The 925,096-nt window shown below is 37.4% G+C and overlaps 4 protein-coding genes and 1 pseudogene across 4 annotated transcripts; 3 read left to right on the forward strand and 2 right to left on the reverse strand.

The window, feature by feature from the left end:
* The first annotated feature begins 6,232 nt into the window (after positions 1–6,232).
* On the forward strand, positions 6,233–125,227 carry lrguk (leucine-rich repeats and guanylate kinase domain containing). Its single transcript, XM_028814408.2, is given in 21 exon segments — positions 6,233–6,541; positions 9,092–9,193; positions 9,287–9,368; positions 28,303–28,403; positions 29,284–29,365; positions 32,240–32,364; positions 36,995–37,138; positions 47,657–47,737; positions 48,294–48,380; positions 50,421–50,435; positions 50,437–50,528; positions 62,075–62,194; positions 80,564–80,660; positions 84,599–84,712; positions 85,352–85,553; positions 100,426–100,542; positions 102,363–102,532; positions 104,143–104,231; positions 104,545–104,655; positions 116,162–116,319; positions 124,340–125,227. Coding segments are annotated over 21 exon segments (2,472 nt in total). The 5' UTR covers positions 6,233–6,343; the 3' UTR covers positions 124,525–125,227.
* A 14,076-nt stretch (positions 125,228–139,303) lies between these two features.
* On the reverse strand, positions 139,304–174,726 carry slc35b4 (solute carrier family 35 member B4). Its single transcript, XM_028814421.2, has 10 exons — positions 174,506–174,726; positions 173,674–173,787; positions 173,419–173,521; positions 164,299–164,348; positions 162,474–162,555; positions 159,112–159,172; positions 158,755–158,864; positions 155,065–155,140; positions 149,788–149,863; positions 139,304–142,183 (listed from the first exon to the last, which is right to left on the reverse strand). The coding sequence occupies exons 1-10, from the start codon at positions 174,580–174,582 to the stop codon at positions 141,949–141,951; spliced, it is 984 nt and encodes a 327-aa protein (XP_028670254.1). The 5' UTR covers positions 174,583–174,726; the 3' UTR covers positions 139,304–141,948.
* A 341-nt stretch (positions 174,727–175,067) lies between these two features.
* Positions 175,068–194,674, forward strand: LOC114658902 (protein phosphatase 1 regulatory subunit 7-like). Its single transcript, XM_028811052.2, has 7 exons — positions 175,068–175,249; positions 175,713–175,894; positions 186,613–186,645; positions 187,729–187,839; positions 188,055–188,244; positions 193,368–193,568; positions 194,567–194,674. The coding sequence occupies exons 2-7, from the start codon at positions 175,728–175,730 to the stop codon at positions 194,672–194,674; spliced, it is 810 nt and encodes a 269-aa protein (XP_028666885.1). The 5' UTR covers positions 175,068–175,249; positions 175,713–175,727.
* A 125,224-nt stretch (positions 194,675–319,898) lies between these two features.
* col7a1l (collagen type VII alpha 1-like) lies at positions 319,899–868,664 on the forward strand. Its single transcript, XM_051929632.1, has 108 exons — positions 319,899–320,136; positions 365,795–365,923; positions 434,969–435,149; positions 447,638–447,797; positions 462,037–462,130; positions 463,769–463,942; positions 470,774–470,934; positions 476,796–476,925; positions 477,015–477,131; positions 477,422–477,577; positions 483,967–484,083; positions 485,918–486,064; positions 493,617–493,736; positions 515,839–515,997; positions 517,020–517,139; positions 519,971–520,120; positions 523,162–523,299; positions 524,137–524,283; positions 536,563–536,682; positions 539,911–540,057; positions 540,453–540,683; positions 544,046–544,185; positions 546,696–546,819; positions 546,929–547,072; positions 548,156–548,346; positions 558,369–558,488; positions 558,583–558,600; positions 561,327–561,347; positions 561,466–561,531; positions 564,418–564,498; positions 564,606–564,632; positions 564,728–564,772; positions 566,451–566,519; positions 566,642–566,737; positions 571,083–571,109; positions 571,704–571,757; positions 576,148–576,219; positions 576,691–576,750; positions 577,549–577,588; positions 577,979–578,019; positions 578,962–578,997; positions 579,273–579,317; positions 598,081–598,116; positions 598,204–598,239; positions 600,270–600,302; positions 612,903–612,974; positions 613,283–613,342; positions 616,121–616,156; positions 616,736–616,816; positions 628,533–628,568; positions 628,682–628,726; positions 631,301–631,372; positions 632,459–632,494; positions 633,000–633,029; positions 637,572–637,613; positions 638,324–638,386; positions 638,651–638,689; positions 648,134–648,214; positions 649,752–649,784; positions 656,302–656,358; positions 656,447–656,491; positions 656,690–656,725; positions 660,341–660,376; positions 660,481–660,573; positions 661,169–661,216; positions 661,307–661,333; positions 661,430–661,456; positions 664,193–664,228; positions 664,861–664,896; positions 664,987–665,121; positions 666,976–667,092; positions 667,378–667,635; positions 672,076–672,183; positions 674,948–674,992; positions 678,583–678,612; positions 688,642–688,686; positions 716,524–716,553; positions 716,652–716,714; positions 716,818–716,868; positions 723,092–723,127; positions 723,207–723,260; positions 728,602–728,637; positions 731,292–731,327; positions 731,806–731,865; positions 732,181–732,306; positions 747,205–747,276; positions 751,530–751,565; positions 753,608–753,667; positions 759,659–759,703; positions 763,779–763,814; positions 766,090–766,125; positions 766,278–766,334; positions 772,148–772,219; positions 772,437–772,508; positions 774,925–774,960; positions 779,629–779,709; positions 789,962–790,015; positions 791,231–791,284; positions 795,853–795,915; positions 808,432–808,494; positions 817,627–817,743; positions 819,479–819,556; positions 821,053–821,106; positions 838,052–838,100; positions 860,656–860,835; positions 864,355–864,423; positions 868,325–868,498; positions 868,618–868,664. Exons 2-108 carry the CDS (start codon positions 365,848–365,850, stop codon positions 868,662–868,664), a joined length of 8,469 nt encoding a protein of 2,822 aa, XP_051785592.1. The 5' UTR covers positions 319,899–320,136; positions 365,795–365,847.
* Positions 868,665–886,934: 18,270 nt separating this feature from the next.
* Positions 886,935–888,351, reverse strand: LOC127527942 (uncharacterized protein K02A2.6-like; annotated as a pseudogene).
* Positions 888,352–925,096: the final 36,745 nt, after the last annotated feature.

Consider the following 925,096-nt stretch of genomic DNA (forward strand, 5'->3'; position numbering starts at 1 on the left):
TCTCTTGTGGGACTTTAAATTATCTGTGAGAATGTCCCGTCCCAACATTTCCTTTTATAATAGAAAGACTATTATCATTGTTAAGCTTTAGATCTTTAGAAATGTGGTGATCCTCACATAGACATAGGAAATGTTAATATTTGATAATGTTCTTGTCTTTAATTGTCTACTTATTCCTAAAGTAATCCATTAAAATATCTCAAAAAGTATATATATCAGTAAAACCTGAGTATCTGATAATATTGTATTTGCTCCTGCTTCAGTCATGGACATACTGTGACAGGGTGGACTTTCATGTGCAACCTTATTGCCAGTAAATCTGTGCTACAAATTTTAAAAGTAACTAAGCACTCAAATTCTTTGCCATTTACCTCACAATATCTCTCTCCCTGAAATTCAGGCTGCACTTCCTCTCTGCCAATTAAATCCTTGCCCTGACCCACCTCTCATATCTAAGCAAGTACTGTAAGTGCCTGACAAGCAACTGCCTTTCCATCCCATTCAGATAATAATTCCAGAATTAGCAACACCTTTTAGAAATCATGGGACCTTCTCTTTCTCTATGGCTCACCAGTTGGGTCCAGATATCACAGATGAATCCCCCCATCCCTTCAAAACAGAAGTAGGATTCCAAATATTTAACATAGAAACCACTCATTACTGTTACCCACCAGTCAGGTTGACCTCTATTGGTGTTATGTCTGCCTCATATCATTTGTCTACCACATCAGTGCCCACAAAGTCATTATTTCTGGGGCACCTTTTCTCAATGCTTCTTCTAAAGAATGTACTCTGTTGGCTGACGGCTATATGCCACTCTTCTGAAAATGTATATTTTGGCAATAATTAATTTATCAAGAGAAGAACAGATATACATTACTACCTGGAAAATATTTACCATAAACTAGCAGAAATAAACTGAAGGACACAAAGCCAGAATACAGTATATCCTTAATTCTGTACCAGTGAAACTCTGAATTACTTATCTAATAACCTGTGCCAGCACTTGTGCAAATGAAATACATTTCAGACTTTTTTTCATAATTATCTCAACAGGTTTGTAAAATATTAGGTATCTGCTTCTGAACACATAATCAGGTTAATTACAAAACTTCTGTTGACTCTCCATTTTCTAAGAACCAAACATGCACAGTACAATAATCCTAAAAAAGACAGTGTTTTAAGTTTAATCAAATAAAATGCTTCACAATTAAATATACAGGGACATCTCAGTTTATATTAATTTTTTAAGCTATATTTTAAGCATAATCAAAAGATTAAGAGAATAGCGGCCAGAGTCAAAGGACACCTATTCCTGGAGGAATAGCCTTTAAGCTTTAGTAAACCAAAATTAAGATGACTAATAAATTACTTCAGTGTAAGTATTTATTAAAACCTGAACTGGAATAATAATGAAATGGAATAAATATTTTAAAAATATTTTTATTGTGTATTTTGACTATTGCAAAAATTCAAGGCAGCTTACAAGACCTGGATATATTACAGCTGTTTCCAAACACTGTATGTCTTACAGTTGGAGCAGAGGCAGGTCAAAGGATTTTCTAGGGGTTCCACAGTTCAGCACAGGTGGGAATTGAATGAAAAACTTTGTGATTTCAAGCTCAGTGCCATAGCCACTGCATCATGCTCTTTTATGTACTACTAGGGGGCTTTGCTCGCCAACCCCTCCGGCCTGCACTACGCACCAGCCACTTCACATCTCTGCTACTCGCGTATGTGGATTTCACTTTCACCAAACAACCAATCTTTTAATTCTTGTGGATACACCTCTTCATTGGGAAGAAACACTACTTTTCCCTGATGGCAACACGAATTAGATGATCTATCTACAAGTCTCTGACTGAAAGTTTAAATCCGAACAATATATTCAATCTCTTTTCGCTGTTCCATTATTTCACTGAGTAATAATTTCCGTTTGTTTGCGCTAATGTGATCTTTACTATCATTTTTTTGAGACTTTCGAATTTTAGTACTTTCATTATCTCTAACCCGCTCTGCATGTGTATCACACCAAAGTTTTTGAATTCTTTACGACATTCTACTTTGCCATCCAATCTTTGCCTTTTATTTCCGACCCCGGGTGTGGTTAAATCTCTTGGCAAAAAGTCTCGTCTCATGGGACTTAAAAGTATCTCTCTGAAAAAGTCACATCTCGTCCCAGGCTAAAAATTCTCATCTAGTCCCAGGATTTTTTATATAATAGAGAGATGTTTCAAAGGAAAGAATATACTTCCAGGAAGCAAGTAGGCCAAGAACGAAACAGACAATTAAAATAAATTACAAGGTCTTTGATCATCCTTATATGGCCATGTATTAATTGCATACACTATCTACAGTAAATATAATGGTAATTTATAAGTGAAACATAAGTTTGAAATTAGAATTACCAAGAAAATTTGGTTTGCTGAAAGAAATCTGAAAACATATACAAACTGTGAAATGATATACATGTCAACTATTCCTGGTTTTCTCATGCCACTCAGTGAAGAACTGTTTAGAACAAATGGGACTTGTTCTACTTATTTACAGCTTATCTATCTGTCAAAGACTGTGATAAAATCTAGACTGGCATATTAAAATCTAGAGTGTTACCTGGTAACATGACAGAAGCACACAAGACAAAAGAGTGCAATTACAAATGCATGCAACAAGTAAATTGTTACTGTACTGTGCTGCCATACAAAAAACTGCAGAAAAAAAAAACTGCATGGAGCAACATCATACACAAATGGAGAGACACCTCTAAACTTTGATAAATTAAAGAAAAATTCCTATGCAATGTATTGGGCCACATTATGTGCATTCCTTTCCAAACACTCACAATGTGGCATCCATCTGTATGTCAGAATTAAGCAGAACAAATCTTGATTTGAACGCCTCTGCTCCTGAAAAGGAAGTATGGTAATGATGGCTGAGACAGGAGAGAAATAAACAGACACAGTGCAGGGTGAGGAATTTGGGCCTTTAGATAAATGCATATATGTATTATTTTACTTCACAATAGAACTGGCAAGTTACTGAACCATAGCACACTTAATAAACTTTCCTGCTATTAATGGTCACAGGAAGTAGAAAATACAAGTACACGCACAAGCACTGGGACAATTCACATTTCACCTCACCTTATCCCCTCTCCACACATACTTGGGATGATTGCAGATTATACTCTGTCACGTACCTTCCAACCAGTGCCAAATTGTCTACAATTCTCGTTCATGCATGTGAATCATCAAGACTCCAGACTCCTGCCTCCAACACTGCTCTCCAGCTGAACAGCTGCCCGTGGATCCTCATACTAGTCGTGTGGGTCCTTCTTCCGGCTCCTGTCATCTACTCACTTGAACCCCACGAGAATCACTAGATCACAAGTTAATTACCAGCACATCACTTAATGCTAATTTAATTTACAGTTTTTGCAAAGGACTATACCTAATGTTTATAGTCCTATAAATTGCACAGTATACAGTTACACTTCACATGATTTACATGATTTGAGTTGTGGCTCTATTTGTGATATGTTTTCTTGTGCAGGTTTTTATTCATGTGCTAGAAACAGCACAGTACAGTGACTCTGTGCTGTGCGCATTTGTCAGTGTGTGCATTTTTCCTTAACATATTTATCACTGAGCCCTTTTGTAGGCACTCTTTTGTCCTGCATGCTTTTCTTGGTTTGCCTGTGTTGTTGTTATTATTTTTATTTATTCAGTTCAGAGAGAGACAGAAGTAAGCTCTTGTAATGATCCCATCCTTAATACACAATTTGGTGAAATAGCATTGCCTCACCACTTATTTTCAAAATCACAGCATATCATCGATACTATATGATATCAGATCCTAATAATGCGTAAGAAAAGAAACTTGTAAAAAATTGTACCATATTTTGATATTTATTTAAAATGTCAAAATAGTTATCACTCCCTAATTCTGCAACAATATATTAGCAAGAAATACACATGTCTCTCAACACCACAGAACACATTTGACCCCACTTACCATTACAAAGTGCTTCCTCGCAACTTTCACCTTCAGCTTCAACAGCTAATTTCACTCCTTGTTAGGAAATATTTACGAGATGTAAGTGTAGACTTTGATATATAGTCAGCTTAGTAAAAATAAATTTCTACTTTTTAACCCACTGACATGTTGACTTGTTGGTACTTTTAGGTTTACTGTCCTGCTGGCATGATACAGCTGCACGTTAGCTGACAGACCAAATTCATGTCCTCTTCACTGATGAGGACCAAAGTCATGCAAAAATGAGCTAAACATATTCTTTTTGTGGAAAGAATAGTTTGTATTTTACAGATACAACAGGCCTTATGTACTACAAATTGTTTAGGTTTCTCTCCACATTACTCTCCTCCACAATTTTTGTAAACCATTAAAAGTGTTTCTTTTTTTTTGTTTTTCTTCTTTATTCCAGATGAGCATAATTGTTCACCTTAAGGACAAATCATTTCTATACTATCATTCTCCAATGAGCCATATTTTTGCTTGTTTTTATCTCTGTTGACTTAAAAATGATGATTTTAAGCCATAAGAAAGTCTATGCATTCCAGTTGATTACTGTATATTCTTTGTTCCAGCAGTGATTTGGGCAGGATAGTCTTTCTTGGAATTATTTGGTACTGCCCATATCTATCTATCTATCTATCTATCTATCTATCTAGTCTCATATTCTGATAGCACACCAGATCTTCAAAATTGGCTTTGTAATTAGTTTTCACATATGTGCATTAAATGCATTTTTACTCTATGCAGATGTCTTTGCTACAACTTTTTTATTACAGTGTTATCTGTCACTAGAATATGTGGGGCAAAAACTGAAACTGAACTGACTTATTAAAAGTACAAGATTTACACAGTTGTCCACTGAACTGTACTGTATTTGTTAAACTACTGTATCTTTCTCCGTTTCTAAACGTGCTGTAAGCATTATAGAGTCATGGTGAGCTAGGGAATATTTCAGGAGGCCATCACAACTACTCACTGACTTATTTACATTTACTCACATTCATTCTCATGCATTGGGACATTTTAGTGTTGCCATTTAACTGAGCAGGCTTGTGTTTGTGGAGCAGCAGGCCAGAGAAAAAAAACCCCACATAGAATAATTATAATCCTAGACTACTGGTTCTAGGGGCTATGAAGATGCAGTAACACAGTGACACTGTATACTAAAAACAGGGTGAATGAGTTAATATTTCACACATATGAGATCAAAGGCCACAATGAACAAAGCACTACAATTTCATTTGTTTGAATACCTTGATTTATTGTTAGCACCCAAATATAACTCTACAGGTAAACCACATCTATTGTAAAAAAAATAATGGCTAAAACTTTTTTTAGACTTTTGTACAATATATAGTACGCTGTTAAGTATCACAGTGCCTGAACTCAAAGGACAATGTTGGGTGTCAGGACAAATTGCTGTCACTGTTACAAATGATGATGCCATTTTGAAGAAAACCGAGCATTAGCTTAGTAAGGATTCAACAAGTACGCGTCGGTCAAATACCTTTGAAGCTATCACATGTTCAGTGACAATGTATTCTACCATTTTACTATTTAATACTCGTAATAAAGCGCAGTGAAAGCACAACTTGAATGCGCTCACCTGTCACCATTCTGAGCTTTCCCGCTCACGGGGCTGGCTTAGCGACTGATGCGTGGCGTCAGACGAAGGCCGCTTCGGACGGAACCCTGGGAAGGTAAACCGACAGTGTACAGTGCAAGTTAAATTCAAGATAATCACTGTTTTTATAAAACGGGGTGTACAATTTAGAATTAAATTCACTAGTCTTTTTAAAAATCAATTTTGCCATTGCCTAAAATTGTAAGCTGCCTCCTTCAAGCCAAGGTACACATTACTCAAATACCATGTACAATTTTTAAATAATCCTTCTTTTGCAACTGTATTTGAAATGCTGCCTCATTTGAAATTTTAATCCCATCAATTTTCCAAATTTGGCAGGGTCCCACGGACTCCTGAGCCTGTGGTACTTTATTGTTTTAACTTGTTTTACTTCTATTCAGTATGCATCGCGCCGTTTCTTGTCTTAGCAGCACACACTTTTATAAACCTTTTGCAGATCTCTTCGGGACTAACTGCAGACGTGGACATGGGGCTAACGACACGATAGAACAACAAATCCCGGCATCCTCTCTTCGTGTCTCTTGGTTTCTTAGCAACGGTATATAAACAATATCTGCCGGTAGCGCCTATTTCCACAACGCTGAACTCCTTTAGGTTTACCCGATGTGATTATTCTTATTTTCAGAGTGCAGAGACACGGGAAGTCCCCTACTCTTTAATGACATGTCGGCCGCTGTCTCTGTCCGTGGCTCCTTCCTGGCAACTCTAACTTCGACTATGTCTCCTGACGATCCGGGGCTGACTCCTTCACCAGGCGAGGTTGAGGATCTCTGGGGAGACAGCGAAACGTCAGATGACTCCAGCACCCTGGAAGAAGAGGAAGAGACCGAGAGAGACGAAGGAGCTCTGGAAGAAAAGGAGGTGAAATTAAATATTTGCGCAACGTCTTTTATTGGCCTCCGCTTTATAGCGCCTTTGGAGAAGGAGCTGTCAGAAATTGCTAGACAAGCTGTGACTGGCGACTGATGGTAATAAAAAGTCAGCGTGTAATCACTACTGCTGGTTATTTATTTTAATCCATTTAGGGTTATCATGCACACGTTGAAAAATAACACATTTGCCGCGTGTGAGTGTGCCCTCCTATGGATAGCCGATCCAGGATTGGTCCCTGACCAGCAAACAATACTACAATAAAATGGACGAACATTTCAGAGGACAAGGAAAGCGTTTCCCAACTGAATCTAAAAACGTTCTCATTCTTATGCCAATATAGCACGACAGTCCGCTTCGAAACTATAAACGAAATTGTGTTTTATGAAGAATTATAAAGGCATTCCACATGGCGATTTCCCTAGTGTGGCAAGTGACAATATGAAATTTGGATAAACCTGATTTTCCTATATTTCTTTCTACCAAAGAATGCGTTTAAAAAGATTAGCTCAAATACTGATGTCTTTTTATATTTTCAAAAGCATAAAGTATCCTATATGATATTAAACTGTTACAGAAAAAGTTTAAGAACTGGACACTCAGACATAGGCCAGTTACAAAGACAATTGTTTGTACATGTAGCTGTTAAGATGCTTATAAACAGAGAAACGCAGATACAGTACATGGAATAAATTACCAAGCAGTAGATAACCGCAGTAGTACTATGGGGAGAAATAAAACTCGACTTTATGCTTTTTCGGTGTAATCGGTAAATCAGATTGATGAATTTTGTCGGGCTGAATGGTCTGTTCACGTTTAAATTGTTAAAATGTTCTCAAGTTACGCACATCAAGGCATATTTCTGGGGGTCTGTTTGTGGACGTATTCGAAAATCTTTCATAATCCATCTTCATTTTATATTAGCCTTTCCTAGAGACACGCTTTAATTCTTGATAATCATGCAAATTAATTTCTTTTTCTTGCTCTAAGCTCGATGTTTAATTTTTCAGTGTGAAGAATGTTATATGTGTTGAGTCCTGGGAGGTAGAGGATTTGTTTATGTAACATCTCTGAGTTTCAGTAACACCTAAATTTCCCCTTGCGGATCAGTAAAGTTCAAATTTAAAATTTAGAAGAAAAAAAAGCAAAGCAAGAAATGCAATCTCATGCCAAAAATGTTGATTGAAGTTCCATCTTCCTAGTCATTTGTGTATGGTGCAATTCATCCATTGTTTAATTTTCTTCTCTTTTTCTTTTTCTTGGTTAGTATTGCAGGGTGCACATCATATGTTGCTGGAAAAATAAAGAAAAGTCCATTTAATTACTGCGTTTATGACATAAAACTTTGGGTGTTTTGAAGAATGTTCAGTGACTGGAGTAACTTCTCTTACAAATGGTATTTAGTTAAGATAAATGAAGACAGAGTATTGAAATAAACAAATAAAATGCAGTCATAACACATTTTCAAAATTCTAATTTCAACATTTCTTTTCAAACTTGGTATAACTGAAACTATATATGCCAATGTAATATATAAAATAAGGAGATCTAAGGGTGGAATGCTCTACCACAGCTCCAGATTCTTGTGTTAAATACCACTCTGACACCCACATTTTGAGACACACACATTCATTTCTGTATCCACAAGGGTTTTCCCCAAATATTCATTTTCTTGCCTCTTCCCAAGAGCATCCAAGTTAGCCTGAAAGTCATCCATTCAGAGTTGGTTCCTGCTATGCATCTGACATTGTCATTGCTTCTAATAAACCTGCATTGGTATTGTATATGCAGGGTTTAAAAAATGAATGTCTAATTTCTTTCATCTTTAAATATGATTTAGTTTTTTGTATAGGGAAAATATAGTTCTCCTCTACAAAAGAGTGAATGAAATCCTTAAAACCTGTCATATAAAAAGAGCCTTGAGATTAACACTTATGTTAACAACATATCTCTAGACAGTAAGCAATAAGTACTACAAAAATCATTGGCGGTGGGCTACATAACAATATTGAAAAACTGCAGAGGCCATATGAAATATTTTTGTGTTTATATGTTTATCATTCTTTTCAATCAGAATATAAGATTTACCTGTTAAGAGTTTAATCAAATTATAAAGGTAGTGAATACAATTACTTTTAGATACTCTTTAAAGTACTATTGCCTCACGGATCCAGATGAGTCTTTTTCAGTCTCAGCCATAGCATTGTCTGACAGATCATGTCTGTGTGGGTTTTCTTGTATGTGCTTTGCATTTTCTTATATAAACTAAGGATATGAAATTCATGTTACCCATTGACTTTAAACTGGCCCTGTATGAGTTACTTTTGATGCCCTGCAATAATGTTCAGGGCTGGCTCCAAGCTTGTGACCCTGAACTGGTTAACCAGGTTTGATTTTTTTTTTCTTTTTCTTAGCTTCATCCATCGTCACTAAATTTCATTTGTTAGAGAAGCAACTCCAGTCTTGTACTATATCAAAGCTATGTTGGCTATACTGCTCACATGTTTATTTCCCTATTTGCTTCCTGTTTTATCTTTTCAGGATGATCTGGTGCTAACAGATGATATCGTCTACAAAGGTCTTTCTTATCTTGGTCGCACTGCTACTGGCATCGAACAAGCTTATCTGCATTTGTGTTTATGCGTGAGTCATTCCTATCTTTGAGCTGGATTTGTATAATGTAAATTATATCATAATGGGTTTCCACTTATCTTGATCTGTATTTTTTGTTAACAGGCACACAAGTTGAGGGATATAGACGTTTTAAATGAATATGTCCATTTACAGAAACTGGACATTTCCTACAATAAAATCAAAGGTAATACCTTCTTTTTTATTCTTTATTATATTCATGTCCATTTTCATAAAACAATGTGCTGCTATGCAAAATGTTTTCTAATGAGTGCTGTGCAGAATTTATTATATGTTCACTTAAAGGCAAATATAGATCAAACAGTGGTTTGTATTTTGTGCCTCTGTACAATTAGATACTGTTCTGAAGATCTTGTTTAGAACTTTAGGACAATCTAGACAAGACCAGGCCATTCAGCCCATTTCACTGTACTAATTCCCTTCATAATTTTAAACATTTTAATCATGTCTCCCCATAATCTTCTGTTGCTTCAACTGAAAATGCTCAGGTCTTTCAACCTCTCCTCATATTTCATCTTCTTTAGCCCTGGAATCAGCCTAGCCACTCATCTCTGGACATTTCCTAGTGCTGCTATGTCGTTTTTGTAGCTTGCTGACCAAAACTGTACATGGTACACCAGATAAGGCTTCACCAGTGCATTATAAAGGTTGAGCTTAACCTTCTTGGACTTGTACTCAACACATCATGCAATATCTCTTATATATATTTCTCTTCTGGTTCGTCCTGCTTCCTCTTCAAAAGCGGTCCCGCCCACACACAGCCGACACGGCATTTCTCGATTCCTATTCTTGCTCTTCCAAACCCTTCACCATGCTGCCTGAGGCCTCTCATACACCCCCACGCCACTTTTCTCGATTCCTATTCCTCCTTCGGACTACCACGTTCCCCGCTCCTCTCTCATGACCCCATTGGTGTCACATCACTGCCCTATGTCTAGCCTGACCGCGTGACCTTTCACTTCAGCCATCTGTGCGCCTGGGAGTCTTTTCCGTAGCCTGCTACAGGAAGGTACTCTGTCGACCATTGACATTGGTTTCGCACCTTGCTATTCGTTTTGCTCGTTCCTATTTTCATTATACTACGACGGTTGTTTCCTAAGCCTTTGTTATAAAATGAACGACAGTATCCCTAATTTCTGCCAAATACTGCCTGTTATCTTCCATGGTTCTCAAGCCTCACCGTTGCCTCTTCCATCAACAAACACAGGCTGTGGAACGAAATGAAAATCCTAAAACTCACAAAAAATATGAGAGCTCTCGAAAGTGAAACTCAATTTGTTCAATGGCTTCTTCAAGTTCGGGAAGGTAAAACTAGAGACACGGCAAAACTACCTTCTCAATGCTTACCACAACAACAAGACCCAGTTGCTCAACTTTACAGTGATATTAATTTCTCAACTGTGACTCCTCAAGAACTTGCTACAAGACCAATACTGAGCGTTACAAATGACGATTCTCTACATATTAACAACAAAGTTCTTGATCTTATACAGGGTGAAAAAGTGACCTTCAAGAGTGTAGGTACAGTAGTCAATGACAATCCTAATGATCAAGTAACGTACCCACTGGAGTTTTTACACACCCTCACACCAACTGGCATGCCTCCCCATATCCATCATCAGAAGGTGGGAGCTGTAGTTATGCACTTCCGAAATATTATGCCATCAAAAGATCTTTGCAATGGAGCAAGACTCATCGTTACCCAAATACATACAAATATTATTGAGTGCAAACTGACTGAAAAATTCTGAAACAATCTTCATTCCCAGAATCTCTCTCCTTCCTTCCGACACCAATCTCCCTTTTAAATTTAAACGCACACTATTCCCACTCAGACTCGCCTTCTCCATAACTATCAACAAGTCCCAAGGACAAACGTTTGTAAAGATTTGCATTAATCTACAACAACAAGTCTTCAGCCACGGTCAGTTGTACGTGGCTTTTTCTAGGGTTAGATCTTTCGACTCATTATCTGTCGTCTCCACCAAAACACCTATTCACAACTCCGTCTTTCAAGAAGTATTTATTTCTTCTTGATTCCTGAATTCCTTTCTCACCGTTTTCCGTTCCTACTCTTACACCGCCATATGGTACGACGGGCGTCGGCTAGTAACTTAATATTCTGTTAGCCTTTTTAATCGCTTCTGAACACTGTCAACTCCACTATGACTCCTAAATCCTTCTCATTAGGTGTACTTTCGATTTTCTGACCTCTCATTGTGTTTTCAGACCTAACATTTCTACTTCCTACGTGTAATACTTTACATTTACTTATGTTAAGTTTCATCTGCACAAGCCTGTATGCTGTCCATGTCTATCTGTAATGATTCAACAGATTCTAGATTATCTACCAATCCACATAGCTTGGTATCATCTGCAAACTTAACCAGCTTATTACTTTATATTCCTCTCCAAATCGTTTATATAATTTAAAAATAGCAGCGGCCCTACCACTGACCCCTGTGGAACACCACTGTTAACATCAACCAATTATGATAAGGTTCCTCGCACCATCACCCTCTGCTTCCTGTCTGAGCCAATTTTGTGCTCATCTACACACCACACCCTGAATTCCCACTTCTTTTAGTTTGATGCCCAACCTCTCATGTGGCACCTTATCAAATGCTTTCTGAAAGTCAAGATAAATAATATCGTATGCTTCACTTTGATCGTTTCCTTTTGTTGCTTCCTCATAGAATTCAAGCATGTTGGTTAAACATGGCCTCCCTCTTCTAAAGCCATGCTGACTGTTCAGAATAATTCCTGTCCTTGCCAGGTGTTACAATATCTTATCCTTAATAATTCCTTCCATTAATTTAACTATGATGCAAATTAAGCTTACTGGCCTACAGTTACCTGGATCTGCCCGGTCACCCTTTTATATAATGGGATAATATATGTCATTTTCTAGTCTTCCGAATTTCTCCAGTGCACAGTGACTTGCCAAAAATAAGAACTCAAGTGTAAATATCTTCTTGTCCTAGTGATTTGTTTGATTTCAGACAATTTAATCTAAGCAGTACTTCTCCCACCACAATTTCAAAATCCCTCAGTACCTCCTTAATAGTCCCTTTTACCATTGGGAGGTTATCTACTTCCTCACTTGTGAAGACCTCAAAAAAATTCAAGTTTAAAGCATCTGCTATTTCACTGTCTGTATTTTTAAATTCCCCTTTACTATTCCTGAAGCACTTTACCTCTTCTTTGTCTGTTCTTTTACTACTAAAATACTGAAAGAATCTCTTTGGGCCATCTTTCATCTTATCTATTATCTATATTCCTCTCTGACCTTATAAATATCCTTCTTAAGTGGAACCCCGCTGTAACAAAATTCATGCGACCATAAAAATATTTCATTATAACAAATATGTATACTGTTGTGACTGGGGTTACCGGCAATTTGCCATTTCTAATGGCAGCGGCGCAAGGACAGCTCCGTAGCTGCTGTTCCTTGTCTGGTGAGCAGTAAACCTAGGGCAAAATAATTGGTTGGCCTGTGCAGAATCAGGCTTACAATGTTACGTGCTTCTCACACCTTTTCTTCCTCACACTCTCTTGGTCTGCCACAGTGGCAATTCTGAGCCGCTGGTGTTCTAATCTGAAGATGGGAGCTAAAGCAGGACGATTGCCTCTGTGTTGTGGCTCCTGTCTTGTGTTCTTGAGTCCTATTTTGAATGATGCCTTGAGACTGTATTTGTCTTCATTATGCAGTAATAAAGCATCCTGTCTGTTGTGCAGCTCTGTGACCCAAGCTTGACAATACCTGAATAAAAAAACAGCACTTCTTCAACTGCAAAAAATATTTTATTTGAAAACAAGACATTAGATGTTTTTTTTTTTTTCAGCTTATACTGTCACCATTTCCCACTTTTTTTGTTCAAAATTTTGTTTTGTTCAGTATTTTCAAAAAACTTTGTGAAGCACTATGAAATTTGAACAGTACAGTATCTGTACACAACACAACTACCCACACGGATGCTCATTGGAGCACTGTCTCAGATTTCGTCTATGCCTGCATGATGTCACGCCTACACTCCTGCCGACTGCCAGAGTCCAGAAATTTCACAACAGACTGTCACTTTCTTTTGGTCTAACAAGAAAGAGACAGCCTTTTGCAGAGTTCCCGAGACTTGGCAAAAGTGTGGCCACGGCATTGTTATCTTTGGTGGCCACTTTCGGTTGAAAAAATGTTCATTATACTGAAATTTACAATTAAACATGATGTTGTATGAACGTTTGTCCGTGCCATCAAAAAGTATTAATTATTCTGAAAATGTAATTACTTTGGTATTCGCTGTAAGAGGATTTAACCTGTATAATGCTTTCAGTACTTCATAACATTGGGTCATCTAGAAGATAACTGTTAAGAAATTTGATTTAATTTCCAGGATGATGTAGAAGGAATACCAGTGTGAGTGAGAATGAGAGAGAACACTTTATAAAATATTGCTGTAATATTTTTTTGTGTAGAGAAAAAATAAGGGAGCTCCAGAGTGACAAGTTTTCAATCTACTTTAGAAATTTGAATCAGTACAGACTTTTAATGTGTGTTTCCATATTTTAATTAACAGTTTTTTCATAAGATATTTAGTCAAAAAGAAAACATTAAACATCAGGGATGCAGAAATCAGGAATTAATCAAAAACTGCAGGTAACTTTGATCCAGACCATGCCATGTGTGAAATGAATTTTGTTTGTATAATATGCAATGCATATTTGGTGATCTCAGCACTCTGCTCTAATGAAAAATTTCAAAGACATGGCTATCTGATTTTGACAGCATGATTATTCTGGATGTGTGAGGACTGTGTTGTGTCTCATTATATACATTAGTAAAATGGGTGAGTAAATGTCAAATGCAAAAGAGCAGTAATTATTTAGATTTAAGGTGGATGTTTTCTGTGGACCATGACTTGCACAGAAGTCAACAAGGTGAATCGATTGTATATTTATAAAAGCAGCTTGTCATAAAAAACTTGTAAGAAGTGAGAATGTGCTTTGCAATATGAATGTGCAAGCAATGTGATAATAAGTGGTCTCGGCCTACTCCCTTGAATGAAAAATATCAGTGGGTATAGCAAGCAAGGCAAAAATATGTATAAATCTGCCAGTACAGAATACTAAATATATATGGACTTTAAGCTGCCTCCTGAGTTTCACTAGTAAGGTTGATGAATGATTATAAAGCACAATGCTCAGGCGACAAGGTGACTGACTGATTAATTTGAAATCCAATACCTTTGGAGCCTACCAAGGTTAATTGATTGTATTTTTATAAATGTTATCTGTCATAAAAAAGTAGCAAGTGCTCAAAATGTACTGTGTCATAAGAATGTATAAGCAATGTGGCAATGGATGGCCACTTACAAAAATCAATATACATAAAATATATTTGAGTGGTTGGCAAGAGTATAAAGTTACACAGCAAAACAGAACAAACTTTAAGGTGGAGAACAGGAAAGAACTACTTCATACAGTCCTATATATTAATTTAGAACAGTAGACAAGTTCAAATATAGCTAATAATCAGGCAGATGACAAGGTAAAGAGCAGAGGGGCAAAACGCCATAGCAGTGCATTGTGAAGAGATGGGTTTTCAAACAGTGCTTGGATCTTAGTAGACTGGGAGCAGGTTAGAAGGTAATGGAAATCCCTTTTGTCTTTTTGGCAGCAAGACCAGCATAGATTTTACATCTTAATTTGAAGGAGATGGACAATTAGTAGGCAGGTCAAAGTAAACTGGAAACAACATGTAGGTCAGGACAACACTTTGGAACTGGTCTGTATTGACTCTAGGAAGCCATTAGAGTTTGTAGTTCAGATGGAAAGTGTGAGTGATGTGAGAAAGTGAATACATCAGTTGGGCAGTAGCATTCCCAATAAAATGGAGAAGTCGGGTAGAAGTAGCTGGGAGGTATGCTGGAAGACACTTGCAAGGTTGCAACCTAGAGTTAAGAAAGGGCTAAAAAAGAAGGCAGAAATATGGACAGATACCAGAGTTGGAAGAAAATGAAATTTATAGAAGAACTGTGCATTGCCTGCACAGATTTAAGTGTAGAGAGGGAGAACGAAGAGGGCCTATGTTGTGAATCTTAATTTGTGGTACACTGGATCTGACTTTGCTTGCTTTTGTTCATTTTTGTTATATTTTTTATGGTTAACATTTTTTTTTTTTTACTTTTTTTTTGTGGCATCATTGTGATGCAAAGTTGTAATTGGTTTCCTCCACAGGCATTTTCAGGTTGCAGTCATACTGTTATTGACAATTTGCTGTCACATATTTTGACAGTATTAACTGTGTATGATGTATTTACACGGACGGTTTTTAAAATGGCAATGCAGTATTGCAGGAGTCCAAGTATTAAATTAACAGTCGAATCTAAATCTTCTCATCATGTAGTTATCTAGGGAAGAGATATTATGTTGTCAAGAATTTGTGCTTTGAACTTTGATCTTGCCTTTTGTTTTTACATCCGGAACTTTTATATTGATTAATGCACTGACCTTTAGGGTCTGTACTTATTCCATTTTATTCTTACAATTCCTATGCTTCAGTCCTTGATTTGCCTGCATTTCCCGCTTCATAATTATTTTTTCTGCCCTTTTGGATGAGCATTCCACTGTGCTTACAACAAACTGCAGTTATTTTCTGAAGAAAGGACAGTGATTAATGCATGAAACACAAAGCAGCTAATATGGACTAATATATATTAGTGTTACCCTCAGCCTGTGATTGAATTTTTGTTCAAAGAAGAGGTAAGCAAGGATTGATTAACGCATACAAAGTCTACGTAATATATGAGAAAGCTAAAGATAGTAGAGATAGATTTAGATTGACCAGAGTTAGTCTGCTGCTGTTAGGAGAACAGTTTCAATGCTGTGACCACTGTGGAAGACAATTTGTAGAGGATCTTGAAAACTGTTGTACAAATGAGACAAGGACATTTGGTCAATAAATATGTGGTCTATTGTGATTGATAGAAGATGCAGAAGTAAAACTGGATTGTAATTCATAATGGCCTTAGAAATAAAAGTGGTGTTTTGGAAACTGTGGTTTCTTGAGCCTTTTTGATATATGAATGAAAGGCATTGAACTGGCAAACATTAAAAAAATGAAAATGAATTTACAGAACTAAGTTTGCTTATAGCTATTTCAGAATATCTGTGGTAATGAGGTAGTGAGTGCAAATGATATTAATGTCAGTATGGGATAGAAGGTGCAAGGAGAAAAGCCAGTTAAGTGGCAGAGTGCAAAATCCAGAAGTAGTCTTGAACTGATTCTGGATTTCAGCAATTTGAGTTGTAGGGCAAAGTTGTAAGAAATGAATGAAAGGGCAAGAGTGGTAGGAAAGAATTAGCCCATTGCTTTCAATGAAAAGTAAAAATGGCCTGAGCTAGTGAAGCAACAGATGGTTTCATTTGAAATCTATAAGCTTGAGGACCTACTTTTAGCTTTATGTAATTAGATATTTGTTTTCTTTATCTTAAAAAAAGCATGTAACAATCGCCCGATACGGGAACGCGATTACTACACTTCACCACCCGAGAGGGAAGTGGATGATATTCGAAAGATAAAATAGCATTAATATATTTGATCCTCGACCGCTCTGACAAAAAATCAGAAGGAAGTGGGACTGGTAAATATATTGAAATCCAATTAATACATTTACTTGCCCGGTGCCTGAGTGTTCATTTGTGAACCCCTTTCCCCAGATGCCCTCCCCAGCGGCCAAATCTTAACCTCCGGTTTGACACAGACATAAAGAGAAAAAAAAGAACTGATCTCAGAGAAAACAAAAAGAAAGATTTAACGTAGTCCATAAACACAGTGAAGAAGCCTGCAGTACAGTTCCTATTGTAGGATGGAGTGAGAAAAACAAAAACAGTCCTCTGGCGAAAACGGCTTCCCGGCTGGCTATCCCAAAGAAACTCAATCACAAGTCTGACTGACCAAACAGGAGCACCCAGAGAACACCAGCCCCTGGCCATTTCTCGGGGATTCGTCACACTGATTCAAGCTTCAGGGTGTCCAACCACAAATAGCAGACATCCCTGGGTGAAGTCTGATCCTGACGATTCTTAAGGCGCAGATAGTCGCCTCCTTGCCTTCTGCCTTTTCCTTTTTTCCTCCACTCCTTGATCCGCCATTCCCCTTAAAAAGAAAAGTTTTCCGCCGAAACATCCTTTCCTTGCTTGGATGTTATAGTAACATGACTCTGGCAACTGGCAGCTCCACAAAAGTGCCTGAAGGGCTATTCATAGACACCCTCCCAGCCACCTTATAAAGTGAGGGACAGTCCAGAAGGCCAACCCGCCTGACAAGTTATGTACCCTTGCTACAACTAGTCGTCTATTAACATGACTTATTTTTTGCTAGCAAATTGTATTGTAGTATTCCAAAGTAAAATTTATTTTATGCTTTATATTCATCACCTTAATATTACTATTTTTTTATCTTCCCAAGAGTTTTACAAAATGAAGAACAGAGAAAGCAAGATAGTGCTCTGCACATTTTCATTTTAATGAAATTTGAAAAATATGTTATAAAAGTGTTACATAACATAACATGTCTTCAAAAGTGGGTATCACAACAAAGAGTGAGTCTTTGGCAGCAAACAGGATGTTCACAACAGAGGACACTTATTGCCAGAAGTACGATAGACTTTTATATTTACTGATCTCAAATAAAAGTGCGCTTAAATGGAAATGCTGGTTACAATTCACACTGAATCTGAGAAGAAATACAGGATAGAAAGTGCTGTGCAGTAGGCCAAGATGTTGACATAACACCAAAGAACTATAATAGTGCATCAGTGTAAGTGAACAAATGCAGAGATTTTGTAATGAAACTCTACCTAAAATTGTCTGTGTTGTATTCATGTTTCTTGAGTAATTATTACAAAGAATATTCAAAACAGTGAAAGGAGATGGTCTCATAAACAATGCATGTTTATCTCTTGTTATGTACAGTATGATACGTGCAGCAATGTACTTTTTAGCTGGATACCTGTTAACATTGTCCAGAGTTTTGTGGCATAAATTAGTTTTCATATTACCCTAATTCTTTTTTACAATTGCAAAATCTCATTTTCTGAATTCATTTAGTCCAATACAGCGTGACAGGGAAGTGAATCTGTCCTGGCACCCTCAAGTTTAATTCCCTGAATGAGAAATTAGAAGGCTACAGGACACAATTATTCACACCCTCATTCTCATACATAGCAGAGACATCCATCAAAATAACACTTTGTTGGGGTCAGTAGAGTTTTTGGAATAAATATTCTGATGGACAACACATACCTCCCTGAGAGATGCTGTCAGAAGGGGTAGAGCCATTCTGAGAAGGTGTGTGAGTGAGTGAGAGAAAGAGAGAGAGAGAATCAAGCACTTACAAGACCCTCTGCTTAAATGCATTGGCCTTGGTTTGTGCCAGCTGGTGAGTCTCAGAAAGGATCCTGGCTTGGATTGACTCATGTAATAGGGGAAAGTGAGTGCAGATGGTGTTTTCTCTAATCCCAAATTAGCAGTGTGAAGTGGAGTTGATGGTGTTAACGTGTAGGCAGTGGCCTGAGAAAAGATCATTGGAGCTGCATGGAAAGAACCATTGAAAATTAGTACTGCATTGGTAGAGGAAGAAGACAACCTTCAGTAAACCTCACGTAAGGGAATGATTAGGAAAAACAATTAACACAAAATGAAGATCTATCAACATTATTATTTTGTCATACAATCAGTGAAGGACAATGTTATAATATAACTTAACATCAATATCAAATACTCAATACCAAAATAAGAAATTTAAATAAAATATTCATAAATTTTTGCTTAGGTGCTACATCCTGTTATATGTAAGTAATCTACATGATTCTTGATGACAACTATTCAAAACTATTGCGATGTGCAAGTCCATGTTCAATCAATGAGTTGGTTTAAAGGACTCTAGACTTGAAACCCCCTAGTGGAACTGAAAAGTTCAAGTTGCACATGCTCACACATGAGAAAAGCTATGCCTAGAGCACTGAAGGATCAAAAGGTCTGCCCAAACAATCCAGAAACAGGCACAAAGAAAGTTTCATATATTTCAACCAAAAAATATTTTCTTTGATAGGAAATTTTACTGAGCATAAAATTGAAATTTGGAAAAAAATGAATTGACTGTCGAACTGAGTTTGATATCAACATGTTAATTTTGTTTTAATTATTGAGGTGAGTTTACTATGCTCCATCTGTTTTGAGATAGGGGCAGAGCCCCTCCACCCTTAAAGCAGAGACTCCACTTGTTGGGATATTGTTGGAAAATGGAGAACTTGGTGAAAAACTCTATGGACTAAGGGACAGCTTGCTTACTGTAGTCAGATGGTAGCCAGGCCAAAAGTTAAACTCAGTACAGCAAAACCATCCACTAAGCCATAGTGCACCCATATCACAAAATTGTCAGGATTAGATGGCCATAACAGAATTCAGATTTAGGTTAATATGCATCTGATCAGACAACAAAGACAGAGAAAGAGCAAGTGAAGAGATTAATCTACAAATTGATCACTGCGTGATAAAGTTTTAAGCAGTACAGTGGAACCTCGGTCACGAACTTCTCGGACCACGTACAAATCGGGTTACGACCAAAAAGTTCACCAAACTTTTGCATCTGTTCACGACCACACACTCGGGTGACGAACAAGCCAGTTTCCCTTCCGGTTCATACGCACCGATGATTTCGGCACATGTTCAGTCTCTCCCTGTGCATTCAATGTGAACTCTTTATGCTCTATTTCGTTTCCCTTCCGGTTCGTATGCGCCGGTGATTTTCACACGTGTTCAGTCTCTCCCTGTACAGTACATTATTCTCGGTCAGACGTGCATCGCGCAGGGGGACTATGTGGTATAGCGGGTCCACAGCTCATGTCGAGAGGCCAGTTTTAAATAAATAATTGCCACGCTTGCAGCTTAGTGAGGGGGCGTGGTGGATGAGTGGCTGAAGCAGTTCCAGGGGAATTCGTGGTGTAGGCATGTCTCACCTAAGTGAGAAATGCCACGTCCTCTTCATAAATAGAAGCGCGAGGCGGCTAAAAGGAGGAAAAAGAAAAGAAAGACAGAGGTTGCGGAGTGAGAAAGTAAGCAGGAAGCAGTTTGGAAAGAACCGGTGTGAGCGAGCGAACGCATGCTTGCAGGCAGGCAGCTGGACAGTGAGTCCAAGCAGAGGTGTTTGGCCGACACTCGGTGGGGCAGAAGGAAGCGGTCGCTGAGTGATCAAGGAGCTGGAGTGACCAGAAGTAGGACGACTGGCCGCGTAAGGCCGAGAAGGCAACGGGAGTCGTGAGGCTTGGGTGGTGAATTCCCTTACGTGGACGTCCTGGTCGCCAGGGAAGCCAAGTCTCGGTCTGGAGAGTGTGCGACCAAAGCCTGGGATCGGGAGGCCTCCAGACCAGAAGGAAGAAGGAAGGACAGCTGCAGGTAAATTGGCTCCCCTGTTGCAAGCCTGGATAGGGAGAAGCAGGGGGGACACCAGTTAAAGAATGCACCAGGCTTGTTTTTAAAGACACTGCTTCCAGCATTGTTTTAACCTCGTTGTATTTAATGAAGACTTTTTTCTATTGGATTTTAACCTCCACTTCACTTCTGTTTTTATGGGATTATTTATTGAAAGATTCTGCACTGCACTTTATTTAATTTGGACTTTGTTTTTGATTGTTGTTTTGTTGATTTTCATAAAAGCACTTGGCACTTTTTGCACCATCCCCTTGCTCCATTGTAGTGACTCACTGTCATGCTCATTGGTAACATTACCGACGGTGACGGGTTTATGGGCTCCCGGAAGCAAGATGGGAGCATGCAGCGAACCCGCATCGTCACAGACTTTACCTTAAAACTGTAATCTCCTCTCCACCCAGTTCCTCCTCACTTCCTTCATGCCAGAACTCGGCTCATGCAAGGTTAGTTTTCTTGGTTTATGGTTAGTTTTTGTATAAATTAAGGATTTTTCAAATGTTCATTTTTTTTCCTTGTGCTTAAATCTCATTTAAAAAAAAGTGTTTACAGTGAGCGGTTCATAAGGCTGTAGCGTGAACTCTTGCAATGTTAGTTTTCTTTGTTCTCAGTGTTATTCAATGTTTTTACATTTAGTTTACTATTACACTGTGCATTCTATGGTATAATTAACTATTTTTGTGCTTAAAAATCTTTAAAAAATATATTTACATACAGCTCGTACGATCCGGAACGGATTAATTGTATTTACATACAATCCTATGGGGGAAATTACTTCGGGTCACGACCAAATTGGGTTGTGACCAGAGTTTTGGAACGAATTATGGTCGTGACCCGAGGTTCCACTGTATTTGGAAATACACAAACATGTTCCAAAAAAAAATTATTTTTGATAAGTAGACTAAAGAAATGAAAAATGTAGAAGGTCACATAGTTTTCTGAATGAGAAAACACAAACATTCAAATTAAAAATAATAATTCCATTTTAGAGAAATGATGATTCATCCTCAAAACAAATACTGTATATCCTGAAAAAAATGGAAGCACAAAAGAAACTGATTTAAATGAATGAACATACAGGGTCAGCTCAATAGTAGATGGCACCCCTAGGCAGTGGTGGGTGAAAGATCCTCTGATTTGCAAGTGAGGTTGAAGAATTTACCCCTTAAAGAACAATACACACTTGCAGCCGCGATGGAAGTGGAAGAGCCAGGGGATATGAGTCTCCTTTGGAAATTGAGGTATTCTACACACCAAACTCCATCTCCATTCCCTAGGTCATGGCGCCTGTATGACCAGTGTCTATGCATAGTGCTGACTGCGTAAACATATTATAAAAAAAGATTTTTATAATATGTTTATAAAATACAGCAAATTAAAATTGATCTAATAAATGGCATTCAGGAGGTAGTGATCAAAAACATCATGCAAAAGTTTAAGAGAAATACTGCAAATGGAGAGTGAATAAATAAATGCAACTCAGGAAGACTTTGACAATCTTGGAAACCAGGTATAAACTACTGTATTATAAACTGTTTGATATGGACAATTCAGTGTTCCTCCACATGAGTAATCTACTCTGAAAATTATTTAGAATTCTATGAGACTACAATAATTTGTTAGGTAGCAGTATAGATTATTAAGTAGAAGTTGTTGAATACATATTCAGTAATTTTAGGCTTTGTTTTATGAGATCAAATTTAGAATGTTGTGTGCAATACCATTCACCATATTATAAAAAGTAGCAGAAGAATCATAACAACAACAAAATGTACTCCTTGAATAAAGGAAATCTGACAGGCAAAGGAAAGGGAAAGCTACATGGGAACAAAATTCTGAAAGGCAGTTGATCCATCTGAATTATCTAAACTAAAGAGTGAAACATATTCTCGGTGACAGTGATGGAGGTCAGGCAAAAATGCATTTATAACCGAAACTAATAAGATAAAAGTCACAGAAATCTACTCCAATTAATTATGTAGGTGAATTTAATGACCTTCAAAACATGGCTTTCTTAATTTGTGGAAGATGTTAGCTTCTGGCCAACCAAATGCAGTAAAAGGAGTTCCTGTTCAAATTTCAGGAACTCCCTGCCTCTTTGTTATAGGTTCTTAGTCCCTCATTTATTTTTCATTGTCGCATAATGCCACTGCAAAAACGTACCTTCCTTTACAGTAAATAAAGTGCATAAGGTACAAAAAAATGACACTATTTACAATATAACCATATTTTAAAGACATATCTTAAGAAAAATAAAGGCCAGAAAGAATAAACTCTGTGAGCAATGATGTGATACATAGAAGTAAGTAAATAAGGTAATTGATTGTTAAGTTTTATAAATGACTGTATGGAGTACGAGTCAAAAGAGATTATGCTTGCACTGACACAATTCACTGCAGGCCACATCTACTGTGTATATTACTATGTGCATTTTTCAGGATTATTCTACCAGAAGGACATAATTGTTCCAGACAGAACTCTATTATTCTGCTAGACAGAACAACTACTATTCCTTTTCTAGGCAAAAAGAAAATGGATTCTGTAAAAATACTAAAACAGTTCATTCTTTTCATCTTAGGCAAATGATGATATAACAGAATGTTTAAAATTATGAAGGTGGTAAATAATGCTTAGGCTAGCTGCTATTGTAAATCAGGTCTTCAAGAAGAACATAGAGCATAGCTGGGAGCACATTGGTTAAACCTAAATTTTACAATTTACAATTTTACAATTTCGCTTCGATCGACCACCCCCGGGTTTGGCTAACTGGATATACAATTTAAAGAGATTGTCATTTTCATGGGAATTATTACATATCGGCGGCACGGTGGCGCAGTGGGTAGCGCTGCTGCCTCGCAGTTGGGTGATCTGGGGACCTGGGTTCGATTCCCGGGTCCTCCCTGCGTGGAGTTTGCATGTTCTCCCCGTGTCTGCGTGGGTTTCCTCCGGGCGCTCCGGTTTCCTCCCACAGTCCAAAGACATGCAGTTTAAGTGGATTGGCGATTCTAAATTGGCCCTAGTGTGTGCTTGGTGTGTGGGTGTGTTTGTGTGTGTCCTGCGGTGGGTTGGCACCCTGCCCAGGATTGTTTCCTGCCTTGTGCCCTGTGTTGGCTGGGATTGGCTCCAGCAGACCCCCGTGACCCTGTGTTCGGATTCAGCGGGTTGGAAAATGGATGGATGGATGGATGGATTATTACATATCCATTATTTTCACTTTTACTTGAAAACTTTTGTAAAAACAATATTTGTCCTTTATTTCCGGCCCCGGGCGTGGTTAAATCTCTTTCTTGCGAAACGTATAACGTTGTGAACGCACGCTAAGGAGATGCCGTCGGATCACCTGCTGTCTTTCTGCTGCTGCTGGTGAGCTGCGTGTTTTGCTTGTCGCACTGCGCGTTGATCATTTAAAAGCCTGTATAGCAGCTGTCCTTTTGCCACTTCACGTCTCTGCTGCTCACTTTGTGAAGAGGGGGTGGGGAGGGGGGGGCTGAACATACGCTAAGGAGATGTGGTCGGATCATCTGCTGGCTTGCTGCAGCTGCTGCTGGCGAGCTGCGTCTTTTGCTTATCGCTTGTCATTGTTTTAAGAGCTGAGAGCACATGAAGTGTGTCTGCCAAACGCATTCCAACAACTGCTAGGTTAGAGGTCTGTGAACTTGTTTTAAATTGTTTGTAAGTAGGGCGTGACGTGCAAAAGTCATTGTCTCACATTTTCCTTCCTAAGGATGTAATGTCTAGTCTCGCGTGTCATCAAAGTGTCTCTCCGAGATGATCACGTCTTGATCGCTTCGCTCAACCCCCGGAGGCATGCTACGCTCCTGCCACTTCACATCCCTCCCACTCGCATTGTGAACGTAGGGGCTGAACGCACACTAAGGAGATGTGGATGGATCAGCTGCTTGCTTTGTGCTGCTGCTGCCGAGCTGCATGTTCTGCTTGTCGCGTTGCACGTCGATCATTTAAAAGCTTGCCTTGTCTCACTGGACATTAAAGTGTCTTCCGAGAAAATTACGTCTCCTCTCCCTCGTCTCTCTCCCAAGATTTTTTTTTATAATAGTTATTAGATAATAATTTTTCAAAAGGAGAACTGTAGGTGAAACATTAGAATGTTGTCAGGCGCAGCACATTGGTATTTTTTGATGGCTCAATGAGGACTCTGCCTCAGGGCTCTGTTTTTGTTTGTCAAGGTTATTTTATTTTTTATTGATTTTTTTGGTTAAGTTTTTATGATAATTTTTTATTAAGTTAGGTTGTTTTCTATTTTTTATATTAAAGTGTTTTGTTTTTCAAATTATGATGTTATTTAAATGTATTTTAATTCTGTTAGTGGTCTTCCTTGGTCTTTTTATATTGAGCCATAAGGTTAGGACCCCCGATGCTGCAGTTGTGGCCAGGTGGCCTGTTTAAAGAGATGCTTCAAGTCTGTGATGAGACATTTCCTCCTGCTTGTCTCGTTTATTTTTATTTTCACTCTCCATTTTCTTGAGGTTCTCAATTTCTATCTTTAGGCTGTGGATTTTTTTTACTTTCCTGTTATGTCTTGGATGTAGCACTTTGTAAACTCCTTAACCATTTTTTTTAAAACACTTTTTATTTTTGCTTTGAAACTTTGACAAGCTTTGTTGGGCTTTTCTTTTTTTTAACTGTAACATTTTCAAGAATTGTTATTTATATTGATGGAAGGATTATTTTTTTGTTTTGCACCTTTTATTATCTTATGGGCTGTTGAGACAGTACCAACAGAAAACATGTTTGGGATAAGTAGATATTTGTTAATTAGAATCCATTTCCTGCCATCACTAAATCTTTTTAGTACAATGTATTTGTACATGGCAACAAGGATATAAGTAAAAAAACTCTTTGGTCTGAGTTATATTCAGCTGCTTTTCTTAACCTGGATGATACACTAGGGCCAGCATATTCAAATGGGGGCCTACGGGCCACATGCACCCCAGAAGAAACCTCTGAGTGGCTCAGCCTGTTGTCCCATCAGAAACACAAAGAAAAAGTGAGAAAAACACATCTCACAAGCCTTCAGAAATTCCTACAGGAGTACAGAACATGAATGCAAAATTCCACATAGTCTAGCAACGTTCAACCCACAATGCATGCAGCGTGTTATTGTGTGTCTAGAAATGGTAGTAGTAGTCTATGATACTGTGACAAGCTGCTAAATAAAACACACAGGAGCCGCTTCTCCAGGGGTATCTTTAAATTTCTATTTGTTGTGTAGCACTCCTGCCTCACAGTAAGGAGATTATGGGTTTGTGTCCCGTGTCCTCCCTACGCGGAATTTGCAAAGCACTTTGAGTATTAAGAAAACTGCTGTATAAATGTAAAGAATTATTATTATTACCGCTCCTTTTCTGGGTCACGGGGACACCTCCAAAAAAAAAAGGTAGCCTTCTGCTTTTCTGCCTCTTCCTGCTCTTTTTGCCATTCATTCCCCCTCTTATACTAATCCTGTCACTCAGCTCTTTCTAGGAGGCCCTCACAAGGTGCAGTTCCCCCACCACAGCCCATGCAGCAGTGAGAGACATCACAATATCAACATAATAATTCTTTTAATAATTCTTTGCATTTGTATAGTGCTTTTCTCACTACTCAAAGCGCTCAGCAATTGCAGGTTAAGGGCCTTGCTCAAGTGCCCGACAGAGCAGAGTCCCTATTGGCATTTACGGGATTCGTACCGGCAACCTTCTGATTGCCAGTGCAGATCCCTAGCCTCAGAGCCACCACTCCGCCTATAATGTGGGATATGTAAAAAAAGCCATACCTAATCACATGTGGTGATTTAAAACAAACCTATTTTCCCTCAGTGTGCCGCAGACAATGTATTCATGTGTGTTAGTTATTGTTATCACTTATTATGGGCTTGTGCACTGATAGCTTTGATAGTACTGATAGATCTTTGTTATTCTGTTAAGATGAGCCTTTGTCAGATATGACCAAAATGTTTATATTTTTATTTCAAAAGTGGAAAAATAGTATTGCTACTACCTCAGATTCTGTTCAGTTATTGCATTTTTATTGTTTTTTTTTTTTTTGATGTGTCTGTGTCAGATGTGGTCAAATTTAAAAGGGAACCATTGAATAAAAAATTACTTATTTTTCAATACATTCATTTGTGTTTGTTTCAAATTTTTCATTACGTGCTGCTTATCGGCCATTGAAAGTTTCTGGCCCAGCTAAATTTCTTGGTTTAAAATTCTGGCCCAACTGAATTTGTAATTGAATAGCCCTGAACTAGGTTTGAAGATTGTAGAAATTTACTTTAGCTTCATTTTTTTATTTAAATGATAAAAGTCATAGATGTGGTGAGATTGAAACAGCAGCCATTAATGTCAGGAATATGTAAATTTTAAACATTTTTGTTTCTTTTCTATTTATAATTTTACTATTATGACATGTGAAAGGCACTATATAGTGCCTGACCCGGCACAGACTGACGCAGAGGCACGTACTTAAACAAACAGACTTTTATTTTCTCTTCAGCCGTGGGGCACGCCTTCCCCATGTCCCACAGGCCCAACACAGTCCCACAAAGCACTTAACACACCAAAACACTCTTCTCCTTGACCACCACTCCTCCTCTAGCTTAGTCCTCCTCCTCCCGACTCTGGCTCTCGAGTGGTGGTGGCTGGCCCTTTTTATAACCCACCCGGAAGCGTTCCAGGTGCTTGACCACCTGGTCCTAATTGCACTTCCGGGTAGGGCTGCAGATTCCTCCAGCCGGGCTGTTGGAAGCAGACAGCCCCCCCTAGCAGCCACCCCGGGCCCCAACCAAGCTGTGGAGGACTCCATCTCCCATGGAGCCCTGCGGGAGGTTGGGGAATCAGCGTCGGCCAGGGAGGCTGCCACCAAGCGCCCCGGGGGAGGTATTGAGCTGTCCATGGCTGCTCCCCCGGAACATACACAGCAGTTCGTCACAGACAACAATGTCATTGCCAGCACCATTTTGAAAGATTATGTTTTATTGGGTGCTGCTTTTAGGTGTATTTATTTATTTAGTGTGCCACCATTTTGTGTATCTTGTGGATATGATGCACATGGTTTCTGGGCACCTGATACATGTGACACTTGACCTGTGACATCGTGACAGCCATACAGTATAAGATGGCTTCTTGTTTAATGTAGTGTACAAAATTTGTTGAAAAATAAAACATCTCAGCAGTAAAACACTGTTTTTGAATAATATTCTGGTTTAAAATTTTGTGATCTTGTGAAAATTAATGTAGTGATACATTTTGACTTTTTTCTATATCACTATTTGATATTTTTTGATATCAAAAAAGTCAAAGTTTCCAATTCACTTTAAATGCCGTCAGTAAAAGTGTTTATACTTCATCCCTGATCACATACTTATTATATCATTTTTTTAATAAAATGTGAATATTCCATAAAACAAAAGCATTTGAAAAAAGTCAGTGTTTAAAAACTGCCTAGTGCAATCATGTTAAGAAAACTGGTTTTGCATCTACATGATGCCAATATTGCCTTATTGAGGTGGTGTCACTCTCACACTTTCCATTTCAATAGTTGTATATTTTTCGGTATGATGATATAGTTTTATGGAAATTACTTGTGGAATAACTAACATATTCTTCCTCTCTCAGATTTATCCTGTGTAAGCTCCATGCCTTATCTCATTGAGCTTGATGCATCTCACAATGAAATTACTGAGGTTTTTGGATTTACACCCCCCAAAAATCTTAAGGTACTGTTTAAATGTGACTAAATGTGACACATGTGTATTGTTTTACTTTGTACTATGATAATGGTGTACCATCGAAATATTCTGCTTTGTAGAGTTGCTCTAAAAACTTTTTGCAGATATATTGAATATTGTTTAAATATTCCATACTATCTGATTAAGTGTATACGAATGAATTACTTTTTAAAATTGAAAGTAAAAGGGCAACTTAAAAATGTAATATATTATTTCTATCATTTGTCTTTACAGAATAAAGTTTAAATATATACTAACTTACATTTCCTTGCTTACAAAAAATAGTTACAGTGGATTTGTATTTTTTCTCATCTTAGACATGTTAAATTTTATTGTTTCTTTCTATAAGTAATTTTAGAGAACAGTTATCTAAACCTCCTGTTAATAATGTAAAAATTGTTGATGAGTGCATTAAAATGATAGCAAATGGGAGTTTCTGTGGCACTGTTGGAGGAAAAGAAGTAACACAAAATGGGCTCCAGGAAAATTTTTGAGAAAAGTTGCATATCTTTATCTAAATGCAACATTTTGAATTGTTGGCACTGTTTATCTATCTATCTATCTATCTATCTATCTATCTATCTATCTATCTATCTATCTATCTATCTATCTATCTATCTATCTATCTATCTATCTATCTATCTATCTATCTATCTATCAGATACACAGTGTAAAATGATTAAGATGATCACATTGTCGCGGACAAAGAAAAATTGCAGGATTACATTCAAAATTGTCTCTCTTTGATGATTTGATGTTAGCAACTTTATGACAATCTTAAAATAACCTAATTTCTAGAAATTGTAATTAAAATTTTAGCTTTTGTAACAGTTTTTGAAATGCATTGCCTGTTTTTACTATTTTACAGGTTGCTAATTACTCATACAATCAAATTTCAGAAATGCAAGACCTATCATCTTATGAACACCTAAAAGTACTGATTTTAGACTGTATCCTTTTAATGTTCAAATAACTATAAAGAGTATTTTCATTTTAATATGTAAATTAATCCATATGCAGTTCTTGAAGGTGTTGTGTTGGATGCAGGAAAAATGGGCAAGCATAAGGATCTGAACGCCTTTGGAAAGGGCCCAATTATAATGGCTAGATTACTAGATCAGAACATCTCCAAAGCAGCAGGTCTTCTGGAGTGTTCCCGGTATACAGTGGTTAGTACCTCCTAAAAGTGGTCCATGGAAGGACAATCAGTGAAACCAGCAAAAGGGTCATGGGCACCCAAGGCTCATTGATGTGTATGCACAGAGAGGGCTAGCCTGTATGATCCTAATCCCACATAAGAGCTACTGTAGCGCAAATTGTTGAAAAAGTTAATACTGGCCATGAGAGAGAGGTGTCAGAGCACAGAGTGCATCATAGCTTGCTGTGTATGAGGCTGCATTACCGCAGAACAATTAGAGTGCCCCATGCTGACCCCTGTCCTCCACCAAAACCATTTACAATGGACACATGAGTGCCAGACCTAGACCACTGAGCAACTGAAGAAGGTGGCCTGCTCTGATTAATCTCTTTATTTTAGGATATGTGGATATCCATGTGCATCATTTCCCTGAGAAAGAGACGACAGTAGGATGCAGTATGGTAGGAAGTCAAGCCTGTGGAGGCAGTGTGATATTCTGGACAAAGTTGTGCTTGGAAACTTTGGGTCCTGTCATTCATGTGGATGTTACTTTGACACATACCACCTACCTAAATATTGTTGAGATGACCTACACCATTTCATGGCAATGATATTCCATGATGGTAGTAGCCTCTTTCAGCAGAATAATGTACCCTGTCACGCTGCAAAAAATGTTCAGGAATGGTTTGAGGTACATGACAAAGAATTCAAGGTGTTGACTTGGCCTTCAGATACCCCATATTTTTTTTTTTGTTCTTTATTTCGTCTTATACGATTTCTTGTCTTAGAAATTTGTTTAGTTTTTGCATACCCCTTGGGGTTAGAGCGCAGGGTCAGCCATTGTACAGCGCCCCTGGAGCAATTACAGGTTAAGGGTCTTGCTCAAGGGCCCAGCAGAGTAGGATCTCTTTTGGCAGTGACGGAGATTCGAACCGGCAACCTTCAGGATACCAGCGCAGATCCTTAGCCTCAGAGCCACCACTCCGCCCAAATCCAAATCCAAATGAGTATCTGTGTGATGTACTGGAAAAACAAGTCTGATCCATTGAGGCCCCACCTCACAACTTGCAGGATTTAAGGAATCTGCTGCTAACATCTTGGTGCCAGGTACACTGAACACCTTCATAGGTCTTGTGGAGTCCATGCCTCGATGGGTCAGAGCTGTTTTGGCGACATGAGAGAGATATTCAATTCTCAATACTAGGTTGATGGTTTTAATGTTCTGGCTGATCAGTGTAAGGGGGCCTAGGACACCTTAAAAAGTGATTCCTGTTTCTTTCCCTGTATCTGGTTTTTTGAACAGGATAACAAGGTGACAATGTGTTTTGGAGAGTATTTTCTTTGTGGAGTTTGCTTTTCTGTCATTTCAGTATGATGATGTCCAAACAAGTCTGAAACAGTGTGGATCAGAATAAACCCTTCCACATCTGAGGTCATTGTCATCTTCTGGAAATGAGTTCTTTGATTTCTGTATGTGAAAGGACAGCAGTTAGCTATAGTGAATGAATTAAAGTCACTTAAGATCTTTTATACAAGTAAGAGTAGAGGTGATCATGTGGCTGATTGACTGATTGGAGCATCAGTTTATTAACTAAATGCACTGTAATAGAGAGGACTGATATAGTGAAAGATAAATCCTCAGAAAAAATATTTTACTTTACCACTCAGGCTGCATTACTACATCACCATATAGACTGGGCATCAAGAGCTTTGAGTAGCAATTGAATTCATTAATGTGCAGGTACAGTTGATTGAAATGAGATGCCAGCTGTGCTCACTCTCCATGGCAGGATGTCAACTTCAGCAACCCAGAAAGATGTCAGAGTGGATCCACTGTTTCCTCAAGATTGAAAGGAATCGGCTGAAGAGACAGGGCATTCCGGTCATTCCTTCTCATCCTGCTGTTAAAATGACCATCATCAGGAGAGTCGCATTAGAAGCTTGTGTGAATTTGTTATTTTTTAAATCTGTTAGAGGAAGCTTATGAGCATTGTGTATACCTGAAATTGGACTTATAATAGCTTGCTGAGTGTGTAAAATGTTAATGAACTCTTATACAGTATACCCTGTAAGTCTGTAGACTGTGGTACTGCTCTGGCAAAAGTTTTATTCATATGCGTGCATGGCCATAATTCCATTTATTAAGTTGGTGCAGACTACAGTACTGGCATTTTCTGAATTTCAGCACTACTATGTGCATTATTAATTAAAATAATTTGGTGATATCTTTTTTTTAACATTTCCTTATTCTGCATTCAAAATAAAAATCTACCTTAAAACACATAGGACTGAGAGCATAAACATTAGTTTTATGTTGGGATGAAAATCTGGTCATACAGTATTGTTTCACTTTTTCTGTTATGTCTCCCCTTATCCAAAAGAGTGTAATATTTGTAATCTAATCTGAAGAAATGTATTTACTTAAATAATGATTTTATGTATCTCTTACCTTAAAAATGCTCTCCTAACTACTTTATTCATATTATTTTGCATGTTTGCTTTTCTATGTATTTTTACTTTTACAATTTTAACATTTATTATCATTTACACGTGAAAGTCTTAAACCAGTTTAGGTTGAAAAAATATTAAACAAACATGAATAATGTAGTTGAGAATTGACAGGGTAAAATGTCTCAGGTTCCATAAACTTCAGATTACTTGGTTTCTTTAACTTTTCCATTGTCAGACAATGAAATCACTGAAATTAGAGGTTTGGAAAACTGCAGCAGCTTAAACCACTTCAGTTTGGCAAATAATAAAATTACAGAAATTAGCGGACTGGATCATCTGCCCATTAAAACACTGTGTTTGGTAAGTCCAGCAATGGCATTTAGGCTGTATGTCTTGTGCAAGTTTCAGAATAGTCTTCCATCCATTCATTATTGGACCAATTGAATACATTCCAGTGTCAATAAGCCTAAGGTCTGTCTCTAGATAACAGAATCATTCTGAACAAGGCACCATTCCATTGCAGGGAACACTCAAGCACAATTCCAGGTTCACTCAAATTGGGTCAATGTAGAGTTACTTATTAATCTAACAAGCACGTCTTTGAGGAAAGCAAGGATTAAAAAAAAACCTGCAAACTCAGAAATAAGGAGATTGTGTGAAAAGAACACATATCAAGCCAAAACACCAGCTCAGGTATATGGAGCTGTGAGACAACATCACTAGCCACATACATATACATAAGTACAATGAATACACAGCTTTCTATTAGTCATTGTCATCGGTTTTATCTTCTTTTAAAAATATTTATTATTTCAACGTATATGCATTCTTTGACTTGTGCAGATTCTATTGAATATGGACCCACAAGTGTAATGTCTAATTCTCTTTTTCTCTGACCTTTAACAGCAGTAAGATAGATAGCCCACACTTTATTCTATATTGTGCTATTATATCAAATCTATTAAAGCATCCTGCTCCTCACCTGCTAGCCAACCTAATACAGTTTGTCACTGGTTGTAGTGTATACTATAGAAAGATGCAAACCAGATGAGCAGGCAGTTAGTTCAATTTAATATTATAATGTTCAAAATACTGATGTTAAACAATCATCCATTATATACCAGCACAAAGCAAATCAAGATGTGGTATTCCATATAGTACAACCTTATAGTGCCAGATGTTCAGTCTCTCAGACAGCTTGTTCCTGTAATGCTGGTCAGCATCTTAGGCTCTTGTACATGTTACATGTACCTCAGTATTACTAAAGGTGAAGGATTCTGAATCATTTCATCGACTGACCCTATAAAGCTTATTTAAGTGTGTTGTGGACATCCTGTCTTCTGAGACAATGCACTTGTAAAGCCATGTACTGGTTCTTAGCTCTTCTTGGCACAAAGCCAAGCAACATTCCACATAGCAGTATTCCTAAAACAGTTGACTTACAATGCTGCTGATGCTTTGACACTATCACTTTAAATAATTTTCAGAATGTTCAGACAATTCTTATATGAATACAAAAGCAGATAAAAACAAGGTAAATTTTGCTTATAACATGGCAAGCTGTTTTAGCATAGAAAAGAAAAAGTAATTTTGTAAAAGTACTTAAGTTACAGTTTAATTCAAATCAATTAAATTTTATTGACTCGAGAGAAGTTTGGTTTTTGGCAGGTTTTACAGAGACCATGATGTAACATTAAAATGCATCACCAAGGATACATCCATCAAACATAAACTTCATACAATTTAAATAAAATATAATAGTAAACATAACACTTACAGTATAACATGATATTTTGCGCATTACACATAAAAATTAAACCAACATTAAAACTTGACTAATGATTGACACAATGATAACTGTTTATCCTGTGATTTAAGCTTGATTAAGTCACTTCAGAAAAAGTTCTGCCCCTTCCTCCTACAAAGCCTATACTGACATTAATGTGCCCAAGAAAGGAAAGCAACCCTAGATGTAATTCCACTTCATTTTAAGGAATACTCATGCAAACTTTCAAGATAAGATAAGATTCTTTTATGTCATTGCATAACAAACACAATGAGATTCCAGTACACTACCTGAAACAATGCTCAAAACAATAGTTTTAAAAACCACACATCTAATATTCTCACATACCGTATTTACTAATGTACCACGCACCCTCGTGTAAGACGTGCACCCTAATTTTTACAAAGAAAATCGCGAAAAAAATTTGCCCCGTGACACGCGTTGTGATTGTATAGGAAGCGTTTAGGGCACGTTTTCCGCGAAATGCACTTCTGTTTTTGTTGCATGACGAAAGAGAGAGAGAGAGAGCGCACGTGAGTTAGCCCAAGCAGAAGAAGTAAACATTACAGAAAAAAATTTCCTCATGTATGATGCGCACCTGATTTTCTAATGCTAATTTTTGGGAAAATATGTGCGCGTGTTACACGCGTAAATACGGCAGATGGGTCACACGTTACACAATTGTCAGACTATGCAAAAAATAAAAGTTTTTCTAAAAATATTACACAAGTTAAAAAATAATTAAGAAATATATAATTAGTAATAATGATATGACATTTTCACAATTTTTTCCTCTGAGGTGTGAGATTTCATTACAGAATTTAGTGTAGTAATCGTTTTGGGGTAGAAACTGTTCATCAGTCTTGTGGTCCGTGCTCTAATAGGCCTATATGTCTTCCCTGAGGGGAGAAGGTCAAACAGTTTGTATGCTGGGTGATACAAGTCCTTTATGATGCTGGATATCTTCTGCACACATCGAGAGGTGCAGATATCTTCCAAGCTAGGCAAGGATGTGCTAGTAATTTTCTCTGCCACTTTTGTGATTTTCTATAGAACCTCTTTGTCAGCTGCTGATCTGTTGCTCTACCACACGAGTATCCCATGAGTCAAGACACTCTAAATGGAACAAAGATAGAAAGACACCCGAAGATTTTATGATAGATCAACCTTCCTGAGATTTCTCTGGAAGTAAAGTCTTTGTTGCGCTTTTTTAACACTAGAATTTCTGAAGCCTACAAAAAAACTTGTAATCTCAGCCCATCTTAAATCCCTTTGCACCCCTCCATCAGCGTCTTTTGTTTTGTAAATGTATCGATCAGCACAAGCAGCCTGCTGTCCCATCCCCTGCCTTGATGGGCAAAACGTTCTCCCAGCTCAAGCCAAGGCTCCTTATCTGTGTGTGAGATCTAGAGTTGTATTAACAACTTTAGGAATTCCAGTGTTAATCAGTGACTTTATGTTTACTGACCATGTGAGATCTTCTGAGATGTAGGTACCCAAGAACCTAAAACTAGAGACTTTGTCACTGTTTATATATGGTGGCTGCTGGTCATTGTGCTTCTTTCTGAAGGCAGTGAGCAGTCCTTTAGTTTTTTGGAGTTAACTATCAAGTTTTTCTCTATGCACAGGTCTGTCAGTCTGTCAGTCTACATACCTCCTCCCTGTAGGCAGACTCGTCTCCATCAGTGTTCAGCCCCATTATTATTGTATCATCTGCAAATTTAATAATGGCATTTGTGTTGTGGGCTGGTATGCAGTCATATGTATACAGAGAGTAAAGGAATGAGCTTAATACACAGCCTTGTAGTGCTCCTGTGCTGAGTGATAGAGGTGGGGAGCAGTGAGTGCCCATCCTGACTAATTGTGGCTGTTTTCTTAAAAGTCCTTTTTCAATAGGAAAATATTAGGGTTGAGGCCTAGGTCGGACATCTTGGAAAACAGTCAGCTGGGTATAATGGTATTAAAAGCAGAACTGTAATCCACAAAACAGCAGCCATGCATATGTTCCTTGCAGATGAGGCCAGTTATTATCAGTCATCCTTACATCAATGTCTTCTGAATCATCAGAGGATAGTGATGTCCCCAGAGGAAACCCTTGCACACACAGTAAAGACAAACAACAGACTCCATTCACAGAGCAAGTAATATGTGCTTACAAATGAAAATGCTATGCCATTCCTCTGACCTATCATAAGTTTAGCCATTCAAAACTGAGTAGTTTTTTTTTTAATTCTTTAATATACTCTTAAGTTTTTTATGGATTAATCCATTTATTACACCAATAATTACTTATATATTGTAAAAATATATTTTTTTTATTTTAGAAGCATTTTTTTTCACCCCTTCCATTTCTATTATATTTTGTAATTCCTAATAAATGTAAAATAGCATACTGACCCATCTCTCTCATTTTATTGATAAGGTGTAGTAGCCAGTGTATATTATATTTATAGTATATATTAAATTTTCAAGGCAACTAGCTTTGTTTCTATTTTTTTAATATTTACATTTTATTTTAATGGATAAACAGTGTATGAAAAATGCATTTTACTGTATTAGAATATTGTTTATAGAAAATGTATTTAGTTTTCTTTTATTTATCCATTATGTTTAAAAGAGAACAAAAGATCATTAATTATACTTGTGCCTGATTATTTATATTTCAAACAACTTAAATACAAACATATGGAACCACAGCATGTGCCTGACATCTCACATCTTTAATTACATGTTTATTGTTCTTTACCCAAGGTACTTAAAATTATATATATATTAGCTGTTAAATTAACATCATCAGGCATCACACATTCAGTGACCGCTGCTGAGAAAGGATGAACCTAGTGTAACTCCAGGCCTTCTCACAGCCAGCTCCTGTCAATGCCCATTTGAGGACTGTCACTGAGCAACCAGCACAGGAGGTTTGAGTGTTGACTGGTCATAAGCCCCCTGCTGTACATAGTCAGGAAACATAGCTGTGCTCAGTCTGAAGCCTTTTATTTAATGACAGCCTGCCTAGAAAATAAAGACAGAAGGGTCAAAAATACAAATAAAACATTGTGTTGAACATCCATGACTTTATAGCTGCAGTAGTCAACCTTCATCTGTCTTAGGCTGTTTGATTTCAGGTTAAAAAGTCACTAAGAGTTTAATAACCTTCTGTGAGCTGTCTTTCTGTTTTTTGAACTGTCTGTTTTGAAATTGTAGCGGGCGAACCTGATTACAAAAATATCAAACTTGGAAAAAGTTCCAATTCTGCAGAACGTGGATCTGTCTTTTAATAATATCCAGAGTATGAGTGGTTTGGAAAACCATGATCTTCTTGAGTGTATCAATCTTGAAAGCAATCAGGTATGTCCAGTTTACCTTTCTGCTAGTTTGTTTATCTTTTATTAAGATGTATCCTGTATTATTCTTCTTAGATATCCGTTTTTACTAGACTACGAAAGTGAAAGTTAATAATTAATATATGTCAAGATGGTAGACAAAAATTGAAAACTAATGAAGCAAGGTATCTTGGAGGCAAGTGCTTTCACACAGCTATGTTCCTTTAGTTAGTAAAGAACAATAACATCTACATGGTACATCTCAAAATACTATTGAATGAATTGCTAGAGAATAACATTTCAGCAATTTTGAAAGAAGGTTCCCTTTTAGAGTATATTTGTCATGAAATAAAGTGATATAGATATCTCAACTTGTTAGTATTTCATGAGGGACAGTGCTGATAAGAAACTCATAAAGAAGGGCATTGATAAAGGGCATAAAGATGAGCTGTGGTCTTTCCGGAATAGTTTGACTGACATTCTGAATAAGTGAGCAACTTTAGATTAGCACGTTGCAAATTTGAGTGTAGAATCTGAGTAAGTAACAATGGGAGATTGAGAACTGAACACATTAGGATGCTATAATTGGATTGTAATGCATTATATAGGCAATATCCATATTCATGAATGGGTTGAAATACAATATGGTCAGGTTAATTGTAATCGTGGTGCACCCTCTATGTAATGCTGCTATATTACAGGAAGTCTTTTCATCCTAACTAGACATGGATTCTTCACTATCAGCTCAGAGTTAAGAATTACCCCATTACTTTTATGTTTTTGGGGTGCAGGATTACTCTCCTCTTGCATCAGTAATAAATATGTGGTTGAAATTAGGTTTATTGTCAGGTAGGATTTGATCTCCTTTGTTGTAACTCTGTGATTTTAAAGGCTACTTGGAAATCGGCATCAAAATTTGTAGCCTAAAGGCCTGTAAATCTCAAAATCTAGCACAAAGGAGATTGCATATTCCACAAGACAAAGCTGGGATCACACTTGATGATGCCATCTTCCTACTCACAACTTTTTAATATGAAGAAGCCGATGAGGGCCATACATCAAATAGTAGAAGTCCGCTAGAAACCTGCAAAGAAACTTTTGTTACCTGCGCTATTACACTTACAGAACAAACAGGCCCTAGCCTAATGTTACTCAAATATGTTTACCTCTGTTGTAAGTCACTTTGGATAAAAGAGTCTGCCAAGCAAATACATGTAAATGTAAATGAAACTTTCATTTGTTTTTAATATATAAATTTAACATAGATTATTCACCTTTCATTTTGAATATTGTTCCTCTACTTTTATCTATTGTAGCCAGGAATAAAGATTTTTAAGAATACCATGTTTAGCAAATTCTGTGTTAAATACAATATAGTTTTTGGGAGAAATGTCTACTTATTTACCAGAATTTTTAAGGCATCAACTAAGGAGCTGTGCAAAAACTTTTTAAACCAGTAAACTGAGTCATTGTCACATAACACAAGGGACGTCTGACATATTTGCTACATACATGAGTAATCAACTGTATGATCACACCATAGTTCCTTGTAGAACCAAAAGTCTTCACCTCTCTAACAGCCACAATAGCCTGATTAAGCCATCTTTAACACTTAACTGCAATATTTACACAAACCAAATAAATCCAGTGAAAATAATACAAGCTCCTAGGTATCAGTGCATGTCCGGCTAGGGCTAATATGCACTGGTCCAAAGATAAAGTGTTCCATCATATTTATTTGGTGACATCAAGATGAACCTTTGCTTGCTAATATGGAGTCTGTGTTTCCACATTGAGGGCCTTCACTTTTGCCTCACCTTGATTCTGCCCAGACTGAAGACACTTTGCATAAAGTGTCTTTTTTTAATGTGATAGCTGATGTGAGAGGCTGTTTTCTTGCTACTTCTCAAGTGTTCTATTTTGTCATGGAAATTATTTCATCAAGTGTCTCTCTAATGAGTCTGCATTGTCAGCAGCAAGGTCACACATAAGTCACCTGAGTCCTTTCCCCACTGTCATTCACCTATGTTACTTACCTTGAAAATGTTCAGTGACTGCATAAATCCTTCTTGTTAATGTCAACCAGTTTTATGCATTGTTTTATGGTGTTTTTGTACTATTTCCACATGCCGAAAACCATGTTTTGAAGTTTCTTCTTGTAAGATGTGTTTTTAATGGGTAAACAAAATGTTTTTATTTATATGAAATGAAGTCTAGTGAATCGTGAATAGGGAAGCATTATGGTGCACAGAATAGTTTTGGCACCTCTAAATGACTAATGATCTGAGATTTCTTGCTGATCTGTTTCCATGTTTGTCTGAGTGGCACTTGTGTATTAACTTGCCATCCACTGGGGTTTATCCCTGGTACTCATACTTAATCATACAGCCCAAAGATAAATACTGTATGTGAGTTTATGTTTTTAGCAACTCTAAATTAGGACAGTAAGAAAAGATTGTGACTTGAACTGGATCCTGCCTTGTGCCAATTGGTGCTTGGGATAGGTCAAATCAATCGATTTTCCAGAAATCCCATACACTTCGATTTCAGAAATTTCTGAAAAAAATCTCGGGTTAGTGAGAAAAGTGCTATATAAATGTAAAGAATTATTATTATTGTTATCCAGGAAACACCCTGTAAAATTATCTTGATATGAGATCAGTACTTTCCAAGATACAGCCAATTTTGTGAGGGGAGACAGGTGTCAAATTTAATACGGCTTTATTTTTTCATCTACTTCACAAGACCATATCTCAAGAACTAAAACACCTAACAGGCTCAAATTTTGCACACTGGTACTTTTATAGGTATAGTACATGATGAATTCAAAATGCTTAGTCCAGATGAAACCACTTGGTAACAGCAAACCTTCAAAAATGGAACAAAAAAATATTTTGCATTTTTGGCTTTGCCATGTTTCGGCTTCCAGAGAGCATAATTATAACTGATACAGCCTACTGAAATTTTTTCCCTGTTTAGACACTTACACAGGGCTTTTCAAAAAGTAATAAAGAAACAAGAAACTGCATCAGAGTTTGACCAGTAGACCTCTCAAATGTGAAAAAATCATTTTAGGTCTAATTTTCAGACTAGCTTAATGCACTGTGGGAATGTCCAGACATTTTAAAAATATTCTTCCTGTATCCTATATAGTCCCTTCTTTCTCAACAAAGAAGTCATGCTTTTTTTATGTGGATCTTTCATTTTTATTTTCCATTATAAACATGGGTTAAATTCACCATTTGCCAGTAATGATAATAAACAAGTTCTTCATCACTAACTTGGATATAGGATTAATGGAAAAAAAAATCCCCAAAGGCACATTAAATACAACACATGTACAACAGCTGCTTGATTTATCATTAAATACGTTGTACAATGCTAGTTATGATGAAATGTTAACATCTTGGTATAGCATCAGCAGGGAATGTGACCCATTTCATTTCTGTTTTAATCAAAGTGCAGAGTGCAGGGCATCTTTGTTTTTGAGAGGAAGATGGTACTGCCTCCCACTGACCGTTGTAGGTGCACTAAGCAGTATAATGACACACTGTAATGGCACCCAACAAATATCGTCTCTAGGTGGCTAGTGAAAAGACTGTGCAGGATAGTTTGGATGCATGAAACATATCAGGATGTCTGATTCCACTTCACTCTTGTCACGAATCACACCAAGCCAACATTTTTCATCATACACGCACCCAACATAGCCTCCCATAGAACGTTGTTCTAATGTGAAGGGACGTCACATTCAGGGGTGTGATCGTGAGAGGGCAGATTTTCAGCTAGCTGCTGCAGTGGTGATTATTCAGACCAGTCAATGTGGACTGTCTTCACCAGACACCTGGTTGACTTTGAGTTTGCCATCTTCTGTACAGTTTTAACAGTGGTATTCTTGAGTGCCAGGTGCTCTTTTGGCCATGGAGAATCACATTCTCTGTTTAGAAACATGAGACAGGAGATCATCATTTGATATGAAAAAAAATTTGACATTTTTGGTAACTTATTGATTGAAAACTTAACTAGCCAACCCGTGCCGCATAATTATGTATTGATGGGTGAACACTTCCTGAAAGACACAGTTGTCCAAATGGGGTTGGTTTTGTTTTGAGGATACGACTGTAGGTGAATGAAAAGATGTAACTCTGGAGAGGGCAACATACAAATATAGCGTTTTATACGCTGCATACAGCGATTCACATCGAAGCATAGACACTGCTAAGACCATGGGATACCCCTCACAAACTGTTTTACACGCTACATACAGCGATTCACAACCACGACAAACAAACTGTTTTACACGCTGCATACAGCGATTCACATCCACGACAAACATGCTTCTTCTTATGGGGTGGGTTTGAGGATACGACTGTAAGGGAACTCTGGAGAGAGCAACATACAATTGTCCATGACTGAAAACTGGAGGACCGCCGCCGAGCCCCCACCTCCCAGAGCGAGGGACGGGGCTGGACGGCGGGTGCGCACGGATGGCGGAACACATCTGCGACAAATATGATTCTTCTTAGATGGTGCTGTCACGTCCACCCTCGCTGTCGAAGCATACACACTGCCTGGTCATGTGCCCGCTCGCAAGAGCAACTAACAGAGACCCACCCACCAACTGTAAGACCATGGGATACCCCTCGCAAACTGTTCTACACGCCGTATACAGCGATTCACATCCGTGACAAACAAACTGTTTTACACGCTGCATACAGCGATTCACATCCGCAACAAACATGCTTCTTCTTATGGGGTGGGTTTGAGGATACGACTGTAAGGGAACTCTGGAGAGAGCAACATACAATTGTCCGTGACTGAAAACTGGAGGACCGCTGCCGCGCCCCCACCTCCGAGAGTGAGGGACGGGGCTGGACGGCGGGGTCGCGCGGAGGGCAGAACAGGGTGTGAGGGGAAGGACGCCCAGTGAGGACAATGTATTAATGGGTGAATAGTCATCTCTTAGTCATCGTTCAGTATGCACTGCCTGCTCATGTGCCCGCCCCCAACTCTTCACCTGAATTGCTTTCGTCTGTGTACAGTCCACATGCACTTGTGAGTCACGTTGACTATTCATTATCCAAACACCGCCTCAGTCAGTTTCGCATCTGCTACAGTCCACATGCACCTCTGAGCCACATTGACTGTTCATTGTTCTTTTTATCCTGGCCGGGTGACGTTTCCCGTGTTGAGTCTAATTTGGCCAAAGGCTGCACACCTGGTGGTGCCCTTCCATCAATTCCTTTAAGTTTCAGCTTTGCAACCATACTCCCCCCGGAACCCAAAGACTTTGGTTGCCCGGCGGATCATGGGAATAACGCCGCCGGATCAGCAGTCGGCATCGTTTATGGTCGGAACTACGACGGTATGTGATCGTCTTCGAACCTCCGACTTTCGTTCTTGATTAATGAAAACATTCTTGGCAAATGCTTTCACTCTCGCGCAAATTGTTGGTGGACGGGGCTCTGATGTGCGTGTGCCATGGTCGGCTGCTTAGTGAATTGTTGGTGGGCGGGGCTCCGTCGTGCGTATCACACGGTCTGTCTTGCATGCTGCTTCTTGCATGCCCTGGTTGACAAACAAACTGTTTTACACGCTGCATACAGCGATTCACATCTGCGACAAACATGGCGGATGCCCGGAGGGTCATGGGAACAATGCCGCCGGATCGCCAGTCGGCATCGTTTATGGTCGGAATTACGACGGTATGTGATCGTCTTTGAACCTCCGACTTTCATTCTTGATTAATAAAAACATTCTTGGCAAATGCTTTCGCCCTGGCGCGAATTGTTGGTGGATGGGGCTCTGTCGTGCGTGTGCCATGGAGACGAAAGCGACTTTCGCGGTATTTGTTGCCTGGAGAGCGAGGGTGGATGCAGGCCGGGGAATAAGGAGTATTATGAAGACAAATGTTTTCCGTGTTCCTACAGGACCATCTAAGAAGAAGCATGTTTGTCGCGGATGCGAATCGCTGTATGTAGCGTGTAAAGCAGTTTGCGATGGTGGACGCGGCCGTGTGTCGTAACCGAAACGTCAACGTGGCTCAGAGGTGCATGTGGACTGTAGCAGAGACAAATGCGAATGACGTCGTGTTTTGTGAGTTGTCGCGTCCGAGATGGTGGGCGTGGCTCTGTGAGTTGTCGGATGCCGTGTTTTGTGAGTTGTCACGTCCGAGTTGGTGGGCATGGCTCTGTGAGTTGTCGTCCTATCCCATTTGGTGGCCGTGGCTCTGTCTTGCGTGCTCCATGGGTGTCTTGCTTGCGCTGGCGGCTCCTTAGTGAATTATATATACAGATGATTACCATTATTGACACATGGCGCATTCAGCCTATGTTTAGGATAGAAAATAAACACGAAAGATTTGCATAAGAAAGTTTTGAGAAAGAAGGGATGAAAAAATGAAAAACATTAAAATATTATTTGCACATTCCCACATCCCATTAGGGTGCAAAGAAAATGAAATCCAAAAGGATTTTTTGTATTTAAGAGGTCTGCTGTTCAAACCCTGATGCAGTTACTTTTCGATTTATTGCCTTGTCAGAAAGCCTATATAGTTACCTGAATAAGGAAAAAAAAATCAAAATTCTGTGTTGGTTACAAATATGTGTTTCTTAGGCCTAAACATAGCTAAGCCAAAAACTCAATGAAATTTTGGTCAATTTCAAGGGGCTGCTTTGACCATGCAGGGTCATGTGGACATGACTATACTATACCAAATGGACACCACCCTCCCCTCGATAAACTGGCTGTATCTTGGTAAGTGTTAATCTTACAACAAAAAAAAAAATTACAGGGTGTCTCATGACTAACTACACTTTAAAAATTTTTCATAATTGTTTGAGTCTGAAGTGCATGGACCATTGTTTGATTTGACTTGGAATGACTCATATAATAGGGATGGATGGATGAATTGCCATTATCAGTCAGGATTAGACTGACCGTTTACTACATAGAGTGGCACTAAGGAAGCAAACAAACAAATTTACCTCCTGTAAGTGAAGTCCTTATTCATATGTTCAGATTGTTTCTATCCATATATTCACTCATTTTCATAAACAATTTAAGGTTTCAGGAAGCAAGATCTGTCCTGGCAACAAAGAGTGCAAGATTGGAATCATCTCCATTTGAACATTTTGCCACTGCAGGGCACACTTATGCATATACTGTACCTGCATTCACCCACACTGGACCAGTTTGAAGATCTTAATTAACATAATGTGCATGTCTTTGAGATATAGAAGAAAACCAGTGTACCCAGAGCAGTGCCACACTAACAACACATTGGGAAAATGTCTTAATTCAACATAAACAGTGATTGAGAGCTGTGAGACATTACCCATTGCAACACGATGGTCAAAATTTAAAATTATTATTTTATTGTAGTTTCACATAGCCAAATAACAATGTTGAATCTTTCCTGTAATTGTTATTAGTAACAATGAGCAGACACAGATGAAAATAACGGGTTACTAAAACACAAAGCAGTCCAGAATTCTCATCCTGACAAATTGCAGTGTATATTCAAAAAGAAGTGGGATCTAATTATAAGTAAGGTAGTTGTTCAGTATGATACAGTTTATTCACATTTCTTTATTAAAACACACATACCCTGTACACTTTGAGTCTAACACAATGTACTGTGTATAAAGCAAACGACTGAGACTGTTCGGCAGAAACTGGTAATAAAACACACTTGGAATCTTCTTAGAAATTCACTATTTTACAGTACATCTTATAGTATCAGTATTACATAAATAAAAGGCAGACTCATACAGTGACTTTCAGTGTCAGCCTTGTCCTTTATTCAACATCCCACACTCTAGGCCCGCCTGCTGTCAAGTGGAATCATCATAAATTGCTGTAATGTCATGCTGACAGTCAGGATATAAGAATAAGCTTATTCATTCTCACTTGGTCTTTTATATTTAAGGTTATTTTTTGTAGAGTTACACGGTTCTTCATTTTCATGCACTTTAAATGTAAATTTTCTAAAATCAAGAGTGCCACATTGTCATTATCAAATAGAATTTGGTATATAATATTGTACATGTAAATGTCAAATGAGGGAAGTCCTTAGCACCACTGGAGAGGTAAAACAGTTTCCTAAGCATAATAAAGGATGACAGATGCATCAAGTTTCATGCAGAGCATATTTAGTACAGTTATGTTATTTTCTATAGTATATTTATTTCATGATGTCCTGTATATAACCAAACTGTAATGATAACCACAAGTGAACTATCATTCCGTTCAGCAACTTGCATCAAAAGACTCACTCCAGATGTCAGCTGTATTAAGGTTTTATAATGACAGACTTTGTGGCTTAGACTGAGCTAAATATGGGCACAATTAAATAAACAATTACATGCTGGTGGTGGGCGAGTTTTTGAGTGAAAGACAGACAACCCTTAACATTGTATATATAGAGCTAAAATAGATCAGCATGTAAATGACCTTGTATTTAGTTGGCAATAAAAAGGTGTTGTATAAAATAATATTTGTCTAAGTACATGTTTAGCACAACCAATTTATGAAAGGTTTTTTGCTCCTTTTGGTATTTGAACATTTTTACATTCTGAGCTGTGTTCTTGGTACATTTGATGTTTCACGGGTAGGGTCTCTGTTAGGTTATGTGTTATTATTTTGTTTATTTATTTTTTTTACTTTTCATGAAATGTGTATGATGTAACTAACAAAATATCCGTAATTGTGAGATAACTTTGATATCTGTGTATATATAGATAACCAAAAAAATCTGTAATCAGTAGTTGTTGAAACTCTAGATTATACATGCAAGCAACATCAAAAAAAAATATCCCATTAACTCCTCCACCTACTCATACAGTACGAATTCATTTAAAAGTATAGCTATGTTGTTCTCCTATGCAAATGAATAGAAAATGTAAAGTTTTTGTTTCATTTTTAAAAGTTCCTCAAAATTGTTATACAATTTGCATTTCAATTGCCGAGTAGAAAAATATAACTTTTAGCTGCCCGAGGCTAAGATGCAGGTATTTAGTTTTTAAATATTAAGTGGAAATATTTCAAGCACAACTGAAAAGTTTTTTTCCAGCATATCATTTAGCACATCATATTTATTTAGAAACCTGAATAGCAAAAGCTCTTGATTTAAATTACCAATTATGCATGAACAATTACTCCACATTGCAAGCAGCACAGCAGCTTGCCTCTTCAAACTTCACAAAAAGGAGGAAAAAACTTTATTAGGAGGAAAGCTGCATTGAATTGTCCCTAATGTTTCAAGAACATAAGAAATTTGACAAACGAGAGGAGACCATTTAGTCCATTAAGTTTGTTTGTTTAGCTAATAGCTAAGCTGTCACAGTATGCCATTCATATACCTCTTACAGTAAATTACTGTAAATGTCAGTGTTCCATTAGATTAGGGATGGCACAGTGGTTAACACTGCTATCTCATCTCATGTCTCCTGAATCCTTTGTTTAAAGTGTATACCAGGCACTGCTTTGTGCATATTCATCCTGCTTTGCATAGATGTTTCTGTAGGTACTCCACTTTTCCTTCACCTTCTGCCCTTTCCTTCACCAAAGACTCCGGGATAGGCAATTTCTCCCACGATCCTGAAACAGATAAACAGATTGGAAAATGGCTAAAAGGAAGCATAGATATTCCAGTCTAAGTATACTCTCACACCTAACAGTCAGAGAACCAAAACCAGAGAACCATTAATTTGTTGGTTTTGTTTTGCTGATCTCTGGACTTTGTATGGAAATTCTGTACTGTATATAGGCACATTGCATTTAATGACATAATTTCATTAAAATCTATAGATGATGCTTTCTGCTGTAATTAGTCAGTAAGATTGCATAATCCAGGGGTGGGCAAAGTCATTCCTGGAGGGCCGCAATGGCTGCGGGTTTTTGTTCCAGCCCAGTTGCTTAATTAGAAAACAATCCTTGCCAATAATTACATTTCATGGCTTGTTAGTGCTTTAACTCTGCTATGTCAAGTCATTCTCAATCCTTCACTTTTTTCTCTTCTCTTTCCTTCCAAGTATTTAATTAAACCAAATATTGCACTATAAATACACACAAGTGTAAAGGGTAACAAGCAAAATGGACAACTGCTGGTTTCTTTTGTCATTTGCATCTTATTGCTAATAAGGAGCAATTAAAAACCGAGAATGCAGCTGTTTAAGACTTAAATAAGCAATGAGGGTTCAAAATCTTAATGAGGGAGATAACTAAAATGAAGCAGAAGTGTTTCTAGAGCAATACATGCTTCTTATTAAACAATTGGGTTGGAACAAAAACCTGCAGCCACTGCGGCCCTCCAGGAATGACTTTGCCCACCCCTGGCATAATCTATTAATTAAATGTTTTTAACTTCTTAAGGTAAATGACTGAATGTTTGCTTGTCATAATTCCAACTAAACTGTTATCTTGGTTGAAAATATATTTGTTTTTATCATTGTAAAAATGATTAATTTTAATTATTTGAAATATTTTACTGTTTTACTTCATTTTACATAGTTAGCTAATCGCTTTTAAATGAATTGAACAGGTGTCTGAAATTAGTGAAGCTGCATACCTACAGGATCTGCCACTTCTCAGAAAGTTAAATCTTCAAAATAATCCAATTCAGGTAGGAGGCACAAATAATGTTTTGTTAATAATAAAATTGTCCACAAATATCTTAATTTATTTAAATGCTTGAAATTGCTAGAAAATATGAAAATATGGAGCTTTTTTTCTGTGGAAAAAATTGTTATTTCAATGTCAATTATTTTGATATTAAAATGTTATTGTTTTGAACATTGTGTTGTAAAACATATTCTGTCTGGTGTTAGTGTACATTATCAAGTTTATTGTGCTATACAATGTGAAAATTATATGTTAATTTATTATTGATTTTGCAGATTTATTAGCCCAGTTAACTTCCAGTTGCTTACAGTATATCTAATAATTGCTTGCTGTGTTAATGGATAAGTGAGTTTATTATTTGACCTTTATTAACCAAGTAACTACAACAATTTATATAATTTCATTATCTTTAATCTTATGCATTTGTGTGGCAATACAATTTGTAAAAAAATATTTTTACTTGTATCTCTTATTTCAGCTAAAATGGAAAGGATTTTTTCTATTGCTTCTCTTTGAGTTTTATTTTTATTTATGACACGGTTCAATCTTTATTCTAGGAAAATCCTGAGTATCTTCTATATGTGCTGTTTGTTCTACAAAGTCTGACTCATTTGGATGAAAGAAAGTTAAGTGTTGAAGAAAAGGTACTGAGAGACTAAATAAAAAGTTTTTTTTTTTTTTAATTACTTAGGTATAGATCCTTAGACTGGCTATGTGTGTACTCTGACTAGTTGTAGTCTTGATTCTTTTGTACAGTAAAAATACATTTCTATTTGGTTCTGAATGCTTAGGGAATTAATTCTTTCCAATAAGATTTATTCTTAGTATTCTTCAGATCACCAGCAATGGAAAAATACTACATACACCCTTGCACATGTTTATACTGCAAAGGTAATTGCAATTATTTTGCTTTAATTTACTCTCAGGTGGTAAAGGGAATAAATAATGGTCTAACACAAAATATGAGCCACTGGTAGCTGGGATATAAAAAAGGTCAACAAGCACATCCATTTTTATACTTCAGTTCTCGAGGAAGATAAAGCAAATCTTATCTAGAATGGTGTTTTCAGGAGTAAGGTGAAGTGTAAGAAATTTTCATTGTGACCTGTACACATACAGAGTGATTTTACAAGCTGGTTTTCACAGGGTAGACATTTTGTTGAATGTGTACAGAGGTTTACTGTCTGGGGCAGCTTTTGTCACCCCTGCTTGTTTCCCATTTAGCATGTGTCTGTGTGAGAACTTGCAGTTTATCTCGCCTCAGTCAGTGAGTACTGTATGTCCAATTGCTGATAAACAGTTATATATCACCAAATATTTATATACACCCATTTATGAAACTATTTACAACTGAAGTAGTAGGTGCATATCTGTTCTGTCTACTTAATTTTGTGAATAATACAAAATAAATTATTACTGTGGAACAGCGGTAAAGATTTATAATGGGAAATATACCACTTTTGATATTGTGGTAATTAAGGGGATACAGATTCCTTTAAGTCATGAAAAATAATGTAAGAGTCCTTTCTAATTTAATATGTTGCTGTTATTTCAAACAAGACAGCAGGCTCAGATCTATGAAATCCTGTTTTTTAGGTATTACCCTTGCATAGAACCACCCATTTGTTTTAGGTTTCTTATTTTGATATCTTTTTTATTTACTTTACATGTCTTTCTGTGTGCTCTAACTACATTCTGGACACTCCATGTCAGGTGCCCACACAACATAAAGAACAATCTCATATAGCACCTACATAAGGGCTACCACCTACAGGAAGGGGGTATGGGTTGGATGTTGGATTTGATGACATGCCAGAGTGGAATAGGCTAAGCATGTTAGAATTTGGCAATGGAATGAACTAATTTGGATATTTAAAAATTATATTTGGATATATATATTTTTGTGAGAAGTCCTCCATTATAAAGAAATCTTATCCTGTAAAATGTTATAGCATTAGATGCTTTCCTGGAACTTTCACATTGGAAAGTATATGATATACAGTACTGTTGTGTTGAAATGTTTAAGAATCATTTGAAATTTTCTGTATTCCTGCATGAATGGCTCACAGATGCAATGTCTGTGTTATCTAAAGTCATGGCATACTGTAGACAGTCTGGCTTAACGAATGGCACACACAAACAATGCTACATTGTCATATCTTTATTGAACATATGTTTTAGATATATAAATTCAGGAGTAAAGGAATGTTAAGAGTAAAATAATGTATGAAGATGATTTACTTTGTTCATTATGTAAAATATGCCATCTGATCATTTCAGCCTGGCACCATTAAATTGGAGGTCTCATTACCATTTTTCTGCATGAATCAAGCTTTATTAATTGATAATCATTTGGCTTTATTCAGTATATGACCTAGTTCTTATTTATTTCATTGCTTTGACTGCTAGAAAGCTATTTTTAATTAATGAAGGATTGGGTTGCAGTTTTAGTATTTTGAATTTGGCAGTCGTGATATGTCCCAAGGGGGAACTGAAACATCTTGCAGAAGAAAATGTCAGGTGAATGCATAACAGGAATGATTCCTAGATGATATTTGAAAAGATTAATTATGTATTGAGTACATTTCTTGTTTACTGTGTAAGCCTTATGATCTTCCTCTGTATGTTTACTCCACAAATAATTATTACCTCTCAGAATATTTATCTTCTTCACAACATTTCAGGTTGCAGCAGTGAATAAAAACGCCCCCCCCTCCTGAAGTAATTGCTGCCCGAGATCACATGACCCATGTGGTTTATAATGTCATGCAGCCACAGATTATCTATGACAGGTAATTGTGAAGTCTACTTTGCTACACGTAGTTTCTAACTGTAGGTGGCAGCCAGGTACTACTGTTTGAGTCCAGATCTACTGAAAGAATTTCATGTTTTATGACTTTGACCCTTTTCTGAGTGTGATTTATTATTTAAAAAATCTCTTGATCTCTTTAAGAGGTAGAATTTTATGTCTAGGTTTGTTTGTGACTTACATTCCTCATACTCTATAGTTTAAGAAGAGCTTCTATCAACAGAGAAATCTGGATTAACAGGGCAAAAAAGTCATATACATAAAAGGAGAATGTGCAAGCTGGTAACCAAGCTGGAAATCAAATATGGTTACCTGAAACTGTGCAGTACAACTACTCCACTTACTGTTCCTTGCTGTTTTCAAAAGCAAGAGACAGTAAGGTCAAGTTTAAAAAAATATATTATGCTTTATCTACTTGAACACCCCCTTGTTTCCTGTATGGCCTTTAATCATGCACATCAGAACTGGCCTTTACATTTTTCTGCTATGCTCCATGCTGAGCTCTTGGAGAATTTCTTTTGGAGCACTTTGACCATGTGCTTAGACAAAGCTGCCTTTTTTCCACAAAGGGAATTTTACCTTGCTTTAGATTGGTACAACATGTCTAGTTTTAGTTGGTTTACCGTTTCTATTGTATTCTCTATACATGGTGTTTATTTTTTCCAGAATCTCCTTTGCTTTCTTTCTGCATTGCATTTTAGGCACTGATGTTTTGATTCTTGATGTACTCTACTGTTTTTCAAATTAATACAAGATTGTATTTATACAGTACATGGTTCATCCATGTGTAGTACTTAGACATTTGTGAACAAATGCTGTTAAATTAGAATGCTTTCATAAATAATGCAATGAATAGTTTTTATTAATCAATAAACTTCCTGGAAAGTGCAGTAACCAGAAAAAATCATAATAAAATCAATATTTGGTGTGTCTACCCTTTGCCTTAAAACCAGCAGCAATTCTCTTAGGTACAATTGCATCTACTTTCTGAAGGTACTCACATGGGAAGTTGTTCCAAGCCCCTTGGAGAACTTGCCTCATTTCCACTACAGACTTTAGCTGTCTTACTTGCTTCTATCTCTGGAAGTAATCCCAGACTGGCATGATAACGACTCTGGGGACGGGGGGTAAGGGTTAGGGTATCATACCACATGTTTGCAGGTTTCCATGTTCCTCTTTTTGCTACAGATATTTTTTTTTATTATTTTGGCTGTGTGTTACTGCTGTGCATAATGAAGTTGGGACCAATCAGACACATCAGTGATGGTATTGCATGATAGATAAGAATCTGCCTGTACTTCTCAACAGTGAAGGTCCATCAAACTAGTAGTAGTTCTGTCAGACAAACTGTCTATTATAGCCAAACATTTTCAATTTTGACTCATCAGTCCAGAGCATTTGCTGCCATCTTTCTACAGCCCAGTCCTCAGGTTTTCTTGTGCATATGAATCATTTCACTTTATTTCCACTTCAGAGGAATCCCTTTTTGATCACAACTCTTCCATCAGGACCATTTCTGAAAAGACTTCCTGATTTTGAAAGAAAGTAAGCTTGATGTACCTGTTATTCGCTGCACTCAGTTACTGTGTCACTCACTGTGTTTCCTGTCCTCAGTCTTGCCCCTTTGTTTGTGCTTCTTTAGAAGAGCTTGGACAGCACATTTTGTTTGTTTTATTTGTTCAAAATTTACACATTACAAAAGAAGTTTTATAACATACAATATGGTTCACCGTAACAAAATTACAAGACTTAAAAAGTCTGTTCAATCACAACTACAGCTGATCCCATATATCACCGATAAAATTAAGATTTTTAATCGTATACCACACTGAAAGTCCTACCCACACCTAGAACAGAGAGCTAATAAGAAATAAAAAAAGGCCCATTGTGTTATGTAACATCTTATTTTTTTAAAAAAATGGGAGTTTCATAGAAACAAAGGCAGACACCCAGCTGACTTATTTTAGACCAACATTAATAAAGTCTTCCCAAATTCTGAAGAAGCTCTTCTCAGTTCCACGAATAGAAAATTCGATCTTATCTAGTTTTAGATAATATAAAATGTCATTATCCCTTTGAGATATAGAGAGTGCATTAGGATTCTTCCAATTGAGCATAGGTAGTTGATGTACTAATAATATATTGTAGGAAACAATGATATGTTTATCACCAGATACTGTAAGCTTGTCTGAAGTAACTCTAAGAACTAGTGGTAGATATTAGATTTGGAGAAATGTTCCCAGAGTACAATTTTCAGCTAATTTATGGCTTGTTTTGCACAATTTGAAGAAAAATTAGTGGTACAAATGTTTGAATTCCTGAGACATTAATAGAAATGTCTATTTCCCAACATTGCTGAGACTGGTTCAGCAGTGAGCACTGTGACAATATTTGTTGAAGTTTGGAAATGCTGCCAGTATTCTTCATCTTAGTACTTAAACTATTTTTACATTGTTGATGGATTTGGGAAGTTTGGAAATTTCTTTTTACAAAGTTCCAAATTTGTGAATAGAAAAAGAAGTATGTTGAAGGAATTCCATATTCACAGAACTAGCTGATCAAAACATGTAAACATGTTATCAGTATAAAGATCTCTGAGAACCTAGTATCCTCCAGCACTTAGATAATGTAAAGTTGATGAAGAGTTAAAATGCAAAATCATTCTGTACGTGAGTGAAGCAAAACCTGAATCCTAGTAAATTTGCAATAATTTATTAATGCCTAGAGCACAAAGCAGAGCGCACAGAGTACTTTTCCAGATCCAGCCAGGCAAGTGTGTTTTAAGAACTCACACCTTCTGTCTCAAATAACAAATACCACAACCCAGTAGTATAGCTGAAAGTCATGCAGAGACACGGCATCTTCTGCTTTCCATCTTTGTAATGTTGATTTTTTAATGCTTTTTGCCTTTCATAAAAACAAGCTGACAATGGAGGTGAGATTTTTAAAGAAAGATGCATTAGTATTCATAGTTATAGGAATGCTCTGAAACAGGAATACAAATTTTCGAAGGATATTCATTTTAACTACAATAACTGCGTAAAACAGAGAGGTGAAGAGTTGACTATCTATTAACATATTCTTTAGTACTTTCCATCAGACTGGAAAAAAATATGTTCCTTGTAACTCTAACTCCCATATACTTGAACTGTTCACTAACTTTCTAATATACACTACCAGTCAAAAGTTTTAGACTTTTAGTTTTAGTTTTTTCAGTTTTTCTTCAGATTTAATTGGTTGAAATAAAGTTAATGACCTAAAATGGCAAACGGGTAAGCAGTAAACTGCCAGAGGTTTAAATGTAAAAGTTAGGTTAGCAAAAACTGAAAAAAGGAAATATCAGAATATTACAAATTGGCCTTTTTCATGGAACAACTGATAAGTTACAACCTACAGATGTTCTGCAGCAATTAAAGTAAAGTAAGCCTTTCAAGTTAAAGTAAACAATTTGCACAAGTGTCCCAAGTTTTGTTGATTACTTATAAACCCTCTGTTTGTCTTAAAGCAGAGTTGGAACAGACTGGGTTACTACATCCTCTGAAGTACTACTTGGACAATATTCCAGTGATAATGGCAAGAAAATGACAATTAACAAATGAAATGAGACAAAGCATTATTACCCTTAGAAGTGTAGGCTTTTCATTTAGAGAAAAAAATCAAAGTGTCAGTTATTACGGTGTCCTGCACAGTCGAAAGGCAATTGGAAACTGGAAGAAACTGTGATAGGAAGAGATGTGTCAGATTCAAAGTCACAACCCAGTCAGAAGTAAGTTTGTGTGATAGGCAACCTATTAGTTGTTCCCTGAAGAAGGCCCATTTGTAATAGTCTGGTACTTCATTTTTCAGTTTTTACTAACCTAAACTTTAAATTTAAACCTCTGGCAGTTTACTGCTTACCCTTTCACCATTTTATGTCATTCATTGCATTTCAACCAATTAAATCTGAAGAAATCCTGGAAAAACAAAGGTGTTCTAAAGCTTTTGACCAATAGTGTACTATCATGTACTAATGAGTTTACATGATAAAGTGTGCATTTTTCCTGATTAATTTTAATTCTAGACATCTTGGAAAAGCTATTTCATACAGTTGTTAAGATCAGCAAGGAGACATTTTTGTTAGTAATTAACATAATTATATTACCCACATGGAGATATATTTTTTGTACCATTTCTTCCCTTATAATTCCCTTTATTTCTGAGTTTTGCCAAGTACAATAGCCAGAATTTCAATACCAACAGCAAATAGCATTGGAGATAGTGAATATAGCTATGTTGGACTCAATGTTCTAATCTGAAATAATCCAAATTTACATTGTGTTCCTACACAGAGACATTTGGGTTTGAGTAAAGTAATGTAATCCATGCAACAATTTCTGAGCCAAACTCAACATTCTGCCAAACAGTAAAGAAATATTCACATTGTACTGTATTGAAAGCTTTGAGGGAGTTTGGTCAAGTGATATATTATAGGAAGCGCTTTCTCAGTTCTATTCACTAGTACTGTTAATACCTTGATGTTATTATTAAATAATGAGAGTGATTTTTAGCATACACATTCCAAGGGTTGCCTAGTATAGAGTGTGAGGCAGAATATTGTTTTTTTTGCTCCTTCAAACATAGCTAGCATTAACAGAGTTAGTATAGTAAACATCCTTTTTTAAAATTCTGAGCGGTAACCATCTGGACCTGCAGCTTTCCCGCTTTGTAAGAAATTTATAATGCCCTGAATTTCAGTGAAGTTTAGTAACTTATCAACTTTTTCTACAAGCAGTGTGCTATATTTTTATCATTACAGTCTGATGCATACATGGATTTACAATATTCCTTAAATATATTAGTTATCTCTTTATGCTCAGTTTAATTTAGTCTCTTTTACATTTTAATCTCTGGTTTTCTGTGTTGCACTTCCATTTTAAGTGTTTGTTGAGCTAAAATCTTACTAAATTTTTCTCAATGCTTGTAATAGGAGTGCCGTGACCTGAAGATTTGTTGTTCCATTTCTCCCATAGACAGAAGATTAAGCTATGTTTTAAGTGACAGCATTTTTATATAGTGTGTCGTTATATGTCAGTCAGTCATTTTCCAACCCGCTATATCCTAACACAGGGTCATGGAGGTCTGCTGGAGCCAATCTCATCCAGCACAGGGCGCAAGGCAGGAACAAATCCCTGGGCAGGGCGCTAGCCCACCGCAGGACACACACACACCGAGAACACACTAGGGACAATTTAGGATCGCCAATGCACCTAACCTGCATGTCTTTGGAGTATGCATATTCTTTGTCAACTTTGGAGGTCTCAGCAATTAATTCTGAAGTCTGATTAGCCTTCCATTTTTTCTGAGTCACAAAGAGTATAAATTGTCACCTCTCATATGCTTACAATGCCTCCCATATTGTTTCTTCTAAAATAGTGTATTCAGAAAGTATTCAGAACCCTTCACCTTCTGCACACTTTATTGTGTTTACATGGATGAATTTGCCATTTTTGCTCATTAATCTTTATTCTATAACCCATAATGACAGTGAAGTGAAGACATATTTTCAGACAGGTCTGAAAATTTATTTGAAAGCAAAAACTGATATCTTGCATTCATCAAAGTATTCTGCAGATTACTTAATTACAGCTTTAAGTCATCTTGGGTAAGTCTCTCCAGGTTTACATGTCTGGATTTGGGCAGTTTATGTCATTCTTCCTGCCAGATCCACTTATGCTCCATCAGATTGGATGGAAAAAGTCTGTAAACTGCCATCTTTAGTTCTCTCCACAGATGTTTGTGGGGTTTGGGTCTGGGCCACTGAAAGACATTCAGAGACTTGTCCTGAAGCCATTTCAGCATTATCTTGCACTATGCTTCGGGTCATTGTCCTGTGAAAGGTGAACCGTTACCCCAGTCCTGGGTCACATACACTCTGGGGCAGGTTTTCTTCAAGGATCACTCCGTATTTGTTAAATTTATCCTTTCCTCAATTCTGACCAGTATCCCTGTTCCTGCTAATGAGAAGTACCTCCATAGCATGATGCTGCCACAACCATGCTTCACCATAGGCATGGCAGTAGACAGGTGATGAGTAGTACCTAGTATGCACCAGGCACTGTGCTTGGAAGTTTGCCCAGAGAGTCCATTTTTTATCTTTTCTATACAGAGAATCATTTTCCTCATGCCCTCAGTTTTATAAATGTCATTTAGCAAATTCCAAGCGGGAATTAGGTATTCTACCATGAACAGCTGATTGATGGAATACTGCTGAGATGGTCATTCTTCTGACAGGTTCCCCCATCACAGCAGAATAAATAAGTAATAAAATTTATTTATACAGCACCTTTCATAGACATGACATCACAAAGTGCTGTACAACATAAAACATATAAAAGTGCAATCCATTTATAACAAAACAAAAAAATTAAAAGGAAAAAATCAAATAGAATACTAAGCACAAGCTAAAAATAAACAAAATGTCCAAGCAGAGACTCAGCTCTGTTCAAAAGCCTGCTTAAACAAATATCTCTTAAGTTGCTTACTAAAAGAATCCACTGACTCAGCTGTGCGCAACACTAAAGCAAGACCATTCCAAAACCTTGGTGCAACAGACTGAAAAGCACCATCCCCAAGTAGTTTAAGCCAAGTATGACGAATGGTTAAGAAGCCCTGTTGTCCGGACTGTTGTTAAGCACAAGTGCCCAACAGGCTGTATGGTGGTGTAGGAGGCCAGAAATATGCTCAGGGGCTTATTCACAGAGAGCTCTATAGGTAAGCACCAAAATTTTAACGAATTCTGTAATAAACTGGAAGCCAGTGTAATGCATACAAAATGGAAGTAATATGCGCCATCTGACTAGATCAAGTTAAAAGCCTAGTAGCTGCATTGTGGATTAATGTAGCCGGGAAAGGGAGGATTTATTCAGATCAGTGTACAGGGCATTATAGTAGTCTGGGCAATTAAAATATTAATAAGAGCAGTGCTAATAGTAATAGTACTGGTAGAAAATAATAACTCCATAGACATAAATACTGATATATTACTAAGAATGGAGAGAAAGAAAACTAACAGAAAGGAAGAGTAAAATGCTGCATAAACTAGCTAAATAAAATGTTAAAATGGTGAAGAAAATAAAATGTAATCATAATGAAGAAAAAGGGAATAAAATACATTGAAAAGGGGCAAAAATAGTTCATAATAAGTACACATTAAAAATCGTAGCATATCATGAGAAATAGGTTAATGAAGATATTAACATTGATATAATAAATAAAACACCATAAATAATAGGCTATAACTTAAAATCCAAGAAGGCTCAATAAAAATGGCATATATAAAATAAGAATAGAAAAAATAGTATATTAGTAAAAATAGTAATATGTAATGTTATAATATAATAATTTTACTAATATATTAGTATTATACATTACTGTTGTTATTAATATTATATTAATAATACTATCCATCCATCCATTTTCCAACCCGCTGAATCTGAACACTGGGTCACGGGGGTCTTCTGGAGCCAATCCCAGCCAACACAGGGCACAAGGCAGGAACCAATCCCAGGCAGGGTGCCAACCCACCGCAGGACACACACAAACACACCCACACATCAAGCACACACTAGGGCCAATTTAGAATCGGCAGTCCACCTAACCTGCATGTCTGTGGACTGTGGGAGGAACCCCGAGCGCCCGGAGGAAACCCACGCAGACACGGGAGAACATGCAAACTCCACGCAGGAAGGACCCGGGAAGCGACCCAGGTTCCCAGATCTCCCAACTGCGAGGCAGCAGTGCTACCCACTGTGCCACCATGCCGCCTTAATAATACTATATTATTATATTAATATTATTATAATAGTAATATATACTAGTAGTTTTAGTTGTTTTACATTAAGTACTAATTTTCACCTATAGAGTCTGAGTTGCTCGAACTAATCTTTTACAAAATAATAAGTATACTGTATATATATTACTATGCCATGTCATCCGATTCTGTTATTTTATTATTTGGATTTACATTTGTTTTCTAGGGCCACTAGCTTTTCATCCATTGAAACCATATGTTATCATATCCTACATATCATCAAGTTGAACACCAAACAACTTGTATTTGAACTTCAGTTTGTTTATCTTACTCTTTATTTTTTTTTCAAAGTCCTTACGATTATTATTTATTCTTTCCAACATGTACACATAGCGCTCAAGTTGTTTTTCTGAGCTGAATTTTTCCTTCTCAATCTCCTGTTGAATTTGACTCATATTCTAGTTAATATTGCCCAATAGTTTGATAATTAATTTCTTTAAATACAGAAGATTTTCTGTGTGCTCTATATATTCTTTCTGTGGGTGATTACCTAGGATCACTTTAGAGGAAGAGTTCTCACTACTACCTTGATTATGATCAATCTACAGGAAGGAAGCCCTGTCACTGCCAGAAGATTGTCCTTCTGATGGGGTTGCTTCCAGGGTTGTTTCCACAGCTTCAGCACCATGATGAGCATGGCTTTCGCCCACCTCCACAGCACAGTGCTTCAGGCCATAGGATGTCATCTGCTTTGTTTTTTGTTTTTCTCTTTCTCAGTTGGATTTTTTGGGGACATATTAGATACTGAGTCGTGTGACTGCTTTTACATCGCAGTAAACACAGATAAAATCGATCATTAAATTAAGATTACTTAAAAAGAAGCACGGTTATTGAGGAGAGGCTGACTCAAGTGTCCATGCCTAACAACAAACAAGTACCTTGCCTAGTTTTTTGTCCCTCTACACAGCTGTTTCTGTTTCAGTTAATTATTTTGGTTGAACCAACATATTATGTCATTCATGATTAGCATCTGTTTATTATTTTAGCCTTATGAAGCAATGGGCCAAGCTCCTCACTTTTTTAACTGGAACATAGTCTATTACTATTTTAGCTTCTTTAAGGACATTCAGATATCTTTTTGGAATTCCAAAATAAGCTCTTTTGCTTTCACACACTAATCCAGGAGACATAAAATAACCATTGTAATGATAAGACAATTATAAAAGGTCTGAGGAACCTGAAAGGCAAACCTAGTACTGTATATTGAAAAAGCGCAAAAGGCAAACAAAAAAACTGTTGTTAAGCACAATTGTTGAGAATTCTAGATCAGTTCAAAGAGTCTGGACAAGATGGCTACATTTCCTGTTTTGATGGTTTCTGGGAGGAAGAGACAGGTCCAGGTTGAGTGATCTTGGAAGTGACGTCATGGCTAAAGGCACATCAATCATCCTTGCTGCAGAGGGGAATGGGGAAGAGAAATCGTTATTGCTTAGCACCCTTTGTGTGTTCTGGGGGAGTAATATAACTAACAAACCCTTAAGTTGTTTCTCAAGCACATGTGTATGACAGTATTTACCCAGATCGATCGGATCGGATGACCCGAGCCGTGAGGTCATGAACGCAAGACATCGCATTGGCATTAGCCTGGAGAACACCCCGGCAATGTTGAATTTTAAACCAAAAAGCCTGTAGGTCCAAAAACCACCTGGTCACATGAGGATTAGACTCTCTAAGCAGGGCCATCCACTGTAAAGGGGCATGGTCCGTCACCAGGGTGAACTCACGTTCCAGGAGGTAATATCTTAGCTGGTTAACACTAGAATCCCTTAAGCCTACAAAAATTTTCCTAATGTCAGGCCACTCTAAATTCCTTCCCACCTCCCCATCAGCGCCTTTGTTTTGCAGATGTGTCAGTCAGCACTGGCAGCAGGCAGCCTGCTCACCCATTTGCCAGTGAGGCAGCTGAAGTCGGACACAAAATTCTCACAACTGAATTCAATGTATCTGGGAGTAAGGCGTCTGGAATTGTATTGGGCAAATAATATATCGTTATTTGGAAAATATACACTTCACTACACTTTTTTGTTACACCTTTTGTGAAATTGTTTATTTCACATTTGGATTTCAGTCCTCACACATACACTATACACTTTACATCAACATTTTCTCTTTATTACTATAACATGAAAAAAGTTTCTGTTTTAGTTATGTATTCAACATTTCTTGCTTTGCATTTCCTGTCATCCTACATTTACATAGATCGTTGTAGACACGGAACACACATGAAATGTATGTACTGTATATGTTTGTATAGGAGTTTCCAGTTTTGATGGTTTCTGGAAGGGAGGAGCGGGTGCAGGTGATGTAACCCTGGAAGTTACATCACGGTTGGAAGCACGTCAATCTTCTTTTCTGCAGAGGGGAAAGGAGAAGAGAAATTGTTATTGCTTAGTGCCCCTTTTTTTCTGACGGAGTAATATAATTAACCTAGCCCTTAACTTGTTACCCAATCGCATGCATGTGACACCATCTAAGAGAAATATTTCTGTGAATTATTTAAAATGCCTAAAACCATTGTACATTACAGTATGTTTCATTATGTTTAGGTTCTTTCACTCTATCAACAGTGTTATTGAAGATAAGAAAATGCATATACTGTATAACTTCCTGTTTAGCTTTACATTACAACTATGGAATGTCCTTTTACTGTTTATAATTCATTTCTTAATGTGACCAAAAAAACAGGTTATTTTCCTCTTCAGTGGTGTCACAATTGTTAACACTTGCTGCCCTATAGTTTGAAACTCCTGGGATCAAATCCTTGAACATTAACTATTTGTTACGAGTTTGCTCATTTTCCCCAATGTCTGTGTGCTTTTTCTTTCCACATCAAAAAGTGATTGTCGACTCTAAACGGCCTTGACATGAATGAATGTGCATGAGTATGACTTGTGCCAGAACTCTAACCTCCTACAACCTTTAAATTGTATAGCTTTCTCTCTCTCTAATGCTTTTAAACTGTATCTTTAGCATTCCTTAGAACAGAAGAAAAGAGAAGGAGCTACGTAGAATCAGATGCCAAATTATTTTGTAATAAATACATCAAGGGAAAAGCATTTCTGAAGGAACTTAAAATCAGGAAAGTCAAAGAAGAAAAAAATAATAATTTAAAGTATTTGAATGGAAATACAGAACAAAATTAGAATATTAAATACATTTTAGACAAGAGTGGAAATAATGAAATCAAAACAGATAAAGGTGGAAAGAGCTAAGAAATGTTAAGTGCTGTGTGTGTGTCCTAAATATACAGTAAGAGAACAATTAAATTAATAGAACAACTCACAACAGAGTAGAACATGTGTTAAGACTGCAGTAAGTAGTGTTGTGACCAAAGTTGAGATTAGCCAATCCATATTACATGACACACCACCAAACACTTTGTTGTTAATGCATGTCTCCAAAAGCTCATTAGTATTAAAAAGTTAATTTTTAAATCAAGAATCTGTCTTTTCTCACCTGGTGAAACTGTATAGGATGGTGTGGTGGAAAGCAAAGAGTTAACAATTTTCAAGTCATTGTCTACTTTGGCCATAACATAAAAGTAGAAATAAGACAATGGTTGTTATGGTAACTGAAAATTACTTTTCTAGTAAAGACAAAGAATTAAGCAATGCTTGGATTTTTTGATTGATATTATTATTACTGTAAAAGTATAATGAAAAATACTTTGTTCTCTACAGCACTTTGCCAAGTCTAGATGCACCCTACCCTATGTTGATTCTGACGGGCCCTCAAGCATGTGGAAAGCGAGAGCTGGCTCACAAACTATGCAGAGAATTCAGTGATTTCTTTGCATATGGGTAAGTCAAAGCATCATGTTTTAGAACAGCAAAAACTGTGTTAAATTCCCTGTTGTTACTCTAGAGATAAATATAAGTGCATATTCTAAAAATGTTTTGTTCAAAGCAGATTAGTTAATATCAACTAAACGTTTTATTGTTTTGTTGAATACTGTATATTAACTTTAGTTAATATATGACATTATTTCATCACAGAAAAATATACTTTTTAATTTAAAAAATTACTAAATGCCATCCAGTCCACCAAGCTAAATTTTAAAAATATTTTTTGTTACTTTTTTGTTATAATGTGGGGGTTTCACAGGCTATTTATTTCTTATTTTATTTTATAGAAGTGTGATTATGATGAGTTTACATGAAAAATAAAAACAAAAAAAACAGGCCATAGCTCGGACATTTACATTAGTCCAGGTATCATTATCGCCACCATTTATGGTCTGTTTCTCTTAGAAAAGATCTAGTAATATTGAATGCCAGGCATTTCAATTAATATTTAGTATTTTTAATATTGTCTGTATGTTCAAATGTACATCATAAACTATGGACTAGGAAAGCAGGTTCAGGAACTGTTGCTCTTTACAGCAATCCTGGACATGTTTTTAAAATTGTATATCCTGGAATCCTGAAGAAAGAATATATATTTTTCTACACCTTTACTCTTAGCAAATGTTACTTTTTTGGGAGACAGAATGGCTACTGAATTTATCTGAAACAGTTGTTGCCTTTTTTTTTTAGTATAAACATGTAAATTGTAATCTGGCTGTAATCTCTTTGCACTTCATCTTCACCCAAGTGTGCCTTACTATATACTGTACATTATGAAAAACAGCAGTTCTAAAAACTTGAAGGATCTTGTCATCTTGCAGTTATTGCACTGATTTAAAAGTCTTATTGCCTCCAGTCAATGTTCCATATAGACTGAGTGCCATGGAAGCACCAATACCAGTTAGTTATAAGCTGCATTAACAATGGGGATGAAGAGTCTAATGCAAAGGTGTCATCTACAGTACAAGTGGGATATCCACCTGCAACTGAACATTACCAGGATAAAAGGGTTGGTGGTGGACGTTGTACCAGGGATGTCCCTGAGATTAGTCAACATTTGTGAGGAGTACGTTAAGGTGGTGCTGTCCAATAAATACCTGGGATCCACCTGAACAGTACAATGTATCAAGTGGACAAAAAGGGTCAGAGAAGGTTATTCTTTTTGAGAAGATTCAGGTTCTTCAGTGTGTGTGGGAAGTTGCTGTGGGATGTTCTACCAATCCATAGTCTCCATTGCATTGATCTAGGTCATGGTATGGAGTATGAGTAATGCTTGTTCACCTGCATGTCAGAAAGACAAACTGCATTAAAGGATTGACCTTAGACTCACTAGGGGCTTTGGCAAAGAAAAAGAAAGATAGAAAAATAAGGGGCCATCATGACTAATAAGATAAGATAAGATAAGAACTTTATTCATCCCAAGGGAAATTCTTATGTCATTGGCATGTTCAGTGCAACAAGAGAAATAAAGATAGTACAATGAAGATTTAAAAAGAGAAAAATAGTAACTGTGCACATATACAAAATATTACCTGCTACCTTAAAAATGCTACCTTCTCTCTACATTGTCCTGGAGCCACTAGGGCTTTTTTGCTTACATCCATCATAATCTCTAATGCCTCTTCCTATTGTACCAGTCATAACTTTAGACTGTTATAACAGATGCAATATTGTCATGTGGTCAGTATTTCTTTAGGGACACCATACATTTAATTTATATTAGTTAAATGGTGTGAATATGCTTGTGTTTTACTATTGTATATTGCTTTTCCAACTGTTTTGTAGTATTTTGCATTGTTTCTGCTGTTTAGATTATATGTTACTGCTGAAGCACTGAGTATCAGCCTCGGGGATCAATAAAATATATCTGTCTATCTATCTGTGGCATTTTATTGCTCTACAGTAAGTGAATGTGACTTCACTTGTTTAGAAATAATAAACTGCACAGCCATCAAGAACAAGTTAAAACAAGTGCTGGCATAGTGTAAAATTTGTGCCAACCCCAATAAAAATGGATGCTGGACATCACCCTGAAAAAAAGCATCAATTTCAAACCTACTTGTCTTTCTGCCAAAGTCAGAAACTATTCAAATGAATGTTTTTTGGAGACGTGATTAATTTAAATCAAGTCTTTAAATGGCCAGTTTTTTTACAATTTGGAAGGGTGCTGGTGTGGGGTTTACATAATAATAATCAAACAATTTGATACTTTATTGTTTTTATTTACTCCTTTCTGTTCAAATACTGCATATTGGTATTTCTACCTAGGCACAAATAGACTTGTGGTCATCCACATAGGAAGAGATGTTTAGCTCACCAGATTGCTAGATTCATGACACTTGTAACATTTTTCAACCTCCCTCTCTTTCTCTGACGATTTAAACATAAATGTTATCTTTAGGGGTGGCACGGTGGGTAGCGCTGCTGCCTCGCAGTTTGGACACCCGGGTTTACTTCCCGGGTCCTCCCTGCGTGGAGTTTGCATGTTCTTCCCGTGTATGCCTGGGTTTCCTCCCACAGTCCAAAGACATGCAGGTTAGGTGCATTGGTGATTCTAAATTGTCCTTAGTGTGTGTTTGGTGTGTGGGTGTGTGTGTGCCCTGCAGTGGTCTGGCGCCCTGCCCAGGGTTTGTTTCCTGACTTGCGCCCTGTGTTGTCTGGGATTGGCTCCAGTAGACCCCCGGGACCCTGTAGTTTGGATATAGCGGGTTGGATAATGAATGGATGGATGGATGTTATCTTTAGCAATGTTTGACAGTGGCTTCTTGCGCTAACTGCTTGCGAGCAAATTATTGAACACCAATTAAATATCTTATTTTTCTTATGATAAAAGTCTTTGCTGTATACTAATAACTTATGTAGGTTTAAGTGTGGAATATCATTTATTATTTTGGTTATAGTTAGAGAGCACGGTGTTCATATTACAGTTACATTACGTATTGTTCTAACTTTAGTATTTCTACAATCTTTCATCATTTACATTTTCAACTGAACTGCACAGAAAGATTTGTCTTGTTTTTTTTTTTTGAATAGATAAAGTAATCCATCGAGTGAAGTGGCTACCTACTCTTTACACTAGCTACCAGTTATTAAGAATTGTTGTTATTCAAAAGCCTCTCGGCCTTACAACAATATTACTGCATCCACCTGTCTGTTGCCTGTTACATCATGTAATGTGACACACCAGCAACAACAACAATATTTATTTCTATAGCATATTTTCATACAAGACATGTACCTTTTGAGGACTCAGACAGCATTTCTATCATATATAAAAGTCCCTTCATTTCAAAGATCCCAGAGTACAGTGGGGAAAGGATCTCTTACTCAACATCTCAGAAAAGGAGTGGAAGGCAGCCATGCACAGAATTCCTTCTAGCTCCATATTAGCAAAACATACAATTCAACTTGAAATATTTATCGAGCACAACTATCTTGTTTAAAATTGTCCAAAATGTTTTCGGTGCAAACTCTAACCTGTGAATGTTGCAATCAAGCTCCAGCTTCATTGGGCCGTATATTTTGGGCGTGTACTAAATTAACATAATTTTGGACCAAAATTTTTAAATGCCTTTCAGACAGCCTTATTCTCACAATCCCTCCTAACCCATTAATAGCTGTGTTTGGTGTACTCCCAGATGGGCTTTAAGTGGAGGAGGACAAACAAATTGTAATTGCTTTTACTTTATTATTAGCATGTCGACTTACCTTGCTCAGCTGGAAGAATCCTAGCCCACCTCTTTTAAGTCAGTGGGTAACTGATGTTATAAACTATTTGATATTGGAAAAAATCAAATTCTCACTAAGAGGATCTTTTCAAAAGTTTTTTAAAACCTGGCAGGATATAATCAATAACATTTTAGAATAAGCATTTTTTTGGGGGGAAAGGATTCTCTTCCATCTTTTCTACTCTTAAAGTTTTACTCTGGCTTTTGGCCTTTCTCTGTTTTTCTTAGGTTGGGGTTGAATTAAATTTAGTTTTGTTAAGTTTGACTTCTTGCATGGAATGTTGCTTTCTTTTAATAAATTCAATATAATAAAAAATGTACCTCAAATGTCTTTACAAGATGTTAAAGAGAAAAATGAATAAATAAATAATAAACCTAAAATTAAAAAAGAATATACGATCAATACTCATTTACATAATACAGTTAAATAAGTAACAAACAGAGCCCTTAATTATGGATTAAATTGCTTATTTAATTATTTTAGTCTTTAAAGATTATAATAAGTCTGATGTTTTGGTCAGATGGACAGGAAGGACATATATATATATATATTTTGGCTAAATTTGTGGAGGTCTGATGAGGTAGTTGTTTGAGCCTGAAGGCCCTACCACCTGAAGTGGGTTCAGGTGTGTTCCCTACACTAATGTAAATAACTAGTAACCAGTTGTAAATTGCCATACAGTAGTTCATATTATTGGCAGATAAATGCAGCAATGAGATGACCCAGCAAAAACCTTATACTGTATTACTGTGTAGTCCCATAGGTACAATGAAAAGTGTAATTAGCGTTGTTTAAAAAAAGTAATGTGTGAGTTGGTGTGTGTGTGCCAATGTGATCTGCAATGGACTAGCATAGGTTTCATCTTTGGCTTCTGCCTTATAATACTCAGCATTAATAAGGTAGGCTCAGTCCACCAGTGATCCTGTATTGGAATAAGCATATTTAGAAACTGAATGAATAAATAAAGGACAGCTCAGCTCAGGTACTATGTCGAGGTAAAACCAGCCTAAATCAACAGATGGATGTTTCTTAATCATCTTTCTCCACTCCTGCATCTTTTGTCATTTATGTGGAATGTGCATACCCCAATTTTTGAAGAGATTTGCAGTCTTGCATCGAAAGTAAATATATCCTTTCAGTTAATGTCACATAAATTTTCAGATCAGCAACACTGTAATATCACTAACTACAGGTTGGGGTTGGGTTTCCATGACATTTTTTTGACAATTAATTGGCACACCATTACGCATGCTTGGAATGCCACTAGTGAAGGAGAAAGTAAATTTATTTTTATTTGTAATTTATATTTTAGCATGAAATCCTTAGGTTTGGAGCTAAAGAAATTTTTTGGCTTTTTATACAATATATAGATCATGTAATATCAAACCGTATTATGTTAGACATGAGATAATATGCTGAATGTCAAATTATGACTGTATGGCACAATGTACTCTTAACATAAAAATATATGATTGAAATGCTTTTGATTTTAAAATGACAGCATATATCAAGGGAAACGTCAGAGCACACTGGTTAATGTTACTTCATCTGGATTTTTTGATTTCTAGCTCATTTACTCCTTAGATTTTACACATTCTTCTTATGTCTATGTGAGTTTTGTTTAGGGTACATGGTTCCCTCGCACATTATAAAGACAGGAAAGTTAGGTTGATTATAACACTTAATCAGGTCATTTTTGGACAAACATCCTAGCTAGATTAGATTCTTGCCTCAAACCATTTACTGCCGTGTTAGGTTCTGGCTCCCTGTAACACTGAAATGGAAAAGAAGATCAGAAAATGGACAGATTGATGGAAAATATCTAATAAAAAGAATAATCTAATATACTTTTATAGAAAAAAGAAAAACAATACTCATTATTGGAATTCAAATTTTAACAATCATTGCTGAAATAGTGATATCAATTGAGAATAATAGGAAAATAAAATAATACAAAAACAATCCCTATCAGCATTAACAATTATAGCATTAACCTTTTCTAATCAACACTGTCTAAATCTTTTAGCCAATGAGCTTTAGAATCTGCACTTGTCAGATGTTATCCCATTCCAGCAGAAAAGCCTGAGAAAGATGTTGGATGTTGGCATGCAGAGTGTCACATCTTCAAATGTTGTGATCCAGGACATTTTAAAGGTTATCTATAACTATAATTCCTCGGGACAGTTGTGAACAGAGTAGCTATGTGTGGCCTGGCATTCTGTTCCAACAGCTGCAAGTAAGAGCTCTCAAAATTATATTTTAGAAATGTAATAATGGTGTAAGATACAGTGCAGTTTTCCTGGATTTCCCGTGTAAATCAAAGCCAGGAGTCCAGATATACAGTCATGTGAAAAAGTAAGTACACCCCATGTTTGAACAGGCAAACAGTAGACCTTCATGCAAATAGTGTCTACAGATAAAGGTGAAATTTGCCTTTTCAATCATTTATTCAAGTAAGATATCAATAGATGTAATGGTTTACTGTGGAAAAAGCAAGTACATCCTCGGCCTTAGAAGCTGGTATTGCCCGCTTTAGTAGAAATACTGTAACTTCTTGTAAGTGTTTTGCATAACTGCCCACCAGTCTTAAATCAGTGAAATATTTGATCATGACTCCATACGAAATTCTTTTAAGTTGTATGATGTTTGTGGCTTTTGTTGCATGTACTGCTCGTTTCAAATCACCCCACAACATTTGAATCAGATTCAAATCAGGACTTTGGCTAGGCTAGTCCATAACCCTCCATTCCTTGGTTTAAGTTACTAGTTTGCCTTCAATCATTATCAGGTTAAAAGGGCCATTTCTGTTTCAGCTTCAACCTTTGGACAGATGGCTTCACATTCTCCTCAAATCTTAACATTTTCACCACAGTGCTTCACAATTAATATGAGGATCTTCTCCTGACATTCTGTCTTTGGTTTGTGCTAAACATGCCTACTGTTACTGTTCCCAAACAACCCTATCTTTGATTCATCTTTTCAGAGCACATTGTTCCAGAATGTCTGACCTTAGATTTCTTTTTGGACAGCAAAGGTTTTTTGGTGGAACACCTCACATACACATCAAATTTGTGTATTCTCTTTCTGATTTTAGTTGCATACACTTGAACATCTACTTATGCAAGAGTTACTTGCAGATCTTGCAATGAAATTCTGGGGTTTGTGAAGACTTCTTTTAGTATCGAAAGATCAGTTTTTGGGATGAATTTGTTGGGCCAGCCTGTCCTGAACAAATTAGCATTCTTTTGAAATCTGTGCCACTTTTTGATGATTTCCCTTACAATGGAATGATTGATTTCAAATAATTTGGCAATCTCTTTAAATCCCTTGCAAAACTCTTAGGCATCCACAACCTTTGTATTGAGGGCCTTAGAGAGCTTGTTTGATCTTGGCCTGGTGATACCACAAGCATCAGTAGCAAAGAGAACACCACAACCAAGATATCTGTGGTTTAAAACAGACAGGTTCCACCTGCATCCGTCCTGAGGAGGTTCTAATCATTGGCACCTGATCTGAACATCTAATTCTAATTTTATGTATTTTAAGCATTGATAAGTTTTTGGGGGATATACTTACTTTTCCATTTCTTAAATCAATGTATTTGTTAACTTAGATTATGAGAATGAATACATCATGTCAATTTTATGTGTCATTTGTTCAATTATATCACCTTTATCTAGAAGCACTGTTTACATGAAAATCTAATGTTTGTTTTTAAAAAGATTTAGATTTCTTTTTACTATGTAGAATTAACTGTTACCAAAGTTCTTCTACAGTAAACAATATTTGTACCTCATGCCAGAACTTAAAAATAATTTAAACATGAATACACAACAAATAGATAAATAAGTATAAAATGTTCATTCTGGCCTTTACACAACTTGTCACTCTGATTGTTACCACCTTCATGTGTCGTATGCCATTTGAAATCTCATTGTGATATTTTTTCTTCAGTCCCCCTGATCATACAACACAAAAAAACAATCAGAAACAAATCCCCCCCCCCCCCCCCCCCCAATCACCAGTCCTTTGTTTATGCAAACAATTCATTTCCTTATTTTCATTGTTCAACAGTAATTGTTAATGGACAGATATTGCTAGGTTCCATTTATGTCAATCATTCTGGAACTGCTTTGTCTTCCTCTATGTTTAAAGAAATTTTTGTCTTTATGTGCATGCATTATGTAATTAGTTATTTGTACAGTTTGTAATTGCATTTTACTTGACAACTTCAGCACGCTGAGCCTGCACTTAGTGAAGAGAACTGTGCAAAAATTAACTGAATTGATTTGTTAATTTAAAAATAATGGCAAGAGAATATGGATGTGTTATTATAAGAATGATATAGTCAATTCCAACTAAAAGAAAAGGTTTTAGTACAGTCTTACCCCAATGAGTAATATGGCTAACTTGCATTGCCTTATTTCTCAATAATACAAGAGCACAACTTTTCCCTTAACAATCCTTTCTGTCCTTATCTCTTTCTATGTTTTTTATACACCTTAATAGTTTCCTACGCAATTGCAATCTATTTTTTGGATTGGACTTTATCACACATCCTTTGGTACTTTCAATCTGCTTTCTAACTCATCTTTCTCAGTATAATATTACTGTTGCTGTTCCTGTTGCTGGTGTTATTTCCTCCTTCTCTTTAAGGCTTTTTGCAAATCATTCGGTTTTAGACACGTTACTTTCCAAATGCAGTCATCAAGCGCCAAAAGTATAAGCAAATGTGAGCTACGAATGGATCAAATAAACAATCATAATTACAACTAATGAAATATACTGAAAAATTATGTAACACTGTTACACACTTTCTTATTTTTTTAGTTAGACTTTTGGGATATGGTATATTTAGTTCTTTGTAAGCAGTAATGTATTGCAATTTTGATACCATTTTGTATGAGGGGGAATCAAGCTAAAGTTAGAAAATGGTATTTATTAGAAAATGGAACGAACCTTAACAAAACTGATCATGTCATTTCTCAATGTAGTCTTCACCCTTCACAATGCACTTGTGCCATCTGCTTGGAAGTGCCTGGATTCCAGCAGAATAAAAGGTTTTGTCTTGTCCTCACAAACCACTCGTGCACCAAGTTATTGTGAAACACTTCATGCCGAGGGGTACTACAGTCACTAGCGCAAGTTACTGTGATTTGCTGGAGACCAATGTGAAGCCTGCTACTCAATCTAAGCAGCAGGGACTGCAGTCTCAAGGAGTCCTTTTGCTGACCATGACCGTATACACACTGCTAAGAACACCAAGGCTGGTCTGGAGAAAGTGAAGTTTGAGGTATTGCCACATCCTCCTTATTCCCCAGATTTGGCACCATGTCATTTCCACTTTTTTGGATCGCTAAAAAACTTTTGGGTGGTCGTCGATTCAAGACAGATGATGATGTGAAGAAAGCAGTGACCGAGTGGTTTGCGAGGACATGACAAAAACTTTTATTCTCCTGGAATCCAGACAGATGGCGCAAGTGCATCGTGAAGGGTCGAGACTACATTGAGAAATAACATTATCAGTTTTGTTAAGGTTCTTTCCATTTTCTAATAAATACCATTTTCTAACTTTAGCTTGACTTCCCCTCGTATAATCTACTTTTTAAATGGTGAAGTGCGTGTGTCTGTTGTATGAATATGTGAAAGAGAGGAGAGAAAGCTTGAATAAAAAAGCTTGAGAGTGACATGACAGAACGTAAGAGGAAAAGAGAAGAGAATATCTAACACCTTCTTTCTGGATACCTTTCCACACTATTTTTTAATGGTTGATTTCTAAGTCTGAATACTAATAGTAAAGTTAAATTGAATTGTGCAGAAGATGTATTAGGGTACAACTTATAGCCCATATATATTAGAAAAAATGCACTAGACTGCAAGCCACAGGGCTACAATATGCATGAAAAAACCCTGGAAAGGAAAGGGAGGTAGTCCTTTACAAGGCTCTCACATACATATAGCCACTCAAAGCCAATTCACAATCACCAATCAGTCCAACGTAAATGTTTTTGTAAATGTCAGATTAAAATCCCTGCAGACACCAGGAGAATGTTCAAACTCCACATCAACAATGACTAAGCACAGAATTTAGGTGACTTAGTTCAACAGTAATTTTACTGGAATTATGTTGTTAGGTTCCATTTATGTTAAGCAGTTTGGAACTTTTTTCTTGCATGTTTAAAAAAATCTGTGTCTTTATGTGTACTCATTCTCCATCCATTTTCCAACCCGCTGAATCCGAACACAGGGTCACGGGGGCCTGCTGGAGCCAAACCCAGCCAACACAGGGCACAAGACAGGAACCAATCCTGGGCAGGGTGCCAACCCACCACAGGACACACACACACGCCCAGACCCACACACTAGGGCCAATTTAGAATCGCCAGTCCACCTAACCTGCATATCTCTGGACTGTGGGAGGAAACCGGAGCACCCGGAGGAAACCCACGCAGACATGGGAGAACATGCAAACTCCATGCAGGGAGGACCCGGGAAGCGAACCCGGGTTTCCTTACTGCGAAGCAGCACTACCACTGCGCCACCGTGCCACCCGTACTCATTATGTAATTAGTATTTTGTAAACTTTGCAATTGCATTTACTTGTGAACTTATTACTGAGCTCAGCGAAGAGTGCTGTACAAAAATGGTAAAAGTGAAACTGATTTGCTCCCAAGACACTGGACCCAGCTGCAATACATTATACCACCACTTTTTGTACTATGCACTTCTTATATCTCCATAGATAATGTAGCTCATACAATTCAGAGCCCAGACATTCTTATTGAAATACCACAGTTATTTTGCTAGGAATTAAATGTGGAACAATGATCGACATTTCCTTTGGATTCCAATAAGTTGTTTCTTATTAGCTTGGCCTGAATCTTGAATCAATTTTTATTTTCAGACTGTCAGAAAGCAGACAGGAAATTTAGAGCAATGGCATGTATCTGTATTCTTTTCTCTGGCATATTTCTGCCTCCACCTTTTATTTATTTTATGTACTGTATGTTTTATGCATATATATATATATATATATATATATATAAAACATCTACGCATAGAAGTCTGTGTGTCCGTCCATCCCCAAACTGAGAGGTGTAGTCGGGATAAGGGCTCCACCTCCAAGGATACGCAAGTGAGGCCAGCATGTCTGCAAAGCGAAACCTCCAAAGAGAGAGTCACTTGCTTAGCGGCTAATACAGAAGCAAGGCCAGTCATGTTAATGAGTCCCTAAAGTTTCCAAGCCACATGGAGACTGCTTATTTTGCTGCTCATACAAATTTTCTCTCTGTACTGTATATCTGATGTAACCATTTATCAATTTGTATATCTGATGTAACCATTTATCTACCAACTATTTCAAAATGCCACACAAAATCTGTACCTGAATGAATAGGACATTTTATTGCAAGATGAAAAGCCAATCCACAAACCTAAAGAAGCTTACATAATAAATGCCTGGTTTATTATAAAGGTGTAGATTTTGTCTCTTTAATAATTATTTCCTAATAAATCACCTTCTGATGTCAAAAGCTAAACAAAATCATTACAATAGTAAGATCTATTGGCCAATATACACATTTGAGTGTCCTGGGTTAGGTTAGGCATCAGTGTATTTTCACCTTATGTGTTTTCATTTGTTGGCACCTTATTTTAGGTTTTTACCATTCCTCTCCAAAAGTCACCCTTTTCTTTGTGTGTTTAGCATTCCATATGCTGATGTGTTAAATGTAGCCACCCATCTTATACTGCACAGTATATGTATTAGAAGTTGTAGTATTGAAATATATCTATACTGTACTTCAGTTAGCTTTATCACTTCAAGTATGAATGTAGCATTGAATATTACATTTACATTTTACATTCATTTAGGCAATGCTTTTTTCCAAAAGTGGTAGTTTAAGTGACTTGCTCAGGTTCTCACAGTGAACTAATGGTGGGAATTGAACCAGCGGTCTATTAGTTTAAAGTCCATTGCACCTGATAAAGTGGTATGGCAGCAGAAACTACTTATTCATGTGTATGAAAGCATCACAGTGCATATTTTTGTGCAGAATAATTTTGTTATGTTATTAAGGAACAGGAGACCTTACAGGGGGCTATCTCGCCTTTGGAGAATGCAGTGCTATAGCTGTTAAAGTTTGGATAATTATGGAAAATGATGAATATCTGGAAAAGTAAGTGAAATATAGAGACAAAAAATCATTATACATTTTGAATCAAAAGAGAACACCCTTGTGTTTGTTCATGTTTTAATTTCTCAGAAGGAGAAGGCAACATCAATAACATTGGCTAGTATATTTAGACAGAAATGACACAGGCCAGTGGCTATATGAAATAATAAATCAAGAGTAAAATGAAAGGGAAAAGTTCCAAACAGCAGGTGCAAAACATGTATGCTATAAAGTGCCAACAATAAGAGAAAGACACAAGAAGGATGCTCATGGAATAATGCATTAGTTTATAAAATGTATTTTCTCAGAGCTGCTATTTATATGATTGTTGCAGTTCAGAGAGTTGGTTCATGAGCAGAAGATAATGTCATTTAAAATTATTCAGCTGAGTGATATATTGTCTATATTTCTAGTGCTTCTCCTTATTCAGTCAATGAGCCATACAACAACAGCAGGGAACTTTTCTCAAAGCATGCAATAAGATACATTTTAAAAGTTTTGCATTGTCTTTTCTTTTTTGTTTGAATCTAACTCAGCATCTCTGTTTCCTTTGTGCTGACCTTCTAATTGACTATAATTACAAGTGCACAGTAATTTCATAGCTTGTTTGCAGTGCTGGCAAGTAAAGTTTTCCCACTTACTTTTCTGAATCAGTCTATCATTTATATAGAACCCTTAAAACACAAATAGCTTTACAATCAATACAGAATCAAATACATTAAATAATCACTTTAATAAAATAAGTAAAGGAAATTACAATGGAAAGAACAATGTGGCACATACAGATATATGTAGGAGCTAGGAAGAATGCCCAACAAGTGGTATTAGCTGATAGCTTCAGTTAGAAACAGAAACATTGTTACATTAGAAAACAAAGAATGGAACATAGAACAGTGAGCTAACGTTATGGTACAAAAAACTTAATCTGAAAAGAGCTTTCACAGCTAGCAGACCAAATAGAGGCATAGTACCTCTTATAAAAGGGCTGATTTGTGGTTTCTGAGCTGTTTATATGTTCTCACTGTGTCCCTGTTGGGTTTTCTCCAAAGATATGTGGCCCAGTTGACTGTCTTATGTTGCCCCAGTGTCAGTGTTTATGCAAGGCTATGTTTGAGTGCATCCACTGGTGGATCCTGCTATATACCCATATATTCAGAATAGGCTTTAGCTACCTGAAAACCTGAACTAGATTAGGTAATGATGAGTACATACTGTAGATAAATTCAATTGTACAGCTGAATAAAGAGCACCTTGCTGGCATCTTTCAACCATCATAATAATGAGAAGTTGTCCGGTTTATTCTAATAATATTTTTATTGTGTGGTAAAAATAAGGCAGTAGACAAGAAAAAGGTTTGGGAATGACCACTGTGTGCACTGAAAAATCAGCACAATAAAAGAAGCATGTCTTTACAGATCGGAGTTCACAACTGAACTGAACTAACAGGACAAGTCTGTTCTATAAATATGGTGGATAGGAGGAAGAGGTGGGGTTAGGGCGGCAGGAACAGGAACTGATGTGACAGGAAGATGAATTCTGGTTACCGAAAGTGATATCATTAGGGTTAGCCAGAAATTATGTTAGTGGGTGGTTCGGTAGTGATGTCACTGAGAGGCAGGGCCTTCAGCTGAACTGCAGGGAAACAAGAGAAGAAAGGATCAGTTACGAGCGCCAAACCCCAGTTTAGCTAATAAATAACCTCAGCCCAGACCCATTGGGTCGGGCAGCCTGAACCGAGAGGTTGTGAACTGGATAAAGAGCATCAGCATTGGCCTGGAGAGAACCCTGGAGATAAAGGACAGGAAACTTATAAGGTTGGAAGTCCAAAAACCAACAAGTGACACGTGGGTTACACTCCTTGTGCACCGCCATCCACTGCAGAGCATCATAATCAGTAACAAGGGTAAACTCATGGCCCAAGAGGTAGTACCTCAGTTGCTTTACTGGCCATTTGATCGCCAAGGACTCCCGTTCCACCACTGTAAACCTGGTTTCCCGGTCCAGCAGTTTCCGGTTCAGGAACATGATGGATTGTTCGACACCATTGACGCTTTGGCTTAGTATGGCACCGAGTCCTGTGTCTGAAACATCGGTCTGGAGAATAAAAGGCAGAGAAAAGTTACGGGGCCATTAGAACAGGTGCCGATGTAAGGGCCTGCTATAAGTCACGAAAAGCAGTGTCAGCTTTACTATCACATACCACGTTGTTAGGGGACCGTTTCTTTGTTAAATCTGTCAAGGGTGCTGCTGACTCAGGGAACCGTGGTACAAACCGATGGTAGTACCTGGCCAAACCAAGAAAAGCTTGGATTTGCCACTTGGTTTTCGCACAGGGCCACTTCAATGTGGTATATACTTTGGAATACTATGGTTTGACTGTACCACCACCCATCAGGTAGCCTAAATACTTGGTCTCGCACAATCCAAAGAAACATTTCTTTAGATATGACCAAGTGTCAGGAACACAGCCTGATCCTGCTCTAGGTGTTTCTTCCATGTGTCAGAATAGATGATGATGTCATCCAAGTAGGCGGCGCTATAGAAATTGTGGGTTGTAGCACTTTATCCACCAGACGCTGGAAAGTGGCAGGTTCCCTGTGCAATCCAAATGGAAGAACCTGATATTGCCAGTGTCCAGTAGGGGTGCTAAATGCTGTCTTAGCCTTTGCGGGGTCCATTAAAGGAACTTGCCAGTACCCCTTTGTCATGTCAAGAGTGGTAAAGAACTTCGCCTTTCTGAGTGCTGGAGAAGGTTGTCCACTAGCGGCATCGGATAAGCGTCAAATTGGGAGACATGATTAAGCCAATGGAAGTCATTGCAGAATCTCCAACTCCTGTCAGGCTTAGGGCCCAATACAATTGGTAATGTGATAAATCCATTTGCTCAGTCGATGATTTGGTTGTTTCAACAGAAAGTGAACAAGCCCTTTTTGCTCCTTAACTTCATATGGGCCCTGCCAATGGGTCATTAATTTAGAGTGCAAGGTGGGCATGAGTACCATGACACGGTCTCCAGGGCGGAACTCCTGAAGTACCATCCCACGATCATAAAGTCGGCCCTGTGCTGTTTGAGCCTTTTCCATATTCTCTTTCAATATTGGCCTAATTTTTACGAATCGCGTAATTGCGCGATATACTCCAGAATGTTACTGGAAGGGAGAGCCACTTCCTCCATCCTTCTTTTAGAATGTCCAATATGGGTTTTCGCCCATATAATAACTCAAAAGGGGAGAAGCCTGAGGAGGCTTGAGGCACTTTCCGATAGGCAAATTTATGAGGGGTAGGAGCTGGTCCCAGTTCCTTTCATCCTTGCTGACCACCTCGCATAACATTTGTTTGAGAGTTTGATTAAACCATTCTACGAGACTGTCAGTTTGAGGATGGTATACTGTGGTCTTTAAGTGTTTGATTTTGAGCAACTTGACAACTTCCCTGAACGTCTCCGAGGTGAAAGGCATCCCTTGATCTGTCAAGACCTCTTTAGGGATGCTGACTTGTGCAATGACCCCTACGAGTTCCTGTGCAGTAGTTTTGGAATTGGCTACTCTCAACGGGATAGCCTTGGGATAACAAGTAGCATAATCAACAAGGACTAGAATATATTTATGTCCTCTAGCAGAGGGATTAATGATGGTGCTATGATGTCTACCCCTATACGTTCAAAGGGAATTTCAATTAGGGGAAAGGGAACCAATGGAGCATGGTCCTTTTTAGGAATCTGACGTAACTGACACTCTGGACATGAAGCACAGGGACATCAGACCTTCCTGGCCAATAAAATTGGAGTTTGTTTCTCTCCAGTGTTTTTTTTCATCTCCCAGATGGGTGCTTAGGAGGTGAGTATGTGCAAGTTCACAAACCCAGAAGTTCTGTTGTACAAGCAACAGTGACCTCACCTCCTCTTCATGCTCAGCTACTCGAAATAATTAATCATTTTCTATAACAAAGTGGGGCCCAGATGGCATGGGATGTAAGGTACATTGACCGTTTACTGAAACTACTACATTCTTGGAAAACTTAAGGGAATAATCAGCCTGCAAAACACTTCACCTAGATAAAGTACACCTGCAACATGGTTAACGCTAGATACAGCAAGGTTAAATCTGCACATATATAAAGTCAGATGTTAAAAAACTAAAATCACCACTGGAGAGTTGAACCAGAGGAGTGTGGAAATTGAATTGCTGCAACAATTAGAAAATGATCAAAAGCACAGCCCACTGTTGTTCAGGAAAACTTACATTTTGCATTTTTTGCCAAACATTAATTTTTATTATGTAAAATGCATACATTAAAAATGTGTATTCATATTTTAAAATATTTTTTAATTGAAACATGTCTGAATGGACATCGGCCATGCCTTAGGCTCTTGACTGAAAGGTTAACAAGAAGGGAAACAGGCAATGAGGTGAGAACAAGTCCAGACTTCTTTTAAAATAGCAGAATGTCACCAAAAAAAATATATAATTTTTTCAAATAAACGTCATGAATATGCTGATTTACAATATGCATACAGTCTCAAGATGCAGATCAATGCTCAAGAAAGTGGCTTTACAATGGATAACACAGTAAGTTTTAGTTTTTTATTCAAACTTTTAATTTTTTAATGCTGACTTTAACACAGTGAAAGTAGAATATGTATGTGTATCTTTTTATTAGACTGTTTATTCTTCTCTTACACCCAGGGCTGGCACCACCATTAAGGCGACTTAGGCATTTGCCTTTGGTGCAGCTGCACAGGTTAGCTACAACAGTCATTTGGCACACTAATAAATCTGGCCTAAGGCGCAAAATAACTTAGCACCGGCACTGGTTACACCCTTAAAAGATAAATGGTATGTTTTACAGTTTAAAGTTACAGTATTACATTTCTTTCTGTGCCAGGGGATTTTTATTGATCTATCAGATTGTGTCTTCATTTTTCAGTACATCAGCGTGTAGGACCCAAATGGCCATCATTTGTCTGTACAGCGGTCTTTTGTTTGTATATAGTCAAGAAAATGGTGCACAGTGTTATTTAGTAGAAGATAGCCAGGCTTTGAATTATTTTCTTCTATGATTAGAGCCTACTCGATGACTTCAAATGTTGTCTGCTGGTGACTGCTGCTGGAAGTCTTACTGAAGTGTGAGATCATTTCATCTCGTCTTATTTTCTCATCCCCATTTCCTGGTGAGGGTCACAGTGAGTGTGAGATCAATGAAGGAAAAAAAGTGCTTTGTGATCTGGCCCTCGCCATCCAAATATCTATTGTTCTTTCTGCAACAATCTTAGCTTCATGATCAAAAGATTTAGAAAATGGTGTGAGAGAGAGAGATATCTCTTGATCAGCATCGAAGAGCATTTCTGCCTGATCTGTCTCCTTCAGATCTCTGAGAGATATCAATGTGCACAGCAGGCTTGTGAATTAAGGCCATCATGTGACAAGGGTGCATGTACTAAACATTTTGCAGGGGAAACCATTGCAAAGTGCTCAATCACCATACATGTTGACACTGAAAATCTCTCATAGCTTTCAGAAAGCAATTATTTTATTATGTTACTTTCATGATTTTCAACCTACTTCTGTTTATTTTGCTTATGAGGCAAATGCACTGGTATTGTGTTTTAATCAAGAGGTCAGAAGGAAATCTTAGGTTTGTCCTGTTGCTCAGCCCTTTCCTCAAGGGTTGCACCTATATAAGTGGCTCTTTGCTGAATCCATTAGATAGATAGATAGATAGATAGATAGATAGATAGATAGATAGATAGATAGATAGATAGATAGATAGATAGATAGATAGATAGATAGATAGATAGATAGATAGATAGATAGATAGATACTTTATTAATCCCCAAGGAAGTCAATTATGAAAATGTTACATACTGTATATTGTACTGCGGTGGGCTGGCGCCCTGCCCGGGGTTTGTTCCTGCCTTGCGCCCTATGCTGGCTGGGATTGGCTCCAGCAGACCCCCATGACCGTGTAGTTAGGATATAGCGGGTTGGATAATGACTGACTGACTGTATATTGTATATTGCATGATGACTCCCTGACTCTATTATGTGATTTTTTCACTCTGTAATCTGAGGCAAGTTATTTTAAATGCATACTGTGAATTTTTTGATTCACTGTGGTACATAAAATATCTTGTTGGAAATTTGACATTTATAATGAATCTAATATACAGTATAACACTTTTCACCTGTGCAAGGAATGTATGAAGGATATCTGTAGATGGAGAAAGGTTATATAATCCCATATGTACAGAGACTTTGTTGATTTATGACCTGAAATCTGTATTTTAGGAAATTCTACCACAACTTTTCAAATACAAACGTACTTTAAAAACTAAGGGAAAGATAAAGAAGAACGGAAATATGCTTTTAATACTTCTTGGGACATATGTATGAACTGTTTAATCATTTTGCATGTTTTATAGTGCCTGTCACACCACAAGGGGTCCATATTTTGGTGAGGTTGATGGAAGTGATTATCATTTTGTCTCGGTGGAAACATTTGAAGACATGGTTTACACGGTAAGAAAATCAGATACTTTGCTAAAGTTAAACAATACATTTTTTTAGTTAATTGTTAATCTAATTGCACATCTTTTCAACTGCTTCTTATAGTCAAAATTAGACTTTTTCAGTATCTATCCTTCTTTCTATCACTTTTCAAATCTTTATTCATCATGGGACACTGCAGTACCAAATCCTATTATGGAAGCATCAATAACAAGGCAGGAAGCCCCCCTTGATTTTGTGCCAGCTCATCACAGGGTATGCTCGCACTCTCTTACTAACTCTAGGGCAACTTAGAGGAGCCAATTTAACATTCATCTCTTTAGGATGTGGGGAGAACCTGTGGTACACTTTTCAGTGCTACTGTTTCGTAGAGGCCTGATTTTGATTCCTGTGGCAACTGCTTTTTTCAGGGAGTTTGCATTTACTGTAGAATGAATGATTATAAAAGCAGTGGACAATTTACCGCTACATACTTGAAATATATACATTGACCCTGCCCAGCTTGTCTTATTTTTAAACAAATTTTTTACTACCTAAAATTGAAATAAATTTATCAAGCTTTTATTATTTAGATGTACTACTTTATACTTCAGCTGCTTACTAGGAAAATATTATCTATTTTCTCCATAATTAATGATACATTAGTTCATTGTTAATTGCAAACAAAATGCATTCATAGTATGTCAGATCACAAGGTAGCTCACCTAAAATCTACAGGGGTATGAAGACATATGAAGTAATTGGACATCATCTTTTATCATCCCAAATCAAAACACTTATGGTCATCAGAAAATGTGTTAAAGAACTGACATACTGCTACTGCACATGCTGCATCTATGGCACTCTAGCAAGAAGTTATTTAATTATATCAGATTTAAATTATGTTGCAATTTATATTCATACAGAGATCATTACTTATTTACTATATTTTTTCTGTTGTATAACAAAGTGGAGTGAAACATTCTTTGATCTAAAATAATAGCCTCATGGTAGTTTGAGGAAGGAAATGAATGCCTCCGGACAAAATATCAGTCATGCTCTCCTGTCTCACAAATCTGGAAGTCCATCATTATATTACATTTTTACCTTAACAGATGTAAGCCACTTGTGTTTGAGTGTAAATGTTATCTGCCAGACATTCATGTATCTCATGTTTGCAAGAACTTACATGGCTGTAAGGGGGCATTTAAAATGTCTCTATCTACCCTGAGATTAAACTTAAGACAGTTTACAAATTATGGTTCAACCTGAAGGTAGAAGTTTTTTTTCTTTAATAATGTTAATATTAATAATAATAATACTTTCCATTTATTTAGCACTTTTCTCACTACTCAAGGCGCTTTACATAGTGAGTGTGGAGCCACTTCAGCCACCTCTATTGTGTGCAACGGCAGCCATTTCTAGGGCAGTATGCTCACCACACATTAGATGGTGAAGTGGTGAGAGAGAAAGCTAACAAGAGACAGGGGATAATTAGATTAGATTTGATAAACTTTATTAATCCTGTGAGGAAATTCAAATGCATACAACGGCAGAAACATAAAAAACAAGCACACAAATGCAAACACACAGGACAGATAATACAGCCAATCAATCAATCGATAAATAAATACATAAATAAAAATAAACTTAAAGAGTACATCAGATGGAAGCAGTGAATTGCCTGATTGAAGCAGCCAAAAGAGACCCCAAGGGGTACTTCTTATCACAATGTGGTGGGATGAGCCTGTGGCTAAAAGTGCTCCAATAGAGCGCCTACTGGAGGGGATGGAGGGGAGTTTTCATGATGGCATCCAATTTTGCCACCATCCTCTATTCCACAACAGCTTTCAGAGTGTCCAGGGTTTTCCTGATACGTTTTTTCAGGCATTGTGATTCCCGAGGAGACTCCAGCATAGAACACCAAACTGGCTGCTATGGGCTGATAGAACATTTCCAGCACATCAAAAGACCTGAGTCACCTTAGCAAGTACAGCCTGGCCTGGTCCTTCTTGTACAGCACCAATGTGTTATCAGACCAGTCTAGTGTGTTGTTCATGTGAACCCCCAGGTACTTGTAGCTCTGCAGCACTTCCATGTCCTCCTCCTGAATGGAGACTGGTCTTTCCAGAGGTCAATGGTATAATGACCACAGTACAAAAATTAAAAAGAAAAATATTCAATTCATAAAGAAAATTTTGATTAAAAGAAATAATCACACGGTATTCACCACATGCCAATTACTATTACACATTAGTGCTAAATCAAATATTAACTATATAAAGGTTGTTGAAGTGTATTTAAAGTCGGCACCAAATTCTCCACAGTTTAGCATATTTACTGTTTTACTTTAATAGTGCTTTGCACATCTGTACATTGCTTACAATATTAAACAGACTATCCATCCATTGTCATGTGCTCGTTCAAGTTCAAAGGTCCTGGAGAAGCAGGACTTATCCAAGCAGCTTCAGGCCATTGCAGAGTAAATTTTCCAAACCGCAGCTTTCTCACACAGCGCCCGCCTAGAAAGGCAGATGAGCTTAACATTTATGTTTTAGAATCTGGGAGATAATCAAAGAAAAATCCAGATACAAGAAGAACAGGATGAATTCCAGAATTTCTCTTTTCTTCAAAATGAAAAAAAAAAACATTGTAGCTTACATGGGAAAATGAGAACAAACTGTATTTTTTGACATGACACAGCTCTACAGTCATAACAATGCTGTCTTTTCAGAAATGTTTGCCCGCATTTGTCTCATGACACTTGGCATTTCGGTCCTAAATGAACATTTTCTCTACATGTTTATTATTTAAGACAGAAACATTACCAGAAATGCTAGTATTTATCATGACACAGTTGTCTGCACAATTTCACAAGAATGCATTTCCCTGTAACTTACAATGTGATCCAAATGTGCAACACCCAAAATGTACAGTATAATTTGTGATGGACTCTTTTTTATATACCGTCACTTGTCCAGCAAACTTTGTAGAAGGTAGTTTATGGTGTGTGCAAGAATGGTTTCAGATTATTAAGAGTTATGATCCTCAAGAAGGCATGGATGTGATGTGTACATTTTCTATAATGACCACCGTTCCATGTGACTAATAAAGCTTCTCCTTTGAAAGTGCAAATCACAATGAAATGGTGGAGATATTTTAAACATAACAGTATCATATGTACTTTCCACATTATTATTGGGAATATTTGGTCAAATAGTTTATTTTGAGTTGTAAGTCACAAATGTAATATTTTGGTTGAATTGGGGTCTCGGTTGTGGAGGATGTTTTTTGAATGACTTTAAGTAGCATATAAAACATAGCAAAAATAGCAGTGTGTGTAGTGACTGTACACAATGTGTATAAATCATTTGTAATTTTTCTGTCACTCATAAAAAAAGAAAAATATTTTGCATTAAATGAAAGCAAGAACCATCCCTGAACATAATGCTATGTCAACCTAACATGCACATGTTGGAATGTAGTAGGAAATGGAAAAACTCTGATAAAACTTAAAGAGACACAAATCACGTATCTCTGGAGATGTGGAGCAGGGGCACTAACCACTGTGCCATTATTTTGTTTGCTATCCTTTCCCAAAACTGCTTTTTCCAGTAATGGCCTTGGGTAGCCTTAACCTTCCCCATCAGTATTGAAAGGCAGAAACAAACTCTGGGTGGTTTATTACTGGAGACATTGATATCCACGCTTACTTACACTAAGATAGTTTAGAGGCAGCAATCAAGCTTTGGTTTATCATAGACAACACTGATGCCTGAAAAAAACCCCACGTAGACACAGAGCAAGTGCATGGTTCACATAATCAATGACTTAGATGCCCTTCAGAAAGAGTGTTGCCAGGTTTGTACCTGTTGAGTGCCTTATTGTATCGAGTCCACATTCTGTGTTCATTTTTGAAAACTTTTAATATGTTGAATGAGTTACTTAATGGCCTTTCCTTTTTTTACAAGGGTAAGTTCATTCAAACTATGAAATATAATGGACATTACTATGGACTAACACGAGATGCCATTGAAGCTGTTGCAAGAGAAGGACTAGCTTGTTGTCTTCATATGGAGCTGGAGGTAAGATTAAAAATTGGATAAGCTTCATTAATAAGATTAAAAATTGAATAAGCTTCGTTAATTATTAATTATTAACATACAGAATATCAGGCACTTTGTTGATATCACCACAAATATATTAATAATAAACGGGAATAGAAAGGTGTCATTTTTTGAGCTTTTAAGGTGAATTTAAATAAATCATACTGCATTGGTTAAGTACATCTGGTGTTATTTTATTCTGATGTTTGTGGGTTTAGCTATTCAATTACTTTACTAAGATAATGATAGCTATAGTCTTCCCAATATGCTATAAAACTTTTCCACCTGTAACATCTTGAAGAAAGATTAAACACAAGTCTAACACATGCTTTATGTCTAGGTGCCCTTACCAATTTATTGAAAGCTGTTTCACTGTTGCTCTGTGTTGATTATGTTTTTCATGGGAGTTATTTATCTTTTCATCCAATGCAATGACAAAGAAAAGAAAGCCATGCTTTTAAGTGGCTTTGAGATCTGTTTATTCAACAAACACAAGATGCCTTATTCAGCTTTTTCGCAGTGTGAATATATCTTTATGGTCTGAATAAATTTCCTGTTCATAACCACTATTTATGTTACTTCAACAGGCATTTAATATGGTATGATTTCTTGCTACAGGGTGTTCGCAGTTTAAAAAACACTTACTTTGAGCCACGATATATCCTTCTGATCCCCATGGATAAAGAAGAATATGCCAGGCGCCTAAGAATGAGAGGACTATACAGCCGGTCTCAGATTGAAATTGCTGTTTCTAGAGTTGAAACCTACATTACAATGAACCGGGATTTTCCAGGATACTTTGATACTGTTATTCCTTGTGGTAAGAACATTTCAGGCTTTGTGTGGTATTGTGAATCATAAATAGATATAGGAATAAGATTTTTTTACAGAATTAAAAGATACATAAAGCAACATGTATTTTGCTATTTCTGAACATACTACTCAATATTGTTTAAAAGTACAGAGAACTCTCTGAGTCTCTGATGGGTCTCATAGCTATCCACTATGCTTGAAACAGTGCCCCTCAATCATGCTTGTCCCTGTGCTTGAGGAAGTTCTTTTTATGTAAAACATAAATAAATAAGTATAATAACAGTGATTGGTGTGTGCAGATGTGATTTCAAGTCAATAAAATAAATAAACATTTTTGTTTTATTACTGTAAAACTATGTGAGTGTAGCTATATGGAATAAAACTGTCAGCCACATTGATAAATGGGTTTTCAAATTTGGCTCAAGTCTCCTATGTAGAATATAATGTGATTTACTGTAGTAAGGTATCAATTTTTTTGACATCGTTTTTAGAGAATATCACCTATTCTTCCAGGCGTACATTTTGGATTTAGCACAACTCAATCAGTTTGCTGGCACATGCATTGGATTGCTGGCATATATATTGGTTTCAATGTAATACAACTCTATTGATTTACTGAGGCACATGTTAGTTTGTTGGCACACAGATTGGACTGAGGACAACTCTATTGGTTTGTCGATGCTTATATTGCTTTGCTGATGCACACATTGGATTCAGCTGTTGCACACATTTGATTTATGCATTAGGTTTAGGGAAACTGTATCAGTTTGCGGAAGCCTACATTGGATTGCTGGTTCGCACTTTCAATATGGCTGACACACATATTGGATTTAGTACGGGTTGATCGGTTAGCTGGTGCACGCGCTGAATTCAGAACAACTCTGTTTATTTGTAGAGGCACCTATTGGTTTGCCGGCACACATGTTGAATTCAGCATAACTCAATCGACTTGCAAATGCACATATGGGATTGCTGATTCATATATTGAATTCAGCACATCTCGATGTACATAAGCTTTTTAAATTAAATAAATGGTTTTAAATTAATTGTTTTTTTAAAGGGTTTGTTAAGAAAGTTTTTTATGCCTAATTGTTAAATAGATTATGCCTTATATGATTATGTTGCTTTTTGTTTTGTAGGAGGAGACTTTTTTAATGCTTTACATAGTTGAAGAACGTTTTCTTTTTATTTGTTCTTGACACATCACCTTATATAATCCAATATCCTAGTCTTCTTAATCTCTTCTTCACCATCCGATTCTGAGACATTGAAGGGTCCAATAAGATTTCCACATTATCCTTTTAAAGTGAACGTCTAAGTTTCAGACCTCCTGTCTTGTATTGCAAATCTAACATCCTATGTGTAGTACTATATATATGCTTGTATTAAAGTTAATTACAACATCTGAATACACAGTGTGGGAAGCAGCCCGGACACAGACAGGCAGACATCATTTTGTCAACCAACACACATTTATTTACAAGCTATTTACAAATGTTATGAAGCACAACCCAGTGCCGCAGCACCAATTACCCCACAAGTCCAGGCCCTTTCAAAATGCCTTTCCTCTCTTCAGGCTGCCTCCTTGCCTCCTCCAGAGACCTCGTCCTCTTCCACCTAACTCTAGCCCCCATATGAAGGGAGGTGGCCCCTTTTATATTCCCCCGGATGTGCTCCAGGTGTGTTCCGGCAATCTTCCACCGACACGCCCCAGTGTGGCGGAAGTGCTGGCTGCATCCCCAGAAGCACTCCGGGTGTCCCTGCTCCTCTTCCCCCCAGCACTTCCTGGTGTGGCGGAAGTGCTGAGGTCCAGGGCTCCCAAGGCATCTGGGCGCCCCCTGGCGGTGACCACGGGCCCCTACAGGGATGAGCTTCCATGCTCTCTACCCGTGGTCCCCAAAGCAACCAAGGTGGTCGCCCCCCTCGTGGTCTGGAGGAGGCGCAAGCCCTCCTCCGGTCCTCCTGGACGTCTAGTCTGGGTACCACCCCCAGCCACGTGCCACAGTACCCCACCACAAGCTGAGACCCCTAGGGGCCAGCAGCCCATCTCACCAGGGCAGGTCTTCCACTGCGGGAAGCCGACATACTTCGCTCCAGGGCACGGTCCTGCAAAATATAATTCAGAAGAAGGGGCGGAGACATTGCTCTGATGCCGCCACTTAGCGTCTCCTCGTTTTCTACGCAGGCAACATCTTCACAATGTTAGGCTATGGTAGCAATGTATGGGCATATGAGGAAGCAACTACAGTGTTAAGAAGCTGAAATAGTTTGAGATATGGTGCTACATAAGAAGATATTCTCTTCTTGCTTTATCCAGTTTTAACTTGGAGTCTGTTCTATGAGCACTGTGAACAAGGCAGGAGGCAATCCTGAATATGACATTAAGTCAATTGTTTGGCACATTCAACCACACCACAGTTTAAAAAATGCCAGGGAACCTAACACAAGCATCTTTGGGAAGCAGAGTTAAAAAGAAAGAACCCAGAGAAAAGCATACAGTAAAACTGGGAGAATATGAGCACCCTACACAGATTCTGACCATTCTGAGATTCACATCCTGTCTCTGTGAAGCTGCAGCACTTATCCCTGTGCTACCACATTCTTCTCTCCAAAGATATACATTTTAGGGTAATTAGTTACCAACTACGGTTAAATTTAGTTTGTTCTTTTGTGGTGCCTGATGCTGCCTGTGATTATTAAAGTTGGATTGATCAGGTTCAGTAGATGACTGTATGTTTTAAATGGCTGTTGTACTTTTTGAGAAATAATGTTGCCTTTTATCTATGAATCCAGGTAATAATTCATCTGTCATTTTGATCACTCTACTTACTACAAGGCTGAAAAAAGCAATGGTGTCATACTAGTTTTAAAGTATCAGGGGATACTAACACAGGTTACTGTGGCCTATGTGAGGGAATGAGAAAAGCTGAAGTAGATCTCAGAATAAGAATAAGTGTAGCTTTCTTCTCATAAATAGAACAGTCTCATTTGTAGCACCAGATGTAGTATCTGATCCTGAAGAGAGATATGTGATTGTCATGGGCAATTTATTTAACTGTAAAGTGATTTTGATAAATGTTTATGCACCCAATGTTGATGATAGGGAATTCATGCAAAATGTATTTACATCCATTCCCAATGCGAACACTCATAAAATTATAATGGCTGGGGACTTTAATTGTGTTTTAAATCCACTCTTAGATAGGTCTCCTGTCGCAGGGGTGATGACATCTAACACTGCAAAGACAATTACACAGTTTTTAACTGACCACAACTTATCAGACCCCTGGAGGTTTCTAAACACAAACTCAAGAACATATTCCTTCTACTCACCAGTACATCATTGCTAGTCAAGAATTGATTTTTTCTTTATAGATAATAATTTCTTGCCTACGATTAAATCTTGCAAGTACGACGCTATTGTTATTTCCGACCATGCCCCTCTGATCTTGGAGCTAAAATCATTATTTTCCACATACTCATCTCACAGATGGCGTCTTAACCCACTTCTATTAGCAGACGAGAACTGTACAGAATTTATACCAAAACAAATCAGTTCCTTTCTAGAGACAAATACATCCTCAGAGGTCTCTACAGGAATACTCTGGGGAAACTCTAAAGGCCTTCTTAAGAGGACAGATTATTTCATATGTTTCCCACAGAAATAAATTAGAAACCAAGAAGGTATCGGAGCTAACCAGCGAAATTACTAGAATAGATCAAGAACATGCCAGGTGTCCAAGTGAGGCTCTTCATAGGAAAAGGCAGGCTCTGCATTCAGAGCTCAACCTCTTAACAACTAAAGAAACTGAACAACTAATTTTTAAATCAAGACATCATTACTATGAACACGGAGAGAACGCTAATAAGCTCTTAGCTCAACAAATCCACAAGCAGGAAGTTCGCAATGCAATCCCAGCAATCACCAACACAAACGGAGATAAAATCATTGACCATAAAAATATACTTCACACATTTAGAGACTACTATAAATCCTTATATTCTACTGAGTTTAAAGAAGACAACACACACACTAATGCATTTCTGGATACATTACAGATACCACAAATAGGTATTCTTAGTGCAGAGGAATTGGATAAACCTCTGGTGCTATCAGAATTACTAGATGCTATAAAGTCACTTCAGAGTGGGAAAGCAGCAGGCCCTGATGGCTACCCTGTCGAATTTTATAAGAAATTCTCCACTCAGCTAGCTCCCCTCTTATTAGCAACATTTACAGAAGCTAGAGACAATCAAATTCTGCCTCAAACTTTTCGCCAAGCGTTAATCACTGTCTTTCCTAAACAAAATAAGGACGTATTACAATGTGCATCATACAGACCAATTTCACTTCTGAATAATGATGTTAAGATACTCTCCAAAGTCCTAACTAGAAGGATGGAGAAAATGCTGCCTTCGGTAGTATCGCAAGATCAAACTGGATTTATTAAAGGCCGACACTTAGCTTCTAATCTTCAACATCTGTTTAATGTAATATTGTTTAATGTAATAATGGATGCAGAAAAAGCATTTCATATAATTGAATGGAACTACCTTTTCACTACATTAGAGAAATTTGGGTTTGGCCCGAACATTTGTGCATGGATCAAACTACTGTATACCAATCCAGAAGCTTCAGTTTGTATTAACAACATTTGTTCAGACTACTTTAAAGTAGAACATGGTACCAGACAAGGATGTCCCTTGTCACCACTGCTATTTGCAATCGCCATTGAACCACTGTCAGTTCACTGTCAAAATGCTTATCAGATAAAGGGGATTATCAGAGAAGGACTAGAACAGAAAATTTCTCTATGTGCAGATGATATGGTACTATATATATCAGACCCACAAAATACTGTGCCTGCAGTCTTAACAGCACTCACAGAATTTCAAAAGATCTCTGGTCTCAGAATTAATTTGAATAAAAGTGGGCTCTTCCCAGTGAATTCTCAAGCATACAATAGTAGATTGGACACCTTCCCTTTTATTATTGCAGATCAGTTTAAATACCTAGAGGTAAATATCATAAGTAAACATAAAGCTCTTTATCAACAAAATTTCGCCGTCTGTATGGAAAAAATTAAGCAAGACTTGTATAGATGGTCAACCCTTCATCTCACTCTAGCTGGAAGAACGAACGTTGTTCAATATCCTTCCTAAGCTTCTTTTTTTATTTCAAAACATTCCAATATACATCAGTAAATCATTTTTTAAGCAATTAGATTCAACCATAACCTCATTTATTTGGGACTTAAAACATCCACATATCCAAAGAGTGACCCTACAAAGACCTAAGGCAGAAGGTGGCATGGCTCTACCCAACTTTAAGTTTTATTACTGAGCAGCAAACATACAAGCTATAAAAACCTGGACACAAATAGATGAATATACACAGGCTTGGTGCGCAATAGAAATAAAATCCTGCAGTACTTCTTTATTTTCCCTGCCTTGTGTCCCTATTAATGTAAATTATCACCAATAATCTGCATGAGAACCACCTTTTTCAACCCTCACAAACATATGCAGTTTTTAATATCTGGAAAACATTTGGGATTAAATTACTTAGAGATCTTTATATAGACAACATCTTTGCATCCTATGAACAATTACATTCCAAATTTAACTTTCCAGCAACACATTTCTTTCACTATCTTCAAATTAGAAACTTTGTTAAACAGAACCTACCGATTTTCCTCATCTCCCACCTTCCTCTATGCTGAAAAAAATATTGTTCAGTTTCAAGGACTCAGACGGCATTTCTGCAATATATAAAATTATTTTACAGTCCCTCCCTTTCAAACATCCAAGAGGAAAATGGGAAAAGGATCTTTCATTCAACATATCATAAAAGGAGTGGAAGGTAGCAATGCAGAGAATTCACTTGAGCTCCATATGCACAAAGCATACAATTATTCATCTCAAAAATATATATCGAGCACATCTGTCTCGCTTAAAAATGTTTCCAGGGCAAGATCCAACCTGTGAACACTGCAATCAAGTTCCAGCCTCACCGGGTCACATGTTTTTGGCCTGCACCAAATTAACATCATTCTGGACAAAAATTTTTAAGTGCCTTTCAGACAGCCTTGGTGTCACAATCCCTTCCCACCCTGTGTTTGGTGTACTCCCAGATGTGCTTAAAGTGGAGAAGGACAAACAAACTGTGATTGCCTTTACTACACTATTGGCACCCAGACGTATTTTGCTAAACTGGAAGAATCCTAACTCTCCTCTTTTAAGTCAGTGGGTAACTGATGTTTTATATTATTTGAAATTGGCAAAAATCAAATTCTCACTTAGAGGATCTGTGCAGAACGTTTTCAAAACATGGCAGAATCTAATCAATAATATTTTAGAATAAGCTCTTAAAGCACTGAGGAAGCATATTCTCTTCCCATTTCTTTATCTTCTCCATTTATCTTTATCTGCATATTAAGCTCATCAATTTATTTATTTCTACTAGCTTTAAGTTTTACTCCGTTGTCCATGCTCTCTTTCATGTAAAAATTTATCTATTTGTATAGAATGATTACAATAAAATCAATAAAATTAAAAACAAAAAAAAAGAAGAAGTGTAGCTCATTTATGTAAAAGTGTAGGATATTTATGTAAAGTGTAGGATATTTTATAACCAGATCCTGTTTGAGAAGGTTTGTATCACTTGGTTCGCTTTCCAATGGTAATACTGGATATAGGCAGTAATTAGACTTTAAAATGTGCTACAATATAACATTGAATAAAATATTGTATATTTTGATCATTTAGCAAAAAAAACTATGTTTCAAATTTTTCATTTTAAAAGATATTGTATGGTCAATTTCTTAGCTGAAGAGCACCTGAAATGCTAATTTGATATTAAATCAATAATACATACTAATAATGCATACAGCCAAATGATTTTACTCTTTTACTTTTTAAATTACAGATATATTTGTCATTTCACAATTTTAAAGTTTTTAGGACCCTTGTTATGTTTTTGGCATATTTACTTGTACAACAGTTTATTGCTATTTTATACCTAATATTCATCCTTTTGACATATTCTGAAAGGTGTCTAGTTGTCTGCCTTTACTGTCTGTTTGGTATCCATGCTTTATATCCAAGTCAAAGTACATTACTACGGCTGTCTAGATATTTTTTCAATTATGACACCATGTATCCTTTAGTTTGTCAAAGGCACGTTTATCTTTTTCAGTTCTGTTTCATATTTTCCATCCTTTGACACCACAGATGATAGATAACTGAAGTTCTTAAATATCACTGTTTTTTCAAGATTTCTAAAAGGTTAACTCCTGTCTTACAGTATGTCCAGAATTGCATGACAGCTATTTAATTGCAATGGTTATGAAAAGCATTGTTTCAACGTTGTAGCCACTGTATGTTCAGTGCTATTGACTGGTGTGACATTGACAGTTAATTGCCACTCAGTCATTATACATTATTAACTACTATTTTTTATTTTAACTTCATTCATTTACTATAGTTTCTTTACATTTTAATGTGCTTTACATTTAAGTAACTTCTATAGCAAGTTCTGATCTTTAATCTAATTTCCAGAGGAAGAGGTGCAAGTAAAGTTACTAAAAAATGCAAAATGCAGTGTTATTTGGGAGGCTTTTCCAAATTACCATCCATCAATACGCCCTATACACACTCAAGTTTTCCTGCATCTACTGCGTAATTTCCACGCTTTCACAGTCTAATTGGGAGATATAAATCCTACCTTATCTACTAGGTCTGCTCTGGTTCTCCTGCCAGTAGGCCATGTTTGGAATAAACATCATAGGAGATGTCCAGACAACATAACTTGTTAATTAATGCCTTTTTTTTTGGTGGTGGTGGTGGTGGTGGTCTTTGTACCACCTGTTTTTTGAGAGCTTATGACTGGTGTCATTGTTTTCTGTATTATTCTCATGTGTACTATTGATAGTCATGTGCAGGGCCATGGAGTCTGCAAACAAAACCTTCAACTCCAACCCGTTAATTGATTGTAACTCTGACTCTGACTCCTTTATTTGTAATTTAAGCCAATACACAGCATTGGTCAAAAGAGGTCGCCCAGAAATTGTCATGTTTTTGATAGAAATTGATACGTTTTGTATCAAGACACTATTACATTGATTTAAAAATGCAGCCAAGGCACTACTAATGTGAATAGGCCTATTGGCTATTACTGCTTGAAATAACTGATTTTTAATTTTTATTGACTTTTATATGGCTACAATTCCCCATTTCCAGCAACAGTTCCTTTGGTGTGCTTCCTTAGTTTATTCTTATTTAGTTATCATTTAATGCTAAATGGTTATTAGAGAAACCATTCTAACTGTATTAGCGCCTCTGAAACCTGTTATTCTGTTCACCTGTGTTACAAGGTATTGGCATTCATAAAGTTAATTTCTGGTTCAAAAATGGCTAAAATGAAACAGATTTCTTAAAAAGACTTGTTAGTCTATGTTTTTATTTTGAGAATCAATGTTATTCCATGTGGTAGATTGCCAGAATACTGAAGATTTCACACAAAGTTGTCTATTACTGTTTTAAGAGAAGATAGGATAGAAAAAACAGGGAAAGCCCCAAATGGGCAACTACATAAGAGGAGAAAAACATCAGTGTGTAGTCTGAGAAACAAAAGGCTTCTTCACCTTAAACAAAACTTACAAAATGAAAAAAAGAGGTTATATTTTTATCAAAAGGCTAGGAGAAAAAATACTTTTAGTTGAATTAGTATATGGGAAATTGGAAATTTATAGTGTTTTTTTTTTACACATGCATATAGGGATGGGTAAAATATTGAAAACTCCTAATGATATGTTAATATCAAGGATCTAATAAGATATAAGGACACCCTTTGCATTTGGAATAGAGTCATTCCTTCTTAGAATGCTGTCATACAAGTCCTTAGCTGTGTATGGTGAAATATTGCACCATTTTTCCAAAAGAAAGCTCTCAGTTCCTTCTTTGAATAATGAGGGCAGTGGAAATCTACTGTGTACTCAGCACTTCAGTACTTACTTTGAAGGTTCAGTGATGTTTAGATCCAGTGATTGAGGAGTCCTTGGAAGGCATCTCAGTTTATCTCAGAGTACTTGATATCACTTTTGATTTACCTTAGCTGTGTGTATTGTAGGCATTATTATTATGCAACAAAGAACACCACAATGGAAATTTATTTCTGGCATAGGGTGCTCTTGATCATGTAAAATGGCCTTGTATTCCCCGGCCATTATATGACCATGAAAAGCAATCATCAGACTTAACGACTCACATAAGATTACTACCCATGCCATTATAGATAGACACCATGTTTAACAGTTGTCAATAGACATTTGTGGGTTGGCTTTCTCCAAGCAAGACCAGGTTTATACTTCACTCGATGCAACATGTGCGCCTGCAGACACCACTGCTACACAAGCAGTGTACTGTTTATACTTACGAACATACTTTATGCAAATCTGGAGGATTCCAACAGGTGGCAGAGATATCATCACAGTAAGAAAACAATGTTCGGCCTCGCTGTGTTGTGGATTGCCTGATACATCCATTAAAATCCCAGGACACATTGCAACAATATCTCTGAAAAAGATGGATGTTTAATGATTATATTCAACAATTCAGGGATGCGCCCATTCCAGCCAACATCAGGTGTGAGGCAGAAACAATCCCTGGATGAGGATTCAGCTCATCGCACGGTGAATACAAGCACACACATACACTAGTGTCATTTTAGCATCACCAAATCCCCAAACCTGCTTGTCCTTGGAAGGAAACTGGAGCAGACTGTGGAAACTCACCAGGAAAACATGCAAACTCTAGGCAGGAAACAGCACGGATGTGACTCCCTACTGTAAGGTAGCAGCTCTACAGCTCCACCACCATGCCACCTCCACATATGTAATTATTAACAGTATTAATTATTCAAATGAAGTTTATCTGTAAAATGTAACATACATGATTTAACATGGACCTGGGTTCGCTTCCCGGGTCCTCCCTGCGTGGAGTTTGTATGTTCTCCCCGTGTCTGCGTGGGTTTCCTCGTGGCGCTCCGGTTTCCTCCCACAGTCCAAAGACATGCAGGTTAGGTGGATTGGCGATTCTAAATTGGCCCTAGTGTGTGCTTGGTGTGTGGGTGTGTTTGTGTGTGTCCTGCGGTGGGTTGGCACCCTGCCCAGGATTGGTTCCTGCCTTGTGCCCAGTGTTGGCTGGGATTGGCTCCAGCAGACCCTCGTGACCCTGTGTTCGGATTCAGCGGGTTGGAAAATGGATGGATGGATGATTTAACATGTTTCATCATGAAAGCGATATCAAGTATAGATCTAAGGATTCTAAATCTGCAGAGAGCTAGAATATCATTAATGTGTTCTGTGTGGTAATCGCTGCCTGCCACAGGAGGAAGCCCCAGAAGCACATGTCGTATGTAGCAATTAAGTGGGTCATTTTTATGATGACATTAACAATGTTCTACTTTAATGACAAAATAAACTACAAGATTAAAATCAAAATTTCCACTTTAATCACGAAAAAGACCTTTTTGTTCTTTACTGTGTCTCTAATTATTATTCTCTGTTGCTCAGATACACTTCTGTAAATTCTGATGCTGTTGCAAAGGTGCAAAAAAAAAAAGACAACACAGATGATGGTATGTGAGACCTTTAAAATCTATCACATCATTCCAATAGGGAATGTGCAACACATTTATTGCCTATGTAAGAAATACATGGAAGAAAAGCACCACAAATATTTTTGTATGTCAGCATTTAAGTCTGATGATTTGCTTCAACACATCGAACCATTCATCAAACATCGAAGCATGCACAATGATCCTGTAGGATCTGCAAAGCAGCTTGCTATCACATGTTGATAGTTGCATTCATTTCTGAGGATGTGCTAAGAGGACGCGTCAAATGAACATTGAGAACATGTGGCAGCCATGATGCGTGCACATACACATTCTGAGCATGAAGTATAAACCGAACCTAACAACATCTAAAAGCAAGAAATTATGTTGATTCCTCAGACTATATCACTTTTTCCATTTGCTCAGGGGTCCACGTTTTGTGTTCCTTGCTCCAGGTTATTCGGCTTTGGGCATTAGCCTTGTATGCAAGTGGTTTCAAAGTAGCTGCCATGCCATAAATTCCAACATTGTGAAACTCATGATAGATATTTTTTGTTGATAGTGTGTCATAGAGGTGCTGATTCAACTTAGTGGTCATTTTTGAAGCTGTACTTTTGTGGCATTAACAGCTATACTGTGAATTATCCATCTGTTCCTGTTAGTGAGCTTTGACTTCTTTGACTTGCATCCATTTTTTTGTCATTTCAGTAGAGTTTGTCCATTTTTGGCATATGCTATCATCATTTTTGAGACTGTCACCACAACATATGAAATAATATGCAGTTTTGTGTCTGATGCACCTGCAATTCTGGCACTGATTATTTTGCCTCTTTTTGCTTTTTTGCTAATTGCCTCATTTTGCTTTGACTCAAATATTTAAGTACTAATTGTCAGACGTCTTCAAGAGCTCCTTCATACAGTACTGGTAACTAGCAATCTAATTTTAGTAATGTTTGCAGGCGGATTTGTAGTTGTGTTACCTCAAAGTTAATTCCTTTTCCATACAATGAATCTGTTACTTTGTCTACCATCATGCATGCATTCATATAACCATGAAATCTAATTTTTGCTTGTGGCACAAAGTAATATTTTAAAAACCAAGCCTTGACATGATGCCATTCCCTCACAGGAAACTCTAACACAGATCCACACTGGGGACAGTTTAAAGCCACCAAATAGCCTAAGCCTGCGTGTGTTTAGGGATGAGAAAGGAAGACCCACCCAGACCACTTTCAGACCACATTGCTGCTTTGTATTTTTTTTCTTATCTTGTCAGTTCAGCAGTTTATCTTGTAATGTATACAGCTAGCAAGAAGGATCTGTTAACTTCAAGTATGTCAAGTATTATCCATTAAAAAGAGAAGACCAAAAATGCATAACAAAGTTTTTTACCATTTGGCAAAAGAGTCATAAATACAATCCTGAGTCCGGCAACTTTTGAGCACCTTTCTCATAGATTATTTGTTGGCTGATGCCACAATGTGGGCAGAGGTAGAGTTATTTTTCCTGGCTGAAAATGGTTCATGTGGATATCAAAATGTCCAATAATATGGTTTAAGTGTAAAAGCATCATGAAAGAGGCCATTATGTCTTGAAGCAAATGAAAAGGCAAAACATATTAAATGTGAGCATGAAAGTGGATTTTACTGTCTAGTGTGGAAAACACATATAAATACATGAAAAAGTTTGATCAAAAGTACCTTTTCATCTTAGGCTAATCCTTTGCTAATGCATGTTATAGATTACAAATGTCTGTGCTGTGAGAGAACGGCAAAAACATAAGCTTCATTTTATCTATGATCGCAAAGTGACAGAATACAATTTAATGGAGAAGTTGCACAGACCCTCAGTGTTCAGCCATTTCCTTTTCACTCAGTAACTCTGTCTTAAATAGTAATGAGCTTAATCAGTTCTTTTTTCCTAGATTCAGTCTTCTGCTACTATACTGTATGCTTCTTGTTTTGCAGTATATGATAGTATTTGTTTTTTGCAGTTTTACTAATTATACTTTATATTCCATATATTTATAAGGTAAAATTCAATGAATTACATTCATTATTCTTTACAGTACACATCCACACATACAGTATCTGCAGTATTATGCTGGCTGAGCCAGCATAGTTAAATCTGAAAGCTTACTTTTAGGTGATATTTTGTTATGTTTTTATTATGATTTTTGCTTGTTATCAACTGTTTCATATTTGCACATTTTGAACTGCTTAGCATACTTAGGATTAAATAGGCCATATGATGGACTACACAAATTGATACCTTATAACAATGTAGACTCATAGTCATTGCTCATCTGATTTTTTTCTATTTTGACTTCAAATATTCATTTTGAAATTTTGTATTTCTTCATGAATGAAGTGATCTACATGTATGTTGATTCAGAAGAGTGGGCAACACATGTAATTGAACAAATTTGGTAGAACAGAGGTCACTGAGGAAGCTCCTGACTGTCCTGAAGAATGACTCTCACTCCCTGTATGAGGTTATGGCTAAACAGAGGAGCACATTTAGTATCAGACTGAGACAACTGTGTTGCTCCAAGGAACAGTATGCCAGGTTGATCCTACCCTCAGCCATCAGGCATTATAGTGAGTGATGCTTCAGTCTTGTGCCCTGTTTGATGAATGGTATTAAACCAGTCTTGTAGACATCTTCAAAGACAAGGACACATTACGTACCAACATACTGTGCCAATGATTGACATCCTGTACTTTAAAATTGTAACTTGTATGTATGTGCAATTCTAATCACTTTATACTTAGTGAATACCTACACTTTGTTAATTTACATACAGATAATTCTCACCATACTGTAAGTGTATTTGTACCTTGTTAACATATTTCTTCTCCTTCTTCTTTCGACTGCTCCTATTAGGGGTTGCCACAGCGGATCATCTTCTTCCATATCGTCCTGTCTTCTAATTCTTGTTGTATACAGTATATTAATTGTGCCCTTTTTATTTGCTTCTGTAACCTTGCAGTTTCCTTAAGAATTAATGAAGATTCTATCTATCTATCTATCTATCTATCTATCTATCTATCTATCTATCTATCTATCTATCTATCTATCTATCTATCTATCTATCTATCTATCTAGAGTTTTAGGTTATACATACAACAGTTAATTCATTTTTTAACCTTCCTATCTAGTTTAGGGAATGTATGGAGCAAGCACCTGTCTCATAAGATGTGAAAGTAAGATAAGAACCAGCCCAACAGATCCCATTTATTACAGTATACTCACACACAAACACACACGCATACACACTTTTAAAGTCGACCATTCACGTTACTTGCAAATCTTTGAAATATGGGTGAAAACTGGAATTCCTGAAGGAAACCCATACAGACAACATGCAAAGTACATCCAAAAATCTCACAGGTAGCCCTTGAACCAGATCGTATCCAAGGCACCATAATAATTTAAACATGTTATATGCAGTGTGTATTCTATTAAAAATTAGCCCAAACATAACAACACTTTAATTTCAAATCTATTTATCCATCCATTCATCTTCTGAATGTGGTTAATTTTTTACTATTATAATTGGGAAAAAATCAAAAAACACTTCAAGAGAATATCTTGATTGTTACTAATAGGACCAAAGACACCTTCAGAAAAGTACAGAAAAAAATTGCTGAATGAATGAGATAATAGTAGGGTTGACTTATTTTATTTGTAGAAATAATTCTCCTAAAAGATGCATGAGACATATTATTTACAGTAACTGATCCCTTTAAATCCCAACATCTGTGGATAATACCTCTGATGAAGAGCTAATCAAAGTACATTTTTCTTTGTCTCTTACTTCTTGTCCACTTTCCCATAATTTAGGCTTTAGCTGTTTTCCTTCAGGCTGCATGGTGTCATGGTGGTTAGCAGCATAGACATTAAAAGCAGACATTGTTATATATCTCAAGACTAATATTAATGTGTTTTTTCTTATATTGTCCAGTGTATTTATTCATACTGTACATATACTCTGCGGTGGGTTGGCACCCTGCCCGGGATTGGTTCCTGCCTTGTGCCGTGTGTTGGCTGGGATTGGCTCCAGCAGACCCCCGTGACCCTGTGTTTGGATTCAGCGGGTTGGAAAATGGATGGATGGATGTACATAGACTTTTGATCTGCCAATATTGTTACAGTGTGCTCTCAGATTATTGTATTGGCCAGATTATGATGACATTAGCCTGTAACATTTCTTTCATTCAATAACAGTAATCAGCTTTTTTCACAATTGCTACTTCAGATGATCTTGTGGAAGCTTATATAAAGTTGAGTCAGCTGGTCAGAGATTATTTGGGACTTGGAAATCAGGAGACATTGTATGCTGCCAATACAGCCCCTCGAATACTGAATGAAACAGGTGAGCCCTCTAACTGTTATTACTCTTGGCTCACAGGCCGGTATGGTTAGAAGCCTATTGATTTTTTTTAAGCCTTCCTGTTTCTCTTGTTATTCCTTTATAAAAATAATATCCTAGAGAAATTACCCTAAATTGCAGCAACTTAAAAAAGTGAATAAGAAAATTTTGCACTCTGCTGAATAGTTCAAAATGTACAGTAAATGAATTCTAGCCTTACTGCACAGGTAACATCCCAATTAACTGTAAATTATCTTTAACTTCTGATTGTTAATGTTTGTCAAAGGGAGAAAAATCCTTACTAAAATCTCTAACTAATATGTATGTTTAGGTACAAGAAGAAATAAGTATAGTATCTGAGTTCCATACAATACTTATGATCATTTAAACAAAGACTTTGCTGTTGAAATATCTCTAAATTCACAGAGTTATGAAAAAGGTTAAAAGTAGTTTTGACACTTTAAAGTAAAACAAGGTAAAAGACACAACATTTCAGCTGTATAGCCTTCGTCGGGTATGCAACTGAAAAGGAAAGAGCAGGTAATGAATGGAGGAAGGGAACAAAGCCAGAAGAAAAGGTGAGAGTAGATGTGAAAAAGCTGCCATTAGAGAAGATAAAGAGAGAAAGTTAGTCAATAAGGCCTGGAGAAATGTGTGATCCCAGGCTGAGAATAAACTTAGCTTCTTCTGCCTTTCTCTGAAAGGTGTCCTTAAAGCCCTGTGAAAGAATGCAAACAGAAATATTTCTGTTCTTCAATAGGCTTTGTAAGATGTTTGATTTTTATGGCTCAAATGTGCTCTCAAGCTGTCTCCCTGTTTCATCTATACACACTGGGGTCACATATTTCTCCAGGTCTGAATGGCTGACTAACTTTTTAATCTCTCCCTTCATCTTCTCTAAAGGAAACTTTTTTAAACTTAACTCTCACCTTTTCGCCTGTTATCTGCCCTGGCTTTGTTCTGTCCTTCCCCTCCTATATATACTATATAAGGCTATACAGTCAAAACACTGGGTCTTTTACCTTTCTTTTTTTCAGCATGGTAATAGCCTTTTTTTCCCTTTGCAGATGATTACTGACACATCCCTAACACTAACTTCACAGTGTTATATCATACAACTGATTAGTTTAATAAAACAGTGGCTGATGGTCTGGTCTGGCTGTGTAAACTTTATATAGTGTCCCCATGTTGGCGTAATGTTTCTTTGTGTTCATCAATCCTCAAAAAGATGTACATATTAAGGTAACAGGAGACTATTAGTCGGCCTTTAACTAGTGACTGTGCTGGCTGGGATTGGCTCCAGCAGACCCCCTTGACCCTGTGTTAGGATATAGCAGGTTGGAAAATGACTGACTGACTGACTATAGATGAGTCAGTGTGCCCCCACCTAGTCATGGACTGATAGCTTGTCCATGGTTACTCCATGCCTTTCACTTGATGTTACTGGGATTGCCCCTAGTTCACCACGATCAGCATTTCACATACAATTATTAATACAAGGCCAAACTCATAGTTCTCAATTTTAAATACAATCCTTCATATGTAATATAGTCAATCATCTAAGAACTTCTCATAATGCCAGCCACCTTTTTCTGGATCTTTGTTTCCTCCAATGGAAATGGAACCTTCCAAACAAGCAAAATTTTAAATGGAATCAGCCATAGCCATACATGGTGCAGCATTGTTTGTAAATTCACAGTATGTACTTACTTTCAGTATTACTTGGATAGTTAACATTTTCAGAATGGATAGTTAACATTTTCAGAATGTAAGTTTCCAGCAAAGTGTGTAATGCAATGTATTTTTAACTGGTTGATTTGCAGCTGATAATGCTATATATTTTGCCACTGAAGACAAACAAGGAAAATCTCCTAATGGAATGAATGTTACTAAAGTACCAGAATCCAAAGTCCCCATTGAGCCTGGTGATTTAACAAACAGGAACTATACAGTCAAAATACAAACTAAGCTTTCAGCCAAGAAAAGTCCTGTGGTAAGCAGAAATAGTTTTACTATTTACTAATCAAAAATAAAGAAATATATATATATTTTGACAGGGCGGCACGGTGGCGCAGTGGTAGCGCTGCTGCCTCGCAGTTAGGAGACCCAGGTTCGCTTCCCGGGTCCTCCCTGCATGGAGTTTGCATGTTCTTCCCGTGTCTGCGTGGGTTTCCTCCGGGCGCACCAGTTTCCTCCCACAGTCCAGAGACATGTAGGTTAGGTGGATTGGCGATTCTAAATTGGCCTTAGTGTGTGCTTGGTGTGTGGGCGTGTTTGTGTGTGTCCTGCGGTGGGTTGGCACCCTGCCCAGGATTGTTTCCTGCCTTGTGCCCTGTGTTGGCTGGGATTGGCTCCAGCAGACCCCCGTGACCCTGTGTTCGGATTCAGCGGGTTAGATAATGGATGGATGGGTATATTTTGACAGTATGATTTTTTAAATATGCTTTAATCATCAGTGTTTTCATAGAGGTGTATGATCAATACATTCCCAAAGAGCACTCTTCATTTGAAAACTGCTCAGGATACCAGGGTAGCTTTATCTCAACTGGCAGACCTTGGTACCTCAATACACAAAAACAGTCTATTTGAAAATTGTTTTTAATTGTTTAGGGTTCCTGCAGGGTAGCAGTGTTTTTCTTAATATATTGTACTTATGGATGTGGGTAGCCCCCACTTACATTGTCTGGTTACAGACACTTTCAAAGGCCCAGTTTATTTGGTTGCTATGAATTGCAGCAATGGTGATAGAATAGAACCAAGAAGGTGTCACAGTTAAGTTGATTTTATCTTTAAAACAAGCAAATTTTTGCCAGAATATGCTGTAGTTAAATGATTAAAGTAGTAGACTAAGGCATCTGACCTCAAGATATGGCCAACCAATGGCAGCAAGATATGGCCAACCAAAAGAAGAATGTGTCCTGCTTTAATTATTCAAAAATTGCACATAATTGTTTTTACAAAAGTAATGCATATGAATCTGGATTTTACAGTAGGTATTAGAACTGGAATGACTAGTAATTTAATGATATTTATATATTCTGCAGTAGTTAGCACAGATGCCTTTCTGCACCAGGGACCTTGGATAAATTTTAAGCCATGTTCTTGGCTGAGCTGCCTCATTTTCCATGTGTGTATTTGGTGTTTCTCCAAGTCACCTCAGATCCTAAAAACTTGCGTGACAGGTTAATTGTTTACCCTAAATTGGTCTGATATGATTGTGTGTGTGCATGTGTGTGTGTGTGTGTGTGTTTGTTTTATTGTGCCCTACTTGCTGCTTGCTCCAGCACTACTGAGAAAATGAAGGGATGGGTGGATGGATGGAGAGAGGGTGAGATGCAATTTTTCAAAATAAAGGTTTTAATATTTGATCTCAAATAACTCACTCTACACCACAGTATTATTTTAGTTAAAGATAAGCTAAAATTACAATGCTTGCGAGACTATGGAGTATACAATAAACAAGTATGTTAATGTGATTCTATAATAGCTCTGTCAAGTAAATGAGCAAGTTGCTCAGCTAAATTTATTCTATTACCTTCCTGTAATTTTAGATTTTGAATTATTGTTGCATTTATAGTTATTTTTAATCTGTCATGAATGCAGGAGGAAGCTTCCTTACAAAGAAGACAGCAAGCAGCAAAAGAAGCACTTCGTGGAAAAAGTCCAAGTGCTTATACAGACCTTTTCAAAAGGTAAGCTCTGCAATCGAATCTCATTTCATTTGCCTAATAAAGAGTTACACTTACTGAATGTAAGAGGAAAGTTAGGAAGTTTTCTCACACACAGAATTGTAGCCATAGAAGAACAAGTTATTAAGTATTGTAGAATAGAAAACTTGACTTGTTTTGGAGTAATTAGATGAATAGCATTGATGAATTATTCTAATGTTCTATTATATTTATAATTTAAAAGTAAGTAAATTAAAATACCAGAGATAGATGACAGGTACAATTATATATTGTTTTTTCATTTTTGAAGTCTATTGAAAAACTGTCTTCTTTTAAGATATCCTGTAACTGCTCCTGCAACACTTGGTCATCGAAAGAACCTATTAGATCCATCATCTTATGCTTCTGCCCCAAGTGGTGCTGTTTCTCCAAGTTATCTTGAGAGCAGGTCAGTGTGGAGTCAGACATATTCTTTATTACTTAACCAGTAGCAGAAACGACATTTGTAAAATATGTGGTAGTTTTTTCTATAAAAAATAACAAATAAAATAAGCATAGAAAACAATAAACATTTGTAATCCCTACCACTCGATTCCTCTTCAACTTGGCCCAGGTTTCTAAAGAGAGAAAAGTGAACAGTTGTGTCATAAAGGAGGTGTTTGTAATAAAAATTGGGTGTTGAATCTGTTCTTCGCTTTGTACTTAAAACTTACTTTAACTAATATCTATATACATATATATATATATATATATATATATATATATATATATATGTTTATCATTGGATGAGCTTTCAAAGTACCAACTTCCTTTTAATATATGACATACCTTATGGAAACAGTAGTATTTCAGCAGTGACAATAAATTTATTGGATTAACAGAAAATATGCAATATGCAACATAACAAAATTAGACAGGTGCATAAATTTGGGCACCCCAACAGAGATATTACATCAATACTTAGTTGAGCCTCCTTTTGCAAATATAACAGCCTCTAGACGTCTCCTATAGCCTTTGGTGAGTGTCTGGATTCTGGATGGAGGTATTTTTGACCATTCTTCCATACAAAATCTCTCCAGTTCAGTTAAATTTGATAGCTGCTGAGCATGGACAGTCTGCTTCAAATCATCCCATAGATTTTCCCGATGATATTCAAGTCAGGGGACTGTGATGGCCATTTCAGAACATTGTACTTCTCCCTCTGCATGAATGCCTTTGTAGATTTCGAACTGTGTTTTGGGTCAAATCCCTGAACTAGCCACACAGCGCCACAGCATAATGGAACCTCAACCAGATTTGACAGTAGGTAGCAGGTGTTTTTCTCGGAATGCGGTGTTCTTCTTCTGCCATGCAAAGCGCTTTTTGTTATAACCAAATAACTCAATTTTTGTCTCATCAGTCCAAAGCACTTTGTTCCAAAACAAATCTAGCTTGTCTAAATGAGCATTTGTATACAACAAGCGACTCTGTTTGTGGCGTGAGTGCAGAAAGGGCTTCTTTCTCATCACCCTGCCATACAGATGTTCTTTGTGCAAATTGTGCTGATTTGTAGAACGATGTACAGATACAGATTGCAAGTCTTTGGAGGTGATCTGTGGGATGTCTGCAACCATTCTCACAATGCTGCGCATATGCCGCTGTTGTATTTTTCTTGGCCTGCCAGACCTGGGTTTAACAGCAACTGTGCTTGTGGCCTTCCATTTCCTGATTACATTTCTTACAGTTGAAACTGACAGTTTAAACCTCTGAGATAGCTTTTTGTAGCCTTCCCCTAAACCATGATACTGAACAATCTTTGTTTTCAGATCTTTTGAGAGTTGCTTTGAGGATCCCATGCTGTCACTCTTCAGAGGAGAGTCAAAGGGAAGCACAACTTGCAATTGACCACCTTAAATACCTTTTCTCATGATTGGACACACCTGTCTATGAAGTTCAAGTCTTAATGAGCTAATCCAACCAATTTGGTGTTGCAAGTAATCAGTATTGAGCAGTTACATGCATTCAAATCAGCAAAACTACAAGGGGACCCACATTTTTGCACAGCCAGTTTTTCACATTTGATTTAATTTCACACAACTAAATACTGCTTCACTAAAAATCAGTGTACGGAAAACACCCCAGTACTCAGATGTTCCTAGGAAATGAAAGACACTGTTCTCTTTTTGTTGAAAGTAGAGTAAATTATTATGCAGGCTGAGAGGGGTTCTCAAACTTTTTCATATGACTGTATATATATATACACAGTACTGTGCAAAAGTTTTAGGCAGGTGTGAAAAAATGCTGTAAACAAAGAATGCTTTCAAAAATGGAAGTGTTAATCATTTATTTTCATCAATCAACAAAATGCAGTGAATGAACAAAAGAGAAATCTAAATCAAATCAATATTTGGTGTGACCACCCTTTGCATTCAAAACAGCATCAATTCTTCTAGTTACACTTGCACACAGTTTTTGAAGGAACTCGGCTGGTAGGTTGTTGCAAACATCTTGGAGAACTAACCACAGATCTTCTGTAGATGAAGACTTCCTCACATCCTTCTGTCTCTTCATGTAATCCCAGACACACTCGATGATGTTGAGATCAGGGCTCTGTGGGGGCCATACCATCACTTCCAGGACTTCTTGTTCTTCTTTACGCTGAAGATTAATGACTTTGGCTGTATGTTTGGGGTCGTTGTCCTGCTGCAGAATAAATTTGGGGCCAATCATACACCTTCCTGATGGTATTGCATGATGGATAAGTATCTGCCTGTATTTCTCAGCATTGAGAACTCCATTAATCCTGACCAAATCTCCAACTCCATTTGCAGAAACGCAGCCCCAAACGTTCAAGGAACCTCCACCATGCTTTACTGTTGCCTGCAGACACTCATTATTGTACTGCTCTCCAGCCCTTCGACGAACAAACTGCCTTCTGCTACAGCCAAATATTTCAAATTTTGACTCATCAGTCCAGAGCACCTGCTGCCATTTTTCTGGACCCCAGTTCATATGTTTTCGTGCATACTTGAGTTGCTTGGCCTTGTTTCCACGTCAGAGGTATGGCGTTTTGGCTGCAACTCTTCCATGAAGACCACTTCTGGCCAGACTACTCCGGACAGTAGATGGGTTTACCTGGGTCCCACTGGTTTCTGCCAGTTCTGAGTTGATGGCACTGCTGGACATCTTCCGATTTCGAAGGGTAATAAGCTTGATGTGTCTTTCATCTGCTGCACTAAGTTTACTTGGCTGACCACTGCGTCTACGATCCTCAATGTTGCCCGTTTCTTTGTGCTTCTTCAAAAGAGCTTGAACAGCACATCTTGCCCCAGTCTACTTTGAAATCTTTGTCTGGGAGAGACCTTGCTGATGCAGTATAACTACCTTGTGTCTTGTTGCTGTGCTCAATCTTGCCATGACATGAAACTGTCTTCCACAACCTCACCTTGGTAGCAGAGTTTGGCTGTTCCTCACCCAGTTTTAAGCCTCCTACACAGCTGTTTCTGTTTCAGTTAATGACTGTGTTTCAACCTACGTGTGACATTGATGATCATTAGCACCTGTTTGGTATGATTGGTTGATCATACACCTGACTATACTCCTACAAAATCCCTGACTTTGTGCAAGTGTACCTGTAAGAATTGATGCTGGTTTGAAGGCAAAAGGTAGTAACACCAAATATTGATTTGATTTAGATTTTTCTTTTGTTCGCTCACTTTGCATTTATAAATTGATAACAATAAACAATCATTATTTATACAGTGGAACCTCGGTTCACAAACGTCTCGGTACACGTACAAATCGGTTTACGACCAAAAAGTTCGCCAAACTTTTGCCTCGGTTCACGACCACACACTCGGTATACGAACAAGCCAGTTTCCCTTTCGGTTTGTACATGTTCAGTCTCTCCCTGTGCATTTCCTGTGCAGCGAGCAAGAGAGAGAGCGAGAGAGCGCAACACACACACACACACACACACACACACACACAGGCAGCGCGAGAGAGACACAGACGCACACACACACACAGAGAGGGGGCTAGACGCATAAGGTAGGAAGGCAGTTAAAGAATGCACTGGGCTTGATTTTGTTTTCACTTTTGTTTACAGCGATCGGTTCATAGCATGCATTGTTGCAATGTTACTTTTCTTGGTGGTTTATTAAATTACGGATTTTTTCAAATGTTCATTTTTTTCCCTGTGTTTAAAACTCAAAAAAAAAAAGTGTTTTTAGCCAGTGGTTGGTAGCGCTATAGCGCAAACTATTGCAGTGTTAGTTTTCTCTGTTGTTCAAGGTTTTCTCAGTGTTATTCAATGTTTTTACATTTAGTTTACTATTACGCTGTGCATTCTATGGTTTAATTAACTATATTTGTGCTTAAAAACCTATAAAAAATATATATATTTACATACAGTTCATATGGTCTGGAACGGATTAATTGTATTTACATACAATCCTATGGGGGAAATTGCTTCAGTTCACGACCAAATCGGTTTATGACCAGAGTTTTGGAACGAATTATGGTCGTGAACCGAGGTTGCACTGTATTTCTGAAAGCATTCTTTGTTTACAGCAATTTTTCACACCTGCCTAAAACTTTTGCACAGTACTGTATATATGTATATATACAGTGGAACCTCAAGATACGATCACCTCTGTATACGAGAAATTCAAAATACGAGGAAAATATGAGCGAAAAATTCAGATCTAAATACGAGCATTGGCTCGCGTAATGAGCCACGAGCCAGGCTGTGGGTATAGCTCGCGGCTTAGCAAGGGGGCGTGGTAGCAGTTGCGAGCCGCGATCTGCGGTGTCTGCGTTTCTCACTTAAGTGCACAGGTGGGAAACTGCCCACATCCATGATTGTTCCTGTGGCTGATGGGCTGCAGCTGCCATGTCCTCCCCGCATATATAGAGAAGCGCGAGCCGGTTAAGGGGGAGAAAAAGTAAAAGAAAAGAGAGGAGAGAGAGAGAGAGAGCGAGAGCGAGAGCGCGCGCGCGCGCAGGCAGGCAGGCAGGCAGGCGAGTGAGTGCAGGCTCGCGTGTAGCTGAACAGTGAGCTGAACAGGCGAGCCAAACAGCTGAAGCAGGACGGTGTAGAGAAGGTCAGCTGCATTAAGAGTGTCTCGCCTGTTGCAGAGCCCGCAGGTGAGACGCTAACAGAGAAGAAGCACCGGGGATTGTCATCTGTTTTTTAAAGACGGCATCCTTTTGACGTTTTAACCTCGTGTTAAAGGATTGTTATTCTTGTGTATTTTAAACCTCCACTTCACAACTGTTTTAAGGATTATTTATTTAAAGATTTATTGAATGCTGTACTGCACTTTGGACACCTGTTTTGATTCTTTTAATAATCAGTTATATTATTTACCAGTGTTATTTATTAAAGGTAGACTACAGTATATATAATTTATCAGTGTTATTTGTTAGGAAAATTGATTTTTATGTTAATATATTTGGGGTGCAGAACGGATTAACTGGATTTCCATTATTTTCAATGGGGAAGTTTGTTCTAGATACGAGAAATTCGCTATACAAGCTCAGTGCTGGAACGAATTAAACTCGTATCTAGAGGTTCCACTGTATATATATATATATATATATATATATATATATATATATATATATATATATATATATATATATATATATATATATATAATATGAGTATATCTATCTATATATATATATATATATATATATATATATATATGAGTATATCTATATATAGGTATCCAGTAAGTAAAGACTTGGAAAAAAAAACTTAAGAATCTCAAAAAAGCTTTTACTGATTTGGTGAAGTTATAGAAAAAATAGCCACCCTATGTTTTTCATTTGTTGATAATTGCTGTTAATAATGAGTGGGACATTCTAATGCACTGTGTCATACGGAGAAACGGGGTGTGCCAATTTATGCAAATGAAGCTTGCCTACAGAAGCAAAGTGAGAGGAGGAAGCTCAAAGAAGTGAAGTTCAAAGAAGACATGTTTAACAAGTGCTATAAAGCTTGATGTTTTCCCAGCTGTTGTGGCTATGAGCATAGTGAATTTAATTTATTGTTATTATGCTTGTAATTTCAATCAAAAGATTAAAAAAAATAAAAGTAAAAAATGAAAAAAGAAAAAAATGAAAGAGGAAATAAAATAAGATAAAAAATACCACAAATTAACTGATGGAACCAAGCCAAGATTTAACAGAATCAAGCAAGATTTTTCTATGACCTATGTGTTTTTCAGAATTTGATGAGAATAGAAAAAGGAAAGTGCTTTTGAGTGAATAAAAATAATTAGTAACTTTTTGTTGATAAGCATTTATCCAGACCAACTAAATACTGAGGCAGGACTAACCTTAGGCTTTAATGCTAATGGAGAGTCGACATTTTTAGCACTTTTTACCTTTGAATGAATCAATTTTAAATCACCCATGTAAAATTACAGAATACCATTATTGGTGATATCCTGTAGTACAGAGTTCTGCTGCAATCTCTTTTACACCAAAACCACCAATAACTGTAGATGATTTATATGGTCCATGTTGCTCATATAGTTCGCCAAATTATTTCTTTTTACCTACTTTTTTTTTTCTTTAAAAATCTTGAAAAGGTTCATTTAATTACATGGGCCACATACATTTGTAGCATGTAAAGATCAGTGATGTACAGTATGTAAAAATTTAAAATAAAACACCATTTATTGTTTATTGTTATCTGACTACAAGTATGGCAAAAACAGCTTCAACATGCAACTGACAAACAAAAAAAACACATGAAGAAATGTTTGAGTGAATAATGTAAACAAATAAAAATAATCATCTAATATTATGAATATATAATATATATATACTAGCTGTGTACCTCTTACAGTCCCACAGTCCTCCCACAGTCCAAAGACATGCAAGTTAGGTGCATTGGCGATTCTAAATTGTCCCTAGTGGGTGCTTGGTGTGCGCGCGTCCTGCGGTGGGCTGGCAACCTGCCCGGGGTTTGTTTCCTGCCTTGTACCCTGTGTTGGCTGGGATTGGCTCCAGCAGACCCCCATGACCCTGTAGTTAGGGAATAGCGGGTTGGGTAATGGATGGATGGATGTTACATATGCATAATAGAACTAACTATTTTACATTACAGCGAGTAATTAACCATAGTAAAAAATAGTAAAACATAATCAATTGAAAGAAAATTATGTTTCATGTTGCGTTAGAGGTAGTCGTTGCGTTATACATTTTAATTATATATATATATATCTTATAAAAGGAAATCTTGGGACAAGGCTTTCTTGGAGATAATTTCAACTCCCGCGAGAGATAATTTCAGGTCCCGCGAGACGAGACTTTTTGCCAAGAGATTTTGATAAGTCCTGCCCTCCTCTCAAACATTTATAACTACGCACACGGTCCAGTCACTTCTCATTTGTGTGAATACTATTGTCAGACACAGTTCCTGCGCTCTCCGCTCCAAGCGGGGTCGGCAAAAAAAGACAAATCTTTAAACTTGTAGACTTGTAGATTGTCTAATTCGTGTTAACATCAGGGAAAAGTGTTTCTTCCCAATTAAGAGGCCTATCCGCAAAAATTAAAAGATTTTTTGTTTGGTGAAAGTGAAATCCACATACACAAGTGGCAGAGATGCAAAGTGGCTGACGCGTAGCGCAGGCATGGGGTTTGGCAAAAGAAGCGAGCAGGGGGCAAAGCTAACCTAGTATGTCTCTCTATTATTAAAAAAAAATCTTAGGCAAGGAAAGTAACAACCAGCCCGGAACAAGTGGAACTGAAAACCTTGCATGTCCAAACGGGGTCATAAATAAAAGACAAAGAGTAAAAGACACAGTAGAACTTCATAAAGATGTTCAAAAACATTGGCAAAATACACATGCAGAGCAGGTTACAGATTATGAAAGCATTGGAATTAGAAAGGCTCAAATAAAACCTAGGTGCAATACACACGCAGAGCAAGGTGATATGTCGGAACTATGTAGATATTGTAAGGCTTAAGTTTAAGTCGGAGACTTGTAGATCGTCTAATTCGTGTTGCCATCAGGGAAAACTGCTGCTTCCCAATGAAGAGACATTTCTGCAAGAATTCAAAGATTTGTTGTTTGGTGAAAGTGACATCCACAAACACTACAGGCAAAATATACACATCTACAATAATCTTTTTACATTAGCATCATTCAATGCACAAAACGTTGATTTACACAATAATAGACCATACATTATGCGAATCTGTGTTCCCGCAACAATTATAGCTACGACAAGTTTAATTTAAAAAAAAAAAACACAATTTGGTCAGGTGTATCTTTATGATCACTGAGAAGCGATGCAACATAAAATTGAAAGAGTTAAACGATCCAACCTAATAGAAATTATACAGCCAATAATGGATACAAATCCATACGTCCAAAAGTATCGCACTTTACACAAAATTTTCTTGGATTTCTATATGAATCCGAAAGATCATAGTCGCATTTATAATAAACCCACATGTGACGAATTGTCAGCGATAATAATTTCGAAAGATGGAGATATCAAAGACAGAGTAGATATTTGTGTATATCCAAAGGCAAAGCATGATTCGTCATTTATGTCAAATACATCGCCACATGCCGACCCATTACTCTTTCCTTTGCTTTTCCCAGATGGTGAAACACGATGGTTATATACAATATGAAACAAACGCTTTCAGAAAAACGAATAACACTCACACAATATTTTGGGTCAAAATTAGCGATACGTTCCCATGTATTTAACCTACTTCTATCATCGCAACGTCTATCGCAACATTACATCATTAATGCCTATGTAAAAGTTGCAGCTAATCGTCTCTTCTTTATTAAATCGAATCAAGCTAAACTTAAAAAAAAACATATGCAAGGTCTCATTGTTCACATTCAAAATTCAAATTTCAATAGTTCAGACAAATTCAAAATAGGTAAAGCAGTAATATTACCATCATCATATCAAGGTAGTCCAAAAGCATTGCAGCAGTTATATCATGATGCAATGGCAATATCCAGAACTAACGGTTGTCTACAATGACATGCAATCCACAGTGGCCAGAAATCCGCAGCTTCTTGAGAACAATGCCACTAGGTACTTCGGCTCTGGATATTCCCACTTTCGTTTTATCAGAAAGTCTTATTTTTATTGAATAAACTCAAAATGGTGTTCGGGCAAAAATAAGATCTTGATATGCAATTCGTATTAAACCGTTTACAGTTTCCGGTGAGAACAGCTTTTGCAATGACAATTAACAAATCACAAGGACAAACATTTGAAAAAGTCGTTTATTTATAAGAGACAAAGAAACGATATTCACTCACGGCCAGTTATACGTTGCTTTATCACGCTATAAGACCAAACAAGGAATCAAAATTCAATGCGATCTTGAAGAAAAGTTCATTCCAAATATTGTTTTTACTGAAGTTTTAAAATAAAAAGTGAACATAATGCATATGTAATAGTTCCCATGAAAAAAAAAAAAACAATTTAAATTGTATTTCCACAGGGCCAAACCCGGTGATTGTTGGCGAGCAAAGTGAGCAGGGGGCGCAGCTCCCCTAGTATATGTATATATATATATATATATATATATATATATATATATATATATATATAGTGGAAGATCAGCCCTGTCCAAAACACACACAAATCACCAATAATAATGCTCAGTCCCTTCTCTTCTTCTCTCTTTTCTTTCTCTTCGGCCGCCTCCTCTCATCTCAAGCTTTCTCCTCCACCTCCTCCCAGCTCCTTTCACTGGGGTTTCCACCTCCTTGCCTTTCTCCCAGTCCTCCGGCTGTCCAAATGGAGTGAGACGGCCTCTTTTATACTGCACCTGGAAGTGCTCCAGGTGCTATCTGTACACCTTCCAGTAGCACTTCTGGGTGTGGCGGAAGTGTTGAAGACCATGGTTCTGGAGCTATCCAGGCGCCCCTTGGCAGTGGCCACAGACCCCAGCAGGGTTGAGCTACTAAGCCCCAAGCCCGTGGCCCCAATGCAACCCAAGGGGCCTGCCCTCTCTTGTCCCAGGGTATGAATTGCCTCTCTCCCGGTCCCCTACCTGTCCAAGCCTCCCAGTAGGGCACAATCCCCGGCCATCCATCACACTGCCCCTCCCCCGCTGAAGCCCGTAGGGCTCATGCTTCTTCCTTTTGGGAGATCCTCCCTTCTTTCTCTGGGTTCTCCCTTTATTTTGGGGTGCAACATCAGCCTGGATCCCCTTACGGGAAAAAGAGGGACCCCATTCTGCTTACACTCCTCTCAATCAAGTCAAGACCATTGCTACTTTTAGGGGCTGGGCAGTCTGGGCCTTTTCCCACACCTCAGATGTTTCTGCTGCTGCGGCGTGATCGGTCTCCGTTCCCTGGTCTACTGTAGGACACCCTGCTTCTTGAGTCTGTTCAGATACATCCCAGCTCCTTTCACTGGGGTTTCCGTAAATATTTATGGCAACAGCATCACTTACCTGTACCACCCCGCCTGCTTTGAGAAGAGAGACCCTGAGCTGCCGCAGACACTGTTCCACCTTCTCCAGCAGCAGCCTGGCTGTCTTCTCCTGTTCATCGACCAGCGTCTTGATTTTCTTGGCGATCTTCACTAAAGCTACGACGAGTTGTAGAACTCCCTCGAGTTCCTAAAAAACATATTTATTTATCTCAGCCGGCAATGGGGACAGGCTTCCATGATCCCCGTCCCCCGGCTGAGAGTCATCATGCATGCGCTTCTCTTGCGCACACGTCTTCAGGTGCTCCACTAGAGTGGGGAGGAGATTCACTGTCCCTGCCCATCCTTCTTTAGTTACAGGGCTCCAGCACACACCCTCAACCCCCTTACCTGCCTCACGGAGTGGTCCCTGGCCCTCCACCACCCATGGGATATGGCCCCTGGCGCTCCTCCGCTGGCTGCGGTTCCTGTCCGTACAGCGGGCCCTCATCCTGCTTGGACTGCGTCCCATCATCCTCTCCGAAGTCTACACCCTTCGGCCAACAATACGCCTCTGTTTGTTCTCCCCCCATGAGGTAGGCACCCGGAACAGCACAACACCACTCCCAGGGCAAACTCTCCCTGGGTCCGATATCTACTTTCTGGATCCAGTGTTCCGGAGGCTACTTCCTTTGCCTGGCTGCTTCTTCAGGCATGCCGATCCCCTTGCTGATTACAGGCTTCATTAAATTGCCCGCTGTCTTTAGGTTGCACCTGGCCATCTTTCCATCGGGGAAAAGCGGCGTCTCCGTGAGCCTTCCGCGGCTTAAAAGGGTGAGCCACTTGTTGCTGTATGTGCGCTTGCAGCATTAATAGTGCATGTGCGTCTCACTCTACTGCACTGGGTGGTCCACAATTTATTTTTATGATGGGTCCTCTGCCTTTTAACAGGCAGACCGTCCCATCTGGAATGCTATGTGAAAGATCAGCCTGGCCTCAGATAGACACTGAGACACACAATGTCCAAAACACACACATGTTTATTAATGTTCTTTTCCTGCCCAGCGCACAGTACACAAATCACCAATAATAATGGTAAGTCCCTTTTCTTCTTCTCTCTTTTCTTTCTCCAGGCCTCCCAGTAGGGCATGATCCCGGCCATCTATTACTATATATATATATATATATATATATATATATATATATACTCAGAACATTTATGGGTCTGCAAAGTTTGGAAAAGAATCAAGTAGCATCTTTATTTTTATATGTATATGAATAGATTTAAATCTACACAGAGTTTTGTATTTCATGGAAAATTGAAGCACATTCTATTGGATTATCATTTTTATTCAACAAATAATATCAAATAGTATCACCAAGACTTAAAGGTAATATATTACTGACAATACTTGTTAAACTGAAGATTTATTTTGCCCGGGTCTCACCGATAGCAATATCTTGAAAATAAAAGAATGTCCAGGGACATAGAAAGAGCAATCACCACATCTTATCATTCACTTACGATTCCTTAACTTTTTTTTCTTCTTCTACTTTAGTAGCTCAGAAGGATCTCGTGCCAGTTCAGTCATGTCATCAGCTGGCGCAATGTCCACAGAAAGATCTGCAATTGGAAAAACTGCAGCAGAAATTGCAGACAGAGAAGAAGACCATGGTGTGGAGCCCCTGGATATTGCCGGCCTGGAAGATATTAAAGGTCTGTAGATCACTTGAAGGCAAAAATCATAATTTTGACAATTTTCTATTTTAAAAAATATAACACAAACAAAATGAAGCTCATCTATTAAATACTGGGTATAGTAAATCCATGTTTAGATTAAAATGTAGGGTTATTTTGGGGCTTATATTTTTCTAAAAATAAAACAAAAGGTTTACCTTGCTACATCCTAACCCTTCTCAAAATATTCATTTGTGAACAGTTGAGTTATAGGAGTTGAGGCGTTTTAGATTCATTTACAATAAATCAAGTATTTTTAAAAAATATATTGTAAAACATTAACTCTAATAATGACTTTCTCAGTCCACTGATGTTTCTGGAGGGGTGGATGCTGCAAATAGTTTCTTGATTCCTTGATGTCAAATTCAAACCGCAAGGTATGCAGAAATCACAAGGTTCACGTCAGCTGTGAGAGCATTCCTGTCTTTAGCACCGGCATTTTTATTTTTGATTATCCTTTTGGATGAATGCTGTAATTGTAATATATTTGCTAGCATGCAGCATCTTTAGCTAAGTTTTCTGTGCAAATCATTGAACTGTATGACTTTTTTTCCATTTTAAGAGTCGTAGAAAATATCAATGAGTCGCTTCAATGCAGTCAAATCTGAATAATGTGAAATATGTTATCATACAGCTGCCAGTTATATGTTGTAGGTGTAGTCTGTTATTACTGGTGGAATATCATTGCAATTGCACAGTGCTTGGATCCTCCTGGGATTACTAACTAGGTGCCTTCTGTAAGAAATTGACAAGTAGCGCTTTGAGTACTGAGAAAAGCGCTATATAAATGTAATGAATTATTATTATTATTATTAAGTATTTATTCTCACACTTCAAATGCATGTGTCAATTGGCACATCTGAACTGAGAATTGATGAGTGACTATCCCACAACAAGAGACTGGGAATCACGTCCTTGGTGGTCCTTGGGTGTAATTTGCATGTACTGTAGTCCCATCTGCATGGGTTTGCTTCACTCAAAAGACTTGCAGGTTAGGTGAATAGGCTTTGCTAAATTGGCCCTAAAGCGTGTTTGTGTGTTTGCTTTGTAATTAGCTAGCACCCTGTCCAGGGATTATTTCTGACGTGTGCCCAATGCATGCTGGGATAGGCTTCAGCTTCCTTGCCACCCCGCTGTGAATAAGCAGGTTTGGAAAATGGATGGATGGATATATAGATGTACCTGGGTATTCATTGCTTCCCTTCCCATTTTATGACTCCTCCCATTCGGAAGTGATTGGATATCCATGTCTTTTTGAATGTCACTATTAATAACACTAACTCCCATGTAGAAAATGATATAAAAGTATTTGAATTTCATTACTCAGAACATTTTTTGAGTGGTTCAGTGTAGGCGAAGCCCAAAGTGAGCTTCTCCGTATATTTATTTTTGATCAAATAGTTGACATGGAACTTTAGAACTCAACATAAAATCTGCTCACATAGACAAGGCTAAAGATACTAAGTTATCTGTTTCTAAATATTGCATTCCTGGTTGAAGCTTTTTAATCAATATGTCCTACAGATAATTGAGGCTGCTATTTTATGAACATTTTTATGTAGTTGAGTATTGGCTTGGTTCTTGCAACTTGCAATGCTTTTACTGCCTTCATATCTTAGCAAGTGACATGTGCACAACGTACTGTATTGAATGAATTGTCAAGAACTCACAGAATAAGAGGCCTTTCAAGTTTCTCCAAATACCTTCATTGATGGAAGTGAATCTGCCAGGCTTGTGCTTTCAGTTTTCTAATGCAATTTGCTGAACCCTGGTTATGATATTGTGGAGTCGTCTATAGATAGATAGATAGATAGATAGATAGATAGATAGATAGATAGATAGATAGATAGATAGATAGATAGATAGATAGATAGATAGATAGATAGATAGATAGATAGATAGATAGATAGATAGATAGATAGATAGATAGATAGATAGATAGATAGATAGATAGATACTTTATTAATCCCAATGGGAAATTCACATTTTCCAGCAGCAGCATACTGATACAATAAATAATATTAAATTAAAGAATGATAATAATGCAGGTGAAAAAAAGACAATAACTTTGTATAATGTTAAATGTTAACGTTTACCCTCCCGGGTGGAATTGAAGAGTCGCATAGTTTGGGGGAGGAGATCCTATTGAGCCCCAGCTCCTGCAACCCAGAATTCTACTGAATTAATTTAAAAATCAGTCAATACAATACAATACAATACAGTTTATTTTTGTATAGCCCAAAATCACACAGGAAGTGCCGCAATGGGCTTTAACAGGCCCTGCCTCTTGACAGCCCCCCAGCCTTGACTCTCTAAGAAGACAAGGAAAAACTCCCAAAAAAAAACCTTGTAGGGGAAAAATGGAAGAAACCTTGGGAAAGGCAGTTCAAAGAGAGACCCCTTTCCAGGTAGGTTGGGCGTGCAGTGGGTGTCAAAAGAAGGGGGTCAATACAATATAATACACAGAACAGAACAAATCCTCAATTAAAAATAAAACTTTTTTTTTTTTTTGAAGTACAGAGCAGAATTTAACAGTAGATGATATCACATAATAAGATTTGGGTAATTTTAGACTCCTGGAGACCTCATCCATCAAGCTGCCTCCCCCATTTGGCCATTCCACGGCTGAAACAGTGTTGGGCCAGCCAATCCGATGAAAGGACCCCTCTTTCTCACGATTCCTGCGATCCTCCATCAGGGATGACTTTACCTTAGGCAGGCAAAACAACTTGGCAGGTGGGCCGTGGCACCAAGTGCCACATTTGAGTACCGAGAAGAGAAACAGAATAGGTGAGGGTTAGTATCCAATTCTAACTATCATGTTACTTATGTTTTAGTGCTAATGACTAACAACAGGGATGCAGTATGTACAGTTAATCAGCAGCTCTAGTCAGGATATGCTAAACTGAAGTAGTGAGTTTTCAGCCGGGATTTAAAAGCTGAGACCGAAAGAGCATCCCTTATAGTAGCTGGCAGACCATTCCACAGTTTAGGGGCCCTGTAACTAAAAGCTTGACCTCCCATTGTTATTTTATTAATCCTTGGAACCATAAGCAGACCAGCATCTTAAGATCTTAATGTGCACTCTGGTTTGTAAGTCATGATAAGTTCAAACAAGTAAGCCGGACCTCGGCCATTTAATGCTTTATATGTTAAAAGAAGGATTTTGAAATCTGCCCTAAACTTAACCGGGAGCCAGTGTAAAGATTTAAGAACTGGAGTTATGTGTTCGTATTTTCTTGTTCTTGTAATAATTCTTGCGGCCGCATTTTGAATTAACTGGAGGCTGTATAAAGAACAGTTTGAACATCCAGTGAACACTGCATTGCAGTAGTCAATCCTACTAGAGATAAATGCATGAATTAATTTCTCAGAATCCTGTTTATTTAGAAAGTGCCTTAATTTCCTAACATTTTTAAGATGGAAGAAACATGTTTTGGACAACTTTGTAATATGCGCTTTAAATGACATGCCAGAGTCAAAGATAACTCCTAGATTGCGGGCTGATTCAGTAAAATTAATTGGGATTCCAACTGAGTTAAATGATGACAAAATATTGTTATGATCAGCGTCATTCCCTCTAACAATTAACATCTCTGTTTTATCTGTATTTAAAGACAAGTAGTTCTCATTCATCCACTCCTTTAATTCGCTAACACAACTAATTAAAGACAATATCGGAGAAACTTCATCTGATTTAAATGAAAGGTATAACTTGGTGTCATCTGCATACGAGTGAAAATTAACATTATGTTTCCTAATGATAGATCCCAGTACTGAGCCCTGCGGGACACCATATTGAACTTCTGTGTATAATGATGGAGTACTGTCAGCACATTTCTGTACATATTGGAATCGATTTGATAAATAAGAACTAAACCAAGCGAGCACGGTGCCTGTAAGCCCAACATCATTTTCTAGCCTGTGTAGTAAAATAGAATGGTCGATGGTGTCAAATGCTGCACTTAAGTTCAACAACATAATTACAGTGGAGTTTCCTTCATCAGAGGATATCAGAATGTCGTTTACAACCCGCATTAGTGCCGTTTCTGTACTATGACCAGTGCAAAAGCCAGACTGGAATTTCTCAAATAAATTGTAATGCGTAAGGTGTGACTGAAGCTGATTGGCGACTACTTTTTCTAGTATTTTAGAGAGAAACGGTAGATTTGAAATAGGCCTATAATTATTTAGTATGTGTGGGTCTAGGTCTGACTTTTTAAGTAATGGTTTAATGACTGACACTTTTAGTGTATCAGGTACTGTGCCATGCAATAATGAACTGCTGATAATGTTTAGGATAGGCACTGCAAGAACATTCATTGCACTTTTTAATAGTTTTGTTGGCACTGGATCTAGGGAACAAGTAGTGGGCTTCATTTTAGAAATTAAAGTTAAGACTTCCTGCTCAGTTACAGGATTAAAATTACTAAAGTGCTGAATGCAATGTGAGATAGGGTCTGCTAAGCTAGTATTTGGTTTGTAGTGTGATGCAGAGATCTGGGATCTTATATTTTTAATTTTCTCATTGAAGAAGTTCATAAAGTCTGTACTGCTAATATCTGTTGGTATTTTGCACTGTTGATCTGAATTTCCTTTTGTTAATTTAGCCACTGTTCTAAATAGTACCCGAGGATTTTTATTATTGTTATCTATTAATGTAGAATAGTATTCTGAGCGAGCTTTAAAGAGGGCTTTTTATATTTATTAACACTCTCTGTCCATGCAATTTGAAAGACATGTAGCTTTGTTGTTCTTCATCATCGCTCCAGTTTTCGACACTCTAACTTAAGAGCTCGAGTGTTTTCATTAAACCAGGGAGAGTTTCTATGTGCTTTGATCACTTTTGTTTTAACGGGAGCCACTGTGTCCAGAGCATCTCTCAAGGTCACATTATAATGTGATGTTAGCTGATCTAAATTGTTTTCCACAATTACACTCGACTTACTCAAAGTATCTATAAATTTTGAAGCAGGGCAGGACTAAATCAAATGTAATTAAGTAGTGATCGGAAATAACTTCATTTAATGGAGTGATATTTAAATTTAGAATTTCAACTTTGTAAGTTATAATTAAATCTAATGTGTGGTTATGATTATGAGTTGGACCTTTGACAATCTGACAAAATCCTACTGAATTTAACAAATAAGTAAAACATTTGCTAAAAGTGTCCGTTTCCACATCAATGTGTACATTAAAATCCCCCATCAGTACTACGTGATCATAATTTATAGCCAAATCAGATAGAAGGTTGCTAAATTCAGTCATGAACAATGAATATGGCCCTGGTGGTCTGTAGACTAGCACTATAATTGTGTTGGAATCTGTTTTAATATTTAAAATGAATGCCTCAAAGGATGTAAAGTTACCTACATTTTTAGAAGTGATTTGCATTTTGTTACAATGAATTATTCCAAGGCCTCCTCCTCAACCAAAATCTCTAGACTTATGAAGGAACGAGTAGCCATCTGGTGACGCCTCAGCTAGGGGGACAGTGTCACATTTACTAAGCCAGGTTTCAGTGAGAAGACACAGATCAGATTTTGTACTTAATATAATATCATTTACCAAAACAGCTTTAGTGCTAAGAGAGTGAATGTTCAATAAGCAACATTTAAAACTGCATGGTTCTTTCTGAACTGCTGATACATTTTTTGTTTTAATTTGAAGTAAATTTCTGTTACAGATGCCCCTGGTGGAGGGTCTGGTTTTATCCCTTGGTCTAATTATACACCTTATTTTTTGGTTATCAATTAATTTAAGGTTTACATTAAGATTAAATTTACTGGATGCCCCACAACAGGGATTATGGGTAACAGCTTCAGGATAGTAACAGGTGGGATAAACAACAGCCTGTGATTTAAGATCACATGACTGCGGCCTGGATGGTGCTGTAATCAGTCAGCCAGGCAGTTTTGCTGCCATATTTTGGGATAATACATAAGATCCCCTCCAGTTAGGATGAAGACCATCTCTTCTGAAAAATCCAGGCCTTTCCCAAAAATCATCCCAATTGTTCACAAACACTATGCTTTTGTGTGCACACCAGGTTTCTAGCCAGCAGTGAAGGGAATGCAATCTGCTATAAATCACATCCCCTCTATATAATCTTGGTAAGGGGCAGGATACAACTAAATTCCGACATTTTCTTTTGGCTTTGATGCATAGAGAGATGAAGTTCCTCTTTAATACCTCAGATTGCTGTGAATAAATATCATTAGTGCCGACATGCAGTAATAAGGTAGATACTTCATCGTCGGCGACACGGTCCAATGCGGCCTCTATGCCAGAAATCTTGGCCCCAGCGAGGCACTTAACATGAACTGCTGGTTTAACATAGTTTGGAATTCTAACATTTTGCACTATGTAATCGCCAATTATGAGCACTTTCTAATTCTCAGTTTCCACAGGTGCGCTGCGGAGTGCTGAGAATCTGTTCTGGGTCCAAATTGGTGACCTGGGTGCCGGGGGACTACATTTTGGATTCTTAGACCCCCGTCTTACTGTTACCCACTCGCCCTGTGGCTGAATTGGTGCTGCTGACATCGGCCGCGCACTGACTACAGTGGGATCAGGAGAGACTGAAGCCAAATCAGAAGTAGCCGAATTGTCTAAACAAACCGAGTCGATCCAATTTTCGGTTTGCCTAATCACTATCAGATTCCTAACGCGGTCCTCCAATTTGCATATTTTCCCGACCAACTCTGAGTTAACTAAACACTTTTGGCAGGTGAAGCTGTCTACACTGTCGGTCGGAAAACCTGAACTGTACATGCTTTTTATAGCTCTCCATCATGCAAACTATATATTAAAAAAAGTCTTCGGAATATAAAGCACTCTTTATTATCTTGAACTCTCAAGTACACAACGTTTTTGCATTTGCATCCCTTAATGCAAAGGCTGAAAACATACAGTCTTTTCTCTAAAGTAATAAAAAATAGAATCATAGATCAACATGGAAGAAAAGAGTTTTCTTTGAGTGCAGCAGTGAGTTATGTGTGATTTTTCAGCATGTCCATTGGTGTCTCAATACATGGATGTATTTAAAGTATCACCACTGAATGACTATTTGGTCTTAATATTTGTTTTGAAGTGAGCTGTTCTCATTTTTCTAAAGATGTAAATGGGGGCCTGGCTTTTGTAACTAGACGCTAAATTAAGAATCTTTTTAGTACATATTAATAAATGCACATTAGTAATCTTAATAGCACGTTGCTTTGTGCACTATATCAGGGGTCGCCAACTCTGGTCCTGGAGGACAACCGTGGCTGCAGGTTTTCATTTTAACCTTTTTTTTTTTTTTGCATGAGTGCCCTGTTTGTGCTGCTAATTAACTTCTTGTGAATTCATTTTAATTGACTTCTCTTTTAGGATTTGTTCCCCTGAATTTCTTCTTTGTTCCTCTGAATTGCTTTATTTCTTTCCTTAAATGGCACCCAAAGAGAAATGAAATGTCAAATGAGAGAGCTAACAGAAGACCCACTAAGTCAGGGCCTCAAACTCCAACCAGTTTCACTCCAACCAGTTGCTTAATTAAGCGCCGATTCTTCTTGATTGTTCTTGTTGATTCTTTTGCTGCTCTCATGGTGCATTAGCAGACATTTCTGAAACTGTCGATTTTCTCTTTTTTAAGAGCTCTGTTAAAATGTTTTGTGGAGCTGAGCAGATCGACAATGCTGAGACCTTCACCTTTCTTTATTTTCAGATATTGTGTGATGGACACAGTTTGCTGGTCATGTTTTGGCTCATTTTGTATCTCATTATTGTTTGGCTGCTAATTAAGGAAAAAGAAACAATTAAGGGGTCTGAGTCTTCAAGAACAAGTCAATTAAAATGAATTCAAAAGAAGTTAATTAACAGCAAAAACAGGTCACTGATTAAGAAAAGGGCTAGAATGAAAACGTGCAGCCATGGTGGTCATCCAGGACCGGAGTTGGTGACTTATGAATATATCACAAGGAATTAAAGATGTTCTTCTCCTCCTCTTACAATCTTCTAGATCAACTGCAATCAAGTACTCCGGGCACACCAAGACCATCTTCTCAAGAAGACTTGCAAGAGAAAAAATCAGCCCATCGAAAATCTGCATCTTCTGGAGCCGCTAAACATTCAAAGCGAGTTGGATCTAATACCAAACCAGTTCTTCCACCAATTCCTTCAGGACGAAAAGTGCAGAACATCTAACTGGTCAGTTTTAGTGAAACACTATCTACACATAGAAAAAAAGACACATATATTAATTAGTAAAAATTAATATATGTATTTGTTTGCATTTTTTATGCAGAATAGTCCCTACCTAAGTAATCTGCTTTTCTCAGCCCAGCATATAAAAAAGTTCATTTACATTACTTTAATTAAGATTTTCTCCTTTCATACAAAATTAGGAAGGGAACAGAGGTAGTAATAATAAACTTCTTAATGTTTAAACAATACAATTCCTTTTCTGCACCACATAATACCTTGGGTACTTTTTATACCACTTGTATGTAAGTTTTACTTTTCAGCCTTGTCTGTTTCTGATGGTCAGTGAGTCTTTAGCTCAGCCCACTCCCTAACTCCGTCCAGGAGCAGATCTGCCGATTTCTACCTGTACTGATAGGAATCACTTGTAGGCCTGACTCTACTACTTAATGCCGGTGTTTTGAGGCTCCAGCCACATTCGCTATCTGTGTACATGACTACATTGGTTGTTGTCTCCTCAGTGTGACGCCATCTTTTGAAATGTGGCCTTTCTGGGGTCCATTAAATTGTTTGACTTATAATATACTCTTACACAAACAGCATATCATTGCAAATATTCCCATGATGGTTACCAGATTCTGATTAACTTTAACTATACAATAATGTTATATTATAGTGTGTATATGTATGTATATATATATATATATATACATATATATATATATATATATATACACACATATGCATATATATATATATATACATATGCATATATATATACATATGCATATACATATATATATATATATATATATATATATATATATATATATATATATATATATATATATATATATACACATACATATGCATATACATATATATATATATATATATATATATACATATGCATATACATATATATATGTATATATATATATATATGTATATGTATACACACACAGTGTTTATAATATATTCTTCAATAGCTGTGTTGTATGTAGCTCTAGTCAATGTTTCCCTGCTACCTCTAACACTAGACTTGATTCTGAAAATATGTCCAGTTTGCAACTACCACACATTACAGTAAGTGGCTTTAATTTATATATTGAGTTAGGATGAAAGTATGGCATTTGTTATAATTACATAAAGTGCTTGTTCCTATAATCAAATATCAAATGTTATATGAATATTGTAAATGTTCCTTCTCCATCAGTGCATTTATTAAAAATGATGTACTTAGAGATTAAACATGTTTTTTTTCCCCCAATTACTGTTTGAAGATCGTGTGATGTTATGTGCTTGGATGTACATTACAAGACTTTGTGCGATGCCAGACAGTAAGGGTATACAGTTCATACTTGTAATAATGCTGTACAAAATTCCTCTTGCCAATGATTTCTTCCGAATGTTTTGTTTAGTTAAATTTAATAGCAAATATTGTGAATAAAATATCTTTTTTTATGATGTTTGCATATTTTTCATTACTGTTTTCAATTAATTAAAATCATTTCAGTTTAATCTGAGTTGATACTGTATATATAAATTCTTATTCTCAATTTTACTGCTACACTAATTGCCTGTGACTATGCTAGATAGAGGTCTTTATTGTCATTACATTTAAAAACAATGAAATTATTTTGCAGTTGTTACTGCTAAAAAATATTTAGAAATGCTTACAAACTATAAATGCATAATACATAGTCAAGTAATAATAAAGTTTTGTACTTTTGGTAGATTGCATACAGTCAAAATTATTTTACATATTAAATAAAACTACATGCAAGGCCCCCAGAAAACTGAGTTGAGTTTGGGGTGGGGGGTTAGATTTTTTTCCCCAAAGTTCAGTTTAATGATTGTTTTAAAATCAAAGCTATTTTTGAGTTTAGAGTTGCAGGGTTTTATGGCCCTGTAGCATCTCCCAGAAGGCAATAGGGTAAAACTGTGATGGCAAGGTTGAGCAGTGTCTTTCGTAGTGCTACCCAGTACCGCCGCTCCCTATACGCAGAGTACGCAGTCTGCGTACGGCACCAACTCCCAGGGGGGCACCATCCCAGCTGCTCAAAAAAATCGTTTTTATATATTATAATAATAAATTAATATTAATAATATACATATACAAATAAACAAAAATATAAACATATATATTGCACTTTACGGTGAACGCAGAGTAGGCTAAGCACACCTTATTTGAATAAAGTTCTATTTTGGCCCCTATAGTAGGTGTTTTTTTTATTATTTTATTTTTACTTCTGTAATATTTGGGGGAGGGGGCACAAAAGTAAATTTCTGCTTAGGGCACCCATTTGGCCAGCAGCGACCCTGGTGCTACCAGCTTTGTGAAGCCATCATGATCTAAAAATGCCTTCTAGTGAGGGTAAAAGGTGTCCCAATTATTTTCTTTGCAGAGTTGAGCACTTTCTGAAGAGATTTCTTCGGTCTGCAGCTGTACAGTTTTGCGTACCACCCACTGATGCAGTATGTCAGAACCTTTCTTACAGAGCAGTGGTAGAAGGACACAAGCAGGTGGAGAGACCGATTGAATTTTTCAAGTGTCCTTAAAAAGTAGAGCTGTACAGATTTATTGACCATGTAAGGTTCTCGGTGATGTGGATTCTCAAAACAGTTCTACAGAATATAATTTATAAAGAATACAATTGTATTATATATTTCTTAGAGAGATGTAAGAAGGAATATGGTATTGGCCCACAGATCATGGTCTAATGGAGCTCCAGTCAGCATTGTTTTATTTATTGTAATATTATTTTATACAATTATATATGTTTTTCTGGACTTGTTTCACATTGCAAAGCCTGCAAAGTAGGTGTGTCATCTAAGTGGTATGAAATTTATTTTGTAAAATTTTTCATCAGAATATGTCAACCCTGTAATTCATAGTCGTTGCAAAAAAAAAAATCAACATTTGGCTCTCATCTCATCATCAACTATGAGTCAGAGTGCCAGGTCAGGCCATACGCATGTTTCATGTCTAATTTTGTAAAAGTGCATAAGCAACCATCCCTCAGTTCTTGGTCACGAGTCTTGCCCAGTAATCTCTCATTCAATGGCTACCTTTTTTCTTCATATCATATCAACATTGCAAAGTGAATGAGGTGGAGGGTGAGGGGGCTTGTCTTCAATACAAAAGATTATTGTAGTTTGTGTGCGCTCCCAAGCCTTTCACAGAGCATTATCCAGAACTAATGTTGTAGCAAAAGTACACTTGTTGGGCTATTGTGAGCATACAGCTGGATATTTGATGTGTGGTTCATGCAACAAGAGTAAAGTGAGATGATTTCATGGATGTTTTGATATTGTTTGCTGTTTGTTCAGTTTTGGTCGTCACTGAAGCCCATTGTGCTTAGGAACACAAAAACTGGACATTACTAGAAGCAACACAGGTAAGTAACAGGTAAAAAAAATATCATTTTTAAGTGAGGTACTCCTTTAATTTGTACTTAGTATGTCTCTTGAGAAATTTAATTAAAACAGACATGTTGCAGTGTGCAATTTTTTATTCATGATTTGTGTGAGTACTTCAAGAATTGGCACACACTGGTGCTTGATGTTAGCATTCGTGTAAATTGTGAACGGCAAGATGTTACTGTGGAACACCTTATTTTATACAAGGCGACTTACTGAGTAGCTTGTTTCCCAGATACTGCATGTAATTCATTTTATATTCTACTTTGTTTTCATCAGTACCAGAAAAGTTTTGTGAAAAAATTGAAATTAAATCCCACTGAAAACTAGAGTCGCTTGTACAAGATTGCCAAGTCCACAGACAACATTCTACCATTAATCATCTTGCCATCTTATTCTGACTGAAACACATTCATCTCACGATAAAAATTCTGTGGTTTGTACAAATTGGTATTAGACATCTACAATTTCTCTTTAAATTTTATGTCATCCACAAACTCCTTAGTTGGAGGCCATGCCCATTTCATCTCATTTTCCCCAATTCATTTGTAAATTAATTAAAAATAATCCTCTCATTCCAACCAGGCACAGATGGTGAGTGTCTCTTTTAAACAGCTGTTCCTCCCAGCACCCTCCATTTTTGTGATTTGATTTGTACTCGGAGTTTACATTCCTCTTATGCTGGTTTAACTAAAGACTAAGGGATTTTAAGCAGAAAATACACTTAAAAGAAAATGAAAGGCTGTGCAAGAGGCACCTGCAGCAATGTCCACAAACATACTAGAAGCAGGTCTTTCCACTGCCACACGACTACTGATATGCTGAGGAACAGCATCAGGTGCCAAACAGCATTCAGATACACTGGCGCACATGAAAGTGCTTTATTGGGCATAATAGGACCATTCATGATAATTAGACTAAGAAGATGTCTGCACAGTTGGGGTGTGCGCAGCACAGCAAATATGATGTCAGTTTAGTGGGTAAAACAGGCCAGATATGGATGGGATGCATCTTAAGTCAGCATGCATGTCGTCATCCTTCAGTCTCCTGGTGCATCTGTCAGACTAAGTTGTTCGGGAATATCTTGGAGGCTTTAAAGGTCCATCCAAATAACAACGGGCGTTCTTTTCATTTTGCTTTCTCACCACAGAATATGAATAATAGCTAAGTATTAGGCGGTCTTTAAGAGCACACACTGTAGGAATTGTGGTAGCTTTTGAAGCCATTCTTAAACATAACACCCATTTTGAAACTGCTATCCAATAAAAGCTTTGTGATGCAAACTCTGCAAAATATTCCATACTGTGACCCTTTTGTGTTAGGTTTCCTTCCTCTGACTAAATAACATTACAAGTGGCACAGTGGTTAGTTCTCCTCCATCACATTCTCCCCAGTGTTTGCTAGGATTTTCCTCTGAAATGCATATTCTGCATGTTAGGTTACATTGCCCTGGGAACCTCATCTGGAGGTGAGCTTGTGACAAAAGCACAGTGAGCTGGAATTTTACATTTGGAAGGGATTGAGGTGTTATTGCTAACTTTTATTTTGAAAAGACTGGCAGAGGTAATGTGAACACAGGAAGGACTTTTATGTTGATGCAAAGTGTAACAGGAAGCACATCATTCCAAGGAAGGTAGAAAAAGAAAGAAATGAGAGAAGAAAGGGGAGATCTGCCATCTTGGGAAAGACGGGCCTGGAGAGTAGGCTTCTGGGACTGGTTTTAAGGATTACAAAGTGGTTGTGGAGTTTTAGGTGGAAGGGAGAAGCTTCCAGATAATTAATTTAACGGATTATAATTACTGGATATTCCCTGATTCTAGAAAAAGAAAAAAACAACCAGCATTGGCTGAAGTTAAGAAGGTCCACATGGCATGGGTGAGATCAATCTTATTTTGTAAAGAAAACAGAGACTATTCCCTTGTTTGGTGGAAAAGTGGTGTATCCAGCAGGGGGCGCTAGCTCCCTTGTTGGAATAAGTTTTTTTGTAATTGCGGCATGTTACATAACCCGAAACTACATAGATATAATATAAAAAGGTGATACTCCTCCCTTAGGGATACGGCAGTAAGAAATTACATAAGAGAAATTACTTAACTTTCTTTCATGACGGTTTACACAGCATAACAGGCAAAGGAAGCCATGACAAGACCTTTGGGAGTGGGGTCCCAATGTATAGAGTCTAACATTTTTGTTGCTGCGTTGGTAGGATTTTCAGGATCGGATGACATTATCTCCCATCCGTCTGTCGGCTTCAAAGGTGTGCCAGGCAATGTTCCAAGGGTTTATACTCTTCATGTGCAGGCCCCCACTTAGGTGAATCATGCCATTCCAAACAAGGCAAAGAGGATACAGTTTCATGCTGACTCTGACAGATGAAAAATAGTGCATGTTGCCCATTTCGCAGTTGTCCCTGTCTTGTCTTCTAATGCTTGCCTAGCAGTTCTAAATCTGGCTTTGTATTAACTCTGCATGTAAGCTGAGGGAAAAGTAGATTTATACAATATTTGTACAGAGGACAGTGACATATTCAACTTATGTTACAAGTGGAAAATAAGACTCATTTTTCTTGAGTTTATTCTAACATTTTACTTCTGCATACATAGATATTGTATGTTCCAGTATCTGTAGTGGTTGGTGAGAAATCTAAATTCTAAATATATTTTGGTTTTGTCACACCGTAAGTTAAAGGGGTATAGTTTTTCTTGGGGGGGAATATTCTAGAATTCAACCTTGGTATGTTAGTAACTCAACTTGGTGATAGTTAATTGTTACAAGCTAACCAACAAGCCATCGAGAAAAAGGACATGAAATACAATACATGAAAGGATGGTGACAGTGATAGACTCACGTTGCTGATTCTTCTTAGGCGAATCTACTTCTTCTTTTTTAGTGCCACACAATAATAGAGGGTGGGATTTGATTTAAATTCAACATTGGGGCGTGGATAAAATATAAACATCTAACAATATTTACTAGCAGTAGACATTCACACGCACGCAAAATGGGGAGTCGGACACATAAAGTACTGCTTTGAGAAGACAAGATAACTGAAAGAAAGTTCAAAGTTAACATGATATTAAAGGAGAAAAAAAAATGAAATTGAAACAGCCAGTTCCTGAGGGGAGCGATTTGAAGTGTTTTCCGGAAGAGGTTATGAGCTGCATGCGAAGGGTCAGAGATAATCTTACAAGCACGACTGGACGTACAGTTTAGAGAGAAAGATGAGGTGGAAGAAAGGTCACAGCCAATTATTCCTGCAACTTTGAACACAGTGCTTTTCAGCTTTCCTTTTGTCTAATGTCTGAGCTGCTATATCTTGTGGTGATAAAAGTTCTTGAAATTCTTTGAATTATGGCTACATTAAAATCTGGATTTTTTTGACCTGTCCAAGAAAGTACATTCTTTGCTGCGTCACGGATTGTAGTGATGTTTCATTTAAGACTGATATGTATATGGGAATTAAAATCTGAATATGATCTGTAGTGGCTAAATGATGGTCATCATTGCAGAGCAGCAAGCCAATAATCAGCAAATACCAAACGTCATCATTAACAGAGGTAAGGTTATAACGCTTTGCCCTTTATCAGACGATATCACAACCAACAAAGAATTTTCTACCTGTTAAGTAAGACTGAAAGCAATTTAAGACACTGCCAAAGAGGTCCACCCATTGACTAAGCCAATTTATAAGAATACTGTGGTCTGTGGTGTCAAATGCTACAATTAATTCTAAGAGAACAAGAACAGATAAACGGCCTCTGTCCACATTAACTTGCTAGCCATTTACTACTTTAACAAGTACAGTTTATGTACTGTGATTTGTTCTTAAACCTGACTGAAACTTGTCAAGAATAGCATGTTTATTCACATAATAATTTAGCTGCGTAATGACTGCCTTTTCTAAAATTTTATTTAAAAAAGGCAGATTAAATATTGGTTGAAAACCGTCAGAAAAACAGAGTTGTCGAGATTATTTTTCTCAAGCAGAGGTTTGACAACTCCAGTCTTGAGACTGTCAAGAAAGACTCCGTATCTGATGATGAGTTCACTATGTCAAGTACATTATCAACTAGCACAACAGAGACCTCTTTGTAAAAGCCTGTTGGTTTTGGATCAAGAATGCAGGTGGAATATTTCAGTTGAGAAATGATTCTACATAGTTCAGGTAGATCTATTCTGGTGAAATAATTTAACTCACTTAAAATGGAATACTGGGATTCAGTCGGATTAACTTTGGGGGGATGTACTATAATATTTCTAATGTCATTTAGCAATCTTATAACACTACACAAACATAAATGGCAGCAACCAAATCCATAAATGCAACACCCTAACACCAATGTATACAGTACTCAAATAACACAAAAGAAAAAAAAAATCCTTCGACACAGACAACCCACAATGTCCAAGCAGTTCTGTCACTTCTGATAATATTAGTCCTTTTCTCTTTCTCTTTTCACAAATCTCCATAACGTGCTATGTCAGACAAGCAAAAATTGCTTTCAGCTCACCCAAGTCAATCCCTCATGACCGTCCCTTCCGCTTCTATCCTGGAGTGCGTTTGGTGATGAATTCCTCGAGGTGGACACTTCCAAAAATGGCAATGGACTGTGATCTTTGAGTGAGGTGATCGTCTCTCTGGCTGTGAACAGACTGTCAGCTTTTTTGCAGAAGCTGTACTGAATCTCCCCTTGCCTCTTCATGGCTTTTTTCAACTGTACATTAGCGTCCTTTTTACATGTCGACCTCAGAAATTATGGCAACAGACCACACCCCGCAAAAGTCCTCCTGAAATGTCTACAGAGGAAGTCAATAATAAATATGGTTTGGTCAAGAAGATTGATTGCTATAATACGACTTGTTCAGCCTTGATGGAAAAGAAGCTCATTCTAGGTTGGGAGAAGAAGCCATACTTCAGGAAGCAAATTTTGGCACCTAAACTATTGAATAATTCAATAGAATAGCATTTTCCCTACAAAGTAGCAGAAGATATGGCAAAAGTGGAGCTAAGGAAGACACAATCACCCAATGGACAAAGAACCACATGATAAGACGAGTGTCCCCCACCACAAGCCAAGGTCTTCCCTTAAACCAGGAGTTGTGACATGGAATTTCACATAGCACTGAACATTAGCCTCACAGGCATGGGTATTGTAAAGATGTTTATCTGTGCCAAGATAAATTATATCTTTAAGTAGCTTGTAAATGGATAGTTGATGACCTTCCTTCTCACATTTGACTGTTTTTGTGTAAAAAGCTTTTGATTAACAGTAAATTGTACAAGCATTTTAACTACGTTGGAAACTGAAGGTCTCAATTCATACCCTAAAGATGAATCCTTCTGCCATCCACAGCTGTGTCTTTGTAGCCAAAGGTTTTAAGTGTGCCACTGTGATCGGTGAGGTTTACTACAAACACATAATTTTCTTAAAAATAGCCACACAAACTAGCTGACAGGGCTAGTTTCCCTTGAGCACAGGAAAGGCACTATATAAATAAAATGTATTATTATTATTATTATTAAAATTCAGATTCTTTTCCTTTTTACACAATTGCTGTGTTGCAGTCTTAGGCTAATACCATTTTGTCCTTTAAAAAACACTTAATACTTCGGAATGGCAAAGTGAACATTTGCAAATTTATTAAAAACTAGCTGTCCCAGACAGCTCCACCCACATAGTACTGAAACTGGACAAATTTTAAAAATCAATACAGTAAAAAAAAATGTAATTGTGGCCAAGAGGAAGGTAGGCATGCTCCAACGTCAAACGTTGCCACTGTATCTGATCGTGTTCAGCTCTGACGGGACAGCTTTCTCTGTGGTGAGAAGAGCACGTAGCCGTGATATCTCTGCCAATGAGCAGGTACCCTCTAAAACACAAGTAGCTCTGATCTCTCTCTCTCTCAAAAACGTCAAACGTTACTCTTTAACAATCTGTAGAGGATAATGTCTGTTGAACAAACGGGTGTCACTAGCTAAGCTGAGGCAAGGTACGCTTCAACATGTGGGAGAGATGTAGAGTGACTCGAATGGAGGCTGGCACATGAGTGAGGAGGGCCCTGCCCCCCTCCCCTGGTCCTGCAACGTCTCGGATTCACACAAATACATCGGTACCACAACCGAACTATGATACTTAGCACAATGTGAGAGAGAAATCGCAAAATCAACCGGAATGTTCAAGGAAATTATGGAAAACTAGGGGGCTTCGCTCGCCAACCCCCATGTTTGGTTTTACGGATACACACTTTTAAGATTTTTTTTTTTTCTTTGAATTGTTGCTATTTCATTAGCTGCACTTTTATTTCAGAACTTCTTTAAAAACAATATTTGGAATCTTTAGAGTCCCAACATGCTGAATCTTTTAAATGAGGTCCGTGAGACATATGTTTAATGACTTTGTACCATAATTCCAGATTGGTTTCTCTGTTTGGAATTTCAGCACAGACAAACCGATCTACATCATCAGCAGTTAATAATTTTTTTTGCAAAGTCACCAATAAATGTGAAAGTGAGGTAAACCTCGTTTTTGAAATTCTCTTGACTTAAACTTCAAAGCCTTGTGTTTGGCCTCCTTGTTTTTTAACCTCTTTATGACGTTTTACTTTGTTTTCTACTCTATCTTTTATTTCTGACCTCGCTTTATCCTGCTTTTGTTTCAGTGACACCTGGGGCCTCATGTATAACGCCGTGCGTAGAACTCACACTATAACATGGCGTAAGCACAAAAGCGGGAATGTGCGTACGCACAGAAAAATCCAGATGCAGGAATCTGTACGCACGGAAACTTTCACGTTCTTCCACTACATAAATCCCGATCAGCGTGAAAAGTAACGCACGTGCACGCGCCTTCTGTCCCGCCCCAACTCCTCCCAGAATTACGCCTCTTTGAATATGCAAATCGATATAAATAGCCTTCTGTGAAAAGACAATGGGAAAAGCACGGGGGGAAATATAAGAATTTCAGTGAATACCAAGTAGAGGCAAAGGAAAAACGTACTATTTGTTGGTTTAAACAGTGATATAATCAACAAAAGGAAGTTGATCGAGTGACAGAGTGTCGGAGAAACTCGAAGGCTCAAATTCACAAAGTCGCACAGTGCCTGAAATAAAAAAGAAATCACATATCAAAGTCGCCGTGAAAAGGCAAGTCGTAGCCCACTGTCTGAGTGTCATATGAAAGTGTATTAGGGTACAGACAAAAAAAATTGGCACACAGTGTGAAAAAAAGAAAATGTCAACTTTAATCACGTAGTTTATTTTGACATTAAAGTAGAACATCATAAACTTCATCTTAAAATCGTTTATTTTACTAGTTTCTCAAGTAGCACGTTAAATGCTTTGTTCTGTATTTGATCTTCTATGTGCTCTATGTGTGTGAATCCCTACGTGCTTCCGTTCTTTCTCTTTCTCCGACAGGACACAGAATCCATTACATTCGTGATATTACAGCTCTCTAAATAATTAAAATACTGAGATGTATACGTGATATCTTTTTCATGATGATAGGAATGAAAGCATGTTATTAAACATGGGAACACGGTGGCGCAGTGCTTGTTCATGTCTCACGCAAGAGGCTTGCTGCGCCATGTGCAGCCTTCGATTAAATAATTTATTACAGAAGTACTGTCTCTTTCAAATGTACTAACCTCCAATTCCTGTCCTTCCTTTTCTTTCTCCAAATACCCAATCGCCACACAATCAGCTCTGTAATAGACGTGAAGCCATCTGTAAGCTTAGAACGCCGATTCTTCAAAACTTTTAAGGAACATTGAAATATCTTCGTAGTACATGTTTAATTATTCTATCCGTCTATCCTTCCAGTGTTGCGTCAGCACCAGCAAGAATACAATGCAATGCAGGAACAATCCCTGAACTAGCTAGTGCTGCGGCACCGTGTCCTCACATGTTTAATTAATAACAATACAGATTATTTAAATGAAGTTAAAGTTTTATCTGTATACTATATGCAACATATTTTGCTGCATTTCATCTTAAAAATGATATTGTCATCATACGCGCTTTATAAAGTGGCACAGGTTGTGCAATATTATAACTGTAGTGTAAGTTTAAAGTGAGGTGATTGTACTTAGAAGTACAAACAGTTCTACAAGGAGCACTTGATGGACTGATTGAGTGCGTTTATAGTTCTTGGGATGAAACTGTTTCTGAAACGCGAGGTCCGTACAGGAAAGGCTTTTGACGCTTTTTGCCGTGGTTGAGGTAGTGTGTAGGCTACTTGAAACTGTATACCGATAATTCTCTTTCCGATCAGCTGCTGCTGTGATTCCCCACTCTGATATAGTGATATAAATACTCCGAGTGGTGCAGTGAGAGTAATATGGAAAAAGATGATCCGCAGTGGCAACCCTTAACGGGAGCAGCTGAAAGAAGAAGAAGATGCATTGAGAGTAACAACGCTAAAGCAGTTATGGTATTTGGAATACTATGGCTATTACCTGGACCATTATATTGCTACAGGTTAATTACAATCAGATGCATTACACTAATAAACAATATGCAGTTAGTTTCAGTGTATTTATAAAGCTGCGTCAGGAACGTAGAGCTAAGAAAGAAAGGGTGATCACACAGGAACAGTAGCACTGCTTTGACGCAGGGTGCCGCCAGTCTGCAAAACCGAGCGGAGAAATTGCGTACGCCAAGTTATGAGTTACCGTGGAAATGTGCGTGGCTTTACGCCATGTTTAGGTTTTATACATCGCGATTTGAGCGTGGAAATGGGAGTACGCAACATTTTTATATGAGGCCCCTGGTCCATGGTGATTATTTTCCCTTTTTCGAGTAATAATTTCCGTTTTTTTATAGTTTCTAATTTTCCAACTTTCATATTCTGTAACTTTCTCCACATTTGTATCGCGCCAACATTTTTTTTTTTGAGCCTTTTGAATTCCACTGCTTTCATAATCCCTAACCTGCTGTGCATGTATATAGCACCAATGTTTTTGAATGTCTTTATGAAGTTCTACTTTGTCTTTTACTCTGTCTTTTAACTCTGAGCCAGATTGGACATGCTTTGTTTCAATTCCACTTGTTACGGGCTGATAATTACTTTCCTTATTTTCTGAATTTGCACCTAGATTTTTTTTTTTTTTTTTCAGGAAGTATTCAGACCTCTCCATGTTCTACGCTCTTTATTGTTTTGTAGATGTATTTTAAATTGACAAATTTGCCATTTTTGCCTATCAGTCAACACTCAACCTATAATGACAAACCATATTTTCAAAACATTAGCAAGTTTATTAAAAATTAAAAACTGAAATATTTGCTCCGGCACTGCAAAGTGCTTTACTTATCCTTCGGATGAGTCTTGGACTTCACTGGAGTCCACATGTAGAGAACTGAATTGATTGGACAGGGACATCTTTCAGGACAAAACCCAAGCCGCTAAAAAGGAACTCTCACCAGACCTCCTTGATCAAACTGTAGTGAGGCATAGATAAGGGCAAGGGTGGAAAACCATTTCTAAAGCTTTGAATATTCCCATGAGAACAGTGGCCTCAACAATTGAGAAATGAAAGAATTTTGGAACCACTGTGACTCTTCAGAGTTAGCTATCTAGAAAAACTGAATAACTAGGCAAGAAGGGCCTTGTTCAGGGAGGCTACCAAGAACCAAATGGACACTCTAGCAGTGCTTCAGAAGCCCTCTGCTGATATGGGAGAACCTGTAGAAAGGACATCCATCTCAGCAGCACTCCATAAATCAAGTGTTTACGGTAATAACATAGCCATTCCTGAGTAAAAGGACTCTGGTCTGATGAGGCAAAAAAATGATACTCTTTGGGCAGAACTCCAAGTGCTATTTCTGGCAAAGACCAGGTACTGCTCACCACCTGCCTAAAACCACCTCCTGTGGTGAAGCATGATGGTAGAAGCATCATAGTATGGGGTGCTTCTCAGCTCTAGAGCCAGGGAGACTGAGGAAAAGGTGAATGCAGCCAAATACAGAGAGGCAATTGAAGGAAACCTGCTCCAGAGTGCACACAACCTCAGAGGGAGGCAGCAGTTCACCTTGCAGCACAACAATGACCAGAAGCATACAGCCAAAACAATGCTGGAATGGCTTCTAGTCAAGTCTCTGACTGTCCCCGGGTAGCCCAGCCAAAAAAGTCCAGACTTAAGCCCCATAGAATATCTGTGGACAGACCAGAAGACAGCATCTTACAGACACTTTCCATGCAGTCCAACAGTGGATTTACCAGGAAGAATGGGATGAACTGCCCAAACCCAGGTGTGCAAAGGTTATGGAGACTTACCCAAGAAAACTTCAAGCTGTACTTGCTGCCAAATTAATTTCTACAAAGTTCTGAATTAAGAGTCTTAATAATTACATGAATGACAGATTTTTGTTTTTGATTTTTAGTAAATCTGCAAACTTGAAAACATGCTTTCGCTTTGTCTTTACAGGTTACTGACTGTAGATTTTTGGGCAAAGATGCCAAATGTATCTATTTAAAATTAAATCTACAACACAATAAAAATTTACATACAGAAAGTGAAGGGGTCAGAGTAGATTCTGAATCCCACTGTCTATACAGTAGTATACAGGTTTAGTCAAAAATGTGCCACTCCACTTAAAAACAATCCTACTGTGAAACTCCAGCTTCCACCACACACCTAAAGCAGGCCAAACACTTCTGGAGATTTACAAGTACAATTGTAAGAAAGATCTGGTTTTCTTACTACATTCTGTGTCAGAGGTGGTAAGACTTACGTGTTGGACAGTTATGAAAACAACACAAGTTATGACAAAAGTTAAAATGTTATATATGTATAATCTGTAGTTCTCTGTATTTGAGTCACGTGCAACACAGTGATGAAGTAGCTGGTGCTGCTGCCTCAACCTACTAAATCTTTGGTTCAAATCCCAGCCCAAACATTCCCTCCCTCTTTAGTTCTGTGTGGATTTTCCTTCAGGTAGTCACATATTCCTCCAACACCCCAAAGATTATTTGGCTACCCAATGCAGCCTGTTATAGGACTGTGTGCTGCAGAGGTTTAGGCTTTGGACTTCAAGCCCTGAGGCTGTGGGTTCAATTCCAACTACTGACACTGTGTGACCGTAAGCAAGTCAATTGATCTGCCCGTACTCCAACTGGAACAAAAACAAAAATAGAAATGTAACCAATTGTATCATAAATGTTATGTCTCCTTGGATAAAGGCGTCAGCCAAATAAATGTAATGTTCCTTAACACACATTTGAAAATACTGCAAAACGTTTAGTTAATGAATGTGAAACAAACTTGACATTAACCAAGTAATATCTTCTTAGTTCAGGAAAAAATCTACTTTCTGGATTGCTTTAAGCAAAACTAACAGCAGTTCATTGCAACCATACTATCATTCATAGAGAGATTTATTAAAGACAAGGATATTCTTAATCAAAAGTTATTAATGTCATACTGTATGTCTACATTTATACTACAAGCAAAAACAAATTGATCTATGTAACCATCTTTATTTTATATAGCACCATTCACAAAATAAACCATTACAAGGCACTTTATACAACAAACAAAAGGCTATTTACACAACAAGCAAGACAGTGCAATATTAATTGGTGAGGGATCTGGAATGTTCAACTTTGAAAATACAGTGGACAAGATTTTATTTTGTAATCTTTACTGTTTTCTTTGCAACTTCCGTTTTCATTTTTGTTTTAATAAAGATCACAGACCATATGCATGCTTATATGCAGCATATAATTAATAGTCTCACTTATTTTATATTAAGAAATTACATATAATTATAATTATATATTTTTAATGAAGAACAATGTATGTGCTAGTTCTATGGCTGATATACTCCTTACTTACTGTAGTTATTATGCTACTAACTGTTCCATATTGTGTACGTGCCTCATGTTTCTTTGGTTAGTTCAGCTGATCTCTTTTTGCTTGTAACTAGAAAAAGGATCCATACAGAGAGTACTAGGAAGATCCAAAGAAAGACAAAGCTTTCTTAAAATAAACTTCATTAAAATGTATACTGATAACCACCCCCCACCCCCAAATATAACCTTTTTAGCTTGGTTCTGATGCATCCTGAACTGTGGAAATGAACAGAACACGATATGCTCAAGTTCAAGTTACCTACATTAGATCAGTATTTTACTTCATTTACATGTAACCTTAAAATCACAATTTGAACTTGTAATTTAACTTTCAAATACTTAAATTGTTTTAATGTAACTTTTGTGATGATACAAAACTAATATCTACTGTAATGAAGGAAACAATGTGCAAAAACAGGACACTTGTAAACAAATAAGTAAAAGAAAGATGAACACATGATGTCATACAAAAAAAAGACAAATGTTTATCTTTCAGCATGACAACATACTAGAGGAACATGATTCAACTTACTGGACTGTACAAAAAGCTAAAATAATAAAACTAAACAATAATACATAAAACAAAATATAAACTGCCAATCATTGACATTATCTAAACCAAGTGCTGTTCGTCAACTTTCTTTAAAGACTCTGACAAAAACAGTTTTTAAATAGAAAAAAACAGCTACTTGTAAATATTGACAATAAAACTTATATATAGTTCAGCTACCAAAAGGTACATCCAAAAAACAATGACAATGATTTTTCATTCCTGATAAATGTGTACAGCCTAACACATAAACATATTCATTTACTTTAAATGCATGATACTCTGAGGTACTCATTTATAACAATAAAACAAATCTGGGACTATAGATTTCCAATAGCTTCTGTATTCTGCTTCATTTTATAGAATTCCCAATCTAATCATAAAGGAAAACAGATACTGTACACATATAAAATTTGGTAAAACAAGGAATTTATACACGGGATACAATTACTGTACAGGTTTTATTGTACATTGTCAAGTATTAAACTCAAGAAAAAAACAGAAACAAGACAGTTTATACAATGAAATATGTTACTTATGTAGCATAAATAAGTCATATAAGCAATAACAATAACCTACTTAATAAAGTTGCAAAAAATGAAGCTTGCAATAAAACACCAATACAAAGCTAATGCAAATGAATGACATGAAAAAAACCATCATATATGTGCATGAGGTAATGTAAAAACAGTACTTTACCTATCAAAACAATAAATTAACTTATTAATCTATTCTTTATTAAAGTAAACTACAAAGACAATGGGCAATATCCAACTGTGTTGGATTTAACTGATATCTGATAAATTTTCCTGAGTAATCCATGGACCTTTGATTCTTTAGAGCAGCAAAAATTATTTAATATGAAACATTCTATAATGATCATCAGAGTAGCCTGCCAATCCCAACAGAATTTAATCATAAACTGCTATACGTGTCTGTATGAGTATATGTCTGTATGCATATATATATATATATTTTATAATTTTTTCAGGGTTACAAAGTTGATCTTTCTCTTCCTCTTTCTATTATATATAGTCACATAAAACATAATAGAATCTTCATAAGAATTGTGGGCAACTTTCTTGATTTAAAATTCGGATTTTTCCTGTCACTAAGATGCTTACATGGATCAATGTACAACACAACTGAATTTTAAACAACAATAATAGCACTAACAATACAGTGGGCACGGGGTGGTTATGGGACAGGACTAACAGTATTGATTGTGGCAAATTGTTTTAAAAAGCCACCATTTTATAGGTTGTCAGTGTAAGTTCACCAAGCACAAGTACACACATACTTAAAAAACACATCTATACACACTGTTAGCATATGCACATACTGCATAATTGTAGACGTAATTTGTTTCTGTAATTTGTTTCATGGGATAAAAATATACTTAGGAAATAAAACTTGGGATAGTATTGTTCACCTTCTTATGAGAGCATTTTTATTACTCAATATAAACTATACAATTTACCAAAACTAAGATTTCAGTTAAGGACTGCTGAGATGTAACTTTCTCTAATAAAAATAAAAACACATTTCTAATTATACCTTTTGTCATAAAACATGAAAAATCAAATGTAAATATCATAAAGTTTAATCCTTCTTCTTTTGCTTTTTCTCTGATGAGAACAGAGTCCAAACTTCTGTGTACATTAGAGTTCCAATAAACACTACTAATGTTCCCAGCCAGTGCCAGACTGTGAATGGATTTCTAAAATAAATAATTGAGATAATAAGGCTAATGAATTTTCGAAGTGTCACCACCAATGTGACCGTTAAGGATGCACACTCAGCAGTTAGAATAAAAACACCTCGAATGCAAACATATCTGAAGGAAGACAGAATTAAGGAAACATGTTTCTTTGGGATTCAGGCAATTAAAATAAAAAATTTGAAGTAAAAATGGTCATACATGAATACTCAACTATATATACAGAAATGTTTTTTTTTGTAATTTTCTTTAAATTTTAAGTTAAATAAACAACAAAAGATTGAGCTGAATACTTGAAATAGTCTAGTAAACATTCTGTCAGTTCATTACAAAGAATCAGCATCCAGAATTCATTTTGGAACAATTCCTTACAATTTATTTTTTAAATCAGGCTTCATTATTGCAATTAAAGAGAAACTGCTGAATAGCAGTTTTGTATGAAGAAATGTTCTTCTTGTGCAGTTCAAATCACACCATTTTAGAAATTTAAAACTAAAGTCTTGCTTCTGCTTGTACTCCTTTAAAAGCATAATATTTAATGCTTTTTCCCCCCAAACAGAAAAAGTAGATGTTACAAATAAAAACAGTTCTGAGGATGTATGAAAAATGCTTCCATAAAAACTAAATAAACATTATAACCCATCCATCAGACTGTGCTGGCTGTGTTCTACCATTATTCAATGCTGAATATACATTTAATTCAACACACCTAATAATCAATACTTTTTAACACAGATGGAGTCTGGTGTAGATCATGTGGATGGAATGGTTTGAACAAGAAGCTACAAACATCCTTTAAAAAAAAAGGCAAAAGCAAGAAAATATAAATTTTGTGAAATTGTATATACCATTCTTCATCCAAAGTAATCCATATTAAAAAACATCTACATTATAAACTTCCATAGAAAAACAATTCCACAGTCTTCTTACAGGTAGTCCTGGACCAAATGCCAACAGCAGCAGACACAAGGCAACACCAACACTGTTGTTTCTGAAAGTAAATACTTGTGTCCAGAAAGAATTAAACCTACAATGGTCAAAAAAATTAAGGGAACACTTAAATCACACATTGGATCTTGATGAACGAAATGTTCAAGTGGGAAATCTTTACTGAGTAATACTGTGTAATTAATTGAGAACAAAATGATATAACAACAGTCAATGGAAACTGAAATCACCAACCAATTGAGGGCTAGATTCAGCATCACACTGAAAAATCAAAGTCAAAAACTGAAATCACTTGATGATCCATCTTGTGTGAATTTCATCACAGCAACTCATAATGTGACTCAGTAGTATGCATGGTGCCCACATGCCGGTATGCACTCCAGACAATATCTGACCATGCTCGTGAAGAGACAGCAGATGGTGTCCTATGGGATCTCCTCCCAGACCTGTATCAAGGCAAAAGTGAGGTCCTGGACAGTCTGTGGCACTACTTGGTGGTGGCTGGATGCACCGATACATAACATTCCAGAGGTTCTCAGTTGGATTAAGGTTTGGGGAACATCTTGGCCAGTCAATAGCATCAAAGCCTTCATCATCCAAGGACTGCCTACACACATTGGCCACATGAGGCCTCTCCTGGTATCTCCTCCCTGCTCTTGTGACTGTGCTACCTACTGGACTATAATATAACTTCAAAAGCAAAGTAAACATGTGTGAGCCATTGACAATATATTTAAAAGTTTGTTTATAATTCTAGCCTTAAATAATTTAGATAACCTGATAATGTGTGTATTTATATACATTTTCTTCTTGATACGAGTGGCGTTCAATTATTAACAGGAATTTTCATGCTCTGTTCTTATAAAGAGCGAAAGGTAGACATGACTCATTGGACAAACACGTGCATGCTTGGAATTGTCGTTAGTAGTGCTGGCTACCCCCCAGTTGTAATCAATGTGCTGGAGTAGGAAATGCACAATAATGTTGCGCAGCAAATTATTATTAAGTTTTTAACAAATGAAGGAGTCTTTCCACCTCAGATTTATTCAAGACTTAAAAATGAGTTTGGGGATGGGTGTCTCGTTCAGTCTAGAGTGTATGATTGGTGCAAGTAATTCAGAGAGGGACTATCATCTCTTTGGTCCACTTAAGGAATTTTTTAGGAAGGAAGAAATTCAAGTACAATGAGGAGGTTATTGACAGAAGAATGGGTCAACATGGAGTCAAAAGACTTCAACTCTTCTGGGATTAAGAAGCTTCCTGAACACTGGAACAAGTGAGTTGCAGTGGTAGGAGACTACACAGAAAAATAGCGTTTAAGTCGTTTCATTGTATACAATAAATAAAGTGTAGCTCATAAATTCCTGTTTATATCTGAATGCCCCTCGTACAAAGGATATTTACAAATCAAACCCTTACTTTTTTTTTTTAAACCATGGTTTTGGAAAATCAAAGAAAAAACAAAACTAGACTGAACCTTTTAATCATCCCTAAAACCACCATTATAGCAGATTAACCAATTAACCTGAACCAATTTTCTTTTATTGATTTTCCTTTCTTCCACCACCACCACCAGCTGCTTCTAATTGCTGGTCTCCCCACACCATCACTACTGCATCAGCAACTCAACCACTTCCCATACCACTTCAACTGGTGTGGTTAGTTGAGTCCACCTCTGTCCATCAGTGTGATCTGTCCATAAATTGTTGACCAAGTGAGGAGAAAACCGAGAAAGGTTGCACACAGGAAAAGCCACAGAACCGGTAAGAGTCAGTCCTTGAGTTCTTAAGGCCTATGCAGACCAGCTTTGTGGTATACTCTGCAGCCTGCTCAGTCTGTCACCAAGACTCCAGAAAGTACAACTGCTCAGGAAAACACCCTGTATTGTTCCAGGTTCAAAGAAGAAAGACCCATCTTCACCTAATGAAAACAGCCTAGTGGTCCCACATCATGAGTTTTATTTTTTAATTCTCCAATGCCTTCAGGACAATCCAGCCATCTCTGTTAATGAGTAAGCAGAGCCAATCAATCTGCGCTCAGTACACCAAGCCAGAAGTTAAACTTTGATGATACTAAGTGGGCATTGTTACCCGCAGGGGAACATTTATGAAAGTAAAACTGCATACTCCTTAAAGTCCGCAGTATATGCACAAAGGGCTGCCGTATGAGTACACTATAAATATAACATGTCACTTAAAGAAATTCTCAGATGCTTCTGAACTAATGGGGTGTACTCAAAACATGAATGAGGCAGAATATTGGAGTCAAGTGGAGAACTTTTTATTTCTTGGTGGAAAGATAATCTCTGCATCTTACCATAAATAAAACCAAGGAACTGGTTATTCACATTTACCATACCAAAGAAGCATTATACCCAGTCCCAGTTCAGGGAGTAGGTGTAGAGGTGGTGCATTGCTAGAAGTACTTGGGGGTCCACATCAATGACAGGCTAGACTGGTTTCATAAAATAGAGAAACTATATAAAAAAATGGCAGAGTAGATTCTTTTTTTTTTTTTCTTAGGAGGCCACATTCCTTCAATGTGGACAGTGACAACTTTTACAACTCTATAATTGCCAGTGTATTTTTCTACACTGTGGTGTGCTGGGCATCACTTCAGGAGAGTCCCACCAACTCAAAATGCTAATTAAAAACCCCAGGGTCAGTTATGGGATACATTCTTGACCCACTAGAGATAGTAAAGTTGGAGAAAAAGCAGACAAGGCTGAAGGCCATCATGATCACTGCTGCATATCCTCTTTCTGTGACACACTAGCATTGAATACTTGAAGCCAACAACTTATTCAGCAGAAATGTTTTAATAAATACTGCTGGAGCTCTTTTACACACACCCTATGCTTGCATAACGTCTTGCTGTGATTGTCTCAGCCCTTTTAAACTTTATTCAAGTCAGAAGTTTTCTTTCTTTTTAGTAAGACTTGTATGTCTTAGTTTGTTATACAGGTATAATATTTATGCATTTATTTATCAGCTTTTGTGAAAAGCCAAAATTACCCACTTGAGACAAATAAAGTGCACTCCCTGCACTGTAAACAAAATTGACCATGTTCAGGACTGACCTTTTCAAAGCCTGGACCTAAAGGCAAGGTATCTAATACCTGCAATAATGAAGCAACTGAAATACCCCTGAGCAATCACAAACACCTGTGATACCAATTGTCCCAAACATTATGGCACCCTGAAATGGAGGAAACATACATAAGAAGTGTTGTCATTTCTATGTGATGTGAACAAAATGTATGCAAATACACTTAAATTAAAATCTGCAATGTGCACTTTAAATTGCATATGAATTGCTTGATTTGTAATTTTGAACTGTGTGGCAGAGGAATACATCAAGGACAAAATGTGCCTTTGTCCCAAACATTATGGAGGGCACTTTACATACATATAGTATATACAAATACACACACAGGAGGAGCAGGCTTCCTGTGTTAACAAGCATGTGTACTTAATAAAGTGGCCGCCATGTACAGTGCATCCGGAAAGTATTCACAGCACATCACTTTTTCCACATTTTGTTATGTTACAGCCTTATTCCAAAATGGATTAAATTCATTTTTTTCCTCAGAATTCTACACACAACACCCCATAATGACAACGTGAAAAAAGTTTACTTGAGATTTTTGCAAATTTATTAAAAATAAAAAAACTGAGAAAGCACATGTACATAAGTATTCACAGCCTTTGCCGTGAAGCTCAAAATTGAGCTCAGGTGCATCCTGTTTCCCCTGATCATCCTTGAGATGTTTCTGCAGCTTAATTGGAGTCCACCTGTGGTAAATTCAGTTGACTGGACATAATTTGGAAAGGCATACACCTGTCTATACAAGGTCCCACAGTTGACAGTTCATGTCAGAGCACAAACCAAGCATGAAGTCAAAGGAATTGCCTGTAGACCTCCGAGACAGGATGGTCTCGAGGCACAAATCTGGGGAAGGTTACAGAAAAATTTATGCTGCTTTGAAGATCCCAATGAGCACAGTGGTCTCCATCATCCGTAAGTGGAAGAAGTTCGAAACCACCAGGACTCTTCCTAGAGCTGGCCGGCCATCTAAACTGAGCAATCGGGAGAGAAGGGCCTTAGTCAGGGAGGTGACAGCCTTATTCCAAAATGGATTAAATTCATTTTTTTCCTCAGAATTCTACACACAACACAACATAATGACAATGTGAAAAAAGTTTACTTGAGGTTTTTGCAAATTTATTAAAAATAAAAAAACTGAGAAATCACATGTACATAAGTATTCACAGCCTTTGCTCAATACTTTGTCGATGCACCTTTGGCAGCACTTACAGCCTCAAGTCTTTTTGAATATGATGCCACAAGCTTGGCACACCTATCCTTGGCCAGTTTCGCCCATTCCTCTTTGCAGTACCTCTCAAGCTCCATCAGGTTGGATGGGAAGCGTCGGTGCACAGCCATTTTAAGATCTCTCCAGAGATGTTCAATCGGATTCAAGTCTGGGCTCTTGCTGGGCCACTCAAGGACATTCACAGAGTTGTCCTGAAGCCACTCCTTTGATATTTTGGCTGTGTGCTTAGGGTCGTTGTCTTGATGAAAGATGAACCATTGCCCCAGTCTGAGGTCAAGAGTGCTCTGGAGCAGGTTTTCATCAAGGATGCCTCTGTACATTGATGCAGTCATCTTTCCCTTTATCCTGACTAGTCTCCCAGTCCCTGCCACTGAAAAACATCCCCACAGTATGATGCTGCCACCACCATGCTTCACTGTAGGGATGGTATTGGCCTGGTTTCCTCCAAATGTGACACCTGGCATTCACACCAAAGAGTTCAGTCTTTGTCTCATCAGACCAGAGAATTTTCTTTCTGATGGTCTGAGAGTCCTTCAGGTGCCTTTTGGCAAACTCCAGGCGGGCTGCCATGTGCCTTTTACTAAGGAGTGGCTTCCGTCTAGCCACTCTACCATACAGGCCTGATTGGTGGATTGCTGCAGAGATGGTTGTCCTTCTGGAAGGTTCTCCTCTCTCCACAGAGGACCTCTGGAGCTCTGACAGAGTGACCATCGGGTTCTTGGTCACCTCCCTGACTAAGGCCCTTCTCCCCTGATCGCTCAGTTTAGATGGCCGGCCAGCTCTAGGAAGAGTCCTGGTGGTTTCAAACTTTTCCACTTACGGATGATGGAGGCCACTGTGCTGCTTATTGGGACCTTCAAAGCAGCAGATTTTTTTCTGTTTGGTTTGTGCTCTGACATGAACTGTCAACTGTGGGACCTTATATAGACATGTGTGTACCTTTCCAAATCATGTCCAATCAGCTGAATTTACCATAGGTGGACTCCAATGAAGCTGCAGAAACATCTCAAGGATGATCAGGGGAAACAGGATGTACCTGAGCTCAATTTTGAGCTTCAAGGCAAAGGCTGTGAATACTTATGTACATGGGATTTCTCAGTTTTTTTTATTTTTAATAAATCTGCAAATACCTCAAGTAAACTTTTTTCATGTTGTCATTATGGGGTGTTGTGTGTAGAATTCTGAGGAAAAAAATGAATTTAATCCATTTTGGAATAAGACTGTAACATAACAAAATGTGGAAAAAGTGATGCGCTGTGAATACTTTCCGGATGCACTGTATATGTTGATATACATTTATTTATAATTTATTTACTTTGTGTCATCAACCTGGAATTACACTTAGAAGCTATATTATTTTGCTTAGTTTAATCTACTAAGAACTTTTTTTCATTTATTTACAAAATGGCACTGCCCTGTCTTTTATAAAATGTTAAATTACGCTTTCATTCCTAAGCAAAATAAACTATATACCATTTTAATTAATGTCTATCTATGAAAGAAAACATTTTCAAATAACTTTAATTTTATGAACCACAGTGTATATCTGACACATAGTCCTCGGATTTCAGATTCAAGGTTTGACTGTAAACATAACAAAATTTAAGAAACAGAACTGGCCTAATATTGAGATCTTTCAGCATCTTCTCTTTGAAATACAGTAGAATCTCGTTTATCCGACATAAACGGGCCGGCAGAACGTCGGATAAGCGAAAATGTTGGATAATGGGAGGTGTTAAGAAAAAGCCTATTAAATGTCAAACTATGTTATAATTTTACACATTACGAACCTAATACGTAATGTTTTCGATTCACGAACGTCTCTGAACATGTACAAATCAGGGTATGACCAAAAAGTTCGCCAAACTTTTGCATCTGTTCACGACCACACACTCGGTTTACGAACAAGCCAGTTTCCCTTTCGGTTTGTGCGCACCAATGATTTCCGCACATGTTCAGTCTCTCCCTGTGCATTCCCTGTGCAGCAAAAGAGAGAGAGAGAGCATGAGAGAGAGACACAGACAGACACACGTGCACGCGAGAAAGAGACACACGCGAGAGAGACACATGCGCACGAGTAAGAGAAACACATGCACACACACGCGAGAGTAAGAGACACAGGCGCACACACGCACGTGAGAGAAAGAGACACAGGCGCACACACGCACGTGAGAGAAAGAGACACAGGCACACACACGTGAGAGAGACACAGGCGCACACACGCGAGAGAGACACAGGCACACACACGCGCAAGCGAGAGAGACACAGGCGTGCGCACACACGTGAGTGGGGAGAGACACAGGCGCGCACACACGTGAGCGAGAGAGACACAGGCACGCGCGCACACACACACAATCAAATAATAAACACTGACAATCTAACATTACCTTTTTTCTAATAAGAGGATTAATTATTTTATATAACACTGAAAGGATACTGGGTTAGAACATTCATTAACAGGTATAACCACATTACAGGAACTGTTGTACCAATGATGGGAATTTCAATTGGAGCTAAAAAAAAAAAAATTAAAAATTATTAATTAAGGCATTAGGTGACAGTAAATTAAAACTTGACAAACAAATCTTTTTCTTAATTCAGGTAATGACATACTGTATATTTTATAAGTTAATACACAATATTGTCTATAAACACATGCAAGCATTTTCTGGATAATTTTATTTCTAAATACTGTGTCTCAACATCTGCGGTGGGCTGGTGCCCTGCCTGGGGTTTGTTTCCTGCCATGCGCCCTGTGTTGGCTGGGATTGGCTCCAGCAGACCCCCGTGACCCTTTAGTTAGGATATAGCGGGTTGGATAATGGATGGATGGATCTCAACATACAGACATGAGGTGGTTTGGTTTTGAAAGGACGCATGTTGCTTAAAAGAGGGCAATCTACAAACTGTCAGAAATCATTTTATCATTAAATACAGCTCGACATCTAACTTGTTTCACCATTTATAAAGTGACATTGATCTAGTATAGAGCCCACATGGTGTCTAGACTTTTAGCAGCTATTAAAAAAAAAAAAAAAAAAAAAAACACACACAAAGGAATTCAGAGAAGGTGAGTCTCTGCACACTGCCACTGAAAAAAGAGATCAAGAACTACCACTGTTACTATCCTTCTGCCCATTCTAGGGTCGAACATCAAACTGCTTGGAAATGGTCTTGTAGCTTTTGCCTTTAACATGCTTGTCTATAATTTGTGATTTGTGACAACTCTCCTTTGCTTACTCTGGTCCACGTTCAGTGTGGGACACATGATTATATCAAACAGCAGAGTGACAACTACTTTTTTCCATTTAAATAGGCTGAATAACTAATTGCACAATTGAAGACATGTGTGATGCTAATTAAAGAAAATGGCTAATTTGAAAAATCGCTGTAATCCAATTATTCTATCTTTTTCAGAGGTACCAGCAAATGTGTCCAGGCCATTTTTGAATATCTTTGTAGAATAAGCAATACCTTCTCTCTTTTCACACTTGCTTTCACACTTTACTCATGGACATATCAAAGGCATGCAGGTACACACAGGACAACTGCTTTTCACTTAATCACTTTTAGGAAGTATATAGCCCTTTTATTGAGCTGTAAGATTACTAAAATGCTGTGTAGTTTCTTGTGATGCATCTGCTCCAAGTGTTGCCATATTAAAAAAAAACTGACTGAATTAGTGAAAGAAAAAAATGCTTTAATGATTGTCAAGTCCAAATGGCTGTAATTAATGTACTTGGAATACCTTTATATAAAATATTTTTTCCTATTCAATAATCATTGTTACATAAACACAAGCATAATACGAACTGCAAATCCTTTGAATTATTTACTCATCCTCTTATGTCAAGTATGCCTCTGTTGGTAAAAAAACAGCATTATATTATGAAGATTTTATGGGCATTTTGACCCTGTGGTTTTCAGTTTGTTCCCTCATGCTATCATTTTCTTATTTAATGCATTTTTTTATCATTTTAAAAAACTTTTCTTGTAAATATCTATGTGTTCATCAATTTTTTTTATCAAAAAATTCTGGAAAAATTACCAAGTATACCCATGTTATTCAGGGGAAACCCACCAAAAGTAAAATCAATACTTTACAAGATACAGCCAGCTTACCGAGGGAAGGGTGGATGTCGATTTTATCAGGCCTTATTTTTTCATCAAATTTTAAGTCCATAGCTTAAGAACTAAACCAATGAGCAGCATCAGACTTTGCACGCTGGTACATTAATTGGTATAGCATGCGATGAAATTAAAACATTTCGTTCAGATGACCCTGCATGGTCAAAGCAGCCCCTTGAAACTGACCAAAATTTAATTTGAGTTTTTGGCTTAGCTATGTTTAGGCCTCAGAAACACATATTTGTAACCAACATACAATTTTGATTTTTTTCCATATTCAGATAACTATACAGGCTTTCTGAAAAAGCAATAAACAGAAAACTAACTGTATCAGGGTTTGAACAGCAGACCTCTCAAATCCAAAAAATCACTTTGGATTACATTTTTAGAGCACCCTAATGGTATGTGGGAATGTGCATATATTTTCCATTTATTCTACATTGTCCCTTCTTTTTCAAAACACAAGCCTTAATTTTCTTCTGGAAATATGTCATGTTTATTTTCCATCCTAAACATAGGCTAAATGTGCCATGTGTCAATAATGGTAATCATTGATCTTTCAATCAGTAAACAGCTGAGATCCTGTCTTCTTATGAGGACAATCCTGATGGACCAGATGCGTCCCTAACATTAGACCAGTGTCCAGCTGGAGGCTATGCTGGGTGCATGTATGATAAAAATGTTGGACTGGTATGATTCATGTCAAAAGTGAAGCAGAATCAGACATCCCGATACGTTTCATGCATCCAAACAATCCTGCAGTCTTTCCACTGACCACCTAGACATATTTGTTTGTTTGCCATTACAGTGTGTCATTGTACTGCTTAGTGCACAATCTCAAAGACAAAGATGCCCTGCATCTGAATGTGAGACACATTCAGGCTGCTGCAATATCAAGATGTTAGCATTTTATTATAACTAGTGTTGTATTTAATGATACAATTAACCCATGTTTAGAATGGAAAAGAAAAATTAAACATTCACATAAAAAGTAAGACTTGTTTTTTGAGAAAGAAGGGACTATGTAGGATATAGGAAAAACAATTTTAAAAATGTATAGACATTCCCACGGTGGTCTGAAAAATCAGACCCCAAATTTTTTTTTTCCACATTTGAGAGGTCTGCTGGTCAAACTCTGATGCAGTTTGTTTGTTAATTACCTTTTGAAAAGCACTGTGTAGGTATTTAAAGATGGAAAAAAATTTCAGTAGGCTGTATCAATTAGAAAAATGCTTCCTGAAAGCCTAAACATGGCAAAAAGCCAAAGACACAAACATTTTCCCCCCATTTTTGAAGGTCTGCTCTTACCAGGTGTTGTCATCTGGGCCAAACGTTTAGATTTTTTTTTTTTTTTTTACATACTATATCTATAAAGGTACCAATATGCAAAATTTGAGCTTGCTTTGTGGTTTAGGTTTTGAGATGATGAAAAAATAAAGCTGGGTAAAATTTGAAACTCCTCTCTTTCTATCTTCTAAAGTATTAATCTTACATCAAAATAATTTTAAGGGGTGTCTCCTAAACAACATGGGTACACCTGGTATTTTTTTCAGAATTTTTTGAGACCGAAGTGCATGGGATTTCTGGAAAATCAGTTGATTTGACATGGAATGAACCCTAAGCAACTTATGGAATACCTGCACACATATGAAGTTATCTAATCAGTCAATCATATGGCAGCACAATGCAGATGCAGTACAGGAGCTTCAGTTAATGTTCACAAAAAATACCAGAATTGTCACAGTCAGCTCATCTTCTAATGGCTACTTCCAGCATGATAATGTACCATGTCACAAAGCAAAAGTCATCTCAAACTATTTTATGAACACGACAATGAGTTTGATGTTTTTCAGTGGCTTTCCCAGCCACCACATCTGAATCCAATTTAATACCTTTGGGATGTGACAGAACGAGAGATTTGCAGTATTAATACATAGCTGAAAAATCTGCAAAACTTGCATGATGCAATCATGTGAACAGGAGCCAGAATCTTAAAGGAATGTTTCTGACATCTTTTTGGAATCTAGGGTGTTCTGAGAACAAAAAGAGGTCCTACCCAGTATTAGTATTAGTGCTTCTAATAATTTACTCTGAGAGCATATAACAGGGTCCTAAGGACTTGCCTGATGTCTATGAATGAAACAAAATCTAAAGCACTAACTACCGATATACAGTTGAGACACTTCATTCAGCAATGTCATACACATCACTTTCACATGGGATGATTGTGTCATGTATCAAGGATTTATATTTATATTTATCATTTTGAATATGACATACAAGTTAAGTCGTTATCTCAGTATACAGCCACCACAGACGCAGCCAAGCTTCTCTGCTGCATCTCAGTTATCCACTATAGTGCAGCTATCTAGTGGATAGCCATACAATTTATTTTATTTTATTTTTTTTTTTCCCCCCATGCAACAGCTTGCAGAAAATAGTGCGATAAACACACAGTCTGTAGTTATGTCATCCTAAATGAGTTATAACATTGCTGATGTTTTGAAACAACTAGATCTATTTTAAGATGAATATTTTGATAATTTCAGCGATCGAGATAGTGACAATCAACATTTACCAACTACGAAATGCACTGTAAGCAATAAGTGTTGACAGTGCAAACAAAGGTGTTATATTTGAGGCACATGTTCTTCTAAGACTGCACTCTGCATTGTGCCATGATTCTAGAACTCTCATTCAAATGCATACATTTAGTCAAATTGTTTGCCAAAATCATTAAGTTTCTTTACATTTTTGGCAGAATTACTGTTCATAATAAAACCATTGCTTTCCAATACTTTTTTTATGAATTTTGAGATGGTTCATTATTTATCATAAATGCATAGACCTACAGGGCCATACAAAATGTGGGCACCCTTGCTTAAATGTCTGTTACTGTGAATACAGTAGTTAGTTGAGTGTTAGGCAGCTCCTTAGAGAAGCTAATGGCTGCTGATTGTTGGAACAAGTTCTAAGGAGTCAGAGAATTTATACAACTTTGCAAGTGGCATCACCTGGGTTTCCTAACGATGACTGTGAACGAACCATAGCTCTAATGAGCTAATTAAGGCCTGAGACCTTCGGAAAAGTTATATATGACCTAAAATATCTTGGGGTGCCCAAACATTTGCATGGTGCTCCTTTTCTTTATTCACAGTTCAATTGTACAAAGCAAAATCTTACATAAAATGCTGAAAAGAAATGTGTCATCTTTAACTTAATGTCTTTTGGTGATCAGTTCAACTTCTGCTCACTTCACTATTCACAGTAACAGATATTTAAAGCCTGGGTGCCCAAACCTTTGCATGCCACTGAAAACTGCAGCATCCTAGAAATAAATGGTCTAGCAGTCAGTGTGTTAAGGCATAAGTCTTCCCAGTTTGAGGGGCTAATAAAGTACAGTAGCCACATTCACAGAAGACTACTGAACACTGCCAAACTACCTTGGTTAAACATGCTACTAATCAAGTGAGATTTTGTGATTGATGATCACTGAAAAGTTTAATTATTTGACCACCACTAATTTATATGCTAAACAATTTAAAATAATCAAATGCTCCATATTATGACTAATTACTAAACTTACCACTTTGAGAAAAGAGAGCAGCATGTTTGTAGATGTTACTAGAAAAAAGTAGGAAGCCAGGCAGAGGTAAGCAGTGCTATTAAAAAAAAAAGAGAGAGAGAGAGGATAAGCATAAAACTTTAAATATGTGCACCTTTCTTAATTCAGATCTTACACCTATCTAAAATTGGATTTTTTTCTTTTCAGATGTGTATATGCAGTGCTCAAAAAATAATCCATCCATTGTTTATTAAAAGGTCACTGGTTGGCAGGACGTATTACTGCAGCATAAACCCAAAAGAAGAAACCAGTGCTGAATGTGAAACCAAACTCTATCAAGGCACAATCATGTACAGCATGGACCATTTTAAAAATATTATAAATGGACAAGAGGGGGAATGTGCATACCCCAAACCAAATAGTGAATGGGACATGAATCATGACTTTTCCCAAAAGCTTTGAGGAAGCAATGCTAACTGTTATGCCAGTAAGTCCCCAGAAACTTTTAGAATTATGTATCTGATTGACAAAACCTAAATGCTAACTCAAATAAAATCAGTTTAGAAGATATTTACATATCATTGCAACAGGAATGAACATTACTTATGTACACTTAATGTCCTTCCCTGTTCATCATTAAATACAAGGGTATTTTAGACAGTAAATATACTAAAGAACTGTGAGCTAGACATTTGTATTATTACATATTGAGAAGTCTTAAATGAAATATGCCCTTTGCTCATAGCGGTTGACAAAGTCGTAAGCCTATATAGGTAAAATATATGAAAATTAAATTACTCTTCAAAGGGAAACTCAAAATCTGTACAACTTCCATGTAAGCATGTATTTTTCCCCTCTGTGGTTTAGTGGTCATGTATCTTTTTTTTTTTTTTTTTGACAAAAATTGTTAAATGATACTTCTTTGTTTACTTTTGATAATCTTCATTTTTACAGCTATCTTTCTAGTATCTCACCACTAGCTTTCTTACATAGTAATCAGATCCACCATAGCTACAAGAGTCATGATCTCCTTCAGGCAACAAACAATAGGTATATTAAAACAGACACCCCAACTATGTTTAGATTCCATTGTATAGCTGCATAACAAAATGGAACCTGCTCAGGATCACAAAGCATTACGCAAGGTTGTGAGGCTGGCTCAGAATATTACAAGCATACACATTACTTCTCTCCACGACATGTATAACGTTTCAGCATTATTTAAAGACCTAAATCACCCTACACAGTCTTTTTTCCTTCAACACTTTTCTGCCAAACAGTACATGGCCATATATTTTAGCAGATTCACAATTTTTAATTCTCCCATCATGTCTACTCAATAGCTTGTCTCAGATTAGTGCAAATATATCATTCCTGTAAGCAAACTATGATTCTTAGCGCAATGAGAGAAGTCGCAAAATCAACTGGAATGTTCAAGCAAATTATAGAAATGTGCAGTGAATACACCTGACTTGAGCATTCATAGTTTTCATACTGTTTCTCTGTACATTTAGCATTCATTTGCTCAGAGGTTGATGCGCTTGCTGCTTCCTGAACAGCTCTTCTTTTCTCCACCCTAGCAGCCTGCTTCTTCTCTTCTTTCATCAGCATCTTTTTGCGTTAAAACTGATTTAAGTCAGTGTTTGTGTTGCCATTACTTGGTATGTTTTCTTTAATTTTTCACTTAAGCTGGCACTTAAATCATTCTTGAGGCAGATTGAAGACTTAAGATATGAAGAGGTAGGGGAATTGATGGCGAAGGTGGGAGGGATGAGAACGACGCCCATACGCATGCGCCGCACGGCCGACCTGCTGCCTGCTGCTGAGAGTTGATTCTACAATAAAATAAAAATAAAAAGAGAAATAACCTTGGTCGTCAATCATCACCACGAAAGCGGATAGTAGATGTCATGTAGTATATGTGTAGCAAATTTCAGGTCATTAGGCCAAATGGTTTGCTAGCTACACATGATTTAAAATCCTGGACAGACAAACGAACGTAGCGTATTATATATAAAGAAACCCGATATAAATCTGTTAAGTAGTTCTCTCATTCGCTAGCTAAGCGGAGGTAAGGTATACACCCTGAGGTTGGCAAGTGAGTGAGGAGGTCCCCACCCCTCTCCCCACTGCATGTCTCTTGGATTTGCGCAAATAAATCAGTAATGCAAGCGAACTATGATACATAACGCAATGAGAGAAATCACAAAACCAACTGGAATGTTCAAGCAAATTATAGAAAAAAAGCCAATCTAAATCCATTAAGTAGTTCTCTCGTGAAAAGTGGACGTTGGATTTTAATATACAGTGATCCCTCCTCGATCGCGGGGGTTGCATTCCAGAACCTCCCACAAAAGGTGAAAATTAGCAAAGTAAAAACCATATGTTCATATGGTTATTTTTATATATTTTAAGCCCTTATAAACATTTCCCGCACAGTTATACAGCACAAACCCGTTGTATTCTCTTAGATATTAGGTAAGATTCAACCAACAACTCCAGACCCGGCTTCATGGTTTGGTTGGTTCCAGCATCCCTATAGGTAACAAGGCTCTCTTAGATTTTATATCCTATATATTAAGTAGTAATTAAAGTACATATTCATTGCTCTTTGATGGGCCCCCCCAGGTTCAAACCAGTGGCACACTACTAGAAACAGAAAAAGTGACAAACATTTATACAGAAACCTCATTTATTTTCAGTACTTTATACCAGCTCAAGGATTGTTTTTTTTCTTCCTCTCTAAAACCAAAATGCAGTTTCAGAATATGTTATTGGAATAAATAGCTTTTCGGGTAGTACATGGTCCTTTCTCTACAACTACTTGCACAACAATTACATTTCACAGTCTGTTTGTTTTTATTTAAAAAGCTGGCTAAAACTTTTCATACAATATTTGATGTGAATTTCAAAACAAATACACTGACCATCTGCTCCAAATGCTATGAAAATATTTTTGCCAAGTTTTACAACCAAATGATTTATTAAAAAGGCAGGCAGTGTGGCACAGTGGTTAAGGCTTTGGATTTCAAACCCTGCGGATGTGGGTTCAAATCTCGTCACTGACATTATAAGACCCTGAGCAAGTCACTTCACCTGTTTGTGCTCTAAGTGGAAAAAGAAATGTAACCAATTATATCTCAAAAGTTGTAAGTCGGTTTGGATGAAGAAGTCGGCCAAATAAATGGAAAAATGTCAAAAAAAAAAAAAAATCATAGGCAGCATTCTAAGGATAAATATGCAGTAATATATTTCCATTAGTTTTCCTTGAGTAACTGAATTTTTATTTCTTTTACACTACCAGTCAAACGTTTTAGAACACCTCAGTTTTTCTTCAAATTTAATCAGATGAAATGCAATGAATGACCTAAAATGGTGAAAAGGTAAGCAGTAAACTGCCAGAGTACTGAAAAAAGAAAATAGCAGAATATTACAAATGGGCCTTCTTCAGGGAACAACTAATGGGTTACGACATACAGATGTTCTGCAGCAGTTAAGTAAATTAAGCCTTGCAAATTACTACACCCTCTGAAGTACAACAATATTCCAGTAATAATGGCAAAAAATGGCAATTAGGAAATGTAACAAAACCTTGAAAAATATGTCAGAGATTTGAGATATTAACATTTTTTCAGATTCCCCAATATCTGTCTTATATTCATAAAGCTTATAATTTAACATTGGTCATCTATTATAGTTCAAATGTCTTACATTGTAAAATAATGCTTCCTTGGAATGCTTTCCATATTTTTTATATAATGTTTCTTGAAAGATTCCCATTCTTGCAGAGAGGAGTAGAGCAAATGTCAGCATAGCAATGCCTGTAAGTCAAAATGGCAATTGTTAAATTTGAACCCATATTAACTACTGTAAAATACTCTAATGATGAAACAAAAAATAAAGCATCACTTAAATCCATATAAGGTTATATAAATTAAAAATTCCAATACAAAATTTAAAATATAAAATATGAGATTACACAAACATAAAAAACCAAAGCAAAATTAAAATATGTACGTTTCTTAAAAAAAAAAAAAGTATGCTAAAAAACTATGGATAATATCTTACCAACCAACCAATGTAAGAAAGACCAGAAACCAGCTTCTTTACTGGATTCTGAAGAAGAGGCCTGAATAAAAAAACAAACAAAAAAAATATATACATTACAATGTAAATCATTTTCATTCAAAATGCTTTCAAAGCTGGTTTATTCCTTGGTCATTAAAACTATATTATATGCCAGTAAACCTATATAATTGTGTAAAGGTAAAGCCAATGTGCCACTTCTGGATGTCTGCACTTGCTGTTGAAGAATATATAGGTTTCTGCATCATAGCACAAGAATCTATAATCGAGACATGAGAGGGTAAAAGTGGGTATCAATAGAAAATGAGTCTGGGTGGGACATACTACACATTATTTCAATAATCTAGCATCAATATAATGCTGTCCGATTTTTTTTTCCTGATGACTATAGGCTTTGAGCTTATTTGCTATCTATTGAAACAATATCTGTATTAAAACGTACAAAAAGAACTTTTTTATTTCATTTTCAAAAAGGCAATAATATACAGGTTCCAAATGAAAAACGCACACCTCTACACAATCTAGTCATTGGTAGGTTTAAAAACTGTTTGCCCCGCTGTAGAGATTCCTATAACAAATGCTCTGTGCACCTTTAAGTCAAGCGTTTGGGTTTATTTTGGTTTTAACAATGTAACAATGAAGAAATGCTTTAATGTAAAGGATTCAAATCATTGTCATATTACAATGAAGTACTCTTGTACAATACAAATTAGGACTAGGTCTTTCCAACTCGTATTGATAGGAACACTTGACTATGACTTTTACATTCTGTTTAAATAAGCAAAGAGAAATTGGAAGAGCAAGAAACTACACCTAAATTTGTTTGCATCCGCCTGTTTTACAGACGCTTGGTATCACAGACTTTACACAAAAAAATACAAATGCTTTCTTCATTAACAGACTTTTTTATGATGTCATATCTTATAACCAGCTTCCTGCAAAATAATATACATATATAATATCTGAACAGTGATTCAGGATTTCAGGACCGTTATCCCGAATGGTTGTCTTTGTATTTGAATAGCTATGTTTCCAAAATATTCAGTCATGTTTTTTTTGCCATCATTTCAGGGTAGATTATTTATCCCATTTTTCCTTTATACAGTATATACAACCCCAATTCCAAAAAGTTCTCATAAGCCCATATTTTTTTTACAGTTGAACACAGAAAGCATATCAAATGTTGAAAGTGAGAGATTTTACTGTTTACATGCAAAATATTAGCTTATTTTGAATTTGATGGCAGCTTGTTATCAGCACTCAGTTCAAAAGCCTGCATCTCTCTCTAACAGTACAGGGGTGCATTACTGCATATGGAATTGGCAGCTTGTACATCTATAAAGGCACCATCAACACTGAAAGGTATATACAGGTTTTAGAGCAACATATGCTCCCATCCAGACAATGTCTTTTTCTAGAAAGGCCTTGCATATTTCAGCAAGACAATTCTAAACCACATATCAAATCTATTACAACACCATAGCTTCGTAGTAGAAGAGTCTGGGTGCTGAAATGGCCAACCTGCAGTCCAGACCTTTCAATTGGTGCATCATGAAATGAAAAATACAACAAAGAAGACAGAGGACTGTTGAGCAGCTGGAATCCTATATCAGACAAGAATGGGATAATATTCCTCTTCCAAAAGTCCAGCAGCTGTTCTCCTCAGTTCCCAGACGTTTATGGACTGTTGTTAAAAGAAGGGATGCTACAAAGTGGCAAACATGGCCTTGTCCCAACTTTGAGACGTGTTGCTACCAATTCAAAACAACCTTATTCTTTTTATAAAATGTTACATTTTCCCAGTTTAAATATTAGATATGTGTCCTATGTTCTATTGTGAATAAAATATAGTATAGGTTTATGAGATGTGCTAATCATTGCATTGTTTTTATTTACATTTTACATAGTGTCACAATATTTTTAGAATTGGGGCTGTAGTTTACCTACTCCTTTGATTTTTTTTTTTTTTTTTTTTTTTACAGTCTTTGTAAGTTTCAGTTTATGCAATAGACAGTTTATGTTTTCCCCCATAAGTAAGTATTCCCAGTGTTACTGGTTTCAATGTCGAGATGTGTGCAAAACTGGATCAATCCCAGGTAGCAAAGATACCTGTGAGAAACATTATCAAAAATTAGGTGATGTAAAAAGGAGCGACCCTAAGGGATCAGTGCTGGGGACAATACTCTTTTTAACATATATTAACAATCTGGATATGAATATAAACAACAAGCTGGTTAAGTTAGCAGATGATACCAAACAAAGTGGAATTGGAGATAATCCAAAATTAGCTGAATCATTATCATTCATCTCAGACAGAATACAGATTTGTAATGTAAATAAGCAAGTAAAAATGTTAGATTTGAACATACAATGAGAGGTTTAAAACTTTAAAATACACATTGTAAGAAGGATTCAGGGGTCATAGTGAGCACATTACCAGACACTGTACAATATCCATTAGGAAGACTAACAGGATATTAGGTTATATACCATGATGTGTACAGTACAAGTCAATGGAGGTTATTCTTAAATTATACAATACACTAGTGAGAAATCATCTAGAGCAATGTGCATAATTTTGATCTTCAGGCTTCAAAAAAGACATTGTGACACTGAGAAAAGGGCAGTGAAGAGTAACTAGGCTAATTCCCAAACTGCAAGGTATGAGCTACATGGAAAGATTGAAGCAATTGAACCTTTAAACATATTGACTTTAAGAGGTGACATGATTGAAGTGTTTAAAATTATGAATGGAATCAGTAGAGTGGATCCAAGCTGCTACCTTCTTCAAAAAGAACAGAAGGACACAGATAAAAAACTGTTAAGTATAAACTTTGAACAAAAACTAAAAAGTTTTCCTTCACACAGAAAAGCGAAGATGAATGGAATAAATTACAAAGTAGTAGAGAGCAAGACTTTAAGGTCATTCAAAACTCAAGAAATTAGGTGAATAGCATTAGTGAGCTTTGCTGGACTAAATGGCCTATTCTTGTCAAAACAGTTCTAATGTAATGTTAAAAAAAACATATTAAAAATGTTAATTTAAGTGATGCTAAAGAGAAATAAAATTAAATATTTAAACCATTTATTTATTAATGAAAGTTTAATTGTATTGTAATCTACTGCAATTTAAGTACCACCACCTGTTACAGGAAATGTCTTCCTAGCATTTTAAGAAGGAGACATGCTAGCTGCTTTTCAGGACACTTATTCAATAGTTGTGTCTTGTAAAAAATAGCTGCACATATTCTAGGTTATCATTTTGTTTCTAAGTTGCATTATTTACATAACTCATGTAAACTTATAAGTATTCCTGTTAAAATGCTAAAAATATGACTACTCACCACTTGTTTGGCAGACATTACAGTACAAATAAAAATCCCCAATGACACAAGTGCTATGGAAACATACTTTGAAACAGTGTATCTGTTAAGAATAAAAAAAAAAAAGTTTTCAACTGTTTATTTACAGTAAAAAGTAGGATTTATTGGAGCTGTAGAAAAAAAAAAAAAACTTCATCAAACAATGTATTTTAATATTTTTTTTCTATATGCAAAACAATTGTTTGGGCAAATTAGCAAATAGTTTACATCTAAAGAATATGACAGGACATCAGCAAAACATTCTGTCTAAATATAACATTTAAGCTTTTAACTTGGCCATACTGTATAGATATTTTTCTGTAATTTATCCATAAACAAAAAATACCAAAACTCAAAATAAATCTTTGCACAACATTTCTACAGTTCTTAATAATGTCTAAATAATGTCAAAGGTTATCTAAAGTCAGCTATACACACAGGTAACATTTTTACTCAGCGTTCTGCGACATAAAATAAATTAGTTACTCTAAGTAAACTTACTTAACTGCTCTAAGCAAGATTTGTTAACTTTGCAATTATAATTAAAAAAAAAAATCATTAAAATCAAAATACAAAATTGCAATGTATTTTCCCCTAGTATTCTTGAAATAAATAACATATTCTCAAATCCAATTAATTTAAATTCATGGTTGCAGTGGGACTGTAAACTATTCATTCAACACTGGGCACAAAACATAATAAGGCAGAGGACAGAAGCAAGTCAATCACAGACACAGGCCAATCTGAAATCTCCAATTCAGCTAACTTGCATGTCTTTGGGAAGGTAGAAGAAAAACATCAGTGATAACCACTATTTCGCGAAATATTACATTTTTACTTGTATTTAAGAAAAAATGTAACATTCTAAATGAAAATGTAATCAATAATTTACTGAACTTATCAAAATCTTTCAAAAATAAAACATTTAAATATTAAAGTTAATACAAAAATTAGCTTGAAATTCTGATAATTTCCATAGAGTATGAATCTTAAATAAGAACATTAAAAATTAACCACATCCACATCTCTATAAAATCATAATTATCCTTAAGAAAAGGAGGTTGGGAGCATGTGCTGATTACAGCGCATTGCCGCATCCATCACACAATGAACCACCCGAATTGGGACTGGAGTGTAGCCGTGGAATGGGTGACACCTCAGCACACCACACTGGAACAGTGTGAGGTTTTTCACAGTGGCTAGAGTGCCAATTGTGCCACCAACCCCCAAGGTTTCCCTGCAAGTTGGAGGACCTGCTTGCAGGGCTGGATGTAGGATAACATCATACCCAGGATGAAGCAATTGCAGGTTAAGGGCCTTACCAAAGGATTGTAATCACTTATGGCGTTTACGGGATTTGAACCAGCAACCTTTCGATTGTCAGCGCAGATCCCTAGCCTCTGAGCCATCACTCCGCCCATCCTCAAGATAATGTAGCTAATAATAAAATTGAAATAGTAATGGATACAAATCATTTATAAAGTAAAAAAGACAAATGTCCAGAGCTTCCAGAATGTAAACTACTAACTTCTTGTACTATCAGAATGCACTTTGGTGTATATTGTGTACAACAATAATGTAAGATATCACAAAGTAATGCTTAATAATTTAGTCACTAATCTTTCACATGAAAAAAAAAAAATATTATATATCTCCATGACTGAAGAAATAACCTTGACATAAAAATACAAAAATCAACAATTACGATTTATTAGATTTTCCATCTGCAGAAAAGGGCTGTCTATTTTCAAAGCAGATAATTACAATTAATCAAAATACATTGCAAGCGTAAAAAGTACTTACTGACCTTTTCTTTAATATAATGATTCCAAGAATCATATTTGCAATCAGTGATCCCTGCAAAAATTAATTAATTAATTAATAAATAATGTATGCATCACTGAAATAAATGTTATTAAAATAATTACAAACTCTTAAAGAGTGCACATCCAGACAAAACTTGTTGTTAACCATTCTACAAAGAAAGTTCAGTTGTGAAATAAGGAAATAATACAGTGAAGAAGAGCTAGCTAAATAACAGCATCATGAAATCTTTTATTTAAATGTTTACTCAGCATCATCATTGTCATCTTCACACTTTTTCTGGTGAGGGTTGCACTAGCATCCTGATGAGCCCGCAAACTCACCAGGCCTCCCTATCGTCAACAACCTCCTTCAGATCTTTCAAACAACGTGCTTCGCAATGCATGATATCACTACCTACACGCTGCTCAAGTCAGATTTGCACCCCGCATACATTTAATAAAAAAAATAAAATAAAAAATTAGCTGATCATAATGAGACTATTACGAGTACCACTGCCAAATATATAGTTATCCAAGTGGCTAATTTGATGTCTCAGCTAAATGCATACTCAATTCTCAATGCAATGGCAAAACCACTTCCCCTCCTGCTTCCCAGATCAGAAAACACGAGACCTGAAACAAAAAAAAGATGTACAAGTTGTGTGGACACCAACATGCCAACTTCAAAAAATAATTTGTGCCACAGTGCCAATCAATGCTAGGAAGATTGGAAATCTGTGAGCATTATATATTTTTTTTAAATGTACTGCTAGTTTGTAGCCAATTGTTGTATTTTGTCTGTTGCTATCGAACTGACTGTGCCTTTTGTTGCCTGAGACATGGTGGCACAGTGTTTAACACTGTTGCCTCACAGCTTAGGCAACATTTTCGGCCACAATAATCAGTCCAGCATAGGTCACAAACTTTTCCGCAGCCCTCTGGGACACTTAAAAGCGTACTGCACCATTATAATTCACCCAAAAACTAGTTCAGTTCCTCCTTGACTTCAATGTATTTCGCCATATTTGGCAAAGCTCCCAAATATTTCGGTGACTTTGCTGAAATTACAGCGAAGCAAATTCTGTAGGGTTCACCCATCAATAATTATAAAACTGTCAACTCTTCACTAATCCATTCCTTACTCCTATGATCATCCCTACCCTCATTCCAGAGAAAGACCTCAAGGAACCTGAACTACACAGTCCCAATTTATAAAGTAAATGTACACAGGGCTGGTAAATACCCAACGACCCTACAAGCATCTGTGCACAGGAAAAGAGTTTGTCTACTGTTCCATGTCCAGGAAAGAATCCATTTTGGTTCTCCTTATTCTCAGGTTTAATTATTAGATGAAAAGCTGAAAAATACAATTCCTCAACAACTATAACACCACCATCTTGCCTAAGCCTGGGTAAAAATATCGATTTTCAGATTGTTATTTTTCATTTAAATGATTCAAAAATCAGTTCTCAAAGTCTCAAGATTGATCTTGTGAATCTCTATCCTGCTCAATTACTATATGTAGATTTTTGCTTAACTTAATTTTTCACATTCAATCCAGTAGATGTCGCTAATGTGCCTGTTTCTATGGAAAAAGCACTTTACTATCTAATTGGCGCCTTCGAGACTTAAATCAGATGTGTGGACTTCCTATGGCTTCAAATGGTGCGTTGGTAAAGAACAACTGAATAAAAGCCAAGCCATATGTACGTTGTATAGCTCAGAAGTATTATTGTAAGATAACAAATTTGAGAAATCATTTATCCTGACATAACCCATAAATGTAATCGTAGTCGGCATCCAAACAAGTACAGCTTAAACAATCCATAACAGAGATGGTGGGTAGCTCCAAGCTTCCATTTAATTCACCTTGTGCCCAAAAAATAACAGAATCTATAGCAGTGTTTATCTGAAAAGATATGAGACCCTGCACCGTTGTTGAAAACAAGGGCTTTCCACAAATGATAGATTTTTGAACTGTGTTATGCTTTACCAACCAGAAAGCAAACCAGTGAAGTTATTGTACCTAGGCTTTATGAAGATCTTAAGCGAAGCATCACCACATCTCTCAAGTCAGTGCAGAGAGTAGCTCTAACTTGCGGCAGCTGAACATCCAGGGCAACAAATTCCTATGTAACAATCACATGTCACTAAATTAAAAATGACTATGTTGCAAACAAGCGTGCTGCATCCCAGTTACAGCAAGAACAACCTTGCTGCCTATACAGTATGCAGAGCTGTTCAGACTGGCTGTTCCAAAAACCTTTCTAGCATTTCCAATGAACACCGCATCAATCACAAGTTTCTGAGTGGCAAGTCCAATAAACATTGCAAGCAGGCTATTGTAATTTTCAGAACAGCCTGTACCAAAGTGAGCTTGTACACAAAGCAGCAAATGAGAATATCTCAATAAACTGCACCATACAGATCATATTAGTGGCATTGTCAGCGACGATGGTGGTTCTTTTTCTTTATGTTCCATTCATTCAATGCTGCTGTCAACAAGTATCAACTCTAGATCATCATTTTAAAATGCTTCCTTTTTGTCTGAGGAGGAAGTGTAAAGACACATTTTTGAAAATGATTAACATGACTGTTACACATGAGCAACTGAAAATATGAGTCACTTGTAGAATTATACAAAGACATGAGTCTACCCACTGAATCTTTAACTTCGACTAATTCAAGACTATTTTAAATGTCCAATAGGGGAATAATTTGGCTAAAAATGTAGTTGAATGGTGTCTACATGGAAATTCTTAACACACAAATAGGTTATTGAATAACATATTTATTATTTAAGAAGCAATATTTCATTTTTTATAATAATATTATTTGCAATTTGATACGGATGTTTTACAAAGTGCATTGCATTGTATTAAAACAGGAAGCCCAACCCCCCATCCCACCCCAATAACATGTTAGGACTCTGATGTGGCGATACATATGTTACTTAAATTATGGTGAATTCTGAATGAGTGCACTGCTGTGATAGTTTATAAAAAAAATAATAAAAAAAAAAAGTTCAGACAAAGTGGCATAAACATGAATAACTTACTGACAGTTTCACCCTTACATTCCGATATAGCTGTGCTCTTCGGAGACTTTGGCATTAATGATCTTATCAATGATAGGAAAATAGACTTTCTTCTATTGAGTGAAATATGGCTCAATGGTGACAGTGCAATAGGTATTAAATTGAAGCAGCACCTCCACATTGCAATTTTGTTCATTCTATTTGCCAAAGTAAAAAAGGCAGCAGTTTAGCAAGTATTTTCTCAAACCATCTAAGCTGTAAAGATGCCAGTTTTATGTACTTTAATGTCTTTCAACTATCTTGCCGTTGTTATTCAAGAAGTGTTGCAGTCTCTCATATTGACCATTTAAACACATGCAAAATATAAGGAATCTTTTTATTGTGGAATTCTCACTTATTATCTATATTTATTAATTATTACAGGCTCCTAATTTAAAGCAATTTCAATTTTCACATGGATAAGCACTGTGACTCTAAAGCAATATTTAAGAACTTTCGGCACTCATTTGATCTTAGCCAGCACGTCATCCAATGTACATATAAGGTAGGACACGCACTGCATTTAGTAATTTCAAAAATATTCAAAATTAATGTCAGGCATATTGTGAATATTGGTATATCTGACCATTTTTGCATTATACTGTATTTGATTTACAAATACTGATAACTAGAACTAAAGAGAAGCATATTGTTGGAAAAAGTTATTTTGATGCATCAGCTTCCTGTAGGTTTATTAATATTATAAATAATTAGTCCGAATGCAGTGCCTGTCCTAACAGTAGCGAACAATGCAATCAATAAGGTGGAAAATCTGAATAACCAAGGTGACAGTTCGGAGGTCCATGATATTGTACATGGTGTGCCACAAGGATCTATTCTGGTCCCACTGCTTTAATCAATATATATTCTTCCATCAGGCCAAATTATATCTAAACACAAGGTGAACTACCACAGCTATACAGATGACAAGCAGCTTTATAGCACTATCGCACTTGATGACCCTGACGCTCTGGGCTCTTTGATCTTAGTTTTATTTCTGAATAGATGAGTAGCAATCTTCTCATGCTAAATAACGAATAATCAGAAATCTTGTAGTTGACAAAAATGGAAATAAAAAAGGTTATTAGAAATAAACTTAATCCCTTAGCATTGAAAGTTGTGGCAGAGGTAAAGAACTCTGAACTAAACTTTGTATCACACATTAACCAGATTACTGGGACTGCATTTTTCCATTTAAGGAACAATGCAAAAGTTAGATCGCTCATAACAATGCATGTGGCCGAAAAATTACTTCATGCTTTTGTTCTTAATCAAATGAAATACATCCCTAATCCCCAAGAAAGAAATCAAGTAGTCACAATTAGTTCAGAATACAGCAACAAGAATCATAACTAGAAAAAAAAATCTCAGCACGTCTGTCTCCAGTTTTAAAATGGTTCCACTGGTTACCCATATCAGTTAAAACTGACTTTAAATTACTACTAATGGTATACAAAAACATTCAGAATATTGCTCCTTTCAATATTTTGGAAGTCCTTCCCAAGAGTTTGCCCATTGCCCATATATGGATTTAAGGCCCTAGACAAAAATATTAAAATTAAAAAAGGGATGAGAAACTTAACATATCTCAAAGTTTGAGAGTAGTAAGGTGGGACAGAACAGAACACTCTAACAGCATCACATTTTTTGATTATTACTAGAGCTTACATCAGGTGCTTAGCTATTATAAAGTGTTTTTGAAAAAAGTTTAGATTAGATTATTAGATTATTTAATCCATTTATACACATCTAGAGCTGTTGAGGCCCTGGACTGAAATGAAGTTTTAACTTTTCACAATACCCATTTTTTCCGTCCTGTAAATTTTTTAGTTAGAACAGCTTTATACCTGGGGCTAACCTAAGCAAAATGTTTCTACTGAAAAGTATACAGTGCATCCGGAAAGTATTCACAGCGCATCACTTTTTCCACATTTTGTTATGTTACAGCCTTATTCCAAAATGGATTAAATTCATTTTTTTCCTCAGAATTCTACACACAACACCCCATAATGACAATGTGAAAAAAGTTTACTTGAGGTTTTTGCAAATTTATTAAAATAAAAAAACTGAGAAATCACATGTACATAAGTATTCACAGCCTTTGCTCAATACTTTGTCGATGCCCCTTTGGCAGCAATTACAGCCTCAAGTCTTTTTGAATATGATGCCACAAGCTTGGCACACCTATCCTTGGCCAGTTTCGCCCATTCCTCTTTGCAGCACCTCCCAAGCTCCATCAGGTTGGATGGGAAGTGTCAGTGCACAGCCATTTTAAGATCTCTCCAGAGATGTTCAATCGGATTCAAGTCTGGGCTCTGGCTGGGCCACTCAAGGACATTCACAGAGTTGTCCTGAAGCCACTCCTTTGATATCTTGGCTGTGTGCTTAGAGTCGTTGTCCTGCTGAAAGATGAACCGTCACCCCAGTCTGATGTCAAGAGCGCTCTGGAGCAGGTTTTCATCCAGGATGTCTCTGTACATTGCTGCAGTCATCTTTCCCTTTATCCTGACTAGTCTCCCAGTCCCTGCCACTGAAAGACATCCCCACAGCATGATGCTGCCACCACCATGCTTCACTGTAGGGATGGTGCCAGGTTTCCTCCAAACGTGACGCCTGGCATTCACACCAAAGAGTTCAATCTTTGTCTCATCAGACCAGAGAATTTTCCTTCTCATGGTCTGAGAGTCCTTCAGGTGCCTTTTGGCAAACTCCAGGCGGGTTGCCATTTGCCTTTTACTACGGAGTGGCTTCCGTCTGGCCACTCTACCATACAGGCCTGATTGGTGGATTGCTGCAGAGATGGTGTCCTTCTGGAAGGTTCTCCTCTCTCCACAGAGGACCTCTGGAGCTCTGACAGAGTGACCATCGGGTTCTTGGTCACCTCCCTGACTAAGGCCCTTCTCCCCTGATCGCTCAGTTTAGATGGCCGGCCAGCTCTAGGAAGAGTCCTGGTGGTTTCGAACTTCTTCCACTTACGGATAATGGAGACCACTGTGCTCATTGGGACCTTCAAAGCAGCAGAAATTTTTCTGTAACCTTCCCCAGATTTGTGCCTCGAGACAATCCTGTCTCAGAGGTCTACAGACAATTCCTTTGACTTCATGCTTGGTTTGTGCTCTGACATGAACTGTCAACTGTGGGACCTTACATAGACAGGTGTGTGCCTTTCCAAATCATGTCCAATCAACTGAATTTACCATAGGTGGACTCCAATTAAGCTGCAGAAACATCTCAAGGATGATCAGGGGAAACAGGATGCACCTGAGCTCAATTTTGAGCTTCATGGCAAAGGTTGTGAATACTTATGTACATGTGCTTTCTCAATGTTTTTATTTTTAATAAATTTACAAAAACCTCAAGTAAACTTTTTTCATGTTGTCATTATGGGGTGTTGTGTGTAGAATTCTGAGGAAAAAAATGAATTTAATCCATTTTGGAATAAGGCTGTAACATAACAAAATGTGGAAAAAGTGATGCGCTGTGAATACTTTCTGGATGCACTGTACACTCGTCATTTCTGATATCATATTCAACACTATAAGAAAAAGGCAAACCCTGCATGGTATAAAACAATTCAACAAAAGGTGTATGAGTATTAAAGACATACAGAAAGCTCCTCTTACCAAGAGATAGAAGGAGAAAAAGTAAATGGTTACCCATACCTGACACTTCTTTTCAAATGTTTACCAGTAGTACTAGTGTGTTGTACCATGTTAGCCATTATAAATGTAGTAAGAAGTCAAGTAAAATGACACCTTTTATTGGCTAACTAAATAAGATTACAATATGCAATCTTTTGAGGCAACTCAGGCCCCTTCTTCAGCCAAGATATAATGTAATGTTACATATTGCATGTAGAAGGGGCCTGAGTTGACTCGAAAGCTTGCATATTGTAATTTTTTTTAGTTAGCCAATAAAAGGTCATTTTACTTGACTTTAAATGTTTACCAGCAACCCACTATTCTCTAGCCTGTTTCACTGGGCAAAGACAAAAGTGTTTTCAGTTACTTGTTGACTAATTGCTACAAACAGTCTTTACTAGCACATGGCAGAATGTGGGAAAATGCAAAATCAAAAAATGGCTAAACCAATAAAGCAGGCAAAAAAAAAAAAAAAAAAAAAATCTAGCATTTACATTTTGGCTCCAAAAACCGTAACAGCCTCCTTATCACCCCATAATGCTTTTATTGATTAGGTGGTGGCTTCAGCACATCTATTTGGAAATTCCTAATTTGCCTTCAAATGTTGTTGTGTTAAATAGGTTAACTAAACTATTAGGTGAAAAAAGAGCTCTACACAATTTTTCAAAGTAGTTTCGTGAAAAATACAGCAGTAATTGCATTCTAATATATGGTGTACCGTAAATATTAATTCTGAGCTCCATAAATCAAATGTTCAGTCCAGGTCTAAGAATTTTAAAAATTTTAAAGCTAAAATGAAAAATTACAATCCATTTATCTATGTATTTCCTTACTTAAAAGCCTTCAGAAAACTATATAATAAAAGTACTTGTTACCCCCACCTTGTCAGTTGTTTTTTTTTTTTAATGGTGTAGTGCAATTTAGCAATTTTACTCCTCATTTCCAGGTGAAGTGACTCATGATCCTGTAATTTCAGTAGTAGTATTTGAACCCACAAGGCTTTTAAGACCAATGCTTTAACTGTTATGTCACACGTGCGCCATTTTTTCTGTAAGGACTTCCTCTGAATGTTAGGTGATGGTCAAATTCCATAGCTTTCAAAACTGCCATGTGGTGGTGTATCAGTTTATTTCCTGTACCTCTCATGCCTTTATTACTTTACAGTTGACCTTTTGAAACCAGATATAATGTGAACCTGAAGAAATAGTACATTGTATTAGTAAGTTCACTATTTATTTAGCCAGATACCCATTTGTAAAAAAGACTTCAATATATGACTACCTGTGCCCATTCCCCCATGTCAATTTTGTCACAAAGACAATCAATCTTGCAACATTTAAAATAGAGAACACCAATAATATGTTATCGTCAATCCATTCATCCATCTTATGATGCTCATCTGGGTCCAGGTTACGAAAGCAACAGTCAAAGATGCCCAGACATCCCTTCCCATAACCACCCCCCCTCCAAAACGTCTTCAAACTCCTGTAGAGGATACAGAGGAGATCCCAGGCCATCTGAGAAATATAATCTCTCCAGCCAGCCCTTGGTCTGCCCAGAGGGTTCCTCACCCTGGGAAGGCATCCTAATCAGATGTCCAACCCACCTCAACTTGCTTATTTGTATATGGAGGAACAGTGACGCTACTTTGAGCTCCTCCCGAAAGTCTGATCTTCTCACCTTTTCTCTAACGCTGAGCCTAGACACCCTGTGAAGCAAACTAATTTCTTACAATTGTATCTGCAATCCAGCTTTTTTGATTACTACATTCCATGTCCCTAGAATCAGTTTTGGTAGCCGGGGATCGGTCCACCAAAGCACCTGCCTTCGACTGCCACCCACGTCATGATGCACAAAACCCTTATGGCTCCTCCTGTAGGTGGTGAGCCCACTGGAGGTCAGACCCATGATGCTTCTTCAGTATGTGCCATGGGTGAAAGGCCCAACCACCAGGAGATTGCTGTAGAGCTCCCCACCAGGCCTTACTCCAGGACAGAGCCCAGATTTCCCTTTTCCAAACTAAGTTACCAAGTCCTTGATTTGACATTCCGAACAGGTCAATATGAACTGCACTTAGTCTGGTCCCTCATCTATGACCACTTTGGGTGACCCTACCAGGGTTGCAACTGACCCGGACAACATAGCTCCAAGAATGATTGGGACACACAAACTCCTCTACCACAATAAGATGGCAAATCACAAAGGGGGTTGTGTAACTAGCGAAGAATAAAATTTAAAATCATATTTACATTTAAAAAGACATAATATTTTAATGTATATGGATATGAGATGTCTATTACAAGTATGTAATAACCAAACATAACACCTATATACTATGATCAGGAAGGTAATATTCCTGGATGTGTTCAACAATAAAGCTCATAGGATAAAAGAATTCCACTTACCGATCTGAATATCATATGTAGAGGCATTGCAATGTTGAAGTTAAGAGCATAGTTGTTTATGACACTCACTGCAAAGAACATGGTCACCATAACTGCATAGTTACTAGGAAAAGAAATGATCAATAATCAGTACCATTTTATCTAGTATAAACTGAACAACATACAACTAAGTGAACCTTAGTTATGACTACCTTAGGCTTTTGAGAATAAATTGAAATGTTACTCATTTACTTTTAAAGAGCCAGTTAAAAATACCTTAGTGGAATTGCTGTTTTTTTTCTTCCAAAATTAGATTCAAAGATAAAACCTTCAACTGCAATAAATAAAAACTGGGCAAATGTCACAATGTTTCCACATCCTGGAAAATCTCTGTAGGTAGGAACAAAACAAAACATGCATTAACAAAAACATATGTCTGAATAAAAAATATTTAATTTGAAAATAAACTATACAGTTACTTATAAGCTGATGATGTACTGTAACTAATCATGAGATTCTATAAAACAGTGGGCAGTGAGTCAGATGTACAGTATTATATTCTAAAACGTAACAACTTTTAGCGAGTACAAAGAAAAAACTTTCAGCTTTAAGGTACTGTTTGCAATATGGGTTCTAATAATGTATTTCTAGTAATTATATTTGACTGTTTTCCAAAAAAATAAGAAAATAAAACAGCCTTTGCTCTATTTTCAGTATTTGAAAAGAAATCATACTTTCTATCGCCACACATTATACACTGTATTTCTGAAGCCGTTCTCTGTTAAAAGGAAGAATTTTGGGCTGGTGGCGGTGAATACTTTTTGTGCAATAAAACAAAAACAAGTGGAAAGGCGGGACAGTATAACAATAATAATACATTTTAATTATAAAGCGCTTTTCCCATGCGCTTATTCACTTGGTACAATTGTCCCTGCACGAGTGGGTTTCATAAAATAAAGAACTGGAAATAGGAAATATGTCTAAAATGCACAGTTTTCATATCGTAGTAAATCGTTTAGTTATAAGGTAAATCACACTTAAAATATGCATTACATATCGACAAACAACTTCAATGAAACATTTCTAGTGTAACTATATTTTTACCAACCTTACTAAAAGTTCCAAAAACACCACGTTGCTGCAGCAGCCAAGAAAAACAAGAGAAATAGCGAAAGCTGTATACATTTTATAACAGACAGTGCATAGTTTGATGAGCAAAAAAAATCAAACAATAACGTTAGAACTTAACGAGAAGAAAAATCAACACCAATATCACTACATAAACGGGACAAGTGACAAGACACGTATTTCCATTTCACATATTCCGGGTTCATCTTTGAGCACTATGGGAGAAGTAGTTCCCTTTCGAAGATTCATATTGACGCTTATGATGTAGGTAGATGTAGTGGCTGGAAACATACTGCGACAAATTTTTTTTATGAAATTAGGGTTAGGGTTAAACACCATGTACATTAATTATTTTTGTGCTTTTTACTTATGTTATTCGTTCGCTTTCCTGGTAACTTTTGCTGATTGAAAAAACTACGCGTCCCAGAATTCCACTGAGCGCGCTACCGGACATTAAGCGGAGTATGGATATTGTAGTCCTTTAAGTTGTAAGACATAAGACACGCTGTGATTGGAGAGTTAGTCTACTACGCTATCGTTATCGTTTTATAGGTGGAATGTTGTTAAGAAGTTGTTGTAGCAACTGCAAGAAATAGCCCCGTTGCCATTTTTGTCGTTTTAAGATCAATGCACCTTTAACTACTGAGAGGTGGAATAACATTTTTAAGACTTTCTAGCAACTAACAAAACGAGAAATTAACACAATTTACCACCAAAGATAAAGGTACAGCTATTGCCGTTTTATGTTTAAAACAAGACTGCAACTAAAAGAAAGAAATCTCTTTAAGTACTACAATAAGGGAGATAAAAATCATTTTGTTTTTCATTCTCTCTTTTAATCAGCTACCGATTGATCGTCTTAATCTAATGTCAAAATTAAATGATCAACTTGCATTTGGTTAAGTTATATTTACTAATTGGCATTTGCTGAAAGGCAGATAACGAGAGAAATAAGATCTGTCTTGTAAGTCCCTGAAATAGTTACGTTTTTGTAAATGAAATTTTATGATTATTCAATCTTTTTATAGCCCTATATAAGGTAAAAAAAAAAATCTAAATTAATTTTTAAAATGATATGTCAGTGAACTAAAATGAAGTACTTGATCTGAGTAACCTTATGCATATTTAATATATTTAATGAGCATCTGAAAATTCGTTCATGACAGATATTACTATTTTTTTTATAGTGGAAAGGCCTAAAAATGGACAAGGCGCTGGAAAGACAATATATTGAAGATCACTGTTTACTCATTGATTGCCTTCCCTTTACTTGGTTGGTGAAAACAGAAGGTCCACATTTTTGTCTTGATATAAAGAAGTCCAGACTGAAGAAAATAAAATACAATTTTGTTTTTGGCTCAGAACCCAGGTAAACCAACATTTCTAATTTGGAGTGAATTCAGAGTGCTAGATTTAAAAAAAGTTATTTAAATTCTAAAATATCTTTCTACAATAACTTTTCTGATCTTAATTAATCTCCTTAGCCTATTTGCCCCTGGAAAAATGAGCCAAAAGTGGTGAATTTATTTCAACAACAAAAAATATTATTTGTAACAGAAAAGTGTAAAAACCAAAACGTCAATGTACTCACCATGGGAATTGTGTGTCGTCTGACCCCTGCTGTACTGTGTTTACCAACACTCACCAACACACATAGGTACTGTTTAAGCAGATGCTGAAAGATGCTTTGTAATATTTTTCTGTTTCTTGTACATGGCAAGGTAAAATGTCAGTACCTGCATGTTCAGCACTCTTTCAACATTTCCCCTGACACAAACATTGACAGTTGCTGCATTGTGAACAGTGCTTAGGAGGTCCTTCCACTTTATTATAATCATGTTGCATTTTTGCGACAATACTGCACCATACTGCAGCTTGATGTGTTCATGAGACCGGCATCACCAGGCGTATCATGGCAGTTCAGTCGTGCAGTGCCATATGAATAGGTTTTTCTTTTCATAGTGACTTCTACTTTTCCTCTGACACAAACATTGTCAAATGCTGCATTATGAACAGTGTTTAGGATGTAGATTCCTTTCTTGTCCTTCACTTGATTGCAATCATTTTGCCTTTTTTCCACACAGCTACTGCACTACTCTGCAGCTTGACACGTTCACGTCACTGTAGTTACCAAGCATTTTACTGTGGTTCGGTCGTACAGTGCTGTTTTCATCAATTCTCCTCTGAAGTAAAATGTGAAGCAGTTCAGGTGGGGTATGGAAATTGTCCATCATTAATAACCTTGGTCAAGCAAAGTATCTGCCAGGGACAGAACAGATGATATAGCGATGCTGTATTGACTGTACTTGCCATTGCATTTTGTCCCTCTACTGGCATAAAGTATTGAGTTCCAGCATGTAAAATTTGATACTGAATTGTGCCTGTTTTGGTGTAATGTATTGTATGAATGGTAGCCTTCCCTTGTAACACGTGAGACTATTATCAAGATTTATGTCATGATCAGGAACATACAACTGTATTTTTTTATGATTGCCTGATTCACATCTCACAGTTTGTACAGTTTTGGTGCTGGGTGATTGGGTTCATCATAGTCATCATTATTAGTGAAATGTGTGGATTTCATAATGAGTAAAACAAGCAACACTCACTTATAACTTTGCCAAAAAATGGTTGTCTACAACAACCAGCTTGTGGACCAGTACCATCTCTGGACTGGTTTGCCCACTATGCCCTGCAATATCAGGAGACTGAAAAACACCCACATGTGGTCTGCAGTGACAGTTTGTTAGTGACTATGACAAGCAAATTGTTTACTGTGATGCATGTGGCACTGGTCAGCATAGTAGTTTATTTCAACAAATATTTTCTCTACCAGACTATAATCAACAAATCATAAATAGTCGAGATAATTATGAATAACTGACATCTTTAGACTGGAGTTATCTGTAATGAGTAATGAGTAGGTAGGTGCAAGATTGTCATCAGTTCTGTGAAGCTGACACCAAACACAAACATCACTGACACTTAGCAGAGTGGAATCTACAGAACAGGAGTCAGTTTCACTGTCCTTGCCAGCGTCCAATGACCAATTCACATTGTCTTCACTATTGCTTGATTTGAGCAGTGGTTCAATATTCGTTGGTTCTAAAACTGGCTTTATAGTTTTTCGTTTTCCCCACTCATGAATGTTGATGAGTTGCCATAAAGTGTCAGAACACATAGAAATATCCATGATTGCAGCATGATGTTATTTCATCTACTAAATTTCTTCCAATATCCTGAAAGTTATTCGAACTTAACACTGAAAGCAGATCATTACACATCACCCCCGAGTCTGACTCGGGCTTAACCATAATTACATATAATTCTGAGCCTGAATCACGCTTGGGGTTAACACCAACAAGGTTAATTTTTAAGAAAATAATTAAAGTACTCCTTTAATCTGCTTCATAGGTCAATGTGCCCTGCTGCAAGACCCTTAAAGGAGTACTGATAATGATTTTTAGAACAATCTTGCTACCTTTCTTACCCATTTATCTGCAATTACTTCAAATATAATTCTGCTGGGGGATTTTAATATACACCTGGACAATATCAATATTCCTCTCACTAGGGACTTTTTATCTTGCCTGGAGAGTTTTGGATACCAGCAGCACACTGATTTCCTACCCATTGTAAAGGACATATCATGGACCTGATCTGCTGCTCTGGTGTTGTTCCTTTTGATCTTGCAGCAGATTAACTCACTATAACCGATCATTTTCTCCTTTCATTCAATGCTAAACTTACTTTTTCTATTACTAAGCTCCCCCGTCTCATATCTTTTCGTAATATTAAGAGTATTAAGTTGAATTCTCTGTCTTCTAGAATTGATTCCCAAATGGACTTTTATAATTTATCCACTCCCGTAGAATTGGTCTCATATTATAACATTTGTCTCAATGGTATTCTTAATTCTCTTGCTCCGTTAAAAACCAGATCTGTTTCTTTTTCTTTTTCTGCCCCCTGGTTTACGCCTGAACTTTGGCTTCTGACAGCTAAAGGCAGGTAACTTGAAAGGTTATATAAAAAATCTGGACTCTTTGTCCACAAAGAGATGCATAAAAATCATGTACTCTATTACAAGGATTGTATAGCCCAAACCAAGTCTAACTATTACACTCAGTTAATTACTTGTAATACAGGTAACACCAAGTCTTTGTTTTCACTACTTAATAATGTTACACAACCTCCAGACTCTTTACCATCTCACCTTTACTCAACTGCTTTCTGTAATTCTCTTATGTCCTTTTTTAATAAGAAAATCCAGAGGATACATCAGCACCTCTGTCAAGATTCTCTCTGTACTTCCTTTGAACTATGCTCGCCTCTTCACTCTTTTTCTTCTTTCCAGCTTCCCACTTCCTCATAAATATCAGATCTCATCTGCAAATCTAAGTCATCCACTTTTCAGCTGGACCCCCTCCCTACAGTTCTGGTTAAAGCCTGCCTCCCCTCTTTGGCCCCTGTCATTTCTGCCATAATTCACTCTTCTCTTACTACTGGTATTATTCCCTTATCTTTTAAAACTGCTGCAATAACCCCAAAACTGAAAAAACCTGGTGCTGATCCTACTAACTTCAATAATTTTAGCCCTATTTCTAATTTGCCCTTTATCTCTAAAATTCTTGAAAAAATAGTAGCTATCCAACTTCACTCTCACTTATTTCATAATAATCTATATGAAAAGTTCCAGTCTGGTTTTTGCCCCCTTCACAGTACAGAAACAGCACTTGTTAAAATTACCAATGACCTTCTTATGGCTGCTATGTCTAATTACTATTCTCATCCTCCTTGATCTGAGTGCGGCCTTTGATACTATTTGTCATACCACTCTCCTTAATAGATTATCTTTGATTGGGATTACCCATATTCAACTTGATTGGTTTAGATCCTACCTTTCAGGCCCCACTCAGTTCATTCAGCTTAAAGCTTAAACCCACCACTGTTACTTCAGATGTGCCCCAGGGCTCTGTCCTGGGGCCCCATTTTTCCCCTTGGCAATATTTTTCGTAAATATAACATTAATTTTCACTGTTATGCTGATGACACCCAGCTCTACCTTGCTAGTAAACCCACCTCTTCCTTTCCACCATCTTCGCATGTGGACTGCATTGCTGAAATTAAATCCTGGTTTTCTTAAAATGTTCTTAAATTAAACAGTGACAAAACTGAGGTTCTCCTCATTGGCTCAAAATCATCATTATCCAAAGCCAATAATCTTTCTCTTGTTATTGATAACTCCGTTGTTTCCCCTTCGCCTCAGGTCAAGAGTCTGGGTGTCATCCTCGACAGTACTCTATCTTTCCAATCTCACATTAATAACATCACCCGGTCTGCTTACTTCCACCTACATAATATTAATTGCATCCGCCCCTCCCTCACACCCCATACCACTGCCATTCTTGTTCACAGTCTTGTTACTTCTCGTCTCGTCTATTGCAATTCACTCCTCTTTGGTCTCTCTAATAAATCTCTCCAAAAGCTTCAGCTAGTCCAGAATTCTGCAGCACGCATCATTACTCGAACCACATCTATTCACCATATTACTTCAGTCTTGCAGCAGCTTCATTGGGTCCCGATTGAGTCTTGAATTGATTTTAAAATTTTGCTATTAACATTTAAGGCCATTCATAACCTTGACTCTTCATATCTGTCCAACCTTCTCCATGTTGACATTCCCTCCCGTAACCTTAGATCCTCTTCCTCCATCCATCTGACCGTCCCTCTCGCCCGTCTAACCACCATGGGGAGCAGAGCATTCAGCCGTTCTGCTCCCAAGCTCTGGAATTCATTACCTACCGAGCTTAGAAATACCAAATCACTTTCATCCTTCAAATGTAAACTTAAAACGCATCTGTTTAAAATGGCTTTTTCTTTATGATTGCAGTGGCTTTGTTTGGTTTTATTTTTATATTTTCTGATGTTTTAAGTTGTTTATAATGTGTCTTTTATTTAATTATTTATTGTTTGTTCAGTGTCCTTGAGTTCTCAGAAAGGCGCCTTGTATAAATAAAATGTGTTATTATTATTATTATTATTACTCCACCTATAAATGATATTTTTATATGTTGCTTAACCCATGTAGTTTGCAGTGATGGCCGAGAAAAACTATTAACAAGGTATATTTTATAATAGGTGAAGACCATCTTAACTGTTGTTGGACGAGAGCAAACAATATCTAAAATTTCCACAAAAAAGTCACTTTTTTTGTGTTGCATAATTCACATGTCAAATCATCCAGAGGTACACTCATGATGTCCCAAACACATGCATTTTTTCTAAAATATTGTTGAATTAACCAAAACTGTCTTGTTAACAAAAGTGGAGCACAACAGAGCATTGTACCTCCCCTTCATTGGTCAATAGTCCAGCCCTGGAACAGACTATTCATTCGGTAACATTCTGCAAAGTGCACTGACTCATATGTGTAACTGAAGATTAAATGTTAAAGAAAAGCAAATAAAAACATGATCAGAAAGAAAAATATACCTCATACTTTTGCATATCTGAAATTCTTTAACATGTAGAAGGTCAATTCACCCATACAGTTTCAAAGACTGCTGCTAAATAACACCAAGGTACCCCAGTTTTGTCCCACCACTGTGAATTAGAGGCAGGTCTCTAATTCAAATGCTTATTCGTGCCTGAGTGTGTTCAATTTTTGTTTATAAAAGTATTTTCCAGAAAAGGTTTCTTTAACAATATTTTAGTAAAAATAAATGTGTTTAGGACATTGTGAGCATACAACTGGATGACTTGACATGTGGATTATGTCACACAAGTAATGAGAGATTTTTTTCATTGGCATTTTTGATGTAGTTGGTTGTTATGCAGCATTGGTCTACATAGATGCCTATTCTTTCAAAAACTTTTTTTTACCTCTGTTGTGCTTGAAAATATGAGATTCATTTTTTTTCTTGGCCGTAACTACAAACTACATGGGGTAAGTAACATATAAAAATATCATTTTTGATTGGAATATTCCTTCAAACTATATTATGAAAACATGTTAATTTATGTTGATGGCTGATGTGGGAAAGGACAGAAGGAACACGTTAAATGTACTGTCTTTGGAGGCCTGATTATGATGTTCAATATCACATCTTTGCTTAAATGTTGTATGTACTCTGCTTTTCTCCACACTAACCACTTCCAAATAAAGACATTGATGTGAAAGAATGTCTTAATTTGTTTTTGCTTGTTATTTTTCATTTTATCCCACTGTTAATGTAAATGTACAAATGTGTATGTGTGTTATGGATCTGATTTGACAGCATAGATTGATAGGTGAATTGGTCAGGTTTGAGTAAATGTAATTTTATGCATCAATGTGACCTCGGATGGACTAGTGGATCAGTGAGTGAAAGGTAGCATAGTCAGGTTTTTTTTGCAAGAATTAAAATGTAACTAGCGAACCCGCGGCGTACCATACGCCGCATAATCAGGCCGCTTGTTTAATGATTTTTAAGCACAGGGAGAAAATTAACATTTGAAAAATCGGTAATGTAATAAATCACCAAGAAAAGTAACATTGTAACAATGCACGGAACGAACCAACATACAATTGTCCGTGACTGAAAACTGGCGGACCGCCGTCGCGCCTTCTCCTCCCAGAGCGAGGGATCGGGGTGGACAGCACTCGGGCGCGGAGGGCGGAACGGGAGGAGAGGGGAAGGACGCCCATTCCACCCCCTCCATCATGCTAGTCTGCTGATTTCTCGTTCAGTATGCACTGCCTGCTCATGTGCCCACCCCCAACTCGTCACCTGAGTCGTTTTCCTCTTTGCATAGTCCACATGCACCTGTGAGTCACGTAGACTTTTTATTGTTCTTTGCGGTTTTGGCTGCTTTTCTATATATAATCCACCAAGTCACCCCACCACGGTAGTAGCGAGGGGGGGGGGAGGGGGTGTGTACAAAGGGCAGGGACGTAATCAGTGCGAGCGTATGACCCGCTAGCCAACCCGCGGTGTAGCATATGCCGCATAATTATGTATTGATGGGTGAACACTTCCTGAATGACACAGTTGTCCAAACAGAAGTGAAAACAAAATCGAGCCGGGATGCATTCTTTAACTGCCTTGTAGCGCAGTGGTAGTGTTGCTGCTTTGCAGTAAGGAGACTGTGCAAGATTTTGGGGTTGCTTCCCGGTTCCTCCCTGTGTGGATAGCGCTTTGAATACTGAAAACACCGGTATATCAATGTAATGAAGTATTATTATTCTTATGTGTCCAGCGCTCTCTCTCTCTCGCGCGCGTACCTGTATGTGTGTGTTGCTCGCTCGCTCGATGCACATGTTCCTGCAGGCATACCAGTAAGTGAATGAAAAGATGGAACTCTGGAGAGAGCAACATACAACTGTCCGTGATTGAACACTGGTTTTGGCAGATACATGCATATCTTTTTGAAGTTTGGCCCTGTGCCTTATTAATTGTCATCGCAAAGGCAAATCTAACAGGAAATTGTCTTTGTGTTAAAGTAAAAGGCAAATTATCCGCGACAAACAAACTGTTTTACACGCTGCATACCAACCCGCGGCGTACTATATGCCGCATAATCACGCCGCTTTTTTAATGTTGTTTAAACAGAGGGAAAAAAATGAACATTTGCAAAATCCGTAACGCTGCTTTCAGTAAATACAATGCACACGTGTTTAATTTGTCGGCCACTTTTTGCCAGCCGTCTTTTCTGGTTTGGGCTGCTTTTGCGGTGTTACCGCTTGTGCATATTAAATCTTGAAATCCTTTGAGTAACTAATTAACTAACTAACACCCACCCACCCAGCGTGTGTGAAAAAAATGTGCCCGTTCTTTCATCATTTTGTTGCAGCCTATCAAAGACTTGCTGATCATGTTGTCTAGACTCAATATACATTGGCTTTTCACTCAGTGCGGGGGCGCGCATTCATATCGGATTATTACATCCTGCTAGACTAATTTGCTACACGGCTGCGTTTGAAAAACTGACTTATCCTGGATGAGTGTCACCGGCATTAATGATTAGGAATCAGGTTGGAACAAAACCCTGCATCCACAGGGGTTCACCAGGACCGAGTCTGGGAAACACTGCTGAACACAGATGAAACCGACTCAGGTGAGGAGTTGGGGCGGGCAAAGTAGTTGCAGCTATTGATTACAGTATTCAGTGTTGTTTGCCTGGGTGTTTTTAAATGCCTGTTGATATATCTCTGCACTCGGAACGTTTGTGAACAAATCATGCATTCAGTGGAGTGGGTGTTTAAATGTGCTTTGAGAGATTTCTGGCACGTGAAGGTTTTGGAGCAGTGTTGACACTGAAAAGAATTCATCAGGGAATGTGTTTTGAGATGGTTAGTAAAGTATCTGCGTGCGTGAAAGTGTGTGTCACAAATTGTGCATACAAATCTTTGTGTTGAATGGATCTGCATATGGTTGTGAAGATCCATCTCACCTGTGAAGTCCTCGTTACAAAATGTGCAATTGAAGGTGAGAGTGGAATGAGTTCGTAAGTGTTTCTTGAGAGTGTGAGTTGTTTTGAAGCATTGTTGGCAATGTTCACATTGCATAATTCGTTTAGTGTTGTGTTTTTTTAAATGTGCGTTCAGATATCTCTGCACTCGGAAGCTTTTGGAACAAAAGGTGCATTGAAAGTCCTGTGTGGAATGCGTGTGTTCAGGGGAGTGTGTCGTGAAATGTTTTTCAGGAAGAGGAGAGTGGGCAGGTGACGTCACATTAGTGTGGCGAGCAAATGGGTGTGCACCCTGTGTGCACATACCGACAGCATCAAAAGATGTCACCAGAAGGTTATCACGTGTGTATTTGAGAGGCATGAGAACCTCGTAATGCCCATGATCCAAAGGAGCGCTATAGAGCAGGGATATGGAGAGATGCTGGGCCGGATTGTAAACTCGAGGAGAGGCATGAGGACGTTCTTGGAAGTAAATGCTGATAGTAGCTGGTAGGATTTGGGACATTGCCACAATTTCTGCCTCGCCACCATAGACTCCGGACGTATTCATGTAGTCAGTGTATTGTTGAGCAGACTGTATAACAATGCCTCTGTGACTAACAACAACGGACACCACGTCACCGAAGTTATCCCAATGTTGGCAAACAAAGCCAACAGCCATGCTGCGAAGTTTGAGAGCAACAGTTTCGTCAATGACATTTTTCCAAAAAAACCCGACTGATAGAAACAAACAGTTACCTGATGCAGGAATTTCTATAACATTGAAAGAAGTGTTGTTTCCATGAAATACATTTGAAGCGGTAGCCATGGAGGGCAAAAGAACAGTCAACGTGGCTCACAGCTGGATTTGGACAGCAGCACAGACCAAAGTGAGTGAGTATGTGTTTGATGAGCTGTTCGAGTTGGCGGGCAGTGCTCTGAGGTGCGTTCCCGATCATGTGGGAGGAGGGGTAGAGTTTCTGTGCGGGGCTTCGTTGTTCCTTTCCCATGGTTTTCGATGGTGTGCGCGGTCGAGTGTCGTTACCGAAAAGAATAATGAAAAGTCAACGTGGCTCAGAGGTGCATGTGGACTCCTAGCACAGACGAAAGGGACTAACTGGGTGGTCGGTGAGTTTTTGTGTCCAGGCACATGAGCAGGCAGTGTGAATACCTAGAGAGCGAGGGTAGACGCGGGCCAGGGAAAAAGGAGTGTTGGTGGGCGGGGAAATGTCTTCCATGTTCCTGCAGGACCATCTAAGAAGACGCATGTGTGTCACGGATGCGGTGGATGCCGGTCGGGGAATAAGGAGTTTTGTTGGGCGGGGAAATGTTTTCCGTGTTCCTGCAGGACCATCTAAGAAGACGCATGTTTGTTGCGAATGCGAATTGCTGTATGTAGCGTGTAAAACAGTTTGCTATGGTGCACGCGGTCGTGCGTCGTAACCGAAAAGTCAACGTGGCTCAAAGGTGCATGTGTACTGCAGCACAGACGAACATAAATGACAGCGTTTTTTCCGAGTCGTCGCGTCTGAGTTAGTGGCCGTGGCTCTGCGAGTTGTCGTCGTATCCAATGGTGGCTCCTTCCTGCGTGCGCCATTGGCGTCTTACTTGTCGGTGGTTTAGTGAATCCACGCCCCTTCCGGCGTGCTTTCCATGGGTGGCTACTTGTCGGCGGCTTAGTGAATTATATATATAGATGCTTCTCTAACTTTTTCATTTCAGGAAAATGGGAAACAGAAGAAATACTATATAATCACTATGCTTTGCTGAATGCACTTTAATTTCATTCATAGATACATTTTTAATGAAAAGACAAACCAATCAATAAATGACCTTTCATGCAGTTTATTATTATTATTATTATTGAAAATTTACTGTACATTTTCTATTGATATTTCCAAAGGTGACTTACTTAATCAATGCACTTAATATTTGTTTACATTATCTACATTTTAAAAAAAGTTGAATAGTGTAAAGGTTAACTACTTACTATGGCTCACACACTCAGTATGAGGTGGAAACTGCACTGGTCATCTACTGGTTTAAAGTCCATTCCTATAGGCATTATACCAAAGAGGCTGAATATCTATAATTATAAAACAATAAGTTGCTATAGACATATTTTAACTTTAGTATTATACTTTGAAAACTAGGTGGCACCATGGAACAGTGATTTTTGCTGCTTCCTCATATTGTAGATGAAATGTCCTAGGTTTGAAAGTGTGCCTTAATTGTTATCTGTGTGGAGTTTGCACATTCTGTAAAGCCTCTTTTCTTCCCACATACTGTACCTAAAGACCTGCAGGTTAGGTTAATTTGTTATTATTATATTGTTGATGCATGCATAGATTGGCATGAACAGGCACCCTACCCAGAACTGCTGCTTTTCTTGCACCCATTACTGCAGGGTTAAGCCCTGGCTCAGTGGACTCTGAACTTTGAGAATGTTATGTTATTTTAAAACTTGGTTCCTTTTAAAAAATACCATATCCCAAATTCCAAAACTTACAGTATATTATTTAGAATTTTCTTGATAGTTAATATTTCTAAGGCCAACAGCTTTTATTTTTTCTATTTGCAAAAAGGTGTATTCTAACATGTAGTTTTATCAATTTATATAGCATTTATATATTTATCTTTTACCATTTCTTCCTACAGAGACAAGTTTCCAGTAACAAGATACCCAGAAAGGTATTTATTGCACATATTGCATATGGAACATATTACATTTTTCAAAAGTTAATATATACGATAACAATGCTGAATTATGCTATTTACCAAGCTAAAAGAAAATTATTAATATATGCAGTCTACTGTTATAGTAATAAAAATGGTGTACCATAATTTACCTGAAATGTATAAACAGGTTAAGAAATAGATGAATGGGTGTATTATAATTCAGGTTAGTGATGCTGTTAGTGATGCTCTGTGTTAAAAAGTAAATCCATTCACCCAAATCTCTTTTTTCTAACCATTTTCTCAAGTACCCTCGATTACTGTTCTATATTTCTCAAATCATATAAACCTGCTATTTCAAATCTTCCGACACTAGCAACATCCGCTCATGTCTATGAATCCTCTGAAACTATTTTTTGAAATCTACTCATTAAATATCATCTGTCTTGAGATTATCATCCAAAATGATAATTCACCTGCTCTGTCTGGCTTTTTAAATCATTGTTCCTTCCTTTACATGTTTTAACATTTTCTCTTATTCACTCTGAAACTAATGAATCTACCAATCTGCACACTGTTGTGGGCCATTAGTTGTAAAAGCTGCAAAAAACTAGGAGAATGTGTACTGTTCTATAGTTAAGAATTTGTCATTCACCCTTTTACTTAGTTTATAGTTTCATGTCCTGTTTTATGCCACTTGCTGTTAAAAGTTTTTTGAATTTACGTCCTAGCTCCACCTAATATCTTTCACTGTTTGCTTTTCGGTTTTTATTTTCTATCCCATCATTTATTTTAGTACACTGATCAGTTGGCAATTTTGATATTTCTAATTTTAAAAGATGTTCTCTGAAAAATGCTGCCAGTGGTGTTATATAAAATAAAGACTGTTTTAGTTTACAATTTAAACCATGCTGGACAAGAGTAGTTGGATTTCAGTCACCTTTTTATTTTTTTCGTTAATTGAAGATGATATTTTTGAGTCTTCTTGATGACAAATCAGCATTGTTCTTATATTTATGCTACTGAAACATTTTGGATGATGAGGCACTAATAAGTGGCAGAATAATTATTTCCTTCCTTTATTCTACTATTCTATAGAATTCTTAAGGTTGATATATCCTTAAATGAGCTGGCAGAGCTGGAAGATGAAAGCCTGTATCCTTTTAAAAATATCTGTGAACTAGATGCATCCCTAAATGCTTTAAAAAGGTAAGTTTATTTCAAAAACAAAAATTGTTAGAGATAGGCTTTTAATAAATAATGTTGATAACAAAGAACAACATGATTTTAGTTTACGAAATGCATTTACAGTAGTTAATGGTTATTTTTCTTAATGCAATAATATCTACTGTAAGTGAAAATTATTATATCTTGTTTACTTTCATTCTTCTGGTAATTATTTTACTGTTTATTCTGTCTTTCAGTATGCCAGATGTCAGTATTTTTCCACAGCTTAAAGTTTTAAAGCTGAGCTACAATGTTATCAATAGCGTGAGATGGCTCCAGCACTGCAAGACGCTCATGATCCTAAACGTATCACACAATGAAATACGAATAATAAGAAGCATGCCTGTTCTAAGTAATTTGGTCGAGCTACATTTAGACTCTAACAAGGTACTTAAATATCTCTCTATATTTACAGCTTATTAATAATTTATTAATTAAATTTACCAGTAACTTGTTTATGCAACACATTATGTATACTATAAATGTTTAAGACAAAGCAAGTTTACAATTTTAACTTTTAAAATCTACATAACAAATACAAATTGTATTTGTCTTATTCATCCATATCCTCACCTGCTTAATCCATTCACAGGGTCATGGGTTGCCACAGCCTATCCCATTAGCTCTGAGTACAATTCAAGAATCACCCATGAGCAAACAGTAGCACCAGCTTAGCACATGGCACTAAGAGAACACAAAGAAAACCCCACACAAATATGGGATAAGAAACAAATTCTACCCAGTGTAATAACTGAGAAAAGTGATTCTACAAGACATTATATTTTAAGTAAGGGAAATGGATTAGGAAGTGACAAGTTTTCTTTTTATGAGTAAAGGAGAAGAGAAGAGAGGGTCAAACCATGAATATAAAATCTATAAAACCAAGCACAAAGTTCAAAACAAAAGTCAAAACTGGTAGTCAAAATAAAAAACGTAAAACATTATAATACAGGTTAATATCCTTTCCATCTCTATCCTAATTTCTGTAATATTTTTATGCCAGACTGTGCATACCACCATTTTTTTAATGGCGGCATGATGATGTCATATGCCATGTCTACGTGGCATCATGAACTATGCTCACATGACCAGCAATGGACATCATCACCAACAACTAGAATATACAGTAGCAGTACTCATGAAATTTGCAGATAAAATGACTCCACCATTTAGCTATGGCTCAGAAAATGAATCAATGAATTATCCAAGACATTGGTGTTGCTAAATCTGTGCTAGTGAGTGTTCTGTGTGAGTGTATTCACTCTGAGATGGACTGGCACACTGTCTAGAGATTGTTCCTTCCTTGCACCCAATGCTTGCTGGGATACATTCCAGCTTCTATGTGACCCTACTCAGTATAAATGGATTTGGAAAATGAATTGATGAACGAAAGAATGAACTACATATGACAGGAAATGAGTCTAATGATTTTTTTTCAGTTGAAATCTTGACATAAATGGTAAATATCAGGCAGATGCAAGTGGAAATTATGCACAAAAACGCATCCAGATAGGAAATAATTTCCTTTCTTCTTGTCAATGGAATGTATTTTGCTAGAAGTGAAACACCATTTGTTTCACAAATTTTATTGTAAACACTGAGTTTTGCTGCAAATTCAATTCCATGTGAATCATTTCACTTCAACTCCAATCGTTTCACTCATCTCTAACTTGGACCCATTAGCAGATAACAGCAGTAAGACAAGTTGTCGAAAGTTGTCAGAGAAAAATACCTCCCAAACAATGTTAACAGGAAGGTCTTTAATTTGTTTATGATGTACTAAACGGCAAAAATGCAGTGGCAACAAAAATGGCTGAAGCAATTGCTGATATATAAGTGCAGTTTACTGAGTCACGTTGTACTCTGATCTGTGTTTCCCATTTTTGCACTTTCTTTACATTTATGGTTTGTTTATGTTTGTTCATGTACCCCTCAACATATCTTATATTTATGCTTTAGTTAGAAGAAAACATATCCAGATAGGGAAAGGACTTTTTACTTGATCTCTTTTGACTTTGAATGTCATTTCTGCATATCTGACTTTTGACAATCAGTACATTTGACTTTTGTCTGGTATTCTGATACTTCTGTCTGTCCTTGACCTTTTCTCTGTTCTATTCTGCCATTTGGAATCTTCCTTAGCACTAGAGGAAGCTAAAAGGCATTTCTAAGAGTCTTTAATGCTAGACTCTTACTTGTTTCATTATTTATGAATTTGGTTCATGTTTCTGAATAGTCAGCCTCTGCTCTCCTGCCTCCTGGTACAATACTCCTGCCTGCCTCTTTGAACTTGAATATTTCCTGCCCCATCTACTGCCATCCCTCAGTTGCAAATGACATGTGGATTGCCTTGAAGAGGGTTTGGAAAACGGTTGGGTTCTGAAACTTTAACCAAACTTAGACATTTTCTTGAGAGGTTGTTGGAACACTTTGAGGAACTTCTAAACCCTGCGGACATACCCTCCTCAGGGGAGAAATTGAAAAAAGCATTGGAGGGGTTGGATCTACCTTTCTGAATGAGGTCACTGTAGTAATAAAAATACTCTATATTGGTAAGGCCACAGGGGTAGATGAGGACCAAAAAGAAATTCTGAAAGCACAAGATTTTGTGAAAGATACTTTGACTAATTCATCTCTTCACATTGTGAATGGAAGAGGCCATCTCTCAGAACTAACAAATTGGAGTGGTGGTCCACATTTTTAAAAAGGGACACAAGAGACTGTATTTCAATTACGAGGAATTACACTTCTCAGTATCACTGCGTACACCTTTGCCAGGATTCTGTAATGGGGACTTCATCTGTTAACCAAATTTCTGATTTGAGTGGGATAATGCAATTCACTCCTGACTATGGAAAAGTGTCTGTCTACACATGCTTCATAGATATAGAAGAAGGTTTTGACAGTAAACCCCTGTATCTTGCAGGAGGTACATTAGGATTCAGGTGCTTTCCTGTATTTCTGGAGCAAGAGTTCAGGTCATTGAGTCCCTTCTCTACTTGTCTGTTCATGTCTTCTCTTCTGCGCACAAGTTTCGTCACCAGTATATCAAGGAGCAGCCAAAAATTCAAAAGTTTCCAGTTTGGAAATCAAAAAATTGCATCTCTTCTTTTTGCAAATAACATGCCCTCTTGTAAGCACAAAATAAAATAGATTATGAATGCAAGTTGCCAGAATGAAGCTCATGTGCACCGTGTGATGGATCCGGGCGTCAGTGAGGCCCAAACCCCACAACACAATCACACAAAGCGTTCTGGATTCAAATAATGGTGTGTTTATTACACACAATACCTCGAAAAGTACAAATAATCTTTCTCACTCTCTCTGTCTCTCTTTCCACAATTTCTCTTATCGCCGCATTGCCCTCTTGCAGTCGAGTGTTCCATGTCCTCCCAGCTCTGACTCACCTGGACCCATAAATTAGGGCACACATTCACCAACATCACTCCCTTGTGGCACCCATGGTCCCTGGCGGGGCTGTGTTGCCGGACTACATCTCCCAGAATTCCCTGCTAGTTCCCAAATGGGCGTTGATATGGAAGGCTGCTGCCATCTCATGTCCTGGGTGAACAACGTATCCACCGCAGTGTCTGATGGGCTGTCCATCCATCCCTTCTAGCCATCTGTTCTGGGTCTGGCTCTTTCTTTTCTCCTGGCCAGGATGCCTATATGCCTGCTCGGAACCTCCCGTCCAGGTAAGGAACTATCCACTCCTGTGGTCGAGATTCCCAAACAACTCATGTTACACTAACAGTCGTTGTTTGGCTAGTCTTGAAAATAGGGTAACTAGCTCAGCAATGTGGGAGTAGAATTGTTAGCTTAGCAATACAGGAGCAGAACCACTGCTTCTTCAGATTGAGTGTTGCCTGTTTGTCTTGGTTTGGAAATGTAGTTAGAATAGTCCTTTGGCACATCTAATGGAAGATGTTCAAACCCACTGAGAGATGACCCATGGGCATGCCTAGATCAATAGTTCTTGAACTTTATTCTTCCAAGTCCTCCAGTTTATTACAAGAATATGAGACACTGTACACAGTCCATGATATTTGCCCTCTTGCACTTTTACAGCAGTCTTGACAGAGGTGCTTTTTGTTAAACTTATATTTAATAACAAAAGCATTTTAGCTGCTAGTGCTGTTACACTGAGTGGTTTGTAAAGCATAATACAAAATTAATAGAACATTTTAAAAATAACTTGCTTTTATTAAATAAATCTTTTGTTGTTGGTGTTGTTGTTTTTTTTTTCTTTTTTATCCTACGTTTGAATTTATTAATCATAAAATGAAATAAGTATTCTTTTTTAGGTATAAATAACAACCAGTAATTACCAAAATATAGAATTTGATACTGCAGATATTTTTGATAACAACAAATTTTTTAATTAGGCATACAATGATTAACTATTTCTGGAAATAATTTTTAAAATGCAGAATTAGTCACTGCATATATTGTTTCATAACTTAATTACTGAAGCTACTATGTTATCCTATATATTGAGCACTGGATTGTTTCTATCAGTGGTACCCACATTTAATATAAGTGGAAATGCAAATGCATTTTCTCTCCACATACAACAAACAGATCAGAAGAAAAGACAACAGAATCCTGCAGGGCTGTGGAAGCAGTCAGTTAAGATCCAAAAAGGTGGCCTGCCACGACTTCTTTAAAAAGTAAGTGGTGTGGCGTGTCTGAAGTTGATTTACCATTTCATTTATGAGACTGTTAAGTCTTATCCGTCAACTTAAACACCAATGTTCTTTGTGGCCGTGCGGCGTATCACCTTCTCTTCACTACTTCTTGTTGGGTCATTACATACAAATTAGTAGCTCCAATGCACTGTGCTATGCAGGTAAACACAAACAACCACGAATTCCTGAATTGCTATGCATATGTGGGTGATTGCATCCAATCTCTGTGTGTCAATAGTGGGATCACAGCCTCAAGGATTGAAATGTTAGGTCCAAAGCCTTAACCACTACACTACACTGCCTCTGAATTATATTATCCCTTGCCAAAAAATACAAATATCGTGTACGGAAAACTACTTAGTACTTAGTGTCTTATGAAATTTTAGTAAAGGGCTTTTTTAATGATGTGAATATTAATCTAGGTTTAATTTTTAACTATACTAAATTTCATGGAAATATTGTACATTTGTTTCCACGGGAGAAACTGTTGACTTTAAAGTACTTCTACTATTAATGCACTCTTCTCTGCTGTCAGAAGAAGTCAAATATTATTTCTGTAGTCCTGATTATTTATAATTAAAAGAAGTACCCTTTCATCTGATATCAGAGAAACAAACTTTTTTTCCATATATAACGACTTTAAGTGCTTTATTTTTTTGGGAACAGATAATTTAAAATAATATTTTTCTTATACTTGCAGACGTCTGCTCTAAATGTAAATAGAGTTGCATATGTTCTTTTATTGTTATCTCTTATCCTTTGGCAATTGTATTATTTTTAAAGTGTTATTAATGTAACATGTGCTTTTCTTTTCCATTTCAGCTGGAATCTTTAGATGGAATCCAAAACCTTTCCAATCTGAAAGAACTTTATGTTCAAAACAATCGAATTAGAAGTTTGCTCCCTTTATCTTGCTCTCTTCATTTGTGCCATGCAGATTTGTCAAATAATGAAATTTATTCAGTGCAAGAGACCTTTCAGATACTGAAGGTCTTGTTCAGACTTAAACAACTGAAACTAAAAGTAAGAAAAATTTTACCATTACCATTATTATTACAATTTTCATTACTAGGACACAGTGACAAAATAAAAAAAATGTTATTACTATGTAATAGAACATAAATTTCTCAGACAGGCCTAATGCACAATATATTAATGTGATACATGTGTGCACAACCCACAACTTTATTAACAATGGATTATGAGGTTTTTCAAGGATTCATTTTACTTAATATTTTTTACACACTTTCTGTAGAAGATGAAATATATAACTTCAAAACATAACAGCAATGATTTAGTGATATGTTATTTTATAGGGAACACAGAGAACCTCAACCTTGCTCATCAAGCAAATTGTTGTTTACTTTCTTTTATGCAATTTACAGTACACTGAATTAATAGAAAGCATGTTGTATAATATCTCAGAATGAATATATTTGTTTATGTATGTAAATGTATTATTTACTGTTACCATAATATAAATGTGAACATGGGTTAGCAGTATAAGCCTACACTTAATGAAAAGCACTATACTGTACATGAATAAATTGAATTGACTTTATAATCTATAAAAAGACGTAACACAGTAAAGGTCAATACTGTAAATGAATTAGAAACACTGCCAAATGTGACATTAAAATTACGAACATCATAATTCTTCTGTAAATAGAGCAATTGGATGATAGAGCAGAATACAATTAACTGTATTTGTAAATGTATGTCTAAATATAAAAAACAATCAAATGCATGTCCTAATATTTTACACTCTGGAAACCCTGCAGAGGATTAACACACACTCAAGCATATTGTTGATTTAATAGCCAACAGATGGCTGTTTATTTCAATACATCATACACCATCTTTACTCTTGTAATGTTCCTAACATACTTAACTCAATTGATGTTACCAGACCTCATGAGAGATTGCTTAACTACAGGAAATGCCACCAAAATATAATAGTTAACAACACTTGCTACCTAACTCTTGCTTATATGCTGAAATATTCTTGTACTTCATAACAGTCACCAAGTATAAAAGTAGAAAGAAAATCCAACAGAAAGATTCACATAATCCTATGTATTATTCCTGAAGCCCATCCCCAGCTGAACTGTACATATGCAAAAACTTAAAGCATGTAGACACCCACTCCTGCAGTCTTCTACCAGGTCCATGCAGTTGTGACACACACACCTGTCACACTCTCTGACTTCTGTACACAGGAGCAACTGCCAGATGTTATATCTTTAAAAACATTAGATCCGTTCATCATTTTTATTCAATTAGTGTTCATTCTAAGAACCCTGCCATAGGCAATGCACAAACCAGTGTATTTCTTGAATAAATGAGGAGGGAATTTCAGGGAAGGCATCCAGTGTAAAATTTTCCCAGATCAATATGCAGACAACAATACAGATTTCTATACCAGATCAGTCAAGGCCCGGGTTAACAATGGCCGCCACTAGTACTGTTAGCCAACAGGGTGCTGGCAGAAATTGGGCTACTGCTGACCAAAGAAGGAGAAGAAGAAGGGGAAGGTATGTCCAGAGGCAGGAGGAAAGGACAAAGGTAAAGAGAGTGGAAATGAGAGTAGGAACTTTGAATGTTGGCAATATGATTGGCAAAGGGAGAGAGTTAGCCGATATGATAGACAGAAGGAAGGCTGATATATTGTGCATGCAAGAGACTAAATGGAAGGAAAGTAAAGCCAAATGGATCAGAGGTGGGTTCAGATTTTCTATCATGGTGTGGATGTGATGAAAAATGGGGTAGGGATTATCCTTAAGGAACAGTATGCCAAGAGTGTTTTGGAGGTGAAAAGAGTTTGATGATGAATGTTGTTAGTGTATATGCCCTCCAAGTTAGGTGTGCGATGGATGAGAAAGAAGATTTCTGGAGTGAGTTGGATCAAGTGGTGGAGAGTGTATTCAAGTGGTGATTGGAGCGAATTTCAATGGACATGTTGATGAGGAGGTGATGGGTAGGTATGGTGTCAAGGAGAGGAATGCAGAAGGTTAGATGGTAATGGATTTTGCAAAAATGATGGGCATGGCTGTGGTGAATACGTATTTTAAGAAGAGGGAGGAACATAGGGTGAAGATGCACACAGGTAGATTAAATTCTTTGCTGGAGGCTCAGTCTAAAGGAGATTGTAGACCGCAAAGTGCTGGCAGGGGAAAGTATAGTTAGGTAGCATAGGATGGTGGTCTGTAGGATGACGTTAGAGATCGAGAAGAGGAGAAGAATGAGGGCAGAACCAAGGATCAAATTGTGGAAGTTGAAAAAGAAAGATTGCAATGTTGAGTTCAGGGAGGACGTAAGATAGGCACTGGGTGGCAATGAAGAGTTGCCAGACATACAGCTGGGCAACTACAGCAGAAGTAGTAAGGATGACAGCAAGAAGGGTGCTTAGTATAACACCTGGACAGAGTAAGGAGTAAAATTAAATCTGGTGGTGGAATGGGGAAGTACAGGAGAGTATACAGAGGAAGAGGTTAACAAAGAAAAAGTGGGATAGTCAGAGAGATACAGAAAGTACATAGGAGTACAAGGAAATAAGGCATAAGGTGAAGAGAGAGGTGGTGAAGGCTACAGAAAAGGCATATGATGAGCTGTATGAGAGGTTGGACAGTAAGGAGGGAGAAAAGGACCTGAACTGAGTGGCTAGACAGAGGGATCGAGCTGGGAAAGATGTGCTGCAGGTTAGGGTGATAAAGGATAAAGATGGAAATGTACTCACAAGCGAGGAGAGTGTGTTGAGCAAATGGATAGAGTACCTTGAGATGCTGATTAATTAAGAGAATAAAAGCGAGAGAGGAGGTTGGATGATGTGGAGATAGTGAATCAGAAAGTTCAACAGATTAGCAAGGAGGAAGTAAGGACAGCTATAAGGAGGAGGAAGAATGGAAAGGCCGTTGGTCCAGATGACATACCTGTGGAAGAATGGACGTGTTTTTTGAAAGGTGGCAGTGAAGTTTTTAACCAGATTGTTTAATGCAGTGTTGGAAAGTGAGATGATGCCAGAGGAGTGCAGAAGAAGTTTACTGGTTCTGATTTTTAAGAATAAAGGGGATGTGCAGTGCTGTAGTAACTACAGAGGGATAAAATTGATAAAGTTATGGGAAAGAGTAGTGGAGGCTAGGTTAAGAAGGGAGGTGATGATTAATGAGCAGCAGTATGATTTCATGCCAGTTAAGAGCACCACAGATGCAATGTTTGCTCTGAGGGTGCTGATGGAAAAGTATAGAGAAGGCCAGAAGGAGTTGCATTGCCTGTTTGTGGACCTGGAGAAAGCATATGACAGGGTACCTAGAGAGAAGTTGTGGTATTGTATGAGGAAGTCAGGAGTAGCAGAGAAGTATGTAAGAGTTGTACAGGATATGATTGAGGGAAATGTGACAGTGGTGTAGGAGTGACGGATGCATTCAAGATGGAGATAGGATTGCATCAGTGACTGGCTCTGAGCCCTTTCTTAATTGCAATGGTGATGGGCAGGTTGAAAAATGAGATTAGATAGGAGTCCCCATGGACTATAATGTTTGCTGATGATAGTGTGATCTGTAGTGAGAGTAGGGAGCAGGTTGGAGAGACCATGGAGAGGTGGAGATATGAAGGTCAGAAGGAATAAGACAGAATACATGTGTGTAAATGAGAGGGAGGTCAGTGAAATGGTGAGGATGCAGGAAGTAGAGTTGGCAGAGGCGGATGAGTTTAAATACTTAGGATCAACAGTACAGAGTAATGGGGAGTGTGGAAGAGAGGTGAAGAAGAGAGTGCAGGGACAGAACTGGAGGTGGCAGAGTTAAATATTTTAAGACTTGCATTGGGTGTGAGGAGGATGGACAGGATTAGAAATGAGTACATTAGAGGGTCAGCTCAGCTTGGACGCTTGGGAGACAGTCAGAGAGGTGAGATTGCGTTGGTTTGGACATGTGCAGAGGAGAGATGCTGAGTATATTGGGAGAAGGATGCTAAGGATGGAACTGCCAGGTAAGAGGAAAAAGAGGAAGGCCTAAGAGAAGATGTATGGATGTGGTGAGAGAGGACATGCAGGTGGTGGGTGTAGCAGAGCAAGATGCAGAGGACAGAAGGATATGGATAAAAGATGATCCACTGTGGCAACCCATAATGGGAGTAGCTGAAAGAAGAAGAAAGAGGTGTTCATTCTAAGGTGTTAAAAAAGGCTACTTCATTTGTTTATATAGAAGTTTCTTACAGCTTGGATAAATCATTGATATTGATACTACCCTCCTGCATTGTGTTTGATAAAAGATAAAGAGGCCATTTAAATTCATTAAGATTTCTTATTGTAATACAACTTAATTTATAAAGATTCATTATTTTATTGGCTCTACACAAATCAGAGTTTATTTTACATATTTCCCAGTTGAAGCCCTAAAAGTTTAAGTGAGTTGCTCAGAGTCACATAGCAAAGTCAGTGATGGAGACTAAACCAGTAATCTTGTGGATTATAGTACACAGCCATTGTCAGTAGGGCATACAGATTACACTTTGTAAATTTTGAGCTTTAGCAGGTTTTCACTTTTTTCTGTTGTATTATTTATACCAAATATTGATAAAGACAAGTGTGAAAAATACTTCAGTTTTGTCAATTTCTGGAAATACCATTACCGAATATATTTCTTTCACAGACAAAATAAATAATGCTTACAAGTAAAGGAGATAAATATTCTAGGGGTGATGTTTGTAGACATATGTGAAAATATTAAAAGTAGACTTAATGAGGGACGAAAAACAACATACCAAAAAAAAACCCCAAAACAAATCCCTTTTAATGAAAATTTAATCGGAACTGACCTGTAAAATTGTAATGTTACAGTGAATTTTTCAAAATGAATGTACTTTTAAAAAAGAATGAAGAAATGTGGAAACAGGACAAAGAAAAAAAACATGTTTAATATAAATGGAAAGATGGTATCATTTCAGAAACATTTTATATATGTATATGTAAACTACTACTGCTACTATAAAATGTAAAATATAAAATACATCCAGTCTCTTCTTCTAACCCCACCACCACACACACCACTGCTTATTTGAAATTGCCAATTCACCTCACCTGCATGTCTTTAGACTTGGGGAGGATGTCCATGCGGACAAAATGCAAACTCCATGCTGGGAGCATCCAGGACACAAATGCTGGTCTATCTACTGTAAAACAACAATGCAACCACTATACCACCAAGCTTTATTCTTCATATATAACAAAAACAAACTAAATTAAAATACAAAAATCACCTTAATCAATGAAGACATTATACAGTATCTTAAAAATTAAAAATTTGCTGGGAATTTAAGATAGAGCATCAAAAATGCTTCAAATACAATTGATCAGGTTTTAGCATTCACCGTATTCAGTAAACAATAAGTACTTGTGAACTGAGTACATTAATAATAATAATATATTAAACTGATAAGGTGTTAGCATTTGAAAAGGGGCTTAAATTTAATGTTTGCTGCAGAACACATAGACACCCACAAGCACATATACAATGTAAACAGATATACATTATGTAGTGCATTCAGAAAATATTCAGACCTTTTCACTTTCTGTATACATTATTGCATTGTTGATTTACTTTCACATGGATAAATTTGCTAGTTTTGTCCATCAGTCTAAACTTAATAACAATACAATAATAAAATGAAAACATGTTTTCAGAAAGCTTAGCAAATTTGTTAAAAAGCTAAAACTGAAATATCTCATTTATAGAAGCATTCAGTCCATTTGCTATGGCACTCCAAATTGCATCTAAACTGATTAAACATAGTTTAGAAAGGCATATACTTGTGAATATAAGAGAGTGGAGAGAATGAATGCATCCACGTGCAGAAAGGTCTTAAAGAAAACCTGCTCCAGAGTGGACACAACCTCAGACTAAGGCATGACAGTGACCTTAATCACACAGACAAGGTAATGCTGAAGTGGTTTTTGGACAAGTCTCTGACTGTTTCAGAGTGGCCCATCCAAAGCCGATCTAACCTAATGGACTTTGAGAGGATCTGTCAGAAAGAATGGGATTAAGTGCCCAAATCCAGGTATGTAAATCTTCTAGAGACATTCCCAAGAGAACTTAAAACTGTAATTGCTGCCAAGTGTCTTCTACAAAGCACTGAGTTAAGGGTCTGAATACTTATGTGAATGAGAGGATTTTCATAAATTTGCAAATCTTTCTGAAAACATATTTTCACATGGTCATTATAGGTTATTGAGTGTGGACTGCAGGGGAATATGGCTAATGTATCCATTTAGAATTAAATCTACAACACAAATAAGTGTGCAGAAAGTGAAGGGGTCTGAATACTTTCTGAATCCACTGCAAAAATATATGTCATGCATGGAATGGTTAATTTTGTTTAGGGCAACCTAAAGTGTGTAAAATCAAAAGAAATGTTCACCCTGTTTCAAGACTTTAAGTATTTTCTCCTTTAGTATTTTTGAGAAAACAAAAACAGGAATCAAAATAACTTAATAGAACCACAATTTTAAGGGAAGTCCTTTCAAAGCAAGCAGCACTATTACAGAAGTGAATTATTTATGGATTTTAAACACATCTTAAAGTAAGTTAAACAGTGCAACTTTTTTATTCACCAAAAAAGACAGGAAATCAAGACTTAACATAAGTACAGTAAATCAGCATGTGTGATTCTGAAAATCAATCATAGAATTTTTTTTCTGAGGAACAGTAATTCAGTTATTTAGTAAAACAAAATTAAGGAAATCCTAGTATATTTAACATTTTACATGTTGATAACAAATAGAATAATTTACTGCAATCAGTATAACATTACTGAACATAAAGCAGAAAATGCACTATTAGTACCCAATCATAGCCCTTTTCATTTTCACACATCACAAATTACTTAGAATACTAAAAAGGCCCCATTAATGGCTTTGACAAAGGTTTTGTACACCACTGCACAAAAAGGAAAAGCTGGACTAGGCTTTATCCAGAAAAGAGCCATCATGTATAAATGTAGACTACAAAAAATGTCCATATTTTAAAAGCTAAGAGAATTAACACATATTTAGTAGAAGATGTTTAAAATGCATAGATCCATATTCTCAGAACCTTCAAAAGCATGATAAAACTTTAACTATCTGAATTGTTCATCTATAATAATAAAAGGCAAAGCCCTCACTGACTGACTGACTGACTGACTCACTCACTGACTGACTGACTCACTCATCACTAATTGTCCAACTTTCCGTGTAGGTGGAAGGCTGAAATTTGGCAGGCTCATTCCTTACAGCTTACTTACAAAAGTTAGGCAGGTTTCATTTCAAAATTATACGCGTAATGGTCATAACTGGAACCTCTTTTTTGTCCATATACTGTAATGGAAGGCAGCAAGATGGCCGTAGGAGACTGAGTTGCGTGTCGCGTCATCACGCCTCCCACGTAATCACGTGAACTGACTGTGAACTCAGTACGTAGAAAAGAAGGAGGAGCCCCAAAGAGCGCTGAAGAAAACACTCATTACACAATTGACAAGGCAGCGAAACAATAAGAAGCGAGTGAGTGACACATACAAGCATCTTCATAAGACACGAGGTATAAAAAAGCACAGTGTAAACCGTAAGTCTAAATTTACTTTATAGAAACGCTCCCGCTGCCGTTTGCAATACCATATTCGCGAGATACAAGTTTAATGAGAAGACACGAGGTATAAACGAGAGTTTGCATCACTTTGTAACAGAGTTAAAATTGCTGTAGCGAGAAACTTTTAACTGCCGGGTCTTAGCTAACATTAAATAAACCCGTGGACATCGCAACATCACACAAGAGAGCGGCTCACGTGAAGTGACTGAACGCAGCAGGAGTGATCACTTCCATGAATCAAACCTGTTCAAAAAACACATTACACAATTGATAAAGTAGGAAAAGAATATGAAACAAAGCACGGTATAAACCGTAACTTCAAATTAAGTTTATAGAAACGCTGCCGTTTGCAATACCATATTCGCCCCTGCGAAGCGCGGTGATTTTGCTATATATATTTAACTATTTCAACCATTGTATGATCTGCTTCTCGCAACTGAAAGAGGGCACCGTGGCAGAAGTTAGCCGACTTGCTCACCAACCACAAGCATTACCTGGTAGGTAACCACCCATACAATCAGATTGTGAATCAGACTACGAATGCCTGCAATGTAATTACCCCGATCTACACGTTAGGGGCTTCGCCTCTACGTCCGAGGATCGATTCCAGTAAGGGAGTGCAGTGACTGTGTACTCCTGATGAGCCCACAATTACGGCGAAACACGTGTCGCATACTATGCATCTTCAAAGCACGGTGTAAACAGTAACTTTAAATTGAGTTTATAGAAACGCTCCCGCTGCCGTTTGCAATACCATATTAGATGACTTTGTAACAGAGTTAAAATTGCTGGAGCGATAAATTTTTAACTGCCGGGTCATGTCGCATGTTCTTGGGTAGGTACACCAAAAAATGTATACATTTATGCATGTAATGGGCAAACAAAAATGTACTATACCCGAAAGCACTACAGTAGTACTCAATGTATCTTTACTTCTTAAATGTTAATGTTTTACTCTTTAATAATTTATACGCTTCTTATATGTTATTCAGATTCTTTTATCAAAATACCAGTAACAGTGCACTGCACGATAACGTGGAGTGAATATACTTGACATGACCATTCATAGTATTTATCCTCTTTCTCTGTACGTTTACCATTCGTTTGCTCAGAGGTTGATGAGCTTGCTGCTTAATGAGCAGCTCTTCACCCTAGCGTCCCGCTGCTTCTCTTCTTTCGTCGGCATCTTTTCCCGTTAAAACTGATTTGTTTTAAAACTTAGTATGTTTTCTTTAATTTTTCAGTTAAGCTGGCACTTAAGTCTTCAATCTGCCTCAAGAATGATTAGCGGAGGTGGTAGACAATGAAAACGTCAGCCGTACGCATCCGCCACGCACGCACTGGTGCTCGCAGCTGTGAGTTGACTCTACAATAAAATAAAATAAAGATAAAAAGAGCATTAACTTGCAGCACCGCTATTCAATTACACTTGCCTAACGCCTCTCCTAAGGGGAAATACTGTCGGATCTGGGCATCCGTCAAAGCAGCAATCACAAGCCCGATTACAAAGCGGGAAGCTGTGATTTCTCCTCTCCCTCCCATGTAACAATCGCAGCCCGTGTTGCAACGCACTATGTATATATGTGTATGTGTGTATATATATATATATATATATATATATATATATATGTTCATATGTGTGGGAAAGCGAATAGTAGACGTGACGTAGTATATGTGTACCAAATTTCAAGTCAATAGGTGAAACGGTTTGCGAGCTACAGGTGATTTAAAATCCTGGACAGACAAACGAATAGCCACGGTAGCGTATTATAGAAGAACATTTTACTGTTTAATAATTTATATTTATGTGCAATGTGCTTCTTATATATTACTTCATATTCTCATATGATAATGATGTTAATGTTGTTTATATTGATTTCTATGTTATTGTAAGTGCTCTTTATTTGTGGAAAAATAAATTTGGCAATTAAACTTATTCTATACATACATTTTATTTTTTTCTCTTGCACTCAGTGAGCGAATCCACTGGGTAATCAGCTATATATATATATATATATAGATAGATATGTATGTATGTATGTATGTATGTGTATATATAGATAGATATGTATGTATGTATGTATGTGTATATATAGATAGATATGTATGTATGTATGTGTATATATAGATAGATATGTATGTATGTATGTGTATATATAGATAGATATGTATGTATGTATGTATGTATGTGTATATATAGATAGATATGTATGTATGTATGTATGTATGTGTATATATAGATAGATATGTATGTATGTATGTGTATATATAGATAGATAGATAGATATGTATGTATGTATGTGTATATATAGATAGATAGATAGATATGTATGTATGTATGTGTATATATAGATAGATAGATAGATAGATATGTATGTATGTATGTGTATATATAGATAGATAGATAGATATGTATGTATGTATGTGTATATATAGATAGATAGATAGATATGTATGTATGTATGTGTATATATATATATAGATAGATAGATATGTATATATAGATAGATAGATATGTATGTGTATGTATGTAGATAGATATGTGTGTATATGTATATATGTGTATATATATGTAGATATACAAATATGTATATATGTGTATATATATGTAGATATACAAATAAGTATATGTATATATGTGTCTATGTGTATATATATGTTGATATATGTATATATATATGTGGATGTGTATATGTATATATATATATGTATATATGTTTATGTATATATATGTTTACATAACCTCTTTAACACACTACTTCTCCGCTGCGAAGCGCGGGTATTTTGCTAGTTCTAAATATTCACCAATGTTAACAGAAGAGTTTAAGAAAAGCAAACAACAACAATTATTACGCAGTTGCTTTGCATTGGCTGAATTACATTGTCGTTTTCAAAATTTCTTTGAGTAATTAATGTTAGTGTGAATTTACAGATTTGGTTTTACCTGTTTGTGATAACCAGAAAACATCAGGAAAATTCTGTTTGTTTTAACTTGAAGGGAAATCCAGTTGCCAAAGACAAGGAGTACATTAATATGGCTAAGCACTTTACTTCAGTGGAAATATTGGATAATATACCCCTCAGAGAATCAAGCAACCATCAATTTCTACAAAATGTTAGGGGAGGACGAGCAAAAGATGAACTGATAGAGGCTGCTAGGTCTGCTTATGAGGAGAAATTACAAAGAAAAAGAAATGAAGCAGAGAGTACCATACACTACCTGCACGACAGAATCATGTGAGTATAATAAGAACATTTCAAAAATATAATCAAAGGCAGGTAAAACTATTGTTTGATTGTGATACAGATTAACAAAATAATTTCTGTTATTGATTTTTACCTGAAAAAATCTGTAATAGAATTATTGGGTATTATGAAATTGTCAACATGAGTTACAGGGAAACTAAACACCAAAATCAAGATGTTAGGCAAAATTCAAAGACAAGAATCAAAATAATCAATCCAGAAAACATGCTAAACTAAAGATCTTCTCAGAGGTGCTTTGTAGCCTCTATTACTCTAAAAAAGGTCTTTCTTTAGTTAAAGGAAAAAGTTCAGACAGTCGCTTGTCAGTTTCATAGTCTCAGGTTGATGACATCATTCATAATATGACTTTCATTGTCACGTAACTAGCAATGGGAACCGTTACAATAAACAATATGGTGATGCCAATTAGAAAGCACAAGATGATTGTGACCATAAAACAAAATGCAGATGCAAAAGTTTCACAAAATTAATTACAATAATAATTGATAAATTGTAAACAAATTAGGACAACACCTAACAGTCTCTTATGCTCGTATTTCTTGTCATGATCTGCTAACTTTAGTCAAAGAAATTACAAAATAAATAAGTGTTACATTTTTTTATTTCAAATCTTCATTGTGTATATTTACCATAATAGTTACAATATAAAAAATAAAAAGCTGCAAAATAAGTAAAATGAAATAATAATAAAAAAAATATATATATAAAAGCTTCAATATAAAAAATAAAAAATAATACTTTTCTTAAAAGTTAATATGAAAATATGCTCTAACACAGGGGTCGCCAACTCCGGTCCTGTAGTACCACCGTGGCTGCAGGTTTTCATTCTAACCCTTTCCTTAATGAGTGACCTGTTTTTGCTGCTAATTGACTTCTTTTGAATTAATTTTAATTGACTTGCTCTTGAAGACTCAGGCCCCTTAATTTTTCTTTTTTCTTAATTAGCAGCCAAACAATAATGAGATACAAAATGCACCAAGACAACTGGTGACCATCATACAACATCTGAAAATAAAGAAAGATGAAGGTCTCAGCAATGTCGATCTGCTCAGGTCCACAAAATATTTTAACACTGCTCTTAGAAAAGAGAAAATCAACAGTTTCGTAAATGTCTGGTAATGCACCACGAGAGCAGCAACAAGCCACAGAATTAAAGAAGTGGATTAATTAACAACAAGAATCGGCTCCTAATTAAGCAACTGGTTGGAGTGAAATTGGTTGGAGTTTGAGGCCCTGACTTAGTTGGTCTTCTGTTGGCTCACTCACTTCACATTTAAGGAAAGGAATGAAGCAATTCAGAGGAACAATGAAGAAATTCAGGGGAACAAATCTTAAAAGAGAAGTCAATTAAAATGAATTCACAATAATTTAATTAGCAGCACAAACAGGGCACACATTCAAAAAGGGTCAGAATGAAAACCTGCAGCCACAGTGGTCCTCCAGGACTGGAGTTGGCGACCTCTGCTCTATCACGATAAACATGGATTAATATATTAAACAGCAAAATGTTCAAACTTTTGCACTGGCCATCCTTTCCACAGCTTATTCAAAGCATACTTTTGCACAGCAACTGTCCCGCATTGTGATGAACATTACTTGTTATATTAATGTACAGTACACTGTCATATTTGAGTATTACAGGAGGGTTGCCTTACTGAAAGACAAAATGTTATTTGTCAGGCTTTTTCTTTGTTCATTTATTAAGTTCATTTATTATTTTGGTTACTTTGAGGCATAACACAAACCTACTAATTGGAAAATAATTCTCAAGAAGAAAATGTTGCTTCATGTCTATTACCATATTTCAATCATATATTACTGAAATTTTGTTAATGTCACAATGGACAAGGGTCACCTTATTGAACCAGTGACTGTGTAATTACGTCCAGAGTCTTCTCTATCAAATTAGGATTATTTTTTTAGGATTTCTGCATGTCTCTAATTCATTTTTTTCTTTCATAGAAATCTGGATCACAAAGTCCATATATTTATTTAAGTGAATTAAACAAGATCACAGTTAAAAACAATTGCCTGATTTTACTTCTTACCATGGTCAGCACTACAGGGGAGCCTGTGAGGGGCCAGGCCACCCATTCAGACACATTTGCTCCCCCAATATAAATATTTAAAAAACTTTATATTTATATATATTTATGTTTAAGGGATGTGATTTACATAATAATACATAATTACATAACTACATGAAAATTATTATTAAGCAAAAATTATTAAAAAAAAGTGTTTCTGGGTCACAATGCACTGACATTTTGAGTAACAAGAGTGGGACAAATGACAAATATGGATCAAATTCAGTTTATCCCCCTCTTCTTTTCTACCAGGAATTCACAATTCATGTTTGCCAGAATGCATGCAAAGCTATTTCCCAGAGGTGCGGTTGGTAGGTTTCTATTTGCTGTGGTCACTGTGAAGAAAAGAGTAGGAATTTAGCTTACCAAACCCTCACTAAAACACAAAAAGGGTTCACCTGCACATGAAAATGTAATTAGTTTTAAACTGTGTACCTTGAGATGACATGCACACTGCTTTTTGAGAAGCATCTAAACGAAGATACAGTATGTCCAGCTTAATTGCCTTAATTGCTTACATATGGACAAGTGTCCTTTTAGATTTTTCATACTGTAATGTAGCACTATAAATTGCACAGTGCATAGTTACATTTTTGTTTATATGGTTTTATGTCTTTTCTCCATTTTTGTGTAGTGTTCTTTTTATGATATATGTTTTGCTTAGCCACTTGTTCTGTATTTCATTTTTATTAATTGTGGGAAAAATAGTGCTTTCATTAAATATTTGTTGGAAAAATCACAGTTTCCCAGAGACTAATATATAATAATTCTAATTATATTGATATGTGTACTGTATACATAATGGAAATATTATTACAAAGGGAGCTTACCTTACTTTAAATGCTTAAACATTATTAAGCATACTTGTAGATTCTCACACTATTCTTGTGCTCATTTGTTGATGTGCTGCACATTTGATTACATAACTTTTGTAAAGTTACATAACTTTTCAAATCATCGAGATTAACACCTCTAATGGTCAGTTAGTTAGTTTGTTCAGTGTTTTACATGTATCATGCATCAGGCCCTGGTGCAATTTTACTTTATCTATGGTGAGGTGTTTTGATCACTTACTGTGAAGAGCTGTTTTAAGAAGTTATAAAGTGTGTGCATTAATGGCATTATTTTAGTAGCCTTGTTAGCTGCATGCAATTGTAGGCACATTCTTGAATTTTTATGCATTTTTTAAAATTTAAACTTCTTCATTTTATTTTATTATCTTCTACTGCACTGAACAGTATATTCAGCGCTGTGTACTGTATTGGGCTTTATGTACAGGTCAAGTCAGGTCAGGTTGGGTAGAATGCACTGGTACAGTGTGTTGCTGCACCCACCACACGACGAAACATCTTAGGAGCCTGGTTGGCAACCCCCCAGGCAGACACACGGTCCAGTCCCACCCTCAGGAAATTACCATCTGTCTGCCATAGCCAGGTGTTACGTGGGCGTCCCCTTGGCCTGGTTTAGCCACTTGGGTCCTCAACAATGAGAATCTTGCAAGCCAGATGACTCTCAGGGAATCATGCCACATTGGCCATAATGTCATAACTGACGCTTCCTTACAATGCAGGTAATGTGCCACAATCGGGACTCCATGAGCAACCGCTCATTCGACACAAAGTCAAACCGGAGGTATTCAAGGATTCTCTGAAGAGACACAGTACCAAAGGAGTTCAGTCTTCGTCTCAGGTCACAGGATAGCGTCCATGTTTGTTTTATGTACAGTGATTATAAATATTATTCACCCCCTTTGACATTTTATATACACAATATATTGGCTGAAATTAATTGGTATCATTTTCTCTTTTTTTTTTATTGTATTGATTTTATTGAAATCACACCACATTCCATACAAATAGATCAATTTTTACAAAAATAGGATTGAAAACAAATCACTCCACCACCCCCGAGAAAGAGAGCCTGGCCAGCAGAGTAAAACTTAAAGCTAGTAAAAATAAGTAAATAGATGAATTAATAAGTGAATAAAGATAAATGAAGAAGAATAAGAAATGGAGAGAGAATCTGCTTCCTCAGTGCTTTAAATGGTTATTCCAAAATGTTATTGATTAGATCTTGCCAGGTTTTGAAAAAGTTCTGCACAGATCCTCTAAGTGAGAATTTCATTTTTTCCAATTTCAAATAGTATATAACATCAGTTACCCACTGACTTAAAAGAGAAGAATTAGGATTCTTCCAGTTGAACAAAATAAGTCTGTGTGCCAATAGTGTAGTAAAGGCAATCACAGTTTGTCCTTCTCCACTTTAAGCCCATCTGGGAGTACACCAAACACAGCTGTTAATGGATTAGGAGGGATTGTGACACCAAGGCTGTCTGAAAGGCATTTAAAGATTTTGGTCCAGAATGATGTTAATTTGGTACAGGCCAAAAACATGTGACCTAGTGAGGCTGGAACTTGATTGCAGTGTTCGCAGGTTGGATCTTGTCCTGGAACATTTTCTCTTTTTCATTTACCATTAAATATACATTTTTTGAAACATGGTGAAACATTGGCACAGTGGTGAGTACTGTTGTCTCACATATTCATCATCCTGTGCACAGTTGTTATGTTGTGTGTGTGTTCTTCCTGTTTTTTGTGAAGAGAAATCATTATTAGAAGAAACAATATAGATTGTTTCTGCAAAGTACTAGGAAAGCAATCATCTAGCCTAGTTTAACAAGCATTTACAAAATATTTGCTAATACAAAGATAGGTCTATAATTAATGAATAAAATACACCAATATATGATAGAGCTATGTTTGTGTAGGATGCTCAAGTGTAAAAGAAGAAAATTGTGAAAAAAATATATTTCAGTTATATGCCGTTATTTTTTCTTGTGGTGGTTTCAAATTAAGGGTTAGATCTCTCCATCCATTTAACTATTCATTTTCAGTACCTGCTTATGTAATTCTCAATTGCAGGATTGACAAGTCACTGGTGGCCTCAAAATGTTGGATCATATTCCATTATTTTTTAATATTTAGGTTTATCCATCCATCCATCCTCTTCCGCTTATCCAAGATCGGGTCGTGGGGGCAGCAGCTTGAGCAGAGATGCCCAGACTTCCCTCTCCCTGGCCACTTCTTCTAGCTCTTCCGGGAGAATCCAGAGGCATTCCCAGGCCAGCCGGGAGACATAGTCCCTCCAGAGTGTCCTGGGCCTTCCCCGGGGCCTCCTCCCAGTTAGACGTGCCCGGAACACCTCACCAGGGAGGTGTCCAGGAGGCATCCTGATCAGATGCCCAAGCCACTTCATCTGACTCCTCTCGATGCTGAGGAGCAGCGGGTCTACTCTGAGCCCCTCCTGGATGACTGAGCTTCTCACCCTATCTTTAAGGGAAAGCCCAGACACCCTGCAGAGGAAACTCATTTCAGCCGCTTGTATTCGCGATCTCTTTCTTTTGGTCACTACCCATAACTCATGACCATAGGTGAGGGTAGGAGCACAGATCGACTGATAAATTGAGAGCTTTGCCTTATGGCTCAGCTCCTTTTTCACCACGACAGACAGATGCAGAGCCCTCATCACTGCGGACACTGCACCAATCCACCTGTTGATCTCACGCTCCATTCTTCCCTCACTCGTGAACAAGACCCCGAGATACTTGAACTCCTCCACTTGGGGCAGGATCTCGCTCCCAACCCTGAGAGGGCACTCCACCCTTTACTGGCTGAGGACCATGGTCTCGGATTTGGAGGTGCTGATTCCCATCCCAGCCACTTCACACTCAGCTGCGAACTGATCCAGAGAGAGCTGAAGATCACAGCCTGATGAAGCAAACAGGACAACATCATCTGCAAAAAGCAGTGACCCAATCCTGAGCCCACCAAACTGGACCCCCTCAACGCCCTGGCTGCGCCTAGAAATTCTGTCCATAAAAGTTATGAACAGAATCGGTGACAAAGGGCAGCCTTGGCGTAGTCCAACTCTCACTCGAAACGAGTTCAACCTACTGCCAGCAATGCGGACCAAGCTCTGACACTGGTTGTACAGGGACCGAACAGCCCTTATCAGGGGGTCCGGTACCCCATACTCTTGGAGTACCCCCCACAGGATTCCCCGAGGGACACGGTCGAATGCCTTTTCCAAGTCCACAAAACACATGTAGACTGGTTGGGCAAACTCCCATGCACCCTCCAGGACCCTGCTATGGGTGCAGAGCTGGCCCACTGTTCCACGACCAGGATGAAAACCACACTGTTCCTCCTGAATCCAAGGTTCGACTGTCTGACGGACCCTCCTCTCTAGGACCCCTAAGTAGTCTTTTCCAGGGAGGCTGAGGAGTGTGATCCCACTGTAGTTGAAACACACCCTCCGGTCCCCCTTCTTAGAGAAGGGGACCACCACCCCGGTCTGCCAATGCAGAGGTACTGTCCCTGATGTCCATGCGATGTTGCAGAGACATGTCAACCAAGACAGCCCTACAACATCCAGAGCCTTGAGGAACTCCGAGCGTATCTCATCCACCCCCGGGGCCCTGCCACCAAGGAGTTTTTTGGCCACCTCGTTGACCTCAGTCCCAGAGATGGGGGAGCCCACCTCCGAGTCCCCAGGCTCTGCGTCCTCATTGGAAGGCATGTTAATGGGATTGAGGAGGTCTTCAAAGTACTCCCCCCACCGACCCACAACGTCCCGAGTCGAGGTCAGCAGCGCACCATCCCCATCATATAAAGTGTTGACACTGCACTGCTTCCCCCTCCTGAGTACGTCGGATGGTAGACCAGAATCTCCTTGAAGCTGTCCGAAAGTCGTTCTCCATGGCCTCCTCAAACTCCTCCCTCAGCAACCACCGAAGCCGCATCCTGCTTGGCCTGCCGGTACCTATCAGCTGTCTCCAGAGTCCCACAGGACAAAAGAGTCCCATAGGACTCCTTCTTCAGCTTGATGGCATCCCTCACCACCGGTGTCCACCAACGGGTTCGAGGATTGCTGCCACGACAGGCACCGACCACCTTACGGCCACAGCTCTGGTCAGCCACCTCAACAATAGAGGCACGGAACATGGCCCATTCGGACTTAATGTCCCCCACCTCCCTCGGGACGTGGTCGCAGTTCTGCCGGAGGTGGGAGTTGAAGCTACTTCTGACGGGGTTTACCTTTTACAATAGTTTTACAAATAAATAGACAGGCCCTGCTATCTGGATATAGATTAAAAGAATATTATAAAATGATCAGACACATTTGCTTTAGTAAAAATACAACCAATTATACTGTGTAAAACATTTCCTGAAGAAATGTTGATACATATGGTTTCAACCTAGTGGAAAACAGGGGTGAAGAAAAGAAGACTATTTTAAAGTGAAAGAATAGGAATACAGTAAAACCCAGAACTTAGCCATACATTGGATAAGAAAAGTAAAGAGAGACAGTTAGCCGTCTTGTACATTTTAGTTGCTATACGGTGCTGAACTGTATAAAGTAAATACTGCATGTAATAAAACTTTGAGCATTACAGGAATGTCAACACCTTGTACTGCATAAGAATAACTGCAAACTACCAAATTGCAGAGGTGTTCCTTTACCTTAAAAAGCTAACCCAATTGTTGTGTGAGTTTGTGTTGTTTGAGTTTGTAGGGTTAGATTCAACAGGTCACTGACCTGCAAGGGCATGATGAGTACCTTTTAAGTGGTGTTGATAAAACTTTGATTTCTTTTTTTTTTTTAAATAATTAAGCATCTGTGAATTTCTTGCAACTGAAACTTTAAGGGCCATGATATAGTAATCACATGCTGATATGGCCACGGTGGCGCAGTGGGTAGCGCTGCTGCCTCGCAGTTGGGAGATCTGGGGACCCGGGTTCACTTCCCGGGTCCTCCCTGCGTGGAGTTTGCATGTTCTCCCCGTGTCTGCGTGGGTTTCCTCCGGGCGCTCCGGTTTCCTCCCACAGTCCAAAGACATGCTGGTTAGGTGGATTGGCGATTCTAAATTGGCCCTAGTGTGTGCTTGGTGTGTGGGTGTGTTTGTGTGTGTCCTGTGGTGGGTTGGCACCCTGCCCGGGACTGGTTCCCTGCCTTGTGCCCTGTGTTGGCTGGGATTGGCTCCTGCAGACCCCCGTGACCCTGTGTTCGGATTCAGCGGGTTGGAAAATGGATGGATGGATGGATGCTGATATGGCATCCTGGGAGCTCCTTCTCTCTCTATTTAGGCTTAGAAATTATCAGGACAGGTGGACGACTAACAACCAAACATTCTTTTTTTAGTTTAGGGATTCAAGACATCATAATGTTGGGATGCAAACCATTGTCAAAGAATGCTGGGAAAACTTGGATCCTGGATAAAAACTAGCAGTCATTAAGCCAAAAATTATTGGCTAAAAGGGGTACAGCACAAATCATTTTCATTTTCAGAAGTCCAGATGTCAAAATACAATTGATTTTTCATTGAAAGACTGTTGATTGTGGTAAAAGCCTGCTTAAATGCTAAGAGTCATAAGCTTCATGCAAATCAACAAACACCTCATAATAATGACAAATGCATGGTGTGGCTATGAGAAAAGTGCAGATGTATGAGTAAATCCAATATTTACTGTACACATGTTATTTTCCAGTTAATATGTGGATTTCAAATAATGGAAGTTAGAAAAGCATAGATTTTGTTTACCACAGCATGAGGAACAGGGCTGAATTTTTCACAGACTAGAAACATCAAATATTGTTTTTCCTTCCTTCTAGGCAAAAAAAAAAATGATTCAGACAAAGGCACTGTTGTTCCCCATGACTGAACTGAAACAAGTCCATTAGGAAATTCCTTCCTTACTGATACCACCTGAAAGCTACAATCATTTATAAGTTGAATGAAAACTACAAGCTGTTTGCTGCCAATTATGTTATGAATTTCCAAAACTGGAAGGCAAACTATTAGAGTTCTGAAGTGCAGACAGAAGAGCAGGTGCAAAAAGGAAATAAAGAGGATTTTAGAAATGACCAAGAGAAAGAAAGCGTATTAGGAGACTGGAAATATTGTTGTCAAGGCACAGACACCCAATAAAACATGCCAACCTGAACATCAGAGCCAAAACAGAAAATCAAAGTCAATAAATCCATAAATTGGCATTTATAAATCCTAAATACCAATACTAAATCAAAAGCCTACATGTCCAAAATACCACTTGGTCAAAAGAGCAAACTTTACAATAGAGGGAAGCTCCAAAACGAGCCAAAGAATATACTTGCAAAAGCAAACTAATGCTACAGAAAAGTGGCTGTGGCATGCAAGAATTACATAGGAATGTAATTCAGGACCTGAGAAACTTAACTGTGAGTGAGTGGACACTGTGATTAACTGGTACCCAGTGGCAGGGGGTCGTTCATTATTGGCCAAAAGTAAAATTCTCTCGCTTCAGAAATAATTTTCACACTGTCCTTCTGTGATGGCATCAGACACAACAGTTGAAATTTATGAGGCAATAACAAAAATAAACATAAACATTACACCGATAATAATTTCTAGGAAGATAAACAACTAATTTACAATTTATAATTTAATTTTGTTATCAATCCAAATGCATTCTTATTCTGCACAAAAAACATCCTCACCTATCACTAGTTCTGGTTTTCGCAGCGTAATTATATTAAACTAATAATTAGAACATGGTTTATCAGTGGTCTATACTATATTCTTGTCTAGTTAATGCTTATAAACAATTATATGTAAAAAATTATTGCTGTTTCTCTATATATGAATAAATCTTTGCAAAATGTATCTTAATTTTTTTCTATATGCCATTTTAGTTTTCTATTTAATTAGGTTGACATATTCAGATATGTTGGAGGGTGGCAAATTGAAGCACCGCCCCCAAGAGCAGCACGAACTCGAGCTACGCCACTGCTGGTACCCCATGCAAGGCTGTTTCCTGCTTTATACCTACAGCTTCCAAGAAAGGCTCTGGGTCACCATGAGCAGTTATTGGATTAAGTGGGTTTGAGAATGTAGGGTACCATGACACTGTAATGGATAAAATAGATTTAGAAAACAGAGGCTTAGAATTGCATCCTAATGTACTATGTAAAGTGTCTTGTGATTATTAAAATGTACATAGTGTGTGGTATTTTTGTGTTTAAGTGAATGCCATTGGGTGCTCTGACTGTATTATATAGTAATGTGTGGCACAATTGCACTGTGGTTTGTATCCCAGCCCTGTCTATGTAAAGCTATTCAAGTTCTCTCCATGTCTATATGGACTTTTTCTTGGCGCTAGAGTCTCCTTTCGTAACTAAAAATGTGTGTGTTAGGTTGACTTTTGGGATGGAGTGTCAACTTGTCCTGGGTAGCTTCCTGAATTTACGGTTTGTGTTTAGTGCCGCTGGGTTACATTTCAGGTCTCTGCAGCACTGCATTAGACTAAATGAGCTAAGAAAAAAATATATTTTTAGATGGTTATAGATTGACCAATGAACGTTTTTATCTCAATACAAAAAAGACATGTTTAGAAATAAACATGAGGATTGGCCTGACAAGCTAGCTGTACATATTACAACAAAATTTGTCTTGAACTGAATTTAACTACTTTAGAGCTAAACATTAAAAAATGGTCATTTAAATTAAATGATATCTTTGTATTACATGTAAAGTGCATTCCATGGTTTTTGGGAGTATACAAAACTATAAACTAAACAAAGCAGTCACATTAAACAGATAATTAAGTTGAACTGCAATTAACAACTTGGTTGGCATAAAAAATGCCCCAGGGTTCAACAACTTTAAGTTCATTGTTGTGTGTTTAACCAAAAAACATCAACAACAAAAAAAAAATGAAAGAAAGAAAACTCTTAATTAGGGGCTTATTAAGAAAACAATAAGAACCAGGAAGAGATTCTTTACAAGCATATTAGCTTATTCAATGTTCATAGAACATTTTGGTCTCAGTTAAAAAACAAAATAAATACAGTGAAAAAAGGGTTGAGGACCATTCGAGTAAACCCCATTTCAAGGTACAATGAGAAAGCCGCTGCGTAAAGACAACACCTGTGTTAGTCAAAAGCACAGTGTAGTTATTTTACAATTTTCCTGTCCTCTGAGACATTGAGTTGAGTCACAGGTAGTATCCTTTTAAATTCTTGAGAGCGGCAGAGTCTGCAGTTGTATGAGGAGTAAGCTGGAAGTCACAAGTATTCTTCTGGGTCATTGACTTAGAAGTAAATAGATACACGAGCCCCCCTATATCCTCATTCTGTGATTTATTGTGCTGAGTCTCATCAAGCACACAGGAACAGTCACACCTCACACCTGTATGTCAAACCATACTTGCACATAACACTGTAATTGGGATTGGACTTGATTGTACTGTATGACACTAGCTGCTGTCTCAGTATTACGAGTGCCTCCTACATGTTAATAGACATTTGCAATAATTTTTGGTCCGTATGTTATTTTGCCAGTTTTTATTCTCCCATTCCATTTGCACAACATAATAGAATGGAAGAGATGACCAATATACCTGTAAATGTGTTTTAAAGTTGTTTCATTCTGCTAGATTCATTCCTCAGTATTTAACTGTACCGTGAATGCTACATTATTTTATATACACTGCCCAATTTAAATATTTCCCCCTATGTTGAATATTTTGACTAAAGCTGTATACATTACACACTAATTTGTAGGATGTTTACCCATGTTTTTAAATCCGGCATCTACCCCAAAGCTTCATTTTCTAATTGTTAAAAAGCAAGTTAGAAGACTTTCATTGTTTTTTACTATGGATTATTTCAGTACTGTTGCATAAAGTAAAACTTACATAGACTAAAGTAAAAGAGGAAACCTGCCACGAACTGTCAAATTATTCTTGCTTCAGCTTGTTTCATAGACGCAAGTATAGATTTTTAACATTTATACACTATATTTAGTTCTTCAGATCTGGGTTTATTAAAATTCTTTTTAGTTATAGAAGCTCTTTAACAATATACTGCATTTTGCACTTGTAGTGCCAGAAGCAATATTTTTCTATTCAACTTGATTGTTCGTTGGCAGTATAAGACTAAAGCAACATTCCTTTGAATGAATGATGTATTATAGTCATAGCTGTCATCAAGTTTACCACAACTGACAATATACAAACTGGCTTCTGATCCTACAGGGATCTTCAAGAAGATCTAAAAGAATATGAAGCAAGTCTTCAAATGGAAATGAAGGGGTACTTAAGGTACTGTCACATACAATTATTTGCCTGAGTTCCTTTTAGCTGAGCAATACAATGATAGAACAATTTAGAATTATATGTATATAGAATTATATTATATATGCAATAGATAGAGGTGAGTGCAATTTGGCAAAGGAGTGGGTACACTTGCTACTTCACTATTTTTTGATTCCTAAAGTGTCTCTTTTGGAGTTTGCATGTTTTCTCATTGTATCTATGGGTTTTCTACAGAATTTTTTTGTGTTCTTAAATTAAATGTATTATTACTGAGAATTATTTTCAATTTCCAATTTAATGTCTCTATAAATCTCATGCTCAGTGTTTTCTGTCACTTAATGCAAATCTGCATCCAAACAATGCTGGTGAACTGATTAGGGAATGAACATAATAGAAATAATGCTGCTAAAATTGCCAAAAAGTAAAAAAGCTAAACTTGGTGTATTTTACTTGGATGTTACAATAAAAACAATTAATTTGTGAATTGGCTTTCTATCACTCACAGTGTATTCAGATGTACATTTCTAATTCACTTACATTATCAATTCTAAATTATAGATATTTAGAAGCCATACCCCAAGAAGATGTGTCAAACATTGACCCCAACAAGATTGACAGTGCCATGGAACAGCAAATGTTCACTAAATTCTGGACAAAATGGGACTACGGAAAGAGAACACAGGCTAACATACCCTTTAGTGACTTAAAAGAACCAGACAAGGTAAACTGTACTACTAGCTTAATAATATTTTCTTATTTAGCTTTAGTTATAAGAATGAAGAAATGGATATCTTATCAGAACTAAAATAAAACAAATGTATGCCATAGTATAAAGCCATATTTAAGTGAGGGAAAGCTAAAATGAATTTATTGAGTGCTCCTTCATCGTCTCTTGCATTTTTTACATTATTCACATAGTCTCCCAAGCCTGAACTCTACTCCCAGGGAAAATATACAGCTTGAGGCATGATGATACTTGTACAAAATATTCATCAAAGACTTAATAAAATTCCATAGAGAAGTAGAAATCTTTCAATAGTAATTCAAATCTTAAAAACCTATCTTCTTTACAATAAGTTCAAGACTACTTAACAAAACATGCATAATGTATTTAGTTTTGTCATGAAGAATTCTTTCTACCTTTGGAATGTGCAGTAATGCAAACGTTACAATTAAAGTGATGTCTCTATTTTTAATTTGTATTTTAGCAATAATCTGTATCAGGCTATATGGTGACTTTTATAGTAAAGATCAGGAGTAAGCGGGTTAGACAACGACTGACTGACTGACCATATGTATGTCAGACATAGTCATTGTGTAACCCACTTTATTAGATACACCTGTTCAACTGCTTGTTAACGCAAATATCTAATCTGCCAATCACATAGCAACAACTGAATGCAAGCATTTAGGCATTGTCAAGACGACCTGCTGATGTTCAAACCGAGCATCAGAATGGGGAAGAAAGGTGATTTAAGTGACGTTGAACTTGGCATTGTTGTTGGTGCCAGACGGGCTGGTCTGAGTATTTCAGAAACTGCTGATCTACAGGGATTTTCACGCACAACTATTTCTAGGGTTTACAGGCAATGGTCCAAAAAGGGAAAATATCCAGTGAGTGTCAGTTCTCTAGGCGAAAATGCCTTGTTGATCCCAGTGGTCAGATGACAATGGCCAGACTGATTTGAGCTGATAGAAAGACAACAGTAACACAAATAACCACTCATTACAACAGAGCTATGCAGAAGAGCATCTCTGATTGCACAACATGTCAAACCTTGAAGCAGATGAGCTACAGCAGCAGGAGACCACACTGGGTGCCACACCTGTCAGTTACGAACAGGCAACTGAGGCTACAATTCACACAGGCTTACCAAAATTGGACAACAGAAGTCTCAATTTCTGCTGCAACATTTGGATGGTAGGTCCAGAATTTGGAGTCAACAACGTGAAAGCATGGATCCATACTATTTTGTATCAATGGTTCAGGCTGGTGGTGGTGATGTAAGGGTTTGGGATATTTTCTTGGAACACTTTGGGCCCTTTAACACCAATTGAGCATCATTTAAATGCCACATCCTATCTCAATATTATTGCTGACTATCCCAAACCTCAGACTGGTTTCTTGAACATAACAATGCATTCACTGTACTCAAATGGCCTCCACAGTCAGCAGATCTCAAACCAACAGAGCACCTTTGGGGTGATTTGAGTAGAACGGGAGATTCACATCATGGATGTGCAGCTGACAAATTTGGAGCAACTGTGTCATGCTATCATGTCAATATGGACTAAAATTCCTGAGGAATGTTTCCAGCACCTTGTTGAAACTATGCCACAAAGAATTACTGCAGGTATGAAGGCAAAAGGGGGTCCAACCCAGTACTAGCAAGGTGTAAATAATAAAGTGGCTGGCGAGTGTACATCTTTATAGAAGAGATGATATATTTAAATGATTTTCATCTTTGTTTTAAAATATTAAATCGTGGTATAGTTTATAAGTTAGTATACAGTATTTTCCAAATTAGAATTTGCATTGCTGATTCTGTCAATTTACTGTCAATCTCTAGTTTTTTTGATTTTATAGTAATTAATAAAAACAATTAATAAGATGCCCGCCCAGTGGAACCCTAATTAATGTAGGTTGAGTGAGGGATTTCTGTTTCACCTTCCAGCCAAGTCACCAGAAATATGACAAGATCTGGACAATTTATTAACTTGATTCATGAATTGGTGAAAGTCTACATTAAACATTTTCAATTGTGGACTGAGAGTGGTGATAGACTATTTATCAACAAATAACCCAAGCATGCTTGTTGCAATAAACAAAATAATACAATTTATTTATAACATAAGAATAATAGAAGCTGGATATATGGAGGTATACAGTATATAGATGTATGTAAATAGATATTGACAATGAACAATAACAACACAAAACCTAAAATTATGATAGCCTAGTTGTACTTTTTTCTCCTACAGAAAAAGACAAATAACTTATGAATTCTGAAATTTTTAATTAATGTGCTTAAGATGGATAAATTCTACTATACATAACTAGTTTTGAATAAGTAACTGCTTATAAAGCTTCTATTGCCTGCACGGTGGCATTGATTTAATCACAGCTAGTCTGCACTGGCTTTTCTCCCCACACAGAGAGTTTTGTCTGTGCATGTGTATGAGATTCTGCTCTACACTATCTTATTGGATTTAGGAAGGAACTTCTAACAGCTAGAATTTATCCTTCACAAGGTTATTACCTTTCAATTATAGTGACACTAATACCATAATATCGTGTTTTTTAAAATGTGGGCATTTCTGGCAAGGTTGATGTTTTTAAAAAAAGAAATCAGTTTCAATTTTGAAAATTCTAGTTTTTAAATAAACACAACTGAAAATTTTCTGCATTTGATGTATGAAAGTAGTTCTGTATCACTGTAGTTATAGACTAGTGCTGCAGTTTTTAGCAGGTGTGGTATGTGTGTGGATGTCAGGTGGTACATGAGAATATGCACAAAAAATAGAGGGGGTCAGGGGAGTGAGCCTTAAAAAGCATGCTTAGTTACAAAGTGGCTGAACCTTAGAGTATATCCTAGGCTCTGTTTCATTTCTACAAATTGATCTCCCAATGCTTCTGCGGCAAGTCTCCTCTCCTTTCATACACATCCAATCTCAATCTCCTACTTGGTGTCCACCGCCTATGCCAATTTGTGCATTCTCCTGCTCCCCACCTCTTAGACCCAACTTTTTTTGAGAGAGTGCATATTAAGAACATGCGGCAGCAAAGCATATCTCTCTATTTTTCTCTCTATCTCACTGTCACAGGTCCTGTGCACCAGTGTTACAGTATTTTTAGCTTTTGTTAATAAGTTTGATCTGTCAGTATTTTCAGAACAGTTTTAAAAATTGTCAGACTAGATAGATAGATAGATAGATAGATAGATAGATAGATAGATAGATAGATAGATAGATAGATAGATAGATAGATAGATACTTTATCTATCTATCTATCTATCTAGTCTGACAATTTTTAAAACTGTTCTGAAAATACTGACAGATCAAACTTAATAACAAATGCAGAACCATATACAATGAAAAAGAAAGACTAATGTTAACAACTATTAATAATAAAATGCACATACCTGACATTTCATTTTAGCGTTATTAATATTAATCAATAGCTGAAGGCTTTTGTTTTGGTCAGAGCTGACAATATTCAATAACATTTGTAGGAATTGATAATTAATAATCAATAAGATGCCTACCCTGGGATGCCAATAAATGTAGGAATGAGTGTAATTTATTGTGTCCACCCAGAGGGACACCAATAAATGTGGGAAATGGAAAAATGAATTTTAGCTTGGATAATTAATTATCAGTCTTGCCTTTGGCAATGCTGTTAATTAATCAAATATTTCGGCAAGGCTCCTACTTTACCTTACCTTTCTTTGGCATATCAAGGTAAGTGATGCACAAAACATTCTAAGAAACAGAACAATACAATTTATTGATAAACATACGGATTATAGAAATATAATGTCTGCATATATATACAGTGATCCCTCGCTATATCGCGCTTCGCCTTTCGCGGCTTCACTCCATCGCGGATTTTATATGTAAGCATATTTAAATATATATCGCGGATTTTTCGCTGCTTCGCGGGTTTCTGCGGACAATAGGTCTTTTAATTTCTGGTACATGCTTCCTCAGTTGGTTTGCCCAGTTGATTTCATTGGCAGATGGCTGAGAAGCTATCCAGCTTACTTTCTCTCTTCCTCTCTCTCTCTCTCTCTCTCTTGCGCTGACGTAGGGGGGTGTGAGCAGGGGGGCTGTGTGCAGCTGCTTCCAGAAGGACAGGCTGCACGGAGCTTCGCATACTTAAAAGCTCAAAGGGCACGTATTGATTTTTTTTATCTGTCTCTCTCTCTCTCTCTCTCTCTCTCTCTCTCTCTCTCTCTTCCTGCTCCTGACAGAGGGGGTGTGAGCTGCCGCCTTCAACAGCTTTGTACCGGCGGTGCTTCGCATACTTAAAAGCCAAAAAGCCGTATTGATTTTTTTTTTGACTGCTTGCTTTGCACTCCTTTGAAAAGGAAGATATGTTTGCATTCTTTTAATTGTGAGACAGAACTGTCATCTCTGTCTTGTCATGGAGCACAGTTTAAACTTTTGAAAAAGAGACAAATGTTTGTTTGCAGTGTTTGAATAACGTTCCTGTCTCTCTACAACCTCCTGTGTTTCTGCGCAAATCTGTGACCCAAGCATGACATTCTAAAAATAACCATATAAACATATGGTTTCTACTTCGCGGATTTTCCTACTTCGCGGGTGGCTCTGGAACGCAACCCCCGCGATGGAGGAGGGATTACTGTATTGATATTGTGAAGAAATAAGGCCATCCCCGTATAAAGTTTGGTATGTAGAATCAAAAATCAGATGAGTAATGGTGTTTCTGTATAAATTATATTCGACAATCAAATACAGATTGGTTGGAGCTTATATAATGAAATGACAGGAAGGGAACTTGAGGAGGGCGGCATGGTGGCGCAGTGGTAGCGCTGCTGCCTCGCAGTTAGGAGACCCGGGTTCGCTTCCCGGGTCCTCCCTGCGTGGAGTTTGCATGTTCTCCCCGTGTCTGCGTGGGTTTCCTCCGGGCGCTCCGGTTTCCTCCCACGGTCCAAAGACATGCAGGTTAGGTGGATTGGTGATTCTAACTTGGCCCTAGTGTATGCTTGGTGTGTGGGTGTGTTTGTGTGTGTCCTGCGGTGGGTTGGCACCCTGCCCGGGATTGGTTCCCTGCCTTGTGCCCTGTGTTGGCTGGGATTGGCTCCAGCAGACCCCCGTGACCCTGTGTTCAGATTCAGCGGGTTGGAAAATGGATGGATGGAACTTGAAGTGGAAATGATATCACCTAGTGGAGAAAGTGACATCTTCAATGGGAGACAGAAGTGATGTCATCAAAGGGCAGACAGAACTGACATCATCAAATGGGGCCGGAAAGTGATGTCATCTGGTTGGAACGGAAGTGGGAAAGAAAGGTTATTCTTCCATTTCTCTGTTGAAAGAGGGAAAAAGGCATTAGTGATTGTTTCCAATCCCCTATCTCTTGTACTTTCACTCCCATTTGGACACTTTGGCAACCTCCCATGCACATGTGTGTGACAGTATATAAGACAGGAAGCAGGCGGAATCGATTTGACCTACAGCCTATCAACCTACATTTGTGGGTGGCGCGGTGAACTCTAGATTTCACAGACAGTGATTTCTGGAAGTGTCCCTGAGCCCATGCAGTGATTTTCATGACAGAATCATGCCTGTTTTTTAATGCAGTGCCACTTGGGGGCCCAAAGATCACTGGCATCCAGTATTGATTTTCGGCCTTGTCCCTTATGCACAGGGATTTCTTCAGATTCTCGGAATCTTTTGATGATATTAAGTACTGTAGATGATGAGACTCTTTGCAATTTTATGTTGAAGAACATTATACTGAAATTGTTCCACAATTTATAGACAGTTTTTTGGAGATTGGTGAACCTATGCCCATGTTTACTTCTGAGAGACTCTGCCTCTCTAAAATGATCTTTTTATACCTAAGCATGTTACTGACCAGTTGCCAATTCTACAAATTAGCTGCCAAATGTTCCTCCAGCTGTTTCATTTTAGTACCACTTACTTTTCTGGCCTTTTGTTGCCCCCGTCTTGACTTTTTTGAGATATGTTGCTGCCATTAATTTAAAAATGAGCTGATATTTTTCATGAAATAGTAAAATGTCTCACTTTTAACATTTGATATGTTTTCTATGTGTTCTATTGTGAATAAAATATGGCTTTATGAGATTTGCAAATCATTGCATTCTGTTTTTATTTACATTTTACACAGTGCCCCAACGTTTTTGGAATTGGGGTTGTACACCTCTGTTATCAGGTAAAGTCCAGGCAGATCCTGGTACAAGCTGGAGTTGCAAGTGGGGAAAGGAGTAGCTGAATACTCGCATTCCTGTTAAATCTGCTTTATTAACAGGCCTGATGTGGCACTAAAGCCTAGCAGAATGGGCAATGCCCACTTTGTCCTATACTTTCGTCCTTACTTAAGAAATAAACAGTAGAGCAGGGTGAATCTGGAAACAGAACTATGCAGCTATAGAGCAGGCTCAGCCTTTACATTGACTTAGAACCATTTGCAAGATATTTTTCTCTTCTTTTTTTAAACATAAGTTGTTTGTAACTTGTGAGTTATTTTCTCCAGTTTTTGACTAGAAATTATATGTTGCTGTATACTTTTTGTCAAATGTATTGAAAGGCTTTTTTAATTCTTTATCAAATCTCACTACTGTTTTTACATTAGAAATTAATTTTAAAAGCATTTGGCATCTTGTATATAGTACTTAGAAAATTAAAAAGCACATGCTCACAAAAAACCTATCAAAATTCTCTACTTAAAATGACCAAATCCAATATTAAGGAGGGGTAGATGTGCCTAGTAACAGTTTTGCACTTAATAACTTAAGACTGAAAATGTGGTAACATAAAATATTTCAATTCCAGGAGGTGATACACCAGGAGAAAAGGTCTGGTCTACAGCTTTACATGCTATTTGAATATATATACATAAATAATCTGCTATACATAAGCAGTGTTTCTGAATAATAGGTTTGCTAATACACAAACATATGCTGTGGGACTGCTGTTAGCAGAAATCAAAATCCAAAAAACTCCACAGTCTCTCAGCATTGGATTTATATTAGTGGTGGGACATTTTGGGGTGGCCTTGGCTTAAAAAAGTGTCAGAATCCCTGCCTTAACACATTACCTTTGTTGTAACTACTAATTTACAATTAAAGGTTTTTGGAATCAAAGTAGGTATACTTATGGTTCTGGCATAAGCGATGCTATGTTCCTTTCGTGGTCAGCTTTCTCCAGCCACATGGAAGAATCCTCAGTGCACTCGTCTCCTTCTTCACCTTGATAGCACCTTCTGCTTGTGGTGGTACTGCAGTTTCTTTTTGAGGTTCAAATACCCCTTGTTGGTCCTGTTGTTGCTAGCACAAATCAAGTCTTCAGAGTAACTAGTGATCAATCATTGGCCTAACATCCAGTCCCTCTCTATTCATGCACTTGCTGTTCCTCAGCAAGGTTTGGACTAATGGCACCTTTGTCCAACTCCATTACTGACAAGACTGCCCTTTTTTATGGCCACACCCTATACAGTATGGTGTCCAGCTATGGAGAGCAAAAGTTATGCCGGGTTGCAAGAGCAGTGTGCTTGATGAGAAAAACAACATCTGGGGAGTATGCGGTGGTTTTAAAGGAAGTAACTTAAGTCTTGCCATTAGATGCACATAAGACCATCCTTTTTGATGGACTATTGGAGTAAGGTTCAGTCTATAGAGGTAGCTCTTTGCTTGAATTTGGGTGTCCAAACGGTGCCTATAAGGGATGTCTCTGTGATGTTACTTGGTTTGTGATAGATCACCTTATCAGATAAGTCGCAGAGACCAAATTTCGAACATGGGCATGGTCATGGAAACTGAGACTTTTTAGCTGACATTAAGAGTGTCTTGTTCTAGCTTTTTAAGCCAAGGAACTGTGTTCCAGACAAGTCAAAAAAAACATAATGGCAGTCTGTCCTATGTTGAGTAGTGTTAAAATATCTTATATTTCAACAACGATTTACATAATATTTCCTATAAAAATAGCAAACACTCATTTCATTATTTCATTTTAGAATATTTACACAGTTTTGTGCAGAAAAGGAGTGGAAAGCAGCCATGCATAGAATTCACTCTAGCTCCATATGCACAAAGCATACAATTATTCAATATAAAATCTTTTATTGAGCACATCTATCTCATTTAAAATTGTCCAAAATGTTTCTATGGCAAGATCCTCATTAGGCCACATGTTTTGGGCATGCACCAAATTAACATCATTCTGGACCAAAATCTTTAAATGCTTTTCAGACAGCCTTTGTATCCCAATCCCTCCTAATCCACTAACAGCTGCGTTTGGTGTACTCCTGGATGGGTTTAAAGTGGAGAAGGACAAATAAACTGTAATTGCCTTTACTTCACTATTGCCACGTAGACTTATCTTGCTCAAATGGAATAATTCTAACCCACCTCTTTTAAGTCAGTGGTTAACTGAAAATCAAATTCTCTCTTAGAGGATCTGTTTAAAATTTTTTAAAACATGGCAGGATCTAATCAATAACATTTTAGAATAAGCACTTAATTGGGGAAAAGAATTTTCTCCTCCTTTTTTTCTACTCTTAAAGTTTTACAGTACTCTGGCTGTTGGCCTAGCTCTCTTTCTCATGGGTAGGGGTTGATCTAAATTTAGTTTTGTCAAGTTTGACTGGCTTATATGGAATGTTACTTGGTTTTAACAAATTCAATAAAATGAAAAAAAGAATATCTACACAGTTTTAAAAAATGAATTATTTTTCAGTAATAATAAAAAAATAATGCAGTTGAAATGTAATTGATGCAGTTGACTGGTTCTGGTTTAATGACACACCTTTGTATTTGGGTATTTTGTTAGTTCTGCTCAATCACAATAAGAAGCACCAGAATACAAAAAGTTATTCTGTTATCTATGAACAGGTTTCACATTTATAATGTAGCCATGAAATTATTATTATTTTTTTTTTAAAACAGTTTATTGAAGTATTCAATTTGATTAACCTCTCATTTATATTATATATAGTAAAATAAAAACAGAGAACAACATAATCATTTGCATTCACAACAGGACAGTTATTGTCCTGACAGTGAACTTACAGGCAAACTTTTAAGAAAAAATGGGAGATGCGCATAAAGACAGCAAAAAAGTATCAAAGCCAGAAAATCAAAAACTGCAACCAAAATCAAAATGAGACAAAATTTGAAGTCAAAAGGTGCAAGCAATGAGGTTAAAACTGAAAAATACCTAAAAGAAAAATTTTAGCAAAGGTCTTTGAAAGTCTTTAGGTCTCTATATATAAGATATGGAAAAGAATCCCCAGCTGACCTTATTCCCTTTGCACCGATTACCAACAGGTTGCAACCTCTGAGGTCATGTCCCTGGATATGCAGAACGTGGACCTAACAATGGGTACCCAAAAAATTGGCGATCATGGGTCCTCACATAGAGTCTAACATGTTATTTAAAAATTACACCACTCCAAAACCATTATGAAATTTAAACATATACAGTAATGACAGGAAATAAATCACTAATCTCAGAAATCAAATTCAAGTACAAGACTGTACCACTTAACTATCAACATGAAAAAAAAAGAACCAACAGCAAAACCAAATCATGACAGTTATCATTTGTAAGTTACTGGTGTGTTATAAATATTTAATGTAATATTGTTTTTTTATCAGTATGCTGCTGCTGGAGTATGTGAATTCTATCTATCTATCTATCTATCTATCTATCTATCTATCTATCTATCTATCTATCTATCTATCTATCTATCTATCTATCTATCTATCTATCTATCTATCTATCTATCTATCTATCTATCTATCTATCTATCTATCTATCTATCTATCTATCTATCTATCTATGTAGTAAGTCCATTTGAATACGTCTCTATCAATTTAGCACACAGGGATTTTGCAATATTTATTCCGCACTGCGTTGCAATAGAGTTCAAGCTCAGTTTCATTTCGTGGGGATCTCCTTTGAGTTCACAGATTTTATTTATGATTGCGTTCCAGGATCTGAGTAGGCCACTCTAGAATAATTTTTAAACCATTCCTTGGTTGCATACTTCTTAGCATTGTTGTTTTAAAGGATTATAAATTCTTCTTCTTCTTTAACTTAACCTTTCTGGCTAAGGGTACCAAGCTTTGCAAGAAAAATATTTTAATAATTAAACTTATTGTTTCCCACACATTCTAGCACATAGCTCTTGTTTCTTCGGAAGGGCACCACTAATTTAATAGACATAGGCTGCCAGCACCTTACCTTAAATTTGGTGGTATATTCTTTAGATGCTGAAATATGTTGGCTTTGTCTTATATGTTTTGAATTTAATAAAATAAAATTCACCATGGTCTCATCAGGCAGTAAACCATTTTTTCCACGATGCAATGGGAAATTATCTTCTGTGGTAAAAAGTAAATATAATTAACAATTAACATGTCACTGTGAAATTTGCTTTAAATGGTTATATAGACACGCATGATTTTTTTTACTCAATTTGCATGTTTATCAATATAGAAAAGCTTTTTAGCTTGCAGGAATATTTATGCTGGTCTTTCTTAAGTGTTAACATCCAGAAACTATAATAGGTGGAGCTGAAGGTCAATCAAGATCTTTTATCCATCCATCCATCCATTATCCAACCCGCTATATCCTAACTACAGGGTCACGGGGGTCTGCTGGAGCCAATCCCAGCCAACACAGGGCACAAGGCAGGAAACAAATCCCGGGCAGGGAGCCAGCCCACCACAGGGCAGATCTTTTATATAACTAAGAATTTTTAAAATATTCTGGCTACACAGAAATACAGAGGTATTAAATAGCATTTAATAAAACAGCACATTGTTTTAAATTAACTTTCATGAAGTACATTTGAAAAAAAAATAATAATAAAAAGGAACACCCAACAAATCCCTGATTCTTGCAGTCTGTCTGCCTCTGTATTTTAATATTTGACTGCTATTCAGAAATTCAGTCCAGCCTTTTGTTTATTTTGATGTCCTTTTTCAGGACCAATTGCTGAAGAGCAAAGAATTCAGCAAATGACAAAAGTTGCTAATATTTCTTTTTTTACTGTTGCAGCTGATATTTGAAGTGGGAAAAAGAGAAACAGTGGAGCATTTCAATAATTTTATAAACCTGCATTATTTTATTGCTATTTGAACTGCTAGAAATGGAAGCAGGCGTTCAAGATAGTCTCATGACCAGTCAAGCTACTGAGCTGTTCAACACATACTCAGTCAACTTATTAGGAATTCATAAACATAATAACTTCTGAAATAATTAAACAAAGATGAATAAAAGTTTGATGAGAGCAAAAAAAGTTTAAGTTAAGCCAAACACTCACTAGACTCAAGTAATAAGTAGAGCACAGTAGAGTTCATGCAGCCAGCGAGAAATGAAACCTGAGCATGAGTGGCTTATAGCCAACCAACAATCATTGAACTTAATTGATGACACAGCAAATCAATCAAAGATGACAAATCCTTTGAAGATAAACTAAGCACTAATCTAAATCTATTTGTTCTCCACTTACTGAAGGAATGTTTACATGTTATGTGTGCTGTAATATATACACTTTTGCTTTATTTGACTGTAAAGATTGTTTTACTTTTTAAAGTGCATAGTTAACTTAGGAGTTGTTAGGAAAAATATGCTCTTTAGAAGATGTAGTTACAAGCCTGACAGACATTAGGCAAACTGAAAATTGGGTTTACTTGATCTGTTTAGGTAAATCAGTCATTTTGGATTCAGCTTCAGTCTCTCGAAACCCTGCTGTAGTCAGTGTATGGCCACAATCAGCATCACAAAATTGCAACCAGAGTGATTGGGTAACAGTATAATTGGGGTCTAAGTTTTATTTCTTGGTACCAATACTGACCTAGAGCCACCACTCATTACTCAGCAGTGCTTTTATTTAAGCAGACAATAAGACACTGCTCATGTTTGCTGATTTCATAGTGTGGAATGTTAGAATTCCAAATAACATACTGTAATTCTAGTTGTTAATATCAAATGCCTTGTGATCCCAGTCTTTCTGACACTGATGATAAATTGCACTCCCAGGCCAACAATTTAGTGTCCACCTTAATACTACATGTCAAGACTAATGATATCTACTGTATTTACAGTATTCTCAGGTTTTACAGAAGAACTTCATATCTACTGTGTGTACACCAAAGCTAAAAGAAAGGTATTAAGCTTATACATACTGTATAATATTAATGGCTAATCTTGTTTGTTTATGTTTTATATTAACTTCCTTTCATTTAATTTTGTAAAGCACTTTGAGCTACATTGTTTTTATGAAAACGTGCTCTTTAAATCATTGTTATGTATCACCAAAATTAAACAGAGATGGATCTATAACAGATTCCATTTCCACACTGCTGATCAGCAACCTGGTGTACAAGCAAAAGTGCAGAGTTTGTAAATAATTGGTATGACTTTTAGGAAAGACCAGAATTTTTAAGAAATATACAATATGAACTTATCAACTTATGAAAGTAACGTTATACCAAAATATATCAGCAAACCTGGCTGACTAATTAGAGCACCATCAAGGCCATTAGCCTTGTGGTCTTATCCTGGATTCTGGTTCTCTTCTAAGTATTCTACTCTTCCTCTGCTACTCTTGCCCATGGGAAATGACACAGAGGCAGGGTGAGTTTTTGGAATACAAGGATGCAATGGATTAATCTTAAGCTAGACTGCCTAGAACTTATATTGTAGAATGCCATTTAGGCATCCAGTTGCCATAGATCTCTAGAACTGTGATTATTGTTTGACTTTGAGATATTTGCTCTGTTAGAACAACTATGGACCACCACATTACTCCCCAGGTTTAGTTTTTCCAGAAATGCTAACAGGATTTTCTCTTTTCCTTTCCTTTGTTGCAGGGGAACTTTAAATATATCAAAAAGCAAATGACAAAAAATAAACTAAAGGCAATGCCAAAGTCCATAAATCTAAAAATCAATTCAGAAAACCAGTGCAAAAGCCAAGAACCAGAAAAAGCCTTAATTCAAGTGGCCAAAATGACCACAAGACTTACAAATGGGTAAAAGTACAAAAAGGTTGATGAACACCAATAGAAGAATTAATGCCACAGTAAAATAGTTATGTCGGCAAGTGTCTTAAATAGGGCCCTCAGGTAATTCCACACCTAAGAACCCTAACTTAACCAATTATGGAAAATGGGACAAGAATAAAACATAAAGAACAAACAAGGCAAAATTATACATGCATTTTTGAGTGTGAAATTATAACAGTAATGGTAAGAGGTGCTTTATGGCATACATTAGGCCCCTTGAAGCAAGCAGAACATTGCTTTAATGATATCTCATCAAGCTGGGTACTTCTCTGCATGGCTGAATTGTGCCCACCTTTCATGCAGGCTTTGTCATTAGTATAATGCTCCCTGCCATTAAACAAGGAAAGTGCTAGATCTGTTTTACAAACATGACGGTAACATCCCAAATCACTGCTGAATTGTTCTGAAAACGACAACTAAAAAAAGTGCACATGGCATAAAATTCAGGTGCATTCGGGATTTGCAAGATTTATTGATTTACAGTTACCTTTTTTGCAAAATTACAAGTTGAACCGATCTCCTTCAAGGTAAATTTGAAACAGTAAATTAATCCATTGAATGTTTCTCTGTTTTAAGGTAAACAAGTTTGCAAATTCACTAGTACTTTTCAAAGGGAGATTATAAAAATTCAAAATGTTGTACAGCACACTCTATTCTAGATAGCTCAATGAAAATTTAATCTATATATATAAAGGAGAGTTGGGATCCGAGAGACTGTGTTTGTGTGTTTGTGGAGGGATGGAGAGTTAAGGCGGGTGTTGGAGTCACGTGATCATCTCCCCTCCCATTCACCTCATTTCATTCACTTCATTTCGCTCCAAGCTGAGCTCCACAGCTGACGCGGTCTTGCTGTTCTTGATTTGCTTTTCACATGGCCAACTATACGTTGCATGCTCAAGAGTAAGCTCACAGCGCACAACTTGGTCATATTACAACCGGAGGGGCGAACTGACAACATGGTATACAAAGAGATCCTTAACAAATAATTATTGGTATATTTTCCTTCAGTTTATTATTTAAAATTTTAAAGCAGTACTTTGCCGCTGTGAAACGCGGGTATTTTGCTAGTTAAAGAATAAGTGTGCTAAATTTCAGAAAAATATGTCCACTGGGAGCTGCGTTGTTTCATGCAGATATATTGACAGATATGGCCACCGCAGTATGTGCTTTTTACACTATATGTGAAAACACCCAAAAAAAATCAGGTGATGAAAGGGTAGAACAAAACGGATAGTCAAAAGACAAGCATGAGGTCATTAACAATAGTCAAAAGGATTGCATAGCAAAACCAAATGTTAAACAAAAGTCAGAGACAGTACAGTGGAACCTCGGTTCACGAACGCCTCGGTACACGTACAACTCGGTTTACGACCAAAAAGTTCGCCAAACTTTTGCCTCGGTTCAAGACCACACACTTGGTATACGAACGTTTCCCTTTCGGTTTGTGCGTGCTGATGATTTACGCACGTGTTGCATTGTTCTCGGTCAGACGTGAACTGCTGCAATGTAAGAGAGAGAGAGAGCAGGCAGGCTCGTGTGCTGATGAGAGAGAGAGAGAGAGAGAGAGAGAGAGAGAGAGAGAGAGAGAGGAGAGAGAGAGAGAGAGAGAGAGAGAGAGAGAGAGAGAGAGGAGAGAGAGAGAGAGAGAGAGCGAGCAGGCAGGCTCGCGTGCTAGAGAGAGAGAGAGAGCGCGTGCAGCTGAGAGCGAGCCTGTACGTGCAGCTGAGCAGGGAGCCTGGGTGTTTGTCAGTGTTATTCAATGTTTTTACATTAGTTTACTATTACACTGTGCATTCTATGGTGTAATTAACTATATTTGTGCTTAAAAATATTTTTAAAAATATATTTACATACAGTTCGTATGGTCTGGAACGGATTAATTGTATTTACATACAATCCTATGGGGGAAATTGCTTCGGTTCACGACCAATTCGGTTTACGACCAGAGGTTTGGAACAAATTATGGTCGTGAACCGAGGTTCCACTGTAGGTCATTAGCAAGTTAAAGCCAAAAACATCAAAATCAAATCAAACACAAACTGTCAAAAAGTCATTTTGCATGAAAATGTCAGTCTATCTTCAAGACTGAAGTGTATCTTATACAATGACTAGTCAGTTTAAATATCGAGCCATTCATTCTTGTTTTGGTTTGTAGGGTCACATGTACAGAATACAGTGAAATTCTTATTTGTGTGTGCTAACCAACATATTACATTATCATTTTACCGTAAAGTGTTTGTCTTCCTTCTTAAATCACTAGCTTACTGCAAAGTTAGACTTAATATAGCTGAACTGAGTTACTTATGAAATAAATTTGAACAGTTTCACAAATTGCAAATCTGGTCTCATTAGATGAGCCAAGTTCATGATCTTCACATTTTTCAATAGCATCACACTGAAGAAATCAATTTACTAGTTCTCCTATACTCACCTATACTTTGTCAGAATCATGAGGAAGTGAGCGTATCCCAACAGCAATAAATTTAAATTAAAAACAAGCCCTGGACAATAATCCTACACAGAACACACTCAAAATACACATTGCAAATCCATGTCAAATTGGAGCCCAAGTATTGTGTGCCAGTAATGCTAATAGCTGCTACAATGTTACAATCAAGACCTGAAACAGGTTGCTTGTTTAATGTTTAATGAATTTTGTACAGAGTGGAACAAATTTTTACACGTAAATATGAAAGACTAATTAATAACAGGATATGCCTCACATTATTTCAAATAGAAATAATATATATACTGTATACAAAGTACATAAATATTGTATACATTGTATATTATGTATATTTTTCAGATAGCTTTGTATCATTTAAAATTTTACATTAGTCCATAGTTTTTTTAAACAGTCACAGGACACAAGTCATTTTTTTATGAATATGCAGGCAATGTTGAGAAATAAAATTTAGTAATATAACATCATTATTATTATTATTTTCAATAGATACCATCACAACTCAGATGTCATGTTTTGTCTCTGTGTGAGAGTGGTGATTGACCAGCTTCTATAGAAAGAAAAAAAATTATATATTTTTTGTAGTGTGTCACCTAAGGCATTTTAAACATTCCAAGCTTTATTTTAGATAGTGCTGACACATTAGTTTTTCCTTACAGTGTAATTATTTCTTACAGCATATCCTTATTTAACCTTCCTCAAAAAAAATCCCAAGAGCAATGATAGATGTTGCAGTTTTTGTTTTTTTATAGTATTGGCTAAATATTAAGGTGTTTCACAATGTTATCAGAACTGTGTTTTTTAATTCCTAAATAAAATTAATATTTTTATCTATATCATAGGCTATATAATAGGTTTACTTTATCTGTTTTATAGAGTCATTACTGTCACATGTACAGGGTGCATGTACATGTGCTAATCAACATAGAGTACTGTATGCACATATGCATGAAAAGACATACACTAGAGGTTTACTGAACGCTGCAAACACTTCTCTTGGGTTATTTATTACATGCTCTCTCACTTTTGCCTCAAGGCATACCATAACTCTACCTTGCATTATGTGTCTTTTCGAAGAAGTACTGGGTCACAATAGTCCCCTATAGTACTAAACATTTATAGGTAATGTTAAAATGAATATTATGGACTAAATAGCACTGTAAATGTTTTATATTTTTTTTATTTTGAAAATTTTCTTTATTATTATAACTGTTATATGCTTCAACATGATACCCTTAAGCAAAAACTGTAAAAAAATTGTTTTTCGTTGTCAACGTGCTAAAAAAAACCTCTATGAATAACAAATTCTCATTCAGCTGCATTATACACATCTCACCTCAAACAACCGTGCTAATTTTGTCCCATTTTGTCCCAATACAAAAATACTTTACAATAAAAATTAGAGAGGTTTAGGAACACGTGCTGATACAGCACATTGCCGCACCCACCACATGACAAACCAACTCAGGATCCCAGATTAGGACCTGAGTGCAGCCATGCAATGGGTGACACTTCAGCACCACACCAGTTCAGATGGAGTGGAACAGTGTGAGGTTTTCTATGGTGGCTGGAGTGCCAGTTCTGCCACCAACCCCCAGGTTTTTCCCTGCAGGTTGGCAGGCGTACATGCAGGGCTGGATGCAGATTAACGTCATAGCCAGGACAAAGCAATTGCAGGTTAAGGGCCTTGCTCAGGGGCCCAACAGAGTAGAGTCACTTTGGGCGTTTACAGGATTTGAACCGGCAACGTTCCAATTGCCAGTGCAGATCCCTACCTCAGAGCCACCATACCGCCCACCTTCACTCCGCCTAATAAAAATTAGAAGCTAGTAATATTATTATTATATTAGTTTATTGTGTATTTCAGCAGACTACCTTATATTTTTGTGATAAGCTATCTGTGACTTAGAGGGTAGCACTACTTCTTAATAGATCAAGCATCTTGGGTTTGAATTTAGTTCCCAGTCATTCTCTGTGTGGAGCGTGTATGTACTGTACATATTTTTTCTTTTGGACAACACCTGAGTAGGCAACAGTATGTAGTTACCTGGTAGGTAACCACCCATACAATCAGATTGTGACACAGACTACGGATACAATGAATGTAATTACCCCGATGTACATACTGTCAAATAAACTAACCACACGCCATGGTGCAATGTTAGGGGCTTTGCCTCTAGCGCTGACGTCCGAGGTTCGATTCCCGTAAGGGAGTGCAGTGAATGTGTACGCCTGATGAGCCCAGAATTAGGGCGAAACACGTGTCGCGTACTCTTTGCATTATTTGACAGTAAACTATTTCAACCATTCTATGATCTGCTTTTCGCAACTGAAGGAGGGCACCGTGGCAGATGTTAGCCGACTTGCTGACCAACCACAAGCGTTACCTGGTAGGTAACCACCTAAACAATCAGATTGTGACACAGACTACGAATGCAATGAATGTAATTACCCTGATCTACATACTGTCAAATAAATGAACCACATGCCGTGGCTCAATGTTAGGGGCTTCGCCTCTAGCACTGACGTCCGAGGTTCGATTCCCATAAGGGAGTGCAGTGAGTGTGTGCGCCTGATGAGCCCAGAATTAGGGCGAAACACGTGTCGTGTACTCTTTGCATTATTTAACAGTAAACTATTTCAACCATATGTATATATATATATATATATATATATATATATATATATATATATATATACAGTGGAACCTCGGTTTGCGCGCATAATTCGTTCCAGAAACGTGCTCGTAGTCCAAAGCACTCGTATATCAAAGTGAATTTCCCCATAAGAGATAATGGAAACTCAGATGATTTGTTCCACAACCCAAAACTATTCATATAAAAATATGATTAATACAAAATATAAAGTAAAAATGGATAAAACAAATTAACCTGCACTTTACCTTTGAAAAGAATCATGGCTGGTGTGAGTGAGTTTCTAAACTCTTGTGGGATTGCACCCAACGGGACGACACGTGGAAGAGCGTCCCAAAGCAATCGCAGTCTCCCAGCGCTTTAGCAGTTCGCCGTAAAAGCGAATCCGAAAAGATCGCGGACATGCTATATGCGCCTGCCGTCGATGGGTGATACAAGGAACAAGGAACATTATAAATGTGCAGGGCCCTGCCTGACTTCTGTGTCTTTGTATAAATAACCGCGCTGTTGCTGTTTCAAGCTGGATAAAGCTGGTGTTGCTAAAGTACTGAGACTCAGCTTCGTGTTTTAGGGTGGAAGACGGGGACTCGCACGTCACAGCACACACAGTCACAATGCTAATGCTGTAGTAAACAGTATACGCTCATACGGATGTTGACTATATGAGTGAGGCACGCTGACTCAGATGGAGAATAGGAGACGATTGCCCACAATCCCGCAGCGAGAGAGAGAGAAGAACCATCGGCTCAGTTGTGATCACATGACGCTCAGCAGACAAAGCGTATACATACTACTCGTACTGCAAGACCTCACTCGTTTATCAAGTCAAAATTTATTAAAAATTTTTGCTAGTCTTGCAAAACACTCGTAAACCAAGTTACTCGCAAACCGAGCTTCCACTGTATATATATATATATATATATATATATATATATATATATATATATATATATATATATATATATACTGTATATATAATATATATACAGTATATATGTGTGTGTGTGGTTTTTTTTCTTCTTTTCTTGTGCACAGCTATGGTTTTCAGCTGGAGGATGTAGAGGAAATACTTCTAGTAAAAGCAGAGAAGATTGTTGCGCAGTGGAGGAACAGTGATAGAAGAGGGAAAAAAACTCCCCCAGAGGTGCCTCAGGCTTACCTGCCAAGTTAGTTTGTGTGTCCTTCATTCAAGGTGCTGTTACAATACTTCCATTAATATCTTTCACTAATACGGCTTACACTAAAAACCTGGAATTTGATCTTGATCTTGTTTGACATGTCTGAAGTGAACTTGTCAGGACACTGTACGTGTTGAAGGGAGCAACAAATTGTTTCAACGGGTTTTCCTCCAGAACTATGCATACGCTCAAATTCAAACTGTGCTGACATATTGTATGCATTTGATTATTTGCAGAAAGAAGTTGAACAGTAGCATTAGAACAGTTGGGATAAACCACTAAACCACTTTTGATAAATTCAAACGTTCCTGAAACAAATTCTAATTGATTGGAGAGGTGGTTATGGAGCTGAATTATGCCATGTCAAATATAGTTGTATGTGATAGATTTTGTTTTGTTAAGGTCTTTATTTAAAGCTCATCCTATAAGACAATAAGCTGACTTTGTATGTATGTACACAACTTTGTACGTATGAAAAACCGTTACAAATCATTTACAGTACGTGATTATCTTTAAATACTTGCCAAAAGAAATGTAGTCATTACTAATGCATTAAAACAGACTGACTTTGCCTATTTTAGATGCAAACCTAATTTTAAAATTGTAAGATATTACAGTACATCATGATATTAATAATAACACATTTTAAACCGGACAGCATGGTGGCGCAGTGGTAGCGCTGCTGCCTCCCAGTAAGGAGACCTGGGTTCACTTCCTGGGTCCTCCCTGCGTAAAGTCTCCAGGTCTCTAGGAAATGCATGGGTTTCCTCTGGGTGCTCTGGTTTCCTCCCACAGTCCAAAGACATGCAGGTTAGGTGGATTGGCAATTCTAAATTGTCCCTAGTGTGTGTGTGTGTGCCCTGCAGTGGGCTGGCACCCTGCCCGGGTTTTGTTTCTGCCTTGCGCCCTGTGCTGGCTGGGATTGGCTCCAGCGGACCCCTGTGCCCCTGTTTTAGGATATAGCGGGTTGGACAATGACTGACTGACTGACATTTTAAAGCATTTTTTATTTTAATTGTATTATGCCTTCAGTCGAAGGTTCATGGTTTTGCCACTTAATAGCACTGTGTCCATGACACAGACAACATGTTTTTGTTATTCACCTTTTACAGTAGGTCAGTCATCCATTGTAACTCTGTTTTTTGTGGATTTATTTACTGCTCCTCAGTTAGCCCCATTCCATTTTCATTACCCATCTTTTTCATTTATGTTGAGTTGAATCTGTATCATTGAAACAAGAAGGTTCAAATCGGAATGCTTACTCTTTAAAAAACACTTTCTCTGTGTCTTTCTGTGCATCATTTAGGGGAGGCTGTTAGGCTCAGATGTTAAATATGTGACATTAGAAGAGTTCTCAGTTCACATCAACTGTGTAACTGAACAAGGGCAACTAATCTTCACCTTAGGCAAAAACTCACTGAATGAGTCATATACTTTATCTGAACCTTCATGACTATTCCTCTTTCGTGCAGGCTATTTTATAATATGCATGTACATATTAACAGCTTTGACCAGGGGTAAAATAAGAATTTGTAGGATACTGAACATATTTGGCAGAATGTTTACAAATTGTAAGATGTGTGCTAATATCTGCTTGTAACTGCAGTGCTTACCATTTGCCACAGAATAGGGATAATGTATGTTATTAATATTTTCTAGGTATATCAGACTACAATTTGACATTATTGTAGAATGCTGGTGTCCAGAGTAAAAAAAATCAAAAATCATATGGATTGGGGTTATGTTTGTGGTGTTGGGATGTTTGAAAATTTCTGCTAATATCCAAATTGTGCATACAACCTAGGGAAGAACAGAAGAGTACATCTCCCTTTTACTACAACATATTTTTCCAGTTCAGCCTATTGCAGTATAGGTTTATTGGGGCCATAGTATATCTAATCAGCATTCAGGATAAAGCAATAATCAACCTCTAATTAGGCAAGAGTCCATTGCAATGAACTCTCATGCATACATCTTCACTAACTTGTATCAGGCCAATTTAGAGTTGCCACTTAAAGTAAATCACAAGTGTTAAGGAAGTGGAAGAAAACCATATTTTTCAGAGAATACTGCTAGGCCACCCTAAACTGTGTATATTTGATACACATTTTACATTTGACATACTGTATTTAATCATAATTTACAGTGCATTTTGTTTCCAAAGACAGTGGTTGATGAATTATTTCTACCAGTGCATGATACACTGTAATGATCCACCTCTTCTCAGAGTCTCAATGAAATGAACTGATTACTTTGAAAAATTCTGCTAGCTATTTAGTTTTTAAGCAGGGTTTTATTCAAGGCTGTATCCATTTAATGTTATGATTAAAGTGTAACAATATAAAATTCACAGACCATAGATTTCTTTAAATGAATGATTATAATTCACTATCATATTGCATCTATACTTCTAATGAAGTATTATATCTGTGTTAATTTGATAGCAATAATACTTTTAGTAAGTACTTTAAAATACAAAAAACCACATTAAAATATGTGTACTTTAGAACTATTAGTTTAGGAAACTCCTTTCAGGTAGCTCTGGTTTTTACTAAGATCTTATTTTTAATGCTGTTAAGTAATGTTTTTATTCTGATGCGGCAGCAAAATGATTCTTATCTGTCCTGTAATTTTCAGTTTCTTATTCTTGGCCACTTGGATCAACAATTAGTTTAGTTTTCACTCTGGAAAATTACAACGCAGCCTAGTAACCTTTACTGTTTAACAAAAGACAAAAATTTTAATTGACGGGAAATTCACTTATTTACAAAAAGTCCATTTTCTGGAGATTTTGTTTTGCATGACTATTATTAGAAAGAGTAGCTGTGTAAGCCTGTGAGTCCTAGAAACGATCTGTCTTTCTTCTGAGGTTTTGTTATGCTGACGTGCTCACCTCTCTTGTGTTAATAGTGGCTAAGTGAGTTTTCTGTTTCCTCGGAGGCAGAGCCCTTACCCCGACTCCACCTCTCACTTCCGGGCCGGACAGACACACACACGTCCATGCGTAGACGTTTATATATAAGATACAGTATGACTATTTTTTAAAGTTATGTTTTATCAATAATTCCTGCTTTAAAAACATTTGTTACCATTTCAGAAGAATTCATGCTCTGAAGATTAAGATGATGGAGAATGTTTTCATTCAAGAGTGTATGTTCATATTACTAACAAAATAATTAAAAACAGTAACACATTTTTATGTAGCATCTTTCCCTTAATCAGAGTGCTTCAAAAATATTCAAAAGGACAGACTACACATTGAAACTTGAGGCTATGCCATTATATAAACAGACACTACAAAGCAAACTGTCAGTGAATGCAAGTAGAATCTTATAATCCATCTCCATCTATTCCTGCATTTATGTGCTGTGGGCATTTTTCAGCATTGCTACCAGTGACTAGTGATCTCATCTTTCCAGTTTATTGTGTTCACATCAATCTCTGGTTGACATTTTGGGAAAATTCGAGGTTGCTGTTTATTCTCCTGTCATTCTGCACTTAACACAATTAAGGAATTTGCACATTCTCCCCTTGTGTGCGTGGGTTTTCCTCTGGGCACTCCTGTTTTCCTTCCAGATCTCCAAAGATCTACTTGTTAGGCTTATCAGCAGTTTAATTGGCCCTGTTTGAATGTAAAGGTGGAGATGTGTACGCATGGGCTCTTTGATGCATCTGGCATCATGCCCAGGGCTGTTACCTACCTGATGTCCAGTGTTTCCAGAACAGAATCCTAAATTAGAGTTTTCAGTTTGGGAATGTTATGTTATTACAGCAACTATACATAGCATTTCATTGCTGTGTTTACATATTGGTGGTGATGAGAATAGATGTCTTTAAATATTGATGTGATTTCATTCTTAGTATTTTTGGAATAATAGCAGTCAAAATGAACATCCATCAATGTTCTGGCCCTGCTTTTTCCATTACAGATTTGCATTAAGCCACAGCACATCTTTGCAGCATCAGACAAGACAACTTCAAACAGAACATTCATGCACACATGTACTTACAAACATATTGATCACATGGAAATTCAGAGCTACCAACTGATATAACATTGTGTATCTGTAATATGTGAGCCCCCAAAAGAAATACAGACATGAAATGAAGAGATACGCTGTACACTGGCCATAAATGGGCCAGAACTAGGTTGAGTACCCAGAACTGATGAGTGGTGACCAATTCTCTACCATGCTGTCTGTTAGGTCAAAATAATATTTCTTTATCTCATCTATGTTTTATAGGTTTAATTACAAAGGACATAGCAAACCATTTTTTTCATGTTTTCATTTGTGTTTATATTTATTGTTAATTTAATTTGTATTCATTTTTACACATTGCTGAAAATTAATACAGTTGTCTTACAAATGTTAACTGCAAATCTTGTACTACTGTCTCTTGTACTCTATACTGTCAGCTGCTCTTCCACAGCAGTGCTAGTGCCACATTTTCATGATTTATGGCTTGAAATTTACCCTCTAGGGTATTCATTTATGGCCCTTATCTTCCTTCCTTTAATGCAGATTTTATTTTCAGAGAATGTGAACCAGCATTTGTTTCTTGACTATAGAAACATTAAACAACAGTGGGAGTGCATCTTAGAAAAATGGCTCTTACAGAGCGCTAATATAAAACTCACAGCTGGATTTATAATGTAGAGAAAAAGAAAATAAAAGATGAATTTTGAATACTGTATAGTGTTTTAATAGAAAAAAATGAAGAATTAAGCTTGGAGAAAGTTCAAAAACCATTTGAGAAGTTTGTTGATGTACAGAATGAGAGCATGGATAAAAGAGTTTCAGATGTGCCATGGAAACTAATTGCTCCCTGTAGTTCTAAAAATGTGAGAAACCAGCCACAGAGGTGTAGGATTTATGATGCTAAGATGGGGGTGCTGGGATGAAAGGAGGTTTGTTCAAGACAGGAATGAGGACACTTGAAGGTGAATGGAATGTCAGACAAGAGTGTGACTATGCAAAAGTACTATAGAATTTGATAAAGTGTTCAGATTAGCGGTTTATTTTTTACTGTTTAATACTGTATTACTCTCCTATGGCTTGCTATCTAAAAATTAAAAGCTCATTCATTCCATAGCACAGTGTCATACAACATTTAATACCTGCACTCTGCTCTGGTAATGTCTACTATTATTCTTAATATGGCTTTTAAATCAATGCATTAAAGCATATTTATACAACAATATGTTTATTTTGCTTCTGTCTGAACAACCAATCAGGGATTTTGTTTTATCTGCTGTGACTTACTACATAAGACTCCTTTCTGAGGGATTTGTCTAACAAAGTGCAACAAAGGTGTATCAGATACTATGCAATTATTAAGAAAATTAGCCCAGTAACATACAAAGTCAACCCCTGGCACAATTTATGGTATACCATTTGTTCCATGGTACTCTGTTAAAATCGGATCACTCAAGTCCTTATTATCAGCCTGTAAGTTTTCCTGCCCCAGTTTTGGTGGATGATGAACAACAGTAAAAGTTTCAAAAGATCCCAGATCCATTGCAGGTGGGTTTCAGAGTCCAGGGGCCTCATGTATAAACGGTACGCACAGAAATGTTGTGTACAAACGTTTCCACGCTCAAATCGTGATGTATAAAACCTAAACTTGGTGTAAAGCCACGCACATTTCCATGGTACCTCATACCTTAGCATACGCAATTTCTCCGCTCGGTTTTGCAGACTGGCGGCACCCAGCGTCAAAGCAGTGCTACTGTTCCTGTGTGGTCACCCTTTCTTTCTTAGCTCCACATTCCTTACGCGGCTTTATAAATACACTGAAACTAACTGCATATTGTTTATTAGCGTAATGCATCTGACTGTAATTAACCTGCAGCAATATAATGGTCCAGGGAATAGCCATAGTATTCCAAATACCATAACTGCTTTAGCGTTGTAACTCTCACTGCATCTTCTTCTTCTTTCAGCTGCTCCCGTTAAGGGTTGCCACAGCAGATCATCTTTTTCCATATTACTCTCACTGCACCACTCGGAGTATTTATATCACTGTATCTGAATGGGGAATCACAGCAGCAGCTGATCGGAAAGAGAATTATCGGTATACAGCATGAAGCAGACAATGACTCAGCCACGGCAAAATGCTTTAGAGACTTCCCAGTACGGACTTCGCGGTTTAGAAAAAGTTTCATCCCAAGAACTCTAAACGCACTCAATCAGTCCATCAAGTGCTCCTTGTAGAACTGTTTGTACTTATAAGTACAATTACCTCACTGTAAACTTGCGCTACAGTTATAATATTGCACAACCTGCGCCACTTTATAAAGCGCGTATTTACATATGATGACGGTATTCATTTTTAAGATGAAATGCAGCAAAATATGTTGATTATATTATACAGATAAAACTTTAACTTCATTTAAATAATCTGTATTGTTAATAATTAAACATGTGAGGACACGGTGCCGCAGAGCTAGCTAGTTCAGGGATTGTTCCTGCATTGCGTTGTATTCTTGCGCTGACGCGACACTGGAAGGATAGATGGATAGAATAATTAAACATGTACTACGAAGATATTTCAATGTTCCTTAAAAGTTTTGAAGAATCGGCATTCTAAGCTTACAAATGGCTTCACGTCTATTACATAGCTGATTGTGTGGCGATTGAGTATTTGGAGAAAGAAAAGTAAGGACAGGAAGTGGAGGTTAGTATGTTTGAAGGAGACAGTACTGCTGTGATAAATTATGTCATTGAAGGTTGCGCATGGCGCAGCAAACCTCTTGCGTGAGATATGAACAAGCACTGCGCCACCGTGTTCCCATGTTTAATAACATGCTTTCATTCCTATCATCATGAAAAAGATATCACATATACATCTCAGTATTTTAATTATTCAGAGAGCTGTAATATCACGAATGTAATGGATTATGTGTCCTGTCGGAGAAAGAGAAAGCCTGTTTAAGAAGCAGGTAGTGATTCACACACAGAGCACAAAGAAGATCAAATACATCCATCCATCCATTTTCCAACCTGCTGAATCCGAACACAGGGTCACGGGGGTCTGCTGGAGCCAATCCCAGCCAACACAGGGAGATCAAATACAGAACAAAGCATTTAACATCCTACTTTAGTTACAATGGGATTTGAGAAACTAGTAAATTAAACGATTTTAAGATGAAGTTTATGATGTTCTACTTTAATGGCAAAATAAACTACGTGATTAAAGTGGAAATTTCGAGATTAAAGTTGACATTTCGTGCTTTTTTCACACTGTGTGCCTATTTTTTTGTCTGTACCCTAATAAGCTTTCATATGACACTCAGACGGTGGGCTACGACTTGCCTTTTCACAGAGACTTTGATATGTGATTTCTTTTTTATTTCGGGCACTGTGCGACTTTGTGAACTTGAGCTTTCGAGTTTCTCCGACACTCTGTCACTCGATCAACTTCATTTTGTTGATTATACCACTGTTTAAACCAACAACTAGTACGTTTTTCCTTTGCCTCCACTTGGTATTCGCTGAAATTCTTATATTTTCCCCCGTGCTTTTCCCATTGTCTTTTCTCAGAAGGCTATTTATATTGATTTGCATATTCAAAGAGGCATAATTCTGGGAGGAGTTGGGGCGGGACAGAAAGCGTGTGCACGTGCGTTACTTTTCACGCTGATCGGGATTTATGTAGTGGAAGAACATGAAAGTTTGCGTACGTACAGATTCCTGCATCTGCATTTTTCTGTGCGTACGCACATTCCAGCTTTTGTGCTTACGCCATGTTATAGTGTGAGTTCTACGCACGGCGTTATACATGAGGCCCCAGGACCTTGTGCAATGGAAGGGATATTTTCCAAGGGATTGATCTTGTGTCCCCCTAAGGAGCCTTGATGATTCCATTGGTTGTTTCCTTCTCTTGCATCATTAGGAGAAATACTTTCCCAGACACATGTAAGGTATGTCCAGGTTTGCTTTCTTATAATTGTGGATGGGTTGTTATTGTTATTTTTATATTGTTTTTATTTTGTATTTTTTATGGCACCATTATTTTCTGAGGTATTTTACAGGAATGCTGCCATACTGTTTGCAGAAACAACCTTGTTGATGGTCATATGTTTCTTTGACATTATTACACCACCCCTGTTAAAAATGGAGGTGTGCATTAATTCATGTCTAATCTTTGCTAAATATAAAGGAAAAATTTAGACTTACTTGTTTTCCAGCAAAGGAATGACTAAGAAATATTTCCAAACATTTCTAAATACAAGGGAAAGCCTTGCTTTTGTGTTTCTTTTAACAAAAGAGCAATTTAGACAATATAAACTATTAGGGTTTATTTTGGTTTCTGACTAGGAAAGCATTTAAGAATTCTGTTTTTGTTTCACATCTTGGTTATTTATTTGTGTCCTGGAATCTTTGCGTGATGCCCTTTTCCTGCCTTTTGACAATTTTTCTGGTTGGCCCCATATATCTAAACATTTCTCTGTTACAATAAAATCTAATTTTCATAGAAAAAGATCAGTACGCTATAGTGGAGATTCTGATCATTTTGTCACCAAATGTCCAAATTTACAGGAATGATTAGTGACAAGTCAAGCAAAATGACAACTTATTGGCTATCTAAAAAGATTACAATATGCAAGCTTTCGCTGCAACTCAGGCTCCTTCTTCAGGCAAGGTACAATACCCTAGTACTACAGGAATGACTAGTTAACTCACTTGGTGCTAGGGGGTCTTAGAGGGTTGGGGGTTTCATCCCCAGAATATTAATAGTCTGTTGGCTCCTTTAAAAGTTGCTTATAAGATTTACATTCTGGCTCTAGTGGAGTCTGACACAGACAAAAAATGTATTAGTTCATAATTAGTACTGCAGCTAAATACTAGCATTCAGGCAGTCATGTACATCTATCTATCCATTACCGCTTATAATTTTTCTCAGGATTTTGTCTATTTTTATTCCACATCAGATACAAGTAAGACTGTGTTTAAATTGTGTTCATAATATTAGAGTTGAAAGTCTCACTTTAAATAATTTATAGTTCTTGCATTTTTAAAATTAACAAACAACAAATCATTAGCAAAATAATAGCATTAGTGTGGAAAACAACAAATTCTCAGAGGATGTCAGTTTTATCATTTTTTTAATTGAAAGATATTATTTATTCTAACATTTTGTAGTGTGAAATTTTTGCCAAGAGAAATAGTTACTCTAAAACATTACCCAAGGAAGGATGTGCATTTAATATGAATGATGCCTCTGGAAATGCTGTTGTATTAGATTAAATTCTTCTCTCAGGTTGTCTATAGATATAAATATTCAAGCCTCAGGGTTTGTTACTCTTCAAAAATGTTCAAAGCTACATAAAAAAAGATACATTTATACTAACACCTAGAATAATGATTTAATGTTTGATACATGTGGGATAATTTCTCATATTCACAGCTAGCTAGACCAAATGGACTTTGCTGAATGTATTAGTTCTTACAGGTAAAGAACCGCTTTACATACTGTAGATGGTACAACGACTTAATCTAATTAACAGAACAAGAACATTTCTGTATAATCAGCAGTTACCCAATCCTACTTTGTGAGGGTCTGGATAATTATTTGTTAAAAAATAAGAATTTAATTAAAAATGAAAGTGGAATATGAGGGCAATCAGTGAACTTTATCGAGAGCTCTGCAAAAGCTGGAGTGAATTGAAGGGAAACAAGAGAAATTTTGGCAAAGGTGTCTTAGTAAAATGTAAAAGTATGGAGTATGAATAAGCAGTATATATTAGTTTTTTAATTTTTCATGTGACAAGTAACTTTTTTTTTCTTCTTAAGCATCTGCGAAATAACAGAGTAAATGTGTGTGTTTACACAGTGTGTGAAAAGCCGGATTTTAATTAGAGGGCCACTTAGTGCTTCATTGTTGGCTAAACACTGAAATATTAATCTGGTACTATGCAATACACTGTACAATCAATTAGTTACAAAGAATGGTATCAGTTAAGATATATACTGTATGTCTTAGGCTGATATGCTGTCTGCTGCCTTGTACTCCTGATGGACTCACTCGGAACAGCCACTTTTCATGAGGTATATGCACTTAGACATTAAGTGTGCAGTGCTAAAATGGCTAGTTCACAATGACATGAACTAATTCGCTACAATGTCACACTGCCAAAATTCAGTACTGCCTGATATTTGAAACTTCTGAGGTCAATCAATTGCCTCCTTAAACATCACAAATTGACAGGGTTATTTCCAGGGGCGGGATATTACCATTTCTAACAGAAAAAGCAAGCATAACTTTTCTGCAATTCCTTTAATTTTCAATGTGGTGCCCTTATTATTAATAGCCATGCACTCTAACAAGGTACGAAACTACTTAAAAACAAATTATTGGCTAAGAAGAAATCACAGGTGGCGCAGTGGTAGTGCTGCTGCTTTGCAGTAAGGAGACTGTGGAAGATTGTGGGTTCGCTTCCCGGTTCCTCCCTGTGTGGATAGCGCTTTGAGTACTGAGAAAAGCGCTATATAAATGTACTGAATTATTATTATTATTATAACTTTGCAAATTTGGCAGTTCTGTGGTCAAAAGATGTAACCAAAGTTCTTTTTCAACCAAGTAGGAAGGTTTTTGTTGCAAAAGATTCACAATTGGTGAAATTGTATAGTCATTTGTGTGTATGCCATGCAGCGAACTACACAAATTTAGCCAATGCTGCTAGCACAAGAGCTAAAATCTTGTTGTTTATTGGTACATTTGGATTTAAAAAAAGCACAAAATTTGAGTAGGCAGTGCAATATGGATACAATGTGCTACAGCTGTTTTTTTCACATAATGCAATAATGAGTGCAAGTGTAAGGTGAAACGTTCAGAGATGGTACTGCCAGTCTCAGACATTGAACAGCCCAAGAGGGATTTTACCCCATCAGTTGTGACTCCATTCACACATCCAGAGTGACCACAGCACACATGCAGCTTTGATGAAAGCAGTAAAAATTGCAGCTTTTAGAACACCGTTTACCTCTCTTGGTACTGCTGTCACTTTCTCGTGTTATCCTTCATTATCAGTAAAAATGAATTAGGTGCACAAAATGTAATTGATTTGTGTCTCTCTGCTAAAGATGCATTTAAAATTTCCAGTGTTAAGTGCAATACATGTTCAGTGCATTGCCTAATGTATACATTTTATATTTACAACTTGTTTATTCGCATATTTCAAATCATCATCTTAGTACAATTCATTGGCAATGTAAGTAATCAATTGTCGATTGCTGATGGTATCATCCGTCAATACAAGGCTATGCTGCAACTTTAGTTATTTAAGAGTTGAAGGCAGAAGCACACCACTTAATAGGTGAAGCAAGAAACACCTATGTAAACAATTATGGGTGGGATACCGGCAAGGAATGGGCATGCTACCTGGTGGGCTGTAAAAGGAGAAGTGAAATGAGGAAGATGCCTAAGGGAAGAAACCAATAAAGGAGACAATTGCCCTAACATTATCAAAAGCTATGCCTTTGAAGGCTCTTTTTTTCTCCTCGGTTTATTTTTATTTTTCCTCCACAGGCAAAAAAACAAAATGTGCTGTACTTCTTTTTAATTATTCCAAAGGGAAATGTATTTTTTTCAATTAATTCCGTACTTACAGAAATTGGGCAGCAAGATTTCTTTCTGATTCACCCTTTAAAAGCAATAACATAATTAGCAAATGGAACAGAGTAACATTTATTTATTGGTTCACATCTGATTTAGCTCGCGCAACATGAATGATTATGACAATCTGAGGGTTTATTTTACTTTGGTTCCTTCATCTTCATAACATACCAAATGTGAATTTATTTCTGTCATCCACTGCCTCGTTTTTATAGCATTTTGTGACCTTTGCAATGCCCTGTATATAAGCAGAAGCTTTGCAGTCTGAAAAGGTGAACCAATTAGTCTTTTTTTTTTCCTTTTAACTTGCTGTAAGGCTTGATTGCTCTTTTCAACCTAGAATGTAAATTGGATAATCAGATTTCTTATCTCAAAAGCTCATTCTTTTGTCTTGTATAACCCTCCCATTATAGTTCACAAAGTTCATTTCTCACAATCAGAAAAGCGGCTAATCAGTCTCCGAATGCGTTAGCTCTCCAGATATATCTACAGGTAGGGAAATGTATTTCATGCTGCATCAAATGAGGATTTATACATTATATTATATACATGTTTTTACAATTGGGTAAAACGTTAATGCTTAGTATATTTTTTAACATCTTTGGCTTGGCCAGAGATGCTTTGTCGGTAACACTGATGATTCATTTTCAAAGGACTAAAATATATGCATTTCCCCCACCCCCTCTGTCTTTTCCAGGTGCTTAGGATGGCTGCCTTGCTGCTGTCAAACTCTCCAGGTTCCATGCATAGTTCTGCCAGCACTATCTGAAGGCGTGTTTGGAGTATCAGTTGAACATCTGTGACCTGGTTCAAATCCTCATCTGTAACACAGACAGCCATGTTTGATTTAATACTTTCCATGTGTTTCAGTGGGTCACGGATTGAAGAGTAAAGCATTTTAAAATCTGCATGAAAAGCAAGATAATCCAAAGGAAATTTTTAAATCCATAAATTTAATCCTAATTGTTTTTTTATGCAAGAGTGGCCTCCTAATGAAAATAAACCTTGACTAAGGTGCAGAACTGCTTAATATCTCCTGATAAATAAATATTTGCTGAATAGGGACTGCACTTGTAATTACAGTGTCTTTAAGCATGCTTATGTGGCAGACATGCTCAAAATGCATTCGTGGATGACTGAAGCGATTACAGCTGTAAATCGATGGTTGCTTTTTGATAGTCTTGAAGAATAATCATTAGACTATATGGGCCTATAATATTTACAGACAGATTTATTGACAGATTTTCATTTTGTTTCTTAACGTTGAAATCCTTATAAAATGCTTTTGTGGTACATTTTTTCTTATTTTTAAGATCTTAATTATTGCAAACAGATCACATACTAGACTGTGAACATGTATGGGCAACATGGTCTGACTGAATAGTGCTGTCTCTACTAGTAAAAACAAATGTTTAATAAAAACACCAAGAATAAGGTATGTTTTATATCCAAATGGTATTGTTTGATAAAGGTTAAAGGCTGATGCATAATGTGACACAGCACATTAGCTGCAAATTGTCTTGGAGTGTGGACTTGTGAGTCCTTGTCTTGCACCCCAAAACATGAGGCTGAGTCTCAGTACTTTAGCAAAACCAACTTTATTCATCTTGAAACAGAAACAGCATGGTTATTTATTGTAGCGGGATCTGCCACTCTCCTATACACAGGCACAGCAGTCAGGCAGGGTCGTGGTCAGGTAAGTGGCCAAGTAATCCTGTTCCCTGCATTTATAATGTTCCTTGCATCACCTATCGACGACAAGCGCGTATACCATGACCGTGATCGACTTGGATCTGCTTTAGCTGCGAGCCGCTTCCGTGTTGGGAGCCGCGGTTGCCCCTGCAATTGATAAACTGTCTTCCATAAACACGGCAATCGCTCTTCGGGACAATCGTCTGCATGTCGTCCCGTTGGGGGGAGTCCCAAATGAGTTTAGGAACCTTACAATGTAAAGCCACCATTTAAAATGAAAATGTATTTATTGCACAAACAATTATTTATTACCTTATGGAATGAAAAATCACTTTAATGGTAACAGAGCAAAAAAATAGTGTGTATAGAACCATGGGTTGAGAGAATAAATTATAATCAAAACCAAAAGATCAACAAATGCCAGATAACGAAATCCCTACAATACACAAAACAGAAAGCAAAGCTGAAAAAACACCCCCTAAAAGATTTTTTAGCATTAGCTACCACATGAATGTTTTGTATAAGAAATCCAAAAACTTGGACTCTCCTGATTGTGTGTCACTATGACCTATAACATCACACCCATGATGAGTTCCTGTCAATAATCTGGCTATGACCATGAAAAAAATTGCACAAAATGGCAGGATCCATGAAACACTAATAAAAATGATGATAAAAATTAATTGCTGGAAAAGTGGAAGCAAAGCACAACATAATAACAGGACAAAATTCTCCACACCATTTCAGGGTTTTAAGAAAGTTAAAATAACAGCATGGATTGTAGCACCTCTTAAGATTCTTATTGCTGGACACACCACAATGACTGGTCATGAATTGCTATTACACTGTATACATTTGCAGTCATTGGGAAGTGCAGTTATTTATTTTCATTTCTTATAAATCAATGAAGAACAAAATTAACTTTTTCAAATATTTTTAACACTTCTGAATTCCTTTTGAAAAGTATAGGGGACAAAATCCAAATCAGAGTAAGTGCAAAGGTTGCTCTCCCAATGTCCCTTAATCTCCTTTGAATAGTGTTAGTAAGTCTGCTCCATTATTTGATGAGTATGAAGTGCATGGAATTAATTACAGCCTGATATGTATGGAAAACAGCACATTCTACATGATCCAGATTGCTTTTCCTTCTTGCAGGCAATATAGTAGGTACAAAATACACACTAAATCAAGTCTGCATTTCTCCAGAGCCAATAACAGAACTACACTAAATTGCAGTACCATTGGAGTGGTCTCTGATTCTTAAGTACTTTAATAAAGCACAAGGAGAGGGAAATGCCATGCCAAAAATAGATCTGGTGATGAAAAGCCAAACTGGCACTCTTTTGCTCATGTAGAAGACATGTTTGTGCATATCATAAACACTTTAGCTATAGTATGGGTAAACGTCTGTTGTATCCATTTACACTCATCCCAGTACTTTTTGCAGTATTCTCGAAACTGCCCAAAGAGAGATCAGAAATAATCTTTTTACAGTTAAAATCATCCTTTTGTTTGTGTCTAATGCAGAGGCTTTAGCAGCTCCAGAAAGACCACTGCTCATCCAAGCTCTGTCTTACTGCAAATAGCAGGATTCATTTTCCAAAACAACTGGAAATGACAGGAGTGTTAGTGAACTTGGAAACATGTAGCAAAAAAAAAAAAAAATCAGCGCCCTGCCCAGGGTTTGTTTTCTGCCTTGCGCCCTGTGTTGGCTGGTATTGGCTCCAGCAGACCCCCCTTGACCCTGTAGTTAGGATATAGCAGGTTGGATAATGGATGGATGGATGGATCTTGCAAGACTTCACCCTCCTCAGTTACAAAATGAACTAAAGCAATTTCAGTCACTGGCAGAAATCATAAACTATTCATTAACGTATGGTCACCATTAAGATTTTCTTTTTAATATCTTGGATTTCTGTGTGCCTCTTGGTAGGATTATATAGATTATTGCATGAGTATGCTGGCTATACTGTTATGGTACCATTACATAACTGTATATCTAAGCAATTAAACAATTAATGAAAGGAATGACTTTATTCACACTTTCCCATCCATGCATACTCCCACAACTGAAGCTTTGAGATTTTCTCAAAATTAATTTGACCTAGTGGCAATTATGAAACACTTGACCCTGAATAAACCCTTTCCAATATCAAATACCTAAGACGAGTTTGGACAAGAATACACTGTCCAGCTCAACATACAGTAACTCACCTTTCCTTATTCACCTAACTTTTGCAAAATATTATCAGGTTGAGATTTGAAGGTCCCCAAGTGTTGCTACATACTGTTGGATGGAAGCAATACCTTCCCACCATCTTGATTTCCGCTTGTGTCATTTTCTTACCATTGCCCTTGTCTTTTATTTTCCCAGATCCCTTACTCCCTGTGCATTTTTAATTTTGTTTGGTGTGGAGCTGTTACTGAGATCATTCCTTCCAGTTGAGATCTGAGGAGGACTACAAAAGACTCCAGTTGGCTAAACTCTAGTGCTGTAAAATTAACTTGACCTTTGCTGTGTTGTTTTTGGCCCCCACTTTAGCTCTCTTAATATTTGGGTTTATGTGTTCTTATTTCTTTAGTCTAAATTACTGCAACAATTAAGTACTTTGTTCCTTGTTGCTGTCACCATCACTGCCTCCGCCTTATGTATGTTCTGTAAAGCAATAAAATACCTCCATTAAGGGTGAATAAACTGCAAAACTCCCAGTGTGTTACCTAAAAAAGGTGCAGAAAGTGTAGTGAAGCCTATTAATGGCAACCAAAAAACAAGTTTTAGGAGCAATTGCAGCTGATAAAACTAAACCTAAACAGGCAGAGCAATTACAAAGCTTGATGTCACATGTACTCTGCACATCAGCAAAGCCCTTAGCTGGCCAAAGCAAAAAGTTCGCCAAACTACACTTACTAATTAATGACCAGCCATCCATACTGTTATTATTCAAAAGACTGGGTTGTGTAACAAATAGACACAGGAATTAATCAAAGTTGTGCCTAAAATTTAATTTCTCCTGTTCAATAATATATCAATAATATATGCATATTCTGCGGTGGGTTGGCACCCTGCCCAGGATTGGTTCCTGCCTTGTGTCCTGTGTTGGCTGGGATTGGCTCCAGCAGACCCCCGTGACCCTGTGTTCAGATTCAGCGGGTTGGAAAATGGATGGATGGATATGCATATTTAAGCATATGTATAATGAGTCACTCTCTTGCATTCAAGAGAAGAAGACAAGTCCAAAGCCTTCAAGAAAACCAACTTTATTCCAAACAAAACAGGAACAGTCAAGGTATTTATTCAAATGGGAACTACCACTTCAATACACACAAACACAACAAACAAGCAGCGATGGGGTCCAGCTGGGTTAGAATGTTCCCTGCATCAACCAAAGGGCAACAGGCGTGTTACGCGGGGAGGCTGCGAATTTGCAGATGCCTTGGTGGCGCCTCGAACCCGCGATTGCCTCAGTAATGGACAAGCCAAGTCTTCTTCCTGATGATAGTTTGTTCCTGATGATGTATTTTGCCCACATTAAAACATCAGTGCTGATGATTCCAAAAAAGTTAAAAATGCGGACCTACTTCATGTCATTCCCTCCTTTGAAGAAGGGAATTAATGATAAGCTCCTTGGTACAATTTTATGTATGAAGCTTTTAGAACATGAAATGGTTAATCAAAAAAAAAATCAAAAGGGATTTGACAACTATGTGTCTCTCTGGCATTAAGAAAATGAAATGTGTCAGTAACTATGGCTCTGCATGAATCTTGAAGAGCAAATGTCTGACAGATGGACCCTGGTGTGCTCTTCCAGAGCGTACTAACTAAGAGGTGTGACAAGAAAGTGGGCACACATGGCACATATGCTGAATACTGATAAATGACGTATTGCAATATGGTATGATTCTGACAGTTTCATTAAACACTGTAATCAAAACATATTACAATAAAGTTCTGATCCTTTCCATTAAAATTGCACCACTGACTGAGGTAGTACAATTATTTTTGAAATGTAATTGGATTTTCACACTTTGTAATACAAAATAGTCATCCAATAACAGTAGTCTAGTGTGCAAGAAAACTAGTAAATAGAACAAAAAATATTAATTAGATATGATTTAAAAACCAATCCAGAAAATGGATTCATTGCTTGAGGAAGGAGTACATAATGTTAGTGTAATGTCAACTAGCATATTAAGACACTTTGTAGCAGAGAATCAATGATGCTCTGAATGGTTCCTGTGTGCCACATCCAAATAATTGATAAATAGATAGATAGCTGGCTGAAGAGGGTGAAGTGCACCCTCTTACAGTAGATAGCATCATATAATGTCAGCACATTTTTTGACATATAGTATACTGGTGTAACATAGGCATTCCTGGTGCTTATAAATCAACTGTGGATGTTCTGACATGGCACTGGGCACCAGGCCATGAGTAGGGAGTATACAGTGTAATAGGATCTCTTTAAAATATCACTGGGCAATTGAACTTCTCCAAACTAGCAGCTGAGGTAAACCATCCGTAATGAGTGTTGGTGCTCTGTGAGAATCTTCAAATTATACTGTTGTTAACATCATATTTATATTTTAAATCTTAATTTGTAATGGAGAAGCAGAATGCATTATTGAATAAGACCTGAAACCTTTCCACAACACTACAGGTCATTTCAGAAACAGCAGTGCGCCTGCCATAGTTGATGTTAGTCAATGGAAGTCATCTCAACAGGTATAATGAACTGAAGCTATCTCTGCAGCAAATTATCAGACCCATTAGTCCATGACCCCCATTTAGTAATATAGAAATACAAGGCAATACATTCCTACATTTTGGCTTACTAAAAATTCTGAATTGATGATGAATTAACATTCACCCAAGCATAAAGCTTGCACGGAACAGGACATAAAGGTAGTACCTTTTTACCTGAAGAACGTTAACCCTCTGTCACTGTTTATCAGCAAAAACACCAGATGAAGGACTAGCATAAGCAAAAGTATTTGGAGGAAAACATGGTCAAATCAATAAGACTACTGATTAATGTATTTTTAACCAAAGGATATTTAAAGGGCTGATTTTACACACCCAAATTGCAGAGTATTTGACAGAGAGAGAAAGAGAAAATTGCCATTTTCTTCAGCTACAATAAGATATCAGTTCCAGAAACATACATTTTCTTTGCTGCTAATAATCAGTAAGTTTTCTGACTCTAAAGCAAGGATATACTGTATTTTGTGATTGCATTACATCAAGACTTTACTATTCTTCAGTAATTTCTTCTTCTTCTTCTTCTTTCAGATGCTCCCATTAGGGGTTGCCACAGCGGATCATCTTCTATATCTTTCTGTCCTCTGGATCTTGTTCTGTTACACCCATCACCTGCATATCTTCTCTCACCACATTCATAAACCTCCTCTTCCCTGACAGCTCTATCCTTAACATTCTTCTCCCAATATACCCAGCATCTCTCCTCTGCACATGTCCAAACCAATGCAATCTCGCCTCTCTGACTTTGTCACCGTCCATCCCACTTGAGCTGACCCTCTAATGTACTCATTTCTAATCCTATCCATCCTCGTCACACCCAGTGCAAATCTTAGCATCTTTAACTCTGCTACCTCCAGCTCTGTCTCCTGCTTTCTGGTCAGTGCCACCGTCTCCAACCCATATAACATAGCTGGTCTCACTACCATCCTGTAGACCTTCCCTTTCACTGCCTTTCACTCTTGCTGATACCCGTCTGTCACAAATCACTCCTGACACTCTTCTTCACCCATTCCACCCTGCCTGCACTATCTTCTTCACCTCTCTTCCACAATCCCCATTACTCTGTACTGTTGATCCCAAATATTTAAAATCATCCAACTTTGCCAACTCTACTCAGTAATTTCTGTTTATATAATTGATTTTATCCATTATAATTTGTCACACACGAGCATTTAGGAGGCAGTCAAAAAGCCTAAAGGTGAGCAAAATATCATGAGACAAGAGGTTGTCACATGGTACGTACTCAAATCTCTCAGCAGGAAAACCAAGGAGAAGTAAACACCACACTTCTTGGTTCCAAAAATGACCACCGCTACGTCACTTCTGGCGCCAGACATAACGTTACTTCTGACCCCTTCTGATCACATCACTTCCGGTTTTCTGCTAAGATGACGTTGCTTCCGTCTCCCCGTTTCAACGTCACTTCCTGCCAGCCATTTCCTGCCTCCATTTTATTTTTCTGTGTAAAATGCCATTTTGTTGACTGTAAATTATCATCTGCTTAAAATGACTTTTTGCTCTTGATCACAATGTTTCTTTTTGTTTTTCTTTTGTCCGGTGGACAATATATGGGAACGGTCCCCAAACCTTCTTTTTTTGTGAAGCTTCTTTTATTTTCTAAGAAGATTTTCCACAAATTACATTCTTCATTAAAAAACTATTTTGCTTTTCAGTTACTATACTTTGTATCTACATTTTAAGTGATTGAAGTAATAAACAAGAGACATCTTTGATTGTTAAATGGTAATACCCAAGGTGTATCAACCTCCATATGTCTATTTTATTCTCAGGGACCAAGGTGCATCAGCTTACCAGTCTAGGTTATATCTGAGGAAACCATGAAGGTGTGACAGTCTTTATGTGTCTAGTATATTCTTGAGGGTCTCCTGTTAAAGTGTCTATGGCACAATAATAAGGCAAAAAAAGAGGAAGTTTGAGAGTCTTCTGTTAACTAAAAATATCTGCAAATGCATGGTAAACCCCTGAAGAGTTTCTGTGTCATTGCAAACAATCATGTGTCTGTTTATCTTTTGTAAACAGCATTCAAAACAAAACGGTTTTTCTAAGATTCAAGTTTTATGGTTATCTAATTACTGTGCAGTTGCATTAAGGGCTACTAGGAATAACATGTGGGTTACCATTTTGTTACAAAAACAACCATTATGAATTGACAATAATATTTGTCTATACCTTTATCAATAGGACCCCCATCAATAGCATAAATCTTCAGTTTACATTTCAAAACAATTCTCTGACAGATTTTCAACAGACTCGACAAGAACAAATTTCTGTAGGTCTGCTTATCCACTAGGGCTAACTGGCATTAATTGGTAGAAATGGAAAAGAATTTAATTGAAAACTACATTGAATTGAAGTTTTTGGGATTGACAATTGCCTTCGACAGGTTGTATGCAAATGTCCTGATTCACCACAATAAAAAACAACAACATCTCCCTTAAACATTTTTTCCATTCAGTAAAACATCAATCTCAGAATAACATTTTTTCACCAGTAATTAATAGCTTAGTACATTTGGAGCTGCTTATAGCATAATAAAACACATACAAATAACATAAGTTAAAAAACATTCATTATAATTGCAGAAAAGTGATAGTTATATATATGAGCAAATAATTTGCAAATGAAAGCTTGTGTGTGTATAGTGTATATGCTGTGGAAGAATAATTTTATGGTAGCATAGCATTCATCTTAAAGAAATAGCATAAAGGGTTAATAAATGTCAGAAACCTTTGCAGGCATATTATGAAGCCAGATAAAGGTCAAGTGAACAACAAAATGTATTGAAAGATGATTAAGAAATCAGCAAATATCCTGTTAAGAACCAGAACGGACAGTTGTTATATGTACAGAAATTTCAAGGGTGGTGGCTCAACTCATAGGCATAAGAAGAACCAGAATAGGCTTTTATTTTATGCAAGCCATTTGGGTGTAAACCAATGAACCAACCAGAGTAAAATGTATGCATTGATTGATACTGTATATCAATTCAATAGTTTATAAAATTAACCTCTATGTTTCTCTGATCATTCTGACCATGCTATAAAAGAGTGCTTTTTGAAGAATGCGCCCTCCAAGGCATTTTGCCAAGGAGTAGTTAAAACATATAATGAACTGCTTTTCTCCTGCCTCATTACTGATTTGTCCTGTGTTTTTGGAGAGGAAAAGTTTCTTTCTTTAATTACGATGTTGATTTATACCACGGTACTTGCACAAAGACATACATGTACATATACTGTACATAAACACACACATACTCGCACTTTGATACAGTATGGTATACAAAAGAACACGCAAAAAAGGTTAGGTACATTGGCTGAATTTGTGGTTTGTGAGGGCTGTGGCTCTGGGAAAGAAACTGTTTAGGTGTCTGTTAGTTTTACTTTTCATTGACCTACAGCATTTACTAGAAGGGAGTTTTTGGAACAAGTGATAACCCGGCTGAGATGAGTTCATGGTGATCCTTTTGACATGGTTAGTGACACTTGATGCACACAGGTCTGCAACAGCTGGAAGAACACAACCAATTATTTTCTCAACAGACCTCACAACATGCTGTAATTTATTTTTAGAGTGGACCTTTGCTGAACCAAAGAAAACAATAACAGAGCCCAAAATGCTAATTAAAACTCAAAGTCTAAAAGGAGTATGCAAGAAGTCAATTACCAAAAAAAAACATGAATATCATACACAAAAAGCAGCAGATTTGATCCAATCTGGCATGGCTGACCTTTATACCAGTGAGCCAGTGAAGTCATTGCTGTGCTATACCAATCCATTATGGGGTTATTTCTATAGAGAAACGTGACATGAATGCTGTAAAACTACGGCACAGATCGGTAAAACAAAACGATGCAGTGACTGACGCTAAAAAAACCAAACCAAAATATTTTCAATCGAGAAATCATTGGCAGAAATGGATTCTCTGTGTACGAAAACTCCCAAAAACATTTATGACATAATTTACATACATTCAGAAAAATGAGGAAAATTGAATAAAACAGTAAAATATAACTTTCCTCTTACCCTTTACAGAAGCTTTTGAGTTTGGTGCTTCATTTTTTTCACCCTTAGTTTGTATTCCTAATGGAAAAGGCAGTCTCCTCATAAATACTTTTTGGAAAATAGTTCCAAACAAAAGGAGTAAACCAAAAGAATTTTTTGACCAAAGGTCAAAACTGGAAGGTGTACAAATATGGCATAAGTTCGAAACCAAGAAACAAAAATCTAGATAAAAAGCAAGAGCTAAACTTCCTGGTAATCTAAAGATCCTTTGCTTTTTAACTGCATATTAAAAGATTAAACTATCCATAAGGTTGGATCAGGCTTACCACTCCTCCACCTTTATATATAAAAATGCTTCACAAAGTCGGCAGCAGTCAATAACATGTCAACAGAAAGAAAAATAGTGTATGAACTAGAAGTTCATGTGATAATATGCAGTTTCAAAATGTTGTTAAGAATACTTATTTTGTGGATTTTTTTTTTGGTTTGCAAGATTTTTACATTTTAAAAAAGCTTAACTTTTGAGCCTTGTATTTATACATGCGTTTGGATTTTGTTTCTTTGCTTGGGAATGTTTTTTATTTCATTTTAGAAGGCACTATGGGTGGATAATAATTTGCTAGATGGACTCAAATGATACAGTAGATCAGTTTAGGATTCTCTTTAGGCGCTTTCCCATTGCAGGAACTTTTTACAGGAACCAGGGGCTTTTTAGAAACTCAGAAACCTTTGCAAAGTTCCCACCGCAGGAACATGGGCCATTTGTATTTCCTGGTAGATAGTTTTTGGTATTTTGTTAGCTCCTACTCCAGAGTATGTACTCCAGGAACTATTGTGGGATTGGTTAACCACAACTGCTGGCGCCATCTTACAAATCTGTTAGCAGTTTGGACTTTGGAGAGTTATCGGTGAAAACAGAGAACCTCACTTCACACTGCATCACTCTTCATAGGCAGAGTGTTTACACCGCATCAAAGAGATTAGTGTGGGGGGAGGGTCCCTGAGAACTCCCAAATGCACCCCACTTTGCACCACATCACTCTTCTTTGCATATCAGATATTTTGCATAAAGGTGACAGTTTCTGTTGTGTGGTGGGAAGGTAACACAAGAGAGGTGGCGGGGGGTTCTGCAAGATCTCATTGGAACATGAAAACAACTTCCTTTTGTCTGAGATTTGGATTTGATCAGTGTAAAGACGTTAGTTGTTCTCATTGCAACTCGTTGTGCTTTTGTCTTACTTTGGTTTTCGTCTTAAGTGTTTTTGCTCTGGTAAAACATTAGAATTTTGATGAAAGACTTTGCAATTCTTGCTTGACTACAATTACTGTTTGAAAAGGCTTCCTTCTGTGTTCAATTATAGTTTCTGTCTTTGGGAAAGACTTCTTTTTGTTTTTTCATTTAATTCCCCATGAGAAACACACACCTCATGGTTAGCTGCTTTAAGCAATATAATAGTTGCATTTTAACTCTTATTGTAATAAGATTATTCAAGGAGGTCAGTTTTAATGGCTGGATGAAATTAAATATATATATATATATATATATATTTTTTTAACTCCAATCTATTTTTTATGCATCTAACATGTAATTCCTTTGATGTTTACTCAGTTCTCAGCTCCAGGCCCAGCTCTTTTACATGCATAACTCTGTCATTTCTACCTTAACTGCACATTGAATCTGGCATTATTACCCTAATTTTAAGCAAGATGTGGACCTCACAGACTTCTCCAATTACTGCTGATAAATTCCGATGCCAAGCTGCTGGTGGCGGTGCTGGCCTGGCTGCTGACAGGAATTCCTTAATGGTTTATTAAGACCAAATTGTATTTATCAAGTGGCATTTTGCGGCTTACAGTGTACTCTGCTCCCTTCATATTTCACACGCCCTTCCCATCCCCGTGGCTTCATTCTCTGTAGATGCAGAGAAGGCAGTTGACAAAACTAATTTGTCCTTTTTGTGGAAGGTCCTGGCTAGAGTGGGCTTCAGTTTTCTTTTTATTAACATGCTTGTTTCCCACTACTCCTCCTCTTGTTCAGTATTTCTAACTAATTCAAACAATCATTATTATGTTTTTTTATGTTCCATGCTTCTCTTTATTCTCTCATTAGAGCCTTTTCCAGCTGCACTTAACAACTCAGACCAACTCAGTAATGACCTGCCTGATCTTCCCCATGTCCACAAACTGTTTAACTCCTATGAAGTTCTGTGCAGGGGCCTCATTTATAAATGGGGTGTATGCACGAAAATGTTTCATACGTCTGTTTCCACGCTCACATCAAGATGTATAAAACCTAAACTTGTTGTAAAGCTATGCACATTTTCACAGCAGCCTCAGACCATGTGTACACACGTTTCTGCTCGGCTTTATAAACGAGTGGCACCCAGAGTCAAAGAAGTGCTGCTGTTTGTGTGTGGTTTCCCTTTCTTTTTTATATTTGCATTCATGATGCAGGCTTTATCAAATACACCAAAATTAATTGCATATTGTTTACAAATTTAAGACATTTGATTGTTATCATTCTGTAACAATATAATGGTGCACGGGATGGTCAAACTATTCCAACTACCATGCCTGCTTTAGTGTTATTAGAAGACATCACAATTAAAATAATTAGAAGAGAGGGCATATTTACAGATCATACTGATTTCTTGTCCCATGATGATGACTGGCTTTTAAGTCAATTTTGATTTTCAGGAGCTATACTCTTGGAGCTGTGTGCTGAACTGGCACCAGCTTTACAAAGGCAGACTTTGAGGAATTGTGCTCTACAGGCTCCTTTGCAAGTTCTGTCCACTCTTGAGTTTTTAGCCACAGGAACTTTTCAATGTGAACTTATTGACCGATCACGTTTTTCTTAGTCACCACTGAGTCGCGCCATGCCAGCTGTATGGGATGGTATTAATTAACATAAAAGCGCAATTTGCAGCATTGTCTGGTTTTCCCAATGTAGTTGGAGTGGTCAACTGCATGCACATTGCTATAAAGGCACTTTCAGAGAATGAATTTGCTTATGTAAATAATGTAGACAGTGTTTCCACTCTATTTACAGTATGTACTACTCTATAGTGCACAGAAAGTGTGTCGCAGTGTGCAAGCATTTACCTGATGAGATGCACTATGATGAACCTGACCCTTACCCACCAAATGATCAGTCAAGTTGGACAGCGTTACAACTTCGTTTGAATGGAATTGGCAGAATGTAAAAACAGGTAATCAGATGAAGCATTTATTTGTTAACCAATTCATTTAATTTGTGGTCAATATCACATTACAGCATGTACAGCATTTCTTTTCCTTAATTACTTTCTGTACATCTCTTACAGTATCCACTATTGTATTTTGTGACTCTAGAACAGCGTCTGTCAGCACATGGCCAAATGGTCACTCGGTCATTTCCGAGGCATGGATGTATGCGCAGCCAGCGTCCAAAGATGTGCTTGCTACAGCAGCACTATCACCACGTGGATTCGCGTCTCTGGCACAGGGGTGACGTTTTGTAATATTGTCTGAAACTGAATAAACAGTAATACTGCATCTGCTGCCTGCTTATTTGTCTTATTAAACATACAAATTATATACTCTTGATTTACACTTTTTTATTTTGGGCACTGTGTGATTTTCTGAACTTTTGAGTGCCTCCACCATGCTGTGCCACTCCATTAATTTCCTTTTGTTGCTTATGCCATTGCGTAAGCCATCAAATAGTATGTTTTTCCTTTCCAACACTTCACTGAGCAGGACCTCTATTTCGCATTTGCTGAAATTCTTCTTTTTTACATATGCTTTTGTCATTGTCTTTTAACAAAACACTTAACAGAAGGGGCTATTTATATTGATTTGCATATTCAAATAGGTGAAATTCTGGGTGGAGTCGGGGTGGGGCTGTAGGCACATGCATGTGCTTTAAAATTCACGTTGATTGGGCTTTATAACGGGAAAGTGCGTAGAACTTTGCTTGCACACAGTTTTATACATGTCAATTTTTTTGTGCGTATCAACATTTCTAGTTTTGTCTGTATGCCATGTTTTAGTGTGATTTCTACGCAAGGCATTATACATGAGGCCCCAGGAGCTTATATCTGGTGACTTTTATCACATTCTGAAGGGCATTAGAGACTTAGTTTCCACTTGGTCTTCCCTCATGTTTCAGATTAGTGCTCAAATTTATAAAGAATCTCAGAATTACTCCTTGGAATTGTTCTGAATGTCTGACAAGGAAATAATTTGTTCTACCCCAGAGAAGGACATGATAAGTAGTTATGAAGTGTCCTACATTCACTCCCAGAGAGGAGTAGGAGTTCACATTTCAGAATGAATAATTTCACGATTTTACTACACCTCAAGCTGTAAAATGGCATTCATGATTACATTTTGTAGTTTTCTATTACTAACACTAATGCTTCATAGGCTTAGAATCAGATCCCCTTTAGTCATTTCTGTCCCTTCATCTCCCTGGCATATTCCTCAACATGTTCTGGGACTGTCCTTCTTCTTCTGCCCTATGGAGATACGAGGCCAAGTCTGTCTCTGTGATGCTTTCCTCTCCCCAAATCCCCTGCCTTCTTAAAAACTTCCTCCTCCTGTCCTCCTTTTCCTTTTCTCGGAATGCTTCAATACTGTAAAGTTTCTACTAGCCTCATCCTGCAAATGTCCTGGCCTTGCTAATCCTTCAGTCTGGAGGTCTTCGTTTTATAATCTTGTCCTTCTTGTACTTTCTACATACCAAATCAACAATTCTTTCAGCTCTGCCATGACATGTTTTCTACTTTATTCTCTTTCATCTTTTTTTTGGCTACACACTCATTGGCTGTGAGTTTGTTATTCCATCGATTTCACATTTGCTTTCCTCTTTCTGCTGTGTCTGAGTGGGATGGGGAGAAGGGGTTGGTTGCTGGTGAGGTAATGTTGATTTTTTTGTTTCAAATATTTTGAAAAACCATTAATTTTTGCATCAATTTCTGATGTATATTCTTATAAATGTAAACTATTCAACAGCTTTCACCCCTACGAACAACTTACTCAGCTCTTGATTTGCCGTATTCAACATTATGCAGCTTCTACACTCAAATATCTTGGTGTGCTGTGAACCTCCAAAAAACAGTTACAATGTAAATTTCACCACCTGTCCTGCTTTCCATATTTGGAAAAAATGGATAAGGCTTAATTTGTTTTGACTGCGGACTGTTTCTAGATACCCTGTATAATGTTATCAAGGTCTGGGGTTTATTATCTTGTGGTCAGGATCATTTTGGCAGCTATGCAATTGGAAAAAAAAATTCTTTTTCAAAATAAAATAGCATCATCTCCTAGAAGTCAATGAGGGGTTCAAGGAATTGTAATTTGTTGCTGGCTGGAGAGAAAACATAAGATTGCCAGAATTTTATTCTCATAACATATGAAAGTGCCCAGGCTCTCCTGAGAAAATAAATGACATAAAGGGATCTGGGGATAGTCCAATATTGCAAACTTTATGAAGGTATAATATGGTCTGTGTATTATCTGAAACTGTGTAAATTGGGTTTTTGAAGGATAATAGTACATTACTGTAAATAGTTTCCCAGGATTATTAATAATCGAGAGATTCCTAGATGATGTATTCTGTATAGGAAGAGGTTTTTGCAATGCCTTGGAGAGAAGAGTGTATGTTTTGGAAAGATCAGAGTAAGTTGTTAGAATAAGGAGCAAAGTAAGAAAATACAGAAGGGCATTAAAAATGAAGCCATAAGCTTTTAGTGGCAGGTGTGTGTAAGGTGCAGGTCAGCTTTTTGTTATTGTATTTGGAATGTTATGAATTTTTATTTTCATTCTCTTCATATTTTTATTGCTATTAAGACAATGCCATTTTGTACTATCTTTGCTTCCTCTGGGTACCACCATTTTGTGTTATTATTGGCATGGGTGCACCATTATGTGTCTTGTTTTGTTATGATGTGTGGTTTCTAGTCAGATGACCACATGGACTAACTTTGTTGCTTTTCTACACACAGATTTTAGTTGTGATATGTTGAACACTGTATTTATACACAGGTTTTCGTATTAATATAAGCACAGAAAAAATAGAATTTAATATTTTTCACTTGATTCCGAAAGGCAAGTTAATTATAATTTATTCTGTCAAAAAATGTTCAATAGTATTGTGGCTATCTAAGTGAACTGTTTTCTTTCTAATGAAAATGATTAAAAAGGATAAACTTGTTCATCAAACTGTTTATTTATGCGCACGCTCGGATGGACAACTGTCCCGTATGGTTATATTTACAGCACCTTTCGTGGTCAGGATAAATAAGGAAGGACAGGGAAGAACAGTCACTGGGGATTGTTTATTCCCCCAAGACGCTAAATGGCCCTAGATAACATAACCCAGTCGGAAACCAGTAGGGCATGCTGGAAAATATAGTCTGGCAGAGCAGCCCTGCTGGGGTCCATGGGTGCCGACAGGGGTTCTACAGGAAGTTGCACTCCCTACTATTTGGAACTTCTGGATGGGCAAAGGGACTTTTTGGGATTTCCAACGGGCAAAATCTTGGCATCGGAAGTAGTCCCAGGTCCTGAATAAAAGGGACCACAGTCCTTTGTCCAGGTGAGCCAGAGCTGGGAGGAAGATGAGCAACACTCAGCTGGAGGTGGGCAGTGCAGTGGAGAGAAGAGAGGTAAACCAGATGAGGGAAAACTTTTGTTTCTGTTACTTTTGAGAGGTATTGTGTATAATAAATACCCTTTGATTTGAACCCGGGACTATAACATGTCTTTGTGTTTGGAGTTTGGGGCTTGCTGGCACCCCAGTCCTATTACAATATAGGCTACATACATAATCAAACTAGACATTGACTGGGACACCTTTTCAATGGAAGGACCAGGGGAGAGAACATACACAGGGCATTATCTCCCATGGAGTGCTAGATGGCAGCCCTCACTGGTTGCAGCAGTGCCTTGGATTCCCACAGGGCTTCATGAGAGATGGAGTTCGACACAGTCCTGTTGGGTTCCATGGTGTTGCCAGGGGGTCTGCAGGGACTGTGGAGCCCTACTTTGTCAGTCTTCACCATGCTAACAGGCTACTGGAAGTAATGTGCACAGCAAAATTCAGCGCATTCGTCAATTAACACAGTCTGAGCAGTGGCTCTACATACCTTCAGATGAAAACCCAGCTAATTATGGATCCACGTCCATCAGTGCGTCACATCTGGTAGAGATGACAAGAGTGTCTTTCTACACTCCAGCAGCAGCCCCATTGAAATAAATGTGATAGGAAGGAGGAGATTTTTGCTTCTAAAAAATAACAAACAGCGTGTAATAAATGGCTGAAGGCATTGGTCAAAACAGACTATCCCCAGCACAGATGGAAAAGTACGAAAACTAGAACTTAAAATTGCAGACCGTGATGTTTCAAAGACAATACTGAGACCTGCATCAGAAGTTATCTTGCCTTTGCCAACAGACAATTAAGAATTAAATATTCTTAATAGTGGAGTCCACAGACACCAGGCGGGGAGTACTCTGCCTTGCAGCATAGCTTTTTGTTATTCAAAGGAATATTAACCTAGCCTTATGAATATTCATGTAAATAGATACAAAGTAGCGGAAAATTAATTACAGAAACTCAGTGGTTAGACAGCATGCTTCATGAATAGCCTGTGTTTGTTAGTCCCAATCGAAGCAAAGCCTTATACGTAACCACCCATACAATCAGATTGTGACACAGACTTCGAATGCCGTGAATGTAATTACCCCGATCTACATGCTGTCAAATAAACGAACCACACGCCGTGGCGCAACGTTAGGGGCATCGCCTCTGGCGCTGACGTCCGAGGTTCGATTCCCGAGAGGGAGTGCAGTGGAGTTTGTACGCCTGATGAGCCCAGAATGAGGGCGAAACACATGTCGCGTACTCTTTGCATTTATTTGACAGTAAACTATTTCAACCATTCTATGATCTGCTCCTCACAAACTGAGGGCACCGTGGTGGATGTTAGCAGATTGCTGGCCAACCACAAGTGTTACCTGGTAGGTAACCACCCATACAATCAGATTGTGACACAGACTTCGAATGCCGTGAATGTAATTACCCCGATCTACATGCTGTCAAATAAACGAACCACACGCCGTGGCGCAACATTAGGGGCATCGCCTCTGGCGCTGACGTCCGAGGTTCGATTCCCGAGAGGGAGTGCAGTGGAGTTTGTACGCCTGATGAGCCCAGAATGAGGGCGAAACACGTGTCGCATACTCTTTGCATTTATTTGACAGTAAACTATTTCAACCATTCTATGATCTGCTCCTCACAAACTGAGGGCACCGTGGCGGATGTTAGCAGATTGCTGGCCAACCACAAGTGTTACCTGGTAGGTAACCACCCATACAATCAGATTGTGACACAGACTTTGAATGCCGTGAATACATATATATATATATATATATCTTTTCAAGTTTGGGTCACAAAGTTGCATAGGAGACTTGAAAAGGGATTAGGTTTCCAAGGTACAAAATCTTTATTGCTGAACTGACAGGTACAAACACAATACCTTTTTCAGAAGGGGTTTTTCAACATCAGAAAAGCACACAGGTTGCAGCAGCCAAACGTGGCAGTCCAGCTCCCATCTCCAGGTAAAAAAGAGCACAAAGTCCTCCTCATCTCAAGCAGGTTCAATGGCTCGGAAGCAGCGACTAGAGCAGATGCATTCTGAGGGAGAGAGGATAGGAGAGTGAGCTGTTAGATTGGCCGGGGGTTCGGTCTTTTAAATGTTCTGAACCTTGTGTGAAAAGCATGTAGAGCGGTAAGCCTGCAAGCCTGCAGCTGATCCCACAAAGGGGGCAGGTATGAGTGTGTTTGTTTCTCATTGAAATACTGTTTAAGAGGGAGTTTCTAAAGGGCAGCTGTGTTTCTTTGCCATATGTTTACTGTTTAACAGAGAGATGGCTCGCAGTTAAGAGCATAAGAGCGTGCAGCTGGCAAGACTATACAGGAGGAAAAATGGAGAAGGAGAACTACTGAACTGCACATGCGTGATGGTTGCCAGTGGCTAACCAGTGGCAATAGAGGTAACAATATATATATATGGAGTTCCGGACCCCCAAAAAACACTTTTTTTTTTTTTACATGTTTTTAAATAAGAAAAATATACTTATAAATAACAAATATTGTATAAAAACACAATACAATAGAATGTACTGCAATAAACTGGTTTTATTAAGTACTGTATAATGTACAGCATTTACCTTGAAGATCAGACGACTTGAAGATGCTGACGGAGGTGGAGGAGAAAGGCTGAACTGAATAACTGAATCTTATTCTCTGATTTTTGCCCTTTTCGCCACGCATTCCTCACTTTCATCTGCAGGGGTTTCGTTTGTGACTTAAAGGCTCTGGGTTTTTCCAATTGATAAACGAGCAGCAGATTAATCTTGCAGTCAACGCTCGCATTGGTGCACAGTGCAAGAGTTAGCCTATCCTTCATGGGTTTGTGGCCTGGCATCCTCTTCTCCTCTGCTGTTATTTAAGTCCTCCTTGCCATCTTCTTCCAGAAGAGTTCTGTCTCGTCAAAGCTGAAGACTTGCTGGAAGATGTATCCTTTGGCTGCTATAATTCTGGCAAAAGTTTTGAGGTAATCCTCAGCTGCCTTCATATCCGCACTCGTTGCCTCACCATGCCTAACAATATAGTGAATGGCGGTCCTTTTTTTAAAATTCTCGAACCAGCCCCGATTGGCTTTAAATGGCTGGCCCGATGCCTCATCCGCCGAAGTGCCTGGTGTCTGCTGCAGCAAATCAGCGTAAATAGCTCATGCCTTCTCACAGATTATAGCCTCCGTCACGGTATCACCTGCGAGCTGCTTCTCCATCAACCACACCATCAGCAGCTTCTCCATATTTTCATGGATAGATGTTAATTATTTTAACCCCCTTGGCTGGCGTTATAGCCTTTATCGACTCCTTCTGCTTCAGTATGGTGCAGATTGTAGACATGCTACGCTTGTACTGCTTCACCAACAGACAGGGGGGAGGGAAAAATGTCAGTGGCCTCCACCTGTTAAACTATTCGTGTTTTGGGGGTCATCTCATTGTTGCCCCTCTAGTGCACCTGTTATTAATTTCATTAACACCAAAGCAGCTGAAACTGATTAACAACCTCACACTGTGCTATTTAACTGACCAGATCAATATCCCAGAAGTTTCATTGACTTGATGCTATACTCTGATTAAAAAGTGTTCCTTTCATTTTTTTTAAAAATATATATATATATATATATATAGTGAGATGCAGCAAGAACACCATCAGACAGACACCGGCAGTTCTATAAAAGTTGAAACCTGAACACACACAGTCACCCTCACACAGGCCTTTAAACGTCCATGGGCCGCCTTTCTTCCTCTTACTGGAGCTTTGTCCTCCTCCTGCACCCAACTCTGGCTCCCCGACTGTAGGAAGGCGGCCCCTTTTATAAACACCTGGATGTGCTCCAGGTGCTCGTTGATGTCCTTCCGGCAGCACTTCCTGGTGTGGCGGAACTGCTGCATAAGCACCCGGAAGCACTCTGGGCGTCCCCAGAAAGTGCAGATATCCCAGGCTCTATGAGGCTCGGGGTGCCCCCTGGCGGTGGCCACGGGTCCCAATGGGTTTGAGCCTCCGCACTCCATCCCCGTGGTCCCCACACTATCCAGGGCAGTGGCAGGAGCCATTCTGGAGGAGAGAAGACAGAAAAAAAGGGTTCAAGGACAGGTCAGTGGTTGGTTAAATATTCCGCGCATCAACCATTGAGCAACAGACGCATTAAGTGGTGAGCCTGAGAATCTAGCAGCCAATCCCTTCTTGTGTTACCAGTGTTTTGGTGCAGTAGCACGTGGTACAGTTGGTGGGTTGTCGGGGGTCTCAAAATCTCAAAAATTTCAATATATATATATACATAAATGTATGTAAAATGCCTATAAAAATATTCACCCCCTTACATGTTTTCACATTTTATTGTTATAAAACATGAATCAGGGTGGATTTTTGATATAGACTATTGTCAAAGTGAAAACAGATCTCTGCAAAGTGTTCTAAATTAATTACAAATATAAAACACAAAATAATTGATCACATAAGTATTCATTCCTTTCATTATAACACACAAAAATCATCACTGGTGTAGGCAACTGGCTTTGGAAATTACACAGTTCAATGGAGATCACCTGCCTGGGGTTCCAGTTTATTGTAGAATACGCAATGAAGATAAAAGAACATTCCAAGAAACTCTGTGAAAGGTGATTGAAAAGCATTAATAAATGGAAAGAGTATGGCACAGCTGTAAATCTGCCTAAAGCAGGCCGTCCACACAAACCAAGTGACCATGCAAAAAAGAAGACTAGTGAGGGAGGACACCAAGGGACTTATGACAACTCTAAATTAGTTACAAGCTAAAATGACAAAGATTAGAAAGACTGTGCATACAAGAACTGTTGCCCATGTGCTTTACCAGTCTTGGTTTTATGTAAAAGTGGTAAAGAGAAAGCAGCGCATAAGACACAAGGGAGACTCTGGAGTCAGGTGGAAGAAGGTTCTATGAACTGATGAGATCAAAATTGATCTTAATCGCTATCAGAATAAGCGCCATGTTGGGCATAAGCCAGACAAGGCACAATATCACAAATGCACCATCCCCCATGTAAAGTATGGTGATAGTAGCATCATGCAATAAGGATGCTTCTTTACAGTTGGCTCTGGAAGGCTTTTGAAAGTAGAGGATTAAATGAATGCAACAAAAATATAATGAAATCCAGGAGAAAAGCCTGATGCAGTCTGGCCTGGAAGAAGATTTGTTTTTAGCAAGACAACAACCCCAAGCATAATGCTAAAGATACACAGGAATTGCTTTAAAACAACATTAATGTCCTGGAGTGGCCAAGTCAGGGTCCAGATCTTAATTCAATTGAGAATTTGTGGCTGGACTTGAAAAAGTGTTCACTCATCATCTCCATGCAACTTTACAAAGCTTAATCAGTTTTGTAAAGAATAGGAAAAACTGTCATGTCCTGATATGCACAGAGACCTGTGAACACAGACTTAAGGCCATCATGGCTGCCAAAGGTGCTCCTGCTAGTTACTGTTATGAAGAAAGTGGACACTTATGCAATCAATTATTTTGTGTTTTAATTTTTGTAGTTAATTTAGATCACTTAGTAGAGATCTGTTTGACACTGAAGATCACTGAAGATTATTAATCAGTAATTCCATGTTGTTTAATTATAATTACAAGGAAGTACAGTGGTGTGAAAAACTATTTGCCCCCTTCCTGATTTCTTATTCTTTTGCATGTTTGTCACACAAAATGTTTCTGATCATCAAACACATTTAACCATTAGTCAAATATAACACAAGTAAACACAAAATGCAGTTTTTAAATGATGGTTTTTATTATTTAGGGAGAAAAAAAATCCAAACCTACATGGCCCTGTGTGAAAAAGTAATTGCCCCCTTGTTAAAAAATAACCTAACTGTGGTGTATCACACCTGAGTTCAATTTCCGTAGCCACCCCCAGGCCTGATTACTGCCACACCTGTTTCAATCAAGAAATCACTTAAATAGGAGCTGCCTGACACAGAGAAGTAGACCAAAAGCACCTCAAAAGCTAGACATCATGCCAACATCCAAAGAAATTCAGGAACAAATGAGAACAGAAGTAATTGAGATCTATCAGTCTGGTAAAGGTTATAAAGCCATTTCTAAAGCTTTGGGACTCCAGCGAACCACAGTGAGAGACATTATCCACAAATGGCAAAAACATGGAACAGTGGTGAACCTTCCCAGGAGTGGCCGGCCGACCAAAATTACCCCAAGAGCGCAGAGACGACTCATCCGAGAGGTCACAAAAGACCCCAGGACAACGTCTAAAGAACTGCAGGCCTCACTTGCCTCAATTAAGGTCAGTGTTCACGACTCCACCATAAGAAAGAGACTGGGCAAAAACGGCCTGCATGGCAGATTTCCAAGACACAAACCACTGTTAAGCAAAAAGAACATTAGGGCTCGTCTCAATTTTGATAAGAAACATCTCAATGATTGCCAAGACTTTTGGGAAAATACCTTGTGGACTGATGAGTCAAAAGTTGAACTTTTTGGAAGGCAAATGTCCCGTTACATCTGGCATAAAAGGAACACAGCATTTCAGAAAAAGAACATTATACCAACAGTAAAATATGGTGGTGGTAGTGTGATGGTCTGGGGTTGTTTTGCTGCTTCAGGACCTGGAAGGCTTGCTGTGATAGATGGAACCATGAATTCTACTGTCTACCAAAAAATCCTGAAGGAGAATGTCCGGCCATCTGTTCGTCAACTCAAGCTGAAGCGATCTTGGGTGCTGCAACAGGACAATGACCCAAAACACACCAGCAAATCCACCTCTGAATGGCTGAAGAAAAACAAAATGAAGACTTTGGAGTGGCCTAATCAAAGTCCTGACCTGACTCCAATTGAGATGCTATGGCGTGACCTTAAAAAGGCGGTTCATGCTAGAAAACCCTCAAATAAAGCTGAATTACAACAATTTTGCAAAGATGAGTGGGCCAAAATTCCTCCAGAGCGCTGTAATAGACTCATTGCAAGTTATCGCAAATGCTTGATTGCAGTTATTGCTGCTAAGGGTGGCCCAACCAGTTATTAGGTTCAGGGGGCAATTACTTTTTCACACAGGGCCATGTAGGTTTGGATTTTTTTTTCTCCCTAAATAATAAAAACCACCATTTACAAACTGCATTTTGTGTTTACTTGTGTTATATTTGACTAATGGTTAAATGTGTTTGATGATCAGAAACATTTTGTGTGACAAACATGCAAAAGAATAAGAAATCAGGAAGGGGGCAAATAGTTTTTCACACCACTGTAACTACTTTTTATACAGTAAGTACTGTATACTCATATGAATGAACAAATTGTGCCTCTGTCAGGGATGGATTTAAGGGAACACAGGAAGGCTCTGGATGCAACATCATCACCATTTTTTCTATTCTGCCTTCAGTCAAGAAGATCAAGACCTGGAGCCTCATATATAAATTGTGCGTATGCACAAAAATGTTCACAATATATAAAAACTAAATTTGCTGTAAAGCTAGGCACATTCTCACGCCAGCTCAAACCATTGCGTACGCAAGTTTTTGACTTAGATTTGCAAGCAGGTGGCACCCAGCGTCAAAGCAGTTTTACTGATCCTGTGTGGTTTCCCATTATTTTGTAGATTCACAACCCTGAAGTGGCTTTATCAAATACACTGAAATTAAGCGCATATTGGTTTTTAGTTCTGCATCATATAGTTTATTTGTTAGGCATCTCCTTGTAATCAACCTGTAACCATATAATGATGCACAGAATGACCAAACTATTCCAAATACCATAGCTGCTTTAGCGTAGTTACTCTCAGTGCACTACTCAGAGTATTTTAACCCACTGTATCTGAGTGTGGAATCACAACCATACAGCAGCTGATTGAAAAGCTCTAGCGCAGATTGTGGCAAGAGTGGGGAGAATTATAGGGATACAGCTTCTAGCACACATTTTCATCCCAAGAACTACAAAACGCACACAATCAGTCCAGTACTCCTGGCAGAACTGTTTGTACTTATAAGTAAAATGTACCTCACCACTTGCACTACAGTCGTAATATTGCACAACCTAAGCCAGTTATGCTTTCATATTGTATATTTTTCATTGTTTTTTATATTATTATTATTGTTGTTGTTGTTGTTATTTTACCATTTCATAGGAAAATACATTTATGGGGGATTTGCATATTGAATCTCATCGTACCATACAATAACAATAAAGGAATTCAATTCAATTCAATAGAAGAGAGCACATATTTACAGATGATGACGACTGGCTTCTAAGTCGATTTAGATTTATAAATGGTATCTCCTTGGAGCTCTTTATATCTTTTTTAAGATGAAATGCAGTATAGATATTACATTATACTGATACATTTTTAACTTCATTTAAATAATGTATACTGTTAATAAATAAATGTGTGTTCATGGTGGATCAGCGATAGCGATGCACTGGCACCTCATTCAGGGATTGTTCCTGTCTCACACTGTACGCGTACTAGGACTGGCACGCCCTTGGATGGATAGATGGATGGAATAATTAAACATGTATTACGAAGATATTTCAATGTTCCTTGAAAGTTTTGAAGAATCAGCATTCTTAGCTTACAGATGGCTTGACATTTATTACAGAGCTGATTGTGTAGCGATTGGTTACTTGGAGAAAGAAAAGTAAGGACAGGAATTGGGGGTTAGTACGTTTGAAAGAGACAGTACTACTGCAATAAATTATTTAATGAGGGTTGCACATAGCACAGCACGCATCTAGCGGGTGGCAGGAACAATCTCTGGACAGGGCTCGTCACTACCATTACTCCACCATGCCCCCATGTTTAATACATGCTTTAATTCCTGTCACCATGAAAATTATATTCAGTATACATCTTAGTATTTAAATTGTTCAGAGAGCTGTAATATCATGAATGTAATGTATTCTGTGTCCTGTTGGCATAAGAGAAAGACTGATTAAGAAGCATGTAGTGATTCACACATATAGAGTACATAGAAGAACATAAAGAATACGAAGTATTTAATGTGCTACTTTAGTTATGATGGGATTTGAGAAACTATTAAACGATTTTAAGATGAAGTTTATGATGTTCTGCTTTAATGACAAAATAAACTACATGATTAAAGTGGAAATTTCAACCTTTTTTTCCACTGTGTTCCTGTTCTTTTTTTTTTTTTTCTGTACCCTAATATGCTTCTATATGACACTCAGATGGTGGGCTATGACTCACCTTTTCATCGCGACTTTGATATCTGGCCACTTCTTTTTTATTTCAGGAACTGTGTGACTTTCTGAACTTGATATTTTGAGTTTCTCCACCACTCTATGTCACTCCATCAACATTCTTTTGTTATTTATACCACTGCTTACACCAACAAATAGTATGTTTATCCTTGCCGTCACTTGGTGTTTGCTGAAATTCTTCTATTTTCCCTGTGCTTTTGCCATTATCTTTTCATAGAATGCTGAAGGTAAGGGGTTATTTATATTGATTTGCATATTCAAAGAGGTGAATTTATGGGAGGAGTTGGGATGGGCCGGCTGACGCTGACTTGGATTTATGTAGTGGAAGACTGTGGAAGTTGGTGTACGGACAGATTTATGCCTCTGGATTTTTTTGTGCATCCACACATTTCTGTTTTTGTCCATATGCCATGTTTTAATATGAATTCTATGCATGGCATTATTTATACATGAGGCCCCAGAAGAGGATTAATGACCTCACCTTACTCTCACTTCCAGCCCTACCTCTTCTGCTCCCAACTAGATAAGCCACTTTTCAAGACAGCATCAGTCACCAAATGACTCCTTGTCAGTGTTGCAACCTCACATTTTCCAACTTTTTTTTTTAATCTTTTCCAGTGGCAAAATAAATGGGGCTATCCTTCTGGAGCAGAGGGATGTCAGCTGGGGTAAGGGATAAGCAGGAGAACCTTGGATGCCTTAGAGCCTCTGATTCTTCTAAATGAAGCCTGCAGTTAAATGCTGGAGGCTCCTAAAAGCCAAAGAGCATAACCTCATTCACAAAATGCCAGGGGATCCATAAGGTTCTGCCCTTTCTGTGTATGGATCTCAGAATGGAATTATAAAGACTGACAGATGAGCATCAGTTCATCAAAACATCCCTGTCTGTCAGGAACTTTACCTGTGGAGCTGCTTCCTTGTAGTTTAAAGACAGAAAGTTATCTGCAGTGAAACTTTAGTCACCAAAGATTGTTGTATTTTCAAATAAACACGGACTACACAGCAGAAATCTTTAGGATAATGTATTAGATACAATATGGTATTTTCTATATTTGCTACCATTGAGAATCACTAAACATCACTTTGGAAGGAGTAGAACTACAAGGTAAAAATTTGCTACTTGTGTTGCCCATGGCACACAGAAAGATAGGATGAACCCAAAAATGTGATGCCTAAAATATCTGGTGTCAAATATCTGTGTTTTACAATACTAAAGCATATCTGAGTTTTTCTTTGTAACAGAACCCTCAGCCTAAGATCCTTGGCTGAAAGGCAGAAAAACTATATTATTCTTTAATTAAACATAAAGTTCTTCAAGTTCTTTGTCTAAGTTGTGGATTAAAGAATTTATACTTGAAAGAAATGAGGTTACTAGTAAAATATGTGAAGCTGTAAAAAAAACCCATTCAAGTGGTGTCTCACCAACATTATTTATATGTCTTGAATACTCAGCTCAAGAAAGGCCCCTCACCACATATGGTAAAATTCAAAACAATTACATCTCAAATATTTCTCTATATCTTGATTTATGTTTGATGTTGAGTTCATTTTACAAACTTGAAAAGCTTTCCAGAAATATACTATAAAATAAATTGTGGATGTTTGTTGAAGATTATTGAAGCAGAAATCCCAAATACATTTATAATGTTCAAAATGAGAGGATTTGGAAAATGAAAGAACTGCTTCTAAAACCTTAGAACAAGAGGGAACACAGTGAAAAAATCCATTATAAAAAAAGAGGATCTGTTTTCACATTTGAAAGACTTTGGGGAGGACTCTCCTAAAACATAAATCCCTCATTGCGATTTGCAGACTCTTTTCCAGTAAGACCTCAGGTACGTATATGTCATCTTCGCTTCCTGTGTTCTACGTATAAACTTATTCATTCAAAAAGGAGACACAACCCACAGCTTTAGTGTACTTGCACCCAGGACTATAGTCTGACCTTACCCAAGATTAAGTATTACTGTTACTGTTTCATATACGAGGTGTCCCCCTGTCAATTTTACCCATATGGGCAGAATAGAGCAACAACACAAGTAGAGGAGCAGGATTAGATATTGTATTTAGTTATTTTACTCATTAACGGTATTTATTATTTATTATGCCAAAAGCAGAAGCAAAACAAAGCAAAGAGTAACATTCACACCACATAGCCTGCATGTTTAGTAGATTTCACACACAATGCTGACCGAAACATCCAATGATGTACAGGTGGATCTTAGTTCTTGTGGTTGTACTACAAGAAACTCAGGTGACTCACAGAATGGAGGTCTCTTGGTGGCTACATTCTTGTCTATCGTGGCCAGCTCTTCTTCTGACCTTACAAAGCTAGTCTACGGTATGGTACTGTGTCCTGTTTACTCCTATGGAAATATTATGAGCTCTTTGGAATCATACCATGCTACTATTATTTAAAGTCTAGTAGTGTCACCATTTAATTGACATATTTGGCTCCTATACAGTTAGGAGTGTGTACATGCTGAGCAGCAAGCACAATTCAAGCATTTCTGGTTTAGACCAGTTCTTATCAAACACATCTAAACAAGTGACAAGAAAAGTGGCTATGTCACACTTTGCAAAATCTAAAAAATATAGAAAATTTATTTCTGGAAGGCCTTGTCTGCTTAACCTCCTTGGTATTAACTCTGAGTGTTTATTGGGCTAGAAGTCTATGTAGAAACAATTAAGCCCAAGTATCTTTTGCGATAAGCAATTGACCCACTTTATGGCATCAAGCCTGAATAACACTCAGGAGAGTTTTCTGCTCCCATTTACTGGAAATATAACATCATGCTACAAAAAAAAATCATGAATATTTTCATACATTTTGTTATTCTGTGGTAACACATTCATATTCATGACTGGAACGGAGTCTTCAACCAAAACTCACAATAGTGTGTAAACAGAAAGCTATAAAGACAGTTTTAGATCAAACTGAAACTGAACTATTAGTTGAATCAAGCAATAGTAAGGACAATGTGAATTGGTCATCAGACTTTGGCATGGATAGTGAAACTGATGAGTATGGCACTGTAAGATCAAACCGTTGTGATATGCCTGGTAAGTTCAGTCATGTAAAGTTGTAGCAGGGTACAGAATCTACATGACAAAAAATTAAAATGATTGTAATCAAGTGGAAATACTAGAAAGGTGTTAGCCCTTCTAGGCACTGTTCACAATGAGCAGAGCGATGGGCACTGAGCAGGCTCCTGTCAATAATGGAGAATCCGCTGCATCCACTAAACAGTATCATCTCCAGACAGAAGAGCAGCTTCAGCGACAGACTGCTATCACTGTCCTGTTCCACTGACAGACTGAGGAGATCGTTCCTCCCCCACATTATGCGACTCTTCAATTCCACCCATTGGGAGAAAATTTTAAAATTATACAAAGTTAATGTCTGTCTGTATACCTACATTGTTATCGGCATTGTTATCACTCTTTAATTTAATATTGTTCTTTATCAGTATGCTGCTGCTGGAGTATGTGAATTTCCCCTTGGGATTAATAAAGTATCTATCTATCTATCTATCTATCTATCTATCTATCTATCTATCTATCTATCTATCTATCTATCTATCTATCTATCTATCTATCTATCTATCTATCTATCTATCTATCTATCTATCTATCTATCTATCTATCTATCTATCTATCTATCTATCTATCTATCTATCTATCTATCAATGCAGCAACTGTCAATGTTCATGTCAGGGGAACTGTGGAAGCTACTAAGTATTGCAGTGTTGCAGCCTACAATAGCACGTTGATCATGCAGGTCAGGCACTGACATTCTGTAAGAAAACTGAGCAAAGAAACACGCTTCTTTGGTCCCGATTGCAACATTGGGCTGTACATTGATGACTGTTTTAAAACATTTCACTCAAATGACATGTATTTAATCTACATCATTACAGCAGTGGACACTAGACATACCTTTCCTACTGTATTTATATTATATTCTTCTTGGAAAAAACATTTTGGCTCATTTTTCCAGGAATAAACATACTCTAAGGAAGTTAAATACATTTAACATCTTAACACTGAAAAAGAAACAACTAAAATTTATTCTTAATAATGTCATTACGTAATAATAACATCAGACTCCCCAACAGGTCCAAAGGCATTTTAGAATGAAAGACGGATGCAGCATCCCTGCTGGAAAGCAATTAATACACTTGACTTGGTTACAAACATCACAGGCCTTAGGGTAATTTTTTATATGCTGCAATATTGTAGAACACCAGAAATATCACAAAATAAATTGTTTAGCTTGAGAGATACATAGATATGCTGAAGGCAAAGCATTATACCCTGAGAATAAAAGACATTTCTTAAAACTTGTAGGAAAAAAAAATAAACTATTACAAATGTCAAAAGGAAGTGTCATATCTTGTTAAGCATCACTTTTTCTCTGTCCAGTAAAATTTAGTAAACAAAGATCCCTTTCAGGAAGATTATAGGCTTCCCTCATGTGACAAAACTAATTCAATCTAAAAAACAACTTTTTAAAATGAATTTTTGTAACACAAGCACATAATAATCATTAATGTCTACATTCCCTGGCGCCAAATGATCCCCATTTTAATTCAAATAATCAGAAATAATTTCAGAAATGACAATTTTTTTTTTAATAATAACATTATCCATAAAAACAAACCCTTCATGAGACTCTTCACTAATAACAAACATGTTTCTTTATTACATACTCTTTACTAAAGCTGTTTCACTTCAATGTTTCACATTAATAGAAAAACCTTTCCACACATTTCATAATTATCTTTGGAGTCTTGATGCTCAGGATGATGGGAGAAGACATGAGAGCAACAGATGTGACAAAGCTGTAGTAAGGTGTACTTGTAATGACCATAAAGATGAAAACTGGAGGTTTGAAAATCTTCTCAGACCTGATCTTCATATACATGAAAATTCAGCTTCATTGTGGTTTGTATAGGATGAAAGGGGTATTAAAAGACTTTTTCTCACAAATTTTTTGTAAAGTGGTGTTTCACAAAATGGCATAAGCCTATATAGGCTCTGGATTAGTGTAAATCAGTTATGTTGTTTTGCATACTGACTAAAGAATAATGCTTATATGGCTTCTGTTGGATTCAAGTCTTCTGTTTTCATAATAAATGAATATTAGGAATAGGTGGTTAGCTTCTTCTCATCACTGATATGACTAATGCTATGACTTTGTACACTGGTTAATTTTTTACACTTAATTAAACTGTTTTTCAACTACTGATTATATCCCAATGTGAATTTTATTAGGTCCTGATTATGAAATTTGCTATTATTTTCATAGTGGAAATTATTTTCAGCATGGGATATATATATATATATATATATATATATATATATATATATATATATGGAAGAGAAGGTCTGTGATACGGTTTGCATATTTGCAGTTGGAGATCCACAAAGGGAGAAAAAACGAATCACGTATCATAAAATAGTTTTATTCCTGAGCTTTCAACCCCTATCAGGGGTCTTCATCAGAGGATAATGCTTAGACTTACAAGAATCAAAGGCAATATATAGCAACACATTCAGGGGGGGGGTGGGTGGAGGTGACTAAGTCCGTATGATCAAAAGGGGGGGGGGGGTTTATCGTTAAATTAAAGTGCATATGTCCTTCTTAAGTTGGCATATGATGGCATTTTCATCTGATAGCCAAGACTCGGCCAACTCTCTGCCGCTTTTTGTACTGGCCTTAAATTTTACTTTCATGTTGTCCCAGTTGAATGTGTGTCCTGTCGATTTAGTATGTGCATATATCAAAGATAGTGCGTCCTTTCTTCTGACAGCGTTGCGATGTTCCTGTACACGTGTATATATATATACTGTATATTTTCATTATTCATTTTGATTTTACAGGGCACTTCCATTTTGTGATGTCATCATTATGATCCGACGATGGTTATAATGGAGTGTAATCAAGTTAGTTACTTGATTAACATCATTATTAATATATTTTAATGAGACTTGTCATCTTTCTTGAGACTATCTGAACTGATCCAAGACACATTCAAATGCCTTTGAAGACATGCCTGGTTATACAGCACCTAAACTCTTTGTGCTATCAACTGTCCACCAACTGCAGAGTTATTAGGTTGCCATTTTCATCTAGTGTTTGGACTAACTACAATTCTAAATACCTTGTACTTTAGTTTAAAATTAGTTCCCTATGTCTTGTTAACTTTCTACTTTGTAGTTCCTCAAAAATATTGCATGTATTGTGACGGACAGCCAGAGCCCTTACCTGGCCAGAATGCCCCAACAATGAAGGACCGGGGGAGAGAGCTTTTTCAGGACATTTTCTCCCCCAGACCAATAGAGGGCAGTCCCCTTGGCTTGCAGCGGGGCCACGGGTTTGGAGCATGGAAGCTCAACCCAGCTGGGGCCCATGGCCACCGCCATGGGGCGCTTGGAGATTTGCTGGGCCCTGTTTGGCAGCACTTCTGTCACACCTGGAAGTGCTGCCAGAAGAAGGTTGTTAGACACCTGGAGTCCTTCTGGATATCCTATAAAAGGGGGCTAGCCACCAATATTCAACGTCCAGAGTCGGGAGGGAGAAGGACAAAGCCTGTGTGGAAGACTGGTGGCGGAAGGACTGTGCTATAGCTTTGCATTATTTCTATTGTGCTGAGAAGTGGGGAGCAAAATTAAAAAGTGCTTCCCCACAGAAGAATAAAAGTGTGTGCTGTGTGGCAATTTGTGTCCTGCCTGTCTGTGTCAGGGTTAGGGCGGCTGTACGTGCCCCCGGTGGTTCATAGTATATTACTTTGAATGTCATCTTAACGGGTGGCACGGTGGCGCAGTGGTAGCGCTGCTGCCTAGCAGTTAGAAGACCCGGGTTCGCTTCCCGGGTCCTCCCTGTGTGGAGTTTGCATGTTCTCCCCGTGTTTGCGTGGGTTTCCTCCGGGTGCTCAGGTTTCCTCGCACAGTCCAAAGACATGCAGGTTAGGTAGATTGGCGATTCTAAATTGGCCCTAGTGTGTGCTTGGTGTGTAGGTGTGTTTGTGTGTGTCCTTGCAGTGGGTTGGCACCCTGCCCGGGATTGGTTCCTGCCTTGTGCCCTGTGTTGGCTGGGATTGGCTCCAGCAGACCCCCGTGACCCTGTGTTCGGATTCAGCAGGTTGGAAAATGGATGGATGGATGGATGTCATCTTAACTAAAAATATAATAATATTCTATCAACATCTAAACTTGATTTATGCTATGGGTAACATGTGTCATTGCTCTCTCACATGTCATGTAACCAGGTTTGATCCTTAGCCGAGACAATTTTGCTCTGAATTCTAATAAACACAAGACAGTTGGAAGTGAAAACTGTGGAAACATTTTTGATGGTTCACTGAGACTCAGAGTATAAAACTATGACTTTTCTGGTAAAACTTTGATGCTTGATGGGTAATTTGAAAGAGAAGATACGGACTAGCAGACAGTGGTGGCACGTAAAATATTTGCAGATGTTTGTTGCAAATGGATAAAATATTTGTTAGCAAAAATTTCAATGTGATTTAGGGGGGTCTTGTGTATACTGTTTAAAAATTATTTTAATTAGTTAGTCAATATTGTGCTCATAACACCGTGAAGTATCTTAGAAAATGGCATTCTCATTTTCAAAAATGTGATACACTATGAAGCCTATGTTGTTCTTTCAGATGAAGTTTTTCTGGTCAAGGATCAGTAGTGTGGGAGTGCATAAGGAACAATCAAACTGAAAACCAACTTTCTGTTTTACATTTTAGATGATGTATCTGATATGCTGTACTTTTGAAAAGATTTTCTTCTTGGAAAAATATCTGAATATTTGAAAGCCACTACACAGATAAATACTGTTGGTTTTCGGCCATATGGTACAAGATAACAATGTAAAGGAATCTGTACACTATGGTAGTGTCTAGTGAGGCAGAGTGGGAAAGGGCCATAACCAGGTTGACACATGGGATGAGAGTCAACGATAATAATAATTGATTTTATTTGCCATACAAAATGACAGATGTGTAATTTTTCACATACCTCAACCAACTGTCCAGAGAAGGACAGGGAAGCTTAGGGTTAGAGCTCATGTTGAGTACTTTGTACAGCTCCCTTGGAGTAATTGCAGGATAAAAAAACGATGTCAATGTCAACTTTATTTATATAGCACATTTAAACAACATCGGAATGCTGTGGCCAAAAAACAGCAGTAACAGGAGAACTGAGTGAAACTAATTAATAGACCAGAGTACTAGCATATATTTAAGGCTATGTCTCCAGTAGTGCTCCTGGGACCACACTCTTTGAAGGACAGCATGCTAAGGGCTAAGGGCCAATAGGGTTAGCCTCCTCTTGTGTCACCTACTTGGCCTTGCTCTCATTCTCTATCTTGCGCATATTATGGGACCGCTGCCTGCTAAACTTAAATCACACTCATCACGCATGCTAAGCTTACTGCCCCCAATGCTGGGCCAAACCATGAAGAGGTATTCCTCTGCTAATTTAATTGTTATCATTGGTGTGAGAATCCTGATAGCCTTGAAATGTGTAACTTTGAAAAATATTATTAAAGTGACTCAATTTGGTTTAATTGTTTATTGCTTACTAATGCTGTTCAATCAGTCTGACAGTTGTGAGTTTAGATTAATGGAGATACACATACAGTGATTTCTAATGTGCTATTGTGAAGTTAAGCTGAACTTAATATTTCACCAAAACATTCCAATTCAAAAATGAAACCTCCCACATCTTTTCAGAGCACTACGTGCTAGATAAATAAGAACCTTCACTGTTTGATAAAATATCATAATGCAGGTGCTTTCACAAGCCCAAAAATGGCAAGTGAGAAAGTGTTCACCTTGTCTTTGTATCTAAAACGTTGACTCAGAACCCTGTTATCCAAACTTGATAAAAGTTCTAAACCAGGGGTACTTAACTCCAGTCCTGGAGTGGGTGTAGGTTTGCATTCCAGCCACTTTCATTCTTAGAAGCCAGGTCTCGCAGATAAGTGCATTTAGTATTTAATTATATGACTTGCTAGTGCTTTCACTCTTCAAAGACAAATCTTTATCACATTATAGATTTTTGATTTTGTGAGAATGTTACCTATATGTTTTATAGTCTGAAACAGATTTGTACCTCCTGGTCCTTCCCTTCCCTCTCATTTATTTCAAAATGTTTTATTAACATAGATACTTCATGATGGATATACTCAGGTTCAAATGGAAGCACGTTAGCTGGACAGATGGTGGCTCCTTTGTCATTTTCACCCTTCATTATTAACTGATTGCTGCTTAAGAAAACAGGCAAAAATTAAAACCTAAATATACTGTATCTTTTTAAAACTTAAACAGGAAATTAAGGGTTCTGAATTGTAACAAGCAAGTTAACTAAAATTAATCCCAAAAACATATTGGTTTAATAGTAGAAAAATGGGTTCTAAGTAAATATTATTTGAATACTTCTAATGTAGACCATTAGAATAACTGGAATATAATGCCATTTTTTACGTATGTGAAGTTTAAAGCACCTCTGACTCCTTTTAATGAAGAACATTCACATTTTCTCAGTTGCTGTTGCTAGCATGTTAAGGAAAATGTCACACAACTATTAATTATCATACTAATGAAGGATGTGGTTACATTTACACTCACTGGCCACTTTATTAGATACACCTTGCTAGTACCCAGTTGGACCCCCTTTTTGCCTTCAGAACTGCTGTAATTCTTCATGGCATGGATTCAACAAGGTGCTGGAAACATTCCTCAGGGATTCTGGTCCATATTGACATGATAGTATCACACAGTTGCTGCAGATTTGTAGGCTACACATCCATGATGCAAATCTCCCATTCCACAACAACCCAAAGGTGCTCTATTGGATGGAGATCTGATGACTGGGGATGCAATCTGAGTACAATGAACTCATTGTCATGTTGAGGAATCCATTTTGAGATGATCTGAGCTTTGTGACATGGCACATTATCCTGCTGGAAGTAGCCATCAGAAGATGGGTACGCTGCCGTCATAAAGGGATGGACATGGTCAGCAACAATACTGAGGTAGGCTGTGACATTTAGATGATGCTCAATTGGTGCTAAGGGGCCCAAAGTGTGCCACACCATTACACCAACACCAACAGCTTGAACCATTGATATAAGGTAGGAAAGATCCATGCTTTCCTTGTTATTGTTGCTAAATTCTGACCCTACCATCTGAATGTCACAGCAGAAATTGAAATTCATCAGACCCTTTTTCGGACCATTCTCTGTAAACTCTACAGATGGTTGTGTGTGAGAATGCCAGTAGATCAGCAGTTTCTGAAATACTCAGACCAGCCCATCTGGCACCAACAACCATGCCACATTCAAAACCACTTAAATCATTTTTCTTCCCCATTCTGATACTTGGTTTGAACTTCAGCAGGTCATCTTAACAATGTCTACCTGCCTAAATGCATTGAGTTACTACCATGTGATTGATTAAATAGATATTTGTGTTAACAAGCCGTTGAACAGGTATGCCTAATAAAGTGGCCAGTGAGTGTATGTTACGGGTCATAGTTGTCATGATTATATATTTTAGTAATATTTTGTAAACTTGCTTAAGCCTTTTTTCTTAGTGGATATTACCCACTGGGTTTTCTGAGGTGCTGATTATGAATTGTGCATGCATTTTCATAATGGAATTTGTTATTACAAATTATTTTGCAATGTTTTCTTTGCCATTTTGGTATTCCTGGGTTGCCTCTACAACGTCATGACATGACAATGGTTTATATGGAATGCTATCCTGGAAGTTATGTTACTGACGTCTTCAGTGTGCTGCTATAGCCCATAAGAATGAAAAATCAAAAAAGAGATCACCTTAATATTTGTTTGCTTTCTCCTGGACAACAATGAGATCAGAAAGAAATAAAATGCAAATATGTTCTTTTGTCTCATGCTTCTCAGATTTTTCTCTTGAGAAAAAATAACCCAGTATTCTCACAAGTGTCTCATCTTGAGATCTCAGCAGAGTCACACAGTGGGTTCAGATCTTCCAAGTAGTGTCTTAACATTTTTTTTTGCAATTTAAAAGTATTTGCATTGTGTGCTCAGTAATAAGTGGTGAAATGTATGGACAGTTGTTTGTGGTAATAAAACACTACTACTATTACAAAACTGTAGTCCTCGCTTCTGAATAGTACAGTTAGTTTCTCCAATTTATATTGCTCTTTTCCAATTAGATCATACTCATTCCTGAGGAAAAGGCAGCCAGTGTGGCATAGTGGTTAAGACTTCAAACCCTGAACTTGTGGGTTCAAATCCCCCTGCTGATACTCTGTGACAATGAATGAGTCACTTGACCTGCCTGTGCTCCAACTGGAAAAACAAAAGAAATATAACCAATTATATCTCGAATGTTGTAAATCACCTTGGGTAAAGTAAAATAAGCAATATGAAGTCTTGAAAGAGATCTCACAAAATATACCAAGTTTGACTCCTTCTACCTCAGTTGTATCTCACGTGTCCCTTCTGTCTAAAGCTATTTCTTTCATGGAATTTTAGAAGAAACATTTGTGACAAAGTTGATTGTTAAATGAAACATACGGAGAATCCCTTATAAGACTGAGAAGCCATCAAAGATCAACCTTTGAGCAGTAAAAATTTCCTATGGGAAGAAAAAGCACTACCAGAGTTTGCAGATATTCAAAGAAAAACAACCTCTGTGCATGTATTCATTTTGCGATTTAGACTTCCCGGTTCTTGATTTTTGCTTTCAATTTCCCTACCACAATTCCTGGGTTTAGATTAGATTTGTGTACAGAAAAACCATAGGACGGATTTTTCATGTTCAAAGATTAATTTTTGTGTTGAAAACTGTCTAATATTAATTGAAAGAAGATTAAATAATTGTGCTTTCTGACAAGAAGAACAAAAATGTTTTCTAGCTACGCCTATATTAACTTTAGTAGCATCATTAAACACCATTTAGCAAAGCGAAAGAAAACATTTCATACACAGCACTTGGTCAGACAAATGAAGAAAGTGAGAAAAGTTCCTGAGGCTCTTCAACTGATATGCATACATCACCAATTTACAAAAAACAATAAGCCAATACAGCAGATATGAATAAAGTAGCTTTTGCAAAATGCCTGTCATGTAGAGTAATAGTTAATTAATTGAAACAAACATAAAATCGTTTTTCTGATTGTGTCTCATGCACGGGTTTGGAAATCTATCAGGACTTTTATTTTGAAAGGGAGATGTGTTTGAGTCAAAACAGACTTTTCTCATTTGTGCCCCCTGAGGCGATGCCTTTGTAGAATCAGCATAGTAAGACCTTCAGTTGACCTTTCATGTGTTCATGATTAGGTTCAGGCGTTCTCGGAGTGCTGTCTTTATGGAATATTCCAGGTGACTCTAATAAATAAACTTTCTCTTTATAAATCGTTAAAAAGTTTGTCTGGTTATCATGAAATGTGATTTACGCAGAAGATTTTTACCCATTTACACCTGTTATCACCTAATAGGAACTGAGTGCTTTGAGTACAATGAAAATCATATCCACTTGTCAAAAAACAAAACCTATTAACATCATACAATGCGTAGGATTCTACATCTGTATACAGTCATCCAAGACGTTACATCCATCCATTTATCCATTTTCTGTACCTGCTTTTTGCTGATTATTATGCTGAAAGTAAGACACACCAGTGGGTATTAAACAGTAGCTAGTCCTTAACAAGGAATACTAATTGCAATTCTGTCTGTGTCCTGCGGTGGGTTGGCACCCTGCCCAGGATTGGTTCCTGCCTTGTGCCCTGTGTTGGCTGGGATTGGCTCCAGCAGACCCCCGTGACCCTGTGTTCGGATTCAGCGGGTTGGAAAATGGATGGATGGATTCTGTCTGTGCGACTAACTCCAAATCAAATATTACACTCTGGAAACTAACAGGTCTTATGGTAGGAATTCTATAATTCTTTTCCTAGTCACCTCCCCTGATCTTCATTTGTCACAGATCATTTGTTTAAAGTGATCCTGGGCTTTGTTGTGACTGTTGCATATGTCATTTTACAAAGCTTATAATAAGATAAATACCTCTTGTGAAGAAGAGACTCCAAACTGCAGCCATCATTGCTTCTGTTTCTTTAATTATGCATTACCCAGCCCTTTAAATCATGTTCAGGGTAACAGGAACTCTAGCCAATCCTGGCAGCATTGCATACAAATTAAGGTTATATCACATTATGTGACTTCTAGTTGTAGGGTATCCCATCACCAGGCTATGTGAATTTACACAACTTAAGACTACTGGACATGCCATATTTAATGACATTTTTTGTGCCTCTTTTAGTGACAGCCAATAATGTGCTTCCTGACAGAGCTGGCATTGTATAAAGAGTTAATATGTCTGGCGAGTTCAGCTAGAATCTCAAATTTTTTTTCCCCATTGCGTTTTGGCACATAAAATACAAGACAAATAGACAGATAAGCTTCTCATCTGTTTGTGAGATCCAACACACCCACTTTCCTTATTCCTCATCACTAAGTATTGAACTTCCAGAAGAGAATTCATTGCTTGTCAGTTCTCATTCACTCAGAGCATGCCCACGACAAAAAACAAATGGAGCATGTTATGGACTAGTTGGAGTGAGTCACTGGGTATGTCACACTAGACGGTAGACTTCATGAGACTGTATCCAACTTGCTAGAATTATGTAAATGATGGCTACAACTGAACATTGTTGGAAAAGTCATCTAATGTGGTGGGTGTCAACTCTGTGACAATATGCTGACTATAAATAAACAATAGAACGCTTTCTAACACAAGACTCATATATACTATATATGAGTCTTGTGCAAAATGTACTCATCTAAGAAACATAACATGACATTCACAAAACTATTTAATCCAATTCAGGGATGCATACGGCCAATGCCTATTCTAGTAGAATCAGGAGGAAGGTAAGGAGCCAAAAATTTACAGGGCACTAGTCCCCACAGGGCCTTTCATTCATAATGGCCTGTTGTACTGACTGCACAACATGGTAGCAGCCTGAATGAACAAAAAAATTGGGAGAAGAATAAGGACATTTAAACTAGACCAGGTCAAAACAGTGATATCAAGGATTCAGTACTACAGACAGGTCAGAACAGATTGGGGAGCATGCACTGGTACAGCGCATTGCTGCACCCACCACATGATGAAACAGCTTGGGATCCTGGTTGGCAACCTCCCAGGCAGGCATGAGGTCCAGTCTCACTCTCTGAAAATGACCATCTACCTGCCGCAGCCAGGTATTATGTGGGCTTCCCCTTGGCCTGGTCTAGTTACTTGGGTCTTCAATAATGAGAAACCTGAGATGGCCGTAGTGCCATAAGTGACGCTCCCTCACAATACATGTAATGTGCCTCATTCAGGACTCCACGTGCAACCGCTCATTCGACACAAAGTCAAACCAGAGGTACCCAAGGATTCTCCGAAGAGAAAGAGTACCGAAGGAGTTCAGTCTTTGTCTCAGGTCACTGGATAGTGTCCATGTCTCACAACCAAATAGCAAGACAGGAAGCACCAGGACTCTAAAGACTTGGACCTTTGTCCTTTTGCATAGATATTGGGAGCGCCACACACCCCTTTCCAGCAACCTCATGACTCCCCATGCTCTCCCAATCCATCTACTGACTTCATAGGAAAATCAAATAAAACATGATCCAGGCCTTTAATGACCTCTTAGGCACAGCCATCAGGAGTGTATCTGTCTGTGGGGAGAGTGTTGACCTTGTTGAGAGGTTTATTTACCTTGGCAGTAACATTCATGTCTCTGGTGACTAGAAATATAGACTCAAGATCATGAAACAAAAAATGTAGTCGGGGGCATATCAAGAAATTCAAAACATAGCAAAGGCACACAAACTGAGCCAAAAATGCTTACCAAAGATTGGGTTCAAAAAGGGCAGAAAATGTTCATAAACAGTAATCAATTATAATGCAAAAAAATTAATTCTAGAGATTTTGGGTTACATCCACAGCGGGAGGTGTACAATGCTGACCTGTTATACAGCAAGGATGTCACATGTTACACACTCCTGGCCATCTTGTTTTGCAGTGGTATGGCAAATGTCAAACAGCGGTCTCAACTTGGAAGCAACAACAAGAAAAACAAGATGGCAAAGCAGGGGAATATGATTTAACAGTAATTAAAAACACAATAAATAAATAAAACAAATGTAAACACTGAATTCATTGGCCTTCAAAACCCCCAAAATGGTGTTTCAAATATTGTTTGAAACTAAGGATAAGTTGAAAGAAATTATAAACAAATACCAGATCATGACACCTGTTTAGCAATAGGCTTTGGGATGAGAGAGTAAAACCTGAATAAGGGGAAAAAAACAGCAAACTGTACACAGAGAGCCACTAGTTACAAGATCCAAAACCAGAATGTTGGCTCTATGAAGAAGCAGTGCTTATTAAAGTCTCACTCTGCTGCCCAATAATAAGCATTAGATCTAATTCAGACTAATTATTAAAATGTAATTATCTCTCCACTTAATTAAAATGTTTCACATAATCTTTTGCTTGTTCTTTCCAAACAAATATTCAGATAACAATCAGCGCTATGAGGCATTTAAAAACAGTGTGTTGATATTTCCAAAAAGCTTAGAACATCTTTATAAGAGCTTAGGAAGAAGTACAACTTGTCACTGAAAGAGCCTTAAATAAAAGAGTTGCTCTTAAATAAAATCAATTGAAGTAAAAAGGCATTCACAATGATTTAATCCTTCCATACACCTTTGTTAAATTAGAATTCTGACAAGACAGCAACTGAAGTACAACAAAGTTACAAGTTCAACAAATTAGAAAAGATATTAAATAGTAATGAAAGTAATTTATGTTCAAATTAATAAGACTATGATATGAGAATATGTATAATTAATACGAATATATGGTATGTAACATAAGAGTCAAACCTCAGGTTGACATGGCAAATAACTCCAAAATAGATAATGGAAGTAGTTCATGTAACCAAACGCAAACAGCAGATGAAACAGACCCACTTGAACAACTTTATCCTGCCATAAGAGTATTATGGTGTTGTATTACCCAAGGTGGATGGCTTCTCTATTCTCTAATTTTGTGTTTCTTTCTCGAGAGCTGTGGTGTTAATTGTACAAATGAATGGAGGAACCTTGCACCCCATGTAGGACCAACTGCATTTACAGTTGGCAACAGAAACGCCTACACTGGGAGTGTTGTTACTTAATGAATCTAGTAATAAAGCAGGCCTAATCTTAATTGTTCTAAGAATGAGACACAAGCTTTTTCATTTGGGGTAAAACAACTCGTCAGGACAAGGTCAAAATTTATATACTAATACCTAGAAAGCAGGAACCAAAATTGAAGGACAAAAAGAAATTGTATCCAAGCAGGGTCAAAATCAAAAGTTGAAAAGAAATGACCAGAAAATTGTGTTGTAATGAACACCCGTAAACATGATTGATGCTCTAGTTGGGCATTTAAGAGTGCAATCCTAGTCAAACACAGTCAAAGGGCACAGTCTAAAAATCAAAAAGCTAAACAAACTGATTGTCAATGCCTAAACAGAAAACAAAAAATTGAAGCCAATGATAGCGTTGCAAAAATGTCCTAACACTCACTTGTCTTCTTTGCCCCCAACTAGACTAATTCTTCAAGATGTTTCTTTAGTTTTCTTTTCCATAAATTGATCTGACACTAGGAAAACAAACTGCTGTGCACCGCCGCCTTATATAAATGAAGTATGATTATAAAGTGATGTTCACAGCATGTGATCGACAATGGGTATATTAAATAATAAACAAGATGGCCAAAGTCATCCAAAACTACACAAAATAGTGGAGCCCCTGAAAATCAACCATTCCCAATGTGGTGTTGAGATACTGTATAATCATCAGAACAGTAAACATATCACATATTTAAAAAAAAAAAAATTCTAAAAAATGAGACATACATTGTTTTCATAAAACTGAAAAACATCTTTGTTACTGTAATTACGGCACATAAATATGTAACACTATCTAACAAAGCCATGCTACTTAGTGACAGACAGCAACATTGAGATCAACATTCATGACAGTGCACTCTTAAAAATAATTGTGCCAGAGTGATGCCATAGGAGAACCATTTTTGGTTAGGTTTAGGGTTAGGGGCTAGACCCATCCACAGAAGGTTCCAGAACGAACCTTATATATATACTAGTCATTAATCCCATTACAATAACGGGTGCTAGAACAGTAGTGCATAAACATTAGTAGGAACAGTCTATATTAAATGGCAAGGGACCTTGACCTCATTCTGTTTGTTGGTCGTAGTTTTCCTTGTTGTTCAGCCTTTCTTTTGTTGATGTTTAGTTGCTGTGCTGACCGTTCTTCGTGGAATGCCGCCGTGTATTGTGTGTCTTTAATTTTCTGTGACAGTAATACTGTCTTGTACGTCCGTAATATACCTTTAATTTTCTCTGGCGGTAATACAGGCATGCACGTCGGTAATATACCTTTAATTTTCTCTGACAGTAATACTGGTTTGTATGTGGCTGTAATATGCATCACTGTATTGTGTACCTTTAATTTCCTCTCGCAGTAGTACTGGTTTGTATTTCCGTAAAACGCCTGTAATTTTCTCTGACAGTAATATCGCGCGTTGCGTCGTGCCCCGCGCATGTGCACTTCACCAGAAGACACACACACACGGACACCTGGATGCACACAGGGATTTTATTAAAGAGGATATATATATATATATAAGGAACATTCAAAAAGTTCCCACACTTTTATATTTTCGTTGGAAATGGAGAAGGTGGGAGGAGTAGTAGTTGGGCATTAAAAAGACAGTATGGTGCTGGGAAAATTGCATTGCAAACAAAGGTGAATATTTAAAAAAGTGATGAAATTTGTTTTTGAAATTCTTAATAAACAGAGTTAAAAGAAGTAGGAAACTTTTTGAATGTCCCTTGTATATATACTGTATATTTTAGATCCATAACAGGCCCTGCACAGTAAATAACCATGACTAGATGGTAGCAGATTTTTGAAAAACCAATGGCTCTTAATTTTAAACAACTATTGCTGCATATATTAAGACAGGCTAAGTTCAGGTTTACTTAATCTGTTAGTGTCCTGCTGGGTGGCCTACCACACATTAAAGATTTCATTTCATTTCTACATATAAGAAGGTTTTTCAGAGCAAAAAGAACCAAATTCATATGCATAGAACCCTTCCCAGAATGAAAAGGTTCTTTGTCAAGCAGTAGCTGTACAAGGAACCACACAACCCAGTGAAGAACCACAAAGTGTGAGGTGACAATGCTGTCACTGAGCAGCCTTTAAAATGAAGAATATATGGTAAAACAGAAACATAAAAGTAAAAATTATAAAATATTATGATTTCTGTCTAAATTGTAACAAGGGAAAGTGGCTCAAAATTGACAGTTTGGCAGTAATATTAGTTGTTTTTTTTGTTTTTAAATAATACAGGTAAAATTCTGTTACAACGAACTGCCAGGGACCTACAAATATTTCGTTGTAATGAAAATTTCATTTTAATGAGATTCTGTATTTGTTATTATAGTGCTTTCTTTAACTTGCATCTAGGTATTTGAAATCATTGTAATAGCTTCTTTCGCATTAATTTTAATCTTCTCCTGTCTACAAGTTATGCTGACGAGAATTTTTCTCAGCATTTCCTTGCAATAATACACTTTCAGGGTGCGAATGATGCCCAAATCCAATGGCTGAAGCGCTGCTGTGCAATTGGGCGGGAGGTATTTAAAGCGGACATTATCTGAATGTGGAAGCATGTTGTGGGCAGCACAATTATCAGTCAAGCCAAATCATCCTTTTATTCTTCATATTGTGAGGTTTCTGAACTTTTTTGGGATTCCAGCCAACCCCCCCCCCCCCAGTTGGGGGAGGTCCCAAGGGAGTTTAGAAACCACACATTTTCTTGAATGAGTGCCACATTAATAGGAATGTTTCTTGAACAAGCCCCATTTAACCACATAAAAACAGCTTTTTTGACATCTTCAAGTGCAGCAATTCGCATACATTTGCAACCTGAGATTTTTCTGTTTGGGGATCGGTGTGCACAACTGAGCTGCGACCACAGAACTAACTGCTCTGTGGATGATTCATTCAAGCATTTCAAGGTCACTTCGTTGTAATGAAAGTATCTGCTGAATGTACAGTACTGTGCAAAAGATTTAGGCAGGTGTGAAAAAATGCTGTAAACAAAGAATGCTTTCAGAAATATAAATAATGATTGTTTATTGTTATCAATTTACAAAATGCAAAGTGAGCGAACAAAAGAAAAATCTAAATCAAATCAATATTTGGTGTTACTACCTTTTGCCTTCAAACCAGCATCAATTCTTATAGATACACTTGGATAAAGTCAGGGATTTTGTAGGATTCTAGTCAGGTGTATGATCAACCAATCATACCAAACAGGTGCTAATGATCATCAATGTCACACTTAGGTTGAAACACAGTCATTAACTGAAACAGAAACAGCTGTGTAGGAGGCTTAAAACTGGGTGAGGAACAACCAAACTCTGTTACCAAGGTGAGGTTGTGGAAGACAGTTTCATGTCATGGCAAGACTGAGCACAGCAACAAGACACAAGGTAGTTATACTGCATCAGCAAGGTCTCTCAACAGACAAAGATTTCAAAGCAGACTGGGGTTTCAAGATGTGCTGTTTAAGCTCTTTTGAAGAAGCACAAAGAAACGGGCAACTATGAGGATCGTAGACACAGTGGTCGGCCAAGGAAACTTAGTACAGCAGATGAAAGACATATCAAGCTTATTACCCTTCGAAATCGGAAGATGTCCAGCAGTGCCATCAGCTCAGAACTGGCAGAAACCAGTGGGACCCAGGTACACCCATCTACTGTCCAGAGAAGTCTGGCCAGAAGTGGTCTTCATGGAAGAGTTGCAGCCAAAAAGCCATATCTCTGACGTGGAAACAAGGCCAAGCGACTCAAGTACAGTATGCACGAAAAACATAGGAACTGGGGTGCAGAAAAATGGCAGCAGGTGCTTTGGACTGATGAGTCAAAATTTGAAATATTTGGCTGTAGCAGAAGGCAGTTTCTTCGTCAAAGGGCTGGAGAGCGGTACAATAATGAGTGTCTGCAGGCAACAGTGAAGCATGGTGGAGGTTCCTTGAACGTTTGGGGCTGCATTTCTGCAAATGGAGTTGGAGATTTGGTCAGGATTAATGGTGTTCTCAATGCTGAGAAATACAGGCAGATACTTATCCATCATGCAATACCATCAGGGAGGCGTATGATTGGCCCCAAATTTATTCTGCAGCAGGACAACGACCCCAAACATACAGCCAAAGTCATTAAGAAGTATCTTCAGTGTAAAGAAGAACAAAAAGTCCTGGAAGTGATGGTATGGCCCCCACAGAGCCCTGATCTCAACATCATCAAGTGTGTCTGGGATTACATGAACAGATAGAAGGATGTGAGGAAGCCTACATCCACAGAAGATCTGTGGTTAGTTCTCCAAGATGTTTGGAACAACCTACCAGCCGAGTTCCTTCAAAAACTGTGTGCAAGTGTACCTAGAAGAATTGACGCTGTTTTGAAGGCAAAGGGTGGTCACACCAAATATTGATTTGATTTAGATTTCTCTTTTGTTCATTCACTGCATTTTGTTGATTGATGAAAATAAATGATTAACACTTCCATTTTTGAAAGCATTCTTTGTTTACAGCATTTTTTCACACCTGCCTAAAACTTTTGCACAGTACTGTACTTCATAGTAACAAGATTTCTATAGACTCGGGTCATATGGGGAAACGGTCGGGACCATAAAAATACTTTGTTGTAATGAAAATTTTGTTGTAAAGATATTCGTTGTAATGGAATTTTACCTGTATTTCAATTAGAGGACTTACTGATCCAAGTAACACCAAGGAAAATTGTAGAAGTTAGTGGAGCTGAATGGTAGGGGGTGAAAGTATACTGCCTTTTTATGATAAAAAGAGCCCAAATAATCAATGCAGAGAGGACTTAAGTAACATCAAGGTTTCATAATTCTAGTCAGTAAAGTCGTTTTGTGTGTATAAGCATGACCAACACAAATAAAGACACATGGGCTTTCATACACTGTTTCTAAGAACAATCTAATAAGATGGCTCTGTATGAGATACTTATAGAAAAATGAAAAGTGAAGATTAGTTAGCTAGAGAAAATGTTTTTGAACAGCATTTGTGGGTATTTAAACAGAAAGAATGAAACTGTTTCAGGTTCAAAAAGAAAAACAAAAAAGATTTGAAAAGCACAAGCAAGCTGAAAGCGGGGAGAAACAATTGGTTCTGAAATATCATTTTGTAAAACTCATGTACAGTATGACCTGGACTCACAGGAGACCTAGACAGGCATGAGCACTGACAGTTACAGGAGATGATTACTGGCGATTACCTGATGAGACAAGTCAGGACATGAAGCCCTGTTAGAAGATTTTGCTCAGCAAAACCTTTTGAAATGCACCTTGTATCAGGTTTGATTAAAGAAGTACAGTGTCATTTGTACTATGTTGTAAAAGACTTGCTGGCATAAATATTTGCACTCTGTTACAAAGATTGGCAGATGAACTTGAGATTTTTTTTTAAATCTGGCAGGCGGAACAATAAGTAGTTCATGCTATTCCCAGGAAACATCTGTTCAGTGAAAGCAACAGATTGATTATGATACCAATCAAAACAATGAAAATCTGTTTATGAGACTCACTCACTCCCCTCATGAAAATCCAGCTCTGCTCTGTTGCATAAGAAAATAAAAGATTACTTTCATCCTTATGCAAGAGCGCTTGTTATTTCTACTTGATGCCTTTTGATTGTTCTGCTTCTCTGTGCTGCATATATTCATTCATTCCACTTTTCCCTGTGAATATGATTTACATTGAGCACTTTTGTATTGATCTTGATTGATTATGATATTTGAGTGGCACAGTTGTGTGGTAGATATCGTTGCCACCCCATGGAGTCAGAAACCTGTACTGATCTTCTCACTTAATCACTGTCTGTATGGATTTTGCATATCTGCACCAATGCTTTTTTAGATTTTTTTATTGCAAGTACTTTGGTTTTCTTTCTCACTTAAAACACATGACTGTTACTGTGAATGACTAATCTAAGCAGACTACATAGTAGGCGTGTGTGTGTGTGTGTATGTGGGACTGTGTGCATCTCTTATAGGGTAATGTAATGGGCCATCCAGAGTTGAATCCTACCTTCCTCCTGTTATCCTCACATGTTCATAACTAGCTGATCTTTGTCCAAGGCAGCTCCCAAAATCTGTCCAATTATTTAGATTTGTTTTTTACAATTTAAGTGCAAGACAGTTAAGTGAGTTTCTCAGTTTTAAGCAGGAAATAAACTGCTAACTTCATGGTTTAAAATTTGACACTTCAGCCACTACATCACACTGACTTTCTATAGAAAATCTATATTAATAAAGGGACTGAATGCTTACTTATAATATTTAGTATATAAATATGGATGGATGAACTTGTGAAAGACTTCTGTTTTACATTTAAAGGCTAACTAAACTACCATTTTAGGCCTGGTTTTTAGTTTAACATTATCCCTTTCCTCTTTGTAACATTCTACATACAGTAGCGTTCCTCTTCTTCATACTTCTTTATTTTTATGGTCATTTAGCTAACGGGGTGAGGATGCAGTGTGGTGTAGTGGTTAAGGCTTTGGACTTCAAATCCTGCGGTTGTGTGTTCAAATGCTGTGTGACCATCAGCAAGTCATTTCACCTGCCTGTGCTCCAATTGGAAACACAAAAGAAATGTAAAAACTTGCATCTCAAATGTTGTACATTGCCTTAGATAATGGAGTCAGCCAAGTAATAAAGTTAAAAGTATTGCCTCTCAAATGCTCTGGTTGTATACATTGCAGAGTAGGTAGAAAGCAAATAATTATGATAAAAAGAATATAGGCTTTAACTGCTTAAATTATTTTTATGTGTCTCTAATATATCCATACATACTTTTTATGAACTTTCTTTATCCATTATAAAGGACAAACCTGGTGTTTGGGGTAATGCACCTAGGTGGGATGGGGCAACTCATCGTAAGGTCAAGAAGAAAGTCAGAGTATTCCTTGCCTTCGCAAGAATTTGCCAGTTTGGAACTGGGTATGCTGGCGTCCTGGCAAGTTTAGATCAAGGAACAATACCCACTGTGATAGAAGAACAGGGGACGCCAACTGGTCAGGACTACATTCCCCCCCGATACATTAGGTGGCAGCATCCATTGGCAGCGCTACCTTTATGAACTCCCACAAGGCATGCTGGGAACTGTACTGGGAACATATCATTTAAAGCGCACATTACAAAGTTTTCCAAATCATGTTTCTTGCATCTTAAAAATGTTGGGAAATTGAGGCGCTTTCTAAATAAACAGGATTCTAGGAAAATTAATTCATGCATTTATTTCTAGTAGGATTGATTACTGCAATGTGGTGTTCACTGGATGTTCAAATTGTTCTTTATACAGCCTCCAGTTAAAGTCATCCCTGATGGAGGATTGCAGGAATCATGGGATAGAGGGGTCCTTTAATTGGATTGGTTGGCCCAGCGCTGTTCAACCATGGAATGGCCAAATGGGGGAGGCAGCTTGATGGCTGAGGTCTCCAGGACTCTAAACAAATCCAAATCATATTATGTGATATCATCTACTGTTAAATTGTGCTCCATACTTGTAAAATGTTTATTTTTATACTGTTTTGAGGATTTGTTCTGTTCTGTGTATTGTACTGTATTGACCCCCTTCTTTTTGACACCCACTGCACACCCAACCTACCTGGAAAGGGGTCTCTTTTTGAACTGCCTTTCCCAAGGTTTCTTCCATTTTTTTCCTACAAGGATTTTTTGGGAGTTTTTCCTTGTTTTCTTAGAGAGTCAAGGTTGGGGGGCTGTCAAGAGGCAGGGCCTGTTAAAGCCCATTGCGGCACTTCTTGTGTGATATTGGGCTATACAAAAATAAATTGTATTGTATTGTATTGTACTCCCATAGGACCGCCTTGCGGGGTTCTGAGGGTAATGTCAGAGGGCGCTGTGAGGGTTTGTGATCCCTCTCCCTGGGGACTTCCGCTTAGCCTATGCCTTAGGACCAGAAGTACCCCTGGGTCTCAGATAAAGAAAGCTGCTTGACCTCACTCAGGTAAGTCAGAGTCAGGAGAAGAGATGGACAACACTTACCTGGAAGGAGTGGAGGAATAAGAGAGAGAGAGTGAGAGGGAGAGAGAGGGGAAAATAATATTTGTGGATAATCAATGTGTAAGAACTTTGTTATGATTTCAGGTGCTGCAATGCCTTCTACTGGTCACAGCATTATGAGAGAGTAGGGAACAAACCTTATGGTGTGTCAAAGGAGTCATCTAAGAATAAGGAACATTTAATGTTATCAGTCAAAATAACATGCACATCTTTGGGCTCTGGGTGAAAAACTGAACTCAGGCTCTTGAAGCTAAAGGCATCAGAATTAATTACAGTGCATTTGTACTACCCTGTTATAAACCACAAAGTAAAAAAACATTGCAAACAGCTCTTGCTGACAATTGTAAAAATGATTTTCACATAACATAAGTGGGAACAGAACCCTGTTGTACAGCACACTGTAGCATTTAAATCGCTCCCACACTGTGACCTATCAAATCCGTCAGGTAAATCCTTGCCAGCTTTAGTTGTTTTCAGAGGAAAATAAAGAAACAAGTGCTTGAAAACTGTTATGACTGTAATTATGCTGGCTTGGCCAGCTTGGCTGAAGAGAGGCCTGCAACTGTGATGAGAAAGGTCTTTAAAAAATCTTCAGATAATATGCTAACTTTTCATTCTCCCTTTCTCCAAGCTATGCATTTTACCAGGCACCAGATGGTATGCCATCATAGGCCTGTCTGAATACAATTAAAGCAAATCCTGCAGAACGATTTGCTTACCCTCACTAGTTCCTGCAAATGTACTGCATATTAAGAAAGAGCATATTTTATGTATTTCATTTTAAGCACAAACCATTTAGGAAATTTTCTTTTATGTCCTTTTGCTTACAAGCCATTAGCACAATATAAAAGCAGATGTGAGGTTGAAAAAGTCAGTAAAAGAGAAATTATATCCTTCCATCCATTTTCCAACCTGCTGAATCCGAACACAGGGTCACGGGGGTCTGCTGGAGCCAATCCCAGCCAACACAGGGCACAAGGCAGGAACCAATCCCGGGCAGGGTGCCAACCCACCGCAGGAGAAATTATATATTTTGCCTTTCTGGTTTTTTTTTTTTGGAATGAATATTTTACAAGTAAAGGTTAGCTATTTTTAATCTTGAGTTTGAAGTTCTGTTTAGGTAGCATATTTATAAACACACGGATGGTGTCACAGTGGTTGGCACTGATGCTTCAAAGCTCCGGAAGACAGGGACTAAATCCAAGGCGATCTCTGTCTTAGTGTGGATTACATGTTCTCACATTCTGTGCAGCAGGTGCTCCCACATCTCAAAGGTGTGCAGACTAGACACGTAGGTAACATCAACTTGGCTCTGTACAAGCAAGCATGCCTGTCAAGAACTGGGGCCTCCCATACAGGCCTGCTTCATGCCTTTCCCCATTGCAGACAGGTTCCAGTCTCTGCCAATTCAATAAAAGAATGGACAGACTTGTATATTCAACACTATTCTTCTTCTCTTACACTGACATATAAATATTTGCTTGCAAAAATTTCTTGGAACGATGTGTGAGTTGTAACATTAGAGATATTACAGAAGACATTCAAAAATCCAGAACGAATCCTTTAGCCTTACAAATACACACTTTATAGGTTCACATTTGTAAAATGTAGAGGCATGCACAATATAGCCACAATAATGTGATGTGTTAAATATGGGGCCAGCAGAGAGAAGAAAATTATGGAGAAGATTATAGGATGCAAGGCGACATTTACCGACAAATTAAAATTGTGTATTAGTAATGATTCAAAGAAAGGCTGGCAGGGATTATACACATTTACTGGCTGTAAGCCCAGGAATTACTGCATGAATGCTGAAGATGAACTATTTTCAAATGATTTGAATAATTTCCATTGCATGTTTGAAACTAGTGATTTTATTTAGGATAGACATAGGCTATCAAAAAAACAAGGGTTATCCCTGCTTTTGTACTGAAATAACCAGTTAGATCATAATTGAAACATATTTAAAGGGTACAGTTTATGGCTCAGAATATACAAAATCACTTGTATAACCTTACACGCATGCTCTCACTGCTTAGCTCATCCTTCTAGAAGCTCTTTCAATGACCAGTAGATAGTGGAGTAGTCCCCTGCCTTTGGAAAAAATCCATGCTTTTCCCAGTGCCCAACAACAATATACCAAAGGAAATTAATTTAGTTCCAGTGGCTCTACCCTCATTGAAAGTGAAGTGATTTAAGCCAATTGTATTCAAGCACATGTCTTTTTAGATTGCTGTTCTATCAGGTGTCTTGAGTATACATGGTGGAATGAACCCTCCTGGGGCCTCATGTATAAACGGTGCGTACACACAGAAATGTTGCGTACGAACATTTCCACGCTCAAATCGCAATGTATAAAACCTAAACTTGGCGTAAAGCCACGCACATTTCCACGGTACCTCATACCCTGGCGTACGCAATTTCTCCGCTCGGTTTTGCAGACTGGTGGCACCCAGTGTCAAAGCAGTGCTACTGTTCCTGTGTGGTCACCCTTTCTTTCTTAGATCCACATTCCTGACACTTTATAAATACACTGAAACTAACTACATATTGTTTATTAGTGTAATGCATCTGATTGCAATTAACCTGCAGCAATATAATGGTCCAGGGAATAGCCATAGTATTCCAAATACCATAACTGCTTTAGCGTTGTTACTCTCATTGCATCTTCTTCTTCTTTCAGCTGCTCCTGTTAAGGGTTGCCACAGCAGATCATCTTTTTCCATATTACTCTCACTGCACCACTCGGAGTATTTATATCACTGTATCTGAGTGGGGAATCACAGCAGCAGCTGATTGGAAAGAGAATTATCGGTATACAGCATGAAGCAGACGCTGCCTCAGACACGGCAAAACGCTTCAGAGACTTTCCTGTACAGACTTCACGGTTTAGAAAAAGTTTCATCCCAAGAACTACAGTTAGGTCCATAAATATTTGGACAGAGACAACTTTTTTCTAACTTTGGTTCTGTACATTACCACAATGAATTTTAAATGAAACAACTCAGATGCAGTTGAAGTGCAGACTTTCAGCTTTAATTCAGTGGGGTGAACAAAACGATTGCATAAAAATGTGAGGCAACTAAAGCATTTTTTTAACACAACCCCTTCATTTCAGGGGCTCAAAAGTAATTGGACAAATTAAATAACTCGAAATAAAATGTTCATGTCTAATACTTGGTTGAAAACCCTTTGCTGGCAATGACAGCCTGAAGTCTTGAACTCATGGACATCACCAGATGCTGGGTTTCCTCCTTTTTAATGCTCTGCCAGGCATTTACTGCAGTGACTTTCAGTTGCTATTTGTTTGTGGGCCTTTCTGTCCGAAGTTTAGTCTTCAACAAGTGAAATGCATACTCAATTGGGTTAAGATCAGGTGACTGACTTGGCCATTCAAGAATTTTCCACTTCTTTGCTTTAATAAACTCCTGGGTTGCTTTGGCTGTATGTTTTGGGTCATTGTCCATCTGTGTCATGAAACGCCACCCAATCAATTTGACTGCATTTAGCTGGATTTGAGCAGATGGTATGTCTCTGAACACCTCAGAATTCATTCGGCTGCTTCTGCCCTGTGTCACATCATCAATAAACACTAGTGTCCCAGTGCCACTGGCAGCCATGCACGCCCAAGCCATCACACTGCCTCCACCGTGTTTTACAGATGATGTGGTATGCTTTGGATAATGAGCTGTTCCATGCCTTCTCCATACTTTTTTCTTGCCATCATTCTGGTAGAGGTTGATCTTGGTTTCATCTGTCCAAAGAATGTTTTTCCAGAACTGTGCTGGCTTTTTTAGATGTTCTTTAGCAAAGTCCAATCTAACCTTTCTATTCTTGAGGCTTATGAGTGGCTTGCACCTTGCAGTGCACCCTCTGTATTTACTTTCATGCAGTCTTCTCTTTATGGTAGACTTGGATATCTATACGCCTACCCCCTGGAGAGTGTTGTTCACTTGGTTGGCTGTTGTGAAGGGGTTTCTCTTCACCATGGAAATGATTCTGCAATCATCCCTTCTGTTGTCTTCCGTGGACGTCCAGGTCTTTTTGCGTTGCTGAGTTCACCAGTGCTTGCTTTCTTTCTCAGGATGTACCAAACTGTAGATTTTGCCACTCATAATATTGTAGCAATTTCTCAGATGGGTTTTTTCTGTTTTCGCAGCTTAAGGATGGCTTCTTTCACCTGCATGGAGAGCTCCTTTGACCACATGTTGTCTGTTCACAGCAAAATCTTCCACATGCAAGCACCACACCTCAGATCAACTCCAGGCCTTTTATCTGCTTAATTGATAATGACATAACAACGGACTTGCCCACACCTGCCCATGAAATAGCCTTTGAGTCAATTGTCCAATTACTTTTGAGCCCCTGAAATGAAGGGATTGTGTTACAATTGTGTTCGTTTTGTTCACCCCACTGAATTAAAGCTGAAAGTCTGCACTTCAACTGCATCTGAGTTGTTTCATTTAAAATTCATTGTGGTAATGTACAGAACCAAAATTAGAAAAAACTTGTCTCTGTCCAAATATTTATGGACCTAACTGTATAAACACACTCAATCAGTCCATCAAGTGCTCCTTGTAGAACTGTTTGTACTTATAAGTACAATTACCCCACTGTAAACTTGCACTACAGTTATAATATTGCACAACCTGCGCCACTTTATAAAGCGCGTATTTACATATGATGACGGTATCATTTTTAAGATGAAATGCAGCAAAATATGTTGATTATATTATACAGATAAAATTTTAACTTCATTTAAATAATCCGTATTGTTAATAATTAAACATGTGAGGACACGGTGCCGCAGCGCTAGCTAGTTCAGGGATTGTTCCTGCATTGAGTTGTATTCTTGCTGGTGCTGACGCGACACTGGAAGGATAGATGGATAGAATAATTAAACATGTACTACGAAGAAATTTCAATATTCCTTAAAAGTTTTGAAGAATCGGCATTCTAAGCTTACAAATGGCTTCACGTCTATTACAGAGCTGATTGTGTGGCGATTGGGTATTTGGAGAAAGAAAAGTAAGCACAGGAATTGGAGGTTAGTACGTTTGAAAGAGACAGTACTTCTGTAATAAATTATTTCATCGAAGGTTGCGCTTGGCACAGCAAGCCTCTTGCGTGAGACATGAACAAGCACTGCGCCACCGTGTTCCCATGTTTAATAACATGCTTTCATTCCTATCATCATGAAAAAGATATCACGTATACATCTCAGTATTTTAATTATTCAGAGAGCTGTAATATCACGAATGTAATGGATTATGTGTCCTGTCGGAGAAAGAGAAAGCCCGTTTAAGAAGCAGGTAGTGATTCACACACATAGAGCACATAGAAGATCAAATACAGAACAAAGCATTTAACATGCTACTTTAGTTACAATGGGATTTGAGAAACTAGTAAATTAAACGATTTTAAGATGAAGTTTATGATGTTCTACTTTAATGGCAAAATAAACTACGTGATTAAAGTGGAAATTTTGATATTAAAGTTGACATTTCGTGCTTTTTTCCCACTGTGTGCCTATTTTTTTTTGTCTGTACCCCAATAAGCTGTCATATGACACTCAGACGGTGTGCTATGACTTGCCTTTTCACAGAGACTTTGATATGTGATTTCTTTTTTATTTCGGGCACTGTGCGACTTTGTGAACTTGAGCTTTCAAGTTTCTCCGACACTCTGTCACTCGATCAACTTCCTTTTGTTGATTATATCACTGTTTAAACCAACAAATAGTACGTTTTCCCTTTGCCTCCACTTGGTATTCGCTGAAATTCTTATATTTTCCCCTTGTCTTTTCACAGTAGGCTATTTATATTGATTTGCATATTCAAAGAGGCGTAATTCTGGGAGGAGTTGGGGCGGGACTGAAGGCACGTGCATGTGCGTTACTTTTCACTCTGATCGGGATTTATGTAGCGGAAGAACGTGGAAGTTTGCGTACGTACTGATTCCTGCATCTGGATTTTTCTGTGTGTACGCACATTCCCACTTTTGTGCTTACGCCATGTTATAGTGTGAGTTCTACGCACGGCGTTATACATGAGGTCCCTGGATTGGATCCTGCTACATTACTTGGCCATGAGGCCATGGGAAAGGAAGGTCAGCTGGCGAGCAATGATATTCCCCTGCCATGCCAGGACATGGACACAGGAAGATGCTGCGGGAGCAGCTGCAGCAGGGTTGGCATCCCAGCAACCACAGAAGGACACTCTGGATGGGCTTGGTTAACCTGGAATGTCAAGACAGTGAGTGACTGCCTGCTATGGGCAGAACATTCCCCCATGCACTGGGTGGCAGCATCTTGTCTGGTGAACCCCAGTGAAGACTCCTGCAGGGCAGCATGGAAGTTGAATTACCAGAGGCCTGTCCTGCCAAGTTCTGTGGGGGCCACTAGGGGGAGCTGTTGTATACTGATGGAAGAAGGACTATTGGGGTCCTTCCTGGCCTGCAAGTGGTTCCGGAGGCAATTCATTAAGCTCAGGAAGTACTCCCAGGTCTGGAGTTAACAAGGAGCCATTTGGCCCAGAGAGTTGTAGCTGAGAAGAAGCAGACAAGACTTGTTGTTGAAAAGAGTGGAAGGAGGTGGAAGGAGGAGAAAAATGCCCAGGGAAGTGAAACTGTGGATTGATCTACTATGGTATTTTTTTATTAATAAACTAGCAAAATACCTGTGCTTCGCAGCGGAGAAGTAGTGTGTTAAAGAGGTTATGTAAACATATATATACATATACATATATACATATATATATACATATACACATCCACAGATATATACATATATATATATATACACATATCAACATATATATACACATACATATATACACATACATACACACACACATATACATATATACATATACACATACATACAAACACATACATATATATACACACATACATACATACATACATACATACACACACACACACACATATATATATATATATATATATATATATATATATATATATATATATATATACACACACAGACACATATATCTACATATATATATACATATCTACATATATATACATATATACTGTATATACATATCTGCATATATATATATATATATAGACATACATATATACATACATACATTCACATATATATATATAGCCAAATTCCCGCTCTTCTCTTCGCAGCGGCGAAGTACTGCTTTTAAATTTTTATTAAGAAGAAAAGAAAACCTTTTTAAACTGAGGGAAAATATACCAATAACAATTTGTTAAGGATCCTTTTTTTTGTGAAGCTGCCTTTACACAGCTTCTCCGCTGTTTTATAAACGAACGCCATATAAGGCCGTCCTTTCTCCTTGCTTCGCGGTTCTGTATTGTTTTATTGTTCGTTTATTACGATTGTTAGAGTTATTGTGTAGCTATTTGAGACTCACTTTTCTGTTCAGGTACCCATTTCCTTTATGTAATCCTTGGATTCTCCGCTATTTTTTGTTCGTTTATTATGATTATAGTTATTTATTGATTCCCTTCTTTAGCTGACTGCCTGCTCATATAAGGCGCTCTGCTGTTTTTTTGTGAACCAGCCTTTACACAGCTTCTCCGCTGTTTTATAAACAAACGCCATATAAGGCCATCCTTTTTCCTTGCTTTGGCAAGGAAGCAGCCTTTTTATTTAATCCACGGGTTCTCCGCTGTTTTATTGTTCGTTTATTACGATTGTTATAGTTCTCTATGTATACCACGTTGTCAGTTCAGCACTCCGGTTGTAATATGACCAAGCCGTGCAAGCTTACTGTTGAGAATGCAACGTATAGTTGTACAGGAGAAAAGCAATCTTGCCTCAAGTCAATGGCAACCTTTTGTAGGTCTATGAACTTAATTTAAAGTTTAGGTTTACACGGTGCTTTGTTTCCGAAGTACCTGCACTCATGAATATGTCTGTATGCGTCAGTCGCTTCATATTCTTTTCCTACCTTATCAATTGTGTAATGTGTTTTTTGAACAGGTTTGATTAATCGAAGTGATCACTCGTGCTGCGTTCAGTCAGTTCACATGAGCCTCTCTCTTGTGTGATATTGCGATGTCCATGGCTTTATTTAATGTTAGCTAAGACCCGGCACTTAAAAGTTTCTTGCTACAGCAATTTTAACTCGGTTACAAAGTGATCTAAAGTCTTGTTTATACCTCGTGTCTTCTCATTAAACTTGTATCTCGCGAATATGGTATTGCAAACGGCAGCGGGAGCGTTTCTATAAACTTAATTAAAACTTATGGTTTACACCGTGCTTTGTTTCCGCAGTAGCTGCACTTATGAATATGCTTGTATGCGTCACTCGCTCGCTTCTTATTGTTTCGCTGCCTTCTCAATTGTGTAATGAATGTTTTCTTCAACGCTCTTTGGGGCTCTTCCTTGTTTTCTACATACTGCGTTCACAGTCAGTTCACGTGATTACGTGGGAGGCGTGATGACGCGATACGCAACTCCGCCTCCCACAGCCATCGCGCTGCAGTCTATTACAGTATATGGACAAAAAAGAGGTTCCAGTTATGACCATTACGCGTAGAATTTCGAAATGAAACCTGCCTAACTTTTGTAAGTAAGCTATAAGGAATGAGCTTGCCAAATTTCAGCCTTCCACCTACACGGGAAGTTGGAGAATTAGTGATGAGTGAGTCAGTCAGTGAGTGAGTGAGTCAGTGAGGGCTTTGCCTTTTATTAGTATAGATTATTATTTGCACCCAGGACTTGGTGTTGTGCAATTGTGTCTGGGGTACTGCTACACCCCCTACTGGCCACAATTGTTAGTAATGGATAATATTAATCAGGCAGCAGTCATGTGATTAGAGTGGCATGGAAAAGCAAATGCTTCACATCAAGCTCTTTCCTGACATATTTTTGTGATGTGGACCTTCTTTTTCTGGCTTGTAATTTTCTCTAGCCATTTGATACTTCTTCTTGAAGCTTTCTTTGTATCACTACACCCACTCAAGGATGTCTCCAAAATGATTAGAAATCCCATAAAGAAAGACAACACATAAAATGGTTGTTCCACAGCCAAGGCTGGGCAAGTGTATGTGACTATATCTGGTATAAGTGGTATTTTGTAACTAACAAGCTGTCCATTCCAGGTAGTGAACTAAGACTCCAAGCGAAAAAGACACTTTCGCCATATTGGCATCACGCCACATTGCTTTTCAGATCGGAACCTTATCAGGTTCCCAAGCCAACATGCACGTGCCAGCAAAACATCACCTAAAGCCTGAGGTCAGGTTGCGTAACCATATGAGTGTGTCAGAGAAGTTCACTTATAGAAAGTTTAATAGGAGCTGCTATGTCTGGCAGATTCCTTCAGACCAAATTGCCCAGCATTGTCATCCCCAACACACCTGAACTCCAAGAACGTAGTTCCACCAAGGTCACTTATAAAAAATTAAAAGTAAATGTAATTTCTCTTTACTTTTTAATTCTCTTATATTATAATTTATATGAATTAGAAAACTCAAAATAAAATTAAATGGCACAATCTTTTTTCAAAAATGAAAAACTGAGGGAGAGGGGAAAAAAAGCAGTTTAACATTTATTTGTGATTCATTACTCTTTTAAATCTAATAGTGAAAGATAAAGTTTAATTAATGGTTTAATCAAAAACTCATGATTAGGACAATGTTCCCATTTATTTCTAATTAAAAAATGTGATAATAACTCATCTTTTGAAGACTAGAATGAAATCCATCTTCAAAAGTAAAATTCCAGAAAATACTCAATGATGAGATACAGAAGTATGGATAGTTTACATAAAAAATCAATTAAATACCAATTATGCAACATTTAAAACAGATTTTTAAGCATTCACATAATCCATTCATTCTGTAAACTCACATTTTGTAGCACAGTTTCAGAGCTAACTGGGACCTCCAGAGTAGCTACAGACCTTGACAGGACACAAGTCCATTACATGACAAATTCGCACACACATTCATCATTACTCACTCAGGTTCATTTACTTCTTATTCATTCTGGTTTTACATTATAAGGCAGGGGTTGGAAAAGTCAGCCCTGGAGGGCCGCAGTGGTTGCAGGTTTTTGTTCCAAGCCAGTTGCTTAATTATTAATTATTATTTTAATTAAACCAAATAGTGCATGATAAATACATGCAGGTGTAAATGGAAAGAAGCTAAATTGGGGACTGCTGGTTTCTTTTGTCATTTGAATCTTATTGTTAATAAAGAGCAATTCAAAATTGAGAATACAGCTGTTTAAGCCTAAAATAAGCAATAAAGGTTCAAAATCCTAACGAGTGACACAATAAAAATGAAGCAGAAGTGTCACTTAAGCAATAAGGGCTTCTTATTAAGCAATTGGGTTGGAACAAAAACTTGTAGCCACTGCAGCCCTCCTGGAACGACTTTGCACACCCCTGTTATAAGGCAAATTAATTTATTCCGATAAAAAACAATAGTGTGCTATTATTGGCATTAAATAATATAGAATTTTTTTTATTTTATAAAATCATTATGCAATAAAAGTATTCTTCATCTTTGTCCATTGTAAATAGCTCACTAATTCAATTTCCATCAGCTACTATGTTTTTTAAGTCAGGTGTAAATGTAACTGCTAGTAACTGATTTTCCCACCAACACGGCGTGAACGAGGTACATTGTAAGCAATATTAACCCAATTCCACTTAGGGTAGAATGGTGCTAAGATGATGTTCACCCACGACTCCAACAGAATGGGTTTAAATCCTTGGCTGGCCACTGCCCGTGTGGAGTTAGCACCTTTTACACTTGTCTGCCTGTTTTTTGTTTCCTCCAGTGCTGCTTACATATTTCATATACATGTGGATTGGGTGATTGAGGGCTCTAAATTGTCTAAGTGTGAGTGAGCGTGTCTAGCAATTAACTGCCACTTGGTCATGGGTTTCTTCTTGTCTCACACAGTGTGCTACCAGGAGAGGCCGTGTGTCTCTGTATTGAATTAAGTGGGTTTCAAAAATGGTCAGGCACTCTGTAATGCACTTAAAAATTGGTCATAATCCACAAATCTTGCGTAGCATTATTTAAAATATACCAAAAGCTATTCCAACCTTGGAGTGATGTTATCAATCACATGCATCATTAGGCCACATATTCTGGGAATGTCGTACACTTAAAGCACTTTGGACAAAAATATTTCCATATCTCTTGGATAGGATTGGATTTAGAATGGCTGCAGACACGTTATCTGCAATATCCAGAGTAATACCAGATGGGCTAACGGTCCTACTTCACCATCTCAGTGGGAAAGCGATGTTCTGTATTATCTCAATTTGAAAAAGCAAAATCATTCTCTCTACAAGAACATGCTGTACCTCTGTTCAGCCTTTTATCTTAATGGTTTATTTTATGAAAAGAATCATTTTACACAGGGCTCTGTAACTGTATGGCTCTTTTCTTTAGGTGGGGCTGATTGCTGATTTTCATGGAGCATCCTTTAGCTGTACTATTGCATTTGCTCTGTTCTTCTAACTAGGTTGTTTTGTTTTCTTTTGTTTCCTAAATAAAATGTGATTGAAAAAAAAGTAAATGAATGAATGTGTAGACACAGTTAAATCTATTCTTTGAAGACAGGATCACAGTACATAAAGCCACTTATCAAGTTTTATCGTGTGAATGCCCTATTTCAAAAGAAGTTGGAATAGGCTATTCAGTCCATCTTGGTCATTAGTTTATCTGATCCAAGCCTGTCGGACAAACAGAAAGGTGTCTGCATTAACAACTTAAGGGTCAATATTTAATTCCTAACGTTATTGCCATTCCCTGCGGTTTCACGAGCTGCCCGTGAGTGTTGTTTCAATGAGAAGAAAGATTTTTCTCCTCAATGTTCTGAAACAAGATTAGTGTAGTACTTAAAACTAACCAGTGATTATATCTTAAAAAACAAAACAAGTGGCAGCTTTGAAGATTCAGCTGTGTTCTAATTACCTTTCAATTTAATTACCTATATAAAGAAGAAAGTGACATGCATATATAATATAATATTGTGCCAGTGAATACATTATTTCAAGATGAATCAATTATTTATTGTAATTTGAAAAGGAGATTTCAAATGTCAAGATTGTATTATTTTGGCTTACAAATTAACATCCTGGGAATTGGAAAATCTGGTCGCTGTCTCTTTTACCGTGGATGGAATTATTAGATCATCCTTCTTTGTTTTTTTTTTCATACACATAGACTCAGAGGGGCTTATAGTTTGCTTTCAGAAAAACAGTTTCTTCAAAAAAATAACGTGTCCCACTGTTAAATGATCTTATATAATAGGGAGCTGTTTTGTTGTGAGAAAGATAGCAACCTTCGCAATGGCATTAATTAGAGGCCTCAGTTGAAAAACCGGCAGGATGTACAGCTTGTCTTCGGTATGCAAACAAACACAGATAATTCTGATTGCAGGTGTGTGCAGATGACAGAGACGAGTGAATAAACAGGAAGAGAAAAATATTAAAAGGGGAACGAGTGGAAATTCATATTCAGTTCAAATGCAAATCCACTAAATGCTTGAATGTGCTAAACACTCTTGTGCTTATGCCTCTTGTGATCACTCGAACAGTTTAGCACCTCATAACTTCAACAGTCCACAGGAAAAAATGCACTTTGCTTTTATTATTTTGTCAACACATACGTAACAGCACATGCACAAATTGATTACAATTCACCATTTGTGAGTGCTTAATAAACCGTGAGGTGGAAGAATACTAATCCGTCCATCTGTCCAGCCATTAATTGTCCATCGCCATTATTTCTGTTCAGGGTGAATGGGAAAGAACAAATCCTAGACAGGGTAGTCATGTAGAGGCACATGCGCACAATACTCATTCAGAGCCGGTTTACAGGTTTCGATCAACCTAACCTGCACATCTTTGAAATGGATTAGGAAAACTAAAGTATGTATAAATTAAATCCACACAGGCATGGAAGGAATATGCAGACTTCAAATAGACAGAGACTGACCTGCAATTCAAGCAAAGGACTGTGTTGCCCAGCATACCAATCATCCCTATTAAATCTTTTTTTTTTTTTTTTACAGTGACCATCACATTACTTCTTTATTGAGACTGAGGTGTTGTCCTTGTGTATCACCAAAGACCACATACATGATTTTATAAGCATCTTTAAGTACAATCCCCAAGAGGAGTAGATAGATAGATAGATAGATAGATAGATAGATAGATAGATAGATAGATAGATAGATAGATAGATAGATAGATAGATAGATAGATAGATAGATACTTTATTAATCCCGAGTAGTTGTAAATCACCAAGCTGGCACCTTACTGGGGTCATGGGTTACCCTGTAAAACCCCTGCTGCCATACAGTGCCACTTCCAATTGACCTCATCCACTGCTTTCCTCCATCAATAGATTCATTAAAGAAATATTTGCCCTGGAAACACTCTCCATTGCCTAAGTTGATCAATTATTATCTGCACCCCAAATTTCTCGACTGGGCCCATCACAAGTGTACCCAGAATGATTTCAGGTGCCTTGCCTTGATTAACTTCTGCCCGCTACGCCTATGGTTGTAGATTCTTCCCTACCATTTCAGTAATTCATTTTGTTTTTTGTACCCAGACTTTTTCTATAAACGGTTAAACAAAAAAGTAGAATTACAAAATTTATACAGAATGACCATTTTATTAGACTTGTCTGCTTAACAGTGATTTAGGAGCTCCATTTGCTCTCTGAAAAACTTGAATTTCTTGAGTCATGAACTCAATGATGTTCTGAAAATTTACTACATGGTTTTCTGGTCTATGAGTTCAGAATATTCCTTTACATATTATCAAATGGTGGATCTCAAAGTCATAACACAGGTCTCTGTACTGGAATGAAATCTAAAGACTAGGGAAGCTGAATTCAATGACACATTTTTCGAGCTATTCCTGGGATTTCCTAGCTTTATGGCAAGAAGGATTATCCTTTTGAAAACTTTTTTCAGCAGTGAGGGTATACTACTGATAGGTTAAAAGTTTCAGATAACTTCTCTTGACAATAGAGCTATGCTTCTCCACTTATATGCAAAGCCCAACCATGTTCTTTGAAAGCATACCTCACCTCGTTTAACGTTCACTGCCATTACTGACCCTTAACAAGATGTGTCTACGGATTACAGATTATCTCCTCAGATGCAATATTAGGCCAAGAAATTGTAGTACTCTGGTTTCCAGTATTTATCTGTTTAATTCCGTGAAAACTACACCTTCTTGCTTTTTTATGACTGCTTACCTCAATGCAGTTGTTGCCTGGTTTACCTAACCATTGAAAATATACAATACAATAAGCTGTGAGTGTGATCTGATATGCTTATCTTTCAATATCATTGTAATATTCAGCTGTTAGCTGACTGGAAGCCATCTATATGCCACTCTGTGCAAATCCTGCCAACCTCAATCACCCCCTATAATGGATATTTTGTTTTAAACCACAGGACAGCTATTAGCTGGATGTTTTTTTGGTGGTGATTTAATCTTCATAAATCATCTTTCATAAAAACACCTGCCATTATTGCAGTTCTTTATAGATTTAGGTTGGCACACTGTTGTTCACCAATATACCACATTCCGAGCTTCCCTCTGCATTACCTAGACACATACTGTACATTACAGTATGATCTACTGGCACTGGCCTTAATGGTCTAAACAGCAGTATCTGCACACAAAACGCTGTCAGTGACTGGGCAGACACTTATGTGGGAATTGTAGTTGTAACTATGTATATTTCAGTTAAGTGTTGCAAATTCTAGTGAATTATCATTTTGATCAAGTATTTATTGATATTATTTAATTATTTATTTTTTGATCCTGAAAAGCCACTCTTCCTTGGCGTCTAAGGAGTAAACCTATTACTGTACATATTATTTCTACCATCATAATCAGTACTTGGGATTATATTGACTGAATGGCCATATAAATATTGCACTCAATTTATTTCTTTAAATTTATCCCGTAGGTTGAAGCAACATGTTTTAAAACCACAGTTATTAACTGAGCTAGTTGGGCTCACAGAATTGATAGATTATGCCCATTGGTTTATAACAATTAAGACCTTATCCCCTCTTGTGCAAATTCATGTTTTTGCCTCAATAGCAACAACAACAATTTATTTCTTATATAGCCCAAAACCACAAAATGAATGCCCTGTTTTTGGACAGCACCCCCTAGTCTTGACTCTCTAAGAAGACAAGAATCCCCCCCACCAAAAAACCTTGTAGGGGAAACAAATGGAAGTAATCTTGGGAAAGGAACTTCAGAGAGTGGTTGGTTGGGCATGCATTGGGTGCCAAGAAATGGGGTAAACACAAACACATAAAACACAACACAAGTAATCCTCTTCACAGAGCTAGATGGCCAATCTATCACTGACACCTCAGGTAATACAATGTAATAGCACAAACTACTTTGTTCTTGCCCAGCGCTCCTCACCAAGTGCAGGCGCAGAGTGGCACGACAACTCTCTAAGCAAAATGCAAGAAGACATAATATCACTCACTAAATACAGAACTATCACATATAAGGAAACAGATTTGTTAAAATACACCAAAAACAAAGTAGAAACTAATTCACATAAATGAAAAACAACAGTATCTGTCCATCAGTTAATTGTAGAACCACAGCCAGAGTGTAGGAAAGGAGTCAGAGAAGCCAGACACTGTCAGAGTTCTGGAGACCTTGGACAACAAGTTGCATTCCCTCTATTAGCTATTCTAAGACTGAGTCAGTGTTGGGTTGGCCAGTCTGAAGAAAGGAACCTTCTACCCCATGATTCCAGTGCTCTTTTACTCAGCTTATGTAGTATTCCTTGTTTTTCGCTAACTTCGGTTAACGTTGATACAATAATGATGACTCTCCACCTCTAATATAATTTACTTCATAAATATAGCAAATTCTGTGGTGGGCTGGCACCCTGCCCAGGGTTTGTTTCCTGCCTTGCGCCCTATGTTGGCTGTGATTGGCTTCAGCAGAACCCCGTGACCCTGTAGTTAGGATATGACGGGTTGGATAATGGATGGATGGATCTAGCAAATTGATTGTTGGTTAACACTGACATTTTTAGGCTATAAGCTCAATCTGGGAAGGCAGAGCATTTAGAAACACATACCACTTTTATATGATCAGTGGCTTTTAAGCATAATGAGAAATACCCAGTGGTAATCACAGGGTCCCATTGGTGCGTCAATGTCGGCAGAAAACTAAAATATTGTAGTACTATGGAAATTAGCTATAGAGAATGGCATCAGTTAGAATATGTATGAGAAGACAAATTCCTTCATACATGAATATTCAAAATGCTAAGAAAAACTATGCCATCTTTATATCATGCAAAACATGTACATGTAAAACAACTAATTTCCATTGCACATATACAATTAAGAACTGTGTGCAATGCTAAAATGTCTATTTTATCTTATGAATTATGGGAATTGTATGACATTGACCAATTTAGTCACCCTGATACAGATCAGCGCTGCAGGTCAAGTTAATTAAGAGCATGGAAGATAGAAGTAGGTCATCCTGAGAACTGAGCAGTATTCCCTTGCAACAATAACACTATCGGCATCACAGTATCAGCCGTCTCTGTCACTTTCTGCTGCACTTTTCGGGATCACTATGACCAAGGCAAGCACTTACTGTATACATTTTCTCTGAAAGCCTCAGCTCTTTTTGTTGAATCCTCCTGAGGTTTCTCAAAAGTTGCATTCCCTTCCCAACAAGACAAACTGCTCCTAACCAAGCATCCAGAACCCCTCAAGCCTGTGAAGCTGCTTTCCACTCCCGCAAGTGAAGAGCTGTCCACTGACTGCTACGATATTTTTAAACCCAGTAATCTGTGATTTATAATACTATGACATGTTTTTAAATTGTATTTTCAGGCGACCCTTACAATTTTGATTTTAAGACTTCTGGAGGTCCAAAGAGTTATTTTGACTTTGACACCCTTGTATTTTGCACCTTGCTCTTCTGTGAGTTTTTCTGCCTTTTTTAGTTGTCATCTAAAAGGGGTTCAGATTAAGAAAATAAAAACACATTCATACTTTATCATATTGGAGCTGGTGAACTTATCATATGCCTTTCCATCCATCCATTATCCAACCCGCTGAATCTGAACACAGGGTCACGGGGGTCTGCTGGAGCCAATCCCAGCCAACACAGGGCACAAGGCAGGAACCAAACCCGGGCAGGGTGCCAACCCACCACAGATATGCCTTTCCACTGATGCATTTTATATGACATGGGATGGGTATTGTATCTGAATGTTTCATGACTGCAAACAAATGGAATGTAAAAAACTTTGTGGGTACAAAGTGCTATGTGATTAGATGACATTAGAGCTCAAAGGGTTGTGATGCCTTGAGCATTTAAATGGCTCTGGAATATCAAAGGTGTAACAATCACTAGGAACACACAAAGTGCATGGTGTTCTGGATAAATGATGTGCAGTGAAGTGTAAAACAAGTGTAAAGGGTGGCTTGTAGGGCATGCAGTAAGGTAAACATCACATGAGTTAGGAGGAATCTGAAATGAGGTGCATTATGGAAAAAAGGAAAAAAAAATATGGTTCAGTTTCTAACAACTGGACCACTGTTGAATAGATTTTTTTCCTTGGAGGTGACCCATTCTTGATTCGACCATGACAACATGCTTGAAAGCCCCACCAGGACAGCTAGTTGTGTTAATCACATCTGGCCTCACTAACACATACAATGTTTAGTCTCAGCAGAAAGTAGAGATAACGGGTTTCCTTCAGTACAGCAGAAACAGAATATCCATCCATCCATCCATCCATTTTCCAACCCGCTGAATCCGAACCCAGGGTCACGGGGGTCTGCTGGAGCCAATCCCAGCCAACACAGGGCACAAGGCAGGAACCAATCCCGGGCAGGGTGCCAACCCACCGCAGAGAAACAGAATAAATTATCTATATTAATTACAATTGGTAGGGATTACAGGCATTGAAATCAATTTCTTTGTATGCCAAAACTCCTGGTGACTTTTATCCAGAGCTGGTAGGTGAAAGCTTCCAAGGGTGCTGCAGTTGTTTATAGACTCTCCCCCTCCTCCTCCTCCATCTCCTCTTCCTTTCATCAAAAAGCACTTTGTACAGTTGCGGCACCAAGATTTCATTAAAGGGTGGGCTTAGATTTGGCACGAGTGGGCCAAATGGTGTTTTTATGACATTAACATATGCATTCATTACAAAAAAACATTTAAACAATTAAAGTTCACGTTTAGTCTGAATGGTTACAGTTAATGCAAATTTAAACCCACTTACAAATGCTGAAGATAAATTGACTGCCTACCTTTTGATGATATGTATAGGACACCTGCCCACAACAAGGTGCCAATGCCCAAGTGACACTCATTATAATTTTGACCACTAGCCTTATACAACAGCAGATTCCAGTTTTGACATTCCTTGTAATTTGTGTATCCCAGTCTCTGAATACATGAGTGAATGTCTACTTTGTTAGATTATGACAAAAATGTCAAAATCACTTCTTTCACTTTTCTCTGTTACAGCCACGCACTGTTATCTCTTGTATCAATCAGCCATAAAGCTGCATGCCTTACTGGATGTAACAGAAGTTGGAAATTTTAAGACCAACTAAGTTGGTAGCTCATGAATATCAGACAAATTTGTGACCAGGCTGATACTTCGACATTTGTCGACTGGGTGGTTGTAGATTTTCTAGAACAGAAGTTGTAGCAAACCCATCACTAAAGTGAAGACACAGCTAGTGGTGGGCTTAGTACTTGCCATTGGGGAATAGACTCTGTTATGTTTTGCACTTCCATTTTTTTCTCTAATAAAAATTTAAACAGTTCGTTTAATTCTGAGACATCATTCATGTTTCCCTCCACCAAGACCTACCGCAAATAGAGACTTCAGTAAGTTACAAGTTCTTAGCCTTTTTGATTTACCCTCATGAATAGTTTTATAGTCCAACTGTATATTAACTGCCTTATCTGGTTTTACTTCTTTTTGAACAATGAAATATTTTTGCATCAGATGTTTAATTTGCAGATAATTCACGACTGCAACACATTTGATATTATTGAAATATTTATGTGTTTGTCTGAGTATGCCCCATGAGGGGTTGGTTTCCTTATTTTTTATGTTTATTGTTTTTTATGACTTAGAGTAGTGGTGATGCTGTGCAAAAGGTGAAGCCTGAGTGAAAGAGAGTTTAGCTGACATCACCAGAAGCACTCCATTTGAAATGGTTAGAGGAAGTCCTGTCATGCACAAGTGCAGGGGCACTCCTAAACCTCTTGGCACACAGGGGTTGCTTCTGAAGGCCTTTGTAATCCACACTTTGCAGGTGGCAAACTATTGCTTGCCTCTGGCAGATACTACAATGTTAATGTCTAAATTCGGATGGATCATGGTATGATTCCATAACAAAAGACTTAGCGCAGTTGTTAGGATTTGTACTGTGGACAGGTGGAGTACAGTGAAAGTGAGGGAGAACTCAGCTGATGTCACCACGAAGTGGGCCGCTTCCAATGTTAAAGGCAGTCCTTGTATGCACGAGCATAGCAAAATCCTATTGCTCACATCATAAAGGAGCTGCTTCTGAGGGCCTCTGTAATCCAGATGTTTAGGGATTGAGATTGGCCCCTGACAGTTACCACAGTTAAAATATCCAGAATGGAATGGATTGCTCAGCAAAGGATAAATCAAATTAAAGTCAAGGATGTTTTTATATATTATTATTTTCCTGGATTTGAAATGTATTACCCTCATCATTTACCATAAATAGGCTTGTTCTCTATCACCATGTCCTGGTACTGAGTTAAGTGGTTAGAATATGTGAGGAACAGTAGGTATTTTTAATGAGAGATGCAGCACACTTCTTATCATTGCTACAGCACCTCAGCTGAGCTGTCCAGTTTGCACATTCTGCCATGGTCCATACTTTTCTTGTCCAGGTAATCTACTTTCTTCCAACTTTCTAAACATCTTCATGAAAGATTGGCAACTTTAATTTGATCAGGTGTGAGTATGTGTGGGTATTGTACTGGCATGATCGGGTACAACTACCGACAAAACCTCAACTGAAATATGGGATTCATAAATCTTATGGATGGATTTTTAATGAGTTTTGGAAATAGTGTTAAATAAAATATAACATTTTTATATTAACACTTTGCAACTTAGATGTTGGCATGTCAATCATTATTTATTATTATGCTTTTCACGGTGAATACCATCACAGAAATCTTACAAAACTGCTGAGAAAAATATGTAAAGCACAACAAGTGAAAAGTCTCACTGTGTAGACTTGCAAGAAAAATTGCAGATAGGTCAGTAAAACAAAGATAAAGATGCAGTGTCATCTCAAAAGTTGTTCTGACCAAGGATGAAAAAGGGTGCAAAATGCAATAGAGAAGAATAATGATATGAGAGCAAATGAACAATTATTTTTTTAATTCTGTCTGTCCTGTGATGGACCGTTGCCTTGGACAAGATTCTCCAATGTTGTCAGGATAGATATTGGTCCTTTGCAGCCCTGAAATGGATTAAGGGAGTTAGAGACTGTTATGTTTGAAAGTACTCAGTTTCAGGATTTATAACATTATAATATTTCAGCTTCTGTTTTTGCTTTACAAGATGCTTACAACTTGAAATAACATCACGACTCATTTGCTAAAGCTTTATGCATGTACGACAAAATATAATTTAAAATTAAGCGCCCTTACTTCTATCATAACACCTTGTCCTCCAGCTGGCACTATTCAGGACATCTGCATTTGAAACGTTTTGTTGCTTTCACAATTCCCTTGTTGTAAGTGTTTGCCTCAGAGGGATATCCACATTCCTGTTTCAGAAAGCTAAAAGAGGTCTCGAAAGACAAGACATATATCATGGGCTAAGACAACCCAAAAAAAAAAATCACTATTGGAGATGGAAGCAGCTGCAGTGGCTCCTCCTACAAAAAAAAAGTTTACAGCTTTTGGGGAGCCAGAAACTTCCACTCCATGCGAGTCCACCTTTTTAATTCTTTCACCAACCGACTCTCTTTGGGTGCCAAATCTGCCTTCTCCAGACATTCAAGGATACCTAAAACAGTAAACAAGGGATTTTCTTTTTTAAATAGGCACAGCTTTGTTTTACATGTGCTTTATTTTTAAGGAGAAAGGTTTACCCCCAGCTTTTAATGGACTTACTGGAGACATAACAGCATGTCTGTGACAATTATCTTTTAGAGGTAAGATATCTTATAGGTGGATTAAAATCCACCACTAAGCTTATTCTTTGTTTCAAAATACATTCTACATTTGTGGACAAATAATTCACATTCTCTTCTAATTTGCATTTTGGAATATGACATCTACTGAACTAAAGCTTATTTTAAAATATTCCCAGGATTTTTGTTTTAAAACATTTTTAGGCACATTTTCTTTGATTTCTATACTTGTGTGTTAAAATGTTACTGTGGTTATTACTAATACAACTACTACCACTAATAAGAATAATGCATCTGATTAATGTTACTGTCCATATTTTAAAGACACAATGCAAGATTGATTAGCATCATCAACATGGCCTTGCATGGACTTGTTTTTCTTCCTAACATAGGGATGGCATCCTTTCTTTACCCTTTGCATCTATGACAGGCTCCAGCTCTTGACTGAAATACAGAAGTTATTTAAAAGATGAAAATAACAGATGGAGTAATTATTATGAATGGATAATTTATCATTAATACTGTTAAAAAATACATTTTTAGTAGCAGTACCCTGAAATCCATTTTTTATCACGTCAAAACTGCATTATAATCATGATAGTCATGCATCCAATTTTCTGAAAGGCTCATTTAGTTAAAGATAGTATTGAAATATTCTAATAATAATAATAATACATTATTATTATTATTATTATTATTTTTATTATCTTTTCACCCATCTATTTCTCTGAACCCACTAATTCAAATTTGTTGGATATGACTGTTTTTATCTATCCATTTCCTAATCTGCTTAGTCAGGTCAGGGTAATGAGAGGCCAGTGCCTATTATCATTATTATTATTATTATTATTATTTTATAATGAAGATGGATTAAATCTAATAACAAATTGTAAATGTGCTAAACAGTATATTCTTCTGAATATGTCGAACACCCTTTATAGCTGTGCATGTTTTACAGCATGTTGCCAGATGCCGTTTGTCTGTAAGCAGATTGCATTTCTAACAGCAGATAAACCTGTCAGAATGATTTTGAAAAAACATTCTGCTACCTAGCAACTCAAATATATAGCTTAAAGAGCTGTCACACAAGGAGCCCACAAATCATGTTAAAACAGATTTTTTTTGTAAATAAATGCATCCTTCTTGAGTAACTTAACATGACCTCTAAATAGAGTTAATAAAGAAAATTGAAAAAATGAGGAGGTGTACATTATAGCTGAACAAAAAAAGCCTTTCGTTCTAAAAAGAGGAAAAAACGAGAAAATTATATTTTATTTATTATGAAAGTTGTTTTGTGGCCTCTAGTGTTTTTTTTAAACACTTACCATGGTTTGATCTCAGCATTACCTCAAGTAATGTACAGTGCTTAACCCAAATATCTTACTTTCGTGTTACAACTGACAGCCCTAAATATGTATTATAATTAGGGGCTATCCAAGCAAGCTGCCATAGAACACTTATAGATGGAATTTCATTTATTATGGAGTCCTACAGTTTAAACAAAATATAGCCTGAGGTTTGACATTCCACTTCCCCTAATTAAACTGAAGATCTTACATAGCAGACTTAAACAACCTCATCACAGCCAATAAACACGTATTAGAAATAATACATAATGTCACTTATATCAGGTTTTATGCTTTTAAAATTATAAGTGTGCTGTTAAAAAGGTAACCTACTGTACACATTTTATCAGTAGTAAATTATACTGGATATTCTGATGCTCTGTGTGTCAAAACACACATGCAGCATACTTTAATTTAATGACTGAATCGAAATTTAATTAAAGTTACACAGAGTATGTCATTTAAAAAGTCAGGTCACCTAAACCGTGAAAACAAAACCAATTCAACACAAGGGCAGAGTTCTACCGATACAATAAAAGAAGTAAGCCTGAGGATTGGATAGAGTGTGAGGAAAAAGAGGAAAAACTTTATGTCTTGTTTGAGATTTCTATATTTTTATATTCTAGTTATGTGGCACGGTGGCGCAATGGTAGCGCCTTGCAGTAAGGAGATTCAGAACTTGCATTCTGTGTCGTCCCTGTGTGGAGTTTGCATGTTCTCCCTGTGTCTGCATGGATTTCCTTCCACATTTCAAGGATATGCAAGTTAGGTGGACTGGCAATACTAAACTGGCCCTCGTGTGTTTGTGTTTGTGTCTGACCTGCAATGGACTGGTGGCCTGTCCAGAAAAAGTTCCTGCCTTGTGCCCTATGCTAACTGGCACCTCCCACGACCCTGTTCAGGACTAAGTGAGTTAGAATGAAATGAAAATATTCTAGTTATTTATGCTATTATTTATTAATAAGCATACAAGTGGCTAACACTGAAATAGCTGCACTTTAGCAGTAAGTATAGCTTGCCCTGGGGTCTACTATGCTTGTGAGTAATTGTCAGTATTCAAATGCAATTAAGAGAGCACACTCCACAGAAAAAAATAACTAAAAAGAAAAATGACAGAGTTAAGCATCTAATGATATGGAAAATAATACAAATATTTATTAATAAATATAAAACCAACACCAATGGGCTTTTCTGAATTCAAAATATGAGAAGCAATAGGTGAACAATTAATTAAAGGATGGATATTGCTGGGCTCCATTTATGTTCATCAGTTTCAGACTATTTTGTTCACCTGTCAGTTTAAACAAATCTGTGTCTTTATGTGTAATAAGTCTGCATTTAGTGATTTTTAAAGCCTGTAATTGCATTTTACCAGAAAACTTGTCACAGTGATATGCACCTGCATTTAGTGAAGAGCACTAAATAATAATAATAATAAAAAAAACTGAATTAAATTAAATTGTAAAGGGTCAAAGATAAATAAACAATGACATCAATTAAAGGTAAAAATGATTCACTAACAGTGAAACTGATTGGAACAAAAACCTTTGGCCTCAGGGGTCCCCCAGGACAGAACTTGAGAGCCCCTGATCTAGAATGTACTGAATAGTCATTAACGTTGGTTTCCACTAATTTTTACAGACAAACTATTTCTCGAAATTAAAAAAAAATATATATATTTATATTTGGTTGTCTGCTAAATTTTTTCCTGATTCAGGTGGAACAAGAAATGTGAATTCTGAGAGATCTATCTATCTATCTATCTATCTATCTATCTATCTATCTATCTATCTATCTATCTATCTATCTATCTATCTATCTATCTATCTATCACACAAAGCCTGATATACTGAGTGTGTCTAATGATCATGACAGCCCCTTCACTGCAGGAGACAATTACAGGACCAGAACATTAACTTAAGTGGAGAGGAAAGGGCAGAATTTGTCAGTAAACAGGCAGGCAAGGTCAGAACCTGAGAAGATTTATGACTGTCAATCTGAACAAGATAACTGGTGAAAATAACGTAAGGGTTGTGGTAAGCAAAAGTTTGCTTTTCATAGATTATTTTTACATTTTTTCAAGTCAAAAATAGGATGCTAACTGCACAATGCCACCTTTTATAGTTATGGGAAACTAATGTCACTTCCTGCTCGTCACTTGCTGGGAACCACCAACAATATGGACCATAATCATTGACACTGCAGAAAAAATATTTTAATAAAATAATGATATCTTCTTACAAAAAATACAAAAATGAAGTGTTATAATAATAAAAAGTTTATTACAGTCTAGTCCTTGATGATCAGACGGGGTGGCTCCCCTACATGTGGTGTGCATGAAGCCCCACAAAATGCTGTCAAAAACCTCCCAATTCCCTCCTTGCAATTTTATGGTATTGTCCCAGCCTCCCTTACAAACTCTAGGATCAATTTAGTTTCTCCTAGGAATTGGACTTTAAACTCTAATCACAATCATTAAAACCTCCATCCCCAATTTTAAGTCAAGTCTCAGATACTCTTACAAGCTCTGAGGTTGCTTACGCTTCAAAGTGTAGCACTAATCCCTGCTTAAGTTAACCCATTAATATCGTTTAACTCTATTAAGAGGTATATGCCAGCAGCATGAGGTGCAAGACATGAACCAACTTTGAAAAGGGGGGTGGGGGGCATTTCATGCCCACAGTTTAGTCACCAGTTAACTTGAGTAACAAGTCTTTAGAATGCAAGGAGAAAAGCTGGGTACCCAGAGAAAAGGCCCACATAGACACGGGGTGATACCTGCAGACACCAGGTAGGCAGTGACTGGACCATGACTTGAAATGGATTTATGAGGCAACAGTGCCAACTACTACACTACTGGGCTGTCAGAATATAGAAGAAAGCAATCTAAAACAATAAAAATATAAAATAAATCCTCTAAAATGTTTTAAACTTTATCTAATACACCAGTGAATTAATTTTCCTATTACATAACCTCTGTATAGCTTATTGTTAAGGTAGTCATTTATTTATTATTTATAATGTACAACTAATCTAACAGTAAATAGACATCACCTGTATCTTTTATTCACTTCAAATTTAAAATGCATTAGCAGAGTTTGTTAAGCAAGCATCAGCCAAAAACATTACCATTTGAATTAGCTTTCTGTGCCTATTAGATGTGCACTGTAACTTAGTACAGTAATAAAAAGACCTAATGCATTAAGCAATGGCAGCACAATAAAAAGAAAAAGTAGATAATTGCACTCTGTTATCTTTGATAATTATTAAATGTTAATATTGTACTGGGGGCAACTTATTCAATATATTTGTGTAGGAGAAAGTGGGAGTAAACATGTTTTCCCTATTTAATATTAGAATAATTCAACGAGATGCCTAAACGTTTTACTTCGATAAGGGGGTAAAACACGTCAGCAAGAGGCTTTAGTATATAAAATTATCTTCATCTTCTGCACTATAAGATAACAACCAAAGCCAGCAAGAAAAAAATTGAAACAATCAATGTTTCCATGTTTTTTTCAGTTCTATTTATTCCTGTGAAGTAATTCACTCTTTCTGGAATCCATCTGCACTCCATAACAATACAGCAGCAGAGAGTTGATAAAAAGACTACTGTAGCAAAGTACAAATATGGTGCTGTACCAAAAATTTAGTCATTCAGGTGCAGATTGCCTGCAATCTCCACGCCTGCTAACTCAAATGACAGAATGGACTTCCACCCCATTATGGTGATGTATGCAGGGTTGTAATATAAAGAAAAAAAGAAAAGTACTTTCCCGCTGCAGAAACGATTTTGAATTTGAAATTTCAAATGAGGCGAAACAGGAAACATTCAGCAGCTGTGAAAAGCAATAACCTTACAGCAGTTAGTAAGTGTCAAGAGAACATGGTGCCTGCAAAGAGTAATGAAATTTTTAAATCAAGTCACATGGACAAATGCTGCCAGACCACTTGGGCCAGTAAATTCAGACAATACATTTAAAGGTGCTCTAAATTGAAAATAGATTGAATTGTTTTTTTCCAGTTGTTTGTTGAAAATACATAACAGTGCTTTCCTAATGATCAAGATGACCTTGCTTGTGTTCATAAAAGAGCAATGATCTCCTTAGACTGGACTGGGTGACCATTTTAAAATTACAAAATTTTCAGACATAAAACTCCTTACATTCTCAATGTGCTAAGCATGTTTTCCATCTTTGCTGGTAATTGCTGTTGATACTTGTGTTAAGCCACATTTAACTAAAAGACACACCTGTGTAAAGAAAACTGAAATTTCACTATAATGCTGTAAATATAAAATTAAGCAGTTTGGATGCAGTCACATCTCTCTACATATACACTCAACATTACACAAAAGTGTATTAAAAGACAATGAAAAAAAACTAATTGTATTTTGTGGCCTTTCACTTTAACAAAATTCTTGCACTGATCAGATCTGTTAACTGCATTCTAAAAGCAGGAGCTGCATCTGAAATTGCAAAGAAGTTAAATAAAGCAGTTTAATTTAAATCAAGCTGCTTGGTAGAAGCGATGAGCAGCAGTGAAGCAAAATAAAGAGAAAGAAAGAGGAAAATTACATTGAAATGAAGTTTCCATAACTTAGCAATGCAGAAGTAACATAGTGACATACTCTAACACACAGCTTAGAGTACAACCAAAGAGAGGTCATGTTGTCCCAAGCTCTCGTGAGGCCATATTTGTAAGTCTTTGTGTCATCTTAGTCTCCAAATTAGAGAAAAGGCATAATAGTGCTCTGTGAAAGTCTAGAGAAGAGCTCTGGAACTAAGAAGAATGTGCTGCGAAGAAAGACTAAAGCTGATGAATTTTTTTAATTTCAGCAAATGGAGATTAAGAGGTGACATGGTAATGTTTTTATAATTAGGAATGGAATTAGTGGAGTTGATGGCAGATGTCACATAATAATTAGTTTTTCAACAAGAACATGTAGGGAACCAAGGCAAGATGGTTAATAATCAGCTTCAGACAAATAGAACCTTTTTCTGATCCATGGAGCCATAGACACATGGAGTACATTGCTTAGTACTCTCTTAAAAATAAAGGTGACAGAGTGGATCTTCAGAGCGATGCCGTAGGGGGTCCTAAAAGACCATCTACATGAAAGTTTCAGAAAGAACCTTTATTTATTTAGATCTATAACAGGCTTCATATAATAAATACCCATGAACAGATGGTAATAGATTTGTGAACTACTAATGGGTTGTGACTTTAAAAGGACTGTTACTGCTTACAATAAAACAGGTTCAGTTTGGGTTTTGTTAATCTGTCAGTATCCTGTTAGGTAGCCTACCATACATTAAAGATTTCAGGTTTTTTTCTACATATTAGAAGTTTTTGAAAGCACAAAGAACCAACTTTACATGTAAAGAAACCTTCCAAGAAAGAAATTGCGCTTTGTTAAGCAGTAGAGCTATGAGGAACCAAACAACCCTGTAAATAACAATACAATGCCATTAAAAAACGATAGTTTTTAAGAGTGTAGTGTAGAAGACAGTAGTATACTTGGATCTTCTGATTTAGGGTTATTTCTTGATAATAAATGATGAGAGTTTCACTTGCACTCCTCTCACTAGTTTCTTGCCAAACTCTTTTCGTCTGTTTCTCGAAAGATGTTGAGAAAAGAGAATCTTTCACCTGTGAAAAATTACCAGCATTTAATTAGCTCTCATGGTGTTAATGTATTTCTTAAAGGTTTATTTATGCCAGTATTTGCCCTGTTTATTCACTTAAAGTGTTAATTTAACATTTAAATATTAAATTTACAAATTAACAACAATTGCATAAATAATTTAAATTGAATTTTATGAAATATTTTCCTACAGCCTGCAAAAGGCTGTAAGGACACTGCATGCTCTGGTAACTGAGGGCTCACTTTGGAAGTTCCAATCTGTAGTACATCTCCAATAAAAAAAGAACAATGTCAGGGTGCACTGTTGTCTTGTGTGACTATTAGTTGATCGCTGGAGTGTGAATATGATGTTTTTAAACCATACTTTTCATTATTACCTCCTTACTTACTCTGTAAATATATTTCCAATACTTCTTCATATTTCATTTGGTTGTGTGGTGTGTCATTTTCTCTGTTGAAGAATATTTGCTTTTGTTGTCTTTTTTTTCGAAGAACACTGCATGTGGATCAACAGCAATTTTCCATCTACCCTCTACTGACATGATGAAGACCATATAAGTTTGACCATTTGAAAGTTTCTCACCACCTCCTGAGGAGGATCTGATAATACACTGATCCTCCCATATGTCCACGAGTGTCACTTACTTGGAGAAAGCCAGTAAGCTCCTCTCATTGGTGTAAGTCCCTTCTCACCATTGTAAGACTTCCAGGAAATTGACCCCTAATCTTAATGATATTTTACAAATGTTAACAAATAAGCATTGACAACTGACATCAAGGTGAATACTGTTGACATCAACATTATGTTTGTGTTCTTATGCATTGATATACAGTATAGTAGTGTACCAAAACTGTGCACCACTGTAGCTTTATATATCATGTGCATCCTTCTACTTTTAGAATGTTAAAATTTTCAATCGATTTTGATAGAATTGTATAAGACCTATAGAATCATCTAGAATTCTGCTTTGTTCAGTTTCAGGACTTTAAAAAATGATCATCAGAGTCTTTAATAATATTCTGAAACAGCAAAAATGGTACTGAGCAACTGGTTAATAAACAACCATGAGAATGGTATTAAATGGTCGAGGAGATAAAGTATGTATGTGACAAGAATTAATGCTATTGTCTAATTACGAAATCAGTGAGTGAAGTCTAAAAAAGGACTGTCAAAAAGTATAAATCAAAGGATGAACTGTCATTAGAACCAAGATGCATAAACCACAAACTAGCCAAGAAATGGAATTCTATGAGACGGTAACCAAAACGTTTTAAACATTACGAGCACAAGAGGTGTAAATCTGTAATCTTGGACACAGTACAGAGTGACGAGTGGTTGTATAAAGAAGAGTGCCATGGTGTGGTGCAGTCATGAATTTGTTAATCTTAACTTTTCCTGGATATTACAATTTTTTATATTCATTAGTTTCTATGGTTAACAAGGTTTTAATGTCAGAGAATATGTGGGTTTCATTCTTGAAAGTCGCTTTGTGAAGTTAGAAATTTTACAGTATTTATTTTAATCAATTACCGAGATGCCGTTTTATTGTTTTCATGGCCATTACTAGTTTGCAATTCATTTGCTAAAATGCCAACGGGGACCAGCTAAGGGCATCCCAGAAATCTTGCAAAATAAAGTCATTGGCAGAATGCTGGTTTCATTTACTGTCCAGATTTTTGCATATGGAAGTTTATAGTAGGCTTTTGGCTATGACTTATATTTTGGTTTTGATTTTGAGTTTGCCTAGACCATGTATCTGTCATCAGTGCCTTTGTCCTTATGGTTATGATCTCTGTTTTGTCTGACCGTATTTCATTTCTGTTTTTTATGCCTCGGTATGACCATGTTGTTCACAGACAAAACAGATACATACTGCCTCTTGGTAGCAACCCTAATAACATAATGATGAAGCTACAATATAGCAAGGCAATGCACCCAAAACTAAATGATAAAAATATAAGTATTTATCACAAACTAAATTAGTAGTACAAAACACATTCCTTAAGGTTAGAACTCACAAATGAAAACTTAACAAGGTGTCCCAATAAACAGCAGAATGTTTTTTATTATGTAAAATCCATGAGGTAATATTCTTGTTTTTGTACTATCAAATATATTATTAAACAGGCCAAAATAATACATACAGTATATTCAATTGATTCAAATAAATGTAAACATACATTAGCTAGTTTCTTATATTTCTCCATTTTAGCTTCATTGCAATGGCAATTTATATTTGAAATGCATCCGACCACTTGTTCAATTTCAGACTTTGACTGCTCTGTGTGTGGGGAGTGCCTGTTATTGCATGGAGTGATCCTGTAGCTGAGAAAGTGGATTAGAAAATGAACGTTTAGATGGACAAAAACTTAATAACTGATGTGTTTAATAAATTAGGGCTTGTCTATCAAGCAGATGAACTGATACCAGTGTATTGCAGGTGTGAGAAATGATGCATTCCTGATTTCATGAACATTCGTGGTATACCGGTAGCTTTTCAGCGTAATACTTTAAAGTAATTTAATGAACATTTGCTAAATGTCACTGCAAGGCAGCCTCCGCTCCATTTCCACTATGAATAATGTGCTGCCAAAGAATCAAGGTAGAGAAAAAGTAATAAAAATATAAGCCATGACAAGCTGGAGATAAACTGCATTCTTCACATTTTTAAATATTTGATTAAGGGGAAATGGATATAATTCTTACAACAGCATTACTGATCTAGTGTGGCAAACTCATTTATTTTAAGGTCAGCTTTACAGCTCTAACTACAGGGTATATTTTTCCAACATACAGTATGTAACAGAAGAATGCATGGCATTTAATCACATTTAGAAATATTCAAAAAGAGATCAGTTTGTGACTTTCAGAGTTCATAGGCTGTTACCATAAAAACAAAAACATTGTTTGGCGTATGGAACAGTAATATGACAACTAGAGCACAATTAATCTTGAGTTTGTACATTTAATCTTTCATTAGGAAGCTGGGGAGTACACAATCAATGCTTCTTAATGAAAGGTGCAGAAATGATCATTTCTCACAAACGGTAACATTCCAGAGCTTTGCTGCTGAACACCTAGATATGATGTTAGCACATGTCAGTATTTGATAATCTACACAAGAATCTGCTTGCCCTTCTTAAAATACCTTTAATTTCTGAGAGTGACATTTTTTGTTTTATTTAAGGTGTTTTCTGTAAAACAAAATTTGTAAACATAATACTCAAATTCTTGAATAATTATTTTAATACACATTTTGGAAAAGCTATATTTTTCTCTTTCATTGAATGCATTATATACAATTCTTGAATGCAATACACATACAGGAATAGTAGCAGTGATACAAACCATGAATGCTCCACATCTACTTTCTCAAAAATAAAAAAAACAAACAACTGGTGCTTATCATATTGCACTGTGTGGTGGATTGCCGGCTTATTTCTCTGGCCCTCACCCCCAGGCCGCCAGGAGGAGCTCTCCCAGCAGCGTGGACATGCCCCGAGTTCCATCAGGGCCTCATGGACTATGTAGTTTTTATACACAGCCCTGCTGGATACCTTGGGGGCCACCAGGCGTCGCTGTAGGGGGGCTCGTAGGCTCGCATGTGCCCTATAACCCGGGAGTACGTCACGGTCACGTGACAGGAAGAAACGACGTGCTCCCGGGTTGAAGAAAAGGACTGTTTACCCTGACCCGGAAGGGAAAAGGAACTGTGGCCTGTTGAACGGGAACACCTCCGGGTCAGGGTGTATAAAAGGACTCTGGGAAGCCCAGTACACTAAGCTGAGCTGGGAGGTAGGGTGGAAAAGTGTCTGGGCGAGGAGGATTGGTTAGTGAGAGAATTATTGTGTTTATGAGTGTGGTGTGGAGAGTGCTTTATGCACGGTATTCTTATAAAATAAAGAATATTTATACTTTTACCTGGTGTTCAGAGTGGTACCTGAGGGTTCAAGAGGTGGACAAAGCCTCTATCTGTCACAACTGTAACACTTAAAGTTACTAACATGACATTTCAGCTAGTCATGCAAATAAGGGCTTCACACTCAGTACGCTTACGTGCATGCATCATGTCTGCCACACGTTCCCAGCACATCATCAGAAAGTAACACGAGTTGCACATGCACCAAAAATATGGGTGGCGTGTATGTTCAAGGTTTGGTACGTGACGTCAGCATTGTTGTTTACTATCAACATGTGAAGGCAATCCACACTGCAGCTCCAACAAGATCAATCAGCGTGCTTCAATGTTTGATGAATAGTTCGATGCGGTGATGCAAATCATCAAACTTGAATGCTGAATGTGCTTTTCTTTGTCTATTTCTTGCATAGGCAATACAAGTGTTGCATATTCCACACCATAATGATGTGATACATTTAAAGGTCTCATATACTAACTGCATGGACCTTCGGAACAGCCTCAGAATTTCATTTTTAACATCTTTGTCCCTCAACTCACAACACAGTGAAACTGGACATTGTTTTCTCATAGTGATGATATCTCGCAATGCAACCTGGTGGAATCCAGATTTACTTAAAGTATGTGTGCAAGTATAGTCAGTACACTACACTACGTGTAGCAGTAACGTCCTCAAGTGCACACATTGCGTAGCATTAAGTATATCCCCGGCCTAAGGCTGTATTCTGTACACATGACAATACTACTACTACTACTACTGGTGCTAGCACTACTATGATTAAACATACCTGTTAACTTTGTAAAGTTATCTACTGTCACTTAATCTCACTAAGACAAATTGCAGGATTGGAGACTGGGCAAACTGTTTAATTCCCTTGGTGATAGTTTTGCACAGAAATGTCTATTTCTGTATTAGATCTCACTAGAAATGTTTACTACATCCACATGGTCAACAACAATAATACAGAATATTCCATCTTGTTTCCTTCTTTCCAACAAATATATTCAAAATTTGAAAAATGAAATTCAATATTGTAGTAAAAAAGTTAGCACCCAAGCTAATGACCAAGTGGAGTGAAAACTGTTGGGGTCCATTCACACTGGAGCGTTGTAAATTTCTATTGTCTGTTTAGTGTTTCTCAAGCTTTTTAAAAGCTTTTTGCAAGCATTTTTTAAACATTTTTTCAGGAGCTATCCAGGTGTTTTTTGAGTCTTTTTCAAGACTTTCCAGCATTTTTAAAGAAGCTTTTTCAGAGAGAATATGACATCATTTGCATTTTGTAGGTTCTGAAATGTTGTCATGTTGTGAGGTTACTGGTATGTTTCTTTTATTTCTTCTGTGACTTTAGTGCTTTTAATTCTGGCAATTACAGTGTGGAAGAGCAGGTGTCATCGGTGTTGTGAGTGCACATATTGGGTACACCCGGTTTTGCATCAAAGGGAGTCGAGAGGACAGTTCTAGACTCTTTATGAAAGTGGGCAGCATCTTCAAAAATTCCAGGATTACGCATGGGTGACATAAGTGTATAAGTAGTGATATGCTTTATTTTGCAAAAAAAAAGCCTGCTGCTGTTAGTGCAGAATCATCTGGTCATCTGGTAACAGCTAGTGAGGATCGGAGTTATTGTGCATAGCGGTAATCAACTCAAAGAATTAAACATACATTGTATTCATATAATTTTAATCCTGCATGTGCTGAAATTTAAATTTAATCTCCCCAGTTTAAGGTTATTGGGAGCCAATGATTATCACAGCAGCACTGGGTGTAAAGCAAGAAACACACGTCAGCATTTTGCAGGGCTCAGTCGCACGGCTAAGCAGAATAAATGGGCTGTGTGCATTCTGGTAACAGACACATATTAGTAAAGTATCTGTTCAGTTTGAATACAGTTATTTATTAGAGGTATTTTTAAATGGTATGGTCTGGTGGTGCAGTGGCCACTGTTCACCTAGGGGCTTGATTTCGTGATAGATGATTTTTACTTCATGAAGGATTTAACATATTTTCTTAATTGAGAAGTATCACATACACATTTTAAGCTTTTAGTTTTAAAGCAGGTAATGATAATCAGTTCGAATGCTCAATAATACTGATCAATCCAAAAATGCATGGGCACGCTGTGAGGAAGAGATCTGCACTACCACTCTGCCTATTTGTTAAAACATCTGTACTGTACTAAACTTTAACCTGATTAAAACTAAATGTATGCCTATATATTGTGTTGAATTCTTGCTGCTTGATTGTAAGCTGCATACTTTATAATCTGTCCCTCAACAGTTGTCACTAGAAGGCTGATGCAGTTTTCGGTTTCATTGAGCTTCTTCATTCAGGAAGTGGCCTTGACTTCCAGGAAAAATGCTTACAAAATGCTCTTTTATTTTCTTTTAGCAGCGTTTTATGAACAATACTACTGATTTGAATTGAAGTCGCGTGTGGCTAAAAAGCTCAAAAACTGTTGCATGCAGGGTTTTTTTAAACCACTCACTGCTAAAACACTTAAGCGTGAATTGTGTCATTAGAAACAATGGCAAGTGACTTTTCAAACGGTTTGGAAGCATATAACCACTAGGGGGCATTAGAGCACACTAAACCCCAAACACAACTGCACAAATATAAGTCCCGGGATAATAAAAAAGTTTATTTTTACCAATACCTTACACAAAAGTTCCAAAAGTGGCATAAACACAATACAATCCTTCTCTTTCTTCTCCTCTACACCTCCTAGGCAAGCTTTGTCCATCCTCCACACTCAACTCCAAACAGTCTGGATGAGATTGAGTGGCTTCTTTTATCTTGGACCTGGAAGTACTTCAAGTGCTAGGCCATATCCCAATGGAAGCACTTCTGGTTCAACCGCAAGTACCAAAAAGTAGGGAGCATAACTCCCTTCAGCATCCCCTGGCAGCACATTTGGACCCATGCAGGGCTGCCTTACTGGGCTACAGTTCCTAGCATTCCCCGCCGGTATCTGAATAGGTACAGAAGCCCAGGGATGTTGAATCTAACATGTCAGGGAGCATACAGCTTTGAAATGAAATGGAGACTCTCCCCCCCCCCCCCCCCCATCCCCCCATCTTTCTATTATATTGGCCTCCTGGCCAATATAGGGAATGGGACCAATCCTGGCAGGGATGACAGCCTATGTGTGCTGTGCTTCATAGAGCATTAAAACGCTACAAAAATACTTAGGTGTAAATGGGCCCTTAGGGTAGCCACAAATATTAGTACTGATGGAATAATATAAAATGATGTTATATTATTAAGACAGTGCAACACTAGAATTACAGTTCCTATAATAGAATTAAATTAGTTACATTTTCAGAAAAAATAAACAAAACATGAACACACACACAACATTACATAAACAATAGCAATAAGGGTAATAATGGATATGAGCTACTAGCATATATAGCATTGTTTTTTGTGAATAGGTAATAGAAAATGTTGCTAACTAATAATGGATCTGTTTTTTTAAATAAATTGGTTATTATATGGAATTTATATTTTAATTAAAAAAGAATAATGTAAAAAACGCTGGACAGTTCCTTGTATAAATGGAAAATAACAGCAAACTGTAACTCTCTTCATTTTTCCAGCTATTCATTTTCAGATCTTCTGTCTCATTGCGAAGACAAACAAAGTCTATCTTAGCAATTTAGTGCAGTAGTCTGTCATTACAGAACAAGCTGACCTCCACCCAGACTTACTCACCCTTGACCCTCAAGATAAATAAAAGCCACTAATTAACCAGAGTGAAAGCAAGGATACACAATCTAAATGACTAATATACAGCACTTCAATTATTATCTTGTTTTTTAAGTACCTATTATTTTTACAGCCACAGGAAAAAAATAGTAATATAAAACAACAATAATAAGTTTTTGTAAAATGACAAATTCATAACAGTCTTCTGGCAGGCAAGGCTTTTAGAGATAATCTGATTTTCATGTTGTTTGTTTGTTTCCCTTGCAAGATAGTAGCAAAAAACATTCATTCATTTAAGTGACATTAGGAAGTAGGAGTTGCAAAATGGTACAAGCCACAAATTCATACTTTAAGTCTGAATTTACATGCAGGCAAAAACATGTCTTTTTTTCAGTGCTTTAGGGGCTTTGTCATGAATGAGCAAACTTTTTTGAGAGTGCCAAAATTGTACATGTTTTAACTCTGACGTGCTATATTGTCAGTGTTGACATACAGAAATCAGAAGGCATGACTTTTTTGTAAGGCTCATATGCCCCTAAGGAAGAACATTTTAGTTTTAAAAGAACTTAACTATCATGAATTTGTATGCTTCAAGCCTGCTATAGAATTTCCCAAAATGTGCCTCAGACTACAGTTTCCAGTAAATCAAAAAGTGTTTTAAAAAGAATAAACACTACAAATACTGAATGTACAAATAAAATACACATAGACAGGAAAACAAACTGCATTCATACACCCATAAAGTTCAAACATAATAATAATAATAAAAATAATAATGTGTCAGAGGATGATTATTATTGCATATTTGGCTGACAGTTTTCTCCAAAAAAACCTACAGCATTTGAGATACAATTTAATAAATTTCTTTTTTGTTTTTCAAAATGAAGCACAAGCAGATGAAGTAACTTGCTCATGGTCACACATTATTAGTAGCAATACAGTGTCATACTGAATGATGGGACTGAACAGTAGACAAACATAAGTATGAATAACAAATACCTTGTCATTCTGACTACTAAAAATATTAAGCATTTGTAATAACCAAGTTTATACTGTAGATTCGGCACAAAATAAATATTTCTACAGTGTTTGAAATCTAATGTAAATATATGTGCACTAAGGTTTCTAACACCAGTAAACATTCTATTTGCTTCACTAAGCTAAAAGCAAGGCAGGGCTTTATTTGATCTCAGGAGTTCTTGAATTTTTGTGGATATTGACTGAAGAAGGTTCATCGACACTGACCCATGTTGACTACAGCTTCCAATGTGTTTCATAATATTTGCAAATTAACTAAGGTATTGTGGAGAATCTCTGCTTCAAGCAGCTTTTTCCCCTGTTACTCAATTCAATGGAGACCTGGTAACTTTGAAGGCCACATCTTAAGCTAAATTCACCAAAATATCCCTGAAACTATTTTAGAGATTTCATTCTCTAATAGCATGAAGTATTAAGACAAGGTAAGCTGGTAAAATGAAGAGTGGAAACTGATCAGCAATAACAATCACATGTCATGTAGCATTCAAACATTCCTCTACTTAGTGTGAGGAGAAAGTAATTATTTTTCTGAACCTTGAGTTATCTGCCCAGGTTTCTGCCCAGGCTCACATCTCCATCTCTTTTATTATGACTTGTATGTTGTTGCCTGCAGTTGCTGCTCAGTTCCCCAAACCCAACACAGACAGATGAAGGACACAAGTTCAGCAATACACATTCCAATTTCATTGGAAACGCTTCCCAATTTGTTCCACATTAATGCATCACAGTTACACAAGCACAAATAAGCAGTCTTTTCTTCTCTCTCTCTGTCTTATTCATCATTCTCTACTCCTCCTCCAGCAAATGTTGCCTACCTCCTCCTGACTCTGGTTTAATGGCTAACCAAGGAGCACTTCCAGTGGCCCTTTAGCATGATCTGGAAATACTTCCGGATGAGCAGGAGCCCAATGTACTAGAGCTCTGCAGCACCCCCTGGTGGCACCGACAGAACCCAACAGGGCTGCACCAAACTCCAACTCCCATGTTGCCCTGGGGATGTCCTAGGCACCACTACAACCTGGAGGGTTGCCATCTGGCACTCCAGGGGAAATAATGCCCTGTATGTGTTTTCTCCCTGGACCTTTCATTTTGAAGGGGTCCCATTCAGGCAAATGTCCTGCCACAAAGTGCAATACAGGAGTTACTATAACCCAGCAGCTCTATTTTCCCAAACAGGTATGTTCAGGACTTCTACTACTCCCATTGCAGTTTTTCTGTCTTTGCCCTGGAAGGTTTTGGTGAAGCTTTCAGCTACACTGCACCTTCCTTGTGCCACCCTTGACCCTACCAACCTCATGCCAGCTATCTACCTCCTCACACTTGCATATTTTCAAGTCGTGCAATGAGTTTTTGGATTTTAAAGAGGCTTCAAAAACCATAAAGCTGCTGGTTCAGAGTCCACCTGACAGATTGTATAACTGAGCAAGTGTTACTATTCTAACAAAAGTATGCAATATACTATTGAGATATTATTTGTTTTCAATATGTGACAGGTTTTTAAAAAATATATTTAAACACAGTATACAGTATATGTATAGTACAGTATATGTAATATGTATATTTTAAAATGAATGTGCTCTGCAAGTGTTCATACTAGGGGTCTGGAAGTAAGGACGGGACAACAGGGGGCATTCCATAATTTAATGGGAGTCCCCCCATCTGCCCCTTACACATTTTATGACAACAGTATGCATTATCATGGCAAGGTTTCACTGAGGTTGACTGCCCTTTAAAACTTGAGCTGCAACTCAAAGTCCCTTTAGGTCTATTGTCCTGCAAACTTGGACTAAGGAGATGAGTTGGACAACATATCATCTGGCAGGGGAAAGAAAGGTCAAAGCGGAAAGAGAGAAGATAAGCTAGGGAGTAGAAGGTGAAAGAGAGTACTGTGTTGTTGTCATGATTAGGAGTGATGAACATAGTGAAAAGGGGCTGAGTGCCTCCAAAATAAGCCACAAAAGCAGGTTTGCACCTTTACCAGCCTGGCCAGAAAAGACTCACCCCAGGGCAGCCTGACCTCCCAACTTTGCAGGCAGACCTCGGGCAAGTTCAGGACCCAAGAATTGGGGGCAAGTTTTAAAAATTCAAGTATCTTTAAATGTCCCAAAAACATATCAAAAAGCCTCTAAGGTGAACATAAAGAAATTAAAACCCTTTGGCTTGAGAAACAAGTCCACAAAGAATCTTTTTAAAAGAAGAATTTATTTATATAAACAAAAGGCAAAATAAGGAAAAAGGACTTGTCTGAAAAAGCACTCCAACAAGTCAGTGATATGAAATCCTAACCTGAAACCACAAAACAGAAGCAATATTCTAGGATCTGAAAAATCAATACTTATAGAACTCCCCTGACTTTAATGAAGCACTGAAGGATCCGCTGTCAGCTTCAGAATATGAAGGTTGAGGGTGGTCCTTTAGCAGTGACATCAGGATGGCTCCATCTTTTGGAGTTCCACCCACAAAGCACAAGTATACAGAACATAAAAATGTAAAACAGAAATAATAAATAAGCAGAACAATATTAAGAAAAAATATATAATTACAATAGACACATGAAATATAATACTTTCAAATAAACAATAAATAAATAAATAACACAAAAAAGGAAAATAAAAATAAGCCCAAGGATAAAACCCTGGCTGTAACATGACAGTTATGGTACTTTGTTTTATGCAAGGGGGTGAGCAAAACAAAACTGGACACAAAGGGGTCTTTGGTTTCAAACCTTCTGTACACATTTCCCCTCAATTAGAGTTTCCTTGACTTGTATGAATGACTAAATCCTATTTGTCACATTTCAGTCATGGTTTCACCCCTGGCTGTGGTTCAAAGTCTTTTTTTGTGTCTTTTTTGTGCCATTTTATTTATGTTAATGTTGCTTTTGTTGGGTACTTGTTTTATTCTTGATCTTGTATATATGCTGCCTCAGCTATGTTTCATGTGTTGTGTAGGTGGTCCCAAAGAGGTGGGGCCACCTGCCAATCACTGCTAGAAATTGCCCTCTGTAAATCTGGAGGGTCTTCCATAGTTTCTGGTGGTTCATTTTGAAAGAACGAGGAAGTTTTGGTGTTTTGTGTTTTTGCGGTGCCTTGTGTTTATCATGATTTATTGTGACTTTCTACTCTGTTTTTTGACTTTGCATTGGGATTCTTTTATTGGACTTTGTTTGCTTGGATTACCTTGCATTTTTAGGTAACTCCATTTTGCCATGTTTGGAGTGTCACTATTTTAGAGTATTTTTTGAGAAGAATTAAACCCTTTTTTAATGAAGTTTCCATGTTTGCCTGTTTATGTAGCCAGGGTTTGGTTGTTATTGAAAGTGCATTTGCACCTTCTTGAGATATACATGCTTTGGAACTCCTAGTATTAACATTATTAAAATCTTAGAATGCTTAAATATGGGGATTTCCTGGGTTCTACATATGAAACAGGGTTATGTCAAACTGTCATCAGCAACTGCCTTATGACTGATAGTAGTCAGCATAAATAGCCAGTTTTTACATATCTGCCATACCCTAGAACCGGGGTACTCAATAGGCGGACTCCGGTCCGCATCCGGACCCAAATACGGTTAAATCTGGACCGACGCCAAAATAAACATGCAAATTTAATCATAATCCAAATGAGTTCTCAATGAAGTGCGCAATTGTGATTCCGCGCGATATATCTTTGAGGTTTCTACTCGGTTTGGTTGCTTCATCTATGTCCAATCACAGCAGCTGTAACAGTATCGTCATAGCAACGTTCCCACTACTCCCCACCTCCCCCCCAATACTCGCTCGCTCGCTCATTCACGGCAGCCAGATTTATGTACCCGTCACGTGCTCTGGGTCAGGCCAGTGAACAGGCAGTCTCATCACTCGCAGGCAGTGCAAATTTCGATAACTGAATTTTTTTTTTGCTGACTGAAAGTGAAGATGGCTGGCTCAAGACAGTACATTGATAAGAAAAGAAAAGTTGATTTTGAAAACCGCGAATTTAAGAGTGAGTGGACAGAAAAATATGCGTTCGTGCTCCCCATGGGAAGCAGAAAACCAATGTGTTTAATCTTCAACGAGACGGTAGCAATAATCAAAAGTGGTAATGTGAAACGCCATTATGAAACCAAGCATGCACATTTCGAACAAAATTACCCTCAGAACTCAGAGGTAAGGACCATAAAAATAAACCAGCTGAAATCATCATATGAAGCTACAAGCAGTGTAATAGTTAGATCAGCCACACAACAGGAGCGGGCAACAGAAGCCTCACTAAGAGTAGCATGGGTCCTGGGAAAAAAACAAGAAACCCTTCTCTGATGCTGAAGTAGTCAAAGAGTGTATGAGTGAAGTGGTGACTGCTCTGTTTGAAGGGACTCAAAAGGATGAAATAATCCAGAAAATAAACCAAATACCCTGTTCTGATTCCACTGCTGCAAGACGAGCTGAAATACTCACTGATGATTTGCTTGAACAACTTAGTTCTGCTATAAAAAAAGCCAAATTCATTTCATTGGCTGTGGATGAATCCACAGATATCATGGACAATGCACAACTCATGGTCTTTGTCAGATTTTTTGATGAAGAAAAGGGAGAATTTCATGAAGATGTTTTGGGTCTCACAAACCTCCATGGACACACAAGGGGGGATGATATGTATGAAGCAGTGACACAGATGCTTAGAGACAGAGCGATAGACCTGAAGCATGTTGTTTCCATTGCTACTGATGGCGCACCATGTATGATTGGGAAAGAGAGGGGATTAGTGTCACGCTTGAGAACTCACCACCCTGACCTCATGGCATACCACTGCATAATTCACCAGATGGTTTTGTGTGCCAGCCTTGGAGAAAGGTACTCAGAAGTCATGACAACAGTCATGAAACTAGTCAATTATCTGAGAGCATCCTCTGCTTTGCAACATCGTTTATTGCGCTCATTTCTAATAGAGGTGAATGCAACATTTGATGATTTGCTCCTTCACAACAATGTCCGGTGGCTTAGTAAAGGCAAGGTACTGGAGCGTTTTTTGGGCACTGCGGAAAGAGCTGGAGACATTTCTGTTGGATCAGAAGAGTGCAAAAGCCAAACCGTTTGTGGATTTCATGAAGAATGACGAGAAAATGGAAATTGTTGCTTTTCTAACGGACATTACTTCCCATCTTAATGACCTTAATATGAAGCTCCAAGGCAAAAACAGCACAGTGTGTGACCTCATGTTAGCTGTCCGTGCTTTCCAGAGGAAGCTGGAGGTGTTCAAATGTGACTTACAGCAGGACCTGCTTCACTTCCCAAGATTTTTGGATCAGACTGCAGGAAAACATCACCATCACAATTATGCTGAATTCCTGGACAAGCTGATTAAAAATTTCCAAACTCGCTTTGAAGATTTCCCTTTGGGAAAACAAGTCTTGCTGTGCATCGAAACTCCATTTCTTGTCAAAAATATTGCAGAATTCTCAAATGAAGCCACAAAAGTCTTCCAATGGGCCAGTGCTGCTTCTCTGCAAACAGAGTTAATTGAGCTACAAGAAAACCTAGCACTGCAGGAATCTCACTGTGACCTTGTCACCTTCTGGACAAAGATGGTTACTGCGGCAGGTGTTCCTCTCCTGCAGAAGATGGCCCTTCAAATTCTTACAATGTTTCCCTCAACGTACTGCTGCGAATCTGCCTTTTCCACTATGAACATGGTGAAAAACACATACCGCAACACCCTCACCAATGAACATTTACATCAGTGCCTCCGCCTTGCCCTCACACCTTTTATGCCCAAGTTCAAACAACTGGTGGCATAAAGAAGGTGTCACCTTTCACACTAAAAGGCCTACCATGTCATTTTTTTGTGTATAGTTCTAAAGTTTGGGGAATGCCTTTTTTTGGAGTTCTCTACAGTAATCCCTCGCTATATCGCGCTTCGCCTTTCGCGGCTTCACTCCATCGCGGATTTCATATGTAAGCATATTTAAATATATATCGCGGATTTTTCGCTGCTTCGCGGCTTTCTGCGGACAATGGGTCTTTTAATTTCTGGTACATGCTTCCTCAGTTGGTTTGCCCAGTTGATTTCATACAAGGGACGCTATTGGCAGATGGCTGAGAAGCTACCCAGCTTACTTTTTCTCTCTTTCTCTTGCGCTGACTTTCTGTGATCCTGACGTAGGGGGATTGAGCAAGGGGGCTGTTCGCACACCTAGACGATACGGACGCTCGTCTAAAAATGCTGAAAGATTATCTTCACGTTGCTATCTTTTGTGCAGCTGCACGGTGCTTCGCATACTTAAAAGCTCGAAGGGCACGTATTGATTTTTGACTGAAAAACAAACTCTCCCTCTCTCTCTCTTTGTCTGCTCCTGACGGAGGGGGTGCGAGCTGCCGCCTTCAACAGCTTTGTGCCGCGGTGCTTCGCATACTTAAGCCAAACAGCCCTATTGATTTGTTTGCCAGAGATTGTTTTCTCTATCTATGTGACATTCTGTGCTCCTGACACGCACTCCTTTGAAAAGGAAGATATGTTTGCATTCTTTTAATTGTGAGACAGAACGGTCATCTCTGTCTTGTCATGGAGCACAGTTTAAACTTTTGAAAAAGAGACAAATGTTTGTTTGCAGTGTTTGAATAACGTTCCTGTCTCTCTACAACCTCCTGTGTTTCTGCGCAAATCTGTGACCCAAGCATAACAATATAAAAATAACCATATAAACATATGGTTTCTACTTCGCGGATTTTCTTATTTCGCGGGTGGCTCTGGAACGCAACCCCCGCGATGGAGGAGGGATTACTGTATTTGGAATTTGACCGTCACTTTTCCGGACCTCAGACTGAATGGAAATTTAGTAAGTGGACCTTTCAAATTTATATTTGAGTAGCCCTGCCCTAGAAAATAGTTGGTGAGGCCATCAGGGGACACTTACTCTGTGGTGTGTGTGTGGATCCAACTCTCCCATTGCAGTGACGAGGACACTGTGCTGTAAAAATAGAATGGTACTGTACTTCGGATGTAAATATGATGTCATGACTCTCTGTGGTCATAAACAATCTCTTAGCATCTTTTGAAAAGAGTAGGGTGTTTCCCAATGTCCTGGCTAGTTTGCCCACCACAGCTTGGTCATTCTGGCCCCCTAATCATCCCCTGTTCCTGATTGGCTAACTGTCTCTCTCACTTCTTCACCCCCTAATAGCTAATGAGTGGTGAACATATTGGTACTAGAATGGCTGCTGTCCCACCATCCAAGTTAATGCTACACATTGATGGTGGTTACAGTTGTTTCCCACCATCTATGCAAAGCACTTTGAATAAGTTAGAAAATAACTATATAAATGCAATTATATTATATTAATATTAGATTCAGCGGGTTGGAAAATGGATGGATGGATATATTATATTATATTATATTATATTATATTATATTATATTATATTATATTATATTTACAATTATTTACCCTTGGTTAAGTTCTGATTTTGTTCTTCTTATTTTATGTTTTACGTACGTGTACAAAACTTAAGCAATATTTTGCTCCACAATTTCATCATTCTTTAATTAATACAGGAATATCTAATTCAGCTGTTATTATTTTAAATCTTTCTGATTGCTTTGATTTAACAATTCAATCTGTCACTCACCATCTCTTTGTAATCTGTAATTTCCTATGTCTTTTTTTTTACTACACCTCCTTTCCTTTGTAATAGTTTTTTATGTTCACCTACACTTTTACTTCCATCTTTTAGAACTGTAGCCGTTTCCATTGTTCTTTTGTCAGTAGTTTCCTATGTTTTTTTTTTATTTCTTTATGTTTCCACTTTTTTGAAATTATTTCTATTTCCTATTATATTCTTTATGTTTTCATACACAGCTGTTCTAAAGTTGTTCTAATATGACTCTATTATTTTGGAAATCATTTAGTACTTCAAATCTATTTTCCAGCACCAAATGATATTTCATCTGTACTTGTATGTCCTTTAGCTCAGCAGTGTCAAAAGGTCTTGGTCTTTCTGCTTTTCTTTTCTACCTTTTTAAACATTAATCTGATTTTTGCTTTTAGCAGATAGTGGTTGCTCTCTTTCATCAGATCCCCGTATACTCTATTGTCCTTCACTGATGCCTTCCATCTCAGGCTAACACAAACATAATGAATTTCATTGTGTGCTTTTCCATCTGGTAAAGCCCAGAACGTCTTCAGGATCTTTGCACCAATAGAATGGTTACAGATGCTGAGATTATTGCAGCTCATATACTGGTGACAAAGATTGTAAGTATCAGCCAAATAGGATTAGTGTGCTAATAGAAGAAAGATGTCCTGTGTTATCTCAGTGAAGGAAAACATATTAACAGAAGGAAATAATGAAGTAATTGCAGGAGGTGTTATTTGGTAGGATTACATATCATGAATCTGATGGCAGAGGAAATTCACAAGTAGAGTTTCAGATTGTACCTTTTTTGTCTTCTTGATTATGCCCTTCACTTGTACTGACAGATAACTAATGTATAAAGGTGAATGTGTGTCCACACCATTGAACCAAATTTTGCACAGGTTCTCAGCTTGTACAGGTGAAAGCGATTTTTCTGGCATTGTTTAATTCCAACATTTTTTCCCGTGGAGAACTGTATTTAGAAACTGCACCTGCACTTTATTAGGGAAGTTTTCCTAGGAGGCATTTGTGAGACTTGGCACAGATATGCAAAGTTTGCTCTCCACAATGGGTTTGGTTTGGGGCCAACATTTTCCCCCAGGGGAGTTTATTTTGTGACCACACCTGCAGTTTACTCCAGCTTGGGCACCGCTGCTAGTTTAAACTAAATTAAAATACCTGCAAAATAAGTTCCCATAAAATATGAAAAAATAATTCCCGTACCTCAAGCTTTTACAACTTGATCATCCTCAAGTTTTATTTTTCATTTTGTAACATTCTTGGTCTACACTAGAAAGGTAATGAATGCACACCTCTCTCACTGGGTTCACATTTTCTGTGTTTTTTACAGTAGGAACAAATGCTGCATGTGAGATGTTTGCTAATAAACGATGTCCGTGCCTAAACATTATACAGTATATGATGGAATTGTTTAATATTATACATAATGTGAAACTTTGTTTTGCTAAAACTACTGTGAGGTGGCCGAACATGGGTTCAAGCAAAGCCAGAACAACTCAAAAGGGTTTGGGACTCCAAATTCCTTCAAATTTTGCAAACTTAAACAGGTGCTGTCTTGTAATACTTAACATAAGGCAAGCAAGAACCAAATCAAAACTACTATAGCTCATGGTAAGCAAACACAACAACAGAAAGTATTCTCAGAGCTTTCACTCTCCAGAACTGGTCTCATCAAGATAAGATGACTTAGTGGAGGCACCTGGTCTTTTTATAGTGGGAGGACTGGAAGGGATGGAGCTAGTTTCCTTCACTGGGGGGTTTCTGGGAGCTATGGGGAAAAAGCGAACAAGTTTAGTGACAGCGCCCCATCTCGCCCTGGTGGGTTACCATTTACCTGGAATGAGCCTTCCAGGGGATCCTCAGACACACATGCGTGACACGGACCCCCCTTTGGTTTGTCCTTATAGGTACAAGCGGATATAGCCGTGAGGTCGTAAGCCCGGGAGAGAGCTTCAGCGTTTGCATGCAGGGAGCCTCGCTGATGTACTACATTGAATTTATAGGGCTGTAAAGCCAAGAACCAGTGAGTTATATGGGGATTGGAGTCCTGGTGGGTTGATAGCTACTGCAGAGGGGCGTGATCAGTCACCAACGTGAACTCCTATCCCAGGAGGTAATAGTGAAGCTGTCTGATTGCCCAGGTGATGGCGAGGGCTTCCTCCTCAATCGCTGCGTATTTCATCTCCTGGTCCAGCAGTTTCCGGCTGAGATACATGATGGGGTGATCGGCTCCATCAACGACTTGGCTTAACACGGTGCCAAGGCCAGTATCAGAGGCGACAGTCCGGAGAAGAAAGGACAGAGAGAAGTTAGGAGATAGCAATACTGGAGCAGACCTAAGGGCCAATTTTAAGTCACTAAATGCAGTCTCTGCTGTGGGATTCCACGTCACCGTATTTGGGGCTGCCTTCCTTGTCAGTTGTGTGAGAGGCGTGGCTCCCTCAGTGAAATGGGGGACGATTCTTCGGTAGTACCCCGCCAATCCCAAGAAAGCCTGAATCTGCCTCTTGGACTGCAGCTAGTGCCAGTCACGAATGGCAGCAACTTTGGACCACTGCGGTTTTATGTGTCCTACCACATAGCCTAAATAATTAGCCTCAGTCAGCCCAAAATAGCATTTGTCGAGGTTGATCTGGAGGCCGGCTCTGCGGATGGACCGAAGGACCTCTGTAAGGTGGAGCAGGTGTTCTGCCCAGTTGCCGGAATAAATGATGATGTCGCCTAGATAGGTGGCACTATAAGCAATATGGGGCCAAAGCAGTCTGTCCACCAGACGCTGAAAAGTCACTGGAATTCTATGCAGCCCAAAGGGCAGGGGTGGACAGAAACCGGGCGTGTCCGAGTCGCTCCAGGGAGTCGTTCACCTGCGGTATTGGATAGGCGTCAAAACGGGAGATTTGGTTGAGCTGGCTGAAGTCATTACAAAACCTCCATGAGCCATCCGGTTTTGGAATTAATATGATCGGGCTGGACTATGGACTGTTACTGAGTTCAATTACACCTAGCTCCAGCATCCATCTTATTTCCAACTCCACCTCAGTTCTCTTTGCCTCCGGCAAGTGATAGGCTCTTTCACAGACTTTCACCCATGGATCTGTTATTATATCCTGGGTGATCAAGTCAGTGTGACCAGGTCTGTCACTGATCACACCCCGGATGGACCGAACGGTGGACTCAAGCTCTTTTTGCTGCCAGTTACAGAGCATGCCACCATAATTTAAATGTTTGGCCTCCACTACAAGAGACAGGGTGGGAGTAGTCACCACATCTCAGGGATCGCGGTCTACCCATGGCTTAAGTAAGTTCATGTGGTACACCCGCTCCCGTTGGGCGCTGGTTGGGCTGAGCCACTAGGTAGTTGACCAACCTCTTCCGTTCTTTAATTTCGTATGGCCCTTGCCAGTAGGCCAGGAGTTTAGAATGGGATGTGGGGATTAAGACCATGACTCTGTCTCCCGGCTGGAATTCACAGAGTTGTGAGCCGCGATTGTACAATCGGGCCTGCGTTCGTTGCGCTTTTTCTGTGTTCCTTTACTAAGGGGTGTATCTTTGCAAACCGCACTTGCAAGTCTGCCACATATTCTAATATATTTGAACAGGGAGAGGCTTCCTCCTCTTCCCAGTTTTCTCTGACCAGGTGGAGTAAACCTCGAGGTTGCCACCCATACAAAAATTCAAAGGGGGAGAACCCCGTAGAAGCCTGGTGACCTTCCCGATAGGCAAATAAAACTAAGGGTAGGAGCTGGTTCCAATTTCTCCCATCTGCATGGATTACTTTTCTGAGCATTTGTTTAAAGGTTTGGTTAAAATGTTCCCCCAGACCGTGTGTCTGGGGGTGATATACAGATGTTTTTAGATGGGTAATCCAAAATAGTTTGGTGTTCTCTCTGAAAGTGAGCGACATTAAAGGCGTCCCCTGGTCGGTTAAGACTTCTTTTCTCCAGCCAGTCGAAACGTGCTGTAACTCGCTCTAGGGTTTTTTCAGCTCCAAGGTGAGCTCCTAAGAGGTGGGCGTGAGCCAGCTCTCAAATCTCGCGATGGTATGGCCGTAGGATGACAAGCTGGCTTCGGGGCTCCCCCTGGTGGTCAGTCACCCGATACAGCAGATCATTCTTTAGGACAAAGGTAGGGCCAGATGACGTGGAGGTAGGGGCAGGGTGGCCATATTCAGTGGAGACTGCATTTCTCGCGTGCTTTAAGGAAACAATGTTCCACTGGTCTCGTTTAAAGGAGGACGGCAGGGAATGGATTTCAAGCTGTAGCGAGGTGAGTGGATCAGGGGCATCCCCAGCTGGCTCGTGCCAATGTGGCTCTCCATTGGTGGTTCCCGGTATAGCCTCATTTAATTCCCAACTGGATGCCCATTTTGCCCTTACATAAACAGTGGCAGAGATCTAAGATATTTTTTGTCAGGATTTAATAGTGCAGTAGGCCAAGCCAACAAGGATTCTATTCACTCATCCGGCTCAGCAAAAAACTCCTCATTCAACACCTTCTCCTGCTACATTAACATTAACATCAAGCAGCTGCAGCACACTGTGAGAGCTGTATAAATGCAGCAGTAATGGAGTATCTTTCAAAATTTGATTTGATATGCTGTACTTTGTTCATCTCTGATGGGAAATTGTCTTTTTGCAGAATTGAAATATATAAGTGATTTGATAATTGGAGATATAGAAAGGGAAAGCCTAAGTATATGTATCAAGTACAAAAAGACAGTGATGGAGTCTACAATGTACACAATGGAATGTGAACAGTGCCCAGTTTGATTATGTGAAATGCATGCTGACGTGGTACACTGAGCAGAGGGCAACAGTAACACAACAAACTTCTCTATACACACCATATGTAAGGTGCTCCTGGAACAATTAACTGATGAACATGTATGGGTTAAACACAAAAAATCATGAATTGATAGCATCTTTGAGGGATTGAGTATCAAAATGTCACTAAGTGCATATCAGAATTCACTAAAATCCTGGAAAATGCCATTAAGGAAAACCTGTACGTTCAAAGAGTTCGCTTGTTAAACTTTCTTCTAAGGCCTTCATTGTTAAATCAATAAAATATGTCAAATAATACAAAATGTATTATCTATATATAGCATATATTTTTTATTTCAAGCAGAAATTGTGTGTGTCATGTAGTTGTTGGGGTCTGATCTATCCCACTTATACTCAGGCACAGATAGCTGCATCAAACACAGTCACGTGCAAAGGATGTACACCCTGGTATGTTTATAGTACAGTGGAACCTCGGTCCACGACCATAATTCATTCCAAAACTCTGGTCGTAAACCAATTTGGTCGTGAACCAAAGCAATTTCCCCCATAGAATTGTATGTAAATACAATTAATCCGTTCCAGACCATACAAACTGTATGTAAATATATATTTTTTTTAAGTTTTTAACCACAAATATAGTTAATAAAACAATAGAATGCACAGCGTACTAGTAAACTAAATGTAAAAACAATGAACAACACTGAGAAAACCTTGAACAACAGAGAAAACTAACACTGGAATAATTTGCGCTATAGCGCTACCAACTGCTGGCTAAAACACTTTTTTTTTAATGAGTTTTAAGCACAGGGAAAAAAATGAACATTTGAAAAAATCCGTAATTTAATAAACCACCAAGAAAAGTAACATTGCAACAATGCACGCTATGAACCGATCGCTGTAAACAGAAGTGAAAACAAAATCAAACCCAGTGCATTCTTTAACTGCCTTCCTACCTTATGCGTCCAGCTCTCTCTTGCGCTGCCTGTGTGTGTGTGTGCGTGTGTGTGTCACGCTCTCTCGCTCTTGCTCGCTGCACAGGAAATGCACAGGGAGAGACTGAACATGTACAAACCGAAAGGGAAACTGGTTTGTTCGTATACTGAGTGTGTGGTTGTGAACCAAGGCAAAATTTGGCAAACTTTTTGGTCGTAAACCGATTTGTACGTGTACCGAGATGTTCATGAACCGAGGTTCCACTGTACATGTGTTCGGTGTGCAACATTGTGTGGTTGCAAATTCCTCCTATTTTTCACCCAAAGTTTTTTCTTTGCCTTTATATCTGTTAAATATTTCCATTGGGGTCTGGGTCATTTCTCGTCATGAATTTGTGCACATTTAGCTAACTCTGTATGCTTCTAATGTTTGATTGTAAAGGTGTGGGTAGTGACAACTCACTTCACTCAACTGTTCCTTAAATGAGCACAGGTTTTCTTGTCTAATGCATACGCAGTGACTGTGTGGTCACAAGAGCACATAATAGAAACAGTCCTTGAGATTGGTGGTTTGAGGTTCTGCTTACTGTGTATATGTACGATGCACCTAAAATTACACACTTTTGCCAAAACTATTTCAATATCTATCACAGACAAAGGTAAATACTGATAACATCTATAGCAAAGACAGAATGGATGTGAATTATACTGTAAAGTTAAAGGGGAAAAATGTAAGAAGAACAAAATGTACAAATATATTTAAATATCTGTAATTAATTTTGTTAATGTGCATGGATTTTTCCTTCTTTTTTACTCACTAATAAAATGTTATGAATGTGTTCAGTATTTTTATAATTAGTTTTTATTCTAGTATGTGAAATGTCATAATCAGCTTTTAATGAGCATCATGTAATTTTGCTGCATTTACATTTTATATCCTGTCAGATATTAATAATGCATTCATGTATTACCAACGTTTTAGTAACATAGCTTTTATGTTTAAGTGAGACTAATAGTTAAATGTCATTTTATAAATCCAGCAGGTTAAGATGGCTCATGATAATTACCAACTATTAGTGGTCCTTGAGGAGATTAATAGTATTTAATTACTCATATGAGGGAATTAGTAGTATTTAATACCTAATATATGTTAATATTTAGGGTATGCCAATGTTCCTTACATGTTGGTAAATAGTTCATGCATTACTTATCAGCTTTAAGTGTCTGTTGCTGTATTTAAATTAATAATTGTTGATTAATAGTTGATTTATAGTAATAATTTATGGAAATGTACAGCAAATCAACTTCTTGAAATGTAAAAAATATAACCACAATAGAACAATTATTCCATACTTTTTTTCCTTTTAATTGACTTAATATAAAATATATAAAATGGATCTGTTATTGATAGAGGAAGACTAGTGCATGTGCAAAACGACCAGTTTTTGTTTTGCTGCAAATATAATTTCACATTAATCACATTCCTCAAAATGAAAGACAAGCTTTTCATCTTAGCAAACTAAAATTAATAATAGCTTTTGTGCAGGAGACACTTTTAAACATTAAAGATCAATTTTGTGTGTTCACTCCCAGGTACACAAAGGTTATCATGAGCTTGAAATTGGACCAAGAAATAAACATACAAGCACCACAGTGGAGTCAGACAGGCAAACGTCAGAAAACCTGGAAGACAAAAGAATCTCAGCATTAAGTTAAAGGGATGAATCAAAAGAAATCCTCTAGAAAAGAAAGACAGAGTCAAGATGCTGAAACAAACCTCTCCACTTGTTTTATAAATTAAATTACAGAGAACCATGAGGACAGTTTATCTACTAAGGAATAACTCCGAGATCCAATGGCACTTACAGTTCAGGTGATGAGTATAAAGCTAAAGACAAATAACATGACAATAAAAATATAAACCAAATAAACCCACAATTAAATGCCTCAAGAAAAAATGCTACAAAAAGAGAAAAAAAACCAAGTAATATATAATAAAAACAAACCATAATCATAACAGGGCTGAAGAGGGATTGGGTTTGCTTGGTCAGGTATTTCATTCTCTCTCTGCCATGAACACTATAGAATTAGTGATAATGATTTATAAAGCAACTGTATCTGCAACTCTTGATGTAATTTTGGAGCCAGAATGTTGTATTATAATGGTTGGAAAAATGAACAAAGCTAAATTAATCTTGGCTAACATATACATACTTAACTCATAGTTAAAAGTTTTCTCTTTAATCCCTGGGTAGTCATAAACTTTAATTAGGAGTAGATTTTAATTGTGTATCACCTCCTACTTTAGATAGATTACCTCCAGCAGTAACCAAAATGTCTGAGAAATACTTAATAATTTCACATTTTATCAATGACCAAAACTTGTCTAACCAATGGAGATTTCTCTACTCTCATTGTAGACAACATTCTTTTTTCTTTAGTGCAACACTTCCTCGCCTGTATAATTGCTTCCCTTTTTTAAGTCTTGCCGGTACAATAGAATTGTTATTTTTTACCATTCTCCTCTTATCCAGGAACTTAACATTTTAAACAGTACCAATCCAACTTGCAACTTTCAACCCAGCTCGTTAAGAAAGTTTTTGCTGTGATAAATGGTTTTCCAGAGACACGTGCTGGAAGTGTTTGGAAAATATTTAAATTATAACTCTTACACTTAACACAAAAAAAAAAAAATACAAGCCAGACAGACATTAGAATTAATCACTAATATTTCTAAAACTGATGACCTATACACAAAATTAAAAAGACTGCCACCACAAACTCAATTAAATATATTTACCACATCCCTGCAGCCCTGTTCAGGACAGAACGGGTTAGCAAATGACTGACTGACTGACATGAGAAACAGAGCAACAAACGTTAAATTTACAATATTCTTAATATGAAAATGGAAACAAGAGTAATAGGATTCTGGCTTATAAAAGAAACAAACAAAAAAGTTTGAAATGCAATTGCATAAAATAATGCAGAATGGGATTAAACAAGAAATGCATATAAGAAATATTATGTTGTATTCTTTGTAAAACATAAAAAAATGAGGCTTTTCCCAAATAAGCTACGGAACATTGATTCAGTAGTCATGAGCTCATGACCAGCCAGGACATGAAACAGAAAGGGACAGGGGCCTGAGTGATTTCTCAAGTGTGACAAGACCATTTATTTGCCTTACTACACAAATCTGGGCATAAGTGCAACATACTGTATGTGCATGGATTAAACTATTAAAATATAAACTCTGAATATTTCCCTTTAGAAAGCATAATCAAACAGTGCTGCCCTTTGTCACATATGCTATTGAATCTCTTGATATGGGTACCTGTAAGTAAGCAGACACTCAGAACTAAAATTACTGTACAGTATGTCTTTATATAAATAATGTGTTAAGGTTCTATTTTTTTTTTTTTACATTTTTGCTTGTTTCCTTATTTGTCTCCTATATTTTTTTGGACTGTCTATAATATTGTACTGATCCCTACCCCTTAATTATGGGGTTAAGGTGTTCAGGTCATATTTAAGGTACTTGCTGCCTTACCCTTATTGGCCAGGCATTAGCTTTTTTCTGTTTTTGTGCAGCCCAGGACATAATGTGCCATAATCATTGCTCCTCCCCTGTCTTTGCATTATATTGGGTTCATGCCAGGATAAGTCACTACGCACCTTATATTCGTGTTAGAGCTTACAAGAATTTTAATGCCATTCCACCTAATGCTCTTGAACAAATAAATGTTATATTTATAGGAAAATTTACTTATGGGATCATGATTTAATTTATGATCAATACCCCTCTCTTCTCTGTGGCACAATACTGACTGAATTTACCATTAAATTACAATATATGTCCAATAAAAATGTTTTGTTTGCAAATCCACTATGGGAAGACTATGTTATATAAAGAGAAAGTCTTCTCTCAATAACCAATGTAGAAACGGTTACTTAATATTGTGGGGAATTGTACTCTCATAAAAGCCATTTAATGCTGAATGCCACTTGAACAAAGCTCAGATTTCTTTCTTATTTTGGAAGACAAATCTAATTTCATTTTCATATCAGAATATGAGCAGTATTTAATTTTAATGATCTTAATTTTCTGGTCCAGGACCAATTTGATGTGTTTAATTAGTGATTAATCAAATGTTAATATTAGAAAATTTTGCAAATTTATATACAGTAAGAGTACCCGCTGGTGTTAATGAAACTTAATTCAGAGGTATAACAGTGATTAACTCTGTTAATAAAAAAAACCAAAAGCATTTAGTCAACTGTAGCCTTTAATATTAATTTTCTATAATAATTCATCTGCCTTTTTAGTAAATGCAATTATTATATTTTGTTCAGCTTTATTGAATAATGAAGAGAGTAGGAAATTTATTTTTTAAACACAAGATTACTTATTAAGATTATTTTATTTATCTTATAAGAATGTATAAATAAAATATAAAGGAGCCCACATTTTTGACAAGTTTGGTTAATTGTGTAAATATGAATATAACGACTGCTGAATCAAAAATACATTTACATTTATTTGCTTAGCACATACCTTTATCCAAAGCAACTTCAAGTAATTCATCCATCCTTTCATTTTCAAAACCCTGTAAGTTAATTATAGACTACTGGGGTGCTGAAGCCTACTTTGTTGGCAAACATAACAAGGATGGATCATGGAACTACTTGTGGATGGGACACTAATCCATAGCAGAACGCACTAATTTAGGCCAGTAGCACACTTTACACAATTTTGAGTCAGACAACTTCTCAAACTCTATAGCTGCAGTTTCTAGATCTTGTCGCATTTGTGAATGTCAGCAACATAACTAGGCATTGCAGGCAATGATGGATTTCATGACTTATGTTTGGACTGGAGGATGCAATTGTCTATCTGCTTCACAAGGCTTATTTTCACCTGGACAAAGCTGGCAGCACTGAGAGAATTATGTTTTTTGATTTCTCCAGTGTCTTCAAACCATGCCTGTTAAGGGGTAAACTCAGAGATATGCAGGTGGACGAGCCTATGGAGTTCTGAATAATGGACTACAAACTATAATACTAAGAGAAAAACTGACAGGGGAAAGCATGTGATCAAATATGAACCCAGAGTGTGCATTCACTTTATGATTAAATACATAAGCTCAATTTGTAATATGCCAGGTTTACTGTATACCTTGTCTAGCATTCAAAATTTAACGTGGATTTACAGTGGTTGCACCAAAAAACTTTTGTAGAAGTTAAATGATTATTTTAAAATGAGTTTTAAAATTCCATAGGATATAGCGATGAACATTAATATGGTATATTTAAACCCCGAAGAAATAGTTTATATATAAGTTGCCAAAAACAATAATGGGCACTGTACCTCAATGAACGCTATAAGCATGATATGCGCTTCACCCATCAGATACAGACCATCAACTGTGATGTTTCAACTTCTAATATTTTACAGTAAGAAGGCAAATATGAATAAATGAGCTGTGCGGTGCTGCCTGCATTTACTTGTATTTTCTTAAAAAGTAATTTTCAAAATGTTTTTATCATTTATAGTTTATACATTTGACTTGTGTTTTGGTTTCAATAATTATTCATTTAAAAAAGCACTGAAAAAAAGAGTCAAAAAGCATGTTTATCCTAGTATTCACAAAATGCATCTATTTGACATAAGCTCTTTTTCTATTATTTGGTGAAGGACAGCATGAACATTATTTATACGGCACAGTCTTGTGTTGACCTGTATTGTCTGTCCTTCAGCTCTGAATATCCAGAAGATTCTTATATGATTTTAATGAAGATACAGCATAAATCTAACACATGGAATATGTTAGAAAGTGTGTCAGAAGGTTTCATCCAAATGTGCTTATGTTTCAGTACGCGGGTTGATTTTTAGCAGTGCAGTTATTCAGAGTTTCTCTCTATACAGTATATCAGTTTTTCTGCTGGTAATTCAGTCCTTCCATCTTATATACTTCATTTTTCTCAGTCAGGTTCATGGGTGGTTGAAGTCTATCATTGATGTAATAGATGCACAGCAGGGAACAGCCTTGAGTACACAATGTACACCAGCACTTGCATTAGGAAATCCTTAAGCAAACATTCATCCTGGAAGTATGTACTGGCATCTCTTGAGAAAACCCAAAAAATTACACATAAAACACTTCACCCAGCAGGCACCAAATATGGTGTCCAATATAGTGTCATGCACTGCATCAATTTTGTTTATAATTGATTTAGGCAATTGGCTTCATTTATAACTACTCATAGTCACAATAATAACAAATATGTATCCACTAGCAAATTAATTCAGAAAATATTTTTTTTTGTTTGCTGTGAACAGTTTCTCAAATGGCAAAATTTTACTGACAGAAAAAAAGGAGGGTGCTGTGAATACAGCAAAAGGATTTATTTACAGGGGAGCTACACTTGAAAAAACAGAACCGATCTAGAAACAAAGGTTGGTAACCTGGAACTGCAAGGGACCTTAGTCGATTTTAGGTGAAGAAAATTACATACCAGAGGAAAAGGAAACCTATAGGATAAACTGACATTTTTTAGCCATAATCCTTTCCCATTTTTATGTTCTGTAAGGACATGATTAGTGCTATGCTGTCATTTTAATTTAATAGTTACACCAAATGTACTCAGTGTTTCCTAGCTATTCGGTCATTCCAACAACAGAGTAAAATCCCTGAAGAACTAAAAGACGATATTGGGGCCTGGTGAGTCCAGGAGGTAGCCTTGTAATGATGGTGCCGACTTTAGGATTGACTGCAAGTGGTATTAATGACTTCTTCCTGGCAGTACTCTTTTAAGGTAGTCACAGATAATTCATCTATCCTTTCAGCTGTATTTTAAATTCTATTTCCAGAGCTAGGTTACAGGAAACAGGTGAGAGTAAAAGAAAATGCTTTGTGTTACCACAAAAGCAGATTTAACAAACTTTGTTACTCCATATTAAAATTAATCATCTTTTGCTGCTGTTTAAATTTACATATTTGATAGACAAAGAATTACCGAAGCCTAGGAAAAAATTTGTAATCTCGGGCCACCTTAAATTCCTTTACACCTCTCCATTAGCGTCTTTTGTATTGTAAATTTGTTTATCAGCACAAGCAGCAAGCAGCCTGCTGTCTCATCACCACACTGCCACAGCTCAATTCAGGCAAAAAGTTCTCCCAGTTCAAGTCTGTTTATCTGGGTGTGAGGTGCCTGGAATTGTATAGGGTAAATAATATATCATTATTTGGAACAGATGCATTTCATGTGTGTTCCGTGTCTACAATGATCTGTGTATTTGTAGGATGACAGGAAATGCGAGAAATGCAAAAATGTTGAACACATAGCTAAAACAGAAACTTCTTTAATGTTACAATACTAATGATAAACAGAGAAATCCTCACAATTGCTGTGAAGTCATTGTAAAATGTTTATTGGTCTTCTTTATATGCATAGTGTTGAGGTTTTTGTTTTCCACATCTCTTTTGTCACTACTCCCTTGAGTAATAACCTGTGTGATGTCCTCACAGGTGGCGCAGTGGTAGTGCTGCTGCTTTGCAGTAAGGAGACTGTGGAAGATTGTGGGTTCGCTTCCCGGTTCCTCCCTGTGTGGATAGCGCTTTGAGTACTGAGAAAAGCGCTATATAAATGTAATGAATTATTATTATTATTTATTATTATGAGCAGAACAAAAATATGGGCATGTGCAAGAGTCACCGAAGCACTGCCCATCCAGAAAAGATGTCAGGTCATGGAATGTTTAGTATGTTGATGTTCATTGACATCCTGCTTGTACAGTAGGAACAAAGGTTTGCATGAATTTCATGTAGCATCACTGGGCACAACAAATGCTTCTTGTGAACCTGCTTGATCAATTGTAGGGTTTTTTTATGTGTACACATACCTGCCCTCACTGGCATACAAAAGGCTGGTTTTACAACTTTTAAGCTTGTGATAAATAGTAATTTTGTGACTGGAGGAAAAGCAAACAGGTAAACATTTTTACAATACCTTTTACCAAAGTCTAAGTTCTGTATTCTGTATAATTACAATTTCTTTTTAATTATCCTGTTATGGAGTTTAAACACGAATAAAACATAATTCTGTTTCCTCACAACTGCAGAGTCCTGGGTTTAAATTTCAGCCAAGACACCATCAGTGGAGTCTGCACTGCTTGGGGTTTTCTCTCCAGTTCCATTGGTTTTCTTCCCACATCTGAAAGATGCAGGTGATAGGCTAATTTGCAACTCTAAAATGGAGTTGAATGACTTAGTTTGGGTGATGGGTGAGACACCCTGTGCAGGGTTACTTTGCACCTTGGGCCTTGGGTCTGTTACAGGCTCTAGCTCACAGTATCATTCAGTGAATTTGATAATGGATGAAATATAATAGGCTTATACAAATGCTTAGTTGTCTGTTTCATCTGTTAATAAACAACAAAGAGAACAAATAGATTTGGCTCATCTTAGCGATCCCCGTATATTTGGCTGTCCAAAATACGTATATGCAAGATAACAAAAAATGTCTTTTTTGACATGACTCTTTGGTTTACTGACTCCAAGATGGTGGTGGAGCCGTTTTTCACTCTAGAGGATAGGATGTTGCAGGTTTAGGAGGCCAGGAACTGGAAGTGACATCATTAGGGGGCGCGACTGTCAATCACTTCTTCTGCACATGGAGGAAGAGAGAAAGCATTAGGTAACAGCACCATCCCCTGGCTGAGAGTATAATTATCTTTCGATGAGCCCTGAAGTTGTCTCCCAAATGCACGCGTGTGATAAGTGAAATAATGAAGCTCAAACCTTGCTTGTTAAGGAAGTGTTGTATGTTTTCTTGAACAACAATTTTAGCTGCTGAACCAAGTTTACACAGTGCCAGCATTGGTCACACCACAATTTCATGGCCTTTTTTTTATCACAGACACAGTTTATCTATGGATTAGTTTATTTTGGGTAACACACAGCAGTACTAGAAAGGGAACTGTGCTTAAAATTTTGAAAAAAAGAAAAGTTTTATAAAAATGAAAATTGCAAACTTTATATTCTTCATCTCACAATGCCCATTGTCCAATATAGGAACAGAGTGTCAGAACCTGTCTGGGTGCGTGACAAGAACATACTTTGGACAGGATACCAATGCATCGTAGGGTTCAGGCACACATACATCAGTATTCACTCACTTCAGGCCATTTTAGAAATGCCAGTTAACCCAACATAACATCTTTGGGATGTGGGAAGATCACGTCAGCATAATGTTGAGAAAATCATTTTACCTAAAGTGCATGCTTTTTGCAGGCAGAAGAAAATCACAGATACACAAAGAACATGCAATCCTCATATTTTTCAATTCAATTTTTTTTTTAAGTGTCCTGCCACTTAAGAGTTCAGTGAGTTTTAGTATACAGCTTTATTAAAATACACAAAACACAAAATAAAATTTGACTTATAATAAAAACAGGGAAAAGGCACGTAATATGTAGAAGTATATGCATCTTCATATATGTAATATGTATGTGTATGTAGTTTTTTGCTTATGTTCCATGATGTTTCTTTCTTTCAACATTTTTAAATATATATATATATATATGTATATATATATATATATATATATATATATATATATATATATATATATATATATATATATATATATATATATAGTCATTGGTCGAGGGAAGGACAAGACTTGAAAGAAATGTTGGGGTGCCAACTAGGCCATTCTATTTACTTGAAAACTAAAAGGACTGAAAATAACAGGCACCTGATAACATGATACATTAACAATACAGTATCTGCCAAATAATTCAAAAAGTACACAACACGTGTTTCGCACTTATTGGGGCTCATCAGGTGTACATATATTTGCATCCCGTTATGGGGATAAAACCTCGTATGTCAGTGCCTGAGACAAAGCCTTTGACGTTGCATAACAATAACTGGTTCACTTATTTTACACGGTGAAGATTGGAATATTAATTTCTTAGGTCTGATATATACTATATGTATATATGTATATATATATATATATATATATATACAGTGGAACCTCTAGATACGAGTTTAATTCGTTCCAGAACTGAGCTTGTATAGCGAATTTCTCGTATCTAGAACAAACTTCCCCATTGAAAATAATGGAAATCCAGTTAATCCGTTCTGCACCCCAAATATATTAACATAAAAATCAATTTTCCTAACAAATAACACTGATAAATTATATATACTGTAGTCTACCTTTAATAAATAACACTGGTAAATAATATAACTGATTATTAAAAGAATCAAAACAGGTGTCCAAAGTGCAGTAGAGCATTCAATAAATCTTTAAATAAATAATCCTTAAAACAGTTGTGAAGTGGAGGTTTAAAATACACAAGAATAACAATCCTTTAACACGAGGTTAAAACGTCAACAAGAAGCAGTCTTTAAAAACAGATGACAATCTCCGGTGCTTTTTCTCTGTTAGCGTCTCACCTGCTTCTCCCATGCGGGCTCTGCAACAGGCGAGACACTCTAAATGCAGCTGACCTTCTCTACACCGTCCTGCTTCAGCTGTTTGGCTCGCCTGTTCAGCTACACGCGAGCCTGCGCGAGCCAGCCAGCCAGCCTGCCTGCCTGCCTGCCTGCCTTCTCTCTCTCTCTCTCTCTCTCTCTCTCTCTCTCTCTCTCTCTCTCTCTCTCTTCTTTAACTTCTTCTCCCCCTTAACCGGCTCGCACTTCTCTATATATGCGGGGAGGACATGGCAGCTGCAGCCCATCAGCCACAGGAACAATCATGGATGTGGGCAGTTTCCCACCTGTGCACTTAAGTGAGAAACGCAGACACCGCAGATCGCGGCTCGCAACTGCTACCACGCCCCCTTGCTAAGCCGCGAGCTATACCCACAGCCTGGCTCGTGGCTCGTTACGCGAACCAATGCTCGTATTTAGAGCTGAATTTTTCGCTCATACTTTCCTCGTATTTTGAATTTCTCGTATACAGAGGTGCTCGTATCTCGAGGTTCCACTGTATATATATATATATAAAGCATATAACAAAGCTAACTTTCCTTCTAACAAAAGTGTATCGAAAGCGCTGTAACAAGAAGAATACTGATCTCTATTGATCGCTAGCGAGATGGAGGCTTTCAAAATTATAATAATAATAACAAAAACTGTGTTAACACACAATTAAATAATTGTCGGTGTTAATTAATTAATGTGTTAACGCGATAATAATGCATTAACTTGCCCAGCCCTAATATATATATATACACAAACTTACAGTGTATTTATGTAGTACCCTAATGATAATTTTTTGTCATCATAGACATAGACAGAATACACAAAATAACTGCTCAAAAAAATATTAGGCCATGGGAATCAAAGGACACCAACATTTGATGATCTCCCTACATTTTTCAGTTACTGCTATTTTCTCAGGCTGTAATCTGCCCTGCTAGTCTAAAGCTCATCAGAGACGAAATGTTAAGACCTGCTGTGACATTGTAATAATGGCTCCTTTATGAAAATGAATACATTGACATTAACATTAATTATCCAAGTGCTGTAATTAGATATGAAGCCACTGTAGCTCAGCTAAGAGTCAAAGGAAATTATTTCAGCTTTGCTTCTGCAAAATAACGAAACACTAGAGTAAAAACAAATGATCATAAATAAGTCTTACATGATGGTATATAACCGTCAGCAGTTTACAGTAAAACTCACTGAGCCACATATAATGAATGAGACAAAAAGACAAAAGATGTGAAATATAAATTGTAACGACCATAGACAGTGTTATTGTTATTATGATGTACTGTGGATTATTCATGCAAATACATGTTAATTAAATGAGTCCTCACATGACGATTACTTGAAATTGTCTTTTATTAAAGTGTCAGGTCAACTAGATATAGTTTCTCTTTTCAAACCAAAAATTAATTTTCTAAAAACAAAAAAAGTAAAAACACTTGCTTGCTATTTGATTTCTTTCTGTGTTGTTCTTTGTTCATTATCTAGCACTTCTAAAAAAGTCAGAGAAAAAGTAGTTTATTCAAAATGAAAGCTAACTACTCCCCTGAGGATATGCATTGCAAGGCTTTCTAAAATTAAATATCTGCATAATAACTTTGCTATTGAGGTCATAAAAATAAGTGGTAAATATTAGTAACAGTCTGATCCAGTAATTATGATTTTAGTCATTAGAGTACATGAATAAATAAAGACTGTTTGGGGCAAAAAATCTGAGTGAAGACTTGGATTGGCATTCCTGGAAAAAAGAGAGAGAGAAAGCTGAGGTTGTTGAGACTTCTCTCAATAATTCCTTGTTAAACTGCTGTTGATTTTTAGAATTATATCATGTAGTCAATAAAAATCATTATGAAAAAAAATGACCATTTTAAATTAAATCAGACAAATCTTATGAATATCAAGCATACATTCAGGAACATGTTAGGAAAGGTATTTCTTTGGTGCAATTTTATTTTACTGCAATGTAACCGTACCTTAACAAAAGCTTTATTTGCGTTAATGAGCAATAAATGACTAATAGATGAAATCAGAAGAAGTCTCTATTCTAATGTGTTATCATAATCTAATCTGTTACCATAAATTCTATAATAGACCAAAAAAAAGAAAAGAAATGACAGTGAGTCAGAACAAATATGCTTGACATTAAAATTGTATCAAAGTATTCCACTGATTAAGAAATTAGTTGAAAAGAAAACAAAAAACGTACGCCTAAAGATTGAGGTTTTCAGTACTTGCTGTGAAGCATATTAATTTCATCATTTTAAATACCAAATAGAACTGTATGCCACATACAGGCATTCAGGATTTACATGGAGACTTGATTACATACAGAATCATTCTGTGATAGTATAATTTTTTACAGTGAGACTGGGAAAATTAAGGGAATCTATTGAAAAAAATATGAAGTATAACTAACAACTGAGTGATAGTCTTCCTGTGTCTACAAGGGTCTTCTTCCAAGTACTTCTGTTTTCTTCATTGACACACGTTGTTAATATGAAATTCTATATTAGATAAGTGTGAATGTGTGTGTGTGTGTGTGTGTATTAGTACGCCTTACAACAGAATGACACCCTGTCTAGTCTGGTTTCTGTTTTCCAACTAATGCTGTCTGGCCTCCTCAACCCTGAACTGGAATAACTCGGTTTAAGAGTGCAGTGATATATTATGGCAGGGTTTAAATATTAATATATAATCCTAAAAACATTTAACATTTTTATTAAGATGCAATAATTTCTGGAGGACTGTGGAGTTCTTTCTACAACCTAATGACATGCTTTCAGCTTTAAACTCTGACATACATTAAAAGAGGCTAAAAATAAGAAAAGATAACAACATGACTATTGACAAGCAAAACAACAAAGTTTTATTTTGCATTGTTTTGTGAAATTGACTCTAAGATTTATTTTGCATGAAATTTAACAATCGTGAAATGGCAAATTCACTACAAAGGGTTTTTTTTAAAGGTATTTTTGATTGGAAAACAAGGAATACTGGTCCCTACAGCCACTTTACACTGACATTGGGCACATTACTGTGTATTCTTAACAGGAAAACATAGACATTCATGCCTTTGTCATTATCTAGAAGCCATCATTTCTTTTTTCTTAATTCATACAGATGAGCTGGAGGATATGCATGCTCCAAACACCGTGGAAGAATCTTTAGAACTGCTTTTCCCAAGATTATCATTATACTTGGCAAAGCATGCATAATACTACAAGAAAAATGACAACATATGTCTCATGGATCAACAAAATGTGTATTAAACATGTCAGGAAATGAGTTCATTACTTTTAAAAAAAAAAAACAACATTTTATTAATAGGGGCACTTTACATTAGCAGTAAATCTCAAAGTGCAACATAAAAAGATTAAACAAAGGCAAGGCAAGATAAAAACGGAGATAAAACAACAATAATTATAGCATTCTTGTTAATAAGCTTTCCTGAATAGAAAACTCCTTAGCTGTTTTTTAAAACAGCCCACAATCTGCTGTGTTCTCAGGCTCTCTGGTAGGGCATTCCAGAGCCGTGGAGCAGGGGGGTAAAGGTGGTAGGTATTTGTAAAACGGAGGTTTCTTGTAGTGGATTGTAATATAAGGAGTTCTTTAAGATATTGTAGACCATTTCCATGGATACACTGGTGAGTGAACAGAGTTTGTATTCGATACGGAGATGGATAGGGAGCCAATGAAGTGACAAAAGGATTGGTGAGATGAGTTCATATTTCCGCACCCTCATTAGGATTCTTGCAGCACTATTTTGAATTTGTTGGAGCTTTTGAAGGCTCTTATTGGGTATCCCGATAAGGAGTACATTATAATAGTCCAGTCTGGATGAGACAAGGCATGAACCAGCTTTTCAGCATCACAGAGGGAGAGGTAGGGACGTAGTCTGGCTATGTTTCGGATTTGAAGGAATGCAATTTTACAAAGGTAATGGACATGTGTATCAAATGACAGATGGGAGTCTAACTTGACACCCAGATTTGTAACAGAAGGGGAGAGGGTAATAGTACAGTCAGAAAAGGAAATACAATTTACAGAGGAACGAAGTTGATGGGGGGTGCCAATTAAAAGAGCTTCAGTTTTGGTACTGTTCAGCTTGAGGAAGTTCTTGGACATCCAGGCCTCAATCTCATCCAAGCAAGAGGAAAAAGTTGATAGAGGTGTAAGAGAAGTCAAATCCAGTCTCACATAGAGCTGCGTATCATTGGCATAGCAATGGAATGAAACTCCATGCTTACGGATGGTGTGACCCAGGGGTAGTATATAAATATTAAAGAGGGTCGGCCCAAGGACTGATTTTACACTAGGGAACTTTATTTAAAACACTAAACGCTAAATGACATGAAGAATTAGAAAACTAGTTCCAAACAGAGGCTAAAACCCTTTTTTGCAGTGTCAATGGCGCAAGTTTTGCAAAGCGAACCTGTAAGTCCGAATCTCAGTTTCATCATTATTTATGACAATTTCAGGTCATACTGTGCCACACACCTGCAGATAAGTGACCATCTCCTCTCCACCATGGGGTTTCTTTTGGTTCTTGACTCCTGACATCTACTCATCTTCAACACAGCATGCAGTCTCTCTTGGCTCCCTCTGGCTGCTCACGTTCTTTTCAACCTCTCCTCTAACATGGTGGTTCCTCCTACTTGATGCAACCTCCCAGGGTTTTCTGTCACATAGGCTCTCATTGATCAGCTCCTTCTGCCGGAATGTCAAACCTCCTGTTAATCACAGTTAGTCCTTTTTAAAATTCCATTTAGAAAAACCAGTGCTAAAGTTGACTGTCACTCAGATAGCTTGAGTCACCCCATCTATGCTTATGTCTGCTGGCCCTACTGAACACTGCAGGTGGTCTACCACTGCAATACCATTCACTTTGCTTTAAAATAAATTCATACACACGTCTTGAGAAATCTATACATTTATATAGAAAGTATTGATTCAATGAAAATGCATTTTTTCATTTCTGTTTCATAAATTTGGAGAGTAGTGGTTTCCCAACTTGGGGTGCTTTCTGTGTAGTATTTGCATAATTGTGATGCATTGTTGGTAACTGTCTCTAAAATGTCATTCTCGGTGGTTTTGTGAAAGCACTGTGATGAATTGGTTATAATTCAAATTACATTGTCACCTTTTGTACATTGTTTTCACATTTGGCTCCCACCACACAATTGAATTATTACATCATCATCATCATCAACAACAGTTTTCTAGGCATTTTCCAGATTTATCTAGGTTAGCATGTTGCCCCTCATTTTTTTTTGTCACTCTCCATGGATCTGGGTATTCTTTAGGCCTCATGGCCTCCATTTTTACCGTATTGTATCTGTTCATCCAATCCTTCCCTGCCTTTCACTCCAAGTGCCCAAAATACGTTAGCACAATACCTGTTGCCATTAAACATATTGGAAAATGGAATTCAGGATGAAAATTGTAAATATGCTAAACATTCTTTCAAGTCTGCAAGTAGGCTTATAATTTCATTTACCATAGTTGTAATGTCTTACAGAACACAGCCATGCAAAACAGATATAATATTTCTACATATTGTGAAGCAGTAAAGGAAATAAACAATACATATATACATTTTTATATGGGAAAGAAAAATGAAGAGATGTAAGCAGATGTTAACTTTTTGGTAAATTGGATATTCATTTGCCATTCACATTGTAAGGTCACTACTGCTTATTGTTGTCCAGAGAAGTCCATGTAATGTATGAGTGTAGGAGCAAAAGCAGAACTTTAATTTCAATACTGCATGTCTTTATACATGTCATTCAAAAACATTCCATGTCTCTTACTCTATCCTATACTGTATTCTTTAATTTTCCTTTTACTGATTTATAAAATTTCCTCTCTCTCAAATCCTTCTTTGACCTAACCTAACCAAACAGAAACTTTGCCTCGCAATGACAGTGAATGTTTGAAAACAACTTCTACATTTTGTAATTTATTAGTCAATGGTCACACAAGGATTAAGTCTAACTGCTTGCTATGAACACACATAATAAAATGCATTATGTACTCTTTCCAGCTTTTAACTTTCAAACTGGAACAAATAATTTTTTTACTGTATATTTTTTAAACATAATATCATTATAATATAATATCAATTTGTTATGGATGTTTTACAAATATTAATTGAAATTTATTTTTAGGTTGAGGATAAAAAAGAACATTGCTAAAGGAAGAATTAGACTGCCAAAACAGCATGGCTTTTCATCACTTATGGGCTGTGATACTGTCATGTTTGTGTGTGCAATGGAAGGCATTTGCTCAAGTAGAGGGTAAGTGAAAATTAATTATCAGTATATACTGCAGGATAATGTAATTTTTTTAGTATATACTATGCAGTTGATGTAAACAAAAAAAATTTCAGGGATGTTCCCTAAAAAATAATAAATGCTTCTCAAGTGAATTATTGCAATGTCCTGAATACCTGTCTAAATGATGAATCCTTAGAGCTACAAAATTCAGCATGTAGTGAGGACTTTTGACAAGGAGTGACATGACATCTCACATCACTGATTATACAATATTTGGCCAAAAGTAAGTAGACATCCCTCTAAATGATTGAGTTCACGTGTTTCTGCCACATCCATTGTTAATGGGTGCATAAAATCAAACACATAGCCAAACAATCTTCTTTAAAAATATTTCCAGTAGAATGTGTTGTACTAAAGAGCTCAGTGACTTTACATGTGGCACTGTCATACAATGCCACCTCTACCACAAGTCAGTATATAAAGTTTCTGCTGTGCTAGATCTGTTCCTGTTAACTTTAAGTGCTGTGATTATGAAATAGAAACATCTAGAAGCAATAGTAGCTCAGTCCCAAACTGGTATGTCAAGCAAAGTCACAGAACAGGGAGGGCAAGTGCTGAAACGCATTGCACATAAATTGTCTATCCTTTTGTTGCATTACTCACAACAGAGTTCCAAATTATCTTTGGAAGCAACATTAGCAAAATAATTGTGCTTTGGGAGCTTCATGAATTGGGTTACCATGGCCGAGCAGCTGCACAGAAGCACCTGCGATCACTATGTGTAATGCCAAGCATCGGCTGGAGTGGCACAAAGCACACCACCAATGGGCTCTGGAACACTGGAAACGTGTTCTCTTGAGTAATGAGCCACTTTTTACTATCTAGCAGTTTTATGGATGAATTCTTGGTTTGGCAGATGCCAGGAGTGCAGTTCCTTGTGGACTGCATAGTGCCAACTGTAAACTTTGGTGGAGGAAAGAAAATGGTCTGCGGCTGTTTTTAGGGTTTGACCTCAGCCGCTTGGTTCCAGTGAAGTGTCCCGTTAATACTACCGCATACAAAGACATTTTAGACAATTCTGCTCTTCCAACCATGAGACAACATTTTAGGGACGATCCTTTTCTGTTCCTGCATGACTGTACCCCATGCACAAAGCCACATCCAAAAAGACATGGTCTGACAAGTTTGGTATGGGGGAACTCAAGTGGCCTGCACAGAACTCTGAACTCAACCCTATGGAACACATTTGGGATGAATTGAAATGCTGATTGTGCCTTTTCATCCAGCATCAGTAGCAGACCTCACACATGCTCTTTTGGCTGTATGGGGACAAATGTTCATAGAGGCACTCCAAAACCTTGTGGAAAGCCTTCCCAGAAGACTGGAAGCTGTTATTGCTGTAAATGTGTGGCCAACTACATATTAATGCCCAAGGTTTTGGAAATGGATGTCCAACAAGCTCATATACTGTAGGTGTGATGGTCAGGTGTCAAACTTTTGGTCATATAGTGTTGCTTGTTTACATTAGTTCTCTGAAGTTTAGGATTGATTTAAGATTTGACTTATTATGTATAGAATAAACATTTAAATAGGACAGTAGTTCTTGGATAAGTTGTAAGGCCCTTTGAAAGACTATCAATTGAAACATTTGAAAATCATACATTGGTGCCTATTCTATAGTCAATGCTAAAAACCAGCAGAGATCAGGCTTTTCTTTTCAGAACCATAAGCTCTATAACAACAGCCCTTTAAATATTAGGATACCAATGTCACTTTACTACTGTAATAAATCCATGTAAGGAACAGGATTGTCATTTATTAAGCATCTGACAACAGTTACTTTAATATTATCTTTGACAATAGTGGTCAACCTGGATGAACTTATAAAATTAATTTTGACAACAGTGAGCACTATACTAAATTGTGTCTAAGATTCAGGGGTTTTGATTTTGTGTTAGACCTTATAAATAGAATGTGATGTTTTTGTATTAATACAATATTCCTGGGGTAAACATAAATAAGCAAAATGTGATCTATGTGAAATATGCTCTGGAGGCTAGTAGCTGAATCTGCAATCTTATTAAAAACTTTTGCTGCTAATTTAAGGCATTGTTATAGTTGATAGTTTTGATTTCACATTAGACTGTTTACTAAATAAAAAGTATTCTTATTTTAATTTTCATCTTTTGAATATAAACAAAGTACATAGTACTAGTAATTAAATACAGTAAGGTCATACCTACTGGTAAAGTTGGAATTGTGTTTACTTTTTAATTTATAAAATAATTAAATAAGGATCTGCAATGGTTTAATTAACAGTAAGGTATCATGTTTTAAATGTCAACACAATGACTCATAATTGGAACAAGTGTTATCATTTTGAGAGGTTGCCAGACATTTCAAATCTCTTTAGAGTCACTAATGGCATCCATCTCTCTGTATTAAAGTATTAAAATTTTTCATCAAAAAATGTGGCCAAGGAACGTCATATATCATTATATATTTCAGCTGTATTTGCTTTCAGTTTGTGACATTAGTATCTCAGTAAAGGTAAAAACTCCTTAGAATTTCACAAGCCATTTGATGAATATTATCATTAAAATCACTCTGTCTGAAGCAATTTTAATTTCTGATGAAAGATACAATTATCAGGCCAAAATCTAAGGAGATTGGACATTGTACTTAATATGTGGTTGTTAAGCAGGGCAGCTTCAGATCTTACAGTTTCTACTTAATGCAAATTGTAAATCCAGGTGCAAATGGTGAAAGATTTGATTTGAATTTGACTACCAAATAAGGTCTCTAAGATGCAGAAATTCACCTCTAGATCAATCAAAGACCTTGTTTTTACATTTTTTATCTTTGTTGAAAGTTACCTGGTCAATTTTCCTAACCAATATCTACTGAAGAATGTGCTATCCAGTTGTGATAAACATATTTGTTGTATCTTTAGTCTATACCAGTGACTTCAGAAGGGTCCAACTCTGTTTAATTTGAGGCAGCATTGGGGATGTAACCTTTCAGTCAGGTTTCCAAGTAACCATTAGTAAGATACACTGAAATCTAACACAAACTTATATCTCACATACATATTTCTTATCTCAGGCTTCTTAAAATGTATTCAAGTTACAAGAAAATTTGTAAGTGATATCATTTGTCTCTTTGACCACATGTTTTGGGAATGTACACTACTAGTAGGCATCTCATTTTGCATTACTGGAAGAATAAAATCCAAACTTCCATAATGCAATGGGAATAGGGTGCCAAATTGTACTTAAATTGGAAAAACTCTAATTCAGTTTATAAGAAACAGTGCAAAAATTGTTTAGAATATGGTAGGGATTTATCAACGTTTTCCTCAGTAAATTAATCATGATGGACTGTTGTTAACCTTTGGATGCCTCAGTATCTATGGTTGATTCAAGCTGAATCTTTTTTATTGCTTTTCTAGATGGGTAGAGGATGAGTATTTGGGATGAACTGATAAAATGTACCATTTTGTTTCTGACTAACTTGTAACTTCCTCTATGAAATGCAAGCTTTTGTGAAGGCTGTTAGGTGTAAGTGAGCCCCAAAACCCAAACACGAATATACCAATGCAGTCCTGGGTTCAAATGAATATTATGATACTTCATAAACAAAATCATAAACAAGTTGTTTCTTTTCCCCTCTCTTTCTCTCCTCTCCTGTCTCTATCGTACTGCTCCCCTCCAATCAAGTGTTGCCTTCTTTCCTTCCAGTTCCGACTCGCCTTGACAAGACTGTGCGATTCTTTTTATGTAACACCTGGGAGTACTTCTGATGTCTGGCCCATTGGTCATACAGAAGCTCCAAAAAACAGGAAGTGTAACTCCCTGCAGCATCTGCTGGTGGTACCTCTGGACCCCAGCAAGGATGCACTATGACTAAAATTCCCAGCATTCCTTGCAGGTGTCTGAATGGGTACCGATGTCCAGGATTTCTGCCATCTAGCATATGCGGAGAGACAATAGACTACTCTCCCCTGTCCTTCCATATTATGGGCGTCCCGTTCAGATACGGATCCAGATACGGATCCCAAACCAACTCCGGCTTCAGATGGTCCCTCCATTATTTTATACCAGCTGGTCACAGAGGCTTCTTTCTGCCAATACAACATTTGTTCTGTCCTGGCCTTCTGTCTGGGTAGTAAAGCAACCCTTTTTTTCCTACACTTTACAATCAATAAAATTAATCTCATAAGGAAGTGAAGCTAGTGAACCAAGAATGACCCTTTTATTCTGTTGTGCCCTGCTTCACCACCTCTGAAGCCACCTCCCATACTAGGCAAATCCTGACAAAATTGTACAGCAGAAATGAAACACAAAATGATTGTGGAAAACAGCCCAAAATTAAAAAGTAATTCTAAAATAAAGTGTTGATTATTCCATGAGATTTTTCAGTGTCAAAAACCTCTGTAACAATATGCATTTCAATATCAGAACCAGAAATAAGCTGTAAATAATTTGCAAAAAGTCACAGCATCCTGATGTTTCCAAGTTTAACATAAATATATGAACTTATTAAGGTTTATTTTGGGGTTTATTCTTCTCTGTTTTAGTTTTCTTTAACTACTTATTATCAATATTTGTGATAAGAATCTTTTATTGAGGGTGGCACAGTGGGTAGCGCTGCTGCCTCGCAGTTGGGAGACCTGGGGACCTGGGTTCGCTTCCCGGGTCCTCCCTGCGTGGAGTTTGCATGTTCTCCCCGTGTCTGCGTGGGTTTCCTCCGGGCGCTCCGGTTTCCTCCCACAGTCCAAAGACATGCAGGTTAGGTGGATTGGCGATTCTAAATTGGCCCTAGTGTGTGCTTGGTGTGTGGGTGTGTTTGTGTGTGTCCTGTGGTGGGTTGGCACCCTGCCCGGGATTGGTTCCCTGCCTTGTGCCCTGTGTTGGCTGGGATTGGCTCCAGCAGACCCCCATGACCCTGTGTTCGGATTCAGCAGGTTGGAAAATGGATGGATGTTTTATTGAGGGTGGCACAGTGGCGCAGTGGGTAGCGCTGCTGCCTCGCAGTTGGGAGACCTGGGAACCTGGGTTCGCTTCCCGGGTTCTCCCTGCGTGGAGTTTGCATGTTCTCCCCGTGTCTGCGTGGGTTTCCTCCGGGCGCTCCGGTTTCCTCCCACAGTCCAAAGACATGCAGGTTAGGTGGATTGGCAATTCTAAATTGGCCCTAGTGTGTGCTTGGTGTGCTTAGTGTGTTTGTGTGTGTCCTGCGGTGGGTTGGCACCCTGCCTGGGATTGGTTCCTGCCTTGTGCCCTGTGTTGGCTGGGATTGGCTCCAGCAGACCCCCGTGACCCTGTGTTCGGATTCAGCGAGTTGGAAAATGGATGGATGGATGTTTTATTAATCTTATAATTCATCTCAGGTGTGGTTAATTTGGGGATATAAGCTTTTTGTAGTTGGGGTTTATGTGTTTTCTTTCTCTCCGAGTGGTCTCTAGTGGAAACTTTACACAGACAGCAGAAAAATGCGTGCCAGCAATCAGAGTGCAGTTCTTGGCCTGGAGACTGAAAGATACCCTGTTATTGCAAATAGTCGTTAACATTTCATAAAGTATTATTTTAACGTAATATTTGTCCCTACTCCCATGATATATTTAACATGTAGCGACATCCCTCTTTTGTAATCATGCCAATTCTTGTCTAATCCATGATTAGCCTTTGGATTCATTGCACCAGTTTCATATTACAACTTGCAAATATTAACTAAAAAGGCAAGCTGACTCATACCTAATGCAATAAATGCTTACTGGATCACAACACCAACAGACAACAATTTTTCATAAATTCCCTAAATCCCCAGCCCCAACATAAAAAGCAAAAAAAAAAAAAATAGAACTACTACAATTTTGGTAACATTCTTTTTGATCTTGCAATACTCCCTTCTGCCGAAGTCATATAATGTATATCATTTGTTGTCTTATAAAGGCAAACAGTACTAGATACCTGAGCCATCTTGCATAGTCATTTTTCTCCGTCTACCATTCTGGCAAAAGGTACAGCACCAAGAGCACTTGCACTACTAGATCTGGAGACAGTTATTTCTTCACAATCATGTTATTGATTAATTTGCCACATTAAATTGTGATCTAAAGTTACTTGCAAATTACTGATCCTTTAGGTCATGGTGCTGCTCATCAGTCTCTTATACTAATAACTGCATGAGAGTTTCTTGTATATATCATTGGAGATTACAGTCAAATTAATGAGTTTGGATTCACTGTCTGTGTTGCATTTGTTGTCTGTGTTTGATATATTACTACTGTTACTAATGTAGGCATGCAAGTAAAAACTTAATTTTACTATGTATACATGAGAATAAATTTGAACCTGAACCTTAGCTAAAATATACCTAATATAGTAAGAACAGAAGGGATGGTTTTGATAATGTTTGAAATAGATGCTACTAAAATAAGTGAATAACCTGAAAAACTTATGTACAGGTGTGACAAGGAATGACATCCTTGTAGGAAGATGCTAAGTGATCACTCAGTCAATTAATTATCAATTTTGCCTTTGGCAATGCTAGTAATTAATTAAAACAATTAAGATGTCCACACAGTGTCACCAAATTAATATAAGTAGAGTAGGGGATCTCTGTTGTACTTTCCAGCTGGAATGGCAGAAATATAAAGGGATCTGTACAATTTATGAATGAGGATCATAATTCGACAAAAGTCTATATTAAACACTTTCACTTTCTCTGTTGTGGTTAGGCATGGTAATAGACTATTTTTAACAAAAAACCCAAATATACTTATTGCAATAAATAGAAAAATACAATATATTTATAACACGAGGATAATAGAGATGGATATATGCAAGTATATACATCGTAAGACAAAAGGCAGAAACAATAATAAGGTGTTACGGCACTAGATGGTGAAGCCATGTATAATTGGAAGATCCTGAAAGAGTTAGCAAACATCAAAAATAGCAGCCAGAGCTCTGAGGAAACATCAGCTCAGATGCAGGTCTTTCAACTGAAGTCTTCTGGTAGTGGCATCCTATTTAAGTCCAAGTACCCAGAAGTAAAAGTGATGCCAGGGCTTTTTGAAAACGCTGATCTCCTGCTCTAAGGGTGAAAGAAAACAAGAGATGGCAAATGATAGTGCCAACCTTCCACTTGGGGTGGAATCACTATGTAATAAGCTCTGAAGCTGTCCTCTATTCACATGTGTTTGACAATATATACTGTATATATTCATATATGTATATAAATACAGTATAGACAATTGACAATAAGATTCAAAACAAAAGACAAGACATTTCTAGCATTTCATTTGGCCTGTGTTTGATCATTTTATCAGATAAGACACAGAGACTGCATTCCAAAGAGAGACCCAGTTTGGAAAAGTTGAAACTGATATTATAAGTATCTGGCAATAGCATTTTTAATCCAGAACTTGTGTTCCAGGCACAGAAAATGGACAATACCAGCCTGTCCTACACCCATTACAGTTAACCTGGGAATTTAGTGTAAAATGTTCATAGTTTTATTTGCCATAGGTTGCACTTATGTTTACTTGCAATATACAAACAAAATTTGTCGAGTAAATTAGAAACTTGCATTTTAGATGAAAGGCTGCTGATGAGGGCTAGCTAAGGTAAAAGCTGACATCTTTAGAGCAGCGTTTGCTAGGTCTGAGAGCTAAACCAGAGCAATGGATGCTTTAGGTGTTTAAACAATATCATTGCTCTGATCTCTCTCTGTCTGTCTGTGTTTCTCTTTCTTCAGTTCTCACTCACTGTCTCACTTAGACCCCTTTTATCCCCAGTGAGCACCCAATTGCCTGTGAAGCCCTGATGAGGAGTAACTACATTAAACACAATTAGCAAAATCCCTTATCAACAATCTCCACGGCCATGAGGGTTTTCACTCACACATCTACACTCACAGGGTCTGTGCTGCCTCTCTGTTTTTTTTTTAAAACTTTGGACCCCAACACCCCTTACCACAGTGCTTAATTTTTCCTGAGCTGAATCCAAGCAAAACATCTGAAACATTTAACATTTATAAACAGTGTGACATAATAAAGACGTGTTCATTGTTACCACATGACTTTGTCATTTCAGCATGGACTTCAGATAGGAGCAGTGATTTGAAACAATGTGCTTCATATGGATCAAAGCAGTTTCAAATCATTGTTTTGAGTATGACATCACTACAGGGAGCAATTTGTGGTTAAAGGTCTTACTGTAGTTGTTTCTTGATTGATGTAAAAAGATGAATTTCACTTTTTTGCTTTTTTCATTTATTTCACTCTCTAACCTTATTTAATATGACATGATATATGTATTTGGAGTTTGATATTTAATTAAATAAGATTTAGTCTCTCAATTGTTTGAAGCAAGTGATATTTTTCCACTTAAGTGGATATTTCAATCTTCTCCCTTGGATATTGCATTTGGATTTTTTTTTGGTTGGTCTAGTTTTCTATTTTCAATTACACCGTGGAACTGTACATTAAAATGACTCACATTTTTCCTTTGTAAATAAAACATTTTAAAACTTTAAGTATAACTTGCTCACTGGTAACTGCTATGGTACAAATTCTCAGTGGGGTGGTGTGGGGTCCAATATCTAGCTCTGATAGTTTTTAGTTTGACATCAATGGCTGTGCTTAAGGGTTTCCTTATGACAACAGACAAATCAGATTTGTGGATAACAGAACCTCAAACCACTCATGGTCAACAATTGAGTTTCTTTAAGGAACAAATATTCATTGATACCATCGATGTTATGTATGGACTTAATATTAAATGAAATTTGCATAGAAAAGAGGGTACTTTGCTAGAAGCTTCAGAATTTATATGAATATTATGGAATGATAAATCTATTTGATTAAATATTAAATCAAGCAGTAATGAATATGACAAAGGGATTGTTTGGTAGAAGTAGCAGTGATCTAAAAACCAGACAACTATGAGCAAATGGGTAATGTAACAAATTACCTACAGAGTGAAGTTCCTAAGAGTTTAAATAGAATTGAATTATTACAGAAAATTGTTAAACATATACGATACAAGAATTCAATTTTAAATTAATTGGAAAGGATTCCAAGTTGACAGGTAAGAATGTAAAGTATTTTGCTTAGAATGTTTCAACTGCAATTCTGAAGTATAGGTAACAGCAATGGATTCTGTTTTTGAGTCAAATGAAAATAAATATGAATAGTCAGAGAAAGTCTGGATAAAAAATTATAAAAAGCCTACAAGAATGAGAAAAATGTTTAAACAATGGCAAAGATGAAAAACTTTAGAGAATAAACACATGGGTCATGGAAGAAACACAAGCAAATACTGTATGCTGACACACAGATGTGTAAACAGCACAAAAGAGACTCGAATTGCAGTTGACTACATGGAAAGTAATGTCCTGGAAAAATATATATAAACAATCACCCTGATTTCAGTGTGAAAGACAAGATAAAAGAGATGTCACAAAGACTTGGAGATTCAGTAGGGCACCCCACTTATTGACTGTTGGCACTTATTTGGTTCACATTTGACCAGGTGGTGATACTTCCTGTTTCTAAAATAATTTGGAGTTTGGCAATTGAGATGGACCAGAGACAGGCTTATTCCTCCTCCACACTGACATTTTCCTTGACAAAGAAAAAAAAGTCAAGCAAGTAAGCTGCAGTGTTACAACTTTATCATTCTCCTGTGTCCTACCACTAGAATTGATTCTGTAAGGTTTGTGAATTGCTCACACACACAGTATGATAATCTACAGTCACACACTGATGACCTGCAGTGATTCTGAGTAGCCTTTCAAACATCAAGTGCCTTGAAAAACATGATCTAGAGTGGAGTATGTATTAATCTATGAGAATTACAATTTATCTGTTTTGAATTGACATACTACCTGAAGGTGCTTATAAACTTCTTCATAATTATTAAAATTGTCCAAAATTATGCACTATTTAAATCACATTTAGGAAATGCATTTGATGATGGACAGACCATTTATTGGTAATTTTCACTTAATGATAGTTGCTCATGTGACAGAAGATTTGAGACAATTAATTGATTACTATTAATATAGATGTTTACATACTGACCCAGAATAATTAACAAGCATATTACCACAATACACATACATGCCAAGTACACTGTATATAGAAATTATATAGAAAGGCACTTGTATTCAGTTATATAGAAAGTCACTTGGAGACTGTTAGTGCAGAAAGAAAAGATGTAAGTTATGTAGGACAATTTCAGCATCAAGGAATCAGTTGGTAGAAATGACAGAAGAAGCCAACAAATGACTCCAGAAAAGGATGTGAATAGGTAGGGAAGCACATAAGAGGAGTAGCGGAATCCAATATTAGGGTATAGAAAGGGAGGGAAGAGATATAATGGAGTTTGAGGAAGAAACAGCTTGGTTGGGACCTCAAGAACATAAAGTATTAGACGAGCTGATGATGGAATGGTTCAAGATATTGTAGACCTCAGGAGGGTGAAGACTGATATGACTGGGGTTACCAATTTGTAGTGTTGATGAAGGGCTAATCATAGCCATATTCCAGGAAAAACAATTAGTAATTGGAAAGCTAAGTCTTAACAGATGAGACAACTGAATGAGAAACCTGTTAATGTGGACCCTCAAATACTTTGTAGGAGTGGATAATCTCTACATCAACTCTTTGAATAGTATCATTAGTATTGTAGATTAACAGAATAGTATTGTATTGTGATTATTATTTTTGTTATTTTTATAAAATTTGTTTTCATGCCATTATAGGCATACCTCTCATTGTACTATAGGTACAGTGGATGGAACATTTATTCCTATTCATACTCTCAGGCTCTTGATTCCCATCCATTCCTACAACAGACCATCAGGGACTTTTTAAAAAACACGATATTTATATCTGGTTCAAATCTAGTGTATATCAGATGGCAAGGAATGCTGAGTTTGCTGGTGGCTGATTACTGGGAGGTAGTGGGTATCCTTTTCATAAATACCTGACAACTCCAGTGTTGAATCCCTAAATGTAGCTGAGCAGAGGTATGATTCTGCACACCAATGCACACGCATAGCATGCTCAGGGTATGGGGAAGATTTGATTCTGGTGCCTGCTCAAGTCCTTGGGTGCTTCCATGAGCTACTCTCCTTAATTTTTGCCACATCCTATATCTGTTGTTTTATCTCCTCTTTTGTGAAACACTGCTTTTTTTCCTATTGCTGCTAGACATTTTTACCTTTTGCAAGGAAGCCATGTCATGTCTTGAACTTTTTATAACTTTCTATTCCATTCTTTGACCACTTTTCTTAATACAGACCCTGATCCTTGTTTATTTTATATTAGTCTTCCCGGTTACAAAATCTGCTTGGTTTTTGATTTGCCCATACCATTTCCTGATTCCATTCTGTCTCTCTCAAAATGGCTATTGCCCTATGCTAGCAGCATTGGTAGCTCACTTCTGCATAGCTTTAAGTAATTTTTTTGTAGCTTGGTGACCAAAATAGCACCCAATAGTCTGAGCATAGTGTCCCTTGATTTATATTCCACAGTTTTTACAACATACAGTAACATTTAATTTGCTATTTTAATTGCTTCTGCAAAATAGTCTGTTAAATTGGCTTGGCAGGATATTTCTCCCATAAAACCATGCTAGCTGTTATTTAGTATATTATTTTCAATCATTTCCTTTTTTAATGAATTTATTATTATAGATTCAGTAATTGTACATAGTATAGAAATACAAATTATCAACCTGTAATCACCAGAAGCCTCATGCATAACGCAGTGCATATGTAACAGGTGTCTGGTCACACTTACAGGTAATCTAACTTAGACACCATTTAAATATCCGACTATGCCACCCAGTTTTATTAAGAGAGTGGGAACTCTTGAAATTTACTGAAAATAGCACACAGGTTTCTTTAAATTGGGCGGTGAGTAAACACACAATGAAAGACACAACAGTAATTTCAGAAAAAAAACACAGTAAGTTCTATTACACAAGACAATATAAAGTACATTAAAAAGATAAACGAACATAACAAAAATCTAAACATATCAGGAACGAATTTCCTTTTTTAAAAAGGAAAACACACAGTCCACACTCTAAAAGTCCGTTAAAAGCAAGAATTGGAGGATACAACCTTTAGTGGTGCAGAGTCCAAGTTGCTCACTGTGTTACCCCAACACTTAATCGTTCAGCTGTCCACGGATGCACTCTGTTCACAAAGACACTCGTTTCCCAATAGAAGTTTTGTCAAAACATTGAATCCCTGTCAGCGTCTCTTCGTTGTTCCTTTTTTTTCCAACTCTGGGCTCCTTGTGTTGCTGTGACCTAGGCACGCCTCATTTCTCGTCTGCCAGCTTTGCTTGGTCCTTTCATGTGACTTTCCTCTCTCACTGGACCCACAACCGGCGTCTCCTTGTGGAGCTGTCTCTTCCTCCCTGGAAGTGTTGCCATCCTTGTGCCTCACATCGTGCCAACCACGTACCCTTGTCTGCCTGCGAGCCCCTGTGCTCTGTCCAAGTGTCTTGGCAGCGTTTTCTGTGGACTGTCCCCTCCTCTCTTCTCCTGCCCAGGAGTTTAAATCTCCTTCAGTCCCTGCCATTATCAGTTCTGGACAATCAGATTAAACAATGGCACATCTACATTTCCTGGGTTTAACAATTAATGAAAACACAAGTTAACAAAAAGAATTGTTACCAATCATGAATAAGTACAGATATGCTGATTAGAAACAAATAGCGTCAAACATGTAATCTCCAAGTCAGGTAAATACACACATCCTCCAAGGAAGGAGCAGGTCTTTTATCACAACTTGGTATTGTTTGTATACTCAACCAGCCAGACTTCAAAGCGGTGACTCCTTTGCAAGACAGCAAATACCTACATCCTGCAGACAACCCTGACACAATCAGTAACTGGATTATCCAGGAAATCGAAAAACAAGGTCCCCTTCTGACACATAGAATTCACATTAAAACATGGCATACGGACAAAAGCGGAAATGTGTGCATGCACAAAAAAATCCAGATTCATAAATCTGTGCGTATGCCAACTTCCACGTTCTTTCGCTACATAACTCCCGGTCTGTGGGAAATGTAACGCTTGTGCACGCACCTGCCACCCCTCCCAGACTCTTCCCAGAATTATGTCTCTTTGAATATGCAAATCAATATAAACAGCCCCTTATGTTTTGCGTTCTGTGAAATGACAATGGCAAAAGCACAGGGGAAAAAGAAGAATTTCAGCGAACACCAAGTAGGAGCAAGGAAAAACGTACTATTTGTTGGTTTAAGCAGTGATATAAACAACAAAAGGAAATTGATTGAATAACAGAGTTGTGGAGAAACTCAATAGTTCATGTTCAGAAAGTTGCAAAGTGCCCGAAATAAATACGAAGTGGTCAGATATTAAAAGGCGAGTTGTAGTCCACTGCCTGAGTGTCATATGGAAGCGTATTAGGGTACAGAGAAAAGAAAACCAAATAGGAACACAATTGAAAAAAATGTCCAAATGTCAACTTTAATCTCGAAATTTCCACTTTAATCACGTAGTTTATTTTGTCATTAAAGTAGAATGTCATAGACATTCTTCATTTTAAAATTGTTTAACTTACTAGTTCTCAAATCCCATCGTAACTAAAATAGCACGTTAAATGCTTCGTATTGTATATGTTCTTCTATGTAGTCTATGTGTGTGAATCACTATGTGCTTCCACCGACAGGACACAGAGAACATTACATTCATGATATTACAGCTCTCTGAACAATTTAAATATTAAGATGTATACTTGATATCATTTTCACAGTGATAGGAATTAAAGCATATATTAAACATGAGGAGAGATTGCGCCATGCACAACCTTCGATGAAATAATTTATTGCAGCAGTACTGTCTCTTTTAAACATACTAACCCCCAATTCCTGTCCTTCCTTTTTTTTCTTCAAGCAACCAATCACCACACGATCAGCTCTGTAATAGCTGCCAAGCCATCTGTAAGCTTAGAACGCAGATTCTACAAAAATTTTATGGAACATTGAAACATCTTCATAGTATATGTTTAATCATTCCATCCATCTATCCATCCAGGGTTGCGCCAATCCCAGCAAGCATACAGCGCAAGGCAGGAACAATCCCTGAATGGGGTGCCAGCTCATCGCTACCGCTGTCCACCGTGTCCTCACATGTTTAATTGTTAACAATATACATTATTTTAATGAAGTTTAAAACTTATCTGTATAATGTAATAAACATGCTTTACTGTATTTCATCTTAAAAATGATATCGAGAGCTCCAAGAAGATAGTGCTTGGAAATCTAAATCGACTTAGAAGCCAGTCGCCATCATATGTAAATACGCGCTTTACAAAGTGGCACAGGTTGCGCAATATCGTAACTGTACTGCAAGTTTACAGTAAGGTGTTTGTACTTATAAGTACAAACAGTTCTACCCGGAACACTTGATGGACTAATTGAGTGCATTTAGATCTCTTGGGATGAAACTGTTTCTGAAGCACGAGGTCCCTACAGGAAAGGCTCTGAAGCGTTTGCCATACTGTATGGGTGAAGTTCTAATAGTCTGTGCGCATGGCTGAGACAGTGTATGCTAGATGCTGCATACCGATAATCCGATCAGCTGCTGTACAGCTCTGATTCCTCACTCAGATACAGTGGGTTAAATACTCTGAGTCGTGCACTGACACTGACAATTTTGTGCACCATTATATGGTTACGGGTTGATTGCAATCAGATGTCTTAAACTAATAAACGATATGTGGTTAATTTCAGTGTATTTGATAAAGCCGCATCAGGTATGTGAATCTAAAAAATAAAGGGAAACCACACAAGAACAGTAGCACTGCTTTGACGCTGGGTGTTGCCAGTTTGCAAAACCGAGGGGGGATTGAGTGTTATGCCAAGTTTAGTTTTTATACATCGCAATGTGAGCGTGGAAACGGGCATACGCAACATTTTTGTGCATATGCACCATTTGTACATGAGGCCCCAGGATCCATTTTGTCTTCCTTCTTATAGACTGGAGTCACCTTTGTAATATTCCGACAATCCAGCACTTCTACTATCTTAAGTGACTGCTCAATTATCACTATTAAAAGAATATTAACAATGTGTTTAATTTCTTTCAGTACAATCAGTAGAATCCTCAAAATGTAATGGACCTGAAGCATATGTCGCTGTTCTATTTTAATACTACTAAACTCAGATCCTAGTTTTACTTCAATCTGAGGAAATCTATTTTCTGTCAAATATTTGGGAAAAATACTTATTTAGTTAATTTGCTGTTTGTTGCTCATTTGTGATTATTTCTCGTAGGATTTTTCTGAGGTTTCCTAAATTTTCATTTACTGTATTTTTTACTGAAATAGTATTTGAAAATTTTTTATTTTGGCTTCTGTAGAATTCTTTCTTTAGTTTCTCTTTTGACCTTTCAAATGCTTTTTTTTATCCATTGTTGTAGTGATCAATTGCATGTCATTTGATCTTAATCTGAAATTCAATTAGGGCACCTACGATACAGCTAGACGCACGTTGAGTGTGTTGAATGTATGTTAACTTTTTATTTAAATGTTTCCTTAGGTAGACAGCTCATCATAACTTTCACTGTGTCTATTTAATAAGAAATATTACATTTGTTATTTTCCATGTTGTTGGGGCTGGTAAAGTTTAGTTCTTTTGTGACTAGAGCTTAAATGAAAGAGGTTAATTCCAGGATATTTAAATCTGCAGTCATTCAAGCTACATGGCTGGATCTTCAATACAAATTTGTTGTTGTGTGTTCTGAGTTTGACCTTTTAGCTTTAAATGTAATAGATCAGAGCTTCTTAGAATATTACCGGCCAGGAATTAATTGACTGTTATGTAACATGCAGAGTAATGGTGGGGTTCTTCTGCAAAAAGAGTTACATTTTCTCTTAATTAGAAAGAAACTGGATTTTGAAAAATGATGACTTGTTGTGGTTTTAAAAAAAAGCTAAAGATTTTCAAATATGCCAATTCACATTCTGATTTTTGAAAATTCTCCTCCAAGCTTTTACTCACTTTTAGGACAAGCAAGTAGATAGGAATAGCTGGGGGTAGAATTTGGGTTTGAACCCCCTACAAAAAATATTTCATGACAGTTCCAATTGATTGATCATAGATAGAATTAAAATTGATGTACTTTCTCATCTCTCCTGAAATTAATTCCTAGATAAACTCCTGGAGAGATACATAGTATTTTATTAATCACAAGAGATAATTCGGTTACTTTAATGGCAACATAGAACATATAATAATAGTCCAAAAACTGTGCAAAAAAACTGTAATGTATTGTATGTGGCCCACAACTGTACACTCAATATGCTTAACGCACAGTTAATGTAATGTTTCCCTAAAAATGTAGAAATCTAATATGTCTGTTATAATTGGCAAAGGTGATGATGGGCATAACGTGAGAAGACACTGCAAATTGTGATGGCCATGGGCAAAATGAGTCCCAGTACTAAATTCTTAGAGTACTGTGAATGAGACTAATACACTAAATGTATTCTGTGACAATGCATTAAAGAGAGGGTTGACATTGAATATGATGGCCTCAATTTGGCTGTCACTCCAGATTCTCTAGTCAAGTCCTGTAAAATATAGGGCTAATTAAATGTTATTAAAGAAAATTTAATTCAATCTGTTTCTTTTTGTTTTCTTTTCATTAGATAACAAGTCTTTGTCGTGAGTTTTTCCTGATTAGAGCACCACAACTCTCTTTATAAATCTGCTTGAACAAAGAATTATTAAATTATAAATTATAATAAAAAATCACTTTGAACATCAAATGAGAAATAAGTTTATTAAGGATCACAAAAACATTTAAAGGCAAACTCACCACATGTGTAACTTGGAATGTTACTGGGTTATCCATTCTTAGAAATGTATTTCAATGCAGCTACACTCCAAATTTAACTTTTCAGTTTCACACCTATATGCAAATTGGAAATGTTAAAAGAACTCTACCAGATTTTCACCATCTTGCGCCGATATCAATCACAGAGGCCAGACTGATTAGTCTTGATGAGGACCCAGAAAGCATTTCAACAATATATAAAAATATTTCAAAGTATTTACCCATCTAAAATCCTAAGATGATGGGAAAGGGACCTTTCAATTGGTTAACTCAGAAAAGGAGTGGAGCTCCGCCATAGAACTCTACACTCTAGTTCTACATTCACCAAGAATTCCATAATTCAGCTAAAGTTCTGTCATCAGTCACATTTATCTTGTTTAAAAATGTGCAAGACCCAACCAATGAGGGCTGCCATCTTGCTCTACATTCAATGGGCCATATGGTTTGGGATTGCTGTAAATTAACATAATTTTGTATAACAATCTTTACATACTTCTCACACAGCCTTTTGTTACAGTCACTCCATTGACACCAGTGTACTCCAAGATGGCTTCAAATTGCATAGAGGTAAATCTAACATAACCTACACCACACTACGAGCACACAGACTTACCTTGCTCAACTTGAAAAATTCCAACCCCAGTGAGTAAGCAACGTTTTATATTATCTCAAATTATACAAAACTAAATTCTCCCTCAGAAGATATGTACATAACTTATTTAAAACCTGGCAAGAATTCATTAATATTATTTTAGAATAAGCATTCTAAGCCTATGATCCACTCTCATGTTATTAATACTTTATCATATTTTTAACAAGCTAGATGTTCTTTTATCTGTTTGTTTTGTTTATGTCTCTCATCTTTTTCTCTTTCTCTTGGGTGGGGATTGGATTCTGCTTTTTCTTTTACTCTGTATTCATTTTGAAGTTAAACGGCTGTCATAGTAAAGTTGAATAGTATGTCATTGGTAAATTCTGGTAACTCAGGTTAAACGTAACTACATATTTTATCAATTATGAAGTACAGAATTGATACATATAAATATACAGATTTGTTAAAACGCATAGAACACTAAGTAGAAGCTCATTAACGTAAATGGAAACCAGCAATATCTGTCCATTAAGCTGGTTAAAAAATGGATGAATGGATAAAACGAGAAGGTATGAAGGCAAACACATTATTCCTTTCAGCCAGTTAAAAAATTATAAGGGCTTTGGTATGGATGGAGATATACACAGTACACATTCAATTATTCCTTTGTGCAAATCTGAGGTTAGTACAACTATTCTAAATGATTTTTAAAGTAATTACATACTTAAGTGCACTTGGTGTTTTGATTTGATTTTACAATTAAAATGTTACATTTTACAATTTTTAACTTAGTTAACTTGTAGATGAAACTAATTTAAAAACGTTTATTATATGTGTCAGTATATTTTGATAATTCTGGTTAAAATTGCAAGGTTGCCAATAAAATAGGCCATATGTTAAATATTCATTGATTAAGTACTTAGTAGCTGTTAAAAAAACGGTATAGGCTAATGAAACTATTTTACAAGCATGCTGGGGTCAAATGTTCTATTAAATTTGAACAAACTAGTCCAAAGCTATTGGCTGTCATCAACAACTGTGTAAAAACTGGTAAAAAAAAAGATTTTAAGAGAGAAAGAAAGCTCAGTGCAACAAAGCACATTTCAATTTTAGGATCAGAGCGTGTATGTGTGAATATGTGTGTTTTCCATCTTCTCTGTCAAAGCTATAGAACCTAATCACGAGGGGCCACTTGTAATTCCAAATAGCGATTACTGTACTGTGAAGTATGCAATCATTTATTTACAAATTGTTAGTCGGGTTCAGGCCTGCTTAGCAGGAGCTCAAATACTACAGTATATACAGAATACCAGTCATTGTGCTGAGGTATATCTGCTTGGAATGATACATATTCTTTACTATTGATTTGGAATATTCAAATATAATGGCTTAGTAATTTAAGAAAAAATGTAGTTGTGTATGTTGTACGTAAGATCAATAAAACTGTAGTTATGAGAAATAGGAAACATTAATGCAATCAAGTTAATATACAGAACACCTAGGGATTTCTATTATGGATTTATTTGTTATTAGCCACCTTGATTTTATTATTACCAAAAATGAACCAAGAATGGTGAATATGTCAATCAATTCTACTGTTCTTTTGCACCTTTATTTTGAGAATTTTTGTAAGGGTACATAAAAATCATGTACTAGGATGCAATTATTTTCTATTTTGTAGTAGTATTTTCTCATTTTACACCTTGTTGCATGCACATGATATTTGTCTGTATAATTCAAAACAAGATATTTGATTTAAGTGCAGGGGAACTGCATCTTCTTATTATTTGAAACATTGCTGAATTGTGCACTATATAGAATACTTGCACAAATATATTGTGATTGCTTTAGCCTGTCTGATGTATCAGTTGGAAAATGGAAACCTCTTATAATCAAGGCCTGGAAAATCTGTAGTGTTACCATTTGTAAACATTATCTTGCTGATTGAAGCCTTTGTTACATCAGAGAAGTTGGACAAAAATTAGAGGCATACCAGCTTCACAATCAAGATAAAAGCCCTTCTCTTATAAAATTATAAACAGAACAAAAAATATTTTTTTTCATGGCACTACTATTTTATAGATAAATAGCAACAAGAATAAAAAGAATGTCAATGATTTTGAGAAGGAAAAATTTGCTGGGTTGTTTTTCGAAATAAGCTAATAAGGAGTAGATGACTAGAATCCTTCTCTATCTGCTACATTTTACTAATCGTATTTTGTAATACTTAAGCACAGTAATGTTCTTGTTGCCACCAATTCTTCTTGGTGATTGGACAGCTCTCTCTAATTTACGTTTGTATACAATTTCTGTATCGTTATTTTTAATATATATAATTATATAACATATATATTAATATATAATAATTATATATATTTATTATATATATATATATTATATATATATATATATATATATATATTATATATATATATATATAATATTATATATTATAAATCCTTGGGTACCGTTGGTTTGACTTTGTGTCGAATGAGCGGTTGCTCATGGAGTCCCGAATGATGCACATTACCCGCATGTGGCGTGTTTCCCCAAGGGTGATCCAGCTCATAAGATCCTCATTGTTGGGGACCCGAGTCGCTGGACCAGGCCAGGGGGACGCCCATGTAACACCTGGCTGCGGTAGATAGAGGGTCATTTCCGGAGGGTGGGATTGGACCGTGTGTCTGCCAGGGATGTTGCCAACCGGGATCCCGAGATGTTTTGTCGTGTAGTGGGTGCGGCAACACACTGTACCAGTGCATGCTCCCCAACTTGACTTGACTTGATATAATTAACAAAAATGTCTATTTCTTACCCTTTTGAGCCTTTAACCTCCACTCATTCTGCTTTACTTCTTCCATAACTCTTCTGGAAGAAATGAAAAAATATCATTATCCATACATATTTTTTTCACCTATCCTACTATTTTCTACCCAGACCTTTTCTCCAGTCTATTGTTGATTGTTGATCCAGAGCACTCCATGCATGCAGGTCTTATTAAACCTTAGTATTTCCTGGAGTTCAATACTGACATGTCAGTTTCCACTCTTACTGCTGGTATTTCTCTCTTTCATTGTGTTTACATACACACATACAATTGGGTTAAGGTGAATAACACAATTAAGGTAAAAACCTGGTTTCTTAATAATTCACATTTAAATGTACAAGTTATCTTCTGGAGTACTCCTTTGGCAACACACTGCAAAAAAGAGTTACACCACATCATTGGCCACCATGACTTTGAACAAAAGTATGAAGCCTGTGGTAATTTTTCTTGTGTTTTATAAACGTATTTAGTCAAATTGACACTTTATTTATCGGATTCTGTTATCAGATTGTATATAGCAAACTCTTTTCTGCTTGGCTGTGTGATTGAGCCCTGCAAAGGGTCTGGCATATGTGCGTCTTGCCTTACTCTAGGTGTTGCTGTAATAATAATGATGCAGGTATTTTTTTACTGCAATAAGATAAGTATTGCATTACGTTATTCATTACTTTAAAAAGTGACTGGACTACCTAACGCATGTTACTTTTAACGTATTACCCTACAGCTCTTGAGATTGTATTGCTGCGTTTAGCACTGTATATTCAGTTGATTAACATAAATTTAGAGATTTCTGACATAGTGAGACAGATTGTTTATTTGAGGACACAGAATAATGTGATCGCCTAAATATTTGCCTTTGGAAATGTATTTTGTGAAAGCTTTTTCCTGTGGCTTGTACTTGTTGAAACCAAATACATATGCAGGCTGACAGTGTAATGGACATGCACAAACTACAACATCGTCAACAATAATAACCCACATAAGCAACATTATCAGATTATTCATGGAGAAGTATATCTCTGTTAATCAGGTTTCTCAGAGGCCAATAACCCAGTTTCTCTAATCTGAACATGACGTTTTAGAAATCCTATTGGATTATTTAAGATTACGTAAACACGCTCTTCAAGACCACATGCACATGCCAGTAATCAAACTACTTCAAACCCAGCAATAAAGGTGGTAAGTTGCAAGGCAACAGCACTGCCAACTGGGCTATCAGTCTTTGGTAATTAATAAATCATCACTTTGGCCAACTAAGTAAAATATGAGAGGCTTAGAGAGTCAAAACATATTTTTTTCTTTATGTTCTCCAGCTTTCCACTCATATCAAAACTGTAGAAAAGTGGCTGTTGATTTATGGCAATTTTGCAGATAAGAACAAACGCTTAAAACCCTCAATTTCGTTTTCATCTGAATTTCAACTAATTTTATTTAGTGTCTTTCTTTTTTTCCTTGTGAATGAAGCAAACTAGTTTTAACGCAGATGAATACATACCATCTGTCACTAAGAATATGCTACACACTGTCACCATTTTAAATCGTTTTTGATTTCGTGTGGACAGATGTCTGAGTGTAACTGACAGCATGCACAGACACAACATGCTTTGTCACTGTTAAGCAGCTCAATTAGCAGTTTCCCATTTAGCTAGGTGGTAGAAAGTGTTGCTTATAGTTCCCACTGTCCTAAGTACACATTCCAGCTGTGCCATCTCCTGTAGTAGAACTAGTAGGAGGGGGAGTTTAAACTCGTAGTGATCCCTCTGCGAAGACAGCACATCTCTTCTGGGAGATTGCTTGTTAGTTATTATTAATATGTTTGAAATGTTTTTTCTGTAAAATAGATAAGGCATTAGGAACTTTTTTTTGATTCTTCCATGACATTTTCAGTGCAAGTTTTTTGATTTGCATACAAAATCTGGTTTCGAACATTGACAGGAGTCAAAGCCATTCATCTGTTATATTAAATGGTAACTATAAACTAGGGTCGTATGAACTGGCCCAGGGTCTGCCCTGTGATGGACTGACACCCCAATACAGAATTGTTTTCTATTATTATAATTACTAGTAGTAATAGTCTTATGTTGTATGTTTGGCTAATGACTTTTAAGATCTGAGTACATCACTTTTTTTTTTTAAGTTAAACTAAAATAGGCAGCATGTTGGTACAGCGGTTAGTGCTACACTCACAAAGGTACAGTCTCCTTTATCTTAAATACCACCCCAGGGCATTGCCTTTGTGGAGCCTGCACATTCTTCTTCTATCTTTATGTGTTATCCTCCTGGTTAATTGTTTTTCTTTTCTTCATCCCAAAGACCCAAATGTTAGGTTAACTGGTGACTCTAAATTAGTCCAATGTAAATGAGTGCTAAGTGCACATGCCACCCTGACATTGATATTCTAATTAGAAAATGGAAGGATACATGGTTAGATAAATTACATTTGGAGCACAGGCAGGATAAATGACTTGCTCAGGGACATGTTGTAAGTGGGTGACTCAGATTGAGCTGGCAACCTTGTGGCTTGAAGTCTACTGTAGCCACTACATGACCCTGCCTACCCAGTGGCTAGTGTTGCTGGAACATGCTTGTTAGACAATTAGTAGATGGGTAAATAGGAACTGATAAGCTACAGTATATTGGGCTAAATGGCCAGCATTATTTAAAGTTTTTAATTTTACAAACTACTGCACAGAGAGCCCTGTGTGGGTGCATTCTTGATTTTGAGGTGCATACATCCATCTATGTGTCCACTCCTTTAGTCTGCTTTACTAATTGCAAGTTAAAACAATGGGTGGTCTTGGAACAAATCCAAAATTTGGCAATAGTCTGTTCTGGGATACACTCATGCATACAGCCACAGATAAAAAATAAGATTTATCTTAATTCAGCGAAAGTAGGAGTAAATAATGGAAAAATATAAAAACTGTAAGCTCAGTAATAACATGCAGGTCCCTGCAGCTTTGAGACAGTAGTGCTAACACTCCGCTCCCAAACACAAAGCAGCCTTTTATTATTTTAAGCAGATTGTTCCTTTCTTATTTCATCTTTTTCATTAGTTTAATTTTCCAGGTTGGCAGGCAGCAACATGTAAGGTTTTTATATGCATTAAAGTTCAATGTGTAATTCAGAGTATATAGCCACCAATATGCGTTAATTGAATTTGAAGAGAAATAAATGGGAAATTCAGCCTAATGTAAACCCAAGAACACCATTATACTTAATAGTCTTTAACATTGTAAATGGGTGTGAATTAATGTTATTAAAAAGGATGAAGCTGTCGCTTTCCAGAAATATTATTGAGTCTGTCTCTCAAACAGGCGAGAGAAATAGTAATGAACAGTATTTGTATTCAGCAATCAGTAAAAACAATTTTCAGCACATGTTCAAAAATGGGAAAGGGTAGGGAAGAAATTGCAAATGACTAGATACAAGCTCAGGGAGAGTATTGTTTTTTGTCTCCATGTTTTTGATCAAATGATGTTTTGAGGCAAAGATCAGGAGCTCATCCATTGGATATAAATGCCTAACTGTTAAGTTGATAACAAGCCAACTAATATCATTGCCAGCAATACATTCATATTTATCATATGCTTTGTCACTTCAGTGTCATTTTGTATAACAAAATATTTGACAATGTGTTCTTGAACATTTTAAACCTAGGGTTTGAACTTTATATGAGAAATTATGAGTTCTGTATTACTAATAATTTTACTCACTTGAAGTGACTGGGGGAGTTTGACCGAAAGCAAGTGGTACAGTATGACTGATACTTGAATTCTTGGGCAAGGCCCTGCTACTTTAATTCTTTAATCATGGATAATGACACGGAAGATGCCATTACTATAACTGTTTAGTATTAATTTATTAATATGGGTTTCTTAGTATCAATTAATTAATATGGAGACACAGTCAAAATGTCGTTTTTGGTTAAAATGTATCTGCTGCAGTTTGCTTACCTAACTTTTTTGAGTCTTGTAACACAACTGACATGAACAAACACTACATGATGATCGACGCAAGCTGGATTTGGATACATGAAATGATAAAATGATGGTGCTCCATTTGCCCCTCAAGGCGATTGACATACCTCATACCATGTGTCCTTATTCATCGCCTGCAACTCACCATTAGCCTCTTTCTTTTTTTTTGAGTGAGCTGGCAAAATTAGTTATGGGGCAGTCAGGCAGTTTGTGAATGTGTGGGAGCTTATGGCAGCTCTTTCTAAAGCTGCTGTTTCTAGTTTCAAATATAACTTTTTTTTATTTTGTTTCTTTTATTTTCTAGTTTTTCCATCTTGTTATATTCCAATGAGTATGTTTGTATTAGACTCACTATTCTCTTTCTGATTAGTGCCTCTGTTTCATGATTCAGTGTTTGTTCTTACCAGCCTTAGATTTAGTTGTCCTGTTTGCTTCTTGACAGTGACTTTCTACTTCTTTCTATTTGTACTTTTGTTATATTGATTGGATCCTAACCTTTATTGTATCTCTTGACACAATTTTAAATTAGTAATGTCTCCCCTTGGAATGCTATGTAACCATTATGTTGAAGATCAGCTCTCAAAAGGAAACTAGATGTAAAGGAGTCACACAGCTGTTGACCTGATGATTGTCGGGGTGTAAATAATTATTTACTGTTTTTCCAGTGACATCATGGTCAAAGCCACTCTATTGTTTTTTGCTCAAGGCATCTTGTATTGTTCAGGCTCATTTGCTTTAAGGTGCACACAACAAATCCAATAATAAAAGCCCAAGATACATGTCTCTGGTTTCTGTGCCCTGTTTAAAAAAGAGAAGAGTCTCTGGCTGAAGAAGACAAGTTTCTGAAGCTATTTCTTTTGGTTTTTAGGTTTTGTGTTTCTCTTTAGATGATTTAACTGTTCAAGATAGAGTCAAGACTTCTGCTTGGCTCCATTGGTTTTGGTTGCTGTAGTGCTTCAGTGTGCACAGATTTGGCCAATCTGACTTCACTTTTGATTATAATCTTGGTAACCTGAACTTCTCGCCGCTCTTATGATTTTTGTGCTCCATTACTTGATTTGGATGCTCTTACAAGCATAAGACCTACAGTTAAATGAACTTGGATAGATAAATCAAACATATTTTACTAAGGTTAAAGGAATATTTATTTTTACATCCCCCAAAAAAAGTTGAAGGAGATTGCCCAAAAGGTACTGGGTAGAGTTACTCAGTTGCCACTGTGTTTTGTCCTGGATAAAATTTGTTATATATTGAAGGTTTCAGGTTTTTCTTTAAGGCAGTCATTGTCTGGGAGATGTTGGATACATCACACAATGTCTGTAATAATGTCTTGTCAGAGAGGATAAGAAAGGATAAGTTTTGTATTTTTCAAGTCAAAGTTATTTTTTCAGCACCATGCTATACATAAATTTGCCACACAAAATTATGTTGTAAATTTAAGTGCTTTCTATAAACGAAATCTTGCTCACACTGGCACTTTACATAGGAGGCTATGGGGCACAGAGGAACAAGCTTAAAAACTTAACAAATATATTAATTTTTCAAGCAAGACAGTTGTTGATATTATGTTGATATATTGATCCACGTCTTGTGATTACACACACACATTATAAAATGGTTGATACATGTAATTTTTGAACAAAGAAACAAAATTCATTCATTTTAAAAAAAGAGCAGTAATGCACTATGGCGCAGCCCTTAGTCTTCCTGGGCAACAACCTTTCATCCCCCCAGTGTGTGGTTTCCTCTTGATAGACCAAATCACAGTAAGCTTTTCGTGCCACGTGGTTGATTCTGGTTTGCGAAAACTTGTGCAAGCGAATAGAAAATGTATCCTTACAATAAAAATAATAGTATCAGGAATAGGAGATAAAATTATTACTTCCATATCCGTTTTATTGTCACAAAAATGCATCAGAGACATGGATGGTGTGAATCAATAATCAACAAATTTGCCCAATTCCCTTCTTTGTAAAGTGCCAGTGCAGGCAAGATATTTTTTTTTATTTATAGAATGCACTTAAGTTTAGAACACAATTTTGTGTGGCAAAAGTATACTGTATATACCTATATATTATGTTTGTGAAAACAATCACTAACTTCGAATTGAAAAATATCAAACTCATCCTTTAAGACTCAGTCTTCCTCTCTGACAAACCATTATTACAGACATACTGAAAGAATTCTACCAAGTTTTCTGATTGCTGCCTACATCTCTGCCAGTCAATCTAGTCAGTATCGTTACAAACCATTCCACATTTTTACATCCTAAGAGATGATTTATTTTTACTAGGAACTTTACAAAAGCAGTGTTAAGGAATACTTACTCTATCCCCATCTTCGCCTTGTGCAGTCAGACCTCCTCTCAGTACTCCTGCTTCCAGCTTACAAGCAGAGAATGAAGGACATGGAGCCAGCAACTATCTCACTTTGTAGCTCCTCACTTTTCCTTAGGTAAACATTACAAATATGTTTACTGATCAAGAATTCTGCATTTAGTTGCTGGGTGTGTGCAGTTTGCATATCCTCCCAGTGTCTCTGTGGGTTTTCTTCCCATAATTTACTCAATGTGGGTGTGTCTGTTCAAGGGCCATGTAATGAACTGTTGGTTATTTCTCACCTTTTGTTCAGCTTTACTGAGACTGTTTACAGCCTCTTGTGTCCCCACATTAGATTAAGTGGCTTGGAGAACATTATGTTAAATAGCTAAAGGGGAATTCTCACTTATGTGTTTTTTATAAAGTGTTACAATTCAAAATCTTCAAAAGCTTCATTTACTAAAGAAGAACTGACATTTTATAGGAAAGGTTTTTTTTTTGCAAAAACTAAAGCCTTTTTAATGGTGGTAATTAGTGAGGAGATAGTTGTTTAACCTAGCAAAGCAATATAATAAGATCTGTGTGACAGCCTCATTTACTCATTTCAAAGCATAGATCATAAAGGTAAAGTTATGTATAAAGACAAATCCTCCTATTTAAGCAATTTTCATTCTTCAGTTTTTTTGAATGCCTTTGTAATAGAAATAAAAATAAAGCAGACATGTTTGACTCTTTAAGCAAAGGATGTTACTCATGCAATCAGGGTTCACCCTCCAGATGTGGCTCAGCTTTGGTTTCAAGTAAGTAATTGTTGCAAAATGTTTTGTTCTGATGAAGTCTGAAAAAGATGTTGACCATGCATGCACTGTCAATCTAAACCTCCCTGGGAGTTAAGTTACTGTATGTCCTCGCATCACCAGTGATGTCCATATTTAGATCCATGTAGGCCCCAAGCTCTTTCAATGCACAGAGAAAAAAAAAACTTTATTTTTTCTCTTAGGGCTGAAGATCCCACACTTCAGATGGTGCAATCTTTTCCAGTGATTTTAATTTGCGGCCTTTGTTTACATGATCTTAGTGAGTTGTGGACATTCACAGGGTGGACATGTGATTCCAACAGTCATGTGACATCCCAAGCAAGTCAGTCATAGCACTCAGTGACTAGCCATGATTTTGTCTCAAGTCATAGGGGCAAACTCCTGTGTGTATGAGAGTTTACAGTCAATGTGCATTCAGACAGAAGTGCAGTTCAATGCATACAACCCTGCTATATAAGACCAAACCGACATGATCTCCATGTATCCTGTACCTGATTGCTCTCCATGTTTTTGTTTACTTCCACTCGATGTTCTAGTTCTTATTTGTGTGCTTCATATTGATTGTTTGCCAAAATCTGGGAAACAATAAGAAATCTAAAACTGCTGAGGATTCACAAGACAATCATTAATCTGTCATTCCTTGTGAGTCCTAGCCTTGTAATCGGATGCACTGCAGTTGTTAAATGTGGCATGCTGTCTGACTGCCACGTTATGCTGGCCTTAGTTTTCCTGTGTCCCATATGTATCACATAGTATACCAAGCTCAATCAAACTTAATTCAACATGTGGTAATGTGTAAATAATTGTTGTTTAACTAAATAAATATACTGTAAGTACAAATACAACTCATACATCACCATTGTGCAAACTGCACACAGACACTAAATTGTGTGGGACTGAAGCCCAACTCTTATAGCTGTGAGGCAGCAGCCGCACTAACAACTGCATGAACATACCACCTTAAAGGAAATGTGTTTTTTTGTTAAATAATTATAAAATGACTATGAATCATACTGTATTGGAAACAGCATTAGACACCCTGCACTGGAACTATGTGTATGAATGCCCTTACTTACTTTTAAAACTTATGTTTCAACAAAATACATTAACATTGATAATTTTAACCTGATAGAAATATAAAAAATCCTCACATTGTCTATTTTATTTAAAATTCTTTCATGTTTTATAGTGTTTATATAGAAAACCCATAAAATATAATTGCAGCCAAAGGCAGTTTACAATTCTACTGCTTATCAGAAGTGGATGATATTTTCATTTCTTATTTAGTTGACATAGAACTGTGTATCAAGTTACATGCTTCCTTCTTACCATGACGACTGATGATGAATGAAGTTTGTTCTTCTGTGTTATAGAAACACGTTTGCACTTATGGTCCTTTGCATTTTGTGTACTGATAACTCTTTTACTGTTCTCAGTCAGTGGTGGCGAACACCTCAATGGCTACCCGGCTTATTGTCTAACGGGACGTCAGCTAGCTGTGCAGCCTATTATCTCATGGATGGTGAAGCCACGAAGGCTGCTAAATTTGTGACACATAATATATTAAACAGAATGATTATTTACTTCCAATCAGATGACAATACTGATAAGGAAAGAACCACTGTTAAGGCAAATGTATGTTGCATTTAATAAATGATTTGAGAAACTGTGGTTTTGGCCCCAGTAGAAGTCCTTTTTTAATAAGAAATCTGACTGTCTGTTTGTATCATCATTTGAACCATTGTTCCAATTTATTTTTCATTTTCTTTCCAAGCAGTGTATATTATCTGAACAAATAAAGGCACAAATTATCACAACTACTGTATGCTATTTATATAACTGTATTAAATTATATGCTTTGAAATTAAACTAAATTAAGTTTCACTGATTTTCCTAGTCATCTTATTCTTAAAAACTGTAATGTGCAGTTAGATTGATAGAAAATTGTTAACTTGGTTAATTCTGTATAAAGACGGACATAAATATGGCCATCTGCCAATGGCAGTGTAGTAGTCTTTAAGTGATAACTAAATTTTATAATATCAGATGCTATCTCAAATTAGTATCTGGACATGAAAAATATAACCTAATATTCCCAAACATGCTTAATTCAGTTCAGGGCTATGTAGAGAGCGGTTTGCACAAAAGATAAACCAACCCTGGTCAGGAATCTGGTCCATCACAGCACCTGCTAGGGTGTATAGAAACATTCAGAAGGGGGCAAATTATTATTGTAAGTCAAGGTACCAAGTAAGTCTTTATGATGTAGGACAAAAGCCAGAGTTGTACGCAAAAGTGTGAGAAGACTCATAGAGATAACAGGGAATGGGAGCCCAAAACACTGAGTCTGCTTGTCAGTTGTGCTAACTTCTGCACCATTGTGTTGCTCCCTGGAACCAGTGTGAGGTTTTTTATGGTGGCTGGAGTGCCAATTCTGCCTTTAGAATAACACAAAAAGGGAATTTATGCTTTACTGTATTGTTGTTTTCAAACAGATGCTGTATAGAAAAAGAAAACTACATAAAAACAAAATTAGTTGGCAATCAATGTGAAAATGAAAACAAAAGTCAGAAATATTACCAAAAAGCTTTTTATATCCATCTATCCAACCATCCATCCTCTTCTGCTTATCCAAGATCGGGTCGCGGGGGCAGCAGCTTGAGCAGAGATGCCCAGACTTCCCTCTCTCCGGCCACTTCTTCTAGCTCTTACGGGAGAATCCCAAGGCGTTCCCAGGCCAGTCGAGAGACATAGTCCCTCCAGCCTGTCCTGGATCTTCCCTGGGGCCTCCTCCCAGTTAGACGTGCCCGGAACACCTCACTAGGGAGGCGTCCAGGAGGCTACCTGATCAGATACCCGAGCCACCTCATCTGAGTCCTCTCGATGCGGAGGAGCAGCGGCTCTACTCTGAGTCCCTCCTGGATGACTGAGCTTCTCACCCTATCTTTAAGGGAAAGCCCAGACACCCTGCAGAGGAAACTCATTTCAGCCGCTTGTATTCGCGATCTCTTTCTTTCGGTCACTACCCATAGCTCATGACCATAGGTGAGGGTAGGAACATAGATCGACTGGTAAATTGAGAGCCTTGCCTTGCGGCTCAGCTCCTTTTTCACCACAACAGACCGATGCAGAGCCTGCATCACTGCGGATGCCGCACCGATCCGCCTGTTGATCTCACGCTCCATTCTTCCCTGACTCGTGAACAAGATCCCGAGAGACTTGAACTCCTCCACTTGGGGCAGGATCTCACTCCCAATCCTGAGAGGGCATTCCACCATTTTTCGGCTGAGGACCATGGTCTTGGATTTGGAGGTGCTGATTCCCATCCCAGCTGCTTCACACTCAGCTGAGAACCGATCCAGAGAGAGCTGAAGATGAAGCAAACAGGACAACATCATCTTCAAAAAGCAGTGACCCAATCATGAGTCCACCAAAGCGGACCCCCTCAATGCCCTGGCTGCGCCTAGAAATTCTGTCCATAAAAGTTATGAACAGAATCTGTGACAAAGGGCAGCCCTGGCGGAGTCCAACTCTCACTGGAAACGGGTTCGACTTCGACTTTCCGGCAATGCGGACCAAGCTCTGACAACGATCGTACAGGGACCGAACAGCCCTTATCAGGGGGTCCAGTACCCCATACTCTCAGAGTACCCCCCACAGGATTCCCCGAGGGACACGGTCGAATGCCTTTTCCAAGTCCACAAAACACATGTAGACTGGTTGGGCAAACTCCCATGCACCCTCCAGGACCCTGCTAAGGATGTAGAGTTGGTCAACTGTTCCACGACCAGGATGAAAACCACACTGTTCCTCCTTAATCTGAGGTTCGACTATCTGATGGACCCTCCTCTCCAGGACCCCTGAATAGACTTTTCCAGGGAGGCTGAGGAGTGTGATCCCTCTGAGGTTGGAACACACCCTCCGGTCCCCCTTCTTAAAGAGGGGGACCACCACCCCGGTCTGCCAATCCAGAGGCACTGTCCCTGATGTCCATGCGATGTTGCAGAGAAGTGTCAACCAAGACAGTCCTACAACATCCAGAGCCTTGAGGAACTCCGGGCGTATCTCATCCACCCCTGGGGCCCTGCCACCAAGGAGTTTTTTGACCATCTCGGTGACCTCAGTCCCAGAGATGGGGGAGCCCACCTCCGAGTCCCCAGGCATTGCTTCCTCATTGGAAGGCATGTTAGTGGGATTGAGGAGGTCTTCGAAGTACTCCCCCCACCGACCCACAATGTCCCGAGTCGAGGTCAGCAGCGCACCATCCCCACCATATACAATGTTGACACTGCACTGCTTCCCCCTCCTGAGACACCGGATGGTGGACCAGAATCTCCCCGAAGCTGTCTGAAAGTCGTTCTCCATGGCCTCCCCAAACTCCTCCCACGCCCGAGTTTTTTGCCTCAGCAACCACCAAAGCCGCATTCCACTTGGCCTGCCGGTACCTATCAGCTGCCTCCAGAGTCCCACAGGACAAAAAAGGTACCGTAGGACTCCTTCTTCAGCTTGACAGCATCCCTCACCACTGGTATCCACCAACGGGTTCGGGGATTGCCACCACGACAGGCACCGACCACCTTACGGCCACAGTTCCGGTCAGCCGCCTCAACAATAGAGGCACGGAACATGGCCCATTTGGACTCAATGTCCCCCACCTCCCTCGGGATGTGGTCGAAGTTCTGCCGGAGGTGGGAGTTGAAGCTACTTCTGACAGGGGACTCTGCCAGATGTTCCCAGCAGACCCTCACAACACGTTTGGGCCTACCAGGCCTGACCGGCATCCTCCCCCACCATCGAAGCCTACTTACCACCAGGTGGTGATCAGTTGACAGCTCCACCCCTCTCTTCACCCGAGTGTCCAAGACATGTGGCCGCAGGTCCGATGACACAACCACAAAGTCGATCATCGAACTGAGGCCTAGGGTGTCCTGGTCCCAAGTGCACATATGAACACCCCTATGCTTGAACATGATGTTCGTTATGGACAATCCATGACGAGCACAGAAGTCCAATAACAAAACACCGCTCGGGTTCAGATCAGGGGGCCCATTCCTCCCAATCACGCCCTTCCAGGTCTCACTGTCATTTCCCACGTGAGCATTGAAGTCTCCCAGCAGAACGAGGGAGTCACCAGAAGGTATGCCCTCTAGCACCCCCTCCAGGGACTCCAAAAAGGGTGGGTACTCCAAACTGCTGTTCGGCGCATATGCACAAACAACAGTTAGGACCCGTCCCCCCACACGAAGGCGGAGGGAGGCTACCCTCTCGTCCACCGGAGTAAACCCCAATGAACAGGCTCCAAGTCGGGGGGCAATAAGTATGCCCACACCCGCTTGGCGGCTCTCACCGGGGGCAACTCCAGAGTGGCAGAGAGTCCAGCCCCTCTCAAGGAGATTGGTTCCAGAATCCAAGCTGTGCATCAAGGTGAGCCCGACTATATCTAGCTGGAACCTCTCAACCTCACGCACTAGCTCAGGCTCCTTCCCCTTCAGAGAATTGACATTCCACGTCCCAAAAGCCAGTTTCTGTAACCGAGGATCAGACCGCCAAGGTCCCCGCCTTCGGCCACCACCCAACTCACACTGCACCCGACCTCCTTGGCCTCTCCCATAGGTGGTGAGCCCATGGGAAGGGGGACCCATGTTACCTCTTCAGGCTGTGCCCGGCTGAGACCCATGGGTGCAGGCCTGGCCACCAGGCGCTTGCCATCAAGCCCCACCTCGAGGCCTGGCTCTAGAGGGGGGCCCCGGTAACCCACGTCCGGGCAAGGGAAAACGTTGTCCAAAGTTTTGATTCATCATTGGAAGTTTGTTGAACCGCTCTCTGTCTCATTCCTCACCTAGGACCAGTTTGCCTTGGGTGGCCCTACCAGGGGCATAAAGCCCCGGACAACAGAGCTCCTAGGATCATTGGGACACGCAAACCCCTCAACCACGATAAGGTGGCGGTTCAAGGAGGGGAGCTTTTTATAGAAGTAATTTTTTAGCATGCAAATTTCTTATGTGATTTTTTTCTAATATGAGCTCAATGTTTCCTTAAAGTCATTTGTTGATTTATTGTTCTGTTTTTAAGATTAATTTAACTGCACAAGATCTAACAAAATATAAACAGGCATGAATTTGATGTATATTCATGTGTTAAATTGTTCATTTAACTGTCTGGACTGGCATCCTGCCTGGGGTTGATTTATGTCTTGTGTACAATTCAGCTTGCTTAGGTTTTGGCCATCAGCATCCCTGCATTCAATTAATCTGGTTTAAGAGTGGAATGTTGTGTTATTGTAAAGTTATTTTTCTTGCAAGTAAAAATCTTTGACAAACTATTTTACAATTGGTGAACCTAGTCAGTACTCTAAGTCCAAAAGCTGATAAATGTGTGGCTTTCGTATAAATCTGAACTGAAATGAAAAGTAAATGGAAAGGATGGCAAGTGATTGCTTTCACTCTTGCTGTTGAAAGACTTGCTTTCTGCACATTGTATCAAAATCATCCATCCATGCAGCTAATTTCTGAACTTGCTTTTTCCTTTAGATGTTTGAGGATAGTTAAAACTATCCTGACAACACAGACTGCACTGCAAGGAAAGCACCAAACCTGAATGGCATGCATCAGGACACACACATGACCACTCCCTTGCTCACTGATGCATGGTCAGTTTTGATTCATCAGCTTGTGTAGTAAACACATCTATACCTATCCTTAGAATGTGGAAGACAGTCAGAATAGCCAGAAAAAACAAAAACCACGAGCCTATAGCTATGAGGCAGCAATTATACCAAAATGTCACCATGTTGCTTATGCCAAACCAACCAGAGCAGAAGCTAGTGGTTCTTGTGATTAAGATGAACTGTTCAGTGAGATGACTCTAAATAACATTTTATAGTAGGTAGGCTAATGGAGTCTATAGAGGTAAGAGGGAAACCAATAGAGCCATTCTAACATAAAATTCAATAAAGCAGCTCACGTAAAACAATTCAAAATGCCTCCCTGCCTCAAAACTTTGTCTCACTCTCATGAAATGAGCCTCATGTGAACCTGGATTAGATTTTAATTCAATTCACACAGTTATGCACATTGCAAGTTTATGAAGTGGAAACCTAACTGTCCCTGACAAACTGTAATGAGCAACCACTCATTAAAATGGCAATAACTCTAAAAGAAAACCTTTGGATAGTCAAAGATACTGTACATTCTTCTGACAGACCATGGCAATATGAAGCACTAGCAATAAACACGACAAAGAGATTTCAATCCATCTATCTGTGTTTTCATTTAATTTATTTTTCAGGTTGGCTATAATAAAAACTCCCACATTATCAACATGGGAATTAATTCATTGTACTCTCAATGAATAAATCCTGAACTTGTTCACATGTTTGTATGTCTATATTGAGGAATGTTGTGCTCAGCGAGGGCACAGTAGTTAGGGCTGCTGCACCCAATGGATTAGGGTGATTTTTGAATCTGTACCTAGCCCTGTGTATGAGTCTGCCCTGAGATGGATATTTACAGTAGGTTTGGTTCATGCCATGTAACTAATTTTACCAGCATAGACTCCATCCAAGTGTGCTTTGTAGCAGTCTTTCAGGTGAAAATGGGTTTTGTTTTAATTAAAGGACCCATATAATGAATTGCAAATTTGCCTGTAATTCCATTTAATAATAATAATAATAATTTATTACATTTATATAGCGCTTTTCTCAGTACTCAAAGCGCTATCCACACAGGGAGGAACCGGGAAGCGAACCCACAATCTTCCACAGTATCCTTACTGTAAAGCAGAAGCACTACCACTGCGCCACCTGTGACTGCCTTTATTTTCTACTAGCCATCCCTCACGACTCCGTAGTAGTGAAACAGGATAGTGAGGAGGGCCCTGCCTGGCTCCCTACGCCTGACTTCACGCTTCCTCCTCTGTCTCAGATTAGCGCGAATATATCACTCCTGCAAGTGAACTATGATTCTTAGCACAATGAGAGAAGTCGCAAAATCAACCGGAGTGTTCAAGCAAATTACAGAAAAAAAGCCAATCTAAATCCGTTAAGTAGTTCTTTTGTTTGCTAGCTAAGCAGCGGTAAGGAACGCCCTGAGGCTAGCCATAAGTGAGAAGGTCCTCGTCCCCCTTCCTTTCGTCCACTGCATGTCTCTCGGATTTGAGCAAATAAATTGGTGCTGCAAGCGAACAATGATACATAGCACAATGAAGTTGCAAAATCAACAGGAATGTTCAAGCAAATGATAGAAAAATAACTTGATCTAAATCTGTTAAGTAGTTCTCTCATAAAAAGTGGACAGACAGACAGACGGACGTTGGATTTTATATATACAGAGATAAGTGAAAAATGTTCTTTTCCAGCTGGTAACATTGAACAACACACACACTCTCATATAATCAACACAAGCCTAAAGACTCGGTTCACCAGCAGAGGAGCTACATTGTGGAGAAGGTAGAAAAATGTCACTTTCAAAAACAACCAATTCTCAATCTGTTTTTCATAGTTGTCTTTAGGTAACATTTTATTTCTAAAACTCCTTGGTTATAAAACTTAATAACTAATATCAGTTAAACTGAAATTCACCAAATGAGAGAAACGTCAAATGCTTCTTATACACATTAAAGGAGTCTTTTTTTGAACGGTGGTGGGCAGCTTGTTCCACTAGCTAGGGGTTATATGTGAAAATAGTTTGGAAAGAGATTTGATGCCACACAGAGGTGACATCACCAAATGCAGACCTGAGTGGTTGAGAAGATTTATAGGACCTCACAAGTGTCTCCATATGTATAGATGTTACCTGTTTGACTACTCTGTAGGAAAGCATCAAGAATTTTAACTTAATATGTGCTGCTTCGGGATACCCATCCAGTGATTTGAAAAGGAGAGTGATTTGTGCCTTGACGCGGCTGGTTTAACACCAGACATGCCTCAGCATTTTGAATCAGCTGCAGTGGCTTGGTGACACGTGCTGATACTTCTGCCAGCAGAGACTTTCAGTTGTCCAGACATGACAAGACTAAAGCCTGGACCAGGAATTGTGCTGCATCACATACAGTCTCATCTTGTGGTATTGTACAGAGTGAATCTTCAAGACCAATCCAACATCACAACATGGTCCTTAAAGGACATCTGGTCATCCTTCACCACCCTAAGGTTATATACAGACTCGTGGGTGTTGGTAATAATGAGCCAAGCTGAGCAGGGATGGGGTGCTGAATAGATGGACGAGCAGGGATAAGAGGAAGGTTTGTCTTTGCCAGGTACAGCTGGAGATGGTGTTCCTTTATCCAAGCTGCAATATCAGTGAGACAGGCAGCTCAGACAGGCAGTGAGACAGCATGTTCAGAAGGACAACTCTGAGTGCACAGTACACTGTACTGTATGAGGGGCGAAACAGGCCATAGATCATATATTTCTGTGTGTAATCTATTGGTTTACGTGTGAACACTATTGGTTTATGAATATTTACTATCGGTTTGCGTGCATACTTAATTGGTTTGCGTGCGTACAATACTGGTTTCATTCATATGAACTATATTGGTTCGTGTCCGTATATCATCGGTTTGTGCGTGAACTATAACCGTTTGTGCGTGCATACCACTGGTTTGCATATGAACTATATTGATTGGCGTGTGTATATCACTGGTTCCAGTACATTTGTTATTGGTTTGTGAGTGAACTGCATTGGTTTTCGGTTGTATGTTATCGGTTTGTGTATGAACTATATTGGCTTGTGTTCTGTGTTGGTCTAACAATGGATTTGCATATGCACTATATTGGTTTCATGCATGTCTTATACTGGTTTCATGTGGGTAACCTGCCGATTTTGCGCTTGAACTCTATTGGTTGTATGTGTGCATTATGTCGGTTTCGCGTATGAAACATATTGGTTATGTGTGCGCACCCTATCGCAACTCTGTGTATGAACTATATTGGTTCTGCGTGTGAACTATATTGGTTGTTCACGTGATCTTCAGCGGAAATGGGCGGGGCAAGAAACAGGAACTCAAGGGCCGGTAGAGTCATAGAGTGTAAAGAGATGTGTCTAGGAAACGCATCTGCGTTTAAACGGCACTATATATTTTTTCCGCACCATACATTTGCGAAAGGACTTGGTGGTAATTATTACTATTTAACAGAATCTACCCTTGAGTCTGTAATGAGCACAAGGTTGAAGTTAGGTATGTATTCGGCCATCTTCTTATTCGGTCCCATCTACATGCTTGCTTGCAACCCTGCAGCTGTACTTGTTCACAGAGTATTTGCAAAACAGTTACTTATTCTAAAGGCAAAACGATCGACGATTGATGTCTTTATGCAACATAACATTTAGTTACTACTAATTAGATTTATTATGCACAACTACCCTACACTGCGCCACACAGACAAGTGAAGTGACTTGCTCAGGGTCACAAAGTGTCAGTCTCAGGACTTGAACCCACGAACAAAGGGTTGAAAGTGCAAAGCCCTAACCGCAATGCTTGCAGATCTATAACGTGTATATTAATTGACTAAACGTGTCAATTCTTTGAAAAGCTAAACATTTAACATTTAGGACCTGCACGGGTCAGTTACATCATAGTGGGCCACCTTACCTTTCACAGTTTTGTGAAAAGGCAGAAGCGTTTTTTTAAGATGCAGCTGAGTTTTGCTGTGCCCAGTATTCCCACTTCAATATCAGATAAATGGGATTTACTGTGATATTTAATGGGCACTGTAAAGTGTTAAATGACGTTGGATCACCTTAATTTTCATAGTTTTGTGACATTGACATATATAAACTTGTCCAGGACAGATTCATTTGTTAAATTAGAGTTTAACAATTTTGACCCGTGCAGGAACAAAATGTGGATTTTTTATTTTTTCAAATAATAGATCAGTCTGCAATGATGCTGATTAATGTACACACTGTAGAATATTTTGCCTTGCTGTTATAATAGAATAAGAAGCTGGTTTGCAAAAGCTGTGTGAATAAGTAGCTGACTGCAAGTTTATACTGGGAGTAGCTAGGAGTGAATAAAATGCCAGCTGAATGCGTACCTAACTTCAGCCCTGCGATCATTTCAGAATTAAGTGAAAATACTGGTAAAAATAATTACCACCAAGCCCTTTCACAAACATATAGTGACATGCAAAAGTATTCAATCCCTTTAAAAGTCATCCTAAGTTTCTGCATGACAAAATATTTGTCCACATATTTATCCATTTGGTATTTTTAATGTGAACTCTTGTGTTGTAACAAAACATTATCAAACTCCAAATAACTTAACTAAAGAAAAACTCCAAAGTGATTGTTTGCCTAAGTATTCAAGCCCAACACATTCATACTTTGTCAAGAACCTTTTTGCTGTAGTAACAGCATTCATTCTTTTGGGGTATGTAAATATGCCCCAGTTCTGCAGATTGCTCAGTCGTGATTCTTCCCTATTCTTCTTGGCATTATTTCTAGGTACCCTCTATGTTGGTGGGATGGCATCTCTGAACAGCAGTTTTCAAACAGTGCCCCAGATTCTCAACAGGGTTAAGATCAGGGCTTTGACTTGGCCATTCCGAAACATTCACCTGTCTGTTTTTGAGCCATCCCAGTGTCACTTTGGTCTAATGCTTTAGGGTCATTGTCATCTTGAAAGATGAATCTTCTCCCAAGCTTTAAATTCATAGCAGACTGGAACGAGTTCTCCTGCAATATTGTGTGGTATTTGTGCCCATCCATTGTCCCTTCAACTCTGACAAGATTCTCAGTCCCAGCACATGAAAAACATCCCCATAGCAAGATGCTGCCACCAGCATATTCCACTATAGGTCTGGTGTTTCTTGTAGCATGGGCAGTGTTTGTTTTACGCCACACATTCTGTACCTCTTTGAAGTCTGAGAAAAAAGTTCTATTTTGGTTTCATCTGACCATAAAACCTTCTCCCCACATTTAACTGGAAAAACACCATATGTGCTTTTATGTGGACCAACTTAAGGAATGGCTTCTTTCTTGCCACCCTCCTGTAGAGGCCTGTTTAATGGAGAGCTCTTGAAATTGTGGACCCCTGCACCTTCCCTCCAGTTTCAGCCAAAAAGCATTGCAAACATCTGAGAGTGACGGTTGGATTTCTAGTGTCCTCTCTCTCCAGTTGATGTCTAACTCTGATGTTCAGTTTTGAGGGACGGCCTTTTCTAGTAAGAGTCTGGGTGCTGTGATGAACCTGCCTCTTTCTGATGATGGATCCAGCAGTGCGCAATGGGACATTCAAATTCTTGATATTTTTTATAGTATTTTCTGCTACCTTGTGCATTTCAATAACTTTGTTTCTCACATCAGCAGAATGCTCCTCTCTCTTCAATTTTTCAGTGACTGTCCACCAAAGACTACGACCCCTATGAAGGGGGCTTTTTATATCCAGAGAGAAAGCAGCACCTCATTATGCTTAATTATGACTGTCAAATGTTTGCCACCTTTGTAATTAATTTGTCATTGGTGTAAACCTGGAGCTTCCAAAGCACAGAGGTTTAAACACTTATGTAAACACTGACTTTGGAGATTTTCTTCTTCAATTAAATGTCTACATAAAATAGTTTATTTTGACTTTGGAAATGTTTGTTACAGCATAAGAAAAAATACTGAATGAATAAATATGTGTACAAATATTTTGTCTTGCATAAAATTATGACAACTTTCAAGGGGATTGAATACTTTTGCACGTCACTGTATGTTTGTGAAAGGGTTTGGTGGTAATTATTTTTAAGTTAGGTGCACATTCAGCTGCCTTTTTATTCACATTTAGCTACATCCAGTATAAGCTTGCAGTCAGCTACTTATTCACAAACCAGCTTCTTCTTCTATATTAACAGCAAGACAAAGTAGTCTACAGTGTGTACATTAATCCGCAAACTGATCCATTATTTGAAAAAATAAATATTCCAGATTTTCAACCAAAACTTGAACGGGTTGAAAATGTTAAACACAACTTTAACAATGGAAGCTGTCCTGGACAAGTTTATATTATGCCAATTAATATACACGTTGTAGATGTGCAAGCATTGTGGCGTAGTGTTTAAGACTGCACTTTTAAACTCTGAGTTCTTGGGTTCAAGTCCTGATAATGACACTATGTGACGATAAGCAAGTCACTTCACCTGTCTATGCGGCGCGGGGTGCACTGGGCGAATCTAACCAGTACTAACTAAATGTTGTATGTTGGATAAAGACGTTAGTAAATGTAGAATATTTTGCCTTCAGAATGAATAACTGGTTTCAAAAGTTGTGTGAAAAAGTACTGTGGCTGGGTGCGAGCAAACATGATCCTGGAAGCAAATAAGAAGACGGCCGAATACGTACCTAACTTCAGCCTTGTGTTCATTACAGACTCAAGGGTAGATTCTGTTAAATAGTAATTACCACCAAGTCCTTTCACAAATGTATTGTGTGGAAAAAAATATATAGTGCCGTTTAAACGCAGATGCGTCTCCTAGCCACTTGTCTTTACACTCCATCACTCTACTGGCCCTTGAGTTCCTGTTTCTTGCCCCGCCCATTTCCACTGAAGATCACGTGAACAACCGATATAGTTCACACGCAGAACCGATATAGTTCATACACAGAGTTGTGATAGGGTGTTCACGCATAACCAATAAGTTTCATACGAGAAACCGACATAGTGCACACATACAGCCAATTGACTTCAAGCGCAAAATCGACAGGTTACCCACATGAAACCAGTATAAGACGTGCATGAAACCAACATAGTGCATACGCAAATCCATTGTTAGACCGACACAGAACACAAGCCAATATAGTTCATACGCAAACTGATAACATGCAAGCGTAAACCAATGCAGTTCACTCACAAATCAATAACAAATCGTACTGGAACCAGTGATATACACATGCAAATCAATATACAGTGGTGTGAAAAACTATTTGCCCCCTTCCTGATTTCTTATTCTTTTGCATGTTTGTCACACAAAATGTTTCTGATCATCAAACACATTTAACCATTAGTCAAATATAACACAAGTAAACACAAAATGCAGTTTGTAAATGGTGGTTTTTATTATTTAGGGAGCAAAAAAAATCCAAACCTACATGGCCCTGTGTGAAAAAGTAATTGCCCCCTGAACCTAATAACTGGTTGGGCCACCCTTAGCAGCAATAACTGCAATCAAGCATTTGCGATAACTTGCAATGAGTCTATTACAGCGCTCTGGAGGAATTTTGGCCCACTCATCTTTGCAAAATTGTTGTAATTCAGCTTTATTTGAGGGTTTTCTAGCATGAACCGCCTTTTTAAGGTCATGCCATAGCATCTCAATTGGATTCAGGTCAGGACTTTGACTAGGCCACTCCAAAGTCTTCATTTTGTTTTTCTTCAGCCATTCAGAGGTGGATTTGCTGGTGTGTTTTGGGTCATTGTCCTGTTGCAGCACCCAAGATCGCTTCAGCTTGAGTTGACGAACAGATGGCCGGACATTCTCCTTCAGGATTTTTTGGTAGACACTAGAATTCATGGTTCCATCTATCACAGCAAGCCTTCCAGGTCCTGAAGCAGCAAAACAACCCCAGACCATCACACTACCACCACCATATTTTACTGTTGGTATGATGTTCTTTTTCTGAAATGCTGTGTTCCTTTTACGCCAGATGTAACGGGACATTTGCCTTCCAAACAGTTCAACTTTTGTCTCATCAGTCCACAAGGTATTTTACCAAAAGTCTTGGCAATCATTGAGATGTTTCTTAGCAAAATTGAGACGAGCCCTAATGTTCTTTTTGCTTAACAGTGGTTTGCGTCTTGGAAATCTGCCATGCAGGCCGTTTTTGCCCAGTCTCTTTCTTATGGTGGAGTCGTGAACACTGACCTTAATTGAGGCAAGTGAGGCCTGCAGTTCTTTAGACGTTGTCCTGGGGTCTTTTGTGACCTCTCGGATGAGTCGTCTCTGCGCTCTTGGGGTAATTTTGGTCGGCCGGCCACTCCTGGGAAGGTTCACCACTGTTCCATGTTTTTGCCATTTGTGGATAATGGCTCTCACTGAGGTTCGCTGGAGTCCCAAAGCTTTAGAAATGGCTTTATAACCTTTACCAGACTGATAGATCTCAATTACTTCTGTTCTCATTTGTTCCTGAATCTCTTTGGATCTTGGCATGATGTCTAGCTTTTGAGGTGCTTTTGGTCTACTTCTCTGTGTCAGGCAGCTCCTATTTAAGTGATTTCTTGATTGAAACAGGTGTGGCAGTAATCAGGCCTGGGGGTGGCTACGGAAATTGAACTCAGGTGTGATACACCACAGTTAGGTTATTTTTTAACAAGGGGGCAATTACTTTTTCACACAGGGCCATGTAGGTTTGGATTTTTTTTTCTCCCCAAATAATAAAAACCACCATTTAAAAACTGCATTTTGTGTTTACTTGTGTTATATTTGACTAATGGTTAAATGTGTTTGATGATCAGAAACATTTTGTGTGACAAACATGCAAAAGAATAAGAAATCAGGAAGGGGGCAAATAGTTTTTCACACCACTGTAGCTCGTGGTTTGCACGTACAAATGGATATAGTTCACACACAAACCGATAATATACGGACACGGAACAATATAGTTCATATGAATGAAACCAGTATTGTACGCATGCAAACCAATTAAGTATGCACGCAAAGCGATAGTAAATATTCATAAACCAATAGTGTTCACATGTAAACCAATAGATTACACACAGAAATATATGATTTATGGCCTGTTTGGCCCCTCATAGTACTGGACCTTGAAGTGGATTGGCCATAACAGTAGAATACCACACTGAGTTCAACTCCTGTCAGCTTCAAATGGAAAAGTACAGGTAGAGTGGGCATATGAGCATTAAAACCAGATACTTAAATAAACTAGAAAAAGTATTACCTAATTTTGATTAATCTTGATTTCTCTGACATGCAAGTACTAAGGTCAGAATTTAAAGTAAACAGCATGAATCTATGGATTCCCACTAGCTTGCATCACTAATATAGGTTAGTAATGATAGTTTAATAGTGTGAGGAGTTCTTTCTTGCCACATATTAGTCATGTTAAGTCCATATGAGCATGATTTGAAAGCCCCTGCATACTGCTAACCATGTGCATCCACTTAGGGGCACAGTTTACCCTTTTTCAAGTGGAAGTTTCCAGTAGGTTAACATGCCATGTCACAATGCACACAATGAGTTATAAAGCACTTTTGAGATGAGGGAAAAGGGAGGCTTGCAACTTGAATGTGTAGCCAAAAATATGTGTGATGCTATCAAGTCATAATAGATCACAATCCCTCAGAAATGCTTTAAGCACACATGCCTTAAATAACTCAGCATGTTTTGGATGTGAACGTTGGTCCTACTGGGTACTAAATACTAGTCAAGCCCCTAGCATGCATAGTCCATGCTGATTCTATAGTGGTCAAAGAATTACCCAGGGTAGAGAAAATGGACTGAAAGCAGTGAAAGTGTTAGTTTAAAGAAAAAAAATATCTTACAGAATTTACTGTTGTGGTGTGTTTACTACTGACTGACTGTTGTGAGTTGTGCTTATTTCTGGCAGCCGCCACGTTGACCTAATGCAAATAAATTTTTAAGCACTAACATTCACTTCAGTGCACATAGATGTATGAGCCACTGTAAAGAAATACATACATTGAAGCATAATGCAACATGCAATGTGAACAATACACACCAAGCAGTAAAAAGCTACAGTAGCATGTGGAAAGTATGAAGCGTCTGATTTATATGGAGGTACCAGACATTCTTACTTACTGACCTAGTAATGCTGTCATGGAAATTAATACATTTTACTTTTTACTTATTGCCTTAAAGGCAAAATTTGGGTTTGGCTTAATAGCACTCTCTATAGACCATGATTGATATATGTGGTGTCAGACATACTTACTTACTTATCCAGTAATTTGATGCTTTTGAAGGGTCAATGTATTGTCTAGAACTGTCAAATGCTCTGATCAGGCTAAATTTCCATATTTTTAACAATTTAGCCAACTACATACTTATTAGCAAGAAATAAGAATAAGACTGAATGAAGCATCTGAAATGTTTGTGTTATTCTATTACCATTCATCTTTGTTGCACACAAACACAACAAATAGGCTCCTAGCCCCACTACTAATAGTGAAACAGTATTTCAGTTATGTGTAGATGGATTGCAAATTAATCATTTGCTTTTAAACTTAGATTAGTTTATTATGTGCTGCTTTAAATCACAAAGTATTTTTTATTGTATGTCAGATTTATTTCTGAGAAGTGTAAAATTTTGAAATTATAAAATATTTTTATATTTCTTGTTAGCTGGCAAGAAAAAATCTTTAAAAGCTCAGATAATAAGCACCAGAATGCTGCATTAGAATTTATTGTGATGTAGTATTGCAAGTAAAGACAAATTTGTTATTATAAATGAAAGTATTTCCTAAGCCAGAGCTTTTTAGAATCAAAGGTCATCTTTTCATGGTTTGTTTCATTTAAGTGTTAGTAGCAAGTGGTTTCTCCTTCTCAGGGTTAAAAAATGAAATAGTATGAAGCACACAACATCTGACATAATGGTGACTTTTTATTCTAACAGTCTACATTGCCCCCAGCTGTCTGTCTAACTAAGCACTATTCTCATTTGTTGACTTGCCCTAAAGTTTTTTTTTCATGGATCATCTTTTTCACATCTTTTGGCATTACAGTATGTCACCAAAGTTCAGATTCCGATTGGAGAAATAATAAAAAGACAGCCTAGATCACTAGGATGCCATTGAATTGGACTGTATAAAAGAACTGGAAGTGAGACCAAACATTTTGCCCGATGTCACATAGAATCTTTCATTCCAGTACTGCACCTTTCTTTCTGCCCGGCTGCTCATGTAATACAATTTGTTTTCATACACATGAAAAGCTGTGTTGTGCTGAATTAACTGAGCATTGTGCTAATGGCAATGCTGCAGAGGACTTACAAAGCACATGCTGTTGTCGTGGTGATAAGTGAAGAAAGCCGATGTGTTTGTGGCCGCCAACGTTGTATTTCAAGGTTGCAGTTGTTTTTCTTAAAATTCTATGCCCCAGAACAGAGAGGAATTATTTGAAATGGTTGTCATGGCCTTATGTAGGCAAATGACCAGTCACGAGACAGGTGAAACAGAAAGATACTTTGCATTGGACCCTGTACCTTTAATACCATAATCTTATCTCCATATTTAAAATGCATGCAGAGTCTTTTTTTCTTTACACCTGGGAGCAGTTTGTTTTAATTAGAATAATGTGTTTTTCCTTAGGTTTTACTGACCTCTGCTGGTAATGCAACTGTAACATGTCTATAGTAAGGAAATTACACCTTTTATTGGCTAACTAAAAAGATTACAATTGGCAAGCTTTCGAGGCAACTCAGACCCCTTCAAGACATCTTGAGTTGTGCACAAAAGTTGCCTCGAACGTTTGCATATTGTAATCTTTTTAGTTAGCCAATAAAAGGTGTCATTTTGTTTGACTTCTCACTACATCCATAATGGCTAACACGGTACAACACCCTAGTACTACTGTATGTCTAAAGTAGAAACGGTAGTGAGTTTAATGACATGACACAACCAGTTTACTGCCAGGAGTGCAGTAAAATTCTTCCTTGAATGGCTGATCAGAGCCTTGTTCTGATAACAATGAAGTAGTTTAGTTTTCACAAACTTGATTATTTGTAATTAGATAAAGTTGGATGTATTATTAATAATAATAATAATAATAATAATACATTTTATATATATAGCGCCTTTTCACGTATTGCAGAATGCAAACACCTTTTCAATGTGCCTGATCTCAGGATAATATTTTAATTTATGTTTTGAAATGTTCTGTTTTAATAGTGATATTAAAATAATACTTGTCTAATATGTAAATACAGTAAATCCGGAGCAGTGACCTAGTAAGGCACTTTATTGATCACCCTCAGATAAGAAATGCATGCTCATTAGTTGTTCATTTGCATATACAGGTGCTTTTTATCATTATTATGACACCCGTACACTTAAAGGTTAATGACCAAATAATATATATAGAGCGAGAGCATTGATGTTGCTCACTGTTGTCATTCTTCTTCTTCCTCTTCTTTCAGCTGCTCCCGTTAGGGTTTGCCGCAGCGGATCATCTTTATTACCACCATTTTCATGTTGGGTGGGATGTAGCTCACCACTAGCCAGGGACAAGGACTGATCATCTTCAAACCTTAGCACAGGGAAAAAATAGGTTTCTGTGATAATCTTTGAGATCAGGAGACCGATTTGCTTCCACAAGTGGTTTAATCTCCTGTTTGTTCACTCTGAGCCTTTCTGATATTTGACCCCTAAAAACGTATAAATGATGTTTTTCATTTAACGATTGGTCAAAGCAAACATGTGAATTTCCCATTGGGATTAATAAAGTATCTATCTATCTATCTATCTATCTATCTATCTATCTATCTATCTATCTATCTATCTATCTATCTATCTATCTATCTATCTATCTATCTATCTATCTATCTATCTATCTATCTATCTATCTATCTATCTATCTATCTATCTATCTATCTGTCTAGCATATTATTAGGATTCCTAGTCTACATATTTCTCATTTTACTCAAGATCATACTTCTGAGAGAGAAACTGACTGATTAAAACATTTCTGAAGGACAAAGGCTCTCACTTTAGATATGGCCTATAACCCTGCTGCAATAGCTAAACATACTTAAGTGTCCTAGGTATGAGTCCCATTCCTTTTATCTGTCGGAATGAAATTTGCATGTTCTACCCATATCTGTAAGGGCTCTTCCTTCAGCTACTTGCCTTTCCTTCTCTATTGCAAACATCTATGTTTTAGGTCAATTGATGAGTCTAAAATACCAACATTAATGAGTGTGGATATGTGTGTGAGTGGACCCTGGAATGCTTTGGCACCCCTTTGAAAATTAAAACCTGCTTACATCCAATGCAGCCAGGACAGACTGAAGCGAATTCAGTAGGAAAGAGAATGTTGCATTATGTTACAGTAGATCACAGATGTGTTTTAGGTTATCCAACCATTGATTTGATCTTCTTAATCTAGTGACTGCCACACCATTGATACCTGATATGTCTTCAAGAAGGACTCTGCCCTTCTCCATCACCGTAAATTTAGACTAGACTCAGAATGATATGATTCAGTACATGACATATCCATTCATTCATCTTTTATCAAACCACTTTGGTCCATGTCAGGGTTCAAGGTCTGAAGCCTACCCCAGCAGCTCAGGACTCTGAAACCTTAAAGCATACCACTAACTGTTGCACCACTATGCTCCTGTTAATATTATCCATTTGAAAATCTACTTGTTTTAAGATTAGGTCCCTAAAATCTCTTCCTTATTTAGTTTCTTTAACCTGTTGAATAAATCAATACCTTTTAGTCCATATACTCAGCACTGTTCAGCATCTATCTACTGCAATGTCAAGTCACATCATTTAATTTTTTTCCACAAAAATAAAAACAAATAAACATGCATTATAAAGCAGACATTAAATTTACCTGTTTTTTTTTTGTACTCTTTACCTCAACACTCAATCCTTCATCTCCGTCTCCTCAATTATCTCTTAATTTCACCATCCTGTCTTCTTCCTAATTATTCTCTTGGAAAGGAAAAAAAAACAAAACAAGGTTAACAAAAGTCAAAGTACAATTAGAACTAAAACTAATGCAGCAATGAGATGTTTGCTAGATTGAGAAGGATGTGTTGCCGACCTTGTGATCTTATTTTCTCAAGCCTATATCATGTCTCACCATTAAAGGAGCAAAGGAAGGGTACCCTGCTGTCAAGCTATTAAGGTAAAGCAATATGCTGGAGAGTTACAAAGGCAAGGATTCAAACTTGAATCTAACAAAGAAAAATTGCTTGAGGTGCTGTAAAATCAAAAGAGATAAAAAAACGAAATTTTCATTGCTGTCGAACAGACCAGAAAAGAAGGCACACTCTCCTTAAAGTAGACATGAACAGTTGCTCTACATTAGTAGTCAGTCTCAGAATAATCATCAAATCCTTTTTTTTTCTTTTCCTTTATGCTTTATATAGAAATATTCTAGGATTGTAAATCAATAACTTGGTTAGCCCAAATGCCATCCACTAGCTTCAGCTAAAAGTAAGGTTAAGCTGCCAAATTAATATCTATTGTCTTGTGAGGTTCAACAGAGTATTGTTTGCAGATTAGAACAAAAACTTTACCTACAAATAAATGACCTTCAGATGTTATTTACATAACCCACTGTGTTCTTCAGTGACTTATTATTATTATTATTATTATTATTATTATTATTATTGTGTTTATTGTTTTTGGTTATTAATAAAGAATTGCACCATTTCTTTCATAGTTTTGCTTTTCTATAGGTACCACCATGATTTACCATCATATCAGTTAAGTAATATTCCTGCAGTTAAATTTATATTAGCTGATTAAATGCATTAAACACAAAAAAATTCTCAGTTACCTGTGATGCTTCATGCAGGATATTTTTGTCATTTGTTCAGGCCAAAAATTTGGAAACCTGTCTTTCAAAGTAGAGGAGCATCATAGATCACTTGATAGAATGCATACATTTCGGAGGAAACACATATTCCTTAAAGAATATTTTTTATTGGCCATGGTTACTTAGCTAATCCTTCCACAGATACCTCAAAATAGGCAGAAGAAGAAACCAACACTCAAATTTGTGAGGAAAAAAAATCATTTAGATTGACTTTTAAAGCTGGTTTAATTTGTTAAAACAACTTGAAGTGGCAGATACATTTTTAAAAAATGTGCTAGCACTATTCTTTTGTCTTTCAGGTTACTGATGTTTGATTCTTTGTACTTATTTATTATTATTATTGTTATTATTGGTTTTGGTTATTAATAAAAACAATTATGCCATTTCTGTCACTGTTTTTTTTTATGGGTGCCACCATCAGTTACCATCATTATGAAGTAGCAGAACATCAGACATGTCATTAGTGTGTGGATACTCAAATGAAAAATAACCTCAATTCACGCATTACTTTTGCTATTCTAACTTTCAGGTTCTTGACCATTGCTTTGATTTTTGTCACTACAATTCTTTGATTCATAATTTCATTTAGTTAAAAGGTAGGACTGCTTTTCTAGTTTCAATTCTCTGAGCATCTTACGTTTCCTCTTCTGTGTCATCCCTGTAAGGCTTAACAACTGAATTTTGAATAGGGTGTTTTGACTTTGAATTTGTTTTTTGTTATTGGATTTTGCAGATGAATTTCTGTCCTCTTGATATTGACCTCAGTTCTCCTCTTGGCTATGTTTCATATTCCAGGCCACTCTGCATTATTTAACAGAACAGATAATAGACTAAATGAATATAAAGACAAGAAACATGGGCTAGGGATAATACCATAATGACACTATAAGAAGTTATCATTGTTATTTTATTAAAATATTTTTTTCTGCAATGTCAATGTTTAAACTTTTATGGTTATGGCCCATATTGTTGGTGGTTGCTAGCATGTGACTAGCAGGGAGTGATATTAGTTTCCCACAACTATAAAAGATGGCATTGTGCAGTTACCATCCTATTTTTGTCTTGAAAAAATGTTAAAATAATCTATGAAAAGCAAACTTTTGCTTACCTCAACCTTTACGTTATTTTCACCAGTTGTCTTGTTCAGATTGACAGTCATAAATCTTCTCTGGTTCTGACCTTGCTTGCCTGTTCGCCTACATATTCTGCCCTTTCCTCTCCACTCAAGTTAATGTTCTGGTCTTGTAATTGTCTCCTGAAGTGGAGGGGTGTCATGATCACTAGACACACTCAGTATATCAGGCTTTGTGTGGTTGATAGATAGATAGATAGATAGATAGATAGATAGATAGATAGATAGATAGATAGATAGATAGATAGATAGATAGATAGATAGATAGATAGATAGATAGATAGATATCTGTCCTTTGGAAAATTTGACATTTTACAGAAGGTCGATAAATAAATTAATAAATAAACATTATAATATTATAACATATAACCCCCTCTAAAATACACAACAAAATGACTAATAGGAAAGAAAACTAAAAAGAAGGAAAACATTTCTGAACAGGCAAGATTTAAAGAGCAGTCACAGTGAGGTGTTAAGAAGGCGTATTTTCGTTGGTATGAAGGAGCACCAGTAGGGTTTCTTTACACACTTCTTCGGAATAATTTGTTTACTGAAACAACAACAACAACATTTATTTATATAGCACATTTTCATACAAAAAGTAGCTCAAAGTGCTTTACATAATGAAGAGAAGAAAAATAAAAGACAAAGTAAGAAATTAAAATAAGACAACATTAATTAACATAGAAAGGAGTAAGGTCCGATGGCCAGGGTGGACAGAAAAAACAAAAAAAAACTCCAGAAGGCTGGAGAAAAAAATAAAATCTGTAGGGGTTCCAGGCCACGAGACCGCCCAGTCCCCTTTGGGCATTCTACCTAACATAAATGAAATAGTCCTCTTTGTAGTTCGGGCTTTTCACGGAGTCACTTGATGCTGATGGTCATACAGACTTCTGGCTTTTAATCCATCCATCATTGTTGGAACATCATGGTGCTTTGGGTAGATGGTGGTGGCGCACGCCACCACCAACAGGACATCGGAAAAGGAAACAGAAGAGAGAGTAGGGGTTAGTACAGATTTTGAATGAATAGTTATTATAATGAATTAGATATACAGAGTATCAGGATTAAATTACAGTGAAGTTATGAGAAGGCCATGTTAAAGTAATGTGTTTTCAGTAGTTTTTTAAAGTGCTCCACTGTATTAGCCTGGCGAATTCCTACTGGCAGGCTATTCCAGATTTTAGGTGCATAACAGCAGAAGGCCGCCTCACCACTTCTTTTAAGTTTTGCTCTTGGAATTCTAAGGAGACACTCAGTTGAGGATCTGAGGTTACGATTTGGAATATAACGTCATATAAACGTCATCTTGACAGCATTTTCTATCTGAGTTTGCAACTATTTCCCAAAGACAAAATTGTGTTTACCTAGATTTGTTATACTCTTTTTGTTAATGACTTTTTTGCTAGAAGTTTTATACTTTGATTTTTTTTTTTGTTTGTTTCTTGTGAAAGAGCAGCTTGTCTTTCTGGTTACAATCCTAGTGTGTTTATTGACTGTGTCTTATTTCCTGGACGTCTACTTCAAAACTGTCTCTATTCCATCTGAGACAGCACAGCTTGTGGCTTGTCTCTGGATATTTAAAAGGGACCTTACAGCTTAAAAAACAAACAAATCCTTTTAGTGTCTGCAAAGTTAAATATTTAAAAATAGCAAAAATCACATATACATCTGCAAAAATCATTTAAAAAAAATCACAGTAATGATGCAATGCTTTATCTTAGTTTTACTTTGATATTGTTCCTCAGGCAATGCTGTGACACTTGTTGATGTCATACTTCAGTTCACGTCTCTCTTTTATCGTTTCTTATTTTCCCCTTTGGTTTTCAATTAAGTTTTTCTTCATTTGCATTGTGCATTTCAGTTTTTCAGTACAATTGATCTTAATGGGAGAGAACCTTGACTTACTTCTAACTGCTCAGGCTCTTCTGTTTATTCCAGCACAGTCACCATGTAAGCTAAAAAAAAGAGGTAGCTGTGCTTCTACACACTGTTTAGGCACTCACCTTTCATATGTCAAGCCATTCTTGCAAGTTCGGTTTTCTATCTGTTTTTTGTAGACCTGTGGATTTAGAATGTGGGAATTGGAGATTATCTCTGTCTATAGTTTTGGATTCAAATTTGTGAAGCTGAGGTTGTTGTTGTTCTTTTATTATGTTTTATTACCTTATATTTATAGTTCATTATTTTTTGTGGAATATTTTGTAATGTATTATGTCTTTGTAGTAAAAACCGGTTATGAATTAGCATTACCTTTAGTTTAATTATTATTATTTAGGGTTTTGTCTGTTTACCCTAAGAGATTATTTATTTATTTATTTTATTTGTTTATTTCTAAAGCACTTTAAAAACAACATCAAGGCTGACCAAACTGCTGTACAATAAAAAAAAAAAAAAAAAGAAAACCCAACATATCAGACTCATTAACTTAGTATTAACATTAGTATTAACTTACAGCTGCATGCTAATTGTGGTGATAAAATGGGGAGCTTTTACATATTTTAAGGCTCAAATTAACTTATGTATTAAGCTTTGAGATCCACTTTTTTTTTAATGTGTAGACTTACATAGATAACACATCTGGGGACATGACAGGAGCATAAGTGGTGCATTACCACTCTGAAGAAAGCAAAGCAAACAATAGAGGCATCAGGAATTAAAAGAAAACAAATCCATCTGATTGTATACTTTATTTATTTTTTATAGGTAGTCACACAATTTTGACATCTAGTGTCTCCATTTGGAAGGTTGGTTAATATGATGCCATGTGTCACTTGGGGGACATGCCTGCATGAATGTGACATTGTGGGGCATGCTCGTATAGTTTTGTTGGCCACTTGCTCAGTTAATGTCTTCAAGTTTTGAAAATAAAGTCAATAAGATGGTACCATATTCCTGAGCAATTTCTTTATCAGCAGTTTTCTTTTTGGTTTTGGTTGGCTTTTTGATTATCTATTGACTATAAGTTTATTCCATACACCCTTAAAACAAATCTTTACCATTTGCTGCAAAAGAAAAGTACCATTTTGTCATAATAAGAGGAGAAAAAGAGACAGACAGAGTTAGAGATCTGATCTCTTTAACCATTGGGGTCAGTGGCAGTGGGCCTGTAGTATGATACTGGTGGGGGGTCTAAGTGTTTGTCACAGTGCATAACAGAAGGTCAGGACTAAGTTTAACTAATCCATGGCAAGTCCTGTTGAGGTGTGATTGGTCATTAACAGTTGTGCACCACTAATTAACAACATATGGATTCCCTCAGATTTAAAAGAGCAGAGCACAAGAAAATGTATAATTTTTTCAGCCTCTTGCAAACATACTTGGAAACACTACATTAAATCTTCCACCCTCATCACACATTCTTGGAAACACTACAGTAAATCATCACAAAGTGACTGTTGTTGTGGACTATAGGATCATTATAAATTTTGTAAATATCACTTTACTGCTGATGAAAATGCCTTGAAATTCTCACATAACTGCCATCCATTATAAAACACCCATTGGATATAATGAGTCAAGAATTTAATATTATTTTAGTGCATTTCCTGTTTATGCTGAGATGTGTTAACTAGTAGAGGTAGAGTACATTTTGTATCATCCCTTCACTGAATGAGGCACCATTATTCTATCTTCAATAAGTATGGAATTAAATGATACAAAAATGAATATGCAGAAGAATAGTTACTCTTTATTAGAATTAGGTGTTAAGCATCATTGTCCACTTTGTTTAACTCTTTTTCCAATTTTGTCAATAAAACAGAAAAGCTGATTAAATAACCATTTGCCAAGTCCCTTATAATCTTGACACTTGTCAGCTATTATACACACAGTTTGTTCTAATAACGTTAATCCAAGCTTTGCCAAAAGATCTCTAATTACTCATCACATATTTGATAGTAAGCATATCTGCAAATTCCTATTCCTATTCACGGTACAGACCACACACTAAAACACAAGCTCTATACAACCCACAGTGTGGAAAATTTACCATCAGAATAGAAGTACACTTGGAAAGATAATTCCACAGTATTTAGAAGAAATGCAGCTTAGAAGAAACATGCATCTTCTTTTAATGTGCACTTTACTAGATAGATAGATAGATAGATAGATAGATAGATAGATAGATAGATAGATAGATAGATAGATAGATAGATAGATAGATAGATAGATAGATAGATAGATAGATACTTTATTAATCCCAAAGGGAAATTCACATACTCCAGCAGCACCTTACTGATACAAAAAATCAATATTAAATTAAAGATTGATAATGATGCAGGTAAAAAAACAGACAATAACTTTATATAATGTTAATGTTTACACCCCCCGGGTGGAACTGAAGAGTCGCATAGTTTGGGGGAGGAACGATCTTCTCATTCTGTCAGTGGAGCAGGACAGTGACAGCAGTCTGGCGCTGAAGCTTCTCCTCTGTCTGGAGATGACACTGTTTAGTGGATGCAGTGGATTTTCCATAATTGATAGGAGCCTGCTGAGCGCCCGTCGCTCTGCCACAGATGTCAAACTGTCCAGCTCCATGCCAACAATAGAGCCTGCCTTCCTCACCAGTTTGTCCAGGCGTGAGGCGTCTTTCTTCTTAATGCTGCCTCCCCAGCACACCACCGCGTAGAAGAGGGTGCTCGCCACAACCGTCTGATAGAACATCTGCAGCATCTTATTGCAGATGTTGAAGGACGCCAGTCTTCTAAGGAAGTATAACCGGCTCTGTCCTTTCTTACTAGTTTCTTACTTACTTTCTTAATAGTTTACCACTATTGCCAATAACGAAACATAGATAGTTAAATGTATAAGACAATCCTTACCATTTTCACTGCACAGCAGAACAATTTGACTGAATGCTATTAAATTTTACATGCAACACATTTTATTTTCTCTGACACTTAGATCAGTATTTTTAATTCATTACCATGCCTACTCTTCATTTTGAATAGGACAGATCTTAGACTGTATGTTCTATGATGTACCTCTTTTGTAACGGTTTCAATTTACGTATTTACATGTACATTATCTTTCATGTTGGTAACAGTCAGTATGATGCGTGCAGATATTCATTTAATAACATTTAGTACCATACTAAGCCAGTTAGACCGGCTCATAAAGTGGCTTCAGTTAGTACAGAACTGTGCTCCCCTTCACTGGTTTCAAGGTCAGTCTTAGTACATAGCTAGTTTTGGTCTGCTATTAGCACACAGCTTAAGTGCACACTGCAACAGTGCTAAACCTGGTCGTGTTGCTGTAAATACATACTAAGACACAACAATCATGGGATAATCCTGTACTAACTGAACACTACAAATAATCATTGTTGACCCAAATGTTACAAGGTTTTTCTTCATGCAAACAACCACAGACACATGTAATAAATTACCAAGTATTAATTTATGTAGGACTTTAACTCTCAACTTGATGTTATTTTGGACAATCTAGATGAATAGAATGGATGAGCCTGTTGGCCTGAATGGCCTGTTCTCATAATTTCTGTTCCTACAATATGTTCTTAGAGATAGGCCTGAAATGTCTGAGTGGTACTAAAAGATACACTTTGTGTTAGCATATCCCAGACCAGAAAAGGGGCTCCCTAGAAACCTTAATTTACTCCTGCCTTACGGTTACTCTCCTGAAATTCCTACCTCAGCAAGATTTGCACTTTGAAGGTTCAGACTGTTATTTGATATTAAATATTCCCCGGAAAGAACCACTAAGGCCTTTCCAGAAAACAGCCATTTTTTTAGAGAGAGACATAGCAATTGCTTTTATTTGGCCATGAAAATCTTCACAGAATGACAAAAACTCATCAAGAGCCATGGTGCATAGATGTGCACAAAAAGCCAACAAGTGCAGTTAAGTGTCTTTAAAGAAGGAGAAAGCATGGATGAAGGAGGTTTTCGTTAACCCATTGATTAGCAACCTATTACGGTTTGTTGTGTGTCTCGTCCTAGGACTTTGCTTTTTACACTCTTTGTATTGTTTTAACCCTGTTTTAGTTATTTTTTTATTATTATTACCTATTATCTGATACCTTTATCCAAGGTGACTTTCAACATTTGAGATACAATTGGTTACATTTCTTTTGAGTTTCCAATTGGAGCACAGGAAGGTGAAATGACTTTGCTTATAGTCAAACAGTGTCAATAGTGAGATCTGCATATCAACCCCCACCCTCCCAAAATCTCCATTTAGGTCCAAAATATAACCACTACAACACAGTTACATGCTTTGTAATTATTGTCTTTTTTGGTTATTCTTTGTTAACTTATTTTTGTTTTCTCGTTTTTAATTAATTACATTGCTAAGTGTTTGTTTGACTTTTATGGAGGAGGAACAATACCCCAGACTTGGGCATTATTTAAGGCTCCTCCTGCCATGGAAGTTTTGATGTGACATTATGTAGATTACAACTGTGTTCTTCTGCTTCACTTTGTTTTGTGCACTCTTGTGTTTTGGTCTTTTTGTGGCAGGGATATGGCTGTAGGTGGAAAGGGTGGGAAATACCCACCTAAAAGGGTCAACTGCCCACCCAATGAAAACATCAGCTCAAATAAAGTTTTAGTTTATTTTGCATTTAGTTGCCCTTCCCATATATCTAGATGCCCACCCAAGAATGACATCCTTGTAACACTAGCTGTTCTGTGGTCTTTTTAACCATTCACTTTTGGCTCTTTTAGATTTTGTATTTTTGGTTTGGTGTTTTGGATGTTGTTATTTGCATTTTGTGTTTTTTGAAAACTAAATGATTAGCTGTGCTTTTTTTTACTTTCTTTTTGAATTCTACATTTAGACGTTTCAGTTTTATATTTTGAAATTTCAAATTGCTTGGTTAGTTGTGTTAAATTTTACATTTTCCCTCTTCTTAATAAATGTAAATATTATTTATCAGGGTGATTGTGTTTAAATTTTGAGTTTTCATCCTTTAAATAAATGCATGTAATCATTTAATAGTTTTTTGTGTGGTCAGGTTTTTCCTCTCAATGTGTGACTACTCACAACACAAACCCACATTTCTGTAACAAATGAAGGTGTGTTAGTAGGTGTGTGTAGATGAGTATTTATTTTTGTTTTCAGTTCTTGTGTGAACTCATTGTTTTACTTCCCATACATACTGTATATATATATATATATATATATATATATATATATATATATATATATATAAATATATATATATATATATATATATATATATATATATATATATATAATATATATATATATATATATATATATATACTGCGGTGGGTTGGCACCCTGCCTGGGATTGGTTCCTGCCTTGTGCCCTGTGTTGGCTGGGATTGGCTCCAGCAGACCCCCGTGACCCTGTGTTCGGATTCAGCAGGTTGAAAAATGGATGGATGGATATATATATATATATATATATATATATATATATATATATATATATATATACTGTATATATAAAACTATTTTAAACAGAATGTCAAAAAAAAACCATCAGTTTATGTAATGTATCTTAAAAGTATTATAGCAACTGCTATGTGGCATTTCTAGCTCTATTATGGTTACCAGATGGCTCCATATTTTGAGAAAAAGGTGCAGTTTTGAAATGGCTTCAGATTTACAGTGTAATCAGATAAAAACTAGTTTCAATGAACATTAAACAGCACAAAGAAGTTGAAAAATAGCTTACAGCAGTAGTGGCATAAATCACTTTGCAGCTCTCAGCAGAAGCATATGGTCCTTGTCTAGAACAAATGGAACTGTGCTAACCACTTATGAATGCGGGCTCATACTGTAGTTGTTCCAAGGCTGAGGAGCAGGGCCCAGAAGTTGAGATATAGCAAATCAAACACCGTTATAGACAGCGCTCAATAATGATAGCATTGTAGATGAAAAGAGCTGTTCATTACCCGAAAGTAATAATAATAATGATAATTCATTACATTCTAGCACTTGGCCTGGAAGTGATCCCAGGATGGGTTTGAAAGGATAAGTGGGGAAGCCACTCCACCAGGCAGTCATTCAGTCACTGACTATGTCTCTTGGTGTTATTCCTGATCTACACAGGTGTCAGGTATACACATTTTTACTACACTATCAAAATACTCTTGGTATTGTGTTTTTTCTAGAGCACCTCAGCATATTTTTATATCATTGGATTTCGGCAACAGCTGTAATTAGTGGAATTTCAAGGAGCTGCTAGTTAAGCTAGAAAAATCAAATAAAAAAACAATTCACATAGTCATATCTTTGAATTTTAAAAAGCCCATTGAATATGGCATATTGACTTTCTTCATACAAGCCTTTCATACATGTTTTACTGCTACTTTCCATGTACCTCTTTTGTGTGCCTGAATGAAAATATGTTTTAAAATGTTATTTTATCAGAATTTTGTGTAAATCATTTTACTATATTTCATTTAGTTGGAACTGGTGATTTTTGGAATCACTTTGCATTATTTATAGAATCAGTCCACAATTTTTGGTTGATATTTCATAAGTCAGCATCCAGATCAGGTTTCAAAAATGACCTGCATGTCTTAATTGTAGGTGCTCAGAAACTGTTTCATTTTACTACATATCATTTGGCAAAATAATGTGGAGTCACATTGCCACCTTCTGGTGTTGCTTAGAATCCTCAACAATATTGTGAGCAGTACACAAAAATGTTGAAAACTAATGTTTTTAAATATGTGAAAATCAGAGATCACAAGGGGAAAAAATGAAAGAACACTTCTGTGCTAAACAACAAGACGTATAGTTATTTTCTATCTCATCCTTTACTTTGTGACCAAAGACACCCTTCCTTCACTGTGATAGGTTACTGTTACAATATTGTGCTATTCTGCAAGGCATACTGAAGTCGCAGCACAATTTGAGTTCTTAATCAGCTGGTATATGCATAAATAAAGAAGCAGTACGCTTTTAAAAGTGGTACTTAAAGTAAAATCAAGTGTACGAACCCCAGAAAAACTTTATTGTGCCCTCAATATATATTGTTCTCTGCAAGTTGGGACTTCAATAATTCAGATGTAGAAATGACAAAGAGTAGGAGCCCAACAGCAAACTCAACAATTTATGTTTATAATGTTGTGACAGCGCTTTTGACATGAATGCCAGCACAAAGCTGCTGAAAAAATCAAATTATAGGCTATAACAAGAGTTCTGTTCTAGGCCAATTAGAATACTTGACTATAAAACTGGAGATTAAGCAGCCTCATCACATGGGAAGCAACAACATACAAACAAGCTACAAAAACCACCTAGTGCTAAAACAACCACTTAGTCTTTCAGGGTTAACTGAAGATGGGCCTCTTAGAATACCATTTCAACCTCTCATTCCAAATCAGGGCAGTTGATAGAATGGTCCTTACGGATGACACTGCAGTTGTAACTCGCTGGACTGACTACTTTGAGCAGCTGTTTAAAGCTGATCCTCTGGCTAGCAAGTTGAATATCCCTGGGTCCATGGTTCTTGAGGCTGATCCTCCAATTAGCTGTGAACTACTGAATCACATTGAGATTGCACAGGTGGTGAACTAGTTGAGGATAGGGAAGGCGGCAGAGATAAGAGGTATCCAGGGTGAACTTCTCCAGGCTGGTGTAAGGCTGTCCTCTTTGCATTGTAAGCAATCTTTGCTGTCATCTGGGAGACGGGCGTCATCCCAACTGACTGAAAAATGGGACTTGTCATCCCTATCTGGAAAGGGAAGGGTGATTGCCTGGATTGTGGCAACTATAGGGGTATAACACTGCTCTTGGTGCTAGGTAAGGTCCTTGCTAGGGTCATCCTCAACAGGATCTGTGATCACTTGCTCACCTACCAGTGACTGGAGCAGTCTGATTTTGTGCCTAAGAAGTTTACCTTAGACCGTTTCCTGGCACTGACGGTTCTCCTTCAGTGTAAACACGAACATCGGGAGAGTTTCTTTGCAGCCTTTGTCGATTTTTATTAAGTGTTTGACTCAGTTGATCAAGCTGCCCTGTGGGACATTCTGAGACTTGTGGGATCCCCTCAAGGTTGTTGGATATCATGACCAGCCTGTACACTGGTACTGTGAGTGCTGTGCAGATTGGATGCAGAACCTCTGTGTTTTTCCCAGTTGATTCTGGGGTTCATCAGGGGTGTGTTCTTGCTCCTACTCTGTTCCATGCTTGCATGGACTGGGGTCCAGTGGCTGTGGGGCATCTGTTGGTGAAGAAAGATTCACTGATCTTGATTTTACTGACAATGTTATGATCTTTATGGTGTTAATGGAGGCTCTGATTGGGACTCTTGAGAGACTGAGTGAGGAGTTTGAGTGTCTGGGCTTGCGACTGTCCTGGATAAAAACCAAGATCTAGGCCTTTAATGATCTCTTAGGCACAGCCATCAGCATTGTGTCTATCTGCAGAGAGAGTGCTGACCTTGTTGAGAGGTTTACTTACCTGGGTAGTGACATTCGTGTCTGTGGTGACTCTTCCTATAAAGTCAGTAGATGGATTGGGAGAGCATGTGGGGGGTCATGAGGTCACTGGAAAGGTGCTCCCAATATCTATGCAAAAGTACGAAGATCCAAGTCTTCAGAGTGCTGATGCTTCCTGTCTTGCTATATGTTTGTGAGACATGGACGCTATCCAGTGACCTGAGATGAAGACTGGACTCCTTTGGTACTGTGTCCCTTCGGAGAATCCTTGGGTACCACTGGTTTGACTGTGTCAGATGAGCGGTTGCTCACAGAGTCCCTTGTGAGGGAGCGCCAGTTTCGGCACTATGGCTATGTGGCGTGATTACCCGAGGGTGTTACGGCTCGCAGGATCCTCATTGTTGAGGACCTGAGTGGGGTGCGGCAATGCACTGTACCAATGCATGCTCCCCAACCTGACCTGACCTGTTCCAAAGAGTGTTTTACAGTCCAAGCATTTGGATGCTAGCTAAAACAATGTGGGTTAGGGTAAATGGCAAATCTGAACTGTGCAGAATCAAAGTAAGAGAATAAGCAGGGAATGCAATTAGAGAATATACTGTTTTCACAAAACGTAATTGTTTATAAAAAGAATGCAATAGAAAGCTTCTGTAATCATTCAAATATAGACAATAACAAAAACTGAAAATTACATTGAAATGGACAAATAAATTGGAAAAAAATGCTCTTATACAAAAGTTACTCCAGACTAAACACAACTTGTATAGGCTGGCAAGAAGCACACACAAAAGAAATTTCAAAGCAACAGTTTCATTACACAAACTGGTGGAAACTTGTATAGTAGTTATCTGCATTGACTAGTATGAAATATGGCCATGTTCTTAGTAAAAAAATTCAGTATCCAGAGTGGCAACACATTTAAGGATGTTTCTGTCTTTGAACATTAGCAGGTGAGAGTTTTTCCTATAGACAGTTTATTTAATCAAATCTGAGTTGTGCAGCATAAATGAATAGGAATGTGTCATGTGTGTATGAGCATCTACTCAGATGGACTTTTGCTCCATCCAGAGCTGATTCCACACTACTCACAGTGGCACCAGTTTTACTTCCTAAGCCCAGAAAAACAAAATTTAAATAGAACAGTTTAAAGAATAGTACTGCTAAAGAAAATTAAATACTAAAACACCAACAAAAAGTCTGAACTAATATTTAAAAATTCTGTTGTATGAATATGTATTGCTACCAGTTACACTGCTGGTTTAAAGACAAAAATCTAAACAGCAGTCACACAATCCACGATAATTCATTTGAAATTCTCCATACCTTGCTCTATTATACACATCTTTTACCACTCACTTTTTAGCAGCCATAAAAGCCGGATTGTGCACAAGAAAGCCCACCCCAATCAGCCAATTATCACAGGACAAGTCAGTAGGCTCTCAAGTAGAAATAATATATGATCATGCCAACGCGGCCACTCAAAACAGATCGAAGAATACTCATATCTAAGTCTGTTTTATTTAATGACAGTCTGAAGTTACTTTGAAGTAATGCCATTATATGTCTAATAATTGCTACAAGATTTACAGCAACCTATTTAGAATTTGGCCTAATAGACAAGAAATTTTATATTCTACTATTAATTTTAATTTACTGAGGTGTTCAGTATATAGGTGAGAAATGCTTCAAGTCCTGACTAAATATGACTGTGCAGTCTGGAATCTAGATTATTATGAAAGGTAATAATAAAGACATTTCAACTATAAATTGGAAGTGCATCATTTGGCTCAGATCATTTGTTTACCTGGTGAACTATTTAAAAAAAAGGATTGGTAATGTTTTCATTTACTAATCTAGAGTAGTAATCACAGTTTTTCTTCAAGAGAGCTTTCTGCCTTTCACAGAGAAAGATAAACTTTGCAACTGTGTTGACCTTCATTTGTGCTGTAATTTCACTCTAATTTACTTGCTTTGTTTGGAGAGGAGCAGCTTTATCTGAAGTCCAGTTCTCATCCAAGCAGTGGGGATATGCCAGCTGGTCTAATATTAGTAGTCTCCAAGTGTAGGTTTGAGGTTTGACAAAGTCAATAAGCCTTCATACAAACTTTTTATAGATATACCTCATACTTTTGGTTGCGAAAAAAATGTTAATTTGCAAGAATATAAGCAGATTAAAATAATTTAAATAACAATCTGAATATTATAATTAACAGGAGAAATAATTATTTTCTGAAAGTTCACACCATTATAATTAGATTTAAAATGTGATTGTGAAAGAACATGCAACAATTTCAGAAACTCCAATGAATGAATCAAAGATGGAAAGCTTTTACTGTAAGTGTCCATTTCCATATCTACATGAATAATAAAGTTGCTTATTAAAAATATCTGATTATAGTTGATACTGGGTGGCGCAGTGGTAGTGCTGCTGCCACGCAGTTAGGAGACCCGGGTTCGCTTCCCAGGTCCTCCCTGCGTGGAGTTTGCATGTTCTCCCCGTGTCTGCGTGGGTTTCCTCCGGGCGCTCCGGTTTCCTCCCACAATCCAAAGACATGCAAGTTAGGTGGATTGGCGATTCTAAATTGGCCCTAGTGTGTGCTTGGTGTATGGGTGTGTTTGTGTGTGTCCTGCGGTGGGTTGGCACCCTGCCCGGGATTGGTTCCTGCCATGCGCCCTGTGTTGGCTGGGATTGGCTCCAGCAGACCCCCGTGACCCTGTGTTCGGATTCAGTGGGTTGGAAAATGGATGGATGGATAGATAGTTGATACTTTAGGTAAAACAATGTGAAACTTGACTAAGAATATAGATTATGAGCTATGAGTTCTGTAAATATTTGAATAAGATACAATAATGCATGTCTTGGTTATTTGCAAATCATTTATTATAAAAATTTTTAAAAACCGGTTACCAGTGTCAGTTTTGTATTAATGGCCAGTAGGACACGCCCCTACCAAATGCTGTGCAAAATAGCTAGTACACTTCCTTCACTAATTTAACACATGATTGAAATGTTTATAACAATAAGTCTTAAGATTTTTTTTAAAGTTTCTAAAATACTCCTTCTCGTACTATGTGAAACTGTCTTTGTGCCTGGATTCATGGTGGACCAGTTGGCCCAGCATTGTTCTCAATACCCAAGGGTGTGTGTGTATACATGTCCAACCTGATTTTTCCACTTTAGTGATGTGCTTTGAAGGAAATCCATCACCCATATTAAAATGAGGACAGCGTTGTGTTTTTTTTTTTTGTAAGTACACTTTTGCATTTCCAGTACAAGATTTGCCCAGTCCCTTAAAGGTAGCCACAGCAGAAAAAAGGCAATCAAATATTATGAATCCAACTTTCACCAGACAATATATGGCATGTTTATCTTCACCAACTAAGCTTAATTTGAACACGCCAGATTATAATGCTCCTGTTTCAAAGAAATGCAGGATTCTAATGTAGAAAGACCAGATATGTATGTAGAAACTGACCAGCAAACTGCGGTGGGTTGGCACCCTGCCCAGGATTGGTTCCCTGCCTTGTGCCCTGTGTTGGCTGGGATTGGCTCCAGCAGACCCCCGTGACCCTGTGTTCGGATTCAGCGGGTTGGAAAATGGATGGATGGATGGAACTGACCAGCAAACAACTGACCACTTGGCGCTTAGTGCTACTAATGGACATCCAACATGCAGTTTGAGTCTTGTGGGTATTCCGCATGTTTTGTCATTATAACTACAGTTTGTTCTTTTTTACCTCAAAGCTGTTCATTTCTGAACTTGATGTGTTATCATTTCAATTTAGGCCAATATATTTTCCTGAGGAGAGGATTTTTGTTGGACATTCACTTTACATAAGTGTTTAAATATTTATTGCTGTATTTTGTCAGATGATGATGATGTCAGAGGGTATACAATTTATTTTTGTATAGCCCAAAATCACACAAGAAGTGCCACAATGGGCTTTAACAGACCCTGCCTCTTGACAGCCCCCAGCCTTGACTCTCTAAGAAGACAAGGAAAAACTCCCAAAAAACTTGTTGGGAAAAAATGGAAGAAACCTTGGGAAAGGCAGTTCAAAAAGAGACCCCTTTCCAGGTAGGCTGGGTGTGCAGTGGCTATCAAAAAAAAAGAGGTAAATACAGTACAATACAAAACACACAACAGAACACAAGTAATCCTTAATACAATACGATAGTACAATAGTAATATTTCAAGTACAGAGGAAAATGCAAAAGTAGATAATATCACATAATATGATTCAGATTTGTTCAGAGTCCTGGAGACATCAGCCATCAAGCTGCCTCCCCACTACTGGCCATTCCACAGCTGAGTCAGAGGTGAGCTGGCCAGTATGATGAAGGGACCCTTCTGCCTGACATTTCCAGTTCTCCTCCATCAGAAATGACTTTTCTTTAGGCAGGCAGACAACATGGCAGTAGGGCAGTTTCACCAAGTGCCACATGTGAGTACTGAGAAGAGAAACAATAAGTGAGGGTTAGTAACAAATTATAACTATCATATTAATTATGTTTTAGTGCTAATGACTAACAACAGAGGTGCAGTATGTACAGTTAATTAGCAGCTCTATTCAGGGTATGCTGAACTGAAGTAGTGAGGCTTCAGCCTGGATTTGAAAGCTGAGACCGAAGTGACATGTCTTATAGTAGCAGGCAGACCATTCCACAGTTCAGGCGCTCTGTAACTAAAAGCTTGACCTCCCACTGTTATTTTATTACTTCTAAGCAGACTGGCATCTTGAAATCTTAATGTTCTCTCTGGTTTGTCAGTAATGATAAGTTCAGATAAGTAAGCCGGACCTTGGCTGTTTAAGGCTTTATATGTTAAAATAGGATTTTGAAATCTGCCTTACACCCAACCAGGAACCAGTGTAATGTTTTAAGAATTGGAGTTGTGTATTTGTATTTTCTTGTTCTTGTAATAATTCCTGTAGCAACATGTTTGGATTAACTGGAAGCTGTATAAAGAACAATTTGAACATCCAGTGAACACCGCATTGCAGCAGTCAATCCTACTAGAAATAAATGCATGAATTAATTTTTCAGTATTTAACCTATTTAGAAAATGCTTTAATTTCCTAATATTTTTAAGATGGAAAAAACATGTTTTGAACAGTTTTGTAATGTGTGCTCTAAATGATATGCTAGAGTCAAAGATAATGCCTAGACTGAGGGTGATTCAGTAAAATTAATGGTGATTCCAGCTGAGTTAAATAATGACAATATATTGCTGCGATTATTCCCTCCAACAATTAACATCTCTGTTTTATTTGTGTTTAAAGACAAATAGTTCTTATCCATTCACTCCTTTAATTCACTAACACAGCTAATTAAAGACAATGATCACAATGATCTGATGCCAATTGAGAAAGACTAGGGAACAGCATCCCATTGATTGATGGATTTTTTTGTGACATAAAAAAGTATGTAAACTTGTAGAAGTCTGCATGCATACTGTATAAGAAAATTCGGGCATGACACGATCAGCATTTTCAGCCTAGAAATGCTACTAAAAGTTCCTAAGTTTGATTCACTTTTAATATCTAATTATCTTTTAATATCTAATATTATTAAAAACTTAATACAGTTATCAAGTTTTACTTTTATGCAGATATTACTATGTGTTGTATTGTTAAGTATGTTTAATATAAGTCTGTAAGGCACTTGGCCCATTTGATAATGAAGGTGATGAATATGTCATATATGTCAAGTATTTTTAATTGTCATTTAAAGATTACAAAGAGAACACTTATTTACTTTAAAACATTGCATTTTTTTTTTTTCTTAAAGACCATGACCAGGGAAATTCAGGAATAAAAGTTGAATTCTGAATAGCCTCTTTAAATGCAGTCAATCGTCACATGTTATTCAGTAGATAACACAAGGGTGCTCAGGGGTCAGGAATAAAATAACAGTGATTTTTTTTTCATTATACCACAATTGGTATTGTAGCTTAAGTAAGAAAGACAGATTCTAAGAAGATTGCTATTGGTTCATTTGGAAATACCAGATGCTTTTTAAAAAGGAGACATGCTGGCATTAGATAAATATACAAGCAAAATATAACAACTTTAAGATATCAGTGGTGCATGATGATGAGTACTGATCTCAAGCATAGCTTTGGTGGAAGCCACCTAGACCTGAAGTTAATCGGCAGGAAGATTTTCAGATTTTAAAATAATTTAATAAGAATGATTAAGAAACCGCAGAGATATCATAGAAAAACACTACTCCAATGCAAGATTATTTTAGTGTAGCTATGAGATTTTTCCACCCATTTTTTCATCCATTCTGTAATTTGTGACTTTGAAAACTAGCTGAGAAATGCTGTACCTACAGTTAGTAAATGGAATCATGATTTATCATTTTGGAAACGTTCCTGTCTGCTATTAAATGAAATAAATGATTTGCTTTAGTGTGTCCATTCTCCAATAATTCTTGTCTGTTTCAATAACCAATCCCTATTTTTACCATATATTCTTTTGCAGTTTGTGTAAATGCATACCACCCATTACTCTCATTTTATAAAGTGACACTTACAGTAAAAGTGTAATGTTCAATATAATATAAAGTGTTTATACTTATAACTGAAATTTATTTACGTCTACCATGCAGATGATGTACCTAGTGATGTAAAATGTATTGGATCTGACACAACAAACACTGTACAAATCCCATTTAAAAATATTTTTTTCTCAGTTTGTCACCTAGTGTACATAAAAATACAGTTCATTTGATTAATTTTGTTTGTTGTGACCTCTGCTTAGACCACCTGTTCAAGTGGGGAATCTCTGTAGCTTTTTTGCAAATGATTGGCTTGGCGCACATGTTATAAGGATGCTAAACAGCAAATGTGTTTTTTTTTTTTTATTGATGTTAGAAGAAAGCAAAATTGCCATAACCTTGCGGCAATTGATTTTTTATCACAGTGCATCTGTGCACATTTGTTTAAAATCAATAAATACAAGCTTTTATGTAAACACTAAATATTATTGCTAAGCAAAATGAAAGTACCGTGTTTTTTTTTATTTTTTATTGATATCACTAGTTAATGTGATTAGTCATGATGAGAATGTCAGTCATTACTTGCTATCTCATTGTGGCACAATAAATACTTTTTATTATCTAGGTAGTCATCCTCCCCTTAGTCCATTCATTTGCTGAAATCTCTTATTACATTACAGAAACAAAGGGAACAAATGTCGATAATGTCACTACCAAGTGCAAGATAGGGACTTGCCATGTATGGGATCTCAGTTTAGAGCAGGGCCTGCATATGCACACTCCAACACTCACACACACCAGGCCAGTTGATAAATTAACCTAACAAGTGGGCATAAATAAGAATACCCCAAGCAAGCTCATGAGGACAAAGGTAGATCATAAAGACACCACATGAAGTGTGGTATTTATTATGAAATGGTTTTCCTTAAAGTCCCCAAACAGAAGTTGCAATTATCTAAAATTATGAATTCTGTCATAATAAAGAGAACATTACATCAGATGTTGGAGGAAACGCCTCCAAAATTATTCCTGGAGCTGAGTAAATGAATAAGGGAAGCCAAGCCCCTTTAGTGATTAATTACTGTGTTGTACTGGGAAAAGTGGATGACACAGTGACTACCTTGGCTGTGTTTCAGATCCATCATCCTGTGCTAGAATTGCATGCTCAGTTGTTCTCTGCATGGACTTTGCACATTCTTACATTGTCCTTGTACAGGTTTTTCTGTAAGTACTCTGATTCTCCTACCAAATCCCAAAGTGTTATGCATTATGCAAAGTGATGATTCTAAATGGATCTTGTATGAGGCCAGATGTGTACTTCAATGAATCCTGTGATTGCCCAGTGTTGGTTCCTTTCTTGCACCTGATACTGACAGGATAACCTTTGTCCCAGCATTACTGTCAGTTACTTAAAGAAGAACGCATACACTGAGACACCATAAAACATGCCATGAAACACAGGAAGAGTGTGCAGAATGGCAGTATTTGACCTGCCTTTCATGATGTAGGCAAACATTGTCTCTGAGACATAGAAGGAATAGACTATAAAAGTTATTTCAGTCTCTGACACTGATTCAATGTTTGTTTCTTACCATTTAATATTCTAGTTTTAAGATGAAGAGATATAAAATCAAGTGCAATAAAGAAGTGCCTTATGATGGTTTTCATTTTGAGAACACTCAAGATGGAGACTTCTCCACAACTCTGTATGTGAGGGCTAACTCAGGTACCCATTATTTCTGGCATGCTGAACACTGTTTGTTGTGCTTAGTCGTTCCCTTCAAGTAAAATTGAGCAGGCAGTGCTTCCATCAGGGTAAAAATACATTCATGCATGTATAAGAGCTATATTTATTCTTTGTCTACAATGTTTAGGGAAAAGGCCATGAAACAGAATACCTAAGTAAACATTGTGTTTAACAAGAAAATTTACTGCAACTTGTAAATCTGAAATTTCTTTGTCACATGTACTATTCTTCAGTTAAAATGTTTGTTTTCTGGATGACAAAAGTGAAAACAAATTAGTTAAATGATTTACACTTTTATAATTTAAATTTCAGGAAGCTTTTAAGTTTATTAATTTAACATTCTTTTTTTTTTTCTCCAGTCTGTAACACAGCAGTTATGGCTGACATTGTGTTCCTAGTAGATGAATCTTGGAGTGTTGGAGATGCCAATTTCCAGATTATTAAAGATTTCATTAATGGCATTATTGGGTCATTTAAGAAAATTCCTTTGGGAAAAGAAGGGATGCGTTTTGGTGTAACCGTCTACAGTGACAAACCAAGGTAATTTCTGCATTTTATAATGATTAAATATCTGTTTGCCAGAGTGCAGTTTTCATGTATCTTTTTCAAAACTCTATATGTGAGGGCTGACTCAGGGATCCATTATTTCAGGCATGCTGTGGGAGGCATTGCACAAGATCAGCAAACACTCTTTACTGTGCTTCCTTTAAATTACACTTTTCTTGTTCGTACAATAAAAAGTTTTTTTTTTTAATTTCTCTTGCTGAACACTGAGACATGTACCAATGTTGGCCACCAATTGTAAGAATACAGTAATCTTCTGGGACACTCGTTTCTCAGACAAATTTGCGTCACAACATTTGTTTCTTCTGGAATACTCATCTCATGTCTTCTAATTTTTATCCTTATTTCAGAAAGATGTTGGGTCTAGTAATGCAGACCAGACTTCCCATCTTCCATATCACTAGTAAAGAGTGTCAGCTCCTGCTTGACAATTCCAAGTTAGTCTGGGGTTGGCAGAGACAAATAATAAACTTCTCTGCCTGGGGAATCTACTACTCTTATCAGCAGACAACAAGCCAGTCTTTTCTGAAAGAGAACCATAAAGTGCCAGTTCTTTTCCAGACCAGTTTGCTCTTGGCTACAAATAGCTCTAGGGTATGCCAAAGATCATAGACACAACAGCTCAAAAGAATGCCATCATTCACAAATTGCTCAGATGAATCCCTTGAGCAACGAAACTGGATACTTTTAAGCTCCAGGCTTACCTTCAGCTCTTTTAAAATGACGAACAGAAAGGGTGACAGACAAAGTGCACACCTGTTAGAGTTCCACATCTACTTTATTTACAGGAACTAAATGTAATGCAACAAGTGCCCTAGAGCACTGATACCTTTGGTGCATGGTCTTAAGTCTTCATCTGGCCCAACAAATACATGTCAGGTGTGACAGTAGATGGCGCTATACCAGCGCTTAACCCGGCACAGACAGACACAAGAGGCACACTTACACAAGTTCATGCTTTTTATTTCCTTCTTCAGCACAATACAGTCCTTTGCACTTCACACACTGCAGAAATCACCACAAATATAACTCACAGTCCTTTTCTTCTTCTCTCCACTCCACTCCACTCCTCCTAAGCTCCATCCTCTTCCACCCGACTCCGGCTCCCTGAATGGCGTGAGGCAGCCCCTTTTATAATGCACCCAGATGTGCTCCAGGTGCTCCCTGATGACATTCCTGCAGCACTTTCTGGTGTGGTGGAAGTGCTGCATACCATGACTTCTGAGCCATCCAGGCACCCCCTGGCGGTGGCCACAGGTCACCACAAAGGGACTACTGAAATGGCCCCAACACCCACCATGCTCCAGAGGAGGTACTGCTCCTCTCCTGGTCCTTCCATCTTCCAGGTGTCCCAACTGGGCATGAGCCCCAGCTGTCCGCCACACAGGGTGGATGGGTTTCAGATATTGAGACATCATCCCCCTCCACCATAACAAGAAATTCTGTGCCTGAAAAACATCAAATTAATGAAAATGAATGTGAATTTTACTCTAGGAAATGAATACAGAATTAGGTCTTTGCTTTTGTGGAATTAAGAGAGTATAGCAACCATGACTACATTTCTTCAGAGGCACTAAAATTATTAAGCTATTGAGTAAATTAACAATTTATATGACAATAGTTGCCTTACATGTTGATCCTTTATTAACCATAATTTCTTAGCTAGATTTTGCAAAGAAAATGAGAAAAAGAGAAAATTTTAAGAGAACACAGTTTGGGTATGACCTCTTTAGCTACTAATTTTAACATATTTTCTTCCATATCTTATAAAATAGAGGCAATGTAAATGGAAATCTTTAATAATGATGTTGGATGAGGAACATTTAACACATTCTTTCAATCTATTTACTGCTAGTGGTTGTAACATTACATCTTGCCTGAAGAAGGGCCCTGAATTGCCTCGAAAGCTTGCATATTGTAATCTTTTTAGTTAGCCAATAAAAGGTATCATTTTGCTTGACTTTTCACTGTTAGTGGTTAAAATTCTAAATTCAATTTTAGCACTATTGAATGCTTTATGAATCTATTCCTCAGAATTAACTCCTTATTGCTAAGTAATTATTGTGCTGTTTGCCTTTTTTGCTACAGAAACAAAATATGTTGGATTCATCATCCCCTTCACTGTACTTGTCACTCAGAATGCAGTGTTTGTACAGTGTTGGATTCTGTGGAGGATTTTGTGGAGATGAAATCAAGAATTAAATTTTCTTCCTATTCATTAGACATCATTACTATAAGCATCTTAAAAATGCCTGTTTTCTGTAGCCTTGTCAAACAACTAAGACACAAAATCCTTTTAACATTGTATGTTCACAGCTTTACATAACATATCATATACAAGTCTAATATTATTCTGCATCACACCATACAGTCATTATACAAACAAATAACCCATCAGGAAGTATGCCCTCAATACCTGGAAACGCTAGGTATCTACATGGTACAGCTATATTCGGTTTATACCCAGGAATAGATTGAAAGGTAGCAAAACGTCAGCAAGTAAATAAATAACAATGTCAATTTATTTATTTATATAGCACATTTAAAACAACATAGTAATGCTGTGGCCAAAGTGCTTTACAATAATAGAATAAAAGAAAAACAAAATAATTAACATGAAACAAATAGAAATAAAATATATGAACATAAAATAAAATACATAATAAATAGAAGTAATGTTATATACATAAAAATAAAAGTAATGTTATATAATCACAAAGAGGAAATCATCAGTATTACTGAAGGTCATGGAATGCAAGTGAATAGAAATGAGTCTTTAATCTTGTTTTGAACAGTTCAATTGTAGATGACTCCTTTATGTGACGAGGTAAAGAGTTCCACAGGCGAGGAGCAGCAGCTGCAAAAACCCTGTCCCCCTTGGTTATACACTTGGTATGAGGGACAACCAGAGACAGATGACCAGAAGATCTAAGCACTCTGGATGGCTGGTGTAAAACACACAGTTCAGATAAGTAGGCAGGAGCAAGCCCATGTAAAGATTTAAAAACTAGTAGCAAGATTTTAAAATCAATTCGAAAACTGACAGGCAGCCGGTGTAAAGAAGCTAAAATAGAAGAAACAGAGTCATACTTTCTTGCCCCAACCAGAAAGCGAGTGGCAGCATTTTGGACCAACTGTAACCTGCGTATCAGAGATTTGTTAATCCCAGAATACAGCGAGTTGCAGTAATCGAGGCAAGAAAAAATAAACACATGAGTAGCTATCTCAAGATCCCTACAAGATAAAAAAGGCTTTATCTTACCTAATAGACGAAGTTGGAAAAAGCAACTCTTGACAACAGAATTTACTTGTTTCTCAAAAGAGAGGTTACTGTCAAAGGTAACACCAAGATTGCGGACTTGAGGTTTGGAAAAGACAGAGAAAGAGCCGAGAAGTCCAAGACCAATTTGGGCTTTAGCTGATGGACCCACTATAAGCACCTCTGTTTTATTTTGATTTAGGTCAAGAAAATTATTAGCCATGCAGGATCTTAGTTCAGACAGACAGTTGTGGAGTTGATTTGTTGTAGAGTTGCAGAAAGGAATATAAACCTGTGTATCATCAGCATAGCAGTGAAAAGCAATGTTAAATTTCCTAAAAATAGATCCAATAGGGTGAAGGTATATTGAGAATTAAATAGGACCCAAAATGGATCCCTGAGGAACACCATATTTAAGAGGAGCAGTAGATGAAGAAGATGAATTAAAAGTCACTGAAAAGTGTCTACCAGTTAAATATGACCTGAACCAGTTAAAAGCAGCCCCTTTGAGCCCAACAAGATGTTCAAGCCGCATCAGCAATATTTCATGGTCAATGGTGTCAAAGGCAGCTGACAGGTCAAGGAGGAGAAGGACTCCCACATCACCCGAGTCAGTAATAAGAGGGATGTTGTTGAACACTCTCAGGAGTGCCGTTTCAACACTATGATAAAGCCTAAAGCCAGATTGGTAGATCTCAAATAAATTATTGTTAAGGTGATCAACCAATTGATTATAAATAATTCTTTCTAGAATTTTAGCCAGAAATGGCAGTTGGGAAATTGGACGAAAATTGGCTAAAACTCCAGGATCTAATTCTGCCTTTTTCAGACGGGGATGGACTGCAGCATGTTTAAAAAATGAAGGCACAAACTCCCGAACTAATAGAATCATTGATAATGACTAATAAGGGTGGGCCCAACACATCAAAGGCTTCCACTAAGAGACGTGGTGGTACAATATCCAGAGGACTGGGGGCTGGTTTAAGGGTGTCAATAGTTCTTTTTAGCTGTGAAAGTGAGACTAGATCAAAGGATTCTAAGACAATGTCATGATTATCAGTAGGAAGTTCATAGCCGTTTGAACAATGCCACAGCAGATAGTATCGATTTTGCTGACAAAGAATGATAGAAACTGCTCACATGAATGAACAATGCTATTTAATCCCATTGCAGAGTGAGGGTGAATGGCCGCATTAATTGAATTAAATAAGACCCTAGGATTCTTTGAGTGACGGGATACTAAATCGGCAAAAAAGTTTTGTTTTGTTATCTTAACTTCAGCCTGAGTCTAAAATCGTTTTACAGGAAGAGTTAAATTTTACGACAGAATCATCGATACCATTATTTTGGTCATGCACATAAAGACTAGAGAAAATGGTTTTAAAATCAGATATAACAGAAGAATTTTAAAAAGTGCGAGCAGCGTGGAAGACAGCTATTTGTCGGGACATCAACAGTAACATTCAGATCCATCATTACAGAAAAGTGATCAGTAAAAGAAACATCACATAAATCAATATTATTCACTGAAATATCATGAGTAAGAACGAGATCAAGGGTGTGACCGAGAGAGTGGGTTGGCGTATTAATATGCTGTATAAAATCAAATGAGTTCAATAGTGATAAAAAGGTTTTGATTGACAACAAACGTGAATGTTGAAATCACCAGCAATAAATACTTTATCATGAGAGAGGGTGACATCAGCCAAGAGATCAGAGAATTCAGAGATGAAAGTATCATTAAATACAGGAGGTCTATAAACCACGGCAAACAGCAGAGAAGGGGAGCTGCACACTTCGAAAAGTTGAAGTTCAAAGCTGCTAAACGGACCCCCTGTAAGGCTCCGACACAAGAACATACTTTTAAAAATAGTGGCAATTCCCCCCCCCACGACGAGTCAAGCGAGGAGAGTTTAAAAATGAATAACCTGATGGAGTCATGTCAGTAAAACAAGAAGAGTCACCATTTAAAATCCAAGTCTCCGTGATGAAGAAGAAATCCAGATTATTTGAGGTAATAAAGTCTTGCAGAATAAAAGTTTTATTAGACACCGATCTCACATTCAAGACAGCAGCCTTGATAAAGGTAGAAGAGCTTGTTGCAGGATACATAAACAATACATAAATCAACTTTCATATCATTGCATCTGGGCATTTTCAGTAAAATGACAGGGTGATACACAATACTTTAGCCATTTTTGCCTGGCAAAAAATTCTTATGTTTTTTTATTATTGAATTTCTTAAACGCAACTAACATTCCATACAAACAAGTCAAACTTAGCAAAACTTAGTTCAATTCAACCCCTGCCCACCACACCTTCCAAGAAAAGGACAGGAAGGCCAACAGCCAGAGTAAAACTTTAAAAGAGGGAAGAGAATCCTTTCCCCCAAAATAAATTCTTATTCTAAAAACTTATTGATCAGATCCTGCCAGGTTTTAAAAATATTTTGAACAGATCCTCCAAGGGAGAATTTTTTTTTTTCAGTTTCAAATAGTATATACAGTAACATCAGTTACTCACGGACTTAAAAGAGGTGGGCTAGGATTCTTCCAGTTGAGCAAGATAAGTCTTGAAGTAAAGGAAATTACAGTTTGTTTGTCCTTCTCCACTTTAAGCCCATTTGGGACGCCCCTGCAGCATATGTTCCAGGGGAGCAAGCATCCATCCATCCATTATCCAACCTGCTATATCCTAACCACAGGGTCTCGGGGGTCTGCTGGAGCCAATCCAAGTCAACACAGGGCGCAAGGCTGGAAGCAAACCCTGGGCAGGGCGCCAGCCCACCGCAGGGAGCAAGCATGGGAAACCCAATATCTCCCCCTGGATGCTGGTTGGCGGCCTCGCTGGGTTGCAGCGGTGCCTCGGACTCCTGCAGGGCTTCACAGGAGTTGGAATTTGGTGCAGCCTTGTTGGGTTCCGCAGGCACCGCCAGGAGGTGCTGCAGCAGGAGCTGCTAGCTCCTTTTGGGCACTAGTTTCGCCATACCCGGAAATGCAGCCAGATGTCGGCAATCAAACACCTGGAGCACTTCCGGGTGCCTAGTAAAAGGAGCCAGCAACCACCACTCATTGGCCAGAGTCGGGAGGAGGAGGACAAAGCTTGGAGGAGTGGTGGTGAAAGAGAAAGGAGAAGAAAGTGTGTGGAGTGTTTGGTGGTGCTTGTACACTTGGAACTGTGTTGTGCTTGTGGGGATTACGGGGAAGATGTGCCCACAGGTGAAGAAAAATAAAAGTTTATTTATTTTATACGTGCCTCCAGTGTGAATCTGTGTTGGGTCAGGCGCCCATATAGCGCCTTTTGTTACAGAGTACAGCAAACACAGCTATTAATGGATTAGGAGTGACTGTGCCACTAAGGCTCTAGAGGTACTTAAGTTTTTTGTCCGGAATAATGTTAATTTGGTGCACGCCCAAAACATGAGGCTGGAACTTGATTGCAACATGCGCAGGTTGGATCTTGCTCAGGAAACATTTTGGACAATTCTAAACTAGATAGGTATGCTTGATAAAAATTTTTAAGTTGAATAATTGAATGCTTTGTGCATATGGAACTAGAGTGAAATATGTGCGTTTCCTCCCACAGTCCAAAGACATGCAGGTTAGGTGGATTGGCGATTCTAAATTGGCCCTAGTGTGTGCTTGGTGTGTGGGTGTGTTTGTGTGTGTCCTGCGGTGGGTTGGCACCCTGCCCAGGATTGGTTCCCTGCCTTGTGCCCTGTGTTGGCTGGGATTGGCTCCAGCAGACCCCCGTGACCCTGTGTTTGTATTCAGCGGGTTGGAAAATGGATGGATGGATGGATGAAATATGTGCAAGGCTGCCTTCCACTCCTTTTCTGAAATGTTGAGTAAGAAATCCTTTTCCCACTGTACTCTTGAAAGGAAGGGACTTTAAAATGTTTTATATATTATAGAAATGCTGCCTGAGTCTTCAAGACTGATCAATATTCCTTCTGGAACAAAAATAGGTGGGAGGTGAGGGAAATTGGGTAGATTTCATTTAGCAAAATTCCTAATTTGGAAATAGTGGAAAAATTGTCTTAATGGAAAGCTACATTTAGAGTGTAATTGTTCATAGGATGCAAAGACATTATCTATATGCAGATCTCAAAATGATTTAATCCTGTACATTTTCCAAACATTAAAAACTGTGTAAGTTTGAGAGGTTTGAAAAAGGTGGTTATTGTGTAGATGTGCCTCAGATAAAATCTACTCTTAAAGAGACAAAAAAAATCATTAAAGAAACATTTCCACCCCTTGTATTGTTGTAGCAGATTTCTTGTGCTTTATCAAAGATGTAGGTTACAAAGATATGTCATTCATAACCACATACTGTATTTAACAATTTTTTGTGGTAAATGATGAATCTTGATATACAGTGCCTATAAAAAGTATTCACCTGTTTGGAGGTTTATACATTTTATTATTATACTAAATCTGGACATTTATTAATAGAAAAACACTTTAATGTCAAAGTGAAAATAGATCTCTGCAAAAGGTGGCATAAATTAACTTCAAATATAAAGTATAAAATACTTAATTGCATTTAAAGTAAGTGTTCACCCCTTCAAGTCAGTATTTAATAGATGCACATTTGACAGCCATGGCAGCCTTGAGTCTCACTGCACAGGTCTTTATCTGGACTCTGTACTTGGTCCTCATTCTGCTTTGCAAAACTGCTCCAGCTCTGTCAAGCTGTATGGAGATCTTGAGTAAGCAGCGTTTTTTGTCCATCCACAAATTCTGGTGCCAGTTTAAATGAGGTCTCTGATTTAAATCCAGGACAAAAATCAACAAAATGATGTCATGCACTAGTCATAAGCAGCTGCAGGTGCTTGTCTTAGGTCAGAGCTCAGAAAGAACACCAACTTGGAATGAGTGCCAGGTTTATATAAAGTTCTAGAAATGGAAGGGGCAGAGTGTGGTGCATTGGGGCAGAAGTGACGTCAGTCATCTTCTCCTGTATTCTAGGTAAGGAAGCAAAAGTGAGGTTTGCAGCTGTATGTCATCTTCACCCCCCTACCTTCCTCCAGCATTATGCCAGTAAAATATTCATCTAATTTGGAAAGCGTTAGGGATAGGACTTAGTGTTTCAGAATAATACATCCCAGCACCCACTGCACCACTTTTTTCAATTTATAGTTCTGTATTTTTGTTCCTTATTCTGGTTTAAATAGTTTCTTTTGTTAGGTATAAGACATTCTTAGCCCTATGATTATATGAGGCTATGCTTTATGCTAAATGTTCTTCAGTTTCATTCTAGGCACAAGAACACAATCAAAATTTATTCACACTAATCTAGCAAATCAAAAATTATTTGCTTAAAAAAAGGGGAAATAATTATGTCATTTGATAAATTAGACTCTGGGGTTATGCTAATGACATTGAATTATAATTTTTAATCAGTTCAAATGTTTTCTGTAAATTGAATATTTTAAAGCAACTTTAAAATGACTGGCATTCAGATTTTGACACTTCATGTTTTTATCCAGCTATAATTTGATTTTAGGACCAATAAAAGTCCTTGTTCAGGTTAGTGCATTTCCTCCTAACTTAACATGAAATTTACTTAAGTATTTTTTATTGTCATTTATACTAAAAAAGTGAATTGATATGATCTATTATCTAAATTCTAAGAAACACTAAAAATAATTCTGTCAGTTGAGGACAAAATGAAAATCATACATGCTTGTTTTACTTTATAACTTATCCATTGTAACATGATTTATACAGTAGTTGATTAGGATGTTAAAATCTGGCCCATCTTCAATTTTGTACCACTTTAATGTTAAGACACCTCATATTCTAATCAAGGTTGTTTTTGCTGGATGAGAGTGAAATTCCAGTAGTATGAATTATTGTGCATTGATTGACAAAATCATTATTAAACTATTAATACTTTATTATATTTTGGGACTGTGGTGGGTTGGCACCCTGCCCAGGATTGGTTCCTGCCTTGTGCCCTGTGTTGGCTGGGATTGGCTCCAGCAGACCCCCGTGACCCTGTGTTCGGATTCAGCGGGTTGGAAAATGGATGGATGGATATATTTTGGGAATATTTTATATACAGCCTCAGATAATGTATTTTTGGTTGTTTTCCCATCTAACTGGAAAAAAACATCTGTTTCTCTGTTTTTATCTACTTTTATAAGCTAGTTTTAGAAGTTCTAAATCAATATACAGTTTCTTTGAATTGTTTTGTGCATATTTCTATGTTAAACACTTATATTCTATATAGTATTTTGTGCTGCCTGCTGGAAAATTACATACCTAAAAAAAATCATTATTACTACTGGCAACACAACAACACCCTGATATACACCTTCAGAGTTAGGTTCAAATCCTGAATTAGTCGTTGTTTATGTGGACTTCTCACAACCTACTGGTTTCAGTGTGATTACAGTAAGATTGGGTGGCGATCTTAGGTGATTTACTGTAAGTGGATAAGTGTATGTTCAATACAATGAATGATAGTCTCCATTCCCCCCATTAAATGACACTGTTTATAGAGATGCAGTTGTCTTAAGTTGGACTATATGCTTGTTTTTGCTTTGTGCCCTTCCCCACCATATCCTATCATCTATGTGGGAGGAGTGAAAGCTTCAGATTTGTCAAAAATTTCAATGTCCGGTTTTCGACGGATCTCAACATTTTTGGGTCCCCTGATACCAAAAACATTGATATCTCAATGATGGGGGTGTGTGTCTGTGTGTCACAGTTTCTTGAGGATGGTCTAGAGCTAAAACAGCTGGACTGAAAAATACCAAACTCAAAACTTAAGCCTGTTATTTCTACCAGGAGTGCTAGCGACCAAAAGGGATGTTGTGACATGAGTGGCTTTCCAAAGTTGCTGTCTGCTTTGGCATAAAATCTCTTCAACTTTAACTGTAAAAGGCAAAATGGCAGTTTTCAATCAGCTGCAGGCATAAAGTATTCATGTCAAAATTATATTTGTCTATATATAGTAAATACCTTATAAAATTACAGAATTCCATATTTTACAGATTTTGTAGGTAATTGGCAGTCAGCATGATGGACCGAGTATAATACTGTCCCTTTTACCAGTCTGCTTCCATTTTGCAGTCTGAGTGGGTGCACTATGTTCACTTTTGTTTTGCTGCGCGTGTGTTCTACACTGCTTCAGCACTTTATCTGTGTCTGTACTTTCACAGTGGCCTGGCAGTTACCATCTCATTTTGTCTACAGTTTGGTACAGAACTGGCCTCTGCTTTGGGCATGTAGCTTATTTGCCATACAAAGTGATGTCCAAATGTTGTCAGCAGTAACTTTCCTCACATTGTCTGTGAACGGCTCACAAGCTATTATCACCATCCACACTGTCTTTCCCTCTTCCCTGACAATCGAGTGTATCTTTCTCCAAATTGTATATACTAAATACTATTCACACTTACCTCAGCAACTATCTAAACTTTGGTTCCAAGCTTGTTAAATTTGTTTGACTTTCAATTTATGAAAGGGCATCAACATTCCTTGAGGAACAAGTGCTCATCTACAGATATGGTTGTCCTTACTTATAACATATGATGCAGTCCTGCACAAAGTGTGTCAAGTGTCTGATGTGGCAGCAAACCTGTCAGCATAAAAAGTGCACAGCCAATATCAGTTTTACACAGAGTAAGGAGAACACACAAGATGGCACACTGTGGATGGAGTAATCCTCGAGTGAAAGCACCTCACTTGCAGTGTTTTCAATATGGCATTTTCCCCCATGGATTTTTATACACCATTTGTAATCCTTGAAGTAATACTTGGTACATACTTGAAACTAGTAATGGGCCAGGGTTAGAGGCCCATTTAAGTGTACAGGCCAGTAAGAGCTCATCTGACAAATTATGCATTTGGAATTCTTTATGATGATGACATCATTTCAGCACCATCTTGGGATTTTATTGTTCAAGGGTACCAGCATTTTGTTGTTGTTGTGTATGGTCATTCATGTTGTTTATGCCAATGACTCCTGATCTTAGATCAGGATCATTATTATTGTAACACTGTTAATTTTGTAACATTTTTTGTTTTTTTTTCACTGGCATTTTGTTTTCTTTTTTTGTGTCTTTTGTTATCAGCAACAGCATCTTGATTTGTTCCCAGAAGCACTATATGTGAGATCATCTTGCTTAGCATATAAAAAAGGCAGTGCCCATCCTTCTTTGTGCAAGTTTCTGTATTATTTAAAACCAAAAAAATCATTCAATGATTTAGCTATTTAAAAAATCTTTTAGGTAGTTAGGACTTTGCATGCTTCTGTTTCAAATTTGTTTTTTTTTTTGTATTTGGCTTTATTATTTGGTTTTTCTTAATTATGATTTTGACCTTGGCCTATTCTGAATTTGTTTACTCTTATCTCCTGGTCGTCTGTTTTTTAGGCTGCCAGCAGAACAGGTTTAGCATTTCCAGTTTTGTTGACTTGTTTTCTCAGTTCTCTTGTTTATTTGTTCCCCACTTGTTCTTTAACTCCAGTTCAGTGTACTCCTTTCTGAATTTTTATCTCCTATCACACCCCTCTGTCTCTGCCCTCAGGCGATCTCTTTGAGGTCGTAACAGGTTTTCTTGGTATTTGATACCTCGAGTGCCCTTATAGGCTCAATGACAATGAGCATGACATTTGGATTATAGAAGCCAGGGTCTTCAGTAAGCATGAAAGTGCTAAAATACAATTTTTATTGGCTACAACTGCCTTTACATATGTTTAACATGTAGCATGTTCTTTCAAAGTAGAAATGAAATAGAGAGTTAGATTAAATTGTATCACCCTACTATAAAATATATGCAGTTAAATGAGAGAGCCCAGGTAAAGAGATTGTTGTTGAGGAAGGAATGTCAAGTTAAGGGATTAGCAGTGCCACTGTATATTTTGTAATTCAAAAGTTAGTCTGCACCTTCCACTGTCAAGTAAGTTGGAATTTCATTTATCTAAAACCGCTTCTTTCTGTTTCATTATTTGGTTAACCACTGTACAAAAATAAAAAGGCAGTGTTTTCTGTTCATTGGTTATGACAGTCATTTGTTGTTACAAGCAGCACCATTATCAAATTTTCCTTTTCTTATTTCAACAGAAAACTACAAGCTTCAGTTCCCTAATCTGTCCACATTAACTGCAGTACTTGAAGTCATTAAACTTTATCACAATTACACCTATGCACACATAGATTCAAACATTCTACATTTTTTGTGTTTTGTTTAAGGATGAAAATTGCTTTGACAGATTATGTCACAATTGAAGAAGTACTTGTAGCAGTGCGTGATCTTCCCTATGAAGGTGGAAACACAAAAACTGGAGAAGCTCTGAAATATCTCATGGAGTCTGTTTTCAGTTTTTCAGTAATTAGAGATGATGCTCCAAAGGTAAGGCTGTATTGTTTCGATACACAATGAGAATTGTAATTGTACATGAATTCATGAAATATTTTTTGATTACTGTGAAATTGTACAGTAGTTTCTGAACCATTGAAAATAGGAGTGATTCATTTCATAAATGTGTTTTAACATTTTCTTTTAATCTTCAAATGAATGAGCTTAAAAAATAAAAATAATTATTTTCTTCTTTTATTGCAGAATCTTGAAAGCTCTTCTTCATAGGAAAGGTTTATTACTTTTAGATTAAATTGATTTATAGACTAGTAGTCTGATTTAATACATGGGATCAAATTCACATAAAAATACTGTAAAGATCTCTTTTGGCTAACTATTCTATTATCTGTGATCTGTCAGGTTATTGGCATCTCTAGTAATTTCACTTTATTATCTATTAATTGTGATAGCTGGGTATTTTGAAATTAGCGTTATTATATTACATAGAGGTGATGCATAAAGGTAAGTCCAGTTATTTCCTCCCAATTCCTTCATCATCAATGATCATGTCTCTAGAACCAATTTCCATTGCTAAGGTCTAGAATGCCACGATCCACCCCACCGTTGACTGTAGCCTAACTGCCATTGTACCCAAGCCTCATTCTTTACCTTGTGGATAGAGAGCCCACAGGGTAGTGGCAAACAGTTTTTTCAGACTAATCTATATGGGTCAACTGGGCTCCAGGCACCAATAAACACCACTCTTAGGTCTGACTTCAAGAGCAGGTTCTAATCTAATATAATCTAATTCAGAGAATCATGTGGACCTTTAATGAATTATTTTGTGTCTTGCCTTTCCCCTTACACCAATTTTCCATAGGTGATCCTATTAAACGCATATATTTCTAGACAGCAAACCCTAAGAATCATTGAGATACACAAAGACTCCCAGGCTAAGATCACAATCCCAGAAGTACTTGGGAACCCGACATGTTTAAATAATTACTGCTAATTCTTTTGCATGAGTGAGTCTTTTTTGATAAACACACCTAACATCTGTCCTAATATAAGATGGTATCAATTATATAATGATCGGATATATGCTCAGAATGGATTTGACATTGGTAAAGGACAACTGGCTCAAGGGGGAAGTACCTGTATATGATAAAAAATCTAAAATCATTTGAAGCACCATTAGCTCCAGACAACAATAGTCTAAAATACCGGGGTTGAGGGGCATGGTGTGATAAAGTCCCAAAAATGGAACATTTAACATTATACCCAAATGTGTGGGTGGGGTGCCTTGAAATAATATTTGGTGGGGCTTAGTCCAGCTAAATGACCCCCTTGAGCCGGGCCAGTGTGAAAGTATATAAGAAAAAAACTGAAAAATATACAAAAATAAAATACATTTTTATTGAACAACATATTCAAAAGATAAAAAAATAATGCAGTCTTAAACTACTATAAACTAATGCCTTGTTCACAAACAAATTTATTATTAATGACTTCTCTAGAACTAATGCGTTCTGCCACAAGTTAGAATATGACAGGCCACAACTGCACAGAAAGAAGGACCAGGAAATGAAACCATTAATGGAAAATTAACTGGGGTCAAAACCAGAAAGACAGAAAAATCATGAGACAAAACCTGATATATAACAAAAACTCACAAAGTTTCAGAAACCAAGCAAGAAAGTCAGAATATTAATGAATCTTTTAGCAAAGCACACTTAACAAATTTTGTTTAGATAGCCATAAGATTTTGTGCATACTTAGGTGTGATGTAGGCTTAAATAGTGTACCACAAAGGTATCACTGTCCTGACTTCTTGTAAGCACAATTTTCATAAAGAACCATTATTCCATATAATGCTGCACCTCACAAAAACAATATGGAGTTTCGATGGAGCAAAATTGTAATGTGGGACCAGTAGGGGGCACCACTGTGCCCCATGTTCTCAAAACACACCAACACAAGTACAAGGTTCAAATGATAATTTATTTTAAAAAATATATTCACCAATGACTTCTTTGCATACCTTGCAGAAGCACCCAAACACAATTCTCTTCTCTTCCTCTCTTTCATCCTCTTCTTCTACTCCTCCAGGCAAGCTTCATCCTCTGCTTCCTGATTTTCACTCCCTGAAGTGAGGGCCAGACCTGGGAGAACTTCTGGTATTTTTAGTGCTGCATGTCGGAAGAACTTCTGGGTCTGACAGAAGTACTTTAAAGTAGGGGTGGTCTGTCCTTGCAGCTCCCCCTGGCAGGACCTATGGCACCAATCAAGTCTGTCTCCCAGGGATACAATACCCAGCCTGCCCTGCAGGTATCCATTCAGGCACCATACGCCAGGAAGACCTATTGAATCAGGGGAGCAAATAATCAATGCAGGTGATCACCCTCTGTCCCTCCATCATACTGGCCTCCTGACTGAGTAAGGAACCTTGAACCATCCTGGCTGGAATTCTAGATCATGCTTGGTATCCAGGACAAATGTTAAAATAAAAGTACAAACCTTAAAACAAACCTAAACTACAAAATGATAATGAAACTAGCATCATCAGGATTCAGAACCCAAAAGAAGAAGTACAAACACCCAGGAAAAATTATTAGTGAAAATAAAACATGGACAAAGTAGCCATAAAGGAGAGTTACTGGAAGTAAGAATTGTTATTGGCTTTTTTCCTGTCTTTTCAGTTTTGTCAGTTCAGGGTACAGATGAGCTTTTCATATACCCCCATGTCTACCCACTTTCACTGTTGCCGAAGGAACCTTATTTCCTTCCTCGCAAGTGTGAAAGCACCAAATGGACCTAAGCAGACCTGAATTTAGAAAACCATCAAGTGCAGGGAATGATCTCAGCGAGCCCGCTCATCTTGGGACTAGTTTTGCCATCTCTGCAGCAAACATATTGCTTAAGCAAAGCTGTCTTGAAGATTTAAGTAGGTCAAAATCAAAATATCTTGTTTTTCAAAACAATAAAACTTACTTGCTTGTTTTTTTAAAGGTTTCTCTTGCATAAACAATAAGATCTGGCATACTTTATTTTTTACCTTCTTTTATACAAATGTGATTTCAGATATTGACACATGAATATGTGCATTTCTACAAGTTTTATGTTACAATGTGTGATCCATGGCATGCCTGATGGATTCTGCGAATACACAAAACATTAACAAGGGACAGATTCACAAACAAGGGACAGAAATGCTATATAATGGAAAAAGAAACTGGAAAAATTCCAAACACAGTACAAAAATAAAGTCTGCATCGCCAGATTTTGACACCAGTCAGAAGGAAGGATCTTAACTTTAATTAAACCCAGTATCATGTTTATTTAAAATATATTTGTGAAAACATTAAATATTTGTTTATTTAAGATTTTATTAAACATAAAAGGCATGCAGTGTGGCATGGTGATTAAGGGTCTGGATTTCAGACCCTGAGGTTGTGGATTCAAATCCCACTACTGACACAGTGTGACTATGTGACACTATGTCACTTCACATGCCTGTGCTCCAATTAGGGAAAAATAAAATGAATAGAAATATAACCAAGTGGCCATGGATAAAAGTGTTGGCCTGTTAATATTTTTTATCATTATAACTTTATTCACCAGCAATTTAGGCCTAACTTTACCCAATTTTGAAAAGTAACATACTGTTACAGTGATTTAAGGGGACAATCCCAAAAGGCCTTGCCAAATCCATTGCAGTTATTCCTGAATATGTACGTATGTGTAAACAGAACATATTCTGTTTCCTAGCAGAGGGATGATATTAGAAGCATGCAGAAATTAATATGGGGAACCATACTGAGTGGGATTTATGAACGTCAACGTCAGAGACATCTCAATCCATCTATCCATTTACTGAATGAATGTATTAATTTCTGTTTCCATAGGTTTGTACTAACTTCTGAAAGACATGATCATACAGTAAAAGCATAATTTTATCAGTTATTGTCAGACATAAGCATAGAAAACCTTAGACTAGACTAGACTTTAAAGAAATATTTTAATCCAAACTGCAAGGAAAGCTTTTTACGCTTTAATTCAAATCAATAAAAATACCCAGCAATGTCATTATATAATACCCTGTAGCTTTTCATATCATCTATGTGAAGACTGTCTATCTTGAGACAGTTTCTTGTGGAAATTTGGCAGATTTATGAGAATACAGCTGAAATAATTTTTTAAAAAGATGACATTAAATCAAAATGAAAAAACCATTCAAGGACATACATTAAATAATTTATTCTTGTCATCACTTTATAGACTACAGTATTATAAAATGTATGTACAGTAATGATTTGTAGTCATTTTAAGTGTTTTAAAAATTGGTTTCATATGAACATTATAAAGTAAGACGACAGGTCCATAAGGCATAGACCACTTTATTATCATACGGATTAAAATGGTTATTATTATGGTTATAATTATTGATATTCATCCATTTTACAGTGAATTAAAGCTGCAGCTTTGTAATTTGGCTATCTTATTGCAGAGCATTACAAATGATTATGGGAATTCATTTCTCAGGCACAGCACAGTAGTACAGCAGTTAGTGAGCAGTGTCACACTGCTTGGCTCAGATGGCAGTTTCATCTCTAACTGTGTGATTGTATGCTCTCATGTTATTTATGGGAGTAATGGTCAGCATCACAGGAGCCCTTGTGGACCAGGCCTCATACATAAAAATATGTTCAGGAATTTGTGTATGTATATATGTTTCAATGCATTTCTACATAGTGCAAATTTACATATTATTTGGTGGCAAATGTAAAATGGTGTCAGTTTTCTTGGACAGCAATTCACTGCAGTTTTAATTACACGTCTTCTGAAGAGATTCATTTACAAGGCTCATCAAATGAAACTCTGCTAATGATGTTGTTTTGGTCTTTAGTGCCTTAATGTCTGCCTCTGTATAGGTGTAATTTAACCTAGCAATATTACACATCAGGTTAAGTGCAAATGTACTTAATTAGTTGAATTTTACTAGCTTTATTAGTTGTATCCTGTAGTAGTGAATTTTTATGGCTATATTTATTATTACGTTTTTGTTTCATTTTATTATCTTTTGTTGCAATGGATAGTATATTTGATTCGCTTATGAGTGCCAAATTGTGAGTGTTTGATTGCTATAGCCTTCGTTAAATGAACCTTGAAATAGTCATTAACATCAAAAATTGTAGACGAATATTGATTTTAAACAGATGTAACTGCTTTCTTTATTATTACATGAAAGATGAAAATAAAACCAAATGGCTCCCTAAATGACATTTAATTTAATTTAGATCAGGTGTTTTTAGTGTGCACATTGATTTAGGGCACATATTGTAACATTTGCTTCTTTTAAGTAAAATGTTTAGTAGGTACTTTAGTCTTTCAAGTTTTTTATTTTTTAAAGGTTGTGGTGGTGCACTTAGGTTTTGGGGTCACCTAAGTGATATTTTAAGTGATCATTGTTGTTCTGAATGGCTTGTTTAAGTCCAAATTGTTCTAATAAATACATATATTTAAGATAAGGAAAACAATTTTTGAAGTAAAGTTAAACATATTGATAAAGGTGCCGGAAAGTGATGACATGTTGCCTGTTGATTAGCTTGTGTAAGTAAGTATTTCACTGTACTCTCTACATTTGGCAATAGTGATCCTATAAACTAGGTATGGCCAACACCGATCCTGGAGAGCCACAGCGGCTGCAGGTTTTCATTCTAACCATTTTCTTAATTAGTGACTAATTTCTGCTACTAATTAACTTCATTTAATTTATTTGCTATTTAGGACTCAGACCCTTCTGAGCACCGTTGGTCCTGAGGGGCTGCAGTGGCTTCAGGCTTTTGTTCCAACCCAATTCCTTCATGAGAATTCATTCATTGCTGATGAAGCACTCATTGCTCAAGTGACATTTTCCTGCCGAATTTTAGATGTCTCCCTTGTTAAGATTTTGAACCCTTAATTGTAGCACTAGGGTGTTGTACCGCGTTAGCCATTATGAATGTAGAGAAAAGCCAAGCAAAATGACACCTTTTATTGACTAACTAAAAAGATTACAATATGTAAGCTTTCGAGGCAACTCAGGCCCCTTCTTCTTGCCTGAAGAAGGGGCCTGAGTTGCCTCGAAATCTTGCAAATTGTAATCTTTTTAGTTAGCCAATAAAAGACGTCATTTTGCTTGGCTTTTCTCTAAACCCTTAATTGTTTATTTAGTCTTAAACAGCTTTAGTCATTGTTTTAATTGCTCCTTATTAGAAATAACATGCGAATGACAAAGGAACCAGCAGTTGTACATCTAACTTGTCGTCATTTTTACCATCGTTTATTCATCATTTACTATTTGGTTTAACTAATTACTCAGAAGGAAACAGAGGAGAAAGTGAAGAACTGAAGATTACACTTCAAATCACTTGGATGACACAATTATCATTAGAAAGGAAAAAAAATCTATGATTTAAAAATGAACTGACATGGTAGAACTAAAACACTAACAAGTCATGAAATTAAATAAGATCCGTTATTGGTGAGGATTGGCTTCTAATTAAGCAACTGGGTTGGAATAAAAATTTGCAGCCATTACGGCTCCCCAGGATTTGGAGTTTGCCTGACCTGCATAAACCTATAAATCTATGCATGGCTCTTGGCTTCGTGAACCTATGATGTTATGCTGTGTTGTGTAGCATGAAACTCTGCTTGCTCTAGTCCAGGGGTAGGCAACGTCGGTCCTGGAGTGCCACAGTATGTGCAGGTTTTTGTTCCAACCCAGTTCCTTAACGAGAACTCAATTATTGCTGATGAAGCACATATTGCTTAAGTGACATTTTAATGCTTCATTTTAGTGGTCTCGCTTGTTAAGGTTCTCCAACCTTAATTGCTTATTTCAATCTTAAACTGCTGCATTCAGTGTTTTAATTGCTCCTTATTAGCAATAAGATATAAAAGACAAAGCAGCCAGCAGTTCTCCAGCTAGCTTTTTTCCAATTACATCTGTGTGTGTTCATCATGCACGGTTTGATTTAATAAAACACTTAATAGAAAAATGTGACAGACTGAAAATTATCTGTTTTAGGCTTCAAATCATTTGGATGATATCCTTGGAAAGGAAAAAAATCTACGATATAAAAGCCTTACATTGCACAGACTAACAAGCCATAAAATTAAATAAGGTCTGAGATTGGCAATGATTGGTTTCTAATTAAGCAATTGGGTTGAATGAAAACCTGTAGCCACTGCGGCTCACCAGGACCGACATTGCCTACCCCTGTTTTACATTTTATTGCTAATAAGGAGCAATTAAAACACTGAATGCAGCAGTTTAAGATTGAAATAAGCAATTAAGGTTGGAGAACCTTAACAAGCGAGACCACTAAAATGAAGCATTAAAATGTCACTTAAGCAATATGTGCTTCATCAGCAATAATTGAGTTCTCGTTAAGGAACTGGGTTGGAACAAAAACCTGCACATACTGTGGCACTCCAGGACCAACGTTGCCTACCCCTGCTCTAGTCTGTTGTATTCATATTCTCAAGTAAATCAAAAACACTGTGGATTTTAATTGTATTGTAATCATGCTCCTAGTGCAAACCTGATGTTCCCATGCTGTATTTGTTCTGGTGTCAAGCCTGATGTCAGTTTTTTTTTCTTTCACTATACAAAAGCATGCCATTAGAGTGAGTTGTAAAATGAAAATGGCCCTGAATGAGTGAATATTGTTGTATACAGTATACTGTATTAGCACACCCTGCAAGCAGTCAGTCCAGATTTGGTTTCTTTCTTGCTCTAACGTCAGACTCCAGCTCTGCATAGTCATGTATTGAACTAAGCAAAGTTAGTAAATAGATAATTATAAAGAGTCATGCTTAGAAAAACCTTTTACTATTCACCTATTGATCAACTCCGTACTGCATACTATAGGAGCCTAGTTTTTTAAGTCATCAAAATGAAACTGTAGGAATACCAGTTGTAATACTACATGGGGACAATTTACTTCATTATTTCTTTGTCCTTGTATCTAAGTTTTTTTCTCTGAACTTTTTTAACAAGGCTGCTAACAACTTTGCTCACTTATGTTCAACTATTAATTACATTTTTAAAGTTCAAATAGGCGGCATGGTGCTCTACAGTTCCAGGAATGAAAATAAATCCCAGTCTGGTCAGTTTCTAAGTGCATATACTCTGTGGGTGTTGTTCCAGATTATTTGATTTTACCCTCTACATCCTTAAGTCATGCATGTTAGGTTAAGTGATAATTCAGCATTATCTCAGTAAGAGTGTGTATACTGTAATTACACACTGACAGACTAAAATTCCATCTGAGGTTGTGTTCTGCATTCTGTTTCCTGAAACTCTGTATTATGGAAAGCAATATCAGAAACTTGAAAAATGGAACACTTTCGATTGGGAGGTGCTTTTAACACGTCTGCCGAGGTAGATGGCTTTGTTCCGTTGAGAAGGAGGAAAGGTAAAAAGCAAATGGAAATTATATATTACCAAAATGTATTATGCTTAAACTTGTTGTATTCCAGAAACAATATGGTTTGGGGCAAATGACAAAAATAGTGGAGGAAATCCTTTAAAAAAAAAATGAAGAAAATAGGTGGGAATCAAACTCAGATACGAGTATTTTGATTAAACAGCAGCCATGATAACCAGTGCATCACCATAAAGCTGTGCTGCACAGTTTCTGTCTTGATAGAGAGATATTTTGAAACTGTATAACTATGGCTTGAAAAAGGAACGGTGCATAAAGAACAAACAAACAGAGATGGTGATTTCTAGACACAGGGAATGTAATGTGAGGAATGCAATTGTGTTAAATGCGTCATTAAGAGAACAAGCAAAACTATAACATATCCTGCTTTGAATAAGCGTGTTCTGTGACTATTTGGTTTTTGCTTGATGCTTTATCTCTGTACTTCCCTGTATTGGAATAAGTGAAAGCCGATACTACACATATAATTACAAATGTCAAAATAAAATTGGAAGCTTTGATTTTGACTTCTACTTGAAGGCTATCAGTTAATTTACTAAAGGTGTGCCATTTAATTAACCAAAAATATATCTTGAAAAATTCTAATTGCATTTTTTCTCCATATTATACCACTTCTAAAGTGTTCAAAATTAAAAGCTTTTACCAATATATAATATTAAACACATACTTATCATATATAAGAACTATTTTAGATGGGACTCTCTATTCATATTGCTCTCTCTCTTTTGTTTTTCTTTTCCTTGAATTATTTTGAAGCAAACTGCTGCATTTGCTATGTTAATCTTATTTGTTTGGTTGTGTTGTATAATTATAGTATTATGTTTCCAAATAAAGGGAAAAATACCTAATGTACATAATGGAAAAATAATGAGAAAACCCGGTCATTTGGTGGCTGTGGACAAGAGGAATGCATATATGTCAAAATGTTGCAGTAAAACTAGATTTCTGGGCCCAGTTCTGAATGTTACAAAGGCCTGTAAACCAATAGGCTATCCACACCTTTCTAATAATACACAAAAAATATAGAAAAATGTCTAACTGAGTCATCAGTCTAAAAGGATCCTTCTTCATATATCTACTGTAAGACCACTTCCTGTTGTTTAAAAAAGCACATGGTGCAATGTTGAATTGATGATCTGGATACAGATAAAACTATTTAGATAAATGCAGAATAAATATTAAATACAGTATATTTATACAGTAAAACAGCCCTGTATGAAGGAATATATGTACAATAATGACAACAATGTTGAAGTAGTGATGAAGCGAAACAGCGATGCTAAACTTAGGTGGCCACACTGTGCCTGCCTGAAAATCACAACCGTTCTATTCAAACTGATGTATATATCTGAACTGACCTATACAGTACAATCCCTTTTAACCGGCCACGTTGGGACTGGACCCATGGCCGGTTGTCATTTTGGCCGGTTAATCCGATGCATACCTATTTTCATGTAGAAAAATATTCTCTTCGCCAGTCGTTTACCGTTCCCAACACCAAGTTCAGCACAAATTTTCACCACGGAATCACCGTTATCCAACTGCTTTAGCGCCTTAAGACGCATATCCATTGAAACTACAATTCGTTTACATTGTATACTCATTGTAAAGGAAAACAGTTCGGTAAAAAATCAGAAAATACCCCCCTTCGCCACTTTAAATTCCGAGAATGTTTGCTTCAGTCATAAAAAGTCGCGTTCTTTTATTGGTTCCACGTACTCCGACGCACTCTTTTTAACTCCAAATCATTGCTTTATTACCCCCTCCACTTGTAATTGCCTTATAACTTAAATGTAGCCTGGGTGCGTCCAACAACGATTTGGCACTCCACCCTATGCCTAGAATGAATTAAAGTACTCGGCTATACTGTGTTGCATGCTAGCCAAATTGATTCATGGAAAATTCATAAAGGAATGTGTAAACGGAAATCACTCTGAGTATAGGAGTGTGACGATGCAGGTTCGTTCCATGCTCCCATCATCCTTCCGGGAGCCCTGAACCCGACACTGTCGGTAATGTCACAGAGATGAGCTGACAAATGAGGACAATTCTCTAATGAAGCCAGGGGACAGTGCAAAAGTGCCAAAGTGCTTTTATTACTCAAAAATCAAAACAGTGTTCAAACAAAAAGTGCAGTGTGTCATAATTTCAATAAATAATCCATTAAAACAGGTGAAAAGTGGAGGTTAAAATCCAATAGAAAAAATATCTTTTAAAAACAACAACAAAAACAATGACTATAAGCAGTCTCTTAAACTCCAAAGCATGGTGCCTTCTTCTTTCTACCTGGTGGCTCCCCTGCTTCTCCCATCGGGCTTCGCAACAGGGGAGTCACCTTACCTGCAGGTGCAGCTGCCTTCCACACTGGTCCGGTAGCCCTCTGATCCCTGGCTATGTCGGGCTTCATCCGGACCAAGACTTGGGTTCTTTCCCCAGCAGCCAGGGTGCTCACGCTGGGGCTAAACCAGCACAAAGCCTCCACGACTGCCGTTGCCTTTCAATGGCCAGTCGTCTTCAATACCGGTCACTCCAGCTCCGTGATCACTCAACTGTAGTGACCACTTTCTTCAGCTCCACTGAGTGTCGGCCAAACACTCCTGTACAGGGGCTCACCTCCCAGCTGCCTGCCTTTGCTCCATCGAGCCTGCTCTTGCTCGCTTGCTTTTGCACCGGCTATCCTCTCCCTGCTTCCTGCCACCTTCTTCCCTGCAACCTACATCTCTTTTTCTTTTTTTTCCCCCCTACTAGCCGCCTCGCGCTTCTATATATCACGGGGACGTGGATCAGCTGTGGCAATCATCAGCTCCCGGGAACAATTACAGATGCGGACAACTCCTCACCTGTGCACTTAAGCGAGGTTCGCCCGTATTACGAATTCCCTGGGAACTGATCCGCCACACACACCACGCCCCCTCGCTAAGCCGCGAGTGCGGCGATTATTTAAAAAAGTGGCCCTGTTAACTTGAGCTGTGGAACCACAACACCAGAAGGAGCCTTCTTACCTTCCAGGAAAGAAGGAAGTGCATACATATAATATAAAGAAGAACTCAGGATTAAAATTTTTTTTTTATTTTATTTTATTTTAACAGGCCGGTTAATCTGTTGGCCGGTTAATGCGTACTCTATAGCCAATATAGAACAGATGTATATGAACCCATGTATATTTATCTAAACTGATCTATTTATATATATATATATCTCAAGCAATGTATATATCTGAAAGGATGAATTCAAGCTAATGTATATATCCAAACCAATGTACAGTATTTCAACCAATGTACAGTATATATATCAGAACAGATCTATACAAACCAATTTATATATATCTCAACCAATGTATATATCTGAACAGATGTGTTCAAACCAACATATCTAAAGCAATGTATCTCAACCAATGTATATACTGTATCTGAACAGATATATATCTGAACCAATTTATATATTTACAAACCAATCCTTTTTCCCTGAATGGGCCCTCATATATACATACATATTATATATATATATATATATATATATATATATATATATATATATATATAAAAATGCGAAGTTGACTAACTGACTCACTCATCAACAAAAAAACTATTTCCTGTTAATTTAAAAAGCTAAAATTTGGCATACTGGCACATCTAGGGTAGTAGATATCAGCTAAGAAAGGACAATAGAAAAACTAATACCCTGAAATCTCAAAAACTCTTTGAATGATTTGATTTATATTTGGTCATGTTATAGAAAAAACAAAATTAGCCAATGTGTTTGTTAATATTTGTCAATAACAATGCTATAGTGGGTGAGCTATTTTTTCTTCTCAGCGTAGACAGGCTACAAGCTGAATGGCACCAGCACAACAGTGCCACTTGCCAGGAGCATGGATGAGTGATTAAGCAGAATTGTTGTGACAAGGGAAAATAAACAAGATAAAATGTGGCCCCCAAAAGTCTTGCATTGCTGTCAAAATGGTGCAATATTTACACCTTTGCCTAGACTGTAAAAATGCTAGCACCTATATTGATAGTACATATAGTTCACAACATTATTTAATTTCTTTTAGGTGCCACTTTTGACTTAATGCATTCTTCACAACACTTGCACCATATACTGAAATGTTTACAATATGTACTGAAATGAAAACACTATCTGTTGTGTTAATAAATAGTGTCATAAAGTGGACACTTGGTGGGGCTGTTGCTCACCTTTATCCCTACAGACAGTATGCAAGACATGGGATAAAATCACTAAGAAGTAAATTCATTTCTTCTCTTTTCAGTGTTATGCCCCAAAACACCACAACCACAATGAACAATAAACTAACACAATAAATAAAACAATTCTCTCCTCCCAACAGCTCTGTCACACTCCCTCCCAACTCTGGCTTTCCTGCTGGGTCTTCACCAGTCATTTTTACAGTCCTTGACTCGGAAGTGGTTCTCCTCTTCTGTTCACACAATTTGACAACACTTCCGGGTCAGATGGAGAATTGTATTTTCTGCAGCCCAGAAGTACTTCTGTCCTTCCATCCCCATGACTTGGGAGTACTTCTGGGCTATATGGGAAACAGAGATCCTTGTGTCTCCTTGCAGCGTCACCTGGCGGCACCCATGTTACCCAGCAGGGCTGTGAAGCCGAACTCCATCTCCCATAGTGCCCTGCGGGAATCCGGGGTTCCGCTATGCTGCAGGGAAGTCGCCATCTAGCGTCTTGGGTGTGTCGGCCGGGTTGAGCTGCCGGCCGTCCATCATAATAGTCAATGAACTTTATTCACTTTGCCGGTGTTATCTTCCTCAGATTGCAGTTCCTCAGAACATGCAAAGTATGTTGATATGTTGTCTCATACACTATATATAAACATTTACTGACTTGACTGTAACAGACCTGTAACAACTACAAAAAAAACTCGAAAAGGTTGTACATTTGTGTATTTTACGCTGTAAACATCCTGCTAAGCAGCATCTAGATGTGAGCACTACTCCGACTCACACTGTGGTATGATGTGGTAATGAAAAGCTCTTTTCTTGTAACATGTAAAAATTTAAGGTTGAACATACAATTGACAAAAAACATGAAATTTAATGTTTGAGTGCATTATGTAAACAAATGAAAATCGTTAACATAATAATAATAATAATACCTTTTCTATACTTGCTTTATCCTGAGAAGAGTTGCAGGGAAGCTGGAACATATCACAAGGCAAAGACAGGGTGCAAGACAGGTGAACATAAATAGTTAAAATTCCCATTATTCAGCTTATTATGTGTTTCAGTTCAAAAGAATACAAACTCCTATAAAATTGTGATTTGCACTTATCATCAACAGAAGCAAAAGTCACCCACTAGGAAAAGCAGGAAAACCATGGCAGATATTTTTTTTTCATGGCCAATTGCATGTAGCTTATTCAAGAGTAAGGAGCTCCAGTTAATTAATAATACTAGCCCCAGTTTAAAAAAAAAAAAATTACACAAAAAAGTACTTAGTTGGGTACGTGGTACTTCTGATGCAGACAATTAACTGACAGCACCCTAACTAAGGCCGGGTAACACAGCTAATGTAAGGTTGGTTGTTAGCTGGTGCCACATGCATTTAGGATAAGCTTCAGTACCCTGCAGCCATGTAATGATAAACTAGATAAAAAGTAGTTATTCTAAACATTTATTATCTTGGTTTAATTGAATCAAGCAGTATTTGCACCTATACAAATCTGAGAATTTAACAGATGCAGTTTGTTTTATAAAGGCAGTTGCAGCACTCTTGTGATGTGCTACTATAATTAAGTGACTGACATTAATATCTTTTTTTTAAAGATAGCAATTTTAATAACAGATGGAAAGTCAGCAGATTCAGTGGAGGATCCTGCAATGAAGCTGCAAAACAATGGGATCACAGCATTTGCAGTTGGTATGTATGAATGTATTGAAAGTGATTAGAATAGTAATTGTCTTTTCAGATGAGAAAATACAGCTTCTCGAGCTACATACAGAAAGATCATGTTGAGGTTCTCATATTACCACTACAAACATTCTTCAAGTAGAACATTATTCCTTGGGTCCATTAAAAGCTACCTAAAGAAAATTGAATGAATCACATATAAATGAAATACATGTTACATTGCAGTTTGAAACAAAATGAGAAATGACAAAGTAATTAAGGCTTCATCTTCCAAATTGTAGAACACAATCAATGAGCCGTTCATTTTCCAATACTTCATGCTGATTGTAAAAAGCTGCATTAGTGGAGTTGAAATAAGGAGTCATTTGGAATAAATGACAGGCTTTTTTATTTCCCATATTAATCTTATAGCTGGCTTATTTTTGAAAGCATTCAATTTTTTCATATTAAAAACCATAACTTGAATCTCACACAAAGTAGTGAATATAAAGTGACACTTATGACATCCAAGACATGGTAGAACTGTTGTGAAAGATAGGGGGAGCCACAAAGCCCCAAACCCTGGACAAAACCAACACAGATACAGTTACCGATTCAAATATAATGATTTATTCTTTCCAGTACCTTACAGGCCCTTCTGGAATCCACTGTGTAACATAGCACACAATAAACATTTTCATCCTTCTCTGTCCTACGCCTCTTCCTCCAAGCAAGTGTTGACCACTACCTCCCAACTCTGACTCACTTGAATGAGGTGGAGTGGCTTCTTTTATCTGTGACCTAGAAGCACTTCCCTGTGCTAGGGTGTAACATGCTGGAGGCACTTCTGGGTCAAACAGAAGTCCCTGAAAACAGTGTTGACTAATCCCGACCTCCACAAAACCCAACAGGGCGGCCCAGTGGGACTACAGGTCCCAGCATGCCCTGCTGGTGTCTGTGTGGGAGTCCTAGCTCAGGGATGCTGCCATCTGGCATATTGGGTGATAACGGATGCAAATCTTGTTTTCTACCCTGGTCCTTCTATTATATCAGCCTCCCGACTGGGTTAGGGTTCCTTTTCCCTCCCAGTTGAAAAGCCCGTCTGTCCATTTTCCTTTATTATGGCATTCTGGCCGGGAAAAGAATCATCCTCCATCCCCTTTGGGACGTCTGTCTAATCACCATGGTATTCAAACTGTCTACCTAGTGAATACATGTAGAGTTTTGCTACAGTAACGATGCTTTAAATATATAATCTAAATTTTATTGTTAGGAGTAATAATAATAATTCATTACATTTATATAGCGCTTTTCTCAGTACTCAAAGCGCTATCCACACAGTGAGGAACCGGGAATCGAACCTACAATCTTCCACAGTCTCCTTACTGCAAAGCAGCAGCACTACCACTGCAGTTTTGCACCACAATCCACATCTCTGGCTGTCTGAGCCAGGTTTTGGAAATGAATATAATTTTGCTGCATCTAACTTTATTAAACAGTATTTACAATGCAAAACATTTGTGTTTTAAAGAAATAAAATTTAAACAGTGAAAACAAATGAAAATTGTGTAATGACAAAGTACAAAACTTTAGTAACTGTTTATATACAGAAAAATAAAGTCATTCGTGAATGGTTTTTGCTGTGACTTATATATATTTATATTGCAGGAATTAAAAATGCAGATAAAAAAGAATTGAAGAAAATAGTTTCTGACCCTTATGAAGAACATATGCTCTATGCAGAAGACTTCAATCATCTCAGCACTCTCTTACCCAAAGTCACTAGAAGAGTCTGCTTCACAGCTTCTGAGCCTCCAAGACCAGTGAAACAAATCAGTGAGAGTAAGTAATTATTGGTGTTCATTTTAAAAGTGCACCAGATGGATTATTCATGAAAACTCATTACTTCACGCATGTACAATTTCTTCTGACTTTTCTTTATGTAGTCCTTTACTGAGTTTTTGAAAAGCAGAGCAGTGCTATAAAGATTCAAAAAGAAGAGCTTCTTCAAGGAAAGGCTGAAATGTTTTATTGACAGTTTATAGTTTCTGATTTTAGGTTGTATTGGGGTGGCACGGTGGGATTGCTGCCTCTCAGTAAAGAGACCGGAGTCCTCCCTGCATGGTGTTTGCATGTTCTCCCCATGTCTGCGTAGGTTTCCTCTGGGTGCTCCAGTTTCCTCCCACAAACTAAAGACATGCAGTGTAGGTGGATTGGCATTTACTAAATTGGCCCTAGTGGGTGGTTGGTGTGTGTGTGCATTTGCCCTGTAATGGAGTGGCAAACCTGTCCAGGGTTTTAAAATTTTTTTTAATAATTGTATTGATTTTATTGAAATCACACAACATTCCATACAAATAGATCAATTTTACAAGAAAAGGATTGAAAGCAAATCAACCCCCACCCCTGAGAAAGAGAGCATGGGCAGCAGAATAAAACTTAAACCTAGTAAAAATAAGTAAATAGATAAATTAATAAGTGAATATAGATAAATGGAGAAGAAAAAGAAAAAAAAGAGAATAGGGAGAGAATCTGCTTCCTCTGTGCTTTAAAAGCTTATTCTAAAATGTTATTGATTAGATTCTGCCAGGTTTTGAAAAAGTTCTGCACAGATCCTCTAAGTGAGAATTTATTTTTTTCCAATTTGAAATAATATATAATATCAGTTACCCACTGACTGGGGAGCGTTAGTATTCTTCCAGTTGAGCAAGATAAGTCTATGTGCCAATAGTGTAGTAAAGGCAATTACAGTTTGTTTGTCCTTCTCCACTTTAAGCCCATCTGGAAGTACACCAAACACACCTGTTAATGGGTTAGGAGGGATTGTGACACCAAGGCTGTCTGAGAGGCATATAAAAATTTTGGTCCAAAATGATGTTAATTTGGTGCAGGCCCAAAACATGTGACCCAGTGAGGCTGGGACTTGATTGCAGTGTTCGCAGGTTGGATCTTGCCCTGGAAACGTTTTGGACAGTTTTAAGCGAGACAGATGTGCTCGATATATAATTTTGAGTTGAATAATTGTAAGATTTGTGCATATGGAGCTCGAGTGAATTCTGTGCATTGCTACCTTCCACTCTTTTTCTGATATGTTGAGGGAGAGATCCTTTTCCCATTGTCCTCTTGGATCTTTGAAAGGGAGGGACAGCAAAATGGTTTTATATATTGCAGAGATGCTGTCTAAGTCCTTGAAACTGATCAATATATTTTCCAGCATAGAGGGAGGTGGGAGGTGAGGAAAATTGGGCAGGTTCTGTTTAACAAAGTTTCTAATTTGAACATAGTGAAAGAAATGCATTGCTGGAAAGTTAAATTTAGAATGTAATTGTTTGTACGATGCAAAAACATTGTCTATGTACAGATCTCTAAGTGATTTAACCCAAATGTTTTCCAGACATTAAAAACTGCATATGTTTGCGAGGGTTGAAAAAGGGGGTTCTTGTGCAGAAGTGCCACCGATAAAAGATTCTCTGTCTTAAAATGCTTCCTACATTGGTTCCATAATAGTGAAGCACTATTGGGTTATTAGTATATTGGCAATAATTTGCATTTATTGGGGTGCAAAGCAAGGAATATAAAGAGGAATTGCAGGATTTTATTTCTATTGCAGACCAAGCCTGCATATGTTCATCTATTTGTGTCCATGTCCAGGTTTTTATAGTTTGTATGTTTGCTGCCCAGTAGTAAAATTGAAAGTTAGGTAGAGCCATGCCACCTTCTGACTTTGGCCTTTGTAGTGTCGCTCTTCGGATACATGGATGTTTTAAATTCCAAATAAATGTGGTTATGGTTGAATCTAATTTCTTAAAGAATGATTTATTGATGTATATTGGAATATTTTGAAATAAAAAGAGAAGCTTAGGGAGGATATTCATCTTAACAATATTAATTCTTCCAGCTAAAATAAGATGAAGGGTTGACCATCTATGTAAGTCTTGCTTGATTTTTTCCATACAGACAGCAACATTTTGTTGATAAAGAGCTTTATGTTTACTTGTGATATTTACCCCTAGATATTTGAACTGATCTGCGATGATAAAAGGGAAGGTGTCCAATCTAATATTATGTGCTTGAGAATTCACTGGAAAGAGCCCACTTTTAGTCAAATTAATTCTGAGACCAGAATTCTTTTGAAATTCTGTTAGTGCTGTTAGGACTGCAGGCACAGTATTTTGTGGGTCCGATATATACAGTACCATATCATCTGCATATAGAGAAATTTTATGTTCAAGTCCTTCTTTGATAATCCCCTTTATCTCATAAGCATTTTGACAGTAAACTGTCAGTGGCTCAAGTAGTCTGAATTAATGTTGTTAATACAAAATGAAGTTTCTGGATTGGTATACAGTAGTTTGATCCATGCACAAATGTTCGGGCCAAACCCAAATTTCTCCAATGTAGTGAAAAGGTAGTTTCATTCAATCATATCAAATGCTTTTTCTGCATCCAAGGATAATAAAATCTCTGGGATGTTTGACTTTGCAGGTGAGTATATTATATTAAACAGGTGTCGAAGATTGGACTCTAAATGTCGGCCTTTAATAAATCCAGTTTGATCTTGTGATATTATTGAAGGCAGCACTTTCTCCATCCTTCTAGCTGGGACTTTGGAGAGTATCTTAACATCATTATTCAGAAGTGAAATTGGTCTGTATGATGCACATTGTAATACATCCTTATTTTGCTTAGGAAAGACGGTGATTAATGCTTGACGAAAAGTTTGAGGTAGAATTTTATTGTCTCTAGCTTCTGTGAATGTTGCTAATAGGAGGGGAGCTAGCTGAGTGGAGAACTTCTTATAAAATTCGTCAGGGTAGCCATCGGGGCCTGCTGCTTTCCCACTCTGAAGTGACTTTATAGCATCTAATAATTCAGATAGTGCCAACGGTTTATCCAATTCCTCTGCACTATGATTATCTATTTGTGATATCTCTAATGCATCCAGAAATGCATTAGATTGTGTATTGCCTTCTTTAAACTCAGTAGAACATAAGGATTTATAGTAGTCTCTAAATGTATGCATTATATTTTTATAGTCATTGATCATGTCTCTGTTTGTGTTGGTAATTGCTGGGATTGCATTGTGAACTTCTTGCTTGTGGATTTGTTGAGCTAAAAGTTTATTAGCTTTCTCTCCATGTTCATAGTAAAGATGTCTTGATTTAAAAATGAGTTGTTCAGTTTCTTTAGTTGTCAAGAGGTTGAGTTCTGAATGCAGAGCCTGCCTTTTCCTATGAAGAGCCTCACTTGGACACCTGGCATGTTCTTGATCTATTATAGTAATTTTGTTGGTTAGCTTTGATACCTGCTTGTGTTTCCAATTTATTTCTGGGGGAAAGATATGAGATAATCTGTCCTCTTAAGAAGGACTTCAGAGTATTCCTGCAGAGACCTCTGAGGATATTTTTGTCTCTAAAAAAATTGATTTGTTTTGATATAAATTCTGTAAAGTTCTTTTTTTTATTTATTTATTAATTTTATTATAATCAGTCCATACAATATAGATTAATTCATAACAAAAAAGAATTAAAGACAAATTAAACCCCACCCTTGAGAAGGAGAGCTTAGCCAAAGGAGAATTGCTTAGGGCTTTTTAATAGGGCAAAAATAAACAAAAGAAAGGAAGAAATATATATAGGTAAATAAAAAAAAAAAAGAAAAAAAAATGGAGAAGGGAAATAAAGCGGTAATAATTATTTCTCTTATTCTAAAATATTATTGATTAGATCCTGCCAGGTTTTTAAAAAATTCTGTACAGATCCTCTAACTGAGAATTTGATTTTTTCCAATTTCAAATAATATAAAACATCGGTTTCCCACTGAGTTATCAGAGGAGAGTTAGGATTCTTCCAATTTAACAAAATAAGTCTGCGTGCCACAAGTGTAGTGAATGCAATCACCGTTTGCTTGTCCTTCTCCACTTCAAGTCCATCTGGAAGAACACCGAACAGAGCTGTTAATGGGTTAGGAGGGATTGTGACCCCAAAGCTGTCTGAAAGGCACTTAAAAATTTTGGTCCAAAATGATGTTAGTTTGGTGCAGGCCCAAAACATGTGACCCAATGAGGCAGGAGCTTGGTTGCAGCGTTTGCAGATTGGATCTTTCCCTGGAAACATTTTGGACAGTTTTAAGCGAGACAAATGAGCTCGATATATAATTTTTAGTTGAATAATTCTATGCTTTGCACATATGGAGCTCGAGTGAATTCTCTGCATTGCTAACTTCCACTCCTTTTCTGATATATTGATTAAGAGATCTTTTTCCCAATGTCCTCTTTGGTCTTTGAAAGGTAGGGACTCTAATAAGATTTCATATAATGCGGAAATGGTGTTTAATTCCTTGAATTTGAGCAGTATTGTTTCCAGCATGGTGGAGGGTACGAGGTGGGGAAAATCGGGCAGTTTCTGTTTAACATAGTTTCTAATTTGAAGATAGTGAAAGAAATGTGTAGCTGGGAGGTTCCTCTCTACTGGTAAATATGTAATGTGTAATATGTAATCTCCACTTTCAGTTTGGCAGGATGCAAGAGGCTGTATCTGATATCGGCTTTACGTAAGCGCTGTTTAATATTATAAAAGAGGCACGCTTAGCAGCTGTTGAGGGTGAGATGTCAGGGAAAATGCAAATGAAGTTATTTTCAAATATAATCTCTTGTTTCTGTCTGAGAAGTGACATTACATTTAATTTAGATTGTAGCTTCTCGAAGCGCACAATAAAAGTCCTAGTTTTAGACTTGTTCAATCCCTGTATGCGACAAGCTGCAGCTATCTCGGTGTCTGATTTAAAGTCCTGTCCAATTATTTTGGAGAATAGTTCAGCTATGCATTTCACTGGGTTTGGACCTGTCCAGGGTTTGTTCCTGCCACATGCCCTATGCGAGCTGGAATAGGCTCCAGCAAACTTCTGAGACCCTGTTCAGGACTAAGTGGGTTGGAAAATGACTGACTGATTGTATTGAATATCCTTACTCCTTTAAGAACTTCAGTGTAGAACACAGTTGTTTTTCAATTTGACCAAAATTAGAACGATCACTGACCATGGGGGTACTCTCCAAGATAACTATAAAAGGGGACAAACATATAATAATATTACAAGTACTGTGAAAGCATAGTAGAAATAGAAACTATACTTTGTAGCCTCAAAGATGTCACTTCAACCACCAAGAAGGGACTTCATGTCACAACCCCTTTTGTCCCAAAAGCAGTAGCAGAACCAATCAATAGCTTTTTTTAATGCTCTAAACCTCTACAGGGGCTTGACAAGTGTCTTTATGTCACTCTGTTTTCTCTATGGACTATTACCCACAGAATCCTTGTTACACCATCTGTAGGACAGAGTTCCTTCTTTTGCTGCAGCTGGAAGTACATTGATTTTTCCTCCTTTAGGTACCATGAATTAATGTGGGACTCCGTGCATTACCAATTTAAGTTAAAAGTAACCTTAAACCGAACATTATTGTTTACAACTGTAAAGGTACGCCTAAATTAAGGGCACTTACTGTTTGTGTGCTAAAGGTGCTGCCACGGGACTGTCTCAACGGGTGAGCGCAGTGAGGCACGGCAGCTCTTTGTACACGTGTAGCCGGTATAATGACCAGGTGCAGGTGATTCTAAGGTGCGGCGTGACTGGAAGAAAAAGCCGGTATTTGCCTTTGTAGCCGAGATTGAGGCAGAGGTGGGGATCCTGTATGCTAAATAAATGAGTTTTACTTACTGGCCAGTTAGCAACTGGTGTACTTGAGCTCAGCTTAGCCGTTGACTGTCTGACAAGGTTTCCTCACTCGCTACCGGTGGAGGTTCAATTTTAAATAGAACTTTGCTCGGGGCGTGTCGCGATGAGTTGCATGAACGTGCAAGCGTCTACATGGATAGGTGTGTGGAGTAGACGGGGTGGCAGATTGGCTGGTTAATCTTACCGGTTATGTTTAAGGAGTTTCCGGCCAACAGGGGTCGTCAGCGGACCTAAAGGCGAGGTAGGGTTAAGCACTACTGACTTATTGAAGGAGCAGTTGTGGTACTTTACAGCTTTGTAAATACAGTATATGTTTTTTTTGTTTTTTTTTTAAATTTATTGTACGTAAACATCTCGGAGTGATATTTTTGGTGGCGGTGTATATAATTATTTAGTATTGGGATAGTTTTTCTTTCAGGATTGGTGCAATTGCTTTTTTCTTTTTGTATATAAAATATGCATACGTGACTGACTGACTGTATGTGTATGTATTTGTACATAGTATATATACAATACATAGTTTTCGGGCATGGGAAAAAAATTGCCATAGGAAAATTTACACAGAAATGGGGAGAACATTACAAATCCAAATGGACAATGACTAAATGTCATTTCATCCCAGCAGAATTTCATCCCAGCAGTGATAACTAATAAAACACAGCATCTACTATTAATTAAACAGTGGTTACCATCTTTAAAATATTTATTTTTGCAAATAAATCAAAGAAAGCAATAATAAACATTTTAAAATTTTGCTATAAACACTTTTCTTTAACATACTCTGTCTACCATGAAAAGGATATTAATTTTATGATTTTTGAAGTGTGTCTCTGTGTATTCTTAAACAAGAGTTCATATCTTTATTGTAACAGCTTTTTATTAATATTGTTGATGCTATTACTCCATTTTTATTTTCATTTTATCTCCACATTGCTCCAGCAGAAGATAAAATAATTGGTCCTAAAGACTTGGTTGTTAGTGAACTGAGTTACAGCTCTTTGAGACTGACGTGGACTCCAGCTACTGGTGATGTAGCTGAATACCAGTTGGTAATTAATACTTTGTCCCCTTCTGGAGCCCTGGCTTCAGAGGAGCAAAAGCAGGTATGTTGAACGGCTTCAGGCTGCTTTCATCTGATTAAAATTCTTTTTGGTTTTATGTTTCTTGTATAATGGTATGTAATGTACATCAGAGTATTAAAAAGTTGTTTTTACATTGTATACTCTTGTATATCAATATAGTATACATAGAAATTAACTGTGTGTGAGGATATTATAGTAAGTTTGAGCAATGCTACACAATTACATGCATGTAACAGGAATAACCCTTATACAAATAGTCTGCACAAACAATTTTACCTAGAAGTCAAATAAAAGAAAATGAGTGAAAATGGTGCCTTTATAAACAAAATAGCACAAGGCAGGAATGAATAAAGCAAGAATAAAAAGTACAAAATAAATCCACAGTCTGTCTGGGCTGCCTACTGTAAATAGCTGTTGATCCCATTATTTTAGGTGAGGTCATTTATTTATTTGCCCACTGCTCAAGTACAAAAGACAATTGTCCTTATTCCTTTATACCACACTGATTCTCCTGCCCTCTAAGCATTTGCCTCTGTTTTTACACCACCAGCGTTCTAACATGTTCTTAGAAACCTTGAAATTAACAAAATCTTTTTAGTCTTTGAAAAGCCACTGGAAAATGGCAAACACTCTTGGAAACACCTTTAAAATATTTAAAATAAAGTTTTTTTTATGTAGAAGATTTTCAATTGACACAGCAAATATATATTGTAAGTTTATATGGATAAATCAAAAACACAACAGTGTGTTTAGAGGTGGGCAGAGTGTTGGCGTAAGATGAAGCAGTGACTGTTTCCATCCTACATGATATCAAAACATGTTCACTTCTGGCAACTAGGCAGTATCACTTTATTATTCAGTAGTTTCCTTTTTCTCTTACAATATAATTGATACACTGATTGGACAAAATTCTGCCAAATTACCATAAAGAATTTTATTTTTTATTCTCCGTGTACTGTATATAATTGAAGAAGAAGAAGGAGGTGACTGAGGTGAGGTTCTCATACAATATAATGAGACTGTAAGAACTCAAACAGTACAGCTATTCCAATAGCCCATTCAACAGTACAACAGCATGCATTACTGAAATTGAACATTAAAGAGAGAAAGAAAGAGAGAAATTGACAACATGCTAAACTTAAAATTAAAGCCAACGGGGTTTTGAGATTATGTTTCTCACTCCAGCACAGTAAGTGTTGTCAATGGTAGTCTACTGAATGGGACCAAGAAAGTGGCTCACTTTTATAACAATAATTGGAGTCAAGTAAAGAATTTGTTTTAATATTATAGAAAAAGAATTCCAAATTCCTTTTCTCTCTGAGAATGAATATTGTTCAATTATGTTAAAATGTGTTTTGGTGCCTGCAACTTCTAAATTTTCTTTCCTGTCAGTTTTAAATGTTAACTTTGTTAATATCTTTTTATGTGACAACATGCCTTTTTAACTGATGTTAACAATATTCCTGTTCTAGTTTATGCATATATTCTAAAAAGTGAATTTTATATAAGTAACATACTTTACAGTATATAATTAACTAATTTAGTGAAGTATAATTTTTATTTTGCTAATAATTTTGCTCTCAGAATATTTTGCAGGTAAAATATATTTTCATTCTATTTCGACATTTTCCAAGTTTAATTTATTTATTTTTGTTTGAGTTCTGTTTATCTGCTTGTTAATTATATCATTATGTTTTTTAAGGTTGTAGTAATTTTTCATGAATATCTGATCGTAGGCGGCATGGTGGCGCAGTGGGTAGCGCTGCTGCCTCGCAGTTGGGAGACCTGGGGACCTGGGTTCGCCTCCCGGGTCCTCCCTGCGTGGAGTTTGCATGTTCTCCCCGTGTCTGCGTGGGTTTCCTCCGGGTGCTCCGGTTTCCTCCCACAGTCCAAAGACATGCAGGTTAGGTGGATTGGCGATTCTAAATTGGCCCTAGTGTGTGCTTGGTGTGTGGGTGTGTTTGTGTGTGTCCTGCGGTGGGTTGGCACCCTGCCCAGGATTGTTTCCCTGCCTTGTGCCCTGTGTTGGCTGGGATTGGCTCCAGCAGACCCCCGTGACCCTGTGTTCGGATTCAGCAGGTTGGATAATGGATGGATGGATGGATATCTGATCGTAGTTGTGTGGACAGGATAGGCTTCAAGTTTTGTTTCCTGCATTGTGTCCTATTCTGATGGGCTAGGGTTTGGAACTGTGTGAAAATGTAATTGGTGAAGTGGGTTTGGAAAATAAACAAATTAATCAATTAAATAGATAGATAGATAGATAGCTAGATACTTTATTGATCTCAAGGGGAAATTCACATACTTCAGCAGCATATTGATAAAAAACAATATTAAATTAAAGAGTGATAAAAATGCAGGTATAACAGACAATAAATTTGTATAATGTTAACGTTTACCCCCTCGAGTGGAAATGAAGAGTCACATAGTGTGGGGAAGGAATGATCTCCTCAGTAGGACAATGACAGCAGTCTATCGCTGAAGCTGCTTCTCTGTTTGGAGATGATACTGTTTAGTGGATGCAGTGGATTCTCCATGATTGATAGGAGCCTGCTCAGCACCTGTCGCTCTGCCACGGATGTCAAACCATCCAGCTCTGTGCCTACAATAGAACCTGCCTTCCTCACCAGTTATAATATAAAATATTAAAATATACTTTGTGGAGGGTCATTTTGCTTGTCTAAAGTTTTATGTCATAGTATTCCCTAGGTTACAAAAATCGATATTCCTAAGCACAAAAAACGATATGTCAAGAAATGAAAATCAATCAAAAAAGTAAAGTTTTTTTCCCATCCAATAAAGAGTAGAAGATAAGAGAAAGCATGTTTTGTCTGTACTGGTAGAAAGATATAATGCAGAAACAATAACATTTGGTTACCAACTGGGAGTTTTAGAATGGAAGCCATGCTGGACCATCTAATCTAATGGCAAATTCTCCCCATACAGTGATTGCAAGGTTCCCAGTATCTCTGATATCTTTCAAATGGTAGGAGAACAGCTTGAAAGTGTAGCAGTGTTACCAAGAGCCACAGCAGGATATCCAAAAAAAATTGAATACAAGAGGGATAGTAACGGGCAAACTTTAAAAAAAAAAAAAGTAAAAAGGTTTTATTCTTTACAAAAATGCATTGTCATACAGCTAAGTTCACAGAAAACAATGATAAACACAGTCCTAATACTGAAATCCCAAGACAAATTCCAAAAACAGAGCATAGAGATAAAAAATCCAGAGATATCAAAAAGCACAAGCAAGGAAAAACACAAGAACACAACAAAAAATTCTCTAGAGTATTTAAAATGAAACACCAGGAACTATGGGAGTGGAGGGCATTTCCTGGCGGCGATTGGCAGCTGACCTGCTCCCTGGGGAACCACCCACAAAACATATGGAACATAACTAAGGCATTGAAAAATTCATATAAACAATGGCAAATAATCTTAATACATGCAAAATATCCAAAAAATCAAAGACAACAAATTCAAATTCAATCCCCGGCTAAGCCATAACAATCAACAGGCAGATTATTCCACAGCTTTGGAGGCCTGTAGATAAAAGCTCAATCTTCCAATGTTATTTTGTTAGTACTTGGAATATTTAGTAGTTTGGAATCTTCCAATCTTAATGTGAGCTCTGGTTTATAAGTAATGAAAAGTCCAGATAGGCAATTAGGAAATTAGTCATTTGAGGCTTTTTTTTAATGTAAAAAGGAGGATTTTGAAATCAACCCTAATGGAAGCCAGTGCAATACTTAAGAAATGGAGTTGTGTGGTTGTATTTTTTTAGTTCTTCTAATTATTCTTTGCAGCAGCATTTTTAATTAACTGAAGACAGCATATATCCCCCATATCTAACAACTGTCTTAATTTAAAAAAAAATTTAAGCCGGATAAAACAGGTTTTAGAAGGTTTTGTAATGTGCGTTTTAAAAGACATGATGGTGTCATAGATAATGCATAAGGTCTGTGCTAATTCAGTGAAACTAATGTTTAGACCAACTGACTTCAAAAATACCACTGCAGTCTGCATCATTCCATCCAATAAATAGCATTTCTGCTTTTAATGGATGCAGAGACAATGAGCAATGATCCAATAGTGAGGATGCAGGGAGTAGAGTTGGCGAAGGTGGTTGAGTTTAAATACTTGGGATCAACAGTACAGAATAATGGGGATTGTGGAAGAGAGAGTTGCTAAAGAGAGTGCAGGCAGGGTGGAATGGGTGGAGAAGAGTGTCAGGAGTAATTTGTGACAGACGGGTATCAGCAAGAGTGAAAGGGAAGGTCTACAGGACGGTAGTGAGACAAGCTATGTTATATGGGTTGGAGACAGTGGTACTGACCAGAAAGCAGGAGACAGAGCTGGAGGTGGCAGAGTTAAAGATGCTAAGATTTGCACTGGGTGTGACGAGGATGGATAGGATTAGAAATGAGTACCATAGAGGGCCAGCTCAAGTTGGACGGTTGGGAGACAAAGTCTGAGGGGTGAGATTGCGTTGGTTTGGAGATGTGCAGATGAGAGATGCTGGGTATATTGGGAGAAGGATGCTAAGGATAGAGCTGCCAGGTAAGAGGAAAAGAGGAAGGCCTAAGCGAAGGTTTATGGATGTGGTGAGAGAGGACATGCAGATGATGGGTGTAACAGAACAAGAGGCAGAGGACAGAAAGATATGGAAGAAGATGATCTGCTGTGGCAACCCCTAATGGGAGCAGCTGAAAGAAGAAGAAGAAGTTCTCAATGAAAGCATGTAAAATGAGAACAGAACAGGTCTGAGTACTGAGCCTGGAGGACACCATATTTAAATTTCTGCACGTACTGAAATCAATTTGACATGAAATAAATAATGCAAAGGCAGTGCCCAATGTAATTTTGCACCCATTAAAACTGTGGTTAATGGTGTTCAAGGCTGTGGTTAAATCTAACAACTTACTTAATGTGGAATTTCCTTCATTAGATTATTTCTGAATGTTGCTTGTAACAGGGGTTAGTGCTATTTCTGTTATATGACTGGAGAGGAAGGAAGATTAGAATTTCTCAAATAAATTGTAATATGTATGATGTAGACTGAAACTGCATGGTGACTACTTTTGAAAATATTTTAGAAATAAAAGGTAATTTTGAAATAGGTGTATAATTATTAAGGACATGTAGGTCCAGCTCTGATTATTTCAATAATAGTCTGATAACTGATACTTTTAGTACATTAGTTATTGAAGAACTGCATGAAGGTAATACTATATCTCTTACCTTTTAGTTTTATAATGGATGCAACCATTACTTTTCTCCCTTTGCAGAAAAAACACTGATGCAACCCTGTATGATCTTCAATGACTATAATGATAACTCAGAACTTGTGATGTAATGCTAGCTCTATGAAGAGGATTGGGTGTTCTGTTTGGTGTGTTGTATTTACCCCATTTTTTGCCACCTATTGTACGCCCAACCTACCTGGAAGAGAGACTATATCTGAGATTTCTCCTTTTTTTTTCTTTTTCCTTACAAGGTGTCTTTTGGGGAGTTTTTTCTTGACATCTTAAGGAGTCAGGGCTGGGGGTCTGTCAAAAACAGGGCCTGTTAAAGCCCACTGAGACATTCCTTGTGTGATTTTGTGCTATACAAGAAATACATGTTGTTGTTATAATAGAGGCTGAATTGGTGTTATAATGAACAGAAAGACGGAAGATGTACGGAAAGATCACATATAATTTTACAGAAATATAATATAATTAGAATGACCAAGCTTCCATTGTTCAGTTGTTTATTCATCACTGCATTACACACCTTACTTCACTCTATAATAACATACCCAAATAGATTTTTAAAATATTTGCTTGAGGTGTTTTTTATGGAAATAACATGAATAATAAAATGACTGAATTATTTGACAGATCGTCTTGAAAGGAAATGACAGAACCACTCTGGTGACTGACTTAATGCCCAACACTGAATATTTATTCACCATCTTTGCTGTGTATGCTGATACCATTGGGGATTCAACATCTGTCAAAGCAAAAACAAGTATGCAAAAGTCTCTTTGGAGAGCATGTTAACTTTTATATCAAAATCAAGAAAAAATCCACGTAACAGAATTGCTTTTTCTGATTTAGCTCTTGTGCCTCAAGTTACTAATTTTCGAGTGATTGAGGAGGGACTTTTCACTCTCAGACTGGCATGGACTCCACCATTAGGAAAGCTGGAAGGCTATAAAATTTACATACCTCGATGTAAGTAGAATATTAAGCTCCTTCAGAATGTATTTAATATTTTTTTTATAAATTATTGAAAAACAAAGATATAATTAGTATTTTTGTATTGATTATTTAAAAACTGCCATAAGAGTTAATGGCCTTATGGATATCGGAATTATCAATTTGTGTTTGATACTGTGCAATAACAAATTTGGCTGAAATGTTACATATTTCATTAAATATATTTCATTAATTTTCTGTAATATTTTACTGATTATGATGGTTTTTTCTATTGCAATGCTGTAATATTGTTTTACCTCTTTCAGCTAATAGGCCAGGATTAAAGTATGAACAGATTCTGAGTGGAGACATGTCTTCACATTTGATTGACAGTCTGGAAGAGGATAAAGAGTATTCTATAAGTATCTATGCAGTTTATCCACAAGGGCCAAGCGAACCTGTTTCTACTTCTGGCAGAACATGTAAGTTATTTACTCATTTCAACTGTACATATAATTAACTATGTGCTCTTTAGTTGAATCCTCACCATTGATTTTCCTTAACTTAGCAGTCTCCTCTCTATCTCACTTTTGTTTCTAGTTCTGTATCTTTTCAGCCTTCTAACTATCATGTCTGAAGAAGTTTCACATGTCAAAACTTAGAAAGATGTGCTGTAATGATCATTCACACATAATACCTCCTAAGGTTTAAGGTTTTTAATTTTGTTTTTAGTTGCAAAGATAGGTATGTGGTTTAGTTAGACTGGCTTAGGCCATACATAGAAAAGCAAAACAAGCATGATTAAGTCATAACTTTGCAGAACAGTCTAAATCTAAAAATGAACAAACTACAGATATTGATTTTGCTAAGAATTGAGCAAATATAAGTAAAGCTAAGTGATGAAGAGGGGAATTCCAATGCATTAAAATATAAAGTACTCCATTAAATTTAATGCACACCAATGTAGCAAACCCATATGCCCTACGAATGGGTTTTATAGATTTAAAGCACAGTGAGACCCCTTGTCTTTACATTTCTGTGATATTTATTTTGCTTTAAAGTGGTTGTTTTTATTTTCTTTTCCAGTTGTTCATTTTATTGTATGTAGTTTCCAGCATAATTCTCATTGTTTCTGGAACTGAAGAAGATCAAAACTATCAAACAATGAACCACAAGAGGAGACAAAAGATTGTAATTTAAAGGGACAAAGCAAAGATCAAAAAAGTCAAAGCAGCAAATAAAGCATGACAATATCAATTTGTGTTTGTTATTTCAATACTAGGCAGAATCTGCAACAACATTACCATGTTTTATAGCTTTGTGGTGATGACGTAGTACATCAAAATGATACCATTCATGAACAAGGAGCATAAAATAACGATACTTACTGTAGTTTCAAAATGCCATCAAAAATAAGGATTAAAATAAGTACATAAATAAGCAAAAATTAACCGAAGAGTTCTTGCAATGAAAACTTCAAACAGCTGATTGAAATGAAGCTTTCTTTGGCTCATGTATTCAAGATCATCAAGGTTAGAAGTCTAACAGTTTAACACTGTTGTTGTTTGCTTTTGGTTTGTAGGAGTCATGGCACATATTGGTAACCTGTTTTGAGCTGGGAGTAATTCACAGCTAAAATGCTGGCTGTTTGTCCCTGATACTTGAACATACTTTATGCTTTTGTACTACTTTTAGTGGATTTTGCCTGCAATCCTTGCATTTGCATTGGTTTATTTAAGTGACCAGGGTTCCTTTTCACTTGCATCAATCAAATCTAGTAATGATACTCTTCTCTGTTGATGACATTCTGTAATAAAAATTAAACAAATTTGCCACTAAGGCCATATAATGCATTCATATTTTCATTGTGTTTAGAATGGAAATGTATCTATATATATAATTCAGTAAGCCGCCGACAAGTAGCCACCCATAGAAGCACGCCGGAAGGGGCGTGGATTCACTAAACCGCCGACAAGTAAGACGCCAATGGCGCACGCAGGAAGGAGCCACGCCCACCAACTCTTAGACCATTGGATACGACGAAAACTCGAAGAGCCACGCCCACCAACTCGGACACGATGCCTCGGAAAGCATGCCGTTATTTCTGTTTGTCTGTGCCACAGTCCACATGCAGCTCTGAGCCACGTTGACTTTTCATTAGTCAACCTCAGTGGAACCTTGGTTCACACAGAGGCAGCGCCAGAGAGAGAGCCGCACACACACACACAGGCAGCGCCAGAGAGAGAGACAGACGCGCACACACAGGCAGTGCGAGGGAGAGAGCCGCGCACACACACAGGCAGCGCCAGAGAGAGACAGAGGCATACACACAGGCAGCGCGAGAGAGAGAGCCGCGCACACACACAGGCGGTGCCACAGAGAGACAGAGGCACACACACAGGCAGTGTGAGAGAGAGAGACGTGCAATTCTTTAAAACTGAGGTTAAAACACAATGAAAGAAGCAGTCTTTAAAAACCAATAAGCCCTGTGCCTCTTTTTCATTAGCGTCTCACCTGCTTCACCGATGCAGGCCCTGCAACAGTCGAGATGCTCTCTCAGCAGCTGACCTTCTCTGTGCCTGACTCCACTACTGTCAGTTGCCTGATTAAAAATGGCCTTTTGAAGGGGAGCTATGGACCCGCTATACCACAGGAACACATTGCCTTCGAGCCTGCTCTTGCTCACTCTAACGTACCGGCTTTCTCTCTCTCCTCACTCACTCACACACTGCACAGGGGAGAAATGCCGGCAGCATGACTCCACCCGGAAACCGTTTCAGCCACACTTCCATGCCCCTCGCTACGCTGTGAGTGCGATGATTATTTATTTAAAAATGGCTTTTTGAAGGGGAGCTGTGGACCCGCTGACATTGCCTTCACATTGTTTTCCTTTTATTTATGATCCCGTCGAGCAGATCAGATAGCCAGGCAAACAACACTGCATAATCAATAGCTGCAACCACTTTGCCCACCCCAACTCCTCACCTGAGTTGGTTTCGTCTGTGTTCAGCAGTGTTTCCCAAACTCGGTCCTGGTGAACCCCTGTGGATGCAGGGTTTTGTTCCAACCAAATTCCTAATCATTAATGCCAGTGAAACTCATCAGGGATAAGTCGGTTTTTCAAACGCAGCCGTGTAGCAGATTAGTCTAGCAGGATGTATTAATCCAAGATGAATGCGCGCCCCTGCGCTGAGTGAAAAGCCAATGTATATTGAGTCTAGAAAACATGATCAGCAAGTCTTTGATAGGCTGCAACAAAATGATGCAAAATGACGGGCGCATTTTTTTCTCACAAGCTGGGAGGGTGGGTGTTAGTTAGTTAATTAGTTACTCGAAGGATTTCAAGATTTAATATGCACAAGCGATAACACTGCAAAAGCAGCCCAAACCAGAAAAGACGGCTGGCAAAAAGTGGCCGACAAATTAAACGCATGTGCATTGTACTTACTGAAAGCAGCGTTACAGATTTTGCAAATGTTAATTTTTTCCCTCTGCTTAAAAAACATTAAAAAAGCGGCGTGATTATGCGGCGTATACTACGCCGCGGGTTGGTATGCAGCATGTAAAACAGTTTGTCGCAGATAATTTGCCTTTTACTTTAACATAAAGACAATTTCCTGTTAGATTTGCCTTTGCGATGACAATTAATAAGGCACAGAGCCAAACTTTCAAAAAGGTGTGCATGTATCTGCCAAAACCAGTTTTCAGTCACGGACAGTTGTATGTTGCTCTCTCCAGAGTTCCATCTTTTCATTCACTTACTGGTATGCTTGCAGGAATACGTGCAGCGAGCGAGCGACACACACACACACACACACACACACACACACACACACGCGCGAGAGAGAGCGAGTGCTGGGCGCATAAGAATAAGAATACTGCATTACATTGATATACCGGTGTTTTCAGTATTCAAAACGCTATCCACACAGGGAGAAACCGGGAAGTGAACCCAAAATCTTCCACAGTCTCCTTACTGCAAAGCAGCAACACTACCACTGCGCTACAAGGCAGTTAAAGAATGCACCAGGCTCGATTTTATTTTCACTTCAGTTTACAGCGATCGAATCGTAGCGTGCATTATTGCAATGTTACTTTTCTTGGTGGCTTATTACATTACGGATGTTTCACATGTTAATTTTTTTTTCCTGTGCTTAAAAGACATTAAAAAAGTGTTTCTCAACTGTGACTCCGGAAGAACTCAGTACGCAAGCTATATTAAGCGTCAACAACGAAGACTCGCTACACCTTAATGAACAAGTGCTGAAACTTATCCCTACCGACGAAGTAACTTTCACCAGCGTGGCCTCCATCGTCACAGATGATCCCCCTTTCAGTCACGGACAATTATATGTTGCTCTCTCCAGAGGTCCATCTTTTCATTCACTCACAGTGGTATCCACAAACCCACCCCATTTGGACAACTGTGTCGTTCAGGAAGTGTTCACCCATCAATACATAATTATGCGGCGTATGCTACGCCGCGGGTTGGCTAGTAGAATATAATAACATAACTTTACTATTTAATGCACGTTCATACATTAAAATAAAAAAATGGGCTAAAATAACTTTCAATCATCACATGCTGCTACCTTATGCTTCTACCTTATGCTTCTTAATCGCAGATGTGATTAGCATTTTTTTCTACCAGTCAGTATTCTTTTATTTTGCAAGCATTGGCAGTGCATGCAAGTGGATCTCAATATAATGAGAAACCAGCAGCTGTCTGCACTGGGGGAGCTGCTGGTTGTCTTGAGACAATCATTTGCCACCAGAAACCACCTTGTCATAGTCAATATATTCTACGTGGTAATGCACACCTCCTCTGGCACACAAACATTATTGCACAAGTCCCCATTTGAACCTTGGTAACAAAATATAGTGCCAGCCTTAAAAAAACAGGTTGTGAGGGGGGTGGGGTCTGGTGGCAGGAGGCAGATTTAAATGAACTGACTGCCCCTTGCATGTCAGTCGCACATGGCATATGGTTGCTAGCAACTGGGGCCTTAATGTGAGATGCTTTCAGCAGACCCCTGTGTGACTGAGTAGTCCTATCTTGGGGCTGCACTGATCACCCTTTTTGTTTTTCTAGAAATTCCCTACTCAACTCACTCCTGGATAGGCTACTGCACCTACTGGGACATTCCATCCTGCTGTTGAAAACAGAAGTCAATAAACTTTAAATTGGCAACCAGGAATGTGCAAACACTTTTGGACTCCTACAATAACTTGGACAGAACCCATCCTAGAACAGCTCTTGTTGCAGCTGAACTGAGGCAATATAACATAGATTTTGCTACCCTAAGCTGAACCAGACACCTAGATGAAGGATCGCTGAAGGAGGAGAAAATGGGTTACACCTTTTTCTGGAAAAAGAAAGGATACCCTGCTGACGAGCAACATGTCCATGGGGTGGGGCTAGCAATCAAAAAATACACTTCTCCCAAGCCTGACTGAAGCACCAGTAAGTGCCAGTGATAGACTAATGTCATTCTGTACCCACTTCCCCCAGAAACTCTTTGTCACACTTCTCACTGTTTATGCACCAACCCTTCCATCATAAAACGAGATCATCCCTTCTATCACTTCTATCAGTCACTGGATGAAGACCTGAGCAAGATTTTCAAGAGTGACAAAATCCTCTTGGTGACCATAGCTCTTGGGTAGTCAAGAATAACAAGATATGGATTGGAATGCTTAGTTGACACAGTATTGTCCCCTGTTTGTGTTGAGTTTGACCTAGCTATTACCAACACACTGTTCAAGCAAAAGAACAAATAAAAAATATGGATACAGCCTTTGTCCAAACATTGGCACCTACTGTAATTGACTATATAATTATAAGATGCAATGAAACTAATGATGTTTTTATAACCTGTGCTATGAGAGGTGCAGATTGCTGGAGTGACCATTGTATTATAGTGGCCAAACTTTGCATAAGAGTATGCCCACTAATCTGATTACAAAAGGGAGCCAAGAAAAAAATTACATTTGTGAGAGGTAAAATCTTTGAACACAGTTGTACCATGCATACAAATACACCAATGATATACAAGTCTGTAAAAGTTTCAGTAGACTGTTTGTACTCTATATTAAATAATTTATATTTAAATAATGTAAGAGATATATAGATAGTATAGGAAAGTACCATTGACAGTAGCTCTTTTTTATTTATTTATTGTACTGATAGCAAAAAGAACAATGAGCTCCAAAGTAATTGATTCTATTTCTATGGAGTGGGTAATTCACAAAATATTGGCTGCTTGTCTTTGATGAAGTCAAAAGCCTCTCTTGAGTTCTTGTTTGGAATGGAAGCATACTTTGAACCAGGCCATTAGCATTGTTCTCATGCCTGCTGATTTCTGGTGTCAATAGAAATGAGGCATTTATTATTTTTTAAGTTACTGATGTCAATAATAAACGATTCACCAACAAATGGACAGGATAAAGTGCTAACACCTAAACAGAAGAAGGTGTAAAGCACAAAAACAAATTAGTGAGACAAAATCCAATGCGCCAAACAGTGTTGATAATCTGAAATAACTCATCCGTGCCACCTACTGTCAATCTTTTACCAAGGAAATAAAAAACATTCCAGATGACAAATGAAAAACAAAAACAATGCTGATACAGCTAATATAAGATTGTCAAATAAAAATAACCAAATAGTGATAACTCTCAAATACACTAAGTGCATACTTTGCATTTAAATCATTCTCTGCCCTTGGGGTTTCCTCCTTTAAGTTTGTATTGTTAATTTCTCCCATCTATGTGCTTGGCAAATTTTTTTCAAATGACACATCATAGTATTATAGTATTTCAAAATACTATTGTCAAATATTGTTAAAGAGTGACTGTATAATTCTTACAGTGAAGCTGATCCCTGTGCAAAACCTGATCCTTCAAAATGCGACTACAGATACCATCCAAGTCAGGTGGACACCAGTAAGGGGAGCCTCCGGGTACCGTTTAACCTGGTCCTCATCAGGTATGTACAGTATGCGATGTTATTAAAAAATGAAAAGTTTAATGCAGTAAACAGCGTAGATAACATAATAATCCCTTATTTACAGACAAATAGATTAATGTAGCCCAACATGTTAAATATACAATAATATGGATATTTAAATACAGTATAGGCCTACATACAATATGTAAAACAAAACATTCTTCAAGCTGTTTCAAATGACACATGTTCAAATCCCACTCCTACCTGTTCTCTATTTGGAATCTGCATGTTTGTGTGGGTTGTCTGAGTGTGCCCTGTGATGGAGTTACTTCCCGTCCAGGACTGGTTCATGCTTATGGACTCCATCCCTAACACTGCTCTTAACAATGTTAAGTAAATTTAAGAATATTATGTTATATGTAGCGGCACGGTGGCGCAGTGGGTAGCGCTGCTGCCTCGCAGTTGGGAGTTCTGGGGACCCGGGTTCACTTCCCGGGTCCTCCCTGCGTGGAGTTTGCATGTTCTCCCCGTGTCTGCGTGGGTTTCCTCCGGGCGCTCTGGTTTCCTCCCACAGTCCAAAGACATGCAGGTTAGGTGGATTGGTGATTCTAAATTGGCCCTAGTGTGTGCCTGGTGTGTGGGTGTGTTTGTGTGTGTCCTGCCTGGGATTGGTTCCCTGCCTTGTGCCCTGTGTTGGCTGGGATTGGCTCCAGCAGACCCCCGTGACCCTGTGTTCTGATTCAGCGGGTTGGAAAATGGATGGATGGATGTTATATGTCATGATGGCACAGTGGTTAGCTGTGCTTACCCGATCCAGTATGCTGGATTTGAATCATCTTCACCTTGTCATCGTTTGTGTGGAGCAAATGATTTCTCCCTGCATTTTGCTTTCCTCTGGATGCTGTGGGTTTCCTTCTGCATCCCCAAAATATCTGTGCTGGTTTAAAAGGTTATTCCAAATCATCCCAGTATAGGTGTGGGTGTGTGCGTGACAGAGTACAGTGATGAACTGACTCCGAAATTTGAATATGTATGTATATATATATATATATATATATATATATACATATACAGGGTTGGGCAAAAATAGGTTTACAGTTGTGAGTATGTGAAACATACATACAACTCACATAAACATGTGAGTTTATTCTTGAATTATTATTTATTTATTAATCATTCTATTGTTTATTTGTATTATTTGTCTTCCTATTTGCCTTGTTCTTCTTAGAACTATTGAATTAATAAAGCTCTTGTAATAATCATAATCTGTATGTCTTTTTCCATACAAAAAAATTTAAACCTACTTTTGCCTACCTCTGTGTATATATAGTGTATATTCAAATTTCTGAGACAGTTCATCACAGGACTATATATACATATATTATGTTAATTTTATATATATACATATATATATATATATATATATATATATATATATATATATATATATATATATATATATATATATAAGAGGTGGGCAAAAGTAGGTTTAATTTATTTATATATATATGAGACAATACAATGAGAGAGGAACAGCTGATGTACTGTATATGTTGTTATTTGTGAATTAAATTTGTGTTTGTACATCCAATCCAAATTGAATAAAGGCAATTAATTTATTCCTTCTAATTTATGTACAGTTATAAATACTATATATTTAGCATTAAAAATCTATTATACTAATGCAATATTTTTCATTTTTGGCTAGATTGTCTGTTATTTTAGACTGTTTTGTGCCACTAGATGGTGGTCTTATCACAGATTTAGAATACAAATATCAGAAAAATTTCATTCTTAACCTATTTCTTCAGTGAGAAAATAAAGTTTTATAAGACTTTTTAAAAACTGATGTTACTAATTGTTTTGATTTTAGAGGGCTACATAGAGAATGTTAACCTTGGGGAATCCTATCAGTTCTACATGATTCAGGGACTACATCCTGGCTCAGACTACACTGTCACCATTAATCCAATTTTTGGGGACATCGAGGGACCTGTAACAACTGGAGTAGCTCGAACATGTAAGATTCTTGCTTTACAAATATCAATCATAATTAATTTATTCACCTCTATAAAGTTTTGAAAGAACTGCTTCTAAATGGCTCAGCTGATGAAATACTGCATTGAGTTTGAATATTGTTTTTTTTTAAATCATTAGAACGATCTAGAGGGGAACATGCCATTCAGCCTAAGAAAGCTTTCCAGTCCTATCCACTTAATTCTTCCAAATTCTTCACATTCAGTACTGTGCCATCTATTTTAAATTGTTATTCTGCTTTTAATGAACCATGTGATATAACTGTTTATTGTCGGAGTGGTGTGAAACACATTGGTTAGTGTTGCTGCACCGAGGCTCCAATAAATCCCGGCTCTACCACCGCATGTTTGAATGTGCTTTGTCTGTGTATTCCTGATTTGCATCTAATCCTGGATATGTTCAGATGAAGTTAAGTGACACCTCTAAATTAGCATTTTGTTGGTGTGTGCTATTGCAGTAGACTGGGTCTCATTATGAGTTAGGCTAGGAGCAGGTTCTAGTACCCTTTCACTTTGTTATGGAATTAGCATGTCCAGAAAACAGATGGATAAAAGTTTATGGTTAGCATGGTAATGTGTCTTACATTTGCAAGGACATAGATTCAATTCTTGTCTTTGCATAGTTCACATTTTATTCTGATATCTGTGTAGGGTTCTTTCATTATTAGATTTCTTGCGTTAAATGAGACTCCAGCCTGGCTTGCTACGAGTCAGAATGTATGTGTGAGTGTGCCTAGTGATAAAATTTTATCCCATCCTGAGCTGGTTCTTGCTTGGGACCAAATATGATTGACACAAAATCTGTTTTTTTTTTTCTATCCTGTTCTGGAAATAGAGGACAAATTGCAAAAAGTAAGATATGGAATACATGATATTGTGATGTTCTGTTGAATAAACACACTCAGGATTTGCTTGTCCGGAAAGTCTTGCAAATGCCGATTGGCTTTTTATTGAAGATGCTGCGATATAAACGGTGCCCTACCACCGCCCATTGTCTGCATAATGGGAACACCTCCAAAATAACAAAGATAATTCGCCTTCGTCCTATCTACCTCTTTAACTGTTCACTCCCTTCACCACTTGATGTTGTCTTCCTTTCGCTCCAGCAACAACTACCACTTCCAACCACCACCTCCCCTTTTCTGCACACACCGTTAATTAACCCGGATCCCTGTCTCTCAACTCTGTCTCTCTCTCTCTCTCTCCATCTCTCTCTCTCTCTAGGGAGGTGCCCCAAGCCCTTACAAAAAATGTTCTCCTAAAACTCCACCTCAGCACTGCTTCCAGTCCCTACAGCCCATGCAATGGCAAGACACGTCACATTGCCCCCTCCTCAGCTCCTCGTCCCAAAGGAAGCACATAATCATGCAGATGTCTTGGCAGCTGTCTTCGCTGGCGTGGGCGTCTGTTAGTGGAGTCAGGCAGGGCAAGTGGTGTAACATCTGAGTCAGGATTTGTTGAATGTGTTGTGGTAGTCATGGGTGCAGGTTGTGAAGGAGCACAACCCCAGTAGCTGGAAAGACGGTCCTGATGCAAAAACACTCTCCTGTCCGGAGGTGGTAACTAGACTCAGTAAACAACCTCCTTCACCTGTTCCAATACCTGATAGGGTCCAACCCAAGGATTGTCCAGCTTTGAAGAGCATCCCTTCTGTCTTTTTGGCCCATACACCCAAACTTGATTGCTTGCTTGAAAAGGCTGCCCCCGAACCTGAATGTCATAGTGGCGCTTCTGTTTCTCTGCTGCTACTCTTATCCGGCCCCTTGCAAAGTTATGTGCCACCTATAATCGATCCTGCAACTTGCAAGCATAGTCAGGGCCTCGAGGTTCAGCTGGGGTGTCAGGGGGAACACCATATACAAGTGCAGATGGTGTTTGCAGCTCTCATCCCAGCATTGATAAGGCAAGGTTTGCATCCAGAGGATTCCTGCACAGCAGATTGGCAGGCCATCAGAACCAGCTGCTGGCCCCAGTCCTGTTGATCTTTAGAGGTGGTAAGAGCCAGCTGTATGGTCAGAGTCTGGATAAACCGCTCGGCTAGCCCATCACTGGGGGTGTAATGGGGTGGTTCGGGTTTTTTGGATGTCAAGCCTATCACATACTTTTTTGAAAGACCTGACTTTCAAAGTTTCTCCCTTGGTCTGAATGCAGTTCGACAAGCATCCCGAACTGACTAAAAAATCCTGAAATTAGAGCTTCAGCAACAGTCTCAGCTTTTTGATTAGGCAGTGCATAGGCCTCGGGCCACTTGGTAAAAGTCCATCGCGACTAAAACAAACCAATTCCCCATCTCTGAGCAGAGAAATGGCCCAAGAATGTCAATTGCCACCCATTCCATTGGAGGCTCTACCTGATACTGTTGTAGTGGGGCAGTAGACCTTCCTTGGGGTCCTTTCCTGGCTATGCATAAATCACACCTGCGGCAGAAGTCCTCTACATTGCGCCTGCAATGTCCCCAATAAAATGCCAGCCTCACCCGCCTTAAGGTCTTGGTGACTCCAAAATGACCAACTAAGGATCTATTCACGCAGCTGTTGTAATACAACAACCTGCCACCTCCCTTCTCCAGTGGCAGGGTCCCTCCACTGTCACTTCAATACCCCTTCTTCCACAACCAAGCTTTCCCACTGGGACCAAAGACTCTTAACTGCAGGTGACTCAAATGCCACTTCATCCCAGCAGGGACAATGCTGTTCCTCTTTCCATTGGAGGACCTTCTTGACCTCTGGGTCACATTCCTGACTGACTTGCCACTCTTGGGCACAACCTGGCATTGAAAGAGCTTGGCACTGAACCTTATCAGGATCCTCACAGCTTTGATCTTGACGCTCTCTTCACTCACAATAGGCACACCCCTGCATTTTTGTGTTGCTCTCCAGGTCGATGCTCTATTTGAAAGTGGTAAGTTTGGAGCTCCTCCAACCAGCGAGCAATCTGACCCTCCGGTTCTCGAAAAGACAGTAACTACTGGAGAGCAGCATGATCACTGCGGACCACAAAAGAGAGGCTACACGGGTAGTTCTTGGAGTGATGAACAGATGCCACCAGGGCGAGAAGTTCCCTCTGAGTCACGCAATAATTCCTGTCAGCTCTTCTGAGAGCATGGCTATAGTAAGCCACCACACGCTCTCCCTCTGTGTGCCGCTGTGACAACACAGCCCCTAAGCCCACTTCACTGGCTTTGGTGTCAAGGAGGAACGGCAGTTCAATATTGGGTGGAGCCAAGATCGGTGCAAACGGCTTCTTTCAACTTACAAATGGCAGCTTTTTTGCCCCCCCAACTGGAATGCTTCATCAGGGCTCAATAAACGGTGCAATGGTGCAACAATAGAGGCAAATTCAGGTACAAAATGACTACAGTAAGAGGCCAGTCCAAGAAATTCATGAATCTGCCTTTGATCCTGTGGCTCTGGCCACTCTTCCACAACAGACACCCTATCTTTCTCTGTGATGACACCTCTTTGACTCACACGGTGACCCAGAAATGAAATTCTCTCTGGAGAAGGTGGCACTTACAAGGATGAAGTTTAAGGTTGGCCAACAAAGCTTCTGCAGAACTTCCCTCAAGGACTCCAGAGCCTCCTGGAATGTCTTGCCATAAACTAGTAAATCATTCAATTAGACAAGGCATTGAGTACCAGACATACCTGCCAATACCTTGTCCATTAACCGTTCAAATGTAGCTGGAGCATTGCAAAGACCAAAAGGCATAACTCGGAACTGCCAGAGTCCCTTTCCTGTGGAGAATGCAGTCGTAGGTCAGGTTTCAGGTGTTGGCAGCACCTACCAGTAGCCACTGCACAGGCCTAGTGAGGAAAACCAGGTTGATCCTGCCACCAGATCCAGGGACTCATCAATGCGAGGCAATGGAAAGGAGTCCTTGATTGTTACAGCATTTACCCGCCGTAATCAACACAAAAACACCACTTGCCATCCTTCTTGGGGACAAGGACCACAGGAGAGACCCAGGGAGACTCAGAGGGTTCGATAATCCCAGCATGTCTCATCTCCTGCAGAATGTTCTTAGCTGCTGTCTGCCTAGCCAGTGCCATACGGCAGGGACACTATTTGATAGGGGAAGCACCACCATTATTGATGTCATGCTGCACAAGGTGAGTCTGGCCAACATCTCCGGAGTTGGCAAAATGGTCCCTAAAGTCATGCAACAACTGCCAGAGCTGGCGCTGTTGCTTGTGTGTTAACACTTTCCTGTTGGCATTCCAAACAGTGTCGGCAACCTTCATAGCTGGTACTGGTTGAGTGATGTTAGTGGGAACAGGCACATGTTCTTTCTGGGGAGCTACCACTGGTGGATCCTTTCGGCCTTGCTGGTGTCCTAACAAGGGGAGTGTCCCAATGCCTTGAAGATACAGAGTCCCCATTCAAAGGTCTATTCGTGCTCCAGCTGCTTGTAAGAAATCGAGTCCCAAGATACAGGAGTTGTTGATATTAGCTACCCAGACATCCTGCAACCACTGCATTTTAGAATACAAATGTCTACTTATGCTCTGCCTAACATGGGGGTCATCTCACCTGTAGCTGTCATCAACTTAGTAGAATTGGCTGTACATAGGGCCGCTACATCCAACATGTCAGGATGGATAATAGATGCAGTTGGCCGCCAATCAAAACTGAAAGGTGATAGTAATCTCCCTCACCCAACTGATCAACAGGGACTGTTCTTGGGGCCAGCGTCTTCCCTCCTACACCGGTCCCTTGTTGTTTTCTGGCACAGTGCTGACTTGGGAATCCTCTTGTTTAGCCTTACTGGGGCAGTCACGCTGCAAGTGTCCATGTTGTCCACAGTACCAGCAGCGGGCTGGGCGCATTAGGCGTTAAGGATTCCTGAATTTCTGTATGGTAGTCACTGCAGCTACCGCCTCATAGTCTTGTTCTACATCTATGGCCTTAGTTTGCTGGATAGGGTCCGGTCTCCTCACCTTGGTCAGCCCTGCTGATGCAAGAGGTGCTTGGCTGTAACTCTCTCTAATTATTTGTTCTACCTCCTGGGCTGCAGACAAAGCTTGTTCCAAGGTCTCAAACTTAGCGAAATGGACCTGCTGTCGGAGATATGGTGGGCTGAAACCCCACAGAAACTCCTCCTTAGCCAACTCTGCCTGCACTGATCTGTCAAAATGGGAATAACCCTGTCGCACTAGAGACTGTACATCTGCTGCAAATGCCTCCAGGACCTCAGTTGTCCTGCAAACCCTCTGCTCCAGCTGTTGTCCTATTGCAGTCACAGCTTCTACATGGTCAAAATGTCACTCCAATGCAGTTTCCAAAGCATGGGAATTTAACAGCTCATCTTCTGGCACATCTGTCAGTGCCACCAATGCATCACCATCCAATGCGGCAGCCAGCTGCACAGCTCGGTACTCCAAACTCCAGCAATTTGACCTGGCAATCATGCAAAAGCGGGTGTTGTATGCTTCCCAAGATCCAGAGTGCTTAGATCATCTGGCCAGTTGTCTCTGTTTGTCCCTTGTACCAAGTGTAAAACCAAGGGGGACAGGGCCTTTGCTGCTGCTGCGCCTCGCCTGTGGAACTCTTTACCTTATCACATAAAGGAGTCGTCTACAATTGAACTGTTCAAAACAAGATTAAAAACTAATTTCTGTTCACTTGCATTACGTGACCTTCAGTAATACTGATGGTTTCCTCTTTGTGATTATATAACATTACTTCTGTTTATTATGTATCTTATTTTATGTTCATATATTTTACTTCTAATTATGTTTTTATGTTAATTGTTTTGTTTTTCTTTTATTCTATTATTGTAAAGCACTTTGGCCACAGCATTACTATGTTGTTTTAAATGTGCTATATAAATAAATTGACATTGACATTGACCCAAATCTGCTAATCGTTAACACAGTCCCACCCATCCGTTGTGTCTTTATTCCAGCACTCACATACACCGCCTTCCTATCCGCCCTCAGCCACGTGTTCTTCATGCAGCATAACAGTTCTGTGTGGCCACGGTGCCATCCTTCAGCCAACACGTTTATTGCCTCTCCATATATGTGTGCCAACAACTGCCCTGCTCCATAATCCTCCGTCCATCCATACGTATTTGCTAAATAACTGTTTAAATTCGGGCCACGCCAACACACTCGGGAAGCGCTGCAATTCTTTCGTTCTTATCACTCCGTCCGGCCTCGCATTAAATTGAGCGTCTTCCATAAAAGTGGGTCGCTCTGCACACTCAACGGCATTCAGCCTCATAAATGCAAACTGCAGTGAAGGAGGCTCTAAGTCGCCCTTTTGCTTCGCTGAAAACCTGCCCTTCTCCATGAATGCTAACTGCCTAGGCAACTAATATGCGCTGTGGACGCTTCTTTAAATACACTCTCACCCCGGACTTTGACTGCTGCTTCGTTTCATTTCCACACTGCCGTGACTCCGTTTGTCTAATAACCAGATCCTACTTCTGATCACCAATGTGACGTCCACGTCGAATAAACACACTCAGGAGCCGCTTATCTAGGGGAATCTTCCAAATGCCGACTGGCTTTTTATTGAATATGCCAAGATATAAACGGTGCCCTACTGCTGCCTGTTGTCTGAGTCACCTCCAAAATAACAAAGATAATTCACCTTCGTCCTATCTACCTCTTTAACTCTTCGCTCCCTTCACCACTTGATGCTGTCTTCCTTTCGCTCCAGCAACAACTATCACTTCCAACCACCACCTCCCCTTTTCTGTACCCTTATTTAACCCGGATCCCTGTCATTCAACTCTCACTCTCTCTCTCTCTAGGGAGGTGCCCCAAGCCCTTACAAAAGGTATTCCCTCAAGACTCCACCCCAACACTGCTTCCACTCCCTACAGCCCATGCAATGGCAAGACACCTCACAATATATTTAGTTATATCCTTGTGGATTAAAAATTGAACTGTTAATCAGCAACATGAAGACTGAATCTTCACTTTTGGCTCTAGTTGACACCTAAAGAAAATCATTTATTCTGCCTGTACAAATAAAATGTATATCACAGCTCTGTTTTCCACAAATGACACTACATGCACTATTTCTTCTTATTCTGTTTATACTTTCAATTTTTCATTCAAGGCACTTCATTTTAGTTAAACAGACCTTGATGGACTATGGTGGGTAGTATGGCTGCCTTTGTGGAGCTTTCTGCATTCTACACGTGTCTGCTTTCGACCTGTGTATCTCCCTTTGATTCCATACAGGAACAAGTTCAGAAAATGAATAAATAAATTAAACTCAGGAAAAGACATTATGGTTACATTTGAGTTCGGTTATACAGTCCCTTGACTTTCTGTTAAATTTCATGTTTTTTTTGTTTTTTTTTTTACAATTTTTTTTTGTAAGAAATTAAACCAACATGCAGTCTAATTAGAAAAGCCTGTGTACTTATCTGGGTATCCTGTTAATTTTGCAGGAAAGTAACCAGAAAATCTCTGTGTGTTCCACAATGCAGGAGTTTACTAGTTCAGCGTGGCTGCAGCACTTTTCCTTCCCATTTCACTAACTTTTTTTTCTTTCTTTATCATGTTTTTAATTTAGTGGCAAGCAGTGCTGTGCAGAGTTTAAAGGTTACTGGTGTCAGCACTAATAGTGCCATGATATCTTGGAATTCAGTGCCAGGTGCAACTGGATATAGGCTGGCATGGGGGCCAACAGCAGGTAAGGTAACCTTTTATTTACTATCCAATACAGTGAGGGGTGGCACGGTGGCACAGTAGGTAGCACTGCTGCCTCGCAGTTAGGAGACCCGGGTTCACCTCCCACAGTCCAAAGACATGCAGGTTAGGTGCATTGGCGATTCTAAATTGTCCCTAGTGTGTGCTTGGTGTGTGGGTGTATGTGTGTGTGTGTGTGCCGGCACCCTGCACTGGGCTGGTGCCCTGCCCAGGGTTTGTTTCCTGCCTTGCGCCCTGTGTTGGCTGGGATTGGCTCCAGCAGACCTTGTAGTTAGGATATAGCGGCTTGGATAATGGATGGAATAAAGTGAGTGCAAAGATGGTAACAAATTATATTTTTTACTGTCTTGCTCATAAAGTACTAAGTACAACTAAAACAAAAAGAAAAATAAAAAGTAAACAAATCTGTACAATAAGACAAAAGACACAACTGTTAAGGTAGATCTTTTGTGATTAAAACTTAGTCATGTGTCCCAGTTCTGTGGTTGTACATGAGCAACGAGACTGAAAATTTGAGTCCGACTAAAGCAAAATACGTGACATGGCAAATTATGGTTGTTTGTTGTTAGTATAAACCACATACAAAATGTTTCATCATGTAAAACTTCTCAAGAATGTCTTTGTATAGTATTTTATGATTAGCTGGACAGAGTTGTACTGCCCAACCTAACAGCGAGAACTAGAATGTAATTTATAACAAATTACAAATTACTTCTTTCATATTATCAGGATCACTTTACTCATTACTTACTAAATACCTTTCTTTTACATTAATCTCTGAACCAGAGGTCATCAAATAGATTTGACTTAGGGCAAAATTCTCACAGAGCAAATAGATTTTTGGGCAGGCTGGTCTCTGCCATAACATAAAACACCAACAAACACACACTTTACACAACTTTATAGGCACACTTCCTCATTAACTCCTGGATACTCTCATCTAGTCAGCCACTCATTCACATAAAAAACATGATAAGTCAATTCAAACCTATCCAATTTCTGTCTAATTCGAGATAAAAAACAACTAAATTCATTATTGGGTTGTCATTCCAAATAAGCAAGCTCAGTCACATCTTTTTTTTATGAACATCCACAGTGGGGTGATTTTTTAGTGCTGCTTATGATTAATGGATCTTCATTTTTTCTTTGATTCATTGGATTGGTTGTACTTTGGATTAGATTTATTTTTATCTTTTGCTTATTTCAGGGGTTTTTAATTTCAGTCCTAGGTTACTACTGTGTTTGCAGGATCTTATTTCAACTGTTTTCACAAATCAATTAGCCACTGTTACATCTAATTCATCAATTAGTTAGCCTTTTTCTTATCTTCTTTTGCATTCAGAAAAATGTAGAAGTATGATAGTGACATGTAAAAGAAATTCAGCAATGAATATTTTTGCCATAGCTTTAAGTAATTAACTTTTCTTTAGCTTATCCATTTGATTTTACCTGCTGATGAGTTTGTTCCCTTAATTATATCCAAAAACTGACAATTAGTGATGAACAGTGCACACCCTGACAAGTAACATTAAATGCAAAGCGGAGCAGCTTCTTCAGTGTCATGTTCATTTCTGTGCTAATCTGTAAGAAACGGCTTCAGCATGACTACCAACATTAAAAAGGACAACAATATTAAAAATCAAGAAAATGAAAATATTTTCACCTCAATGCTTATTACATTTAAATAAAAATGTAACAAGCCCAATTTGTCATTTCTTTATTGACAGAAAAAAGGTAAAAAAAAACTGGAAACCGCTTACTTAATACAGACAGGAGTCCTGTTAAAAGCAGAAGATGGTTGGGATGAACACCTGGAGCCATAGGTTCATTAGTCCACAGGACTGAACTTGAGAACCACTAGCTCAGAGTTTGTTTGATGGCTGTGTTATAATTCCTTTGTTGTAATTCATATTTCTATATGAATAAATCTAATTTTACATAAAAAAAGAAAGAAAATTCACATTGATTGTAACTAATCACATAACTTTTTCTGTTCCGTCAAGAAGTAACAATTAAAATTCATGTTGCATGGTAGCTGTCAAAATGATCTAGCAAGCAAACATCTCTGTCAAACTTGAATAAGAGTAAAAATGGTACCAAATCATCATTTTTAATGATGAGTGGACCGAAAATGATGTCTTTATAATGCTGTCATTCCAAAATGCTGACTTTTTAAATCTGAATTCAAGCAGTTGCTATCATAAAAGATTATTGGCCAAGCACAATAAAGCCTTCACTGATGTAATGGAGTGAAAAGAATTGAATGCCTAAAGTTTCTGAATTTGTGAAACTGTTACTGCAGTTAGATGAAACTGATGCATATTGTGTTCAGGACTTGGCAGGGAATATCTTAATTTTGGTGATAAGTGGTGTCAGTCAGGTTAAGTACATCCATAGGTAAAACAGACATGGCACAATAGTGCATTTAAGTACAATACAGTATATTAATATAGCAGAATTTCGAAAGGAACACCATTTAACCAAAAACAGTCAACAGGAACTCAGCAATTTGCTTCTATTCATTTACAATTAAAGTGATGTGGCAAAAAAATCAAAATGCATAGATTCAGCATATTTTACAACACACTGCACTTCATTGTGTTTTCATTTGATTGGAATTTAAAGACTTTTTTTGCCTTTTTAAATGTAATTCTTTATGAGCTGTTTGATCAAGATGCTATACTACAATGAACATAAATATTAATTACATTTATAACATATATTAATTTGATTAGGAATATATGTGTAACAAAAGCTACAAAATTCTAATTAAGCTATCATATGTTTAATTTAAAAAGTTCCCTAACACACATTTGGCTTTATCTTCCTTTCTAAACTATTACACTGCACAACAAAGTTTTTGCTTCTTGAACACTGTTGGGTGTTTCTTATAGAATTTTGGGTGCTGATCATGAATAGCACATCAAAATTTACCCATCACGTACCGTTTCAGTTTTGTCATGATTTTTTCTTATATTTGTATCCAAACATTTTCGCTCCCGTAAGTGACTTAGCAACAACAGTTTGTGCAGCCTGGCATGGAATCAGGCCAGGTTGGAAGCTGCTCTGTGGAAGCTGACATCCTGGGCATGCCTGGGCAGGTCTGAACAAGCTTGACGCTGTCTCAGCATACTATAAAGGTGGCTTGCATACACCGATCCTGCTCATTTGGTTAATATAGATAGTCAGTGTGTATGTATAGTATCAGTATAGTAAAGCATAGTATCTGTAGCAATACAACAGTAAATAAGATTGATGCTATAGATGTTTTGGTGTCAGGCGATATGTCTCGTCAATGTCGTAACAGCCGCGATACATTCTGCTGTATCTGTGGAGAATATACACGTGCGCCTCAGAGACGTTGGATGACTGCTCTTGTGAAGAAAGCTTATCATCTGTATTTCGGCTGCAAAATTGGTGATCAAGACAAGGAATGGACATTTGCTGTGCGACATGTGCTGTCAGTCTGAGAGCCTGGCTCAGAGGCACTCGAAAGACGATGCCGTTTGCTGTTCTGATGATATGGCGAGAACAGAAAGACCATGTGATGAACTGTTACTTCTGTTTGACTTATGTGTCTGGTTTCTCTGACAAAAACAAGAAGTCAGTTGCATATCCTAATCTGCCTTCAGCAATGAAACCCGTGCCACATGACGACAATCTCCCAATTCCGAAACCACCAGAGGATTGGACCTTAGACAAACCAGATGAAGAAACTGCAGTGCAGGGTACTGACAGCGACATTGATTTTGAACCATACTCATCAGGTGATCCACATCTGATAACACAGTCCGAATTGAACGATTTGGTCAGATATTTGGGTCTGCCAAAAGCAATAGCCGAGCTGCTGGGTTCAAGACTGCAGGAATGGTGTTTGCTGTCATCAGGTACGAAAATTTCTGTGTTTTGAGGCCGACATCATGATATAACTAAATTCTTTGCACAAGTTGACAGTCTCTGTTCCTGTTGTGTCATTGAAGGATTGTTCTCGGCCTTGGGTTATGATCACAACCCAGAAGAGTGGTGTCTCTTCATTGGTTTTGTCAATGTTAAGCCTGAAAGCTGTTCTGCTACACAATGGAAATGTTTATCCTTCAGTACCTGTTGGCTATGAAAGAAACGTATGAGAACATGGAACTGTTGCTGAAGCACATCCAATACAGCAGATACAACTGGAATATCTGTGTAGATCTTAAAGTCGTTGCTCTGTTACTAGGACTGCAGCTCAGCTATACAAAGTACTGTTGTTTCATTTGTGAATGGAATAGCCGTGCCAAAGAGTCACACTATTCTCGACAGAACTAGCCACTCCGTAAAAAGTTAATTCCAGGACAGAAAAATGTTGCACATGAATCACTTGTTGACCCCGCAAAGATATTTTTGCATCCTCTTCACATAAAACTGGGACTCATGAAATGGGAATTTCGTGAAAGCACAGAACAAGGAAGGCGAAGGTTTTCGTTATTTAAGACAGATGTTCTCAAGAATAACTGATGCCAAGATCAAAGAGGGCATTTTTGTTGGCCCCCAGATCAGACATGTTATGAGTGACAAGCGGTTTGAAGATCTGTTAGTTGGGCCGGAAAAAATTGCCTGGAAAGCCTTCAAAGACGTTGTTCACAATTTTCTGGGCAATTACAGAGCCCCAAACTACATTCAGCTGGTAGACAAACTTCTCAAAGCATACAAGACAATGAAGTGCAACATGTCACTCAAGATTCATTTCCTCCACTCACACTTGGAAATCTCGGTGCTGTCAGTGATGGACACGGTGAAAGGTTTCACCAGGACATTGCTACGATGGAGAAACGATACCAGGGCAACTGGAATCCGTCAATGCTTTCTGACTACTGTTGGACCCTCCAACATGATGCACCAGACATTGAATACAAAAGAAAATCAGGAGCAAAACACTTTTAATTCTGTTGAATTTAATAGCTTATGCGAAACATAAACGTGACTAAATAACGTTATTGTCAGTAAACATATAAATGTCTATTTCTCAGATTTCCTACGTCATACAGTAAAACCAAAACTATATTTGTGCATACCCAGTAGGTACCTGTCACAATCAGCAAAATCTTTTCAGGAAGCAAGACTGTTCAAAAAAATTGTTGTGGAGTGTTATTAAACTCTTTCCGTTAATAATATTTTTTCAATCCGTTGAAAAACTGAAATGTTATCTTTCAATGTAAATCTCAAAATCTTGATTTCTTAACAAAGATATAGTTTTCCTTAATACAGTACCATAGTAAAACAAAGTATAAAGTAATATAAAATAAGATCTTCTTCAGCATATATCTGATAGCATCCATCCATCCATCCATTTTCCAACCCGCTGAATCTGAACACAGGGTCATGGGGGTCTGCTGGAGCCTATCCCAGCAAACACAGGGCGCAAGGCAGGGAACCAATCCCAGGCAGGGCACCAACCCACCGCAGGACACACACACACACACAAATACACAAAGCACACATTAGGGCCAATTTAGAATCGGCAATCGACCTCACCTGCATGTCTTTGGACTGTGGGAGGAAACCGGAGCACCCGGAGGAAACCCACGCAGACACGGGGAGAACATGCAGACTCCACGCAGGGAGGACCCGGGAAGTGAACCCGTCTGATAGCATCGAATAATTCAATACACTTTACATCTGTATAAAAATTGTGTGCATGTGCAGTGCAAATTGAACAGGGGACGCAGATCGTATAGCTATACTCACCTTCTTGAATGTTGTGTGAAATGGGATGCCTGCCCTTCAAGATAATTGCAACATTTAGATAACATCTGTTTAGAAGCATGGTAGCGCTGCTGCTTCGCAGTAAGGAGATCATGGGTTCGTTCCCCAAGTCCTCCCTGTGGGGTAGCACTTTGAGTTGTGAAAAAATTATTTATTATTAAGCATATATGAAATGAAATTTCACTCAATAACTTTAATGTTAGAAAAAAGTAAACTCTAATGCATTCCATTACTTTGTTTCTTAAGAAATATAATTTCATTACATTAATGCTTTCTATTGCATTATGTTATCCCCAACTCTGCTAACAACCAATTTGAATAAGCATGTCAGGATATCAAAGTACTTGGTATTATTAATGATGTGTGGTGAGCAGGTGTGGAACTTTTTCTGGTGGTTTAGTTAGTGTCTATAAGGACAGAAAAATAAAAAGGAAATGGTATGATGGTTTTTAATATCTGTTTTTTTAAACCCATGGTATATAAATGGTGGTGCAGTGATTACTACAACTGCCTCATGGATATAGCTTTCTTAGTTTGAATTTGTCCTTTGGCCATGTGGAGTTTGCACTTTTTTATGAGTCTGCATTGGTTTTCTATGGGTGCTGCAGTTTTTCTCTTACGTCCAAAAAGCCATTCTTTTTAGGCTAACTGTTGATTCCAAATTATCTCTGCATGACTGTCCACCATTATACACTGGCACTCTGTCCAGATCTGTTTCCTACCTTGCTCTTAGTGCTGCCAGGACAGAATTAATCACCTTGAAACCCAGAAGTAGATTAAACAGATCAGAGAATGTTCTGTTCTGTTTTGTAATTGGTCCCTAAGGCACTCTTAGAGTAATATACCATACTTGACTCCATTTTACCTCCAAACTTTACCGGCCTTCCTGTCAGTGAGCTGTTGCATCCTCTCTTGTTTGTTTAATGGTATCTTGAAGATGGTGTATATTTGCTAACCTTAAAATTCAGTCAGTAAAATACATATTGGGCCCTGTCCTGTCATACGGATAAATAAATGGACCTCATTCCTAAATTGCACAATCATCAATTTTTATGAATCACTCTTTTAATACAGGTAGCATCCATGTTCTTTCCTTTTGTAGTCTCCACAGGGTGTCAAAGCTTTAGGGAGTTTTTTTGAACTTCAGATGTTTCATGATCTCTTTGAAGATTATCATATTCCTTTCTCTTCTTTCTTTTTAATTTATGATTTTGCTTGATTCTTTTTATTTTCCATTGTGTAATATTTCCCTTTATGCATTTATCATCTCTTTTACTGTTACTTGAACTTATCTAAAGAACTTGTAACTTTCTTAAATATTGGTCATATCCTCCTGTTTTCTCTTATTGCTTTGCTGTGTGTCAACTTTTGCCTTCAGCTCTGGATTAGTCCTTTCTCTCTCTTGGTTATATTTATATTTTACTAGATACGTTAAGTTTTCCTCCATCTACCTATCAATGTAAAGTTTTTGATTTGGGTACAATTATTGTTAATTTTATTTTGGTAAGCAGGTGAAAATCTCCATGACTAAGTAATATTTATTAACCACCTTCTACAAATCTGCCCACTAAGAATGGTGAAAATATTACCATTTTGGTTAATGCTGCTAGAATGGCCAGAGCAAAGAGTTTTCACTTGCCGTGAAATACAACCATAGCATCTTCCTCTTATATCAAAGTAATGAGAGCTTGGATTTTTCTTTTCTTTTTCTTCTATGATTTGTTTCTGTCCTTCTGTACTCCCTATTTAAAAGTTTCACTTGTGACTTGCAAATAAAAAATGGTGTCCAGAACAGCTCAACCTGATCTACCAATCCCCCACTCCCAATAAAAAAACTGCATAAAAATTGCGTGTCCTAACCTTATTCTGATGATTTGCACTACTCCATGCCTCAAAAAGTGGAATACATTCCCCAAAATTTACTGTGAAAAATCTGCTAGACTTCTGGAACTAAAATTATGCATTTTGCCTTTGCTGGATTTTACAGTAAATACATACAACTCTTGGTTTCATGGCATTAATGCATTTCTAGTTTTTATTGTGTGCATCGAAAGCACAGAAGTGACTCACTTAAGGCAGGTGACACAAATAGAAAAAAGAATGCAAAATTACTGTTCAACTTAATTAATTACAGCTCTTGTCGCAAAAGTTATAGTGTACAATATGAAGACTGTGGCATTACAAGCACAGATGTTCAAGAAAAAAACAAAACACTAAGTCTACTTAGAATGCAAAGTGGAAAGCAATCGAGAAAACATTCGGCCTTTCAGAACATATAACCTCCTTAGTTAGGGATGAGTATGTTCAGTTGTAGAGAGCCATAGGATCTTCAGGAACTGATTTTGACTACTCATTTAATTTCTGAATATGAAATTAATTTTTCATTAGGTTAACTCCTACCTTTTCTTTTTTAACCTATTTATGCACTTAAAAATGCCTCATTTGTCAGAAAATACCCGGGCAGTTTTGTACCATTTGTTATACCTTAAGCCGTATAATTTGGCTGATTCCTAAAGTGCTGTGGTTTTTGTTTCCACATTCTTTAAGCTAAGCATGATTTGCTAATTAAATATTCAAAACTAGCCCTGTGTGAGTGCATTAGTGAGCCTTTCAGGGAAACATACCATGAAAAAAATACGCACACCTTGTAAAAGGGAGGAGTGATTAGAATTGCAGTACATTCACAAACATTTATTACAGCAAAAGATTCATTTTAATGAGACCACTACAAGATTAACTTGTTCAGCCTTATTCTTGGCTGTGAGGTTTGTTTTACTTGTTGCAGAAAGAACAAAACTCTTAAATGGATTATAGATCTTAAATAGTTCTGTTATGACTACCTGCTCTGTGATAAATAGGCAGAGTAATATATAATCATTTATGGCTCAGAATTCAATTTTGTCTGCTAAATTATTTTTTTTAATGTTCATATGCAATGTATCTTACATAATATTTTCACTGTGCACTTTCGTAAGAAACTTGCATAATACATCCATCCATCCATCCATCCATTTTCCAACCCGCTGAATCCACATGACTAAGTTTTAATCACAAAGGATCTACCTTAACAGTTGTGTCTTTTGTCTTATTGAACAAATTTGTTTACTTTTTATTTTTCTTTTTGTATTAGTTGTACTTAGTACTTTATGACCAAGACAGTAAAAAATGCAAGTAATTTGTTACCATCTTTACACTCGCTGTATTCCATCCATTATCCAAGCCGCTATATCCTAATTACAGGGTCAGGGGGTCTGCTGGAGCCAATCCCAGCCAACACAGGGTCCAAGGCAGGAACCAATCCCGGGCAGGGTGCCAACCCACCGCAGAACATGCACAAACACACCCACACACCAAGCACACATTAGGGCCAATTTAGAATTGCCAATCCACCTAACCTGCATGTCTTTGGACTGTGGGAGGAAACCGGAGCGCCCGGAGGAAACCCACGCAGACACGGGGAGAACATGCAAACTCCATGCAGGGAAGGACCCGGGAAGTGAACCCGGATCTCCTTACTGCAAAGCAGCGCTACCACTGCGGCACCGTGCCGCCCCATAATACATTCAGTTTATTCTTAATACAAAATATATCACTGTAATGTATGATGAGTTGTTCCTTGTAGAATGCCACACCATTTTAAAGCCTCGTCTATTGGTTAATGTCCAAACAAATAAAAAGTAAACTATCTGATCCTGATTTTTGATTTTGTGAATATCTTTGAACAAATGTTTGCTTAGATAATATGTACTTTCAGTGTTTAGAGAATGCATCACAGTATTGTTGAACATTAGACAACTATATTTTTGATTCATTTAAAGACAACAACCAAATAAGCCACTTAAAATGTGGAAAGACTGATGTGTATCTGGAAAAATGGATTTTGGCAAACCCTTTTTCAAACTATTTATAAAAATGAATTAATTTAATTCTCAATGTACTCTTCATCTACTCCATTTAATTACATTATCGATTGTGATGAAAAGCAGATGCGAATAAAAAAAAAAAGAATTAATAAAAAACATACAACATAAGTGAACACCCAAAAACACTACACTAGAAATAGAAGCAAAAAAGCAAACATTATCAAATTATAAAAGTATACCTGTGTGTTGGAGAAAATACCTTTTCATATTAGGCAGACCTCCTAACAGTGAAACAAAGATTAACATAGTAATTAAAACAGCACACAAACAGATAAAGTGAGAATGTGTAAACTCTGTACAGACAACATCTAAGCATGGGATTTAACCCAGCATGTTGGACTGATAAAGCAGCACTCTCCTGTGGTGCCCCAGTCTCAGGACTCTGAAATAAAACATTTTTGCACAATTTTAAATTCCCTGGTTGTCCTTACAATGCTGGCATGAATACTTCATATGAAATGTAGTGCTTATTTCATACTTACTGGATGCCTTTTTTGTCTTCATACATTTCATTTTCAAAATTACTTGCATATGTTTTCTAAATGCATCAAGGAACAATATCATAATAAGCACTGAGATGAAAAAACAGAGACACAAGCGAACTGGCAGTTAAGCGCAATAATGGGTGCCTTTCTTTCACAACAAGTGATTCACAGTAGTACTCCTATCAGAATGAGCTTTCAGTGTTAAATCTGTGTGAAAATGGCCTGCAAAAATGAGAGTCACTTAACTAGAAAGGCTATTCCACTCTTACAGTGTTCCTAATCATCATCCAGCGTCGCTTGTGGTTTCCCCTTCCATCCTACAGTATGATCTGCGAGGCTGTTTTTATAATGCCCTGGGAATCTCCACCTGCCTTCTCGAGCCTCCCTGGACTGTGAATATCCTGCTGTCAATCACCTGTCTAAACCCCGTTCATCTCTAGGGTGAAAATGATGGATACTACAGTACAATACTTTAACCAAAACCTGCTTGCCTGCTGTTAGTTAAGGAGGGTTAACCATAAGAACAAAAATCTTCCAAACAGGAGTTAGAGTGGAACAGGTGTTTTCAGTATGATCACTTTCCTCATCACTAAATACTGTTTTATTGTTAAACGTCATAGACACAATTTTAAAAAGTCATCATCCAAATGGAATTTGTTTTGCATTCATTTTTGAAGCAGTGTGCATACCTTATGATCGTGCATTGATTAGAACATTAGAAAATTAGAACACTCTAGACAAGAACAGGCCATTCAGCCCAACAAAGCTCGCCAGTCCTATCCACTTATTTCTCTCTATTATAAAAAAAAATCCTGGAAAGCAAAAGCAAGGCTACGATACGTGATCTTCTCAGAAGACATTTAAAAAACCCGCGAGACAAAAGAGACTTGCCATGGTGCGTTTCGCAGGGACCGTAAACATGAGACATCGTGACAAGAGATTGACCCAGGACCGTCTCGTGATGACGTACAACATGAGATTCTTGCAAGACATGCCCTACTTACAATCTATCAAATAAGACAACGGGGCAGCAAAACATTCAGTCTTGTGAAGGATTTAAGAACATACAGATCCAGGGTCGAAGCGCATATAAAGCGTATAAGGATAATACGTTATAAATGAAACTTCGACGAATAAGCGAAGAAGAAAGCAGTGTGGAGAAAAGAGACTCTAAAGCGTTGGAAAGGTGCAAATTCAGAAAATAAGGCAAGTAATTATTAGCCCGTAACAGGTGGAACTGAAACAAAGCACGTCCAATCGGGCTCAGAATTAAAAGACAGAGTAAAAGACAAAGTAGAACTTCATAAAGACGTTCACAAACGTTGGCGCTATACACATGCAGAGCAGATTATGAAAGCAGTGCAATTTGAAAGGCTCCAAAAAAAAAAAAATAGGAAAATTAGAAAGTATAAAAAAAGAAAGTAAAGATCGCAGGAGCGCAAAGAAACGGAAATTAATACTCGAAAAAGGGAAAATAATCACCACGGACCAGGTGTCACTAAAAAAAGCAGGACAAAGCAAGGTCAGAGATAAAAGACAGAGGTTACAAAACAAAAAGGCCAAACACATGCAGAGCAGGTTAGAGATAATTCAGGATAGGTTTCTCTGTTTGGAATTTCAGGACAGACAAAGTGATCTACATCATCATCAGTTAATAATTTTTTTTGCAAAGTAACCAATAAATGCATGTGAGGTAAAACACGCTTTTGAAATTCTCATGACTTAAACTTACAATATTTACATACTTCTGACATATCACCTGTGTCCATATATTCGATCTCTATTCACCTTTTAGTTATTTCTCTGAGTAATAATTTCTCTTTTTTTGCGCTAACGCGATGTTTACTTTCTTGTTTTGACACTTTCGTTTTTTTTCTACTTTCATATTCTGTATCATCCTCTGCATGTGTTTCGCGCCTATGTTTTTTTGGGGTTTTTTGAATTCCAGTTTTCATTATCTCTAACCTGACAAAGTCATTAAACACATGTCTCACTGACCTCATTTAAAAGATTCAGCATATTTGGACTCAAAAGTTTCCAAATATTGTTTTTATATAAGTTACTGAAATAAAAGTGAAACTAATAAAATAGCAACAATTCAAAGAAAAAAAAATCTTAAAAGTATATCCGGAAAACCAAACATGGGGGTTGGCAAGTGAAGCGAGCAGGGGGCAAAGCCCCCTAGTCTTCCAAAAAAAACATCAAGTCAAGTTTTGAAAGTCCCCAACGTCTTACTGTCTACCACACTACTTGGTAGCTTATTCCAAGTGTCTATCGTAGTTTGTGCAAAGAAAAACATTCTAATGTTTGTGTGAGAATTACCCTTAACAAGTTTCCAACTGTGTCCCCATGTTCTTGATGAGCTCATTTTAAAATAACAGTCTCAATCCACTGTACTAATTCCTTTCATAATTTTAAACACTTCAATCATGTCACTTCTTAATCTTCTTTTACTTAAACTGTATAGGCTCACCTCTTTTAATCTCTCCTCATAATTCAACCCCTGTAGCCCTGGAATCAGCCTAGTCGCTCTTCTCTGGACCTTTTCTAGCGCTGTTATGTCCTTTTTGTTGCCTGGAGACCAAAACTGCACACAGTACTCAAGATGAGGCCTCAACAGTGCATTATAAAGGTTGAGCAGAACCTCCTTGGACTTGTACTCCACACATTGTGCTATATAACCTAACATTTTGTTAGCCTTCTTAATGGCTTCTGAACACTGGCGGGAAGTCGATAGCTTAGAGTCCACTATGACTTCTAAATCCTTCTCATAAGGTGATGTTTTATGTGAGTTTAAAGATTGTATAATTCCTTAAGATAAACGTTTCAGAGTTTCTTTACCTAATGATCCTACTGTACATTGAGTGTTACGCTATGTGTCAAGCTATAGATCCTTACTGCCATCTTTGTCTGCTGAATGCCCAAGGCATATTTTGTATTCATTCTGGGATTCTCTTTCCAGTGAAGGCTTTCTAGTGTCTGTCAATAGATTCCTATCCTTCATTCTCTCTTCCAGTATATCTCTTCTGCCTCAAATAGTCCTTCTTTTGGATTTGTCCCCTTTCTCTCCCTGATTTCTTACTAGCAGTGGCCATAATCACTTGGAAGTATTGTTGCAAGATCTGTAATTGCCTCTCGCGAAAACCTGCAGGTTCTCTTCCTTTCACTCATTATAAATTTTCTTTCTACAGTTTACTTCTACTTGAACTCTCCATGGCACAGAGTCATAAAGCCCCAAAATTCCACGATAGAAATCTATGGTGAAATTGGTTCAGAGTCAGATGACATTTTTCCAGTGTTGCATCCCTTATTATGACACTTGACCAGGGCCGGATTTATATGAAAAGAGGCCCTAGGCTATTCCACTTATGAGGCCCTTTCACCTTCCATTTTTAAGTTTGTAAATTACATGAGAGATAATAAAATTTTGCTAACAATTTGAATGTAGGCCCCTCTTGATCTTGAGGCCCTAGGCTGAAGCTTAGTTAGCCTATAGGAAAATCCAGCCCTGCGCTTGACCTTTCCTCTTTAATTTGTTTCTTAACGCCTTTTTTCAGGATCTGTTATGTGTCATGTCTCTGTCTCTGGTCAGCTCAAGCACATTTGTCCGTTCAGCTTTTTGATGTTTATTTAGGGGGCTGGGGCATAAACCTTTGGTGTGTAGGTGGGAGATGATCCCAATAAATATCCTATTTTCCATTCTACTGTGGCCTGATTCAAGGTTGGCTTGTGGTTTGCATTTAATGCTTCTATAATAGACTCCTGTCCTAACAACCCTGAACTGGACCAAATGGGTTAGAAAAAGGATAGATGGATGGACTTTGCATTGTCCAATGCAGGATTGTACATCTGAATAAACACACCATGAAAATCAATGGAGAAGATGAGACAAGATGAGACATACTTTATGCCTTGATGTTGTACAGTGCTCAAATAGTTCTATATAAAAAGAATGTCTTAAACGTGTTTGTGATATATGGGTTCAGGCCCACTAACCAGCTTCTGTCCAGAATTACCAATTGAAGAGCTTGTCTTTCACTAAATGCTACAGCTGTTAATTTTTTTTTAAACATAATGAGGGTGCAGCATCTGTAGAGACATATCAGCTTACAGAGCAAGTAAGAAGTAAAAGGTAGATTTATAACCTTTTACCTGTTACTTGCTTTGTGACATGCCAAAGAAATAGATAATGAATTTTTTTTTCAACAGTACTAGCAATGTTCTTTATCAGTGATGCTTCTTTATTAACTGTAAAAGCATGATAAAGAACAAAAAATATATTAAGCTCCGTTGTAATTGGATGCAGTATTTCTTGGCATCTTATCTCACAATGGCTAAATGATGACATTTCAGCACAGTGTCTGATGATGTCAGAATGACATTACTTTGTCATTAAAGAAATATAAATGCAAATTAATATGCGCTATAGATTTCCTAAACTGTCCACCTCTAAATTAGAATACAGATTTTCCTGCCTACGATTAGAATGACTCATCCCCTAAAAAATAGAGCTGTTAAAGACTACTTTAATATTCTTATTTTTTTAAATATGTTTCACAGTGGCCTATTAAAGAGAGAGAAAAGATGTTTGATGTTTTGTCAAGATGTGTTTGGCTTATTCCTAAAATAAAGAAATGGTTTATATGATTTTTATATGGTTAACTGTTATAAATGTCACTTATCCAATTTTTATTTTATTTCACTAAAAACTAGAAGAAGAGAAATGGAAATAAAGGAGTATTTCTCATATAACTTTTAGACATTTTTTTCAGTGATAAGCCATATTTTCCTTTCTTTCAAAAAGATGATAGATAGATAGATAGATAGATAGATAGATAGATAGATAGATAGATAGATAGATAGATAGATAGATAGATAGATAGATAGATAGATAGATAGATAGATAGATAGATAGATAGAACTTTATTTGTTCAGAGTTGGAAATTTGTCTCTTTACAGAAGCTGTTCAAATGAATAAATACATAAATAGGTAGATAAGTGAATGAATAAATAAATAAATATGCACACACACTTTGGTCTGAACAAAGAAGAAAATTAAAAAAAGAAAAGTTCTGACTTGGCAGTCACAGTCACAGTGAGGCATTATGCAGACATATTGCTATTGGTATAAAGGAGCCCCATTAGTGTTTCCGAACATATTTCTGCTGAATAATTCATTGCTTTAAAGTCCTTAGCATTAGTGTGTTGTAGAGAGAATATGCAGAATTGTTCATAATGCCACTCAATATTGCTTTAATTCTCTTCTCCATTATTACCTCCAGGGGCTCCAAGATGCATTCTATAACTGAGCCTGCCTTTTTAATTAGCCTTTTGATTCGGTGGAACTCTATTGAAGTGATGTTACCAGCCCAGCACACTACAGTGTAGAAAATTGCACTGGTCATCACAGAGTTGTAGAAGATGTGAAGGGTGTCACTTCCCACATTAAAGGAACACAGTCTCCTAAGTAAAAAGAGTGTGCTCTTCCCTTTCTTGTATTTATTATATTATACAATTTAACCATGTTAGAAATGGAAATTGTACAACAAGAGGTTTGCTTAACAAAGAAGTAAATCTACTAAACACTTATACATTATAAACGTAGAAATGGATATATTTTTTAATATATTTCTATATCATATATCATATATATTTTAAAAACAAACAGAACATTTAATGGAGAGTGTACAGGTCACAAAATAGACATGTTTACCAAACAGTAGCTGTTGAAAAGGCATTGGGATAGAAGTGGGCCTTAATGACTGATCTGTTGGAGACATTACTACTCAGGCCTCAGTTTGTGGTCATGTGGACAAGTGTGTCAGATATTCCTGGAGATGTGTCAGTGAGCATCTGAAGATTTATTTGATAAGAATGTTAAAGAAAGCAGCTGAAAATTAAAACAAATAAAAATAAATGAAGACTCTTAGGGGCGGCATGGTGGTGCAGTGGTAGCGCTGCTGTCTCGCAGTTAGGAGACCTGGATTCGCTTCCCAGGTCCTCCCTGCGTGGCGTTTGCATGTTCTCCCTGCGTCCATGTGGGTTTCCTCCTGGTGGTCCAGTTTCCTCCCACAGTCCAAAAACATGCAGGTTAGGTGCATTGGCGATTCTGAATTGTCCCTAGTGTGTGCTTGGTGTGTGTGTGTAGGCTGGCACCCTGCCTGGGGTTTGTTCCTGCTTTGTGCCCTGTGCCAACTGTTATTGGCTCCAGCAAACCCCTGTGACCCTGTAGTTAGGATATAGCGGGTTGGAAAATGACTGACTGACTGAAGACTCTTAACTAATGATAGTGTAATAATACCTATTCCAAAAGACATGTTTCTTAATTCCTTACAAAACCAATCAAAATGAGTAATTAAACAAATAAATTGGAACAAAAACTAGCAACCTCAGTGCCATTCAAAGATTATACTGTGTGTGGTGAATAATAATTCACAATAAAATTTCCAGTATTAAATTAACTTAAAAGTGCATATATATATATATATATATATATATATATATATATATATATATATATATATATATATATGTAGCAGGGCTCAAATGGAACAAATCAAGAAGAGACACCCTCACACTCAGAAATCAGATTAGTCACTTGAGCTAACAGAGGTCTCCTGTGACTTGACTGGGTATGGCAGTTAACGATGGAGCTGTAGTAGGAGTGCCGATCCAAAGCACAGGTATTGTATAAAAGAATTGAACCAAATGACTAAATGTCATATTCAAGTTCAGAAGTTGAATGTGTTATTATTCATACGACCATCCATCCATCCATTATCCAACCCGCTATATCCTAATACAGGGTCATGTGGGTCTGCTGGAGCCAATCCCAGCCAGCACAGGGCTACCAACTACCCTGAAACCTTTTAGTACAAAACGTACACTGTCACACATGGATAATAAAGTTAACTTGAAAATATATATTGAGGAGTAAAGATTACAGATGAACTCAATAACAATGTTATTTAACAATACATTAAAAAGACACCAACCATAGTCTGAAAAAAAAGTCTTTTTCAAGGAGATGTGAACAAGATTACATTTTTAATTGCCACCCTGTTTAAATTTTTATTGTCTTCATAAATGTGTAATGGTCATATACCAACTAGGTCCAGGTAAACAGACTGGTAAACTGGTGCCATTATCCGAGTAAGTCAAGTCAGGTAAATTTTATTTTTAGAGGACATTTAAAACAACAGAAGTTGACCAATGTGATGTGCAGCTTCCATAAATACACAAATACGTATATAGATACAATAAATACACCAAAACAGATCAAACAAATAGTATAAATAGTATAAGTAACAGAGTAAATAAAATAAAAGGCTTAAAAAGCTAAGGCAAAAAGAAAGGCTTTCAGGCCAAAGTTTTTGCTGACCTAATGAATTGCATTGAATTAACTAACTACAGGGTCACGGGGGTCTGCTGGAGCCAATCCCAGCCAACACAGGGTGCAAGGCAGGAAACAAACCCCGGGCAGGGCGCCAGCCTACCGCAGCAATACAGATATAAAATATGAAAACATAGGTACAATGTACATATGCATATAGTGCAAAGTGCCCTACTGGGAGTATTTGATGGACTGATTGAGTGCGTTTATAGGTCTTGGGATGAAACTGTCTCTGACCATCAAGGTCTGTGCATGAAAGGCCCTGTAGTGTTTGCCAGAATACACTGTGGCATGGGTGAGTGCAATTCATGCAGATATTGGTGGCTTTCCTGAGGCAACGTGTGCTATTAATGTCCTCCAGGGCTGGAAGCTGATCCAGGACAATCCTCTGTTCTCTCAACACAACCTGCAGTAGAGCTTTCTGATTAGCAGTTGTGCAGCTGAGATACCACACACAAATAAAGTGGGGTAAAATACTGTGTGGGGTGCAACGGTAATAGGTCAGCAGCACCAGTCAAAGGACGCCAGCTTTCTTCAACATTCTTAAGAAAAACAGCCATTGGTTTGCATTCTTCAGCAGTGCTGTGGTATTAGGTGTCCATGAAAGATCCCTCATTTTATATATACTGTGTATATATATATATATATATATATATATATGTATGTGTATATATATATATATATATAGTGATATTTTCCCGGACACCATCAGACCGACACCGCATCTTTATCAAACTCATGCTTTTATTTTCTTCTCCACACAACACAACTCAGTCCTGCACAACAACAATGTGTCTTCAGCCCCAGTCACCTTTTTCCTGGGCCTTCTCTCTCCTCGTCCCTGGGCCACCTGTCTCCTCTCTCCAGAAGCTTCGTCCTGCTCCTGCTCCCAACTCCAGCTCACTGACAGGAGGGAGGCGGCCCTCTTTATCATCACCCGGATGAGCTCCAGGTGTTCTACCTGACGTCACATCCTGGTGTGGCGGAAGCATCAAGAGAGCACCCGGAAGCACTCCGGGTGAACCTGGAAGGATCGTCCTCCATGGATGTGGCAGAAGTGAATAAGTCCCGGGCTCCATGAGGCTCGGGGCGCCCCTTGGCGGTGACCAGAGGCCCCAACGGTCTTGAGCCTCCCTGCTCCCCTTCTGTGAGCCTCTTCTACTCCAGGGCTGTTGCCCCCTCGTGGCCCGGAGGATGAATATGCCATGACCCAGTCCTTCTAGGCGTCCTGGCCGGGTCTGACCCCCACGATATTTTATCCTTTTTCAGATTTTCATGCTTCTAGGCTATTATGGTCATTTCATTTTCGATACCCAATAAAACCAGAACATATGTTTGGAGGAGAGTTATGTTATGACTCAGACAAAAAATTTTTTTTGCTCTGTATAAATATTGCTTCAAGGATATTTGACGCCATGTGTCAGTAAGTATTATTGTTATGTGTTTATTTTGCCACAACACCTATGGTTTATGTGTGGTCACCACCATTTTCAGTAGCTGTTACAAGGATATGGTGCCAGTTGTCACATGATGTCCTCAGTGCAATTCAGTAGTTTCAAGCATGTTTGACTCTTGTAGTGATCTTTAGTTTAAAAATTCTAACACAATTTTTTGGCTATGAATTTTGCCTAGCATTTTTGGTAACTGTGCCTGGTTACCTTGATTGTCTGCTTTTGACGCCTGCTTATGATCCATCTCCTGATCTCTATTTGCCTGCTTCATTATGTAGCGGGGAAGTTTATGTTTTAAAAGGCAGCTGCGCTGATACCCAACTGAACAGCTAGCTCTTCTCTCTGGCATTTATTCATTATTTTTCCTTTTTGTCTTATGGTAGTAGAGATGCATATTATGAGGAAATTGTAGTGTTGAATGTTTAGCTGTATTCTATGAAAAGTAATTTGACATTAGTATTTTATTGTGTAAGTGAGACAAAGCAGTCTGTAAAACAAGGAAAATGGTATCCTTTGTGGATCTATTACAGCAATAAGTAAATGTAAATGAGTCTCACTTAGCAGGGATACTAGACTTAATGTGTGCCATTAACAGCCTTTAAAAGCACTTCATTATGACTGATGTAACTGACACTGATTCATAATCATTGAGGCTAGCAACCCTGTATTTCTGAGACACTAATATAAATGTGATTTTCTTATAGCAGGGAGGAACAACGGACTGGAGAAAGGAAAGTTTAAATATATCAGAAAAGACAGCAGCCAACTAATATGTGCAAGTTTTAAGGTCATAACTTTGCAAGTTATTATATGTTTAGTATCAGCAAACACTGGTGGAGCATACATGGGCAATTCCATGTTTACCTAGAAAAGGGTTGTGGTTGTCAGTAATTTTGTGTTCATAATTGTATCTCCTGCCAATAAACAAACTGAGCTGTAAATGTTAGACTGTGACTCAAGTTTATTATGGAATCTGTTAGCAACACAAATAAGCAAAGAGCTAATGGAATCCTGACACTGTTAGGATGCCACCCCTGCTAAATCTGATATAAATTCATTCAATGTGGTGTAATGATACAAATTAAAGATAATCAATGACAACTGATCTAGTTTAGTTTCACATTTAAGACAGTTTACTGACAGAAATACACACTTTTTCAAATTACTTTTGAACTCAGAGATTCCAAAAGTTTTTTCCAACAGTTATTTCTAGTGGCAATGATGAGTTCAGAGCTGTGATAAAGAGTGCCCCGTTATCAGCATAGAGAGATATAGTATTTGTTCAAATTCTTTCTTTTATGAAGTCAGATAGCAAAGGGCACAATAGCAAATACATTACAGTATATACTGGTGAAAGAAGAAGAATATTGTCTCATATAAGGCTGGAGAAATCTTCTTGTGCTTGGGAGTTTATAATAATTAAGAAAATGTCAAATTATTGTTGTAGTTTTTCATAGAAACATTCTGCACAAAATGTATGGCTTCTAAGAGCCTAAAAGCAACAGTTGAAAAAGATATTAGAAAAGCTAAATGGCAGCAAGAAATATTGGTAAAAAGGAGAAAGTAGTAAAGGGATGGTCATGGAGGAGGAGGAGGAAGGCATATGGTAACTGAATTAAAATATAGAGAGACTAAGATAGCAAATGCTTTATTTTTGTGTGTGTTTATAAGTTTACAGAACTCCCTAATGTAACAGAAACTACTAAGGAGGTACATTGAAAATAGTAGAGAGAGAAATGCTGCTTAGATTTAAAGGGCTAAAATTTAACAAATCACTAGGACCAGATAACATTGAGTGCATCTGTAAACCCTTGACATTTATTTATTTATTTTTGAAAATCACTTCATACAAGGGAACTTCTTATGTGCTGGAAGCCAAAAGGTATTATCCCATTGTATGTAAAGTGGGGTTGGCCTGATCAAAGTAACTATAGGCCAGTAAACTTATCATGCATCAATTACTCAAAGCAATTATTAAGGAAAATAATGAACATCACACAGCAAGAAAAGGTGTATTTGTGAAATTGTGAGTCAAACATGGAATTATACAGGATAGCTCGCATTTCACTTATATGCTGGAATTGTATAAATAATCAACAAAACATGAGTGAGGTGCATGTGATATTATCTTCATTTTGGTGGCTAGCATTCAATTTAAAAGTGAGAATTCAAGTCACTATGCATAGATGAGTAGAGAATTGGCTTAAATACTGGGAACAAATGGTAATGGTGAGAGGATTTCTTTCAGAATTAGGTAAAAGAAAAAGTGGAGTCTATCAGAGAATGGTCCTTGGCCTGCTGCTGTTTTAAATTTGTATAAACTATCTGAGTAAAAATATCAATGACAAGCTGGATATGTCTGGAGATGATACTAAACTAGGTGGAAGAGCAGATAACGCAGTGACTCCAGGACTGAGGTATGACCTATGAGGAGAAATTGAAGGAGAAAACAGATGTTAAGAGATGAACAACAGTGTTTGAAGGATAATTTTGGTACTTTTCAAGTCAAAGTTATTTCTTAACTATCATTGTATACTGTATATTCATTTGCCACATAAGTAAATGCTGAAACATGTTTTATAGATTTAAAAAAATACCTAGCCTGTTGATGCGTTTTAAAATGGAGGTGAACTGGACTGTTGTTGAATGTAAAAACAAAAGTTTTAAAACTTACCAAATATGTTCATTTTTCAAGTCAAGAGTGATACTGAGAATTGATCCATCTCTTCAGATTGCAAACATACTGAAAAAAAACCCATTCTTGTTATTTTAAGATGGAAAAAAGCAAAAAGAAAAACATTTTTTTGAAATTCAGTCATCACCTCACTGCTTGTCTTCCTCTGTGGCAGCCTCTGAGCCACAGGGTAATAGTTTCATTTGAAAAGTTGTCTCCAAGATCATTAAAATGATAGCTTATAGGGTCCTTATTGTCACATGCACAGAGTATGGTGAAATTCCTACTTGCAAGTGCTAATCAAAATGCATAGTAGTGACTACCAATGTAGTGATGTTGCTAGACTGGTGACTATAATGAAACATCGTATTAATTGTCTACAATACTATATGGTATCTTTCTGTTTTTCTTTTCAAGAGTTTGTTGGTAAAGATCGCCCACGACAGCTAGCTCTCAATAGCTCCACCACAAACTATCACCTGCGCAATCTTGTTTATGACACTGAGTATGTCCTTTCCTTGTATGTGTTGTTTGGATCTATTGTTGGACCTGGAATCACAGCAACAGTTAGAACATGTAAGTAAAATATTTTCCTGTCATTAATATTCTACTGTTGTTATTATTATTATTATTATTATTATTATTATTATTATTATCATTATCATTATTATCATTAGTATTATTATTATCATCATCAGATATTGCATAATCAAAATATCACTATAATTGTGTCTTAATTTGCAGTGCCTTGGCCATTGCAGCTGCAGAAAAATGAAAACATAACATAAAAAGAAATATTCCTAATTTTGATATACTTCATAAAGAATTGACCATTGTATTGTATTATGATTTTAAGTTTTAATTCCAAGTAAATACAGTAGATATAGACCTCTGTCTACAATTTGTATGTTTTTGCTGGTTGCTATGTTTATAGTGTCACAAACTCCACAAAGAGCCATAGCAAAGTTTGAGGCAGCCACCCGTATATTTGGTTTTCTGGCTGCAAATTGAGGTTTAAATGATAGCACTGCTGTGCACAAAACCGAGTCCAAAACAGAACTGAGGGAATAGGGAAAAGGTGGAGGCTTTTAAAGGGGAAAACAGGAAGTGAGGTCAAAGGGATCGGGCTCATGAGGGTCTTCAACCATTGGCTTGAGCCCAGACGCGACATCACAGGGGCCGGAGCCGGCAAGGTCTTCTTCCATAGGCTCGGACCCGGAAGTGACGTCAAGAGGGCCAGGTGAAATCTCCCGTGAATGGTCTGCAGGAAAGGGAGAAAAAGAGTCAGTGCACTCTGCCACATCCTGGTCTGATTTGGAATTGCCCTTACTCAAGCCCTATAGCTGCCTCCCATGCGCACGTGTGTGACAAAAGCAATATAACTATTTACAATGAGAGCAATTTTGTTCCCTGAATTCTCATTAATTTACTTTACATGGTCAATTGACGCAATGTCAATATAATTTGGTATTTTATTAGGTTGATACCATGTATGAGTTAGGTTGATGGGCATAATCTTACACAGGGCACCTGGTGTCTGTAGGATTAGATAAAGAATGTTTTTCGGCAGTTTCTCTAATGAAAATGTTTATTTTTAGCTCCTCTTGGATACGTCTCCAACTTCAAGATTACGTCTTATACAAGCACTTCAATTGATGTAGCATGGAGTGCTATTGTTGGAGCAACTGAATATAAAATATCTTGGCATCCATCAACAGGTAAGTGTTGACATTGACATTGCTAATTTTTTGAACTTAATAAAAAAGCATATACATTTGTTTACTTCATCAGAGATGCTAATACGCATATTAAACCATCTGACTATTCACTTGATATAAATCCCAGATGTAAGATGACAAAAATGAAAGTAAGAAGTAGCCTTCATTATATTTTTCTGGCATGTTAATGTGAATCTGTTCAGCTGTTATCAAAGTGAACTGCATTTATATAAATAATTTTCCAGTTAATACAGTTATTCATGACATCTTTTAAGAAAGAAATGCATTCATTGATTTATTCGTTGATGAATTCAGTCAATCATTAACTGAACCCGCTTGTTTCAATGCAGATGCATGAGATGGTGTTCCCAGATAGACACAGTTTTGGTTTTAAGAATATAGGTATTAATTTGTTTCTGGTGACTTTGCAGTGAGCTACAGAGGCTGCCAGATTAGAAAAAAATACCATTAGTGCCACATGTACACTATAATGTATGACAAAGCTTCAAATACATGTAACCATATGAGCTCTATTCTAAATGGAATTTTCTAAGTTGTTATTGCCACTGCTTTTTTAATTCTACACCAAGTCACTGTGTGTTGAGTTTGCACATTTCTCCATATCTACTGTATTTGCATTTTCTTGAGTTCCTCCAGTGTTCCTCCCATTGGATGTTGCAGATCAATTAGCAATTGTAAATTGGACCTCAGTGAGCGTAAGTGTGTAAGAGGGCCCTAAGATAGGCTGGCACCCTATCCAAGTCAATTCCTGCTTTGATTCTTCCAGGATAGAGTACATTCATATCCCTGAATTGTTTCAGTCTTACCCTCCTAGAACTGTCAGTGGCATTGATCAATGAGTCACCCGCTTTAGTGTATTGATGACCCTAAAGTAGGTGGAGTGCTAAAGTAAGAGCGTGAGCAGGATACCCTTTAATTAAATGTTTGCAAGATACAGCTGGGGATAATAACGCACTACTGTTGATCACTTAGGTGATCCGACTCAAATCAATAGGACACTCAACAACAGCAACCCATGACCCAGTGCTGGTAGCTCACAAATCAAAAGTGGATCGTGACCCAGTGGTTGAGAAACACTGCCCTAGTTGAAATTCTGAGGAGCCGGATGGCTAGTGGTTACTGTTGTTCTCCTACTTCCTACTTCTTAAATCCTTTCTCAATGGCATCTAGTGTTTGGGCTGCATTTCTCTTCTAAGCTTTGCTCAGGCGGTTTTCGTATTACCTTTTAAGTGGGAAAATTTTGTGGGTTGGTGGGTGGGGAGGGATAGTATGTTTATTGTTTTTACTGCCAATACAATTGTTAACTTTTGACTGTTTATTTCGTGAGAAACCTGTTGGTGTTATTATTTCTGTTGCTTATTAATGTTGTATAAAACGTCAACAAATATTTGATCACAAAAAATAACCATGAACTGGAAACCTACTTTTGAAAATATATTTTCTTTGTTGTATTTCAACATCTGCAGCATAGCTTGTGACATATTACAAATTATTTTTACATACCTGGATGAATGAGGGTACAAAAGATGACAGGTGACTACAGATTTATTGCAAATTATGCATTCTACTATTTATTCAGTTGCTTGCATTGATATATTGTGCCATTCACGTGTATGTTTTGTATACTATCGGTCAAAAGTTTTAGAACACATTATTTGCCAGAGGTTTAAATTTAAAGTTTAGGTTAGCAAGAGATTTTTTTATAGGTAAAACTCTAGGTTTAGTGAGAGAGAATCAGCTATTTGGGATCAGCACCCAGTTTGATTGTCAGTCAGATTCAGCTCCAGAAAGACCCTTCATTGAACAAAAAAGATGAGTCCATTACAGTTTTCTTGAGTAACTGCTTGCTCCTTGAAGTCAGTGTCCTCATAAAGATCAGGGTCAGAAGTGATGACCAGTTCCTGGTCACATGTCCTCCTTTATAGTTCCTAGAGTGGAAGCCAGCCAGCCAGCATTGCAGGGCTGGAACTACCGTTATTGTTCAGTGAGTAATTTGTCCTCTTGTTTTAAAGGTCTTAGTTAAGGATGGTGTAACAGTCTTTTCCTTCCCTGTTTCATCCATTTCAAACAGATCCCATGACTTGTTGTGATACGGTTTGCATATCTGTAGCTAGAGACCCACAAAAGGATAAAATGAGTCACGTATCGGACGGTCCTTTTCTATGCCAAAAGCAAAAAGTCGACCAGAGACAAGAACAGTTTACAACATTCCATGCAGTGCATGCCCAGCGGTATATGTGGGACAGACATCTAAAAGACTCATCACATGTATACAGGAACATTACAATGACATCAGAAGGAAAGACCCACAGTCTCTGATTTACACACATACAAGTTCCACTGGACACATGTTTAACTGGGACACTGTGAAAGTTAAATTCAGGGCCAATACTAAGAGTGTCAGAGAGCTGGCTGAATCCTGGCTCTCTAATGAGAATGGCATTAACAGACACTTGGACTTGAACCCAGCACATGCAGTCTTAAAAAGTAGAACATAATAGTAGAAATAATAAAAAAAACCACCTTCTGAACCTCATCTTATTAATCCACCTCCCTTTACAAACTCCCCCTCCACCCCCACCTTTCACTTGCTATATATTGCATTTGATTCCTCTATTTCAAATTATTTTCCTCTGATGATGACACCTTGTAGGTTGTCGAAAACTTAGGAATAAAAAACTATTTTATGATACATTACTAATTTGTGGGTCTCTAGCTACATATACATATATATAATAAAATAAAATATATAAAATACAACGTGTATAATATTTTAATATGTTTGTTGTAAAACTGTTTTTTTAATGCAGATGACAAAACAATTGAGAGCCAGTACTTAGACAACAGTGTTCTGAACTACCACATTGATGGTTTGCGCCCTGAGACCGACTATACTGTCAGCATTCATGCAGTATATGGCAATTCAGAAGGACCACCAATAATGCTTTCACAATATACAGGTAATGAAAATATGTCATTTTTTGTATTTTACTTTTGTGTAAACAGCTATACAGGATTCACACATACCTTTTTAGTTTGGCCTTCCAAGAAATGCTTGGAAAACAGTTATCAGTACCTGATGTAAAAGGAGCTTGATAAAATGAGTAATAAACTATAAGAAGTCTTTCAGAAGAAAATATGTAAGCATAAAAGATAACATTTAGAATATTCAGTTTAAAAGGCATAAACATAAGATATCCCAAAGGTTACCAAGAAAAGAACACTGAATTAAAAAGGCAATAACTATATTAAAGGATGCTGCCAACCAAGAATGTCTATTATGTTCAGGTTTTCCTCTAGTGAATGTTCCATAAATAACTATGAAGATATCAACTTTGAGAAGGATATAGATGTCTCTCTTGAAAGAGCATTTAGTTCCTGATTAAGACAAACACTAACACTAAACTGTCTTAAATTCTGTGCAGTGTAAATTGAAGCCTATTACACTAGAAGCCAGGTACAATTGTGTAAAAATGCAATAACCCTATAGAATTGCAGAATTCTCCTTTTTTTCTTATTCTAGCTACTGACTTGACAGTATAGTATTTTGCAGCTAGTACTACCCTTCATTATTAAGTCAGCTTTTCCTTGGATGGTGGCAGGTTGTAATAACCACCAAACTGGACTGGTAAAGGATATGCTCTTTGTTTTAGGGTATATCTCATTCTGCCAGCTGATTGACATAGTAGTAGTTTAAGCTTCCAACGTTATCCTTTATTACAGCTTTAGCTGTTGTTTTTCCAAGTTAACCACTGCTTTCACTGAGAGACTAGCACAGAAGACGATTCAGTACTTATTCTTTTATCTCCCAACTTAATTATCTTTAGTTTAAATGAAAAATAATAATTTCAGTTTTAATTTAAAGGCTGATTAGAACTACTTTGCTCATAAATCTCTCCAGTTTTTAAGTTTTACATCAATCTGAAGTCTACAACAGCAAAAATATGCAACTTATCAGAACCCATCCTGGGTCTGCTATAGCAGAGCATGATCAATCAAACTGCCATATAGAGAAAACATGCAAAATAAGCATAACATGTATTGCATTTTAAGTAAGAGGAATATGATAATGTGACATGTCACATGATTTCCATGACACATGACTGGTAACGAGCATAAAAATCACAAATAATATGGAGGTATCCATGAAAGACAAACACAAAATGGCGACAAAAAAGGTGATATTGTCATAACGTTAAAATACTTTAAAGTATAACCTATACAAATGCATAAAGTGCAGAAATTGAAACAGTGCAATGAAACTTTGGTTACAACACTGTTGTCATGAACAGCCTTTCTGTTTTTGATTTTTTTTTTTTTATAAATCCTCCTTGATCTCCTTTTTTTATGGGTTTTAGATATGAAGTAATCTCATGGTGACCTTTATTTTGGTGCTTGATTTTTAATAATGCTGAAAATAAGTAGTGTTCTCCTGCATTGCCATTTTGTTTTTCATATGGTTGCCATCATCTTGAGGAGAATTTGTGGATGGTTGCTATATTGTTGCTAGGCAAGGTCAACTGGAAGTATGCAACACGTAACATTTCCAGGTCAAGAGTATAAAAGTCACACCATGTACATCCTAGTTGTCCTTGATTGGATTCAACAGAAAAAAAAAAATATTTTTGGATTCTTGGTTAGGAATGGTTTTGCCCTGCTTTTTCTCTACAACTTATGATTTTGCATCTGGATATGTGGTCATGTTTATGTTTTGTGTATCAAACACTTTCAAACTATTTTCCTAACTAAAGTTCTTGAAAAACATCCTTAACATTATTTGCTTAACTATTGGACTTTTTGATTCTGGCTCTTGGCTGGAAATTTTTGACTTCATGAATATCCTGATTTCAATTTCTCTCAAAGCTGCTGGCATCTCATGCATACAGTACTTTTTATTTTTGCTTTTTCTTCATGTATTTTCATGCTTATTGAGTGTTTATTGTTATCATGGGGTGTGCAGACAGTGTGTGGTAATCATGAGTGAGTGTATTAGCACTTGATGTCACAGTGGCCATTTTTCACTCCTTCAAAAATGATATCTGGAAGCTTGTTATGATTGTCAGCTCAGTTTATAAACCATTTTTTCTTTTTTGAATTTCTTGTTGCTTTTCTATATTTAGATTTTTTTTTCTGAAAACTTTCTTGTTGTGCTATAGTTTTGTGTCCATTAGGAATTTAATTTCTTTGGGTAGGTGCTCTCCTTGAATATACAAATTCAGTTATGCAGACTCTTCTTAACAGCTTCCACATAGTTGTTACCCTCATGCTAGTGATTGGGTCTATTGGATTCCTGGAAAAACTTAAAAACATTTCTGTGTGTGTATTTTTTTCATTTTATGCTGGTTTTGACAATGCTATATTGTTAGCCAGGACTGAATGAACCTGAGCGGGAAGCTTTGAATGTATTCTGCATTACTTAATCTAGATGTAATATAAAAAGCTCTGTTTTCCTTCAGTACTGTATATAGTAGCACATTCAGTGCTGTAATCTAATTTTTGCAGTCAGCAGGAAGAAAATTAGAATAACTTTCTAAAAACTAAAATATTCATAGATATGAAGGTTTGGAAATGGTAAAAACAGCAAGTGTCTTCCAACAAAATCATTCTGATGACACTGCAGACGTCGCTGTAATCTGCAATTGAAAACTCATTTCTTAGATTTATTAAGAAACTTTTGATATGATGTAAGAAACAGGGAAGGATGTTGCATTAAAAAAGTTAAATGTAATTTTCTTGACATAAAAAAAATCTTAATGAACTCCCTGTAACTATGTCATCATCATCATTTTTTTACTGTTGCCAGCATTGAAATTAAGCTAATAATGAGAGAGATTTGAAATTTAAAAAGTCTACATTATTTCCTAGAATTATTTTTTCAGTTTCATTTTTATTTTTTGGTATACTCTTTCTCAGTATAAACTTTCAAAAAGTTAGGCTAGGATAATTCATTAAACAGATGACTAATCTTTTTCTCTTATATGTTTAAACCTTTATTATTAAGCTTCAACAAAAGATATAGAAACAATTCAAAGTGTGAAGGATTTAAAGGTCATTGACATTGGAGTGGACAGCTTCAAACTTTCTTGGAAGAAAACAGCTGGAGTTTCTGGATATAGAATTACTTGGGCCCCATTCCATGGTAGGATTTTGACATTGAAAATAGTAAAGTATAATTTTAAAAGTTTAAGCATGACTAATCTAATGCAGGAGCACAATAATTAGTCTTTTGTTGTTTTTGCATGCTTAACAGATATATGCACATATAAAAAGATTAATCATTATTGCAAATTTCACATAGTTAAATGTTACTGTCATCATTTTTGTACTTTAATGTAAGAACAGTGAAAGCAGTGTCAGAGTATGTATATACATTTGTGTCACTTTGTGTTTGAAGGTGTCAAAAAGATCAAGATCTCAGCAATGCAGAGTTCAATATTTTGAATGCAGTGGGGTAAACACTGTCCAGGAGCTTGGAGGTGCAGGTCTTAATAGATCTCTAGCACTTTCTGGAAGGTAGCAAAGTAAAAAGATGATGGTCAGAGTGAGACAAGTCCTCAATGATATTTATGGCCTAATGTGTGTGTTAATGATTTTCTGGGTTGATTTGATCACTTACTGAATAGTCTGCTTATCAGCCACAGAACAACTGTCATACCACACCAAGTAATTATAAGTGAGTATGTTTCTATGTGGCAATGATAAAAAGACAAAAGAAGCCATTCAGACACATTAGAATTCTTCAGTGTCCTTAGCAAAGTAGATCTACTTTTATGTGTTCTTCATCAGAGAGGTGGTGTTAGTTGTCCACATGTGGTCTTTAGATATGTGGGTGCCCAAGCATTTAAAATTAGGCACTGTCTTCACTCTGTCTTCTAAAAATGATGATGAATTCTTTAATTTTAGTTTTTATTTGCATTTATATATAAAGATGATGTAACAAAAGAACTTTACCAATAATCTTAACTGAAATTTTTAGGAGGTACAAAGAAAAGTTCTCTTGTGTCCAGTGATTCAACTTTCTTTACAATATCGGACCTCCATGAAAGTTCTGCTTACACTATTCAAGTATCTTCTGTGGCAAGAGGTCGTGAGTCAAGTCCAGTTCTTTTAAATGCCAGAACATGTGAGTATGGTAATGGAAATGGTAATCAAACACCATTTTTGAATTCTTCTTTTTCTGTTCTAATTTTAATTTCAATTTATACATATTTAGAGTTTTTCATTAAAAGACATGATCAGAATGATTCTGAGTATTTACAAATATATAACATGTACAGGAAAATAAAGAAAACTATGATATATTTACATACATACTGTAAAAACAGACATACTTTATTCAAACACAAAAAAATAAAAACCAAGTTTAAAGATCTGTATACAGGATGGAGTTGGTGTATTCAAGTTTAGTTGTTGATATACACTGTGATGATGTCAAGTTTCAGTTTCTCATTACTACATCAAATGTATTGTTAGGCATCTATAGTATTCTTACATTTATGAACAATTTTGTTATGTTAGAGTAACATGATTTTTTAATCATTGTTTAATAACCTTAGAAAAAATGAATGTTCTTTGTATCCTGTGTACACAATTTAGTGTATGTAAAATTGTGTCCAGGTATTAATTTCAGCCATTCACTGATAACATCTGTCTTTATTATGCCAATCCAAAAATTTCCAGACTTTTTCACCTTATATAGAAATTGAATATGTTTCACTAATTTTGTCTTATCTTACCATTAAGACTATTTATTTTAGAATTTTATGGTTATTGAAGTTGTAGCTTCCTAATGATCACAACAGTGGAAATGTCACTGAAGTAGCCACTCATCTTTAGTTTTTAAATCATCAGTAAGTTTGACTTAAAAGGTTAAGAATATGTAAGTTTTGCACTCAAAAGCCGATATGGCTCATATCCAACAGGGGGTACATACTCTTTTGGAATATATTCTTTTAGTATGGAATGCAGCCCTACTGACAATTGTATTATCCCTCCTCAGAGTCTATATATTAAATGCAGTATTAATATTAAAACATGTAAAAATAAGACTAAACAAGTATTCACTTAGCTTGCAATTTATAATTTTGGCTTGCATTTCCAAAAATAATCAGTTGAAGGAAGCTCTTGGAAGAAAACAATGCAAATGTGGGGTCCCTGGTGATTGTCTTCATCTACTTCAGTGGAGTTGGGGGTATTTTAATAGGCACAGAGGATGTTTTCTATCCCATCCATAGGATGAGATAAAAATAAGTGACTAAACCATCATATTTTATACCCTTAAAACTAACTAATTGACCACTTCATTTAAGAATGCCTGTTGACATTACATCATCTTCCATTGAGACATTGCATGTTAGCTTTTATTAACTATTAACAGACAATTTCTGTTGAGCAGTTAGTAATTAGAATTATTTTTATTCAGTAATTTTATTGACCATTAGCTTTCATTTGCCAGTTACAGAAAATACACCCGTTAGTTCTCTTTGTTTTACTCATCTGTTTGACCCTCAATTAAGACCAGTTAACCTTTACAATATATTTCTTGCTGACCATCTGCCTTGTAAGCTTCCATTTGCAATGGTCAAAACTTTTAAAATTACCAGATTACTGCCTGTGGCCTTAATTAGTTAGTTATTTTGCATTAAGCAACCATTTGTATGTAAGATAAACCTGTTTGCATTAAAATAGTTAGACTCACATAAAACAGTGACATCTGATTATTCTGACATTTGGCAATAATCTTGCACTGTCACTGTTAAATGTGAGCAATTTCTGAAAAACACCTTTGCAAAGTAGATAATACTTGACTCCATCCCCAATAACGGAGAATACTTTTTCAAGTACACTTATAGACAAATAAAATGTAGTGCTGATTTAATTTTTGATGTAATGCTTTAATATGCAAGTGTAGCCATATATTTAAAGAAGTAAAGAAAACTATAACTACAATTAATAATTAATTGGATTTATATTTTCCCTCATAGCAAAGCACCTAAGATTTAGAATCAGTGTAAAACTCAAAGTATTTTCCACATTATTATACTTGGCATAGTTGGCTGGATTATAGCTGGAATACTGGCTATAATGAATAACTTGTTAAGGAAAGCAACCTCACATATTAATGAAGGCAAAGGAGGGACCAGCCGAATTCTAGAGTTGTCGTGCGCTAGTCTATGAACTCCTGAGTTACTCAGTAAATATTCTGTCTTAACAGCCTGGCCAGCATTAGTATCCTAGATGACTCCCCAAAAAGTGCAAATTGTGGTATTAAAGCTAGAATTAGGAAGTTGGAAGAAAAAGGAGCAGAAAGCTGCAAAATAACTGGGATGGTTCCAGCTAACAGCATTATTTGAATTGGACTTGAAGGCCCAAGCGATGAGAAAGGAATGTGGGGAGTTAAAAAAAAGAAATAGAAGAATTAAAATGAAAACAAGCAATTTCTTAAAAATGTTTTTTAAAATGAGAAGAAGAATCCATCCATTATCCAACCCGCTATATCCTAACACAGGGTCACAGGGGTCTGTTGGAGCCAATCCCAGCCAACACAGGGCGCAAGGTAGGAACAAATCTCGGGCAGGGCGCCAGCCCACCACAGGACATGCACATACACCCACACACCAAGCACACACTAGGGACAATTTAGGATCACCAATGCACCTAATCAGCATGTCTTTGGACTATGGGAGGAAACTGGAGCACCCGGAGGAAACCCACGCAGACACGGAAAGAACATGCAAACTCCACACAGGGTGGAGTCTCCTTACTGCGAGGCAGCAGAACTACCACTGTGCCACCATGCTGCCGAGAAGAAGAATGGGCAAATGAATTTACCACATTAGCAGTTTGTTTAGTGCAAGTACAAAAGCACAAACAGGGAAAATAGCACCCATTTTCCAATTTAAAACAATGTGCTATTATAAGAGATATTTGGGATTCTTAAATCATGGAATGGAAATGTATTTAACACTAATCGTGAAGATGAGCATAAATTACTAAAACAAGTTTGATAATAATGTGCATACCATGGCTGACAGTCTTCAAGTGTGGTAAGCAGAAATGCAGTCACACAGGTTTGGTAGATAGTCTGTGCATAGTATAGTCTTGGGGGAAACTGCACTTTAGGTAAGGGTGCACATTAGTGGCTCAAATCCTAACTGTCTAGTGAGCACACTATGGCTGACAATTCCAAGGGAAAGTGCTATATAATAACTACAGTAGTGTATAGGCAATTCTATATTCAAATCTAAGACCTAGAAATGAACTTGGATTCATGTACTGTTTTATCACCTTCTTTTTGATACGCTTATACCAGGTCTTTGTGTGTGCATATGCAGGGCATAAGCAGGGTCATACTTATTCACACATAACCAAGTAATACTGCAATGAAACATACAATATACTGTACAGCATACTACATGTACTTATGTATGTATGTGTGCATGTATACAATACAATTTATTTTTGTATAGCCCAAAATCACACAAGAAGTGCCGCAGTGGACTTTAACAGGCCCTGCCTCTTGACAGCCCCCCAGCCTTGACTCTCTAAGAAGACAAGGAAAAACTCCCAAAAAAAACTTGCAGGGAAAAATGGAAGAAACCTTGGGAAAGGTAGTTCAAAGAGAGACCCCTTTCCAGGTAGGTTGGGCATGCAGTGGGTGTCAAAAGAAGGGGGTCAATATAATACAATACACAGAACAGAACAAATCCTCAATACAGTATAAAAATAAAAATTTTAGAAGTACGGAGCAGAATTTAACAGTAGATGATATCACATAATCCATCCATCCATTTTCCAACCTGCTGAATCCGAACACAGGGTCATGGGGGTCTGCTGGAGCCAATCCCAGTCAACACAGGGCACAAGGCAGGAACCAATCCCGGGCAGGGTGCCAACCCACCGCAGGACACACACAAACACACCCACCCACACACCAAGCACACACTAGGGCCAATTTAGAATCACCAATCCACCTAACCAGCTTGTCTTTGGACTGTGGGAGGAAACCAGAGTGCCCAGAGGAAACCCACGGGGAGAACATGCAAACTCCATGCAGGGAGGACCCGGGAAGCGAACCCAGGTCCCCAGGTCTCCCAACTGCGAGGCAACTGCGCCACCGTACCACCCATATCACATAATAAGATTTGGATATATTTAGAGTCCTCGAGACCTCAACCATCAAGTGGCCTCCCCCATTTGGCCATTCCACGGCTGAAACAGTGCTGGGCCAGCCAATCCAATGAAAGGACCCCTCTTTCCCACGATTCCTGCGATCCTCCATCAGGGATGACTTTACCTTATGCAGGCAAAACAACTTGACAGGTGGGCCGTGGCACCAAGTGCCACATTTGATTACCGAGAAGAGAAATAGAATAGGTGAGGGTTAGTATGTACAGTATGAGTGTATGTATATATGTATGTGCATTTCTCTATTCATAGAGTGCCCTATTTTATACTAGTTTCTACGCATGTAGGAATCCTGAGATATAAACTGGTCTGGTTTTGTGGTCTCTCTGCTGTTTTGGATATATAGGTATTTATTTTATGCTAATAGTACAAAATAGTACAATAGCCCAGTATGACCCAGAAGCAAAGCTTGCAGTGGAAAACATGGCCAAAAAAGCTCACAACCATGGTTTTGAATTGTGAGCGTGACATGCATGTGTTTTTCAGAAATTTGTTTTTTTTTTTTAAATTTGAGGCACAAGGGCAATGCTACATGGCCATTCCAGGAATTAATTTGTCACACCTCATATATTATAAAAGATCTACATTGAGATACAGTATATTAGATTCCATGGTTTGTAAATGATACTATTTGTCTTTCAGGCCAATGTAAAGTTGTCTGCATTTCAGGGGCAGGATGGGGTTGGGGTCATACCGAATTTTGTTTTTATCTTGATTTTATTGTAAGCTGGCTGTCCCAGCACCTTTAATGATACATTCAACTACTTAGTAAAAAAATGTAGGGGGTTGAGGTTTGTGCCGAAATTAAAAACGCTGCTTTCCTGCACTAGGACGGTACAGAAAGAAAAAACATAAATGCCACTGGAAGTTTAATACATTTGATTATTTAAACTAAGGACTGTGTGTTATGAATCATAAAGAGATTATAATGTAAAATAATGCTTTATCCTGGAGCTAATTCTAGAATGCTTATGTTGTAATTGGTCTAGTTACTTCAGTACTTCTTAGAGTTCTTCTTACACTTCGGCACTTTAAGATACAAAATTATTCCCCTCATTACAGTAAAGTGAATGCACATTCAAGGAATGTAATATTTCATTTTAAACCATCATTAAATTCAAATGACAACATTGGCTGAAACCTGACAAAGAATGTGCAGACTGAAAGAACTTCACTCATCTATGGCAATCATATTTTTATAATATAGAAGTATGTTTCTGCCACAGGGTCTATCCATCCATCCATCCATCTATCCATCTATACATCTATTCAGTTTTACTTTTCTTAAAGTACATGTTTCTGTTATTTGTGTTGAAAGTAATCAATACTAGTAATTACTTGAGGCTGGTCTCGACAAGTCACTATGACCATGGAAAGAAAAACAATTCTTATTTTAAAATGCATATTAAATTACAAATAATTTCAGAATATAATAAATTAACATTTCTAATGCTTCAGCTAGATTTTAGTACTGTACTTTGTTGGTTCATCTAGTAGCCTGGTGAATAGCCTTCAAATATATTTGTGGTAAGGTACATTTGAACTTTATTTTTCTGCTTTTAACAAAGGCTGCCGGGTGATGTAAAAAATTAGCAATAACAGCATAGTAGTGCACATATTGAAGCTGTGTTTGTCGAAAATTCCAAAGTTCTTCAGCTTTTAATTTACTTCATAGAATAGTTCAGGCAATAGTGTGACACATGTTCAAAGAATTCCACAATCCTAATATGTTCGTTTTAAAAGTTTTAGTAAAATTCAACGCAAAACGGTTTACACAAAATAGAGAAAAAAATTGATATTACAAAGAAAAGAAAAGTTCTTGTTTAAAGAAAGTTCTGTTTAGGGTTTACTTATCTTGTTTCAAGTTTCACTAAGTTTGGTCATGCAATCATATTACCTGTAGAACAGTAAGTGCTATCAACAAAAAAAAAAAAACAGTATATCAATGTACAATCTATATTACTAAATGACAGTTTAATTTATGCACAGCGGATGCACCGAAGCGCATGCGCACTGCGCCCCGGCGCCCCAGAGTCAAACGCAGCGGCTTCCCAGAGTCAGTAGGTGGCGCCCAAACAACACAACCTGTAAACTAAACTTGCTCTAATCCACTGTGCCAGCAGTCTGTGTGGCATGTTCAATTATGATTCCTAACAGTAAACGACGTCTACCTAACGACACAGCCGCAGAACAACAAAGACGAGACCGCATAGATAAAAACAATAAACGGAGGCTCCTACAACGCGTTTCAAAAACACCACACGCAAAGAAGTCACGGCTCCAGACAACAAAGACGAGACCGCATGGATAAAAACAATACACGGAGGCTCCTACAACGCGCTTCAGACACACCAGAAGCAAAGATGTCACGGCTCCACAATGAAAGAGCTCAACTAACGGAAATACAAAACGAGCCCGTATGGATAAACACAATGAACGAGCGCGCCCAAAACGCGCTTCTGACACAGCAGAGGCAAAGGAGGCATGGCTCCAAATGGAAGGAGCTCAACGATTAGTAACACAAACACGAGCCCGTATGGCTAGGACCTGTAAACGAGCCCATATGGATAAAAACAATGAACGAAGGCGCCCACACAAAGAAACCGCTTTAGTACAAATAGGTTTATTTAATTAAATGAAAACTTTACCATGGCTACGACCTGTAAACTAAACCTGAGATAAAGCGTGCACGCAAGGTTGTACAGCCACCCAAACGCGACCACCCACACCACCGCATATACCACGTTCGTTTAGTAATGTGGCCCTCCATGCCCGGATCCGCCGCCATTGGTCACTTCAGCACGCGAATCCGCCGCCGTCAGCAAACGACTTCTCGCTGACGACACAGCCATAGAAAAACAAAAAAGAGACTGCATGGATAAAAACAATAAATGAAGGCGTCTACAACGCGCTTTTGAAACACCAGAACCAGATGAGTCACAGCTCCAAAAAGAAACCGCTTTAGTAAAATTATGTTTATTTAATTAAATTAACTTTCCCAGGATGCACCCACCCTCCATGATATTTCATCCCTCCAAATATCGGAGGGAACAGAAAGTGATTGCCATTCTTGGATTTGCGATTCTTTCGAGAATCGCGGGCTTGCTAGCTTGTAAACTAACCTAACACCCATGCTAGCAGTGAGACTACTTCCTAATTGACTTAGCACTCTGTTTTTACAGGAATAGCTAAGAACATTCTATTTCATGCTAACTTACAGGGGGTAAAAGATTATACCATAATCTAAGTAACTATGAGAAACTGATATTCTATTGAAATTAAGCAGACACTTATGTGAATTTAGCATTAACTTTCTAATACTGGCTCTTACACATATAATAAATGTTCACTTTACTTTATGAGTTGGTGAGGGTTCTACTAATAATCATAGATTAGAGGGCAGCAGAGAAAGTTGATGAAATGCTAACATTTGATAAAATCATTAAACAATCAAACTTATCCTGTTTATCTCACCTACCTAACAAAGACATATACTGTAGGTGGTGTCACAAACTCCACAAAGAGCCATAGCAAGGTTTGGGGCAGCCACCCGTATAATTGGTTTCCTGGCTGCAAATAGACGTTTAAATGATAGCACTGCTGTGCACAAAACCGAGTCCAAAACAGAACTGAGGGAATAGGGGAAAGGTGGAAGCTTTTAAAGGGGAAGACAGGAAGTGAGGTCAAAGAGGTCAGGCTCAGGAAAGTCTTCTTCTATAGGCTCAGTCCCGGAAGTGACGTCAAGAGGGCCAGGTGGAATCTCCAGTGAATGGTCTGCAGGCAAGGGAGAAAAAGAGTCAGTGCACTCTACCACATCCTGGTATGATTCAGAACTGCCCTTACTCCAGCCCTATAGCTGCCTCCCATGCGCACGTGTGTGACAGTGCCTACGTCATATACTACAAAGCCCTTTAAGTTAAAATATAACACTTGTTCTCTAGCAACAAGGAACCATCACTCCAGTCCATCTTCAGAGTTTATTGTGCAATTTTTTATGGCACTTGTTAATGAGATGATCGTTATACTAACTGCATATTCTAGAAATGCATACTTCATCAAAACAGAGTGGGATTTTTCAGAATTAATACAAGGTGTAGTCCACTGTTACATGTGCTACCCTTTGTTGCAACATGATTAAATAACTAAGTTTTCTAATTAATGTACACCAATCAGTACATGTCTTGAGATCCCTGTAATCTATCTACTAGGTACAGAAATGTGAACGCTGGTTAATGAAGGACAAAACGGGGTGCTTGATATTAGGTCTGTGCAGGTTAATTGTTGGCCATTTTTACTTAATATTAAAAAATATGTAACAGCATGTAATCATATTATCCTTCTCTTTGCAGATATGTGTAAATATTCACTTGAAAGGTTCCTGTGTTTCCATTTTAAAGGTGTCTATGACACTCAGAAATGAATATTGACAATGAATGAAGTGAATTAGCTTTTTTTGCAAAATCACCTCTAATTAGCCAACCCAGCCTTACCAAAGAAATTACAACAACAACATTTTTTGTACTGTATAGCACATTTTCATTCATAAGATGTAGCTCAGGGCTTTACAAAATGTCAAAGAAATAGTTGTAAGACAAATTAAAATTAGGTACAAATAATAATGAATAAGCCAGCTTCTGTAGCCGAGGATCGGACCTCCAAGGTCCCTGCCTTCGGCCACCTCAGGTGGTGAGCCCATGGGAAGGGGGACCCACGTTGCCTCTTCGGGCTGTGCCCGGCCGAGCCCCATGGGTGCAGGCCCGGCCACCAGGCGCTCGACATCGAGCCCCACCTCCAGGCCTGGCTCCAGAGGGGGGCCCCGGTGACCCGCGTCCGGGCAAGGGAAAATGCCGTCCAAAGTTTTCTTTCATCATAGGAGGTTTGAACCGCTCTTTGTCTCATCCCTCTCCTAGGACCAGTTTGCCTTGGGTGACCCTACCAGGGGCATAAAGCCCTGGACAACAGAGCTCCTAGGATCATTGGGACACGCAAACCCCTCCACCACGATAAGGTGGCGGTTAAAGGAGGGGTACAGAATTTCTAGGCGCAGCCAGGGCGTTGAGGGGGTCCGGTTTGGTGGACTCAGGATTGAGTCACTGCTTTTCGCAGATGATGTTGTCCTGTTTGCTTCATCAGGCCGTGATCTTCAGCTCTCTCTGGATCGGTTCGCAGCCGAGTGTGAAGCGGCTGGGATGGGAATCAGCACCTCCAAATCCGAGACCATGATCCTCAGCCGGAAATGGGTGGAGTGCCCTCTCAGGGTTGGTAGCGAGATCCTGCCCCAAGTGGAGGAGTTCAAGTATCTCGGGGTCTTGTTCACGAGTGAGGGAAGAATGTAGCGTGAGATCGACAGGCGGATTGGTGTGGCATCCGGAGTAATGCGGGCTGTGCATCGGTCTGTCGTGGTGAAAAAGGAGCTGAGCCACAAGGCGAAGCTCTCAATTTACCAGTCGATCTATGTTCCTACCCTCACCTATGGTCATGAGCTATGGGTAGTGACCAAAAGAACGAGATCGTGAATACAAGCGGCTGAAATGAGTTTCCTCCGCAGGGTGTCTGGGCTTTCCCTTAAAGATAGGGTGAGAAGCTCAGTCATCCGGGAGGGGCTCAGAGTAGAGCCGCTGCTCCTCCGCATCGAGAGGAGTCAGATGAGGTGGCTTGGGCATCTGATCAGGATGCCTCCTGCACGCCTCCCTGGTGAGGTGTTCCGAGTACGTCTAACCGGGAGGAGGCCCCGGGGAAGACCCAGGACACGCTGGAGGGACTACGTCTCTAGGCTGGCCTGGGAATGCCTTGGGATTCTCCCGGAAGAGCTAGAAGTGGCCGGGGAGAGGGAAGTCTGGGCATCTCTGCTCAAGCTGCTGCCCCCGCGACCCGACCTCGGATAAGCGGAAGAGGATGGATGGATGGATGGATAATGAATAAGCAACAAAAATAATTCAAAACAGACTTACATAAAATAGATATATAATGTGTAGAAAGTTAAAGTCCTTATATATAGCAGTTTTTTAAGTCCCTAAAGATGAGTACGATTATAATGTCAGATGACCAGGGAGGACAGAAAAAATAAAATATAATAAAAAGCTCCAGATAAGCTAGAGATAAAACAAAATCTGCAGGGGTTCCAAGTTCAAAAGACCACCCAGCCCCTCGGTGGGCATTCTACCTAACATAAATGTACTTAAGTTGTTCCTTGTTGTTTCCGGGCTTTGTTCCAGAGGATTCCATGCAGTGGGTCTTTTTGACAGCCTTTACTTGAGCACTGCAGGTGGCTGCATAGCGCCTCCATCAGGTGATGATGGTGCAAAACCCTAAGTTGACAACACAACTGATAGATCTCTTTTATGAATTTATAATAGCTTGGTCTGTGTAATGAGTAATGAGGATTTGCTGTAAAAGCCCTAAATGAAATTTAGTACATGCTAGGTGAAAATGTGTTTTTAAATCTTGCTGGATATTTGAACTTTGCATCTAGAATTTTGAAATTTGTAGCTGATTTATACTTTAAGCTGGAAGGTCTTTGAAAAGTGACTTGTAGTAATGAGATTTATAAGGAGTGGATGCTTTTTTATCCGAGGATGGAGAGGAAGGTTTAAACTTGTAGCAGTGCCCCATAAGTGTTAAAATGTCTTTACTGCTGCAGGAATGTGATTCAGAAAACTCAAAGTCCTATTGTAAACATACCCAACAATTTTGATAATGCGTATTGGTACATACTTTCAGTGGTCAAGATGTATTGTAAAGAGATCAAGCCTCTTCTGTTCAACTGTACATCCTATGACAAGCAGTTTTTTGTTATTTTGAAGTTATTAGACATCTATACCTGGATGTCTTTGAGAAGGCCAGGTATTAGCAAACTTTTTTTTCTTGATCTATACTTTTTTATGTTTCAATTTCCTGTTTTGCTTTGTACCACACAAGGAGTATACCATACCTTTAATTTGAAATAAGTCTCAGATGTAAATCTTTTTTCAGAGCACATAGAGGTTCGGACAGTGCCTTTAGGTTGCGTAATCACAGCCACATTAAGATGCTATCCCCATGCCATCCTAATGGTCAACCAGTGTGTTGTTTGTCTGCAAGTACAGCAGCTTGTGCTTCCTTGTTCCACAGACATGCTGGCAAATGTTAAATACCAACACTTAATTCTGAGTAGTGACTCATTTGAATAAACATGCTGTAGACAATGTTAAACTAAGACTATCAAATTAACAACTTAACTAAGACAGCTTAGCTAATAGATAACCAAATGAAGTTGATAGACTAAAAGGTCTCCTATCATTGGCTAAAGTTCTTATTTTCATATAATCTTAAATTACCTAAATTGTCACAATGTTATGGCATTTATAATGTACTGGTTATGGAATCCCAGTTTACTGCTACAGTTCTTTGATTCTGAAGGAATCTTCAGTATGTACTGAAGAAAGAAGAAAACAGAACAAATTTAAATGACACAAATAGTATAATTGTTATTTCATAATGAGGCTGCATACCATTAGAATATTAACATAAAAGTAATGTGTGTCTATTTATTCATCCATTACTGAGCCAGCTCAACCCATCCAGTGTTACAGATCCTCGTGTACATCAGGAGCAAGGCAGGAAGAAACCCTGGTTGTTCACCAATCCATCCCTGAAAAAAGCATCTTTACAGTTATAGTTATGAATTTGTCACATCCAAGTAAGATCTCCCTCCATTTCCAGAGAGAAATTTTTCATTTGCTCACCCATTCCACCCAATCATGTGCCAAAAGTTGCAATGTTAGTAATATTGAAAAATGTTTAATACTTTGGCTTAAAGTGCCCCTTTTCATTTAGAAGAAAGCTCCAGCTTACTGACTCCCAAATATTTACAGCTGCATAGCCTCCTTTATTTTCACCTGTATTTTTGATATGCTTCATCTTAAAAGCATCCATTTTTACTTTAAAATGTAAAAGTATCTAGAAAGTATGCCATTTCTTCCCCCCAGGATGATAAATCACTCATTTGTTAATCATTAGCATTCAGCTGCTTCCTACAGAGCACAAGTCAGACTAATGATTCCTTTTAAACGAATTAAAAAGGAATTTTAAAGTTTGTTTTGGTTTTTCATTGGCTTTGCTCCAGACTTGAATCCCAAACATCATGTTATTGTTGTTAGCTAATACAGAATGACAAACACTGTATGACTAAGAATTTACTCGTAATTTAATACTGCATTTTAATATCTTTTTTCAGTGGATTTGCCAAAAGTGAATAAGTTTCATGTTTTAGAAACGACAGACAGCACTGTTCTTTTAAACTGGACAAGAGTTGCTACTGCATCTGGATATTTGTTAACCTGGAGACATATTTCAGGTAAATAACCAATTTTTTTGAAAGAAGGAAAATGGACTGAAAAGGTCTTTGGGCCATGTGTAAACTTCAGCATATTCTTACAAATAAAATATTGTAGTTTTGTCAACAGCTATTAGGGTGTCTAAAGTGCATACAAATTTTAATCAAAATATCTAGATACTTATCTGTGTTGGATAGACACATACTGCAAATCTGCACTGGACTAAGGGAGTTAAAAATGGATAGACCAATAGAAATCCATGCTGGAAAAAAATTATGTGCTTCTAATTAAAGTAAATTATATTTACCTTTTGGTAGAGCTGACTCTAAATGTACTGTATATCAAAGTTACAGTCTATATTATGGAAATTATATCCTAATTATAATACTGTTGTTTTTTGACCTTCCTGATTCAGATTTTGTGGTTATTTTGTACATTTAAATAATATTTCATTATGTTAATGTTATTTTATTTTAGTTTTGTGATGTTTTAATTTTGTTTCGCATTTTGGAAAACAGGCACCAGTATTTTGTGCTTTTGCATGGCTGAGGCCCTAGTGTTTATGGTTGCTATCTCCACTGCCAGTCATATAACTCAGGGGTCATTGCTCCATACCTACACAATGCAGTGGCACACCACTAAATGTTTGGATATTAATATAAAGCTTTGTCAAATGTGTAGTTATTTCAAAAATACTTGAAGGATTTAGGATTTTTGCATGTTTTTCCACCAACAATTTCTGGCCAATATTTTGGTCTTGGTACTTTCAGTTTAATTTTGAATTCTTGTTTTTGATTTCTTTCATGTTTTATACTTCAGTTTTTCTTTCAGCGTCTGGCTGTGCTTTTCTTGATATCTGCTTTTTTACTTCAGACAGAGCACAAATATTATATTTTAAATATGTAATTGGTAGGTGACTCAACCTTTGCTAAGAATTCCTGACTTTTTATATAGCATAATGGTGGAGCAAAGGATAGTCTGCAAGAGATTGCAATACCTCCTAGCAGGTAGTTGGCATTAAAGTTACCTCCTTGCAAAGGACAGGAAGAAGTTATTTCTTTAAAAAGGGGAAATTTGAAAAGAAACCTGGGTCAAAGACTTGAGTTGGTGCCAAAATTGACCCTGACTCTTTAAAACAGATGGGGGAATAAGGTTTAAACAATCTTTTAAAATGGAATGTTTTACCACTAATTATGTTATATAAAATAATGCTGAACATGGTAAATAATACTATATAGTACATGTAATTGCTGCTTTATTGCTTTGACTGATACTTTGTTGGAAATAAACAAAGTGGTATTTTGTGTATTTATTTAGACTTGCAAGCTATTTTTATATACTCAAAGGCATATCCAATGCTCCCACAAAAGTACGTTTGTATAAAATATTGAGCATTTAAGTCTTTATGATGCCCACATTAAATGGACTAAGGACATCTTTGAGTCAAAATCTACTGCAGAGTCCAATAATGTATATCATAGTCTTTCATCACTTATTATATCCATTGCAGTTCCTCAGGGTTTACTCCCTATCTGTAAATGTCATTCATTGTCTACAAATACGGTATCTTATCTGTATTCAACAATGCAATTTGATTTTCTTCATTTTCTTTAAAACTCAGTTGCATTCCACCAAATCATGATTCATTGTTTTTGTGGTGTCCAGTATATTTTGGGAAATATCATAGTTTAATAATATCTATCAATGTTCTGTCCAGATTTTTGGCTGCTATTTATATTTGATGGGATTATTTATTACTTTTTAAAATCTATTAATACACTATTATATTTTTGTTTTTGATGAATGTAAGTTTTTTTTTTCTAATGTTTCCTTATAAAGGCACTTGATGGCATAGTGGCTTGGACGTTTACCTGAAAAAGTCAGACTAGGTCAAATGGTGACTATAAACTGACCCTGATTAGTTAAGATGAGTGTGTCCTATGATGGATGAATTCCAGGGATAGTTCCTGTTTTGCACTTGATATTGTTGGCTTCAGCCCATGCAATGCTGAAAGATATGATGTTGATATGACAATGAATTGGTGGTCTGTGTGTGCAAAACGTGTGTGTCGTCCGATTGAATGACATTGCTTTTGGGGTTGGGTTTTGCTGTTTTCTTAATGTTTCTGGGATTGACTCTGTTCTCATTGATCCTATAATTAAAAAAAGTTTTTAACAGGATAGACTGATTGTGTTCTTATTCAAAAAGTGGGATACACTCTATGGCCAAAGGTTTGTGCAATCCCACCTATATGAGCTTCACACCCCTTCCTAAAATGATAGACATGAATATGGAGTTAGAAAAAGTAGTGTTAAGTTTGAATTAGAATGTATTTGTTTTCTAAGTTTTATCAGTAAAGGAAAGTTTGCCCAAATAAAAAAATCATTCATTCAATCATTTTCTACCGCTTATCCAAAGCCTCACCTCACATGGCTCCTCTCGATGCAGAGGGTCGGCTGCTCTATTTCAAGCCTCTCCTGGATAGTAACCCTATTTGAAAGTAAGAGCCCATCCACTCTACAGAGAACATTCATTTTGGCTGCTTTTAACCACAATCTCATTCTTTGGTCATTACCAAAGCTCATGACCTTAGGTGAAGGTTGATTGACTGGTAAATCGAGAGCTTTGCCTTCTATCTCGGCTCCTTCTTCACCCCTACAGATCAGTATAGCGAGATTCTCTGTAGCATTTATAGTGTTTACCATTACTTTAAATTTATTGGTTATCGTGTGATGACAACCAGTGTTAAAGAAGGAAGAAACACAAGGGTAAGCGGAATACTGCATGAACAAGTGTAGTGCATAAGCTTATATGTACTGTATATGTTTTTGGAAGGTTCATGAAACTGACATAGTTCAGCATGTTTTTGCTGCTTTTGCTTTGGGGTTTAATGCTTTATTCAACTATAGCCAGTAGATGGTGCTCCTGTAGCAGTCTGATAATGCATGCTGCATCAAGATGCAGTAAATGAATGTGACTCTTTTTGTTAGAATTTCCACCTTGTCTTGTTTAAAGTGAGGATTATTAAGTTTTCTCAACTAAATGTCAGAGAGAAGTTGGCTCTGCTTAACCTCACTTCAGAATATGCTGGTAGGCATCTATTCAATTCTACAGCACAAATTGTCTCTGTTACACCTCAGTACTTCTTGTTTTTCCCACCCCAGCAGCTGTCAAATAATCTCTGAACTACAGAACGTGATAAGCACAAGGCAAAACCTTTTTCCTTTAATATTTCTGTTTTTTCCAGTATCTGAGTCTTCAACAGAGGTTTTGGGATCAACAGTTACTTCCTTCAGGGTTGAAAATCTTTTGTTTGGTAGAACATATATATTTACAATTCGTCCACTGTATGGAGAAACTGAAGGTCCTGCTACAATAATAAGTGAACGAATATGTAAGACTCCACTCTTAAATCTTTTTAGTTCTTATTATATGCATCAGTCATACATATCTTAATAGTATGAAGTTAAAGTTACTTAATTAATTTCCTACAATAGTTCCTAAACTTAAATAGGTAAAGGTGAATTCAGCAGATAATTTAAGATGAATGCTAGACAAGAATGATGATTATTTATAAATAGTTTATCTTTAAACAATGTGTTGGTGTGTAAACACAATATAATATGTTTATTCAAGGCAGTAATGTACATATATTTTGGCTAGTGGAATTCAGATTATTTGTGACAGATGACTTTGGTGAAAATGTGCTTTCAGTGTAACTTCATGATTTATTTTAAGTAAGCTCGAAGAACAATAATATAATATGATCTGTTTGCTTTTATTTTGCAGTAGGAACAAATAAGATCACTGGAGAAGAAACTGTTTTATCCACCAAAGCAACTCCTCCTCCTCCATCAGTAATAATGCCATCTCTTCATGCAAGCTTAGTAACACGTGCTGCTGTAGCAACTGTCAAGCGAAAAGTCCCTACTACTATTGAAGCAACAAGCATATTAAAATCAACTACAATGAGACCTACTAGTACAACCACAACATCAGTGCCATCAACACCAGAACCATGTATGTTTTAGTTGGGAGCAGGTTCCTGGCTTTCTTTTGTGGTAAAAGCATGTCTGTATGAAAAAATTGCATTTAACAAAAGGAAAGGAGAGGCAATAAGTGAGAGCACCAGCCATCAACTCTGGGTGGAATTACCAGTTGATAAGCCCAGAAGTTGTCATCCAAATGTATGTGGGTGACAAAATATATATGAATATATTTCTACACATGTCGATTTGGTTTTTAGTTGAGTTCTAATGACACATCTCCATATATAAGGTAGGTATTTTTATCCATATGTAAAGTTAGTCAGTCAGTCATTGTCTATTCCGCTTTGTCCTGAACAGGGTTGTGGGGGTCTGCTGGAAACCAAACCCATCTAGCATAAGGAGCAAGAAACGGAACAAACCCTGGACAGGGTGCCAGCCCAACCCGGGCCACACATATGCATACACTACACTAAGCACACACTAGGGCCAATTTAGGACCACCAGTTCACCTAACCTGCATGTCTTTGGACTGTGGGAGGAAACCGGAGAACCCAGAGAAACCCACATGGACATGGGGAGAACTTGTAGACTCCATGCAGGGAGGACCCAGGATGTGGACCTTGGTCTCCTTACTGCAAGGCAGCAACACTACTACTGTAGCACCGTGCCACCTGCAAAGTGTACAGTTGAAAATAAAATGTTAATACAAGCTCTACTGTCACACACCTCCTTTCTGTTCAAAAAGTGTGACCATCAGCTTTCCACATCCACATGGGGTAGCCAGATGCCACTTTGCTGAGACTTTTTTATTGAATAATTGTTGACCTTTAAGTTGCTTTTTGCTAGTGCATTATGCACAGTATTTTATTTTTATTTTTTTCTACACAATATTTTTTGTGCCTTTTACAAGCAATTTTGTATAGCCAGATATTAATATCTAGCTTGTTGGAAAAGGACAGTGCAGTAAAACGTTGTGGGCTTTTTTGTACAGTTTTGTGCCAGGGTTTAACCACAACTTTCATTTGTGTGGTGTGATCTCCCCTGTTGTTGGCTTAAATAAAAAAGACTTGGCAGCATGTATAATGCCAATTTTATTTTTTAATTTGTGGAAGCTGAGTTATGATAGGGCGGCACGGTGGCGCAGTGGTAGCGCTGCTGCCTCGCAGTTAGGAGACCCGGGTTCGCTTCCCGGGTCCTCCCTGCGTGGAGTTTGCATGTTCTCCCCGTGTCTGCGTGGGTTTCCTCCGGGTGCTCCGGTTTCCTCCCACAGTCCAAAGACATGCAGGTTAGGTGGATTGGTGATTCTAAATTGGCCCTAGTGTGTGCTTGGTGTGTGGGTGTGTTTGTGTGTGTCCTGCGGTGGGTTGGCACCCTGCCCGGGATTGGTTCCCTGCCTTGTGCCCCGTGTTGGCTGGGATTGGCTCCAGCAGACCCCCGTGTCCCTGTGTTCGGATTCAGCGGGTTGGAAAATGGATGGATGGATGGATGGATTATGATAGTCAGTGGATTTGAACGATATATTAATAATTCCAAAAATGTACCTACTTATATGTAGAAATGATGGAGTTATTGAAGGGCCATGACAGTGAATATCTGCAAAAGAAAAACGAAATAGCCTTTAATGTTTTATTTCTTTAATTTTTTTATATAAATAATTTATTTTTATTTTTTTTTTTATTTCCATGTTGACAACCAAGGAACATAAGAGACATGACATTTTGACTGTATAGCCTTCATCAGGTGTATCTTGATGAAGGCTTTACAGTCAAAACATTGTGTCTCTTATCTTCTTTCATTTCTAGTGTGGATAAAACCTTTTTTCATTTGTAGAAATATGAGCTTAAACTACTTCAACAGCTGCTCCTCTTTAAGAATGTGCCACCCATACACCAACATTTCTTGCCCACAGCAGGATTTTTCCAACTGCCTGGACCTTCTAACTCTGTGTGTTCTTGTTAAGTGAAAACTATTGATTTGCACAATTTACTACCAGGTTTCTCATTTTCGTATAGTCAGAAAACTCTGCACAGATACAACAAAAACATACTTTTTACGTTTGTTTTCACTGAATTGTTGCATTTTTCTATTGGTTCACCTTTCGAGTATCAACAGCAAATATTAATTATTTGCATTTATTGGTTTAACTGTTTTTGTGATTCCTCAATCCAATACATTTACCAACTTTCAATGGCATTTTCTGGTTATGTTCATAATCTTATTTCCACTTATAGACATCCACCAGGCTTCCACCAACTGTAGATATCCATTCCTCTTTTTCTTCTTATTTTTAACATGCGGTCTCATGTTTAGTTTTATGGAGGACTGAGCCTTTTCTAACAATGAAGATCACAAGGCTGCTTACACTTTTAAATTTACTGCATACCTGTACTCACTTTTATAGAGATAATCAAAGTCACATTTTTAGTATGTAAAGAAAATCCTCCAAAACTGGAAGATTATTCAAGGCAGCAAGGTTCTAGAATTATTTTTTATATATGATTTTGGTACTCAAAATTCAATATAATTCTTCTTATCAAGTTTAAATTGAATTGAATTTTACAAAGCCAAGCCTATTAAGTGACTAAAGTATTCCTTTAGTTTAAAAATCATACAATCATTTAAAATTGTATGATCCTTAGGAATCAGCTTACAGTCTTAATTATTTTCTACAATTGTTAGAGCAATAACTCTCATTTGCAAGGAAATATTTTATATTTCATAGCCATTATTTATAACTTGCTGTTGTTTTTCATCAAAGTAATTGAACTTAATTTGCTTAATTGAATGCCCTCTTTGTTGTGGAAATTGACAAATTTCTTTGCCCTCATATATTGCAGGGCTTTCTTCTAAAGTTATCTGATTACGAAAGTCTTACATATCAAATACTAATTAGCCACAATTAAACACAGATAATAATTACAGATGTATCCTTTATTTTGGTCTTTGCACAGCATTCACACAGCCACAGAAATAATAATAGGCAAAATGTCTAATTACACATAAACCATCACAAGCAATCAAGAAAATCTGATGACATCTTCTCACAACTGGTAAACAAAAATGCTTCCACCTATAGACAACAATTTACCTTACTAACAAGCTTCAAAGATTACACTTCAAGCTTTGCAAAATATAATAATCATCCTTTGTGCAGTGAGCTAAACAAGTGAAACCAGTTGCTAGGGAGACTGAAAATTTGTGGTTACTTGAGACATGGTTGCTGGTTTTCAAGTGTTCTTCGGCTGAAGAACTCTTATGTTCAGATGTGCCCTGTAATGTGTAAGAATAATAAAAGTCCTTTAGTAACACTTTCTATGTAATTGGTAAAACAAGTAAATGAGAAACATTGATTTTTTTTTCACATTGCAGTAACAGCTTTTTGCTCTCTTGCAGTCTGTGGGAAGGTGAAAGCTGACATTATTTTCCTGGTGGATGAGTCCTCAAGCATTGGCTCTAACAATTTTGACAAATTAAAGAGCTTCCTCTTTAGAGTGGTGACATATTTTCCAAAAATTGGATCAGAAGGAACACAGGCATGTCATATTTTTCAATACTTGAAAATAAGTCATCAGCCTATAATCAAACTTCTATCTTCCTTACAGTCTCTTACTCTACTCTTGATAAAGAACTGTCATCAAATATAACAGAATCAAATGTTTAAAGTTCATCTGTTTTCTAATCTAATATTTTATTTACCAACCATACTTTGGGTGTCTATATTCTTGCTCTTATTGTTTTCATACCAATTTTTAATGACATTTTTTTCCATTTCCATTTTTTAAAATCTGTACTTAACTCATTTATAACCTGCCTTATTTTAGGGTTAAGGTCAGCCTGAACTTAATTTTTTTCCCTTAATCTATCTAGTCTGCAATGTTTGACTTATTTTTGCAAGAAATGTAATAGAGGAGTGTCTAAAAAAATTAACAGACGTCAGTCAACATTAAGAGCTGGATCCAGCTGAGTCCCTGTTTCTTACCAATCATACTATTAAATATGTACAGCAATGATTAGAATATTTTATGACTAGAATGCATCCCTCTTTTTACATTACTCCCATTTACTCTTCTGGGTCACAAGATCAACATTTGGGTTCATAATTGGGTCTTTTAAAGGTGGACTGATCTAAGACCTTGGGGGGTATGGCTTTAACATCACAGGAGGAAGGGTTTGGTAAGCACTTTACTGGAAAGAGGCAAAATAGCGAAATGAGGAAAAATAGAGAAGGAGAAAGCAAGAAGAAGAGGTAGATTTAAGTTTGTGGAGATGTATAGTATGCTGGTGAATAAGTGGACAAACCACCCCATCTAAGAGACAAGGGCTAAAAGTCAAGCAGTTAGGTCTAGAAATCACAGCAGAGTGTTGATTTCCTCCTATAATAAAGCAAACCATTATTACTATTATTATTATTATAAATTTATTTAGCTGACATCTTTATCCAAAGTGCCTTACAACATTATAATCCAGACTAGAATAATTAGAAGGTACAAACATCAAAAGCAACAAAGAACAAGATAAATAAACTGTCCAAGATGGAATAGTACCTCTACATAATTACACCTGCAGCTACACTAGCACAAAAATCGGTATACTAAACTCTTTGTCTGTACAACAGCTGCTATCTTGTAGAAAGAACCCCAAGCAGTTCCAAAATATTTAAAGAAAAGCTGCACTGTCTAGACATGAGTGAATTGGGTACAGATCAGATATCCATAGGGATATCGTTCCATAGCTGTGGAGAAAGAATGGAGAAGCATTGTCCAGTCTTGGTATGTCAGGCAAGAGGAGGAACAGACAGCAGCCAGGCAGAGGCAGAATGGAAATTTCTTGAAGAGACATATTGAGAGACCAAAGACTGGAGATACTGAGGAGCAGAACCATGAGTCAAGACAAAAGTTTTGAAGTGGATCCTTGCTGCAACAAGAAGCCAGTTAAGAGCCCAAAGCAGTGTAGTAGTGGAAGTAAAATAAGGAACAGAGAACACCAGTCGAGCAGCTTCAACACTGACCCTTGAGGCACACCTGAGGAACACTAAAGTGTTCGAAGTCAAGCAGCAAAAAAATGACAGACTTACAGTTATGGATAACCTTTGACTTTTTGTACAAGTTGTCACACAAAATTACACAGCATTTTAATCTCTTATGAAAGTCAAACAAACTGCTAAGTACTGCTTGACTGAGCAAATCTACATTGCAGAAACAATAAGCATAGCAATTCATGTAATTTACAAGTTGATTGGAGTAAAACAAACTAGTTGCCACTGCATTTAGCAGTTTTTCATATCAGCAACTATCTTAGAAAAGTCTAGTTTTTAAAAAAGAGATTGGAAATGTATTTTTATTGTGTGTTTGTCATTATGAAGTGAGTAACAGCTTTGTTTTTTATTGTCTCAGTTTGAGCCATTTTAAAATGGAGTGTTAAATAACAATAAAACTGTTACATATTAGGTCTGTGTGAGAGTTTGCTTAAAGATTCATTTTTATCTTGTCCTGTTTTTTTCCTACCTTCCATTCAATGCTCCTTGGGTAGGCCTGAAAAAGTGGGTTCATAAAATTGATAGATTATGTTGATGCTGATGAAGCCGAATGAGGTTGGGCATCCAAATCAGGGATGATTTCTGACTTATGTCTATGTATGACTGAAACCCTAAGTTAGAAAAAGTAGGACCAAAAACAGTTAAATGGAAAATACTGGATATCTAATTTTATTGTTTAACAGTGTTAAAATAATTTTTACAATTGTATTTATTTGATGCAGCTCACCCAATTACTCTACTCATTTTACTTCATATGACACCAATACACAAGATACAGTTTGGCCAGTTTACAGAATAGTTACATTTGTTTTATATTTCTGAAGTTGTGCCTTATTTTGAGAGTGTTTCTTTTAATTCCTAAAAATAAGATGTTTTTTTATTTACCCATCAATGAGGTATATCTACTTAAAAAAAATAATTGATTCAATTCCAGCTTATTTTTCACAGGAACAGTCCAAGACATTTCCATGCACTGACTGATAAGTGCTCTAATTTATTGCATTTCAGATTGCTGTGGTTCATTACAGTGATGAACCTCGCACCGAATTTCCCTTAAACCAGTACCATGACAGAAACTCAATACTGAGAGCCATTAGAGGAGTGAAGTATGGTGGAGGAAATACAAAAACAGGTAAAGCAAAATATCAGCTGCTAACACCTGTATACCAAAAAAGTAAATTTTTGTTCATGAGATAACAAGCTATAAGATGGACTTAATGCTGCTGCCCAACTACTCGTAGGTCGTGGAATTGGTTACATACTGAAAGAGAGCTTTCAGCCCTCTGCTGGAATGAGAGAGAATGTACCTCATATGCTGGTGTTGATCACTGATGGTAAAGCCCAAGATGATGTATCACCACCAGCCCGTGTAGCTCATGCCTTGGGTGAGTTTACTTTTTTATTTTATCATTTTCAAATCTTTACACAATGCAGGTGTACTGTATTTGCTTTGCTTTTTTTACATACTTTGAAATAAACAATGTAATAAGAATCCTACTGAAAAACAATTATTAAATATATCTAAAACACCTTCCATACCAGTGGTCACCAAACTTTTCAGCCATAAGATCACCTTTTCAAATCAAAGCAAATTAAAGATGTACTGTCATGCACTATATGCTGGACCTAGGCTGTCCAGAATAGGTGTGAACTTTACTCATTCGCACTTTACTAAAGCTTCAATTACATAATTTATTAGGTGCTGGCAATCATGGTAACAGTTTGTTAGATGCCTGATTCTACATGCTATCTGTATGTGTTTTGTTGCCTGGAGTATAGTTTGTGGTAATGGGATAGTAGATGTCAAAGTTTCTCCTTTTCACAAAACTTCAAAAATGTGAATCAGCAATATAGGAAAAATTATAATATTTTTGACATTTATTTCTTTACCAGTGGTCATAGCTCTCTTAGAACCATGCAAACATAAGCCTTTTTGGTGCTATTTTAGACTATTTCAAGGGAAACAATTACATTTTTTTTTTTACATTTACAAGAGATCTAGCTCTCAATGGACATCTAGCAACAAGTGAAAAATGACAAATTTCTGTTACAACTGATAATATTTAGATGTTTAACATTTAAATTGAAACACACATTTTAACATTTAAAATATCTGATGCAATTATTCTTGTTTATTATATACTTCTCCCTAATGGAGTAAATCATTACATTTCTTATAAACACTGGACGTTATTTTGTCATTTTTTAATTTTATCTTGTTTTCTGCAGATGCTGAAGATTGTATTTGCAGTGTTGTTTGTGTTAAAATATTTCAAGGACAAAAAATGTAAACACCTGTTTTCAAATGTCATTTCAAAATTTTCATTTATCAATTTTAATTTAACAAACCTCAAACACATCTTTTCTTACTTTATTATTTTCATTTCTTTTTTATTTTGAAGATTTTGTTATAAATAAGTGAGTTTTTTTTGTTATGAAATTAATGCACATTAATATTTTGTTTTCAGGTATTCATGTCCTGGCAGTGGGAGTTGCCAATGCAGACATTGAGGAACTGAGAAAGATTGTATTCCCTGGAAATCATCAAAATATTTTCTATGCTAGCACTTTTGATGACTTCCCATCTATTGAAAGAGAATTTATTGAAACCATGTGTAAAGAAGTTTCACAAAAGAGTGACATAAGACAGAAACAACAGGTAAAGTCTAATTTTTTTCCCCATGATTGTATTGCTTTTATTGAAATGGCATATAACTAGCTGTGCTACCTGTCTAAGATGTAGACTTTAGTGTTAAAGTTTACAGTGCATAATGCAATGCAGATATCTGTGTTATATGCCATTTGGTATGGTATTCGTAAAAGCTTTGGACTTTGGTTAAATCTTTGAACTGCAAACTGTGAGGTTGTGGGTTCAAATCCCACTACTGACACTGTGTGACCATGAGCAAGCCAATGGACCTGTCTGTGCTCCAACTGTAAAAAAAAAAAAAGAAATGTAACCAATTGTATCTTTAATGTCGTAAGCTGACTTAGATAAAGTTATCAGCCAAAAAACTAAATGTAAATGTAAATGTGAAACCAGTGTTAATGTTTTTGATGTACAATCTATTGGAATGACAGAGACATAGCAACCAGATGTACACAGACATGGTGCATGATGCTTTAATTCAAAGTCTATTATGTCTAATGAAACGTATTAATCAATAACAAAAAAAACTTTAACACAATTGAAAACAATATTTGCCCCTTTCTCTAAACCAAAAAGCACTCTCTGTAGGATGTTAAATAGCAATTTATATTTAGTACTTTTCATATGGTCGTATGTCTCAATTCACTTAAACCATCAAAAAAGAATATAAATGTCAAAAAAACTACTGTGAAATATTAGAAAAATATACAAAAATTCAAGGCTGTGAGGTAACAGTTTCAGCAGAGATAAAATCCTGTGGACTGAAAGTTTTTACATACTGTAAACAGAGAAGCCTATAAGCCAGTATATAAGCCAGTTTATAGTCCAGTGATACATGGATAGGGTCAAAACTATGACCGCAAAGTGTAAAATGTCTGTAATTCTAAGAAGAAAAAGAACATGTTTAAACAACTGAATGCATAACCACTTTATTTTCTTGTTCCACATATTATGTATTTTCAGTGTCCAATTGTTGAGTTTGCTTTGATTTTTGGTTATTGCTTTCCTACATCCTTGCTGAAAATTGTCATAATTCTTTCCTTGAAACATTGTCCATCTATCCATCCATTTTCCAACCCGCTGAATCTGAACACAGGGTCACGGGGGTCTGCTGGAGCCAATCCCAGTCAACACAGGGCACAAGGCAGGAACCAATCCTGGGCAGGGTGCCAACCCACCGCAGGACACACACAAACACACCCACACACCAAGCACACACTAGGGCCAATTTAGAATCGCCAATCCACCTAACCAGCATGTCTTTGGACTGTGGGAGGAAACCGGAGCGCCTGGAGGAAATCCACGCAGACACAAGGAGAACATGCAAACTCCACGCAGGGAGGGCCCGGGAAGCGAACCCAGGACCCCAGGTCTCCCAACAGCGAGGCAGCAGCGCTACCCACTGCGCCACCGTGCCGCCTCGAAACATTGTGATAAAGTAAATATTGACCACAATAGGTATTTGAATGCAAATTCAGAACCATTTATTTAATGTACAGTGCACATTTTCATGCACAAGCGTAGCTCATACTGCTTTGCAAATGGTAAAAAAAAAATTAAACTTACAAAACAGGTAAAATGGAAGAATCCCTACTTTTTAAGTCTCTAATGGTTAAAAAGTTAAAAGGCTGGCAACAATACTTGAGGAAATTAATCTCTAGGGGTTCCAGTGCCAATAAACTGTTCAGCTCCACCTGGATATTTTACAGTACTTAAATGTGATCAATTAATTAAATATTAACTATGTGTGATAAAAAGTTCTCAAAGGTGTGATGCAACAGGTATCACCATAGCAGTAGTAGTCTTTAGCTTTTCCAGCATCAAAAGAGGCTACAGTGCATTTTGGGCAGGTCGTAGTGGTGCAGAATCCTCAAGGAATAAGAAAACAAAAAAAAGTTGATGTTATTTTACCAGAGGCTAATAGTATTACTACACTGAAGCTCATTACTCCTGAATATTCCATCCATCCATCCATTGTCTCCCGCTTATCCGAGGTCGGGTCGCGGGGGCAGCAGCTTGAGCAGAGATGCCCAGACTTCCCTCTCCCCGGCCACTTCTTCTAGCTCTTTCGGGAGAATCCCAAGGCGTTCCCAGGCCAGTCGAGAGACATAGTCCCTCCAACGTGTCCTGGGTCTTCCCCGGGGCTTCCTCCCGGTTAGACGTGCCCGGAACACCTCACCAGGGAGGCGTCCAGGAGGCATCCTGATCAGATGCCCGAGCCACCTCATCTGACTCCTCTCAATGCGGAGGAGCAGCGGCTCTACTCTGAGCCCCTCCCGGATGACTGAGCTTCTCACCCTATCTTTAAGGGAAAGCCCAGACACCCTGCGGAGGAAACTCATTTCAGCCGCTTGTATTCGCGATCTCGTTCTTTCGGTCACTACCCATAGCTCATGACCATAGGTGAGGGTAGGAACATAGATCAACTGGTAAATTGAAAAGCTTCACCTTACGGCTCAGCTCCTTTTTCACCACGACAGACCGATGCAACGGCCGCATTACTGCGGATGCCGCACCTATCCGCCTGTCGATCTCACGCTCCATTCTTCCCTCACTCGTGAACAAGACCCCGAGATACTTGAACTCCTCCACTTGGGGCAGGATCTCGCTACCAACCCTGAGAGGGCACTCCACCCTTTTCCGGCTGAGGACCATGGTCTCGGATTTGGAGGTGCTGATTCTCATTCCAGCCGCTTCACACTCGGCTGCGAACCGATCCAGAGAGAGCTGAAGATGAAGCAAACAGGACAACATCATCTGCAAAAAGCAGTGACCCAATCCTGAGCCCACCAAACCGGACCCCCTCAACGCCCTGGCTGCGCCTAGAAATTCTGTCCATAAAAGTTATGAACAGAATCGGTGACAAAGGGCAGCCCTGGCGGAGTCCAACTCTCACTGGAAACGGGTTCGACTTACTGCCGGCAATGCGGACCAGGCTCTGGCAACGATCGTACAGGGACCGAACAGCCCTTATCAAGGGGGCCGGCACCCCATACTCTCGGAGTACCCCCCACAGGATTCCCCGAGGGACACGGTCGAATGCCTTTTCCAAGTCCACAAAACACATGTAGACTGGTTGGGCAAACTCCCATGCACCCTCCAGGACCCTGCTAAGGGTATAGAGCTGGTCCACTGTTCCGCGACCAGGACGAAAACCACACTGTTCCTCCTGAATCCGAGGCTCGACTATCCGACGGACCCTCCTCTCCAGGACCCCTGAATAGACTTTTCCAGGGAGGCTGAGGAGTGTGATCCCTCTGTAGTTGGAACACACCCTCCGATCCCCCTTCTTAAAGAGGGGAACCACCACTCTGGTCTGCCAATCCAGAGGCACTGTCCCTGATGTCCATGCGATGTTGCAGAGGCGTGTCAACCAAGACAGTCCTACAACATCCAGAGCCTTGAGGAACTCCGGGCGTATCTCATCCACCCCCGGGGCCCTGCCACCAAGGAGTTTTTTGACCACCTCGGTGACCTCAGTCCCAGAGATGGGGGAGCCCACCTCTGAGTCCCCAGGCTCTGCTTCCTCATTGGAAGGCATGTTAATGGGATTGAGGAGGTCTTCGAAGTACTCCCCCCACCGACCCACAACGTCCCGAGTCGAGGTCAGCAGCGCACCATCCCCACCATATACAGTGTTGACACTGCACTGCTTCCCCTTCCTGAGACGCCGGATGGTGGACCAGAATCTCCTCGAAGCCGTCCGAAAGTCGTTCTCCATGGCCTCCCCAAACTCCTCCCATGCCCGAGTTTTTGCCTCAGCAACCACCAAAGCCGCATTCCGCTTGGCCTGCCAGTACCTATCAGCTGCCTCCAGGGTCCCACAGGACAAAAGGGACCGGTAGGACTCCTTCTTCAGCTTGACGGCATCCTTCACCGCCGGTGTCCACCAACGGGTTTGGGGATTGCCGCCACGACAGGCACCGACCAACTTACGGCCACAGCTCCGGTCAGCTGCCTCAACAATAGAGGCACGGAACATGGCCCATTCGGACTCAATGTCCCCCACCTCCCTCGGGATGTGGTCGAAGTTCTGCCGGAGGTGGGAGTTGAAGCTATTTCTGACAGGGGGCTCTGCCAGACGTTCCCAGCAGACCCTCACAACACGTTTGGGCCTACCACGCCTGACCGGCATCCTCCCCCACCATCGAAGCCAACTCACCACCAGGTGGTGATCAGTTGACAGCTCCGCCCCTCTCTTCACCCGAGTGTCCAAGACATGTGGCCGCAAGTCCGACGACACGACCACAAAGTCGATCATCGAACTGAGGCCTAGGGCAGGGGTAGGCAACGTCGATCCTGGTGAGCCGCAGTATGTGCAGGTTTTTGTTCCAACCCAGTTCCTTAACGAGAACTCAATTATTGCTGATGAAGCACATATTGCTTAAGTGACATTTTGATGCTTCATTTTAGTGGTCTCACTTGTTAAGGTTCTCCAACCTTAATTGTTTATTTCAATCTTAAACTGCTGCATTCAGTGTTTTAACTGCTCCTTATTAGCAATAAGATGTAAAAGACAAAGCAGCCAGCAGTTCTCCAGCTAGCTTTTTTCCAATTACATCTGTGTGTGTTAATCATGCACTGTTTGATTTAATAAAACACTTAATAGAAAAATGTGACAGACTGAAAATGATCTGTTTTAGGCTTCATATCATTTGGATGATATCCTTGGAAAGGAAAAAAATCTACGCTATAAGAGCCTTACATTGCACAGACTAACAAGCCATAAAATTAAATAAGGTCTGAGATTGGCAATGATTGGTTTCTAATTAAGCAATTGGGTTGGAATGAAAACCTGTAGCCACTGCGGCTCACCAGGACCGACGTTGCCTACCCCTGGCCTAGGGTGTCCTGGTGCCAAGTGCACATATGAACACCCCTATGCTTGAACATGGTGTTCGTTATGGACAATCCGTGACGAGCACAGAAGTCCAATAACAAAACACCGCTCGGGTTCAGATCGGGGGGGCCATTCCTCCCAATCACGCCCTTCCAGGTCTCACTGTCATTGCCCACGTGAGCATTGAAGTCTCCCAGCAGAACGAGGGAGTCCCCAGAAGGTATGCCCTCTAGCACCTCCTCCAGGGACTCCAAAAAGGGTGGGTACTCCGAACTGCTGTTCGGTGCATACGCACAAACAACAGTTAGGACCCGTCCCCCCACCCGAAGGTGGAGGGAGGCTACCCTCTCGTCCACCGGGGTAAACCCCAATGTACAGGCTCCAAGTCAGGGGGCAATAAGTATACCCACACCTGCTCGGCGCCTCTCACCGGGGGCAACTCCAGAGTGGTACAGAGTCCAGCCCCTCTCAAGGAGATTGGTTCCAGAGTCCAAGCTGTGCGTCGAGGTGAGTCCGACTATATCTAGCCGGAACCTCTCAACTTCGCGCACTAGCTCAGGCTCCTTCCCCTTCAGAGAGGTGACATTCCACGTCCCAAGAGCCAGCTTCTGTAGCCGAGGATCGGACCGCCAAGGTCCCCGCCTTCGGCCACCACCCAACTCACACTGCACCCGACCTCCTTGGCCCCTCCCATAGGTGGTGAGCCCATGGGAAGGGGGACCCCACGTTGCCTCTTCGGGCTGTGCCCGGCTAAGCCCCATGGGTGCAGGCCCGGCCACCAGGCGCTCGCCATCGAGCCCCACCTCCAGGCCTGGCTCCAGAGTGGGGCCCCGGTGACCCGCGTACGGGCAAGGGAAAACGCCGTCCAAAATTGTTTTCCATCATAGGAGGTTTGTTTAACCGCTCTTTGTCTCATCCCTCACCTAGGACCAGTTTGCCTTGGGTGGCCCTACCAGGGGCATAAAACCCCGGACAACAGAGCTCCTAGGATCATTAGAACACGCAAACCCCTCCACCACGATAAGGTGGCGGTTAAAGGAGGGGACTCCTGAATATGCTATATACAATTGCACATGACTAACACATTCCTGCCTTTGATCGATTCTCGCTTTTCATAGTAACTGGGTTTGGCTTTTGATGATGGTCTTTGAAAAACACAATTTTAAAAGAAACTGTACTCTTTTGAATTGAAATGGATAATCAGTAAGACAAATGGTGTTTTTAGGAGTTTTTACTATTATTATATGTTTACAATTTTCATTTGTTTACATCATTCACTCAAGCATTACTTTTCTTGTTTATTGTCATTTGCATGTTCAGCCATCTACTTTTATGCCATAGCAAAACAATAGTGTTTCACATTGAATCATATAACTTATTACAAACTACAATGTTGTTTAGAGGATGTACATTTAGGTGGTGTAATGAACAAAGCATTTTCATTTTGGGGTTGTTTTTTGTAATGGTTCAAATGGAAAAATATAACAGCTGGTACTATGGTGTGGATTCTTCTTAAATAATTGCTGGTGGAGTGCATACTGGCCCACTTCAAGTACTGGTTTTCTCCCATAAATGTATTGTAGTGACGACTTTGTTGGTAGAAGTAATGACATGAAAATCTGAAATGTAAACAACGAAGGGGGAAGAACTTTTTATGAAGGAAGGACTTTCAAAACAGGAGAGAAGTAATGATTGTTCAGAAGAGAACAGGAAACAAGAAATAATCCAGTGAACTACAGTCTTCCTTTTGGTCATGTGGGATGCGTTAACTGAGCTGCACTAGTATTTAAACCGATGCAGACTCTTCCTGCTTGTGATGCATGGGAGGAACCCATCTCTCCTGTATTTCTACTCCCTCCCTGTCAACCCGATTCAAACTTTATTGCTAAGCACATCTTATTTGAGCTTTGGTTAACCTTCCTCCTTCCACTTTACAGATCACGCCACATATCAACCTATCCAGTGGTTGAAGTGAAACCATGCAGGAGGTACACTGTGTTACTGACATCTTGTTCTCCCTTGCAATACCTTATATATTTGACTTGACATTTTAGTCTAGTCGTCCCTGCCAGATATCGGAGCGCGTTTATTTTAGTATATGGTATTTAGGAACAGGTGTCTTGAGTCTGGAGCATGTTGCCTTTAGTATATGACATTGAAAAGCCCTTCAAGTCCTGATCAGCTCTATTTTTCCGGTGTAGAAAACTTTCTTCTTCACTTCTTCCACCCCATTGGTAGTGCTGCTGTCCTGCCGGTGGCCTTCATTTGAATATGGCAAGCCCCATAACTCTATGCGACCACTTCCCAGTAGTGATGTGCTAAATGAATCTTTTTAGTGATTCGATTCATTTTGTTCGGTTCAAAAACAACAAGCTGTATTCTAGTTTAATGTTTAGAATAGTATCACAACAGTGTAACAACTTTAACCGCCAACCAATATAAACAATATAAAAGGTAAGCAACAAAATAAGTAATTTACACATAATAGTGATAATAATAATAATAATCCTCCTCTTTATTGAATTCTAACATAAATAAAATTTCAACAATAAATAAAAAAACAATTGTACAATCACGCATAATAATAATGATAGTGATAATGATGATCCTCTTTAATAAATTCTAACAATAAATAAAATTTCATTATTAAATAAAAAAAACAATCGTACAATTAGAACCTTAGAATAGTACACCCATCACGATAAAACTTTCTGATACAATCTCCCATACATATATCATCAGTGAACTGGACTGAGATTCAATGTACGATGAGTCTTTTGTCTGCAGTTCGTTCCTCCATTCAGTACACAAACTGATTCTTTCAGTTACTTAGTTCAGTGTACTGTACTTTGAGTCTCTTGTCTGCAGTTTGTGCAGTATGGTCATACTAGTTCATTCATTCAGTTAGTGTACGTACTGCGACAGTCATAGTCACTCAGTCAGAGTGAACCGATCAATTGGAGATGCTTGATGTCATCTACTAAGTCAGTCAGTGGCTAGTTGTTGTCATGACTGTTTTGATGAAACAGCTTACTGATAGGCTATTTCCTGAAGACAGCAGCCATTAACGTGAAGTTAAGATGATAGCTCCAGAATGTTGCAGAGCGCAATATAAAACGTAGCACACACTGTGCATTCCTCGAGAAGATTTGTTTTTTAATGTCATTGTACCAGTGTGTTCTTTCAGAGATCAATACAAGTACAAAAGAATTAGTTTGTTCATTCATTGCATATCACTACTTCTCAGAGCTGTGTCAAGAAAATGACACAGTGTAGTAGAATAGCCCTAGAGTGGACTGGGAAATGACAACACAGAACAACAAGATTTTGGTGCATCAAGTGCTCAGTGCTTTTTATTAACAAAACGGTGTTCATCAATAAATAAAGGGTGGTGTAGTCTTTTCAAATATATAATCTCCAGTAAATAATTCCAAAATATAATCTTTACAAATAAATAAATAATCCAATAAACACCTTAAAAAGGCTAAAACACAGTGAGGATCTGCCTTTTTAAAAGCCATCACTAGCTTCAGTGCCTCCTTCTAATTCATGTCCCTGCTACTCGCCCATTGTGGTCTTCTCAAAAGCAGGAGATGCCTTCTGACAAGCGCAGTCAACCCTTTATCTGGGTCATGTCCCCACTGCCATACCTCAGCAATCTGCAGGGACCCTACAAATCTCGGAGACGTTGATCGCTTGTTCTCCTTGGGCTCTCAGCAGGAGTGACCCTACCTTCTGAGTGTCATCTGCTTGCTGTACCCTGGGGAGTCATTGTCAGCTGCTTACCGCCACAGCCCTGTCTTGATGCAGACTCTTCTTTGTCTTCCTCCCTCCCTTTAACCTCCAGACTCTTTTCTCTCTTTTTTTTCTCTCTTGTCTTTCTCAGGCTTCTTTATACACCTGTGGGTGCTGCATCCTAATTTCTATCCATGCAATGCCGATGTGGAACAGCTGAGCTAATCAAAAAATAATGTCACCTCCACACTGAACACCCCTTGGCTGCTCCGCAGCAGCACCATCATCATCATCACCTGTAGTTGCATCCCTAGCAAGGGGGTCAGCTTTTGTAATATTTTTTGAAACAGAATAAACTGTAATTAATACCACATCTGCTGTATGTTTGTTTGTCTTATTAAAAATACAAATTATTTACTCAAGTATGGATAATGGTAAGCGAAAAAAAAATGAAAACTCACCTTTACCCGCGGTAATGTCAGAATACCTCACTGGTAAAATGCCAGTCATTAATGTCTCACCAATTATTGCAGCAGCTTGCTGCTCAAACTGTATTTGGGGGAAAACAAATGAAGACCTGGGTAGACCATGCAAACACAACACAAACAACAACTGGCATTGACGTTCCAAAACACCATGCTGAACGGTGAGGCAGCAATGCTAACCATTTTCAACCATAAAATAAAATACTGTATGTAACATAAAATATAATAATTTTACACCTATTCAAACATGAACACACTCTTATTCCTGGAAAGTTCTCAATAGCACTATAATTACGCTACTGCAACTAAGTTAATTTTTATGTTGGTATGTTTAACTCTGTAATATTTTGAAGAGCACAGGAGTCTTCAGCATACCCAGGCAAAAAGGAAAGGGCAGCCTTAAATAGGATAATAAAAAGCTGCTGAGGAAGGCATTATATTTTATTTTTACTTTTTAGCTGCATGGGAAACAGATGATTTATAAGAGCGTGTTTGTTTACTGTAATTTGGCACACTGTATTTTATGGGTGCCAATAGATTTTTTTTTTCATCTAATATCTTGGAAATGCCTTGAAGTAAGGATTTAAGGCAAGCTGTTCCAAAAAGATCTATGGTGACACATTGCCAACTTTTCCAAATCTATTAGTTTTCAATTCTGATGAAGACAGGTTTGACTTATGTAGTATTTTGGTACCAATGTTTTATTTCTTCAGTATATGAAATTCCACACAATTGGTGTTATTATAGCAATAAATAGATGAAAAAAGGCTTTCAGGATTAGCAGTCAGGATACCAGCAAATAACAATATGCTGCTTTTCCAGGTAGCTCAGACACACCAGTGAAGCAAATTAAAATTATGTAAATAATATTGATAAAAAAATTGTTAAATATGTCACAGAATAGTCATAAGTCCAAATTTATCATTAGAGACTAAAATCATATTTGCTGACTTTAGAAAACAATTTTGCAGGTTTCTGAAGTCGATGTAAACAAGCCTCAGCAAACGTTTGAACTACAAGGAGACCTTTCATCAAAAGGATCTGATGTAATAAACAAGCCAGAAGGACCTTGTGCCTCTCAATGCATAAAGGTAAGTTATAAGCAAGACAGACGGCGCAAATATGTCAACAAGTGAATGAGTCATAGAATGGTTTCTAACATGTCTTGTTTTCTTATTTTTTTAGGGTCAGAAAGGAGAAAAGGTACATTTTCCAGGATAACTCTTTTAATATACTGTGGTTCTAAATCCTGCAGAGAGTGTTTCTGGAAAACACAATACACTTAATTACAGACAGACCCACAGGGCAGTCTATTGATTTATTAAATACCTGAACCAGCTCTACCCCCAAAAATCATCTTTCAATCTATTTTCACAAAGTACTTATTCTAATTCTTATGATTCTAATGCCTTGAGAGGAGGCAGGAACATTGCCTAGAAGGAACACAAGTAATGCAGATAATGACACAAACAATATGCTGGGAAAAGCAGAGCAATTAATCTCAGCAATTAATATGAACCCCAAACTGGCTGATTAGTCCATGCTGTATTCATTTCTATCTTCACCAATAGTAGAAGTAATGAGTTAATAATATGGAACAATGCTGTCTAATTATTTTGTGTTATAGCCTGACACTGTCTCAGAAATGTATTTCTAAATGTGTAATGAAAAAGCAAAGGGTAAGTTTTAGATTAGATCTCAATGTGCAAATGTTGCTTGAAGAAAGAATATGTTATGCATCTAAGACAAGTTAGGTCAAAATTCTGGCTTGTCACTATGCAAATATTTTAAAATGAAATATCAATGTCTAAAATGGACTTAAGAAATTTAAAATTAAGATATCTTAAAATAATTTAGCTGTAATTTTGAATAAATCCATTCATTCCCTTTCAAATCTGGTTAAACCAGTTCAGGTTCATGAAAAGCTACCATTTCTCACAGCTGCCTTTAGCACAATGCAGGAAGCAGTCCTTGATGAAGGCACTGCTATTGCACACCCACACCAACTCACTGGACTGATTTACTGCCTCTAATTAACCTTACTTACATCAAACATTTGGATTGTGGTGGGGAAGAGGGGAGGCTGAAGCAAAAACTAACATGGACATGTGAAAACATGCATGCTCCATGAAGGCAGGGACAAGGTCGAAATTTGATTCTAGTCCAGTGGCACTGCCAGGTACTGTAGCTCTTCAAGTACGTATACACTGTGCTGCCATTTTAAAATGTATTAAATGAATTTCAAGATTATCACAGAAACACTGCAATTTTGGCTATATTTTAAGATAAACTGAAACCACATTTTGCATTGAATCTCTTGGAAGCATTTAAAATTAAGACTATGTTATACAGAGTTGTCTTGAAATGTAGCTGATATATGTAAACATTGTGGTTGAATAAGGCACTGCAGGTTCTCTCAGGAAAATGTTTGGCCACTAACCCGGTCATCTCTGTTTAATTCAGTCACAAAACAAAATAAAAGAGCCACTATGCGCACCACTATATTAAGCAGAACAAAAGAACTAAGGTAAAGAAAGCTGTCTTGGTGTGACAGTCATCTTAAACCAGGTTCTGGGATGCATACGCAGCAGCCTTTAAAGATGGGAGACAGGAAGGGGCAGAGTCAGTTGCTTTCCTGGGTGCCTTCTCGGTACTGCGGGTGGAAGAAAAGAGGAGAAGATCAGCATATGTGTCCTCTCTCAACCTGGGGTGGTAGTACCTGCTTCCAATGAGCCCAGAGGGTAAAATCCATGCACGGCAACATGAAAACTTAAGCCATCTCACCATATCTCAAAATTTAAACCTGCAAAATGAAACAGATGTGAGATATCTTTAAATGAACTTAATGTGGCTGACATTTGTGAATGATATTTCAAACATCATTTTAAAGTACTTTCTCTTATTTGATTTGTATGCCACTTTGTTGGTGTAATACAGTCATTTTTTCAAATCATTATTGAAAATATATGCGTTGTTGGAGATGTCAGGTTTTAAAATATATTTCACATCTGTGTAGTTAGGTTAGTGACTCTAAATTGGCCTTTTGTAGGTGAGAGCATAAGTGTGCCCTGCATTGAACAAGTACAAAATCCAAAACCTTAATGTTGCTTGAGAAATGGATGAATGGATGCATTTGGATTGCCAAAAAAAATCAAATGCATACCTTTTATTATTACAGTGCTACAAATTTAATCTGTGAAAGGATTTCTAGGGAGCACAATGATGTCACTTTCTTTAAAAGTATAACAAAATAACCAGGTATTTGCAATAAAGCTACAGTATAAGCAAATGTTTCCATTCTAGCAGTACATGGGAGTATAAACACAGAAAGATCAGTTCACATTAATAACTTCCCAACCTTTGTGTGCACAACAGTACTTGTCAGAAAACAAGTTTAAGGGCTACTGTATGTTGTTGTGTGTACCGGTATATATTGCACATGATAAGGACAAGTGTGTCCTTGGCAAATGGCTCCTATATCATATCAAAATATCATCAAAAAATAATTTAGTCTACAGTATATGAAGGTAATCTGTGTGTATATGCTTCAGGAATATGTCTGCTAATGGAACATGTTGAAATCTACTTCCTTAAGTGCTATGCATGTGGGGTGGGACACAAATGGAAATATGAAAGACTGAAATTGGGTCATACAATTGTAAGAATGTGATTCAGTATTACTTTAAAAGAACAGGTTAATAACGATTAGTCATTGCTTAGTCACCAGTCTTTGAAATGAGGCAAAGCTAACAGCTAACTAAAGTAGTTATGTTGAAAGTCTTTCCATTTTTATTTAAACATTGCTTTTTTAATTAATGTCCTAACCTATTACCCAGTGTGCAATAATTTTACTATAATTAGTGTTATTGAATATTATAGCATTAATATACACTAATAGCAATAGTCTTTCTTGTGCCTTTGCTTTTCAGGGTGACAGTGTGGGAGGACTGGTACGTTTCTAGCTTTTCTTTGCTACCCAAAGGTTACATTTTATATTAAATTTAAAGTACAATTTGCCTTCCTATTGATACATTTTGTGAGGACACAATATCCACTTAACTTTGGCAGGGACTGAAAACAGGTGGAGGCTATGATCCTTTCAATTTCAATTCTAAAGGAGAAAAGGGAGAAAGGGTGAGTAGAATGCAAGTGAATAGCTTGCAATGAAATTGTCAAATGCAGAGCCCTTGGGTATTTTTTGTATTTCAGCCTAATTTCTTCTGGGCATCAGTTGTTTATGTGTCTGGCATTTCAAGTAAAGTTAGTCGTATTTACAAGTGTATATTAAATATAAAAATTAGAGCTCTTACATACTTTCAATATAATAACATTCATGAAAATACATGTCTTATTAACAATTGGGAAACATATTTATGTCCATAATTTAACATTTGGAAGTGTAATAAGAGTAATTAAACAAATTAGAGTTATGAGTACAAGGTATTTTTTTAACAGACTGGAACAAACAATTTTGGTGTAGTCCTGCTTGTACAGCTGCAAGATCCTTATGGAAATAAAGGGCAGCCTGCCAATTACTATTTACCAACATAAACACTAGCAAAAGATCTCCAGGTGTCAGTGTTTGTTCTTATTTTAAAATACGGGGAGTCATCTCTTGTTGTGTGCCACTGATTTGACCCTTCTCAGCCTTAGCAACAACTTACAAATCAGATAACCCTTACACAAAACAGAATGCTAAAAATAGTGCCCTTTATTGAAATCATAGATTTTTTTTCATACAAATAAATGATATAAGGGAATGTTAAACAGTTATAGAACTTAAAGTAGAAAAATAATTAAACAGAAAACAAGCCCTGGTTCTACCTAAGCCCACTGCTTCAGGCTTTGAAAACTGTATTGTCTCCTCACTCACCTCCTTCTGTCCTCTAGTTCACTTTGAGCTACATCATTTGTATGAAAACATGCTATATAAATAAATGTTGTTGTTGTAGTTGCACTAACTCCTATCAGAGTGTTTGCCAAGCAGTTCCTGGTCAGGGGTCAACTCCTATCTGGGGGCTGTTTTTGAAGAATCTTTGGAATCACTTCTGGGATCAGGAATGCTCCCCAAAAATCCAGTTACCTTATCTCCAGATCTTTGTCTTGTGGTCCCAGGTCTCCTTGCATTTATTAAAGATCCAGTCACACATTTCCTCTCTTGAATGCTAAACACCCCTGTGTTGCCCCATTGTAGTTTGGGAAAATATAGTTTGGCAGTCTGTGGTTATATATTAGCTTGGCAAGGTGGTACAAGTATAAAAAGGGTAAGGATAAACAGGAAACAAAGAGACATCAGAGACAGACCCAGTATGGCCACACAGTAATGATTTGGTGAGTCAACAGCTGTTAAAGGTCTGTCATACTCGGCATTCCAATGGAGGGGAATTATAAAATGAGCAGGTTGCCATAATGAGTTACTGTCTGTAAAGTATTATGCTCCAAAAGTAGTTGCAGGTCAAATCCTGTGTGACAGTTTAAGGGTCCCCGTGACCCCTTGAACCCTCAGACCAAACGTCAGACACCAGATAAAAATCCAAAATGTTATTTATTATAATAATAAATGTGCACAAAGCACACTCCACTCCACTATATTCCAATAAATCAATAATCAATAATCAAATAAACAATCCTCTACTCCCAGACACTTAGCCACCCTGCCTCCCATCTCAGCTCATCGTCTGAGATTTCCCATAGTCCTTTTATATTCCCTGACCCGGACGTGTTCTCAATCCTTCAGTCCATGTGACCTTGTATCACTTCCGGGTCAGATAAAAAGTCCTTTTCTTCATCCCGGAAGCACGTCATTTCCTTTGTCGCCTTGCCTACGACGTACTTCCGGGTTATAGGGCACAAACAACTCTCTGGGCCTCCCTGCAGAGTCATCTGTTGGCCCCTGTGGTATCCAGCAGGGCTGTAAAGGAAAACTCCATCGTCCATGATTCCCTGCTGGTATTCGGGGCACTTCCATGCCGCAGGGAGAGCTCCATCTGGCAGCACCTATACTTTCACCCAGTCTCGAGAAACCTACAACAGGCTCTCTTTCTTGTTAGTGACAGTCTGTTGCTAAATTTCCAGTTTTGACAAGGCTCGGCGAGAGTTGAGGAAAAATGATGTGGTTAAAGCATTCAGAATCATGCCTTCAAACCTGTCAACAATTTTGAAGGATTGAAAAAAATAGAACAAAAAGTTAAAGATCGGTAGTTGGAACTTGAATAAAAAAAAAAATTGGACATGCATTATATATTTCTATAAAAAAAGTTACATCTAACGTCGCATTTTCAAATAAAATATTTTTAGCAGTTTAAGAAGCGCTGTTTTTTTTATACAAGCATTGCCAAGCTTGGCTCACAGAGTTGGTTGCACAAGAGACAGAGAGGTGAGTACAGGTTGGGTGCTAAATGTTCTAAACATCATGCGACAAGCACGTTATGCAGTAAGGCGCAGCAGCACAGCTACGGAGCTGTCCTTGTGCCGTTGCTGTTAGAGATGTCGAATCACTGTATATTTATTATAATAAAATATCCATTTTAACACGTGTATATGGTAGTGATTCTTTAAGAAAGGCTCTGAGGTGCAGAGAGACCTGAGAACACCAGAAGAAGCTTTGAGAGTTAACGTGACAGGGTTTCTGATGAGCTTTCCTGACTCTGGAAGTGGTTCTAGTGATTGCTTGGGAAGTGACATTAAAATTAAATTTAAAGCCACACTCTGAGCTGGTGTAACACTGATCTTCAAGTTGTGAGGTCATATGGGTAAGGGCTTTTTTTGGAAAGTGGTGTATTTTGATCAATGGGCTTGTGGACCAGCCACAGACCCTGATAACAGGGTCCAGATCTGTATAGCTAGGTCTAATGTGGCAGCAAGGATTTATTTTCTGTTTGTTTGCTACTTTATATTTTCCCTCTATTAGCACTGCTTGTATTTATTTTTGTGAAATTCATCATATATTTTTCATAAAGAAGTCATGTGTTTCTTTAAAACGGTAGCTCTATAAAATTCTTTTACTCTGTAATGTTATAGGGACTCCCTGGAACAGATGGAATTCCTGGACTTCCTGGACGACCGGGCCGCACAGGACCTCCTGGATCCCCTGGACTTTTGGTCATTTTACAATTTTTATCACTTGAATGTTTAAATTTATTAATATTTTATACATACAGTAACTTTGAAAAAAAATTAAAATACATTAAAAAATGTTTCTGTTTTAGGGCCCTCCAGGTGTTCAAGGAAATCAAGTGAGTTTATACCAATGCTTATTTGATAATATTTTTAGATTTAATTCCCCAAAGCAAACATTAATCTGAAATTTTCCACTTTATATCTGAAATAGGGACCACCTGGACACTCGGGACTAAAAGGTCAAAAAGGAGAAAGAGTAAGTCATAAATTCTGAAAATACTGCAGCATTAAGCAGTACAGTATGTATTCTTTACCATTTCCTTGTATGTATTATTAACTACCAGTAACGGCACACTGCACGCTAACGTGCAGTGAATACATTTGACTTGAGCATTCATAGTTTTCATCCTCTTTCTCTGTACATTTAGCATTTGTTTGCTCAGAGGTTGATGCGCTTGCTGCTTCCTGAGCAGCTCTTCTTTTTTCCACTCTAGCGGCCCGCTTCTTCTCTTCTTTCATCTGCATCTTTTCGTGTTAAAATTGATTAAGTCAGTGTTTGTGTTGCAATTACTTAGTACATTTTCTTTAATTTTTCACTTAAGCTACCACTTAAGTCTTCAATCTGCCTCAAAAATGATTTAAGATATGAAGAGGTAGGAGAAGTGATGGCGAAAGTGGTAGGGATGAGAATGGCACCCGTACACATACGCTGCACGACCGCCGTGCTAGCCGCTGCCGAGAGTTGATTCTACGATAAAATAAAAATAAAAAGAGGAATAAAAATCTTCACCCTGAAAGAGGACAGTAGAGGTCATGTAGTATATGTGTATATACCAAATTTCAGGTCAATAGGTCAACCGTTTTGCGAGCTACAGGTGATTTAAAATCCCAGACAGCGTATTATATAAGAAGATATTGCAAATAATATTGTGATGTTTCAGGTTGTTTGTTGTGCATGTATAAGGCAATAGGGCCAATGGCAGTACAGAATGCCAATTACTGTTTTTCCAAGTCACAACTCCTTTCTTTATATTTACTTCTGACTCTTTTTCTAATACTATGTTCTGCATAAACATGGGTACAGAAAGTGGGTCTTTTTCAAACTAGAGATCACTTGTAACTAATGTGGAACATCTCTATTTGAGACCTTTAATCACTTCACAACAGTTTGACATCCTACACCATATTCTATTTGGTTTTTGTTAAAGTGATATTTTTTTGGTACTTGGTACACTGTATTAATTCCTGAGGGTATAAAACTCTGTTCTAAAATTACCCATAATGTATTAATGTTAATGTTTCTTTTATTTATTCTCTTCATTGTATACTATGTGTTGGTTATATTCCATGGGTTTTGTGGGTGGTTCTCCAAGAGGCAGGGCCACCTGCCAATCACTGCCAGAATCTGCCCTCCACTTTGTAAATCCCTAGGGTGTCTCATAGTTCCTGGCGGTTCACTGTGAATGCGCTCTGGGAGTTTGGTGAGTTCTTGTAACTTTTACTGTGCTTTTGTGAATTATTGGGACTTTGACCTTCATGGTCTGTGTTTGACTACTTTTCTGGATCACTGTATTAGAAATGTTCTTTGGATTACACTGTTTGCTTGGGATTGCCTTGTACAGCAACTCCATTTTGCATTTCTGTGTAATTGGAATACTTCTTTGGGAAGAATAATTCTTTTATTTCTTAAAGATTCCACAAGGCCCTTTTTGTGCCTAGCCAGTGATTTTCATGGTGTGTCAAAGACTACCAAATGATCATTATTGGAAGTGCTTATGGAACTTTCGGGAGTTAGTTCTTTACTCCTAGTTCATGACAGAGCCAGTCTGATTGTTTGATTTGTACATATTCTTATGTGAGTTAAAGATTTTATATATCAATCTGCATTTTATTACTAACAGGAATATGTATATTTTTATTGATTCTTTTTTTAGGGTGAGCCTGGATATGTGATAGGGAGTGGAGAAGTTATTCCAGGCCGAAAAGGTGAACCTGGACAACATGTAAGTAATGTTTCTAAACAGTAATTAAATCTGATTAATGCAACATCTCTTAAGACTATTTTTACTTCCTAAAATAAATGTTCTCAGTTACAAATACACTACTGGCACATTTTGTATTTTAGGGATCACCAGGTGAACCAGGTATTCCAGGAGTAGCCGGACCACCAGGTTTACCAGGTCAACCTGGGCCTCAGGGACCACCAGGGATATCTGTGAAGGTAGCTATATTACTATATTATATTATAAATACTTTACTAATGTTGTATTTTCAGTGGAAAGCAACTGAACAAACTGCAAGCTGTATCATTTTCAGTTTGTTGAGCCCATGCAATATTTGAAGTAAATTTTAAAGACGTGACTTGATTTTTGTGTAATGGAACTAGTTCCATTTTGACTGGTTTTGTGGCTAGCTAATAAGTCACAGTATTTTTCACTTCATGCTAGAATTCTATAACTCAGAGTTTGATTGGGTTTTTTTTTATTGTACAAGTTCATCCATCCATCCATCCATTTCCCAACCCGCTGAATCCGAACACAGGGTCACGGGGGTCTGCTGGAGCCAATCCCAGCCAACACAGGGCACAAGGCAGGGAACCAATCCCGGGCAGGGTGCCAACCCACCGCAGGACACACACAAACACACCCACACACTAAGCACACACTAGGGCCAATTTAGAATCACCAATCCACCTAACCAGCATGTCTTTGGACTGTGGGAGGAAACCGGAGCGCCCGGAGGAAACCCACGCAGACACGGGGAGAACATGCACACTCCACGCAGGGTGGACCCGGGAAGCGAACCCGGGTCTCCTAACTGCGAGGCAGCAGCGCTACCACTGCGCCACCGTGCCGCCCCGATTGTACAAGTTGCAAATGTTATTTCAATACTGCATATTCTTGCTGGGTTCACGTCTTCTTATGAGTCCCAGAACTTTACACAGCATTTCCAAAAGTGAAAAAAATTAAGCAGTTTGGGGTAACATTTCCATAACTTATCTGAAAGGCAGTAGAATATGACCTCAAAGAATCACACAAAAACCTTTAGAATTTTTTTTTTATTATTTTCAATGTTAAAATACATTTCAGCAACAAATTTTGACTTTTTTTTTATTTTTGAGAAATTTTTTGCAAAGTACCCCACTGAAACCTAGTCTGGTATTTCACTACCCTGCTGCTTTTGACATTACTGTCAGTATGTGAGTTGCTACAAATCTGTGAACATGGCTGCAAAAAATAAGTCATAATTGTGCAATTTCTGTGAGCATAATATTGTAGTACTATGCAGTATTTGTGTGCACTACAGTCATACAGTTTTGAGAATCACATAAGTACTTGTTTTCACAAAGTTTGCTGCTTCCGTGTTTTTAGATCTTTTTGTCATATTTCTATGGTATACTGAAGTATAATTACAAGCATCTCATAAATTTCAAAGACTTTTATTGACAATTACATTACATTTATGCAAAGAGTCAATATTTACAGTGTTGGCCCTTTTTCAAGATCTCTGCAATTCACCCTTGCATGCTGTCAATCAACTTCTGGGCCAAATCATGACTGGCAGCCCATTCTAGCATAATCAGTGCTTGAAGTTTGTCAGAATTTGTGGGTTTTTGTTTTTTCAACCTCCTCTTGAGGATTGACCACAAGTTCTCAGTGGGATTAAGGTCTGCGGAGTTTCCTGACCATGTACCCAAACTTTTGATGTTTTGTTCCTCGAGCCACTTAGTTAGCACTTTTGCCTAATGGCACGGTGCTCCATCATGCTGCAAAAGGCAATGTTTGTCACCAAACTGTTCTTGGATGGTTGAGAGAAGTTGCTCTCGGAGGATGTTTTGGTACCATTCTTTATTCATGGCTATGTTCCTAGGCAAAATTTTGAGTGAGCCCACTCCCATGGCTGAGAAGCAACCCCGCACACGAATGGTCTCAGAATACTTTACTATTGGTGTGACACAGGACTGATGGTAGCGCTCACCTTTTCTTCTCCAGACAATCTTTTTTCCGGATGCCCCAAATAATCAGAAATGGGATTTATCAGAGAAAATGACTTTACCCCAGTCCTCAGCAGTCCAATTCCAGTACCTTTTGCAGAATATCAGTCTGTCTCTGATGTTTTTCTTGGAGAGAGGTGGCTTCTTTGTCACCCTTCTTGACACCAAGCCATCCTCTAAAAGTCTTCGCCTCACTTTGCATGCAGATGCAAACACACCTGCCTGCTGCTATTCCTGAGCAAGTTCTGCACTGGTGGTGCTCCGATCCTGTAGTTGAATCAACTTTAGGAGACGGTCCTTGCACTTGCCGGACTTTCTTAGGTGCCCTGAAGCATGACAAAGTGATTTCCAGCCTTTTCCTTGTCAACATTCTCACCTGTGCTAATGAGAGGATCACTGAAATAATGTTAACAGGTCCTTTTGTGGCAGGGCCGAAATGCAGTGGAAATGTATTTTTTTGGGATGAAGTTCATTTTCATGGCAAAGGGGAACTTTGCAAATTAATTGCAATTCATCTGATCACTCTTCATACCATTCTGGTGTATATGCAAATTGCCATCATAAAAACCGATGCAGCAAACTTTGAGAAAATTAATATTTGTGTCATTCTCAAAACCTTTGGTCACGACTGTACAACAATGGAGTTTTGCTCATTTAATTGCTCTTGGGTAGCTTGCTATCATTAGAAGGACGGCTCACTTTAGAAACACTAGATATCACTAGAATATCTTAAATGAGCTGAAATTTACTCCCAGTTTACGGGTTCATTATGCAAACAATGCTTTACCATGATTAAGATTATAGTGGATAAAGGTGTTCAAAAACACAAAGCTCTCAAGACAGCCATCACCATCAGCCATCACCATCAACCACTGAGCAGAAGCAGGATGAAATTCTGAATCAACCAGCCTGCAGTCCAGACCTGATGTCCTTTGGATTTTAATCTGTTTGGACCCCTCAAAGATATGCTGAAATGCCATTAGGATGACAAAATGAAAGAAGAAGTGATTACTGTCTTCCCAAGCAGCCAGTTCTTTAAACTTTTTTGGAAGATTGTAGATTGGTTTTAGTATGGTTGGATGCAGGAAAACTATAAAAATAACACATTTGAAATGCCTCTAACATGTGTGTATGTATGTAGTAATGAAAAGCACAAACAAGCATATACTGTAGAGTTGGAGCACCAGCAGGCAAGCTTTTCATAATTGAAAGAAAATGCTAAGTATAAATGCATTAGAAAGGGCAAAAACATCTTCTCAGATGTGAGTCTCAACAGTGTCTGCTCCAAGATGCTGACACTTCCAGTTAAATGCATACAGGCCAGGCAAGAAGAAGCAGGTCCAGGAGGATACTGGAAGTGATGTCAGAGGCGGTAGGGATGCCAATCATCTGGTCTGTAGAGGAAGAAAGAGAAGAGGTTTTAGTAAACAGCATCATCTTGCAGATCGGCAAGGAATTACCACCACCAGAGTCTTTATGCTGTCCCTAAGGCACACATGTGTGACAATATATATATGTTTAAAAAAAAACACTAACTCTGTAGGATATTGCTTCAAAGAAATATAAAAACAGTTGGTATAGTGTTACTGAAGAAGACCACTTTGGCTTCACATGAAGTCCAACATGTTCATTTCATTCATTTATGCATGCTGGAAGCTATAATATATACTATATGGTTCTGTATCTTGATAGTGATAAAATGAATTTGAAAAATGAATCTATGGGTACTTGTCCCTCACGAATGACCAGGGTCGTCTTAACAGCATTATAGGCCCCCGGGCAAAGCAGTACACTGGGACTCCTACCTACACAACCACTCAGCAAGTCACAACATACATAGATTAGCATGGGGCCCCTATGCCATGGGGCAACTGTCCAGCATGCCCATGCATTAAGACAGCCCTGCAAATTAGTTATACTTTATTTTCTTAAAGCAAATTTTTTTTGGCCAAGTAGTTAGTGCTGTTGTCACAAACCTGAAGGACATTTGGCTCAAAGCACTGTGATGAGTTTGATTATTTTGCTGTCCTAATTTCTGCATTGACTATGCACTGCATATTGCAGCACTCTTGCAGCATCACAAAGATATCAGTGCTGGGCTATTTGTAAGCTCTAAACTGGCATGATTTGTAACTATGAGTGAGTGAGTGAATCCTGTGATGTACTTACACACTCTCCACAGTTTAATTCTGCCTTGTGCCAAAGCTACTGTACTGGAATAGATTTTGGATTAAAAGTGTTTGAAAAAAAGTAAAAAAAAAAAAAAAAAAAGGTAAAAAAGCTTGCCATGTTTAGCCATTTTCAGTAGACCAAAACTTTTAACTGCAATATACTCTGTTCTAATAATGGTCTGAATTAGCATCTCACAGATATTTAAATATCTGAATGGATCTTACTGTATTTTTTAACTAAATACGCAAAACAGTATTTATTTCACCCATGTATGATTAAAAGCAATGAATGATGCTTGCCTCCAACCATTTACTAGAAAACATGATTTATAAATGAACAGGCAGATGTATGGATGGTCCTGGTTTTCATATATTAATTGCTATAATTGTTTTCTTTACAGGGAGAGCCAGGAGATGCAGGGGTTAAAGTAAGTTGAAAAAAAAAGAGTTTTCATGTTTATTTTATAGGCACTTACAGTATGGTACAAATGATAAGCATGAATTTTACAAATTTTCTATCCTATTATAGTCACACCATTTTATGTTATTATAGCATTCATTTAATGACATTTAAATGATGCAGTAGTAAACAAGAATGCATTATGAATTACATCAATAGGTTAAATAATAGGAAGCAGACAATTATAACTTTGCACTGTCGGTTTATTAATTAATGCACTGACATTCAATATAAAACAAGTGGTATTTGACCTCAAGATCTTAAAATGCTTAAAGTGTTGATTTTAATTATAATTATTCAATTCATGTTTAAGGATGCAGTAACTCAAAATTCTTTCAGGCAAGAACATGTGAAAATATCAAAATACAAAATGAAATGAAGGCAAACCAGACAGGCAAACTAACATATTTAATTAATAAAAGATAGTGTAATTCAAAATAAGTTATATTTTGGATTTTAATTATGACCAGAAATTAAATAATAGAGAGGTATTGTAGTATTGTAGATGCTTGCTAATCAGTTTTTAATATTGTTATATCTTGTATTTTATTCTAACAAACAGGGCCAGCGTGGAAAAATGGGTCCAAAAGGTGATAAAGGAGACATGGGTGACACGGTAAATTAGCTATATAATCATACCAAATGTGTTAGTTAGTCTTTATTGACTGAGAAAGAGCTTCAATAAACTAAACTGCAAGAAAAGTTACCAAACAGATTGATTATTATTTAATAGAAAACTAAGAAAAGGAAGGTGTTGCCATGCTCAAATAGTAGTAGTACTAGTCAGTGCTGTCTGTTTTGAATGGATGATGCTAAAAACTGAGCTGTGACAGTATCATTGTATCTAAAACATGCTGCCATATGAGGATTTATATATTGCATTTGGGTGTACAACTACAATGGACAGTGAGATGAGGAAATAATTTTAATTTAGGTGTAGTACAGACATTTTTCTCATATCATCTGAAGTGGTCCACCTGGATAATTTTCAGTCAATGATGTTATGTTCCACCAAATTATAAAAAAAAAAATACTATTATTTTCTTTGCCACAGTCTTGTGCTTACCTTCGTATATTCCCTCCGATTTTGCTGCCCGAATAAAATGTGCGGCCACCTCAACACATCCATTACTTATTTTGTTTGTACACATTACCCCTGCATTGGAAAATGGAGTACCATCCACAGACAAATTAAATTTATCTGTCTGTGTGTATAATGGGGTCCTAAATAATTAATTGCTTAATTAATTGATGAGTGTTAAAATAATAATTCTGAATAGATATACAGTAGCATCAGTCTCCACACTTGAAATTAATATTTCTAAACGATGGAGCACATTCTCCTAAGTGAGTCCATGGAAGGGGAACATAAAACTACAGTATAAATAGTTAGGAAATAGAGTACATTATTCAAGACATAAAGTAGAAGGCTTGTTAATAAATTTGTATATTAGATTGTTAAAAAAGCAAACCCACATAGCATGTTTTGTAAATTATACTGAAAAGCTAGTTGTAAAGACAAGAACAAATACAACAATCGGTAAGTCCTTAAAGAGTGAGAAAATAAATGAAAAGCAATTTTAGAGCACCATCAACAAGCACCTCAGGAAACACTGCTTCCAAGTCAAACACAACACAGAGGTATATATTTCTTAAGTACATCAAGGGATGGCTGCTTGATGTTTTTAAGTAGTAATGAAATAAATTAATAAAAAAAAAACTCTGATGGCACTTTAAAGAAACTTGCCCTAGAGAAATTCACATTGCATACAAAAAGAAAAACATACACGTGATTACAGAAGAATTCAAAAGGAATTCTGTAGCAAGGAGAACAGTGTGTTAATGTAAAAAAACCTAAAAGTAATGCACACCTACTATGCATTTAGTATATACACCTTATCTTTCAAAAACTGTGTCCCTTGAATGATGGAGCCCTAGGCAACCACCTATGTTGCCTGATGGATTGATTGTTTCTATGCTGTGTACACTTTGGCCCTTATGCGTATCACTCATACACACCTGCATTATCTCAGCAGCCATCAATAATTTCTATACTAATTCTTTTTCCTCTGAAACATAAGAGACTTAAAAAAATAAATATAAAAATAAATGAGAAATTATTACAATCAGCATCTTTAATAATATAGTTCTGATGAGGAACTTGTACTTGGTGCATGCCTTTTAAAAGATGGTGGCCCACTATTGCACATTGACATGCACTTGCAGAGACATAACAAAGATAGCCAAAGCATAGCAATGTGTCACATAAGCCAAGGTACCGGTACTGTCTTAGAGTGGATGAAGAAATTATCTTCTTGTTTAGGGCAAAGAATCTTGTTCTATAATGGCACAAAAATACATACCGTAAAGTTTTTTTTCTCACCATACTATCAAATACATGTACCTGAAGTGATGTCTCTCCAAACTGGAATGGTGGAAGGGTTTAATTTCTGTCTGTACAGTAAAACAGCACTTTTCTGACTATAGTGACACATCTTTTTTTATTGCATTTTTCAATGACTCCAAATGGAAGAAGTGCCACAAAAGTGATGGGCACCCATTAAATTTCATGTATTTTTAACATGATCATAATATGAGATTGCACAATTCATTCTGATTGATTCTTATTAGTTTATATTTGAAGATCTTTTACAATACCATGTTATATACTTGTTGAACTGGGAGTGGTCCAGCTTTGCTAGTGAGTGAGAATTCTTGAAAATAAAATAATGTAAATATATGGCATGATTCATCAAAACATACTGCAAGAAGACAAATGCAAAAAGTACATTGATACATGAGGTTGAATATTTTGTGCAAGTATTCAGCTAAACATCAACTGTCTATATATTTCGTCCATGTTTCTGAACCAATTTTCTTTATTACAGGGGCAATGGGTTGTAGACTGCCTAGAACATTAAGCAATCTAGACAAGAACAGGTCATTGAGCCCAACAAAGCTTGCCGGTCCTTTCCACTTAATTCTTCTAAAATAACATCAAATCAGGTTTTGAGAGTCCCTTAAGTCCTACTATCTACCACACTGCTTGGTAGCTTATTCCACATGCCTATGGTCCTCTGTCTTGGTATGGTTCTTGGATATCTGTGTGAAGACAAATTTCCTAATGTTTGTGCAAACTTTCCACCTGTGTCCCCATGTTCTTGATGAACTCATTTTAAAATAATAGTCTCGATTCTCTGTACTATTCTGGCAGCAATAGTACGAACTAGGACAAACTTGGCTGGAACCTTTCATACATAAGCCAACAGTATTTCATTTAGAAAAGGAAAGTGTAACCTTATATTTGGAATTAAGGAGGAAATAATAATTCTAAGGAGAAATCTGATACAAATACAGAGAAAACATGTAGAAATTCCACATAGGAAGTGAATGGTCCCAAATCCAGCTATCTGGTACTGTAAGGAACACTATGTAGACTGAAATCATCAAGATACACATCATAATCAACAGGCAAGCAATCATAGCACAGTAAGCCGCTCATTTATACTACATTTCATGAGGGAATCATATAACAAGAATAGGTTTCCTCCGCTTGTGATTTTTCCACTAGTTTCAACTGTCAATCAAGACAGAATGTGTCCACAACAACGATTTTATTAAAAACAAAGCTCTGTAAAATGATTTACTTTGAGGAAGAGGAAAAATGCATTTGTTGTTGAATGTAGTTACTGTTCAAAGTTTAGATGGGAACATGAATTTGTACATGAACTACTATTAAAGCTTTAAGATTACATGTCCTATAATTAAACTAAGCCTATAACATATTTTTGTGGAGATACATATATGTTGTGGCAAAAGCGATGGGAAATATGATGTTAACTAACATGTTAAAAATTAGTGCTGGTTGGCAGAGGTGCTACCAGTGTTGCTGAATCATTTGAAATAATCCACCGTTACTGCAAATGATTGGGAAATTTTACACAAAACGTATAAATATACACAGGCAGGGTGTTGCACAGGAATATTTGTAGTAACAGCCAAGTGAGTATAATTTGTTGGTCTGTAATATTTTAAACTATAATTTAGATAAACAAACTCACACATGTTTTTGTCTAAAGTTTATTCAGTATTGTGGTGTGTCTTAACAAAGCCATAATAAACCTTAATGGTCTTTCATCATTATACCTGTATGCTACTTAAACACTATCTTACATTTCTTGGAAAGAAAGAAAAGAGTATTTATATACAGTATGACCAATTAGAAAGGTTAAGTGGAGCCATTTTTAGCCCAATTATAATGTGAGCAAACCTACAGGCTGTAGGAAGTGCACCCAATTAAATAAAAAGAATAGGAACCAAAAAGGGTAAATAGCAAGTTAAATTGCACACAAATTAACTAGAATGATGTACTCCGATTAAGATTTTTCACATCATTAAACAGAGCTGCAATGTCATGCACTGATGGCAAGTTGCTTTTTAAAAAGTTGTAATAGATAGTACCAACACTATTTTTGAACAATTTTATGAAAAGGCACACACAGAAAAAATGCTTTATTAATAATTTGAAAAAATATTTTTTTTAAAGTGTTCAGTGCATTCATAGACTCTTTAGCTGGAAACAAGCCAAATTCAAGAATCAGAAAAATAGTTTTTATTTAACACTAATATTTTCGAGTGCACATCATTGTATGCTACTGTCTTCACATAGTGCAAGCAAAAAGTGAGTAATGTACTTTATGTACATATTCTCAAATGTGTTTTGGAGTGTGTCATTCATGTGCTTTAGAGGATCAGGCAACATAAGTGTCTAAAAAAATAGCTAACACAAATTTCAAATATTGGAGCTATTAACAGACCATAATCTCATAAAGCATGAGGATAACTGAACCATTTCACCTTGAATTATGCTTTCATTAAAATTAAATCACAAAACTGACCATAATATTTTTAGTAAATAGATTTTTTTTTTACTTTTAGTTACTGGTGTGCTTTTTGTGTGTCCTGTGTTAGTCGTGTATTGTACATGTTGATGTTTTAATTTAAAGGGTAAACCAGGATTGCCTGGACCAATAGGAATTGATGGAGTGCCAGGAGTCATGGGACCTAAAGGCGAGAAGGTAATTGAAATCTCAGTAACTGCACTCTGTTAAGTACATTTTTAACAACAAGACCTCTTCTATGTCACATGCAGTAAGTATCCAATTTCTGCTTATTCATTCACAATGTATGGTTACATCATTTTATCACAAAGAAGAAAAGTTAAAGTAATTTTATAGAAGAGGAACAAAGGATAGGTGTAAACTTTTTCCTTTGTAATTGTCTAATATTTCACAATGATTGACATTTTTAGGTTTGTCAGATGTGTTTATAAACACAATCAAACACCCATCCATGTATTAATTATCTAAACCATTGACTAAGGCTGAGAAAAAAAAATATGATAATGGTATCATATATTAAAAGAATATATGTTTACTTCTTTATAAATCTGATTTTATAACAAAATGCCATTTTCAGAGGTTAATAGCATTGGTAGCATTAATTGAAGTCTAATAGTTGCGGTCCAAAATGTGTCAAATATGTTACAGGGCAATCCTGGCATAGGAATTGAAGGTGCACAAGGTCCAAAAGGAGAGCAAGGAATTAAGGTTTGCTTTGTTTTTTAATATTCATTATACATAAATAATGTATTGTTTGCCATTATTTGTTCATTTAATGAACCCACTTATAGCATAATAGGGTTATTGTACTCAAGGATATCAAAACAAGCCGAGTCCACAGCAGGACGTAGAGTACACTGGCACTTAACCACATTCATGTATACCAGGGGTATCAAACTCCAGTCCTGTAGGGCCACAGTGGCTGCAGGTTTTCATTCTAAACTTCTTATTAATTAGTGACCAGTTTTTGCTTCTAATTAACTTCTTTTGCTTTAGTTTTGAGAGTTTGTTACCCCTGGTGTATACTGTACATGGCTACCATCAACTAAGCTAAAATGCACATCTGTATGACTTGGGGGAAAATCAGAGTAACTGAAGGAAACCTGTTTTGATCTGGGGAAAATAAGAAAATGTTAGATAGTGAATGGGTCAAGCTTCAAATCCAAGGCTTTGTAAATATGAAGCAACAGGCCTAACTAGTGCAATTATTTTATTCACTTTCATGTGACAATTTTTTTATTGCTGGCATTTGTTTACTACATACAAAAAATGAAACTAGAAAAAAAAAGCTTTTTTTCGACATGCTATATTTTTGATGTCATATTTGTTTTATAAATGAAGTGTAATTTGGTGTATAATGCATAATGTTCATGTACCTAAACCTATTGTAACTAAACTTATATTGCCAAATTGTTGTTAAGGGAAGAAGTAAATATTGGATTTCTGTTCTCGTGCAATGTAAGTTCATAAAAATATTTTATCACTTTTTGTTTATGTTGCTGACAGGGAGATATGGGTTTTCAAGGTCCGGTTGGTTCAAAGGCAAGTTAAAAAATTTTAATATGCGAAACAATTAAGATTTATAACATTCATTGTCAGATATGTGAAGACTAATATATATATATATGTGTGTGTGTGTGTGTGTGTGTGTGTGTGTGTGCACATAGCATTTCTAAGGTTAGTCATTATGCAAAATATAAATTAAGTGGATTATAAAAAAATCAAAAATACTGTTTGAGTGAGAGTAGTGTATAAAAGTAATCACTATGAAATCAAGATTCAAGATATTGTGTTTAAATTTGTGGACATTTAAGATTTTTTAAATGATTTTTATTACAACATTACCTCTGTAGCTGTCTGTTTTCTTGTTCCAGATATCTTCTGTGGCAATTTTATATTTATTTGTCAGCATTTCTTATTTCTTCCTGTCAGGGAGAGATTGGCCCACAAGGAAATCTAGGACCTATTGGTCAGAGGGTAAGAAAACACAGAAAGGACAAGATTGAATTAATTGATTATGAAATTTTAAATGATCATAATATAAATTCCTTGAATTAAATACTTGGAAAATTATTAATTGCATCTTAATATTTAAGTCAGCATGAATGTGCTCATTTAAGTAGCTTTTATAAGTCTATTGTACAGATTAAATTGTATGCTTCATGCCCAGTCACTTTAAATTAATAATAGAGCATAAAGATCATGTCCAAAAATCTTTTATAAAGAGAGCAGCATCATCTTTCCAAAAATGTCCTTGCACACAATAAAAAACTGTGTCTTATGATGATATTCAGTTTATGGAGTGCAATTTACAAAAAAATAAATTATGAAATAAACTTCAAATTTTGTTACGGATTATTCTTCATAGCATTAACTGTAAAAGCTGCTAATACTCTGAAATGTGAATTATTTGTGCCTCTTGAACTTAAGGTTGGTATGTATGGAATTAATTCACACATCAGAAGGCTCCCTTCGATCATTCAATAAAATAACTATTTAAATAGATGTTATACTTATTGCCCTGAGAAATGTTTCTTGGAGTATATTTTTTTATCACATATCCATTGTATATTTATTTTACATAAAATCAGCAGTTGTTATGCTTTTACTTATCCTCTTTTAAAATATTGTTTATAATTTTTATGGGTGTGCAACCGTACCTTTGATTGATGTTTCAAGATGATATTTTGAAGGAGATTTTATCTGCTGAATAGGTGTATTTCAAAGTAAACTTTATAAAATTAAAAATTGCTTTTCATGAACCCTGTCTCTAATTCTATAAGTATGTCTATGCAGTAGTTATTCAACTTACCTAGAACCTCTAACGACAGATATTGAAAAATTAACAAAATTAATATGATCCAGAGTGAAATAGTAATGAAATATTGTGATATAATATTTTGTGTTTTAAATCTTTAGGGCAAAAAGGGGTTTAAAGGAGACAAAGGAGATAAGGTTGGTAAAAATAACATTTATTTAAATATTAAATATTAGTGCAGAAATTATTCCAGGGTAATATTTTTAAATTCACTGGATGAAAAACAACTAAATAAAGTATTTTCATAAAAAATACCTAAATGTAAAAGTACTATAATTTGTCAGCATACGTCTTTTCAAGGAAAAAATGTAAGTTATGTGAATATTTTGCATTCTCTGTGTGGCCCATTTTTAAAGGGTATTGATATGATTCATACTTATTGAATTTTTTTTTCCACATTTTTCCATTTAAGGGTGATCGTGGAGAAGTTGGATTAAAAGGAGATCAAGGAAGTGTGGTAATTACAGTATTTAATACTACAGTAATCTAATATTTAAATAATGTCTTAAAAACAGGTTGAATGAGTCATATGATTGACTTGAGTCCCCTAATGTGGAGTGATTAACCTTATGTACTTGAAGCACTGAATGAAACACATTTTTCACATTGCCAGTAGGGTAACTGTTTCAGAGAAAGGGGACAGGTAATCAATTAGACAAAATCTGCAAATAAACAATAAGATACCTAAATCTGAAATGTGTACATATCCAAAAGTAACCTAATGTAATCTTCATCCAAAAGGTTCAGTCATATTTGTCATTGAATTTGCATAGTATGCTATATTCATGAAAAATTACATTGATTTTCTGATTTTAGTACTATTGAGTTTTATGTTGAAATTTATTCTTGGTTTGCTTATTTCTGTTAACATTGAGAACTTCATACTATTAAAATGTAAATGATAATATATACTTGTTGCAAAGAGATGTCTTTGTGGCAAAAAACTTTGAGGTGTAAGGCAAGGACAATAGATGCTAAAATAGATACACAAAATTTGCCTTACTTTTGGCTTAAATATCAAAATACTAATGTAAGGAGTAGCTGAAAATAATTTGATATTGATTTTAATAAGCTACCAATTTATAGACAAGCTGAATAAAACACTTTGACTTGCCATTGTCCTAGGTTGGCCGGAGTTAGCGTTGGAATGTGGGTATAAGGGTGTCTTGTAACCTGTTGCACACTGCGTGTGGAGTTAGGGGGTAATAATGGGTCAGAGAGAGAGGGGGAGAGAGAGAGAGAGAGAGAGAGAGACCCAAGTGAAAGAGGGGTGCGACTGATGCTGTATTTTGAGGTGAGAAAGTGAGTGTGCCAGCCTTTTAGGCAAACATTGGCTTAGAACCCATTTAGTTAAATCCAGAGAGGTTGCTAGTTTTTTGTCTTGTATGGTTATTTTGTATTTTAGTATGTTTCCTTATGCTTATTCCCACTGTTTGTTTATTTATTTGTTAATACATACATTTTTCAGGTGCATGTAGCAAAATTAAGCACTCAGAGGATGTCACTTGCACGGCCATATTTATACCGTCATATCTTGTGACATCAGTACCACAACTTTATTGATTACGTGATGCTACTCAGAATATCACATAAACAACAAACCCAAGACATTAATAAAACTAAACTTGTTAATTCAAGTCAACTATTTTTTCCACTAGACTGTCACAGACAAATCATATAACTAGTCCAGATAATCATTTTCAAAAGATGTCCAAGTAGGAGGTGTAGGATTATCAGCAGTAGTATGAAGCTGACACCAAACACAAACATCAATAAAACTTGTCAGGTGGAAATCTACTGAACAGGTGTCAGTGTTACTTTCTGTGTCAACATTTGATTACTAACTTACACTGTCAGCACTCTCACTCAGTTCAAGCAATGATTTGGTTTCAGTTTGTTCTAAAACTGCCTTTACTGTTTTTTGTTTGCCATTGTATTTTTGGTGGAAGGCTCCACCCCACTCACAAATTTTGATGAGTTACCATAGAATTACCATAAAGTGGCAAAATGCATAGAAATATTCATGAATATTCATACTTTTTCGACATGATTTTATTTCATCTACTAGTTGGCAGCAAAATACTGTCGCAAGAGGTTTTTGGGCTTAACACTGTAAAGTGTATCATTACATGTCACCCTGAGTCTTAGTCATATTTTCATGAAATTCTGAACGCGTGGAGGTATAAAAATGTAAGGCAACACACACATAAAAATTTGGAGCACCAGCCGGTGGATCCTCATATAATTTTCAGAAAAAAACACAAAGGAATTATCAGTTGCAACAACAGCAAGACTTGCATGATGTCTTTTCAGGCACAAGTCCATTCTTCAGACTGAGGGAGTAAAGGCAGTTGTGACCTTCAAATGGTTTCCACACCTGAAGAGACAGGACTACATATGAAAGCAGAAGTGATTTCACAGATCTTCAACTTATGAATTCCCTGGTCTGCAAATAAAAGAGGAGAAGATGTGAATGACAGCACCCAATGTTGACTCAGGGTGGAGTTACAAACAATACAGCTGTCCCGAGAATGCTCCTTAGTCATACATGTGTGACAGAGGTTAAACACAGCAGAAACATTGTATTCAAAACATGCAAGACAAAAATGCAACTCATAAAGCAAGCAGACTGCCATAAAAGACACAGAAAAACACTATAAAAACACAAAATGTATGAAAACTTGACATTCATGCTTCCATCATGTAACTGCTGTTTAGTTAGAATTGTATATCAACAGGTACACATATCAGTAACTGAGGCAAACAGCAGGCAAATGAATGGCCTGCAGTTGAGCTTACTATGGCCTCTTTGGCACATTCTAAGTTGGAGGGATACTTGTACACAAGCTAAATCAGTGAGATAGATAAATCATAATTTAATAACTAAAAGTGTGTTAATATTAAAATAAAGTTGAGTGAATTCATTGGAGAGTCTAGCTTAGAAAAAGGAAGTAAGACGTATTTAAGCTGCTGCACAATAAGAAGAGCAAAAAACATCCAGTGCCAGGTCAGGCTTTGAAAATAACCCCTCCCCATTACCTTGAATTGCATTGAATGCATTTGAGAATATAATAGACATGTCACATCATGTCATTTTCTAACCTAATCTAGACCTGGGTCACAGGGGCTGCTGGTGCCTATCCCAGAACAAACACTGAACAGGTAGTCTTTCACAGGGTGAACACACACACCAAACACACACAAGGGCAAATTTAGCATCACTGATTCATCTAATACATGTATTTGGAAATTGGAAGGAAACCAGGGAAAACCCACACTGTCACTGGGAGAGCATGCAAACCTTATGCAGGGAGGACTGAGGATCCAAACCGTGGTCTCCTTACTGCAAGGCAGCTACTAGTGTGCAGCCCAGAATATAACAGAGTGTTATAATTTTCCACTGCTATCTGATTCAGCAGACATAAATTAAGGTGGTTATTCCATAACTAGTGTTTGGGAATACAGGTATTGTAATATCTGATTAAGTAGATTTGCTGTTTGATAATATTATAGCCTAAGAATTTAGTTTTTATGTGTTCTTGAAAGGGGCTGAGGGGTGTTATCTTTGAAGACTCAGTGAAAATGTGGAAGCCATTTTTGACAGACCAATATTTTGTAGCTTCCCATAAAGTATTCTAAACATGATGCCTTTACGCAATGTGAGTTCTACCGCTAATAGCTGGAATTAAAGGCCTCCCCACCTTTAGATTCAGGAAAGTGAGTGACGTAAGCTTTAGACATATGCCAAACATGAGTTTAATTCAGACCTAACATAGTTGAATGTGTGATATATTCAGATAAAATACTGCATCAAGCTACTACTACACTTTTTACAACACACTTTTTATATAATACAAAAGTTTTTCATTTGGTTTTAATTGGTGATGAATGTCTTGTTGTCAGCAGCTTAATGTTTAAGACGGAATATGTGGATAAATGAGAGTATAAGGTCAAATATTCTTGTTATCTTCAAGGATGTCTGACATCTAACATCAAGAAGGTATCTCTTCTGACTTCAGTAACGGTACCATTTTATTCACTGACATGTGTGGTTTTAGGTAAAGTGCTTTCTGCATTTTAGCAATGCCTTTCAAAATGTCAGTGTGGATTTCTAATCTCTGTCATTACTTCTGTGGGTCCTGCTTCTGTCTAAGCCCACACTGAAATTAAGTCTGAGTCTGGCACACCCTTGACAACTGACAACCATTTTGTTTTTCTCTGTGTTATACATAGTTAGACATTAATAACTAAAAAGTAATACTCTAAGCCAAAACACACTGGAAATAGGGAAAAGAAAACAACTTACACAGATTTTTTGCTTTTGGACAACTAGTCATTCAGTCTCTCCCCGAGTACATGTTTACTCTGTCAAAATTAGGTGAATTTTCTAATTTTAGTTCATCATTGTTGATGAAATGTCCATTCTGAGATCCCATACCAAAGTTAGTATTGTTAAAATCGTCAAAATGAATGTCAAACTCAGTTCCACCACATCACAGTAAGAGATACAGGATGCCAAATAGTAAATCTTTATCTTTCCTATTATTACTATTTCTTACAGTATGTTCAGGCATGCAAATAAGAATTTCACCATTCTCTATACACATCATGGTAAATGTGAACTTGAATTCTTGAACAGAATTCTTAAAAACACTTTATCATGATCACAGTAGTCTGAAACCTATCATGCCAGCACTGAGTGCAGCCTTGGACAGGAAGCCAGTCCACTGCAGGACATGCTTACCAAAGCCCTGACATTTATAGTCACACAGAGCCAATCTGGAATTGTCAGTTCACCTAACCAGCAAAACATTGTGGCTCTGTGGGAGGAAAAATGCAAACAGACTTGGGGAAAAAGGTGCAAAGGCCACACAAAAAATGACTAGGTGCAAAATTCTAACCTAGGACTATAGATTCTTGAAGCAGCAGAACTAAATACTACATCACTGCACCTCACTTTTGAACCTGATTTACTCATTCAGTAATTCCAGGTCTTGTTAATTTAAGTTTAATAAATCTAAAGGCATATAACAAAATGAGAGAGTGAAGTGAAACATCAATCAGTAATTTCATTTCCATTAACAACTATGATCCTGTTTTTGTCAAGTTGTATGTGCTCCCTATGAACATGAAGGCTTCATCGGGTATCAGTTGTTAAAGGTTATGCCATTACATGTTAAAATGTTTTGTATATGGCTAGATTTTTCTTGAACTTGTAAGAGTGCCTCCACATTCATACCTAGTTTCTGGTTTGTTCTTGCTGTTACCATGTATATGGGCTGACTCCTTGTAAACCTGAATAATACTAAGCAGACTAGAAAATGTATGGATACGCTATGGTAAGATGAAAGACATTTATCAAAATACTTAGCTGTAAAGATTAAAATCAAATAACATCCATTATCTTTCTTTGACATGGTGTACCATTTAAGGACTTATTTGCACAGTTTAAAGAGTTAAACATAAATGTATTAGTTTTTTTTTTCATAAAAAAAAGGAAAACTCTGGGAGTGTTCCTCATTCTGACATTTTCCCACTCTCTTCCTTTGCATGTATGTATATACTGTATATACTGAATAATATATAAATACATTATGGAATTAATGTAGGACTGCGTCAGTGTGTATCTACAAAGGAAAAAGGGTTAAAGGTTGTTTTTGTGCTGAAAATAAAAAAGATTAAAGACACATAAATATATTTTATAGAGATATATATATATATATATATATATATATATATATATATATATATATATATATATATATATATATATATATATATATATATATATAATAAAAGGCAAAGCCCTCACTGACTGATTCACTCACTCACTGACTGACTGACTCACTCATCACTAATTCTCCAACTTCCCGTGTAGGTGGAAGGCTGAAATTTGGCAGGCTCATTCCTTACAGCTTACTTACAAAAGTTAGGCAGGTTTCATTTCGAAATTCAAAGCATAACGGTCATAACTGGAACCTCTTTTTTCACAATATACTGTAATGGACGGCAGCTCGATGGCCGTGGGAGGAGGAGTTGAGTGTCACGTCATCACGCCTCCCACGTAATCACGTGAAAAGACTGTGAACGCAGTAGGGACAAATGAAGGAGGAGCCGCAAACAGCGAAGAACAAAAAATTCATTAAACAATTGAGAAGGGAGTGAGTGAAGCATACAAGCATGTTCATAAGGGAAACAAAGCACGGTGTAAAACGTAAGTTTAAATTAAGTTTATAGAAATGCTCCCGCTGCGGATTGCAATAACGTGAAAAGACTGTGAATGCAGTAGGGACAAATGAAGGAGGAGCCGCAAACAGCGAAGAACAAAAAATTCATTAAACAATTGAGAAGGGAGCGAGTGAAGCATACAAGCATGTTCATAAGGGAAACAAAGCACGGTGTAAAACGTAAGTTTAAATTAAGTTTATAGAAACGCTCCCGCTGCGGATTGCAATAACATATTCGCGAGATAAAAGTTTAATGAGAAGACACGAGGTATAAACGAACCACACGCCGTAGCGCAACGTTAGGGGCAACAGTTTCAACCATTCTATAATCTGCTTCTCGCAACTGAAAGACGGCACATGGCGGATGTTAGCCCACTTGCTGACCGCAACGTTAGGGGCTTCAACTCTGGCGCTGATGATATTCGATTCTCGAGAGGGGATGCAGTGAGTGTGTATGCCTGGTGAGCCCAGAATTAAGGAGAAACACGTGTCGCATACTCTTTGCATTATTTGAAAGTAAACTATTAAAACCATTCTATGATCAGCTTCTGGGAACAGAAAGAGGGCACGTGGCGGATGTAAGGTGACTTCCTGACCAACCACAAGCGTAACCTGGCAGGTAACCATCCATACAATCAGATTGTGATTCAGAAAACGAATGCCATGAATTTAATTACCACGATCTACATACTGTCAAATAAACGAAACACACGCCGTAGCGGGACAGCTGTGAAAAGCGAGGTTCACAAAAAAACAGATCCTTAACAAATTGTTATTGGTATATTTTCGATCCGTTTAAAAAGGTTTTATTTTCTTCTTAAAAAATTAAAAGCAGTACTTCGCCGCAACGAAGCGCGAGAATTTGGCTATATATATCTGCTTCTCACAATTAAAAGAGGGCACGTGGCGGATTTTAGACGACTTCATGACCAAACATAAGTGTTACCTGCCAGGTAGGGTTACCACTTTTAATACAAAAAAATAAGGGACGCATACTGCAGCGGGTGCCACATCCCAGTGCCAACAGTTTGCAGACTCTACTTAAAAGACCCGCCCTCCTCACTGGACAGTTAAAAAGACCAATCAAACTAACGATGACATCAAGTATTACCCAATCAAAAGTAGGAAAGGAGGCATCTTCATAAAATGCGTGTGGGATGATTTGCATGAGACGCTGCTTTAAAAAAAATGATAAAAAAAATACGGGACAAGTCCCGTCCCATATTGATTCAAAACGGGACGCACAATTTCATTCTCAAATACGGGACGATTCCGTATTTTAAAGGACTGGTGGCAACCCTACAGGTAACCACCCATACAATCAGATTGTGATTCAGACTAGGAATGCAATGAATGTAATTACCCCGATCTACATACAAGGCGAAAGTCTTGCAACATTCAAAGATGATGGGTTGGGATAAGTACACCATAGAACATAAAAGAGCTTATGAAGCCTTGAACCGAAAAAAGCAAGATCTCAGAGATCGTAAAAAAAAAAATAGGAGGTAATGTCGTTTTACTCGCTGTAGATTTTAGTCAAACATTACCAGTTATTTCACGAGGGAGACCAGCAGATGAACTCAACGCGTGTTTAAAATCCATGCTTCTCCCACGCTCCGTTATATGTCGCGTGTTCTCGGGTAGGTGCACCAAAAAATGTATACATTTAAGCATGTAATGGGCAAACAAAAAATGAGGTATACCCGAAGGCACTGCAGTAGTACTTAATGTAACTTTACTTCTTAAATGTTAATGTTTTACTGTTTAATAATTTATACGCTTCTTATATGTTGTTCAAATTCTTTTATCAAAATTCCAGTGACAGTGCAATGCACGATAACGTGGAGTGAATACACCATACGCATCCGCCCACGGCCGCCCTGGTGTGCGCAGATAGGAGTTGATTCTACAATAAAATAAAATAAAGATAAAAACCCAGGATTGTTTCCTGCCTTGTGCCCTGTGTTGGCTGGGATTGGCTCCAGCAGACCCCCGTGACCCTGTGTTCGGATTCAGCGGGTTGGAAAATGGATGGATGGATGGATAAAAAGAGTAATACAATCATCACCCATAAAGCGGATAGTAGACGTGACGTTCTATATGTGTACCAGATTTCAAGTCAATAGGTGAAACGGTTTGCGAGCTACAGGTGATTTAAAATCCTGGACAGACAAACGAATAGCCACGGTAGCAAATTACAGAAGAAGATTTTACTGTTTAATAATTTATATTTATATGAAATGTGCTTCTTATATATTACTTCATATTCTCATATGATAATGATGTTAATGTTGTTTATATTGATTTCTATGTTATTGAAACTGCATGTATGTGTGTATATGTATGTATATATATATATATTTATATATATATATATATATATGTGTGTATACATATATATGTGTATATATATATATATATATATAATATATGTGTATGTGTGTGTATATATATATATATATATATATATATATATACATATATATATATATATATATATATATATATATATATATATATATATGACAGCAACACTCATAACAATGACAACACAATTACATTGACAATCATGTTACGTTATTTTTAAAATGTTTCCTTTACTTTTTCATAATCTCTTTAACACACTACTTCTCCGCTGCGAAGCGCGGGTATTTTGCTATATATATATATGTATCTGTATGTGTATATATATATGTGTGTGTATATATATATATATATATATATATATATATATATATATATATATATATATACATATATATATATATATCTGTATGTGTATATATATATGTGTGTGTATATATATATATATATATATATATCTGTATGTGTATATATATATGTGTGTATATATTATGAGGGGCCGTTCAGGAAAAAAAGATTGGTTAGTAAATATATACATTGGTTCAGATGTATATATCGGTTCGGATACATTGGTTCAGATATATACATCGGTTTGAATACATCCGGTCAGATATATACATCGGTTTAAATACATTGGTTGAGATATATATAAATTGGTTTGCATAGATCCATTCTGATATATATACATTGGTTGAGATACATCCGTTCAGATATATACATCGGTTTGAATACATCCGTTCAAATATATACATTGGTTGAGATATATATATTGGTTGATATACATTGGCTTCGATATATATATTGGTTTAAATAGATTGGTTTAAATATATACATCGGTTCAGATACATCCGTTCATATATATATATATATTGGTTCAGATAGATCCGTTCAAATATATACATTGGTTGGGATTTACAGGCAGGCACAACGTGGCCACCCATGTTTAGCATCTCCCTTTCACTTCATCATTGCTTCAACACTGTTGTAATTATTGTGCATATTTTATGCAAGTAGCATATGCCTGTCTGTCGCGTTTTGTTTCGTAAGCCCTCTTGGTTGGGGGTCCTCGATTTCAAACAACTTTTTTTCCTTTCATTATTTAAAACACTTGCACAGATACCCGCCTCTTCACCCCGCTCCGTCCCGCCCCGGCTCATTGTACCCGCCTCACTCGCTCCCTCTTGTCCCTCCCATGACAGATTATTCTCAAAAGCCGAGTTACCGGAAAGCATTGATCGCAACCACAGTATGTCCCATTTTTTCACCTCATGAGACGCTGGTTTATCAGTGACCGAAAGCCGCACGGTGATATCTGTTATTCCGCATTAGCAGCATTTCATTAAAGGGCGATATGCTTCAGCAAGGAACTTAGTCCCATTTGCTGAAAGGATGTTATGGAGGAAAACAATGGAGTTGCTTTGTTTCTTTAAAATGTTGATCACGGATCAAAATGACCAGAATATTCCTGCTTCACAAATAACTGACGTTTAACTGTTTTTATAGTAAAACTGACAAAACGACACACGTGCACACACACGCACGTACACGCACGCGCACACACTTAAACTCACAAATCGTGGGTCCCACATACTACTGATTAAGTGTATGTGTCAGGGGCGATCATCAAGAGACGCTGGTTTATCATTAACCGAAAGCCGCCCGGTGATTTCTGTTATTCCGTATTGGCAGCATTTCATTAAACGGCGATCTGTTTCAGCAGGGACATTAGTCCTGTTTGCTGAAAGGATGTTATGGAGGAAAACACTGCAATAGCGCTGTTTCTTCTGAATGTTTATCAGTGATCAAGGATCAGAATGATCAGAATATTCCTGCTTCACAAATAACTGATGTCTGTTTTTATTGTAAAACTGGCAAAACCACACACACGCACGTACACACACACAACGCACACACACTCAAAGTCACAAATCGTAGGTCGCACACACAACTAATTAAGTGTATCTGTCACGGGCGATCATTTTTTTCACCTAATAAAACTTTAGTTCGTCAAAGTTAGAAAGCAGCAAGGTGATTTCTATTATTCCTTATTGGCAGCATTTCATTTAAAGATGATTCACGTCAACCAGGCCAAAGAGTCTCTTATTTTGACAGGACGATGTTCTTTTAGGCTTAAGCATTTTTGATTGACTTACAAAAGAAAATAGTTATTACTTACCCTCTTTGCTTTGAATTGGCTTTTTAAAAAACCTTTTTGATATAATTTATTTATGACAGTTTAAAATAAAAAAATAGTGCTCAAAATTATAATGCGGCGTATCTAACATGAAAAGGTGGTGGTATAGGAGTAAAATGCTAACTCACAGCTAAATGATCACTGGTTTGTGTCCGGGGGGCTTCCTTTCTGTTATTTTATTTATTTATTTATTTTTACAAATTGCTTTGAGTAGTAAGAAAGGCGCTATAAAACGTAAGGAATTATTATTATTATTATTATACGTGTGAATGCGTGATCAAATTCAGCCGCTGCGTAGTGGAGTATAAATAGGGACACTATTCGCTCAACAATACCACAAGTTCATTGAAATAATTACACAGTAAGGTGCGCACGCAATACAAACATAATGTGTATATTATTGAAGTAAAGGTTCATATAAATTGATTATATACAAATTTTTAACAAGTTGAGAGATGTAAACTGGTTAAAATGCACGAAATTATACATGTATTGCTTTATAGTCCACATATAGTGTATGTATATTATTAAAATAATGATATAAAAATCATATAAAATGGTATAGAATCTGCGTCGTAGACTTATTTGTGTTTTTAATTAGTTTGCTTTAAAAAATCTTACGGCACACATGTGAACCGTTGAAAATCGCTCATCTTAATCAAGTTGTTTTAACGCATGCTCTGTGCAAAATGCTGTCATATCTTGTTATTAAACATGCACGCGCAGCGATGTCCTGATGTCTGCATTCTAAGGCTGCAGGTATATTAAACGCTATTCACGTTTTACTGGGATGCTCTGTGATTGAGGGCGGACAGTAAACTTTGTTAAAATCCATCCATCAATCCATTTTCCAACCCGTTGAATCCGAACTGATATCAAAAAATACCAGTCGTCAGTTGTATTTTCAGTCGTTTTGGCGTGTTTATTGTTCTGTTACCAAAAAATTCTTCAACGGGGCTCATCAACAAAGAAACATGCATAGTAAGATTTAGTAAAATATCAGTAATAATAATACATTACTCGACACCCAGTAACACTTTACAAAGACATTTAAAAGACAGCTTGTTAAAATAAATGTAGCAATCCATTATGCTATAAGTGATAGCTTGCTCTTAAACATTTGCACAGGTAGTTTTTCCTGGGGATAAAAAAGGAAAAAAAATCCAAGGGAAAGGCTTTGTTGTTGAACTCAAATTTCACTCCCGCCATGTGAGTCATTAAAACTATTGGAATGAAATATAGTTCTATGTAAATAAATAAATAAATTTCCTATCACAACCACCCTTTAACCCCTGTACATTGGAGTGGAATCTTGTTTTCACAGCAGGTGCAATTATCCTATAAAACACATAGGAGTTCTGTGCACCGTTTTTCATGGGAGATTAAAACTCATCAAATGTATTTTAAAAACTTGTAGCAGTCTGTGGCATTCCTCATCTGCCATGGTCCATTACAAAATGAACGCCAGGCAGTTAAAATTGTGCACAGTTTCTTTAATAAGCCTATCAGACAGTCTTTTATAGCACTTTCATATCGAGTGTGTCTCTTAATCCCTTCTAGCAGAAGAGACACTCATTTCCACAGCTTGGTCTATGGTGTAGAAATGTGTGCCCCCTGTCTTCTGCTTGCAAAATTAATACTGGAATTACAAAATTGTCCACAATTTATTTCAAAAGATTGAAGGAAGTCTTCTATATCACTTTTTTGTCTACTATGCTCATCCACTAATTAAAAAAAAAAAAATCAAGCGCTTACACTGTCTTTTTTAAGTATGTCTATGAAAATCACTGTGAGTAGCCAGAGAAATGCTATATAAATGTAAGATATTATTATTATTATTATTTAGGTTTTTTAAAATTCAAATAAACCTGATAGGACTTCTTCCAAGATATGTGCCACTCTAGGGTACCAACAAAGTCAAACTAATTAGGAAATTTTGTGATCAGTTTGTTTAAAGTATATTGAGCAAAAAATAACTTTTCATCATCTTCTCATTTCTAATTTGGCATTTCATGATACAGTATATACTGCAAATATACATTTAAATTGTAACCACTGACAATTATTTACTCATGTGCTTGCGTTTTCCATAAAACAGCTTCAATATGTGCACAAAGTATAGGTAATAAAACACACAAATTCTGACATTAGCATGACTGTTGAAAGAAAAACGTATTAGAAACTATTCTATGGAGTTTTCATAAATTAATCATTATATACCTTTTGATGTTTCTTGATATATTTTGTAATCAGATTTTTAAAATATTTTTTTATTTTTACTGCCACTTCGCAGATCAACAATCCCCAACTTGGTCACTGTCAGAATAAGTCTTTAAACTTTTTTCCTGTGCCAATTAATACATTTTCCAGGTTTCACTACCCATCTGAAAGAGTTGGCATCAGGTTGGGTTGCACTTTTAAACTGTAGTAGTATGAGCGAGTGTCAGTGTGGCAAGCACTAGACTGGCATTTCTTTCCGTCTAATTTTTTATTTTTTGGCCCAAGCCTGTAAATCTCTTTTGTAAATGGGTGGCTTGGATAGAGAACAGATACTAACAATTTTCAAGGCTATTTTTAAAAATACTGAAAGATATTTGTGTATGTGTGTTGTGGTGCCCCATGTTGTAAGTGTTAGATCCATTGAAGAAGTCAACTTACACAAAGAAAATGTACATTTTGCAGGTTTGTTTGAAGTGTTTTACATTGTAACCATATTATTAATTGGTGCGTGAATATAATTTTTTCAAGGGGATGACCTTTACTATTGTCAAAAAGACTAGCAGGGCAACAGGAGGAATATGAAAGTTATTTGTTGAGTTTAGGAGACAAAGGATACTTGTAAGGAAGTTCATGCCAGTGCTATCGGTGTACATTCTGGAATTTATAAAACTGCTGATATTATTTCACAAAGATGTTACTGGCCTGGTTTTATGCTGACATTAAAATGGCTATGTTTTCTGATAATTATAATCATTATTTTAATTAAAAGACTATAACTGTCAGAACAGATTCAATAAAATGTTTCAATATCTCAGTTGCTGTTTGTCGGACTCTTTAATTGACGTGTCATACAAATGTGTATCAGTAGATATTTGGTACCTCATTTGACAAATAATATGAATGTTTCAAAATCTCATAGATAGATAGATAGATAGATAGATAGATAGATAGATAGATAGATAGATAGATAGATAGATAGATAGATAGAATTCTATCTATCTATCTATCTATCTATCTATCTATCTATCTATCTATCTATCTATCTATCTATCTATCTATTTGTCCTCTAAGGGAAAATGTGCTTTTTTTAACAGAGGCTGAATGAATAAATAAATTAATATATAATGAAAAAAATAGCCAATCCAATAACAATTTGAGCTGTCTAACGTTCATTCTGCAAGCAACAGTTGGGGCTCACAACTCTGAGGCAAAAGCTCAGCTGTAGAAGTGAGTGTCCCTTTGAGTGGAGAGGACAATGGGACATAGTAGACTTGAAAGTGATGTAGAAGACTTTCATCAATCTTTTACCATGGATTTCAGATAATATTACTTATCCAGGGTTCATTTTGAAAGCAGCAGATAGGGTGCACACAAGCGGATCTGCTCCAGCCATGGAAATGAGTGTTCCCTGTAGGGGATAGGATACAGACACATACTGTAGTGGAGAAGATTATATATAAAACTATACCTACGACCTTTTAAAATCAATTTTGCATAATTTTACCTCTCTAGTGTTCATTTTTTAATCAGCAGTCAGAGGACACACATTTTACAGCTCTGCAGCAGCCATGGAAATGAGCGTCCCGACCATGTGGATGAGACAAGCGTTTTCATTCCAATAGTTTTAATGACTCACATGGCGGAGGTGAAATTTGAGTTCAACAACAAAGCCTTTCCCATGGATTTTTTTTTCCTTTTTTATCCCCAGGAAAAACCACCTGTGCAAATGTTTAAGAGCAAGCTATCACTTATAGCATGACAATGGATTGCTACATTTATTTTAACGAGCAGTCTTTTAAATGTCTGTAAAGTGTTACTGGGTGTCGAGCAATGTATTATTATGACTGATATTTTACTAAATCTTACTATGCATGTTTCTTTGTTGATGAGCCCCGTTGAAGAATTTTTTGGTAACAGAACAGTAAACACGGCAAAACGACTGAAAATACAACTGACGACTGGTATTTTTCGATATCATTTTAACAAAGTTTACTGTCTGCCCTCAATCACAGAGCACCTTGGTAAAACGTCAATAGCATTTAATATACTTGCAGCCTTAGAACGCGGACATCAGGACATCGCTGCGCGTGCATGTTTAATAACAATATATGACAGCATTTTGCACAGAGCATGCGTTAAAACAAAAGACAAGCGGCGCGCAAAGGCACGCGAACAAGAGGAGTTCCGCAGCAATCACATCTCAGTGCACCTAAGAGAAGGGACACTGAATTCTACGAGGCACAGATATTTTAGAGCACTGGTTCAAATATATATTGATTGATTAAGATCAGCGATTTTCAACGGTTCACAGGTGTGGCGTAAGATTTTTTTTAAGCAAACTAATTAAAGACTTCTTTGAAGAAATATGACAAAAAATAAGTCTACGACGCAGATTCTATACCATTTTGTATGATTTTTTATATCATTATATTAAATGAAATGCTGCCAATAAGGAATAATAGAAATCACCGCGCTGCTTTCTATCTTTGACGAACTAACGTTTTATGGGGTGAAAAAAATGATCGCCCGTGACAGATACACTTAATCAGTAGTGTGTGCGACCTACGATTTGTGACTTTGAGTGTGCATGTGTTGTGTGTGTGTACGTGCGTGTGTGGTTTTGTCAGTTTTACAATAAAAACAGACATCAGTTATTTGTGAAGCAGGAATATTCTGATCATTCTGATCCCTAATCACTGATAAACATTCAGAAGAAACAGCGCTATTGCAGTGTTTTCCTCCATAACATCCTTTCAGCAAACAGGACTAATGTCCCAGTTGAAACAGATCGCCCTTTAATGAAATGCTGCCAATACGGAATAACAGAAATCACCGGGCGGCTTTCGGTTAATGATAAACCAGTGTCACTTGATGATTGCCCCTGACACATACACTTAATCAGTAGTATGTGGGACCCACGATTTGTGAGTTTTAAGTGTGTGCGCGTGCGTGTACGTGCGTGTGTACGTGTGCACGTGTGTCGTTTTGTCAGTTTTACTATAAACACAGTTAAACGTCAGTTATTTGTGAAGCAGGAATACTCTGGTCATTTTGATCCCTGATCAACATTTTAAAGAAACAAAGCAACTCCAGTGTTTTCCTCCATAACATCCTTTCAGCAAATGGGACTAAGTTCCTTGCTGAAGCATATCGCCCTTTAATGAAATGCTGCCAATGCGGAATAACAGATATCACCGTGCGGCTTTCGGTCACTGATAAACCAGCCTCTCATGAGGTGAAAAAATGGGACATACTGCGGTTGCGATCAATGCTTTCCGGTAACTCGGCTTTTGAGAATAATCTGTCATGGGAGGGACAAGAGGGAGCGAGTGAGGCGGGTACAATGAGCCGGGGCGGGACGGAGCGGGGTGAAAAGGCGGGTATCTGTGCAAGTGTTTTAAATAATGAAAGGAAAAAAAGTGCTTTGAAATCGAGGACCCCCAACCAAGAGGGCTTACGAAACAAAACACGACAAACAGGCATATGCTACTTGCATAAAATATGCACAATAATTACAACAGTGTTGAAGCAATGATGAAGTGAAAGGGAGATGCTAAACATGGGTGGCCACGTTATGCCTGCCCGTAAATCCCAACCAATGTATATATTTGAACGGATCTATCTGAACCAATATATATATCTGAACGGATGTATCTGAACTGATGTATATATTTAAACCAATCTATTTAAACCAATATATATATTTAAACCAATCTATTTAAACCAATATATATATCTCAACCAATGTATATATTTGAACGGATGTATTCAAACCGATGTATATATCTGAACGGATGTATCTCAACCAATGTATATATATCAGAATGGATCTATGCAAACCAATTTATATATATCTCAACCAATGTATTTAAACCGATGTATATATCTGACCGGATGTATTCAAACCGATGTATATATCTGAACCAATGTATCCCAACCAATGTATATATGTAAACCGATATATATATCTGAACGGATGTATTAAAACCAATGTATATATTCAAACCAATGTATCCGAACCGATATATACATCTGAACCAATGTATATATTTACTAACCAATCTTTTTTTCCTGAACGGCCCCATATAATATATATATATATATATATATATATATATATATATATATATATATATATATATATATATATCTGTATGTGTATATATATATGTGTGTATATATATATATATATGTTGATATGTGTATATATATATATATGTATATATATATGTGGATGTGTATATGTATATATATATATGTAAATATGTATATATATGTATATGTATATATATGTTTATATGTGTGTGTGTGTATGCTATATATATAAAAGACAGCAACACTCATAACAATGACAACACAATTACATTGACAATCATGTTACGTTATTTTTAAAATGTTTCCTTTTCTTTTTCATAACCTCTTTAACACACTACTTCTCCACTGCGAAGCGCGGGTATTTTGCTATTTATCTATATATATAAAGGAGAGTTGGGATCCGAGAGACTGTGTTTGTGTGTTTGTGGAGGGATGGAGAGTTAAGGCGGGTGTTGGAGTCACGTGATCATCTCCCCTCCCATTCACCTCATTTCATTCACTTCATTTCGCTCCAAGCTGAGCTCCGCAGCTGGCGCGGTCTTGCTGTTCTTGATTTGCTTTTCACATGGCCAAGTATACGTTGCATGCTCAAGAGTAAGCTCGGCGCACAACTTGGTCATATTACAACCGGAGGGGCGAACTGACAACATGGTATACAAAGAGATCCTTAACAAATAATTATTGGTATAATTTCCCTCAGTTTATTATTTAAAATTTTAAAGCAGTACTTCGCCGCTGCGAAGCGCGGGTATTTTGCTAGTATATATATATATATATATATATATATATATATATATATATATATACATATTGTAAATGATGACAAGAGAAACGTAAAAAGGTTTAGGGTTTTCCGGCCCCGTATACTGTACACTCTGCACAATAAGGTACAATTAGGTCCAGGGAAAAGAAATACATTCAACATAAGACAAAGAAAAATGGCAAAATGGGGACATTTATAGAGGGGGGACCGGAGGTGCCAGAGGAATGCTGGGAATTGTTGGTGAACTGGATGCTGGGAGCCATGATGTCATCAGAGGGAAGGACTAGGAGTAAATGGGTAGGCGTGGTCAGAGACTTGTGGATTCAGGGTGGCGATGCTTCCTTCTTTCTGGGAAAACAAAGAGAGAGGTTAGTGCTCCACCATTCCCATTTGGCATGAGGTTGCACGTTACGTCTTGGGTCCTTCCGCGGCTCCCTAAGCGCGCGTGCGTGACAATATATATATTAGTCCACGCCTCCCACCAGTTACGCAAATTATACGAAAATATTACTTTTCCTAACCACATAAACTAAAGGAAAAAACAAGCATAGGCATCACAAGTAAATAAAGTTAAATATCAAACTTGCAGACTGTCTGAGTGTCATTTAGCGGGCTTTGATCTCTTTCCACAAGATTGGGTTACTTGCCCATTTGCCCACTTCACCATATAGTATCCATCTCCTGCCTTTCTTCACTCTGCCAGGTAAGCCCTTGCACCAACTTGTCTCCGAACTCTGAGCAGAACATCTGTTTGACTTGCAGTTTTAAACCCCATTAAGGTGTCACTCTATCCAAAGCCTAGAATGATCCAGAATCACATAATAATCGGTACTTTGTTTCTCCCTAACAGATGAATTATAAGTGACATACTGTCAGTTCTTCTGAAGCTCATTCTGAAGCTGGACATATCTAAAAGACTGTGGATTTTTCTTAGAAAAAAGAAAGGTTGCATCTTTGAACAGGAGCAATGGAACCTTCCTGGTGTTTGTAGTTGTTGACATAGCCATTGGTGTTTCTTAGCTCTGTAATTAAAAAAAAGAGAAAGTAGTTCAGAAAACTGATATATAATTGGTTGGCAGATGGAATGCTGATGGACTATACAGGGCTGTCAGACCTGCAATAAAATATCAAAGAATGAAGTTGTTGGCACATTATGTATCACAACATACCAGTTTTTTATAGTAGATAGAAAGTAATAGCATAATATAACTTAACATTTTGCTAAATTTCTAACACCCATTGTAAGTTTTCCAAAGGTCAAAACTTTATACATAAGAACAACTTGGTTTTGTATCATCTGGTAAACATTTTTACTTTTGCAGTTACATTTTTTTAAATTAAATTAAATTTCTTTTAGGGGCTCCCAGGTCCATTAGGATCAAAAGGAGATCAAGTAAGTGAAATTACAGTTAATTTTGTTATACTGTATAATATCTGAATAGTGGGTGTATGAACCTTTTCCATCATTTTATTTTTGTAGGGTGATCGTGGTGTTCCAGGAGACCCAGCAGTAGGGGTGAGTCAAACTTAACACAAACTTTCTCACTATTCATAAAGAAACACGCTTTCACATGCTAAACCTATAACCTAAGAAATTTAGAGAGAAGTCACTGTTTGAGCTCCACATAAGAGATGTTTCATTTTATTTAATGAGCATTATTTCAAGGTGCTCCTAATACACACTGTTATGTATTTTCTTTTAATCATTAACAGTTTTGAATTGAAACCTACTGTATCTGCATTACCATGCCATGATTTATATAGTACCTCGTATGATTTTTCTCATTGAAAGTAATGTATAATTTATAATAAAAGAAATTATCTTCATAAAAAATAAGAACAATTTTGATGAAAACACCCTATTCAGTCCACCATACTACTTTTCAAATAAACCATGACCCAGTTGAGTTCTAAAGGCACATAAAGCACTACTGTCCACCACACATCTATGGCTCACACATCTATGGCTTAATCAGCTTTCATCTGTGACCCTATATGATTTTAAACACTTTTGCAATGTGTTCTCTTAACCTTAAGCTTCCAGTTGTTATTTCTTTTGTTCCTCATAGATCATACCCTTTAATCTTGAAATCTTTTTCTATTACAAACATTAGAACAATATTTCACAATCCATCAATGCTTGCTGACTACTGTTGGACACTGCAACGTGATGCACAAGACATTGAATACAAAAGAAAATCAGGAGCAAATAAATATGTTATTAGCAGTAAACATATAAATGTCTATTTCTACGTGATGCAGTAAAACCAAAACTATATTTGTGCATACCCAGTAGGTACCTGTCACAATCAACAAATCAAAAAATCAGCAAATCAAAAACTTTTCAGGAAGCAAGACTTTTCAAAAAAAGTCTTATCAAATAATCAAATTATAATTATTGCAGTTTTTGTGGTTACAGATTGTTATTCCTCTTCATGAAAGCCATCATGTTCTTGATAGCTACTGTACTGTGTTGTTCAACCACCACATACGTCAGTAGTGAGCAACTTCAGTCTTGGAAGGCCACAGTGGCTGCAGGTTTTTGTTGCAACCCAATTGTTTAATAAGAATTAGTTTATTGCTGTTAAAACATTCAATGTTCAAATAACTGTTTTTGCTTTATTTTTAGTTGTCTAGCTTGTGAAGACTTCGCACCATTAATTGCTTATTTTAGTCTAAAAAAGCTCCATTCATTGTTTTAATTGGTCCTTGTTAGCAGTAAGATGCAAATGGCAAAGGAACAAGCAATTCTCTATCTAGCTTGCTTCCATGTACACCTGTGTGTATTCATCATGTGCTGTTCTAAATACTTAGAAGGACAACTGAAGAAGTAAAAGTGAAGGACTAAAAATTACTCATCCATTTTAGGCTTCAAATCATCTGGATGACATTGTCAAAAAGGAAAAAATATATATTTTTAAGAATGACCAGACATTGCAGAGTTAAAACACTAACAACCCATGAAGTTAAATAAGATCTATTATTGGCAAGGATTGTTTTCTAATAAAGCAAATGAGTTAGAACAAAATCCTGTAGCCATTGTGGCCCTCCAGTACAGACATTGTTCACCCCAGCATTACAACCTTGCATTTGAAATCAAAAAAGACTTAACTTCATTTATCAAACAAAAATTGAAGACTAGCTGTGTATTCCATGTCGATCATAGCATGACTTTACCCAGTGTTAGGATGATTTTGTTTTCCTTTGAAATTGCCCATTTTGCTCAAAGATTTCATTGGACTGCCCACACTTTTTCTGAATATATTTCTAAAATTTTCGAATGGTATCTAGTGATTTCACAGTTAAAACTGCCATGGGCATACACCAAAAATCTAGCATTTATACAGTTTTAAAAAGGGAAAAACCAAAGAAATTATTTGCAAAATCTACAGTAATTGACATCTGACTTGTTAAGTAAGTACCTGTATTTTTAATGCTGATGAACACAGTAAAAACTTTTTCTTTCAGAATGCATATGGAAATTTATTTAAAATATTTTTTTCAAATGTGATTTGGTACCATCTATCATTCTTTTTTTTTCATCAGATTCTGGGACCTCCAGGCAAAAAAGGAGCCAGGGTAAGTTTCTTGCTTATAGCAATATAAAGCAATAATATAAAAAAGAAATGAGTAGTCTAGCCTGCATAAAGTATTTCATAAATGTGTTGTGTATGTCTTCTTCTATCGGCTGCTCTCGTTAGGGGTTGCCACAGCGAATCATCTTTTTTCATATCTTCTTGTTCTCTACATCTTGTTTTGTGATACCCAGCACCTGCATATCATATATATTATAGCTGGTCTCACTATCGTCCTGTAGACCTTCCCTTTCACTTTTGCTGATACCCGTCTGTCACAAACTACTCCTGACACTCTTCTCCACCCATTCCACCCTGCCTGCACTCTCTTTTTCACCTCTCTTCCGCAATCCCCATTACTCTATACTGTTAATCCAAAATATTTAAACTCATCCACCTTTGCCAACTCTACTCCTTGCATCCTCACCATTCCACTGACCTCCCTCTCATTTACACACATATTTATTCAGTCTTGTTCCTACTGACTGTTCCTCTCCTTTCCAGAGCATATCTCCATCTCTCCAGGGTCTCCTCAACCTGCTTCTTGGGATAGCTACAGATCATAAAGTCTTCAGCAAACATCATAGTCCACGAGGACTGTCTAATCTCGTCTGTCAACCTGTCCATCACCATTACAAATAAGAAAGGGATCAGAGCCGATCCATGATGTAATCCCACCTCCATCTTGAATGCATCAGTCACTCCTACTGCAGACCTTACCATTGTCACATTTCCCTCGTACATATCCTATACAACTCTTACGTACATCTTTGCCACTCCTGACTTCCTCATATAATGCCACAGCTCCTCTTAAGGCACCCTGTCATATGCTTTTTCCAGGTCCAGAAAGACGCAATGTAACTCCTTCTGGCCTTCTTTATGCTTCTCCAAAAACATCCTCAGAGCAAACATCACATCTGTGGTACTCTTTCTTGGCATGAAACCATACTGCTGCTCACTAATCATCACCTCACTTCCTAGCTTCCACTACTCTTTCCCATAACTTCATGCTGTGGCTCATCAATTTTATTCCCCTGTAGTTACTACAGTTCTGCACATCCCCCTTATTCTTAAATATCAGCACCAGTAAACGTCTTCTTCACTCCTCAGGCATCCTCTCATTTTCCAAGATTCCATTAAACAATCTGCTTAAAAACTCCACTGCCATCTCTCCTAAACACCTCCATGCTTCCACAGGTATGTCGTCTGGACCAACAGCCTTTCCATTTTTCATCCTCTTCATAGCTGTCTTTACTTCCTCCTTGCTAATCCGTTGCACTTCCTGATTCACTATCTGCACATCATCCAACCTTCTCTCTCTCTCTCTCTCTCTCTCTCTCATTCTCTTCATTCATCAGCCTCTCAAAGTACTCTTTCCATCTGCTCAACACACTCTCCTCGCTTGTGAGTACATTTCCATCTTTATCCTTTATCACCCTAACCTGCTGCACATCTTTCCCAACTCGGTTCCTCTGTCTAGCCAATTGGTACAGGTCTCTTTTCTCCCTCCTTAGTGTTCAACCTCTCATACAACTCATCATACGCCTTTTCTTTAGCCTTCGCCACCTCTCTCTTCTCCTTGCGCCTTATCTACTTGTACTCTTGTCTACTTTCTGCATCTCTCTGACTATCCAACTTCTTCTTCGCCATTCTCTTCCTCTGTATACTCTCCTGTACTTCCGCTTTTCATCACCAGATTTCCTTTTCCTCCTTCCTCTGTGCAAATGTCACGTCAAGCATCCGTCTTGCTGTCACCCTTACTACTTCTGCTGTAGTTTCCCAATTGCCTGGTAACTCTTCACTGCCACCCAGTGCCTGTCTTCAATCTCCTTCACATGGACTCTTCTGCATAGGATGTAATCTACCTGTGTGCATTTTCTTCCACTCTTGTACGTCACCCTATGTTCCTCCCTCTTCTTAAAATACGTATTCACCACAGCCATGTCCATCCTATTGGTAAAATCCACTATTATCTCACCTTCTTCATTCCTCTCCTTGACACCATATGTACCCATCACCTCCATGTCTCCTCTGTTTCTTTCACCAACATGTCAATTGAAATCCTCTCCAATCACCACTTTCTGTCCCTTGGGTACACTGTACCACATTCTAGTTTAAAGTAGTCTGAATTAATGTTGTTAAAACAAACTGAAGCTTCTGGATTGGTATACAATAGTTTGATCCATGCACAAATGTTCGGGCCAAACCCAGATTTTTCCAATATAGTGAAAAGGTAGTTCCATTCAACCATTTCAAATGCTTTTTCTGCATCCAACGATAATAATATCTCCGGGTGTTTGACTTTGTGGGTGAATATAGTACATTAAATAGGCGTTGAAGATTGGAAGCTAAGTGTCTGTCTTTATTAAATCCAGTTTGGTCTTGTGATATTACCAAAGGGCGCACTTTCTCCATCCTTCTAGCTAGGACTTTGGAGGGTATCTTAACATCATTATTCAGAAGTGAAATTGGTCTGTATGATGCACATTGTAATAAGTCCTTTTTTTGTTTAGGTAGAATTTTATTGTCTCTAGATTCTGTACATGTTGCTGATAAAAGGGGAGCTTGCTGAGTTGAGAATTTCTTATAAAATTCAGCAGGTACTGCTGCTTTCCCACTCTGAAGTGAGTTTATAGCATCTAGTAATTCTGATAGTGCCAGAGGTTTATCCAATTCCTCTGCACTAAGAGTATCTATTTGTGGTATCTGTAATGTATCCAGAAATGCATCAGATTGTGTCTCGTCTTCTTTAAACTCAGCAGAATATAAGAATTTATAGTAGTCTCTAAATATGTGCATTATATTTTTATGGTCAATGATTTTGTCTCTGTTTGTGTTGGTGTTTGCTGGGATTGCATTGAGAACTTCTTGCTTGTGGATTTGTTGAGCTATGATCTTATTACCTTTCTCTCCATGTTCATAGTATTGATGTCTTGATTTACAAATGAGTTGTTCATTTTGTTTAGTTGTTAAGAGTTTGAGTTCTGAATGCAGAGCCTGCCTTTTCCTATGAAGTGCCTCACTTGGACACCTGGCATGTTCTTGGTTTATTCTAGTAATTTCGCTAATTAGCTCTGATACCTTCTTGATTTCCAATTTATTTATGTTGGAAAGATATGAAATAATCTGTCCTCTTAAGAAGGCCTTCAGGGTTTATTCCTGCAGAAACCTCTGAGGATGTAATTGTCTCTAAGAAAAAAATGATTTGTTTGAATATAAATTCTGTACAGTACACTAATAAAAGTGGGTTAAGATGCCATCTGCAAGATGAATATGTGTGGCATAATGATTTTAGCTCCAAGATCAAAGGTGCATGGTCAGAAATAACAATAGCATCATACTTACAAGATTTAATACCATACCATACCATTTTTATTTGTTAAGCGCTTAAAAACACAGCATTACAACTGCCCGAAGCGCTGTACAGTTAAAACAAGCAAGACTAAAAGCAAAATATTAAAAACAAACATTAAGAGAGAATTAAAACAGAGACATTAAAAAACAGGTCAGGGGACCCAATAAAACAGAGAAATAGCAAAAAGCAAGTGGGAAAGAAATAATCAATTCTTGAGTAGCAGTGCTGCACTGGTGAGTATTAGGAATATGCTCTTGAGTTTGGGCTTAGAAATCTCCATGGGTCTGATAAGTTGTGGTCAGTTACAAACTGTGTAATTGCTTTGCAGTGTTAGTTGTCATCGCCCCTGTGGCAGGAGACCTATTTAGGTCTGGATTTAAAACATAATTATAGTCCCCAGCCATTATAATTTTATGAGTGTTCACATTATGAATGGATGCAAATACATTTTGGATGAAGTCCTTATCATCAACATTGGGTGCATAAATATTTATCAAAATCACTTTACAGTTAAATAAAATACCTACCTTTCAGGATCAGATACTACATCTGATACTACAAATGAGCCTGTTCTATGTATAAGAATTCCCACACCTCTAGTTTTCTTTGTAAAGCTGGAATGGAACATCTGACCAGTCCAGTGTTTGTGCAGCCGAAACTGATCCTTGCTTAATAAGTGGGTCTCCTGTAAAAATGCTTTTTTTAGCATTTAGACCTGTTAGGTGAGAGAATACTTTCTTTCTCTTTAATTTGTGATTCAGGCCTTTAACATTCCAGCTCACAAAGTTAACTGTCATGGAGACATTGCTTCTGAACTTTTGTTGTCATTTTGTAGTCTTAACTGAAAATAAGATAGCTTTGACCTTAATTTCTAATTGACATGAAGCCTATTGTTACGTTGGCACTTATAATTATAAGGATTAAAAGGATAGATTAGATATACTGTAGGTTGCTCTCTTTCTCTCCCCCCCAGTCCTCCCGCTCCCCCATTTTGCCTCCTCATGTGAGGCTGGACCACACTTCACAAAGTCCCAGTCCTCTGACATACCTAGAGACAGAGCCCCCCAGTAGCAGCGTATGAGGAATAAAATTGAGATGTCTATTGCCAATACAGTTCAAATACTATAAGCATTAAATATAATCTTCAACAATCTTGATATAGTAAGACAGTAAACCCAGGAAATGGTGTTAAAAAGTGGCCCTGGATATGTATAATAAGCTCTAATACAATAATATGAATAACAATAAACCAATGATGATGTTAAACTGTCTCCTTTAAAAGAAAGAAAAAAAATTTGAATTTCCTCCACACATACATACATATATACACATATAATTATAATTAAAGCATAAACAAAAAGTGTCCAAGAAGGGAAAAGGATTTGTAATTATGGTGCCAGTATCATTGTAAGTGGATCAAACAGTCGGTAAGATCTTCTTTGCCGTGCCATGACAGGATGTGACTCATGATTGTATTTCAAAAAAGTGTCGGGATTAGTTTTCTTAGCTCTTTTTCTGCTTCCTCTGTAGAGGTAAAGATGTAATGCTTGCCTTGAATGTCCACTTTCAGTTTGGCAGGGTACAAGAGGCTGTATCTGATCTCGGCTTTCTGTAAGTGCTGTTTAATATTGTAAGAAGCGGCATGTTTAGCAGCTGTTGAGGGTGAGATATCCGGGAAAATACGAATGTGGTTATTTTCAAATATAATCTCTTGTTTCTGTCTGAGAAGTAACATTACATTTAATTTAAATTGTAATTTTTCGAAACACACAATAAGAGTCCTAAGTTTAGAGGTATTTGATCCCTGTATGCGGTAAGCTGCTGCTGTCTCAGTGTCTGATTTAAAGTCCTCTCCAATTATTTTAGAGAATAGTTCAGCTATGAATTTTACTGGGTTGGGACTTCCACAATTCTCTATGAGATTCTAATATTATTCTTTCTGCATCCATCTTCCAGTGGAGCAAGTCTGTCTCCGAGATTTTTGCATTCAGAATTTGCAGCTGTTGCGTTTCCGTCAGCGGTAGATGCCAGATGTTCAGCTGTATCATTTCGAGTCGTGAATGTTTGCTTAATGTCTTCCAACTGAGCGCCAAGTGCTCTCAGTTTATTCTCAAACTTAGACCCCTTTTCCTGAATTTGTTCCTCAATTTTTTCTAGCATACCTTTAAAGGCTGCCTCAAAGCGATTATTTACAGGTTTCTCCAGGCCTTTAATATCCTGCCGCCGCTTCTTGTTTGTCTTCTCGTTTGTCTTGTGTATACCATTTATTTCTTTCTTTATATCTTTCTTGAGCTCCTTAATGTCTTGAGCAGTGGCCATTGCAGCGATCATTACCTTCAGTTTGAACAGATAGTTTTGTCCTTCATGCTCCGCGGGTGAAGTGGCATCCCTGTTAAAGCCGATGCTCTCGGCTCGCGAGGAGTAAATGAGATTACAGAAAACAAGGCCATTTTCAGTTTCAATGAATCTTCTGGAATCGACGAGCTATCATGACCTGAATTACTTGCATATTCGCTCCCACTTTCGCTTTTGGCTGGAGACAATACAGCGGCCCTGGGTCCCGGGAAATCTATGATTTTCACCTGTCTGTTAAAGGTCAGTCTCTGTAAGGCCGTACATTGAATTTGGACTTGGACTTGATGACTCTCTAGGCTTGAATGTAGCTTTAGATTTCTATTCCGTTTCTTTCTGATCCCCTTTCTTGCCACTCATGTTTATATATGCTTGCATATACTGTAATAGAACCTCCTCAGGTTAGGTACTGTAAATACAGGATACCTCGGAATGATAAACAATTAAGAGAAAAAATAACACTGCTGCTAACAGAGTTCCACTTCAGATGTCCATCTCCCATAACAGACAAGACCAAATTTGCCTGGCTATTTAACACAAGGCTTGAGTCCAAGTTTGTAAGTACACCTGGGGCTACTAGGAGTGGTTCTGGAAAGTCAATCCAGCAGGTTCCTAGCCTTTCTCTGACACTACCTCAAAAGTAGTTCCTTGTAGGGTGCTGAAATCTTGAGCTTGAATATACTATGATTTTTGTTTCTCTGACTTATAAAATAATTCTGAATATTTTTGTCTATTTTTTTATTAATTAGACTAAAATTATTAGTCTAAAAAATGATATTCACACTCCTTCTCAGTTGACCAGTGTTACAAGTGACACCCTGCTAAAGCAGATGGATGTGTCTGACCAACATATCTTAGAAGTAAAGACATGAACTGTGTTTAGCAGTTTTTGTTGTTTTCTACCTATTGTCAGTATGTATATTAACCTTTTATTGTGGGATGTACATTTTAACATTTGCAGTGTCACATTGATTAAGTTCTGCCTGCAATGATACTATGCATGTTCATATGCATGCACAAGTACATGATATAACAGACATTAGGCATTTGGTTAGACAAGCTTCCTTTTCAGATCTGTTTTTTACAGTGGAAGACTGTTCCCATTTCTGGACAAAAAATATTATCCAGAGTTACAAAGTAGCCTTGGTTTTAAAAAATCTTTTTTTCTGGATAGAAAAATTCATTGTTTTTTGAGAACTAAAACTTTGTATAATCTTTTTATTTTTCAGATTTTCTCAGATTTCACTAGATTATAATATGTGTTTAATTGGGTTGTATCAAAAAAGAGATTAACTGGAAATCTTAATAGATATTGTAACGAGCGACATGTGTGTAGCAGTGGTGGTGGAAGCCAATTGGTGCACGTGCATTTTGGAGGGCTGTTAGATGCCATTATATGGGATGGGCAGTGGTTTTTTGCAGACTTTGGGCACTCACACATAACCCTGACAATTATAACAAATGAATTACTTTCATCTTTACTGTTTATTATTTGCTGGATTCATTAATAATTAATAATATACTCAGTGTTGAAATCTGTTGTGTGAATATTTCACCCATGCCGATTTGGAGGAAGCATGTGACAATATTTCAGTGTTCTGAGGTTCAGCTTATATTAGTTGCAGTGTCTTCACTGTACCCTGTAATCTGTGGCGGATCTCCTTAAGGATAATCCTTTACCCTGAACAAACATGAGTCTGTTAAACTAAAGGATTTTAGGAAAAGACTTAAAACACACCCAGGAAAATCTAAAGCAAGTTACAGTGGGATAAATAAATAAGCAATAGTGTCCAAGCTAACATATGTATGGAGACTTTCTCAGTCCCACATACTGTTGCTTTCCATACCTTCGTCATACTTTTAAATCTTCTCTCTCTCCTGCTACCTCTCTCCTCTCTCCTTTCCCCAGGCCTATTCTGCCTGTTTGCTAGGTGAGCTCTTACCTCCACTGCATTCCAAGCTCTAACCTCTTTCACCTCTTGGGTAAAGAGGGCCCTTTTGGGCTATTAACCAGAAGAAAGTTTATACTTCTAGTGCCTGCGAATTTGGGTATTACTTTAGAAGCAGAGAGGTGCTGCCCCTAGCAAGCTGGAGGACTAATACTATTGTACTTGTTATTCCCAATCTTTCTACCAGATCTTTAACATCCAAACCTGGTTAGGAACCTATCAGCATGCTTTCTGGGATGTACAATAGATTGTATTTCCACTTGCTGTCCTGACTTTCCTTACAACCCAAACAGTTTGTGATAGCCTACAGCCTTTGGTATAAGATCAGTGAAATAATGACCCCAAACTATCCCTGTCTTTTCTTTTTATTACTGTTTCACTTGTCTGATTGCATTTTTAAATATATTATTATTTTTTTATTATATAATGTGTTTTTAGTTTCTTAAAATTGCCTTTCTGTAAATACAATAAGGCCAGTGCCTAAAAATTGAACACAGTACTTGTTGTCAGGTTAAATGCACAGATTGTATCATGTGTCCTGCTTAAAAAAAAAAAACTTGATAGGCATTCAGCATGTCAGCTAAATAAGCATTAATTATAAACAGTGCTTCATGAGTAAAAGCAAAAATCCCAGTGGGGTGCTAATGTCAAAATATTAAAATTGTAATTGGGCAATTAAAAATGATGTGGCAAGCATGTTTTGAAATCTTTTTTTTCTGAAAATGATTAGAGGTGCAATAATCCTAAATTTAAAAGATAAAGTTTTTGTTGTACATAAATTGATAAATTGTTATGGTTTACCAACATAATTGTCTCATCATTTGTGTTTTACGTAATAAATTTGTATGGAAATGAAATAAATAGGCTGGTCAGTTTATTAATATTTCTAAAAATCTTTTCCATGCATTTTTCTAAAGATTACTTGGTTTAAAAATACACCAAAGCACTTTTTGTTATTTCCTTACACTCCTGTTCACTGTTGTTTTCACATAACTATGTTGGTTCACTTTATTCTGTCCATGTGACAATATTATTATTAATAGTGTGTCTGCATAATTTTCTGAGACTTTTACTAAAAAATCTACTTTTGAAAAATGGATAATAAAGACAAATGTGACAAAAACAGGTGACTGTCTTCTAAAGAAAGTACACATAGATGTAAGTCAAAACAACAAGTCGTGAAGTGCCTTATTTGATTACGCTAACACATAATTAGGGTTGAGTAAATTCCTTAACCTGCAATTGCTTCTCCTTGGTATGACGTTAATCTGCATTCAGCCCTGCAAGTAGGTCCTCCAACTTGCAGGGAAATTTTCTGGGTTGGTGGCAGGATTGCCTTTCCAGCCACCATAAAAAACTTCACACTGTAAAATTGTGGTACCGAGGTGTCACCCGCTGCACTCTGGTCCCAAACCAGGTGGTTCGTTGTGTGGTAGGTGCGGCAACGTACTATCAGTGCATGCTCCCAACTTCTCTCTCTCTCTCTAACGTGTAATGAATAGTAATTTAACATTTGGAAAAACCTACAAGGATTAAAAAACAAATTCTGAGTGCATTGGAGTAGTCAGACAATTCAATTTTATAGATAATGAGGTAGATGCAATATCAAAATAATAGGCACTAAAGAAAAGATCTAAAATTAAATGAACACAAAAGTTGATGGTTACCCAAGATTGTGGATATTCCGATTCACTATAAGAGTTAGGTGTGTTTTTGCAAAGTACTTAAGACAAACATTTTAATTTCAAATTTTGACTTTCAGTTTCTTACTAAATTTGAATACTAAGTGTAAAACAATTAATGCATCAACAAAGACTCAGCATGAAACATTAGTGAAAAATTACTGAAGGTATGTGATGTTTTTACAAAAGTAGCATGTAAATATACAGTGGTGTGAAAAACTATTTGCCCCCTTCCCGATTTCTTATTCTTTTGCATGTTTTGTCACACAAAATGTTTCTGATCATCAAACACATTTAACCATTAGTCAAATATAACACAAGTAAACACAAAATGCAGTTTGTAAATGGTGGTTTTTATTATTTAGGGAGAAAAAAAAATCCAAACCTACATGGCCCTGTGTGAAAAAGTAATTGCCCCCTGAACCTAATAACTGGTTGGGCCACCCTTAGCAGCAATAACTGCAATCAAGCGTTTGCGATAACTTGCAATGAGTCTTTTACAGCGCTCTGGAGGAATTTTGGCCCACTCATCTTTGCAAAATTGTTGTAATTCAGCTTTATTTGAGGGTTTTCTAGCATGAACCGCCTTTTTAAGATCATGCCATAGCATCTCAATTGGATTCAGGTCAGGACTTTGACTAGGCCACTCCAAAGTCTTCATTTTGTTTTTCTTCAGCCATTCAGAGGTGGATTTGCTGGTGTGTTTTGGGTCATTGTCCTGTTGCAGCACCCAAGATCGCTTCAGCTTGAGTTGACGAACAGATGGCTGGACATTCTCCTTCAGGATTTTTGGTAGACAGTAGAATTCATGGTTCCATCTATCACAGCAAGCCTTCCAGGTCCTGAAGCAGCAAAACAACCCCAGACCATCACACTACCACCACCATATTTTACTGTTGGTATGATGTTCTTTTTCTGAAATGCTGTGTTCCTTTTACGCCAGATGTAATGGGACATTTGCCTTCCAAAAAGTTCAACTTTTGACTCATCAGTCCACAAGGTATTTTCCCAAAAGTCTTGGCAATCATTGAGATGTTTCTTAGCAAAATTGAGACGAGCCCTAATGTTCTTTTTGCTTAACAGTGGTTTGCGTCTTGGAAATCTGCCATGCAGGCCATTTTTGCCCAGTCTCGTTCTTATGGTGGAGTCGTGAACACTGACCTTAATTGAGGCAAGTGAGGCCTGCAGTTCTTTAGACGTTGTCCTGGGGTCTTTTGTGACCTCTCGGATGAGTCGTCTCTGCGCTCTTGGGGTAACTTTGGTCAGCCGGCCACTCCTGGGAAGGTTCACCACTGTTCCATGTTTTTGCCATTTGTGAATAATGGCTCTCACTGTGGTTCGCTGGAGTCTCAAAGCTTTAGAAATGGCTTTATAACCTTTACCAGACTGATAGATCTCAATTACTTCTGTTCTCATTTGTTCCTGAATTTCTTTGGATCTTGGCATGATGTCTAGCTTTTGAGGTGCTTTTGGTCTACTTCTCTGTGTCAGGCAGCTCCTATTTAAGTGATTTCTTGATTGAAACAGGTGTGGCAGTAATCAGGCCTGGGGGTGGCTACGGAAATTGAACTCAGGTGTGATACACCACAGTTAGGTTATTTTTTAACAAGGGGGCAATTACTTTTTCACACAGGGCCATGTAGGTTTGGATTTTTTTTCTCCCTAAATAATAAAAACCATCATTTAAAAACTGCATTTTGTGTTTACTTGTGTTATATTTCACTAATGGTTAAATGTGTTTGATGATCAGAAACATTTTGTGTGACAAACATGCAAAAGAATAAGAAATCAGGAAGGGGGCAAATAGTTTTTCACACCACTGTATATTAACTCAGAACGAAACAGTACGTTTTTTTAATGAAAAGGATAAGGAGAACAAGCCAAAACTAAAAGTAAAGCTACTCTGTCAACACTTTTATAATTAATAACAAAAATTTGTGATACATAATCACAAAATCAAAGTTCTAAAGCCAGGAATTATTTTACCTAAGAAACTGCATTAAAACACAGGAATATATCCACAAACACAGATTATACAGAAATGCCTGTACGGACTATTCTATGGTCATTCTGGTGATGTCACATGCGCAGCATTTTTCAGACAACTCTGCATAATAGTGTATTGTCGTGGAAACTCCCAATGCAAATGCTCTGAAATGGTGGCGCCCATAACAAAACAAAGATAATGCTAAAACATTTCAACTTTCTTAAAACATCTTGTAGAGAAAAATAAATGTTATTTTCATAATCCTCTAAGTCATGAATGACAAACCCAGATCCTGGATGAATGAATTGGCCACTGGTGTTCACTCCAGCCAGTTTATTAATTAGTAGCACAATTCCTATTGCTAATGGAATAGACCTCATTTTGTCTTCAATTTAATTTACTTGTATTTAAGATTATGAATTCTTCTTTCTTTCTTTCTTTCTTATTTAACCAGTATCCAAACAATAATGAAGTGCAAAGTGAGCTAACAGATGTCCAGCTAACTTGAATATACAGTGTTTGCAACAGTGTGTCTATATTATCTGTTTTAGTAAATTATTTAAAAAGAAAAAGGTGGAGGTCAGAGGAAATAGTGCTGTGGTCCACAAAACATTTGATGAAGGTATCAGAAAAAAAACCAGCAGTGTTGAAATATTGTGGTAGAATGAGAGCACAAACAAGCCACATGATTGAATAACTGTTTTAATGAAGATCAAGAAATGGCTTGTAATTATGAAACTATTGGGAGCAAAAATGGTGGCCCTGCAACAACTGAGTTTGAGTTCCTTGGTCATGTGCTTGTCAATTTTGCATGCTGGGCTTGTTAAGGAGAAAAAACAAGTTTGACACTCCTGTCCTAAAACATTTAATTTATTGAATACTGATCAAGGAAACCCACAAAAATAAGCAAAAAACTGACCATAAAATAAGCCAATCACTTGTGCGTCCATTTTTCCATGACACATTCACAAGAAATGAAAGTCTATCTAGTGAGCACAGCAAAGTTTCATTGCTTGGCACACTAACACACACTCTCTCCATTACTCACATTAGAGCAGTTCAGAGCTTCCAATCAACCTGGCACATAAATTTTAATGGTGAGAGAAAAATTCTGGGAATTAAGGAAACCCATTTGGAAGTGGGAAGTACATAAATTACACATTGAAGTAATCACAACAGAAATTTGTTAATTAGGTGTCAGTAGTTATTTTAAGATATCTACATTAATATAATTTGAAAATCTTGTTCTTAAAAATGTTTTTTCTTTTTAACTTGTCAGGGTGATGTAGGACCTGTAGGTCCCATAGGACCCCAAGGTGAAAAAGGAATACAAGGAGACAAAGGAGAAAAGGTAAGCACATATAGTATCTATAGGACATAATATTTTAAAATAACATGATTGCTATAATTATCCTGGTACTAATTGGGTGAGTATGAATCACTGAACATGTCAGAAATGTAGACAATTTTAAAATAACATTAGCATAACCACGTCTTTACTATAGTAAATTTCACAAATTTAACTTTTTTAAAATCATACTTGTTCAGCTGTTTATGTTTAGTGGTAGTTTTTTTTATTATTTTGTATATTTCTAAGTAGGTATGTATTTCATTCTATAAGATTTTCAGCTTTATAACTAAATGAGCTGTGTTTTGAAGGGTAGTCCTGGTTATGGAATACCTGGTCAACCAGGACCTAAAGGAGACAGTGGAGAGAGGGTGAGTATAAATGCTGCTATGATTGTTCAGCTTGAGTTTGTCTTTGATATATACATTTCAATCTTATTATGCAATTCTATTTACTTGTTGGGAGGGCCAAGATAAAACTTAAACCATTCTATGAAGCCTCTTAATACAACTTCTAGACCATAGAGAGCTGGAACCAATTCTAGTAAAGCATTGGGCACAAGACTGAAGCCAACATTAACATTCCATCGCAAAGTACACTCTCTCACACCAACACAGAGTATAAAATAAGTCTAACCTGCAAGGATTTTACAATGTGAGTGGAAAACCTGGAGAAAACCTTTACAAACACAAAATGAGCATGCTAAGACCATAGAGAAGGGACCTGAATCCACCCACTCTCATTCTAATTGTTTATTTTTATCCATTTACAAAATGGAAAGTGAGCTAACAGAAGAAAAATCTAGGTCCAATCAATATTAAGTATGACTGCCATTTGCCTTCAAATCAGCATCAGTTCTATTAGGTGCACTTGCACAAAGTCAGGGATTTTGTAGTATTATAGTCAGGCATATGACTAACCAAATATACCAAACAGGTGATAGTAATCATCATTTTCATATGTAGGTTGAAACACAGTCTTTAACTGAAACAGAAACAGCTGTGTAGGAGGCTTAAAACTAGATGAGGAACAGCCAAACTTTGGCAGATGAAAGTCACATCACGGTTACTTCCCTTTGAAATCGTAAGAAGTCCAGCAGAGCCATCAGCTCAGAACTGACAGAAATCTGTGGGACCCAGGTAAACCCATCTACAGTCCGTAGAAGTCTGGCCATAAAAGGTCTTCATGGAAGAATTGCGGCCAAAAAGCAATACTTCTGACATGGAAACAAGGCCAAGCGACTCAACAATGCATGAAAACATAAGAACTGGGGTGCAGAGAAATGGCAGTAGGTGCTCTGGACTGATGAGTCAAAATTTGAAATATTTGCCTATGGCAGAAGGCTGATTGTTTGCTGAAGGGCTAGAAAGTGGAACAATAATGAGTGTGTGCAGGCAACAGTGAAGCATGGTGGAGGTTCCTTACAAGTTTGTGGCTGCATTGCTGCAAATGGAGTTAGGGATTTGGTTGAAGTTAATGGTGTCCTCAATGTTGAGAAATAGAAGCAGATACGTATCCATCATGGAATACCATCAGGGAGGTGTTTGATTGGCCCCAAATTTATTCTGCAGCAGGACAACGACATACAGCCAATGTCATTAAGAACTATCTTCAACATAAAGAAGAACTAGGAGTTCTGGAAGTGATGGTATGGCCCACACAGAGCCCTGATCTCAACACCATCGAGTGGATCTGGGATTACATGAAGAGACAAAAGGCTTTGAAGCAGCCTATATCTACAGAAGATCTATGGTTAGTTCTCCAATATGTCAGAAACAACCTACCTGCTGAGTTCCTTCAAAAACTGTGTGTAAATGTACCTAGAAGAACTAATGCACAAAAGCAAAGTTTTTCACTTTACATTGTTAATTGATAAAAATAAACATATTAAAAATAAAAATATTAACACTTCTATTTATGTAAGCATTCTTAGCTTGCATCATTTTTGCACAGCTGCCTAAAACGTTTGCACAGTACTGTATATGATCACATAATTCTGAATGTTTGTATCTGATTTTGTAAACTTCAAAAGCATTTCATGTCCACAGCGATGCTTATGGAATCAAAGTGACACAGAGAGAGAAAGAACAAACCACAAGAAAAATTAATCCAAAATCTTTGCATATCCAGCTGTTGAAGATAATTAAGTAGATAATCAATTACAAATAAAAAATACAATAATAGGGGATTGAAACAAGATATGTGAAAGTGCACCACATATTAGGTCATTTACTGTTCATGTTGTTTCAACTATTTCAGACCAATGTAGTAGCATATGGCCAATTGTAAGATTTCATTGTATCAATTATACAATAAATTACTATCATAGAAAAAAGTACACCATATAAAGTAAAATTCTAGATAAAAACATTCCTCAGTACCTCTGCCAAAGAACTAAACTACTGTAAGTGTATAATGGGTGGTAAAAAGGAAAATCTTGCCAAACAGAGCTTAAACATCACGATCTGATTATTTGATTTTACATGTTCCAAAAATAACAATGCATGTGCTATTTAAAAGGACTAAAATGAAAGACAATTTATTTAACCCATAAAACAGTATAAATTTATGAAAATTTTGCAAGAATGAAAATCAGCAACTATAACATGGATTTCATTACTTGCAAGGATAGAGTACATTTTGATGGGGAAATATTTTGTTTTTTCTTAGATTTAAATAAGTTTAATACATATTTTTTTATCTTGATTGTTCCATTACAGGGGTTTGGGGAGTTTGTACAGATAGGAGCCAAGCCTATATGGGAAATAATTCCCTTGCAGGGCACATTCATGCTCATGCCCACAATTAGTCATGTAAAACCAATTTAGGGTCCTAAAATTCATAAAATGAAATGTTATACACTACAAGAATAACGACAGAACTGGTATCCTAAGAAACACCCCTGAACTGGCCTGGGACTAATTCAGTGCTAAAAAACATCCCTTGAGTAATATGTACAAAAACAAGAAATACAGGGCCGTCATTACAGAATTCACCTACAACTCTTGTAAAGTGAATTTTTGGAATAATGAATGTATAGCTGAATATTTAGTAAATGTGTAGTGTATGATACTTTTTGTTGCAGTCTAATTTACAGCATCAATTGACACATCAGCCTCCACTTTAATAGTGTTTATCCCTCCCAACAGGGAAATGTTGGATTATCTGGGAAGCCTGGACCAAAGGTAAGGATTAAATATTTGTGATGCTGCTATCGCCTATTATATTTTAATGGGAAGAGCAAATGTAGTTGTCAAGTTTCTGTGCACAGAATTTTGTCATTTAGATTATTTCTGATCATCAAAATGCAAAGCAGTGGACACCTACACATTATAAAAGCTGTTGCTGAGAAAGAAAGGTCACTGCATTCCCTAATATTACTGTCTGATAATTCCAATATGGATTTCTAACGATATACATGGTGTACGAATTGAATATACTTTATCAATGTGGAAACGAATGAAATTTAACACAAGAGGATAAAATAACTGGCTGATGTAGTTTTATGTGTATCCTCTTGTCTTTCCTATCCAGAAGTAATTTGTAGCCCATTGATTCATTTATAATTAATCCTGTTCAGGAGGCCATCTTGGGCTTTAAGAAGTCAGTTAAGAAGAATGGCATTTAAAGTACAATGAAATGAGAAATCAATTGATAATTGCATTTTAATTTAAATTCCAGGGAATCCCCATTACTAACCATTACTTAAATATTTCTCAAAAAAGGAGTAATTAATCTAGATGCCCATCTTTGCTTTTTCTCAGGGTCAAGATGGAATAAAAGGAGAAAAGGGAGAGCAAGGTCAGTCAGGAGACCCTGGAGTGTCAGGCCCAAGAGGTAAAGATGTAAGTAAATCACTTAAAAATGCATCTCATAGACAAGAACTGTTCATCCATTAATTTATGTTTTGATTTCCTTTTAACCAAGTAATAAGTTCACAGGGAGATGGAGCCTGTCCTGGCAGCACTGGGCACAATTCAGCAATTGATCTTGGACCGGAAGCCAGCCCATCAAAAGCAGACTTATCCATACTCATAAACACTCATGTAGGGCAAATTTAGAGTTCTTGTATAGCTTAACACATGCATTCTTAGAATATACTAGGAAAAGTAAAGTATGTGATGAAATATTCGCACAGATATGGGGAGACGTCTCAAGTTCCATACACAGAATTTGCACTCAGATGTAGCTTTCTGAAACTGTAATGCAGCAGTCATGTTCAATGTACCATCATGCTGCCTGTTGAATTAAACAGTGTATTTTTACTGTTATTATTGTTAGTGGTTGGATGAAAAATAAGATAGCATTTATTGTCTTGACTTTAGAAAATTCTGGCTTTATTGTTTACCTTTCTTTTTTTTTGCAATTTATTGATTTGATTAAAATCAAATAACATTCCATACAAATAAGTAAATTTTTACAAAAATAGGTTCAAAACAATGCATCATCCACACATGAGAAAGAGAGCTAGGCCAGCAGAGTAAAACTCTAACAGAAAAAAAAATTGTAATGCTTATTCTAAAATGTTACTGATTAGATCCTGCCAGGCTTTGAAAAAGTTTTGTTCAGATCCTCTAAATGAGAATTAGATTTTTTCCAATTTCAAATAGTGTATAACATCAGTTACCCACTAACTTAAAATAGGTGAGTTAGGATTCTTCTAGTTGAGAAAGATAAGTCTACGTGCCAATAGTGTAGTAAAGGCAATCACAGTTTGTTTGTCCTTCTCCACTTTAAGCCCATCTGGGAGTACACCAAACACACCTGTGACTCCAAGGCTGTCTGAAAGGCATTAAAGATTTTGGTCCAAAATGATGTTAATTTAGAGCATGCCCAAAAACATGTGGCCCAGTGAGGCTGGAACTTGATTACAACGTTCGCAGGAAACATTTTGGACAATTTTAAGCACACAGATGTGCTCGATATATAATTTTGAGTTGACTAATTGTATTCTTTGCGCATATGGAGCTTGAGTGAATTCTGTGCATTGCTAACTTCCACTCCTTTTCTGAGATGTTGAGTGAGAGATCATTTTCCCACTGTACTCTTCGATCTTTGAAAGGGACTGAAAAATGGTTTTATATATTATGGAAATGCTGTCTGAGTCCTCAAGACTGATCTATATTTTTTTCCGGCAAAGAGGTAGGTGGGAGGTGAGGAAAATTGGGCAGGGTCTGTTTAACCAAGTTTATAATTTGATGGTAGTGAACGAAATGTGTTGCTGGAAAGTTAAATTTGAAGTGTAATTGTTCATAGGATGCAAAGACGCTGTCTATGTACAGATCTCTAAGTGATTTAATCCCGAATGTTTTCCAGACATTAAAAATTGCATACGTTTAAGAGGGTGGAAAAAGGTGGTTCTTAAAATACTTCCTAAATTGGTTCCATATTCTGAGTGAGTGAAGCACAAATTCTGTTGTTAGTACGGGTAAAATTCTGTTATAACGAACTCCCAGGGACCTAAAAAATATTTCGTTGTAATGAGATTCTGTATTTGTTACTATAGTGCTTTCTTTAACTTGTATCCAGGCGTTTACAATCATTTCAATAGCTTCTTTTGCGATCGGGGTCGTGCTGTAAGTCCCTGTCTTGCACCCTAAAACATGAGGCTTAGTCTCAATACTTTAGCAAAACCAGCTTTATTCAGCTTGAAACAGGAACGGCACAGTTATTTATTGTAGCGTGATCTGCCACTCTGCTATACACAGACATAACAGTCAGGCAGGATCGTGGCCAGGTCAGTGATCAAGTAATCCTGTTACAGTATCTGCATTTACAATTTATGTGCTCCTAACCTTGCATCACCCATCGAGATCTTTTCTGTTTACTTTGGCGGAGAGACGTAGCATATTTGTGAGCCTGCTATTGCCCTGTACAAACATGGAGATCGCACATCGGGACGCTCTTCGGCTTGCTGTCTAGTTGGGGGAGGTCCCAAGAGAGTTTACAAACCTCACATTTTCTTGAATGAGTGCCGCATTAATAGGAATGTTTCTTGAACGAGCATCATTGAACCACATAAAAACGGCTTTTTCGACGTCTTCAAATGCAGCAGTTCACATACGTTTGCAACCCGAGATTTTCCTACTTTTTTTGCTCTGTCTTTCAAGAAAGTTGACAGTGTTGATGGCGAAGTTCCGAATTCATTGGCAATGACTTTTTCTTTTTGCAGCAATTGAGAGCTGCAAAAATTTAAGTTTTTTTTTCTAATATGAACTGTTATTGTTTTTCCGTGTCTGCCATTTCTATAGGAGGGTGACAATGATTTAAATTCCAATGGGTGTTTTTTAAATGTTGACTAGCAATTAGTAAAAGGTATCACTGAAAACCGCAGGAAACATAAAAGGCAAATAAACAGTACGAGGAAAGTTCGAAGAAAGAAAAAAAATGACAGTGTTTCTGTTTGGGGATCGTTGTGCACAACTGAGCTACAGCCACAGAACTAACTGCTCTGTGGATGATTCATTCAGGCATTTCAAGGTCTGGAGGATATCTTTGCACAAGTTTTTGGGTTCTCTGTCAGTAAAGGGTATAGTTCAGTTAAAAACCCAATTTTTGGCTTTGTTGTATATTATTGAATGTTTTCCTGTCATCAGCCTCATATTATCGGACATAACAAACTGACGACCAAGGATAACAAAGTTGATGCCCAGTGTGTGAGTATGTCTGTTTGTGACTACAGCAGGTGCTTTTATTCAGTGAAAAAATGTATGGGAAGAAGGCTGCAACACTGGGGTGCATGGATGATTTTGATGAAAATGTGGAGCAATTTACCACATATATTGAACTTCTCAAAATCTTTGCAACAGCTAATGATATTGAGGAGGACAAACTGGTGCCAGTACTATTAAGTGTAATGGGCCACACAACTTACGGTTTGTTGCGTAGCCTTTTAGCACCGGAAAACCAACAGACAAAACTTTTGACCAAATTAAAGGAATGCTACAGCAGCATTTTTTTGTGAAGCCCCTGGTGATAACAGAAAGGTTTCGCTTTCAGAAAAATGGAGGAGGAATGGGTTTCACAATATGTTGCTGTCTTAAAAATTCTGAAGAATATGCAAATTTTATGATAAACAACCATATTAAGCATATACCGTATGTTCTGCTCCCTATCATCTGGCTACAAATGGGCTTGCAGAACGTTTTGTGCAAATTTTCAAACAAGCGATCAAAAGGGTCTGCTTCAGTACAGCAAAGACTAGACACATTTCTACTCTCATATTGCCAGTGGCGGACCGTGCATTTCACACCTAGGCCTTCAGTAGTGCTCTGTCTGAATCAACCCGCCCCTCAAAAACTAATTTATGGTTATAAAAACCATCTTAATATGCAGAAATACAGTATAAAGAGCCGTTGCATCGCAGATAGATAACTCCTGTAGCCACAATAAATGCCTTTATTGAATAGACAAACCAGGGGTGAACAAGTTCCTTTCTACTGCAGCTACAGCCGCGACACATATAAACATCAATAATAACTCATAAACTTGCAATATTATTTAGGAAAATTGCAACATTTTACTCACCAAAAATTCGGATTATTTGTAGACAAAATCCATCCTCCTCTCTTTCCTCAAAAACAGTTCAATTACTAGCAGATTATCCGTGCGCTTTAGTTCCATCACGAAGTCCCTTTCTTTCGCCATCAGAGCTAATGCTGAAAGTCGAACTTGCCCTGTTGTATTTCTGGCATAAGCAGATACACTGGAGATGAAACTTAATACGAAGGCTTCTCTGCTAAGACCCAGTCCTTACGGAGTGTGTGTTGCCCTGCTGGTTGTAGTGCACGTGGACAGATAGCTTTACCTACCAAGAAAGTCAAAGTCAAATCAGTATACTTTAATGTAGGTTTTTGGCAAGAAGTCATACAAAGTATCAGGATGTGATAACCATTGACAACTTGAAGGTAAAAAAATGACAATTACCTTAACCTAAAATACAATAAATCAGGAGGAAAAGCTAAGACTAAAGTGGCGCCAGTAGCAAAGAGGGAGCTAGGGACACACCATATGTATCAAATTAAAAAGAGGAAGGAGTAGGAAAACTGACAAATAATAATATTAACACAGACAGCCATAGCAGCACATTTACAGAATGTTACAATCTGTGAGGTCAAAAGATTGAAACAGGATACACATACTATTTCACATGACCCCAGCTTTAGGTACTAAGGGTTTTTCTCCACTTCAGTTAACTCAGCGTTTCTCAACCTTTAAGTATTTGCGACCCGAGTTTTCATAACAGTTTTAATCGTGCCCCCATAATGTTTTTTTGAAAGGAGCCCACTAATACAAATTTGTTCTTTTTTAATAAATGATATATCATAGATGCGTATTTTATTATACCTACTTAACTTTTATCGACATTTATCTAACTCTATATTTATTTTTCTAGTATCAGAATGTAGTTTAAGTTAATTTGTTTTGGTTTCAATATAGGTATTTTTCATATTTTTGATTCTTGTTTTCCTTTTTTCACATCTTGGTGCCCCCCTTTTTGTTACTTCGTGCCCCCCTAGGGAAGCCCGCCCCACAGTTTGAGAACCACTGAGCTAACTCTTGAATCAGTTTGTGTGCTGCTCATGAAAATATCTCAGCTCAAGCCTCTGACACCTCCAGATTTTCAGTCAGTTTCTGCTGCAAACAGTGTGAGTGTGTGCTTCTCTTTTCTTTAGCTTTCTAACTTGTAGAAGTGTTTAACCTCTAGATACTCTTGGCTCAGTGTTTCACCTTTGGTCTGTCCTTTTGCTGGTATTATATGTACATACTACAAGTGTTACAGGATCCTTTGTACACTCTCCTGCAGTGACTTCTTCATTCTAATCAAGCTTAAGTCATTCAGCTGACAGTCCCCTTGCATGTTTCTGACTCAAATCCAGAACTACCTAGCTAGTTGTTTAGCTACATAATAATTTTTATGACCTGATTGTTATTAATATGATTAAAATTAGACAGCTTGTGAATGCAGAAAATTACTGTATATGTTAAACATAAGACTTGTACTTTTAAACATCTCTGTAGTCCCATGGAATATCACCATGAGAGATGGTGTCATGAAGTTGCTTCATTGCCAAAGAAAAACAAGATTAGTGAGAAACTAGAAGCAACTGGGAATCCAGCTGTCAGAGATTTAACTAGTAACTCCGCAGATTCCAAATATTGGATTGACAACAACATAACACATGAGCTCATGGTCATTGTTTTTTCTGGTACCCTGGCTAACAATACCTATATATATATATCACAAATTTATCACATTCACATCTCCCACCATGTCCCAATGCCCTGCTTTTTATCCCACCTTTAAATATCATATTTCTTCAACACTTCAAGTTTTACAGTATATCTAACAGCTTTTCTTGTTTCTGGATTACCAGTTCCTCTAAACCTTGCTTCCCTGTTAATATCACTTATTGGTACATTGAATGTTGTGCTATTGCTGTACCTGATTTACATATAGTTTATGATAATTTCATAATTTAGACTAGGGATGTGCAATCTTTTTTGCTGGTGTGGCAAATTGTCAGTAGTGACTCATACAGTGGACATTATAAAACCTAATTGTGATCATGAACCCAGGCAATCCAGCATATGTGACAAACATTAAATTAATTCATTAATCATTTTAGTAATTCACACATTGAAAACTCATGCTCCTAGAAATGGTTTAATTATAAAAAAATTTTTTATTAAAAACTATTAAGAGAAATACTCAAAAACCAGTAAAGGAGTAATTTTAAAGCAGTGATTTCACTATGATATCGTCCAAGTCATGAATATAAAACTGCTTGTTTCTGCACAAACTGTTAACGCTTGTAACTGAACTGAACCAAAAATATCATTGTAAAGACTTGTATCTGTTAGTATGATTCTTTACAACTATATGTTTACTTATTTGGCTATTGCCTTTATCCAAAGCGACTTTGAACATTTATGATACTATTGGTTAAATTTCTTTTGGTTTTTCTAATTGGAGCACTGGCAGGTCAAGTGACTTGCTCATTTTCACACAGTGTCAGTAGCAGGATTTGAACACCTCAGGGTCTGAAGTCCAAAGCCTTAATCACTACACCACACTGCTACCAATATATGTAATAATATAATAATGTGTGCTACTAAATAAAGATGCCATGTGAACATCATGCTTGCAAAACCTTGGAAACCAATACAGTGTAATGTACAATCTGTAGAAATCAAGCAAAGAAGCTTGATTTTTTTTGTTGTTCACTATTGATTGAGGGTACCTCCAGCTGAAAGACGTCTGGAACATTATCCATGTTTACACTAAAATAAAATGAAAAATGTTAAAAATCTGTCTGGCAGCACCTAAAATGCCTGCAACTGAGATACAGATTCATCACAAAGAATGACAACTTGAGTGACATATCAGGCAAAGTTGACACTTCTGTCTGAACACTGTTCGATAAATCTTGGATAATTAGGAGATTTTGCTTGTTGCATCTGACCTAGATTATTGTAAAGTTTAAGGAATGGAGGAAACAGATAAATTAACACCACTCCCATTGGGATTAATAAAGTATATCTATCTATCTATCTATCTATCTATCTATCTATCTATCTATCTATCTATCTATCTATCTATCTATCTATCTATCTATCTATCTATCTATCTATCTATCTATCTATCTATCTATCTATCTATACCAAAGCTGAAATAAGATTCAAAACTATCATTTTCTTCTGACTCAGCAATGAAGCTTTTGAAAAAACCACAAACTTCCTAAAGGCACGGTTATTATGCCACTGCAGGTAAGTGCATTTTACACTTCGTCCAGCCAAACACACACTTGAAGTAAAGGAATAATGCATTTTGGTTAATCCACTACTACAAAACCTTTTTCCTTCTATTGACATTCTTTCACATTTGTAAGCAGTGCCCTTAATACTGATATGTGCACACTCAGACTCAGAGACACATTCAAAGTTCTTTCTACAGGATTGCCATTGACACACATATCCATTGCTGATAAAATGTTTAGGCTCAGACTCATATCTTTAAACGTGTATATGCAAGACAAAGACACAGAAGCATCTAAAAACATATGCACCATCTACCTGGCAGAATTACAGTCTCTCCCTATTTGAATAGTAAAATCTTGTGTTATTTTGTTATATTTTGGATGACACTGCATGTCAACTACACTTACAACATTCCATCACAGAATCAACTTGTTAAGAACGCCTCACGAATGCTGAAATATTAGTTTTTTTTATGAGTAGGCTTGGGGCTGACCGCACCGTACAGGACATAGTTACACACAAAGCTCGGTTTAGATGTTGAGTCTTTTTTGCAAGTGTGTTGATATGCATTGTCATTTTACTTAAAGATGTTATGAACATCTAAACTTCACAATGTATATAATCCACTAAAGCTGGTATTTCACATTAAACCTTCTGAATCTTAGTTGTACTGAGCATTTATTCCATCACTGTTAATACATAAGTACTCTATGCAGAAGCCAGATGTGTCTATGTGTCTTTGGTAATTAGCGCATTTTCCTTGAAGTTGGTTTCTTTTTTTTTATTAGAATGGTGGTATGACCATGTCCATCTGATTTGTAGCTGATAAATAATGTTGTTCTTTATTAGTTTATTTGCTTAATTTAATTTTCCTTTCAATAGGAAAATTTTACACATTTCTTGCTCCCTGGCATATATAACACTTCTTTTCTCTGTATTTTCATATTTATTCACTTCTCTAAGAGGCTGTAACTCAAAATCAAAACACATTTTAATATTTAGCAGTCTATCTACTGTACAATTTACAACTAAAAAAAGTAGTTTGTCATTCAACATATTTAACATCATCAGAATTCTTATGTAGCTTGCTGTGGTATATGAATAACCAATTGTTTCTTATTAGTCATAGTAAAAAGTGAGTGTTTATGGAAGAGTTTAATTCATTTACATATTCAAATTGGATTTGTCACTAAGCCTGATGATTCCTTATTCATGTAGCTCTGCTTTCACTGTTCCTTAGAAACCAGGAGCCTCTGTTTACAAATTGAAATGATTCAGTTATTACTCATCGTTGGTTCATCTTTCCCTTTCTTTTTGTATTATGCAAATCTGGAATATCTGCCTATTCTTTCAGTTTCGGCACAGTAACTGCAGACATTTAAAAATGTACCTCTTACATAATTAAACATCTGGGTGCCTAAAATGTACATAGAGACAATCATAAAGGATTTACTGAATAGCTAGTCTTCCTAAATTGGTGGATGCCAATCCTTTTTTCAAACCTACTTTTTTATTATGGCAGCTTCAGTATAACAAATCAATAACTAGCCCATGATGTGACATGATTGGGCTCGTACTAGAATTAAGAAGTACTAGACTAACTTAACTTGTGTTTCTTTATCAATTAAACCAAAATATCCAGAGTGCAAACTCCTAGAAATAACGGGGTTGGGAACAGAACCTAGATCTGTGAAGTAAGATGCCAGCCAACTCGTATTCAAACAGTTTCTTTCAGTTAATGTAACATGCACCTATCTGGCATTTGAGAAGAAACCGGACAGCTTAGAGAGAAAACCCATACAAACAGCAACATATGTGTAATCTCATCACTTACAGTTCTCTTGCTCAGAAAGGTAGACCTTTTAAATGACAATCCAAACGTTTGTGTCTTCTGGTGTTGAATATCTGAGAAGGAAGAGTTTATGATGATTTTTAGTGAGTTAAAAATAAACCAGGAGGAGAAAGGCACAAAAGTGTATGTGTGAGTAAATGTGAGTGTATTGCTTTGTATTGCTTTGTGCCCTTTACTAAACTACTATCCAATGTACAGGTGGTTTGATCCATATGTTACCATTGTTAAGGGCAGGTTGAATAAGCCCTTATATATAGTGACACTAAAAAGCCAGGAGATGAAGGAAGAGTAACACGGGCAGAAATAACTCATGCTTAACAAAGCATACAAGGGTCAAAGAGATAAGCAGAAGAGAAATCTTTTGATAAAACCAAGGAGCAAAACCCAACTTTAAGAATAATGACACCCCAACAGTAATCTTAATGGAGGCAATAAAAATGTAAAAAACATATCACCAATTGGGCCACCATCAATACAATATGTAATTTAATTTTTAATGGCGTTTTAGAAATAAGTAGATGTTTTGTTAGTAACTGCTGAAAAACACCAGTACTATCAAAACAATCTGCTGAGCCTGAATCTAAAAATGTAAGTGAATCAACACCCTGAATTCAGACTTGCACCATGAAACAATTCTTAAACAGGGATTAATGATTATTCTCCACCCTATCAACCCCAGCATGAGACAGACCCTTCTGAATCCCTGAAGCTTAGTGCATACTGCCACTATGTTGCCTGACTCTCCACAATAAAAGCATATATTTGATTGACATAAATTGCTAAAACTGGAATTAGCTTTAAAGAAAGATAAGGCAGGACCAGAGTAGTTAGTTCTTTTTAAGAAGAGAAAGGTTTGGCAAAGATATCACAAAAGGTTTGATTTTACATTTTTCTACTATGTGCTAATAGATTCAAGTACCTGTTTTAACAGAAAAATCCATTACTTCATCCAGTGAATCATTGCTGGCTAAATTATTCATTAGCTCTTCAGACAGTCCACTTCTAAATAATATTACCAAGGTGGAATCTGCTTTGTGTTAGGTTCCTCCCTGGCTTATGTTTAAATGTGTTGTTTGCTGTTTTTCTGAGTTTAAGTGTTGAGCTGTTCTTGCACTGGATGCAATGGTCTATTAAGGGATGCTCATTACTACTGTGTGTTGCCATTTTTTTATGATTGCAGTGATGGTGATGAATTTCACAAGGTCTGGGTCACATGACCAAAAACTGCTGATCAAGCAACAACCAAGACCATCATCAAAATGAAAATTCCATCACCAAAATTGTGCTAAAAATATATTTAAATTCCAGAAATCCCCCTCCCCCCAATAATACAGATTGTGAACTGCTTAGCTCTCAAGATAAGTAACAAAATGCATGTGTTGAAAAAACAAGCACAAAAATCAAATTTATATATACTGTATAGATAATTTTACCCTTTTGGGCTGTTTTGGTCTCATAGATCACCAGGTAGAGCACACATTCTTGATTGTTTGATATGTTTCTGCATAATGTATGCATTAAAGAACACCTAAGGTTTGATTTTATTGGTCCAATTTCAACAAATTATTTCTAAGTTTTCAATAATGTGTGTTTCCTTCATTCTTGGTTAATTAATCTGACATTTTCATTTTGTTTCATTCTTAGCTTTATATTATCTTGCCAATGTTAAATGAGTTTGTTAGCTCAACAGACGGAGAGTTTTACAAAATTAACTTATGTCAGTGTTGACCAGAATGGGATATGTCATCAATCCTGAATGCATCTGCAGTTGTAATTGACTTAAAATAGTCAGCAAACAGTCACCATAGACATACTGTCATATTTGGCATTGAATTAAATAGTAATTTAAGTAGCTATGCAAAACGTCTTGAGACTTTTACTAAAGAACAATGCAAGTATATAGTACATTTTGTTCAGTCTGTGTGTTCATACATCTGAAATGTAAGAAACATATTATGCAATAGGTCCCCATTCAATAAAAAACAGACAGCTACTCTGCCATCCCCATTATTTTAACTATTTTCTCATATGCCACAACTTTGATCTGTTGTTTTTGATATTTGGAACTTAACAAAAAGTATACTTCTAACACAGAGGTTCTCAGTGTCGGTCCTGGGGGCCCACTGTGGCTGCAGGTTTTTGTTCCAACCAGCTTCTATTTTTAATTGGACTCCTGGACTAATTAAGTGAACTGTTATTTGTCAAATTCTGTGTTTTGGGAAAAATGTAGAAATTAGAAAACTAAATTTGGTATATTAAAATGTACCAAGCAGTTATAATGGAATAATGTATTTTGTTTTCTTTTTAACAATATTTTCATCTTGATTTTCAATCTGTTTTTTGCAGAGTGTTCTAATTGTTTAATTAATTCATTATTTTCTAATTAGTGGGTCTAACGCTGAAGTAGTTGCAGCCTTGTTGTTTGCCTGGCTGTCTGCTCCGCTGGTTCTCATTATTAGGATACAATGAAGGGAGCAAACTGCACAGAGAAAGGGCAAAATAGAATGAAATCAACAAAAGGTTGTTAAGCATTTAAATCTTCAGCAAAAGCAGAAATATTCCTAAATGTCTTATAAATGTAAAACATGCTGCAGTGCTTTCTTAATGAAGAATAAGTGAAGAGAAAAAAAAATGTCTGCTAATTAATTGAGCTCAGTGTTATCGGATGTTGTCACTGATTAGGAATCTGGTTGGAACAAAAACCTGAAGCCACAGTGGGCCCCCAGGACCGACATTGAGAACCCATGTTCTAACAGATACATCTCCTCAGTTTCATCTTTATAGTGCATATTTACATAATGTTTGTCATTCATGGTACTATATTCCTCTTTTACTCCACCAAATAAAGAAGATGATTAATAGATTTTTACTTTTTAACTCCATCGAGAAAAAAATTAATTATTTAAAAAATAAAGTTGATCAGATGTTACTTCTGATATATTTTTCAGGGAGATCCTGGAGTGAAGGGAGAACAAGGAGTAAATGTGAGTATAATTTCTGAAGTAACTTTAATGCCACAGCACATAATGTATTACTTATAACACAATTCAAATTTAAATATAGTTCATTCAATTTATTTTTCAATTTTTTTCCTAAGGGTGAACCAGGTCCTACGGGGGATCCAGGAGAGAGAGGAACAAGGGTAGATTAACATTTTTATTTTTTTGAAATCTAACAATCTTTGCTTTCTTTTTTTTCTTAATTTCCTTGATAAAACCTCTTTTTTCTCTCATTGTATTGCATGGAGTAGAGACCAATGGAAAGTGTGTTTCATCTTAGGGTCCAAAACCAACAAAAATTCACTATAACACTCTGGGTTCTTTTTCAGCAAAATGCATAGGTAATAGCATACATATTTGATGAAAGTAAAATTTATTTTAGTGGTATAAATATTATAGTTTTACAGGGATTAGTAGAAACATTTCTGTCTTGATTCTAACATATTGCATAATGAATTGCTCTGTAGAATACTATTAATTACCAAAATCCCAAGTAGAATTTTCATTTGTGGTTTGGTAACTGTCTCATAAGCTCTACTCTCAAATATCATTAAACCTAACATGCATATGTTTGGGAATGTGAGAGGAACATTGAAGTGCCTAGAGAAAAACAACACAAATAAAGGGAGAATATGCACACTTCACAAATGCAATGTCTACACATGGAATGTAAATTCAGGATGCCATGAGTCAGTGGCAGTAATTACCGCACCAGTCAAAGGAGAATTGGTTGTTTTTTTATTTTAGTATTACACAAATGTATGGACAAGCTCACTGTTTTGACTTACCTGTACTAGAGACTTCACGTCTTTATTCTGCATCTCAGTGTCACAGTACCCAGCATAAAAGTACAATTTAAAGTCTTAGTATCATCACATATGTGGGATATGTGATGATACTAAGACTTTAAATTGTACTTTTCAAAATTAAATTAATTAATTTTTAAATTACAAAAATAAGCATAGTTCACCTTGGCAAGTGTCCAGTCATGACCAAGAGGTTGTAGAATTGTTTTACCCAAGTCACTGATCATTGCATGAGATGTAATCAAAATTTTTTGTGACTGCCTCTATAAGTTTAATTTCAGTTTTATGGTGAGATACATCTTATTGCAGGTGATCAGTGCCGACTAACTTCTAGATCACTTTGTTACATACGGTTGATCTGAACAAGTTTGATTGAGATGCTTTGTGAGTTATTTTATTTTTCAAAAATGAGTCATTTTAAGGTATTATATCTGAATTAGGAAATCTGGAAATTTTGACTGATTCAACATTGACAGTGGTTTCAGGACACAATGATTCAATGTATTATTTAGACAGTACTCTGGAAGAACAAAATATATTTAACTAATAAAAGTTAACTATTAGCCAGACAAAATATATTTGTATCTTAAAAAAGTGGTACAGCAGTCCCCACAGAGCAGAAGCTTCCATTAAGTTTCAAAATCAATATCATATTAATCGCATTTATTTTGGGCTGGACAAATAACTCATGAATTGTTTTGCTGAGTAGCATCCAAGAGAAAGACAACCCAGCATCAGCCATATTCAAGCAATTAGACTGTTGTAATTAACCATAACAAAATTCTCCTTACCTTAGTTGGTGTTTCAAGCATTCATTGCTACATACCTTTCATATTTATTGCAGCAGCTTCCTTCTTAGGTGAGGCATTTTAGGAAAACGTGTCTGATTATTGGTGTCGTTACCTTTCTTCAAGAGAAAGGTTCTTGCAAAATTTCATCTCCTATTAGCCACATGTGTTACAATTTACTAAAAACATCAGGCAAATAAACTAAAATAAAAAGAGAGATACTCATTTGTACATATGTGCTATAGTTGTTGATGAGCTACATTTTGCTCAAGTACAATTGGTTTCTTGTATCATATTGTTTTTGTTCCACATTTTAGGACTCTTTTACATACAAAACTGTTGAATAATATTATATTTTGAGGTTATGTAGGATTCTTAATGAGTTGAGCAAGAGCTTTCTTATGACAAGTTCTGCCAATACTGTAGCCATGATATAGACATTTCTCATCCACAGTCACATTGCTTGTTGTTCTAATTATGTGTTGTATTTTAGCTTTATTTAAAGTGCAGTTTTCCAAAAACCCAGATCTGACAAAAAAAGAGTACACTTTGGAACACAAGTAAATAGAAAATATGTACAATACACCAGCTGAGTTTCAAGTTGTTCAGTTTGTGCAAAATCATACATAAATGTTTTTAGTAAGAATATAAATCACAAGCTGATTAAATGTGCATATAATACTAAGCTAGATGGAATCACAGGTAATTTAGAATCAGCCAAACCATTACACATGGACAGAATTCAGACATATAAGATCATATTAAAAGCAAAAAAGATGTGAAATGATTTGTCTTGATTTCAGTCTTTACATTAACAAATGTTGACATTTTAATCGGTGTGTGGACTTTATAACCTGTTTTATATATTTGGAAAATGTGTGTGCAGGTTTGTGGGTGTGTGTGTGTGTGTTTGTGTTAAACATCATGCAATATCTTGCCATACATCTGAACCATTAATTGCATTTTGTGGAAACTGTGTCAAGCCATTTGAATTACAAAAATTAAAAAAAAAAAAAAACTCCTGCTGACACCAACTCATGCTTTTTCAAAAGAGTAACAAAATCTAAGGAGATTGAACATTTTTTGTCTAGCATATATAATACACACATCTTTTTCTTTGTAGGGTCCTTTGGGACTTCCTGGAAGACCTGGAGATGCTGGCATTAAGGGCGATGCTGGAATTTCTGGAGAACCTGTAATTATGGATGACAGTTTACTATTAAGTTGTGATATAATAATATAGCATTCCATTCTAAAATCCACTATGTCAAGTTCACCTAACATGCATGTCATTGGCATGTGGGAGTGTAACTGATGGCCTCCTCTTGTTGGCAAAACATTTTGTATTCTATTTGGAGTGTCAAGAAAATACTTATATAGAAAAGGAGACAATGTTCAAACTCCATACAGCCAACAACCAGGAGTGGGAATTCAAAACCAGGATGCTAGAGTCCAGTGCTAACATTGAACTTTAGTGAAACAAAATATAATAGTATTGTAGGTGTGATAAATTATTAAAACAAATTCAGCCAATTATTCCAAATAGTGTATCATACTCCGTATTGGTTATTGGTAGCATGGAAAGCCCTGTGCATTTGCTCTAGGACACTGATTGATGTGTCTGTCTGTATGTTTTATTCTTTATAAATATCCTTCATTACTATGGAATGTGCAATAAACTGCATTTAGTATAAATTATTTTTAATACAAAGGGTAACGTTGTGCTTTATATATATTGAGTATCAGGATGTCAAAAAAGTCATCTCTTATTTTGTAAAGTAGTACAAAATGTAAAAAATGCATTAAAAGTGACATAGTAAGCACAATAAAATAAAGTCAACATTTCTATTAAAACATTAAAGGAGAATGTTTAAAATCCTAGGCTTTCTCATACAAACCAAAAGTTGTTAACTATTTTTTTTTAAATACCTTAGTTACTACAGGATGACCAAATAATGTAACTGAATCTACAGTATCTTTCGGTGTTGTCACTTTTGGCATACACCACTGTAGGTGCTTTAAATGATCATTCATGCAGAGCTTAAATGCCCATTAGCATACTGTAATTTGAGGCAGCCAGGATATTCAACTTGCTTAATGCCATGTTGCTGCTGGATTTTCAAATGTTGTCAGATTATTGATAGTAAATTTATATATTTAGAATTGCAAACTGGATATTTGTTTTTGTATATGCAATTGTGTTTACACAATACATCTAAAATGTGTGCCATCATTTTTATAGAAGTTAATATTTGATGTGACATGCATTATTTCCTCACAGGGGTCAGAAGGCAAGAAAGGTGAAAAAGGAGAACCTGTAAGTATTGAATATGTTTGTCTTTTAAAATCATTTACAAAAATGTAGTTCAGGCTTTTTTTGAATCACAGACAAATAAATGTAATTATAATCAATAACAAGCTAAAACTTGAGCTCTTACAATTATTGCGGTAAACATTTAGTGTGACACACAGTTTTATCAAAATTAAAAAAACAGTCATTCTGAGCATTTCATTTCATAAACTGTGGTATGGGTTGTAGAAAGTGGGTTTCCCTGTTTCTGTGTATTTCTTAAGCTTTTTATTTTGCTCTAAAATATTCAACCTGTGTCATCATTTTAGCAAATTAGCTTGATGATTACATGTTTCTGTAGCAGAAGTTTATAAGATATGTACAAAAACTATTTCATTTGCTACCTACAATTCAGTAATTGAAATGGGGTTAACTATATAAGTACTCAAAAGAAATCTACTTTAGGAAATTTAACGTAAATATTAATGAATTAATTTACTTTTTTATGTTAATTTTGTTTTTTTTTTTACAGGGACTTCCTGGGCCCCCTGGAACTTCCTCTGTAAGTGTCAATATTATGTTAAAAAACAATTTAAGTATAGTATTATAAGTATCTTTGGGAATGGCTAATATTATCCAAATATTAATGAACACATTTTGTAGAAAGCAGAAAGAATAAAATATTTTCTAAAATAAATATATGCCAAGTAGACATTATTGATTTTTTTATTAGCAAAGAAAAGGCTATTATTATTTTAAAATACATTTATTTGTATGTAACACAGTTACATTTGTCAAGCTCTACACGTACTACTTATTTCTAGCTATATTCACATTAAAATATAATGTTCAATAGAAGACAAAACACTGAACAATAACATACAAATGCAATATGTTCCTACACAAAAGAGTCCATTTATCACATTACGGTTCTGTCATTTGCATTACAATTTAAAGGCTGTTCATAAAAGGAAAAACAAATTACCAAACCACAGACTACCTAAAATTAGAGCAAGATAATCTCAAGATCTGTTTGTTTACTTTTGGAAGGATTCATAAACTGAACAAAAACAAACCATTCCTGAATGATCAGAGATAAACTGCTTCAATAAAGAGGCAGATCTTACTGTCATAACTTGAAGGGCACATGCTGGAGATGTACAGAGACATGTAGAGTAAATGTCACAATGACTCCCAGGAGGTGTGCTCTTTTTTCCATATATTATATACACATTCATGTATATATTGCAGAACTGAATCTCAAATACTAAATAGAATGCATTCCATTCTATATTTGCTCATTCATTTTTTTCCCCCTGCGCATATCAATAGAGGGTCATTGTGCCCTGGACCTACCCTGGTAGTACATGACACAAAGCAGCAATCAAACCTGGATATGCTGCCAGTCTGTTTCGGGGCACTCTCAAGCACAGAGTCGCATTCAGTCATACTAGTCCAATTTCGTTTTGTTAACCAGATTAATTTGAAAATCTCTGGAATGCAAGAGGAAGGCAAAGTACTTGACATTTATACTGTATAATAAGATTATATACAGTATGAACACTGGAGAATGTTCACACCCCACAGAAAACATGTCAAAGATGGGACATGGGCATGGGACCTGGTGGAATATGAAGAATGTAAGCACCCCATATTTAAACTTAAGTCTGCTGAAATTAAAAAAAAAATGAATTAATAACTATGGTAGACATGACACAATTTCCAGTCTGTAAACCTACATAATAGAAGAGACCTTCCATCCAAAACGCATACTGCATACTATATGAGAACAATACTTGGGTTCTATTAAATTTATTGTTGAGAAGAAAATGTTTTGATTTTGAGGTTTTCAAAACTGGCTGATGTATGGGCTAACCTTTGAAGTTCTCGTTAAGATATCCATCCATCCGTCTGTCCATCCATCCATTTTTATACCCCATTTATTGAAATTTCAATTAATGAAATTCCAAATAAAAGAATCTATTTTAGCAGCATCAGATGCCAGGAAGGAACCAGACCTAAATTAGACAAAAGTCCATCACAGGACACACTTATTGTATGTACACATCAAACTCAACTTATTCCTGGACAGTTTCAAGTGATTTCAGGAAAAACTTTTTTAAATCATCACAAACTCCACAAAAAATATAAAACATTTTAATGTATAATTACCAAAATGAAAAACAAGAGTGTCAATAAATGTTTAAATATATACTGTTAAAAAAAATTAAAGGAACACTTTTTATTCATAATAATAATGAATAATAATGAATGTCTCTGACCAAACAATCAGTAACAGACTTCATGATGGTGGCCTGAGGACCCAACGTCCTCTAGTGGGCCCTGTGCTCACTGCCCGGCACTGTGGAGCTTGATTGACGTTTGCCATGGAATACCAGACTTGGCAGGTCCACCACTGGCGTCCTGTGCTTTTCACAGATGAGAACAGGTTCACCCTGAGCACATGTGACAGACATGAAAGTCGTGAAGAACGTTATGCTCCCTGTAACATCGTTCAGCATGACTGCTTTGGTGGTGGGTGAGTGATGGATTTGGGGAGGCATATCCATGGAGGGATGCACAGACCTCTACAGGCACCTTGTCTGCCATTAGGTATAGGGATGAAATCCTTGGACCCATTGTCGGACCCTATGCTGGTGCAGTGGGTCTTGGGTTCCTCCTGGTGCACAGAGTATGCAGACAGTTCCTGGAGGATGAAGGAATTGATACCATTGACTGGCCCTCACACCCGTCTGACCTAAATCCAATACAACACCTCTGGGACATTATGTTTCGGTCCATCCGATGCCACCAGGTTGCACCTCTGACTGCCCAGGAGCTCAGTGATGCCCTGGTCCAGATCTGGGAGGAGATACCTCAGAACACCATCCAGTGATTTCATAAGGAGCATACCCTGACATACATGCGGGGTTGGGGGGGGGCCCGTACAAACTACTGAGTACGATTTTGAGTTGCTGCAATGAAATTTCAGCAAAATGGGCTAGCCTGCTGCATTTTTTCATTTCCACCAAATGATGTGGCATCCTTTCATTCCTAACACATTACCCAGTCCATATCTGATGTGTTTTCAAAGTGTTCCTTTAATTTTTTTGAGCAGTTTACAAATACAGTAATCCCTCCTCCATCGCGGGGGTTGCGTTCCAGAGCCACCCGCGAAATAAGAAAATCCGCGAAGTAGAAACCATATGTTTATATGGTTATTTTTATATTGTCATGCTTGGGTCACAGATTTGCGCAGAAACACAGGAGGTTGTAGAGAGACAGGAACGTTATTCAAACACTGCAAACAAACATTTGTCTCTTTTTCAAAAGTTTAAACTGTGCTCCATGACAAGACAAAGATGACAGTTCCGTCTCACAATTAAAAGAATGCAAACATATCTTCCTCTTCAAAGGAGTGCTTGTCAGGAGCAGTGACTGTCACAGAGATAGAGAGAAAAGCAAACAAATCAATAGGGCTGTTTGGCTTTTAAGTATGCGAAGCACCGCGGCACAAAGCTGTTGAAGGCGGCAGCTCACACCCCCTCCGTCAGGAGCAGACAAAGAGAGAGAGAGATAGAGAGAGACAGAGTTTGTTTTTCAATCAAAAATCAATACGTGCCCTTCGAGCTTTTAAGTATGCGAAGCACCGTGCAGCATGTCGTTTCAGGAAGCAGCCTCACAAAAGATAGCAACGTGAAGATAATCTTTCAGCATTTTTAGACGAGCGTCCGTATCGTCTAGGTGTGCGAACAGCCCCCCTGCTCAATCCCCCTACGTCAGGATCAGAGAAAGTCAGCGCAAGAGAGAGAGAAAAGTAAGCTGGGTAGCTTCTCAGCCATCTGCCAATAGCGTCCCTTGTATGAAATCAACTGGGCAAACCAACTGAGGAAGCATGTACCAGAAATTAAAAGACCCATTGTCTTTAGAAATCCGCAAACCAGCAAAAAATCCGCGATATATATTTAAATATGCTTACATATAAAATCCGCGAAAGGCGAAGCGCGATATAGCGAGGGATTACTGTAAATGCATTGTAAATGAAAAAATAAAAAATTTCCTGAAACCAGAAATGAAATTGACATAGTATCAGATTAAAGAAAGAAACACAATAAACCATTACCCTTTGGGCCTGCCTATCACAACCCTTGGAACCCAGTTGTGGTGGCTCCCCATTTATCACCTCAAGCAGTACATCAGTATCTCCCGTTTTTTAACTCCCAACTGTTGCTTCTCTCTTTCTGTAATCTGTCCTGTCTTCTTCCCACCAGTCAAACCCTTGCCCTGACTTATTCCTCACTCAGAGCTTTCTAAAGGCCTTGTTGCAATGTGGTTTTAAAGCTCATCCTGGTAGCAGCTTCCAGGGCAATTCCTCAAACAACTTCAGAGTTCAGAAACCTTATATAGAAACCATGTGGTCTTTTCTTTTGACTGTTCCTAGATAATTTAGCAATCTCTGAGCCCAAAGAATTGCTTAAGGGGAGCCTCACAATGATAGGATTATTTGTCCTGAGCAGTCTTGTGCCCACTGAGTAATTTTCTTGGGACTGCTCTCTGCCAGCATTCTTTCTTCTGCCATAGCATGGAAAATGGTAATGCAATAGGTTCCCTTCTTATATTCTGGCACCTTCTATTCTGTGCCCTGCATTGTCTTTTCTTGTCTGCAATTCACTTTTTTCTTGACTACCATCTATAATTAATAAATAAGGATCCATGTGTGTTTTCTTATGCTATGCTGATTTCATCTCACATCCCAAGGCTGTGTATGTTAAGCCAACTGCTAACTCTAAAGTTGACGTCGGTGTGTGCATGATAGTGATTCCATCCTCACACCTAACACAACAAAAATAGGCTGTCACATTCCACAACCATACTTTAGCATAAGAGGTTTATCAGAACATTTTAGAAGACTTATAGATTCTCAAACATTTTTTAAATAGTACATTCTTCTAAAAATTAGTTTTTAATTTCTGTAATATTTTCATATTAATTACTACATTTGCAGTGAAAAATATAGCATATCACAATTAATGTTTCTAAATATAAGAAAATTTGAAATGGCTTTTTTGCACTAATGTTTTTTGTTTTTGTTTTCTTTCTTAAGTTTTCTGTATCAGAGAACAGCATTTTTATGAAAGGAGAAAAGGTAACAATTAAGAATATTTTGGTTTTCTTATCTAACTTTGACTTGCAAATGACAATACATAAGTGTTTTTATTCTCTCTTCTTTTTAAAAATTCAATTCAATTTATTCGTGTATAGAGCCAGAGTGCTCTAAGACACAGTTATAATACATATCACATGATGTACATAGATAAAACATTATAATTAATTGATTAAATAATTAATTAATTAATGTAAAAACACAGTAAGCAGAGAAATTTCAGATTAATTTCTATAATATACCCCTCTATTTTATTTTATTACGTGTTAGCTGTTGCTTGATATGCAATAGAAAAGTATTTGCTTGTTTGTGTAATAAAAAAGCTTGACTATTAAAAAACATTAAAAGCACTGTGTTGTTTGGCAACTTAAACAAAATCTTCTAAAATTGTATTCAAGTCCTATTCAATTCAACAGTTTGTTTGAACAACAACTTTAAGATATCATATACCATTATTCATGCAAATATCTTGGTATAATGCTACACAGCATACTCACCCTAGCAACACAGGAGATCAAAACTAGGCACAATCTTAAATCCAAAAAAGATACCAAAAGAGAGAGTGCTATTATCAACCTACAAATAGTGCCCATATTGACAGCACTCACAAAATTTACGGAATAGTATAAATGCTAACTTTTTCAAATAAAATTGAGAATTTTGTGCTTATCAATAACTGTCTTTTATTTCAGGGTGAACCTGGAAAGAACGGTGCTCCTGGTGTGAAAGGAGAAACAGGTCATCCAGGTCCAAGGGTGAGCATTTTTTATTCAATACCCTTCTTTCTGTGCTATGTCTATGTGCATGTTTTCAATTAGTCCAGTTTTTCTTGCATATTGCAAACATAAGCCTGTTCTGATTGGTAAATAATGTATAAACCTTAAATATTACAGAGAATATTAAGGATAATTAAAGGAATACAAAAATGAATAATGCTTAACTAATTTTTTTCTAATTAAGTACAGGTTAAAATGGTATTATCTAGACATTAACATTTGTTTAATAATATTTAATTATAGGGACCTGATGGTAAACCAGGACCTCCAGGAAATGGACTGGTATGTATATCAAGACATTCAAATTTCCTTAATTTGTTGATTTCTCTTTGTTGTGTAAAATACTTAGAAGATAAGGAAGAGTCCTTAGCCATTATCATTTATTAACTCCAAACACAGAAGTCCTTTATTTACATCAACTTATGAAATTCCACATTCATTTGTTAATACAACATGAAAACTGAAGAAATCTAACAGAAAGCTTCCTTTATTCAGCTATGTTCATCTACATGTAATGACTACGAAGCATTTCAAACACACCAATCAGCATATAGATAAATAATATACTCCAGAAACACACCTCTGTATTATATTAAGCATTATGTAAAGTCCCAAAATAGTTAAGAGTCTGTCCATCCATCCATTTTTATACCCCATTTATTGAAATTTCAATTAATGAAATTCCAAATAAAAGAATCTATTTTAGCAGCATCAGATGCCAGGAAGGAACCAGACCTAAATTAGACAAAAGTCCATCACAGGACACACTTACTGTATGTACACATCAAACTCAACTTATTCCTGGACAGTTTCAAGTGATTTCAGGAAAAACTTTTTTAAATCACCACAAACTCCACAAAAAATATAAAACATTTTAATGTATAATTACCAAAATGAGAAGTGTCAATAAATGTTTAAATATATACTGTTAAAAAAATTAAAGGAACACTTTTTATTCATAATAATAAATAATAATGAATGTCTCTGACCAAACAATCAGTAACAGACTTCATGATGGTGGCCTGAGGACCCAACGTCCTCTAGTGGGCCCTGTGCTCACTGCCCGGCACTGTGGAGCTTCATTGACGTTTGCCATGGAATACCAGAATTGGCAGGTCCACCACTGGCGTCCTGTGCTTTTCACAGATGAGAACAGGTTCACCCTGAGCACATGTGACAGACATGAAAGTCGTGAAGAACGTTATGCTCCCTGTAACATCGTTCAGCATGACTACTTTGGTGGTGGGTCAGTGATGGATCTGGGGAGGCATATCCATGGAGGGATGCACAGACCTCTACAGGCTAGACAACGGCACCTTGACTGCCATTAGGTATCGGGATGAAATCCTTGGACACATTGTCAGACCCTATGCTGGTGCAGTGGGTCTTGGGTTCCTCCTGGTGCACAGAGTATGCAGACAGTTCCTGGAGGATGAAGGAATTGATACCATTGACTGGCCCTCACGTCCGTCTGACCTAAATCCAATAGAACACCTCTGGGACATTATGTTTCGGTCCATCCGATGCCGCCAGGTTGCACCTCAGACTGCCCAGGAGCTCAGTGATGCTTTCATGAAAACTGAAGAAATCTAACAGAAAGCTTCCTTTATTCAGCTATGTTCATCTACATGTAATGACTACAAAGCATTTCAAACACACCAATCAGCATATAGATAAATTATTGTATATACTCCAGAAACACACCTCTGTATTATATTAAGCATTATGTAAAGTCCCAAAATAGTTAAGAGTCACAAGTTAATACTGGGTTTAAAGAAATAAGACTTATGTTTTACCTGTTATCAGAGTAAAAAAAATGAAGGTTATATATGATCTAATTTTCTCAGTGTCAGAATGTCCTAGTTATATAGGCCGGCAGTTTAAAGAACATTTTCTCTCAGAGTCTGAAGTTTTATTTTCTGAAATAGTCCAGTAGTGAAAGTACTGTATACTAGTATGAACCCAGCAAGAGTTTCTCACTGAAACAATATATTTATTGTCACAATACCAGCTGTCAAGATTCACTCAATTAATATAAAAGAGTTGACTAGAGAAGGCAACTCAAAATGCAACATAGGAAAATATTTGGTGCTGGTTGTGCCAATTAGCAACTCATTCAATAAATGGGAGAAAATTACAAATGAACTTCCAACACATATTGAAAAAGCAAATGAAAACCAAAACCAGAGCAACTTACATATTTGATCAATACAACCTACTTTGGCTTGTTACAGTGCTATCCTGCAGTGTTGTGTTTTGTAGGGTAATGTTCTCTTTGCCATTCTCAGGCATATTTATTATAAATCAAAAATAATGTTGCTGAGTTTGTTTTCTGTGTATGTGAAGTGGACCTGTACCACCTTATTCAAGTTTGAATGATGCAAGGTGACTTTGGTTGTTGCAGTGTGATCCTACAGTGCTGCACTGCAGTATTTTGTTGCTTATGCACTCTCAGGCATATTTTGCACATCATCTGATCTTCTCAATTGCTTTAACTGGTGCAACATGATAAGCAGGTCATCCTCGACTTCCCTGACCCCAGCTACAGATTCCAGCTCTACCTGGGGAATTTCCTGGCCTTTCCAAGCCAGTCCAGATATATAATCCCTCCCTTTGTCACAGGGTCTCCACAGTGAAATGTGCCTTGAGCAGCTCTGATCCTTACAACATGCCCAATCTATCTCAACTAGCTCCTCTCGATATGGATAATCGAATCACTGCGCTTCAGACACTATCACGGAGTATCAGGCCAGCTCCCCCTTTTGCAAAAACAATTATTACTGCTACTGTATATTCTTTTGATCATTACTTACAGTTAATGACCATAGGTGAGAATAGGGATGTAGGTTGACTGATAAACTGAGAGTTTTGTCTTTAGACTTTGTTCCCAGTTCAACACTACAGACCAGTACAGCGCCCATAGAACAGCTGCCACTGCTCCAGTCCACTTTTTCAATCACTTGTAAAAAGGAACTCGAGATACCTGAACTCTTCTACTTGTGGATCAAAAATAACGAGGGCTTTATTTGTATTATAATGACACAATGGCCTCTCAACACCCCCTTCCTCCAATAAACATGCAGTCTCCTCCTGTTAAATTTGTAATGGTGTCAACCTCGCTTCATGGTCAAATTATTTACATATTGTAATTTTCTTAGCCAACGGTAGATGTAATGCAATTCAAATTCTGATAGTTTTTCTGTATTATTTCAGATAATACAAATTTTCAAAAGACATAGTATCTTGAACTCTGATAGAGTATAAGCTGAAATTACACCTGTTAGAATTTTAATATATAGATTACACAGAAGAATACAGAGCAGGGCACTATTCCTTATAAAATTTGTTTTTCACCACAGTGACATATAATCTGGGCAGTAAATTAATGCAGTGGTAGTGCTGCTACCTCACAGTAACAAGACCCAGGTTTGTGTCTGGAGTCCTCCCTGCATAGATTTTGAGTGTTCTCTCTGTGTCTGCATGGGTCTACACCAGTTTCCTCCCACAGTATAAAGACATGCATTGTTAGGTAATTTGGATAAATTGCCCTGCGATGGACTGGCACCATCAGCAGAAAAAAGAATGCAGCAAAAAGAAGAATGTTGCTATCTATCACAAACAATATCTCACATCCTCTGCAAGGTCAATTTGTGGAGCACAATTCTACCACTGTGCCCCAAAGAGGTCCTAAGTTATAAGACTACAATGCATGCTCTGACTAAGCTACTTTTCCTGCCATATTATTATTTTAATTTTACATAGATTACGGACATATATTTTTTACTCTTTGAAAGTACTAGGGTGTTGTACCGTGTTAAGCCATTATGAATGTAGTGAGAAGTCAAACAATATAACACCTTTTATTGGCTAACTAAAAAGATTACAATATGCAAGCTTTCAAGGCAACTAAGGCCCCTTCTTCAGACAAGATCATCATGATTACATATTGCCTGAAGAAGGGGCCTGAGATGCCTCGAAAGCTTGCATATTGTAATCTTTTTAGTTAGCCAATAAAAGGTGTCATTTTGCTTGATTACTCTTTGAAATAGTATGTAGTTTGTTTATGTATATCTGACTACTGTAACTTTCTATGTGGTTTTCCAAATTCCATAGTTGTGAGCATAAGTTGGCTCTTTACAAATGAGCCTTTTGGTATACATGATAATACATAATGTTTTAGGGAATGATAATGAACAAATATGTCCTTAAAAAGGCTGCAGTCTGTTTTCAACATACAGTGAATTTCAAAAGTCTTAAAACCTTTATTGGAATTTTACCATTGTAGAGGTAAAGGCTGAAATCAAACGCAAAGTATGGCAAACATTTTTCACCTTTACCAAGTTATTGTGATCAGCAACACTTAGCACATTTTGCTTTGATTACAGTAGTAACACTCTTCAGAAAGGTCCCTATTAATGTTCCACATCTGAATTTGCATTTATATCCCAAAACTGTATATACAGTACAATATAGATTAATTAAATTTAAATTAAATAGTTAAGTTGCACATATTGTAGTTGTTTACTTTCAACATAAAGAAACATGAACTGACAATTGCTTTCTACCTGAATATTTATCAATGTATATTTGCACACACTATGAGATAATAATTGGAAACATACTGTACTTTTGTGAAGAAAATTATTTTTAATGGCATTTTGAAAAGATTTAAGGCTTTCTTACAAAATGTCACTGGGGCAGAGTCATCATCTTAGAAAGTGTTACTTGGAAAATCACCACAGAACATTTTATACTGTACATAAAATTAAATTTGAGAAGGATATTATTTCATGTATCCTACATCATTGTGGGAAATGTTAGCGCACAAAACAATAAATAAGTAAATAATATTGTCACTGGTAAAGATGTGACAAATCTTCTATAATTGAAAAGGTATAGTGAAGATAAAAAGAGAGTCATATTCCAAATTAAGTTTGTTACTCATGGCACTCAAATTGATTTCAAGTTGCAATGACTCATGCCTCATTGAAAAAATATTATCTGCAAGCTATGACAAAATATTAAACATACTGATTTTTTTAAAAAGAATCATTAGATTACAAAATTCCTATAAGATGTTTTTGTATGATTTATATCATCTCGGCTTTTCTTATTTATTCTGCTTTTTTATTTTGGATTATAAATTATTGCATTTTCACCTTAAGTTCAATGATGAGCTGTTAAGATGACTGCCTCCTCTTACAATGCCTGGTGCTCGGCTGCCTGTTACTCAGTGCTCTGATCACTGGCTCTCCACAACTCTATATTAAATACGCAGGTCCTTATGAGGTTAGAGACAGAAAAGCTGACTACTTTGTTTAAAACATTCTGTACTGCAATTAAATGTTATCACCATGTTAGAAAACAATTTGATATCACTGTAAAGTTTTGCTCTCAAACCTATTTTTTTTTATACCTTTTCATTTTCTTCATAGGAATTTTATCATACAATAATTATGCGAGAAAAAGAAAACTATTAATATACTGTATATGTAAATTTTTATTGGATCTGTGTTTATAATATGTTCAGTAAATTTACCTTTCATTATTCACTACCTGATAATAAATTCATTTTAGTATTTGTAAACTGTTACCTTTACTGACAGTCTGGTTCTGGGGCATCTGTAAAGCAAAGCCTATAAACCTTGTTATGACAAATGACTTCTCTGAGTGAAAGGAATGAGTGATAGCTAGTATTATTTTGGCTCAGCACCTTTTTAGGAGGAAGACACCCTCAGAATTTTATTGACAAAATAAAAAAAAAATCTGCCAATGTAAAAAGTCATTTAAAAATATGAAAAGCATTATTTAATGACAATATATAAAGCCATGTCATTTTTGTTCAAGATGGCTACTAGCATACTGCAGTAAGTATTAACTGTTGCAACTTAATTCCATCGATTAATTGGTCCTTTGATGTAAACTTCAATGGTAGGTTCACAATATTTTTGACATTTTGTTGTCGTTGAAAAGAGCAAAAAGAATTTCAAAATATATCTTTGAAAACTGAATGCTGCTGTACATATCTGGCTGGAGGTATATTTTGAAAACTAGCATTTTTTACAAATGCAAAAAAAAAATCCTATAAACATTTGTGGTAGACCAAAGTTAAATGCTGGCCTGCTTATTAGTTGTGTAGGTTTGCTTTATTTCCCAAAACTATGTGGGAATTTTGCTGGGTACCATGGCTTTGTCCTAAAGACACTTAAGTTAGTTTCATAAGTGACTTTAAATTAACCCAGTATAAGTAAGAGGGTGTGTGAAACACTACATTAAATGACTGGTTTTGCATGCATGGTTCGTTCCTGCCATGTGACCAAAACTGCCATGATACACTACGGCATCATAATCAGTAGGTCTAAAAATATCTGAATGAGAAACAAGGATTAGGTTTTTCCATTTAAACGTCAACTATTCTGTTAAATTACGCACTACTAGCCATAGTACCTGACGCATAATAGAATAATTTAACAATATTTGCTATCCCTTGCCCTACGTGTACTTTTAGTGCCTTTACTCTGTGTGCCAACTGATGCTCACTTTCTCAAGTGTAATCCCATAAAGCCTGCTTCTCAGACTGTCATAATTTTTAAGGGACCTTTCTCGCCACCTGTCTGGTTTTATATTTTTCATCTTTGAAGGGGATTCTCATAGCACTCTCCTTTACTCCTCCTCATATGTCTCACATTCATACTTCCCCTCTTTTTAGATCACTAAAGCCAAACTGACCAACCAGATTGCTCTGAGGGACTGGACACACAGAACTTAGTGTTACTAAGTTACATTATATAGTAGTTCACCAGAATTAACAGAAATTCCTTTGCAATATTTCTTAAAACTACTTGGAAATGATCTATAAGCTGCACAATTTAACTTGACTTTCCTTAATCAGTAGTTACAAAGTGTCACAACTGCCTTCGTTTTACATATGTTCTTGTGACACCTCTAGAGATAAAAGATAAGAATCCGTAAAATGTCATACTTCCTGCTTATTGTGTTACAGTCAGTTTTTTCCTCATATTTTCTGTTTTGTTTTTTTTTATTTTGAATTGTTATTTCCATGCTTTTATGTTACATTGTTAGTTTGGCTTATTTTTTGATATTGGTGCTCTGTCATGTTAGATGCACTGCCATTCTTTGTACCTGGCTTTATTTTGCAGTCAGAAAGTCAGACTTAGAAGTAGATTATTGAGTTTGTGTTGGTTTTTACTGTTAGTATTTTTATTTCATCAGTTTTCTGAAGTATTGGATTTTTTCTCCTATTTTATTAGATGTTGTTGCTGGATTGTGATTTTGCCTTTTGATTGGCTTTTAGGAAAATCCTTTATTGCTCTTTTAAGTATTTTGTTGTATTTTGTGATTTTGTTTAAAAATAAATCTTCACTTTCTAAGGATTAATTGTTGCCCTTTTGATTTCCCTTGTATTTTGGCATAGTTCTGGGGCTTTCTTTGCATTTTCAGCTTTCAAGTTTAGCTCATATTCTAGGCCTGTGTAGGTTAAAGCCAGCAGGTAGGATTTGGGAACTAGCACTCTTGGGATGAGCCTTATCTAAGTAAGCTGGTAAGAGTCCCAACCTGCTTTGTAGCTCATTTTGGAGGCATCACACCCATTTTGTCTGGAACTCCTTTACAGAACACTTCTGGCACCAAATTCAACATAGCTGTGAATAATTAACCAGAAAATCCACACACATCCAATCTCACATTATCTTTTGCCATGGAGGGAGCTTCGCACTCTTAAGAGCATCTTGGTTTTCAGAAAAACTCCCCTCAAAACATGGTTCATATTTAGTTTAAGTATCATTATAAAGCATTTATAAATAGCATATAAATATTTTATTAATTTTCTCATAAACAATAATAGGCAATAATTAGCAGCTGCTTATAAAGGATATCTGAACTAAAGTTTTACCAAAATGCATACTATTTGGCTTATTCTTTGTATTACTTCTGTAAAACATAACAGATGAACAACAATCCAACATAAACACAAGGTTGCTGTGATCATACTGAAAAAAATATAAATAATCCTGGTTTTATTTACTGACTTTTATAAGCCTGTGCTATTTTATGCAGTAATGACATACAAACTCTATGGTTGTTGACATATTTTATGATTAGTTAACAGGATGCTTAAGTGGTTTAGTTATGGACAGGTTGGTTTAAAGTTTAGTGCAATAGCCAGTAGGCCAGGCTGATTGTCTAAAATTAGTGTAAAATTATTAAAATTATCTAAAATTATTGTGTAAGAATTCATCTTAATGTGTATGCAGCTATCAGTGAGAGAATGTACAGTGCTACAATTTATGAAGCCCCAAATTCAATAATTATACAGTTCTAAAAATATCAACCATTCTGTCAAGTCTGAGATATTAATGTTTGTTAACAATATAGTGATCTGACTTCTCCATCCTCAGATATTTGAAATTAAAACAGCATGACAAAGACATTACATCACTGTTTTCAACTTCATACATTAAAAGTAATGCCCTCATGCTCAAAAACCCAGATTTATTTCTTCCTGCTTAGATTCCATGGAATTAGCACTGTAAGATGGAGTGATCACACCAACATGTTACAGAGTATATCAGATGCTGCAAAATAAAGTAACAGAAGTCCATTAAACCAAACTAGTTCTCTTTGTGTATCTCATTCAGTATATTTACATCATTATCACAGATACCTGTTGCAATAACCAGCAGAAAAAAAGAAGAATTTTGGAACTGATATTATCTTTACATATGCACATTTTATCATTTTCTACTTTAAATTCAGTTGAAATGTAGGGAAATGAAAAACAGATCTCAGTGGAAGGAAAAAACGTGAGTCAATGAGTATATACTGTCACTACATCCTTTGAACAAAAAAGAAAATAAAAAGAGAATATTGTATGAATGCTACAGTACCATTCAAAGCAAGGCAGCACCCAGAGAGATTGCTTAGTAAGAATTACAGCTTTAGAACATAGCATTAATATTTCTACCATTGGGAACAAAACAAAAGTGATTCAAGTTGATGTATATTAGAAAGAAATTCCACTGAGCGAAAAGTGAAACCTTTATAATGGCATATTGTGGTTTCTTATTACAAGAAGATTTAAGACTTTGTCCTTACTCCTTAGAGTTTGATTCTTTCTTCTTAAAAATGCTCAAGGCATGTTTCTTCATTTACTGAACACTGAGAATTGTTCAAGTGTATTTTCAGGATTCAAAGGAACATCTTAAAAATAAAATTTTCATTCAACTGAAGTATATCTACAGTTTAACTATATTACTTTTCCAAAGCAAGGATAGAATTGAATGCATCATTCCTCTTAATTTAATTTTAATAGGTAAAATAAGATATTAGTGTGCTGCTGTAATGCCTTTATGTACAGTATAATCAATCTTCTTTCTTTCCTAAGCATTTTTACAATAAGTTTATAAATATTAAAAACAAACTGCTGCTTTGAGGATTCAGTGAATAGCAAGTTTGTAATTCAAATTTCCGTTGTGCGTAGCCAATGAAAAAAATGTGCTATACAACATTCAAGCATTGGTGTAAGTTTTTAAATGTGTATCTTTCAAACACATTTAATTCTGAGGAAGGGAGTAGTGTTTATTACAGTGTTTCAAGACAATAATTTATTATGCATATATATTTAAAGATTTTATATGTCAAGCTACAGGAAGAAAATGTCTGTAATGAGTAAATTAGGCCAAAAATTAATGCATTTATTTTTAATAGGGAGGTGCAGGGCTTCCAGGAAAAAATGGGGCTGATGGAAAGGATGGATTACCTGGGCCACTGGGACCTTCTGGGCCAAAAGTAAGTGAATGGGTTGGCTTTAAAGATTTTACTATTTATTCTTAGATCTGTGCAAATGTGGTATCCTGAGAGGGCTCAGGAGTTAGGATAACACATTCAGAAGGATATGCAATATTCCTCTAAATATTGTACTCTAAGAATTAAGCACAGTAAGCATTATATGTCTGAAGCCCAAGAAAAAGTTAAGAGAAAAGTACATCTGTCTGAAAGTGTTAAAGTTGCATTCTTGGCATGAAGCATGTTTAAACACTGCTTTCTGTATTTTCCTACTCTTACATCTCACTGTTAAAACTGGTTAGTCTCAGAAAGTACCATCCTGCTTCTCACACTTTAGAGTCCCTACAGACATCACATCTGTCTCCTATTGCATGATGCTGAATAAGCACAAACATCTTTGCTCATTTGAAAATGCAAAAAATAATTTAGTCATGTGTTATAGTATACTGTAGGTAGTCAGTCATTAAGGTGATTACAAACAAAACACAGGAAGATGGTTGGGCTACCCAGTCAGTATGTACAATAAAATGGAGAAAAAAATGAAGTGGTACTGATGGGTCCACTAAGACGAGGGATCCACAAATGACTGCTGACACTTCTGGTGCTGATGTTCTTTATTTCCCATCTGAAGCAGAAAGGGTGGGACTTCCATTTCAAGAATAGGTGAAAATTACATCAGCAGTCAAGGGTAGGCAGAAGAGGAGAAGGTGCTACTGACAGTGACCTCTAATGCTAAGAGGAGATATTGCCCTTATTGTAGCTTCCTCTTACTTGTGTGTGTCTGAAAATACATTAAATCATTGCCCATGGAAATGCAAGGTGAATGCAGATAGCAACCATGATAAGCTGAAGCCATGCCAAAATGGTATATGTACTAGGCTGTTCTATAATATGAAATGGGCATTTACAGTATGTTCTTTGCTCTTTATGCATATGTTAGTGGACTAACTCAGTTTTTCATTTCCTGTAATCATTCTTCCAAGTTCATCTTCCCATAATATTCTTTTCAAAGTGCTTCCACTTCAAGTGACTCAATCCACTGATGTTTTTTTAACTCTTGTCAAAAATACATTTTGTTTGATTCTACCAGTGGACTTTCAAATGAAAATCTCCTGAAATCATAAATACGAAGCAATGGTTTTTGTCTCTTTTAAAATTCAATCCTGAAGTTATTCAAAGAATTGATAAACATCTGTCCACTGTCCAATTAAAATTTGTAATCTTTACTGTTAAGAGTTACAGTTGTCTCCTTCATGATTTTGTCAGTGAAAAATGTGTGTGAGGGATTAAGGCCTATGAGGATGTATTTTGCTACACATTCTGCATGGTGCAGGCATACCATTAAGGTTTTCTCAAGATCACATGACATGCCATTCTAAATTGTCCTTTAATGTGATGTATTAATTCACGATTTTATTTGATCTTATGACCTTTTATTTTCAAATGGCTTCTTGAAATTTTTATGTATTGACCATGTTGTGTTTTGCAAACAAATGCATAATTTTAGTCACCCTTTTTTAAATATGTTTTTATAACATAGGGTGAACCAGGAAGGAAAGGAGAACCAGGAGCTGTAAGTGTTACTCTTTACAAATACAGAATACTAGAACAACCCAGTGCACTGTATTTTATTTAAGACATTTAAATTAATTTGAAAATAACATCTGAATGAAATATTTAAAAGTGGAAACAAAGATATTCTGTACATGTCTATGTACATTGCCAAGCTCCAGATATTGCACATGAAGATACTACAGTGCATTTTACAGGCTGACTTTAAGAAATTTTAAATACTGAATTACATGCATGCAATCAATGTTGAATATTTAAAAATGCTATATGTTTACATGATCAAAAATGAAAAAACATTTTTCTGATTTTCAATAAATGTTTTTATTAGGCAGTTTGTTTAGTGGTTAAGGCTTTAGACTAAAGTCCCCTGCAGTTGTGGGTTCAAATCCTGCCATTGACATTGTGTGACCATGAGCAAGTCTCTTCACCTACCTTTTTCAAATTCATTTGAAAAACAAAAAGAAATGTAACCAATTATATCTTAAATGTTGTAACTCAACTTGGATTTTCTAACATTCTTTTGTATTTAAATATATTTCCAATATAGCCAAAATGAGAAATGAACCAGTTAATTAATCTTTTCAATTATTAACTATGTATTTTGAACATCAATTAGAATTATCAATCTGCATGTTATGTGTGTTCCTGGAACAGTAAAGCAAATGTTAAATGCACTGCGTGTACATGTACTAGTGATAATTTATCATAGACAAATTTTTTTAGACCACTGGAGAATACTGGAACCCCATGACACAAACAACGTGAGGTCATACTACCCGTATTCAGGAAGCATCATCATTCATATAGAGACACCAAGAATAAATTATATCTTAAATACTGGAAAATTCTTTTTTTATTATTATTGTATTTTTTATTGAATTTATTAAAAGCTAGTAACATTCTATACAAACAAGACAAACTTAACAAAACTAAATTAAATTCAACCATCATCCAAGAGAAACAGAAGGCCAACAGCCAGAGTAAAACTTTAAGAGTAGAAAATTGGGAAAAGAATCCTTTTTCCCAATGTGAATGTTTTTTCTAAAATGTTATTGATTAGATCCTGCCAGGTTTTTAAAAAGTTTTGAACAGATCCTCTTAGTGAGAATTTGATTTTTCCTAAGTTCAAATAGTATATAACATCAGTTACCCACTGACTTAACAGAGGAGGGCTTGGATTCCTAAAGTTGAGCAAGATAAGTCTGCGTGCTATTACGCCTATCTGGGAGTACACCAAACACAGCTGTTAATGGATTAGGAGCGATTGTGACACCAACGCTATCTGATAGGCATTTATAGATTTTGGTCCAGAATGATGTTAATTTGGTACACACCCAAAACATGTGGCCAAGTGAGGCTGTAGCTTGATTGCAATGTTAGCATGTTGGATCTTGCCCTGGAAACATTTTGGGCAATTTTAAAAAAAGATAGATGTACTCAATAAAAGAGTGAATTCTGTGCATGGCTCCCTTCCACTCCTTTTCTAAAATGTGTAGTAAGAGATCCTTTTCCCACTGTATTCTGGGATCTTTGAAAGGAAGGGACTTTAAAAAGTTTTTATATATTATAGAAATCCTGTCTAAGTCCTCAAAACTGATCAATATGTCTTCTAGAAGTAGATGGGAGTTGAGGAAAATTGGGCAGATTTTGTATAGCAAATTTCTAATTTGGAAATAGTGGCAAATTGTGTTGATTGGAAGCTAAGTTTGGAGTATAATTGTTCGTAGGATGTAAAGACATTATCTATTTACAAATCTCCTGTACGTTTTTCAAACATTAAAAACTGTAAGTTTGAGAAGGTGTAAAAAGGTGTTTTTTGTGCAGAGGTGTCACAGATAATGGCTTCTGTATCATGAAGTACTTTCTACATTGGTTCCATATTATGAGTCAATGAAGGACAACTGGGTTGTTAGTATATTGACGATAACTTGTATATATTGGGGCACAAAGCAAGGAGTATAAAGAAGTACTGCAGGATTTTATTTCTATTGCAGACCAAGTCCGTGTGTATACATCTATTTGTGTTAATGTCCAGGGGCCTCATGCATAACGCCGTGCTTAGAATTCACACTAAAACATGGCATACGGACAAAAGCAGAAATGTGCGTATGAACAAAAAAATCTAGATGTATGAATCTATGTGTATGCCAACTTCCACGTTCTTCCGCTATATAAATCCCAGTCAGCGTGAAAAGTAACGCACGTGCCTGCCGCCACTCCTCAACTCCATCCAGAATTACGCCTCTTTGAATATGCAAATCAATATAAATAGCCTTTAAGCTCAGCGTTCTGTGAAAAGACAATGGCAAAATCACGCGGGAAAATAGAAGAATTTCAGCGACTACTAAGTGGAGGCAAAGAAAAACATTCTATTTGTTGGTTTAAACAGTGATATAAACAACAAAAGGAAGTTGATTGAGTGATATAGAGTGTCGGAGAAACTTGAAAGTTCAAGTTCACAAAGTTGCACAGAGCCCCAAATAAAAAAGATGTCAGATATCAAAGTGGCCGTGAAAAGGCGAGTTGTAGCCCACCATCTGAGAGTCATATGGAAGCTTATTAGGGTACAGAGAAATGACAAAACATAGGCACACAGTGGCAAAAAAAACCTCAAAATATCAACTTTAATCTCGAAATTTCCACTTTAATCACATAGTTTATTTTGTCATTAAAGTAGAACATCATAAACTTCATCTTAAAATTGTTTAATTTACTAGTTTCTCAAATACCATCATAACTAAAGTAGCATGTTAAATGATTTGTGTTGTATGTATTCTTCTTTGTGCTTTATGTGTGTGAATCACTATGTGCTTCTTAAACAAGCTTTCTCTTCCTCTGACAGGACACAGAATCCATTACATTCATGATATTACAGCTTTCTGAATAAATTAAATACTGAGATGTATACTTGATATCATTTTTATGATGGTAGGAATTAAACCATGTATTAAACATGGGAACATGGTGGCGCAGTGATAGTGATGAACTGACGACCCGTCCAGAGATTGTTCCTGCATCACGCAAGATGCTTGCTGTGTGCGACCTTATTGCAGCACTACTGTCTCTTTCAAACATACTAAACTCCTATTCCTGTCCTTCCTTTTCTTTCTCCAAGTACCCAATCATCACACAATCAGCTCTGTAGATGTAAAGCCATCTGTAACCTTAGAACGCCAATTCTTCAAAACTTTTAAGGAACATTGAAATATCTTCATAGTACATGTTTAATTATTCTATCCATCTATCCATCCAGTGTCATGCCAGCAAGAATACAGTGCAAGGCAGGAACAATCCCTGAACAGGGCGCCAGCTCGTCGCTAGCGCTGCGACATCGTGTCCTCACATGTTTAATTATTAACAATATAGATTATTTAAATGATGTTAAAATTTTATCTGTATAATATAAAAACATATTTTGCTGCATTTCATCTTAACAATGATATCATCATATGTAAACATGCGCTTTATAAAGTGGCTCAGGTTGTGCAATATTATAACTGCATCTCAAGTTTACAGTGAGGTAATTGTACTGATAGGTACAAACAGTTCTATAAGTAGCACTTGATGGACTGATTGAGTGCGTTTAGAGTTCTTGGGATGAAACTGTTTCTAAACCACAAGGTCCCTACAGGAAAGTCTTTGAAGTGTTTGCCGTATAGGAACAGTTCAAATAGAGCAGTGGTTCCCAAAGTGGGGGTCGCGACCCTCTGGGGGGTCGTGAGACATTGGGGGGGGGGGGGGTCGCGAGATGATTTCCAAGAAATTAAATACTTTTTTAAAACTTTTTAGAAATTAATTAATTAAATTTTTTAGAAATAACATTTTATCCATAACTAACAAAAGATAAAAACTAGTAGTTAATAGTTACATTAAAAAAAAACATGCAAATTAAAAAGCCATCAGACTGTCTTGGAGCGAGTGCGTCGGTGTGTGTACAAACGGTGCTGGAGCGATGCTGGGGAAAAAGAAAGGTCTTAAAGCAAGAGTCTTACAAGTGGCGCCTCACGTAAAATTCACGCATTATATTATACACAGAGAAGCTCTTGCGAGCAAAACACTTGACCCAGAACTTAAACGTGTTCTTGAGACTTCGATAAAAATGGTCAACAATATAAAAGCGCATCCACTCAATATCAGACTGTTTGCCACTCTCTGTAACGAACTGGGATCGGAGCATGAGTGCTTGCTTTTCCATACAGAAGTCAGGTGGCTTTCACGAGGGAATGTGCTCTGCCGCTTGTTTGAGCTGCGGGACGAAGTGCGCTTATTTCTGATGGAGCATGGGTCCCAGCTCGCTGATCACCTCACTGATCCTGACTGGTTAACAAGGCTAGCGTATTTGGCTTGCATATTTGAAAAACTGAATGGACTTAATATGTCATTTCAAGGTGAGAACACACACATAATTTCGCTAAATGATAAAATCCACGCATTCAAGAGAAAACTTGAGCGCTGGACTGAGCGAGTTGAAATAGGAAGGATTGATATGTTTTCTGAGCTGGATGAAAAAAGTTATATGGTTGTTAGAGCGTTATGTTCTTTTTTGTTGTCATGCTCTTGTTTGGATAAGATATTTTGTTGAAATTAAACAAATGAGTAAATTACTATTAAAAAAAATTATATGGTTGTTAGACCATTGTGTTCTTTCGTCTTGTCATTCGCATGTTTGGATAGGCCTATTGGCGCATGTGCACCGTTGCGCGCAACATTTGTATATTTTAACCACTTCCGAGGATATAGGGGGGTCACGAGTCACTGGCACGGTTATTTTGGGGCTCGTGAGCTGAAAAGTTTGGGAACCCCTGAAATAGAGCATGGCTGAGGCAACATGTGCTTGATGCTGTATACCAAAAATTCTCTTTCCGATCAGCTGCTTGAGAGCTATGATTTCTCACTCAGATACAGTGATATAAATACTCTGAGTGGTGCAATGAGAGGAACAAACCTAAAGCAGCTATGGTATTTGGAATAGTTTGGCCATTCTGTGGACCATTATATTGTTACAGGTTAATTACAATCAGATGCCTTAAACTAAAATAATATGTGGTTAATTTCAGTGTATTTGAGAAAGCCACATCAGGGATGTACATCTAAAAAAGAAAGGGTAATCACATTGGAACAAAAGCATTGCTTTGACGCTAGGTGCCGCCAGTTTGCAAAACCAAGCGGAGAACTTGCGTAAGCCAGGGATTGAGCTAGCACACTTTACTCCAAGTGTGACTGTGGAAACAGGAGTATGCAACATTTTTGTACGTATGCACCATTTATACATGAGGCCCCAGGTATTAATGTATATGGGGATGCTGTGAAATTGAAAAAGAAGCTAAGGAAGGATATTCATCTTAACAGTGTTAATTTTACCTGCTAAAGTGAGATGCTGGGTAGAGCATCTATGCAAGGCTTGTTTAAGTTTTTCCATGCATATTACCAAAGGAAGCACTTTCTCAATCCTTCTAGCTAAAACTTTGGAGAGTATCTTAACATCATTATTCAGAAGTGAGATTGGTCTGTATGATGCACATTGTAAGTCCTTATTTTTCTTAGGAAAGACGGTAATGCTTGGTGAAAAGTATGAGGTAGAATTTTGTTGTCTCTGGCTTCTATAAATGTTGCTAATAAAAGGGGAACTGCCTTAATTGAATTTTTTTATAAAATTTGGCAGGGTAGGCATTACCCATAATGATCACATATCGCTGTTCAGAATCAGATACCACATCTGATACTAGAAATGAAATTGTTCTATGTATTAAAATTCCCACACCTCTAGTTTTCTTTGTATAGCTGGAGTGGAATATTTGGCCAGTCCAATCTCTTTGCAACCAAAACGGATTCTTGCTTAATAAGGAGGTCTCCTGTAAAAATACTATCTTGGTGTTTAGACCAGTTAGGTGAAATAATGCTTTCTTTCTCTTTAATTCATGATTGAGACCTTTGACATTCCAGCTCACAAAGTTCACTGTTTAGTCATACAAACATTGCTTCTGAACTTTTGTTGACATTTTATAGTCTTAAATTAAGGTAGTACATTACTACATAAGATAGCTATAAATTTAATTTCCAATTTTGCCAGGAGTTATTGCTATGAAGCCTATTGTTGTGTTGCCACTTATAATTGTAAGGGTTAAAAAGATAGATTAGAAATAGCTTGCTCTCTTTATCTCCCCCGCCCCCATTTTGCCTCCCCACATGAGGCTATACCACACTTCACGAAGTCCCAGTCCTCTGACATACCTAGAGACAGAGCACGTCCAAAAAAAACAAGCTCCCCAGCAGGAGCGGTGTAGAGATATCTATTGGAAATACAGTCCAAATACAATAAAACAAGAATGTAATCTGAAACAGTTCCAAAAGAATAAACCCAGGGAATGATGTTAAACAGTACCCATGGAAAATTCGGTATTTGTAATACATTTAGTCCATTATACAACATGTTTAAAATCTTTTATATTTGTGTTGTGTCTAATTGTGTTTTGTCCAATGTAATTCAAACAATTAATCAGATATATTTTTTAAAACAGAAAGGAGAACCTGGACCAGTAGGAGTTGCTGGTGTCCCTGGGCTTCCCGGCAATCCAGTATGTTTATCCTTTTATAGATTCTTAACTGTTGAAATATACAGACTTTTAATGCTTTCTTTCTTACATTTGTTTTACTATTTTACAGGGGAAGCCAGGAGTAGATGGGAAACGTGGAGCTACAGGAAAAGATGTAAGAATTTCAATATACACTTATTTTTGTTGTGATTTTATTGTAATCCAGGTTGTTTTTTATTGACATTTTTTTTATTTATATTTTATTTATTTATTATTTTACATTCAATTTTACTATTTATGGCATTTATGACCCATGGCTTTACTGAATTGATTGTGACCACATTTTGCATCATGTTTTAACTTTTACTTGCAGGGAGAAAATGGTTTTTCAGGAAAAGAAGGGGAAAAGGTATCATTTTTTATATCAATTTTAAAGTTAATAAAACAGTGATTTCATATCTATCACTACACATAATTCACCAAACATATCCTTGAACAGACCTTATTATTAATTTTTTTATAAAATTTGTAGACTGAGAAAGTGGCACTTTGGTTAATACCACTCTCCCCCAGCTCCAATAAGCTGAGGTTAAACCTCAACCCAGTCATTATCCATGAAGATTTTCTGTATTTCCTCCTTGTACTTGTCTCTTTGTGCACTGCAGTTTTTTTTACAGTTAATATATCCAGTTGCCCTGGTATGAATGAGTGTAAATTAGAAGAGTGCACTGTGATGGACTTAACATCCACTCCAGACTCTGCTGTTACCTGCGCCAATGCTTATTAAACCTATAATGAGACATCTTAATGTTTTTATTACATAACAATTAGTAGTTTTCTTTATTCAATGTATTAACCACCATTAGGTTTTTGTTGTTTTTTAATGGGTGTTACTAATTAAATAAAGCAGGTAATGTAATTAATGCTCTTTTTTTGAGGGGCAGCTGGATGGGTAGATTGGTTAATGTAACTGCCTCATAGGACTTGGGTGTGCAGTCACTGTTTGTGTGGAGTTTTTATGTCCACTCCAGTAATGTAGATTTTTCTTTAGGTCCTCCAGTTTTCCCCCTGTCATTTTAAAGGAACAAATATCAGGGACCCTATACTGGTACATTATGAGTGAGTGAAAGCTCTGTAATGGCTGACACTCTAAATCCGTAAAGTTAGGGAAAATAGGAAGAGTGAATGTGATTGTGGTAGTCTGTCTAAAAATAGACATATTTATTGACATGATTTGACAGTCCTAATATTGTAGACAGTAATGGGCTCTGTGTAGGGTATGAATACAAAGCCTATATGTAGAGCCGGAAAGAAAGTATACAAAAGCAATTTAGGGAGAATATCTTCTTAGAAGACACTATATATAGCAGCTTCATGCTTTTTCTATGCAATTACTTTTACCAAACATGTTGTGTAAAATGTAATATATATTTTATCTTTTTAGCTATACAAGTTATGTTTTTGATAGAAAATCTTATAAGTTTTTTTTATCACAATCATGCAGCGAGGGCCAAACTATCCCGGCCATCACAGTAGTGATAACACATACACACCTTCCCACTCAACTAGATCATATCTTTATATTTATTATTTTATTTATTATCATACTGTTACTTTGTTTACATGTTTACACCTGTTCCTTCTATTAAGATTTTGTTGCATTTTGGCACAACCTGCTAATCTTTTGCACCTGTAGATATCATAAATGTGTACTGGTCGGTGCTGCACTGTCTTCGTTTATACCACTATCTGTGTTTGTAATGTCCTGCAATGTTTGCACATGCTTGCACACATGCACTTTATGTTAAAATGTGTATTTTTTCTGTATTCCTGTGGTCTATGTAGCACAGTGGTCTCAGAGGAATGTTGTTTCATTTCATTTCGGTACTACTACTATTAGTTGCATCTTAATACAGAGGCATAGTGACAGGACAGGCCAGGCAGGAAATTGCCTGGGCCCCCATTTATATAGATACTCATTGCAATGACAACTCTGTTGAAATCCCCTTGAAAAAGAATCGACACATTACAATGACACGGTTCTTTTTTGGGTTTTGCCCCAATCTCTATTGCGGAAGTTTATTTGATGAACAGATATTTATTCATATTAGATTAGATAATAATATTAAAAGTAATCAGTGTTGTTTTGCATAAGTCATGAGAAGATTTATGAGTCTGGAAGTAAAAAGTGGGAAAAAAAAGAACAGATAGAAGAGAAGAAGCCAGACAGTAGTAAGTAGTGGAAAGATTGGTTCAAATTGTTTAGACAATTCAACCATTTATGATTCAGCATCCAGTTTTCCAGGCTCCACTGTAGTCACTGCACAGCCAAAATCAGCAGCACCAATTCAGCAACAGGTGAGTTGGTAACAGTGAGACAGCAGTCTAAGAAGTCAAAATTTAGTCCCCAGGCATGCAGGTCACCAGTTTGGACACAGAACAGATGCTCAGCACTTTTATTTACTTTCACTTACTTAGATTTTTAAAATTTGCTTTATTCTATGATTGTTTTCCTTTTTCTATACAAATGTTGTATTGTGTTATTTATATAATCTGTTTTTCACAAAATTAAAATAAAAGATTTATATTTATCATATATAAAATATTACATATTATATAAGTTTGTAGTGATGGCACATTCAACCAAAAGACCCGGGCACACAGACATGTGCGTAGAACTCTGCGGCCATTTCAAAAGCTTGAACTAACTGCTTGAGGAACGATTTTGCCGACAGGAGTAGCAGCCTGACATGTAAAACAAGAAAATGCTGTATACAAAATATACAAGTTGAAGTGACCTCTCTCAAGCTAAACTTGAATCAATAAACTAGTCCGTGATTGAAGTCATACAGAATGTTTCTCTATTTGTTTTAAGGGCAGGCAGTGTGCAAGAGAAACTTGATTAGGTAGGATGGATTTAATTATCCTATTCATTGATTATTAACATATTTATAATAGTTGTGGCCTTACCCATAAAACAAACAAATAAAAAACTTTGAAGAAAAAGACTACACTTTATTGATTTATTTTAATAACATAGTACATCCTTTAGAGAAGCCTGCCCTCATTTAAACTCCATCTTTGATGCTGAAGCATTGCATTACTACTTTACACATTTTAACTGTAATAGCTTCAAATTAAATCTAATCTCTTTCTTTGCTTTATGGATGAGTAGGGGATAGGGTATATAATAAGTTATGAATGAGATGTAGTATCGTATACATATTTTACAATTCTCATATAATTTATTCACTGTAATGCAATTTTTAAAATCAATTTAATTAAACATTTTATAAAGAGTAAAAAGATATTTAATTTTTGCAAATATGAATGAAAGAAAACAGAATTTGGTCGGAAAGCAAAGAAATAATTATACCTATTATGAATAATTAAACAAAAAGTTTAAAAAGAAAATGAAGCAGAAACAAGCACTATGCTTCACATTGGTATATTTCTTATTTTTTATACTGTCTACTTCCCAAACTGACATCAAAAGCCTGATAAGGCAAAGGACAACACATATGTAATATCAGAAGTTTGTTTTTCAGAAATAAGCAAGTGCTAAACAGCAGTCTGCCTTATTTACACAAAAGAAATTTTATGTTTTTTTTTTTTCCTAGATTATTCTTCACCCTGTTTTGTATTTATAGCAATCATTTTAACATCAGGAAACTGTATAACATTCTAAATTTAGACAACAGATCTCTGGAAGAGTGTAGTCTAATTCTTGCTAATCAGACTTTTCTGTCTTTTTCTTTTACTGAAAACATGCATCATTTAAATTTAAGCAATTATACTTCTTTTCTGGAAAATGACATAACTGATTGGTGATGATTGACTGTTCCCTTTTGAGTTAGCAGTGAATGCAGCATGGAATGCAAGCACCTCTCAGACACTCAGCTGTGTGTTTCAGGCATACATATTTCATTGAATTGCTCCCTTGGCAAAGCTGTGAAGATTGTTAATCTTAATATGTTGCATCCAGGACATCACTAAAGACTATTTATTTTTAATGTTTTGGCAGGGTCAAAAGGGGGAAATGGGATCTCCAGGAAAACATGTAAGTACACTAAATTGTTTTTACTTGATCAGGCAGGATGCATATGAATAATAAAAATTAATTCAGCCAGTCATTTTAAACCTTAATATATTTTTCTTTCTTAGGGGAAAGATGGAGCAAAAGGAGAGCAAGGTCTACCAGGTTTACCAGGACCTCCTATGCTGCTAAACTTCCCCACCATAGTTACACCAGAAGAGGTAAGCAAAGTCCCTGAATATTCTTAGTTTATATTTTCTCTTTAATATAAGTTATATTAGTAGCTCTTATGTCATGTGAAACGAAATTCAGGCAAGTGTCTTACTGCCTCTGTTCTCTATTACAGAATATTGGTTTAATACCTGACTTTGTTGTGATTTTCTTCAATACATGAAGACAATAATTGTGAAAATTCCACATGATGAATTTCAACTTTAGTGCTTATTGACTTTTGTGATATAATTATATGCATCTTTATTATTAGTGATTTTTGTTACATGATACAAATTCAAACTAACAAAATTAGATGTCTGAATCCTGGTACTACAAGACTTCTTTCTTTTACTGTACATACTGTACAATGTCTGTTTATGTAAAATAGCTGAATCTTTCTTCTTTTTTAGGCTTAGAATTTGTTTTTCTTTATTGGTGTAATTAATGAGTAAACCACACAGCATGTGGTGGATATCAAATGATATTTTTTGAAAACTACTTGCATAAATCTAAGCAAAGAATTGTTCCCAAATTCATGATGCAGAAATCAGGCTAACATCTATGTTGTTTTCTCCAAATCAATAACATCTTATTATGTTTTAGGATGCACCAGGTCCGCCATCCCATGCTTTAAAGACAATTAGAATTCCAGTGAGTTTGTAGTTTATACTGACAATTTAAAATTTGTAACATTAGACTGTATATGATGTGTTTAATAACATATAATAACTCTTTATTAAGGGTCCTCCAGGAAACCCAGGGATGAAGGTACATTTTCTACTTTTGACTTTTATGGTAAAGTTTATTCTAAACCTTAAAAGAATTACTAAAGCTGTCCAAAAATTGTATTTTTGGTTGTTTTAGGGAGAAAAGGGAGAAAAAGGTGAAAAGGTAAGAGTTCATGATGGCCCATAGTATAATGTTTGTAAAGAGTCCAATTTTTTTCTCCTTCACTTAATGAAATATAAAGTATCATATGCTACACACTTGCTTATCTGTTGTATAATCGTATGATGAAGTTTCAGAACCACTTAAGAATTTACTTTCAAGGACATAAGGGCCGAGAGGTGGCCACTACCTTCACATATTACTTACTTTTAAATTATTTCTACAACGTAAATAAGAAAGGAAATACACAAAAACATTAACACCATAAGAACACATAAGGTGCATTTTATGATTATTTCAGCTAGAATGTACCTATTCTGTTCCTCTTCTTCACTCTGCAGCAGGAATCAATACATCACCCCTAAACTGAATATTTTGAAAAAGCACTGTTTTAGTATAGTAATTTATTTATGTGTTGTTAAAGGAGAGTTTGTTTTTTATTTTTTTTAATGTTAAATGTATTATCCAAATATATAATTTTTCATTATTAGGGGGTGTCCAGTTAGCAAGGGATTGTCAAGGACAAATGTTCTACCCAGCTGACAGACAATAGCAGGGTTGTCCATATAAGACCAGGGGAAGACAGAGAAACTCACATATGAGTGTACTTATTTATGTTGATTTAGCTTGAAAAGAGCCAGCAGATGATGTCATTTTAGAGGGTGGCTTAGAAGATAATAATCAATTATAATAGCAGTAAGGCAAGGAAGGACTCAGAGAATACTCTAGGACAGTAACATTTTTGGCATAAAAAAATTGGTGGGGCAATTTTTCTTTATATGTACAGACTTCTCTAAAGTTAAAATTAATTTAACCAACTCATAGTATAAGTCTCTCTTTTTCTAATGCCTTTTCTAATGGTGAGCAAGATCACATACCATTCACATCCTATAATGGGATGCTAGTTCCTGTTCTACCTTAATTAGCAGATAAAATGTATCATTATGATTCACTTTGGACATTATCATGATCTGACTAAATATAGCAATACAGATTTAAATGAAGCCCAGGATAATATATTAGTTATGAACTACCTAAATTGAAACAGCATTGAAACTGAAGACCTTTGAGGCCACAATAACACAAATAAAACACATAGACTAAATGCACAGCATGACTTGAACAAAAAAGTTTAGGGCTACCAGGTTTTTGATGGACAGTGCAAACAAACTAAAAAGAATTTGCTACATATGTGTTAATTTTGCACTATGACCATGTATCACACTGCTGGATTATTTTCCAAAAAGTGGAAGGAGCATGGTTTTGATGTTAGGTTCATTTGTAGGTTAACTGTTCCTCTGTGTGAATTTGTTTAATGGCTGCTTACCTAGAGCACTTTTCACTTGTTTTGGTCAATTTTTGTAACCTAGTCTTGTAACTCTTGATTCAAAACAGACACCTAACTGATGTTTTACTCAATGACCTAATCTGTAGGTCACTTTGGACATAAACATCTGGTAAATAATAAATGTAAATGTAAATGGACCACACATAAGACTTCTTTGTTGGATTTTTCAAATTTAGTGCCATCAGGCAGTTCTCTTCACTAGTATATGAAAATCAAGACTCTATTCAGCCCATATTCATGCTGATCACTGTAATGTCTTATGCCCGATTCATTCTTCATAATGATCTCCTTTCCTACCTTTCCATATTACTTTGACTACCTTTGAGGGAGTAAATGGCAGTAGAATTAGGAGCTGTAGCCCTCCAGCCCCATCATAAAACTGGAAAGCTGCACGTACGCCAGCGGGTAAACTTAAAACATGACAGGGACAGTAGAGCAAGCTGCATGAGGTGGAAAAAGGCTTGCTGCACCTAGTATAAAGAAACTTTCACATAACAGAACAAGTGGTATTTTTCTAGGTAAGTATTAAGCATATGATAGAAGCTTGAGAAGTTAAAAATAAGGTAAATTACCAAGGGAAGCTTATTACTTATTTTGCATGACATCAGATAAATAAGTGCCCCACTGACCATTAATGTAAAAATGACACTTCTCCAAGATTCCTCCAGCATGCAAGAGGGAAGGAGGAAAGATTAAATATTAACTAATGATTCACTGCTGACACGGACAAGCCGAGCAGAGGGTAAGTGAAATTGTTCCTGTAGAGTCCTGGAGGTGGTAATATGAGCTAGTGATACTGGAGTTTTATAGTGTAGGATCGACCCTTATTTCAAAATTGTAACCCTGCTGATGTTTCATGAGCCTTTTATGATTTGAAACTACAGTCTGGATGTGATGTGGTTGAACACTCACAGGCAGGGAAATAGTAGCCACAGAGGGGAGAGAAAAAAGGATAGAGTAAGGTGGGAATTGAGTGTTCTGGTGAGTTATATATTATAGGATATACAGGAAAATTTGACCTCAACCTGCAAACAGAGATAAAGCCTTTGTGCATAATCAAATGGGCCTGCACTGTTTAATTTTATCTTGGTTTCCTTTTGTACATTGTGCCCTCCCTGCAAAAGTAACTTTCTTCTGTTTGGGCTGAATAAATCACATCAATTGTCTGCTTTGTTGGCTGTAATTCTGGGTTACAGTGGCCACTAAATGGCTCTATAAATATACAGTAAATGAGTATTATCCAACCATTCAACCATCCATGCATGTATTGTTAAGGACTAGAGCCATAGATACTGTAACTATTAACAGGCATAGGGGATTTATTTTATTGCTGGTATTTTTATTTTATAGTTATTTAAAAAAAAAAAACTTATTTCTGAAAATATTTACAGGGTGATCCTGGTTCTGGAAAAGCAATTGAAATGAAGGTAATTTTAAACTTAAGCGCTAGCATAATTTATGTTGTATTCCATTCACACCTATACAAGGGCGTTCATGATTTATGCAGCAAGAAGTAACTTATAAAAGTGGTGTTCATTATGCCAGTGAATCTTTTCTTGCCTTGAAAACCTCTCCATTCCACATTCATCCGTATTGGGATTATATTATGGCCACTGCCAGTATGTCCTAATCTTTTACTATTTTAGTAAATTATTTCAGTAAATTATTCCTGTTTTTAATATTAATATAAAGCTCTAAATATTCCTCTAGGGGAATATACTGTATATGAAATAAAAAAGTAATAAAAATTACGTGTATAAAGTAATGAGGTAGTGTGGTCACTTCTGACAATATCACTTACCAGATCACTTAATGCACATGCCATTGTAATACAGTATGTAAAGAAATGTACGATGCTAGAAAAAAAGCTGCAAAGTAAAATCAGGTGTGACAGTTTGCTGTTGTATAAATTACCACATTAAAAACAGCTAATATGTGTATGAAATGGTTAACACAATGCGGTGTATTTTCTGCATGTTAGATTTAATTTTCATTTTTATTTTATTCAAACTTATGTCATTCATAGTATTTATGTATTTGTTCTTCTGTTTAAATCCAGGATATAGAAAAAATGTTTGAAGCCTATGGTATTAAGGTAGGTTGTTTTTGCCATGTAAGTGATACACTGAATTTAACAAGCACTGAATATTTTGATGCTTGTGCTAAATTACTTTTCTTTTTGCAGTTATCTCTTCTCAGAGGCCTGGTTAACAAGCTTCTACAGGAGGGAATGGAAGAAATTCTTCAACAGCTCACAAGCTCTAAAAAAGCTAAATCTGAGAGAAAAAAACAGGTTTACAAGCAGACCACTGATTATACTGTAAGTGGCTATTTGTATTAATGCATTATATTTATAGAATAAATAAATGTTGTTTCATAGTGAATTTTACTGTCTTGATGGTCCTGTTTTATTCATTATTCTAAAACTTTAAGAGCTATAATTTCATAGCTGAGTTTACCTATGTAACACTTAATCAGATACACTGTTGTTTGAAAACCGTATTCTCTGAAACAATGCAGAAAAGTTAAATAGTAAAATAACAATAAGCTGCAAACAGGACAGTTTTAATGTTTACAAGTACACACCATCTACCAGAGATAGTGAAAATAAGAAAATGTAACTAACTTATCCCCGAAGAAAACAGGTTGGGCAAATGACACTGTTTAAAGGCGGAAACATCAAACACATGTCACCGTTGTTCCACATATACATCATTGTAAAATAATATACAAAAAATTTTTTTAAACAGCAATTATTTTTTAAAACATCTCTACAAGTTTTTGCCTCACATCAAAACAGGAAAATACTGTACATACTGTACTTACATGCATTTTAATGAAGAACTTTTCACAAGGACTTGGACTTTAAAATTACATCAATGTAAATAACATGAATAAATAACTAAATGCAAACAATTTAATGCAAATAAAGTTACTTTCAACATTCACTCACCATATGTGACCCACAGTGAAAAACAAGCACAAAATAGGCATGAAAATGCAAATTGAAATATAGGCCTTAAAATACTTTAAGTATCTTAAGTTGTACATCACCAATTTATTTAATACCCCAATTTTTTTTCCTCATAAAATGTCAACCTTTATGAAGATATCTTTTAAAGTGGTTTTTCTTAATGAATGTACTGTATGTCCGTTAACAACTTTTGTTTCCATGTGGTAAACTTGAAACAGCATAGTGGGAGTGTAAGAAGATGAGTGCAAGTCAAAATGGGAGAGAGGAAGAACAGGATGGTGAGAAGACCATCAACAAGTAACATGTTACCAAAAGTCTGTACCAGTCTGATCAGGAAAGACAGTTTGTCAGTGTGCTGATGAACATGTCAAAAGAAATTTCCAAAGGGTTGAACAAAAATGGCTTTGTTGATGCCAGTGAATGTGGTTATATATGACATTAGAAACATGTCTTTTATCCCTAGCATTATAGAAAGTTTAAGGTAAACAGTTGGAAATGTTGGCATGCTCCTGAAGAGATTAGAGGGAGCTGAAAGGTGAAAAGTAGCAGCTTTTGCATGTTACTGTAATGGGGAAGTGGGCTAACCACCCCACTTGATAGTCAGGGTGTCAAGCCTGTTTTGTAGTATTCATTTCAACTTTGAGTTTCCCTTTTTGTACACCCCTTCAGGTATTGATTTTTAAAAAAGTTATACTTTATTGCAAAGATATAATAAATATGTTATGTTAGAACAGAATGTTCAACTTAATTTTTTATGTTCTTTAGACTTTAAATCAACTACTGATGCTCCGTTGTCCAAATACAATAATAATATAATGCTTACAGACCTGGGTTATTATATACAGTACAGTAGGAATAAAAACTACTTTATGATATGTGATTCATTTTTTCTCCCTTTGTGGATCTCCAGCTGCAAATATGCAAACCGTATCACAGACCTTCTCTTCCATATATATATATATATATATATATATATATATATATATATATATATATATATATATATATATATACTTAGCATATAAACTTTATGAAGCTGACATTTTTTCTGCAGAAACACCATATAGGATACAACACATCTTGCTTTACTTTGTGGACATTAAAACATGATTTCATCTTTTTCCAAACTACAGCTTTAATCTAATTTATCTCACTGCAGTAATATTCTAAATTAATACTGGATGTTTACTTTCTGTGCAGAGTTCTTTGAAATATGAAGTGTCTAGTGAGCCTCTGACGGAAATTGAAGTAATTGAAGAAGACTTAGATGCTGAAATACAGGAAATGATTCCTGCTACTGCCCAACCCTTTGTAACTGTAAGAAATTAATATTTTGATGTGCAGAATATTTTTAAAACCCTGTGCTGTAACCTGGTTAAATAAAGAAGGCAAATAAAATAAGTTCATTCCATTTTGAAGTAACCCTTTAAAATTTGGATAGGCTATTCATTGAAGGTCAACAAAAATGATATTTGTGCTTATGTAAGATGACTAAGAATTTTTTAAATTTAAAAATACATGTACAGGTACAGAATATAATAGTGCAAATCTTTATAGCCTCAAATAGTATAAACTTATTTTCATTTCTTTTTTTGCCTTTAGGGAATCCAGCATACTGGCACAGAGTGGACTTTATCCTCTAATGTTGATCCTGCTACTGATAAATTATCAGAAAAAGACCTCATATTGCAGAGTTTACCAACAGGCACTTTAGAAACTTACACAGGAACTGTGGAGTTGGAAAATGTTACTGTGACAGAACATGAAGAGGATGATCATGAAGGGATTGACGAAGAATGGGACAATGAAGGGGTGAAGTTCTCATCTGAAATAACTGCAGAAAAAGATGATTTGGAAAAGGTAACATAAACCCCATTTGCCAACATTCATTCATTGCCTTAAATAAGAAATTGGAAGAAAACAAATATACTGTACTCAGTGAAATTTAAAAGGACATTTTGCAGAGATGCATTTATGCTTCAGGAGTATGGTAAAGAAGACTGAAACAGCTCCTATTAAATACAATAAGTCTTCTTACTAGAGTATTTATTTCTTAAAAAATGTCAATTTGGTTTTTGCCTTTATTTAGTCAATTATACTAAAAACATTTGCACAATGTAATGTAAACTACTGTACTTAAACTTATTTACACATATTATTTATTGAATTCACATAGTTTTTTCACCTTGTTGAATAATATACTTAAAGACCTCGAAAGAGGTAGAGGAACACCACCACCAACAACATTTTTATTTCTATAGCTCATTTTCATACAAGGAATGTAGCTCAAAGAACTTTACACAATTTAAATGAAGGGTTACAAGACAAAAACAAAGCAGCAAGCTAGAAATAGTTGTATATAACTAAATAAATAATATCCATCCATCCATCCTCTTCCGCTTATCCGAGGTCGGGTCGCGGGGGCAGACAGCTTGAGCAGAGATGCCCAGACTTCCCTCTCCCCGGCCACTTCTTCTAGCTCTTCCGGGAGAATCCCGAGGCGTTCCCAGGCCAGCTGGGAGACATAGTCCCTCCAGCGTGTCCTGGGTCTTCCCCGGGGCCTCCTTCCGGTTGGACGTGCCCGGAACACCTCACCAGGGAGGCGTCCAGGAGGCATCCTGATCAGATGCCCGAGCCACCTCATCTGACTCCTCTCGATGCGGAGGAGCAGCGGCTCTACTCTGAGCCCCTCCCGGATGACTGAGCTTCTCACCCTATCTTTAAGGGAGAGCCCAGACACCCTGCGGAGGAAACTCATTTCAGCCGCTTGTATTCGCGATCTCGTTCTTTCGGTCACTACCCATAGCTCATGACCATAGGTGAGGGTAGGAACATAGATCGACCGGTAAATTGAGAGCTTTGCCTTATGGCTCAGCTCCTTTTTCACCACGACAGACCGATGCAGAGCCCGCATCACTGCAGACGCCGCACCGATCCGCCTGTCGATCTCACGCTCCATTCTTCCCTCACTCGTGAACAAGACCCCAAGATACTTGAACTCCTCCACTTCAGGCAGGATCTTGCACCCAACCTTGAGAGGGCACTCCACCCTTTTCCGGCTGAGGACCATGGTTTCGGATTTGGAGGTGCTGATTCCCATCCCAGCCGCTTCACACTCAGCTGCGAACCGATCCAGAGAGAGCTGAAGATCACGGCCTGATGAAGCAAACAGGACAACATCATCTGCAAAAAGCAGTGACCCAATCCTGAGTCCACCAAACCGGACCCCCTCAACACCCTGGCTGCGCCTAGAAATTCTGTCCATAAAAGTTATGGACAGAATCGGTGCAAATGGGCAGCCCTGGCGGAGTCCAACTCTCACTGGAAACGGGTTCGACTTAATGCCGGCAATGCGGACCAAGCTCTGACACCGGTTGTACAGGGACTGAACCGTCCTTATCAGGGGGTCCGGTACTCCATACTCCCGGAGCACCCCCCACAGGATTCCCTGAGGGACACGGTCGAACGCCTTTTCCAAGTCCACAAAACACATGTAGACTGGTTGGGCGAACTCCCATGCACCCTCCAGGACCCTGCTAAGGGTGTAGAGCTGGTCCACTGTTCCGCGACCAGGACAAAAACCACACTGTTCCTCCTGAATCCGAGGTTCGACTATCCGACGGACCCTCCTCTCCAGAACCCCCGAATAGACTTTTCCAGGGAGGCTGAGGAGTGTGATCCCTCTGTAGTTGGAACACACCCTCCGATCTCCCTTCTTAAAGAGGGGGACCACCACCCCGGTCTGCCAATCCAGAGGCACTGTCCATGATGTCCATGCGATGTTGTAGAGACGTGTCAACCAAGACAGCCCTACAACATCCAGAGCCTTTAGGAACTCCGGGCGTATCTCATCCACCCCTGGGGCCCTGCCACCAAGGAGTTTTTTGACCACCTCGGTGACCTCAGTCCCAGAGATGAGGGAGCCCACCTCCGAGTCCCCAGGCTCTGCTTCCTCATTGAAAGGCATGTTATTGGGATTGAGGAGGTCTTCAAAGTACTCCCCCCACCGACCCACAACGTCCCGAGTCGAGGTCAGCAGCGCACCATCCCCACCATATACAGTGTTGACACTGCACTGCTTCCCCCTCCTGAGACGCCGGACGGTGGACCAGAATCTCCTCGAAGCCGTCCGAAAGTCGTTCTCCATGGCCTCCCCAAATTCCTCCCATGCCCGAGTTTTTGCCTCCGCAACCACCGAAGCTGCATTCTGCTTGGCCTGCCGGTACCTATTAGCTGCCTCCAGAGTCCCACAGAACAAAAGGGACCGGTAGTACTCCTTCTTCAGCTTGACGGCATCCCTCACCGCCGGTGTCCACCAACGGGTTCGGGGATTGCTGCCACAGCTCCGGTCAGCCGCCTCAACAATAGAGGCACGGAACATGGCCCATTCGGACTCAATGTCCCCCACCTCCCTCGGGACATGGTCAAAGTTCTGCCGGAGGTGGGAGTTGAAGCTACTTCGGACAGGGGGCTCTACCAGACGTTCCCAGCAGACCCTCACAACACGTTTGGGCCTACCAGGCCTGACCGGCATCCTCCCCCACCATCGAAGCCAACTCACCACCAGGTGGTGATCAGTTGATAGCTCCGCCCCTCTCTTCACCCGAGTGGCCAAGACATGTGGCCGCAAGTCCGACGACGCGACCACAAAGTCGATCATCGAACTGAGGCCTAGGGTGTCCTGGTGCCAAGTGCACATATGAACACCCCTATGCTTGAACATGGTGTTTGTTATGGACAATCCGTGATGAGCACCGAAGTCCAATAACAAAACACCGCTCGGGGTCAGATCGGGGGGGCCATTCCTCCCAATCACGCCCTTCCAGGTCTCACTGTCATTGCCCACATGAGCATTGAAGTCTCCCAGCAGTACGAGGGAGTCCCCAGATGGTATGCCCTCTAGCACCCCCCTCCAGGGACTCCAAAAAGGGTGGGTACTCCGAACTGCTGTTCGGTGCATACGCACAAACAACAGTTAGGACCCGTCCCCCCCACCCGAAGGCGGAGGGAGGCTACCCTCTCGTCTACTGGGGTAAACCCCAATGTACAGGCTGCAAGTCGGGGGGCAATAAGTACACCCACACCCGCTCGGCGCCTCTCACCGGGGGCAACTCCAGAGTGGTAGAGAGTCCAGCCCCTCTCAAAGAGATTGGTTCCAGAGTCCAAGCTGTGCGTCGAGGTGAGCCCGACTATATCTAGCCAGAACCTTTCAACCTCACGCACAAGCTCAGGCTCCTTCCCCTTCAGAGAGGTGACATTCCACGTCCCAAGAGCCAGCTTCTGTAGCCGAGGATCGGACTGCCAAGGTCCCCGCCTTCGGCCACCACCCAACTTACACTGCACCCGACCTCCTTGGCCCCTCCCATAGGTGGTGAGCCCATGGGAAGGGGGACTCACGTTGCCTCTTCGGGCTGTGCCCGGCCGAGCCCAATGGGTGCAGGCCGGGCCACCAGGCGCTCGCCATCGAGCCCCACCTCCAGGCCTGGCTCCAGAGGTGGGCCCCGGTGACCTGCGTCCGGGCGAGGGAAAACGCCGTCCAAATTTAAATAAATAAATAATATGTTAAAATAATTTATAAAGAATCAATATGCACTTACATAACACAGAATGTCAGTGGTTATTTTTTGTAGGAAAAAGAAGGGTACTATTTATCAACCTGTACTTGCAATCTTTGGCTTTTTCCTTTCATTTATACCAATAATACAAGGTTCAGGAGATTGCTTTATAAGTTGAACACGGGGAGTTTCTATTCACTCAAGTGTAATTCCTCACTAGAAAGACAGTGAAAACATTACTTAGTCTTAGTCTAGATGTGGTGATTCCTTACAACAAAGTCTCATGAACATCCTTATGAGAGCCTGATTACACAAACACTTAGCCTTATAATGTAAGATGAATAGACAAAAACAGCTCCAGCATTTTTTAGAATACTCGAGAGCAAATAATAGTTTCTTTTAGGGAACTACAAGTCAGTCTGTTGCCATTCATCACCTTCCAGTAATTTTTAACTTTCTTCTCAGCAACACTCTCATGAGAATTGTGGCTGTGCTAAATTGCAAGTCAAACACACTTTTTAACAATCTTTTTAACAATTGAACAGAGATTGCACTCCATACTATAATTTGCTTTTTACACTACATTCATGTAGTCATAAAGTTATCTTTTGCTTTAAGAACCATAAAGTTAGCTTTGCTTTGACTGTAACTTTCCTGTTTAGACTCAAAATAATTAATAATAACAGTTCTGCTAAAGAGTATGATGAGCCATTACAGTTTATGTTAATTGTAAACTTCATGACAGAACCACCACATTCACTTAGAAGATGAAAAACCAACGGACTCATCCCAGCTTGTTGATTCTACCAAGAAAAGTCCTGGCCACAGAAGAAAAGGTAAAGACAAGGCAAAGGTAAGCACTTTGAATTAGGAAAATTATATTTATCCTGCATATAACGTAATAAATGAATAAAGCAATGTAGTAAACTTTCGTTTTCATAAATTTTAACATAGCATATACTGTGTAATGTAAGAGTCTGTGTATGTAAATACATATGTTGTCACAAATATCTTTAATGAACTGAAGATATAGTTTGTATTTAGTAAGGGTAAAGTACTGGAATACACAAAACATAATACAACACTCATCTACCCTCAGAGTATTATATCTTTATGAGAGTTTACATTTTCTACATGTCCTTCTTGCTCACAAGTCTCTTTCCACTTGACAATGAGTTGTTGTTATCTATTATTTGCAAAATGCAACCTCATTTACTTGTGGTAGATAGTGACCATCTTTAAACATTGGCTTATTGCATCCCGTATCTCATTCTCAAATGCATCTGTACTCTTTTTGTATAGCCTCCCTGCTGCCCCTGAGTAGCAATGAAATATGTCTGTCTTTAAAAGAGTACAGGTACCCACCTCAGATCTCCATAACTGGACCCAAATATACTCAGATGCGAAGGGGATAACACTAAAGTCCTCTGTTCCTGTATGCTCTTACTATTCCTGCCTGATTGCTAAAAATCACAGGATTTGAGCTGTTGCCTACTAATGGTACCCCACTCTGCCTAGATGCTGGGACCACCTTTGCTTGGCCTGAATCACTTAAAGTAAAACATCCTTTCTCAAATTAATGTAGTTTATATGTGGCTCAACTGGTTGCATTGATGCACATGCAATGATTTTTTTGACTGGAAATATTCTTTTCCTAATATTACAGTGCATCCGGAAAGTATTCACAGCGCATCACTTTTTCCACATTTTGTTATGTTACAGCCTTATTCCAAAATGGATTAAATTCATTTTTTTCCTCAGAATTCTACACACAACACCCCATAATGACAATGTGAAAAAAGTTTACTTGAGGTTTTTGCAAATTTATTAAAAATAAAAAAATTGAGAAAGCACATGTACATAAGTATTCACAGCCTTTGCCATGAACCTCAAAATTGAGCTCAGGTACATCCTGTTTCCCCTGATCATCCTTGAGATGTTTCTGCAGCTTAATTGGAGTCCACCTGTGGTAAATTCAGCTGATTGGACATGATTTGGAAAGGCACACACACCTGTCTATATAAGGTCCCACAGTTGACAGTTCATGTCAGAGCACAAACCAAGCATGAAGTGAAAGGAATTGTCTGTAGACCTCCGAGACAGGATGGTCTCGAGGCACAAATCTGGGGAAGGTTACAGAAAAATTTCTGCTGCTTTGAAGGTCCCAATGAACACAGTGGCCTCCATCATCCGTAAGTGGAGAAGTTGGAAACCACCAGGACTCTTCCTAGAGCTGGCCGGCCATCTAAACTGATCGATCGGGGGAGAAGGGCCTTAGTTAGAGAGGTGACCAAGAACCCGATGGTCACTCTGTCAGAGCTCCAGAGGTCCTCTGTGGAGAGAGGAGAACCTTCCAGAAGAACAACCATCTCTGCAGCAATCCACCAGTCAGGCCTGTATGGTAGAGTGGCCAGACGGAAACCACTCCTTAGTAAAAGGCACATGGCAGCCCACCTGGAGTTTGCCAAAAGGCACCTGAAGGACTCTCAGACCATGAGAAAGAAAATTCTCTGGTCTGATGAGACAAAGATTGAACTCTTTGGTGTGAATGCCAGGCATCACGTTTGGAGGAAACCAGACACCGCTCATCACCAGGCCAATACCATCCCTACAGTGAAGCATGGTGGTGGCAGGATCATGCTGTGCGGATGTTTTTCAGTGGCAGGAACTGGGAGACTAGTCAGGATAAAGGGAAAGATGACTGCAGCAATGTACAGAGACATCCTGGATGAAAACCTTCTCCAGAGCGCTCTTGACCTCAGACTGGGGCGACGGTTCATCTTTCAGCAGGACAACGACTCTAAGCACACAGCCAAGATATCAAAGGAGTGGCTTCAGGACAACTCTGTGAATGTCCTTGAGTGGCCCAGCCAGAGCCAGACTTGAATCCGATTGAACATCTCTGGAGAGATCTTAAAATGGCTGTGCACCAACGCTTCCCATCCAACCTGATGGAGCTTGAGAGGTGCTGCAAAGAGGAATGGGCGAAACTGGCCAAGGATAGGTGTGCCAAGCTTGTGGCATCATATTCATAAAGACTTGAGGCTGTAAGTGCTGCCAAAGGTGCATCGACAAAGTATTGAGCAAAGGCTGTGAATACTTAAGTACATGTGATTTCTCAGTTTTTTTATTTTTAATAAATTTGCAAAAACCTCAAGTAAACCTTTTTCACGTTGTCATTATGGGGTGTTGTGTGTAGAATTCTGAGGAAAAAAATGAATTTAATCCATTTTGGAATAAGGCTGTAACATAATAAAATGTGGAAAAAGTGATGCGCTGTGAATACTTTCCGGATGCACTGTAGTTACTTAGGACCTCCCATCCCTATCCTTATACCCTCCACCCATTCCTGTTCTTTAGATTTCCTTCTGTTTCTAAACTGAAACCCTTTATGTTCCTGTCAAACCTTGGAAATGATTTAACAAGTGGCACTTAAAAAACTAATATATACTATCATTAACTTGTTATCTTTGATGTGTAATTTTAAAAATATATTTAAAGCATTGTTAATTTCCCTTTAATCTCTACCTAAACAGCTTATAAATAGCTTATAACTGATATAAAAATCTTATTGTTTGTCTTTATTATTCTTACCAATGTTTGATATTCTTAAACAGGGCAAGGAAAGCACAAGGAGAAATAAAAGGCAGAAATCAATGCTGGTAAATTATAACTTACAAATTAAACATGTTTTTTTCAATACACAATATGCAGAAATCAAAAAATAGCATGAGTCTTTTGAGTTAATTAATTTAATTAAAAAATAGCAGAAGAATGTTCAGTATCCAAATTGTAACTATATTTAATTAGCTTTCCCTCACATTTTTTTTGTATCAAGGTTTACCCCACTAACTGTGAAAAATCGTACTGCATGAAAGATCAAAGCATGTATTTTAATGTTCTTTCCACATGCTTTCATGCTTCATTTATAAACAAGAGCAGTGAATTAAATTTAAAAGTTATGACTCCCTTATTTTCTGTTTCCTCAAAATTAATTGAACATTTTTCTGACAAAGTAAACAAAATAAAAACAACAAAAAAAAATTTTACCTGTCAGTAGTCATAAACCCAGGCAGCTGTATGAAGCCGTATATGAAGTGCACATTGTTATTTTACAAAGAAATTACACTTTAATGACCTTGCCTCAATTAATTTTTTATTGTTTATAAAAAATACATTCATTATAAAAGCTGTGCTGTTCAGTTGTTCAAATTATTTAATTTCTGTTCTAACAATTTACAGCAACATTTAAAAAAATGACAGCATTGTCACCAAATAATGCAATTTATACTTACATAACTTTTAATGTCTTATTGCTTGCTTCTTTGATACTTTGCTATTTGCCACCAATAATTATTCCCCCACCCCAATCCACACCTCCTATAAAATGCTTGTTTTTTTGCCTTTCCTGAGTTGCCTGTGGCAAACCATTCTCTCTGCAATGTCATTTGGCCACTATCTTCGGCCAATCCTTACATCATCTCTTCTTGCTCCTTAACACAACCCTTTTTTCTCTCCTTTGTGCCATAGCAAACATATCTGGCACCCTTGACCTATTAGGCATTTATACTGTATTTACTTGGGGTTAATTATCATTTATGTATTACTACCAATATTGTTTTATTAATACCAGCATTATGTATTTATAATGCTCCTTTCTGAACATAGTATGATAAAGTGATTGATTGTATAAATTACTATATTGAATGAAAAGGTAAAGGAAGACTGATATATAATAAGTATAATTTTGTTATTTTAAGGTGCTTATATTGTCTATAAGAAGAGCACTTTCTTGTGCATGGTGTTGTACTGATTGAAATTCATAAGGATCAAGCAAATGAAGAATTGTAGCAGCCCAATGTATAGAAAGGGAAAATATTTATTAGACATGACAGAAAAATATTCACTCAAGGAAACTGAGTGTAAAAGAAATGGAATCTTTTATTTTACACTTAATATCCTGCATAGTACTTTAATGACTGCATTTGTCGTCCTTTTTTTATTAATATTCTCATGTAACTTCATTCCAAAGTTTTTATGTAATTTTGATTACAATGCCTGTTTTGGAAACAATGGATACAAGGCACTTAACAAGCTATGTAATGGACAACTATCCTTCAGATATCTCACTCTCACAAACCAATCAGGCCCCCCCAACCCCCATAACTATATCCAAAAGATGTGTGAGCCAACAGAATTCCTTGAATGAAACTTACTGAAATTCAGTGGTAATGCTGAATTTCCAGGCACTCAAGTTCAAGTAATGAAAGCCAGCTTTGTAACCTGCTATATAACCACTCTGCTACTGTAACTCACATACAAATAGAAATATTTACACAATAGTCACATAAATAAAAAAATATTTATGAGGGATATATTCTTTAATACATGTTTGGTGCTAATTTATTAGGTGTATGTAGTTATTAAAAGGGCGGCACGGTGACGCAGTGGGTAGCGCTGCTGCTTTGCAGTTAGGAGACCCAGGTTCGCTTCCCGGGTCCTCCCTGCGTGGAGTTTGCATGTTCTTCCCTGTGTTTCCTCCCACAGTCAAAAAGACATGCAGGTAAGGTGCATTGGCAATCCTAAATTGTCCCTAGCGTGTGCTTGGTGTGTGTGTGTGTGTGTGTGCGCGGCCTGCGGTGGGCTGGCGCCCTGCCCAGGGTTTGTTTCCTGCCTTGTGCCCTGTGTTGACTGGGATTGGCTCCAGCAGACCCCCGTGACGCTGTAGTTAGGATATAGCGGGTTGGATAATGGATGGATGGATAGTTATGAAAAGAAATACAGAACAAATGCCTAATAATACAAATCATGCGTTCTCAGCAGCAGCTTGCCTTTTCCTGTTTGCTTCTACGGTTTGCAAAGTCATTACATTTTGTGTGTCCTGTTGTTAATGGAGCTATTATTTCTACAGTCAATGATCTTTTCTGCTAATGCTGCTATGCACTGCTATGCATTGTGTCTTTATGTGTACTCATTATGTAATTAGTAATTTATTAATTTTGTATTTGTATCTTACCTGAGAACTTGTCATAGTTTGTGCCTGCATTCGGTGAAGAAAGCTATACAAAAAAAAAAAGAAAAACTGAATTGAACTGAATTGAATGCAATGCTAATGTATTGTCAATGTGTGTTCATTTTCCTCACCCATCATTCTCTGTTGCGTATCACCATTGTTTTAGGAAAACCATCAAAATACATTAATAAAACTCAATTGAAAAGGATACTGTTATGTTGTACATTGCATTGAGTGCTTATCTTATGGGAGGTGAGAAATGTTATAAGATTATACTTAGCAATCCTAGTTTTTATTTTTGTCTTCTCCTATTCCTACATTTTTTTGTTTAAAATGTCAGTGAACATATAATGATTAGTTTACATTTACCACTGTAAATATAGCATTCTACTGCTGGTATACAAGCATTTGGGACATTACAATTTTTTGTGTGTTCAGTGCTGCAGTCATTGTACTGTACTCCAGCATGTGTGAATCCTCAAGATAGTAGTTGTTGTATATGAACAATTTAAAAAATATATATTGTGACAGATAGGGGCGCTATCGTCCCCTTGAACCCTCAGACAAGACATCAAACACCACATAAAAGTCCAAAATATTATTTATTATAATAATAATGTGCACCAAGCACCCTCCACTCCACAATACTCCAATAATAATTCAATAAACACAATAATCAATCCTCCACTCCCAGCAGCTCAGTCACACTTCATCCCAACTGCTGGGATCTCCCACAGTCCTTTTATACTTCTTGACCTGGAAGTGCTTCTGATCCCTCAGTCCATGTGATTTCCCAGCACTTCTGGGTCAGATGAAAACTTCTTTCTTTCTTCAACCTGGAAGTACTTTATTTCTTCTGTCCTCGTGACTGGGCAGTACTTCCAGGTTATATGGAAAATATAAGTTGTTGCGCCTCCCTGCAGTGTCCCCTGTTGGCCCCCACAGTATCCAGCAGGGCTGTGAAGAAAAACTCCAAGGTCCATGATGCCCTGCTGGAATTCGGGGCACCTCCATGTTGCAGGGAGGGCGCCATCTGGAGGCTTGGGGGTATTGGCCGGGATGAACTGCCGGCCATATACCACAATATATATATATATATTTACATTTATGACATTAATAACACATTTGACACCACAATTTTTAAATTCTCTCATTGTCTTGAATCATAATTCCTATACTGTATGTGCAGTATATGAAGGCAGTTGAACTAACAAAAAAAAATCTCTTGTTTTAATCAAGGAGGAGGGTTTCTCCAATGAAGAATCAGAGGTAAGTCATTTTTAGTCAGATGATGTTTTGAGCTACTGTATAAAATCATATATATTTTGCACTATCCAGAAGATTGTTCATTTTTGAAATCACTGCTATGACATTTTAATGTAATACTGTAGTTGAAATTAAATATGTTAATACAGTATAATTGGGAACCTATAATATTTTACATTCTTCTTTTCTGGAGCAACTTGTTATTTTAAGCATAATAGGCATTTTTGGTTTGATTAGTAATATCATGTAGCACTTTATCTTCCAAACAGAATGTGCAATGAGTCTTTTATTACGGATCATGATGCAAACAATATTTTAGTTATTGCTTTTGGAGGCTGAAAGACTGGCTTTACCTGAAATTGCATCTCTCTGTCAAGAGAATTATGTGCAGCTGAGTTACACCTACTTTTTTATTTTTTTCAAACTTCACAAGGATAAAACAACTATTTTTACACATATATTTTTAATATGTGGGTTGGTTTTATTTTTTAGAAGATTTATATACACTAATAACAGCAATATTATTTTTCTGTTTTAATTTAACTTTATACTATGTAATATAGAATACCAAATATATTATACTGTCATATTACATTTTCTAACTGCAGAGTGTTGCAACGGCACTATTAAATCCTTGTTTTAAAAGCTGATGTTGGTGTGGATCTAGTCTTTTCATCATGCTAATCATGTTACTTTAAAAAATAATATTACTGCATTTGTATCTTAGTATTAAAAATAATATATTCTAGATGTAAATTTTAAATGATTTTTGAAGTTTCCATACTTTTTTGCCTTTTTTCAGTATTTTAAGTGATATATTTTCTGGCTTGGTGCTACTTTATAAAGATCACATAGAGTATTCAGTCAATGTTAATAATTTTCAATTAAAGTCATGTTATCTGACCTTCTCTTAACAGAAGATCTGGTTATTAAACTAAAATTTTGCTGAATCTTTCTGTGACTGGTGAGGAATTGTTCAGGGTCTCTCCTCTCTTCATTTCAAGTCTTCACATGGGGACATTGACCACAAATCCATGGCCTCTGAGTCAGAAGAAAATGCTTATCCAGATTTGTTAAAGGGAACTTCCCATTAGACATCTAACTGAAGGGAGCATCATACATAGCAGCAAGCTCTTGCTCAGCCTAAGAACACAACTGTAATACACAGCTGCCTGCTTTAGCACTATGCCAAGAGGAAATTAACTTTGATTCACAGACACTCGGTTCATGCTCAGTCTCTACGTGTAGGATGAGAAATCAAAGGGGGGCCCTGAACGATTCCTACCAGTAACACGTTCTCTTTGTCTTCCTCATTCTGGTGTCCTGCCCCATCCCACAGGTGGACAGATTTCTTTGTTTTTCAGGATAAACTGGTTCTGATCTTCTTCTTTTTCTTTCGGCGGCCCCCATTAGAGTTTGCCACAACGGATCATCTTTTTCTATATCTTCCTGTCTTCTGTCACACTCATCACCTGTATGTCCTCTCTCACCACATCCATAAAGCTTCTCTTAGGCCTATCTCTTTTCCTCTTGCCTGGCAGCTTTATCTTAAACACCCTTCTCCCAATATACTCAGCATCTCTCCTCTGCATGTGTCCAAACCAACGCAATCTTGCCTCTGACTTTGTGTTCCAACTGTCCAACCTGAGCCGACCTTCTAATGTACTCATTTCCAATCCTAAACATCCTCGTCACACCCAGTGCAAATCTTAGCATCTTTAACTCTGCTACCACCAGGTCTGTCTCCTGCTTTCTGGTCAGTGCTACCGTCTCCAACCCATATAACAAAGCTGATCTCACTACCGTCCTGCAGACATTCCCTTTCACTCTTGCTGATAACGGTCTGTCACAAATTACTCCTGACACAGTTCTCCACCCATTCCATCCTGCCTGCACTCTCTATTTCACCTCTCTTCCACAATCCCCGTTACTCTGTATTGTTGATCCCAAGTATTTAAACTTATCCACTCTACTCCCTGCATCCTCACCATTCCACTGACCTTCCTCTCATTTACACACATGTATTCTGTCTTGTTCCTACTGACCCTCATTCTTCTCCTCTCTAGAGCATATCTCCGCCTCTCCAGGGTCTCCTCAACCTGCTCCCTACTCTCGCTACAGATCACATTGTCATCAGCAAACATCATAGTCCAAGGGGACTCCTGTCTAATCTCATCTGTCAACCTGTCCATCACCATTGCAAATAAGAAAGGGCTCAGAGCAGATGCCTGATGTAATCCCACCTACACGTTGAATGTATCCGTCACTCCTACCACAGACCTCACCATTGTCACACTTCCCTCATACATATCCTGTACAACTCTTATATACTTCTCTGCCTCTCCCAACTTCCTCATACAATACCACAGCTCCTCTCAAGGCACCCTGTTATATGCTTTCTCCAGGTCCACAAAGACACAATGCAACTCCTTCTGGCCTTTTCTATACTTCTACATCAACACCTTCAGAGCAAACATTGCATCAGTTCTCTTTCTTGGCATGAAACCATACTGCTGCCCACTAATAATCTCCCCTCTTAACCTAGCTTCTACTACTCTTTCCCATAACTTCATGCTGTGGCTCATTAATTTTATCCCCCTGTAGTTACTACAGATCTGCACATCCAGTTTAATCTAAAAAATCGGTTCCTCTACACTTCTTCGACCAGTCCTCAGGCATCCTCTCACTTTCCAAGATTCCATTAAACAATCTGGTTAAATACTCCACTGCTATCTCTCCTAAACACCTCCATGCTTCCACAAATATGTCATCTGGACCAATGGCCATTCCATTCTGCATCCTCTTCATAGCTGTCCCTACTTCCTCCTTGCTAATCCATTGCACTTCCTGATTCACTATCTCCACATCATCCAACCTTCTCTCTCATTCTTTTCATTCATCAGCCTCTCAAAGTACTCTTTGCATTTTCTCAACACACCCTCCGCGCTTGTGAGTATGTTTCCATCTTTATCCTTTATCATCCTAACGTCCCCCCTCCCTCCTTAGTGTCCAACCCCTCATACAACTCGTCATATGCCTTTTCTTTAGCCTTCGCAACCCCTCTCTTAACCATGTGCCTTATCTCCTTGTACTCTACTTTCTCTATTTTCTGCATCACTCTTGACTATCCCACTTCTTCTTCACCATCATCTTCCTCTGTATACTGTCCTGTACTTTCCCATTCCACCAGAATATTCCTTCAGAATAACCCCTACCCCATTTCTCCTTCCATCCACACCATGATAGAACAATTTGAGTCCACCTCCAATCCACCTGGCCTTAATCCCCTTCCATTTAGTCTCTTGCACGCACAATATATCAACCTTCCTTCTCTCCATCATATCGGCTAACTCTCTCCCCTTACCAGTCTTACTGCCAACATTCAAAGTTCCTACCCTCAGTTCCGCTCTCTTTACTTTCCTCTTCTCCTCTTTCCTCTGGACACGTCTCCCACCTCTTCTCCTTCTTCAGCCAACAGTAGTCCAATTTCCGCCAACACCCTGTTGGCTAACAGTACTGGTGATGGTCGTTGTTAACCCGGGACTCAACCGATCCGGTATGGAAATCTGTATTTTTGTCCACATGTTGATCTGGCTAAATTTTACACCTGATAACATAACCCTCCCCATTTATCCGGGCTTGGGAAAAAACACACTGGTTTGTGCATTCCCTGTGGCTGGCTTGAGAAATTGATTTTGACCATTTGTTTACTTAGATATCAATCGTGTAATGTTTTCTAAATCTTGAATGAGGAAATTGCAGGTTTATGCCAAAATTGTGCTTGGCAAAACAATTTACATTTTAGATCAACTTGTGCCCATTTTTTACTTTCTGACATTAACCTTAGGCAAACTTCATAATGCAGTTTATCAGATCTACATTTCTGTCTACTGCTATGTTTTATTTCAATTGGACTTTGCTTACTGATTTCATCCTTGTGCACTTTTTAAATCGATTTATATTCAACTTTGTAATGCATGTCATGCCTTTTAGTATATATTTATGTCCTTTGTTATCTTTCTGTGTTTAATTATACTTCTATGTTTTTGTCATGCTCTGTTGAAAGACAGGAAAGTAAAGTTTGATTGGTTGTTTGATTGGTTACTGTTCCTAAAGTAATATCAAAACTGGAAGTGTGGATGCTGTTGCGCCGTTCATGAAATTAAAAACAAATTAAAACTCTGGTTGTTTCTCTCAGTTTGCTTCCACCCTGAGCACACTGTGAATGACACTGTTTTATCTTGTTTTGAATACCTTTATTAATATTGTGTATATTAGACTGGACATTACTATGCATCATACTTTGAAGTGAATCTTAGGCTTAGCTGATTTTTAGGCCAGTGCTGTTTGAGAGGTATTACCACAGTGAATTGCATTTTAATCTTTAGCTACTTTCCCTGTTGCTGAGTACCTCTAAAAACTCCAACACTGCATGTGAACAACATTCTCAGAGGCACTCAACAAAAACAACAAATTCAGCATTGCACACTAGGGAAAAATACAGCCCTTAGTGGGCCTACCCAATCTATAAGTGCTATAAGTGGAGGTATTACACCTCCAAAATGTCTGTAGATCTCATCACTTAGGTGTCCAGGAGCAGTAAGATGAGATCAAATGAGAACTGATCACACAATTGTTGAACATAATGATTGACTACAATTAACACGACATCCATAAAGCACATTTACTCAATGCTAGTATGATATAATCATATATATGTATAAAATTACACATACACTGCTAGGATATCTTTCATATAAGTCCTAATTCTATATTCTCAGTGATATTGACCAATGGTGCTAGTCGTAACTCCAGTATAAATATTTACGTTAACAATTAGTTCATATGGAACCAATATACCTGTGTAAACCAGTAAAATATCAACACAGTTACATTTTCTATAGTGCCAGTCTGGCATCTTTAAAAAAAAAAAACAGATGTAGAGCAAGTCTCTTCAGTAGTGGGCATTTATAACAACTGTATGTTCAGAACTCTTTTGAGTGCAATATATCTGTAGTACTAGGGTGTTGTACCATGTTAGCCATTATGAATGTAGAGAAAAGCCAAGCAAAGTGACACCTTTTATTGGCTAACTAAAAAGATTACAATATGCATCTTTTTAGTTAGCCAATAAAAGGTGTCATTTTGCTTGGCTTTTCTCTGAGTGCAATATACTTATTAAACTTAATTTTTTGACTATTATTACTATGTTCTACACTAGGAAGTTGAAAGTCATTCTGGTAATAAAATCAAATACAGGCAGATAATTTTAATTAATAGGATATATTTGCTGATTCCCAGAACCTGAAAAAATCACTGTAGTTATTCCAATGTTGCTTTTACAGTCCATCAGAATGATTCTGGAAAAATATAAAACCAAGTCTACCATTCAAAAATCAGCTTGGGTGCCAGTGCTGTGGTGTAATATAACAGAAGACTGATACTGTATATCCCCCTCCCATTATATAAGCTGGAATACACTGCAAATTTACTGATGATATGCTGTCAACCATAGTACAGTATATGTTTGAAATACATTTTTGCATACAGCAAAATTTTAAAAAACATAAAGAAAAAAAAGGAAGTAGGTATTCAATGACTAATAAAACAGAAAGTGTTCATATTTGAAATACTGTAAGAATTTCACTAAACCGACATTCTCACTAAGCATATTTTACTATTTTTTTACAAGTAGTACAGTACATTTTGTTTGTGCTGTAACATGGAGGGTGTAATGGAATTCCTTTTACAATATGGGATACAGCCTGAATTACATAGGACGAATTGCTACGTCTGTACTTAAGTGACATTAAATGCCTCAAGGCTGTTTTCAGAAGTAAAAATTCTAAAACATGCCTTTTCTGATAAAGTAATTTTGTTTTTAATCTTGTTTCCTCAATTACAGCTTTTTATTTTTTTCACATTTGTGCCTTGCTCATGGGGCTTATGATTTGTTTTTTTAATTAAACATAAATGTAAATGAAAGGAATGGCGTATTTCCTTAGGCTGTTTTAAATTAATCTTGTAAGTTAGTACAAATGATATGATAAATGTAACCCCTGTGACCCTGAATTGGATTATTTAGGTTAGAGATAAACATAACACTTTCAGCTGTATAAAATTTTAATATCTTTGGTTTCATAGCATCTTAAAAAAGAATTTATTAATAACCAACAATGTCAGGATGTATTTGTTTGTTTGGTAACTCGATAAAAAGTATTGCAAAGTAGAAAAGCACTCCTGTTCATTCTGCCCAGAGAATAAAAACAGATTATATAAAACTAAATATTAGAAACCTAAAAATATTTCAGTCTAAACCTCAAACCCGCCACTTTACAGTATGAAGGTGGAAAGTAGTTTCCATAAATTTACCTGCCAAGTTCAATTTCCATCTTTCAGCCCTTTCTATTTACTAATTGGCATCACACTGTCACAGGTAGTTCCTGAAAAGGTTCTTAAATTGCTTCTCTACCAAGCAATTTTAATGTCTCTCTTTCTCTCAAATAAGGCTCTTTAACTCATTTAAAATGACCTTTTACAGTTTAGAAAGTGCATGGTCACAGGGCTATATTTTATTAAGATTCCTTTATTCATTCATCCTGGGCATGATGTTAATCTGCATCCAGTCTTGCATGTAGGTCCTTCAACCTGCAGGGAAAAACCTGGGGGTTTGTAGCAGAATTGACACTCCAGCCACCATAAAAAACCTCCCACTGTTTCATTCCATCTGAACTAGTGTGGTGTTGAGGTGTCACCCATCGCATGGCTGCATTCAGGTCCTAATCTGGGATCCTGAGTTGGCTTGTCACGTGGTGGGTGCGGCAATGCGCTGTATCAGTGTGTGCTCCTAACCTCTCTCTCTCTCCTCTTTATTCATTGTAAAAGAACCAACTGCATTTCACATGAAAATTCTCTATGTCATTTGCGAATGAAACAGAAAAAGGCACATAAAGGGTTGGGATCACGAAAGAAACCCCATTTAATGTCGAGAGATCTGCAAAAGGATGGAAGTGGACTATTGGAATTCTGATGTGATGCTCCAGTCATCATAAACTCTTTAACAGTAGCAATAATGCCTCTTGTTAAGGACTCCATCTCTAACAGGAGCAGAGGCTTCATTTATAAAGCTTGCATACACACAAAAGGAGGCTCGAAATGTGCATAAGCAACACCCCATGCAAACTTTGGAATTTACAAAAGGATACTTCGCAGGGGAACATGCATATGTTTATGGCAACTCTGACCCATGCAAATGTAACATTTTGAAGAAACTAAGAAATGATGGCACCCTTGATCAAGTAGGGAAATGCAGCCAGATCAGCTAAATGATGAGTAACATGCTAATACATATCACTGACACATTATTATAAAATGTGTTGATGTGACAAACATATTACACCACACAAGTGATGAATATGATGTACAGACTACATTTTAGTTCCCTTTTAAGAGGGTTAGTGCTGCATATTACATAGTTATTTGTCAGTTTATTTTGGCTACCCGTTGTCACTTCTGTCAAGCTTCACCACACTATGCCCAATGTGCTGGAAGCCATTAATTGACCAGCAAGGCATTATCCAGTTTTTGTATGGTGTGAGTGCACATAAAAAGGCAATTTGCACTAGTGCCCAGTTTTCCTAACATAATCAGAGCAATTTACTGCACTCATATTGCAGGTAGTAAAAATGAAGTTGGTTTTGTTAACTGTGCGCAGTGACATTTCTATAAATAAGACAAACATTTCAGCTCAGTGGCCTGGGTCAACCTGTGATTCATTTATTTTAAGACAAAGTAATTGACATTGAATGCAAGGCAAGACAGGGTTTGTCAAGCTAGTATAAGGTTTACACTGTGATGCTGAGATCTGGGGTGTTATATTTTTAATTTTCTCATTAAAGAAGCTCATAAAGTCTGGTACTGCTAATGTCTATTGGTATTTTGCACTGTAGTTCTGAATTCCCATTTGTTAAATTAGCCACTATTCTAAACATACCATAGTATTATTATTGTTGTTATTTATTATTTTGGAGTAGTTGTCTGAGTGGGCTTTAAAGAGAGCTTTTTTATATTTATTAACAATGTCCACGCAATTTGAAAGACCTGCAGCTTTGTTCTACATCTATGCTCCAGTTTTTGACATTCTAATGTAAGAGATTTAATTCTCTTATTAAACTAGTGTGTGTTTTTCTTTCTTTTGATCACTTTTGTTTTAAGGGGAGCCACTGCATCCAGAGCATCTCTCAAGGTCATATCCTGCAGCAGCAGGATTTTTTTTTTATTTGCAAAATAACACTTTTCTTTTTTTATCACATATCACTACCTACATGCTCACTTGCTTATCAAAACCCATGTGTAATCCTGGAATGTTTCACTATGCTGTGGAAGTTCTTCATAGAGAGTCTATAATTGCCCTCTTGAATCCCTTTGCCACAGAATTTTATAGTACAGTGTACCAGTGTATGATTCACCAATCACAGCAGTACTCACTAGAACCCACCTTCTCACATCTTACAAATGAAAGTGACAGTTTTGAATTCAAGCTGTATTTAATATTGCATTTGCAGGAATATTATGAACAAAATTAAATCAATAAATAAGCAACAAAAATATATTCTGTGACACGTTTATATATTTACATTTACATTTCATGCTCTTTTATTTACTTGTGTAGTCATTTATTTGTTTTATGTTGTCTGAAATATTCCTACATAGAAGTATTTTTGTTATTTTCATTTTGTTATTAACTGGTGGCTGGTTAAGAAAACAAGAAACAATTAAAATTTAAACACAGCTGTTTAAATTTAAAATAGGCAGTTAATAATTATTTTTTGCATTTATATAGTGCTTTTCTCACTACTCAAAGCGCTCAGCAATTGCAGGTTAAGGGCCTTGCTCAAGGGCCCAACAGAGCAGAGTCCCTTTGGCATTGACGGGATTCGAACCGGCAACCTTCCGATTGCCAGTGCAGATCCCTAGCCTCAGAGCCACCACTCCGCCTACAGTTAAGGGTTCTGAAATGTAACAAGTGAGTTAAATAAAATTATGCCCAACAAACATAATGTGTTTAATGTCAAATAATCATATTCTAATTAAGAAACTGGGTGAAAGGAATACCATAAGCCATTGAGGCTGTCCATGACCATGATTGAGAACCCCTGTCTTAATGACTAGGCCAATGACAGTACATATAAATAGAAAGATTTTGTTGCTTCTCTTTAATGAGAGGACTTTGTAAGCTGGGAAAATGTATTTTTAGATTTTGTATGAATTACAATATCTTTTTAAAGAGTGTTTCTGATTGATTACACTGTATTTACAGTATATATTTAAAAATAATGTTTTATAATTTTCCAGCAACCATTTTCAAAGTTCTGATTATTGATTAAAGGAGATACTGAATCCATACTAAATAAAAATTATGGAACATGTTGCTTAATTCATATAAACAAAAACAAAAAGACAAAAACATAATATAAAATAAGTGACTTTTACAAAATACTATATTTAGTACTACTGATTACTGTTTACTGATTACTTCATTCATTTTTGGTTAAAAATCTGTTTTATCATGAATTGCATTGTGATGATCATTTTTTATAGTAATGAATTAAATGACATATAATATTTTTTAATAAGTTAAGTGGCAGTAATGCAAATAGTTTAATTATAGTTTCCTTTTGCCAAAGGATCCTGTAATTGAGGAGGATTTAGAGGGGGAACACTTTTTAAGGTGTACATGGTTGTTTTTAAGCATAACTAAGAACAAAGAAAATGCAGTCAGTGAGGACCCCTGGGACTAGTTGCACCTTTCCCATTGGGATTATTAGTTGTCAAGTAGAGCCAAAAAATGAGTCATCATGAACTCAGTAGTCAAGTAAAAAACAACGATCAAAGTCCTGTGCTTTATATTTAGAACAATAAAAAGGTGTGTTTGTTTCTGTGCAACAAGGAAAAAAGATCAAAGCAGAAAATCAACACCAGTAACTTTTTTCTAAGTATGACTTTTTTTGTTTTCCTTCTTATTTTTTCCAGATTCTTATCAGAATGAAGGAAATTCCAGAATCCCATAACAATAAGGTCTGGTTATACATTTTTACCAAAATGTTAAAAATTATGTTATTAAATTACAAATACCCTAAAATGCAATTATTATAAATTTCTTAAAAAGTTATTTAAACTATATTTTCTTGTTAACATACAGTACCTGTACTAGAACAACTTTTCTGCAAAGGTGTGCAAATGCTTTTTATAAAAGTTGCTGATATTCTTTCTATAACAGATTTTAACCACTGTATGGTTACATTGAGAGACCACTCGCTAAATGATGTCTTTCATGAATCAATAATTCAATTTTAGACTGTGCATTTGGTCTTCAATCCAGTTTTTGTGTGACATGGTGAAGTAACATTCATACCTTTCTAAGATTAAATGTTTATAAGGTGGAGAATTGTAATAATCACATAGAATAAATAAAATCAGAACTAAAGTGCTGAATACAGTATGTAGAATATGGTTAGATAGAATAATTTCTAAAAATTCAAAAATAAAATAATCAAATACTGAGCATAAAACACAAGGGCAGTTTCTGTTTATAAGCAATATTTATGAATTACAGTATTTGTTTCTGATTTCCACAAAGTTATATTTTGTAGGATAGATATATTGTAGATTACAGACTGCTAACACTTTTAAAAATAATGTATTTTACATACTCTCACTACACATACTCTTCATTGAACATTAATCTAAATCATTTTGTCTTCTGGCTTTATTATTTTATACTCTGTGAAGAGAGCTGGTTTAGTACACAATAAAAAAACAATATACAGTCAGAGGGTTAGGCTGAGTTTATATATATATATATATATATATATATATATATATATATATATATATATATATATATATATATATATATATATATATATAAATGACTAAAACTCCGGCATCCAGCATCCACAAGTGGGCTGCAATGTCCATTGGATAAAGGCAATAAAGTGCACAAAGAAAGAGGGATGTAAGGGTTAGAATGTCTGATGAACAAAGGCAACAGAAACCAGAAAGAAAGACAATGTAAGAGCTAAAATATCTGATGAACAAAAAGAACAAGACACACAAAGAAAGAAGGATGCAAGGGCTAGCATATCAGGTAAACACAGCTTCCTAAATGGACAACATGATTGAAACAGATGGACTTACCATTGTACCTTTGTGCTAGTTTCAACAATTCTAGTTTTCACATAAATTGACTACACTAAATTGTTTTTTAAGAAAAGGTTAAATTGGTTTTTTGTCGTTAGTCTAAAGCCAGCATATCCTATCCCAACTGTATCAGTCTGAACAATTAAGCTAACTGTGGATAGAGCTCCCATCCATCACATGGTGTATTTACACTGTGGAAAGTCAGCCCCCGGACACAGACAGACAGACAGACACCAGAATGTCCAAAAGCACACTCCTTTATTTTCTTCACAGCACCACAATGCCTTGTCCAACACCTTTCTTTCTTTCTTTCTTTCTTTCTTTCTTTCTTTCTTTCTTTCTTTCTTTCTTTCTTTCTTTCTTTCTTTCTTTCTTTCTTTCTTTCTTTCTTTCTTTCTTTCTTTCTTTCTTTCTTTCTAGCTCTCTCTCTTTCTCTTTTTCTTTCTCTTTCTTGGACCTCCACTCCCCTCCTCACAAGCTCTGTCTCCTTCCTCCCACCTCCAGCTCGTCTACTGGAGGGAGGCGGCCCCTTTTATAATGACCCGGATGAGCTCCAGGTGCTCCATCTGACGACACTTCCTGGTGTGGCGGAAGTGTCAGGAGAGAACCCGGAAGCACTTCGGGTGTCCCTGGGATTTCTTCTGGCAGCATTTCCTGGTGTGGCGGAAGTGCTGCCTTTTAATGTTTCATAATCGTCCGGGCGCCCCCTGGCAGTGGCCACATCCTCCCATAGGGATGAGCTTCTCAGCTCCGTTCCAGTGGCCCCCAAGCAAACCGGGTGGCTGCCCTCTCGTGGCCCAGGGGAGGTATCGTCCCTCTCATGGACCGTTCAGGCATCCCAGCCGTCTGGCACAACACAAAAACTCACAACAGAGCAATTTAGAGACAAAACACAACCAAATCAACCTGTCTTTGGGAATGAGGGGTGAAAGCAGAGAACTTGAAAAACCCACATAGACATAATAAGAATGTACAATCTTCACACAGAAAGGGAACGGTTTGGGATTTGAGATCAGATCAGATGCTGTTGCTGCACTACAACCCCCAAAAGTGACTGCAGTGGATGGCAATGGGTCAAGACCAACCCACTGATCTCCAGATACTGTATACTGTTTTTACAAAGTGTATTCAGTAAACATTAGTAAGTTTCATTTTATACAGCTATTTTAAAGTGTGCATTCTGTTTATAAAATGCAGTGAATGTTTAAATATTTTGTAGAATTTCTTTACAAACTAAATACAAACCACAGTAAAGAAAAGCTAAAATCAGACATGATACTTAAAGTGGCTGTTTTAACACTGGCTTATATCTTGTTTTAAAAATTGTTATAATTATTAAAATAATACTGCCACAGACTCAGAAATGTGCCATTCAACCTAATCCAAAGTAATTATGTAGAAAAAGTAATATAACCTTAGGAGACATACACACCTTAACTAAACATGAGAAGTTCAGACATATGAGAATACTAAGGAAGGTACACATACAGTTAGAGCTATTAAATATTTTTACTTTATTCTAGTACCTGTTTACTTTATACCTATTACCTGGACAGGTAATATAACTAGTATTCTTATAAAGCTGAATTTTGGTAGTGATATCTGTGTCTGAGGATGTAAGAGGTTTGTTTTAAAGACTAACCATCAAAGATTTTTGATATTTTGTACAATATTCTAAGTAACATTTATCCATTAATAACATACCTTTTCTAATCTCTGGGATTCAACTAGGTTTCTGCTACTGCTAAAACATAATGTTTATATACAGGTACATCCTTCTGTCCATTATCAATCCTGTGTGATCAAATTCAAGATCAACTTGGCCCAAGCCACCATCAGACACAAGGCAATGTCCAGTACGGCACTCCCACACCCACTTCCACAGAACAATATGGAGTTGCCAAATAATCTTAGACACACATATTTGAAATGTGGGAGAATAGTTTGAGTATGTGTATGTGAATGCCACACAGACTGTGCCCAGGCCGAGTCAGAAATTGGTCTCTGGAACTGTGAGGCAGCAGTTTATGTGCTTTAGTTTTTAATACTTATGGTATTAAAATAAGATATGTATAATTTATTACTGAATCTATCTCTCCTGTTGGAAATCTTAAAGGTTTACATTTTATTAATATTATTATTTATTATCTCAAACAAACTAATTAACCCGGTCTGCAATGAACTACCTACTGTACTGCTCACACTGTCCCTGCCCAGCTGTTTAAGGTGCTCAGAATAGTAAGACACTTTTGAAAGTGCTGTTTTATATGTAAGTGGCAAACCTTCTACATCTTGTTGAGACCATGTCCTAATAATTTCAAACAGAGCCAGTTCATTATTATTGACACTTATACAGTAGATAAATACTTAGCACTATAAATAATATATTAGTACATCAAGATGTTCACATATGCAGATGTGTCTAGGTAAGTAAATTCAAATATTAAGTATTGGAGTGTGCCACACAGTATTTTATTCTTCATACTTTGTCCAAAGTCAGTTTGATCATTTAAGCATTACATTGGATAAAGCAGGTATAGTTAATGCTCCTTTAAATCTATTCTAAATCTAACCTTTATAAAACCCAAAACAAACAAAAAATCTAAATTAATAGGTAGAGATTTAAGATAAGATTCTATCTTTAATAAAACCTGCAATGTAAAATTTCAGTCCTAAGTATTTTAAAATTTGAATATAACAAAGACTGCTCCAGCATAAGAAATGGTGACTGGGGTGTCCAGTGCAGTAATCTACCAACCAAAACACAGTAATACTTGCAAACGCTGGTTCATTGCGTAAAAAATGTAATACACTTACAAAATATTGACATTGACAAATTATATTGTCATTACTCTATTGAATCATGCTGAGGGGGGCAGACCTGATGACTGAAGCAGAAAGACACTGTTCTCTAAGATTTTCTATTATTAGACTTTTCTATTCATTCTACACAAAATTTATCTGCATGCCCTAGATGTCTCACAATAATAACATACTGAAAATGTAGGTATTGTTGGGAATTATTTCATATTAACTCATGTAATAGCCAGCATAAATAAGTAACATTATGGTATTTGAAAATATTCAAATTAATACCTCATTAAGCACAGCATTAGACATGCCATTGCATTTTTAAATATTATTAAATACATTGTATCTGTTTTTTAAAATTCACCAGTCATTTTGTCCTCAGTTTTTAATCCATCTTTTCCCACTTCTGTGAACTTGATGTGCTTGATCATCCTTGTCCAAACAGCTCAGTCCTGCACCTTCTTACCATTCAAGACCTTTTTCCTTCAGATCTCCTTGTACTTTATCCATCCACCTTCATTTTGTCCTAACTCTTTCTCTAACCCTGTACTTCTATTCCCATCACTCTTTGCCCACATATTCATTGTCTCTCCTCATCATATGTTCATACCACTTCAACCTACTTTCCTATACTTTCTTAGATATCTCTTCCACTTTTGTTGTACCTCTAATTGTCTCATTTCTTATTCTGTCCTTGTAACTCCACACATCTATCTTAGCATTCTCATTTCTGCCATATCTAACTACTGCTCCTGTGCTCTTTTTACTGGCCATGTCTGAGCTCCGTATATCATTTCTAGTCTTACAACTGTCTTATAAACCTTGCCTTTAACCTTTGTCTTAATTCTTCGATCACACAATACCCCTGATACTTTCTTCCAATTGTTCAATCCACACTGTGCTCTGTGTGTTACCTCTGCATCTAGTTTTCCATCTCAGGCTACCACTAACCCTCGATATTTAACTATATCTACTCTTTTCAATAGCTCTCCAAACTGGCTAATTTCTGAATCCTGATCATCATTAAACCTCATGTATTCTGTCTTCTTCTTATTATCTTCAACTGTCCATCTTTCAAAGCCCTTGTTCATTTTTCCAGCTTCTTCTCCGATATTTAATTTCTGGTTCTACACAACACAATGTCATCAGCAAAAAGCATGCACCAGGAGGATTGTTTTTTTATCATATGACTCAAAACATCCATAACCAGATCAAGGAGGTAAGGGCTTAAAGAAGATCACTGATGCAAACCTATTCTAACTGGGATCTTGTCTGTTCCCCCAACACTGCTTTTAACCCATTTAACTGACAAATCAATTCATTTTTATGACATACACAATTATAAAGAAGTGCAAACAAAATTAAAAAACAATTTATAGATATATTTTTTAAAACTGAAGGACATGAGCATCCCTTGTCATCACCAGATCTCTTTATGTAATTGTTTCATTTCTTGAATAAGACAAAAGGAGTTCTTTCTTGACCAATTGCCATATTCTTGTATGCATCCAGGGTCTAAATTGTTTTTCCTAACCTGCATTAACAAATTTCTAATGAATGTGTTTACTAAATCTCTGCATTTGATCACCGGTGCAAATGGGACAGTAAGTTGAATACTTAAAAATATAAAAATGGAATTCATTGACTCTGGGTGTATTACAGTGTGTTCTAATGTTGCTACCCACCATATATATTTATCAGTGCCTTTCACATAGCACTCCAAAACAAACTGAGTAATACTGGTAACTTTCAAATAATAGATTCTACTTGTGAACTGTGTTTTTTTTATTTTTTTTTACTTTTTAGAAAATGCATTCGAGTGTAGGCTTTGCGTGTTGTTCAGCTTTGGCATGAACAAATTGCAAATTAAGTTTATAATCTGTCTCACTTTCTGAGGAGGGCAAAAAAACTTTATAAAGAATTCATAAATATACTGTGCTTCTGTTTTAAATAAATCAAAACATAAACGTATTTTAAATAGATTGACTTAATGTCATTTTTTTTTTACTTACACAGGGGAACTCTTAAACAAGTCCTCAGATTGAGAAAAGTAGGAAAATACTTCCAAAGAACTGCAAAAATAAACTGTGAAGTTCTTAAACACAAGGGATGAAGGCTGCATTACCGATTGATCTTAATTTATAGTGCTCTTTTTATGGCGAATCCCAGCACAAAGTGCTTTTCAAAATACATCAAAGTATGGAGTACTCTACGTGAGAGCACTGAGAAAACATTGAATTACTCCAAAAGGGTTGGTTTCTCTTCATGCACAGGGTTCAAAGTTATTGAACACTGTGTCCAGCTTTGGACATATAAGAATGCTGCAAGCTTGATATCTTTTTTGCTGTTGGAAAAAAAAAAAAAAAAAAAAAAGTTTTATTTATCAAAATAAATCAAATATGTTACAGATTTTTTTTCTCTTGCCAGGTCTCACTCAGAACAAATAAATATTATTTTAAAGCAGTTTAAATCTGAATATACCTGATGCATTTAAAAGCATCACTGATTATGTATGTGTGAATAGTGAATGTGCTGACAGCAGAAACAGTTCTAAAGAACAATTAAAAGGTCTCATGTTGAGATGCTATAAAGACTTTTATATAAATGTTAAAAGATAAGTCTTTTCTGCAATTTTATGTCTGTATCAAATGGCATGTAAACTCTTTTGTAAATCACTTGTATTAAACAGCAAGTAAACAAATATTAGCTAGAAATAATAATGAACTTTACATAAATTTAAACATTTCAAAGTGACGTGTCATTAGTTGTGGTTTAAATTACATTTTCAGTTGAATAAGTAAAAATAATTAATTACACATTTTTATAGTATTGCTTTTTCATTATTTATTAAATTATAATTAGATTATTAAGATTTTTTTATAATCAAGGATAGTATGGCTAAAATTAATGTATTCATTTAACTACCTGTTTCCACTGGTGATATTTTACTACCTTCTACATTTTGTAACCTCCATTTGCATGTAAACAAAGTAAAAACAGTCCCACTTTTCTAAAAAAAAAAGAGTCTGTGTGTTTATTCATAAATGGTTTATACAGTGTGTTTTTTTTCTACCTTTTCTTTATCAAAATTAATTATTTTGCTTTTAAATAAACTAATTGTTCTCTTAAATGGACTAATTGGGAATGTAATATTTACAATATTTATTTTCAGTATTTTTCTACATTGCCTGAATGGTGGTGGGAAGGTGAGCTCTCTACTAGACCTTCTAAACATTTTAATTACATATATTCACATTATGCCTGGAGTGCTCTTTTATGCCACAGATATGAAGTGGATAATGATTCTTTCCAAATGTGTAAATGAGATCTCAGAACAGGCATCCCTGTCTCTCTATTATAAAAAGAAATCCTGTCCCCTGTCCTGATAGTCTACGATACGTGATCCTCTCGGAAGATAATTTAAAGACCCGCGAGACGAAAGAGACCTGCCACGGTGCGTCTCACAGGAACATACAACGAGAGTCTTGCAAGACACACCCTACTTACAAGCAATATAAAAAAAACCAAATCAGTAGTGTAAAGGCAGTCACGCAGCACACACAGCTCCAGGGCTCTCAGTGTATATAAAGTGTATAAGGTCAATACGGTAGAAATGAATAGGGTAGGAATGAAATGAATAGGGTAGAAATGAAACGTCGACGATTAAACGAAGAAGAAAGAAAAGCGCGGAGAAAAAACACCCAAAAGCGATGGAGAGAAAAAAATGGGTACAAAAAAAAGTAAAACGTCATAAACATGTTAAAAAACAAGGGGGCAAAAAACACACAGATCAGGTGAGAGATAATGAAAACAGTGGAATTCAAAAGACGAAAAAAAAAACGGAGGCGCGAAACACATGCAGAGCAAGATACAGAATATGAAAACAGAAAAAAATAAAGTGTCAAAACAAAGAAACTAAAGATCACATTAGCGCAAATGGCCAGAGTTATTTATTACAATGACATGCAATCCACAATGGCCAAAAATCCGGAGATTCCTGAAAAAAATGCCACCAGCTACATCGGCACAAGATATTCCAATGTTCGTAAGTAGATTGTTTTATCAGAAAGTATTAATTGTATTGAAAGAACTCGAAACGGTATTCGGGAAAATCCGAGCATACATTTACACGATTGAATTTCAAAAACAGGGTTTACCTCACATGCATTTATTGGTTACTTTACAAAAAACATTATTAACTGCAGATGATGTCGACCGTTTTGTCTGTGCTGAAATTCCAAACAGAGAAAGCTATCCTGAATTATGGTACAAAGTCATTAAACACATGTCTCACGGGCCTCATTTAAAAGATTCAGCATGTTGGGACTCGAAAGAAAAAAAGTGTTTAAAAAAAATTCCAAAAGCTTTCGTTCAAACAACAGATATGATTATGGCTGGCTTTCCAGACCATCGCCGAAGAGATAATCGTCACGATAAACACACTTATCACGTAAAGAAAGATGAAAAAATTGTGATGATCAATAATTCAATGATTGTACCATATAACCCGTATTTACTAAAAAGATTCGACTGTCATATTAATGTCGAGTATTGTGCATCAGTGATGAGTATTAAGTACATTCATAAAGGACATGATAGAGAACGCTTAACTTTATCTAAAGAACAAGCACAGAACGAAGTTCAAGCATATTTAGATACTTGATACGTTAGTGCAATGGAAAGCGGATGGCATTTAATGGAATTACCAATGAACGGACAAAGTCATTCTGTCTACCCGCGAGACCAAAGACACGCCCTACTTAAAATCTATGAAATAGGACAATAGGCAGAAAAATATTCAGTCTTGTGAAGGATTTGAGCACACACAGATTCAGGGCTCTCAGCGCAAAGAAAGCGTATAAGTTACGTTATAAATTAAATGTCGACATCTAAGCGAAGAAGAGAGCAGCGCGAAGAAAAGAGACTCAAATGTGTTGGACAGAAAAAAGAGCAAAAAAGAATAATCGAGGTGTAAATTCAGAAAATAAGGAAAGTAATTAAACTTAAAGTAATTAAACGCTAAACACATGCAGAGCAGGTTAGAGACTATGAAACCAGTTAAATTAGAAAGGCTCAAAAAAAAAAACAAACATTGGCGCTATACACATGTGGAGAAAGTTAAAGGGTATGACAGTAGGAAAATTAGAAAATATAAAAAAAAGAAAGTAAAGATCGCAGTAGCGCAAACAAACAAACTGCCTCATTTAACTACGCACCAGTCTAACTTTGGCTTTGCACAATAATTACTACACTATTGCACCTTAACACTTAATTCTACGTTATTCACATAATTTTACTTATTTATTATGTTCTAGTATACTGTTATCTTTCAATCTATGACTTTTTGTTAATCTAACTGATATTCTTCTAACTTTGCACAGTTTTTGATAAGCGGATCAGGATGCATTTCACTGCGTGTTGTCCTGTATAACTATGCATGTGACAAATAAAGAATGTTGAGAATTTCAAAAACGGAGTTTACCGCACATGCATTTATTGGTTACTTTGTTTCAAAGAAAAAAAAATCTTAAAAGTGTGTATTCAGAAAACCAAACATGGGGGTTGGCGAGCGAAGCCCCCTAGTTTATTATATAAAAAAGATGCAGTCTCGATATATGCAGGATGGCCCATTGTGCTAAAAGTTAGAAATGCTGCCTCATAGCTCAATGAGCCTGAGTTTGACTCCTGGCCTGTGCCACTGTTTATATGACAATTGCCCGATCCCTATGTGTACTCTCATTACCTCCCACATCTCAAAGACATAAACCGTTTGTGTTAAGCTAAAAGGTGACCTTTGGATTCGTATGACTGAGCATAGGTATGTGTCCAGTGATGCATGAGGGTCCAATGAAAGTTTGATTGCTACATTTACAGTATGTCCAGTACAAAGACTTACAGTGCATCCCATGACTAAGCAGATCAAAAAAGATGGTAACAGTGCATCCCAATTGAAAAAAAGCTATCTCTTGAATTCTTACTTAGCTATTGTATGTGATCTGTATGCATGTATATGATCTGTTGGCTTGGCATGCCACACCATTTCCATGTAAATAGTGATTTTAAGAGACAAATATTTTAGGTTCCTCTGTTAATAATGTTTCTGAGATTCACAGAAAGGTATGTATAGTTTAATTTCCTATATTTATTTCATTATTGAATGGAAAAATACTGTACAGTACTGCAACAGTGTGGAGAACATAATTCCAGTCTTTTGGGGCTAAATTAATCATTTATTACGACAGGTCAACTAATAATTAAGTATTGCTTTAAATAACTAAAATCCTGCATATCTGTGCATCTTTATTGTCAAAATATTAAAAGAATGCATGCATTTGTTCTCATACTTGTATTTGGGGTTTCATTTTTGGAATTTGTACCATACACTTCTGTTCTATTATTGATGCACAAAAAGCTACCTTTAACAATTTATTGAACATTTCACAAAAATTGAGCACACAATACTAAAAATACAAAGAAAACCTCAGAAACACAAGGTTCAAAAACAACATAGGATAATTTTATTCAATACTCCTTGTTAAAAAATAAATCACTGAAAGCTTCAATAAATTTGTGTGAGGACAGAGTCAGGACTCAATGACACTAAAGCATCAACATCCTGGTTCCTGAACTCAAACCATAGAGGACCACAATCATTGTAGATTTTATTTTAACCAATCATGTTACTCAACACTAATTCTAGCTGTAATTGATCTTTGTTGTTAGTCTAATGTCTGCACAAAATAAGTGAATTTACAATTAAACACAGACAGGAAACATACCAAATTTATTAGTGAATTGCTATTATTCTTTTTCTATAAAGCTTAGGTGTGTATGGACTTGTTATAATAGTACACTCCCTTCTAACATGCGCAACAGAGAGGCAGAATGCAAGCAGGTGAATTAAAATTCTTAGGGTTTACTAAACTTGGATGAGTTTCCCAAAAACAACGAATCTTAGAGATTAACAAGTACCTTTACAAAGCACATATGTAACGTACAAGCTACTTTTTCATGTGTTTTCCAAAACCGCTCTTAATTATCAGTTATGCAAGTGAGTATAAAGTACTACTTTGACAACCCCTCACCTAAAGTCACCTTCAAAAAATTGTCATAAGTTGACTGAGAAACAATGGATTAAGATAATGTCTGCCTGATGTTATGTTTACCCAGTAAAAAAACTAATCCAAAATGTTGAATTTTTTTCAACAAGAAAAACGTATAACATGTAACAGAAACATGTTAATCTCAACACTTCGACATAAATACAATGGGAAATGTATGTCTAGTGTCCACGTCTGTACTGATGCAGGTTTAGTATATATCCTTTGTGTGATATGCTTTGAAACAGTCACCAGCACACAGCCCGGTGTTTCAATCCAGACAGCAACAGCATTCTTCTTTGCATATTTTTCTTATATTTTTTCTGTTGCTTATGCATGAGAGAGCAGAATTCATGAAAATTGACAGTTACTGCATTATGAACAGTGATTAGAGGGCTAACATCTTTCTTGTCCTTCTACTTGATTGCAATTATTTTGCCCTTTTGTAATGCACCTAGTTGTACCTTCAGGTGGCCAAACTCACCAGGCTTATCCCAGTGATTTGGTCATATAGTGCTGTATGCATCAGTTTCACAATTCATTACAATGTCTGATGACCAGTTCACATTCATCACTATCACTTGATTCAACTAATGGTACAGTTTCAGTTTATCCTAAAACTGGTTTTACAGATTCTCATTTACATGCCATTGTGTTTTGGTTGGAGGCTCTTCCCCACTCTTGAATATTGATGAGTTACATTAGAGCAGCAAAACACTTAGAAATTCTCATGAATTTTTGTAGAATATTGTTATTTATCTACTAGATGGTAGTAGAACACTGTGTCGAGAGTTATTTGGGCTTAACACTGTAACGCGGATCATTACACATCATCCAATGTCTGACTCGGGCTTAACCATAATTACGTAGAAGTCAGTGCACATGCTTGGGGTTAATGCGAAGGAGGTTAATAATCAAATCAGGTAAAGTATAAAATTAGTACAAAATCAATTGTTTCTAAGAATAACACAAAAGAAATGATGGATATACACCATAAAAGAAAACCCCAATATTTTGAAAAAGAGGTTCTTTTAGGTGATAAAATACTGATAAAAATGATAAGTTTTCATACAGTAAGATCTGATTAACACACACATTATAAATATTTTAGCACACTCTAGTTTGACTGACAGCACTTTTGCCATGTGTGAGCAGCACATACTCCATGGATGTCTTGCGCTAATGAAATTAAGAGACTACTTACACAGGCCCTGAACCACATTCCTATTGCATTTTCCCTATTTTTGTTTTGAGGCTGATTTTTTTTCCCTCCAAACTGATTTCTTTTTGGAATAATTATGTAAAAATTCTCTTTTTACTCAAATTGAGGAAAACATACAACTACCAAATGTATGAACACTCTGCACGTGATCATTTTGAAGTATATGTGCAGTTGAGAGCAGCTACTTGCCTACATTGGTAAGTTACACAGTTTGGAAAGTATGATACTGCTGATGCTGTTCTTTCCACCAGTTGCTACAGACTACCAGTGCACTTTGTGCTTCTTATTCTCATAGGTGGCTAAAAATGGTGAAATGTGAATGTGATAACAACCCATAGGGAGGAATTAAAACAAATGTTCTGCATATCTGCTTACTGTCACACCCTTTAGTTCAATAGCACTCTCCAGAAAAAAAAACAATCTGAAATAATCAACTAGTTCATAAACAATCTGTGTCCAGTAGGATCCCACGTGCTTTTTTGAAACCTGGCAAAAAAGGCCATCCAGGGTTGGATCCATTACTCAAAATCTGGATAATCTTTTTGGTGTCTGCTGTTCATGTTAGCTTTTAACACCTACTCTGAAAGTGGAAGTGCTTCAAGTGTATAAGCTCTATCGAGTAGTATTGAGACCACCATTATTCCTTGGCTGCCTAAAATTACTTCAAAAGGGATTCTCCTCTTACCAGGGTCCTCGTGCATAACGGCGTGCATATAATTCACACTAAAACATGGCGTAAGGACAAAAGCAGAAATGTGCGTACACGCAAAAAAATCCAGATGCATAAATCTGTGCGTTTGCCAACTTCCACGTTCTTCCGCTCCATAAATCCCGGTCAGCATGAAAAGTAACACAAGTGCACATGCCTGCTACCCTACCCAAAGTCCTCTCAGAATTACACCTCTTTGAATATGCAAATCAATATAAATAGCCCTTAAGCTCAGCATTCTGTGAGAAGGCAATGGCAAAAGCATGGGGGAAAATAGAAGAATTTCAGCGAATACCAAGTGGAGGTAAGGAAAAACTTACTATTTGTTGGTTTAAACGGTGGTATAAACAACAAAAGGAACTTGATCGAGTGACATAGAGTGTCGGAGAAACTCGAAAGCTCAAGTTCACAAATAAAAAAGAAGTCAGATATCAAAGTCGCCGTGAAAAGGCGAGTTGTAGCCCACCGTCTGAGTATCATATGAAAGCTTATTAGGGTACAGAGAAAAGAAAAAAATAGGGATAATATTTATTTGTAAATAATTGTAAATAAACGTGTGTGGTGTTTGAACCATTGGTGTCTGCCTGTCTGTGTCAAGGCTGATCTCCACAAAGTACAAACAGTTCTACAAGGAGCACTTGATGGACTGATTGAGTGCATTTATAGTTCTTGGGATGAAACTGTTTCTGAACCGCGATGTCCCTACAGGAAAGGCTCTGAAGCTTTTGCCGTTTGAGAGCAGTTCAATAGACAGTGCGCATGGCTGATGCAGCATGTGCTTTATTCTGTATCCCGATAATTTTCTTTCCAATCAGATTGCACACTCAGATACAGTGAGATAAATAGTCTGAGTGGTGCATTGACAAGAACAACACTAATGTAGCTATGGTATTTGGAACAGTTTGGCCATTCCATGGACCATTATATTGTTACAGATTAATTACAATCAGATGCCTTAAACCAGGTGTGCCCAATGCGTCGATTGCGATTGACCAGTAGATCGGAAAGGTAGTGCAGGTAGATCGTGTTGCATTCAAAAAAAATTTTTTTAAATATTAGTCTATCATATATCATCCCTATGGCATTTGCCACTTGATTGAGATACAGGGCAGCCAGTCTGAGATCTCTTTTCTTCTAACACACTGGTCATCCTGCACGCACAATCGAACGCGAGAGCTGGAGACACAATGGAAGGCGTGTGTGCAACTTGACAGCATATGCTACAGAGCAGATTGAAAATTGCCTGTCAGACTTTGACAGACGGTTTCAAGACTCAGCTTTAGTTGAGCCAATCGCTACATTTAAGTGCTATCCATTTAGGGAAGATGTTGAGGGTGATTCACCTGCATCAAATATTGCAACACTGTTTCACCTAAAACTCCTCTACAGTGGATGATGAGATTTTGACACTACAGGATGACATTCAGCTGAAGTCTGGGACTCTTGGACAGTTTTGGAACTTACTCACAGAGGAAAAGTACCCAAACATGACGAAATGTGCTACCTTCTTGACTACATTATTCAGCTCTACTTATTTATGTGAGTCAGCCTTTTCCCACATAAAGATTATTAAATCCAAATACTGTAGTGACCATAAATGTATTGAATTGTTATTGTGCCATAAAGGCAGTTATGCAAGGTATGACAACATATATTTTATGTATACTCAGTATATATACAGTATATTACGGGGAACAGGCCAGACACAGACAGGCAGACATCATTTTGTCACCCAGCACACGTTTATTTACAATTATTTACAACAGTGATCATGCACAACCCAGTGCCACAGCATCAATCACCCTCAGTCCAGGCCCTCAAAATAATGCCTCGTCTCTCTTCTGGCCCGCCTCCACTCCTCTCCTCCGAGCTCTGTCCTCTTCCACCCGACTCCAGCCATCGAATGGAGGGAGGCGGCCCTTTTTATAATCACCCGGATGTGCTCCAGGTGCTTCCCAGCAATCTTCCACTGGCACTCCCCATCCCGCTAGGGCAGGTCCCCAACGAAGCGGGTCCTACTGCTCGTCCAGGGTCTGGTCCTGCAACATAGACAGAAAAAGGGACCGAGACGCTGCCTGGACACCAACACCTGGATTCCCTCTGTGCTGCGCATTGGCAGTGCTCCCCCCTTTGACCGGCACCCTGGGACTTGCCTTTTCAGCACCCTCTCCGCGGGTTCCGTGCCTGTCTGATCGGAACAGATGGGTCCACTCGCCCAGCCGTCACCTCCGCTGACTCTGGAGCTTCGATCGCTGTCGCACAGATCCTGTCCCGTCTGCGTCCCTATAGAGCGGCGTGAGACCGCCGCAGGCTCAGGGCGTAGGGAGCTAGGACCTGGGGCACTCATCAGCCCCCGTGCTGCCGGCCCTCTCAGTCTTTCTCCCCTCACCATGCGCACGGCCCTCAGCCCCGCCTCCACTGTTGGAGACCCCCCTACTTGGTTCTGTTCATTGTCCACCTTTTTAGTGGGATCTCCCTTATGCTTTACGGGGTCGACTTCACTCACCGTCCCCGCTGTGCCGCTCCGGCTGAAGGATCCAGCATTGCGTCGTCTTGTCCACGCACGTAGTGCCCGCACTGACGTGGCCACCTTTCTCTCCAGCTCTTGCAACTCCGCACGGAGGGCACGAAGCGTCTGTGGAAGTGGCTCCATGGGCTGAAGGCAGGTCTCCAGCTCACGCAGTGCCACTGGCAAGCACAAAACGACAGTCGGCAATTGACTCACCTGGCTGTCAGTCATGTCCGCCGACTACTTCCTGTGGGGCCTCTCCGGCCCAATTGGGTCCTTCCCCAGCACGAGATGGACATTCCTTGGTCCCGCCTCCATTCAATCATTGGTCCGCGGCCATTTTGTCTCTCTTTCTCCCAGTGCAGTGACATGCCTCCAGGCAGCGTCGCAGCTGCCACAATTTCTCGAGCTGCAGCGGCTCCTTTTCCGCAGCTGCTCCGGCTGCCGCCACACTGACGAAGCCCTGCAGACTGGCACGCATCTGCCACCGATGAGGAACCGGGCAGTCCCTGTCTGCAACAGATAATGTAAGTCCAACCCTGCAGGGCCAACCGTCGTTGGGCAGGGCACTTACCTCCTGGGTCCCGTCTGTCCGAGGCTCCAGCCTCATTATGGCCTTCCTAGACGTGATGCCGTCCCAGACGTTCTCAGCCACGGCACGCTTGTAGGAGCCTGCCCGTTGTTGTTCTCCCGCACCAGGGGGAAATGGCCCTCTTGTGGACTGGTGGTAGTCCCTTGGGTGAATCGCTCCCACAGGTTTGTGCGTGTGCTGCTCTTGCGGCACGTGTGTGGGTTTACCTGCTGTACCGGACTGCCCACAAAATTATTTTTTCTGGGTCCCTGCCTTGTAGAGCAGTCTCTGCCAGGCAGAGAGTCCCATCTGGGATGCCATTGTGGGGGACAGGCCAGACACAGACAGGCAGACATCATTTTGTCACCCAGCACACGTTTATTTACAATTATTTACAACAGTGATCACACACAACCCAGTGCCACAGCACCAATCACCCTCAGTCCAGGCCCTCAATACAATGCCTCCTCTCTATTCTGGTCCGCCTCCACTCCTCTCTTCTGAGCTCTGTCCTCTTCCACCCGATAGGTACCAGGGTGGTCACCCCCACATGGTCTGGGGAAGGCGTAAGCCCTCTTACGGTCCTCCGGGGCGTCCCAGCCAGGTCGCCCCCCCAGCCACCTGCGACAATATATATATATATATATATATATATATATATATACATATATATATATACAGTATATAATTTTTAACGTAGGTAGATCATTTCGACCTGGTCATTTTAAAAGTAGCTCAAAAGCCGAAAAAGTGTGGGCACCCCTGCCTTAAACTAATAAACAATATGCGGTTAATTTCAGTGTATATGATAAAGCCACATCAGGGATGTGGATCTAAAAAAGAAAGGGAAACCACACTGGAACAAAAGCACTGCTTTGATGCTGGGTGCCGCTAGTTTGCAAAACAGAGTGGAGAACTTGCGTACGCCAAGCATTTAGCTAGCATGAAAATGTGTGTGGCTTTATGCCAAGTTTAGGTTTTATACATCATGATTTGAGTGTGGAAACGGGAGTATGCAACATTTTTGTGCGTATGCACCGTTTATATGTACATGAGGCCCCAGGTGAGCTGATCCTGGAATATATTGCCATTTGGACAGTTTCCCCTGTTTTTTGCCAGCACATGGCATGGATACTTTACCTTATCATCTAATGAGTGAACTATTATATACTTATCAATAGATATGCACTTAAGTAACCATACAAACTTGTCTTCAGTAAAATTAAAATGAATAACTGATCTAAAAAATAGATACATTCCAGAAAAAGAGAATTTTTCTCTTCACCATTTTTAGGTCTTATATAATATGATTTAAAAACCCTTTCCTATATCCAAAGCAATTTTCTTATTATGTATGAGGTATTTCAAATGAAGTACATAGAGATGCACAATGGATATTGGATTCTATTTCAGTCATTTTCTTAAGTTGGGCAGGTGGGGGGGGGGCATCATTTTGAGAAAAGGACAATAAACGGTTGAAGCACGTATTGAAAGAGGCTGGAGTGGCTACAGGTGACCTAATAATGTGAACCCGACTTCTGGAGATTTGTTCCCGACGCAGACTGCAAGCTGCAGTTGGCCATTGTTTTCTTCTTGGATGCAAGAAGCCACCACTACAGGTATAAAGTTAAGTATCACTGAAGCTGGAGGCCGAGCCACTGATAGCAGCAAATCAACACCCTGCACTATTGAGTAACTGGTGGCTTTAATTTACAATAGGTGTTTAGATGTCTCTTTTTATTTTTGTGTTGCAGCTTTCATCTTTGCGAAGTCGACATTTCCAAGTGGACTACAGGGGGCATCAAAGTCACCCTCTGAAACTCCATTATTATGTGTATATTATATGACACATTTTCAAAAACTAACGGACTGCTTTCTGCTTTTGACTTGAAATGATAGCTTTATTCAAGCTCTCTGATCTCTTCACTTTGGATATTCTGCAGCCAGTCAGTTAACAAACACGTTTTTTTGGGTTGCCTTCTTGGAGGCTTTTAATTTCTGTTTTTTTATTCTTTCATTCACTAGTTTCCTGTCACAATCACAGCAATTGAAAATGACTGACTTTACCTCACACTTTTCTTTTTTTTCATCATGGAGGCTATGACCATTGGTGCAAATGCATTCAACAGAAGTAATAATTTAGTGAAAAAGCGGCCAGTAATGCTTCCTCCTTTTTAGTCTCAGTTCATAAAATCTAGTCTTGCAATGAACCTAGAAAACAGTCACTGCAGGTTCATAAACTTTCTGAAGTTTAAAATAAAAATTTTTGTTCACTTGGTGCTTGTTCTGCTTTTAGAAGTATAAGACCTTCCTAAAGCAATTATTTGTGGATTATTGAACTTATTATGTTTCTCTAAATACATGTCATAAAATGGTTAATAATAGTATGTAGTGTATTTGCTGAAAAAGAGTAAAATATGTAAAATATTAACTTTTATTTTAGAAACACCTGAATAATTCATATAAATCGTACAACGATGTACTTGTTGTTTAGTTTTTCAGTGAGTACCTTTTATCCAGCTGGTTAAATTCAGTGATGTCAGATTACACATATTACGTTCATAATCTAATCAAATCTAGTCCAACTGGACAGAAACCATCCTAACCTACAGACACTGAAGTATTGTTGGTTTAGCTGTGTGTGCATTGGGCGATCTCTGTCCTTCCATTTACAAAGATAATGGAAGTAGCAAAGAGTCTCTTTCATCACAACCTAATTAGTAACCAAACAATCAAATTCACTAAATAAAATAACTAATAATTTGTTAGCAAGATGTAAGAGAACAGATAGACCATGATAAAATGTTGGGGAACCACCCTGGTGACCCAATATAACTGGAATTCAGACACACAAAAGAAAACATCTTTCCAAACGGAAGTTCCAAAATGAAGTGTTTCAAGATGGCAAATCTTCCAGTCTTAAGTCCTTCCTGCCTGGCGGGTCAAGGGCAAGGGGACACTGGAAGTGATGTCAGATGTGATGCAGCCATCAATCATCTGGTCTTGAGAGAAAGGAAGAGAAAAGGCATTAGGATACATCACCAGCCTCTGGAGCAGCGGAGAATTACAATCACCAGAACCCATTAAGCTGTCCGCTATGCACATACGCGAGACACAGGAAACAAAAAAAGAAACTAACACTACTTTTCAGAGACATACACAAAATTGGAAGAAGTTTACGACACACTTATATGCAGTGGCGCCAGTCATGTCCCCAAAAAAGTGAAAAATAGTATAAACCTTACTATATAAAATATTTTTTTCTCAATCTTATATTGTTTCAACACTTTTGTAATTATACTTTTACAGTTATTGTGACTTTGACATAGTAATGTGCATATTAGCTTTGCTACTTCCGACTCTTAGATTCTGACGCCAACCATAATATCTCTGTATGGAGTTTATAGTTCTGCATTTGAGTGCTGTTTTCTCCCACATCATAATGATGTGTATGTTAAGTTAATCAGCAAAAAGGGGAAATTGACCAGTCAACGGGGTCTTTAATGGCGGTTCATTGTTTTTCTGTTAAGTCAGTTGTTCATGGACAACCCTTCCTTAAAGTATCTGCTGATTCATTTTCTTTTATTTATTTATTTATTTACTCTACTTAGACAAATGAGATTTGAAAGTTTCCATTCGATATGCATTTATTCACCTGAATCTTTCACATCAGTAAACTTACAAACGATAACGCAACGGTACAACTGTTTAAGTATTGGAACAGTTGGTATGTGACTTGTCAAACTGTACGACAAAGATGAAAAGTGGATGTTCTGCCTCAGGTTTCACTATCCAGTATGTCAATTACTAGGCTACCCAGCATATTTATGTATACTGTAACAATAGCACTATATAGCACCCGAGCCGGTACAGATTACACTCGGAGGCACGTATAAAATAAAATAAACTTTTATTTTTCTTCCCCTGTGGGAATACCCACAGGCAATACACAGTCCCAACTCAAGCACTATTAATAAGCAGTAACACAAACACGCCCTTCTGGCACCACCACTCCTCCCTTGAATCTTCGCCCTCTCCTCCCGCCTCTGGCCACTGAGTGGTGGTGGCTGGCCCCTTTTATAGCCCACCCAGAAGTGTTCCAGGTGCTTGGCCACCTGGTTCCAATTGCACTTCCGGGTGGGTCTGAAGATTTGTCCAGTTGGGCTGTGGAGCCCATGCAGCACACCCTGGCGGCCACCCAAAGCTCCCAACCGGGCTGTGCAGGACTCCATCCCCCATGGAGCCCTGCGGGAGGTTGGGGAATCACCGTCGGCCAGGGAGACTGCCACCAAGTGTCCCGGAGGAGATACTGAGCTGCCAATGGTTGCTCCCCCGGAAGATATGCAGCAGGGGCGTCCCGGCAGGGCATGGGACCCAGCCGCCCGTCACAATATATAATGAAGTTACATTTGTTATCTCGTCAAGGACAAACAAATCCTACTCTGGTTTTCATTCCTCATCCCCAAACATGTAGAATAACTTAACTGGAAATGCTAAGAAGTGCCTATAGGAATTTCTTCTGCCTGCTGCTATCAGCCAATGCAATGCTACCTCTCGACATCCCAGACTAAACACTTTAATTTGCTGTTTCTGCACAATATAAATGTATTACTGATGTACTCCTCAATCTGTTTATTGATTGTATTATTTGTCTCATTAGTCTGTATCTTTGTTTTTTTCATGTTTCTGCTGCTATATGCATCTAAATTTTCCCTTGGGTTTAATAAAGTTTATTAATATCAGTCTAATGTAAACTGGTTACATGTAATTGTGTTTGTCATTACAACTTAGTAGACAGGTACATCATCCATGGTTAGTTTTTGTCTTGTAGCCTGTGCAGCCAGAACAGGCACCAGCTACCCATGGTCATGAAAGGTAAATCGAGCAGGTTCACTAAAAGTGTATACAAGTCACTGGATTGATTTACAGTCATATGAAAAAGTTTGGGAACCCCTCTTAATTCTTTGGATTTTTGTTTATCATTGGCTGAGCTTTCAAAGTAGCAACTTCCTTTTAATATATGACATGCCTTATGGAAACAGTAGTATTTCAGCAGTGACATTAAGTGTATTGGATTAACAGAAAATATGCAATATTCATCATAACAAAATTAGACAGGTGCATAAATTTGGGCACCCCAACAGAGATGTTACATCAATACTTAGTTGAGCCTCCTTTTGCAAATATAACAGCCTCTAGACGCCTCCTATAACCTTTGATGAGTGTCTGGATTCTGGATGGAGGTATTTTTGACCATTCTTCCATACAAAATCTCTCCAGTTCAGTTCAATTTGATGGCTGCCGAGCATGGACAGCCTGCTTCAAATCATCCTATAGATTTTCGATGATATTCAAGTCAGGGGACTGTGACGGCCATTCCAGAACATTGTACTTCTCCCTCTGCATGAATGCCTTTGTAGATTTCGAACTGTGTTTTGGGTCATTGTCTTGTTTACCCCTGTGTAACTTCAACTTTGTGACTGATGCTTGAACATTATCCTGAAGAATTTGTTGATATTGGGTTGAATTCGTCTGACACTTGACTTTAACAAGGGCCCCAGTCCCTGAACTAGCCACACAGCCCCACACCGAAACTGACAGTTTAAACCTCTGAGATAACTTTTTATAACCTTCCCCTAAACCATGATGCTGAACAATCTTTGTTTTCAGATCTTTTGAGAGTTGCTTTGAGGATCCCATGCTGTCACTCTTCAGAGGAGAGTCAAATGAAAGCACAACTTGCAATTGTCCACCTTAAATACCATTTCACATGATTGGACACACCTGTCTATGAAGTTCAAGGCTTAACGAGCTAATCCAACCAATTTGGTGTTTCAAGTAATCAGTATTGAGCAGTTACATGCATTCAAATCAGCAAATTACAAGGGGACCCAAATTTGTGCACAGCCAGTTTTTCATTTTGATTTAAATTCATACAACTAAATACTGTTTCACTAAAAATCTTTGTTCAGAAAACACCCCAGTACTCAGATGTTCCTAGGAAATGAAAGACACACCACTGTTATCTTTTTTGTTGAAAGTAGAGTAAATTATTATGCAGGCTGAGAGGCGTTCCCAAATGTTTTCATATGACTGTATAAAGCTCTCTCCTTTCACAAATACTACAAGGGGAAGAAGTAAAACATGGTGAAACAGATTGGATCTGCCTCCAGAAATAATTAGATTAGGAGAGTACTAATGCATTACTTTTCTACAAGAAAAAATTATATATATATATATATATATATATATATATATATATATATATATATATATATATATGGATCCTTTGCGTTTGCCAACCATATATAGACATGGACATATGCCCAGTGGGGTTGGGCAGTCTCGTGGCCTTGGAACCCCTGCAGATTTTTATTTCTCCAGCCCCCTGGAGTTACTTAGTACTGCATAATCTTATTTTTATATTTTTCTTTTCTCTTTCTTCATCTTGTAAAGCATTTTGAGCTACATAATTTGTATAGAAAATGTGCTATATAAATAAATGTTGTTGTTGTTGGACAAAATACATTTGGCAGCTTATTAAACTAGTTATTAGTGTGATGTTAAACTTCTGTAGCTAAAACTTTCAGCAATTTAAGAAACATCTTTCAATATTATTTTTGCTCTAAACATTTGCCTTCTCAAGTTAGAAGGCCTTAAATCTGTATTCTTCATGAAATGACACAGAGAAAATAACGGAATCAAATATCAATCACTTTTTCACACAGAATAAAAATATAGCCTAAATAAATATAGGCAATAAGTGTTCTGAGCTAATGCATTTCAAATTAAAGACCACAAACAAAAGTAAGAAAAGGAGGCTGAAATTTGACATAGAAACTATTCAGCTTTGTACCAGCAACTGTTTCTATAGTGTCTCTCTTATTTTGTTCTCATAGGCATTCCAATTCTATTTGTTTTGAAAATGTTATTTTGGATATTGTTGGTTTTTTTTTTAAGTTTTATCCACATTTTATCTGACATAAATATCCCTGCCATCATTTTTCAGCCTGACGGTGTTCATTTTTGCAATTGCCCTACTGATATTATTTACCCAACATTACCTTTGTAGTCTTTTTAAATATCATAAACTAAAGGAGATTGTGTTTTGAAATGGCTAATATAGTCCACTTTAAGCTGACAGAAACTGTTTGAGACAGTGACATTATATCTTAATGACCTAGCAATAAATTGATTTATTTAAAAAAAAACACTAAGCCATAAACATTATACAGAAGCCTGAAGGGTAAATTCTTTGGTACATTTTCAACCATATGCAACTTAATGTTAGCATAACTATGGAGTTAGTGGTGGACTTCAGAAGCAGCAAGAATTCCCTGTGTGTAGTCGCTATCTGAGAAGTGGAATTTGAGGATACCCAGTTATATAGGTCACTGGGGTGTACCAGGACTTGTGACTTAGGCTACAAGCATTAAAATTGTGTATGAAAAGAGTCAGAGTTGACTGTATTTTCTGAAAAAGCTAAGATCCTTTTACATATTTTAATGCATTAAATTTAGAATGATGATGAACACATTTATTTTGACTTACTGTGTATTTTATTGGACACTCCTGCCTCACAACAAGGAGACCGGGGTTTGTGTCCTGGGTGCTTCCTGTGTGGAGTTTGCATGGTCTCCCCATGCCTGCATGGTTTCCTTCTGGGTGCTCTGGTTCCCCACAATCCAAAGACATTCAGATTAGGTGGATTGGTGTTGCTAAACTGGCCCCTAGTGTGTGAGTGTCAAGTCAAGTCAAGTCAACTTTATTTATAAAGCACTTTACATACAACAGCCGCTGACCAAAGTGCTGAACATAGGCTAAAATAAATTTTAAACAAAAACAAAATAATAAATAAGTAAATACAATACAATAAATAAAACTAATTAAAACATAGTAAAAACAACTAAACAGAGTAAAATCAACTGCTCACACAGGATCAAACGCCAAACCAAAAAGGTAAGTCTTAAGAGCAGACTTAAAAATGGGCAGTGAGGAGGCCTGTCTAATGTGAATCGGCAGTGAATTCCAGAGCCTTGGAGCCACAACGGAAAAAGCCCTATCCCCCCTGAGCTTTCGCTGAGTCCTAGGCACATCCAGAAGCAGCTGACCAGCTGATCTGAGTGAGCGGGAAGGAGAGTGCATATGCAGCAGCTCAGCAAGGTAGGGCGGAGCAAGCCCATTTAAGGACTTAAAAACAAATAAAAGAATCTTAAAATGAACTCTAAGCTGAACAGGCAGCCAGTGCAGTGAGGATAATACAGGTGTAATGTGCTCATTCTTTCGCGTGCCAGTTAAAAGGCGTGCAGCAGCATTTTGCACCAGCTGCAGCCGAGACAGGGTGGACTGGCTAACACCAATATACAACGAATTATAATAGTCCAACCGGGTTGTAATGAAGGCGTGGATTACTGTTGTAAATTGATCTTTGGAAAGAATGTTTTTTATCTTCACCAAATGTCTTAGCTGAAAAAAAACAGATATCACCACCGCACTGATCTGACCATCCAGTCTAAAATCCTCATCTATCCTAAAACCCAAATTTGTAATAACAGGCGTACCATATTGTGCAAGGGGACCCAAATCCACAGGAGCAGAAGTAGAAATAGACCCACTGGTGCCCCCAGGACCAAAAACTATAACCTCTGTCTTATTTTCATTAAAATTTAAGGAGTTCACTGCCATCCAAGCTTTCACCTCTTCTAGGCACATAACCAAAATTTGTAAGGAGTAAGCATCCTTGCGTTTGAGGGGTACATAAACCTGAGTATCGTCTGCATAACAATGGAAAGCAATTTTATGCTTTCTAAGAATACAGCCAAGAGGCAGGAGATACAAAGAAAATAGCAGAGGACCAAGTATGGAGCCTTGCGGAACCCCACATGATAGTGAAGCAGAGGAGGATCTAAATTCATCTAGCCTCACTGAAAAAGTTCTTTGAGTCAAATACGATTTAAACCACGCCAAGGCAGTACCACGAATGCCCACACAGTGCTCCAGACGAGATAATAAAATACTATGATCTATAGTATCAAAAGCAGCTGTTAAATTGAGCAGAACTAAAATCACATAATCCCCTGAGTCTGTTGCCAAAAGGATGTCATTAAAAACCTTCAGTAATGCGGTTTCAGTACTGTGAAGCGGCTTAAAACCAGATTGAAACACTTCGAGCACATCACTTTCATCTAAAAAGGCTTTCAATTGAATATACACACTTCTCTCCAAAATTTTGGACAGAAATGGAAGCTTGGAAATCGGTCTAAAATTGGATAGCACAGTGGGATCTAGGCTTGGTTTTTTGATCAATGGTTGCACTATGGCATGTTTAAACAAATTAGGAACTACGCCTGAGGAAAGGCTGCTATTGATAATAGCAAGAACAGATGGCCCTAAAACAGAAATAATCTCTTTAAAAAGAGAAGGTGGGACACCATCAAAAGGAGAACCTGAGGGCTTCGATTGACCAACAATCTCATATAGACAAGATAGAGTCACTGGCTCAAACTGATAAAAAACAGCAGAGCAGGGGAGAACAGCTAAGGGGTCATAAACAGTGAGAGGTATATGAGCCCTAACATTATTCACCTTATCCATAAAGAAGTGTGAGTGTGGTGTATGTGTGACCCTGCAATGGACTGGCATTGCTCCTGCCTTCTGTCTAATGCTTCCTGGGATAGGCTCCAGTTTCCCTGTGTCCCTGCTCTGGAAAAGCAGGTTTGGAAAAAGGATGGATTTATTTTACTTCCTTTGCTTAAGTATATTCTTGTGTAGTTTTTATACATGCTTGACTGTTGTTTTAAAACTGCAGTTTTCCATTGGGATCTATTTGGACCTGTGAGTAGAGTAGGAGGCGTGTACTGTAGTGACAAACTAGAAGGTGTAAAGGCATGTTTTTGAATTTATTAAGCTCTTTGTTTGATATTTTCTATGGGGTAAGAATCAAAAAAAAATCTGTCTCTCTCTCTGTATATATATATATATATATATATATATATATATATATATATATATACACATACAGTAAAATCTCAATTATTTGTCAGAGGTTGTGACCAAGACCATGATGGATAAGCGAAAAGACAGATAACAGAACAGCTATTTTAAAATGATATACAGTAGATTAGCGACTAGTCATATTTATTTACAAAACAAAATGTAATATAGCTTTAACAAAATTAATTAATTTCTATAATATTGTAATGACCAGCATAATAAGCAAATACAACTCAGAGGTACTGGAGTTTTCTATTTACTTGGAGTCTTCATTCTGTAACAAACAGTGCTCTGTTTTATACACCATTATCTAGGTTAAAGAGCACATCTCCAAAACAATAAAAGATAGCTTTCCTTACTAATCAGTTTATCTCCTGCCACTCACATTCTGTCTTTTTCTATACCGCAAACACTCCTGCTTATTCTCTCCTGACTCTTTACTCAAAACTTCCTTCCGCTGCACCTTCCTTTTTCTCCTATCTTCTCCTGTCACTCATCTCATAAGAGGCGTATGCGCCCCTTACAGAACAAAAGCCCTTCACCCAGTCCCGTCACTTACACAGCATTCATTACACACTTTCTGCTCCCCAACAGCGCATCACAAGCTGCCTTCACGTCACAGTATACTGCATTAACAAAACATAATATAACAGAATTTAAAAAGAAAATTAGAACATTAACATTAGCGTCAGTTGTTTCCATTTTCGACATGTTTTTCAATTTTGTCGGCATCATGCTTTATATCATTCACGGTTGTTCATCTTACTCCGTAAAGTGAAGCAATACTTGATGCACTTTTGCCGTTTTGTAAACATTTAATAATTTCAGTTTTTTGTGGCAATTCCAACACCACACACCTACATTTATCAGCTATAACAATGCTTAGTATAATAATTATAATACAAGAGAAAAAGTACAAAACGCTGTTTAAACTGAAGGTATGTAACTGACACATGGTGCTAGGGAAGAACACTACACGCTAGCAGAAAGGAAAGTTGTTTCAAATTGCAGAGCTCGCAGCGTATCACATAGCAGTAGTAGTACAGTAATAGGTAGATGCTGATGTGCATATTTTTTTGCCACTGATGGTTAACAGAGACTGACGGTTAATTGACTTACAGATAAACAAGGTTTTACTCTTTGTGTGTGTGTGTGTGTATATATATATATATATATATATATATATATATATATATATATATATATATATATATATATATATATATATATATACACACTACCTGCGTAGTAGTGAAACAGGACAATAAACAAACAGGTATCACTAGCTAAGCGGATGCAAGGTACACTTCAAAACGTGGCAACCGATAGACCGACTCAAATGGAGACTGGTGCCTGAGTGAAGAGGACCCCACCCAGCTCCCCACTCTTGACATCACACTTCCCCCTCCCCTTGGCCTGCAGCTTCTGTCTCGGATTAGCACAAATATAATGCCCCTGCAAGCGAACTATGATTCTTAGTACGATGAGAGAAGTCACAAAATCAACCGGAATGTTCAAGCAAATTATAGAAAAATAGCCAATCTAAATCCGTTAAGTAGTTCTCTTGTGAAAAGCAGACAGACAGATGTTACATTTTTATATATATATAGATAATTACTGGAAATGTATGTTTCTTTAATTAAGATGTTTGAATGTCTTTTAATTTTTGTTTATTTTTTGTTGTGTTCGTTTAATTTGATCTAATAAAGATTATTTTTAAATAAAGTATCTACCTGTCTATCTATATTATATATTAATATAAAAATAACTAAAATTTCTACTTTTATTTTTCTGTAGATATTTCCAGAAGAATATGGGTCAGCTTCTGTAAGTAAAAATGGAAGCTAATTGCTTGTAAAAGTTTACATGTTCTCATAAATTGATAAAAGTTTAATCAAAGCAATTTATCTGAATTTTCAAACAAGGGGTATGATGATGCGGAAATCTTAACTCGAGTAAAAAGAATGGCCACCCTGTCAAATACAGAGGTAAACTAATATTACAAAGCTTTTTAAAACTCACCATTTAAATATCCTCTAACATATTTTCTTTAGTTTCTGGCCTTTTTTTCTGACTAGTAATGTTTTTTAGGGTTTTTTACCAGGCACTTCAGGAGGCAGAAGGAATGAAAATAAGCAAACGGTGAGATATTCATTTAATTAAAACAGACAAGCAGCCATCTCCATCCCGGTCCTCTGAATGACTCTACATAGAGTTTACAATGTTGAAGTAAATCAGAGAGATACTGTATCTATAGCTTGACATCTCAAAATGAATCATGGTTCTTCTTTCATTAATAATTTTTATTTTTTAATATTTTAGGGAGTAAGTGAGTTTGGGTGACCTTTAGTTTAGGAATCTTCACAATCTGGGCCTTCGAAGACTAGCCAAAGTATTTTCCAGACAATGCCAATGAGATTCATATAAGCATGACACGGGCTAATGAAATAAAAAGCTCAAAAATTATGATAAAAACAATATAAACAAATATTAAAATTATAAAGCTAAGAATTTTTCATATTTTTCTTTTTACCATTTCACCATCTTACCATTATACTATTGTTTCACTCTTTTATTGGTTTCTAATTTAATCCTCTTTAGTTATGTGTGGTCATGTTTGAGTTATGGTGCATCTGTTTTTCTTGTTTATATTATCTCTTCTATTACCAATGGTCTATGCATCTTCAGTGATTGCTGTAAAAGTTTCCCAGTATTTTTTTTATCTATCAGCTGTTTTTAAATAATCCTCTATAATCTAACATTCTTCTTTGCCTTTTCTCATTTTTAATTCATATTTACCAAATACCATATGTTAGTGCCATCTTCTGTTCTTTAACCTGTTATTATTACACTCAGTAATAATCACGAAGGTTACTAAAACTGGTGCATTAACAAAAAACATTCAGTGAGAGGCACCTTTGTTAGCTAAAACACCTTGCCAATGAAAGAAATCAGAGAAGAGTGGCCATAGATGTTTAAGCTAACAGAAAGAACAGAAATACCAAAATAACAGCACTTTCAAACAGTTGTGTGCAAAATAGCATCTCTGAATGTACACCAAAACATTGGAGTTTTAAGCGGATGTGTAGCTCAAGTAGGGGGCTATATCTGGTTGAAACTCCTTTCAGGTAAGAAAAGTAAAATGAGGCCATAGTGGGCACATAATCACCAAACCTGAAGTTCTGAAATAGGAAAAATAATCAGACAAATCTCAATTTCAGCTGTCTCAAGAAGGAGCTTGTGTAAGAATTTGGCATAAAGAGCAAATATGCATGGAACCATTCTGCCTTGTGTCAATGGTACAGGCTGGCATTGATGTTTTATTGTAAGGAATGTTTTTCTGGCACATATTAGGCCTCTTAATATCAGTTGAATGTCACAGCATACCTGAAATTGTTGCTGACAAAGTACATCCTTTTTGACCTCTGCTCTTCTACTCTTTTTCAAATGGATGCCTTTAGCAGGGTAACGCACCTTCTCACAAGGAACACTGCATCCAATGTTCATTCCAGTAGCTCTGATTTCCTGCAAAGAGCTGTGTAGTCCCCCGCTCTTAATTCAGTAGTGCAATTTTAGAATTAGCTGAAACATGCGGGTTAATCCCCGTAGCAATATGTTTACCCCTCAAAAAAGTGAGCCAAATGCATTGAATTTTTTTCAATAAGAATAAATAGTACTACATTTAACAGAAACATGTAAATACCACAACATCAACATAAATACAGCTGGGAAGGTATGTCTAGTGTCCACTGCTGTACTGATGCACATTTAGTACACCTCCTTCATGTGATATGTTGAACAGCATCCTATATCAAGCAAGAATGGGACAACATTTCACTTTCGAAACTACAGAAACTAGTCTTCATAGTTCCCAAAAATTTACAGTTTTGTTAAAAGAAGAGGTGATACAACACATCTCTCTGTCTGAACTTTTTGAAACGTGTTGTTGGCATCAAATTCTAATTGCGTATATAGTTTTCAAAAAACAGTAATTTCTCATTTTTAACATTTGATTTGTTGTCATTGTACTATTTTCAATTAAATATAGGGATTGCATGATTTGCAAATTGTAACATGTTATACTGTCTCCCAACCTTTTTGGAAACGGACTTGAACAAATTGCACCCCACTACAGTGTTAAGCGACTGAAGTCACCAGGCACATCATGGAGGTTCAGTCGTACAGTGCTGTATGTATCAGTTTTGTTATTCATGTCAACATCTGATCACCAGTTCACACTGTCATCACTATCACTTTGTTCAACTATTGCTTCAATTTTAGTTTGTTCTAAAACTGGCTTTACAGCTTTTCGTTTCCTCCCCATTGTGTGTCTTGGTTGAAGGTTCTGTCCTATTCGTGAATACTGATGTGTTACCATAGAGTGGCAAAATGCATAGAAATATTCCTGACTGTTTTGGAGCATGCAGTGGATTGTATCAGTCTAACCCAAGAGATGTTCAGGCTTTACCATATTTAATATAAATAGAATTCCAACCCCAAGAGATGCTTCAGGTTAATGTCAAGTTGGTTGATAAAGTAGCCAATGAGTATTGATGGCCTGCTCTCTTTAATAGTTTCAGTCTCATCTCTATAAATGTCTGCATTTTCATATTCTGTGATGGGAATGTATACTGGCATTATTCTAGTGGTAATAATCACAATTCAAATTCTTTTCCTATATGTTTCTGTGCTTGTAGAACACACTGCCATTTTCTAATCTAGGTGTAGTGCTTCTCCTCGCTGACTGTCATTTGTTCTTCACATGTTTTTAGACAGGTCTGAGAGATGTGGCAAGGCAGGCTTTTGTTTATTTGATACTTCAAGTTCTTATATTTATTCCACCCTGGTTTATATTGTTTTAAAAGACTTATTATTTTAAATTTTTTGTACTTATTTTGCTTTTGGAGTGCCCAGTATTCACATGTGAGACAGGTTATGAATATTTTTAATGGCATCTCACAGTGGTTACAAATACGGTTGACGGTGCCTAGAGCCCTGACCACCACAGCCACAGCTTTTTGGTGCCCCACATCCTGCTGATTTTGATGTCCAAATCTTTATATTTGCTTTGTGTTTCAGCTTCTTTGAGTAAGATGTTGTCATTTGGGACTGCTATAGCGATCAGCTGGCACTGCTTCTTCTTCTAGTAATGGACCACAATATCAAGACGGTTAGCCGAATGATACGATCGGTTTGCATTGACAGGTCCCACATGATGGTAGTATCTCCAATGTTGTCAACAGTCTCCAGCTTGTTCTGGTACTATTTCACAGGCATTTCTACACCTAGTGCACCACAGTGCAGGTAGCTGGCAAACTTGTTGGGTCAGTTTATGTATTCAGTAGAAGTCTGCACTGTACATCTAGAGACAATATGATTGATTGTCTCCTTGGCCTTGCTGCACATATTGTATTTTCTCTCCTCCTGCCACGTCAGAATGTTCTGCTGCTGTTACCAGATGTTGAGTGCTTTGTCCTGAGCTGCAACAAGTAGGCTTTCAGTCTGTCCCTTGGCACCTGGTCTGTTGACCCATGCCAAACTTGCAGTTTTGTGCACATTTGGTCAATCAAGGTTACGGCAGCATTGACCGTGCAGCTCGTTCCTCCCAGTTTCAATGATGGTCTTCAGTCTCAGCTTCATTGTAGATCGGTCAATGGGCCACGCTGACAAATACTTGCTTTTAGTTATCTTTGCTGTTGTTATGAGGGAGCATATTGTTCTGCTGGCCTTATGGGTCTTCACAAACTTGGTGAGCATATCACTGCCAAACTCAATGTAATCGTTTAACCCACTGTTACTGTTATATAGAGACATGAATTTGATGAGTCTATGGCCACCATTCCAACTCTTGATATAGTCAATCAATGTCTGCTTTTGGAAGGTGAAGCCCATGCGTGGTCAGGAGCTTACTGGTCTTGTTGTTCATTCTCTGAATCTCAGATCTCTTCTACTTTAATCGTTGGCTATTGAAAGCTGAGATCTTCAGGTTCTTCAGGTTGAGCTCAGATATGAGGATGAGGCACAGTTGTTGATTGTATTAATAATAGTATTGCTTCCTTTCTTATTGTTAAAGGAAACAAGACTTTATGAAAAACACTTTATCAGAGATCTGGATAAATTGTCATGATGCTTTTAATCTCTGGTAAATATTGTACAAACAATTGTGTGGATTATATAAACTAACAGAGGAGGATATTATTTCTATTTCTTTAGGACTTCATGCTCTTTCATGATAGTAGAAACCTTTAGATATATAACATTCTGTTAAAATTTTAATGCTAAGCATCTTACATTTCTGCATTATAACACTACTGAAGCATAATAAAAGTACCGGTAGCCTAGCAACGGGGAGTGAAGGATTGAAGAATTAGTCAATGTGTTGGATTTTGTCTTTTCTGTATATCTTCAAGTGTTTTACAATGTTGTAGCTACACATTCTAATACAATGAATGTATATATCATAGAAATAATTTGCGAACTATAGGTGCATGAATAAGGTTAAAAAAAAAATCAGTAGTAGAGTTAATGAACCTTCTTCAAATCTGTAATAATGAGAAGCAGCCAAAATGAAATTGTCTATTTTCAATAATCAAATACATAACTCTGTAACTTTCTAAGAGTAGATCGATAAATATCCCTAGCATACACAATCTAATATACTCAGGAAGTCTGTATATCTGCAGCTGACCTCTCACTTTAATGCTCCTATCATAATAATAATACATTTTATCTATGTAAATTAATTCTGGGGAACCTAGGATAACTGTAGGCCCCTAAAAGTACTGAGTGTGGTAATATATCCATCCATCCATCCATCTATATAGTTTCTAATTTTTTCATCTACTTCAGGGTTTCAGGAGATTGTTGCCTACCCCAGAAGCATTGAGGACACAAGGCAGAAATAAACAATGTAATTTAGGGCACATTTACACTCACTCACACACACACACACACCCACACACACACACACGCACACCCACACACGCACACACACACACACACACACACACACATTTATTCACACCAGGCCAAATTAAGTATACCAATCAACCGTACCTTCATACTGTATCTTTGGGATGTGAGAGAAAAACTGAACGCAGAAGAACATTTATTCAAACATGAAGAGAACATTCAAACACAGTAAGTACTTTAGCCCTGCAATATTTGCATTTGGTAATATAAGCCAGATATGCTTCCAATATAGACTATAGCAAAATACAATAAGGGTAACCAAAAATGTAAAGAGAATGAGCCAATAAAAATACTGCCATGTTAGCATGTTAAGGGCAGCACAGTGGTGCAGTAGTTAGTATTGCTGCCTCACAGATGCATTACCTGTTAGTTTAATTTATGACTTCAAATTGTCCCTCTGTTAGTATGAGTGTGGCACTCTGCCCAGAGGTTGTTTAATGTCTGGCATCTATTGCTTTTTATGGATTGTCTCTGGCTTCTGATGGCAATGAAGTGGATTAAGGAGGTTTGAAAATGTATGAGGTTATTAGTATTGTATATCTTGCTGATGCTTTAATCTAAAACAGACATTATATGTTACAACTGCCTACAGAGATTTTTTAGAGTTGGAGTACAGGCAGGAGATTTGAAGCAATAACATCAGCTTCTTAGCTATTACACCGTAATGCCAATCCAAAATAGATCATCAATTATGCAGATTTCAAAATGAGATGATGTGTGGGATGTAAATAATATAGATTTCATCCACCTGTCTCTACATTCATTATCAAACTTGTCTAAATAAATTCAGTTAGACTGGAATGTATCCCAACAGCCTCAAATGCAAGACAGGAATCAACCCTGGATGTTATGTCAGATTATAGATTTCTTTTATTTTTAATTTTAGATTTTGCTTAATATTTCCTGCTGCCTAGTGTATATTATGTGTCATTGTTCCTATCCATGTATTCCATAAAGTGTCATTATCAGTTTGATTCTAATTATTGTTGGCCTTTCTTCTTGTGAAATACGACAGTTCAATGACATGTGGTCATATGGACACTGAGAGCTAAGTAAAATATATGCATTTTTTATGTTAGGTAAAAATAATACCTAGTGGAGTCAAAACGTAAAAGAAATAAACTGTGTATTACATTATCACTGTCAAGGGCTTTATGAAAGCTTTACTGTAAATGGTTGATGAATTTATGGAAACTTTTTAGTACACTATAATTGTAAATCTAAAGAAAGTGTTTTCTTATAAAAAAGCCATGCTTTTGTATTCCTCTAATGAACTATGTAAGAGTTAATGGGGCCTATATACACAAAATTATATGAACAAATATTATTGGTGGATCTATGAAACATAGTGCATGTTTTTTTTAATTTCTTCTTTGTTCTCCTTTGGGTTTAGTCATACCCTGGGACAAGAGATAAACAGAGACGTAAGGTAAGTTTGCCAGTTTAATATTCTCCTGGCTACTTTATATTTTTGACATTGAAATAACATATGCAAATTATATTTTCAGAAAATTAAAAAGGAGAACCGAGATTATGATGTAACGGAACAAAACTACATCAAAGTAAGTTTCTGCATAGTGTTTATTTTGAGAAATACTTTGAAGATACAAATAGACAGGTTCATTTCATAAATATATTTTTATGTCTTTTATAAAGAGTTAAAGGGCAATGGTCAATATTCGACTCCCAGTCCAAAGCTACATTTTTGGTCATTTTTTTCCTGTTGTTTCCATATGGCAGTGACTCATAGACTCTTACGCATTGGCAATTCAAAGTCAATAACAAACTTAACATTTTTTTTGGACATTTGAAAAAAGGGAATTCACTGAGAAAAAAGCTTGAAGATACAAGTGGAACATACTGGGTATGACGTTCAGTCTGTTCACTGTCTAAATCCAAGGGCATACACAAGAAGCCCTGATTGAAGATAAATAGAGATGAACTGAATAAATATTTCACACAGAACTATTCAATGGACTGCTGCACTATTCAGGGAACTATTCCTGCCTTCCACTCTGTGCTTGTTGGGACAGGCTCCAGCCCCCCACAGCCCCGCAACCCCACTCAGGATTAAGCAGACTTAGAAAATGACAGAGTATGGTATTTCACATAGGCTTTTACAAAGAAATTGAATGCATTAATGACATTCATTCTGATATCATGAGTAAACTGAAATTTAGAGATATCCAAACTGAAGGGTATATAGTAAATACTAAGGAGGAAACAAAAACAATTTATAAACACCATACATAGTTCATAACTAAATATTAGAAAAGGCAAGTTTACAAATGCAGATAAAAGGTACAAACAGAGTCGAATTGACCAATATAAAGAGTTTTTGGAAGAGATTTAAGAATCTATACATATAATTCACTAAGCCGGGAGACAAGTAGCCACCCATGGAAAGCACGCCAGAAGGGGCGTGGATTCACTAAACCGCCGACAAGTAAGACGCCAATGGCGAACGCAGGAAGGAGCCACGCCCACCAACTCTTAGACCATTGGATACGACGAATAAATCAGAGCCACGCCCACCAACTCGGACGCAACGCCTCGGAAAACATGCCGTCATTTCTGTTTGTCTGTGCCACAGTCCACTTGCAGCTCTGAGCCACGTTGACTTTTCATTAGTCAACCTCAGTGGAACCTTGGTTCACACAGAGGCAGCGCCAGAGACACACAGAGGCACCGCGAGAGAGAGAGCTGCGCACACACAGGCAGCGCCAGAGAGACAGAGGCACACACAGAGGCAGCACCAGAGAGACAGAGGTACACACACACACAGAGGCAGCACGAGAGAGAGCCACGCACACACAGGCAGCGCGACAGAGTCACACAAACACAGGCAGCGCGACAGAGAGAGCCGCGCAATCCTTTAAAACTGAGGTTAAAACACAATGAAGGAAGCAGTCTTTAAAAACCAATAAACCCTGTGCCTCTTTTTCATTAGCGTCTCACCTACTTCACCGCCCTGCAACAGTCGAGACGCTTTCTCAGCAGCTGACCTTCTCTGTGCCTGACTCCACTACTGTCAGTCGCCTGATTAAAAATGGTGAACTCCTGCAATGTTACTATCTTGCTTGGCTTTTAAATAAAGTTCGGATTTGTTGAAATGTTCCTTTTTTCCCCCCTGTGCTTAAAACTCATTTTAAAAAAAAGTGTTTATACAACTGCTGCAATGTTACAGAGAGAGAGAGGGCTCCCGTGCTTCTGAGAGACAGAGGGGGAGGGGGCTCGTGTGCTGCTGAGAGAGAGAGAGGGGGGGGAGGCTTGCGTGCTGCTGAGAGAGAGAGGGAGAGGGGGGGCTGGGGAGGCTCACGTACTGCTGAGAGGGGGGGGGGGGCTGGGGAGGCTCCGTGCTGCTGAGAGAGGGGGAGGGGGCTCGCGTGCTGCTGAGAGAGAGAGGGGGGGGGGGCTGGGGAGGCTCGCGTGCTGCTGAGAGAGAGAGAGCCTGCTCATGCAGCTGAGCAGGGAGCCTGGGTGTTTATGTCAGTGTTATTCAATGTTTTTACTATTACACTGTGCATTCTATGGTGTAATAATTAACTATATTTGTGCTTAAAAATCTTTAAAAAATATATATTTACATACAGTTCGTATGGTCTGGAATGGATTAATTGTATTTACATGCAATCCTATGGGGGAAATTGCTTCGGTTCACGACCAAATCGGTTTACGACCAGAGGTTTGGAACGAATTATGGTTGTGAACCGAGGTTCCACTGTATATTGAGTCTAGAAAACATGATCAGCAAGTCTTTGATAGGCTGCAACAAAATGATGAAACAACGGGCACATTTTTTTCTCACAAGCTGGGTGGGTGGGTGTTAGTTAGTTAATTAGTTACTCGAAGGATTTCAAGATTTAATATGCACAAGCGGTAACACTGCAAAAGCAGCCAAAACCAGAAAAGAAGGCTGGCAAAAACTGGCTGACAAATTAAACGCGGACCTCCAGAGGTCCATCTTTTCATTCACTCACAGTGGTATCCACAAACCCACCCCATTTGGACAACTGTGTCGTTCAGCAAGTGTTCACCCATCAATACATAATTATGCGGCGTATGTTACGCCGCGGGTTGGCTAGTTTATTTTAATGCAATATGCAATTCTTAATTTATGAATTTCAGATATCATGTACAACTCTATTGTATAGGTTTTGGCATTCAAAGTAAACTAAAGCATGTGTGATTAAGAAATTGCCTTTATTACAGTATTCAGTCAGTTCTACGTGTATGTTTTTGTCTTTTAACTGTGCAAATTTCACATTAGTTAAAAACTTTCGTTTTCAGCTTGTTGGCAATGTGTCATCAATTATTCCAGACACGAGTATTAGTGATGGCACCAACATTTCTGGTATAAATATGGGCTATTCAGTAGTCAGCTTCTTTAAGACATAGGTTCTAGCGTTAGGATACTTGTTTTGGCTATGACTTCTGTTCTGTACTGTAATCGGCCTTTGCTTTTGTTGGTTTGGTTTTTGACTGCCTGCCATTTAGCTTTGACCCTGGCTCGTCTCTAAGCACAGCTTTTGGCTTCTCTATCATTTCCTTGTCTTCCCATTGCTCTCAATAATTCTTGGGCTCAAGACTGTTCCCTAAGGCTAATGAGCAGATAGTCATCTATGATCTATCTCTCCTAAAACTGTGTTCTCACTACTTTACTTTTCATAAGAGAATAATTCAAAATACATTGAACAATACAGTACTGCACTGTATTATCAATCCTAATGTGGATACTAGAGGGTTCCACCGAGCCCTGAACACCAATACTTGTTCCTTCAGATAATGGGCTACCAAATGAAACTTCTTTCCATCTCCTTCCATACCCCAGTGATTGCCATCCTCTTTATCCTGACTCTGACTCTCTAAAGTGAGGTGGAGGGCTCCTTATACACCAGACCTGAGAGTACTTCCAGTGCCACAGCAATACATCACTGAAGCACTTCTGAGTCAGGTAGAATATCCCGGAAGTAGGGGATGCACAAGCCAGCGTGTTTCTTCGTGCCAGTCCCAAGCCCAGATAAATGGGGAGGGTTGTGTCAGGAAGGGCATCTGGTGTAAAATTTTTCCAAATCAAAATGCGGACAACAATTTTGGATGATCCACTGTGGCAACCCCTAACGGGAGCAGCCGAAAGAAGAAGAAGGGGCAGCATTCCCCTGCAGCTGCCCCTGGTGGCACGCAAGTACCCCAACAGGGCCACGCAACAGGACTGCATCTCCCAACCTGCCTCATGGGTGTACATACCACCCATGGGATGCTGCCACTGTGTGCACCAGGGGAACGCAGACCCCTCTGTGTTTCTGACCAGGTCTCCCCTCCAGGAATGGTACTAACAGCCAACACAGATGGGGCGCCAGTCCACCCATGTCCTTCCACTTCTTTTCCTACCAAGAAACTATCCTCGATCCTGGTCAGGATGCCAGTCCATTCTGTGCGGCACTCAGACTCTTTAATCTAATTCCAGGATATGTGAGTGCAAATTCTGCCCCTTCAGAATTAAGTGCAAGTCAGGAAACAGCACCCAACAGAATGGCAGTCCATCACAGAGCACACTCGTACAAATGCCTGCATTCAGATGGTGGAAATTTTGACCCTCTAATTAACCTAACCTGCACATTTTTAGGGATATGTGTGGAAAGCTGGAGTAACCAGAAGGAAAACCCAAATAGGGCTCATGAAGATGTGTAAACGCTATAGAGACAATGTCCAGACATGGGATTTAAACTCAGGACACTGAATGAGTGCAGTGGCAGTGCTAACCCCTACTATATTTTTGCAAGATTATTTTTAACTCCAAGACCTAACTACATTTTAAAAAATGATGAGATGTAGTTAAACAAAAGTGGTAATTAAAATCAGGAAAGTTTCTGTAATTAAATGAATGAAAAATTTGCCAACACTGAAGCCATTGACAATTGCGCATGTTTTTAATGGGTAAAAATCTAAAATTTTATATTCAACTCGGGAAGGCATGTGAGTTTATCACAAGGGTGCACTATTATTCACAGACTTACATTCATCCATTCCAGGTCAATTTACAATAACAGAAGTTATAAAATGGTGCATGGCAATTCAAGTTGCTTTACAAGCTCACATAACTGAACTCATATTTTTATTTCCTGGACTGATACCTATTGTTTAAAGTTTGCACAATCTGAATATGTTTCTCACTTAATTATGGTTTTCTACCATAGTTCATAGTCATATTTTTGGGTTAACTGGGACATCTAAAATTGCACATACCGTATTACAACACGAAATGTGACTTTACATATGGCGAGGGAGGTTGGGAGCATAAGCTGATAGCCCGTTGCTGCACCCACCACACAACGAACCACCTGGATTGGGACCGAGTGCAACAGGTGACACCTCAGTACCATTCTGGAACAGTGTGAGTTTTTTTACATTCACTGTAGTGCCAATCCTGCCTCCCAACCCCCAAGTTTTCGCTGCCAGTTGGAGGACCTGCTTGCAGGGCTGGATGCAGATTAACATCATACCCAGGATGAAGCAATTACAGGTTAAGGGTCTTACTCAAGGGCCCAATGGAGTGGAGTCACTTCTGGTGTTTATGGGAATCAAACCGGTAACCTTCCGTTTGCAGGCAAATATCCCTATAGCCTCAGAGCCACCACTCTGCCTCACTAATTTATGTACACTCCTCTATTGCATGTTTTCAGCTTATTTTCATTCGTGTCACTATAAGACAAGCAGCATTTCTGCATGATTCTTTCCAAATACAGTGTTTGTTTTTAGTGTCATCTAACAATACACACTGTATGCTCACATACTTATGTCGCCTATTCTGTATAAGCTTACTTTGTGTTTCTGTAGTAAATGTAAATGTTCCATTTGAAAAATCATGCTTTGTTAATCATTGACTTTTTTTTTTTTTGCTAGGGACTGCCAGGAGAAAATGGAATTCCTGGAGAGAAGGTAATAATTTCAGGGTTTCTAAAACAGTAATTTTATTTGATGCTTACTTAGTTACAGTTTACAAAAGTAGCAGTGTTTTTTGTATAGTATCATTTCTTTGCAGCTACAGTCTAGCACAAAAAAGTCCAAATCACCCCGACCTTCATTCATGTACTTTGGAAAATGTGAATTTGCATCATTTTTTATTTTCATGTGTAAACGTATAATAAAATTTAAAAATTAATCATGAGTCTAATTTCTTATTCAGCTATTAATATTCATAATTCAAGCCTACCATAAAGTGAATCTAGTCAGTCACATGACTAACTGAATACTTCTTGGACAAAGTTAATTGAGTCTTACTAGTGTAATCTTTATTTTTCAATAGAAGCAGATTAATTATAAATTTGACTTAAATTTACATGTCAGAGAATTTTTGTCTATCACATTCTAATAAAAATGGATGTGTGGCAGACTTGTTCAGTGGATAGTTTCGATATCTCACAGCTCGATAGGTTTGATTCACTACTCAGATATTGACTGTGGAGAATTATCCTTATTTTAATTAGGGTTTACTCAAGGTGCTTGTTTTTCCTCCCACATCCCATAAAGACACACTCGTTCTGTTCATTGACACCTCTAATTTGACCCATTAAGAGTCTAAGGAAATGAGTGCAAAAGTATGATCCGCTATTGACTGGCGTCCTATAAAAGTTTAATTTGTGCCTTGTGCAAAAATCTACCATTACAGATTCTGGTTCCTTGCTACTCTGTATTAGAATGAACATGTTAAACAAATCATTGAAGAGATGAATTAGTGGATATCTTACTGTGAAGTTGTCAAGGTAAATTTATATAGAAATTTTCTTCCAAGTGCAGCATACATTTGGACAGGAACACACAATCATTTACATTGGATGAACAGAGTTACCAGTTCACCTTATCCACAGATCTATCAAGGAAATCAGAGTACCACAAGGAAGCCGGTGTGGACGCTGGGAGAATGAGCAGAACGGATTTGTGTGTTTAGAGTTTGTAAACAGGAAGAGTTAGAATGCATTGACCAACACTACACTAAATCGTAGAATAATTTTGATGAGAAATGGCCTTTAATGCCAGCCCAGCTTGTTGTTCCTATCATCCCATTACTCCAATATGACATCACGTTGAATTTTGAAGATCTCTAAAGAAACATTTACACAACTACTAGTTGGAGGGTGTGTCAAACTTAAAGACAATAGATGTTGATCTCATCACCTGAGTATATTGATTTTTATGACTAGAAATCACTGGGGATGTTAAATTCCCTATTCCCTGACAGAGCCAGAGCAATACTAAGGGTTTTCTTTTTGCCATTCTGCCATAAAATGTAAAACATGCTCTATTTTCAAAATGCTGCTCTTAACATTTGAAGCTCTCCACAGTCTTGCTCCGCCCTATCTTAGTGATCTTTTACAGACTTATACCCCTTCCTGCACTCTCAGATCCTCATCTCCATCTTCACTTTCTGTCCACACATTAAATTTTGTTTTACAGGAGCCAGAGCTTTCTACTACAGTGCCCCTCAATGCTGGAATTCTCTCCCTGCTCATATTCGACAACTAGATTCAATAACAAAATTCAAATCTATTCTTAAAACACACCTCTTCAAATTGGCATATCAAGTATGATTTTATTATTTCCCAATTGATTTGTTGTAAGCTTGTTACTTCTATTTTGCTGTATTGTTGTTAATTTTATTTTTATCTGTTCCTATTTATATTTTATTGTTGTTTAATTCCTTCTAAGGAGACCTTGTATGTCTAGAAAGGCACCCAATAAATAAAATGTATTATTATTATTATTTATTTTATTATTAAGTCACAGACTACTCGGACCAAGTCATTGGGTATGTCACATTAGGCAATCATCTTCACAGAAGCATGGCCGTTGACTACCTTCTGACTCGCCAAGATTACGTAAATAAAGTCTATGACTATAAATTCGCTAGAAAGGTAATATAATGTGACATGGCTTTTGATAAATGTGGCTATGGTTCTATATAGAAAGGAACAATTTCTATCATTTGTGCAAAATCTAACCTTAATAAGTTTCAATCTTTATCTCAATGTTCTTGTTAAAGAATTTATATTGAAGCAACAACTGATATATAAGCTAACATCCTTTTAGATTTCTGTATGCTGTGCTGATGTAGATGGTGATAAGTTCATTAAAACTTTCTCATAAGGCCAACTTTCAAGTTTTAAACCTCCCATAGTATATTCAACTCTAAAATGTGTTCTTTTTACATGTAATGCTTTATACTTATTTATTTTAAATTTTATCTGCCACAAATCTAATGGAAGCCTGTATTTTGTTTAAGCTTAGCACAATATCCCCTAGAGGCAACAACAATGTAGTAAATTATAAAAGACTAGAAAAAAAGGGAAATAAGGAAGAGCAACATGAAGAATGTGGTTATTCAAGCTAGCACTGAGTGGAAAAAAGATGTGCTGTAAAATGATAAATACAGTTTTCACCAGATTTGCAACAGTATTGAAATTCTTTCATTTTATTGTCCATTTTCTGCTGTTTTATTTATTTATTTGAGTGATTATCATAGATATCAAAATGAGGCCATGCAGCTTGATTCAACATGTTAATAGTTATATTTTCCTCTCATTATTTTTGTTAAGGGAGCTCAAGGGGAAATAGGTGAAAAGGGGCAAAAGGTACAGTATGCTTTGATTTTGTTCTATGGTCAACTTAACAGAAATGAGTGATTATTCATTTTTTTCCACTGAGTTGAGTTATTGCCTGCTTACTGCTGTTGGAAATTGTGCTGAGGGGATTTTTATCGTTCAGAAAAATTAAAATTAAAACAAATTTTATGTGATGTAAAATCAATCAAATCATGTAAAAAAGCCAAACATATAGATCATCACTAATTTGTCTTAAAATTAACTTGGAAACTCCCATGCATTATGTATTTGTTTATTTTTCTATTGGACTACAAATGTCTATAAATGAAGGCTGGAGAGTTTAGAGCTCCCTAATATAACTAAGCATTAGGGGAATAGATTGATTAGAATTGTCTGAATCCTTAAAGTTTTTATTTAAGTAAGCTGCGGGCAATAATGCTGTTTTAAGTACTTTACTATATAATCATATTTTTTTTAAATAAAGGACTGTATAATTTTCCCTTGTTAGGGAGAGCCTGGGATTGGTTTCAGGGGACCAATTGGACAAGCAGGACCTCCTGGGAATAAGGTATTATTCCTGTTAGATGCTTTATATAAAATAGAATTGTTATTTCATATATGGCTTAAAAAAGATGTGCTTTCTAAATTTCTTAAATACTTATCTGTATTTTGATAATCAATTCAAGTCTGTAATAAGCACTGCCAAAAAGGCAGGTTTGTCATCACAATAACAGTAGGTTTTGGATGAATCATAAACAGTTAACTCTCATATACAGTTATAGATTAAAAGTAAATGATTAAACTATATACCTTACATAAAATATACTGTTTATTTTGCAGTGGCATAGATTGTTAATAAAGCAATAATTTGTTCGACAAACAGGGAGAGCCTGGTGCTCCAGGACCGCCAGGTGCCCAGGGTATCCAGGGCATCAGAGGAAATCCAGGGATTCCAGGCACATCTGGTATGAAAGGACCCCCAGGTCCACCTGGACCTCCAGGAGAAGAGGTGAGTGAAACCACTGTTTATATATATATATATATATATATATATATATATATATATATATATATATATATATATATATATATATATATATACATACAGTACATAGAGTGTACTGTAAAGGGAGTAGAAGAGCCCCGAGCTCAGACACAACTACACCAGAGACAGTCTCAGGATCAAATGAATGCTTCTCATTAAACCCCCAGTGCAAGGTGAAGGGCTCCTTTTTAAACCATTGTCTCCAGAAAACCTTTCTGAGTTAGGCATAAACACTATAGAATAGGGGATCTATCTCGTGACACCTCTACCTGGCAGCCCCCACAGAACCACCAATGCTGTCTTGTGAGCGTCCATAGCCTGCCACAGGGGATGTTGCCACCCAGTGTAGGGGGGGAAACAAACTGAACATGGGAAGCAGCCTTCCACTGCTTTTTTGTTTCTTCTGGCCTTCCAAAGAGCAAAAGAATTGATAAACATCCCAGTAAGGGATGTGTCCCAGCTAGGTAAAAGATATATATATATATATATATATATATATATATATATATATATATATATATATATATATATATATATATTGTGACGGATGCCATGCCTGGCCGGGATGCCCCTTCACCACATCTGCCAGGGTGACAAGGGTGGGGAAACCCAGTATCTCCCTATGGATACTAGATGGCAGCCTCCCTGGGTTGCAGCAGTGCCTCGGACTCCCCCAGGGCTTAATGGGGGTTGGAGTTCTGTGCAGCTCTGCGGGGTTCCACAGGTGTTGCCAGGGGGTGCTGCAACAGGAGTGGCTAGCCCCTGTTGGGCACTGGTTTCGCCTTACCCGGAAGTGCGGCCGGATGTTGCCAATCAAGCACCTGGAGCACTTCCGGGTACCCAATAAAAGGGGGCCAACAACCACCACTCAGCGGCCAGAATCGGGAGGTAGAGGACGAGGTTGCCAGGGAGGAATGGTGGAGGAAGAGAAAGTGCTTGGTTTGGTGTACAGTAATCCCTCGCTATATCGCGCTTCGCCTTTCGTGGCTTCACTCCATCGCGGATTTTATATGTAAGCATATTTAAATATATATCACGGATTTTTCGCTGCTTCGCGGGTTTCTGCGGACAATGGGTCTTTTAATTTCTGGTACATGCTTCCTCAGTTGGTTTGCCCAGTTGATTTCATACAAGGGACGCTATTGGCAGATGGCTGAGAAGCTACCCAGCTTACTTTTCTCTTTCTCTTGCGCTGACTTTCTCTGATCCTGACGTAGGGGGATTGAGCAGGGGGGCTGTTCGCACACCTAGACGATACGGACGCTCCTCTAAAAATGCTGAAAGATTATCTTCACGTTGCTATCTTTTGTGCAGCTGCTTCCTGAAACGACATGCTGCACAGTGCTTCGCATACTTAAAAGCTCGAAGGGCACGTATTGATTTTTGCTTGCTTGTTTTTCTCTCTCTCTCTTTCTCTTTCTGTGCTCTTGACGGAGGGGTGTGAGCTGCCGCCTTCAACAGCTTTGTGCCCCGGTGCTTCGCATACTTAAAAGCCAAACAGCCCTATTGATTTTCCTCTGCCTTTCTGACAGTCCCTGCTCCTGACTCCTTTGAAGAGGAAGATATGTTTGCATTCTTTTAATTGTGAGACGGGACTGTCATCTCTGTCTTGTCATGGAGCACAATTTAAACTTTTGAAAAAGAGACAAATGTTTGTTTGCAGTGTTTGAATAACGTTCCTGTCTCTCTACAACCTCCTGTGTTTCTGCGCAAATCTGTGACCCAAGCATGACAATATAAAAATAACCATATAAACATATGGTTTCTACTTCGCGGATTTTCTTATTTCGCGTGTGGCTCTGGAACACAACCCCCGCGATGGAGGAGGGATAACTGTACTGTACTGTGCCTGGGAGACTGTTGTGGCTGGAGGGATTACGGAGAAGATATGTCCTCCAGCTGAAGAAAAATAAACAGATTGTTTTATTTTACCCGTGCCTCCGTGTCAATCTGTATATATTTATATTGTCACAAAAATGACCAAAAGACATTGGGAGGGTTTGGGGCAGCCACCCATATAATTTTTCCCAGCTGCAAAACTGATTAATAAGAACAGACATGTTCACACAACTGAGTCCAAAACAGAACTGATTAACTGGAAGCAAGATGGTGGCTTTAAAGGCTAATAGAGGAAGTGATGTCATCAGGACCGGAACCAGACTGGAACCGGAACTGACGTTGTTGGCTGTCCCAGAACCGGGCAGGGTTTCCCGGAGAAGGGTCTGCAAGGGATTGACAGAGAGAATTAGTACACTTCGCCACCCCCTGGTCTGGTGTGGAATTACATCAATTCAGGCCCTTTAGTTGTCCCCTAAACACGCATGTGTGACAATATATATAAAAACTTAAGTCATCTGCAATTTTGTTTATTTGTTTGTTAGGTAAAACTTAACTCATCTGCAATCTTGTTCAATTGGAACAAGAAAGTCTTTAATAAAGCCACTTTTCAAAAACCTAAAACAGAGAGTGGGATGACTTTTATTACTTGTTGTGAATATTTGTACTGTGTGACTATGGTAAGCATACTGTCTGTCTTTGTTTAGCTTTGGAAAGAAAATGTCGCTCAAACCTCTCTCTGTATGCTTTACTTTGAATTCCAATCATCAATATTCATTACCAATTTACTGGCCACTCGTATCCACATCATTCCTTCAAATGGTGATCTCTGTCCTCCCTGTTGCAGCTTCTTAAATTTCCTTGGACTACTCGTCATGGAGGTGGCTTAGCCACCATTTTTAAAAGCTGTCTTAAATGTATATTTTGCCTGTCAAAATGTTTACTTGTCTTTTAAGGTGCAACTCATGATGATTAATGTCACTACCCCTGGACCTCCTACCTAAAGAAGCTTCTCAGTCAGAACAGGGAACATTTCCTCATCCTCCCCTCCCATTAAATGTGGCATTCCCCAAAGGTTCAATTTTAGGGCCTCTTTTATTCTCACTATACATGCAATCCCTTGGATCTATCTTCAAAAAATGTATTTTTTGTATCATTTTTATGCAGATGACATACGATTTTACCCACCAGTTACGACTGATAGCACCTGCTCTCTGAAGAACCTGTTCAATTGCTTAGATGATATTAAATGCTAGATGGCAAAGAACTTCCTTCAACTAAATTAAATCAAAACTGATGTAATTATATTTGGCCCCCCAATCTCTGTCACTAGCCTTAGCAGCACGATTGATCCACTTTCCATAAATTTGCATAATGAAGTTTAAAACCTCTGTGTGTTTTTGGATACTTCATTGAATTTTAATAAGAAGATCAGCTTTTATAGTCTTACAACTATAGCCAAATTAAAGCCGATTTTTATCTCCTAAGGACCTGGAAACAGTTATCCATGCTTTTATCACCTTCTTGGCTTGACTACTGTAATTCCCTGTATATGAGGCTGCCCTGTCCCACACTTTCTAGACGTTTAACTGGAACAAAGGAAAGATTGCATATCACTTCTGTTCTAACTCATTTGTATTGGTTACCTGTGATATACAGAGTTAATTTTAAAATTTTATATTAGTTTTTAAAGCACTAAATGGATTAGCCCCTCAATACATTTCAGATTTGCCATTTCAGCCTCCCTCCCAGTCACTTAGGTCATCCTCACAACAGCTCATCTCAGTTCCTCATTCATGTCTCAAAACCAAAAGCAACCGGGCTTTCTATGTAGTTGCCCCAAGACTTTGGAATACTCTCCCGTCCAACATTAAGTCCTGCCCTGCTATTGATGAGTTTAAATCTAAATTGAAGAACCACCTTTTTTCTCTTGCTTTCATTTAAGTTTGAGGTTCTCCTAGGATTTTTGTCAAGTCCACTAATATGTTACTTTTAATCTCATTTTAATAACTCTTACCATTCTTCTTCTTAATTTTTTGTTTATCGTATTACATCCATCCATCCAAACCCGCTATATCCTAACTACAGGGTCACGGGGGTCTTTTGGAGCCAATCCCAGCCAACACAAGGCGCAAGGCAGGAAACAAACCCCGGGCAGGGTGCCAGCCCACCGCAGGGCACACACAAACACACACCAAGCACACACTAGGGACAATTTAGAATCGCCAATGCACCTAACCTGCAAGTCGTTGGACTGTGGGAGAAAACCGGAGTACCCGAAGGAAACCCACGCAGACACGGGGATAACATGCAAACTCCACACAGGGAAGACCCGGGAAGTGAACCCAGGTCTTTTTGTATGCACGTTTTCAGGTTATTTTACGTATACATTTTATATTCTAGTACGTTATATATGTTAATTTATTTATATATTTTACTATGTATGTAGTATTTGTTATTCAATTCTTTTTAACTGGAAAGCACTTTTGGTTAGCTCCTGTTGCTTTTAAATGTGCTATATAAATAAATGACTTGACTTGACACAAAGTGCTATGTTAAATTTGCAGAATATTGTGCTGATTATATTGTTCAATGAATTTTGTTTTACCTATTGTATGTAACTATAAGCTTAATAAAATCAACATAAAAACTGACACTCAATGTATTTGCTGAATAAACAGTTCAGAATTAACTGCTTAAATTACCTTGCAAGAAATATCTTAAAACAGCTTTCAAATATACAGTGGAAGAACACATCAAGTTGTACTTTTAATGTCACCAGTAAACTAAAGTTCTGTGTTTAAATAATAAATACTAACACAGCATAAGGCCAACTGAAAGCCATGATTAACAATCAACCCACTAAACCAATTAGGGAAGACATAAAAACATTACAGTAGACATAATGGCATCTATGCTGAATTGTAACCGTAGCTTATGGTTTAACTAAACTTTTTTAAGCGCCTTACTTCATACTTCATGAACAGGGTAAATTTCCTTTCTATAATCTCTTTTCAAGTATTAAAAGACATTTAATACAATGCAAATAATCATTTTTAATTACAGGAGAGTTAACTGTGAGAAGGTGAGGATGTGGGCTTCTGGAGTCTACAGCGGTATAGGGCTAATACCTCACGGATCCTTCACGTGATTACTATCCATGTGAAGTCTGCATATTCTGGTGTACGCATGCGTTTTTCCCAGGGGCTCTGGTTTTCTTGCCACATCTCCAAAGACATGCAGGTTAATTTAACTGGCAAGTCTGATCTAGCAACCCTAAATTGGAACAGTAAAATGCTGGTTCAAAAAGTATGGCTTTGTAAATGAAATTATTAGCTCAACCTACATTTTTTCCTACTGCATTATACATTGTACGCGTACAGTGATGGCAGCAGTTTGTCGTGATGTTACTTCTGTCAGACGAAGTCCAGAGGTTTGGACATGTAATACATACTAACATACTTAGAAAAGTCTCTGGAATGTCTTTTGTTTGTGATTCAGGCCTTTAACATTCCAACTCACAAAGTTAACTGTCCGATCATGGAGACATTGATTCTGAATTTTTTATGTCATTTTGTAGTCTTAACTGAAAGTGAGACAGTTTTGACCTTAATTTCCAATTTTCCCAGGAGTTATTGCCATGCAGTCTATTGTCACGTTGGCATTTATCATTATAAAGATTAAAAGGATAGATTAGATATAGCTTGGTCTTTTTCTCTCCACCCCTAGTCCCCCCACCCCCCATTTTGCCTCCTCACTTGAGGCTGGACCAGACTTCACAAAGTCCCAGTCCTCTGACATACCTAGAGACAGAGCACGTCCAAAATAAAACAAGCCCCTCAGCAGCGGCGTACAAGGATTACAATTGAGATATCTATTGCTAATACAGTCCAAATACTATAAGCATAAAATATAATCTTTAACAGTCTTGAAATAGTAAGATAGTAAACCCAGGAAATGGTATTAAAAAGTGGCTCTGGATAAGCACAGTAAGCCCTAAAACAGTAATAACAATAACAATAAACTAAGGGTATGATGTTTAACAGTATCCTTTTTTAAAAATAAATAAATAAAAAATAAAATTAAAAGTTACTAATTTAATTTCTTCCACACATACATATACGCATATAATTGTAATTAAAACATAAACAGAATGTGGCTGAGAAGGGAAAAGGATGTATAATTACGGTACCAGTATTATTGCAAGCGGATCAGACAGCCGGTAAGATCTTCTTTGCCATGCCATGACAGGGTGCAACTCACAATCGTATTTCTGAAGAGTGTCGGGTCCAGTTTTCTTAGTTGTTTTTCTGCTTCCTCTGTAGTGGTAAAGATGTAATGCTTGCCTTGAATGTCCACTTTCAGTTTGCCAGGATACAAGAGGCTGTATCTGAGCTTGGCTTTCCGTAAGCGCTGTTTAATGTTGTAAAAAGCGGCTTGTTTAGCAGTTGTTGAGGGTGAGAAATCAGGGAAGATACGAATGTGGTTATTTTCAAATATAATCTCTTGTTTCTGTCTGAGAAGTGACATTACATTAATTTTAGATTGTAATTTGATCCCCGTATGCAGTAAGCTGCTGTTATTTCAGTGTCTGATTCAAAGTCCTCTCCAGTCATTTTTGAGAATAGTTCAGCTACGAATTTCACTGGGTTTGGACTTTCACGATTCTCTGTGAGACCTTCGATTCTAATATTATTCCTTCTGAACCTATCTTCCATAGCAGTAAATCTGTGTCCGAGTTTTTTGCATTCGGAATTCGCAGCTGTTGCTTTTCCGTCAGCGGTGGATGCCAGATGTTCAGCTGTTTCAATATGAGTCGTGAATGATAGCTTAACATCTTCCAGCTGATCGCCAAGGGCTCTCAGTTTTTGCTCAAACTTAGATGCATTTTCCTGAATGTATTCCTCAGTTTTTTCCAGCATACCTTTAAAGGCTGCCTCAAAGCGATTATATACACGTTTCTCGAAGTCTTTAATATCCTGCTGCAGCTCCTGCAGCTCCAGCTGCAGCTTCTCGTTTGTCTTGAGTGTACCATTTATTTCTTTCTTTATATCTTTCTTGAGCTCATTTATGTCACAAGCAGTGGCCGTGGCCATTGTAGTGATCATTACCTTCAGTTCGGACAGATCGTTTTGGCCTTCATGCTCCGCAGGTGAAGCGGCAAGCCCTATTACAGCCGATGCTCCCAGCTCGCGAGGAATAGATGAAAACGTGGACTGCAAGGCCATTTCCAGTTTCAAGTGATCTTCTGGAATTGACAAGCTTTGATATTTTCCAATTAATTCACTTTTTATGGAGAAAGTTTACTCCCTTAATTGTATTCTAAGAATGACACACCTGCCATTCAGAGTGGGTTCCATCCAGCTAATAAAGACAAAAAGACAAGGCAAAACACATCTTCTTGTTACAGCTACTTACGAATTAGCTGAAGCTAGGAAATGCTTGAATGATAATGTCACTCTTTAGGGGCCAATTTATTAACTATGTCCTAGCCCAACTCAGGGCATACCTTGTCAATAAATTCAACAACAACAAGTTAAACGGAAGAGACTGAAATGCATGGGTACATTTAGTGTACTCTAAAAAAGTAAGATACACTGCATGATCCACATCAAAGATTCAGTGTGACACAGGTTTTCAGTGCTGAAAATGAATCCTGATGATGAAGTGGAACTTACTTTGACACAAACCCAGCTAAGAGACACTTCAGCAACTGTCATACATCATTAAACATATTAGGAATCCTGTACAAACCCTACACTGTCTATATATACTAACACACTAAATGTTTTGCCTACTTATACTCACACAGAATTCAAGATAGTATGTTATTTAAAATCATTACTATCTGAAATGGCACAAAACTATCAGAATTTTAATTGTATTACTTTAAGGTAAGGTTAATTATTATAATAAAAAGATACTGCAAATAGTGGTTTCCTCTGGGTGCTCCGGTTTCCTCCCACAGTCCAAAGACATGCAGGTTAGGTGCATTAGCAATTCTAAGTTGTCCCTAGTGTGTGTGTGTGTGTGTGTGTGTGTGTGTGTGTGCATGCGTGCCCTGCGGTGGGCTGGCGCCCTGCCTGGGGTTTGTTTCCTGCCTTGCGCCCTGTGTTGGCTGGGATTGGCTCCAGCAGACCCCCATGACCCTGTGGTTAGGATATAGCTGGTGTGGATAATGGATGGATACTGGAAATAGGTCTCTTCTGACATCTATGCACCATCTACTGGTGGCTATGAAAATGACAACACATAAATGACAGTAAAGGAAAGTAATTGGTCAGCCAAAAGAGGTGTGTCAAATGATATAAAAATTAAAGTTTGAATATGCAAATATTCAAATTGATTCAAATATAGGTTAAAAGTTCTAAGTGCTACTACTTTATATACCATTTTATGTTTCATTGTTATTATTATTCTTTTCTTTTTTTGTTTAGTTTGAGGTGAATTGTGCCCAGATGCAGCCTTCAAACAAAACAGATACTTGAAAAATATAGCCCTTCACAAAAACAGGACTTGTGGTATGATCAAAAAGAACAGTTAAACCGGGACACTTCACATGCCTGTAATGCATGTATGAAACCCAGACAAAATTGCTTATCTTTACTTAAACATTTTTTAATTAATTCATTACTTTATTTTTCCTCCTGGCTTTTTGGTCGTCAGGACCTGAAGACATAAAGTCAGTACCGATCCTTCTTTTATTTAAATCAAGGCACTCTGAGTCTATCTTTTTCACTAATGAAATAATTTAATGTACTAACTGTTGCAGTGTAATGATCTTTAAATATGTCCTCCTGATTATCTGCTTCTTCTTTCAGCTGCTCCCATTAGGGGTTGCCACAGCAGATCATCTTCTTCCATATCTTTCTGTCCTTTGCATCTTGTTATGTTACACCCATCACCTGCATGTCCTCTCTCACCACATCCATAAACCTTCGCTTAGGCCTTCCTCTTTTCCTCTTCCCTGGCAGCTCTATCCTTAGCATCCTTCTCCCAATATACCCAGGGCGGAGTGGTGGCTCTGAGGCTAAGGATCTGCGCTGGTATCCCGAAAATTGCCGGTTCGAATCGCCGTCACTGCCAAAAGAGATCCTACTCTGCTGGGCCCTTGAGCAAGGCCCTTAACCTTCAATTGCTCCAGGGGCGTTGTACATTGGCTGACCCTGTGCTCTGACCCCAAGGGGTATGCGAAAACTAACAAATTCCTAATACAAGAAATTGTAAAAGGCGAAATAAAGAACAACAAAAAAAAATCTCTCCTCTGCACATGTCCAAACCAACACAATCTTGCCTCTCTGACTTTGTCTCCCAACCATCCAACTTGAGCTGACCCTCTAATGTACTCATTTCTAATTCTATCCATCCTCGTCACTCCCAATGCAAATCTTAGCATCTTTAACTCTGCTACCTCCAGCTCTGTCTCCTGATTTCTGTTCAGAGCCACCGTCTCCAACATATAACATAGCTGGTCTCACTACCATCCCGCACACCTTCCCTTTCACTCTTGCTGATACCCGTCTGTCACAAATTACTCCTGACACTCTTTTCCATCCATTCCAACCTGCCTGCACTCTCTTTTTCATCTCTCTTCCACAATCCCCATTACTCTGTACTGTTGATCCAAAGTATTTAAACTCATCCACCTTCGCCAACTCTACTCCCTGCATCCTCACCATTCCACTGACCTCCCCCTCATTTACACACATGTATTCTGTCTTGTTCCTATCTCCACCTCTCCAGGGTCTCCTCAATCTGCTCCCTACTATCGCTACAGATCACAATGTCATCAGCAAACATCATAGTCCATGGGGACTCCTGTCTAATCTCGTCTGTCAACCTGTCCATCACCATTGCAAATAAGAAAGAGCTCAGAGCCGATCCCTGATGTAATCCCACCTCTGCCTTGAATGCATCCGACACTCCTACCGCAGACCTCACCACAGTCACACTTCCCTCGTACATATCCTGTACAACTCTTATGTACTTCTCTGCCACTCCCGACTTCCTCATATAATACCACAGCTCCTCTCGAGGCACCCTGTCATATGCTTTCTCCAGTTCCACAAAGATGCAATACAACTCCTTCTGGCCTTCTCTAAACTTCTCCATCAACATCCTCAGAGTAAACATCGCATCTGTGGTGCTCTTTCTTGGCATGAAACCATACTGCTGCTCACTAATCATCATCTCACTTCTTAACCTAGCTTCCACTACTCTTTCCCATAACTTCATGCTGTGGCTCATCAATTTTATTCCCATGCAGTTACTGCAGTCCTGCACATCCCCCTTATTGTTAAATATCGGCACCAGTACACTTCCTCTCCACTCCTCAGGCATCCTCTCACTTTCCAAGATTCCATTAAACAATCTGGTTAAAAACTCCACTGCCATCTTTCCTAAACACCTCCATGCTTCCATAGGTATGTCATATGGAGCAATGACCTTTCCATTCTTCATCCTCTTCATAGCTGTCCTTACTTCCTCCTTGCTAATCCGTTGCACTTCCTGATTCACTATCTCCACATCATCCAACCTCTTCTCTCTCTCGTTCTCTTCATTCATCAGCCTCTCAAATTACTCTTTCCATCTGCTCAACACACTCTCCTTGCTTGTGAGTACATTTCCATCTTTATCCTTTATCACCCTAACCTGCTACACATCTTTCCCAGCTCGGTCCCTCTGTCTAGCCAATCGGTACAGGTCCTTTTCTCCCTCCTTAGTGTCCAGTCTCTCATACAACTCATCATACGCCTTTTCTTTAGCCTTCGCCACCTCTCTCTTCACCTTGCGTCTTATCTCCTTGTACTCTTGTCTACTTTCTGCATCACTCTGACTATCCCACTTCTTCTTTGCCATCCTCTTCCTCTGTATACTCTCCTGTATTTCCTCATTCCATCACCAGGTTTCCTTTTCCTCCTTCCTCTTTCCAGATGTCATGCCAAGCACCCTTCTTGCTGTCACCCTTACTACTTCTGCTGTAGTTTCCCAGCTGTCTGGTAACTCTTCACTGCCACCCAGTGCCTGTCTCACCTCCTCCCTAAACTCAACCTTGCAGTCTTCCTTTTTCAACTTCCATCACTTGATCCTTGGCTCTGCCCTCACTCTCTTCCTCTTCTTGATCTCCAACATCATCCTACAGACCACCATCCTATGCTGCTTACCTACACTTTCCCCTGCCACCACTTTGCAGTCTTCAATCTCCTTCAGATCAACTCTTCTGCATAGGATGTAATCTACCTGTGTGCATCTTCCTCCACTCTTGTATGTAACCCTATGTTCCTCCCTCTTCTTAAAATTCGTTTTCACCACAGCCATGTCCATCCTTTTGGCAAAATCCACTATCCTCTGACCTTCTTCATTCCTCTCCTTGACACCATGCCTACCCATCACCTCCTCGTCTCCTCTGTTCCCTTCACCAACATGCCCATTGAAATCCGCTCCAATCACCACTTTCTGTCCCTTGGGTACACTGTTCATTACTTCATCCAACTCACTCCAAAAATCTTCTTTCTCATCCATTGCACACCCAACTTGCGGTGCATATGCACTAACAACATTCATCATCACACCTCCAATTTCCAGCTTCATAATCATTACTCTGTCTGACACTCTTTTCACCTCCAAAACACTCTTGGCATACTGTTCCATCAGAATAACCCCTACCCCATTTCTCTTCCCATCCACACCATGATAGAACAATTTGAATCCACCTCCAATCCACCTGGCCTTACTCCCCTTCCATTTAGTCTCTTGCACGCACAATATATCAACCTTCCTTCTCTCCATCATATCAGCTAACTCTCTCCCCTTACCAGTCATACTGCCAACATTCAAAGTTCCTACCCTCAGTTCCACTTTCTTTACTTTCCTCCCCTCCTCCTGCCTTCGGACACATCTCCCCCCTCTTCTTCTCCTCCTTCTTCTTCGGCCAACAGTAGCCCAATTTCCGCCAGCACCCTGTGGGCTAACAGTACTGGTGGTGGTTGTTGTTAACCTGGGGCTCGACCGATCCAGTATGTAAATTTGTATTGTTGTCCGCATATTGATTTGGCAAAATTTTACACCGGATGCCCTTCCTGACATAACCCTCCCCATTTATCCAGGCTTGGGACCGGCATGAAGAAACACACTGGTTTGTGCATCCCCTGTGGATATATTCACAGAAAACTTAAACTATACTACTAAGATAAGAAACAATACATGGCAACATTTTAAAACAAACTGTCAGAAGTGTAGGTTATAGTGTCAAAAAATATAAAATAAATAAATAAAATGAAGCTGGTGAAAGTTAGATGGAATGTGGGGTCACATTTTGAGGAGTGTTAGGTGTTGCAGGTGGAAGCCAGAGGTCAAAGAATAACATTCATGAGTGAAGCAGATCAAGATCAGGAGCAGAATGATATTTGAAAGCAGATCTCTTCTTAATACACCTGTTGATTGAAAAGCAGAGCACTGGGGTAGAAAAATCCATTTTGTTAATGACAATGCAAGCTAACAACTCAATATTACAAAAAAATCCATCCATCCATCCATTTTCCAACCCGCTGAATCCGAACACAGGGTCACGGGGGTCTGCTGGAGCCAATCCCAGCCAACACAGGGCACAAGGCAGGAACCAATCCTGGGCAGGGTGCCAACCCACCGCAGGACACACACAAACACACCCACACACCAAACACACACTAGAGTCAATTTAGAATCGCCAATCCACCTAACCTGCATGTCTTTGGACTGTGGGAGGAAACCTATGCAGACACGGGGAGAACATGCAAACTCCACGCAGGGAGGACCTGGGAAGCGAACCCAGGTCCCCAGGTCTCCCAACTGTGAGGCAGCAGCGCCACCGTGCCGCCTTACAAAAAATGTATCTGAAAAATATGATGTCTGAAGTAACACAGTGCCAAAATTAAATGTGAGGTAAAATAAACCATTCTTATCAAATCAAATATCAGTAGTTGTCCGTGAAGGAATTTGTACAAAATTGAATCTGCAACAAAACTTGGTGTATCAGTTCATAAAAAAAAAACATAAATTGTGTTTCAATTCCTGAAATTTGTGCCATTCACACAAGAAATCTTTTAAATTATGTGTGGAAGCATTTTCATGCATTAATCTTGCAGGTATCGTCCTGTGTTTTAGAATTTAAATAAGGATCTCTAGCAAAAGAAAAATAATGGGAAGTTTCCATATCCTCAACTAGGATAACAGCATAAAGGCTGACTTGGCAACGGTGACCTTCCATGTAGATCAGAGCCAAATCAAAATCACTTTTATTTGGCAGTACTTAATATACAGGAATTTAGCTTGGTAGCTTTGGAGCTGCTTATAACAGAATACAATACATACAAATAAGTCAAACAACATACATTGTAAACAGTTGTAGAACAGTGCAATTGAAAAGGAGATGTACAAATGAACGTGTGTATGTGTATAGTGTGTATGTAATATACATGCATACACATACATGTATACTTTCATATATGAAAGAACACACAAATAAGAGAGGAAGACAAACTAAATTATTGGTTTGTGAGGGCTATGGGTATAGATAAGACATTGTTTAAGTGTCTACTCCTTTTAGTTTTAATCAATCTAAAACATTTACCAGGGGACCTGCCTGAGATAAGTCAGTGGTGATCCTTCTGACATTATCAATGACACTAGGTGCATACAGGTCTGCAACAGCTGGAAGAACATGATTAAACTGCAATAATTAAAGAGAAAACTTGATAAGCATGATTATTTAAATAAAAACCTCCACCACTTCTTTATTTTATTGGCAATGACTGGTATTAATGTGAGTCCTTTGATTTGAAATTCATGGCCAAAAACTTACTGATAGATGAGCAAGCGACGCAGCTCACAGCATGAGTCAGGACATGCATGTATTAGAAAAACAACAACAAAAAAATAAGCACAAGTTACATTTCAAGCTACGTTAGCTAATCTGCATGTATCCATAATAGATTTTATGATGACTTTGATGACGTAGGAAATAAAAAATAAATCCAGGTAATGTTCCAATTTGGCTGATTTCCTACATATTTTTACACATTTTTTAGCTATTCACTAAATTCTTAATAGGTCTGGACTGCTCTCCACTATACTGTAGACAATAACGTGTTTTTAAGTTAACTTATTGATAAGCTGATATGTTTTAACGGATTGTGTATAATTGTGTAATTTTTGAGGAGAATAGGCAAAACTAAAGCATTTCAGAAGCTTTAAACATGCTGTACTTGTGGGTGTCAGCTATTGAGTGGATTTCGAAAAGCACTGACAGAACTTTCTATCCTATAATGACAGAGTTAGTTTGAGCAAATATAGAGAATTCATTTTAATGATTTTTGCCTGCCCAATCACCAGATCTTATTCCAGTGAAGCAGTTTTATGATGAGGTGGATGATGCTTTTCAGAGTGCACATATACCACGGGTTTATTTGAAATTACTGTATAATAGTGCCAGTTGCAGTTGACATAAACTATCAAATTCCTGTGCTTTACTTTCTCCACATTTTTCCAATTATATTCTAGTCCTTCTGATGGCAGGTTTGCTATTTGGGAGATACGCCTAATAAAACAGGGACTTCTAAATAATACAAGCAAAGCTTAAACACACAACTCACAAAATAAAAAGAAGCGGGAATCAACAGTAGTCCAACATCCTTGATTAAATTTAAAAGTGATGGTATACTCATAAAATAAAAATGTAAGGGAAAAAACATTTTCATTCCTCCTTTTTCATTTTCATAATTTTATCCTCTAATGTATTAATTATATAGTAATTTTGAATAGATATTCTATTATTCACCTTGTAATCTGGGGAGTTGACATTTAATGATAAAATTAGTACATGGCTGCTAGTCAAAGTTGTAGTTTTCTAGTTTTGAAATAGCTTCTAAGATGACATATTGTGTTTCAGCAAAAACCGAATTACCATTTACTACGTTACAATTCTTATATTCCACAGAAATGGTAAAGCAATCTGAAGTGACTTTAATGTTCGTTATTGTTATTCTTTAGGGAGAGCGTGGCAAAAGAGGGAAGAATGGGTCATCTGGAAGTCCTGGTCTGCCAGGTTTATCGGGAAAGGAGGTAAAGTATATGTATGTTTTACACAAAAGCTGAAAAGCGCTGAAGAAGAAGTGAATAATTAATGTGTTGTTTTAGTCAGCATTGTTATATTGCAAATGGATTTAGCATTTTGACTTGTATTCTCTAGCTGAAATTTTTGAGCCTCTTGAGTCAGACTCAACCACAGGGTCATCAGTTTTTGCTTCATCTGTATCCTGATTGTTTTCTTCTGTCATCCCTCTCCTAGTTTGTCTTGTAGTTAAGCACATCTGGATGGGGATAACCAGGTTCATGAACAGTGTCTACCCAACTGCAATAAGACTTATGAGCAATCAGTAATCTTGACTGGAACATCACATTGTGTCACTTTTACTTTCCACTTGCACTTTGTTATTTAATGGTGTTCGTGCTTATTGGTGTTTTCAGTCTGTCAGGGCATATGCAGGAAAGCATTGCAATGTACATATTACTTGTACTTATACATATGACAATAAATTCGAATCCTTGAAATAATATTGTGGAATGCTCTCAGGCAAAAGTACACAAATGATGTGGATGAAATGTTGCCATTGTGCTTTGGCAAAGAAAGGAATGGCATCATTTTCTTGGAAAGTCTGAATTTTAAAATAATTTTTTATATCTTTATAGATGACATAATTTTTTTTCTGTTCAGCTTATACAGTATTTGTTTACATCTCATATAAAAACTACAGAGTTATGAAGTGCGTTATATATAAAACCTGCTAATACATAATTATAGAGACTGCGGCAATTAACCCAATATCTTCTAGTAATATATGATAGTTGGCCAGATGACAAGGTGACAAGCCCAAAGCCACAAGTCACAATTTGTCATATACACTATTCAGGAATGAGGCACTACAAGTGATATTTAATTATTACTAATACAATTTCTCTATTAGCACAAAAGACAGTTTAATTCTCCACCGAATTTGTTTTAGGCAGAGTAGTGTTTAACTCTGCTGACTCACAGATTTAGCTTTGTTTATGCTTTGTGTGGAGTTCACATGGGTTTTCCTCCCTGATCCTCAATGTCATGCCTGTACCCGTAGCACCATATGAGTGTGGGGGTCAGCATGAGAGGACCCTGTGATCAACTGGCTCCTGCCTTGGGCATGATGCTGCTGGATTCAGGTCCAGCCCCTGTAACCCTAAATTTGGATCAACAGAGTGTGACAATGTTATGTTATGATTTGTCTTAAAATAACTTGGAGATGCATTAAAATAGGTTCATTACTTTAGTTATCTTATATTGCATGCCCCTAGTCAAATCTATTTGCAAGTTTCCATTAAAAAAAATTAAATAAAGCAAACACGTTTTTTGTAGTGTTTAGAATTTTCAAAAGTTTTGGAATGATGAATCTGGTGTATGGTAAATGATAATATTGTTTGAAGTACAAATGTCATCCAACATACAAAGGTTGTACAGCATAGTAGCAAACAATTGAATATGTTACTTAATTCTGCAACAAAGAATGGTTTTACACATCTACAGGATTATGTAAAAATTAGGAACACCTTTAATTTATAGTTCTTATAAATGCTATTTATTTATATAAGCTGAAGATAAATGCTCTCCATTCATGAAAAGCTGCTGATGAGAAATATGTTTCTTTATGTAACATTCTGTTACATCAGTAATTCTGATATATGTTTTGGCAAATTAAATGAGTTTTGCAGTGTGTTTTGTTTCTCTAACAGCTTGTGTCTTTCCTATTAATCCTATAAGACCAATGAACTGTGACATGAAAATGAGGATGATATAAACTAGAAAGCCAAAGGAAAAATAGCAGTATATTCATTTACAAAAAAGCACCGCCTATCTAATTAAAGCAAATTTATCCATACAGGACAATATGACAAGAGTTTAAACAAGGTAGATAAAAATAACTTGTTATAATTATCCTGACTGTAGGATTTCTCATTGATTTTTTTGTATTTATTTCGTTCACAGATTATTTTTTATACATACTGTGAAACAAAATCAAAAATAAATAATATCTCAGTAGAGCATATTCTGATTATGATTGTTTTGTGCTTTGTCTTGATAAATGGGTAAGTTGGTTGGAAGCTCCTCATCTGTACTTTACAGCTTTCTTAAATGTGTCATTGACTGCTATTACTAATAGAACTGCTAGAACTAATTACAAACAGACTTGAGCTATGCCAGGTACAACTTTGAAGGAGACCTTGTGAAAAGAAGCTTCAAGGCACAATAATTGAATATTTCTAATGTCCATGCCTAGCACAGTTTAGAGCATTTTTTGTTCTGTCTGTATTTATGTGTGGACTGTACTATGAAAAAAATAACACTGCTGATATAATATGAGTTGCTTAAAAAAGTAAAAATACTTATGTTGTGGCCTACAGGGGGCACACCAGCTCTCCAAACCCAGCACAGACAGACACAGACACAAGGTTCATCACACCACAGGCCTTTATTTGGCTTTGGGAAACTCTTCCAAATTGTTTCCCACCAACCAGCACAGTTGTAAAGCATACCTAAATACAGCACACAGTACTTTCTTTCTCTTCTTCACTTTTTCTCTCCATCTCTCACTCAATCCTCCCAGCCTAAAGTCCTCCTCGAGCAAGCGTCATCCACCTTGTCCCGACTGTGGCTTCTTGAATGAAGTGAGGCGGTCTCTTTTATGCTGCACCCGGAAGCACTTCAGGTGGCCCATCAGCATGATCTGGAAGTACACTCAGGCGTGGTGGAAATGTAGTAGGGCTCCAGTGCTCCTGAAGCACTCCATGGTGACAACCCAGCCGGGCTGTGCCGAACTCTAGCTCCCATGTAGACCCTGTGAGAACCTAAGTATTCGTTGCAACCCAGGGGGACTGCCATCTAGTTCTTCAGGGAAGGTAGTTCCCTGTGCATATCCCCTAACCTGATCCTTCCATTATGAAGGTGTCCCGGCCAGGAAAGGCATCCGGTCCGACCGTCCATCACAACGTACATGAATAGATAATGAGTATAATATACTATAGGATTTAATGATAAATACACACAGTCACAAACCAAAAAAAAATTCTAACAACTATTTAACATCTGTTATTCTCTTGATCCATGACCATTATCAAGTGGAATAATATTAGAATTGTTTTACTGACACAGTTATAGTAATTAGTTTGGCACTTAAGTAGAAATAAAACCCATCAGTTAAAAAAATTAAAAAATGAATATGAATAAAGTATTACATATTGCTAATGTAAATTCAACCTACTTGTAAATTAAGTACAGTGACTTCAAAGCCCCTAAAATGAGTTGGTACATATTCAACACCGTTTTTATGACAACATGGGAAGGCAGAACACAGTATTTTTTCATGAAAGAGGGTCCTTATAAGAATTCATATGATATAGATGGGCATCTTTCCTGAAGTGTTTATTTCCAAAACTTAATTCAGGGCATCTAGGAGATTTCTGTAGGTGATGTTGCTTTGAGATTCTTGAGTGAAAAATCCATAACCTGAGACATAAATGAGCATTTGTGTAACCATGAAGTATTTGTCTAATGGTAACATTATGTATTCCTAAACAAATACAAAACCCATTATATAAAGACATGTTCTTTAGTTGACTCCAATAGTGTATTAGTAAATGCAGCTTTACAATACAAGCAGACATCCATTCCTATTCACTTTTCAACTGGGTTATAGTTCTATTCCTTTTCTAAAAAGCAAATCCCCTTTCTTTTTTTGGCTTGCTTTAAGTTTAATTCACCTTTACATTGCTCATCTGTTTTTCATGGTGAATCACACCTGCTACCTTCTTTGAAGTTTAAGTTAATAATACAGTATATACTGAAAACAATGATCATTTGTATCAGTAGTAGATAGAAATAGAATTCACTTAGTTTTGAATTGCTCAGGTTATATAAAATACCATTACCTGATTTTTAAATTCTTGCACAAAATGAATTCTAATCTGAATACATCAGCTCCTGTCTGTATAACTAATAAAAACAATGTCTTTAACTTATATAGGCCTCCTATACAATTGCCACAATATGGAGCAGCATTATGTGACTTAATTAAAGCAGAGTCAGCATTTTGGGAAAAACTTCAGCTCTTCTTGACTTGCTGCCATCAGTGGTTCACACTATATGCTAATCTATAATATTAATACACATGAGAGACAAAAACTGAAAGGACAATATGTTCATACCAGGGTGGATGTTTTATAAGATTAATATTAGACTGCGTGTTAAGAAAAACATATTGAATTGGTATTTTTTATATTTTTTATAGGGGTCGCAAGGTATACCTGGCACCAAAGGGGAGAAGGTATGACTGATATTTCACATTATGTAATTTTTGAATAGACTTGTTTTAGTATCTTCTGTGATCCTTGACCATCACAAATAGATATTTTAATAAAACGATAGTTCTGAGAGCTTTTAGTTGGTGTATTTGGTGAGAAACTGAACAGAGCAGCTTCCTGTAATCGTCTGTTTTTGGGGATTAAAGTAATTTATTACAAGAAGGCTTCATAATAAGGATATTAATGTCCATGAACATTTACAGTAAATAATGGTGTCTTTCTTAGGCTATTGGAGGCAATACTTACCACAAAGGATTATTTTTCTACTAACTGACACAGGGAAATTAAGCACATTGAGCTACACATTTTGTATTACAATGTGCTTTATAAATAAATGTTATACACAATAACAAAGGTATTCCAGGACTTCCAACTAATTTTTGTTGTTAATTTCATCCCAGTCAAACCTGAGGCATAACTAGGACAGGTTTATTATCTTGGCAGTTATATCAGTACAGGGTGCATAATCCATTATTATTATTATTATTTTTACTATTATTATTACTTTCTTTTTCCTCTCTTTCAGTTCACTTCCTTCTCTCCAAATTGCTTCTTCCTTGTCAATTTATTTGCCACAGATAGTAAAGTGAAATATAAAAAAGAAAAAAAAAAGACTTATCAAGAGCCTATTTCTTAGACACTTACCCAGTACAATATATATATTTCAGTATTATCAATACAAGCCTATGTATGACCCTCATTTTCTATGGTTTCTCAGGAGGAAAATATGTCAGTTCCCTGGCTTACTCTCATTGACTCCTCCTTAACAATAAAAATCAATAGACATAATAGAGATATAAGTGTAGAACAGGCAAATGTCTGCTGCAAGGAGTGGTCCAAAGTACAATTCATTATAATATTTTTGCCAACCCTACTAAATCATTTGAAAAGATTTTGTGTTGTTATGTGTGGAGGCTGGACCACATACTAACCATAGGGCATTCAGTAATTCTGGCAATTATATTTTTAAATGAACTTAGTTATTGCCTACCAGGGATTTTCACAGTTCCTCACCCATTTTGTTTCAGTCTAGTCTATTTCGGTTTATTACCTTTACTTAAATTTGGGGCCAGGCTGATTCTTGTTTATAGTACTATCAGGAGCACTCAGTCCTAGATTTTAGTTTAAAGACTGCTTTTGAGTTTGGTGAGCACTGCTCATCATAACACTTTTTCACAATTTGTGTCATTGCCCAGAAAAACTCATTCTTGCTATGATCAGTGGCATCAACATTTTTTGAAATGCATCAGAGCAAGTGTTGAGTAGCTCCATAACATTCGCACGAATATATCACAATAGGTATGAGGCTTTTTTTATTTGTTTGCATTCCACATCTGACACTAAATACAAAAAAGATTAAGTCAGCAAAGTGATACATTTTAATATTGTCTTACAACAGCACCCGATCCAGTCAAGTACACAAAACATTTATTTAGTGAAATCAACTTTTTTGTTGTTGTCAGTAATGACTTAATTTGGGACAAGATAGCTATACTTAGTATTATGGTGCCGGAGAGTGGTGATGTGTTGCACGTTGATTAGCAAATGAAAGTACGAATTTCACTGAATTTTGCACACATGACAATGAAGATCCTATAAACCTAAAAACAACAGGATATTGTAGAGGAGGACTTTTGACTAGAACTTTAAAGTCCCTTCCAGTCAGCCAACTATGGAATGTAACGCTTGGATATTTGTTGGTAAATTTTGTCTTCCTTGGGTCATTTTGTTTTTAGAGTGGCTCAGGAACTACCTCTAGTAATGACAACATTCACAATTCACAATCACATTGACTGCACACCAGTTCTAAGTCAATCTACACATGTACTTTTTAATATAAAATTTTGTATTATTTATTAATATTAAATAGTTTATATGATTTTAACTGCATTATTGTGAATACATTGTAATCTTTTTGTTTTTAAACTAATACTCCATAAGCAGCAATTACAGTACATCTTTTGAATCAAATGGTCCTCTGACACAAATGTACATTCTTTATCAGGGTGAAGCAGGCACCGGTGAACCAGGTGACCGAGGTGTTATGGGACTTCCAGGACGTCGGGTGAGTTTAATGTAAAACAAAGATTACTTGAAAGGGAAGGATAGCTGCAGGTGTTTATAGATCATGCACATGTTTTTAAGATAAAATTATTAGTCACAAACATCAAAACAGAAAATGTAAACAAATGTCAGAAGCTAAAGAAAAATAATGTGCAAAAAAGAGAAAGGAATTTCAACAGGTGTTTCTTTTAAAAAATAAGGCTACAAGACCACTAATTGCGGGGTATATTAAAAATATTTAAAAGCAAATCACGTTTTCTACTTCATTAAGATAACTTTAAATTTAATCTCTCACGCATGAATGTTTTCAAGTGCCTTAGAGACTTGTACTACAATGATACATTGACATCATTTAAGTAGATCTCAGAAAAATGCAGCTTGCAGTTAATACACTTTTCACTGCTTGCAATATAGCTTGATTTACAGCTCTATCCTTTTGACTACTAAAGAGATGCTCTTGTAAAATAGTGCCATAGGATACAGGAGCAATGGTTTTAAATTCCACTTCAATTTCCTAAAGCAGCATAGATAGTACGATCTTAGACGCACATTCTCAAAAAACAAAAGAAAAGTTACTCCCCAAAGAATGCACCCCTCTTCAATATCTGCTCAGCACAGGTTATTAAATTTAAAACAGTACACAATATTCACTGCTGCAAATTCAGACTATCTAGAATAATGGTTCTTAAAGTGGCAGGTTATTGAGAGTTGGTACGGTGTTACACTTTAAAAAATAGTCCTGAGCAGCTATTAAAATTCTCTCTTTAGTTGAGTGTCTGTCTCATGAACTCCAACATTATAGGAGTGAAAAATGACAAGTCAACATGCATGTAAAATTGACCAAGGGGTCCTCTTGACAGTTCACATCCTCAATCAATTGCCTTAGTTTGGGATTTCAATTGAATATCATACTGCATTGCTGAATCAGAAAAGATATGAGTTCACATAAATAAAAATGAGCAAATCTTTACAATCAGGCATTCACTCAACAATGGACTTCTTTGTTTCAATGCTTGTATAATTAAGTCCAATTTGGAGAATTTATTGGAAGTTAAAAAGGAAGCATAGAAAAAAAATGTCTGAGCTAACTGATATTTTGGAATATACAGTATGTGTGATATACAGTACTATTTTGTGTCAGGACAATAATAAAAAGAATTAATGTTAATTTTACAGAATGTTTCTTCTTTTGTATACTTGCTTACTTAAACTGCACTATTGAGTGGATAAACAATGAAAGTCATTACACCGCAGCTTTTAAAGTTGAATTTACAAATTACCAATATACAGTGCATCCAGAAAGTATTCACAGCGCATCACTTTTCCCACATTTTGTTATGTTACAGCCTTATTCCAAAATGGTTAAAATTCATTTTTTTCCTCAGAATTCTGCACACAACACCCCATAATGATAACGTGAAAAAAAGTTTACTTGAGGTTTTTGCAAATTTATTAAAAATAAAAAAACTGAGAAATCACATGTACATAAGTATTCACAGCCTTTGCTCAAAACTTTGTCGATGCACCTTTGGCATCAATTACAGCCTCAAGTCTTTTTGAATATGATGCCACAAGCTTGGCACACCTATCCTTGGCCAGTTTCACCCATTCCCCTTTGCAGCACCTCTCAGGCTCCATCAGGTTGGATGGGAAGCGTCGGTGCACAGCCATTTTAAGATCTCTCCAGAGATGTTCAATCGGATTCAAGTCTGGACTCTGGCTGGGCCACTCAAGGACATTCACAGAGTTGTCCTGAAGCCACTCCTTTGATATCTTGCTTGTGTGCTTAGGGTCGTTGTCCTGCTGAAAGATGAACCGTCGCCCCAGTCTGAGGTCAAGAGCGCTCTGGAGCAGGTTTTCATCCAGGATGTCTATGTACATTGCTGCAGTCATCTTTCCCTTTATCCCGACTAGTCTCCCAGTCCCTGCCACTGAAAAACATCCCCACAGCATGATGCTGCCACCACCATGCTTCAATGTAGAGATGGCATTGGCCTGGTGATGAGCGATGCCTGGTTTCCTCCAAATGTGATGCCTGGCATTCACACCAAAGAGTTCAATCTTTGTCTCATCAGACCAGAGAATTTTCTTTCTCATGGTCTGAGAGTCCTTCAGGTGCCTTTTGGCAAACTCCAGGCAGGCTGCCATGTGCCTTTTACTAAGGAGTGGCTTCCGTCTGGCCACTCTACCATACAGGCCTGATTGGTGGATTGCTGTAGAGATGGTTGTCCTTCTGGAAGGTTCTCCTCTCTCCACAGAGGACCTCCGGAGCTCTGACAGAGTGACCATCGGGTTCTTGGTCACCTCCCTGACTAAGGCCCTTCTTCCCCTGATTGCTCAGTTTAGATGGCCGGCCAGCTCTAGGAAGAGTTCTGGTAGTTTTGAACTTCTTCCACTTACGGATGATGGAGGCCACTGTGCTCATTGGGACCTTCAAAGCAGCAGAAATATTTCTGTAACCTTCCCCAGATTTGTGCCTTGAAACAATCCTGTCTTGGAGGTCTACAGACAATTCCTTTGACTTCATGCTTGGTTTGTGCTCTGACATGAACTGTCAACTGTGGGACCTTATATAGACAGGTGTGTGCCTTTCCAAATCATGTCCAATCAACTGAATTTACCACAGGTGGACTCCAATTAAGCTGCAGAAACATCTCAAGGATGATCAGGGGAAACAGGATGCACCTGAGCTCAATTTCGAGCTTCACGGCAAAGGCTGTGAATACTTATGTACATGTGCTTTCTCAATTTTTTTATTTTTAATAAATTTGCAAAAATCTCAAGTAAACTTTTTTCATGTTGTCATTATGGGGTGTTGTGTGTAGAATTCTGAGGAAAAAAATGAATTTAATCCATTTTGGAATAAGGCTATAACATAACAAAATGTGGAAAAAGTGATGTGTTGTGAATGCTTTCTGGATGCACTGTAAGTTAAGCCATACAAGATATTTAACAAAAATTGGGATGAAAAAGAAAAATGTTGTGCAGTATGAAAGCTGCATGAGAGAAAAATCACAGAGGATGGCCCTCTAACCTAGTAATTCTCATTCTTTTTTTACTGAGAGGTGCAGCCGTCTGCAAGCTAAGTGGGCTGCAAAGCACAAAATCAGTTTGTTACCTTAGAAAGGGCATTAAATGTTAAGGCTAAACAGAACATACTGTATATGTATATCTGATTATAACATCAATATTTGTTTAATTTTTTTAGATGAAATCTTTATTAAGAAACATCATTAAAAATGTACTGAGGAAGATTTCCTTTTTACAATTAGTATTAACAAAACCAACTCCCTACCATATTTGTTAAATTAAAAAATAAAAAGACCCTCTAGATTTTATTTGAACAGCTTTGCAAATAAAACTGTTAACCTCTGAAACACAGAAAATACATATTAGTATGCTTTTTGATGCCATCTAGAGGAGATTAATTCTTTATAGTCAAGAGAAAAGTGATTAACAGCACAGCAAAGTTTTGATTGCAGATTAATGTCAGAGAGACATGAACAAAACCATAACTTAATTCAGCAAATGGCACAGAAAGTACACTCATTCTGTAAATAATGAGGGTTGCCTGTACCAGTGTCAATAAATATAAGGGTTAACAGGAATCCAAATTACTACTACTGCAGCTCACTTCATCTTTAACAGACTCGGAGAATTAAACCTGTTTAGTCTCGAGCAGAGAAAACTGTGTGGGGACCTAACCCAGCTATTTAAAATCCTCAAAGGCACTGATAAAGTAGATCCAGCAATACTGTTTTATCTTAAGGGTGAATCACATACTCAAAGACATCAGTGGAAATTAACAGGAAGTGCATTTAAAACTGAAGCCAGGAAGCACTTCTTTATGCAACGAATTGTGGGACTCTAGGACCAAACTACCAAGACATGTAGTTGAAGCAGAAACCTCGGCAAACGTTAAAAAGATGAGGTATTGGGATAGCTTAGCTAGATAAACAAACAGACCTTATGGACTGAATGATCTCTTCTCGTTTTTCAAATTTCTTATATGTTCTTAATATTCAGAATGTCAGATTTGGACGGACTGCCTCTTGATTGTCATCACCGCTCTTCTTTTGCATGCCCCACCTCCTAAATGTCTGTCATTTGCATTTCATAATCATGGCATTTAAGGGAGGAAAACACATGCTGTGAAACAGTCTAACAAACTGATTTGACAGACATGTATTACGACTCATTACTTATAATCCGGTGTGCAGAGGAGTGACTGATTCAAATGTTTTTTGAATATGTACCAGTAACATTCAGGAGTTTGTCCAGGAACCATGTTCAAGATGGGTGGGCTGCATATGGACCTTGGGCTGCAGGTCGGGACCCCTTACTCTAACCTGAGCCCAAGAGATCCCCCAACCTTATGCTGTAAATAAGATATTTTATTTTAAATGAATGAAAAATCTATCTTGTGGGGAAATATGCGAATCAACTTAATTCAGTCATTTAGGGTCCACATAATTGGAACAGTACAAGAATGAAAATTTAAAAATCAGGCAAAATGTTGTGCTGCATGACAGAAAAATCACAGAGCATGACCCTCTAGTAACCTAGTAATTCTCATTATTTTTTACTAAGAGGTACAGCCATCTGCAAGCTACGTGGGCTGCACAGTACGAAATCAGTTAATGGAATTTACAGTAAAGTGCTGTAGGTTTTCATAGAATAAAAAAAAATCCAATACAAAGTTAAAAAAAAAAAGTTTAGCTTGTGTTTGACTGGTCCCTGCACTTTCACTCCGGCGCAGTGTGGAACTATCCTGAGACACGTTTCACAATGTGGATTATTGGTTGAAACCCTATAAGTCACCTACTGTCCTTTGTCCTCCTGTTATGTCCCTTATAAGTGTTCTCTTATAATATTTAAACAATATATCTGCGTATATTTTTATTGTGGCGGCACGGTGGCGCAGTGGGTAGCGCTGCTGCCTCGCAGTTGGGAGATCTGGGGACCCGGGTTCGCTTCCCGGGTCCTCCCTGCGTGGAGTTTGCATGTTCTCCCCGTGTCTGCGTGGGTTTCCTCCGGGCGCTCCGGTTTCCTCCCACAGTCCAAAGACATGCAGGTCAGGTGGATTGGCGATTCTCAATTGGCCCTAGTGTGTGCTTGGTGTGTGGGTGTGTTTGTGTGTGTCCTGCGGTGGGTTGGCACCCTGCCCGGGATTGGTTCCCTGCCTTGTGCCCTGTGTTGTCTGGAATTGGCTCCAGCAGACCCCCGTGACCCTGTAGTTAGGATATACTGTAGCGGGTTGGATAATGGATGGATGGATAAACGTTACCAAAATTTGAACATCCACACTGACATGTCTAAGTCCCTAATTCAAAATAAAATATGAGAATTTGTTTCATCCCAATAGGAGAGCAAGTATATCACAACTGTGCCTTAAATAGAGATGGCTGTAAGTAACATCAGATGAAACATGGCGCAGATCTTTTGACTGCAAACGACATGGCAACTGACAACAATTTTGCTGTACTCGGGAAACTCAAAATAAAATGGCAGCGGGTTGGGAAATGGATGGATGGATGGATATTTTTATTGTGTCTATATATACAGAGGACGGAGCACAAAAAAGTAGCCCATGCATTGTAAAGAACCCCACTCAGTATCAGTTGATAGTGCTTCTGCAAAATACATAATTCAAGAACCATACTATACTCCAGCATACTACTGGTTCTGTGAACCATGAACCAAAACCAAGGAGCCCTCTTATCCATACAACAGATTCTGTTTCCAGAATTGGGGATCATACAGAATGAAGTCCTCATAACTGGAAGCATTAAGAATCATAGATTTGTGTGTGACAAAGGTAATACCAGTGCATACTTCTCGATTTGCAGGCTAATGTTTTGTGAACACCTGGTATTTACCACGGATAGTATTCAGTAAAAATAGATGCAATATAAAAATTGTGCCAGTCAGACACTTTAACAAAATATGACTACATTAATAAATATTTCACTTGTTTTTGCTTGAAATTTAGGGAGAAAAGGGTCAACCTGGGTCTCGTGGACCACCTGGACCAATGGTAAGAAAATATCCATATGAAATAAATAGGGTGTTACTAATAATACATTTAATTTTTTTATTACATTAATTTACTTAATCAAGAAACAAATGTTTACTATATAGCATCCATTTATTTATTTCCACTGATTTTTTTTAATTGTAAATTGATCTCAACTATTTTTTTGTGATGTTTGTATCTGTAACATGATACATGGCTGTTTGGTGATCACCTGGAGTTTGATAGTTGTGACCTCCAAGTGGTGCCACTGAGCCACAAAACAGCCAAATAAGTTATTTATTATTCATTTTTTTTTTTTCAAAGTCCACATCACAGTCTTCAGCCCTCCAGTTAAGTTTTGCCCTCTGCCTCCCTACTCTGACTCAACTCTTAAAGCAAGATGGCTCCATTTTATGAGATATTTCCAGAGCCATGCATAACAGAAGCACTTCAGTGTCATATGGGAGCCTCCCAGGGAGTTGTATTCCCAACAGCACCCCCTGGCAGCACTCAAGGACACTGATAAGTTTGCCTGAGACTTGTAGTTCTGAAGAGCGGCCAGGCTGGGCCCAAACCAGAGGAGCACTACCACCTCTCAAAAAACTGCTCAGAATCCCTCAATCTATCCATTATTTTTTTATCGCGACTGGGATAGGAATCAATAACCATCCTAGCCAGGATGTGCCTCTTCTCACATTGTTATTCCATTACGACTTCCTGTGCTGTGCAAGGATTCACCTTCAGTCCCAGTCGGATCCCTTTTATCACTCTGAATATCTAAAAGTATCTATATATAAAATTCACTAAAGCAGCCGACCATGGCCAAGCAAGGCGCAAGACAGAGCCCCGCCCACCAACTCAACGAGCCCCGCCCACCAACTCTAAGACCATGGGATACGACGACAACTTCACCAACTCTAAGAATTCACTAAGTCCATGGCAAGCAAGACGCACGCAAGACAGAGCCACACCCGCCAACTCACAGAGCCCCGCCCCCAACAATTCACTAAGCAGCCGATCATGGCATACGCACGACAGAGCCACGCCCACCAACAATTTGAGCGAGAGCGAAAGCATTTGCCAAGAATGTTTTCATTAAGCAAGAACAAAAGTTGGAGGTTCAAAGACGATCACATACCGTCGTAGTTCCGACCATAAACGATGCCGACTGGCGATCCGGCGGCGTTATTCCCATGACCTGCTGGGCAGCCAACCAGGTAACCAAAGTCTTTGGGTCCCGGGGGAAGTATGGTTACAAAGCTGAAACACCACCAGGTGTGGAGCCTTTCGCTTAATTTGACTCAACACGGGAAACCTCATCCGGCCCGGACACGGTGAGGATTGACAGATTGATAGCTCTTTCTCGATTCTCTGGGTGGTGGTGCATGGCTGTTCTTAGTTGGTGGAGCGATTTGTGTGGTTAATTCCGAAAACAAATGAGACTCCCTACTGCTAAATAGTTACGCGATCGCCAAGCGGTCGGCGTCCAACTTCTTAGAGGGACAAGTGGCTTTCAGCCATGTGAGATTGAGCAATAACAGGTCTGTGATGCCCTTGGATGTCCGGTACTGCACGCGCGCTACACTGAATGGATCAATGTGTGTCTACCTGGCGCTGAGAGGCGTGGGTAAGCCGTTGAACCCCATTCGTGATGGAGACCAGGGCTTGCAATTGTTCCCCACAAACGAGGAATTCCCAGTAAGTGCGGGTCATACACTCGCACTTATTAAGTCCCTGCTCTTTGTACACACCCCCTCTCGCTACTACCATGGTCGGGTGACTTGGTGGATTATATATAGAAAAGCAGCGGGAACCACAAAGAACAGTGAAAAGTCAACGTCGCTCAGAGGTGCATGTGGACTGTAGCAGAGACGAAACCGACTGAGGCAGTGTTTGGAAAATGAACAGTCAACATTACTCACAGGTGCATGTGGACTGTACACAGACGAAAGCGACTCAGGTGAGTAGTTGGGGACTGGCACATGAGCAGGCAGTGCGTACTGAACGATGACTAAGAAATCAGCAGACTAGAATGGCGGGGGGTTCGGGACGGAGGGGGCGGAATGGGCGTCCTTCCCCTCTCCCCCCGTTCCACCCTCCACGCCCAAGCGCCGTCCAGCCCCGTCCCTCGTTCTGGGAGGTGGAGGCGCGACGGCGGTCCTCCAGTTTTCAGTCACGAACAATTGTATGTTGCCCTCTCCAGAGTTCCATCTTTTCATTCACCTGCATTCGTATCCTCAAACGCACCCCATTTGGACAACTGTGTCTTTCAGGAAGTGTTCACCCATCAATACATAATTATGCGGCGTATGCTACACCACGGGTTGGCTAGTATATTATACGTATTAATACTGAGAATTATAATCAGTGAATAACTTATGATACTTCAGTACTGTATGATCATTTTTATCACGTACTTCCACAGTACCCAGAGCATTATTTTGTGATTGGTTACAGTCTGGAATGAAATAAAGACAGAAAATGCCTATTCTTTCCAAGGATTACTGAGTACAGTATAGCTGAATCTGGTGATCTAATCAAAAATATTACAGAAAATACTGTTCCCACTTGCTTTGCATATAAATAAAATATTCACGTGAATTCACACACTTTGGAATTATGGAAAATTTGGCTATAACCTGATTTTCAAAGTGTCAATATTATCAGCTTCATGAAGAAGCCATTTTTCATTCAAATTAATAACATTCATACCATGCAAACATAATAAGAAAGAGAAAAGGGATTTTTCTGTATTGAAGGAGGCAGCATAGACAAGCATAGACTGATGCACTTTAATTCACACATGCTACTGTAAGTTTAATGTTCTTTTTAACATAAGTGTTTGTCTTCTGCTTAATGTTTCAGTGTAATTTGTGTTGATGTTCAAGAAAAAGACTTTAATTACGGAGCATGACCCTAATTATACTCACGTCAATCTTTCTTTTTCTTAATGTTAATTTCTCGTTATTGGAATAATGACCGGGGGCCTGTGTATTAGACAATTGACTGTGTAAATTGCCTAGGCCCGGGTACTTCAGAGGACGTGCTAAGAATTCAGTGCAGTTTCAAAGAAATATAGGCAGACGTTAGTTTATTCCAATAGCAACGTGAAATATCAGATTAAGCAATGTAGGTGTGTCATTTAAAGAATAGAAATGAACAAATGATAATTATAAACCATTACAAAGTAAAACTTGAAGATGAAACTGATTAAACACCTATTTAATTAAGTGGATATGTCCATTGTTAATAATATGGCATTTATTAGCTCATCTGTACAAAAATGTTAGCAATAATGTTCTTTGCTTCAGTTAATGTCAAGTTACTTTGAAAACATGTATCTCATTTTCAGAGTACTGATGCACAATGACTAAAACATAGGCAATCATAAAGCATAAAGTTAAAACACATTTTTATCAGAGTGAACCACTATTTTACAAACATAATGTATGTCTGTGTGCTGTGGATGCAGGTAAATACTGTATTATTGTCCCAGAAAATAGTATTGAATTTAAATAACAATAAGCATACAATGTTAAAACTAAAGTTTTGCTTATTTAAAGACTGGCTCCTGCTATTTCATTGCTAAAGATCACACACCATAATGTACAGTAAAAACATTTTGCATGATTAGAACACTTTAAACATTTTTTTAAGTTAAAGCTTGAAGGCTAACACTTTGAAGCAACATTTTATGCTGTATATTTTAATCCTCCTCCTTTTCTTCTCAAGCCAAACAAAACACATGAAAAATTGATGATGGCAAGTTATTAAAAAAAAAAAAGATTCACACTCATTGAAGTGGCAGAATTGATGTAAATTAATGACATAAATTCAATAAGCCATGTAATCATCTGTGTGGCCGCAGTTCATAGGTAAGTGGTTTTTAGATAAAAATGTCTTTATCTTTAAAAATGTATAAGCAACGTGTTATTTAGCTGTGAAGCCTTTATTGAATAATGCGATTATAACACATCCAACTGAAAGATGTAACTGGTTGTGTTTAATTGCAGGCAAACAATATTCCATAAAAATGTAAGAACTGCATTGCTTTGTCAAATATAAATAATTTTACATGTTTTCTCTTTTTTGTTAGGGCCTCAAGGGGCTCCCAGGAACAAAAGGCTTGAAGGTATACCATGTTTTGTCCTAATTTATGGCCAATACACGTCTTTGTTTGTTAGGAAGAAGGCTACATATACTAAAGAAGAAAGTTAAAATCTCAGTGCATCTTCATGCTCTGGGAAACTCCATTCAAACTCATCTTTAAGGGCAATGACACCAATTGCGCTACAATATTTCAGATTCTCATTTAAACACAGGGATGTGGTCTAGTGAGCTGATTCCCCCAGAGATCTCCCCAGCCATCAAGATCAGAGCTGCTTTTGATTAGTTTATTCCTGGGAGCTTTGAAATTTGCGTCAAAGGTTGAGTCAGGCTCTTGAAAGCCATTTTAATGCATAATATTTTTTAACAATGTAAAAGTAATTGCTTAAAACCTACTTTAAAAACTAACACGCACAAGTTTTGTGACTTTTTTTAAGCACAAGAAGCAGGTAATGTGAATGAAGAGAGACTAGTATGATGAATGATCCATTAATGATTCAAGATTGTACATTTCAAAATCAATACATTTACAATTCTTTATACAAGGATGTTTATACATTTATCCATGGCATATTTTATTTTGTTTTCTGTTTGTAAAAAATGCTACTGAATTCAGTTGTCTGCATTTGATTCTGAAGCAAGTTCAAAACTCTGTTAATCAGAGCCATTAAGAAAAGGACATTTTATAGAGATAAAGATCATGGCTGTAGGTAATTCTGTATGAAATAATAAAATGTTGCAGTCCTCGTTCAGTATTTCCTGAATATCACCAACAGAAGATAAAATCCTAAAATAATGTGTAGAGGGGGTGGGGGAGTATTTGAACGTTTCATGCTCTAAAGGAGTGCCCCCATTAGGTCCTGTGGCTGTCTTTGCCCTTCCAGTCATTAGCTGTGCCTCTATGTGGGAGCACATCCCACTTTAATGTCTCTTCCTGAGCTTAGGAAATGTGTCCTTTCCATGTTTCAGTTATTATGAATTATTTACATACAAATGCATTGTGAATTGACTGTGTGGTATCTGCAGCAGGCACTATATACTTCTAGTTGCACCCTGGATTCCATCTTGCTGACCTGTGGTGGTATCTCATTTGTAAGAGATGATGAAAAGCTAGCTCTACACACACATGTCCACTATTATCCTATTTTTCTTTCCTGTCTTCATGACCTTGTACATGTAAATGCAATTGCAATTGTTCTTCTTTTAGATTATAATTGTTCCTGCATCAGTCAGTGTCTTTAACTGTAGTTTGTCCAATTTCATGTTAATATTACACTTTTTACAGGGTATGTCACTGCCCTATGCTGAGGCAGAGGAAAACAAATGCAGTTAGCAGTTATGATTTGTGATACAAAATTTATTCGATGATGAAAACGCGTCATATAATGGAGCTCAGTGGCTTTTATGCCCCTTTTCTCTTGGTCTGTGGCAGACTGCATGTTCACTGTTTCGTGCAACATTTGCATAGCATATCTCATTTCATAAATCTGCTTATTCTGTTAAGGATCATGAGGATTTTTAATAAAAATGGTGCTCAATGCTATATTTATTCTCCCTTGGTCTACATCAGATTTTCTTCACTTTCTCTTCTTTTCCATACACATACAAAAGAAGCGCATATTACCACGATTAAATTCGCCCAGTTTCAGTATGGGCGTGTACACAGTGTGCCCTGTGATGAACTGGACCCCTACCTAGGATTACTTCCTGCCTTGCTTTGATGGTACCAGGATAGCCCAAGGCTCTTTGTAACTCTGCTACACTGCTCTTTCCTCACTTTTTACAAGTTACTTCCTGAAATGTCAAATTATTCTCCCCACTATCAGTTACCCTATGGCTTCTGTTGAGGTTTGGGTCATCCAAATAATTTTAAACGTGTAGTTTCCGAATGGATGATCCGACTCACAGGGTCCTCATTGTTGAGGAACCAAGTAGCTGGACCAGGCCAAGGGGACGCTAATGTAACACATGGCTGTGGCAGATAGAGGGTCATTTCCGGAGGGTGGTACTGGACCGCGTGTCTGCCTAGGGGCTTGCAAACCAGGATCCCAAGCTGTTTCTTTGTTTGGTGTGTGTGGCAACGCACTGTACTGGTGCATGTTCCCCAACCTAACCTGACCTGACCTGTAGTTTCTTAAAAGACCACCCAACACTGTAAAAACAACTGAAAATAATTACATTTATCAGATTTATTTTTTGTACATGTTAAATTAAGAGGTCAAGCTCTTTGTATTCTTCAGAATTTTTTGCAGCCATTAATTATTTCTAAGAGATTAACAATAACATAATTGTTATTACAGGGAGATCGAGGGTTGGTAGGAAACAAGGGTGAAAAGGTAAATTTAACATTATAAAGTTCAACAATTGTAAAATGTGAAATGATTTTTAAAACATTTTTTGTGATAATAAGTTGTTGTTGTTTCTTTAGCACTTTGTTTGCCAGCAGACATATTATTTATTAATCTTAAATGTATTATTTCAACATCAGGGCAGTGCACTCACCATCACAGGGCCTCAGGGATATAAAGGCAACAAGGGAGATCCGGTAAGAAAAGTTCACCTCTGTTCTTCTTATAGAAAAAAAAAAGGAGTAACATCACTGAATAAAGTGTAATTTCACAATACTATGGGTGAAAAAATCTTTGTAGGGTGTGTGTGGTATTCAACTGACATTTCTTTCTGGTACAGACTTCAGGATTCGTCTCTACTGCCTCCATTGGCAGAACATTTCTCATTCTGATAAGCTGCACCAAAAAGAAGCTTTAATATCATTTATAATTTTAAAACACATATTACATTTATATGTGGACATACAAAGATCTTCAACACTGGCTTGAAGCAAAACATATGTAAGTGTGGTGTAGTGGGTAAGGCTTTGGACTGGAAACTGTAAGGTTGAGGGTTCAAATCCTGCTACTAACACATCTCAAATGTTGTAGGTTGCCTTGTATAAAGGTGTCAGCCAAATGATAGGTAGCAGTAATAAATTCAGTTTTAGATTGCATAACGCAATCAGTCCTCATTTTCCAGCATGCACCCAACATGTAAGGTAATACATATAAGGTAATAGGTAAAGAGTCTCAGATGTCTAGTTATTTCTTATGTATGTATGTTTTTGTGATCATAATTCATATTTTCATTTAACATTTAAGTGATAATAAAAACACATTCATTCCATTTACTGTACATGGCATGCACACAAGTGACAGACAAAACCTTTTAATGCTGACAAATCTAACATTCTATTTCTAAAATGATGCTGACTTCAGTAAGCATATACAGTTAATACAAGACTGGACTGTTAACTCCTCAGGTATCTAGCATGAGAGTAAAATAATAAAACCATAAGACCATTACCGCAGCTTTCTTAACTTGTGTGTCTGCATGCATGCAGTATACCAATTTCCATATGCTTCTCTTTGACACAACTACAATTAGGTTTACTTATTCTCAACACCATAGTAATAAATAAACATCTTGACTTGCACACCCAATAGAGGCAGTCTGCCCAGTAAAAATAAAGATTTAATTTTTTTAATTAATTATTGGCCATTTCCAGTGGATTATACCATATATATTATGAGGGGCTGTTCAGGAAAAAAAGATTGGTTCATAAATATATACATTGGTTCAGATATATATATCGGTTCGGATATATTGGTTTGAATATATACATTGGTTTTAATACATCCATTCAGATAAATATATCGGTTCAGATACATACATTGGTTGGGATACATTGGTTGAGATATATGCATCGGTTTGCATAGATCCGTTCTGATATATATACATTGGTTAAGATACATCCGTTCAGATATATACATCGGTTGGAATACATCCGTTCAAATATATACTTTGGTTGGATATATATATTGGTTGATATACATTGGTTTAGATATATATATTGGTTTAAATAGATTGGTTTAGATATATACATCGGTTCAGATACATCCATTCAGATATATATATTGGTTCAGATAGATCTGTTCCGATATATACATCGGTTGGGATTTACGGGCAGGCACAAAGCGGCCACCCAAATTTAGCGTCTCCCTTTCGCTTCATCGCTGCTTCAATATTGTTCATTATTGCATGTATTTTATACAAGTAGCATATGCCTGTCTGTCGTGTTTTGTTTCGTAAGCCCTCTTGGTTGGGGGTCCTCGATTTCAAAGCACTTTTTATCCTTTCATTATTTAAAACACTCGCACAAACACCTGCCTCCTCGCCCCGCTCCGTCCCGCCCCGGCTCAATGCACCCGCCTAACTCGCTCCCTCTTGTCCCTCCCATGACAGAGTCTTCTCAAAAGCCGAGTTACCGGAAAGCATTGATCACAACCGCAGTACGTCCCATTTTTTCACCTCATGAGATGCTGGTTTGTCATTGACCGAAAGCCACCTGGTGATATCTCTTATTCCGTATTGCAAGCATTTCATTAAAGGGCGATCTGCTTCAGCAAGGAACTTAGTCCCATTTGCTGAAAGGATGCTATGGAGGAAAACACTTGAGTTGCTCTGTTTCTTTTAAATGTTGATCAGGGATCAAAATGACCAGAATATTCCCGCTTCACAAATAACTGACGTTTAACTGTTTTTTATAGTAAAACTGACAAAACCACAAACAAGCAGGTACACGCACACAACACAAACACTCAAACTCACAAATCGTGTGTCGCACATACTATGTATCTGTCAAAAGGTGATTATTTTTTCACCCCATGAAACAGATTCTTCTCAAAAGCTGAGTTACCAGGAAGCATTGATAGCAACCGCAGTACCTCAACAGACGCTGGTTTATCATTGACCGAAAGCCACCCGGTGATTTCTGTTATTCCGTATTGGCAGCATTTCATTAAAGGGCGATCTGTTTCATCAAGGACATTAGTCCTGTTTGCTGAAAGGATGTTATGGAGGAAAACACTGGAATAGTGCTGTTTCTTCTAAATGTTTATCAGGGATCAGAATGATCAGAATATCCCTGCTTCACAAATGGCGGGTGTTTAACTGTTTTTACAGTAAAACTGACAAAACCACACACATGCACACGCACACAGACACACACCCACACATGCACACACACACACACTCAAACTCACAAATCATGGGTCGCACACACTACTGATTAAGTGTATCTGTCAGGGGCGATCATTATTTTCACCCCATAAAACGTTAGTTCATCATAGATAGAAAGCAGCGCGGTGATTTCTATTATTCCTCATTGGCAGCAGTTCATTTAAAGATGATTCACGTCAAGAATGAGAAAGAGTCCCTTATTTTGACAGAACTTTTTTTTTTTTTTTTTTTAGGAGTAAGCACTTGCACATGCACATGCTGATACAAGAAAAGAATATGTAAACTGGCCTATCTGAACAGATTTATAGTGCTTACGCCTAAAAAAAAGATCAACCCCCTTCTTGCTTTTAATCTTTCCTCATAACTCATTCCCTGCAGTCAGTCTAGTCCTTCTTCTCTGCACTTTCTCCAGTGCTGCTATATCATTTTTGTAACCCAGAGACTTAAACTGCACTCAGTACACTAATGTGTTATAAAGCTTGAAGATAATCTCCATGGACTTGTACTCTACCCATTATGCCATATAAACTAACATCCTGATAGCCTTCTCATTGGCTTCTGAATACAGTCTGGAAGTTGATAGTGATAAGTCCACTACGACTCCTAAATACTTCTTATAAGGTGTACTTTCATGTTACAGATGTCCCATTTTTGTATTCAAATCTAATATTCTTACTTCCTATGTGCAATACTTTACATTTATTTATCTTCCCAAGCCCCTATGCTGTCCAAGACCCTCTGTAATGATTCAATGGATTATAGGTTATGTGCCAATTCATTTAGTTTGGTATCATCTGCAAAATTAACCAGTTTATTATTTATAACTATCCAAATTATTTACAGTGTATATATATATTAAAAATACCAACAGCCCTAGCATTGTCCCCGAGAGACACCACTCTTAACTTCATCCATTTCTGACAAGGATCCTCGCACCATACCTCACTTCTTGTTGGGTTTTAGCCCACTCTTCACCCATTCACACACTACACCCTGAGCTCCCACTGCTTATAGTCTGATGCCCAGCCTCTCATGTGGGACCTAATCAAATGCTTACTGAAAGTCAAGGTAAATACAGTGGAACCTCGAGATACGATCACCTCTGTATACGAGAAATTCAAAATACGAGGAAAGTATGAGCGAAAAATTCAGATCTAAATGCGAGCATTGGCTGTGGGTATAGCTCGCGGCTTAGCGAGGGGGCGTGGTAGCAGTTGCGAGCCGCGATCTGCGGTGTCTGCGTTTCTCACTTAAGTGCACAGGTGGGAAACTGCCCACATCCATGATTGTTCCTGTGGCTGATGGGCTGCAGCTGCCATGTCCTCCCCGCATATATAGAGAAGCGCGAGCCGGTTAAGGGGGAGAAAAAGTAAAAGAAAAGAGAGGAGAGAGAGAGAGAGAGAGAGAGAGAGAGAGAGAGAGAGAGAGGGGGTGGGGGGGCAGGCGGGCGAGTGAGTGCAGGCTCGCGTGTAGCTGAACAGTGAGCTGAACAGGCGAGCCAAACAGCTGAAGCAGGACGGTGTAGAGAAGGTCAGCTGCATTAAGAGTGTCTCGCCTGTTGCAGAGCCCGCATGGGAGAAGCAGGTGAGATGCTAACAGAGAAGAAGCACCGGGGATTGTCATCTGTTTTTTAAAGACGGCATCCTTTTGACGTTTTAACCTCGTGTTAAAGGATTGTTATTCTTGTGTATTTTAAACCTCCACTTCACAACTGTTTTAAGGATTATTTATTTAAAGATTTATTAAATGCTCTACTGCACTTTGGACACCTGTTTTGATTCTTTTAATAATCAGTTATATTATTTACCAGTGTTATTTATTAAAGGTAGACTACAGTATATATAATTTATCAGTGTTATTTGTTAGGAAAATTGATTATTATGTTAATATATTTGGGGTGCAGAACGGATTAACTGGATTTCCATTATTTTCAATGGGGAAGTTTGTTCTAGATACGAGAAATTCGCTATACAAGCTCAGTTCTGGAACGAATTAAACTCGTATCTAGAGGTTCCACTGTAATATCATTTGCTCCACTCTTGTCATATAGTTTTGCAGCAAGTTAGTAAAATACGACCTCCCTCACTGACCTCCCTAAACCCTTGCTGACTGTTCATCAAAGCTCCTGTTCTTGTCATGTGTTGCTCAATCTTTTCCTTAAACTTACTGATCTATGTTGCTTGGATCTGCCCTATCACACTTGTTGTATAATGAGATAATATTTGCCATTCCCCAGTCCTTCGAAATTTCTCCAGTGTGGAGTGACTTCCTAAAAACAGGTGTCAAGGGTTTTTACATTTTTTCACTAACATCTTTATGTACTTGAGGATAAATATTATCTGGTCCTGGTTATTTGGTAGATTTTAGCTCATTTAATCTTAGCAGCACATCTCACTCTGTAATTTCCAAATCACTCATTACCTCCTTAGTAGTCCCTGTTACTGCAGGGAGGTGTCTCACATGTAAAGACTTCACTTCAGAAAAATGCAAGATTAGAGCATTCACTATTTCACTCTGTATTTTTTAAATGAGCCTTAGTGTTCCTGATGCACTTCACCTCCTCGTTGACTCTACGTTTACTACTAAAATAGTGAATCTCTGTTTCATATTTTACTTTATCTGCAATATTCCTTTCTAACTGCCTTTTAGCTTCCCTAATAACCTTCTTAATTATTGCCTTCATGCTCTCATATGTCTTACAATTTGCATTGGAGTTATCAGTCTTAAATGCCTTATTGTCATTTTTTCCTTTGCAACTTCTTTTTCAATTTCTTTTAAAACCTCTGTAGTTTTTTAAATTTCCTACTACTTCCAAATTTTGGGATGTACCTGCCCTACATAATATGTAAAACATTTTTTAAACCTTTTTCACTATTTCTACACTTAAAAGTCATTTTTAAATAGAAACGTTGTATTGTGGAGGTAACCTAAGTCAACACTTTTTAAAATATCCCTACTGTGTGTTTCCACATTTTAAAATACATCCACAGTGATGTCATGACTTACTCACAGTATGCATGCTAATCTGTAGTTCAAAATGACTGTGACCTCAAGTAAGGAAAATGTCACTTAAGCATCAATAAAATACAAAATACCAATATGACTAGAACAACAACAAATTACAAAAATAAATCCATCTGCTGGACACAGTATGAAAAGTTATTAAAAGTTGCAGAGCAAAGAACTTTGAAAATGGAGCTGGGGTATTTTTTTCAGTACATTCTATTTGTACAAGTGTTAGTCACTATACTACAATTTCTAAAATAACAGGTTTATTTGTTTTAGGGTGAAAGAGGACCTCCTGGGTTTGATGGAGACAAAGGTGAAAAGGGTGAAGATGGTCCCTCAGGTGAAAAGGTAGCATAACAATTTTGGTCCAGTTGCTTTATCTAAGAAGGCTCACTATGCTGAATTTTAAGTCAATGTCATTAAATCATGGAAGCAAAAAACCCTTCATTTTTTTAAAGACTCACACTTGTCAAACTATGTTTTAGCATGTTGATTATCAACTGCATAATGCTCTGCTTTGTTTTAGTTGATTTAGTTGGTCTTTTATAGTATTTTGTTTTTAAAGGGTCTTAAAGGTGAACCAGGTACCAAGGGTGCAATGGGACCATTTGGAGTCAGGGGACCTGCCGGACAAAAGGTTTGTTTTAACATAACCCTGTTTTCATTTGGATACTTGTTTCATGTGTGCAAAGCAGATTATATGTAAGTACTAAGAGAGGGCCTTTTTATATGGTTTTAAATTATATATGTGAAAGAGGAAGGTCTGTTAAATGTGTTAGATGTTTCTCCATAACTCTTGGAGATATATCCTCATGTTTTTAGCACCGTTCTTTGAGTTGTAACCATATGTTTTGTTTTACCTATGAATCTATGTGGCATATGATGAACCCACACTGAAACTGACTATTATTCCCAGATGTGCAAAAAGCAACTAGCAAGTCTCCTGCAATACCTAGAAATTGGTCGTGCCTGCTAAAGAAGAAACAGGCTTGTTCCCATAAGGACAGTTTATAGCTATACAAATGCCTTTGAAAGGCCAGTTGAAAAAAGGATTAGGAAATGATTCAGCAGATCAAAAAAAGAAAGTCAAAAGGCCAAAACAAAGTTATTATCAAAAGATCAAAAAGTAATAACCTTCTAGGCAGAATCTAGGTCAAGAACAATATTAGTGTCTGAAACCACAAAGAATATCAAAAAGCAAAATAAAGTATATGTAGAGCCACCAGGTTTAACAGCTATGATACCGGAATGCCATATGCAGTGTCACATAGGCCATCAACGGTATACAAAAAGACCCAAAATGGTGACACCAATAGAACTGCACAATGGTGTTGTGGTAAATAAAACAAAAAATACACATATATTTATAGAGTTCTAATTAAATAAAATGTTTAATTCCTGAAAGGAATTCTTAGTTGCAACAAGTGATTCAATGCACAATAGATAAATCATCTCATTCTAGCAAATAATGTACAGAAGCATGTAGAAGCTGGAAATCCCAGACTTTGAATTTCCAGATTTTTTGTGGTAGTCCTTTAGTATTAGCTTCAGTTCAGGTGGGGCAAAGAAGATAAACTCTGTGATACGTTAACACTTTTTAAGTAATTTCTTTTTTTGAATGCAAACACTGATTGCACATTTTAAAAGAAAATATACTTTTACATGTTACAAGAAAATTTTTTTTTTTTTTTCAAAATTAAAGGCGTTTAAGAAATTAGTAGTGTACGTATTATGGAGTTTCATTAGAAATAAAGGAAGACTTGTGTACTTGCAAGTAAATATTTCAATGCACTCTATACTACTAAAATGAGGAAACTACTATACAACCAACCAGTCATTTTGGCTTTGACCACACATAACTGTGTTACTAATGTCTTTTGTTGCTATTACAACTCAATCAAAATATATGTTCTTAATGTTTCTCTGGTATATCACTGTATATGTTAAAAGAGCTCGCTCATAAACTGCAACTGATCTAAAGAAGAGCATTTGCACACTAGAATCCAGGCATCTGACCATTTTATTTACGACATTGTGCATACATTTTTTTCTCAAAAAAAAAAAAAACATTTCTGAAGTGGTATTGATTCTTCATTCAGCCAGTCATTTATTTTTTAAATCTGCATATTCTGACAGAAGTTTTCCAGCTGTCAAAGTCTGCTCAGGTAGCATCAGGTGTAGCACCAGTGGAACATACTGTACAAAGTCCACACACTAAGTACCTGTGGCCAAGATTACAACCCAGGATGCTGTAGCTGTATCTGTGAGGTAGCAATGCTACCCACTGTTTCACCATGCAGCTTCCTTAAATATTATTCTTAAAAGAATTATTCAATATACTAACAACTGTTATTCTCATTATGGCACATAAATAAGCAAATAGCTGTAGTGAAGAAAAATCTGTAATAGTTCAGTCTTTTCATATATATTAAATTAAATTTATACTAGCATAATCAATTACTAATCAACTTGCATTGCTCATCAAATAGTATAATATTGTTTCGGGGACATGTATTTACAGTTACATAAGCAGGTCTGTAAAGGGCCACATTGCCTTAAGGTTTTCATTACAACCATTTCTTAAACAGAAGCTAATTATATTTTCTTGTAAGCGCCTCATTCCATTAGACATCTTCTTTTCCATTTTTTTTCACTAAAAATGATTATTCTGTAGATGTGTTTTGCTTTTTATTGATTTTAAGCAAACATGAGTTGTATCTAAGAGCACTTATTTTAATAAATAATGTTTTATATAGGCTTGTTAAGCGCTCCATAATGGATTGTCGAAAGGGTCTGATAAATAGACACAAGTACAAACAGCCAAGATTTGTAAAAGAGCAGCACATCCACTCAAAATCACATCTTAGTAACTGTTTTAGATGTTCATTTCTATACACTATTACACCACTCTTCAATTGTCTAAATCACTTGCTCAAAAATAAACATTTTTATAATGTGAATACTGTACAGAATTAAGGACATTTTTGTAACTCATTCATCATCTGCTAAGCTATTAATATTCTAGGGAAACTTACTTATTTCTGTTTTTACAGGGTGACCCTGGTGAACCAGGCCTAAATGGTGATGTGGTAAGTTGCTATTGTTGCCATTCTTACAAAAAATATTTATTTTATTGCAAAACTAATGTGACTCTTGTGCAATGCTTCTGCTGTTAGTCTGAAAATGAAAAGTAACCAGTGTTCTTAGTAGCCAAGGTGCAGAGCTGTAAACCGTTGTACCATTCATTCACTAAATGACCCCAAGGCTCGTCCAGTTGTAAAAGTACTTTCTGTTAAGAAATACTGTGGTTTTATATAATTATCATTGGAATAAGTAGATTGTAAGTAAATGTAAAATACACACTTCAAAAAATGTTTTACAAGAATAGAGGATGATATGCTGTAGACATACTTCAGTGTGTTCGGTTATATTGCATTTGAGGAGATAAACACTGTAAATATTACTATAAACAGACAATAAATATTGTATGCGGATTATTTTAAAGACACAAAGAACTAGTGGAAGGGCCAGCTGATGTCACAGTTGTATCTTTAAGATGACAACAGTTAATTATTTGAGTTAATTGGTTATCACCACTTCTTATGTTTCCAGCAGAAAATCAATTTCTTCCTAAACATTTATGTCAGCAAATGTCAAATGACCGAAGGCTATTCAGTGTTGACTAAGAGTTGAATTGGACCTGAAATAATGTTGTGTCCCATATCTTTTAAAGAATTCTTCACTGACAAATCAATAGCTAACTGAGCGATGTACCGTTTTAAATTCAGTCTGCTAAACAAAATACTTTTTTATACCCTTTCCTTCAGGGATTTAATTTACAAAATTTACCTGCTCTTTGTCTTTCCGTAACTTAACTTTTTCTAGACATGAAAAAGGTTTAAAATAGATTTGAATGAATTTCTTACTGCAATTGCTTCAATACGTTTTTTTTTACAGTACACTTCTCACCAGATTCACAAGTCTGTATGAAATCTGTCACTGACTGCTTCAGTAGCATCCAACTCCCACAATAAAAACAAACATTAAGAGTTAGTAAGATATAAGCACAGAATCTTCCTCTTTCTCTTAAGGTGCTGACTTGTATGTTTCACTGCAAGGTAAGAAGTAAAACCGGTTCAAATCTTCATATAGATATCACCTTTGTACCTCCTCATGAAGTCAACTAGACTACAATTTTTACATAATTATCAAACCATATAGCATCTTACTTTAACCATCTTTTGGGGGCTAATATCCAAAAGTAGAGAGATGTTTTTTATTTCCATAAAGAAAAATGAAATCATAGTGAATGTTCAAATCTGAATACTTAATTGCATAGGCTAAACTTAGCTCATGACATATGAGGGATGTTCATGATTTTTTTTCCTAATTCTGATACTTTACGCTAATGACAAATGTCACTTAGTAAATTTCACCCACTCTGTTTATTTAATTGTACAGATATAAATAAACTAGAAGATGGAAATGAGAATTCTTACAGCCATATAAACAGTCACACAACTACACACCCACATACTATGTTTATATGTATATTTTTTTTAGTCACATAGTACAATTTGTTCTTTGACATTTAGTCTTAAATATTTATAATGTTAAACAGTATATTGTACAAAAAAGTTACAACTTTGAAAATTATAGTTAAAGTAAATTTCACAAAAAATATTTTCTTAAATTACTCATAAATTGGTATTTGAATGGGGTATTTGCAGTATAGAAGAATAAGAGATCCATTTAAGCATTACAGTATCCTGTAAGCACCATTAAATCAGCATGCACATTATTACATTATATTATTAGTTTTAATAAAATGACATACTGAAAAAATAGTATGAGGTATTGATTCCTTTTGTAAAAAGAAAAATGAAAATGTTGTGCTTGTAAGACCATTTGCAAAGTTTTAAACCCCATGAGATAAATAAACAGGCATCCAACTTTCACAGTTCCCCACAGACTCCTGTTTTGTGTATATTATAAAGTTCAAGATTCTCTTTGTAAAAAAAATAAAATGTTATTACAGACAATTTACTGTGCTTTAAATTCACCATTTCAAACCACTATAAATTACCACAACTTTTTACCAAATTTAAAAGATATAGATTGCATTTTCTATTCTATTATTATTATTATGCAGCATTCATGTGGAGCTGTCAAATCCAATATATTGTAAGCTATTTGTCAGTATGTATTCATTTTTACAACTGAAAAAAATCTAAAGCTTCTATATATACAGTAGATATATAATGAAATTAGTTAAAAATTAAAATTATGTTCTGAATGTTTTACTTTTATTGCTAAATATATTGGTTTGAAATTACAACATAAAATATTATGCTTTGAAACTATTTAAACTAGTTATTTCCCATTGGGATTAATAAAGTATCTATCTATCTATCTATCTATCTATCTATCTATCTATCTATCTATCTATCTATCTATCTATCTATCTATCTATCTATCTATCTATCTATCTATTTTTCCAGCAAGTGTGGACATTATGGAATGTTCCTAAGCCATTGACAACCAGCAGAAATGTAAATACAGTACCAATACAAACTAAAGAAAAACAACTTGCTGCCCAATATTTCTTGCTTAATATTACAGCACTTCTCATTCTCTGTATACCACCAACACTCATCATAACATCTTCCTGTAGAACTTTCACCACCACTGGCTTCTCTTCTTCTTGTCATTGAGCCATCATCCTCTCAATTCCATGGTCAACCAAGTACTATTGAAGGGCTCTTTAAGATCAATTCAACAATCACTTTCAGGCTTACTTATGAATTACTTCAGCAGTCCTGGGACTGTTCTTTTAAAACTCGTCCCTTGGTGACTTCAGGTGTCCATGAATTCTTGAACTCTAGTTTATACCTTAAGGGGTCAAGCAGTTCCACAGAAACCTCTCTGTGATAATAAGGGAATCGAGTATAGCATAAGATGTTGCCCCTATTTCCATTTTGTGGGCTTGGAGATTCCAATTTTGTTAACTAAAGCTCGGAACTCTTCTTCCAATTAATTTGGTGTCCCAAGAACTCCTACATCTGAGGATCATTTACATTATAAGGTCTTCTTTACAATGCCATGGGCACATACTTTATCATTACTGATACACTTCTTTCACTGGGATATTAGAGCTTGTGTCCGGTGTTTAATAACCTGAAATATGCCAAGGGTCTGTTTCGAACAGGCCTGAGTTCATACCAGTAAATGCTTTACTCTATTCTTGTAACATTCATTGCGCACAGTCTTTCAGTTTTGCTATGTGCAACCTCATTAAATGCTAATGTTGGAAAATTATTTCCGAAAACAAATAGAGGTACATAATTAGTGGTGTCCACACATGTGTTTTTGACTAAAATACAAATCATCAGTCTGGAGTCTGTTGCAATTGTGTAACTGTTGAGTACTCAAGTAATAAATCTGTACTAGTAGACTGCCCAGCCAAGAAGAAAAAAAAATATTGCACCCCGTAATATTCTGAGTTTTTTCTGAGACCATGACAATATAAAATGAAATTCCTTCCAAAGCAAATGGTTTTACCATAGAAATGTGTTCAACAAACTATTTCAGATCCTTTCCTGGCCTTGACGAATACAGTGTATCTTGTTTCCACAGACATTTCTAGAAGTTTGCCAAGGCACTAAAATACACCTTTATGCGTATTCATCTTTTATTGTGTCACCACATTATATGCGTCTTATTCTTCTTTAAATGCTAGTACTTAAGTTCAGACTGAACAACTACTTTCTCTGCAATGTTTTTAAAGCTGGGAATCTGTGCCGCTAAGTTTATGGTTCTGTATCATTTTATTTTCATCTACTCTGTCTTATCTTATTTATATTGAATTTCCTCTTGGAGATTCATTAAGTACAGTATATCTTATCTAACCTAACCTAATCTAATCTAATCTATCGAATCTGTCCTCATATATCCAATATATTATTCTACCTGTCTGTATTTACTCCTTTCTTTCCTATTAAATGCCATTACTTCTTTTATAACTGTGATAATGTAATTGAATTTCGGCTGTAATGTTGGTGAAATGTTAATTAATATTCTCATAATACTTAGTGCTAAATTCAAAGGGCCTGCCTTTGTCAAGTTTGTGAGTTTTTCAGTCTCCTCCCACATTCTAACGACATGCAGATGAAGCTGAGAGGCAACATTAAACGGACCCTGCTGAGGACTGGCATTGGCCACTGTTGGTCTATTGGGGGTAACTGCTTGCTAAGTAAAGCAGCCAGTATAGGCCTTGAACACTCCAAACCCACTGCATTTAGAAAAGAAAAGAAAAATAATTCAATTTAGTTTGCAATAATATTGGTTAGAGTAGCTCTGGGTTATGAAATAAATAAAGTCAAGTACATCCATCCATCCATTATCCAACTCATTATATCCTAACACAGGGTCATGGGGTCTCCTGGAGCCAATCCCAGGGCACAAGGCAGGAAGAAACCCCAGGCAGGGCGCCAGCCCACCACAGGGCACACACACCCAGGACAATTTAGGGTCACCAATGAACCTAATCTGCATGTCTTTGGACTGTGGGAGGAAACTGGAGCACCCGGAGGAAACCCACGCAGACACGGGGAGAACATGCAAACTCCACGCAGGGAGGACCTGGGAAGCAAACCCGGGTCTCCTAACTGCAAGGCAGCAGCGCTAGCACTGCGCCACCGTTTCACCAGTCAAGTACATACTAATGAAATAATATATCCTTAATGGTTTTCTTCTAGGGACAGAAGGGGATAGATGGAAAAAATGGATCTAGAGGTGCCAAAGGAGAGCGGGGCCTGCAGGGCCAGAAAGGCAACTCAGTAAGTTGAAAATAAATAATATGAAATATTAATAAATTCTTGAAATGTTTTTAAAAAATTTTCAGTATGGAAAGTAAAACTAATTTGTGCAAGGCATAACTATTGGTGCTCACCAGAAAAACCTATGTGAGGGGAAATTATAAGTTAATGAAACACAATTTTTGTATTAAAAGAATTGTAAAGGGGAAAATAATGTCCAAGAGAATTACAGATCAGGTAATTTACTCTATTTGAAATTACATTTTGTTCTGTGGTGAAACGTGCTTAAACTGACTTTGGTCAAGCAATGCCTCAACATCTGATAAGCTGTATCCTGCTAGTAAAATTCTGTTTCAAAGGTATACTTTTGCCAGGATGCATTACCCATTATTAAGTTTTCAGAAATAATGAAAGCTACAGATTAGGTGTGGGCATCATAAAGTGGAGTTAGATGAACATAGGCATGTGTAGCAGCAATTAATGTACTGAAATATAGCCCTCCTCCTTTCCTAATGAAAATAAGCTGAAAGAACTGATTCTTGGCTTTTAGTACGTTTTCCTAAAACTAAATTGAAATAAGATGGAATGGGTACACACATGTATACACCTGCAATCATGCATATCTGGAAACTTTTACAGTTAAGAGTTGAACCTGTTTTGGTCAATTTAAGATCTTAAACAGAATCCATATCACCAAAGTGAGAACAGTTTGCATAGTCTCAGATATACAGTAGATTCTACATGTGATTATAGTTTGGGGGCCAATGCAACATTAGCTTGTTTACTTTGACCCTGCCCCAGCTTGGCCCAATTCTTGTCTTTCATTTTAATTCTGTTTCTGTTATTTTACAAATAGATACTGTATACTTTCATACTTTATTGCATCTCTTTGGTGCTGTGCCAAACCCTGTCCCTCTAAAGTAATAGCAGTCTAGTGCATTATCTTTTGTTGCCCTTCTAATGAGATATCTCAGTCTAGGATGTTGGAGGTAAGATGCTGCAACTTTGCACATACATTGGACTAGGGATACACTGCTTTACAAAAAGCACCAGAAAATATAATTTTCTGTTCTTGTTAACAGTGATCGATATTATATGACCTGGCAGTACTGTTTACTTGTTAAAATATCACCTCCTGTTAGCCTTATAGGTGGACTAGCTCTATCCTCAACAACTCTTTTTCTATTAGAAAGCCTAGTTGCCCTCTCTTCCCCCTGTTTTGCTTTCTGCTTTGTTCCGTCCTTAAGAAAAGGCAATTCTTGTCATTATTTCTATGTTGTGGTTTGTTCATAAATTAATGTTTCACAGATATAATTCCTGAATTTTTGTATATGCATTTTCATTTTCCCCCCTTTTCCTTCTGTTTTATTAAACAAATCTTTCAATTTATTTGGAAACAAATCTTTAGAACAGAACACAACTCATTCAAAAAATGCAAATAACATTGGAAGTAAAATACTGTAGTATGTTTCAAAAATAACCCATGAAACTCTGCATTCAGCCCCCACTCTTTTTTCTTCTGACTTGTTTTATTGGTATATTTTCTAATTTGCCAAATATATAAATAAAGGTAATAAATGTCAAAACAACTATGATGCTGGGAAAAAAAACTGTGAAGTTGTGAATATACAAAACTTGATTCAAACAGTTAAAAAAGTCCACCAATAATGATAATTTTATCAAACTTGCATTAACTCTTTCGGCCCTGGATTTTCTGTTTTTATGGGAAAAATTATTTTGTGAGATATTCTACCTTTGGGGTATCTAGGAAGCTCAAAAATGAAAAAAACAAAAAATATGACTATTATTATACAATAGTTGCCAAATACCTCTATCTTCTTGAAGAAATAAAATTGAAAGTGGTGCGTACAGTCTGGAAGCGTCCATTTTCACTTCTGTGTTTCGCAGACAATATGCCAGTTCCTCCAGTCTTCGATAATAGTAGCATGCCTGGTTCCAATGACTGCAAACGTACCTGTGCTTTGCAAAAATGGCTGTATGTATATGTACTAGTAATAGGATGTCAGGGCCGAAAGGGTTAAAACATGCATTCAGATAAAATTATAATGCCCTTTTTGAGCTCATATAGGATCTTTGAAATTTGTGTAATATACATTCACTTTTTGTTGGTAAGATAGTTTAACACAGTTAAACCAAGGTTTATGTAGATGTTCCAATTTATTAAAATTCACAGAGCAAAATAATTTATAATAGTTTCAACAGAGTTATATCCTTATTTTTTTTAAACAAAAAACAGGCCTTCTTAAAATAAATAGTTTTGTTGCTGCCAAGCTATCACTTGCCCTAGTAATGTCACAATTTTCCAGTCCAAAAAGGGTTAATTGATTAATTAGAACCACAACTTCTTCTTCTTCTTTCAGCTGCTCCCGTTAGGGGTTGCCACAGTTGATCATCTTCTTCCATATCTTTCTGTCCTCTGCATCTTGATCTGTTACACCCATCACCTGCATGTCCTCTCTCACCACATCCATAAACCTTCTCTTAGGTCTTCCTCTTTTCCTTTTTCCTGGCAGCTCTATCCTTAGCATCCTTCTCCCAATATACCCAGCATCTCTCCTCTGCACAAGTCCAAACCAACGCAATCTCGCCTCTCTGACTTTGTCTCCCAACCGTCCCACTTGAGCTGACCCTCTAATGTACTCATTTCTAATCCTATCTATCCTCGTCACACCCAATGCAAATCTTAGCATCTTTAACTCTACTATGTCGAGCTCTGTCTTCTGCTTTCTGGTCAGTGCCACTGTCTCCAACCCATATAACATAGCTGGTCTCACTACCATCCTGTAGACCTTCCCTTTCACTCTTGCTGATACCCGTCTGTCACAAATTACTCCTGACACTCTTCTCCACCCATTCCACCCTGCCCGCACTCTCTTTTTCACCTCTCTACCACCATCCCCATTACTCTGTCCTGTTGATCCCAAGTATTTAAACTCATCCACCTTCGCCAACTCTACTCCTTGCATCCTCACCATTCCACTGACCTCCCTCTCATTTACAAACATGTATTCTGTCTTGTTCCTACTGACCTTCATTCTTCTCCACTCTAGAGCATATCTCCACCTCTCCAGGGTCTCCTCAGCCTGCTCTCTACTATCGCTACAGATCACAATGTCATCAGCAAACTTCATAGTCCAAGGGGACTCCTGTCTAATCTCGTCTGTCAACCTGTCCTTCACCATTGCAAATAAGAAAGGGCTCAGAGCCGATCCCTGATGTAATCCCACCTCCATCTTGAATGCATCCGTCACTCCTACCACAGACCTCACCACTGTTACACTTCCCTTGTACATATCCTGTACAACTCTTATGTACTTCTCTACCACTCTCAACTTCCTCATACAATACCACAACTCCTCTCGAGACACCCTGTCATACGCTTTTTCCAGGTCCACAAAGACGCAATGCAACTCCTTCTGGCCTTCTATATACTTCTCCATCGACACCCTCAGAGCAAACATCGCATCTGTGGTGATCTTTCTTGGCATGAAACCATACTGCTGCTCACTAATCATCCCCTCACTTCTTAACCTAGCTACCACTACTCTTTCCCATAACTTCATGCTGTGGCTCGTCAATTTCATCCCCCTGTAGTTACTACAGTCCTGCACATCCACCTTATTCTTAAATATCTGCACCAGTACACTTCCTCTCCACACCTTAGGCATCCTCTTACTTTCCGAGATTCAATTAAACAATCTGGTTAAAAACTCCACTGCCATCTCTTCTAAACACCTCCATGCTTCCACAGGTATGTCATCTGGACCAACGGCTTTTCCATTCTTCATCCTCTTTATAGCTGTCCTTACTTCCTCCTTGCTAATCCTTGCACTTCCTGATTCACTATCTCCACATCATCCAACCTCTTCTCTCTCTCGTTCTCTTCATTCATCAGCCTCTCAAAGTACTCTTTCCATCTGCTCAACATATCCTCTAATATCATAATACAGTATACTCTTCAGTAGTGAATTTATGCAATATGTTAGGTAAGTAAAATGGAACTAGTCCATTAATAATAATAAAAAAACAGGTACTCAAACACTCCTTTAACATCATAAACAATGAAGAGCACTCACTTTCATTAATCCCCAGAAATTTTCTTAGATTGTATACTAGACAGAATATAAGTGTAACTTCAGACTTGACTGGAACTGATTCTTAAACACATTAAAGCCTAAACATTCCTGAAAACTAAGAGAAACTAGAAGGCTTCTAGATAACAGCTAAGCTGTAGATTAATGTATTGCAGAGTAAAGCTCATACACCAAATAGTTTTGCCCACCCTTATGTTTTATACAGCATTATAATTGATATATTTGAAATACCCATGAGAAACTGCTTTAACATTAAAAACAGGAAATCAGATTTTCTATACAAGGTCAAACTCTCTGAAATCAAAAACAAAATATGTCTAGAGTGAGCATCCATGGGCTTAGTCCAGGTAAAAATCAAAATAGGACAAAACTGAAAGGAATGGAGTCAAGGCCATACCTTAGCATAAAAGAGCAGCTGTGAGCAGGCTCCAGGTCGAAACCTGAGAAATAGCTGGATAATGCCTGGACTTTGGCATTCTGGATTAAATTACACATTCTTCACTACATAAGAGTGTGGATTACCACTTTTTCTGTATTCTCTCCTGTCTGTTCCTGTATCTATACTGCCATGGTAAGTGCAAAACTCTAGTAGTTCTGAACGAATTGACAAACTGGTTAATTTATCTTGGTAACATTATTCTCAAAGATAGCTTTTAAAATAAAATTAAATTAAAAAATGTCTGTTTTAGTGAAATACAATGCTTTTATTCTTTGATACTGGGAACTTAATGAGACACAATAGATCATACTGTGTAATACTTTTGTATTATTTGATACATTTTCTGAGAAATAAGTTGACACAAGGTAACGCTGCTGCCTTGCAGTAAGGAGACCTGGGTTCGCTTCCCGAGTCCTCAATGCATGGAGTTTGCATGTTCTCCCCGTGTCTGTGCTGGTTTCCTCTGGGTGCTCCGGTTTCCTCCCACAGTCCAAAGACGTGTAGGTTAGGTGCATTGGCGATCATAAATTGTCCCTAATGTGTGCGTGCCCTGCGGTGGGCTGGTGCCCTGCCCGGGGTTTGTTCCTGCCTTGCGCCCTGTGCTGGCTGGGATTGGCTCCAGCAGACCCCCGTGACCCTGTGTTAGGATATAGCAGGTTGGACAATGACTGACTAAGTTGACACAAAAATATATAATCACTTGAAAATGAGAAAAACAACACTCATTGTCATAAACTTTAACGTACATTTTTACCTTATTTAATTACTGTAGAGACAACCCTTTAAAAACCTGTGAAATAAAGGAATGATCATGTGGGCCAATAGATTTCTGTGTTTTGTGTGAGTGTGAAGCCACACAAATATCACAAAACAGCAAATACTCTTTGTATTACTGCCATTCTGCAGCTTTTCAAGTCACATTCATAACATTCTCACTTTTTGTACATCTGATTACTTTACAGAGAGAAGTTAATATTACCTAAACAAACAGAACTGTGCATATCCATGACAGTCGCAGGTTGCCTCTTTCAGTTTCTCGTGTAGAACACAGCTTACATATTTTTATTAACCCTATGCATGCTACTTTTAATCTTGTCGAAGTGGCAGCCCTGTTGTAGAAAGCCCATTATGAAATCAAAGATTGTTTGGAGCTCTGTGCTTCTGTATGTTTGCGCTTGAGGGCTTATTAGGAATTTTGAGCAAAACCTGGATTTGTTGCAATTTACTTTGCACAAATGTTGCAGTTTTTGTACATATAAAACAAAGCATTCTTTCATCATTCCAACTATTGTTCTAATTGCTTGCAATATGGCACAGGGACTCTTTTTAACATATATGAACATAATTTAAAGGTATCTTCAAAAGGTCAAAAATCATAGCATACAATTTTAATTACAGTTTGGAGTGAAATATGTTAGGCCGTATTGCTATTTAGATACCTGCATTTACATTTAAATGATTCGAAGATATGTCTAGCACAATCAAGTGTCTTCCAGGAGGTGTTTGGAAAACTTAAATTAGCACCCCATTAAAAATAATAAAGGTTCTTAATTAATAAATTCCCAGTAAGAATATTTAGTCACCCTCTGTGAGTGTTCTTTTCTGCATTCCCCCTCTATAGTACTCGTTTGATGATTGGAGAAATGAAAAATGACACTATCCTAAAATGAACACCATACTATGTACTGCTTTTATTTACTTGTGAGTAGTGTGATCAAAAGTGCCTCCTCTCTTGATCTTTCTCCTGCACATGTGGGCTCCCTTCTGGGATGATTCATTTGTGACACAATTCTAGTCCCCTCCTAGAAAGGGAGCAGAACAGGCTCTGAGTCGTCTTGTGTTTTTGTCTCTTATCCCAGTACATGTCACCAGAGAAGTCAAAGCAAACTCTACATTAATTTATTGTTATTTTTAATTGCATGTGAAGGTAACTTTCAAAACTAATTATTTGTTCACCACAAAGAATCTTATGGAGAAGAATGAACTTTAATGGAGAATTAATTGGGTAGGGAGACTTCAGAATGATGAGAAGGCCAGTGTCAGAAGATCGCACTGGTGTACATCATCCTAGGAGTGTACAATTTCATTTTTGTTTTTAGGTAGTAACAACATCATAAAGATCTTTTCAGAAACATTGCAGTATTTGAATACTGTGCTCAAGAAAACGATTTTGAAAATCTGTGGCATTAATCCAAAATTTACTGCAGTGTAACCAAGATATTTTATGGTGACAGAGATATAGTCAAAAGAAACAACAAGTGCTGTAAGTCCTAAAAATCCTAACAGTAACCTGAAAGCCTAGTTGTGGTTATATAGAGAGCAATTACACAGTTTAAAAAAAACTGAGGTGCAAAAAAGAAAAGGCAGAAGAACCAATAAAAAAGATATACAGTAAAATCTAAAACAGAATTGATAGAGTGTAACTATTACACAAGAGTAATAATATTCATAAAATTATTGTGATTGTGATTTGCCTGGTAATTGCAATGGATAATGTTGTCATTCTAGTTAGCAGTGAATGGATTTATCCATCCATCCATCCATTCTCTTCCGCTTATCCGAGGTCGGGTCGCGGGGGCAGCAGCTTGAGCAGAGATGCCCAGACTTCCCTCTCCCCGGCCACTTCTTCTAGCTCTTCCGGGAGAATCCCGAGGCGTTCCCAGGCCAGCCGGGAGACATAGTCCCTCCAGCGTGTCCTGGGTCTTCCCCGGGGCCTCCTCCTGGTTGGACGTGCCTGGAACACCTCCCCAGGGAGGCATCCAGGAGGCATCCTGATCAGATGCCCAAGCCACCTCATCTGACTCCTCTCGATGCGGAGGAGCAGCGGCTCTACTCTGAGCCCCTCCCAGATGACTGAGCTTCTCACCCTATCTTTAAGGGAGAGCCCAGACACCCTGCGGAGGAAACTCATTTCAGCCGCTTGTATTCGCGATCTCGTTCTTTCGGTCACTACCCATAGCTCATGACCATAGGTGAGGGTAGGAACATAGATCGACCGGTAAATTGAGAGCTTTGCCTTATGGCTCAGCTCCTTTTTCACCACAACAGACCGATGCAGAGCCCGCATCACTGCGGATGCCGCACCGATCCGCCTGTCGATCTCACGCTCCATTCTTCCCTCACTCGTGAACAAGACCCCGAGATACTTGAACTCCTCCACTTGAGGCAGGATCTCGCTCCCAACCCTGAGAGGGCACTCCACCCTTCTCCGGCTGAAGACCATGGTCTCAGATTTGGAGGTGCTGATTCCCATCCCAGCCGCTTCACACTTAGCTGCGAACCGATCCAGAGAGAGCTGAAGATCACGGCCTGATGAAGCAAACAGGACAACATCATCTGCAAAAAGCAGTGACCCAATCCTGAGTCCACCAAACCGGACCCCCTCAACACCCTGGCTGCGCCTAGAAATTCTGTCCATAAAAGTTATGAACAGAATCGGTGACAAAGGGCAGCCCTGGCGGAGTCCAACTCTCACTGGAAACGGGTTCGACTTACTGCCGGCAATGCGGACCAAGCTCTGACACCGGTTGTACAGGGACCGAACCGCCCTTATCAGGGGGTCCGGTACTCCATACTCCCGGAGCACCCCCCACAGGATCCCCCGAGGAACATGGTCGAACGCCTTTTCCAAGTCCACAAAACACATGTAGACTGGTTGGGCGAACTCCCATGCACCCTCCAGGACTCTGCTAAGGGTGTAGAGCTGGTGAATGGATTTAGTTCTGTTACATATGGAGCAGGCCTTGAAATATTCTTTTACATTTTTATCTAAGGTATGGCATATAACTAGGTACTTACACTTCTGAATACCTGGATGTCATGATAACTCTGAGTCATTAAAAATTGTTTGATGTGAACGCATCAGGTAATAATAGTATATTTTGTATTTTGAATAGTATTCATAATTTAACAGCATTCACAGTAGAAAGAAATTTTTAAGCAGAATGAATTTGTTCAGCAGTAACACATTCTTATTCTTACGCGAACAAATCGTATCTGCCCACCCATGATATTTTTAAGAAAGTTTTGTAGACTTTATAAAGTATAGCTGCGAATATTTCAGGCTGTTTCACATTTTCATAACTGGCTTAACAGATGGTACTTCAACACTTTCTGGGCAATGTTTCTATTCATCCAATGCTAATTTATCCTCTACCTAATAATACTGTTCTGAAGACATCTACGAGGATTTACCTTCCCAGTATCCATAAACCACTGTGAGAACACAATCTTAACCACTATATTCGATGCATCGTCTTCTAATTCAAATAAGAAAAGAGAATGAGTATGTCGCAGAGCAACTGCAACTGTGAAGAGATTTTTAACTGAATAAATTCTTGTTTACTTTTTTCTAACCACACAGTGAATTATTGAATTGATCTGAGAAACCATTGTACAGAAATCCTTAATTAATTTTCTGTAATATTTTTTCAAAGTCAATAAATCCTTCAATTTATTTGAGTGAGTACAGCACTGCATATTCCAAAATGGGTTTTATGTATACTTAGCCCTTTATTAAACCAGAATTGCATTGCCAAAAAAGCTATTGCTAAGAAGATGATTTTTTTTCTTTACAAAAAATACCTGTGAACATTTTAGTTAAAATCCATGAACTACATGAACTGAATTTTCACTAGAGTGACAAACATAAGCTTTAGTTTTGAATACTTGGAAACCTGTCATTATTAAACAAAAAAAACAAAACATTATTAATTTCTTTGAAGAGAGATTTCTCATTATTTTTAGATGAAGTACAGAAAGAATACAGATAAGATACAAGATGCCATGTAAAAACAGCCTAAAGTATTCAGTAATGGAAGAAATAAATAAAACGAAGCACAGAAGAGAATTCACAGTATTACCAAATAGTACCAACTATTCAAAATACTTTAAACTTGCTGAAGATCCTGACAGGCTGCTTTACCTACACTCCCTTATTATATACTGTGTGCATGTATACTTGTAAGGGCGGCACGCTGGCGCAGTGGTAGCGCTGCTGCCTCGCAGTTAGGAGACCCGGGTTCGCTTCCCAGGTCCTCCCTGTGTGGAGTTTGCATGTTCTCCCCGTGTCTGCGTGGGTTTCCTCCCACAGTCCAAACACATGCAGGTTAGGTGCATTGGCGATTCTAAATTGGCCCTAGTGTGTGCTTGGTGTGTGGGTGTGTGCACCCTGCGGTGGGTTGGCGCCCTGCCTGGGGTTTGTTTCCTGCCTTGGCTGGGATTGGCTCCAGCGAACCCCCATGACCCTGTAGCTAGGATATAGCGGGTTGGATGATGGATGGATGTATACTTGAAAGTGACAATTCTAGTACCATATGGTCTTTCTTCCTATGATTCTGAACACTGGATGCTCCTGAGACAACAAACATGATATGGAGTGAAATAACAAATAGCTTGGTTTAATAATCCTTGGATGAAAACAAAAAAAAAATGTTTCAAATTTTGTTGTTTGGAATTTTAAAATGAAGGTTTTTCACAACCTCCAGAAGCATTTTAAATGATACAGTAAAACAAATGGTAATGAATATGACTTAAACATAAACAAAACTTTAAGGTCGACTTACTGACTTTAGTGATTACACTGTCCGTCAGCTCTGGTCAGGGTAACCATTGTTTGGACTTGTGCTTGAAACAGCTAAAGTCCTCATTTACAGATATAAAAACCTTTTTTAATTGCATGTCTCACTTTCTTATGTATTACTTGATATGGTCATTTTAGGGTGAAAGAGGAGATACTGGATTGGCTGGTGATCCTGGAGAAAAAGGAGAAAAGGTAATCAAATTTCCCCTTTCCTTTTTATTTCCATTACCATATACTCAAACAAATAAAATGTTTTAACCTTGCATTAAACAAATATTAATTTTTATCTTTAATTTATTAGTTAAAGGTTTGTGATACTTTTTTAAAAGATAAACCCAAATAATTAATGAAGCAAGTTCTGCTTCCAAAATTATACAAGATATCCTTTAAAAGAAAGGACTAAATATTGGTTTGATTTATGTTTAAATTGCAGTTGTAAAGGTAGGGGAATAAATGATGTAGCGATGAACAGCGCTTTATGAAAAATAATTCTGCCTCTTTATTTTTTTTTAACTTTGCATTTAATCCTATAGACTGGATTACACGTTGTCATAAATGTGCTAAACTGAGCTTGTTTCTTGTGAGCACTTATATTTTTGGTCAGTTATTTACAGTTTAAAACACAACTCATTATCTAATGTAGTATTACATTTAAGATCACGTCTAGAAAGCCATAATCCAGATGTGATAACTAAACATAAAATTATTTTTATCTCTTAAGCATGTTTTTGTGTGGTATTCAAAATTTAAATGGGTATTTAATTTTTCAAAAATACAAATCTAAATTGCCCTGCAATATACCAGTGCCCCACTCTGGGAATGATAATAATCCTAGTTTGCACACATAATTTATCAAAACTGGCTTGACCTCATGGTCCTTAATCTGACCAGAATAATTAATAATTAAAAGAGGTGGAATTATGTTGTTTTGTTCTTCAATTGTTATACCCGGGAGCAGAAATTTATTTACAAAAAATACTGTAGTTGATTTTTTAAAATTTATCTGTCTAATTCAATTTTAATAATAATACTTTGATTTATAATAGGTTATAACCATGATAGTCCCAAACATATACACTATATCAAAATATACTCTAAATAAAATTTAACATATTTAAAATTCTTATTACAACATAAATGTAACTATGACAGGTATCTGTCATGTCATTAATGTCTTTAAACAATCATCCCCAGCAAACTGAATAATATATTTCATAATACAAGTCAACCTATAGAAATAACTAAAGCTTAAATAAAATAAGGTAAGCATTAGTGTTGCTTTACTGATAATAAGAAATTTTACTTTCATCACTGCCTACTTGTCCAACAGATTATGTTTGAACATCATTGACAAACCAGTTTTAAACCCAGGCTTTTTGTGCCAATACACTTTATGCTTGCCTTTAGGGATTTCGAGGATTACCTGGCCGCATGGGAGCTCCTGGACTGGATGGAATAAAAGTAAGTTTTAAAACTTATGCTGGTCTATGGAGAAATATGGAGAGGCGTGTTTGTTTGTTTCTACTTTTATCAGTGTCTCTTTGCAATCTGCATATACAAGTTTGTTGTGATATAAAAGCTTTTTGATAAATTAACATATTGTACCATAAATGCACTTTCCATAGGCAGACTGTTATACATATAAAATAGTTGAAGGAAATAAACAAAGCTATGGATGGAAAGGTACCAGGTTGTTCTCTGTGCTTTATATGTTCCCAGTCACACATTCTACAAAGGACAAAGAATGGGCCTGCCTCTTTATGAGAGAGCATCTAAACCAAAAACAAAAAACAAAGCCTTAGTTGAAAAATCTTTGCCAAGAATTCAAAGGTATGTTCTAACAGCACAGATTCCTAAATCAAAATGAATTCTGAGGAAAATTATATGTTTTCCCTTGATGTCCCAAAACCAGAATTTAGCACTCTTCTGCAACACCATCTTAAATAGGTACACTGCTTAGTGACGTAATGCAGAAAATGGTATTAGTTGTGCGATAGCAGCCAAACTAATGATGATAAACAATATGTCTAAGTCAGTGAAAAGCATCACAAAAAGCTGGAAGACAGTAAAAATTAATAATAAAGTAAAATTTGTTAAACCAGTACTAATATTCACAACACTCAGTTGTTTCTTTGAAGGGAGTTAAACAATGGTTAATCTTCAAAGGTTAGGTTTCACCCATCTTTGTATGTGGCTCTTAAAAGCAACAAGACTACATCTTTTAAAGATGTTCAAATAATGTCTTCTGTAGTTGATCTTGATAAATACATTTTGTTTTCTGAGTTATTAAAGAAAGAACTTATTATTTTAATGTTGATGAACTAAACCATATGTCAGTCTTACTAAGGAAAGTTGTTTACTTCTCATTGTATTATTGTGCTATTTCCCTCTACTTACCCTTTACCTATTTTCTTCAGGGATAAGTGAACTCGTCAGGTTTGTTATCGGGTTGGTCTACTGTTGCACCTTAGGATTAACACACACACACATAGATATACGCATGCACAAAGAAACTAACCACAAACATACCATATGCAAGACGTATACACATGCACTTTATTTCCTGGCAATTTAACCCACACAAGTACCGTATAAATAGCACATGCTCATTCCGCTTACCCTAGTACTCCAAGAGACGTACTTCTCATAGGCACGAATAACGTACCATGTCTTAGATATACAGTATCTCAAACCTAAATACTACTTTTGATCTCCAAGAATATATTCGAACGTACAAAGGCTCAACATCCTTGGCTATAGGCCATTTATCAGCCAATGAATGTCTTACTTTAATGCACTGTTTATTATTGGACAGAGCTCTTCATCCTCAGCTCGATAAACCTTGCAGCTTAGATCATATGGCACTTCCTCACTGCCCCAGGTGCTCTAAAAAATGTGCCTTATTACTTCAGACACTCTAGATATGAAGACAAAGTATACAAAGTTAAAAGCCATGGTATTTATTAAAGAACAATAATACCAGTAGAGAAAAGCATAAAAGAAAATGTGGATAGCAAAGTCTGGATATATAGTCTTTAGAAAAAGAAAAGTTAAAGATGTCAAAGATGAATGTCCCAGGGCGACATTGATTTAGCAATCAATATTCGTGAAATGTTTTAGCTGACGATCATCAACAGTTGTATGTTGCTGGTACCCTCTCATGATTTCTCTCTGTCTTCTCCTCTTGACATTGCTCTTGCCCTCTTCTGACATTGCTGCTCAGGCGAGTCATATTTATTATAAAATTCCATGCTTGAATTTTGCAACACATGATTATTACATACACCAGAATGGCTGGCTGTCAACATGATGGATGAATTTGCTCAAACTCTACAATCTGTTTGAGTATGTCCACTTCCCAAACAATTAAGTTTTTGATGTTTTAAGAATTTTCCTGTCCCAACCTTTAAAATGATACATTTTCTTAACTGTCCTTGTAAGATTAAGTTCATTTTTGTTTGTGTGTGCAAAAATAAAATCTCTATATATATTGTGACGAGCGGTCGGGTCCCATGCCCGGCCGGGACGTCCCTGCTGCTTATGTTCTGGGGGATCAACCATGGGCAGCTCAATACCTTCCTTGGTGGAGGTATTGGTGGCAGCCTCCCTGGCCGATGGTGATTCACCAACCTTCCGCAGGACTCCATAGGAGATGGAGTCCTCCACAGCCTGGTTGGGTCCCAAGGTGGCCGCTAGGGGGGGCTGTCTGGATTCAACAGACGGGCTGGACGAGTCTTCAGGCCCACCCGGAAGTGCAATTGGGACCAGGTGGTCAAACACCTGGAACACTTCCGGGTGGGCTATAAAAGGGGCCAGCCACCAACACTTGAGAGCCAGAGTCGGGAGGAGGAGGACTAAGCTTGAGGAGGAGTGGTGGTAAAAGAGAAAAAGTTGTGTTTTGGTTCTTGTTGTGCTTTGGGACTGTGTATTGCCTGTGGGTCACGGGGAAGACGTGAACCCACGGGTGAAGAAAAAATAAAGTCTTTGGTTGTTTCATACATGCCTCCGTGTCTATCTGTGTTGGGTCAGGTGCGTATATAGCGCCTTTGTTACAATATATAAAATCCAACATCTGTCTGTGGGTTTGTCTGCTTTTCACAAGAGAACTACTTAACGGATTTAGATCGGGTTTTTTTCTATAATTTGCTTGAACATTCTGGTTGATTTTGTGACTTCTCTCATTACGGTAAGTATCATGGTTTGCTTGCGGTACCAATTTATTTGCATGAATCCGAGATAGATGCAGAAGGCTAAGGTGGGGTCCTCCTCACTCATGTGCCAGCCTCGAGACGTATTTTACATCCACTTAGCTAGTGAATGAGAGAACTACTTAACAGATTTAGATCAGGCTTTTTCCTAGAATTTGCTTGAACATTTTGGTTGATTTTGCGACTTCTCTCATTGCACTAAGAATCATAGTTCGCTTTCAGGAGCAATATATTTGCGCTAATCAGAGACAGAGGCTGCAGGCCGAGGGGAGGGGGAAGCATGACGTCAGGAGTAGGGAGCCGGGCAGGACCCTCCTCGCTGTCCTGTTTCAGTAAACATTTTATTAGTTAAAAATGTAAATTTTTAAACTAAACTATATTTTTTAAACATAACTAAAAATTGCAGAACAGAGCTTACAAAAAAAAAGTTTTTAGTGTAATATTGTACCTAAAAGCAATACAATATGATATTAGATCTGTGTAAAAAAAAAAAACACACAATAAAAGATTGTATTGGTTCCTCACAAGATTTGGGGAGGCACAGTGGTAGTGCTGCTGCCTCACAGTAAGGAGACCTGTGTTCGCTTCCCTGGTCTTCCCTGCGTGGAGTTTGCATGTTCTCCCCGTGTCTGTGTGGGTTTCCTCCGGGTGCTCCGGTTTCCTCCCACAGTCCAAAGACATGCAGGTTAGGTGCATTGGTTATCCTATTATTGTCCCTAGTGTGTGCTTGGTGTGCAGGTGTGTGTGCCCTGCGGTGGGCTGATGCCCTGCCCAGGGATTTGTTCCTGCCTTGCGCCCTGTGCTGGCTGGGATTGGCTCCAGCAGACCCCCGTGTCCCTGTATTAGGATATAGCGAGTTGGAGAATGACTGACTGACTGACTGACTCACAAGATTTTGGCACATGTGTAATGGATGATCTCCCGATCAAAATGCATGCCAGCTATATTAACACACTCATGCTGGATAGTGGACTGTCTGTCATTTGTAATAGCTTCTACCAGGGGTGTGCTTCCCAAAAGCAATATAATGCCAATCATTAATATTGTAACCTCCATCTTAATGTTAGTCTTTCTCAAAATCTACTGTAAAAAAAGTAGCATGTTAAATTCTTCTGACTCTTATGTGCTCCCTGACCCACTCATTAATAAAACTTTCTCTTTTTTTTTTTGTAAAGCGTTCTTCACTGATTCATTAACCTTCAAGTGCTTCTTAAACTGGCTATGTCTTACACTGACCATAGCGACAGATAATCAGACCAATCTGATTTAAAAAAATTGAATTGCATTAAACCTTCTTTGACTGTCTGGCATTCATACAATTATATATTATTGTAAGATGTTGCTTTCTTTTGGTGGTTGTTAGAAGCATAGGAAACAGACAGATACTTCTCTCAGTAGCTTATTATTGCTTGCGCACTTTCACCTTTCAGCAAGTGAGTGGTTGGCTGAGAATGTACATATTCTTAGTGTGTCTCCCAGAACATCCTGAAAAGAACCACTAGCAAAACATCTTAAAAAACAGAGCTTATCTTTTAACAAAGAGCTGGAGTTCAAATGTCAACAAGGTGTAAGGCATTCGAGAAATCAGACTATGGCCTATTACAAACCATGTTTCATTAAATTAAATGTGAATGTCTCCTTATTTGTGCAATTTGTCAAAGTATTGATCAGATAGCCTTTAGTAGAATTAACAGTATTGTTATAAGTATTCAAAAACTATATGATGACATTTCCAAAATATATCTTTAAGTTATATCTTAAAGCAATGTCTTGTCGATATGTTACTAACAGCTCACGTTATCTTGATTTTATATTGTTTAGGGTGAAAAAGGTTCTCCTGGGGATCATGGAATTCCTGGAGTAGATGGGCCTCCTGGGATGAAGGTCAGCAAACCCATTAACTTCATGTTAACTGAACCTTTATGTTTGTCTATGTGGTTGCATACTTCCAAATAAATAATCGTACATGATATTCTCCTTTTTATTTGCAGATTTTTTTTTTAAATTAAGTTTTTAATTAAAAGATTTAACATATCTTCCGTGTCTATTGTATTTATGACTTGAATCCTACAGGAAAATGTATTACAGCTCTTATGTGTTGGAGTATAGCAAAAATCAGATTCTACCACCCAGACTTTTCTTCACTAAAAATTCAACTATAGCCCTAAATGCAGTATTCTTATTGACTCTTCCTGCACCTCTTAATATATGCCTCAATCCAAATACTGATGTACTTCCTATTATATTCTTTAATAACCATTAACTCTTCTCACAGTACTATTAACACTTTCCACAGCTGTTAGTAATTTAAAAATATCACATACCCCATTACCATATTTTCCTTAGTAGCTAAGCTGAGTTTAACCATTGGCCCAAAGCTCACTCTTGTCAACCACACATTTGTTTTCTATTTCTACCTAAACAATGACCAATTACACTGATTTACATAATTCACAGTACCACCTACCCATTTCACCTTTATCCCACAACTTCTGCCAATCCTAGGCACCCTTAAATTGATTTTACTTTCTTCTTCTTCCCAATTCTAACTTCTGTATCCACCTCTGGATTTTTAATTCCCTCCTATGCATTACCATCAGCCTTTACATTACCACAAACCCTAAAATAAGCAGCTACCCAAAAAATGGATCATTATACCCATATACAATACAATACAATACAATACAATACAATACAATTAGGCCATGCATCATGTAATACACATTCAGCAGTAAATCATGATGGCAAGTTTTGTTATTGGTTTGACCTGCTCCACCTACTGCAATTTAATAGTTAATGCTATCATCTCTGCAGTATATACAAATAAATTATTTGACAATCCTTTCCTTAGATGTATGGAAAACCATGGACTACAGACCCCTGGATTTACTCGACTGCTAACTGGACCCATCAGTATATGTACTATTCTTCATCTTTTTAATACCCACCTATGATGAAAAACCTTATCATCAAACTCTACAGTAGTGGAAGACTTGCAGACCTTCATGGTGGTCTTTGCAACTTGTCTGTTGGCTGGAAATCAATATTTCTTTAGAATAGTTATTATATTGCTGTGGAGGAGGACCCACAAAAAGTAGGTTGAAAACAGAGTACAAAATCCAGTCTGTACCATAATTTAGCACGTGTCCAGTGCGTTTTTGGCAATGTCTGCAAAGTACCTGTAAAACCAAAACTGTAATGTAGGGTGTGCTTGTAAGCTATTTAAGAACCCATAATAAAAACACATTAGGATAAAAATACAACAAAAGATGCAGAGAGACATTACAGCACATACAAAGGGTAAAATAACAAAGACCTGTCACATTAATTGGCTTACTTAGACAACAGGAGTCTCTTACTACCAGTGAGGTGGTTACTCCACTTATCCACTGTACAATGAAGCACTCCCTGCTCACCTTCCAAAACTAAACTCTGTGGTCACAATTCCGTTAACTCTGGCCATAATTCCGCCCGCCAATTGAACCTTTATCTAATCATATCTCTAAAGTCTAGACATGTCTGGAAAGCATTTCTGCATGTGACTACCTGTCACTTATTATTTAAATAAAGATTTCAAGTGAAAAAAATCACTGGACAAATTTCCTGTTACATGTAGCCATTTTCTTAGTTTTTGGTAGTATGATCCTGACTATGCCAGTTATAATGACAATCTTGATGATCTCAATCCTAAAGATGCATCAGAGACAGAAGCTCCATGAGGTTTTGACAATGCATGCCCTCAACATCTTCTGCTGGAATCGAGAAACAGGAGAGGGAGAATGATGGATTTCTGGGCTTTAGTGAGCAATATTCTATGTTGTCCTCCCCTAAAAACCTTTAAGACCTCAAGTGAGTTTCATTTTTCGGATTTGTGAAATCATATGCAAAACTAATTTGAGTTTTCTACAAATCAAAAATTGTTTCACTCATCACTGTTCTAGAGTCTTGAGTAACCTATAGTGCACCCTGCTGGTCACAAATGTTTTTGCTACCTGGATGTCATTCAAAATTGTCAAAGGAACCACTCACAAAATACATGGAACAGAGCAAAAGATACATAGATACACAGAAACTAAGTAGGTAACAATATTAACATAAACATTAGAATCAAAATTAAGCAAGAATTTGAATCCTGAAACATAACATAAGCCTAAGTTTCTTTGAATACATCTCCATCACGACTGTAATCAGGCAGTGTTTCACAAAAGCCCCTCCAATCCCCCCAACATTATGAACAGTCTCTTACTGCCTGCTATTAGCTTAGCCACTTGAAAACTGGATTTAAATGACATTTCTTTAGTTGCAGCTGCCTTAGAAAAACATTTTGCTGAGTTGTCAGCCCATGTTTCAGTTTTGAGATTTATTCTGTTTTCATCCAGCCTGTCAAATGGCTGTATTTGGTTTTATACTGAAATCTATATTGGCATTGCGGGTTGTATTCATTGAGCACAACCACTGACTCTTGACAGCTGAAACAAACGGCCATGTACTGTATTTGCACTACACAAAGACAAAATGATTGTTCCACTGTTCACTGAGTAAACTTTTCTTGTCTTTGACAAGGTGAAAAGGCAGTCTGGGATAGAAAGCCTGGATTTGTAGCAATACATCCATCCATCCATCCATCCATTTTCCAACCCGCTGAATCCGAACACAAGGTCACGGGGGTCTGCCGGAGCCAATCCCAGCCAACACAGGGCACTGGGTTATTGGTAAATGTTTAAGACCATTTGTACAGTAGTTCTTGGAGCCAAACGTTTGATTTGCTGTTATGTCCCCAGTGCTGTAAGCCTATTAATTAAAGTACCATGTTATCTTTTTTTTACAGTGTCACTGTTAACAGGCAATAGTCAAATAAAGTCATAACTGTGGCAACCTAGGCCAACTGGCCCTCCCATCATCCATTTTACAATACATAATATGTGTTGAGTAGATGAAATGCTTTCATCCTCAGATTCCGTTAATCTCAATATCTCTGGTCTCACTTCCCATACACAGTAATACCAAGTTGGCAACTTAAGAGAAGCAGAATATGTGTCATGTTACAGGCACAAGCATAGATACTGCAAAAATATGGCCATGGGCCAAGCAAATAATGTTCCAAAATGTCAGTGTCAATTCAAAAAAACACAAATGGACATCAGTAGAACACAAATATACTAATTTAAAAAGTTTTAAAAATATACTGTATATGTACACAAAATGTACAAAAATGAATATTAGGCAAGGTTTGTGACAGAAATTGCAGAGAAATCAACAGTTACTGCCTGAAGCAGAACTGCCATGATTTATCCTATGTTCTTTTATTTTTGATTTACATATTTTATAAACACTTTTTTACATCTTCTGCCATTTTATTTTGAGTTTCCCGAGTACAGCCAAATTGTTGCCAGTTGCCATGTCGTTTGCAGTCAAAAGATCTGCGTCATGTTTCATCTGATGTTACTTACAGCCATCTCTATTTAAGGCACAGTTGTGATATACTTGCTCTCCTATTGGGATGAAACAAATTCTCATATTTTATTTTGAATTAGGGACTTAGACATGTCAGTGTGGATGTTCAAATTTTGGTAACGTTTATCCATCCATCCATTATCCAACCCGCTACAGTATATCCTAACTACAGGGTCACGGGGTTCTGCTGGAGCCAATCCCAGCCAACACAGGGTGCAAGGCAGGAAACAAACCCCGGGCAGGGCGCCAGCCCACCGCAGGGTGCGCACACACACACACACACACACACACACACTAGGGACAATTTAGAATCACCAATGCACCTAACCTGCATGTCTTTGGACTGTGGGAGGAAACCAGAGTACCTGGAGGAAACCTGCAAACTCCATACAGGGAGGATCCAGGAAGTGAACCTGGGTCTCCTAACTGCGAGGCAGCACCGCTACCCACTGCGTCACCATGCCGCATGTTTATTTCAACTATAACTTTTATTCTTCCTTTTGGTAACAGCTTTCGGTTTACTGTTACTGTTTTTTTTAACCTTGACTGGGCATTAAAAATACATTATGAATTATGTTCATAAACCTTGCATAACAATACCCAGCATATAAGACTGGCAAAAAAGAAGCATTTATGGCCTCTCTGGAGATATTCACAAAATTGGCGTTAAATTGTCATGAAATGGTTAAAACTGATATGCTTTATCAAAATTCAAAGTCTGAAACTTGAAAAAGATCTACTTCCAGGTGGAAAGTGATCCCACGTACAGGGTCAAAGCAACACTAGAGCTTGTTCAGAATAAACAAAGGGAGTCTAGTGAAGTTCTAACATTATCCCCATTGAGAATTTGATCACAATTGGAAAATAGTGGTTCAAAAGCACTAGCCTGGAAATATTAATGAACTGAATCAAATCTGTCAATAGGAATTGGTGAGAATCACTCATAACCAGTATGTGATGCTGACAGATTGTTTCCCCAAAATAAATAAGCAAAAACACTGAATAACAGGGGAAAGTAGATTAGTTCACAACAGGAAGACACATATCCCATTAGGATTCACTTACATTTTTTTAAACATTTAAGAAATAAGTCACTTAGTGTTACTTTAATCATCCAGATGGCCTGTTAATCATTCTACTGACCTGCTATAATCTACTTTTCACAGGAATTACAAGAAAGACACCTACTGTTACCAGACATAAACATCCATATCTGGTAAACCGAATTAAGTTTTAGAAATTACTTATGCAAGTTGCATTTTTCTATTTTATACTTCAGGATATTTGCTGACAAGCTACTAATGTTTCTTTTTATTTCCTTTGGCATGTTACTTTGCAGCAAAAAAAAAAAATATATATATCAGGTTAGCGGTCCAGCAATATATGAAAACCTTTAAAAAGTCTGAACATTTTTGGACAACATTGTATACATAGCCAAGAACTGATACATAATGTATAATCGGTTAGATCCTGATAGATCCTTTTAATAAATCTGATCCAGTTCTACCCAGAAAAAAACTTCAACATTTAATAAATATTTCTATGGCCCGTAGAGGGTATTCTCAAACACAAACAAAATAAAACAATTACACTGAGAGGTACAAAAATTGTTTTTTGCTTTAAAAGGAGAACATATGGACAAGTGTTAAAGTAAGGATCAAACATAAAGCACTAAACAAAACAGAAAAACAAATAACCTATGCCCTGAAGAATTTTCTTAAACAGGTTAATGCCCCTGGCTAGGCCATGGGGTGCCCACAACATTCACCCATAATATCCTCCAACCACACTTTTACATCTCCCATACATACTTCTTTCACCATCTCTGACATTTCTTCTTCCCACCAGCTGAGCTCTTCCTGATACTTGTGAATTTCTAACCTCACGGTCCTTCTGGTCTGAAGTTTCCATTACTAGTCCTGGGGTGTCTTTCAAGGCCCTTAAAATTTCTTTGGGGTCAGAGGCTAGACTCTATTCAAGCCATAGACACAGGCAATAGTGCTCCACGCAGTAGTTCCTCTTGTCCCAGCAACCCTGGAACTAAAACCCCTTTGGTGAATTTCAGCAGGTTTCACTCACTCTGCACTCAAGAAATCATTACAGTTCATTGTTCAACAATGGCACAATCCTGTTGTGGTACGCCCACGTTCATTTGACTAACGGCAGAGTGCTATGCTGTGTGCTTTTGAAATACTCATAAGCCATCGCAAATGTTTTGCTTCAGCTTCTACACATTGTGGCTACTGCATAATTTTCAAATTCCGTTTACTTTTTGGTTTACCCTTATATTATTGTTGCTTTGCATGGATATCATGAAACGAAAGACATACTGATGTAGAAGTCAATTTAAAGTCTCCAGTCCACTGAATAGTCAGGCCTTTAAAATAAAGAAGGAAACTGGATTACCTGGAAGAAAACCAGTGAGGCAAAATGTAATAATTCTACATAGACATTGCCAAAGATTACATCTTGCCTGAAGAAGGGGCCTGAATTGCCTCGAAAGCTTGCATATTGTAATCTTTTTAGTTAGCCAATAAAAGGTGTCATTTTGCTTGACATCTCACTACATTCATAATGGCTAACATGGTACAACACCCTAGTACTACAGATCCCTATAGTAACACCTTTTCTAAATAAATATAAAGTTGTATATTATAACACTACAGTATTTTTCATTGTCTGTAGATCTTAGGTCCACATTCTCCATATAACAGTGGTGATACCATATAATTCACATGCTCTAATAGGGTCCAGCAAGGCAACAAATGGTAACACACTATAATAGTAACAATGGTAACAAACAAAGATGCATAATTATGCACAAATGAATAAAAAAGGGGAGTGCTGCTACAGTTACAGTTAGTAATACTAATGTCCATGTATTGTGTAGTGTTGTTTGTCATTCAGATACCCTGTTCTCTAAAACATGTTAATCTTAAACCTTTTACCATAATCCTTATCTTAGTATCTTGCTATTGTAATTAAACAGAGTATACAATAAGTTTACTATATGTTAAGTAAGCTGAATAAAATGTGAATGTTGTCCCGTTGAAGCCATGGTAAACTAGACATGTGATGTGAAGCTGGTAGAAGGATGTGGTAAGCCTATACTTGGGCATATTTATAAAAATGTGCTTCATTTACTGTAGAATTCCAATCATAATGATTATAGGTATTTGTCCTAAAAGTACTTAATGCTAAGTAGTCGGGCCAAACACTGAATATGTTAGACTCACTAAACTTATCTTATGATGTGCAAAAATGTCTTTGCCAATAACACAAGAAGTAAAGAAATTCTAAAACACAAAATATTCCTTCAGATTGTTCAAGAAAAACACTAGGCCCAAATGTTTGCCTATTAAACACATCCTTGTTTATTTACTAACAAGAACCTGGCAAAACAAAAGCTTCTTAATAAAAGGAGCAAGGTGAAAAGAACTTTCATATGATATAGTAGCAATTATGATAATTATACTGTTTTCTTAAAAATTATGTAGAGAGTATATGTTGTGGGACTATCTAAAGTACACTGAATTGAACTACAATGACAAAAGAATAAGGTTTCTTGATGTTTACTGTGATATTACAGAGTAGGAGTACCATTTTACGAAATTTATGAAAGTACAACAAACAAAACACGTCAATTTATACATCAACAATTCCAATGTTATGTGTGTGCCAAGCAAAATATGTGTATGATCTACTCTGGCCTTAATTATATTGGTGAGTGACCGTTGTCATGCTAGAATTAGCAAGGTTCAAGAGGGCCTCAGAAGAAAGACTGATAATATTCCCGTATTAGAATGGATTACAAAAATTTGCTAATGGAAATTAAAGTTAATCACTTGATGTAGTACATTCTGGGGCAGAGCCTTCTTTATATAGATTTCCAGTGATTGTGAATTTTCTTAAAACATAATTTAAGAAACTTAACAAATGAGCGGAGTCCATCCAGAGCATCAGGTTCGTTTGTTTAGCTAATAGCTAAGCCATCCTAATATCTCCCATCCTAATATGTCATCTAGATGCTTCTTAAAGGTTGTCAAGGTTTCTGCTTCAACCACATGCCATGGTAGTTTGCACCAGGTTTCCATGACTCTTTGCATAATGAAATGTTTCCTGGCTCCTAAGTGTACTTTCTCTTTATTTCCACTGGTGTACTTGAGAACAAGATTTACCACAAAGTTTTAAGAATTCTGCAGTATCTACTTTATCAATGCGTTTACAAATTTTAAAGAGGCCTTATTTATAAAGTTTGCCTATGCACAAACAGATTTACGAAATGTGTGCACGCAACTTCCCACACAACGTTGAGTTTTATAAAAAAAAACAATATTTACACAACATTTTATAGAAACTGTGAAATGTAGGCAAGCAAGCTAAATGACAACTTACACCATTATGACAACTTGAGCCATTATTATAATGTCCATTGACGTGACAAACATGTGACAAATCAAAACTGATGGAGTACAAACCATATTTTAGTTCTCTATGAAATGGGCCAATGCTGTATATTTGCACTGAAGAGCTTTTTAGTTTTTTTGTCAGTTAATATCTGCTATTTCTTGTCACTCCTCATAGAACTGGCCGATAGGTCACAAGCATTTCAGCCATACTTTACAGTTTTTGTATGGTATGGGCATGTAAACATAAGACATAACATCCATCCATCCATTATCCAACTCGCTATATCCTAACTACAGGGTCACGGGGGTCTGCTGGAGCCAATCCCAGCCAACACAGGGCACAAGGCAGGAAACAAACCCCGGGCAGGGTGCCAGCCCACCACAGGGCGCACACACACACACACACACACACACACACCCACCCACACACCAAGCACACACTAGGGACAAGTTAGAATCGCCAATACACCTAACCCACGCGGACTCGGGGTTTAACATACAAACTCCACACAGGGAGGAGACCCAGGAAATGAACCTGGGTCTCCTAACTGCGAGGCAGCAGAGCTACCCACTGCGCCACCATGCTGCCCAAGACATAACATGTTTTGCCAAAATAAAAATGCAATTTGCAGCAGTGTCTGTTTCTTCTAAAGTAATCAGAGCAATTTACTGAACTATTGCAATAAGGGCACCTAGTGAGAATGAAACTGATTTTGATAACTGTGAGCAATTACAATTCATTAATGCACAAGTAATCTGCCATGCCAAGATGTGTCTGATAAAAGCCATGTCCCTGTGGCCTGAGACAACCCACAATTCATTTATTTAGAGGCAAAGTAGCTTTAGCAAATGTGTTGATACTGTACATGGTGAATGGCTTATTGGTAAGGTAACTGGCTGGACTCTCAGTGTTTCATATGTCCTGTACTATTCATTTTAACAGCAATCACGCCATTACATGAGTCAGGTGATAGTAGCTACCCACTCAAATGCTAGTGCCTTACACCATTCCCAGATCTTCAGAACATAGAGGAGAAGCACTAAAACATTGAACGTAATCTTGTGGCTCTTAGTTGCACATCGCATCCAGATACTCTTGAATGCAGGTGGTGGGGTCATGATGTGCTAGGAGGGAAGCTTCTCTACCAACCAATGAAGTTCTGCAGTATTGTTATTGCATATGTATGAGGTAGCATGCTCTTATATGGATGTTTCAGGGTGGAATTTGAGGCACGGTCACATATGAATATTTATAAGCCGATTGCGACTTGTAAGGGATAAATTGTGAGAAAAGTTTGTACACCAGGTTTTATAAATCTGAATTTTTTTTTGGTGCTCACATTTTCCTGTTTTTTTTTTTGTTTTTTTTTGCTGTACACATATTTTCACGCTGAAATCCATGCAAATTTTTATAAAAGAGGCCCCTGGATTAGGTCCCCACACAGTCTCTTCAGCTCAAGACTATAAACAGTTTTAATTCTCCGACTCTGTCCTATCTGTCCAAACAGGATATGTCTTTAAGGCCTGGTTGCTCTCATCTGCACAGCTTCAAGTGCTGCTAGGTGTTCTTTGTTGCGTGGTGACCAGAACTGCACATAATACTCCAGCATAATATCCCATGATTTATATTTAACAGGTTTTACAAAATAACCTAGAATTTTATTTACCCTTTTACTAACTTCTGCACATTGCTTAGATGATAAAATTGTTGTGTTAACATAAACCCCTAAATGCTTTACAGAGTTTGCTTCCTGTAGGACAGTGTCTCCCATGTTGTATTTATAATTGATGTTCCTTTTGCCTGCGTGTGTTAAACTGCATGTTCCCAGTGTTCACCCTGTTCTGAACGTCTAAGTCTTTCAGAATTGTTTTTGTGGTGTCCTCAATGCCTGCCATTGCTCCAGTTTTAGTATCTTTATTTTTATATAATGTGTACTAAGAAATATTTTTCTTTTTCATGTTTTCAGTCCATTGAACAATGTGTAGAATGTGTTAATATTGAGCATTTCTTTTTAGAACTGTAAAGTTTAGCATTAATTTGACAAGAATTTCAGAGTAAATATGTTATATGCAATATTTTAAAATTTTCAATACCACTTTCCAAACTTTCAAGGAAAAAAAAAGGCAGGCTAGTCAGATTGTAGAACATTCTGCCCCAAAATTCTATTGAAGCAGATTGCAGTAATCTGCCTGCTAGGCATTACCAATCTAAACAAAAGTCAACTTTCACGCAGTAAAAAGAAAAAGCACTTACCTGTTTTAATAGCCGAAGTGTGGGAGTGCGTTTCCACAGGGAATTTTAATTTTGCCTTCGGCAGGTATGCGTGGTGTGGTACTGTCAACGGGTCAGGCACCTCCAGGTCAGGCATGCTGGAAACAGAGTGCGGAGTGTTTTAGTTCAGTTAGTTTTGTGCATACATGTGTTAGTCTGAGAAGGGGATCCCAAGAGAATGTCCCGAGGTAAGGTTACAAAAAAAAAATTACTTTCGCAGAATGTAAGCGCGTCGGGATATGCTCAAGCTTGTGCACACACAAGGCCGCTAGCCTGTTTAATTCCTTGTATATAAATAGATACAGATATATCCTAGTAGTAGTAGTAGTAGTAGTATTTTTTGGTGGAGGTATTTATATAGTTTGGGGTTTGGTGCATTTTTTTTTTTTTTTCTTGTATATACTGTACACCTCTTTTTTTTCTTCTTGTGAATATTTTTGGGATTCTTTGGACTTTGCTTTGAGTAATTTCTTCCTTACTGGTTTCTTTCTTTAGGAAGACTACAGTTTTTTGAATATACATTTTTGTCTTAATTTTTAATTTTCAGACTGACAAATTTACTGTAAATATCATCCACTATTTTTAACTAGGACATTATTTTTTTGTGTTTTTGTGCACCTGTAAATAAAACCCACATTTGTTTTTGGAAAATGCCACCTTTTTGTGTCTGTCTCCTTGTCTTAATTGTCTTAATTCTCTCAAGTTTGATCCCATTTGGTCCCGAACTACAAGACCCACTATGTAGTGTGGTGCCAACCTTGCCACTTCATAGCGTGTCACAAAGATATTCTCCCATTTTTTTAAGAAGTGATCAAATTAATTTCTGTCTTAGAGCAGATCACCAAACAATCTTGATGAACTGAAAGATCAACTGTCATTTTAAAAATTTCTGGTTTTATATCCTTTATGTAACATTTAAAATATAACCAAATAACTTAAGAGTATTTTATGTTTATAAAAGGAAATTAGAACATTAGAACCCTCTAGACGAGAACAGACCATTCAGCCCAACAAAGCGCCCCAGTCCTATCCACTTATTTCTTCCAAAAAAACATCAAGTCGAGTTTTGAAAGTCCCTAATGTCTTACTGTCTACCACACTACTTGGTAGCTTATTCCAAGTGTCTATCGTTCTTTGTGTAAAGAAAAACTTCCTAATGTTTGTGCGAAATTTACCCTTAACAAGTTTCCAACTGTGTCCCCGTGTTCTTGATGAACTCATTTTAAAATAAAAGTCTCGATCCACTGTACTGATTCCCTTCATAATTTTAAACACTTCAATCATGTCACCTCTTAATCTTCTTTAGCTTAAACTGTATAGGCTCAGCTCTTTTAATCTTTAATTCCTCATAATTCAACCTCTGTAGCCCTGGAATCAGCCAAGTCGCTCTTCTCTGGACCTTTTCTAGCGCTACTATGTCCTTTTTGTAGCCTGGAGACCAAAACTGCACACAGTACTCAAGATGAGGCCTCACCAGTGCATTATAAAGGTTGAGCATAACCTCCTTGGACTTCCACTCCACACATCGTGCTATATAACCTAACATTCTGTTAGCCGCTTTAATGGCTTCTGAACACTGTCTGGAAGTCGATAGCTTAGAGTCCACTATGACTCCTAAATCCTTCTCATAAGGTGTACTCTCGATTTTCAGACAGCCTATTGTGTATTCAAACCTCACATTTTTACTTCCTATGTGTAATACTTTACATTTACTGACATTAAATTTCATCTGCCACAAATCTGCCCAAGCCTGTATGCTATCCTTCTGTAATGATATAACGGATTCCAAATTATCTGCTAATCCACCTATCTTGGTATCATCTGCAAACTTAACCAGCTTGTTACTTATATTCCTATCTAAATCATTTATATACTAAAAATAGCAGTGGCCTCAGTGCTGACGTATGTGAAACACCACTCGTAACATCGGCCAGTTCTAAAGAGGTTTCTCGCATCATCATCCTCTGCTTCCTGTGCTGTCCTTTACTTTGAAAATATAAAAAATATCCATGACATTTACACCATTCAATTTTAGTTTTTCTTTTTCTGAATCTGTTATTTATTAAATACTAATGGCATTCTGTACATGGGCACATCTACTTATCTACTTGTAAAAATGCATTTGCCATTACTGTATTAGATTTTATCAACTGAAAAGTGGAAACTGATGTAAGTAGGCAGAAAACATGCATAACAAAATGTAATTTCATTTATTCTTTTTTAAGCATTAATGCCGTGTTGTAATGCTTTATACATTTACTCTAGGGAATCATGGGAGACCCAGGAAAGAATGGAATTCCTGGAATGGATGGAGAGAAGGGAGATAAGGTAAGAAACTCTGTATCATTTACGTCATCCTAAAGTATGCATAATCTATCTCTATCTGTTAATATTTCATATGTGTTGTAACTATTAATGATTATGATGTTTACATTTACATTACATTTTTTAATATATTTTCTTATATTTTTGTTTTTATAATGTGCAAAGGAAAATCATCATTTAGATTTCCCCTGCTGTGCACGGTTTGCAATGATTTACTCTCATATCTTTAGGATGTCATTACAATTTCCCAAGATGGTGGGATTTAAAACTATCTGCGTATGATGACAGAGATAAGAAAACAGAAAAAACAAGATCTGGAAACGGTCAGTGTAATTAAGGCCAGAAATTGAAATATCAGGCAAACCTAGTGAGATACTAAGAGTGAACGGAGGGAGTACTATGAGCAACTGTTAAATACAAAAAATTGTGGGAGGCATCTTGAAATAGCTGGCAAGGCAGGTGAACCAGTGATAGACATACAAAGACTAGAAATTAAGAAGGCATCAGGTAAGATGAACATAGGTAAAACACGTGGGCCCTTGGGGGCGCTGAAAGATATGCATTCGCAGAAGAGGAGGAGAACTAGTTGGTGGAACTGATGAGAGGAAAAGAAATTAGATGACTGGAGAAAGACTGCACTGGCTGCTTTGTTTAAAAGCAAGAGCAATTTATAGGGGTGGGGGGTTAGATTAATGGAGCACTCGATGTATATGTTGGAAAGAGGAATATCCCATGGGAAATTTTTACTGCTCACAGGTTGATCTTTGATGGCTCATGAGACTTAAGAGATTCTAATTTATGTTTCATTTAAGAATCAGAGAGAGAGAGAGGAGAGAGAGGTTGGGAGCATACAATGATACAGCATGTTGATGCACACACCACATGACAAACCACCTCAGGACCCGAGTGCAGCCATGCGACGGGTGATATCTCAGCACCAAGTTAGTTCCAATGGAGTGGAACAGTGTGAGTTTGTTTTACAGGAACTGGAGTGCCAATCCTTCCATCAAACCCCATATTTAGCTGGATGCAGATTAATGTCATACCCAGGACGGAGCAACTGCAGAATCACTTCTGGCATTCACGGGATTTGAACCGCGATTGCCAGCACAGATTCTTAGCCTCAGAGCCCCTATTCTGCCTTTTTAACAATCAACTTTGTCACAAACGTTTCTCCTAAAATTCCATAGGAGAAATAGCTTTAGACAAAAGGGAGGCGCGAGATGCACTTGATGTAAAAGCAATCAGAATTGAGAATTTGGATTGAAAAGCATATGTTTTGAGAGATCTTTTTCAGGTCTTGTTTTAATCTCTTTCAAGACTCCATATTTTTTTCCTTATTATTGGACTGATGCCTTTATCTAAGGTGACTTACAACATTTGAGATATGATCACATTACATTTCTTTTCATTTTTCAAGTGGAACACAGGCAGGTGAACTGACTTTCACTTTGGTCACATGGTGTCAGTAGCAGAGTTTGGACACACAACTTGGTTTTAAGTCCAAGGTCTTAACCGCTATGCCATACTGCTTGCCATTTTTTCCAGAATGATCTAACTGCAGAACATCAATATAAATTAGAGTACATTTTTGTAAACATAGTAAAGTGTTTTATTAACATAAACAATTGTACATTTCACCATATATTAATGAGCACATGATGCAAATACATTCAAAGAGCAAAAAAAAAGACAAATGTCCAGAAACTAGATGGAATATGTGAGCCAGCAGTATGATTTTGCTGAGATCTCTGCTAAAACTCAAGAGGAGACACTTGTGAGAATACTGGGTTCTTTTTTTCTCAGAAGAAAACTTTGAGAAGCAAAGAAAATGAAGAAAATGTATCTATTTTATTTCTTCTCATTGTTGTCCAGAAAAAAACAAAAAAGATAATTAAGTAGTTCTCTTTTTTGATTTTTCATTCTTATGGTATATGATGTATTAAGAGAACCTGTAAGGACAGATGATTACCAGTATTGGTTCATTAAAGGTTAAGGATACATTTGACAAGGTGATATTCATTGTGCAACAAATTTAAGACAAATTGTTAGAGAGAAATTTAACATATTACACATTTGTACATCCGTAAAAGGCCTACAGTTGAGACCCAAGGGAACCAGTGTTCTGAAGGTGAGAGACATCAGTTCATGATATAATATAATATAATATAATATAATATAATATAATATAATATAATATAATATAATATAATATAATATGAGGGACGTTCAAAAGTCTCCACACTTTTTTTAACTCTATTTATTATCATTTTTCTACATCGACACCTTCATTTGCAGTTCAATTTTCCCAGCGTCGTACCAACTTTTTAATACCCAATTACTACTCCTCCTGCCTTCACTGTTTCCAACGAAAATATAAAAGTGCGGAAACTTTTTGAACATCCCTCATATAATATAATATAATTGCATTCCATACTATTTAAGTGAAATGAGTGATTTGTTTCAAAGTAATTTGGGGCTTGTGGGGGTTCAGTTGCAGCCATTAAAAGTAAGGCATAGCATGTCTTAGTACGACGTAGTTTGTTTACATAGGCAGCTCAGAGTGTGCGATTCAATACATTTTGGGAGCTTGGTGCTGTGTTGCCCTTTCTGTAATGTGTTGCATTATAAATCAGAGAGGTTGTGTGTGGATCAGAACATAAAGTTAGTTCTCTTCTTTCAGTGGACATTTGAGCGGCAAATGGAGTCAGGGTTATCGGTTTTTCTTTTTTTTTAAATACTGTGTACTCTCAAAATGGACCCATTGAGGGTAATATGCAGGGACTGAACGAAAATTGAAACATTTCCCCTACATTTTGTTATTTGGGGTCTTCGGGCAAGAGTTTGCAACAGGATCGAAGTGCGGAGTTTTTTTCCTGTTTTTCTTTTTAAACTTTACATCACGAAGGATTTGATTACTTGTGTATTATGTTGAGTTATATTGTTATTCACTATGTGCAGTTTGAGTTGCATGTATTTTTCTTTGTGTGTTTTTAGACCTTTGTGAACCTACTCCAGACCAAATTGGTGGGTTCATGATGTGAATTATTTTAAATAGTCCCTAAATTGTGTCAATAAAGACTTTGCGACTTTAATTGTTGTCAATATTTAAGACATCTCCATGGCACTGCATTAATTAGGAGGCGGCGGTGCTGTCAAATGTTTAAGGGGTGCTACATATAATAAAATATAATATGAAACATATTTTACATTTGAGTTTATTACCATCATTTTAAAGTAATGTAGAGATAATTTTGGATTATTTATTTTCAATGCTCAGAACCAATAGTATGCACCTCTTATCTGCATTATTAACGTTTTACATTACAACGTATGATGTAATCATTGGGTATACACCTCTTTTATATACTCAAGGATGTTTGGATAGCTGGTGTCCATGTTATGTTTCTCAGCTTCTGTGATTAATGCAGAAGAAGTTCAATTACACCAGAATTCACAAAGGGTCAATTGAATGGTAAATGAGAGCTACATTGTGTTTCTTGTTGCAACACACACCATCAATCACACAGGTGATTTTTATGTAAATACTTACTTCTAATCAATGGCCCCAGTGACTTCCTAATTTATTTCCCAAAAGATGTGAACTTTATTAAATGCTGTCTTCTTTTTTGATTTAACCTTTAGTTTACCAAAATTGGATATATTGTCTGTCTGTTTCAATAAAGCTTGCAATGGAAGCAACAGTAAACATTGTTTGAGAACTAATTCATGTCTACATGTTTTTAATTGAATCTGTTTTATATTGTGTATTGTTCATAAGCTACACCAACTGCTTCTGAGCTGTCTAACCTTGCTTTTACACAACAGATTCATATGGAAATTAAATATGTAAAATAGATTTTTGTAAATATGTAATTAAAAAATATATTAAAATGGATCTTGTAGTCTACTGTAATATATTTTAAAATATGTAAATTAGTTTTTTTAATATACTGATTTTTAATATACATATTTTTCAAAATGCATGCATTTATTTCATTATATTCTGAAACATATTCTTATTGAAATTTAAGTGTCAGTTTGCATAAAGGTAAAAATCAAGATAAATCATGCCACAATTTAACCTAAAGATCTTGTAACCAAGAATATTTAAGTGGAAAAAATGGATCATTCCAGGTTGGTATATGTTATGTTTTAGCACTTGATGAATGTACTATTCTAATACAGTACTGTGTGAAGAAATCTGATGGACAAATCTAGGTATCTCAAATGCCAGGAGAGCACTGTGTTTGTAAAGTTTGGTGGAGGAGGGACAATGGTCTGGGGCAGTTTTTCAGCATTAGAGCTTGGCCTCTTGGTTCCACTGAAGAGTACTGTTAATGTTACAGCATACAAAGACATTTTAGACAGCTATACGCTTCAAACTTTGTGGTAACAGTTTGTAGAGGGCCAACAAAGCCAGGTCCATAAAGACATTGTTTGTTGAGTGTGGTGTAGAGGAATTCAAATGACCTGCACAGAGCTCTGACTTCATCCCTATTGAACACTTTTGGGATAAATTGGAATGATGATTGTGAGCCAGGTCTTTTTCTCCATCATCAGGACCTGACCTAACAAATGCTCTTTTGGCTAAATGGGCAGTAATTCCCACAGAAATGGACTAAAACCTTGTGGAAAGCCTTTATTAGTGCTGCAAAAGGGAGCCTATTCCATATTAATGCGCAGGGTTTTGGAATGGGTTGTCTAACAAGCTCACATAGATGTGATTGTCAGGTGTTCACAAACTTTTGGCCATAGAGTGTAGCTTTTTATAATAAAAGAAGATTGGAATGAATGTAGGTATTTAATCTCAAAACTAAACAGAAATCAAGAATTATAAATATAAAAATATTTTCTTCATGTTTATGTTATAGTTGAAATGGCATATAACTGAATAAAAATATTTTTGATAAAAGTACATTCTTTTTCAAAATATATATATTATATAAAAATAAGAAATATACTTTCTAAGGCATATTTATGCAACTGTATTATTAATTACACCAGAAATTTAAAGGTAATATATTATGGTGCATGCATATTTTACAATGTACTGTAGTGACAAATTATTCAGCATCCTTTAAATTTACAGCAGCAGATTTAATTTACTTATGAGAAGCCCCAGTACTCCCAGTACCCCTATTCTGTGCATCTTTGTAACTGCCTCTAGGACTGTACCATGTAGAAATGGCCAGTGGAAAGGTGTGGGCACCTTGGCTTAGTATTCATTAGTGAGTGAATGCAGAAGTCCTCCCCTTACAGTAAGGTCAGTCTCCGTGGGGATTATCAAAAATGGGGATTAAAATAAATAGATAGATAGATAGATAGATAGAACTATGCGACTCTTTAATTCCACCAGGGGGGGTAAACGTTAATATTTAACATTATACATAGTTATTGTCTGTTTTTCACCTGTATTATTATCATTCTTTAATTTAATATTATTTATTGTATCAGGAAAGAAAGGAAAGGATTTTGTGATTTAACAAATTACCTTTCCATTTTCTGAGTCAAGCCTATGTGTATATTGAAGCATGGGTCTCAATTAAGAAACAAGAGTGGAGTTTTTAACACATCAATCAAATAGAATAAGAAATAAACAGAAATAAGTGACATAGTTGAACAGACTTGAAACAAAACACACTTGGCAGTTGAAGGATTACAGAGCCACATAAAGAGCAAACTAACAGATGGAGCCAATAGTGTATCTCTGTGGTATGCAGATTCTCCCACAAGTGGAAAATCTCAATGAAGTGATGCCCTTCCAAGCAGAGCCATGTTTGTTAAGCAGACCGTTTACAGCATCATCAGCTTCTGATTTTTTTTAATGAACCTTTTTCTTTTTTGCACTTTCATCATGATTTTTTTGTAAAGCGACCATGGAGGTTTTATTTTTTTCATTTGCTGTCAATGCATTGTATTTGCCTTTTTTATTTTTGTGGTATGTCATTAGTTTTTAGCTTTTGGGTTAGAATTGAGAGTCGTTTTTGTCTTTCATAAGGGAAAATATCAAGTACATATTTTTCCAGTTTCCTTGTAATCCTGCTTGCGCATGGGGCACTCATCTGAATGCCACAATGCTAAATGTGTCACCCCAGGTCTGCTCAACATTTGCAGGGTTAACTTGAACTTTGTCTTACCTGGACACAGCAGAAATTACATTAGTGCTCCTGTAGTGAACACTGGAAGTTCTTTTGGAATATAAGAAGAAAAATTTGATGGCACTTATAATCTTTTGCATCTTCAATCCAAGAGTACAAGTATTTACCAGAGATGGTCAATTGCAGCTTTAGTGCATCTAATCCCTTAATCAAAGATTTTTACTGGAGCTTTCAGTGAACCCCAGGATTAATTTCTGTGTGAAAACCTTTATCCATTACATAGCCCCAGTATACAGATGAATAGCAGTAGAAGGTACACACTCACTGCTGGAATGCCAGATTTAGTGTATGCTGACCTCTGCACGTAATTATGTTAAATTCTAGAAGCCTTGAAACCACACCAAAACTTCATTGGTCCCAACTTTACGAATTATAGCAAATTGTTACCTAAGCTTGAGAAGAGTTTGCTCGTTTTGCATCTTGAAATTAACCCAATGCTTAGATCTCAGTGTTCAAATCCCAGATGGAGACTGACTCAAGCCAGCGGTACATTTTGTTACAATTTAACACTGGTGTGTACACTAGTAACAAACTCTACATTGGCAACTCTCATTAATTATTATTTATTTATAACTCTAATTAGTACAAAATTTTTAGTTCTTCAGATATTCTTACACATTAGGAGATCAAATTGAGTTTCATTTGAGTTGGATGATATTTTGGCAAGAAGGTGAAATATACATGTTTTAAACCATTAATATCTCCACCAAAGTAAAACCAGCCAATGACAATTGCTCCTAGTACTACACTCATACAGTGTATACACTAATACTACATTAGATGCATAACATGTACATAAAGGTCCAGTGTAATCCACTTTTCCTTATTTTATTTCCATTGTAAATCAATTGCTAACTGGAAGATCAAAGAGAAAAAAGAATTAAGAACATGACACAAACACTTTGTACCGAAATGTTATAATTTCATCAAAAAAGAAAAGTGAATATTCTGCAGATCATTCCTGTTTTGTTCCCGCTGTACAATATAAAAGTCACTTTATAGGTATAAACAGATTTTACTGTATTTATTTCTGCTTGTTGTAGAATTAAAGCCGACTCTTATAACTTTATTGAGATTAAGTGGAAATATCTCATGGTCATATATAGGAAAGATGTTTAGAGAGTATTTTTTTTTGTTTACTCCCACTTGAGGAATTTTTGGGGAAAATAAATAAATAAATAAGTGCAAATTCAAACTATATTTCTTCCAAAGTATATGCAACACAAAACCATTCAATGAAGTAATCACAGGCTTTTCTGTATGCAGCTATTTCTGTTTGTCTGTCACTGCTTCCTTTTCTAATGTTGTAGGAACAAAGAGCATCTGGAAGTATAAATGGCATAGCTACACAATTTCATTAAAAGGTCCATTTATATATGTTGCAGTTAAACACTATAATCTTATGTAACCACCACTTACCTGTCATTTTTAAAGTAGTGTTTGTTTTGTAGTAAGAAAGGAGTACTTTCAGAAAGTAACACCAAGGAGGCAAAAATATACAAACACACGTGCAGTTATCAAAAATATAGTATATAAGGAACAGTAACTGTAATTGTTCTTTGGACCTATCTCTACCAGGAGGGGTGGCTCACTAACTTTACTCATCTCCCTAGCACCCCAAAATAAGATCTCCTTTTGCCTCCTTCCACCCCTCTCTCTCTTTGTCTTTTCTGAGCCCTGATCACCACTTCAACTCTGACTATTACCATTATACACCCTGAGTAGGACCCATCTTTCCACACTGGAATAATGGCATGAGTCCCTACTACCAGTGGGTCCCCCCACCTCCCAGCAAGCCAACATCCCCCCCCCCCCCCCTCTCTGCTTATCCCTGGGCTTTCTGGAACCATGTTTTATCCTGTGCCTCAACCCTTTGCCCATCAGTAACTCATCACAGTATATGAAATACAGGAACTCTATTAGTAGTGAAACATGCCTGTTCTGCTTAGGTTTCTTGTAAGAGCCAAAATTTTTCAAATTAAAACTAGGGAAGGAAATCAAGCAAGGATAAGGCTAGAAGACAAACAACTACCACCTGCCTTACTGGGTAAACACAATCAATCAAAGTCCTACCTAGTGCAAACATGGAATGAACAATTCTTGCAGAAAAGAAAAAAAAACATTAAGACACTTACTGAAAACAAAAGAGACCTCACATAATGAAACACACTGAGACTGTTGAGTAGCTACTCTTTACGCTGCCATTTCTGGAAAAAAGTGAAAAACTTTGGAGGACTTACCTGAATGTCCTCTGCTACTCATAAAACACCAAAACATCTCATTAGAATTAACAAAGCAGGCACTGAGAGCATTATGAACATATACTTAAAATACCAGAAATTTCCCCTGACTTCTTTTTTACTTCATTATATCACTGATTACACCCTAAAACTCCTTAAGGGAACAAAAGTAACTTTTTCTAGTAATACATCTTGTATCTTCCAGTTCAATTATGGATTCATTTTAATTTTTCAGAATATCAAGTGAAAGATAGAACGTGCACAATTAAGACTGCTACAGATGTTTTAAAGTATTCCAATTTATGTATTTATCCATTTTTAAATAAGAAAACAGACAGTATGCTGGTATTGTGTTTAACAGGTAAAATGCTGCTACCTGACAGTCCTAGGGACCAGGGTTCAATTTACTGGTCCAGGTCACTGTCATTCCAATTTTCTCCAGGTAACCCAGCATCTCCTCACATGCCAGACACATGCATGTTACATTAATTGCCACCTAAGAATAGCCCTGATACAGATGTGTCCATAAGTATGCCTTCTCATGGTCTAGTATCCTCTGCAGAGATGCTTTCTTCCTTGCATCTGCTCCTTCCAGTATAGGATATTGATCCCTACAGTCCTGACCTGGAAGAATTGTTTAAGGTAATGGATATATGGATTAAAGGGCAAAAGATATGGTAATCTATTTCTAATTTACAAAAAATGTTAATTTTTAAAGACTCTTCAATTTTTAGGGTTCTACTGGTTTTCCTGGCTTTCCTGGTTTTAAAGGGTCTACTGGACTACATGGACAAGATTGTGACATTGGACCACCTGGATTAAATGGTCCAAAAGGAGAGCCAGGGCCAAAGGTAGTGAAATTGTCAAGTACTGCCTTCTTATCTCTAACCATGTTTTTACTTACATTATATTTTTAATTTATTGTGTTTAATTTGGCATGTTTAAAGTGTATCTATCTTGAACTAAACCAAAATGTTTCAGTTATGTAATTTAGATACACATTAGTAGCCTGAATACCTTTTTTCTGTTATGTCTTGAAAGGTGATTATTTGTTCCATTAGATTTCTTTTGAATTTCAGATAATTTAATTAAATATCCGCAGTTTTCATGATTAAGACATTTCTGATCCTTCTCGGTCTCAACTAAATAGATTTTTACACCTCAGAAGTCTTTTATCTCATTTTGACTTGCTGTAAAGCAGCAAATATATTTTCACTTAATGCATGTATATGTTGGTGTGTAGGCTGCATTTAAAGCAATTAATGTGCTGGAGTGAATCTGCTTCTCATTTTATGAAAATATTCAGAAGTGCAAAACAGGTGACATATAATTTTCTGACCTACACGACATATAATTTACTACTGTAATATTACATTGTATGATGAACATTAACCAGCAATAAAATATGCAAAACAGGATTTTTTTACAAAGATGAGATTTAATGATATCCATCCATTTTCCAACCCGCTGAATCCGAATACAGGGTCACGGGGGTCTGCTGGAGCCAATCCCAGCCAACACAAGGCACAAGGCAGGAACCAATCCCGGGCAGGGTGCCAACCCACCGCAGGACACACACAAACACACCCACACACCAAGCACACACTAGGGCCAATTTAGAATCGCCAATCCACCTAACCTGCATGTCTTTGGACTGTGGGAGGAAACCGGAGCGCCCGGAGGAAACCCACACAGACACGGGGAGAACATGCAAACTCCACACAGGGAGAACCCGGGAAGTGAACCCAGGACCCCAGGTCTCCCAACTGCGAGGCAGCAGCGCTACCCACTGGATTTAATGATATTCTATATGAAATTTATTTTACATCATTTACTGAACTTGGTGACAAAAGAAAGAAGCTAAGTGAAAACAATAAACCTGTAGCTTCACTGGGCTTAACTAAATAAAGGTTCAAATGCTGACTTTGTGATAAGATAACTTGTTCCATCTTCCTGCCTCTTCTTACCTTGATACTCATCCCCCTCATACTTCAAGTACTTTCCTTCCTTTTGCACCTCTGTCTTCTATCAAAAGATTCTTTGCTAATCCCAAAACTCATGACTCCTGTAATGATATGTGAAATGGAGATCTGAAGCATTTTTATTAATAGAAGTAAACCTTGAGATTATACTAACTAAAACAAGGATATTAAGACAGAGTCTAGGAACAGGACATGTGTCAATACACCATTCAGGCAACATTTTGCATTTTGCTTCACCACATCGAACCACCACATTCAAACTTTTATCACATACCAACTTTTTGGCTAGTACTGCAACTCGCGCACGCTCAGAGGACGTGTTAAATGAACGCTGGGAACACACGGCAGCCATGATGCGTGCGCGTACGCGTTCTGAGCGTGAAGTATAAACAAGCCCTAAGAGTATATTTTCTCCTGTTATTTTTCTACATAAAAAGCAAAATAGTAGGTTATTAGCTTTCAAGCTAAGGTGGCCTAAAAATCTAAAACAAAAAAGCACTCTTATTCCTTTTTGTATAAAACATATTGCTATTTGAATTTTGATTTGTTTCTTCTATAAGTTAATGAATAGAAAGGAATTTAATTGTTTATGATTGTTTTAAAGGGTGAAAAAGGAAGGCGTGGAAGAGCAAAACCATGTAAGCGTGGAGAACCTGGTACCCCTGGGGAAAATGGACAAAATGTAAGAATATTTTACTGAAACCTTTCCAACCCATGAAATGTCTATTGTTAAATTAGAAACAGTAAGTTAGAAAAATTGTGCAAAATCTATTGTCTATATTTCACATATGGTATTTAGCGTGAAATGAAGCACTCACAATTTGTCTGATGAAGGAAATCATGTACTTTACGAACAGAGTGTTGGAAATGGAGCACTATCATAATGAATGAGCAATCTGTTCTTTTATTAAGCATTAACATTTTCTCCTTAAAATAAAGATGAATTACTCAGCCTACCTTGACCTACTAAAGTGACATTTTGATACAGTATCAATAAATTCAAGTCAGTAATGAATGATCTGTTTAAACATTTCCTTGCCGTTTATTACTGATCTTTCCACATTAGGCAAAAATGTGCAAATGTTATACCATAATTTTGTTGCCTTGACAACTAAATTGCATTTAGATCATGTTATATCTGAGATTTTCTTTAAGAAATGGCGTAAATGGGAGCAGAAATGAAACTCTTCAGTTTAGTACACTGTATATTCAAGATTGATTAATCCATTCATCCATTTATTAGTAAACATTTTAATGTGAGGGGACACCCTTAGGGTTTCTCTCTATACACAGTATAACACCACAGAGCCCAAATCTATACATAAATGGTTTGTTTGTTATTTTGATTTCACAAGAGAACAAGGAAGAACACAAAGTACAAACAAATAGTAGGAAATTTAGCCAAACCAAGCTTTTGGATTTTAATAGTACAAATGGAAACGGCAACAGAGTATCTGGAGTTTTCAAGTGTTAAATTATGATGCCTCATTCCTTCAGTAATGTAACAGAAACACGCCATCATAATTTCTACCTAGGCTTTAAAACCCGAAGACAAGACAATGCTTCATGTGAGACTTGTACTTGACCAAACAAATAATTTAGGTTTTGAAGCAAGTTTTGTTTTTGAGTCTGTGAGTTCAGTAATGCCCTTGTAGTTTAGTGAAGAACCTAATGCCTTGTCGACCAACCTCTGTCACTGACTTGTTCTACCTTAGAAGAAAAACTTTAATTAACCTCTGACACTCTAATAATACAACCTGTTTGAATGAGTTTGCTTCCTAGTTCACATTGAATAGAACAGGTATGAAAAGAAGGTTATATTTTTTGAAAATTTAGAGACTACTATCACTAATTAAAAATGTACAAGTTTTAAAAGCACTGCAGATTTCATTTTGAGTTCTACCTACAGGAAAGCCCAGAAAAATTGTGAATTTCCCCTTGGGATTAATAAAGTATCTATCTATCTATCTATCTATCTATCTATCTATCTATCTATCTATCTATCTATCTATCTATCTATCTATCTATCTATCTATCTATCTATCTATCTATCTATCTATCTATCTATCTATCTATCTATCTATCTATCTATCTAAATAATTGGATAACATACCTGTTTTAAAGATTTAAACATTCTCAATTGATTGCTCAAAGTTATAATACATTTTTTTTAACTAGGGTGAACCTGGTTTAGAGGGGCAGAAAGGAGAAAAAGGAGATCCGGGAGTGACAGTAAGTAAGATTGTTCATTCAGTCACATATTTAGATTAGATGATTAATAATACACATTCCCAGCTTTTATGCTGTATGGACTTATAATCATCTTACTCAGATAAGGTCTGAATTATAAAATCAAAATAATGGAAAATAATTATTCTAATTTGTGCAGCATTTTGGCACAGTGATTAATGCTTCTAACTTAGGCTTCATCATACTGTAGATTATTTAAATGAAGTTAATGTTCTATCTGTATAATGTAATAAACATATTTTGCTGCATTTCATCTTAAAAATGATATCGTCATCATATGTAAATACGCGCTAAAGTGGCTCAGGTTGTGCAATACTATAACTGTATTGCAAGTTTACAGTGAGGTGATTGTACTTATTAGTACAAACAGTTCTACTAGGAGCACTTGATGGACTGATTGATTGCGTTTACAGTTCTTGGGATGAAACTGTTTCTGAACCGCGAGGTCAGTACAGGAAAGGGTCTGAAGCATTTGCCGTATGGAAGCAGTTCAAATAGGCAGCGTGGCTGAGGCAGTGTGTGCTTGATGCTATATACCAATAATTCTCTTTCCAATCAGCTGCTGTAGAGCTGTGATTCCATACTCCGATACAGTGATATAAATACTACGAGTGGTGCAGTGAGAGTAATATGGAAAAAGATGCTCCGCTGTGGCAACCCCTAACGGAAGCAGCTGAAAGAAGAAGGTGCAGTGAGAGTAACAACGCTAAAGCAGCTATGGTATTTGATATAGTTTGGCCATTCCATGGACCATTATATTGTTACAGGTTAATTACAATCAGATGCCTTAAACTAATAAACAATATGCGGTTAATTTCAGTGTATTTGATAAAGCCGTGTCAGGGATGTGCATCTAAAAAAGAAAGGGAAACCACACAGGAACAATAGCACTGCTTTGACGCTGGGTGCCGCCAGTTTGCAAAACCGAGCAGAGAACTTGTGTACGCCATGCATTTAGCTGGCGTGAAAATGTGTGTGGCTTTACACCAAGTTTAGGTTTTATACATCGCAATTTGAGCATGGAAACGGGAGTACGCAACATTTTTGTGCGTACGCATCATTTATACATGAGGCCCCTGGTGTTTACTTCTTAGTTTTAATGTTTTTTTTTTTTTTTGACTTCCTGAAATTATACTTGATGGAAAGATTTATGACAAGAGACCCCTCCTATAACATTGTCTTCCATTTGGAAAACATTAGGTTCTGAAATTCAATTAGGCACAAAGCTCACAGATCTAGAGCTTAGAGGAACAGGACACATGGTGAGGGAGACAAATGTGGATGAAATGAACGAATGAGAAATAGAGAGGGAGCTGCTTTGCTATTTTTTGTGAGCTATTTACATTCAGATGATTAGATCCAAATTCATACCACTGTGCAAGCAGCCAAGAGTCTGCAAATGTTAATATCTAGAATAAGAATAGGTGGGTCCAATGGACTGAGAGTTGACTGCAAAGACCCAAAATGGACAACCTGTGGAGGATTATATAAATTAATGCTCAGGATACACTCACAGGGGTCAGATACCAGAAAGGAAATGTGAATGACTGAGCAACTAATTCTAAAACTATATCCAAGAATCAACAGTCATACAGTATAAGGTGACCAAGAGATCCTAATGATAAGTTTTTATCCTTCCCCTAACTAAAACCAAAACAGACTTTGATTTTTCAAGTTAATTCAAATCTTGGACAAGGAGTGCAGCACAACAGCAACTTAAACAGCTTTGCCTTGTTGGTGTCACATGTCACATCACTAGCAGAACATGTTTCATAAGGGACACTGTTGTTAACAACAACATCACAGCATAAAGGAAAAAAAAATATCACAGTGATGATGTTGCTAACATAATGATAAAAATTACAGGAACAAAAACACGTTTACAAGAGGAAAAGATTACCTCTAGTTCATGAGGTCAAAATATTCAACTATATTTCATTCCTGGTATCTTTTGGTCTGGCAATAATGTTAGAATCGTGATTTAATGTATTACCATTACTGTTATAACATTAAACTGTTGGCTGAATGTATGTTCTGCTCAACAGTTCACAATTATTTTCTATGCAAATTGAAAGTAGTAGTATTGGAAGAACATAAAGCAGCTGCCTTTGCTAAATAAAGCAGGGTCTACATAAATATTTTGTGTTTGTTGTATTATCCTTTAGGGCCACTGAAAGTCAACAAGATAATGTGTGAGGACTTGTTGAACATGACCTTTAATAGTGGCTTTAGGAGGCAGCCATAATCTCTCATCATTCTTTGTCAGTGAAATGTCTGGAAAAGTCCGAGCAAGCAGATACATCTGTATGCAATTCAACTTAATATGACAGTTTTTAATGAATTCCTAAACATTTTACTCTGTCCAAGAAAAAGTGATTCACTTCAAAATGTTCTTACTGATGTATCTATTAAAGAGAATTTCAGGAACACATGTTGGTCAACTATGAGTAAAAAACATTTATACAGGAAAGGCCATGTAGGTTAACTTCCTCTTGTGTTAGGGTCTGCACCGACCCGTTTTAAATTTTAAATGCATACAAGAATCACATAAATTTGTTTATTGCATCAAGGCTTTTTGACTTTGTCAGGAACCTCTATTTCAACAAAATAAAGCAAAAAAAAATATTTTTACTAAATTATAAAATGCTCTGGTTGAAATTATGACCTTTGTGTTGTTAGGGTCGGTTTCGACCCAGTTATGATAAAACGATGATAAAGCAATAATTAGAGCCAAAACTGAAATCCTAAGTGCACTGTCAGCTGACACACTGACAACCAGCTCCTCTCCTAATCATGTGAGCTTTCTCATTTTGCGTGGCTTTCCAGTATACCTGCACAAAAACAAAACAAACAAAGACGGGCATGTCCAGACATGTGAGGTGAATTCACTCATTTGAGTGGCCATTTGACTTGCAGAGTGCACATTTACAATTTGCAGCATGCAAAAATGAGAAGAAGATTTACAGTGAGCCAAGTTCTGGATCATATTTTTGGTGAAAATGAAGGAGAGGACACAGAGCAGCATAGCGATTCAGATGAGCAGGTTTCTGAGGAGGAAGACAATGTGGAGTATCATCCAGAAGACACAGACACATCTGATGAGTCGAATGAGGTCACTGGTGCTGAAGCTGCTCCTGCTGAAAGATTCAAGTCCAAAAATGGTAAGATCTTTTGGAGCTCAGTACCTCATGATGTACATGGCAAGGCAGCTGCTGAAATGTCATCAAAATGACCCCTGGAATCACAAGGTTTGCTCTGACCAGAGTCAGTGACATCAAAACATGTTTTGAGCTATTTATGCCATTGTCACTAAAAAGAATCATCATTACTATGACGAACCTTGAAGGAAAAAAAGTCCATGGCGACATGTGGAAAGACACTGATGAGGAATACCTGGATGCTTTCATTGGTGTTCTTCTTCTTGCTGGAGTGTACAGATCCTGCAATGAGGCCACTGATAGTCTATGGGACGCATCAACAGGCAGAAATATTTTCCGGGCAACAATGTCACTTCAGACATTTCAAATGATATCAAGAGTCCTCAGATTTGACAACAGAGAGACCAGAGTGAGATCTGACAAGCTTGGTCCCATCAGGGATATCTGGGAGAGATGGGTGCAGCTCCTTCCGCTGATGTTCAACCCAGGGCCAGAGGTGACAGTGGATGAACGTCTTGTCCCTTTTCGAGGAAAATGCCCCTTCCGGCAATACATACCCAGTAAGCCAGGGAAATACGGCATAAAAATCTGGACAGCCTGTGACGCAAGAACCAACTATGCCTGGAATCTACAGATTTACACAGGCAAAGCTGCGAGTGGCATCCCTGAGAAAAACCAAGGAAAACGTGTGGTCCTCGATATGACCACTGGACTGCAGGGTCACAATATCACTTGTGACAATTTTTTTACCAGCTATGACCTCGGACAAGAACTTCTCAAGAGGAAACTTACCATGGTGGGAACAGTGAAGAAAAATAAACCTGAGTTGCCTGCTGAAATCTTGCAGGTGAAGGGCAGGGCTCCACTTTCCTCAAAGTTTGCTTTTACAGACACCACCACTGTTGTCTCATATTGTCCAAAAAGAAACCGGAATGTGATACTCATGTCTACTCTTCACAAAGACGCAGCTGTATCATCAGGAAGTGACAAAAAGCCGACAATTATCCACGACTATAACAAAAACAAAGGAGGAGTGGACAACCTGGACAAGCTGACAGCCACATACACATGCCAGCGAATGACCAGAAGATGGCCAATGGTTGTGTTTTACAACATCCTTGATGTGTCTGCATATAATGCATTTGTACTGTGGAGCCACATCCACCAAGGGTGGAACTCAACCAAAAAAAACAAGCGGAGACAGTTTCTTGAGGAGTTGGGAAATTCCCTTGTCAAGCCACACATTAGGCAAAGGGAACGGGTGCCCTTAGACCCAGACGCTGCAGCCTTTGTCAGACAGCTGCAGAGCTCACCCAGCACTCCATCCTCACCATCAGCAACACAGAGAAAATCTGCATCAGCATCCTCCTCAGCCAGCCCTGCCTCAACACCAACCGAAACAGCCCCAACCCCAGTCAGGCCGCCTGATTCGAAAAGAAAGAGGTGTCAGGTCTGACCAAGCAGTAAGGACAGAAAGACAAATGTATTGTGTTTCAACTGCAAGAAATATCTCTGCAAAGAACACTCAAAAAGTGTCACTTTTTGCCACACATGCGTCTAAACACACACATACACAAGCATGTTCTTGCACACAGAGGTTTTTACTTTGATTTAGCTTTGTATTAGTTTTGGAACTTGTAATTGATTTCTATTTGTTTGATTTTCTTGATTGGTTTTTGTTTATTTGACCATGCAAATATATATTTTGTGTCATGACCTGTTCTGCTTTTCATTTTTTTCAGTTTATATTAAAGTTCTATTGCTGAAAAAAATATTTTTTTGCCTTTTCTTGATGTAAATATCTATGGGTCGAAATTGACCCGTAACACCATAGATGTCACTTTAGTTATTAATATTAAAATGAAAAAATAAATAAAACAAATTTATTTAAGAGATGTGTTCTATACCCCTCAGTATTAGTCAGGTAACACAAGAACCTTTTATTTATTAATATGATTTTCTTGAGGTTCATTTTACCATTTTTTTAAATTGAAATCAAAGGGTATACTGACAAAAAAAGGCCAAGAGGCCCACACCAAAAGTATTAAAACCAACATTTTCATGGATAAGGAAGCCTAACAAGGTAACCAAGAGATGAGAAACAAATTGGATGATAGCTTATTGTTTTTTATTTCACTTAAGAAATATAGCAAAAGTTAGACCTCTTATAACATTGCATGATGCTGAAAAATTAATTCACGCTTTTCTTTTCAGTCGGCTAGATTACTGTAACGCACTCCTCTCAGGACTACCAAAAAAAAGACATCAATCGATTGCAATTAGTGCAGAATGCAGCTGCTAGAACCTTAACTTGGAAACGAAAATCCGAGTACGTCACCCCAGTTTTGATGTCACTACACAGGTTACCTGTGTCATTTAGAATTGACTTTAAAATACTGCTTGTGGTTTACAAAGCCTTAAATAATCTCGCTCCATTTTATATTTTGGAATGTGTTACACCTTACACTCCAAATTGTAACCTTAGATCTTCAAATGAGTGTATACTTAGAATTCCATGAGCTAAACTTAAAAGAAGTGGTGAGGCGGCCTTCTGCTGTTATGCTCCTAAAATCTGGAATAGCTTGCCAATAGGAATTCGCCAGGCTAATACAGTGGAGCACTTTAAAACACTGCTCAAAACACATTACTTTAACATGGCTTTCTCATAGCTTCATCTTAGTTAAATCCCGATGCTCTGTATATTCAATTGATTATCATTATTATTCATGGTGGCTCCAAAATCCGTACTAACCCCTACATTCTCTTCTGTTCTTTTTCCGGTTTTCTGTGGTGGCGATCTGCGCCACCACCACCTGATCAAAGCACTGTAACGTCCTTACATTGATGGATTAAAGGCCAGAAGTACACATGACCATCATCATCAAATTCTTCCATGAGAACCCTGAATACAATGAGCACTGATTGATTTACTGTATGTTAGGTAGAATGCCTAGAGGGGGCTGGGCAGTCTCATGGCCTGGATCCCCTGCAGATTTTATTTTTTTCTCCAGCCGTCTGGAGTTTTTTTTGTTTTTTCTGTCCTCCCTGGCCATCGGACCTTACTTTTATTCTATGTTAATTAGTGTCCCCTAATTGTAATTATTTATTTTGTCTTTTTTCTCTTTCTTGTAAAGCACTTTGAGCTACACTGTTTGTATGAAAATGTGCTATATAAATAAATGTTGTTTTTGTTGTTATTGTACTGGAGAAGAAGAAAGGCATAGTGGTAAATACCAAAGAAAGTTCCCTATTGTGCTAGAGAACTGGTAATCAGTGTCCATATTTAGGTCTTCAGTGGGTTAACAGGGATACCAATGGATATAGATGCGGACCTGTAGCCTGTTGCTCCAGAGAGAAATGTTACCCTGCTCCTGGCATACATATATTGGGGAGCAGGACTGGAGTTGACCTCAAAAGAGGAAATAAAGCTACCCCTAGTTTAGAACTTTTTTGAGGTTAAATTTGGGAACTTAAGTGCTGATTAGAGCTTGACAGATTCAAGGAAGACACACCAGGGGTGTGAAATGAGAAGTATGGCAGGTGTTTGAGGGGAATGTTGTCTGACGTACTAAGGTGAAAGCTGGTTCAGCCATTCTACTGTTAGGCCCATAAGGAACTGTGGGTTGAATGTTGTTTTTTCTGTTACTTTGTATTTTGTGCTCTACTTTTTTTTAAACCCTTGTATTTATTTTGTATACTAAAAGTTCTCATTTTAAGTATTTTTCTCTTTGGTAATGTGGTTTATGTAATATGAAGATAAATCAGGTTTATGTCCTTCATTTAAAATAGCACTTTGAACTACAAATCATCCATCTCTCAAACTGTCAACAATGAATAAAACATTTTTTTCAAGAGTTTTAACTAAGAGTGCTGGGAAGGAAAGAATAATGTGTGTTATTATAGTAAGCCATTCCATTGCTGTACAGGATTTTGTAGAGTTTAGTCACTTTTTGGTATTGTGTGCTGCAAACACATCATATGGGATATTTCCATTTTCAAACTTATTTACCAGTAAATAGGCTAAAAGGGAGAGATAGAAAACCAAGCTGCACAGCAGAGAGATGCTAAACATTTTACATTTAGCTGTGAAGCCTTCATCACAAATGTTCAGGAGAGTAAACAAGAGATGGGATGTTGCTGTAACAGGGGTGAGGGAAAAATGATCACAATTAAAGATAAGAGGTCAATGTATGGTGAAAAGAAATAGGAAAAAATTAAATAGAAGATTCAGAGATTAGCTGATTGTCAACTGTTGGATGAATGCAGAATCTTTTCTGAAAATAACATTGACCATCACTGTTTTTTCCATATTTTGCTATACTACTACACATTTTATTAAACTGTGTTGTAATTCTAAGATATACGTTTTAAAACAAACTTACAGACATTTCACAATAGTTGATTAATTGTTAGCTAATGGAAAAACAACTGTGCAGGGAGAGCAATTAAAATGTTCTGTTTCCATGACATCAAAAGTTAAGCGTTGGTGTTTTTTCCCCCCTAAGAGTAAGTAATTCCTTGCGGTTTTGCTGTGGATTGTGCTTATATTTAATTTTAGAAAAATAGCCAAATGTGTACAATGTGGACAGTTATATGCTGCATGTCTATTATACCTTACTAAAGGTGAACTTTATTTATGTTCTCATTCTATCATCAGAACATGTTGTCTTTCTATAAAAAATTAAGAAGCTCTTTAAAAATCATTTACCATTAGAGTCCTATTTAACTAAAAATAATTTAATTGTAATTTGGGTTTCATAATAGTTTACTGAGATACGTGTTAAGAATCAAATTATCATAACAGGTTTCCAGTCTACTTAATTTTGTACAAAACCAGTTTCACAGAAAGGAAATGTAACATTTATGAATGAATTCTTCTATTTACTTATTTACTATTACTTAATATGGGAGGGTTCTTTTCTTTACTTGATTTTGTTTTATTTTTCTTGCCAACTCCATTCTGATGGACATTGGCTTTGGGCTTGACACTTTTATTTGACCTGGTTCAAAATAAATTTTAAAGAACTGAAGGTTAATCCTAATTCAAAACACAGATAAAAACTATTTAGATTATTTAATTGAACATCAGATAAATCAAATTCTTATGTAGCATTATTCACTCATTAGGTTCAGAATGCTTACAAAGACTTACTAATACAATACAGAAACAGTGAAATACACATACACATTTTACACACATAGCAAGGCAAATGATAGTATAGAAGGCAATATTTTTAGTTAACATTTGAGAAATGTCAGGGCAGCATATGTTCAAGAACAGAAATGGAATGACCAGTTTAGACCAGATGGTAGGAAAACAACAAATTCATTAAACAGCACCCTTTAAAATACAAACCTCTGGGGGTCCAATGGCAAAGTCACAGCTCTGCCAGTCTGCGCCAACTGGTGATCCCACCTTCTAGGCAGTTTACAGTCTCATAGACCACATTCTAAAGTAAAATAAGAAATCTTTTGCTATATCAGCAATCATTGATTCTTAAGGTTCCAAAACGCTCATAATATTCCATGGACTGAAACGCTAACTTGACCAAAGCTCTTATGGTATCACCTGCCACATATTTGTAACAGAATGAAAAATGTGTCTTAAACGAGTAGAAAATGAGAGAACCAGAATAGAAAAACAAAAAAGAAGTCAAATATAAACTACAGGTCTAATATTAAATGAGCCAGAAAGAAAAATAGATTGTTAGAAGTTCAAAACATTGAGTAAAAACTCAAAATCCAAAAAGAAAGCCAAATGTCCTAAACCTGTATGTGAGCCTTTCCCTGTCAAAAGTTAAGTTTTGAGAGACATTAGTCTCTGGGTATCGCCACCTTTTATCAACGTTTATTACAGTATTATGTTACTAAGAATTTATTAGTTCTTTGTTTTATGTACCTTGTTTTCTTTATGTTGAGCCTCAGCTGTGGGAAGTCCCAAGGCTTATACAGTGGAACCTCGGTTCACGAACGTCTCAGTACACGAACAACTCGGTTTACGACCAAAAAGTTCGCCAAACTTTTGCCTCGGTTCACGACCACACACTCGGTATACAAACAAGCCAGATTCCCTTTCAGTTTGTACATGTTCAGTTCCTCCAAGTGCATTTCCTGTGCAGCGAGCAAGAAAGAGAGCGAGAGAGCGCAACACACACACACACACACACACACACACACACAGAGGCAGCGCGAGAGAGAGGCAGCGCGAGAGACAGAGGCACACACACAGGCAGCGCGAGACAGAGAGAGCCGCGCACACACACAGGAGTGCGCTAGAGAGACACACACACAGGCGCTCCAGGCTCGCAAAAGAGAGATGCACGCACACACACACAGGCGTGGGAGAGAGAGGCGCGCGCACACACACAGGAGCGCGCTAGAGAGACACACACACAGGCGCTCCAGGCTGAGATGCACACACACACACAGGCGAGAGAGAGAGCGAGCGAGGGACGCATAAGGTAGAGAAGGCTTGCTTTTGTTTTCAGTTCTATTTACAGTGATCGGTTCGTAGCCTGCATTGTTGCAATGTTACTTTTCTTGGTGGTTTATTAAACTACGGATTTTTCAAATGTTCATTTTTTTCCCTATGCTTAAAACTCATTAAAAAAAGTGTTTTTAGCGAGCGGTTCCTAGCACTATAGCGCGAACTATTGCAGTGTTAGTTTTCGCTGTTGTTCAAGGTTTTCTCAGTGTTATTCAATGTTTTTACATTTAGTTTACCATTATGCTGTGCATTCTATGGTATAATTAACTATATTTGTGCTTAAAAACTAAAAAATATATATATATACATAGGGATGGGAATCGAAAACCAGTTCTTGTTGAGAACCGGTTCCCACTGTTTCAATTCCTTGGAATTGTTTGCCATTTCTGCAAACAATTCCCCTATCGATTCCAGTCGCCTCGAGTGACGTCACCACGTTGTGTAGCGTCATTTACCCAGCAGGAAACATGGTGCCTAAGCGGCACAAACGCTCAAAAGTTTGGTTATACTTTACGAGAAAGGATGACAACAGGGCAATCTGCAATACTTGCAAAGTAGATATTTCATCAAAGGGAGGAAACGAATATGCAAAAGCATTTGCTCACAAAACACGCGATAACCTTAAATGAATGTCGTGTTTTTGATCCGCTCCGGACTAATGAATCTCAACCCAGCAGCATCGGTAACGTTTGCAGGTCCTCTCCCGTTAATACGGCAGGTAACTAATCAACTAACATTGCATATTATGTTAGCACAATTTGCCTTATTGCAAAACCTGCTATTACTGTGCATTGCATTTAGATGACCATGACGAGAGAGACAGACAGAGTCTGGCTGTCTCAGATGCTGGCAGTTCTCGCTGCAGTCTGCCGGTAGCGTCTCCTTTCACAGAGGCGGGGAAAAGTAAAATGACACAGGCCAGGATAGACGAATGTCACCGAGCAGTGACTAAGTTTGTGGTAAAAGGCTTGCACCCATTTGCCACAGTAGATGCTCCCGATTTTCGGTAAGTGAATGTGTTTAATTGTAGGCTAAGTCAGGGAATGGCAAAGTTGCATGTTCTCCTCTTACCAGATGTTTCATCCGTTTCCATTTATAAATCTTTTAGAGAAATGACAAAGACTCTGAACCCTAAGTACAAAGCCCCAAACAGAGACAGTTTAACCAACCACTTGATCCCTGTTTAGTATGCGGTTGAAAAGGCAAATCTGATTTCTGAGCTGAAACATGTGTTGAAGGCAGCCGTCACTGCAGATGGATGGACAAGTTTTAGTCAAGATCATTACCTCATAGTACCACTGCATTATGTCAGGAATGGCCAGGCTCAAGAAAAATTCCTCAAAACCAAACCAGTGTACCAGGGACAGCTGTAGCAGAGGAGATTGATGAGATCTTGGAGGAGTATGGTATCAAAGACAAGGTTGTGGCCGCCACTGTTGATAATGCGGCCAACATGGATGTAGCTGTCAAAATAGTTGATGGTTGCAGAATTGCACAGTGCACAGTTCCATTGGACTTGAGTTGATTGTATTTGTTGTTGGCTGATGTAGTTTTATTTTTGAGTGCTCAGCTCATATATACTTTTAAAAAGGAGAGTGTAAATGTTACTGGACATTCTTGTGTAATTGCCACAGAATAATTTATGTTATACTTTGTTATTGCTACAGAAGAATATTTATTTTATTATTATTTTACATTTACAATTTTTTTTCTGGGGACCCCGTGGCACCCCATCGAGGAGCCGTAGGCTGTGGATCTCTTAAGATCTCACTGTTGGGTTTGTAAGGTCATGCTACTCCTAAATTTCTATCTTGTTCAAAGATAAGATATAAAACAAAGTTCTAAGCTAATCGACCTGTGTGTTCTCCTTTTTTAAAAAAAAGAATCGATAGGAGAATCGATAAAGAATCGAATTGTTAAACAGAATCGAAAATGGAATCGGAATCGTGAAAATCTTATCAATTCCCATCCCTATATATACATACAGTTCATACGGTCTGGAACGGATTAAATGCATTTACATACAATCCTATGGGAGAAATTGCTTCGGTTCACGACCAACTCAGTTTACGACCAGAGTTTTGGAACGAATTATGGTCGTGAACCGAGGTTCCACTGTATATGTTTGGTGGAAATCTAAATTCCAGTGATGAAGCACTAGATGTCCTACTGTTGTTCAGCTCTCCTTCTGTTTTCTTTTGAATATTTTTTGTTAATAATTTTTTTTATTAATTAAAGACTTTATTTTGTGATTTAGCCAGATGTTTTAAATGGTTCATTCCCCATTTTAAATTTTGAGTTTGGTCCATTTTGGCCAGTGCAGACCATAAACCTTTATGGCATGGCCCATGTGTGCACCAAGAATGGAACTCTGTCAGCACAATGATCTATAATTTATTTACTTATTGCTAGTTTGTGGCTGTTTATTTTATTTTGTTTGTGGTATCCAATCCTTCTGTGTTTTTAGTTGTTTGAAGCATGGTGGCGCAGTGGTTAAAACTGCAGCCTTAGAGCTCAAAACAAATGTTTGGTAACCATAATCGGTCCAGCATAGTTGGCCTTCTTTATCCCTAGCCCTCAGGGACACATACTGTAAAAGACCACTGCACCATTATATTCATCTCAGAACTAGTTGAGGTCCTCTTTCCACATTGTCTTTAATGTATCAGATATCCTTAACATTTCTGTGATTTCACTGAACTCATGGCAAAGGCAACTCCTCGATATTCGCTCATCACTGGTACTACCTCAGTTAACTACTCCTCTGAGAATGAATGTCCATTATAAGGAATTTGGTAAAAAAAAAACAACATGGCACACGTGCAATGCAGTGAAGGTCATTGCACAATCTTCCTATACTGAATAGTCATCTGTACTTCACTTGGAGCATACTGTAACATGAAGTTATTATGCATAAGTGCTTAGGTATTTCACACGTATGCTACATATTTTAACATTTATAAAAGTAAAAATATTATTTACCCAGTATGTTCATCATCAAGTTCTTCCATGAGAACCCTGATTACAATTAGGACTGATCATTTATGTTAGGTAGAATGCCTAGAGGGGGCTGGGTGGTCTCGTGGCCTGGAACCCCTGCAGATTTTATTTTTTCTCCAGCTGTCTGGAGTTTTTTTGTTTTTTCTGTCCTCCCTGGCCATCGGACCTTACTTTTATTCTATGTTAATTAGTGTTCTCTTATTTTAATTCTTATTTATTTTGTCTTTTTTCTCTTTCTTCATCATGTAAAGCACTTTGAGCTGCATTATTTGTATGAAAATGTGCTATATAAATAAATGTTGTTATTTTTGTTGTTGTATGTAACAGAAATGTTAAGCAGTATCTTTAGAAACTTAAATATAGATTATGGAGTTGGAAGAAGGTGGGTATCAGAAACATTTGGGATAGCAGCCAGTCATAAAAGCAACTGATGAAGCATGTGGAAGAAGAAGCAAGGCCATGTGGCTAGGGAGCACTCACTGCAAGCAGGAGGCATTTCTCCTCTGCAAAATCCATTGGCCTCGGAGTGTTCAGCTCATGGAGTAATTGAAAATGAGACAGATGGTGTTGCCTCTGGCCCTGAACAATGTGAAGCAGAGTCAGTGCTCTGAATGTGCAGGCAGGGGATAAGGCAGATGAGAGTGCATGAAGTGGCATGAAAGGAGCTGTGGAAAATCCAGGTGGATACAATGTGTATCCATATTACTTAAATCGTAGATCTGTATCAGATAAAAAAAGGTTTCTTATAATGAAGTAAAGTCCTGAACTGCTCCTGTCTTGTTAATGTGTTACTGTATTTTCAATAGTGTACCTTATGGGTTAACTGTATAGCTGTAGGATAAAAAAAAAACAGAATTTAAAAGAAATATCATATATTTTTGAGATAGTATTATTTACCATGCATGATTTCTGTGTATCCTTTTTTTTATTTACTAAGTGTGTGGGATTTACTTTGAAGACTCACTCATAAGTGATTGTGGCAAGACTTGTATCAACACAAAAACCACAAAATGAATGGCTCATTCTGCTTGAAGAATATTTGTTTGGCCAGACCCAGTCACCTTTCCAAGCTTTGCAAAGAGAAAATGGCAATAGAGTGCAGCCCATGTCAGCACAACATTTTGAGTCAGGTTTCACTCCAGTATAGTCTCTGTAATATTTGCCTGTCTGCGGTATGGTTTACATTTTCAAATAATTCTGTCATGTGGTTGTAGCCAAAATGGTGAAGCTGTGAAAAATTTATGCTGAATACTTGACAAATATCCTCTAAATATCCTAAGGGAGAAAATCAAGGAATACATATATTAGCTTTGTATACATAACCAGAGGTTCTGCCTATTCCATGGCCTCACCCCAAAATTTATCTGTAACTCAGCTGAGTAATATATTATACATAGTGATCTATCTATCTATCTATCTATCTATCTATCTATCTATCTATCTATCTATCTATCTATCTATCTATCTATCTATCTATCTATCTATCTATCTATCTATCTATCTATCTATCTATCTATCTATCTATCTATCTATCTATCTATCTATCTATCTATCTATCTATGTTTGTATTAAAAGCTATCTCTCTATTATAAAAAAAATCTTGCGACGATACAAGACTTTTTTCCTGCAACGAGATGTGATCTTTTGAAGAGAGACAGAGAGACATTTTCATGTCCCGTGAGGCGGGCAAGTCATGTCATACTTACAACCTTTGGAAGCAAGTCCCATGATACACATGCAGAGCAGGTTAGAGATAAAGGAAGAAGGAAAATTCGAAAGTCTCAAAAAAATGAGAGTAAAGATCGCATTAGCGCAAACAAACAGAAAATATTACTCTGTGAAATAACGTAACAGCGAAAAGAGGTCAAATAGTGTTTGAGGATGTCTGGGGGAGAAGAGAGACAAGGAAGAGAGACACAAGGAGAGCTGCTGTACAGGCTTTTAAACGTTCGAAGCGCTGTGTGACATGCAGATCATGCGGCACGGCATAAGCAGCAAGCCAGCAGCTGATCGAGCAAAGAGGAGGTATAAAAAACAACTGTTATTTGTTTCCCATTGTATCACCGCTTAAAAGGGGTTTTGGAGGAGCAGCCGTGTCTCCTTAGGGTGCGTTCAGCCCTCCTGTTCACAACGGCGCATAGCATGCAAATTGAGAGGAGAACATATGCTGTCTGTGATGTATTGGAATATTTAAATATTTTTCTTTGTTTTATCTTTCTGAGTGAACAGCAAGAGAATGAAAAATTAAAAGAAAATGAAAGTAAAAAAGCACATCCACACCGGTAAAGTGGGTTACATTCCACCAAACTCAGATAACGGCATGGATTTTTTATTTTAGAAACTGGAGGTATAAAAAGTATTGTTAATAATTTAAACCTTTTCATTGCTAAAATGAAAATGTAAAAAATTACAAGTGAATCGAAATTATGGCCATTTAGGTTTACAAATTCTACTTAAGGTAATTTATTAAACTACAAATAACAAAATTACAAAATGCAAGATAAAAAAGTGAGTTTAATCTTATTACAATGTACTCTATTTTATTATTGTATTTTTATTTCAACAAGTGTCCTATTTGCGTAATCTGTAGCATATTCTACTGTTAAATTATGCACACATAGATTGTATTTTTCACCAATTTAGTAAAATGTCTGAATTAACTCATTGCAAATTTGTGGAAAAAAAGCATTCAAATTAAACTACAGGAACCTCTAAAATATTGTAAAACACTTTTGTGTGAAAACTTTATACAAGAATTATTGTAGAGTTTCATGCAGAAAGTATGAAGACTTGTTACTAAATCACCTAGACATATGACTATATTATCGTCACGTGGATTTCTTCTGGATGCTCCAGTTTCCTCCCACATTCCAAGGACAAGCAGCTTAGGTGAAATGGTGATGCTAAATAGGCCCTTGTGTGTGTGTCTGTGTATTCACCCTGCAATGGGCTGGCACCCTGTCCAGGGATTATGTCTACCCTGTGCCCTTTGCTTGCTGGGATAGCTCCAGTTGTATTGCAACTCTGCTCTGAAAATGGGTTTGGAAGATGGATGGATGGATCAAAATATGAACTTTTTCAAACCTGCCTGTTTTCAGTATTGCAAATTAGTAACCTTTGTGACTTGAACAGAAACAACCAAACATAAATGTAATAGATGGGTACAACTGGAATCTGAAATGGCATAAGGTCAGCTGTGGCAGTAGGTTTTGCAGAACACAAAAAATTGAATTAATGTAGAAGATGAGACTCATGGAAACCTGTTCATCTCTTTGTATTCAAATAACTAACTGCATACGTGACCACTTGCATAGAAACGGTATGACAAAAGAAACAGAGAAAAAAATCACATCCTGAAATAAGGCCATAATATCATAAAGAAAGACAGGTAAAACGGCAGAATTTCACTTTAAAATATTTATGTTAGTGTGCTGTTCTGTTTTATTTTCATCACAACTAGTATAAATGAAAAGAAACTGCTAAACTACTGATTGTACAGTATTTTAGTTCACATTTTAATTACGACAGACTCATCATAAGTATTTTAATGCTATTTCTATCATTGACATATCAATTGAAAACACAGCATCAATATTCACTGATGCAGAAACAAAAGCCAAATATTTTAAATAAGTTTGTTGATGATGTTTTTCAACAAGAATAATATTAAACCTGTCTTAGAGTGACAACACAAGAAAAGAAAACAGGATGATAATGCAAATGCAGAAAAATTAAAGATGGTACAAAGTACACTTTAAGCCAAGAGGCACAATGGAAGACAAAACTAATGAAATTGCCTAAAAATGCGCTTTGAGCAAGTGGTAAATCAGAAGACCTCCTGACTTCTTTGGAGACTTGATATAATGATAATGAGACAACCAAATTAATCATTTCTGTACAATGCCAAAAGTGGAAATATACTTTTATTGAATATCTTCTATGTTTTTAGCTTTGAAATAAAATCTTTTGAATCTGCTTATTTTCGTTGAAATACCCTAAATTTTATTGTGCCTACATGCAATGCTTTGTTTTGTAGGTAAAAAGTAATGGGAATTGCTTTGTAATAGGCTTTGTAATAGTGTTAATGTTTAATTTGCTTAAATCCTGGACTTACCGCAGTCAACTAGAAGTGTTAAAATGCTGTCAAGCGGTCTGTTTGAAGTAAATGACTAAATCGCTATCAAATGAATTATACAAAAAAGGCTGATTGTTTTACAACTACCACTCTTTGCATCCATTCTATGGGAATAACGTGTCACGATCTGTTCCTTAAATCTTATAGGTGGAAGAAGTTAAGGAAATTATCAAGAAAGAATTAAGTTACAAATGTGGTGAGTACTACCTTGAAGATTTTTTAAAATACTTTTACATTACCAACAAATTAAAACAGTTTAGTATTATATATGTTACAACCTGTTTTGAACCAATCTGGTTTATTCTAGTTCTATAACGGTTTATTCAATTTTAGAGTTGTTTTAGTGTCATCATTGTTTCACCATAGACACAATCATTTTGTTAACCATGGCAGAGCATGTTTCCTGGCCACATAATATACGGCAGCCATGTCTAGCATCATGGCTCCCTAATTATTTAACATAGTGGCAAGCTGTATCCTAGTTTTGATCAAAAATATATTTTTGCAAATGTTTACCATTCCTAATTTAGTGATGGCTAAAGAATAACTACTGTTATGAGTTTCAATTACTGATAAATCATTTGCGTACTGATATTTCTCAACTGACATTTCTTTGTTTTTCACTACCTAAACCTCTGTTTGTCTCTAACTACTTTTCACGGCTTTAAATCTTGTTCTCCTCTTAGTTAATTATTTGTGTATTTAAAATCCAGATTATTACTGCTTACAGAACCATAACAATTTGTTTAATAGTATGTATAAATTTCAATTTCGTTGTTCCTTTGTAAAAGTGACAATGACAATAAAGATCTATCTATCTATCTATAAAGGACTTGTGCAGAGGGTATATTAAGGTAACATTTCAAGTAAAAGCAGACATTCCTATGGCTATTCACCAAAGATGGAATGAGGTAGTTTACTTTTTTCTAACTTTTATGTTGCTATCACATCATTAAGAAAGTTGTGAATCATGAGCTACTCATTCGTAATGTATTAAGTAATATATGCATCCTACTGTTTGAGATTCTGTCAGGAGTGAATGGGGTTAAAAGTATTTCACAGCGACACATTCTCGCATTATTTTTGACTTCGTCATTGGTTTATGAATTGGGTTTGCTAGTTTCAGTTTCTGATTGAACTTTGATTATTTATCTCTCCCCTCCCCTGGTTCATCCAAAAATATTCTGCCTTTCTCTGCTTTGGCAGACCATTAAGACTTTAAAGCAAAACATTCTTTTACAATTTTATTGATGAAACGGTAAACACAAATTAATATTTATAAAGTGCTAAGAGTTTTAACCTCTTAAGGTGCAAATGCATGATCACTTGGCAACTTTAATTTGACATAGTGTGTATGTGAATGTGCCCTGTAATGGATTATTATTCCTATGCAGGTTCAGGCAATGCCTTGTTTCCAGTGATGCCAGGGCCAGAACTGTGGGATCCCCATAATCCCAGTTTTGGATTATGTGATTTCAGAAATTAATTGATCTTAGTTTAACCTTTTATATTTTACTGGTTTGACAGAAGTTTTGATTTACTTTTCCACAATATCCCCAATGGTGTACAAGTTAAATACAAAGCAAATTAATTCAGAATAATCATACAATATTTCTATTAACAAAATATAACAAATATTCAGTAAGTACATTTTGCTCATGTAAAGAGTTCAATTTGCTTTGTTGTGCTTTCATATAATTAACTTCCTATATTTCCTATCACTCCATGGTTGAAATTCTCCTGGAATTATGTTTCTGCAGAAAAATATATATTAGGATTTGGCAAAAATTCCTTTTATATTGAAGGATTTAATATGATACAATTGTCAGGTCTTTGGGTCCAATACCCCCAAAGAAAAGTATATTAATATCTAAAATTTATGATCCAATGTGGATGAATACCTTCTACAACCGGAGACCTATGAAGCTAATTTGAACCTTTTTTGGTGTCACAGTTTACCAGCACATAACACCTTAAATTTTCAGTTGGTTTGTTTGCACTGGGAATCTGTGATGCCTTTAGTAAACTGGAACTTTAGTATGTTGCAACAAACAGAGGTTCATTTGTCAACTGGTTGAAGGCTCAATCCATGGCTTGATCTCTTTCTGATATAGCTTGTTTCTGCTTGAAGTTGGGGTTTTCCTTTGTATCTGATCCCATATGTATTTGATAATTCGATTAAAACTTAACTACTATAGTTGTATCTGCTTTGGATGCTATTGTGGCCTCCATTCAATTGAAATGCATATCCATTAAAACAAGTGTATATACTCATGGAAGAGGCACTTAGTTGGTATCAAAATATTCAACCTATTGGCACTTAATTTTTGCTGCTCTGAAAGTAACCTGGTAACCCAAAATCCATTTACTATTACACAATGTCAATGATTCCATCTTCTTTAACAAATATGTCAGTTTTTCTATATGTTTTACTAGAGGGAATGGGGAACCACAGGGTATATGTCTGGGAAAACCCTGAAACTGGTCCCATTAATAAAACAAAATAGTAACAGCCAAATGTTACTATGGAGGGTCCTGTAGAATCGAGAAAACTCCCATTTATAATTCTAAAGTACATATGTGTTTGGGTCTGTGTTCACTGTGTGCTTTGAATATGAGGAGTGGTTAGTGCCTGCAGGCAAGGGAGTTAGGAGTTACTAATGTCCTTTAGAGAACATCTCGCAGTCAGCACAGTTTGTAGAAGTCAAGGAAGAAATCCAGTTTGGGCTTCGAAATTCCTAATTAGCTTTAGAAAAAAGGTAAAAAAAAAAAAAGCAAAAACAGTTATGGTCCACATTCCCCTTTTCATTTTTCTAATTTCAGAATATTTTTCAAGTATGTGCACATTTTTCTTTATATGTCAGTGTCAGGTTCTTAAAAATCATTTACAAGAGTGATAGATATTTTACTACGTCAAAAGCTAACCTTAATGCATACAAAACATATTTTATCTTTTCCCATACAGAGTCATTTAAATTATTTCAAAAGCCATTTAGATCAGCTGTAATTACCTTGAAATATATCTATTAAGTGTACCTTTTAACTTGTTATTGTCAAAGTAAAACAGTCACTTTATACATATAACAGTTGTTTTTTAAGGTATTATTTTTACTACTAATTAAATTAACACATGCATTTCTACCTTAGGCTTTAGAATTTTCGCAAACTGCCCAAAATGTTTCCTTTGAACATCAAATTAAAGAAAACAAAACTAAACCTTCAAACAGCTATGTAGTTATTCAAACATTAACTTTCTATTCTATTTCACATTTAAAATAGACTCAATTCTTAAACATTAAAAAAGAATGGGAAAGAAAATTAGTTTATCATATGCAATGAACACCTTATAATTCAAACCTATTTATATTTAAAATTCCTTCAGAGTAGTCAATTAAATAGTCGGCTTAAACATACTTTACCTATATAATGCACATAAATAAAACATCTATACTTTCAAAAAACACCTACACATCCTCACACACACCACACTTGGTAGCATTTTATTTCTTGAAAGATATTGTTTCCTTTATATTTTATAATTATCAAAAGAGCATTTTTCCTTAAAATTTAATCAGGATTTGAAGGAAAATGTTTTTCATATTTATAAATGTTTTTATAAGCAAATGTAGAGACATTTTCATTACTAAATGTTATACATATTCCAAACTGTAAATATCTGAGGTGGGCTGGGGCCCTGTCTAGGTATCTGTTCCTGCCTTGCGCCCTGTGTTGGCTGGGATTGGCTCCAGCAGACCCCCGTTTTAGGATATAGCGGGTTGGAGAATGACTGACTGACAAACTCTAAATATTTTAACCCAAAATAATTCAGACCTCTGTTAATTTATACCAGACAGTTCTAATTTTGTGTGTTTAGTATATTTTTAGCAATTGTTTTAATGATTTAAATGGTACCATTTTCAAAAGTAATTGCAGGTAAAGAAATTACATATTGTTTCTTAGGCACAATACAACATTTTCAGACACACCCAACAATCTTTTAACCTGTTAAATCACTCACATTTTTCTTCAAACATTCCAAGCTATTAAACAACTAAAGCAGCATTTTTATACCCTTCTTCAGCATTTTCATCTTTCATTCTTTTCAAATGTGCTCTCAGTCTGTCTCACTCCCTTGCTGCACTCTTCTTGCAGACATGACTTTGTGTTAAAGACTTTAAGTCTCAATCTAGTCAGTTAATCATCCCTGTTACAGTATTTTGATAGTATCTTCCTGATTGCCATATTTCCTCCTTTATCATTAGTCAAATTCTGGTATTGTCTTGGACAGTGCACAAAGTATAAAAAATGGAAGGATTTTTTTCTTTATTTGCTTATTTTACTAACCCCCCATTTACCAAACTCCCCTTTGTTTCACATCAGCATCCATCTGTACTGGCTTTGAAGCCCCCAGTTTGCAAAACCAAACAGAAATTTGTGTAAGTGCAGGGGGTGGAGCTGCTGTAAAAATGTGTGTGGCTTTACGCCAAGTTTAGTTTTATACATCTCAAAGTGTGCGTGGAAACGGGCACACCCAATATTTTTGTGCATTCACACCATTTATACATGAGGCCCCAGGATTCTCTGTTTCTTTGACACAGAAGCATCATTCTGCTGACATCCTTTCCACAAAGAGAATGGACCACATGTAGGCTACGTTGGATTTTTTTTCAAAAATTAGTGCAGCACTCTTCAGCTGTTGATGAAAATCAAGACACCACATATCATCTTGTAAATTACAAATTCCTTATATAGATCTCTTTTTTTTCTTACTGCAGCAATCTTTAATCAAGCAAATGGTCAGTTACCTTAATGGCCCACTACTAAACTGGAAAATTCAGTTTCCACATGTGCATACACACATAAGGGAAAGAACAACACTGCAGTGCCAATTCATACAGTTCCTGGGGCTTGCAGCACTCGGCACCAGGAGCATTTCACATACTATTAAGTAAGCAATATTTTTCTAGAGAAGTAATTACATTGAGCATATGATACAACATTTGAGAAAAAATGCTTAACAAGACTGTTAAGGGTTGTTATACACGTTTTAATAATAAGTTAAATGACCAAAGGAAGCTTATTACTTATTTTGTGCAACATTTGGTGGTGACTTGCCCCACTGGCTCTTAAGGCAGAAACACCTCTGTTTAGCAAGTTAACAAACATTATAGTATATACTTTAAAAATGTAATTATTATTTAATTTAATTTATGAACATTTTGTCTCCAATGGATAATGATATGGCCACTTTACTGTAAGTGGAGAAATTTGGTTATTTTCTAGTACATTTTTTATTCCATTAATAGTATAAGCCCATATACATTTTACAAAAACTCCCATCAATTTCAAATAGCTAAAAGAAAAAAATCCTTCCTACAAATACATTTAAATCAACTGAACAGATGATACACTACAGGTAATGCACCTCAGGGTTATGGAAGAAATGCCACCTGCTATCACTATATACATGCCTCCTCTGTACTATCAAAAAAACATTAAACCCATGCACTTCCTCCAGATATTTAAAATTACATTCTGAACAGGTTACGTTAGAATAACATTAAATATACACTATAAAAAATCAATAACATATTATTTTTGATGGAAAGTACAATAAATGATTCATACATCTCCATGAAGAATGATACACTTAAAAGTATAAACATGTCAGTCAAATACACCAGCAGAAGTAATTTGGTAAAATTGGAAATTGAAAATTCATAAAATTTCAGTAACTATTCATTCAGTCATTCTAAAAGTGTAGTTAATTTTTATTTCTGTTTCAATGGCCAGCCTTATGAAAACTGTGCAGAAACAGGTTTAGTGCTTCTGAAAGCATCATAATCATATAAGATATGTTGGCATATCTTTGTTAGCATATGGTTTTATGATTTATGTGGAAAATGTCCAGAATCAGCTCACCAGTCAGTTGTCTGTAATTTTGTAGAATCTATGCTCACTTAGTTTTCCACTGTGATTCATGCAGAAAAGCACAGAAGCCCTCACCAGCCCAACCATCTGGTGTTTTTGATTATAAGGTATACACTAAGGAAAGTCATAATTAAATAGATATTTACAAAGAAAATAATATTTTATGCTTAGAAAGATTGTTATAATATCTCATTCTTGTGAAAAATAATTTCTTAATTATAAACAAATTAATTCCCAAATGCTACTAAAACAACCGACTGAAGAAGATATTCAGCTGTGATTTAGATGTTTTGGTCCAATAACCTGCAAAACTGAGACAGACTATAGCTGAATATAGCTTCTTCAAGTGTGTCACAAAAGTATACTGTCACACTGACCAATGAATGTGTCACTAAAATATAATTTGGTGACTTACTGTGTGTTCTCCTTGCAATATTTCTGTCTTAATATAGTTTAGTTGTCAAGCAGAAGTAGAAGTCCAAAAAACCATCTGTGATTCAGAGGAAATGAAAATAGATAGATAGATAGATAGATAGAAAGATAGATAGATAGATAGATAGATAGATAGATAGATAGATAGATAGATAGATAGATAGATAGATAGATAGATAGATAGATAGATAGATAGATAGATAGATAGATAGATAGATAGATACTTTATTAATCCTAAGGGGAAATTCACATACTCCAGCAGCAGCATACTGATAAAAAACAATATTAAATTAAACAGTGATAAAAATGCAGGTATAACTAACAGTAACTTTGTATAGTGTTAACGTTTACTCCCCCGGGTGGAATTGAAGTGTCGCATAGTGTGGGGGAGGAACGATCTCCTCCGTCTGTCAGTGGAGCAGGACAGTTACAGTAGTCTGTCACTGAAGCTGCTCCTCTGTCTGGAGATGATACTGTTTAGTGGATGCAGTGGATTCTCCATGATTGACAGGAGCCTGATTGACAGGAAATGACACCAAGGATATCTTTAAATGTGTAGTACAGTGACTAAAGCAATGGACATCAACACTACAAAAGTGCTGCTTCTATTTCCATTTCTGCTTCACTGTGAAATCCTGAACAAGTCTCTTGATGTATCTGTGCTCTAACAGTAAACATTTGTAATGTTCAATATCCTGATCATGCTAGTTGCCTTGGAGAAACTTGTCAGCCAAATATAAATTAGTAATACACAGGTTATGCGCCACTTGTTAATTCCGCTAAAAAAAGAGATGCAACTGGAAACTTACTGGAACAAGCAGACACATTATTTGAGACAGGATCTGTGGATGGTCTCCATTTACATCAAAGCAATGGATGGAAGTCTGTTTTCTCTATAATGTTAAGCAAGGTAGGGTAATTATAGGCATTACCACAGAAACTGCATAAGCTGCACATACATTTTAGTCTTTTAATTTTAAATCAACCATACCAAAATCAATAAATAAATAAACAAAATGAGCAGAATTTGAGATGTTTTCATCTTACACTGGCACCATCTTAGAAAGGCAATTACAGACATCTCAAACACATTTCAAATTATTTTTTATGGTGCATATTTTCAATTTACTTCTCTAGTTTATCTGGTATTATTATGTAGACATGTCAAAATTTCTGATCTTCAATTGAGATTTTTACAATATCTTTAGCCAAGCACTTATTATACCAAATAAAGTTGTTAATCTTGTCAGTGCTCTTATTGAATAAAACTTTATTGCAGACCACATAATTGTTAGGAGTTAGTCTCTATCCTACAGTCATAGTAACATGCAATACACTTCAAAATATACTATACACAGTATAATTTGTGAAAAAGGCCTACATTATTTGCAGCATTAGTTTGCTATGCCATAGCAGGCGTACCCCCCTCAGTTTTCATCCTTTTGACAGTAGATGGTGACAACGAGTCATCACTGAATCAACTATTTGATGTACTGCATTAGAAGAGCAAGGCTGGTATTGATTTTCGTTCCAATCTGCACAAAAAGCAATAAACATCCTCTTTATGTTTTTGTTATTTTTGTTTTATGCGAAGAAGAAAAAAACTAAGCTTGTACTGCATTGTTCCAAAATATGCAACCAGAAAAAAGAACAGTCTTCAACATATAGCATAATATGGCCCAATTAACACAATGACACTGATTGCCTGTTCTCTATTACACTGTTCTTCTATCAGATTACTGAATATGCCTTATCAATTAAGAGTCTGTGCTGTCTGTCCCAAAAGCATTGGCAGAAATCTGATCCAGTCAGGATGTCAGATCATCCCAGAGACCAATAATGCACACACCTACACAAGGTGATGCAATTCAAATGCATATGTTTTTGGGAGGAAACCCCACATAAAGAAAACATGTAGATTCTACACATACAGTACAATAACTGGGCCCATTTTTGGAACCTGGGGCACTGAATCTAGGAGTGAGTAAATGCTACCTTAGCTACAGGGAACAGCAGCTGAAGCTTCCATTAGCTAGTACTGAAATTATGATTGAAACTTCATTTTGTTTCATGCATATAACATTTCATAAGTGTTATTTTCCTCGTATATCTGCATATATATGTGTAACATGTATGTGTAACATATATATTACACATTCCTTTTGACTAAAGTGTGAAAAGCTGGGTCATTTGGTGAACTAAAATAAAAACAACGTTTTGTAGGTTGATGTTTTTAACTGGATATTTCTCTTTGGCTTGGAAAAATGACAGATAGATGACCCATTAGTGGAGTTGCACCTCTTGCTGAATTCTTTCTGATAATCTCGGGCAAAAATAGTGCTATAAATCACTAGGCTATTTTGATTAGCAGATATGAAGAGAGGACTAGAGAACTTGGTTATATATCCAAACACACATATAGCACTCAGCTAACTCAGAAAAAACACTTTTATCAAGCTAAAAATTAAATATAAATATGTATCAGAATATTAGCTATAAAATTAAACACATCATTTCAATGTAGATTTCGGTTTCCCTTGTGGCCATTACATTTCTGCTGGTCTCTTTTGTACTTGTCCACAGAAGTGAAAACACGCACTTGAATGTTACTAGCTGTAAGTAATAATTTTCCAAAATAATGTAATTAAAATTGTGGAATAGCTCAATAAAAAATGAAGTGGTGAGATTAAGATATAGTGAAAAAATTAACTTCTTAAAAAGAACAATGAAAATAGTGCATTTTATCATAATGGGCTTTCATAGTAAGCAGTTCACCACCTGACAGCCATATTGGGAGCTTCAAAAGCTGTGAAAAAGAACAGTTAAAAAATAAGAAGCAGTGACTTGGGGGGCTATGCAGAAATGAGGCCAGTCTCCATAAGGAGCAAATAAATTACCACAGAAATGTGTGACATTTTCATGAGCTGTGCTGTGTGACATCACCACAACACTACCTGTACCATTACCAAATCATTACACAATAAATGCATAGAACAATGTGACAATATATAAAGTGCACTCATAATTAGTTTTTAAAAGTAAAAACAATTTATGTTTTGACATGCAGACTGATTCTTGCTTTCAGTTTACCTATAATGTTTTCCCGGAAGGTGGTAACTGAAAGAGATAGTTATCTGGGTAAGTGCTAGCTGTGATTATGTTATTTGCTCTCTTCCTATGTTAAAATCTATTTCTCTTAAAGTAAATTTTTCTAAGCAAAAGAACTTGTGAGAATATGAGTTTCTATTACTCTGTAACATTTCTACATGGTTACTTTGTGTAATAATGTTTCTAGGACATAGTGATTATTAATTTTGCAGTGCTGCAATATGGGCACCACCATGCTATTAATCCCACTACCAGGATGCTGCTGCAGGTTGCTAAGGAATGTTGGTTGAGACGTCACCATGTCTCATGTCATCAGCACAATGCTTTTAATACCAGCACAACGGTTCATTGAGTAACTGTTAATTGATATAAACACAATCAAATGTACGGCAAATTTCTCGTTTTTGATTTTACAGTTTTCCTTTGATTATCTGGGTAACAGTTAGGTTTGGGTGCAAAAGTTTTATCTTGTAGGATTTGATTTGTTTCTGATTTGACTACTTTTCATCTCCTGATCCTCTTCCTGACCTTGGGCAGAATATCCTGATCTTGAGATGTATGTAAGTGTAGTTTCATGCCTACAGTTCTTTCTGCTGTTTTAATGTGATCATGTTTGATGTTTTGAATGAGTAAATGCACTGTCATACCGGACTATCAGTTCTACAACACATTTCCTGTACTTGCAGATTAACCTTTTTAAAATGGTGGAGACAATGTATAAAATATTGAGCTCATTTATAAGAGAAGTAATGTCTTCATCCCAGTTCTGTGTGTGGGTAAGAGTAGTGCCTAGTTTTCCAGGGTAATTCAGACATTCCTGGCCAAAATTAGGCTTCCATTTTTACTGTAATCCAATGATCTCATCTGCACAAAGTATTTCAAATAATGTCATGTCAAAACAAAGTACAGCTGCTGAATCACTTCCTCCGAGTTCTTCTGAGCGATTAATAAGGTTTAAGCTAGCATTTTGATAGCTGTCTTAATAACTTCCTTTCATTGTCTTGATTTGAAAATAAGGACTGGGTCATTACTGCTTCTTCTATTAAATGTGCATATAAGGTTACTAGATGGCACTTCTACCAAATTCAGTGTATAAAATACAACTGATATTCATAAGCACTAAACCATACGTACAGTGTGCAACATGAAAAATACTACTTTCTTATTAAGTCAGGGGCTCTTCTTTAAACATGGCCACAGCAAGCCAGTCAATTATAAAATAAACTTATGGATTTCTGATATAATATATATATATAGTATATATATAGTATGTATGTATGTATATATATTGTGACAATAATACAACATAGACATAAAGATTTGGGGCAGCCACCCATATATTGTTTTCCCAGCTGCAAAAGTTTGTTTTTGAGCACGATGTGCATAGAACAGAGTCCACAACAGAACTGACTACAGTAGACAAAGATGGAGGCTTTAAAGGCCCATAGAGAAACTGATGTCATTAAAAGGGCTGCAACCAGAAGTGATGTCAGCAAAGGGGCTGGCTTCGGAAGTGACGCCAGCAAAGGGGCCGGCTTCAGAAGTGATGTCAGCAAAGGGGCTGGCTTCGGAAGTGACGTCCGCAAAGGGGCCGGCTCCAGAAGTGATGTCTTCTGAGGTGCCGGAACCTTGCAGGATTTCCCGAGAAAGGTCTGTAAGGAACTGAGAAAGACAGTCAGCGCACTCCGCCGCCCCCTGGTTGGATGTTTTATTACCATTATTTAGTCCCTTTAGCTGCCTCCTACTCACACGTGTGTGACAAGGCCCCCCCCCCCCCCTCAGCCCAGACCCATCGGGTCGGGCGTCCTGCACCAAGAGGTCGTGGGCACGAGAGAGAGCATCAGAGTTGGCATGGAAAGAGCCCTTACGATGAACTAGCGAAAACTTGTAAGGTTGAAGGTCAAGAAACCACCTAGTGACCCATGGATTCAACTCTTTGTGACGGGCCATTCACCGTAAGGGAGCATGATCCGTCACCAGAGTGAACTCCCGGCCCAAGAGGTAGTACCTCAACTGTGTAATCGCCCATTTAATTGCAAGGGCTTCCCGTTCCACCGCTGCATACCTGGTCTCCCGATCTAACAGTTTCCGGCACAGGTACATGACAGGGTGTTCAACACCATCGACGCTTTGGCTCAGCACGGCCCCCAGGCCTGCGTCTGAATCATCCGTCTGGAGAATAAAAGGGAGAGAAAAATTAGGAGCTTTTAATATTGGTGCTGAAGTGAGTGCCTGTTTTAAGTCACAGAATGCAGTGTCCGCCTTGACAGTCCATACCACATGATTAGGAGCCCTCTTCTTTGTTAGATCAGTCAAGGGCGCCGCTCTCTCTGAAAACCTAGGTACGAACCGGCGGTAGTACCTTGCTAATCCGAGAAATGCTTGGACTTGCCACTTGGTTCGTGGACAGGATCATTTTAAAATGGCATCTATTTTTGAACACTGTGGTTTTACGGTACCCCAACCCTCCAGGTAGCCCAAATATTTTGCCTCTTTCAGTCCAAAGAAACATTTCTTGGGATTGATACGAAGCCTGGCTTCTCCTAGTGTCCGCAATACCACAGTGACCTGCTGTATGTGTTCCTTCCATGTGCTGGAATAGATGACGACGTCATCCAGATAGGCAGCACTTATACGCATTATGGGGTGGGAGCACTTTGTCCAACAGACGCTGGAAAGTCGCAGGAGCCCCATGTAATCCGAATGGAAGGACACGATACTGCCAGTGTCCACTAGGGGTGCTAAATGCTGTCTTGACCTTCACGGAGTCCATTAAAGGAATCTGCCAGTACCCCTTTGTCATGTCAAGTGTGGTAAAAAATTCTGCTTGTCCAATCCTCTCGAGAAGGTCATCCACGCGAGGCATGGGATAAGCATCAAATAGGGAGACCTGGTTAAGCCGACGGAAGTCATTGTAAAACCTCCAACTGCCGTCAGGCTTACTAACCAAGACGATTGGACAGGACCAGGGACTATAACTTTCCTCTATCACTCCTAGTTCCAGCATCCGCTTGATTTTCAGCTCCACTTCTGCTTTCTTTGCCTCAGGAAGTCTATAGGGGCGCTCTCGGACTATAACCTCTTGTTCTGTCACTATGTCGTGCACAATCAGAGAGGTCCTCCCGGGTTTTTCACTCACCACCTCAGAGACGGACAGCATAGCTGATTCCAGCTCCTGTCTTTGTCTATAAATTAATTCTGCGCCGAAATTAAGGGTGTCTATGTGAGCAAAGAATGAGCAGGGCTGAGCGGAGGAGGGATCTGACTCCCTCTCCTTCCACGGCTTCAGCAAGTTCACATGATAAACCCACTCGCTTGGTCTACGATTGGGTTGTTTCACCAAATAGTCGACCAATCCTTATCTCTCCTTAAATTTCATAAGGGCCTTGCCAAGGGGCGAGTAATTTAGAATGGGAGGTAGGAACTAATACCATGACACAATCCCCCGGACGGAATTCTTGGAGTGTCGTGCCACGGTCATAATAACGGGCCTGAGCTGCTTGTGCCTCTTCGATATGACTTTTTAGAATCGGTTGGATTTTCCCAAATCTATCGCGTAATTGCGCGATATATTCCAAAATATTTGTAGATGGAAGAGCCTCTCCTTCCCAACATTCTTTCAAAATATCCAATATAACTCGGGGTTGTCATCCGTATAATAATTCAAAAGGTGAGAACCCTTAGAGGCTTGTTGGACTTCCCGATAGGCAAAGAGTACGAGGGGGAGGAGTTGATCCCAATTCCTCCCGTCCCTGCTGACCGCATTGTTAGCATCTGCTTGAGAGTCTGATTAAACCTCTCTACTAGACCGTCAGTTTGAGGATGATACACTGCGGTCTTTAAGTGCTTCATTTTCAGTAAATTGGCCGTTTCCTTGAACGTCTCTGAGGTAAAACGCGTCCCTTGGTCCGTTAGGACTTCTTTAGGAATGCCGTACGTGCAAATACCCCTACTAGTTCCCGTGCGATTGCTTTAGCTGTAGCTGAGCGCAAGGGAACAGCTTCTGGATATCGGGTCGCATAATCCACGAGGACTAATATATATTTATGTCCTCGGGCTGAGGGCTCTAAGGGTCCTACAATATCGACCCTGATTCTTTCAAAGGGGACATCAACTAAAGGAAGGGGAACGAGAGGAGTACGGTCCCTCCTAGGAATTTGCCGTAACTGACATTCCGGACAAGAAATACAAAAACGGCGAACCTCCTTGTTAATTCCCGGACAATAAAATCTGAGCTTAATCCGCTCTAAAGTTTTTTCAGAGTTTTTCGGCCTCCAAGGAGGTGGGCATGTGCTAATTCACAAACCTGCCGCCGGTAGGTTCGTGGGATTAATAACAGTTTCCGGACCTCCGCCCCATGTTCCGCCACCTGCTATAATAGATCATTTTCTATTACAAAGTGAGGTCCTTGTGGCATGGGCTGGTGCGTGCGTTGGCCGTTGAAAAGGACTACTGCATTTTTTGCAAATATTGGGGAGTCATCATTTCACTGCTCTGACCTGAAGGGGCGGGGTTTCCTCCCGACTTGTCAAGGCGCGGGCAGATGACGTATTCGCCTGCGACGGTCCAGGAATCTCCCCGTCCTCCTCGTAGGCTTCCGTATCTCTCTCCGCCAGCTGTGTACACGGCGTGGAGACAGCTTGAGACGAGTTATCCCCATCTATAATGAGGCCTAACTTTTTATCAGGAGTAGTCAATAGTTTACCGCATTTATTTTCTGACCAGTACCGCCCCAGAATCGCTGGAAAAGGTGAATTAGGGTGGACCGCCATGGGAATTTTTTTAGTGATCTTCCCTGACTCATGAAGCAAAGGGCGGTATTGTACATCCGGATGTCTCCATGAATACATTTAATACTGGTCTTTTCTTTAATTCTTTGTCGCGGTAAGACATATCGGCAATCAACAATGGAAATGTTGCTGCTGGAATCAAACAAGGCATTGAGTTTATAACCATGAATGACTACTGATCCTGTATTTGATAATGTCAGGGGGGTTGGCAAGAGCACACAAACCGTCTCCCTTCCTCCACCCAGTGGCGTAGCTCGAGTTTGCACCACTCGGGGTGGGGCGGGGCGGGGTTCAATTTACCACCCTCCATCGTATCTGAATATGTTAACTTATTTAAATTATTATTGAGAAAAATTAAGATACATTTTGTATAGATTTATTTATATATAGAGAAACAGCAATTTTTTTTTCACATATAATTATTTATAAGCATCAACTAGACAAGAATATAGTACAGACTCACTGATAAGCTGTGTTCTGATTATTAGTTTAATATAATTACGCTGCGAAAACCAGAACTGGTGTGGTGTACAAGTGATAGGTGGGGATGAGCAAGAACGCATTCGGATTGATAACGAAATGAAATTATACATTGTGAATTAGTTGTTTATCTTCCTAGAAATTATTATTGGTGTAATGTTTCTGTTTATTTATGTTATTGCCTCATAAATTTCAACTGCCGTGTCTGATGCTGTCACAGAAGGACCGTCTGAAAACGATTTTTGAAGCATTTGTGGATGAAAATCAGAGAATTCGATTTTTTTTCATTCATGAGTGATATTTCTCCGAACCCTGCTGATTACACGTGAAGTGTTCTGAGCCTTTCGGCCAATAATGCCGCCCCCAAAAATGTGCCGCCCAGGGTGGACTGCCCTCTCCACCCGCCCCTAGCTACGCCACTGCCTCCACCTACATCCTGCCTCATTCCCTGGTAGGTCGCATGCCCGGCGGCCCAGGAACTCAGAAACAGGCTCCGATTTATGTGGAAGAGACTTATTTTGTAGGATGTAATCTCTAGGAAATCCACTAGAGGGCTGTTCTGCTCTCCCAGATTGCAAGACTGGTATGGGTGATTTTATGAACTTTATAAGCTCTTCCATAGAATGGAAATCTCCCCAGTCCGGCTGGGCAAAGTTTTTAGGAAGCCCCTGTAAAAAAATATAGCAGGCGACCTGCTGCACTATTTGGCAGGTGGTCAGTTCAAATGGCCTTAGCCATTTTTTATTATTCTTGCCTGCTGGACTGGGGATAGCCCATATTTATCTGGGACCGCAGCCCCAATGGGCGGCTCAGCTCTTTCCTTCGAGAGAGCATAATAAGCCCTTTTTGTTTCATCCCCAGAAACCAGCCTACGTCTGTGTGTCCCTCTCACACTCTCCACTTGGTAAGTTACAAGCCCGGGGTTGTATTTGGGGAGTGGAGCCTGTACTGAGTCCTTCCTAACCCCCAACCGTACCCCCAAAACTCGGCCACGGTACTTTCCTACCTGGTTAGTTTCCTGTCAGTGTCCCGGTTTGTTCTGGGACTGAATCCTGCCGTCTACGCCACTGTGACAATAATACAACATAGACATCATAAAGATTTGGGGCAGCCACCTTTATATTGTTTTCCCAGCTGCAAAAGTTTATGTTTTTGAGCACGATGTGCATAGAACAGAGTCCACAACAGAACTGACTACAGTAGACAAAGATGGAGGCTTTAAAGGCCCAAAGAGGAACTGATGTCATCAAAAGGGCCGGAACCAGAAGTGACGTCAGCAAAGGGGCCAGCTTCAGAAGTGACGTCAGCAAAGGGGCCGGCTTCAGAAGTGACATCAGCAAAGGGGCCGGCTTCAGAAGTGATTTCAGCAAAGGGGCTGGCTTTGGAAGTGACATCAGCAAAGGGGCCGGCTCCGGAAGTGATGTGTTTTTAAGGCCTTGGAACCTTGCAGGATTTCCCGGGAAAGGTCAGTAGGGAACTGAGAAAGACAGTCAGCGCACTCCGCCGCCCCCTGGTCGGATATTTTATTACCATTAGTCAGACCCTTTAACTGTCGCCTACTCGCACATGTGTGACAATATATATAACAAATGACTTTCCCCTTAGAGATTAATAAAATATGCAGTAAACCTGAAGAAAAAGGAGAAAATAGAAAAAGATATACCGTAATCCCTCCTCGATCGCGGGGGTTGCGTTCCAGAACCCCCTGCGAAAGGTGAAAATCCACGAAGTACAAACCATATGTTTATATGGTTATTTTTATATTGTCATGCTTGGGTCACAGATTTGCACAGAAACACAGGAGGTTGTAGAGAGACAGGAACGTTATTCAAACACTGCAAACAAACATTTGTCTCTTTTTCAAAAGTTTAAACTGTGCTCCATGACAAGACAGAGATGACAGTTCCGTCTCACAATTAAAAGAATGCAAACATATCTTCCTCTTCAAAGGAGTGCGCGTCAGGAGCAGATAATGTCAGAGAGAGAGAGAGAAAAAAGCAAACAAAAATCAATAGGGCTGTTTGGCTTTTAAGTATGCGAAGCACCGCCAGTACAATGTAAAGGTAGTCTTTCAGCATTTTTTAGAGGAGCGTCCGTATCCTCTAGGTCAGTGTGCGAACAGCCCCTCTGCTCACACCCCCTCCGTTAGGAGCAGAGAATGTCAGAGAGAGAGAGAGAGACAGAGAAAAACAAACAAACAATCAAAAATCAATACGTGCCCTTCGAGCTTTTAAGTATGCGAAGCACCGTGCAGGAAGCATGTCGCTTGATAAAGCAGCTGCACAGAATGGAGCAACGTGAAGGTAATCTTTCAGCATTTTTAGACGAGCGTCCATATCGTCAATGGGTGTGAACAGCCCCCCTGCTCACACCCCCTCCGTCAGGAGCAGAGAATGTCAGAGCAAGAAAGCAAACAATCAAAAATCAATACATGCTATTTGATGTTTTAAGTATGCGAAGCACAGTGCGGGAAGCATATCGCTTGACAAATCAGCCATATGTAAGTCCAGCAAGGAAGAGAGCAATGTGAAGGTAATCTTTCAGCGTTTATTGAGGAGCGGCCGTATCCTCTAGGGGTGCGAACAGCCCCCGTGGTCACAATATATTTGAGGAGTTTTATTTAATATGTAATACGCGCTCTGGTTGGGTAGCTTCTCAGCCATCTGCCAATAGTGTCCCTTGTATGAAATCAACTGGGCAAACCAACTGAGGAAGCATGTACCAGAAATTAAAAGACCCATTGTCTGCAGAAATCCGCAAACCAGCAAAAAATCCGCGATATATATTTAAATATGCTTACATATAAAATCCGCGATAGAGTGAAGCCGCGAAAGTCGAAGCGCGATATAGCGAGGGATTACTGTATAGCCTTTTATCACATTAAACAAATTTTGTTTGATTACTATGAAACATAAAAAATAATTAACCATTATCTGGATTGTTCCAATCTTTGCTTACTTCCTATGTATTATGTTCAATGAAAGCTTTTATGCTTTCAATACTGTGAAATTAACTATTACTGATAAAATAATATAGAATGGTGTACCCACACTTCTGCATACATTTATTAGAAAACATTCCAAATTTTTATCTTTGTTTTTTTTAATGTTTTGCATGTAAAACCTTTGTAACCATACCCGTGTCTCTCAGATTCCAGCTGAAGATTATACTTTTTAGAGAACATTTTGTTTTATCAGATTTTGTGGCCTTTTGGTTAGCACTGATGCTGCATAATTCCAGAAGACTGAATCTGCATCTCTGTCTGGTCCATTGACTTTATGAATTTTACCTCCACACCCCAAATGCCTACAGGTTAAATTGGCAAAAGTAAAGTACCTCAGACTTAATAATCAATGTGCTCTGGGATGAACAAGTGACTTAGGTATGTTGTGCCTAATATAGGATAGGCTCTGTCCATCTGTGACCTTGATCAGAATTAATTGAATGAAATTTATAACAAATGGTTTTTGAGATATCTGTGCTGAATGCTAAAATTTATAGTATGTATAATGATAGGCTCCAAAAAAATGTAATGTCTTTTTTTTTAATTGTATCGTGTCTGACTTATTAAAGGCTTATTGTTTTTGGTCCAGTTTGGTCCAGTACTTATCCGTATATCCTTCAAAAATGGTTTGACCTATGTCCAACTATAACTGCTGTAGGAATTTTTTAATTTAATCTAGATTTTTGCAGTCTGCTCTATTTAGTCATGGGATCAGGCCTAATGATTTGGTATATTTTTGTATGAGCAATTTTTGAAATACATAGTTTATTTAAATATACATTTATGTATACATAAAGGCACACAGAAGTTAACGCAAGTGCATGCATTCATACGGGTATGCACGTACATTTTCAAATAAACATATTATTGTAGAGTACGGTCAGTTGTATTGTATTGTAAAATCGTCCATTGAGTTATTTCCTGTTTTATCATTACAGTTAAATTTACATGGAAGTTCTGTATGGACCATTTCATACTGATGCCGAGCCCTTTTTGTCAATATTTACTTCCCATTGTAGGCTTTCTAGGTCTCTGAGTCCAAACCTGACACATGTGTTTTACTTGGATGTCATTTTAAAGTAGACTTTTGTGGAGCCATCTTGTTTTTTTTCTTGGATACCGCCATCTTCAGGCTCCATTACCAGGGCACAGCACCTGGTTACTGGTGACTATAGTCCCAGAAGTCGCCATCATGATGTTGTTAGCATGACCCTTTAACAACCAGCACCGCTGGATACAGCAATGATGCCGACTGGTAAGGCAAGCCATTTGCTAGTCTCTTTAATATTTGTTTTAATATCGTTTTTATGTGTTTTGTACTTCCCAGCAGCTACTGATGTATGATCAGATGTCCTTACTCAGTATCTTCGCTGGTCTATTATCTTCTCAATCCTTATCTTTTGAAGGGACTCCATTTGAACCTCCATCTTTGATATATTCATCTCTGACTTTTTGTACCTGGACACCCGTGTTCACTTTTATGAGTGAGCTGTGTTCTTTGCCGGAGGTGGGCAGGTGTAGTTGTCAAATGGAGCTGGCTCCATTCTTCCTTGTTGGGCCTGGATTCCCGATGTTTGAGAGTTGTCTTTGACCCGTCTTCTCCATTACAGGACGTAAGCTCTTGGGCAATGGTAATTAGATTTAATTTCTCTTTCTAAAGGCTGCGTTACTACTTCCCTGTGTGCTGTAGGGGAGCTAAAGCTGCTAATCTTCACTGGCTCACTCAAGCTTGGCTCACGTCTATTAAGGTAGCTTTCCTGAACACAATGTCAGTGACTAATAAAACTTTTATTTTGCATGATTTTATTACTTCAAAGGAGCTGGACCTCTTGGTCACACCCTTAATCTCATTCTTAAACATGGTGTTACAGTTAATAACATTGAGATACGTGATGCTCATATTACTGATCATTTTTCTCTAATGATGGATGTGAATATTTTTTGTTGATGTTATTATTACAAGCTGTGTCCCACACTATTCTCGTATTTTAAATTCTTCAGTTATTTCTGATTTTAAAAGTATCTTTACCAATTTGAATTTACAAGGCCAATGTGACAACTCTTTTTTAGTCTTTAATTCATCTTGTAAAATGGTTCGAGATTTAATTGCATCCCTTAAAATCTGCTCCCAAAAGGTAAGACCAGCTCCACAATTTAGTGACACCACACATCAGTTCTTGTGCTCCTAAAGGACTGCAGAATGATGGTGGAAGAAAGACACGCTGACTATATCTGTGCAGAATTTTAGCATTTCTCTGTCTAACTTTCTTGAGGCAGTTAAGAAATGTAAATATGACTACTTCTCTGATTTGGCATCCTGTCATGCTAAGAAACATATGGTCTTATTTAAGGCTATTGATATGGCCTATTCACTAGTGCTTCCTGGTGTGGCGGAAGTGCAGGGGTCCAGGGTTCTCCAGGCATGGGGGCGCCCCCTGGCGGTGACCACGGGCCCCTACAGGGTTCATGCACTTGCAGAATGCATGCACTTGCGTTAACTTCCCAGCTCTGTACCCGTGGCCCCCAAAGGAACCAGGGCGGTCGCCCCCTCGTGGTCTGGAAGAAGCGTGAGCCCTCCTCTGGTCCTCCTGGGCATCCCGGCTGGGTGCCACCCCCAGCCGCATGCCACAATAGGTATTGAAATATAATTTGAAATCTGTGTAAATATCGAATGATAGAGGAAGTATGAGGAAAGAAATGCTGAACACACAGCTAAAACAGAAAATGTTTTCATATGTGTGAAGAAATAAGCACACAGAAGCTCAGGTTAAGGGTTGAGGATCCTCCCCGTATACTGGGTGTAGCGTCCAGTACAAAACCCAGGTCAAAATTAAAGCAAAACATTTGACAACAAAGTTCTTTCTTGACTCTTTTATATGGAACAAAAAGGAAGTGCAATTAGCGGGTAGGAAATGCAGTGGATAATGGAGTCATCGGGGAAATGTGTGGTGACTCCACAGAGCCAGCCAAGGAGTCTTTTGTATGAACGGGATGTGATGACCAGTAGGACTGTTTTATTCTGTTGTTTTTCTGTGGAATGAAGGAAAGAAAAGCATTAGTGCCCCGTCTCAGCCCCCTGTCCTTTGTTCTTTAATGCACAATTGAGGCTGACAATTTTCTAGATCTCAATCATAATAAAACATAAGTATTGTTAGTTGGTCCTGCAGGCACAACTCAAGTGGGATTTGAATTTCTTGGCACTTTGGCAGACTTCTGTAAACCTCAAGTTCATAATCTTGGGGTTTTTTTTGACAGTAAACTCTCCTTTGAGAGACAGATTAATTCTGCGGTCAAGAGTTGATTTTTCCAGCTTCGTCTTTTAGCCAAGGTCAAGCCTTTTCTATCCCCTGGGGATCTTCAGAGAGCTGCTCATGCTTTTATTTTTTCTTGGCTTGTTTACTGCAAATCATTTTTCGTTCTGGCAATAAAGTTTGCCTCTGTATCCCCAATTGTGTCCTTGTTACATTGGTTGCCAGTTTGTTTTAGAATTGATTTTAAAATTGTGTTGCTGGTTCTTAAATTTTCACATGGGCATGTTCCCACCTATTTATCTGAATTGCATGTTTTGCATCAGCCATCCAGAGAGCTTAGGTCTACCAGATGTTTCTTGTGGGCCCTTGTGCTAAATGTAAAACTAAAGGTGACAGGGTTTTTGCTGCACCATGTTTGTGGAATTCTTTACATTATTACATTAAGGCCTCACCTTCAGTTGACCTGTCTAAAACTAGACTATTCTTTAGCATTTCATGATCTTCCATGATACTGGTAATCTTACCTTCTTACTCAGTGGTTTGTTTCACTTTCCTATTGTTGTCTTATGTTTCATGTTCTTTATAAAACACTTTGGCTACAGCATTACTGATGTTTCTCTATAAATAAATTGACATTTGCAAAAATATCTTCATCCAAGTTTGTGGATAAAAACAAAGAAACACTTGCTTTAAATGTGTGGGTTACATTTCAAATCATCTTCACAGTTGCTAGACATCCAGTATGATGCCACTGGGAACTAAAGTGCAACTCAACAATGAAATCAAATCAAACATCCACTGCATAGCACAACCAGATTCATAAACTCAGTTGGTGTAACACTGTTTCTTACAGCTATGGAAGAAATCATGATATGACGGAAGCAAGGATGTGCCCTCAGTTTTAATTATAAAAGGCAAGGTTTCTTTTTTAGAGTTTGCTGGTTTCTGTCAATTTTATTTCCGACCACTCAATGTTTGTACAACAGGGAATCTTTAAAGCTTGGCCTTCTTTGAGCATTATGGAGGAAAATAAATAATTATCTACCCACTGGTTTAGTTTAGCAATAACATAAAGTCCTTGTTTGATTTCTACAAGTGTACATAGTAAACAAGATTTTTTTTTTGTTATCTAACATCAGTAGGTAAAATTTTTTTAGACATTTGGGATATGTGGTACTTGCAGGAAATATCAAAACAATACCCAATCTATAATTTGAACAATTATAAAATTAAAATCTATAATTATATAAAATAAATAAAAGAAAATATAATTTGATTAATATAGAATAATATTCTTCTTATCAGTTTATTGGCTAATTATAACCTCTCAAATGGATCATTGTAATTTTGACATAATTAGTATCTGTAACTATAATCTGAGTACTCAAAAATCTCATTAATTACATCTTAATAAGATATTTTGATTCTATAGTAGAGTTATTATTTATTGCAAAAACCAATAATCTCTAACAGTTCACACTTCATTTACTAACACATTTAAAAAAATGACCTCAGCTAAACCAGTGATTACAAATTATAATTTTGCTGATGAGATGAGATGACTCAATATGCATATTTGATTGCTTAATTAATAATACAGTTGATGAAAACAACAGTGTATATTTTTTTATCTAATTTACTGATGCTAAGCATGCATTTGAGAAGTTAATGGTTTTAAACATCTGACAATATCGATTACTTTTGAATAATTTCATGCATTTTAAAATGTATTTATCTTTCCATAATGTTATGAAGGAAAAGACTTTCTCCTGGTCATAAACACAAAAGACCCTGATGATGAAGACATTACAGATATGGATAAGAAGACAACTGAAAATGGTAATCTGGATCAAGATGAAGAACTACCAGATTACAATGATGAAAATGAGGATGAGACTAATGACCTACAACCTGTGGACATCAATAATTTCACATGTAAATTCAATCTACCTCTAGATCACTTCAGACAGCTATCACTTGTTCAGTTAAACTTACATTATTTGATAAGTTTGGCAATTTCACTGAACTGGAGACATAATTTGTGCTGTGCATTTTAAAGGCTAGAATATGTTTCATAGGGAGATTTGTTTTTGTTAAGCAGAGGCATATTATTTTTCAGTACAGACATTATTTTTCTATGCCTAAATTATCCAAATATACTCATCTCAGCATTATAGTGAAAAATAGTGACTTTAACATTGTAATATTTGCACACTGATTATACTGTCTTCTTATTTATTAACAGTAATAACACTATGTTGAACTAGAGTCATCTCTAGAGTCATATGCAGTTCACTTTGCAATTTATCACAGTATGGCAATCTCAGTGCATTGAAACTGGACATAAAAACAAAAAGTCTACAGAGCCTTAGAAATGTATTACACAAAAAAATAGCGGCCCTGATGACTGTTTAACTTTTCTTACGTATTTAACTGAACACTAAAGAACTCCATTTGAACATAGTAATTACAATACAGTATTATTATAGTTATACAGTTTTCAAAGGCAGTTGCATAAAAGTCTTTGGACATAAAAGCAAAAACTCTTCAGAACCTTAAAAATGAATTACACAAAAACAGTGAGACTACTGACTATTTCTCCCTTTCTTAAGTTCATATTTAACTGAATTAAAAAACTCAATTTGAATAATTATCATTATAGTAATATGGCTTCCAAAGTCAGTTGTATAAGAGTCTATTTAGGCATACCATTACAAAAGCAATTTGTATTTAGGCAGGCAGTTTTGTCCAGTGGTTAAAATACTGCACTGTAAATCCACAAGGCTGCTTGTTCAAACTCTGTATTTTGCTCACTGTATGATCATGTGCAAGTCACTTAATGTGCCTGTGCTCCAGTTTTACAAAATGGAACATATTCTGGTCTTGCACATCACCTCGGGTAAAAATATTTGTTAAATATAAATCAGTAATAAAGTGGAACACTTTTAACAGCCAATGATATTCAGCTAGACAGAAAGGTTTTCATGAACTCCAGAAATTGTTGCCTTATTCTGGTTATTACAGGAGAATTGATTAAATTATTATTAGGGCATGAATTAACTCAACAGCTGATTTTTTTAAATTAATTTTTAGTGTCTTGTAACTGTTAATGACTCATGATTATTAAATATAAACACTAAAAATATATTGAGGCATTTAAAACTCTGTTTGATGTAAAATGTTGAATCACTAACTGAAAAAGTAAAAAGAAAATTAGGTGTAAAGTTCCAGTTCAACTACAGGTTTAAAACTTTTTTTCAAATACTGTCTTGAATTATTTAAAATACTCCGTTTATATAATGGAATAGAAATCTCAAAAGAAAAAAATGTTAGCATGTATTGTTCCATTACCACTAAGATTTTTTTACTAAGAAACACACAAAAGAAAGTTGAACAAAGAGTCCAGGTGATGTATGCTTAAAAAGAAGCTCAGCAGAATATAGAGCAATTATAACACCATTTGGTCGTAGTTTGACATAGGCTATGGAGTTCGTCCTTTCCATTTTAGTTCTAAAATATGCAATCAGGTCAGAGGCACCTGCAAAACACTGCAGACTAAGCATGCTTGTTAAGGTGTCTGAATACCGCTGCTTATTTTGATACCAACTCCTTGAGACCCCAAATATGGCTGTGTAAGCTGCAAGAATGTCTAAGAGGGAGTAAGGGAAATAGATAGATAGATAGATAGATAGATAGATAGATAGATAGATAGATAGATAGATAGATAGATAGATAGATAGATAGATAGATAGATAGAATAGTAAGGAAAAGAACATGATAGAAGAAAGTTTGGCCTTGAAAACATCATATAATTTAATGCTTCATAGATATGGTCTTCTTAATGTGATCAAGAGCCTCTTTTATATATAAAAAATCATATAGAGAGATTTGATCTTAAATTCTATGGATTTGTTCTTACATAAAATCAATGTACAAACGGATTCATAAAACCCGAGAATGATATGAAAACATTCTTACACATACAGAAACTGAGTATGAATGCAGACTTTTCTTTGCGTACATGCACTGGTAGGCTGTTGTTCATTCACTATTTTTTTTTATTTTCAAATGAGGAATTTACTTTTGGCGTATGAAATTTATAACATGCAGTATCAAAGGAAAAATGAACATGAAAATAAATATTAATATGAAAGAAGAATGAAATTAATATATTTATATACTTTAGGCCAATGGATAAAAGATAGATAGTAGATGATAGATAATAAAGATTATTGTGGGCAAGCAATAAAAGGATTAAAAATTATGCAAACTTTAAATGTATTACTTTGATTTTGCTACAAGCAATGATAAAATACCCACTTTATTATCTGGTATTGCCACAGTCTACAAAGCAATATATTTTGATTTTGATTTTCCAGTAACTCCATTGCTCAGGATACCAAATCATTTATCTCATTTGGTCAAATATTTTTTACATTTTTTTACACCAAACTTGCATGTCCAGTTGCCATTTTAACAGGTTTAATCCGAGGAATTTCTAACCATTTATGTCACATTCTATTCTATTATATTTGAGAGTGTTCTCTGGGTGGAGACAACCTTCTTGTTCTTGTACAGTATGAACAAATGTAAGATATTTTGTGACCATTCATGATTGGGAAAAATGTAGGAACATTAATTTGTGCATACACACTTCTTTCAATTATTACAAAAATGTATATTTGATTAAGTCATCAAATACGCATTTTATAAATTTACCTTACTTCTTTGCTTTTTTTACATTTTTCAAGCATATTAGAGATAATGTATCATTATGGCCTAGAGATATAATATGTATATATGCTATTTTTTATTGTTATTAACAAAAAATAGCATGGTTCCATATATTTTCCTTTCCAATTAATAAGCAGTACTTTTTTGTTTATGATTGTTGAATCTTATATTTAAATTCCTTAATCTTTGTATACTAAAGTGCAAAAATAAAATGCAGTCTCTCTAATCATGCCATATCTGTTTAAATACAGAAGAACATTTCTTTTAATTTGGGTAGAGTTAATAGTTCATCATCATATAGTTCAATCAGATTGATTCGGAAAGTGACAAAGTAAGTTAAAAAACTAAACTGTAACCTTTTTTAATGAAACACCAGCAATGTTCATAAAGCACTACCAGCATTCTGTACTGTTACTTTCTCGTTGATCTGAAATAGAAAGCTCCAACACTATTTCCCATCCCTGACATTTTATTAGTTTGATATAAAGTCACAGTTGGTGACTGAGCTGTCTGTGACAAACTGAAGCACTTGTGAAGTTCTCCACAGGCAATTATATAATTATATTGGGGTGAGAGCCACATTACAGGCATTGCAGTGACATTTATCAAATGGTTGTTAGGTTCAGAAATTTATGCTACATCTGTAATGGGCAATTATTAAAATGTTGATTTATTTATTAGATATCACCACCTTAACTGTTTTACTTTAATTTTTTGCAGATTCAGAAAATGAACAGATAATAGAACCACAACAAAGAAGAAAACGATTTGCTAAGAGCCAATTTCCAGGTATAATGCCATCTTTCAGCTATCACTTGTTAAAGTCCTATTTAGAAAAGACATGTTATTTCCTTTCAATGTCATGCATAATGTTGGATTAGATTAGTGAGAAAATAGTTTACAGAAAAATGCATGGTTTTCTGATTTTTTTTAACAAAACTAAACATTAGTTTTCTGAACTTTTCCCAGTCTAATGTCCAGGGAGCCAAAATCAAGCCGGGAAGCATGGGATACAAGACAAGAATTATGTCTGCACTAAAAGGACATCAGTACTACCATGATTCTAATTTAGAATCACAAATTTACAAACTATGCAAATATTTGAAATATGGGTGTAAATCAGAATAGCCAGAGAACAACTATTGTATGTGAACATATGGAGAGGTTGCAAAAGCATTAAGGAAGCACTTTCTATAAAATAATTATAAGAACTTGAGTGGGTCACCAATTGAACCCACAGTCCTGGGGCTTTACAATGGCTGTAGCAACCACCATGCAATGCACCACCAATGATATATTTATTTATGGGATAATAAATGTATAGGGGCATTATTGCCATGCGTAGAGGTTACAGTAACATTATTCCTTGCATTTGAAAATTAACATGCAACACATTGTACAACTGAAAATGGTACTTATATCTTTTATTCATCCTGCATTTTTTGTAGTGATGGCTGAGAAAAAAATCTAATATAATGTATTCACAAAGCATATTGTTAATAACAACAACAACATTTTATTTATATAGCACATTTTCATACAAATAATGCAGCTCAATGATGAAGAAAGTGAAAAAAGACAAAATAAATAAGAATTAAAATAAGGGAACACTAATTAACAGAATAAAAGTAAAGTCCGATGGCCAGGGAGGACAGAAAAAAAACAAAAAAAAAACTCCAGACGGCTGGAGATAAAAATAAAATCTGCAGGGGTTCCGAGGCCATGAGACCGCCCAGCCCCCTCAAGGCATTCTACCTAACATCAATGACCTCAATCAGTCCTCATTGTATTAAGGGTTCTCATGGAAGAACTTGATGATGACGGCCATGTGGACTTCTGGTCTTTAATCCATCAATGTAGGGATATCACGGTGCTTTGATCAGGAGGTGGTGGCGCAGGTCGCCACCCCAGAAAACCGGAAAAAGAACAGAAGAGAAAGTAGGGGTTAGTACAGATTTTGAATATGTATACCATGAATAATAATGCTAATTAATTGAATATACAGAGCATCAGGATTAAACTAAGATGAAGCTGTGAGAAAGCCATGTTAAAGTAATGTGATTTTAGCAGTTTTTATTTAACTTTACATTAAATAAAACATTTCAGAAAAATCGTCTAATTCACAATAGTAAAAAACTCTCAAAAGAAAGTATGCTTTTAAATTCAAGACCCACCTTTCCCCTTTTTCTTTGACCAGGAATTCAGTTTACCAATCCATAGTTGCCAATCCAACCTTTATGAAATGTATGGGACTTGTGTTTTGGACACCCAGTGGGGAACTCTCTTCCCAAGGTTGTAGAAGTATGATAATAATTTCCACAGTATGTACACAAAGGGGGCACCATTTGTGTTTCACAAGGTGTGCATGCTCTTTATACCATGGAGTGTTTGCTACTTAAGGACCGAGGTACATGCACAAAGGGGCACCATTAAAGGGGTGTGCACTCTGGACATTGGGGGGGGGGGGACAAGGTTGTTGAAGTCCAATAATGCCAACTACCTGCTATGAACAATGAGGGACAATGTCCATCAATCCCATCCAGGTCTCCAAATGGGCTTCAAACAGTGTTGCTGTCCACTAATAACTCATTTGTTAACTTTACGTAAAACAAACATTGCAGAGCATTGTCTAACAGAGGCCCATGAGGCATTCTTCACTGTTATACACAAGAAGAAATAGTTTATTTTACACTGTATTAGCAAAAATCCACTCCCTTCATTCATTGGTTGCTTTTTTTTCATTTTTTTTCTCTTTAATTGTGCATTCTACAATCTTTCTGTCACTTGAAGGGGTAGCCAAAAATATGCTGTTACTGGACTGGACTCCTAGAAGATGAATAAGGGGAGAAGCGGGTTCTCAAGTCAAATGCTCAATCCCATTTAAACACATCTCTGTGTTGTGCATGAGAGCATTTTCTGGAAGTGGTTTATTTAGTAATATTTTGTGAAATACATCTATTTGGCTGGATTATGCAACACAAGTAATTTAGATTAGATTAGATTCAACTTTGTTGTCATTGTACAGGTACAACAAAGTGCTGTTTAGCATCCAACCAGAAAGTGCAAATATTAGAGTAAGGTGCAATAGACAGTGGGTGAAAATAGTACATTAAAGTGCAATGAACAGTAAGGTGCAATAGGGCAGCTTACATATAATATTTGAATTTACAGGTAGTAGTATATACAAGGCAGAGTATATAGATATGAATACTGATCAGTAGTATAGATACATGATATGAATAAATATAGATATATGAAATATTTTTATATACAGAATAGATATATGTAAACAGGTGAAAATATACATAGAGTACAGTCAGAAAGTATTGATATATAGAAGGGTCAGCTATTGAGTTGTAAGGGTTGAGAGTTCAGAATGGTGATGGTGTTGTGAATTAAACTGTTCCTGAGCTTGATTGTGTTGGACCGAAGGCCCCTGTAGCACGTCCCTGATGAGAGGAGAGTAAATAGTCCATGACTGAGGTGTGAGGCATCCTTGATGATCCTGCGAGACCATCGCAGACACCATGTATGCTGCAGGTCCTGCAGGTCAGCAATAGTCGGCAGTGGGATGCCAATGATGTGCTGGGCAGTTTTCCCTACTCATTGCAGGGCCTTCCTGTCAGCTAGGGATCAGTTGCCATACCACACTTTAATGCAGTTTGTCAATATGCTCTCAACAGTGCAGCGGTAAAAATTCAACAGAATCTGAGGTGACAGGCAAGCTATCTATAGCCTCCTCAGGAAGGAAAGATGCAGTTGCACTTTTTTAACCAGACTGGAATTATCATGTTGTCAGGTGCTGGACCTCCTCTCTGTAGGGTGACTTGTCCTTGTCACTGATCAGTCCTATTACCGTGGTGATGTCTGCGAACTTTATGATGGAGCTGGAGCCATATAAAGGGAGGCAGACATGGGTAAAGAGAGAATAGAGGAGTGGGCTGAGTACACAGCCCTATGGAATGCTGGTATTCAGGATCAGGGTAGATGATGTCTGTCGGTTAGAAACTCCAGTGTCCAATTACAAAGAGAGATGCTGATCCAAGGTTGCTGAGTTTAGTTACCAGATTGTAGGGAATGATGGTGTTAAATGCAGAGCTAAAATCAACAAATAACATCCTGATGTAGGAGTCTGCTGTTATTCAAGTTGGGGCTCTTTTGAAGCCTCTTATATCGGGAATTTAGTGATCTCTGTTCTCCAAGAAAACAGGAAATTAAAAAAGTGTGTTATTAGTACAAACAACATAGGATAAGTATAAAATAAACAGAAATTTGGGTGGTGATGTATTCCTTTAAGAACATGTAAGCCTGGGGTTTTGGGTTTACTGCGGAGGTAGGGAACTTCCTCTACAGAGTATTATCTGCCTGGTAATTGTGGAAACCAAATGATAGCTTGCTGGCTGATGAAACAGAGATAAATATATCCCCGACAAACTCCCATGGTATTATTTCTGTGAGCACACTGATATAAAACTGGGCTACTCTTTGTAGTGCTTCTTGGTCTTGTAAAGTTGATCTCCTAAAGGTCTACACTGGCTACTAGAGGAGTTTCTTCTCTGCCAGAGCAGCATACTGTATGTTGTATATAGATGCTTGATCTACTAGCTTAAACACTGCTGCTAGCTTGAAGATTTGCCATTTCCATCACTGTTGCGGCTAAATTTTGTAATATTTTATATATTGTTCACAGAAATCTGCTCTCAGCCAAGAAATGATGGATTCTGTGTTCATTACACTCTCCTCTGGTATTATCATCAGAATTCAAATAAGTGTCGACCATTTGTATATGGTGGCTGTGGTGGAAACAATAACAAGTTTACCACTAAGAAAATATGTGAAGCTACATGTAAAAATCAAAACAGAGGTAAGATTTTGTAATTTTTGAGACTTTAGTAGGCACTTGTTTGTTTAGTCACAACAGAAAGAATAAACTTCCAATTGTGTACTGTTTGTATTTTTTTGACACTCATATTCACTTATAAGGTCCTAGACACTTGGATGCATGTAAAATGGACAGTGTTAGATATTAAAATCACATTAATTTATATTGTACTACTGTATATGTCCACATTCCTTCCTGTCTCTTTTCACCATATAATGGGAGCTTATCCTGTTTCTCATGTTTACTATTGAACTACCATTATTTCAGCCAATATTATTTCAAGTTTGTGTCATTCACTTTTTCTACCATTCTAAGGTGTGGAGAACCAGCCTGGACACAGACAGGCAGACACCAATAAGTCCAACACACACTTTTATTTACACTATCTAAAAGTCCAAAGTCCCGCACAACACACAGTGTCCCTGCACCAATCACCCTTCTTTCCCGGGCCTTCCAATAGTCCTTTGCCGCCTCCGTCTTCCTTCCTGAGCTTTGTCCTCTTCCTCCCGACTCCGGCTGACGACTGGAGGGAGGCGGCCCCTTTTATTCCCACCCAGATGTGCTCCAGGTGCCTCCTGATGAGCTTCCTGCGGCACTTCCTGGTGTGGTGGAAGTGCCGCATGAGCACCCAGAAGCACTCCGGGTGTCCCTGGTATTTCTTCCGCCAGCACCTCCGGGTTTGGAGGAAGTGCTGACGTCCAGGGCTCCTTACTCGTCCGGGCGCCCCCTGGTGGTGACCACAGGCCCCTATAGGGTTGAGATTCCTTTTTCCTTTCCCGTGGCCTCCACACTAACCAGGACTGCCCTCTCCTGGTCCGTCCAGGCGTCGCGGCTGGGCACAGCCCCCAACCGACCACCACAAAGGCAAGAAAGTTGTGTCACATAGAGGATTTGTGCACTTAGTAATTTGAAAATGTCCAGTCTCTCTAGTATTATTCATGGAAAAAATATATCTTAATACTTTAAAAGAAAAAAATCCTCTTAATAATAATAATTCATTACATTTATATAGCGCTTTTCTCAGTACTCAAAGCGCTATCCACTCTTACAATACTCTTTAATTTCCTTATTTGTCAGAATATTCTAAAATCAGTTTTAAGAAATTTAAACACTTTCTGCTATTTGCAGCAGTATTATTATAATACAGTATTTAGCCTCTTTAACATGGCATACTAATTGTAATCCTAATTAAAATGATTAAATTTTAATAAATGTTTGATGTTTCCTCATTAAATAGCTGTGTCTGAATCAAAACCAGTTTTAGAGGGCGGTGATCTAAATGTGTGGGTTCAAAAATTTCTTAGCAAAGATATGGCCTTAGTCATAAGCATTTTATCACTGGAATGTGGTTTATTCATTTTTTGGCAGTTTAAAAAGGATTCATACACTTAGATGACTCATCATATTACTTGTCTTATTTGCTTGAAGGCAGTTAAATTTATTGATTAGTCTTGAAAATATATCTTACAGAATACAATTTTTTCTGGATATTATGGAATTATTTTCTCTAAATGAAATAACTTGTTTTTCTTCAGAAACAAAATTAGTGTTTCTAAAGTTTTTTTTTAATAATTTAATGATTGTTTAGTCAACTTTTACCAACCTTTCTACATACATTTTTGCTGCATACCACACAATATAATGCTTTTTAAATGTTCATGTACAAAGTGGACGTTTTCCAAGTCTGTTAACATACCTGGGGAGTATATACAGTAGTTCAGGGAAGTTCATAAAAGTTATTAACCATTGATTTTTTTTTTTATTATTACAGAACTTCTCTCAAGAAGGTGACCCTGAGTTTTCAGAATGAATCAAAAAATGTTTAACTTCTTTATATGTTTATATTTTTTATACAGTGTACATTTTTGTATACAGTGTTGAATGTTTAGCAAGTATTGACAAAAATTGCTGTTGCATAAATACAGGCTACAGTAAACACACAGTGCGTATACCGTCAAAGGAACATGAGTTTTGATTCAGTGTGGAGCTGCTATTTGTTTATTCTTGGTGACATGCTTTTGTGTCTGAAATGCAAAGAAAATCAGTTTAATACACAGGGTCTGAAGAAGAACTTTAAAGATAGTTTGATTATACTTAGAAACAATCTACTAGGTTTGATCTGTTTAACTTTGTTTATGCCATATTAAATTGCTTGTATATAACTTTAACAGTCTCAGACATAATTGTAAAGGTTCACTAAGGAAAACAAAACATGTGAAGTATGGTCAACAGGGTTCTACTTTTACTTTGCATAATATAGTTAAATTGTACTTCATATGAAATACTATGAAATCTTGAGCAGAGTAATAGCTTCATTTCTTAATTTGTCCATGTTCATTAAAAATTAATGAGATTAAACTTTTTCTACAAATCCTTTGTCCCATTTTGCATTTATTTTTAATAAAGGAAAGACTGATCTTCTCTGTAAATATAAATGTTTCTGAATCAGTAGCTATCTATGCGTTGATTATCTGAACTGAGCCACTTTTTTATTATTGTCCTCAGCAGCTGAGTGTCTTGCTAAATATTTTATTACTTATTGGAAATAGGGAGTAGATTGTTTGTACAGCACGGGTGTTTATTTGTTTGTGATTTACACTACCCTTGATTAGCTTCAGAATTTACATTTTATTTCATTTTTTTCTTAACATGTTCATCCTGGGGCCAGGGAATGGGATGTTTGCTGTTTTTCATCCAGGGCTGTCAAGATAGGCTATGACCCATCACAATGCAGATTTGATTTACATGAATTTTAGAATGTTACTTACAACCTTATTATATCAAAGCACAATGATAGAGCACTATACATGTATCAGCCACAATATTAAAACCACCTGCCTAATATTGAGCAGGTCCCCCTCGTGCTGCTGAAACAGCTCTGACGCATCAAGGTGTGGACCCCACTAGACATCTGAAGGTGTCCTATGGTGTCTGACACTAAGATGTTAACAGCAGATCCTTTAAGTCCTGTAAGCTGCGAGGTGAGGCCTTCATTGATTGGACTTGGGTTTCCTGCACATCCCAAAGATGTTTGAATGGACTGAGATCTGGGAAATCTGTAGGCCAAGTGAACATCTTCAGCTCTTTGTTATGTTCCTCAAACCATTCCTCAACAAATTTTGCAGTGTGGCAAGGTGCGTTATTCTTCTGAGAGAGGCCACTGCCATCAGGGAATACTGTTGCCATAAAGGGGTATACATGGTCTGAAACAATTTTTAGGTAGGTGATGAGCATCAAAGTAACATCAACATTCATTGCAAGATCCAAGGTGTCCCAGCAGAACATTTCCCAGGGCATCACACTGCCTCTGACAGCTTGCCTTCTTCCCATAGTGCATCTCTTCCCTAGGTAAAAGACGCAGGTAAATCTGGACATCCACATGAACTAATAGAAATTATGATTCATCAGGCCAGACCACCTTCTTCCATTGCTCCATGGTCCAATGCTGATGCTCACATGCTCATCGTAGGTTCTTTTCGACAGTGGACAGGGGTCCGCATGGGCACTCTGATTGATTTACATCTATGCAGCAAACTGAGATGAACTGTGTGTGTTCCTCACAGGTGGCGCAGTGGTAGTGCTGCTGCTTTGCTGTAAGGAGACTGTGGAAGATTGTGGGTTCGCTTCCCAGTTCCTCCCTGTGTGGATAGTGCTTTGAGTACTGAGAAAAGTGCTATATAAATGTAATTAATTAATTAATATTCTGACACCTTTCTCTTATGGCCTTCATTAGATTTCTAAACAGTTTGTGCTACAGTAGCTCTTTTGTGGAATCAGATCAGACAGGCAAGCCTTCACTCCCCATATGCATCAAGGAGCCTTCGGTGCCCATGACCCTGTCACCGGTTCACCAGTTGTCCATCTTTGGAGCACTTTTAGTTGGTACTAAACACTGCATAACAGGAACATCCCACAAGACCTGCTGTTTTGGAGATGATCTGACCCAGTCATCTAGCTATCACAATTTGGCTCTTGTCAAAGTCACTCAGATCCTTACACTTGCCTGTTTTTTTCTGCTTCCAACACATCAACTTCAAGAACTGATTATTCACTTGCTGCCTAATATATCCCACCTTGAAGCAGATGAGCTACAACAGCAGAAGAACACACTGTATGCCACTCCTATCAGCTAAGAACAGGCAACTGAGGCTACAATTCACACAGCCTCACTAAAATTGAACAATAAAAGATTGGAAAAAAGTTGCCTGGTCTGATGAGTCTTGACGCAGATTCGGATGGTAGGGTCAGAATTTGGCATCAATAACATGAAAGTATAGATCCATCCTGCCTTGTATTAACAGTTCAGACTGGTGGATGTGGTGTAATGGTGTTAGGGATATTTTCTTAGCACATTTTGGGCTGCATAGTACCAACTGAGCATCGTTTAAATGCCACAGTCTACCTGAGTATTGTTGCTGACCATGTCCATCTCTTTATGACTGCAGTGTACCCATCTTTTGATGGCTACCTCAAGCAGGATAACGCACCATGAAACAAAGATCAAATCATCTCAAACTGGTTTCTTGAACATGACAATCAGTTCGCTGATTGGCCTCCAAAGTCACAAGATCTCAATTCATTAGAGCACATTTGGAATGGGTTGGAGAATCGCATCATGGATGTGCAGCTGACAAATCTGCAGCAACTGCATAATGCTGCCATGTCAATATGGACCAAAATCCCTGAGGGATATTTCCAGCACCTTGTTGAATCTATGCCAAAAAAATTATGTCGGTTCTGAAGGCAAAAGGGGGTCCAACCTGGTACTAGCAAGGCCACTAATAAAGTACAGGTGCTGGTCATAAAATTAGAATATCATGACAAAGTTGATTTATTTCAGTAATTCCATTCAAAAAGTGAAACTTGTAATTTAGATTCATTCATTACACACAGACTGATGTATTTCAAATGTTTATTTCTTTTAATGTTGATGATTATAACTGACAACTAATGAAAGTCCCAAATTAAGTATCTCGGAAAATTAGAATATTGTGAAAAGGTTCAATATTGAAGACACCTGGCGCCACACTCTAATCAGCTAATTAACTCAAAACACCTGCAAAAGCCTTTAAATGGTCTCTCAGTCTAGTTCTGTAGGCTACACAATCATGGGGAAGACTGCTGACTTGACAGTTGTCCAAAAGACGACCATTGACACCTTGCACAAGGAGGGCAAGACACAAAAGGTCATTGCTAAAGAGGCTGGCTGTTCACGGAGCTCTGTGTCCAAGCACATTAATAGAGAGGCGAAGGGAAGGACAAGATGTGGTAGAAAAAAGTGTACAAGCAATAGGGATAACCGCACCCTGGAGAGGATTGTGAAACAAAACCCATTCAAAAATGTGGGGGAGATTCACAAAGAGTGGACTGCAGCTGGAGTCAGTGCTTCAAGAACCACCACGCATAGACATATGCAAGACATGGGTTTCAGCTGTCGCATTCCTTGTGTCAAGCCACTCTTGAACAAGAGACAGCGTCAGAAGCGTCTCGCCTGGGCTAAAGACAAAAAGGACTGGACTGCTGCTGAGTGGTCCAAAGTTATGTTCTCTGATGAAAGTAAATTTTGCATTTCCTTTGGAAATCAAGGTCCCAGAGTCTGAAAGAAGAGAGGAGAGGCACAGAATCCACGTTGCGTGAGGTCCAGTGTAAAGTTTCCACAGTCAGTGATGGTTTGGGGTGCCATGTCATCTGCTGGTGTTGGTCCATTGTGTTTTCTGAGGTCCAAGGTCAACGCAGCCGTCTACCAGGAAGTTTTAGAGCACTCCATGCTTCCTGCTGCTGACGAACTTTATGGAGATGCAGATTTCATTTTCCAACAGGACCTGGCACCTGCACACAGTGCCAAAGCTACCAGTACCTGGTTTAAGGACCATGGTATCCCTGTTCTTGATTGGGCAGCAAACTCGCCTGACCTTAACCCCATAGAAAATCTATGGGGTATTGTGAAGAGGAAGATGCAATACGCCAGAACCAACAATTCAGAAGAGCTGAAGGCCAGTATCAGAGCAGCATGGGCTCTCATAACACCTGAGCAGTGCCACAGACTGATCGACTCCATGCCACGCCGCATTGCTGCAGTAATCCAGGCCAAAGGAGCCCCAACTAAATATTGAGTGCTGTACATGCTCATACTTTTCATGTTCATACCTTTCAGTTGGCCAACATTTCTAAAAATCCTTTTTTTGCATTGGTCTTAATTGATATTCTAATCTTCCGAGATACTGAATTTGGGACTTTCATTAGTTGTCAGTTATAATCATCAACATTAAAAGAAATAAACATTTGAAATACATCAGTCTGTGTGTAATGAATGAATCTAATATACAAGTTTCACTTTTTGAATGGAATTACTGAAATAAATCAACTTTGTCATGATATTCTAATTTTATGACCGGCACCTGTATAATTTCACAATTCACTGATTGCGAGTTACTACATATTTGTGGAAAGGAACAGTGGGACTTCAAAAAAATCAGCATAGTTCTCCCACACTTTGGTAAAATATCTTAATTCCACACAAAGTAGACTTCTTTCAGCCAATTATATGAATTTGAAAACAAACTGGTTACCCCAGAGCTTATTTTGGAGTGTCATTGCTTATGTTCATAAATGGGAAATTATGTGACTGCAGAAACTCCCTGGACTATAGGAATATAAGGCTTTTTCTCAAAACAATATATTGATCCATAATACAAATTCAAAGAAGCCAAGGCTTATTGTTTCCTTCATATTTCCTTTGCTAACAGTAGAAACCAAATTTAGAACACATACAAAAATATACTGCTGGCCATTAAAATTGCCACTATGGGAAAACATCCTTATATTAGTCAAAACCTTGCGGGATGGATAGGGAATGGTAAAGTGTGAAAATGATTACAAGCATAGCATATATACAAATGATGTGCGTCAATTACAACACCTGGACTTTCTCACAGTGGGTATTAAAGATGTCTGCAAATGCAAACTCACTGCCAGTTAGAGTACTTTTAAGGACTTCCTGATGAAGAAGATGATAGACAATATGTTTATCTAATAGACTTTGACCAATTGAGAATTGTAGGACTGTGAGAAGTCAGATTATCCTTCTGTTACGTTGGCATTCATTTTGGACAGAATGCAAGCACAATGATGAGTGTATGTTGTCAGCGGGTAGAGGAAGATTGGCCCCTCCAAAGTGAGGCACAAACAGATAGGAGAATAGAGATCTTGTGCATATGGCAGTGATGGACCAAACAGCCACATCACAGACCCTAGCTCCACAGTTGGGATCTGTCACACATCAACTGATGTCCATGTACACTGTTCAACGCAGTTTTCAGCAGCTTCTGATACCTTTGACCTGTAACCACAGGCGTCTGTGACTACAATGGTACTAGGATCATGGTTGTTTGGCAGGATGACTGGCATTGTATTGTGTTAGTGCATGAGTCACAGTTCAGTTTACTGCACCATGATGGACAGATCTGTGTATGGAGGCGCCATGGCAAAAAGCATTTTGCAGCACCATACAGGCCCAGCACAACATTTTAGGGTGTGGTGTGACATTTGGTTCCATTTCCATTCCTACCTCATATGTATTGGTGGTCCAATGACCAGCCAGCAATATACTGTATCACAAAGGTTTTGGAGGCTAAGGTGGTACTGTATATGCAAAGGTTTCCTGGTGCCATTTTCCAACAGAACAGCTGACCACATGTGTCATGAAATGTCCCACAATTCCTGGATGACCATCATGTGCTAATTCTTCATTTTCTTGCATGTTCACTGGATTTGTCCCCCATTGAGCACATTTGGGACATGGTTGGACAATGACCATACAGTTACCACGAATGATCTTTGGACATGTATAGAGACACATCCAGCATCTTTAACTGTACATACCAGCCATGTAATGTGTAATCTGCAATATACATATTGTCTTGATATCTCATGTCTTTCTTGGTATTGCACTTTTAATGGCCAGCAGTGTGATATATATATATATATATATATATATATATATATATATATATATATATATATATATATATGCAATATGCCAAATCAATTCATTCAAAGAACAGTATCTCCAGTTTGAGGGAGTTTAAATACTACAAGACTTACAATAAATAGAAAAAAATAATAAGACACAAAGGACTATATACTCATAACAGTGCATGAAGCATTAACTAATCTACATGTGTATTTATAGACATACTTAATGAACTTTTCATTTGAAAAAGAAAGATTATTTTACTCCACATAAGGCAATACACATACTGTATTTATTCATCATTCCAGAAACAGTCAGTCTGTGCCATGGGACTTTTTTAGCATATGGCTGTAAGGTTTAATGAGCTAAATGTTGAGTCAAAAGACATCATTTTATCACCCACGGACTTTTCAGGAACACTTAAGTAATTAGTCTAATGAGATGATAAAAACACAGATCAGACCCTGAGCAACATCAGCTTTTACAAATTTAAAGCTTGAAACTGCATGGTTTTTAAAAAGTCATTAGTCATTTGTAAAGGAAGCAGACGAGCTGAACTTTGTCAAGAGTCTCACAGCATCCTAGGAATCAAAAAACCAGTCTCTGTTTCATAACTTATTTAGGTTTGCAATTAATTGCAAGCTTGAAAAGAGATCAATAGCTGTAAGACATGTGCTGTTACAAAGATCTGTGGTGGGCTGGCGCCCTGCCCATGGTTTGTTTCCTGCCTTGCGCCTTGTGTTGGCTGGGATTGGCTCCAGCAGACCCCTGTGACCCTGTGTTCGGATTCAGCGGGTTGGAAAATGGATGGATGGATGAATGGATGGATGTTACAAAGCCAAAAAGCAAAGCTGACTTAACTGCATTGTATACAAAGCCTTATTAATAAATAATAAACTGTACTGTCCATTGAAAAGAACAAAATATTTTTATGAAAATGGAAGCATGTTTATTAACGTTTTAATAGTTTAATAATAGAGCCAACATCAAATATAAAAAGTGGATGCTTTGTTTTATCCAAAATTAAAACAACGAAGTTTATATTATACCATGTTTGATTGTGTTTATAAAAATAATAGTGCAGTCTTTTCCAGACAGTCTCAATTTTCAAAAAAAAGGTGTCTATAATTGTGACTGTACTTACAAAGCAGAGTTTGAGAAATTTTGTACAAAATGAAAAAAAAGGAAAGCATGGGTGCACAATCTGCAGTGTCTGCCCTAATGTATCAGTCAGACCATTTTGACCCTTAAACCATGGATACCTTTTACTGACATCCACGCAACTAAATATACTCAGGCTCAGGATGTGACTCTTAGCTGCTCCTGTTTAGTAACCTATTATGTTGAATTATACAAACCTCCACTCTTAAGGTTTCTCTCATTTAATTGCTGTATCCTTTACCTCATGCAGAACTCCTCTGAGTGAGCGCACTCTGACCATAATTAGCCTTGATTGTCTTTAGCATGTGGCAATTAACAGACTAATTAGGGCAATCTGAAACACTGCAGCAGGCTTATTAATGACAAGTGCACTCCCTGACAATGAGTCAAAATAGAATACTCTTTTAACATGCTACTGCTGTAATTAATTCTAAAGCATACAGTTATGTAATTAATATAAAAAGAATCTTATGCTAGTGTAAATCAACTTTGGTCTCACATGTGCCTCATTTTGTTATTTACAAGAATGAATATTTTTGTTCTGAGGTAGATATATTTTTATATTTGGTTTAAATATTGAGCCATTACAGTGACAGTAAGCAGGAAAGCAAAGAAAGAACAAAAATTTTAAGTAGTAAGGAAACTATTCATATTTCCTTCACTAACAAGCAACCTTTACCTTTTATAGCAAATTTTTATAGTAAACACCATACCAATGTACTGTTAAAGTATACATTTTTGACATGTGTTAATACTTTGGCTCAATTGAGAATAGATAGATAGATAGATAGATAGATAGATAGATAGATAGATAGATAGATAGCACTTTATTTGTCCCTCAGGACAAATTTGGTTTTTACAGATTCTTAAATAAATACTATTCTATCATGACAAACAGCAACATAATGACTAATAAAAAATTTAAAAACTTGACTAAAGATTAAAAGGAGCCGTGGTTTTAGCAATACCCTTGTAGCTCAACCTCCAGTGCCTCATATTCCGTTCCAGTTGGTTATCCCATAAAGTATCTTAATACATCTTTACAGTGCACGGTGTGAATTATTCTTTCTGATCAAATAATTTGCTACAGCTAATTGAAAACAAAAAAACAAATATTATAACTAGAAATAAGGCCATTGCACATCAGTCTGTAGATTGCTAAACTGGTCTGAGGTTAAATTTAGGGCCAATTCTAATGTATTTCAATGCTTGCTGGTAAAGAATGAGCATTTCCCTATGCTGTGTGGACCTATTTGCTTTATGTTCATACAGTATACAGTATGTTGAAATTATTGTACATATACATGTATTGTCACCGTCTGAGTTTCCAATTGAACAAATAACCTAAAGACTAAGATTTATGTTTCAAACCACACTTAGTCCAGGCTTGTGGGAAGTACTGCTTACTTATCAAAAACAACTTAAAGAATAAAAGACATCTTGGTAAATCTTTTGGGAATCCGCTCTCGTTTTGTCAGATTCAGTAAAAGTCAAAGATGTCTTCATCAGTGTTGCTCTCCTGCAGTGAGGTGGGTATGCGGCCCACCCTAAGAATCTGAAAAACTTCTTTCTTTAGAGAAAAGGCCATTATAAATACTTTTATTAATGTGAGATACTAGGCTTGCTAGGTTCCTGTAATTCATCCACCAATACTTTGATTTCAGTTCATAGAAAAGTGTGTTTTTACTGTTAAAGCAAGATGGTGTAAAATGGTGTAAAGCAAATACAGAGAGCAGTTAAAGTGTTGGGGTATCACGGGTAACCCTGCATATTGTTAGAAGTTTAAAAAAATTACACAAAAAGCAATTACAATTTTTACTAGCAAAGTGATGAAAAGATGTTGTTTTGGGTTCCTTCTCAGACAGCTCAGCTCTATTTGGAGTTCCTGTCAAGACTGATACTGTCCTTCTGGTGATGTGTCAGCATTTGGAGTGAAGGAGGGTGGAAGGGGAGGGGTTAGAATCAAGAGATGGGAAGTGACATCATTTGTGCTCTGGCAAGACCTCCTCCACTCTAAGAAAAATAGAAATTAGTCTTACTTAGTGTGCCTCATCATTTGACTTCCCTGTACCATTTTTAGATAGACCCAAAAAGCGTGTAACACTCTCCAAGCCCATGTATCTGATATGACCCTCTATTTAGCTTGCTACCATAAGGAGGAGCAGACCTAGCCAAGAGGTTGTGAACCCAAGACAATACATTGGCATTGGTATGCAGAACAACCTTAAAGCAATACCCCTGTAAGTTGAGGAACCAGCAAGTTACCTGTGGATTACTCTTTTTAGGAGTAGCCATTCACTGCATGACCTATAATAATGGTAAACCTGCAGCCCAAAACATAATAATTAAGTTTTACAGCTTCCCGCTGCACCACTGCATAGCTGATTTCCTGGTCCAACAGTTTCCAACTTAGGTACAAGATTAGTTGTTCGGTGCCATCGATGCTCTGATTTAATACAGTACCAAGAACGGTTTCAAAATCTTCTGTCTGGAGATGGAAGGGAAGAGAGAAATACAGGCGCTGATATCAGTGTCTGCTCTAGCTCAGTGAATGCAGCTTTGGCAGCAAGATTCCAGACCACATGTGCGCCATTGGCATTTTGTGTTAAATCCGACAAAGGTGTGGCACTTTCAGAAAAACTAGGCACAAACCTATGGTAATACTGAGCAAGACCTAAAAAAAATGCAGAACCTGCCTTTTTGTTTTTGGTCGAGGCCAATCTTGTATGACAGCCAGTTTGGTCCATTGACTTGGCCCTGCCCAAAAAAATATCAAAATAAAAAAAAAATATCAAAAAAACTTGGCTTTAGACAGGCGAAATAGCATTTTTTTAGTTAATTTTCAGACCTCTAGACCTCTGCCTCTAGAAAAGTAAGGAGCACAGCCAAGACATGTTGTAGATGATCCTCCCATGTGCTAGAAAAGATTATTATATTGTCCAACTGGACAGCACTGTAAACTCAGTGATGTCTGTTGTGGAAGTAACCCCCAAGGAAGACAGGAATAGTTCAATGAATCAGTCTTTATTCAGTCACAGATGAGTACGTGGATTCATGCTTTGCAAAGCAGAAGAGCAAAGTTTTCCGGTTTCAGTTGGCTTTTTATTTTCATTTTTCTCCCTCCCCCTTACTTATGAAACAGCATCTAAGCATTTCCCAAAATCAGCCAACCATTTCTTTTTTGTATACGAGTTCAAGAGGGGCCCCTTTTAAAAGGAATGGTCATCTTTCCTGTGTCTAACGGACACATTCCTTTACAGGAAGTTACCCAAGTTCAGGTTATTTCACCTTATCTTATGACAGACGCCTATATGAATAACCTACCATTGTAATAAAACAGCTTTTAAACTTTAGTAGCTTGCAAACAGTTAAATTTTCTTTCACATTTCCCTCATTTTTTTTTTTTATTATTATTATTTATCCAAAGAATAGTTAAAGCATTGGGTGTCATCTATCTGATCTGTATACTCAGGACCTGGAGATATAAAAAGGAATTGATGTGCTACAAAATGGGTGATGAGATAACGGACACAGGGAAGTGCACAACAAAAGAATAGACAGACATTAAGAAGGATAGTGCCTACCGTGATAGCAGACTGAGTAAGGGACACTTTCCAGTTGGAAAATAGTGAATGGAACCAGTCAAAAATTGACGTAGGTGCAGTAGGTACATAATCAGTAAATTCTTTTTGGAGTGACTTTAACTTGTTTAAGGGCTGTAGTAAAGGATCAATTAGGAGCAGTGTTGTTAGGAATTAAAGTTCAGTGACTGTTGCTGAACACAACACACACAATCCTCACTTTTCAGTTAGGAGCATTTCTAGCGTGTACTTCCTGACATTAAGATACACTTGAAAGGGCAACCGGGAGAGTTATGTGCATCCTTAAAAATATCACAAGTGAAAAAGGTTATAGGGAAGGGGTACAACTAGGAAATAGGGTTTAGCAGTGGCACATGCATAACAAGACTCTGTTCTTAATTGTGTAACAGTAACCTTCAACAACTTATACCTCAGATTATCCTCTAGGAAAGTCCCAACACAGAAAATCCAAAAAATAGCAACAGCTTGATGTTTCAGTCCACTTTTTACAGTGAGAGACGTGCATTTAAGAAAGGAGTCCTTCAACCTTCACAGCATGTGGGGTGCTAAGCAACACCTGGAATGGTCCTCTCCACCTGGGCTAGTGCCATTGTTTTCACCGTGTGTCTCTAATGAGAGTTCAAGTCCCATTTGGTATAGTAATGTACGTTTCTGGTAATAAGGTAGTTCACCACGTTTCCCTCACTTGTTCATGCACTGTCTGTAAGGCACTACACAGACCTGAAAGAAAAGATGCAAGATCATTGTCGACCATGTGGAGAGTAACTTTACATTGCAGAAAGCACATTAGCATGGGGCAGCAACTAAGAATCTCCAATGGTGAGAGTCTTATTTGGCGATGAGTCCTTCCCTGCAGACCAGCCAGAGCCAAAGGCAATGCATCAGGCCAAGATAGGCCTATTTGTTCAAAGATTTTTGCCAATTTTAATTTTAAGGTGGAATATACATGCTCCATCATCCCTCCATCAATCTACAGCCACTGAGACAGCTCTTGTTACAGAGTATTTACTTGCAGTTTCTGAGGCAAACCTGCCTTACCTGCAAGCCTTTTCCTACATTAAATCTTTGGCATAATGTACACCTCTTACAGAACTGATCAGCAAAGTTGGAAAACCCCGGGGCATGACAGGATTGTTGCACCTGTGCCATCATTGCATCTCTGGAAGCGTGGGTCAGACCATGCACAGCCTTTGCAATACCTGGAAAGGAAGCTTTTGGGAGAAATGGATGTGTAGTTAATGGATGGATCCAAATTCCTTTCAGGTCTTTTTCTGCCCTCTTTCTGCCACGTCTTTATCTCATTTTCCGTTGCTACAGTTTGTAGAGATAAAACTGCATCCTTGGGTGACTCTTGTTCCTCCTTTTGTTGTAGAAATAAAGAGGTTAGTGATGAGGTGGGATCCCGGGTGGCTTTCCTTGCCCACATGTCTGCTTGTGCATTTCCCTCACTCACTGGATTCGTTTTCCCCTTGTGAGCTTGACACTTCACTACCACAAGCACACCTGTCAAATGAGATGTTCTTGCCTGTACTAAGATGGAATGTACAGCATGTGGTACCATAACAGTTAATAGACTCAAATTTAACAACATTTGAGCATGCTAATACGGCCTCTGTTGTTGCAGCAGCTGCTTTCAAAGAGGCCGGGATTGTAGCGGCCACTGGATCCAGTTTTTTTAGAATAGCATGCGACCGGTCTTTGTCTATCTCCTTGTTGTTGAGTTAGTACTGCAGTCATATACCCCCCTTTCTCGTCCACGAACAGAGTGAAAGGACGAGACTAGTCCAGAAGTTCTAACACGGGCGCAGACATTAAAATTTATTTAATATCAGTTAAAGCCTTCTCAGTCTTGGAGTGGCTGTGCTTTTTCAGTAATATCTTGAACCCATTGCCGGCAATATCCTAACATTCCAAGGACGGACAACCAGCCACCTTGTAGTAGGACGAGGTAAAATTTTAAAAGCCTCGATCCTATCATTAGCCAGTGCACATTCCCCTGTAGTCAAATCATGACTCAGGTATTTCATTTTTCTTTCAACCAGTTGCAACTTTTTCCGGGACACCTTGTGCCCGTTTTCTGCTGGAAGACCAACAAAGCCTTTGTGTCTTCTTCACATTATTCCTGGGCCTCAGAGCATAACAGCAAAACATCTACATAATGCACCAGGATATTTTGTCAATACCCTTCCAAATTTTTTTTTTGCTAATGCTTGTTCATACACACACACGCACATACGGAGCCTCTGTATACTCCTGCAGCCTCACAGTCCAGGTCCAGCGCTTCCTTTTAAAAGTGAATGCGAACCACAACTGGGATTCAGAGTGAACAGGAATGAAAAAGAAAGCATTCGCAAGATCAATAACAGAAAACCACATAGCAGTGGACAGGACTGTGGAGAGAATAGTGGAAGGATTAGGGACTATAGGAGTCCTAGGGTGTATAGCAGCATTGACTCCACGTAGGTCCTGAATGAACCACCATGAGCCATCTGCTTTTCAAACTGGTAGAATAGGAGAGTTCACAGGAGAGTATTGGTTCGGAATAATAGCACCCCCTTAACTAAATCCGCATTATATATTTAGATATGCTTACATATAAAATCCGCGAAGTCGTGAATCCGCGAAAAGTGAACCGCGAATAGCGAGGGATTACTGTACCGGCCTCAGCCTCAGGCGAAAAAGGATATTGTGCACAATGTAAATGAAAGGATGACTTTGGGAAAATGACCAAGGGATCAACATGAGATATTCAGACAAAATAATTTTTCTCTTGTGCCCAGAGAGATGAGGGGAGCGAGTCTAACCAAAAGATTTGAAGGGTAAACAGCATAGGTGTAGGTGGAGAGATGGAAGATGGAAGATGATAGATAGATAGATAGATAGATAGATAGATGGAGAGATAGATAGATAGATAGATAGATAGATAGATAGATAGATAGATAGATAGATAGATAGATAGATAGATAGATAGATAGATAGATACTTTATTAATCCCAAGGGGAAATTCACATACTCCAGCAGCTGCATACTGATACAAAAAACAATATTAAATTAAAGAGTAATAAAAATGCAGGTAAAAATAGACAATAACTTTGAATAATGTTAACGTTTATCCCCCCCAAGTGGAATTGAAGAGTTGAATAGTTTGGGGGTGGAACAATCTCCTCATTCTGTCAGTGGAGCAGGACAGTGACAGCAGTCTGTCGCTGAAGCTGCTCCTCTGTCTGGAGATGACACTGTTTAGTGGATGCAGTGGATTCTCCATAATATAATATTCTCCATAATCTCCTACAATAGAGCCTGCTTTCCTCACCAGTTTGTCCAGGCGTGAGGCGTCCTTCTTCTTAATGCTGCCTCCCCAGCACACCACCGTGTAGAAGAGGGCGCTCGCCACAACCGTCTGATAGAACATCTGCAGCATCTTATTGCAGATGTTGAAGGGTGCCAGTCTTCTAAGGAAGTATAGCTGGCTCTGTCCTCTCTTGTACAGAGAATCAGTATTGGCAGTCCAGTTCAATTTATCATCCAGCTGCACTCCCAGGTATTTATAGGTCTGCACCCTCTGCACACAGTCACCTCTGAAGATCATGGGGTCCAGGAGGTGCCTGGGCCTCCTAAAATCCACCACCAGCTCCTTGGTTTTGCTGGTGTTCAGGTGTAGGTGGTTTGAGTCGCACCATTTAACAAAGTCCTTGATGAGGTTCCTATACTCCTCCTCCTGCCCACTCCTGATGCAGGCCACGATAACAGTGTCGTCAGCGAACTTTTGCACGTGGCAGGACTCCGAGTTATATTGGAAGTCCAATATATATAGGCTGAACAGGACCGGAGAAAGTACAGTCCCCTGCGGCGCTCCTGTGTTGCTGACCACAATGTCAGACCTGCAGTTCCGGAGACGCACATACTGAAGTCTGTTTGTAAGATAGTCCACGATCCTGCACCACCTCTTTTAATTCTTGCAGGTCCCAGTTTCTTTGCACCATCAAGGTGGGGCGGTTTTAATCTGAGTCAGGCTGTTGTACATTACATTGCGGATAGGGCACTTGTATTAATGGTGCTTGAAATTCCGTCCTTTCATATTCATGTTTGACCTTGAGGGGTCAGAATTGGGGCTTGTGAGGCATCCCTTTTCCCAAGCCATGTCTTTGTGCCGCAGTACTTGCTTGCACCGATCGTAACTGAGTTTGGTGGTGATCTTCATCCCTCTCTGGCTGAAACTGTTCGTCTTAGAAATCATCGGGATCATCTTCTTCCTCTCCCTCATTAATTCCTCCAGCTGCCCCAAGGGGTGGTGATGGACTATTGTCCTCATAGGGAGGGGAAACACATGCTGTCACTAAATAAAGGTATAATCTATTCTTCTTTTTATTTATATTATTTTTATTTACTTATTCTTCCTTCTTTTGTCCAGACTTTTGGGATGGTTCTTGCATTATCAAGAACAGCTTTTCTTTTTCTGCTATAATTTTCATTTGGCTTTGCAGTCCCTCATTGCACTTCTGCATCGCTTTCGGGGCTCTATCTTTAATTATCAATTCCCATCTATCAAACATTTTCATTCTATATGGCCCTCGACTACAGCACCCTCATGCATTTCTACATACAATCTTTCTAACTTCCTGTGTTTCACTCATATCACCAGAGCCTTCTACTCGCCACCTGCCCTCGCTCTGTTTATTCCACCATTTACATTATTTTTTAAATCTAACCCAGTTTTCTGTTCTATGTAGTGTCTTGGAGAGCTGCCTTTTTTTCCCTTTGGTATGTTTTCCGAAACAATCCTCCGAACAGAGGCTTCTCATTCACACCCTTGTTTTTTCGATTTCTTTCTTAATACTTTCCCCATTGTGATCTCCCCAATGTCGCTTCACACCAAATCCCTTCCTTTCCCCGGATCACTGTCTGCAATTTCCTTCTTTAGCGGACAAACAGTCATGCTGGTTACCGCTCATGGTTTCAACGACAGATATAACCCATTGAGTCAGGAATTTAACCAGACTATCAGAGTGAAGAATCTCACCCTCCCACGTAACAGTGCTTTCCCCGACCGTGAGGTGCTTACCACCTACTGTACCTGTTTTTTCCACTCCCCCCTTTTTTATTTTTATTCTGAGCCTCTAAAAAGACTCAGTCTCGTTCCAGGAAGTGTACTAACTCAGCATTCCCAGCACCTCACTAATCATTTCACACTTCACACTGCTCAATGTCCTTTTACTTTAGCGATTCCCCAACCGAGAGGTACTTTCCCTTTTTACTAAACTTCCACCTCTCCCTTTTAATTACAAGTCTACTTAAGACTCCGTCTCATTCCAAGAGGCGCTCTTATCGTAATGTCCCCAGTACCTCTGGTCACCGGTCTTGTTACTGTCTGCAATTTGCACCTTCACTCGGGTTCTCTGACAGGAGGGTGTTGTGTTCCTTCCAACTCCAACAAATAATAACTACAGAGACACAGGTAACACAACGTGCTCTTTACTCAATTTCGAATGTGTGTCAACAACACTTTCTTTTTCCCACAAGGCTAAGAACACCACATTTCTTTATGTAAATTAAGTTATTAACATTGCTAATTAACAAAGGCAAGATACATAATATACTCCTCCCCCCTTTAACAGAAAAGTGCACATTTTGTTCAGCACGAGAACAATAAACCCAATAAATCTGAGTTGACCCCCTTTTTTTTTTAAGGAAGAGGGTAATTTACTGTCCCATTCTTAAAAGTGAGTCTTATAAATTTAGACGGTTAGGAGGTTGTCTATGTCGAGCAGGATAATGACGTTCGGTGTGAGCGCCTGTTCAAAGTGAAATAGTTGAGGAGGTTTTGTAGATTTTCTAGCTGACTCTTCCTCATTCACAGGAGGTGATGGAGTTTCTGATACTTCCATAGGTGGCACTTCTTCCTCAGTAATAGGACACTGATTTTCACTACCGTCATAATTCAATTCAGGACAGTCCACCTCTGGTGGTTCAGTGGGTGCTGGTGAAGCCTGCAACAATTGATCCACATGTCTTTGCCAAACAGTGCCATCAGCAGTGCGGACAGTGTAAGAAACAGGTCCACTCTGACTGATTATGGTGGCAGAAATCCATTTGGATTTGTTATTAAAACCTCGAGCCAATACAGTGTCATCAGGACGAAAAACTCTGTCTTTTGCTTTCTTGTCTCGATGTTCAATTTGCTTTTGTTGATGATGACGTACCACTTGTTTTGTTTCTGGTGGCTTTAGCAAATCAAAAATTGTATGAAGTTGTTTTTTCATCATTAGGATGGCAGGTGAAACTTTAGTTGTGCTGTGCTCAGAATTCCGATAAGACAGTAAGAACTGGTTCAAATGTGTATGAAGAGAGCCTTCATCTTGCAATGCCATCAGTGAATGCTTCATTGTCTGAACGAACCTTTCTGCTAAACCATTTGTGGAAGGATGGTGTGGTGCAGAGCGAATGGCAGAATTCCGTTGACTTGTAGGAAAGTGGCAAATTCCTGTGACACAAACTGAGAACCGTTATCACTCACAAGTTGCTCTGGGAAGCCATAACGACAAAATAATTCCTCCAACTTTTCCATTGTTTAAACAGCAGTCGTTGAGTGCATAATAGCAACCTCTGGCCACTTACTATAGGCATCTACAACCACCAGGAACATCTTTTCCTCAAAGGGACCTGCAAAATCCACATGGATGCGCTGCCATGTCCTTTCAGGCTAGTCCCATGGGTGAAGCGGTGCCAGCTGTGGGGCATTTCTAATCTTCTGACAAGAAGAACATGCCTTGGCCCTCTCCTCAATATGTTCATCTATTCCTGGACACCAAAAATAACTTCTTGCAATCTCCTTCATGCGGACAATACCAACATGACTTGCATGTAGCTGCTGGATTAAAAGTTTCTGCAGTGGTGGTGGAATGATGACACAGCGACCCCAAAGAAGGCAACCTGCCTGCACAGACAGTTCACTTTTCCTAGAAGAGTAGGGTTTTAGTTCTGGTAAAGTACTAGGACTTTTACCAGTAAGAACCATGTCCATTACTTTAGACAGTACTGGATCATTTCGAGTGAATCGTTTTACTTGCTTTGAGGTCACAGGTGTCTCATTTACCTGCTTAAAATAAAATACAGTGATACCTGGCTATATTACGCTTCGACTTTCGCGGCTTCACTCCATCGCGGATTTTAAATGTAAGCATATCTAAATATATATCACGGATTTTTTGTTGGTTCGCGGATTTCTGCAGACAATGGGTCTTTTAATTTATGGTACATGCTTCCTCAGTTGGTTTGCCGAGTTGATTTCATACAAGGGACGCTATTGGCAGATGGCTGAGAAACTACCCAACCAGAGCGCGTATTATGTATTAAATAAAACTCCTCAATGATATACAATATGCTTCCCACGCGGTGCTTCGCATACTTGAAAGCCCGAACAGCATGTATTGATTTTTGATTGTTTGCTTTTCTCTGTCTCTCTCGATGTTTGGCCTCTGTTGCTCCTCCCAATTCACAGTTCAATGGTCCTCTGGCTAGAAAGAACTTTTAAAGCCCAACCCATAATCACTTCTGGGATCACTTCCAGTACACTCATCACTTTACGTCAATACTGTGGTCTCCATTTTGATCAAGAAAACCAAGCTAAAACTTCTCCCGTTGGCTCCTGATGTCCCTGTATTCTCCAACAAAATATTGGCCTTAACATGCCTGATCACCATGGCAATTCTTCACTAATGGAATCAGTTCCATAGGTGTCTCATACTGCTTGACCCCTGTTCTGTACTGATTGAAATGTTTTGCCAACCGGGCCCTTATCAAGAATTCCAACACAATATGAAGCAAATGTCATTTTCAGTTTGCTTGTTTTTCTAGATTATATTTTAATTTTCTCCAAAAAACAGTTTTTGAAAATGCTAAATGGCACAATACACAAGATCCTGAAATGTCTGAGGAAAAATAACCTTTTTAATAATCAGAAGAACTGTGAGCTTCATGTGCAACTATTCCAATTTTAGGGCAATAAAATGTAGCAAAATGGTTTGTGAATAATAACATGTCTGTTGTGATTATAGACTTATTGCACATTTTAGGAGCTTTACTGCTCTAACTACAAAATCGCATCAAAACTTTGCTTCTTTTCTTTTTTCCTAGAATTTTTACCAGTGCAGTTTAATCTCAATTCATTGATTCATGAAAGGTTTACATCTGTTTTTATTTCTTCATGATACATTTTCAAGCTGAAAGAATTTATGATTTGGGAATTGCTTGCCATTAAATTAGCCATAGAGGAAAGTCAAAACAAACCTCAGAATATGCTAGACCATGTAATGTGTGTTATTAAGCTAAGACGTCCAGCTGTTCACAAATTCCTAAGAGACTATGGGATCATACTTCAGGTGATTTTATTAGGGACTTAATTTAATCTATGGCAAATCCATCTATTTTAACATCTGTTTCCATTACTTCCCACATTTTTTCATTTTTAAAATATTGTTGACAGCCTTCAACATGGTTGAAATTTTTGGAACAGCTATTTTATGTACAGAGAATACCTATAGAAATCATTTGTTTGTGGTCTAATTTTGAAGGGTTTCTGTTATGATCTTAAAATCTCTGTGAGCTTCTCTTCAGATTGTCACGCTTAGAGAAGGCAGATACAATTGGCAAATCAAGACTTGATTCACTGTCAAATACTGTTTTTCAAGATGAAATGAGTAAGCATGTCCCTTCATCTAAATTTTCCCATAATTAATGAAAAGGCATTGCTATGTATTCTATTATAAAAGTGATTTAATTGTATAGGCAGGTGATGCAAGTACACCTATAAAAAGCTATGAAACCTACAAGGCACTCTATTTTACTGTTTGAAAAGTTAGCAGGTAGGTCACACATGCTCACTGCCAGCAGTCACATTTGCAATTTCATTGTTCTATTTGAACCTTCTCCACTCTCCTCTTTTGTTGAATAGTCTGTCCCTCTTTGCCCCGGGTTGTCAGACAAACTACTTTATCCAGGTTAGAAGACTGCTTTATAATTGAACTGGAACTGCTCAGATTTACAGTTTCACCTCATGGCTGGGAAATTGAGTGGAAATGCTTATTAATGGCTTGGGTCAAGATTTCACCCCTTCCTGTGTTCCCCTCTACTCCTTCTCTATAAAACTGACACTGTAATTACACTGACAACAGTGGTTATCATCAACCTGTATTACCTTCCAATACTACTTTCTTTGAAGTTATTTATGTGTAGGCCTGTATTAAAAACCAAAGACTGATTTGGCTCAAGATTCATCATTATTTGTTCTTCTGCTGTTCACATTTAATATTGATGATAATCAATTGATCGATCAATTTATCAATCAAAATCAGTCAACCAGTCAATGTTTTGATTGATTGGTTGATTGATTTAAATATTGATGACAGCAAATGCAGCAAACCCCCTCCTTACTTCCCTAATGTTCTCAAGGTACATACTGCTGTATGTCAATACTATGTCAAATGATTTATGGTATTAAAAAATATATACATATATGTTTATATAATGTCACACGCGCATACATAGGGGAATCTTCAGGGCTTCTGCGTTAACTGTAAAATAAACACCATGGGTTGGCACTGTCGTTCACATTTTCCTTCTTGCAGTCCAAAATCCAATGATCACTGGCTGGGGACTGCTGATGTTACTTCCACCTCTGGAAGTTCAACCATTTCTGCCTAGAACCTACTTGAAACCATGACCTGCCAGTAGTAGGCAGTTTTAATGGACTGCTTCATAATAGTTTCTTCATCTTGGTATTGCACTGGCATTGTTCTCTTTGTTTTTTCTGTTTTTCTGGGGGTTTTTTTTGGTGAAAATATTTACCATTAACCATTAACTTCTTACACCATATCTCATTTCATAAGTATTTGCACAGTGTACTTTACACACCAGTGTTAAAATGGCTATTTATTTGCATGCTGTGAGATTGTAATTTAAAATAAATTGCAATCATTTTAAATTGTACATGTTTTTAATATAATTTAATACCATATTACTGAATAGAATGATACAGTCTAGGACAATCTGAAAATAAACCTGATCCACTTCTCCAGTGCTCATTTGTCGCCGGTCACACTTTCATCTACTACAGGATTTGCACATGTATCATATTTCACTTCAGTTGTTGAATGTTCTTTGCAGACAAAGTCATTGCAAGAAGAACATCTCATCGTTGTCATACATATGTAAGTACCTGCGCAGTGTACCAAATGCACTATATGGAAGTTGCAACTGTGCATCTACTCATAAAACTGGCTGGGGGCACACTGGAGGGAAACCATTGCGATACTGTACTTGTAGTGAATCAAGCTGAGGATAGATGGCGGATGCTGCCGGTAGGTTCAAGTAAAAGATATGCTGGACAAACTTAACTGAGATTGGTGTACAAAATACACCAACATGAGAAGTTAAGAGTTAAATGCAGTTCATCCTGTGGTGTCCCTAACCCTCCTTACGTGTCTTTTTGCTTTTATTACTATACTAGCTGTGTAAGCCCGTGTTGTCAAAAGCCTGGGCCCTTAGAAACCAAGGATTATGGCACTTCAATCAATCAATCGCATTGGTTGTGCATTAGCGGCTAAGTGAGTTTCTCTCTCCTCAGAGGTTTCGTTTTGCCGATGTGCTCGCTTCGCTTGTGTATTAGCGGGTAAGCTGAGTTTCTCATTTCTTGACAGTTTCACTTTGGCGATAGAGTCGATTTCTTTGAGCTTCATCCTGTAACCTCGCACTTCTGGGCCAGACAGACAGACAGACACACTTCCACGTGTAGACGTTTATATATAAGATGTTTATTGTGAAGGATGAGGTGGCCAATCTATTCATGTTAATGTTCCTGAAAGGCTTTCATTAGAGTCTATTTGCAGTTAGGTTGTTCATTGGTGACATGACATGTTTTTTACCAGGACATCCAGATGTCGCTAAAATTATGGTTATGCAGTAATTATTATGGCCCACCTTAGCAAAGATATTAAAAGCGATGTGAAAGCTTGTGATACTTGTAAGAGGGCTATATTAACCACCAGCACACTCCCATAATGCACCATATTCCTCCACCTGGTCACTCATCAGAAGCAATTTCAATCTGCACTGCACTGGCAATCGGAAGGTTGCCGGTTTGAATCCCGTAAATGCCAAAAGGGACTCTACTCTGTTGGGCCCTTGAGCAAGGCCCTTAACCTGCAATTGATGAGCGCTTTGAGTAGTGAGAAAAGCGATATACGGTAAATGCAAAGAATAGCTGAAATACCCAGCACTGCCCGGGAGGAAAATGAAGTGTTTTTTTTTTAATTGTTTGAGAAAAATATAATTAAAAAAACAAACAACTTTAAAAATAAAAATGAATTAACAAACAATGAAGACTCACTAATGTGCTTGGCTTTCGGTCTTGTATGTATGTTATCATCCAGTTGACGCTCTGAACCGGCCAACTCTATTTAATTTCAAAAGCAACAGGGGCACGGTGGTGCTCAAACATAAAGAATGCTGGCAGTCACCTCCAGTTCGCCTCTGGTGGTCACTCTGAGTGTCAAATGAATGATAACATGCATACAAGACCGCAAAATCACCCCCACCCTACCCAGAAGGAGGTGGGTTAGGGTTGATTTCACCCTACGGTATTTTTAGTCGACCAATGTGAAACGTGTACCAAGTTTCATGAAAATTGCTCCAGCTGTTTGGAAGTGATGCTGGAATATACATACATACACACACACACATATATTGACTTTTATATATATAGATTTGCCATAATCGCATGCTTTTACTATCATATTACATGATAGATTTTCTAAAGGTGCTCATTTTATACCTCTCAGAATGTTACCTGTAGGTCAGATGCTACACAATAATTTTTATTAAACACTTTTTTTGGTTACAGAGTTTCTCAAAATTATCACATCTGATAGAGGCCCATAATTTGTCTCTTGCTTTTGAAGATATTTCAAATTTGGAAACCAAGGTAAAGTTCACATCAGGATATAATCCTGAGGGTAACAGGTACACTAAGAGTATTAAGTGAGACCTTGAAAATTTTCTTTGCTGCCCGATAGTTAGTTTCAGTCTGAATGAAAAAATGTTCTGTTATTTGCCAAATTTTCTCTAAACTTACACAAGTCTACATCCACTAATATTTCGCTGAGTGTTAGCATGGCTGCAAACCCCTCTTTTATCATTTAAAACGCCATCTTTCTGCATACCAGTTCTGTTGGAGTACAGTATCTATTCATGTTCAGAAAGACCTGGCATAAATTTCAGGAAAAAGCTATTGAAGGCTGGAGCCCCTGCCAAGTAGTTTTTGGATAAGAAAAGGGTTTCTTGAATTATCATTTGAGCAGAAGGCATGGCTTGTGACCCAACACTTCTGCCTGAAGGTTTTATCTGGCAAATTGGCTCTGTTATACTACTTTAAAGAACATTGGTTTCATGACCTATAAATCTGCTCTTCCTGCCCACTTCAAAGTATGTCCTTCTTTTGATGTCTTCCGATTAAAAACAACTGTTTTTGCTGAATGCTGAACCACAAAAGAAGATGCAGAAAATTCTGGACTTGATGACTTGGTTTGTGTGTATAATATTTGGTACACTAACAGGGTTATGATCCTGGGAAATTGCTAGTGATATTCATCCGCCTCAATGGCTCAGTCAGTTTTATAGATGTTGTACATTAAAGCCTGATGGACACGTTTTACTTTACTCTTTGTGGATAACCTTTGAGAGGCAATTTTGAGAAAACTGAATGTATAAGTAAAGGAATACAAGATCTCAAAATGGGTGTACAATTGTATCTAATCATATGCACATAAGAGGATAAAATTTAGAAATAAATAAGTATACATTTCATCGTCTTGGTTTGCTAGCCCTATCTTTATGGGTAATTTCCCCATCTGGCCTATTCACTTGTCCTCTTCAAAACTAATACATCAAAGCACTCTCCCTGCAAGCACCCTTTCACCTTGCACATCATTCTCTGTCTCTGCCTTGCTCTTGACCATGGCTTCCCTCCCTCTGGCCAGTGAGACTTTGTCCCAGCCTTCCTTCTGACCCTATGCTGTACTTTAATTCTGGGCTGAGTAAGCATTAAAACCCCTCTTAGTGCCACCTTTAACCCTACTTTGGCAACAAAGACACTCCATCAGGTAGCCTTTGGGGACCCTATACCAAAAGCTCTCAATAGCCTTTAAAGGGCCAAATCTCAAAGTTGCACTTTCTCCTGTCCACCCTAGCCACATTTTAAGGGTAACATTACTGCACAGGATGGAGCACAGAAAAAGCTGTTAAAAATAAAAGGGACTATGGATTTAATAAGGTATAGAGCAATTACAACAGGCCAGAAGGTCAAGGACCAAGAATTCAAATTTAGGCACATAAACATCAAAGCCTAACACACAATCCAGAATCTTAGTTGAAATAAAGAAGCAACTACTTACAGTTTCAGTTTTCTTTTTTTGACTCAGAACAGGGATGTGGATGATAGCACATCACAATGTTATATATACGCATAGTGCAATGATATAACAACAAATCCATAACAGAATAAACAAGAGGTTACTGGTCTTATGTAGGTCTCCATAACAACTAATAATATTTTCAATAATCATTTTGAATAACAAATTCTGCTTCCTATAGGTCACTTGTATTCTCTGTTTCAATATAACTACTGTCCTGCAGCTCTTTCTACCCTCCAATAGGGACAATTCTTTTCATTCCTTTGTGCCTTCCATCATGACCACTCAAAGTTGTTTTTTCTCTTCAAAACTGTCCATAGTCATAAGATAAACTTCTAGTACTCCCCAAATGCATACACGCTTACAAGATGGGACTTTCATTCCATTGAACATTGCTGTTGCATTACTATTGATTTTTTATTCCTTGTCTTAGATATGGATGAGGAGCACTGGACACATTCAGAATATCGTAATATAATTGAACTAAAATGAAAGCAGCCTGGTGCCTTTCATAACATATCTCCACTATTACTACTCTGCTTTCCTTTGCAAAATTAGCAGAGCTGAGAAAATAAATGGATAGATGGATGGGTGGGGGGTTTGAAAAATCTCTCCCATTTTGTTTTCTTTTCTTCTTCTTGAAATATGACAAGAAGTCACTTTCTTCTTGCCATGCCTACTAGGCAAGTATCTCTGTAATTTTTCACAAGGATTGGTTTTAAAATTATTGTGTTTCATTTGCCCTAAATACAGATTTCTGAACGATGCATTATTGTCCCTTTTTTTGCAAATTCTAGAAAATAGAATAGGTTTGCATGCACATGTTGTCTCTGCTACTCTTTAAATATTATCTTATTAAAAGTGTATGGCATTTACAGATTGATCAAAAAGCCAAACTCATTTAGTCAAAAAGCTCTTGTTCTTTATTAACACTTGCCCTGCAATGAACCAGTGAATCCAGCATCAACAAGCTGAAGCCTGATAACTGTCTGCACAGAGATAATGAAGACACAGCATGGGGGAAAACGAAATATTGATGTGTTGTTGCAATAGCTGTGGTAGTGAACTGAGTGGATTGTTATAAACCAGAATTTAACATGAACACTCTTTTGTGTACAAACCTTTTTATTATTGAGTTAATTTCTTCCCATTCACCTGGCTTTAACTATTACAATGCTGTTTCTAACTCTGCTTGGTTTTTGGTTAATTCTAATACTCCCTTATTTCAATGGTTCAGATTGACATGTATCCTTCTGAACCGTTGAAATAAGGGAACATTAGAATTAACCAAAAAGCTAATACTCCCTTATTTCAATGGTTCAGATTGACATGAGTCTGAACCCAGCCACATGGGGTACACAAACCAGTGTGATTCTTCATGCCGGTCCCAAACCCGGATAAAAGGGGAGGGTTACGTCAGGAAGGGCATATGGTGTAAAATTTTGCCAAATTTTGCCAATATCAATATCAAATTTCCATTACCGGATCGGTCGAGCCCTGGGTTAACAACGACCGCCACCAGTACTGTTAGCCAAGAGGGTGCTGGCGGAAAAACGGGCTACTGTTGGCTGAAGAAGAAGAAGGAGAAGAAGAGGGGGGAGACATGTCCGGAGGCAGGAGGAGAGGAGGAAAGTAAAGAGAGTGGAACTGAGGGTAGGAACTTTGAATGTTGGCAGTATGACTGGTAAGGGGAGAGACTTAGCAGATATGATGGAGAGAAGGAAGGTTGATATATTGTGCGTGCAAGAGACTAAATGGAAGGGGAGTAAGGACAGGTGGATCAGAGGTGGATTCAAATTGTTCTATCATGGTGTGGATGGGAGGAGAAATGGGGTAGGAGTTATTCTGAAGGAACAGTATGTCAAGAGTGTTTTGGAGGTGAAAAGAGTGTCAGGGAGAGTAATGAATATGAAGCTGGAAATTGGAGGTGTGATGATGAATGTTGTTAGTGCATATGCACTGCAAGTTGGGTGTGCAATGGGTGAAAAAGATTTTTGGAGTGAATTGGATGAAGTGATGAACAGAGTACCTAAGGGACAGAAAGTGGTGATTGGAGCGGATTTGAATGGGCATGTTGGTGAAGGGAACAGTGGAGACGAGGAGCTGATGGGTAGGTATGGTGTCAAGGAGAGGAACGAAGAAGGTCAGAGGATAGTGGATTTTGCCAAAAGGATGGACATGGCTGTGGTGAATAAGAATTTTAAGAAGAGGGAGGAACATAGGGTTACGTACAAGAGTGGAGGAAGATGCACACAGGTAGATTACATCCTATGCAGAAGAGTTGATCTGAAGGAAATTGAAGACTGCAAAGTGGTGGCAGGGTAAAGTGTAGTTAAGAAGCATAGAATGATGGTCTGTAGGATGATGTTGGAGATCAAGAAGAGGAAGAGAGTGAGGGCAGAGCCAAGGATCAAATGGTGGAAGTTGAAAAAGGAAGACTGCAAGGTTGAGTTTAGGGAGGAGGTGAGACAGGCACTGGGTGGCAGTGAAGAGTTACCAGACAGATGGGAAACTACAGCAGATGTAGTAAGGGTTACAACAAGAAGGGTGCTTGGTGTCACATCTGGAAAGAGGAAGGAGGAAAAGGAAACCTGGTGGTGGAATGAGGAAATACAGGAGAGTATACAGAGGAAGAGGATGGCAAAGAAGAAGTGGGATAGTCAGAGAGATGCAGAAAGTAGACAAGAGTACAAGGAGATAAGGTGCAAGGTGAAGAGAGAGGTGGTGAAGGCTATAGAAAAGGCATATGATGAGTTGTATGAGAGGTTGGACACTAAGGAGGGAGAAAAGGACCTGTACCGATTGGCTAGACAGAGGGACTGAGCTGGGAAAGATGTGCAGCAGGTTAGGGTGATAAAGGATAAAGATGGAAACGTACTCACAAGCGAGAAGAGTGTGTTGAGCAGATGGAAAGAGTACTTTGAGAGGCTGATGAATGAAGAGAACGAGAGAGAGAAGAGGTTGGATGATGTGGAGATAGTGAATCAGGAAGTGGAACGGATTAGCAAGGAGGAAATAAGGACCGCTATGAAGAGGATGAAAAATGGAAAGGCCGTTGGTCCAGATTATATACCTATGGAAGCATGGAGGTGTTTAGGAGAGATGGCAGTGGAGTTTATAACCAGATTGTTTAACTGAATCTTGGAAAGTGAGAGGATGCCTGAGGAGTGAAGAACAAGTGTACTGGTGCTGATTCTTAAGAATAAGGGGAATGTGCAGAGCTGTAGTAACTACAGGGGGATGCAATTGATGAGCCACAGTATTAAATTATGGGAAAGAGTAGAAGAAGCTAAGTTAAGAAGGGAGGTGATGATTAGTGAGGAGCATTAGGTTTCATAGAAAGAGCACTACAGATGCAAAGTTTGCTCTGAGGGTGTTGATGGAGAAGTATAGAGAAGGCCAGAAGGAGTTTCATTGCGTCTTTGTGGACCTGGAGAAAGCATATGGCAGGGTGCCTCGAGAGGAGCTGTGGTATTGTATGAGGAAGTTGGGAGTGGCAGAGAAGTATGTAAGAGTTGTACAGGATATGTACATGTGACAGTGGTGAGGTCAGAGGTAGGAGTGATGGATGCATTCAATGTGGAGGTGGGATTACCTCAGGGGTTGGCTCTGAGCCCTTTTTATTTGCAACGGTGATGGACAAGTTGACAGACAAGATTAGACAGGAGTCCCCGTGGACTATGATGTTTGCTGATGACATTGTGATCTGTAGCGAGAGTAGGGAGCAGGTCGAGGAGACACTGGAGAGGTAGAGATATGCTCTAGAGAGGAGAGGAATGAAGTTCAGTAGGAACAAGACAGAATACATGTGTTTGAAAGAGAGGGAAGTCAGTAAAATGGTAAAGATACAGGGAGTAGAGATGGTGATGGTGGATGAGTTTAAATACTTGGGATCAACTGTACAGAGTAATGGGGATTGTGGAAGAGAGGTGAAAAAGAGAGTGCAGGAAGGGTGGAGTGGGTGGAGTAGAGTGTCAGGAGTAATTTGTGACAGACGGGTATCAGAACTAGTGAAAGGGAAGGTCTATAGAACAGTAGTGAGACTAACTATGTTATATGGATTTGAGACGGTGGCACTGACCAGAAAGCAGGAGACAGAGCTGGAAGGTCAGAGTTAAAGATGCTAAGATTTGCACTGGGTGCGACGAGGATGGATAGGATTAGAAATGAGTACATTAGTGGGTCAGCTCAAGTTGGACGGTGGGGAGACAAAGTCAGAGAAGCAAGATTGCGTTGGTTTGGACATGTGCAGATGAGAGATGCTGAGTATATTGGGAGAAGGATGCTAAGAATAGAGCTGCCAGGCAAGGGAAAAAGAGAAAGGCTTAAGAGAAGGTTTGGATGTGGTGAGAGAGGACATGGAGATGATGGGTGTGACAGAGCAAGATGCAGAGGACAGGAAGATATGGAACAAGATGATCTGCTGTGGCAACCCCTAACAGGAGCAGCTGAAAGAAAAGGAAGAAGAATGTAAGATGGATCATAAATTCAAATTAGTTTTGCATCCCACATAATGGATGTAACATAAAGTGTTATTTAGAAAAAGAAGTGTTTGCAATTATTTATGGTAGAAAAAAATGTATCAATACATTTATGGACATCACGTTATATTACAAACTACTTGTAGAATTATTAAATGAGAATAAAGCAGTGCCAACTATGGCTTTAGATTAAATTCAGAGATGGCCCTCACATTGCCAGCTTATGAATATACAATCCAGTACAAAGCAGGAGGCCTGCATGCAAATGCAGATGCTCTAACTCGTTTGCCATTTACTTCAATGACAGAGCACATTCCACTTCCTGGTGAGATTGTTTTTCTTTTAGGGACCCTATCCAGATATGAACTGCCACAGACCCTTTCTATTCACACGGTTTATCTTTTGTTCTTAATGGTTGGGCAAAGACTGTACAAACTGAGGGGCTAAAACATTTCATACAAAAGCAATGAGAATGAACTGAGCATTCAAGGTTGTTGTTTATTCTGGGGCATCCAAATCATTTTGCCACAGGCTAGTGGAAACCATAGTTGATGAGCTGCATTGTACTTACCTAGGCATGTCCAGAATGAAAAGCCTTCCATGAAGATTAGTTTGGTGGCTTAAATTGATTTCAAAATTGAAACTAAAGTTAGATAATGTACAGCTTGACGGAATATATGTCATTTACCATCTTCAGCACCACTACACTCCTGGAACTGGCCAAAATCGACTTGGTCAAAGCACCAAGTAGATTTTGCAGTGCCTTTTATATATAAAATGTTTTTTGTGATAGTGGAGGCACATTCAAAATGTATAGATGTGCATGTAATGTAATCTTTCACATCACAGAAAACCATTGATCTTCTTCATCAGTTGTTTGCAATTCATGGCCTGCTCGATATATTGGTCACTGACAATGGCCCTGCATTTAGAAGTGAAGAATTCCAAGTCTTTGCTAGTAAGAATGGATTTCAACATATAACAGTTTCTCCATACCATCCAAACTCCAGTGTGTTGGCAGAGAGGGCAGTGCACAGTGTCAAGGAAAGGTTAAAAAAACGAAGTGTGGCTTACTTAAAGCAAAGCTGTCAAAAGTTTAATTCAAATGTACAATAATCCTTCATGTGTCACCTGCAGAATTACTGATGGGCCGAAAATTAAAATCACATTTGGACTTAGTACACCCAGGATTGGAGAAGTATTTACAGGGCACTAGTAGCACAAAAATGTGGTCATGATGTGCACGCTGAAAACAAACAGTTCTGTTTGGGGGATTTGGTGTTGGTCTATGTGGCACGCGGCTAGCATCCATGCCCAGCCGGGACGCCCCTGCACTGTATCTTCAGGGGGAGCAGCCTTGGATGGTGCAATACCTCCCCCAGGATGCTAGATGGCCGCCCCCCTGGGTTGGAGAGGTACCTCGGGCTCCTGCAGGGCTCCACGGGAGTTAGAGTTGGATGCAGCCCTGTTGGGTCCCGCAGGCACCGCCAGGGGGTGCTGTAGCTGGGACTCCTGCGGCCCTGTGGGCCACGTATGCACCACACCCGGAAGTGCAGCTGGAACAAGCCAATCAAGCACCTGGAGCACTTCCGGGTGAATTATTAAAGGAGCCAGAATTGGGAGGAAGAGGACGAGGTTGCCTGGGAGGAGTGGTGGTGCCAAGGTAGAGGATTGTGTGTTTTGCTTAAGTGCTTGGGACTGTGTATTGCCTGTGGGGTTCACAGGGAAGACGTGTCCCACAGGTGAAGAAAAATAAAAGATCCTTGTGCTTTTACATGTGCCTCAGTGTGAGTCTGTGTCAGGTCGGGGCACAATATAGCACCTTTTAACACAGTCTAAAACTTTGGCTGTGTTGAGCAATGGTTATGGGGCTCAGTGGTGGAAGAAACTGGCCCAGTATCATTTAGAGTTATATCACTTGCAGACACCTAGATCATTTACATCTTTGTTTTGTACAGGATGAAAATAACAACACAGCCAATTTTGGAGACCCCAGCAGCACGACAAATGATGGAGAAACCAGAGCCTACGTTTTCATCATCACCTGTTGGTGCAGAGAGTAAGGATGAGGATTTGGTTTTAATGAGTAACAATAAAGATGAGAGGCATTGCATCCCATCAACCACTTCAGCGTTTTAATTAGCAGTACATTTAAAAGTTAGGAAGTAAGGAGGTGGAAGACACTTTCTGAAGGAGTCATTGCCATGTGTCTGTAGATAAGTAGATTGGGGGATGTGGATGAGGCATTGTTAAAAATGGAAGAAAATGTTTTGCAGGTTGAGTTGTTGATTGTGATTTGTGGTCTAATTTATTTGGCCAAAGATGTTACACTAACTAAAGAAATTAAATGTCTTAAGCAATTAAATTACTAGTTTTGAAAATTGTTTAGCTCCAAGTTTGAGTTTGGTTTGTCCTTGTAATCTGGTGATACTTTCTACTTTCTGTTATTCTATTGACTACATCATTTTGTTTTATAGAGAACTGGTGCCTATCCCAGGCCACACATGTACCTATACACATTCACATTGGATCTATTTAGAGTCACCAAATAACTTAACAAGCACATGGATATGTCTAAGAACCACTAGTGCATATTCTATATCAATAGAAACTATTTACATCTGTAGTTGAACTTTCAGTGATATCGACAACCCCAGATTTAATTTAACATTTCACAGCCCTGATTTCTTTAGCTGGATTGAAAATGTCTTCTTGGAAGAGTTTTTCTAGCAAAACAGGCAAGCATGAAATATGGACAAAAGCAAAACAGCCTAAAAGTTTAGGGAAGAAATAAATAATATAAAGCTGAAGGTAATGATACATTGGAAAGAATACAATGCTTGCAATGAAGGCAAAGCTGGAGATGTGACATAGAACTCAAAACTAAGCAACAAGAGGCTTGCTATATATAGCGCCATTTGTATAGTTGACCCTGAGTATTGGAAGTCACACAAGAGTTTACTATTGCTCGATAATTCATTCATTTAGACAAGTCAACTATAAAGCATGTGTGTTGTCAGAACACATTATTTTACCTTAACCTTTGTTTCCTGACAGTGCAACAGATTCTGACAGCAGGTATAATTTTGTCTAATTGTGATTATTGTTTCACATGTAAAAACTTGCTTGCTTTCTTTTCTACATTATTCACTGAATGTGAATAGAAATCCACTACATAGAAGAAAGTATCAGGTGAATTCTGTAAATTGTTTAGTAGTGCAGAAATTACATTCTTGATCTAAATAACCCAGTATAAATAATAATATGACTGACAAAGGCTACACAGCTGAAACTTTATGTCTCTAACCTTCTTTTCACTTTTTCAGAATGGAAATAATCTTTGCTTATTTTTATTTTCCTATGTCTTACAAATTTTTAACAAACCTCTGACAGCAATTCACTAAGTAGGACTTGGACAAGAGCAATTGTACATATCCCAGCGATACTCTACTGGTCATTAAGGGACTACAGATTGGCTATGGCAATTATTTAGCATTATATTAACTTTACTTGTTTATACACCTTGATGCGTCAATTTAATAACTTAGGTTCTTAGGTTTTATTGCCCAAATCTAACATATCCTGGATGTGCTTAGAACAACAGGAGAAAACTATTGTATGAAGATCCACAAAAAGTTGTAAGTCTGTCAAAGCAAGTCGCTCAGGTTTCTGGGAAGAGGAGATATGTTTGCAGTATTTTCATGTTTTTATTTCTCTTTTATCTACAGAATTTTGACATTAAAGGGTTTTTGCATTGATCAATGATGATTATCTACTGTACAGTTATATAAAGTACATTAAGACTGAAAAGGGTGACAGTTAATCCATCTCTGATGAGTATTTATTATGTGTTTCTTCCAAATCAACGTTTATCCAATAAAAATTAACTGATAATAATAACACTATCAAGAGTCCAAGTCCAGAAGATAAAACTTCTCCAAAGAGGTGGAAGAAAAGGTTTCATAGTGGAGAAGAAACCTGCAAGGCTAGGGATAAGATATTTTTAGTGACCGACCTGTGTCAGGAGTAGAATTTGGAAATTAAAAACTTTTCTGATATTCATGTGGTAATATTTTATCAGAAAATAAAATATTTGTTCAGGAACTATTATACAGGTATTTATGAGTTCCCTCAAACCTACCCCTTACAAAAATTAAATATATTACAAAATATACAAAAAATGTGTTGACATATCTTTCAATATAATGTGACAGTGTATACATTTGCTTTGACCCCTTCACTTTCTGCACCTTTAATTGTGTTGTAGATTTAATTTTAAATAGATAAATTTACCATTTTTGCTCATCAGTCTACACTCAATATCCCAGAATGACAAAGTGAAAACATGTTTTCAGAAAGGTTTAAGAATGTGGTCAAAATCAAAACCTGAAATCACTCATAGAAGTATTCAGACCCTTTACTGTGGCACTCCAAATTGTGGTCAGGTCCATCCTGTTTGCTTTGATTGTTGTTGAGTTGTTTCTACAACTTGATTGGATAAAATTCTGGTGAGTCATAGATCAGGGCAAGTGTATTGAACCATTTCTAAAGCTTTGAGTGTTTCCAGGAGCACAGTGGCCTCCATAATGGTGAAATAGAACAAGTTTGGGACCACAGGACTCTTCTTAGAGTTGGCCAGGCAAGAAAGGCCTTGGTCAGGGAGATGACCAAGAACTTTACTAGTCACTTTAACAGAGCAGAAGTCCTCTGTTGAGACAGGAGAACCTGTTACAAGGAGGACCATCTCAACAGCAGTCCTTCAATCAGACATTTATGCTAGATTTGTTAGACAGAAGCCATTCTTGGTTAAAAGGCATATGACAGCCAGCTTTGACTCCAATATGTATCACTAGAAAGGAAAATAATCCATGATTTAAGAATGAACTGACATGGAAGAGTTAATACACTAACAAGCCATGAAATTAAATAAGATCTGTCATTGGTGAGGATTGGCTCCTAACTAAGCAACTGTGTTGGAACAAAAACCTGCAGCCACTGCGTCACTCCTGGGTTGGAGTTAGTCACCCCTGTTACTGGTTATTGAGTGCACTTGCTGTACTACTCATCTAAGACAGGATGATATCTATGTAATCAACGTACATCCTGGTGTTAATGTTTGCAGTGCAACATGCACTACATATGTCTCTGTTATATGCCATTTGTTATGGGGTTCGTAGAAGCAGGGTTAATGTTTGTGATCTAATGACAAAGGCAATGCTTTTTATTACTAAAAATGTTTTATGATGTGCAACAAAACAGACACACAAACACTTTTCAAATCCACAACACAATAAAATATGCAGAAAGTGAAGGGGTCCAAATACTTTCTGAATTCACTGTATATATATATATATATATATATATATATATATATATATATATATATATATATATATATATGTATTTTTAAGATTATAATAGAAATATAAAGAAACTTATATTTCCTAAATATATTGTGACAAACAGAGCGACAAATATATTGTGTATAAGGCATACATATTCTGTATGTTCAGATTCATGGAAGATAATTCATGTCTTATCTTCATACATGGAAAAAGCTAAACACTGTCTTCCCCATGGCCCAATTTATTTGGAACTCCCTGTAACTCACTAAAAGTAGTTCAAGCTGGTTGCTCTACCAGCACATGTACGCTTTAAATTTAAACCCAAAAATACATTGTACGGTATATTGTAGCTAGTATTTACAGTATATTTAAAAATATGTTGTATTTGTTTTTAAAATGTATCTTACAGTATATTATTCCTTGTACTTTAACATGCATTTCTATATGCTGGAACATTTTTATATGTTGGAAAATATATTGCAAGATATACTGTAAAAACAGCAATAATTTACACATTTACAATTTACATTATACTGCAATAAATTGTATTATATTTATCCTTGAGGTATTTTATAACATATTTTAAAATATATCGATATAGGTAGTAATATATTTTTAACATATATTTTACGTGTATTTTAACTTTGTAAGAAATGTAACATTAAATGCTGTCAAAAATGAAAGGATGGATGAATAGACTAATACATAAATAAATAAAGATTTTGGGGTTAATGCTCCACGTACTATTGATACTTGTTTTTATAATTTTGTATAAATTGTAAACAGGATTTTAGTGTAGCACTAATTTTCCTAAATAAAACCATTTAAAATTCTAGTAGTAAAATGTGCAAGTTGTTCTTCTCTATTCAGATCTCCTGTTATTTGCTCTCTGGATCATTCTACAAGATGGCACTGCACATGGTGAACTTGATAAAACATGTTAAGATTTTCACTGTGGAAATGGGTATGTTGTAAAATTAAATGCATCTCACAAAGAAACACCTGCCACAACATGCTGCTATAGTACCAGCATGCAGTGGCGTATGGAAAATAAATTATAGCAAGCATCTCACAACTGAGGAACTTAAACTCTAATTATATTTCCAATGAATGTTTTTCTTACATCTGTGTCATGGCTATAGTAGGTGCTACTTAATTTAGATCTGGAAATTAAAATCACACTGTGGAAAAGAGAGAGACAAAATCACAATGAAATTCATTTAAATGAACAGAGCATTTTTTTTGCCCACATAGAATAAACATGATAAAATAAGAAAGTGCATATTGTTTTGGGGGAATTTATTTTTAACTCTCTTCCTTCCAAGAGAGATCTGTGAGGTGACATAATTACTTACATTTAATCTTCCTTTGGAGATCGCGGTAGAGCTGGTGTTAATGAAACCTTCAGATAATAAAAGAATTCTTATATCTGTTGCTCTTTACTCTTGGGGACCTAAATCTGCAGGCTGATGCCAGCTAAAATTCAGGAAAAAAGAGGATGGCTACTGTCTGACAGAACTGAGCTAGCCTTCTTTCTACTCTATCTTTAAAATAGGTCAGTGACAGAGTTGTGCTGAAAAACGATAATTTTACAGCTATTTTTTACAATGTTAAGATAGTCTATACTATTAATGCTGAGGTTACCAAACCACCGTATAAAAGCAAAGGTAACAACAGATTCATAAGACATATAAAAAGTGTCATTACGTGTCATCATGGTTTTGCCCAAATATATATAGAAAGAATAGCTCCGTCTGCCCCTTCTTACAAACTTGTTCTGTACTGAGATCAAAAGTTCACCTATTATCAGCTATCGTTCCCTAGATACTTGTAGTGCTCCACCATGTCCATAGTCTTCCCTTTATTTACTGTTGACAGAGCTGGAGCAGGGGAGCAATTAGTCAAGCAAGGAAGCTTGGCGAGTCTCTTCCAGGAACAAATGAAGGGCCACACTGGGGGAGGGACTGTGAAGAGGAACCATTAGTCATGCAGTTGTACAATTGAGGACAACACCCAGAAGAAGCATGGTATCACTTTCACTCCAGTTCCATTTCTTCAGCTCAGGAGGAATAAAACCCCACAAACTAAGACATAGATGTTGCTTGATCCTCAGACCTTGGGGAGAAAGGATGTTCTTTTTTGGCCGTTTCTATGACATGCCTTGCACCCATGGACTATCCTTGCTCCTCTCTGTCTACTGTATTTTCTGAACAGATCCTACTTTACACTAATTAAACAACATCTCCTGGTTGAAGACCCATTGACTTCTCTTTTGTCATTTCATTTTACTATTTATATATACTGTATATACACTATTTTTACAGATCTCTCTACAGCTTAGGCATTAGCTAAACAAACAAGCTTGATGGACTTAATGGTTTCTTCTCATTTGTCAAATTTCTTATGTTCTTTTCTGCAGTATATCTGTAAGTGGCTATTTTATCACCTATATTTATGAAACACAACCTATGTTAGTACTATTTGCACAGTTTTGTTTCTTAAGCCACAGATTAAAATTGCGTGCACGGCTGCTTCTCATCGTATTTCATGTTTTTGACATATAATTTTTAGCTTTGGCCCTAGGGAAAGTGGGAGCAGTTTGGAGTAAGTGGCAAGAAAGATTACAGTATGATCTATCAACAGAAGAGCTGCACCAATCAGGTAGTGTGATAGCTAGCATGCTTACATTTCAACCAAGAAATCTGGCTTTAATTCCTTCCTATTACTGTTAACGTTTTCAAACATTTCATTCATTATTTTAGTCATGCACCAAGTCATCTTAGGTGAGGTTATATATTCTCCAGCAATATTGCAATTTGCGATTGCAAGTATAATCACCTACTCTTATACTATCTTTACAATCTATCTGGCACTGTTTGTTGTACTTGAAGGTGAAGAAGTCAGGCTTTTGACATATAACTTTCAGCTTTGCTTCAAGGAGAGTGGTGGGTGAAACTCAAGTAGTAGCTCCACAGCTGACTCAAATGTCACAAAGACCTGGGATCACCAATCATATTAAGTCTAAATAATGCTTGAAGCTAACAAGGGCATCTGAGCAAAGCAAAATAGAATCAATATACTAGGAACTATTTTGCTGTAAAAGAATAGAGAAACCTTATCTTACTTGCAGTATATAATGGTAGTTCACTATATTTTTCTGCACAGAAGATGTTATAAGGATTAAGATAGGTATGAATCTACTCCCATCTCTGTCAGCTTGTCCCTAAGGAGCAGAGGTTGGATGGTGTTTAAGGCGCTAGAGAAGTCCAGAAACATATTTCTTACAGCACCACTGCTTCTGTCCAAGTGGGAGAGGGATCGTTGTAGCATGTAGATGATGGCATCCTCCGCTCCCACCTTCTCCTGGTATGCGAACTGCAGAGGGTCAAGGGCGTGGTGGACCTGTGGCCTCAGGTGGTGAAGCAGCAGCCGCTCCATGGTCTTCATCACATGCGACGTCAGAGCGACAGGCCGGAAGTCATTCAGCTCACCTGGACATGATACCTTTGGGACTGGGGTGATGCAAGATGTTTTCCAAAGCCTCGGGACTCTCCCCTGTTCCAGGCTCAGGTTGAAGATGTGCTGTAGAGGACTCCCCAGCTCCAACGCACAGGCCTTCAGCAGTCGTGGCGATACTCCATCTGGACCTGCTGCTTTGCTGGCATGAAGTCTCCTCAGCTCTCTGCTTACCTGGGCTGCTGTAATTGTGGGTTGGGGTAAACTCTCTCCTATGCTGGTATCAGCAGAAGGATGGGTGGAGGGTAAGACAGAAACCTTGTCCTTCAAAGGCCACTGGAATACTGATCTCTGAAATGGCTACAACACCACACATTTAATTTAGCTGCTTCAAAAAGAAAGAAATATAGTATTACAGTATTAACACGTGTTCAGTTTTATAGTGACATAAAACATATTAATCATAGTGCCATTATCATTTGTTCCAAAAGACGGCCTTAATGTAAAGCATTTAGAACACTGCACTTCTAATTTCAGTAGCAATGCACAAAAATATTTAAAGAATATAACATATTAACTATTTAATAGCTTCATGATTAAAAATGATCCACAGCTGCTATCTTTCCAGTATAAGAAATTAAACAAAATGACACCTGTTATTGGTTAACTAGAAAGATTTCCCTGAGTTTCCTTGTAATCTTCTAGTTAGCCAATAACAGGTGTCATTTTGCTTAACTTCTCACTACATCCATAATGGCTAACAGGATACAACACCCTAGTACTACAGCATAAGAATAAAAGGAGTAAGGCATTTCCTCCTTTCATTACTATTGTAACCGAGAAGCGTGGAGCTAGAGGTAATAGATAACATATTTATTGTTAAAGCTAGTAATGCTATAAATAACAAGATGTTTTGAAGCATTTGACATTATATACAATACTAATACTGTATTTTGCTAATGTGCTACATTATTGAAAGATTGGTCCTTCTTTTTTTAATCTGTTGCCCAACATGTCTTCTGTGGGTATTCTAGAATGTTGATTCTTTGAGCCAGTCATGTTCATAGGAACATTGTGCTGATGTCTTAGGCACTGGCTTACTGGTATTCAAAGTTTTCTAATAAAATGACTCCTCTTATTTCAACAGTCATAACTAAAGTGTTTTTTCAAATATATTTTATTCTAAATACTTTTCTTTCCTGCATATCCTCGCACAGAAATCATCTTCAAAGTAACATTTATGGCAGCTGTTGATCATTAGTACAGGTACTGTTCTCTCTAACAAGGCGCTCATGCAGGTCAGCACGAGCCATTATTAATGTGCTGCAGGCTGCTCTGATACCTAATTAGGCAGACATTCAGTTACAGGCTTTTTTGTTCTCAATTTTAAAGGATTTACACAGTTTTTGCAGTACTGTGTTTCACAGTTTTATCTTATGAAATATGGTATTCTGTAGAACAGATTATTTGAGCCATACTGTTTCACTTGAATTTACTTATTTAACCTATGATCTTTTAATAAAATAAATGGGATCTAAAAATGCTTTAAAACTTTATTTTTACCTGTTACCTGACTTCTACATATTTAATTTTCTGTCGTACTCTTTTAGAACTGAAGGAAATTTGTGCATTCCTCTCATATAAAAACAAAAACATTTGTGCTACACTGAATATTTTCTTTAAAGATACCAAATGTTTTCCAGGTGAGACAGAGGAAAGGTGAAAAGGTAAAAATTCTGTATTACCTGCTTTATTACCCTTAATCCTTTTGCATTTAGTACAAAATGATTGTGAGTACTGAAAAACCTCTGTATTTTTCTTTCAGGTGCACAGAGTCCAAATTGTCATACAGTATGCCTTGGGGCCATGACAAAAAATAGTAAGGGAAATGTTAAATTAAAGAAAAAGTTACATGTAATCAGTGAGTATGAAACCCACATTTTTTTTAATCTTAACCGGCATGTCATCATCCTAACCAGTGTGCCACTTTTTCTCGGAGCACACTGAAGTATTTCATATCACTCATTACTATGAAACTGTAGATGTCTTTCCCAGATTTGTCCAGATATTACATCAAACTTTGCTGTAAATTTGAAATGGAAAAAGTATTCTGTTTGAACTAAAAATGATCAGTGATCCCAACTCTTCATGAGATATGAGTCAGCTGTGGAAATACAACCCTGAATCTTAAACTACCCCGGCACCTCCCAGGTAAAAATTGTATGTCAAAAACTGACTTGACTGGGTCAAATTTTAAGACTGTAGTTTGAACAACAAAGCCATGTATGAAAAAAGAAAAAAAGGAAAAAGATGATACAATTATGCCTAATAGATAAAAAGATTATTAGGCACAATGCTAAGTTGATTATAAATACATCCAACATAATTAGCTTAGTGACTAACATAACTAAACTGCTGTCAAAAACTGCTGAGTGCTCATACATACTATAATAAGGATTTCTTTAATAGGAAGGAGAGTAAGGCCAGGTGGATCGGAGGTTGATTCAAATTGTTCTATCACGGTGTGGATGGGATGAGAAATGAAGTAGGGGTTATTCTGAAGGAACAGTATGTCAAGAGTGTTTTGGAAGTGAAAAGAGTGTCAGAGTAATGATTATGGAGCTGGAAATTGGTGGTGTGAAGATGATTGCTGTTAGTGCATATGCACCGTTAGTTGGGTGTGCGATGGATGAGCAAGAAGATTTCTGGAGTGAGCTGGATTAAGTGATGGACAGTGTACCCAAGGGACAGAAAGTGGTGATTGGAGCAGATTTCAATGGACATGTTGGTGAAGGGAATAGAGAAAACGAGGGGGTGATGGGTAGGTATAGTGTCAAGGAGAAGAATGAAGAAGGTCAGATGATAGTGGATTTTGCCAGAAGGATGGACATGGCTGTGGTGAATATGTATTTTAAGAAGACGGAATAGCATAGGGTGACGTACAAGAGTGGAGGAAGATGCACACAGGTAGATTACAGTATATCCTATGCAGAAGAGTCAAGTTGACGGAGATTAAAGAATGCAAAGTGGTGGCAGGGAAAAGTGTAGTTAGACAGCATAGGATGGTGGTCTGTAGGATGATGTTGGAGATCAAGAAGAGGAGGAGAGTGAGGACAGGGCCAAGATCAAATAGGGAAAGTTGAAAAGGAAGACTGCAAGGTTGAGTTCAGGGAGGAGGTAAGACAGGCGTGGGGTGGCAATGAAGAGTTACCAGACAGTTGGGCTACTACAGCAGAAATAGTAAGGGTGACAGCAAGAAGGGTGCTTGGCGTGACATCTGCACAGAGGAAGGAAGAAAAGGAAACCTGGCAGTGGAATGGTGAACTACAGGAGAGTATACAGAGTAAGAGGATGGCGAAGAAGAAGTGGGATAGTCAGAGAGATGCATAAAGTAGACAAGAGTACAAGGAGATAAAGCACAAGGTGAAGGCAGAGGTGGTGAGTTGTATGAGAGGTTGGACACTAAGGAGGGAGAAAAGGACCTGTACCAATTGGCTAGATAGACGGAACAAGCAGGAAAAGATGTGCAGCAGGTTAGGGTGATAAAGGATAAAGATGGAAACATACTCACAAGGGTGTGTTGAGAAAATGGAAAGAACACTTTGAGAGGCTGATGAATGAAGAGAATGAGAATCTTGGAAAGTGAGAGAATGCCTGAGGAGTGGAAAAGATTTGTACTGGTACTGATTTTTAAGAATAAGGGGGACGTGCAGAGCAGTACAGGGGGATAAAATTGATGACCCACAGCATGAAGTTATGGGAAAGAGTAGTTGAAGCTAGATTAAGAAAGGAGGTGATGATTAGTGAGCAGCATATGGTTTCATGCCAAGAAAGAGCACAACAAATGCAATGTTTGCTCTGGAGGGTGTTGATGGAGAAGTATAGAGAAGGCCAGAAGGAGTTGCATTGTGTCTTTGTGGACCTGGAGAAAGCATATGATAGGGTGCCTTGAGAGAAGTTATGGTATTATATGAGAAAGTCGGGAGCGGCAGATAAGTATGTAAGAGTTGTACAGGATATGTACAAGGGAATAATAATAATAATAATAATTCATTACATTTATATAGTGAAGTGTGACAGTGCTGAGGTCTAAGATAGGAGTGACGGATGCATTCAACTTGGAGGTGGGATTACATCAGGGATCGGCTCTGAGCCCTTTCTTATTTGCAATGGTAATGAACAGGTTGACAGATGAGATTAGACAGGAGTCCCCTTGGACTATGATGTTTGCTGATGACATTGTGATTTGTAGCAATAGTAGGGAGCAGGTTGAGGAGACCCTGGAGAGGTGGAGATATGCTCTAAAGAGGAGAGGAATGAAGGTCAGTAGGAACAAGACAGAAAACATATGTGTGAATGAGAGGGAGGTCAGAGGAATAGTGAGGATGCAGGGAGTAGAGTTGGCGAAGGTGGATGAGTTTAAATACTTGGGATCAACAGTACAGAGTAACGGGGTTTGTGGAAAAGTTGTTAAAAAGAGAGTGCAGGTATGGTTGAATGGATGGAGAAGAGCATCAGGAGTAATTTGTGACCGACGGTTATCAGCAAGAGTGAAAGGGAAGATCTACAGGATGGTAGTGAGGCCAGCTTTTTTATATAGGTTGGAAATGGTGACACTGAACAGAAAGCAGGAGACAGAGCTGGAGGCGGCAGAGTTAAAGATGTTAAGATTTGCATTGGGTGTGATGAGGATGGACAGGATTAGAAATGAGTACATTAGAGGGTCAGCTCAGGTTGAGTTAGAGAGGCGAGATTACGTTGGTTTGGGTATGTGCAGAGGAGAAATGCTGGGTATATTTGGAAAGGATGTTAAAGGTAGAGCTGCCAGGCAAGAAGAAAAGAGGAAGGCCTAAGAGAAGGTTTATGGATGTGGTGAGAGAGGACATGCAGGTGATGGGTGTGACAGATATGGAACAAGATGATCCGCTGTGGCAACCCCTAACTGGAGCAGCCGAAAGAAGAAGAAGACTGGTTCTTGAATCTACCAACCCTTACTTGAAATAAATGACATGGTCTTGCTCTTCTCTGTGGATCTGTTATTGAAGTCTCTGCTTTCTGATGCAACCTGTTACCTATTGGTGGACATTTGTAAAATGGTGTATTTTATTTCTTGTACCATAGTCTCCATTTTTCTCAAAGGTGTGCAATTCTGAGGTGAAAATGTGAAATTACTTGTTTAAATGGAAAATATTTAACCTAAATGGTTAAAGCCACTACTTAATGCTAAATATCCAACTTAAATGCTATATGTCTTTGCTAAATGCTAAATGTTACAGTTAAAAGCTAAATGTCACACTCAAATGTTAATATTCTAAATATCCAAGTTAAATGTCTCTACTAAATGGTAAATATCCAACTTAAATGGTACAATGTCACAAATAAATGGCTAAATATCACACTTAAACACTAAATGTCCAACTTAAATTGTTCAATATGATATTTAAATGCCAAAGATCCAACTTAAATGGATATTTATCAAATGTAAATGGATAAATGTTCAACTTAAAAGGCTAAATGTTGCACTTAAATGCTAAATGCCACATTTAAGTGTCAAAATATTGAACATAAATGCTAATTTAAAGTGCAACATGTAGTATTTAAATGTAACATTTAGCCATTTAAATTGGACATTTAGTATTTTAGTTGGACATTGGGCTTTTAAGCTGAATGTTTTTTCATTTAAATGTGACATTTAGTATTTAAATGTAACATTCAGCCATTTAAGTTGGATATGTAGCATTTAAATATGATATTTAACTATTCAATTTGGACATTTAGCATTTACTGTAGGTGCGATATTTATGTGATGTAACATTAAATCATTTAAGTTGGATGTTTATCATTTAAGTGTGACATTTAAACATTTAAATTCGACATTTAGCATTTAAGTTCAACATTTAACGGGTGTTTCTCTCCCAGCTCCAAAAGGTGTGAAATCCTTGAGGCATTGTTTGGTTTTTTGAGTGGCTATCTCCTTCTGGTTCAGAATTGACCACCTCTGAAGATAAATCATATTGAAATAGGATTCTCCTGTTTATTTCATTTTTTTCCTAGAGAAAAGCCAAGCAAAATGACACCTTTTATTGGCTAACTAAAAAGATTACAATATGCAAGCTTTCGAGGCAACTCAGGCCCCTTCTTCAGGCAAGATGTAATCATTTTTTTCCTAGAAATTAAAACAAAGAATGTGGAAGTATTTGTAAATTAAGCACATTGAACTATAAGACTGCCAGTTTAATTGATGGTCTATATAATTGTGAATATAATTGCTGCACTGTTCAGCTTTTTTTGTGTTTTGCTTTAATATTAGTACTTAGCTAATCTTCTCTCTTTAGTATCATCTTTATAGTATTTTGAAGTAGATTTTTTTTTTAAAATAAGTTATTGTGGATATTTATGTTTCTTTCATGGAAAGTATTACTTTTTTAAACAATTTGTGTGACAGTAGCTCTTCTGTGAAATCAGACCAGACAGGCTATCCTTCATTCCCCATCAATAAGCGCATCAATGAGCCTCGGGAACCCACAACCTTGTCACTGGTTCAATGGTTGTCCTTCCTTAACCACTTTTAGTAGATACTAACCACTGAGAACACCCCTCACCACCTGCCATTTTGGAGATGTTTTGACCTACCCATCAAATGGTGTATATGACACAGCAAGCAAATATGAAAAGGGGCAACACAAATCAAAGGTATCTACATTATATAGCTGCACAGAAGGGTACATCACAGTAGTATCAGAAAAAATAATAGAAATGGATATATAAATCACAGTAGTATCAGACAAAATAAAAGAAAAGAATATACAAAGTATCTAATGAAAAATGTGTTTTCTTTCTACTGTGTCTGTTGCAGGGAAATGAGAACACTATGTCTGAAAGGTTTTAGTAGCTGGCAGCATAGATATTGCATTTGTTGATTTAGCTCAATTATTACACCGAATAAATTAGTTAAAGATTTGAAGAAATGTTTGTCTCCAGTGCCTGTTTAGTAGATTAATTGTTATTCTTCCTACTTTGACACGTTTCTTTGCTTTGTGCAATTACAACAAACCTGTACCCTGTGTATCATTTGCAACTTAACACATTCAGATACCTTTAGTTAGGCTGTACATTAAAAACAAAGCTACAGCTTTTGTCCTTTTATGTTTAATAGCATTCTAGTACAACCTGAATTAAGTATAATGCATTGCCTAATGTCTGTTTTGGACTTATGATTATTTGGGTAAGTTTGGTAAGTTTGAATCAGTAAGTCACACACACTAAAGCAAGCAAGCACTCACTTTCTGAGTGTGCTTAGTCCACCAATGGGCAAATGAGGAGGTTTACGTCAGGAAGGGCATCCGGTGTAAAATTTTGCCAAATCAATATGCAGACAACAATACAAATTTCCACACCGGATCGGTCGAGCCCCGGGTTAACAACAACCACCACCAGTACTGTTAGCCCACAGGGTGTTGGCGGAAATTGGGCTACTGTTGGCCAAAGAAGAAGAAGGAGAAGAAGAGGGGGGAGATGTGTCTGGAGGCAGGAGGAGAGGAGGAAAGTAAAGAGAGTGGAACTGAGTGTAGGAATTTTGAATGTTGGTAGTATGAATGGTAAGGGGAGAGAGTTAGCCGATTTGATGGAGAGAAGGAAAGTTAATATATTATGCATGCAAGAGACTAAATGGAAGGGGAGTAAGGCCAGGTGGAAATGGGGTAGGAGTTATTCTGAAGGAACAGTATGTCAAGAGTGTTTTGGAGGTGAAAAGAGTGTCAGGCAGAGTAATGATTACGAAGCTGGAAATTGGAGGTGTACTGATGAATGTCGTTAGTGCATATGCACCGCAAGTTGGGTGTTCAATGGGTGAGAAAGAAGATTTTTGGAGTGAGTTGGATGAAGTGATGAACAGTGTACCCAAGGGACAGAAAGTGGTGATTAGAGCGGATTTCAATGGGCATGTTGGTGAAGGGAACAGAGGAGACGAGGAGGTGATGGGTAGATATGGTGTCAAGGAGAGGAATGAAGAAGGTCAGAGGATAGTGGATTTTGCCAAAAGGATGGACATGACTGTGGTGAATACGTATTTTAAGAAGAGGGAGGAACACAGGGTTACGTACAAGAGTGAAGGAAGATGCACACAGGTAGATTACATCCTATGCAAAAGAGTTGATTTGAAGGAGATTGAAGACTGTAAAGTGGTGGCAGGGGAAAGTGTAGTTAAGCTGCATAAGATGGTGGTCTGTAGGATGACATTGGAGATCAAGAAGAGGAACAGAGTGAGGGCAGAGCCAAGGATGAAATGGTGGAAGTTGAAAAAGGAAAACTGCAAGGTTGAGTTTAGGGAGGAGGTGAGACAGTCACTGGGTGGCAGTGAAGAGTTACCAGACAGCTGGGAAACTACAGTAGAAGTAGTAAGGGTGACAGCAAGAAGGGTGCTTGGCGTGACATCTGGAAAAAGGAAGGAGGAAAAGGAAACCTGGTGGTGGAATGAGGAAATCCAGGAGAGTATACAGAGGAACAGGATGGCAAAGAAAAAGTGAGATAGTCAGAGAGATGCAGAAAGTAGACAAGAGTACAAGGAGATAAAGCGCAAGGTGAAGAGAGAGGTGGTGAAGGCTAAAGAAAAGGCGTATGATGAGTTGTATAAGAGGTTGGACACTAAGGAGGGAGAAAAGGACCTGTACCGATTGGCTAGACAGAGGGACCGAGCTGGGAAAGATGTGCAGCAGGTTAGGGTGATAAAGGATAAAGATGGAAACATACTCACAAGCGAGGAGAGTGTGTTGAGCAGATGGAAAGAGTACTTTGAGAGGCTGATGAATGAAGAGAATGAGAGAGAGAAGAAGTTGGAGATATTGAATCAGGAAGTGCAACAGATTGGCAAGGAGGAAGTAAGGACAGCTATGAAGAGGATGAAAAATGAAACCACAGCATGAAGTTATGGGAAAGAGTAGTGGAAGCTAGGTTAAGAAGTGAGGTGATGATTAGTGAGCAGCAATATGGTTTCATGCCAAGAGCACCACAGATGCAATGTTTGCTCTGAGGATGTTGATGGAGAAGTTTAGAGAAGGCCAGAAGGAGTTGCATTGCGTCTTTGTGGACCTGGAGAAAGCATATGACAGGGTGCCTTGAGAGGAGCTGTAGAATTGTACGAGGAAGTCGGGAGTGGCAGAGAAGTACGTAAGAGTTGTACAGGATATGTACGAGGGAAGTGTGACAGTGGTGAGGTCTGCGGTAGGAGTGATAGATGCATTCAAGTTGGAGGTGGGATTACATCAGGGATCGGCTCTGAGCCCTTTCTTATTTGCAATGGTGATGGACAGGTTGACAGACGAGATTAGACAGAAGTCCTCATGGACTATGATGTTTGGTGATGACATTGTGATCTGTAGCGATAGTAGAGAGCAGGTTGAGGAGACCCTGGAGAGGTGGAGATATGTTCTAGAGAGGAGAAGAATGAAGGTCAGTAGGAACAAGACAGAATACATGTATGTAAATGAGAGGGAGGTCAGTGGAATGGTGAGGATGCAAGGAATAGAGTTGGCGAAGGTGGATGAGTTTAAATACTTGGGATCAACAGTACAGAGTAATGGGGATTGCGGACGAGTGGTGAAAAAGACAGTGCAGGCAAGGGGGAATGGGTGGAGAAGAGTGTCAGGAGTAATTATTGACAGATGGGTATCAGCAAGAGTGAAAGGGAGGGTCTACAGGACGGAAGTGAGACCAGCTATGTTATATGGGTTGGAGACTGTGGCACTGATCAGAAAGCTGGAGACAGAGCTGGAGGTAGCTGAGTTAAAGATGCTAAGATTCGCACTGGGTGTGATGAGGATGGATAGGATTAGAAATGAGTACATTAGAGGGTCAGCTCAAGTTGGACGGTTGGGAGACAAAGTCAGAGAGGCGAGATTGCGTTGGTTTGGACATGTGCAGAGGAGAGATGCTGGGTATATTGGGAGAAGGATGCTAAAGATAGAGCTGCCAGGGAAGAGGAAAAGAGGAAGGCCTAAGCGAAGGTTTATGGAAATGGTGAGAGAGGACATGCAGGTGATGGGTGTAACAGAGCAAGATGCAAAGGACAGAAAGATATGGAAGAAGATGATCCGCTGTGACAACCCCTAACGGGAGCAGCTGAAAAAAGAAGAAGAAGAAGAAGTTTGCTAACATTCTAATTCAACTGTGGTTCAGGAGCTCCCACAATGTCCATTGTGTCTTTTCAAAAAGACACACCATGCTTTTTTACTTTGACATCATATCTAAGAAATAGTGACCTCAAAACAGCATGCTTGTTTTTTTGAGATCAAGTTTTTATTGATATAAAAAAAACAAAGAAAAATGGTAAAAAGTGATAACATTCAAAATTATGTAAAACAAAGAAACCCCCACTGGTTACCACCTCCCATCCCTGCCCTGTGAAAAAGTTAGAAGATGCAAGAAGGTGAGTTGGAGGCTGCACAAGCAGGAGAGAGAGAGAGCAGCAGCAGCAACAGTCCAACATAAAGGCAAGAAAAAGGGAAAGAGATGACAAAAATGTTTTAAAACCAACCTCCCCACGTCAGAGGTCCCCGGACACTTAGTTGCCTACTAATTTGGAGAAAGAGAATCAAGTTCTCAGTATTATGGCTGTAAAGCCTGTGAATGCTCAGTGCAGATATCTCCAAGTGTATCAGATTATAAAAAGAAAATTTTCCACAGCCAAAGGATCGAGATTGTGTGAGTTTAAAGTTAGAGGCCAATGGAAGCTTTGCAGCTATATTTCCAAGGAGAATAAATAATAGAACAGAAAGGTCTAAAAAAAGGAGATTTTGAGGTGACAAGTCAATACTTGTGGAAAGAATAGATAAGAGAGAAATAGAGACCAATGACCAATAGGGAAAGATAGAAAACAGTTCCAAAGCATGCTGAGGAATGCCCCAGGGTACTTAGAGAGCAGTAATGGCTTAATGAGTTAGCTGATAGGCCCATAAAAATATGTTTGTGAGGTGAATTAATAGTTTTGCCTGGGAATGTTTTTGAGCAAATAAACACTGAAACAAGTGCTACATTTTACTTCTGAAATTATGAAACTACACTATACAGAGTTTGTTTATATATTTGATCAATGACAGTAAAATATCCAGTAGATTTAGTATATTATTGCAACTCTTCTCAAGAGCACAGAAATACAATGCATGTTTTGTTGTGGTAGTACATAAAGAAGTTTTACACTTGCAGACTGGTATATAGAGAGAGAGCACTTTATAAGGGATAGAGTTCACTCATATGCTATTGCCTGTCTGAGAGAGTGTGAAAAAAAAATCACATAAAAACAATCAACAGGAGAAAGTGTTAGGACAAAGATGACAACGTGTATTGTATAAACTGTGGACTTTAAAGTTACTAAGTGGCCCTTTATGTTTAATAAATGAACAAGGAGGCATTAGCATTAGTGAGACATGTACTGTTTATGTGTATATTGCCTTTGAATCATGTATGTCTAATCATTTTCCTCTGATGATGACACCTGGTAGGTTGTCGAAAGCTTAGGAATAAAATACTATTTTAAGATACATGATTCATTTTCTCCCTTTTGGATTTTATATATATATATATATATCCATTATCCAACCACTAAATCCTAACACGGGGGTCTGCTGGAGCCAATCCCAGCAAACACAGGGTGCAAGGCAGGAAACAAACCCCGGGCAGAGCGCCAGCCCACCGCAGTATATATATATATATATATATATATATATATATATATATATATATACAGTATATATATATATATATATATACAGTATATATATATATATATATATATATATATATATATATTGCATTTATGCATATATGTAAACACACATACACACCAGTCTTCCACACATGAAAACCTCCTGTCTAATATTGTGTAGGTCCCACTTGTGCAAAAGCAGCTATGAATCGAGGTATGGACTCCACAAGATCTCTGAAGGTGTCCTGTGGTATCTGGCTCTGGAATATTAGTAGAAGATCACTTAAGTCCTGTAAGTGGCAAGATGGGGCCACCATGAATCAGACTTGTTTTCCCAGCAAATTGTACAGATGCTCTATTGGACTGTGATCTGGAGAATTTGGTAGGCTAAGTCAAAACTTTGAACTCTTTGTCATATCCTGCTGAAAGAGGCCACTGTCATCAGCAAATAGCATTGCCATAAAGGGGTATAAGTGGTGTGCAATAATCTTTAGGTGATACATGTCACTTGAATGCCTGGATCCAAGATTTCCCAGCAGAACATTGCCCAGGGCATCACACTGTCTCTGCTGACTTGCCTTCTTCCTATAATACATCCTGTTGCCATCTCTTCCCTAGGAAAATGATGCACATGTGTCTGGTTGTCCACATGATCTAAAAAAAAACTTGATTCATCAGAATCCAGGCCACTTTCTTCCACTCACCCACGGTCTAGTTCTTATGCTCACATGCCCGTGCAGACAATGGACAGGTGTCAGCATGGGCACTCTAACAGGTCTGTGGATACACGGTCCCATATACAACAAGCTGTGATGCACTGTGTGTTCTGACATGTTTCTCTCATGGCCAGCATTGTGTTTTTCAGCAATGTCTGCTACAGTAGCTCTTCTCTGGGATCGGGCCAGCAAGTTTAGCCTTTGCTCCTGAGTGCATCACTGGGCCTTGGGTGCTCATGTTACAGTTGCCAGTTCATTAGTTGTCCTTCCTTGGACCACTATTGGTAGGTACTAACCACTGCATACCAAGAACAACGCAGAAGAACTGCTGTCTTGGAGATGCTCTGACACAGATGCCCTACCCATCACAATTTAGCCCTTGCCAAGGTCACATAGATCATTACACTTGTCCATTTGTCCTTCTTCCAACACCTCACCTTCAAGAATTGACTGATACATAGATAGATAGATAGATAGATAGATAGATAGATAGATAGATAGATAGATAGATAGATAGATAGATAGATCCTTTGCTGCTACAGTACCTCCAGAGGGTCCAGAGTGCTTCCCATAACTTAGCCTGCCCTTTTAATCAGCTTGTTCATTCAGTGGACTTCTCTTGAAGTGATATTAGGAGCACAGTACGCCCCATCAATGAGACTCACACTGGCCATGACAAAATTGTAGAAGGTGTGAACGATGACACTGTCATTGATATGGACTCCCTAGTACTTGTTGGAATGCACTATCTCTACATCCACTCCCTGAATAGTGACTGGACATAGAGGCTGTTTGGTGCAGCAAAAGTCAATGACCAGTTCCTTGGTTTTGCTGATGTTAAGATGCAGACAAGTCGTTCTACACCATGAAACAAAAATTTCCCAACTGACTCCTATACGCTATCTCATCCCCCTTATCAATACACCCCATAACTGCAAAAAATCTGAGAATTTCTGCTAGTGACATGACATATTTATAGTCTGAGGTGTGTACAGGGTTTAGAAAAAAAGGACTGTTCACTTACTGCCTAATGTATCCCACCCCTTGAAAAGTGCCATTGTAATGAGATAATCAATGTTATTCACCTCATCTGTCAATGGTTTGAATATCATGGCTCTTCAGAGCAATTTATAAAGGTATATATTGTGAGATCGTTGAGACCTTCCTGAATTGCAGTAAAATAAACTGCACGCCAAAATGCGGTGGATGTGTCTGTTGATGTTTGCTTGTCTGTCGCCGAGGCAATCGCAGGTTCGCAGCACTTCTGAGGCAACTGCAAGTTTGCAGACTTACTGTGTAAAATGTCTGTCGCCCAGTTGTTGATGCAGAGGAGCATTCTAACTCAGTCACTGACCTGGCCCTGTTATTGGTTGTTTGCTGTGTCTGTGTATATTGAAGTGGTACTTCCTATTTGAATAAATACCCTGACTGTTCCTGTTTTGATTGGAATAAAGTTGGTTTTCTTGAAGCCTTTGGACTTGTCTTCTTCTCTCGGGTGCAAGAAAATATGTTACGGAACAGTGCCTTGAATAACTGATTTGCGGCTCCAAGGGCCACTGTCAATGTAGATTATGCATATTTCTCCAATTTAGGAAGGTTTTCTTCCAATTCTCTATTTCATCCCACTTTTGTAAAATATGCATGGTATATTACTGGACAGTTATAATTTATCTGACTATGAGGCTTTATGCATGTGTGTATGTGATGGCATAGCTAGTGATGGACTGGTGTCTGCTCAGGTTTCAAAATAGACTATTTGTTAAATAAAGTTATCAATGTTGTTTCACCAAGAAGTGAGCTTCAGTTCACTTCCCAGATATGAAGTACAATAACCATTCTATCCATCAAAAAGGATTCTTTTACCGGTTTACACCTATGGATTTTAAATACCTCAAGTTCTTATTCCCAGGTGAGAGCAGAAGGTAAACTGAGTCTGATCAGCATATTGTAGTAAAATCCACAGTAATAAAACTGCACTAAATAATTCTGAAATGGGATCTGTTTTATGGAAATCACTGTTTAACTCTCTCTGGCCCTTTCTCATATTTAATACATACCTGTAGGTAATGCCTGGAAGAATGACGTCCATGGTATAAAAAAGTTAAACTTTCTCCTTAAGGCAACAGAATATCTGTAACAAAGTGAGGAAGAAACACATATGAGAGTAAACTGGAGAAGACCCATTATTCTCCTGTTAGTTTATTTTAAGGATGCTCCCTAGCAGCCTACTTGCAGAAATCTCCCAAAGAATGAGCATGTGCACATACAGTATGTGGTCACAAAATCAAACAGCATGCCAAAAGTGTTTACTAATGGTTTTTCACAATACTCTTGAATCACATCGTTGCATGAAAATATAAACAATTCAACTGAAAAGCAAACACAAATAATGGGAATGGAAAAATGGGACTGCTAAACTGCAGATATAATTAAACATCTGTTAAGCAATTCATAGGTTTTTGGACAATTTAAAAGCCTCAATATGCCAACATAACCTATTCAAACTAATCATGTGCTCCAAACCCACATTGCCTGCCATTAAAAAAATGTATACTTCACAATGCTGTAATGGGGAATTTGTGGTTGCCATGGAATTCTCATTTAGTGCTAAGTTGCTTTCTAGTTATAGATGACCCTTTATAACCCGGTTACATGTGTCAGGCACACACTGAGTAGATGAGCACAGAGAAATGGGATGTGCAGCCCACCACTCAGATTTTTTTTTCATGTATAAAACCCTGAACTGATAGATCACAGAGCAGTGTGCCATCCTGTAAAATCTCAAAGGCAATGTAAGCCTCGTTTGGAGCGCAGATCAGGACAAAGGTGAAATAATATTAAGTGTCTTGACAAGTCTGTCAGGAAGTGAAACAATGTAACATTATCAGTAGCACAACATAATTTCATAAAGGTGAACCAAAGGCTCAGCAGTAGGTCATAAAACATGAAAGATATATTTCAAAATCCAACTGCCAAAATTAACAAAAAAAGAAAGATAAAATAAAAACAACATTGCTATGCAACATGCTTGACGATGATGGCAAGCCAAGGGTAAAAGATGAAAATGGAAGAAGTAGGGAAAGAGCTTTATTTCATTCCTGCTATGTTTTTTTTTACACTGTTGAGTTACTTATTATGGGTTTTAGGCAAGTTTCGTCATTTTAAATCAGTTTCATTTTGATTTGAAACTAATATTTTTACTTTTGCATGACATTCACACGCCCGTTTTGTGCATCATTTACTTCCATGTTTTAGTGCCTTTTGTGTATTGTCCAAGCAGCCAGGACTTGTTTCTGTAACTACAGCGTAGCACATCAGCCATGTAATCCAAATGTTTGCCTTGTTGTGAATGATCTCCAACCACCATACAGTGTATATTGCGACAGTATGGAGTCATTTTCGTCCAAGTTTATGGGTAAACTTTAAGAATCGTGCAAATAATTTTTAGTGTGTTTTCTTTTTGGTTAAAGACACCTTGCTACAAACCTCTCTACTATGACTTTTGAAAAAAGTTTAGGCTCTGACACTTTTGCTAGTTTCGAATTTGTTTCTTTCCTTTGACAATAGATTTCAACCTTCATACTGTTTTTTTAATTGTATGATTTATTTATGTTATCAATGACCTTATAACCTGAAAGTACAAATTTTGTTTCACATTCTGACCTTTGTATACTATATCTTTGTCTTTTCATTATTAAATCTTGTCTTTTATATTAACCTTGATTCATCTCCCAATTACATTTCTAATTAATAATCTGCTGCCATCCTGCCCAGGCAATACAAAATATAAATGACTGGAATAATGCTGAAGCTGTCCTGAAAGCAGGGATCTATTAATTTCCCACCTCTATTCCACTTAAATATTATGCAAATCAGGTTTATAGATGTAAAGTGTCATTATTGTCTCATGTAAAGAGTACTGTATATTTCTTTATTTCATGTGCTAATTAACATGCAACATGTTGTCACCCTCAAGTGCCATAATTAGTGAGTATAACTATCTTACCTTAAAACTTCTGTCTTTCTTATATGAAAAATCTAAGAACATATTTAAGAATAATGTTTATTAGATGAGCCATTATCATTAATGTGAAATGACTTTGTTACATACTTATGTTAATTAATAGATTTCTTTATTGAAAAGTTCCATTTCTAATCCACACAATCTTTTATGTTGTTAACTGGACAATACAATGTATAGCCCAACTTGGGGGCTTACCCCCTGCTCGCTTTGCTCGCCAACCCCGCTTGCCTGCACTACGTGCCAGCCACTTCGTGCCTCTGCCACTCGCGTTGTGAAGGGGGGGGGGGGGGTGAACGCACCCCAAGGAGACACGGTCGCTCCTCCGAAACCCCCTCTTAAACGGTGATATAATGGGAAGCAAATGCAGTTTTTTTTTACCTCTCTCTTTTACCTCTTTTACCTTTACTTCTTTGCTCGACCAGCTAGTGGCTTGATGCTGTTGTTGCCGTGCCATGTGATCTGCATCTTGTGCTGCGCTTCAAACATTTAAAAGCCTGTACAGTAGCTGCCTTTGTCATCTACTATTTGCCTTTTATTTCTGGCCCCGGGCATGGTTAAATCTGTTGGCACAAAGTCTCGTCTCGCGGGACGTGAGTTCTTGATATTTTTTAGTTTATAATTTAAAAAATGAAATAAGAATATGAAAATCTAACAACATCACA

This window comes from Erpetoichthys calabaricus, chromosome 1 (assembly GCF_900747795.2).
Source record: "Erpetoichthys calabaricus chromosome 1, fErpCal1.3, whole genome shotgun sequence".
Classification (NCBI taxonomy): Eukaryota; Metazoa; Chordata; class Cladistia; order Polypteriformes; family Polypteridae; genus Erpetoichthys; species Erpetoichthys calabaricus.

Bases quoted from the DNA above. Each gene is read 5' to 3' on its own strand.
- slc35b4 (XM_028814421.2), bottom strand. From the start codon at position 174,582: ATGTATACAGCTTTCGCTATTTCTCTTGTTTTTCTTGGCTGCTGCAGC. The intron at 164,349-173,418 runs GTAAGTGGAATT...TAATTTTTGCAG, and splicing joins TACATATGATATTCAGATCG to GGATCACTGATTGCAAATAT. The intron at 159,173-162,473 runs GTGAGTAGTCAT...TTTTTTATTCAG, and splicing joins TAATGTCTGCCAAACAAGTG to GCCTCTTCTTCAGAATCCAG.
- LOC114658902 (XM_028811052.2), top strand. From the start codon at position 175,728: ATGGACAAGGCGCTGGAAAGACAATATATTGAAGATCACTGTTTACTC. The intron at 175,895-186,612 runs GTAAACCAACAT...TTCTTCCTACAG, and splicing joins GTTTTTGGCTCAGAACCCAG to AGACAAGTTTCCAGTAACAA. The intron at 187,840-188,054 runs GTAAGTTTATTT...TCTGTCTTTCAG, and splicing joins TCCCTAAATGCTTTAAAAAG to TATGCCAGATGTCAGTATTT.
- col7a1l (XM_051929632.1), top strand. From the start codon at position 365,848: ATGGCTTTTCATCACTTATGGGCTGTGATACTGTCATGTTTGTGTGTG. The intron at 598,117-598,203 runs GTAAGTGAAATT...TTATTTTTGTAG, and splicing joins TAGGATCAAAAGGAGATCAA to GGTGATCGTGGTGTTCCAGG. The intron at 864,424-868,324 runs GTATAATGCCAT...TATTGTTCACAG, and splicing joins TGCTAAGAGCCAATTTCCAG to AAATCTGCTCTCAGCCAAGA.